Source organism: Argiope bruennichi, chromosome 7 (genome assembly GCF_947563725.1).
Source record: "Argiope bruennichi chromosome 7, qqArgBrue1.1, whole genome shotgun sequence".
In the NCBI taxonomy this organism is placed as follows: Eukaryota; Metazoa; Arthropoda; class Arachnida; order Araneae; family Araneidae; genus Argiope; species Argiope bruennichi.
In genome coordinates, this window is record NC_079157.1 from 53,656,853 (window position 1) to 54,622,341 (window position 965,489).

Here is a 965,489-nt window from a genome sequence, read left to right on the forward strand (position 1 = left end):
GAGAATCATCAAAATATTCGAACTCGACATTTTGATGAATTTACATATTTCACACCTTCCTGAATGAGAGGAACACAGTTTTGAAAATTTATGTACTTCTCTCACTCCATCAATCTGTCTGTGAATAAGATTATTGAAAATCGCTTTGAGCTAAAATGCTGATCCTTAAATAAAATTTATAGATCTCTGAAGATTATCAAATGAAATCCATTCAAAGGAAGTTTATCTGTCCGGCTGCCCAAGTACAAATGAGTAAAATAACTACAATGCATAAAGAGTTAGATAGATACAATTTGGGAGACATTTTTACCATCTAAATTGCACATCTATAACAGATTTGGAATCAAATCCGTCAAGAGGCTGACCGTCTGCCGTTCCATACTTTCGATTCCATGTAGATTAAATAGCTTAAAAATGCAATGACTTAAACTAATGAAATTTGGTAATAACCTTGTGACTGTAATCAAATTTGAATCAATTTTTGGTTTTAATTAGTCGGGGAAAATCTTCCAAAATACAAATTCGATTTTCTGGTACTTCTATGTAAACTGTACACTAGTAATTAATTGCCGAAAAATCGCAAAATACCCGTTAAATTCAATAAAAGTGTTAGCTTCATATCAAAGATCGTGTTCTATAATTCTATGAAATTTATATGTAAGTTCTTTACTGTTCTACGAAGCAGAAAAGTCTCATGCGTCGAACTGGGATGTAGAATTTGTCTTACAAATTTTTACGGCAGAGAGGAGAATACCACCTTTATTAAGGAGAATGCAAAAATTTTTTAAAGAGATACTCCCGCTGCTTGTTTATTCTCATATTCGATTTCTATGTATTCGTGTAGGTAAAAGTTGCATTTTGTAATCAACTTCTCCACACACCTCCTGATGTGACAGAATTTTGAAATGTGTGCTATGTTTATTTTTAATGTCAGTATATCATAGTATTATTATCAATTATGAGTGAATTGATTAATTTGAATGAGCTTTATAATCAAACTTGTAGCGATAATGATAATGCTTTAGAGGAAAATTGGTTTTAAAACTTTATATGTAATATTTAAAGTAATTAATTGTAAATCAAAAATTAAAGAGTATAAACTAATCAAAATACAAATAAAAGTATAATAAAGGTTATTCTAAAAGCTGGTTTTAATGAAATATATCAATCTTATTTTGCTACAGCATCCACTAAATCGAATGCCAAGGAAAAAAAATTATAATTTAAAATGTTTGACATAAATGATCTAAAAGATTCATATTATATCGAGTGTCAGTCTTAAGTTCATCTCATAATTGAAATAAAATATTTAAAATGTCTAGAAACTAAAATTTTCGGAATTACAGTAAAATCTATCGTTAATAATATTGAATGAATTAAAGACATTAGGTTATTTAATTAACAGAGACAAGTTATTTAATTCCAAAATTTATGTCTGTTTTTATTTCATTTTTTTATCAGCTTGATGGCGCAACAGCAAAATTCAATTTACAAATCTAAAAAAAATGTGATTGGTTAATGGATTGAAGTATCAAATTTAAATTAATATGGACAGGTCAGTTTTCTTCATATTCTCTTTTAACGATTGCAAAATAATCAAACCTGTTTTTGCAAGTGTGGTTCGGTTCAATATTTATTCCAGCCTGTATTTTCATCTATTTATTCACGTTTCCTCAATATTACATAAAACTATATTGCAAAAGCTGTAACTTATCCCGGAACATTTATTTCCCTGACGCGCCACACAAATAGGCTCACATTCTCAACCATTAAAAAAATTCTCAACAACGCCATTTGGAGGATCGTTGTATAAGCCGCGCAATCGCGCCATCCGGAGAAGCAGAAATCTTTCAAATGTTTTTTTTAAAGAAGAAAAATGAAGAGAATTAAAAATAAAATATTGTGTTGTGACATATGGCACTTTACAAGCCCACTGACAGTTATATGTCAGTGTCTTTTGTTTTTCCAGTAGCGCCAACTAGGGCCACGAGTACGACATAGCTACATCATGCGTCACATTCGCTTTCACAGCCCCTTCTTTACAGTGGGCACATATACACACCTCACCGATAGAACAAGAAGAACAGTCATGCCCAAACCGGAACTCGAACCCGGGACGCCCGATCACGGGGATGACTCGCTAACCCTATGCCAGGACGACGGCTAAAAGAACTGTATCTCATTAATTTACCAATGCCAACCAAATTTGAGCAAAGACGTCTTATTATAACAAAAGAAACTATTATTTTCAATTATACTTGCATAATAAAAATAGTGTATTCTGGTTAATTAACTGTTTCTAAAGTGGCTAAACTAATTTGCTGTAAAATTAGCTCAATTCTATTAGTTGTGGCTGGTGGCTCTGCTAAAACATTATCATTTTATGATATCTTTCGAAAATGGATGCCGAAGAAGTGACCAATGATGTCGCATTTAGGAGGGAATCAGGAGTTTAGTATGAAATAAAAGCTGGCGAAATTTGTATAGTATTTATAATTTTGGAACTATGTCGAGATTTTCTCCGCGGTAAATGTAAGATAAGGTATTGTCTTTTGAGTTTTCATTCGAAATCAGGTGGGAGAACAGGCAACATTGATGTCATATCTAGGGTTCAATAACTGGGAACTGAAAAAATAATTATTTGCGTTTGTTTGTTATTTTAAATATATACAATAATTTATTTTGCTAATACAATGTAAATATATTTATATTAACTTATGTAAACATAGAATAAAAGTTAATATGAACCTATTAAGAAATAATGATGTCCCTTACTTCTAAAACTCGCTTGAAAACAGAGAAGCCTTCTATAACTTTTCCAAAACAGTTGAATATTACAGAATTTAGAACGTAAATAATAAATTTCGATTTTTCAAAATATTTTATTCATTTATATGCCATATTTTTGCGTTTGCATCAATGCCCTTCTGTTTATCACCACTTAAACCATAATCATACCCTAATTTCGGGGTAAACGGTTGTCGAACATCCTATAATCAAAAAAACAATGGACTGATCCTCTCACCGTCTCAGGTAAGCCAATGAACGGAGAGTGTGGGATGCGCATGCGCACCGGACTCCTCCGGATCTTTTCGGGAGTTGCATCTCCTGGATGTTTCCAAACGCTCTTTGAATTCCGGCCAGAGTCCCGGGTTCTGCGTTCTTTCTCGATTGTCTCGAGTATCTCAGCCACGTGCTTAAGCTATGGATCGTTAAGAAACTCTGCTCCTCCTTTCTTGATGAAATTCTACTTGATATAGTTCCTTTCAGAAGAATTTGGTAAGTGAAGTTGTGATTGAATTTATTTTGAGTGAAATATATGTTACTCTATTTTATTTAACTTCAAAGTTCAGCGATTATTGGAAATGTAAGCGACGCGTTGTTTTGAGAAAATGAAGCGCAATAAACAAGTTCAGGTAGCCTTGCCTTCTCGATTATCAAGATTTTTAGATTCTTTAAAATATCAGTGTTTCGTGAGACTTAAAAAAAATAGTCCATAAGTTGATACTATTCAAGTAAAGAATTATCTGAAATAATAGTTCCAATTTTTTTAAATATATTTCACAATATTCGGGTATATTTCACAATATTCGGGAAAAAAGATAAAAAGATGTATACGTCGCTGTAGAATTAAAATATTTTTCACTAACTGTTGAATTACATTTTTTAAATTTTAATAATCATTTTAATAGAAGGTATTTTCATCAGAAATTTAACAAAGAAGTTAACGTTTGCAGTCAATAGTTACTCATATAATAACGGAGATAAGAAAAAGGTATTACATTTAACGGCTTTTTCTTTTCACCGTTATTATATGAGTAACTATTGACTGTAAATGTTTCCTTTTCGAAAATATATATTAATCCTCATAATTTTCTTTCACTTTTCTGGTAAATACTTGAACGTTTCGCAAAATCAGTATTTACTTTTATTATAAATTAGTCACCGTTGGCGACTAACTGGTCTAATAGAAGTATTAGTTATGTTCAACTTCAATAAAATTTCTTATCTATATTTTGATATCCATCATTCCTTCAACAAAGTATTTTTCAGTATCTAATTATGATAGGTGTCAAAGCCATATAATTTCAATACCTCTTCAGCTACACTGTTTTTATCTACTTGAACCTTTTTAACAGATTCGAGTTCTGTGTTATTATATTTTCTTTAAAACATATAATTCTACTTTAGAAAGGACATTGATTGGTTTTTTGGTTTACGCTGATAATACGCAAAATCCGTCCCCCTTAGCTTTCAACAATGAAATCAGATCTTACGATTGCTTATTTAATAAAGCAGTGAAAGTGATTTAAATTTCATTGCAACAATGAAATCCGTTGTTGCAAATTAAAAACAATACATTTAATATTTTTAATAAAAATTTATATTTTTAAAGACCTAAATTTTTATAAAAACTTTTTCAAAATATAGAAAAATTTATCCAGCCGTTAAATAGATATTATTAAAAAAATAAAGTTTTTAATTTTAAAATGATGTAAACATCATCTTTAAGCTTTGATTTGTTATTTTTTTTTTTTTTTGATATATCATAATAAATTTTCTAACATGTGAAGAAACTTGAGAATTTTTCGAGTAAACTCAAAATTACTTTCAGTCGAAGAACTTGAATTCAAGTATTAAGGATAATCTCTTATTCTTAACAGATATGCTTGATTTTGAAAGTTACTCTTATTTATATCATAGTTAGAGGAATTATTTTCTAATTTTCTTCTTTTCTTTAATAACGTTTTGATACGTTTACATGTTTAACTCGAACTTTTATCGTTTTAATTTGGTTATGGTTCAAACTACAATATCGGATTCAAGAAAAACTACCGTTTCTGTTAATAAATTAGTAATGAAATAAGAAATTCAAATTAAAATGAGGTGATAAATGTGTGTTACCTAAGCTAAAATGAGATTTTTTTGTCCAATTCTTAAAAAAATGATTTAGACTTATGGCATTACACAAAAGTTATAAAAGTTTGTTTGATTTCGAATAAGATTTTTGTGAAATTTGTAAATAGTAATGTAGCTATATTTACATTCATTTGTTTAATAGTATTTCATAATATAAATGAAAATCGTTGTGGTAATGTATGATCCGCATATTAACCTAAACAAATGGGCCGAATTTCATCAAATTTAGTACATTTATTATATAAAATATAAGAAAGAAGGCTTTTAAAATTTGAAAGTACAAAAATTAATTAAATAATTAATTAATTAGGAATCAACAATTATACTTTTCTGATTTTTGAACTGTTCTTCCATTATATTTTGAAATGTCTCTTTTATTTTAATATGTCTTTAAACGCTGTTCCTTTACGTTTCAATAGCTGTGTTGTAAAAAGCAAATATTTCTTTTCGCTCATTATGGCGTTTTAATATGCTTAAAACTAAGCTTGAGTTAACTAGGGGAATCTTTTCCATCATTTGCGAACAAAATTTACAATGCTAGTACAACAATCATTAATAACTTTAGGAGAAATTAATTATTGGCGCTTTTTAAAGTCGTTTGGTTCAATTGATATTTTAATTTAAAGCGGACGATAAAAAGATTTTGAAAACTCTTTTATCTCAAAGTAATTTTCATGCTAAAAATATTATGCGTAAAGGGATTTTAATTCGCAAATATGCAGATAAATTGTATTAATCATCTATAAATTATCAAAATACAGTCCAAGATTAAAAATTCAGTTTCTAATAATTAAATTTAAGAAATATTAAATTAAATTTGCCCCAAATTTTCTTCGGTTTTCTTTTGTTTACTTGCACAATAATATTGGTTTTATGTTTCATAGTCGGTTAATAAAACAAGCTATGGATTTCAGGTTTCTTCCTTTCCAGTGGCTGAATTCAAAATTGACACATATGCTCAAAATAAATAAATTCAAAATTTGACACACGAACGTACGGGAACATACGGGACACACGAGAGAACGGGCTAAATTTCCTTTGATAAAGTTTTTAGATTTTCAAATCACCGCGATCGCATACTCACAAATATACAGACTCACAGACAATCGTCTGTGTACCACACGGGTACCACAGAATCGTCTCACAGACAATCGTCTGTGTACCACACGGGTACCACAGAATCGTCTCACAGACAATCGTCTGTGTACCACACGGGTACCACAGAATCGTCTCACAGACAATCGTCTGTGTACCACACGGGTACCACAGAATCGTCTCACAGACAATCGTCTGTGTACCACACGGGTACCACAGAATCGTCTCACAGACAATCGTCTATTAATAGATTTAGTGCAGCATTTATAACATAACTGTTATTCTATTGAAATGTGAGATTTCGAGTTATCGTCTTGGATAGGACAGACCGGCGGACAGGCATTCACTCAAATTATTTCATCGAAACTTGAAGGAGGTCTTCCTTTTTGTTGTAAATTCGACTTAAAATATTTCATATATAATTCATTAAGCATTTAATTTTCTTAATCATTGAGTTATAGGTAAATAAATTCAAAAATTATTTTTTCAAAATTGTTTTTAAACCTAATTTGCGTGAAAAATCTGTTACTTTTTAAATGATTCATATCTTTGAATTTGTGCTAAAATATTATTAATATAAATTAAAATTTCAAAATAAATCAATCAGGAAGCCAATTGATCGAAATTGGTACTAGTATTTGTCATTTGGATGAAATAGCAAATAACCTATATGACCACGGGCACCACAGAATTCAACTTCAAATAAAATCGCATGTTCAAATACGTAAAGTCAAATACATTAAATCAGCTGGAATATAATAATTACCATTTCCATCTGCGTAATTATTAGCTAATCGTCTTTGTTGAGCAGCTGATTCACTGATATGTTGGTTGTGTTGAATTCCGGAGAAATAGTTTAATTGCATTTTGATGTTCATGAGTCCCCAAAATTGTCTGGCATTAAAGACGCGTTGTTTAAATTGTCTTATATATGTTCGTTTCAACGTGTATATAAACTTTTCTATTGGCCAGCAGTCTCAAAGCTTTATTAGATGCATAAATTTGCGGTTCATCCATCTTCTAAATTTCATGGTATTGTAACTTCATTTTTTTTTCGTCCTGTGAAGAACTACACAGACATTAAATAGAATCATTATTACTTAGATTTCAGCAATGAAAGAAAACTACTAGATGAAATACGCGGTGAAACATTGAACATAACGACGCGTAATTCATTGTTATAAAAATCTTCTGAAACTATTGACAAATTTCAGAAATTATTTGAACTATTAATAAACTGTGTTTATTGAAAAGACTATTTCTTAATTTTTGGAACGGTGGAAAACTTCTTTTCGTGTAATAAGATTTTTTGGAAATTATTGTGAAAAAATGTCAAAATTTTACTTAGTTTTTAATTAATTAAAATTATGATTAAAATTAGAAAAATGCACTCCAAGTGGACATCTGTACCCTCCAAGATACATATGTATATGCTAAATGTGGTAGCTATAGGTCAAATTATCTGGCCTTTAGATTTCTCACCAGCAAACATACATATATTCATCTTTATTCTTAGTAGAGAAGTAGACTAAAAAATATCAGATTCAATCAATCGATGACCAGCTTGATCAAATCAAAATATACAAAATTTGAATCGAGTTTCTCACCAACACACATACATAATTCATCTTTATTCTTAGTAGAGAAGTAGACTAAAGAATATCAGATTCAATCAATCGATGACCAGCTTGATCAAATCAAAATATACAAAATTTGAATCGAGTTTCTCACCAACACACATACATAAATTCATCTTTATTCTTAGCAGAGAAGTAAATTAAAGAATATCAGATTCAATGAATCGATGACCAGCTTGATCAAATCAAAGTATACAAAATTTGAATCGAGTTTCTCACCAACACACATACATAATTCATCTTTATTCTTAGTAGAGAAGGAGACTAAAGAATATCAGATTCAATGAATCGATGACCAGCTTGATCAAATCAAAGTATACAACATTTGAATCGAGTTTCTCACCAACACACATACATATATTCATCTTTATTCTTAGTAGAGAAGTAGACTAAAGAATATCAGATTCAATCAATCAATGACCAGCTTGATCAAATCAAAGTATACAAAATTTGAATCGAGTTGAATGAAACTGCGATTATTATTTATCCCTTACGATTATTGGATTGAATTTCTTTTTTAATACATTCTAGTTGGCAACTTAAGATAAACATATCAAATGCTCTAAAGAACAAGCAACGTTTCGATTATCGTTTGCATCTATGAATCTATCAAATTTAAAGAGAAATGAAATGCGAGAAAAAGATATATTTTCAACACTTTCAAGAAATAAATATCTATATATGTAACAAATGTATTTTATTGCAATATATTTAATGTTTGTAGTACATGATTGTCGTCTGTTATTGTTGAATTTACGTTTTCCATCACCTATGTCATATTTTTCAAAAGAAATAATAAAACTGAATAAAGTGATAACACATTTTTATCCATACATTAGTTACAGATACAAATATTGCAATCTTTGAATTTTCAGACAGAAACAAATTTTTGAAATCTGTATGTAACAAATTTCTTTTCGAATATATTCAAATTTAATTTCTATATATCTTCCTCTGAATGATATTTCGTGCAAAAGCAATATTTGTTTCACGCTTGAAGGAATAAATAATGTTTGAGATTTGTTTATTCATGTATGATATTCAAATGCGTCTGTAAATGAAATATTATTTTTACAATTTTGAGAAGAAAATTCGTACTATTTGCAAGCATAATTATTTTTCTGTCAATTCTTATTTGAATATTATAAACAAAACAAAAGTGATAAAATTAATTTCATTTTCAATGCGATATCTTATTTTTGAAAAGGCACCGTCCGCTCTTTCAATATTTTTTAAAATTTTCTTGGAAGAAGTTAAGATTTCTGATTTTTTTTCTTCTTATAAATACATTAGAAATCGCCTTGTGGGTATACAGTTCCTAGCTAACAACATATATTACTTGTATTATTTCGGATGGAAATGCGAAACATTTATATATATATATATATATATGTGTGTGTGTGTGTGTGTGTGTGTGTGTGTGTGTGTGTGTGTGTGTGTGTGTGTGTGTGTGTGTGTGTGTGTGTGTGTGTGTGTGTGTGTGTGTGTGTGTGTGTGTGTGTGTGCGTGCGGGCGTGTATGTGTGCGTGTGTATAAATGTGCACAACTATTAATTTGTACACACTTTTGCTTTAATATCATTCTCTTGCAAAAATATCATGCTTTAATATCATTCTCTTACAAAAATATCATGCTTTAATATCATTCTCTTGCAAAAATATCATGCTTTAATATCATTCTCTTGCAAAAATATCATGCTTTAATATCATTCTCTTGCAAAAATATCATGCTTTAATATCATTCATTTGCAAGAATATCATGCTTTATTATCATTCTCTTGCATTGCGACAAATCGAAGCAAAAATATCATGCTTTAATATCATTCATTTGCAAGAATATCATGCTTTATTATCATTCTCTTGTATTGCGACAAATCGAAGCAAAAATATCATGCTTTAATATCATTCATTTGCAAGAATATCATGCTTTATTATCATTCTCTTGCATTGCGACAAATCGAAGCAAAAATATCATGCTTTAATATCATTCATTTGCAAGAATATCATGCTTTATTATCATTCTCTTGCATTGCGACAAATCGAAACATTGCGCAAACAACAAATCGAAACATAGATAGCAATAGAAAGCCGAAGTCAGCGCAATTATATCACTTGCAAAAATCAGCAAACAGCATATACACAAAAAGCAAATTGTTACAAACCCACAGTGACAATTCAGTAGTAGTCGGATTGCAGCAGAGAGTAGCTCCAAAGAGGTTGATTGATAGAATTGATTCCGTATTTCACCGTTTGGACTTTTATAATTTTTCAAAAGGGAATAGAATTTTCTAGAAAAATTACTGGATCTTGAAGTCTGATTGAGACATAATTCTTGTATTTTCTTGAACCTTCATTTTTCTGGCCAATGTCACCGAGGCTGACTTTCACATACTTGGTATCCATTGAAAATACATATAAATCTCTCTTTCTTACTTTGAATCTAACTGTGGAGGGAAGCAATATTTCAGATTCATAGCATTATATAAATCTTTCTAATGTTGTATTATTTCCCAAAAAATGATTTTTAAATGATTGGTTGATTGATTTACGGCTCAAGGGTCAACAATGGCCAGCCATTGACACAAATATATGAGAAAACATTTGTATGGTAATATTAAATTATTTCCCAAGCAAATGATATTAAAATATTTGATTGGTTGTCTCCATTGATCAACTTATTGCATATTGGTCAATATTGTCAAACCAATATCAAGAATAAATGATATTTCATTGGTATGATAAAATTCGCATAGATTCTATGCAAGATTTATCATATCAATCTGAATATCTATGCGAATTGTATGCTCAGACATCATTTAATTGTTTTCAGAAAATCTCTCTATCATCAAATTTGTTCAAGAGAGTGTCTATTACGATTAGTGCACGTTCGATTATTAAATCAATCACACTTAGAAGAAGGGGAAAAGATTTCTTAGTGATATCCAGGAGCCTCAAGCGATCGCGAAAGTTCCAATGAATGGACATTTCAGGACTTTCAATTAATATTCGTAAAGTTAATTCTGTTGCTATTATTTTCGAAAATGCAAAAAATTAATTTGTTTAAGAAAAATATGTGTTTTCTTGCTTGTTTTATTTAAAAGTATTGCGTTTTTCTATTTTAAAATGTTTTATTTTAGTATAACAATGTTAAAAGTATTTTCCTGATTTTATACTAATAAAATTATTAATAGCATCATTATCTAATTTAAAATCTTAAATGTCATCTTATATAGCTGAAACATGAATGCAATCTTATGAAACATGCAGCCTAAATACTTATCATCATATTTTTTAGTCTTCCCCTTTTCCTAAATACATTTATTGCATATTATTTGTTTATAATTGATTAAATCCATCAACATACATTTGATGAAGAAGAAATAAATTCCTGCTTATATAACTGAAAGAAATGTTATAATTATTTTTTTTTCTTTTATACTAGAAAAGAAATGATTAGTTCTCATACTTTAAGATATGATTGCATTAAGCATCTTACCAGTCATCCGTGAACGTGGTAGCTCCGTAAAAATAGTCATATTCAATAAATAATATTAAAGTCTTATGAATTCCAACAAAATATCAAATAATTCTGTGTATAGTGGGAAAAAAGGGGTATTCTTGACTTTATATTTCTGTAATGTGGTTGATTTATATTCATGTCGTAAAAGATAATTAGATTTTATAAAGCATAGTTGCAATAATTTTTGATTGAATATAGTAAGTAACATGAAATCCTTTATGTGGAGATAAGAATGGTAATTAAGAAAACAGAATTTCCATTTTATAGCATATCTACATCTAGAATAAAATTTAATAAAAATGATTGCGTTGCTTAAAAAGTTTAAATTTAATAAAGCTCTTAAGAAATTCTATCGTTTTAGTCCATTGAGATTTATGACAATGTGCATTGACTTGCAGAAACATACTTCCTGAAGAATATTTAAAAAATTTGAATTTTAAAATTTAAAATTATTATGAGGTTTTAGTATTAAGTACATATATAAGCTTTCTTATACAAAATTAGCTGATTATTTGATTTATCTTATTTATATATACTTGGTCAAAAAGTATATATAAATAAGACTATAGATTTGGTCCAAACCTCATACTGATCCACATTTTTGATGATAAAACCGAAAGTGTCAAAATACTTTTTAGTTTACCAAGTATTTTTAGTTATTTTGTTCTCATGAACTTGGCGAACAGGCAAACTAATTTACTTAAATTTTGTTACATATAAATAATTTGTGTATTTATACAACGAAATAAATTTGAGAACTCTTGTTTGCTCCATATTTGGCAATCATGGTTCAAACAAACTTTTACGGACTCATGTATGACTAAAAGATGAAATTCTTTATAGTCTTGAGGCTGATTTACAATTACAATGCAGTTTCGTTTAATTCATTGACAAAGCTGCAATATATTATTAGAAAGACTTGGAAAAGGACTTGCTGTAGCACCAAATACTATATTGATTAGAGGGAAGAATTTATAAAACTCAAGGTGATAAAAAATCATCATCGAATTTAGTGAAGCACGAAAACAGGCTTAACTATCTCCAGTTAGGTAATTGCTACAACATGTTTATAGATATTGATGTTTATATCTTCCAGAACTATTGATTCATCAAAGTAATTTTTACGTTATCTTAAAATTCATAAAAGTACCTTTTGATAAAATCAGTTTCATTTCCTCACAATTTTCACCTTTGTTTTTATTCATTTTTTTTAATTTGATTTATTACATAATCTGCATGAATATTTTAATGTTATGTTGATATTCCAACTCATCCATTAAAACATTAGTCTCTTGTCTTATGATGATTTGGCAATCATTAACCCCGAAGTAGGATTTCGAGTTCTGTTTTTAATTTGTAATATATATACTTAGTTATTTATAGAAGATTAATTCCTGTTTTTCAGTTTTATCAACTAAAAAGGTAAGATTAAAGAAAACGTTCTATATTAACCTTTCAACGACTGAAATTCAACAACCTGAGGAACAAAGTGATCGTTGAAGATAGTTAGTTGATATTATTTATCGGCATATACTTCATATAACAGTAAGCAGCATTAAAATTCAGTATCGTGTTTAGTTAGAACATTTAATTTTTTATTAAAAAAATGCAAGGCGGCATAACTTTACAAACTTACTCTTCCGATACATTTAGAAATCCAAGCTCAAATTTCTTCAGCTAATCAATTTTCCGGCTGTGCCTTTCCATGATCAAAGATCTTCACCCGCCAGAACGAATCGATTCTCTTCGCCTAATGAGAAGAAAGTAAGGAGATAACGGACAACCAAAAAAGCTGCAGAGGAAGAGGGAAAAAAATATTCTCAAGTAGATCCCTAATCAGAACAACGAAGGCCGGAATCTCCCGGACGTAGGAAAACGAACACCAAAGTCTTAAAACAAATGAAAGGGAATCATTTTTACTTTTTCGAAGATGGTACACAGATTGCATTGTCATCCTTGGAAAATATCAATATAGGGATTTTGATAAAATGTGACGTATTAAACCTTTTTGAGTTGGATTGATCTATTATAGGACATAACTCCAGGACATCACCAAATAAAAAATTTTGGGATTATATCATGAGAAACTGATAGTTTAAATACTAAAACGTCAAAAGTTCACTTATTTGCTGTTTAAGCTATGAAATAAGGTGTGGTACAAATACTTACTAGAGAACCTTCAAAAGAAATTGAAAGTGGACAAATTATTCACCACTAGGCGTTAGGGGTAAAATTATCATCGAATGTTCACTATAAATAAAATTTCCGCTTAATTTTAGGTAATTTAAAATAATTGTATTCAATTTTTTAGTTAGAAATTATGGAATAATTCGGAATTCAAAATCAATAATGTGTTCCATTAAAGTTTGAAGTCCATTTTGGATTTGCTAGAATAGCTAGGCATATACATAGCACTACATAGCACAAAAAATAAAAATATTGCAATCTGATGTCATTTTATTAATCACATCTTTACCACGTTTTGCGCTAAGAAATAAACTAAGATGTCATAAACTAAATTATGATCTTATCAACATCTCAAAAATGAAGTCAAAATACGCATAAAATCATTAATAGGAAGATTCGGAATTTTAAGAAACTCCAACTGTGTCAAAAGTTTTTTTTTTTTTATTTCTTTGAAAATGAATGTTGAATTTATATGAAATAAATTCAATAACAAATATTGATAATTAAATATAAGAATATTTTTGGCATAAGAAACATAACCCAATGGTGTTTCATTTCTAAAAACTTTTCCTTAAGTTAAAATTTAGTGACAAACGCTGTAACTTAATGCCTTCACGGAAACCTTCGCAATTGAACGGACGGTAGCAGGCATACTTACCACTTTTGAACTGTATTTAATTATAGATGATGTATTTTTGAGTTATTAAAGTAGCTCAATCCAATGTTAGACATCTGATTATCCTATTTATCATTATAAAATACTTTCTTGAGCCGTGATAAAAAATCTTTTGCAGGTGGTAAGTATATATCAGAAGGTTGCGTATTCAAATCAAGTCCGGGTCACCAATGTGGGGGATTGATATGCGCGAGGATAGAACCTGGGACCTTGTGGTTTGCAGCAAGGTAACAAGACCATGATACAAAAGTAATTGCTCATGCAGAGAAATTGTTAACTGCCTTATAAGCTTTAATCACAGAACTATAAAGAGTTAATTATGTTTGGGATATTTTCTTTGTATATAACTCATACTGTGTACTGAAACTGTTATTATATAAACGAGAGGGAGTGTTTTTTTTTCTCCCGAAACTTCCTTGTATACTCACCAATAAAGAACTTATTTCACAAAATATTTTTGACCTTTAATAAGGCCGGGAATAATTTTCACGACAACGAAATATAAATCGTTGTCGTAGAATGTAGCATTCTTAATGAATCTATCGGGAGAACTTATAATTTTGACGACATTTTTATCCTCCGATTGACGCCAAAATTTGACACAAGACTACATTTGTATTCATAAGATAGCATATCGAGTTTCATTGATTTATGTCTGTGCGTATATAAAATATTGTGGCTGCTTTCATGTTAAAATACTGCCTGATAAACAGTCAACAGTTTAACGGATTTTGTTTCAAACTTTGAAAAGTATCCCTGTTTTAAATGCCGCACCTGTGCGCTAATGTTATCTACCGAGCTCTTTACCTTTTGTAATTATCGAGTTATTTGTACACGAAAATCCAGACAGATATAATTTTTTGTAAATGGATTTCGTTCAAAATTTCATTGAAATTTACAAATTTGGTCGTAATTCTATATACCGAATTTCATTCATCTAGTTCAAAACCAGTTTATGTTATCATGTTTACAGACAGACAAACAGATAGGCACACAGATAGATATAATGCTAAAAATGTATTTTTCGTACTTAAAGAATCTGAAACGTGGAGATTCTCCAAAATCAGGAATTCAAATTCATGATTTCGTGACTATTATAATGCTTCCTCTATATTTCTTATAAGAGAAAGTAAATATCTTATTAAATATACAAAATTTCGTTTTCACAAATATTGATAGTTTTTATAAAATGCTCACCCTAATCTGCCCATTGAAAGATGGTCAGTTCATAGAGGAATATTTAATGGTTAGTTTAATGAGTTTGAGTTATGTCATGAGTGGAACTGCCTTGTTTGTGAATGCCTAATCTAGAGGAACTCTGATCTTTTCTGTCACCCTAAAAGTTCGTAAGATGTGTTTTAATTCCATGTTCTTTGGTAGAACTGTTTTGATTGCGTTTATCTGACGCACAGGCAGCTTAATAATGCACGTGTTTAAGTAAGATGAATTTGTATTAAAAATTCTTTTGTGGCACTGCCTGGTTTGGGGATATAGGCTGACAAGAAGCCTGCCCACTCATGTGTGACCTCTGTAAGAAGTATATAGTGAAATCTTATAAGCCAGTTAACAGCTACGCTACACGAGCAATTACTTTTGTATTGTGGTCATGTTACTCGGCTGCGAACCACAAGGTCCCAGATTCTATCCTCGCTCATCGCCAATCCAAGTATAAGGTGTATTTGAACTGCACTTTAAAAGTACAAATGTTCAATCGTATTGTTAAAAAAATCTTCACCATATTATATAGTATAGTATATAGCATCATTGAGATATTGCCCGATTTCTTGCTCTAACTTTTTCTCTTTTTGTGAGACATAGAAAATAGAAAAACTGCTAACTAGTTGGGGACCTTTCCAGTAATTGTGAATTGTGTTTAAGTTACAATTCACAACTACTGGAATCTTCTGTAGAACCACTTTGTGTGTGGAAACCAAATTCAAATGAATATTGGCCTTTCATGTATGCCCTCCCCCACTTAGAGTTCGTAGAATGCATAACTGTGAACTGTGTGTTTCTCTTCAAGAATGTTTATGTAAAGTGTGTATGGAGTCTGGCCATTCATATACGGTCTCTCTAAGAGATATGAAGTGTGTTTGAATTGCAAGCATAAAACATCCAACAAAATTGTTAAAATGTTTTTACTACATTTTACTGCATTCTGAAGACAACCTATCGGGCAGTATCGAATAGTGTAATAGAAAAATGGAACAATGCCTTGTTCTAAAGTTGCATGTTCTTACAACATTAATTATAATTTGGTTATTTTTATGAGGCAGTCTCATACTTAAAATTATTCAAATATCTTTACACTCATTCAGTAATTAAAATATACATACGATTTTTAACAAGGTTATCCGTTTCAATTTTTATACTATTCTGAGGACAATCAATTAATTATTTTAAAAAAAAGCAAAAATAGGTCAAAAGACACTAAAGTTTCTCGCTCATTTTTGAGAGAATTGGATTCAACATGATTCGCATTACTGTTATATAATTTGACAACTCACTAATCTGATTTTATTTAAATACTAGCCACCTTTGGCGACCAGCCAGTTCACCAGTATTAATATTCGTTAAAATGTTCAATTAAATATTTTATATAACTTGGTCTCATAATAGGTTTTTCAGGAAAATATTTTTAAGCTTCAAATTTTGACAGTCATATAATTCATTTATATTATTATACTAGCCGCCTTTGGCGACCAGCCGGTTCGCCAATCTTAATGTTCGTTAAAATTTTAATAATTAAATATTTTATGCAATTCCAACTTTAATAGATTCTTCAGCAAAATATTTTAAAACTTCAAATTTTGATAGTCATATAATTCACTCATAATATTATAAATGCCTTCAGTCATAACGTAATATGTATCTCTCTAATTTTCTGTTACCCCTCGTAGAATTTATGCTTTAAATTAAAGTGTAAAGGATTAATCTGCAATTAATATAATAATATTTTTTTACTGAAACAAAGCATTTTTTTTAATAATATGTTTACTGATAATAGAGTCACTGAGCGTTTAAACTTTATGGGCACTAAAGAATATCTTTCTTAATTTATGTAATATCTCAAGAATTTGTCAACAAAATTTTCTCAGATTCATCATGAACAGATCGATTCATTAACAATGTTTAATTTTAAATGCATCAAACACTAAGAAAATAAAATGAATCGTTTAAAATAATCGGTCGAAAACAGGTTTAAAAAAACTACTTAAAAAACGATGTACTTAAAACTATAAGCATATATAAAAAAATATATAACTAACATAAATACAATTTAATTACAAAAGCATGCAACTAACCTAAAAATAATTTAAATCATTGAAAACAGGTTAAAAAAAACTACTTAAAAAACGATGTACTTAAAACTATAAGCATATACGAAAAATATATAACTAACATAAATACAATTTACTTAAAAAAGCATACAACTAACCTAAAAGTAATTTAATTCGTCCGTTGATAATGGTTGCCATGAAACAATCAGAACACAGTGCGCATGCGTGAATTTTCTTCGCCTTTTACTGTAACGCAAATGCGTGAATTTTTCTACGCCAGTTGGGGTAACGCTATGCAGATTATACATTTTTAATTTCCTTTATTCTGTGTTATTTTAATTCAAAAGTACTTCAGAATGAATCTGAAACATGGATTAATTAACAATGTTTCATTTTAAATGCATAAAACATTAAGAAAATAAACAGAGTCGTTTGAAATAATCCGCCGTAAAATGTTAACCCTAGCCTTATTACTGTTGGGAGAAAAAACACTTAAAGCCTTACTCATTTGGCGGTGGGAAAAATGGAAGATTTTTTTTGGCGGAAAAGTTGGCGGTGGGGAAAATGGAAGATTTTTTTGGCGGAAAAGTTGGCGGTGGGGAAAATGGAAGATTTTTTTGGCGGGAAAGTTAGTTTTTAATTAATAATTAAAATTCTAATTAAAATTTCAAAAAACGGGACCCCAGGTGCACATTTCCGACCTCTAAGGTATACATGTACCAAATTTGGTAGCTTTATGTCAAATGACCTGGTCTGTAGAGCGCCAACACACACACACACATTGAGCTTTATTATAAGTATAGATAAGCCTTAAACCATTCTTCTCATTGTATTACGGATCTCTCCCTAATTTTCTGTCAGCGCCCGTAAAATTCAATTTTAAATTAAAGTGGAAATGATGAAACTACAATTAATATAAAGACATTCTTGTACTGAAACCAAGCACATATTTAAAAAAAAATATGAGAACTGAGTCGTTCGGTATTGAAGTCTTATGTGCATTGCAGAATAATTTTCATAATTTATAATATCTCAAAGAATTATTCGACAAAAAAAATTTCACTGATTCATCATAAAATTCAGTTTTTAGTTTTTTTTCCAAAAGGATTAAATGATGACAATAATAATATTTCATTTATTTTCAGTTAATAAATATACAAAAATCTATGAAGTTTAAATTGTCCTTTGGTCCTAAGGAATCATATTCTGCAAAATATTCTTGACACTCTAACTTTCAAATAAATAAATGAAAGTATCTATCTTTTATTATGAAATCTAACCGATTTATTAAGTTTTGAATATTAGAATTTTAGAACAATAAACATTTTTATAACCTAGGCTAATCACTCTTGAGAAATCCTGGGAAAGGATTGGCTTTTTTGACGCGGTCGATAAAGTAACCTAAAATCGTTCGCTTTTATAGAATCGTGATATACAAATTTTCATAAATTGGTCGGCTTTAGTGATTTATTTAGTTGATTACAGTACAACTCTTTTTATGTAAGATATTAGCGTCTCCAGAATATTTTGTTAAATATGATTCATAGGGTAGAGTACATGTAAAAATTTAAAATTCGTAATTCATCAGCACTTACTGACTCAATTTACATGAAAAATAATAATTTATTTCATTAAGACCATTTTGTTAGCAGATGTATGGCTATTACTAAGGGTTTACGAATTAGCTGTTGGGCTCCAATTGGAGAAGATATCTTGTATATTTTAAACCATATTTACCTTAAATAAACTTGCATTGCAAAAGGCATTGTAAAAGATAATAGAAAATGTTTCTTTGCATTTATTGTTTAGAAAATATCATATTTCATTTTTATTTCACTTCATAAAGACACGTAAGATTATGCTTTTATATGTTTAATTTGCAATGATAGTTAATTTCTTTTTTTTTAATTTGAACTTTTTGTCAATGTGATGGCAAAGCGTTGATAAAAGTCCATTTTTTTTCAAGTTGACGGGAAACGTGCACGTGCAGCTTAAATTTTGTTTTTATTTTGTGAGAAATAAATTATTTTTTTTAAATTCATTAAAAATAGAAATTTAATTTATTGTTTAAAACATTAGTATCATATAAAAGATAATTTTTTTTAACTTTAACATGATGTAAAAATCAATTTTCTGCTGTACTAGTTTCGGAAGTTATAACAGAAAAACGTCAAAATTTCGCTTAATTTTTAATAAATTAAAATCTTAATTAAAAATTCAAAAAACTTGCTCTGAGGTGCACATTCCCGACCTCCAAGATATACATGTGCCAAATTTGGTAGCTATAGGTCAAACGGTCTGACCTGTATAGCGACAACACACATACACACACATTGAGCTTTATTATAAGTATATATATAAAATGAAATGACTTAGTGGAGCTTCAGAGGTTTTCATATCATACTGAATTTGGAAAATGATGATATGAATATTTTCCCTCTTTATTTAGTTTTAAAATTGAGGAAATTTGCTTGAAATTTGCAGTTACAAAACCGTGCCAACTATGAAGCACGAAATTCCATGCTAATTATTTTAGTCTGTAATTTCGCCAGATTCACCGAGTTTGACGACGGCAGAATGATGGATATGATTAAGTCTAACCTAGGTTACACGGGATTCGAAAGAATGCAGAAACTTTAAACATCCGTCATTAATTAGTTCTTGATTATTCTCCAAATAAGCTGAAAATATTGATTTCTCGCCAGTTGAATAACTATGATTTGATGGCATAGAAATTTCAAATATAGGTAAAGTAATATTTTTTGCTTTTTCTTATATGAAGTATGGAGAGAACATTGTAATCGTCAAAAAATTCGAACTCAAGATTTTGGCAAATATCCTCATTTTAAACCCCTCTTAGTTCGAAAAACAAATTTTTGGTGGAATATCTGTTTATCTGTAAAAAAATATGTTATGCTAGACAGATGAAATTTGGTATACGATCTTTATGCCAACTTTGTAAATATTTACTAAATTTTGTTCAAAGTCCTTCAGAGGAAGTTCAGTCAACCTGGCTGTTCGAATATAAGTTAAGGAAAAAAGCAGGAACATGGATTTAATATTTATGTTGTAGACGCATTTCAGACTTTAAAACAAACCCAACCAGGAGTTGACCGTCTGTGACTACACATTCAGAAACACGTAAACGATATAATTCAAAACCGTAATGATTTAATCGCAAATTTGGCATGTGATTTCGTAACACCCAGTGTAGTCATGCGGTAAATGCCTATTTCAATCGTTTATGGAAATTGCGTCTAAAACAAAAATTTAATTTTCAGATATTATTTGCAGCATGGCAGGGATTAAAATGCCAAAAAAACCTCCCCAAGAGTCACACATCAGAGTCAGTAAAAATGCTTAATTCAGGTTAATTCTTTAATTAAGGTTAGTATTTTGTAACTATTGTACAACAATACCGTATAAAGCGTTCTCTGGGATTAAACCTTTATTAGAGAGTATGCGAGAAATTTTTGTGGAGACCACGCCTGTTAGTTTCCCTCTCACATACGAAATATACTAAAAGAATACATCGTAATACTCAAAAACTGATATCAAAACACTCGAGATTTTGAGGTATCTTCATATTTCAAACCTCCCTCGGACAGATGAACGCATTTTTAAAATTATGAGTATCTGTTTGTCTGTCACTCCATACGTTATACGTTGGGCTACTCTATACGCTGGGCATTATATATCTAATATGTCGTCTGTACATCAAATTTGTAAATGTCTATTTCATTTTGAATGAAATCCATCCTGAGAAAATCATTCTATCTGGCTACGGGAGTACAAATCAACACAACAACAACGACATAAATAGCTAGATAAATAAAATTTGACGTACAGGCTTAGCCTCTAAAGAGTAGATCTTTATGAAATGTTGAATAAAAATTCTCAAAGAGTAAGAATTTATTCTTTTGTACTTTCGCAAGAATGCATGCAAGATAACTCAATGACATAAATAAATGAGATGTAAGTCGGGATATCCTGGTTGGTAGGACGTTGCATTCCATCTCTTATGTTGTGTGTGCGAACCTCGCAGGCCGAAGACTCTCCGTGTTTGTGGTGACTGGCGCACATATAAATCTACCGTGGTCACAAAGTCCTCCATGTCGGGAGTAATATCACTGTGTGTACTGGATCAGAGGTGGTCGTTTTCGGATTCAAGTCTAAATTACGATCTGTGGTTGAGTGAATGAAATGCATGAGTGAAGTCCGTCTCGTAAAAAGGGTTGTGACGCGTGAGCAGCTAATACGTGCACTTGGCCCTAGATGGCGCTACTGAATAAAAAAAGACGCTCGTCCGCGGGCTTGTCTATGACAAGTGTTATTAGAAACAACAATAACATAATTTAAATGTTATCATGTTTGAGTATTACAGTTGTTTGAGTACTATAGTTGTTGTACTTGATGATATCAAAAATTTCATCGTTCCCTCCATTTTATACATCGCTAGCCGCCTTCAACGACGTGTTGATTCACCGGTATGCTAGTGATTGGCACCGAGAATCAATTGTATCCTTCGTGCATAATTTGTTGTTGAAGATTCTCTAAGCAACTTATTATTAAGCATGAAATTTTCATACACATTGAATCATTTTTAAAGTCTTCTCTATTTAATGTATAAATTTTCTTTCTAAATGGAATTATAAAATTGGACCATGATTATGAAAGAGACGTGCTACATATTGTTATACCGATGCTTCTAGTTGTGTATCCCCGTTGGCGGGTTTGTTTGTCCTTTACCACATAACCGTGAAAAGTCGTAATTTTCTTCTAACCGTTCGTTGCCTTTTAGGACCAGTGTCCTAAACTTATCCTCCTTAAGTTAACTTATCCTAGCATAAGTTAAGTTAACTTATCCTCCTTATTCCTTAAGTAAAGTGACAAATAATAAGTATATTGGTTTCTTCTTGAGATTTAGACGATGGAAGAAAAACACACATTTAAATATTTGATAAAACAGAAATAGCGGTTTGAATTTCATCAATGAAATATGTTTTTGAAAATTATACAAAATATTTATAGAAATTAAGAAATAATTTCTACGTCGATTAAATTGATGGCATTTAAAATACTTTTCTTTAAAATCTTAAATTTGTCGAAAAAGCATATTTGCGCAGTAATATTTTCGGGACTTATTTCCAAAATTCGATAAAATTTTGCATGATATTTAATTAATTTAAGCTGCTGCCTAATGACATTGCTACCTCTCTAAATGCATTTGTGAAAAATTCGATAATTCTAGATCAAAACAGTCGCTCCTGTAGAATGCCGACAGACAGACGCACATACAGATCCTTCAATATTAGAAGAGATTAAATCGGAATAGAAATAAAATATTCATGACTTCTCTGACAACATAAAAAATTGATTTTTAGATTAATAAAAAATTACGTATTTTAAACACTAAGTTTATTATTGATTGCAGAAAGTTTTATACATTCTCTTTTTCATAATATTAATAAAAACTCAGTTCTTCATATCCCTTCCAGTTACGCTTACTGATTTGAAACTACGTTAATTCTATTGGGGGATTACAGCGGCTTTCTGTCAGGTGAAACCTTATTTTCTTTAATGCAACGAAAAGCAAATAAAATAGGTCCCATGATATAAAATGTATATTGTTTAGTCACTTAATAGGGCGTCACCATTTTTTGTATCATTTATTAAAGTGTCCCATACATCAGATGATCATGCGAAATTAGTCCCCTTCGGTTTGTTGCGATACGGGTATCCTTGTTTACAGGACCTCAACAATGGAATACAGCCTAGTTCTATTTAATTTTTTCTTGCGTGCTCATTTGCAATGATTACATTTCTTTATCAAAGGGGCGCCCCTCCAGACTGATGATAACACTTTGTGCATTCATTTATCAGGTTTACTCACACTCTTGTAAATATATATTGGCACACAATATAGTGTAAATAGTGAATAGTGAATTTTGCACATATAATTAAAAATTCTCTTTATAAAATTGGAAACAGGAAAAAGAGCCCCAAACTTGCACCAGTATATATATATATATATAAATATATATATATATATATTAAACTCTTAATTTATTATAAATTAATATCAAAAATCTTATCTCAATTTAGCCCTTAATAATTCCATTCTCTTATTTCCTGATCCGATTCCCCTGTTTCCAGGTAATTAATTCAAGAGAAGCTTTGTAAAAATGCTTACATTTGCATTTTCACACGCTCTACGTGCCAGGATAGAAAAATGTCCAGTAAGCACATTCTTTTTAAAAGATCCCTGTATCTTCCTAGGGCCGCGGCGGCCTGGTTGTAAGGTCTCGGCTTGTGAGCCGTAAGGTTTCATGTTCGAGACCCGATTTCACCGAAGAACCGCCGTGTAAGGGGGTCTGTTGCACGTTAAATCCGTCATGCCAAACGTCCTCCCGCTGGAGTGGCGTGGAGAGGGGGGTGCCAGCTCAGGTGTCGTCCTCGTCATCTGACCGTCGTTCAAAATTACGAGGTCCGTCCCAAAATAGCCCTACTGTTGCTTTACAACGACACGTTAATATAACAAAACTAAACTAAACCCTGCGTTTTCCTTGCTTGTGATTGACATGCCTCAAAAATCTCTATAGAAATCTCATGATACATTAGAGCTATGAAAAAATATTTTCATTATCAATATCTCAGGTTATATAAGACCAGGAATAAAATGTTCAGGAGCTTTTTCCTCATTTTTTTCTGTGATGCAGCAGTCCAAGAATTTTTATTTCGATGTTTGATGTCAAGTTTTTTTAATTGATATTTTCCTTTTTTATAATTCTCAGGCGTGAATGTAGAAAACAGCATCATCGATATATTTATTTATCATAAGATATTTTTTTTGATATTTTTATTCATGGTATTTAAGAAATATTTCTGGCATAAAAGGCAAATCCAATATTTTTAACTAGAAGTTATAAGTAACATTCTTACATAGATGTAAAAAAGATGCATCGAAAAACCTTCAGAAAGTGCTTATTTAAGAGCTAAAACCACTATAGTGCAGACTGAAATTCCTCTTCTCTTCAAACACAAATACAATTCATGCAAAGGGTGGTTTCTTTGCGAACGAACCATATCAAGATATTTCCACTAAAGAAGAATTTTAATATAACTTCCTGTATTTTTTCCATTGCCTCCTTCTCTGTTATTTTGACGCTTGCCATTTTGCCGACTGTATTGAAATATATCTCCGAAGAAGCGAATAGAACGTAGAAGGGAAAATAAGAAACAGACCCGCACAAGTAAAAGAATTTGAGAGAAAAAAATGTTTGAATCGCTTTTTGGGTACTAAAAGATGGGAATTGGAATGTTTGAATAGAGTGTGATGTGGCTGAAAGTAACGGAAAAAGCTTTTTATCGGTGTTTTCTTCTATACATGCGCATGGATTAGTTTTATTTAAAAGATGAAATATAGAATACTGATGCATAGAATATTATAAATTCGTGTGAATTTATTGAATAGTTCAGAATTTTATCTGGCGACTCATGAATCTGTATAACTGGAATATATATTTTTTATATTAAAGATGGGAATGTAATTATTAAAATGATTTATTAATGGAATTATTCAAAATTTTATTATTCCATCAAATTTTATCATTTCATTTTTTTATTCAAAATTTAATTATTCCTATTAATGACCATCTTTGTCGGTCAGTTGATACACCAGGATTAATGGTTATTAAAAATTTCAATTAAATATTTTTGTATTTAGTTTTAATCAAAATATATTTATAATTTTTAAATATCAAACTTTGATAAGCGTATAATCTTACAAGCTTCGTCAAATATATTTTAGTATTGAAGTTTTGTTCAATGTGCTATGTATTTTCCTAATTTCCCGTCTATATCAATATACACCAAATTACAAAACAAAAAGGCCAATAGTGTTTAAAAATATGCTCACTCTAAAGCTTTTTTTCACCAATGCTTGATTCTGAAGTACTTTAATTGTATGTACTGCGAAATTTTGAAAATTGTAATAAAATCCTGCCATGTAATGAAATATATTCTGAATGAAAAAATAAGCCGAGTCTTTATACCTTATTCATCAGAAAAAAAGTCAAGACGAAATATTAAGTATATAAATTACAGCTTTCAATTTTAGGATATATAAACTGCAATAAATATATAACTGGAACGCCAACATTTAAGTTGATATAAATCTGCTGATATTGTAGAAATTAAGTTGATATTACATAAATGATTTATTGTAGTATTTTCGGACGCTATCGTGGAAAAGTACCAAATTTTTAAGTTCTGAATTTCTAAAATTCTGAAAAATGAAACATTTTAATATACACATCAGTTTTATGGAAATATGAAAATAAGTATTAACAATAATTGAGCATATATTTTTTATCTAATTTTTATAATACGAAAGTAAGTTCTAATAACATGAGAAATGAATATATAAGGCATTCAATCACTGAAAAAATGTATATCTATATTGGTTTTATTGTTTTAAAAACTTTCTGAATTTGATTATGCAACGCATATTTAAATATTGTTAAATATATGCAAGAAAATATTCCTAAACAGTCTTGGGATTTTTTATAAGTATCTATATTAAAAAAAACAACTTTAGTAGCGGCATTGAATTTTCAGATTTACTTTCTAAAGACATCCTAAGAACATTGAAGGTAGGTACTTCAAAACACAGAAACGACGAGTTTTCAATTTCAAAAATATGGAAAATTAATTATACTCTCAAAAATAACATTAACAGTCGTGTTTCATATGAAATCGATAAACAAACGATACCTTCCATTAACGGATACCTACTAAACAAATGTATGCTCAGATATCCTTTAAGAATTCTTAGAAATTTTTCCTTCCATCTTCCCCCCCTCCCCCCAAACTCATCTGGGTGAGGGTCTCTAATGTGCAAAGTTCTTGTCAAGGGTATTCAATCAATCACAATGACAAAAGGGAGAGGAATTTCACATTGATATTCAGGCAGTTTTGATCCCCGTTGTTTTCTCGAATGTACGTTTGGGGCCTTTCAGTATTGATACATTGATACAATTAAATAATTACGATCTTTACTCTGAGAGATCAGACATATATATATATAGAGAGAGAGAGATAGAGAGATAGAAAGATAGATATAGATATAGATATAGATATAGATACAGACATAGAGAGAGAGAGAGCGTGTGCGCGCGAGAGAGAGATAAATAGATAGATCCTATCGTACACATGGACTTTCAATTGCAAAAAAAAAAAAAAAAAAAAAAAAAAAAAATCTTTCAAAGGAGAATTGCATTTAATTTGATATCTTTTCGCATTTTTATATATTTTTTTTAAGTAAAATATCATTTTTTTAAAATAAAATAAATTAGAGATCTTACTTTCTTTCCCACACCTCGTTAGCTGTAATTATATTTAATAAAAACTATCACATGTCTAACGAATATAACTCACACATTTTGACTGCACTAGGACTAAAATGGACATCATAAAATTTGAGCAGACTCAATTTTTATGCTGTTGCTAGATGTATAATTGTGAATGTGTGGTGCGAGAATATTCTAATTTTTATAATCTATTTTTGCCTGCTCAGTCTTTTATATTCCCCTGCCATATAGCTGGTTATTCCAGTGAATTTTTTCATTTTCAGGGTATTGATTCCTCTTAACTTAATGTATTCAATCTACTTAATTAATTCTAATATATGAACTGAGCCAGTTCAAAATTTACGCTGAAATATCTCCTTCAATTTTCGTCTTAGAGAAGTCAACTGTTTGCTCTGTATTCTTTAGTATGCTGTATTTAGTGCTCTGTATTCTTTGTAAACATTTAATAGATATAACATTAAGAAACGGGGGGGAGGGAGAATTAGATTTTATAATTTGTATAAGATGAATATTTAATTTCAAAAATATTATAATCTGAATATTTATTAAACTTTAAACATTTTAAAATGAAAGTATTTGTTTGTGAAAAACGGTTACGAATATATTTGCCCTGCAAAAGAACAACATTGCATCCTATATATCAGAAAGAACACAGTCTATTGCAAAATTTTGTGCAATATTAATACGAATTTGTAATGCTACGCCCCATCGTGGTTAGTTTCAAGGTAAGAAAGAAAGGTTTATAGATATATCTGACAGAGACTGAATGGATGACAGATTAATGACTCCCGAATTTGGCGACAAACTAAGTGACCCTCTTTTCGACTTTGGCGACGTTGGTGATAAAATCAAAGATTCCATTAAGAGAAAAAATCTTGACGATAGGCTCAGAAGAACACTAGTAATCACGATCCTTCTTGAGCCTTCTTTGCATTATCAACAAAATGATAAAGACAGAGACAGAGCTGAAGTCAGAATTAATCAGTATTTGAGTTCATTTCAAACTTGTAGTCAACAAAGATTGGCAGATGATCGAGAGGAGTGAATAGTCATGAAAAGTGTCTCTCCTGCTGAGTTCTGTCTCAGATCTTTGTGCTATGACGGTTATTTATTACCCATTAGCTGTTTGTGTTCTACTGTTTATTGCAAGATTTGTTCGTGTGTATACTTCGGTTATATTTTGCTGAGTTCTCTCGGGTTCTAGTGTTGAATAAAGCATCATACTTAATTATTGCGAATGCCAGCCTTTATGCTCAATGCACTGTGTCTTTGATTTTCGAATTTTGATTACGATTATTGAACGATATTACATATTATTAAGCAATTTTTTTATAGTCGAAATTATTAAATAATATTGAGCATGTCGTTTAATATCATATTATGATATACAATATATTGCTCTACTAAATTCACAAATTATGAAAGTATTTGTACGATATTGTTTGCATTCATGTGCAGATTGATTTTTAACATATATTTTAATATTCTATAGTAGATTTTTTTTCTTTCAATAACATTTATCTATCCTTTCAGCAATTTCTGATTCTTTTATTCTCAAACGATTTCGCTTAATTTCTTATTGTAGGATTTTGAAACGTTTATTTATAAAGAAGTAATCATTTATTTTTTTTCATTATACAGAATACATAAATTTCTGAAAAAGCAATCCAAGTGCAACTCTTACTGAAAGCAGCAGAATTCCAAGATTTTTTTTTTTATTATTTTTTTACAAACTTTACTTATTATTGGCTTTTTTGCAAACACAAAACTTTTCTTCAGATCTATACATATATCTATGTAAAAATATTTACTATATGAAAATATTTATTTACAAAAAAGGCTTGAAACATGCAAATTTCACGTTATTTTGAATAAATCATTGATAAAATTTAATTATTCAAAACAGCTATATAAGGGCACTTTTGGCAAACTAGTAATATTCTGAGAATTAAATTTGATTATAGAATAAATTTTGGATTCCTAGAAATATTTTAATTTAGATTTCTGATGCAATATTAGCTTTTTAGTCTATAAATGCATTAAGTATACGATATTCAAATAATACAAATAAATTATGTGCATATTAAATGTGAAATTTATAATTATTACTACTACATCTTGCAGAACTAAAATATATAAATAATTAGTTAGAAAGGGGTAAAAAAACGTCAAAATTATTTATAGCAGTGTGATAAAAATAAGCATTAGCTCCTAAATTTGCAATATGTTCATTATTAAATGCACTTATGTATTTTAAACTGTTTGATACTGACGAACATAGTTTATTATAATGCATTCCCTAAGATGCGGTTAATACACAACTATCAAAAAACAGAATATATCGTTTGGTCACTTTTTGAGTAAACCCAAATGGAGCAATATAAACAATATAAAAAAATTCTGGCGTGGAATTACGATTGTGACCTCAAAATCACATAGTGAATTTCATATATTTAAATCATTGTTTTTCTGACTTATCGCGTTTAAATGTTTATGAAAATACAGTCCGACCAATGGTCTACTCTTCCACGAATTTGTTTAAAAATTTGATATCTATCTACGCTTTAGTAATTAACTTTGTATACCAACTTTCATCCATTTAGCTCTCTTTGTTTTGTAGTAATCGTGTTAACATATAACCTGATAGCCGTGCAGACATGTTTCTTCAGAATGAATTTTGTTCAAATTTGTGCGAAATCTAAAATTTTAGAGTAAAAACCATATATTAAATTTCATCCATATAGCTCAAAACATCTCCGAGTTATCATTTTCACATCGTATACACAGACAAATCATAAAAAATTAGTTTTTTAAACTCAGAAAAGTTGAAAATTTATAGAAATTTCTAATTTGAACTGTTTAAGGAATGCAATGCATTCTTTTTGTATTCAAGAAAGTAAAAAAAGAGACACAAAAGTTCTTCAGGGGAAAAAATGAAAAGTGGTTCAAAAATAACTATAACGTTATATATAACATTGAAAGTAACTTGTTTGCAAATAAAGAACTGCCCAATCTAGTAAATAAAGAATCACCCTCCATTACAAATGAAGTCTTCTCTAAAATCGTGCTCTTCTTTCCTAAAATATAATTTATTTCTTCTTGCATTCAATGTTTCTCAGATATTCATTTATTTTCAAAAGGTCTACAAAATGAATCAGAAAAGAGAAATGATTCCAAATGTATTACGACGAATCTAAAATTTGCCGTCTTGTTTTACTAGTCGTCTTTGGCGACCAGTTGATTATTTAGAAGTAACGCTAAATAAATAACAAAATATTTTATAATTTTTAATAGCTATGAATATGTAATGATTTTAAAAAATATTTTTTAGTGGCTGTGACTGTGGAACTCTATGAAACTGTTTTTTTCCTCATAGCGAATATACTACATTAAGGTATATTTCAAATCTCCTGTCAGAATGAGAGAGATACTATTGAGGAAAGAGGACCATTGATGATGAAACTATAGGTCATGGGCTTTTATTTAAAATAAAATATTGCGAAATCATTGCAGTGGATGATGACGAAGAACACCTTTATTTTTCCCCATACTGTACAATGAAGTACTGGCATTGAGATTTCATAAGAAATCTGAAGGTGACAAGTAAGGGTGAGAGGGGGAGAGTTAAGAGAAAACATGTCACATGTCAGTTAAGGATATACAGTGAAGTAAATTTTTGAGATTTCTTTGGGAATAGAGAGAATAGGAGGCTATTGATGTTAAAACAAGTGATTATGAATTTCATATTTAATAAAAATTGACAAAATCGGATAAATGGTTGGGGTCGTGGTAGTGTCTCGTATATGTCTTCGAATTATTTCAAATATACAAATTATTAACTCAAAGATTAAGCTCAGACAAATCGGTGAAATATCAAATTCAAAAGGCTTCAAAATTATAATATTATAGAATTTTAAAATGGCTTTTGAACAAAAAAACAATATTAAGCTGTTATTATTGTGAAAATATTTTGAAAAATAATTTTATGAATAAGTAGAACAAATACAAATTTAAAGCATGCAAAATAAATATTAGTTTTTGCAGGGTAAAATCAAAATTAGAAATAGAAATTTTCAAAAAACAAATCTAGAAAGCCTTAAGAATCAAAATCACTTTAATAAAGTAAAAAGTAAAAAAAAAAATGCATTCTAAGTCAAGTTAAGCGCAAACTAATAATAGAAAAGTAATTCCAATAAAGGACAACTGTCAACCAAAATGCAAAAAACAAATAAACAATGAAAACAAAAGATTTCATGCAGATCTTATTCATAATGCTCATTTTATTAAATACAGCTCATTTTATTAAAAAACTGACTATAATGAAGAAAATAGTCGGTCATATTAGAAGCCTTAAAAAAAAGAAAAACATTACTTGATTCGACTTATTATATTATACGTTCGAATTAAAAAAAATAGTAATAAAAGAAATATTATGATAAACAAAATAAAAAAAGGAAAAGAAATAGTTGCTGAAAGCAATTATAATCCGCCAACGGTTGCAGTTAATGATTTTCCACTAAACAATTCTCCCCTCATAAATAAAGACAAAAGGTCTTGATTTTTATTTTTGCCCATCAAATTTTTCCTCACAGGATTTGTTTTATGTCGTTCTAAAAAAACATCAGGATTTGTTTTTTTTCAAAGAAAAAAAACACACTTCATATTCATCTGAGAAATAAACAAATAAGATGATGAGGAATTACAGAAATTCTTTTTCATTTTATTTCGAAGCCCTTGGCTCTTAAATTTTTAATACGTACAGGATAGATAAAATAAAAACAAATAGAAAATGATAATCCCCATAAGAATAAAAACACCAAATGTTGGCTAGTAGGGTTATAGTAAGCGGAAAGCTTTTGTAAATATTTAATTGTACTGGATGCTGAAAGTTTTTTTTTTCCCATTCAGTCATACATTTTTCGAATTCAAATAAGGATTTTTCGGATTAAGTTATTCATTTTTTTTTTTTTTACTTCCATTGCCTAAAAATCAGAAATATTCATTCACTTTTTTAAATGACTAATCATCTAAGTGCCATGGGTATTTTTTTTTATTTGTGTATATATTGCTTTTCAGATTCAGAAAAAAAGTATGCCATCAAGAAAGGCTTAACTGAAATAATGGGAAGCTCCGATTTTGAATATTTTGCCAACTTAAAAACAATTTGTTTTTGCAGATCTCTTTTAATTCCTTTTAATCTTTAAATGGAAAACTAATTCCTCTCTGAAAAGCATTTACATCACGTGAGTTCAATTTTTTCCTAATTAATTTTCTAAAAAATTGGAATTCAGTTAGTAACTGTTGGTTGTCCTAAAATAATTGCCAGTGGTACTAGTATTTCTGTTCAAAGGAACTTGACGACTCGACAACATTGGCGAGAGATACAACTCATTAGTTAACGGCAGCAAAACTAGTATTGTCATTAATAATTACTTCAGTTAACAATAAAATGCTTCAGGCAAAAGAAACCAGTGGAAGTGGTCTCACTGAAACTTTCTCGCATACCCTGCAATAAAGGTATTTCCCCACTCCTCCTCCCTCCATTAGTAATTCAATAACACTGGAGAGAAATGTAACTCATTAGCTAATGGCAGTAAAAGTACTAATGCGGTTATTAAATACGTTAGCTACTAAAAAGGTGCTTAAGGTTAAGAAACCAGTGGAAGTGGTCTCCCCGAAACTTTCTCGCATGCTCTGCAATAAAGATCTTATCCCACTCCTCCCCCCTCCATTGGTAACCCATTGACATTGGAAAGAAATGTAACTCATTAGCTAATGGCAGTAAAAGTACTAATGCGGGGGTTAAATACGTTAGCTACTAAAAAGGTGCTTGAGGTTAAGAAACCAGTGGAAGTGGTCTCACCGAAACTTTCTCGCATACTCTCTAATAAAGGTCTTTCCCCACTCCTTTCTCTCCATTAGTAACACAATAACATTGGAGAGACATGTAACTCATTAGCTAATGGCAGTAAATGTAGTAATGCGGTTAATAAATACGTTAACTAATGAAAGGGTGCTTGAGGTTAAGAAACCAGTGGAAGTGGTCTCCCCGAAACTTTCTGCATGGTCTGCAATAAAGATCTTATCCCCCCCCGTCCCGTACAAAGTTGTCGATACTGTCGTGAATGCCTTATATGGCATAGGTGAAATAATAGTTACCTAATATAGATCTGTGGCCTGAAGCTAGCATTTTTATTGAATATATCTCTAAAATATGTGAAGTTAGCATTTTTATTGAATATATCTCTAAAATACGTATTTTGGATGCATTTTTTTCAACCGATAGAAAAAAAATATACACAGCACTACAACAGTAATCACATCCCCAATTTCATTGATTTAGCATGCTTGTGAGTTATTGTGTTTATATGCATGAGAAAGTATGGAAGATCAAGCTCTAAGTGAATTTGGTTCCAAATTTGTCGTATGTATATATTTTAGATGTTGTTGTGTTGTTTCTTATGACACTCGTCATGGACCAGACCGCTGTTACGAAGGCAGTGATTTAAGCCGACAGGATGCATATCTTGTTTTTACAGTAGCGCCATCTAAGGCAAAGAGAACTACACACACGTCACAACCCTTTTTATGGAGCAGACTTCATCCATGCATATATTTCACTCATCCACAGATCGTAATCTAGACCTGAATCAGAGAACGATCACCCTTGATCCAGTACCCCCAGTAGTACTACTCTCGACATGGAGGACTTTGTGACCACGTCAGATTTATACAAGCGCCAGCCACTACACAAGCGGAGAGTCTTAGACCGGAACGTGAATCTAACGCCCTACCAACCAGGCTATCCAGGCCTATATTTTAGATGTTAAGTCAGTGTAACAAATTTTATCCATGTAGCTCTCTCTATTGTATGATTTTCGTGCTAACTTATATTCGAGCTGCAGAACACATGGACAACCTCCTGAATGATTTAGTTCAACATCTGATAGAAATTTACAAATTTGATATAATGAATGATTTATCAAATTTTCTTTTGTCTAGTTTAAAACATTTGTTGTGTTCTAGTGTTCACAGATAGACAAACAGATACAATTCCATAATTTCCTCTAACCTAAATCTCGAGTATGAGTTTTCTGATAATTTTCAATATTCTTCCTATACGAGAAAGTAAAAAGAAAATACATGAAAATGTAAAATGGAACTGAAGTTCAAAGATTCAGATCTATTTCGCAAGTAAATTTACATTCATTGTTCTTTACAGTTATGAGTATAATTAAATTCCTGCTCCCTGCAGAAATAACAGCTTGAACTTGACATACGGAAATCACATTTTCCTTTCTTTTTTCTGAGCGCATTTTTAAAGAAAACAACCCTTATCTCAACAGCGTTTACACAATGCAGACTACATAATTTTTATATTGAAATCGGAAAGAACTAGAAATCGAATGGTTCGAGATCTGATATATCGATTACTTTTATAAGGTACAATCAGAACTAGAATATCTGAATGTAAAAAAATTAATACATGTTATTTGTATAGTCACTAAGCGTAAAATAGGAAATGGAACACTTTTGTAGCAATATTATAGTAACACACCACCTACAAATCGTCAGACAACCAAGTTTACTAACTTTATCTTGATCTTTAAATACTGCTTGATATGATACGTGATATTAAAAAAATTAAAATTAATTTTTGTGAACATTAGACAAAATCTTTAATCTAAATATAATCAATAAAATATATACTAAGAAGTAGTCAATATTTTTCAAATAGTACAATTCCGAAACTAATAAAGATTAACGCTCATAAACCACAATATTTTGATATTAACAAGTATTATAATTTGATTTGTTGTACAAAGGGGAAATTTTATTGTTTTCTTACATAGGGAGTAATTTTGAAAAAAAAAATTAGTAAAAATGGCTAAGCTTCATTCTGATCTTTAAAAAAAAATTAATTAACTTTTTCAAATATGGGTAAAATTTATAACCAGCGATCAACAAAATCTAAAAGAAGAAGTAATCAATATTTTTCAAATCGTACTCATCCGTAACTAATTAAGAAATCATCTCATACAGTCTAATATATGGATTCTAACAAGCGTCACAATATGATGAAAATTTAACGCTTAACTTTCCGTTTTATACAAGTGAAGTACATCCCTTTGATATATAAAGATTAAATGTAAAAAAAAATTCATATTTGAAAATTCCCAATACAAAGTGTCAGTAAACACATGCTGTTTTTTTTTATTTTCAGCGTTAAAAAAAGTAACCTTCTGGCTATTTCTACGCAATATTTATTTTCCATTCATTATATTTTCACAAACAACCAATTTGATACAAATACATATACTTGCTTTCGATATACTGATAAGTTACAGAAACTTAGATAAAAGACCTAAGAATTGCACCAAGTAATAGGAAATCGCATCATACTGATTGAAATTGTTTTCGTAACTCATTTTTTTAATTTACATTTGAAATATCTGTAAGAATTTGAAATTTTAGAGAATAAAAACGGTTTATATCGTTATTTCAAACAGAGTAGAATAATATATTATCTTCATTTTGTATCTCACTTGTGGCGTTTCTTTATTAGTTAAATATAGTTATTTTACTAATAATATTGATGGAGTCACTGTCATTGTAATATTTTAACATCAAACTTCAAGAAGGATTGCGTCTGTTATTTGCTATTTTATTAAGGTGTATCTTTTGAATATTTATCTAAAAATATCTTTACTGATTTTATCCACTTCCATTCTGACAATAATGACTAATGGATTCTCGTCTAGACTTCATTTAACACAATTTTACAAATCTAAAAAAAAAGTAAAAAGTTTTCTTTGTTGTATAACTATGTCCTAAAGCAAATTTCAACGCTTGGGAGTAATTAAATAAAGGGCTATGAAGTAGTATATTAGAAAATTCAGAAGTTTAATTTCGTATATTTATTTGACGATTAAGCGTAAATAACTATTCGCTATCGCAGTCTGTAATGAATTTCGTCAAACAACGAATTTGTACTGAATTCATGCGTCATTGAATTAAGTCAAACACTGATTCAGTAAGAAAGCCTTTTCCCTTGGACATTGTCTAAGTAAATTAAGGGCCAAAATTTTCGAAAAAGTTCATTTTTGAAATTAAATTGTGAAAACCTTTTGGAAAAATTTCGTTTTTGAAATTCGCTGGCACATAAAGCAATATTGTCAAGAGAAATAACATAAACCTTCAAATAATTATAAAGATTATTTAACCAAACAATTAATAACGCAGATTTAACATCAGATATTTGTATTGGAGTAGCAGTTACAAAGAAGAAAATGTAAACATAATATATACAATTCCATATATAAACATTCACATGGATATGATTACAGAACTGAATTAAGATTCTTGAGAGCTACTAGATCTGAAATTCTTGGGAGTAACTTTGAAATCATTAAATATTTTTATAAAGTAAAACCTTTATTTGCTGGCATGACAAATTTTACCTGTCTAACCTGTTGCATTTTTTTGGTCTCTCAATGAAAAAAAAAAAAAAGATTCAGAAAATAATTCGAATATCGAAGACTGATTTCCTTATACATCCTGAATTCCAGAGAAAAAGAGAAAAAATAACTAAGAATGCTTGAATAATATTTAAAAACTGTCGTACAATCTGTTACTTGCGATATTCGTGATTTTGCACGATTTTTTATAATACATATTAAAACTCATTAGTTAGTTAATTAGTTCGGGATTTTTTGGCGCAAGGGCCAGATTTGGCCATGCTGTGCCAATACAATGGTAGAAGTTACTGGTCAAATGGTACGGGTTAAAACTCCTGCAAAATGCTTAACAGGGCATATCATTAGACCTAGGACTGCCAAATTTGGTAATAGTACTTACTTCCTGCATCCTTGCTTCGTCAAGGATGCAGAAAGTAATTTGTATAGAGTTTTCATTAAAAATCGAGTTTCAATTTTTTTATAAGTTTAAATTTGTATAGAGTTTTCATCAAAAATGGATCGAAATTCCAGCCTTTCCAAATTATCAGTTATTTTGTAGCGAATTATTGGGAAAAATTCCTATTTAATATGACTTTAAATTTCCAATAATGAATTTTCCGATAATGTCAATTTAATATCCAGCCAAAACTTTTCTATGGTGTTAATACATTTTAAAAAATCTTTTTAAGAAAGTATTAAAGCAGATTTTTCTCAGTTTTAGTAACTGTGTTTATGTACAAGATCATCCCAGTGGTACTAAATACTTTTTTGTTAAACGTGGTATTGCTCTTATAATAAAGAATACATTTTTAAAACTAATTATAGATAGACGAACCGATCCTGAAGCATTATATTTCGGAAAAGAAATTCAAATCTATTTCATTTTTAAACAGGTAGCCATTAGCATAGTTTCAATAAAGTAGAAAGCAGAATCAATCGAACATCTGCGATTGCTAAATAATTAATAAAAAGTATATGACTACAATGTAAGCATAAACATATAACCTACAATAAAATTCACCCAGCAACTTTTATTACTTATATGAAATAAATGCCTGTTTATGTTTATCTAAGACAGCTGGAGCAGGAAACAACGAAGTTCCAGCCAGGCGACAAACGAGTCTGTCTCTACTTTTCCATTAATAGTTCCAAATCCATCGTCCAGCTTTTATCTACTGTCGCTAAAGAGCTGTCTTCTTCCCAAGAATTGATTGGCTCAGAAAAGATTGACATTTCGAGCTGGATGTGTTAATCGCTCTAGAACTCTTGCCGCCCTACTTATAAGTTGGTAATCGGTTGGATTACCGACTGACAGTTGCTTAATGCTACCCACACATGCAATTTATCGGCAGAAAATCGAAGAACTAAACAGTTAGGTCTATTTCTGTTGATAATAAAACTTTCTAAGCCATTCAGATTGCAAAAAGTATACAACCTGATATAAACGCAGCATCAAATAACTAAAATTTTCTGTTTTAATGATTAATTAGCTATGATTGACTTATGTTTTCCTTATTATAGGATTAAAATTAATTTTTTATTAAAGTTAATGTAATTTTTGCCTTAGACAAGCATGAATTGTATAGAGAGTTTGTAAATTAGATCATTAAATCACTCTCTTGTCTAAAGAAAAATCTTCAATATTCAACTTGCATTTTGCTGTTTCCAAATAATGATCAATAAACAATCAATCAAACCTTCCATTGCATTGTATCCTGCCCTTCCTATACGAAATATCGACGTCAAAAGTTGACTCTCCTTCGTATAGGACATACATGTTTCACTCATAAGCACCTCAGTTTTATCGAAAGCTTAGCCGTTATGTCCCACTTGTCATACTAATTTTACTGCTAACTACATTCTGATCGAATGTCCTTCTTTTAATGTAATTTTTGCCTTAGACAAGCAAGAATTGTATAGATAGTCTGTAAATTCGATCATTAAATCGCTCTCTCGTCTAAAGAAAAATCTTCATTCAACTTGCATTTTGTTGTTTTCATATAATGATCAATCTACAATCAATCAAACCTTCCATTGGATTGTATCCTGCCCTTCCCATACGAGAAATCGACGTCAAAAATTTGACTCTCCTTCGTATAGGACATACATGTTTCACTCATAAGCACCTCAGTTTTGGCGAAAGCGTACCCGTTATGTCCCACTTGTCATACTAATTTTACTGCTAACTACATTCTGATCGAATGTCCTTCTTTTAATGTAATTTTTGCCTTAGACAAGCAAGAATTGTATAGAGAGTCTGTAAATTCGATCATTAAATCGCTCTCTCGTCTAAAGAAAAATCTTCATTCAACTTGCATTTTGTTGTTTTCATATAATGATCAATCCACAATCAATCAAACCTTCCATTGGATTGTATCCTGCCCTTCCCATACGAGAAATCGACGTCAAAAATTTGACTCTCCTTCGTATAGGACATACATGTTTCACTCATAATCACCTCAGTTTTGGCGAAAGCGTACCCGTTATGTCCCACTTGTCATACTAATTTTACTGCTAACTACATTCTGATCGAATGTCCTTCTTTTAATGTAATTTTTGCCTTAGACAAGCAAGAATTGTATAGAGAGTCTGTAAATTCGATCATTAAATCGCTCTCTCGTCTAAAGAAAAATCTTCATTCAACTTGCATTTTGTTGTTTTCATATAATGATCAATCCACAATCAATCAAACCTTCCATTGGATTGTATCCTGCCCTTCCCATACGAGAAATCGACGTCAAAAATTTGACGCTCCTTCGTATAGGACATACATGTTTCACTCATAAGCATCTCAGTTTTGGCGAAAGCGTACCCGTTATGTCCCACTTGTCATACTAATTTTACTGCTAACTACATTCTGATCGAATGTCCTTCTTTTAATGTAATTTTTGCCTTAGACAAGCAAGAATTGTATAGAGAGTCTGTAAATTCGATCATTAAATCGCTCTCTCGTCTAAAGAAAAATCTTCATTCAACTTGCATTTTGTTGTTTTCATATAATGATCAATCCACAATCAATCAAACCTTCCATTGGATTGTATCCTGCCCTTCCCATACGAGAAATCGACGTCAAAATTTGACTCTCCTTCGTATAGGACATACATGTTTCACTCATAAGCACCTCAGTTTTGGCGAAAGCGTACCCGTTATGTCCCACTTGTCATACTAATTTTACTGCTAACTACATTCTGATCGAATGTCCTTCTTTTAATGTAATTTTTGCCTTAGACAAGCAAGAATTGTATAGAGAGTCTGTAAATTCGATCATTAAATCGCTCTCTCGTCTAAAGAAAAATCTTCATTCAACTTGCATTTTGTTGTTTTCATATAATGATCAATCTACAATCAATCAAACCTTCCATTGGATTGTATCCTGCCCTTCCCATACGAGAAATCGACGTCAAAAATTTGACTCTCCTTCGTATAGGACATATATGTTTCACTCATAAGCACCTCAGTTTTGGCGTAAGCGTACCCGTTATGTCTCACTTGTCATACTAATTTTACTGCTAACCGCATTCTGATCGAATGTTCTTCTTTTAATTCGTCAAAACTTTTTAATTGCTCATCTGTAACCTTGAAATACACCATCCAAATCTTTTTAATTTCTTGAAAACTATTTGCTTTCTCCCGTATATTTCATAACTTTTTTTTTCTGCTTGCGTTATAATTTGCCTTTTCTTTTAAAACAATTTTTCCAAGTTTGCGAAGTTTTAGCACACATTTAGAAACTGCAGTTAACATTTCAACTTTTGATGTCATTGTTTTTAACTTCTGACCATATGCATAGTGCAGTTTTGCCAAATATGGCTCTTGCACCAAAAAAAAAATTAAAAATTAAAAAATCCCCCCCAAAAAATTCATGTAATGATATAAGAAAAATAAGTTCCGTCGTGCAATTGAAGGACTACAAAATGAGATGGAACAAAACACTGCATTGTTAAATGAGGTATATTCTTTACATTATATTTCGTAATTATTGGAGTCCATGTTGAAACAGTTTACAAAATGCCAAATTGCTACGAAATGCCATTATATTCTGATGACCACATATAACTGCTTATTTCGTAACAATATCATCTTGAAACCTCTTTTGAGAAAATTAATGTTTCGAAATGCAAACATATATGGAAATCAAAAAGAGTGGAGCATGGATTTTAAGATGAAATATTTGCAGTGTCATAACTGTCTGGCGACCTTAGTGTCAACCATATCCAACGACGACGTATATATTGGATCGGCGTATATATCTTAAACCATGCCACAACCCTTTGCGAAAGATATACATTTATGTATTCCGTAACAATGATATATCTGTCTACCTAGCAGATGATATGAACTCATCGATTCGCCTTAAACTCTTACTATTAATACAAAATTGCTTCATCAATTGCTATGGAAACGTTCTTTAGAGATAATCCACGCATCTTCGACGGAAGCTGAAACTGATTGAAATATTTGTTAATAATAATATCTCGCTCATTAATAACGTTTTACAGATTCCGCCATTAAATTAGTGACGTTTGGAAATATCATTAGGTATATGGTGAAAAGACAGTACATATTCGTCAAATGAATACACTTTCGAGTGTAGCTATTGAAAGCCTCAAAGTCTTGCCACATGTATTTGTTAAATCTAACTACAGCCTGCAAATTCGTCTGCTTACTTCTTTTATAATCTATGAAAACATGCCAAACATATTAATTAGCCTGAGGGAAGGAATCGCTTCTAACTCAATTCAGTTTGTAATTGTAGATAACGAAATACGGATTATACACAATTCGAAGAATTTTCCATAATTTTGGGAAGAAATGAATTATATTATAATAGATCACTGCCTATCGGCGAAAAATGTTAAACATAATTGCTATAATAGTGCACTGAATTCGGTATATCAAATATCGCACAATATTTTTGCTAACAGAATCTTTTTAATTGCATTGCGATGAAAAGTAAATTTAATAGATCGCTTTGATTTTTCATCTGTCAATTAGTATATGAACTATTCCATAATTTATGCTTCATGCAACAGTCTTCCACTCTTCTTTCTTGCTGTAGGATTTTTTTTTTTTTTTTTTTTTTTTTTTTTTTGTGAAAGCTATTTTTTTTATCACCTTCTGCGTTTTTGAAATGATAAGATTCTTTTTCGCTAAGTGATTATTCAGGTATAAGTGAAACAAATTCTTTTATTACATGAATTATAAATTTAAACTGTTGAAAGTTATTTTTATGCTCTACTCTAGAGTCTTCACTGTTTGTAAATTATTTTTACAGTTTCTCTCTTCAATTTTTTTTCTTCAGTGTATTATGAATTGCACGGAGAGAGACTTCTATGGGATTAAAATATTTCTTTTAATAGTAATTAAGAATAATTCTTTTAATCTCAGTGAGATTATTATTTAATTTAAGAATAATTCATTTATTTTCTGTGGGATCATTATTTAATTTAAGAATAATTATTTTATTCTCAGTGAGATTATTATTTAATTTAAGAATAATTCTTTTATTCTCTGTGGGATCATTATTTAATTTAAGAATAATTCTTTTATTCTCAGTGAGATTATTATTTAATTTAAGAATAATTCTTTTATTCTCTGTGGGATCATTATTTAATTTAAGAATAATTCTTTTATTCTCTCTGGGATCATTATTTAATTTAAGAATAATTATTTTATTCTCAGTGAGATTATTATTTAATTTAAGAATAATTCTTTTATTCTCTGTGGGATCATTATTTAATTTAAGAATAATTCCTTTATTCTCTGTGGGATCATTATTTAATTTAAGAATAATTCTTTTATTCTCTGTGGGATCATTATTTAATTTAAGAATAATTATTTTATTCTCAGTGAGATTATTATTTAATTTAAGAATAATTCTTTTATTCTCTGTGGGATCATTATTTAATTTAAGAATAATTCTTTTATTCTCTCTGGGATCATTATTTAATTTAAGAATAATTATTTTATTCTCAGTGAGATTATTATTTAATTTAAGAATAATTCTTTTATTATCTGTGGGATCAATATTTAATTTAAGAATAATTATTTTTTTCTCTGCGGAATTAAAATACACCAGCTTATCATTAAAGGTTGTAATCGCTATACTGTTACGGAAATATTCCAAAATCTTAAGGGCGTGTATGATGAAAGGAGTTCAACAAGCTACAATAAGTAACAACACTTTATTCTTCGCGAAAAAGTGAAAGCAAAATTGCAAAAACAGTTGAAAGGTGCATTAGGAACAGCATTTGCAGTAAACGGTAGATATAAGCAACAAATAGCTATTAAGAAACCGACAATGTAAAGAGCTCAGAGGGACTTTGCTCAAATACTCGCTTAAGCCAACTCAACTGACTACTCTGTGCACTATTCACGACTAATCACTATTCGTCTCCGTTTTTTTATTGTTAATTTCGAAGGAAGTTCTAGAATACTAATCGAAAATTGAGTCCTAATGGCGCTTTAGAACAATTCTCACATATTAGAAATTCACGTTTGTCGTTGAAGTTGCAAAATTCGTTTCCAAGCCACCGGATGATCGCTGTTTGTCAACAATACCGGAGAGTATTAAGTCATAATCCACACAGCTTTTATTATATCTATAAAATTATTTTGCTTCCTAGGGAACACAGAGAAGCATTCTTACAAATTCTTATCAATATTATTTATTAGATTAAAAAAAACATGTATATAAAACCTGTATTCTAAAAAATACTTTTGCATAAAGGTTGAAATATTTCAAATTATTCTTTTTAATTTTAGTTATTTATTAATTTTCATCTTGATAATTTGATTAAGTTAGTTAGTTAGCTATATTAACGTCCCGTTTAAAGCAACACTAGGGCTATTTTGGGATGGATCTCGTAATTTTGAACCTCGGTCAGATGACAAGGACGACACTTGAGATGGCACCTCACTCTCCACACCCAATTACACCAAGGGGAGCACGATTATTTGATTAAAATAGATTGCTTATGGGATTTCTAGAAAGAAAACTTATCATTCTCGATCCTCCAGAAGTAGCAATGATCAGATGTTAAAATTCAGTGGAAGTTGATTCCCAAAACCTTCTTGTACACTCACTGATAATGATTTTATCATCTTCCCTCTCCACTGCATAAAATTATTGATTTTTTGTAAGGCCACAAATATCGTGCATGGTATTGGCGAACAATATTTAAGAAACACTGCTCTTTCACTCGAATTTAGTATTTCCACTGAATCTATCGTGTGATCATTGGCAAATTTTCGGTGATTAATCTCTGGCATTAACAATATACACCCAAAAATCGAAATTGTGTTTAAGGCATTTTGAAATTGTGTTATGGCGGATGAAAGCAAATTTTGACACAAAACTAGAATTATAGTCACATAATTAGATACCAAATTTCATATATTTAAGCCATTGTGTTTTCAGTTATAGCGTTTATATTATTATGAAAGGACAGACGAATAGTCAATCAGCCTCTTGGCAGATTTACTTCCAAATTTCGTAAGTGTCTATAATATAGATGTTAAATATGTGCGCCGAATCATATCTATATAACTCTCTTGTTTTGTGGGTATCATGTTAACTCTTTCTAGGGCCGGGGGAAGTATGCTTCCCACCAAATGTATCAATCTCTGTATGAAATTACGTAGGTTGGCATAAGTTCTGACAAATTTTTTTAGTAAGTCAGAAACTTAGATGCTTCAGTTCTTTATCTCAGACAAAATGATGTGTCTTGATTTGTTACTTAATTATTAATTAACCAAATTCATTAGTTACTCAAATTAAATTTATTTAAAAAGCTAAATGAATCCCTTTTCTTATTCTAATTTCAAGCCTAAAAAATGTTAACATAATATGACTAGAAAAAAATGGCCCTTTAAAGTGTTAACTTATATTCGGTCAGATGGCGAGACAGGCTTACTTTGAATGTATTTCGCTCATTATCTGATAGTATTGATCAAAGTGTTTGTAAGTTAACTTTTAAAAGGCAAACATAATGCCAAACTTGAAAAAACAAACAGATATAATGGAAATATAATAAAAAACACAAACATAATGCCAAACATAAAAAAAAACAGTCAGGCATAATGACAAACGTAAAAAAAAGACAAACATAACGCCAAACATACAAAAAAAAACAAATATAATATAAAAAATCAGCTTTGTTTTAATTCGGGGAAGTAAAAACTTCGAAATTCATGAAAACCTCGAGTTCGAAATTCTTACAGTTCCTGCAACTTATATTAAAGTAATTAAAGTTAATAGTACTTCGTGAATTCACTATCAATAAATACTGTATGATTAGTTTATTATATAACAAGATGCTATGATGTTTAAATTTTTCCTTTTAAACTGAGTAAAGCATTAATATTTAGATAAATCTCTTCTTAAAAATATTTCATATGCCTATGCAGTAGCTCACTCGTTTACTAACTATACAGATTTATGTTGTGGATAAAAATCTAGATTCTAAAACTAGCAATGATATAAAATTGATGTACATTGCTCTCCATTGACAAATATAGCTTAAATAGTAAAGCTACTTTTATGAAATGTATTTTAAAGAATGATAATTTTGCATGAAATACGTATTTAAATTTCTATACCAAATGTAAGAAAATCCCAAGAATAATATCTGTCTTCGACCCTTGATAACAGTAATTACATCTTTCGCTATAGCAGTAAAGTAATGCATTCTCTAAGACATACGCCAAGCTTAATTACTACCATAACAGATTAACGCAATTCCTCCTTTAATATCCACAAAGGAATAGCATTCAAACGCCGTAATGACCATCTCTATCAGCGGAAGATAATATTTCTTAACAGAACTTTCAAGATTCCCAGCAAACGAGGACTCATCATCATCTTTCCACATCAAAAACCCTTTCTCTAAGCTACTTATTACATTCATCTTTATTATCTAATCCAATCATTTCGATGGAATTAATGTGAACCAGCTTAATTCCCGTCAAAATCAACTATAGCCATTTTCCGCTTGTGAAATTCCTCTAATGAGATGCTACAGGAACATCTAGCCCAAGAACGAAATAATAATAATAATAATAATAATAATACTCCAGATCAATCAACATCTCGGCCATCTTCTTTTCACTTTGATAACTTCGAAATAAGCCTTTTGCGCCCCCCCCTTATATTTTGATAACCTAACACCATTAAACTCTGATTACCTATTACTAAAGGGAACCACAGACTCTTCGATAACTTGGTCCACATAAAATATTCAGAAATAGACGCATTAAACCCGTCCCAACTTCTCTCTGCCTTCATAAATAAATGGGGAGGAATCTCTGATACGTTGCGGAAGGCCTCGCGTGATTCGGCAGTATAATGACGCCGGGTTTGGGAAAGTTCTGCTGGCAGTGGTTTCTGCTGTAAATGATGGGAGATTTTAAGGTTTGGATGCGAATACTTTTAGAGAGATGCTCTATTATGCCCCTAAAGTAGGGTTGTAATCGTCTTTTTTCGTTTACCAGGGACATTTCCTTGAGGAATTAGGTGGTGTTTGGTAAGATGGTTATGAGAAAGTTTAAGATACTCTGCAAGGTATGGAAGTATGGCAGGAATGGAGTTTATGGCTACCACAGAAATTAAGGGTTGGCAGATGTGATGTTGATGCAAGATTGCTGCCTAAAATCTTTAAGCATATTTTAGTTAAATTCGTCTTGCGACATGGAAGCTTATTATGTTCTCTCTGTATACTTGTCCCCACTAATATGAATGCGATAAAATGATTTATTCCACAATCAAGACACTTTACCAATTTAATTTTATTCATTTTTGATCACGTTTTATTCATTTTTTCATATTAATATCGATAATAATGCAGATTGTAAAGCAAAAGCGAAAAAAAAAATATTCTACTACTTTTATATTAACTTTCTATCGATGACTTTGGTTTTTCTACCATTTTTTTTTTTTTTGTTTAATTTTTCGAAATACGCTTAATAATCGTTCAGAATTCCCTCCTGTATTTATATTCTTGTTAGAAAATATACTCAAATATTTTTTTTAAATTTTATTAAATATAAAAAACATTTATATGTCAAAATTGGTATCATTTAAAAGATAATGCTTTGAAATGCAGAATGCTTTTTGGGCTTAATATTATGCAACATTTATAGCGAAACAGTCAAGATTTCTTTCAGTTTTTAGTAAATATTTCAAAAAATACCTTCCAAGATGCATATTTATTTTTCCTTCCAAAGTATATATATGCCAAGCTTGTCAATTTTTAATCAAATGGTCTATTCTATAGACGTCAACACATAGACACACACACACTCATCCTTGTTATAAGTAAACCGGTTTCTTTGTTAAAAATTAACCGGTCAGTAAGATAAATCGATTAATCACTATCGCCGATAATTATTAACAAAACTGATTAATCACATTAACCGTAATATATACATTTGTGGATACATGGACTTCACTACGAAAACATAGTTACATAATAATGCTTCAAAAAACAACTGGGTTGAAAAGTCAACCGATTTTGAAATTTCAATAATGGATTAATCACTGTGATCGTAACAGTATGTTATAATTAATCTGATTATTTCATTATTATTTATATTAATCAATTAATATCATTTTTCGTAACATGCACATTAAAAAATACATATTTTTAATTAAAAAAAAACAAATCTTAGTAATCAACCTGGTTATAATAAAAGTTTATTCAACAGTTCTGAAAGTTTTAACTGTAAATTCTCCGATTAACTGAATACTTAATTTAATCTTAATTTAACTAATTACATTAGTTTATGTAATAATCATACATAAACTAACATCCATAACTTAATTTAACATCCATAAACTTAATTTAACATTCATAACATCGATAAACATTCATACTTAATTTAACATCCATAAACTAACATCCATAACTTAATTTAACATTCATAACATCGATAAACATTCATACTTAATTTAACATCCATAAACTTAATTTAACATCCATACTTAATTTAACATCCATAAACTTAATTTAACATCCATAAACTTAATTTAACATCCATACTTAATTTAACATCCATAAACTTAATTTAACATCCATAAACTTAATTTAACATCCATACTTAATTTAACATCCATAAACTTAATTTAACATCCATAACATCCATAAATATCCAAACTTAATTTAACATCCATAAACTTAATTTAACATCCATAAACTTAATTTAACATCCATACTTAATTTAACATCCATAAACTTAATTTAACATCCATACTTAAATAACATCCATCCACAGGTAAACATTTATTTCGCACATCCATACTTAATTTAACATCCATAAACTTAATTTAACATCCATAACATCCATACTTAATTTAACATCCATAAACTTAATTTAACATCCATAAACTTAATTTAACATCCATAAACTTAATTTAACATCCATAACATCCATACTTAATTTAACATCCATAAACTGAATTTAACATCCATAAACTTAATTTAACATCCATAACATCCATAAACATCCAAACTTAATTTAACATCCATACTTAATTTAAAATCCATCCACAGGTAAACATTTATTTCGCACTAGTCGCTTTTGGAAACCAGCTGGTTCTCCTGTGATATTGATTTAATTTAATTTCTATTAAATTCATTGAATATAAATTCATACCCACGATATCGTGGAACTACCAGACGTCATGTTAGTTTGAATTGTCTTATATATGCTATGTTCAATATATGTATGAATATTTGTAACGGAGAACAATCTTATGACATTATTGCGTTATTAAAAATGTAAATCTGCAGTTCGTATTTCTTTTAAATTTCACAGTAGCGTGGTTTCACTTTTTTATTTGTCTCTTACTCTATACAGATATTAAAAAGAATCTTCTTTCTTTAACTTTCATCAACGAAAAAAACTCAACATCAAATATTTGCTGAAACAATTAAAAAAACTTCAAATATAATATATAATATTTAATAATATAAAATATTAGCAATAATATAAACTATTTTTGGAAAATAGGCGAAAAATATTTTTTTTAAATGTTTAAACTCTCAGAAAATTTGCATGAAAATTAAAATAATATCTTAAAAAATACAATTTTTTTTTAATTTCTAAGTGCTTTAATGTTTATTATTGGAGAACATAATTTTAAGAAATTATAGCGGAAAAATTCTAATTCAGCCAGTTTTTAGTAAATTGAAATTCTAATCAAAATTTCGAAACCATCGCTCGAAGATGCACGTTCGCATCTTTCAAAATATATATGGACTAAATTTGGCAGCTGTAGCTACAACGGTCATAATTGTGGAGCATCAACACACATATACACTATACGCACATTCATTTTTATTATTAGAGTTTTAATAACATAAATCTACAAATTATTATTATTAAAAAACCCCATAAAATAGAAAATAAAAATAAAATATAAGATTTGTTATAATTTTTGTTTTAATCAATTTCTTTCAAAATGTAAAGCAAATTTGCTTTTATATTTCTTTTCATATGCCACATTTCTTTCTTCTTTACCTGAAAAAATGAATTGCAAAATTAGCTTCAAATTCGCATGGTTTTATTAAAATGATCAAAATTAGATATTAATACCGAATAGAATCAAACATTTCGAGAAAGATAAAAAAATTAATTTCACTTCGCTTTAAATTAAAGCTCACACATATAAATTAAGGAATCAGCAAAGGAATAAAATAATGTAAAAAAATAAACTAAGCCATCAAAATAATCTAAACAACGACTGATTAGATACATTCTAACAAGAAAATTACATTTTCTTCGAAATGCTGAACCATCCAACATCTCGTAGCAAATAAAAATGTCTTGTCGTCCTTAAAACGAATTAAAGACTTAAGAACAAGTACACGTACTAAAACAAAATGGCGGATTACTGGTGCGCTGAAAAATTTCTTTTGGGGGATTTCGAAAATTACACTTTGTTAAATTCTTCTTTTTTTCATTACTATTTTTGTTGTTTGGCAGCAGCTGTGTCGATGAACGAATGGGAAGAAAATTGGCGGGAAACTAAAATGGAAAGACACAATGGTAGAACATTTGGCGATTACATTGGGTTTCGATAACCGTAACTTTAACTTGTGACAGGAGCAAAACAGATTGTTTTAATTTATTATCCCGCCTTTTTTTCTCATGTTTATTTTCGAATCCGAAAGAAATATTTATTTCCTTTCAAAAATAAAAAAATGGAATTTTCGTAGTTTGGTTCGAATGCTTGTGGGATTACGCTGTGTAGTTATTCATTAAGGAAAACATGCATTACCTTAATAATAAAATTGCGTTTTGATATCATAAAGGAAGAATTTTTTATTCGTTTTTCTACTTTTTTTAATTGCAAAACAGTCAAGATAATTTATGTATCAATATAAAGGAATTAATTACCTAAGGACTCGGTTTTTATTTAGTTATTGTTATTCAAATTAAACCACATATAAATATTTTAGACAATGATGTGCGTGTGTAAATTATTATATTATTAATTTCCTTTAAACAATTTATGTGGTATTCAATGCTAATCATCATAAAACCGTACAGAAAATTAAATATTTCAGAATAGTTATTCTTGTATGACTTTATGGTGTTGCCACAAGAGAATTCAAACGACCAAATAAATTCTCCCAAAAAAAAGTAAAAAATAAATAAATAAAAACATGTAAATAAAAAAAATGTACATAGATATAAACAATATGTATCTAAGAAAGTAAGACTACTACTCATAAATACCATTGCCCCATATAAAAGTGCAAATTATTTCATCTTTTTAGCTCATTTATTTGTAGACTTCTATTATATCAATATCGTTTAAAAATATTCGAAATAAATTACTTCTGTTAAATAATTATTACTACTGTTTAGTTTTCATATTTATTTTTGAACTCCGAATTTTACTACCAACTTTAAGCATTCCATTTTTTTAGACACATTTTTGAATGGTTTATTTCAGTATCACTTATAATGATTTGAAATAAAATATTTATTCAGATTACACAATTATTTTTAATTAAGAAATTTACTGATATTGTTTGAAAATATAATTTAAAAAATCTTATTATTTCAGTTAGATATATAAGTATTCGAAATAAATTTTAATTATGTTTATTGTTCAAATTTATTTTTTAACTCACAATGTTGTTGTCGTCTGTGGCTATTTCATTCTTGTTATTATATTCAAATATAATTTGAATTGATTCCTTCAGAATCGTCTGCAATCATTTGAAATAAAATATATTTTTTTTTCAAATTACAAAATTATTTCTCAATAAAAAAAAATTTTTATGTTACCTAACAATATAATTTTCTAAAATTTTCTTATTATATCTGAGTGTAAATATTCGAAACAAAATTTTACGTATGTTTATTATTCGTTCTTCCTAAACCCGCAGTATTATTACCTTTTCTGATAATTTCAAAGATATTTTCAAATACATTTTTGGCTTGATTTCTTCAGAGTCGTTTGCAATAATTTGAAATAAAATATTTTTTTCAAATTACACAATTATTTCTCAAGAGGGAAATTTCTTTACGTTGCTTGACAATATAATTTTCCAGGATTTTCTTATTATATCAGTATTGTGTTTATATATTTAAAAAAAATTGCTTAAGTTTATTGTTTATATTCACTTTTTGAACTCGCAATTTACATTGTCGTCTGTGACAATTTCAAAGATAACTTTTCTCATTATTTTCAGGTATATTTTTGAATTTATTCCTTCAGAATCGTTTGCAATCATTTGAAATAAAATATTTATTCGAATTGCACAACTGTTTCTCAACAGCGAAATTTATTTTATATTCCTTGGCATTATAATTTTGCAAAATTTTCTTATTATATCAGTATTTTGTCTAAATATTTGAAATAAAATTTTACTTATGTTTATTGTTCATATTTATTTTTGAACTCACAATTTCAAAAATATTTTTAGTATTATTTTCAGATATATTTTTGAATTGAATCTTTCAGAATCGTCTGCAGTTATTTGAGATAAAATATTTATTCAAGTTGCATAATTATTTTTCAACAAAGAAATTTCTTTGCGGTGTTTAATAATATAATCTTCCAAAATTTTATCACTTTGATATCTAAATATTCGAAATAAAATTTTACTTATATTTATTGTTCTTATTTATTTTTGAGCTTACAATTTTTTTGTCTTTTATGACAGTTCTGAAGAGATTTTTTATTATTATTTTCAGATATATTTTTGAATTAATTTCTTTAGAATTGTCTTCAGTCATTTGAAATAAAATATTTATTCAAATTGCGTAATTATTTCTCAACATTAAATATTTTATATTCCTTCACAATAGAATTTTTAAAAATTCTTTTTTTACATCAGGATGGTGTCTAAATATTCGAAATGAAATTTTACTTATTTTTTGTTTATATTTATTTTTGAATTCACAATTTTAATGCCATCTGTGACAATCTCGAAGATATTTTTTAGTATTATTTTCAGATATATCCTTGAATTAATTTCTTCAGAATCGTTTGCAACCATTTCAAATAAAATATTTATTCAGATTGCATAATTATTTCTGAACCAAGAAATTTCTTTGTGTTGTTTGACAATTTTACTGTCTAAAACTGTATTCGACATTTCTGTTGTCTTAAACCATTTGTAATAAAACATATATTCGAATACTTTCCCTTAGTCGCTGAAATGAAACTTGCTGAAGTTCACGTAGTGAAATTACTTTAATTTCCTCAGGGAAGAAATGATGCCAGTCCCATTTCAGACGATCATTAAGGAAAAGCGTAACAATCATTTCCCTTCAGTACAAAACCAAATACAGCCAGTTAAAAGACTACAGAGAATTCTAATGACACAGTTTGAAACTAGGTTTAAAGTAAGCATTAAAGGAAAGTGGAGCACGATCTTTGTGACATTAAATATAGCGACATAAATAATGTCAGTATGAATTCTTCCTCATATTTTGTAGGTTTCAAAAATTTGTTATCCGTAAACAAAACGAGAAATAAATATTTAAAATCAGAATTCTAATATGAATGTAACTAGAAAATTTTAGCATTCGATTCTTGTATGAATTTAGAAAGCGCCGTTAGCATTGATTGCCGTTTCTTTGGTGAAGACTAAGAAGCCAGAAAGAAATTCTTTCTCTTCAAAGATCTAAGAATAAATTTGGGATGGATTCGCAACCTCAAGTTTAGATCTCCAATGAATGAGAATCTAGAGCAAACATTAGCTATTTCTTTATAAGATAAATAATTTCATGCTAACGTGGCTTGAAAGTTTGATGAGTAGTGTGCCATCTCAAGACTACCCTCGTCAATTGTTCTAGTTCAAGAGTTTATATAATCTGTGGTAACCAGATCTCGAGTGCAGGAACGGAAGTTTCAAATTCCAAACTCGACTCTGAGAGAGACCCATTATATAAGAAAATATTTATACAAATAAATAATTCATGTTTAAATGTCCTTCTGCTGGTATGGTGTTAAAATTAGAAGAGGAAGTACCTTTTCAGATTTCAACCCCATCATCTGATTACTATTCAAGACAATGGGGATCTTCCCAAATTATTCCTGGTGCATCTTCCAAATTTTATCAATCTAATTCGGCGAAAGTATCTTATTAAGTAAATTTGTTTTGAAACTTTAATACTTTGCAGCATGTTTTATCAAATATATATTAAGCATATAATCTATAACTGACTCTCTACTGTTGAAAATGTTATGTTGTTTTAAGACTAATTAAATTAGAATACACTTTGAATCCCCATGTCAACTGTACTATTCTGCGACAAATTTTTATAACAATTTTTATTGCAATGTTATTACTGAGTGCCCTAGGGTAATAGGGCTCATTGCATACACATGCAAAAATAACTGGCAATAATAGCATTCATACAGTGTAATTTATTACTAACAAAGCTAATCAATTTCTGTTTTACAACCACTGTTATCACTGAATGAAATAGATGACGTAAGGTGATGAAAATTGCATGAGAAAATTTCAGCCATTAATCATATCATTCAGTTCTTTTGATTTAAACGCTTTGTAGTTTTTATATGAAGCTTTGTGAAAAAATGTGTCAATCAAGTGAATTGTAATAATTTTCTGGAATTATAGCAACACTATTCAGTTCATAACTCTGCAGATATTTGCAAATACGTGATTTTACATTGATTGTCAATTTCATATAATTATAAGCAACTAAGACATTTCTCATCCAAAAGTTCTTCTATTTTTTTAATTCTTCATTCAAGGAATCACATTAAATTTTATAATTTCATTGTATGTTATTTACGGCATTTTATGTCTATACAATTTTGTGACTAATTTATGTCATTTTGTATTGTTTTCGAACGTGAATTTTGTTTCCAATTTTCTAGAAAACACATTGAAATTTATAATTTGACTGTATATTAGTTACGACATTTTGTTTCTATACTATTTTGTGACTAATTTATGTTATTTTGGGGTTTCTTTTGTACATGACTTTTGTTTCCAATATTCTAGAATCACATTAAATGTTACAATTTGACTGTGTGCCAGTTACGACCTTTTATCGCCATATCATTTTGTGACTAATTTATGTCATTTTGCGTTGTTCTTTTATATCCAACTTTCTAGAAACTATGTATAAGAACATGAATAATAAGAATGACGCACTAATCAACATCCTCATCATAAAATTTTTTCAACGACAAAAAGAGAGAAAGACCCGATGCGTATAGCGTGTGCCAGTTTAGCATGCTTTAAGAAGCGTTTAGCGGAATCGAATTGAAAACCTATTATCATCAGGTTCCTTAATTAAAGGATCTGAAAGGCCTAATCTTTATGAAGAAAACAATTGTTTAATTTGAAATGTTTTATTATGAAGTAGTTTTCTTTTCTTGCTTTTTTGTTAAATTTCTCATAAAATTTAAATAAATATAACCATTATACTTTAAAAAAGTCCATTTTGTAAAATTTGAGCATTTATCTAGCTACTTGCTATCCAAATCTTCCAAGTTATTTCAAGGAAGCAGTGGTTGCAAACACTAGATAAAAAGTCTTTTAATTCAAAAGGAACATTAGCTAAATGATAATACATTTTTCAAAACCTTAATAACTAAGTCCTTTATATTGCGCACTGGCGTTTTAATTAACAAAAATACTTTCGATGTGAATTCTTTCATTTTTTTGCTAGTTTCTCGTATTAATTTTAATATCCCTTCTTTTCGTTTCAAGATGAGTTTCATCCTTTCATTCTTGCTATCAAAGAATTTCCCGAAAAAGATTTCTTTTATGATCTCAATAGAAATATTTGAAAGTAAGCAATCGCGCTATTCATTTCGGCTATAAATAGCAGTCCAATCACTCCTTAAAGGTTCCGTTAAACAATATTTCCTTTTTGTATATATGTAGTAATTTCACAGAATTTATATCAACCAGAAGATATTTGGAAGATATTCTTGATGAAATGGGATGGATACTATGTTTGTTCTTTTTTTTTCATTTATTTTTAAGAACAAAAGATTTCAAATTGATTATTTTTCAAATAAAATTCTGGTATAAAAATTAGCAGAATTTTGCATTCTTATTATTTTATTATGATCTTTGTTTAATTTTTGCTACTTGACAAAGACAATAAAATGAAATTCCGTGGTTAGAAGCTTTATTAAATCATTATTATTAAAAAGATTTAACGTATCATGTTTCCTTCAAATTAAATTGCATTTCAAATTAACAAAGGTAAAAGTAATTGAAAAATTCGTGAAATAAAATTCTCAGCTTCCTTGAAGAAATTAATTGATTACTAGAGTTGGATGTTAATAGAGGACACCATATAAATACAACCTATACAGTTTTAGTGCTAGCTTACAAATTTTTCAGCCCACCAACAATACTTACATTTGTTTCCGCAATATTAAAATCAACAATTGTTTCCACAATGTTAAAATCAACAGTTGTTCCAAAATGATAAAATTAAAAATTGTTTCCAAAATGTTAAAATCAACTGCTTTTCGTCAAACGTTTAAAGTCAACAATTGTTTCCGCAATGCTAAAATCAACAATTATTCCTGAAATGTTAACAGTTGTTCTAGAAATGATAAGATCAACAATTATTCCTGAAATGTTAACAGTTGTTCTAGAAATGATAAGATCAACAATTATTCCTGAAATGTTAACAGTTGTTCTAGAAATGATAAGATCAACAATTATTCCTGAAATATTAACAGTTGTTCTAGAAATGATAAGATCAACAATTATTCCTGAAATGTTAACAGTTGTTCTAGAAATGATAAGATCAACAATTATTCCTGAAATGTTAACAGTTGTTCTAGAAATGATAAGATCAACAATTGTTTTTTCATTTTTTAAATCAGCAATTGTTCCCACAATGTTCAAACAACAATTGTTACAGAAATGATAATATTAAGAATTGTTCCTTCAATGTTTAAATCAACAATAGTTCCCGCAATATTAAAATGACATTTGTCCCTGAAATGATAAAATTAACAATTGCTTCTTCAATTTCAACATCAACAATTTTCCGCGCAATGTTGAAATCGTAGAACACTCGAAGCAGCATTATTTCTATTGATGGTATAAATGATGATGACGAAACTTCGCTTTAAGAAGCATAGTGATTCCCCAAAGTTATTTATTTTTATTTACCATCAAGCCAGAATTATTGTAGCTAAGATTCTTGCTGGACGTCGCATTGTTCTAATGGACAAAAAGATTGTTGTAGTTTACTAAGGAACTATTCCAAAGATCTTGAAAGTGCCTGACCGCTAGGTTCGAAAAATCAATTTACCTGCTACTATTTTAGATATTCTGCAACTTCTATATCATTGGAAACAAGTTAGCAACAATATCAAAAGTCTATAAGTGTTTTAAATATGTATCAGTATTGCAACAACTACAATTAGATAATTGCCGAAATTAAATTTCTAATCCCATGCTGAAAACCAACCGAAACCACCAACTGATAAATACATTTTAACTCTCCCTATTCCATTAACTTTAAGTTGATAATTTAGGAATATACTTTGTATGTTGTACAGCACTATCATTATTGGATTTTGGAAATTTCAAAGTACCCTCCATACAGTCCTCACTTGGCACCCATAAATTTTTATCTGCTTGAAACTATAATGAGGTTCTTCGGTGATCAGAGGTTTGAGTCAGACGACATTCTCATAGGACGATGGTTTTCTGTGAAACCATGTTTTTTAAACTGTTCCAACGCTGGGACAAACGCTTGAACATGAAAAGCAGTTATATAAAAAGTAATAAAATGGTAATACTTCCTTTTCCATTTCATATTGATTTTTTTTACAAGGTTCAAAATTATCTGCATTAATTATTCATTCTCCCTCGTTTATAAAAGGTACTTTTTATTAATGATCTTTTTCCCTTATATGTAATTTTGATCTTTTCAGATACAACTGACATACAATAAACAAAGAAAACGATTTTTGTATCATATTAAATTTCAAAGTATTTATTCATTCAGTAATGGCAGTTTGAGGGCCAAGCTCTTTTTCTCCGCTATAACAATTGTTTAAATATATATATATATATTTTTTACATAATTTTCCTACAAATAACTGAACTAAATCTTTGGATTTGGAACTAGAATGTCAGTGGTCGTAGAATTAAAGTCAAAAGTTTTTATTTTTATTTTATATGAATAGTATCCTACGTACAAAAAAAATATTTGTAAACTTGGTTCAAAATCTAACGCAGATCTAAAATTTTGATGTGAAAAATTCAGCCAAATTTCATTTATGCTTTACGTTTTAGAATTCTTATATTCACAAACACAGTGACTCTTAGATGAAAATTTGAAATTTTTATTTATTAGATTCAGGTAGACAAAAAAAACCAGAAAATCGATTGTTTTTTAAAAAAAGTAATGCTTTATGTATAATTGGTAAGAAAGAAAACATTTTCTTCCTGAAGTAAAAGAAGCAAATAGTTTATTAGTGATTAAAATGAAATTAAATATTCCAAAATATTTTTACAATATTATCAGCAATTTAATACTTGCAGGCAATAATTGTTTTATGCATGATTAGTAAATGAAAAAAAGCATTTTTTCTTTTAGAAGTAACAAAAGAAAATAATTTATTACTGATAATTAATTTAAATAATCCGATTTTTTTTATCTGCAATTTAATGTTTGAAAGCATTATTTTTAACATATTTTCTTTTTAACCATTGCATTCTATTCATACTGAATTGATAAATCAATAATAAATAATGTACTTATTTTAAGCAAACCTTTTCTAAAATATTAAGATTATATATACCTTTATTATTAAAACATGAAAAACGATGTACATTAATATTATTAACGATAAAAATCAAACGCTGTTTATAAGTTTCTGGAAAATCGAATTATAATTCTCGCTTATTTTTTTAAAATCGAAATTCAGTTTTCCTTTTTAAGTGATAAAGATTAAAAACAAATATTTTCCCTTTAAACTTCGTTTACGATCTCAACACTAAGTGATGAAAAATCCAATTACTTTAAATAAAAATAGTTCTAGTAGAAAAAAAAAATGGATAAATTTAATCCTTTTATTGAACCACAGAACAGCGCAGACTTTAATACAATTAACAGGAAAAACATGAATAAATAAATAAGTAAAATAATAACACAAACTCATCTGTTTATTTTACAGAACATTTTTCGCTCTAACTATTTAATCTCATCAAGTAGCTCTTTAGCAGCGACGCTTTTTGCGTTTTTATATCCCAAAGAATTTTTCACAAACGATATTTTATTTTTTTTGTTTTATTTCTTTGAATAATAAAATGGTTCTCAATCGTTATGAGCACGTTTCGCGAAGTTATTTAACGAAGAAGCAATTTCTATCAGAATCTCACAGGAAACAGCCTTTTAACCGGAAAGTTCCGAAGAGTTTAGTTGTGCGTGTGCTGTTTCACCGCTGGGAAGTGGAACAGTTGCTGTTGCCATTCAATTGGTAGTAATTTCTCATGGGTTACGAGACTAAACAAAGCCGGAAATTTCTTCCAAGCATCTATCAAAAGCAGAAAGGACCTTGGAGAATGGAGAGAGCCAGAATCTTAAATCATTTCACTTTATTTTAAACACTGATGGAATTCTTTTTTTTAGGTTTTTCTGTACGTTACAGAATATTACGCCATTTTAATCAACGTCGACTGCAGATTACAAAGAAAAGACGATCGATCTTTTGCTCTAGAGACTCAGTAAACAAATTACGTGAGAAAGTTTTTTTCAGAAAAGATTAAGTAGAGTTCCTTAATGTTGAAGATAAAAGGGAAATGTTCATTCCTACCTGAGTTTCGTTTTATAAGCCTTCTCTTTAAAAGAATTAAACGGATTTAAATGCAGGGACTAAAAAGAATGTTTATAGTCGTTTAATACAGTGCGGTTCATTAGAAAATGTTTGTTACATCTTCTGGATATCTTTCTAAGCATTTAATTCCAGTATTATTTCGCTCTTTATTTTCAAAACTGAGCAGAATAAAGAGACAGACGATAATAAAAAAGATTCGAAGTCATTTAATTTCTTTATTTCCATTCTGAATATTATTTCTGACAGCTAAAAATGCTAAAGAATTGTATTTATATTTGTTCTTTATAACTGTTATCATTTCTTGAAACAGTTTCGCCTTTACAGTTTAAATTATTAATTCAAATCACATAGAATATATTTTTAATAACTATAAACTATGGTAACGATATAAAGTAAGTATTTTTCTATAGAAAGTAAGTACAGTTATCTATTTTTTCATTACGGCTGGCAGACGATTATAAATTAAGAAATGCTTTAAAATAATTCCAGGTTTCTAAAAATAGAGTTTCCCTTTCCATATAGGAAAATATTTTATGTGATTGAAAATATATTAATATTTCTCTAGTATTCTTTATCATTTCTTATCTATTGTGATTTGTAAATTCATTAGATAACTGTATAAATGAGAAACTTTGATAAAAGTAATAATTGGAAAATCATGGATAAGTAGTCATGCTAAATTATCATGAGTAACTAATTACTATAGTTGATCTTTAGATATCCTTAAAATAATAACATTCAAATTTTATAGTCAAATCGATATATAAGGAAGTGTTTATTTGTGGCTGCGCATGAAAGTGGATGTCTGCAAACGCCAAACAAATTTTACAATCATGAAAGTTAGCTTTTAGATATATGGATTAGTGACTCAATGCAATTAGAAGTTCGAATTCTAGAATTAAAAGTTGAATTTTTTTAATGTTTGTATGATTCGGGTGATTTTCTTCTTGTATTTGCCTGTAGTATCATTTTTTTTTCTAAAGATAGTAGAAAAACTTTATATACTGTCGATGGAAGCTATTATTGACTTCTAAAGAAATTTAATTCGTATTTCTCACATAATTTACTAAAGTTTGAAATGTTTTCTGAAAATTGATAACTTTTTTTAATTTTAAAAATTTAAACTAAAACTCCTGCATCCGATAATTCCATTCTGTTATCCTCTTCAAATTTCTTGAAGTAATTCTCTGAACATTTAATACTAATTTAAAATAAAAATGATCAAAATACATTGGTTCATTATTTTTAATTAATGGTTTTACTGATGTGTTCAAATATTTTTCATTGCCAATCTGCAGACAATTCGCTGTAAAATGTTTTATTTCTTCGTAGATTGGCAAAAAGCCAAGATTTTTCACTTCTAATCTGTCATTTCCAGGAAAAGTTTTACTTTTGTACTGATTTTGCAACCAGCAAAATTAAAAAATTATGAAACACAAAAATAATTTTTATAGAATATAAATTTAAAAAGAGTAATTTCCAATATTTTTTTTTATTTACCACGAGTCTTTTTCGTTTTCAGTTATTTTCTTTGATTTTTATCGTCCATTGCTAACCCGACCTAAAAAAAAACAAGAAAAAGTACAACTCAGTATTATTTTATGAAATTTATTTTTATAGTTTTATAAGTTAGCCATTGCGGATTCATCATGTCACGGATGACGATGTACGGTTCCGCTAATATACAATACAAAATAAGCAAATGAAAATTTTCTGAACATTATTACGAGCAAACTTTAGTGAGTTTTATTACCTGTTGTCCGTAACAAAAATGCTGTCAGATTTTTATATCATAGCAAATAGGGAGACGAAAATGGAATGGTCCTGAACTTAATAATTATAAATAGATGTATGAGGTAATAAGTGACGAGATCTTTTAACAGATGACGAAATGGCAACTAATGATTTATGATCCAACTAAGACATTAGATCCAACTCATGTCTCATTGCATTTAAGCGATATATCGTTTTAAGCAGGGAATTTCGCGAAACCAGATATTATCACATATCAGTTCATTCCTTGATCATTTGTTTGACTCGTTTCATTTACCCTTCAGTATATATGGAACTGAAATTGAAATGACATATTGTGATCTCAAGTTAATATAGACTCAACAGAATGAAACTGAATAGTATAATTTCGGTTCTAACAATATCATTTTGAGATTTTTAAAGATTTAGGATATTTTCTACAAGTGTTAAATTTTTCGAACAGTTTTGGCCGTCAAGTTAGTGAAAGTTCAGCACGATAGAACAAAATAATACAATTTCAGCCCTAACAATATCACTTCGAGATCCTTGAATATTTCAGCATTTTTTTTCTACGACTATTAAATTCTTCGAACAATGTGTTTATATGTGTTTTTAAGCTGAACTATATTTTTGATTTTTAGAGCTAATTATTACCTATTTTAGAACAATTTATATTTTCGTAGCAAGCATCGACTTAGTCTAGGAGCGACAAAATCCTATTTCTTAATGGATTAATTTTCTCAATGGATTTTATTTATAAATGCCATAATATAATTTAAATCAAAGTTTAAAAATCAGCTTTATATTTTGTAGTCATTTATACATGAAAATTATATTTTTCAACTCAGTATTTTTTATTCATCGCTATTAAACATGTTTATGTCTGTCATTAATAGTTCTTAATATTAATATTTTTATTATTAATATAAATAACGTATTATAATTAATATTAATAACATATTTCTGCCCTTCATATAAACTTTTCTTTTTTTCGTATAAGTTTAATCTAATATCTAAGTTTTATCTAATAATAAGTTTGTATCAAATTAAAATAGCAAAATAAATGAAATATCGAATATAATTACAAAAGCAAGGAAGAATTATTTGAAATCATTAAATATCTGCTTATTTTTCTGCTTTTTTTAAAGTAAATCAAAATATCTTGAAAGTTTACTTTTTTTATGCTTTTGAAGGTTTTTTTAGGGGGTGGAGGGAATTTGCTCAAATTTTCGCAAATTGATAAAAAAAAAAAATTTCTAAATTCCTTATCTTTGCAGTTTTAAGATTTTGTGATCAAAGACAGGTAAATAAATCCACAGACATTGTTTCAGAAGAGACATTTCGATAATCGAAAACGTTTATTAAGATTTATAAACATCACAAGTTATATTTGCATATTCCTCAAAGTTGAAAATATAATTGGGAGTAATTAGCTGCATTTCAGACTTTCTAAAATAAATTCGAGGTATTTTTAATTACTCCAACTCATACATTATTACTTAATTCAATGCATCGTATGTATCTCAAGATTACAACTAGTAGAATTCGTTTCCCTGAAACTTTCTCCCATACTTTATGGCATTGGTGAATAATATCTAGAAAATACAGATCTTTCACGTGAGTCTAGAATTTTTACTGAGTCTATTGGATGAATATACATTTTGGACACCTTTTTGCAGGCGGAGTGACACCAAAATTTGACACAAAATTGAAGTTTCAGTCACAAGATAACATACAAGGATTTAAATCATTGAGTCTTTGAGTTCTTGCATTTACATGCGTACAGATAGATAGATAAAATTTGGTTCAAAATTTGATAAGTATGAATTTTTAGATGTTAAACATATGAACCAAATTTGATCCCTCTCGCTTTTTGTGTTTTGTAGTTACTGAATTCACTTGTAATCGAATAGCCAGAGAGATAAAATTTTGTGAATGCCTTCAAATTTGATAAAAATTCTCCGTATTTGGTAAGATTTTCATAAACTAAATGTCAGCAGTCTAGCTCAAAGCGTTCTCGAATTATCGAATGCCAAAACTGTATTTCTCAGGCTCAGAGAGATCTGAAACATAGAGATTTGGCAAAATCTTCAAAATTATGAAAATTTTTACTATAAATGAAATTAAAAATGAAACGTCAACAGTTTTACTTCATTTTATTGAAAAGCTTTCTTTTTCTTAATTTGAGGATTCTCCATGAATTAGATTCTCCTAAAAAACCGAAATAATTTAAAATGTTGATTTAGTAATGCTTTTGCGTTTAAAAACTTTCTCCCCTAACTCAAATGCTATAAAAATAAATCTAGCCTCCTAAATTTTATTTTCCGTAATTTTATGTTCTCTTATTTTCTATTCATAAACTTTTAAAAAACAATTTATTTTTTCTCTTCCCTTTCCACTCGCATACTTCCCGAATTGATCGGGAGAGACATACGCTTCACACATGTGACACGTAGTAGTAGTGGTGTAGAAGTTTCAACTTATGTCATACTGTTTGCAATATTCATACCAAACGCCTTATTCTAATAATTTTTTGTGTGTGAAATACGAATACGCCTGAAATCTGTCATCTGAAAAAAATTCAAGTACTGATGTCTGTGAATTTCAGAGTTAATTCTTAGGAAGATTCAATCTTCAAATGTTGGCATTAAGGTTATCACCTCAGTTTCCAACAATATTTGTTTTGCTTTGAAAATGTTTAACCAAAACGGAAAGAACGAAGAAAATACTTCAGCTGTAGACACAATACATTATACGTTTTATTTCGGCTCAATCGCTATTCTCTGTCATTTTTTTCTCCTTCATTAACAAGTTTTCCATTCTCTCTCATTCAGAAATAAAATTGTGTTACAACATTGGAACAATATTGAGGTTAAAAAAAATAAAATTTGGGAGTTTGCAAGAAAAAAAAGCCCCAAAAATTCAAATTCTACAAAATAAAAGTTTTTTTTTCATGGAAAATCCACCACGCAATCTCAAAAATCATGTTATATATAATAATATGAATATTGAAGAAAACATTCAGAAGTTATCTAAGAATCTCATCAGTCAGGTCAAGAATCATTCTAACCCGATCAGCAAATGTTAAACATTCCTCGCCCTCAATAAAAGAAAACAGATATTCCCATTTATGACTTTAAAATTTCTTCTACCGCTTAATTCACCAATATGAGCCAGTATGAGTGGAAAACTGGTTGAGACTTTTAATAATAAACTCAAACTTAGTTTAACTTATTCTAATTCACTCCCAAGCCTTAATCAAATCGTCTTTTGAAAGCAAACTTAAAACGCTTTTAACTAATGTCCATCGGTTTCAGTAATTGCTGTTTATATTTAATATTTAGAATAAATAGGAGAAAACAATGAAAAATGGATCTCCAATGGCACTGAAACGAAGCAATCAGTAAATATTTTTCTCTATGTACATGGATTGGCGGAACTGTTGCTATATTTAATCATTAAAATAACGCCTTTTGCATTTTATTTGCATAATTATAACCTCAAAATCAAGATTTCATAAATGAGCCGCTCAGATATGATGACATCTAACTTTCGGTGGCACAATTCCAGCGATGATAATAATGTAACGATAACAATAAAAGGTATATGAAACCACCGCTTAAAAAATGTCACTGATTCCATCTGTGCCGTTGGGTAACTTTAGTTGCAACAACTTTGCTGAAATCGTATATCAGTCTCATATTCCCATTCAAATTTTGACCTGGGAGCAACAATATCCAGAAATACCCCATTAATCTATACGAGTAATCCACCCTTCTTATCACTAAGCTTTTAGTCAGCTTACTTGAAATATATCGTGGGCTGAAAACCAAGAGGCCCCTGCTTGTGACGTCATCTATACCGTTGCCATGGCTACTCGAAAGTTTTCTCGACCTGGAGTTGGAGTCACTTTCCTAGGGCTATATTCTTCGTCGATTTCTTTACCAGAAAAATGCGCCTTTCTTATTTTTATTTTAATTTCGTATAAACTGATATCAATACTGCAGTCAATGGTCGTCTTGGATATTGTTCCTGAACTGTATGAATGTATATAAATATAAATACAGTAGAAAGGGCGTTTTATTGCCTTCTTGTTTTGTTTTGTAAATAGGAGAAAGTTTCTTTTTTTTTAAAAAAAAACATAGTTTCATGGTTGTAGCTATGGTAAAAAAAAATGAAAAGCAGTTTCGTCTTCGGATTTCATTTTAGTTGACTCAAATACCGGAGAAATAAAAGTTTTCGAATAAATATGGAAAAGTAGCATTTGCAATTTAATGCCTGTTCATATGAGCTGTATTTGTAATAAAGGCGAAATGCTATGTATATTGTGGACAATAAAAGAATGGTTCTCTCTCAATTTACTCATATGCTCAAAAGGTAGAAAAATGAATATAGATCCTGCATTTATATTTTTAAAAAAAATCTAATGAAACTGTAACCAAATCCGATATATATGAACATTAACAATCAGTAGAATCTATGTTTTGGAAGTTCAATTAAAATAACACAATAGCTAAAATTGAAATTATGAGGTTTAACAGCTATTTAACAAATATAGTACAGTTAATGGCTTGTATCCACTGAAAAAAATCTAGGATCTGCCGGAATGCGACCAGTAGTGCCATCCCCATGGTACTTAAGCTTTGTGTATATTGTATTAAATCTTTAATATTTCTTTTCTGCATAGATAATTCTCACAATAAAAAAATAAAAAAACCACAAATACTTTACAGAATGCCATCTCAATGAAAGTCTGGTCATATGGCAACAAACTTGACCCCTGTTTTCAACTTAGCTAGAAATTCGGTTATTTTTATGCCAGAAATAAAAATTATCAAAAATGTCGAATTTTGCCAATGTTTTAAAAAAGATCGAAGAACGAGGAAGTTTTTGGAAACTTTAATACGTGGTCACGAAAGCTGTATAACTACAGGCACAGGCATGAAATTCAATCGAATGTGAATTTTCTCTATAGATTGTGATAGCGAATCGAGATAGCTCACCTATATTCCTGAAGAAGGTCTAGTTATATTGAAGTAGGTCTAGTTATAGCTGACCGATTTGCATTATTGTTGATTTCTTCAAGCGTTATCTTTAGGTATGTTTCTACTGTTTTCCACTTTTGTTTTGTGCTTTCTTATCATCATTATGCTTTAAGGATTATTTTTGATATTCTCACCCTACACGTACCGGACAGATTTTCATAATAATATATTATTATCATTAGCCTTTGATATTAGATCATTTGCCGGTATTCCATGGATCATTCCAGATGAAATATCAGTAAGTGGACCATTCCGTGGAGCAATAATAGATGTCTACGTTTCGTTAAAATGTTTGGCATATTGGACGATAGAATGAATGACGTATACATGACAACACAGGGCGTATATATGCGCCACATATCATGAGAACAAGGCTTTTTAGTAAGATAGACAAGAATCGCGATGCAGAACAGACGATCAAGAATTCGAAACTGAATTCAACGGAAATTCTGATGGTCAGGTGAATCTACAGAACGTTGAATCGAAAGTTGTTAATGATGTATGCTTAATTTGGCTGAAGACGCTTAGAACCTAGAATTTCATTTTTTTATTAGAGGTTGGCAATTTGTTGCTCTTCGTAAATGCATAATTTGAGTCCATATTTTGGATGTTAGAATACACTGCATACAGTGTTCCAAATTTGAGACTACAATTGACATAAATCCGATTGTATACTATTTCGAGAATTTAGTGTTAACCCGCGAAGACGCGCGCTTCTGTTGTGACTCGAAGACGCGCATCGGGCTTCGCAGGCCCGGAAACGTTTTTCGAGAGAAAAACGCAAATAAAATTACATTTACGTTACCGAAAATCTAAGTTTCACAAAAGCATACTACTGAAAATATAAAATAATGTTTTTCAGATAAATGCCACTTTCAATTTACACAATTACAACTAGTTTAAGTACAAAATATTTAAAATAGTTTAAAGGTTCTTTTCTCTTTAAAACTGAAAATTACAAAACATACATGAGACATAAATTATTACTAGTATTTATTAATAAAAATTATTTCTACATTAGTAAATTAAAATAAAACTTACATTTTAGAGACATTTGCAGCAAACAACGCTGCTATGTTCCCCGCATACATTTTTTTTACACGCGGAACAGCACATTTGGGATTTTCTGTCCTTTGTACTGGGACATACATGGCATCTTTTTCTAGAATTTTTTTGCTTTTTTTGCGGGGGAGTATCACAATTTTCACTGCGGTTACAATTCAATTGGTCACGCAATTGACGGGGAAGAGTAGCCTGCATACTTCTTTCTTGAAGGTGGTCCTTCAATAATTCTAAAGAAAGATCTTTTATGAATAAACTTCTTTTCTTATACTGAACGGGTGGAGTATTCGATGACAGTAATATGATACGAGAATTTACAGTAGCAATATTCAGCATACTGAAAAATATGACCATAGGCCATCTTTTACTTATCCTCGCAGTAGAATATGTAGCTGGCATTTCATCCACTACATCAACTGCGCCCTTTGTAAGGTTATAAAATGTTATAATCTCTGGTTTCTTTGCTTCTCCTGTAGAAGCGTCAATTGTACCACCATTATGCATTGAGGATAAAAGAACAACACATTTTTTTTTTTTTTCGGTACGTAAGAAACCAGTGTCAAATTTTTTTGGAATCCAAATAATGTTGAATATTGTTCTCGTTTTTTTCCAGAAATGAATTCCTTTGGAAGCTCCCTTTTATTTTTTCGAACTGTTCCCACAAGTGTAATTTTTTTCTTCAAGAGATCTTTTGCTAAATCATAGCTAGTGTACCAATTGTCAACAGTTAGGTTGCGTCCTGAATTGAAAATAGGTTCTAGTAATCTCTTTACAATTATGTCTGGGCCATTTTCAACGTTATATGGTCCTGCTGGTTGAGTTCCTGCATAAATCTCTAGGTTCCATGTATAAAATGTTCTCGCATCTACCAAGGCAAAAATTTTTATTCCATACTTGGCTGGTTTATTTGGCATGTACTGTCGAAATGAACACCTTCCTCTGAACGGTTCTAATTTTTCGTCGATTGTCACATATTCTCCAAGAGTTTGAACTTTTTGACAATTTGCGACGAACATTTCAAAAATATTTCTGATGGGAGCAAGTTTATCCATTTCTCTTCTAGAAGAACGATCTCTTATATCATCAAATCTGACACACCTCATCAGAAATAAAAAACGTTTATATGACATAGTACGGTGGAATATGTCAATTCCTGTCCCATCAGTAGCCCAGAGGTCCTTTACATTTACATGGGAAGATGTGTGCAGTCCACCAAAATAGAGAAGTCCTATAAATGCCTTTATTTCAGAAATTTTTGTAGGATGAGCGTCTCTTTCTCTTCCAAATTTACATGCAATTCATCGAATAAAAGTATTCGTGCACTCGACAATAATTGATACCATACTTTCATCAATCAGAAATGTCCAAGAATTTATTGGCGAGGATACATTTTTTGTTTCGCCAATATTTCCAGGCAGTTTTGAAATGATATTGTGAGCAGGAGTTCTCACATTTTTCCTTGGCTCCTTTTTATGCCATATCGTTTTACCGTCTTTCCCAACGTAATCATCGGTGGATTCACAAACGTACACTTCACTGTCTGAATCTAGCTCCTCTTCTGAATTCGATTGATGATCACTAATTAATTCTTCATCAACAATTTCTTCATCTTCCTCATTAAGAAATTCTTCATCTGTTGAAACTTCCGCTAATAATTTTTGTAATCTTTCGCATTCCTCTTTATAACTCAAGTATCGAGACATTATTGCGACTGTCTCCACTGCTTACAAAAATAGCTATGCGAACGCTCGCATCGGGCTTTCGAGGCCCGCGCAGCTGTTTCTGACAGCAGGTGTTCCATTTTCCAAGAAACGAGAGGGGTGAAATTCCTAGAATGACTGGGGTCAGGTGGCAAATGACCTTGGACGCAGCTACTGGGGAACTTGAGTTTCTACGCTGAAAAACCGATTTTCTGCAGAATTTTTTTCAAGCGCTCGGGCCTCTGAGGCCCGACGCGCGCCTCGCGGGTTAACATTAGGGGATCTAAAATATTTCAATATGTTTAGTTTGGGTTTCGTTCCATATATCGGGCATTGTATAAGCTTTGTATGGTAACAATAAGAGAAATCAATTCAAGAATCAATCAGTTTGTTGTAAACAATGAAAAGACCATTTAAAAATTAAATTAGTTAACATACCAAATTGAAATGGTAACATGAGCTAAATAGAAAATTAGAATTACTAAAATTTCGAAATTAAAGACTTTCTGCAGCAAAATAACATTTTCAAGAAATACACTAAGATTTCTGTCAAGCCATAATGTGATGAAGATTTAAAGAAGTAATAATTTTAGATCAAAACACTGCGTTCGCCTCAAAGTCGTTTAAAATAAAAAAATAACAATTATTTTTCAACTGGCATTCTATAATATCACTGAATCTAGTAAAATGAGACATATATTAATTTTCAAAAATTTCAGAAATCATGAAAAATGAGCATCATTAATCTGAAAACGCACAATATCTTAATTCGATTTTTTTTTCTTTTGAAATTTAATTCATTGATACCTACGTATCCCATTAATTAGAGACACAGACGCATTTTTCTCCCAATTAATGAATAACCATGCCTTTGTTTACTTAACAAAGACTTTCCCAAATCCACTTAATCTTTACCATTGTTACATCTCCCCCAATTTTTAACAAAAGAGCAAACACGAAAATGATTTAAGCTTAAAAAGAACACCACCCACGCATCCAAACATATTTCAACGACATTCTTCCTTCGTTGTACCTCCTGGAATATCAGCATCTACCGACTGGCTCGTTGGGGATCTATTCCAATTTTTTTTCTATCCTCAACCCTTTTCCGGGCACAAAGAAGAAGAAGAAGAAATATAAGAGCATCCTTTTCCTGTTCACCCCTGGCGGTGCTGGGAACAGCAGCAGGTGCGCAGCAAAAGCCCCGGAGACAGTAACAAAGTGATGTTGGCAAGCGACCGTTAAAATCAAACGGCAGCGAACACTTGCGCACCCCCCTCATCCATCACGGGCATGACGGGGAAGGAGCAGGTTCCTTTGCATGGCTTTGGTAGATCCTGTTTCACGTTCTGCAGATGACAGACTGGCGTCGTTCGTGCTCCTACTGTCCGATACTGGATGGTTTATGCAAAGTAGCAATCCTTTTAATGGTATTTGCATAGTGTGGCTCCAATCTACAAGGAAATAGATAAAGCTAAATGGTAATAGGATAATTCTGCAGTAATATTTGTTTTGAAATTAGGAAGCATATCTGATCGCATTAACCAAACATTAAATTTAGTTTTTGTTTTGAGATAAAAAAAAAATTTAAATATTAAAGATATTCAACGTAAAATTTCTGATAGAATTTACAGTTGCTTTACATATTTTCAACATAAAACTGAAATTATTTTCATTTTATAGAACTCGTTTTACAACAGAATGTCGTAAAATACGTTATAGTAGAATGCCAACTATCTAAAGATATGGTTAAAAATGCAACAGATGAGCAGAGTTTTGTATTTTAGTAATCAAATCACGTGGATGTTTTTGACCATTACCTTAAAGTTGATGGCAGCAGTGCTTAGTGCTTCCACATAACAAAACATGGAATGTTATGATTCCCCATAACATGGAATGGGAGACGAAAATGAATCGGAATAACGAAGTTATGTGCACATTTTATATATTAAAAGTGCTGATAGTTAGCATTATTGAGGAAGTGGTACGCATGTACGCATTGGTACGCATGACTGCAGAAGGAATCATTGTTGGAGTATTGCTTAATTTTTCTCGAAACAGAGCACAAATATCAGCAGTATTATCCTAATATTGTTGAGGAAATGACCTTTTACTAATTATTGGACAGAATAATCATATCTTTTCTCCAAGTGCTTCAAAATCATACTGTACACCAAAAGATGCAGCATTTCTCTTTATCATAAACTTCTCTTGGTTGGCGAATTTCTTTAGATACTTTAAAAGTATTTATCGGTTGTAGCGGCAACCACAAAGCGCCAAAAAAAATTTCGTCGATTTGGCGATTTTAATTGGCAGCATGTGATTTGATCTAAATTTATGGACACATTTATTATTTATATATATATATATTTATGCACTTGAGTATATTTTTATAATTTGGCTAAATTTTTCTTTGCGCTTTTTGATTGCCATTGAAACAAACAAATATCATTTTAAACAAAGAAGAAAGGAATTTATATCAATAGCAATATATTTATTTTCCTTCTATTTAGATTTGGAACGACTGTTAATCATATCATTGACCTTATCCTACCACGACATACCATTGGATATAGGAATTAAAATCTGCTGGTTTAGTGAGGTTTTTTTCTAGTTTCCTAAGTGCTTATAGCAATGGTAAGGATTCAAATAACCATCACTTCAATGCCGGGAAATATCTCCAACTGGAGGGTGTGATGATGATCCTCAGGTTGTTCCCGACTTCATTCTGCTGCTATGCCAATCATTTAGATCACTATGGCGTCTCGAGAATGGGGGGGGGGATAAATCATTTAGAAACCCTTAATCCTTTAAGGTTCATTCCGCTTATTTAGCTAATTTCTGCTGTTTTCTACTAAAAATGGATAATTTTATTTCTTATTTTAACACATCGTGATATTGCATGATGATGAAAAAAATATAACAACTATAGTTTAAATAGTGTAAAGTGTCAAGAGGGAGCTATTTTCATAGTACTATTTCATAAAACAGAGGGCAAATATATATATATATATATATATATATATTTCTAAATTAGAATCCTCAATTTAAAATCTGTATCCGAAAAGCAGTTGACAAACTAAATTTTACTAAATTCAGAAAAAGAGTAGCGGCTTAATTTTGCCAATATTTCAGCTAATTTTTTAAAAAAAATTTCTAAAGACAATCAAAACTAAATATGCTAAGTTTCATTGCTTCTTTTTATTGAAAATCTTTCTATTGTATGCATTTACTATGTAACAACCGTTTCAAATTGTGAAAACTTCACATATACATAAAAAAAATTAATTCATGTTAAAAAAGTTATTCGCCATATCTTACTATTAGCCTGTTATAAGGATTTGCGAGTCTTTTTTCTTAGAATTTGATGGCAGATTAGTTTCTAATTAACAAAGAAATTGGTAAGTCTAGAAAAAATGAATAGAAAAGTCCGTATAGAAAAATTCAAAAGACAGAAAACAGAAGTCACTAATTACTGACTTTCGGCCTTTGATGAAAGTAATGAGCAAGTTAAAAAGTTCAGGCAGACAATAGTAAATAATTAATGAATACGTTTTACTGGAAGATTAATACTATTTTACATTGTATTTAGATGCAAAAAGTTTCTTTTAAAGTCAATTGACTGAATTTTTCTGAACTCAAGAACAATGATCATTAAGTTTCAAATAACTTCATATATAGTTCAGTTTATAAATATAAATAATAAAGAGAATTTTGTGTGTTAACAAAATCATTTGAACTAGATCTGACAAATTTGGTACAAATATACTTTGGAAGATGGAAACTCTCACCTCCAATTTTGGAAAGCTTAAATTGAATTTTGATTAATTAAAAATTAGATTTTTAATTAAATTTTATATTTTATGACTGTATGCCATTTTGTAGTTGTATAAAAATCGTTTGCATGCTTTGACTTTTTCCTTCACATTTGGACAAAAGTTTTTGAGGACAAAAATACTCTATATTTCTTTCTTTATGACATGATAGTACAAAGAGTTTTCTTTTTTTTCTAACTATTAAATAAATTAAATAACTTTTAAAAACTAATAATTAAAATTATAAAAAGTAAATAAAAATTAATTTTAAAAATCAAAATAATATTATCAATCAAAAATAGAAGCAAAAAATGAACACGTTTTTCAAAAGTCCTAAAAATTTTTCCGAATGATTTTACAATCGGAATATAAAAAAGGTGAAATAGATTTCAAATTTGAATCAGTGTTGTTCACTTTGTATTAACGTGATAAATTTAAAATGAATCCATTACTATGTTTCTAAAATAAATAATGGGCCGCGGTGGGCTGGTGGCAAGGTCTCGGCTTCGGAACCGGAGGGTTTCAGGTTCGTGTCCCGATTCCACAGAAGAACTGTCGTGTAAGGGGGTCTGTTACACGTTAAATTCGTCATGAAAAAACGTTCTTCCGCTGGTGTGGTGAAGGGGGTGCCAGCTCAGGTGTCGTCCTCGTCATGTGACAGAGGATCAAAATTAAGAGATCCGTCCCAAAATAGCCCTAGTCTTCTTTAAACAGGACGTTAATATAACTATACTAAACTGAAATAAATAATGTCTAAAAATTCAAGGAAAAATTATTATAACAAATCGTAAACATAGTGTTTTGTTTATCTCAATTCAATTTTTAATTTGAAACGGAAATCTAAAAAAAATAGGAATCCGGAACCTTTGAATGTTTAAACTTTTGGATCGTAAGCTATATTTATACGCATAAATAATTTCAGTCAACATCTTTATGATTCTTCATAAAATTTTCACAAATAATTAGAAATGCCATTAAGAAATTAAATTCTCTTCAGAACTTATTATTATTAAACTTCTTGGAAGCCAAATCTATAAAAGTTTCTAATTACTTAAATATTTTAAACAATTCTAGCTAATTCCAGGAAAAAATGCTGCCAACGGACAATTTCTAAAGCTGAATGAAATATAACTTCTTTCCTACGCTGGCAGGAAGAAATAAAACTTCCGGTTTCGAATATCCTGGTGGCTCATGATCTTTTTATTTATCTGCAACCGTATCCGAGGGATCAATATCCATTTTCTCCACTCTTAATTGGCAACAACAAGAAGATTCAGAGAGCATCCGTTCTTCTTTTCAGTTTGGAAGTCACACAGCAGAGCTAAAACAAAGAAAGTTAATTTTAACTTTAAATAGAGAGTGAACTCTATCTCGTTAATTAATTTTGTGCGGCGGTTAACCCTTTAGGGTTCTGCGAACTCTCTGGAGGTCAACAGTTTCTGGAATTTACAATCTACGTAAAACTTCTTTATTTTTTTCTATGTTCAACTTTCTTCCATCTTCCCAAAGGAAATGTTATTTAAAAAGTGAATTTGAGAACATTGTTTGAGTTTCTTTATTACAGTAACAGAAAGAAATTAATTTGTAAAATTTTCTTTTTTTTTTTTTTTTTTTTAATTTAACCACAATGTTTCAACTTGTGTCTCTTGGGAATATAACTTAAAAGTTAATTATTAAGCTTTGTACCAAGGAAATGATCCTAATACTTTATGTACCTTTCTATGCTTGATTTTATTCCCTGCATTTATCTAATATTCTCAATGCTTCGTCATATATATTTTGCCATAAAACAAAACATTTACGTCACGAAAACGAGAAATTAATTCATGATATTTTATGATTCAAATTTGGGCCCAGTATATTTTAATTTGTGTTGATTTATAATTATGCCGAGTTAAAATTACACTCGACCAGTTATAAGACGGCCAGTAGGCAGCGCATGCGGAGAAAGGTTGAAAAATGCTGTTCAGTCCATAGAAAGTAACTGTAACCGACGAGACAACAACATGTCCCTGTATTGTATTTTTTTCCTCACTGCATATGCTTCTGTGCCGGCGTCCTTCCATAGGGGTAGCGCGTCCTCCTCGTGATCTGGGCGTCCCGGGGTCGAATCCTGGTTCGGGCATGGTTGCTCTTCGTCCGTGTTCGATCTGTGAGGTGTGTGAATGTGCCCCCCTGTAAAAAGGGGTTGTGAAAGCGAATGTGTAAGTTTCATCGTCATATGAGCTAGAAGTCAGACTTCTGCCCTCGGGTGCTCAGGGGTCTTTACTCTAGAAGCTACTGCACCCCCTTTCCGTAGTAACACGGACACGACATTATCATCATATGCTTCGGTAAAATTTGACGGCCCTTTTTGGCTTGAAAAAATTTATCACTAATCATAGATTAATTTCGATATTTTTTGCTCTTTGTGTTTTCTGATGAGAGGGACTTTTCCCCCTATACGCAGTGAAAAAGAAAATGTTCGGGTCTGCAATTTATAGCCAAGCATGGAATGCCTGAATCCATCTCATGAAATTGTGGCAAACATAAATAAGTCCCTTTCTACGCATGCGCTGCTTACTGGCCGAATGTAAACCGGCATTATGCTGCTTAATAAGATTCTCTTTTTTTCATTTTATTTGTAGAGTTCATCTAATATCTTTTATTCTTCTTCATGTGCTGTTTGGTATAGAAATGAAACACGTGACTTATGAAAGCGAAAAATTAATTTTATAAATTCATTCACAAAAATACCTCGGTTTGTGTGATTTAGAATAGTTAATTAAGGTTTAAATATGAAATGAAACTTTACCCTCATGGCTTGATTCTGTTTCATTATATGGATTTATTTATATATCTGCCATTATATAAAGGTTATTGCAATATTTTTTTTATATTATGTCATATGTTCTTCTGCATATGATGAAGAAATCAATCTCAAATGGTTTTCTTAGTATATGGCACCACAATGTTTCAGTTTGTTTTTCTTGGGATATTAATTCAAAATATGGTGCAAAAGTTGATGCAGTTATTCTCTTTCTTTTTTTGTAATGCTTTACGATTTCATTGTACTTGTACGATAACTTCCATGTTTTTTATATTTTATCGTATGTTCTTCGAAGCGAGAAATTAATTCATAAAATTCATTTTACAAGCATTGCGGTTTAATGTTTCTATGTCATTTGTATTAATTAAAATGTTAGTTAATAAGTTACGCGCGATATAATGAACTCATTTCTAACCAAACTTTTTACCATTGATCTTGCTTGAGAAGTTATTATTATAGCTATATATTTTGCTATTTACTTTACTCATTCTATAGTCATGAACATAAGGAGTTATGTGTTGAATGCTGAGATTAATTTTCTTAAATACTCGAGGTCAATTTTTAAAACTAGAATTCTTTAATTTTCTAAACCACAATCAGACATCATTTAGATTTTATTTTTATGCAGGCAGAACAGAAAATTATGAAGATACTTTTTGGGTAGGCAGAACTGTTACGTCATCATGTAATTCCGGCTACTTAGTCTAATATCTACAAAAAGTTAAATGTAGAAAACGATTCATTTCAGATAAAAGCTCATGCAATTAGCATCGACAGCATGCTATCACCCACTCCCCTTTAGCGACGAAACTAAAAATCTAATCTATTAGTCAATAGGTGCACATTATATTCTCTTCAAGAATTTCCAACATTAGCAAACGACACTGCATTGTAGCAATATTTATGAATCGTGATATTGTTTGTACTTTAGCTTTTATGAATAGAATCTACATTTTTTTTGTGCAAATTTCTAGCATATAATTGCAAAGTTACAATGATCAATAAGTAAACAGTAAGATTTTAATTTATATACGCAAATATAAGAATATCATTTGCATATTTTGTATGAACTTTTAAAACTGAGTGTTAAGAATATTTTAATGGAAAGATGTGTGTGTGTGTGTGTGTGTGTGTGTGTGTGTGTGTGTGTGTGTGTGTGTGTGTGTGTGTGTGTGTGTGTGTGTGTGTGTGTTCATTAACGTCGTAGATCGGCGATGGTTTGATGATTTTGGTACACTTACACTTTTTATCCATTCAAAGAGACCACAACGAACAAAATAAATAAGGAGGGAGAGAAGACATGATGTGGTCATGTTCTCATTGGTTATTTTCAATTTTTCTCTTCGATGTTTTTCAACTACTGTTGTTTCTCGAACTGAATGCCGTAATACCGTGCTACTTTACAGATTACTGTTCTAAACCCATTTATATTTTTATATTATAAAAATTAAATTTAAATAAAAATAGGTGTTGCCATTTGAGACTAAATTTTATCACTATAACTGTAAATGGAGAGCTAAATTGTTTTCGTGTTATTCTTGAGTACGCGTGTGTGTTAGGGGTAAGTTTAATGATAAGTGACTAACATTTATACTTCTTCCTTTAATTTCTTTAATACTTAGCAGAATCTAAAAATATTGGCTGGATAAAATAAACTATACGTTTTGAAAGGTTTATACACATTCATTTCTTAAATAAATTTAGGCAATCAAATCATTTTATTTTTAAACTCTGTCTTGAATTTTTCTATATATAATTTCTCTGTCTTGAATTTAATAAGCTGAACTATTTATCTACATTGTTGTCGAATTTGCAGAGAAATTAGAGCCTCACAGATATCTCAGTTGACAGTCTATATAAGCATGTGACTGTCGACTCGATTTAATTTTCATTTTGAGCAAAAAAATGCCATTCTATAATATAATTATATGCCAGTAAGTTATACAGTTCTTAATGATAAACAAGAATTTTAATATATGAATATTAAACTTTTTATTTTATTTTTTGGACAAAATCTTGTCAACCAGTGGTAAAATTCAAATTATTTTCCAAACTTTCGTTTTTCAAAAAGTATTCCTTAACTATTTGGAAAAGAACATTGATTTCCAATTTTTCAGTTCATTGTTATTTATTTCCAGACAGCCCTATACTACTTTGAAAACTGTGTGTGGGCCCATTTTTCTTCTTCTTAAAGAAAATCCATCATTTGCTAAACAGATTAAATACTTTTTAAAAGCAATATACAAAAAAAATTGAAGAATTTCACTGCTGCATTACATATTTACAATAATGGTTTCAAATTGGTATCTTTTAAAACGCCCTTAAAATTATTTTGTTATTTGCAATAATAGCTTGAATAGGCTTCCCACATATAATTTTTCTATTTTCTTTTTAGATTACTTTATTTTATTTGAATTAAGATTTTGTTTAACTTTGCTACTTATTATCCGAAAAAATGAAAGTCTCCTACTCCATCTCTCATCTCACCTTATTTTAGGGAAATTAAAATTAACTAACAGATGCACAAAAGTACGAGGGGTTTTTCTTCTGTGAAAACAAATAATATATCATTGTTGACATATAACAAAGAGCTTCTCAGATCTTTAAATTGTGATGAAAGCTTTTTTTATTCAAAACTTGATAAAGGTCCGCAATCTGGATCATAAAACAACATACCAAATTTCATTCGTATATGTCGTTCCAGTTTCAAATTACAGAGTTCACATACATGAAAATGTATAAATCCACAGATGGTCAAATATTTGGAAAATTTGGCTCTAAAATTTATACAGCTAAGAAAATTTAATAAGAAACTACACGTTAAATGCTATCCAAATTTTATTTTCTTTGATATTCTGTTATAGTATTTCCAGAGACATTACATAATGATTAAAGAGATTACTTTCTTACATATCTCATTCAAAATTTGGAAAAAAATCTGAAATTTTGGTGCGAAGATCATTTGTCAAATTTCATGCTTCTAGCTCACTATGCTCTTGAGTTATTATGTTAATAGACATATTAATTGTCAGACATAATTCCAAATTATATCTTCGATCTTAAAAAATTCTGAAATGTAGAAATTCTTCAAATCTGAAGGTGAAATTTTTTTTGACGATTATAATACTTTCACACTGCACGAACACATTCGAAAAAGTAATTAAACTTATCGTGAATATTCAGAGATCTTTCCAACTATTTTTTTACAGATTGCTTATATTTATTTTTACTCCACGAAATTTCATTTTTTTAGCCTACTTCTAAAATCACATAATTAACCCTTAACTTGAAATAAAGAAATGTATGGCAATTTCTTTTAGCTTTCACACCGTACAGAAGCACCCTCATTAAATGAATTACACCCACTAAAATCGGCGCCTCTTTTCTTCTGCAGTATCTTTATTCGTGTGCTCGAGACATTAAAAGCTCTCTCTTTAATTCAACTGTTAGAAAGTAAAAACTCTGGAAAAAAAAGCAGTTGTTTGGTTTTATTGCATTTCTTGAATGAAAGAGCTGTTAACTTTAAGAGCACCTTGGAATGATGTCTCATTTAAGAGCCCAGAGATACATTGTCAAGGAAGAGATATAATGGCTCAAAAATGTAGTATTTAGAGCGCCTGTCTCTAATTGTGTGCTTTGAAAACTTGATGGTAACAATACTGAAAATAGGCATTTAAGTTAATGGCTGAGATAATTTATTGGTGATAAATTATGTGTTGTTATAAAAAGATGATTTTATAACAGGCTTACGCAAAATAACAATGAGTAATACCGGTGATTTTTCAATACTCATTTTTTTTTAATTGTGTAAAATGTATCACACGAAATGTATGTGATTCATCAAACAATTCGATGTGGGGTCTTCATGGATCACCGTGCTTTAATCTGTTACAGCGATTTTAGGAGTCAATCGCAAGAGTAATTTCATTCTTAAACTTCTCAGCTTCCAATAAAATCATCTATAGAATTATGAAAATACATATGTTTGGAAATGCCCTAACTCAAAAATATAAGGATTCAAAAGGATGAAACACGATATGCAGTGTTTAAGCCAAAATTGTTAAAATATCGCTGAGTGTTTACACTTCTGTTTATAATGTTTTCCATTTGTTTACAACAAATATTATTTGCTCTCTTAATTTTTCATTTATTTACGGATATTGTTCCCCGCGACATACCCCACTTTTCCTCTCAATCCTTGCAAACCGTAAATGTGGAAAAAGATAAATAGCGTTCGGGACATCAATTATCATTTAATTCTATCTAAAATGTAAAAAACACTTAATAAACATGCTAATTGGAAAAAAGTTGCATAATTACTTATAAAAAATTCAATTATGATAAAATTTTCAATTCTAGTAAAACGTTGATACTTATATCTAACTAGTTAGCTGCAATGAGTCTTATTCTAATCAATAATTGGTCTATCTACTATGGACTTTTTTCACTTATTCTTTGGCCTCCACGGGTATATTACCAAGCTAAGAAAAAAGTAGTTGAAAGTGTAATATAGGGTGACCAAGGAATAACAGGAGGTGTTCGGGGAATGGTAGCGTGTTATGTACTGGACGAAATATAACAAGATTTGTCCACCATACACATAAAAGTATGCGGTTTTGATGTATCAAGAAACAAAATTAAGACCACTGATAAGAAAATTCCTAACCCTGCAAGCGCATAATGTGTGGAAAAAGAATGCATAACTGCAATGGAAATAGTAATTAGCAACAAACCTAATACAAATGAAAAACGTGTATTATAGCAACTTACAAATTTATCTCAAGGTGACCACTAACTTGATGTTCCAATAATGTAAACGGTACACGAGGTTTTCGACTGTGACTCACATCATATCGGTATTTATTTGTCTGGCATGTAACGGTATTTGATTTTTTAAAGTAGGAATGTCAGGAACGTGTCCTTGATACACAATGCCTTTCAAGTGAACCAGAACGCCTCACAACCAGAAATTGCCAAGATTCAGATCAGTGTCATCAGTTAATGATGTTATCTTATAAGGATAAAATTTCAGGATCTTACGCAATATCTTCTGCTCCGTCGAAAAAAGGATATATGTTTGTCGTAATATTGAACATATACTGCTGGTACCCTACTTATTAGCTATCGCCTGATCCATAACGGCGGTTGTAACTTCTTCAACTTGTCTCTGCTTGATATCTTTAAGTCCTCGGCCTTGAATTCTCGCACACCAAGAATTTCTATTGTTTCAAATATTCCAACTATTCTTCGTAAGTTATTTATAGTCATCGGTCCTCCACATAACCACCGGTATTCACAAAGAGCAGCACTAGCATTTTCATCTCGCTGATAAAACAGCTTGACTAATAAGGCGCGTCCACGTAGTGACAACGCTGAGCGACTTAAATTCCCGCAATCCTTCCTTTTATGTCACCTTATATGACCTTCCTATGTCATGTCACAAAGTACCCGTATAAGCAAATTATGTAATAAAGTTTTCGATCGCAGCGCCAAAATTTTCCTAGCGGCGTTTTATGATACTAATTTTTTTTCTTGATAAATCGAAACCGCATACTTTTATGTGTATGGTGGCAAAATTTTGTTATATTTCGTCCAGTACATATCATGCTACAGGGTTCCGAACACCTCCTGTTATTTCTTGATCATCCTGTATATTTATTGTGGACATTACAGACAATATTACCGTTCTCATAAGAGATTCGTGTTTGTTATTAAGCTAGAAAATATGCTAGTCTAAACGGTTTGTTTACATTATCTCAGATAGAATTATCACAGATTAATTAACAAGAGTTAGAATTGAAAAAAAAATATCTTCCACATTAACGGAGCACTTAATCTTCTCCATTCATAATCGTATGATCTCTATTTACAATTTTTAAGAATACTAAAATGAAAAAATATTTGTTAAAATCGGTTTGAAATAAATAGCCAGTTTAAAATAATTGCGAACAGAAAGAAATAAGGCATGGCATAGACTTGGAACCAAAAAAAAAAAAAATTGAGCTTCATACAATTATGACTTTTGCCAAACATAAAAACCCAGTAATAAAATAAGCACGATTAAATGAGAAATAAGTTCAATAAATTTATACAAAAAATTCCTTGAGATATTCAAAATAATGCAGAATTATTAGATAAGAGAATTCATCTTCAGAATGATAAATAAAATCTCTTCCGCGGAAATACAATGCCAAGTAAAAAATTGAAATAATCCTGAAAGAAAATATTAGCAGACCTCAGCTCCTTAACTTTTGCTACAATCCAGCATAAAAATGTAAATAAAATGTGAAGTTTACTTCTCTAAAATATAACAAACTAACACTATAATATTTTATTTATAATCTTGTGCTGAATTAAAGATCCGTGACAAATTTTGAAGTGTATCTCCAAAGTATAATCTTATTTTCTTCAATAAACATAAAAAAAGAACGCAAAATTAGTAAACTTTAACTAATTTCCTTGAAATACAAATATCCAGAAAAGATTCCTTATTATTAATGCAATTTGTATCAGTAAATGTATCTCAGAAAGAATCTTCAAGAACCCTTGCAATATCTTATGCATCACCCAACAGAAACTCGTCATAGCAAAAATTATATTCCCGCACGTTTTCCCAGGAATATTAGATTTCTGCTCTATCCCCCTTCAGGACATCTGAATGACATATCGTTACGAGACCCAATAAATGTCTCGAAGTCACGTTTTTATCATTACATCATCATATCTTCTCTAAAAACTCATTGGTTCATCAGTTGTATCCCTATTTTTCTGATTGGATGTGTGATCTTGAGATAACCGCCGAGGGGCTTTTGTCTCTTTTCTTTCCCCGTCCACTTGTTTACCTAGATCTTTTCTTATCCGCCTGATTTGTTCGGAAATCTGTCGCCGCGGCAAGAGGGTCACGTAAATTCGATTTCTTTCTTTTGATAGAAAGTCATCGGCAATCATAATCGAGTTTGCCTTTGACCAACAAATCGAAGAGTTTGATCTCCCTTTAGTTTTGTGTATCTGGCTGAGGGCTCGTTGTTGTATTTTTGGAAAATGTCAGCATGGAATCTTGTCCATGAAACGTCTGTAATCGGATAAAACATTTTGGAAATGGTGTTAAAAAATAAAAATATTTTTTCAGCATCTAAAATGACTGTTTAAAAGGTAGTTTTTGATCTATCTTTTGTAAAGAGATTTATATAAAAAGAATTTTTTGTTAAGGTATCCTAAGTTCAAAGACGAATTTTTCTTTTAAAAAATGAAAGGTTAATTTTTTTTATTGTACCAAATGGCTTAAAACAGACTTGAAAGATCACTATTAGAAGAAAAAATACACTCATGGCCTTTAGTTTTTGAAAAAACTGTGTATTTAAGGAAAATTTAGCAGAATTTTAAATGCTAAGAAAACTGAGTAAGTTAAAAATAATAATAGAAATATTTAATTTTCATTTCTTATATATATATAGCTTCAACTATATAATATGTAACAGACCACAAGATAAAAATTATTTTAATAATTAACAAAATTTATGAGCATTTAAAGTTGCTTTTAAAGATTATTTTTTTATCAAAATTTGTAAATGTTTTGAGCTTAAAGTGTCTGTAAAACAAGTCTAAATAAAGCTACCTTAAAATCTGTGATCTATTACATCCTCAAAGGTTTTAGATATAGTGATCACAGTGAATACAGTCAATCACAGTGAAATATTCATTCTTCAGAAAATGAGTTTAGATATTCTACTTATAAATTAGTTCATCCATATGAGCTAGAAACAAATGTAGTTATCAAGCTTTTTCAACAGAAATACAAAAAATAAGCAAACTACGGATGAATAGGTAGCTAGTTAATATAAACCTATCAAATATTATTGTGGAGAATTTTACCCTATAAATGAAATAAAACACTCATTTCCGGTTTAAAATACCACTGTTTTATACTTGATTTTTATTTCTGAGAAAAAGTCATTTTTACAACCTAGTTGGACTACTTAAACATACTTTTATAAATGTACGATGCGAATGAAGTATTTTATTTTACATATTTTCAACTTTCTAACTTTATTTTCATCTAATCATTTTTTTAAATTTTTTATTTATTTATTTATTTATTTTGAAACTCACTAATAAATGGCACCAATAGTGAGGAGTCAAAATTTATTTTAACCAATGATTACCTGAACATTAACTCAGAACATATTAAAATATTTTATTGTGAATTAGAATTTACAAATGTAGAAATTCACTCTGGCACATTAGAAAATGAGCTAAATACCGATTGCAAAATTCAATTCATTCAATTCAAATATAAAGAAAATGATATATTATATTTTATTCATTTTCATCTTTTAAATTTATTTTCATCTAATCATTTTTTTAAATTTTTTATTTATTTATTTATTATTATTTTTTTTGAAACACACTAATAAATGGCACCAATAGTGAGGAGTCAAAATTTATTTTAACCAATGATTACCTGAACATTAACTCAGAACATATTAAAATAGTTTATTGTGAATTAGAATTTACAAATGTAGAAATTCACTCTGGCACATTAGAAAATGAGCTAAATACCGATTTCAAAATTCAATTCATTCAATTCAAATATAAAGAAAATGATATATTATATTTTATTCATTTTCATCTTTTAAATTTATTTTTATCTAATCAATTTTTAAAACACTTATTATCAAATAACGCCAACACTGTGGAGTCAAAATTTGTTTTAATAAATGATTATTTAATCATAAACTCCGATCATATTAAAACAGTTTGTTGTCAATTAAGATTTCGTAAATGTAGAATCGATTAAAAAGTTCAATCGTAACGAATTAGAAACATCTAAGGTTAAATAAATGTATTTCAATAGTTTAAGTAAAATTTTTCATACATTAAAATAATCAATATATCACATTAAAGACTTTATGTAAACATAAGATGTGAGTTAAAACCATAAAAGTATTTGTTTCTCCGATTAATATTTTTAATTTAATAGTTACTTTCCCTAAATAATTGAATTGCCATTTTAAAGAATATGAACATCCTCGGTAATAATTATGTACATTTAAATTGAATCTAGCTTTAATAATTAATTTAGACTTAATTTAAAAATATTATTATTCAATCAAATCAAACTAATTAAGGGATTAGGCCAATTGACCAATTCAAAATTTGGAGGGAATGGTCAACCAACTAACCAAATTTATCAATCAATCAACCGAACTCGGAAATTATATTGATTGTTTTGATCCAAAATTTGAAAGATATCTATGGTTATGATACAAAATCACGTACTAAAAACATGAACCGAGCTTGCTTCATTTCTGATTTATTCTGTTCAGTTGCATACTAACTGCAAATAGAAAGAGTGTCAATCGGAAAATGGATATAATGGAAACTCATGAAAAATTCAGACAATAAAATGTCTACTTTTTCAGATTGTTACGTATTTTTAATTGTCCTTTTCACGTTATACAATCAAAGACACAAACAGGCTTTACAGTGACTAGATTTTCTCCAATATTTCAAAGAAGTCTATTAATTGACACAATAATCTAGAACCAGATTTTTTTCCCTTCTAGTTTGCTGCATTTTTGAATTATAGTATGTACAGACAGGCAATCTGACGACAATAGACTAAAGATAAAATGCAAGGTAGTCAAAAAGTCATTAAAAAATTCTGTAAAAAAAAGGTATACTTTGGCTTATGGTAGTTTTGATAGATTTTAAAGATCTTTATAGAATTTTTAATAAAACATCTTGCATCAGTAAATTTTAATGTGAGCATCCTTGGTAATTCGAAGGTTGTTAACGCGGCATTCCATTTCTTGTCATATATTGTCTAATATTTCGACTGCTAAATTACAAATAAATATAGAATAGAAATAATCGATTAGAATTCCAGTAACCGAAGAAAACCTTGAACTTTTTCCTCCGTTGACGCCATTTTAATAACAATAGAATGTCAAATAACTATTTCGGCATTAGTTGAATTAATCATTTTTTTTCGCGATCCCTTAACATTTTCACTTCTGGCATTTGCAACTTCTGCTTTTTAATTATAAAACTTGAGGACTTAAAAATAAATTATGTAAATTCCAAAAAGACCACACCATTTTTAAAAAGACAATTCTTTTTTAATGGGATAAAAGGGGAAAGTGCCTGGTTTCCTCTACAGAACTCAAAAATGAGTATAAGATGGTTATACTTTGAACATTCCTTAACCTAGATTCTGTTTATTTGTCTTATTATTGCAAATATACTTTCTGTTTTAACCCTTTAAAGGGCCATTTTTTACTAGTCATATTATGTTAAAATATTTTTAGGCTTGGAATTGGAATAAGGAAAGGGATTCATTTAACTTATTAGATAAATTTAATTTGATTAATTAATTAATTTGGTTAATTAATAATTAAGTAACAAATCAAGACGCATCATTTTGTGTGAGATAAAGGACTGAAGCATCTAAGTTTCTGTCTTTCTAAAAGAATTTGTCAGAACTTATGCCAAGCTACATAATTTCATAGAAGGATTGATAAATTTGGTGGGAAGCATACTTCCCATGGCCCTAGAAAGGGTTAATTCTAGTATTGGCATTGTTTGGAAAATTTAGTTCTCAAATCAAATATCGAAAAGATTTGATAATAGAAGACTTAAAGATAAAATATGGAAGTGCCAAAAAAATCAACTTCGTTTCTTAATTGGCTAAATGAGCGACGCTTTGCAATGGAACAAAAGTGAAAAATATGCAATTATCTTTTAAGTTGTTCAGAAAAGCGTATTAAGAGATTGCTAGTGAAAACAAACGAATCTTACCAATTTATAGTCATCCAATTCTTTCACTTTTATATTGCAAATAAAAAATAATTAACCAAAAATATAAAACAAAGACTATGTCGGCAAGAACTGTGCTCATTAACACTTTAATCCAAGATAAGTTTCCTCATTTCTAAGTCAGAAAGAAAAGAATTGCAGTTTTATTCTTAGTTACATCTTTGCATTAGAAGATTCAGGAAATAAATTGTTTTAAATACCTTTTAATTGGATTTCTAGAAATTAAATGAGTTAAAATTTTCTCGTTAAACTGTTGAAAATAAGATTCAGCAAGTAAGCAGATTGCTGTCAATTAGTGTTGAACTTCCACCTAACGAGGCATCTTCAATTTCACGAAGCATTAGTGGATGTTAATTGCTCTGCTAAGAACAACTTCACAGCCATTGCGAACTTATCTGATAAATCTTTGGGCTTCGAGTGTCAATTAGTTGAACGATTATTATTGATTAATTCCCCTGACACGATTTTCCTGGGATCTACATTGATTGAAGCAGCCGTTAAGTCGTAATCTTGTCGAATTCAAACTTACTCCCATGCTAAACAAAATTCGATTAATGTTTGATTATCTTAATGAGGCCATTTTAATTAATAATCATCTTAATGTATTTCTCAATTACACACGTTTCCGTCCCGTTAAGACAGTATTTTTAATTAAAAGGCATATTGCAATTCGTTTAGCTTGTTTTATACCTTTCTTAGTTAACCGAGTTTAAATATGCTTTAAACTATAAAGTTTTATGGATAAAGAATTAACGTTTCATCTAACCTTGTTTGTGGTTTCAATAACTAGTTAGTGTTTAGCCAGTTGTTTGAATTGAAGATTCTTGATGAATGATGCATTCTGTAAGTCAAAGTACTGATGAAGCCTTACTGATTTGAGGATTTGTTATCTCATGGATAAATTTTCAGTGAAAAATTGACTCACTGATTTTGATAGCCGTCAGCTCATAAATACTTACAACAGTATAATTCACAGTAAAAGCTCTCGTCTGCCTTGCTTTTTCTCCATGATACTGGCTGTAAAATCAGACAGAAGAGAAATCATATGAACAACTTAATACAACTGATGCTCCTTGCCCATACTATTGTCTTTGTAAGTAAACAGACATGTATATAGTATCTTGGTTAAAGATTCGCTCTACGGTAGCTGACCGAAACCACATTAGAGTTTGAACTATGGTTTTATCCACTAGATCATAATTGAGCATCTTTCAAACGTTTCTTATACAAAGGTGATTAAGTCACTAACTCTAATAATCATTTTTTTATCATTTTAAAAACATTTATTTAGATAGTTTTTGTCATTGACCAGTTAAAGTTTGAATGGGTTCGTTAGAAATCCATTGAAATGATTTTGATCTGAAGATTTTATTCTGCAACAGAATCTTGTATATCAAAAAATGTTCATGAAGAGACGCTAGAGCAATCGCATTTGCAATAATGTATCTGCGATCGGAGCTCTAATATATATATATAGGCTCGATTCTAACGAAATTTAATCCATTATGTGGAAATTAATTTAGCAAATTAAATTAGTCATCAGAAACTAATTATGAATATGAAGCTGCCTGAATGTTTCCGTTATGAATACTCGAAAGTTCTTGCATGAGTCACATGAGTCCTGTAGTCTTCATCGTGATTCACGGAATAGTCAGTGAACACCCGCATACTGTAATCAAATTCAGGATTTAGAGATCTATTCGAGAAATTGAAATGTTACAGATTGAAAACAAAGTGAATCTATCAAACAAAGTAAAACCTAATTATCTTCTAAAAAGAAGTTATATGTAATGTTATTCTTTGATCTTAGTAATAAGATATCACAGGAAGAACAGCTCTATAACGTACCGTATAATATAATCTACTTTCTGGCATGATTATACGATTTGATATTTCTTTTTTAATTTCCACTATAAAGAATTTAAATTTAGATTTATCATTTCACTGCTTTAGTATAAAATGTAAACTAAATAATACAACCCAAAAGATTGCGGGGGGGGAAATCTTAGAGTATTTATACTGGATACATTTGAGCCGTTTATTTTGAAAGTGGGGCAAGTCCATTTTTGAAAAAAAAAATGGAGATAATGGTAGTTATAGATAAAACTTGTTAAGATCTTTTTGTGCGTAAGCAATTTAAAGTAAAAAAAATAATCAGATTCTAGTATTTTGGAGATGGCAGTTTTAACTCTTAACTATATTGAAAATCTGTTTATTTTGAACGTGGAGCAAGTCCATCTTAGATTGAAATTATTTTTGACGGAATATATTACGGCAAAATTTAGCTCCGGTTGCTGTCTGGTGAAGCAAATGTGGTCGTTTGATATCATGCCAGAAATCTAGGGTGTTTCTATCTATCTATCTTTGATAATGAAAATCGTTGGTTGCTAAAGTGTGTCATAAATAATAAAAAGTATGTCTTAATTTTGCGTTTCGATAATAATATGTTTACTTCCAACACCGATTGTTCAGTCCGGTGACAATGAAACAAATATCATTGATTACAAATTTTTGTTGTCAGGACATTCAATTTACCGAACGATCGTGATTTTGGAGTGGTAGAACTGGCAATCCAGAAAACAAGTTCCTTATATATTCCCCAGGATTAATATAAAGTAATACGAAATTGTCGAAAATATAATAAATGTATAATACATGAAAAGAAACAAGGATATTTATTTTCTATCCAACTTCTGGAGAAAGCGGTTTTTAAAAGAAATAAAAATACCGATGGAGAAACCGTGAATTCTTTGAAGGAGAAACCGTGAACATGCTGGATCAGATTTACAAGGGATGCACCATACAAAATGTTCAACAAAACATCGATAGGACGAGATGCTGAATTTAAAATTATCGATTTGCCACCACAACGAGGAAGAACAAAAATTATCTTTTATCTATGAAGAAAAGGAGATCTATTACATATGAAAAATGCAAGGACATGATTGATTTATTAGGATATATATAACTCCTCCTATCTATTAATATTTTTAAATTTATTGAAATGCAAACCTTTAAATATCACGCAAAAACAAAAAATGGACTTGTCCCATTTCCAAAACAAACGGCTCATATATAAATAAATCAGCATCAGGCGTGCATCTCTGATCAGATCTGCATCAAATTAGGTTCGCATCAGATATGATGAAAATAGAACTGCATCCAATTAGGCCCGCATCTAAATATATCAATTATATCACACGCAGGTCTGCATCTAATTAGGTTCGCATCAGATATGATGAAAATAGAACTGCATCCAATTAGGCCCGCATCTAAATATATCAATTATATCACACGCAGGTCTGCATCTAATTAGTTCCGCATCTCACCTGCATCTAATTACATCTGCATCTATTTAGACCTTCAAGTTACTAGACATATTTAAATTGCATCTAATACGGCCCGCATCAGATCTGCATGAAATTAGATCTGCTTCTAAAGAGAACTGCATATAATTAGGCATGATTCAGATCTACATTTGATAGGATCCATATCTAAATAGATCTGTATCAAATGTGCATCTAATAAGAATTGCATCAAATTAGGACCGCATATAATTAGATCTAAGTAAGGTCTGTATCTAAATGAACCGCATCAAACCTGCATCTGATTAGAACTACATGTAACTACATCTAATTACTACTAATCAGCTCCGCATCGGATCTGCATCTAATTAGATCCGCATCTAATTAGACCACATCTAATTAGACCTGTAGCAAGTATGCATCTTATTAGGCCCTCATGATACCTGCATCTAATTAGGCCCTCATGAGATCTGCATCTAATTATATCCTCATCTAAATAGATCTGCATCTAATTAGATCCATATCTAATCAGACATGCAGCAAGTCTGCATGTAATAATGCACTCATCAGACCTGCATCTAAATAGAACTGCATCTAATTAGGCCCGAATATAATCAGATTTGAATCGGGTCTGCATTTAATTAGATCCGCATCTAAATAGAACTGCATCTAATTAGACCTGTAGCAAGTATGCATCTTATTAGGCCTGTATGAGGTCTGCATCTAATTAGGCCCTAATGAAACCTGCATCTAATTAGATACGTATTTAAATGGATCTGCATCTAAATAGAACTGCATCTAATTAGACCTGTAGCAAGTCTGCATCTTATTAGGCCCTCATGATACTTGCATCTAATTAGGCCCTAATGAGACCTGCATCTAATTAGGTCGGAATCAGATCTGCATCCAATAACTCCACCTCTAAATAGATCTGCATCTAATTATATCCTCATCTAAATAGATCCGCATCTAATTAGACCTGTAGCAAGTCTGTATCTTATTAGGCATGTATGTGGCCTGCAACTAATTAGACCCACATGGGACCTGCATCTAATTAGACCTGTAGCAAGTCTGCATGTAATAAAGCCCTAATCAGACCTGCATCTAATTAGGCTCGAATATAATCAGATTTGAATCGGGTCTGCATTTAATTAGATCCTCATCTAAATAGAACTGCATCTAATTAGATCTGAATCAGGTCTGCATATTACTGGACCAGATTAGAACTGCATCTTATTAATCTGAATCAATTTAGAACTGAAAGTAACTAGGTATATTCAAGTCTGCACTTAATCAGGCCGGCATCATATCTGCATCTAATTAGTTCCGCATCTGAATAGCACTGCATCTAATTAGACCCGAACCTAATCAGATCTGAATCAAGTCTGTATCTAATTAGATCCGCATCTGATTATATCTGAATCAGGTCTGCATCTTATTAGGTCCACATCAAATCTGCATCTAATTAGATCCGCATCTAAATAGAACTGCATCTATTAGACCTGCATTTAGTCTGCATCTAATTAGGCCAACATCAGATCTACATCTAATTAGATCCATATCTAAATCTGCATTAAGTCTGCATTTAATTAGATCGAATTAGGTCTTCATCTAAATAGAACTGCATCTAATTAGGCCCGCATCTAAATAGATCTTCATCTAATTATATGTGAATCAGGTCTGCATATTATTAGGCTCGCATCAGAACTGCATCTAATTACATCTGCATCTATTTAGACCGACAAGTAACTAGATATATTTAATTCTGCATCTAATAATGCCCGCATCAGATCTGCATCAAATTTAATCCGCTTCTAAATAGAACTGCATTTATTTTGGCCTGTTTCAGATCTGCATTAGATAAGATCCATAATAGAATTGCATCTAATTAGGACCGCATTTAATTAGAACTGAATCAGGTCTATATCTAATTAGACCTTATCTGATTAGAACTGCATGTAAATAGATCAAATTTGATCTACATCTAATTTTGCTCCCATCATATCTGCATTAATTAGATCCGCATCTAAATAGAACTGTATATAATTAGGCCTGCATGAAGTCTCCATCTAAATAGACCTGCATCAACCCTGTATCTAATTAGGCCCGCAACCAGTCTGCATCTAAATCGACCTGTATCAAATCTGTATTTAATTAGATCTAAATTTAAATAGATATTCAAAAAGGTCTGCATGTAATTAGATTCATATCTAAATAGATCTGCATCACGTCTGCATCTAATTAGATGCGCATTAGACTTGCATCTAATTAGATCCGCATGTAACTAGATCTAATTAGATCTGCATCTAATTAGGCCGGCATCAGATATGCATCTAATTTGGGCTGTATGTAACTACATCTAATTAGATCTGCATCTAATTTGCTCCGGGTCGGATCTGCATCTAATTAGATCCGCATCTAAATGGAACTGCATTTAATTAGACCTGTAGCAAGTCTGCATCTTATTAGGCATGTATGAGGTCTTCATCTAATTAGACCCTCATGAGACCTGCATCGAATAAGGCCGTCATCAGATCTGCGTCTAATAACGCCCGCCTCTAAATAGACCTGCATCTGATTAGAACTGAAACAGGTCTGCATCTAATTAGGCCCGCATCAGACCTGCATCTAAATAGAACTGCGTCTAATTAGGACCGTACCTTATCAGATCTGAATCAGGTCTGCATTTAATTAGATCTGCGTCTTAGTAGAACCGCATATAATTAGATATGAATCAGGTCTGCATTTGATTAGGCCTGAATCAGACTTGGATATAATTAGAACCGCGTGTAACTAGATCTAATTAGTCCCGCATCAGATCTGCATCTAAGTAGATCCGCATCTAAGTAGAATTGCATCTATTTAGCCTGCATCTAGTCTGCATCCAATTAGGCCGGCATCCGATCTACATCAAATTAGATCCATATAGAAATCTGCATCAAACTAGACTTATTTTTTGTCAGAATAAGTGAGAATGAACTCTGAGATTTAATCCACAAGCATATCATTGTCGATATCAGTAAAAATTCGATTGTTTAATGGTTGAGTGCTCTCTAATCATGTTTCTTTAGATAAAAAAATTAAATCTCATTACTTTCTATATTTGGAAGACTAACGTCTCTCAAATACAGATTGCGTCTTGGAAAAATAAACTATTCTAACTTTTGATTTCTTCTTAAAGCATATGGAATTTAGGTCAAGATTATCTGCAATAATTTTGTCGATATATTTTGTGATGGCATTCTTTTTATCATTATATGTCAGTCAATAAATGTAGCAGATGCATCTGAAAGCATTATTCCGTTATCTGAGTCGGAATATACAGAAATAATTAGTTTCTATTTTCCTTATCGATAGAACTAACTTTTCCTGGCACTTTTTCCGACATATAAAAGAGATACGTCTTATCAATTGAAGACGCAATTAACGTCTAGGGCATATTAGCTCAATTAATATTAAGAAAACATCATACGAGTTTGGTTAAACATTTCAGAAAATTAACTATTTTTTTTATCATCAACCATGGCAAATATCAAAATAATTAATTTTCCAAAAATAAAGTATTTACTGTAATATTGTGTATATATTCAAAAAGAATATTATTGCGAATAGCAACGTTTAATAAAAAAAATAACATATAATTAAATGTTTCATTGCTAAAATGTATTAATATTCTCTTATTTTGAGCAATACTGTATAGAAAAAGATAAAATATTTCCAAACTGCATAAAGCTTTTGAAATGCTTTAGATTTATCAATGGAAAGTTTCATATTCGTTTCACAATCTTCGTTGACAAACATTGAAATATTACAATATGAATATTTATTGACTGCTATGGACATTTTATATAAAAATAGTTTTATCAAAATCAATCTTGTTCCACAAAAACCCAGATTTATTGCAGAATCTCCAATATAATGCACAATTCTTTTTTAAACTATACCTTTATCGCAATATAATAGCGATATTTATTTTATGTGCCTTTAGTCATTAGTTATTTGAATATCAATATAATAATTCTCAAATGCAAAAGAATTGAATCTTATTATTACGAATGACTTCATATTTTCTTTTAAAAAATCGTCTGAAATTTTTTATCTTTTTTTACTCGTAATTTAAATCTTTGTCTGTTATCAATGAATTAAAAGATTTTATTCATTGAAATTATTCCATTTTTTTTTTCAAATGCCGCAAATAAATTAAAAACTGCAGGATCAATTTGCCACTGAATAATGGGCAAATAAAGGAAAATTGAAATAAAATGCAAACAAAATTCATGAAGAATAATTTCACAAGTTATCCCAAATCTGAAATCTAACTATAAGCCATTTGAAAGTCTTTTAGATATAATGAGTAAGTAATAAGATTTAAGGTGTATGTACACACTTGAAACTTAGAACATCGTTCAAAATATCGAATATTTTTTTTTTATTGGTTAATAATGTTCTCTGAGCCTTTAGCTTTCATACGATACCAAGATGTTGTCATTATTCGAAATATTTCTCGAATGATAATTATTTTTCTTGAGGTGCTTTTATTAAAAACTCTAGTTGCGGTTTTTTTAAAACATTTTATGAAGAATGATATTTTTCCACTATGTTGCTTCATTCAAACAATCATAACTCAATTAGAAATTTACCAAATACAGTTATTTATATATCAAAATAATCTATCAAATAGCGGATGTTGTGTGCCTCAATCAAAGTTATATTTATAGAAATAAATTTTTAATAGCTATTTAAAAGTTAAAATTACAGAAAAAAATCTCGCTTTTTCTATTCATCGTTGATGAAAAAATTGTTAAAAAAACTATGTATTTTTATGACTTGATTGAGACAGACAACATGAAAACTAATATGAGGCGTAATTTCCAACTAGAATTGTGTGTCTGTACAAATTAGAATTTAAGATATCATGTTTCAAAAAATAGGCTAATTAGCTCATGAAATATTATTTAATTAATTAATAATTAATGTAATATGGTTTTTTTCTCACTGAAATGAGTTCAAACATATATTAATGACCTTCTGTGAAAAAACTGAATTTTTAAAGTTGAAATTTAAAAAAAAATCTTCTATTGTGTACGTACACCTTAATTAATCTAAGAAGTAAAAACTAACAAATTAAATATAAAAATTAATATACATATGACAAGTACCTACAAATTTTTTGTCACATTGTTAACCCTAATTAATATGATCATTAGCTCTATGTCGAAATATAAGAAAAATATTAAACATTATATCTTGGTTTCAATGCAATTTTTTTATTAAACAACTTTGAGAAGATAAACTATTCTTCTTATCTTTTCATATTCATATATAAATAAAATATTTCCTTAAACACAGAATGCGAAACACTTATACCTGAATCTTTTTTCTTATATATAATGCTTTTTTATTATTTAGCTATTTTTTATATTTTTATAAAGAGTATTATAAAATTTAACATTGTTTAGGGAAGCTCAAAATTACACAATAAGTTGTTAAAAGTTTAACAATTTTTCAGAAACTTTAGAATCTTTTTGGAAGCAGTTATGTTCAAAATAAAATTTATTTCTGAAAAAAAATAAATCGTTATGCTAAAGAAATTTATGCAGACATTAGGTAAAAAAATTATATTTCCAGGTTTCAAAAAGTTTTAAAGATAAGAACAAGTCTATTTTCCCAGAGACATAGGCTTTATAAAGGAAAATACTGCAATCTCAAGAAACAATCTACGTTCTTTAAATTCGCTCATGCAGAAAATTTAATCAAAAGACTAATATTCCAAATGTACAGAAGTTTTCATCAAGCTGTCACAGAAAAGTTAAATCAGGAGATTAAATTTAAAGTCTACGAGTTTTCTTTCAGAATATGTCATAATATGCAGAAGAGCAACTATTTTTCCAGATCTAAATAGTTGACAATTTTGTAATTTTAAAAATTGTGTTAGAAGTTTTCCTCGTGAGTTTTTCATCCTTAATTATGTTAAAACATTAGATATGACAAAATGACTTTTTTAATGCAGAAAATGCATTTGAATAAACGAATTCCTGGAACAGCTATTCATTATCGTTGAAATGCAAATGCAGTAATATCTCCCGAATCTGCTTCCATTTAACAGCTAATATTAAAATTACAAAATTTTTCGAAGCATAATTTGTAATTATATAGGGTGTTCATTAATTATTGTCGGGGTTTCCGTACCTCATAACTTTCGAATAAAAAATATTACGCAAAAACTGATTACGTATTCGTAAATTACAACTCAAAGAATTTTATTAATGATATTAAAGAGTAAAGATTGGACAATTTGCACTTTGTAGGCATTCAGCTGAAGGTGATTCTTTGAGTTGTAATTTACGTATTCATAATTCTTTGAGTTGTAATTTACGAATACATTATCGGGTTTTGCGTAATATTTTTTATTCGAAAATTATGTGGTAGGAAACCCCGACAATAATTAATGAACACCCTGTATTATTAATTTAATATGACCAACAGATTCCTCATGCAGCAATGTTTACTGATGGCATCTTAAAATATCGGCAGTACAATTCTATGAATGTAGATATTTAATTATAAAAAAATCCTGTGTAGCGATTTCGAGATAAAGTTCTACAAGTCTAGGGAGATTAATCTGTAGATGGCAAAATATATATTTCATCTCCATTATCAAAATATTTAAAGTTACTATTCACATTTTAGGTATCGCTTGTATTCGAAACTAATCAAGGAAATGAAAAACACATTTTTATATATTTAAGAATATTTTTTTGCTATTTTTTAATTTGATTAAATTTGGCGTAATTGATCTGGTTTAAAATATTGAAATATAAATAATCATTAACTTTAAATAATGAAAAAATTAATGTTGTCATTTTATCAGCATTCATTAATTCATTATTTCATGTAGGTCCGGAAATTTTTTTTGAATTTTTTAGAAAACAAATTTTACACCTAAGTTATAAAGTGGATATACATAAGTAGAAAATACAGAGACTTTCACAGTCTGAATTCAGTAGTTCTTTAACATTACAAAAAAAATATATTTCTACTTATTTAAAAAAATACAAAAATTCATCTAATAGAATTGGAACTTCAAATGTTCACAAAAAAAAATTATACCTTAAAGAGATCATATGTGGATTTATTCTTCTAAAAACTGCAGTAAACATAAACTTAAAAAAAACAAACTCAGAAATACAATTTTAAATATTTAAAAATATTTATTTGCAATACTTTGAGTTGATTATATTGGACTTAAATGCTCTAGTCTGCTTTATCAACATTGATTAATTCACAATTTTGTGAATGTCTAGAAATTTCTTGGAATTTTCAGAAAACAAACTTAAGTGGAAAAGTGGATAAAATAATGGGAAAAATTCCAGAAACGTTCACAGTTTTGATTCAGTAGTTCTCTAGCATTACAACAAGCAACATTTCTATTTATTTCGAAAAATACAAAAATTCATCTAATAAAATTTTATTATATAAATTTCAGAGAAATAAATTATACTATTAAAAGAGATCATATTTGTAGTTATTCCTTAAAAATCTGCCTGGGTGTAGTTTTTAGAAAGCAATTATTAATTTTTCTGCAAGGTCAAAACAAATATTGCAAATGTGCGAACAATTAGGTTAGCAAAGCTTTATTTTGGTTGAAATAATCACGAAGTTACGGAAATCAAGATAGTATTTCATTCAGACAGAACTAACATAAAGTGGATTCTTTGTCATTCTTGAAATACTAGAAAATAATTTTTTTCATTTCAAAAGTAACAAGTTTTTACTCCCTAAGTCATTTTATTCCTGTGAATTAGCTGTCAACCATTTGTAATGTTTATTTGCAAGCGTATAAAATAAAATATAATGAGACATCATCTGTCTAAAGTAATTTTATTAAACAATTAAAGAAACTAATTGTAAATACACCTTTTGTTGATACATACAAAAATATAATAATTTAAGTACGCGCATTCGTAATTTAGAGCTACAATAAATTAAAGGCAGAGCTGTGTTCTCCTTTAAATTCCTGCACTTTCATTAAAAATAAGCAATATAAATGTTCAGAATTCTTTTATTCATAAAGAAATAAAAATAAAATTAATTTGTTCTGTAAACATTCTTTATAGAAAAGAAAAATAAGAAACAACTCAATTTAATTGAGAAAGTAGGGTAAGGAAGATAACATTATTCTTCTAAATGTCTGCAATATTTATATATTTTTTCAAGCAATACTCAGTTCAGAACTGTTAGTGAGTTTGATATTTAAATGAACTACGTTTCTTTTTCACTTAAAATAAACGTTCTCTCGCTCGTTTAATGGAACGTAAAATGTAGTAGAAAATATTATTATGAGTTCTCTTCCAATGTTATGGTTTAAAAAAAAAGTGCACACACTCTAAAGCGTTTAGCAAGAAAAATGTTTTAAATTCATTTCTACATGAATTCTCTTTCACAGTAAATTGGATTGCATCTTCAGAATAATAGGCTTAGCAGTAAAGAAACATTTGCTTCAAAAATGTTAGAAAATAAATCTTTTTAGCCCATTAACATTTAGTTCAAAGTGTAATCCATTGTAGGTATAAAAAATGGTAGTTAAGTACAACATTTTGTAACATATTTTCTCAAGAGTAAATCACCCACAAATTTGTTTAAAATATTTAGAAACTCGGTTTTCTTTTCTTTGTGTCTGAGTATAGTTAAAGAATTCTTATTGTTTTATTTTTATTGTGCAAGAATTAAGGAAAAGAATTATATATTAAGCAAAAACTCGTTATTCAGATTTAATTCTGGTAGAAAATTCTAAATAGAGAATATCTTTTCAGATTAAGCGCTTTTGTTTTTTCTTGATTCGCTTGATGAAAAATCTCTTTCTTTTTAGCACTTTTTTTTAATGTTACAAATTTACAGGAGAACGTAGAAATACATTTTCATGCATATTCTATAGTTTATAACTAAAAAGGTAATGCTAATAATTGTTTCACTGTACTTTATAGTTACAAATACATAATTTGGAATTCAATTTAAGAATTTTAAGTTGCTTTTAGTTAATTTTACAATCGGTATGAAATGTACCATATTATCAAATTTATTGAATACAAAACATGTAATAATAAATAAAAAGGAGAAATATCCTTAATTTGTAATAACAGTATGAATTCAAATATATATGCAATAGAAAATTATGTATAAAATAATCTACCACTTTTGTATCACTGTTATAAATTACAAAAACATACCATCCATGATTAAAATTTAAAAAAAACTGGAAAAGAAAATTCTGCACAAATTAATCTACCATTTTAGTCTCAGTGTTATAAATTATAAAACATACCATTCATGATTTAGATTTAAAAAATTGTAACAGAAAATTCTATACAAGCTCATCTACCATTTTAGCATCAGTGTTATAAATTGCAAAAACATACCATCCATGATTCAGATTTAAAAAACTATAACGGAAAATTCTGTGCAAAATAATCTACCATTTTAGCATTACTGTTACAAAAACGTACCATCCATGATTCTTATTTTCAAAACTGGAACAGAAAATTCTGTACAAACTAATCTACCATTTTAGCCTCAGTGTTATAAATTATAAAAACATACCATTCATGATTTAGATTTAAAAAAGTGTAGCAGAAAATTCTGTACAAACTAATCTACCATTTTAGCATCAATGTTATAAATTACAAAAACATACCATTCATCATTCAGATTTAAAAAACTATAAAAGAAAGTTCTGTGTAAAATAATCTACCATTTTAGCATCACGTTATAAATTACAAAAACATATCATCCATGATTCAGATTTAAAAAAACTCACAAAGAGTAGCATTTTTTAATGTTTTCCAATATCAATTCTAAATTCAAGACTGAATGTTGTCATGTTGCTACCCGAGGACAACCTGCTAAGTACGTGACCACTAGCGACATCCTCGCATTTCCAGAAATCCTGATTTATGAAGGAAACCAGTTCCGATCTTTCGAGCCGCGGAACAGTATCGGAGAGAGATATAATAGGAAAGAAATAAGATCCGTTCTTTCCTTTCAGGAACGTGATCCAACTACAGAACGCGTTCCGTTTGATTCTGGAAAAAAGCCTTGATGAAATGGTGGTACGCTGTCCAGTTGTGCAGATTGGAATTACTGAGACTACCAGCATTCGAAATGTTTGGAAAGAAATGATTGCTTGAAAAGCGAGATTGTGGAACAGATAGATCCGAAAACACGCAAATAGGAAATTAAGAGAAAGATTTTGAAAAAAGATGGAGTTAAGTTGAGAAAACAAAATGGCTGCAGTTACTTATCTGGTTTGTTATAAAATGCACGGAATTCCGTTATTTATTCGAATTCACAATCCTCAAACATCATCCGAGGTTTGTAATTTATTACTCAGAAGTTTAATATAGGTAATATTTTTAATAAAATAATTTAGATTTGAAATGTTATTAATATGTACTATTTATTCCAAAAAATATGTCAACATTCCATTTAGAAGACATTTTTACAGGTAATTTTGTACAAAAAGTTTTCATTCAACTATCTTATATAATTATTTTTACCTTTATATGAAGTTTTAGTTATCAAATTGGTAAACGATAAAGCTTAATTCAAACGATGAAATTCAACGATTCATACAAACAAACAAAAATACAAGCAACTGCCTATACATTGGTAGATTAATCTGTTTGTTTGTTTATCAAACATTATTACTGAAAAATTGTTTCATTAAAATCTACCAATATGATTGAATGATAAATGGTCGATTATTATTTTTAACCCATTAACTGCCCAATTTATTTAGAAATTTTCACCAAATAAATTATATATGCACAAAAAAGATATACAACAGTATAGTCATATTTAAATATCCTTTGTTTTGAAAATATTCGGTATTTTTGAAATAGTGCATTATAAAATAATGATTAAAGAACAAAAGATTGAGTAACATATCATTATTATAATCTATAAATTATATATTTAATAATTTGGCATCGGGAAAACGGCATGATGCTTAGTGATGATTATATTTCCTAACAAGTTTTATGACATTGCCAATACATTGACCGAATATAAAATACATGTCACCATATGCAGAACTTAATACGAAATTACCATGCAAAATTTACTGATTATTTTTGGCATCGGAAGGAAACCGCGATGTATAGCGACTGTTATACTTTCTAGCAATTTGTATGATACTGAAAATACATTGAACGAAGATAGAGTACATGCCACCATATACACAAACGTAATGCAAAATCACCAAGCAAAGATTGCAGCTAGCCTACAAGATGAAACCTTCTATGTACAATTTAAATAATGGCGTGGCGTCATTACAAGGCACGTGCATGCAAGCCTCGATATGTACAGTGGATATTTTGAATGTCCTCGCTTGTAAACATATACAAATACCGATGTTCATATTTCATATAAAGCCATATATTTCTCAAAAAGTATGGGCCATAAAGGTATAGTTCTTAGGCGCATTCTATGTATTCAAAAAGAGAAATCTAATTGGAAAGGGAGATCAATATAGATTTAATGAAAATCAATATAAATTAACTCTTTTTTTTTTCAAAAAAATTCTGATGTGAAGATACAAAAAAAATTATTCTGAGGAAAGCGAATTCATAATTTTATGCATGTAATTTGATCGAAAAGTGATCATAAATTTGATTTTTAAAATATAACAATACCTCGCTGAAAATGGTGCAATTTCTTTTAACATTCATTTACATGGATTCTGAATTTTACCGATAATATTTCTGTAAGAATTTTGTATAACATAATATATAAATAAAATCATTTAAAATAATTACAGAATATTTTCATTATAAATGTAAAAAGTTCCATCGCCAAAATTAGAACCTAACCTCGTAATCGTATATCGTAAAACAATCTAATTTCAAACAATCCAAAATTTTTATTTATGTTCCAAAATCAAAATATAGACTTTTAAATAATGAAAACAGAAATAAACCATCCCTCTTTGTAATCGTAGTTTTAAAATTTTCTCTTAAATTAATCGCAAAATTTTTAAATATTTATATGGATAAATATATTTTTATCTGATTTCCTTTAAATTCAGGTTTCGTTTACTCTATTTTTAATTCCTATCTTAAAACTTCCGAAAACTTCATCTCCTTCGAAATAAAAAACAAACAATTTACAGTCACTGAACGCAATTAATTAACCGTTCCTCGTTTTAAATTTATTTTCTAAAAGTCATTAAATGCCATTAATTATCTTAATGTCACTTGTTTCCTTGTTTACAGTTGTTTCAAAGAGAATTCCGCTTTTGAGAGAATTTCAAAGTTTGTTAGAATTCAAAGTTTGTTAGAATTGTTTGTTAGAATTCATTTGAGCTTGATTTTATTTGGTATTATTACTTTATTGAAAATCTATAAAAGCTTTAAAGAGGCGCAAACAACTCTAAACGACTTCATTAATGATTATTTTTACTTGAGTGCGTATAAATTAGCAAGATTCCAAACTATTATTTGAGGAACATTTTGCTATATACAATTTTTCATCTTAATTTCAGCTTTTGATAATATTATTTTAAAGGAATTATTGTGATATAAAAAGTTTTTTTTATCAAAAAACATCAAAACATATTATATCGTAACAGACAGGGTGTTCATTAATTATTGTCGGAGTTTCCGTACCTCATAACTTTCGAATAAAAAATATTACGCAAAAACCGATTACGTATTCGTAAATTACAACTCAAAGAATTTTATTAATGATATTAAAGTGTAAAGCTTGCACAATTTGCACTTTGTAGGCATTCAATTGAAGGCGATTATGTATTCGTAAGACATAATACGATTATGTATTCGTAACTCAAAGAATTATGAATACGTAAATTACAACTCAAAGAATTATATATTCGTAAATTACAATTCAAAGAATTATGAATACGTAAATTACAACTCAAAGAATTATGTATTCATAAAGTACAACTCAAAGAATCGCCTTCAGCTGAATACCTACAAAGTGCAAATTGTGCAAGCTTTACACTTTAATATCATTAATAAAATTCTTTGAGTTGTAATTTACGAATACGTAATCGGTTTTTGCGTAATATTTTTTATTCGAAAGTTATGAGGTACGGAAACCCCGACAATAATTAATGAACACCCTATATAGTTGTAAGCATTAAAAGTAGTACTACGCATACAACATCAAAGCTCTTTTGTTCCATTGCGTTATGCTAAAATGAATGATTTCGGATATAAACTATAAATCGAATTTAGAGATGAAAAAATAATTACAACACTGTGATTATATTGAATAGTATAAATTCATCGGCTTGATAACTGATTGAAATCTCGATTGTGTTTCCTAAAATCTTATTAATTCGCTCCTTTCATGTTGGAATCCAGGGAAGAGTTAAACATTATTTATTGCTTAAAATATTAGAAATAGAACCATTTTCAGAAATGTGGCTTAAAATTTCAGAAGAGAATTTATATCTTCGAGGAGTAATTTACGAATTTCGTAAAAAAATATTTATCATCTGTAGTAAGTCTAATGTGCGTTAATCTTGCAATAAAGCTTGAGAGTTTAAATAATTTTGAATTCCATCTTTATACTTTTACTGGCTTAGGTCCGATATTACAGATTTTTCGTTTTACATAGTTATGCATATTTTCTCTAATATTTTCATGATTAAATAATACCTTAATATTATGTTCTGTTCTTAATTTGTGTTTTAAAACCTGAATGAATAAAAAATGTATTTATGTGTATAGTCTGCTTCAGAAGAAGTAAAAGTTTTCAAAAGTAAGTTCAACATGTTGGATGTGATCTTCATGTTATTGAATGTTAAATTCTGTAAATTCTGTGTTGATAAAGTGAGCTATCTCTTTCTTTTTAGATATACTATGCATAAGAAAGATAAGTGCAAGAAAACACTTAAAAATTCTCCCAATGCTACCAAATAATTTTTTTTCATGTGTAAAATTCTTCTAAAAATCTACTAAATTAAACATGATATGGTTGAAAAACTGGCTTTGGAGTGGAATGGAATCTATCTTATAGCTAACAACTTAATCAGCATTATTCATAAAACTGTGAAGCAATGAGCACATGACATGAAGTACTATTTACATTTAAGATGGCAACTAGAGATTCCTAATTTTTCCAAGGGATAAAAACGATGGAACACAGCCAGATTTCTCAGGTAAAGCGACCCTATGAATATGTCAAACTTCTTCCTCAGATTTTTCATATATTCACAAGATCACTGCAATCAATAAAAGATGTCATCACTCAGTGGATTCATCCAGCTAAATATAAGGCAGATAAAATGCGTTCAAATTCATATTTATTTTCTCACGTGTTATTTCCTCAACAATGTTACGTTTAAGCGAAAATGCTATTCGAAATCCGAATGTTTGAAGTTTGTTTGAAGTCTGTTTGAAGTTTTCTTGCTTCTGCACCAAAGTAAATAAAAATAAGGCAGTCCCACGGAATTTCTTCAGGGAAAGCAAAAAGCAACCAACCCTTACATATAGGACTAAATAAAATATTACTTTATATTCTTTGGCGAGCAAAAACTGACATCATTCATTAAGCATTGGATTATAAAAATATAAGCTTGACCAAATTGATCAATCATATCTATTTGTTAATGTTTTTCATTCAACAATTTGCACTTTTACGACAAAACATTGACTGAGATCGGAATGGCTTCTATAAAGTCCTCTTGATAAAGCAATTAAATCTATATTATGAAATGCAATTATAAACTTAAGATCTAAATTATTTTATGTCAGATCCCAGCTTTCTTCAAAGGTTGTTTTGACTGGAAGAAAATGCAATCATTCTTTGAGTATTTGTCTAGAAATATAAAAACCAGACAAAATATGCTCAAAATCATTATCTATTTGTTCAAAAAATTTTTCTTCGACAATTTAACCTTACAATAAAATACTTGTTGAAATCTAGATAGCTGTTAGGGATTTTCCTTATTTTCCATCAGGAGAAAACAAAAATCTAGGAATATCATAAATTTCTCATGATTAAGCAATTAATTCCTATATATAGATCTAAATCAGACTTCTTCCTCAGATTCTACATAGATCCTCCATTTTTACCCACATCATTTAGCTAGCCCAAAGTCCATTGCAATCAATCATTAAATTTTGATTTAATAAAATACAAACTAGACCCAAAAAAAACATTTCTTCTTTTTCAAATATTATTCCTTTATTCTAAAAAACATCTTGCAAAAACCACAAAAAACAACGAGAGAGAACAGAAATTTATTAGTCAAATAAATCTAAAAAATATTTTAAACACAATACAGTTTCAAAGATATAAAAATTGACAAAAAGTAGATGTTTAAAAATGACTTATTTTAGGCAAAGGCTTTTATTTGAGATTATTATTATTTCACACAAAATTATTTTAAAATACAAAAAAGTACTAACATAAAAATATAAAAGTACGAGTTTTTATCATAACAAAATTAACGGATCCGCACGAAGTGGTCACTTTTAACAAATAGATTCGACACTTTTCAAAGTACCGTAAAGATCCGTCACAATAAACAGCTTTCTTATTTAAATAAAACTATTTTCCTAGAAACCCACAGAAAGAATCCTAGAAAAAGCTCTAAAACTGCCGGCAGTGCTATTGTCACACTCCAAATTCCCTTGTCTTTTGTATCCATTCGCTTTGTTTTCGTTCCAAACGCCGGTAGCTGCTCAACAAACGTGCAACCGAAATTGAACATTGCAACTCTAAAGGGGATTAGATTTAAACAACAAAGTTTTTGAAAAGAGGCTTACTGACGATTCGAACGAGGGCGGACGGAATCGGCTTAACAGGTTCTTTTTTACTCTCTTTTTAAGCAGCCGCGCCTGCGGAGAACCCCATAGCTTTTGGGAAAGGGATTTAATCTTGTCCCGTTGCAAGTTTAATTATTTGGGTGTCCCTGAGCAGTGGATTATGCTGCGCAAATTAAAAGTGAGAAATGATGGCGAGTCGCTGCTTTAACAGATTTTCTGGGAAGAATTTACTTGTCTTTGGGAATTTATTTAAATGCTGGGAATTTAATCTGAGTGCCCAACGTATGTCTGAGATTTACCGCTCGATAACAGGCAGTTTTAGAGTTGTTAAATGTCTAATAAGAAGTAATCAGAAACTATGCTTCTGTTTGATTTGGCTGATTGATGTGACGGACTTGTTAATGCCGGCTTCTTTAGAACCCACAAGAAGACATAAGCTCTTACAATATTCTGAATCCAGCTTTTTTCTTTCTTTTTCTAATATTAACGTCCTGTTGTAAAGCAACACTAGGGCTATTTTGAGACGGACCTCGTAATTTTGAACCGCGGTCAGATGACGAGGACGACACCTGAGCTGGCACCCCCCTCTCCACATCACACCAGCGGGAGGACGTTTGGCATGACGGATTTAACGTGCAACAGACCCCCTTACACGACGGTTCTTCGGTGGAATCAGGTCTCGAACCTGCAACCCTGCGGCTCATAAGTCGAGACCTTACCACCAGGCCACCGGGGCCTTTTCTGAATCCAGCATTATTCTATATAGAACGTATTATAGTTTTTTGCGTCGAAAGCGGAATTTAAATTCTGTTTTGTTGAAATCCTTTAGTAATCATTCATATTATCAAGGTATATTAGATTACCGATATGAATGAGCAAAATGGGCGCTAATGTGTTATGTTCGCTATGGCGCTATAGTGTTGCAAATTTATAATATTGCTTTCCATCACTATTAGTATTGTCGATGTAAACAGAGTTTGCAGATATTTTTAATGGATAGTGAAGGAATGCCAGACAATTAACCAGGCATGTCTAGGCGAAAAATTTGTCAATCATTTGATGAATGGGCGAAGAATTTGGCGAGTTTGTTAATAAAATTAAAATTTATTAATTGACAGATATTAGATAAAGTTAACAATTAAATAAAGAGTGTAAGTTAATTACTTAGTTAAAAAGTGATGATTATTAAGGTGTCAAAAATAAAATAAATGCTAGCATTATCGCTGAAAAAAAGAATCCACTAATCCTTAACAATATAAGTATACCATGCCCACTCTTAGGAGGTCCATGAGTAAACCATCAAGGTCAAGAAAAATCCTGCTTTCTCGAGGTGAGATTCTTACATAGCGTCTTGTGTCACTTAGCATAAGGAGGGAAATAAAGTGAAAATGTTGGATATTTTTCTTTTGACTGGATCTTTTTCTTTTGATTGAATCCAAGTTTTAATTCAGATATTCAATTTTAGTCAAAATGGAATATCAGCTTATTGGCACATTTACTTATTTTATTTAACTCATTGCGTTTTCGTGTTATCATTCTCATTTGCATACGATTAGGCAAATCGTATGTAAATGAGAATGATTACAGCAGACAAATTATCAAGTCTTGGATGAATTTGTCTAAAATTTAAAGAACATCCAAGCTGGCAACAATGTACACTAAATTTGACCATCAAAATGCTATTTGAGCTTTGAGTTATCATTTTTTTACATGTATAAACGTATAAAAGGTTTTTATTCCATAAATGGTGTCAAAAATTCGATATATTTATAAATGTGTCATTAAAGCTGCATATCAAATTTGTTTCTTCTAGCTTAATGTGTTTTTTGAACTATCGTATTCAAGGAAACAGAGAAAGAGAGACAGAAAGATGTAATTGCAAAAATGAGTTTTTCTTACTCGGGAAGATCTAAAACTTGAAAATTTCACTAATATTTCAAAGTTTATTTTTTCTTATGATCACAATAGTGCACTTTGTATACGAGGAAGCAAGTGTGAGTGATTTAATAAAACTGAAAATTCATTTACGTTTTATGCATATAATTGTTAACTCCAGATTATATTAGTATCAGACTGAAAAATACAAATTCAATGCATACTAGATCTGCACACGCTTCGAGTTTTTATTCAGATCAGGAACCAGACAGCGATTTTCCCAACACAGACGCAGGAATTTGGTTTCTAATTTAGAAACCTTTTGCATAAAAAATTTGGAAGATTTTGTCCATCTGAAGGAATTTATTTTAAGGTTGGAAGGACTTTAATGATTCCGTAATGAATAATTGAATGAATTGCCATAATATGCAGTTTTAGAATTTTAAACGCATCCGGAAGGGTTTTAAAAAGTTAGATTTAGCAATGCTTCCAAATTGCTTGATTGATCAATTGACTTGATGAACGATTGGCTTATTGGAATGATTAATAAATATTTAGAAGTTGCTAATATACATAGTTAATTGAAAATATCAGTTGCGATTAATTTCAATCAATTAAGAATGATAATCAGTCTAAAATTTTACTGACACCTTAAATATTAAGATAAGTATACTATTTAAATTTATTTATCAGTCTTTGCTTGTTGTTTTTATGCATCCGCAGAGAATTACGTTTACTTAAGCTTATCAGAACAACAGACAGATTGACAGTCCCGGATAGATTGACATATAGTTACTGATACAAACCTACACCTCTAATAATAGTGATATTTGCCAAATTATATCTATATACCACAATTTGTCTTTCATTATATTGATGATTTTGACACCTTAGATGAACAACCAAATTTTTTTTCCATGGATTTCTTTCACAACTTGATATAAATCTATAATTTTATTAACAAATATAGAATAAATTAAATACATTTTTTCCTTTTATTTATTTAACTAATGTCATTCATTAAAAAATGTTTATTTTTTTGACTAGAAAAGATCTAAAACATGGATAACCATTACGATATCGAGGTTCAAATTTCGAGGATTAGAATTCTTTCTACTTCGTGCTCTAGAAACTAGAATCTCCCCTCCCCCTTTTTTTTCTTTTATACTCCTTGCTATTCACATTTTAGTAAAGTTGAAAAACGATGCATTTATTATCTTTTAATGCAGCTTCTGTTACATTCTCCTTTCTGCTATTAGTAAGTTATGTATATCCACATCGGAGAGCAATTATTCTCTCTCCAGATTAAAAGGGTCTGCAAGGAAAGTAAGAAATCACGCAAAGGCGTACGTGACATCATCTCTCATGCCGGGGCGGTACCCAACGGCTTCCGTTCAATGTCGCATTAGGATATGGATCGGACCGATCACAATGATATCTCTGCTGGGACGAAACATAAGAGGAGGGAGGGACATGAAGAACAGTGGATTGCGTGTCCAGGAAACACAAGAAGCTCTGATGGCGAAGAGGAACAAAAAAAATGTCAAAAAGAATTGTTGTTGTATATTGCTTTGGAGACAAAGCAATTACTTGGAAATTCTTTCTTATTTTTTTAGAGAGAGAGTTGCGGTTGTGAAATGCAACGAAAAGTTCAAATAGAAATCTTGAACAGAAGCTGTCAAGTGTATTTTCTGAAATTAAAATGCAACAGTGGAAGGATTTGAAAGGTATTTGAGAAATATAAATAAATAACATAATTTCTAATAATAACAGCAGCAATTTTCTATCGCAATTTGTGTAAACTTCCACAAATAGAGAGATGAAATTTTACAAACATATAGAGTAGAAGATGGTAGAAAACTCATTTTAAGACTGCTTTTACTGTGACGGTAAGGAACGACTAAAAATTAAATTTTAAATTAATGAAAAAAGAGAATTTTTGCGGTTGCCACTTGTTAATTTCAACATAAGAACAAATAAAAACTAGGTAACGATTCAAATAATCCAAGGCAATATTTCTAATTTATTTCTTACCTGCCTGTCTAAACACAAATGGTGTGTAAACAACTAACATTTTTAAAACAAACTAAAAGTAGAATTTTTTTTTTATTTTTTAAAATTAAATTTATTATTATAAATGGTTGATTTCATTATAAATCATACAGCAGAATGTTATCATCATAGAGAGCAAATTTATCATAATTTCAGATTTCCCGCGCCCATTTTGCGCAAAAATCGGTGCAACCGACCACCCCACCACTATTGCACGAAGCAGTATCTACAGGATTTGTTTGTAGCCAATTGCTGCCTTTATGAAAATCCATTTACATTACTGGCTTTTTCACCATCTGGCATCCTCTTGGAGGCGGTTGCCCCTGTCACAATGTGGTCACTGTCTGAGCTTTCTCCTCATCTTCCTCTACACCTGTCATCATGTTTAATAAGGAGCCATTTTGAGAAAATCGCCTCGAAATTCTCCATATTCCTCCAAATGTGTGTTCTATAATAAAAATAGAGGACACTTTTAAATTTTTAAACTGTCGGGGAAAAAATGTCAATTTTTAACATGGTATCTTTTAGTGTTTAAAATTTTGTTGCACCATTAATATCGTGCTAGTCATTATTTTCAATTTTTAAGTTCTTTCTTAGTTCTGAGACTTGTTTTCATTTCTTTAAGTGATGAAAAACTGTCACGGTTACTCCAAAGATGTAATTATTTTCCCGCATTCTTCCAAAATTTTGTACATAAGCAGGAAATCCCCCATGTCCTGATATAATTTGAATTATTAGTGATGTTCAAGTAAGTACTAACTGCTTTGTCAATCAAACTTCAACGAACTGAAAACTACTAATTTGGATATCTTTGACACTTCTAATACAAGTCGGAATATTTATACGGCTGTAAAAGTCTTCGTGAAGTAGAGACTTTGGTTTAATTCTTTTAATTACAGCGTATGTAAATATAGTTTGTATTTTAAGCTACAAACAACTATTCATAATTTGTTGAAATGATTGATGTTATTTGTGAAAGTTTTATTTAACTTGAGACCACACTGGTATTATGGGCATAAAAGTTTAGTTTCAGCTTAGAAAATTAGAGTGAATAGCATTATTATAGAGATAATTTCATCTCAGGATGTTAACTTGATGATATTTGTCAATAGGTTCTTGCAAATATCTCTCAATCATAAAACTATCTTTTCACTACATTTGAGTGTAGTGTGTCACTACATTTGAGTGTGTTTTATCCCATGTTGGGTTATTCGAAAATAATTTTTTGTGTCTACTTTTCACTCATTTTTTGATGTAAAAACGATTTTATTTATTTATTGCAATTGTAAGTCAACTATGACATAGAACATTCTAATATTTTTGGATAATTTCGATTACTTTTAAATGAGTTTTTATTCTGCGTGAGAGCTATTATTAAAGAGAATTTGAGAAAAAAATAGCTTATAAAATTTCATATTATGCGAAACATTACATATTGATTATTTGAAATACGGACGTGTAGAAAATTATAAAAACAAAACGAAAGCGATTTTTTTATACTAAAAATAAATTTTTCCACAAACATATTGGCAATCAAAATCAAAATATAAAAATGGGAGATATTCTTGCTACATTATAAGAAACTTTAATCTCAGTAAGCAACATAACAATTACTAATAAAAGAAGAATTTGCAACTACTAATAAGACACACTGAAATCTTTTTTTTTAAATTTTTAATATTTTATTATTTTAAGTCTTTTATTCATAGTCACATGCTGTAAATATGGAGAAAAAAATTTCGTTTTATCTGTTCGTTTTATCGGGATTGAACACATAGTCACTTAAAGTCGATGCTTTAAAAAACTTTTCGCATAATTTCTTTACCAATTATGAATGTTATTTGTACAAAAAAGAACAGTGAAATAATTATTCGTTATAAACAATTTGGAGTACTTTTATAAAACCTCATTTTAATTAAATTTTCAATTTAAAAATGGAGTTTATTTAAATTATCTAATATTAATCTTTAAAAGATATCGATTCTAAAAAATATAACATAACTGAGCATAATGCCAAAGACTAACAGTGAGATATGTTTTATGTTATAATAGCATACATTATGGAATTGATTCATATTCAAAGACACAATTTCAATTAATTGGAAGCATTATAAAAGTAAAAAGGATATGTCGTGTCATTTCTAGGTCGTATAAAGTACTATTTAATGTTAAATGACAGGTACAATTACATTTATTTGTCAAATATGATTCTGCATGATTGATTGTCATCTATATTGTTAATTCTTTTATACAGGAAAAAAGCTATTTCTATCTATGTTGGTCATAAATAATTAAATATCATCGAGCAGCCGAATTTTATTACTACCAGTAAGACAATTTTACTGTAAAAAATTTTATTACTATTTTGTCTACTCTGTTTTTTCTTAGCATATCAAATGCTTGCAAAATGCTTGAATGGCAACATCACACAAAATCGTCCACTTGCCGATTTATCTGAGGGTTTTTTTTTCCCGTAAAGCTAAGAGTTTTATTATTAATTTTTAAATCTAAGAGCTTCATTATGTAACATAATGTTTTTCAGAAATAAATTTACTACATAATTTTTTCAATTAATTAACATTTTCTGGAAAATATTGTGTGGAAATAATTAAGATGCACATCAAAAATTAGTGTTAAAATTAATATCATTCATCTCCTTAAAAATTTAAAAATAACAGTTACAAATTTTATTATATTTTGGAGATTAAATTCTAATTACTCATTATAAAAAATCTTAAAATTTAAAATCGTGACAAGAATTTATTACCTAAACATCAGATTTAGTAGCCTTAATTAAAATAAAAATCCATTATTTTTCAAAAATAACTGAAAATATTAACTAACTAAATATATATATATTTCTATGGTCGTTAATTAATCGTTATTTATCAATTACAAATATACCAGAATCTTCGAGCATTTTTCTATCATATTCTATAAATTTAAAAATTGACAATGACTCATTAAAATCTCTTTCTAGTAAACTCTAGACCATCTATTATGACTAAAATGCACGCTTTGAACTTTATCCTCAGCTTTTTTTTAATTGCATGCTCTTTAACACGCGTCGTTATTTTTTTAATAATCGTTGTTAGAGATTGACATCTTATCGAGCTAATCTTCAAATAAGTGACAGTAAAAATTGGATTTAATATTAATTATGAAGTTTGATTTTTATATTATCTAAGCGATGTAATTAACTTTCACAAGTCTATCCTCCTCTAGAATTTGTGAAATGCTTTTCGTGTTTCAATGGTTTTTTGGCGATTTTTTTTTCTCGCCAAGAAAAGGGATTTTACTTGGCGAGAAAAGTATTAACTGCACTTAAATAAAGCTATTTAATGAAAGTTCTGCTTTCTTTTCTTCAAAGATAAGCTCATCTCTTTGAAAAGATAAGCCTTCGTTTCTAAAAATCACGCTGAGAAGAAAAAATCTTCTGGAAAAAAGTTAATTGTTTCGGTACAAAATTTCATATCTTAAAACTTATGTCTCAAAATTTCTTCTGATTTTATGCTTTGATATATGAGAGCTTTAATATTTCAATTAATTTTAGAATAAATTTCTGATTAAAACTTTAAAAAAATCCCTTGTTAGTGAAAGTTTGCTATCTAAGAAGGCACTTTGTACCAAATTTTGTGACCTTAGATCTAGTGATATGTCTTGTAGAATATATTACACACCTTAAGGGAAGCTTAAACTCTATAAAACACTTTTGGGAATTATTCAATTAGGGTAATGAAATTTTTTATGCATATATATAAAAATATAAAAACATCAAATTTATTTAAAAAAAACATTTTAAAACAAAGTATATTATTTTTTTTAATTTAAAAGTTATATAATTTTTAAAAATTAAAAAAAAATGTTAATCCAATGTAATTCTAATTAAATGTTAATTTCTATATTTTTAAGCACATTTACTGAATTTTCATAGCCATTTTATGTTTTTTTCTGAACTAAAATTGACTTTAAACTAGCTAAAGAAACTCGAAACATAAAATGTATACCCTATTTACATTTAATGTTTGACCAAAATCTTTATTACCGGTTTCATTTAATTCCTTCAAAAATTAATACACCTGGAAAATTTCAAAGTTATTTAAATCTAATTATAATATCATTTTGAAAAAAAAATGCTATTGTAGATATTGTATTGTATACATTTAGAAATTAAGATGTACTTTTTTTCCTCTTAACCCTTAAAATATTTATTTTACTAAACAATACATTTTATAACACTATTTTAGTTGAATATAAAATATATATTGGTGATGAAACGATAAAAACAAAATTGCACATTTTCGTCAATTTTTGATTATTTCAAAGTCCACTGTTCTCTTAAATTTAATAATTAACTATAAGATTTTAATAAATAATTCATGCAGTTAACATGTTATTCAGTGAATCCTTATAAGCATAAGCTGAGAATGTATTGATATACATATTATTGAAGCAATTTAGATTTCTATCTAATACTTCAAAAGAAAATAGGTTTCAATACGATGATGCAATTTGCTTATGAGTAAAAAAGTGAAAGCAAAGTGAAGGAAAAATAATTTTGCTAAATCATTATTTCAGTTAGAAATGGGTGAAGTCTCAATGTGATGATATTCGAGAATTGGAATTTAGTTTTAATCTTTATAAGTTTAACAAGCCTTTTTTCTTTATAAGTTTTGTTTTCTATAATAAAAGATATGGCTTATTGCGAGAAGTTTCATTTTAACATAGGAATTCAAATATTCAATTAATGATTTCTTATTTTGCTTTTAAATAATCTATATTTTTCATTAAAAATTATCATTCGCTTTTAAAATATGATGGATATACAAAAAAAGCAAAATAAAAAAATGAATTCATACTTACATATAATAATAAAAAGAGTTGTCATATTACCATACGTTTTTCCGTGCAATTGAATAAAAGGGTAGGGGAATTTATGTCCTCTATCTATATTCTGCCGAAAACGTGAGCCCTAAATAAATAAATATTGATTTGTCAGACGGGCATGTCACATGTTGTATATCAAGTGATGTTAGATGGGTGCGACCCAAATGCTTCTGTCATAAAAGATCATTTTATGAAAACTGATCAATGCTTTATCAAAAGTGACATTTTACATGCTGCCATAACAATGAATTCAAGGACAATGATTTCAAGAAGTAAAAGCATTCATTAATCAGAAATAACACATTTTGAGAATACAATGTACGAGTTTTTGCCAAGTGATAACTTATACTAAAAAATTATTTATTTATTTTTGATGGCATTTGCAAAAGTGCAATATGTCATTGTACTATTTCTAATACCCATTGTGATAAAACTAATGAATGGCAAACATATTGGATGACTATAACCAAAATAAATGAAACTAATTTTTTTCATCGATGAAATTATCATTTTATAGTCTAACAACAAATTCACACTGACCATGAGAAGAATTTTCTTATAAAAAAATTGAAAATGTAGCTTCCTCAATCGTTTATGTCACTTGTTAACTTCGGTTATAGTATTTACCTTGGTCTTAGAGAAGTGACTGATACAATATAATGTGCAAAATATCTTATTCATAAAAATGTAATATTACTTCAATTAGCTCCATCTCCAATCGTCTATGTTCTGCGATTTTTCTGTAAGATTCTTATGACTATGCTGAAACATTTCATTGATGTGCTGGCGCAATATAATCTGCGGAATAATACCATGAGATCCTTTGTCACATTGTTTCGTTTTGAAACTTAACATAAATTGTTTATTTGTAAGATCTCATCCAAAATAAGCAAACCGTCACCAAGGTGGTGATTAGCACATAGGCATTGGTGATTTTTGTATAACCTAGAAATCACCAAGTGAATCCGGAAATGCACTCATCTTGGCGAAATCTGGGCATATTATGAATAAAAGATCTTGGCGATGTTAGCGTAATCTAAAAATCACCAAGGTTCCATAAAAGGAAACAAATACACTAAATCCACATTTGTTGCTCTTTTCAGTACATGTCTGAACTTCATCAACTCGCCAGCATGTTTCACTTCATTGTTGCCTTCGCTGAGCGTATGGGCAGCTAGTATCCACACAACGACACTATATGCCGATGGTTATTATTTCCTGAAACAATTTGTTTCCAACAAAGCTTATATATTGTTAATGCTGACCGTTATAGTCAAAATTTTGATATACAATCTTTGTTGTTTATCTTGTTACATTGACAATTTTAAAGAATAATATTTTTTTATTTGTCTCCAGTTTGAATTGTTTTCTAGGCATTCCATTTAGCAAATGGCACCGTCTTTCATTTCCAGTATTTTGTTTTTGCGCTATTTTTATTTACGCATTTTTTTTCCCTCACAAGTGAGAATGTCTTGAGAAAAGGGTCATGATGGTGAGAATCAAGTCTTAAAACAAAAGTTTGAAGTTAAAAAGTTAGTAATTAAACAGCTTCTATTCTTGGATATATGTTAGCAAATCATTAGTTGATTTTTTTTCTATTTAAAATGGAATAATTCAACTAAAATATTGATAGAATTTCAGTTCAATGGGTATTTATTGGTTAAAATATGTTATTTAGTATATATCTGAATTAGATAATTTATGCTCCTTTTAATAATAATCTATTTTATCAAATTTATTATTCCCTTTTTGACCTGGGATAAAACTATTATAGAAATTCTGTCCGGTGGGTATAGAGTGTAAAGTCATATCACTGACTCTCCGATCCCCCGAAGGCATACGAATAAAAATTGAATGACCGGACCATCGCTACAGGAGCATTGGCGAAAACTGTGGTTGAGTCATAAGGGCTCTCACCGGCCACGGTCCAACCTTTCCCTAAGGAAGTATGTCCCGTCATCAATGGGAGAAGCCAGACTCCCACCTTTTCGTGTGCCCAGCAGGGTGGTGAGAACCAACCATTATGAAGGAAAGCTGAATCACGAGATGCTCCCCGGGGGAGGTATAGAATGTAAAACTTAACAAATATAACGTGGGATAAAAATGGCTTATTCTACGCATAAACACGAATACTGAGAATAAAAACACAGCAGAAATGTACACAAAACAATACTTGCAGCAAAGAGCAGCACGCAAAAATAGCAACAGCACAAACTGTTAAAAAAATAGCAACAGCACAAATTGCTGACACAAACAGCACAAACTGTTAAAAAAAATAGCAACAGCACAAACTGCTGACACAAACAGCACAAACTGCTGACACAAACAGCACAAACTGCTGACACAAACAGCACAAACTGTTAAAAAAAATAGCAACAGCACAAACTGCTGACACAAACAGCACAAACTGTTAAAAAAATAGCAACAGCACAAACTGCTGACACAAACAGCACAAACTGTTAAAAAAATAGCAACAGCACAAACTGCTCCAATAATTCCCACTAGACCATTGAAAGTCTTCACTGAATTACTCGCGTCAGCTCTATTTAATTGAGCAGTCGACTCTTATCTGCGCGCTCTGATTTTATACCTCCTGTGGCAAGGCATCGAATATTTTAGAAAAAAGCCAGAATTCGAGTTCTAATGGAGCTATTGACAAGAATCTCGAATATTCTGGCTCGTTTTTTTATCGCCAAATTCGGTACCAAGTCACCAAAGCGAGGTGTCATTGACCCATCATGCACTTAGCATTCGTTAGAGTTATCATTAAAACGCTATTCTTTCCATGAAATAAATTGTGCGGAGAAGCATCATTACAAATCCCAACTAAAAGAAAAACCAATCATTAAGTCTTACAAATGTTGACAAACGTTCTACCTAATGCTGATAAGTGACAAAAAACGTTCTACCTAAACTCCATTACTGCATGACTTATAAAGCTGGATTAGTTCTCAGTTCTATGACTTATCATCTGGAATAAAAATTGATTTAAAAATATTTTTGATGATTTATAGTGTGTTTTAAACTTCCATTAACACTGAAACATTTTGAAAGCAGACGATACTAATTGGATTCTTTTGTATTGAATTGTCTTATATTCTTCTATATCTGAAATAATAAAACTGTCAGCACGATTCCATGAAATATTGCGTTCGGATTTTCACCACAGTACTCTGCTTTTAAATATCATGCTTCCCTATTACCCTTTTATGAAAAGTGCTTATTACTGTCAAAACAAAAACTACCCACTGCGGTAATTTGTTTCCTTATCTCGCTTAACATTTTGCGAATAATTTTTCTCTCGCTTCATTCTTAAACAAGCACAACGATCGGTTGTCTTTGTGTTCGATTAAAAACCACTTACATGCCAATACTGATCAAGTCATTTTCATAATAATGCCCCCAAAAATGGGAATTCAGCAAAAGATTGCTAAACTCGCATCCTGATACTTGCAATAGTACCCAAAAGCGATAAACTGACGTTACGTTTTTCGGTCAATAAATGTAAACTTTTCTATATTTCCTAAATTTTTAACTTCAATGTTATTTAATGTTTGAATGTAGCATAAAAAAAAGACTTCTAAAATACATTCCTATCTACTTGTTGCGACAATAAAAAGAGGTAGCACATTATTTAATTTAAAATAAATTTTATTTTATATATAATATTCATGTAGCTTTATTATATATAAAAATGAATAATATTTGATTTATTATATATTATATTTATTATTATTATTTCTTTATTTATTATTTATTATTATTTTTTATTTATTTATTATTTATTATTATTATTTATTTATTATTATTATTATTATTTATTGATTTATTTATTTATTATTCATTATTCTTATATTGGATTTATCACGCATCAAACCGGCTTCCTGGCATAGGGGTAGCGCGTCTTCCCCGTGATCGGGACATCCCGGGTTCGAGTCCAGGTTTGGGCATGGTTTTTCTGTATGTGAGATGTGTGAATGTGCCCTTTTGTAAAAAGGGGTTGTGCAAGCGAATGAGTGATGTGTGAGTAGCAAAGTCGTACTCTTGGTCCTAGTTGGCGCTACTATAAACATGTCTTCGAACAGCGGGGTTGTCCGTACCAAGTGCCATAAGAAACAACAACAATCACTTATCATATAAGAATGAAATTTATATGAAATAAAATGAATTATTATACATAATAAGAATACTTTCTAGTTGATATATTGCGCAGTAGAACGGCATTATTAACACATACTGCTGTAAAAATACATTTTTTAATCATTCAACTGCTTTCGGCATGTATGCACATTAATATAAATCTTCATTTTGGTGCGGTCGAAGTATAATTTTTTATCTAATAAAAAAGAAATCTCATTTGCTTTACTAGGACTTTTTTCCCAAAATTTACTATTTTACCATTCATATTGCGTTCGAAGTACATACGCATCATCGTTTGATTTTGATTATGTTAATCTTAATTCATTTAATACGGTTGAACAAGAATAATTTTAGTTAACCTCAATTAAACTATGGAAAACCAAAAATAATTATATTATTAGGATAATATTTTATCAAGGATTACATATGCTTGTGAAATAGAAGATAAATTTCTTACTTATCATTGTGTGATTATTTTTAATTAAATTTAATGCATTATATAGTTTAAAAGTCAACAAGAAATGAATAAATTTGATAAATCATAAAGTTTAATTTACAAATAGAATTTTGAATTAAATCACTGACATATTAACAGAAATAATCCCCAGTTTACTCCCGTAACTCAAACACATTTATAATGTTGTTAAAATGCAACTTTATAAATTTGTTGTGCGATGGAGTTTATTGTGAATAATAGGTTATCTATAAATTGGTATTATATCCTTAAATATAAATAATTCCCTTATTTAAGATTATAAACAATTATTGGCAAAAAAATTACAACTTTATAAATTTCTCAACCGCCTATGAAAGTCAACAAGTCAACAGAGATATATTTTGCTTCATTTACGTACTGTAAACTTCCAAAAAAATAACAAAGATAACTTTCTATAATAATTATCTTAAGAATAATACATAAAAATGCTATGTCTTGTCTCGGACTTCATTAAAAGAACACTTATATATATATATATATATATATATATATATATATATATATATATATATATATATATATATATATAAGTACAGGTATGAAATATATATATATATATATATATATATATATATATATATATATATATATATATATATATATATATATATATATTTCATACCTGTACGTTTTTTTGTCAAATAAATATGCATATATATGTAGAGAGAGAGGGGGGAGGAGTTTTGCAATGCCAGTGCACCATAACAAGCACGGTTCTATGTCAAAAAATATGGCATTTTATTCCAAAATAATGAATATGCGAATCTGAAGATGGAGACGCTAAATCTGTGTCCAAATAAACAGAGATGAATATTTTCCGAACCACGAAATTGGCTTTCATCCTCCTCTAAAAAGGAAAACAGTCTCTTCCTACTCCATTTTGTAGGAATGACAGATTCTAGAAGGCTATCATCTAAGAAAATGTAGAATCATTTTTTTTCCTTAAGATTTTTGTCTCGTCACCGTAGCTTTGTTTCGCTTTTTTGCATGACAAGTTGAACCCTTGCTCTAAAATAGAGTTTTTCAGAACACAATATTACAAGCAAACTTTGAAATCCCTCTTTTTCGTAGAATGAGTAAGAACTTTTAGTCGAAGTATAAAACTATTTATAATTCTCTCATTTCCTAACAATACTATACAAAAAGTTCAGTGTCATGCTTTATATTATCTTCCTTAATAAGTTCATCTTCTTTTTTATATAATTTTTAGTTTCCTTTGCCTATTTTAAATGAAAGTCTATTAATGGCATTATTTTATTATTTCTTCTAAAAGTCATATGCGAATTCTCAAAATGCAACTTATTTTATATATATATATGTGTGTTTCTGTGTGTGTGTGTGTGTGCGTGCGTGCATGTGTGTGTAATGATATTTTAAATCCTAATTTCAATTCTAATTAATTCAACTGAAGCTTTGTAAAAATGATTGAGTCAGCGGTTTCCACATGCCGCTGATGTCAACAGATTCGTCTAAAGGATACCTCTGTTTCCCTTGTCAAGGTCGACACGAGTGAGAAATTCCAATCAGAATCGACACGTGTCAGAAATATCATGTTATACAAGACCAGGGATAATTAATGTTTGTTTCTTTTTTCCTAATCTAACAATTTTGATGTTATGCCTAATATAGCAGTAGTACTTCATAACAGATTCGTAAGTAGGGAGTTCAACTTCAAGCAAATCACTAAATTTCTCAAAAATAGAAAGCTCCGACATTTGTCTTGTTTTCACAAATTTAGATTGAGTTATTTTTACTCACAGCAAAGCATACAAGAGCACAAAAAAACTACAAGTCAGATACGTTAATCAGTAACACGATAGATGTAGCGGAGACTCAAACTCAACTGAACTTGGCAAAGCTACTGATTTGAAACCAGGCCTGTCCTTTTCACCGGAAGTAGACAACTCACCGCCTTACCTCAATAACAACCTGTTGTTATTAAGGTAACTGGAGACGACTGAGTGCCATGCCAGTGGAATAATAAAACTGCTTTTATATTTCTATTCATATGACAACGGTTATATAAAGCTTTTTAATTCATAATCGAGGCAAGCAAAAATCCTTAAAAAGTTGCAAAAAGTGTATTTTTATGTAATTTTAACGTACTTGAGGCACCTCAAGATGTGCTCCAATATTTTTTATTTATCTTATCTATTACCAAAATGTAACTTTTCATGCGCTATTACAAATTACAAATTAAAAGTTGATTGTTTCGTAAAAAAAAAAAAAAAACTTTAAAATGTATTAAAAATTTAAATTTTTTGAACATTTAACGTCTTTCCGGCACCTCAAGACCTACTCCAATATTTTTCATATTTATAATTTATTTTATCTACACCAAAAGGCATATTTTCCGCACTATTGTAAATAAAAAAAATCAAAGATTGGTTTTTTCCGTTCCACCCTAATGCATATATATAAGTTGATAATAACTGAAAAATGCGATATTATTAATTAATGAATTTTATTTAGATTGTACCTCTATTTTATATCTCTTTTATGAACGTAATGTGAGATTTTCCCATTTCAGGCCTCAATCAAATATTGTATTTATTCATTTAACTTTATGATGATGCCTCGGGTGGGTTCGAAATATGCTTATCTTTCAATGACGACAAAAATGTGGGTCCAATCAAAAAAATTTAAGCGAAGGAGTTCAAAATATTAATTCGATTCTCGGATCAATACTCAGAGCAGTGTCAACTTGCTTATTAGTTTTGAAAAGTTTCAATACCATCCGAAATCATTTCAGACCTTTTAAAAATCTTATTTGCTTTCTGTTCAACAATGTAAGTTCAATGGACAACGAAAATTGATTAATTAAAATACAGAAGGCATATATAAAACAGATTTAGAAGAAACTGGTCAAGAGTTTGAGGCTTCACATAGACAGCTTACAAAATTATTGAATTTCATTCATTACGCAATTGCTGGAAAGTTAAAAGAAAATAAAAACCGACAATTTCTCTCATTGAATTTAGTGGGATCTAATACCTCAAAATGGGCTTGATGCACGACCAAATGTATAATGCTAATTGTTTTATCTTCTCACTCAAATAATGTTTGCTTTCTCTCTTTTTTTGGTGGGGGAAGGGAATTCTCTTATTTGAATTCTACTATCGCTTGTGCTTTATATCGGGAAAATTCGTCTATGTTAATGTATATTTCTTACTTCAGTTAAATGTTACTCGTAAAAAAAAAGATGCAACAATAATTTTCTATACTGTAACTCATATAATTGTCCTTAAATATTTTTGACAATATTAAGGTAGGGCAGCTTTCCGAAAATTGTATTTTAATTATATTTTTCTATGCTTTCCTTATTAAAATTGCACAAAAGGATATTTTCAATGAACATCTTTGAGTTAATGAACGTCATCCAGATAGAATTATAAACAAAATGAGTTCTATTCTGAAAATGTTAGGCCGAAAGACACTTATTGTTTAAAAATTAATTTTGGTTAGTTTTTCTAATATGAATTAGTTAGTTATAAACAAAATTTAGAACAATGTGTTGAAATTTATTCTTTAAGATTCAAAAACAAGAATCTAAAATTTGAACGGTCTGACATAATCTAAGTTGTCTGTTCACTTCATTTCTACCATTAGAAATTTTTCATCTTTTCCTTAAACCTTCACTGATCTGATTATTTTAATTTTAACAAAATATTATTTTCAAAGAACTCATTTAACCTCTGTTATCGATTCGTAGTAATTAAAGCATTTCAATGATCTGATTATTTTTATTTCAACAAAAAATTTTTTTTCACAAATCACGCTTTAATTCCTTTAGAATCGCAGATAAAAATCGATGCTGTCCAAAACTTAATAGAGTTACTAATCAAAAAATTCACGTATCGTTTTCTGAATTATCTCAAATGAAATCTTTTCAAGAAAAAATCGAACGCTCTGGGAACGTCTAGAATGTCTACCACTCATCTTCAAAAGATTCCCTTTTAAAAGACGGAAAAAATATCCGTTCTGAACAAAAACAGACCGTCTGGATCTGATGTGTCTCACAGAGTTTTACAGGCCGACCATACAATTCTGACCAAACACAGCATCAAAGCATAAACCCTCAATAAAAACGGTGGAGTATCACACTCCGCTATCGAATTCTTCCTTCTCCTGGAATCCGATGTAGTTAAAAAGAAATGCCCCCTCTTTTATTCCATGATTTATTTTAAGAGTCGCTTCTGGTATTAGGAGAGGCATCTGCGTTGAATTGGATAGGGTTTTCCTTGGCTTTTTTCCACCCCTACAGCTTCGGGGAGAGAAAACTTCTGGGAAAGATCTTCAGGGAATTTTCTGCCTTTATGGTCGAAGACAACAAAATTTTTAATTTATTTTTTGTTTCATTTTGAGTGTATTGGCGTGTTGTGGACGAACCACATATAAGATGAACCGAGGAGTATAAAGAAAGAAGAAATGAAAGTAATGGATTGTTTATAAATTTGATGATATCCAACATTCACACTGAAGAATCAAAGAACCGTTCTTCTCTGACAAAAATGTATTTTAATAAAGGGTGTCCCAAAATTAATGCATGATTTGAGTTTGCCACCATTTGTGCAGTAAAGTGTTGGCAGCCCTATAAAAAAACCATTTGACAGCTGATAGTTTAGGATTAGTAAAAATGGAGCGTCACAAGTTAGAGCAACGTGTTAACACAAGATTTAAATTAAATAAATAACAGAGTTATTTTAATTGTTATATTTTATTGATTTATAAAGTACACATGATAGGGTTATGTATGGAATAACACATTGGGAAATGGCCTTCACGGTTTTGCTGGCATATACGAACTTTTTTGTCGAAATTTTCCATGACCATTTTGCATAAATGTGGCTGAATTTCTTTCCTGTATCGTTGAATTTCCTCCTTCAATGCACGCGTTCTTATGGGCTTGTTGGCACAGACTTTGACTTCAATTACCACACAAAAAGAAATCCGATAGTGTTAAATCACACGACCTAGGGGGCCAGTTCTCAAATTTTCGAACTGCGGCCGCCAGACTTTCATGATTTTTGAAACATTGTTCAAAATGAAAACACGTTATTCTATCGTGCTCCATTTTTACCAACCCTAATCAGCTGTCAAATCGATTTTTAATAAGGTTGTCAATTCTTTATTGAATGAATGGAGCCAAATTCAAATCTTGCTTTAATTTTGGTACACCCTTTATTTATTTATGTATTTTACATGAGTTGGCAAGTTGTAGGAGAACCGCATACAAGATGAACAGAAGAATGTAAAGAAAGACGAAATGTAAATAATGAGTCTTTTTAATAATTTTAGGTAATTTTCAGTATAACCGGTTAAGATATATCATCTCGATTTTCTCAATGATATGAGACATTTGTGCTTTTTTGGGTGATATTTAGTGGTACAAAAACCGCATTTTGCCATATTGCGCCACAAATATGGTTAAAAGAGTAAATATCGGTAAAAACCCCAATTAAAAATATCTCAGTGAAAAACTAAAATTTAAGCCACAGCAAACGAGAAGAAACATGTTAGTTACAACAAAAATGGCAAGGAATCTCTAAACGAATTGTAAAATCCAATGTTTTGTTGGAAAAAAAAACAAGTTTTGAAGAGATTTTTCTCATACTAGGTTTTGCACACAAACATTCGATGCTTTTTATTTTGGCTTTATAATATATGAAAGGAACCAAATTCGGATTTATTTATTTCCATATCATTCAATTATTAAAAAAATTAATAATTTTTATGTAAAGATCATATACCATTCATCATCCATCGATTGGCAATTGCACTGTTTGAAGTTAACTATATCTTCCTTACAATTAAATTTATGGTTTTTGCGTAAGCGTATATTAGAATCACTAAACAGATCATATACTGGCATATTTGGTTCAAGATTTCTTTATTGTAGGGGTATGCGCGAAGATAGAACCTTTGACTTTGTGGTTCGCAGTCCAGTAACATGACCATGACACCAAAACAATTGCTCGGTTAGCCGAGCTGTTAACTGGCTTATATGCTATTCACCACAGACTCTCGCTCCAGTGAGTCGGAAGTGAGACGAACGATATGGCTGTTGAGTGGTTATGTATTGAGCTGTTGATTCTAATGCGCCTGTACCCATTTGAGTAGCGCCAAGCGTTATGGCGAGCGTGTGTGGTTACTGTTGCTGCGTCAAGTGATTCTGACGACTTTGGGTTGCTGCAGCTTTTTGTGTTGCTGCGTCAAGTGAGTTTGACGACTTTGGTTTTTCTGTGGGTAGATGGTGCCACAACATCTGTACGAAGGTCGAAGGTTCAGAGTCCGAGGTCACCACTGTAGCGATATGTGATGCACGAGGGTAGAACCTGGGACTTTGTGGTTCGCAGTCCAGTAACATGACCATGATACCAAAACAATTTCTCGGGTAGCAGAGCTGTTAACTGGCTTATATGCTATTCACCACACTATCATCCATTTGCGTAATCGATTATTTTATCATCATAAGATTTAAATTTTTAAAAAAAATTAGGTTAAAATTTGATACATATATGATCATTTGATACATATATTTGATACAATTTTAAAGAAGGTATTTCTTACCACATTGGAAATTGAATTAACCAATCGAGGTTACCATTTGCCTAGCTTGTTCAGAGTTTATGTATTGAAATGCTTTAGCATACCTTTTGGTAATTTACATATTATTTTGATGTTATTTGAATATATTTTAAATTTATTAGGATACTTTCTCTCTATTGCTTGTGGCCTTTGGCCCCGTGGCTAATTTTATTTTTGCAACAATGATTTATTTATGGTTTTTTTGCAGTCAATTTATAATATTAAAATCCAATTAAATTTTGAAAAGTATTATGTCATTATTGAAATTATAATATTTTATTACATATTAATATTCCAAGACATTAGTCAAATAACGCACCTTTAAGTCTGGCTTTAGAATAAATCTGATATGAAGTGTTTTATAAAAAAAAATAAAAAAATGCTTGAGGCATATTTAATTGTTTAAGTTCCCTAGCACGCCTAACTGTAATCCTCTTCAGAATTTTAATGAATGTCTCTCTGCTCCATTGCAACTCTATAACTGTAAAGATGAAACAACAGTTACGGATATCATGTTTCATATCAAGTTTTAATGAAATCTTTTTCAATATCTTCATCCTTAAATATCTGTTTCTTTGCATCTTTTCTATTGACAAGGGGAAACAGTATTTCCAGACATTAATTTCCATTTTATACATAAAAATAAATGACTTCTGCATATTGATGGCGAAGGAATCATGCTTCTCAAATGATTGCGTTTCAAAAATTATGACCCCAAAACACCTTTCATGAATATCCAAATCAAAAATTAATTTAACTCTAATGTTTCATAGTTTTTTTTATTTCATTAGATCATATCGATAAAAAAATAATTGATTTCTTGGTATTAAAAATTGAAGAATTTCATATTGGAATCGTTGTCTGATTGAAAATCTGGTATACAGGAAAGTCTGAGAAAATTAAACCTATATTTCCGGCCAAACGTTCTCTTATTTTTGTAAGACGCCCCAAATGATTGTCCAAATATATCTCTTGCGCCAAAAAACACCAACCAACCTCAAATGATTGCATTTCCAAATGATGAGACTAGTCCAAAAATATTCTTCCTATAGGTTTGAAATTGAATTTTATCGTAACTTAATTTATATTTATGGCATAATTTTAACTGTTCAGTATTTTGCTGAATAAGATGGAAGGTCAGCATCAAAAATAAGAATAAATGAGATTTTTTTAAAAATCAAAAATTAAGGACAATACCTCTTCTTTTGGAATGGGACGTTATAATTTTCAAACGATTATGTTCCAAAATGACACACTTTTAATACACGTTTCAGTTATAAGTTTCAATACGGCGAGTTCAATATGATTCTGAAATACTATTACTGAAATTTAGAAATTGATTCTTAGTCTACGATTTTATGCTATAATTTTAACTAATGAGCATTCTGTTGTCTAAGATAAAAGGTAAACATCAAATATAAATTCTGAATGGATAGCAGGCCAAAGAGGAAGATTAACCGTCTTTTTATTTTTTATAGAAGTTTATACTTTTCAAATGCTTATGTTCCAAAATGATGAGCTTGGTCCCCAAATGCACTTCGTATAGATTCGAAATTGAAGATTATTCTAATTTAATTAACGCCGAATGGTACTTCTAGCAACTAATACTTTTAACAACTCGATGTCTGAGATAACAAGGCTGTTTAAGATAAAAGATCAAGATCAAGCTCAAATATAAAAGTCCAATAGATAGCGAGCCAAAAATAAAGATTAACCAACATTTAATTTTTACAGGACGTTGCACTTTTCAAATGCGCATGTTCCAAAATGATGAGGTCGGTCCTTAAATGCTCTGAGTATAGATTCGAAATCGAAGATTAATCTAACTAAACTAAGGTCGAATGATACTTCTGGCAACTAATACTTTCAACAACTCGATATCTGAGATAACAAGGTTATTTAAGATAAGATCAAGCTCAAATATAAAAGTCCAATAGATAGCAAGCCAAAAATAAAGATTAACCAACATTTAATTTTTACAGGACGTTACACTTTTCAAATGCTCGTGTTCCAAAATGATGAGATCGGTCCCCAAATGCAAATAAATTAATCTAAATTAACTAATGTCGAATGGTACATCTTACAACTATTACTTTTAATTACTTAACATTGTTTCGATGCCTGAGATAACATGCTTGTTCCTTGTTCTTTTTTTTTACAGAATTTTTATTTAATGTTTCATCTCAAGTAAGCAATGTTCCAAATACTGTAAATCACGTAAAATCAATGTTCCAAATAAAAATACTGTTCCAAAAACGTTGAAACAAACTTTAACTTTTATTTGTAGAACAGAAACTTAAACTCGCCAATAAATAATGTATCTCATCAGATTTATAACAAACAGTATTTATCTGAAATTATATAAAGGTGCAAAAGTCGAAAGTTATAGATGTAAAAAAATAAATAAAAAAAAGTGAAATACAGAATATGTTGTTGCAAAGCATATGGAAAAAAATTGAATTTAAAAAATAAACATTTTTAATTTACATTTTTACTGCTTTCTCAATTTTTCTTCTAAAATATGAAGTCAATGATAAAATAAAATTTTAATTCAAAAGACTTCAATGCCATTTTTATGTATATAACAAAACCCTTTTCTTTTATTTTTAATTATCACACTAAGATTTAATATCAAGACACGAAAACATTTTTCATGTGCTTTGTAATATAAAAAAACAAGTTTTCCTCAAACACGATTCATAAATTTTTCTCTATTAAAGTTGTAAGAAAAATAATAAAACATAAAAACCACTTTCCAAAACTTTAGTTCTTTTAAAAAAAATAATAAAAAGCAAGAGGAAATATTTTTGGCTTCTTGACGCAAAAAACACGCGGAACTAAGTCACTGGAAAACACATTTATCTTTTCTGTTAAAATTCCTTTATTAAACTCTGGAAACATTAAAAAAATTCGCTGGCTTCATCCAACCGTTGATGTATTAAGACTCTGAAAACTTTCATTAAATTAATTTTTTGTTTGCATTTTTTTTTTCTGTTTCCATTTTTCATCTTCTATAGTTGAGTAAATTATTATGAACCAGTTGAAGCATATTTATCATGAAATATTTTAGGAACTTCAATTTTTCTTAATTAATTAAAACTAGACAAAAAAAAATTCAGTGATAGCTCTCAGAACTTACTTTTAGTTTGAGGTCAATTTTTTCAGCTGTGATAAACTAGTTCCTACTATGAAATAAATTTCTTTTTGTTAATTAAAAAATAAATTTCTTTCAATTCCTGGGGTAAAATTCAGAAATAAGACAAGATTCTTTTCACAATTATTAAACTCTTAATTTTCTCTTAGTTTTGCATCAATAAATTTTAAAAAATATTTTATATCCATTAACTTTAGAAGGCATTATATTAAATTTAATTGTATACATTTATATATGTTCTCAGAGTGAGTTTTGTACAGCAATTTTAAAAGAAGCGTTTTTTTGAAAAATCAGTATTTCAGCCATTGCTGTGTGTTAAATAATAAAAAAAATCTACAGTGATGCAGAAAATTGAAAATTAATAAACATAGCTATAAAATTACAGTTTTAACAGGTTTAAAAATTACAGTTTATACAAACAAAAAATTTATGGATGGAATTTTTATGGAATGGAAAAATTTCTGGAACAATTTGCAATCAAATGCCACAAAGACATGCACTTTTTCTTTAGTATCACATCATTTTTGCACTTTCAAATCAGTGGAATAGCGTCCATTCATATTCTTTTTTTTTCTTCTTATTTACAGATGTTTTTTACAGGACGAGATTGTTTATTAGGAGTTAAGTGAGAACTAAAATATCATATAAGATAAACACTTTTATTCCACTTTATTTGATGCTTACAACCAATCTGCTTCTGTTAAATTTCAAATTATTACAAAACTTCATTTGAAATTTCAAACTGGAAGGCATTTTTATTACTTATAAGAGGTGCAGCTTAGAATGATACCCACAAATTAATTACTTACCTCCCCCCCCCCTCCGAAGACATATAGAAAAAATAAATGGTCTGAAAGCTGCAACAGGATTGGCAGGAATTATGGTTGAGTCCTAAGGGCCAGCAGAGGTCACGGTACAATCTTTCTTGTAGAAGGTACGTCTCGTCATCGGCAGGGAGTAGTCGCTCCACACCATTATTATTCCCATCACCAACCAATTAGCGAAAACCAGCCACCATACTGGAAGCTTTTCTTACCCATATATGAGGTGCCTCTTCGTTGGAGCAAATAGGAATTATAAAATAGGAAGAAAGAGAAGTGAGAATATCTAATGCTACAATGCTGGCCGTAGAATTGAAGGAGGAATTCTAAAAAATCTTTTCATGCACAATAGAACAAATAGAGGAGTAATATGAATGATATCACCACTGCCTCAAAAAATATGAGCCCTTGTTCAAATACCACATATTTCTGTCATAAACCTCTACGATTCTTTTATAAGTTTTCGGTAACTGTGCTTGCTCGCCATCGTAAGCATTCAGCAATTATCTGCGTTCAGCATTGTAGTTTTAAAGATGCAAAAACATGATTGACTGTTTTTTAATGTTGTTTCCTAGAAGCATTATGAAATATTGAAAAAATAAAGAAAAAATTGTTATTTATAATTTATCACTCACAGAATAGAATCAGATATTACTTCTTTTTTAATGAGAAGTAATATCTGATTCTATTCATAAATCAAAGAAAATTACAATTCGCTTCTAAATATGTTACAAGCTCAGAATTAACAGTATAGGCATCACACATCCCGCAGAAAATATTTTGATTAATAAGACAAAGAAAATTAGAACATGCTTTGTAAGTATGTCACAAGGTGAGAATTAGCAATATGGTGTCATATCATATTATATCTTAAAAACTTGCTCATGTATTTTTTTTTTTTTTGAAATTTCTTGCAATTTTTTATCAGGAAGGTAGTAAACCAGTAATTCATAATTATATTTAAATCTATTATCAAGATATAATATTATGGTGTAATCGACTCTTAACTATAAATAATCTTTTTATTAAAAAAAGTTTCGTATGTTTTAGATGATTGAACATACAAAAGTATTGATCTGAAAGGCATTAATTCACACACAAAATGATTTCTTTTTCATTCGTTCAAAAAATTTAAATAAGATTAAAAATGGCAAATGTTTTCAAAATTCAAATAAGGTTAAAATAAATGACAAATGTTTCAGATTTAAATAAGATTCTAAAAATTACAAATGTTTCAAATTCAAATAAGATTCTAAAATTTACAACTGGGTTCAAAGCTCGAATAAGATTTCGAAATTCAAATAAAGTTAAAAAAAAAAGAAAGGCAGATATTTTCAAAATTCAAATAGGGTAAAAAAATAGCCGATGCTTTCAAAACTCAAATAAGTTTAAAAGATGAAAAATGCTTTCGATCTGCCGTGAAAATATATTACGCTTAGATTGTTTTCCTTTTTTTCTGTCTATTAAAATTAAATGGATATTAGAGAAAAATATTCATTTATTAAGTATACTTTATACAGTAAAATAATGATAGAGAAATATGTAATTTACAATTAAAAATGACGATAGCACGAAAATATTTAATTACATTCTAAAACTAAAAATAAGTTAATATTCTAATCATTGAAAAATTTCCCTTCTTTTAATTATAAAGGTTGGAAATGTTGCAATTTCAATTTAATTAGATGTTTTTGCAGTTTATGGAATCAAATAAGTCATTTACCCATCAATTATTTTCTTTATTTTTGCCCCAGCATGTGTACACATGAATAGGTGATTTATTTTCAAAATAACACATGATTCCATATTCAGAAAAAAAGTAATCTCTTAAAAAGCATGCAATTTCATCTGTCGGGAAAGTAATTACAGGTGGGAATGAGATGAACCAAAGAACCTCATTTTAAATTAATTATGATGTTCAAAGCTGGAAAATGCGAAAATGCAAAAGGAATCAGAAATGCTGAAAGAAGTACAGATTAGAACAGAAAAAAAAAATGTTATTTTAATAGCTTTCATCTTTCTCACAAGTTAAAATTTTAATTCTGTATGATTTTGGTATAAATAAATGTAATACAATATTGGAGAAAAATTTAAAGAATTTTCGGTTTGCGAAAAATTAACTTCTTATTATGTTTGTCTTGAAATAAGTATCTTGGTGCATATATGTTTTTAAATAAATATACAGATAAATTGTTACTAGTTTCTTTCCGAAAGAATGATTCGAATTTTATTTTCTTATATTCTTTTTGGAAAGGAAAGTCCGTATTGTAGAAAGTTGATAAAAATAGCGTGTATATACAACCAGTACGATTGTTAGATTTAATATTATAGAGTAATATCTGTTTAATCGACTGTAAAATTTTAGATTATTTATTTTACACTCTGTAATAAACATCAGTGCGTAAGATATACAAAAAAAAAGTAATATCGTAAAACATCAAAAACAAGGTGCTCATTATTTATTAAACGAAGGTTTAGGGACAGATTCTCTTAGAACAGAAGTTTTTAGGTTCTTTTATATATTTAAACAATTTGAATCAGGGATTTAAGAAATAAATTCTGTTCCTAATGGTTGAGGAAAGTTAAGCACTCGTCACAAAATTTTATATTTATTTTTATTTGACACCTTATAAATAATATACAAGGTGTCCCTGATTTTTTTTACCCCGCAATAATTTGGGTCAGGTGACAGCTATTGTGCCCTACGAAGTGAGATCCGTTGCAATGTCATCTGACAGCAAACAACGACATTAGTTTTCCTGTTTTTAAAACGGTACTAGATACTAGAGAAAATCAATTACATAATTTTAGAGCGTCTTTGATTAAGTACGGAAAGACTTCTTGATCGCAATAATGCTAAGAACAAATGATGCAAAACATGCATTTGTTTGCGATTTTTTAAATTTGTAACATAATAACCCGCAATTTTATTTCTAAAACTTACGTGACATCAAAGACTTATAAATCTAGATTAACAAAATACGCATTTTACATGTTTTGTTCTTAATATTTTTCAGCAAATAGTGTTTCATACTAAATCAAAAACATTCTATAAATGACATTTTTCCTTATTTTGTTCCTTTTCTGATTTATGGATGTTAATTTGGTTGTTTGTCGCCAGGCGGCGCTGTCACTGATTACACCGTGTAGCGCATGGTCTCTTTACTATACCTAGAAAAAGTTTGCGGTAATAGTTGTTGCCGTTTTCAAATTAATGTCTGGTGTGGTGTAAATTAAATTCAGAACACAGTTGCATGCATAAATTGTATTTTTTATAATATGTAACTATTTCTTACAAAACCATTTTTTCCAGGAATTGCTAATATATCTGACTTTCGATGGCAAGACTTAAATCCTTGTTACCATTGGCTTTCAACAATTAACTAACCAACATCGGTGACTGACAGTTCACCTATTCATGCACCATATAAATGCTATCAATTTAGTCATGCCATTTAACTTTGACGAAATTACATCATATTTCAATAAGGGAAAATTTGTTTAAAATTACACTTGCACGATAAAAATAGAGCATTCTTATTGGTTAGCTATGTTTCAAAAAGGAAGGGGTGGGTGGACTTAACGGCTCTAACAAAGTAACTCTAGCTGTTGAGGATGATATCTTCGTTAAATTTCTGGCACTCGTTTATTTTTGCAGCTCCCACGCTGGATCAGCAAAGTAATGAAAACGAAAGAAATCATCTTGGTGAAATCTTTGCATCTTATATATAATAAATTCTAGCGATTTTGGTGTAATCTAAGAATCGCCAATTAAACCCATCATTTTGGCATTCTTTGTACAATCTGAAAATCGTCAAGTAAATCCGGATATGCAACCGTCTTGGCATAATGAAGCTTGGCGATTTTCTCATGATATGAAAAATGAGAAGTATATACAGTGGGAGCTAAAAACAAACAAGCTCTAAATCAGAAAAATGGAGGGAGGAGGGGAGAATTAAAGATATATATCCTTTTCCTAAACCAAAATGGAAACTTAAAGATCACCTTTCATAAAACCAAAATTGGTGAAATCGGACCAATGGTGGGGATTAAAAAGCTCATATTTTAAATTTCCGAATTATTATAAAAATATAGATTGTAAAAACATCAAATATAGGGAAAAGAAGAAAAAAAATTAAACAAAATATTGATGTATGATCGAATTTTATGTTTTTAAAAACTATAAAAAATCAACGAAAAATATAGTGATGAAAAAAAAGTAATTTATATCAGTAAATCAATAAAATGAAACAATGAATATTGAAACGAATATAAATAAAGAAATTTATGGTAGATCATATTAAAAATTTAAACCATACATTAATTAATTAATTAATTAAAAGATAGCACTAAATTATTCACTTGTTGACAAAAGGCAAATATGATATTTAAAAAATTAAGATTTAATTACTTAAATTAATCTACAAAATAAACGTTGACTGATGAAACATTTTCGACATTAATTATGTAATCTTTAGAGTATTTGATTTAGAAATAATTTTAATTAAAACTACATCGTTAAATCAAAGTTTTAAAAAGTTTCAGCACTATAGAAAAGTGTTATACTTATAGAAAATCATGCAAATGATTAAACTAATTCTTCAACTAACTAGTTAATTTAATAACATTTCATTAAAACCGAGGTTGTTTTACCTGATTAAGCACTTAGTATAATTAAGTATTTTTAAATTCAATCAGAAATTTCTTCTTCATATCATTAGAAAGAATTTGAAAAAATTAAGAAATAATTAATTAATTAAAGAATGAAAATTTCAATATGCTTTTAATTTACTTCATTAGTGCAGTTACACGTTCTACAATTTCCAAATTAAACATAATTGTGACTAAAATGAGCAATGCACAAAATTAAGGATGAATTCCTATTAAAGCCTTAAAAGTATTAGAAATTTAATTCCTCTTAGCGCAATTTCATTAGCTTTACGACAGAAAATACAAATTTTGTATTTGCTAAGTATAAATTTAAGTATTTGCTGAGTCCATATTTTTCAAAAAAAATTAAATTAAGAAGTCAAACTTATAGGAAACACTTAAATTTCATTTGCATTTAAGTACTCTTTTTAAAAAAAGGCGCTTTTTAAAAAGCTAAATTGATATCCATCTTATTAACGAATTCTTTTTCTGAAAAAAAAATTCACACAAAAACACTTCCTTTAATTATTACAGTTCATTAGCAAAAAAACGAATTCAGTAGCAAATCTGAGCTCTCAGTAATTAAATCGGGGAGTCGCTAATGGCCCTCAAGGATGTCTCGGAGCAAAGATGTTGCTTTCATATTTCAAAAGAGGCCTAATTAAAGTTGCCTCTGCTAATTATATGCAATAAAACGTCTCGGATGTAATTCGAGAGATTAAACCATCAATTTAGCGGAATTAAACTTTAAGATAAGTTCGTGAGACAAATAACAGCTTGATAATTTTTTTTAGACTTTTTGTTCTATAAGGATAGATTATGCTTATGTGACAATCACACTACAGCGCAAAGTAACTTGCAGTTAGATATCAGGTATGTTTGTATGGCATTATATTAGATATCTCCCTTGAATTTATGATTCCGCCACCCTTCCCTATTTCAAATATTTCAGATTTTTCAGATGACATCACATTTTGCTTTAATGGATAATGACTGATAAGGATTTTAGTTTGATTACGAAATTATTTTCGATTAATTCAATGAAATCAATTAAACGGAATGAGGTTTTAATCAAGCTCTTCGAGTGAGACAAATAACAGTTTGATGAAATTTTAAACTGTTTTCGTTTTCGTTTCTATAAGGATACACTATGGCAGTCACACTACAGTGCAAAATAACTTTCAGTTAGATATCAGGTAACATAAGCATTTAAATTTGTCATGTTTGTATGACATTATATGAGATGTCTCCCGTTGGATTTATGATTCCGCCACCCTTTCCTCCTTCAAATATTTCAGATTTTTCAGATGACATCACATTTTGCTTTAATGGATAATGACTGATAAGGATTTTAGTTTGATTACGAAAATATTTTCGATTAATTCAATGAAATCAATTAAACGGAATGAGGTTTTAATCAAGCTCTTCGAGTGAGACAAATAACAGTTTGATGAAATTTTAAACGGTTTTCGTTTTCGCTTCTATAAGAATAGACTGTGGTAGTCACACTACAGTGCAAAGTAACTTTCAGTTAGATATCAGGTAACAGAAACATTTATATTAATCACATTTCTGTGACATTATATGAAATGGCAACAGTTGGATTAATGATTTCGAGCTCTTCCCTCCTTCAATTGTGTTTTACTGGTTTTTTAAACGATATTACAATTTGTTTTAATGGATAATAACTGATATGTATTTTAGTTTGATTATGAAAATATTTTTGATTAATTCGATGAAAACAACTAAGCTGAATTCGACTTTAAGACAGCTATTCGAGTGTGACAAATAATAGCTTGATAAACTTTTCTAAACAGTTTTTGTTTTTCGTTTTGTAAGATTGGTATACATTTATGTAACAATCATACTACAGTGCAAAGTATCAGTTAAATATCAGGTGACATAAACATTTACATTTGTGATGTTTCTGTGACATTATATGAAATGTCATCTGTCGGGGCTATGATTTCGAACATAGTGCTCCTTCAAATGCTCCTTACAGGTTATTTCAGATGATAGAACCCATTGAAACAGATTGAAATTGGTTTTAATGGATAACTAATAAGAATTACTGATTAATCAATAACTCATAAGAGTTTTATTTTGATTACGGAAATAATTTTGATTAATTCCACGAAATCAATTAAGCGACTTCAACACCATTGGCTTTTCGAATGAGACAAATAAAAAATTGACTCATTTTTCAAATCTACTTTTATTGATCTTTCTATTGCGATATGTTTATTTTTACTTGATAGAAACAAAGATAAAGATTGAATTGACAATAATCCGAAACGACAATTCAAGGTTAAATCATATTTACCTTCAGATTTAACGTTATTCGAAAAATGCGTTCAATACCACTTCAGTGAAGGTCATATTATCATGGACCATTATATCACTGCTCACGCTGACTCACTATATAAACAAGGAGCGTTTGAACATTATAACGATAATTTTGATATTATGTTATTTCTAGGGCAAGAATTGCCATCGAATCCACGACAATCTAAATTGTAAACCAGAAGGAGTAATCTCCAAAAACGTTCTCGCATATTTTTTTAATAAAGGTATCCTCGAAAATGCCTTTTATGGAATTAGCGTACAATAGTTACGAAATATGAATTTTTGGCAGTAATTTATCATTTTTATTTAATCTATCGTATCAAACTTGGGGAATAATTTGACGCTTCATCTCTAGCATGCAGTTTATATTATCCGAAAATTGAATTTGTATTTTAGATGCGTTTTTCTCAACCGACCAAAGCAAAAATTTAACACAAAACTATACATCTAATTTCAAAAACCCATACAGAATTTTACACATTTATGTCACTGCGTTTTTGAGTTATCGCATTTACATGTTTCCAAAAGTACAGACCAACAGACAGACAGCCCATCAAAGTGCTTAATTTTATCTATCTTGCTCTCTTCGCTTTATAGTTACAGTTTAAGTTATATTCTGGACAGACAGACTTCCACAAACAGTTTTTGAACAAAAAATTGGTAGAAATCAACAAATTTCATATAAAGACTGTATACCAAATTTCATCCATCTACCTCAAAGCATTTTTGAGCTATATGTGTCACAGACAGACAGACAAGCGGACGTTTTCTCAAAAATGTGTTTTTCGAATTCAAGGAAGTCTGAAACGTGGAGATTCGTCAGAATCTCGAGTTCAAATTTTTTGACAAGTACTATATTTTATCTACACTACAGATATGAGAAAGTGGAAATCCACAGTTGTGGATTTTTTCAAATACATTAATTATTTAAAATATTAATTAAATAAAAAAATTATATTTTTAAGAAACATTCTATCAAAAATTCTATCTATAAAAAAACATTCTAATCAAAGATGTTAAATAAATAAAAACGTTTTTGTAACTAAAGAGCATTCACCGTTCGGGGAATTCGAGCTCAATTATATTTGGTCATTTATTTCATATAAACCTGCCATTATGTGCCAAAAAATTTATAAAAATAAATACTATGGACAGAAAAAAAGGCATTTTTGATAACTGTTTCTACTGTAATATATGATTAAAAAATTAGGATTTTACACGCAATTTGATATGAAGTGTTTACAATGAAAAATGAAAAATCATCCATCTCTGCTATGATACAAGATAATTCATACTGAATGGGGCAAAAAAGAATAGCATAGTACGAATTTTGTAATTTATTTATTTAACCAAAATAGATTTATTCTGAAACTAAAACTACACAAGTTTTATATGGCGCGAAAATTCTTTCTATAACGAAATCACCGAAGGCCGTTAAGAGAAAGCACTCTCCAACTTCAATGCCAAAATGTCGCCATCTATACAGGGGAAAACGTTTTGTGCTTCCAAAAATAATCAAACATCTTTATTTATTGTCGTTAATGAAGTCTTTAGAAGACATTTTCAGACGATGTTTGGCAAAGAATAATCCCATTGTCACAAAATAATCGAAGGCTAGGTGAAGTGGTTTCAGGATACGTACTGCTTATAGAATTAAACCAGCCCAGGATAAACACCAGACAAACTTGAATTCCTTGAAAATATTTTTGAAACCTTTTTGCGGAGACCGAAAAACCAACATGCCGTGCGAGTTAAGAATTTAATGTGTCCCGAACAATATTTTATTATGAAGACATCTACAATTTAAGTCGTACGCATTTCAAATGATGCAGATTTTAAAAGCTACCAACAAACCATTGTGCAAAAATATCTGTATGAATTTGCAACATCATGTGACGATGGATGGTTTTTGCAAACAGACTTCCATCTACGGTGGAAGCCACCTTTCACATATGTGGAAAAGTTAACCGCACCTTTTTATGATTTTGGTACACGAAAAATCCACATCGAATAGTGGAACATTAGTGTGATTCTTCAAAGATGAACGCAAAGATTTTCTGAGTCACTGTCAATAGTTATGTTTTTTCCCCTTTTTTTCCTTTCTGAAAGTCTCAGAGACGACGATCCATCACATGGGCATAACAACGTGAATTATTGTCTACTCAATCGCTGTAATAGCAATGCCGGTTCAGATGATATCCTATTGGTTTCTTAGCTGTCTAGATCTCCAGATATAATCCCTTAAATTTTTCCCTATTGCAGAAGGGCAAAGTCTTACTGTCTTCCTCAGAACTTGCATCAACTGAAACAGTGGATAATTGGCATCCAAGATTCATTAACAGGAGATATTCTATTACAAAAAAGGGCAAGAACTAGAATATTGCATAGAAATTTGCCGTATCACTGAAAAGGCACACATAAAACAGCTATATAAACTTGAATAACTGTAGTTTCACAATAAATTTGATTTATCAAAATAAACTCCCCCCGGGGGGCACCTCGAAATGAGGATGAGATGCTTCCGGCATGGTGATTGGATCTCGCCATCCTGGAGGGTACACTAATAGGTGGGGGATCTGACTCTTCCCATCGATGATGGGACGTAATTCCTTCGGGGGAGGGTTGTACCGTGGCCGGTGACGGCCCTTAGGACTCAAGCACAGTTCCCGCCAATGTTGCTGTTGCGGCGATCCGGTCATTCAGTTTTTATGGTTTAAATCCGTGTGCCTTCGTGGCGGGTCGGAGAGTTAGATGACTGACTTATCAAAATAAACTAGACATTGTGTTCATTTTTGTCCCATTCAGTGTGAATCATCCTCTATATTCACCTACAGCTTGCATTTCAGATGAGCAGTATTTATAGAGATAAGTTGGATACTTTAAAAATTCACTTTTTAACAGAGACAAATAAAACCTTCCTAACAGTCTCCAATTAGCGGGATGGAAATTAGAGTGAATTGGATATAGAACATTGCTTTTCATGTGACACCATAATTGACCATCTCCACATTCAAACTCGATTTTGACATGTAATGGAATATAGTTGGCATGGAAAAGAAGTGTAATGTCTTGATCTAGACTGATCAAATAACGAAACAGAATTTCCAGACAATTCTTTATTTTACAGCCCTATATATACAAAAGAACATTTTGTTCTAATATTGGTTAAATAAATGGTTATTTACACCCGTAGTAGGAGACACAACAGTCGAAGTCGAAGGTTTATCTTAAAACTCAGTTCTCCATCAATACGGAGAAACAACGCCACAGGGAACTCACGGGTTGTTAGTCAACACCACCATTCCAGGGGTAGTTCTCGGACTCCGAACTCGTGGGCGTAATCAACAATCTCCCTGCAGTTCGTTTCTTCTACTCTCCCTAAAAAAATATCCGCACTTTATTTCGCCGACAATCTCCGCCTCTTAATTTGCATTGGTCATTTGAGATCTCTTTCGGTCAATCGCGGTTCAGCATTTAGCTTCCTCAGCGGCGCCAGTCGGTCGTGGGAAGGTCCTTTTAGTGATGCCCCTTTCATAACTGACTATTCTGGAACACGGAGTTATCGTAGTCCTTACACAATGAGAAACATTTAGCATCCAGATGTTTGGACACCCCTTTCTCTTTGAAGGTACTACCAATATCTCTTGGAAGAGGAATTCCCACATGTGATCTTTCACTGTAGTCGCTAATGAACAGATGCGAAACCACCCAGGTGAAAATATCCACCATCTGGCTATCTCGAGGAGTTTAGTAATTAACAGCGACGGAACAGCTGGCTGTAAATGTCTTATCAGTACTGGAAAACGGGGAATGTTACAGAAGTGATAGAATTTCCTTAGGGAGGAATCCTCTTGAAAGACTAATTTAAGGCTATTGAACATTAGATAAAAACCGACAGATGCGGAAGGGTAGAAGCGAAAGTGGAAATCAAAAAGTGCTCCTTTATAATGAAATAACAAATATATATGCGAATAAATCTCGTAGGTCTTTTCCTATGATAAAGCTATATACCATGGTTTACACTAATGGCATAACCGAGATTCTATACTGTAGATCTTAATTTAAATTTAGCCAGGTTATTAAAGATATATGCATTCTGATCTCTTTACTTTAAATATATGCTTAAATATTCAAAATTCCACTCAGCTAACTCCTTTGAGAGAAGATTTGATCATTCAGCTCAAACAAGCAGCACTTCATAAATAGGAGGTAACCATCCAATTACCTCTAAATCATTGTTTCCTGAAAACATTACTTTCAGAGAACACACATCCCACTGCCTAAATCTTATCTTCTCTCCTCCGTTAAGCCCAAACAAAAGTTGGGGGGCCATCAGAGGCAGGCACTAGAGCGAAGGTAGTTTCTTTCTTTCCGAAACCCCGAAAAGCCCAATTAGGCCCTCTCGTCTATTGTTAATTAGACAATAGACCAAGAATGGATGCACTTAATGATCGCACCCACGTTATAAGCCGAATTTAATTTACCTACTGCCTCAGGACAAGATTGAGTAGACTTTCCCCTTAAGTGGAAAACGGACTTATGCCTCAGCATTTCAGGCGATAACAAGTTTAGGATTGAATGGCTGTGAGATAAGCTCTTGTAGGCTCTCATGGTGCTAAAATTTACTTATTTGGATGAGAATTGGGAAAGAAGCATTTTCTTCTTCGCCATGCAAAAGTTTTATATAATTTCTGTACGTGGTCGCAACCAGGAATGAAACCGCAGAACTTAAGATACAAGTACTCAAAAACAGAACTTTAAAAATTGTAACAGTGTGAAGCTGAAAATTTGCTGTTTTGCATCTTATATTAATAGAAGTGAAAAAGATATTTGGAATATTTACTTTTTTTGAAATGCTTGATGAGTGGTTAAATGATTCATGTATTTTTAATTAACTCGTGTTTAATATTTAAATAATAAAAATTAGATATATTGTTACTTCATTTTATTCGCCATTTCACACACTAGTAGGAGTGTCCTCGAACACTTTCTTGTAGAAAAAGTAACCATAAACAACTACTCCGACCCATCCGAAGATAAAAGGAAAATACTGAATGACCAAACCCCGCGACCACATTAAGGACCATTATCCTTCTGTAGGAGGTATGTCACGTCATCGAGGGGGGGGGGCTAAAGGATCTCACATTATTTCTGTAGCCACTGGAGCGGCGAACACCAGCCATCATTCCGGATGCTTCTCATCCTCATGTCTGAAGTGAGAAGATGAGCCTGGGGGATCGTAGAAATTGACTACCCCGACCCACTATAAGGACACGGATAAAATTAAATGACTGGACCACCACCACAGCAACACTGGCGGCAATTATCGATGAACCCTAAGAGCCATACCAGTCCCGGTACAATCCTTCACTTGAGAACTACGCTCTGTCATCGATAGAAGATAGCCAACTTTCACGTTTTTCTACTCACCAGGGAGGCTAGAACCAAGCACCATTTTGAAAATTCCTCATCCTCGTGTCTAAGGTGCTGACTAGGGAAGGGGGATCGTAGAGACAATAAAACATCTTCTTCCCCAGTCTTCTGCTGAATAATTGAATTCCATGAATGTATCATGAGGCTAAGGAAGGAGGTGGAAATACGCACGGTAATAGTCTACGCCCATCGTCCCAACGGTAAAATTCGGAAAGGGAGTTCTTCCTATCATCCGACTTCTACACGTACTGACATAATGTATGGCATTTTGTGTTTTATTCTATAAAAAAGAAAAACGAATATGAATTTTGGACACTTTGTTTCACTAGCCAAAATAAAGTCAAAGTACAATATAAATATATCAATTTTGGTACACAAAAGATCAAATAAAGTCAAAGTACAATAAAATTATACAAATCTGGTACACAAAATGGTGTACCAGATTTCATTCATCTAAGTATTACGTTTTATTTATTTATTTGAAGTACCCTGTTCTCATAAAGAACAGATATCCCTTAGATCAATTGCGAAATTTTATACTTCTGACTCAATGTGGTTTTGAATTATCGCGTTCAGAGATGGACAGATACTAATACAAAATACAACACAAAAATACAATACCTAATACAAAAGTGCTTTTTTAGATTCAGAGAAGCGTAAAATGTGAAGATCCGTCAAAAACTCTGGGTCAAATTTTTTGACGATTATAATAATTGCTCTTTGTATATTTCCAATTCATAAAATAAGAAACAATATTTTGTTACGCGAAGCTGGTAGTCTTACTTCGGCAAGTGTAAATTTAGCAAAATCTTTAGATTTGACTCGCTAATTTAAATCTTTTGAACCTAAAGCATGCAAAATTATTTTATATTGATTTTTGTTTTTTGTAAAGCTTTTTTGATAATACATTTAAAAAAGTAACGTATATGAGGAAATCTTTACGAAAACTAAAAAGGTTTTGTGTTTAGTTATCTGGTTTCATGATCGAATTGATTTTCCGGAATTATATAACATTCTAATATTTTATTTTTAACTATGATCCTGATAATTATCATGAAAAATCATTTTTATTTAATATTTTTTCAAGATGTATTGAAAAGTCTTTTGCAATATTTGAACAAATTAGAATACATATAATACGTAGTATTTCCTTCAACTGGAATGGCAAAAGGCATCACCAAAATAGACGTTCATTTTCGTATCCTTTTTCGTAGTTTGCTTAAAGCGTAAAGAAAAACAAGGCATACGCTCTTAGCGAAATTACTTTTTTACTTTCTATATGAAAGAAAAAAATTAGTAATATTAGGGAACAAAAAATAAATTTCTATAAAACGAAAACGAAATATAAAAACAGAAAGTATTGTATTCGTTGGCGGCGTCCTGGCGTAGGGGTAGCGCGTCTTCCCCGTGACCTGGGTTCGAGTCCCGATTCGGACATGGTTGTTATCTTCCTTGTGTTCTATCTGTGAAGTGCGTGAATGAGCCCTCTTGTAAAAAGGGGTTTTGCAAGCGAGTGTGTGCAGTGCTATCTTCATTTGAGTTAGAAGTCAGACTTCTGCCCTCGGGTGCTCAGGAGTCTTTACCTTCAGAAGTTACTGCGCAAATATTTGGCTTAAATAGTCACACGACAAAAAAAAATCGTACGTGTTCAACAATTCCACCATGGGATTTTGGTGAATATCAACATTTCGGAATATCCCGGATCTGAAAAATTCAATTTTTAAATAAATTTATTTGCTTGTTTGTAAGCAAACAAGATAATTCAAAAAGCCTTAAACTAGAAAGATGAGATTGGGTGCTCGATCTTTACGCCAAATTTGTGGGGTTTTTTTAATATTATGGATGCAATCCATGTACATGAATTTGGTCTGTCAGCATGTCAAAGTAAACCCGGTAGTTAAAGACGTAGAGGCCTATAGAGCTGGAATAAGTCAACCATCTAACTCTCCGACCCGCCCTAAGGCACACGGATTTAAACCATGAAACTGAATGACCGGACCGCCGCAACAGCAATTGGCGGGAACTGTGGTTGTGTCCTAAGGGCCGTCACCGGCCACGGTACAACCCTCCCCGAAGGAAGTACGTCCTGTCATCGGTGGGAGGAGCCAGATCCCCCACCTATTAGTGTACCCTCCAGGGTGGCGAGATCCAACCACCATGCCGGAAGCATCTCATCCTCATTTCGAGGTGCCCCCCCCCGAGGGTCTAGAGCTGGAATAAAGTGACACACGAAATATTGATCTGTATTAACTTTTAAACCAAATTTGTCAAAAGGTTGAACGTGTTTTAGTCCGAATATTGGAATGCAATAACTGTGAGACTCAGACAAACACACAGATTTAGATGAATACATTTTTTTATGCAATGCCAGAATACACCTGGATAGCACTGCAAAATTCCCTCCTCCTTTTGTTAGATGTGATTAGTTTATTACCCAAAACGCGTGCTTTGTTCGTTAGAGAATCTCGCCATGAGGACTTTAGGGATAGTTGAGGCTTCGTGATGTTTTTCAAATGATGCCTCAGATACATTTGCTTCCCAGACATCAGTTAAGCGGTGACCTCTTATGAAAAAACTTCATTGAAGCTTTTAATGGGAGTAATTTTCTCTGCAATTTTTCCTGCCCTTGAGAAAAAAACTCGAATTTTCCAGTATTAGGAGGTACCTGAAATCGAATGATTTTAGGGTTAATGAATTAACGAGGTCGGACAAAATAATGGCATCAGGTTTAACATTTCAAATCTTTCCTTCGTTTAAAATCTGTTAAAATTTAAATGAATAATATCAAATTATATTCTTTAAAACACTGAAAAAACTTCTAAAGAATAAATTGTATGATTTAAATTAGGTAAAATCCCAATTCTACTTTTTTTAAAAGCAAAATCATGATGCATGTAAATTGATATTTAAGGAGTCCATTCTACAGCATTCAAGTATTCCAGTTTTCATCCAGACTTGAATGGATATCTGGGAGAATAGTAGGGATTTTCTTCTAAATGAAACATCAATATGAGACATATTTTTCCAGAAAGTCCTTCAGGGAAAAAAACCCTGCACTGAGCTAAAGGAATAATAATTTGTTTCTTAAATCATCACAATCATTTTGATTTTATAAAATGCCAAATAATTTTGATTAATGAACCATACATGATATGTTAAAGGATGCAGAACTACGAAATCTAATTGTCATTTTGCTAAAAGAGTATACTTTATTTTTTTTATCAAAATAATTTTCTTAAAGCAATACACAATTTTTGAGTATCATTTCCTAATTCCATAAAATTCTGAAAAATATTCGTTTGTGAACAGCAAATAAAATTGTAAAGCACATAACTCAAGAACACTACAGAATACGCAAGAATTTTATCCCATTATGTGCTTAACAATTCTTGTTCTTAGAATAAATTCCTTTTAAGCAAAATTAATGAGTGCATATACTTTTTTTCATTCAAATAAACGCTATTGTTGTTTTAAATAAAACTAAACAGATAACTTAGAATAATTGGAATACTAAAAGGATAAGTGGTTGTGCCAAGTGTGTTTAGTGCAGCAGTTAAATTTTTATAAAACAAGTAAATAATCAGATTGGAGAGAACTAGGCACACAAAAGATTTTTTTTCCTTGGAAAGGTAAAGTACCTGCAAAACATGAACGGTTAATTGGATGATGTCGTTGTTTTTACCCGGTAATAAGAAATCCAACAAAAGTTTTTTTTAAAAAAAATGAAGTAAATCTAAGAGAATGAAAGCAAATACATTAAGGATCTGGTTAAATTTTAAGATTGAAAGAACTCAACAAATTCCAGTAAATAAGAATTTTTTTACTCATGATTTAAATTGCATGGCATTAAAACAAGAGCTGAGTAATTTTTTTTCTTTCCAATTTTTTGAAAGAATGAAAGCTCCTTGAGAGTGTACAAAACCACAAAGAAAAAATAAAAAAAAAGAGAATTACAGACTTCGAAAAAAAAGAAGCTCTCCACCATATATTCCCAAGGAAACTTTCGAACACAATATTCTCTAAAAGTTTTCAATAAAGTAGAAGAAAGAAAGAAGAAAAAAAAGAGAAATTTAAAACCCCAAAACATGAAAGAGGCTTCCAGTTCGTGGAATTCTTTCTGAGTTTTGTTTTTCTTGTCTAGACTGTTTTACAAAAATGCTCGTAATCCAATGTTTCTTTGGACATTGTTGGACAACAGTTCTTAAAAAAAAGGAATGGTTTTTGGTATATTTTTTCTTTTTTGTCAGCATAAATGTAGCTGGTCGATTCTTAATTCAACACTTCATTCATGAATAAATGCATGAAAACCTGACACTCGTTTATTTGTAATATTCTGTTTTGATGGTAATTCGCTGTTTTCAGGAAATAAAACTTGATGCTAGAATTATCATTTATATAAAAATAACCATGGAATTCTTTTCATAAAATATCGTATAACTTATCATATTCTTTTAAACTTTCTTTTGTATTTTTATATTTATTGTTATTTTTCGAATCATACTATCGTGTGGGAAGGTTCTCACGTGAAAACTTACGAAATACAGTAAAATGTTGTTGTTTTTTCTTTCTCAACTTTCAGTCATTGCGTGTTTTGTGATATTTATTTACCCATTTTTCTGTGAAATCTTTCTCTTTTCATATCATTCTCTAAAATTCACTATGCATGAAAAATCAATCTTTCTAAGGGCTGATCATGATCAGTGCAGTTAAATCTGATTTATCGTATACCTGTGTGTTTTGCATGCATTCTTATCATTCTGCTGTTACTATAGTCCTGTACTTCCCTCATTAAATTATAGTTCGCACGTGAACATTTATGAAATGTAGTAAAATTATTTTTTTTTTCTTTCTCAGCTTTGATTCATAGTGTGTTTTGTGAAATCTATTTACACATTTTTTTTTTTTGGCTCTTTATAAACTTTAAATTATTCTCTTTTTCATATCAATCATTAAAATTCAACAAAGCATAAAAAAACAATCCATTCTTCTATTCTATTCTCAATTTGTTATTGCAATTTATTTGCATGCGTTTAAGTCCAACTTGTTTTGATTAATCAGTCACATCGCAATTGATGTGAATACATATCACTTGTTTTCCTTTCTCACATCTTTCAGCTCCTTTGTTGCTGCACTTTTTTGGAACTTGAGAATAGTTGCTAGTTGAGCAAATTATTCGTCTGAGTCAAAAATCCTATAGGCAATAAACCGGATTGGGTAACAGTAGAATGTGATGTTTTGACCGGTAGTTTGGTATAAGAATGAATCTATGTCAATCATTTAAGAGTCAGAACGTTATCTGAGGGATCATCCACGATTGGAAGCTCTGAATGCTTGTTAAAACGTGTCATACATATGTTCTGTATGTGTTTTAACTTGTGAAACCTGTTATGACTATTTGGTCAGATGATAGTCTTCACTTTTTCCCTCAGAAATGGTCTGATTCATTTATATCTGAAAAGTGTTTTTAAAATTCTAGAATTTCTTCAGCATTCCAGTGCATTTTTACAATATCATTTTTCTAAATATAATAATTAATTATTTATTTCCATGTACGATATTTCTTTTCTGCACTGTCAAGTTGACTTTTGAATATTTGATATTTTCTTCGATACTTATAAATAGCTAATTCTGCTGGAGAATGGCATATTTCCTAAAGTGGAACCCGTTTATTATAAATTAAAATCGTTAAGCATGAAAATATTTTCTTCTCGAACAAATATTTCCATCAATTTTGAATATTAGGCTTTATGAATGATAACGAAATTAGCTCATTATAATATCTGAGACGGGTGAAGTTGATATTTTAATCCCAGAATTCACGATTATTACGATAATAGAACATTTAATTAAGTTCTGAAGGATATTCCTATGATATTTTCGATACCTCATTACAGCGTTCGCGCCATTGTTTCAAAATACAATCACTGAGATAATAGAATCCAAATCGTATCAGAATTACAACTCATTAACTACGAAAAGCCAGCTTTATGTCAAAAGAATAATTCATTTTCAGCTTAATTAATAAACAACAGAAATTGTAATAATACGATAGTAATCAGTACATCTGATGAAGTCCATTAATTATGTTTCTTAAGATAGTATTAAGATGTCTTAAAGTCATTTTATATAAATGAATTGGATAATAAATGTAGAGAAACAGATCTATGATAAACAACGTTTTTCTATATCGTTTGGCTTGTGTTTTAAGTACATATATAAACAAAATAAAGCCATTCGTCATATTCGCATACTAGAGATAATTCACTGGATTGTTTAATAATTCCGTAATTTAATTACTAAACTCTCGTTTCGAATCTATATGAATCTCTTTTTGGGCACAGGAAATAGAGATAAGAATAATTTATAGACACTTTATGGATAGATTTCTAGATCTTCCCTCTTCTCAGGTTATTAATAAGTGATTTAAACAGCATTAGAAGCAATATTTCGTTCACGAAAACGAAATGAAGCTTGATTCAATATTCTTGAGATCTATTATTTATTAAACTTACTTCTAGATGGCGACTCTATTACGAAAAAAAAATTTATTTCATTAAATTATTCACACAAAATTAAGATCTATGAATATTAAAACAATATAATGTCGTCAGAAATACACAAGTTTTCAAAATTTTAATCCTCTAGCACAACAAGGGAAGACTTAAAAATCTATTACAAAATTGAAATGATTCAAAATATAAAACCAACCAAGCTAAATAAATTATTTAAAAAAGTTTTTAATTCCGCATTTTTATTATTGTGCTAAAAATTGGAAATTCTACTACAGACTTCATTAAATTAAATGCTTTAATTTAATTCTAATAAAAATTGTGTGTTGCCATTAAACACATGCAAGTATACAAAATTTCAAAATTCAGGCAGAACTAGAGTTGAGTGACGAATCAGTTTTTAAATTTTATCTTTATAATCGTCATTTTTTATCGTTCAATATAAGTGTTTATAAAGTCTTGAATTATGATTGCCATTATTTTATTGTCAAGCAAAAGTGCTTAAAAAAATCTTGATACAGACATGCGATCGAGAATTTAATCTTTTCCATAATTTGTTTAGTAAATTATATTTAATGAAATCTTTACTAAATAAAAAAATATAACAATAGATACAACAATAAATTCCTTCTGTTTAGCAGAATAACGGAAATTTCCTTTTCAACGGTGTAGGACAAACAAATATCCACTCAAATATATAATCTAAGATTGATCAACGATTTCAAAGCTGCATTCAATTTATGTGGAGTATTGTTTATTTTTTAAATCTCCGTCATAATGTTTTAATTTTTCTTTCGCCAAATGTCAGCTTCCAAAACTGATATTTCCTCCTCAATGATTAAACAAATGTCGCCGACAATCCTCTACTGAAATCTGAAGGATTCAAATCTCTCAAAATTCTGCCATTTGAACATTACTAAATTACAACATTGACGATATCGAACGTTCATTAGCTTTTTAATGGGATGCATTTTGTTTTATATGTTCGGAATCTGTAATCTCCACCATCAGTTCAAATAAAACGGTCAATGATTCAAATGAAAGATTTAACTACGATAATGTCCTTTTTCCGGGTGATAAATTTTCTAGATTGATACGATCCTGCGATATTTAATTATTTATTTTTTTTGTTATTATTTCTCCTTTCGTTCCAATATAGAGAATGACGAATGCTTCAAAACTGTTAGAATAATCATTAAAATGTTGTAACACCAGCTGGCATTTAATTTTTAAAATGAAACAAATTACGATATTGAAACTGTTAAAAAATTTAGCTCAAATTTTTATTTTGCGATAAACTGAACAGTGAATATTTTAAAATTTCGATAGAAATCTGAAATCTTTAAAAGACTTCTCGAATTGAGTAGAAAACGAAAGAAACTATAAAGTTGTAATTAACAGAGAAATTTTAATAAAATTCCACCTTCCTCGCAATATAGAAAGCAAAGTACATTTTAAAATATTTCCATACTTATCCATAAAATATTGGAACATCTGCTGGAATTGATTAGAAAATGAAATGCCTGTTGGATTCATTTTAATCAAATTTTTCTGGGTTATTTATTTATTGCAATATGGAGAAAAAAAATGTCTTAAATTATTTATAAACTCTGTGAAATATTGAAGCAATGCTCAATGCTTATTGAAGCATCTGCTCAGTGAATATATTTAAAAAAATCATAGTCATAAATTTGTGAAATATTAAAAGTCTGTTTGAATTGATTAGAGGATAAAAAAAAATTATGGAATTGTATTTGTTAGATAAACTTTAATAGAAAATTAATATGTTAATTTTTCGAATGGAAAATCAAGTAAATTAATGAATTTAACAATTAATTAACAATATGTATTATAATATGTTCGAAAATTCTTTCTATTTAAAATGTACATGGGAAGGCTTATTTCTAAATCGAATGGAAGATTTTAAATGCGATGAGATCAATTGTCAACTAAATAAGTAATAATTCAATAGTTCAATATTTCAATTCGAAAAATATTAATAATGTATATATTTTAAGTACAGTTTAGAGATTACATTCATCTAAATTTCGGATGACTTCAGTTTCACACCGTTTCGGTTCTGAACTGTTCTAATTTAGATTCGTAACTTGTAGCAGTGGCAATCATAATCACTGCATGGGAAAGCAAATCTTTAAATACTTAAATATTATCCTGAATAAAATTAAAGATGAGGATAACTTGATTATCAATAATAACACAGAAATTCTTTATTTTCTAAAAGATAACAATATTAATAAACTTAATACTTATTTTTTGGAAAATTTGTACTCAAATCTACCTCATGAAAAATTAAAGGATGTCTGTGCTTTTACATATGACAAATATTTAAATAGAAATATTATTACAAAAAATAACTGGTCTGAATTATGCAAATTTAATATTCCCTAAAATTATGTTTTTAACGGAATTAATTTTTATAAACAAGTAAAGGGAATTCAAATGGGAACAGCTTTCTCAAGTGGTTTAAGCAATAAATTTCTACATTACTGAGAGAAAAACTAATTAAACATAATTTAATAAAGGTATGTAGATATATGATTTACTATTGTTAAACATAGTTAATGCTAATATTGTTATTATTGATTGTTATCCAAAAGATTTAACTGAAACGAACGAAAATCAACACAAAGCTACTTATTTGGATTTAAAAATAGAAATTTTTAATGGGAAAATTTTAATAGATATATACGATAAAAAGGATGAATTTAATTTCATAGCAATTAAACTTAGTACTTACCATTCTAATTTAAATTCTAAAATTTTCAAAAATTTGATTTTCTCGCAATTTAACAGGCCTAAAAAAATTTGTAATAACAAAATTTCTTATATTGAAGCAACAAACAATCTCACTAAAAGCTTAACTTTTAATGATTTTTCCAAAAATCTTTGGAATGTAGAAGTTAATTAAAAGTAGGTTTATCAATTTTCTAACATATTCTATTTTTTCACAACTAAGATATGCTTTCTAGTTTATTTATGGTTTTTTAACTCAATAGATGGCGCTGAGATCATTAGTTTATTTCTTATGATGACAAAGCATAGGCGTATTCTGCTTTAAACGCGGGAATTTCAATTTTGTGTAACTTTATGGGTTTGCACTGATGTGTTTATTTTCTTCAAAAAGTGTTTGGAATAATACTTTCAACTGGTTTGTCCTTTGCTTTTATATAATAGTGATGTTTTTGTTTTGTTTTAGCATTGAATGGTCTTTTTGTAGTTTCGTTTGATTCAATTTTGCTGTGCTCTTGCTTAGATTTAAATTTTTGAAATAATATTTTGCTTATTATCATTATTGTGCAATATATTGTCTTTGAATTTATTATACTAATTCTTATCTCTCTCTCGCATAAAAATTCCCAAGTTTGAATTCCCACCTGAGAATGGCCCTCTATAAAGTCATTTCTTTCTTTTTTGTTCCATTTTTGCATTTAAACAATATTTATTTCTAATTTCGTTCAATTTTTCGTATAACATTTTATATATTTATTAACTGTTTTCATAAATATTTCAAAAATAATCCGCAATAATATTTTATCCTTGCATTCTAGTAATTTTGACCAATATGGAGATTGTTTGTTCATATATAGGTCTTTGAAATATAAAAAAAGTTATTGAAAATATGTTTTTGTATATTTCGTGTTGTTATTGTATTCAAAATACTATACGTTTCAATAATTTTAATTTTAGGAAAATATACCTAATTCCATTGGTATTGTTCGTTTTCAATTTAAAACTTACATGTTCACATCTGAAAGATACACAGTGTATTCGTTGTCAGATTTAGTGCAAAATAGACATTCTAGATCATGAATAATATTTGCTAAAGATTATGTATTGAAAATCACCAATCTAGTATTTTTCGACAATGTTTTATATTATTAATTCATGTTTGAGCAGACAAATCAATTAGTAATCAACCTCATTTACAGCTTTGAAGCAAAATCTGGTGTATTTGAACCAGATTTCAAACATCCAGAATTTTTTTAAATATAAAACAATGCTTAAATTTACCCATTTGATTCATTGCATTTTTGGTTTACCGTAATTCCCTATAACTCAGTAATAACAGTCAGTAACTAACATAATTTCAAAAATATTATATTTGAGCATAGGGATCTCAAAAAAATTGATCCGTGAAAATCTTAAGATCTTACAATATTTTTTTTTCTCGCGCAAAAAGAAATTATTATAATGAAAAAGTGTACAATATTCTCTTTCATATTATTTTCTAGCAGTATCTACTAGAACCATCTTCTTCTGACTTTAGAAGATAAATACCTCGGTAATTTCTTGTAGATGTTGTCATTATTCCTCATTTTTCTGCTTTTATCTATAAATTAGATTACATGTAAAATTACCGAAAGTTTCTGTCAGGCCATTTAAAGAAAATCATGATAAAGTCAATTTAATAAAAAGTGGGAAAACGCTATTTTTAGTTTATAATATGAAAACAATTTTTTTTAAAAAATTACTGATTCAGTATCATTTAAACGACAGTTCTTTCCCAAAATGTAAAGTTCAAAATGTAAGATCAATATCAGCTATTGCTTTCATAAGTAGTCTTCGTTTTGAATTAGAGGTTCGATAACTTTATTACAATTCTTCTTATCAGAATTTATGTACGGAAGCAGAATAAATATTAACATTATATATTCAAGCTGTAACCAAAGCTATTTTATTCTTTTTTTAAATAGACTATTTATATCTAGGATAATTGAAAAATCGAAGGTTTTGGCACAACAACTAACTTTAATAGTCTTAATAAAAAATTATTGTTGCTATGTTTCTGTGTACATATGTTTGTGTATATATATATATATATATATATATATATATATATATAATATATCCTCCTAAACAACAGAAACGAATTCAATGAAATTTAGCACATTTGTTTAAAAAGGATATATAATACTGTTAACTTTCCAAAACTGAAAAATTAATTGAATTTTCACTTAATAAGAAACTAATAAAAATGTTGCCCTTTTTTAGTTTGAACAAATTTATTATTATTTTTTTAAATCTTTTTTTATATTTTAATGCATCTTTTAACAATATACTTTCGTCTTAAAGGTAATAATTTAACTATGCTTAAAACAAAGCTTAAGTCAATAGTAGAAACTAAAGCAACCTTTCTTAGACTTCAGAATTTATGAACAAAATTGACAGTTCTTATACAAGAAATATTAATAACTTCTGAAGAAAATAGCTGATTGTGGTTTTCAATGAATCGTCTGCTGCGATCGATATTTTTATTTGAATTAAAATTAGATGGTGAAAGGATTTTATCGTCTGTCTATCTTATCTATTTTTATATTTTAAAGAAAAGCAGATTTTATATTAAAAATATCACGCATGAAAGAATCTTAATCCGAGCAACTCCGGGAATATTAACTAGTAATATATAATAATTAATATAATCATTATTCATATAAATCAGATTCTTTTCTCTTTGATAAATTTGCAATGTTTTTCTAACTAATTTTCATTTATTTTCAGAACTGTTGGAAAAACTGTTGACAAAATAAAGAAAATCTTGATTATTTTGCAAAAGATCACTGAAATCCTCATCCATTTAGAAAATGTAAGATTTCTGGAAAACAAATAGGTAAGTTAGCTTACATTTTATAACTCTAAACATCGTCTTTTCCGATTTTAAGAAAGCCAAATATAATATGATAGCATATTGGATAGGATTAATATATTTCTTTGGTCAATATAAATTTTTGAATAATTTTTTATCAATTTACTTAGAAAGCATAAACTGAAATCCTTGAAATATTTTTCAAATTGGAAATGTTTCTGGAGTCTTAAGTTTCATTTCAAAATCAACAATACTTATTGAGTATTGTTGATTCTTATGTAGTCTGAAAAATTACTATTTTAATGAATGAATTATTATTCTCAGTTTTATCTTCCTTTAAAATTTTTAAGAATGAAGTGCAGTTTAAAAATATGCATTGAATTTCAAATTGCGATATTTCAAAGACTGTACTGTATAACTGTAACTGCTACTTAAGAAACAGAAAGAAATTTCCAATTATATTCTTATATTTCGTTTTCCAGTGTTTCTTGATTTCCTATGCTTAGTTACAAAATTACCATTTCGATGAAACTCGAATCGTATTTCCTAATTTCTTTTCAATATATATTGTGACTGAAAGATAATCTTTAGATTTAAACTCTTTAGATTTCAAAGAGTGTTGTAGTTTTGAAAATAAACAATAGTTCATAAGAACGGCAATCTAACAATGGAAGCAATTTTTCAATTTTATTTCGAATGTTAAAAAAGGCTTTATATATCCTCTTATTTGTGCGGTACTTATGATGTGCAATTTTCTTTGGAGCCTGTCAGTGTCACGAGATTCAATTTTTGAAATAATTATATGAAATCTCAGATACAATTAATCATACAAAATCTTCCAAATACTTTGTCGTTGAAAGTCTATTTCACAACCTGGGCGATAATTGTATCGTTGATAATTAATGCTAATAAGTTTAATCTCCACAATTTTTTATCGAACTTAATCCCCCTTTGAGAGAATACACCAGTCATATTTTCTTTGTATAAAGAGGGAATGTACTTAAGTTGAAAAAAACATTGAACGAGTTTCTAATTGCCTGATTTTTTTTGGAGGGGGTGGGGTATTCTTTGCACAAACAAGCGATGAAGGTTTCATATATTTTAAAACACAACGTCTTTCCTCTCATTAGTTTCCACTTCAAGTAAAGCAACCACTTCAAGCAAGAAATAAATCTTGTCTTATTTTTGCCATTCTAATGACTTTTCCATTAACACCTTGGGAAAATTTAGCTTTATCTCTCAAGCAACCTTGAAAAATGTAATCTATATTTTTAAGATATGTCATTTTTACATCCACTGATTATTTGCATTTTGCTATTGTATTTGAAATTCTATCAATTAAATTTTAAATTAAAACCATAAATAATGCATTATTAAACTCATGGGATTTGAGAATACAGTAGCAACGTGTTTCAATTGTTGAATATTTTTCAGGAAGTTATCCTCAATGCTTCAACTCATTACACATAATAATATAGTCAGCATTACATTTATTTTGGAAATACAAAGTGTTTTTGATTCTTTACACACATTATAGAATTATGTAAATCAAAGAAACTAGGGATACGGAAAATATATTTTTATTAACTATCAAGTTAAAATTTAATAAAACTCAATATTATTACAAAGCAGAACCCAGTATTTCCAAGAAATAGTCGATATCATATTTGCACTTACAAGCTTCTGAAAAGTCATAGTTCAGTTCAGTTCTATTAAAGTCTCGTCTTAAATCAATACTAGGGCTATATTGTGACGGACCCCGTATTTTAAATCTCGGCCAGATGACGAGGACAGCGCCTGAGCTGTCATCCCCTCCCTTCTCCAAACTTGCGCACCACATCAGCGGGAAGATGTTTGGTACCGACGGATTTAACGTGCACCAGAGCAGCTTACAGGACGGTTCTTGACGGAACTGAAACCCTCCGATTCCGAAACCTTGCAACTAGGTCCCTGAAACGTCATAGATCGCACAGCAGTCGTATCAAGTTATTTCAGTTTATGTTAATTAATACAAAGCATCTTATAAACATGATATTTCTCTTAGCTATCTACACATGACTGATTCAGTGAGTTGAATTGAAATATCTACTGGACTACTTATTGAAGCTTACTCGCATAATCCTCATCTGGTTACACCTAGCATCATGTATCGGATTTTGAGGGGGAGAAAATTCTAGGAGGGTAACTTTATAATCCATGTAAGCAATATGAAGCATCAAAATAATAATAATAAATGTGCCCCATTTCCTAGCTTCTTGAGCACACTTTTATGATATATTCAATATTTTTGGAAGCCTTAAACTCTTAATCAAATGTTTTTAAATATTCTTTGCAAATATGCAAAGAGCTCGACCCGACGATATTGGTGTCTTTCAATCGAATTGTAAACTATGAAGTCTCTTATGCATAGCCAATATGATCATTGTTATCCAACATTATAAATTAAAATATTTTATATCGTTTTTACCTACCAAAGGAGACGATAGCTAATTAATTAGTAAAGCATGTGGTCTTGATCTTCCGAACAAAAGGATAACGTATCAAATTTAATTAATAAATCATTTGATTCTTATGTCTCTATCGAAACGAGATGATCATGTAATAAATTAATTTAATTAATCATATAATCTGTCCTCCAAATGAAACAATATTGTAATAAATTAAATTTATAAAACATATGGTTTTAATTTTTCAAACAATGCGATGATATTGCAACAAATTAAATTAATAAATCATATGGTTTTAATTTTTCAAACAATGCGATGATATTGCAACAAATTAAATTAATAAATCATATGGTCTCTCTTTCAAACAAGATGATAATCTAAGAAGTCATATCACTGACTTTCCGACTCGGTTTGAAGACACACGGATAAAAAACTGATTGACCGGGTCACCACTACAGCAACACTAGTGAGAACTGTGGTTGAGTCCTAAGGACCATCACCGGCCAAGGTACAATCCTTCCCTAAGGAAATATGTCTAGTCATCGATGGGAGGAGCCAGACCCCCACTTTTTCGTGTACTCTCCAGGATGGCGAAAACCAGCCACCATGATTGAAGTTTCTCATCCTCAATAGCGAGGTGATTCGGGGGGGGGATAATCTAATAAATTAAATTTGGGACATCCAAAAAATGCATACCATATACCTTAGCCTTATTCCATTTACTAATACAAAGCTTAGAATTAATTATACGGAGTTTATTTTCATAATATTACTCCATTTCATTTGACATTCAATTTTCATATTTGAAAATATAACTGTTAATGCAAATAAAAGAACTCAATGCTTTAATATTACATTTTTATGCTTAAAACGCTTCATATATAAGAATATAAAATAAATTCAGAACTGAAAGATTTAACAAAAATAATATTTAATATTTGCCTAAATTTAACTCTATGCTGTTAACAGAAGATATTCGAAAATAACTGCCAAGTCGATATTCAAATACACACCTCACAATTCCATTTCTGCATATCTAAAAAAAATGAGCTTTTCAATATTCAATTCGTAAAAAATATTTTTTTATTCTCCGATTTATTCCGACTTCCATCTGTCAATACTTCCATACGCCCAATCCATCTGGTGGTGTCACACCAACCCCATAAAACAGATGTTGAAAAGAATACCGAGCACTCCTCTGGCTTTGTCTTGGATCGATGAGCTGAAAAATACCAGCGCGAGAACTTCTCAATATTTATTCCAATTCCATTTCCAAAGAACACAAAAGTATGCGAAGAATTCCTTTCAAAGATGGCAGAAATTTGGATCGATGACTCATTGTGGATATTATTTTTCGGTCTCATAAAAATCTGACGGCATTATTTTTGGCGAGTGTCTTAACAACAGTGAAACGCTTGGCTGATTTCAACAGCCTGAGATATTGCGCCAAGCTGTTCGATACAAGTATTTTGAACATCTAATTTAGTTTGAGTCGCATATTTCTAGATCGCTAGAATATTTCTTAAATTGATATCTTTGTTTAATGTTGTTGCGAAGATTTTTAATCATATATTGTCTTGGAAGGAAAAAAAGACCAGACTGAGATATTATTTGGAATGTAATATCACTTATTCTTGTATTAGAAGTAAATCTCTTCGAAGCTTCGAATTTTTAGAGTTGTTCGTAATATTATTTCGTTTGTTTTTGCAATATATGGAAAAGACTGAAATTATTAGATTTGATAGAGAAAATATTTACAATCTGAGAACGAGTTTCATCGAAATAAGATGGGCGGTTAAACCTATAATAAATATTTGGTTGTGATGATATAAATATATATATTCAGTTTTTTTATTTAGGATTTTTATAATAATTTTATTTTAGAAATTTCTATTATGAGGTTTAAAATCAATTATACTCGGAATAGATAGCAAATATTTTTATTAATCCACCGAAATCTTGAAAGTTTCACTTAGAATTATACCATTTACTTCGCCATGTATTATAAATTCTTTACATTTTCCATTGAAGAATTATTGTATTTATTGAATAAATATTTACTGTCTGTTGTAAGTAGGTATAAAAAAAGAACAAAATACTCAAAGTGGCATAAATTCAAAGGCGTGGTTTTTTTTTATTACATGACAGCAATGCAGTCACTTGCAAACTTACTGTCTATAAAAAAATATATAAAAGCATTTTTGGAAAACATTATAAAAAGTTAACTGTTTTTCGAAATTTTTATTACAGTATTAAAACTGCACTTATTACCATAAATGTGATTTCAATAATATATATATATTTAGCTTAGAAACATAAAATAGTCAGAATTATGAAGAAAAAAAATATATTAGTGGAAGAACTGCCTGCGTGAGTTTGTCATTCCAAAGACTTTAGGAAATACACTTTCATCTAAATTACTCAATTTTTGCATTAACTTATGTACTTCTCACCGAATTTTTTTATGAAATACAAAGGTAGATGCTTCAATTTCGTGCCTCATATAATAATGAAGAATTTTTAAATTAATTTTTTATTAATTTGCCAAGATAATTAATAAATCACATTAAGTTTATCTAATTAATAATTCCCATTTCTTAATTTAATCTCAATTTCAAAAATGATTTAATCCACCATTTTAAAAAAAACCACACTCCTTTAACCCTGTCATTTCTATGATCATTCGAGTTCAGGGTACCCCCAAACATTGGAATGTCTGAATTTCTCTTTTGAAAAGTGCGAAAAATTCCTTACCTTCTCAGGAATCATAATGACAGTTCATGTTCTTTAAAGAGTTGATTTACAAAAGAGGATCACAAGTAGCTCATGGCTATTAAGCAAATATATTCTCGTACCTCCTTTGGGACTTCTCGGAAAACATTCATGCCTTCCAAATCCACATAGGCGAATATTTTTAAAGAACAAAGTGAAAGAATATCATGAGTATTCAATCAATCACATTTAGAGAAAAGGATCGGAAATCTTGCAATGATATCCACTCTTGTTCGTCAGCTCTAGTTTCGTTCAACAGGTTCCTAGATTCTTTTTATAGTGACAGAGTTAAGGGGTTCAATAGGTCAATTGCAATTACTTAAAGCCATTTCATTTTTTGAACTTATTTTGATAGGTCATTCAGGTCTCTCTACACCAACTTCATTCCAAACCTCTTTAGAACCTTTCAGCCACCTTTCTTGAATATACCATACGTTCACGACTCCATGCAGTCTAAGCTTATCCCACTTTACTTAAATTCACTGAGCAGCTATTACAAATAGCCGGGTGGCGATGAGCTGCTTCCATTTAGATGAATGCTAGAATATCCAAAATACCACTCCATGTCACACCAAATCTGACCTATAATTTGATCTCGATTTTGAAGCGCCATGTCTCTATTGGCACAATATGAATGCCTGGATTTATATGCATTATTCACCGCCTTGTATCTGGACTTCAAAGGAACTCTGATATTAAATTCGACTTAGTATAAATAATAATCGATATCTGCTAAGTCTGAGATGGATGCCCCCATCTTCTGTATGAAAAAACACCGAGCACAATTGTGCACGGAAAGTTAATAGATTAAAAGTATAGCGTAGGATCAAGTATTGGCGAATTTGTATCAAACGAATATAGGACATTTTACAGAATATACTGTCAAGTATCGACAAGTATGGAATTTTCTCCAGTACCCGTCTCATCATTTCTGCATTTTAGAATAATTTCTAGATCATTCTGATGGTTTTTCTTGTCATGGATTCCCATGTTGTGTTTTCTACCTCCCTGACAGTTTGTCTATTGAATTCTGAATCACCCTTATTAAAGGAAGAAAGAACTCGACCAATCCTTTAATCTTCCTTGATTCTCGAGAGATGTATTGAATTATTCTCTAGATCATGTGAATGGCTTTTTCGACCGCATATTCCTACATTTTTAACAATTTGCCAATTAAATGTTGAAAGTCAAGTTTATTAACCCCTTCGGAGGAAATGATGCATATGCGCGTTTGAGTTTGCCTATCATCAGGACTGAACGGCGCATACTTGCATTCGGCGTTTGGAAAAAATTGGTTTCTATTAGATGGCGCAATTCATGTTTTTATTAAAATATTGATCCCGTATATTAGTATTTTTCTCTTTGAAGTCAAATTGGGTTTAGGCAAGTGTCTTTAAATAAAGGTTCAAAACTATAAACAGAAGTAGGTGTTTGCTCTTGTAAAGGGAAATACTTGATAATTTTAAAGTGACTGTTATAATTTATTCTCTCATTTTGAATAGGATGTTATACTAGGAAGTATTTTATTTGAGCAGTTATGGCTACAAGACCACTTATTTTTCAGAAGGAGAGGAGTATGTAAATTTATAAATGATCGATCTATGGGTTTTTCAGATGACAATAATAATATATTAAATTATTATTTACGGTAAAATATATGATTAAAATCTTAGAAGATGCAAAGTTTGCTAAGTAAAATAAAACACGTGACATTACCTATGAATATAAAAAGTGTAATATCTGTCTCTATACTGATTTGCGCTTTGAGATTTTTCATGCGGTTTTAAGCATTAATTATTAAAATATTTATGAAATATTTTAAAATATTAATTATAAATATTTATTATTCTTATTTATATTTTGTATTAAACCTTATTTTATCATAAATATTATCGATTATAATAAAGTAAAAAAATATTTTTTTATTATTTTTTCATAGTAAATATCAAGTATTTTTAATTATATTTTCAGTTATGATTGAAAATATATCTCCCGTCGCATATTTAAAAATTGTTTCTTTTCTATGTAAAGAATACTTTTAAAGCATTATTATGTACATTTTATGAAATATAATGAGAGATAGCTGCACTCGGTCTTGTCAGGTGTCGTCCTGTGGGAATAATTTTTTCAGTGGTCCCCCCCTTCCGGAAGGGGTTTTAAAAAAAGATTCTTGACTGACTAGTTGAAATTTAAATCTAAATGTATTTGAATATCAGTTGTAACCAGTTGACTAAATAAACGAAAGTTAAAGAGCAGTTTTAGCATCAAAAAGGACAATAATTCAATTATTTAGAAAATTATTAAAACTTTATTTAAGCAAATATTTATTCGTTATCTAATTATAGGGAGAAAAGTTTAAATTAATTTGACCTTTTTAACATACGTAGTATACCATCTAGTATAGTATATGAAAAACTGTAAACATATTTTGAGTTCATTCATTTATTAGAATGTTTATTTTATAAAGAAAGTTAAGTTTTTAGCTTATTTAAATATATATATATAATATATACTTGTTTCCTTTAAAGTTCACTACACCTTGAAATTTTTATTCTACAAATTGAAAAGGTCACAAAAACTACTTTTTACTTTGAAATCACCTTTGCTATGTACAAAATCGGATATAAAGGGAATTCTTGATGATATTATACTCTAATGGAAATGTCAGACAGATTTTTAAACATTATCAATTTCTATCTGAAAAGCACGCCAAATATTAGAATCTTCCGTTTCTATCATTTTTTCAAATCAGCTGAAAATCGTAACTTATCTTTATTTCAATACCACTATTTATAATAATAAATGTTGTGAATTTTAGTCTGAGGCATGGATTCATGCGCAGATATCTGACTGCATAAAAAAATTGCATAAAATATATTTAAGTATTTTAAAAGGATTTTAATACTCAAAGGGAAAGACATTCTAAGAGAACTGAAAGCTAATTTTTGACTTTGAAATTTATAACATTTTTAGCTATTATAGGATAGTGAAGAGGCTGAAATATTAATTGGCAATTAAGCGGTAATTAATTCCAGAAGTTAATCTTTTAATAAGCTGGATAAAAACTTATTAAGAAAAACATTATTCTAAGAAAATTCCTACGAATTTTAGCCCATATAGGCGATTGATAAACACATATATTAATACAAATAAGTCAGTAAGTCAGTAAGAATTTAAAAGGATTTCAATGGCCAAAGAAATAGTGATTTTAAAGACACTGAAATCAATTTCCTGTGCCCGAAATTGCTTGTTTTTTTAGTTTATATGAGCAGTAGAATATAAGAAAGTTTTAACCATGAAGGTGGGTTCAAACGAAGCCAACTATTGCACGCAATAGAAGGTCACGCCTACTTCAGGAAAATCACGTGACTGCTCGGGACAATGGCAAATGGTTGTCTTGTCGGGACAACTATTAGCCATTGTCCCATCGACGTTGTCTCAACTGTTCACACGGGGACAATAGTAGAGAGACAACAATTGCGCTCAACTGTTAGCCTCGTGTGAACCCACCTTAAGAATAATGCATAGAAAAATGTGTCATGTTTCAATGTGATATTGTTGCTCTACAGACGTCTATTAGCTTCATATAGAGATAGAAACACTTCAGTAGCGCATCAAATCCAAACAGGCACTTTCTGCAAGTAGGCATTTGCTTTGACCAAGATCAGTAATATCTTAATTAGATCATTTCATTGTACAATATATTAAAATATGGTAGTAGAATTGATAGAGAATATATGAAACGTGATAACATAGAATAATTTTCCCTTAACCAAGCTTGTTCATTTTTGTTCTAACTATAATACATGTATAGAGAATAGAAAAGTTTTCATACAAGGACAGTATTAGATCCAAAGGGGCACTTTTAATCTGATGTTTCGAACTCGTTGGCCCCTAGGCCAAAAGTTTCTTCAATATGGGATTCTAATGCACAATATTTTTGAAAAATTTTAATGGCAGGAGGGAGCAGTAAACGTAGTAGGAAAAAAATATACAGAAGAAAAAGCTGCGTTGAAATCTTCCTTAACCAACTACGTTCAATTATATTTTAACTCACTTCCATAACAATAAGTACAGAAATAGGAAAAAGAGGTTAATTTGATTATTTAACCTCTAAATAAGCTGATAATTTCTGGACACAAATTTCAGTTCCAAAGTAAACATTTAATCAACGACAACAGCAATTTTATTCCCTAAATGAATGATAATTACTTTGATATTCAAATTAAATAATTCCCAAATTATGATCCTGGCAACACAAAATATTCTTCTGCAAATTTAATAACATAATTCACTTTGCAATGAATGAATTATATGATCATGCATTCTCTCTTTCTACTGAAACATTTAACTTAGCATCTGCTTATAAATAGTCCTCTTTTTAATAAAACATGCAAAATTTTGGTATATCATCTAAAACAGGATTCCTTTCATGATTTTTTAATAAAAAACAAATATAAAATAATCTCTTCTTCCTACAATAGACAAATAAAAAAAAATGCACGAGGTGCACGAGGAGCATATTCAAGGACTGGCAGAACGAACTTCATAACTTTTTGTCTATCTTAATCTCAGCCATCCAGTGGCACAAAATGAATTTAAAGTCGACGTAAGGCAATACCGTAAATCCGAGGAGCATTTTCCGCGTCGGTTGCGAAAGAGGAACATTCTAATTACATGCAGCCAGCGTCTATTTTTCCATTTTCAATTCCAAAGGAGCTCTCGCTTTCCCCCCCCAGACAGCCAGCACGTGCCCTGCTCTCCTCACACATTCGAAATGGGATTTTCGAATTTAGTTTTGATAATTGCAGAAGCCTTCCTTGAGGAGCTCAGCAACCCCGGAATGCTAAGAAGTTGTTAAATTTTGAAGCGTTCCTCATTCGGAATTTACATTGGGGGGAGGGGGAAGGGGTGGTGGTGCATTCTCTCGCCTCGGATTACAAACGACAAGTGCTCGAGCCCGAATGGTTTTCGTCCGCAATCACAGAGCACCGTGCCGCCATTTGCATGGTTGTTAACTCAGAGTGGAACTTTTGTGTATACTTATGGGACGACTTGTGGAGACATGGGGATTAAGAGCTTCGACGTGGCGTGCAATTTGGCGATTAAATGATGGACACGGTTTCGAAATGTTGATCAATTCAGTGTCAGGGTTAGTCTGGGAGTGGGAAAAACTTGGTATTTCGTTAACGGGAATGGGGATATTTTGAAAATCCTGATATAAAACTTCTTGAATGTCCTTATCTTGACATCCTTGTATATTTCTGCATATGAATGCCACAATGGCGATGAGAAACCATTCAACAAATGATCAATATAAAACTGTCTATGAACATCAATAGTTTTGGGAATGTCAAATTATTTTTGGAGGGCATTTTCTGGAAAATTTAATACCTGCATACATTTGATTTACAAAGGATGTGTATTCAAATTAAACCTTTATTTGGTCCTGTAATCCTTTATTAATCACTAGCCGCCTTTGGCGACCATCTGGTTCGCCAATCTTAATGTTCGTTTAAATTTTAATAATTAAATATTTTACGCAATTCCTACTTTAATAGATTCTTCATCAAAATATTTTAAAACTTCAAATTTTGATAGCCATATAATTCACTCATAATATTATAAAGGCCTTCAGTCGTAACGTGATATGTATCTCTCTCATTTTCTGTTAGCTCCCGTAGAATTTATGCTTTAAATTAAAGTAGAAAGAATTAATCTGCATTTAATATAATAATATTTTTTACTGAAACAAGGCATTTTTTATAATATGATTACTGATAACAGAGTCACTGGGGGGCACTTTATGGGCACTAAAGAATATCTTTCTTAATTTATGTAATATCTCAAGAATTTGTCAACAAAATTTTCTCAGATTCATCATGAACAGATCGATTCATTAACAATGTTTAATTTTAAATGCATCAAACACTAAGAAAATAAAATGAATCGTTTAAAATAATCGGTCGAAAACAGGTTTAAAAAAACTACTTAAAAAACGATGTACTTAAAACTATAAGCATATCCAAAAAAATATATAACTAATTTAATTACAAAAGCATGCAACTAACCTAAAAATAATTTAAATCATTGAAAACAGGTTAAAAAAAGCTACTTAAAAAACAATGTACTTAAAACTATAAGCATATACAAAAATATATATAACTAACATAAATAAAATTTACTTACAAAAGCATGCAACTAACCGAAAAATAATTTAAATCCTCCGTTGAGAATGGTTGTCATGACAACAATCAGAATACAATACGCATGCTTGAATTTTCTTCGCCAGTTATGCTAACGCAAATGCGCGAATTTTTCTACGCCAGTTGGGGTAACGCTATGCATATTATACATTTTTAATTTCCTTTATTCTGTGTTATTTTAATTCAAAAGTACTTCAGAATGAATCTGAAACATGGATTAATTAACAATTTTTAATTTTAAATCCGTAAAACATTAAGAAAATAAACAGAATCGTTTGAAATAATCCGCCGAAAAATGTTTACCCTAGCCTCATTACTGTTGGAAGAAAAGAAAACTGAAGCCTTACTCATTTGGCGGTGGGAAAAATGGAAGATTATTTTGGCGGAAAAGTTGGCGGTTTGGAAAATGGAAGATTTTTTGGGCGGAAAGTTTGTTTTTAATTAAAATTTCAAAAAAAGGGACCCCAGGCGCACATTCTCGACCTCTAAGGTATACATGTACCAAATTTGGTAACTGTAAGTTAAATGGTCTGGCCTGTAGAGCGCCAACACACACACACACACATTGAGCTTTATTATAAGTATAGATAGATGTACAGAAGAAACATGTTTTCATTAACTCTTATGGGAGATCTCGCCTACAAATGTTTTTACATGGGAATTGTGAGTGTGCTTTTGTATACGTAAGTTGGCGTAATAATTAACAAAAATTTCTAGGATTTAATAAATTTTTAAAAAATGAAAGAATAAAAAAATATATAATATGTATCCTATTTATCATTTTCGCACCCAAAAAATAATTTACTATATTTTTTCATCGTTTATCAATTAAAAGGTTGAAATCAAGTATAATTCATATAAAGTTCAAATTAAAAACTTTATTCTTTGATTTTAACTTTATTCATCTTTCAAATACTTTATATATCGTCGGATCGCTTCTTTTTTTCACATCGCTGATTAACTCAAAATTCAAATGCCCGAGAAAACCTTTATTCTGAAATTATATAAATTGAATCTGAAAGTTAATTTTTTTAAATGTTATTGAATGTTATTTTTAAATTTCAAATTATTTTGTATACGAAGCAAGTAAATAAATTCTATTGAAAGAGACCAGCAAATAAATCCTTTCCTTCTTTATTTCAATTTCCTGTAAAATTTTTAGTCAAAACTTGATAGTTATGTTTGCAAAGTTGGGAAATAGGTCTTCAAAGCTTACACCGTTGAATGGACGCTACAAATCTGCATTCGCTCAAGAATTTTCCCTTATTTTTCTTACTATGTTACTAAGCATTTCCAATTGTCATTGATAGAAAATTGAAAAAAAAAAAAAACTCTTTTCTTTTCAGCTTCTATTCGCCACTTTTTTTATTTAGCATAATAATTTTAAATTTCTCGGTAACACTTATAAAGATCAGTATTCGCATAAACATTTTTATATATTAAAAATTGCATATAAAATTATCTATTTAAAGATGTTAGTTCAATTACTAACATTTTTATTTATAATTTCACCACATTTAAAAAAAAATATCTTTAATTAATCTCCTGATAATCACAGAATGATGATATAAAAATCATCATTCTTTTGAGTTATTACATCATAAATTTAAAAATCATCATTCTTTTGAGTTATTACATCATAAATTTAAAAATCATCATTCTTTTGAGTTATTACATCATAAATTTAAAAATCATCATTCTTTTGAGTTATTACATCATAAATTTAAAAATCATCATTCTTTTGAGTTATTACATCATAAATTTAAAAATCATCATTCTTTTGAGTTATTACATCATAAATTTAAAAATCATCATTCTTTTGAGTTATTACATCATAAATTTAAAAATCATCATTCTTTTGAGTTATTACATCATAAATTTAAAAATCATCATTCTTTTGAGTTATTACATCATAAATTTAAAAATCATCATTCTTTTGAGTTATTACATCATAAATTTAAAAATCATCATTCTTTTGAGTTATTACATCATAAATTTAAAAATCATCATTCTTTTGAGTTATTACATCATAAATTTAAAAATCATCATACTTTTGAGTTATTACATCATAAATTTAAAAATCATCATTCTTTTGAGTTTTTACATCATAAATTTAAAAATCATCATTCTTTTGAGTTATTACATCATAAATTTAAAAATCATCATTCTTTTGAGTTATTACATCATAAATTTAAAAATCATCATTCTTTTGAATTATTATAATCATAAATTTAAAAATCATCATTCTTTTGAATTATTATAATCATAAATTAATTTAAAAATCATCATTCTTTTGAATTATTATAATCATAAATTTAAAAATCATCATTCTTTTGAATTATTATAATCATAAATTTAAAAATCATCATTGGAGGGTATATAAAAAAAAAGATGAATTTATACAATGTAAGTGGAATTTTAATTCGTTTGATATATTTTTAGAAACTAATTATTGCCGTGTTTCAGTATTTATCAACTCTTGCTTAATCTGACCTTATATTTTCCTTTTTCTAAACGTTGAAATCGATGCAGGTCAATTCAGATTGAAAAGTAACGTATGAATGACTCACTAACTGCAGGAATGAATCTTATGACGTATGATTTGCGTAATTTTTTTTCTTTCGCATCATCGGCGTATTACCGAAATATCAATGAGGGATCTAATGTGTATTTCTCTCTATCATGAAAGGGATCATTTTTAAACTGTTAGGAATAGGCTTTATTTTTACCTGCATAATGCTTTAAACATACGTTGCCCATTTCTACAGTAATACTTAATAAGATAAACTTGACATATTTACATTCTAATAAACAATAAATCCTCTTTTGAGTGAATCGATTTGACCGATTAAGGAAATATTTTAGGAATTTCTAAAGCTAAAGTTCATGAAGTTTTCAACATTGGACTTTACGAATTTTTAAATGGTTTAATATCATCGAAAAATAAAAATATTCAAAGCGTTATGGAATGGTAACTATAAAAAGATAAAACAATTTATTTAAAAAAAATACTAGGCCAACATTATTACAAACAAGATAAATCAATTTAAGAATAATACTATCACAATATTATTTTAATTAAGATAACTTAATTGAAAAATAATACCATGTTAATATTATTTTTATAATTATAAGTAACAGAATTGGGAGCAAACAAGATAAATCAATTTAAGAATAATACTATCACAATATTATTTTAATTAAGATAACTTAATTGAAAAATAATACCATGTTAATATTATTTTTATAATTATAAGTAACAGAATTGGGAGAGTATGTATAAATCTCGACTTCAGGAGTTATTGCTTCAGGCAGCATAATATGAAATTTTTTATCATTTAGAGTATTTTTACAACTGAAAATGTATATAGTCTCCCAACGTTTTTGAAAAAAAAAATTAGCAATTCTTTTCTTATTGGACGATGATAGAGAAAATATCCAGCATACAACTCAAATATATAATTTTTAATTTAAATATAATTAAAAATATGGATTCGTCACATTTTTTCTGACATCAGATTATTCCCGATATACAAATACGATAAATTTTATTGTTGTTTTCTTCAAGTTTTCGGGACTTTAAATTAGCAACTTCTTAAAGAAAACATAAATGCAATTAGTTAAATAAATACCTGTTATGAATAGTAACATTCTATAAGCATTATCAATATTAAAGTAGAAAAATTCAAATTTCAAGTTCATACACATTTAATATTTTAACGAAAAGCTTTTAACTTTAAAAAAGACAAATAAAGCTTGCTTTCAATTAATTTTCAATCCCTTTAACGCTACCTCTTAATCAAGCAAATTAAATAAAACAATTGTGATTTCTGAAAGTCTCTCTTCTGGTAATTATCTAATTCAGTATGTAATTGCGAACAATTCCATTCTTAGTCTTCAGCGCTTATTGACTAAGTTATTTTTATTCAATAAAAGAAATAGGCCAAACGAAAGGATACTATACAATCGCCAAACTAAGTTTTCAAGGACGATAAATTGCAAAATATGGAAACATGACTGTATTCTTTCTTTAATATTTAGTAAATTTTCTACTGTTTGGACTATATTGGTGAAAACTCTGTACCATGGTTCTTCCCCCATTTTTACCAAAAAAATATTATAAAGAGAAAAGGAAAATTTCATTTATCTGTTTATCGATTGTGTACCAATTCTACGCCCCCATGAAACTCTTTAACAATTTCCTTCCTGCCAAATCACCCTTCAAACGACCCTAGTAGACCAACTCTCGACAGCATTTACCAGACATAGATATCAGCAGCGCACCCCTACCCCCAGGTGTTGAACTTCCCAACGAAAGCAATTTTGAAGGGGGGAGAAAAAAGACAGTCTCCTGCTGCCTATTCGTCCTAAGAAAGTTTGTTTCTCTGTTTACTTATCGGTTTGATTGCATTGCTGAAACGTGATCCCTGAGGACATGATGCAGTGTCCTCTGGTGGATGAGGATGGTACTAAAATTATGTGAATCTATCAACATTTATTTTATTTATTTTTAACTTCAAAAATTTTAGACGGAAAAGAAGGATAGTTAAAAAAAATGTCTTGAATGAGGATATTTATTTAATTTTTCTATAAGATGCTTTTTTTATGTATATAATAGGACGTAGATTTTGAAATTTTCTCAAACTGCTGACAAGTTTTCTATAAAAACAAGAAACTCAAATCTTTAGACCCAAAATTCTTACGCCCATTTATTTATTTATGTGATTGGTTCAAATATCCTTTTCTAACCGATTTACATGTAACAAGTAGCTTTTAAAGTTAGGTAACTAATCAAACATAACATTTTCTCTTATCATTGCAAAAAAATTATGAAGTTAATCTCAGAAAAATATTTTCTCGTCTCGTTTATAATTGAATTAAAATTACTGCAATTATTTTAATCGAATTCTTCCGGATAAAAGTGCATACGAAGTTTGCTGGAAATAAAAAAAAAAACAGACAATCTCGCAAAAATTGCTAAATAAAAAGAATTTTATTGATAATAATTACAATAAAACTTGTAATCAAATGAAAACTGAAAATGAGAAAAAAATGACGAATTCATGCACAGTAATGATGGCGGTAATCACCAAATAAAAGAGAAATTTCTTTGATAATATCAACACCAAAAGAATCCAAGGAATTTTTACTTTACTTACTTTTACTTTATTTACCGGCCATTAACCCTTTATTTACTGACGGTACTTACAAACCAGATTTAAATGGTACTTTTATCTTCGTAATATGACAATTTTTGCTGATGATATTCTAAAGAACACGGAGAATGTAACCCAAATAGCAAGAAAATATAAGCTATAAGTAGGAATTAAAAATATTTAATAATTAAATTAATTAAGATATTTCTATTGATTAAAATATTTTTCTTGGGTTCCCTGGGATTATTCTGCAAGAAAACTTAACTACTAGTGAAAAAATGAAGTTAAAAAACTGATGGCAACATGATTCGGTAAATAAAGGGTTAAGCGTTTGAGATTTATCAAGCTGTATTTTTCGGCAACAACGATTAGTACTTTTGTGGGAAAGCAGTGGGTATAAGATTCCCCATATTATCAAAAATATTAAACATTGTAATAATCAAAGTAAAGAATAAAGACTAGAGGAAAATAGAACTGAAACCTTAATAACATTCTAAATTAATAGAAATTCTGTTATCGTAAAGGTTTAGAAACTATTGATTAAAGAACCGCACGATGATTTGTAATAAATAATTATAGAACATTTTTAATTTTTCGCCTACATAGTATAGAGAAAGTATAGTAATCGTCAAATTATCCGAGTTCGAAAGAAACGTTTTTAGAAAATGTCCATCTGTGACAAAGGAAATTAAAAAATAACTTTGAGATAGACAGTTGAAAATCGGTATACGGTTTTACAACAAATGTGCAGAATTTTATCAAATTTTCAGTAAACTCTGTTGATAGAAAGCCGTCAATCCGGCTGTTCGAACAGAATTTAACACGATAATTACAAAGCGAAGAGAGCATCAAATTTTGTGACAAATCCAACAAATGATTGATTTTCTGACAGTTTGTACTCTCAGAAACCTATAAACGCGATCATGAAAAAACGCAGTGACTTAAATATATCAAATTTGATATGGGATTTTGTGACTACAAGTGCAACTTTGTGTCAAATTTTGGTTTCTATAGTTGGGAGAAACGTCCGTAAAACACAAATTCAATTCATTCATACTATTGTTACGAATCTGTAATGCTGCTTCCCAGCATAGTTTGTTCAACCATCGGAAAGAATGTTTTACAGTCATCTGTATTGGACGGAGTCCGTGTGTCGCGTCGGAGGTCCCGGAGCTTGGCGACAAACTTGGCAATCAATTGGCGACTTGGCGACGAATTTGGCGACTTTGGCGCCAAGATAATTATACCCGAAACATCAAGAATTTTCCCGATCCCTCCAGTAGGAACCGAGATACACCTCGAACGTTCCTGATTGGTTGAGAGGCTTCTAGCCCCGCCCCCTGAGACCTATAAAAGGAGTCGGCCGCGGCTGCCAGGGTCGTCGTAGTTGGAACCAACGGTAAAGAACTGGCCTTCCAGAAACAAGCGGAGCAGCGACAGAGTGAAGCTGGTGCTGAACTAAGCTGTGTGCTACTGTCTGCAGTAGAGTCTGTATGCTGCTGTTTATGCTGTGTTGTATGCTGCACGTCTCGGCTGAAGATAATCGTCTTCTGTGCTGCATATAGTGGTTAACTTTGTGCTGTCTTGTGTGTCTTCGTGTAAATAAACGTCGTTGTTTTATTTCCTACTGCCGTCTGCTCATTGAGCGCTCTCCACACCATATAACTCCCACTATCCAATCGAACCCGGAAAATTCGTAACACTATTAATGCTTGCCAGGGATTAAATCGCCAAATAAGTTGTCAAAGATGACCTGATAGATTCAGTAAAAATGCTAAATTGATAATAAAAGTTAATATTTCATAACTATTGGAAATATGCGAGAAAGTTTTGGGGCACTCCCTCTTGTTTAATTTAATAATTATAGGCTATTCTCATATGCTGCGCTATGGTATATACGCTTGCTTTGTTGCTATTCTATTCTTTTTTCTATTTTTTTTTCTATCCTCTGTGATTCTATTGCTTCGTATTTAAAAAGACTTTAGTATGAATAAGCCAAGTGATGGTCCTCGTTTGTTCCTTGATGTCACATCATTTTCTTTCTTACTTTCCTATCGGATGGGTTGCTTCGCGGTGGCCCATCTTTATCCGTCTGGCTTCTGTCTGAAGAGTTTGAATAATATATATATCACTTTTTGCTATATTGGAAATAAAATTATGATGCAAATCTCAAAATCAATGGAAGTTAATCTCCCCCAAACTTTCTCGTATACTTTCTATAATAAATGTATTATCCCTGAAGTGAAAAATTCTTAAATTTCACGCTAAAAATTGCTGAAAATAGCATATTTGTACGAAATTAGAATCAACAATAAATAATTAAAAACAAATGAAATTAAAAATACAAAGAAGTTTAATAAATGAATACAAGTATATGTTTATAAATGCCCACACAATTTTTGAATAATCTTATTCTAATGAAGTATAATTTCTTTACTGTATCACCAAATACAAAATCTCCGTTAGATAAATAAACAAAATACAAAAAAAATACTAAAACTTCAATAGATAAATAAAAATTAATGTGTCAACTTTGATCTATAAAAGCAATTTTTAGAGTAATTAAAATGACGCCAAGCGTAAATTTCCAAAACATATTACTTTCAATGTATATATTAATTTATATATTACTTTTTAAAAATGTATTACATTTAATATTTATTCAAACATGACTAAACAAAATAAAACATGCCTGATTAAATATTTACTTTAGAAGCATATTACAAACTGAAAACAAATCACTTCATGCATTATAGCAGGCGATAATTTAAAAGAAATTAAAGATACATGGAAATACATTAATGAGTACAAATAGATATTTATAATGTTTTCACAAATTTCATAATGATTGTAATTGTTTTATTGAAGCATTATTCCTTCTCTAAATTTCTATAAAACCTAAAAACTGCAGTAAACAAATTAATAAAAATTTGATTTAATTTCTCTGTATAAAAGATATTTTTAGAAGAATTAACAATTCTTCATTGAAAGTTATCAATATTCAATACTTATTCTCTTTGTTTCTTAAAGTTAATTGTATAATTATATAAATTCGCTTTTCTTTTTATACACAATATAATAACCGAAAAAACGATATTATATTTCTATATTTAATAAAATTTAAATACTTATAAAATATATCATTTCCCACTCAGGTATTTGAAAAAAACAGAAGTATAGTGAATATTAATTGTTTACGTTTAACCTGATTTAAATGCATAACAAACACTATTATTAATTTAAACCATGCAGAAAATCAAGTTTAATGCATTTATTTGTTTATTAACTGCTTACATTTCTTGGAAAGAGAGTTTATATTAAATTGATTAATTATAGTTGAAATTATTTTGAAATTTGGGAAATTATCATTTGTCTGGTGAAACAAAGTTTCCTTTTATTTAAAACTAGCCGCCTTTGGTGACCGGCCGGTTTCACCAGTATTACAGCTCGCTACAATTTTCAATTAAATATTTTAAGTAACTGGTCTTTTAATAGATTCTCAAACAAAACATTTTTAATCTTCAAATTCTGATAGTCATACCAAACTTATCCTGCTGTTTAGATCGTTGCGTTCAATTTACTATATATATTTTCCTAATTGGTTGTCATTTCCGGTAAAACTTCAACTTTAATTTAAAGTGGAAATGTTGAAATTGCAATTAATATAAAGATATTTTTTAATAAAACCAAGCGTTTTATTTTATTTATCATCTTTATTGTTATTTATTTATTATTATTATTATTGAATATGAGTATTGCAAACAGAATCGCTCGGTATTTAAATCTTATGTGAACTACAAAATATTTTTCATAATTTATGTAATATCTCAAACAATAATTCAACAAAAATTTCTCAGATTCAGCATAAAATTCAGTTTTTAATTTTGATTTCAAAAGGATTGAAATGAAATCAATAAAAATATTTTTGTTCCGGCCTATAAATATATTTCAAAAATTATGAAGTCTAAATTTAATGCAGTAAGGTATCAGATTCTGAGAAATATTCTGGACACACCAAATTTTAAATAAATGAATGAATGTTTCTATTTTCCACGATCTACTAAGACTTATTTATGAAGTTTTGAATGTTAAAAATTTAGAAGAACTCAACATTTTCATAATCTTAGGCCATTTAATCTTGAGCTGATTGACATATTTTCTTTGAAACGATCGATGGAAAATCTAAAATTACCTTTTTTTATTGAATAGTAATATTCAAATTTTCATAAATCAGTCAGTTTAAGGGATTGATTTAGTTGATTTTAAATTAACTCTTTTTATTTAAAATATTAGTGTTTCAAGAACATTTTGTTATTCGTGATTTCCACAGCAGAAGCTTTATGTAAAATCAAAAATTCGTTATTTATTAGAGCATTTATTGAATCAAGTTACATAAAATATAATCATTTTCCATTTAGACCATTTTAGCAGATCTGTGTTTTACTAAAGGTTTACAAATTAGCTCTGTGGCCCTGATTTGAATGGATATCCTGTTCATATTAAACAAAACTTGCCTTAAAATAAAACTGATTATTGGGTTAATAATATAGAGAGTGTAAAAGTCATAAAACGATTTTTCTTGAATTTATTTTTTAGAAAAAATAATATTTCATATTTGTTTCATTTCCTAAAGACACCTGCCGAAAATTATATTTTTGCATTTCCAAAAAGATTTGATTTATTTTTAATTGGAGCTTTAATCAATGTGATGGCAACACTTTGAAAAAAGCTAATTTTCCCCCATGAATGCGAAACGTGCTCGTGCAGCTTAAATTTTATTTTTATTTTGTACGAAAAAAATTGTTGAAAAATATAGTTAAAATATTTATTTAAAAATTCATTAAAAATAGAAATTTAATTTTAAGGTTAAAATACTTGTATTATTTAAAAGATAAATTTTTGATCTTCATGTAAAAATATTTTTTGTGCGGTAATATTTTCGGAAGTTATAGAAGAAACACGCCAAAATTTCGCTTAATTTTTAAATAAATAAAATTATAATTAAAAATTCGAAAAAATAACCCCCAGGTGCACATTCTCGGCCTCCAAGGTATACACGTGCTAATTTTGGTAGCTTTAGGTTGAATGGTCTGGCCTGTAGAGCGCCTGGTACACACACACACACACACATTGAGCTTTATTATAAGTATAGATTAAATCTAATTTGATATTGGAATTTAGTAAACAAATGAAGATAAATATTATCGTCTGCTTCAATCGTATGAAAATTTCTATCGTTTGTATTAAAGTAAACAAGCAATTTTAAATGTTAAATATTTTATATGAAAGGTATTTATTTTCAAATAAAAAAACACTTTATATTTGAATGTTTTCATAGTAGCTTGCACATATTAAGAAATCTTCCTCTATTTTCTAATAACATAAAAGCAAATGGATATATTCTATTTAAGAATTGCTATGAAATGTTTATTAATAAGAAAAATGTTATTGGTTCTTCATGATCCATCCAATTTAATCATTGTGTTCTTTAATAAATAATATTAAATGGCTTAATTGTATTAAAAATTGATTACCCTACAAAATACCTAATGCAATGTCTTACATAGAATTAAAATTAATATTTGAATTTATTTAATAACAAATATCTCATTTCTTTTTGAATATATACCATTTTTTCATGAATCTGCATCTATAATCAGTGCCATTCTTTTTGATTGGTTTAGGTAGAAATAAAGGAAACGGTTATATGTAAGAGAAGAGAATTGTTAAATTGATAAATTGACTAATTAAAAAAACATAAAGAAGTAAAAAAACTAATATTGATGAAAAAAATATTCCTTATAAATTACGATAAAAGTATTTAACATGATAATATTTATAACCAGACAAGAAATCTATAAACTGCTTGATGTGACAAACATGAATATAAATTCAGGAAAGCTCGGGAGAAATGATTGCACTTACAGCTATTAATTTAACACATCTTTTCATCTTAAATAGTAGTTGCTCTAATTATTTTTTTTAATTTATTTATATTTTTAAATGAAAATCAATCAAAATTTTAATGCTTTACATCGATACCTTAGAAACATTTTATAAAACAACCTTAATTTTTCTCAACTTTTTAATTAAAATAGTATTTTATTGATGCTGAAAATTTTTAATATTGTAATAAAATAAATAATAAACTGTAAATATATTTTATGCCAATAGTGCTTATAGTTTAGTTACGGAATATATACTCATATATATCATGACAATATTATTCAGAATAAACGAAGCAAGTCTTGTATATTATCATACGACATTTTGGATTAGAGGTTCGAAACTATCCTTTTATTATCTTTGTTTCCCCTAAAAATTATTACCTACTGTTTATATTTTCAAACAAATCGCGAGAAAATAAATTCAATATATTAAAAAATTACATTTATAAACAGTCAATGAAAAAGTAAAACTTCGATTAGTAAGAAATTTCTCTATTAGACAACCACTGTCCTTTAAAAAAAGCGATTACAGAGTAGAGAAAAATTTAGCTAAACGTATAAACCTATTAGTAAAAATATTCATAATATTAGCAAAAAATAATTTATTAATATAAGATTTAAGGAAATAATTTTTAAAGAATTAGTTCAAAAATTCTTCTATAACATTTGTCAGTAAAAATAATTGAAATAAATAAACTGAGAAACATTTCTTTCTTTGCTTGTTGCTAAAGTTTTAAAATTCTGAATTTTATGAGCCTAAAAGTCTTGAGACCTCAGAATACTTAAACACCCAAACATCTCCTCAAAGATATTACAAATGCTCCCACCAGAAACTGCAACCTGGTATTTTGAAGATAAGTACATAGAAAAAGTGATTTAGTTTACTCTGCGGTGATTTCGGGGATTTGTGTTATATTCGTTCGACTAAACCCTTTAGAATGAATCATTTTTACGAACGAAACATTAATCAAGCATTCAGTACATCACATTTAATAAAAGAGGAGGGGGGGGATTTCATAGAGAAAATTGGGCGATCACTGCACTTTGATTGAATCAGCGTTTCAAGCGCTTCAGCATTCAAACAGTTATAAAAATGATCTGATTTGAACGTGCAAGATTGTTACATGGAATTATCCTCGAAATGTGATATTATGGCGTGATGGGGTAAATCACACGTTGCTCATCATATTTTTCAACAAGGGTGAGCTTTTTTTTAAATTCTGAAAGAAATGTAATTAAAGGACATTATTATTGATTAAAAGAAAAGAAATCAGCGCTCTTACCTTCCCTCACATGAGTACAAATAGGAAAGTACTTAAAGGAGATTCGAATCTGTAACTCAAAATATTTTAATATACTTTTTTGATTTTATATATATATATATATATAATGTTTACTTTCATTTATATAACAGCATTACCTTACATAGAGAAATAATGGATTTAATATTCTCACAACAGGCTAAAGTATAAATGCTGGAAGTCGAAACACATTGTTGTAAAATATTTTTTTTTATTTTAAAATTATATAAAAGCTAAAGCCAGATTTTAAAATTTCAATTTGGTGTAAATATGATTTTTGAGCAGTACTATACTCCGAATTCAAAGAGATTAAAAATCGTAAAAAAATATTTTATTAAAAACTAAATAGAACTTTAAAAAAAAAAAAAACTTTTTCCAATGCATACCACTATTTTAGAAATTATTATAAGTCAAATGTGGCAATTATATGTCCAGTGGTCAATGTTTTAGAAACTTTTCAACTATTATTTCATCAGCAATATCTTAATTTACAGAGAATAATTCAAACTCTAAACATTATACTACTGAAGATTCCGAAATAAAACATAGAAGAAATCTATTTTTGAAATACGTTTCTGTATCAAAAATACACACCAAGCATATTATTGCAATTCCTTCATGTGTCAATTTAGGTTATATCCACATATTGAAGAATTTTATCGAATACTATACCTCTCAGAAATCCATTTTTCACGAACATCGCGCTCTATTAGCTGTCATAATTATTAATTAATACATTCCATTTACATGATCTCATTGCACTTCATTTCTGTTCAGAAATTCTGCCGGCAATCCAACATCAGGATCTTGGGCAAACGATTTGCACGAAAGAGATTATTTCTCCGCTTCCGTTGGTAACGCGGAATTCCCCCGAGCATAACAACGGGGATTTTCTAGCAGAAAGCTTTTGATCGAAAACTGGCCAGCTGTGACGCTGATACCTCCCCATTTTCTTGATCTCCAGCACTCCGATACACAGGAAATCGAATCGGTATCGTATCGTATCGGATTGCGATAACGCTAAACAATTACTGATACGAAAGATTGATTCCATGGTCTTTCTCCCGCTTAGGTAAGGGGTTGTTAGATCAAAATCGGAACATGGAATTAATTGGGGAAGACACTCCAGGAATTACAGGTATTACTGCTCTACTACTTGGATAATCTTTATCAGATAAAGTGAGAGAGTAATAGGAATTATTATGAATAGATATCGTCAAATGTAGCAGCCAGAAACCTTAGAATAATTAATTTATAAGTGTTTTTAACAAAGCATTTAAAGCATTAGCAGTTGCATCCTGCAGTGATTTTGTAAAATTTCGAAAGAAGAAAATCAACCATAAATTTTTCTCCCCCGTATACAAATTGTATAAAGAAAAAGATATAGTAATAGAACAAAAAAAAAATTGGAACTTAAAATTTAGAAGGATCTCAGATTTTAGACAGTCTTCACATTTCCACAGTTCGAAAGAAACACGGTTTTGAAATTACGTCTGTCTCTCTGTAAACACGTTTACTAAAAACTTTAAGTTAATCAAGTTGAATTTTGTATATAAATGTATACCACCTCCACCACATTTGTAGATTTCTATCAAATTTTGTACATAAATTTGTACCACCTACACCACATTTGTAGATTTCTATCAAATTTTGTACATAAATTTGTACCACCTACACCACATTTGTAGATTTCTATCAAATTTTGTATATAAATGTGTACCACCTACACCACATTTGTAGATTTCTATCAAATTTTGTATATAAATGTGTACAGCTACACCACATTTGTAGATTTCTATCAAATTTTGTATATAAATGTGTACCACCTACACCACATTTGTAGATTTCTATCAAATTTTGTATATAAATGTGTACAGCTACACCACATTTGTAGATTTCTATCAAATTTTGTATTTAAATGTGTACCACCTACACCACATTTGTAGATTTCTATCAAATTTTGTATATAAATGTGTACCATCTACAACACATTTGTAGATTTCTATCAAATTTTGTATATAAATGTGTACCATCTACAACACATTTGTAGATTTCTATCAAATTTTGTATATAAATGTGTACCACCTACACCACATTTGTAGATTTCTATCAAATTTTGTACATAAATGTGTACCACCTACACCACATTTGTAGATTTCTATCGAATTTTGTACATAAATGTGTACCACCTGCACCACATTTGTAGATTTCTATCGAATTTTGTACATAAATGTGTACCACCTGCACCACATTTGTAGATTTCTATCGAATTTTGTACATAAATGTGTACCACCTGCACCACATTTGTAGATTTCTATCGAATTTTGTACATAAATATGTACCACCTGCACCACATTTGTAGATTTCTATCGAATTTTGTACATAAATGTGTACCACCTCCACCACATTGTAGATTTCTATCGAATTTTGTACATAAATGTGTACCACTTACACCACATTGTAGATTTCTATCGTATTTTGTATATAAATGGGTACCACCTACACCACATTTTAGATTCCTATCAAATTTTGTATATAAATGTGTACCATATACACCACATTTGTAGATTTCTATAAAATTTTGAAAGAATTCCATTCAGTTTGGCTATCTTATTGCAAGTCTTCGCGATAATTAAAAGATACAAAGAATGTGTAAAAAAGGTATTCAGGTTTAACGTATAAAATGTAGATTTTGGTTTCCATTATGAACTTAATTTGGTAAAAGGTTTACCATCTGTTTGTCCGTACTTTCGCATGAATGTAAACACAATATCTGAGAAACGCAGTGACCTAAAAATAACTGAAAATTGGCATGTGACCTTGTGATTACAATTTTAGCTATAAGACAAATATTGGCTTCAATAGGTCAGGAAAAGGCGATCAAATTACAAAGACTATTTTTCGTACTAATTACACGATAGGCACTAATCGCCAACATTAACACGATGCCAAAGATCAATATTTTGTAACTATTGTTCATCAAAGCCTAATAAGCCATTCCTGGCCTTATCAAAATGCTGCATTTTTTTTAAAGAGTATGAAAGAAAAGTTTGAAGAGACTGTGTCCACTGGTTATAATATTCAAAAACATAGAAATATACAGCATAAAATGTATAATTTTAAAAGAAGCAATAAATTTATTTTACTATAGACTTGCCGTCTTAACGATCTGCTGTTTGTTCATAATATTTTTAGCATTCATTTAATAATGTCAATCAACTTTGATAGTCACACACTTGATTACTCCAATGAAAACATTATTTTTTATTATACTTTAATAATAAATATAGAGCATTCCAAATAATTTACTACGTACACCTGTGCATAATTAATAAATTTCTAAGTTATTTGTCTAAAAAAAATTGAGAAAATCATTCTAGTTGTATGCTTTGGGATATGTCAATGTCTAATTCTAAGAAGTTTCTGGAAAATGAGGGTGTAACAAGAGATTAGTGATGATATATCCAGCGGATATTAAAATAAAAATTTGCGAAATCGATACAATAGTTGGGACAAGGATAAGATCACATAGTTTTTCTTCCATAGAGAATGCATAGTGAAATAATGTTTTGAGATTTCTCTCGAAATGGATGGATGATGGCAGCGGCCATCGAAAATTTATTTAGGGGACATGAGCTTCAATTTTAAATAAAAATTTGCTAAATCGGTGCAACGGTTTTGGGGGCTGGAGAAATTTGTTGTGACTTTTCTCCTCTTAGAGAATACACAGTAAAATATATTTTTCTCTAGAAACTGGAAGGGAGGGAATTGGAGAACATTGGTGGAACACACTGTAGGCACCTACCTACATATTCTATTAAAAATGACGAAATTGGAGAAATGGTTGGAGATGTGGGACTGTTTCTTCATTTTTTTTTCAATTATTTCAGATATAAAGATACTTGTGTAAGAATTTTTATCAACACTGTGTAATCAAAAAATAGATTCAAATGCAGAATAAATTTTTCACATAAAAACAATGGCGATTTTATAACCAGTAGGCAGTTGCCTGAGGCCACTAAATTGACAGGTGACCGCAAGTAAATCAATAAAAAAATAACTTTTTTTCTAGTCAGATAAATAAATGCGAAAAATACAAATGTTCTGAAGTATAAAATATTACTAAACTATCAATACTTTATTAACTATAATTTATTCATATTTATTCATTTATTTATATTATTAATTCTCAGAATGTTTATAAATACCGATCCTTTGTTTCAATAATATTGTTTTTCAAACATTGATGCCGGACTGTCTGAAATCATAATTGATAAAAACATAGGTATATTTTCACAAAGAAAATAAATTCAAAAAATGATTAATGTAAAATAAATCGTTTTGAATGTTAAAAAATGAGCGGTAATATGAAACTAAACTGATCATTTTATTAAAAGAAGGTCTTCACAATGGGTGTTGCATGGGGCTGCCAAACCATTAAATACGCCATTGAGTAAAAGAAAAATAAAATCTCAATAATCGGTCCAACTTTTAATAATAATTTTCTTTAGTTCAATACATTTTTATTAAAAGTTTCTTTAATTTTTAGCAATATTTATTTTTTTAAATTAATGCAACTAATGCGGAGATTGTATGCTCGAAATTTATACTATAGTGGAATTTTTGTTTTAAAAGTAATTAATAAACAATGATTTCTAGCTTAGGTTGGATTTTTTTCCGTAATTTTTGTGTAGCACAGTTTAGTTAGTCTAATCAAGATTACAAATAACAGAGTTAAATCTTAACTGAAATAATCTCTTACACATAGATAAAATTAACTAACAAAACTAAACTAGTAACTAAATTTTAAACATAAAAAGTATGAACTTGTTTCAAAATCCTTTTATGTGTTATGTATACATTTATATATAACAGCAATCAATAAGAAAACAATGACGCAAGATAATGCTTGAAATTTCTCTATTTTCTTGCAGCCACGGTGCTTACTTAGAAAAATCCATTAAATAACGCTTAATTCTGAAGAAATGGAAGTAATGACCATTCTTCAATTTAAAAAGCTCCCCAAATGACGCATCATTATTCTTTTCAAAAGAGGTATGCATACATTTCAGATATATATTATGCTGTACATTGTTTCAGCTGGTCTCCAAACATTGGTTGAAATGAGGCGCACAGAGATTTCGACTAGCTTAGATATAAGTGGAATTCTTTTTTAAATCAACTTGAAAGCCGGAATAAATTCAACTTATTCGAAACTCCTTTATTAAGGACCTTAATATATAATTTTCTTTTCAATTCAAAAAGTCCTCTTTTGTCTATAATTATTCTTTAAAAAAATGGGATAATGGTCTCCTCCAAACTTTCTTGAACATTCTACATAGCATTCGCGTACAACAGTTACGAAATATCAACTTTTGGCGTGAGTTCAGCACTTTTACTGAATCTATCTGGCGAGTTATTTGGCGATTTATCCCTGCCATGCTTCAATAGAATCCAAAAATTGAATTTGTTTCAGACACGTTTTTATCGACCGACTGAAACAAAAAATGATACAACACTGCATTTGTAGTCACAAATTCCCATATCAAATTTGATATACTTAAGTCATCGCGATACGCGTTTGTTTCTGAAAATACAAATTGATAGACAATCAACCCGTAGTTGGATTTGTCTCAAACTGTGATGGGTTGTCTACACTATAAATGTTAAATCTGTGTATCAAATCTTATTTATCTAGCTCTCTTCATTTTGTAATTATCCTATTAACTTATATTCGAATAGCTGGATAGTCAGACTTCCTCTGAAAATATTTTACACAAAATTTGATTTGACCGTTGTAATGTCTTGATCTAGACTGATCAAATAACGAAGTAAAATTTCTAGACAATTCTTTGTTTTACAGCTCTATATATACAAAAGAACAACTTGTTCTAATCTTGGTAAAATAAATAGTTATTTACACTTGTAGTAGGAGACACAACAGTCGAAGTCGAAGGTTTTCTTGAAATCCAGTTCTCCATCAATACGGAGAAACAACACCACAGGGAGCTCACAGGTTGTTAGTCAACAAGACCACTCCAGGGTTAGTTCTCCGGACTCCGAACTCGTGGGCGTAGTCCAACAGTCTGCTACTAATTCGTTTCTTCTCTCCCTCGCTAAAAAAAATCTCCGCACCTTATTTCGGCGACAATATCCGCTTCTTAATTTACATTGGTCATTTAAGCTCTCTTTCGGCCAATCGGGGTTCAGCAATATGCTCTCTTAGCGGCGCCAGTCGGTTGTGGGAAGGTCCTTTGTGTGACCTAGGTATACACCTTTCATAACTGACTATTCTGCAACACGGAGTTATCATAGTCCTTTCACAATGAGAAACATTTAACATCCGGATGTTTAGACCCCCCTTTCTCTTTGAAGGTACTCTCAATATCTCTTGGAAGAGGGATTCCCACATGTGGTCTTTCACTGTAGTCGCTAATGAACAGATGCGAGACCATCCAGGTGAAAAGATCCACCATTTGGCTATCTCGAGGAGTTTAGTAAGTAACAGCGACGACACAGCTGGCTGTAAATGTCTTATCAGTACTTTGAAATGGGGAATGTTACACCGTACATAAAATTTCAACCATTTATTTCAAAGAGGTTTTGAGCTATCTTTGTCACGGAACAGATAGAAGGACATTTTTTTTAAAATTTGTATTTCAAACTGAGGCAGGTCTAAAACGTGAATTGTTTTAAAATCTTGTATTCGAATTTTTTGCAAGATTACTATACTTTCTCTATACTAGGTATATAAGAAAGTGAAAAAGACTTTGTTATCAAAATTGTTCAATACGGTATACAGATAATTTTTTTATGGGACTGGATAGATCCGTTCAACAAGGATAAAAGAGCTTGTAAAGGGCTATACTTTTCATCTAAATATACATAAATATTTTTAAAATTAAACACGCGAATCATAATATATTCTGAATTCTTGAAAAATCTAAACTTGCGCACATCAATGCGTAACTCTTAATAAATACCGTCCTCTATTCATTTACAATATGATTTTTTCTTTTCTTATTTTTATATCAGCCGTTTATGAAAACCAGCTGAATCACGGAGACTAATGGCTGCTAAAAATTTAATTTAAATATTTTATATAAGTTCGCTTCCACGACTCAATTTCATCAGCAAATTATTTTTAAATTTCATATTTTGGTCGATTCAACTCGTACAATGTAAGAAAACTTACGCCGTTGCATTAAATAATAGAAAACATTTTATCGATTTTTTTTTTTTTTTTGTCATTTTTTTCTGAAATTTGAACATTAATTTAAAACGTAATTTCTGTTGCTTCTGAGATTTGACTTTATTATAAGCATAAACAAAAAGTATAATTATAAACATAAGTATAAACAGAAAGAGTTTATTATAAGTATATCTTAAACAGAGACTTACCAAAATAATTTCATTACTTCATTAATCAAAATGGAAGAAAATTTCATAGAGTATTCATTATGTGGCAAAAAAAAAGGTTTGAGTTGAGTTTTGCAAGAATAGAATATAATTGCAGTAAAATTTGCTTAAATTATTTTAAAGATTAATAAAAACCACACAAAAAGTGTACAACAAAATCGGTATAATTTAAAAGAGAGCTTTTTGAATTCTTTGTTGGTGTATATAGCTCTTTAGCTCTTTTTTTGAGCTGTGGTAATTTTGAAATTTAAGGAGGAGAAAAAAAAGCGTTAGTAAAAATTATCACTCAGAATTCACTTTCGGCTGCACATTCGCTCTTCAGAAAATATTAGTGACTCTAAATCTAATGGTGCCAACACATACACACACTCATTGTTTTTATGATTAGCGAAAGAGAGAGAGAAATTGAACATTTTTTAAGTGTTTATAAATCGACGCCACCTACACCATTATCATACGAATCAGAAACTCATGAGTCTTAGGCATGGAGACAAGTTAGGTGTTAAGAAGTTTCAAATCTTAACTTTTCTTGAAAAATAAAGCATACGAATCAATCGTTGTGTCAAATCATTCCAGACTTCCGCTCCACATATGCAAATCGGAAGGTAATGTTCGCCAAGAAACTGATACAAATTCTTCTCACACAAAACATCGAGTTTATAAACTTCATTAACAAGAAGGAATCTTTCTCTTTTCCGCAAACATATCGATACGTTTTCTTCTAGTATCAACTTTCTTTTCTTACAGGAACATGACGGCCATAATCGGTGACTTCGCATCAGCCTTCGCGACAGCTCAATTTAACACACCGCTGAGGGTGATATCAGATAATTTAGTCATTAAGAGCAATCGATCAGCTTCCTCTTGTCATTAGAAAATTGTTAATCGACGCCAAACGCCCGCCCAAATATTTCTTGTCCCGCTGGAAAGGTTAACTGAAAATTTCTTAAGTTTACTTGAAAGATTGGGAACCCCGTAGGTTTAGCTAAATCAGTATTACTTTTACCAGGCGTAGTACTGGTGGCATCTTTAAGAGATTAAAGGGGAATTATCCTTTGAAATAAATTATCAATACTAACAGCTGTAATTGATAAATGAACTCACGTTCCATTTCCTGTCTCTTGTGTGGTGAAATTATCAGTGCACTTGGGTGGCTGTTAATTGAATTTCAAGCATAAGAGTATGTTTAATTCCAAACTGACATTAAGGTTTTCGGATATCCTTTATTAATTTATTAGTAGTTTGAGATGCCTTGTCATTTCATACTCTTATACAGATCAGATTAAGTATTGATAAAGTTTCATAAATACTTGTTGGGGAATAATTTTTAACTGTGTTCTTTTGATTATAAGAGCAAAAGTTTGTATTCTGATACAGTGGAATATTATTGATAAATATTCATGAAGCTAATTTTAAAATTAGAGAAAAAGGTTTATACAAATAAAAGGTATGACGTTGTAAAACCAATTTTCAATTTATTGTATACGGAATATAGAAATTGGAATCGTAAAAAAATTCAAATTCGAGATTTTGAAGGATAGAACATCTACATCTGCGAAGATAGAACCTGGAACCTTGTGGTTCACAGCCGAGTAACATGACCACAATACAAAAGCAATTGCTCGTGTAGCGTAGCTGTTAACTGGCTGATAAGCTTTCACCACAGACTCTCCCTCCAGTGAGTCGGAGGTGAGACGAACCATATGGCTGTTGAGTGGTGATGTATTATTTATTAGCTGTTGAGTCTAATGAGCCTGTACCCATTTGAGTAGTGCCAAGTGTTATGGTGAGCGTGTATGGGTGAATGTTTGCTGTTGCACCAAGTGAGTCTGGCGACTTTGGGTTGCTGCGTCAAGTGAGTCTGGCAACTTTGGTTGCGGGTAGATGACGCCTCAACAGCTGTACGAAGGTTGAAGGTTTATCGTCCGAGGTCACCAATGTTGGTGATTATGATGCGCGAGTATAGAACCTGGGACCTTGTGGTTCGCAGCCGAGTACCATGACCACGATACAAAAGCAATTGCTAGTGTAGCGTAGCTGTTAACTGGCTTATAAGCTTTCACCACAAATCTCTACGTTTTAGATCTCTCTCTGTTCGAAAAACATTACTTCGGCCTTATGTCTGCCATGACAAAATAACTCAAAAATGCGTTCAGCTATGAAAGAAAAAAATCGGCAATTCTTGCACCTTTGCAGATTTATATGAAATTTTGAGCGAAACCCATCAGAGAAAGTTTGTCTGTCCGGTTCTCCGAATGTAAGTTAATACGATAACTACTAAATAAAGAAAGCTAGTGGATAAAATTTCGTAAACATGTTTATCACCTAAAGTATAGGTACTTATCAAATTTGGAAAGAAGTTCTTCAGTGGGCTGGCTTACTGTGAATTTTATAGTGTGTGGTTTTATTTTGGTTTCAGTCAGTTAGGAAAATTACATTTAAATGTAAATGCAATTTTCAGGAACGGTTAAGAGCATGCCAGGGATTATTCGCTCAATGTATTGACAAAGTTTACACGATAGATTGAGTAAAAATGTTAAATTCATGAACTATATTTTGCAACTATTGTTTCTCAATGCCGTGCAACGAACTTTAATTCATAATGCAAGTTCTTGGATAATGCCCCAATGCAAGTCATTCACGATATTACTCAAGATTCATAATTTTATGCGGATGAATGGGGTAACACCTTTATTAGAGGGCATGCAGAAAAGTTTTGATAAAATCATTTACACTTTTTTTTAAAAATTGCATTTTTATACTTCGGAATTATTCAAGATAAATATTAAAATGATGATACATAGTTAAGAATGCAATTAAAATCCTGAAATAGCTTTCTGGGGGAAATTTTATATTCATATAGCAATTACGATCCAAAGAAACAACAGTAGGTCCTACAGTTACACCGAAAAGCATTTTAAATTGTGTTTTCACCATGCACGTTACTTCAAGCAAATAGTATGTTGCTATTTATATACAATATAACAGCTTATAAACATTATTATATTAAAAATGTCTGACTGACTGATTCTCGTTTTTGAGGTCCGTGACTTATGAGAAGGCGTCGTATGACCTAAAACAAACGTAGGAACTCGAATTCTAATGAAGCCATCGCCAAGATTCTCGAATGTTCTATGATCCATCATTTTGATCACTAAGCGATCATCAGTTTTGTTTCGGAAGTCATTGATTCGGTATCCATTTAGCAGCCATTGATGTAATCTGTAAAACTGTCTTCTTTGCCAGAAGACGTACTGAGCGAGGAAGCAATATTACAAATTTCTAATACTATTCTATAAACATTATTTTAAAAAGGTCTCAAATTCCGAAAATCCTCAATTCCAATGTCACTTATTTCATGATTACAATATTTTCTCTTTTCCTACTTCGTACATAAAAAAGAAAACCTAAGCAGGTATAATTAAGATACAGTTTCATAATTTACTTAAAATTCATAGATACACCACATTAAGTTTTCTTTGGATATAAAGAGAATGGAAAAATAAATTTAGTTTTAATTGAACAATCAAAGTCCATATACATGCATTATTTATTCACTTGTAAAATTAAACTCATTTTCGAACTCAATATTTAATTTCTGCTATGTTTCCAAAAAAAAAAAAAAAAAAAAAAAAAAACCCTATCACTAATATAATTAAGAGAAGTTATGAACTGACACAACTTGTTAACGCTTCCATGGCAACGCGATGCGGAATGAATACAATTATTCAAAATGATCGTCACCGGTGTATGGAGGGGTGTTTAATAGCTGTTGTGACAGAATGTTAAGTAGATGCGTCACACTTAATTAGGCAGTTCGCTTAATCGGAGAACGGAATTCATAATCTAGCATTTAATTACTGCATGTGACAGTGCAGTGTCACACTGAGTTGCGCTTCAAGTATTAAATTAATTTGAAAGCGAACATGAATAAGTTCTTTTTTTAAATTTTATATGTCCAAACGAATTGAATTTGATTAGGTAGAAAGTTTATAATACAATTTTGTTTCAATTTTCTTTGCTTGTTTGTTTTCTAAAGAGTTTTACAAATAGAATTTAGAAAAGCAAGATTTCGTGTCTGTTCTTACTTTTTAAAAACGTTTAATTAACACTTGTTTCCTATTTGTGTGGATGAAATTGTATTATTGATTCTGAGGATATATGATACTGAATACTTGATGTAATGAATATGGAATTTCAGAGTTTCGTAAACTCTTCATGACAATAAGTTAATTTTTTCAGAACTTCATTATCGATTAATTTACTTAAATTGTGACTCCATGAGTCCACTCAATTGAGTATCTAAGAAAAAAGGATTTCAAAATTCCGGAACATTTATAATTAAAATTAAAAATTAAAGAAAGTAAATAATTAAGATTCAAAAAATAATTTTTTAGAACATTAATATTTTTTAAAATTATATTTCAATTAAACTTATTACTTTTTTAGTTGTACCATTTTAATATTAGCAAGAAAATAGTTTTTTTAAGCTTTCTACAAAGTTTTACAACTTTTCCTTGGTTTTATTTTTATTAATAAGTAATTCAATTATCAATAATCAGTATTAATAATAAATAATAATGGAATCAAATTTTTCTGGTGGCACTGTAAATACATTGAAATGAAATAATTTACATTTGTATGAAAAGGGAAATATTGATTAGGAAAAACATTTTAAACTTATCTTATTGACGTAAATCCAAAAAAAAAATGAACATGACACAATAAATTGTCTCTTAACAAGTAATCTTACCTATCTTAATTTTACAAATTTTACATCACGAAAATGCTGAATTTAATGGACCATTAATTATTAGTTCTTACATTTTTATGAATCTTGTTTGAATATGAGATTGCATGCTTCTGCATGAAGTAAAAAATCAAAAATATTCGTCGTAAATAGCGAAACATTTAGTATTTTTCTGCATATCACAAATTTTATAAAGTTGAGATACAAGGTGTTGCTTATTCAGCAACAAAATATAAGGGCTCATTACAAATTTCATCTATCTAGCACTCTGTGTTTTGCAGCTACTAAGTTCACTTAGAATAGAGCAGAATGTATTTTGTTTAAAATTTGAGAAATTTCTATAAATTTAGTGGTAAATCCATATATTAAATTTCCACCACCTAGCTCAAAACACTTTTGATTTATTGTATTCACAGACAGACAGACGGACGCAATACCAATAATGTGTTTTTCGGACTCAGAAATATATAAAATAAGAAGATTCGTCAAAATCTCGTTTTTACTATTGCAATATTTTCTTTAATACTTCATATAGGGGAAAGTAAAACTGTTTAGAAAATAAATATTTCTTAGTTTAGTAACTGGGTAATATTTTTCTTAAGGTGTCTTCAAAAAAAAAAAATTTAAATCATTTGATAAACTTCAATGGTATGGTTTTGTTTCTTTTCTCTATTTTATGCAAAAATTTTAAACTATAACCACTTTTCAAAATATTTATAATGAGCAATGACATCTGAAATATTTTTCACGTCTGTATGCATATTGGTTTAATTAATTGGCATTAAAACTTTTCGGCGGCTAAATATATTCTTAAGGCTTAATCACTCCAGCCTTAATTTTCTAAACGAAACCCACAGCTAATATTTCATTATAATCCTATATACCAACCGATGCATTTTGTGGCATGTTTAGGACTTCGCCTGTTTTATCAATTTACCTTAAATCCTATATAATACACATCTGTTAATAGACAAAGGATTAATTCATACCAAATCCTTGCACTATCTACAGATTAGATAGCAATCTCCACCGTTTAGAGATACTGGACAATACCGACCGTGGCCTTATTAATCGATAATGCTAAGCGTTGCAACTCGGCCGATGTATATTGATAACTGAATGGAATCTGGCTGCACTGAATTTCTCACTGCGATCTGCAATAGATAGATCGAGGGGCATGATCAAAGGCATGTAATGAACGACAAGACAGTGATTGCGAACTATTTGTATTCTCAGCACCGGTGCGTGTTTAGCCATTGGTGATATAGATGAATCGGATTGGATAATGGTCCAGCTTCAAAGGATACGTCTATTGAATTTGGGTTGTAGAAGACATGTTAATCTCAATTCTGCTAGGTGATGCCCCCAGAGAATTCTAACCATTATTAATAGAAATATAATATTGATATTTTGAATTAACTATTAGTAATATTGTGTTGAGTAGTACTTGAGTAAACTCAATAACATAATTTTTTCTTAGTATCTTTATATTATATAAACTGACATGCTTTACACTTGGATTCGTCGTATAGGAAAAATAAATGAATATATAATTTAGGTCTCATTCTGTCGTCCAATTGAGACCAAAATTTTCCCAGGTTTGTAATTTTGGTGTCAACACCACATACTAAATTTGATTCACTTTATTTTTTTATTATTATTTAGTTAAGTCAATCTTTCATATTTACAAACAAGCTTTAACTGGCATACAAAATGTCTACCTATGAAGGATTTAGTGCAGGACATCTTGATATCACCTACTGGTACTTAAATTGATCCATATTTGTAATTTTGGTGTCAACACCACATTCCAAATTTGATTCACATTTTTTTTATTATCATTTAGTTGTCTTTCACACAAACAAGCATTAACGGACATTCAAAATGTCTACCTAATGAAGGATTTAGTATAAGACATCTTGCTGTCACCCATTGGGACTTAAATTTGTCCAAATTTGTAATTTTGGTGTCAACGCCACATACCAATTTTAATTCACATTTGATTTTGTTTATTATTTCGGTAAGTCTATCTTTTATATTTACAAATATGCTTTAACGAAAGTACAAAATATCTACCAAATGAAAGATTTAGTACAGGACTTCTTCCTATCCACCAACTGGATGAAATTTTATTTTGTTGCAAACACCCAATATCAAATTTGATTCACATTTTATTTCTTTATTATTTAGATGTTTATCTTCATTATTTACAAACAGGCTTTAACGGTAATACAAAATGTCTGTCAAATGAAGCATTTAGTGCAGGATTCTTCCTATCGCCCGATTGGGACTTATATTTGTTCAAATTTGTAATTTTGGTACCAACGTCACATAGTTAAGTCTTTCATATATGCTTAACCGGACTTGCATAATGTCTACTCAGTAAAGGGTTTAGTATAATAATAGGAAAAAAATTATATTTTTGCCTTGAATATCATTAACTAATATTAATGATTCAGTTTGTTATTGGATAAGTTTTTGAGTCTTCATAATCACCAACTCAGGAACGTGCAAATCGAAATTCAAACTTTTGATAGATTTGGTACAAAATTTAAAGCAAATACCCATGTTTTTATTATAAATCTTATGTAAATTTTCATGAACCTAACTTGTTGTTTTTTTTAATCATGATGTACATATGCATAAGGATGTGCTAACAGATGGGCTTTTTTTTTTAAATCATGATGTTCATATGCATAAGGATGTGCTAACAGATGGGCTTTTTTTTTAAATCATGATGTTCATATGCATAAGGATGTGCTAACAGATGGGCTTTTTTTTAATCATGATGTTCATATGCATAAGGATGTGCTAACAGATGGGCTTTTTTTTTAAATCATGATGTTCATATGCATAAGGATGTGCTAACAGATGGGCTTTTTTTTAATCATGATGTTCATATGCATAAGGATCTGCTAACAGATGGGCATATTTTTTTCTGGCAAATTTCTTCAAAATTCCACATGCCTACAGTCTTCGGTTTACCAAGCCCATTCCCAATTTTTATTCGTCCTTTTTAGTTTAGAAATGTTCTGTCCACATGAAAATAGACAGACTGAGACTTTCTTGAAAGAATTTACTAAATTTAAAACAAGAAAATATATCAAAATTTTAAGGTCGGAATTTTTCTTAGATAACAATATTCTTTTATGTATTATACAAACAAGAGGAAGTATAAAGAAAAAAATACAATTATTTAAAACAATGGTAATGTCCGGACAATTAAGATAAGTTTATTCATAATAAATTATTCATAAAAAATATAATCAAATCATTGTACCGTATATAATACATAATTCTTTATGTACAAATTCCATTTTTCTTTTCAATTCTTTCACTACTGAAGGAGTTTCAAAATTTTTAAGCAATATAACTGACTTTTTAGAAACCAAATCTATAACGATTCATTTCATATTCAGCATTTTGATGGGTTTTTATTGGCGAATAACACCCGTTCTTTCTGAAAAAGGTTTTGTGGACCGAAAAGGAACATTTTTAAAAGTATTTATTATTTAATGTAGTAAATGTTTGCACAAATAACAAAAAAAATCACCTTGAAATGAATGTACAAAAAAATGAATTCCACAGCAAAAAGATGAATTTAATTAGGTGAGATATTATTTGGAAACGTAACCTTAAGCGAAGACGCAGATATGAACATATTTATTGAAGTGCAAAAATCTGGTTCTTCATATACCTCATCGTACTCATTAAAAAGTTTCTATTCTTGTTTCATTCTTGTTCAACACGAGTCGCTTGTTTGCGTATTGCACTCATTTGTTATTTTGTTACTGTAAGGCCTAATAAAGATTTTAGAAAGACATTGCATGTTTTGAAATTTATGCAATGCATGTATATGGAGAGAGAGTAAATATCTTGTCGCGCTCCACAACTTGGGAATCCTACACTACTACATCCAAAAGAGGGAATAAAACAGATTCTATAATTTTTACAAGAAAAACAACCTCTAAGAAGTAATTTCAGTAGATTATAGTCAGATGCACGTAGCTACCGACCGCTATCATGGTTATGGATATACTTCACAGATACTACTATAATAGCATGGATGTATTCCGTTTGATAAAGAGAAGTGACATAACAAATTCATTATGTACCCAAACAAATTTTATGTTTCTTTTCTGTATCTTGCATTCAAAGCTTGCGTACATACGAGAAAATTTGTATCCATGCTGTCCTGATTGTCATTAAAAAATCTGTTCAAGAACTAATTTTATGTAATTCGCTTTAAAGATCATTTTACTATTTTTCATTAATGCTTTAAGAATTTTCATTTGCTTCAAAGCAATCTCTGCTACCAACAAATTTTAGTATCTGTTATAAATATTCAACGAATTGACACACCCCAAAATGCATTGCTATTATGGACCATCGTGCACCATTTTAAATAAATTAAAGCACTGCATAAAAACAAAGCAACTTCAATGAATTAAAAACCGCTCCCAAAGAAATTATACAAACTTAATTCACGGCATACAAAAAAAAATCTTCTTACATTACTTTCGCCTTTCTCTAAAAGCTAGGGCAAACACCTGCCGTCAGTAAATGTTTGCCTATACATTTAATTTTCACTCTAACCAGAATTTTGTTCTCCGATAAATAATTAAATCAAGTCTCCTGATAAATGAGCCGAATTTTTTCATTATTTTAATCCAATGACACACGGAATTCCACCTTTGTAAGCAGTTCGAAAAAGAAGAACTGCCGCTTATCGGCCTTTCGATCGAGTGATACTGACTCAGAACATGTTCTTCTTAACTTTATTTGTTCTTCCCTGGAACTTTCCTCTCAGAAGTGCGAAGTCTCATTAGGGAAGATCCATCATTCTTGCCAGCCAATCAGACGAATGGACAGGTCAGCCTTTTGTGTAGAATTTATCTAGACAGAGCGATGAGACAATGGAACATCAGGCGGAGGAATTTTTCTGCTTTTTTCCCCCTCTTTTCATGTCCCTTCTGATGACAATGTCATTTACCGACGCGTTCCTGTCGTTAGTTGACCTTTTTTGACCAGGGGATATTTAGCTAACGCTCTGATATAACGAAGTGATTGCACTATTAAAAGAATATTGTAACAGTATTTTGTGTGTCATAGGGATCATTTTCATCACCAATTCATTCTCAATACAAGAGGTTTAATAAAGCAGAAAGTAGTAATTGCTGTAAGTATAAAAGGTGGAATTGCTGGAAAATAAAGAAAAGAAAAACACTCGCACTAGCGACATTTTTGCAGATTTTTTTTTAATTACTTAAGAGACTACCACTGACTTTTCACATTTACTATATTATAACGTATTGATAATTTGATATGTTAACATAAACAATGGAAGTGGTTTCCTTAAAATAATCTCTCACATTTTCATATGACTAACCCCTTCGCCAAGAAAGAATTGTAGAATTTAGTTAAGGACTCAAATACCTTGCGAGGCTTTGATGTACAATAGGCTTGAATCTAATATTTTCATTTATCATGATAATATATATTTGCCTCTTTGTCGACCCACTGGCAAAATTTGTGATTGAATTTCAGTTGTAGTCATAGGATAGGAAATCGAATTTCATTGATTTAAATCATTGCAATGATTAATTGATTGCGTTCACATGCATACGAAAGCACAGACCGACAGACCGTTTGAAAGACTGAGATCAAAATTTAATAATCTATATTTTACATGCTAAACATGTATCAAAGTTTTTCTCGATAGTTCTTTGCGTTTTGTAAATATCGAGTTGCCTTGTAATTAAATAACTAGACAGTTCCTGCGAATGAATTACGTACAAAATTCTATAGAAATCAACAAATTGGGTTGTGATTTTGTATACCAAATTTCATCCATCTAGTTGAAAGCGTTTTTAAGTTAGCATGTTTACAAGCAGATATAATGTCAAAATTTTCATTTGTGGACTCAAGGAGGTCTGAAACTTGGTGACTTATCAAAATCTCGATTTTAAGTTTTTAGACTATATTTCCTCTATACTTCGTATATGAGAAAATTTTTTTAAAAAAATGGAGTCTTTCTCCAGGAAACTTTCTTCACATTTTCTTTATATATAGATATACCGGGTGTGGCATAAATTCGTGCAAACTTCAAAAAATCATAATAAAAAAAGTAATTATCGAAAAAAATTGCGGTTTGCGCGAATATGTTCAGAGAGCCTTTGTAAAAATGAGTGGCCCTCACGATCGCCAGATCTTGCTGCATGGGACTTTTTGTTGTGGGGATACCTAAAGTATCGTGTCTACCGAAGCTCTCCTGTCACTTTGATGGAACTGAAAGATGCTATTCAATTGGTTGTTGGTGGCATCAATGCCGACATGTTACACGCCTCACTTGCTTAATACCTTGTGGTGGCGGTCATGTTGAGCATGTTTTGCTATAAAATAAAATGTACTATAATGTTACTGTGCTCTGTTTTCCTGACTTGCATAAACCGTCTCGGTATCGCATGTGAACGACCATCTATCGGTCATTTTCTAAATATACTTTTTTTAATGAAAATAACAAAATCCAAAGGCTCTCTGAACATATTCCCGCAAACCGCAATTTTTTTCGATCATTACTTTTTTTATTATGAATTTTTGAAGTTTGCACGAATTTATGCCGCACCCGGGAATTATCGTCCTTTCTTCCCTGTACAAAAAAGTGTACAAAACCATGAATGCCAAAGGTCCTCAAGTTTTTTGCTTTCAGAGTAATTCCCATGACCGTTTTATACTTTGAAATTTTGAAATCAAACGACAATCATTTCAGGCGACTTTTTGGCACCAATTGAAATTAAAATGTGACAAAAAAATTTATAGTAGCCAGATCGTATGCTAAACTTTGTTTGTTTGATTTTTCACAATCATCGAGTTTACATTCATACGAATATACATAAAGATAGACGATTAACCTTTTGACACATATGGTTCAAAATTTAACAGAAATCTATATTTTAGACGTTAAACGTAGTACCAAATTTTTCCCGTCTGGAAAGTAAAGAAAGGAGAAATAATGTTACATCTTTTTTGCACTTACATCTTCTTCAGTTTTCAATTATCTAGAAATTTCCTTAATATAAAGAGAATTCGGATTGAGAAATAAGAATCCTCTACCCCCCCTCCCCCTCCATCTCATTCCCGACAGCCGTTATATAAACTAGATCCGGGCAGATTTTTGGAAAAAAAATTTCTTTTTTCAAATTATCATACATGAGAATAAAAAAATAAAAAGTATATTATATTTTCTAAACTATTGTCACTTAGGTACTTTAGTATGGAACTCAATGACACACACAAGAAGTAGAGCTAAACCAATTTATTAACTCAACTCTGAACTCAGAACACAATGACTGACAGATCTTCTGCTTTTATACTAGCAGGGAAAGTTCCAGAATACTTTTCTGGAGACAATAAGAAAAGTCCAGAACACTTGTATGGTAAACTAAAGAAATGTCCAGAATCTTCTGGAACATGAAATAAAGGAAAACATAAAATCAAGGAATGAAATATTTACACAGACTGTGAATCGCATTGTCTCTGTTGGGATTCGAACTTACGATCTCTTGATTAAGAGACCAGTGCTATGACCATTCGGCCATGGAGAGTCGACTGCCTCTTTTCAATGCGGCAATATTCAGTCGTCAGATTTTGATCAATGTGCATGCATTTATCCTAGTATACCATTGTTTGTCTTCCTCAGTGTAGTTACACGATAACTGAAAATGACAACAGCCTAAATAAATGGAATTTGGTGCTTCTAGAGGTCTAAACCATTATGTGAAGTTAAGGTTTATCCTTTAAAGTAGGCTAAAGAGAGGAGAAGGTAGCAATCACGCAAACTGTAATATTTTGAGAATAAAATCTGTCGCTCCTTCCAATGACAACTCGTTCATTATGTGTATGAAAAGCTGTAACATATCCTGAAATTTATTTTTTAAGTTTCCGCACTTAAAATCTAATATGATTTTTTTTCCACCCCAGAGTTCGATGCTTTTTTCTAATTATTCATTCTGGAAGTAGATGTTCTTTCCTTACTTTTTCTTTGTGAAAGATGGATCTCTGCGTTTGCTTTTTCACTCCAAAAGTTACAGGCAATTTGCTAACTTTTCCATTCAAAGATTCCGACGCACTTTGCTTACTTTTTTAGTTTAAGAGTTAAATATTCTTTGTTTAATTTTTCATTCTAACAGTTCGGCGCTATTTGCCTATTTCTAAACTCTATGAGTTGAATACATATCCCAACTTTTCTACTCTGAGAGTTCGATGCTCTTTGCTTACTTTTTCGGTCTGAAAGGTAGATGCGTATTACTTACTTTCTTGTTCTGAGAGTTGAATGCACTTTGCTAACGTTTCTACTTAAAAGAGCTTGACGCTGCTTGCTCACTTTCTTCTCTGAAATCTTGATATGCTTTCCTTACTTTTTTATTCTGAGAGTTAGATGTTGTTTGCTTGCTTTTAAATTATAGTTTTTAAAAAAAGTCTTCACATTTTCGTTCTGATTTATTTTGATTTCTTAGTATTATTTGTAAGATTTAATCATAAGACATTATGTAAAAAAATAATGTAAAATTCTGTGCAATAACATAATTATTCCATTAAAAAATAATGAAAATGATGTTCACTGAATAGTTTACTGAAATAGTGCTTCGTACCCCTTCTATCCATAAAATTGTTAACAACGGGTTATAGGATTTTTCATGTTAATATTTATGAGGTACCGTAATACCTATAAACAGGGCCAAAATGTAAGTGGTAAACAAGGTTTATTTTTTCAATACACTCTACAGGGGAGACTTTGAACCTAAACGTACCAAATATGGCAAGTAGTTACTTGCCATAAATACAGATGAAAAAGTAAGATATTTTATAGTTTTTAATTTGATTTTGAATAGTAAAGTAGTCGAAATTTTGTCGTTTCTTTCTGAAAAACTGCAGGGAATCTAGTCACACAAGACTTATTTTTACACCTATTTAAAATTCAAAAAAAGATTTTTTCAGTGTTGTCAATCTTTTTTCCATACGAGTTTTTGTTCATTTTAAGCAATTCTTTAAAAATTTTCGTAATTAAATTTTATAATAATACTTTTTCTTATTTTAATAACTGAATGGATATATATGCACCACGTAACGTTTTTAAATATATTTGCTCATTAATTTGCATGTTATCGTCGATGTAATTAAAATTAAAGATTCAAAAAATATTTAGAAGGACTAATCATTAAAACATTATTATGATGTGACATTTTAGATTAAAGGACAAATCTAGTTTAATTTGTTTTTATATTTTTATATGAGAGTGTTAGTGTTTTGTCTCTTATGATTTGCATATGTTTCTGCAATGGAACTTTGTCCTATTGATGATTAAACTCAATTTGAAAGCGGTTTGTATAAATACCGATGAAAAACTTCTTCATTATATAATTGTAATTTAATTTTGCAAATTGATTGTTGAAATGTAGCTAGAGCTGGGTTTTTTTGCAATAAAACATCTCTCACATACACATACAATCATCAATTCGTACAATTCATAAAGAATTATAATGAAGAAATCTTTCTAGGAGTTGTTGAAGTATATAAAATAATGCAGAATGAATTTGTATACATTGAATAAAACGTACTGACAGCATCATAAAAATGAAAAAAATCTAATTATGTAGACAATTTTCCTAATTCACACATTATACCAAACAAAATTGTTCGCGATATTAGTCGACTTTCAGAACATAGAACAACTTGGAGCGGATATTTTACATATCTTGTTCTAATAGAGTTAGGCATCTCTCTCTCACTCTTTTTATTTTTTCTCAAGAAGAATAATTTAATCCTGCTATAAACTTAAATGACATTTCTTTTTAATTTTATCAATCCCCTGAGGAATATTATTAAATGATTTGCGACCAAATCAGTTTTGGCAGCTAACAAAAAAATAAAAGAAAAAAATGATCTCCCAAAATAAGAAAATGCTTATCCTGTTAAATTCCTCCCAAAAAAAAATCCCCAAATTGCTCTTTTTTTCATGATAAGGCATCCCATGCTTTGAATTTTTAGTAAAAACATCCTATAAAAATCACGTTTTACTAACTTAAAAATGATATCTTGGATCACTAACCAGCATTGAAAAGAGGGAAAAAAGACAAAATGAGATAAAGAGGGAAAAAAAAGTTAGGGAAGTACTATCCATCAGAACCTGTCGTCAGAACTTTCAATAAAAATGTTTTACATTTTTCTTTATCTGCATCGCTTCAAGAGGATTTATGGATGCCTATTGCAAAATCGATATTTGTTCTGGCGGACATCTTAAAAATCGAAGATCGCATCCCGACTAAATCCTGGAGGTGGGAATTCGGGCTTTTGTAAACCCTGATAAATGGATATGAAGCAGTGTGCGAGGGTCATTCGAAGGTCACCGACGCAATCTTTCAGAGGCTTCAAGAAATGATGGATTGACAGTAAGGTACAAAGTGCAGCCGAGTTTTAATTTACCTTAAAAGATTCAATGATATATGTGATAGCACAGTGACAGGGTGTCGGATATATGGCTCGAAGTTTGGCTACAGTTTCGAAGTGTGATGGTGGCTGCCAATGTAGGTGATTAATTAAATATGGCACCAATTGTTGTTTATTCTTTGATTTTCTCACATCTAGCAGTTAAGAAATAGAAAAGAAGATTCCGATTAAAAGTAGTTATATTATTCAATTTTTCGGAGCATTGTTTACCTTGGTAAGTGATAAACTTTTGTTTAATGGATTGTTTTCATTTATATCTGATAATAGTTTGTCTAAAGGGTAGGTGTATGAAACCTCGAAACACTATTTCAATATGAAGATTTAGAAATGGAAGTCAAAGAATGCTATTCGTTTATCAATTGATTACTTTCTCGTATAATTAATATAGAGAATGTATAGTGATTATCAAAAAATTCAAACTCGAGATTCTCATGGATCTACGCATTTCAAATCTCCTGTAGTCTGAAAAACATTTTTGGAAAATGACCCTCTGTCTATATGTCTACAACAAAGATAACTCAAAAACACTATGAACTAAACGGGTGAAATTTGGTACAACAATTTTACAGATTTCTTTTAAATTTTGAACATCTGCTAAAAAAAGACCGTCTGACCGTCCGTCAGGCTATTAGTTCACACGATAGCTATAAAACGAAAAAAGCTAGATAGATAAGATACACAGATTTAACTTCAATAGTGTAGACACCTTCAAATGTTAAGCCAAATCCAACGACAGGTTGATTATCTGTCGGTCTCTATTTTATGAAACATTTAAACTCGATAATTCAAAAACGCAATATATCAAATCTAGTATGAGAATTGGTTTACAAATCAGTTTTGTGACAAATATTTGTTCAAATCGGTTCTGAAAAACTTGTCCAAAATAGAAATTCGATTTTCGGGTACTGTTAATCCCCAAAAAATTTCGCCAAGGATAATACGATAAATTCAGTAAAAAATCTAAATTCGCGCCAAAAGTACTATTGCACACCAGTGCCATACAAGGCATTTTATGGAATTAAATTATTAACAATATTAAAGAGTATGCGAGAAAGCTTTGGGAAGATCTCTCCCAGTGGTTTGAAGTGCAATTCTATGACATTAAACAATTTTTCACAATGTAATTGTCTTGAAACCGAGCTTTTAATAGGTTCATCGTACAGTTATACAGTTCATCGTACAGTTAACATTACAGTTCATCATACATTTAACATTACATTTCAATGTACGATCGTACAGTAAACATTACAGTTCATCGTACAGTAAACATTACAGTTCATCGTACGATCTGTTCATCATACAGTAAACATTACAGTTCATCGTACGATCTGTTCATAGTACAGTAAACATTACAGTTCATCGTACGATCTGTTCATAGTACAGTAAACATTACAGTTCATCGTACAGCAAACATTACAGTTCATCGTACAGCAAACATTACAGTTCATCGTACAGTAAACATTACAGTTCATCGTACGATCTGTTCATCATACAGTAAACATTACAGTTCATCGTACGATCTGTTCATAGTACAGTAAACATTACAGTTCATCGTACAGCAAACATTACAGTTCATCGTACAGTAAACATTACAGTTCATCGTACAGCAAACATTACAGTTCATCGTACAGTAAACATTACAGTTCATCGTACGATCTGTTCATAGTACAGTAAACATTACAGTTCATCGTACGATCTGTTCATAGTACAGTAAACATTACAGTTCATTGCACGATCTGTTCATCGTACAGTAAACATTACAGTTCATCGTACGATCTGTTCATAGTACAGTAAACATTACAGTTCATCGTACGATCTGTTCATAGTACAGTAAACATTACAGTTCATTGCACGATCTGTTCATAGTACAGTAAACATTACAGTTCATCGTACGATCTATCCATCGAACAGTAAACATTACAGTTCATCGTACGATCTGTCATCGTAAAGTTCATCATAAGTTGACATTACAGTTCATTGTACGATATGTTCATCGTATTTGTAATAATACAAAACATCAGGAGAATAAAGCTATATATAGGTTGATTTGTCGATAAAGATTTCAGTTCCTGTGAGTAATACATTCTAAGAAATAATTTAAAACTCCATGCATCAATGTTTCAAATCTCATTTAATTTAGCATATCTAATCCAAGCTTATGAATCAAATATTCATAATAAAAAGTAATTTGATATATTTTATTAATCAAAGAATCTAACTTAGAAGTCGTGTATCAAACATTCAGGACAGAAATAAAATATGGCATTTTTGCTGCTTAAAGCATCTGGTGTAGAAGTCATGAGCCAAATCCTCATAATAAGAGGGTATTGTGGCCTTTTCTGTTGGTCGATTCATTTTCTGGTGGCTAATGTTGACGTCTGATTCAAATACATGAAAGTAAGTAACCTTCATGGAGCGGTCAAAGTACATTGGCCGATGTCACACGACTGTGTTTTGCTTAAAGCAACACCAGAAAAACGAAAAGTAGCCAATCAGACTGTGTCTCTAAGACACTCCTACCAAAGAGGATTCGTTGCACATAATATATATCAACTCGTATATGGAGGGAAAAATCCTCCCGGGATATCACCGGTTCTGCTCGCAAAGAAAAGATTGAAAATAGAAACCAAGGATTAGAGGAAAACTTTGGTTTATAAGAAACTATCCACTTTTCTTCGATTTACTGGATATTATAGATTATTTTGAAATATCAGCTGTTTTCCTCACAATATTCAGCAATCAGTTAAATGAAATATCTGCTCATCTCTCAGGATTATCTAATATCTAGCATGCAAATGGCATAGTATACTCGAAAGAATCATTAAATAAACAGCTTTTGTCTGTATCGGTTTGTCCTTAAAAAAAGATATAAATTGTAGTTTTTGAAAAGCGGTAGAAAAAATTTCAAAATTTAATCTCACTAAAAGGTGTGGCCAAGTAGATGGGTTATTATCCTTTTAACAATATTTCAGATACGATTGTCATAGATTAAATAAAGAAAATTGTTGTAGAAACTCTCAGGGACATTGGTAGAATGTTTAAAAAAAATTAAAAAAATTGCTATTTGTAGTACATCTGAAAGGCAAATCTATTGTAACATTAAAACTTTTTCCACTGCAGTGGAATCTTCTTTATTCACAATGTTCACGAACAGTCAAATCAAAGCTAAACACTAAAAATGATGGCCTGAAATAGATAGAGATCTCCTAACAGAGAAAAAGACAATGCCAAATACAAAATACGATTGAAGTAAAATATTAGCAATACATTTCAACTGAAGGAAGAATATTAGGAATCAGCAGATCTCAGCTCACTAACCCTTGCTACAACCCAGCATAGAAAAGTAATTAAAATGCAGAATCTGCGAACCCTGAACTAATCTTTATTCTTTTGGCTTCGTCTCGCCTCCATCGTACAATTTAATTCTCTAGGTTTCCTTTTCTTGATGTGAGAAATTCTCTAAATTCAGAGTTAAAGAAAACTCAAATTAAAATGGAATTTTAAATCGAATTGAAACAAATAGTGACCTAATAACAGAAAAAAAAATTCACTGCGAAATACAATATAAAAAAATGTTGAAGGTAAATAACAGAATTGTCTTTCAAACTGTCCCGGTGAGTGAGAATATAATCAATACGCATAATATAAAATTTAAAAAATTGCAAACATCTTTGTTATTATCCAGCATAAAAATATAAATAAAACGTAAATCCATAACAGATTTTTATTCACGTTCAGCTTTATTCCCATCCGTAAAAAAAAAAAAAAATGTATCAAAGTTGATAGAAACCAAAACATAGATTGAGATTTCGCATCAGCAGGCATATTTTTAAACCCCGTCCAGTGTTACAGACGACGTTTGATGATTATATATACTGATTTCTCTGCAATTACTTTTGTTCATAGTTTTCTTTCGTGAATGTTCTGCGCCTCTTCAGATTTCAGCAAGTCTTCCATCTTTTTATTTTTTCTATAAATTCTTTATTAGGCTTAAGTTAAATCTGAAATAGTCTTTTTTTGTTGTTGTTGTTTTCTGCTTTATTATTTTGCAATTTCATTTTTTGATAATTGAATTTTCTAAATATAAAAATTTTGCATTTATATGCTGCTTTGAAGGAATTACTGAGACACCTCTTTTAATGAAATGTATATTTAAATTCTGTATTAAACTATGTTCAACTATCAAAAATAGATTTTGAAACTTAATTAGTTGTCGATACGAAGTTTTGAACATCTAATTAATTTTTTGTACAATCTTTTCTATTGATCCTTTGAAAAAACAGAACTTAAATTCCTGTACTGAGGCACAAAATACTCCTGCTGAGACTAAATTTCTTTCCACGAAAGAAAATTCGAAACCTTCGCAATTCTCCTTGCTTTAATGCGAGTTGTTTCTTTAACATTTTTTTTTCAATTACGCTCTCCACAGGACACATAAAAGTGATCTCCAGTTACTGGCGATCCCCGCCGAGAAAACTGACCTCATATTAATTATCGCCGGCCCCAATCTGGAACCTAATCACTGGCCATTTGGCGAGGAGAGAGGGAAAAAAAAGCCAATAATCGCCTTCCCGGGATGAAAAGAAATCAAGGACCTCGGCTGCTTTCATTATGAATAAGCCAATATCTATTAACTCGCTGTCCAAACAAGTAGTTATTCAAAGGCACGAGAGTAATTTATCCTCTCTGGATGAAATAGCAAAGACAGGTCCAATTTTTTTCTTGAGTGGGATAAGCAGGTTATATGCTGTCTTGATACAAGGTTTTTTTTTTTTTTTTTTAATTTGATAAATTAAGTCGGAAAATAATGAAATTTGAGAAAGTTTTTAATTGATTAAGAAAAGAAAGATATTTTAAATTATTTTTATGTAATTCTTAACAATATTTTTCATATAATTCATTAAATAGCATTTGCATCTTATAGGGCTAAATCATGTCTATTAATGCTGGGTTTACACTCGGCCAGCTATAAGACAGCGCATGCGTGGAAAGATTGGAAAATGCTGTTCGGCCCATGGCATGTACTTGTCCAGACGGGACAATAACATGCCACTGTATTGTATTTTTCTCCCTTAATGCATATGCGTTTTGTAAAATTTGGCGATTTCTTTTGGCGTGAAAAAAATTTATATCTTATCATAGATTAATTCCGACATTTTTTGCTCTTTGTTCTTTGTGATGCAAGGTTGTTTTCCTTTTATTTGCCATTTTTTTCTATAGTTTTCCAAATTTAGGTATGCTGACTTTTATTTTTATTTTACCATGTTTCTCTGTTTAAATATCCATCATTTTAATACGATACGCAGTGAAAAACCAAAATTTAAGGACGCCAAAATGTCAATTTATAGTCAAGTAATGAATGCCTGAATGAAATTGTGGCAAACATAAATCAATCTCTTTCTGTGCATGCGTTGTCTTACTGGCCGTCTTATAACTTACCGAGTGTAAACCCACCTTAATTCCATTTATTCTCTAATTAATTAGATGCTAAATTAAAAAAAAAACTAACCATACTTACTTAGTTTTGATCTAAATCTTAATCAGTTACTTTTTTTAAAAAAATCATTAACGGCCTACAAAATTCCAATCAAATCTGTCTGGTCGATGGTAATTAAATTTTCTCATTAAAACAAAATACAGTATAAATACAAAATCACAAATCCAAAGGCAATTTTTGTTTCCAAGCTTCAATGGACCATAAAAACAAGACATGAATAGAAAACAAAATGGACTTATTACCAAAAGTTACGTATGCGACATGATTGCCGTAAAGAAATTTGATCCATTATTTAGTTTGACACAAAATTTGTGGATTTTCATCAGATTTAATCCATCTCTAAAGGGAATGTGGTTTAATATGCATATTCAGTTTTCTGCATCAACTTTATACTAAGCACTCCATATTGCGAAAGATTCATATAACACTTTTAAAAAGTCATGTTTTGAATAAACACACGCTAAATGTAATCTGGCTGAAATGGTAATTGTCAATATAGGAATCGATTTGAATACATTTACCATATAATGCAACTTCCTATACCGAGCATTAATACAAAATCTGACTTTTTAATATCATTGTGTAAAACTCAAGAAAGACAAAGTAACTCTTTTTCTGATTTTGATTTGCTTTTAATTGAATTTGATTGCATATTGTTGATTTCCAAAATCATTTTCACGATTCTTTGTGTCTTCGTAGTATTAAACTTGAAGTCATTTAATCCTGAAAATGGATTTCTAACAAATGTGTTCATGATTGGGTAATATGATTAAACCAGAACCGGTGGATTTCGTAGATTTGTGGAATTGGATACCTTTAAATCTTGAACCTGCAATCTTCCAGTATCAAAACAGAAACATAATCATCAGCTAACTGCTACCTTCAACGGCACATAAAATTGCATTGAAAGAATAGTCAGACATTTTGAGAGATTAGTCGAAAAAGGAATATTTTTTTTCATTTATTCCCCGAATAAATATTTTGTAGTATTGCTTGTTTGTAAATGACTGGCAAATGAATGACAATGTTAATCTTGATTACCACTGAAACTACAAATTTCTCCTGGCTACAGTTTCTTTAACCAAAGAATTTTAGATAATTGGATTTTAGAATTACATTTTAATTTCCTAAAAAGTTTGTAGCTGATTACACTTTATAAACGAACGACATTGAACATATAATCAAACTTTTCAATTAAATCCAAATCCAAAGATCCAAAAAGAATTCCAATCCCGAACATCCTTAAAATAGTTCCTCTTTTACAGGAAAGAAAATCCGAAAGCTACTCAAATTTTCAAGCCTTAATGCGAATCCCTTTGCTTTCTTCTTTTCAATTAAGCTCTCCAGGTCCATTGGACAACACACAAAAGCAATCTCGAGTTACCGGCCGAGAAAACTAACCTCATATTAATTATCGCCAGTTCCCATCTTGAGCCTAATCACTTGCCATTTGGCGAAGAAAGGGAAAAAAGCCAATAATCGACTTCTGGGAATAAAAAAAAAGTATTGGCTTCTGTTGGCATTCATTATGAACAAGCCAACATCTACTCACCCACTGTCCAAACAAGGGGTTATTCAACAGAGCGGCAGTAATTTATCTACTATGAAGGAAAAGACGAAGATCGCAGAAAATTATTTTATCCTATTTTCTAAGGGAGATTAGTAGTTAATATACAGTCCTATAAAAGAGAGTTTTATTCATTAGTTTTTCTTTATCAAACTTTTGTATTTGGCGTTAAATTACTGCAATTAGTATAAGTAGTTAATGAATCTTAGTAAAAAAGGTTTTACCCTTATGAATTTATTTTTTCCCATTTGTCAAGTAGGTTTTTTTTCCATCGCGTAACTGTTTGTTTTATTTATATAATAAGGGGCGGGGCGAAGCCATAAAAACATGGAATAACCATATTTGCTATTCTGCTGTTATTTAGGAATATATAGAATGTTTTAAAAATTGGAATAAGTATTTATTTCCTTGATTATTTTATTTAGACATATACTTCTTACAACAAAGTTTTATTATCTAAGACGGCCAATTTTATGTAACTAATTTGGCCTTTTTTAATAAACTTTTTAAATGATTATATTTATATTCGCGTATAATTTTTAGTAGAAAATCTATCTTTCTTTTATCTATATGCATATCTTCATGCATCTATCTGCAAACTTAGCAAAATATTTATTTTTGAATTTAGAAGGACATGTTACTAATTGAAGTGGAAATATTTATTGCTTAATACGTATTTCTTCAATTCAAAAAACAAAATGCGAAAATATATCTATTGTAGTAGATCTTCCAAACATCATTATTAGAAAAAAACCTGCTCCTTATAAAGATTATATTCAATATGATTGGTCGATAATTGTAATTGAACTTTTTTAAAAAAGCAAAGGAATAGAAAATGAGGCTTTAAAGCCTCTCAGGAAAGAAACAGACTGCCAAACAAAAATATACCATTCTTTACTAGAAATGAAGAAATACTAGAAAATGAAAATGAGAATGAAATGAGGAATTTTCTAGAAAATGAGGCTTTAAAGTCTTTCAGGAAAGAAGCAGATGGCCAAACAAAAATATACCATTCTTTACTAGAAATGAGGAAATACTAGAAAATGAAAATGAGAATGAGAATGAAATGAGGAATTTACTAGAAAATGAGGCTTTAAAGTCTTTCAGGAAAGAAGCAGATTGCCAAACAAAAATATACCATTCTTTACTAGAAATGAGAAAATACTAGAAAATGAAAATGAGAATGAGAATGAAATGAGGAATTTACTAGAAAATGAGGCTTTAAAGTCTTTCAGGAAAGAAGCAGATTGCCAAACAAAAATATACCATTCTTTACTAGAAATGATGTGCCTAATATTGTATTCTATCAACTAGGCAGTGGCGAATCTCTGTTAGAGCTGTCAAACCAACTGATATTATATTAAAAATTCCTATCTCAATTTTTCTTTTTATTTTCTTATTTCACTACTCTTAGAAGTCTATGATGATAATGGAAATATTATGAAAAAATGAAGATATAAAAAAAATGAATAAATAAGAGAAATATAGAGCATGCAAACTCGAGAAATAGCTTAGGAAAACACCAACATTCAAACAGCACAACTAAGCGATGCGAAATTGAAATCTCTATTTGAATTTGCCTTACTCAGAGCTGAATATCCGAAAGTTCCAGTTTGGCGTTCGGCCAATTAATTCTTTCCTTGATTGTTACTCAATGCTCGTTGTCACGCTCTGTTTTTTCCTCAGTTTCATTGCTTGGCTATCTTGCTGTTGAAGCTTCGCTTTCATGTTGGAAACAAAGGCAGTTAAGCATGCATTCGTTTCCTTTTGTTAGAAATCACTCACTATAAGAAGATACGTTGGATACGTTTCTAAAATAAAATTCAGATAGTTACGATTGCATTTTAATATTTAGTTATTTTTAAAACATTTTATTTACTTGTATTCATTGAAAAAAAAATTGTAGCAGTGCTTACTTCTGAGAAGGCAAACTGCCAGTGATTAAAGTTTGGCATTATGGAGAGTAATTGAAGATGCAGATTTTGAGTTTCCTTCCGTATTTCAATTATTGTCGCGCACTTGATTCGTTAATATATTTTTCTAGATTTTTTTTATTTAATGTGAGCTACTTTTTTTACTCTATTATTCTAGTAATCTATTGTAATATGCATATAATCTTTGAGTTTTGTTCGTATAAAGATCAGATCGAATATTGGTGTAGGATGTAAATAAGTAAGCTATGTTAATAAATTTGCCTTTTAATATTTCTACAAATTTTGTAGATAAAAGTAGAAACTTTGCTTGTGTTTCAATAGAACATTTTACTCAATGACAATTTTACCCTGTTAGGAGCATTAAAAATGTAACTATTCTTTAATGTTTTTATAATCGATCTCTGCAGAAACCAATTAATTTAATTGCCCATATTATTTAATGAAATATGTCTGTACTCAAAAAAATAAACTTTCTTTTTGAGATATCCTATTTCATGTCTTTTTTATGTATTTCATTAAATAACTATTGTTTTTTCATTCCATTCCAACTCATTTCCATTTTTTTACGTATGAAGAACTATTGCTGAGAAAAAAATATTTATGTATTCTGTTATAGCATCTTTATTGTTTTTCATTTTGTTGATAATGTATCATAGATTGCATTAGGGAATTCATTTCATAGTTGATATTCTTCTGTTTCGTTTAAAATCAAATACCATATCAAAATGCTATTACTTATCAACAAAATACACGAAATTCAAATTTATTGAGAGCGATACGATATTATGATGCATTAGAAAGTCATACATGTTACTTTTGTTTTGGAAACATTTGACGGTTTCATTTTTTGATAGTATTCAGTCGACAACAAAAGAAGAAACTCGAGTTTCTAGTTTTTGAATTATTATTAACATTATTATTCTGTAGAATAGGATATTTATATTAAAAATTAAATTACTGAGTTTTAAAACATTTTTTTCCAATAAATTAGGTGTACGGCCATATTAGTCAATTCTGCGTTTTAGGGCCTTAAAGTGTCTTAACCCAATTTGTCTGTTATGCATCTGGTATCAAACAATCTTGTCTAAAAAAGCCCTCTTTTTCTCAAACAAAATGGAATCGAAAATCTTTCAATTTTTTTATACTTTCCTTTGAATTCTTTCTTTTCTATCTTCCGTTACATTGTCCAAGTTCGACAAATAATTCAACACAAAAGCGGTCTGTAGTCACTGCAAGAATTCCGCTGTGGACTTTACCCTCGTGTTAATCATCGTCGCTTTCAATCCCAAACCAATCATTAGTCATTCGATAAAGTGAGCGGGGTAAACAATATCGTAGAGAAAGGAAATCAGTGGCTACTGTTTGCTTTCATTATTAAATAGTCAATATTCAATCTCTCTGACCTAAAAGGATACTTATTCAGCAGATGGTTTGCTGTTTTATACTCTCGAATAAGAGACGCAGCGAAATGTATTGATATTTAAACAAATTTGTTAATGTGTTGTCATATGATGGAAGATATGTTTTTATTGGATTTGGATGTAAAATTTAGGAAATTTTTGGCAGATATTTAGATAGATTTCTTAGATAATTATTACAAGAAAAGTTTTCAAGTATTTTAAAATAGCTCCTCAATTTAACGAGTGATTCAGACAATATTATTTAAAAGAACGGATCCATTAATTTACTCAAATAGAAAAACACCAATTTTGTTATCAAGAATTATTTCTATACCTTTTCGGGCCGCGGTGGCCTGGTGGTAAGGTCTCGGCTTCGGAACCGGAGGGCTTCAGGTTCGTGACCCTATTCCACCGAAGAACCGTCGTGTAAGGGGGTCTGTTGCACGTTAAATCCGTCATGACCAAACGTCCTCCCGCTGGTGTGTTGTGGTGTGGAGAGGGGGGTGCCAGCTCAGGGGTCGCCCTCATCATCTGACCGCGGTTCAGAATTACGAGGTCCGTCCCAAAATAGCCCTAGTGTTGCTTCAAACGGGACGTTAATATAACCAAACCAAACCAATTCTATACCTTTTCGAATTAATTCATTATTTCTTTATTTCTTTCCTCTTTGTTAATGTTTCTTTGTAACAAAAACAGTTTTTTAACTAAATATCTTGAGCGAAACTTTTCAATATAAATCCAAATCACATATTAAAGAACATATTTAGATCAATTTGTAATCTGCATTTTTTTTTTTTTTTTTTTTTTTTGTATTTTTTATGTAAGTGCAATTATAGGTTTCTTCGATTTGATTTTAAATATGCTGAGTAAAATTTGTCTTCTTGTCACAAGGAAAAAAATGTTTTCTTATATTTGTTGGGAAATTTTTTAAAGAAATATTCAATTTTGACCTTGCAAAAGGTTCAACGTTGTTCGGGATAAAGCTGTTTTTGTAATTATTTCTAAATAATAATTTACTACTTAATTATCACAAAATCTTCATTAAAATGTTTCTTATAACGCAATATTTATGAACAAATTTTAAGTTCACAGTTTTAAGTTCTCAGTTAAGTTAATATTAAATGTTTACAGAAAATTTAAATCTCACCGATTGTAACTTTTTATTGTAAAAAGTTTATTTATAAAAATATTGTAAAAAAGTTTTTTTTTTATAAAAATATTGTAAAAAGTTATTTTATATAAATATTGTAAAAATTATTTTATATAAATATTGTCATACTGTATGACAATTTTTTTCTAATTTCTTCAACTTCATTTTTAAATAAAATGAGAAAATGCGGTACGTCATAGTTTTAGTATTTCATAAAATATTATAAACTCAGCCGAAAGATATATAAAAACTCTAAAAGCCATTTTTTCTTAGGCTATAAATACTATTTTTCAAAAGTGATAAACATTTAATCATCCTTGTGAAGGGCATCTTAAATGCGGGCAAATAATATTTTACCATCTACCGCAAAAAGGAAGCAATCACGTTTTCAATAAATTTTTAAATAATAGAAAATGCCCATACAATTTTCAAGTTAAGGAGACATTTCTTAATATCAATATGGCAAATAAAATATTCTTTAAATAGCTTTATTTTCTATATTTTGGTATTTTCAAAGTAAATTGCTGGCGCCTACATGCTGAATGTTCGTGGATTTTCAGTACACATACTCATTTCCAAAATATCATAAGTAGACAGCACGAGCTATATAACTGTCCTGCTCAGTCAGGGAAAAGAATGAATTATTTTTTAAATGAGATAGTAAATAACTAAAAGAATTACGCTTTTGTTGATGCGCATTCATAACCTTACGCCCATTTGTTGTTTTGAAACTGAGCGACTAAATAGTAATGAGGAAGCTTACCTTTGTTGATGCGCCTTCATATCCTTACGCCCATTTGTTGTTTTGAAACTGAGCGACTAAATAGTAATGAGGAAGCTCACCTTTGTTGATGCGTGCTCATATCCTTACGCCCATTTGTTGTTTTGAAACTAAGCGACTAAATAGCAATGAGGAAGCTCACCTTTGTTGATGCGTGCTCATATCCTTATGCTCATTTGTTGTTTTGAAACTGAGCGACTAAATAGCAATGAGCATGCGCACTTTGATCGACACGTGTTCATAATTTCGCGTTCGTTAGTTGCTTTGAATACGAGCGTCTAAATAGCAATGAGGCAAAACATCTTGGTTAATATAAGTCCATATTCCTATGATTAATAATCATTTTTGAAAAATGTGACTAAATAGCAATGACGAAGTACACCTTGGTTGTTTTGTATCAATATTCTTATACACATTACTTTTTCGAAAACAACCGACGGAAATAGTAATGAGAATGTGTACTTTATTTAATGAGAATTTATAGTTTTATGCTCTTAAGTCGTTTAGAAAACAGGAGGCTAAATAGAGATGAGGATGTGCACCTTGGTTGACTCGCGTTCATATTTTTATATTCGTTAGTTGATTTGAAAACGAGGCTAAATAGCAAAGAGGAAATACTTCTTGGTTGATATGCGTCCATGTTCTTATGTTCATTAGTGTTTCGAAAGCAAACGATAAAATAACAATGAGAAAGTGCACTTTGATTTATGCGTGTTCATATTTTTATTTTTTGAAGTCGTTTAGAAAACAAGAGATTAAATAGCGATGAGAAAATACTCTTTGGTTGATACGCTTTCATATTCTTTTGTAGCTAATTTTTTTGGAAATGAGCGATTAAACAACAATTAAAAAGTGTACCTTGATTGATAACCATTCATATCCTTATGCCTGTTCATCACCAGATTTTCATTTTACCAGAATGTCTATGATGTTTCAGTTTTTGTTTGAAATTTAAACAAACGTTGTATTTTAACCTAAATTAAGTATGTTAGTCAAAGGGCGATTTCAAGTCGTATTTTTGATAGATATGTATAGCTATAATATTCTCTTCTATTATTATCATGTGAGAACATGATTTTGTTTTGATTAGACTATTTTGAAGCTCGAAATCGCGTAGGCAATGAATAAAGCATAAATGGCAATTTTCATCATGATCTTTTAATCGCATATAATTTTTTACCTGCTTTTACCAGTATTGCCTTATTATTACGTATTCTTCTTTGAAAGCAGATGCGTCTTTAAAAGGTTGACCTGCTTTTACCAATATTGCTTTATAATTACGTATGCTTCTTTGACAGCAGTTGCGTTTTTAAAAGGTTGACGTAGAACTATGGCATCATAGTTATTTCATCTCAAAATCGGTCGAGCTCCAAAAATTTATTTGCCACCTAGAAAAATTTATATACTAATATGTTTGTAGAGAGATAAAGTCTCTTGATTGTTTCAAACCTGTTTAAACTGGTTAATAACTTAAATTAATGAAGACAAATAATGACTTAAAAATAATAATGTTTTCACATGATAACTTGAAATTTGCGATCGCAGATTTCATTTTTATTTTTATATTATATGATTTATAGGGGTTTTTTTTCCTTCTTTTTTCTTTAAGAGAAAAGAAAAAATATATAGAATGTTTATAAAAGCCGTCCCTAGAAAAAAAAAACCGAAATATCCTCTATTTTTCGAGCTTTAATGCGAATTGTTTCTTGTCTTTTTTTCTTTCAATTACGCTTTTCTCTAGACAGACAAAAGCAATCTCCAGTTATTGCGGAATCCCTGCCGAGAAGACTGACCTCGTATTAATTATCGACGCTCCCCATCTTGAACCCATTCACTTGCACCTTGGCGAAGGGGAAAAAACCCGTAATCAGCAGCGAGGGAAAAAAGAAATCAAAAGCCTTGCTCCCGGCATTCATTATGAATAAGCCAACATTCACTAGCTCTGTCCAAACAAGGAGTAATTCAACAACGGATGAGGAGTAATTTATCTTGTCCTATGGAAGTAAAGTGATTGCCTCGATTATGTGTTATAGAAGATCGCGTGGCGGAATTCTTTGGTAATTTGTGAATTTAGTTAGATTAATAAAATTTTATTGACTTTCAATTTATGAAAGAAATTTTAATGAAAACTTTCTACTACTGATTAAATTTGTCTTTTTTAAAGAAAAGTTTGCTAAAATGTTTCTTTAGAGAATAAGTTAATAATTTTTTGATGACTTTTTGATAGACCATTTCAGCTCAATCTATTTTAAGTACTGTTTTATTGTTTCGTCTGCACTAGATTGACAAACATAAAATAATTTGATCTCGAAATATTCTTTTTATAATTAGGTTACGTTTTTTTTTATAATTTTCATGTTGATAGAATTACAGGATGCAGAAATTTTTCCTGGTATATTAGGCGGAATTAAGTAATATTGTAGCGAAAATACATTCTTGTGTTATTCAAAATATTGAAATGAAATCTCGTTTTTTTATACTTTCACATTTGAAATAGACTGTTTATTTATTCGTCGGTAAAGTTAAAATTGTTCATTGATCTGAGAACAGAAAACAATGTTTCCCTAAAATTTGTTTTATTAAATAATTATATAAAGATGTGTGGTCGTAACGAGTTCAGTAAAAAGTCCGAATTTGTGTAAGTCCTTTATTTAGAAGCTACGTTACAGACAGTTTACATACATAATTTTAAGATATATATTTAAGAGCATGCATTAAAGCATACAACACAAGGCATCAGAGGCTGCTGTCTCTAACGTCATCTTAGCCAGTTATGATTTGTGTTACAAGAGCATATATACAAAATATATATGTAAAAATAAAAAATATATATGTAAAAAAAATATTGATTTATTTTTACGCTCTTTTAATAAATGATTATTTAGGAAATAATAAGTTAACAAATCCAATAAGCCATGACCACTAACTATACTGGTTAAGATTATTTTACAAGAATAAATTTCTATTGGCTTGCCTATCTCACGTATCGTTCTGCTCAGACGTTCCTTTTTTTTTTCGCAGTTGCCAAAAATTACAAGAAACTGGCCAATAATATTCTAGAGTTTGTTGAATTTCTCTTAAATCACATAATTTAACCCTTAATACTATATTTCACAAGGAAAGGATTTCAGTATGAAGAACTTTACTATCGATAATTTCTGTCAAATTTATATTATTTCTGAAGAACGGTAAACTTAACCTATCTTCCTGACATAACATCTCCAGTTAAGGAAAATAAATCAAAATTCAAGTTTGGAATGCAAGAACATAATAACGTTTGTCTTCATTTGGCTTGATTGTATAAGACATCGCATTATTTGCATAAAGCATTTACATCATCACTCAGTTTTCAAAAAATGCTAATCTAAAAGCATGGTCATTTTAAAGATCATGATTAATTTTATAATCTGTATTTTTTGTATTACTATTTCATCGTTATTTTTATATCCCTTTTATGCATCCATTAAATTCCACTAAATAAGGAAAGATATGATGTTATGATTCGTTGAATACGAATCAAATGTACACATGCAAGTTTTGAAAATGAGATAGTTCTGAAATGGAAATTTGCAAATAATTTGAGTAAAATATCACAACGTGTATGCCTATAAATAGATCATTATACATTTCTAAAGAAAACTAATGATAAAAATACATTGTTTTAATCATTGTATTATAAATTTTGAAGATTTTATTAAAACAAAAAAAAATTGGATTAAAATATAATAGGTAAGCATGTAAGGTAAGTATGAAAATATAATAGGTCCACTTTTAAGATTTAAATTAAATAATTATTAGGTTAATGCGTAATTAAAGTCAATTATGACATTATTCCAAAAGTTCAAATTGACAACGCGAGGGAGAACCCGTTTTCTCTTGCAATTTTAGGTATTATCCAGTTAAAACCCTATGAATATAAGTTTCTTGCTTGTGAAATTTTCAAACGCAAGTGCAGTCGTCTGGTTTTATTCCTGCTGGAACATGTCATGCTGTTGATTTATTTACCATGAAAGAAGAAAATGTGAATGCTAAATGTACCAAAAATTAAAAAAATTTCTTGGGCCATTATAGTTTTTTTACTTAAAAAAGCCGAATAACGTTAAAGCTATTACACATGATGAATACAACAATCTCTTATTTGATGTTGTGAAAGCAAAATCTGCCATTAGCCAGACTTCAATTCAGTACCGCAGATTAAAAAGCTTTGAGATTCTTGAAATCAGGGGAGTAAAAAAAATTGGTTTCTTCAAATGAGCCCATAAAATATTAGTTACCAGTTGAAGAAGTTTTTGATGCTATCGCATTTGCACATGTGGCCATAGGGTATGGTGATAGAGACAGATTTAAAATTGAAATTCAAGAAAATTTGCTAACACAAGTACTGAGATGATGCAATATTTTTTTTTATCCAAGTATGAAACATGTCAACAGAAAAAACAAAAATATATTAATAAAAATAATAAAAAAATAATAAAAAGAAAAAGAAAGGAAAGGCTTGGTATTTAAAACTACTATTTACTCAGAAATGAATTGACGCTACCAAGTGGATTTGATTGACATACAATATCAGGCAGATAATGTATTTAGATGTATTAAGGTTTACCAGAGTCATTTAACATTATGTAAGTATTGGCCAGACTTGAAGATTGTTCATGGGAAACCTCGGCTCAGCCAGTCGCAGGATTCGATTGAGAGGCCAGCCAAGACGTAGAAAATATGTTGCTTTCATGGATGAAATATAATCAAACTACAAAGTGGTCTAATGGTCTTCCTTTTGTTCAATTCATGAAAAACAAAACTCTACATTCAAGAATAAAACAATCACCATACAACGCTATGTTTGAGATTGAACCAAGAGTTGGAACGGCAACCTCAACCTTGCCATCAGATATTATAAAAAAATATGGAAGACGAGGATTAACTTCAGAAAATTTTCGAGGACATGAATACAGTAGAGCAAGAAACTGAACAAGCACACTCAGGGGAGCATAGGCTTGCTAGTAAGTCGACCAACATTTTTCTCATTATAGAGGAACTAGAAGAAACTAATAAAACAAGTCAAATGAATGAAAAAGATCTTCGATGGAACGCATCCTGAGATTGCTATTGTAGGTAGTCAATCGTTGTTCCCATTCCATATGCTGATAGAGCAAAAGCTGGTTTGCAAAATCTCATCGGTGTAGCGCTTGAAAAAAATTAAGATGACCTGTACAAAAATGGTACAAAAGATATTATAAACAAATATTATTCGAGGTAAGAAATGATATTTAAACTTAATTTGTTCAATATTTTTTCAATAAATATATGGTTAATACTTAAATTAACTTTACAAACATTTCTACAATAGACTACAGCTAATCACTGTACAAGTTCGATATAAAAATTTTATATATTCACTGATTTTCAGATCTTAATTCGATGCATCACCGAAAATATTTTTGACTCTTGAACGAGTACCGAATCAGGACATTTCGCTGAGAATAACAACAAGAAAAGGAATTGTAGGAATTGGACAAATGTTTGTCCGCTGTTCTTTTAAAAATGATTGTTCTTCAAAGAGATGTTTGTGTATGAAAAATGGTTCTCTTTGTAATTCTGTCACAGCAGTTTGCCATGTCGAAATAAGTAATTTGCAATAACGGTACTGGATTAAACAATATTCAAGTAAAGTATTTTTTCGTTAATGATAGGTTCTTTCCTTAAACAAACATATCTTTGTATTAGTAAGAATAGTTCAATACAATAATTTTAGATTAAATTATATTGTCTAACAAATCATTCAAAACACGAATAAAACGGGTTCTCCCTAGCGTTGTCAGTTAGAACGCTTTTCATCTTGTGAATTCGGGTTCTTCCTGGCGCTTCAGGTAAAACGCGCTTTCCCTAGTTAATTCGCGTTTTGAGAGATGTCGTGTTTTCACTGTAATATATACACAAGGAAAAAATTTTGTCATCGTCAAACAATTCGAATTCGAAATTTTTAGGAATTTCTGTTTTAGATCTCCCCGACTTTAAAAAACGCTGTTTTGGAATTATATCTGCTTGCAAACTCGATAGCTCAAAAATGAGCTAGATATATAAAATTTAGTAAGATATATTTACAACAGAATTTTAGACTTCTATCAAATTTTGCATACCATCCACTTACAGGAAATTTATCTGTCTGATTGTCCGAGTACAGGAGAACGCGATAATTACAAAATAGATTGCGCTAGATAGATAATATTTGGTACATAGATTTATCATCTATAATGTAGTTTTATTTCAAATTTTGAACCGAATTTGGCAAGAGGTGACAACATTTGACAGTCTGAACTTTCACACGCGCGTAAATATGATAATTCAAAAATGGTTAAACATAAATATATGAAATTTAATGCATGTATTAACATTAAAATATAATTTTTTAAAAATCTTTTTGTCAAATTTCGCCAAATGTTGACTGTTTGCCAATATTTAATTTTGCTTCCATAGAAATGAGATAATTCAAAAAGGCAACTACATGGTTAAATGAAATTTAGTACAGAGGTGTCTCATCTGATATGTGTATTTTTATGAGATTTTGAATCAACTCTGTCTGAGGGTTGACGGCATGTCAATCCGTGCATTGTCACTTACGTAAACACAAATTAACTCAAAACATCAATTAACTGAACAGAGCAATGATTTAGGTAAATAAATATTGATATATGATCATAATACTATAATTGTAGCTTTTCAAAACTTTGGTTATAAAAGTCAAACACATCCTCGGTTTTATTTACTATTCTAAATAGTATAAATACTCATATGGGGTTTATTTAAATATAAAATTCTGGGCGTTCGCGGTGGCCATGGCTTTGTTCAAAGACCACAGTTTTGTACAGGAAGAAGAGCCTTTTTTAGGGAATATGCGATAAGTTTCGGGGAAACCACCCTTGATGGTTATTAATAGTTTAAACATTAAATGCCAGATCTGTGAAATGCCCATTGATTATGTTCAGTTGTTTATCTTATAAAATACTTTTAACAGATTTGTGTCAGGCAATTTACTGATAGTAGCCATCCAAAAAGCATTATCATGCTAAAATCTTATATGAGCTGTGTCTACAAAAGAAACTGAAATTTCTACATTTTTTTTTCCCGTCCATAATGAGGGTTATTTTCTTTGCACTTTTCTGATTCTTTCGACCTCGCACTAAGTTACCTCTAGTTACTATCTGCTCTTTTCTGAGGTATCTAACCTCATATTAACTATCGCAGATTCTAATCTGGAAAGTAATCACTCGTCATTTGGCAATGAAAAGAGAAAAAAGTCAGTGATCGGATTCGTGGGATTAAAAGGAAACGAATGTCCTGATACTCATTATGAAGAAAGTCCAACGTTTTTTTTTTTTTTTTTTTCTGTGTACACAGGCAATGAGTTAATCAGAAAGAAGATATTTATTTGATCCGCTAGAAAGTTCTAATATTACCTAAAATTATTTTAAGAAATGGATTAAGTTATGTTGTTACAATGTATAAAACAATTTTAACTGTAGTATTTAAAAAAATTACTTATTAATAAATTTTAATTTAATTAATTACATATTAATAAAATTTGAAGAAATAGCTTAAGAATAGAAATCAAATTTATTTGACATCTCCAATTAATTTTTCTCCGTAAGATTGGAATAAATACCTTCTAAGAAGAAATGAAACGTTTCAGCTTTTTTTTTCTTTTTTTTAAATGTTTTAAAATCAATTTTTAATTCTTAAAGAAATTGTATTTCCAACTTGTGTTCAAGATCTTTTAATTTTATCAATTTTGTTCCTTCCAAACTTTAAATAATTATAAATACTATTCCCTTGTTTTTGTTTATTGAAATATAATATTTGATAGATTTTTTCCCCCCGTTTCCGAATTTAGTTAGCTGTCACATGTTTACAAATGCGGAAATTTGACTGCATTCATTTCATTCTTTTCATTATGTGCTACAGATTTATAATTTGTTATCATTTTTTAGGTTCATAATTTTAATACTTTAGGAATATAATCATCCACTAGTGTTTCATTTAATTTATTTTCCAAATAAGCTGATAAATGGTGTTGCCCTGCAAAGGATTTATAAAAGAACACCGGTTAAATTTTTTCCTAATATTTGTAACAATCCTTTTGGAATATGGCAAAAACAAAAGTGTAGAAAATTATAAAATTAAAAAATAATGAAATGAAATTTGAGTCGGAATAATATTGCTTTAAATATTTCATTCTATAGTTTTTTTAAATATTTCTTTCTCTTGTTTTTGCCAGTGAAGGACTATTGAAAAATTGCTTATTATAAAATAAATATTCTGGGTCCTTCATTTTTTTGCCAAACTCGCCAAGCTTCTCTCTAAATCTTCAAATGCTCGCCAAGTATGTCATCCATCTTGATGTAGTATCCATTTTTCATCCGATTGTAATATCTGATAAATTCTCTTTTTTACTAGGAAACTAACAGTCAAAAGGATTACTAACTCGTAGCAATATGCAATGTCTTTTTTAAACTTTCATAAAAACCCAGACACACGAAAAAATTAATAAACTTTTCACGTAAATCAATTAATGTAATTACGATGACAATATGGAAAATACCTGGAATCAAGTGGGACTTTATAGTCTATACATTCATTGTTTTTTATCTTTCATGCTCCTAACCTCCACATAGCTGTTCCGGTGACTGATACTGGCAAGAATGCATCGGTGGGAACTCCAAGAAATGAGCTTAAATTTAAATTTCATCTCATATATGTAAATAGTTATCGATCACTTAACTTATAAAAAAATACAGTAAACTCGTGTTGCTAATGAAAAGTGTCGTCACTTGTGTCAAGACGTTATCAAAGATGCAAAATTTATGAATTTAAATACTGGCTTTATTCTTTTATATTTTTTTCTTAAATCTTAGAAAACTTTCTAAAACTTCGGATGAATCAAATTGTCTTCACCGAATATGAAACGTAAGCCAAATAAAATAAATCCAACGACACCTTCTTCGTTTTGCTGAGACAACATTCTTTCCATTGGCGACTAAATGAAATTTTCATTCGAGCAGATCTAATTTCTGAAAATTAATGTTCCAGAAAACTTTGTCAGCAAGAATCATCAATCCTCTGTGGCACTAAACATCTGCCATACCTATTAATCATCCGTTTCAACCAGGATTTTAATCTCACATCCACAAAGAACTCTTTTGCAGCCATTTTTTTATTCTTTCGAGTTCCTTTTTTAAGGTTCTCACCAAGTTTAGTAGTAAAACGAAGATTCGGTTAGGAAACACAAGTTCCGAGTATTTAAATGTTTGATTAATTGCTTTAAACTTTTCAGAACTAGATAGTACGAGAATGATTTCGGTTCAATTTTTCAAACAGAAAGGAACGTTGCTTCATTTTTTTTACAAGAAGGATATTTATTTCTGTCTTAATTCTATCTCTTACTAAGTTATAATGCAATCAGCTTTCAAGAGAAGTTTTTTTTTTGTTTACATTTTTAAAGGACTTTTGCGAAATAAATTTTTATGAAACTCAAAATTGAGAGTTTTTTTCAAGTAAGAAAGAAAAACAGTTTATTGCTATCATTATCATTATCTGTATTGTGTCTGTCTATCCGTCTATGAACATAAGGACTGGAAAATGATAAGGACTGATTTTTAATAAACATTAAAAAAATTATACATAAATGGAATGTCTTTCAGTCAAGTAAGTGCATATGTTTATTTTCACAATGTTACATATATGCCATAACCATATCTACTAAATGGTTATTTAAATATTTATACATATTCATGAATGAGATGCCCAAACAGCAAAAACAAGAAAACATTTAAAAATCAATGTTGCTTTTGAATATTATATATATATATATATATTGAATTATCGAGGAATAAGTTAAATTCTTATTGCTTCAAGAGATTAGTTTTTAGATTTTAATATAAAAATAATTAAAAAAATTAATTTAATTATTACATCTTGCTTCCCCGAGGAGATCGCTATAAATTTAATGTTAATAATCAATTATAGACAGGGAAAAGTACTAGAATACCTACTGTGACAATGATTATATAGCTAATTTTAAATAAGTGATAAGCATTAGTTTCAGTTTGAAAAATGCTTTTACCCTTTCTAGGGCCGTGGGAAGTATGCTTCCCACCAAATTTATCAATCTTTGCATGAAATTATGTAGGTTGGCATAAATTCTGACAAATTTTTTTAATAAGTCAGAAACTTAGATGCTTCAGTTCTTTATCTGAGACAAAATGATGTGTCTTGATTTGTTACTTAATTATTAATTAACCAAATTAATTGATTAATCAAATTAAATTTATCTAATAAGCTAAATGAATCACTTTTCTTATTCTAATTTCAAGCCTAAAAATATTTTAACATAATATGACAAGAAAAAATAGCCCTTTAAAGAGTTAAATGAACAAAAAATATTTTCTTATTTGAATAAAATAAATGACACTTCTGTTGGGGAAAAAATTACGATATGTAAATTTTTGTGCAGCTCTGAAGTCCTGCTTAGCATATACAACGCAATATTCTTGCCACCAGAAAATTTTAAACAAAAATATTTCTCCTTTCAACAACCAGAACTAACTGAATTATGAATCTTTATATTTCATTATTTATACAGTTTTAAACCATTTCAGCACCTGTCACAAAGACAGTTATACTATTAGAGAATTCTATTAACCGATATAAAATAATGTAAATCTAAATTTCATAAATCCTCTACTTCGTTATCTCAGAATAATGGAACTATTTTTATTTAAAACTTTATTATACTCAGAATATTTTACTAAAAATGATCAGAACATCGGTTGTTTGTAAAACTTTAGATTTTCTAAATTTATCAGCAATACAATTATTGACGCATTTTAGCCATTTATCTAACTGAAAGTAAATGCCCATTTCGAATGGTTTAGAAATTACCTATTTGGTAAAAATTAAAATAGGTATTTTATATTCGAAAAAAGGTGTTGTAATTAAAGTGTTTCATTAAGTTTTAATAATTAGTTTAGCAACAATAAATCATGTTGAGTTTCCTGATGTTGCATTTTGAATGAATTTTTATACATATATGTGTTATAATTAAAATGCAAAACTCAATTATTTAATAGAATCTAAACATCTTTTAAGAAATAGATTATCTTGATTGATCAGTTATTTCATAAAATAATTAGTTATTTCAATAAATAAATGAAAAATTTTAATAGTTATTCCATGAAATAATAGATTTCCCCTATTTACTAATATTTACACTGTACCTATACATTAATTAACAATCTGTTTAAAAGCAACGACACCAAATGATTAAATAAATCTTTTCAAGCAGAATTTATGTAATTCGGCATTATCTTTGAATCGAGGAAATATTATATATTTTTCAACATATTGATCGTTTTACCATTTGCATACGGCCCCCGAAACTATCCGGAGTTGTAAACACAGTTCTCTGATAATGAATATCCCTTCCTCCTCCAAGAGTAGCTATCTTCATCCAAAAGACCTATCTACAGCAACTCAAGGCACCAACAGACGAAATAAAACCAGCTGTAGTAATAGGCTAATAATTCCTCAACGCGAATAAGGTGTGGCGTTGATCAAATAAAACTAGGGGACAAAAATGTCCTGACCAGAAACCCAGGAATATAGGATACGATTCAAAACTTATTTTCTTTGATTCTGAGAGAGCAGGAATGAAAGAAAGATCAACAGAGACGTGCGTGTTGTTTGGTTAAGAAGATCTTTAATGGATTATTGATTCTAGTATTAAAAGAAGCCTTAACTAGTTAAGCTAAAGAAAGGTTGGTTACGTTTAAAACTAGAGGGTACAGAAAGAGTAGAAATAATAAGAAGGAACTCGAGTAAGATAAATACAGAGTTGAGGTAAGGAAAAATGTGTCAGGCGTGTGATTCTTGAGGGATTTTTTGGGGATTTTCTCGCACTATCTTGATAAGGATAGAATTTACGAATCTAATAAAACACTTGTAATAAAAAAATTCTGGATAGATTTCAAACATAGTTATGGATATAAGAATTTTTAAATGTTTTTATTTTACTTGATTTATTTTATGTTTATAAGAGAAGAAATTTAGCCTATATTTTTAATCATCTGCTGAAGCAGAAGAAGGTTGAAATCTCGAACACTTGTGCATTTGAGTTGTTAACACACTTTTTGAATATTTTCACAACATATTTATAAGTTAATTATTAATTATATTAAATTTTGAAGATTTAGCTGTGGCACCATCTGTTAATGGATTTGAGAAACAATAGATATCAAAATAGAAATGATAAAAATAAAAAGTCGGAAATGGTCTATCTAAAATTCTCGTATATTCTCTTCTAAATATATTTGTGCATTATTAACCGTGTAATCCTTTAGTAAGCAATCCTTGCCAAATATCCAATTAAAATGCGTTATTTAGTGATTAAAAGCTGGGATACGGTTAATACACCGATAAAGAATTGGCAGATTTAACAGAACGTGTATTTTGCATACTTTTTCTCCGATCGATTAAAAGCAAAATTTGAAACTGGACATAATTGTAGATTCAAAATCACATACCAAATTCCCTACGTCAAGCCATTGCGTTTTTGAGTTATCTCGTTTACATGTTTGTGCAAACACAGACCGACATATGGTCAATCACTTGGCAGATCTTATTCTAAACTTGAACCATATCTACACTTTAAATATTAAATCTGTATCCATTTTTTTTCTATTTAACTCTCTTTGTTTTGTAGGTCTTTTGTAAATTTATATTCAGACAGCTTAGCTAATTGAATTCTTTTAAATGGATTTCATCCAAAATTTTGATAGAAATCTACAAATTTGTAGCAGTGATATACCAAATTAGATCTAGAAATCTACAAATTTGTAGCAGTGATATACGAAATTTGATCTAGAAATCTACAAATTTGTAGCAGAGATATACCAAATTTGATCTAGAAATCTACAAATTTGTAGCAGAGATATACCAAATTTGATCTAGAAATCAAAAAATTAGCAGCAGAGATATACCAAATTTTATCTATCTACCTGAAAACATTTTTGAATGATCGAGTTCCCAGGCAGACGAGCAGACGGATGGACACAGACAAACTTGGTACCAAAAATGTTTTTTTTAATTGGGGGGATATAAAACATGGAGATTCATCAAATTTTCATGTTCTAATTTTTTAACGATCACAATAATTTATCTTTATATACAATACTAACTGCGTGATTGTAAAAGTTTTTTTATTAAATTTATCATTTATTAATTGCTTTAATAAATGACGAAATATTTTTCATTTGAAATATTTTAAAAAGCAACAAATTTAAATTTTAGAGGTTAACTTGGTAATTAAAAAAGAAATAAATGAGCCAGCGTATATTAAAATATCGAGCTAAATCGTTATTATATGTTGAGAGTAGAATTATGATGAACAAATTTTTTATCAAACTTGCAAGTAAAAATAATATATCGGAGATAAAAAATAAAAGCTGCTTTAATAGATAGGATTTGATATATCAATATTCCGTAAAATTTTCAACTGTTTTAATTTTATGACAAAATATTTTTTACGGAATTGTGAATAAGTTTCATACTAACTGTGACAATAACTGGCATAGCAAAAGAATTTGTTTGAAAGCCAATAAGAAAGGAAACAGATATACATATTATTTTGTAAAATTTTCTGCTAATCACGAACGGAGGAACATGAAATTCATTTAAAACCAAAAATATAGAAATTTAATTGGAACAAGGTTAAATTGTTCAAAAAATATTTATCACTTAGTAAAAGAAATATTTATATAGAAAACCCAAACGCAATTACATATTTTTGTGAAATTTGCACATTTTTGAGAAATTCTAGTCTTTTCTGATTTAAATACGTTTAAATGTTTTTGTTGTGCTAGATTTTATTTTATATGCATAGATTGTTCTAAAATATTTCTTTTGCTTCCAGAATAAACTATCTATTTCAGTTAAATAATCTCTCTCTCTCTCTCTCTCTCTCTATATATATATATATATATATATATATATATATAAACTTATAAAAACATTCAATATGGACTGCATCCATATTCCTGCAAATTTCATATATCTTCTTAAAACATATATGAAACTTGCAGGAATCTTGCATCTTGTGAAACATATTCTCAAATGTTTCAGACCTTCTTTCTTGAACTTTTAAACGAATACGGGAAACACAAAAATTAAGAATAAGATTTACTATTGTCCCTGATAAATTTATATTTTCCATAGCCATATTAGCAATTGCAAAAATCAAATATAGTTTTGGAAATCTACGGGGAAAAAAAACAAGGAATTCTGGGACACGAAATCTTTTGGAACGCTTTGTACATGTGAAAATAAAATGTACTGCTCTTTAATACATTTTAACACAATAAAATAAATAGACAATTAAATAATAGAAATAGAATTATAGAAATTAAATAATTGAATTTTATAAAAAGTGCTATTTCACAAAAAATTTGTATTTTGGATATATTCCTTATAAATATTATCGAAAATAATAAAGAGACAAACGCTTTATAAGTAAGCAGCATTATTATCACTCGTTGTCTAGACGAAGCCCGGATCTTATGTCCGAATTAATACATTTGTCTGCTTATATATCGGCTCATCTATAAAAACAAAACATTCATGGTCTTATTTTAATAATATCTACTATTTTTTCTTTCTGTAAGTCAAAATTTTCTAATAAATATGATGTAAAAATTGGGATAAAAGCAGCATAATCATATCTCTGACAGCCGAAAGATTTTGATCTTGGAATAAACACATATTACTTGATTGTCTTTCTATATACATTAAATTTATCTCTTTTTGCAGACGATCCCCAGATTGTTCTGAAATTATAAGCACAATTTCCAGATAAATTAATACCCTTTGCTTTCCCAAGTACTACATTATTTACAAGCTACGATTCGGCAGACATTCATTGATAGGTACTTGAGACACACTAATGAAATAAAGCTTTCTGCAGTAGCAAACAAAACAAAAGTAAGGTAAGAAAGGGTTATAAATATCTTAGGGATCGCTTACATGGCCAAATGATTTCCTACTCACTTTTTAGATCATCAGAAGACTTTATTAAATAAATATGTGCGATGCTTTAAAAAATATTTTTTACTTTCTGTTGTAGGTTATTAAATTTTATGAAGTGTGATGGAAAAAATGAATAAGATTAGTTCATGGCATAAATTCAGATTTTATTATAATTTTTTTCATCTAATTTGCTTAAGTATGAGGGGGAATCCTCATTTGAAACACTGCCCATATGGAGCCATCGATTCCTTTTTAACTTTCGTATAAACCTTTACCTTAACAAAACCACTTCAATTAAGAATTATGTAAAACATCTCTTGTCTATCTTCTGAAAAGGAAAAAAAATTCTTCCATCAGATACATATAAATATCTACAAGAATAATTCTCATTTCGGACAAAAAAAATGGCATTTGTATTTAATCTAGATAAACTGGTTTTTAAAATTTACGCCTTACAGATTACAAATTAAATAAATTGAAATTCTTCAATGATGAAAATTAAGTAAAATAAAATGAAAATGAAACCAATTGTTTTTAATCCAAAAATATTGAGAGTTTCGTTTACATGCAGTTTGTAAGGAAAAAAAAACTAAAAATTAATGATTGCAAATAAAAATAGAAGAAAAATATAGTGCTATTCCTCAGATATTTTTATTAAGAAAAGAAAAGAGTCGTTCAAACCAAATAGATTCCACTTTTCTTCTTATTCATTTGCTTCAAAACTGAAAATTCCAGGCAGCAGAAGAATTCTAATTATTTTAACATTTTATATAACCGATAAAATATATTACATAAAATCATTTTCGTCGTTTTAATATCATTTTATAGTCCATGAATCTGTGTTTATTTTTACATCGTGCTTAAAATATTGTAAAATCTATATTTTTATATTGTAAATTAGTTTCATATATAATTAAAAGGGCAGTGTACTCTAATAAACACTTTTGCGAATCATTCACTTAGGATTATGACATTTTTTATCCATTATGTATTAAAATATAAATATGTCAAATTTCTTTAAAAAACGTTTTAAAACGAAATGCATTATATTTTTTAAAAATTAAAAATCGTACAATTTTCAAAAATTTTGAAATATTTCAAGAGACTTAATTTCTAATTTTCCTATTATTTTTTCCCCATTACTCATCATAAAATTATTTGAAACAAAACTGTGCATGATTTTGTTATTCCAATTTACTGTTAATTTTTTAGAAATATTTTAATGCCCTCTTTTTGAGTTTTCATAGGAATTTTTTTTTCTGAACTCAAATTGACTTTAAGCTATCTAAAAACTTCGAAATATAAAATGAATATCCTATTTTCTTTTAATGCTTAACCAAAATCCATATTATCAATTGTATTTAATTCCTTCGAAAATTAAGACACCTTAAGATATTTAAATCTAATTACAATAGCATTATGTAAAAAGTCATCCTGATTTACATTTTTACTCTAGGCGTTTCAAATATTTTTCATTGAATAATACATTTTATATCACTATTTTAATTGATGAATATAAACATATATTTTGACAATGAAACGATAACAATAAAATTTCATATTTTCGTCTATTTTCGCTCATTTCAAAGTCGACTGTCCCCTTAAGAGCTTTGATATCTAATTAAAAGAGAACTGATCAAATTTTGTGCAACAAAGTAGTAAAGTGTCCTACTAAATGAACTTCCAGAATTGTTATAAGACAGTTCTTAATGTGGCAGAGATTCAAATTGATCAAGCCTTTTATTACTAATATAATCGTGGATTTGTACAAACATGACACGGATGTCTTCTAACAAAATTAATCTTTTTATCATTTGAGGACATGATGTTGTTTTGGTTTGAGATTTTTGAAAGCACAAAAATGTACGGACAGAAAAATGACGATTTATCGCTTTTGAGGCATCAATTTTTCGCTTTCAGAGTTATTAGAAAATGACAAAGAAGGCTTTCACATTTGGAGATTTATCGCCAACAAAAAGTTACAGTTCGGTGCGATTGTCCTCCATGTACCCGATTCTCCTGTGTGGCCAATAAAGGGAAGGGTCTTAAAAATTTATCGCCCGAAGAAGCAGAGAGAAGAAAATGATGGGAATGAACGTGAAACATACAGGCACATGCACATACGCACATGTGTGTGTGTATGCATTTTTTAAAATTTTTATTGAGAAATATCAGCCATGTGAAAATGTTTTTCTGTGGGAGTGATACCACTGACTTAAGAAATGATGTTCTCACATGATAATTTGAACTTTGCGATAGCAGCTTTCAATTTCTTTTTATGTTTCAAATTTTTGAACAAAATTTAGATATTAACAATTATTCCACTATTAATGGAAAGTTCATATTTGTTGGCACGGTTCGATACGAATGCCAACAATTGTCTATACAATATCAGAATTTTCTTTTTTCTATTTATCGACGGTCCCTCCAAAGCGAACTAGAGCTGTAAACAGAAATTCCCTGATAGTGAACGTCCCTTGTCTTGAGTACCCCCATCTTCATCCGAATTCCCTTTCGAAAACCACTCAAGACACTGCTAACGAAATAAAACCAGCGCTGGTAATAGGTCAATAATTCGCTCAACTCGAATCGGGATAGGCATCGTACAAATAAAAGTCCGAGATCAGAAATTCCCAACCTGGGACCATGAGCGGTTCAAGCATTGTAGCCATAACGGTTCTGTAACTGACATTATATTGGAAAATTTTTTAATTTTCCTTTTCTTATAAATTAAATTTTGTGTATTCTAATTAATTTTGAATAATTTAATTATCAATCAGTAAAAATAATCCGATTTTGTATTTAATCTATGTAACTGTTAACAAAGAAATCACTGATTTTGAATCAATTTAACTAAAGATAAAGCTTCAAAATAAATATGTTCGTTTGTTTTATTTTATTCCTTGCATTTCTTACTTTTTAAATATAGATTATGATATATGAAATACGAACATAGCTATGTCTGAACAATTAGAAAACATCATAATACCTTAAAATGGAAACACGCGATCAGATACTACTTTCATATTTGTTTATAAAAAATTTAAGAATTCGATATATTTAACTATTAAACAATATTTTCGCAAGTAGAATATATTTAAATTTTTATGAATAATTATCTTTCATTTTTGTTTACATTCAAATTTCAAGGTACCGAAAGAATTTCTACAGCAGCAGAGTGGTTAAATCCTACTCGTACCGTCTCTTGAAGGAAAGGAAGGGCTTTTTTTTCTGACAGTATCTTCATGCTTTTTTAAGCTTTGAAACTAAAAGAATATGCTTTGCTTTTAGGCATGCGCGGCTGTAGAAATTCCAACTATTATTTCGACAGCACTTTCCTTTCACAAAGTTCGGAGAGGATTGAATGCACTCTTGGTATTGTAAATATGCAATTGTAGAGATTTTTTTTTTTTAATTTCTGCACTTTTTTTTGTATGAAAGAAGATATTCCTTTTTTTTTTATCATGCGAGAACAAGATGCTTCAGGAATGGAATTTGTGATGGCGGGAAAAATTGACCAGATAGTAATATGAAGAATATGAGTCGATGAATCTAGAGTTGATCATTGAAGAATTTCAATTTATTTAATTTGTAATCTGTAAGGCGTAAATTTTAAAAATCAGTTTATCTAGATTAAATACAAATGCCATTTTTTTTGTCCGGAATGAGAATTATTCTTGTAGATATTTTTACGCATGTGATGGAAGATTATTATTAAATCTCATTTGTATCTGTTTTATTAAGTTACAATATTATGATTTTTTGTGAAAACGATAAATTATGAAATCTCGAAGATAAAAATAAGACTTAGCTGCATGTATCGAACGATCAAGAATTACCCCTTTCAGACCGTTGCTTCCATGCTCTTCATATCTGAACAATTCAAACGAATTTCATCGGCAATATTTATAAGGCATTTCCCTGAATGTGAATTTCAAAAGATGGATGCACAATAAAATAAAAGAAAAACAATCTAGAGTAAGTAATCACAACTTCAGCAACGTTTAAAACCCGTGATGAAAAATAAAGTTTTTATTTCATTGCAACAATAAAAATTCTTGCTACAACTTTTGGCACATTAATTAAAATAAAACAAATTATAGATATTAATGGATCTGTAAGAGTATTGCCAGTTTGTGGAGGATGGGAAAAGTTCTTCATTTAATTAGATTAACATCCCACCTTGAAGCAAAATAGATTTTTTATCCGTGGTTTAGATGACCAAAATGGCATCTAAACCGGTATTTCTCTAGATGACATATCTTTAGTGAAGTTGAAAAAAATAAATCTCAAGATTCTTATATTTCTATACGAGGATAATTTTCACAAATCATCTCTTATTAAAAGCATAACGAATGTTTTCCTTTTCTATAAGCTGTGCCTTATTGTCAGAAGATAATATCGATAACTTCAGAAAGCCTTGTTCTCAAGAACCATGATTTGAACTGCCAGATGTCACACTTGTGGTCATTTAAATCCGATCAATGTCCATGGCAATGACATGTATGCCATCATTCCTCTATTCACTGATGTTTAATGTCCGAATAATGATAAACATTTAGCAGGAAAGATTGCACCATCTCAGTTCTCCAGACGCAACAATGGGTCCTTTCGGTTTCATACGGAGGAAAATATGACACATTTATAGAGTCATGCTTTTTGCGCCAAAGATCATGGGCAATAACGCCTAAGATACCTTCAAAATATAAGTCTAACATAAGATAGTTATTCCTTCAAAACCATATCAGATATGATATCGGGGAAAAAAGTCAAAAGTTTCCAAGCCAAATTCCTAGTGATTTCATTTTCTTAAATAGAAGCAGAAATCTTCAAGAAAAATTAAAGAAAAAAAATATAAGAAAACAAGTATGCCCTGTTTGATTTAACAAATCTTAAATGGATTATTGATCCTAGTCTTGGAAGAAGCTCTTAATATTATCCAAATGGAGTTTTGTTTTTTGAAACATTAAACTTCTAAGAATCAGAAAGAATAAGAAAGAATTCGGGGTGGCTGAATAGCTATGTGAAGCGCGAAAAATTAGAATGGAATTTCTTTCTAAAGAGATTACATTGATTTTATCACTTCTCAAACGTTGTTTGAGTGAAGAAAATAAAATAAATTGTAGTATTTGTCTGAAGCAAATAATTAGATCAAATCTTTGCTAGTTAAGATAATCAAAACTAATGATTTTATTTATGACAAAATTTCTTCGCCTTTTACAATTAGTCACTTTAATGAAGCAGTTTACAATGAAATAATATGATTTTTGGAATTCCAAAAGGCATAATCTAAGAAAACTTGAAATTCCAGAAAATTTTATTTCAGTTTTATTAATATCAGTTTTAAAAGCAAAACTAGAGCATCACATTTTCAGACTCGATCGTATGATAAAAATGGCGGACTGATAACAGTAAATTGAACAAGACTTGTAAATCTGTCAATAAATAAATTTGAGGCAAAAAAATACCCAATTTCATTTGTCTTCTTTTCGTGAAAATAGCTTACTTCTTTCAACAAATGTTTTGCGAAGTGTTGATTTTAAAATTTCTCCTAGCTTTCATAATACTTGTTCGAACGGCAACAGAGACAATATCCACAATTCACCCCTCAATTGACCAGGACTCTTGAGGACTTCTACTTGAAAATAACTACTAGAGGACTTCTACTTGATAATTACTAGAGGACTTCTACTTGATAATAACTACTAGAGGACTTCTACTTATATTTACAAAGATAACTTCTACTTGAGGCTGTGAATATAAATACTGTTAACCTTGTGGTATGACCACTTGCCTATTGATCTTTTGTTTATTTTCAGATAATCCCTACGATTATTTTGAGCAATAAATACTGCCACCTGATAATGAATGCCTTTAATCTTCATTAAGTCCATTTTATCTTCTTTTCGAGGTATCCGAATTTCCTCTCTGCAGGTACTTAAGGCATCAACTAACGAAATAAAACCAGCTTCGGGAATAATTCCCTCAATGAGAATTAGGTATGGCGTAAGAAAAATAAAAGTTTAACACAAAGATTTCTGACACTAGAGTTCTCAAAGGATCTACATGTTCCGGACTGATCTGGTTACAGAGATAACTTCCTTTTGCACCAGTTCAGGTAAATCGGCTTTTTTGAAATCAGAGTTTAAAATGATTGAAGACTTTAACATGAAATTCATATTGAAATGAAGAGATGATGAGTGAAAAACTGTGTCTAGACGGAGTTTGGCCAGTATGTCCTTTATGGTTATCAGTGTGAATTATCATGCCGTGAAATTAAAATTAACTGCTGAATTGGAATTGGCTGCCCTAGATAGTTAGATATAACTTATAATCTGAAGCGGATAATTTGATGTTGAGATCTCAGGTAAAATTTTATCCGTAGAGCTGAAAACATTTTTGAATTATCATCTTTATAGACAGGCACGTGTGTCTTTTTATCCAAAAATGAGTCTCAACTCCTTAACACACTAATTTATTTACGTTTTTGAGTTATTATCTTCACAGGCAGATAGCTGTTTCTTTTTTATCTAAAAATGTGTCTTAACCCCATGGCATAGGAATTAATTTAATTTCCAGATTAGATGCAATATCCGATCTGGCACATTTATTGATATTTTAATTTCTATAATATAACGATTTTTGAGATATTGAAGCGTTTTTGAGTGATTTTTGCATTTTAAATTACTTAATGCTTTCACCTTAATTGCAGATTAAAACTAAAAATTCAGTAATGCGATGCGCATGTCAGACACATTTTTTTATATAAAGACATAAAGACAAGCTCTGAAACAAGGAAATTCGTCTGAATTTTTAGCTCGAATTTTTTGGCGATTTCTCGATTTTTTTGGTGATTTATTTTTTTAAACAAATGGCAAATATTTTCTCTATAAAAGAAAGTAAAAGTGATGGTCATTGTCGATCAAATGACTAGTTTTGTCATGTGAGAACACAGGCTCGAAATTGGATTCTACCAAATGTACATCTTAATCTTGAGCTGATAGTCAACTGATTCCGTCTTTATATAGTTGTCTGAAAAGAGATTATACCAGATTTAGCTATCTGAAGCGACCGTCTTTTGAGTAAAGATCCAACCCAAAATATCCCAAGCATGATTTCAAAGGAATACATTAATTTAACTTTGATAAATAATGGTTTTACATTTTTTAATTAACAACAAACAGTTCCATTCCCAATTCCAAAAGGTCTCAACCTAGGATCTAAAAGGATGGAAACAAATTTTCTAATCCAATTTAATTGAGCAGCGATAATTGAATCATTCGAATTTAATCAACGTATCTGAAAACAAAAGAATCGAGAGGAGTCCAATTCCTGATAGTAATCAAAATGTACATCAACCAATATGGGAACTCCCATTTCGCTAATGCTTGCTTCCAGCAGCAAACAGCGGTTGGAATGGTTTTGGCTCGAAGCATCTGATGCTACTTAAAATGCACATCTTCGCTCTAAATTTAAGCATCAAAGAGGCATCGTCTCAATGCGTGAGTGTGTTTAATGCTATTACAACATTGGAATGACGCAGTGAATTGTCCGATGAAGGACAAAGATTAAGTTTGGGTCTGTGTAGCATTTACTTGTTCTAATGAATTTAATGATGGTAAACCAGGTTAATCCTCATTTGAACAGAACAGATTTTTCCTTATTGGTTCGATTGAGTTCAGACTGATTACAAAACCTGGGATGAACCCAGAAATCGGTGTCTTGATGAGAAATTGAAAAAAATAGTTGAATGCAAACGATTTATTTACAACCAAACTGTCTTACTTATTTATTTCATTATTATTAATTGGTAAAAAAAACTGTGGTGATTTCGTCTCACTTGATATATTAAAGTCCAGATTGTTTGTTTGTGTAGTTTATTATTACAAAAGACATATTTGGCTATAACTGCTCCAAGCAAATGGGAAAATTTTTAGAGAAGATTATAAAAAAAATCTATTAAACGATAAATGAAAAGAAATTGAGATATAAAAGCATAAAATCTTATGCAAATAATAAATGAATTTAACATCTTCAAATGAAATAATGATGTACTGTAAAAAAAACGCAAGCAAGATTATTTTTAACGCAAACAGAATTCTATTTACGCAAACAAGATTTATTGAAGATGAGTTAAAAAATTCTAAAGAACAAATAATGAATGAAGGGTTTTCAGCGCAGAAGATTTGTTTATGTTTACAGTCCATTCCAAAATCCACTCCTAGTTGTAAACATGTTCATTTTCTGGGTGTTCTACTAACATATCGAAAATATCCACCGATAACTACTTAAAGCATAGCAAACGAAATGACACCCCCCCCCCCGCTTGAATAGACAAATAATTCCCTTAACATGATCCGGGTGTCTTGTCGGCCAAATAAGAATCTAGAGCAAAGATTTCCTAACTTAAGACTCTTGAACACATGCTACAAACAGATCGAGTTAGAGATTACATTCTACACCAACAAATATGATTTTTCAACTGAAGTGAATGAAAGAAAAGTAAACAGGCGCCAGTGTGCTGTTTGGTTAAGGAAATTCGTAATGGAGTTTTGATCCTTGTATTAAAAGGAGCCAGCTCGGACTATTTTCTGAGAACTTTGAGCTTTCAAATAACGGATATTTCATAAGGATCAGAAGAAATAAGGAAACTAAGAATGATGAATTCGATTTGAATAATTTGAGAAATGTGTGAGAAAATATGTCAGCAGTAAGACTCTAGGATTTCTTTCGTAGTAGAATTATTTAAACTATCTTTTATCGAACTACAATTAAAAGATTAAGTTAAAATACAGTAGATTTCCAATTTTCCAACTGGATTGCCGAAATCGAATAAGTGAAAACATCAGATGATAAGAAAAAATTATTTTCAAAAATCCACATTTAATTATATAAGGTACCATCATCCAAGAATACAATATTTGTCATTGTATACTGCATTAAAAGGTTATATAATAAATTGACTAACTGAGCCTTTCTTAAAAAGTTGACGGATATGTTCATGTTCTAACGTATCTCAGTAATAGTGCAATATAATAAAAAATGAATTTCCCATTTGATAGTTAATCTCCGATACACAGAACACCTATCCCTAATAGATTAAATGCTAAAGTTATTTATCTTTACGATATTGTATGTTATTCAGATTATGGAACAACGTCATCTTGCTCACAATGATTTCTGATAATAAGTATGAACCATTTTTTCGAGCATAATCCATTATCCTAATTAGTGAATTATTCTTGAAATTGTAGAAGCATTTGGGCGTTTAAATTGTAAATAATATTAAGGTTATTTTCCCAATTGATAGTAAATCTCCGATACACAGAACACCTATCCCTAATAGATTAAATGCCAAAGTTACTGTATCTTCACGATATTGTATGGTATTCAGATTATGGAACAACGCCATCATGCTCACAATGATTTCTGATAATAAGTATGAAACATTTTTTTGAGCATAATCCATTATCCTAATTAGTGAATTATTCTTGAAATTGTAGAAGTATTTGGGCGTTTAAATTGTAAATAATATTAAGGTTATTTTCCCAATTGATAGTAAATCTCCGATACACAGAACACCTATCCCTAATAGATTAAATGCCAAAGTTACTGTATCTTCACGATATTGTATGGTATTCAGATTATGGAACAACGTCATCATGCTCACAATGATTTCTGATAATAAGTATGAAACATTTTTTTGAGCATAATCCATTATCCTAATTAGTGAATTATTCTTGAAATTGTAGAAGTATTTGGGCGTTTAAATTGTAAATAATATTAAGGTTATTTTCACAATTGATAGTAAATCTCCGATACACAGAACACCTATCCCTAATAGATTAAATGCCAAAGTTACTGTATCTTCACGATATTGTATGGTATTCAGATTATGGAACAACGTCATCATGCTCACAATGATTTCTGATAATAAGTATGAAACATTTTTTTGAGCATAATCCATTATCATGATTAATGAATTATTCTTGAAATTGTAGAAGTATTTAGGCGTTTAAATTGTAAATAATATTAAGGTTAATTCTCTTTTCATAGTAAAATTAGGAAATAATTTCATTTTAATAATTTCTGAGAAAATTACATGCATTATATTTACTATTTTCCAATTATTATTTTCTAAATTGATTCCAAACATCCCAAATATTGAAGATATCCTTGAAACTTTTATGAATATATTTTTTCTAATAGCAATTTGCATTTTTCCAGTACGTTTGTTGGAACATCTAGAAATGACAATCTTATAATATGGTAGTTATATTTTGTTAGTTAAATAAAAAAACAATGAATAATTAAATACATTTGCAAGCATTAACATATCTCATAACAGGACATTAAAATCCACACATTCTCATTGTAATTACCTAGAAAATTGAATAATTAATAAATAATTGATGCTTCTTCTTCTTGCGTACAGCCGACCACCCCACCACCACTGAACGTAGCAGTATCGACAGGAAAATAATTGCAGCTATCGGGATTCTAAATTGATTAATCAGTATTAATGATTCCATTAATATATATTAGCATTTAATCTCGAATAACTCTAGCAATACAGAAGAGCCTCAAACGCCCGTTCAACGAAACTTGGATCCTGCCCGAGTGGAATGGGTATGATTGCAAAATTCCTCACTCTTTCTTTAAAGATGATCGATTGAAATTGCTACTTTGCTCATTAGTAAGACACTCGCCCAAATAGGTTTGGGGTTAATTTTCCGTGAAATGTCGGAGGATGCCCGAGCATACATTTATTTAATAGCTATTAGATAAACGGAGAAATCTATTGTATAGCAACTCCTTAAGATTACGGGAGTTCATTGCGAGTTCTGAGGGGGTGGGGCGTTAAGTATTTTAAGTGCGTAAAATATTTTAAGTATATTAGAAAGAAAAACTCGGCCATTCCATTAATTTGTGGTATCTAAACTAAAATGATCTTAGGAGAGAGGGGGTTTAGAAACAATAGAACTCTCCAAATCACAAAAAAATCAGAACTTTCAATTTGGAGTACTCTTAGTTTCGAAATCTTATGATATTAAGAAGAAAAAAAATCTACCAATCAGATTGAAACGACAAATTATACATAAATCAATCAACAAATTTGGAAAAAAAGAATAATTATAAAATACTGTTCCAAATCCTTAAAGGAAATAGACAAACCAATGTAAATGCCTATCATTTCGCAATGCGCTATTAAATAAGAAAATTAATTCCAACGATTTTGGCCCGAAGTATCGACCGCTGTTTTAAAATGCAAGTCTTCATTTCAAATTTAAATACCAGGACCCATGGCATTCTATGAGTGCGGTTGATGCTATTACAAAATTGCCATGTTTACGGAATTAATTGTTCGTTGGAAAATGAAAATTAAATCTTGGTTTGCGTTGTATTCATATGCTCCAAATGAGTGTAATGTATACATACCTGGAACACCCTGCCGATGGATTATGATAAGATAATTCATTCCATGAGAATGTTATTTCAACCAAAGCCTGAACCACAGCAAGTTTGCCATCATTATCTAACTGCTACAAAATTTTGAATATAAATTTATATAAGTGATCTTTGATTTATACTAAAGTGAGCCAAAGATTTATGCATTAAAGTTCAAAATAGTATAAAATATCATTAGATCTGAGATTTATATATTAAATTTCAAGATAGCATTATACAGAATGGAATTTAATAACTAAAATCATTTCATAAGTCATTACATAACTATTCGATTTTATCTGTCAACTGGTTCGCCAGGGATGTTAATTGTAATTTTGTTAAAGATGTTAGTTATTATTTATATATAATATTTAATTATATTTCATTTAATTCGCTTAGATTATACCAGAAATCCGATAATCTGAAGATGGGGATTGTTATTTGGGGAAGGGACCTGGGTCTTAATGCTTTTAGATTTCTCTAAAGTCACTTACAAGTTTTGCAATTAAATGTTAATAAATTAAATGGTTGGGTATTAATTTGAAGTTACACTTTGTATTTTCCTATTGCTAAATCATTCATTAAGTTAAAATTTTAAAAAAATAATTTTTCGTGTGTCATATATTTTTAATTGCATAAAATGTTTTTCATTTTTTTTTTTTTTTTGTTATTACTCCCATTGGAGTAATAATTGATAATTGAGGATGAGAAGTTTCCGATATGGTGATTGATTCTCGCCACCTCTCTACAGAAAATGGTACCTCCCATCGATTACAGAACATACTTCCTAAGGGAAGAGCTGTACCGTAGCCGGTGATGGCCCGGTAATAACCATAGTTCTCGCAAGTGTTGCTGCAGCAATCCTGTCGATTAGATTTTTCCGAGTGCCTTCGAGCGGGTCGGAGTAGCCGGTTATAGGCTACAGGTTTGTTTTTCTATTAGTTAAGCCGCTTTTACTTATCCTGTAATGTTCGATTTCACAATGGACTGATCTGAGCAATTAGTGGAAAATTCTTTATTTTTCATATACATAATAACTTCTATCCAGATAATCAAATTCAGATAAAATCTCTTGCTCCAATTAAACGTATAAATAACATGACCTCAAAATAATAATTTATTTTCAAATAGATGCTGTCTGTTACGATATGCAGTTTCACGATTTGTAGGAAATATCCGTTTTAGCCTACAGTGGCTCATGCATGATAAAATGTGAGATAACAAATTATATTTATTTTAAATTAAATGTCAAAAAATTTAATATCATTCATATAAAGCATCAACAGAACGGAAGGGAAAAAATCATGCGTTACGGGTGTTTTTTTTTTTGTGTGTGTGTGTGTGTGTGTGTGTGTGCGGGCGCACTATATTTTAAAAACGGATTTTTTTAGATATACCGAACACAAGAAAATGATGACAATAGTGAAAGATATATATGTGTATATGTATATAAAACATGTTTTTCTCCTGGAATTTTTATTTCACTATTTATACCAAGAGCATGGCATTGCCATAAATCTATATAATCTAAATTCCGGCGCTTTCGGGAAATTTCATTTTTTTATCTTGGCTCTTCCCACACACGAAAGTTGGGCGGAATTCTAATTTCGAATACAATATATTTTAGAATGAAATGAAGGGTTGTGTTTTTATTTCTTTTCCTTTCTCTGTCACTATTTTTTGTCTAGACTTAAAAAACGAACATAAGTCATCGTCTGTGTTAAACCATTTATGTTGTTTTCATTATATATATATATATATATAGAGAGAGAGAGAGAGAGAGAGAGAGATAACGGTTTCGCTTTTTGTATTGTTTTCTTTCCTCTTAATATCACTGTCTAGAAATGAAAACTGATGGAAAAAATATGTAAAAAGTAAATTTTTATCACTACGGTTTACCTTATTTTTTCTTATTTGATAGGATTTTTTTTTTATTATTGTTGCTACATTGCTGTTTCTATTGTCATTTCTTAGTAGAATTTACAATCATTTTTATCAAGCAAAAAATAAAATATTTTGAAGCAGGGGGGATGGAAATTTTACGTTTTGTTATATTTTCTCTTAAGTTAAATTTATACATATATATATTTTTTATTAAATAGCTTTTATTATACCAATTATAAATACATAATTTTTATAATATAGCTTTCATTATATATTATATAATTTAAACTCTTAATTTAATCCGAATTAATTTCCAAAGCTTTATCTTAATTTAGCCCATAATAATTTCAGTCTCTTATTTCCTGTTCCAATTTCACTTAAGCTTTGTAAAAATGATGCGCCATCAGTTCCACGTGTCAAATGAAAATGATCCCTTCGGTGCCCTTGTCAACTGTAAAAACGTGTATTCAATCGACACGTGGCCGGAAATCCCAATTTATATAAGACTAGTGATCATTTGTTTCGCACCCCCACCCTTTTTTACTTCTGTTTTTATGCGCTGTGGCGGACGTGCCTTGTCCTCGTCTCTGCTTGTAAATAAATATGCTTTCCCGCATGGATATTAAAATTAATTTAAAAATGTAAAATGTCTATTCAATGTCTTAAACCTGCTGTTTTAAACAAATTATTCCTTTATATGTAATGATATTTTAAACACTTAATTTAATCCAAATTAATGTCCAAGATTTATCTTATTGTAATCTTAATTTAGCCCATCGTAACTTCATTCTAAAATATTCTCTTATTTCGTGATCATATTCCACTTTCAGTTTAATTAATTCCTCTGTAAAAAAAAAGCGCCATCAGAACTACGTTTCAAATGTAAGTGATACTTCGGTACCCTTGAAAAAGTGTCAAAGGTCACCACATTGGAGCGTGGCCAGAAATCCTATGTTATATAAGATTTGTGATCATTTGTTCGTCCCTTTTTCGCTTTTCTTACTTCTGCTTTGTGCCACGCTGCGGTTTTTTTTTTTTTTTTTTTTTTTTTTTTTGTAAATATTCATGTTTGCCTCCCGAGACAGAATAAAACGGAATTAAAAATACCACGTCTCTTCACTGCTTCAAATCTGCATTCTACTTAAACCAAAAATATGTTACTTATTATTTAGCCGACAGGATTCAAATAACATTACATATATATATGTACACATATATATAATATGAATTTTCACTTGAATTATTCGTTGGATATCCTCTTTTAATACGCGCGTGCTTGTGGGCACTGACTTCAAATAACCCCGTAAAAAGAAATCCAATGATGTTAAATCACAAGATCTAGGAAACCAATTCTCAAATTTTTTAACTGTGGCAGCCAGACTTTCATTTATTTTAAATATTGTTCAACACTGAATGAATTGATTTTCAACATAAATTGTTACACAATGATTTTTTAAATAGTTTAAATATTCTTGTAATGGAATCCAAAAATCCTGCTTTTATATACTTCTACATAATCTCATTGAATATGTTTCGATGTATATAAATTTTACTTTAAAATTACAGCAGCATCATAATGTTTCATAAGTAAAAGTAAATGAAGAGACATTTTTCTTTCTTTCCGGAAAATTAAAAGATGAGTTACAATTATCTAAAACTAAAATATTTTCTGTGATACTTTCAGGTCATAACGTACCGGAATCATTCCATGAAATACGTTTTATAATTACCTAGAAATAAACATTTTCAGTTACATTTCCAGATTGCAACGTATCTATAATTTGAATTATGTAGAAAATAATAATTTTAGCATAGAATCTTATGTTAAAATGATCAAGAAATAAATAGCTTTAGTTATATTTCTAGATTGTAAGTACCGAAATTTAACAGATCAATGAAACAGAATTTTAAATATCGAAATTCAGTTGAGTATTATAATTGAATCATTTGAAATTTAATCAAAGAATCGCAAAGTAAAAGATTTACTAGAAATCACAACTTCTGGTAGTAATGAAAATGGGCCAAAACTTGTGTAGAGACTCTTATTTCATTAAGGCATGATCCCAATAGAGCAGATGGCTGAAGTAGTTTGGTCCCGAAGCGATCCTGCTGCTATTTAAAATGCACGTCTCAGCATAAAATTTAAACATCAAAGAAGCCGTGGCGCAATACGTGATCGTCGTTAATGCTATTGCAATTTAGGAGCAACGCATAGACTTATACGATAAATAACGGGAGTAAAATCGAGTTTAGTTTTGCATTCGCTTATTCTAAAAAGGTCAGATGATGCAAAATTTAGAGAATATTGTAAAGGAACAAAAGAGATTTTTTTAAAGAAAAAGAACTCCCTTGATTTGAATTCTAATTTGTTTCGTACCGCACAGTACAACAAATTGATATCCAGTTTAGATTTGGCAAGAATCCATCCATACAATTTTATTTTATCATGATTCTATGAAGAACTAAAACTATATCATTTATTTGTAGTATTTTTTAAATAACTGCAAAATACCGAAATAATTTATAACCCACGAATTCGCATCCAGTTTATTGTTGCTTTTTTATATGTTTACTCATTTTTAAAATAATTCCGGCACTTATGTCACACACGCAAACAATTTTATCAAATGTGTGTGGATTTCAATGGAATCTTTACGAAATATTACACCACGTGACAAGAGTTCAAATCAATCAAACTTTTAAAAAGGCGATATAATAAAAAACTTCAAGAAGCAAGTACAGCATGATTGTTTAATAGCTTATATATCTATGTATGTATATAACACTAAGATGAATGGTACAGAAATTGTACTTCTTACTGGTTGTGAAATACAAACAGTCAAATGTAAACAAATGTCATAGAACATTTCAGACTATTTCAGACCGTTTTCACACCTGCACTTAATTCAAAGCATCATCTTATTAATAGAACTGCAAAATATTATTAGAAATACTAGGAAAAGAGCTCGCCGAAATCTCCATTCAATGAAAGAAAACAAGATACAGTAGACTCCCGATTATCCGTGGGCGGGTTATCCGCGCCTGCCGAACTTAAGTTTTTTTTTTTTTCTTATAAGCAAAGAGAAAATGTTTCCAAAGCAAGAAGCAAACACAAATGACTGATTTCTTCAAAAAGGTGTAGTTTTACAGTTATGCTTTTGTAATTACATAATACATTACAGAATTAAAACAGTACATATGTATTAATTTTTCTGTGCATCCTTGACGCCTCTCGTAAGTACAAAGCACTTTTCTGTTTTCATTAACAAAATGCATTTTAGGTTAGTTTTGAGTGATATACTAAAATATTAAGCTTTTTTCAGATTATCCGTGGCGGCGGCGCCACCCAATTCCGCGGATAATCGGGAGTGTACTGTATTAAAAAAAAACAAAGCGATATAAATTGAACAGAAGGTTCAAGGAACGAAAGTAGGCTTAACAATCTAGATGTTGTATAATTCACCTGTTATTACTCCATACAAATGACAAACAGAAAAGACGGGGCATCTATTTAGATAAATCGCTTGAATGTTTGTCTTGTCAATAAAGGCATTAATCGTCGTCATATAAGTCAATATTATGACTTTACTAAGGAAATTATTGTTCTCATTTTTCAAAATTGTCATCGCACAAAAATAAATTTGGCTTTATATTTAAACTCAAAAATGTATCTTATTAATTATATTAGCTACACTTGCATTCTATGACTTTTCCCGTTTTCATTATTTTTAAATTGTTGCTCATTTTGCAACAACGTTTTTAATTTTATGCTGAAATTCAGATTCATCCACCAGGTTGCTTTCTTTTAATATAACGGTAGTAGAATTTTCATTTCCGCCTTTATTTTGTATTACATGCCGTTTTTAATTTGCATACGCGAAAATATGTAATATATTAATTCAATTTAATTCCTATTTTTCAGTTTTTATGAAATAACAAGATGAGATTTTGAAAGAAAAAAAAATCCATATTAATAGACAAGCTGTTCACCAATGGCTGCCGATTTATCTTATTTGCATTTGAAGATGGCGGGTGACATTTCATGCCATAAGCATTATCGCTTATATATATAATTCAAAGTACCACAAGTAGCACAAAGAGACAGAATCTTAATGTAATCGAGCTTTACAAAGTCTGTCTACTCAGGTTCTAGAACAAACAAACATAGTGCTATTGCTTTCTAACATATTGATAATATTTTTTATTACTACACCATCCCCAAAGTCATTCCAAGCTGCTAACATACTCTCTTTATAAGGAAAGGCCTTCGTTTTATTGAAGTACTTACATATTCTTCCGAGGAAATCCTCGACAGCTACTTAAGATACCGCAAACGACGCAAATCCAGCCCATTTAATAGTGTAATAATTTGCTCAAAATGAACTGGGTTTCATCAACTTCAGCTGAAATTAATGGAAGAAATATAAACAAACGTCTATGCTTGGTTAAGGAAATTGTGAATGGATTATTGATCCGTATATTAAAAGGCTCTAACTAATTAGTTTCTGAAAGAGGTGATATCTTTTTAAAGCTACAGTTTAATTATGTTAACGTCCCGTTTTCAAGCAACACTAAGGCTCTTTGGAGACGGACGTCGTAATTTTGAACCGCAGTCAGGTGACGAGGAAGAGGTAAGGTAATTTAGCTATATATATATATATATATATATATATAATTATTTTGTTTGAAGCAGAGTGCAGTTTGGAAGACATTGAAACGACATTTTACATTTTAAAATTAATTTTAATATCCATTCCGGGAAAGCATAATTATTTACAAACAGAGACGCGGACAAGGTATGTCCCCCACAACGCGGCAGAAAAGCAGAAGTCAGAAAGGAATGAAACAAATGATCACTAGTCTTATATAACATTGGATTTCCGGCCACCTGTCAATTGAATACTCGTGTTCACCTTGGCAAGGGCAACTGATGGCGCAGTAATTTTTACACAGCTTCAGCTGAATTAAAAGTGAAATGAGATCAGGGAATAAGGGAACATTTTAGACTGACTCCGACATGGGCCGAATTAGGCAAAAATTTAGGAAATTATTTTGGATTAAATTAAGAGTTTAAAATGTCATTACACACACACACACACACACACACACACACACACACACACACACACACACACACACACACACACACACACTCATATAGTTTTTGAAGAATTTGAGATTGTTAATTTTTTAGCAAAGCAGTCTGCTATCCCTTATACCACGTCTTCTCATTTAAAGCTTCTCATCCATTTTTAAGACATGTCATGTATTTCAAGACTCGATTTATTTCTTACGAAATGAAATATTTCATTCCTTATATCTTTGTATTTATTATCATATTTCTTTTACTTAGACATTTACGTGCATCTGATCTGGTGGGAGTACGGTGAGAAATCTTATAATTAACGAATAACGCCACTTTAATTCAGTAGGAAACTCAATAAGCAGATAGCAAGACACAGCCGAAGCAAACACAGCACTTGAAAGAAGTCAGGAACACATACCCAAATACCAAATCATTATTAAGTAGCAGCAATCGCATAATAGCACTTAGAGTGCAACTAGAGAGCTCACTTCCTGGTCATTACTCGAAAAAAATGAATTCACTTGATTTTTTTTTATTTATTTCCCTTTCTTTATATACTCTCTATAATGCATTTTACAATCACGAATGTTGGAGACGAAACGCTTTATTTGTAGTCATAATAGAGATATCGTTATAGTTCTTGTATTTCATAAAATCTTTATATTTGCCACTAATGTTGCCAAATTCGTCATCAATTAGCGAAGTTTATTACTAAGGCCACTTTCCTAGTATTCATTGGGATCCATTACAATGTCTGTTGAGATCTCTTCCTTACAATGAGATAGACAGAACTAGGAAGCAATTTTATAGATTCGTAACATTATTTCCTTACATCTAGAAATGCGTTGTAACAGCTATAAAATAATTTAAAATCAATTCAGAATCAATGCCTGCTAAAATAGAAATAGAAACCTTATTTCTTTTGTGTAATAGTATACTGTCATATTGAAAGCATAGTTTGCTGTATATACAACCAAATAATTCTGCAGTCACAGGAACGAAGCTTTACATACGTTAATTCACTGCTGTAAGTAATGTCTTACTAATGCTCAGTATGGCGGCTTTCTTTCAAAAACTTGACTGTCAAGCGAGCAAATGATCTTTTACATATGAGTAGGCAACATGAGTTCCTAATGCTCAGTCATAACATAAATAACATTGCTTAATGCAGCGAAAGTGTGATATATGGTAAATATGTTCCCGAATAGAGATTGTTGCTCTAAACATTAAAAAGCCATTACTCCAGCTATGTTTTGCATCATAAAAAGCATGTATTCGATAAATGCAGAAATCATGGTTTAAATTATTTACTAGACTGCTATTAAATTCTTCACTCATTTCAATACCAACTATCAATACCATTGGTATCAGCAAAACCATTCGCTTGCGAATTTTTAATAGATTTTTTTGCAGACTTATGAATTCTCTTGCGTAATATTCTGAATCAACTTTTATGAGTCCCGTACATATTTTTGGACTAGAGCAAAAAAGAAAAGGCTTAGAATGGATTTCTTGAAGAGAAAAGAGTTATCAATAACAAAAAATATTACCCTATGCTGAACATATTATGTATGTAAATATTACATACTATGCTGTTTTAATAAGCATATAATTTTTTTTTTCTTCTATACAATTAAATACACTTACGGATCATAAATTTAAATTAAATGGGAAACTAGGTAACTCTTAAATTATTATTAGTTTTGGAATTAGAAACCGGTTTAATTAATATTCGATTTAGAATGATTTGTAATTTGATTCTAGATTTCATGAGAACGAATAGAAACGGTGTGTGATTATAGATAATCTAACACCTTCAATTTCCATTTTTGTAATTGACAAAAGGACGGACTTTTATACTAAAACATTATTTTATTTCAGCAGTTAAAACAATGGTTGCAAAGGTGAATTGCTGGTTGTTAATTTCGGAAGCCAATTTAAAAGTGTTCTCGTAACTGGTAGTAAAGTGTCCATGAAATAACTTACAGTAGATATTCTAGAGAAGATATTCTGCGCATTAATTACAAAATTAAAAAAAAAAAAAATACTTGCTTTTTGTGAGGTAAGCATTTTTTTTTAAACCAAAAATAGTCTTGTTGCCTCTAACAGTAATACAGCATAGAAACAAATGAACAAACATTTGGTAGGTTAAGATTTTAGCATACGTATGTATTAGTAAATAAAATATGTAATGAAAACTATAATAAGAAACTAACATAAAAAATCTCTACTAATAATAAAATTCATTCTATGTGTGTCTGTGTTTTTGAGATCTACAAGTCAAAGTGTTTGATCTAAAGTACCAAAATTAGTCCAAATATAATCTGAAGAATAAGATTGCGCCCATCAGTGCGATTCTTTAAATTTTAATTTATCAAAAATGTAGTAAAAATATAGCATTTTTTGGTGATGAATTCTATAGATGTTATTGTTTAAAATGAATTTTTACAACATTTTAAAATTTCAAAAATATTTTTTCAATGATACCGTTTTATCATGGCATAATTTTTCAATATTAATTACTTTTTTAAAAAAATATCTTATACATATTTTACAACATAATATTTCATTACTGATGTTTTCGGTGTTGCTACCAATATTTCCCCCTGGCTTTTTCTCCCTTTTTGATGATCAAAGTATGAAGATTTAGCTTATTTTTATATGTTCAGTAGATTTCAGTATAAGATATGCGTTAGTGAAATTTTTGAAATTTCATTGTGCTCACTTAATTTCAATTCCAATTTAATATTTCATTGTGCTCACTTAATTTCAATTCCAATTTAATATTTCATTGTGCTCACTTAATTTCAATTCCAATTTAATATTTCATTGTGCTCACTTAATTTCAATTCCAATTTAATATTTCATTGTGCTCACTTAATTTCAATTCCAATTTAATATTTCATTGTGCTCACTTAATTTCAATTCCAATTTAATATTTCATTGTGCTCACTTAATTTCAATTCCAATTTAATATTTCATTGTGCTCACTTAATTTCAATTCCAATTTAATATTTCATTGTGCTCACTTAATTTCAATTCCAATTTAATATTTCATTGTGCTCACTTAATTTCAATTCCAATTTAATATTTCATTGTGCTCACTTAATTTCAATTCCAATTTAATATTTCATTGTGCTCACTTAATTTCAATTCCAATTTAATATTTCATTGTGCTCACTTAATTTCAATTCCAATTTAATATTTCATTGTGCTCACTTAATTTCAATTCCAATTTAATATTTCATTGTGCTCACTTAATTTCAATTCCAATTTAATATTTCATTGTGCTCACTTAATTTCAATTCCAATTTAATATTTCATTGTGCTCACTTAATTTCAATTCCAATTTAATATTTCATTGTGCTCACTTAATTTCAATTCCAATTTAATATTTCATTGTGCTCACTTAATTTCAATTCCAATTTAATATTTCATTGTGCTCACTTAATTTCAATTCCAATTTAATATTTCATTGTGCACAATTAAGGTTAAACATCATAGTCAAGCATTAGTAATTACATTTTAAATTTAAGCCCACGTATAGCCATTATGGGAGACACAATTGGGAAAAAAATCCTGTTCCTCTTTTCTTGGGCGAGCCCTTTCCTTTCTCACCCCTCATTCCTCCATAACGCCGGCACCATCACAATGCCCTATGCCTCAAGGAATCTCCCGGCTCTCAGATCCTGTGACATCCTTAAATGGCCATAAAACTTCATTGTGTTGTCTCCCCTCCAATTCATCAAGATGTCGAAACTTGTAGGGGGAAAGAAATACGTTAAAATACATCGACACCATTTTCGGTGCAGTATAACCCCTACGTGATTTTCCGTGCAAAACGAATTTGCATCGTTCGTTACCCTACGTTAAAATGCGTGCAGTGCACTTTAAAGACATCTACGTCGAAATGCGTGTGGAACCCTTAGAGGGTTAAATTGCATCTATTTTTATATATTGCTGTTCTTATCCACTGCCATAAATGTATACTTACATATGTAAACAGAAAAAGTAGGGAAAATCTATAAAATAATGACAAAGAGGCGAGTCTTCTAATGTAGTATTTGATATATGGCTATCAAAATTTAGAATTAAAAATGCTTTGAGGTATTAGCCAATAATTTCAAATGTCGCAAGAAATTTAAAGGAAATTTGTAGCTATTATTTATTCTGATCATCCAATAGATCATCGGAAGCGGTAAGTATAGAAAGGCACATGCATAATCTTTCAAATGGAAAGTGTAAAAATCCACCAATCGGTTTTAAGTAAAAAGGTACGATTCAGTTATTCGAACTATAACAAATAAATAGGGAAATAAAAGAATAATTACTGAGGGCCTACCCCTAATATTAATGAAAATAGGCCACAATCAATACAAAATGTTATTATTCTGCACGATTCTGTAAGCTAGCAGCGTTTGCAGTAGCTTTGGCTCGAATCGCTCAACGCTACTTAAAATTCACGTCTTCATCTCGAATTTAAACATCAAAGGAACCCCAGCCCAATCTTTGAGGATGGTTGATGCTATTACAATATTGCCATGACGTGCAGAATTGCTCGATGGAAGAGGAAGATTAGATTTAGGTTTGCGCTGCATTCGCATGTTCAGAATTGGTTTAATGATTGCAAATCTGGGGAATTCAATATATACAGTATGACATATTTTTGAAGGATTGCATGCTTGATTAAGATGACGGTAGAATTAGATATTTTAAACGTATGTTCGTTAAATATTTATATATTATCGGAATCTTTAAGGAAATCGAAATGTTTTTAGCTTTTCAATGTAAATTTTGATAAGTTTTTGAATTCTTTCCGAAACAGTTCAGTAATGGAATATATAAAATTAACGTTAAAAAAGTATTTATAAGCAAAATACATGCTAAATTAGCAAATAAGTACTTATCTATGCTGATACTAAAAGAAAGTTTTTGTGTATGTGTATATGTACGCTCGTTGATGCTTTACAGGACAATCCATTTGAATCAGAGCTACCAAATTTGAAATAGATATATTAAGATGAGAGGAAATGTGCACGGAGAAATTAAAAAAAATTAATTTAGAAAAATGTTTCGACGATAACTCCAGACAATATTATAGCTCAGTACTGGTTTTCACTAAATTTTAATTTTCACAAATTACCTTTTTAGTGATACCAACAATTTCCATGCATTTTCCCCTTGAATTCTGGTAATTTCTAAATATATTTTTTGGTATAATTTTCTGCAATACATTTCAATGTTTCAATGAAATTCAAATCTATTTTCATTGTTTCATAAAAATTTTAATCACGTGTTTTTCTTCCATTATTGAACGCCAAATAAGGAAAGTTCTGCTTCATATCTGCGCAGTTTATATGAGGAGAAAAAAGCAAAATTCATTTACTGCAATAGACAAAGGGAAACCCATCAACTAGTGTTTTAAGTTTTTAATAAGAATATGATGTGCTAGATGGATTTTAAAATCCCTATATCAGAATAGACTTCATTAGAAACGCTCATTTGCTCAATAAAAAGAAAAAAAAAGTGAAGATTTTAAGAATATCTTTTTAATATATGTCACAATTTAACAATGCAATTTCTTTGATGAGGGAATCATGGGCATCAAATTATGCAAAAGAGGTTTGATTGCAAATAAGCACAACAACTATTCTCAATAAACTAACTGAAAGCTAAAGGGGAACGCTTTATATCTATACATGTACTGAAATTTATGATAACTCACTTTATCCAAACTTTGCTACAGAACAATGGCATTTTTACGTCCACTTGTGCGTAATTTACAAAGAGAAGGTAATCCTTGAAAATCCAATCTTAAAATTTAATGAAATCGCCCTTACTTTTACCAGAAAATTAAAAATGAAACAATGTTGTTTATCTGAGTATGATGAAAATATAATAGTATAAAAAAAAGTGAAACATGAAACAAGGCATTGGAAACAGAATTGTCCATATCTATAAAATTTTAGGTGAAATACTTCTATTCGAAGAGTGTTTTCAAATTAAACTGTATCATATGCACGGGGTAATTAAGAAGTTAGGTAAATTACATTTAATACATCGTTCTGTTTTTAAAATTACAAAACTGTATCAAATCAGTTAAAAAATTAGTTGTCTGTCGTTATCTCTATTCGTATGTGGGAAAAATAACTGAATTAGTAACATTAAAAACACGAAATTTTATAATTTTTTCCACAATAGTGCAGTTTATGTTCCAATAATTGTCAAATAGATTTGATTTAACTGTCCGTCCTTTCATTTGTGAAATTATAACAAAAAAGCCAAAGCAAACAGTAATAATGGCATTTTGTATGTGGTCTTTATACCAAAATAATGACATTGTATAAAATATTTAACCTAATCCATACAAAGGCCCAAAATGGAAGGGGGTATCCAAAGTTAATAATATTCTTAAATTATTATTAAATATTAACAATACTACAAACAATACAAAACACTCTAAGTAGAAGATGAGTTTTGAAAATCAACTCAAAATATGGCAGCTGATATTTTAGTTGTTGCTATTTTCCTTTTTTTAAAATTTTTATTTCATTTCAGTTAAACATGTGTTTATTAATTAAAAATTCCTCTTTTCATTTTTTTTTTTTTTTTTTTTTTGCTGATGCATTACTAGACATATCTTTATTCGCTTTCACGATGATCGAGTTTCGAGAGTTATAGGAAAATTCTATTTCACCAACATTCTAATAATGCAAAATATTTTCAACCTATATATTCAAAATTTACATAAAATAACTTACCCCAGTAAAGCCTATAAATAACATGGCCCCAAAGTAACAACCGTTTTTCAAATAGATCCCATCGGTTTCAATATCCTATTTCATGATTCGCTGGAAATATCCGTTTAGCCCTCGGTGACTCATATATGAAGAAATGCGAGGTAACAAATTCTATTTATTTTAAATTGAATACCAACATGGCGGAAAAAAATTGAACATCATTCATATAAAGCATCAGGCCCAATCTGAATAGCACGAAAGGGGGAAAAGAATCATATATTCCGTATACTTTTTTTTCGCGGACGCACCCATTTTTTCAAACCGTATTTCTTTGTAGCATACCGATGACAGCGCGGAAGGATATAAATGTACAAGTATAAAACATGTTTTATCTGGAATTTTTATTTCACTATTTATCCCGGGAGCAGGACATTGCTATAAATCTATATAATCTAAATTCAGGTGCTTTCTATAAAGTTCATTTTTTTTTCCTAACTCCCACACACACGAAAGTTGGGTGGAATTCTAATTTCAACTGAAATATATTTTAGGATAAAATGAAGGGTTGTGTTTTCATTTATTATTTGTTTTTGCTTTTGCTGTCATTCTTTTTCGTTGAAACTAAAAGCATACCAAAGTTATTGTTTGTGTTACGCCATTTATATTGTTTTCGTTTTATTTGTTGTTTTTTTCCAGCTTATGGCATCGGTTTCTTTTTTCATTTGTTTATTATTATTTTTTCTTCTGGCGTTATCGTTTGGAAATGAAAAGAAAAGGAAAAATAATGCGAACTAAAATCTTGCCATATTGATCTGGATTTGCCGTATATTTCACTTTCATTTACTTTATTTTGATTCCTATTTTCTCATATATTATTGTTTCAGAGCATTGATTAAAATAGTGGAATTTACATTCATTAATCTGGATTTGCCGTATATTTCACTTTCATTTACTTTATTTTGATTCCTATTTTCTCATATATTATTGCTTCAGAGCATTGATTAAAATAGTGGAATTTACATTCAATAATCTTTTCCATTTATCATTTGGAGTATTAAATATTTTATTCCCCCTTTTTTAACAAGTTTTTTAATAAGGATTTTTTAGAAGATTTCTGTAGTTGTCTTCACTTTTATAAAAGAATGTGAAGCACCAGAGATTATGATTACAGACAAATTTTGATAGAAACACTTCATAGTTACAATATTAAATCCAGTTTTCAGCTATAATATGATAATTAAAGGGTGTCCAAATTTAGTGCAATATTTGAATTTGCCACCATTCGTGCAGTAAAATATTGGAAACCCTATTAAAAAAGCATTTGACAGCTGATAGTTTAGAGTTAATAAAAATGGAGTATTACACGATAAATAAAGTGTTTTAATTGGTGTACAGTATTTCAAAAATAATGAGGGTCTCACGAGCACAGGTCAAAAATATGAGAATTGGCCCCCTAGATGGCGTGCTTTAATACCATTGGAATTTTTATGGAGTTGTTTGGTATATGCCAACAAGCCACAAGCACGTGTGTATTGAAAGAGGAAATTCAACTTTGTATCAACGAAATCCAGCACATTTATACAAAATGGGCATTGAAAATTTCGACAGAAGATTTCGTATGTGCCAGCAAAGCAATGGAGGCCATTTGCCCAATGTGTTATTCCATACATAACTCTATCCTGTGTAATTTACGACTCAATAAAAATATAACAATTTAAAGGGAAGAAAACTGTTTTTTATTTAATTAAAATCCTGCTTTGACATGTTGTTCTATAGTGTAACGCACCATTTTACTAACCCTAAATTATCAGCTGTCAAACGGGTTTTTTGAATAGGATTGCAACACTTTACTGCACGAATGGTGGCAAATTCAAATCTTGCGTTCATTTTGAAACACCCTTTAATTATCAAATATTAAAATGAAGAGATGAAATAATTATTTAAAGCAAACCAATTGATAAAGTTTAATATATTTTAGGAATTAGTAGATCACAGCAGGTGGTTAGTCATTGCCAAAATGAAAAATCATTGATAGATGAAACCTTCGTAAACAAAGTAGTATTCTTTTGTGGGAAAAGGCAACGACCAGCATTAGTATTTGAAATATATTTATTAAGATTAAAGTACAAAGGACAAAACATTACTACATAGAACATAAAAGATACATGAGCGTGAGCTACACGTCTTGCAGTCTTACTGCTCAACTCTCGTCTGCCAATAATGGCGGGAAAGCATCACGTGATTAATGACGTGACGCAACATGGCCAGCATGGCGCCATACAGGATACGGGATCTGTCAGCGCTTCCCACATCGGCCATCATGACAGGATAGGCGACCTCGCCTTATGGTATACAGTACATTGAAGTAAATATATAAAACAAACAGCAAATACAGGAAAATAATTTGTAAAATTGAAATATTCACAAGATAAAACAAATAAAATAGTCATACCATCCGTGACAGCATAAGTATATAGCAATACAATAGCGTGCACTGGAAATATCGAATAACTAACAAAAAATAAAAATAATATTAGTGTTGAACATATAAAAATATAAAAACACAAAATAAACAGAGAAAAAAAAATCAAAGTCTATATCGTCCAAATATACACACACAAAAAGAAGGAAAATAGTTCTCTTTCTCTTTAAGTAGTGTTCAGTGTTTTCTTTTGAAACACAATTTCAAGTGATATGTTCTATATTGCTGGACCATGGTTTCATATATTCTGCACAAGTTGAAGTTTTTGATGGTCCATCGAAGAAATCATACTTTTCAACATCGTATGTGTCGTTTGCTTTAATTTTGATCACTTTATATGGTCCGAGAAATTTTTGTTTCAATTTCAGACCAGGGCCAAATTGAGTGCGCTTGATTGCGACGAGATCATTCAATTGAAATTTTTGAGCATGTTTCCTACGCAGATTGTAGGTACGGCGATTTTCTTCTTGGATTTTGAGGATTTGTTCTTTTGCATCTTTACGGAGCTCATCACGCTGTTGGAGAAATGCAGACTGGATCTCTTCGTTGACGATTTCGAGGACTTTTATATCATGCTCAGATTTCATTTTAGTTCCAAACAGAATTTCGAATGGAGTAGAATTGATACTTCGTTGAAATGTAGAATTAATAATTTGCTGAACGGAAGCAACATGGCTATACCATTTCTCAGGGTTTTCTATGGATAGCTTGGAGAGTACAGATATGATAGTAGAATTAAGTCTTTCTACCTGACCGTTTGATCTAGGAAGTCCAGCTGTAATAGCAATATGGGTGATATGCTGATGTTCACAATATTCTTTAAATGACGTAGATGTGAAAGCGGTACCTCTGTCCGTAATAATCCTTGAAGGATTACCGAAAACTGATCTTTGGCATTCAAGCTTATTGAGAACTTCAGCGGTGTCGGTGGACTTGGTCGGGTAAAGCCACACAAACTTCGTAAAGGAATCGATGATTGCCAGAATATGCTTATATTTCTTAGAAGTGCTGGGAAGAGGACCCAAATGATCAATATGATATGTATGAAAGGGAGTATCGTCTTTGTCAAGTGGATGCAAAGTGCCATCTAATTTGCCACGTTTTCTGTTATTTAGAATGCATGTTACACAGTTGCGTATGCATCGTTCAATTTTCTCTTTCAAGTTCGGAATAAAGAATTCTTTGTTTAACATTTCCTGCGTGCGTTTTACTGCAAAATGGCCTCGTTCATGACAGGATTTAATAATGTTGGCCTGCATATCATCAGGTACGACAAATAAATCGATTCCGTCTAAGTTCTTATATAAAATGTTGTTTTTGACTATGTAGTTCTCGTAAGGTGCATTTTGAAGTAATGCTTTTATAGCTGTAATATGCTCATCTGTCTGTTGAGCTTTGAAAATTTGAAGATTGACACAGTCTTGAATGATCATGCAGCATGGGCTTCGGCTAAGAGCGTCGACATGAGTCATCTTTGAACCGGTTCGATGCTCTATTTCGTAGTCAAAATCCTGAAGGTATAATGCCCATCGCGAAATGCGGGAATTCATTTCTTTTTTATTTAACGTTTTGACGAATGCATTACAGTCAGTGATAATTTTAAAGTGTGATCCGAGGATGTAAATTCGGAATTTTTTAAGAGCTTCTACAATGGCGAGTACCTCCAGTTCATAGCTGGTGTATTTTCTTTCGCTGTCAGACGTTTTCTTGGACATATAATACACTGGATGGAATTTGTTATCATCTTTGGATTTTTGTAGTAGGACTGCCCCCAAGCCATCAATTGACGCGTCTGTATGAATTTCAATGGGACTGCCTTGATTAAAAATAGTTAAAACGGGTTTATCAGAAAGTAACTGTTTTAAGCGAAAAACGCAGTTTTTTGCTGGGCTTGAAATAGAAAGGGGCTGTCCTTACGAAGAAGATCACTAAGTGGTTTTGCTATAGTAGAGTATGAGGGAATAAATTTTCTAAAGTATCCCGTAAGACCTAGAAAACGTTGTACGTCTTTTGCATTTTCTAACTCAGGATAATTAAGAACGGCTTTAGTTTTGGAGGATGAAGGGAGCAATTTGCCGTGTTCTACTACGTGACCCAAAAATTCAAACTGACTATGCAAAAATTGACATTTTTTAAAGTTTATATCTAGTCCATAATCGCGAGCTACTTTTAGAACAGTGTTAAGGCGTTCGAGGGCCTCAGATTCATTATTTGCGGGAATGACGATGTCATCCATATATGGGAGGACAATGCCTTTTGCAATAAGATCACGAAAAACGGCATTTATGTATCGCATAAAGACAGGAGGACATGAACTTAAACCGAATGGCATATAACGGAATTGAAATTGACCTGTATTTGTGACGAAACTGGTGTAACAACGACTTTTTTCTTTTACCGGCACATGAAAAAATCCGTTACGCAAATCGAGAGTACTGAAAATTTTAGCATTTTGAAGACGATCTAAAATGTCATCAATTAATGGTAGTGGATAATGGTCTTTAACTAATTTACGATTTAATTTTCTATAATCTATACAGACTCTATGTTTTCCATCTTTCTTACGAACTACGACAACTTGACTAGCATAGGGTGAAGAACATGGTTCTATAATTCCATTTTTTAACCACTCGTCTATCTGCGCATTTACTATATCACGTTCGGCAAAGGGTAAACGTCGAGGAGTGTGGAAAATTGGCTCATCGTCAGTAAGCGTTATATCAAGTGCGATGTTCGCGGTTTTAGTTTTGTTAGGTTTATAGGCTAACAAAATCTGTTCAACCTCATTGCGAGTTTGTTTAGAAATATTCGGACCTATATCAAACGTGGGAGTTTCGGCAGAAATAGCCATTATAAAACTGTCAGTTTCAACAGGATCATCAGATTTAGAAATTTTGGAAAATACAACACCGTCAGGTTTAATTGTCAAATTTGCCTGATTTATTACGTCGCAACCTATTATTAGGTCATAAGTAGTACAATTATTAGGTACCACAGAAATAAAAACAGGAAAACTTTGTTTGTCAATAATAATTTCAGATTCAAAGGAACCTATTATTTTAGTTTGGGAAAAACCGAATCCAGTTAGTGTCATCTTGTTATTCGTCAACGGCGGCGATCCTAGTTTAATCCATGCAGAATGTTTGAGAAGTGTCGAAAAACTACCAGTATCGACTAATCCGGAAAGTGTATTATTAAGAATAACAACCTCTTTATGCATATTCGACGGAGAATGCAATAAATGTAAAGTGTTGACATTATCCCGTGGGGTAGAACTGTCATTCCGAGTAGTACGGTGACAATCGGAAGATTTATGTCCGAAAAGATTACAAGAAAGACATTTAGGACCACGATTACGATTAGGGCAAGACTTTGAGATATGTCCAAAATCGTTACAATTAAAACAACGCGTCTTACTGTTAGTCGGATTACTAAGATTCAATTTTGATTCTCTTTGTTGGACAGGGATTTTATGTATTGTATCACGTCTTTGGCCGTCATTAGCATATCTAGAATACGACATCTTTGAATTATTTGCGTTCATTGCACTTACGATAGTTTCGAAAATTCGTAATTTTTCTTTAAACTCAGAATAACATTTTGCACCATAAAGAATAATTTTATCAGAAGGAGAACCCTGTATCCCATTTATTGTGTATTGAATAACAGAACATTCATCAATAAGGGTTTCAGACTGATTCGCAATTTCACGCATGGCAATAAAATATTGCATAAAAGTTTCATTCGAGCGCATTTTACGTCTTTCTAGTTGTTTATGTATTTCAATCGAAGTTACTTTATCGGAAAATTCATTAATGAATGCACTTTTAAAAGCATGATAGGAATTTAGATTTCTTTGAGAGAATAAAAAAGATTTAGCAGTACCGGAAACTAACCTCTTTGCAAAGATTAATTTTTGTTGTTCGCTTAAAGAAGGAAAAAGCGAAAAATTCTCTTCAACATCACAAAAAAAACTTTTAATCGAATAGGAATCATTTCCTGTGAAGTTTCTGCTACTACCACAGAGTTCGCGTAATAAAAAACAAAACTGAAGGTTTATTTCATTCATCGTTTGTTTATTCGAGGGATCATTTTCGAGTGATTCCCTTTTGGCGCCAGTAATTAATGCCTGACTGTTATTTATTAATGTTTCGTCTGAAGTTACGGGGATGGGGAAAGAAGAATTATTACCCCCATTACTTGTTGAACTTTCGGTTTCAGAAATCTGTTGAGGAGATAAAGGTTTTTCTTCTGTTTCCGATAAAAAACTAATATCTAGCGAGTTCTGAAATTCATTTAAATTTGTTAGGGCTTTAAAAATATTTTCACACATAGCATCTTTGTCGGTCTCAGTTACTTCTAAGTGTAATAAATTAGAAACGGAGATAAAATCAGATAAAGAAAAAATCTTCAGCAATTCTTGTTTATGTTTTTCTACATCTAAATTTTCAAATCTTTCAAAATTTCTCATTCTTTTTCGAGAAGAATGGTCAAAATTACTGTAACCTAACACAGAGTTAAGCAATTTTACGGAATTAGTTTTTGCATATTTAAGGGAGTTAGCGATTAATTCAATATCGCCTAGTTTTAAAGACATTGTAATGAATTAAAACAGAACTAATGCACATTCACTCGAGATTAAAATTTAACGGGAGAATGGAATAAAGTAACGTACTATACTATAAATTACAAACTTGGGAAAAAATTGCGCCTACCTGGTTGGGAGCAGTCGAATTATTCACTCTTAAAAGTTCCTTTTTTTTAAAGCAGCCAGTATATGTCAGCACAGTTGCGCAAGAACACGAAGTACTTGAACCTTTAACGTTTCCACTTGAATCATATCCATCCAAAACGTGCACTAACGTCCATTAAAATATCCACGGCAAAAATCCACTCTTATCAAAATTCTTAGCATCAATTTAACGTCTTAAATTGTACTAACGTCCACAGCTTTTCAACAATTTGGCGGGATTTGCTAGGGGTATTCACGAGAAAGGCCGAGCCCCCAAAAATGTGGGAAAAGGCAACGACCAGCATTAATATTTGAAATATATTTATTAAGATTAAAGTACAAAGGACAAAACATTACTACATAGAACATAAAAGATACATGAGCGTGAGCTGCACGTCTTGCAGTCTCACTGCCTAACTCTCGTCTGCCAATAATGGCGGGAAAGCATCACGTGATTAATGACGTGACGCAACATGGCCAGCATGGCGCCATACAGGATACGGGATCTGTCAGCGCTTCCCACACTTTAATATTTTTGATCACAGGAATATAGACTCCATTAACCCCTTACCTGCCGCGGGCGTATATATACGTCTCCCTAAGTCAATGTGTTAACTGCCCCTGGCGTATATATATGCCTCATAACTATATACGTATATATATATAAGTGGCACTGGGGACCGAATCTCGCAAGTTAACCCCTTTTCAACATAATGCAAAAGAAAGCTAATTTTTTTAAAAAAATGATACCTTATGTGTCTTTTCTCCAGTTACACTGCGAGCTTCCGGGCTATAATCCACGTCCGGACAATGTAGAGCAGACCCGCTGGCGTCTTTGGAGTTCCATTGTGTTTTACGTGACAATTTAAATCTTCTAAAATTAATTCTTATGTCTTTATTTCAGTTGACCACCCCCTTTGCTGTAATAGGGAGCTAACTGAAAGTAAACACTGTAAAAGTTTCAAAATGTGATGAAATGACAGGTTATAACCTAATATATTATTATAATCTTATTTATAACCTAAGTCATTTCATTACTTTTTGAAACTGTCACCGTGTTTACTTTCAGTTAGCTCCCTATTACAGCAAAGGGGATGGTCAACTGAAATGAAGACATAAGAATTAATTTCAGAAGATTTAAATTGTCACGTAAAACATAATGGAACTCCAGATGATGTAGATGCTACCAAAGGCAATTACATAGAGCATGATACTCCGGAGATCTCCGAGGCTCACGCATAGGGCAACTATTAGGTACACAAACACAACATTAGGCTTCTTTCTGATTTGCGTTCTGTTTCCTTTTTCTATAATCTAGTGATATATCATATGGAAGTGGCATACATTAAATTTATAATCATAATAATTAGCAATCGGGATAGCAATCATAATAGTTCGTAATAATAAATGATAAAAATTATAATCGCAATCGTAATCATAATAATTCGTAATCACAATAATCATCATAATTTTTCATAATCGTTATATAAGACTTTACAATTCGTAATTGTAATTGTCATCATAATTCTTCATTGCTCAGTTATTTTCAGAAAATTTAATGGGTTCCAGTTTCCACCCTGTCAAATGATGCAAAGCAACGTTCATCAATAATGATGCATTCCCTGGAGAATACCTGAAATCCTTATATGACATTAACATGACACAACCATTTTTGATTGAAAAGAAGTATGGAAAGTGCTTATTAGGTAAATACTAAAATGAAAAAGGCGGATAAGACTAAATTACTAATATGCTCTTAAAGAATATTGTTCTAGCAGTAGTCAAATGTTTCTCTTCTAAAATTCATCCCTATTTCTACTGATAAGAAAATAATAATGTGGTGTCATTGATGCTCTATAGGTCAAACTATTTAATCTGGAACAATCACATTTGGTATAAATGTATTTTTGATGAAGAGAATATATCGAGAATATTTTGATGAAGAGATAAAACACTATTTTAATTAATCAATAATTAAATAATAATTCAAACATCTTTCACTATGACTTAAAAAAAATTAATACTTCAAATAGCTTTTAAGCTCGATTTTTTTTTCTGTTTGTGACATTACTTTAGTTTTTGTGCAATTGTTTTGTCTGAATTTTGATACACTAATACATATAATTCGTAATTGTAATATTTATCATAATTGCTCATAATCACAACAAAAGTCAATATAGTTCATAATGGTAATAGTAAATATAGTAATTCATAATCATAATAGTAATTATAATAATTCGTAATCGACACAATTGTTTTGAATAATTTTGTTTTAGAATCTCCAAAATGTTAATATATTTTAAACATAACATCCAAGTAATGAAATTTCTCGAAAGAATACTCTACATAGGCAACCCCCGGGGAGGGGCACCTCGAAATGAGGATGAGATGCTTCCAGCATGGTGGTTGGATCTCGCCACCCTGGAGCGTACACTAAAAGGTGGGGGATCTGATTCCTCCCATTGATGACGGGACGTACTTCCTTCGGGGAGGGTTGTACCGTGGCCGGTGATGGCCCTTATGACTCAACCACAGTTCCGCCAATGTTGCTGTTGCGGCAGTCCGGTCATTCAGTTTTTATGGTTTAAATCCGTGTCCCTTCGTGGCGGGTCGTAGAGTCAGATGGCTGACTTACTCTACATAGGCAACCTCCGTAGGCGGGGGGAACCTCAAAATGAGGATGAGATGCTTCAGGTATAGTGATTGGATCTCGCCACCCTGGAGGGTACACAAAAAGGTGGGGGATCTCGCTCCTCCCATTGATGACGGAACGTATTTCCTTCGGGAAGGGTTGTACCGTGGCGGGTGATGGGCCTTAGGACTCAACCACAGTTCCCGTCAATGTTGCAGCGGTCCGGCCATTCAATATTCTTTTATCCGTGTACCTTCGGGAGGCTTAGAGAGTCAGTGATATGACTTACTCTACATAGGATTGAATTAAATGTCTTTTATACATAACAAAGAAAAAATATTAAGTAAAAGAAAATAACCACAGGTATTCATTACGATTTCAAAGCTTGTTGCATTTATAGGAGTGAAAGTTACCTTATAAGTCTAAATGGTACAATTCGGTTCTAACGGCGACCAAAAAGCGCCAAGAAGAAATGTCGCCAAATTATAAAATACACTCAAGTGCATTATAAATATATTCAAGTACTCAATATAAATACTATAAAAATACATTAAATTATAAAAGTATTGGCGAAATTTTTTCTTATCGCTTTTTGGTCGCATTTACAACTGACAAGTACCGTCTAAATCTTTTGGAAGTGTCCATGAATAAGTTTAAATAATTAATCTAAAATAAAGAATCATTAAGTTTAGAAACGTATAAGTAGAAAAATTACGAAAACACATGAAAAATAAACCATTTACAAAAATAAACCATATCACAAAAGCATTCAACGCAAATTAAAATTCAAAATCCAAAAGTATCATTTCATCAAATTATATCGAAATCTATCATAAAGTTACATTACAGACTAAATGAAAAATAAATGTTGAACAAAAAAAAAATTCTCCATAAAATTAATGAAATCCAAAATCATTATTTTCTGATAAGAGGATTACAAAAAGGAAAACTTTTAAAAAAACTGAAGTTGCCATTACACATGAGAATAGTACTTATTAAATATCGCTCTGACCAAGAAAAGAAGGCAGACGATATCTTATTCCCCAGGCAAAAATATATAAAAGCGTAGCTCTATATTTTCCACGATTTCAAACTAAAAACGACGCTTCGGATTTTTTGGGTCAATATGATCAAGAGTTCGAAAAGTTCCTTTGAGAGCGAAAATAAAAATAGTCTGAATAAAAATCCGCTTAATCCTGTTTCCTGAAGGCTCGCCGATCGATAAATATTATTCTGCCTTCGGAACACAAGCCGGAACTGTGCAGTTCGACGAACCACAATAGGCACAAAAGAGCAGACGATCAAAACTAGCGTGAAATCGTTTGCTTTTTCTTTCGTTATTTTCCCCCCTCCCTCTACTTTCCTAAACCTTTTATTCTTTATTATTGTATTTGTTTCCGTTCCTTTTTCACTGTTGAAGGGAAAAAAAATGACTTTTTTTTCCTTCTGTGAGGGGATAAAAAAAATCATTTTCCAAAAGATAATTTTAAAAAATATAAAGTTCCGATGGTTTATAAAAAATCTTTGATCTTTCTGCCTTTTTTTAATGGAATTTAATTTTTCCTTATTTTTTCCCTTTATATTGAAAGATTTGCTTTTTTTCAAAAAAAACTATCTTTTAAACTATTTTTAATTATATGGTTATGGAAAAGACTATCCTCATAGTGATTCAAATATTTCTTTATACCATTTGTCTCGTGGGAAATTTTAATTTTAATGAAGACAATAGAGAAGGTTTGATATATTCCTAATTAATAATCAAATTACGAGTAACATGATATATTGTAATGATACAATGTTTCATGATTCAATTTGTTGACAGATGTTTAATGTTTTTCTATGATAAAATTATACCTCATTGCTTCATATGGAAGAGAGTATCATTCCAATTAACAGATTTCATTAAATTCATAGAGTTCAAATGTTATTTAATAGTCTCTTTTTTTCTCGTGTCTCATATTTCATTTTAAAATTAGCATGTTTATGAAAGCAAATATAATTTTAAAAATGCATCATTTGAACTCTGGAGTGTCTGAAATTCGTCAAAAATTAATGTGAATTTTCTGCATTTACAAAATTTTCTTTTCCTGTACCTTAAACGCGTTAAAGTTAAGCAAGAGAATTGGATCAAAGTTTTAATTTGTAATAAGAAATAATCTAGTTTACAGAACAGTACTTGTCAGAAAATGTCTGCGTACAAACGCACAGTAAACATTCTAGAGAAAATAAAAATACATTATAGTGAGAATATAAATTAAATTTTTATTTAAAGTATTTCTTGAATAATTCATTAAATATCAATAACAATTTCAAAAATATAACACACATTGTTATAAAGTAGCAATAATAATAATTTAAAATTATACAAAAAGTTATCAGAAAAAGTTTGCGTACAGATGAAAAAAAAGGCTTCAAGAATAGCTTCAATGGATTGAGAATTAAACTTTAATATCTGGTTGGATAACCTTTATGTCTAAAGATATCTTGTCAATCATTTAGGCATAGCCTGGTGGTTTCCTCAGATGAAATATTATTCCATTCCATCATAATCACTCTTTTCAATATATCTTTCGATGCTATATTATGTTGTCCAATCTTGCGTTCCAATAAACCCCATAAATGTTACATATTTAGAGAAGTTTTTAAAGTGAGTGTTTGATTTTATCAACAGCACCAGGACACTTACACTCCCATAATAAAAAAAAAATTTATATTTTGAATAGGTTATTTTAATTATAAAATCTTTAATTGCTATTTGTAAAATTCAGGGACAGCTCCGATTTTTTCCCCTCTCTTTTTTTGCAATTAAATCAGAAAATAGAAAGAATGAAATGTGCGACGTAGTAAAATCTAAGCATTTCTTTTATTATCAGAATGGAATTTTATTTAATATAATTTAATATAATATTTCTCTCTGTAATGTAAATATGGATCAATATCATTTAAAAGTATTCCAGAGACTTAAACTTTCTTCAAGAGGGCTAGATTTAATCTAATATAATTTACTATTCGACTTTGAAATCTAATTCTTTTACTTTGAAAGAGTAGCACGAATTTCAGTTTTGCATAATCATTTCTAGTTTCTCTTGCATTTCTAATCTATTTATACGAATTTCAGTTTTGCATAATCATTTCTAGTTTCTCTTGCATTTCTAATCTATTTATACGAATTTCAGTTTTGCATAATCATTTCTAGTTTCTCTTGCATTTCTAATCTATTTATACGAATTTCAGTTTTGCATAATCATTTCTAGTTTCTCTTGCATTTCTAATCTATTTATACGAATTTCAGTTTTGCATAATCATTTCTAGTTTCTCTTGCATTTCTAATCTATTTATACGAATTTCAGTTTTGCATAATCATTTCTAGTTTCTCTTGCATTTCTAATCTATTTATTTGAAATAATTAAGAAAATAACAGAACTAATCTTCCAACTCGAAACACAAGTACGATTTCTTCACTTTTTATTTTATGTGAATTCATTTTATGTGTCATCATCAGTCATTTCTCTTGATCACCTCTATTTCAGAGTCATACCGCAAAATAAAACTCTTATAGAGACCCTAGCCTCAATATTCCTCATTTGTTACTTTCATCATTTTGCCAATAAAACACTCCAATCACATTGCTCTACATTTATTATGTAACTATGATTTAAAATAGCCATTTTTTAATCAATAAAATAGTCAGGAAAATAAATACAATAGTTGAATAGAATAGAAAATGAAATAGCTAACTAAGTTTATTGAAGTTTGTTGATGTAACTAAGTTAAAAATATTATTATGGTGAGCGAACAGCTGGCCACAAAAGTCTATTTATTATTATTATTATTATTTTAGATTTGGTATTATTCAAATGGGAAATATCAGTTTATATTGTATTTTTATGACTATCAAACTCAAAAAATACAAAAACCTGTTCCGATCTTTTATTTTAAAAGCAACATCTGTAAATATCGCAAATGAATTTTTGAATGTTTGTTTATATGAGAGGATCATACAAAACCAAATGATAATTTAAATATATGAAAGGAATCGACTTGTGACACAGTTACAAAGAGCGTCAGAGCAAAATTCAGCTGCCTGAATAATTTGTTTGGTATAATATTTTCACGCTTTTTTCATTCTTTTTTAAAAATCGTTTTCAGTTATTTTAATCAAGAAAGTATCTTCTCACGATAATGCTTAAAATAGATTACTTCCATCTCATATTTCCTTTTCATCGGTCTTTTAAAATATTCAAAAATATGATTTATTTTTTATAACAACATACGGATTTTTTTTTCTCAGCTCCAAAGTTTTTTTTAAAGAAGTTTTTAAGGACGACAGATTTTTATTTTCCGAATTAAAGTAAGATAAAAAAAAATCTTGCCCCTGGGTAAACTTTCGATGTTTAATAATTTATAAACTTACTAGCCGCCTTTGGCGACCAGCCGGTTCGCCAATCTTAATGTTCGTTAAAATTTTAATAATTAAATATTTTATGCAATTCCAACTTTAATAGATTCTTCAGCAAAATATTTTAAAACTTCAAATTTTGATAGTCATATAATTCACTCATAATATTATAAAGGCCTTCAGTCATAACGTGATATGTATCTCTCTAATTTTCTGTTACCCCTCGTAGAATTTATGCTTTAAATTTAAGTGTAAATGATTAATCTGCAATTAATATAATCATATTTTTTTACTGAAACAAAGCATTTTTTTAATAATATGATTACTGATAATAGAGTCACTGAGCGTTTAAACTTTATGGGCACTAAAGAATATCTTTCTTAATTTATGTAATATCTCAAGAATTTGTCAACGAAATTTTCTCAGATTCATCATGAACGGATCGATTCATTAACAATATTTCATTTTAAATGCATCAAACACTAAGAAAATAAAATGAATCGTTTAAAATAATCGGTCGAAAACAGGTCTAAAAAAACTACTTAAAAAACGATGTACTTAAAACTATAAGCATATATAAAAATATATATAACTAACATAAATACAATTTAATTACAAAAGCATGCAACTAACCTAAAAATAATTTAAATCATTGAAAACAGGTTAAAAAAAACTACTTAAAAAACGCGTACTTAAAACTATAAGCATATATAAAAAAATATATATAACTAACATAAATACAATTTAATTACAAAAGCATGCAACTAACCTAAAAATAATTTAAATCATTGTAAACAGGTTAAAAAAAACTACTTAAAAAACGATGTACTTAAAACTATAAGCATATACAAAAAATATACAACTAACATAAATACAATTTACGTACAAAAGCGTACAACTAACCTAAAAGTAATTTAAATCGTCCGTTGATAATGGTTGCCATGCCAACAAACAGAACACAGTGCGCATGCGTGAATTTTCTTCGCCTTTTACGGTAACGCAAATGCGTGAATTTTTCTACGCCAGTTGGGGTAACGCTATGCAGATTAGATATTTTTAATTTCCTTTATTCTGTGTTATTTTAATTCAAAAGTACTTCAGAATGAATCTGAAATATGGATTAATTAACAATGTTTAATTTTAAAGGCATAAAACATTAAGAAAATAGACAGAATCGTTTGAAATAATCCGCCGAAAAATCTTAACCCTAGCCTCATTACTGTTGGGAGAAAAAAAGAACTAAAGCCTAAATCATTTGGCGTTGGGGAAAATGGAAGATTATTTTGGCGGAAAAGTTGGCGGTGGGGAAAATGGAAGATTTTTTGGCGGGAAAGTTAGTTTTTAATTAATAATTAAAATTCGAATTAAAATTTCAAAAAAAGGGACCCCAGGTGCACATTCCCGACCTCTAAGGTATACATGTACCAAATTTGGTAGCTTTATGTCAAATGACCTCGCCTGTAGAGCGCCAACACACACACACACACACACACACACACATTGAGCTTTATTATAAGTATAGATTTACTTTCAATTTTAAAAAACGTATTTTTGCTTCGATACTATGTTACCAAATTTAGTTATTTGAAAATCGGTAAAGATGTTTCAGACGGTTGATTTCGAAATTTCATTAATTTAAAATTTAGATTATATGTAAAATGTAAATTTTTTGACATCATACGCAGTGTTCAAATAATATATTCTGAAATTCCATTTATTTTTTTAACATAGCTTTCAAACTAAGGCCAAGTGTTCAGCTCGTATATAATACCATAAAAATACTTCTAGCTGTCATAAAGTAATCCATAGGAACTACATAACTTTATTTAAAATTTTCCCTTGGATTTATTTTCAACTTTTCAAGTCGATATATATATATATATATATATATATATATATATATATATATATATATATATATATATATATATATATAAAATGTAATTGACATTAATTTTGACAACATACTAGAACAAGAATTTCCTGTCATCTATAAATTGAAAAAACCAAAGTACGAACCTTCCATCACCAACAATGGCCAGATTTCCCCAATTTTTATTGTATTTAAATGCTTGTGACCTTTTACCCTTTAAAAGGTCATGTTTTCTAATCATGGTATTTTGAAATACTTTTAGGATTGAAATTTCTTAATAAAAGTGATTCATTAGCTTATTAGATCAATTTAGCTTGATTAATTAATTAATTTAGTTAATTAATCATTAAGTAAAAAATCAAGGCACACCATTTTGTGTGAATAACGAACTGAAGCTGTAAATTCCTGTCTTACTGAAAAATTTGTCACAACTTATGCTAACCTACATAATTTCACACAAAGATTGAAGGATTTGGTGGGAAGGATACTTCCATGGCTTCAGAAAGAGTTAAATATGTCATCAATAAGTTTTTTCCCACAACATCATCCATTTCTGAAAAAAAAATCTCAAAAACACTCTTCATATTATCTATATGAGAAATTCACATTTGATTTCTCTACCTGAACCACAAAAACGATTGAGTCAATTTCTATTTCACTTGTAATTGTCTGATGTCTAGATACATTATCAATGGTTCTGTCCCTCAATTTTCAAGAGATATCGCAAATTAAATCTTGACACAACTCCCACCTTCAGTAATTAGACCGATTTCGTCAATTAGTTTTGATACTTTGGTTGTATAGCTAACCAAACAGAATGCTCTTTGTTTAAGGTACAAACATAATATAAAATTTCACCTCCATTTGTTAAAAAAGACGTGGTTTATCACTAAATTCATGCTAATAATAGGGTAGGTGAATAACTGATCGTCTAAGGCGACTAACAATGTAAATATGAGCATAGCAGGTTATTTTAAATACTTTTTCTGCTTTTTCTGTTTTTAATATCATTATTTTCGAAAATTTCTAATTTACTATGATTTCTGAATAGATTAATATAAAAAACCTAGAAAAAATAAAGGGGAATTTGAAATGGAAGATGAAAAAAAAATTATCTTACATATTCCATACACCACCCTTCCACAGTACACTTCACATTGTATTAGACCCTCAAATGAAGAGTTAAAGTAAATGCTATGGCCAGGATATCCATCACCAAAAGTCGAATCTAATCCAAAAACTTGTATGTAACAGAAAATATCTCGCAATAGTCCTTTTTTGTTCTAAATATTGTAGTTCTGCTAGAATCTTATAGAAGCTTTAAAGTGTTCTTCCTTCGATGTTCGAATATAGTGTCACTATACGGCGGTGTTCCCATTTAAATTGAAATAGATGAAGTGAATCAAATAAGCACTAGGAACTTCTTCAAATTGTATGATTGTGTTCAAAATACACGTTTATAATTCTAATAATAAAAATAGGTTCAACATTTAATGCTTGTCACTTAGTTTGAGTTTTAGCTATCACGTTGGAATTCTCTCAAGCAGTCAGACTGACAGACTTGCGTTCTAAAGATTCCTCTTGTCAACCTATTGATAGATATAACCAGGGGGAGTGATCTACCGAAACTTTCTCACAATAAAAATGTTATCCTGAAAACGCCTTGACTAGCATTGGCGTACAACATTTACGAAATAATAGCCTCTGATACAATTTATCTGTTTTACTAAATCTATCATGTCTTCCTTTTCGAGTTTTTTTTTTGGGGGGGGGGGGCAATTAATCCCTGGCATGTAGTTGATAGTATTCAAAAATCGTTACGCCGCGGTGGCCTGGTAGTAAGGTCTCGGCTTGTGAGTCGTAGGGTTTCAGGTTCGAGACCCAATTCCACCGAAGAATAACGTTAAATCCGTTATGCCAAACGTCCTCCCATTGGTGTGATGTGGTATGGTGTGGTGTGGAGATTGGGGTGCCAGCTTAGGTGTCGTCCTCGTCATCTGCCCACGGTTCAAAATTTCAAGGTTCGTCCCAAAATAGCCCTAGTGTTGCTTTACAACGGGACGTTAATATAACTAAATTAAACCAAAAATCGAATATGTGATTTAGATGAGATATTTCCGCCCTGATTGAAACAAAAATTTGACCCCAAACTACACCTGTAGTCAAAAAATGCAATACCAGATTTCATGTATTTAAATTATTCTGTTTTTGAGCTATCGCGTTTACATGTTTCTAAAAATACAGATCAACACACAATTGAACCTCTTGTTACATTTGACCCAAAATTTCATTGGTGTATAGACTGTAGATGTTAATTCTTCGTACCGAATTTTATATCTAGCTCTCTCCGTTTTATTGTTATCGAGTTGATTTACATTCGGCCAGCCGGACAGACAGACTTCGAATCAGATTGTATATGAAATTTCACCCATCTTTCTCAAAGTGTTTTTGAGTTATCTTTGTCACAAACAGACCAACAAACATTTGATAAAAATCTGCTTTTCCAACTTAGGGAAGTCTGAAACGAGAAGATTCGTCAAAATCTAGTGTCCAAATTTTTTTTGAGGATTACGAGAAAGCAAAAACAGAATCGGATAAAAAGAAATCTTTAATGTTTAGATTACAAACCCCATTTCATTTTGTTTGTTTAGATTTTGAAATATCGTGCACACGTGCCTAACATAGCACTATTTCATGCCAATGTGACTATAAACTTTATTACTACTTAAATAATATTACGGATATGAAGGCATCGAAAGAGACCTCAGAAGAATGACCATCTGTAGAACTATCCATTGGCTGGTGGTCGTACATTTTAGACAATAAAAGAAAGGGAAGGAGTTTTATGCATCGAGATTTTAGAAGCAATGTTAAGGAAATTTCTCCCATACTAGCAAATAGACAGTTTGCTCTTTGCCGAATGCAGTCAAAATTCAACCACAGATATTCAAATTCCATATACAGCCCATATACAAAATTCCATTTATATTGTCCGTTGTATGATTTCACAAACATCACAAAAAGAAAGCAGGCAATCTGAAGTTCAATGTTTAATTCAAATATAATTTTCACTTTACAATTCTAATAATAAAATCACATGTCTTCTTCATTCGAGCTCGTGTTGTTTGCGAATTATAGTGCCGGCGTGCTCATGAAGAAAAACGCAAACTTCTAGATGGAAAATTTTCTCTAAAATTAGAGGAAAATTTACATTTATAGTGCGAAGACACTTTTACATATATACCTTATTCCATTTTTTTTGTTTTGTTTTGTTTATGGCTTTTTTGAGATAAATCAAAATACTATATAAATAAAGATTTTTTTTATTGCGGTAGGTCAGAAACGCAGGTGACCTTTGATCTTAAAGTATTTTAAATTTGTATACCACGTATACATTAAAGAAAAAATGCTTCTTATAGAAATCGCTAGAAATAAAAATCCGAAATATCTTCTTTCATTTTCCCAAGTTTACGGAGAGTTGTTTTTTTTTTATAATGTTCTTTTTCTTTTTTTTTTCAATGATACGCCCTAGGTCTCTTGGATCCACGAAAGTATTCTGGTCAATTCCTGATCAATCACATTCTAGAAAAGTAACTCATTATTAATTATAGCTGACTCTAATCTTCAAGTTAATCACTGTTCATTCAGCGAAGAGGAAGAAAAAGTCAATAATCAGTTTCTAGAGATGAAAAGAATTCAAAGATACTAATCATAGCATTCATTATGAAAAGCCAATATCTACTTACTCGATATTAAGTAGAAAGAAAGTGAATTCTCTAGCTACGAAAAAAAGTAAAAATCATCCAAAAAATTTTAATAGGTAGATTGGGTTTAGATACATCATCATATAATGAAAATTTATCTTCAAATTACTTAAATTTTTATGAGTTATTCAAGAAAATTACCAATGAGAAATATTGATAGAATCTTATAATCTAATTAAAAAAATCTCTATTAATGTCATGTTTTGCAAATTCAAGTACATTTCTGTACAAAAATCTATCAGAATAAAGATACAAAAATTTAGAAGTCTGGACAAGTCAGAAACTTGTCTTCATATGACTTGACTGTCTTCATATGTCGAAGTGAATCTTTTTAATGATCCTGATACTGTCTTTTATATATTTCGTACAGCTGGGTTGGACGACCATCTCGCTCTCTAGGGTAATTGATTATATTTAATTTCAAATAAATTGATTTTTCAGAAGTGCATGTATTTACTAAAATGAATTAAAATATTATTATTTATTTTACTTAAATTTTTCTGAAAGTAAAAATTAGAAACAGAATTTTATGATTAATCGGAAATTTTTACTGGATAAAATATAAATTTGAGATGTTTAATAAAATATAAAAGATATTCTGTAGTGTACATAATACTTCGATTTCAAACAATTCTATCTTTTGTATTCAAATTTTTAAAAAAATGCTTATCTTTAGCAAAACAATTTTTAGTTTTAATTAAAATCACTTCTGCTTCAATTAAAACTGAAAATTGTTTCTTTAAATTTCAGATTTTACTCGAGCCGAAAAAAAAATCAGAGATATACATAATACAATGAGCAGAATACAGTAAAATTTTTATAATAATATTAGATGTATGTTTATCGAAATTTCGAGCTTAAAAATATTTTGAAGAAGCTATTAAGAGACCAAGTTACATAAAATGCTGAATTGAAAATTTTAGGTAACATTAATTCTGGTAAACCAACTGGTTGCCAAAGGCGGCTAGTATTACATAGAATCCGTCTTCTTTAGTTTTCAATAATAGAAGAAAATCAAAGGAGTAAATATTTGATGAAACAATGCCGAGCAACTATTGCTGGACAAAAAATATTTAAAAAAATTTTTCGAACTTCAGAACACATTTGCACGATTATTAATTAAAACCCTAATAAAAACTTTGTTTTAATTTTAAAACGGTGTAAAAAAATTTTGTGCAATAATATTTTTGAAAGTTGTCACAGAAAAAAAATTCTTAATATTTAATTAATTAAAATTAAGAGATTATTTAAAATTTCTAATTAAAAGTTCGAAAATACAGGTATAAAGTGCACATTTCCACCTTCCAAAATGCTGGGTTTGGTAGACTTGCATCAAATGGGCTGACCTGTAGAGAGCACTAACACATACATACACTCTCTTTTATTACAACACAAACACACACATTCTCCTTTATTATTACATACACAGATATAAACATTTTCCTTTATTATTACACGCCCACACATACATTCTCCATTATTATTACACATAAGCACACATACACACACATTATTCTTTATTATTATACACAAACATTCGCCTTTATTATTACACATGAGCACACACACATTTTTCTTTATTATTACATACCCACAGACACATTTTCCTTTATTATTACACATAAGCACACATACACACACATTCTTCTTTATTATTACACACACGCACGCATTTTCTTTTATTATTACATACAAACATACATCCATCCTTATTATTACACACAGACACATTCTTCCTATTATTACACATACACATTCTCCTTTATTATTACACACACACATTTTCCTTTATTATTACACATAAGCACATATACACACACACACACATTCTTCTTTATTATTACACACACAAATTCTCCTTTATTATTACGCATACATTTTCCTTTATTATTCAAAGGAAATAAAATAATCTTGAATTTATTTGCTATATAATAATTTGTTTTAATGTCTGGAATTTAGAACAAACAAATCTTTTTTACATGCCAACTTAATATAATACAATGTTAGTTTTAAAAACGTATTTATATTAAAGAATTTCTAATTCAAAGTTTGTTTTTGGAGAATTTAATAAGTCTGATTTCAAAATAACAAATTCCCTCTATGAGAAAGCAATTTTATGCATTTTCTTGCGACCACCCCTAATACGACTCTGTTCGTTCCTAAACAAGCTCCCCTTTTTTTCATTGATTCATGATACAGCACGCCCGGGCGCCTGTCAAAAACTTATGGCTCGACTTTTTCTATCCCATTTAAGTTTGTTTTATTTCTTTCCAAAACTCCTTGTTAACATAGTTTGTTCCAACTTTTTATAGATATATCCTTTTTTTTTTAATACTTTTGCAGTTTATTTTCTTTCAACAGCAAACGATTTTTTTATTCAACTCTAACTTTGGACGGCTACACACATAAGTTTAAAAAAAATTATCGTCTGAGAAATAAAAAAAAGGTTAGAAAAAAAGAACACCATAATAATTTTTTCGACGTTCGAAATAGGTCGTTCGATCGTCAGAAAATAATGGTCTCGTGTGGTTTGGTAAAGTATCGTTTGGTGGTGTGATTAAACAATCATTAGTTTGGCAAAGCAGCTGTAGAGAGGCGAAAAGAAAGACATTTACATCGGATGGGGGGAGGGTGAGAAAGATGTGTTGAACTATTTTTAGTCCTTCGGAACTGAAAACAAAAAGCGAAAGCAAGAACAAAGAGAGGAATTTGATAAATGAAAAATAAATCAACAGATGGTGTTGAGATATTGGATGCTTTTGATATGTATTTGATTGTTGTTGTTTTTTTTATAATTCCTGAATAAATTCGATTCAAACATGTTTTTACGTCTGTTCAATTTTTTTCAGTTAAACTTTTTTTTTGTTTTGCATTGATTTTGGCAGAAGGGACAGAATTTTTCTTTCAATAAAAAGATCTTGTTAGGAGGTAATTAAAATTTTAATAAGCATTCTAAAAATAGATTATATAGAACTAGGTATTTGAATTATTTCTTTAATGTGTTTCATAATTTCTTTTTGTTTATAGAAAAAGGAAATAATTTTCTCATAGATTTAATTAAATCAAACTTCAGTATATTGGAATCCATGCAGAGTAATTTATGTTCGCAATCATTCATTTAATCTGGAAATTTAATTAATATCAAGAGCTAAAAGTTTTCATATAAAATTGCTTTACTGCAGATGTGTATGTTCATTTTATCAGATAAATATCGTGATTTGTGGTTATAAAATATGAGAATCGTTTGTTTAAAGCATATTATATTTAATAAAAAGAATCAAAATGACATTTCAATAAAATAAAATTAAGAATTTTGATTACTTTGATTGTAATTAATTTGCTAAACATACAATAATAATGTTATGTTAATAATATTAACCTTTATTGTAATTTCACTAATTATGGTAATTTAATGAACAAATTTATTGTTAACTTATTATTGTAAGTTTAAAATTTTATGTCTACTAAATATCACAGAAGATTTTAAATATAATTTAACAATAAATCTGAGAAAGACAAACATAATATTTATTCTACTAAATCTATATGCATTTTATATACAATTCTATATACAATCTATATACATTTTAATTTTAACTATTATGAAAGGATCTCAATAATAACTAAACATTTGAATTTATAATTACTCACGATATGTTTAAAATTCAAACTTAAAAATATCATATAAGCTATCATTTATAAAGGCATTATTTAATAAAATCATGGTTATTCAAAGTTTTTACTTTTTTAAATAAATATCATTAGATGAATTAGAATTAGGAGTAAAATTTTATATAATTTTTTTCAGATTTATGTAATATTCCATAGAAATAATCAGATAGGCAATCAAGAACAGGTTCCAGTGACCAAAATCTCGAAGTCAAATTTTTTCATGTTTTAATTTTCTCTTTTTGTATATATTGTACACAAGAAAGTAAAAAAAAAAAATCTTTAAGTGGATTGACAAAAAGTTAGCCAATCAGATTTTCTTTTTAATATACAGCCATTAACAACTATTTGCGAAAATAGGTGATCTCGAAAGTAAATTTCAATTTGGTGTTCTTATTAACTATTAATAAGTCGATTCTGAAAGGATTTATAAATTCGTATATGAATTAATACCATGTTTGTAAATAAATGTTATCATGTAAACGTTTGGAATTAAAATATTAATTATTTACTTTTACCTATACCAAAGTTTGAAATAATTATGAATAAATTGAATTGTATAGGAATTTCTTTAAAGAATGGAAATTGAGAATGAAAATAAATGCCATATTCTTAGATTCAAACTCTTCTTATTTGAACTTACCTTTTTTTTTACAGTTACTCGTGGAATAAAGCTATACCTCTATTAAGGCTGAATTTTTGGCAGCTGTCACAAAGAGCATTTGCATAATATTAGAAAGATTCCTACAAAACATTTAAAAAAAGCAAATGTTTCGAATAAAAACTTCTAGTCACAACAAATAATTTGAAATGTGAAATATAATCTACTCTTTCTGAATTTATTTTTTCTTTTAAAAAGTCACATGTCAATAACTTGTGGATTCAAGTATCCAATTTGGGGCTTTCAGATTTCTATCAAATAAATCGAAAATGTTGCGAAATGCATGGGATGAAAATTACTAATTACAAAATAAGCAACTATATTAATTGAAAAGTAAAAAGCCATCAATCACTTCTTCTAAATTGAAAGAAATCTCCAAACGAATATCCGAATAAGGTTAAGTAACGCTTCAAATATTTTAAATTGAAATCACTGGAAAAAAAGCCCCCGATTTGGAAATCAATTTCTAAAGTCTCTAAATAAATATTTGGAATATGTAATAAATTATATTATGTAGAATATGTAATAAATATTAATATGTAGAATAAAACACTTAAAAATTGTTTTTGCCTGCTGCTTGTATGTACTTTCCTTTTTCTTTTCATAATTGGTTTGAATGTTATTATTTAGTTATTTGATGTTATATTATGTTATTGTATTTTTGCTTATATTCTTAATGCTCGTATTCTTCTAATTTATTTTTTCTTTCCTTTTCTGTTAAAATGGTGTATCTATTAGGCCTAATTTCAGGGAATTTTCGGGTCACGAGGAATCAATAGTTTGGACTTTTAGTTTGTATTTCCTCACAGAAAAAAAATCGCTTTTTTTTAAATCCCTGCCTGAGGGTGACTCTTGAGAATGTCTTCAGGCCGAATTCTTATTTTATTTGGTTTAATTTTGAGAATTTTTTTCTTATTAACTTGGTTTTTATTACTATATATATATATATATATATATATATATATATATATATAATATTGTAATGAATTAACTTAAATGAATTTTTAGGAAGAAAAATATTAACTACTTATGGAGGTCTGTTTAATTTGCATTATCGAATCGTCTGCAAAACAATTTTATTGAGTTTGAATGGCATTACGCAAGCTTCAAACGATTCCTTGGCTGACGGAGTGACTTACGCTTTTTGAGAATTCAAACATGCATCTTATGTACGGGGCTACAAATTGCAACGGAAGAGAGGCTTTTAGGTTGTACCATGACCACTTCTCAATTGGAAAACCGGATAACAAAATTTTTCTATGTTTACACCTAAAGCTTTGTGAGAGTGGTTAATTTCATGTCAAGAAACTAGAAGCGGATTCTCCGCCAACACTTTTCATTTCCGACCCCATATTGCTATACCAAAAATGCTGTATATGTATTTTAACTGTATTTTTATAAGTATTTTATAAGTAATTATATATATATATATATATATATATATATATATATATATATATATATATATATATATATAGTGATATTTTAATTCTAATTTAAATTGAATTAATTTCCAAGATTTTATCTTAATTTAATAGTAACTTCATTCTAAAATATTCACCTATTTCGTGATCCAATTCCACTTTCGGTTTAATTAATTCCTCTGTAAAACTAATGTGCCATCAGTACTACGTCTCAAATGAAAGTGACCCCTTCGGTGCCCTTGAAAAGGTGTCAAAGGTCACCACCTGTATTGAATTGGCGCGTGGCCAGAAATCATATGTTATATAACTAATACTGATTACATGATTCATATTATTATTGTGAATTCCCAGACATATAGTTTTCAGTAAAATGTATGGCAATATTTATGACTATCTACAAAGCCTCATATAATAATGGGAGAGCACTTGATGCTTCTTCTCAAAAAAACTTTTTTTTTAATATTTTAAACTGAAAGAAACTGGTTTCTTCTACACACATCTCTTGAATATCGAAGCCTCTAAATCTCAAATTCCATTCCAACTTTCCAAACTCCGATAACTTGGGAGGTTTCATTGCAGAAACATCATTTCATATCCTTCTGAATGAAAACTTCACTCTTTTTTTCTCCATATTTTTGTTTTTATTTGTGATAGTACGAAAATATAATTCAGTTTTCCTGTTTGTATGTATTTTTTGAGTAAAAAAAATGTGAAAACTTCTTTTGGATTCACGCGATATAATAACTTCAAATCCCTTTTTTTCCCTCTTTTAAGACGTAGTGCGTTGTATATATACAAACATCATATCACGAACTTGGCAAGATAATAAGAGGGAAAAATTCCATTTTATTAAAACTCAGTCATCCGTTTTCCTAGCAAAACATCAAGATACAACAGTCATTTCTGGCAAAATAAATGATCGATATGTCTGGGGTGAAAAAAATATAGAAGTATTCAAATCGATAGGGGAAAAAAAGGAAACCAAGGGAACGAAGTTTTTCCCCAAGTTTTATGCTTTTGTAGGGAAAAAAACCCGTATTCACAACAAAGGAAGATAGTTTTTGCTGAAAGTGAAAAAATGTGAATTGGAGAAGGGATATCGATATGTATCCAACCTCCTACGAGATAGGAATAAAGTGAAATACCGCGAAAAAAATAACAACTCTTGAAAAGCCAATGAGAATTTGATGAGCAAGGCGGACGAGGGGTGGAATTTCGATCATTTCTTCGCAAAAGAAAGTTTCTTGGCTCACTAGAAGTTTTTCCTCAAGTTGGTTTTTCGGATGGTATTCGGAGATATAACCTACTCTAAGCTAATTAGGTACATACGGCTTGAAAATAAGAATGCGTTACTTCAACTTTTTAAAAGCATATTGAAAGACTTCTACTGTGGCTCCTTTTATAATATTGTGATATATTTGAGTTCAGAACTTTCCTGGCGCTCTGAAATCGATTTTGTGCATCACTCGTAGAGCAGCATTCTCGTATTTTAATCATATTCGTAAGTCGTTTAGGCTTAGTCCAGATTCATTTTTACTAATTTCAACAATAAGATTTTTTTTTCAATATCGCAAGTATTCTATAGTATGACACCTATTTTGAGTTTTAACTATCTAGTTGTTTGTCTTTAAGTTGAAATTAAATCATTTTTTTTTTTCATTTTTCTCATACAGTAGTGTTGGGTGCTGCAATGGTAGCATACTTCCACGGTAGGGAAATGGATAAAAGAAAAAAAAACAGATTCCTATTTCTAATCATGCTACTGTGGTGAACGCCAGTTAACAACTACGCTACACGAGCAATTGCTTTTGTATCGTGATCCTGTTACTCGGTTGCTAACCATAAGATGCCAGGTTCTATCCTCGCTTATACCAATTCGCCACATTGGTAACCTCGGACGATGAACCTTAACCTTCGTACAGCTGTTGTGCGCCATCTACCCACAGCAAACCAAAGTCGTCAGATTCACTTGACACAGCAACACAAAGCCGTCAGACTCACTTGACGCAGCAATCACACACACTCGCCATAACGCTTGGCGCTACTCAAATGGGTACAGATGCATTAGAATCAACAGCTAATATATCATCACTCAACAGCCATATCGTTCGTCTCACCTCCAACTCACTGGAGGGAGAGTCTGTGGTGAAAGCTTATAAGCCAGTTAACAGCTACTCTACCCGAGCAATTGCTTTTGTATCGTGGTCATGTTACTGGATTGCGAACGACAAGGTCCCAGGTTCTATCCTCGCTTAATCCAATTCGCCACACTACAAATTCCCAACCCGAAGTCTTATCAATAAAAATGGCAGTTGATTATTGTTTACTATCGATAGAAATAGTGATGAATTTTAGAAAATAAACATTTGATTGATATTAGAAAAACTTTCCTTAGTAGCATATAAGCAATGTAGCCTTATCCTTCCTTTTGATTTTAGTATTTACGTAATAAACGCCTTCCATACTTCTTTTCAAGTAAAAAAGGCTGTACCAAAGTGATGACTATAATGATTTCAGATATTCCTCTGGTGAAAACATCATTGTTGATGAACGTTGCGTTCAATCAATTTACAGGGTAGAAAGTATCACACATCAAATGTTTCTGAAAAGAACTTCCGTCTACCTCTTGAAGCCTTTCTTTCGTAATATTCTAACCTCTAGCCAGAAATGGGAGGAGTTGAGCATTGTTTTTGTGACATATATCAACTGAATATCATTTCTTAACTTACTCAACATCAAAATGTTAGAGTATGACATTTACAAAGATCTCCAGGGATTACTTCCTTGCTATACAGAATGCAATTACAGAGATTGGTTTGGGAATTGGTGTATTTCTGTTTTTCATTTCATTTGTGTGTAATTGAAACAGCTTTTGAATTCACCGGGAAATTCACAAACCATTTAAATTACATTTACTGTTTTATATTGTGTAGAATGCAAACAGAAAGTGAATTTTCATATTATATATATAAAGTATAGCTTTTAATTAATTTACAATTTCGCACGAAAAACCTTTAACTTGCTGCAGGTAGTACTTTAAACTCCTTTTTTTAATTATGTGAACAATAAAAAAAACTTAATGTATAATGTTTTCAAAATTAGAACTTTTATATTTAATAAATAGAAACATTTAGTAAAAATATTGTTTTATTAAAATCGCTGCCACTGCTCTAGAAAGGCTGAGATTATTCGTTTTTTTTTATGATTTTTTAAAGCATCACTTGCACTAAAACTGAGCGCCAGCCAATTAATAGCAATAGAAATATGATCCGTTATCAACAAACGATTTGCAGACAGAACGGAAGGGCCATTTATAAAAGGGTTGAATTGATGTTCAACAAACAATTCCCTTTTATATCCATTTGATAATGAAGTGCATTCGATATACAAAATGTGCGGTAACAATAAAACAGCAATTTGAGTCCACTGCACAATGTATAGTTAGATTGTTACTGACATATGTTCTTAAGATTATGATTTGAATAAAGCCATATGATATGGTGCAATTACAATTTTTTTTTTATCTTAACTGTTAGTTTAATACATTGCTTGAAGTTTGGAGAATGATGTACTGTACTGCCAAAGGGGTTTTTGTCTTACAGATTTTCAAAATGGCTATACTATCCCCTGGAAATTAAAAGGATGAGATGAAAAAAATACATAAAAGTAGATATGAATCTGTAATTCCTCTCACACCAGGTGTAATACTCTTTCAGGGCTGACCCGTTTGTCTTCATATTAGTTATAAAATTTTATCATAATAATATAATACCGATAACGTTCATACACAAAAAAGAATATATTTGATATTATCACATCGTACGTAAATATAAATGCATTAATCAAAACAATAAAAAATATTGCAGTAAGTCATGTTTAAAAATATTTTTAAAAAATTCTTGAAATTGGAAAAATTGTACGAAAAGTAAGCAGGTAAATTTTAACGTTTTCAATACCTAGACTACTAAGAAATTTTGATAGTTAAATTCATCGCTAAATTAAAGTTTAAAGTGATGCTAATCGTAATATGCTCCTAAGTTGTTGAGTAAAAACTTGAATATTTTATTGATTTTTGTAGTGAAATTCTAATTAAAATGTTTTAAAAATTCTAAACCTTAAGCATGAATGTTAAGCATGGATTTTATAAGAAGTAACTACATATAAAATTCGGTAGCTCTAAATTCTGATGTATACCTTGAAAAATGCTTTAGACAATTTTTTTCATCAATCTTTCATTACCTCAATTTACAGATATTGCCCAGACAATAAACGTTATCACGTTAAAATAAACCTATCTGTTATCTCCTTCATTTAATATTTACTGTGTCTGGCGTTGCCAATCGATAAAAATGAAAAAAGTCTTTCTCGAAAGATGTTCGTATTTGTCAACAAATATGCAACAAAAGTTAACATTGTAAAGAATTACGAACTTAAAACAGAATTTATTCTTCTGAATAGTTTCCCCTATTTTTAAATTTCTAAAGTTTATTTTGAATTTTGGCAAATATTTACTTATATCTCACCTTTACATTTTAGGTATAAAAGTTAGTTTCTAACGAAGAATGGATGAAACATATTTATTTAATGGAAGGAAAATAAACGCTTTGTTAACAGCTGCTCTGTAAACATTTCTGGCCCCAGAGCAGATGCAGATATTAAAAAAGGCAGATGTGCTGAGTAAAAAAAAATTGTTTATTCACTGCTTCGATCTTTATGACAAAAATGCGTTTCTAACAAAGAAAGCATTTCCATAACAAAAGACAGCATTATGTAGATATTATAATTTTGTATACATCCTATTTTTCTTTGCAAACCTGTTTTTGAAAGCAACTCAAAGTTTAATTTTTATTATTCCATTTAAGGTGAGAATTTTATGGATTTTCCCAATAATAATTTTTCTTGAACAACATAGTATTGTATTCTTCCAAATATGAATCACAATGCTGTGATAAAATTTCTACAAAAGTTTATTATGACATTAAAATGCATTAGATTTCCAAACAAACTTGATAAAATTGTTTTTAATTGTAATAATAAAATATCACTTTACAGATGGTTAATGATTTTCGTTATATCGATTCATAAGTCATGAATGTTAAACTTTTTAAATTACCCAATGGCTTTTCAGTTTGAGGAAAGATGCTTAACATAGGATTAGCAAGTGATTACTTCAGTTTTGGCATTCAAAAGTTTAATTTGCCAAAACTCATTTAATAGTTCAGCTATCAGATAATCATTTGCACATCTGGAAAACAATCGAATATTTAATTATATTTTTAATATTCATTACAAGATAGCTTTAAAAGCATATTGTCTGCTTTTTAAAGCATTTTCAACAGATTTTAAGTACCGAAGAAATTCTTTTGTACTTAACAAATTTCTGTATTAAATGGACAATTTATAATTAGTTCCGAAAGAAATATGTTCCGTTATATTAAAGTGTCATCATTGCAATCGCATAGAAACTTATTTTTTTATTTAGGAAATATTTTCTGTTATAATTTAGTTTAATATAAATTCAAAAGAACTCATAATTCATTCAAATTAGAGTTTCTTCATTATTTTTTTCTTATCGCAAGTCAAAAATTTGAAAGTCCGATATAATAGAAATCTTTAGTTTGTGAAAAATAAAGCAAATTTCAATTTAAAATATATATTCAGTAAAATTTCATTCAGATTTCGATCACATAAGAAAATGGAAAAATAATTAATCAGGAAATTTTAATTAAATATTCTAAACTATCCGCATTTGGTTTCTTATTGATTCACCGGAATTTTTTTTTCTAATGTAAAATTTAAAATGAATATTTTGTAGTTTGCTTAATCTTAATGGCATTGCCAGGAAATTATTTTTAAAAATTTGAATAGTCATAGAAGTCTTAGAATTTAAAATGCTTCATACAGTTATGCTATGGGCCTTAGTGGTAAGGTGGGCTCTGGAGGTAAGTTCTCGGCTTCGAAATCGGAGGGCTTCAGGTTCGAGATCTGATTCAACGGAAGAACCGTCTTACAAGTGGGCCTGGTGCACGTTAAATCCTCCGAAACCAAATGTCCTCCCGCTGGTGGAGCGCGGAAGATTGGCGAGGGGGGGGGGATGCAAGCTCTGGTGTTTTATTTTCTCTTCAGATCATTGATTTGCTATCTTTTCACCTAATCTTTGAAGTTAAGTTTTGTAAGGGAAATAATCAAATGTCAATTAATTCCAAAACATGTTTGCTGATTTAAGGCAGATTCGTAAGCATTATGAAGGCAGATAGAACACTCATTCAATATTAAAGTTTTGGTTGCACTACAGAATTATTAAGGTAGATAGAATACTCATTCAATATTAAAGTTTTGATTGCACTACAGAATTATTAAGGTAGATAGAATACTCATTCAATATTAAAGTTTTTTTTTGCACTACAGAATTATTAAGGTAGATAGAATACTCATTCAATATTAAAGTTTTTTTTGCACTACAGAATTATTAAGGTAGATAGAATACTCATTCAATATTAAAGTTTTGGTAGCGCTACAGAATATGTCATGATTTACATAAGTTTCACATGATTTTATTCAGAGAAATATTCAATATTAATCAGAGAATTATAAAATAAAATTTCTCAGATTCAGCAGAAAGAAATTCAGCGGATTTCAATATTAAAGCAAAATTAAGCTAGAGAATAATAGTATAAAGATGTTTAAATATATGCAAATTAAAAAAAAACATAATTTCTCACTTCTAAAGTTAAATGCTAGCTGTAATTGCCTGTGTACGAAAACCTTTTATTACAGGCATGGTTTAACCCTTTAAAGGGCCATTTTTTTCTAGTCATATTATGTTAAAATATTTTTAGGCTTGAAATTAGAATAAGAAAAGGGATTCATTTAGCTTATTAGATAAATTTAATTTGATTAATGAATTAATTTGGTTAATTAATAATTAAATAACAAATCAAGGCACATCATTTTGTATGAGATAAATAACTGAAGCATTTAAGGTTTCTGTCTTTATAAAAAAATTTCTCAGAACTTATGCCAACCTACATAATTTCATACAAAGATTGATACATTTGGTGGGAAACATACTTCCCACGGCCTTAGAAAGGTTTAAACAGAAACCAATTCAATTAGAAGAATAAGAAAAATAATCATGATCGTAAAATAAATATTGAGATACATTTGAATTTAATATTTTCAATTAAAATAATTTTCTTCTAATTTTGCTAATAAGAGTTAAGGTTCCGAAAAGTGAGCCTACTATGAAAATATTCATGGCCCAGTGAATTATTCATATTCACTAAGTCATGAAATTCAGTGTATATATCTCTGGTTTCAAATCAATATATATTTCAAGGAAAGAAAATATTGCAGGTTAAGTTAAGTTCAAAAGATATATCGTCAATTTTCTCCGCTAGAAATCTCTCTTACTTTCCCAAACCAACTTTGACAGTAATGAAACTACCACCTGAATTTCATAAATAATTTTCATTTAAAGGACAATAGCCGTAACATTTCACCTTCTAAGTTCATTTCTTCCAAGCCTGGAGATGAAAAAAAAAGGTGGCCATCTTATAGATTATCTTGAGTCGAAAACTCTCCGCTATTTCCTAACCCATCTACCAAACTGACATTCGAAAATGACTTAGAAATATCATAAATTGTCTGAAATCTACACTTAAAATAGGACAGCACACTTAACTCTTATCGCGGCTGCATCGTTCGTGCAAGAGGGCAAAATAAATTGAAACTTTTCCTGCAGTATCTTTTCATTTTTCATCGAAACTTGGCGTCTCTTGTCATAAAAGTTCCACTCGGTGTCTATCTCCCCCGCTGATCGATTGGACACGAAATATGTCACAAGTTATAGAAGGTGCAGTTTCCGCCATTTGCTGATAATTCTTCGGATGGCTTACTCTCTTGTTCGGAAGCAAAGTGCGACACTTAAAGGAATGACGTACAAGTCAAGATGATAGAAAATTGATGAAAAAGTTGCGAGACGATTTTTAACTCTTTTTATAATGATTATTTAACGAAAAAAGTTATCAAAACTTTCATTAACTATCAGCAGCGGTTCGTGTTTCTTGAAATGTCAAATGTCTCGTTCATTTCAAAAACTTATTTCTTTCCCTTTACTATTATAGTATATACTTTTTCATACTAAACTTTGCCAACGAAAATAAAGGGTGTTCCAAAAACTAACGCAACCATTAAAGTAATCATTTGATAGCTGATAATTTAGGGTTAGTAAAAATGGAGTTTTGCACGATATAACAACGTATTAAAGCAAGTTTTGAATTAAATAAAAAACACAGTTTTTTCTTTAAATTTTATATTTCTATTGTATTATAAAATACACAGAATAGGGTTAGGTATGGCATAACACATAGGACAAATGATCTCCACGGCTTTGCTGGCACGTGTGCACTTTTTTGTCGAAATTTTTCATGGCCATTTTGCCTAAACGTGGCTGGATTGCGTTGATGCAGCATTGAATTTCCTTCGTCAATGCACTCGTGCTTGTGGGCTTGTTGGCATAGGCCTTTGACTTCAAATAACCCCATAAAAAATCCAATGGTGTTAAATCACATGATCTAGGGGTCAATTCTCAAATTTTCGAACTGTGGAACCATTCCTTATTTTTGAAATATTGTTCAACAATGAAAACAAATTGTTCTGTCTTGTTACATTCCATTTTTACTAACCCTAAACTATCAGCTTTCAAATGGTTTCTTTTAATAGGGTTGTCTACACTTCTCTGCATGAATGGTGATAAATTCAAATCTAGTGTTAATTTTTGGAAACTCTTTATAAATAAAAATTTTAATCATACTGTGAGGGACAGTCGTATCCATGTCTGAATGAAGGACAAATGAATGGATGAAAAATTTCGAGTTAGCTTGTATAATGAAAATAGCGTGCCTAACGAGAACTTTAAATCTACTGACAAGAGAGACTTATTCTGCAAAAACAAGAAATCTACCATTAAATCAAAATTTTCTTATTTCTTTCGCAAAAGGTTTGTATGTACTTTTCCATAGTAGAGTCTTGTTTAATAGCCAACGAAATATGTCAAATTCCATCTTCCACGATAGTTTTTCGACGACTTATTCTCTTCTTTGGAAACAAAGTAAGACAAAGAAAGGTAATCCACCTATTTTAACTTATTTGTTAAAGCTGCAATGGGTCAAATTAGTTAACATACCTTTAACTATTACATGGGTGACTGTTTCTTAGAAATCGCTGATCTCTCATTATCTCAATCATTTATTATTCCTTTTTCTTAAACAGTGGTATATAACTTTTCATACTATAGTAAGTGAATTGTAGACAAAATCTGTCGATAGCGACTTGAACCATTCATAAATAGTTCTTAAAAGGGCTTTTTTTCTCTTATTGAAAGCAAAGAACGGTACTTGTCCTTTCTCACTCCCAAAATCATTCGAATTCAGGTATCTCAAAATACCGAAAATCCCAAGATTTCTCTTGGAAAAATAAGAAAATTCCCTTATCTCCATTGAAGTCTGTGTTCTCAAGGGGTTATTCTACAAAAGAAGGATTTAGTTATGAAGCAAATGTAAGCTCAGACATTCATTGTGAGTTCTCAGAAAATTATCTCTGTCTTCCTAACCATGCATATAGAAAATGTCTCAAACAAACAAAAATGCTCCATGGGTATTTAATCAATCACACTTATTTAAGCGGAGAAGAAATTTCGCAATCAGAGTCAGGTGTTGCGTGCGTCAGCCGTAATATTTTTGCACGGTCGTTTAGTGCATTTCAGTTTCGATAGATTTAAAGGATTGATGTTCATCTCGGGATAAAATAAAATTGACGAAAATTTGTGCGATGACTTTTAACTTGCTGAATGAAAATAGTGTAGAACATAATTATCAAATATTTTTATAACTATTTGCAAAGTTTTTCCCTATATAAACTGAACAGAAATTGACATATTTCCTAAACATAGATACATGTTTCTTCATACTGTAGTCGCTGATAGATTGGTCAAAATATTCCTCTATAATATTAATTAATGTTTCTTCAAAGGATTTATTGATTTGTTTGGTGTCAAAATTAAAATCTGAAATTCCGTAATATCAGTGTCAGGACAAAAGGGAAGTAATGAAAAAAAATGTAATGAATTATCATCACTCATTTTTTTTAAAATTATTTAAATTTTTATGAAATTAAATTATGCGTTTTTCAAATAAAAACATTTCAGATTTTATTTATATTAGAATGTTTTAAATCTTATAGACTAGCATGCTTAATGCGATAAGGATATTTATTGTATCACTAGAGTTGAATTGCACGTGACATTTGAATCATTTTTCCTGAAAAAAAAAGTGTAATTAATTTTGTTATTTATGTGGATATTTTGTATTATTTGTGTGAATATTTAAGCGTGTAAGCTCATACTGATTCCATTTTTAATTTCTTTTAATGGAAATAGTGCTTCGGAATTACTTTTAATGAAAATAGTGCTGCGGAAGTATTTTATAAATTTTTGTTAAGTATAAGTAGTGGTCAAGATTAAATTCTTAAAAAAAGATAATGATTCAGTTTTCAAAATCAGCATTCCACTAAAACCAGTTAAAAATAAAATTAAATTTTCAGATAATTTTCGTGTTTATTAAACTCCAAACATAGACGTTACTGCAAAGGATTACAACTTGATGAATAACTCACCATATTTAACCCTTACTATGCTAGTGATGTATGAAATTTCCTTCCCATAATGCAGGTGGTTGATCCCCGCTGATCCTTGCAGCTTTACATTTGCAAATCCAGTGCATCGGAAACAAGGTTGCGAAGATTTAAGCCAACTCCCTCCCCCTTTAGTCTTAAACAGAGAGAGAAAGGATTAAAAGAGGATTTGTCATAGGATTGAAATTCGGCTTCAATCGTCGGAAGATTATTAGACAGGATTTTGACGACATCAGGAGTTACTGGAAAACGTGAAAATAGATTTTAAAGGTAATGTCTTGAAGAATGGGAGTAAAAGAATAATGGAAGATTAAGAAGATTTAAAAGGGTTTTTACTTTGTTAAATATAATTTATGAAGTTAACGTTAAATACTCTTTAAAAGTCAATTAAAGATAAATGACTGTGATGCATAGAAGGCAATACTAGTTGCATAAAAATGTTAAAAACGAATTATTTAAAAGTCTCTGAACGAAATAAGAATTATCCAAGGTAACCATCTGGAATGGGGTGTGACTTACTGAACTTCATTTAGTATACAAATTTGGTGGGAAAAATATAATAATTCATTTTTTTATCTGACTCTATTTTAACTCTATTTTAACAGATTTTAGAGAAGTGGGTGTGGCAACATTGTTTTCGCTTCTCTCATACATGAAATTTTTTGAAATAACTTAATATAAAATGCAGATACAGTTCTAACATTTTACAGATACACTTAGAAAGGTTCAATTTATCACATAAGCCCATAAAAGTTTAAAAAAATATTTTAGAATATTTTTTTAAGTACCGTGTTGCTTTAACTCCACCACTGCTTCAGCTTCATCTTTCAGCTTTTTTTAGTTTCTGAAAAAAAAAAACAATAATCCTTCTAAAACATCGATAAATTGGTTATAGGGACTTAACGCTTAACTGGGGAGCTGCGGTGTCTCAGACAGCTAAAGATGGCCTTTCGATCAACCCTATTCCATTTTTAGCTCACTCGAATGGATTGACCCTGTAACTTCTTATTTCGTAACCTGCACTACACGTGCACTTTTTCAACCTGTTTTAGAGGATGGTTTTTAAAAAATATTTCAGCTATTTCTTTGCTCGACGTCTGTGAGACCGCACTTCCCTTTCAGTTTTAAAGTATTATACAAAACTTAGCAGATGACTCTAAAACTTGGTCCTCAAAATATCATTCAACCTACTGATTCTCGTTATGAAGCAGAGCTCCAGAGACTTTTAAATGAAGAAGAAGATGATTTTAAGGATGAGCATAATTGTACAGAAGGTTTTTTTCGATGAAAGTTCGCATTCGATTGATTCTGATATGAATGTTTAAATATAATTAATTTTTATAGTTTTAATGTATTTTGAAAAATTTCTAAAATATGTTAATATACAAAGAGAAATATCTACAGAATTTACAGGCTGATTTTTATACTAGTACTTAACCTGTATGTTGAAAATGCACTCGAAAACCATGCTATGAACGCTCACAAGTTTCTGCGTAGAAATGATGCCGATGAGAAAAAAAGGGTTAATTTTACCTATTGTCATTTTTTTTCATGACACTGTTGAATATTCCATTATATTGTTTTCTATATAACTTTGTATAAAAATAAATATGATTTAAAAAGTAAAAGGTAATATGTTTTTTCAAGAATATTATTTGTTGTAATGTGTAATTTGAGAAAAAAAGTGTATGTTCAAACGCAGTTACTTTTTTCAATGATAATATATTTTGAAAAATTTCTAAAACCTATTTATATATCAAGAAAACTATCTGCAGAATGTATTGGCTGATTTTCATACTAATATTTTTATAAGAAAATTTAATTTGAATATAAAGAAAATGCGGTATCGTAGACCTCGCCTCCCCAGTTATATCCTATATTTTCACCTCACCAGTTGTGTCCTAAATTTTCACCTCCCCAGTTAAGAGTTAATGGAGCTTCGCCCATATTCTTGAATATTCTAAGACCACAAAGTTTTTAGCAAATTCAGCCTGAAGTCACTAATCCAGCTCCATTTCAGCATCTGTGAAACTATTTTTCTTACTATGAAACTAACTGCACAAGAGAAGCAATATTAAAAACTCGTAATAACATTGAAATAATTAACTTGACTATATCAATAAACATTTAGGGTGAAGCGAACTAATGTTAAATGATAATACTTACAATGGATTTTCGACAAAAAAATGAACTATATACATATTTCTTATAGCGAAACAAATATCTTCTAAAGCACACTAATGTTTAAATTTATATGATTATAAATATTTACAATGAAAATGAATAAATTCTTCATGTCCAATGATAATATCTGAATTGGAATTTTGACAAAAAATGGACAAGGTAAATATTTCTTACAGATAATCAAATGGCTTCAAAACCATGTTAATACTGAAATAATTATGTTCCTAAATGGCACAAAATGCTCTACAATATCTTTGCGATATGTTTCCGATATTATACAGCATTAAGAAAATAGCACAAGATCATAGACACATCGAAGATTATCTTGTGCTAATGAATTTAATTTATAGCACGTTCTTGACATCTCCGGGGGAGGGCAAGATGAGAAGCTTCCGACATGATGGTTTGCTCTGGCTACCATTGTGGGTATACGAAAGGGTGGGGCTGGCTACTTCCCATCGATGACGGGACGTACTTCCGTAGGGAAGGATTGTACCGTGGCCAGGGATAGCTCTTCGGACTCAACTACAGTTCCCGCCAGTGTTCCTGTCGCGGCGGCCCGTTTTCTTTTTTTACCGTTCAAGTTTTTTCTTTGTTGTCAAGTTTCAAGTTGCCTTCGGGCGGGTCGGAGTAGTCATTCTATGATTATAACATGTTGGAATCCTTTTCTTCATTTCAACACAAATTTCATGAATAAACATAACTCACTTAAACCAGAACTCACTTGCCCAGAAATCAGAGATGGGAAATCATTCCTATTACCAAGAGTATACGAAACATATTTCGCATAAGAAAAAAAAAGAAATGAAAATAAAACGTAGAAAAGATAATAACGTTGTAAGAGTGCACTTCTCACATTCCTTTACAATTGGTATCTGGCGAACATAAGCAAAATAAATTTTCCCAAATAATGCATATCTGAAATTCAAAACGTTGAATTTCCAAGGCAATTGCTTGATATTTTTATTTTCCAAAGACTAGAGCATTCAAGTTAAAATAAACAATACTCTAAACAACTTTATCCGCATAAACGATAAAACTTAAAGCAGAACGTTTCCCCAGAGGCAATAAAAGGCGCATAAAAATCTCAAGAGAGCTTCTAAGAAATATTTAGCTTTCAAAGGGCAAATATCATCCCAGAGGTCGCCTTAAAGAAATTTCTATAAATATCCAACCTCCACTGAATACGCTATCAAGTTTCATAATTTTCTCGATTCTCACTGCAGTTTTCAGTCCACAAATGTATCTTCTTTTCTGAAAAATAAAAATGGCACTGGCGAAAGTATCAGCACTTTCTTATGAACCATTTGGGAGTATTCTTTCCGAAAAATATAAAATTAGATTAATATATCACAGTTTTCCGTTTCAGAATCAAAAACACGAGCTATTTTTTTCTGCGCAAATGGTCCAAACATTTTTGAAAACTGCCTTCATATCCACTGCCTCCAGAATTTTGGAAGAGTTCCAGAACTACCTTTGAATCGCTACTAAAGTCTCTGAAGTCTCTTTGTTCGTCATTTCATTTCAGTTCCAGCGTACAGAGCGCAGACTATTTTTAATATCGATTAAAGACACACAAAGCAGAAGAGTTGGAATCGAACAATGGAAAGGGGGACTTTTATTGTGCATCTTAGCCGTATCAATCGAAATTCATTATTTTCGATACTCCTAACTCTCTTTCGATCTATTGAATTCTGAAGATAAAAGCGACATTTGGCTTTTGTAGATAGCGAATATTTGACCTTTCTTTTTTTCCCCTCCTTTTTTTTTTTGATATTTAAATAAAGAGCTATTGTTATGAAAGATTCTCATTTTATCTTTTTCTGAAGGATATAAGTATTTATAAGGATAATCTGATACTCTAAAAAGGTATTTAAAAATTAATTATGGTACTTGAATTTGCATAAAAATGGTTCATTCATTGTTTTACATGATTATTCAAATAAGTTTAAATATATAGTTCATTTCTATCATTAAAAATATGTTTTCAGTTTTTCTTATTATTATTTAAAAATAATTTTAGTTAACTTACTTTAACATCTTGCTTTTAACCTATACTACTATGATCAAAAAAATCCCTGAACATTTTGAATATTTTCAAAAAATAAAGTAATTTCGTCCTTTCTCCCGGAATATGAGCACGGTATCATGCTATTAGACAATCATATTACATTTTATCTACTTCAAATATGTACAGCGCATGAAAGTAGATTGTAAATATATGCATTCAAAACTCCGCCACTGCGAGAAAATCCAAGTAGAAGATTATTCCATCCTTTTGAAATCATAGATATTTCCTGGGGAAAATTATCTGCCAAAAATTCCATTCCAGTACTTTCAAACCATCAAATTCCCCTGATCTCATCCCATGAGATTTCCGATGTTTGCTTCGAAAGACGAAGTTGCTGAAATAACAATGATCCTCAAGAGCTAAAGAATTTCTGTGATAAATGTACTGGAGAATATAGTAAAAGATGTTTGTAACCTGTATTTCCATCTTTGTATAAAATTCAAATATGAAGAAATTCTATGGCATAAAATTCACTATTACACAGAATAGATTCTTCCTGAAATTCCAAATTAACAGATTCTATCTGTATTTAACTTTCGACAATAAAGAAAAAAAAACCTTGAACTAATATACTAAACTTTTACTATATAAAAATTATTAAATTATATCCTTCTACTAAATTAGTATTTTTAGCAATAATTACTTTATTTATTTTTACTCACTTTCATTTGTTTCATAATTAAAGATGCAATCTTGTAATCGGTATTTCTGTCCGATTTCTGATACGTTTTATTTCGGAAAATTTGTCCAATTGTGTGCCCTCAAAGATAATATAAACCTTTAGATATTCTCAGAACTCCACCATCGATTAATTTCTAAACTTAATTGAGGTTCTTTCATCTATTACGAGCAGTACCATCAAGGAATAAATTTAAGAAAGGATAAATTTTGAATTATAAATCATAAAATATATCATGAACAAAAAAAATCAGACATTTTTTTTTTATTACTCGTAGAAAAGGTTTTTTTAAAAGCATAAAACGCACATTTTTATTACTAATTTTTCTAAGTATAGAAAACGTTTATTTTTCTCAAAAATCCAAAAACCGAAAATAAATCTTAAACCAGTGGCGTTAAAAGAAATGAGAAAAAAAATATATCACGATGGAAAAATCACAAGGAAGAGGAATTTTAAATTAATTAAATTTAAAGGATATTATGAATATAATTCGGTTTCGAATTTTAATTAGCATCTAGCCCTACCACGATTTTTTTTTATCTCTAGATTGAAAAAGTATTTTCTTTTAAAATATTTACTTTCACGTGTGTTTTTTTATATTCATCAAACAGTCTATTGTTCAGGGGGGGGAGTAGGTACATTTGATTTTAAAAAGTGAAAAAAAATATTTATTAAAATAATCATTTGAAATATTGAAGATTATCAGATCCAAAGAATAAGTCAATCCCAACAACATTATCTCCTTTTTTTTTTCCTTCTTAAAAGGCAACGTAACTAAATAATGAAATAAATATTGAATCGGAATTCTAAACTTAAGAAATATAAGTTTTGCCACAAGAATTCATTTTTCTCTAATAGATCCTGTCTTTTCTTCAAACGTAATTCACTTTCTTCTCAACGACAGAAAAGGCTCAAAATGCAATTTTGCTGTGAAGGACGTCGCCAACTTGGCGATGGCAATAGACATCTATAAAACACGCCGTCTCGTTTACGACCGAGAATGTTGTAAATAGACCTCCTCATGAAGCAGGCGTCTCCAAATCCGTCTCAGGAAGTGGAAAAGAGAGCTTTAGAGCTCAAAATCCCATCTCTGTCGAAGATGAAAGCAAAACAGTGCCTGCAGTTGAGCTCGGCTTAAGTAGATTTGGTTTGTCACTCCATGTGACTGACGTGCCATTTTCACTCTGGCTGGGTCTCTTCTTCGCCAAATCTACTTTACCATTTGAGAAGGATAATACGAGAGAGAAATTAAAAACAACAAGAATGTTGGATGACTTTCATGAAGAGTGACTGTGGTTTCTTTTAAAGCAACAAAAGAGGATTTTTTTTTTAAAAAAAGGAACTAGTAGTCTTTTTATTTTCTTTTCTGCTCCGATTTAAATTCTTCTTCAAAAATTTGAAAGCTTAAAGTTTCTTTTAGTTGAGTTTTGAATAAAAAACAACCATGGAATTTTATCTGTGTCTCTGTTTCGTCTGGTCTGTCTTGAGTGTTATGGAAACTGTTACATTTAAATTTTTGTTTATTTTAAAAGAAAAAAAATTCGCAAATCTTTTGAGCATAAAATTGATTTCCGATTATTCAATATACATCTTTTGATACTTCACACTGTTCAAGTTAAGATTCACGAATAAAGGACCATGGCTATAAAAATATTCAATAAAAATAACTACATTTATTGTACTTGCTAATTTAGAGGATTGGTATGCGCGAAGGATAGAACCTGGGACCTTGTGGTACGCAGTCCAATAACTAAACCATTATACCAAAACAATTGTTCGAGTAGAAGAGCTGTTAACTGGATTATATGCTATTCACCACAGACTCTCCCTCCAGTGAGTCGGGGATGAGATGAACGATATGGATGTTGAGTGGTGATGTATTTAGCTGTTGTCTAAATGGGCCTGCACCCAGTTGAGTAGCGCCAAGCGTTATGTGGTTGCTGATGCGCCAAGTGAGTCTGACGACTTTGGATTGCTGCGTCAAGTGAATCTGACGACTTTGGTTGCGGGTAGATGGCGCCACAACAGCTATACGAGGGTTGAAGGTTCATTGTCCGAGGTCACCAATTTAGCGGATTTGAATTGCGCGGGGATAGAACGTGGGACCTTGTGGTTCGAAGTCCAGCAACTAAACCATTATGCAAAAGCAATTGTTCGTGCAGTGTAGTTGCTAACTTGCTTATATGCTATTCACCACACTGATTTACCAAGATGGCGATTACCGATATTCTAACCGCCCTTGATAACCAGCTTATTCGAGAGGAATATTCGTGTATTAAATTTCCATTACATCTCTAATTCAAAAAAATATGCTTATTTTTTTTACCATAAAATTATTTTTAGGCATTAAAATGTGATGGACATTTGAGCTGTATTAATTAATTTACTATGCTTCTTCTGGCTCTTGTGTAAATGGAAATTTTTAAATGTGTCAAATTCATGTCATCATATCACAAACAAAAACAGAATTGCATTGTAATTTCAAGTCATTTTTCTTAGTTTCTCTCTTTGGTTCGTCAAAACCACTGCTTAAATCTATATTAACAATGAAGGTGTGCGTGCCTGTGTGTGTATATGTGTTTTGGCCCTATACTGTTTGACCTACAGCTACCAAATTTCGCACATGTATAAATTGGATATCGGAGATGTGCACCTCGGAGTGATTTTTAAATTTTAATTAATTAAAAATTAAACGAAATGTTGACATTTTTTATAACAATTTCCGAAAATATTATCACATCAAAATAGATTTTACACCATTTCAAAACCTCAAAAATAACACTTAAACAGTCCTTTTTGCTGCATTTTGGAAATTTTTTTAAATTATCTTTTTTTTTTTTTTTTTTACTAAATTTCCAAAAATAGATTATATTGTTGGCCTGAAATTCAAACTTTTTTCTTTGTTTCATTGTAATCTGATAGTTTGATATTTTTGCATTGCTGCAAGCTAAAGGACAAAATTTCTGTTTAATATCTATTAAGAAGAATTATTAAGTAAAAAACGAAGTTATAATATCGCGAAATTTAGAAACTAGATGATCACAATATATACTTTTTAACAGCTCCATGATGTCATGGGACAGATCTCCATTATAAAGGTTCTTGTACGCAATAAACAGAACATATGTAAGAGGAAATTAATATAACACATATATAATAAAATCCATATATACAGCGAAACAATTGGTGACCAAAAGAGAATAGTTTTAACCCTTTAAAAGGCCATTTTTTCTAGTCATAATATATTAAAATATTTTTAGGAATGAGACTGGCATAAGGAAAGTAATTCATTTAACTTATCAGATAAATTTAATTTGATTAAATAATTTATTGTATTAATTAATAACTAAGTAACAAATCAAGACAGACCATTTTGTGTGAGATAAAGAATTGAAAAATCTAAGTTTCTGTCTTATTGAAAAATTTGTCAGAACTTAAGCCAATCTATGTAACTTCACCCAAAGATAGATGAATTTAGAAAGCATACTTCCCATGGCTTTACAAAGGGTTAAATGAAAAGAAAGATCTTTTCTATTGCTACTAAAACTGAGTGAATCCTTAAATTTTGAATATTATAACTATTGATTACATCACTCCAGCGTGATTGGAGCATATCCAAATTTCAGTTGTTTGAATCGCTGAAATGCTGTCGATTATAGCAAATCATCTTTATTATGCATAATAAGAATTCGTATGTTTCTAGGTGAAATTCTGAGTATCCGTAAAAAATTTCAATGTAGTGCAACCTTCATCATTATCATTAATATCCATCATTACTATTATTATATCCATTAATAATATCGAAAGAAATGAAGATTAATCATCATTTGTTGCTTCACTGCTGCTAAATGAATGCGTCATGAAGATCAACACTCTTCACTTTGATTTCTAATTGGATACCCGTTTCTAATCTGTATTTCTATTAATAATGAAGACAAATGTGTGCGTGCGTGCGCGTGTCTATCTGACTGTACGTGTGTAATGGCTTTCTACAGGCTAGACCATTTGACTTACATCTACCAAATTTGCGCATATGTAACTTGGAAAGTGGAAATGTGCAGGTCGGATCTATAGTTTTGGAAATTTTAAGAATAATTTTAATTAATTAACAAAATAATCTGAATTCTGGGATATTTCTGCGATAACTTCCAAAAATATTCCAACTCAATAGTGAATAATAAAAAAATATAATTTTACAACTTATACACAAGTTTGTATTATAAACACGTATAAAAATATGCAAATAAAGAAAAAAAATGAGAAATTCAATGCATAATGAAAGCACCAGTTTAATCAGAAGTTATAAAGTCTTCCATTGCTCATTTCCAAGTCAAATAAAAGTTTAATCTAGCCATGCGAGACCTTACACCTCAACTCATTTTTTCATAAAAGCGTGAATATATTCCCAGAGGAAATAAGACAAGTTTTTTTTCTACATCATAATCCACGCGCGAGTTGAAAATTTATTTCAATAAAAAGGAAACTCAAACAATTTCACTCCTACGACGAAATGAGATTGGAAAATAAAAACCGTGGATACTCCATCGGAAATAACCTTTTTAACACACATGGCGTAACGATAGAAGAACATTTAGAAGCCCTATCTTGCTTAAAAGTGGAGGCTTCGGGCGAAACTGTAAACACAGCCCAGAAAGAAATTCGATTTTGAATCCTCTCGTAAAAAAAGAAATTAACATGTTTGCCTTGAAGTTTCTGAAAATAGTTTGCAAATATCTCTCTGTAGTTTATTTTTATTAACTTTTCAGCAAGAGTTACTCTAAATTAAATAACTTTACATCTTTTCTTCAAAATGGAAAAAAAAGAAGTTTATTGTACGATGTTTTTCATCCCATCCACTCCTAATTAAAGAAAATTTCATAAGTGTTAGACATAAATATTTATCCATGCGTCTCAATAAGCACTCATTTTATTGTAAAAGCATATGATTATTAGCCAAATATAAAGAAACATGATTTAAAAAATGCATGCAACGATATTTAAGTGTACAATAACAGGAAAATAATTCGTTTTTTAATCGTCAATTAAATTTCATAATACATTTAAACTAAACAGTAGTTTAAATCTGTAACTTTCTTTTCATGAGCAATTAATCTCATCTGAAATAGGATATTTTAAAAATATTTTAATGAATAGATGCCAGATCAATGATATTGAATCTTGGTGAAAAACATGGCAGTCATTTTGGGAGTTTGGAAAAAAAAATTAACAACAAAACTGAAAAGTTCTAGAAAATACAAGAATTATGATGATATCTATATTAGAAGCGATATCGACATATATTTCAAGAAACTTCTACTTCTTGTCATGAAGACTATATTAATGGAGGCGTTGACACGAACAGTGAATTCTTTCGTTAGACTATTGTCACATTTCGAGCAATTGCGCCCAACACTATTATTCTGTTGCTATTTTTAAGGCGCGATTTGCTATCTGTTTGGGTTTTAATTTCTATTATTGCTGCCTTTGTACACATTTCGACTACATTTCAGTATCTGTGTTGGAGATAAAATATCAAAGAATGATCAAGAAGACGCAATAAACAATTTCCTTAATAATAGTTAATAAAATTACCATTTATAAGAAAGTGATGTTTCCTATCTTTACCTTTGCGAATATTTCAAATAAATCATTAATACTCGATTAACAAATACATGCATCATTTTAAATCTCCGAAGTAGATACTTAAGATCGCCTAATAAAAAAATTGTGTATGCTCGCTACTTCTGTCGAGAATTGCGGAGGACATTTTACAGGTTTATTAAATGTTTCACTTCTGAATCGCCTTTCTCATAAAAACATTTGTTTCAATAGTAAATACATTTTCAATACATCTCACTTTTGATTACTCTAATGATTATACGCACACACACACACACGCACACACACATATATATATATGAATTAAATTGAAATTTGGTATTGCCTGTTTGCACGCGTATAGGGACGATTAAGAAGTTAATAACCGATTATTATGCATAGGGAAATAGAATTGCCGTCTAACAAGCTGGGTCCTTTTACATCATATTTAATCTAGAATTCAGTCCAGTAGTATGAAAGGGCACGGAAGACTATTAATTATACCAATATACCATAACACCCCGGGGGCACCTCGAAATGAGGATGAGATGCTTCCGGCATGGTGGTTGGAACTCGCTACCCTGGATGGGTACACTAATAGGTGGGGGATCTGACTCCTCCCATCGATGAAGGGACGTACTTCCTTCGGGGAGGGATGTACCGTGACCGGTGACGGCCCTTAGGACTCAACCACAGTTCCCGCCAATGTTGCTGTTGCGGCGGTCTGGTCATTCAGTTTTATGGTTTTAATCCGTGTGCATTCGTCGCGGGTCGGAGAGTTAGATAGCTGACTTACGCATATAACATTTGCTCTAGAAGTGCATACCAATGCTGATTTCCCATTTACATATTACAGATGGGATCCAGGCTGCATTACCGAAGTAGGCAAACAACAATTATAGACCTTCTTTTCTGTTTTCTTTAAATCAATACCTATAAGCTATCCAAATTTTTAATTCAATACCAACTTTATATTACAATGTGTATATTTTTATGACAAAATATTCGCTAAAATCATCCGCAATTTCAATTATCCAATTTTTGATTTAATCATATATAACCAGCAAATGCAATTTGTATTAGGGTTATAAATACTAGGGATATAATGCTATTTTTCAAAATTTTAGTTGCAGGTATTACATTTTTATATACGCAGATTTTTAACTATTAATTTTAAAAGCTAAAAGCTAATTGCTTTTATCGATTCAATACCTTTGTCTTAAGCCTTATAGCCAACAGATTACGTTGAGTATGCTAATAATATTAATCGTCGTGGCTTCCAAGTATGACGTCAGAAGAATTTTAAAAATGGAAAAAAAAAAGAATTAATGTTTCGAGTAATTACGTCAGGTAAGCGAATTCACCTTAATGCTCTGAGTCACGTAACGGTAATATTAATACCCTTCATAGTGATTAAATAAAGAACTTCGCGCCATTAGTACACGAAATTCACTAAGTTCAGAAGAAAGAATATATATACTGCATTAATTCTGACGAGTTAATAATTTTAAAAAAAACTGTAATGAAACAAAGCCGAAATTTAATTTTTCTTCAATTTGATACAATTAGAAAAACGAAGAGGAATTTTGAGAGAAATAAAGCAGATGAGACAATCTCTACTTATAATAAAAGAGAATGTGGGTTCTGTGCGTGTGTTGGCTCTGTATAAGGCAGACGTTCTGACCCAAAACTATTAATTTTGGACCAAATGCGCTTTGTTTAAGTGTGTAACTTAAAAGAAATTTTTATTGAAGTTTCAATTAATGAAAAATTAATTGAGATTTGACGTTTTCTCCTATTAAAGTACCAGAAATATTATCATATAAAACTAATTATTTAAAAACTATTTTGAAAATCAAAAATTCTCTTTTTATTGAAATCACTTGAAGTGTTTTCTTTTTCGGAATTTCGACAATTTAAAAAAATTCATTTTACAGAATTTTTAGCAATAAATTTTATTGTTTCAATGAAATTGAAAACGTTATTCATCGTTTCTTCAAGCGTTTATTTGCGTTTTTTTTTTACCTTTGTTAAAAGCTAAAGGAAAATTATTTTGCTTATTTTTACTATTTATTCAAAGAATTTTGCACCTTTTTCACCCAGCTGGTAAGTCAGGAGTTATTACCTACATTTAACTCCAGTTGAATCGCTTAAACGCAAGTTCATATCCCTGCTTCCATTAAATTTATCAGACATTAAAACCATGTTATTTTGAAAATCCTATATATTTACGATTGAAAATCCTTTCTACTGTATTCATATACTTTCTTAACGAAGAATTTCTTAATATCATAGTACTACTAGCAACGCAATTGCTTCGTTCATTTGTATTCTAGCTTTCGTGGTATTACTAATTTCTTTTTAATCCTTCTAGTAAATTAAGCATGCATTAAATAAAAATCTTTTTCCTCAGTTTTAAAGTTTAGAAAAAAATCATGATTAAATATTTCATAAAGCAATAAAAGTGATTTGAATTTCAGATCAATAATGTAAGCAATTGTTAGAAATTTGGCATAAAAATATTTGTTTTAACCATCAAAACTCTGGAAAAATTTGTACAATTATAAAACTGATATCATTATAAAAAATAATTATGCATCTTGAAACTGTACAAAGTACATTCTTGTGCAATAGCATTTTTGGATGTTGAAATAGACAGAATTAAAAAAAATCAGATTATTTTAATTAATCAAATTTAAAAATTTTAAAAATCTCTCCGAGGGGCACATACACACAGACACACACATTCATCGTTATTAGTAGTAGAAGTAATTCGAAAGTAACATAGTGTTTGCCTTACTTAAATTCGATGAAAAATGCACATTTTTTAAGCCATTTTGTGGCCTTAAAAGTGTTTGTTTCCTGAAATTTTACATTTTACTGTACTTTTTATATAAATATTGAAAGAAAAACGCAAAATAATAAAAAAAAGACCCAACCTTAAAGTAGAGCTGAAATTACAGTGGTTTGTAAAGCTGCATAAACAAAAAAAAAAAAAAGGGTATGAATTAAAGCCTGCTAATTCATATAATAAAAATATAAGTCTCATATTAATATAATACCATTTTCATATTAAAATTTCCTATTCTTCTTCAATTATATCCAGAGGGCCGCGGTGGTCTGGTGGTAAGGTTTCGGCTTCAGAACCGGAGGGTTCCAGGTTCGAGACAGGATTCCACCGAAGAACCGTCTTGTAAGGGGGTCTGTTGCGCGTTAAATCCGTCCTGACCAAACGTGTCGTCCTGTGGTGTGGAGACGGGGGTGCCAGCTCCGGTGTCGTCCTCGTCATCTGACCGCGGTTCAAAATTACGAGGTCCGCCCCAAAATAGCCCTAGTGTTGCTTCAAACGGGACTTTAATATAACTAAACTAAACTAAATTCAATTATATTCAATAAGATAATATTCTGCAGGAACTTCACAATTCGCCGGCCACTGCCGAACTGAAGTTTTCTTGAACAATTTTGTCGGCCACTGCCGAACCGAGGATAATTTGACGAAAACTAATGTTGAAATTTACGGATTCTTACCGGATCGAAGATTATTTTTTCTATTTCCGAGGTAATTGCATCCAAGACCGAGTCCCCACATGTAAAGACATGTTAACTCTGGCTCGAAAAACAGGCCTCTACAAACCGGATAATATATCAAATCAAATATCTCTCACGCGGCCATAGGGGAAAGCCCGGTTGAGATTAATACTTAGAGATGGCTCATATTAAGAGAATCACACACTAATTAAACATAAATGAATTTAATGAACTGGACGAACGGCTGGGCCGCTTTACATCGATGAACGCTATTACAGTACTGAATACAGTTTTAATGGCAGGAATCAGATAGCTTCTGATTGGCTGTTGAGTGATGACGCCGCCAGGATCATGCTCCATACACCACATTAATATGATTCATAATAAGAATTATTAAGAATTTATGGAAAATTAGTAATGACAATTAGTTGGTTAAATTATTTTATTTGAACAACTTATTTGGTCGGTACTCTTATTTGAACAACCCAGCACTTTCAATGCTACTGACAAGATATCTCGTCTTTCAGATACTTCCAATTGCAAGTCTCTGTGGGCTAAAATTTGTCTCTGATGCGAGTTTAGATAGGTTGAACTTTCTGATCATATCTATCAACAATTTAGATAGGTTTAATTTTCTGATCATATCTATCAACAATTTAGATAGGTTGAACTTTCTGATCATATCTGTTAACAATTTAGACAGGTTGAACTTTCTGATCATATCTATCAACAATTTAGATAGGTTGAACTTTCTGATCCTATCTATCAACAATTTAGATAGGTTGAATTTTCTAATCCTATCTATCATCAATTTAGATAGGTTGAACTTTCTGATCATATCTATCAACCTATCTAAACTGGCATAAGAGATAAATTTTATTCCCCAGAGACCTGTAATTGGAAGTATCTGAAAGACGAGATATCTCGTCGGTCGCGTTGAAAGTGTTAAATATACAAATTTTTAATTACATTATAGTGTATATAAATTTCTATCAATTCGTTTGAGCGCATTTCTTATTATGATATTACAGAAACATGTAATTGGAAGTATCTGAAAGACGAGATATCTCGTCTGTAGCTTAGAAAGTGTTAAATATACAAATTTCTATTTCATTATAGTGCATAAATTTATATCAATTCATCTGAGCGCATTTTTTATTATGATATTACAGAAACCTGTAATTGGAAGTATCTGAAAGACGAGATATCTCGTCGGTCGCTTTAAAAGTGTTAAATATACAAATTTCTATTTCATTATAGTGCATAAATTTATATCAATTCATCTGAGCGCATTTTTTATTATGATATTACAGAAACCTGTAATTGGAAGTATCTGAAAGACGAGATATCTCGTCGGTCGCGTTGAAAGTGTTAAATATACAAATTTTTAATTACATTATAGTGTATATAAATTTCTATCAATTCGTTTGAGCGCATTTCTTATTATGATATTACAGAAACATGTAATTGGAAGTATCTGAAAGACGAGATATCTCGTCTGTAGCTTAGAAAGTGTTAAATATACAAATTTCTATTTCATTATAGTGCATAAATTTATATCAATTCATCTGAGCGCATTTTTTATTATGATATTACAGAAACCTGTAATTGGAAGTATCTGAAAGACGAGATATCTCGTCGGTCGCTTTAAAAGTGTTAAATATACAAATTTCTATTTCATTATAGTGCATAAATTTATATCAATTCATCTGAGCGCATTTTTTATTATGATATTACAGAAACCTGTAATTGGAAGTATCTGAAAGACGAGATATCTCGTCGGTCGCGTTGAAAGTGTTAAATATACAAATTTTTAATTACATTATAGTGTATATAAATTTATATCAATTCATCTGAGCGCATTTTTAATTATGACATTATAATTTCAGACAAAACCTGATGATGAAATTTCCGAAAGTTGAATGAAAACTCAGCAAAGTGAAATTTATATACATGTAGGTAAGAGCATTTTTTCTTGTAAAATAATATATTTCATGCCTTTATTAAGCTACATTAATTATCATTATGCATTCACAAATATATTCTTAATTTTATCGTAATGAAACTAAAATGAAATACATAGTTGTTTCTTTTAATCATAATCTTACTAAAATAACAAAACATTCAGGATAAAAAGAAAACTACATAACAAAAGAATTTCATTATCTTTATAAAATAAAAATGTAAAGATTAATAAAGCCTATTAACATCAAGTACAACAAAATATGTAATGAAAACTAACATATGAAATTAAAAAACATGCTCTTTCACAGATAAACAAAAAGCATTCTTTCCTTTTTCACTATTTACTCACTAAATTTTCCGGCCTCACATACTCTCTTCCTTTATTCTTAAAAAGAAACTTTATTAACCTATGAAAAATAATAATAAATTGCTAATGTTTTTATTCAGCCCACATTATCTATCTGGCATACCTCAAAAGAAAAAAAACCTAACAGTATTAGGTCAAAAGGATAAAAAATAACATACTTTAATGTATTCTTCCCTGTCATAAACATTAACTTACAAGCATTGTAATATTTTTCTTCAAACTTTTAGTAGTTGCTTTTTAGCATAACAATTCATTCCAGTATAATATAATGAGCTCAATGAGCTAAAAAAAACTATAGTTTAATTTTTTGTGTTCTTCTTGTTTATTATATCAAAAGATATTTAGAATTTTATGAAAGGAAGTTAATGAAAACTAAATTTTAATTACTAATACATGAATTAACAAATTATAAATTTTGTTTTTCCATATATTTATTATGTAATATTTCATTATTTTATGAAAAGAAGCGGTTATTTAAAAGTTCGTTTTTTTTTATAATTTATAAATGAAAACAAAGTATTTATAAATTCTTTTAGCATAAAGATGTTCCGAATGTTTCTTGGTTAGTTAAATTTTCTTTAGGCTAGTTAAATTGTGAGATAAAATGACAGTGGTACGTTATTAGTCCTAACGTGAAAAAGACACAGAAGCATATAGAAATTATAAATGTGTTGTTATTTTGGGAGTTTGAGAATTTTTACAATAAAACAGAGTTTATAAAATAGAAACACAAATGTTTGCTGAGAATTCCATGTTAGGAATCAATGACAATTGCTACCATTTCCCACAAAAATGAAAATTAAGGCAAAAAAAAATAATAATAACATTTTGAAATTTCTGATTTATTTTTATTAATCCAAATTTTTCAATTCAGCGTCAACACATGTATTCAACTTTACAGTATCAATGAACATATTTGACCTACAGCTGTTTAAATTAACTCTATTAATATTGAAAGGCTCCAGACAAAAAGAAACTGTGATTGACCCCCGAGATATTTCACGCCCGCTTCTTTCGTCAAGTGTTATTGATCGAATCTTTAGAGATGCTGGCCAGAGGGGTTTGGGGAAGAGCTTCTTAGAACTCTCAAATGATGTTCCAACATATATTTACTTAGTAACTGTTTGCTAAGAGGGATCCTCTTTCGTATATTAAACTCTTAAGAACAAGGGACATCATTGTTAGTTTTTTTTTCTTATCTTTGAAAGAGAAACCTGAACGTTCTAATATTCTCAGGTGCTTGTTTAGTCAGCTACGAATACTGGAGTGAATAAGAGAGGTTAAGGCTAGAGAGTTGGTTTCAAAATCGGTTTCCAGCCGCTGATAGTACAAAAAGAAAGAGTGGTCTCTCTGAAATTTCTCGCACGCTCTCTAATAAAGGTGTTAATCAGAGAACGCCTTAAATGGAGTTGGCTTACAATAGTTACGAAATATTAATATTTGGCGCGATTTAACATTTTTTCTGATTCTGTCGTGTGATTCTTGGCGATTAATCCCTAGCATACTGTCAATAGTATCCGAAAATAGAATTTTTTCCGAAATAGAATAGTATCCGAAAATAGAATTCTCGCGTTTCACGTAACCAATTAAAACAGCAATTCGACACATAATTATAATTGCAGTCACAAAATCGCGCATTGAATTTAATATATTTAAGCTGTTGTGTTTTTGAATTATTGTGTTTATATGTTTCTGAAAGTACAGAACGACAGACGATCAACCACTGATTAGATTTGACTCAAAATTTGATAGTTGTCTATATTAGGCTATCTCTCTTCGTTTTGTAGTTATAACATCAAATTGTATTTGAACAACTGGACAAACATATATTCTCTAAACGGAGTTTGTTCAATCTGATTATGGCGAATTGTCATAGATTGATCATCAACAATAGAAAAAAGAACCAGTATGAAATATTACTAACAGTGATAAAAATGATTTTTAGTATATATATATATATAATTTTAAAATATTTTTTTAAAAAAATGGATTCGAAATAGAAAAGAAAATGCATCATGTAGAATAACTTTTTGGAATTTTTAGGTGATGTCAAAATTATTTCCTATTTTCGGAGCGCCGAAGTCCGCTTGATTTTTAATTAACTGAAACTCTAATTAAAATTTCAAAAAATTGTTTTTATATACACATTTCCTCCCTAAAAATACTATACATACACATGTATGTATGTGTGTATATATGTATGTGCGAGACTGTGTGTGTGTGTGTGTGTGCGCGCGTGTGTATGTGTGTGTGTGTGTGTGTGTGTGTGTGTGTGTGTGTGTGTGTGTGTGTGTGTGTGTGTGTGTGTGTGTGTGTGTGTGTGTGTGTGTGTGAGTGAGTGAGTGAGTGAGTGAGTTTAATTTTATAGGTTTAGGTGAACAATCTAGTTTGTTGAGAATAACCGCACACACACACATTCATCTTTATTATCTAATATAAAAAAATGTCATGTCACGGTGTTTGTGTTCGTACTCCTCCGAAAAGGCTCGACCGATTTTCATGAAATTTCTTATGTGTATTTGGTAGGTATGAGAATAGGTCGTAAAGTATATTTCATAACGCTCGGTAATTAGGATGTACCTATACACGTTCACCGTACGCTGATGAGATCAACGCTGTGGCGTAATGTCGAAAAAGTCCAGCTAATCTATCTAATATAAAAAAATGTCATGTCACGGTTTTTGTGTTCGTACTCCTCCGAAAAGGCTCAACCGATTTTCATGAAATTTCTTATGTGTATTTGGTAGATATGAGAATAGCCCGTAAAGTATATTTCATAACGCTCGGTAATTAGGATGTACCTATACACGTTCACCGTACGCTGATGAGATCAACGCTGTGGCGTAATGTCGAAAAAGTCCAGCTAATCTATCTAATATAAAAAAAATGTCATGTCACGGTTTTTGTGTTCGTACTCCTCCGAAAAGGCTCAACCGACTTTCATGAAATTTCTTATGTGTATTTGGTTGGTATGAGAATAGGTTGTAAAGTATATTTCATAACGCTAGGTAATTAGGGTGTACCTATCCACGTTCACCGTACCCTGATGAGATCAATGCTTACTTGAAATCATCGACACTGTGGTGTAATATTGAAAAAGTCCAGCTAATATATCTAATATATAAAAGTCTCATGTCACGGTGTTTGTGTTCGTACTCCTCCGAAACGGTTCGACCGATTTTCATGAAATTTCTTATGTGTATTTGGTAGATATGAGAATAGCCCGTAAAGTATATTTCATAACGCTCGGTAATTAGGATGTACCTATGCACGTTCACCGTACGCTGATGAGATCAACGCTGTGGCGTAATGTCGAAAAAGTCCAGCTAATCTATCTAATATAAAAAAATGTCATGTCACGGTTTTTGTGTTCGTACTCCTCCGAAACGGTTCGACCGATTTTCATGAAATTTCTTATGTGTATTTGGTAGATATGAGAATAGCCCGTAAAGTATATTTCATAACGCTCGGTAATTAGGATGTACCTATACACGTTCACCGTACGCTGATGAGATCAACGCTGTGGCGTAATGTCGAAAAAGTCCAGCTAATCTATCTAATATAAAAAAATGTCATGTCACGGTTTTTGTGTTCGTACTCCTCCGAAAAGGCTCAACCGATTTTCATGAAATTTCTTATGTGTATTTGGTAGGTATGAGAATAGGTCGTAAAGTATATTTCATAACGCTAGGTAATTAGGGTGTACCTATCCACGTTCACCGTACGCTGATGAGATCAACGCTTGCTTGAAATCCTCGCTACTGTAACGTAACGTTGAAAAAGTCCATGCGAGTCCAAATGCTACAAGACCCATTTGCTGACACATTCTCCCGGACCAATTGTTAGATATCGGCGATGGAAAAGTTGCTGTCTATGAAAATACTGGATGCATAAAATTGCCCACTGATTTCTGCAGTATCGTTGATTCGCAAAATGCTCTCATTGACAGCATATTTCCCGATGTACGCACATAATACATAAATCATGCTTGGCTGGCAGAATGCGCCATTTTGGTAACAAAAAATGTGGACGTCGACGATTTAAACTTCAAGATACAGCAGTCGTTGCCAGGCTACTTGGTATCATACACATCGATCGACATAGTTTGCGATGCTAACGAAGCTGTAAATTATCCAACAGAGTTTTTGAATTCACTGGATTTGCCAGGCATGTCACCACACCTTCTACGACTGAAAGTTGGATCTTCGGTTATTTTACTTCGGAATTTGAACCCACCATTGCTGTGCAATGACACTCGATTGGTCATTAAAAAATTGATGAAAAACCTTATTGAAGTCACCATTTTGAATGGTAAATTCCGAGCCGAAAATGTTTTGCTGCCACGAATTCCAATGATTTTCACAGACGTGCCAATCGAATTCAAATGGGTTCAATTTTTTATTAGATTGGCATTCGCAGTGACAATCAATAAGTCGCAAAGCCAAACGATGTCTGTTTGAGGCTTAAATTTGGGCACACCATGTTTTTCACACTTGGCATGTTCTCGCGTGGGCTAACTATCGAGTTTATTTGTGTTGGCTAAAATATCGTACACTCAATTGCTCTTCGAAATGAATATTGATTTTCTTTATTTCATTTTTATACTTTAGGACAAAAAAATATATTACTTTTTTCACTTTACGTTTAACTTTTAAGAGATCAAACAATGTATATGTTCGTTACGTTAATGAAATAGACTGTATTGAGAAAATGAGTGGTTGGAGTTTTTTTAGTTTTTATCGGCGATCATCGTCTACAGTGCTCCATTCCTCTTTCTGTCATAGATCTCATCCCTACACACTTACAATACATTCGTTAACAACCAAAATATTCAATAGTAATAATTTATAAGGCAGAACAACGTTTGCCGGGTCAGTTAGTTGTAGATATAGATTTCATTTCTTTCCTCATTCTTTATAAGTATAACATGGATACAAATCGTTGTTGCCATGGATACAATTTTAGTTATTAAACCCATCTTAAACATACACATCTGGCCAACTAAAGAAGAAGAAAAAAAAAACAGTCAGAAAATCTAATATTTCTCCCATTCCATTTTTCGACGGAAACGGACGGAAACATTTCAGATACCCGGTGCTTATCTCTTCCATTTCTGTCGTTTTGAAAATCCCGAGCCGTCAGCCGTATGACATAACCCAGCTTGAAGCAGAAACACTTTTCCTTCATACACAAGAAATGTAGATAAATGGGATTTTGCGATAGTGAATATCGTTTTCGGGCTTTACGAGCGCCAGGATTTCGAGGACGAAACTCACCTGGGATATTTGATGCTCTGCCATCGATACGTTTCGTCCCTTTCGCTTATTTTTTTAAAATTTGGAATCTTTCGGTTATATTTATGAAACTGGCCTGTGGTTGAGTGTTCATGGGGTGGACTACAAGCCACTTTGCCACGGACCAGTTTTATGTCGGCCAAAATATTTACTGACGGAAGAATTTAAAGGTGAATCAATTTAATATTTTTTTACAGTTCGCGGCATATTGGATGTCCCTATGGCAATTCAGTTGTCCGTTGATAAAAATCTAGGTCAGGGTTTTCAACTTATGAGATGGATGCAATAATTTTAAAGTTTTATGAAAAAGCTACTTATTTTCTGTTCTGGCCTTGTTATTAAGAAGAAAAAAAAATTTATACTAGGGACAAATAATCCAAAAATATATAGTAATAAATGAGAAATTTTTGAAAATACAATAATATGATCGCCGTTAAATGTTCATTTAGAAAAATAAATAAACAGCGATAAAAACCTATTTAATGCATCAAATTTTTATTTATGAAAAAAAAAATTAAACTAGCAGGAGGTTTTTCGCGCGATCTCTAATAAACTTATCATGGCAGAGAACTCCTAAAATGGTATTGGCGTAAAAAAAAGTTACAAAGTATTAACTTTTGGCGTGAATTTAGCATTTTTACTGAATCTGTTGTGCCATCCTTGGGGAGTAAATTGACGATTAAACACCTGGCATGCGTTAATAGTATTAAAAAAATCGAAATTATGTTTTAGACGCGTTTTTCTCAACCGATTTAAACAAAAATTTGTTACAAAACTTCACTCGTAGTCACAAAATCCCATACTAAATTTTATATATTTAAATAACGGCGTTTTTGAACTGTCGCATTTGCATGTTTCTGTAAGTACAGACAAGCAGTCAACACTTTATTGTATTTTTCTCAAAATTTGAGTGTTTAACACTATAGGTGTCAAATCTGTGCATCGAATTTTATTTATCTAGCTCTTTTGGTTTTGTAATTATCGTGTAAATTTATATTTGAACAACCGGACAGACGAAATTCCTCTGAACAAATTTTATTCAACATTTGATAGAAATCTTCAAATTAGGTGTAAAAACCGCGTAATAAATTTCACACTCTAGCTTAAGTCGTATTTGAGTTATATTTGTTACAAACAGACAGACATACGGTCATTTTCCAGAAATGTGTTTTTCAAACTCAGGGTGTATAAGCGGAGAGATTCGTCGAAGTTCCGAGTTCGAATGTTTTGATGAATACTATTCTTCCTCTATACTATATATACGAAAACGTAAAAATCATGAAAGCAATCGCATGAGTGGATTTCTAATACTCTAAATAAACTAAGTTTTTATCATATATATTATACAGGGTTTACTTAAATTCATTAAAGGTAGGTAAAATACATATAAAGAGGCATTTTTGATATAGCAAAATGAAATCGGAAATGAAAATCGCAGACGGAAGGTACAAGAAATGATGAAAACCGAATGGCCCGCATCCATTTTCGTGAAATGAACTGCTCCCGCTAAACTGGCTGTATAAAAGCAAAAAAAATTTGTGACCAGGTTCTGTCCTATTGGAGAAGCTTCATGGTGGAACTTAAATGAATATCTTCCGTCACTCTTGGCAGCCCTTTACATGAGATGCATATCTGCTTTCTCAAAGAGTGTAAATCGTTCCATCAAGCAAAAGTAGTATCGTTTGAAGTTCGCGTAATGCCATTCAGACACAATAAAATTGTTTTGCAGGCGATTCGATAAAACAATCTAAATAAATCTACGTAACTATTCAACATTTTTTCCCGAAGATGCATCTTTATTTAAACTACGTCACTTAAGTATCGTCTGCTCTAAGAAATATTATGCAAATAAAAAGGTTTCTTTTGTTTTCGTTTCCTTAACATTTTTTGCTTTTTCCACCTACATTTTTAGTTTACGACTCCATAAACGAAAAATACTTCTTTATACGTATTTTACCTACTCATAAAGTATGGCCCATGAATTCAGGGATACATTGTATTCATTTTTTCAAATAACGTTTAATGATTTTCATTCATATATCGATTTTCCATCAGTTTCTTCTCTCTTGTATTTATCACTATATTTTTTATTAAAATATTTTACATATTTAAAAAAGTTATTTTTAAGTATTAATGTCTATTTTTTAATCTCTTAATATAGTATTTACGAATAACACAAGCGTGCGTATGTGTAGTCGTTCTATGTTCATGTTCGTTTAACCCATTAAAGGGCCCTTTTTTTCTAGTCATATTATGTTAAAATATTTTTAGGCTTGAAATTAGAATAAGAAAAGGGATTCATTTAGCTTATTAGATAAATTTAATTTGATTAATGAATTAATTTGGTTAATTAATAATTAAGTAACAAATCAAGATACGTCATTTTGTCTGAGATAAAGAACTGAAACATCTTAGTTTCTGACTTACTAAAAAAATTTGTCAGAACTTATGCCAACCTACATAATTTCATACAAAGATTGATAAATTTGGTGGGAAGCATACTTCCCACGGCCCTAGAAAGGGTTAACTTAGAGTTATTTCAAATTTGGGACAAATATATTTTAGAGGAGGGACATGTTGTGCACCTTGTATAACTTCTTTCGAATTTTAATTGTGTTGTAATTAATTATAAATTAAGCTAGATTTTTCTATAACTCCAGAAAATGTTAATGTAAAAGATTTATTTTTCAACTCATTAATTTTTTTTTTTAAATATGTTTTCAACTGTACCAGTTTTTTTCTTAAATATATTCTTGTTGGATTTTGAGCAAACGTTTTCTGACTGATAATATATTTTTGAAAATATTTTTTAAATTATTTTCAACAAAAGATTAACAAAATGATGAATGTTACAAAGTTATTCCGTTGCAAGCTGTTTTTCAAATATTTTTATTTATATTCCAATTTTCTTAAACTGGAAGAAGCATTTTTTGTTATCTCTCCTACATAAGGATTAAGGAAGAGAAAATGCAGCTCTACGACGACAACATGCGGTAAGAAGATGGCTGTCTTGGACAGCCACATTTTATTGGTACTATTATGGCATGGAACTCGATTCCATTAGAAAATTTCCTGTATATGTAAAGTGCGACTTAAGGTTGCTAAAATAACACGGCATTAAAAACCGTCAAAATTTTAGGCTCAAAATTATTTTGTTGGTGGAATCACGAGCTCTAAAATTACGCTTAAAAGATTTAAAAACAATTAATATTTCTGGAGAATCAACTTGCGGATAGTTTTTAATTATTAATTATTGTAAACATTTAGAATCTTTTGCCCATTTTTTCCAAATTCATTAGTAGACAGTTCAGATCATACGGAATTAAAATTAAATTAGTTGATAATTAAATTCTGAAAATATTAAAATACTACAGTCACAATTGTATTGTAATATAAGCCATACTTCAAAAAGATTGAAATTTTGTCGTTCTTATAATTTATATTTATCCATCAAATCCAGTAGTACAGACTATTTGAATCAGAAATCCGAGCCTATTTCTAATAAACGATTTTAGTCTACTCTAAATTATAAGCAGTGAGTAGGAAGTGCGCTTTTTCAAATTTTTTCTACTATCAGCATTTTTTTTAAATATCATTTTTTAATATCGTTTTTAGTTTATTTTTTAATTGTGTTAATATCGTCGAAACGTGAATGGATTACTTAAAAACGCCTTAATACATTACTTATTAAAAATTAAATATTTCATTCATCATATTTCATTGTGTTCTTATTTTGGTAAAACAGAAGCGACTAACGAATGCTCAAAAGCATTGATGGTTTCATATTTGAGAATAGACAGTATGCATTTATATATAGTGGATTTTGATCCTCACAAGGAAGAAACATTTGAAAATACATATACTTTACGGAACTTCCTCCACTAGATCCGTAAAGTCAACGGGTTCGCTTGTGTTGGGTGTATGGTGTAACAAAATCAACAGGCCTCGGTATCAAACGAAGATTTTATTAGCACGAAGAAACGAATACACACACGACAATTACACAGCCGAGACACAAACAAACAATACACAGCGGCACACTTAAAACAAACAGTAGCCCAAAAGTAGTAACCGGTAACTAATAACAACCAAAACACACAAAGAAAGTGGTCAGACAGAACTCAGCAGGAAGAGGGAATCTACATAATTATTCTCTACAGTCTCTCCAAACGCCTGCAATTCTTCACTGTCTCCAACGCCTACTCACTACTACACGACTAGCTACTCCGGACACAACTCAATGAAACTTCTATGATGAACTTCAGGATTCGGCACACAGCTGAATTCACTAATCGCTTGAGCTCCACTCAACGCTTACGCTTCGCTGGACTGATCCAACTAATTTGCCGTTTACTCGCTATGCGTCTCTATAGTATTAACTGCCGGATTTTTATAGTTTCCAGAGCAGGGCAGTGAAATTTATCGGACAACAAAATATAGATCAGATCCTATTGGCTCTATCGCCAAAATTCTTGAAGATTCTAGTATCATCCAATTTGTTGCCACAGTCGCCACATTCATTGCCAATTCGTCCAAATGGTCGCCAAGCCCAGGTGTCACTGATCTGGCATCCTATCAGCATCCAATAGAGCTGATCGTAAAACTGTCTTTCCTGCGGTAGAACTAACTATGTTGGGAAGCAACATTACAGATTCGTGACAATATGTATATGAAATATAAAATGTAATACATAAATGTAAAATTCTACTAGGTCATTTGAACAAATAGTATTATGTTGTTCTGATTTTTTTTTCAACTACTTCTTTTTCTTCAAAAAAAAGCGGACAGTTTGTTTCATGCCTTACTACTACATTTAATAAAACGAACAAAAATATCTAGATTTAATTTTCTTCTTCTAATTTATATGCATATCGATTTTCTTCTTTAAAAAATACCGCAATTTAACAGACAATAAATATTCAAAGCTCATTTTTGGCGAACGAGCTTATTTGTAAACGGCAATGAATTACCGTAGAAACGGAATAAACAACAAGTCAAACAAAAGAGCACCGTGCTTTAAATTAAAACTCATATTTTTATTTTACTTGAGGAAGAAGACTTAAACGAATTCAAATTAATTTAAAATTATTAATCCTACCGTAATTCTTTTCCTTAATTAGATTTTCCATATATAACCAACTTTCCTGCTTCAAGTACAATAGAAATCAAATATTTGCCCGAATAAATTACACTGGAATTTGCATCTGCAGTAATTGTTCCATTTCCTGGCAACAGTTGGGTTGATGCCAACCGTAAATATGTATCGAAGTTGATAAATTAATTACCTTTAACATTTTGCAAACAAGAGCATCCTTTTCTAATTAATTATCGGAGGAACGTTCCTTTTTTCTTGCTCTAATGCACAGGGGATAAAAAAAAAAACATTCTTTTTTTTTCTGAACTGTAATCCTTATATCGGTAGGATTTTTTCTTTTTTTCTTTTTTTTATATCTCTAATTAAAATTTAATCTAACATACCTTAACACTACAAATAAGCACGAATATATAGTATATATTTTTTATGTTGCAAATATTTTTTAAAAACGAAAATTCTAGTGTTATCGTACACTTGCATTTAATGAGAGATCGCAGAATAATGGTGTAAAGAAGTCGAAAGTAAAAATCATGAGCAAACCACTCGCATTAGCTAAAGGACTTCCTTATTATTAATACTAGTAGCCTCCGATAACCAATTTGGTTCGTCAGAAATACTGAATTTATTTGATTTCAATTAATGGTTTTGTTGTAGCGGTTATATAACTCTACCACCTTCTCTTTTGATACAACAGATGGCGCTACCATATTAACATCAAGGTATATTTCCCATGATCCTTCTTGGTGGTCATTGTTAAATTGTATTCTAAGTGAGTGTCGTGTATTTTCGTGTTCGTGTTTGTTTTGTCTTGAGAAATGTGGAACTTAGAAAATAATTAAATAACTGTTTCTGAAATTCATCTATTGTTTTCATCTACCTCATAATGAAGTTATAAAGAGTCTCAACCTCTACACTGTTTATATCAAGATGAGATGGGAAAGGATGATCCTGATTCCTTTAACGAAGAATTTTTAAGTATCAGTTTGTGATAGATATCCAAATTACAGATACTGAAGTCTTTTTATGATGCTTTAGTAGTCTTTCATCTACTCTGTTTATTGTGTACTTGAATAAACTTTATGGAGTCGATTCCTACAACATCTTAATGCCCTTAAAAACTTCTGAGAAATAGATTATCCATTTAAAAACTGTGCATTGTCATTTGCGTTAAAATTTCACATTCTGAATCTTTACGTCAGATGCACAGGGAATCGATAGTATATTTCTACTTTACTTTTCCACAAAGGGAATAGGTCATGTTAACATCTATTTGATAAAATAATGGAAACAGTTTGAATTTGAAAGCAATAATAATGTCTTATGTCAAAGATTATGCAGTAAATATTAAAATATCTCACAATTCATTAAACATTTACAGAACAATTAAAAGTTAGTATCACATTTTTAAAATTTTTAAGTGATTAAATTTAATAAAAATTAAATTGTATATTAAAATTTTTAGAAGCTAAAGGAAAGAAATGCCAGTATCTCGCACAATATTTAATTAATTGAAACTTAAAATAAACGGTTTGATCTGTAGATTTCTATCATGCATACACGCATTTTCTTTTATTATTAGTAGAGATTCCGTTTCAATGATCCTCTCTGCCAGCTTACAGGGTGGCCTAGTGGTTAGGTCCCGGCTCATGGGCTGTAGGGTTTCAGGTTCGAGACACGATTCCACCGAAGAACCGGCGTGTAAGTGGGTCTGTTGCACGTTAAATCCATCAGAGCCAAACGTCTCCCCCTGGTGTGGAAAGGGGGGTGACAGTTCATGTGTCGTCCTCATCATCTAAACGAAACTCCGACAGCTTACATGCGGTTAATACCCTGTGGGTAGATGGAGCCAACGGCGTTAGTTAAGTAAATAAATAAATAATATTTTTTTCAGTATATAAGTATTGATAGTTATTTAAAATTGACACTAAATAATGCACATTTGAATTTCATTTTGTATTAAAATTAACAAAAGAAAATTTATAGTTGACAAAGTTACTAAATATTTTAGGATAACCTTAAAAAAAATATTTAAATCGCGTCTAAATTGTTTGCTCTGCAACTAAATAGCAATTCTTATATTAAAATATTTTAGAATAACCTTAAAATTTAATAAATGACAAAGATATTTATTTACTTAATTTAATAAAAGATTCTAAACAATTAAAATTTAAAAAAGATGTTTTAGCCTTCTTTTGATAATCTTGGTCTTACAAATTCGAATCTTTCAATGAATATCGAAATCATTTCTTGTAATATATTTCAAAAATTGATTCAAGAAATAATCAAGCAATTTCGTTGTTCGTTTCGAACTTACGATAGAAATTCTATGTTTTTTTTCCTCATTTTTTAAAGATATTATCTGTATAGAAAGGGGGAATGAAAATACACCTTTGTTCAAAATAAACATCTTTCATGATTCTATACGAAATTTTTAAAAAATTATTTCTAAGAAAGGAATATTTTTATTATGAAATAATACTATATAAAGCTGTACTATATATAGCATATTTTTCACTTCATTATTTCAACACCTAAATGCTTTAATACCTTCTTTTTAACATAAAAGAAACATGAAGAATTCTTTAAAATCTAATATTTGTACATATCTATATAATTTATAAATAAAGATTTATTGATAAAATTCTAAAAAAAAAAAACCACAAAAAATATTTTTGAAATATCCTTTTATATCAGATAAAAACCATAAAAGGTTTTGAAAATAGCTAATCCCACACCAACTTATCGCGCAAACCTTCAAAAGCCTGTAACCCTGTTTACGAACTTACCTGACGAGCGAAAAAAAACGATGCCATTCGCTCTCTTGCTCGAAAAAAAAATAGTTTTAGAAACTTCTCTGCTTTTACCATTTTTCAGACAGAAAAGCACAAGGAAAAAAGCGAGTGAAATCTCTTCACCTTATCCTTTCCCCCACTTCAAGTCTCTGTAAGAAAATGGAGGGACTAGTTATCTAAATGACCGTGTACTTTTCTGTTCTTGTGTGTTATCATCAGAAATAAATTCGAGTCCCATTTCCGGCTAAAGCTACGTAGAATTCAGGAGCTCACATAAATAATGCACACAAATACATCGACTTGGAAATATTTTATTTCAGTCTGTTTATTCTCCTTCTTTCTTCGTTTTTTAGTTGAAGTGTTTGATTCTTCTGCCTTTTTTGTTGTTGTTGTTTGTGTTGAATGGTTATTAGGGATGGTGAGTGTGTATCAGAGGGCTCTTAAGATATTCAAATGAAGTCCTAATGACTTCTGCAGTTTGGAATGAGATAGGGAAAGGAGGAGAATGAAAACAAAATGGAAAAAATTAAGGTGATGATAGGGGGTTTGGGAATCCAAAGCTGACTTTTAGCTTATTTTTAAATTTCTCTTCTTTTTTATTCTCTTTCTTTTCTTTTAAATAGAAAGATATAGATTTACGTCTGCAGACTTGAATCTTATTGAATTCTTAAAAGTATCGAGCAATTCATTTGTAATACTACTGCTTTTAAACATTAACATAGCTCGAACTAACAACTTTATTGATATTAAAATTGAAACCACCAACAGCTATATTAAAAGATGGAATCTGTGAAAAGACCATGCAATTCCACATGTGGCCGATAGGTGGAAGTGTGGTGTCGTGAAATGGAAAGATAAAAGAATTAGTTAGATCAAACAAAGTAAATAACAAAGACATAAATGCCATAAGACATTAAGAAATCTAATTCGAAACATACTGTTATTCAGCATAATCGTCAGATAATGTATAAAACAGCTACAACCGCGCATATTTCCTTCAAACTTTCTGATCATATGAGTAGAGAGAATATTTCCTTGAAATTGGTATGTTTGTACAGTAAACTTTTGTAGGAAATTTGACTGAAATCTGTCATCCACCAATATTAAATCCTAAATTCTAATTCGCTACTTTTGGAGATATGTATACTTTTATTGCATTGAAGGGAATTTCTCTTGACAGGAGATCATCGCAGATTTTTTAAAATGTAATTCTTATTCACTTAATCTATCTGTCTTTGTATATTAATATCTGACTGATATGGATATCGATTACCACGAATTGGTAGATAGTCTAGACAAAAGTCTTCATTCACAAAATTCAATAAGATACTCTAAATGTAGTTTACTAAATACTCTAAAGAGTTTCAAGATTTCACAGTACAGCATCTGACTAGGTTAAAAACATTCATAATTTTATTATTTGCAGTTTCAAAACAATTGATACGTTTCTCTTTCCAGTGATATCTTTATATTGTCTCTATGTCAATTAGAAGCCTAATTATAGCAAACTAAACACATATAAATGATGCTTATTTATAAGCATTTAAAAATTTTTAAATGCATTTCCTAAAGAGTGTTTTTTTCTTCTTTCATAATTCTATTTTACGAGTATCGTTATACCTCAAAACATAATCAAAATATCTTAATGAAATTTATAATTAGTGCTCGTTATGTTATGCAGAATGTAATGAACTATGGATTTGTATGTTGAATGCTCTAGAAGTAGATTGATGATTGCTTTATGTAAATATTGTTGAAAATAATTCCAAAATTTCATAGATAATTTCATATATTTCACATAAAAATTTTATTTTGAATATAATTCTAAGGTAATAATTACACTATAAGATGTATTATTTTACGAGTATCGTTATATCTCAAAACATAATCAAAATATCTTAATGAAATTTATAATTAGTGCTCGTTATGTTATGCAGAATGTAATGAACTATGGATTTGTATGTTGAATGCTCTAGAAGTAGATTGATGATTGCTTTATGTAAATATTGTTGAAAATAATTCCAAAATTTCATAGATAATTTCATATATTTCACATAAAAATTTTATTTTGAATATAATTCTAAGGTAATAATTACACTATAAGATGTATTATTTTACGAGTATCGTTATATCTCAAAACATAATCAAAATATCTTAATGAAATTTATAATTAGTGCTCGTTATGTTATGCAGAATGTAATGAACTATGGATTTGTATGTTGAATGCTCTAGAAGTAGATTGATGATTGCTTTATGTAAATATTGTTGAAAATAATTCCAAAATTTCATAGATAATTTCATATATTTCACATAAAAATTTTATTTTGAATATAATTCTAAGGTAATAATTACACTATAAGATGTATTATTTTACGAGTATCGTTATATCTCAAAACATAATCAAAATATCTTAATGAAATTTATAATTAGTGCTCGTTATGTTATGCAGAATGTAATGAACTATGGATTTGTATGTTGAATGCTCTAGAAGTAGATTGATGATTGCTTTATGTAAATATTGTTGAAAATAATTCCAAAATTTCATAGATAATTTCATATATTTCACATAAAAATTTTATTTTGAATATAATTCTAAGGTAATAATTACACTATAAGATGTATTATTTTACGAGTATCGTTATATCTCAAAACATAATCAAAATATCTTAATGAAATTTATAATTAGTGCTCGTTATGTTATGAAGAATGTAATGAACTATGGATTTGTATGTTGAATGCTCTAGAAGTAGATTGATGATTGCTTAATGTAAATATTGTTGAAAATAATTCCAAAATTTCATAGATAATTTCATATATTTCACATAAAAATTTTATTTTGAATATAATTCTAAGGTAATAATTACACTATAAGATGCATTTACACATGTAATGTTACAAAGAAAAATGAACAATGGCAACAACTTGTTTCTCTAGAGAAATCCCAGTTTTTGTAATTAAATGTTAAAATTTACATCAAAATATGCTTTTTCTTCAAACGCATCATAAATATTTAAATAATTTCAATTTTATTCATCATATTATCCTTATATTAATAAATAACTTCACATGAATATAAATTTAAAAAAAGCCCCCACCGAATGTAGTCGGTTTAGTTATATTAACGTTCCGTTGTAAATCAACACTAGGGCTATTTTGGGACGTACCTCGTAATTTTGAACCGCGGTCGGATGACGAGGACGGCGCCTGAGCTGGCACCCCCCTCTCCACACCACGCTACGCCAGCGGGAGGACGCTTGGCCCCGGCGGATTTGACGAGCAACGGACCCCCTTACACGACGGTTCTTCGGTGGAATCAGGTCTCGAACCTGAAGCCCTACAGCTCACTAGCCGAGACCTTACCACCAGGCCACCGCGGTCCCCTGAATGTAGTCGGATACCTTCATAACAAACGTTATAGATTACTTCGGGATTTGCTCTCTAGCAGAAAGTGATGGTTAAAATGATTTCCGCTAGTTGAAAAGAAATGAATAAAGTCGCTTACTGAAATAGGCATGTATGTCTTAGATGGTGAATGCAAAGTTTCCTTTGAAATGAAGAAGACCGTCTCTGGGTGTAACAAAAACCTTAATCACTCATTTTAAAAGAACAAATAGTTGTCGAAATAGAAAAATTATTTTTTTTTCGGTTCTTATCAAAGAGTTAATGTTCTCAGCCAATTTGACAATTTTCAAAATAGTAAACGATACTTTTTCAGAATTAAAAAAGCAATATTCACTGTGTGCAACAAAAAATTCCATCTGCATAATTTTTCACTTTTCTAACTCTTTAAAGTTGGTGAACAGAATCAATTACAGCTTTTATCTTCAGCTTTTTTTTTTTTACAACTTAAATTACAATTTTCACACAATACGATTTTGCAAGATAATGATTTTTGAACAACATGAATTTTAAGATATAGATCAAATAAGTAATTTCATGAAAACGAGTCTGTCAGAAATCTCAAGTAAATTTTAAAATAACGTTATGATGTTTTTGAGATGTGGATTATGATTCTAGGAACATCCCAAACACCTCGAAGATACTTATTGAATTTCGTAATGTCCTTCTCCTGCGCATTTCATCCTTTTATGCAATATTCCCATTTTCAACAGTTTATCTCTGGTTATTCTCCGAAACTGAGAAAGAAATAGGCTCTTGAAAATATCCTTCCAAGTATTTCTCACGTTAAATATATGCTTTTGCCACAGGATATGAGTGGTTATTTTACAAGAGAAAATGGAATTTCCGGAAATATAATCGTTTTTTATTCTACTGTTTGGTATTGAAATTATGTCTTGAAATTGATAATGCTTGTTGACTATGAATATATATATATATATATATATATATATATGAGATAAATACTGTTAAAGTATATTAAATATAGGATGGAGGTTTCAAAGAGGAAAAATATGAAGATGTAATAGAAAATGGAATGTCTAGCTTTCGCACAGAAAGGATCTTGCGGCATTTTCTCTTTTACTTCTTTGGGAGGGAAGCCCAAGAAAACCTTCAAAGTGAAATAAAAAGGAATGTATTTTCGTCTCATTTTCCATAAAAATATGTGTCTCGAAAAGTTTATGCATTCAGAGATTTCACAACAGAACGGCGGAATGAAAAACAAGCAATAGCTGATATCCAGAGCTAATCAAGCTAAAAAATTGCAAAAATTATCAGTTTTTTGTCTTACTCATCTAAAATGAGATTCAAGAAGTTGTATGAATTTCGAAGCCTTTAGACAGTATGTTTCAGTATGAAGGTTACAGAAATGAAATTTGAAAGGCGAGGAGATGGCCAATTGTTTTACCAGTTTTTCAACTAAATTTGAATACATCTGGTTTAAAAATAATCTGTCTTCTAAATTCTTATGCCAAATTGTATTTAAAATAAAAAATTTAATAATTTACACAAACTGTATTGAAAAAAAGCAGTACATATTTTAATATGAAAACATATTCGAATCAAACACGAAAACTCAGATTCCATTTAATTATATCTTTTCCTCTAGGATCGCATAAAACGGAGTCTTTTCCTTTCTGAATCACATCTTTTCGTAATAAAAGTGTCATTCGAAGATGTTTTCACAGAGAATCAATTTGTCGTCATTCTCCGTTTTCAGTTCTCATAAAATTTTAGAGACTTCATCTGTAATTAGGTTTCTTCGGTTATTTGTAGTATTTTTTTCATTGATCATGGCAGGTTTTCTCTTATTTACTCAGCTTAAGCGAAAAACAAATCTCCTTGTTTCATACCTGAGAAAAACGTATTCCACATATCCCTTCATTTCTTTGAAGAATATAACAATTTATAAAAGCCTTCATCAAACAAATCACAAAATTCACAACATCATTTCTACACCTGCGTTCTGAATAGTTCAGAATGAAGCTACCGTTGCTACATTTTGCATTTAGTGGGATATCGGTGGGGTAATTTTTATTCCTTATAACAAGCGCTGTGTACTAATGAATTTGAAAAAAAAATGGGAAAACATTCTTAATATTTACAATAATTTATTATTTAAAATTTTGAAGAAACAATTTCTTTGAATATTTTATTCCTTGTGTGTGTTGCTTTTTTATATTTTACAACTTATTAATATTTCCAACTTTGCACTTCCTTCATCTACTTTCATATTCATTTTTATTTCATTTCACTTTCATCTTTTCACTTCCTCTTCCTTGTTTCTTAAATTAGATGCCAATTCATTTGTATCAGGAATTTAAATGTTGCCAGATGCACAAATAGGGAATGATACTGGATTTCCATTTCACTTGAATGTATTTCATTCAGTACATCTCCAAAATTGCTTTAGCAATCTTAAGTTACTAATCCTTAGTATTTCCTCTGACCCTCATGATCTCTAAGCTTAAATGAATCGTTCACATTTTCTCATGTATCAAACATTATTTTTACCCTTTCTTTCGCCAATCGATATACCTTTAAACAGATAAACTCAACTTTTCCTCTCCATCAGGAGACCTCGAAAAGGAAGCAACTCAGCCCAGATCTTGAAATTCCAATAAAAGACTGGCTTGTTCTCCTAACTATCGAGTCGATCCAATTGAATCATCCGACTGATGGCCCCTGCGTGGGACAGCCATAAGTTATCTTGCCTTTTCCGATTGGACAGACGAGACTGATGATGGGGTTGACGGGAACATGCTTCGTCGCCGGTCCTAGGGGAATGATGACCTCGGTCCAGATCTCGGGAGGGACAACTCCCCGAAAGATTGTTCTCGAAAACGCCTCCTTAACTACTCGGTGCAGTGCGGCGGCACGTTTCTGGGAATGATCAATTTGTCTGGTAGCAAACGAGAAGGAGAGAGCAAAAGAAACACTTTATTATTATTTTTTTTGGAGAATGTCTTTGCCAAAATGAGGTCGAGCGGAAAAAGTAGCGGAAATGATCTTTGTTAAAAAGAAAAAGTTATTTGCTTTATTTTCTCGTACTCGGTGTATGCAGGAAGAAGTAATGTAATCACTAAAAAAATTCGGACAAGATTTTGTCGAATCATCACGCTTCATGCTTTCCCGGGCTAAAAAAATGGATTTATGTTTGTCTGTCTGTCACAATAAATCGTAAATTCTTTGCGAAAGCGAACGAAAATTAAGTCATTAAACAATTGTTGTAAATTTCCACCAAATGTGGACGAAATCTATTCAGAGGATGTTTGTTCGGCTGCCCGAATACAAGTGCATGAGATAAATACAAAACGTAGAGCTAGATGGGTAAAATATGGTTTTTGGTTTATGCGTCTAAAATGCGGATTCTTATTAAATTTTCAACAACATCGGTCAAAGGGTAAACCGTCTGTCGACCTGTATTTCCCCATGCATGTAAAATCAATAACTCAACCAGAGGGAGTGGTCTCTCTAAAACTTTCTCGTAATAAAGATGTTATTTCGATAATGCGTTGCATAACATTGGCATACAATGATTGCGAATTAATAACCTTTGACGTGAATTTAGAATTTTTATTAAATCTGTCGTGACGTCTTTGGCTTATTATTTCGGGATTAATTCCTAGCGTGCGGTTAACGATATCTGATAATCGAATTTATGTTTTAGACATGAATTTCTCAACCGTTTTAAGGGGCCACGGTGGCCTGGTGGTAAGGTCTCGGCTTGTGAGCCGTAGGGTTTCATGTTCGAGACCCGAAGAACCGTCTTGTAAGAGGGCCTGTTGCACGTTAAATCCGTCATGCCAAATGTCCTCCCGCTGGTGTGGTGTGGCGTGGAGAGGGGTGCCAGCTCAGGTGTTGTCCTCGTCATCTGACCACGGTTCAAAATGACGAAGTCAATCCCAAAATAGCCCTAGTGTTGCTTTACAACAGGACGTTAATATAACTAAACTAAACCAATTTAAAGAAAAATTTGACACATAATTACAATTGTCATTACAAAATCCCATACTAAATTTAATGTATTTAAATAATTCCGTTTCTGAATTACCTCGTTTACATATTTCTGAAAGTACAGACGGACAGACAGTCAATTCTTTGTTAAATGTGGCTCAAAATCGGTATTACACTATTGATGTTAAATTTGGGTACCGAATATTATCCATTTAACTCTCTTCTTTTTATAGTTATCGTGTTAACTTATATTCGAACAGCCCAGCATATTAACCCCTTATCTGCCGTGGATAATTTGCGAGATTCGGTCCCCAGTGCCACGTATATATATATATATATATATATATATATATATATATATATATAGTTGTGAGACGTATATATATGCCAGGGGCAGTTTACACATTGATTTAGGGAGACGTATATATACGCCCGCGGCAGGCAAGGAGTTAAGTTACACGAGATTTTATTCGTTTTAACTTATCCTGAACAGATTTTACTCAAAACTTGATAGAATTCTGCAAATTTGGTGTAATAATTTTTCAACTATTACACCGTGCCTAATTTTAAGTGACTAGCTCAAAGCGTTTTTGAGTTATCTTTGGCAGACAGACGGGCAGGCAAACATTTTCCAAATGACTTAAATAATGATATTTAATAGTGAATGACTTAACCCTTTCTGGGGCCGTGGGAAGTATGCTTCCCAACAAATTTATCAATCTTTGTATGAAATTATGTAGGTTGGCATAAGTTCTGACAAATTTTTTTAGTAAGTCAGAAACTTAGATGCTTCAGTTCTTTATCTCAGACAAAATGATGTGTCTTGATTTGTTACTTAATTATTAATTAACCAAATTAATTAATGAATCAAATTAAATTTATCTAATAAGCTAAATGAATAACTTTTCTTATTCTAATTTCAGGCCTAAAAATATTTTTACGTAATATGACTAGAATAAAATGGCCCTTTAAAGGATTAAATAAGTGATATACGATATTTGATCGTGAGACTACGATAATAGTTCTTATCGTAGTCTCACGATCTTATCGTAGACTACGATAGTTCTTATCGTAGGGGTTCAATCGGCTGAACAAAAATATATCAAAACTTCATGTTCGATTTTCTAAAATTGTTATATTAACCGCATACCAGCGATAAATAGAAAAAAGTCGCCAAAATCTACGCCAAATTCACGCTTCAAGTCGATATTCCGTAACTATTGTTCGAAAACCCATGCAATCAATACTCGAGTACAGATTTTCTATTGCAATTGCATGAAGCACAAAACTCTCATGTTTGAAAATAAAACTATGATTACACGTAGCCTTAACGGCCTTGCTTAAGGTCCACAGTTTTATGTGCGGGTTACGGAATAACACCTTTAATAGACTGTATGTGGAAAAAATTTGCGAAGGCCATTCTCTTTATTTTTTTAGATAGTAATAGTTAACAAATCTTGTAATCCGAATTGGTTATGTTTCAAGCTTTAAAGGTAACTTAATAATATACTTTCGTAAAGCTAGAGCTGCCGAATTCAATAAAGAAACATTATAGGAGGCGGGAATGTATATCTCAAAGGAATCTTTTTTTATTTTTGAAATTTTTCTAAGAATTTTAATTTGTCAAAAATGTATTGAGGTTTTTTTTTTTTTTTTTGCAAGAACTTTTGAAAATATTGGTACACAAAACCTATTTTTGCTTATCTTTCTAAAATTCATTGTTGCTGTGAATTCAAATCATTTGCGTTGGTTTATCAAATATTTAATCGCGTGATTCTCTTTCGTTGCTGAAATCTAAAAAGAAAAGTTTCTACTAATCATCTTCAAAGTTTACTTGGAGAATTACAAAGTGGAATTACATTGCCACAAAAGATAGAATGCGATTTGATACATTTCATTTTTAACCATTCCCTGATCTCACGGGTTTCGCCTCCATTAAAAATGCCCATATATACAATAAGCAGAATAAGTTTAGGGCTATTAAAATATACATCAATTTATGCATAAGGGATTTAATTAGAATTTGACGATTTTTTTTTATTTTTGAAAATCAGCTATAGCTTCCAATTTCCCAACATATATTCTGGATAGATAAAATTTATTTACTAAATTATTAATTTATTTACTACTTCATTAATTTATTATATATAAATTTACTAAATCCAGCACTCTCTCTATATAATTTGGCCTTCCAATCTGGAGGCTGAAGTAGTTCGGTGATTTCATACGTTATTATGGGGATTATTACATTGGAGAGTAAAAATACGTACCTTAAATAAATTTTAAAAATTAAAATTATATTTTTTCATTAAAGATTAAGCTTATAGTGGATGTGTTGTGATTTTCTAAGGAACTGCCTGGTTTTAAATACATTATTTTTAATTTCCACAAACACAGCTACACTACAAAATTCACAAACACTTATTATTACAGACACACATAGAAAATTAGGTTAAAGAAAACATTATGGTGGAGGGATTCCACCGTTTCCAGCCGAAAGCATTCGGCGTTAGCGCAAGGGTTGCGCATAGGGAAAAAAGTCGACCTCAGGATGCATGTCTGCCGTTCAACTGCTTGTCTTCTGTAAAACGCCACAAGGGGGCGCTCTTTTCTCAAGGGGAAAAAGATGTGCTACGTACTTCCTACGGGAAAGGTTGTCCTCTGACCGGTATTGGCCCTTAGGACACATCCTTAATTCCAATGCTATCACGGCTCTCTGGTCTTTGATATACACCTGAGGGTGGTCGGAGTATTCAAACGCATGATACCCAATTACTAGAAATATAAATATTGCAATACTTTTCTAACAGTATCTGAAAATGTTAAGAGGTAAAATAACCAAACATTAGTGATCTAAAAATAATGATTAAAAAAATATTAAATACCGTTTTTACTAAAACTGAAACCGACTTTTCATAACAGAAATTTTAATTCTAACTACTAAAATAAGAATGAGGAATAAGAATTCCAATGCTAAAGATTTTTAATAATAACAAAAGAAGTTTAAATATTTTAAAGTAAAATTGTCGTTTTGAACACCAGAAAACGCAATTAAGAATTTTTTTTTTTTTTTTTGCAATTTCCCTCAGAGAAAATCTCTCCGACCATAAAAGAAACCGTATAAAACAGCGACTCACGACCGAAAAGTCACCATTCACATGCTAAATATTAAAAAAAAGAATAAGAAACCCCTTCATGAATAAATAACCAGGTCCCAAAAGTTTTCTTGTAACCCGACTTCAGAAAACTTCTTAGAAAAGTTCATAATAAAAAAGAAATCAACTCTCAATCCACTCTCATGGTAAAAGGGTTGGACAGCATTGCCTCTTACTTTGCAAATGGCTTTCAGATGGATATGCAAGTGTGTTATTTGATTCTTCGAGAGTGGTTGTTGGGCCAAATTGAGTTTACAAGAAAAAATGGTGTTTGATCCTCGTCAATTCTTGCCTTTTGTCGCGCCGTGTCGTGGGAAATTCTCGGCGAAGGGTAGTCGTTTTTTTTCTTTTTTTATTCCATCCCAAAATCAAATAGTGTCGAGACGAGTTTCTTTTGAAAAGAGGCGTTGTATTTGGAAGGGCAATCCATTTTCATCGGCTTTTCTGGTCGGGTGAAAGACGTAATCTTGATGTCGTTGTTAGTCTTTCATTCCAATGGTTGGCTAAATTCATTTACTGCTGTAACGTTATACCAAGTTTCTTTTTTATCAGGTTATGTGGTGAAAGAAAGGGGAGACTTTTGAGAAAGGAAATGCTTTAAATCTATCTACTAAAGCTGGGAATTAATTTTGAAGGATTTGCAATAGATGGCGTCACTTATGCTATAAGGCATCAGTAATTATTTTTGTGTTAAATTTCTGTCATTAGTGTTTACTTTTTATTATGTGTCATTTTGCTGAAATGTAAAAAGACATATATTTTCTCATCTCCAAACGTTCTGAATAACGAGTCTCAAAATACTACTTACAAGAATTTTCACTTTACTTATTGAATTGAAAAAAAATGTGCTGCTGAAACTCATCAATAAAAAAGCTTGAGTATTGATTTTGACGTTTTAGAAGTAATGAGTTTGATACAGTTGACAGTAAACGCTTTGGTTAAATGAAAATGTTCGAAGATGAAGAGACATTATTCGGTCGAAATTAATATCAAACGTATGAATGAATGATGAATTACTGGATGATGATCACACAATGTCTCCAACTTATGTATGCTGTCACTATGTATCAAAAGCAATGAAACTGTATGCCATTCGAATTGATGCCAAGAGATGATGAAAGACGATTTTTCATTTATATACAATTTGTTCTATATAAAAACAGAAACGGCTTTTAGCACTACTGTCGGTTATTAGCATCATCATTGAAAAGATAGATAAACTACAATATACCTAAGTGTAGAAAAGTGGTAGAGTGAGTTTTGCCTGGATATGCATCAATATGGATGCAAGTCCGAATATGCCTGGTTAGAAGCTCATACACTTTACTTGAAAGGACAATATTGGTGTTATGTACTGTGCAGTTTAAAGCGAAGGAAATCAATACTGAAGAACGCTGCCTAACACAGATGTATTTGAGAAGTGCATTAAAGGGGAAAAAAACTCCATAATTATAATAATGGCAAGTTGATGTAATTTTAAACATGACAACTCTCGACCACTTGCTGATCTTGAAGTTAAAAAAAAAAAAAAAAACCTTAGGTGGAAATGGAGTGTTTACCCAACCCACCATATTCACCAGACCTTGCTCCATCGGGTTACTACTTATTTTGATCTATGGAAAGCGGCAGGACTAAACAGTACTTCCAATCTTACGAAGATATGAAAAATTGGATCAATTGGTGTTTAGAAACAAAAGATGAGTGGTTCTTTCGACGCGAAATTCATATGCGTCCAGAAAACCTTCAATTCACAATAAAATCCCTCAAAATTAATCCACAGTCCTAGAGAAATCATGAAGAGATATAGTTTTCAATCTATCTATAAGTAAAATATAATTTCATTTTAAAGACTTTAGAATATTTCCTTTTATATTTCCCATTTTTATTAATTTTATTTGCGTGCGTTTGTGATTATATGCTTCATCTTACGATTCTTTTAATGTAATTAAATTCTTGCGTATGGAATAGAAGGAAAAGCAAATCTTTATTATCAAGTGTATTAAAATTTACAATTGTGCTTCATTTACATTGTTGTCATTTCATTGTGTCCATTTACTATTTTATTTTGTAATGTGGAAATCCAGTTTCCAATTTAATTTAAACAAATACCACCACATTTTTAAGGTTTTTATTCTTATTTTTGTTATTTTTAATTATTTTTACCTGTAAGAAAATTGCACATCATTTTACTATTTGTTTATACCAATTAAATCCTAGACACAACATAATTAAATGCAAATCCTTTTTATCATATTGCTTAAAAGGTTTATTGCAGTTGAGTTTTGTTGTAGCTATGATGATATCTAGTTTGCGGCTTATCAATAAACAAATGTTATCGCAACTGAAATTTCCGCTGTTATCTTTCTTATTGTTATCCTCTATGTTTTCTACTGTATTTTATCTTGTTACATCGTACGTCAGATTTCGATTTTCACTCTAATTAAATCCTAGCTAAGTGTAATACAATTAAACGTAAATCTTTCTTATCGAAGTGCTTAAAAGTTTTATGAGATTATCTTTTGTTTAATTGTTATGTAGAAATCCAAGTTTCAGGTTATCTGTGAAACAAAAATACTGGCTTAACTGAACAATTTTCAGACTTATTATTCTAAATTTTATATCTAGGGTTTTTCTCTCAGTAGTTTAATTTATAATTAAGCATATCATTTTACAAGTCTTTAATCTAACTAAATCTTATCGTAAGACAAGTCAATTAAATGCAAATCTTTATCCAAACTGCTTCAAAAATTTTTGCAGCTATGTTTTATCTTAATATAGCCAATGATTATAAAAGAATTATCTCCACACTGACTTAATGAGCATGGCAATATGAATTACTTGTCTGCACGAAAATTAAAAAGGGCATTGTGATGAAAGCATATATGCGGCACATGTAAGCCCTCACATCGAGTCCTGATCTGTCATTAGAGTGAGGGCAATTCCTCCTCCACAATATTATAGTACCCATCAAAAAATCAGAACCAACTACCATAGAAAAGCTTCTTTTTGTAAAATTCGCGATTCGCCTTTGAAACTAAGTAAGTATTACCTTACTATTTCTTTGATCCATGTCCATACGACAAGAATGTGCCTTAAATGGTAGCTTCCTCTCCTTTCAACGCAATTTGAAAGTTGGAACATTTTACACTTGACTGATTTAATATGCAACAGACTCGTGTGTATGGTATATACTCAACGGAATTGCATCTAGAACCAACGAATGCTTATAAAGTAAATTTGGATTGCGCAAGCTCTACAAACGGGAGGAGAGGGTATAAGAAAGTCATTCCTATGAGATTACCCACAAGCGGTCAATTGGAATTAGGTAATTATATTTCATAAAAGTGATTTAATCCTATTATTTTATTGATTTGCAATAAAATATTGTTAATTCATTTAATATTCTATTATTATAGAAATTAAATATTACAAATTTGTTTGGTAGCTAGGTTAATATCACTTTTTAATTACCTTGCTTATGGCATTCAGTGGCCCTTGTATTCAACCCAGTGGCCCTTGGTATTAATTTGCTTAATTTGCCAAGTCGGAAATCTGCCAGTGTCATTTCCTCTATGGCCCAAATATGGCAACGCCATGTCCATGGAACAATAATTCGAATCTCTCCGCTCCAACGAAGGCAATGAGATGCGCTCTCTGATGTTGTTATTGGTGGATTTATTCATTGGTACTAAATTTTCTTGCAGTAATTTCAAATCTTGTAAAACATTTATAAACATTAATAATCATAAAAGATTCATTCATTAAACTCATTTTGAATAGCGATTTTGTTGATATACATTACACTGTTTTAATTTTCTCTATTTTAGTTTTTCGGGTTTTTCCCTCTGTTTTAATTTTGATACATTTCAAAATTTCAAAAATAAGAAAATAAATCATTAACTAATAGTGATCTAATTAACTACTTACCAATATGAAAATAATGAATGACATCCTTGAAAATATTCCTTGGTTAAAACAAAACGTGTTGATTGTTAACTTTTGTTTTAAATATAAGTAAATTTTTGCATGCTTTCTAGAAAACTACCCGTTTTTTTAAGCTTCAAAATATAGATTGCAGAGCATCTTAAATTCTTAAAAATTAAAATAATACTTCAAGCATTTTAGAATTCTATCCGCTCGTTTATTCTTTCAACTTAACAGCATATATTACAAACATTGTCAGATTCCAAAAGGTTTACAATTGATCAACAGCTATTATACAAAAATAAAAAATAATATTAATAAAATATGTTTATCAAAGAAAAAATCGTTTGCTTTTACTTTTTAATAATATTTTAATTAAATAAAAATAGCAGCAGTAATAAAATATCTGAAAAAGGAATCGTTTGCTAAATGTCTACTAACAGATTTAGGTTATGATATTTATCGAACATAAACAGTTAGGGCGAAAAGAATTCTTAAGAATAAATGTCTAATTACGTTATATTCGACGTAATCATTTTTGAAAACTCTTAAATAGCACTGATTTCTACAGAAATCATCTATAATCACATCTCAAATAACTTAAAACGTTTGGATTTTGTAGATGCCATATAACTGCTAGTAGAAAATAGTCATTTAATTGCAATAGATGCAGCACTGAATCTACGGGTATTCTAACTTTAGCATTGCAAATTATCTTTCATCCCTTTACTTGACCTTAATAATACAATTTAAATACTTTATATTCTTTTAACCTATCTGTAAAAAATCGGAGTAATACGAAACTCTTAATTCATTCAATCAAAAGATTTTAAATATTAAAGTAGCTCTTATTAAAACTAGTTTTTTATATACTTCTTATTTTCCGTGCAAGGTTCTAACTATATTACCTAATTCAAATATAAATATTCTGTATTGTCTCTTCGAAAACTAATAATTATTATTGATGAGTATTTATCAACCATAATCCTTCGAATGAAATTAATAGCGCATAAAAACCATAAATTTTTCATTTTCAAAAAAATAAATAATTCAGTTGAATACATATTGAAATTTTTCCCACAGTTTGAATTTTGTTTATTATCTGAGATAAAATAATTTACTTCAAAAAAAGATGTGATTTTTTTTTATTTCTCAAGTGAGGGGAAAATCTGAAATATTTTCAAGCTTATTTTTCTTGATCAAATTGTTTTCCGATCGTTAACATATCGTTAAAAAAAGTCGTTTGCCACAAATCATTACCATCTGCTTCTGTTACGCCATCTTTTGAAATAATTTCTTTTCGGACTCGTATTATAGTAATTTATGTTCCCTAGAAATCTAGAGTTACAAATCTTCGTTCGACAGAATATTAAAATCCGTTCTTTAAATTAAAATTATATAAAGTTCATATATGAAAAAATATATAGAGAGAATTAGTATATGAAAATACCTTATTCAAAAATGATGTAGGTAACTGATATTTCCCCAAAATTGAAATGATGTATTGTGTTTCTTAATATTCAATCTAGGAAACTATAGTTCTCAGATGGCAGCATTTATTTCAACGCTCGAAACTGTGGAATAAAAAAGGAAGAGAAATTTCTTTCGTAGGATTTATGTGCTAAATAATATTGTTATTTCTTATCAATTTAAGTTTTCCAAAATAACTAAGAAATTAATAATTTAATTTTTCCCAATAAATATTACAAAACAATATGTAATCAATAAAGTTTGGAAATGCTGCTTGTTAATGCTTTTTCATGAACATAAATTTTATGAACATTTTATTTTTAGTTTAATTTCCTGGTATGCTTTTGGCAATGGTACAGTAACAGATTTTTGATTTGGCAAACTAGAAAGCTGTCCAGAGCATTTGAAATGAAAAGAAAATAGAAACAGATAGTCGATTAGGAGATGTTATATGCCTAGATATCGAATAAATTAATGTGAAAGGAAAAATACTTCCAATTATAATATACTAGGATTGCAATGTGTTAAATTATTAGAATCACTATTGATGAATGAATAATAGTTTCTAGAATTTATAGGAATGTTAAATAATATACAAACTAAATCATTTAACCTGCAGAAACTAAACATAGCATATACAGTGGCTCAAACAATTGAGAGTACACCTTACTTTTATTTGATATATCCGACTTTCAATATAAATAAGACACTACCGAGAAGTTTTTGCTTTTACGCATAACAAATGGTTTAATTTAAAGTAAAAATAAAGAAAATTCAACGAAAAACCTCTAAAATGAAAAATTTCAAAAGCATTTTAAATAAACATACGCAGATTTTTGCCTCAAAAAATTGAGAATACACCAGTGAAATTTTTGTAATATCTCGCAAAGAATAAAAGTGTCAATATTTAATTTGCATGTCTTTTGGCTTTTATAACGGCCTTTAAACGTCCTAGTACCGATTCGACCAATTTTTTGTGGTATCTGATGATATTTTACTCCATTTTTTTTTTGCAAACTTGTTTTAAATGGTTTCGCTTCTAATTTTGTGTTTTTGAACCACTATTTTGAGTGTTGCCCACAGATATTCAATGGCATCGATGTCGGGGTACTGTGATGGTGTGTGTAAATGCCGTTTAAAATGAATAAGACACCACATTTGGACATTACATACTTTCTGTTTGGATCGTTGTCCTGCTGAAAAATGAAATATCCCTGCAAACCCAAATTTTTAGTACTTTCCTTTAGATTGCTGCGAAGTATATCCAAGTAAGCCATAGGACACCTAATGCCATCTTTAAAAACTAAACCCCAAAGCACAACGGAGTCACCAACATGTTTAACTGCAGGGTGTAATTTTTTTGATCCAAAATAGTATTAGATTTTCTCCATATGGGGCGACTGACGTCACTGTCAAAAATGTTGAATTTTTTTTTCATCACTAAATATAACTTAAGATATTAAACTTATTGGTCTTTAATTGATGAGTTTTTGTATATTTTAAACCCTTTTTCTGAATTTGCAACCTGATGAACGGTTTCTCTCTAATAATTCGATTTTTATTGCCTGCTTGTCTAATTACATTTCGCACAGTTTCAGCACTTACACTTCTGCCTATGATTTGAGAAATACCTGCAGCAAGTTGGATGAACTATACGGTCTCAGTAATCTAAAGAAAAGTGCTAAAAATTGAGTTTAGATGAAAATTTCATTTTCTAGCAGGACAACGGCCCCAAACCGAACGCACGTAACGTCAAAAATCTGAGTTGCCTGCCGATGGGAGGACTTGACTATATACAGTTGCTCCATATGCACAATTAATAGAGAAGATGTGAGACTATTAATCAAACGAGGCTTAATTGTCTATCACTACCTGATGCTTCGCAATTGCTTGAAAATCATAATTATTAAGCTAGCATATAATATTTAATTGAATTTAAACACAACCAATATCCCGACAAACCAGCTGGTCACCAAAGATCGCGTATTTCATAATAAACAAATGCTTTATTAATGCCGGAAAAACCATTAATTATTATTTATGAGTGCTTTTCTAAAACAAAATTACTAAAATAAAAAGTAAATTAAAGTAAATCGTTAACAGTGAGAATACATTAAAAATATAAAAATAAATTAAGCTGTCATTTAAAAAGGAGCCTCGAAACGAGCTTTACGCCAGGTTGCAAAATGAGAAATCTGCTACTGTTTTGATAGAAGTAAACAGCGCATGCGCAGAAAGGGACTGATTTACGTTTACCACCATTTCATAAGATAGATTCAGGCATTCCATGCTTGGCTATAAATTGCCGTTTTGGCGTCATTGGATTTTTCTTCATCACTGCGTATCGTATTAAAAAGACGGATATTTGCTCAAAGAAACACGGTAAAATAAAAATAAAAAGGTCAACATACCTAAATTTGGAAAACTATATAAAAAAATGGCAAATAAAATGTTAAAAAAAAGCAATCTCGCATCAGAAAGAACAAAGAGCAAAAAATCTCGTAATTACTCTATAATGTGATAATTTTTTCGCGCCAAAAAAATCCGCCAAATTTTACAAACGCATGTGCAGAAAAAAAAAATAGAATAATGCGGCTAATAGTTGTCCATTCGGGACAATAGCCATTGACCGAACAGAATTTTTCAGCTTTACTACGCATGCGCTGCCTACTTGCTGTCTTATAACTGGCTGAGTGTAAATCTGGCATTAAAATAAATACGACATAATTCTACTGAAATCAAAACTGCATTGCCAGATACCAAGTTGATATAAGATGCAAAGCAAACAGGAAGTATAAAACTTATTAAGAGTGGCAACAAAATCGCTGCGAATTTTAAATAAAGATATTTTTTATTTTATTTCATGTTTGGATAAATGTAAGATTATTTTTGCACCTCTTATAACAATAATTATTTTTAAAAATAAATTCTGTTTATATACGTATTAAAAAAAGAAAAGAAAAAAAGAAAGAAAAAGAAAGGTGCTGATAATAAATAAATATTTCAGCATGCATCTCCTTGCACAGATCTATGAAATGTAAACAGCAAAATATTCCATTACGAAATAGGAAGCCAAGCTCAATAAATAACAAATATTTATCCGGAAGATACTATATCTGTCAACCATAATACTTATAGCACCGAATAGTTTGTAATAATGCTTTGGCGCATTAACGTATGCTATAATAAATATTGCCTCAATACCTTCTTTATACGTGATTCCATACAATACTTTGGGATCTCAGCAGATCTTTTAAGCAGCTTGTATTGAAATAATCGCCAATATATTTAATAATACCGTTATGCTCTTTTCATGTCTGGCATATTTTATTGCATTTTTATCATTTCTGGAGTATAACAGAGTTCATTGCTTCGGCACTCAAGAAACTGACAACTAGGTATTATTAACACAGTTTACAAATAAATAAATTTATGTCGGAATATTATTAACTTATTGTCAAGTATAAATGGCAGGATACTTGTTCTTTTATTACGTTTATTTATTTATTATAATATTTATTAACTTCAGCTTAAATAAAACGTTGTACAAATACTGATGTCTTTTTAAGGGCAAATTAAAACAAAAACAAAAAATAATGATATACATTTTTACAAAGTTAATAATATAAACTTTTACCTAAAATAAATCATTAACATTATAATTAATAATATTTACAGAGCCAAATGGTTGCTCAGAAGCAATATCTATTTTCATTAGATCTTATAACTCGACATTAAAATTATAAACGACTCCAACGGTTTTACATAGGCATTATATACATGCCTTCCTATACAAATTTCTGGGTAAAAAGTAAAATACATTTCTATAATTCAGTTAAATTAAGATTAATTAAGTAAAATAAATTTCTAAGAAACACTTAAACTAAAATTAATTAATAAAAGAAATTTTCGATAATTAATCAATTTAAAAGAAATTTCTAGGAAATAATTAAATAAAAATTGATTATATAAATAATTTGAATAGGTAATCGATTTAAAAATTAATTAACATAAATTTCAAAAAATTAATTAATTAAAATAAATTTCTGTGAGCATTCAGATATATTATACATACGGTATTCATTTAGTATGTGCACTCAAAAAAATGTTACAGCTTTTCATTATTTGCCAGTTAATGATTTAGGTTAAAAATGTGATGATTTGTTAAATTTAATTTGATAATATATTAGAAGAAGGCTTCATAATGTGATGATTCAAGATATACATATTTAGATTCCATCGCATATCTCCCATATACAGGCTTAGTGGAGGTCAGGTCCATTTGGATCAAATATTTGTACATTACTGGCGATGAAAAAGTACCGATTTAAACCCCTCCCATCATCTTATTTTTATTCAGAATCTCAAGTTTCATCCTAACATAGCTTAAATTAAAAATATAGAGTGTTGATATGTTAATTTAATTAACTGCATTAATTTACTCTGATGATCTTAGATTGACTCATAATACATTATTGCTGAATCTATAGGAAAAACATATTACTTTTGGCATCATCATCTGTTATGCTTGATTAATTATATTTGCATGCATGTTTGTCGCATTTTTTGCTGGTATCATTTATTGACCAATGGCGAAAAAGCATCCTAGTGCTTAAAAACTTAAAAGTGACGTACAGCTTGCACGCTCTTTCGTTTCTTTTAATGCATCATGCCTACCCGCGTGGTCAGATGCTGTGCTTGATACCTCTATTTTAATTAAATTGTAGGTTCTATAAAGTATGTTATTGTTTTAATTTTATATTTTATTCCCGTGTTGTTTGCGGCTCGTTACTATACAAATACCCTTCTTAATAAATGAAATCTTCTAATTAGATATTATGTCAAAGATAATCCTGGACCGCAATCAAGACCTCCTACCATCATTATTATTCTATATTCATCGTATTTAATCACAAGATTGTTGAAAGAGAGACAAATTGATAATAGAAGTAAAAGGAACGAAGAATAAGGGTGGGTGTTAGCTATTTGTTCTTTATTTTTGAAAAATGACAGGTGGGGCAATTTATAACACTCCTCCTACCAACGTTTGATGGTGACTTCTTTCTAAAATGATGACTTCAGATATTTTAAACAATACATCTATTTTTACATAGCAAATGCATGAACATCATTTAAGAAACGGTACAGCACATCACAATCAAGAACTGTTTCATTCCACTTTTTGTCAAAAACCAACACTTGTCTGATATTTGTTTACAAAAATCACTCCTTCGTAGCAACCGAGTATAAAGGCAAGTTTTCTCTTAACCATTCCCAATAATAACCAATTTCAAGGAGTCAGGATAACCGCGGGACTTGCTTCTTCAGGAAAATATACTTGCTGACTGAAAAATAAACTACACCATCGTTGATAATGCTCCAACTTTTACGCACATCTCCATTTTTAATGTGCAAATCATATATAAAATTTTATAAATCTAGAATATTTAGGTTATTGCATTTGCACACGTTCGAATAGACAAATAAATGGCAATAGACAGATATGTTTAAAATTTATAACTGACAATAATGTTAAGAGAAATTCAAAATCTGAAATTCAAAGAGCAGTTCAGTGGATGTAGAGTGAACAGAAAACAACATGCCCAATAACGAATAAAGACTTCTTCTCCATGATTGCACGAACACATGGACAAAAATACAGCCGAAACATACACGAGAACAGCACTTACAGTAAACAGCAGCACATTAAACAGTAAACACTAGCAACAGATCGTTAGTAAAGACACTGCACTGCACAAAATACTCTGAAAGAATCGCACTGGAGAAAGACTTCCCTCAACTATTCAAAACTCTCGAAAGTCTGCTATTCCCCATTTACTACTCGCTTTATCTGAGCACAATTGTCAACTTACTACTGACTCAATACAGACTTCAACTGTGTTTTTTTTTTGTTTTTTTAATAAAAATAATTTCTGTGACTTAGCAAAGAAGCCTAGTGAGCAAAGACGCCTAATAGTGGCGAAGAAGCCTAAGCCATTCTAACCTAATAGGTTTACCTTGAAGAATCGTTTAGATTTTAGAGTTTCCCCTATTTTATCGCTAAAGTCATCATCAAATCACCAAATGGTTACTAGGTTAGTCACCAAGGCAAGGGTTCATTTATTCAGTACCCGCTCAACATCCATCAGAATTATCATTAAAACTGCCTTTTTTACACAGAGACTGCCTGTGTTCTAGAGTAAATTACAAATTCATAATATTGAAATAATATCCGATATCAAATTCAGTTGATTGAATTTGATAGTGGATCTTGAAATAGCTTGTTCTGTTCTTGATTTAAAAGCTTCACAAATACTTGGACGGACGGACACACTTACCCCTGACAGGTTTCATCCTAAATTCGATACAGGCATACAAATTTGGTATTATAACTTACAATATAAATTTCATTCATCTAACTTATCTGCTTGAACATAGACAGACAGACATGATTACAAAAATTATTTAAGCTTTTATTATTTAAGAAAATCAAAAATATTGAGATTAAATAAAATCTCTAAGGCAAAGAGATTTTTTTCTTTTTAAAAGGAAAAAAAATGAGCTAAAAGGGCCAGCTTATTTGTACACTCATACTGAAAATCTTTTTCTAAGAAAAGCAGTAAAACTGTTAGATTCTTCTTTTGATTGCAATTAATAAAACAAATTATATTTATATAAAAACCAAACCAGACACGAAGAAATAGTGTTCATAATCAATAACTTTTATTCTTGAAAGAAAAAGAAAAAACAGCCAAACAAAGAAAAATATTTCCGGCACTCTCTATTACACTTCTTTTCTGACAACTTTTTCCTCGGAGTCTTATTTCAGCATTCCATTTTTTAAAATTTGCATGTTCTTTACCTTTCTCAACTTCAGTTTACTTTTCTTCCTGCCTAATACCTCCGCCTTTTCAGATTGAAAGAAAAAAAAATGGCGCAAATTCAGATGAGAAAATTTTTCTTTCTTTTTTTTTTCTTCCCGAAGTACTGTTCGAAACTTCCTGGAGTAGTGTGTACGATGACAACTCTCGAATCGATGCGAAATGCATATAGATATAGCTTAAGCCAGTACCTAAGCCTTTTTAACGAGCTGCCAGGTTCATGCAAATATTGATAGTGAAAGTATATTTTCATTCTTTTCCGCGGAAAAGTAAAGAAAAATCTATGAATAGGTAAAAGAGCCGCAGAAAAAAAATGGCGTATTCTATTGATAAAATGGAGAATGGGATTTTATCTTTGAAACCGATTTCAATTGAAAAGAAAGTTTGTAAAAAATAGAAAAGAAAAGGCAAGAAAGACTTTAGGGAAACTAAAGAGTATTTCTGCGTAATTAGCTTATGGTTTCGAAATAAAAATTCTTTTTGCAGTTTTTGACTTGTTGACATATAAGATTTGAAATGTTTATGTTTTCCAACTGAATTATTCTTCCTGAAAAATAAATCTCTTTTTTTTTTAATAATGAAAAGTGCAAATTTTTCGCAAGAAATGAAAAAAAATCGAAATTTTTATTTTTTTATCTGTAGAAAGAATTCATTTCTACAAAAGTAAATTAATCAATTGATGCGATAAAAATATCTTGCATTGAAAATATACCATTTAAATTTTGATTCTACTTTAGACACATCATATCAAATGCAAGATGATGTTACTAAAATAATAAAAATATCAGATACACTTCGACTTTATTAGAATATTAGCCGCCTTTGGCGACCAGCCGGTTCGCCAATCTTAATGCACGTTAAAATTTTAATAATTAAATATTTTATAGAACTCCCATTTTAATTGCTTCGTCATTAAAATATTTTAAATCTTCAAATTTTAATAGCCATATAATTTACTCATAATATTATAAAGGCCTTCTGCCATAACGTAATATGTATCTCTCTATTTTTCTATTAGCTCCCGCAGAATTTATGTTTTAAATTAAAGTGAAATGATTAAACTGCAATATATATATATTTACTGAAACGAAGCATTTTTTTTAAATATGAGTACTGAAAACAGAGTCGTTGAGTATTTAAACCTTATGGGCACTAAAGATTATTTTTCTTAATTTATATAATATCTCAAGAAGTTTTCAACAAACTTTTCTCAGATTCATCATGAACAGATCGATTAATTAACAATGTTTAGTTTTAAATGCATCAAACACTAAAAAAATAAACAGAATCGTTTGAAATAATCTGTTGAAAACATATTAAGCCTTCAAAACCAACTCCGTATCCGCTGTCAACAATCAGAACACAATGCGCATGAGTGAATTTTCAACGCCAATTATTGTAATGCAAATGCGGGAATTTTCTACGTCAGTTGGGATAATGCTATGCAGATTAGACATTTTTAATTTCCCTTATTCTGTTTTTTTTTAATTCAAAAGAACTCCAGAATGAATCTGAAAGATAGATTAATTACCAATGTTTAATTTTAAATGAACAAACATCAACACAAAGAAAATAACCAGAATCGTTTGAAATAATCGACCGAACATATATTAAGCCTATCCTAGTTAGCGTGGGATAAAAAACTGAAGCCTAACTCATTTGGCGGTGGGGAGCACAAAAAACGTTTTTGGCGGGAAAGTCAGTTTTTATTATTATTATTATTAAAATTCTAATTAAAAATTCAAAAAAAGGGACCCAAGGTGCACATTCCCGACCTCCAAGTTATGCATGTGCCAAATTTGGTAGCTGTAGGTCGAACGGTCTGGCCTGTAGAGCTCCAACACACACACGCACACACACACACACACATTGAGCTTTATATAAGTATAGATAGACACATAGAGCTTTATAGAAGTAACACATATTTAAAAAAAGTTTGTTATACGATTTTTTTAAAAAAAATTCACTGAAAACATTCAATAACAGTTCTTTTAAAGAGGGAAAAAATAACATTCATATTCCTATCGATAACATTGATTCATTTTGCTATTTAAAAGAGTTTTTAAAAACTATATAAAACTGGGGGGTACGTTTAAACTTTATTTCATTTGAATTTCATATAATTATACGTAATTTATAAATATCTGCGTGAATCTAGTCTACATATACTTTATACCTGTTAATTACGGAGTTTTATCCACAGCGTCATGGTAATTACAAAAGAATTAAAGTATGCATTTTTGCCATCTTTTCGTTGGCAAATATTCATATATATTTGTAATTTTGGTATTCGTATCATAAATCCAATTTCCTTTGTCATGTATGTTGGATTTAGTTAATTATCGTTTCAAATGAAAAAATAAACAGAAATTGACACTTTAACTCCAGTCTAATTTAGTGAAAAAGCAACACAGATGAACAGTTTCAATTAAAAATCATATTCCAAAATTTAGTCGTTTAACTTACTTGCGTTTTTACTTTCTCATAAACGTAGTATAGAGAAAGTATAATAATGGTGAAAAAATTCGAACTCTTGAGATTTTGATGAATCTACGCTCTGTAGACTTACTTCCCTTAATTCGGAAAACTCATTTTTTGAAAACATCAGTTTGTTTGACAAAGATAATTCATAAAAGCTTTGACCTGGACGGTTGAAATTTGGTATACGGTCTTTATTTCGAACAAATTTTGAGTAATATATGTTCAGAGGAAGTCCATCTGTCTGCTTGTTCGAATAAAATTCAACACGATAATTACAAAATTAAGAGAGCAAGATAGATAAAATTTGGTGCACAGATTTAAGATCTATAGTGTAGGCACCTAACAAATGTTCATCCAAATCCAACAAGGGGTTGACAATCTGTCCGTCTGTACCTATAGAAATATGTAAATGCCATAACTCAAAAATGGAATGGTTTAAATATCAAATTTAATATGCAAAATCAGCGATAATTGGAAAAAAACTCATCTGAAACACAAATTCTTCTTTCGGATACGATTGAAACATGCCAGGGATTAATCACCAAATAATTCGCCAAGGATGACACAAAAATTAATATTTCAGGCCAAAAGTTAATATTTCGTAACTACTATACGCCAATAGCAAGTTTAAAAGAGAGTAGTAGAGAAAATGGTGAGGAGAGAGCACTCCAACTAGTTAAGTTATCGCATTCATAGAAGTACAAAACATAAGATTAATAGTTCATCAAACCATTCAGATGTTTGAATCAAGATTTTATATTGGAATATAATTCTGGTAATAAAACGCATCTGAAACGCAAACACTGGTATTTCATCATTCTGGCTAGTGCCAGTTTTAAATTTCAGTGTTTTAATTAATGGAGACTGGCAAAAGAACATACTTCCCGTATTTTTATTTATTTATTTGCATTCTAAATGAGCAATGACGTAAAAAAAGGTTTGCCCTTCATTGATTAAATCTCCTATTAAGTGAGATTTTTATTGGTCAACTACTTAAAATAAGCTAATCATTATAGTAATCATTTATTATTTATTACATATTTGAATAATTATACCTTACTAAATATTTGCAATCATATAACTGGATATCAATGAACAAAAATACAACTCCCACTCTGTCCTTCACTTATTTCGAGTTCAGATCCAACCAGATCACGGCCCTGCGGGGGCTGAATTACAAGCAGAAACACGGCACGGGGGACACCATCTGGGAATGATGGCTTTTATAAATGAATACTCACGCTTAAGGTCAGTGCAAGGCGCTCTGAGTTATTAACTTGTCGAGTAACCCCTTCTGAATGTTACCGTCACCGAGGCCTGTTGCCAGATGCGCGTCGGACCATATCTATAATCGTCTGCTCGTTAATTATTCAAAAAGAATGCGAGGACCAATCTATTCAGAGTGAATGCAGATGCTTTCAGCGTTCAGAGATGATGAAAGTTACTTTGTTAAACGGCAATTAGCGAGAGATCGTCTGCAGTAGAAAGATTCTGGCTGGAGGATATTCATGATTTGTCATTTAACACATCGTTGATAGAAGACGAAAGTTATTATTTTTAGACTTTCAAAATACATAATAGGTAACGAAAGTTTTCCTTATTTTTTATTTTGCTTGGAATGGTGCAAAAATAACAAACAAAAAAAAAACAATGAAGCTCCATTGCTAAACTAACTACTTGAGTTTTTAAATACATAGTGAGTGCAAACGATTATTTTTACTTTCTGTTCAATAATTAAAGTGAACGAATATTGTGTGTTTAATCTCATATGAGATTCGCTTACCAGTCTGGGACAGTCATTTAATGAAGTGGAAATATTTTCGTGTTAATGAGTTGCAAATAAAATTGGTGTGAAACCCAAAGACAAACTTTATCTATCTCGTTGGTTATCTAGTTCATATGTACACAGCCAAACAATGAAATAAATTTAACGCCAAAAACATTTTCTGTTACTCACAGAGATCTAAAATGAATGATTTATTACAATGCAATTCTAAAAGATTAATTATTATATAATTTGTAGGTAATTACCATAATTTCTCTTCATTTATTTAAATAGCGGCTTCAAAATTTAATAGAAATCTGGAAATATGGTATACAGTCTGTAGTTCCTATTAGGATTGACTGGAAAAAAATGTAGTTAGAATGTAGTTAGTTTTGTTCATAGATGACAACGCTGAAGACATATACATCAACAACATATATTTAAATCAAAACAGCACAGCAAAGACATTAAGCGCTTTTTTTCTTTCGTCATATTTTCTTTAGAAAAAAAAATGTTTCAGCTTTTTTCCTCTTACATCTGTTGCCACTCCCGAACAGAGAAACTTACCTCTCATGGAGTTTGATCGTGACGTAACACAGTCTATAGATCAAATTTCATGTATCTAGATCAAAGCTTTTTTTGAGTTATTGTATTTGCAGACAGATATAATTTTTTAAAAAGTGCATTTTTGGGGCTCAGGAAGATCTGAAACGAGGGAATTCATTAAAAATTCGAATTCAAATATTTTGGCGATTATAAATACTTTTTCTTTACTTGAAAAAGCAAAGAAGTAGACCTTACGACAAATATTATTTTGTAAGAATATAATTCAAGTCTTCTGAAAAGAAAATATATATATATTACGATTCTGAGCTTTCCGTAGCAGCTTTGGAGTGATTACTGTCAAAGTATTCCGGGATCTTTGCCAAACTTGAGAAAATCTTCCCGAATCGCCCATTTACTTTGCAAACACGCCGACCAAATCATCTCCCTAACTTCCCGAAACCCGTCATTTCTTACTATCCAAGCATTTTTTTTTTTCTCGAATATCCAAAAAATTCTCTAAGCTTTTTCTTCGGCTTAAAATCCGACGTCCTATATTTTCTATCTCCGTTTACATAAAGAAATTGCATTTCCTTCTATAAGTCTATACGCAAACTGAGTATATACATCTACGCCCATATGATCATCCCGACTGACTGAGGGAGATATTTATATCGCCAAAAATATCTAATTCATTCTCAGACCACCCCTTTTGGCAGACCCCCGGCCCTATTTTCCATCCGCTGGAATGCGTGTAGTCGCATGTGTGAGGATATATATCGTCTTCTTATGCTACTTAGGGGTGCTCGCCTGTACGGTGGTTGCCCTTTGTGAAGGTGAGGTGTGTGATAAAAGTCGAGGATATATGCGTTGGATAAAGCTGGGGGAAGATCGTTTCTTTTCTTGGTTTGACATTGCAGAATCTGTTGAGGGCTGATACACGGTAAATTTATTTCGTGCGCATTCTTTTTCCTCCCTTGATATGTTCTGATGCAAATGGGATTCTATCGATTGGAAAATGATTGGATTTTCTTGTTTGGCTTGGGAAGTCGCTTCCGAGCAACGAGTGTCCATACTTGAGGGTATTGGATGCGGATGTTTATTTTGAATTTAATCGAAAGTCAGGGAAGGAAAAAAAAGAAGAGGAATAACTCAAAATTGAAACGGAGCATTTGTTTTCATTCACGAAGAGATAGAATTTTCTGTTTGATTTTTGTATAAATTTGCATCATTTCTGTTTGATTTTTGTATAAATTTGCATCACTTCTGTTTGATTTTTGTATAAATTTGCATCATTTCTGTTTGAAATTTGTATAAAGAATTGCTAGTTATTTGTAATTGAACAATCTCTACTGATAATAAAGATGAATATACGAAGAATAAAGGGTAAGAAATAAGTCAGTCTACATCGAGGCTCAAGAGCAAAGGAGATCCAAATTCTTCCCTTGAGTGGTTTTACTATAAGATTTTGATAGGGATTTTTTTAACACGTGTAGTTTTAGGAAAGGGAAATTTAGGTATCTTTAAAAAATGCTGTAAACATTAGGAATTTTTAACCCTTCACTGGGAGCGTGTGAAAATGCTGAAGTGAGCAGTTTTATAAAGCACGTGTAGAATTAATTCAATAAAAAGCAGGAACTGGATCAGGAAATAAAAGGACATTTTAGAATAACGTTAATTTGAGCTAAATTAAAATAAAAATTAGGAAATTAATTAAAATTTAAATTAGTTAAATATATATATATATATATATTTGAAAGATGGAAATCTTTACCTCAAAGAGATTTTTTTTTGATATTTTAATTAATAATGAATTAAAGGAATTATTAGCGTTTTCTTTCTATAGCTTCCTAAGATATTATTACACAAAAAAGAATTTCACAATTTTTAAAAAAGATTGTCTTTTATATGATACCGATTTTATAGCTGTACAAAATTACTGTTTGAGAATTTTGAAAAGCTTGACTTTGTGAATCGCTTTTGGGAATTTTTAAAATTATTGTTTTGCTTGATTTCCAGTAATAGTATTGTTGGCTTGAAATTCAAATAGTTTTCATTATTTCATCAAAGATTTAATCACGTGATTTTTTCCATTGTTTTAAGATAAAGAAGAAAGTTTCTGTTTAAATCTGTGTAATTAACAAGACAATAAAAAAATGGGGTCACGATACACAAATTCGACAAATAAATGAACTACACATTTACATTCTTAATAACGCTGTGCTCTCACGTGACTAGTCAACACTGGAAAGGTCCACGAGAAAAAAATTCATGAATAAAGTATGTCAAAGGCAACAAAAAAAGGCTTTAATGTCTCACAATTTGAGGGAATCTTGAGCATGAAGTTATATTTAAACGGTTATTCGATTAAACTGAAATTAAATATAACCAATATCTGCGGCGAACAAAGCTGGTCGTTGATGCCGACTGGATAGAAATATTGTGCTTTATTTAAATTTTACTTACCTCTCATTTTATTCATTTAGATTTATATTGTCGAAAGCACGCTAGACACTCACAGTTAATTTTATTGATTTATATTAATTGGAATTAAGCTTAAATTTTATGTGCGAATATGTTAATACCACCCTCCAAAGAGCTCTTCGTCATGGTACGTCACGGGGATACTGTCCCATATTTTAGAAGCTGAAATAGAAATTAAGTATGCTCAAATTAAGAACTCTGTAGAATATCTGCTATTAATTATGTTTTAATATGACTATATCCAAATAATAATTTCCAGAAACTGTCCGGATAATAAACAGAATATTTCCTCTTTAGATTTCAGTTTAGGAAAAATATCTTGCGATGGAACGCGTGATGGAGCAAAGAAAACTTCAATTTCTTCAAAATTTCAACTTCAAAACTTCGTTTCAATGATAATAAAGGATTGTTACAAATTATGCAAAGAACATTTTAAAAATGTTGTAGAAATTTTGCGGGGAAAAATCGCAAGATAAATAAGTCGTCATCACTGAGAAGATTTTTGTTTTTTTAATTCTTAAGTAGTGTAGAAATTATTTTCGTACAGCAAAAGTTTCGAAGGTAATCGGGGAAACAACGTTAAAAATCTCTCTTAATTTTTGATTGATTAAAATTCTAATTGGAGTTTTCAAGAATAATTCCATGGCCGAAGTTCTCCCTTCCAAGTTGCATTTGTGCGAAATTTGATGGCTGTTTATTTATTTTGCTCTACACAACAACTATACACATATACGTCCTCCTTTATTAATAGTACAAATGAAGAGAGTATAATTTTATAAATAATTTCGTACAATTTGTAATATTTAGTACAGTAAGCATAAATTTTATTATTAAAATGTTTTTTTTATTTAATCTCCATAAATCTGGCCGCTTTCGATAATTCATTTGCTGCCTCTACTAGAATACTCAGAAACTATCATTATTACAAGATATCTAATTTAAGAATATGTTTTTTCGCAAGTTAATATAAAGAACACAAGAATCAGTTCTCAAAGAATATATTCTTACATTCTTCTATTAGACGGGGAAAAAATTTCTTCCTGAATAATTACGCTTGCCGAGTATCTAGAATCTTTAAAATGTTAATACTCAAATAAATAGGAATGAATTAGAATTAAAGCAAAATGAAATATTAACGGGTGACTATTAAAGAGATTTCACTATTCTGTTTAACCAGAGATTACACTAAATATGTGCAATAAAATGGCATTTAAATCAATCTCCGCTATTAATGAAATTCAATAAGTTTGAAATCGCGTGTGAGTGTGTACTGTCTTGGCTAACCCGGAAAATTAGTTTCAATCATCACTTACATTAAACGTATTTCAGTCAACGCACGAACTTTAAAAATATTTGAAATAGTTATTTTATTAAATTGAGATTATTTTATAACTATATAAAGTAAAGTAAAAGTTAGGATGAATAACTGTCATATAAAATAACTTAAAAAAATTAGATTATATTTACAGATAAAGCTAACTATAAAGCTAAATCTCATTTAAATTAATATATAATTAGAAAAAGATAATTTCTTAAAATGAGATCAGATTAATCTTAACTAAGATTTATTAGAGTGATTTATTTATCAGAAGAAGAGACAGAAGCTAGTTGCAACGTGCAAATTAGGCAGTGGGTTTTTATAGTTTTTAATTAAATTTTCTCTTAACAAGAATTTTATGACAGGATCTCTTACACTAGCTTAAAAAGCGCCGTGAGAAAACAGGTTGGTAGAAGCTGTAAACACATGCTTTGTTTTAGCAACTTAATGAAGGATAAAATATTTCGTAAATTTTGATTGAAGTAAGTTAGTTGAATTTTTAAGGAAATGCTTTTATTTATTTACTTTATTTATGTATTAGGTTTCAAAAAGGTGTTTTAATTTTCTTACAATCGCTGCATTTCTTTTTTAAAATTCTTTAATATATTCGAGATTATGTGATGGGACAGATTGTAACAAACTACAACTTGGAGATTTAACTTGCTTTGTATTAGATTCATATAGTTGCATACTTTGCTTTAAATATTAGTATGCAGTCTCAAAGATTAGATTTCTCCCACAAAATTCATATTAAAAAAATTTAATAAACACTCACCAAAAAAATTAAATTAAAAAAATTCTTAACTCCTGATTAAGAAGCAATAGCAAAAAAAAAAAAAAAAAATCGTTCTTTCCTGATAAAGAAACAATAGAAAAAGAAAATAACGACTATTTAAGAGAAAATGAAAAATTGAAGAAAGTATTAAAAAAAGGAAAAGTTGAAGGAAAAAAAATTCTAATAAAAAACAAAGGAAAATAGAGCGGAAATTGGGATTTTTAACTAACACACGGTTTTTGAAAAAAGAAATCGTTTTGCTGTTGTTTGGATGCGTATAGCAACACATTATAGTAAATAGCATTAACATCCTTCCATGAAGAGTTAGGATTATTTTGGGGAAAATCACAAAATTTTGAATAGTTACAAATGAAAAGTATTGAATCTAAACTGGCAACTGCACTCCACCTTTCACGCCACACATGCTCTATATCCATAGTAAGTTGTAGCGACCACATTTATATATATAAAAAAATTCTGGTACCAAAAGTAAAAAATTACTATGTGTTTTTTTATTCATATTAAGAATGAATAGTTAAGCAATAAAAATGTGGTTGTAATCAAAGAATCACAAATATAATTAAAACTATTGAAAAAATTCCAATTAGCCTTGGTCCTCCCCTCAAACAGCTACAATTTAGAACATCGCAATTTTTTCAATGTTTAAAACAACGTTTATATGCAGATATGTTTATTATTTTGCATAATAAGATTTTGCAACCTAATTTATGATCTGTATTTAAAGAGTGAGAACTCTAGTTTGAAATAAAGGTATGTCTATCATCCCAAAAGCATTGGAAAGATCCTAAAGTTATTTTAATTTGAAGATAATAATAATCTAAGCAATTTTACCATTTTTCTATTCAAAATATAATCGCAACATTCTCTAACCCCTTCTTTCATATTTAATTATCACTAATTAGTTAACATGAAGAAAAAAAACATTATTGAATTCTGTCCGATATTTTTTTTTTTTGTCTTTTAAAATTATTGTTTTTTTAATATTGTTCAAAGAAAAAAAAAATCATTTTTCAAGAATTCTTAATGGGAGTTTCATATTTCAAAATCATCTATGCGATATATGATATTTACGTGTAAATACGTAAGCATGCCTTTCCCTTTATATGTTATCTTTAAAGTATATCATTTTAAAGTAATCATTAATTTTAATTTAACTAGTAGAAAGCTCGTTTTTAAAAACCGTCTAGCAAAATGCAGTTCTGATTTACAAACTCGCGTAGCAAAAATAATCAAAGCTAAGAAGTCCACATAAAATTAAAATGCGCTTTGATAAGGAAAGCATTAAATATTTACCAGAGCTTTAAAGATAAACATCGGAATGTCAAGATACGTATCTTTAAACAATGGAGATAACTAATCACTGACTCTAGTCCCTATTTTTTTTTTGTCTGTTTATCATTCGTTCATTAACATTAAATTAATTGCATAGATGCAAAACAATTGTGGTTGGTTTTATTTGGTTAAGTAAATTATTCAACTTACTTACACCGATTAACCTAAGTTAATTACTTTTAAATGTTAATTAAAGATCTGAATTACAATGATAACGTTAAAATAAAAAAATAATTTTTTACAGTGCACTTTTTAGAATATGCGAATTTTGAGAAAGCTTTCTTCCTTTTCACAAAAAGAGGCATATAATTCTTAAGCTTCAGTTATTCAATATAATGGTTTGTTAGCGGAATTTCTAGACAGTATATTTTATTCACTTGAATTTCAAAAGTTGTCGTAATAATTCGAAACTGATCACCGTCAAAAGTGAAATAAGCTAAATATTTTATTTGGCTTGATATATCTAAATAATAAATTTTTACAGCCAAATGACCAAATATGAACGATTAAAAATCTCATACAAATATAATGACTAGTCTCAAATAATTATAATTAATAGAAGGGAAAATAATAGATTGGTAAATTTTGTATAAGACAAGAAATTATTTTTCATTTAATTCTTTCATAATCGAATCGTTCAGAAGAAAGAGTTTCCGTTTCTAATCTTTCCCAAAGACCATCTGAAATACTGCTGTAAAAATGCCTCATTAATCCTCAAACAATTGAAAATCAATTTTGGAATCGTTAAATTTAAGAACTATTCACCTAATATCTTCGTATGTTGGGTTGAAACCGTAAATCCCTCCCCCCCCCGTACTTCAAGATGCATAACAAATCCCAAAATTAAATTGCTACAGTGTATTTGATGCGTCTCAAGTGATATTAAAATTTTGCATATTTAATTTATTTTCATTTTCTTTTATTTACCTCAGACTGACACCTAATTAAGCTATTTACACAGCATTAACAACGAGAAAACAGAAATTTTATTTTTAAAAATAATTATTTATATAAACGACAATTTAAGAATATCAAAACGACACACAAAAATAAAGACACGAAACAATTGAAATCGATTTAATATTCTGAATATTAAATTGCAATCTGCTTGCGTCATACCATTTCATTTCTATTTCGTTTTGAAAATCTTTTTCTTCAAAAAAAAATTGTTAGCTAAATAAATCAAATCAGAAATTCGGAGATTCTTTTTCTTTTGATTTAAAAATAATTATTCTTTTATTATTAAATGAACTGAAAAAAACGATTTCCGAATGAAATGCTTCTGATAATCTAAATATGTAAAAAAAATCTTATTTGCAATCGTCTGCTGTTTATTTTATTTGGATCAAAATGCAATTAAAATCGTCTGCATCTATCTTAAAAAGAAGATTTCTTTTTGGAACGAAGGAATATAATTTTCCTTAGAAAAAGACAAAATAAGATGCACTAGAATATGAATTATGTATATTATCTTGTAGCCAAAGAATAATAAATTTATTTCTGTCTTAACTTATGCTCATACTGGATCTGAGAATTCACTCACTAGCCATTGGTTTAACGTAAATTACGTCATTCTGTCAAACAGCATGTGTAATGAGCTAGCCACATGTCGGCGGAATTTGTTTATCAGTTGGAAGCTGTGCTTATTTTTAGAAGGAATATGCTTTGTATTAAATGTCAAGGAAAACGAATAGATAATCAAGAACAGTCTTTCAGGTAAATTCATTTTTAAGTTCATGCCTAAAAATTTCTTGGTTATGTATATTTTATTAAAAAATGATTGCATCGCACAGAATATTTTTATCTGAAATGGAATTAGAATGTACGGTGCTATATGCATTTTGAAATTAATTAAAGCTAATGAAATATCATTTTTAAAAGCATAAAAGTATTAAATAATTTTTACTCATTGTAAAGAAAGCTCTTAGAAATATAGAAATTATATTGATTTTTTTTTCTGAAAAGGCCAGAAGTGAAAATCTTTTTTTTTTTTTGTAAATTAAAGAGTCAGAAAGCTAATCGAATTTGTATGTTGCATATGCTATGTTTTTTTTGTTGTTGTTGTTGCAAGATGTATTTTTTTATTTTTATGAATAATAAATTTAAAGCCATTTTTTTAATAATTAAATTATATATCATGTTTTAAATAAATATTATTTAAAAAAATTGATTATGATTGAATTCTTGTTTTAAGAATTGAATTTTTAATACAAATTAAAATTAATTAATTTTTTTATTGGTTTATAGTGCATGAAAATTCAGCCTTCGCCCGTAATCCTTTGATTTAGAAAACAGCTATAGATAAAAAAAAAAGAAAAAAAAATGTATTAAACTGTGTAAACTCAATTTTCATCTCTACGTTTCACCTGGTTTTTAAGAGAATTTATATCTAATGTGTACTTATTATAGCTATGAAATCTTTTCATTTTCTTGTTAAAAGAAATGATTGGAAGACACCACAGCTTTTAGCATAATTACTATTGATGATTAAACAGTATGTTATAGTTTCTAACATATCCAAGCAAATAATCTTACTTCATATGAAGGAAAGCTTTTCCCTTTTACTTCATTAGTTGGACGTTAAAATTATTAATTACAAAAAAAAAGTATTTGAACTAAATTTTTAATGATAAATTTATTATTTTATTTCAAAGTTAATGTAATTTTTGACTTGCATTGTCTTATTAAAAAAAAAACTCCTAAATTATTTTCATGAATTGTATTGAAAGAAAACCAGGCATTGATTGGTATAGATTCTCTCAAAAGTGGATATTTCTCTTTTATCCAAAATTTTGCATTCATTTTGAAGTCATCAAATTTGCTTGTATATATCTCTTATTGTGAAGTGAAATCTGCTATTAAAACAAATGAATTTTTTTTTCATATTGTTTAATCGTGCTTGAAATTTTTTCCTACTATTTCATAAAGATTTATAGAATCAGATTATGAGTTGCAATGACTTTTATGTTGAAAATGATTACTTAATACATGTACATAAATACTGACTTTAGGTTCTAATGATCTTAATTAATTCAATAATTTAATAAATACTTCGCATATTCCAGAAAAACAATAGAAATAAATATTCAAACCGAATTTCCAAAACTTAAGCAGATTAAATTAAAATGCAGCTCTAATAAAGTTTAGAATAATTGTGTGATTCAGACCTATAAAAAATCAGACAGCTAAAAAAAATCATAAAAGTTATTTTATCAGGTATTAGTGAGACATAATTTAGGTTTTAAATTATGAAAACTAAAAAGTAATATTTCCTAAATTAATTTCTAGGCTTTGCCACCGCTACGAAATTAATTTATGAATAAATTAATATATTATTTGTAATTAAGAACTCAAATTATTAAAATATTCTATTGTCATCGGGAACCAAAAGCTGGCCGGTGTCCTGGCTTAGGGGTAGCGCATCTCCCCCGTGATCTTGGCATCCCGGTTCGGGCATGGTTGTTCTTTTGTGTTCTATCTGTGAGGTGTGAAGCCACCCTGTAAAAAGGGGTTGTGCAAGCGAATGTGCGAGTTTCATCTTCATATGAGCTAGAAGTCAGACTTCTGCCCTCGGGTGCTCGGGGGTCTTTACCCTCAGAAACTACTGCATCCCCTTTCCGTGGTAACGCGGACACGACATCATCGTCATCAACCAATAGCTGAAAAATTTCAAAATTTTAATACCTAAAAAAATGAATAATTCATTTTATAATTCCATTCTGATAAGTATGAAACCTGCGAAGTTAATTAAAAGCGTTTAATTATAAAAATACATTTACCGAACTCATGGAAATGGTTATGGAACACATTCAAACAGTGAAAGATCCTCAAAATATGAAGCGAATGAGTGGTGAAGTTTTGAAAGATTGCAAATTCATTCTCTTTGTATATTCAATTGCGTTAAAATAAAAGAAGTCGAATAATTTCTGATTTGATATTGAAATCCTCTGTTTCATTTTATTACAATTTTTTACTTTTTACGAAGTACATTTCCTATCAAAAAGGTTATATTTATTATTGACTCATAAATACAATGACTTAAATCAATGAAATTTTTGGTTTGACATCTTATGGTTATAACTATAGTTCCATGTCAGATTTGGGTTTCAATCTGTTGGGAAAAAGGCAACCGAAATACATTTACACACGATAGGTTTAGTAAAAATGATAAATTGAAGCCCAAGATCTTTATTTCATAAATAGTTTTCATCGATGCCGAAGGCCTTACCCATTTTATGCATGGGGAAAGGGATAAAATTATTGTAGAGTATGCGAGAAAGTTTCGGAAAGACCACTCTGTCAAATTTTATTCTAATTCATATATAGAAGCATTCATTTTCTAAAATTAATCAATTTCTTCCCTATTAATAAATGAATGCTGAGAATTTAGGAAAATTAGATATAATATTTTATTCCTATGGATATTATAAATCAAAAATCGTTACAATAAGCAAAGAATAACAGAACATGCGTTTTTTATAATCTGAATACATAAGATAAACAAAAGAATAAAAGATCACGAACTGATGGCGCCTGGTGTTGAAGGTCATGACCAAAAAGATCTATAACGGAAATAATACCGGATATGATTAAAAAAATCGCAATAAAACGGTGCTTCTAATATCTCTACTTAAAAGTAAATGTTCTTTGAGATATACAAATATAAATTAGTTTTTTGGCAGATGTTAACAAACTTAATATTTGCAATAGAAGACAATTTTATTTATGTTCTTGTAAATCGTAATAACATTTTTTTTTTTTACATTCGTATTTCACAATCATAATTGCATTTTTTTTTACATTTTCTTTTGGTTAATGGATTGGTATTATTATTTTTGTGCTGAAATATTTATATTAGCGGGATATAAAATAAGGTGAAATTATTGATTCTCGAAGTAAAAATAATTGCAAGTTAGAATAAATAATGCAGTAGGTTATTTCTAATAATCAATCTGAATTTCAAATATCGTTGCCGAATAATTGTCCTCAATTTAACACTAATTTGTATTAAATAAACTCTGGGATTGTTTCCAGTTTTTACTTATCTATAAATAATTCATTATTATAAAATACTAACTAGGTTGATATAAAAATATATTCCGTCTCCATGAATTATTTCCTCAAAATTCATTAGAATATGGAACCTTAATCAAGATGATTGATTCTGAAGAGAAAGGAACAGGATTGTTAGAGGTATTATTTATATGTATCTGTATGCCCTTTTTAACAAAATTTTAATTACTATCAATTTTTTAAAAAATTATTTAATTTACAGTTTATAATTTTTTGCATTTTGATATTAACACTTTTCCCTTTCTAATTTTGTTCTTAAATTCCAACTTGTTCTGGCTGGCAGATCGACCTAGATCGAAGTTAAAACATTTATTTATTTTAATAAATGCCTTTTGTTTCAATAAAATCTCTTAGCAGCTTTTTAGCATAGCATTCTTGCCATTTTTCTTGGGGTTCGAGTTTTCCAATCATTGATCTCCAATTAGTTTAATTTGATACTATTTTTTAAATCTAATTATTTAAAAAAATAAAATTCTAAGCACAATACTTAAATAAATTAAACTCAGTGGCACGACAGCCCATGTGGACCAAGGCCTACAGTGCCTATATCTGCTTTCTTGACCGATGACCATAGGGTGCAAGGCATATATCCCGGTTAGGTGGTAAGTTAAATACTTTGGAAAAATAAATCTCGAAATTAAAATAGTTTGGAAGAATATAAATTTCAAACAGCTTTGGTAATAAGTGTGCTTGTTTAAGAAATTAATTCAATAAAGTTGTCGCGACTTTCGTCACGTATTTTGCATAAACTTATTAAGTAATTCATTCTCCCGATTAATTTAACTTATGTAAGAATATAAATTTCAAGACTTATTATAATTATTTTCAAGAACATTTCATCAGGAAATGCATTACATAAATGTTACTTCATTTTTTGTCATTTCTTTAATATTTTATCTTAATAATCATATTCAATAGCCGAAAAGCTATTGAATATATAGTAGATAATAAATGCATTCTTATTAAATAGCATACATTGTTTCTTGCCAGACTTCATCATGCCTACATGCATATATATATATATATATATATATATATATATATATATATATATGCAGTTTCGAAGGCAGGGAAGAGACTCAATTTCGTGACGTCGTTTTATTTTATCTTGGAGACGCAGGCGTTATGTACAAGCGACGAGCACACACACAACACAGAAAGAAATGAGGAAAAAGCTCTTGAACATTTTATCCTTGGTCTTATATAGCCTGAGATATTAATAGGGAAAATATTTCTCCATAGTTGTTATATAGAATGATATTTCGATAGGGATTTTCGCTGCACTCGCTGAAAAGGCAAGGGTAACACAGGGATCTTTTAAAAAAGAATGTGTGTCATGTTAGCGGTATTTTGTCCTTTCACTCGGAGTGTGGGAAAGTTAGGCTTTCAGCCGATTCAGCAATTTTACAAAGTTTCTCTTGAATTAATTAAGTATAGACAGTGGAATTGGATCAGGAAATAAGAGAATATTATAGAATGAAATTACTATGGGCTAAATTAAGATAAAATATTGGAAATTAATTAAATTGAAATTAGAGTTTAAAATATCATTATATATATATATATATATATCTTTAACTAATAATATATATTATTTGATGAAGCATATTCATCAAAGTGGATTGACATAATTAAATTAATCTTAATAATACTCGCTTCCTTCGGAGATTATTACAATACTACACTGATGTGCAAAACTTAAGCAACAGATGCTTTTTCCGCCATAACTCCACGAGAAATCATCTGAGAGACATGAAATTCAAAAATGAGAGATAACATTTTGCACTTAAACGATGACGAATGTGTAGTTGTTCAAATATGAATACAATGCATATAGTATGGAATCAAACAAAAAAAGCTTTATTGAACGCATAGTATCGCTATACATAATTGTCTGTCCGAGAGGAAGAACAACAGGCAGATGTTCTTTAGTATGGGATATGCCCACCCCTTACTGCAGTGGTTGCTTTGCACCGTCTCTCTATACTCAGCACCAGATTGTCCACCAGTTCTTGAGGTAAGAGTGCCCATTCCTCAATCAACATCTGTTTCTTTTGTTAGATGTTTCCGGAGGATGTAATCGTGCCGCAAGGTGTCTCCCCAAAGCATCCCACACATGTTCTATAAAATTTAAATCAGGAGAGAATGCTGGCCAATCCATTCGAGTGATATCTTCACTTTCCAGTAGCTGCTGAACATCAGAAGTTCTGTGTGACCGTGCATTGCCATCCATAAAAACGAAGTCTGATCCAATAGCACCTCGGAACAAATGCACATGGGGAAGGATCACCTCTATACAATAGCGATCTCTAGTTACAGAATCTCTGTGGAAAACATGAAGCTCAGTCAGCCCGTTCAGCACAATGCCTCTCCGAGAACAACTCCAGGACCACCGTAACGGTCTCTTTCCGTGATGTTACTGGGATGAAACCGTGTCCCGGCCTCTCTCCAAATCAACTGGTGTTGAGAATCACTTGTGACGCTTAAACGACTCTCATCCGTAAAGAGGACACGACTCCATTGATGAGATGTCCTGTTTTTGTGCCCCTTACACTACTCTAAACGGTGCCACCGATGGCCAACTTTCAAAGGGATTCAGTACGGTGGGAGAATATGCCACTTTAGCAAAGGCGTCTGGCCACAGTTAACCGCGGCACTTGTCTCCCTATCGCTGTACATAGTTACTGAGCAGTGGCGCTTGCTGAATGGTATCGGGCTCTTTTCGCCTGCAGGACGACATATCGGTCATCCACTGCAGCTGTTTTCCTAGTACGGCCACCACCAACCTTTCTAACAACTGTATCTATGGTTTGGAAGTCTTTTCAAGCGCGCGAAACGACACTTTGTGGATTCCGAACTCCTCGGGTACACTGGTCAAATGCACCCCTCCTTCAGCTTTCCGATCATTCTTCCACGTGTGAATTCGTCCAGGTGATTTCTTCTAGCCATATTTCACAAAAGAATTCACTTGCACCTGCAGCGAATGTCTTTAAGTGCGCATCCATTCTTTCTTTCCTTGTAGTCTTGAGCTGCACACCCCGACTGTACGCGTTTTGCGTACACTTGCATCAATTTACATACGCATCAATTTTCTACTGAATTGCGTGTTCATTGTACTGATCGCAATAACCCCTTTTCTCATGGCTTAAAATTTACATTGTTGCTTAAGTTTTGCACACCAGTGTATTAACATTTTGAGGAAACACTTTTTATCAATATAGAGGGAGAAAGTAAAATTTTTCAACATCTCACAACTATATATCTTTGCTTGCTAAAATATATATTCTATTTATTTTATTGCTTTTTAATTGCTTTTTTCTAGTAACATATAATTATATAAATATTTGGAGAAAATTTTAATTTTAGAAATTGATTAGATTTTTAATGATTGATATAGAGTTAATACTAACAGTTCATGGAATTTGAAATAATTTAAATTCACATTCAAGAGTGAATATTTTTATAATTTCTTACTACTAATAAAGCCGATAACTATATGGCTGACGTAGTCAATTGAAAAGACTCGCAACGTTAATTTTGTTGAGGGGGGGCTGGTGAGCAAGCAGAGCGAGCAAAATGTGTATCGCCCTAGTCTATATTTCAAACGTAATCGGTTAAAGTGATTAATCTATTTATCACCTTGATTGGTTGTTATTAATGTTTTAGTTTTCATTTGATAAATTTCCATGCTTAAAATTTTCATAGATGGCAGAAATTCAGTTTTTTTTTCCTGTTTTTATTTATTTATTTATTTTTTTAAATTATGCCTGTCTGCCCATTAGAACTCTCTCAAAAGTGAAAAAGTGAAGCTATTGACACTAGTAAATGGTATATATTTTTTAAACTAAACATGTAGATTTGTGCAGATATTTTGACAATGAAATGGAATACATTGTTTTGCTTATTGTTATGTGTGTACCAAAATGATAACAAATGAGATAAATGCAATCTGATCCATAATTTTGTAAAAGAATCCAGTTTTTAGCCCAATCATTCAGGATCCTAAAAGACTAACATATAAGTTGCTTATTAGAATCTCTTAATTATACAACGAAGCTTAAAACGCATCACATTGTTGAAATTTATGAGGAAGTGAAGTGGAGAAGCCAGCTGTTGGTTACTTCTTAAATTTGTTGTTGCATGTATACATCACTTCTAAATAGTTCTGTAACAGCTGAAAATTTCTTAATTCTTAGTTAGAATTAATTTCTTATTCAGACCTGAGAATATTTTCGATCTACTTGAACTCTTTGAAAAAGTATTATCTTATTTTAATCATTGTATATTGATGTTATTAGTTTCTAAAAGAAATATTAGAATGCTTACACACTTAGCTCAAAAATCGTTCTTTTTTTGTAACTTAGATTTTTTAAGTAGTTTTTTTATTTACTAGATTATAAATCAAACTTGTATTTTTGACTCAATTTTCATTGAAACGGTTTACAAAAACCGATCTCAAAATATAAAAATTCAGCCTGTTTACTTCTAATTAATGTTCACTAGCCGCCTTTAGCGACTTGCAGTTCGTCCTCCATATTAATAGCAATAATTTATTTATATCATCCAGTTATGTTGTTCTTACCGTCTTATAGGAGGAGATTCGCCGGTTTGCTGGGAGTGTCACGGAGTTCTTGAACTGAAGGTTCTTAACCTCCTGACATAACGTTTATGTAGATTAATGACATGGCAATGGGATTACTCAGTAAGTGGCTGTGCTTAGAAAATAAAATGAATTATTTAGAAAATTAACTCATTACTAATAAAAGTATAGGAGAGTGATCTGAGTGCTTGAACTCAAAGTTCTTAATCTCCAGATGTGGTGGTTTGAGAAAAATAATTAACAATGGCGTTACATAGCACTATAGCTGTGCTTGGTTAAATTTAATATCGCATAGTAATTATTGAAGCTTAATAAATGTAAAAGTGAAAAAAGCAAAGAGCATGAAGAATGAAAGAGTTTTTCTTAATGGAATTCACTGATAAGGATCAGATCACTGAGTCATATTAACGGATGAATCGTCTGGGTCTCTTAAGATTTTTGAGTTCTTAGAATCATAGCTCTTAATTTTTTGAATTGCAGTATTGTTGTTGTTGTTTCTTATGGCACTTGCCACGGCCAAGCCAGCTGTTCAAAGACAGCCGATTTAAGCCTAAGGGGGAGCGCCTCTTGTTTTTATCGTAGAGCCAACTTGGTCCAAGAGTATGACTTGACTACTCACTCACCACTCATTCGCTTGCACAACCCCTTTTTACAAGAGGGCACATTCACACATCTCACAGATAGAACAGGAAGAAAAACCATGCGCAAACCGGGACTCGAACCCGGGACGGACAGGTCACGGGTAAGATGCACTACCCCTATGCAAACACGCCGGCGAATGGCAGTATTGTTGCATTTATTCAATTTTGTCATAAATGGCTGTGGGCAGTTTTGATAAAAAGAATAAATAAGTTATATTTCAAATTATACGCACCCAATAAATTTAAAGTGTTCTAATTTATTACTGTGCTTACAAGGTGGCAAAATCACACTAGTTATTTTGGTTGAGGGTTCTGCGCAGACTATGTTTTGTGATATCGATCGAAATTGAAAGATGATAGGAGATACAAAATATTTCATAATCTTCTAAAACTTTCTTATATTGCTTATATTTATTTCTATAGAATTATTAAAAAAATTATGAATAAAATTTTGTAAAGTACTATGAATTTTAAATTCAAATGCGAAGCAAAATTAATTTATGAAGGTCATTTATTTTTTTTATAAAACCTATTCTGAATTCTAGCAGTTGAATGAAATAGTTGTAGATGCAATAGATATTACTGTTTAATTCCATGATAAATAATTGCTGTGCATTTTTTCAGTTTCAGTTATTTCAGTTTTGTTCTTCAAAAGTAATAAAATTTATTTTGCTCTAATTTGTACATTTTTATAATCTGAATAAGATTTCGCTGCGTTTTCTGTAATTTTATGATATTCTGATATTTTTGATATGATGATTATTTATGATGTTTATTTATGTAATTCTGTTTTCAAAGTATTTCAGTTTTTTTTTTTACTCATTTTCTAAATAATCATTTTAGCACTCCTAATATAATGTTTACTGAAATATTTTTTTCTTTTGAAATAGAGGTTCATTTCTTAGATAAAATACTTCGATTTAGATTATTTTAAAACATGCATTAAATGAAAAATATGATCAAGGTTTACAAGTTTATTCCTTATTGTAAAAGTAATTCTCATATTTTCAAAATCAGATTTTGCAATAATTCAATATGTGAATATAAATAATATAAATTCTGAATATAAATGAATATAAATTCTGGGAATATAAATAAAGTATACAAGCGAACAATAGTATAAATTATTTTCATAAAAAACAAATATATATGTTTACTCTCTATTAAAGGCAAAGCATTTATTAACTTGCAAAATTGAATAGAAAATACTGATAGAAATAATAAATTAAAATTTCTATATGGAAAGAAATTGATTAATTTAGTATTCTTGGAAAGGTAATGCATAGGACGTGTTCAATTTTATACAAGTGAGATAAAAAAATATCGAAAATTGCACGCGATCCTCAAATCTCGAACACTTGGAGTGCTTGTAAGCAAATATTGGCTTTGACCACTGAGTATATATTGACATAGAACCTTTCTACGTATGTATTGAAAGCTGCAAGATTCGTTGTTCCAGTTTAAAAAAATATATATATGAAGACTGTGCTGTTAGCGGATATACAGGGTGATTATAATTAAACTTCGCCTATAAATACTATAACACAATGAATACGGGGTAACGGATTGCAACGAAATTTGGTATATAGACAATTCACGAGATGCGCTCACGGAATTTTGAAAAACTTTTTTAGCTTCAAAATGTCCACCAGAAGGCGCCTTTTCCTGAAAAACATTAATTTTAATACAATAAACAACCAAAGCGGAATACAGAAACAATATTAACTAGTTTCTGATCACCTTGTCATCGAACCACATTAAGTAAAGGTAAGGAAAAAATAACAGTACGCTGTTTGAGAGGGACAAAAAAGAAACAAACCAGTTCAGTTTGCAGAAACAAGAACAAATTAGGATGAAATTGCACAAGAGGAGCAGTTGTTAATCGTGTCCAGGATGATGTAGGGAAAAGTGCTCCATGTGGCCACCCTCATTCACCTGCAAAATTTCAAGTCGATGGAAAGTGTGTTCAACAGCAGATCGGAACTGATCAGTTGTGATGCTTCGCACATGAAGCGTTGTGGAGTTCTTTAAGTCATTCAAAGTCGCAACAAGATAACAAGATACAGCCGGAAACATCGACATAAAACATGACAACGACTGCAAACGTTACTTACCCTACCCTGTTTGCATAAAACTTTCTCTTCTTCGCAAACATGCAAATCTCGACATTTTTTTCCTAGAATTATCAACTTTTCCCATGTTTTACATTTTATTACTCTTTATTCTTCTGGATTGTTAATATCTTTTCTGTATTTCGGTTTGGTAGTTTATTGTATTAAATTTGATGTTTTTCCTGAAAAGGCACACTCTGGCGGAGATTTTTGAACTTTCTTTTTTTTTTTTTTTTTTCAAAATTCCGTGAGCGCATATCGTGTATAGTCTATATGCTAAATTTCGCTGCAATCCGTTCATCCGTTTGCGTTCTAGGATGCTGTTTATAAGGGAAGTTTAATTACAACTACCCTGTATCATGGCAAAGAAAGATAAAACTAATGTTTTATGTGAATGCAATTTCTTTTTGAATAATAACTGTAAACCAAATCTTTATTCTTGGCTACAATCATTTTTATGAAAATTTTCTCACTTTTAGCACATTTAAGGAAATTGGTTTTATTATTAAACTAAAGAAAATTGCTTTATTTTATTTTTTTTATTTTTCAAGCGAAGAAAATTAATAAAATGGTTAAAACTAACTTACTTAGCAATAAATTTAAAAAATATTTTTTTTAATGATTCATTATGCAGCCTCATGAAATCTTTCGACTGGTTCTGTTTTGTAAAATGAATTGAGCTGCTCAAATACCAGGTTATCATGAGCAAAAATAACAGTGCCGATTGTTATTTTAAGAAATCATCTATATATTCAGTGCAGAAAGAATGTCCAAAACCAAAGCCATTTATTCATTTATATCTAACATAGTTTTTTTTGGCTTGCCGCCATATTGTGATTAATTTGATTTGAGCAATTGCTTTGAAGGACATTTCAATCACAGCCATTTAGAGAACAATGGAACTTTCCCAATTTTTCAGTTCTTTATAATGTCTACTTTGATTTTTTTTATTGAAATAAACAAGCCTAATGTGCTAAGAAACATTCTCTTTTTTTAACATCATAAATGTCTTTCTACCAAATTCTTCCTTCTCATTGAACATTGTCAAGGATTTCAAAATGGGAACAAAATCATGCGGACTTAGTGCCTCAAGTCCAGAGTTACAAGACCCTCGATCGGAAACAAGTGATTCGCGAAGCCTTAATGTCGGAACAGGGAATGGATCCTTCATGTTAAGTGAATCGCAAACGAGTGAGTGCCTCGTTCATGGATGGTTTGATTTCGAATTCAACATTCATTGAACAAAAAGAGAAATATCACGTTAGAATTCTATTTGTATTTCCTTCTCATTTAGTCGTTTTCAGTGAAAAACCAATGAATTGAAAAACGATACGCGTGATTCAGGCTATTAGAATGATTCATGCTATGTTTATGGTAGGTTCCTTGTTAATAATTCCAAGATGTTTGATTTAAATGCTTAATGCAGAACGAAAATATACATATATGTTCTAAAAAAATTCAATGTTTTGAAAATTGTATTTTCTAAATTCAGTTAATCGGAGCATTTACGTTTCTCGTTGGAATGTGCAGCTCTCACCTTCTGTTTATTTTTTCTTGTAATTCGCTATGTGACATATTGTCGGTAGTTCTTTGCAAATACTTCAGAATTTTTTTGTTCGATTCCTGGTCTTTTGTGCTTTAACACAGAAATAGGTGGATAGAACAAAACAGATAAATTCACTTCGTTTCTTTTTCTTACTTCTCATTGTTAACATATTTTTCGTTGGTAAAGGATTGCGTTATGAAAGGGTGAAACATTGTTAGATCTATCAAATTTTGATACACGTTAGTCTCCTTAATTATTAAAATAGACTCGCCTGATATTATACAATTCTGATGTCACACCTGTATCATCATCAGGAGTTAGGGTTACATTTTGTGTCATGCAGGATGCAGTCACTATACACCAGTGGTCAACCAGCCTATTGAAAGAAAATACGGTCTTCCAAGCTGAACTAGTAGCACTCAATAGAACAGTCAAATACGCAACCTCTCTTCCTACATCAGATCCAATCACTATTTATATCGACAATAAAGCAAGTATACAAGTTTCAAGTTCTCCAAAATCCAATAGACAATTAGCAAGAGATACATTCTCCCTCCTTTTGTAAATCCTCACTTTAAAATCTCATGGATCTAGGCACATGTAGGCTATGACGGGAATGAAGCGGCGGACAAACTAGCCAAAATAGCAGCTAGTGCTAATCAAAATCGGAATGTAATGAAGCTTCCAAGATGTCATCTGAAGAACATCCTTCAAACCGAGATGATGACAAGATGGTAAAAGGAATGGGAAGAAGCCGAAACAGGCCGGTCCACATTCAAGATAATACCAAAAGCTTCTCTCTACGCGGCCAACTGGAACAGAGCGGATGTCCTTTTCTTCACTGGACACGGTCCATTCCTGACATACTTATACAGATTAAATCTGGCCAACTCTCCTTACTGTAGCTGTGAGGAGATAGATCCAAAATTCACTATTCCACCGAAGACTTACTATCTTTCTCATGGCACATGAGAAAACCAGAAACAAGTCTCGAGGAAGAATGGTACCGGAGAGTTGCATCGAATATCCGTTCACGCGGCAAGATCCACTCCATAGTAAAACATATTCATAAATACCAAGACTTCTTCAAGACTACACATAAAACCAAAATTCCACTTGTCAAAATCAATGAAATTATTAATTTAAAAGTGCTCAAAAGTGCAGTTTTCACGAAGGAAGTCAAAATACGGTACCCAAACGGACGCTACAGATTTCTGACTCTACAATATTTGCTTATATGTTTATACATGTCATACAGATGTTCACAATGTAATTTATCAGTTTTTTACTTTTCATTTAGTAATCTCATTTCCCTGTAAGTTCAACCCATAGTCACCATTTGTTTAAGGATTCTTGTCCCCTCCATCCAATTATTACTTCACCAAAAATTGAAGACAGTCGTGTAGGATTTGACACCGATGGAATTCTCTTTGGAGATCCCTGGATGGCTTGTCGTCTCTTTCTTCCTTCCATATTGTGCTCATCCAACTGGTTAGTTAACTTATGTTATAAGCACCTGGGCACAGGATGGCGTTATATTATGTTATGTTATGTCACACCTGTAAACTCGTCAGAGCCAGATTATACTTATAATGCAGATATTATTTTTGGAACATTGCAACATTTTATTTCTATAATACTTCGCGAACATGGCTTTATTTCCAAATGCAAGGTGAAGAATTGGTTCCTGATTTTCCTGCAGCTGCAGAAATCCCTAATATATGCTCTGATATATGCATCAGATTTTTTAGAGTTGAATGAACGTAATACTTATTACTGCAGAAATTACAAAACGTTAATGAATAGAAATATATAAAATTGTTACAAAATTTTGCTCTGATAAAACAGCTATGCAAATCTATTGGTAAGAAATGAAAGAAAAGTACCAAAGTTTCAGCGTTAAAGTACTAAAATATTTTTTTTTTATATTTCATGAACACAGAACTCATGTAAATAACCCATTGGACTTAATAAAAATATTATATTCAGCTGGATACAGTTAAGAGTAAGATTACATATATATATTTTTGCCGTGTGCCTATTTTAAGCCAAATTTTTGCGCAGTAGCTTCTGAGGGTAAAGAAGCCTGAGCACCCGAGGGCAGAAGTCCGACTTCTAGCTCAAATGAAGATAGCACACACACTTGCTTGCACAGCCCCATTTTACAAGGGTGCTCATTCACGCACCTCGCAGAGAGAACACAAGGAAGAGAACAACCATGCCCGAACCAGGACTCGAACCCGGAACGCTTAGATCACGGGGAAGACGGGCTACCCCAAAGCCAGGACGCCGGCAAGATTATATATATATTTTCATTTGAATTTAATTTTAGAGAACTCAGAGTTTTATGTATCAGGTTGTATTGATTAGATTGAACTTTTGTTATATCGCCATTATAAGTGGCTACGAGGGTAATTACTACAATGAGTAATTATTGACTTTCATTATAAAGTAATGATAAGGGAACGCGAGTTTATGAATGAACAGTTTCCACGAATTTCAATGTTTTCGGCAAAAAATTTTATCGCGCTTAAAATTGAATAATTTTTTATGTAATATTTCTGAAATATATTTAATATTTCAAATGCTTTTTGTGCAAATGTATTCACTTTGTTATTCAACTAGTAGTACAAATCTTATATCTCAGGGTTTATATTTGGTATATCAGATTATTTATTCTAGTTAAGTTTAGATTTTTTTTCTGCTTCGAGTCCTTGCCATGTCTGGCAATATGATTTCATAAGAACAATATCTTAAATAGGTGTAATCAGTTATTATTTTTTTAAATTTCTTCTAAAAAAAGAAAGTTAAACGCAATCTAAATGGTTGAATTTTTCATTTTGTACTATCCCATCAATATTCTACTTTTATAAATTTCTTTATACAAACAAGAGATGCCAACACATTTCACATTTCAATTTTTTTTTCTTTCAGTGAATTATTGCTTTTCACTTTCAGGAAATTCTTAGAATTATCAATCTATTTTTCTTCTTAACACCGAACATAGTCACACTAATGCGTACATATCGCATCCAAATAAATTTCAAGAACTCCGCTCAAACAATCGCGAGGGCCAAAATTTTAACGATTCCCCCCGGAGACATTTAACAACAGAACTTTCCCCATTTTTGGCAAAGGGAATTGTAAACAGATCTTTTCGGGAAGCATTCAACACCACTTTAATATTTTCCACGTAAACAGAACAATCTCAATCGAGAGCGTTCGATGTTCTTCTTTTTCGAATGCGCCACGACGTATCTCGCCCGATATGGCAACCCATTAATGTAATGAGAACAGTTTCTGTAAATCAAAATGTAAGTCATATTCTGTTTGAATGCCATTTTCCCAACTTTTGGAAAGGAAATGAACTTTTATGGCTCTCCTTTTGTAAGAGGCATTCAATTTGACTTTATCGGTGTTCCGGTAGCTTTTGTTGAATTGTTCTGTTAGCAGCAATTCGTTTGACGCATTGTCATGATGCCGCTAAGAATAGGTTCCGACGAATGATATCGCATTTTATGGTGTTTCCTTTATATTTATATATATATTTTTTTCATAGCTCTGCGTATGGAATGTTCTTTTCAATAAATATTACTATCCCAGTTTTAATGTCCTTTCTTTGTTGAGATCAAATATTCCGGCTGATAATGGTTGTCGCATACTGTATTGATGAGTTATGGAACATTTGCGTGATATTGTGAATACCATTTGCATTGGCTTAGAAATGACATAAGTCATGTTTACGACTAGCATAAGGATTGATATTTTATAAAATGTACTGTTATAGATTCTTTCAGCCTTAAGATTTAACATGGTATAATAACCAACTTTTTTTATCAGTGGTTTGTAGCTTTTTTAATAATTTTTTTATAAAAATGACATTTTAAAATAGATTTTTTTATTTCATGATCTTATCCAGTTGCATTCTCATTCTTATTATTACTATACAATGTTAAGTGTGTGCTTATGTTTTATGCTTATTGTTATTATTCTTTCTCGCATCGCCACGACGTATCTCATCCAATATTGTATATGATTAATAATAAGCAACCCATTAATGTAACGAAAACACTTATATGCTTATTGATATTATTATACAATGTTAAGTGTATGTTTATTGTTATTATTCCTTTTCAAATATGGCACTGCGTATCCCTTCCGATATGACAACCCATTAATATAATGAAAACAATTGCATACTTATTGTTATTATTAATATACAATGTTAAGTGTACGCTTAAGAAGTATGCTTATTGTTTTCATTCTTTTACGAATGTGACACGACGTATTTCGCCCGATATGGCAACCATTAATGCAATGAGAACAGTTTTTGTAAATCAAAATGTATAGTGTGTGTGTTCTGATTTTCTAATGCACTTCCCGGTTTTAAATACACTAGATTTAATTTCTATAAACACAGCTACACTACAAAATTTACAAACATATATAGAAAATTAAGTTAGAGAAGAGTATGGTGAAAGGATTCCACCATACCAGTGGAAAGATTCGACGGTTTTCAACCGAAAGCATTCGGTGTTAGTGCAAGGGTTGCGCATCTGGAAAAAGACGACCTCAGGGAGCAAGCAGCTCTTCCGTTCAACTGCTTGTCTTCTGTAAAACGCCACAAGGGGGCGCTCTCTGCTCAAGGTGAAAAAGAGGTGCTACAAATGTTAGTAATAATTTTGCATTTTCGGATGTGATGTAGTTTTAAGATCTTATTCAGTTGTATGCTTATTGTTATTATTATACAACTGAAGTAAACTGACCTACGGTTAAAAGAAAAACGCCTTGTTGTCATAAAGAAGAATCATAAATAGAAATGGAGAATAAAAATAAAATTAACACGCGAAGTGCACTAAAAAAGCCAACAGTTAATGCCTTTATGCTATTATTAAAGTGAACTTTAGGCAGTGATGATATCATGCCTTCTTTCTCGTAGAATCGTCATGTTGTTTATAATTTGTACAGATATCTCCTTTTTTTTAAACAACATTTTCGCACAAATTCGATATCTCTACTCTAACTTGGTAACCACACAAGGTTACCCTGTCCCGTCTAATTAAAAGCATTCGGATTAAATTTGAATAACCAGAACCGCCGTGATAGCATTGGCGGGAACTAAGGTTGAGTTCTAAGAGTCATCACCGGCCACGGTACAGCCCTTCCCGTAGGACATACGTCCCGTCATCGGAAGGAGTTGCAGAACCCTCCCCCCCTTTATTTTTATACCCATTTGGTTTGGCGAGACCTTGCCGGAAGTTTCTCATCCTTATCAAAACTTGATAATCATAAATTGGCTACTCCTACCCACCCTGAAATACACGGAAAAAAATGAATGGCCGGACCATCACTGGTGGGAATTGTGGTTGAGTCCTAATGGCTATCACCGGTCACGGTACAAACTTGCCCATGGGAAGTGCGCCCGTCATCAGTATGCGATAACCAACCCCTATCATTTCTGTACCCACCAGGTAGCGAGAACCAACCACCGTAGGGGAAACTTCCCATCCTTCTGGCCTTTTGTGGGTGGGGCCCCTTGGTAAATGAAAAGTTATTGTTATAGGACAATATGCAACGTAGTGATATGTATTGTTTTTTCCCTTCAAGGGCGCAACGATTGTGTGAACCTCAACCAAGATTATGAAGATATATCATAAAGACTCCAAGTCCAGTGATAAATTTCATAATTTTTGAATAATAAGAAGCGGAAATCATAATTTAAATGTGATAAGGCTAAGAAAATTTGAAGTCATGTTTCCAAAAGATTTCATCTGCGCTGCCAAATAGCAAGATAATAGTAATCTTTTAAGATTTTTCTCAAGGAAGGATTTATAGAGATCGAGTTGGACGATAATAAGATATTGGAATACTTTCAGAGCTTAATCATGATTATTCTATTAATGTTAACTATTTTTGAATCCATATGACAGTCTTCGTTCTAGGAGGGAACTTGAGAAGAAAGATTGTGCATTTTCTTAATAATAGTAATATCAATAGTGAATAATTCAGCTAGTTAAAAACTAAAAATCGGAATGTAATAAATACATTAAAGGAATAAAATCACAATGTAAATCGCATCCTTTAATCATAAACTACTTCGTTTAGCTTATGCAATTGGGTTTATAAACTAAGACAGGCTGGTATAGATAGAAATTTATATCACACGATAAAGAAGATCTCAAAAAACTATTAGGAATTAAAATATATTACAAATATGATTTTAATCCCAATTTACTGATTATAAAATCTCCACGGTTTTTCATTTTTGTTTTAATTTTCAGATTTTGAAAAAAAAAATGTACTTTTTTTAACTTCCATTTTTTACATAGAATAGAAATTCCGTTTGATAATGTCGAGTGTTTGCTATCTTGATGAGTTGTGGAGCATTTGCATGATATTGCGATTGCCATTTACATTGGCGTAGACTTCCAAAAGACTGGGAAGACATTAATCATATTTACAGCGAACATTTGGGTTGAATTTTTATAAAATGTAACGTTATAGATCGGTTTAAGGTGCAATGTAACGTAGAAACTAGAATTTTTTTAAATCTAGATTTAATTTTTTTCTGGACATTTAATAAGACTTCTGTAATATTTAAGAGAGATTTTGTAACTTATTTTTTCCAGAACTTCTTCCCTCAAGGTCTCAAATGTAGAAAAAGTAAAATTGTGTGCTTTTAAAGAGAATACAATATTTTGTTTTTTGATTACTTGTTTTTCAAATTTTCAATAAACCGTTTAATTTTAAAATCATTTTAATTCCATATAAAATGTCTCAAATGATAAAATGCTTTTAGAAAAAGTTTCAACATTACATATTAATAACAATGTTGAATTAGAAAATATATTAAAGACTAAAATGTAAAAAATACCATGAAAACAAAACAATTTTCAATCATTTTATGTCCACAGAATATCCAGCAATATAATAATGATATCTCCACGATTATGTATCGAATATCATGGAGATAACATACATTATCTAATGGGAAGTGTTCTAGGAAGAACAACAATTTTTTTTCTATTCAAAAATCATAATAGTGCGAAGCACTGAAGAAAAGGATAAGGTTATAACCTCAATTAATATATAAGAAAAAATAATCCTAAACATTTATTAAATATCAAAATATACTGGGTGTCCATAAATTATCTTTACAACTTCTGACTTTAAAACTGAATTAGATAAAAATAAATGTTTTTGAACATTTGATAAAGCCACTCATAATGTTTTGCTCCCTCACTTAAATACGTTTTTTGAAGCCTTAGTAGTATACAAACGAATCTTGTTCATTTGGTATTTAACCCTTTAAAAGGCCATTTTTTTCTAGTCATATTATGTTCAAATATTTTTAGGCTTGAAATTAGAATACGAAAAGGGATTCATTTAGCTTATTAGATAAATTTAATTTGATTCATTAATTGATTTGGTTAATTAGTAATTAAGTAACAAACCAAACACATCATTTTATGAGAGATAAAGAACTGAAGCATCTAAGTTTCTGTCTTTCTAAAAAAATGTGTCAGAACTTATGCCAACCTACACAATTTCATGCAAAGATTGATAAATTTGGTGGGAAGCATACTTCCCACGGCCCTAGAAAGGGTTAATTTCTCTCTATATACGCTCCAGCAGCTTCATGATGACAAGGTCACACAGTGTCCAAAAATTTCGTTGCATTTGGATATCGGAGTTTGTTTCTATGAACCAGGCTACACACTAAGCTTTATCCTGTAGCCTCCACATTTTTCGTCAAATCACATCATTTTGTAAACGACAACAAACTATAATCTGTTCTGTTACATGTTAAAAATCCTTTGTTATTATCTGTTATAGTTAGGTAATTATGGCTTTTTAAATTTGCAAAGATAGTAGATGCAATACACTATATAAGCTTTATACTACATAAGCTTTATCCTGTAGCCTCCACATTTCACATGTTGAAAATCCTTTGTTATTATCTGTTATAGTTAGGAAATTATGGCTTTTTAAATTTGCAAAGATAGTAGACGCAATATATTATATAAGCTTTATACTACATAAGCTTTATCCTGTAGTCTCCACATTTTTCGTCAAATCACATCAATTTGTAAACGACAACAAACCATGGTATGTCCTGTCACATGTTGAAAATCCTTTGTTATTATCTGTTATAGTTAGGAAATTATGGCTTTTTAAATTTGCAAAGATAGTAGACGCAATATATTATATAAGCTTTATACTACGTAAGCTTTATATAAGCTTTATACTACATAAGTTTTGTCCTGTAGCCTCCACATTTTTTGTCAAATCATATCATTTTGTAAACGACAACAAACCATTATCGGTCCTGTCACATACTGAAAATCCTTTGTTATTATCTGTTATAGTTAGAAAATTATAGCTTTTTAAATTTGCAAAGATGGTATATAGAGGCAATATACTATAACTGGAATGAAATTTATTAGAATATTTAAAGCGTTGTTATATGCTTTTATGATTTCCTCTTTGGAACCTCAAATTTTTTTATTATATTTTTCTGATAAAATCATCTTTTTTTTTCTAATAAAATTGTGTTTTACAGCAGTTTAATGATATCTTCTATTAATTTTTAATGTAGATTATAAAATATCTACTGTAAAAATATTAATGATTATCGACAGTTTATTATCCACCTTTTAAGACTAACTTCATTAAATTGTCTTTCATGTGTTATCATAAAATAAAATACATCTATCTAATGAATATAACCGAAGGCAGCACAAATATTAATGAAATTTTAAACGTTAAGATAACATGCTGACGAGCATTAAAAAAATTGGAAATTCTCGTTCTTGTTGGAGTATCGTTCTGAAGCCTCAACTCCTTTAAGGTTAGTGCCCTGCGAATAGTCTTTCATTCTGGTTCAGTTTAGTTATGTTAACATTCCGTTTTGAAGCAATACTAGAGCTGTTTGGGAACAGTCCTCATAATTCTAAACAGCTGTTGGATAACGAGGACGATACTTGGGACACATTTATCTCCAAACTTCTGCATCTCTCAAGCGACATATTTGGCTCTGAAGGATCTGGCACGCGCCAAATTTCCTTATCCGCTTACAGGGTGGCATTTTAATGATGTAAACTGTCAAGTCTAGAAGTCTATGATCTCAAGATCTTATCTCCACACTACTGCGCCTTTTCTTCCTGTTTCAAATGCTTATCATAAAAAATGAATGTTATGTATTATATGTCTAATGTTATTTCTTTTCTTATTGTATATTATATTTTTTAATTTTAAATTTATTGAATAATCAGAAATTAATATTTTTTTTTTATCTAGTTATTTAAAAATAATTTTAGGAAAAATGTACTTATATGAATTCTTTACTGAAATACGTTTCTAAATTTTTTTTTATTTTTCGTCAGAATCAATTCAATGGCACTTATCCAAAATTTCAAATGATACAAAATTATTTAATTATATACTAAAATATTTTGAGAAACGAATCATTTTTTTCCTGAATTCCTACATTGAAAATTTTGTTTAATTAACTCTAAAATTTCTTTATAATTTTTAAAATGATTTTTATTTTTCGTAAATTTTAAACTAACAACTTAATTTTATTTGTATGGATGACTTTTCAATAAATAAATAAAAGCTATCCTTTTTAATATCTTTTATTGTTAACTTTCTAGACATGTTTTTCATAAATTCTTGTGTAATGATTATTACTTTCTTTATAATAATCTGCAGTTTTTTATTAGATTTTGATGAAATTTCGAACGGGTGCACTTTAAGACGAGAGACAATCATTGCCAACTTTTCATAGTACAAAAGTTAATTCGGTATTTGTTAACCAAGGATTAAGCAATTTTTTTTTGTTTCTTTATTTATGTCTTTGAAAATATATCATTTCATAAAACTAATTTTTAATATGTTTTAAATGTCTTAAAAAATAATCTTCATGATACTAGTTTCATTTTATTTCTATTTCTTCGCTAATTTTTTTAAATTTAATTTACTACACAGTCTATAACAAATTTTTTATCGCTATGGCGGAATTCGAACTGATTTCTTTTTCTATCAAATCGTTCAGTCGCTTGCCTTTGTTAATCTTAAATTGAATAATAAGAAATTGGATCGGGTATTTACCGCTTAATTGTTTTGCCCGAGTGCCATCAATTTATCGAATTTGGATAGCTATAAGCAAAAAATAAATCATTCATAACGACTATAATTCAATATTAAAATTACTTCGAATACATAGATGAGTCAAGTATTCAATGGATTTCCATTTGAATCAAAATAAGAAAGTATTCCCAAAATAGAAGGTGGCATCTTATTAGATAGTAAAGAAAATAAAACAGTTAAGGGATTAATTTTGAAGTAGGACTTTTACTTTCGTAGCATACTTTTAATATGTATAGCATATTTTTTTTTAATTTACACACGAAATATTTTTGTGCTAGACGGATTTAATTAAACTTACATTTTTTTGTCTTATCAGTTAGATAAGATTGATTTGAAATAAATCATTCAGTAGTCGCCGTAGGCAAAAAGTTGCATCTGCCTCATGCTTCGAATAACAGAACTTTTGATTCTTTTCTTCTCTATAATTAAATCAAATTCAAGTTTAATTTCACGACAAATATTACTTGGTGGATACAGAAATATCTTATAGGAATAAATAATACATTGGAGCACACAATTTTCTTATATCAATTGAAATTGAAGCAAATGTCCCTTACAGGCTGTACCATCTAATTACTATTTAAAATAAATTGTAGCTCGAAGGGGTAAACTCGAAAATGAAAATTTGTAAACAACACACCTGATATTCGGCGACACTCTTTATGACATCGCACGAGAAGGGGAGGATTGTTTGGGAAAATGAGGGGATCGAGCTTCTGGCCCATTTCCATTTACAGGCTAATTGGGGTGGAAGTCAGTGAAGCCAGTCCCGCGACTGTTGTTGGGCACAATCATGCCCCCAGAGAGTGGATTCTAATTAATTAATTAATCCTCTCTCAGTGTGTTTGGAATCAGCTTTGGGGAGTTGGCTTTAACGAGGCGAACGACACTCTTTTGATCCCTCTATTACGGGTAAGCTATGCATAATGTTGAAAAGGTTAATCAGATGTCTGTAAATGCACAATAATTGAAAAAATTATTAATTATTTCCAATTTTCTTCTTATTTTAATGTCAATCGATTTCTTTTCAATATGTAACATTATTTTGGTTGAAGCAGAGTGCAGGTTTGAAGACAGACGAGACGTTGTATTTTTAATTTCGTTTTATTCTCTCTTTATTATCCATCTCGGGAAAGCAATTTATTTACAAGCAGAAGCAGCGCGACACAAAAGCAGAAGAAAGAAGCAAAAAAGGGCGAAACAAATGATCACTAGTCTTATATAACATGGGATTTCAGATCACGCGCCAATTCAATACATATGTTGACTTTTGACACCTTTTCTAAGGCGCCGAAGATATCACTTTCATTTGATACGTAGTACTGATGGCGCATTAATTTTACAAAGGGATTAATTAAATCGAAAGTGGAATTGGATAACGAAATAAGATAATATTTTTAGAATGAAGTTACGATAAGCTAAATTAAAATAAAGTTTCGGAAATTAATTTGGATTAAATTAGAAGTTTAAAATATCATTATATATATATATATATATATATATATATATATATATATATATATATATATATATATGAAAATATAAACTGACAAACGGTTATTGGCAATCTCAAAATTTGATAATAATCTATACTTTAGATGTAAAAATTGATGAAATTGAGATGCAAATTCCATTGAATTAAGTTGTTAGGTGTTTGAATTATCGAATTTATGTATATTCAAAAGGACAGACCAATAGACTGTCAACTCATTGACTCATATGATTCTAATTTCGATACGAATATAGATTTTAAATTTAACATATATATTTTAAATCGATATATTTGATTAGTATATATTTAGCTTTATATTAGTATTATTATTATTTAGTATATATAAGTATTATTATTTTGATTTATATTATTATTATTTAGCATATATAAGTATTATTATTTGGCTTTATATTATTATTTAGCATATATTTAGCTTTTTAAGTTTCATAATTATTGTTTTGTAATGATCAAATGCATTGGATGCCGACGTCCTGGTCTAGGGGTAGCGCGTCTTTCCCGTGATCTAGGCATTCCGGGTTCGAGTTCTGGTTCGGACATGGTTGTTCTCTTCCTTGTGTTCTCTCTGTGAGGTGCGTGAATGAGCCTCTATGTAAAAAGGGGTTGTGCAAGCGTGTGTGTACTATCTTCATTTGAGCTAGAAGTCAGACTACTGCCCTCGGGGGCTCAGGGGTCTTTACCCTCAGAAGCTACTGCGCAAAAATTTGGCTTAAAATAGTCACACGACAAAAAAAAAAAATGCATTGGATGCCAGCTGACAGCTGGACGATAGATTTCCTCTAAATGGCTAAATTCAAAATTTCGTAGAAATCTACAAATTTGGAGTTAAGACTATATCAACTTCTATTCGTCACGTTCTGGTTTTTTTTCGTTACCGCGTTCACTAAGAAACAGACATAATTCCAAAAATGCATTTTTCCGACTCGGAGAGATCTGAAATATGGAGATTCATTAATATCTCGAATTCGAATTTTTGGACGATTATAATACTTTAGTTATTTCGAATACGAGGAAGATGAATGCCCAAGTGAAAAATGTAAACCTTTCAAAAATGTGTATTATTTATACTATAGACCAATTAGTACTATTTTTTTGAGTAATTTCATCTGTTTAGAATAAAGCTCCAAGTGGTCAAATGTGAAAAAAAAAAACTAGTTCCATGTACCCAATTTCAATTAATTGATTAAGTAGTCCAATCATTCTCTAAAGTGAAAATTTTTTTAAAAAATAATTCTCTAGAGTGAAAAACTAAATAAATAAATAAAAGAAAAGAAAAGAAGATTTAAATTTACTCTTAAGATAAAATTTATTCAATCCTTTTATCCTAGTATTTATCATTAATTAAAGCCCAAATTAAATTAATTTCTAATAATTTCAAAATGTAATTCTTCAATGGTTAGGATAAAAGTAGTTAAACTACTGCATATATACTTTTAATTCGGTTAATTTTCGTATTATATGCACGGAATTACTTAAAATTGAATAAATGTTCTTTTTCAGCCTAAACTGTTTAAATTCTGATAACAAGTATTATACTATAACAAATTCTATTAACAAATATTGAAATGAACATTTTAACTCTTAAGTTTCTACCCCCAACCATCCTCTTTTCTTGGATGGCTTATCTACGAATTCGGCCAAGATTAAACTCTACTGGTAATTCTCTCTGAGGCCTAACCAAAACATCGGCGTAGATTATCTAATTTTTCTTCAATAAAATAAGATGATGAACAGAAAACACAGATAGTACAAAAACTATACCAATCAGAGCGAAGCCAACTTTTGTCTCTCTGTGCTGTTCTATAATATAGTGAACAATAATATCAGTATGGCATAACATTATTAGAAAACTTTTCCTGATTATAGCAGTAGGGCCGATATCAGGGTAACTCACTGATATAATTGCTGAATCAACATCACAGATTTTATGGCAGAGATATCCCACATGTGGATATCTCAGACATGAAGATGAGAAAGTTCCGGTGTTGTTATTGGTTCTAGTTTCCAAAGAGGACGCATTAAGTCTATAGAGCCGACATACTTACACTTCTGTCTACAGGAATTGTACTATGTTCCGCGGCCATCAACGACCCAACCTTAGTTCCCATCTTCGTGGTGCCTCGACGACGATCATTCAGTTCATTTGGCGTGTATAGGCAGGACAAAAGTAACTCCAACTTGATTATAGTATGGAAATACTCTTGAATGGGCAGGCATACTTCTTTTTTGTTACATTTAGTCTCCAATTTGATACATATGTTCAAATCAATACATGAAAAAAAATTATAAAATTTCATTTGTTTTTGCTTTTTCTGTTTTTGAAATATCTTGCTCACAATTAAGCAGGTAAAAATAAATTATCTTGCATCAGGGTTGTTTAAAATATGGCGATTCGTCAAAATATGGAGAATAATTTTTATTAATGGTTGAAATAATAAAGTTCTAAGCTTTGAGTATAAGAAAATGTAATTAAGATATGGTTTGATCTATCTGTTTGATCTATGGTTTGATCTATTCTTTTAGCAAATTCTTTCTTAAGACATAATTCACATCAGTCTTTCATTAACATGTATTATGAACTAACAAATTTTCAGGTAACTCTCACCATTTATTTTTCATCTACTTGAAAGGTCATCCAACGTCTAACATCGCGCACTGCCAAAAAAACAGGAAAAAGAGGTAACGACATTTCGGCCGACACCACCTCAGCCATTAGCGGCGGGGCGTTGTCCCGTTTTTCCTGCAATTCCGGAACACAAAAGAAGATCTCTATTAGATTTGGAGGGCCGTGATTGGAACAGATAACCTATCATTTTCTCGCTTTCGTCTCCGCTTAACGAAGAATTCATTTGGGACCTCTGGCTGTGTGACCGTTATGGTTATTTGATTTCGCTTGTGTAATGGTACCGTTACATGGTTTGGGAGGATTGTTTTGTCTCATTTGTTATGGACAGCTTCGATTTCATGGGGATTTGCTTCATTATCCTTTCTGTCTTCTGCGTGCGTGCGTTCTAACGAATTCTTTGCAGCTGTTGTGTTTTGTATGATGAGGAATTTAGTGAAGTGGTCGGTGATAAGTAGAAAGTACTTCTGCATTAAAATAAATTTTAAAAAAACCAAAGAACCTGCTTTCTATTCTCAATCATTGGTTAAATTTTATCAATTTTTATCTCATATGTAAGATCATAATCTCTAGATATGTTATCAACAATCGCTTTTCCTTGTCATCGTTTTCGAAGCAAAAATCAAAACACTACTTCATTCTAAATTCCCTGTGGGAAAAAGACACCTCCACTAAAATAGAGTTCCCTATATTTAATTATTGTAAAAGTTTCGACAATTTTCATTTCTTATAAATTTCAAGGTATGTAGATACACCCTCATGATCACTGATTCGATCGATTCCTGAGTTATCGATAGTCGCCTGCCTTTATCATCATTTTCGAAACAAATATCAAAATACTACTTCACTCTAAATTCCCTGTCGGAAAAAAAGCACCCCTACTAAAATAGAGCTCCCTATATTAAACTATTGTAAAAGATTAGACAGTTTTTATCTATACATAGTATAAAATGAAATCTCCTGAAAGCGTCTGTATGTTTGAAAGAGAAACAGTCGAGAAATACTTAACTGATATTGGAGATATTTGTACCATTTTGTAGGGCACTTATTGGGGAAAGTTTTAGTACATTGAAGTCATATCAAAATAAAAAAAGTTTTATAATTTCGATTTTAATCAGTTTCCTACTACGATTCGCGCACGTGAAATAGTAGCATCTGTGCTTTGCACTTATCCGCGACATGTGCGAAAACTACAAACTGCGCATGCGCAAAAGCGAGAGCTGTGGTATGCATATGCAATGCATTTCTTTGTTTACGTCTGATTTTTAAAAGCGATTCAAACTCATTTTGCCCCCCCCCCAGAAAAAACATTAAATCCAAATTTGACCGGGCCACATTAAATGCCAAAATGCTTTGTTTATTGCGCGATAATGAAAATGTAGAGGACAGAAACATTTGGTTAGCGAAAATCAGTGAAAGAATGTCTACACTTATGGAAGGAGGGTCTTCTGTTGAGAGGATAAACAAGTGTGGAACAATGGGTGACTTACTTGTTTATTTTTAAATTTTAAAACATCTTTTCTATTGTATATTTTTAGTCAATTGTTTTGTCTTTGAACATATAAACCATTATACCATTTTTTTAAACCTTTTTTTAACAGCCTAAATATTTTTGAATGCGTGCTATAAAAATATGTTTTGAAGTTATTTTTCATTATTTTTAAATATATTTTTAATGTTTGTTTGATGTTACGTGACATGCCATGCCATATTGTGTGGAGGCTAGACTTAAGTTTAAAGCTATTTTTTCCTCTTGGATGTCATGCCACGGGCAACACTATGCGGTTACTGTTAGTTTCTTATAAATTTCAAGATTTGACCATTGTGATCACTGATTCGATTGATCAGTAAGTAATCGATACTTGTCTGTCCTTGTTACCATTTTCGAGACAAATATCAAATAACTGCTTCACCCTAGATTCTTTGTGGAAAAAAACATATTATAGAATCCCCCTGCATCTAATTATTGTAAAGATTTCGACAGTTTTTATTTGTTATGAAAAATACCCGTAGATACATTTTTATTGTCACTGACCCTCTTTTTCTCCAATTTCTACGGAAATATCATAAACATTTCATAGTATATTCCTTACGGATAAAAATATTGCCATTTTTCTCCAATCTCAACCAGTGTAACGATTTTTCCAATTTTCATTTCATATGATTGCTCAGAATTTTTAGTTACTGCATCAAGGGTCACCTTCCATCATCACTGTTGGATATTTTTATAAAATTTAAGACTGAACTTCGGATCCGATGTGTTAAGACTGAACTTCGGAACTTTCGGATCCGATGTGCGTAGGGTCTCTGGGTGTTTTTTTTTTCTCAATTTCCCTGCCATGATTCTAGGTGATTGGAACCTGATCTGCAGGCATTTTGTCATCTGCGATTGGCAACAATTCAAATGAAAGTAATATGTGGTGAAATTGCAGTTGTGGGAAGCGGTGGAAGCGCGTGCAAGAATGGGATTGTTTTTGCATTAACGAAATATATTAGAGAAGTACGTTTTTAACTTAATGTTTTATTTAGTTTTCTTTCAAATAGTAGTTTGGACTATGTTTTATCTTATCTAATATATAAAAATGAATTTTTGTTTGTTCGTATTTTATGCGCGGCCATGCCGTTTATCCAATGCCGATAAAACTTTTCCAACTTATGGTTTTGAGCCTAGGAAAACCATGTTTTTCACATGGCCAGTTATATGTTGGGTGCTCACGAGTCGGACAGACAGGAAATTTGTTTCTGCTGAAGACGGAAAAACACAAATATATTGTCTAACCTAAAATATAATTGAGTAATAAAGTTAAAAAAACAAAATAAATATTATCTATTCTTCTCATTTATATATCATTCAATTTCAATGAGTGTATTCATTGTCGATAAGAAAATAAATACCATTCTTTCTATCATTCCTAATTAAATAAGATAGTTATTTCAAATGATATTTCCAAAATTATTTTTTCTGCGTCAGAAAAGCACCGAGTTCCAGCTAGTGATTAATAAATTACTTTAAAGTAAAAAACATGATCTAGTAACATTTACGACATTTCATTGTGAACTAATTTTGCTAAAAGCTGTCTTAAACAACAACATTTCATTTTAAAGAAATATTGCAAAAATAGTAGTAAAAGAGTAACTAGACCGAATTGGCAAATTTTAGGGCATAACAAATGAATCGGAATGGTTCATATTTACTGCAGAAGTAAATTTTAAATCAATATATTCATTGAATGTGATAAGATATAGTGTATCATAATTGATAAGCTATAAATCCATAAATTAATGGTTTTAATATCCCAAATATATAAGTGAAATCTAGGTATCTTTGAAACACTTTCATTTTCTCTATGCATTCTTATCCCTTCGAGCGTGGCGTAGAAAAATAAAAATGAATTTTTTAGCTCGCAATAATTTAATGTTGGAATAATTAAATAAGAGTTATTTTGGAACAGGAAATACGAGGAAATTTTAGAATAAAGTAATATAGACTAATTTAAGATTTTTAAAAAATGGGAAATTAATTAAGATTTGAATAGATATTACAGTAATGTGTTACAGAAGTGGAGCATCTGATAGTTGATTTATAGATGCAATCATCTACGGATGCTTGTTTTAAACGAGTATATAGGTCATTTTAAAGGAATGCAATATTAAGTCATAGAATCTAATTTGTAAGTTTACTATATCTAGGCAATCTCAGCATATTCTTGTTATGAGGTTCATAACAAAGAGATAAATTTCTTAAGCTAATTTCGTTTTAATATTGGACAAGTGATGAGCATTTTTAAGTATTCTAAGCAAATCTTTTTTGTTATGACATTCATAACAAAGGAATTGAACTCTAAGCGAAGCTCGTTTAAACATAAGGTAAATGATCGGAAATGAAGATTTGTAACATGTTTAAATTATGGAAATCGAGAATTTGAGATTATTGATCATATTGCTCTTGTCCTCAATAACAGTGAAACTTTAAAAAAAACCGGAACTTAATACAATTCGAATATTATGTTCTAATCCTTTTATTGTTAATATTTCAAAAACAGAAATTTTCAGAAACTATTTATTTAAAGTGAAATCTAATTAATTTTTTAAACTCAACTTATTTTTATCTATTTACTTATAAGTAAAGGTTCAAACATTCCAAGATTGTTTTGCAAACCTCCGACAAAGAATCAAAAAACCGGGACAATACTGATCTCTACAAATTACTCCACAGAGTCAGAAAAATAATAACTTAAATTATTTATATGAACTTTGTAATGAATTTTTAAAATTATGGAATGAAAATAGCAAGGGATTCGAAAATATGTACAAGATTTAAACTATTCTGCTTTTATTAACTCATTAAGGTACATGAGTAGTTTTTTAATGAATTGCATTTTTAAAAAAAACCATGCTGAATTACATGAGACCTCTTATTTTTGTTGATTGAGAAGTACTCGAGGGAATATATATTTATTTTTATTATATGGTATATATTCATATTATCAGAACGGCAATATTATCGGAACGTTATTTATTTTTCAAGAAAGAAACACTTGTTTGTTATAATGAGATGTTTTTTCTTCAATAATTTTAAAGGAAAAATATTTAATGATACGTTGGAGAATTTGATGGTGAATAAGTAATACTAAATTTTCCCCTGGATTTTACCCGGGACTTTTTTCGGTTAATTAAAAATAATAGCATCTTAAATTACTACAGTAAACTATAAATTTTGAAATTCAGAACAAAATTTTGTGATTCATTTGTCTAATGAGTCGGTGAATGAATATACATTTTTCTGATTTTGTCGAAAGATTCTTAAGATTAAATCTTTTATTTTTCCCTTTATATGTATATATATATTGTTTTTTTTTCATATATTAATGAAATTATTTAGCTTCATACGAAATTTGCGTAGAAGGTTGGAAAAAAATTGAAAAGTTGCTAATAAACTTTCATGCGATATACTAAATAAGTAGTTTAATAATTTTTGATAAAATACAATTTGATAATCCGATTGTTTTACGCTATTCGTTATTTTTTTTATTTCATTTATTCATTTTTATTTTACTTTGTCTGTCTATGAACTCGGTTATTTAAAAATATATAGAACTAAATTCATGAAATTTGGTGCATAGTTTTAAAGCGAAACTTAGTTTTTTTTTTTTTTTTTTTTTTTTCTAAACTTGAACGAAATCCAACAACAGGAAATTTGTCTGTCCGTATGAATGTGCATAAGACAAATTAAAAGCACATATAGCTATCTGAATGAAATTTGGTTTACAGATTTTTTGTCAGAATTGTTGATAAGTATTAAATTTTCAACCAAATGTGTTTAATGGGTAATCATTTGTTAGTCTGTATATTTGCATGAATGAGAAAAATAACTCCAAACCGCAACGACTTGAATAAATAAAATTTAATTTACTGTCTTGCGATCAAACGTGCAGGCAGAATTGGTCAAATTTTGGATCTAATCTTTAGTGGGGAAAAGGGAATTTAAAATACATTTTCAGCTTTATGCATTATATTAACGAAACAAAAAAAACATCGATAATGCTTCTTTACATTCGAAAGTCGATATTGCTAATTTGAGGGGAGTGCCACAGAGATCCTAACTTCTGGATATAACAGGTGAATAGAATAATGGCATGACAATAATATTACTTAGTAAGTGTCTGAGCTAGATAATTAAAGGCATTATTTAATAGAGTAATAAGATACTAATACATCGGGAAAATTAAGATGTGGCGACAGGCTTACTTTAGCTACGCTGCGCGTTTAGAGCAGAGGTTCCCAAACATTTTTTTCTCGTAGACCACTTTCAAAGTTTTACTATTTTCGGTAGACCCCCTGCTGCTACATTTCTACTGTATTCCCAAAACTCCTAAAAAATATCACCCTAAATTGGGGGTGTTAAGAAGGGAAAAAAGTAGCACATTTTCTTGTGTCTTATTTATTAAAATAATACTTGTGGTTATACAAAATTATAAACATTTATTATTACAAACACTTACAACTTGTGAACCCCTGTTTTCTTTTCATGTCTACGTGGACCCCCGTGTGGTCTCCTATGGACCCCTGGGGGTCCACCTGGACCACTTTGGGAACCTTTGGTTTAGAGTATGTAGAGGAAGGCAGAACAGAAATGAAGATCTAAATTGTTTAAGTATACAAGAAAATCCAGGGTAGGACACTTCCGCTGATATATTCCTTGAATTTTTACAAAAAAAAACGAAAATGAAAAAGAAATTTTCCATTAATTGAAGGATTATAGATGAATATTGGAAATTTTTGAACATAGTAGTTTAGCTGTGATAAAGGAATAAAATGCTGGCATCTCAAATCTTATAAAAGGCTATAGTTGTTAGAAGATAACACTTTTTTCTCTTTTTTTCTACCGTTCCTCCACTTTATCAATTTAATGTGTCCATTGCCTAGTAAAGTATTTTTTGTTCATAAATCTTTACTTTAACGGAACAGATCTAATAAATCCGTAAATTGATTTATTTTATATATACATGAACGATTTTAGATCTTAAATGCTGAGGATTTCCCTGAATCACGTAATATGACTCTAACCAACAGTCTGTTTAAAATCGATTAAAGCACTACATGCACCATCACTAAACCATCTTGAGAAATAATGCAATATTTTTAACATATGGTATGGCAATATTTAAAAATGTAATTAAAAGATAATGCTCCCAAGGTATCAACATACTCTGTTTAAAATCTTGAACATAAATCTTATAATAAGTGTAACTATAAGTATAAATATAAATTCATAATAGCTATTATTCTTACACAATATATAAAAATATTAGCCGTGTAAGGAAAGAGTACACAAGATATTTTTATGAAGTTTCGAATTTTAAAGCAGATGTAAAAAACCTCCATTTTACTTTTTTTAAGTGAATAAGTATGTTAAAAAAAAAACAAGATGATCAACTGCAAAATTCATAATAAAATCAGCAAATATTATTATAATGCATATTTAAGTAAAAGGTTAAAGCAAGTTTTTCTATAATACTTATAGATCAATGAGTCATATCTCAGAAGAAATATTTGGAAACATAATATTCGCAGTTAATGCAATATTTATTCATTTTTAATTTTTTCGTGAATATTACTAACGTGTAGTTTTCTGTGACATAGTTCAGGCTACATGAGATGACATTTTCTGTACTGACTGTATAAATGCTTTAGTCTTAATCATTCCATTAACTGACTCTACAGAACCAATCTGTGGGTTTCCTTAATCACCCTGTTGATCATAGTGCATTCTGTTGTATTATCTCGGGTGTGATGGGTTAATTGCTGAAGAGATAAAACCAAAACAATATGTTCAATAAGAATGCGGAATATTCAAAATTTGATATTCATTCGCCAATATTCGGTTCGCCAAAATTTGATATTTGAATATTCAAAATTTATTGGATCCCATTTCAAATAATAATTTTCGGGTTTCAATTCATCCGTAATCTAAAGCTGATATCCAATTAATCTAGTTTATTTCTTTATCATGCATTAAAATATAAATTGTTCTTGGATTAAATTTCCAAAATCTCATTAAACTGGGTTATTTAACGATTTTTTTGCAAAAATTTAAAAAAGATAAAAATTTACCTTATTTTTAAATTCATCTATTGTTCATTACATTGCTAGAGTAAAAAAAAAAAAAAAGTGTTAGCATAAATTAATATTCTCAAGAGAATAAAGATACTGAAAATCTAAAAGCTCTGTTTTAGGTCATTAACTTTTAGAGCCTGCTAAATTTCTTCCATTTTACTTTTCCCCATGACAGCCATCGTTATTAAATTCTAATTATGCAATTCCCATGAGAATGAAATGAAATTGGGGCGATAAATGTTATTTTTCACGTATCATTTATCTTTAACGTAATCTTCTAGGCCAATATAAAAGTTCTTATTTATCTGCGAGATATAAGTGTTCTTTAATCGAATATTTTGTGTAATGGTTTCTTCGGATAATTAACTTCAAATAGCTCAAAATATATATTTCAAACTTTGTGTTTCTACGCTAGCTTCGCATTACATCTACTTTCTTAAATTTTGTTTGATTACATACGTAAATATGTTCAGTTATACTAGCACTTCTATAAATGTAAATATACAACAACATGGCAGCGATTAATTGCAAAAAGAATTGCTAGCTAAATTGCTGCGAAAGAATGGTATTTCGTAACTGTTTTTAGCTAATGCCATGAGATTAATATAGAAGTGGCGCTTTTATTTACTGTTCTATGAAGCACATAACTATCACAAGCTGCATCTGGGATTCACGCTCTTGTCCTATATAAACAAAGGGCCGCGGTGGCCTGTTAAGGTGTCGACATCAGAACCGGAGGCTTTCAGGTTCGGGACCTGATTCCAGCGAAGAACTGTTGTGTAAGCGGGTCTGGTGCACGTTAAATCCGTCAGGGCCAAACGTCCTCCCGATAGTGTGATGTAGAAGTTTGGATAGGGGTGCCAATTCAGGTGTCGTCCTCATCATCTGACCGTGGTTCAAAATTACGAGATACGCCCCAAAATAACCCTAGTTTTTCTTTAAAACGGGACGTAAATATAACTAAACTAAATATATAAATAAAAGATGAATTATTTGCGTGAATTTACTATTTAATGTCGAGCATTATTAAGTATTATTTGCTTAGATGCTACGTACAATATAAAATCCATTATTTAATTTCATTATGTGGCAATAATTGTATGATTTAGTGGTCGAAAAATGTCCATAAAAAAGAATTATTTTTTAAATAGCTACATAATTTACCAAAGATGTATCTATTAGTAAGTCTTTATACCTAATACAATTTGATATACATATTTTGATCTTAATGTAAAGACAGTGTGGACAGTATCTATAAAAAAGTGTGATTATATACATTTATATGTTCCATATCTTTTCCTAAATGATTGAATGATTTGGATCTATTGGAAAGTTTACACTCTCCTTACGACAAGAAAAAAAATACTATCAACTTTTAAAAATTTAAAAGTTAATTATTGCATGTTTAATGAATTGGAAATTAATTGGTATTCTTCAAGTTTTCTGTCGTAATTTCAGAGAAAATTATTTTACGGCAGTTGTTTTAATACTTAAAATTTTGTCATTTCAGTGATACCCAAATTATTTTTATGCATTTATTTCTTCAGGTTTTATTAATTTCTTTGATAATTTAATGCAGACCATTTTTAAATACAGTGGATCAGTGAAAATCAAACCAAGTGATGCGTGTAATTAAAGGACTGCATGTTTTATATTAATTCATATGAAATTAGTTTTATATTAAAAATATCATACATGAAAGTATTTAAATTTTGGGCAACTCCAGCTGTATCATATAATCCTAGTAAAATTCTTGAAAGATAGAGATCGTAACCGCCAATAGCATTAAAATGTTAAGATCAAACTAAAAATTAAATTCTTAGAAATGAATTGCTTATCTGTGTGCTATGAAAACAAATATTGATAAGTTGAATTTTGGAAAAAAAATCTAGCAAATTAAGCGGCAACTCATGTTTAAAAACACGAAAGACAAAAGCAAACAGATAAAAATACCGATTGTAATACATTTTGTTTATTAAATGTCTTTATAGAGATCCGAGATCAAGTCAAACCTCCTAATAAAAAAATAAAAAAATCTAAAAAAGAAAAATTCGAAATAATTATTTGGAAGAGATTTATCACACACACGTTATCTGCTTAATAATTTGTAATTTTGTCATATTTTTTCTTCTATAATTTTCAAAACTATTTTTAATTGAGGTTTCAATCTCTCTTAAAGAGAGTAGTAGCTATGAAGAATGTTTGGATAATATTAAATTATCTTAAACGTCCTTTCTGATACTCTAGCCTTTTCCTCTTGCCCTCATCAACATTTGAATTTTTTCTGTTGCTTTCAAAATAATTTTTTAAGAACAAAAATTATTAACAAATTCTGTACTGAAAATCATTATTTGGAGTATAATTAAAATAAAAAAAGAATTAATTTAGATTTTTCTTTTAAAAAATTTAGTAACTGTGTCTGAAGATTTGCTGATTTTTTAATTTTTTTTTCAGGTGTAAGCTGTATGAATCAATTGAATTACATGAATATTTTCTACTATAGTTGAAAACAGTATAAAGTAAGTCAATTTATGCTTATAATACCGAAAATATAAACAATTTTTTGTTTTGCTAATCACTATTGCACTTAGTGCAATAGATATAATTATCACAAAATTTGTTGAGAATTATATCGAGTAATATAGAAAAAAAATTATCACACATTTTTCATTCTTAAGAAGAAAAAAGATGGATTTTTGAATATTGAATAATAATTCATATCTAAATGCAATTTTAGTGAGGGTCAGTTTTTAACGGAAGATGTTCTGGTTTAACGCATTGTGTAAGACGATAATGTATTAGCGAAAACTTTTGAAAATATTATTTTCCTTTCTCAAAAATGCCGCAATTTAAATTCCTATAAAAAATGAAATTCTATTTCAATTTCACCGAAGCAACTTGCAGCTCTCATATAAACTGTAGACATTTATTATCCACTGAAAAGGTTGAAAAGTATTTAAAAATTAATGCTTTCCATTTTGTTGTTGTTTCTTATGGCACTTGCCATGGACAAGCCCGCTGTTACGAAGACAGCGATTTAAGCCGGTGGGAGAGCATCTCTTGTTTTCATAGTAGCGCCAACTAGGGCCAAGAGCACGACTTTACTACTCGCGCATCACTCATTCGCTTGCACAACCCCTTTTTACAGGAAGGCACTTTCACAGATAGAACAACGGATTGGTTTGGTTTGGTTTGGTTTGGTTATATTAACGTCCCGTTTGAAGCAACACTAAGGCTATTTTAGGACGGACCTCGTAATTTTGAACCACGGTCAGATGACGAGAACGACACCTGAGCTGGTACCCCTCTCTCCACACCACACCACACCACACCCGCGGGAGGACGTTTGGTCATGACGAATTTAACGTGCAACAGATCCCCTTACACGACGGTTTTTCGGTGGAATCGGGTCACGAACCTGAAATCCTCCGGTTCCGAAGCCGAGACCTTACCACCAGGCCACCGCGGCCCGATAGAACAACCATGCCCAAACCGGAACTCGAACCCGAGACGCCCAGATCACGGGGAAGACGCGCTACCCCTATGCCAGGACGCCGGCTATGCTTTCCATTTTAACACTTAGAAAAATCATCATTAATTAGTGCCGTCACGAGAATGAGCGAATGAAAGGATGGACTGATTGTCATTACTTTTAAGGGTCATTTTTCATTTCTCCCTTTTATCAACAAACTATATTCAGTGATGATATTTTTCCTGGGATATTTCTTGGAAGAAACAATTTCAGCCGAAAGAAATTGAATCACGCGCACCCCTATGGCTCTATCAAAATTCAATGACAAAACAAAAAGACTCCAAGAATATTTGAATTTCAAACGATTCCAATATATTGGAACCAAGCAACGTCACTCTCGTCCCAATAACATGTGGGAAAATCATCGCCGCTGCTACCCTGACGAGACAAAATACCGCTGATGAGAAGCAGTAAAGTACCTTATTTACGTTGAACAGTCCTTTATCCTCCTAGAAAAAAAAACTTAATATTGTAAGCAGGGGTTTTCGGTCTCTGTCTGGAGGAAAATCTGTCGGTTGTATCAATCCGAGCGGAAAACCTCAAAGACAAAGACGTGAAAATGAAGAAAAATTCAATATGTGGTGACTTGTTTTAAAGTTGGGTGCCGCTTTTTTCTTCTTTTCGTTTGTTCTTCCTTTTCGAGTGACGGTCTTTTAAAACATTTAGAATTTCTTTTCATCCGGTGAATGAATGCACGAATGATTTCTCAGTTTGTCTGCTATGTCATCTACAATGAAAAGATTCGGTCTGTTGGATTTCTTAAGGATTTCAAACTTAAATAAAGTAAAGATTTGCAACTGAAAATACTAAACTCTAGTTATTTAAATTGGTTGTTACTTGAGGTTTGATTAAAAGGAATGGCTTAGTGATTGGGAATTTTACTCACTTATAAAACAATCTATTCTCTTTAACATTTCCCCATTCACCTAAAATTTGAATTAGAAAATATTTATTAGAATAATCAGAGAGAGAGTAGTATTCTTATAAACTTCCCCCATACCCTGTAATAAAGATGTTTATCCCCCTGTATAAAATTATGAACCTTGGAGGTATGTATCGCGTGCTTTGACACAAGTGATGATACTTTTCTTGGCAATACAAGTTTATTATATTTTAAAGATTAATAATCAACTCGGATAGAGTTTCTCACTCACCTTTCAAGATGGTGCATCGTTTTGATGTTTTATTTATTTAATTTTCAATCAGGATGGTAAGTCAACCATCTAACTCTCCGACCCGCCGCGAAGACACACGGATTTAAACCATAAAACTGAATGACCGGACCGCCGCAACAGCAATTGGCGGGAACTGGTTGAGTCCTAAGGGCCGTCACCGGCCACGGTACAACCCTCCCCGAAGGAAGTACGTCCAGTCATCGATGGGAGAAGTCAGATCCCCCACCTATTAGTGTGCCCTTCAGGGTGGCGAGATCCAACCACCATGCCGGAAGCATCTCATCCTCATTTCGAGGTGCCCCCCCGGAGGCCCAATCATGATGGTAAAAATACCTAGGTAAGTATAAGAAGATGCAAGATTAATTTTTCAGGGAAATTCAAACCTTAAACTGTTATATATATTTATTTTTGGAACAATATACAAGCCCTTGTATTAGATGATTAATTACGCATCGAATTTCATTTTCGAGTGAAAAAGGATTAAATGATTGATAACTGTTCCCATTTATACAATTACATTTTGATTTAAATTTAATCTCGTATCGGAGTTCTCTTACCGGTGCCAGCCACATACTCTCGTGCAACTCTTCCTGTTTTCTTCACTTCATCTCCTTTCAACCGTGAGGCCGAAACAGCTACATGGAGGTTAGAGGCTTGGCGGTGTGAATGCCACGAGTGAACAAATATTTATTTTCAGAGTTCCGCACAACAAAATGATTTCTTATATTTAAAAAAAACCGGTTCGTTTGTATTAATTGCAAGACAGTGGCAAACAATAATAATGAAATAACAATTTATTTTACATGTTCAATATGTGACGTTTACTGAATCTAGGATGCAATATTTAGCGATTAATCATTGGAATGTATGTGGTGTAAAGTACTGAAGGACTAGACATTTTGGTGAGATGGCGACAGAAACTAAATTTAGTTGGTGTCGAGTGGCAACATGGAAAAAGAAGCGTTGAGAGGAATAATGTGGTGTGTGTGAAAAGGAACACCGGAAGGAATAGTTTATTAAAATTTAAAATGTTTCATGTTTAAATGTTAGTCTTTGTAAAGTTGTGTAATGTAGTGATCGTCCCTATGTGTCAAAAAAGAAATAATCCAATTCGGTTTTAAAATCGGTCTGTTTCTTTGGAATAATCCACGCTACCATATTACAGTGGTAAAGATACAAATGCCAGAAAATCGTATATGCATTTCCAACGGGACTTTTTCCGGTCCGACTGAAACCAAAATTTTGCATATATCTTCAATTGTCGTCACAAAATCACATGGCAAATTTCATCTATTTAAATCATTATGCTATTGCGTTTATGTTCAGGCAGAATGACTGGCCGACGGGCGGTTACTTCTTGACGGACTTTGTGCCATATTAGATGTATGTGGATCTAAATTTCAAATATTAAACCTGTGTGTAACGTAACCTGTAAAGTGAATGCACAATGTCTCGGAACTTAAAAGACTGATGACCCGAAAAGTTATATTTTTAAAGTACTATGATGTCACGGAATTGGAATCGATTGGGATGGTTCAAACCGATGATATTTGTAAACCGAGTAGGTATAGGGTTATTAATATAATATGGCTAAATATCTATCTCAATCAGATACTTAAAAATATTTACATATAAGAAATTTAATTTCAAGTAAACACAATCAATATTCCTGGTGAACCAGTTAGTTACGAAATGTCTAGTAAGAAAATAAGAAGAGAAAAATTATCGTGGAAAAAAATCATTATCTGCTTATTTCCTAGTATTTAAAACACGGGTAATGTTTTCATGGAATGTTATGTCACAATTGACTACTATGACCCATCCTGAGGCACTCGGATAAATTTTGAATGTCTGGACCGCCGCCACAGCATTGGCGGGAACAGAGGTTGTCTCTTAAAGATCATCACCGGTAACAGTAGAGTATTTCCCGTGGGAAGCAGGGGGTAGTCAACTCCATATTATTTCTGTATCCACTCGGATGGCGAGAACCAACCACCTTACCAGAAGCTTCTCATCATCACAGCTGAGGAGCCCCCAGGTGGAGGATCGAATATTATATGGTAGAAAAGACACATTTTTAAAATAATTCCAGAATACATGTATTAAGTGAACCAGTGATGCATGTTAATTAATAATTGGAATCGTCAACCTTCGTCAATTTGCAGACCAATGGGGTCGTGGTGGATTCAAAATAATACCTGGGAAGACTCTGTGTGAAATCCAATTCTGTCAGAGATCTATCTACCTGGAGTATATGCCTGGCACATGTTAAATTTGGGTTTGAGTGTCAAACTTTTTTTCATTGACGAAGAGTAAAAATTTGGAGAAACGATGTCAACTGAAATGCCATTCTAATGCCATTTAAAATGAAGGAATTCACCTACTTATAGATTTCATATTAATTGTAGATAAGGACTTAATTTCTTAGGCTTAAAATATTCATTCACCGCTTTTCTAAACATGCGCCATCAGATTTTCAAGCGCGATGATCGCATTTCTAAACTTGATCAAAACTGAATAACAATTCTCTTCCAAAATAAAATGATAGTTCTTTCTGATTCTTTCTTAACAACTGGATCAAAAAGTTCAATTTAAGCTTCTTCCGATGTATTATACTTCAAATTCGGGTCACGTATAAAAACAATATCACCCGACACTCACACAGACACATACAAAAAAAAAATCTAGTTGCCAATGCGAAAATGACCATCTCATATAGTACTAAACAAGCTCCATTCCTCTGATAATATGGAGAAATAAAAACTGAAGTGGGATCTCATTTTATACAGTTCAAATCCCTTCACAGACGAGGCGGACCCGAAGTCCTCAAACGCTGCGTCGGTGTCGATAGAACAAAATCCAATATTCTACTAGACCCTCCCCCGCCTCCCTAATCCTACCCTTTCACTTTTTTCTTCACAATAAAATCCGATCTTTCTCTGCAGCACTATCCACTTGTGTTGCCCGCTGCAAAAGATCACCGATGAAAAGCCCTCCCATCGGGGCGGCTCTTTGTTCTTATCGTTTGAATCGTGGTATGTCCCAAAGAGACAGGATTTATACTTTCCCTGGTGTATTGGCTCTTGGATGCTCTAGATTTGATTTTTGAAAAGCGAGATTATTATTGTGAAAAGCATGGGTAAAAGAAAAATTGGATTGTGGAAGATCAAGATTTGCTTTTCTTATGATTTGATATTATGTCGGTTTTTTTTTTTTTAACTTTATCGTAAACGAAGTACGGAAGGAGAAAGCACTGTAATTGTTAGAAAATGAAATATCGAGTTTTTAATGATCTCTTAGTTACAATCCTTTTCGGATTTGGAAAAATATCATATTTGTAAGTTTGTCTCTCTATATAACCTGTAATACAAAGAAAAAAAAAACGCATTCAGTTAGAGCGTATTTCATATGCGGTCTATATATTATACAATTTTTAGTACATAGACAGTCATGCCAGATTTCCGTGAAAATTTTTGGAAAAATCTTTTTTCCTGAAATCTGTCTATGATGTGTATTTGAGAATACAAAGTTAAATTTCTTTTATTTAAATTTGACTCATATTTTATTCTTTCACAGAAATTATTCTTTGTCAAAATTTGAAATTTATGGTATGATATTTGACTATGATTTAATATTATGCCTTTCAGTTTGTTCTTACATATTAATGCAATAAGTAAGAAAAGCAACAACTGAATTTAACTAAGAAGTTTAATTGTATGTATGTACTTTGTATTAAAATTGTGAATAGGTTTCTAATTTTAAAGGATACACCATCGTGTTTTTTTTTTTTTTTTTTTAATTTTGTATCATTATGGACATGTGAAACTTATCTCCTATTATTTCACAAATAAAAGAAAGGAAAAAAGAATATTTAATAAAATTAATGTGAAATCTTATCGAATAAAATACATTATTATTAGAATTAAATTTAATTTCTATGTAAATTGATAATCATACTAGGAAATGTCCAAATGGTTTTTAAGATCGCTGTTTCTGATTAACCAAAATAAAATTCCCTCCAGGAAGCATCTTAAAAATGATGATGAAAAGTTTCCTGTTCAGTGGTTGGTTCACGCTGTCTTGTTGGGTATAGTATCAGTTGGTGTGGGATCGAATTACGTCCTAACGATGACCAGATGTGCCACCTACGTGAAGTATTGTACCACGGCCAATGATGTCTTTAAGGCTCAGTTATAGTTTTTGCCTACGTTGTTCTGGAGTTGCAATTATTAATTTAAAGCCTTCGTGTGGGTCGAAATGGTTCAAATATACTTATCAAAATAAAAAGTTGCAGTATCAAAAGCAAAGCGAATATTGAGTAACAAGAAATTATCTTGGGCGTTAGATCTGTGCATATAATCCTAATTTACTTGTGCCTGTAATTTGTATCTTCTTTGATTTATCATCTGGCTTTGACGAATAAAATTGTGACGAAATCCAAATTTCGTAAAACAACTCAGAAACAAATAATGAAGAACAAAATGTACACAAAGGTGGTTAAATAATTTGATACTCAGGGTTCGCATTTGAAGATAGCGATTTTCAAATAAAAATGTTCTTGTTTCTAATTTTTTTTTTAATTTTTTTTTACAGAAATGCAGAAAATTATTTACCCAGATATTTTTGTCAATAAGAATTCCATCTATGCTGTATAAACTATTATTGAACTAATCATTGATTTGTCTTACACCACTGATTGCAATCCATCTTAATGGTGATTATTTAGCATTCTCTTATTGATTTTTATCATAAACCATCCCGGATACTATAATTCATTATTACTGAAAGCTTTTCCAATTTTTAAAATTAATCAATTGGCATTTTTGAAATTGCTTTTGAAGTGTATATTTTCCACTTACTTAAGTGTAAAAAGTAAACTCTTCATGGGACTTTCTATTGCTTATTTGGAGAATTGTGCTTATCTAAAATGCATCTCGCCACCCTGGAGGGTACACTAATAGGTGGGGGATCTGACTCCTCCCATCGATGACCGGACGTACTTCCTTCGGCGAGGGTTGTACCGTGGCCTGTGACGGCCCTTATTACTCAACCACCGTTCCCGCCAATGTTGTTGTTGCGGCGGTTCGGTCATTCAGTTTCTATGTTTTAAATCCGTGTGCCTTCGTGGCGGGTCGGAGAGTCAGATGGCTGACTTATCTAAAATGCATGCCAATTAATAAATAATTTTAAAAAATAAATTACCGTTCCTTCTTTTTACAATTTTCGATCAATTTCATTTTCATGCATTTTAATTCCTTTTTAAAGGAAAATAAATGCTTAAGAAAATTCGATTCGTTTTGAATAAGATTGTTCTAGAAAATTCATTTTGATTAGCATGTATTTCTAAAAAAAAAATTTTTTTAGAGATAATTGATGGAACTAATATTAAAACGACGTGAAATAAATTTAATTAATTTCATTCAAATTTAAAAAAATATGTTTTATATAAATGAAAAGACAAATTAACATCGTGAATAAGTTTAATAATTTTAGCTATTGTTAGTTAACAAATAAATGAATTGTTTACCTTTTAATTGTTCTAAAAGCGAAACAAAAAAGACCGATTTTTGCTCTCATGGCTGTTCCTAATTTTGGCTTGTAATTACAAATAGGATCTAATATGACTTGTAAACTTCTTGAAGATCGCTTTTATGCATCATTTGTTTTTATTTTTTTATCGTCTCAAGATTTTTATCTCTTTAATAATAATAATTAGACATTAATAACACTAATTTTCTTTATTAAAATTTGCTCTGATGAATAATTTTTCGCAAATTAAGCATTTTGCTATTTTCAGGTTTTTTTATCACATAATTCCTGAAATAAAAATAATCTGATCACAGTAACTTGTTAGGCATACTATGCCTAACTTCTTAGGCATAGTTAGTAAATGTTAGGCATACTGTTATTCAATGGAAAATTAAGCTTTTTTTTCTTTCTTCGAATAAATTACCATTAGTACTGAAATATTTTCCCAGAATCATTCGACATTTTGTATGTACATATTTGATTTAGCTGTGGGTTATAACTTTAAGTTCATGAAACTTATTTTTAATATTTTAATAACTGGAAAGGCATTTTATTTTTCTTTATCCCGTGGCGAATAAATTTATTTAGTAATCTAATTGGATGATATCTGAGATAGTTATTTAGATGGTTATTTTATATTTCAATCCCTATGAAATATGACCTCTAAAATACTAAACAATTATTTTTTAATAAGCTGTTGTTTATTCTTAGTCATGAATTAAATTCTTTATCTTTATAGACAATAACAGAGAAACAACATGCTCATTTGTTTATCTCTGACGGCGCTTTCAGACAATATGATTTGATTTCGAGCTACGAAAATTGATACAAGTATATTTTGAAAGGCGACAATAGCAAGATTCTTTCTAAATTTAATTTATTAAAAATTAAATGAAAATTCAGCTTTTTACTGCCATAATTCGCCAAAAATGTTATTGCCCAGAAGTGATGTTTACCACATTTAAAAATGTAAAATTCTGTATCATTAAGAAATGATGCTAGTTCAATTCTTGTGCAAATGTTTTTTGAATTTCGAACGATTATTTTTTTTAAATACATTTTTGCATTGAATGGAACATTTTTCTCGTTCAATGGTTTTCATTGTGTGAATGAAATTCTATCTGTTTGCATTGTTTCATCAAATATTTTATAGAATCAATTTTTTCCCGATATCTGATAGGAAATTAAAAAAAAAAACTAAAAAAAATCATATTACTATCTTGGCTTCTAACCTGGATAAAATATTTTTAAAAAATGGAGTTAGAGCATTGCAAAACATAACGTGTAGGCTAAAGATAAAATAGACATTTAATGGCACTATGATATCATGGGACTTGACTTCACTAAGAAGGTTTTTATTTTCATAGCCTTACATCTATACATAATAAACAGTACAAGTGAGAAAGTTATTAAAGTAAAAATGCCTTAATATTTAATATTTATCACAATTTGATGTTTAAAAATGCTTTTTTCAGGGAATCATCAGTATCAGGCTATGCTAAGAGATTTAAGAGAAATTAAATAATCCTGAATCGTTGCCGAAAGTAGATAGTATAATGTAGTTTCTTATTCGATGACAAATCAAAAATAACATTGTAACATTCACCAAATATGGAACCTTTCGAACTACTCTTTAGTCTTTTAAAACTTTTTAAAAACTTTCTACAAATATAATTAATATTAAGACATAAACAATAAAAACAGTACGACATTACATTAGAAGCAATATCGTTTCACTTCTGTATCCTTGATTTTTCTTTAAAGAGAAACTTTGTAAACTGTAATCTATTTCAAAGAAGTTCGAGCTCGTACAAGCTAAAGCGATTTAATACAATGAACATTATGCAACTTGTATTCCTGTCAAGAGGACATCGTGCTACAGGGCGTCCATTAGAGGACGAATTTACTGGAATTCGAATTGGATCTAATTTGTAACTGCATGTTACTTTAAAAGAAAAAACTGTCAGTTACACTGATCATAATATATAATCAACAGATAAACATAAAAAAAAATTCTGAACGAAAATTTGCGAGAGCAGTCCTCCCAAAACTTTTTAGCATATTCTCTAATAAAAGTATTATACCCTCGCCCGTCATACTGAAATTGCGAAGTCGGCCATAAGTATAAAATGCATTAGTGCACCGGTTTTCTTTCAGAGAGTTGCGCGTCCTAGAGTTTCTCCATCGTAATATATATATGTAATTTAAATACATTTTTTCGATTGATTAATGTTAAAATTTGAAACAGAATTACAAATTTTGCAACAAGTTTTTATATTAAATTTCATTTTGTTTATAAAGTTTCATTTTTTTGCTTATCGTATTTTATATGAATGCAGATATACAGATATAAAATCTGTAATAGATTTAGATCAAAATTTTATAAGCATCTACTATTTAAATGCTAAAAAATATGTACCAACATTCATTTACCTATTTTTGTGATTTTGGTTCTTCACATTTTAATGCTTGCGACAGATTTATAGGTGTTTACCCTTTGAAGTATTTGGTTCAAAATTTGATGTAGGTTTACACTTAAATGCTTAACTATGCTCTAAATTTTATCTATCTAGCTCTTTCTGTTTTGTAATTACTTTTTTTTTACTTGTATTCGACAGCCAAATAAACAGAAAGGCTTCCCTTGAAAGCATTTCATTCAAAGTTTGATAGAAATGTAAAAATCTGGCCAATAGAATGCGTGCCAAATTTCATCCGTCTAGCTCAATGCCTTTTTGAATTTTAGTCTCCACATATAGATATATAAATTTAGCGGCAGATAGGCAGAAAAAATTCCCAAAACTGCGATTATCGGACTCCGAATGTCTGAAACACTCAAGTTTGATTTTTTTGTTTTTTTTGTTTCATGTACGAGAAGTAGAAATCAATAACTTTAAAAATATACATTTTTCTTTCGAGTAATGTGGTTTTTAATATTTTTCATTATATTCGAAATCCATTTTATGAGAATTAACTTTCATTTTGTTGATAAGCTATGAAAGTCTTTAAAAAAAAACCCTAACGATAAACTTAAATGTTTCTGGATGACAGTGTCGGTTAACTCTTTTTTTGGATGTAGCCTCCAAGTGGACTATGTAGATGAGATATTGCTCTTTTGTCTACGTAAATTGGTATCTCTGGTAGAATGAAAACAATCGACAAAATAACTAAATTTAATTCAATATCTCTTTTACCAGAACAAAGAAAATGGTAAAATAATAAAAAATAATACAAAACATATTTTATTTACATAGAAAAAAAAAAACTTTCGTTTTCTTATTCCATATGTTTTTTTTTTTTTTTTTTCTTTCTTTCCCAATTGAGCAATTGAAATATCCAAACTCAAACCTAAAACACTAAATTTTCTAAACACTTTCTTCAACAAATCAATCACAAAACTACTCTCTCTTTATCAAACTAGCAATGATTCTGCCTAAATCTCGAGTTTCTTTTACCTTTTCACTTCACGCTGACTCCCTCTTCCCTTTCCGAAGATTCTTTCTCTCGAGCATGCATCAATGCAGCTTAAGCTTTTCAACTTGCCTGACACCTGCAAAAGCCCCAAATGGATTTCCAAAAGGAGAGTTCGAGACACTTTCAACCCCACCCCTTATTTCTCACCTCTGGAACCCGCTTTTAATTTTTTTTTCTTTCTGTCTCTCTTTTGCACATCCCGGGGCAATCCATTTCGTCCTTTATTGAACCGTAGCAGGAGGAGGGTGGTGGGGTGGGGGTCGGAACGGGGATAAAAGGATATCTAACCGGACACCAGTCATATCCCACGTTCTAGAAGTTTTCGTTTTCGGAAATATTTCGCCAGCAGTTACCTCGGTTTTAGTTGGTGGTGGAGGAATACTTACTTATGTTAGGTATGTGCTGCCGTGAAAACGTCATCATCTGCGCATCCTGGCTTTGAAAATGCTAACATAAATATGAGATGAATTTTGGAAACTTTCTTTTGGAGTGTAGATTAAGCGGACGTCCGGGGAAGCGACATTTTTTTAAAAACATTCATTAAGTAGTCAATGAATGAAACTGTCAAGTAATTACAAAATGAAAGTTCTGTTAGTTCTTCTAACAGCAGAAGGCTTTTCTTTTTTTATTTTAATTTTCTCGTATAAGAAACATAGAGGAAGTTTTATAATTGAACTCATGATTTTATAGAATATCCATTTCCTGAGTCCCAAAAACATATTTTTGGCACTATGTCTGTTTGTAAACACGATAAATCAAAAATGCTTCGAGCAAGGTGGCTGAAATTTGGTATATGAAATTATGATCAAATCTGATTTCAGTTAAATTTTGAATGAAATGGATTCATAGAAAGTTTGTCTATCTGGGTTGATCGAGTAAATCTGAATTTGATAACTACAAAAATATGGGTACATAAAATTTAGACTCATGTTTAGCATATACAATATATATATATATATATATATATATAATATATGTAACATTATTTAGGTTGAAGCAGATAGCAGGTTCGAAGATGTTGAAGAGACATGTTATATTTTTTAATTAATTTTAATATTCATTACGTGAAACCATAATAATTTACAAGTAGAGACGCGGACAAGGTACGTCCGCCACAGCTCAGCAAAAAAGCAGAAGTAAAGAAGAGCGCGAAACAAATAATCACTAGTCTTATATAACATAGGATTTCCGGCCATGTGCCGATGAAATACATGTGTTGACCTTTGAAAAGGCAACGGAAGTATCACTTTCATTTGACACGTAGTACTGATAACGCATTAATTTCACAAAGGAATTAATTAAACCGAAAGTGGAATTGGATCACGAAATAAGAGAATATTTTTAGAATGAAGTTACTAAGGGCTAAATTAAGATAAAATCTTGGAAATTAATTAAATTGAAATTAGAATTAAGACATCATTACATACATACATATATATATATATATTTATCGAATTTTGAACTATATTCACCAAACAGATGACCAGTTGCCGGTCTGTAATTTTACATGATGCAAACGCAATAATCCATGAATACAATGACTTAAATCAATAAAATTCTTATATTATTTTATGACTAAAACTATAGTTTGGGGTCAATTGGGTCAGCAAAAAAATTAAAAAGCATCCAAAATACATATTTGCGTGATAGAATCAATAAAAATGCAAGATTCAAACCAAATATTTATATTTCGTAACTATTGTTCAGCAATGCCATGCAAGGAATTTGCGGCCTTGCTCAAGGTTCACAAATTTGGGCGAAAGAAGGGGGGGGGATAAGACCTTTATTGTAGAGTATGCGTGAAATTTCAGTGAAATCGCTCCCATCGCTTACAAATTTTATCTGTTTGTTATAATAAATCCACTTAGCTTATAACTAAATAGGTGGCTTTGTCTCCTGTTCGCTTTCTTTCGTCAATCCCATGTTATCCGATACTGTACGCGATGTTCGTCAGTTCCAGTTAGCACGTTTTTAAACTCCACTAGCCATTCGTTTAGTGTTGGAAGCTGAATCTCTCCATGATGTGAGTGTGGTGAAAGCTTATAAGCCAGTTAACAGCTACGCTACACGAGCATTTGCTTTTGTATTGTGGTCATGTTACTCGGCTGCGAACCACAAGGTCCCAGGTTCTATCCTCGCTCATCACAATTCGCTACATTAGTGACCTCGGACGATGAACCTTCATCCATCGTATAGCTGTTGTGGAGCCATCTACCCACAGCAAACCAAAGTCGTCAGACTCACTTGGCGCAGCAACACAAAGTCGTCTGATTCACTTGACGCAACAACACAAAGTCGTCTGATTCACTTGACGCAGCAACACAAAGTCGTCTGATTCACTTGACGCAGCAACACAAAGTCGTCTGATTCACTTGACGCAGCAACACAAAGTCGTCAGACTCACTTGACGCAGCAACAGCAACCACACATACACATGCTCGCCATAACGTTTGCCGATGCTCAAATGGGTACGGGCGCATTAGAATCAACAGCTACTACAACACCACTCAGCAGCCATATCGTTCGTCTCACCTCCGACTCGCTGGAGGGAGAGTCTGTGGTGAAAGCTTATAAGCCAGTTAACAGCTACGCTGCACGAGCAATTGCTTTTGTAATTTGGTCATGTTACTCGGCTGCGAACCGCAATGTCCCAGGTTCTATCTTCGCTCATTCCAATCCGCCACAAGAGCATACAATTTCCGATCAGCCTACTTCCCATTTAAAACTCAAAGCCCCACAACGAGAAGAGTATTTGCTCTTATCTCGAATATCTAAATATTTAATTAATTTTTCACATTTTTCAGCCAACTTAGCAGTTTCATGATCAGCTTTCCTTTCCGAATTATTAGATTCTAACTCTATCCTTCTTTGATTTTTTTTTCTTCATCTGATATGACTGGACGCCCCTTGTTATTTAAAAAATTCAGTGTAGCCTTAATACGTGTATTGCCTAGGTATTCAAACGATTGCTTGCCGAGAGACGAAATATTTCCGTTACTCGAAAAAGGTAAACAAACCAGAAAGCTTTACATTAGTGTTGCTCCATACTGCGTGTCTAAAAATAAGTCAACCAACAGACTCTCCGACCCGCCACGAAGGCACACGGATTTAAACCATAAGGCTGAATGACCGGACCGCCGCAACAGCAACACTGGCGGGAACTGTGGATGAGTCTTAAGGGCCATCACCGCCCACGGTACAACCCTCCCCGAAGGAAGTACGTCCATTCATCGATGGAAGGAGTCAGATCCCCCACCTATTTGTGTATCCTCCAGGGTGGCGAGATCCAACCACCATACTTGAAGCATCTCATCCTCATTTCGAGGTGCCCCCCGGTGGTCGTGTCTAAAAGTAAAATAAACAAATAATATTGTTTTAAACTCATTTGCTGTTCATTGAAACATTACTTTTTCTTTTATATCATCATTTCACTGTCAGCTGCAATATAAATATCTACTACGACGGAATAATGATTTTCATTAAATGTTTCAAACAATACTGCCAAAACAAACTCATTCAGGTGACTCTCTATCTACCAATCACGAAGTGAATAAAACGAAATTTTTTCATAAATTTTTTATATGATAGATAGGAATCCTCAATGAAGAAAGTAAATACAGGAAAATCTCTGATGTAAAGAATAGTACTAAGCGCTGAAGTACTATGCGTACGGAAGAAAAAAGTACTAACAAGCACTATGCGCTGTGAGAACTATTGGTACTGAAAGTGATAGTTTGATTATTTAATCCGGTCAATATAATGGTGCTAGATTTACTCTTCAATAAGATTTCATAACAATTTTAGAATTTAATAAATCCTTATAATATTAGACAGCATTTTGCATTTTAAAGTATATTCAATTAAAAAAGTTAAACTTTTAAATAAGGTAATAACACTTCATGATATTAATAATAATGACCTACCTTTATGACCTTTACGACAATACCTCTACTTGAGTAACTATGTAAACACATTTTTTCTTTAAATTTTTTTGACAATTTTTAATTGTTGAACATTTCTATTAATAGTAATGACGAATGTGTCTCTGTGTATGTTGACGTCTAACATAACAGGCCATTTTTCACAGAATACCAAATACCAGATGTCTTAGAGCGATATTTTAAAAATTTTAATTAAAAATTAAATTAGATTTTCTCATTTTCCGCAATAACTCCCTAAAATATTATTGCACAAAAATGATTTTTATGTTATTTTCAAATTTAAAATATCTTCTTTTTATGGAACCAAGTTAAATGCAATTCAATTTTTCCCTGAATATTAGCAATTTTAATTAAATTTTGCAAATATTTCAATAATATATTTCATTGGTGCTCAGAAATTTGCATTGTTTTCTTGGTTTCAACAAACATTTCATTGCGTAGTTTTCGTGCATTATTAAAAAGCAAGAAAGAAAGATTCTGCTAACAATTTGTACAGTTTATATGAGGAATCTGAAACAAAAATTTATACATTATTTCACATCATATGATTCAAAATTGATTACCTAAGTGCTTAATTTTATAATGACGCTATGTAGTAATTTGACTCGACTCCATTAGGAAGGCTCGTGTATACAATAACTTGGAAAATACAGAACTGTTAAAATTACACTGCATTATCTCTCTGATTTCTGAAGGCAACAGACACTTGAGTAAAGCTCTGTATGAATGTTTTTTTTTACACGTGGAGTGGTGAAGTGGACTCGATATTATGTCAAAACACTTCCATTAAAGTAGCGTTATAAAATAATTATATATGTATATATATATATACAGGGTGGTCCAAAAAAAACTTCCCCTATATATGAAGCCCTAGCGGCCTATCCGCTCAACCAATCGAACCAAAATTTCAGACATGGTTGTTTGAAGGTATGCGCTGGAGATTGTGATGATTCTAAACAACGCAGATCTCACGGTTACGGTTACAGTGAGAGAATTTTGAAATTTTCGAATGGCCACTTTTTCCTTGCTCAAATTGATCAGCGTATTGAAAAACCACAAATGGCATTGGAACGATTAGCGTGTGACAAAAATTGCCGCCGTAAAGCATTTGCAAAGAAGAGCATTATAAAGGACTCATGACAACACAAAGAGGAAAGAGAAAAAAAGTTTTTATTGGAATGGAAAGTTATAATTACAGGTTTTCAACGTGTTCACCTTCGCAGGCGACAACGTATTACATTCGGGAGATTGTGGACAACAATGCCGAACGTAACATGAAAGGAGGAATCTGCATAACTTCACGTGTTAGGGCTTCTTGCAATTCTGACGAAGTTGCAGAATTCCGTTATTCCTGAATTGCAGCAACGAAATGTCATTAGGGACATTGTATGGATGCAAGATGGGGCTCCTCCACACGTCGCCCAATGTGTTCGACCAGTGCTGCAACAACACTTTGGTGATAGAGTCGTTCGACCAGTGCTGCAACAACACTTTGGTGATAGAGTCATCTCTAGTAACTTTGCAGTTTCGTGGCCGCCGCGATCCCCCGACTCACTCCTATGGATTTCTGGTTCTGGGGTTATCTGAAATCTAAGGTGTACACGCCTAGTCCACGAGATGTGTCAGAATTGTAAGATGCCATAACACGTGACGTTATGCAGATTCCTCCTTTCATGTTACGTTCGGCATTGTTGTTCAGAATCTCCCGAATGTAATGCGTTGTCGCCTACGAAGGTGAACACGTTGAAAACCTGTAATTATAACTTTCCATTCCAATAAAAACTTTTTTTCTCTTTCCTCTTTGTGTTGTCATTAGTCCTTTATAATGCTCTTCTTTGCAAATGCTTTACGGCGGCAATTTTTGTCACACGCTAATCGTTCCAACGCCATTTGTGGTTTTTCAATACGCTGATCAATTTGAGCAAGGAAAAAGTGGCCATTCGAAAATTTCAAAATTCTCTCACTGTAACCGTAACCGTGAGCTCTGCGTTGTTTAGAATCATCACAATCTCCAGCTCATACCTTCAAACAACCATGTCTGAAATTTTGGTTCGGTTGGTTGAGCGGATAGGCCGCTAGGGCTTCATATATAGGGGAAGTTTTTTTTTGGACCACCCTGTATATACAAAAGTATTAGAATCAAGTTAATAGGAAAATTAAAAAAATCAAATAAAAATTAAACCAAAAAAATTATAAAAAAGAATCCGGCCTGAAGACTTTTTCAAGGGTCACCCTCAGGCAGGTATTCAAAGAAAGGGATTTTTTCTGTGAGGAAATGCAGACATTTGTCTAATAATGATTCCTCGTGACCCGAAAATCCCCTGAAATTATGCCCAAGAGATATACCTTTTTAACAGAAAGGAAATACAAAACAACAAATTAGAAGAAAATAACCACAACAAAGTAAAAATACAATAACAAAAATAACAATAAAAACAAAATATATATATATATATATATATATATATATATATATATATATATATATATATATATATATATATATATATATAATTATGAAAGGTTGAAGATAACTGAAGAATATAAAAAATATGATATAATGCATGAAATTTAATTAGAAATATCTCTATCAAGTTCCCTTCTTAATTTAATAATTCATTTCTTTGAATTTATCGAGTGAGTAAAAGATATTTGAAATATCGACCTTAGTGCTATTTTTATTGTTGAAACGTCGGGATGACAACATTATTGTTATTTTTATCGCTTCTTTTGCAACATAAGAATTTAATTATCAAATCAAAACTTCAAAATATTTCTTTCAAAGCCTTATTGTTCTTCAGAAATACAGAACTTTATTATTCCAATCATTAATTGAATCATCTTTAGAATTTCTCGATTGGCAATAGCGATGCATTTTAAAGTAATTTGCCCCTTATTTCGAATGCTATGAATTCTAAGAATTCATTTATTAAATTCATGAATGGTTAATTAAATTGTCATCTAGTTCTTTTTCAGCATTAGATAGGTTGGATTTGTTTGAAAACATTAATAGAAATCAATCTTTCTTAGATTTTTATGGCGATAAAACGTAAAATTTTTTCACAATTTAATTGAAATTTGGCGGTGCAAAATCAATTAGATACCTTTGTCATAATATCTTGGTAATAGTAACTGGTATAATACTTTGAAATTATATAATTTTTAGAATTCCGTACTGCTTCATCGAACGTTAACTTATAAATTATCTTATTTTTTTAAATATGTATTATTCATTACAAATTGAAATTAAAATCCATATTTATTATAAATTAACAGGCCTATACTTTGTTATTGAGTAACAATAAGACTGAAGTTCCCAAATCTCGAAACACACTGACCCATTTTTTTATAAGGCGAGCCACTTTATTGCCGCATTGAGTTTTTCTTTTCTTCCCAGAAATGTGCAGCACATGATCTTTCAAAAGAAAATTTATCGGGGGGGGGGGGAGAGGAATTTTTGTGAATCAAAAAAGAAACAACATTTATTAAATATGATTTTACGATAAATTATTTTTTATCTGTGGCGTGGTCAATGATTTTTAAATTCCAACGCATTTGTGTAAATTATTAAAAGACGTATATATTCAGTATCTTGTCACGATAAAAAAACTATTTTACAACCGACAATTAGAGCTATATATATTACAAAATAAAATGATGAATAATGTTATGTGATAATGGCAAAGTCATTGTAACTCTAATGGGTGGTTCATTACAGAATAAACGTGATTAATTTGGCATTTTTCAGTACAATTCAAACGAAAACGATTCATTGTAAATAAAAAGATATATTTTGTAATTATATAGAATTTTTTTAATACACTGTTCTATTGCAACCTTCCGCTTTAATCTTCTTTTCGTTCCTATTTATTTCAGAGATAGGTTGATCTTTATAAAAATATCTTGGCTATATCTTCCTTAAAATCATAGCGGAAAAGATTTTAGGGCACGACTTCTTTTCAGTGCAAATTTATTAGAATTCAAAATCAGGCTGCACGAAAATAAAGACATGTTTTTTTCCGAAAGAGAGAAGTAAATAAAAATTCTTTGGTAATGTTTCAAAGATAAAAGGGAAGAACCAAGAATTACAGTTACAACTAAAATTCAGTATCCCTCTATTGTAAAAAAAAGCCTAAATATCACAATATATCTGATAATCAAACATATTATGTAGTATAATTTTGGCAGATTTACAGACGGAAGGAAGAGACTGTGGCGGATTGATACGAGCGAGGATAGAACCTGGGACCTTGTGTTCGCAGCCGAGTAACATGACCACGATACAAAAGCAATTGCTCGGGTAGCGTAGCTGTTAACTGGCTTATAAGCTATTCACTACAAGACTTTTTGATTGCAATTCAATTTATTTTACCAAGGGAGGTTATAATTTGAATGCAGGAACAAAGACGGAATGCGTTCGTTCGCACCAGAAGACAAGAGCGAAAGTGAAAGAAATTTTTTCCTTTTCTTATTTTATTACAAGATTTCGATAGGGATTTCTTTAATATATGTTAACTTAGGAAAGGAAAACTTAGGTATCTATAAAACAACCGTATAGGCGGGAGGGATTTTCAAACCGTTATCTCGCTGCTTGGGAAACAAAGAAAAGCAACTTTTAGAGCTTGTGTTGGAAATAAATAATTAAAACAGTGGGATTTGGGTAATAAAAGAAAAATTTTAAATAATGTCATGGGTTAATTAAAGATAAAAATGAGAAATTAAGATATAAACTAAATTAAAGATAACATTATATATATATTGCTACGAATTTGGCGTCAAACAAAGGATGATCCCGTGTATTCGAGAACCATGACAATAGTTCCATTAGGACTGGAGTTCAGCGTTTGTTGTAGGGCCGCGGTGGCCTGGTGGTAAGGTCTCAGCTTCGGAACCGGAGGGTTTCAGGTTCATGACCCGATTCCACCGAAGAATCGTCGTGTAAGGGGGTCTGTTGCACGTTAAATCCGTCATGACCAAACGTCCTCCCGCTGGTGTGGTGTTGTGTCAAGAGGGGGGTGCCAGCTCAGGTGTTGTCCTCGTCATCTGACCGCGGTTGAAAATGACGAGATCCGTCCCAAAATAGTCCTAGTGTTGCTTCAAACGGGACGTTATCATAACCAAACCAAATCAAACTAAATCAGCGTTTGTTGTAGAACATTCGATGGAAGCTATAAATGCCTGAGAGAATAGACTCATGTAGAGTGCTTTCGGCGGCTGAGTTAAAGTACTGTTCTTCGCTTTGGCTGTATTTCGCTATATATTCACGTTTTGTTGTAGAATAAAACTTTTTAAGAATGAAAAGTTGAAGAATGTTAGTTGAATGCACGATAAGAAGTGTGCCATTGGAGAATAATATTTAATTCGTACCAATTAAATATCTTGTTTTTTATGCAATATCTTGTTTTCCCTTTATAATGAAAATATATGTTACGGATTACAAAGCTTAATACTTTTAGCATATCGGATGCCATTTTTTCATAACTAATTATACTTTTAACCTTTAAATAAATAAATGAATGTCATTTTTTAATGATTATTTAGGAAAGCTTTCTCATTTTTTTTCACCTTCTTTATCTTATTTTTATTAATGCTCCAAAAAAAAAATCTATTCAATTAATTATCGGAGAGGCATCTTTGACTTTTCGAAATATTTTTTTTTTTGATAAATTTATTAAAATATAATCAAGAGAGCAGTAATTAAGTTCTGTTTTTGCAGATATATTGATTTTATTTTTATTCTTGTTATTCCGTATGACTAATTACTACTAAATTAATTGAATAAAATCCAATTCAGGATGTATTTTTAAAATTGATTTTCCACATATATTTCTCGACATAATTTAGTTAAATTAGTATGAACACAAACATCTCTTTAATTTAATAAATAAATTTAAATTGCTCTACAAAAGTCCCAAGTAAAAGATTAATTTATTTAAAGAAAACGAGTTTTAAAATTAAAAGTCAAATAAATCGTTTGAAGAAAGCTTTCGATTTATGTGACATATATTTGTTATTACTGTTATACATACACTGCTGTACATTTAAATTTTACATTTACTTCTTTGTACATTTACTTCTTTATTACTTCTAATATTTTTCTTAAGTAAAATTAATTTATCAGAATTTTGAAATCAGAAACGTATTCGCATGTGTTTTATTGTAAGATCAAATCAGAAACTACAAAAAAAAAATCTTTAATTATTTTCTTTTGTTGGTTTTATCTGATGGATTACATGGTGACAGAAAATACTATTAATAATAAAAAACATATTGTAAACCAAATTATTGTTATTTTAGAGCAAATATCTCAGTTTCGTATGCATTATTATTTCTAATCATTTAGCAATATTTATTTTCAATTATTTTTTAATATTTTTTTTCAAAAATGGGTATGTTTCTGTATTTTTGAGAAATAGATCTGAGTATTATATTAATTGAATCAATTCACACTCAGTTAATAAATATCAAGAGCCCAGCACAAATTATACCTTTGGAATATATTATGTACAGTTGGAAAAAGATGTAAAATCGTAGAAACATTGTATTGGGATTTTACAGGCTTAATCATTTGAACTAGAAGTACCATATTTGTTAGTTGTTACCTCTAACATAATATATTGTATAGAAAGAATAGCACCTCGGAGCAATTTGTTCTTGAAATTTTTTATATTAACACTTTCGGAACAGGAGATCTCTATCTTAGACGCATGCACGGGATGGAGCGTACGCGAAAGGAATCATCCCACAGGACGGGGATTTGGCATCGCCAAGTCTAACTTTGAAAAAAAATCACAAAAAATAAAGTTTAAAAGTTTAAGTCCTAAAGTCGTTATTTTTTCTACCTTTTTAGATTATTAGTTCATTCATAATATGAACACATTCTTTCCCTTACAAATCGTTTTTTTTTTTTTTTTTTTTTTTTGCCGTTATAAACCGAAACCAAGGATTTCCGTAATAAAAAAAGAAGTGCGCGAAATGTAACTGAAAGCTACGTAAAATAAACAGGCCTGGCAGTAAAAACCCAAAAAGCTAGTTACTGTTACACAGTAATAACAAATACGAGAATGATTCAATCAAGTGGAAAGTTACACATCCAAACTCTGTTTATTTAATAAATTTTTACCCTCCCCTCCCCCCGCAACAGGTGATGAATGAAATACCAAAGTGAGGTTGAATATGAGCAAACTGAAAGTCAAGATACTAAAATTATGTATATATTTTTAAGTAATGGACATAGGGAGCCATCTAGTGGCGTTTAAAAGTTGTTCCAGTTTAAAATGCGCATTTGGATCACCGTCCCATGAGTTCGATTTCTAGAAATGCACGGTTGGTATGCCCGGCTGTGAGGGACGTTCGCTGGTGATGCATATATGACACGCTCGTCGCGAAAGGGTTAAGATGAGGTTTTTGTATTTTTCAGCAATAACACTGCGATATCATTGAACAAAACTATTCTAACTTATTTTTAAAATTTTGAATTTCAATTTTAAAGACATCAATTTAGTTGCAATTTTTTCCAATTTTAGGGGAGGGGGCGGTGGCCTAGTCGTAAGGTAAAATAAATAAATACTGAATAACGGATAAATAAATACGTAATAACCGGACCGCCGCAACAGCAATACTGGCGGAAACTGTAGTTGAGTCTGAAGGGCCATTACCGGCCATGGTACAACCCTTCCCTAAGAAAATACGTCAGTCATCGATGGGAGGATCCAGAATCCCATCTTTTCGTGTACCCTCCAGGATGGCGAGATCCAACCACCATACCGGAAGCCTGTCATCCTCATTTCGAAGTGCCCCCTTGTGGGGGGGGTTAAAAATAATAATAAATAACACATTTTTAATGACTTCACAACTTGTTGCTTAAAAATATTTTGTTGGGGAATCATAGATATTATTTATTCATAAGCGATTTAACGCAACATCCACTGATATGATCGTATAAAATATGTATAAAAGATTTGATCTTTTTCGAAAATGGCATTTCATTAACCTATAATAATGAGTTTCAGATTTTCTAAATTTTATTACTTTGATTGCAAGAAAGTACAACATATTTTGTTTAAAATAATAGTGTGTCAATAATATTTTACTAAACATAGCTAATAGAACCAAAGAGATAAAAAAATAAACAATCAACAATTTTCCAATAATAATTTTTTTGGCTCAAACAAGATAAAAAAAATAACTTTTATCTCATTCAAAAGTTTAAAAAAAAATAATTGGTCATATTAGAAGCTATATCCTCTTTTAAAAAATATATCAACCAGCATTTGATGGGGGGGGGCGTCTGAGATCGATTTAATTCTTTCTTTATTCGTCATATTTAATTTCTGGGGCTACGGTGGCCTGATGTAAGGTCTCGGCTTCAAAATCGGAGGGCTTCAGGTTCGAGACCCGATTCCACCGAAGAATAACCTTGTAAACGGGTCTGGTCACGCCAAATCCGTCGAGTCCAAACGCCCTTCCGCTGGTGTGGTGTGGAAGCTTGGAGAGGAGAATACCAGCTCAGGTGTCGTCTTCGTCATCTGATCGTGGTTCAAAATTACAAGGTCCTTCCCAAAATAGCCCTTGTATTGCTGTAAAAAAACGGGACGTTAATATATAACTACCGGAGGGCTTCAGGTTCGAGACCCGATTCCACCGAAGAATCGCCGTGTAAACGGGTCTGGTCACGCCAAATCCGTCGAGTCCAAACGTCCTTCCGCTGGTGTGGTGTGGAAGCTTGGAGAGGGGGTGCCAGCTCAGGTGTCGTCTTCGTCATCTGATCGCGGTTCAAAATTACGAGGTCCTTACCAAAATAGCCCTTGTGTTGCTGTAAAAAAACGGATTATAGGGACGTTAATATATAACTACCGGAGGGCTTCAGGTTCGAGACCCGATTCCACCGAAGAATCGCCGTGTAAACGGGTCTGGTCACGCCAAATCCGTCGAGTCCAAACGTCCTTCCGCTGGTGTGGTGTGGGAGCTTGGAGAGGAGAGTACCAGCTCAGATGTCGTCCTCGTCATCTGATCGTGATTCAAAATTACGAGGTCCTTCCCAAAATAGCCCTTGTGTTGCTGTAAAAAAACGGGACGTTAATATATAACTACCGGAGGGCTTCAGGTTCGAGACCCGATTCCACCGAAGAATCACCGAGTAAACGGGTCTGGTCACGCCAAATCCGTCGAGTCCAAACGTCCTTCCGCTGGTGTGGTGTGGAAGCTTGGAGAGGAGAGTACCAGCTCAGGTGTCGTCCTCGTCATCTGATCGCGGTTCAAAATTACGAGGTCCTTCCCAAAATAGCCCTTGTATTGCTGTAAAAAAACGGGACGTTAATATATAACTACCTAACTAACCATATTTAATTTTATTAATCTTATTATTACCTTTGGGCTTCGCAGCGGCTTGATTATCTTGCTACTGGTGCCAGGTGTGAAGGATTGAACCCTTATCGTCTGACTTCTGACATTTTTAAATCAATTTTTGAAAATTAATTTGATTCTATAACACAGTGCTTCTATCAAGTTAATATCATTATCGAAGAGAAAGTTTACAACGATTCTTAATGGAAGTCAATAATCTCCAAACATGGCGGTAAAATTGTAGATTCTGGAAAAATATAGTAAATAAATTTTAGCACAAACACTATTAGGAATCGTAATTTGGAAATTCTTCTGGAAAATCCTATGCCTTATAGGGAGACTTATTTATACGTGAAGATAGAAACGATGTAGTCAATTTATCTGTTTACTGATCGCATTGCGAGTTGAGGACATAAAACAAACATTGCTTGGGCTGTTGTTGCTATTGTTCAATTAATGATCTGCTGTTTCTGTGTGTTTTGTTGGATTATACAAGTGCTATTCTTTGTTTGGTGTGTTTCTGCTACCTGTGCTTCGCTTTTTCTTTCGGAAAAATAAAGCTTCGTTATACACCATCAAGCCTGTAAACTTTTGCGCCGTATACCGGCCGTATATTTTTTGTAACAATATTCAACTAATTAATATTATGGAATTTCATAAATATACGTTTTTATTTTATGCAGATTGTTTCCAACCCAGAACTTCTTAGCAGTCAAAAATTACTAAAGCTCCCTAAAATCTGGTTTTTTATAACCGTGTCATAAAATTCCTTTTGGTTTTTCTTGTTGCAAATATAGTGATGATATTAATATTTGTCTTCCATAATATAATACATAGGGGGTTTTATTTAACAATTAGTTAAAATCCTATTCTTTATTTAGTTAATATTTTTAATAATTATTTTTAATAGAAGCACTTAGAATTAAAGACTTCGTTCAAATTTTCAAATTTCATTTCGCTTCTATTGAAATACTGTATATTTCTAGCTTAAAACAAGAAATGCACAGTTTGATACATGGAATTCGCATACAGTGGTGGCCAAAATTGTGTACACTTTTGAAAATCGTTATGTTTTCTAACTTTGTATGCTTATAGAAAATATTACATCTCACAAAATGCAAACTCTTACATAGCATTTAACAATACGGATTTCAACACAAAAAGAAAAATACCAATATTTGCAGTACAAAAAAAGTTATTCTTACTTTAATCTGAATAACAAATACAGTGATGAAATGGTTTGTAATTTCCAACTTTCCTGGCAAATCACTGTTCTTGTTCTGGGAACCAATCAAATGTTAATAAATGCTACCAGAAGTGACATCATGTTTAAAACTAGAACAAGTCATTATTGTGCCTTTTCCTGTAGAAGGAATACTTTTTTATGTAGTCAAATTGCAAGCTAAAAATTTTGTTAAACTTTTCAATATATAGTTGAAATTTTTATAAATATTTCTAATATTTAGTCAAGATGCAATGACATTAAATAAAAGAATAGATTGGACACATAGGAAGAGAACTAAGATTATTGTATTACTTGAATGTGGTCTTTTCCATGCTGAAATTGTGAAACAGGTGGGTGGTTCAGCGACTACATCTGAAGTCCGAAACTTTTGTTTACGATAACAGGAAACAAATTCAATAAAAAAACAAGGAAGGAAATGGCTAAGAAAGGTGCACCACATCTGTTGATGACTGAAGAATAAAAATACTATATCTACAAGATAGAAGAATGTCATCAGCGGCCATCAGAAATCAATTGAATGATGCTGGCATTTATGTCAGTTCAAGAACAACCAGGAGAAGATTATTAGATGTTGGACTAACAGGTAGAATTGAACGAAAAAAAAAATCCTTATCTCAATTTACAGCAGCGCATAAAAAGATTACAATGGACAAGGGAACACATAAATTGGACAGACGATCGGTGGTCAGAAATTATACGGAGTGATGAAACGAAGACATTGTTTTTCGGTAGCGATGGCGAAATTATGTAAGACTTAGAATAGGCGAAGAGCTACATCCTGACTGCATTCAGGCAACTTTGAAGAACTCAGTGTTATGATTTGGTCCTGCATGTCAGCAGACGGTCTCCTTCATGTTATTAAAGGAGCAGTAAATGCTAGAAAATACATTGGCACTATTCTGAAGTCAAAACTTACACCTTCCATCAGTGATCTCTTTCCCAACAACGCATCATTTATTTTTCAGTAGGATTCAGCTCCTTGCCACACAGCTAAAATATCGAACGAGTTATTTAGTACAAAAAACATTGAATTGTTGGTTATTATGGCCAGGAAACAGTTTGACTTCAAAATTATTAAGAATTTATGTTACCTAATTGTAAAGACATGATCTTTAATGCTGAAGACAATACCAGCTTAAAATAAAAGTCGTAGAAAGTAAATGAAAAATAATGTCGAAACAAAAGAAGTATGAAATTTCAGCATATAGATAAAAACTGAAAAAAATATCACAGGTTATTGTTATTGTTTAAGGTGTACGTACACACTTGAAGATTTTTTTTAAATTTTAACTTTAAAAATCCAATTTTTTCACAGTAGGTCATTAATATATGTTTAAACTCATTTCAGTGAGAAAAATCCATATTACACTAATTATTAATTAATTAAGTAATATTTAATGAGCTAATTAGCCTATTTTTTGAAACATGATATCTTAAATTCTAATTTGTACAGACACATAATTCTAGTTGGAAATTATGCCTAATATTAGTCTTCATGTTGTTTGCCTCAATCAAGTTATAAAAATAGAAAGTTATTTTTTTACAATTTTTTCATTAATGATGAATAGAAAAAGCGAGATTTTTTCTGTAATTTTAACTTTTAAACAGCTATTAAAAATTTATTTCTATAAATATTACTTTAATTGAGGCACAAAACATCCGCTATTTCATACAGATTGTTTTGATATATAAATAACTGTATTTAGTTAATTTCTTGTTGAGTTATGATTGTTTTAATGAAGCCACATAGTGGGAAAATATCATTCTTCATAAAATGAGTTTTAAAAATACCGTAACTAGAGTTTTCAATGAAAGTAATTCAAGAAAAATATTTATAACTCGAGAAATATTTGGAATATTGGCAACATCTTGGTATCGTTTGAAAGCTAAAGGATCAGAGAACATTATTAAGCAATAAAAAAAATATTCGATATTTTGAACGATTTTCGAAGTTTCAAGTGTGTACATACACCTTAAAAATTGTTTATTTTATAGTTCAATTTCTTTATCACAGAAATATTAAATTTATTAATTTCTTAATTAGAAATATTAAATCTTTTAACACAGAAATATTAAACACACGTAGATTTTTAATAAATAAAAGTACCAATACCTTTTTCTGTATATCGAAATTCTTTTATGTTAATTTTTTCAATTAATTTTCAATTTCGACACACCGAGATGCGACTGTATTATCCTTGTTAAAAGCGCCAAGAAATAAAGAATTTTTGTTAAAATATTCCTATTTTAAAGATTTCAATTAGGCAATTATATGCCAAATACAGAATACGCCCAGAAGATTTGTCGCCAACTCTTTTAGCAACCTCGCATTTTTAATTTTGAAAAAAAAAAATATCGTTTGCTTCTGTATATGACTTAATGCGCCTTATCAAAATCTGTTTCTGACAACGGCAATTTTTCTTCATCGGTTATAAAATTTTTCGCGGGAATTCTAAAGGCACGTTTTTGTATTTAATTTGTAGGATTTTATTTATTGTTCTCTTCATTAATTAATCCTCGACTTATTCAAATTATTCTGACGAGAGGTTTCTGACTTTGTTGTTTTAAATTGCCTTTTTCTGAAAATTTAATTTTGTTGGCGGCGTTTTAGTCCCTTCTTTTTCTAAGGATTTATTTTACTGAGTTGTATTTCTTTCTTAAATAATAATTGAATTTTTCAAATATTTTGATAAATACCTTTGAATTTGTTTTTTGTATTATTTTAATTGAAATATTTTTATGAACACATTAAGAAAGTATGCTTTTTACCAAAATGATTAATTCGTGTGTTTACGTGTACATATCTATTGGCAATTTGTACATTTCGGAAATAATTTAATATGAAAACATGGAATTAAATTATGAGTTTCTAACCTAAGCAATTGACTTTTCGGATATAGTTTTTGTATTATCTTAAGAAAACGAACATTGATTAATATTTTTGAGATCTAAGCATTGAGTTTCTAAACATTGAAACATCGGGTTAAGGAAAATTTCTATGTTTATAAAACGGAGTTTCAAAGGCATAAATTAATAAAAAGAAATGTTTTTTTTTAAAGTTATTACTTTAGTAAAAAAAATAAAGATATAAATATTTTCTTATCAAAAGTCTAGAAACCCAAGGGAAACTGTAATAACATGAGAAATTATAAATCTAATTAGCTGGTAACATGTTTTGATTTTAAGTGAGGTTTGATTAAATGAATGAAGGTATTTTTTTTTCTAATAAAATTCACTGATCCTTAATTTCTCGTCATATTTTTTCAGAAGTCACTCAGTCTTAGATGTTTGACTTTGATATCTTGATTTCTCTCAATTATATAAAAAAATTATATAAACATTGCATTTTATTTGCCTTGTAGCGAGGTAGATAGCGAGTCACTTGACCGATGGCATATTTGAGATTTGTTTGCCAGTAATGTTTGAAATGTTTTATAAAAATTATTATTCCGTCGTAGTAAGTATTTATTTTGTAAAAGAGGCAAAGTAAAGCTCTTATTAGGACTAAATGAGTTTAAAGCAATATCATCTGTTAATTCTACATTTAGACACCGTTTGTTGCAATACTAACAAACGACTTTTACTCTTTACCTTCTCCGAATTACGGAAATTTTTAAATTACATTTTTATCATTTTAATTTTTAACTGCGTAACTGCATAATTTTATTCTTTTTACAGATTTATGAACAATACCACTTCATATAAAATAATGCAATAAATAATAAATAATGTAAAACGGAATAATATTACAGTTTACTATATTATATATACGAATAATCATTAGAAAGTGAATTCAAGATATTCATCTTAAAATTCATGAAATTTAATTAACTATATTTCATCCGTTTCTTTCCTTCATTTCATTGTTTGTTTCTTTCATTTATCGAACGTGACAGAAATAGTAAAATAGTCAAAGATCTTCTATTTTTATTATTTGTTTCCATCATCAAAATCGGAACTTTTAAATCGTTCAGTTAAAACATTACTGATCTTCAGTAACAAAATTTTATTATATCAGTCATTAATTGAGTCGTCTTTATCGTTTTTTTCTCTTAGCAATGCATTATTGAAATATTTTAGCCTCTAGTTTCGAATGCAATGAATTCCTCGAATTCGTTTATTAAATTCATGAATGGTTAATTAATTTGTCATATAGTTTCTCGTTTTCAACGTTAGATAAACTGAATGCATGTGGCTTTAGTAATAGCATCCAAGTCTTTTTTTAGATTTTTATAGATATGAGAGCTGAAATTTTTATCAGTGTTTAATTGAAATTCATCATTAGAAATGTAATTAAATATCTCTATGATAATTTTTTGAAACTATTAACTGGTGATACTTTGAAAACCGTTATTTCTATATTTTTGGTTTGCTTTATATTTATTGTTCATCATTAAATTTAACGAGTTATTTTTATTTAAATTTTTATTATTTTTTTTACCTCAAAGTGAACTAATCTTCATATCTGATATTGATTGGCAGGTTCGTTCCAAAAATTTTCGCAAAATTAGGAAATATTTTAAAACAAATTTGTTTAAAAATAGGTTTTAAAAGTACACTTTTATTAGTGTATTAAATGTTAGACATTTTTTTATTTGGTAACTTTTCTTCTTTATAATATTTTCATCTTTTTTTCTTCCAATTTCTCTGACATATTATGCCTTTCAATGTAATAAGTATTTAATTTAAATGAATAGATTAATTGGTGATCTAATGCAATATTAAAGCACTGCATTTTCATCGAGAACATATAATTATTCGAAATTAAATCATCTAGATCTAACTGGTTAACTCGATAAACAAGAGATTTTGTCTTTCACTTTCTTCTTTCAAGTTATTCGGAGATAAGGTCCTTTTTCGGTTTTCTTAAGATTACCCATTCTTCAAAGGATCAAAATTTTCACAAAGGGTTGGGAGTATCCATTTCTTAATTCCGAAACATCACTTATTTAATAGTATAGTTATTGTACCAGCCAAGAGAAAAATCAGCTGACATCTTATGCAGCCGTCAGTAAAATGCTCTTAAACCATACCATATGTGCGAAATGCAGAAGATGGAAGAAAATTGAATTTGTTTTTAACCGGAAATTAATAAGAAAATATCTGAAAAAACATTAATTAGCTTTTTGGGTTTAGCATGAAGCATGAAACATTTTTGGTATTAATGCTTTATGAAGGAATAATATTTACCAATTCTCTACATGTATGACCTCTCGTTTCTTCGTGAAATGTAGTCAATAATTTTATCACTAATTACATTTTCAAATCATATATTTCATAACTTAATTAGAGTAATCTTTGCCAGCGTTGGAATAACGCGTCTTCCCCGTGATATAGACATTCCAGTTCGGGCATGGTTGTTCCTCTTCTGTGTTCTATTTGTGTGTGCCCTCCCCTTGTAAAAAGCGGTTGTGCAAGTGAATGTGACGCATGAAGTAGCTAAGTCGTACTCTTGGCCATAGTTGGCGCTACATAAAAAAGAGACCCTGACTCGGCTTAAATCGCTGACAGATAATTGCCGGCGGACTTCTAAAGTGCCATAAGTCACACACAGAGTAATCCTTACTTATGAAGTTAGATAAAGTCATATTAAAGACGTAAAGGTAGATTTTCATCAAATTTTCAACGAAATCTATTGTGGAAGAATTCTGTCCAGTTTTCGAATATAAGTTAAAACGAAAACTATAAAAAAAGTCAATTAGATAGATACAATTTAGTACACAGATTTTGATAATCAAAGTGTAGATATTTATGAAATTTAAAACCAAATACATTAAGACGTTTACCTTCGATTAATCTGCACTTTCATAAGCAGGCAAATACGGTAATTCTAAAATATTGATTTGAATAATATGAGATTTTGTGACTACTATTGTAATTTTTTAATCAAATTTGGGTTTTAATTGTAAGGGAAAAACTGCACCAAATCCCCATTCGGTTCTCTGTAGATTGTGTGTTAATCGCATTATAGCGATTAATCGCCAAAAAATTGCCGATGATCGCATGCTAGTGGGCTCTTTCGTAGCCATTGTTTATCAAGTGCATTTATTAAAGATCATACAAGAAGGGGGAGGGTGAAATTCAAATTTAGAGGGGACCGTTTACACTGGTTAATATTGGGACATGTTTTAACATCTTCGGACACACGTTTGCCGAATTTGAAATTTCTGAAATAAAATGTTTTTGAATTTTTGTTTTCATTTCTGAAAAGAATTTCGACCATTTCAATAGCAGAAGGGTGATAACGGAAAAAATAAGATAGCTATTATTATTAGAATTGAAACAAATATTAGAATTGAATTGAATTATATTAGAATTTAAACAAATATTACCTGTGCCAAATATCAAATTTCAAAATGAAATTCCCAGTAGGAGTGGCGATCTTTTTAATTTTTCTTTTAAAACTTCTAGGTCTTCTGTTTCCGCTTCATTACTTGAACCAAATTTTGTTCAAATCAACCAAAATGTGTAAATTAATTAGAAATTTAAGAAAAAGATGCTTTTGCTCAATGAAATCAGTATTTCAGTAGAATATTCAGAAATGTATCACTTTAAAAGATCATTAGAATCAATTAAGCAATTAAAATTGTTTTTCCTGCTCCTTCTTATAATTAGAAACTTTGTTTTTTTATCTTGCAACACATTATTTCTTAACTATATGGCGCAACATAATATTTCACTTCCGTATTGTCAAATGCTGCGTCCTCTTTCTAAAGGCACAATGCACTATACTTAAACCAGCATTCCCCTCAAACAGAGAAAGAGGCACGTAGTTGTCGATTTGGCAAACGGTGTCACTAACAGAAACTGTCAAATATACCCAACAAATTAGGATGATCGCAGAAAGCGACTTTGTATCCAGTGTGTATATGCATATGAATGAAAACACATTGCGAGGAGAATTCGAGATCTGTGTCCTGAATGTGTAATAGATGCCCCAGTATTCATGCATCAAGGAATAGTGTATTCACAGAGCCGTGTCCCTTGTTTCCGAGTGTGTGTTTTCGTAAATGCGTCGAGAAATAGCTGTGAGTTTTATTGCAAAAGGCGAGAATTTGCTGGAGGAATAAAAATGGATGGTCGGAAATGCGTAAATGTCATGTCGAAAAATATTAATATGAGGTTGTATTTTATGAAATATGCTGTGTTGATATTTTGGATGACTCGAAAACTAATTTCATCCTTAGAGTGAAGAATCGTTTAACATTGATTTGATAAAACTGAATAGGGATAATTCTAATTTGGATATTAAAGAGTTCTTGTGGAATTATCAATAGGTCTCAAGATATAGAAAAAATTATAGTAATGAAGTTTTTCGAACAATCAATCAGAACATTAAGTAAACTAAATTTCTTCCAATAATCTTTCGATATTTTCCTCGCTCAACATTTTTTAAAAATCGAAATGCCTCTTTTATTTTTCGAAGAAACAAACGATGTTAATCTAATTAAACTTATTGCAATAATTTTGATATTTACAACTCTTAATATATCATGGTAGCATTATTGGAAATTTCGTATTTTGAAAACACCAACTTGAAATATTTGAATCTGTGAATGAATTCTCTTCGTAATTGTCAATTTTTCTTTAATACTAGCCGTCTTTGGCGACCAGCTGGTTCGCCAATCTTAATGCTCGTTAAAATTTTAATAATTAAATATTTTTTGTAACTCCTATTTTAATAGCTTCTTCATCAAAATATTTTAAAGCTTCAAATTTTGGTAGTCATATAATTCATTCATAATATTATAAAGGCCTTCAACCATAACGTAATATGTATCTCTCTAATTTTCTGTTAGCTCCCGTAGAATTTATGCTTTAAATTAAAGTGGAAATGGTTAAATTGCAATTAATATAAGAATTATTTTTTTACTGAAACGAAGCATTTTTTTTAAATATGAATACTGAAAACAGAGTCGATGAATATTTAAACCTTAATGGCACTAAAGAATAAATTTATGCAATATCTCAAGAAGGGTTCTACAAAATTTTCTCAGATTCATCATGAACAGATCAATTAATTAACAATGTTTAATTTTAAATGAATGAAACTCTAAGAAACTAAACAGAATCGTTTGAAATATTCGGTCGGAAACATGTTAAACTTTCAAAACCAAGTCCTTATCCATTGAAAATAGAGTTGTCAACAATCAAAACACAATGGGTATGCGTAAATTTTCTACGCCAGTTGGGGTACGCTACGCAGATTAGAAATTTTTAATTTCCTTTATTCTGTTTTATTTTCATTCAAAAGTACTTCAGAATGATTCTGAAAAATCGATTAATTAACAATGTTTAATTTCAAATGCATCAAACACTAAGAAAATAAACAGAATCGTTTGAAATAATCGGCCGAAAATATATTAAGCCTATCCTCGTTAGCGTGGGAAAAAAAACTGAAACCTTACTCATTTGGCGGTGGGGAAACGAAAACATTTTTTGGCGGGAAAGTTAGTTTTTAATTTATAATTACAATTCTAATTGAAAATTCAAAAAAATGGACCCCAGGCGCACATTCCTCCAAGATATATGTATGTGCAAATTTGCTAGCTGTAGGTCGAACGATCTGGCCTATAGAGCGCCAACACACACACACACACACACACACACACACATTGAGCTTTATATAAGTATAGATTAAAACTAATGAGATGCAGTTTGCAACAAAATGATACAATAAAGGGTTATTGCAAACGATATTTAATTCTCTTAATATTTACATGGAATTGCACCTTTATTTTTATGTGTATTAGAATAGATAGCATAACTTCAGTGCACATTTCGTACTATATTAATATAAAATTCGTAGTATATAATTAAAATATATAATAATAAGATAGATGTTTAAGATTATACCTTTTCTGGTGATTTTTTATTTGTATTAAAGTATTAAAATTATATGACACATGTGTAATCAAACCAAAGTATGGCTATAGTCCTGCAATTAAGTATACAGAAATATTTCCATGATGGTCATGCAACAGCGCACACTGGAAACCTAACTAAGAGCAAATGACACCTTTGTCTACATTCTCCAGGGTCATGGCTGGGATATATACGGCAAAATCATTCCCCATGCATCATGCCAAGAGTATTAAGTTCTGAATTTATGTTTGGAATAAACCAATTAATTATCGAGAGAAAAAAAAAAGGACAGACTTGATTATATCGGTAATACTTATTTGATCCCCACATTTTTAATTACATCAATATAACTCACCAATTCCAATACTATAGATACAATGGTAAACAGTTCCTCTGTCCATTCTATATTGATATTCGTAATTGCTATTAAAAATGATACTGGTAGACTGAATAGTCTACCAGTATCATTTTACCAGTATCATAGTCTTTACATATCAACCTTTGGAAATATACCATAGGTATATCATGCTTATTCCATATTCTCCAGTCCGGTTTGGCGTATTAGTTGCCAGTTTTTTAGCATTAAATTTGCCCATGATTTACTATGTCAAGATTAAATTCGATCATTTCTTTTTTCGCATACCTTTCACAAGTGTTTTTGCTTCTCATTTCTTGTAATTTTCACATATGCGTTTTATCTAGTGGACGGCTGATGGGCGGAAATTGCGTCAGTTAAGTATGCCCTATTAGAACAAGATATTGCACCATATCTCCATGGTGTTGCTCGATGTTATAAATACTGTCTTGAAGATATCATAGCAATGTTAGTGGCATTTTGTGCTAATAGGCTGTTACGGTCCTTTAGGTATTGCGATTCTGTCAAAACTTGTTTAATATCAAACACCTCAGTCATAAAGATGAAGTATTCGTCTTTTAATTTCCAAGTGAAAGATTTAATTTAATATTTTCTTTTATACAACACAATGTCACAATAAATTTTCACTTGACTGTTTGACCCACATAGGTCTAATCCTCACTGAAAATGGATAAAGAAATTTCTCGTTATGCTCAATTAAGAGGTTAATCAAAGAAATTAACATTATAGAATATTCGCTACTTTATCGTACGTGAAATAGAGACACAATTTCGCAATCAACCACTTCACTCTTTGACCCACATAGGCCTAATCCTCACTGAAAATGGATAAAGTAATTTCTCGTTATGCTCAATTAAGAGGTTAATCAAAGAAATTAACATTATAGAATATTCGCTACTTAATCGTACGTGAAATAGAGACACAATTTCGCAATCAATCACTTCACTCTTTGACCCACATAGGCCTAATCCTCACTGAAAATGGATAAAGTAATTTCTCGTTATGCTCAATTAAGAGGTTAATCAAAGAAATTAACATTATAGAATATTCGCTACTTAATCGTACGTGAAATAGAGACACAATTTCGCAATCAATCACTTCACTCTTTGACCCACATAGGCCTAATCCTCACTGAAAATGGATAAAGTAATTTCTCGTTATGCTCAATTAAGAGGTTAATCAAAGAAATTAACATTATAGAATATTCGCTACTTTATCGTACGTGAAATAGAGACACAATTTCGCAATCAATCACTTCACTCTTTGACCCACATAGGCCTAATCCTCACTGAAAATGGATAAAGTAATTTCTCGTTATGCTCAATTAAGAGGTTAATCAAAGAAATTAACGTTATAGAATATTCGCTACTTTATCGTACGTGAAATAGAGACACAATTTCGCAATCAACCACTTCACTCTTTGACCCACATAGGCCTAATCCTCACTGAAAATGGATAAAGTAATTTCTCGTTATGCTCAATTAAGAGGTTAATCAAAGAAATTAACATTATAGAATATTCGCTACTTTATCGTACGTGAAATAGAGACACAATTTCGCAATCAATCACTTCACTCTTTGACCCACATAGGCCTAATCCTCACTGAAAATGGATAAAGTAATTTCTCGTTATGCTCAATTAAGAGGTTAATCAAAGAAATTAACATTATAGAATATTCGCTACTTTATCGTACGTGAAATAGAGACACAATTTCGCAATCAACCACTTCACTCTTTGACCCACATAGGCCTAATCCTCACTGAAAATGGATAAAGTAATTTCTCGTTATGCTCAATTAAGAGGTTAATCAAAGAAATTAACATTATAGAATATTCGCTACTTAATCGTACGTGAAATAGAGACACAATTTCGCAATCAATCACTTCACTCTTTGACCCACATAGGCCTAATCCTCACTGAAAATGGATAAAGTAATTTCTCGTTATGCTCAATTAAGAGGTTAATCAAAGAAATTAACATTATAGAATATTCGCTACTTTATCGTACGTGAAATAGAGACACAATTTCGCAATCAATCACTTCACTCTTTGACCCACATAGGCCTAATCCTCACTGAAAATGGATAAAGTAATTTCTCGTTATGCTCAATTAAGAGGTTAATCAAAGAAATTAACATTATAGAATATTCGCTACTTTATCGTACGTGAAATAGAGACACAATTTCGCAATCAACCACTTCACTCTTTGACCCACATAGGCCTAATCCTCACTGAAAATGGATAAAGTAATTTCTCGTTATGCTCAATTAAGAGGTTAATCAAAGAAATTAACATTATAGAATATTCGCTACTTTATCGTACGTGAAATAGAGACACAATTTCGCAATCAACCACTTCACTCTTTGACCCACATAGGCCTAATCCTCACTGAAAATGGATAAAGTAATTTCTCGTTATGCTCAATTAAGAGGTTAATGAAAGAAATTAACATTATAGAATATTCGCTACTTTATCGTACGTGAAATAGAGACACAATTTCGCAATCAACCACTTCACTCTTTGACCCACATAGGCCTAATCCTCACTGAAAATGGATAAAGTAATTTCTCGTTATGCTCAATTAAGAGGTTAATCAAAGAAATTAACATTATAGAATATTCGCTACTTAATCGTACGTGAAATAGAGACACAATTTCGCAATCAATCACTTCACTCTTTGACCCACATAGGCCTAATCCTCACTGAAAATGGATAAAGTAATTTCTCGTTATGCTCAATTAAGAGGTTAATCAAAGAAATTAACATTATAGAATATTCGCTACTTTATCGTACGTGAAATAGAGACACAATTTCGCAATCAATCACTTCACTCTTTGACCCACATAGGCCTAATCCTCACTGAAAATGGATAAAGTAATTTCTCGTTATGCTCAATTAAGAGGTTAATCAAAGAAATTAACATTATAGAATATTCGCTACTTTATCGTACGTGAAATAGAGACACAATTTCGCAATCAACCACTTCACTCTTTGACCCACATAGGCCTAATCCTCACTGAAAATGGATAAAGTAATTTCTCGTTATGCTCAATTAAGAGGTTAATCAAAGAAATTAACATTATAGAATATTCGCTACTTTATCGTACGTGAAATAGAGACACAATTTCGCAATCAACCACTTCACTCTTTGACCCACATAGGCCTAATCCTCACTGAAAATGGATAAAGTAATTTCTCGTTATGCTCAATTAAGAGGTTAATCAAAGAAATTAACATTATAGAATATTCGCTACTTTATCGTACGTGAAATAGAGACACAATTTCGCAATCAACCACTTCACTCTTTGACCCACATAGGCCTAATCCTCACTGAAAATGGATAAAGTAATTTCTCGTTATGCTCAATTAAGAGGTTAATCTCAAAGAACTTATATGCATTACTAGAATATTCGTTCATTTATCCAGTGAAGTTGAGAGGGATAAAAGAGTATTATTATTAAAAAGTTACATATTAAACTTTCAGGATGAACAGTAAAGCTCTTATAATTTTCAACAATTAAAACGTGTTCTAGACATTGTATCGCTGACAATACAACACCCCCACTTAATCCTCATTCAGTTTGATTGCAGCATCTTCTCTAAAGACCACAGCGCGAAACGCATTGTGCCTCAACCAACATTCAACCCAAACACGACGACGTCCATTACGAGGCGTGAAGTCATCGATTCAACAAATAGTTTCTCAAACAGAAACTGTCAGAGATTCCTAACAAATTAGGAGGAACACGGAATGCGACTCTCCGCCCCCTTGTGAATGCTAATTCAAAGAGAATGCGAGATCTGTGTCGCAGATGCATAATGGAAAGTACAAGGCAGCCATTGTATCTCGTGAGTCGTTGAATGGTGCGAGCACGGATCCGTTCCGCTTGTTCCCGAGAATGTGTGTGTGTATCCATGTATGCATACAGAAGCAGCTATAAGCATATGACAGGGAACTAGAGTTTGGATTAGAAGTATGTGTAAAAATGGGTTAAGTCGATGCTTCCCGAGTTTTTTCGGTTTTCGCTAATCTTGCTGAAACTTTCGTTAATGGGGGCTTATTTAAACACCAAAAAATATTGAAAACTGTAACTGCTCATATTTTGAGGAGAAAATATCATAAAAAATAATTACTTGTTATTGGAGAATGTGAAATATTTATTATACATTTTTTTAATTATGTTGGCATGTTCATTACATTTTGATTTTTCAAGTTAATTGAAAATTCATTTTCACAATATATTGAAAACTCTTTTTTTTAAATTTTATTTATTAGTTTCATTAAGTAGAAATATACAAATCAATCATATTTTTTAGTCAAGAATTTCTTAATTCTTAAAATTAATGATAGAAATTTAATTCATTTTAAGAATTATAAAAAAAATGACTGTTACTTTTTTTTAATGTACCCTGGTGATTTATTATTTAAGTTCAAAGAAGAGTAAATAGAGGTTTCAAGAGAAATGTAAATAAGAAGAGTCCTAAATAAGTAAATAAAACTTCATTGCATTCATCAGTTTGAATATTATCAATGTCATGTAGGCCGCCCATGTAAGCCCAATGTAGCGGCCTGGTGGTAAGGTCTCGATTTGTGAGCCGTAGGGTTTCAGGTTCGAGACACGATTCCTCCGAAGAACTGTCGTGTAAGGGGGTCTGTAGCACGTTAAATCCGTTATGCCAAACGTCCTTCCGCTGGTGTGGCGTGGCGTGGAGAGGGGGTGCCAGCTCAGGTGTCGTCCTCGTCATCTGACCGCAGTTCAAAATTACGAAGTCCGTCCCAAAATAGCCCTAGTGTTGCTTTACAACGGGACGTTAATATAACTAAACTAAACTAATCCTAAATAAGTAAATAAAACTTCATTGCATTCATCAGTGGGAATATTATCAATGTCATGTACTGGAATAGAAAATTCTACTTTCTAAATTTCCATTATTTCAGAAAGTTTGATGCGCATTAGTATTCATTAACCACTGTTCTTCAAATTGTTTATTTTAAATACGAATTTGATGTTTTTTCTTCGAAAAAAGCAAAAGGGAACATGATTTTTTTTTTTTCAATTTTTTTCCCTTAATTTCTGAATTGATTTTCAGTTCTATGTTCATTTGAATATAAGAGAGAAAAAAAGGTGATAAGCTCCTTCAAAATAAGGAATTTTTGTAACTTCTTTGTTTCCTTTGATGTCTAATTAACACTTTCAATTTCGGGAATCTTTTGCCATTTAGATTCGAATGAGAATTTATGGAATACTTGAAATATTTATATATTCCTAGTAGTTTTTGTAATAAATGATAATGCTTCTGAATGTTCTAATTAAAAATATAAAAACGTGATAAACTGATTCTAGAACTGTCTGCTGGCAAACCAGAGAAAGAGTCAAACATAAAGAATTGAATTGCATCGAATATGAGCTCTCCATTCATAGAAAATCGAACAAAAACTTAATACCGTCCCTGTCTTGGCGAATAATTTTTTATTTTTATCTGATATTTCAATATAATTTCTACCAACCAACAGCCTACTGCAGTTTTAAATTTGTATTGGAGATTCTGCCATCACGACACCTGTTATATATAGTCAAACTAGTAATAAAGATAATAAAGCAAAATGCAAGTGTGATATCAGCTGTTGTTCAAAGCAATAGTGGTATCTGAAGCACCGGCTTGTCTTTAATGTATGATAACTAGAAGATGTGTACATCTAAACGAGCTGTTATATTTATTACTGCTTCTCATTTCCGATTGTCAGAGGTTAACTAACGGAAGTTTTGCTAGAAAATATCATTGAATCGGCAGAGTGCTCGAAAAATTTTAAAAATATTATTTACAGTACAATTTAGATGAAATATATAATAGAATTAGAACTTTTATTTCTTATAATCTTCTCTATTTACAATATTCAAGAACATTCAATCAAAAAAATTGAATTGTCTTACAGAAAAACATGCAATGCCAAATACAAAATTAAAAAAAAAGGGGGCAAAAAGAAAGTATTACTCTAAACCTTCCATTCGATTCTGGAAAGAAAATGTGATGAATCAACATAAAGATTATTTGTTTATGCTTAGATTTCGCACGCCGATAAACCGATTACTTTAAACATGGGGGGGGGGGACGTCGTTGAGTTGTTCAACATCAAAACAGAAATTAGGATTTGCATATTCCATAATAAAACAGGTAAAAGGGACGGGGATATGTTGAAATTTCGCCCAGTTTACAGACGGCATCGGACGCTTGTAGATATGGATTATCAAGCAAAACCGTAACGTAAACTTATATTGAAGAAAAGACAGAATAGCTACCTGGCCATTGCAATCAATTCTTTTGAAAAGAAAACGTCGATGCATCAGTTTTTGAACAATCCATGTTAAGAACAGTAGAAAAATTGTTTGCTCAGTTCTTTTTTTACTTCAAAAGTAATTTTCTATCGTGATGAATGACGAAATTGTCAGTTTTCATCAATTATTCATTCTTGTAGCGAGAAATAGACACAATTATATCCTTACGTTTCTTCATTTTAATTACATGGTTAAAACAAACGATTCTATTCCTTTCATCTTTTCTAGAGTTTGAAACTTCTCCTTTGCCTTTTTCCAACTATACTCGTAATAGCAACATGAAGCCACATTAATCTGATTCAATTTAACTGTCGCACCTTCTCTAAAATCACAACGCATAATTCTTCTCCCAGACGCCAGAATCCATTAGAAGGCGCGAAAGTCCTTGATTTTGCAAATGATTTCTTCAACAGCATCTGACAGAGATACCTAACGATTAAAAAGGAATACAAAATGCTTCTCTGTTGCATCCTTGTGTGCATTTATATGAATGAAACCTGCAAAGAGAATGCGAGATTCTTGTCTTGGATGCTTAATGGACATGGAAGCCATTGTATGTGTGCATTGTTGAGGGAAGTGTGCATGGATCCGCGTCCTAGTTTCGGAAGATGTAAGTATGTCTATCTATTTCTGAATAATGACAGGAAAGCGGCTTTAATGTTTATGATGAACGGGAATTGTTTGAAGTGGAAAGATGGCGCTGCTGTGAAATTTTAATGGTGAAAAGAGGTATCTTGTATCAAGAGGTAATGGTGTATCTTGTTTTTATTTTTTCAGTGATTTCGTCAGCTTTAATCGGATAATAATCTTAATAATGTTTTAGGCCACTTTATTTTGACTTGTTTTATTACGTACGATTTAATTACAGTAGAACTCTAATTATGCATACTCTAGATTGAAATTTCGCTCTGAAAGGCGAAAAAAAATCCCTGGAAAAACCATCCGAAGGAAAGACGTTAACGATACCATTGCAACTGATTTTGATCGATGTATTCAAGTGTCGATTTATGTCGCTTTATTTTGCCTTGCTTTATTGAGTAATGGTACGAATTTACCATAAGTTTAAGCTGGTTCATTACAATTTTTTTTAATAAGTGGACTGTAATCTTATTTAAAATCAAACGACAATTCGAAAGCCAACTTTTTATTTCATCGAGGTTCACCGACCCTGCAACGACTCAGTACGAAACTGTTTTGAAAACTGATCCCATGTCAGCAGAGTTACAATAAATTTTATCGCTGAAGCCAAGTCAGTGCATGGTTGCAAGATTCTTTAACAAAAAGCGCCAACGAAGTGGTAACAAGTAAAATGTAATTATTGTAGACTCAATTCAATAATGGCCTGGTTAAAGGATAACTCAGAAAGAGAAAAAAAAAAATAACCGAAAAACCATCCCAAGGAAAAAAAGTTAGACATCAATGCAACTGATTTTGATGTACTGATATTATACGTACTGATATTTTAACGTAACACGGAAATATAATAAATATGAACAATACTGATTTTTATTCATTAACTTAATAAGTTAATTCAATAAGTAAATTTCATTTTTTTTCGCAAATAAATAATCTTTTTTTTTTATTAATTGTCTGTTACCCCCAAATTTGATTATCTAATTCGTGTGTGTGGTTCCAATTAATTATGATAATCGTAAATTCTAGTGTAAATAAAAAAAATATCAATGTGTGATAAACTATACTGAATGAATTCAGAATTCAAGATATGTCTCTTTGATTGTTCGATTACTAATCAACATGATAGCTACAAAAGATCCGATACACAGTTTTACCACATTAAGTTCATTAATATTTTAACCAAATACGTGAAAACCTTAACCGCCTATCGGTCTGTACTTATGTACGCATATAAACGCATTAACTCAAAAACACTTCATCTTAAAGAAGTGAAATTTGGTATGTAGTTTTAGTATTTAAAACGTAGAGCTTTTCTTAGATTTTGAACAAAATTTGTTCAAGAGTTAACTGTCTGTCAGTATACATGCATATAAACGCAATAACTAAAAAAATCCGGCGTCCTGGCCTCGGGGTAGCGCGTTTTTCCGTGATCTAGACATTCCGGTTTCGAGTCCTGGTTCGGGCGTGGTTGTTTTCTTCCTTGTGTTCTCTCTGTGAGGTGCGTAAATGAGCCCTCCCCCCCCCCGTAAAAAGGGGTTGTGCAAGCGAGTGTGTGTGTGCTATCTTCATTTGAGCTAGAAGTCAGACTTCTGCCCTCGGGGGCTCAGGGGTCTTTACCCTCAGAAGCTACTGCGCAAAAGTTTGGCTTAAAATAGTCACACGACAAAAAAAAAAAAGTTTCCTGCTTGAAAAATTGAACTTTAGTACACAGTTTTAAAATTAGATGTACGCATTTTAATGAATTTTAAATAAAATCTGTCTAAATGTTAACTGTCTGTCGGTCTGTAAATTTTCACGCATGTCAACGAGATAACTCAAAATTGTAACTACTTAGATTAATGGAAATTGATATGTGATTATGTTACTACAATTATAATTTTGTGTCGAATTTTGGTTTCATTTTCTCCAAAAAAAGTAATTTGAAATGCATCTTTTGCCTTTCTCATTATATTACATAGCAAAAAAGAATTTTATGTGAGAAATGTCTGAAAATAAAAATATGAATGTTCGTGGCGTTAACGACTTTATCCAAAGTCCAAAATCTTGTGAGAAGAGAAGAGAACCTTTATTAAGTAGTGTGTGAGACTGTTTCGGGAAGACTATTCTCACTGGGGTCTCAGAGCATAATGTGATCACAACCAACACTTGTTCTGAACATGACAGTCCTTTAAGAGCACTGAAGCCGTTCATTTGGTAAATGACTCCCTTAATAGAGTTTGTCATATTTACAGCAATTTAGGAGAGCACTGAATGAGATTTTCCTTTTAGTTTGATGCTGATGGTGAAAATTATGAGTTTTACGAATTTTATATATGACCTTCAGATACTTCCTTTTGTCCCTTTCAGATACTTTAAGTTGATATCTTTAGCAAGACAATGAAAATATAAATTTCAAATGTGTAATTGAAAAATATGAGTGAGTTAATTGAAATGCGAAATTTTTCCTTATGAAATCTGTCAGAGGTCTTCTTTATATTATTGAACATCAGCTTTAAAAATTCTCAGATAATTTGAGGAATATAATATAGAAAATAAATAAATATTATATATAATTATCATTAAATATATTATAATTATTTATATTATATAATTATTTATATTATATATAGTATTATTATATTATATTTAATTATTTAAATAGTATAACATGATAGTATAATTGTATAAAAGATGTATGGTTTAATATTTAATTTGGAGCATCAAATATTAAATCTTCATTAAAGAACGATTTTAGAAAATAATTATAAAAGTCAACTTTCTTGAACAAATCAGATGGGAATAAGAAGGATTTTAGTATCCCAGCTGAGTAATAAATTAGAATGTGTGTGTATGTTTATTGGCGTTCTTCAAGGTAGATCAATTGATTACTGTTGCTAGATTTGGCCAAATATACTTTGGATGATAGATATATGCACCAAAGAGATATATTTTTCAAATTTTACCTAATTAAAAAATAAGCAACTCTTGAACGATAATTTTTGAAATTATAACTGTAGAAAAAATAGTTTTTCTCCATTTTACAATTATTTTAATAATAGCAACGAAATAATTTGGTTATTTTCTAAATTTGTACAATTATTTAAATGTAATTTTTGTATAATTGCAAACAATGTCTTGCAATGGATTTCGAACTGTTTTCATTATTTTCTCAAATATTAAATCATATGAGTTTCCTCCATTGATGAAAAAAGAAGAAAAATTTTGTTTATTAACTGCTCAACGCACGTAAAGACTCAGAAAGTGGCATTCCATTGCCACAAAAGGCAATTTGAACAAAGATTATTCATGCATTTGAATTTTCAATAGCATTATGATGTTCACGGCACATTACACCATTAGGTAGGCTTATGTTAAAAATATACTGAATAGGTGTAAGGTTGTTAAAATAATAAGTCTTAAAATCTATTACAATATGATACTTAACAATACTTTATTGAATCATATCCATCAAGTGCTATAAAAAATTTAAATGTAAAAAGGAATTCTAATATGACATTTAATAGGACATTTCTTTAGTTTACTAGACAAGTATTTTCTTGCTGTCTCCAGAAAAGTATTCTGGAACTTTCCCTGCTAGTATAAAAGCAGAAGGTCTGTCAGTCACTGTGTTCTGAGTTCAGAGTTGAGTTAATAAATTGGTTTAGCTCTACTTCTTGTGTGTGTCATTGAGTTCCATACTAAAGAACCTACGTGACAATATTCTAAAACCCTACAAAATATTTCTTTGTTAAATTTTATAATAGGTGCGGCATTTTAAATATTGAGCCGACAAGCTTAACGATTTTGGAGAAAAATATATTTAATTGATTTTGAGGAAATTAAAAGCGATAAAACTAATCAAACTTGTATCTAAATATTTCAAGAAATCAGAAATAAGTCTTCAAACAGATAAATAAATATAATGGTGTTTTAAAATCTAATAACATTTAATATACACTCTAACTTAAAAAACCACATCATATTAATTACAGTTGCCACTGAAACCGATAAAAGTTCGATTAAATTATCGAAACACTTGCTTTTCTCAGCTTAATCATAAAATGCAACCATTCCTAATCCTTAGTCTTCAATTTATATTGAGTACTTATCCAAATGAACTAATAAATAGGAAATTATTTCCTAAAGGATTAGTACATTTCCGAATCGTGCAGATCCCATGATCCTTTCCGTAAGTTTTCTTCAACTGATTTGCTTCCGATTTCTTTTCTTTTCCTTTTTCTCCTGCCAAATTCATTACATAAAACTTAATTCATGGCACATAAAAATAAATAAGTGAAGGGGGTGGTTTGAGCGCTGCCAGAGGTAGTGTCTGTTTAAGGCATTTTCAGAAAATAAACGTAAATTCCGACGTTTGTGTCGTTCTTAAATACTTCCCCAAATGCTTCGCTTTTATGAGTCGTAAAAACTTTTACAGCTTGTCGGAAATAAGATTAGATTCGTAAAATCATCCCCATCGGACTGTCATCTTCCCTCGGTTCGTAATCCTTTTATTTGAAGATTGGAAAAAGTCCTCTATTAGATTCTTGATAAATGGTGTTCTAATACTGTTGAAGCAAGCTATTATCATTAAAATCATTAAACTCATGCCGTCTAATTTGATAATCTTTTAGATTATGAATACAGTTTATATAAGGTCCAATAATCTTTACTGACCGACATATCAATGAAATTTCTCTTCAGCATATTTCTAATTCCACTTGTTTTTTTGGGAAATTTTAGGGTTATTTTTTGGAATGCTTCATTTCAAATGTTGAATATATTGTGAACACCTTTGCGAAGTCAAATAAGGAATTTAGATTCAAAACTGGTAACTTTTTTAAAATTTACTCACCATAAATATGGTGATTCGTAACTTTACAGATAAAGGGCCAAGTAAAGAAAGAAAGCGTAAAGACTTGACAGAAAAACGTGGGAATATACGACTAAAATCACTACTTTGATACTGGGTTGCGATGGCCCGGTGGTAAGGTCTCGGCTTCGGAACCGGAGGTTTTCAGATTCGAGAACCGATTCCACTGAAGAACCGTCGTGTAACCGGGTTTGGTGCATGTTAAACGTCCTAGCCAAACGTCCTCCCGCTGGTCTGGAGTGGTGTGAAGAGGGGGAGGGGGGTCAGGTGTCGTCCTCGTCATCTGAGCACAGTTTAAAATTGCGAGATCCATCCCAAAACATCCCTAGTGTTGCTTTAAAACGGGACGTTAATATAACTAAACTATAAAACCACTTTGATACTCTAGAAGGCACAGAGAAATGAAAAATTCGCAATCCAAAAAAGAAAGATAACTCTTCATATCTTCGTATTTTTCACGAGGGGCCAGTAAGTGCCCATTTTCAGTTTCACATCAATTGCTGAAAGCTGTTACATAACCACTGGCTGCACGCAGTTAAAAAGAGGGACAACTCTTTATATCATGGCATTTTACATGTGGGCAGCACATGCAAAGTTTCAATTTCCCATAAATTGCTCAAAGCTATTTCTTAACTATTGCGTGCACACAATTATGAATGTTTCATAATGCATCTCGCATACTTTAGCAGATATAAATATTTTCGATGATGCCCGTATTGCAGCATTCGTAAACGCTGATATGGTCCTAAAAATGGGATCTTTAAAGGAATTGCACTGAAATCTAACTATTAGCTCATTTAGTTGCTATATCTGACCAAAATTTCCTGCACGATTTGTTTTTTCATTATTTGCCTCCAATAACAGTTTGTACTTTGTATAATTCTGGATCTTCTACAGTTTTTGATGAGATACATTATGGACTAAATAATTAATACTTTACTAAAAATTTTCATCCATGTCAGACATTCCAGCACCCATGCACCCATTGTGCTAACTCAAGTACTTGAACTCTTGGTCCCACATTTTCTTCTTCAAGGTACCACTCTAATTCTCCTGATCTATTATAAGTTCCCTTTTTGTAATTTTTAAAGATGTTTGCATTATGAGGATGAATGAGGTGCGTACATTATGGGTGACAAAAATCTCATACTTGTGTTTCAAAACGGGGATGTTGATGAAGTGCGGAAATGATTCAATGATACTGGAGCCTCCATATGTCTTTTTAAAGTCAATTGTAGATAAGAATTCTCCTTTGCTTTTGTATCTCCCTTATGGTCAAACAGTTATGTCTTGAACAATAGATCTAGCTAGCGCGCATCGTTATATGAAAATTAAAGGTAAGAATCCAGTATATCCCCTCAAAACTGATTAATTATTAACTCGAAACAGCTTTAAAATTATTAAAGCTAATTTATATAAAACTGAATACATTTTCTTTCAAAACTAGAGTTAATAAAAAAGTTTTACTAATTTTAAAAGCAGCGTATTTCAAATGGTTAACTTTCAAGTTTTGTATGATACTGATAATAGTTTAGTAAAAATTTTGTGATATATTATGATTCTCAGTCCCTCATATGCGGGGGAGGGGGGCATTGGAATTAGATATTCTAACTTTCTACCCAATAATTAGAATTTATATTAATCTCCCATATGATTTCAAACACTTATGATTCTGTAGTGTTTATAATTATACCAGTCTAAGTTGAAATAAATAAACTGTAGTTGTATGAAGTTACACATCTTAAGCATATTGCTGATCCAGATTACACCACTGTAGAAAATGAGTTAAATAGTTAATGCCAAGACTTCTAACCAAAAAACATTTATTAAAAAACAGATACTAAACGGTATGAAACAGATACTTAAATATTGCATAAAAATGGTGAATATTTTATACAAGAGCGATAGTTGCAGTTTTTATAAAGTTTTATATTAACGGAATTGGACACCAAAAGGTGTTTATAGTGTTTGAATGGTGCAAGTCACCATAGAACTTCTGGTTCACCATTTGTACTGGTAGTAAGAAAATGGCGGATTTATTACGTTGTTTTTCATGAAGTCACTTAGATTCTCTATATGGGACATTTTCACACATATCACATCTGATTAATACAAATGATCTGTAAAGATACTTTTTCGTACTTCGAAATATGGATGAGAAGCTTCCAGCACAGTGGTTGGTTCTCGCCACCCACAAAGGTACACGAAAAGGTGGGGTCTGGCTCTTCTCATCGATGATGGGACATACTTCCTTAGGGAAGGGTTGCACCGTGGCCGGTGATGACCCTTAGAACTCAACTACAGTTCCTGTGAGAGTTGCTGTTGTGGCGGCCCAGTTATTCATTATTATTTATCCGTTTGCCTTCGGGCGGGTCAGAGAGTCACTGATATGACTTTCCGTACACCTCAACCAGAACTTTCATTTCTGATCAAATCTAAAATTAATCCCGTTTTAATACTTAATGTATTCACAATAAGTATTTTCGATGCCTCAAATGCGTATGTACGAATAAAAACAAAGAGATATATTGCAATATTAATATAAAAAAGTGTTTGCAATATTGAAAAAATATTGTAAAAATGTTTATAAATTAAAAGTTTCATATCGAGATAGCTCTATTTTTAAATCCGCAAAATTGAAAGAACTCCCCCCCCCCCTAAAACCATCTATTAATAATGTTTTCGTAGTTAATTTGTACATTCTTATATATATTCAGGATATTTTCAATATATTTAATTCAATATATTTTTGGCATTGTTTTAAACTTTTTAATCCGTTTGATCCTGTACTTACCACGGATAAGATCTGAAGGGGAAAATTGCTGCCTTTTAAACATTATCAAAAAATGTGTAATTTAAGAAAAATAGACAGCTTTGTTTTAATAATCACATTTATAATAATTACATTCTTACTTTTACATTATCAATAGAGAAAAGAATTGAGAAATAAAAATGGTACGTAAGAATTAAGAATTTCTAAACTTAAATTAAAAAAATAAAATGCCGTATTTGTGTTTGCTTTAAGAATCCTGTTATTAGAGCCGGAAAATCTACACGGAAAATGCACATTGAAAGTTATTCACTTTTATATAAGAAATGTAAATCTCTACTGATAATAAAGATGAGTGTGGGCTTATGCTTGCTCTCTGCAGGCTATATCGTTTGAACTAGAATTACAAACTTAGTACATATATACAAGATGATTATAATTAAAATTACGATTTCGAAAACCGATAATTTTAAAACTACTGGTCAGAATGCCTTGACATTTTAGCAGAACAGGCAATGGAATTTTGTTTGGAGAAGGAAAAAATAGTTCCAAAATGCGCCGATAAATGGCGCTTTAGGGGAAAGACCAAAACTGGATTTGTTAAATACAGGAATATTGTTAGCCAAAAGGAAACAATAGAATTTAGGAGTTTATTAAAAATTTATTAGCGATAAGACAAGAATACATGTTTATAGCGACAACAGTGATAATGAAAAAAAAATTCTTCATGGAACAAACACCTTACTAATGGGTGGCTAAGGCATAAGTTGTTCGATATACCCTCCATCTCGTTCCGCTACAAAGCGCAAAACAGCATGCTCTACAATAGATTTGTGGGTATCTGTACTGAATACAAAGGATGTGGTGTGTATGCTTGCCTTAAAGCCTGCTAGATTCTCAATCCGTCCGCTGTAAACAATATTTTTCTGGTGCTCCCAAAGCCAGAAATCACAAGTGTTTAAATCGGGGGAACGTGGCGCCATCTAGCTTGAATATTGTGAGATCCACACACTGACGCTGCTGAAGTGTCGAAAGGACATGGTTACGGTTACTTCATACCGCTTGCCAATAACGGGACCCTCAGGTGTAATCTCCTCGAAGAAAAACGGATCGACGATTAACGCTGCAGTTATTAATGGCCATTGCTGGAACGGATTCGTATCCAGTAATTTTACGTATTTACAGAACCGTGCAAATGGACGTGGGCTTCGTCAGACCACAGAATGTTCCATGAACAACTGTTGTCCACTTCCATCCGAGTAAGAATTCATAGTTCAAAAGATTCACGTGCTTCCAAGTCAGCATGTAGCAACTGCTGCAAATGAGTTATCTTGTACGGATAGCAGCGCAAGATGTTCCGTAGGACTTCACGCACCGTGCTGGTCGGCATATCCAGCATTCGGCCAACTCCCCGTGAACTGTTGATTTCAGCATCACTGTAAGTCTGTTCTTGTGATTCTGTAGCCACATCTTAAACTGCCGCAACCGAAACTGGTTTCCTTTCCCCATTTCACATCAAATGAAATGGCATCTTTGAATTTAGCAATCATTTTTCGCATTTGTGTGATTGGGCCCGATTTTATGCATTTTAATGTCCGAAATTTTCTGATAGCTGTAAGTGCACAGTCATCGTTCTTATAAAAAAGCTTCAAGAGCAGAGCGCGATCCTTCATAGTCAGGAGTCGTGATGAAGGATTCAGGCGAAGAACTGCTGCTCTGCATTTTTATGGCAGCTATGTCTGCGGTCGCACGTGATATATAAGTAATTCGCATAACTCCAGACAATCTGAACCCTGACAGCCATCTATGAGCACATTTTGGAACTATTTTTTTCCTTCGCGAAAGAAAATTCCATTGCCTCACGATTGTTCTGCTAAAATATCAAGTCGTTCTGACCAGTAATTTTAAAATTATCGATTTTTGAAATCTTAATTTAATTATAATCATCCTACATTTTGAATAATAAAAATATGCATCTCGTATGAATTTTTTAAAAGTAAATTAATTAAAAACTAAACACATTTTTTTTTTTCATTTTTCGCGATAACTTCCGATAATATTACAGAAAAAAAACTATTTTTACAACAACAAAAATTCAAGAACGTTTCTTTTCCATGAAGCCAATTCTTTCTGTATAATTATCCTCATATTTTTAAATAATTCTTTTAAAAACATTTTAAGTGTATTTTACATTTCATTGTTTAAATGAAACTTAAATCGTTTACAATATTACTACTAATATTTTATACTGACGTTTTGCCCATTATTAATAAAGACTGTTTGAAGTCACGACTTCAGTTTTTATATTGCTTTGGTTTATATTTAAAATATGATTTTAATATTCTTGTTAAACTTTAAAAAAAATTTAAATTCAAAAATAAGCTGATATTAATTTTTTAAGTGAATCTATTTTTTAAATACTGTTATTCTCTGATGTAATGTAAATAGATGCATAAAAAATATTATCCTAAAAAACTGTGCAATGCATGACTGTGCACACCTAATGCCACCTGATATATTGGAGTGATACCTACTGTAAAATTATTGTCATAAAGACAACAAAGAGCAAAAAGCCCACCAGACAAATCTTTATAATCAGTGAAACCTTGGGCCGGAAATATAAAAAAACTATGCAATGTCTGATTATGAATAGTGAAATGATACATATTAGGGTGTCCCAAAAGTTTCTTTCTCATTGTGCTATGAATGACCTTATCTGGCTCTGCTTGTGCCAACATGCAGGCTTATCTATTAGCAGTCTATGTCATCGATTTCAGTCGTACCAGAGTTCTAATACACCCCAAAAAAGTTCTTTTGTTCGATTGGGGTGATAGGAAAGGCGTAATTTTCTATGAGCTTTCTGCTCAAGGTGAAACAATAAATTCTACGAAATACTGTCAACTGGATCAACTGAAAGCTGCTATAACATAAAAACGGTCAGAATTTATAAACCCACAAGACGTTGTTTTTCATCATGACAACGCGACACCACATATTGCATTAGTTGTAAGAGAAAAGCTTTTACAGTTTAATTGAGATGTTTTACCGCATCCTGCATACTCTCCAGATCTCGCTCCATCAGATAATTACTTCTTTCTGTCCTTAAAAACTCTCTTTGTCATAAGCGCTTAAAATCCATCAGCAAAATAAAAGTGCACCTCGAGGATTATTTCGTGTTCAAAACAACAATTTTGGAAAGAAGGCATAATGAGGCTTCCTGAGAGATGGAAGAAGTTAATACAGCAAAAGGGTTCTTATATAACAAAATAAATAATATCTTAATCAGTAAATACTGCGTATTAATTTCATATTAGAAATAGAAAAGAAACTTATGGAACATCCTAATATAATTGAGATTTATACAGTAATGATATCTGATACATTGATATGGCACCATACAAGCGTTGTGTATGCAATATATTAAGAAATACAATTTTCGAAGCTACAGAGGATTTAAGCTGTTATTTCATTATGCTGCCGAGTATTTTATTTCCGTGTTTTGACATATGAAAAGCCCAAGACTTGCTACTAGTATTGATAAAAAGATTAGTCACCAATTATATTATTTTAACCCTTTCTAGGGCCGTGGGAAGTATGCTTCCCATCAAATTTATCAATCTTTGTATGAAATTATGTAGGTTGGCATAAGTTCTGACCATTTTTTTTAGAAAGACAGAAACTTAGATGCTTTAGTTCTTTATCTCACACAAAATGATGTCTTGATTTGTTACTTAATTATTAATTATCCAAATTAATTAATGAATCAAATTAAATTTATCTAATAAGCTAAATGAAATTCCTTTTCTTATTCTAATTTCAAGCCTAAAAATATTTTAACATAATATGACTAGAAAAAAAGGTCCCTTTAAAGGGTTAAAAAGGATTAATATATTTCAACAGAATTTAATATAAACACCCAATCAAGGTTTAGTGTAATAAACTTTTATATCTGAAAGAAACATAGAATAAAAAATGCTTTGTTACAAAGTGGAGATGTCATATTAATTTTTGATATTGTTTCAGTGATTCATGCCTTTTAATTCAAACATTTATATTGCAGATTTTTTCCTAACATGAAGAAACTCCTCGACGAATTCATCGTTCTGATGATTTCACATCTTTTCGCATTCCATTTTTTACTGCATTTATCGGAAGGCTTCTCTGACATAAACGCTGTCTCCTACACATGGAAGACAAGTAAGTATTGCTCCACAAGTTTCCAGAGAAAAAGCCAGCTTAACTCTTTTCGTCGTCCCCCCAAGGAATCTTTATGTTCTTTAAAGAATTCCACTTTAATTCAAGCAGAACATAAAGTGGAGAGTCGAACGTTTTGAAAATATTTGTTTAAAGAATAGCTTGGGAAAGATTATTTTTGTCTTTTTTTTTTACTCTTTCATGTTTCTGTTTTAACTGATAACCAAATTTCTTCTGCTTTTTAATATATTTTGAAATTATCGTGGAAACTAAAGGAAACGAAAAGAAATTCTTTTTAAAATAAGGAAGAAATATTATTAATTCTTTACTGTTTGAAGTTTTTTTGGAATGGCATTTTTATTATAACTTAGTTTTTTCTCTGTTGCCGACATTGAAAATATATTTTAAATAATGATTCTTGAGAAAAGAAGATTATAATTGAAAAAAGTTTTTTTAAAGAATTATCTTGTGTTTCTAGTTGCTGTTCTTAGCGTTATTCTTATGGCCTATTTTTTCACCTCTGCTCCAAATATCGGTACTCTGTGCGTGCAAAGTTAAATTTTTCTTTCGGATTTAACTCCCTTGACTTAATAATTTACGTAACTTCCTAAGTAAATTACACAGTCTAATAGATACATTTTTTATTATTTTAATTTTTATAATGATATATAAAGCATCTGATCTATTAAAGCATTTCTAAATGATTTTTTGCAATTTTAATTATTTAATCTTTTTACTTAGTTGCAAATTTTAATTTAAAAACTCGGAAATTAATTATACGTCATTGAATGCGAAGTCTAAACAAGAACCAGCGTTGACTGTACTGCGTTAGATATATGCTTAAATATGGTAATCGTAAGATATGATTAAAAGAAGCCACAGACAATGAGAAATTTAAGAAAACTTCAAAGCTTCAAACAACATTTTCAAAATTCTACACATTGTCAATAAAAATTAATATTTGCGTGGTTTTAATTAAAAATTTGAAAAATAAACTCTATTCTTCACTATCTGCTATCCAAAAATAGCTGTCTGCCAAATTTATCAGTTTATTAAGTCCAATTAAGTTTATATTCAAGGTTTTTTTGTAGAACATTACACATACAGACAATACGCAGAAAGTTTGCTATTCTGAAAGCATTATCATTTTAGAAAATTAATTAGTTAATTAATTTTGTTTTCCAGAACCGTGGAGCTCTTGCTTCAGCAGAGTGAGGTGTGGCGAAGGTTACAGGCAACGGAAGATCGTATGCCAGGACTCCTTTAACTTCATGGTGGCAGAGTCGAACTGCGACGAGTCCAAAAAACCACCCATCATCGATCAGTGCTTCAGGGTGTGCGACAAACACAAGGGCATGCTCAGGTCTGATTTCTCTTATTATTGATATACATTGATGTTGATTAAATGTTGATGACACTAGTCTAAAATTATGGAATTCATAATGATAAACTGATTAGAAAATTTATGTAAAATAACTTCAGTTGTTATAATAACTTGTTGATGGAAGAAAAAATCTTTGCAGCTAATTGTAACTAAACACGGTAAGGATATTGTTTCAACAATAGTATTTTAATTTACCCTCCCCCATACACTCTTCCTCCCGGGGGAACACTCAACAATAGGAATGAGAAGCTTTCAGCATGGTGGTTGCTCGCCGCCCGGGTAGGTGCAGAAATGGTGTGGGGATGGCTACCCCTTACCGATGATGGTACAATGGCAAATGGTTATTACCTCATCGGGATAACTATTTACCATTGTCTCATTGCGGTCATGTGATATTCCTGACATAGGCGTTACCTTCCATTGCGTGCAGTAGTTGGTTTCGTGAGAACGCTGCTTTAGGATTCAACCATACTTCCTCCAATGTTATAATGGTATTTCGTCATTCAGTATATTTTTGCAGGCATTTTCATGGCAGAACGGACTAGCCAATTGTACTTTACTTCATCTTTTCCTCCCAAAAATAAAATTTCTAAGAGCTGCAATATGACTGTGTACACGCATTTGGCAGATTTAATTTTTCCATAAAACAACAGAGATTACAATTTCCTTTACAAACATTTTCTTATGTGGTTGATACTTGTAATTCTGTGAAGTAACCACTCAAATAAATATTGCAAATATTTATTTTTTGTGTTGCATGTTCTATCGGAAAATTCAGATTTTCGATATCACGACTGATAACACCAATTTAATGTTGAAGTAAACAATATTTTGGTGCTACGCTTCGCGATATTTCACAGTGTACAATTTGTTAAAGTTGCCTTTGTAAACCACAATTTTCAGATGGCTTCTAAGTCAAATTCGGAAAAAAAACTAAGGGACATGTTTTTGCAGATAGACTTACATTGCAATTTTATGCAGTCTAAATGAATGGCATTTCAAAACATTCCTAGTTTCTTAAATATATCACTCTTTTGAAAAGTTAATATCACCACCATAACTGCGAACAAATATTATCATTTTGTTCGATATTCTACTGCGTTTCTAAGATATCTTACATTTTCAACGTCTCGAGTTTCAATTCTTTTCAAAGTCTCTAAATAGAAGTTGCGAATGTCAACTATTTAAAATTGCCAACAATTTTGCATGATTAGCACATTTCTTTCAATTCATGATGACTGGATGGCAAGCATTTGAGTTTTTCTGTATTGAATACATTTGCATTTCTAAAATAAATATTTGTGTCGAAATTTCTGATTAATTTTATCTATATTTAAAAATAAGCACATCTCTGATAATTTTATATACATGTTCAGGAAACTTCATGGTTAATGTAAAACAAGCATTTTAATGATTAAATTTTTTATACTGTGGGGACTACATTGATTTTTTTAAAAATTATTTTTGCTCTCCATAGAAGCCAAAATATTGTTCGTTCTCGGATTCAAAAACCATTCGCACTTTTACGCATGCGTCAGGATGTATTTATTTAATCAAATTAAGGGTGAGAAGAGATATGAAAGGAGGAGATGTTTACAGTTAACAATAAGGGGAACTCGAATTTTTCGTTGACTTGGGACGGGTAAAAACTGCGAATAATACATTTTCGGGAAAAGATATTAATTCACAGCGAAATACTTTCGAACAACTGTTATCTACTGAAAGCGGCAGCTTAAATATTCAATTATTATGAATAAATAGACAATTTCTGTTCTTAAAATTTAGTAGCTCACATTTTTACAAAATACTAATAACCTTTATGTTAAAACATTTCTTTCTTTGATAAAATTTCAAGATTAACAACGGTAGATAATCTCTGCACGTTTAGTGATATTATATAAAATATTTTTCGTGCTATTCCTGAAAACTTTTTTATCACTAAAACTACCCATATAAGTAATCAATATGCAATTTTGGGTTAAAATAAAATAGCACAATCATTAATGTCACGACACTAACACGCGTATGGAAAAAGAAATGAACGAAAAACTCTCTAATGAGACGGAAATCAAGGTCAAACAATGGCGAAGAATTCTGGAAGTGGCTCATCCTTTCTCGTCTCACCCCTTAGTGGGGCAGAATCGAAAAGTGGTAGTCTCGGGACACTGAACCGAACATTATCTTCATGCAATTTTCCACCTTTATTTATTGAAATTTTGCAAATGGAAGTGTATATATCTAAGCACAATATTTAAGAAAATTAATATCTGTTTACTTTTTTATTAACACCCTGTATATCACTCGTCTTATTTCTTTTATGACCTATTTTAATACAAATATTTGATGCTACTGTCAATGTCGATGCTTTCAAAATAGAACTTAATATCTTCAAAGAAGAAATAAAAAGACCGTATTTGCTAAATGGTTAGAATGGATGCGTTTATATGTTAAAAGTAAATAAAATGAATGAAAAATTGAGTAGAACTATAGCTATTCGGATAACAATACCGAAAAATTGTCAGAAAATTACTCGACAAATAAGGCTTGAGGATAAACCTATATTAACAAATTTCTTTTCTTATCTTAACACTTCTCAGTCCATTTTTAAACCATGACAAATACCTAATTTTATTACAGAAATTATTGCAAACAAGAAATAAAGGTAAACACAAAATATTTTGTTTTAAACGAAAATAATAATTTTGATGCGATTAAAGCCATTTGGATGATTTGGCTCAGATTTTAAATCTATAAAATGGATCAATACAAAATTATTTAAATGTAAAAATCTTATCATCGTTTTTTCAAACAGTTTAATGCATCTAATAGAGATGACTGTAAAAAGATAAACAATTATACTGAATAAGTTTTATTTTTGAATGGTTGGTTTATCTTTGAAAAACATGTTACTGACGAAAAACCTGAACTGCATGCGATTCATATAAAATTTATAAAAACTGTTTTTTAAAGCACACTTTTATCAGCATTTTACGACGTATTAATTTTAAATTTGAATTCTTTTCTACATTTTAGATTTTAAATTACGATTTATTATTAATTAATGTTATAGAATATTGAAATAATTCGCCCCAAATTCGCTACTTGGAGCTACGAGTATCAAAGCAAAATTTATTTAACTTAATCGTGTAAGCCTTAATAAGATTTGAAAGTATTGAAATAGTGTATATTCTTCGAAAATGCCTATATGTACATTATCTATTACAACACACCAATTTACCATACATAAATTCTATCACGTCAGAAATAGTGTGAAAAATCGATAACAAAATTCTATTTTTACAAACATGAAACAAATAAAAACTAATAAAAGTGCGTTAAAATATTTCATTCTTGATTGTGACATTTCAGTTGTAACTGAATACTGATTGTTTTTTAGGTGGCGCATTGGCGCTTGGTCTTCATGTATACCCACAGAGTCTATGCCGACAACATCCTGCATAGGGACTTCCATAGCAGGGGTGGCTCATAGAAAAGTTAGTTGTGCTTTTGGATCCACCCAGAAGACAGTGGACAATTCGGCTTGCGAGCACTTTTGGGACAAACCTGAGTCAGAAATGGCATGTTCTTTGGACTGTCCACAGAACTGCATTGTGGCCAAAAGAAATATTTCCTGCACATCTTCAAACTGTCCAGCTAGTACTAGTTTGAACAAAGTGGTTAGTAGGATTCATGTATTTTTTTCTTTAATACGTATCCAATTATGACGAAAATAAATTCTCTACATAAACTAAATTGTTTCTGTAGAGCTGGTAAAATCAGCTATTCAAAATTGTTGGCCGCTTTGAATGATTTCGTTTTTCGAAAACAAAATATGTATTTTCACACTAGAACGTTTGGGATTTCGATTACCCTTAAACGACCGCCGGTGTCGTTTCGACACCGCGATATAAAATATATAAAATAATTGTAATAATGTAAGCATGAAACAAATAAATAATTGCAGAACCTCTGTTCAGTAGGGTTTAGTTTTAAGACTTTTTAATAATATTTCATGTAATTATCATATACTAGCCGCATTTGGCGACCAGCCGGTTCGCCAATCTTAATGTTCATTTAATTTTTAATAATTAAATAGTTTCAACCGGAGTTTAACCCCCTTCTTCGCCCAGTTGCGATAACGCGCCAAACCTGGCAATCTTTATTTTGCACTATAATTGAATACCTGCTCCTTTGCTTTTGAACATTTCGCAAGACCGTTGTTGGCGATTTTTAAAAATTGCGGGGGTTTACTCCGGCAGGGGGTTAAACTACGGTCGTACCATTAAATATTTTACGCAATTCCAACTTTAATAGATTCTTCATCAAAATATTTTAAAACTTCAAATTTTGATAGTCATATAATTCACTCATAATATTATAAAGGCCTTCAGTCATAGCGTGGTATTTATCTCTCTCATTTTCTGTTAACCCTCGTAGAATTTATGCTTTAAATTAAAGTGTAAATGATTAATCTGCAATTAATATAATAATATTTTTTACTGAAACAAAGCATTTTTTTTAATAATATGATTACTGATAATAGAGTCACTGAGCGTTTAAACTTTTTGGTCACTAAAGAATATCTTTCTTAATTTATGTAATATTTCAAAAATTTGTCAACAAAATTTTCTCAGATTCATCATGAACAGATCGATTCATTAACAATGTTTCATTTTAAATGCATCAAACACTAAGAAAATAAAATGAATCGTTTAAAATAATCGGTCGAAAACAGGTTTCAAAAAACTACTTAAAAAACGATGTACTTAAAACTATAAACATATACAAAAAAATATATAACTAACATAAATACAATTTATTTACAAAAGCATGCAACTAACCTAAAAATAATTTAAAACATCCGTTGATAATGGTTGCCATGTCAACAGTCAGAACACATGCGTGAATTTTTTTCGCCAGTTACGGTAACGGAAATGCGTGAAAATTCTCTACGCCAGTTGGGGTAACGCTATGCAGATTAGACATTTTTAATTTCCTTTATTCTGTGTTATTTTAATTCAAAAGTACTTCAGAATGAATCTGAAAAATGGATTAATTAACAATGTTTAATTTTAAATGCATCAAACATTAAGAAAATAAACAGAATCGTTTGAAATAATCGGCCGAAAATTTTTAACCCTAGCCTCATTACTGTTGGGAGAAAAAATCTTACTCATTTGGCGGTGGGGAAAATTGAAGATTTTTTTGGCGGAAAAGTTGGCGGTGGGGAAAATGGAAGATTTTTTTGGCGGGAAAGTTAGTTTTTAATTAATAATTAAAATTCTAATTAAAAATTCTAAAAAGGGACCCTAGGTGCACATTCCCGACCTCTAAGGTATACATGTACCAAATTTGGTAGCTGTATGTCAAATGACCTGACCTGTAGAGCACCAACACACACACACACACATTGAGCTTTATTATAAGTATAGATTATGACCCTTTATATCATAAGAAAACTGTAACAAAACAATTAACTTAATCTTGTAAAATGAAATAAAACAATAATATTCATAAATATTAGTATAATAAGCAAAATCGTAATTCTTGTGAGAATGCAATTTTCTTAACCATCATTTATCGTTTTAATGTTTTGTACATATCTCATTTGCAATGGATGCAGTGATATTCAATTTTTCCTGTTCTATATCCGTGCACTATTTTCTAGCAAGACACACGTATTTTTTAGTTGCATTTCCATCACGCTCTTTAATTTCGCACTTCTTGCATTTTAGCGAATTTGTAATTCCTTTAAATTCAGTATTTATTACTGGAATATTATCAATTTCTTCTGCACTTTCTTCAGATTCTTCGCAGTCACTGTCACTCAATCTTATGTTTTCATCGGAATCTAAATTAGAACAAGACAGCTCATCAACATCCAATTCATTCTCAGAAAGCTCTCGCAACAAATTAACAATTCATCTGGACCTTTTGTACAAGCCATGGTTTCAGGGTGTCTGCTCTGTACAAAGTTCGAAAATCGAATGTTTTTTTTAATGAGCAGATAAAATGCTCTATAACGAAACACTTAGACACAACAATTTTAGTATAATGTATTCATTTCCGCTGTGAACCCCATAACACTGCATTGAAGGTCAAACAAGAGAGCGATAATTCTTTTGGAAGTTTGTTTTACTTAGTGAACTATCGTTTGTTGAACGACAACTATTTATAATGATAAGTTGCCTTAATGTCGAAACGACACCAGCAGACGTTCTAGGTATATTTAGTTGTAAAATCTCTCCTAAATAACCTAGAACCACAGAACATTTTTTTGTGTAATCACCATGGAAAATGATTAAAAGTCAAGAAAAATTTTCAATTTCCCTGCAAAAATGTGGAAAGGACAACAAACTAAACAGGCACCGGTGTTCAATTGACATCGACGGACGTCCTAGCGTTTTTTTTATAAAAGAAATATAATCTATGTTTATTTGGATATTTCAATTTTTTCAGAGGTAGCATTCTTTTTTCAAACTCATTGTTGAAGAATGGATTAAAATATATACTATTTTTTCCAAAGACTATTGAATTAAAAATTCCAATTTCTCTTAACGGCAATTCTCATCAGCTGCTCCTTCGTTTAACTGAATATTTTAGAGGATTAAAATGGATCCGATCGCGAATGAAAACTAAGAATTAACATATGCTTTTTCCTAATTGAAGAAATATTACCAAAGGTAAGATTCAAAAGTTAGAAACTGTAGAGTCATTGCTAGAAGATGTAGAAATTCTATGCGAATCTAAAGATTTTATTTCATTTGTTTTGTTAAAATGTGGGCGAAATCTTTTTTTATGCCACTCGTTAAGTAAAATCTTCGTTCAGATGTCTCATTGTGCATTAATAACATGAGTTTCTGGTTTTAGTATACTTAAAAGTTTTGGCACCTAAAACGCAACTGTGCTGTCAATGTGGGAACCATAAATGAAGATAGATTTATAAAGCAGAAACTTAGCTTCATAGTTAGACAATTGATTAAATAAAATAAATATTGATATCTTTTGATTCGCTGAGGAAGATGTGAGTGTCAAAAGTTAATTTTGAGACTCATAATGAATTTTGTTGATTATAAGTAGAGAGTTATGGAATGGGTTGAGTGAATGTTTAGATCGAATCTGGCGGTGACATCGTTAATTTTTGGTAACTTTCGACTGTACACATTTTACGGATCTAACTTTAATTCTCTATCCAGAGTTTTCCAGAGTTTTTACTGGGATATCCAGTCCGAAAATCCAGAGTTTTTACTGGGATACATGATTTTGTGACAATTAGACGATTAAATGCATATTATCTTGTGTTTTGATTTTTAGTTTAGTTATATTAACGTCCCGTTTTAAAGCAACACTAGGGCTATTTTGGGACGGACCTCATAATTTTGAACCTAGGTCAGGTTCAATGACGAGAACGACACCTGAGCTGGCAACCCCTCTCCACACCACATCACACTAGCGGAAGGACGTTTGGGCCGGATGGATTTAACGTGCACCAAACCCGCATACACGATGATGGAATCGAGTCTCGAACTTGAAACCCTCCGGTTCCGAACCCGAGGCCTTACCATCAGGCAACCGCTGCTCGTTTTGATTTTTAGAACTTTCATCTTAGCATCCAATCAGTTACACTCCGATTTCAACATTATGATGTTATTTTGGACGCAAATCTTAATCTAGTTCATTCTTGAATAAAATGTTTTAATTTCGTTGTCCTAATTATTATCTATTCTTTTTCTCCAGTACTCCAGTAAAAAATGAATTAAAAATGAACTCAGATTTGAATTAAAAATGAACTCAAATATAATACTATCAATAGCTTAGATTTTATATGGGCAAAAACAAAATCAGTGTTTTAATAATTATGAAAGACATTCAGTGAAAAGAGGCGTCTATTTTAGAAAAAAGAAATGTAAATATCAAATTTGATACATTAAAAGTATTTTGAAGCCCTGACACTCCAAAAAAAAGTTTAAAACATTTAATAATATCTTCAGATAGAAGGCTAAAGAATTCCAACAACCAAGTATTGTACTGGCAGTAAACTTGTAAGCAAAAAGCACAGGTTTTTTTTGGGTTTTTTTTTTTTTGTTTTTTATGAGGAGGAAGGAAGGATTTTTTATCGTTTTCTTGCCAATGGATGTTATGCCATGCAGGTTCTTCTAATTAATTTAACAAAAAAAATTAAAATATCTTTATAAAATGTCTATTTTTTGAAATGATAATTTCAAGATTTCACTGTTTGTGTTTTATTCACAATTCTTTTGTATATTGTTTATACTTTGAATTGTTAGCATTTTAATTTATGATCTCAAAAAAAATCTTTTGTTGAGCTCGTACATTGAAAAATAAACGAAAACTTCGTAAATTAAATATAAGCGGTAATGTGTATCTTTGAGAAAAAAGGTTTATAAACTTTTGAAAAATTCGATGCTCTCTTTGATTCGAAACATCCCAAAATATTTTTCTGAATTAAACTTATTTTCGAATTGTCCTCTGCATTTTTTTGTTGTTGAAGTTTAAATATTAATGCATCTGAAATATCTGTAGATAAATTGACAAAAAGTTATATTCTAAATTATTACTTTATTAAATAAGGACAGTTAGAAAAACTACGAAATGAAAGCTATATCTGAGGTTAATACGTACTAAGTTGGTGACACACGAAAGTGGCAATTTTTGGGATATCTGACATGATTTATGCTGGTTCATATTTTCGCAAAAAGTAAAATCTCAGTGCATACATAAATAATAAGCATTGAAGATTGTCACCTGAAATATATTTTATGTCCCGCCATCGGTGACAGTTTATTTAGTTCATGGCTTTATGAACCTGGTCAAAAAAATGGAGGGAGGGGGGCTATAGTATCATGTTACATTTTGTTTTATGCGGTGGATTTTCTTATGTGTTTTCGTATAGGATTTCTTATAACAAGACAAAAAAAATTAACAATTAGTTTTTATATAGCGCTATAAAAAGACACTTATTACGCTTTCGATTAATATAAACATCATAATTAACCATCATTCAGTTAATTGTAAACATCATCATTAATGCAACCGTCATTAATTCAGAAACATATATTTTTTGTTGTTGTAGATATTGTGTTTTTGTTCATATCATGGCCCAACAGCTAATTTCTAAACTGTTTAATATTGATGAATATTTTTTCCAATTGAAAAATGTTATAAATAACGGGAATTTTTTTTTTAAGTTCTTTCAATTAATAAATGTATTTATAAAAAAAATTGTGGTTTTTTATAGCCTTTTCCAGTTATATCAATAGTATTTAGGAAAAAATTTCCAACACCTTAAGACATAACGGATTTTAATCATAAAATTTAATGATTAAAACTGATCGAAATATAGCTTAACTTCAAAGGAGATAGTATACAAATTTATTTTAAAGAATAAGTTGAAAAATAACATAACGTTTCTTTTCAATTTGCAAATAATCCCTTAAGATCCCTCACAAGGTTGCGAATTAAGATGAAATATTTGTTTACTTCGTGCGTCAACAAAAATAAAATGCAGACAAACTTACTATAAAACTAAATCTTATTACGTTTTAGATAATATTATCAAATTTACATCAACTTATTTTCATTCAAAATTCTAGCATCGTTTTTTCAACAACAAATTAAAAGTTCCAAAAATATCACTGTCGCCAGTCTGAATTTTATTACTATTTACAAAATAAAATTTATAATTATTAAAATAATCGTTAGCTACTTTTAAATAAAATATTTACCATTTATGTCGCAACAAATTCATCTAAAATAGAGATTTTCAATTTTCTTAAATCGATCAGTTTTAGGTGCAGAAAAATGTTTTTAATGTCCATTGTTTAAAGCATTTATCCAGTTGGAACTGTGTGACTATTTCTAAATCTCTTTAAAAATCAACTATTGGCATTAGATAGTTGATATTTCAAGAGTATGATAAGAGCGGATGCCCGGATTATGAAAAGTGAAGCTGTTCGAATTAACTTCTCCCAAACAATAGTGCGCAATTATGATTTGGGGACATGCTGATCTTATATAAATTTATCCGATAATTTATATGGGGCCGCGGTGGCCTGGTGGTAAGGTCTCGGCTTCGGAACCGGAAAGTTTCAGGTTCGTGACCCGATTCCACCAAAGTACCGTCGTGTAAGGGGATCTGTTGCAGGTTAAATCCGTCACGACCAAATGCCCTTCCGCTGATGTGGTGTGGAGAGAGGGGTGCCAGCTCAGATGTCGTCCTCGTCATCTGACCGTCGTTCAAAATTACGAGGTCCGTCCCAAAAAAGCCCTAGTGTTGCTTCAAACGGGACGTTAATATAACCAAACCAAACCAAATCAAACCGATAATTTATATCTTCTAAGAAACTGCTTCTAAATAAATGTGTTTCAAGCCAACATTCAGCGTGCAAATCTGCAGCAAAATACAGACATGCTTCTCTAGCGCATCAGTGGTCAGACGCAATTGTTTGCTCGCTGGCATTGTGGTTCATCTGCCACATTTTCAACACTGCGCCTTAAGAAATAGAATCAAATATGTTCTTCAAGTATCAATGAGTGGTACGAAATCACTTCAATGCAAATCATTGTTTCGATATATATAATAATATTTTAATTCTAATTTCAAATTAATTAATTTCCAAGATTTTATCTTAATTTAGCCCATCGTAACTTCATCCTAAAATAGTCTCTTATTTCGTGATCCAATTCCACTGTCTCTACTTAATGAATTCAAGAGAAGCTATGTAAAATTTGCCGAATTGGCTAAACGCCGACACATTCACACGCTCCGCTTGAAGGGATAGGAAAATGTCCAGGAAGCACATTCTTTTTTTAAAACCTCCCTGTGTTTCCCCTACCTTGTCGGCGCGTGTAACGAAAATCCCTATCGAAATCTCTTTGTATATTAGCGCTATGAAGAAATATTTTCCCTATCAATTTCTCTGGTTATATAAGAATAGGGATAAAATGTCCAAGAGTTTTTTCCCTCATTCCTCTCTGTGTCGTTCTGTGTTGTGTGTGTGCTCATTGCTTTTACATATACCTGCTCTCCAAAATGAAATAAAATGACGTCACAAAATCGAAAGTCTTTTCACTGTCTTCAAAACTGCATCCTGCTTCATATAAAATAATGCTTATATATATATATATATATAAAATATGTAATGATATTTTAACTCTAATATCAATTTAATTAATTTTCAAGATTTTATCTTAATTTAGCCCATAGTAACTTCATTCTAAAATATTCTCTTATTTCGTGATCCAATTCCACTGTCTTTACTTAATTAATTCAATTGTTGAATCAGCTAAAATCTAACTTTCCCACACTGCGCGTGAAGAGATAAAAAACTGCTGATCAGACAAATTCTTTTTTAAAATCTCCCTTTGTTTCCCTTACCTTGTCCACGCGTGTAACGAAAATCCGTATTGAAATCTCATAATACATTAACACTGTGAAGAAATGTTTTCCCAAAATCATAGGTTATATAAGACCAGGGATAAAATGTCCAAGAGCTTTTTCCTCATTCCTTTTCTGTGTCGTTCTGTGTGCTCATCGCTTGCACATATGCCTGCTTCTTCAAAATAAAATAAAACGACGTCACGAAATTAAAATTATCATCACTGTCTTCAAACTGCATCATGCTTCACAACAAATAATGTTATATATATATATATATATATATATATATATATATATATATAATCATTCATCTTCGATTTTTGATATTTAGAATGATAATACCATCGAAAACTACTTGGATAGCGAAATGATAGTTCTTAAAGTTGAAAAACTTTCTTATAATATAGGGCATAAGATTTTTAAAAACCTTGAAAAATGAAAATGGATTTCTAATGTTTGTAACTATGAACGTTAAATGTGAGAAATGGATTCAGATAGACAAAAACGCAATAATTATGTTTGTAAATATTAGTCTAAATTAAATGTCAACTTCTAAGTTAATGCCTTCAAGAGGGCATTACACAAAATTTACTTATTTAGACTGTATACTTGTGCACAGCTCTATATAATTTGAAACAAAATCATTGCTTTTACAAATTAGTAGCTTGCATTGTATATAATTATATAAAAATTCAATCGATATAACTTTGCAACAATAAAATGCCCCTTTGCATTGTTAAAATAGGCCTTTGTAACATCCCCACTAATTCCTACGAGTAATAAAATTAGATATCCTTTCACTTTATTATGTAGAAATGTAAATTTTCCCAATTTATTGAACTGTCACATTAAAATGTTCCTAGTACCGTTTTTGGACGTTGGAAATGTTATGGGCGAACTATTAATGATGCACTTGACGTATTAATACTATTTTATTTATTGAAAATAGAATTCATGTTTCACTCATAGACACAAACAAGTGACTGAGTTAGCAATAAAAAATATATATATGCATGGCCGGCTGTAATGTGGAGTTCCAAACTGTATGAATAAAAGCAGTTTTTACAAACATTAAAAATAACTCGTGGGGTCGTTTTATAATTCGATGTCTATGTACTCGGGATGTATTTCTCGCATTACTGATTATCCACTGTAATTTTTTTAGTCTATGTAAAACTGTCATTATGGTACATTGAACTTAATTGAAAAGATTGTTAGGATATTTATTCTATCCATGGATTTTATATATTGCAATTCCCAATGATTTTGTGGTAACAGAAATGAACGTAAAACATCCCATGTATTACCATTGACCAGAAAATAATAAAGAAAATTCTAGCCCAGTGATCAGTACATTCAGTAAAATTAATTGAACGATAATATTTCGTTTGATAAAAATTTACAGGCACTATCTCATGAATCACCTATTTTAATGATTTGCATTAAAATACTCAATACCTTCATTTCCTTAAAGGAACCCAGATGAAAAAAAAAATCATTGGAGGTCTTCAAATATTTAAGTAAAAAGTAAAGGTACTGGATTGATAAAAATAAAATGTAAGGTATTTAAAATAAACTTCAAACATATTCTATGAAAAATGTCTTGATTTAAATATGTTTATTTCATGTCGGATAACTTTCGTAGGTTAAGAGAAAATATTACAAAAAAAAAAAAAAAAAAAAAAAAAATGTTTAATAATTTATTGCTTTTAAAGCTGTCGATCACATGACATCAATGAGTTATAGTCTGCATAGTTTCTTTTTCAACTGTATAGTCTTTGAAAATTTCCCCCGTTTCCACGATGAGGTAATTAGTCAGCATGGTCATTCCCTAGTGTGTAAGTCAACCAACTGACTCTCTGACCCGCCACGAAGACACATGGATTTAAACCATAAGGCTGAATGATCGGATCGCCGCAACAGCAACACTGGCGGGAACTGTGGTTGAGTCGTAAGGGCCATCACCGGTCAAGGTACAATCCTCCCCGAAGGACGTACGTCCTGTCATCGATGGGAGGAATCAGATTCCCCCACCTATTTGTGTACCCTCCAGGGTGGCGAGATCCAGTCATCATGCCGGAAGCATCTCATCCTCATTTCGAGGTGCCCCCCCCCCGAGGGACCCCTAGTGGGAAGTTGACCAGATGTGACCAAAACTGACCAGATGTAAAGGTGGTCAAAAACTTAACTATTTTCTTTTATTGCATATTCTCGCAATAACATTAGCTTACGCCCCTTTACCGTATTAAAAATTGTATAATAGGACTAAATATTTTTTGTGCATAATTTTTCATTTTTAAAAATATAAAAGGAGGGAAAATAAAATGAGCAGTTAATTATTTATGACCATGGAGGCTCTTCACATCATGAATCCCCGGATGACTGGCCATATAAATAGTTTGCAAATGAACTGTACGATTTTCAACCTAACAATTCTTTTATGCTTTTAATTTTAAAATAATAGTTTTTTTAATAATAATAAAATATTTTTATGTTTTTATTTTTTTCCCAAGGTAATGGAAGTCGTCGTTGCTCCAACAGATAAAGGAATACCGTGCCCTGAACACCTCGATGATCCGGTGTGTCCTTCAGCATCTTTATATGGAGAATGCAACGATACTCAAGTGCAGCGAAAAAAATACCTGCTTAAAGTAAGTGTATCCACAAAATGTATTCTTAGACATTTCTGAATTCTGATTTTTATTTCATGCCTAGCTTTATTTCGATTCTTAAATAAATGTATTTTGTTTGCAAAGATTCATTTTAAATTGGCATCATCTGTCTTTATGAAATAATTTCTTAGGATTGTATTCACTAATCATTATAGCTGCTGCTCCATTAATGCTTTTCTGTTATTAAAAAAAGACGCACTTTTTTCGTCGCGCAATATTTAACCCTTAAGGGGTTTCATGTTTAGTTTGGTTAAATTATATTAACGTCCCTTTTCAAAACAACACTAGAGAAATTTTGGGACGGATCTCGTAATTTTGAACCTCGGTCAGATGACGAGGACGACATTAGAGCTGATACCCCCTCTCCACACCACACCAGCGGTAGGACGTTTGGCCCTCACGGTTTAATGTGCACCAGACCCGTTTACACTACGATTCTTAGTGGAATCGGGTCTCGAACCTGAAACCCTCCGGTTTCGAATCCGAGACCTCACCACCAGGCCACCGCGGCCTTAATAAAGGGTTTCATGATTAATAAAGGGATTCATGATTTATTAACATTAAAATGTTAATAAATATTCGTTTCGTTTATTTAACATTAAAATGTTAAGAATAAGGCAAAATTATGTATTAAAGAGATTTGGTAATATTTCAAATGAAGAAAGAAACTGAATGTTGGATAAAAAAAAAAAGTGCACTAAATGTAAGAAATAGTCGCAGTACTTTTAGTTCTGTGAATTTGAATTGATTCTCTACTTTGTATCCCCTGGGCATGTTGATTTTTAGGTGTGGCAAAACATGTACAAACGAGTGTAGTCTTCACAGAATTTTTTTCTATCAATCTTAGCGCCGAAATTACAGTATAACTCACGAGAAATTACAAATGCCTAAATGAGACGTTCTTTTATAATTTTACGCTTTTAAAATTTTTTCTTTGAATGCCTGATTTAATGATTTGAGATCATTATACTGTTCTGGCGTATTTAAAACAGCCGCGTCAGCATTTCCTACAAACTTAATGAACCGCGGTTTCACTTCATCATTCAGATTCATTTTTCCGAGTCAACTTGCCAAATTAGATCGCTCGTTTGGGCACTCATTAAAAAGAAAGACTTTAGTGAAGTAATGATAGAGCTTCAGGAAAATTGTAGGGAGGACTGCATTGATTTCTTTTATAGATTTTTCTGGTTGGATTTAGTTGTCGCAGGTCGTGTAAAGACAAGAATTTTAGATATGAATTCTAATTCACTACCACAACTTTTTGATAAACAAATTTGGTAATTTTGAAATTATAGTCAATATCTTCATCATAATTTTAAAATTGGCATTAAATTTAAATCTTCAACAATTTTTTTCTGAAAATCTTCCACTTGAAATTTAATTGATGAGCACGTATTTAGAAATACTATGTAAACTATATATATTATTCGACATTTTCTGGCATTAAATTTTCTATTTTATTTAATAAGTGTTATGCATATGTGAAATATAACGTTACACTGAAATTATTTCTTTTTTTAGATATACAGTAAATGCCGCTTAATATGACTACCTTGGACCTTATTAGTTTTGATAACATTAATCTACTGATAAAAATATCCGTATTGAGCTAAATCAACTGTATATTCTATAACGAAAAAAATCCCAGTTATCTCACATTTAGCTACAATTCTTTTCAAAAACAATATTTAAAGATATTCATTAAATGTTATTTATCGACAATTATTCCTTTACGGTTCATTTATAAATTTGTGTTTGAATTGTTCTTTTAATATGCCGAACGATTCTGCATACCGAGTTTCAAAATATCAGATGCTTGACTCATAGCTATGTTTGTTGGAAGGTTTTATATTTGTTCCAGGTGGAGCCTTTAAAGTTAATTATTTGATCTTGTACATGAAAAAAAAACCCACAATTTTTCAAAATTGTATTAAAAAAATCTGTTAAATTTTAAAATACGCCGAATTGATACGTTGAATCATTTCAGATAAACTTTTTGCTTTTTAAAAATCCCAATTTTGTCGTTAACACACAAAGCGGTTCTATTTTATCCATTTTGCTTCCATAATTTACAGCGACAGTGGTTTAGGCTGTTCAATGGATTTCGAATTAGATGTAGCAATTTAGCTGCCCATTTAAACCAATCTGAATCGTTCTAGTCCAGACAAAATAATGTTTACCTTATCACGTAGGACTTTCAGTTGTTTACTATAAGTGGAATCATCAATTCTCTACTTCAAAACTTATAACACTAAGCAATGTAGCGAAAATACTAAATAAATATTTTTGTGTACTGAATATATCGGAACTAGAGGATTTTGATAATATAAAGCGAACGATAACATCAACCGCGATCGCATTATAAGGCGTCTCTTTATATGAAGTACGTTTCAAGATATGAAAATAAGCAAATTTAATTTAAATTTGATTTCTTTCGAATGATTCTACTTGGTAAAGAGTTTGGAAAAAATATTTTAAGAGTTTTTTTATATTTATAATAATGGAATGTAAATTGAAGATTAACACGGAGAAAATTATTAAAATAAATAAAATTTCTACTTAATAGTGCACCGATAAAAGTATACTTTAAAATTCAATTTTATTTTCGTAACGAATTTAACTTGATACTGTAGAGTCATAGGAAAACATTGCATTACTCTACAATCTACAATTTTTCCTAAAACAGTTCTTTTATCTGTAATTGTCATAGCATAATGCAGACTCGCTACTAATACTTATCAAATTAAAGGTATCAGAGTTCAGAATGCAATTAATGAAAGTAAAAAAAGCAAGAATATTAACTCTCTGTATTATTATGCGATATATATAAATATTGTTATCAAAAGCAGCCACCGACCACACGAGACTAAAAACTAATGAAGGTGCAAGTGTAAAAAAAAAAAAAAATTATATATCAATGGTTGAAAACATTTTATTCAGTTTAACAATATTCTTTATAGATTATAAAAGTGGAAAAAGATAAAAACATAAAAAAAGAGTTGATTTTACGCTCCAAACAACAGAGTTTTTTTTTTCCGCCTATCGTTCTTTTATTTGAACGCCCACATTTTTTAGATAGAGAAATTCACTTTCACAGCTAAAAATAGTGCGGTTTAAAATAAAAATATCTTACTGGAAGCTCGAATTAATGTGAAAACACTTCCTTTTAATATTTATCACAGCTTTTCTTTATAATAACCACTTCAAAGAATTAAAATTACTACTACTAAGAGCGGAATTGTCGGTTGTTTTTGTCCTCGGTTATTAACAAAGCCGTTTAATTAAGTTTTCTTCGTCATAATGAAGCTGTGTGAAGGGAAAAAAAGTTGTGTAAAGAGAGTGAAAAAAAACTACCTCAGGAAAAACCATTTGTTGATAGTTGATTGCATATGCAATTAGATGTAAAGATTCTCGGGCAATTATCAAAACACACTTGTTATTTCCATGTTTCATTCTGTTTTTTATATCTTTTGTGAAGCAATTTTTGCAGCAGTGTTACAATCAAAACGTTTTTTCATTCATTCATTTATTTTTATCTTTGCTTCAATGTTTTTTTGTTCTGGATTTTTTTTTTTTTATAAAAATCATTAAGAATTTTGACGATTCAGTGTTTCAACCAAAATCTTTTATTATGCTTTTTTTATCTCCCACATTGTCGTTATCTTTTCCTTTTAGATACATTCAGATATAAAAACAAAGAATTCAGATAAAAAAATTCAGAGAATGGTTGGGGAAATTAGTATGTAACAGTTCGCATAATTCTCATAATTAATTCTTCTGTTTGCCTTCTAGCCACTTTCGATTCTTTCTTTCTTTTTTTTTTTTTGTGCGAAATTAGAAGAACGTTTTTATAATCTCGCTTGATAGAAATTCGTATGTTTTTGGTTTGTTAATGTGTTTTTGGAATTACCTAATCTGTTTTTGTTTTCTTTATAATGATGTTGTGTGAAAAAAAATGGCTAAGAAAAGATAAGAAACCATAACTTATTTTCAACAAAGAGACTAAATTATTCAAAATATCTTTCTTACAGAAGTTATGTAACTTATTATTTTTCGGCCGTCTCGTAACTTTATTGAATTCAAATAATAAAAATTATTAATTGTGTTAAAGAGGCCGGGATAGCCTGTTTGATAGGACGTTGGATTCGCATGCCTTGGGTTCCGAGTTCGAACCCCGCCGGCGGAAGACTCCGTACACATGGTGTTTGGTGCACGTTTAAATCCGTTGTGGCCACAAAGTCCTCCAAGTCAAGACATTACCACGGGGGGCAAATAGCTAAGAAGTGCACTTGGCCCTAGATGGCGGTACTAAAACAAGAGACTCTAACACTCGGCTTAAAATCGTCAGCGGGCTTGATTGTGACCATTGCCATAAGCAGTAACAACAATTAAAATTTCCTTTTATTATTATTGCAAATAAGAGTAGTCAAACGTTTATGACTCCAGAAGGTGGGGGATTTCCTTTGATTTTTCGGGTAAACTACCACAGTAATGGCTGGTCGACACATTTTTGATACTTTTGACTTAAAGTATACATTTGTTCAAAAATCACGCTGTGCTATGTCAGGAAATATTGGTGGCGTAATAAATTTGAGTTACAGTTTCTTCTTAACTGCGGAAACACAAAAGCATGAGGTAAAGCAACCATCTTAAAAATTATTTATTCATTTTTTATCATTAGATTTTGAAAGTTTCTCTCCTTTCTCACTGATCCTGCATATAAATATATTTGATAATAGGTGGCAGAATTACATATTTAGATTAACTATAAGCAGATAAAGGCAGCATGTAAGAACGTATGAATACAAGTTTGAAATTTCTGTCAGATTAAACATATAACAGGATTTTGATGTCTTTTAAAATGCTATATAATATAGTTCCAAATACTCCAGATTGCCTTCCTTCACTTAAGTAAGCCCAGAAGTGGCTGCCGAAGTACCTGTAATAAATTCACTATTGAATAAAATTTAGATAATATTTATTTTACTACATTAATACTACATCCCTCTGACAGTTATGATGCGCTTAGTTTAATTTAAGTATAAAAAGCAACATTAAAGACGAGCCTCGTAATTTTTAACCGTGATCAGATGACGAAGGTAATACCTGACATGGTACCCCTCTCTCCAAACTTTCACACCACCGCAGTGGGAAGACATTTGGCCTCTATAGAATTAGCGTGCTCCATACCCGTTTACATAGTTATTCTTTAGTGGAACTGGGTTTCGAACCTGCACCACGCCGTTCTCGAAACCTTACTATCAGACCACAGCTCCCTACAGATATGATGAAAGGGACAGATCGAAAATATAATACTAAAATAAATCTTAAAGCTAAATAACTTCTGGAATATGTCAAGGATATCCTTTTAGAATAAATAGTGTCATTCATTTTTAAATGTTTCTTTTTAAAGAATTTGAAAATTTCTCTAATTTCAGAAACATGCGGAACATTTTACTTGAAAAATCTAAAAAAAAGGCCTGAACAAATTGTAAAAATAAATGGATGAATGCATAAAATTATTGTATCTCTAACTTGTAAATTATTTTATTCAAATTCAAAGAAAGCATTAAGAAAACATGAAACAATGAACTATTTTTATAATATGCTCAATTTCGTTTCACTGATACAAGATTTTAATAAGAAAAATACAATACAGCATGCTCGGTTGATGTATTAATTGCGGCGTGTATTATGTTGAATTAATGGATAAGATTATAATTTTATCATGTATGAGTTTTACATTAAGTAGATGTATATCATATCAATATTCCGAACACAAGCAGAAAACACATCGGTAATTTGAAAAAAATAATTGTGTACCGTATGTAAACTTAATTTTTTTTCTTAATAAATATTTCCACGTATATCCTTTCAACCTTCAGGGAATACCAGATATTCCAAGTTCGGGGATATTTTGTATCGAAAGAAAGAAAGAAAGCGCAGCAGGAGATGGATGCGGCTTTAGAGAAATAATCGGCTCAATCATCTCAGCTTCTCTCTTTATATAATTTTCCCGACAGGGCATGGAATTTTTCAGAAGAATTTTCAGATCTCGGTTACTGATGGAGATGGAGTCGTTTTGCATTTCCAGGGCCTTCATTTTTGTCTCCAAGGTCGGAGATAATTGACGGGGCACGTATTAAGAATATCTAAAAGATTTTTTTCGCAACGATATTACTTATATGACAGATAAACGGTATTACAGATACGTATGAAGCAATACAATCATATAACTTATTCCCTAATTAAACTATTATCCGTTCTGATAATAATACAATTTTATGTATGTTTTTTTTTCACTCAGATTTAATGGAATGTTACTTTACACTTTTGTCAAGATCATGAAATGGAATTTCATCCTTATCCAATTATTTCTGTTTTCCCAACTTCAACTTCATGAAATTCAAATTCATTCTTTCTTTTTAACACTTGCACTTCTCTGATGCTCTGTCAATTAACTTTTTGCTCCTTTCTGCAGATCGGTGAATGGAGTCCCTGCCAGCCCACGGAAGACAATTATGTAAATAGATTCCAGCCTGACAAAGAAATTCAAATTTCCTTAAAACCCATCATTGGAGTCAGTCAGAGAAATATCACTTGCATAACGGATGAAGGGGCTGTCATGGATTTAAGGTATGTGAGATATTTTTCAATGACTTTTGCGTGCCGATTTAGACAGAAATTTGACATCATATTTGCCTTTCCTTACGTAACTTGATACTGGAAACTAAAAGAAAATGCTGAAATCAAAGAAGAAGTGCAGGATTTTGAATTTCTATATGTCATGCTAATTTATTTTCTTTTGTTTATTTTTGAAGTACTTGTTTGTTATGTGAGAATTTTTAACTTTTCAAATTCACACTAATGTCAATTCTTTCAAGATTTGATTTTTCTGAAGTGCTGATGTGCATTATTTCTTCTTTGAATGGATTTTGTTTTGATTTCTTTATTTCTTCCAAAAATTGACAGGAAAATAAGTCGTGTTACGTAAGAAAAGTCTAGAAATGCAAATAAACTCCGTATAACTCGGTAGTTTTTAAACACGAATTGTATCATATTCAGAATCCTAAAAATATGCAAAAGCAGATAATCCCTATTAAGCCAGATATATCGACAACACAGTTTCATTCTTGCAATATTGTTTATATTAAACGACTATAACGCTCAAAAATTCCGAAACCCTGTTGAGTGAAATAAAAAAAATAATTGCAAAAAGTAGGCTTTAAAATTATGAAAATCCCCGAAAAAAAAACACATATGAATTCATACCTCACTTAAAGATCACCTCTCATAATGGATGATAGACTTAACAATCAAAAAACAAACAAACAAAAGAATGACTTTCTTAACCCTTTCAAGGGTCTTGGGACGTATGCTACCCACCAAATTCTTTAATTTTTTGTATGAAGTTATGATAAGATTTTAATAAGATGATCAATTTTTCAATAAGATAGAAAGTTAGATGCTACAGTAACTTATCTCACACAAAATGGTGAGACTTGATTTGTTACTTAATTATTAATTAACTAAATTAATTAATCAAGTTAAATTTATTTAAAAAGTTAAATAATCTCTTTTTTTAAACCAATCTCAATCCAACAAACATTTCAAAATACCATGATTAAAAAAAATGGTATTCTAAAGGATTAGCGAGTAATGTTTCGCAGAACGAGTGACGAGGAGACGTGACGTCACATGCAAGATTGGCTTGCATTTCACCTGTCTGAGCGCTTATTTGATAATAATCCTTATTTCTGCTTAGACCAAGCTTTGACTGTATTGCGTTGTCGCAGCGACTCCGATAGGGTTTGAACAAGTATCTATGCAGCCTTAATTAACACGACTGTCTCTTGTCAAAATTATGGATTTAAAGGAGAATAACAATGACTTCGATGAATTGGAGAAAGAACATAACTATTGAAGATCTCACTGAGCTGCATTTAGGATCGCTGCAAAAAAAATTGCCAATGAGAATATAGTTAGGAATTCTGGAAATAAAAACCTCAGCAAAGTAACAAATAGAAAAGCTATAGAATAATAGTAACCAGAAAAATAATAAAAATATTGATATCAAGAAGCAAAGTCTAATCAGACAACAGCAATGTGCGCTACAAACTCATTTAACGATAATACTGTGTCTCAATTCAGTTAAATTTTGAAACGTATCCAAAGACAAATATCTTTAAACAACTTTTGAATGTTTTGTTTTTCAACGGACGCTTTGCTCTATTTTTATAATTGCTATGAAAAAATGATTTCGCTTAGCGAGTTTTTCTCGAATAAATTGGGAAACGAATTATGTTCGTTGAGCAAGTTCCAATGAATTATTATTCTATTTCTAATACGTTCAATGTCTTTAGGAAATAACATGTATTTAATGGCTCTACAGTTCAACATTTCTCAAACAGTATGGGGTGTAATAAGAGATTTTTAGCAGCAAAAATGTATCCATTAAAATTAAGAAAATATTGAATAATACATGTACTGCTTTGTATAAAATATGCAATTATGTTTGGGAATTCTGCTGAATTTATGTATTTCACGCTTAAAAATTTACTAAAAGTCTAAATTATATCGTATTAGAATTCAGCGAAATATCCCGAGAATATTAAATATTAAAAAGTTCATTTAAAAGCAGAAATATTACAAAACTCTGAGACGTAAATTACAATTTATAATGAGTTTTCAATTGCTCATTTTTTAAAAATTTTACTCAGGAGATAAAATAAGTTAAGATATTAAATGAAGTTCAGAATATAAATTAGCTTTAAATAAAATCTTACTCAATGAATCGCAGTTAGTTGTGAAGTATTATTTAATGCTCCATATTCAATATGCTGAATAGTAAAATGCCTTAATTCAATATGCTTGATAATAAAATGCTTTAATTCAATATGCTTGATAATAAAATGCTTTAATTCAATATGCTTAGCAGTAAAGTGCCTTAGTAAATTTATTCCTTTTTGGTGAAGATTGCCTTAATGAATAACGTATTTCAATCACAATAAAAACTTCATTCTATAAGCTTATTTTTAATTTAATATCCCTTTTGTACTAGTACTTTAGTTTGAATTGCATGTATAAGTATAAAAACATTATTTAAAATGAGATTGATAAATATTTTATAATGGAGTCACATGTATTATTTTTCCATGCCAACTTAATATTTTTATTGATTTTCTACAGTATTATTAGGCACATGAGCTCTATCTTAAGAAAAAAAGAGTTAGTGTTCACCAAATCAGCAAAAGTAAAGAATAATAAATATATATTAAAGAAAGACCGATCCGATATTCTCTTACGATATCTTCATGCTGTTGTTCGTTATTCTGAATGTCTACCAGTGTCGTGAAAATATCGTAACAAGTTCGGTATTTTGTACCAATAGGGTTAGGAAACTGAATACATTGGTTAATTAACGCTTTTTTTATTGGAGAATGCTTTAGGCGATAAATATATATGTACGCCTTATTTTAAGACTTCGTGACGTCGTTTTATTACATTTTGGAGAAGCAGACATGAGAGGAATGAGGAAAAAGTTCTTGGACATTTTATCCCTGGTTTTATATAACCTGAGATTTTGATAGGGAAAGATATTTCTTTACAGTGCTAATATATTATTAAGATTTCGATAGGGATTTTTGCTACACGCGTCGTCGAAATAAGGGAAAACACAGGAATCTTTTAAAAAGGAATGTGCTTACTGGACATTTTTCTATCCCGTCACGCGGAGCGTGTGAATGTGTCGGCGTTTAGCCGATTCAGCAATTTTATAAAGCTTCTCTTGAATTAATTAAGTAGAGAAAGTGGAATTGGATCAAGAAATAAAAGAATGAACTTAGTATGAGCTAAATTAAGATAAAATCTTGGAAATTAATTAAATTGAAATTAGGAGTTTAAAATATCATTACATATATATATTCACTACTCACGTATCCACATCAGTGTTATGGTAAATGTGATTAATCCGGTGATTATTCATAGTTACCATTAAACTTATTGGTAATTGCGAATAAGCACCGGTGATTATACATGATCAGCAATTTATTACGTTTACCGTAACAAATATACTCAACAACTCATGTATCCATAGAGACCAAATTTACAGGACTACAAGAATTTTTTAAAGTTATTACGAATGCATATTCAGAAACTTCAATTTTAACGTTCCTTTCATAGCTTCTGCATCATAGAAGAGATTCCTATCCAGGAGAGGCGGTGTGTGGTACCTGTTGACTGCTCCGTGTCCCCCTGGAGCGAATGGCGAGTGAAGAGGGAAGGCTGCATCACTTCCGATGGAAAGGTCATTCCGGAGATTCGAACTCGGAGCCGGCGACTAGTGCAAATGCCGGTGGGCTCCGGATCAGAGCCATGCCCACCTTTGTATGAAGAGAGGAACGTTTCACAGGATCTTCCCTCGTGCTACAAGTGAGTATTCGAAATCAGCTTAACTCATTCAGTACTGAATCGTCTGAAATGCTCCTTTATGCTAGAGCGACGATCGCCGGAAACGTTCGAATATTTTTGCGAAATTCCCATCTGTATATTTGATTAGGGCATGATGGTTTTGGGGTTACGAGAGTCTTAACAAGTTTTCCTCTAGTGTCTTCTAAGACGGAACACGCTGTCCCATCACCAGCCTGTAAAGCTGGCTGAGTTTATTCTTGATGGTAGCAGTGTAGTAGACCTCTCCTATATGCAGATTGAAACTTCATGGATGATCGGCTCCGGACAGTGTCCTTACTATTTTTGATTGTATATTCAAGGATTGAACTAATTGAATATTCAAGGATCGCAGGATTTATTTTAACAATTATTCATCCTAAAGGGAGAAAGAACCAAGCCAATTTCCTTGCATATCTCCCCCTATAGTCAGCGGCTATGCAGATTTTTTTTTCTCTATATCAGACTTCTAAACATTCAAGTTATAACATCGGCTTTTGAAGGAGTAGGGAATTAATTACTTCCATCACTGAAGCATAAATTTGAGAATTCGGCATTTCTTTTGATCCAAGGGCGCAAAGGCTCTTAAAAATCAATGAAAGCTTTGCTAAATGTCATAAAGACTAGCCGGGTCTTAAATTCATTTAGTTACTTTTTTTATTCTAATGTATTTTTAAAATATTATTTAATACTTGAAGAAATTATATATGATCAAAAATTAACTTAAACAAAATATAAAATTAGTCAAAGAGAAGATGTTTAAATTTATACTGGCGTAATCTGATCCTTTCTGTGAACCTGAATATCCAAGTTGCCGAAAACAATAATACGACTGGACTATGGTTTAATGTGCAACAGGGCTATGCGAAGACTATATCTCTAAAGAGGTAAGAACCGACATTGATTGAATCAACGATTACTTCGCCGCCATCATTTTATCCGCAATGTATTTGAAAAATGGCATTTGGAAGCAATTGGTATTGGGGGGGGGAGACCTGGCCAAGGATCAAAACATTCTTCACACACTTTTAGTAGTCTTTCAGTTCGGAAATAATAAGAAACGTACATAACAAAAGCACTTATGCGTACCATAGGCCATCTTGAGCCCCTGCTGCCTATAACATTGAGTTTATCTAACCAGTTTGATGAGCATAAGGTGGAAGTAAAAGACGGGGATTGGCAGAAAGAAAGAAAGTTGTGACAAACCGTCCATGAGATCTTCGAAGAGAATCCCGTCAGGCCCACATCTAGGACAGCTTTATTTAATGTTTTATCAAAGCAATAATTAAATGAAGGGAACAGGAATACCTAAAAACAAATGGTGATAATGGCATTTGACCACTGATCAATGGTTGAACATACAAAGGAACATGGATTTACAGACGCAGCTTCTCTACTTTATGGAGATATTTAAATATGGGTAAACTAACTAGAGATTACTAATTGAAGAGAAAAGGAGGAAAGAAATCGAAAAAATGATAAAAAATATTAACATTGTGAACATCTGCATGACATGTATAAACATTATATATAGAATCAAGTACCTTTATTTCTGTTTTCCTTTGTGACAGCATGGTTAGTTGGTTCTGAGGGGCATTGCAGTTGGAAGAGACGTATTTAAACTGATTTTGATAAGTCACATTTTGGCCTTAGCTATTGAGTAAACTTGAGGTGGTCTTGGTATTTGCGAATATAATTTATTATTATTATGTGGATCTTTCAATGCACTCACGAAACAAATCATTTTCGCATTGAAGAAAAAAAGTAACCTTAAATTTAAAAGTTAAAAATTGCATAAAAAGTGAGGAAAGCTATAAAAGTTTAATGATACATCAGTAGCTGGAAAAGATTTGTGTGAATCGATTTTTAGGTTTTACTCACTAACTTTAGCAAGCAACTATAAATCATTAATATTTAATAAAAAATTAGAAAGTAGAAAGCTCTTCATGCAATTTTTTTATATTCCATGTCTAAAAAATATCATTATCTATTTTAATTCACAATTGTTGATGTTCAATTCTTCAGGACTTTTTAGTTCAGTTGTATTAACTTCCCGTTTAAAAGCAACAGTAGAGTGTTTTTTTAGACAAAACCATGAATTTTGGACCCCAGCCAAATTATGATGATACCTAAGTTGTCATCCTCCCCTTTAAACTTCGGTACCACACAAACGGAAGTATGTTCAGCCTACGACGTCAGATTTACCAAGCCTGCATACATGACAGATGTGTGGTATAATAGAGTTTGAAATCTAGAATCTTCTGGCCCTTTTTAGACAAAACCATGAATTTTGGACCCCAGCCAAATTATGATGATAATACCTGAGTTGTCATCATCCCCTTTAAACTTCGGTACCACACAAACGGAAGTATGTTCAGCCTACGACGTCAGATTTACCATGCCTGCATACTTGACAGATGTGTGGTATAATAGAGTTTGAAATCTAGAATCTTCTGGACCTTTTTAGACAAAACCATGAATTTTGGACCCCAGCCAAATTATGATGATAATACCTAAGTTGTCATCCTCCCCTTTAAACTTCGGTACCACACAAACGGAAGTATGTTCAGCCTACGACGTCAGATTTACCAAGCCTGCATACATGACAGATGTGTGGTATAATAGAGTTTGAAATCTAGAATCTTCTGGCCCTTTTTAGACAAAACCATGAATTTTGGACCCCAGCCAAATTATGATGATAATACCTGAGTTGTCATCATCCCCTTTAAACTTCCGTACCACACAAACGGAAGTATGTTCAGCCTACGACGTCAGATTTACCATGCCTGCATGCATGACAGATGTGTGGTATAATAGAGTTTGAAATCTAGAATCTTCTGGCCCTTTTTAGACAAAACCATGAATTTTGAACCCCAGCCAAATTATGATGATAATACCTAAGTTGTCATCCTCCCCTTTAAACTTCGGTACCACACAAACGGAAGTATGTTCAGCCTACGACGTCAGATTTACCATGGCTGCATACATGACAGATTTGTGGTATAATAGAGTTTGAAATCTAGAATCTTCTGGCCCTTTTTAGACAAAACCATGAATTTTGGACCCCAGACAAATTATGATGATAATACCTGAGTTGTCATCCTCCCCTTTAAACTTCGGTACCACACAAACGGAAGTATGTTCAGCCTACGACGTCAGATTTACCATGCCTGCATACTTGACAGATGTGTGGTATAATAGAGTTTGAAATCTAGAATCTTCTGGCCCTTTTTAGACAAAACCATGAATTTTGGACCCCAGCCAAATTATGATGATAATACCTAAGTTGTCATCCTCCCCTTTAAACTTCGGTACCACACAAACGGAAGTATGTTCAGCCTACGACGTCAGATTTACCAAGCCTGCATACATGACAGATGTGTGGTATAATAGAGTTTGAAATCTAGAATTCTTCTGGCCCTTTTTAGACAAAACCATGAATTTTGGACCCCAGCCAAATTATGATGATAATACCTGAGTTGTCATCATCCCCTTTAAACTTCCGTACCACACAAACGGAAGTATGTTCAGCCTACGACGTCAGATTTACCATGCCTGCATACATGACAGATGTGTGGTATAATAGAGTTTGAAATCTAGAATCTTCTGGCCCTTTTTAGACAAAACCATGAATTTTGAACCCCAGCCAAATTATGATGATAATACCTAAGTTGTCATCCTCCCCTTTAAACTTCGGTACCACACAAACGGAAGTATGTTCAGCCTACGACGTCAGATTTACCATGGCTGCATACATGACAGATTTGTGGTATAATAGAGTTTGAAATCTAGAATCTTCTGGCCCTTTTTAGACAAAACCATGAATTTTGGACCCCAGCCAAATTATGATGATAATACCTAAGTTGTCATCCTCCCCTTTAAACTTCGGTACCACACAAACGGAAGTATGTTCAGCCTACGACGTCAGATTTACCAAGCCTGCATACATGACAGATGTGTGGTATAATAGAGTTTGAAATCTAGAATCCTCTGGCCCTTTTTAGACAAAACCATGAATTTTGGACCCCAGCCAAATTATAATGATAATACCTGAGTTGTCATCATCCCCTTTAAACTTCCGTACCACACAAACGGAAGTATGTTCAGCCTACGACGTCAGATTTACCATGCCTGCATACATGACAGATGTGTGGTATAATAGAGTTTCAAATCTGGAATCTTCTGGCCCTTTTTAGACAAAACCATGAATTTTGGACCCCAGCCAAATTATGATGATAATACCTGAGTTGTCATCATCCCCTTTAAACTTCGGTACCACACAAACGGAAGTATGTTCAGCCTACGACGTCAGATTTACCATGCCTGCATACATGACAGATGTGTGGTATAATAGAGTTTCAAATCTGGAATCTTCTGGCCCTTTTTAGACAAAACCATGAATTTTGGACCCCAGCCAAATTATGATGATAATACCTATGTTGTCATCCTCCCCTTTAAACTTCGGTACCACACAAACGGAAGTATGTTCAGCCTACGACGTCAGATTTACCATGCCTGCATACATGACAGATGTGTGGTATAATAGAGTTTCAAATCTGGAATCTTCTGGCCCTTTTTAGACAAAACCATGAATTTTGGACCCCAGCCAAATTATGATGATAATACCTAAGTTGTCATCCTCCCCTTTAAACTTCGGTACCACACAAACGGAAGTATGTTCAGCCTACGACGTCAGATTTACCATGCCTGCATACATGACAGATGTGTGGTATAATAGAGTTTGAAATCTAGAATCTTCTGGCTCCGAAACTAATATCTTTTCAGTCCTGAAAATGATGCTTGCTGCGATCCTCTCTTCCAAGACACAAAGAAAATTCTGTTAATTAAAGCAATGTAGCGTTGAATAGCACAAGATTAAATTATGCACCGATGAATGATTTTCATACATTTTGTCTTTTAAAATCACCTTACCGTGTTATAGAAATTGTTAAATGTGAAGTGCTCTTCTGATCAATGATAATGATGAGATTAACTTTTGACAAGCTCATCCTAAATATTTGACGAGTAAAAAGACGTCATGTCTTGTTACGCCTCTGCACTGAACCTTCTTCAAAGCATTTTAACATCTGTAAGCATTTAGAAAATAGTTTTAAAAGTTTGAGTAAGAAATTAATAGCAGAATCTTCTAATATAAATTCAGAAAATTTTTGTTAGAATTTCGCTGAATGAAAATTTAATTAAATTTAAGATTTTAAACTTTATACAGAACTTCTGCACTTGAAGAATAAAAGATAAATGTTGTCATCTAATCAAACATTCTATTGAGTTAAATATAACTAAAAAGAAAAAGAAGAAAAACTGCACAAACTTACGAAGAAACTCCACCTGCTCTTTTTTTTTGTGGTACATTTCTTTAATCAAAGTTGTTAAGTGCTTAGCTGAGCGCACCTTTAGTAAATGGCGCCGTCGAATTGGACGGTAAGATAAAAAAAAATACTTTGAAGCTTTCAAACATTAAAGTATAGAGAGGGAGAGACAGGGAGGTAGTTTCTCAGGAAAAAAAATTGAAAAAAATATCCTATGCCTTTGCGTTGAAAATCCATGATGCGAAGCTCTTCCAAAACTTATAAAAGAGAAAAAAAGTTTACTGGGTTAATTAAAGTTTCAAAGAAAAGAAAAAATTTTTTAAAAATAGGCGGGATTTCCTCTTAAATTGAACTTCATCAAATTTTATTTGTGTTATATATATATATATATAAAATTAAAAAATGATGCTTAATTCTCAAATGCATCATTTAATTTATTTATGATTTAAAAGAAATAGAAAAACAAGGAATTATTTCAGTACCTTTTAGACTTTTAAATTTTGAATTTCTACATTCGAACGTAATTTTTTTATGTGTATCTTTTTAAAGGATGTGAATTGGCTCTAAAAATTCACTAAGTGTTAAATTACAACCAATATTAATTAAAATGAACTGTGCTATATTTTTCAGTGTCTCAGAATAATTACAAAATGGAATAATTTTCAATTTATTAATATCTATAATTACATTTGGGGGAATTTTAGAGGCTACGATGGCCTGGTGGTAAGGTATCAACTTCGGAACCGGAGGATTTCAGGCTCGAGACCCAATTACAACGAAGAACCGTCGTATAAGCGGCTCTGGTGCACGTTAAATCCGCCGGGATCAGACATCCTGTCAATTAACTTCAATTCATTTATCCTGTTAATTAATAACCAATCGCTGATGAAGCGCGGAATTTTGGAGAGTGGGGAGAAGGGCGACAGCTCAGGCGTCGTCCTCGTCGTTCAGGAGCTGTTTAAAATTACGAAGTCCTTCCAAAATAGCCCTAGTGTTACTTTAAAACGGGACATTAATATAACTAAATTGGGGGCATCTGAGATATGGAGACTAGAAACTCCCGATGCATTGACATGCTCTTGCTTCCCTGGTGGTCAATAAGGTCGATTTTACCCCATAATCCCATTTTCAGAAATGGATCATACCTTCGTACTAATAGTCGGCACATGAGGTGCTCATAATGGGGACTATTTGGCGTCGACTTCAGAATCTGATGAATATGAAATTCGATTCGGTCATTCAATCCATCCAGATATTAAAGAGGAGGATAACTATTTGTGGTTGCCAAACATTATAAAAAGAAGCCTCTTAGAGAACAAAATGTATTTACTGCTAAAAAATTTAACTCAAAATCTATTTACTTCTGAAAATTGTTTTGTAAGAAAGTAGCATCAGAAGCTTTTAGCGTCTCATAATTTATTTATTTTTTCCAAATTAAATCAATTCAACTCGAATTATTTTAAGGGCGTGAAAATAGAGTAATTTAATACAAATACGAAACAATTAAAAAAGGAAAACATTCAATAAATATCTTAAGAGTCACAATTAGATCACGTTTGGGTGTTGTAACGCTCATCATTGGGAATTCAATCCAAATTTATGAGTAAAGTTCACACCCCTCAGCTTTGTTCTTCTGAGCATATGTGCCTCCTTGCGTTCATCACATAAAGGAATATTTCTTTAGTCGTAATATTTAAATACCCAATGTATTTTTTTCAGATACCAGTGGCTTCCCTTGGAATGGAGTTCTTGTGAAGTTCGTTTACATGGCTTTCACGGTGAAGTGACAATAATCCGACCCACTTGTGGAAATGGTCTCCAGTACAGGAATCTTACCTGTGTCAGAGCAGTTGGTAAGTACAAGTTCATTATAGTATGTGTGTCAGCGATTGATTTGAATATGTATCTAGAACTCAGAGGTTGCGGCCTCGAAATCCGGTTTTCCAAAATTCTATCATACAATTACTGTCCGAAATCTGAGACTAAGCCTCATTAATATGAATTCGCACTACATACACCATTATGAATGGTTTCTCCGAAACTTTCTCGCATACTCACCAATAAAGGAAAATATTTGGTTTTCATAATTGAAAAAAAAGTCTGTAAAAAATGCTATGAATAATAAAATATTAATATATATTAATATAAAAATATATTAACCTTTAATCCCTTAGATATATATAGACAATCCCTTGATAATCCTTTAACAGGTATGATTCCTCAGGTTTTTATGTTTTATCATGTTCACTTAATTATTAGTATATTTCTAAACACTGTCTTCTTTAATAATACTATGTACAAAGAGAATGCTGGCCATTTTAGAGAAATAGAAATCAATACAATTGTTTACAGTTAATCGAATACAAAAAGTATTAATCTTAAATAAGGCAATAACATGTTAAAATGCATTAAAGTTAACATAATACAGAAAAGATTATATAAAATAAAGCATTAACATATTTAAAAAAACATTGACTTATGAATCTAAATCAGCCATTTATTATAAACGGGACCTCATAATATGAAATGACTTTTGCCTCAAAATACCTATATCCACCCCTGGGTGTATTCTTCGATTACTCCTTGGCGAATGGCGTATTTTAGTTGCATTTGAAAACTATTAAAATAAATTCTGAACTTTGTAAGAGTCGTAGTAATTTTTAGCAATGAATTTGTAGTGATTACCTGACTGAATATTCTATTATATCTCTTACTTTTCCCTTGGTGCTTTGAAAAATAGAGAAAAGACATTCCAAGCTGCATTTAAACTACTATAGACACTACTGAAAAAATTATAGTTGTTTATATATGCACCTACGTATGAACAAGTGGTTTATAATTATTTAATAAAAATGTTTACTTGCAATAGGAGAAAACAGAAGAGCTGGGGAAAATGGGATTCAAATATACAAGACGCCACAAATGTGTGAATTATATGTGTAGCGTAGAATAGTTTTTTATATATATTTAAGTATTGTCGCAAAAATCGTTTCTTGAAATTTAATACAAGGTGGATAAAGGCAGAGGTCGCCTTTTCCACAAAAAATATGAAACACACGCAACAAACGTATAGCTGATCTGTACACAAGAAAAAATATCTGTAGAAATTAATAACACACAAGCAGACTCCTAATCGCTACTAAAATATTAACAATTTCGCTCAGCGCCGTAGCTTAAAGTGGGATACCGCTCCAAAGAAAGAATTAATTTCCATATGAGCGCTTTGCCGGCTATAGGTATCTAACAGAATATGGAATTTTTCAAAAGAATCTTTAGATCTCAGAGTATAACAGAGATAGAACTAGAATTCTTGGATTTTCCAAAACCTTCATTATTGTCATCGTCATTGACCTGGCTACCTCTAAGAATCACTGTAAATATCACATTCTAACCATAAAATTAAATTAATTGGAAAATTGTATAACTAATTCGTAGGACATTTTACTACTTATTTAGAAAGTTTTCACTCTCTTCTTTAATGTAAAATTTCAGCCCGAATCTGAGGTATTCTTAATAATAATAATAAAAAAATCATTTTAATAAAGATTCCACCGTGCCTATCATGCTGCTTAAGGTATCAGTTGTTCTGATTTCAAGTATAGAGGCATTAAAAGCGGTATTATGTTTCATGTAATTATAAAAACAATCGAACCAATTTGACAGACTTCATATTTTTGCAAAGCCTTGTGATTTTTTTTTGTTTACAGGCACGATTCATTCGTAAAATTCTTTTATACTCCACTTACCACATGACAGACGCGTATGTTAGTTCACCAAAACGTACCATGCTATAACTCTCAGTGTATTCATTATAAACAAGAATTTGCAAATTCCTACATTTCTGACGACAAAACAATTTTCCTGCAAGCAGATAATCCGAATTTATATGCCAGAAGGAATGAACCATTTCTTTTTAAATAATACGTTGCTTGCCAAAAAACTGCATCCGTGTATCCATTTGCTTCAGCAATCCGAAACGTACCTTTTACGTGACCGACTTAGCGCCCTTTCCTGCAAAAAGGATAAATGTCCTCCTTCCATTCCGCAGCTCATAACTTATCCATTTCTCACGCGTTAATGGTCGCCCAGGAATAAGTAGCAAAATAATAATGTCCTCCAGGATATCCTGCTGTCTATCGAACTTATTTTATCTTTAAAAGCGTCCCGGGTATCATCAATTTTCAGCCCCCGAAGAGATGGGTGGCTTAGTCCCAAAAATCGAAGTTCATTGATATTTACTGTCGTGGGTACAATAATCCCCCAAATTAAAGTCCGCTGAAAACTCCATAAATCTCTTTTTCCCAGAGCTTTTGTTTCGGGTCGGTGGCAACGGCTTCGTAGACGTGACGTCAATGGTGAAGAGCGGTCTTAATAAACGTGATTCAATTTCATTTTCTGTGCTCTTCTGGTGTTTTTGTTCTTGAGGCCATCCTGGGTTTTCGCGACCCGCTCAGATAGTGATGAGCGAATCTTTCGGATTGGATGGATTTACGTGCATTGCATAGGCAATTTGAATGGATGGAAGGTTTGTTTTAGGTTGAAATCTAACGAGAATTTCTATTTTTTTCCCTCTCTCGATGAAATGATAAATGTATAGTTATTTCGGAGCTGCTGCGATCGGACAGCGAATCAAAAGACAACTAAAAATAAAAAATGATACTAATTTTGAAGTATTTCGGAAGATATTTGAAATGGCCATTAAGAATCCTCCAATGAGAAAATATTTATCTTTTAGTATCTGGGGCAACTTTGAGAGTGATGAGGAAATTTTTCGGATTTATGGGATTTTTCATGTATTGCATATCTAATTTATATGCATTGCATATCTTTTAAACCTGAGTGGTTAATGGAAGATTAAAGCTAACGAAAGCTGTTTTTATTTTATATAGATGGAATGAAATATATAGATATTTCGGAAATGTTATAATTGAACAAAAACTTGAGACAAATGATGATAAAAAATTAAATGATTATTAATAGTTAAAAAGGGGGGGGATTAATTACAATGACCATTGAGAATTCACGAATGAGATGGAAGTCGATGAAGGTTCGTTTTAGGATGGAATCTAAGGGGAATTCATTCCATTCTTGATAAAATAAAGTGAATTTTTAGTGAGTTATTGCCGACGTCCTGGCCTAAGGATAGCGCGTCTTCCCCGTGATCAAGGCGTTCTGGGTTCGAGTCCTGATTCGGGCATGGTTGTTCTCTTCCTTGTGTTCTCTTTGTGAGGTGCTTGAACGAATCCCCCCCCCCCTGTAAAAAGGGGTTGTGCAAGCGAGTGGGTGTGTGCTATCTTCATTTGAGCTGGAAGTCGGACTTCTGCCCTCGGGTGCTCAGGGGTCTTTACCCTCAGAAGCTACTGTGCAAAATTTGGCTTTTGGCTAACTACAAAAAGAATAGTGAGTAATTATTAATTATTTCTTGATAAAATAATTAATTTATAAAATAACTTATAGTAAAATAGTTATTTCGGAATTGATCTATTAAACAGCGTTTCAATAGAAAACTGATAATGAATTATTATTATTATTTTAGGCTTATAGGGATCATTATAATTATTGGAAGTTTTAAGGAATAATTAAAATAGCTATTAATATTTCGTCAATCAGATGGGAATAATTGATTTTTTTTTTACTTTGATGCTTAATAAGTATGTTTTTATTTAGCCCTATGTTTGTACCAAATTGAATATAAAAGATAGAATTATAGTGAACACTCACACGCATATTAGAAACAAAAATAAATAATAATTAGATTTAAATATGCAGTAACAATTTTCTTTCATCCTTCAACTATATATCCTGTATTTTGCTTATTTCATTTTCTTGCATATAAAGCATGAAAAAAATATTCAAACAGTAATATTGCCAAGAATTCTATCTCAAAATTTTGAGAAATCAATTTTTAGCCAACTTGAAAGAAAATGATGCTAAATTAGCATTCATAATTATAAAATAAATATACAGTGCCACATTATAAAAAATATTATTTTAAATAATTATTACACTTGCGTTTTCTCTGAAGTGGGAACCACACCCGTTAATAAATATATTAAGGAATTAAACTTAATATTTTTACTCAACATAAGTGACAGGAACATAAAAGAAATTCCTTTTGTGAAAGTGAAATCGACTTAAATTTAAAAAAAAGACAATAAATCATTCATTTTCATCTTTAAATATCTGATATTCCATATTAACTGTCTTATTAATTTATCAGAAACTACTTAGCAAATCCTGATGGCCTTAATTAAAGTTTTCAGTTTCATTAGTGCCATGAATTTAGAAGTTATCTCAGTCATAAATTCTGACCCTTTCCATCTCCACCAAAATCCATTATGAAGCTACTTAACTTCTTTTCCTTTTTGGGACGATTGAATTTGAAACTATGAAACGTCTGATACCATTTCGCGAATCAATACCAGGACACAGATATAATTAACCTCTTCAGCTCTATTTAAGAAACTAATTTCTTTCATATTAGTAAAAATCGCATTAAATTATCATTAGACTAATGTGATTTCATTTCACGTCTTGTTGAAGAATTACTAATAATTTTCCAAACGCCGTCGTTTTCAATTTAGAATAATATAAGCGAATAGCTGCGCTGTTGATAAAAGATCGGCAGTAATGTGACCACCGAAGGCTATCTCTTGTACAAAATCCATAATAAGACTATTTTACGTTTAGTTCCTTAGTAAAATTAAGAGAAACAAATATGTAGAAAAAAGTATTTTGGAAGATCAAATATGTATTATTTCAACTCATCATATTTAATCTAAATTTAAATTTTATTTAGATGGGACAATTATCAGTTGTAGACTTATACTTCCAGTTACATAAACCTTTCAAATATGGTAAACATTCATGTTATTTTCAAAAATTTCGTTATTTTTTGTAAAATTGATTTTTTTATTTCATAAATACATAGCATAAATGCTTAACTCATTAAAAATTTTATTCTTTTATTTATTTATTTATTTTTGTATAATCGGAAATATATGTGTACGAATGACAATTATGAAAATAAAGCTCCGGGAAAGGCAATATTTTATTATAATTATTTAAATCACTTTTGTATGCTTTTTTATACAAGTTTACAGTTTTTATACATTCTTGGATCGAATTTGGAGCACATGCTCTTCACAATACTGTCAACGTTTCGAAGTCCTAAGGTTAATTAAAAACTAAACTAGTGTGTGAAACTTTACAGTTACATCTTCTGAAAAAATGCATACTCGAAAATAAATGTTGCATTATCTCAAAAATAAATAATAAATAAAAATTACCTTTAAACATATAGTTTGTCTTCTTAAAATGCTTTCTGCAATTTTAATGATTTTATTTAGACTTTAATTTAATAAAAGTCTGTAGCAATGTTTTTATATGATGAAATTAAAATTATTTTCATTGTTAAATCAATCTATTCAACTAAGTTATTTTGTCACTACTAAGATTAAGATAACAAATCTTTTTTTAAATATTATTTTCAAAGTAAAGATCTCTCACTTTCGCTTTATTTCACATTATATGCACTTTTTAATTTCCTGTAATGTGTAATCGACTGATTCCAATAAATTTATATTTTTCAATCTTATGAGATAATAAGATTTTAAATGAATGCATTCCATATTAAAAGTTTAATAGCCAGAATAATCAATATTTCGAATGAGCAAGGTGGTTTGGCTAGATTGAAATGAATGTACAGTTTTTGTTTGAAAGCCACATATGTAATTTTATTTATTTTGCTGCTTTTTTAAAGTTATTGAGTTTTAAGCGTTTATTCGCATGCAGGCTGATAATCTTCTCTTAAATGGATTCAATTAAAAAAAAGACATAATATAAGTTTTAAGGCGAAGACTCGCTTTTAGATGATTATACTTCGGTAAGGGGTGATACGCTGCTATGATGAGCTGCTATTACGTCTCTTCATTCCGCAAAGAATCCGAGTTTACACTATTGCTAAATGTAAACATCTCCTCCTTTCATCTTTCCTCTGAACCCTTTTTTGACTAAATAAGCACCTCCTAACGTATGCGCAAAAGAACAAAGAGTTTTCAAATCCGAGATTGAACATTAGGCGAGCAACTTTAAAATAATAATGATTTATTATATATTAATTTTTCTGATTAATTTGCATAAATAGCAAAATCGAACAGCATCAACTCACTAATTCATTTGTTCAAAAATTGTATGTAGATATACAACTGTAAGAAATATATCACGTTCGATATTTTATCTGTTTAATTGTTTATATATTGATATTGTTCTCCTGATCACCTACTAACTGTTAGACAAACCTATAGAATTCTATAATTTCGGTGTAAATATAGAGTATCATATTTAATCAACCCAATCTAATGGACTTTAGAGTTGTTATATTTAAAAACTAACTTAATTCTAGATTCATTTTTTTTTTTTTTTTTTTTTTTTTTTTGCATCAAAGAGTTCTAAAAGGTGGAAATCCATTAAACTCTCGAAGTCGAATTAACTTTTTTCTTAATTGAATTACCTTTTTTTTTAAAAAACACTGAATATGGGCGAAAGTAAAAATATTGAAATAATATCTGTGAATTCTTAAATTGCAGATGCATTATGGACCCTAGAAAGTGCACATTATGATTCCATTCTTTTAATAAGATGATAAATTATTTTTGCACCGTAGCTTAGTAAGCAACACAGCTTTTTTCAATTTCCCATGTTTCACAAGAGCAAGAAAAAGAAACAATAACATTTTTTAACTATCAATAATAAATATTTCGGAATTTTTTTTCACATCTGATAAAAAAAATTCATGCAGATCATAATATGTGGAACTCTAAACAGTTCAAATTCATTGTAAATAATTTTTTGCATGCAAAACGTCTTAATGGTACCGACATTTACAGTTTAATCTGTAAATGCAGGGTGAATTTATGATAGGTATTTCCGTTTTAGGGCAGTGAAGAGATTTTTTTGCAGGGTAATAAACATCACTGATTCGCCAAAGACATTTTTTTTTTCATACGCTTATTTTCTCATAGTTCGAATTATGTTTCAGCATGAGAAAAATCTCATGCAGTTCGAAACAAGCTGCTATCTTTGCACCTGGATATGTTCAGATAAAAATGAGATAGAAATTGAAATACTAGTTTTCGGCATTTAAACAGAATGTTGTTAATCTGAGCGAGCATATCTAAATTATAAAGTATTAAGTGTTAAAAAGAACTATAAAATGAATCGTCAAGCATTATGGTAACTTTATTAGATAAGGAGTAATTTTTTTAAATGGAAATCTTGAATTTTCCGTTTTTCCCTTTTTATTTGAAATAAATTTTTAGAATTCCTTTTAAGTACAAACTACAAAATAATAATAATAATTTATTGGAAACTTGAAATCTGCATCGGCATTAATTTTTTAAAAGCAGTTCTTAAACGAAAAAAATTATATCGTCGATAAGTCTTTCGTGCCTTTCGATCCGTCAGAATTCGTGAACTGAAAAAAAAAAAACAAAAAAAACCCTCTTCTTTTTAAAGTATTATTCTCCGATTTCAAACCTGTATCATAATGATTGATTTTCAAAAAAAAAAAAAAAGGAATGTTTAATTTGAAAAAAAAAATATTTTATTTTATTGGTTTGACTTTCAAAAATTATTTTAAAAATAATGGTAGCGAGCTTAACAATGATCAAAAAATAAATTCATTTTTTTAAATTGATTATTTGAAATTGTAGAATAATGCTTTAAAAAGAGAGAACTTTTTTTATCTGAGAATTCTAAAGAATGTAAAAGTACTTATAGGCATTTTTCGAAGACCTGGTGTTTTTTTCCTACAAAATGGATATTTTTTAAAAACTAAAAATGCAAATACTATTTGAAAATTTTGCCAGCTATTACCTACTATATAATTTTTACTCGTTATTTATTCCAAATTCTGATAATTTTTGTGAAAATTCTACTGGATTTTCAGTCGTTCCTAGTAATTAATATAGAGGAGCTGAGAAACAAGTATTGCATCATTTCAGTCCACTGTTTATGTTGTTTCTACTCGCATATTCTGCAGACAAAAATTAGATTGCTTCATGTGAACCGGATTGAAACAATTTATAATACATTATTTGTTTTGCCACTTCCGTTTTATTCAAAAATACATTGTCAAAGAAATCTCACAGTGCTCCCACAGATAATCATTACTTGCCATAGAGCTACTGTCACATTTTCATGAAGTTTCCCTAATGATTATGTAGTGAAAAGCTTATAAGCCAGATAACAGCTACGAAATACAAGCAATTGCTTTTGCATTGTGGTCTTGTTACTCGGCTGTGAACCACAAGGTCCCAGACTCTATCCTCGCTCAATTCAATCGACTACAATTACAATAGGGATATTTTTAAGGATGACACAAGGAGATAGGTTGAAATCCAGAATCCTGAGTACATCACTGATAGAAACAACAAGAGAAACAAATCATGATATTCATTTTAATTAAATGTATTCTGCTTCATCGTATCCATGTATAATTTGTTTTGATTTTATAAGTCTTGGCGGATTTTCTTTAATCTTGGCGATTTTGTTGTAGATGTCGTACCCGTGAGTGATGAGAACTGCAGGGAGCCTCGACCGTCAGCAGTTCAGAGATGTGAAGTTCCATGTAGGAGAGACTGCCAGGTGTCCCACTGGTCGCGCTGGGGACCGTGCTCCTTCACCAACAAGAAGAATTTCTACGAACAAAAAGGTAAGCCGAGCAGCTCAATTATATCTGAATGCTTTCTGTAAATAATGAAAATGAAAATTTTTAAAGAACAATTTATTAGTGTATTAAAAAGAAAAAAATAATTTGATTTATTACAAAATTATGAAAGAGGAAAAACTATAATACCCTAAGTTAAAAATGAGAACAAACTTTCACACATATTGCTATAGGACTGGTGTATTGACTACTGAACTGTTGTACCCACTTAAGGACTATATAAAAATTATAAATAATTAAATTACTTTGATAAAATTAACATTTCAATCTCACAATCTCTCTATTTATGAAATCATATTTAATTGCCCACTATTGGCAAAATTTGCGAAGATAGTCAAAAGTAAAGTTTGAGAAACTTAGCTGCTTTTGAATTAGTAGCCTGAGGAAGTAATTTAATTAATAGTAATGAAAACCACCAAAATCTCTCGTGTATATGTTACGGCCAAAGCCCGAAATCGGCAAGATCGCGAATTGGCCGGCCAATTCGCGATCTGGCCAACGTTGCTGTAAACTTACCGGCCAATGTCCGATCTTTTCTTGATTTCGGGCTTTGGCCGGCCAATTCGCGAAATGGCTGGGGACGATTGGCCAAAGTAGAAAGAAAAGAATCAAGAGCACATTGTTTTACACCCTGTTAAAAATGAAGTATTTAAAAATGAGTACTTCTGTGTACTGTTTTTTTTTAAGTGCAACTGTTTCAGAAACGAGTTCAAATGTAAGTGACACGTCTGAGTTAAAAATAAGCTTGTAATATATAAAAATATGATCTCGTGTTATTCTGTTCTCATATTAAAGCCATAATAGAAATTATTCAGTGAACGTGTATACTTTAACAACGTGATAGCGTAAAGATTAGATTTGCGCCCTTCAAAATGAAATAATTATATCTTGAGCAAAGGCGTTGCGTATCATGTATGAATACAAAGGCAAATTGAGTATTCAGTTTTCAATTACCTTTAGGGTGATCCTTAGTCTTTTTCTGCTCCATGGACCTAATGTTAAAGATCCCAGATCACACTGTCTCCCGAAATGTCGCTTCAAAAAATATGAAATTTTTTGCAAAGGCAAATAACAAAAATAAGGGCTAATTAAAACAAATATGAAGGACATATAGTTTTGTTATTAATATCAGTTAAAGACATTTTTTTGTTGGCGCCATCTGTCGAATTTCTCCTACAACATGTCCTTATTTATATTTTATACATGAATGTCATTATATTTATTTACCACTAGTCGCCTTTGGCGACCAGCCGGTTCACCAGTATTAATGATCGCTAAAATTTTCAATTAATGTAAATTGCTCTCTTAGTAGCTTTTTCTGCAAAATATTTTTGAGCTTCATATTTTGGTAGTTATATGATTCAGTCGTACTTTTATGTAGGCCTTAAACAGTTCTGTTTCATTGTACTACTTTCCCTAATGTTCTGTCAGTATCCATAAAATTTCTACTTTAAACTAAAGCGGAAATGTTAAACTGCAATCAATATAAAAGATTTTTTATTAAAGCTAACCATGTCTTTTTTTAAATATGAAAACTGAAATCAGAGTCGTTCAGCAGTGAAATCTGACCGATTTATGAAGTTTTTATGCATCATTTTTATAATCACAGGCCAATCACTGTCTAGAAACCCTGCAGAGGATTAGCGTATCTTCATTGAGACAGTCGGTGAAGTGGTCTAAAATCGCCAGTTTTTATTTATAGAAGTGTGATATTGAAATTTCATTAATCAGTCAGTTTTAGTATGATTTAGTTGGTTGGAGTTCAACAATTTTTATTAAAAATATTGGTGTCTCAAGAATATTTTGTTAAATATGATTCAAAAGATAGAGGACCTATGTAAAAATTTAAAATTCCTGATTCATCGGAGCATTTATTGACTAAAGTTATATTAAATATAATTATTTAGTTAATTTAGACCATTTTGTTAGCAAATGTATGCCCCAAATTAGCTGATGGTAGCTGATTAGAATGATTATCCTAAGTATATTAAACTATGTTTGCCTTAAATTAAATTGTTTTATTGAATTAATAATATAGGTATTGTCAAAGCTCATAGAAAACTTTTCCTCCTTTTACTTTTCAGAAAATATCTTATTTCATTTTTTTTTTCATTTTATACAGACACCTGCAGAAAATTACAATTTTGTTTATTAAATTTGCAATAATAGTTGATTTATTTTTTAATTTAAACTTCTATCAATGTGATGGCAACACGTTGATAAAAGATATATATTTTTTTAATTTGATGTGCTCGTTCAGATTAAATTTTAGCATAATTTAATCTAATCATAATTTATAAATTAAATTTTAAGCTTTAATTAAAAAAAGCTTTAATTTGATGCAAAAATCGATTTTGTGCTGTAATATTTTCTGGTTATAGCGATAAAACGCCGAAATTACGCTTAATTTTTAACTAAAATTCTAATTAAAAATTTTAAAAAATCGCTCCAGGGTGCACATTTCCGAACTTCAAGGTATATATATGCCAAATTTGATAACTGTTTGTCAAACGGTTTGGACTGTAGAGCGCCAACACACACACACACGCGCGCGCGCGCGCACAAACATGCATTGAGCTGTATTTATAAGTATAGATTATCACATCGGACTTTGGCCAAGGATTCCCGGCCACTTCGCGTAATGGCCAGCCAAAGTAGAAAATACAACATTAATTGCAAGTATTTCGGACTTTGGCCAAACCTCTTGGCCAGTTCGCGAACTGGCCGTATTTCGGGCTTTGGCCGTAACATATACATTATATATATTAGAATACAAATCAAGAATAAAATTAATTTTGTATGTTTAAAATCATACACATTCTGGTGCATGTAAGCTATTAAAATGCTTTATTAATCCGGAATTTTATTTTAGATTTGTATTTAACCAAGGCCATTTTACAAACTTTTTAATAGAGATTAAAAGTGTTGGGTGAAAAAAATAGAGTATGACAATCCGTATGAGCTGATTGTAATCTGTTTTTCAGACGATCATCAATAATCATAGATATATCATAATAATCATAGTAAATCCTAATAATCATAGTTAGGCCGATTTTCCATTCGATTAAACTTTGTATTTGACGGTTATTTCTTTCATGTTTCTTATATTCGTTGCTCTCATCTGAATATAGGTTTTGCTGACATGAAGAGTCTTCTTCAAGCATTTCTAATAATATATTGCAGTTCCATTCATTAGCCAAGCGAAACACTGGCGTACAATTATGAAAATGCTCAGTGAGAATGTTTGAAACGTATTTGACAGTTCGAATTTTCTGTGGCGGATTTTTTCACTTTTGATTTTTTTTCATTCTGCAATCAGTAATAAGAACGACTACTATGTGTCGCACATTATAGTTTTATGTAAATGGATGTCCTCTTGTTCGTGATAAAATTGTATTACATTATTAAAAGAAAGAACTAGGGTTCGCCGGATTTAATGGTTACTATTTTTTTGTAAATTAGTTTTGATGGCTCCCTCAAAAAAGTCTTTTTAAATTTCACATTTTTAGGGACATAAAACTCATATTATGGTAGAAGCCTTACACTGTTCTATGCAGTGTACATTCCTTCGATTTTTTTTTTGTCTATAACTTTAAACATCTAATTATATCCCAGGAAAGATGAGCTTTTTCTAACAATTGGTACCTTTTATAATTTATTTTGCTATTTCTTTGTTCCTATGTGAAATTTTGGTTGTAAATACAATAAAATTACAAAATTAAATAAAAAGGGTTAAAAAATAACGACAAAAAATTAGTATCAATGGAAAGAAATTTTTTTGAATTTTAAAATGATATAAAAATCTCTTTTTGTGCCCTAATATTTTCAGAATTTATCTTGAGAGAATGTCAAAATTTCGTTTAATATTTAATTAGATCAAATTCTAATTATAATTTTTTTAAAAATTCTGAAATGTTTTTTTCCAACATCCAAAAATTAAAGTTACCAAATTTGGTATCTCTGGATCAAACAGTTTGACATATAGTAGGCCAACATAAACATATTCACCTTTATTTTTAATTGAAATGCATTATTCCCTTAATACACTTTCCTTTTGTTTTAAATAAATTTTAATTCCAGTGAAATATCACGCTTTTACAGACCCTTGGGCTGCATTTATATGAAATATACCTCGACAAAAAGTCGATAGAACCATGCCATGAATTTATTTTTATGGAAAGACCTTAACGAAAATAATATCCTATTTCTTGCAGTTATGGCGACGAAAACTAATTCCATTCGTGGGCGAGGAGAATTTAGGCTGTAAGAAACTGGATCTCTGTGGAAATAAACCTAATAATAAAAACAAAGAAACAAAACACGCTGCAGATGAAAGCAAATTCTGGAGTTCATCTGCATTTTTAGCCAATTTGAGTTGGGATCGCATTAAGTTAGAAAGCATTTCGCAAGTCGCAAACAGATCTTTACAGTCTTAACTGAGGTGTGTGGTATTGCGAAGGGGAGAAATGTTATAAGATTCAGAGTATTATTTTACTAAACACAGCTTTTTGTGTTTGTTTTTAGAAAGTTTTTTTGAAACTCCGACTCTAGCTATCGAAGATTATTTGTTTTTTTGATTATTCAGAATAGGCTGGAAAAAATTGTAACCAAAATACATATTGAAAATTCAAATAATGGAATATAATGTGATAAATTTCTTTCATATGAATTATATTGCCCACTAAATTTAATTAAATTTAAAAGAAAAGGAACTCTTTGAACTTTTAATTGTCGGTTAAATTAAATTAAAAAATTCTGGAATTCTATTGTGCTTTTGTTAGATTAATATCCCATTTTGAAATTACACCAAGTTTATCTTTAGGACGAAATTCGAAATTTCGAACCACAGTTAATTAATTCGATTAATTAAAAATTAATCGCATTAGTTAAATAAAAATTGTAATAATTAATTTAAAATTTCATTAATTAAAAATAGTTTGCTTATCGATAAATCAATCAACTGCTAAACGACCAACAAAAGTTGGAATTTCGCATTTGATTATAATGTAGACCAAAAGGGCGAGATATTTTTTAAATCCGTCTACTTTACAGACAGCGGTGGACGATTATATATATATATATATGTCTATTCTTTAGTTACTATAATAATAATTTGAATATTTTTACATTTTATTTCCTAGTATTCTTTGATATCCATACAATAAGTCATAAATATCTTTTGATTTATATTTTTTCTCCATATAAAAATAAATTTTACTTACTTTATGCATATTTTATTACCTTATTTTATGACATCCATAAATTTGTGAATATTTTTTGCATTGTTTAACAGAATTATACCCCCTTAACAAGAGGGTTACCCATGTGCTATTTAAAATTTCAAATGGTGAACTGTTCTCGGAATCTTTTGAAACAGCAAATGTGAATCGCATCAAGGCCTTTTCTGTAATTCATTTCCCAAATTCAGTATTTTCCACTTTAAACTATTCACTGAAAATTAATCGTTTCGTACTCATCAGTACAAAAGATACATTCGCCAAAGGTCTGTCTATTGAATACAGCCTTTGTGTCCATCGCGATTCACATGCAACTCTGTTTCAACCACCTTTCTCTATGTTAGGAACAATTATCTCAAATCACCATTCATTTGAAACTGGAAAGGTTCAATGAAGCATTGGTACCTGCTCGTTGAATCGGAATTTAAATGAAATTTAAATCTGAACATGCGTGACCAATTCATTCATCTTTTATTACTAAGCTGTTCATCATTATGTGGACATTATTCATATTCAGATGTATACATTATAGCTTAATAAAGACAGGACATTATAATGGATTCTTTTATCGGTGATGAATAGCAAAGTAAACTTAGGATAATTAAAATTATTTTGGAAAATGGGTGGAGGAAATGCGGGTACCACTACACATGCATTACCTAAGAATCCCTTGATGATTTAATCCGAATTTTCCTGTGAAAATCATTCTGCGCGTTCTCTGATCCTTCATGTTACATTAACTTCGTCATTACTAGTAATACTATAATATATGATTTTGATGAAAATTAGATAAATGTCAGGTTTGTTGTCGTCTGAGAGTCTTGTACTTTATCGAGCAGAAATTTAAAAAGAGAAATCCCATCCAATTCCCATGTTAAGGTTTAACTAAAGCTATTTAACACAATTTAAACACAGACGCAAACGAAAAACGAAAAAAAAAATTACGTTAAAAATAAACCATTTTCCTAATCCTTGCTTTCAGATGAATGCTATTTCCAATTGTAGTAGTAGCAAAATTGCAATTTAAAATTAACTATTCTAACCCATTTCCTTATTCAGAATATTACAGAATTTAAGCCTAGAAACAAAGTTTTTTTTTAACTATCCGGGGAAATATATAGTTAAATGGAGAAAATGAAAAAAAAAAAGAAAAAAAGAATACATTTCTTTAATAATATTAAATTTATTTTCCTTAAATAAAAACCTTTGCAACTTTTTTAAACTTGTATACAAAAGCGCATTCATTTGCAAGCTACATGTATTTGAAATTAAGACCTCCATTCTCGAACAAATTCGAAGCAAAAGCAATTTCGGTCCCTCTATTAACACGCATATCGCTGGTCCGAGTTCTACTATTAGGGTAAAAGAGCAAAATGGGACGCAGTAATCCTCTAAATTACTCTTTTGTAACAACAGAAATTGTCGTAAGGTCCTTGCATGACTTCATTAAGAAGGCTCCAACAAAAAGAAACTAATGTTTCGAATGCATTTATTGTCTAAATACGGATTTTCAACGAATTTGTTTTTGCCTGTCTGCATGCAAATGTGCAATTTTCTACCTGGAGAATAATTTGCCTAATTTTTCTGTGCCTAAGCTTTTGTGCTATAAATGAGCTAAAATGAGAGAAAATATATTTTTTTTTATTGGAGATAAGCTTCTTAAACTCACAGATGCGTTTTCGTATTACCTGCATTTTAATAAAGCTATTTAAATAAAGAAACAGCTCTGACTGTATTTGATGAATTTGACTTATTTAAATATGGGTGTTTTGTTATTATTTTCTGTTTAAAATTGGTAAATTGAATTTGATGCTTTCTTGTGCTTCATTTCTGATCATATATGTTAAATTTGTTGACATAATTTGAGTAATTTCAATATGAAAGCTTCATTTACAGGAATATCAAGACTTTTGTAAATAATTTACTTCATTTGTGTTTTATTTCGGAATCAATTCTCACATGGTAGTTGTCATATGTCTTTTTCTAACATACTGATAGAATCCATTGGAAGGTTTTATGAAGTAAAATCTCAATATTCTTGTAAATAAAAATTATAATCTTATTTTTATACTTCTTATATGTTATTTTCTTGAAAAAATTTCAGTGTTTTTAGATGAAATGCCCTACATGACTTCGATTATTCCTGAAGAAGAGCTTCATTTGCTAGAATCTCAATATTTTCTTATCAATTTTTAAAATTAATATATTTCTAATCTTATTTAACCAAAAGCATAATTATAGTATTAGCAAATATTATCCTGCCAATAGATATAATATTTATCAGGCTATTAGACCGCTTTAAAGTTACAAGTAAGTTCTTTTATAATGTACCTCATTATTTTGAGCCAAAGTTAAATAATGAGTGCTTTGATGGATTCACCACCTCTTCATACTTCCTCAAAGTATTCGCCATGAAATAAAAATGCGCATAAAGTCCATTTTTGTGGGCTCAGAGGCAAAGTTCTGATTTAATCGATCTTTCAATCTAATAGGAAGTCAGCATAATAGTGGCAAAGTTTTGATTTATTCTAGCTTTCAATAATTACCTTCTAAAAGTAGGTAATTACAAATCATTCTTTTTTACAATAATCAAATCAGAGCAACCACTATATAAGGGATATTTTTGAAACGACCTAGTCACTTTTTCAAATAAGGACAATTCAGATGCCACATGCATAACTTCGACTCTATATCAGAAAAAGGTTGATCCTAACGATTTTAAAATATATATGTCATATTTATTAGGTTTATATCTGATGGAATCGATTATGAATCCACACAGCACACCCGCAGATCGTTACAGTGTTCCCTTTTCTTCAGTAACCCTATCAAACAACCGAAATAAACCGCACTGTGGGGGCTCTCTTGGCATTGATCTTGCCACATTAAACTAAAGTCGAATAGTAAAGACGGCATTTGTAACACCACCAACGTAAATGTCATTCTACAGCCGAGAACGTTTGATTCCAACAGATTTAACAAGAGCAAGTGCTGTTTATTAGACGTATCTGTAAAGGAATCGGTTTTGAATCCACTGCCAGCTCGCCCTTTTCTTAGTTACAGTTTACATCCTGTGAAAAATCTTTTGTGATGGATTTTGTCACTTTAAAACTGAGGTTAAATAATAAGGAACACTAGGAACTCCGCCTGACCAAACTTCAATCTCGACGAATATAAGCACCAGTAGTGCTTATTTAGTGAATTTGTATTGTAATAGGATTTTAAGCCCATTCTCTAACATTAGACACTTGGCTCTTTTCTTTTTTTACAGTTAAAAAGCCAAGAAAATTAATGGCAGTACGAGAGCTCTTTTTTTAAAAAATAAACTTGTCATATGAACCAACGTCAAATAATAAGGATGAAATTTAAGACTGCTGTGCAACCTGGTTTTAACCATTGTTCCTGAATTGTTCTCATAACTGAAACTGTACTCGTTAAAAAGTACTCGGGGTTTTTTTTCTTCATATGGCCTGAATAAAATTGGATGATGCGTTCCATTTCATTAAATTTTTATTAGAATAGGATTCCGAGCCCAGTCTCTAGCATCAAGCACCTGGGTTCTTTCTTTCTTTACAATAACAGAAGCAGAGGAAGAAAAATAATGACACTGCGAGGGTCCTTCTGGTGTTGATCTCTCGTCATATTGAAACAATGTTAAATAATAAGGATGAAACTTGAGATTGCAATGGAATCTTCCTTATCGAGCATAATTCGTTTCCAAATCCTAATTGTAATACTAAATACGCGTTAAATGATTAATCGAAAATAGGATAACGCGTTAAATTCCAAAAAACGAATATAATGACAAATTTATATTTTAAAGCACATACATTTTTTACAAGAAAAGTATCTGAAGATATCTGTTCTTGCTTGAGCTTCCAAATTTGGTATAAATCTGTTGTTGTCACAAAGTCCTCCATGTCGAGAGTAATACCACTGGGGGTACTGGATCAAGGGTGATCGTTCAGGTCTAAATTACGATCTGTGGATGAGTGAATGAAATGCGTGAGTGAAGTCCGCCCCGTGAAAAGGGTTGTGATCTGTGTGTAGCTAAAGTCGTCCTCTTGACCCTAGATGGCGCTACTATACAAACAAAAGGCGCTCCCCCTCAGGCTTAAATCGGCTGTCTTCGAACAGCGGGCTTGTCCATGGCAAGTGCCATAAGAAACAACAACAACAACAATAAGGTGCAGGTGCATAATATCGTCTCGTCGTTCGCTGTTCGAAAGACCATTTTTCTTTCTCGTATACGTTGTATAAAGAAAATATAGTAATTGAATTCGAACGAGATTTTCATGAATCTGCAAGTTTTAAACTTCCCTGAGTTCGAAAAACATATTTTTTTCCGTCTGTCTGTCTATGACAAAGACAACTAAGAAACGATTTGAACAATACGGTTGAAATTTGGTATACTGTCTTTATACCAAAATTGCAAATTTCTATCAACTTTTGACTAAAATTTACTCAGAGAAGTCCGCCTGTCCGTATATATATTGACACGATAACTGCAGAACGAAGAAAGCTAGAAAGATAAGATTCGGTACAATTTAAACTGCAATTTAACATTTTATACATGTACAGAACTGTCGAAGTGTAAGCTAAAATAAGTTATGGGTTGATTGTCTGTCGGTCTGTACTTTTAGGAACATGTAAACGCGATAATTCAAAAATGCAATGATTTAAATATATCAAATTAGGTATGAGAATTTTTCTTTACTACAATTGCAGTTCTGTGTCAAATCTTTATTTAAATCGATTGAGAAAAACACGTCTGTTAATCACATGTTGTGGATTAATCGCCCCAAAACCAGCCAAGGGTGACACGATAGATTCAGTAAAAATGCTAAATTCACGCCAATAATTATTATACGCCAGTATCAAGCAAGGCGTTTTCAGGCATGACACGTTTATTAGAACCACTCCTGCTGGTTTTCTTACATAATTGTACTCGTTATGAGCGATGCTTGTTAAGCAATATTTGACTATATTTCCCCATCCAAACCTGCACAACCCAGAAAGTATTTAATCCAGATAGATTTAAGATGTACGACCACACTAGAAGTTTTTTTTTTTTTAATTTTAACTTTAAAAATCCAGATTTTTCACAGTAGTTCATTAATATATGTTCAAACTCATTTCAGTGAAAAAAACCATATTACACTAATTATTAATTAATTAAATAATATTTAATGAGCTAATTAGCCTATTTTTTGAAACATGATATCTTAATTTCTAATTTGTACAGACACACAATTCTAGTTGGAAATGATGCCTAATATTAGTCTTCATGTTGTCTGCCTCAAACAAGTTATAAAAATGTATAGTTTTTTTAAACAATTTTTTCATTAACAATGAATAGAAAAAGCGAGATTTTTTCTGTAATTTTAACATTTAAACAGCTATTAAAAATTTATTTCTATAAAAATAACTTTGATTGAGGCACAAAACATCTGCTATTTCATACAGATTATTTTAACATATAAATAACTGTATTTGGTTCATTTCTTGTTGAGTTATGATTGTTTGAATGAAGCAACATAGTGGAAAAATATGATTCTTCATCAAATGAGTTTTAAAAACACCGTGACTAGAGTGTTTAATGAAAGCACCTCAAGAAAAATAATTATAACTCGAGAAATATTTCGAATATTGACAACATCTTGGTATCGTTTGAAAGCTAAAAGATCAGAGAACATTATTAAGCAATAAAAAAAAAATATTCGATATTTTGGACGATTTTCGAAGTTTCAAGTGTGTACATACTAACTAAATGGCTTTGAGTCTGAAGCTTTCTAATCTCAAAACAAGACCACCATCAAGCCGTTTCAATCTCTTTCCACTGTACGTCATACAAACCTCATTAATTTCGCAAAAATCCACCATTGTTACTTCAGTGTTCCTCGTAATGCCTTGAATAATCTACCCCACGAAAAGTTGGCCCTCTGGAATAGGAAGAGGGCACCGAAAATGATTACATCGGAGCTAAATTCGTTTGACTGGAATAGAAAACAACTCTTACAGTTTCATCGCAGCCGATGGTAAATTGTGTTTACTTCCTTTCATCTCGCGTCAGGTTGGCGAGAGAAAGGATATTATGCGAAATACTCGATAAAGCGGAGATGAGTGCGCAAAAGAGAACAAAGAGATTTGCATCCCATCGACTGATAAAGCCGCCCCATGTGTTTCGGAGTTGCCCCTCTCGTATTTCACTCTGTAAGAGAGCCTAGTCAATTATTCGGATGTGTCTTGTGTTCTGGATGAAGTGTTTATAATCCGCGCCTGGGATTAGAATAAAGATGAGGAATTTTGAAGGAAACGAAGAAAGAGGGCTTAGTTGATTGTGTTTATATCTTATTTGCTTATCTCAAATATCTATCTCGGCTTTCTTTTCGATTTCAGTATTACAATGAATGAATTTTTGGTGTCGTTTTTTTTTATCGAAGATTTTTTTCTGATTTGCATTCTTCATTGTGGTGTTTGTATTATAAAAGTAGTCGCGAAAACTTCTTTGTGTTTGGTTGCATGGTTTCATTTACTTATTTGTTATTTTCAGTCGTCCTTTATTTGGTATTATATTTGTGAGAAAATTACAATTACTTATGCGGCGAAAACAGACCTTTTCACCAGTATATTTGGAAAAAAAAAAAAAACTTCCTTCCTTTTTTACATTTATTTATTTTATCATGAACTTCTAATAATTATACATGTGTGCATGCAAAACGCTATCTTATATTTATTAAAACAAATCATATTTTAGCAAATAAAAAATGCAAAACTGAAAAATTTCATTAATTTGAAGCTGCCAAAAAATTTAGTTTATCCTAATATTTTCAGAATTTATCTTGAGAGAATGTCAAAATTTCGTTTAATATTTAATTAGATCAAATTCTAATTATAATTTTTTTAAAAATTCTGAAATGTTTTTTTCCAACATCCAAAAATTAAAGTTACCAAATTTGGTATCTCTGGATCAAACAGTTTGACATATAGTAGGCCAACATAAACATATTCACCTTTATTTTTAATTGAAATGCATTATTCCCTTAATACACTTTCCTTTTGTTTTAAATAAATTTTAATTCCAGTGAAATATCACGCTTTTACAGACCCTTGGGCTGCATTTATATGAAATATACCTCGACAAAAAGTCGATAGAACCATGCCATGAATTTATTTTTATGGAAAGACCTTAACGAAAATAATATCCTATTTCTTGCAGTTATGGCGACGAAAACTAATTCCATTCGTGGGCGAGGAGAATTTAGGCTGTAAGAAACTGGATCTCTGTGGAAATAAACCTAATAATAAAAACAAAGAAACAAAACACGCTGCAGATGAAAGCAAATTCTGGAGTTCATCTGCATTTTTAGCCAATTTGAGTTGGGATCGCATTAAGTTAGAAAGCATTTCGCAAGTCGCAAACAGATCTTTACAGTCTTAACTGAGGTGTGTGGTATTGCGAAGGGGAGAAATGTTATAAGATTCAGAGTATTATTTTACTAAACACAGCTTTTTGTGTTTGTTTTTAGAAAGTTTTTTTGAAACTCCGACTCTAGCTATCGAAGATTATTTGTTTTTTTGATTATTCAGAATAGGCTGGAAAAAATTGTAACCAAAATACATATTGAAAATTCAAATAATGGAATATAATGTGATAAATTTCTTTCATATGAATTATATTGCCCACTAAATTTAATTAAATTTAAAAGAAAAGGAACTCTTTGAACTTTTAATTGTCGGTTAAATTAAATTAAAAAATTCTGGAATTCTATTGTGCTTTTGTTAGATTAATATCCCATTTTGAAATTACACCAAGTTTATCTTTAGGACGAAATTCGAAATTTCGAACCACAGTTAATTAATTCGATTAATTAAAAATTAATCGCATTAGTTAAATAAAAATTGTAATAATTAATTTAAAATTTCATTAATTAAAAATAGTTTGCTTATCGATAAATCAATCAACTGCTAAACGACCAACAAAAGTTGGAATTTCGCATTTGATTATAATGTAGACCAAAAGGGCGAGATATTTTTTAAATCCGTCTACTTTACAGACAGCGGTGGACGATTATATATATATATATATGTCTATTCTTTAGTTACTATAATAATAATTTGAATATTTTTACATTTTATTTCCTAGTATTCTTTGATATCCATACAATAAGTCATAAATATCTTTTGATTTATATTTTTTCTCCATATAAAAATAAATTTTACTTACTTTATGCATATTTTATTACCTTATTTTATGACATCCATAAATTTGTGAATATTTTTTGCATTGTTTAACAGAATTATACCCCCTTAACAAGAGGGTTACCCATGTGCTATTTAAAATTTCAAATGGTGAACTGTTCTCGGAATCTTTTGAAACAGCAAATGTGAATCGCATCAAGGCCTTTTCTGTAATTCATTTCCCAAATTCAGTATTTTCCACTTTAAACTATTCACTGAAAATTAATCGTTTCGTACTCATCAGTACAAAAGATACATTCGCCAAAGGTCTGTCTATTGAATACAGCCTTTGTGTCCATCGCGATTCACATGCAACTCTGTTTCAACCACCTTTCTCTATGTTAGGAACAATTATCTCAAATCACCATTCATTTGAAACTGGAAAGGTTCAATGAAGCATTGGTACCTGCTCGTTGAATCGGAATTTAAATGAAATTTAAATCTGAACATGCGTGACCAATTCATTCATCTTTTATTACTAAGCTGTTCATCATTATGTGGACATTATTCATATTCAGATGTATACATTATAGCTTAATAAAGACAGGACATTATAATGGATTCTTTTATCGGTGATGAATAGCAAAGTAAACTTAGGATAATTAAAATTATTTTGGAAAATGGGTGGAGGAAATGCGGGTACCACTACACATGCATTACCTAAGAATCCCTTGATGATTTAATCCGAATTTTCCTGTGAAAATCATTCTGCGCGTTCTCTGATCCTTCATGTTACATTAACTTCGTCATTACTAGTAATACTATAATATATGATTTTGATGAAAATTAGATAAATGTCAGGTTTGTTGTCGTCTGAGAGTCTTGTACTTTATCGAGCAGAAATTTAAAAAGAGAAATCCCATCCAATTCCCATGTTAAGGTTTAACTAAAGCTATTTAACACAATTTAAACACAGACGCAAACGAAAAACGAAAAAAAAATTACGTTAAAAATAAACCATTTTCCTAATCCTTGCTTTCAGATGAATGCTATTTCCAATTGTAGTAGTAGCAAAATTGCAATTTAAAATTAACTATTCTAACCCATTTCCTTATTCAGAATATTACAGAATTTAAGCCTAGAAACAAAGTTTTTTTTTAACTATCCGGGGAAATATATAGTTAAATGGAGAAAATGAAAAAAAAAAAAGAAAAAAAGAATACATTTCTTTAATAATATTAAATTTATTTTCCTTAAATAAAAACCTTTGCAACTTTTTTAAACTTGTATACAAAAGCGCATTCATTTGCAAGCTACATGTATTTGAAATTAAGACCTCCATTCTCGAACAAATTCGAAGCAAAAGCAATTTCGGTCCCTCTATTAACACGCATATCGCTGGTCCGAGTTCTACTATTAGGGTAAAAGAGCAAAATGGGACGCAGTAATCCTCTAAATTACTCTTTTGTAACAACAGAAATTGTCGTAAGGTCCTTGCATGACTTCATTAAGAAGGCTCCAACAAAAAGAAACTAATGTTTCGAATGCATTTATTGTCTAAATACGGATTTTCAACGAATTTGTTTTTGCCTGTCTGCATGCAAATGTGCAATTTTCTACCTGGAGAATAATTTGCCTAATTTTTCTGTGCCTAAGCTTTTGTGCTATAAATGAGCTAAAATGAGAGAAAATATATTTTTTTTTATTGGAGATAAGCTTCTTAAACTCACAGATGCGTTTTCGTATTACCTGCATTTTAATAAAGCTATTTAAATAAAGAAACAGCTCTGACTGTATTTGATGAATTTGACTTATTTAAATATGGGTGTTTTGTTATTATTTTCTGTTTAAAATTGGTAAATTGAATTTGATGCTTTCTTGTGCTTCATTTCTGATCATATATGTTAAATTTGTTGACATAATTTGAGTAATTTCAATATGAAAGCTTCATTTACAGGAATATCAAGACTTTTGTAAATAATTTACTTCATTTGTGTTTTATTTCGGAATCAATTCTCACATGGTAGTTGTCATATGTCTTTTTCTAACATACTGATAGAATCCATTGGAAGGTTTTATGAAGTAAAATCTCAATATTCTTGTAAATAAAAATTATAATCTTATTTTTATACTTCTTATATGTTATTTTCTTGAAAAAATTTCAGTGTTTTTAGATGAAATGCCCTACATGACTTCGATTATTCCTGAAGAAGAGCTTCATTTGCTAGAATCTCAATATTTTCTTATCAATTTTTAAAATTAATATATTTCTAATCTTATTTAACCAAAAGCATAATTATAGTATTAGCAAATATTATCCTGCCAATAGATATAATATTTATCAGGCTATTAGACCGCTTTAAAGTTACAAGTAAGTTCTTTTATAATGTACCTCATTATTTTGAGCCAAAGTTAAATAATGAGTGCTTTGATGGATTCACCACCTCTTCATACTTCCTCAAAGTATTCGCCATGAAATAAAAATGCGCATAAAGTCCATTTTTGTGGGCTCAGAGGCAAAGTTCTGATTTAATCGATCTTTCAATCTAATAGGAAGTCAGCATAATAGTGGCAAAGTTTTGATTTATTCTAGCTTTCAATAATTACCTTCTAAAAGTAGGTAATTACAAATCATTCTTTTTTACAATAATCAAATCAGAGCAACCACTATATAAGGGATATTTTTGAAACGACCTAGTCACTTTTTCAAATAAGGACAATTCAGATGCCACATGCATAACTTCGACTCTATATCAGAAAAAGGTTGATCCTAACGATTTTAAAATATATATGTCATATTTATTAGGTTTATATCTGATGGAATCGATTATGAATCCACACAGCACACCCGCAGATCGTTACAGTGTTCCCTTTTCTTCAGTAACCCTATCAAACAACCGAAATAAACCGCACTGTGGGGGCTCTCTTGGCATTGATCTTGCCACATTAAACTAAAGTCGAATAGTAAAGACGGCATTTGTAACACCACCAACGTAAATGTCATTCTACAGCCGAGAACGTTTGATTCCAACAGATTTAACAAGAGCAAGTGCTGTTTATTAGACGTATCTGTAAAGGAATCGGTTTTGAATCCACTGCCAGCTCGCCCTTTTCTTAGTTACAGTTTACATCCTGTGAAAAATCTTTTGTGATGGATTTTGTCACTTTAAAACTGAGGTTAAATAATAAGGAACACTAGGAACTCCGCCTGACCAAACTTCAATCTCGACGAATATAAGCACCAGTAGTGCTTATTTAGTGAATTTGTATTGTAATAGGATTTTAAGCCCATTCTCTAACATTAGACACTTGGCTCTTTTCTTTTTTTACAGTTAAAAAGCCAAGAAAATTAATGGCAGTACGAGAGCTCTTTTTTTAAAAAATAAACTTGTCATATGAACCAACGTCAAATAATAAGGATGAAATTTAAGACTGCTGTGCAACCTGGTTTTAACCATTGTTCCTGAATTGTTCTCATAACTGAAACTGTACTCGTTAAAAAGTACTCGGGGTTTTTTTTCTTCATATGGCCTGAATAAAATTGGATGATGCGTTCCATTTCATTAAATTTTTATTAGAATAGGATTCCGAGCCCAGTCTCTAGCATCAAGCACCTGGGTTCTTTCTTTCTTTACAATAACAGAAGCAGAGGAAGAAAAATAATGACACTGCGAGGGTCCTTCTGGTGTTGATCTCTCGTCATATTGAAACAATGTTAAATAATAAGGATGAAACTTGAGATTGCAATGGAATCTTCCTTATCGAGCATAATTCGTTTCCAAATCCTAATTGTAATACTAAATACGCGTTAAATGATTAATCGAAAATAGGATAACGCGTTAAATTCCAAAAAACGAATATAATGACAAATTTATATTTTAAAGCACATACATTTTTTACAAGAAAAGTATCTGAAGATATCTGTTCTTGCTTGAGCTTCCAAATTTGGTATAAATCTGTTGTTGTCACAAAGTCCTCCATGTCGAGAGTAATACCACTGGGGGTACTGGATCAAGGGTGATCGTTCAGGTCTAAATTACGATCTGTGGATGAGTGAATGAAATGCGTGAGTGAAGTCCGCCCCGTGAAAAGGGTTGTGATCTGTGTGTAGCTAAAGTCGTCCTCTTGACCCTAGATGGCGCTACTATACAAACAAAAGGCGCTCCCCCTCAGGCTTAAATCGGCTGTCTTCGAACAGCGGGCTTGTCCATGGCAAGTGCCATAAGAAACAACAACAACAACAATAAGGTGCAGGTGCATAATATCGTCTCGTCGTTCGCTGTTCGAAAGACCATTTTTCTTTCTCGTATACGTTGTATAAAGAAAATATAGTAATTGAATTCGAACGAGATTTTCATGAATCTGCAAGTTTTAAACTTCCCTGAGTTCGAAAAACATATTTTTTTCCGTCTGTCTGTCTATGACAAAGACAACTAAGAAACGATTTGAACAATACGGTTGAAATTTGGTATACTGTCTTTATACCAAAATTGCAAATTTCTATCAACTTTTGACTAAAATTTACTCAGAGAAGTCCGCCTGTCCGTATATATATTGACACGATAACTGCAGAACGAAGAAAGCTAGAAAGATAAGATTCGGTACAATTTAAACTGCAATTTAACATTTTATACATGTACAGAACTGTCGAAGTGTAAGCTAAAATAAGTTATGGGTTGATTGTCTGTCGGTCTGTACTTTTAGGAACATGTAAACGCGATAATTCAAAAATGCAATGATTTAAATATATCAAATTAGGTATGAGAATTTTTCTTTACTACAATTGCAGTTCTGTGTCAAATCTTTATTTAAATCGATTGAGAAAAACACGTCTGTTAATCACATGTTGTGGATTAATCGCCCCAAAACCAGCCAAGGGTGACACGATAGATTCAGTAAAAATGCTAAATTCACGCCAATAATTATTATACGCCAGTATCAAGCAAGGCGTTTTCAGGCATGACACGTTTATTAGAACCACTCCTGCTGGTTTTCTTACATAATTGTACTCGTTATGAGCGATGCTTGTTAAGCAATATTTGACTATATTTCCCCATCCAAACCTGCACAACCCAGAAAGTATTTAATCCAGATAGATTTAAGATGTACGACCACACTAGAAGTTTTTTTTTTTTAATTTTAACTTTAAAAATCCAGATTTTTCACAGTAGTTCATTAATATATGTTCAAACTCATTTCAGTGAAAAAAACCATATTACACTAATTATTAATTAATTAAATAATATTTAATGAGCTAATTAGCCTATTTTTTGAAACATGATATCTTAATTTCTAATTTGTACAGACACACAATTCTAGTTGGAAATGATGCCTAATATTAGTCTTCATGTTGTCTGCCTCAAACAAGTTATAAAAATGTATAGTTTTTTTAAACAATTTTTTCATTAACAATGAATAGAAAAAGCGAGATTTTTTCTGTAATTTTAACATTTAAACAGCTATTAAAAATTTATTTCTATAAAAATAACTTTGATTGAGGCACAAAACATCTGCTATTTCATACAGATTATTTTAACATATAAATAACTGTATTTGGTTCATTTCTTGTTGAGTTATGATTGTTTGAATGAAGCAACATAGTGGAAAAATATGATTCTTCATCAAATGAGTTTTAAAAACACCGTGACTAGAGTGTTTAATGAAAGCACCTCAAGAAAAATAATTATAACTCGAGAAATATTTCGAATATTGACAACATCTTGGTATCGTTTGAAAGCTAAAAGATCAGAGAACATTATTAAGCAATAAAAAAAAAATATTCGATATTTTGGACGATTTTCGAAGTTTCAAGTGTGTACATACTAACTAAATGGCTTTGAGTCTGAAGCTTTCTAATCTCAAAACAAGACCACCATCAAGCCGTTTCAATCTCTTTCCACTGTACGTCATACAAACCTCATTAATTTCGCAAAAATCCACCATTGTTACTTCAGTGTTCCTCGTAATGCCTTGAATAATCTACCCCACGAAAAGTTGGCCCTCTGGAATAGGAAGAGGGCACCGAAAATGATTACATCGGAGCTAAATTCGTTTGACTGGAATAGAAAACAACTCTTACAGTTTCATCGCAGCCGATGGTAAATTGTGTTTACTTCCTTTCATCTCGCGTCAGGTTGGCGAGAGAAAGGATATTATGCGAAATACTCGATAAAGCGGAGATGAGTGCGCAAAAGAGAACAAAGAGATTTGCATCCCATCGACTGATAAAGCCGCCCCATGTGTTTCGGAGTTGCCCCTCTCGTATTTCACTCTGTAAGAAAGCCTAGTCAATTATTCGGATGTGTCTTGTGTTCTGGATGAAGTGTTTATAATCCGCGCCTGGGATTAGAATAAAGATGAAGAATTTTGAAGGAAACGAAGAAAGAGGGCTTAGTTGATTGTGTTTATATCTTATTTGCTTATCTCAAATATCTATCTCGGCTTTCTTTTCGATTTCAGTATTACAATGAATGAATTTTTGGTGTCGTTTTTTTTTATCGAAGATTTTTTTCTGATTTGTATTCTTCATTGTGGTGTTTGTATTATAAAAGTAGTCGCGAAAACTTCTTTGTGTTTGGTTGCATGGTTTCATTTACTTATTTGTTATTTTCAGTCGTCCTTTATTTGGTATTATATTTGTGAGAAAATTACAATTACTTATGCGGCGAAAACAGACCTTTTCACCAGTATATTTGGAAAAAAAAAAAAAACTTCCTTCCTTTTTTACATTTATTTATTTTATCATGAACTTCTAATAATTATACATGTGTGCATGCAAAACGCTATCTTATATTTATTAAAACAAATCATATTTTAGCAAATAAAAAATGCAAAACTGAAAAATTTCATTAATTTGAAGCTGCCAAAAAATTTAGTTTATCCAAAAATTTTAGTTAAGAAAAACTTCTTTAAGAAATGCCTCCAAAAAGAACGACAAATTTTAAACTAAAATTGATATACATTAAATTCATTCATAATATCTAATAATTATAATAAAAATTACATAACAATTAAATAAATTACAAAGTTTTAAAAATAATAATATAATATTTATTAAAATTAAAATAATTTTATAATAATTAGTATAATAAATTTAATTAAATTGTTTTAAAAAAATCAGAAATTAAAAACTTTTTTATCGTTTTTTAATCGCATAAATTGATTAGTTGTCAAATATGGGAGGGGTTAGAAATATATTGTTTGATCGCTGTGATCATAAAGTACAATTGTAATAACCAGTGAAAAAAAAATCTAGAAATTAAAATAAAGCCTACAATGGAGTCCTAATTGAAACTAAACTTAATAAACTTGTCCTACAGACGGTATTTTAGCATTATATCAAAATGAAATTCAAGGGGAAAAGTTCGAAGTGTCGACAGATTGTAATTAAAAATGTTCAAATTAGGTAATTTCATAACAGCAGTGCTTTTTAAAAGTAGGTTTAGTGTAGAAATTGTCATATATGAATGCAGCAAAATTCTTTTTCAGCCTCAAGTCATTATCTGTATTAAAATGGGAATGCATTCTTTTAAGCGCTCTCCTAAGCTTTGTAATACTTCGCAAAAATTTATACGGTAAGAATTTAGAGATTTCTGTACCGACTATTCGTTTCCATAAATCTTGCAATCAATGGCAGAGTAACCTTTTGTCATCTTGCATGAAAGCAAATGATTTCCCTTATACATTAGAAAGTATGGTCACCAACTCCACCCCACCCCCAAATATGTATGGGGGAGATTGAAAAAGAACTTGCTCTTGCAGAGAATTGTTATAACTACTTTCACCATTTCTCATCCGATCAGCAAAATAGTATTAAATTTAATGTTATAAACGCTCAAAATCTTCTGTGAAGGCGTGGTTGCAAGGACTACTCGGATATTATTCTGGCTGCTGAGGCAAACTGGAAAAGAATTATCCTTCTATGAGGAAAGCGGTGGATTTGATGGGAAATAATTAGACAACTATGCTTTTTTGTCTCGTTTCTTTTTATTTTTTCTGCTATATTTCATTACCTTGAAATGGATGTTTTTTAAAAAATAAATTGAACCCCATAAATCAGCTAGTAAATTTAAAAACATGCAAAAATCCAAACAATGTTCTAAAACTAAATCTGAACTTGATTTTATGTTGAATAAATTTGAGTATATTTTTATCGCACTCTGGAGCGCGGCTGTATTGGAAGCAATCATTCCAATCAGTTAAAAGCCAACTCTTTCTTATATATTACTTACCAATAACATGCAGCTAATACGCAAGTACCGGTTTTCTTTCTTACATTATGAAGCCCACAATTTTCATGTGTAAAAATAAAAGTCTTGAGTATTCATGGTGTTAATGACATTCCCCAATGCTCATAAGTTCATACAGGGGGAAGGAAAAACATCTTTATTATCTAGTTGGCGAGAAAGTTTCGGGAGACTACTGTTGCTATATATATATATATATATATATATATATATATATATATATATATATATATATAAACTGAAATTGGGCATATTTCTGAAAAGGCGGTAGGATGCTGAAGAAGAATAAAATTTAGTCTAGACAGTTTTCACAAATGATTGTAAGAAATCATAAGACAAGAAACTAAACAGTAAAAAAATTAAGAAATTATCTCATTCTTCATTTTTGGAACAAATTCTAATAACATTTTAAATGTTGTCCAAAATTTACAAGGAGATTTTAAATACGGAAGTCAGATAATAATAAAAGAGTATGTTGGGCATCATGCCTGATTCATTCTTTAAAATTAGCATGAAGGTATATGAATTCGCGATATTTATTATTCTCCATCTGGGAATGAAAATACAAATTTATAAAGATTCCCCAGTTTTATTCTAAGCGAAATTCCCTAGTTTGGTGTGGAGAAACTTTTCCTTCCTCATACCAGCCTAGCTATGAAGTGAGTGAAAGACTTGAATTCTTCAATTCAACAAATGAATAACGTCTACATGTATGAGTCATAAGATCACAGATTCAAGCATCGCGTAATAGAATTCATAAAGCAGCATTGTGTCTGTTTCCAACTCCAAAAATGTGTTTTTCGAACTCAGTGAGATCCAAAACGTGGATATTCATCAAAATTTCGAGTTGGAATTTTTTGACGATTACTAAACTTTCTCTATACTATTACACGAAAAAGTAAAAAGGGAAATGGCTTTTGTTTAGTTTTTGAGATTATAAAATCCTCTATACTATTACACGAAAAAGTAAAAAGGGAAATGGCTTTTGTTTAGTTTTTGAGATTATAAAATCCTCTATACTATTACACGAAAAAGTAAAAAGGGAAATGGCTTTTGTTTAGTTTTTGAGATTATAAAATCCTCTATACTATTACACGAAAAAGTAAAAAGGGAAATGGCTTTTGTTTAGTTTTTGAGATTATAAAATCCTCTATACTATTACACGAAAAAGTAAAAAGGGAAATGGCTTTTGTTTAGTTTTTGAGATTATAAAATCCTCTATACTATTACACGAAAAAGTAAAAAGGGAAATGGCTTTTGTTTAGTTTTTGAGATTATAAAATCCTCTATACTATTACACGAAAAAGTAAAAAGGGAAATGGCTTTTGTTTAGTTTGTGACGATTACTAAACTTTCTCTATACTATTACACGAAAAAGTAAAAAGGGAAATGGCTTTTGTTTAGTTTTTGAGATTATAAAATCCTCTATACTATTACACGAAAAAGTAAAAAGGGAAATGGCTTTTGTTTAGTTTTTGAGATTATAAAATCCTCTATACTATTACACGAAAAAGTAAAAAGGGAAATGGCTTTTGTTTAGTTTTTGAGATTATAAAATCCTCTATACTATTACACGAAAAAGTAAAAAGGGAAATGGCTTTTGTTTAGTTTTTGAGATTATAAAATCCTCTATACTATTACACGAAAAAGTAAAAAGGGAAATGGCTTTTGTTTAGTTTTTGAGATTATAAAATCCTCTATACTATTACACGAAAAAGTAAAAAGGGAAATGGCTTTTGTTTAGTTTTTGAGATTATAAAATATATCAATTCTTTAAAAAAATGAGCTTATCTTTAAAAGTATTAAGTGAAATTTTACTCTGGAATAGAAAAGATGACACATCCAAAAAAAAAAAAAAAGCTGACATTGAAAGACCCATTTTAAAAGAAAAAGTTGAAGCATTTTAATACACGTAAGAAGGTCTGATTACAGAAACAGCAGAAGGAAACACGTTATTATCATAAAAACGTCAAGAAAAGATACTACAAGCATCAACAATAATAATAAAAAGAAAACATTGCAAATTTGTGAAAAGATGTCTCTTCCTGCCACACGCAGATTTCGTAAATGACTTAAAATGCCGAAAAGAACTACAAAAAGCAACAACTCGCGCTGAGTAATATCAATAATAATGAAGATAGAATATCTTTCGCGCCCATTTACTCATTTATCTCGTAGCTGTGCGTATTTGGTAAAAAGCGACGAAGTGCGAGAAGAGGCATCATCTGCATCGAAGAGTAATTTATTTCGAAATATCTCAGAAAAACGGGGGTGAGAGGGAGGGGGGTCTCGGAAGCGGTGCCGAATTTGAATCGAAGAGGCATCGCTGCATAAATTGCGAATAGTGCAGGAAATAATAATAATACACGAAACCGGCTAATTTGAAGAAGGCATGAAGGAATCCACTTTAAATTTTTCAGTGTATCCGCCTATCAGTGTTAGAAATAAAATAAAAGAGAGAACAGAACAGCTGAGAAAAGGTTGGTGAAAAATATCTCATTATATCTAAGTAAAGATTCTCAATTTTTTTTTCTTACAATTTTGCATTTTTGATGCCGTGAAATAGCAGATAAATTTCTGCACTGAAAGTCAGAGCAAAAATGGTTCAAACGAATTATGTTGAAATACTTCTGATGAAAGACCTAAAATAGAAATTTATAGTATCTTCTGGTTAATAAAACCCTCTTGCGCCACTGTATGACGTATTTTAAAAACCATCGAGAGATCCTTCCATCAACTTTCTTTTACATTAATTTCTTATACTCGCTTTCCCCACAAATATGAATTCTGGATACCTTTTCATTGATAAAATGGATTTGAAACGTTATTTAGATCTCCAATATTTATTTTTAAAAAAATTTTTATCAATTTTTAGCATTATCATTAAGTTTTATTTCTTTTTTACTTTTTTGTATACGTAAAATACAAAAAGTAATCGTCAAAAAATTCGAACTCGAGATTTTGACAAAACTTCCCGTTTTAGATCTCCCCGAGTTTGAAAAACGCAATTTTGGAAAATGTGCGTCTGTCTGTCTGTGAGAAAGATAACAAAATATACTTTGGTCTAAACGATGAAATTTGATATATGGTCTTTATATTAAATTTGTAAATTTCTATCAAATTTAGAGCATAACTGCTTAGATGAAATCTGTCTGTCTGCCTGTTCGAATATAATTAACACGATGACTACAAAATGAAGAGAGCTAGATAGATGAAATTCGATACACGGAATTAACATCTATAATCTGGACACCTGTCAAATTTTGAGCCAAATCCAAAAACGGATTGACTGTCTGTCGGTCTGTACTTTCAGAAACATGTAAACGTCATAACTTAAAGACACAATGTCTTAAATATATCAAATTATGTACGGGATTTTGGTATTACAATTGTAGTACTTGATCAAATTTTTGCTTAAATGGGTTGGAAAAACGCATCTAAAGCATTTTTTTTTTTTTTTTTGAATATTTTAAACCACTTACCAGAAATTAATCGCCAAATATCTCGCCAAGGATTACATAATAGATTTAACGAAAATGCGAAATTGAGGCCACGGGTTAATATTTCGTAACTATTTTACGACAAAGATATATAAAACGCTCCCTAGGATAACAACTTTATTAGAGAGTACACGAGAACGTTTTAGGGGGGGGGCACTTCCGCCGGTTGTTTCTTATGTCTTCTCATTTATAAAATCAAGACAAAGGATATTCTCAAAGTCAACAAATTTTATCCTGCGATGATTTATGTTAAAGTGTCAGTAATAAATCTACTAAATTCGATCGTAATTGTTTTTGCTAGGTCGCAGAGTATCCTGATTAGGACGACCGATGCAGGCACGGTTTGAGCGATAAATCTGGGAGGATAGATAAACACTCCTCCTGGAAATTATCAAAAGTCAGAAAGCAAGGGACAAACGCTCCTAGTTTTTAGTAGAATTTTATTTATTTAATTTTTAAGGTATTAGTAAAAAAACCTACTAAGATTAATTGTAATTATTTGTACGAGATCGTATAATTTCCTGTTGTTGTTGTTTCTAATGGCACTTATCATAGACAAGCCCACTGACTTTAGAAGTCAGTGATTTAAAGCCAAGAGTGACGCCTCTGTCTTTTTCAGTAGTGCCACCTAGGGCCAAGAGTACGACTTAGCTACACACACGTCACAGCCCTTTTTATGGGACGGACTTCATTCATGCATTTCATTCACTCAATCACAAATCGTAATTTAGACCTGAATAAGAGAACGATTATCCCTGATCCTGTACCCCCAGTGTTATTACTCTTGACATGGAGGACTTTGTGACCAGATTTATTCGTGCGCAGCCACCCACACACGAGGAGTGTTCGGTTGGCGGGTTTCGAACTCGCTCATAATTTCTTTGTTTTATCAACCGAAACGAGCAAGATTTCTACACTATAACTAGAAGATACATGTCCTATTAACACAAAATTTCGAATAACATTATTCGAATTCTTCCCGACATTGATCGGCATTCAGAACATCGAACGACATCTTGAGAGAATATCATACGATATCTTGCGTTAATAGGGTGAGCAATCCTCCAGGGAATTATCAAAAGTCAGGAGGCAGGGGCAAACATCTCTAGTGTTCAGCAAAATTTTACTTTGTTCTTTTGTTTTTAAAGAAATAAATCAACTAAACTCAGCCATAATACTATGAAGAATACTAGTAAGAATGCTACGCGTTAGATCGCATAGTATTCTCATTTCAGCAGACGATGCCAACAGGATTTGTCCACCAAATCTGGCAATACAAATAAGCATCCCCCCCCGCTGGTTGTCACAAAGATGGGAGTAAATTCTGTTAGTTTTTAATAACATTTCTATTTTTACTTTCTTGTATACGAAGTGTAGAAAAAGCATTATGATCCTCAAAGAAGTCGAACTTTGGCCGATCTCCACGTTTTAAAAATTCGAAAAACAGATTTTTGGGAAATGTCTCTCCGTCCGTCTATCTGTCTGTAACATAGATAACTGAGAAACGGTTTGAGCTCAATTTTGGATATTTGTATATAGAAGTTTAAATACAAAGTATATAGAAGTGGGAATTTCATATATAGTTTTTGCATTAAATTTATAGATTTCTATCAAATTTCAAGCAAATCTATTCAGAGGCGAAATCTGTCTGGTTGGCTGTTCTAATATAATTTAACATGATAACTACAAAGCGAAGAGAGCTAGATGGATAAAATTGGTAGACAAATTTAACATTCATATTGCAGACACCAATCGAAATGTGAGCCAAATTCAACAAAGAGTTGAGTTTCTGTTGGTTACTTTCAGAAACCTATAAACACGATAATTCTAAAACGCAATGAGTGTTAAATATTTGAGATTTAGTACGTGATTTTGTGATAAAAGTTGTAGTTCTGTGTTAAATGTTGGTTTCAATCGACTTGGAAAAATAGCATCTGAAATACAAAGTCATCTGTATTAGAGATTTGGCGAGACGGTTTTGGGAAGACCATTTCCAGTAATTTATTCCTTCATTATTTATGTTAGTTAAAAAAATTAATTTAAATTTTTTTGCCCGTTGAAAATTTTTCTTCAGTGGGGAAAACATTCAAAACCCATCTTATAAAATATTTGGTAATGTGTTTTATCTTTACTCAACAAATCATAAAATGAATATGCTTTGTTGCTATGTGTTCATGTGAGCGGAAGAATAGAAATTTAAAAGCCTGCATCTCCCAATTCTAAGGACTTTTGAAGTTTGGAATACCACAAGAAAAAGTACTTTGAATTGATAATAAATGTGACTTTATGCTCAAAATCAAATAAATCAGAGATTATATTTATTCATTAAAAGATGATAGGGGATACTACAATTTCACAGTGCCTATACACAAGACATACCAACTTTATTAATATCGGGATTGTTTGACCCTGCTGATATATCTGCTGCTCTAGAATTTGTTCCACAGGGGACTAAAAAATTGCTTTCTTCCACTATAGTACTCCCACTCCCAGTAATCAATAACAGAAAATGAAAAATGACATTTGCCGTTATTTCTCGGGAAATAAAAGATTCAACTCCATTGGCGCTTTATTGCACGTTCCATTATTCTGTCCACCTTTTATTAACAAGTTCTCAACACGCAAAAGGACTTGTCAAACGTTGGCGTGCATATTTCAGAGCAGACTAACTAATTAAGAAAAATAACTTCCATGGCATTTGAGAGACCCTCTCACGCACTTTCTCCGGCTGTGACACCATCCCTTAATCATCATTTGCCACAACTCACCTGCTAACATGAAAACGCTGTTTAAGTTCCCAATCCGCCGTGGCCCATTTATTTACATTAATTACAACGGGAACGTATTTAAACATTTCTTCAAACTCACTTCCACCGAAAGCGACGCCATTGGAGCCGAAAATCATTTTTCTTCAAGCTTCCCTCTCATATCACCATTCGGACTCAATTTATGTCGCTGTAAAATTGCGGTTACGTGATTAAGTGGCGTTGCGTCGCTTGTTTTTGGCGGGCAGATTAATCGCCAAACCGTTTCGACGCGCCGAATGGGCAGGGCCATAAATTCCCGCGAACACAGAGGAAATTAGGATCCAATCGGACGGTTGATTTGTGCGCTACGCAGCAGTCTGTCGGAAGTGGAGGAAAGAAAGAACGAGAGGTGAAAGTTTATAGGGTTCTTGGTGAATGGGTAGTATTTTGAACCGTGGTGTCTTTCTGGATTTTTACTGCGAAAGTTATTTATGGCTAAAGAGAGAACTTTGGAACATTTATTTATGGTAATAAAATGTATATTTCAGAAAAGGGTTGCGGAGTAAGCTATAAAAATTTGGAACATTTAACGTGTAATCTGCATTGGAAAAAAAAGTGATAAAATAAGGATTTCCATTGCTTTCACAAAGTTTTTTAAATAGTATAAAGTGTTACAAAAACAAACGAGGAGTTGGACGTGTTTTTTTATTGCTATTGTTTATTTTAACTAGGGATACTGTTTTGAAATGAGTTTTTTTTTTAATATTTCTTATACGAAGCATATATATAGAAAGTATTTTAAACGTCAAAAAACAATTATGACAAATCTCGAAAAATCAAATTTCTAGATTTCTGTTAAAATTTTGAACAAAATCCATTTACCTGAAATTTGTCTGTTCTGCCTGTCTAGTGAAAATGAACACGGTAATGAAAAAAACTGAAAGAACTAGATAGATAAAATCTGGTACACAGTCTTAACATTTAAACTGTAGAATTTTTATCAAATTTTGAATCAAGTCATTCTTCGAGTTCTCTATCTGCTGCATTAACGCAGCGACTTCGATAAATAAAATTTTTGATGTAATCTTGTTTCCAAATGTATGTAATTTATTGTATTAATGTTTCTAAATGTATGTGATTGTAATTTTTTATTGTAATTTTGTTTCAGTCAATCGAAAAAAACTCAAAACCACTTTCAGCTAGACTGATGTAATTTAGTATGTGTTCTTTACACCACATTTCTAATTCCTGCGTAATTTTGAATGAAATCCATTTAAAGGAAATGGATTTAGATAAGAAATGGACTGCCCCAGTAGAAATGAACATAATAATTAAAAAACGTAGAAAGCTAAACAGATAAAAATGCATACACAGATCTAGCATGTAAAGTATAAACTCATATCTAGTTTTGTACTAAATCTGTTACAGGATTAACCATCTGTCCATCTGTAGTTTCAAATGCATGGAAACGCGATAATTTGTAAACATAGTGACTTAAATAAATAAATTTTGATATTTCTTCCGAAATTTGTAATTTTGTGCTAAATTTTGTTTTGGTTGACAAAAAATGTGTACTCGGGTTTCTTCGCTATACTACGAAGCACAAAATGCTCATGCAATGGAATCTTAAAATGAGAATCTAAGCAACCGTGATGTATATTGCTTTTCTCAAAATCCATATTTTTTTTTGGGGGGAAAGGGAAATAACACCTTTATTAGGGGGTATATAAGAAACTTTTGGGAAGACACCTCATTGGTTATTTATTTTCATATAAAGTAAGATAAGTGTTATTATGGTTTTAAAAAAAGGAAATTTCAATAAATCGCCAGTTTTTAGAAATCATCCTGACTACGAAGAAAGCCATTTGTAGAATTTTGTGTATCAGTATATGCTGGCTGAGTAACTCAAATACATTGAATTGATGAAATTATATAGGCTGTCTTTTTGCCACAATTGAGGAATTTTATCAAAAGTACGAAGAAATCTATTAACGGGAAGCTGCGGTGGATTTCCAACTAGGCAGCTGCCTACAACCTATAGGCTGAGGGTAGTCCGTAAGTAGGTCGATTAAAAAGCTTTATTTCCATCATCTAAATAAATATATTTGCAAAAAATACAAATTTTATGATATAAAATATTGATAATATTGACTTTCTCAAATATAATTAGTCATGCTCGTATGTTTCATTTCGTTCAATTAATTGCTAGAATAATTATAAAAAACGAGCATTTGCTTCAATAATATTGAGTACTAATGTGGATGCCGAACAGTCTGAGCGTATATTAAATAACAAAATCAAATGCGTATTTACAAAGTGTGGTGGTATGTAGATTATTAAGATCCATGCAGAAAGCAACAGGGCGCATGTTTTTAGGAATATTTCTTTTAATAATCACATTCACACACTAAACAAGCACAAACACAAAGACAAGACATTCACGCGCGCGGCTTCACAGTTCAGCATCACATCTCATTCTAATTAGAATCGCAATGCACTATGGGATGGCCTAATCAGGTATCGTCATCTAGTATCCAAAAGAGAAGATAAGAGTAATGCAACTGCTACAAAAGTTATTAAAATAGAAAATATTAACCGAAAATAAATTATCAATGTGTTAAAAATGTGCTGAATTAGAAAATTAAATTGATCATCTTATTAAATGATGAGCCTCATAATGTGCTATGTCTTGGACCGCAAAATGTCTAAATACGCCACTGACGGAAATTGCATCTGTCTATCTATCCACGCGTAAGTGAATAGGATGACCAAAGGCAAATAAGACTGGTGCAATTTAGCTTATAATCATTTCGCAAACTTGCATATGAAATTTGTAATTAAAGATTCAACGGAAAGCCTATGTAATAATAACTCAAAGTTCTCCTTAGAACACCTACTAAAAACTCACAACTCTCTGTGTCGAGAAACCCTAAATTACTCATAGCTTCTACCCCCGCGCAATTGTTCTTTCGCTCTTCACTTCATATCCTTTTGAGGACGGCCGGAACAGTTCCATGGTGGTTAGTGACATGACAGCCTATATGCATATCTAATTTTTTTTTTCTATATCTAAATGACACTTGTCATGACGCTTAAGATTAAAATTAAGAAAGCAGACTATTCTTAATGCTTTCTCAGAAAGCCAATTTGTCTAGACAGTTTTCTGTAGGTCAAATAATGAAGTTGTCTTTTGGGTCAATTGATAAAACATACTATATGCCTCCTTATGAAAGGTTACACACTTTAAATGTATCGCCTTCTTAACCTAATTCCGTCTTCCTCGATGAAGTCTGATAGCGTATCTACATTTTTATACACACTTTTCCCATTTTTCTATATTAAAATAAATATTAAAAAGGGTAGAAAATGTATGATATTATTAACAGAAAGATGTCCAGAAATATAACTCTAAGAAAAAAAAAGTGCCCATGTACTGATCTAGAAACAATTCATTCCCTTTCAGCATTTACGAAGCCGAAAAGTGAAATATTTTAATACTTTTATTCATTTTCCAATAGTAATTCCTTTAAAAATTAATGAAACATTTTGCCCATATTTTTGTTTTATTTCAAATTTTGTACGAATGCGTTTTTTTGTCAAATGCGTTTCCATATAACAATCGAAATTTTGTTTTATCTTTCAAAATACTTGCTTTATTTTCAATTCCTGCTATTAGCTCACACTCTCTCTCTATAGTACATCCTGTTCAAATTTTCAATAGTTAATAAAATACTTTTTATGCATCCACTCAAGTTTTATGCATCCACTCAAGCAGATCGTTACAGTGTTCCCTTTTCTTCAGTAACCCTATCAAACAACCGAAATAAACCGCACTGTGGGGGCTCTCTTGGCATTGATCTTGCCACATTAAACTAAAGTCGAATAGTAAAGACGGCATTTGTAACACCACCAACGTAAATGTCATTCTACAGCCGAGAACGTTTGATTCCAACAGATTTAACAAGAGCAAGTGCTGTTTATTAGACGTATCTGTAAAGGAATCGGTTTTGAATCCACTGCCAGCTCGCCCTTTTCTTAGTTACAGTTTACATCCTGTGAAAAATCTTTTGTGATGGATTTTGTCACTTTAAAACTGAGGTTAAATAATAAGGAACACTAGGAACTCCGCCTGACCAAACTTCAATCTCGACGAATATAAGCACCAGTAGTGCTTATTTAGTGAATTTGTATTGTAATAGGATTTTAAGCCCATTCTCTAACATTAGACACTTGGCTCTTTTCTTTTTTTACAGTTAAAAAGCCAAGAAAATTAATGGCAGTACGAGAGCTCTTTTTTTAAAAAATAAACTTGTCATATGAACCAACGTCAAATAATAAGGATGAAATTTAAGACTGCTGTGCAACCTGGTTTAACCATTGTTCCTGAATTGTTCTCATAACTGAAACTGTACTCGTTAAAAAGTACTCGGGGTTTTTTTTCTTCATATGGCCTGAATAAAATTGGATGATGCGTTCCATTTCATTAAATTTTTATTAGAATAGGATTCCGAGCCCAGTCTCTAGCATCAAGCACCTGGGTTCTTTCTTTCTTTACAATAACAGAAGCAGAGGAAGAAAAATAATGACACTGCGAGGGTCCTTCTGGTGTTGATCTCTCGTCATATTGAAACAATGTTAAATAATAAGGATGAAACTTGAGATTGCAATGGAATCTTCCTTATCGAGCATAATTCGTTTCCAAATCCTAATTGTAATACTAAATACGCGTTAAATGATTAATCGAAAATAGGATAACGCGTTAAATTCCAAAAAACGAATATAATGACAAATTTATATTTTAAAGCACATACATTTTTTACAAGAAAAGTATCTGAAGATATCTGTTCTTGCTTGAGCTTCCAAATTTGGTATAAATCTGTTGTTGTCACAAAGTCCTCCATGTCGAGAGTAATACCACTGGGGGTACTGGATCAAGGGTGATCGTTCAGGTCTAAATTACGATCTGTGGATGAGTGAATGAAATGCGTGAGTGAAGTCCGCCCCGTAAAAAGGGCCATGACGTGTGTGTATCTAAGTCGTTCTCTAGGCCCTAGATGGCGCTACTATAAAAACAAGAGACGCTCCCCCACCGGCTTAAAATCGCTGTCTTCGTAACAGCGGCCTTTTCCATGGCAAGTGCCATAAGTTACAACAACAACAAACTTGTAGTGGATGACACTTGGTGTTAATACAGTTTTTTTCAAATATTAATTAATTAATTAAATTTGTCCAGTAATTTCTATTTGGTCGCCAAAGTCACCAAATGGTTGCCAAGTTTATCGCCAAGCTGTATTTTGCCACTTAATATTGTAATTCTGTCATATGTATATACATATTTATATTAATTGTAATTATTTAATATAAAGTAACTAAAATAAAAAAAAAATTGTTGACCTAAGTAGGAATCGACTTAATTTTTTATATATATTACTTGTTTTTTATTTACTTTGAAGTATTTCTTATTGTCATGAATTCTACGAATGTCAAGAAAGATCTATCATTGTTTTATAAGAAATATTGAACCACAAAAAAAGGTTTTCCCACAACATTCTCGCATATTCTCTAACTAATCTGTATTAGTAGCCGTATGCCATTTAACGGATAATAGTTTCGAAAGAGCCTATATGCGCGCGATGTTTGGCGATTAATTGTTGGGATGCGATTAATGTAAAAGTACTAAAACACGGAATGTATAATTTTGACACTTTTTTCCGACCGATTAAAAGCCATATTTGCATAGAAAATGTCATAAGTCATAGCATTTTAGAGTTCACATTCCTTATGAAGAACATACTAATAGATTGTGAGACAGATTTGATTCAAAATTACAAAAAGATTTACATATTAGTTGCTAAAACAGCGCACTAAATTACATTTACCGATGTAGTTATATTCTTGAATTATCACAGTTTATACATGCAAAAAAATAGATAGATAGACATTCAGCCCTTTGACGGTCGTAGTTAGAAATTTGATACAAATCTCTTCTTTAGATGTTAAATCTGTTTACCAAATTTTATCCATCTAGTTCTCTTCGTTTTGTAACTATCACGTTAACTAACATTCGGATTGCCGAGCAGACAGATTTCCTTTGAATGGATTTTTTCAATAATCTGTCAGAAATTTCCAAATTTGGAGTATAACCCATACGCCAAATTTCATCCTTCTAGCTCAAAGCGTTTTTGATCTAAACTTGCTTCTAAAAATATGTTTGTTTGGACTCGTAGAAGTCTGGAATGTTCAAATTTATTAAAATCTCGAGTTCCAGTTTTTTAGATGAATACCATGCTTTCGCTTGTATTCTTCGTACATGTGAAAGTAAAGAGCATACTTGCAAAAGGTCTAGGTTCTGTCTATTTCATTTAAAGAAGAAAAATAGCCATTTTAATTGTTTTGGCCTCCAACTTGGAGGCCAAAGTTGGCCTCCAACTTTCGCTGCATGCCATTATAAAATTCGGAAAAATCTTCTTTAATACACTTTTTAAAGTTTTTATTTTTTACTTGTGAATCCTTGTACTTGAAAATGAAGCCTTGCACTCGATTTTTCATTCACTTGTTGACGGACGAAAGGCTTAAAAATTTATACGCTTTTGTGGCTTTAAAGCACAATAAACACTATTTTAATATTTTCAGAATTTTATTATTAATCAATTTACAGATGTATTTTGAATTTCTGCTCCAAGAATGTGTCATCACTTTTTAATGATTTTTCTTGAAAATAAATTTCATGACAATAAAATTCATAAGAATCAATTGTACATTAAAGATTAAAAAGCAGAAAATAATTTATTTAAAAAAAATCTACTCTTTTGTACACTCTTGAAAATGTTTTTAAATTTTGTATTAGAGTTGTGCAGGTTGATGTTCGAACTCGCAACGTTAGGGTTCATAGCCGAGTAACATAACCACTAGACAAAAGAGTACTCTCTTCTCCGGAAGTTGTTAACTGGCTTATGATGTTACCACCACAGAGTTTATTCTAAAACCTGAGTGATTGGAAAATGTATAAAGTTTCGAAAATAGACATTGTCTGAATTTTCAATCAATAGACTTTCTTAAGACTGCTAAACAATAAATTGCATATATTACTGAATTTTTTTGATATTTCTTTATTTTCTACAGCTAAACAATAAACTACATATGTTACTGAATTTTATAGATATTTCCTTATTTTCAACTGCTAGAGAATAAATTGTATATATTATTGAAATTTATAAATTGCATTTGTGACTGAATTTCTTTTCTTATTTTCTAGGTTACAGGATACGCGAACGTAGCATCATTGTAAACCCGAGCAATGGAGGGCGTCCATGTCCGCACTTGCAAGAAAGAGACGCTTGTTTTGAGATCGAGCTGTTCAACTGGCAATACGGTAGCTGGGGAAACTGCACACTTCAAGACCCCCAAGCAACCTGTGGACCGGGAAATCGCACGAGAAACAAGACATGTGTCAAACTGAGTGGTGTAAGTTTGCATACAACATTTGAATCTCTTTTTTAAAATCTTTTCTTTGCTGTTGATCAACTGTAATTTAACCACAAGTATATATAATGAAATTAAAACTAAAAATATTTACGAATTCCCTTAGATTATTTTGATAATTAATTAAAATTTATGCATCCGATGTTTTTTTTAAGGATATGAACTTTTGATAAAATATTTTTAAACGTTTTTAATTATTTTAACCCATTTTTATTAATTCGTTTTCTTGAATGCCTATTTGTCTGTTCAGTACAAATTTTGAGATCAATTTTAAACTAACTTCCTGATGAACTAGAGACTTGAATCTTTAAACATAGCTCAGAACTGGATAACAATGAATTATTAATTCCCTTTCTAGTTTCTCATTTTGTTTGTTTGTTTGTTCGGTGGAAATTTTGCAATCGATTAAAATCTTTCATTACCGACAGATGACGCCATGACAAATCGCTAGCTTACCGGGAAATTAAAATTTTATCGGGATCATTAAAGCTAAGTGTAACCCGTAACTGGATGGCTATGCTATATTAACTTACTCTCTTGCCTACTCGGTACAAATCTAGTCAGCAGGCGTAGCTCATCTCAAGGTTGTTTAAAATCAATCATAAAATTGCACACACACACAAGACTAAAAAGCAGGAAATAATTATTTAATTAAAATATTTTTTTAATATACCACATTTTTAAAAAGATTAAAAAATATAAAATGATTTCTCATGCAGGTTATGTTCAAAATGTATGACTGTAATTTTTAACATTTATGATCACAAATTTTTTTGGCTAACCTATATGTGGTTAAAGAAATTATTTTATGTGATTGTGATATTTTAAAATTCACGATCACAAATTTTTCTATTTCCTGGCTAACCGGTATGTGGTTAAAGAAATTATTTTATGTGATTGTGATGTTTTAAAATTCACGATCACAAATTTTTCTGGCTAACCTGTATGTGGTTAAAGAAATTATTTTTTATGATTGTGATATTTTAAAATTCACCATCACAAATTTTCAGAATAACTTGTATGTGGTTAAAGAAATCATTTTATATGATTGTGATATTTTAAAATTCACGATCACAAATTTTTCTATTTCCTGGCTAACCTGTATGTGGTTAAAGAAATTATTTTATGTGATTGTGATGTTTTAAAATTCACGATCACAAATTTTTCTGCCTAACCTGTATGTAGTTAAAGAAATTATTTTTTATGATTGTGATATTTTAAAATTCACCATCACAAATTTTCAGGATAACTTGTATGTGGTTAAAGAAATCATTTTATATGATTGTGATATTTTAAAATTCACGATCACAAATTTTTCTATTTCCTGGCTAACCTGTATGTGGTTAAAGAAATTATTTTATGTGATTGTGATGTTTTAAAATTCAAGATCACAAATTTTCCTGGCTAACCTGTATGTGGTTAAAGAAATTATTTTTTATGATTGTGATATTTTAAAATTCACCATCACAAATTTTCAGGATAACTTGTATGTGGTTAAAGAAATCATTTTATATGATTGTGATATTTTAAAATTCACAGCCCCAAATTTTTGTATAGGATTAGGAGATATTATTCTATACTTTTTAACCTATTTTAAAAATGTGGTACATTCAAAAAAATTTCTCATTTAAATAATTATTTTTAAATATTTCACTATTTCTTTGGAATATCTAATGTTTCTTTCTGTTATTTTAAAGGCTCATTTGGATGACTATGTGTGCGACCGACATCATCACGCTTTTGTGAGCGAATTCTGTCGCATTCCCTGTCCTGACGACTGTGTGCTGTCCGAATGGTCCGACTGGACAACATGTTCTCTTCCCTGCACCGACAAAGACGAAGGACAACGTTCGCGGAACAGGACCTTTCTTGCTGTCGCAGGAACTGGTAAGAGAATGTTTTTCATCAGCCGATAATTTCTTTTAATACTTTTTCGTATATGGAGTATTTCTTATTTGCCTGAATATGAGACATGATCTTATTTTTGCTTCAAAAGATGCCAGAATTATTTGTCAAGCGAGTACTTTTTTTATGCGTCATTCGAATTCTTAATGTAAAATAATTATATTTTTTTTATATATATTTATGCACACAAACGTTTTATTCAAATACAGCCATATTTATTAACTGAACTATCATTATAAAGCTCCAAACTTTAAATTCCACCCTGAATTGAATTTCATGCGATTTCTTGTAAATTTATAAAGTTTCATGTATATTCCGTGAGTTAAAGAATTCTTTGCTATTTGATCAACAATTCCATTCACAATTAATGCCATTCTAAATAAGAAAAAAAATGGTACGACATGTGATTTTTAACATTTTCTTCCTCTAATTGTTGTTTGAGGCTATGATAGCTTCGTCGACATTTTAACGTTCTGTTTATAATGGGTACCTTCTATAATCAGCACTTAGAAGTTCGAATGTTACTATACCTGTGTTGCTATATCTATTTTCTTTTTTCTGCACATAACTAAGGTTTTATATATATATTTAGCAATATTTCAATACTTGATATAGTTAATCATTATGTAAGGAAAGTCGTTGAAATTTTTTTCTTTCGTTTTAAGAGGAACGCTGGTACAGAAAAGATTGAAAACTTGTATTTTTGCTCTTTTTTTTTTTTTTTTTTTTTTGTATCGCAATTTGTCGCGCATTATTCGAAACTCACTATTTAAGAAGTTTTTATCGAAATAATTATTTTAATTTATATGGAAAATATTAATTTGATGGAATTCATTTTTCTTTAATTTAAATTGACAAGAACCTTGGTTCATTAATGCAGGTCGACCTTGTTGGGCGCTAACTGAAGAGAAAGACACTTGCAATTCCTTTCTCTGTACTCCCGTTCGTTGGGTGGCAGAAGATTGGGGTCCTTGTCTACCTCTTCAGGGTGGAGGAAGATCATGCGGACCTGGAATACAGAGAAGAGAAGTGGTGTGCATGGGGGAAAATGGAATTATCAAAGATCACAGGTACGATCATTTTAAATTCACTCTATAAAAGTTTTATGTTATTTTATGAGAGCGATTTTATATTTTCTAAATTTAAAGTAAGAAACTTTGGTAAAATATTTCTATACTCAAAATATCATTCATGAAAACGATTTTATATTTTCTAAATTCAAAGTAAACAAATGTCGTAAAGTTTTTTTTTTCTTTCTTTGTTTTGTTCAAGATGCTATTCAAATAATATTAACGTAAGATTTTTTTTCTTTAATTTAACAAACGCAAAATCTTTATTTTAATAATTTTTTGTTAAATTATATTTTATTATTATAGTTATTGCCATTATCGTTTTAATATGACTTCACTGTAGAAAGTGATGTGAATTTTGTCAAATTTAACTTTATAACATAAGAATGGTATAAATTTTTAATTACGTACCATCAAAATCTTTAAGTCGACAGTTTATGAATGAAATCTATAAAACTAGTCTAGACTGGCCTAAAAGATGTATGGTGACAGTTAATGTTTCAACAGGCCGAAATATGGAGCCCTTGAACAGGTTAAAATATTTTCCAAACACGTCTCTCAAATGGGTTCCTAAACACGTTCAAATGGGTAAAGCCTTTTTAGAACATCATTCAAGAATTACTCTGAAAAAAAAACTAACAGGAATTAGACCAACAGAAATAAAAAGAGTATATACCACATTCTAAAGTATTCTAGAATTCGAAGTTGAATATATATATTTGCAACCTATGTTTCATTTGCTCTTAATATACAATTATCTATTCTCTAACATAGCCATATTCCATATCCAAGCATTTTAAGCACATTAAAATCCTTCTCGGTATTTTTTCCAATTTTGTATTACGTTGGAAAAAATCCATATTGGAACGAATGTATTTTCAAAAATTTAGTTCAAACATTTGTGTATGCTGTTCTTTAATTTTATTCCTTTAGTTCACTCATGCTTAATATTTTTAATTGCCTCTCTACAATTACATTTTTCCATAATTATTATTATTTTATTTATGCTTCAAAAATGCAAATCAAAATTATTATTTTATTTTATTTTTTGAGCAAAATTTGTGAATCATGTCAATAATTTTTTTAATAATGAAAATATGTGCATTCAGCTGAAATGATTTAAAAGATAACTCATAGCATGTAATTTCTTTTTCCTCTATAGGTGCAAATATCTTCAGAAACCAGATACTGAGAAAAGCTGTCATTTGCCTTGCCCAGTTGATTGCGCAATGACGAATTTTTCGGACTGGTCATCTTGTGAAGCTGATTGTGATAAAGGTACGTTCAAATGAAATTCGATGTGAATTGTGTGAAATATTTGTAATTCTTGGTGTTGCCCTAACTTTTTATGGCAAACTTTTTTAGCTAACGAGTAATCGTCGTAAATCTCAAAAATCTATAAATAAATTACAAATATAATAATGAAATTCACAATTATTTTATCAACTACATATATATGAATTATTAGTATATTATAAGATTACTATTTGTATTACTAGATAAAAATATGCTACACTGGGTATTAGTTAGTTGTTGTTTTTTAATTATAACATGGCTGTTGAAAAATGTTCGAAATGTGACAAAAAAGTTTAAATAAACTTTAATTTAGATTAATTAACCAAAAATTAGTATGATTAATTAAAAATCCTTAAAATTAATTTATAAAAAATGTAACAATGTATTAATTGCTTTCAATAAATATTTTAATTCCGTCAATTCAAAATTATAATTAGTAAATTATTTTGTTGTTCAGAATACATTTTTAAAAATTCAAAAATGTAATTAATAAAAATACATATCAGTTTTCAAAGTGTAATGTAAGAATTTTTTTTAGTGGAATCCAATCAAATAAATCAGACTTCTATCTTAATGTTGTAAAATTTCTTTGATCGTTTGGCCATTTTCTGAAGAAACCGAAGAGGCTTTTTTGTCACGAAATATTTATTCTTTTGGATTAAACAGAGAATGCAACACTAAATCATACCTGAAAATGTTATAAATGTCCATCTTTATGATTTAAAAATTTGTTCTCACCGAAAAATTGGAATTCTAAACATATTGATAATAGCGTTGAAAGGAATGTGTGATTCATTGTGTGGGGTAAAAGTGTGAACAATGTGGTCCTATAAATTATTGCATGCAGAATTATTTTCTTGCCTAACAGTGAAAGTTGACATTTCATAGGCGTGATTATGATTCATGGTTAAAACTAGAAACATTTGGCTTTCATAGCTGTCAACTATCTGCTGAAAATCGTATTTGCATACTCACGTACTTGGTGTATTGCTTTCATAAAAATATTCATCTGAGTTGAAGCGTTGCATTTCAAGGCTTGTAGCACCTCTTTTTTCCCCTTCCGCAGAGAGCGCCCCCTCGTGGCGTTTACAGTCAAGCAGTTGAACGGGAGACCTGCATCCTGAGGTCGGGTTTTTTCTATGCGCAATCCTTGCGCTAACACCGAATGCTTTCGGTTGGAAAAGGTGGAATCCCTCCATCATACTGTTTACTTTAACTTACTTGTCTTTGTGGTTTTTTTTTTTTTTTTTTTTACTAAATTTTGTAGTGTAGCTGTGTTTGTGCAGATTAAAAATATTGTATTTAAAATCCGGGCTGTTCAATAGAAAGTCGAAACACACTCACTATAGGCTACTTATTCTATACAGTTGTATAATTGTATAATTAATTGTTGCTATAAATTGTTGCATTAATTTTTATAAATTATGAAAGAGAGGAAATTTTTAACTTTTTATATTTTCTCTGTCAATAAAATTGAAACATGAAAATTAATTATCTTAAACAGAGGTGTTGTTTTATAACAAGGCATATTTTGAAAGACCTTTAGACTCATTTTAACACTTTTAGTAAAGTGTACTTGATTTCGGCTCTTGCACCATTAAAAACCACTTATCTTGTTTTAAATGTACCAAAGAGTAATTTGCAGCTGTTGTTGTATTAAATGTTGTAACTTATTCATTCTACTAAGACAGTTCCCCCCCCCCCCAATTTCTGATGAATTATGAAAAAAAATAAAAGATAATGGGTAGAGAAATAAATAAACTTATTACCAAAAGTTATGTACGAACATGATTTTCCTTCGATATCATTACGAAGAAAATTTGCCATGTTGGAGGACTTTAATATGCTGGTTAACATTCTCATTGCCTGGGGTTTTTCTGTCCTTTGTTTTGTTCAGACATTCGATCAACTCGTTGAAAAAGATCATCTGGTGCGACAAACTTACATCCTTGTTCTTTTTCATAGAGAATACGAATTAGAGCTGTATGAGTTCCGTTTTATACAGATGATGAAGATCTGACTATGAAGTTAAATCTATCAGATTATTCATGATGTGAATGTAACGTCGTATCGCTGATGGCAAGGTTTATCAAAGAGGGAGTCGGAAATCTGGTCCACCCGTATGATCAAAGCCTGAATCTTCACTACGATTATATTGAATGCTTTTGATAATAAATTCATTTTGTTCCTTATTTTTGTCTTTTTTTATGAACCGTCGGAGGTTGAAAAAAGAATACTGACCTTCATTTGAGAAAGTTTGCCAATCAGTAAAAATGAACACAAAATAGAAATAACTGTTTTGATCATTTTTGTAGATGCCATCCAGTACAAGCATCGGTTTGTGATTCAGTCTCCTAAATATGGAGGTAAACCATGCCCGGGGGCCCTCTTAGAAGAAAGATTGTGCACAAAAGCTCTGGAAACAGCCTGCCTGAGACAGAGGAGCAACGCCAAACCAGCTTACCAATGGAATACAAGTTCATGGAGCGAGTGTCGGATTCCGGCCAAAAACCAGAGTTGTGGAATGGGTTTTCAAGTTAGAAGTGAGTTTGTTTTAATTCATTTATCATCTGTAGTCAAAATATTGGATTATGTTTGTTTCTTTGTGTGCGTGCGTGCGTGCATGCGTGTGTGTAGAAATGATTATCGCCAGAAGAGAAAGAAATTATTTTGCATCCTTTTCATTTGAAGTTTATTGATTAAATGAAAACATTCGAATAGTTAACTACAAATTTTGAAATTGATATGTTTGATCACAGTTAAGAATTTTTATGTGGCTGTCAACAGAGACTGCCTATTTGGATCTTGGCAGTATAGTCAGAAGCGAACTTAATTGAAATTTCCTCTGTTACTAAACCTCTCATTCCTAATACCACTCGAGTTCAAATATCTCAGGAAATTGGAACGTCCGAATTATCTTTGAAAGATTAGAAAAAAAAATGCCTACTTCTCTTCAAAACTTCAATGACAACCCTTGGTCTTAGGGGGTTCAACTTTACTTAGATGATGGCGATTAAGTAAATATATGTTCGGACATCCATTCAGAGTCCTCAGAAAATCTCACTGTCCCTTAGTCTATATATATGAAAGTCTCTCGGGTTTTAATCGATCACTTAACGAAAGGTGGATGAATTTCACATCGGGCAACAACTATAGTTTCGTTGAACAGTTATTTGGGGTCCTTCAGTATTCATAGAGTTAATACAAATGATTGGTGAACTTTTAAAGCGACGCTGAAAAGGAAAATAATTTCTATATAGAAATTAACATTTTGGAAAGAGATCGAAGAACCATGTATCCATTACATTGAGTATGAATGATCAGAACAGTAAATAAATGTTATTATCAAGCTACTGTACTGACAGGTAATGGGAAATTATTTCAACGAAGCAACGATATACAGATTCTGAAATAATTAAAAACTAAAATTATTTAAGGTTTAGAAATGGAAGAAAATTCATACCATGATGCCATAAAAAATCCCTTTTGATAACATATAAACATATGACGGTTTGCAACAAAATAGACACCAAACCAGATGAATCCAGGATTAACGGACGTGTTGATTTGAAGGACGTTCACTTAAAATACATTTTAATGAACCTGCAAAAATTATATTTATTACATAAAATTATTTAAAAACTATGTTGTAAATAATAAATACGCAAACTTAATTTAAAATCTGAACTGATTAGTTTTTTTATATTGACAAAAGTCACTGCCAACAGCATGCAATGACTTGCTTTTTCTTTAACCATTCCTACTCGCTTGCTGAAAAAGGCTATAAATTGCATATTTTCATTTATAGCATACAACTACATAGTCAGAAAATCGGTTCATGTTTTTATTCTGATTAAATAATTGTACACTTTGTGAATTAAGAATGCACTTTGAATTTGTTTCTGGGCTATATTTCACTGGATGGCATATATTACCCATACTAAGATAAAGCTTAGACGGTAATCTAAAGAACAAATGGAACAAATTTCGTGGCAGCTTTGTGAAATAAACAACAAATTTCATCATTTTGAAGAATTATAGAAACTTTCACGCCAATGCTTTAAGTATGATGCCACCATTAAATAAAGTATTGCATTTACACCAGCAAGAAAAAATGTTTCTCTGACGCTTTTCTGAAAAAGTAAACTCATTGTTGGGATGAGGCGAAAACGCTTTAATCTAATAGAGTGGAATGGAACAGTCATCGCCAGAAACATTAGGTGCAAATGGCTGTCTCTATTACACCACAAATGCCTGTTGTCCGTTTTTTGACCATGTGTTCATTGAAATCTGAAATGAGGCTGTCATAAACCGGAATAGCCCCCTCCTGTTTTGGAATCAATGAAAAAACTATTCCACTCTGAGATTTCGGTAAACAAAAGCAGCCTGGGTATCGTTCCAAAAAGAACACCACGGCGCAAATGTTCCCCATCAACACCTTTTAGTCGTTATTGGTAAAAGCATTAGCGCGGGTAGGACTGGGCCTTTTTGAGGCCAGCAATCAAGATAAGAAGCGGCAATGATGGACCTTATTGCAGTTTTAGAGTTACCAAAGAGTAATTTTTGCTGAATCGATTATTTTGATGGAAACGAAAGAAGGATTGCTCACTCAGGCCCTTTCGCGCCAACAAATGCTGTTACTTTTCCATTTTCTAACAAAATTAGATGTCTCTAATCAGCGGTGGTGAATGAGGGAGTTGATGTTTGAAAGAAAGGGAAAGTTGTTACTTTTATGAGTTGTTGCTAATGTTTTGTTCGGATGGAAAATGGGTTTTTAGATATTCATGCATAAATTGTTTGACATTGTTTAGTGCTGGCAATATACAAATTTTTTATTCACTTAAATCTTTTGTAATCTATCCAATAAAGCGATTTTGTATCGTGTTTGTATGGATAAATGATAACGTAAATTGGCAATTTATATTAATATGAAAATCAAAGAATAACGCAGTACTTTCATAATCAACAAATTTAATTCTTTAGTATATAAATTTTACTTTAAACTACTCGAAATCTATAAGAGATGAACAATTTAATCCAGAATATTAGTAAAGTGATACCACCAACATTTTTAAGCAATCCGGTGGGGTGGGGTGGGGGGGTTGATTGTGAACTTTCTTTCTATTTCATTCCTTAATACTGAGAAAAATGTTCCGAGACTTTCAAAGGGGCCGCGGTGGCCTGGTGGTAAGGTTTCAGGTTCTTGACCCGATTCCATCGAAGAACCGTCGTATAAGGGGGTCTGTTGCACGTTAAATCCTTCATGACCAAACGTCCTTCCGCTGGTGTGGTGTGGAGAGGGGGTACCAGCTCAGGTGTCGTCCTCGTCATCTGACCGCGGTTCAAAATTAGGAGGACCGCCCCAACATAGCCATAGTGTTGCTTCAAACGGGACGTTAATATAACTAAACCAAACCAAACCGAAACTTTCAAAAACTCTTGTGGATAAGACAAAACCAATTTAATCTAAAGACTAGTGTTTTTAAAGCACTAGAATTATTCTAAGCTAAAAAGAACCATTTTGATTTTTTTGGAGTTTTCTGGAATACTTTAAGCTTATATTTGAGCGCGTGTACGAAACTGTGTCTTTCAAAATTAAATCGAATGACAATTCATTTGCAACCAACGAAATTGGAGATCCATAAAACAACGCTTAATGGATATTTAATATTGTGAACTGAACTATCTACTTTGGATCAAGCGAATATATACCGCAAAACAGTTACACTCACCAAGCTCGATGGCATCTGGAATTAGATGTAGGATCTGGACGAAAGGGATAGCAATGAGACGGGAAATTCAATTTAGTCCCAATAACCAGTAATTTGACAGGAACTCATCTTTGTGAAAATTAAAGCTTTACAATCTTTTATTTTATATTTTTTTTATTAATGATAAGTCAATCCTTGTGCACCACAAAGTACAGCACAAGGCGTGCAGAAGTAAGTAGAAACAACTACATACATAGATAAAAATATGCATATAAAAATAAGGATAAAAACAACAGGAAAAAATAAACAAAAAAAACTAATTAAAAATTGAAGCAGCAAAGGCAATAAATTTACAGAAGGGGAAAAAGCCATTTTGTGGTGGACCAAAACATGAAGCGGAGGTGGAAACGTAATATTACAGGCATCTAGATCCACAATAAAATCTCTTCTCCCTTCAGTAAGTTTGGAGCAATCAAAAAACAAGTGTTCGGCATTTTGAACTCCACCCACGTTGCAAGAGCACAGATTAGTGTTCGATAATACAAATTTCTTGAGATAGTAATTGAAATTACCGTGTCCAGTAAGAAATTTTATTAAGTGAAAATCACAGAAGAAATGGTTGTTGAGAAATTGTGGGGAAAAATAATTTAGTTAAAGAGGCAGGGGAATTTTGGTACAGCTCGTTCCATAAGAAAATGGTCTTTTTGTGATTCTCATTACGAATGTGAGATTTGGGGATGCTCACAGGATCAATGATGTTTAGTTTTGTAGCTTGCTTTGCAAGCCAATCGGAAAAAAAATAAAGTAAATTCATTTGCCACATTCCAAATATGACGACGCATGCTATCTAAAATATAACTATTTATTGACTTTTATTGCCGGCACTCTACGTGTTTTCGCCAAACAAGATTTACAGTCAATTTCAAAATTAAATGTGTACCATTCAGATGATATATATCACTTGAATTATTCCATTCAAAATAAAATTAAACATAGGAGAACTTAGATTATTGAAAAGGAATTATATTATTATTTAAAGCATGTCTAATAAACTAATTCATAACCTTTTCTTCTTTAGATGTTAGCTGTTTGGATGAGAACGATCGAGAAGTTGAACCACATTATTGCCTCACAGAAATCGCAGGAAATACAACGTTCGTGCCCTCTGCTTTGAGGTCATGCGAGATCACCTGTTCTACGGGGTGCGTGCTGACCACTTGGAGTGCCTGGTCACCTTGTGGCTATTCTTACGATTCCAGACGATTTCGGCGCAGGGAGCTCGTAGGTAGTGAGGATGGCGCAGATCCCTTTTCCATATGCATTCTCTAGTTTTATATTTATGTAATAATAAAGTAATAAACGCAGTGGTGGAATTCTGACTAAGCAGATTAGTCATTTACTTAAAGCCGTTGCATTTGCTGGATAGCCACTTGCAAGTCTATTAAAAATAGATGCAAAGAAATTAATTGAAATACAAATTCGATGAATTATAAAATATTAGAGTTACAGTGTATGTTAATTACAAAATTTAATTATTAAAATCATTATTAACTAGATTAAAGTACAAATAATTATTTATTTTAAATAGGTTGCAAAACTGACTATGCAAAAATTCCATTTAACAAGTCATAGTGTGGTATCGAAATAATAAATTTTAACGTTATATTTATTGAAGTTTATCTATAATTTATTATAATAATTAAATGCATGTAATTATATGTAAAGAAAAAATATTAATAAAAAATTGTGATTAATCTGACCAGAATTTCACTGCTGTAGCCATTTTACATATAAAAACATATGCATTTCAATTAATGTAAAATTAATATTAAAAATATAAAAAATAAAACATTGACATTTGGATTAATTTTAAAATGCGGAGCTAAATTGATAAACAATGAAATAAGAAACCTTATAAGAAAGAAAAATATCGGCTTATGGACGCAAAATGTTTAAATACGCTAATAATTAGACTCTCAAGATTAACTAATAAATATTTTTTCAAATTTGGTTTGGTGTAAAAAGTATCTAAAACTTCTGTTCAAAAAGATTGATTCAGATTTAAAAAATTAGCCCTGGGAAGATTATTAATTACTGCTGACACTAAAAATATAACAGCTTATTCTAAGCAATAATTGTAATTCATTATTGCTGTCCTTTAAATATTAAATAACTTCTTTTATATAAGCTTTTGTAGTGTCATTCGATATATCAACAAAAAAGCAATTAAAACTAGTTGGAGTGGCCTTTCCGAAACTTTTCTACATACTGTCAAATAAATATATTTGCATATTATAAAACGAAAGAGCCAATCAATGCGCGATCTTTGGCAATTTGTTTAGTGGTTAATTAAAAAGTATCAGAGAAGCGAATTTATATTTGGGATACCTTTATTAGAATCGATTAAAGCCCAAATTTGGCAAAGAACTATAATTGTAGTCAGAAAATCCCCTTAAATAATTTCATATATTTAAGTCATTGTTTTTTGAGTTATCGTGTTTACATGTTTGTGAAATACAAATTAACAGACAATCGAGCCCTTGAAGGATTTGATTCCAAATTTAATTAAATTATAAATTTACGTCTTTTAAAAAAATAATATTTAAGTTTTAGATTTAAATCTGCATACCAAGTTCCATTTATATAGCTCCTTATGCTTTGTAGTTACTGTATTTACTTATATTTACACAGCCGGATATATAGACTTCCTGTGAAGGGATTTCTTTCAAAATGTAATAAAAAAAATCTACAACACTGGTGCAGAAACAACATACCAAATTTCATTTGTTTAGCTCAAAACTATTTTTCAGTTGCAGACATAATTAAAATTGAAGTTTTTGAGCTCAGGAAGTTTTGGAACGTGGGTATTCGTCAAAATCAATCTCTTTTTTTTTTTTTTTTTTTTTTTTTCGATTACAATGCTTTATCTTTGTATGCTTCATTTATGAAAAAGTAAAAAAGCAAACAATACAACATTGCAGTAGTTGGAAAATAATTCACTGACGAATTAGTGATTAAAAGAATTACTGAAAGGATATAAAACAAATTTTAGAGTAGATTAAAATAAATTATCAATATGGCTTTTAAACCAGAGTTCAGCAAACGAACAAACAAAAAAGAAAGCAGATACAATTAAAGATAGTTTATGTATTTCAATTACCTGCAGATGCATTAATCGTATGAAATAAGCAATTTACAACTGACATTCAATAATTTATACAGCAATATAGTTTTTATATTTTTTTACATTTCATTTATTTATTTATTTAATACTGTTCTTGTATTTTATTTTTAAAAAATAACATTTTTACTTTTAAATGATTTTTTTTATTTGCATTAAATTTGTTACAATCAAAATTTTTATTAATATTTCTATTATATATGTCTTTTTATTTTTCACCAGTTCATAACGCAGTCTTGTATAAATTATGTTCGCAATGTTCAGAGTGTTAAAATTCTGGCATCAAAAATATAGTTTATTAAAAAATGTTTTTTATTATTCGATTTCTTAACCGAATGTCGACAAAAAAAACTGATTTTGTTTCTTGTAGAGAGTTTGCAATTTTGTATATCATTTTTGGAAAGTGCCATGGGAATCTCGCTTGATTTTTAATTAATTAAAATTATAATTAAAATTTCATACAATTGCACTGAGATGCATAATTTCCATCCGCCAAAGTATGCATGTGGCCAATTAGATTCTAAAAGAATATACAAAATATATATGTGACTTTTACTATTAATAAAATTGACAATAAAAAAAGGAACATAAAAGAATTCCTTTATTTTACGGAATTTAATCTTTTTTCCGTTAATTAGTTCCATTTAATTTTTTCAAATTCGTAATGATTTTTTTGTTGCAGTAATCTTCTTTTTTTATTATTTTATTTTATTCTATAATTATATTTCATCTCTTTTTTCTCAGTCTATTTTTCCAAAAATTTATTTACCAATGCGCATTTTTTGTAAGAATAATTTTCAAATAAAAAAAAAAAAAATGTTTGCACAGAAATTGATGATGACAAATTTAATCTTGTTTTCTTCTTTCATCTTGCTGTTTTAACGAGCTTCTTATTTTATTTTACATTTGTTTTTTCTAATAAAATTACATTTAAATTTTTTTGGTATTTCTCTGCCACCTAGAAATATCATGATTTTGTATGCGATATTGAACCATTTTTAGATTTTTAATGATTTTTGAGGAGTCATGGATCTTCTATAATGAGCTTAAAGATTCCTAGAAAAATTCAACATAAAGAGATTTTGGTATTAATTTAATAAAATTAATTTTTTTTTATTTCGATTAAATGCATAATTAATTTTTAAGTATTAAAGAATAAAATATGTATAATTAACTTTTAAGATATAAAGCAAAACTCAATCGAAGGAACTTGTTTAAAAAGATGTATAAATAACTATTTTTCGAAATTGTTGATCCGGTACTTCTCAAAATCTAGCAGGTTTTTTTTTTTTTTTTTTTTTTTTTTGGCAGTTCTTTATTTTTCATTTAATTTAAGAAGCTTTTCACTCTTAATTTTCGTTTAAAGAGCTATGTTTACTATCAGAAACGTAAAATTTAACGTAATTAAAATTAAGTTAGATAATTAAATTAATTAACGCAATTAAATTAAGTTAATTAATACTTTCCTAAGTATTTCGTTTAGATTAAAGGAATTAGGTATAAAAGAAATATAATAATCGTTAAAAGGATCGCGAAATCGTTAAAAGGGATTTTTTACATGTTTAATTTAAATTCCTTATAAAAAAACAATGAAAGCCTTTTTATTTCAACAAATGTACTTATTTTTATATATAAAGTTTAGTACGATGTATGGATATTTTTTAAATATAAAAAATTGTTTTCCAGTGAAAATTCAAGATATCTTTTTTTTTTTTTTAAATTCGAAATTTAGAAATTTTTTTATGTTTGGAAATTTGATATATGTGTTTTTTCTTCTTGTGAATAAATTATTTATTTGATATTTTTAGAATAACCGATGCGTTATATAAGAAAAATGTTTTCACTTTTTGCCATAAAAGTGAAAACATACTATACCTTAAAAATACTTTAATCAACTCTTTTTTCAGATTCTTTATGGACAAATAACGATTGTACGGCTACTTTCAAGTTGGTAGAAGAAGAAAAATGTCCGGGAATTCCAGATTCTTCCGGACAGAGTGAGAATCATTGGCTATCTTGTATTGTGGAAGAATCCAACGTGACAACTGTTAATGGACAGAGACTGAAACACGACTGTGGTAGAGGATACAGGTACAAGTTTGACATGCAAGTCAATGCCGAAACTGGAACTGGCCCAGGTGAGTTTCAAAATGGTAAATGGTTTAAAAATATACGCATCATCCCACAGTGAACTTTTTATAACCAATTAATTAAAGATGTTTGCTGATTCAGTGACAAAACTTATATTCGGCCTTTTTCTTCTTAAATATTTGTTTCTTTCTTTATAAAAAATATGAATAACGAATAAAGGCGCTTTATTATACTCAAAAACGAAAACATAAAGATGATAAAACATTGCCAAAGTGTACACAAGAACAGTACTTTCTGTCAATAGCAGCACTCAAGCATCAAACAAGTAATAAACAACCCTAAGAGAACAAAGTGCCCAGCTTGTTTTCTCTGGAGAAACCAATAATTATTCATGTCTCTCAGGCTATTAGAATTACTAACCCTTCTCTCAGATTTGTATGACATCCGTGACAAAGCCTCGAATGTTTTAGAAGAATGTCGTATCAGCACTTTTAATATATAAATTGCCAAAAATGTTTGCTGTTTCATGTTTTTTCGTTTTTGCCTTCTGTGACCAAGAATGGGTGTCATTAAATTCTTTCAAAACTATCTGTAAAATTATTTTTCTTATCATGAGACTTATTGTGCTGAGAAGCAACGTTACAAAATCGTAGCGTTATACAGTAAAGTATCTTTTATACATAGTTTCATCAAGTACCAACTAATTTGCAGTTATTATAATTTCATAAAATACCTCATTTATACGACACAAAGCTTCGTTCGTATATCATTTCGTGACTGAAAGATACAGGAATCTCCTGATAGATGAAACAACAAGGGGTGAGCATTTGAACAACATCGCAATTGAGGCTAGTTAGAGATAATCAATCTCCATCTATAATCAATAGAGGAGTTGGATTATATTGCCGCATTGAAGAAAGACAGTCGAATATCCATGACCGAATGGTCATAGCACTGGTCTCATCATCAAGAGACCTGGGTTCGAATCCCTCTAGAGACAATGCGATTAATAGTATATGTAAATACTTAATTCCTTGATTTTATGTTTTCCTTCATTTCATGTTCCAGAAGATACTGGATATTTCTTTAGTTTACCAGACAAGTGTTCTGGACTTTTCTTACTGTCTCCAGAAGAGTATTCTGGAACTTTCTCTGCTTGTATAAAAGCAGAAGATTTGTCAGTTACTGTGTTCAGAGTTCAGTTAATAAATTGGTTTAGTTCTACCTCTTGTGTGTGTCATTGAGTTCTATACTATAGTTCTACGTGACAATATTGCAGATCTATAATCAATAGAGGAGTTGGATTATATTGCAGATCTAGGTTAAACACATATTATGCGGTCCCTCTTTTAAAAATGTGTATTTATTTCTATATTTAAACACATTTTTCACATGTTCTATGTTTATTTCAAGTAGATCTTTTTTTTTATTAACTTTGTGACAATGCATTTATTTTTATTTATTTGTTAATATTAAAGATTTCCCAAAGTAGCATTTCCACGCATATTATTAAAGCAGCGGTTCACTGTTTATTAATAGTTCGATAATAACTAAATGATGCTAATGGGACATGTAGGAATCCAACTGATTATATTTGATAGAGCGTTTATATTATCCTAATATAATTCTCGGAATGTGTATTTTTTATCAACTTATTTATCTACCAACCAGGGAAATAGTGTTTTAATCGACTTGTTTGCTGACTCTTCTCAGCAAAAAGGCCCTAGGTAGTTGCCTAGACTACTTACTCGAAAATCTTCCATAGTCTTATTGATTTTTATCACTGCATCTTGATTCTCCTAACCTCTCCAATAAATACAGTAAAGCCATGTTTATGCAGTTCTCTTTTCAATACACTGTTTCAAAATAGTCTATTATAATGATAAAGTACACCGTTCATACGACGCAAATTTTTGATTGCACGTCATTTACCATCTTTCTAAAAATGTGCAGATTATTTCCCTCAATTGTTATTTTTTCGTTTCTATAAAGACGGAGGGTTTTTTTTTATGAATTTGCAATTATTCTCAGTTGAGGAATTAATAGAAAAAAATGATTTAGAGCTAATTTATCAACGATTAAAAATATAAAGAAATTATTCCATTTTCCTATAAAGGCGCAGTATATTCCATTGAAAAAAATCCTTATTTATTTTGTTTGCTCAAGCAAAAGTACAAAAATAATTCAACGAATTTAATTCGATTCATAATGCTGTATTTAATATCGGCCTGCCACCATGCAACATTTAAAGATTTTTTTTTAATTAAATGCTTTTATGCAAGCATATAAATGAAGGGAAAAAAAAGGAAATTTAAATTAATATTCAAGATAGGCAAGAAAAGTATACTTTAAATACCTTTATCATGAAAATTAAAATTTAATTAGTGTGCCCAATAGAATGCGATAATATACTAGTGTGCGATTTTTAAAACTTTAGAATTATTACTTTTAAATGAGTTTGTATTAGTTAAATTAAATTTGTAATAATCAAAACTGGGTATGAAATCTCAACTATACGTCTTTTTACGTTAGTCCTTTGAAACACATATAAACGGTATTTTACTATACAAGATAAACTAAACAATATGCGTAGTAATTAAAAACATTGATAAGTTTTAAAAATTCAATTTTTTTTCCTTTAAATGAGTTTGAATTAGTTATATTAAATTTCTAACAATCAAAGATGTCTGTTAAAATTTGCATTGTACATCTTATCATTTATTCATCATTTTACCTCATTCCTCCGAAAGATGTATAAACATTGATTTAATGTATCATTTTATACATAACTATTCTCATTGTTTTTAAATTTATATTTATTTGCAGAGATTAAAAATAAATGTTTTCAGTTGAAAGAAAATTATGACAAATTTCAAAGCATTCGATTTGAAATTTGATATTTTTTACAATAAAGTAACTTTGATATTTTTCATTTGCTATGAGTGAAAAATATTTTCAGACCTTTTTATAAAATCGAAACGAAAATATTTACATTCTTTCTTTTTATGCATAACAAATGTTTTTTTTATTTAGACTTATATGCAATAAATAAATTTCGATTATTAAAATAGTTTCAGATCCTTTTATAAAATAGAAATGAATATATCTATATTCTATTTTTTCATAACAAACGTTTTTTATTTAGACTTATATACAATAAACAAATTTCGATTATGCGCTCGAGTTTCGTTCGAAACTGTTTGGGAAACTTCAAAGAAAAAAAATTCTTTTCTGAACCTTGATTATTCCTAACCGTAAAGAATCTATTAAATGTAAGATGTTTTTCCAGCATATATAAAAATTCGAGGAAATAACTGTTTTTTATGCCACGATATTTACAATATCCTAATATCAAAATGTTTTTACACAAACCAGGAATTTTGCCGACCATATTGCTTTTAGAAATAGGAAATAAATATTGCTAGAAAAAGAAAAAGCGACTAAGATTAATGCCTCAAGATCCATTTAACCTGCGTGATGTGACTTCCTTTCAAAAATATTTCCTCTTGCGTCTGGTGTATATCATCGTCCAGACAGTCCTTGAGGCGGAAAAAAAATAAGAGTTGAGTTATTCCAGCGCTGTTTTCTAAGAATATAAAATACTCCCGCTGCTTTTGAAGTTCTTTAAAAATCTTAACTTTCGGAAAGAATCTTAAGTGTTTATATGAAAATTTAATTGCATTAGATATTGATAAAGTAAAGGACTGAATATAAAACCGTTTTAGCGATGCTTGTTAAAGTAGTTGATATTTTCTCTTAAGCTTTTGTGAAGGTCTTATTTTTATTAATTATTATCTTTGCATTAATTCCAAATCGTGCAAAACAAATTTTAGGAGTCAAAACTTTTTTCTAAAAAATTTGTGCGGAAGCGTCTTATTTTTTATTTTTTTATTTTTATTATTTTTTTTATGACTTTCTTCTAAAACGAATGCAATTAGTGAAATGCTGGAAAACATTTGCATAGTTTTAAAAATCAGTTTAAATAATTTTTCTTATTGTAATGCTCCATGTGATTAAATTTTAATAAAAATCCTTGGATAATTAAATTTCATAGCATTATGTCTCGATTTTTTTACTTATATTTACCTTTAACGAAGATAGGGCAATCGCATTGCCGTCTCATCAGTGTTGTGTGTGACTGAAGAACTAATTGATCATTCGCGGTTGAATATATCTTTCATATTAATTGATGTTTTGAACATAATTCTTTTAGTAGAAACTATTTCTTACCTCAAAATTAATTATTGCTTACATTTAGTATCTGCTTATTTATTGTTGTTTAAAATAATCTAAACAATTTTTTAATTTATCAGATGCAATGCATCTTTTGGGCTTTATAAATTAATGTCTATATCTATAATTACTAGTCATATCAACCTCTGTTTTTGCTGTTAGTTCTGTAGAACTGCAGCAACCCCTGAAATTTTTTGAAAAGCATGAATTGTTTTTGCTTTTTCATTTTTAAGCAAGAAATGTATCGGTGATATTAATTCATTTATATCACCGATTTATTCTCCGGATTTATTTGGCGATTTTCAGGTTGCGCCAAAATCACTAAAGCCAAGTTGCCAATCCTCTATTTGGTTTTTGCATTTTTAAAGATATGGGCCGTTTATTTTGAAAATGGTGCAAATCCATTTTTTTTTGTTATTGCGAGATATTTAAAGGTTTGCGTTTCGATAAATTTAAAAATATTGGTATATATATTTTGTATTTTGTGGAACCAGGTAATGTAAGTTTATAATCCAATAGTGTTTACAGTACTGACTAAAGAAATAAGAGTTCCACTATAACTAAATTGAGTCGTTTATTTTGAAAATGGGGCAAGTCCATTTTTTGTTATTGCCAGATATTGAAAGGTTTGCGTTTCAACAAATTTAAGATAATTGGTAAATATTAATATATATATATATTGTATTTTGTGGTACCAGATAATGTAGGTTTATAATTCAATAGTGTTTACAGTGCTGACTAAAAAATTATAACTAAATATACCTTTATAACTATACCATTATCCATTATAACTAAATGAACTTGCCTCACTTTCAAAATTAAAGAATTATTGCAATCATTCATTTAATTGGGAAATAATATTTCAGTTGCATCAGCCTTTACAAAATACTATTCAAATTTTTATAAATATTTATTCATTTGATAAAAAGGGAAGCAAAACAAAGAATATTCTAGTAGAAAATATAACATAACAACAAACCATTCAGTTTTATTAAGAATTTCAATGAAATTATATATTTCAGTTTATACGTAGGTATAATCAATTTGAATTTTATTCAAGATTTAACATTTTAAAAAATTCATGATGAACGGGAGGTATATATGGTAATAAATCCATCATATCCTTGTATTTTTCAAATGTAATAAATCTCCTTTTTTTTCCTAGATAAAAGATAATTTTATATTTCTGAAATTACTTGGAATTATTTACCTTTCTCGTTGTGTTGACAAATCGATAACTTTAAATTCAAAGTCTCGTTCTATCGATGTTTTGTTGAACATTTTGTATGGTGCATCCCTTATAATTCTGATCCAGCATATAGTTAATCAATTCATGGTTTCTCCAACGGTATTTTTTCTTTTTAAAACCGCTTTTTCCAGAGGTTGGGTTGAAAATAAATTTCTATGTTTAATTTCATGTACTAAAAATTTATTATGTTTTCGACAATTTTGTATTACTTTATAGTAATCCAGGGGAATATACAAGGAACTGGTTTCTGGATTGAATAGTTACTGGATAGTTCCACTCCAAAATCACGATCGTCGGTAGAAATGGATGTCCTGATAATAAAAATTTGTGATCAATGATATTTATTTAGTTGTCACTGGACTGAATAATCGGTGATGGAAGTAAACATTATTATCGACACCCAAAATTAAGATATACTTTTCTTTATATATAAAATACTGTACAACGACTGATTTTCAATATCAAACATAGGTAACACCCTAGATTTCAGACATGATGTCAAACGGCCATATTTCCTTCAACCGGAGCTAAATTTTGCCTTTATATATTCGGTCAAATATAATTTCAATCTAAGATGGACTTGCACCACTTTCAAAATAAACATATTTTCAATACTGTTAAGAGCTAAAACTTCCATCTCCAAAATACTAGAATCTAAATATTTTTTTACTATAAATTTTTTGCTAATAAAATCACAACAATTTTTATCTATAACTGCTATTATCTCCATATTTTTCAAAAATGGATTTGCCCCACTTTCAAAATAAACGTTTCATATATCGAGAGAATAAATAAGTACCGAATCAATAATTAAGATATACAGTCAACATATAAAAGTATTGGGATACTAGGCATGCATAACGTGTAAAGTTATTTATAAAAATATTAATAATATTAAAACTAAAAGAAAATTAACCATGAAATGCTTTAATATAAAGAACATTTTTTTTACTATATCAGAATTACAATTTGATCCATTCTTTTAATTATAATTTAAATGCAAGCACTTGTCAAACTAGTATTGAGGCACTTTTAAAATAAAAAATTTAGGAAATATGTAACGCATCAATAAACTTTATTTGCTACCAGTATTTTTAGATTATAATTTTATGCATAAAGTGTCAGCAAAAAAAGTTGTGTATAGAACTATAGCGAAAAACAAAGATATAACGAATCTTTCAGTTCAGTACGTCTATTGTTTTTAATATTATTCGCAGGTTAAAGAAAAAATATTATATTGTAAACAAGTAAAGATCAAGGCTACCAAAGACATTTAAAGAAAGTTAAAAGAACTGGATTGTGCTGGATAAAAGAACTGGATCAAAATCCAAGAAATAGTTTGGTAAAATTGCCTCCAAAATGTAAAAGAAACTCCCGAAGTCTGTAAATCATGAAACGGGCAGAAATGCTGCAAGAAAGCATAATGGCCAGAGTAAGTTGGAGAAAGTCCTGCATCAGCTAAGCAAAAGAAGAGGCTTGACTGGCATTAGCTAAAACATCCAAAAATGCATATCGCATTTCTTGCATATGCCTTATAATTTTAATATAAGGAAAAAGAAATTGAACTTATCTTAATATGAACTAAATAAGGATAAATTATTAACTTCTGTAACAGGACAACTTTTCCAGGTTGCCACTTAGCGACCGCTCGATAAAACTTCAGTCTGTGCTCTGGAATCATAGATTAAGCATGATGTTTACCTCCGAGAATTGTACTTTTCCTTAAATGCTTGTATTAATTTTTGTCCTATTATTGTCTTTCGTGTGTTATGTCCTTTAAATGTTTCATTAAAAAGATTTAAATTATTTAAGCTTCTTTCCTTAAGAGTTTTGTTTTTCCCTAGCAGGAATAGTTTTTGGTGCCCAACGGTAACTAGTTTTGTTTAAGGTTACACTTTCCACTTTCTTTGACAATCATATAAGTTTATCTGTAAGGTTTCAACTCAGTGAAATCTTTGTTCTTGTACGTGTGCAATCGTATTTATTACAAATATCCTCTAATATTAGTGTAAGCAGAAAGAATCAAACGTACATCGATGGATACATCTGCTATATCTGGTTACTTTCGAAATTAGTCTGCCTCATGTGTATTTTTCAGAAAAATATTATGTATATTTCTTGCCTTCACAGGTTTGCAAAGAGACATGTGCTTCGTGGACTGCCCATTGGATTGCCAAATGTCCGAATGGTCAGAGTGGAGCGAATGTAACGTTCCTTGTGGCCGAGGGTTCAGGGAGAGACGAAGAGAAATTCTTGTGCCTGCAAATGCCCTTGGACGACCTTGCCCAGAAACAATTAACAACACAGTAAGCAATCCATTTTTCTCGCTATTTGTATATTGTCAGATATGAACAGGTCCTAACTCGTAATACATATATCATCCGAAATGTGGAAAATCCGTTAGTACTATGCATTTGTACTAATAATAAAGGTGTTTGTGTGTGTGAGTATGTTGGCCTTTTACGAAGGTTAGCTATTCATTTTTTAAGTTACCAAATTTGGCTGAGATATATTTAATAAGAGCAAAAATAAGCATTTCTGAACAATTTTAAAAGATTTATAATTACAATTCTAATTAATTAAAACCTAAGGCAGAATATGGGAGTTTTTCGCGATAACCCCAGAAAATATTATTTTTAAAAAACTAATGTTTGCATTATTTTAAAATTTGTTTTGGCGCTTTACCAAGTTTAGCTACTTTATTTACTGAGTTACTAAATTTGGCACAGATATGTTTAATAAAATAAGAGCAAAAAATGTGCATTTTGGAGCAATTTTTTTTTCATAAAAATTCTAGTTAGAATTTTAATTAATTAAAAACTAAACCAGAATTTGGAATTTTTAATGGAAATCCTGGAAAACTAATTGTACAAAACTAATTTTGCTCCATTTTAAAATTTAAAAACTATCTTTTCAATGATACTAATTTGATTGTCTCTCAATTTTTCGAAATGATGATGATTTTTTAAAAATATTTTTGCAATATTTTCAACAATAGATTCTACTGTTACAATGAAATTCATAGGTATTTATTGTTTCATTAATTAATTATTATTTTTCCATTGGTCTACTTTTAGATTCTACTGTTAGAATGAAATTCACACGATTTTTATTGTTTCATTAATTAATTAATTTTTTTTCAATGTTGAAAGCGAAGAAAAGAATATTCTAATAATTATCTATACATTAGAAATCAGAAAATATAAATACTTTAAAAAAATAAAAATAATGCAGGGTTGAAATAGATAATTCAAACACTTAAGTTTTTAAATGTTCCATGATGTTTTTGGACACAACTTGATTAGGAAAACTCATATACTATAAAAAGAGTAGACAAAAAACTATTAAATTTGACATTGAAATTACGAAGATTTACTTTTGACGATATGCTGAGAATTTATTTGATGAGAATTTTTAAAAAATCAACAAAATGCATAACAACATTAAAATCCGTACCATAGAGGAAAAAGAAGTTTAGAGAAACAAAGAAAGAATTTCAAGGAAAATATTCATTTATGCTTTCTACTTGCTATAAAAGAAACGGCATTGATTACTATCGCATTCAAGAAGGATCAAAACGGCGTCAAACAAAATGAAATAACGCATCAGTAAACCAATTACATATGCATGAGATTTTGCGAGAGAGATAAGACACGACGCTGCAAAATTTCACGCCTAATGATCAGAGATCGCACGATCTCTTTTTCTGATTATTCATATGCTTTTCTATGCGCAAAGTCACAGGAGAACTTTTTTCTCTCATTTATTTTCGGAATTAATGAGCGAAACGTTTCAAATCGTCAAATCTTTTTTTTTCGAGTGGTTCTCATTCTTTTATGGTGTAGAAAACAACAACTGTCGCATCCGTTCATGAAAGATATTCTCGTTTAACTAATGAGGTACACATCAGAATCTGACACCTAATTTGCTTAAATTTAGCAGGAAGAATAAGAAGTTGTTTAAAAGAATTTTATCTCAAGAGAGATCATAATCTGACTCTGCCATGCGCCGCGTGAGAAAGATAGGATATTTTTACGCTGTCCGTTTTATATATAGAATATTCTTTTATTTTTTATAGCGAAATTCAAATAATTTTTCATTAATTATTTTAAATTCGAACTACAGTTGTTATTTGATTCTTTGATTAGTTTGAACTTCATTTTTTAAATATTTTTTATTAATATTTAATCGCTTTTGGCGACTAGATGGTTCGCCTGGTTTAATGCTCGTTAAAATTTTCAATTAAATATTTTATATAACTTGGTCGCCGGCGTCCTGGTATAAGGATAGCGCGTCTTCCTCGTGATCTGGGCGTCCTGGGTTCGAATCCCGGTTCGGGCATGGTTGTTCTTCATCTGTGTTCTATCTGTGAAGTGTGCGAATGTGCCCCCCTGTAAAAAGGGGTTGTGCAAGCGAATGTGTGTGAGTTTCATAAGCTAGAAGTTAGACTTCCGCCCTTGATTGCTCAGGGGTCTTTACCCTCAGAAGCTACTGCACCCCCTTTCCGTGGTAACGCGGACACGACATCATCATCATCATATAACTTGGTCTCTTAATCTTCTCTAGTGCCATGGGAAATATGCTTCCCACCAAATTCATCAATTTTTTTACTACGCTGTGTAGATTGGTGTAAGTTTTGACAATTTTTTAAGACAGAAATTTAGATGCTTCAGTTTCATAAAAAATGGCATATCTTGATTTGTTACTTAATTATTACCCAAATGAATAAATGAATTAAAAAATATTTTATTAATTAGTTAATTTTATTTTATAAGTTAAATGAATCGCTTTTCTTAACCCAATTTCAATCTTAAAAATATTTTAATATACTAGAAAGAAATGGCATTTTAAGGAATTAATAGTTTCTACAACAAACTATTTTTAAATTTCAAATTATGATAGTCAAATAACTCACTATTTATAGACACTTTAAGCTGTTCTGTTCAATGTACTATGTAACTGTCAAATTTTCCATCAGTTCCTGTAAAATTTGAACTTTAAATAAAAAGGAAGTGATTAAGTTGACCAACTACGTTCGGAAAAAACTTCTAAAAAATTGGAATTTTGAATAAACCTCTATCTTTATAGATGCATCATCAATTACAAAATTCGACATGATCCGAAAATTTTTTATAAATATAATATGTTTTGAGAAACAGAAAAATTAGTAGTAAATTTCAATGAAATTTGAATTTATATTTAAAAGTTTTTATAAATATAATATGTTTTGAGAAACAGAAAAATTAGTAGTAAATTTCAATGAAATTTGAATTTATATTTAAAAGTTTTTATAAATATAATATGTTTTGAGAAACAGAAAAAATAGTAGTAAATTTCAATGAAATTTGAATTTATATTTAAAAGTTTTTATGAATATAATATGTTTTGAGAAACAGAAAAATTAGTAGTAAATTTCAATGAAATTTGAATTTATATTTAAAAGTTTTTATAAATATAATATGTTTTGAGAAACAGAAAAATTAGTAGTAAATTTCAATGAAATTTGAAGTTTATATTTAAGGTTATTTCAAATGAACTAATCTCATTTTGAAAAGTATTGTTTGCTTTTGGAACCCAGAAAGTAAGCAAAGGCAGTTTTTATTAATTGAGATGCAAATTGTGTTACATGAATCACCATTTTTGAACTATCTGCCATCTCGACTTTGGCAATACGATTATTTTGCATCGAATTTCATGACTTTCAGTGAATTTTGAGATAATTTGCATGGTGTTTTCAGGGATTTTTTAAAACATTTTATTCCTTGGTGAGCGATTACTGCGAAAATAGTTTTCACCAAAAGTTCATTCAAACAGTAATTTATTAATTATTTTATTTTACATTTCTATTCAGTGTTACCTTACAAGGGAGAGTATTTACTTTTTTGTATGCGAAAGAATAGTAATTGGCAAATAATTCGAACTCGAGATTTTGACGTTTCTCTTCGTTTTAGACATCCCTGAAATCACATTTTTGGAAATTGTCCGTCTGTATGTCTGCCATAAAGATAACTCGAAAACGCCTTGATATAAATATATGAAATTTGGTATGCTGAGTTAAAATCAAATTTGTAGATTTTTTAGCAAAATCCTTTTAGAAACAGTCGGTCTGTCCGGCTGTTCGAATATAAGTTAACAGACTAATTACGAAACGAAGAGAGCTAGATAGATAAAATTCAGTACATGGATTTAACATCTATATTGTAGACACCTATCACATTTTTAGACAAATTCAACTATAGGCTGATTGTACTTTTAGAAATAAATTAAAGCGATAATTCAAAAACAGAATATCTTTAATATATGGAATTTCGTATGGGAATTTGTGACTATAAGTGCAGTTTTGTATCAAATTTTGTTTCATTTGGTTGAGAAAAACGTGTCTGAAACACAAATTCGATTTTTGGATATTATTAACGCATGCCAGGGATTAATTACCAAAAAACGCGCCAAGGATGGCTAAAATCTATAAATTCACGCCAAAAAATATTTCGTAACTATTATATGCCATCTTTATTATAGAATATGCGGGAAGGTTTTAAGGATAAAAAAGTTTTCTCAGGGTACTTTTTCAGTACACACTCATTTTAATGCAGTATTATGCATATTTAAAGAAAACCTGAATGAAAATATCAAGGGAAATAACTGGAAATCCCACAGAAAATGTTTTTTTTCACATTGTTAGCACTGTCAGCGCTTTGGGAATTATTTTATCTATTCATTTTCCGAATTGTTACAGATAAATCTATCTATCATAGTTTTCATATTAATAGAAGCGTTGTGAATCATTTTCTAAGTCGATAATATTGACACAAAATTCCACTTCACAGATTGCAACGGTCTTTTCCTTTTGATTGATGCAAGTCAAGATCCTTCTAGGCTTCCGTACTTCAGATTGCTTTCCTTTTGTGATAAATTGCTTTCTAGGGGATACACAAATGGACATCTGTATCACTAAAAATACTCTTTGAATGGAGTGAACGACGTTAAGACAAACTTTGAAGCGTCTCAGGAGAGCTCTCCATATATTTAGGTGTACCTTACTTCCTTTTGTTCACTTCGGGCACTTCTGAAACAAAATAAAGCATTGCTTTCGTATCAATTAATATTAAAAGTATCGAACATAAATTATAATATCAACGGGAGTTAATTTACAAGAAAAATTTCCACTGTGTGATGAAATATCTTTTTCAGCACGAAATTAATCCTCGTTAAATCAATTAAAACCAATAAACAAATATACCAGAGCTGGTGTTTCATTTTATCCAAGATCTAATGAATATAAAAGTAAGACAATTGCAGAGAATAGAATGGATTTACTATCAAAAAGCTATATGCGACTAGATTTCTTCCCCGCATCTCCTAAAGATTCAGGCATCTGCTATACGGTGGATCATATTTTTTTTTTAATATTCATTTCGAAAAGTGCAAGATAAACCTTAATGCTCCTTTAAAGATCTTCATCAGTTTAGAATTATTATTTTGCTATTGACAGTTATTCAGTTTAGGAAAGAGATGAAAAATACTCAGCTCTAAGCAGCAGACCCATTGAAAAAGGACAAGGGCTTAAGAGGGCCGTAACAAAAGATCTTGTTCAACTAATTTACTCAAATTGTTCTTAATAAATAGAAAAGGATGGAATACTAGTCTAAGGTATTGCTAACTAGCTTACCAAAATGAGATTTTAGCGGGTGAATGTTTAGACATTTCTGTACCATATTCTTTCTTTAAAAGAAAAATTGGCTAATTTTCTGACTACTGAGACCTTTTAAAGGAATATTAAGGCCCATCTTAGATCATTGACGGCAACATTTTTCGAAGTATAGGAAACCAGGTCCACCGATATTATAAATGCTTGAATATCTTCACAGTAATTATATCAAAATTTAACCGTAACAGTACATATATTTTGTGTTAAATTCATTCTGTTTTCTATACTTGTCTTTTTATAGAACCCATCCGAGACTGAAATTAAACTGTTCCAATAAATTGCAGTTTAAAGCAACAGAATGAAATCTGGGTTTACTGATTTCTAGTTTTACTAATTTTATTTCCTAAATCCTTTTACTGTGAGAACTAATAAATTTTCTTTTACACAAGTATGTTTTTTTTTTTTTCAGAATTAAAATATTCAGTGCATATCTCACTCGTTTACTTCTTTCTACAGCCACCAGAATCACTGTTACAAACATTTAATCAGTGAAATATAGTCGTCAGTGTGCTTATAAAAGAGAAAAAAAAATCATTTTCAAACTCACTGATAATCAGTGGCTTTTGATTACATTTTCAGTAGAAATTTTATAATGTTGTTGAATTATCTCTAATTAATTAATCTGTAAATTAAACTCATTTCAATGAGTCTTCTACCACAGAAACTGAAAGAAACAGAAATAAATCACTTGTCAACGATGATATTTCTGTTTTATATCTTTACTATTTCAAATAATTTGTTAACACAAATTTTCAATTAATTTGTTAACACATACGCGCTTAGCGTTTCTAATTCGTAAGCTTCCAAACTTAGTTTAATTCAGAAAAGGAGTCAGTTTGACTCACGGAGTGATAGAAATTCCTAGCTGAAGTGAAAGCGGCGACAGATTAGATTGCTGAATCGATTAGCGCTTATCTTTAGACGGCTTATAATTTACGGATAGCATAATATATGGAAAGAAGTTGCATTCTGTCTTAAGCAGAAAGATATGAGTGGAGTGTGAGACGATGTCACCGTGATTTTATTTCAATGTTTATTAACAAACTATCGCATGTTGTGTACCCTAAAATATAATCAATAAATTAATATACCTTAAAAGGGTGAGAATCACAAGTTGATTACGCCAACCCGTACTGTGCACAGAAAAATCTGAATTATTGGACCACCGAGACAGATTTGGCAGGAACAGGAGTCCTAAGGGGCATCACAAGTCACGGTACAACTCCTCCTGTGGGAGGTACGTTCTGTCATCAGTAAGTGATAATCGACCCGTACCGTTTCTGTACCCACCCAGGGGGCGAGAACCAACCACCATACCAGAAACTTCTCATATCTGGGGTGGGTACGGTGTGCCCACCTCAGAGGAAATAAGAGGTGCACGGTGAGAAGTCCAGTTAACTCTAACCAACTGTAAAAGAAAACATAGGTAATGACTTCTCTCATATAATCTTCAATACAAGGTATATAGAATTTTCTAAAAGAATCGTGAATTTTTATTCCTGATAGAGATATCACCAAAGTTCTTATATTTTCTAGAACCTTCATTTTTTTTGTCGTCAATTTTTATTGTGAAAGCCAAAGGTCATTAACCTGGCATCCATTATGAATATCAGTAATTATCTCTTCCTTACTGTGATACTAATTGCGCAAGGAAATAAGACCAAAGAATTTTAACAATGTTTAATCACTGTACACTTTTCGATCCTGTTTTTATTAATTATGATTGATTTCATTTCGAGAATACGCTTGAAAGTCATTAAAAGCTCTAATAACAATATACACGGCAACCGTTATATAAAACATCCAGAAGATTAAAACCATATTAAATAAACATTAAATGCTTCAGAAACAAATATCAAAATTTGGCATTTACAAAACATTTTGAAGCTTCAACAGTTGACTACGAATAATAAATATTCATTAATTTATTTCAAGACCATCAAAATTTGAATATGCTTTTTCTCGGTATTTTTCAGCTTGATGGCTGTAAGCTAATCAATTAAATCCCACATTATCTTCTGGAGAAACGGCAATGCAAGTTAAAATAAAGACGGAAATATTAAAAAAAAAAAGAAGAATGAAGCAAGTGCTAATAACCTCTATTAACTTGTTATGCGAGAAAAAAACTGTGCCATGAAAATACTTCTGAATAAAACACTGATAAATTTTTTTCATATTTCTGCAAACACAGCAAATGTTATCACTTTCATGGAGAAACTTAAAAGCCGTCAAACAAAATGATATAACGCACCAGTAAATCAATTACATATGCATGAGATTTTGCAGGAAAAATAAAGTCCCGACTCTGCAAAACTTCACGCCTAATGATCAGAGATCACACGATCTCTTTTTCTATTTATTTATTTTCTTACGCACAGAGACATAGGAAAGTAATTTTTTTTCTATTTGATTTGTTTTCGAAATTAATGAGCGAAACATTTTATATTATCATTTTTGTTTCAAGATAACTCTGTCTTTTTTTTTCATGTTGAAAGAAGAAGTAAATGTCACATTCAGTCACAAAATATATTCCCATTTAACTAATGAAGTACATATCAGTATTTGACAGTTCATTTGCTTAAGCTTAGTTATAAGAGTATGAAGTACTTTCAAAGAATATTATCTCTGTGAAGATCATCATAACTTAACTCGTCATTCGTTGCGTGAGAATTTATTCGTCCATTTTTACGCTGTCCGCCTCATTCACAGATTATTCGTTTATTTTTTTAAGGAATGGATTTCAATTATTTTCCATTATCAGTCAGCTGCTGTTGTTGAAATATATTTTATTTTCCTGATACCAAAGGGAAATATTATAGAAAATTTTTAAAAATTCTTCATTTAATAATTTAACCTCTTCATCGTCTTAACGCGTTCAAGTGAAACTTCTGCAGGCCGACCGTAACGAGCTTCAAGCATTTTTCTACATTTTAAAACTTTTAAACCGCTTTGTAAATGTTTATTTGCTTGAGCTTTTATTTTTGTTTGTTCAAATGCGGCGAAAAACAGAGGAAAAACAGAAATTTTAACGGACAGGATAGGACGACGAAAGAGTTAAAACACAAATATTAAACTTTCTCAATTAAAATTGGCAATCACTTTGACTTTTCTGTTGTATATGTCCATATTGAACGTTTTGGTGCATTTAATCTATACAGAATCTAAGAAAAGATGTATTCTGAATTAAAATTTCAACTCGGAATGTATAAATCATATTTTCATGAGCTAGTTTAAGTCAATCATTTGCATGTTACAACATGAAAGATACGCTCATGTTGAAGTGTCATTAACACTCGATTCCTTTATTTATTTTTTTTTCAATTGGTTTGTTAAGAATTTGATTAATTCTGCGGATCGATAGGGACTGCTGAGCACCAAGATGTACTGAAATTCAGTATTATTAATACATAGGGACAATTTGATGTTCTGAATTTTGAACATTTTTCAGTCAAACGGGTGAATGTATCTTCTTTAAATGAATGTTGTATGGTCATCAATTGCTTCACGTCTGTAGGTAACATAATGAAGAGAAAGCAGCTGCGTTTTTCAAACCAACGCGAATGATAGACAAAAAATTTCCCTCGTATGCCCTTATACAAGTGTTATCTACCCTCCCCTAGCATAAAATTTGGGGGACTTTTGTAAGATCGTTACTAGTGCTAATATTATTATTTTTAGAATTTCCATCTTTCAGACTTCCCTGAATTCACTCCCCCCCCCCAAAAAAAACACATCATTTTTAAAATTATGTTTTTTTTTCTGTCTATAATTTTCTAAATAGAATAACTCAAAAATAATCTAAATCGAAAATAATTTGAGCTAGACTGATGAAATTTGGCATACGGATTTTACTCTTATTGTTTGATTTTTCCATTAAATGTGGAAATCCATTCAGAGGAAGTGTTTCTGTCTAGCTATGCAAATATAAATTAACATGATAACTACTAAACGAAGATGTAAAATTTGATACATATCTAACATTTAAAGTGTAGATATGTTTTTTGAATTTGGAACGAAATCCCTAAAGGGGTTGACAATCTGTCGGAGGTTGTCGCAGCAAAACTTGAAGACACAATAAGTTATATATATATATATATATATATATATATATATATATATATATATATATATATATATATATATATATATATATATATATATATATATATATATAAATTCTAGTTTATTATTTTGTGACTACAGTTGTAGTTTTGTTTTCAAATCGCTCTGGAAAAATTCGTCATTATAATTTTCAGTTTTCTGGTCCTTCTGTATTAACCACATTCCATCGATTGCAAAAGATCGTAATCTTGTTGGTTCTCTCGTAACTATTCTTCGCAAAGGGTATGTAGTTAATAATATGCAAGGCCACTTATTTATCGTTTTATACCAGAAAGATATTCATGTTTATAATAAAGTACATTTTTGTATATATCTGGCAACTTATTTTCTTTATATTTGTTGGAAATATTTGAATTAATTTAAAGGAATCTTTTCTGAACGAAGATCATATCCCGACTTAATCATGTGTTTCATGTGAAATGTTTTTTTTTCTAAGACGAAAAGTTGAAGGAAATTTGAAAGCATTCTTTTACTAAGCGTTATAATATAAATAAATTATTTGTCTTATTTGATTACTGTAAACAATTCGACTGAGTGTATTCTTAAGAAATATTTTCTTGTAAGTATAAAGATTATTACTTTTTTCATCAAATACTTGGAGGTATAAAGAAAACAATTATAAAAGCCTGTGACGCTGAAAAAAGTACAGAAAAGATATTTATTTAGAATGGATAAAAATTAAATTATTTGGCATGCATAAAAATTAAAAATATATTAAAAATAAAATTAAATTTTCAGTATCAATCCCCTGAAGCTTTTATTCTTTAATTTTAAAAACCTACATAAAATATAATGTTTTCATTGAGAAAAATTAAAAGCGTACTTTTAAATCTTTTCATTATTTTCAAAAATACTTTTTATTTAATTTTAAATGCTAATTCTTAGAAAAGCAATAAGAATTAATAAATAATTCTCGTCGCGTGAAATTTACGAGAAGAAAATTTACTTAATTATATATATAAAAAATTATGTGCCAAATCTTCAAGAAGAAGCGATAAGCTGTGTAAATAAAAACATTTTTGACTGCCGAGAGAAAACAAAAGAGTATTGATTTATCTAAAATAAATTAAAACGTTTTTAACTAGTATGAATTCGATGGTGTAAAAAATTACTAATATTTTTTCCAATTCCTTAATTTTATTTCTTGGAAATTAAAACTGGCAAATGCATAATGCTTTTCAGTTTGATTTCATGCAGTAAGCTTCTGTTCAAAACATACTGTTTTACATTAAATAAAACAGTTTTAAATTAAATTAATATTGCATCTAAGAAACAGATTAATTGCTTATTTCTGAAATTAAATTAATCTAAAATATTCTTTCGGATTTCTTAAAAATTTAGTTTATTTACCTATTTCTCCGACCATACTAATAATTTCAATTATCAGAACTGAATTTACCTTCATATTTTATATTTGGTATATATATTAAGAAATTAAATTCTACACCTGAATTAATTTAATTCATAATTAATTAATAAGCTTTATAAATCGAAAAGAAAGTTTGATTTAGTAGTTAATAAAAGCTAGAGTGATCTATCCACAATTTTCTGTCATACTCTCTAAAAATGCTATACCCTTCCTCCATACACAAACGTGCATTTTGAGAGAACAAATGTTACGAAATGTAGATATATATCATCAATCCGGCATTTTTACTGAATCTTTAATCCCTGGCATATAGTTAACATACAAGTACTGGGAAATCAAATATATGAGTTAGGCACTTTTTTCCCTTTAGATTAAAATTAGATATATTTAGGTTGCCCAAATGAAAAGTGGATACTTGCGATTGCGTCCGAAGATGCTTCCAGACTTAGAGTATATAATGTCAAGTCACATTCAAAATAAACTAACAAATATATCTAACTTAAATAACTTAACAAAGGCTACAATTATCACAAATAAAATCATATATAATTATTTTCCATTTTATTGTGTCTTGCTCTCGGATTTCACTTATTAACATTTTGAAAGAGAATAAGGTAATGCCACCTGGTGGCACGGCGCATATTTATATATCCGTCACATTTTTTAAATAAAAAGTAGTAATTATTTAATTTGTCAAAAAACCCTTCACCAAAATCCATAGTATTTGCATTGTTTCATTTCAGAATCCGAAGATTAGTATTTTTCGACGATTGTTTTTCTTCAAGGAGTACGCAAAAAATAATAATAATGAAAATTTTAAAAAACCTGACGGTTATTACTTTTCTTAATTGCTCAAATAATCTGAGTTCACCATATTGCTAAATGTAAAATCTCCTCCTTTCATCTTCATTTCACTCTCCTCCTTCCTTTTTTTTTTTTTTTTGACGAAATAAACATTTATTGACGCATCTGCAAATGCGCGGAAGTTTTCCGAATCAGAGAAAGAATAGTACCCAAAGTGTAAAGAAATTGTATATACTTATTCGGATTTTTAATTTCGCACAAATCTTAATTTTATTTTTATCCAACTTGACATTTTTAATGCTCTCTTTAGGAGATCCAAAAGGACGAGTGCCATATCATTTGTGCAAATTTTCACTGGCTGGCAGGAGGGTGGAGCAGATGTATCCTCAACAATACAGAAGCAGACTGCGGGGATGGGATGCAGTATAGATCTGTGAGGTAAGTTTTGTCTACAATCGAGTAATAAATCAATTTAAGGCATAGTGGATCGTAAATCCTAAAACCATTTTAACCGTGAATAACTTATATCCAGGGGGATCTAATATGTGGAGAATTGTCAAAATTTCGGGACCGATTTTCTTCTTCTTTTGTCATGATTGCAATATTTTCTCTTTGTATATATTTCATTTACGCGAAAGTGAAATTTTTCCAAAAAATCCACCGATATCGTTTATGTAACGCATATGTAAATCTTCGACATACAGCAGCACTATAAGGTTTCAATATCGCCATAATCATCAGCTATTGTGATATTAGGGTGTTAAAAGTTTTTAATTTACGAAATATGAAGTTTATAGTCTGGGATAGTAGCTATCCAATTTTTGCTTTCTTTGGAACAATAGAACACACTCCAATAGCAATCTGAAGAGAGACAGCTGTTTCTCTTGATGTAATTAGATTTCTATATTTCAGTTGATATCTGTTTGAGACGTTCTACACTGATGGAAATTTCTATTCCTCAGCATTTTGAAAAGTTGTCTTTCTCCGTTTTCATCATCGCCGCCTTCCTGGATATGATTTTATAATATACTAAACAGCATGTTGAAGTCAGTGGCTCGAAAATCGTGAATATAAAGTTTGTCCGAATATTATGGAGATGACAGACATAAACACAGTCTTTAAATACACAGTCAGAAAGAGACCAAGAATATACTAATATTGATTTGTGATTTTGAAACAAAACATTTTGTAGTTGTTGCATTTGGTTTAACATATATAACTCTTTCAGGCCGGGAGGTCTCTATCCTAGACGCATGCACGGGACGGAGCGTACGCGAAAGGAGATGGGGGTTTGGTATCGCTAAGCCTAACTTTGAAAGAAAATCACAAAAAATAAAATTTAAGTCCTAACGTCGTCATTTTTCTACCTTTTTAGATTATTAGTTTATTCATAATATGAACACATTCTTCCTTGCGTTTTTTTTTCCATAATAAATCGAAACCAAGGTTTTCCGTAATAAAAGGAAAAATGAGCGAAATGTATTCAAAAACTACACAAAAAATAATAGAACTGACTGTAAAACCAGAAAAGACTATAGTTACACGATAACAGCAAGAAAAAAAAAAAGAAGAAGAAAGAAAGAAAAAGAAGAAACGCGAATGATTCTATCAAGTGGAAAGTTACACAACCCAACTCTGTTTATTTACATAATTCTTACCCCCCTCCCCGCAACAGCTGATGAGTAAAATACCGAAGAGAAGTTGAATATGAGCAAACTGAAGGTCAAGATACCAAAACCATATTTATTTCAAAAGTAATGGACACAGGGAGCCATCTACTGGCGTTTAAAAATTATCCCAGTTTAATATGCACATATGCATCACCGTCCCATGAATTCGATTTTCAGAAATGCATTGGTGGTAAACCCGGCTGTGGGAGGCGTCCACTGGTGATGCATATATCACACGCCCGTCGCGAAAGGGATAATCAAGTCCACGAGCTAAAGACTTACGACAAATTAGAAGTGAGACGTAGGTAATTCAAAGCAACCTTGGCGGAACATGGTATCAAAGGTGTTACATTTTTCAGGAGAACTTCAAAATGAATATGTATAATTTCTTTTCTCATGGAAGATTGTCAGGAAAATTATTTATCAGTCAACCTGCTTGCAGTGCCTTTTTTTTCCAAAGTGGAGTTCATAACCATCCTTTCTTGTTTCGCACCTGTATCATTCTTAATTCACTAGACTACTGCTTTGTTTTAAATTATCCATTCGGATCCATTCAATTTATATTCATATTACACTGCGTAAAAAAAGTAGAAGGACAGTGTCTTTTTGCCAATTAATATCTCTTATTTTCTCCTTACTACCAGATATTTATGCAGATTTAGTTTAATGACCCTTGTTTTCATTTTAGGCAAAAATTAAACATCTACCACTAATATTATTAAGAAAATTAGTATATATAATTTCCAATGCGTAAAAAAAGTAGAAGGACACTTGCTAATATATTTAATTTAGTGAGTTGTTCTTTATGTAAATAGTAATTTTGTACTTTGTTTATCCTTTTCTGTCAAAAAAATCTAATTTGTTTAAAAGTTACGTTGTTTCTCCGTTCTCAGAAATGCCTAAAGGAATACCTTTGAACGATTTGCAAAAAGGGCAAATTTCCGCATATCAAAATGATGGTAAAGGTGTCAGAGAGATTGCTCGATTGTTGCAGGTGAGCCCCAATACAATTTCAAACTTTATCAGAAATCCTTATAAAAATGGAAATAAAAAGAAGACTGGTAGACCGAAGAAGTTAACATCACGTGATGAAAGAAAACTTGCTCGTGTGCTGAAGAAGAACAAAGGAAGTGTTTCAAAGGCAAGAAATCAAGCAGGACTTAATCATGTGACGAAACAAACAGTTTACAACTATATTAAAAGATTTAAAAAATTCATTTTCAAGAAACGGAAACATCATCCTAAGTGTAAACAAGATCACATTGATAACCGTTTAGCGTGGGCTAAGGAGCACATGTCCTGAACTACAGAATGGACTTCTGTGATATTTTCCGATGAAAAGAAATTTAACTTAGACGGTTCAGACGGATATCAGCACTACTGGCATTGTCTGGGGACTGAAGGCAAATACTATTCAACACGACAAATGGGAGGAGGGAGGTTAATGGTTTGGTTGGCTGTTGGATACGGAGGAAGGACAAGTCTGGTTTTCTTAAATAGTAGGTAAAAACTTACAGACTACATTCAAGTGCTGAATTCCGAGCTTCTTCCTTATGCCTCTGACATGGGTGGCGAAGAGTGGAAGTTTCAGCAAGACGGAGCTTCCATTCACACCGCGACTGGAGTCAAAAATTGGTTCCTAACAAATAATGTGGATGTTTTACCATGGCCAGCCAAAAGTCCTGACCTTAATATAGTGGAAAGCATCTGGACAATGCTAGTTCGTCGAGTTTATGCTGATGGAAGGCAATTTGATTCGAAAACTCAGCTTCGAGAAGCATTGAATGACTCGTGGGACAATTTTTGTCAAACTGAAATTCAAACTCTATACAATTCACTTCCAAACAGAATATTTGAAGTTATAAAGGCCAATGGGAAGACCATTCCTTATTAAAGTCACTATTTTTTCATTGATTATAATGCTGTCCTTCTACTTTTTTTACAAAGTTTCAAAAAAGAGAAACTATTTTTGTTGCCATTAATATTTTATGTTTGAACATCATAATTCTGATGTCAAAATTGTATTTTTGAAATATTTGTTAAATGTTTCTAACAAAAAATTTTAGTAAAAATAAAATATTTTTCGGTTATTGTTACAAAATCAAGTGTCCTTCTACTTTTTTTACGCAGTGTATAAATTATAATCCATAAATTTAAATCCATATTATCAATTTATATTATAAATTTTTTTCATTATGGGCAACCAAAAATTAGATTTTCAAAATCTGGATTAAACAAAGCAAGAAAATTCAAGAAGGTATTACGAAATAATACATATAATTTTAAGTAATAAAAATATATAAGAAAGATAATATGAAATGCACAATAATAAAAAAATGTAATGAATATAATATGAAATGGATAAGAAAATGTTTCTAATTCATTACTTTCTGACATAACTGGCATTCATGACTGAGTCAGAGATTTCAGTTTGTAAATCTCTGCCTCATAGAACTCCGACGCTGAGGAACTTTGCATGAATCCAAACAGATGAAAACTGAAAACCCTAAATCTGATTGCTTGACAAGTGCCCAATCATGGGGAGTGGACGCAAGGATTAGCTAGAAAGTTTTTGGAGTACCATCCATAGAACCACAATTATGTTTAAAAACTTTTGGCTGTGAGAGGACAGATGATCATTGATAACGTTTCTAAGAGTCAAAAAAAAAGTTTCGAAATTGCCTTATGGTTGTGGCTAGGGGACAATGTCATGGTTTTTCGCCATACAGTATAAGTAGTGTTTTTTAGATTTATCTTAAAAATTGAAAGAACCATGGGATTAGCGATGACATTAATATATACCATATATGAAACATATATACGATATAATGCATACACTTATTAGTCTATAATGTTGCTTCTTAATGATTAGTTCCATCGTAAGAAAGACCATTTTACAATCTATTGAATGCTTATCGGATGCCTTATCAAAGACCCCTGGGCTTGGCGACGAATTCGCGCCAAAATGGATAATATTAGAATCTTCTGAAATTTTGGCGATAGAATCATTAGGAGACGAGTTATGCTTGATTTTCCGAGAACCTTCCTACCCTGCTTCGGAAGCTATGAAAGGCCTATGCTGAGCCGAAGTCAATCATATAAAGTCGTATAGTGAGTCAACGACGAATTAGTTGGACAAGTCTAAATGAAATAAAAATTGATGAAGTTAATCAATGATTGGGCACCAATTCATTAACTTCCCTAATTATTTTATAAAGTAGATTGCCACGTGGTGCAGTAAATTATCACCTTCTCTGTATAAGCACATTGAAATACCAGTTACGGAATGAGTAGTTTATGCAGATAATGTTTTGTTTTGATAGGTGCCTCGATAAATGGACAGAAGAAGAAGTGGAAGATTCCAAGTGTGACCCACTGTTGAAACCATCTTCCATATCTTCATGCCGGCTGCACTGCCCAGGAGAGTGCGTCGTTTCACCGTGGACCATCACAAAGAAATGCTCAGAAGTAAGACAACCTTTTATTTCTCAGTTTAATAACTCGGAATTTAGATTAAGTAGAATAAATCTAATTGCTTACAATTTTAAAAAGCAAACGTGATTTCCGGCTTGTTATTGACTTCCTTAGATCCTTGTTGAAAATGATTCAGTGTACTTATTTCATAATGTGGTGTTACACTATCATCGAAAAAAAAATTAACTTTTAGAAAAAATATTTTTATTTAATTGGAATTTATTTCGCTATTTAAAGGCAAAATTTTCTTTTAAATTTCAAAATAATTTTATTAAAACGAACTAAGCGTATTCAATAAAAATAACAATTTAAAATTAGACGTGGATGCGTTGTTTCAAGTCATCTTCGTTGTGATCTGTTTTTGAATTTTTTGTACTACTGTACACTTCTTTAAATGATAATTTCTAGGCCTGTAAATTAATGCCTTTGTTTTTTATATAAACTATCACCTTTATAATCATATCATCATCTGGGAATTTATTTTTCAAAGAGAAAGCTCGACGGCTATTTCATAGATTTTATCTTCTCTTATACTGAATTTCACAATTTCATGTACTTCTTTTCATATTTTCAAATTAATATTACAGAAGAACAATAATATTAATTTGAAATTAATATTATTATTATGAGTTAATTTTAGTTGAATTCAACCAACAGGAACAGTTCTCAATTCTTTATTCAAATAAAGTTCGAATTGTTGCAAAATAAAATTAACACATGAATTAGTATTATTTTTACTGCTTTGTACAGGAACGTTCAAATAGGAAACGCTGTGGAGAAATAAGATTCACTGAATTTTATCTACAAAACGAAATGACAATATCTGCAAATAACTTTGCCAATGTCAACGTCAGCAAATAGCATTGTCAAAGGTAACACATCTTCTGCGCAATAAAAACCTTCTGATACTCCGGAATTCGTTGTTCGACTTCCTTCCTGTAAATATATCTTGTAAAATAAAGAATAGAACACTTTTTGGATTATGGCGACCTGTATTTGAACAAGATAACTTGTAAATGGAACATGATGGGCAAATGAAATTTGGTTTAAAGTTGATAGAAACTTAGAACTTTGGTAAAAAGTTCTATCAATTTTTGGACGAAATGTGTCTAAAAATTGATAAAAACTGTCTGTCTGTTCGTCCAGTTTGTATATGATAACCCAAATACCCTTCAAACGAAATGAATTTCTTATATGGTTTTCTTGCCGTTTTTGTAGATCTATATCAATTTTTGGATCGAATCAACCTAAAAATTGATCGTCTATCTGTCTAACTATTTTTTCTTGTTTATGAATTTGATAGTCTCAGAAACACAGCAAGGTACATAAATGAAATTTTATTTCTGGTCTTGGCTCCTAAATTGCATATTTACGTTGAATTCGGACTGAATCGGTAAAAAAAAAAGATGTTAAGTAAATATCTAAATACATGAGTCTTAAATAATTATATCTTATGGATCTTCACAAAATAAAGTGAATTGAGTATATATAAGTATCGATGGAAGAAGAGAACATGGCTTCGCAACGGATAATGGATTTCTATTCACAAATAAGTCATGATATGAAGGATTAACTTGGCTGTTAAAAGTTTCTGTGACTTTATAAAAGTGATTGAAAAAATATATATTTTTCCACCCTAGCTTCTGAACAAATTACTCAAACAAAATATTAAACTCATTTCACTAAGTCAATCGCACACTTTAATGTTAATGTTATGCAGAAATTTTTATTTTTACTACTCAGAGAAGAAAATCAAAATGTTAATATGCACGTGCAGTGAATAAATACTGTCTTTTGAATTTGTTGTAATTCCTTTAATTGTTTGACCTAATTTTGTCTCATACATAGCAGTTTTTATAACATAGCAATTTCATTACAAAATTTTTACAAATTTTTAATTACAAAATCTTTCTCAACATAGCAATTTTCAAATTTTTATTACATCCAGTTGACGTTCCATCTTTTAAATTTTTTTTTAGTTTGAGTTAACTGAATAAGATTTTATTTTACTTCACAAGTGTATGAGTTTTTATTACATATTATCTGCTCTATGGCTAAACTAACATTTTCGTTTACCCTAAAGCTTTAAAGTAATAATTAATAAATTATTATCACTGGACAAAAGGCCCTAAAAACACTTAAGAAATTTAATATAAAAATTCAATACTTTTAAGGCATTTATTATTATTATGCTTTTTCTTACAAATAAATAGAGCAAACAGCCGTGGATAATATGATTAATCTATACTTAGATATAAAGCTCAGTGTGTGTGTGTGTGTTGGCGCTCTACAGAAAAGACCATTTGACCTACAGCTATCAAATTTGGTACATGTATACCTTAGAGGTCGGGAATGTGCACCTGGGTTCCCTTTTTTGAAATTTTAATTAGAATTTTAATTATTAATTAAAAACTAACTTTCCTCCCAAAAAATCTTCCATTTTCCCCACCACCAAATTAGTAAGGCTTCAGTTTTTTCCCCACGCTAAAGAGGATAGGCTTGAGAAATTTTCGGCAGATTATTTCAAAGGATTCTGTTAATTTTCTTAATGTTTGATGCATTTAAAAAGAAACGTTAATTAATCGATCTTTCAGATTCCTTCTGAAGTACTTTTGAATTAAAATAACACAGAATAAAGGTAATTAAAAATGTCTAATCTGCATAGCGTTACCCCAACTGGCGTAGAAAAATTCACGCATTTGCGTTACCGTAACGCGTTGAAAATTCACGCATGCGCATTGTGTTCTGATTGTTGACAATATTATCAACGGATGATTCTTGATTATTTTTAGGTTAGTTGCATGCTTTTGTAATTAAATTGTATTTATGTTAGTTATATATTTTTTGTATATGCTTATAGTTTTAAGTACATCGTTTTTTAAGTAGTTTTTTTAAACCTGTTTTCGACCGATTATTTTAAACGATTCATTTTATTTTCTTAGTGTTTGATGCATTTAAAATTAAACATTGTTAATTAATCGATCTGTTCATGATGAATCTGAGAAAATTTTGTTGACCAATTCTTGAGATATTACATAAATTAAGAAAGATATTCCTTAGTGCCCATAAAGTTTAAACGCTCAGTGACTCTGTTATCAGTAATCATATTATAAAAAAAATGCTTTGTTTCAGTAAAAAATGTTATTATATTAATTTCAGATTCATTCTTTCCACTTTAATTTAAAGCATAAATTCTACGGTGCTAACAGAAAATAAGAGAGATACATACTACGTTATGACTGAAGGCCTTTATAAATTATGAGTGAATTATATGACTATTAAAATTTGAAGTTTTAAAATATTTTGATTAAGAATCTATTAAAATAGGAATTGCGTAAAATATTTAATTATTAAAATTTATACGAACATTAAGATTGGCGAGCCGACTGGTCACCAAAGGCGGCTAGTAATTCATAAAATGAAATTTTGCAATCACTACAAACTGCAGGTTTGCAACCGTCACAATCGAGCTGCTGTGTGTTTTAATCGGATATTAAACTTTAAATTTACTTAAAATAATAGTTTTATATGTTTTTAATATCTTTTGCAGCCTTGTTCGAAGGAGAATTACTTGGAAATGAGAAGAACTGTGTTGAGACAGCCCAACTCCACCGCTGACCCCTGCCCACCGCTCGTCTTCCGCACTCACTGCATCTTGAATGAGACGTGCCATGAGCACGATTTCGTCCCTCAGCCCTGGGGATCCTGCGTGTTGGCGGAAGGGGCGCTGTGCGGAGAGGGCGTCCAGAAAAGACCCGCTCAGTGTATGAGGAGCGACGGGAGGCAAGTGGACGCTGTGCAGTGTGAGAAAGTGCGTATTATTAGAACAACCATTGAATTGGTTTTTCTGTATAATTAATAATTAGATGAGTTAATAATATCTGAAATTTCGTTGCTGAATTTTCTTTTAAAAGTTCAGAGGCGCAGTTATATAATAGGACTGCTTTTTATTTTGTTACACAAGATGTCTGATCGCTAAAGATTGTACTGATTTTTAATTGCTTATGACCTTGGTCAGTTGCTTACGTGTTTAATTAATAAATTATTCAATCGACGAATTTTAATCCACAAATTTATTTTTAAATTAACGCAAATTGAAGATGACATTTCACTTAAATATATGTATATACAGTGGCGACAAAAATATCTTCTTGCTCAGATTAATTACTTCAAAGGAAACGCTAAATAAACGTATAATATTTTTATTCATTTTTTTTCTGCAACATAATGAGATCAGGAATTTTTGTCGTATTAGCATGTACACATAATAACTATAACAATGAATTGATATTTATGCTTTTCTTTAATGCTTCTGAAATTATCAGAGTCTTTTTTTTTCTTTGTAAAACTTCGATTAGCCATAAAAAATTCAACAATGGAGAACAAAATGAATATGTAATTAGAAGTTATGCATAATCATGATTGCTTTTAGACATAATCGCCATGAGGATTTATGTATATTTATCACATCGTTGAATCAGATTTGCGATCCCTTCTTCGAGAAATGTTGTCTCCAGGATTGTAAGTTGAATTTTACTTTCTTTTGAAATTCCTCTTTAATCTGGAAGTTCTTCGCATTTTTAAAGAAAAGTATATGGAGCAGGATTGTCCAAGCATTTCCCTGCAAAATCTGAATTTCAGTATGCTGGTCGGCCAGCTCGGTGCCTGGTATTGACGCACCACTTATTGTTTAAAGTGAATACGTTCATTCTTTTGAACGCACTGATCATAATTGAACGTAACTCATTAAACAAGATTTTCTTTTCTTTAAATATATAAATCTTCACGATGGTTATGTTTATTATCTTCAGCCTTTTCCTAGAGAATAAGACTTAGAGCCGAATGATTTTCACTTCTTTCCTGAAATGGAAGAACTGGCTATGATGCCAAAAAAAAAAAAATGCAGACAAATGATAAGCTTCAAAGAAACTTTCAGATCCGTCTTACATCAATTGTGATAACGTTTTCCAAAGATACGTTAGGAAATTTGATCCATCAATATCACAAATGAATCCTTACGACGATTATGTCTGAAAGTAATCATGATTGTGCCTAACTTTTGGTGATAAATTCATTTTATTCTCTACTCATGACTTTTTTCATGATTCATTGGTGCTTGAAAAAAAAAGATTTTAATGATATACACTTAAGAGCAGAAGCATCTGCTGATTTTCATTATTACTATGTATATTTAGATTTGAGATGACAACAGTTAGAATTGAAAAGGGACCAGATTTGTTCTATTTGCTGCTTTTTCTCTCTATAGCTATTTTTTTTAATCATGCGCAATCTTGATTTTTTTTTAATGAATGCATGAGGGAAGCAAGCATTTTATATTTAAAAATTATAAGAAGAATGAAATTTATAGAATGAAGATTTGTACTGTTTAATAAAATTTAATATACAATATGTAATATCTACACAGAATCACAAGTCCCTTTCATCGAATGAGCCCATGTCTAAGCCATGCTACATTGATTGTCCAGTCGATTGTGTGCTGTCCGAATGGTCTGCTTGGAATGAAAGTTCCTGTTCACCTTGCGGTCAACCTGGTAAGCATTGTAACTCTATTACATTAACTACTCATTATATCAGAAAGGCCGGGATAGCCTGGTTGGTAGAGCGTTGGGTTCGCGCCCCTTAGATTGCGAGTTCGAACCCCGACGGCCAAAGATTCCCCGCGTTCTTGGTGGTTGACGCGCGTATAAATCTGTCGTGGTCATAAAGTCCTCCATGTCGAGAGTAATACCACTGGGGGTACTAGATCAAGGGTGATCGTTCTCTGATTCAGGTCTAAATTACGATCAGGTGAATGAAATCCGCCCCGTAAAAATGGTTGTGACTTGTGTAGCTAAGTCGTTCTCTTGGCCCTAGATGGCGCTACTATAAAAAGAAGTGACGCTCCCCCACCGGCTTAAAATCGCGGTCTTCGTAACAGCGGGCTCGTCCATTCCAAGTTCCATAAGAAACAACAACAGAAAAATATATTCAGCATTAAATTCAAGACATTACTAGAAATGGATCTGACGATCAATTCAGTTTTCAGTGAACAGACAAACTCTAACTATCCGAAATGCAGTTCTATGAATCTTCAATTATTTGAACCAATTTTGGGAGAATAAAGAGCAATTAAGGAATGATCTCAATCAATAGCCCGTAATCATCCTACTGGAGAATGTTTGGAGATGGAGAGGGATTGTGCTTTATTATTTTTAAAAATAAATTAAAGCCATATTGCCACAAAGAATGTTTGTAAAATTCTTTAAAACATTCCTGGGACCCAGTATTTAAAATCTTGTTTCATCACATTTTTGTATGATCTCCTCAGAATTCGCTAAACGTTACCTTAAATTTAGTTTTTATTCTTGAAAATCAATAGACTTGTATATCGTTGACTGGATACAACAGAGTTCAGATGTCGTAATATCATTCTAATACAGTTAATTTTTCATCTATATTCATAAGCGCTCTACATCTACTTGACTATGATAGCCATGAGCACCACCTACTTGTATTTTTTTATATTTCAATTTCAAAATTTCTCAGAAACAGCAAAAAAGTTGTTTAAAGACTAGCTTGTGTTGATTTATGTGTTGATGATTGACCTGGGTGCAATTAAAAAAATCTAGTGTTAACTTCGTGGAACCGGCCGTTGTGCACCAGCGCAATTTTATAAAAACAAATTTTTCGAAGGTGTTTTCGTAATAAAACACAATATTTAATGTTCGTTTTCTTTTTGTCAGCCAATATTTTTAAGTCCAATAATGGACAGCAATTTTCAATAACCGTGCCTCTATCTTTTACAGAAATAAATCGCTACCCGTATAAATTAATTAATTATTTGTTAGATATTTACCGAATAACAAGAATTTCCCCCCTCTGATTTTCGGAACGACCGCGGTGGTCCGGTGGTAAGGTGCCGGCTTGTGAGTCGTAGGTTTTCAGGTTCGAGACCCGATTTCATTGAAGAACCGTCGTGTAGGGGGGTCTGTTGCACGTTAAATCCGTCATGCCAAACGTCCTCCCGCTGGTATGGTGTGGTGTGGAGAGGGGGGTGCCATGTCAGGTGTCGTCCTCGTCATCCGACCGCGGATCAAAATTACGAGGTCCGTCCCAAAAATAGCCCTAGTGTTGCTTTACAACGGGACGTTAATATAACTAAAACTAAAAAAAACCTCTGATTTTCGATATTATGTTCTGCGTATCAGTTCCTTCCTAAATTATATTTCGATACATTGTATCTGAAAATATTATTCAGACATAATATAGTAAAAACTATGCACAAATAGGATAAAAGTAATAGTAATTTAGCCACACTCGGAGTTTCTGTCCTTTGTTTCGGAAATTGAGGTTATTTGTGGTACTCTGAAAAGACAACTGATTGGATGTTCTACAATTTGTTTATTCTGTTTAAAAAGAGAAATAGACGGATGATTACAAAACTTTACAGCTATTTCATTTGCTAAATATCATCTGATCTTACAAATTAATCAACTTGAAATTTATTATTTTTATTTCCATTCCAAGATTTTTTTGTTCGATTTTTAAAGTATTTTCTAAGACTTTTTCGAGCTTTTTTTCTCTATTATATTTTATAAATGTTTCTTTTTTAAAGTACTAATCGTCTATAGTAATATTTAAAGCATTGTCTACTGCTCGTATCATTTGCCATGTCAATTATTTATACATGACGTAGCATCTTTATACGAGACACTAAGAAATAGCATTTATATAATAAAAGATCAAATACAATGCATAAAAAACAATAATACAAGAACTTAGTGACACAAACACCATTTAAGTAAGCCAAAGGATGTTTTATTGAAAATATAAAGTAGGTAAACTAAGTCTTCTTCTGTCGTGTATTAAATTCATGAGTATTTAAAAACGTTCATATACCGTGAACTAGTTGATATGTATCGTAAAAAGAGAATATAGAGAGCTTGATTTTTCCTATAGCATTCTGGAAATTTTGTGAATGTGTTTTATTCAACACAGTTTAATGTACCAGTACGCCTTGCAAAGATTTGAGAACTTCTTTGTATTACTGATCTAAATGTAAAAAAAAAAAATTCGAATGTTTTTTAATGAATAATTAAGACTCCTTTCCTTTGCTTTATGCACCTTAATAGAAGTTTATGCTTCCTGGATCTTTTGGGACCCTATTTCATATATATCCATAAAACTGATTAGATCTTCATTTTGTCTGAACAATTTTTAATCATCCTGCATATTTGAGGTATATTTCATGATTCTTTTCGTTACTCATCTTTTCAGGAGTGATGACACGAACGCGTTGCGTTCTACAGAAACCCAGTGACGCCGGTCAACCTTGCTCGCCAGAATTAGAGCAAAAGAAGCCCTGTCCTTTCAAGGCATGTTACCACTGGAAACATTCAGAATGGTCTCCTTGTGATCTGGAGGTGAGTTGTTTTTATTTCATTTTAAAACCAACCGTTTGGAAAAAACGATTAAGATCCAATTAAAAAGATGTTCGTAATAAGTTATTAACGAAGATGTTTGTTATAGGAATATGTTCGTAATAAGTTATTAGATATTCGTTATAAGAATATAACTTATTTATAATTACTTATTATGAATATATTCAATTGTATTCATATTCGAATGAAATATAATTCGAAGAAATATGAATGTCCAGCTATCTGAAAGCGATAATTACAAAGCTTAAAGAGGTAGATAAAAAAAATTGATACAAAAGTTTAGCTTCTGAAATATAGATTATTATCAAATTTTGAACCAAAACTTCCAAATGGTTAGCCGTATGTTGGTCGGCACTCTCGCATTCATGTAAATGTAATAATTCAAAAGTGCAATGATATAAATAAGTGAAATTTGATATGTGATCTTGTGGCTACAGTTATAGCTAATCCTATGTCAGATTTGTTCTAAATCGTTTGGGGGAAAAAAGGTGTCCAAAATACATATTCTAATTTCGGGTACTTATGGATCTAGCATATTCCTGGGAGTAAACCTAAAAATGACACCATAGATTCAATTTAAATGCTAGATTCAATCTAAAGATCAATATTTCAAATCTTTTATTCATTCGCTGCCTTACCGAATGTCTTCTACACTTATATGCGGCGGTGGTGGTGAGCGGGAAGGAGGGGGGAGATAACACTTTTTTTTAGTGAGTATGCGAGAAAGTTTTAGAAGTATAATTCCCGCTGGTTACCTCCCTAGGCAACACATCATGTTCCACAATATTATACTGTATTGTGCTATATTATATGATATTCAACAATTTTATACAATATTACAAATACTGATCAATGCCATACAACATTGCACAATATTTGCGTACTACTAAGGTCATTTCAGTATGGTGATTGTATATACGGTGCTATCGCCCTAATTGAATGCTATGATGCTTTTATCATTTTTTTTTTCTTAATATATTATATTTTCTCATTTCAGTATGGCGATTGTGGATATGGTGTCCGTCGACGTCTCGTCGAATGCATTCGTTACGATGGGCTTCAAGTAGACAAGATGTTCTGTCTTACCCTCAATCTCACCTTCCCGACGGACAATTGGCTTGATCCCTCGTGGCTAATTTTGGCGCAAGAAGACAGCGTAAGTTCATTAAAAAATTAATTCAATATTTATACAATATTTTTGCAGGAAAATATTCAAGAAATAAATGATGCATATTGTTACATATCTGTAATGTTGCTTCCCAGCACGATTAGTTCAATCGATTGAAAAACCATTTACGGTGAGCTCTGTTGAATGCTGATTGGGTGCCGAATTAATGATCCTTGAGCTTGGTGATAAACTTGGCGACTTTGGCAACAGAATAGATAATATGGGAATCTTCTAGAATTTTGGCGATAGAGCCAATAGGAACCCAGATATGCCTGATTGTTCCAGAATTTTCTCTGCCCGGCTGCAGAAATTATAAAAGGCCAACAGTCTAAGCTGAAAACAACCGTGGAAAGAGTGCCGAAAGGTTTAGAGTCGCATAGAGAGTTAACAACTAATTAGTTGGGTCAGTCCAGGGAAGCGCAAAAGTTGTATGCAGCTCAAGCGTTTGGAGAATTGAGCTGTGTGCCGAATTCTGGAGTTTATTATAGCAGCAGCATCGAGTCGTGTGTGGAGTAGCCAGTCGTGTAGTTGTGAGTCGACAGTTGGATACAGCTAAAGCGAGGAGACAGTGGAGAATTGCAGGTGTTTGGAGAAATAACAGATAACAGCTACGCAGATTCCTTCCTCCTGCTGAATTCTGTCTGGCCGCTTTGTGTGCTGTGGTTGTTATTATTATTTGTTGTAGTGTGCTGCTGTGTGTTGCGTGCGTTAGTCTCGGCTGTGTATTTGTTGTCTGTGTATTCATGACTTTGTGTTTAATAAAAGTCGTGGTTCGTTATTTAAAGGCTGTTTCTTCATCGACTAATAAATCGAAAGAACCCGCACATTCGCAAAAATATAAATAGTATTACGGCTGGTTTTGACTTTTAAAGACAGTTTCAGTACAACTTCGATTATCTGAAATTATTAACATCTAATAACCTAAGATAATCAAAAACTGGTTTAATAGAGAAGTAGATTTTAAATATTTTCTGATAATTGTTTTCAAAAATTGTTTTTTAAACATTATAGTAGCGAGCTCGAAAATATTACCACTTAAAGAAATTTTAACAAATTTTTGCATGAATTTTTGAATTTATTAATTTTGAATGTAAATTTCTTTTCTTACATAAAAACAATTTATTTACTGATGAAGGAATATTTACAAAGTAATCTGGACAAAAGAATATTTTTTAAAAAGAGTGACCAAAAGAATATTTTCTGCTGTTTAACAATAGAAAATTTCCCACTGCGTTTAGAGTGCCATTCTTTCCCCATGAAAATGTATGAAATTTACTCATATTTCTATTAAATCGATTAATAATGGAATTCGTTTATTTTTATTTTTATTTTTTCTCATCTAAATCGTTTCTTTATTTATAAAAGATCACTTAATGACGGGTTTTCCGCATCCCATATATGCACATGATGGGTCTTACACTCGTTCTATTTAATTGTGTGCATGTGGCGATTTCAGCTCTTCGCATGCTGAAAATTGTAATTCAGTGCCAACTTTAACAGCCATTTAGGAAAAATTTGGTAATTTTTTTTTAAATGGAAGAACAATTCGTAATCCAAATATCAGATCAGTTAGGAGAGACCTTCGTTGATAGAGGTTCATATATTAGAAATTATACTATTATCAAATGTCTATATATTCTGCTTTATTCAAAGAAAATTTTTAAAAACATTTCTGAGTATTCTTGTGACAGCTTCACGCAGCATCAAAAGTCATAAGAAATCAAAGCAATTTTATCTTAGTCATATGATTTTTATTTAATAAATGCATTTTGCGATAGTACTATATTTTGTGATGGTCGATTTCCTTTTGTTTATTTCAATGAAAAATTGTTATTTTTAATTTCAAAACTTGTTTTTCATCGGCCAAAGATAGTGTTCAGTTAATCTTTCGTTACTCTTATAGATGGTGTAGCTTCATAGTGAAAAATTAACGAGTTAGAAACAATCAAACAATAGCAAAAGAAGCCAAATGTTAGAACTAAAGATGGTAATGTGGGCGCATGACAATACAGGAATATAAAAGCTTCTTTAACTTAACATTAAAATTTGCGCTGAATAATAAATGAAAATTATTGTTGACCAATCATAATTATAAAATATTGATTTATCTTGGTAGGGTGTTTTTATTCAAAAAATGAAAATTTGAGAAGAAAATCCAAAATGGCATTTTATTGGCTATAAATTACGTCACAGTAAAAAAAAAAATCCTGTCAATTTAAAAAACGTCACAGCAACTGATCTCCCCCTCCCTTCAGAAAAAAAAATATTTCCTGGTATTTGGCGTTCAGTAGAAATTAATTTGACTTTTTACGTCATATTGAAACTAATACAAAACTGTTATTTACATTTTGTTATTTTAAGGGTTCATAATTCCACGTGCTTTACTCCTTTCTAGCAAGAAGAGCAAATGTGTCACATTCCTTGTCCTGGTGATTGTGTTGTCAGTGAGTGGAGTCCATGGAGTCACTGTCACAGAAACTGTAGAATTGGACAAAAAGGTATGGATATTTATCTTGTGGATATTATGGATATTTATCTTGTGGATATTATGGATATTTATCTTGTGGATATTATGGATATTTATCTTGTGGATATTATGGATATTTTTCTTCTTTCCTTGACGTTTCTTGAAATTGGTATTGCTGGTATTACTCTACATTTCTTGTTCTCTGATAGAATTAAGGATAGATAAAATTTTGAGGAATAAATTATTTAATTTGATTCTCTTTCTTAGAACTGATAGAGAATCCACTGTGAAACTTATTTTGTAATTGTTATTATATTTTCAATGTTAATAAGTCTTTATGCTGATGGAAAATACAAATAATATGTCAATCCAAATAGGTTTCTATTTAATCTCTTATCCCTTATGTCAAGATCTTTTAAGAAGATCGAAAATAAACCTTACTGCACAGAAGACGCCATGGTTATTTGATGCTTTTCTGGATAGTTAGAAAATCTGAGGAAAAAGAAAAAAAGAAACGTGTTGTAATTAAAAAGAAGTATTAAAGATGGGAACGTAAAAATAAACCAATCTTTTATTTTCCAAAAATCATGTTTTTCTATATAAATATTTGCTTTACTCTTGATTAGATTCGTATTCCAAACAGATCCAGAATTCACTACACACACTTCACATCCTTTTGACTAGTTGGTCACCATACAAAATCACACGAGACATTCACAAAATCAATTGAGTCCATGAATTGAAACTTTTCTGAATTCATTTAATGTAAACATTTATTCAATAGAATTTCAGTAAATTCTAGATTTTCGAACGAAAGATCGATAACGGTTTGGAGAGCTCTGTTGGACTCAAATATATATATGTGTATATATATTTCTTTCCCTTGCAGTTGGTTACCAGACAAGCTCAAGAAAAATTCTGTTCTCCTCGAGCCAAGAATCCAATTCATGTCCCATTAAACTCTGGAGGACGAGACCTTGTTGGAGTAAGTTTGATTTGATTTTTTTTATGCTTTCATGTGATTCTTGAAGAAAAGTACTCGATTTAAAGAATATATTCTTAAATGTAAGAAACGATATTAATTTTCTTTGAAATTCAAAAGGACAACATTATTGTATTTTTGTATTTGTTTGCTTTTTAAATATTGTATTTTTGTATTTATTTGTTTTTTTAATATTGCATTTTGTATTTATCTGTTGTTTTTTTTAATATTGCATTTTGTATTTATCTGTTGTTTTTTTTAATATTGCATTTTGTATTTATTTGTTGTTTTTTTAATATTGCATTTTGTATTTAATTGTTTTTTAAATATTGCATTTTGACTTTATTTTTTTTAAAATATTGTAGTTTTGTATATCATGTAAAATTTTGATTTAAATATAATGAAGTCCTGTTTATGTATCTTTAAGGGACTAGTGAAATGTTACATATAAAATAAGAGTCTGTAAAATGTTAATAAACAATTTTGATTAATACGAATTTAATGCTAGTAATGCGTATGTGCGTATGCGCACGGAGATTTGTTTAAAAATAAAAATGTTAGCTTTTTAAAAATATAAATAATATTTCAAATAATGATTATATTAAAAAAATGAAAAATTTGTCATACAAATAATATTATTCTTATTTTTATTGCATATTTGGAGTATTAATTATAGATTTTTTTTTACTTCATGAAACTTATTAGCATACAGAGAAATGTTTAATTGAAAAAAAGTTTTTAATCATCGTCTGACATGTTAATTATGTCTATTAAATACATTGTGAATCAAATTAAACTCATTGCATATTTTTCTAGTGTTTTAATAAACTAAAATAAATTCGAAGTTTTTTAATTGATTCCATTATTTTTTAAAAGAAAAATTAAATAACTTCATCATTGCTTAAATAAATCCAGATAAATCGTCTTCTCGATTCATCAATTGCATACTCATGTGAATTGTTCCGAGCATTACTTCATGTTGATTGGCATTTCATCATTCTGAAACCACATTTGTTTACTAACGATAGCCGAAATATCTGGCAGCAGGTTTCTCCATAAGAATCGATTCTTGATAAATATGGCGATTTGAGTGACTTTTGGATTGGTCCACCACGCCATCCAGCTCTCTGCAAAACTATCCCCGAGGTAATTGTAGACGATCACTTTGAAATGGGCTGATATACCATCATTCTGAAACCACATTTGAGTACATAAGACAATGATAACATCTGCAATAAATTTGCTAAAACCATTCCTAGAAATATAGAATAACGTGAGTGATTGAGTCGTGTTTTAGAAGATATGAGAGTAAGAGTAAATCGTTAACTGCACTCGCCCAAACATGAGTAGAGAAGTGTAGAAGATTGTGATGCGCGAGGATAGAACCTGGGACCTTGTGGTGAGCAGTCCTGTCACATGACCATGATACAAAAGCAATTTCTCGGGTAGAGTAGCTGTTAACTGTTTTATAAGCTATTCACCGCAGACTCTCCCTCCAGTGAGTCGGAGGTGAGACGAACGATATGGCTGTTGAGTGGTGATGCTGTTATTCTAATGCGCCTGTACCCATTTGAGTAGCGCCAAGCGTTATGGCGAGCTTGTGTGGGTGAGTGGTTGCTGATGCTGTTGCTGCGTCAAGTGAATCTGACGACTTTGATTTGCTGCGTCATGTGAGTATGACGACTTTGGTTTGCTGTGGGTAGATGGCGCCACAACAACTGTACGAAGGTTCATTGTCCGAGATCACCAATGTGGCGAATTGGAATGCGCGAGAATAGAACCTGGGACCTTGTGGTTAGCAGTCCAGTAACATGACCATGATACAAAAGCAATTGCTCGGGTAGCGTAGCTGTTAACTGGCTTATAAGCTATTCACCACAGAAGTGTTTCTTCAATGCATATGGCCGTGTAGCGTGTGAATTTTCTTTTACCTGCTCATGAGTACTGTTCACCTTGATAGTAGATTTCTGTGTAAGAGTTACTTAATCTGTGAATATCAAGTAAACTAATAAACCAGGTTACAACGTAAAATGTTCTAAAAGTCATTAACAAAATTCTAAATGCATAGGGTAATTAATCACTTGCTTGCAAGTCTTGGACTCTCTGAATATGGAATGGATAAAATGTTCCTCATTTAAAACTCTCCAAACAGTGTGAGTTGACTCGCATTACACGATTTGTGTGGGGTGTTTCACCCATTGTGCTCAAGATGGCTCCTTTCATATTTGTTTTACAATTCTTATTCCAATTCTTCCGCCGGAGGAATGAATGAACCATTTACGCCTGTTCGGGAACCATTAATGATACAGCTCTAACGTTGTTCTGTCATTCCCATTATTAGCATCGTACATTAAATATATAAATGTCTGCCGTTTCACCATTTGTAAAATCTCCCATTATTACCGAAAACACAGTTGCTAATGTCACTTACACGCTGATGCATCAAATCAGGGGTAGACAGGCTCACTAACGCCCTCTATCCACAACATTATCAACTAATCACAGCTGTGTAGTTTCTATTGCTGTTAATGGTAGTAATTTGAAGCATTTATTGGAATCATTATTAAAAGGAATCACTTTGTGATGGTTTTGTTAATAAACAATGTTTTTCTTTATTTTTTTGTTTTATATCCTTTATATCCTGTTTTATTTATATAACAATGTTAATTTCGGTTAATTTTCGGCCATACATACCTATACAAAAAATGTTTTCATAGTCTCTACCATCCCTTGAAGTTTGTCTCGTGTCTGTAGAATCATCCTGCATTTACTATTTATTAAGTTCAAAATAAAATTAAAATCACGATTTGTTGTTGAGATGTCGAAAAGAAAATGAATAATTGATCAAAACTCACAAAGTGAAACTAAAGACGTAAACAGTTTCAGCGTTGAAACCAATTTGATAAAGAAATTAATTATAACTTATTAATTTTAATTATATTTAAATAATTTTTAATAGCTTGAGAGAAAATTTCCAAACATCATTTACGAATCGAAATGCATAATAAAAGTAATTAAAAACCTAGTTTGCTTGGAATATTTTATATTAGTGCTTCATACTTTTATTATTTTTGTTTCGACCAACTTATTCTTTTATTTAAATTTTTTTTCGACCATCATATTCTTTTATTTAATTTTTTTCTCCATTTTTAATATTTTTAAATAATTTTTATTATTAAAATCCAATGTCTATATTTCTGTTTAATACTTTTCTGAGCTTGAAGATAGAAATCAGTGAATAATTTCATCTTAATTTGTTTTCTTTAGGCAATGATTGCAACTTTTTCCGATGGAGATTGAAAAATGCATCGTTAATTTGTGAAGGAAGAGATGGAACTATTGTTGAAGGTGAAGATCATTTTAGATCATTTTATTTAATTTTTTTGCTCTTATTTTGTTATTTACTTAGGTCTCAAGTATCTTTAAAGTTAGAAATCTAGCTAATGAGGAAAATATTGTCTCTTCTCAAATGGAAAAACATTCCACGCCTTGTACATCGACAGATATAGGTCTCTCTAAAATAGGGGACCAACTCTGCAAACATCTCCTATTCTGTCTTTCATCGCCTCTGTCTGTCTTCTCTAATTTTCATCGCTGATATCTATCTAATCTATCTTTCATCGCCTCTATCTATCCCCTCTATCTGCAAGCACTTTCTCCTGTATATTTCATCGCATTTATCCATCTCCTCTATCAGGATACATCTACTACTCTATCTTTCATCTATTTGAGATGAAAGATAGAGGAGAAGATTTACTATGCATCAATAGAGTAAAACTGATTATCGATGGAATAGCAAGCGTGGATAATCCACAAAATAGAATTAGGTTTTTATTTTTTGTTGTGTATTTTGCCAACTATTTTAAGCCAAATTTTGCGCAGTAGCTTCTTAGGATAAAGACCCCTGAGCACCCGAGGACAGAAATCTGACTTCTAGCTCAAATGAAGATAGCACACACACTTGCTTGCACAGCCCCTTTTTACAGGGGGGCTCATTCACGCACCTCACGTTGAGAACACAAGGAAGAGAACAACCATGCCCGAACCAGGACTCGAACCCGGAACGCCTAGATCACGGGGAAGACGCGCTACCCCTAATCCAGGACGTCGACAATAGAATTACAAGGAAGAGAACAACCATGCCCGAACCAGGACTCGAACCCGGAACGCCTAGATCACAGGGAAGACGCGCTACGCCTAATCCAGGACGTCGACAATAGAATTACAAGGAAGAGAACAACCATGCCCGAACCAGGACTCGAACCCGGAACGCCTAGATCACGGGGAAGACGCGCTACCCCTAATCCAGGACGTCGACAATAGAATTACAAGGAAGAGAACAACCATGCCCGAACCAGGACTCGAACCCGGAACGCCTAGATCACGGGGAAGACGCGCTACCCCTAATCCAGGACGTCGACAATAGAATTACAAGGAAGAGAACAACCATGCCCGAACCAGGACTCGAACTCGGAACGCCTAGATCACGGGGAAGACGCGCTACCCCTAATCCAGGACGTCGGCAATAGAATTAGTTATATGAGCAATTAACACATGTTTCGAATAAGGACCGGCTTAAATCTTCTAGGGACCCTAGGCAAAATTCGTAATCATGTTTCTATCCCAAAACTTCCAAAGCCAAATACTTTTAATTGGTTTTAATTTATTCCTTATATAAGTAGCTAATTTGGCTAATAAGCAAAATGCTTATTTGAAGAATACTTTCTAAAAAATTTTGTTTCGGTATGTCGTGTATAAAAAATAAAATTGAAATTTTAAAATAGTTTTAAGCAAAAGTGTAAAAGGAAAATCGACAAAAAAAATTTTTTTAATACGTTCTAAATAATATTTGATAATAGGTTCAGATATATATTTTTTAATAATAAGGCATCATTTTTGGTTTTGTTATTTCTAGAATTAAGAAATAACACAGAATTTACAAATGGCATTTAGGATTTTTATGAGAAAAATGTCTCAAAATTAAACAATATTTGGTTTTAATTAGAATAAGTTCGATTGCACGACTTTTACAATTGAAGAAAAGCATAAAATTTAATAACTTTCAAAATGATGCAAAAAAACCCTGGAAAACTTAGGTATTCTAGTGAATTGCCTACTTTGCCTGTTTAGTAATTCGTTTTAGAATTAAAATAAAATACTGCCTACAGTTTGGAATGATAAGCATAAAAAAAACTGAAAAAATACTCTACAAGATGAAAATACGACCAAACAAAGAACTGCACCCGATTTTCCTGTTTTTATTTAAAAAATTAACGCTTCGGAGGTTACATTACAGCATTTTATTAGAACAAATGATATGAATTCTAATCAAAGCACAAAAATTTATAGATAAATGTTAATGCAAGTTTATGTGAGTTGAAAGCTTAAAAAAGATGCATCGTGAATTCAAAGCTTCAATACCCCGCAGAGCCTTATATTTTGAAGAAATAATTACTACAGGGTTCATACCTCCTTCGTTACAGACTAACGGTATAATGACATATTGACCAATTCTGTGATCCCGGAACTTCGACAAAGTCGACATATAGTTAAGACACAATATTCATACATTCATTCAGATGCAGGCAAACACTTTTCATCAGAACAAGCATTTATCACGACAAACTTACACAAATAAAAGGGTGAGCAGCCTTTATTTTGTGAGAAATTTTCCTCCGCGATAACCAAATCTTACCCCATGTGTTTTCTGGTTAAGGGGGCTCATAAAAGACAAGATTTTCCCGTGGAAATCTTATTTCTTCTTTGGTTAATTTTCTTGTATTTATTTCATTTTCGTTTAATAAGTAGTGTGCGCAACGTCTGAAAAATTTGTTAACTCTTTAAGTGCCACATTAGTCATCGGTGACTGACACTAAACTTATTTCTCGGGCCGTGTCAATCAGTCACAGGTGACTGACGTTAAATTTTCCATATAGAATGCTGCAGTCGCCGGTAAGTGACAGTATAAAATACAATATAAAACAATAAAATTACATTCTATAAATAAATTAATAAATACGGCTAAACTTTTCTTTATTATAATATAATGATGATTTTCATTAAACATGGTAAATAACTTGTATGTATGATGAAGCTAAACATCGGGTCAAACGAAAAAGAAGGCAATATCGCTGAGCCGTTTAAGTGTTAATCAAATTTCTTGGAATTTGTATTAATATAATGCATTTCACGGCCAAAATAGTTGATGAAATTTAGTAGGCCGAGGTAGCCTGGTTGGTAGAGCGTTGGATTCGCGTCCCTTAGGTTGCAAGTTCGAACCCCGCCGGCGGAAGATTCCCCGCTTGCTTGGTGGCTGACGCGCGTATAAATCTGTCGTGGTCAAAAAGTCCTCCATGTCGAGAGTAATACCACTGGGGGTACTGGATCAGGGGTGATCGTTCTCTAATTCAGATCTAAAATACGATCTGTGGATGAGTGAATGAAATACGTGAATGAAGTCCGCCCAGTAAAAAGGGTTGTGACGTGTGTGTAGCTAAGTCGTTCTCTGGGCCCTAGATGGTGCTACTATAAAAACAAGAGACGCTCCCCCACCGGCTTAAAATCGCTGTCTTCGTAACAGCGGCATTTTCCATGGCAATTCCAATTGAACAGTCTTGTATATGTTTCTTAAAGAATGTTAAACAGCACGGAATAGTTTTTTCTTGGCCAGCGACGTCTCATTTTCAATCCATTGAACCACCGCGCGCCACTTCCCAGAACATCGCCATTTTCACTTTTCATATAATCAGTAATTATTGCAGACGAAAATTCCGTCACTCTTTCCCTTAACAAAGTCTTTTATATCTCCTTCTGAGCCTCACGGGTAAATAATAATAAAACATGGGAGATCGAAAATTTCTTCTCCTTCTAAGAGACTTTAAAGAAGAAGCTCTCCTATCTGAATGCGAATGCAATTTAATGGCCATAAAATAAAAAGAGAGAGGATTTTTCTGGAAGTTTTTCACGTGGTGGTAGTTTCTTCCTGTTTGGGGATGGAGAAAGTGCGCTTTTATATTCATTCTTTTATCCATCTCCTGAAGGTTTTAGTGATTTTAATGCTGCCACCGTTGAAAGATGAGTCGATGCTTTTCGCAGAGATTGCTAGAAAATAATTGCTCTTCATCCTTTTATGCCGACATGACAGTTTTTGAGAAAGTGTGGTGTAAATAAGTGAAACTCCTCTTTTGTTATGATATTGATAAAAGGTACTTAAGATGCATTTGAAAATGGATAAGAATTAAAGATTTTTTTTTTTTTGCTTCGGGAGGAGAGATACTCTCTGATCACTTAAATATTATCTCCTTTAAATCTCACATTAACGTGTGGGAAGAGCCGAAGGATTCCATTTAATTTATTAGTTTTATGTGAAGAAAAAAATATCGAAAGATTTCATTATGGAAAAAAAGGAAATGGTATTTTCAGTGGCAACTCTTTAATTCAGAAACTTTGATAAAGCTGAATAAGGTGTATATTACATAAAGATGGAAATAAAGACATCCAATCAAAATGCGTTTTTCACATTTTTTTTAAATTGAATGTTAAACAGTATTTAGCTAGATATCTTTATATAATTCAATATTTTATTTTAAAACAACTACTTAAGAATTTAAAAGCCCAACTTAAGTTAAACAACATGAGAATAAAAAGACATATAATTGAAGTTTAATAATATGCAACTTTCATTATTACAAATATATTACTATAAAAAAGTAATAATCTGAAAGTGTTTTTTAAATATAGTACTGCATAGTGTGGGAACTGCTGACAGATCTCGTATCCTGTATGGCGCCATGTTGCGTCACCTCATTAATCACGTGATGCTTTCCCTCCATAATTGGCAGATGAAAGTTGGGTAATGAGTCTGTAAGACGTACAGCTCAAGCTCATGTATCTTCATGTGTTCTATGTTAGTAATGTTTTGTCCTTTAATCTCAATAAATATATTTAACATATTAACGCTGGTCGCTGCCTTTTCCCACAATAGTATTGAAATGAAATTAATTTTATTATTAGATTTTTTAAAAAGTATTTTAAAATGTAATAAAAATATTAAATTTTAATTATTATATTATATTATTATATTGTTATTTTTGAATATTAAATACTTACCATAAAAATTAGTAATTCATACATTTAATTTAAATCTTGTGGTCCGATAGTAAGTTTTATGTGCTTGTATTGAAACATTCAATTTAAAATGCATTTAATTGTCATCTGTATATTATATATATATTATGCTTCCAATAAAAAAAAAATTTAAATGATCAGTGGGATTATTTTAGACAAATTTTACAGTTAAATTTATTTCTTTGAATAGTGATTTAAAAAATCGTTTGCAACTTGAATTAATCATTGCTATGCTACGTTTTCAAAATGTTCCTTAAAATAAAATTGAATACGACTCATCTGCCTGTTAAAAGGATATAACTCAGTTAATTTTAGCCATAAAATAATCGAGTTTCTTTTTTATCTTATTTTGTGGATGGATAGTTTCCTTTTATTAAATGTGACTATTAGGACTGTGGAAGATCGTATAAAAAAATGAGAATTCGTAACTTTTTTTTAGAAATATATTTAATAGCTCAACCAAACATAGAATAATTTTTTTCGCGTTATTTAAAACATTTTTCCAACCAGAACTCTGTCTATTTTTAACTGTTTACAAATTAGCTATTATTCTGTAAATATACATTGATGTTTTTTTTATTATGGTTTTTGTGAAAATACATTTATTAAAAACAAAAGAAAAATATTAACAGAATACAAGCATCAAAAGTACGCAAAACATCTTCTTTTCTATTTACTCTTTATCATTATCTAATGTATATTTCCTTTTCTACCTGTTCCAAGTGTCGACTACTACTGTCATTTCCTAGAACTTGAATCTCGCCTTCTGTTTCTTTTATTCCTTCTCTTCTCAGAAAATCCGTAATTACAACTGACTAAAATTCTACCCCTTCCATTTTTCCTTAGTCTTTAACACCCTTTTCCGAGCATCGCAACTAAATAATAATAAAGCACGGCGGATCAACATTTTGCGGTGCTCGCGAAAGAAAGAATGCAATTTAATGATCATAAAAAAAAAATAGAAGAAGAAAGTAGTTTTTTTTTTTTTCGATGATTTTCTTGTGTGGGGGTGGATTCTCTTTATTTGTAAAATAAAAGGTGTGTTTTTGTATTCCCTTTTCTTCAACCCTTATTAATTTCGATTCAATGATCGAAGAAAGATAAATCAATATTTTGTGCGGAGATTGCAGAAAAATAATTGTTATCAGCCCTTTCATGCTTATGTGATAATATTTAAGCAACTGTGTTTCGATTGAGGCAGTTTTTTTAAGTATACAGGGTCTTCATAAATGAATATACCAACTTGTATAACGAAAGCCTGCTTTCTTTTTTGGCATTACATTAAATATCAGGTGTTTGTTGCATCGACACGAACTTAAGACACATATTTGTAGCCTTTCTAAACATCACACTCTCTATACAGTAAAAGGTGCGAGGCAAGCTATCCTACTGCCTGAATATTGTTCGTATTTCTGGAAGGTACATCTGTGTTCAATTTAAATTTTCAAATGCTGTTTTTGAATTTTTGATTAACAATAAGGTTATATTTTATTCATTTCTTTTTAATAACCCTGCAAAATGTGTTTATTTAATGACGAAAATCCTTTATTTATATTTAAAAAGAAATAGTGAAATATATAAAATAGAAAGTAAAAAATATTTTAATCATCAATAATTTAACTGTCTAAAATATTTTAATTATATTTAATTAATATTATTAATTATATTTAATTAATTTAATTAATATTATTAATAATATTAATTAAATTAATTAATTAATATTATTTAATTAGATTGTATTTTAATCGTCAGTAATTTAGTCGTCTAAAATATTTTAATCGTCAATAATTTAGTCATCTAAAATATTTTAATCGTCAATAATTTAGTTGTCTAAAATATTTTAATCGTCAATAATTTAGTTGTCTAAAATATTTTAACTGTTAGCAATTTAATTGTCTATATATTTTAACCGTTAGTAATTTAATTGCCTAAAATATTTTAATTGTGTGTAATTTAATCGTCTAAAATATCTTAACTCTTAGTATTTTAATTGTTTAAAATATTTTTATTCGTAATTTAATCGTCTAAAATATTTTAATCGTCAATTATTTAATTGTCTAAAATAATTTTATTGGTAATTTAATCGTCTAAAGTATTTTAATAGTCAATTATTTAATTGTCTAAAATATGTTAACTGTTAGTAATTTAATCGTATGTTAATTGTCAGGAAATTCTATCTCGAGATTTTGACGAATATCAACGTTTTAAACCTCCCCAAGTCCGAAGAACATACTTTTGAAACTATGTCTGCTTGGAATTCGATACATAGCCTTCACTCCAAAATCTTAGTTTTTAGAAGAAACTAATCCCGGTAAACCAAAAGCTATTTTTATAAGGAAGTAAAAAAAGTGTGCATTTTTGTGCTTTGAACTTATACAGAACTTAAAGTAACAGTTAATATCGTTTTATTATCACGTGAAAGCATGATGTTGTTTTGGTTTACGGTTTTTGAAATCTCAAATGCACGAGCAGAAAATTGGCGATTTATCTCTTTTGAGGCATCCATTTTTCGCTTTTAGGGTTATTAGAAAATGATAAAGAAAGCTGTCACATTTGGAGACTTATCGTCAGCAAAAAGTTTCAACTTGGCCGGAATGTACTCGATTCTCCTATCTGGATAATAAAGGGCAGGGTCGTAAGAAGTTATCTCCTGAAAAAGCACAGGGAAGAATTAATGCGAAACAGCAAGGGGAAATATCGAAAGCTATATATATTAATTTTCAATTTTTCTAGCTGGCAAGAAAAGTTTTGGAGCTCAAATGGTTTTGATATGGGGGGAAAAAAACATAGCTTTCCTAAAAGTTGACGACTGTGCAATGCACTAATCACGTGATCATTCCAAATCAGTTTAAACTGAATCTACACAAAATACTCTGGCTTCGAGACAAAGTTTTGGAGCTCAAACTATTTTGAGATGAAAAGTAACATCATTTTCTAAATATCGTTGCATGTGAAATCTGATAGCCACATGATTGTTTAAAACCGTTTTAATCTGGTTTTTCACGAAAAAAAAATTTAGAACTCGATTGATTTTGAGACGATCAAAAACCCTCGATTTTCTAAATGTTGGTGATTGCGAAATATCTGAAAACTTGATGTTGTTTATCTGTCGAATTGATACCACGTGACTTAAAAAAATTATGTTCTCGCATAATAACTTGAAATTTACGATAACAGATTACATTTTTTTATTATTGTTTTTGAAATGGCAACGAAAAGATATTCAGTTTTGTTGTTCGAAAAAAATATAAATTCCATATGGTAGTTAAGAGCTGTATTTAATATTATTTTGAAGTAAAATATGAACTAAAGTTATTTAAAGTAACGGGGTTTTAATTATTAAGATTCATTTGGAGTCAGAACCAATAACTAGTGACCCGAGTGATGCATCACAAAATTGCCATTTATTCAGTTCAAAATACTTCTTTCGATTTTCTTATTAATCAACGCCACTGTCTTTTTACAACAAACGTGTCACACTACTCGAGTACAATTTCCTAGAACACCAAGCCACTTTCTTCCTTCAGTCCTCATAAAATCCATGATTTTTACAGACTATAATGTCACCACCCTTCCTATTTCAGATCTTTTATAATCTTTTCGAAGTTCGCGAGTAAATAATAATCAAACTCGAAGGATCGGAATTTCTCCTCCTTCAGAAGAGCTCACGAAGGAGAGACACGTTCTTCTAAGAAAGAAAATGCAATTTAAAAATCGTGAAAAAGAGAGAAAAGGGGAAAGTTTTAGGGTTGTTTCCATTTAGTGTAAGTTCACTTTACTTCGAGAAAAATTGGTGCAGTTTTATGCTCTTTATTCCTCCCCTCCAGGTTTCAGTAATTTCGGTTCTATGATCCAAGAAGGAAGGAGAATCGATTTTTTTGTGCAGAGATTGCTGGAAAATAATTGTTCTCCAATTTTATTTGCTGATACGATGATTTTTAAAAAATGTGGAGGGGTGGGGCAACCCCGCATTTTTTATAGACTCTTTAATGAGAAAGCGGGATGAATATAGAAAAAAAAATGGGAACGAAAGTTTTAGAGGATGGAGTTACTTGGATCGCTTAAATTTTATACCTTGTTGAACTCTCCAATAATGTTCGATAAGGAGTGACGTTCGATTTTTTAAAAAATTTTATTTGAGAAAGGGATATTAGGAAAAAAGCTTTAAAAAAGGGATTATCATCTGTTCTACTTACTAGGAGCTGAGTATTTTCCCCCAATTCCTTAACTCAGTAATAGGCATTGGTGTTATATATATATATATGTAATGATATCTCATGATCTAATTTAAATCTTTATTAATTTCTTAATTTTTATACTAATTTAGCCTTATTAACCACATTCTAAGATGTTTTCTTATTTACTAAACCAGTTCTCACTTTTAATTCTACATGCACTCTATAAAACGGTTGATCTCAACATTTTCTCATGCTCTGAGTAAAGGGATAAAAGTCCTTAATGCTTACAACATTCTTTCAAAGCTACCTAAGATTCCCTTTTCTAAATCGACGTGTGTCAAAGAAATCTCTATCAAAATCTCATAGTAAAATCATTGAAGGAAAAAAATTTAGTCTCTTTTGCTCTTGTGTTGCGATGTAGACTGATTTATTTCTTACGACTTATTCTTTGTATGTAAATTATGCCTCCCATGGTGATATAAATGAATTTTTTAAAATTTCGGAAGTTTCTTTTATTCGACCAAGCAACTGTTGAAATATATATAATATATATATATAATAAAGCATAACATTGGATTTTTAAAAATTTTTGTTTACATATCAAACAATTTACCCATTTACTTTCTTATAACAAAAAAAGTTATCTTAATAGCTAAAAATTTCGAATTCGAGTTCTCACGAATGTTTATGCTTCAAACTTTACCGAGTTCAAAAAACGCATTTTTGGAATTGTATCTATTTCTAAATGTGTCTCTAAATAACTCAACCAGGTTTCACCTTAGCAGGTGAAATTTGGTATTATGTATCAAATTTCTAGATTTCTATCAAATTCTGAAAAAAAATACATCCCCAGGAAGTTTATCTGTCTGACTGTCCAAATCCAAATGATGCGATAATACAAAACGAAGAGAGCTAGGTGAATAAGATTTGGTACACAGATTTAACATGAAAAAAATGTCATATTTGGTACCAAATTCTTCAAGGGATTGACCATATGTCAATTTACATTTAATTATTACATATAAACGTGGTAATTCAGAAACATTATGACTTAAAATATGAAATCTGTTATTGGATTTTGTGACTGTAGTTGCACTTCTATTTCAATTTCAGTTGGTAAGAAAAAAGCTTTCAAACACATTTTTGGTTAATTATGTATTATGTATATCCCAACGATCAATCGCCAAAAGTATCGTCAAAGATTGCACGCTAATAGGCTCTTTTTTAACTACTGTTTGCCAATGGATTGAGGTTGTTAATACAAGTACATTTATTACTGTATGCGAGAAAGATTCGAGCGCTCATATTGTTTATAAAAAGTATTTTTTGAAAATATGCAATTTCTATTAGAGGGAGAGTGTTAAAAGCAAATACATTTTCTATCAATTTTGCTGACTATGTTCGAAAAAAATTTCTGTTCTACTTAATTTCAACATTATTTTGCACTTTTCATTCATATATAAGACTTTACTTTAAAACAGCTCGAAAAATGAGATGGGAAATGACTTTTGATAGAATAGTTGAATGTACTTTAGCTTTAAGAAGTAAATTTCAGGTCTTCCGAGTGTTTCAACAGGTGAAAATAACATTTTGTTTAGTAACGTATCAAGCGATAATGGGGAAAAGTACAGCAAGTATGAAAGATAAAGCGTCAAATGAGAAATTTTGTAAAGTGATAAACATGACTTAAATATATCAAATTTCGTATGTGATTTTGTAACTATAAATTTTCTGTGTCAAACGTTGGTTTTAATTGGTTGAGGAAAACGCGTCTAGATTTCAAATTCGATTTCGGGATACTATTAACCGCATTCAAGACATTAATCGCCAAATAACTGGCCAAAGATGACATAATAAATTCAGTAAAAATACTAAATCACGCCAAAAGATTATTTTTTCGTAATTACTGTACGCCATGTAACTATGTTTAATTTAATAACACGACATAGTTTTGGATTTCGAGAATTTTTACATTTGTCAAAATAATTTAATAAAAGAATCGATTCCAGTATCATTCCGGGAATTAATCGCCAAATAACTGGCCAAAAATGACACGATAGATTCAATAAAAGTGCTCAATTCACGTCAAAGATTTATATTACATAACTATTGAATACTATGTACTATGTTTAATTTAATATCACGTCATAATTTTTGATTTTGAGAATTTTTACATTATTGAAAATAAATTAATAGAAGAAGCTTTTGCTGTATCAGAAAAAAATAAGTTTTATTTATGGGTGAATGGCTATGTATTGAAAATCATAATGATGGAATCAATAATTTAATGAGTTCCAAACAGAGCATTTTTTTTTCAGCAGCGCATCTATTAGCAAGTTTGTTTTGTTATGTGTTAGTCAATCACCTAGTACATGAGGCGATTACGAGAAAGTCCAAGTAGGACAGAGTCGAACAAGAAAATTCGCAATTAATGCAGACGAAAATACCACCACCCCTTTCTCATCGCATGGCCTTTTACAGCCTTTCCCAAGTTCCGTAAGTAAACAATAATAAAGCGCGGAGGATCGAAATTTCTTCTCCTGCGAAACTCGCCACGGAATGAAGCATACTTTTAGGAAAGAGAATGCAATTTAATGATCGTAAAAAAAGAGGGTGGAGAGTTTTTTGGTGGTTTCTTTGTGTGGTCGGGTTCTCCCTTTCTGAGAAGAGGTGGTGGTGCGTTTTTATGTTCCTTTTTCCTTCCTTCACAGCTTTTAGTAATTTCACTGTGCCAGCCTCGAACCGAAGAAAGAAGAATCGATTTGTGCGGAGATTGCTGGAAAATAATTGTTCCCCCATACTTTCATGCTGACGCGACAGTTTTTGAGAAATTGTGAAAGGGCAACCCTGCATTTTTTTCGTGATATCTTTGAAGGAAAATCCAGGATATAATATGCTAGAGAAATTAAGATTTGCTTTTTGCTATATTCAAATCGCTTCGATTTCATTTTCTTCCCAGTTCCCAAATAACGAGAAGTAAACTATTGTGGTATTAGCTTTAATTGATTTATTGGAATTGAAATATTTAGGAATGTAAAAACTAAGACTGGAATTTAGAAAAAAATACTGAAAACGCAAATAAAGATAATTGATTGTACAGAATGAAGTAAAATTGTACAGAATGAGTAAAAGAAAATGATTTGAGAAACAAAAATCGTAAATGATCGGTGAAATGAAGTAGCGAATCATCAATTCATTCCCAATCAATTTTTAAAAATTAAGTTATTTAGTTTCTTAATGAAGTTCCTAATATATATATTCCTAATATATATACACACACACATATTATATATGTGTGTGTATATATATATGTGTGTGTGTGTGTGTGTGTGTATATATGTGTGTGTGTGTGTATATATATGTGTGTGTGTGTGTGTATATATATGTGTGTGTGTGTGTGTGTGTGTATATATATGTGTGTGTGTGTGTGTGTGTGTATATATATGTGTGTGTATATATGTGTGTGTGTGTGTGTATATATGTGTGTGTGTGTATGTGTGTGTGTATATGTGTGTGTGTGTGTATATGTGTGTGTGTGTGTGTGTATATATGTGTGTGTGTATATATGTGTGTATGTGTATGTGTGTGTATATATGTGTGTATGTGTATGTGTGTGTGTATATATATATATGTGTGTATGTGTGTGTGTATATATATATATATGTGTGTGTGTGTGTGTGTGTATATATATATGTGTGTGTGTGTGTGTGTACATATATGTGTGTGTGCGTGTGTGTGTGTATGCATATATATATGGGAGAACGTGTGTGCGTGTGTTTGTATATATATGTATATATATCACTTTAAAGTTTGGAATATTTATAATATAAATAATCAATTTATTTATTTGAACTAAGTACACTACAGAGATTAATACACACCGTAAACGGAGTAAAAAAGCACACAGGGAACATAAGGCACAAAGCAAAATACATGCATAATAAATAACAGCAGAGAATAAATAATTAAAAGTTTTAAGCCATAAATAAATAAAAATGTAAACTGAAACAAAGGTCAAAAAGTGAAACAAGTTTAACTTAATTAAATTATTGATTATTATGAATTATTTATTGCATGATTATTATATATTATTATTAATTTTAATCAAATGTTAAGCAAATTTAATCGCCTTTAGTAATTTAATTTCTTTTTTAACCCCTTCCATTCAAATTTAGAAAGAATTTTTTCTTTAACAGCTTAGTTGCGTGGGCTTCTAGTTCTATCAACACCTCTTAAAGTGTAATAGCTTTAATCATCAAGCTTTGAGTTACTACACCATGTGAAAATTACACGCCAAAAAATGATAGGTTAGCATTATTTCTGAAAAAATATAGCTTCTCAAATGCTTCTTAAGCTCTCTTTTTCTGTTTTATTACCAATGTTGTGAGGACTCTCCGTGTTCTTATTCTTTTTTATTAAAAAAAAATTAAATACCTCAAATTTAAATACGTTGCCTGCCGCGCTGAATTTCTCGCAGTGTAATTTATATGGTCCCGAAAGTGAGCGTTAACCCACGGCACTCAAGATGTTAAACTTTTTGCTCGATAACGAAATAAATACCCGATAATATTTCAATTATAATATACCTGCTTTTTTCCCACTGAATATACTGTATTAAAATGTAAACTGTTCAAAAATATATTCATTAATTCTTCTGGGTGAATTTACTGCTCAAAGGGGTGGCAAGCAATGCTTCAGATGTATGTGTTTTGATATTCCTTGTTAACCAAGTATTTATAATTATTCTTTCCGATGCTGATTTTCAGGGTTTATTTTTAATCTAGTGTTATGTTTGAATTCAGAACTAAGATATCATTACCTGAAAAGAATGGATAAATGATTTTTGGATTTTTAAAACCAAACAGATTTTAAGATTTTTAAAATTGCGAACTTAATAACATCTGGATTTAAGATATTTAAAATCCAGAATAGCCAGCAATTCTTAACACCAGAAAGCTTAATGTAAAAAATAATTTTATATTTTTGATACTTACACTTTTAGTAACAAATTAAAATAATAAGTATTTTTTTTTAAAAAAAATCATACTTTTAAGAATACTGGCATTAAAAATTATTAACAGTCTAAACCGCATAAATTCCTTTGGGGAAAAAAACTGTAGGTTAGCGCATTGGAGGTTGCATTTTTGTAAAGAAAGTATCTATTTACAACGAAACATTAATACTCTAAAGATAGGAAAGACTATTAAAAAAAAAATTCCTCTCGGAAAGTTGGAAGGTAAAAGATTTTCCTTTCCATCGAAGTTACTATCTGTCAACTTAAATTGCTGATGATTAAAATTAGAGCCTGAAAATCAATTTTCAGCTCCTAACTTCTAAGATATTGCAGTTATCAAATATTTTAAATACAAAAGTTGTTCGTCTTAATAAGGCGCTAATATGGCTAATGGGATTTATTTTTCTATTTTCAATATTAAGGAAGCTATCGCGAAATGGAAATTTCCACTCACTTCGAGCTAAATAGGACATCTACGAACGTATTTAAGATTTTTACATTTTTAACAACATATTCCAAGCCAGTTAAAATCCAAATAAAATTATATATATATATAATATGTAAACACAATTTTGAAGCAGAGTCGTGGTCGTAGACAGAGAAGAAGACTTTGAATTATTAAGTTCGCTTTATTGCATCCCGGGAGACACGAATTATGTGCAAGCAGAAGTGACGAGCACAACACAGAACGACACAAAAACGAAATGCGGAAAAGCCGATGAAAATTTTATCCCTGTGAATATATGCTGTGAGAATTTAATAGGGATTTCCATCACATGTCAATCACAAGTAAGGGAATCACAGGGATCTTTTAAAAGAATGTGCTTAGCTGGACAGTACTTTATCCCTTCACTCGGAGTCTGGGAACCGCTGACTAAAGCATTTTCACAGAGCTTTTTTTACATTAATTAAATAGAAAAAGTGGAATGGGATCAGGAAATAAGAGAATATTTTAGAATGAAGTTAATATGAGCTAATTTAAGACAAAACTTTGGAAATTAATTAAGTTTAAATTAGATTTTAAAATATCATTATACATATATATATTTTAAACTCTTAATTTATCCAAATTAATTTCCAAAACTTTATCTTAATTTAGCCCATAGTAAAATATTCTCTTATTTCCTGATCTCATTCCACTTTTAATTCAACTGAAGCTGTGTAAAAATTACTGCGCAATCAATTCTAAGTATCAAGTGAAAATGACCCCTTTGGTGCCCTTGTCAAAGGTCACCACGTATATAGAATTGGCGCGTGACCGGAAATCCCATGTTATATAAGACTAGTGATCATTTCTTTCAGCTTTCCCTTCCTTCTTGCTTCTGCTTTTTTGCCGCTCTGCGTCTTCTTGTAAATAATCATGCTTGCCTTCCGAAAGAGAATAAAGCGAAATTAAAAATACAAAGCGTCTTCTATGTCTTCGAACCTACATTCTGCTTCAACCAAAATAATGTTTATATATATATATAAACTTTCTAACGAAGGGTAGTTTGGGGTTCTCGGGACCATGATCGGTAAAGAACTGAAGAAATTTTCCCAGAGTCTTGTCATGAGAATCATTAAAATAGGTAGTCTTCCTAAAGAAATCTACATAAAATCATCAGAAAGGATGCCATATATACACAGCATAATTAAACTTAATTTCAAACAGAAATAATTGTCAAAACAAGATATTGTCCCAATTTAGACGAGCAAACGAGTATAGGCAAAACCAACTTAAAACTGAGATCGGTTTTAGACATAAGAATTAACATTTTTAATTTTATTTACTCTAAAACTATTGGAATTCCAAAAGTCATTTTTAATTAACAAGAAATTTTCAGTGCATCCATTTTTGTGTTCATGAACGCTTTTGAGCCAAAAACTGATTCCATGCCCTTAAGGTCAACGGAAAGATATAAATATGCAAATGAGTTATATTGATTCAAATGGCACTCCGAGCTATTGCTTTACCAAAATCAATCAGTGCGGTCGGTCTCGGAACTTCGATGGGGGGGGGGGGGGGTATTTGAGGTTTTCATTCATTATGCGCCGTTTTCCATTAAAGAATTGGAATTCTTGGAAATAATGATTGCGTATTTGAAATTATTGCAATTACTGAAATGAGTATTTGACTTTTGCAATTGGAAAATGAAAAACCCATAAATGACTGCGTGTCTTACTTCCCGCATTTTGATGGCTATTAAACATTCTGAGTTGATTTAATTTCTTTTATCCAACATTTTTTAGAAAAAAATTAGTTTCAGTGGGAAAAAATGAGAGTGCTTCTGTGAATATCTAGATATTCGCTTTTTTTCGAATAGTGTCTGGTAAGATAATGGAAAATAATGTTTCAGTATATTTTTATGAGTCCTTAAACAAGGCTAAGATAATTACCATAGCTCTGTATATTGAGTATTTTAATAGAATTTTATAAAAATCATAATTATGTCCGTCTAGAATGTATCCCAACCTACCTGTCTTTTTGAGACTTGGTTGAATTTCATATACACTGCAATTGAACATTAAAAACTTTATAATACATGTATAAAGAGAAGAGAGAAACAAACCCGCATTTGTGTAAAACATTATTTGAAGAAGCAGTCATGGAGTATTTTAATATTTTTTTTTATTTTTCAAGATTTTAAAGATGTAGTTAAATTTTTATATATCATGAAGATTCTTTGTACACGCCATAGCGAGGGCCGTGGAACGTAACGGTTTCGAAAGTAGAAAGTATGAAAGAAAAGATGTGAGCAAATATGAACTTATATAATTTCAGAAAAGAATTTGCCGAAACATTGTTTGGGTTCCTGGGGAAAAATTAAAGCTTGCATAGTATAGTAGTTTAAATATATATAAGTCAGAATTTGAGAGACTAGAATATTATTTTTAGAGAAAATTAATTAAAAATTATGTCAATTCTTAAAAATGAAAATTTGCTGGCGTGCTTCTTATAATATATTTTTTTGTTCAATCTTGATGAATTCCGACACTTCTTTTCGATAAAAGCAAAAATTACTAAACTCAAAAATGAATTAAAATTAAAAGTTATTAAAAATGAATCGAGTTCTTCAGCTATATCTTTTGAATATATTGACTCACAATAAAGAATTTTTACTCCACCCTAAAAATCAAATATTACCTATTTAAATTTAACCAAATATTGTCACGTAGGTACTTTAGTGTGGAACTCAATGACGCACACAAGAAGTAGAGCTAAACCAATTTATTAACTCAACTCAGAACTGAGAACACAGTGAATGTCAAATCTTCTGCTTTTATACTAGCAGGGAAAGTTCCAGAATACTTTTCTGAAGACTGTAAGAAAAGTCCAGAACACTTATCTGGTAAACTAAAGAAAGGTCCAGAATCTTCTGGAACATGAAATAAAGGAAAACAATAAAACCGAGGAATTCAATATTTACACAAACTGTGAATCGCATTGTCTCTAGCGGGATTCGAACTTACGATCTCTTGATTATGAGATCTGTGTTATGACCATTCGGCCATGGAGAGTCGACTGCTTCTTTTCAATGCGGCAATATTTTGTTCGTAAAAATTTTTCTCTATTTTCAATGATTTTTTTAAATTTAATCTATAAAAAGGTTTTTATTGTCCTAATGAAATTCAAATCAATTTCATTCCTCCATTAAATTATTCAATACATGATTTCGCCAATGCTAAATTTAGGGTAAAAATAGCCGCTTTGGGACATTAATTCTGAAGTAGGTTTAGAGGTAAGGGACGCGTGAGGATAGAACCTGGGACCTCTTGGTTAGCAGTCCAGTAACGATCCGATTTTGCCAAAACAGCTGTTCGGGTAGAAGCGCTGTTACTGGCTTATATGCAATTCACCACATAGGTATGAAATATGTATAAATAGGAATAAAATATGAATATATCTTAGCCTACACATTTTTTTAATTTGCACGCATAGTATTTTGGAGTACACTCATTCCATTAAATTCATATTTTATTGTTTTATCAGAAAATAAAATGACTTGAAATAAACAGATTCTACATTAATAGTTAAAATAGTCATGAAAACCACTATTCTGTACGAATAAGCTAATCAATAAAATCAACTAATTGTATATCAATTCAGAAAGAATTAAGATTTCATAAAATAATAATGGGCTATATTTGGATTGCAAAAATACAGTAAAAAATGAGAAGTACAATAATAATTAAATGAACGATCCTTCTTCATATGCAAATATAAAATTATAGATATCCTGAAGAGCAGATCTATGGTCTAAGCATTCGTAAAACGTGAATTATACATATCACTTTATAAACAAAAAAAGAAGTTTGCAAACAAAATCTTCCCGAAGTAAAAAGTCGACTTCGGAACCGGAGGGTTTCCGGTTCGAGACCCGATTCTTCAAATAACAGTCATGTAAGCGGGCCTGGTGCACATTGAATCCATTAGGGCCAAACGTCCTCCCGCTGCGGTGGTGTGGAAGTTTGGAGGGGGGCAACTCAGGTGTCGTCCTCGTCATCTGATCGTGGTTCAAAATGACGCGATCCTTCCCAAAATAGGCCTAGAGTTTTTTTAAAACGGGATGTAAAAATAACTAAACTCATGACTAGTTGAATTTAAAAATTAGATCATTCTCTTTCTCTCACTTTTAGAAATTTTTTCTCTCTTCTATCAAAAAACGTTCCCCAAATTGAAATGTAGTTAAAGGAGAACGTTCTTACAAAATTTCAGTGGGTGGAACTAGTATCACGTCCTCGCCATTCAATATTTGGTAATTCAGATTCTAAACACGTCGAACAAAAATCGTTTTATCGATTTTATTAAACCACTTCGGTTTTTGTGGGGGGGAAATATTTATTCCAAAAGTTTTTTATTCCTCCCTAATTTTTTTCCTTCTTCCCCCCCCCCCCATCGAAGTAGTAAGGAAAAGACGTACTTCTCCAAAACCGAATTATGCAGGTTCTTGAAAAGTTTTAAGCCTTTCTGGAAAGGCTTTAGGAGTTGAGAACTCGATCTTTGAAAGTTCGGCAGCAAAGAGCAAATAAGTTTATTTTTTAAGAGCTTAAAAAGAAAAAAATAAAGAGAGAGGACAAGGAAGAAATGGCAGGGCATTGGAAAAAAAGGAAAGGTATAAAATATTGCCTCCCGTTTTATGAAAGGAGACATTTTGGCAAACACTCGTTTCCAGCGGAAATAAATTGTTGCTGTTAGCAATAAACGGAAAGTGGAAATAGCGGAGATGTTCTATATAAATTTTCTTTGAAATAAAAAAGTTAATTCGAAATATTTTTAGTGCTCACGCTGTTATTATTTTTTTTCTACAAGAATTGGTGATTTTTTTTTAGAATTTGTGAGTAACAGCATGGATATTGATACGTTGAGTGTTTTACCTTAAAAGAATTGTTTGAATGGAATTGAATCATAGCCTTTGAGAATTTATTGATTGCTTCTCAATTTAATTTCTTACAATGTTCTTAAGAATTACTTAAGGAGCACTTAAGTATTCTAGTGACATCTTAAACAAATAGGCTGCTCCGTTCGGATAGTGCCAGAACTTTGAAAATATTTTCAAATATCACTGAATAATAGCACTTTACCATTATTGATGATTGTGGGAGAAACCAAAAGAGTCACGAGACTGATTAGTCAGAACTGATTTCATCCAATTCGAATGTGTACAGGGCAGTGGTGGCCTGGTGGTAAGGTCTCGGCTCATGAGCCGTAGGGTTTCAGGTTCGAGACCCGGTTCCACCGAAGAATCGTCGTGTAAGGGGGTCTGTTGCACGTTAAATCCGTCAGGCCAAACGTCCTTCCGTTGGTGTGGAGAGGGGGGGGGTTCAGCTCAGGTGTCGTTCTCGTCATCTGACCGCGGTTCAAAATGACGAGGTCCGTCCCTAAATAGCCCTAGTGTCGCTTAAAGCGTGACGATGATATAACTAAAACTCAAATGTGTACAGCGCATGCGCATAATTCGTAAATATGGGCGTTTTCATCGCGCATTTGGCCAAAATATATAAGCTACATCATGATAAGATGTGAGTGCAACGGAAATCGTATTGAATTTCTTCCAGTTAGCATATTTTTCTTACCTCGTCTCTTGTGACTTTTGCCTCCACGAAGAATTTGCTTAAAGAAGAATAACCCTGAATTCTCGTATGCAAAGTGAAAGTATTGTAGTTGTCAAAAAAAATTGGGTTTCATTTCAGATTTTTCCGAGCGCGAAAATTTCATGTATGTAAATTATGTCTGTTGCAATACAATTGATAATCATCTTAAGCGAAATGGCTGAAATTTGATACATAAAGTTTATACCAAATTTGTAGACTTTTATCATTTTTTGTATGAAATCTATTTAAGAGGAAGTCTGTCTGTCCAGATGCTTGAATACAAGTTAACACGATACCTACAAAACAAAGAAAGCTAAGTGAATGAAATTTGGTACTCATTTCTAACATCAAACGTGTAGATAAGTGGAACCAAAACCCTCTAAGTGTTGAAAGTCTATCGTTCTGTCCTTTCACAAACATATAAACGCGATAACTATGAAATTTGGTAAGAAAATTTGTGACTACATGTGCAGTTCTGTGTGAAATTTTGGTTTCAATGGGACGAAAAAGAGGAGTCCAAAATATACAATCGTTGCGCTAGTGCTTGTGTATTAACCGCATCGCAATGATTCATCGCCAAAAATAATCATCACAGACCATATTTATATGTCTATTTCGTATTTGAGGAAGAAAAAAGCAATCTTAAAGAAAACAGTTTAGTTTAGTTTAGTTATATTAACGTCCCGTTTCAAGTAACACAATGGCTATTTTTGGACGGACCTCGTCATTTTCAACCGCAGTCAGATGACGAGGGCGACACCTGAGCTGGTACCCTCCTCTCCACACCAGCGGGAGGACGTTTGGTCAGGACGGATTTAAACGTGCAACAGACCTCCTTACACGACTGTTCTTCGGTGGAATCGGGTCTCGAACCTGAAACCCTCCGGTTCCGAAGCCGAGACCTTACCACCAGGCCACCGCGACCCCTTAAAAAAACTGTTACATAATGAACAAAAGTAGACGTGTCAGACATGTTTTAACAGATACATAAAAAGCATTAGGAGAAGAAATAAAGTATTAAAATACATAAAAGAATACATGAACTATAATGTCTTGTTGAAAAACTAGCAGTTTTTTTTATCCAAAAGTATTTTATTTCATATTGCAATGTCATTTTTTTTTTTACTTCCTCGGATACAACCAAAATAATTCTATTAGTAAAAAAAATCAAAATCAACTGAGAATTTTGATTTTTATCCATGTTTATCTGTTTGTTCGACTGACTGTGGAAATATAAATTTACACATTAGCTACAAAATAGAGAGATCTTGATGGATAAAATATAATGTCAGTATGTACTTCCAAAAGCTTGTAGACGCAATAACTACAAAAACTCATCTAGTGGAATTTATAAAATCCTGCATGTAATGTTGTGAGCACTATTGTAGTTCAGTTTCGAATTTTAGTTTTTACTGTTTGGAAAGAATAGGCTTCACACACAAACTCGATTTTCGGGTACTATTAACCATACGCCAAGGATTAATCTGTAAAAAAAAAAATCTTCAAGGATTTCACGAGAGATTTAGTAAAGATACAAATGCTACGTCAAAAATCGATATTTAGTAATTATTGCTCACTAGTACGATGCAAGACATCCTCGGTATTATTCACAATTTTATGCGGAATGCCACCTTTTATCAGAAAGGATGCGAAAAAGTTTTGGGAACACCTCTTTCGCAAGTTACTTCATTCGACCTCAGAAATTTTTATCAACATCATAAAAAATCCATAATTCCTGAAACTAAAAAAAAATTACATCGTTTTTATAAAAAAAATTATATCGTTTGAAAATAGCTAGGCAGACGGAAACTGGAAGGTGGTTTTACATCATAGAAATGGTGTGTTTCGTTGAAATGTTGAACAAAGTCTACATTTGACAGATATTCCGCCTGATGAATGTCTATTTGCTATAATTTTAAAATACAACAAGGCTTGAAATCTTATATTATCACAGGAATTATATAACTGCATTCAATTCAGTTAAAATCCATGTAAAAACGGACCTCCTTCCATTTTGTCTACTCATATTTTTCACAACTTTATAAAATTCAAATATGCAATGAGTTAAATAAAAAATTTAGTATGTGATCTAGTCACTAAAACTGTGCATATTTGTCCAATTTTAAGTCAAATTGACTGAAAAGAAATAATTTAAAATTCACTTTTATTTACAATGGAAGACCGTTCGCTGATCTGGTTTTGGTTTCTATACTTCAAATCTTGAACTTCTTGATTTCTGATTCTTCTTATTTGTAGCTAAATTTCGTCATTTTTGTTGCAACATACTTAATGTCTCAATCCAGGATATATTGCAGTTCAAAATTTAACTTAACATTATTAATTATCCTTCGAAACTCATAATAATTCTATTTTTCGCATATCAGTTTCATCATTATGAATATTTATATAATCCTTATATATATTTCACTCCTTAAAAATAAATGTACAGTCATTGAGTTCTTCAAAATTTCGATTGATTGGAGCTTAATGTCGATTCAAGCATCCTATTTAAATCCTTGCACTCATTTTTTTTCTGAAATGTATATTTTTAATCAATACGAGTTGTTTTAATCTTTCACTATAAATGTATCCCAAAGTGACAAGAATTTTAATTTTGATAATTTTTTTTCTCAGCAGCTGGTTGTATTGCAGAATCTCCTCCTTGTGAATACTGGTGCAATAAGCTGGGCGGCACGTGCAACGCGTCCACGGGGCTCTGCCGCTGCACTGCCAATGGCGCATTTCAGGGGGCTCTCCTGCCGGGTCCTTCGTCCTCCCCTTGCTCCCCCACGGGAAAGGGCCCTCACCCTCCAGCCAATCATTCCGCTCCAACTTCTGAGATTCGCCTCATGTATTATCCAGGTAAAATGTATTCTCCTGATATGTATTTTGCAGGTAGAATTCGATTGAAAATTGCAAATAAAGAATAAACATTTTATGAATTGCTTACCCTTTCGATTGAAATGTCTTGGGAACATATTTTTGTTCGATTATTTTTCTGTCTGCTTGATGGGATGTCAGGTTTAATTATTGCTTATTTGTTTGTGGTGAAAGCTTATAAGCCAGTTAACAGCTACACTACCCGAGCAATTGCTTTTGTATCGTGGTCATGTTACTGGGTTGCGAATCACAACGTCCCAGGTTCTATTCTCGCTCAATCCAGCCCGCTATATTGGTGACCCGGACGTCCCGTTAAATATTTCTGCATTACTACTGATACATTTTATGACTTCTCGAAGAAAATATTCAAATAAAATTTCAGTACCAGAGAGACCGAGTTTTACTCAGCAGTTTTTTTCCCCTCTCTTTATAACTTTTTTTTTAGAGAAAATATGTAGATACGAATCACATACTGATTACATATGAATATTTTTCAATCTTAACTACATAGTAAAATAAATGTAAATAAAAAAAATGAATCATGACCTTTATGGCATAAAAACCTTTAAATAAAATAAAATCATGAATGCACTTAGTTTAACATGTTATTCTAAATGGTTAACACAATAATAGAATTGTTGCTATCAGGTGTAAGCCAAACATATTCGTATTCGGATAATGTCAGATAGTGTCATCTCCCAAAATGTTTTACGCTGGTGTGGTGTGGTGTGGTGTAGAGAGGGAGTGCCAGCTCAGGTGTCGTCCTCGTCATCTGACCGCGACTTAAAATTACGAGGTCCGTCCCAAAATAGCCCTAGTGTTGCTTCAAACGGGACGTTAATATAACCAAACCAACCAACCCAAAATGTTTTAGGTACCAGTAGTTTACCATCCATATATGGCAACAATGCAAGTACCACAAAAATTTATGTGATGTCGCTATACGACATTATCAGCATGAGAGCAGACAGAAAAAGGCTTTAATAGTTAGTTATAAAAAATATTGTGTGTGTGTGTAAAATCTCGTTTCTTCAGAAAAGTCACCTGTATAGATAAACTTAAAAAGCAAAATCATATTTATCTATAAAATTTGATCCAAATCGTTAGATGAAATAAATTTTTATATATACAAGAATTGCTCGTTTAAAGTTGTGAGATATACTAGATTTCTGTCTTTGCCGTGAAGTTCTGGTCAAATACTAGATGATTCTTCGTTCTTTCCTTAATGAGTGTTCAATTATAAGATTATTATTATCTTGAATTGAAGTAATGTATATATCATGAGTTTAGAAAAAAAGTCCAGGACTATAGCAATTCCTCAAATAGTAGGTCTCTACTTGATGCCTTTTCTGCATTAATTAAATGCAGCGTACATGCCTTGTAATTTTGAAGTAAGAATTCTGATATAATTCAAACTGATCAAGGTCCATATATGTGCCAAATGGAATTAAACGAGTTCGTCGATACAAAATCTCGATTGGAATAAGAAATATCTATTCCTGAGACCGGGATATGCTTCTCATGTATATAAATTGAAATTGCTCAAAAATAGATCAAATACTCAGAAATGAAATTCAACCGATTATCATATCTGCACCAATTAGATAGATCTATTTCCTGTATACGAAGTAAAAAGAAAAATAATTATAATAACTTAAAGTTAATATTCTGATGATTCCCTACGTTTTCGATTTTCATGAGACCGAAAATGCCATTTTTGAAACCATATTTGTCTGCCGTTCATACAAAAAATTAGCTCTATAGAGTTTTGTTTAAGTCTTTACATGTATATGTTTAGAGATAAAATGTATGTTTCTATTCAAGTTTAAAATAAATCCATCGCCCCAACCTCAATGTCAATACTAATTTCGTCAGTTTTATTTCATTTCAAAGTTTGTGAGATCTGGATATGTCAGCAATGAACTCTGGTGCCCTCTGAACCTCTATTTTCAAGAATTAACTCAAAATAAAACGTTGGAGTAGTTTCCAGCCTAACAAATAAACCGATTTCGTCAATTAGTTTCATCGCTTTGTGTGTATAATTAACCAATTAGAATGCTTTGTCCAAGTATTAAATTTAAAATTTTTTCTTTCCTTTCGTGATTAGTTATAATAAAAAAAAAAAGCTGCTTGACAAGTCTAAATGGATGCTTTTAATATACTGGGTATCTCTAGTTCTTTGACAGCTATTTCAATTCTATTTTATTATTTTATTATGATCTTTTTACCAGTGTAACGCCACTTTTGACGCACATCTAATCATCATCAGAATAGTGTGTACCGAAAACGAGTAGTCATTTTGTAACTTAAAGCATACCCTTACAAGTATACCATTATTTAGATTGCCTGATTTAACAACAACTGAGTGTCTCATTTCTGCTTTATATTGCTTCAGATAGTTTATATTATAAAATCACAAAAACTCGGTATGACCGGAGTTTAACCCCCTGCTTGGCGCAATTTTCAAAAATCGCCCACTCCCCAACAACGATCTTGCGCCATGTTTTGCGAAATGTGCAAGAGCGAGGGAGCAGATGTCCAGTAATAGCGCATAATAAAGGCGAAAGATAATAAGTTTGCCAGTCTAGAGAAAACGGAGGTTGCCAGCTTTGGCGAGTTATTGCAACTTGGCGAAGAAGGGGGTTAAACTGCGGATCACCCAAAAAACTCTTCTGTCGAGTTTTTCTGTGGCATGTTTCATTTCTTTATCTCACTGTTTTCATTCTCTTGCAGATGACAGTCAGGTTAGTTTCTGGATGTACGCTATGATTTCCATTGGCACAGCTTTCGTTATTTTCGTGGCGGTTACAGTTTACCTCATGTGGTAAGAATCTCTTGTATTCCTTTCATTATCTATAATGTTAAAACTATGATGTCTCTCTTGCAAAATTTTTCGTTTTGTTATGTTATTTGTTATTCAGATATCCAAGTCACAAATGTGAAGTGCTTGAAAGATTATTTAAATTATCGGTTAATAAATAATAAGCATTTATTCTCTTCGGGCTTAATGTTCAAAAGTTCGTATCTCAGCTGCGACTGACTCGTTTTATACTTTTAATTTTAAGTTGGCGCTTTTCTTATTGGTGTGAGCTAGTAATAAATTTCAGTCAAAAACTCGCCAATTACTGAGACAAGTTATTTTTGCTAGATGGCAAGGTAAATGTTTTGTCCACCACACCATCAAATGCTTAACAGTTTGAGTGCTTCTGTGAAAGATGAAAGAAAAATGTGTAGTTTTTGCTGCCGCAGTGATTGTATTACCTCGCCCAAATTTATTAATTAAAAAATGGCGACGTAAAAATGATTACCTATCTAATTAACAGGGGGAAAATGACTCCTGCAATTAACCCATACACCTAACATAAACAAATGGGATGCTACGAATGTACGAAATTTTCTTAAACTTGGAAATAAAAACACTCGCAACCACTGGAGCACCTTCTATTATGCCGAGTTTACACTCAGCCAATTATAAGACGTCCAGTAAGCAGTGCATGCGCAGAAAGGGACCGATTTATGTTTGCCATAATTTCATGAGATAATTTCAGGCATTGCATGCTTGGCTATCAAATTGCCATTTTGTCATCCTTGATTTTTTTTTCTCTGCATATCGTATTAAAATGATGAATATTTACACAAAGAAACATGGTAAAATAAAAAAAGATCAACATACCTAATTTTGGAGAACTACAGAAAAAAAAATGCCAAATAAAATGAAAACGTAATCTCGCATCAGAAAGAACAAAGAGCCAGAACTATGTCGGAATGAATCTATGATAAGTAATTAATTTTTTCACGCCAAAAAAAAACACGACGCCAAATTCTACAAACGCATGCGTAGTAAGAAAAAAATACAATATAGCGGCATGCTGTTGTCCCGTCCGGACAATTACTTGCGAACGACCGAACAGCACTTTTTTTCAGCCTTTCTACGCATGCGCTAGCTACTGGCCGAGTGTAAACCCAACATTACAAATGTTCGACGTTTTATATTGAAAGCACATAGGTCAAAGTTTGCACGGCTCTGCAAACTGCCTATTGTCCAACAATGAGATTCTTAGTATCGTATGGCGTCAGTTTTTTTTTCCGTTTGATTCTTATTATTTATTGAAGTAACTGATTATTAAGCGTACAGAATGTACTTATATTCTCTCCTCACGATTTTGTTAAGATCGATGTCCTCACACCCCAGCCCTCTTAGCACCCACCGTCATTGCTTGAGCTATTTCAAACCTATTTCGAAAAATATTTTGAAATTAAAAAAAAAAAGAAGAAGAAGAATGCCATATTTCTATAAGCGACGGTAATAGTCAAAACATGAATCCTTGACTCGTGATTAAAAGCTATATGACCAAAGCGAATTAAGGGGAAAATCATATTTAATCCAATATACGAGGTTATTTTACTTACCTATAAACAGACCTGGAGAGTATATCTGATTGTAGTAAGAAATTCGTTGTTGAAACGCATATTTATCCGTCATTTTTGCGATTAAAAGGACAGATCTAGCGTTTTCTTTATTCAGTCATAATACTCCTTAACCAACTAGGTTACTAGTTGAAACTCTTTGTCTTCTGATTAAAATTTTTATTGGCCTTGACGTTAGATAAGAAAGATTAATTTTATTGTTTTGGAAGTCCAAAGGTGAATATACGAATTGGCAAAATATACGAAATATTTCGCTAAAAAATGTAACCTGTACGAAAAATAAAGGATTGTAGCATAAAGAAAAAAATCAATTTGATATTTAATAGCAGTTTTGAATATACATTGGCTTAAAAGCATGAACGTATATTAAATACTAACAACATGATTTGTAATAAATTCCTATTTGGGATTGACACATTTGTTAAACCAGCTGGAAAGAGACTGACTGCTATTCCCACTGCTATCAGTTCTAAAATCCCGCTCTTCTTAAAAATTAAAAGGACCAGTAATATTTTTAATGTGATTACGGTGAACCACAAAAATGGGCTGAATTTATTAACGTTGATCCATGAAGTAAATGGAAAGTGGCCTCCGTATAGCCGCAAGTCCTTCCTAAGCTCTTTCGCCTGTTACAATTTATCAGGATAAGGGGTTGATAAGTTAACACATTCCAGCCTCCATGTTATCTAGATTTATTTCCCTGCACTTCTGACTAAGTGGATTATCTTAAAGCCTGTGGCATGTCAGAACAACTTCGGTACATTATGAATCTAAAAGCATTCATTATTAGAAGCAAAAGTAGGTATTTATGCTATTTAAATTATTTATTCAAATATAATTTGTAGTCATCATTTTCATATTCGTAGATTATATTTTTGTAAGTATATTTCAATAAGTTATTTTCTGTTCATAAGACTATATATATTGTTTCTAGCATGTCCTTTTGATTTGGCTCCTCTACTTTTCTGTTCATGTAAAAAAAAAAAAAAAAACTTTTATTTGTGCTAAAAAAATCCGCATAGTATCACAGATATTCTACAGTGCTTTGAATTTTCAATAGATCGATCCTTCAGTTAAAACTCAAATAAAAACTATTTTGTTTTTACAATATAGAATACAATATAGCACTGGAAAAACTATAAATTGCTTCAATTTGAAGATTTCGTAACATCTTCATAATCTCGAAAAGGAGTACAAATTTACCATTAAATAAGCGAAAACCACCTGAATCTTAACTAGTACAGAAATTATTATTTAATAATGAAGTAAATAGTTATCATGAAAGAAAATAGATATCAGAGTTATAAATATCGCAATGTATCCTATAATATTTCATTATTTTGTGCCCTGTGAAAAACAAGATAAATTTTTTTTTAAAAAGAAAAATATATATATATGTCCCATTTTACAAGAAAGGTTCTAACTATGAAGGTGCTAAGTGTGAATGAGTTATCTGAAAAATTACAATTTTTAAGTTATTTTATTTTCTCACTTATATCATTAGATTCTGGGTGTTCCCATTTTATAGACTATAAAGCAACTATAGTCTATAAAGCAAAAGCATAAACTATATTTATAGTCTTTAAAGCAACGAAAATGTTTATGTACTCTCCACACTTTTCATTTCGAATTTAAAAAATTATGAACGATTTAATTCTAATTTATGAGTTAGAAAATATAATTCGAAGCACGTATTGTACACATGCAAAACTATTAGGTTATTAAAATTCATTAATATAGCTTGACATTATAAACAGAATAAAATTCTTAAAAGATTAAAAAAACATGTCAAAAATAAATCCATACTACTACAATGTGCAATATAAATTATTAATTATGAGTAGTATAAATTATTGTACTTTAAAAAGACATTCGATAGTGAATTATTTGGGCTCTTGAAAGACATACTAAAGAAATTTCATTGCATTATAACTTCAGGACTTTCAATGAACGATTGATTTGTTGATGTACTTTCAATAATAATATTATTTTCATTATGCAAACAAAAACATTTTATTATTTAATTTCATGGTCATAGTATTTTTAAAGAATTTTTAAAAAGAAGAAAGAAGGCAATATTTAGACAAAGAAATTTTAGAAAGAAGATAATACATTAGTCAAAATAGTAATTTTAAAGAGGCCTTAAGCTTTTCTTTTTCTAAAATTAAAAGATCGCTTTTTAAATTTGAAATTTTGAAGGTTCCTTGTTCAATTTGATTCACATAAAATTTTCTGTAATTAGTGGCAACTCAAATTAACGATATCCGGGAAACAACTTGATAATATCATTACACCATTTTATAGTTGTGAAGGCTACGATAAAATATTTCGAAATTATTTGTGGGCAGAAGGTTTCAAAATTCTTTGCAATTTTCAAAAACGATAATTAGCAAACGATTTTGAAGTAGAAAGATACAGTATCCTTAGCAAGAATGTAAAAAGAAAAAAACAGGTTTTATTTCCATTAAGAAGTCAGAAATTTTGATAACATTAGCTTACAATATAAAATGGCAGATGACTCTGTAATTGACAATATATTGGTCAAACAAGCGTCTTAAAAATGTTATATTTATCACCAATCTTTAAAGAAATCAGCTGTTAGACGATGAACGACGAATTTTTTCAGCAGTAAGAAACATTTTTTTTTTCAAACATTGCTCATGTTTTATCACATCATCATAAATTATGCTTAATGGTGAGGAAAACATAGTATCTGGTCTAACAAGTGAATAAAATTCAGTTCAGTTATATTAACGTCCCGTTTTAAAGCAAAACTAGGGTTAATTTAGGATGGACCTCGTAATTTTGAACCGCAGTCAGATGACGAAGACGACACCTGAGCTGGACATGATGTTATTAATTATAATATCGTTACTTCAAGCTTTCTACAGGCTATCAGCTCTTATTACCACTGACTTCTTTGATAATGATAAATTTATTTGAAAGTTAAATCTTACGTTTTTCATATAAATGTTAACTACTCTCCTGTTCACACGTTCCTTGCCTCATTTTGTGCACTCCAATTTTATTTATTTATATTTATGAGTTTTTAATCGGATGGCAACTGACGGATTTCTTTTTTCGTACATTTTTTTAGAAAAGTTTGTTTTGAGGACTAGAAAAATTGTTTATTCATGTAACGGGATAAACCTGTTCCATAATAGACGCCGTATTCAGTGTAGATTTTTTCTAGTGTATTTATTTGTTATTTTTTTGTTTTCTCCCTTTTGTCCTCGCATGCTTCATGTGTTTTCCCTTCCTTCTTTGAACAGCTCCCCCGAACGCAAATAAACGAGGTCCCTGTTGTTGTCTTTCTTCTTCAGAGTCCTCTGTAAGTCGACCTTTTTTCTTCCCTTTATTATTGTAGAGATAGCATTGTTTGTTTCTTTCAAATTTCTAACGTCGATTTGCATTTTTTGGTACTGTTTCAAAAAGTTAGCGTAACAGCCTTCGCGGAATGCCAGAATGAGGCTTTTATCAGATACGAAAGATGAATGGAGTGTTTTTTTTCCGGGTTTTAAAATGTTTTTGTAGATGTAGTTAGCATTTATTTTAGCTAGTATCAGTTTATGCAAATTTTTACACGCTTTTTTATCATGTGAGAACATGATGTTGTTTTGATTAGGCGGTTTTGAAGCACAAAATCGCGTAGGCAATGAATAAAGCATAAATAGAAATTTTCATCTTTATCTTTTAATCGCATATTTTTTACCTACTTTTACCAGTATTGCTTTATTATTACGTATGCTTCTTTGACAGCAGATGCGTTTTTAAAAGGTTGACGTAGAACTATGACATCATAGCTGTTATTTCATCTCAAAATTTGTCGCTCCAAAACTTTGTTTGCCAGCTAGAAAAATTGAAAATAGGATAGGATAGAAACTTATAGAGAAGTCTCTTGATTGTTTCAAACCGATTTAAACTGGTTCATGACTTAATTAATTAAGACAAATAATGACTTAAAACGTAGTGCCATCTGGAAGTGAATTTCTGTAAAAGAATGGCTAATTCGATTCCATATTATTATAATGATGAGTTTTGAAATAAGATAAACATTTTTCCCAAATTCCGATGAGACATAAAATAGAAACAAAAATAGAGAAAAAAATGAAATCATGACCAAAATTTATGTACATCTGATAAATTTTCGTCATAATGAAAATTCGGGCATTTGTCATATCTGTTTCCCATTCCCTCTCTTCAAAAAACGCTGCCGCTATTGATGCGAGATGCGCCTTAACACTGTTTTGAAGCTCTTCGTTAGCTTAGAAACACTGAGTTTTTCTTTTAAGGATAAAATATGAAGCGGAAATGTTTAAATTTTGATGCGTTAATTGACTAGCTCGCTGTTTGAACTGCCAGTATCCTCTGAAACAGAACGAGATCTGCTTGCGTTAACAGACTTGCGTTATTCCTCTTCTTCTTCATTGAGAACGCGATTTAGAGACGAGTGATTTTAATTTCTTCCCTGAATAAATGGTTATCAAACCAAAGCTTCCATATTAATGAGGAGCTTTAAAATAACATTAAAAACTATTAAACGTTGATGTGCTAACGTTTTTCGAAGAAGGAATAGGAAAGCTTGTTAACTACAGACGGGCATCTACATGCCAAATGCCTGAATAGTCGTGGCTATTATCATTAAAATTATTTTTATTTTCGCATAATTTTTGGTAGTGTTATTCTTTACACTAGGTTGTTTTTTTTAAGGTCCATCACAATTGGAAGAAAAAGTCCCTTCTATGTTAAAGAATAAAAGGTATTGAATAATTAATATAAAAGCTTTTCCAAACACGATTATATTATTACATAAACAACGAAACATTTTTTTCTTTAAAAATATGCTAAAAGTAATACATTAAATAAAATAAAACCTCAATAAATATTTTTAAAAATATCTATTAAAAATTAAAGTAGATTTTAAATAATATTGAAGTTTCAATTTGTTTAGACTATTTCTATTAATGCCTCTTGTTTTTATGATTTTTTTAATATCCATATTTTCAGAAGCAATTTTATTCCATTATTATTTAACAATTTTTTTATGATTATTATGTAAAAGACATACTTATTATTTGTTTGGCAGTTGTATGCCTATTGCAAATTTATTGCATATCAACAATTATGCTCATTCGATGGCAAATTTCATTCGTTTGCTAATTCCACATATCGATCGAATAGGCATTAATTATAAAACGGCATGGCAAATTATCATACCATCTGCATCACTTAATAATATTTTTTTTTCTATTTATCTCAACTGCCAATATAATCCTTAATATATATCTGCATACTAAGTAACGTATCATAATAAAAATGCATTTTATTAAAAAAGAATGTGCGTTTTATTATGAAATTGCATTTTAAATTATTAAATATGTAGGTAATTCAATAAAACATCGTGTCTAAGAAGCTTTGTATTAAAAAAACAATTTATCCTACTCATTCCCTCCGAATACTGGACATCCCAAATTTTTCTTTGAGAGATAAGAAAAATTCCTTACTCCCCGCCCCCTTAAAAAACCGCAATGGCAATCCCTGTTATTAAGAGCTTGATATACAAAAGAGAATCTCGTTTATCTTATGGCTACTAATCAAATGTCTGCTCTGGAATCCTTTGAGATTTCTCAGATCCTGGGCTTCTTAAACCATCCGGGCGAGTGTCAGAGATGAACAAAGGACACGCCTCAGGTATTCAATCCATCACACTTAACGAAGAAGGAAGAAATTTCGGCATGATATCCAATTGTATCGGGTGCCCTTCGTAGTTTCGTTGAAGGAGCGTTTGGGGCCTTTCAGTATGGATCAAGTTAACGTTTTGTTTAATTTAGCTTATTCATTCAAATACTGCGCACATTTTTAATTGCAAAATAACATTGGAAAATTTGATTATATTAAATCATGACATTGTATAACTCACGCTTACTTAAGTGAAATGTCTTCTCGGGATATTAATATCTCCATGAAATTCTAATGGTTTTGTTTTAAAATTTCGAGTTAAAATGAAAGCATATGCTATTATTGAACTATTTAATTTCTTGTTTTAAATAGGCTGGAATTTGCAAACAGAATTTTTGTCCACACATAATTCTGTCAATTATACAAAGTTAATACACAGTAATCGGAGTTTTAAGTGACTTCTAAATCCAAAACTTAAAGACTTTGTAATGCTGCATTAATTTACCTTTTTTTTTTTTTTTTTTTTTTTCTTTTTTTTTAAGTTGTATAAACTTTCGTTTTTGGAATCTAATTTTTTTTCATTTTTCAGACTTATTAATTTTTTTTTTATGTAATAAGTCTACAGTATTTTTAATATCGCAAACATTCTTTGTATAAATTTATTCATTTTATTGTTCATTTAAACATTTTAATTCTCGGTCTTTATTTTAGCATATTTCATTATATTACTAACATTTTTACTTAATTATTTATGTACAAATTTTAATTATTTAATTAAAATTTTATTAAAAATTATCTTTTGAATAAAAAATATAATAAATAAATAATGTTATAGCGCATTCACCAAATTAAGTTTAAATCTTGTGCATCAAATGTGGCCAACTATACTGTACAAAGCTGATAGAACTGGGACATTTCTCCTCCGTATAAATAATATATTATAGTCAAAATAAGCATTCTGAACCTTATTTCGTTCTTTAATTCCAGTCGTTCGAGTCTTCGCCAGAGGTCAGTTAGCGTGGAGCGGCAGCCCAGCGTGCGGAGAAGGGTCAACGCGTCCAGGCAAATCAGTGACCACTGTAACACCGACGGACTCCCCAACAGCACCGGAAATAACTGCACCCATCACAACTGACCAGCCACCGATCTGCATTCGTTTAATAAAGCATATCATCATACTACTCGATATTTATTTGTGTTTTTTTGCTTCCAGTTGCAAAGATATTATACAATGGAAACTTTACCATGAATTCTTTATGCGGTACAAAGATATTGAGAACTGAAATATTCTTTCGCTCCATATTTCTGACTAATAAGTGAGGGATAAAATCTATGGCATATCGTTTGTTTCAGCTCCAAATAAGGATATAACTGATACCAACTGAATTTTAAGCTGAAGTATTGCTTCAAGACAATGTATGAAAGAAAAAAAAAACTATGGCGCATGTTTTGGTTTGGCTCCGACCAGGACAATATTGGGTGACAATTGGATATCGTTCAAATCATTTTTATTTTGATGTATTTCAACTATAAAATCCTAAGCAGAACCCAAATATCATTGCTGTGGAATCCATGGACAATGGGCATTTAGTGGACAGTATACTCGATATTGCATACAACTAAATCACGATGGAATGATAAAGAGAATCTGAAGATTAAAATAAAGAACTAGGTCAATTAAACGTCTCTCATTTTAACCCTTTCAACACTGAACCTCCCCAATCGGCCGTACATATTCTATACTAAAGAGCCCGTTTCTGTTTCAAACCAGGATTGCAGGATATAAAACAAGTTATCACCAAGGATGTCTTCGCTTTTTATCCTGCGCCCCTCGTTTTAAACAGGAACTGCCAAGGCAATATAGAATTTGCATAAACGATCAGGCGGTTTGGTAGTGAAAGGGTTAAAATATGGACAGAATATCGATTTGTGTTGTTTAATATTAAATTCAAAATACACTAATTACTTTCTCAAATCATAAATGGCATATATAGAATTATTAATTGGGCCTAACTATACACACTTTTTACCGAGCTGTTAATTTGAATTTCCACTTGCTGTAGTTTCATTACATACTTAAAAAGGAGGAACCATTATGTTTTATTTGGAAACAATGGGAACATCTCAAGAATGCTCCAAAAATGTATCTGCTGTACTTTTATATCATCCTTCTCGTAGCAACAACGAGTTTGTATCTAGTTTGTTTTTACTATGAAAACATCTCAAGAATGTCCCAAAAATGTGTATCCTTCACTTATTACTAATTAAAATTTTCTATCAGCATTCCTAATATAACTAAGATGAAAAAAGTCATTAATTTGCATTGACTCGAAATTTAATATAAAAATTGCATTATCTGAAGTTTGGAGAAATTGTTTTGGATTAGAATGCTCATTATTAAGCTATCTGGATTAATTAATTAATGAAGTTGAAAAAATGTGATTTCTTACTTCTACAAAATGCTTCAGATATGAAAATTGCTCGAGGTATTCAAACATCTCTGATCCAAAATACCGGAAATTTTTTTGTTCCATATTTACAGGCGTTGTATTCTTTCTTTTAAATAGCAGTGATTTTTTTTAGTAATGTTGATATATAAAATACTTAAAGCCATGCTCTATGCAAGGATTTATTTTTGTATCTTTCATTTTTGCCTTTTTATAAGAAACACTGAATAATTTGATTATTATTTAATAAAATAATTGACTCGTTGCATTTTTAACGCAAAATGAGTAAGAGAAATTTTACTAACGAAGACTGGCATAGCACATTGAATTTTTGATTCATTTAACATAAAAATAAGAGTTGAAAACAATAACTGCTTGTATCAATTTATATGATTTTAACTGAAAAATAATCGCACTATGTGAAATTAAATTAAATTCAAACCAAATGCTAATTGTACTTTATTTTGATAGTTAAAATTATCATTGATTTTTTTTCAGTAACTGCATCATTTAGTTAGTTGTCTCATTTTTGTACTTACAAAATCTAATGCGCTTTTCATTAGTCGAGATTTTTTTTATAAAAGTTCTACAGTATCTTTATGAAGATTATAATAATTAATTTATAATCAATCATACTATTAACAAAATTTTACTTGAATTATTAAAACTCTCTCTTGGGATCAAAGTCCATAATTTAAAAAGCTTTTTCTTACTTAAATTCAGCTCTAAATTTCGTATCATTAACAAGTCTATATCATCCATTGAAATTTAATATAGCATAAATACTTTAAAAAATTCCCTTGCCTGCGTTTTAGATATTCGTCAAAAAGTAATTAAAAGTTGTTTCAAGCTTTGTATGTATGAAACATATATCCACTTAAGTTTATTTACCCCGCCCTGCCAGAGCATTCGACGCATTAAACCTATACGTCTCATATACACTATATCACTGAATGTACTCTCGCATTAGCATATCATCAAATTGGTTTGGACGTTGGAAGCACGTGCATAACTTTAACTACAAATGTTTTGATGTTTATGTATTGTATATATGTCCATTGTGAATATCATAACGTGATCGTATTTCTGTAAACTTCTTGCATCTGTCATCCGAGCTGTAACTATCCAAACTATGTATGATTCAGCATTATTCAATCCGAAGGAAAGCTTCGAAATATGTTTGCAAGTCAAAGTAAATCTGCTAAAAAGAAGATAAGACTTTATATAATTAAACTTAATGATTTTCATATCAGCTGACAGCTTGAGGATTTGGTTCTTAAAATAGTGAAAGATAATAGGAGATATACAATATTAACTCAAAAAAATTAATTCCATTCTTTGAAATAAATTAGTATATGAAGATTTGTTAAATATAATATCCAATTTCCTTCATTGAAATATGATTTCAGAACGTGGTAAAACGAATAATATTAGAAACTGAGAATTAAATAAATTTTTGGAATTTTTTTCTAACTGGAAGATTTAATCAGCTTTGTTTAAAATAATAAAATACATTTTGCCAAATTATAAACTGAATTTCCTATAATAATTTTCCTTGTTCTTTTAATAAATCATCATAAAGAAATGAAAAGTGATATTACGATAGCTGAAATGAAAATCAAACATTTTGATATAATTCTCTATGATTTCAAATAACCTTCTGAAAAAAAAACTGAAATTAATCTATATATAGCTTTCTATATTTCAAATAATCTTCTGGGAAAAAAACTGGAACTAATCTATATATACTATATAGCTCATTGCTTCTTTATCAAATTCCTAAGTATAGAATAAATAGAAATTGTTGAATGTATTGTAAAAAAAACTTCATGTGAAAAAATAATAGTCAAATTTTATAAACTCTTTCATCGTAACAGCTGAAATTTCATGATTCTTGTTTGCAATTTGTCCACATGCTGCATAACTTTTTATTTTCAAAAATGAATTTTTTAGTTTTTATTTCTTTTTAGATAGAAAGAGCATTCATTTTAATGTTTTGCTTCTCATTTCACTTTTCCATATCTATCTGATTGCTCCGTCATGTTGTAATCACAAGTTCTGTACTGCAAAATGTATTATTTGTAATAAATAAATAAAATCTTGACTATCTGCGTCTTCATATTGCTTTTCGAAATCATAATAAAGAAGCGCAAGCCAAAAGGGTTTACAAATGATTGGCTAAACCAAAATTGTACAAGTTTTAAAAATATAATTTCCATTAATATAGTTATTATTAAGAATAGTTATCATTATTACTAATTTCCATTATTAAGAACTAAAGTTGATAGTACAAGGATAATTAAAATGATCTCAAACTTATATATTAAAATAGTTAGTAGCATTATTGATTTGAAAATTCTTCAAGAGAACACATTTTTATGTTTTAAAATTAGTAATGGAAATTTGTATCCCTTGTCAGATATCATTGCCAGGCCACTCTGATACCTTTTACATTAATCCATAATTTCGAACACCTTAAGATCGGACACATTATTCTAACAAATATGAATATATAGTTATTATTAATAACAAATTATTTAATTTTTATATTTCTTTCTAGTTGTCTTTTTGTGGCCAGCTGGTATATTGGGAATATTTTTTGTTCAATTTTAATTAAATTTTGAATATATATTTTTCCATTATCCTCTATACAAATATTTTTAGTATCACATTTGAATAGTTATAAAAGTTGTGTTATTTTAATAATTTTACATTTGTTAGGTTTATTATCTCAATGAACCATTTTAGAGTATTCGAATCCCATATTATACAATTTTTATCTGAGAAATCTATTTCCAATTGCAATTATATTTTATGGTAGTGTAATTTTTCTAATTCCTCGTGTAAAATGTGCAAATAATTAAAAGAAACTTTCTTCTTTAACTTTCAATAATGGGAAAAATACTATACAATTACATACTTGATGAAAAAAATGAAAAGCGATTTGAAAGTCATTATAATAGTGAAATCTATTGTTGATAATTCTGCAATAAAAGATGAAGTAAAAATATGCCAAAATTCAAGAATTATTAATAACAAAAATAGTATAATTATAAATACTTTAAAGATGGTTTTCAAAATGAGTATTGTTCAAAACCATTTACGGAAGATACCAATGTAAAATTGCAAAAAAAAGATGCACCTTTAGAAATGCACATTCCCGTCTTTCAAATCATATTTATGCTAAATTCGGTAGCTGTAGGTCAAATGGTGCGTCCTGTAAAATACTAACACACACATTCTCCTCCTGTATTAGTAAAGGTTTAATAACCACCAATAAACTTATTCATAACAAATTCTATTGTCTGTGATTGATATCTGAAAAATTTATTTGTTTTGTTCTATTAAATAACTTTGGAAAAATGTTCTTCATTTCGATATTCTAAATCAAATTAAAATTTCCATAATACTGTCAAAAGAATACTCATTTTAAAATTAAAATTCTAAAGAATTGGGTATTTTAATTAAATATACAATTTATTTGTTCGGTTTCTTACCTATTTAAATTTCAATTTGTTTTGAAACGAATTCATACGGAAACACGTTGAGATATTAAAAAAAAATCTCAATTTCATTATATAAATATAACAAAATGTCTATCTTTATCTATAATGCATGAGAAGTAACTTTAAGCTATTCTTTAATTCATGCGCAGTTAATGATAATGCTTTTTTACATTTAATTTATTTTTCCATCATTTATCTTCGTAGTTTTTGATTACATAAATGCGATTAAACGATAAGAACCAGTATCAGAGCACCAATAGCAATTCAAAGAGAATCTGAGACCATTTCTTTACCATATTTTTACATTTTTCTTAGTTTTTATCTATAATGCATGAGAAGTAACTTTAAGCTATTCTTTAATTCATGCGCAGTTAATGATAATGCTTTTTTACATTTAATTTATTTTTCCATCATTTATCTTCGTAGTTTTTGATTACATAAATGCGATTAAACGATAAGAACCAGTATCAGAGCACCAATAGCAATTCAAAGAGAATCTGAGACCATTTCTTTACCATATTTTTACATTTTTCTTAGTTTTACTGCAAATTTTTTTTCTCGAATTTTCACTAAATTATACTTTAATATTTATGAATAAAACTTGAAGTGACAACAAATAATTAGAGAATAGAGGCGCTAATTGAAGCGGCATCCAAATTGGATTGTTATTCAACTTCTATAAACTATTCGGTTACTGTAAAATAGGCTCTGAAATAAGTTTTAAGATATCATTAATTAAATAATTTGTCATAATACTAATAATAACATACACAATTTTAAAGTAAATAGGAAAATATATCGTCATATCCACAGAGAAGAAATCTTGTTGGTTATTATTTACAATAATAATTTTATTCAAATAGTTTTAATATATTTTAAATGATTTTTTTAAGTTCCTTAATTTCAACCACAGAAAGCCGCCAAAATTGGATTATTTTCCTCGTTGATTGGAATATCAATAAGTAAAATAAATAAAAAAAATAACAGAACGTTGAAAACGTCTATTGACGGTTCAGAAAGATGAAAAATTAAGATTAGGTAGCATTTTTAATGCGTTATGTATTGATGTTGTGAAAGCTCATAACTTTCTACATATATTGTTACTGACCGTAATTAACATTTTTGTAATTAACTTATTGTTGTTTTATTAAATAATTCTTCATATAATAATTATTGTAATAATTTTTAAGCAACAGTAATTTAAAATAAAACTATTAAAATTGCAAAGCTAGATAATTGTGCTTTGAAAATGTCATCGTAAAATCATTTTTTTTTTCATTCAACTCTCATACCCGGGGGTTAGAAAACTTGAGCTCGCAGAAAGAAAGAAAAATGATCATGTGTGCAATTTGCATGATGAGGTAAAAAGAGAAATTGCATTATTGCAAAAAGTAGATTATAATTAGAATGTAGATTATCCAAACAGTTGCAAAAAGTATATTGTAATTAGAAAGTAAATTACCCAAACAGTTGCATTTTCAATGGTACTGTGATATAACGAATCCATTAGAAGGTTCATGTACAGTAAACAGAAAAGATATAAGGTAATTGATAAAACAAGGCTTTTATGTCTATCACAACTTAACTTTTTCGTGATTGAATCATGAAAATGAAATCATGTATAAGAGATTTAAGAGAAACTGAACATAACCATTATTCTCAAAAAAGAAGCCGTAGACAGATATGGAAAAAGTTTCGCCCAATTCAATTGAAGTTTTGAATAATACTATAAACACTTAATATATCAAAAGTTTGATCACTTAATAGATCATTACGACTTTTAAAATTAAAAAAAAAACAATAGCTTGTAAATTTTTCCATAAAAGCATGATTTTTAATTATTTTATCCGAGTATTGAATAGCTTTGAATGCGTTTTATTATAAACACAGAACTTTACTTCAAAAGCCCATTTTACCCGTTGATTTCAAATTCTTTTCTTAAAATTTTAAGGCTTCAAATACTTTTGAAGATACGATTTCTAGGATTCTCAAAACGAGCTTTCTAAGCATGTTTTTATTTGAAGAATTGTTAATGACCAATTATATTGCAAATGCATTAATTTTAATATCGGAATTGATAAACAACAAAATATCTCTTTTGGGAAAACAACATTTCCATTTATTTGAATACTTATTTAAAGAACTTCTGAAATTATTGTCATTAAAATGCTAATAATAAATTTATTTTGTTGTTTTGAGATTCAAATGATGGTGTCATGGAAAGATATTCGTTAATAACATGTTTATCAATTGTATATGAAATTGGGGCTTACTTTAGTTTTAAACATAAAATCAAAAATTCAAACCTTTCAAAACCAAAACTTTCAAAACAATTCCAAATGTTTTCATAATTGGAAAGAATAACACATAGTAAAAAACTAAAACTTCAAGAAATTCATTTGAAATCATTATTAAAATGAAAATTACGAATAGATTGTAACAGAATTTTATTTTTATGCATAGAACTCGCAACAAATGGATACGATTATTTTGTTTTATTTCGTTTATTACTCTCATTAAAACTAAAATTTATAATCAATGTTTAGCAAATTGAGAATATTTTAAACTCAAGAAATTTCAGCGAAATTTTAAGCGAATTTATTATTCTCTTTCTTTTCTTAAAATAAATATTAATGGTTCATTTATTTGAATGCTTGTTAAAAACATTTCAGAAATTATTATTATTAAAGACAAAGAATACATAACTTTATTATTTATTTTAAATTGTGCGCAAACGATAAATTGTAATATTAAATCGCAAACGAATGCATTTCTTTTTAATTCTTTTTGTAAAGAATAAAATCATCATATGTTTATTGATTTTATGTAAATATTTGTTACTAGTGTCGGAATAAAATTCTCAACTTTTAAAAAGTAACGGCTTTCTAGTAAAATATGAATGGCACATTTTTGTAGCGGTAGCTAAAATTTAAACAGATATATTTCGAAGACTTTTTCCAAAAGTTACATTTAGATCAGAAACTTTGTTTCTAACATGTTAAAATATTAGGTAGCAGACATTTTGTCTGCTGGTACTTATGATGAAGGCTCATATGCTTAAATATTAAACAACCAAAGCTCTTTAAATAGGAACTAGCGGGAGTGGTTTTCCCGAAACTTTCTCGTATATTCTCTAATAAATGTTATTGTATGTTATCCAGCTGGCGAATAAATTGTTACATAAGAGCCTATTAGTGTACTATATTTGACGATGGATCGCAGGGATGTTATTAATACATGTACAGACCACCAAATGTAGCTCTTTTTCCATAACTAACAAAAAGACAACAGCAGAAAAATGTTTACTCAATCTTAATTTTTTTTTTAATTATCTTTCCAATGACACATTTTTTTACATATCATTTATATCATTTTTTAATTTTCAAAAATATTTTAGTACATATAATATGTTTTATTGTTAAAGTGAAACTTAAATAGTTTGCACTGTTGCTATGATAATTCATATTTTTTCCTTGGATGGATATTAAAATCTGAATATTCTGCTTATATTTTCATGATAAATAGATTTCAATATAAACATTATTTTTATACGATTATTATAATTTTGTAGTATTTAAAATTAAACTTTAATTTCAGAACCAAACAAAGGTGAAGAAATTTTAAAGTGCTATCGTTTTTAAACAATGCTTCTTACATCCAATAATATAATTGGGCGTATACAAAATATAGAATTAAAATCATATAGAAAGATAAAATCTAATAAAATATAAAATTAGAATAATGCAAAGTGCAAGCAGCACAGCCTGTCGCACAATATTGTAAAATGTTGCAAATATCGTTTAATATTACACAATGTTGTACAATACATGTGTGCTGCTAAGGTCTGAACAGAAACAATTGGAGACTTCTAAAATGATATGGATTAAATATCTCTCAAATTTTGAAATTTAAAAATAGATTTTTGATTGAGAATTAAGACCACGTTATAGAATATATTTAATTGAAATTTTTAACAGCCATTAATCTCCATGAATCATCTGGTAACCAAAGACAGCTTATGCAATAATTTTTAATTTAGTAGCAATACATTGCAACATATTAGTAAAAACTGGCTAAATTTTAAAATTAAATATTTATCATAAAAATAAGAAGAATATATTTGGCCTACATTAAGGAATAATTATAAAATTCTTATTTTGTGAAATTATATGCATGCAGATAGGTATTAACTAAAGAAAAAAGCTTTAAACCTCTCTAGACGGGATGATTTTCTGCCAATATTAGACAAATAGTTCGTCTAATACATGAAAGACGGATTTAGATTTTTTTGAGGCCCTTGTTAATTTATATTATAAAATTCCTGCTTTAATAAGATAACTTAGTTTCACATTTCAAAATATTTCTAATATGTTAATGGCTTATTTTAAGGTAATATTCGTTTTTATTTTACTGTCTTTGTGAATATGTATGTTCTTATATTCAGAGTGACCAGCATTTTTGCCGTTTGAAATTCCTTGACTTTTACGTCACGTTTCCAGGTTTTTGAAGAAATTTCCTTGGCATTTTTCGAATGTTTCTAATATCTTCAGAAGAATATCGCTTTATTTTATTCTCTTTAATTATTGCACAATGTGTTCTTAATTTTATTTACAAAAATCGTTCGACTGTTTAAACTAAAATCAATGTCAAATTAAATTTCATTCTCAGAACAAGAAAAAAATCATTTCCATTTATTGAATTTCAGATAAGCTTAAATTATGTAAAACCCTTCCTTTATTTTTCTCAAATATACTAACCAACACTAAAAGATACATCTCCATTTAGACTGACCTTTAACCAACCAGTCATATCTCAGAACTGTTCGTCAAACTTATTCATTAAAAATGCAGTGCAAAAATATAGGAACATTGGTGAAGTGTTTAAGAATGAAATGATTTGTTTCTTTCCAATGGGGTTACTCCCCTATCCATATTGTTTACCAAAATGCAAATCAGAACTGAACACAAATTTTACCAACAGAAAAAAAAAATTCATTTACAAATGCAAAATGAAATCTCTGCCTCAGAATAAGAAAAATTCTTCAATGTAATGAAAATTGCATCGATTTTTAGCTCACCAACTATAATTTTTTAAAAAAATCGCTTGCACGCTGGCTCAATGCTTAACCCGTAAAATATAGAAAAAAAAAAGTGGAAAATTGGTCTTTACTTTTTTTTCTGTATTACATTAAATGAAGTTTCAGAGGTATAAATTTCAATAAATATATATGAATGAATTATGTAAATTTTTATGGAAAATTGTTCATATACATCAAACCGTATTAAAAAAATGCTGACTTCCTCTTTTCAAAAAAATTTTCGAAAGAAAATTACATGATACATGTGTACCTATAATTTATCAAACAAATTAATTCCTCATGTTTAATATCATTTTAAAATCATAGAATATTTTGTTGAATGTATGGAAAATTGTAAACAAACAAAATTTTAAAAAATTTTAAGGAAAATATTAGCAATAGCGTCCATTTCTAATCTCCATAGCATCCATTAACATGGAGAATTTAGCAATCCACGTTCAGTCTTTAAAAAAATAAACAAAAAAAATGTTTTTAGTGAATAGTAAGTTGTAGTGAATGCCTCATAAATCCTATATATCTATCATAAATCATATCAGATATCTGTAAACTACAGGCTGCGTCGAGACTGTGTTTGACGTAATTGCCGCGCCTTTCACCATCCGGGTATGCTTCTAAAAAAGCTATTCTCTCTCACTCTTCGGAACGCTCTCGAGTGCACTGCCTCGGTGAAGTTCGTAGTAAAAATCAAATGTTTAATTTCTTTAGTTAAAATGTACATAAAATTATTTTTTCTATAACGTTGTAATAAATGGAGTCATAACAAATACACGCAACCCTAATTACGACACTGTCCAGTACTTCATAATTAAAAAAAATATATCTCCGAGAAGAGGAAAAAAATAACTACCGTAAAATACTTATTTAATGAAAATAAATTGTTTTGGAATTATAATAATGGTTCAATATTTTTCAACCAATTTTGAATATTAAAAATTCGTTGTTTCGCTTTCATAACACGTGGTATTATCGATTTGACGCTCGATGAAAAAAAAGGGGGAGGGATGATAGTTCCATACACAACTTTTTAAATAAAAGTAACCCATTAAAGCTTAAATTCATAACAGTAACAGAAGTTGTGCTTTAGTAAGGCTGTCTTCCCACAGAAAGCCCACAGAAAGCTTTGCTTTTCCCACAGAAAGCAAAACCATTTTTACTAATCATGTCTATAACTTGTATTTAGGAAAATAAGCAAACAAAAACTTTCGGCGAAAATACTGCATATTTATAAATATATGCAATAAATTAGATAGCGGTTAATATTTCTCTTTTATAATCTGTTCTAAATTATCAGTAAAAATTTGATCTTCATTAGTTGCCAACGATGTTCCATTCTACTTATGAAAAAATACCAGCGAATTATCATGATCGATAAAAATTACCGATTTAAAAAAAAAAAAAAAATTCAGTTTTATAACAAATTTTCCTGATTTTTCCAGTCCTCCCGGAATTCCCTAACGATTTCCGGTCGGCTAGCCACCCTGATATTTATCTGTTATAAATTCAAACTACCCGGCATCCATATTTAAAAACATTATTCTTTAATAAAATGCTCGGTATTCCAAACAGTATAAAATCTAAATGAACGCAGTGATATATATATAGGCAAATGATAACCTTCCTTACATACTCCCTAAAAATGATGTTATTTCATCCCCACCACCACAAACTACACAAAATTATGGACCTCGGGTTAGGCCGCAATGCCTTGCATGGTATTGACAATAATTACTATACAAGCAAAAATCTCGGATTTTTATTGAATCTATTGTACAATTATTGGAGTTTATTTATTTACTGGAAGATGTGATTAATCTCTGGTATGCTGTTAATACACAATCACTCGAAAATCGAAATTTTTTTTATCCCTGGCCGATTGGAACCGATGTTTGAGAGAAAATTAAAATTGTAGTCGCAAGATCACATACCAAATTTCATTTATTAAGCCACTGTGGTTTTACATTATTCCTTTACATAATTGAGAAAGGACAGACGGGCAGACAGTTAACTGTTTGACAATTATAAATCCAAATTTTAAAACAATCTATGATTTAGATTTTAAATCTGTGCATCAAATTCTATCTATCCATTTACTTCTCTTCGTTTTGTAGTTTTCGTTTCCACTTATATTCGAATAGATTGTCTTTGAATGAGTTTCGTTCAAATTTGTACAAAATTGAAATAAAAATTATATACCAAAATTCATTTATCTAGTTCAATGAGTTTTGAGTTATAGCGCTCACAGGCGGACTGATGCTAATAATTACAAAAACTTATTTTTTATTATTGGTATTATTATTGGTAATTATTTTTCTGATTCGGTGGGATCTCAAACTTGAAGATGCGTCAAAATCTAGTGCTCGAATTTTTTGACTATTATAATACTTTTCATTTCTTCACAATTAATATTTAAATTATGCTTTGTTTAAAATCAATGGTTTTGCTATAAATACAGTCGGTAAAGTTAATTTGTTGAGTTAAATTTTTAGCATAATAATTAATTATATCTTAGAGTCAATTTAATAAGGATAAAAATAAGGATTTGTTTAAGGATCAATGATTTCTTCACAAAACTTTTCATTTATAATGATAATTCAATCGTTTGTTTGAAAAAATGTTTTCCATTTTTTTTCTAGTATAAAATAGCATTTATAACTATAAAATAGCAAACTTCGTTATATAAAGATAATTAAAGAGCTTTCACATACGTCTGCAATCGGAAAATATACTTTTTTTCCGGTACTTTTGAAAATAAGGGAAATTTATTAAGGCAAGGAATTTCATTTGACAATAAAATGCTTTTGCTAAAAAATTGTCATTTTATTTGTATCTCACGAAGCAGCAGAAAATAATTGTCCTGAATAACACTGCAGTCCTGAATAACACAGAGTTTATTAATTGACATCATAGAAATATCGTACAATATTTTTGATTCTATAGTTAAGAAATAAATAGTTAATGCGAAACATGAACTGATAAATCGGAGAGTAATTAGTTTATTTTATCACTAATAGATGGCAGCATGAGAATGATTTTCTTCATTTTGTATCAAATTAAGAAATTCACTAACATTTAATTTCCTGAAAAATTAAAACAAAATTTTTTGAGTAGCCTGGGATGGAAAAACTAACGATTTTTGCCCAATGAAAATTTTTTTAATTTAACTCAATGTTTCTGACAAAGTTTTATGTCTTGATTTCTTCATATTCTTTGAAATCACTATTTATTTGTTAAAGCAATAAACTTGTGCTGCCATCTATGATTATTATTTAGAACTTTCTTCAAAAGTGAGTTGAAAGTTTTTTTGGCATTAAATTTTCAACGTACGCAACGAAATTCCATTTTCTACTCAGAACAGGGGCAAATACGGAGAGGAGGGAGGAATCATGGAGAGCATGATACCCTCCATCCCTCAGAACTTTAGATCACATTTTTCAGTCTAAAAAAAATATCCTTTCAAAACAAATATAGTAAAATCATATGAGACTTCAATCAAAACCAAATAGGTTTAAATAAACTGACTTATTTTTATAATCTACATTTTTATGGTTTTCAATATTCAATCTTCTTAAAAAATAATAAAAACTACATTTATGAGCAGTTAATTTCCCTTCGTGATTCTTGTGTAAAATCAATTGGCGAAATACTTTTTACCGAGTCAAGGTGATATATCGACAAAAAATATTATATGTTATACAATAACAAAGAAATTGCAATAATCTATATATTAAATATGTATGCAGAGAGAATATAGTACGGTCGAAGCTTAGAGTAAATTTAATATTGTCAATTGGCAATCATGGAAGCTGTAAGTAACGATTTGCGCTAATATTTCCTGTTGTTTCCCACAGAATTAATTAAAGTTTAGAAATATCAGCACTAATTCTGCATTTAAAGTAAAATCATACAGAATATAACTGCATACTTTAGTCACAAATGTCTTTGATTCTTTTTATTAACTCCTGCCAACCCCTTCAGAAAATTTCCGTACCAAACAATTGTATTCTTGAGGAAGATACCCTAAAATGTTAATCTGTATCCACCTCTGACTTAGAGCGGGTTTTTAAATTCGTAAATATAGAGGAATTAAATAACATACCCTTATATATATTTTAAAAGGTTTAAAAGTAATTCGGATTGTTTTATGTCATTCTAAGAAAATTAAATTTTAACAAACATTATCCGATTGTTTTTGTTTGTCTTCCTTTCCCTATTTTCATGAGATTTTTTTTTTGTTACAATACGTGACTTAACATATTGTTAAAAACAAGATTGCTTTGACAAACAAACTTATTTATTTATTATCTTTGACAGATTATCTTTATAAAAAATTCAATTATGAATGTCAAAAAAATGTTTCAAAATAAAAATTATCATACTTTTTTTAAAAAAAATATAAGAACAATTTTTTTTACCACATAATTTTACACTTTATAATACGTATATGTGTTGCCTTACTCTAGCCTCCTTACTCAGAGAAGGATTTAGACATTTTACGGCCATAACAAAGCATAATATCAGGCCTCCTTTCAATAACTGATCTAAATAATTTCGGACTTTAAAACATTTTTTAATTAATCAATATATTAATGATTTATTATAGCTTAATTTTCAAATAATTTTTTAAATATAAGTGATTATATGTATTAACATATTGTAAATTGGTAATTAAATAATAGATAATGACTTCCTTATTTACATATAAAAGTATATAATTATTATGAGAAATTGGAAAAAAATATTACTCAGACAAATATAACATTAAAATTATGATTTTATTGGATTTGTCATGTGGAATATAACATAACTAATTAAATAAAAATTGATATCTTAACTTATTAGAAATAAGTAGCTAATTACATTTTATTTAATAATTCAATGTAAACACTCATTCTAATTCTAATATTTTATAATTAATTAAATTGGTATTTTTTAGAAATTTATTTATTTGACAATTCGGCAAATGGTGTTTTTTTAAATCGACCTGCCTGCAATCCATCCTCGACATAATAAAATAGTCTACCTAGTAGAAAATCCCAGTCTGCTCCTATTGTTGATAAAAAATGTTCAAACGCATTTTAATATTATTTATCCTGTTTTTTAAATTTTATAGATATTTCGCATAGATCTCTTTTCGGAGAAGAAGAGAAACCGAGATGTCATTATCATTTTTTAAAACATCGCAAATATGGTTCATCCAGAAAACCGAGATTTGCTTAGTAAAATATGTCTTCCAGTTATCTATGACTCTTTTGAAGCATATATTGCATACTAAGTTCCAACCATCAGCGTTGCTTTTTTCCCATTTACCATGTTTGCCTTTAGCATAAACAGAAGACAAGAAACGCAGATATAATTCCAAATATGCTTTTTTTTTCTACAGTATGAGATTTAAAATGTAGATATTAATCTAAATCACAAGATATTAGATATGTTGATATTAATCTTAGACAATGAATAAACATTTTTTTATGCAACGTTGCACAGTTCAATATTTTTACACTATTCTAGTTTATTCAAATATAAAAAATAATATACTAATAGGGGAAAAATCGCTTTAATCTCAGTAGGCTGAAAATATAATTCATGATTTAAATTTCAGGATATTTCTACATGCTTCTCTTATTAACTACGAATACAATTTATATAAGTTCAGATAGGGTAATTGAGAAAAGGTTTTGAAGGAATTCTCATTTTTGTTTTTTTTTTCTATTTAAAGTAATCGTAAAGGATGGAAAACTTATATCAGAGCATAATCATGCTCTATGGGATTCATTAACCTCTCCGTCGTCTGTAACGCGTCTAGAACGTTCAAGTGAAACTTCTGCAGGGCGGCCGTAACGCGCTTCAAGCGTTCTTCTATATTTTAAAACTTTTAAAGGTTTAAAAGGCTTTGTAAATGTTTACTTATTTGAATTTTTATTTTTATTTGTTCTAAAACGGTGGAAAACAGAGGAAAAACAGAAATTTTCACGAACAGAAGAGGACGGTGAAAGGTTAAACAATGTCCTTTTAAAAATTATTTTTTAACTAACCAAACTCCATTACAGGAAAATACACAATTAACACGATGTTTCTAATCTAAGAACTAAGTTGTGATTGAGAAAACGTGTTTTGTTTTCGAATACATTTGACATTAATAAAAACTCCTGCATGTTGCCTCAAAATTTGTTTTACTGCGTGTACCTAATTACCCCAAAGTAACGCATTTTTATTGCTTTTCAGTAAAAATATTTATTCTTTTATAAAATGGCGCAGTGATATACAGAATGCTTTCAACCTGGAGTAATTTATAATCATTATATCTCCAATTTTGACGTACTTTGTAAAAAAAAATAGAGGTGAAAATTATTTTGATACATGAGAAGTAAATATCATCTAAGATTTAGACACGCATTTCACACTGAATAAGAAAATAGCTCTTATCCTTCTTAATTAACCTTCTTGAACTATATTTAATATTGATCATTATAGCATATTGAATAAAATTCGTTGCACTACAGCTGAACATTTTTTTAAAAAAAATCTCTGAATCAAGCATTTTTTGTTTCCTTTCAAAAACTAATGACTGAACATATAAGCTTGCTTATATTAGTATGTCCAAAAGCATTTATATCAGTAGAGTCCACTTAAGTTGAAACGAACATTTATTTTTGACACAAAAGTATAAGTCTGAAACTTTCTGTTAGGTGAACTATTTGGAAATTTTCCAATTTTGTTTCCTGGTAGACACGGAAATGGGCCATTTTTTAAAAAGAAAAACAACTCACTCGAAAGTCGTTAAAACTGCTACAGAATTTAAGCAAAGATTATATGTAACTTTTCGTCCCAGTTAGTTAAAAAAAAAAACACTAGGGCACATACATATGTATAGTTAAAAGTCTACTTTATAACAAATCAAAAACAAGTTCGATACTGTTATTGGTACATGCATATCAAATATACCCAAAAATATTAATATTGTGTTAGCAAATTATATGCTTAGTTAGCCAAATTAACTTACCCTTTAGAAATAACATGAAGACTATTAGTCAATTCTCCTAATTTCTACGCTCGATTAACAGGTGAACATTTGACCTTGACGAAATAATGATGCAATGCAGTCGCATACATGACGGTTATCCAGTGCAATCAGACCTCAAATTCTCCAGCTTCTGACGCAAAATCCTAAAGAGAAAAACTAGCTCACAGGTATATGCTATAAACTTAGCTACATTTATAAAAAATTGTAAAAGATTCTCAGGAAGTGTTTTTATTAAAGAACTTTGTGGACAACTAAATCGCAGGGAATACTAATTATTTTTAATTTCTTTAAAGTCTCTCATGCATAATTTCGATATTCAAAAATCCTTAACAGATATATTTGCATGCATTAAATTGCAATATATATTATTGTAATTTCAGCAGCCTTACACTTGATCTATAAATTCTGTAAATTAACCATCTTATTGGAATAAAATCCCATGACGACAGTCATTCAAAACGATACTATCCGGACTATTACTTTCGTGATACTGTAACTTTATTTCACGATTTCTCATGTAAAATGAAAGAAAGAATCAGATGATAAAGGAGATTTTTCTTACTTAATTTTTAAAGATGAAAGAAAATCAAACAATGAAAATGAAACATCTAAACTATGTATTTTATCGCAATAGTGAAATATGCTACTCAAAATCAGGCAAAAATATTTTTAAAAAATCGCCAAATTTCGGAAATAATATAAACGACAACTAATTTTGTATTTTTTTTTAATATTAAAATGGTGTAAAAATAAACTTTGCACAATTTTGTTTTCAGAAATTATTATTAAATACCCATTAAAAATCTTGCTAAATGTTCAATTTATTAAAATTTTAATAAATAAACTAATATGCACATGTCCGAGATACTCAACAATGCATATGCATCAAATTCGATAATCTGGACCAAATATTCAGCCAGTAATACGCCAACTATCCAATTAGTCTTGTTTATTAGTAGAAATTTAAAAGGAGATTTTCTTTTATGAACTTCAAAAGAAATTTCACATATGAGATATATCAACAAATAAACTTCGAGTCATTTAATTCGATTTTTAATATGCCTTCATTTTTCAAAACAACTTTCCAATGATAATCATTGCAGTAAAATTTCTTTGCAACATTATTTTCAACAATTACTTTTCTACTATTTGGCATAACAATAAAAATACATTTTTAAAAGCTTTTTATTTTTTTAGATTTCTGTAAATTTTATAATGCTAATTAAAAATTCATAAATAAAAATATAAATATAAAATCTGGTATAAAATTATAAAAAAAAATTTATATATAATCTTTAAAAAATCTAATCTTAAAATCTTGATCTTAAAAAAAAAATCTTTAAAAAAATCAATTATCCTTCAAATTCTCGATTAGACGGCACGAATCAGGTGTAACAAAATTTTATTTGAAATCAATTGTTTAATTGATAATTAAACCCGGTGAGCATGTCAATATTATACTTCCAGTGCAAACAATGTTAGCAGAATTTTATCTTTATAAACAACAAGTTAAATGAGAGAGAGTAAAGATATGCTTGCATTAAAAAAAAAGCTTTAAAAAATGAATTTAGTTAAATTTGGAAGCAATAATTGACGGAAATTCAATAAATAGTTTCTAAGTTATATAATATAGTCTAATAGTTTTAAATAAAGATATTCTCTCTTTTTTATTTTTAAAGAAATCTATCTGTAATAATTAGAAATTTCTATCTGTAATATAAAGAAATCTAAAGATATCTGTAATATTTAGAAATTTCTATCTGTAATATAAAGAAATCTAAAGATATCTGTAATATTTAGAAATTTCTATCTGTAATATAAAGAAATCTAAAGATATCTGTAATATTTAGAAATTTCTATCTGTAATATAAAGAAATCTAAAGATATCTGTAATATTTAGAAATTTCTATCTGTAATATAAAGAAATCTAAAGATATCTGTAATATTTAGAAATTTCTATCTGTAATATAAAGAAATCTAAAGATATCTGTAATATTTAGAAATTTCTATCTGTAATATAAAGAAATCTAAAGATATCTGTAATATTTAGAAACTTCTATCTGTAATATAAAGAAATCTAAAGATATCTGTAATATTTAGAAATTTCTATCTGTAATATAAAGAAATCTAAAGATATCTGTAATATTTAGAAATTTCTATCTGTAATATAAAGAAATCTAAAGATATCTGTAATATTTAGAAATTTCTATCTGTAATATAAAGAAATCTAAAGATATCTGTAATATAAAGAAATCTAAAGATATCTGTAATATTTAGAAATTTCTATCTGTAATATAAAGAAATCTAAAGATATCTGTAATATTTAGAAATTTCTTATTTGCCAATGTAAGCAAGTAACTAATCATCGCCGAAATCTGAAAAAAGATATGTAAACATTCAAAAAAATTCTTTAAGATTATTTAGAAATGAGGGTTTTAAAGACAAAATTTACATATATACATTTAATTCAACATCAGTACAATTTACCAATTTTACTTAGAAATCAACTCAACAAACACAAAACAATACATTACTATTGTTCAATATCTGTAAACGAGAGCTCCTTCTAATTATTAAACATAGAAGGATATAATCTCAGAAAGAGAATTAAAACAATAAAAAAATCATCCAGTGTCCATTAAGTTTTATTCAATTAATTAAGAGAAAAACAGAAAATATGTTAACATAATTAAACTACATATATTAGATTTCCTCACTTTTGGTAATCAGATAAATTAATAATAAATTTCTCTAATGAGTTTTTTTTTTTTTATTGTTCGGAAACTTGTTTTAAGATTAGGGTGCAAATATATTTGAATTCTGATTTATCTCGAATGCATAAAATTTCACTGCTGCATCATCTGTATAGATAGATATATTAAAAACTCTTCGCCCCCTTTCGCGATCAGCTGGTGACGAACTATTGCCAGGATTAATAGCTTCTGCAATTTTCAGTTAAATATCTTATTTAACTTGGTCTTCAGGGCGTCTTAAGCAAAATATTTTTAATCTTCAAATTTTTATAGATATATAACCTATACTAATTTAGAAAATTTACGCCGTTCTGTTAATTTTATTATACATATTTTCTGTTATTCACCTAAAATTTGAATCATTTGAGGCAATCAAATTTCAACTAATACAAAAATCTATTTTTGAAGCTGAACATGTTTTTTTTAAAAATATGAATACAAAAAATAGAATAGTGCAGTGTTGAAGTCTTATGTGTCTTTATACAACATCTCAAAGGATTATTCAATAAAAATTTCCCTGATTAATTATAAAATTCAATTTTTAGTTTTACTTTCAATGCAATTTATAAGACGTAAATGAAATTATTTTAATTTGTTGCAGTTGATAGATGTATTTTTGATTAAATTATGAAGCCTAAATATAAATCCTCAAGAATTAATTCAGTAAAATATTCGACACTCTAACTTATAAATCAAAAAACGCTTCAATTTTTTAATGATAAAATCTGACCAACTTTGAATATCATTATTTTAAGATAATTAACAGTTTCAATATTTTAGGCCAGTCAGGTTTGAAGAAATTACGGCTCTAAATTATAAATGGAATGGTTAAAAATAGCACATTTTTATAAAATAGTAATATTCAGATTTGCTTAGGTCACTCTGTTGGAATTTTTTTTAATTTAAAATGTTCGTATCGCAAGAATATTTTACAAACTTTGACCCATAGCACAGAGGGTCTGTAAAAAAATTTTAAATTCATGATTCGTCAGAATATTTATTCACTCAGATTATATAAAATATTTTTTTTCTTCATTTAGACATTTTTCCCTTTATATGCAGATACCTAATCTAATTGTTTAGAAATTATCTATGACACGATCAGAATGGATATCCTTGTATATATATAAAGCATATTTACTTGAAGAATATTGAATTAACAGTATAGATATTTTAGAAGTTCACAGTAAACTTTTCCTTGCATTTGCTTTTCTAGAAAATATTATATATCATGGTTGTTTTACTTCTTGCAGACACGTGCTGAAAATGACACTTTTCCAGGTTTACGTTACAGTGAGAGGTAACTTAATCTTTTAATTTGAGCTTTTGTCAATATGATATCAGCACGTGGCTGAGTTAATTTTTCCCATGCAGGCGAAACGTGCTCATGTAGGTTACATTTTATTTTTCTTTTATTCGAAATATGTTTTTGGGAAGTGTACATAAAATATTTTTTTAAAAAATGATTAAAAATGCACGAAGATTTATATAGCGCAAAAATTTGTATCGCAGAAAATATAATTTTTAAAATAATTTTTATACAGTAATATTTTCAGAAGTTATCTCTGGAAAATGAAAAATCAAAATTTCACTTAACTTTTAGTTAAATTTCTAATTAAAATTTTTTAAAAAAGATTACTCAGATGTTCAGACAAAAGATTACTTGTACGTTCGCACTTTCCAAAATGCCAAATAATGTGTCAACGTTGGTAGTAATAAGTCAAACGGTCTGATCTTTGTTCTTGCACTAGAACGCCTGCATACAACTACGCACTTGTTTATCCACCTTAAAATAGTCTTAGTTTAAAATATTCTTAAAAACTTATTATATTTCGAAATTTTTTCCTATCACCTTTGTAATTTGATGATTGTCACATGATATCCTCTCATCAAACTGAAAAGAAAGATATGATATAAAAGTTAAGTTCAGTTCAGTTATATTAACTTCCCGTATTTAAAGCAACATTATGGCAATTTTGGAACGGACCTCGTAATTTTGAGCCGCGGTAGATGACGAGGAATAACCTGAGCTGGTGCCCCCCTCACCACACTTCAGCGTCACGCCAGAGCGAGAATGTTTGGTCTCGACGGATTTAACATGCACCAGATTCACTTACATGACGGGTTTTCGGTGGAATCGGGTTTCGAACCTGAAACCCTCCGGGTCCCAAGCCGAGACCTTAACACCAGACCACTGCGGCTCTCTATGATATAAAAGTGAAAAATACCATTGAAAAAATATTTTTAAACACTGTTTTATTTTATAAACTAGATATGCATGTTAATGAATTTTTGAAATATTACACATAAATTTACCTTTATATCTTATTTACCTGTAGACCGAACTATAAATCACTTTCTCAATGATAAAAATATTTTATGTCAAATACAAACGCTAATTTCGGAAGAGAGGGCAAATTCAATAAAAGCTTTAAATTTTTTTTTTTTATTAATCTAATAATAAATATTTTTTATTTTAACTCTTTTTAGCTAAAGTTTTTAATTTATATGTTATTATTATAAGTATTATGAAATCTAAAAAGTAGATTTTTGTTTGTAAATTCATTTCCCAGAGATGCCCTTGGCATGGTATCAAAAATTAATTAAATGAATCCACTAACTGCTAACGAATTTAGTTTTGAAAATATTTACTGTCATCTCTAGCTTAAGAAGTAAGTGGAAAATTTGGATTGATTTTTTTTCCCCATGATTTTTTCTTTACCCATAATAAACAAATTGAATTAAATAAGGGTGTATAAAATTTAACTTTTCTAGCTGGATTCAATCTAAAATTCTACACAGCTATTCAATTTTGATATCAAGAAAGCATACATCTGTTAACATAAATGCAGACTAGATTTCAAAATATTTTTTTCTCGGATTAAAGAGAAGAGGGCTATAAAAACTGTAACAACACTCGACTCAGCGAGCATTAGTATGAAATCTAATCGATAAACGGAAAGAGGTTATAAATACATACTCTGTTCTCATCACTATAATCTATACTTATAATAAAGCTCAATGTGTGTGTCTGTGTGTGTGTGTGTGTGTTGGCGCTCTACAGGCCAGGTCATTTGACATACAGCTATCAAATTTGGTACATGTATACCTTAGAGGTCGGGAATGTGCACCTGGGGTCCCTTTTTTTGAAATTTTAATTAGAATTTTAATTATTAATTAAAAACTAACTTTCCCGCCAAAAAAAAATCTTCCATTTTCCCCACCGCCAACTTTTTCGCCAAAAAAATCTTCCATTTTCCCCAGCGCCAAAAGAGTAAGACTTTAGTTTTTTTTTCCCTCCTAACAGTAATGAGGCTAGGGTTAACATTTTTCGGCGGATTATTTCAAACGATTCTGTTTATTTTCTTAATGTTTTATGCATTTAAAATTAAACATTGTTAATTAATCCATTAATCAGATTCATTCTGAAGTACTTTTGAATTAAAATAACACAGAATAAAGGAAATTAAAAATGTATAATCTGCATAGCGTTACCCCAACTGGCGTAGAAAAATTCACGCATTTGCGTTAACGTAACGGGCAAAGAAAATTCACGCATGCGCATTATGTTCTGTCTGTTGACATGACAACCAACGGATGATTTAAATTATTTTTAGGTTAGTTTCATACTTTTGTAAGTAAATTGTATTGATGTTAGTTATATATTTTTTGTATATGCTTATAGTTTTAAGTACATCGTTTTTTAAGTAGTTTTTTTAAACCTGTTTTCGATCGATTATTTTAAGCGATTCATTTTATTTTCTTAGTGTTTGATGCATTTAAAATTAAACATTGTTAATGAATCGATCTGTTCATGATGAATCTGAGAAATTTTTGTTGACAAATTCTTGAGATATTACATAAATTAAGAAAGATATTCTTTAGGGACCATAAAGTTTAAACGCTCAGTGACTCTATTATCAGTAATCATATTATTAAGAAAAATGCTTTGTTTCAGTAAAAAATATTATTATATTAATTGCAGATTAATCATTTACACTTTAATTTAAAGCTAGGGTTAACATTTTTCGACCGATTATTTCAAACGATTCTGTTTATTTTCTTAATGTTTTATGTATTTAAAATTAAACATTGTTAATTAATCGATCTATCAGATTCATTCTGAAGTATTTTTGAATCAAAATAACACAGAATAAAGGAAATTAAAAATTTCTAATCTGCATAGCGAAAAATTCACGCATTCGCGTTACCGTAACGGGCATTGGAAATTCACGCATGTGCATTGTATTCTGATTCTTGACAATATTATCAACAGATGATTCTTGCTTTAAATTATTTTTAAGTAATAAAATTTTGTAATTAAATTGTATTTATGTTAGTTATATATTTTTTGTATATGCTTATAATTTTAAGTACATCGTTTTTTAAGTACTTTTTTTAAACCTGTGTTCAACCGATTATTTTAAACGATTCGTTTTATTTTTTTAGTGTTTGATGCATTTAAAATTAAACATTGTTAATGAATCGATCTGTTCATGATGAATTTCAGAAAATTTTGTTGACAAATTCTTGAGATATTACATAAATTAAGAAAGATACTCTTTAGTGCCCATAAAGTTTAAACGAGTTGGTTGAAAAAGTATTGCCTTTAGGAATTATATATCGTTACAAATTTGTATTATTATTTCTCCGCACAGTTAATTACTTAGCCAGGAAAATGCTTTTTACAAGTATTATAATGGTTGTTGAAGTGTGTTGAATCAATAACCCCGGGTCCTCGCGACAAACTTGCCGATTATTTGATGAAATGATGGCACATATGAAGAAAAAAAAGAACCATGAAGTTGAGAATTCTGGCAATATCTCAATTAGGGCTCAAATTTCGATACTAGTTCTAAAACTTTAGATGTTCTGCCACAGGAGCTATAAAAATGGAGGCACACAGACGTAGTAACAGTCGAATCGAAACAAAAGAGTAGTCGAGTGAATTCTCGTAGTTTATCTCCTGCGAATTCTTTCTGAACGCTTTGTGCTGTTGCGATTGTTTAATATCGATTTCTGTTTACGTATTGTTGATTTCTATAGTACTGTTTTTTATATGTTTCATTTCTGTTCTGAGCTTTATTGTATTATAAAGCATCGTTCTCTATTACTTAGCCTGCTAGATTTTTTTCCATATACTCACAAGACGGAATTTCTTCCGTAATAATATCATTACATGTCGATATACAGATTCTGTCAAATTTCGAATTTCTTTCAGAGATACTTTGTTTATCATAAACTCAATGGCAGATTTAGGTCCTTGGAAATGCGTATTAAAAGGCTCCCTTTTTTATAAACTAGTCTTGTTAATCGAGTGTATTCAACACAATTTTAACACATTCAATATATTAATTATTTTATCTTTTTTCGCGAAATTTTTTGTGGCAGTTTATTTTAGTAATTTTACGAAAATTAGTATGTTATTTATTTATCTATTATGATTCACGATTGAGCCGCGTCCATATTTGTATCCAATATTATTTACGTTGAAGTTTGTATTATTTTAAAGACAAAGTTTTGGAAATAGAACATGTAGGAGTCTAAAAAAACCTATTTGACACAGGGTTTATATTATTCTAACATTTTATAATTCATAAAATTTGTATTCTATATAAATTTATTATTTGGCAACGAGACTAAATAAAAAAAATAATAAAATTCTTTTGTCCACTGGATTCCATAATCCAATTTTAAAAAATCCAAGATGGCTGCCTAATTTGCCGTCGTAATCCGCTACTGCATACGCTTTTGATTAAAAGAAAGAAATTGATCAAAATCAGAGTACAATTCAGAAAATGACACTTAAATGCGAAAGAAATATTTGGCAATTATTTGTTTGAATAAAGAATGAAACATTCGTCACACATTTACCCGCCATCCAATTCATTAGCTTCCATTTACAGACAGAAATTGTCAATTTCTGTGGTTTTCCTTAATTCGTAAGACCATACATTACAACTAATACCTGTCAATATTTCACAATAAAATAAAAAAAAATGACTTGCTCTGTTATTTTCTTTATCTAATACGTCATGATCATTCATATATTAAAGAAAACTCGGCCGAATTGAGCTATTTTTTCTACAGTGGAACGTAATTAATCATAAAAGCTTCTTTTTTATTTCTGTCGTAATACAATGATGGCAAAAGCAACGAACAATGGCGATTAAACGAGAGGAAATGTTTCATTTTCCTAAATTAAATAGCTGAAAATGATCGAAAATGTGCGTAGAACGATTGTATTGTAAAGTTGTGTATTTATGAAAAAAAACCATAAAAAGATAAATTTTTAATAACGATTTTTATATTTCTTGGACCATTCATTTGTTTTAATTTTATTTATGTTTAAATATAGGATGGAATTGAAAAATAGGTTGTGTAATTTAAATCGATTTCCTTGAAATTATCTTTATATAATAAGAGTATAAGCAAAACATTCGAAGATGAATAACGGAAAACAAATATCAACATTCTGATAGTATATATTAACAGCGAACTGGTAAATTTACGAATTTTCAGCGATCTCAAATATATCATCTATGACTAGCTGCCTTTGGCGACTATTTTCTTTACCAAGAATATTGGTTGTGTTTATTTCAATTTCAGTTAAATCTTTTATGCATAAGTTGACGTGCAAAAACCCCTCAACAAAGTGTTTTAAACTTTAAATTATGGCATATATTAAATCTGTGTAATTTTAATAAACTTATACTTTTTTTATTACGTGGATTAACCTTCCTAATGGAATTGAGTCCTGTGACGTTATAATATCATTAAAAACCTTAGTTTTCGATTATCTATTTTTAATTTCATATTGCCTTTCACGGTTCTATAATTTTTATTCCCTCAAGCAAACCGTCAAACTAATAAACAGACATATTCTTCAGTACAGATTCTATTTTCAGAAAGTTGGATGAATTTATATTCGAAGAAAGAATTTAAGAATCAATTAATGACTGAATCTGTAGTATCATTTTTATTACAACTGATGGCAAATTTAATTTTTATAAATACACAAGAAGTTTTCAGGTGAGTGAATATGTGGGTAGATTACAAACAGTCGGGCAAAATCCGGCAGACAGAACAAATTAGATAGGTTATGTGGATGTCGAACACTCAGTGTTCATCTTTTTTTTTTTTTTTTTTTTTGAAGTTCATCATTTTAAAGCACTTAAGAGATTCACTAAGTTTACAATGAACAAAGAAAGTTGGACTTTCACTTTCATAACAAATGTCAAAAACTGGATCTAAATCTTGCATTAATTAAAATTTATTTTTTGTGTTTAAATGATTCCTTTATCTTAATTATTTTTTAGAATAATTGTGATTAGTAAAATTATTATTGACAAAGACAAATGGAATTTTCACATTTGATAACATTTAATAAACTACATGAATAATGAACTCCATAAGGAAAGAGTATGGTATTCAAAACAATATTTTAATGTCATTTATATAGAACTATGAGCAGCTACGAAAGCTCAGTTTCATAAACAGCCTTGGTTATTTTCAAACTAAAGTCAGAGCCATAAAATGAGAGAGAGAAGATGAATTTACAATGATTCGACAATCAAAATAGATAATGGTAATCATATAATTACAGTTGATATAAGTATTAGTTTGAACCATTTATAGTACTTCCATGCTGTCACCACCATTGTAAATAATATGGAAATGGTAGAGTACCAGTTCTGAAGAAGCAACAATTTTGCTGATGTGTCAGATGGATTATGTCAGGTTATGGATGTGTCAGATATATCATTTTAAGATTCTGTAGAATAGTTTTCCAAAAACTATAAAGTTCTTTTCTCTTTGAAATCAAACATGATTGCAGGTGCTTAAATCCTGGTATCAAGGAAGATAGTAGAGCACCTTCCTATTCCAACGAACGTCACGGTATGGGTTACATTCAGACAAGCATTGTCATGAAAGTCAACGGGAGGGTTTTACAGAAAGTGTTGTTACATTTCTTGCAATTGAACGAGCCAAATATACTACAACAAAATATTAATACTGTGGTGAAAGCTTATAAGCCAGTTAACAGCTACGCTACCCGAGCAATTGCTTTTGTATCGTAGTCACGCTGCTGGGCTGCGAACCACAAGGTCCCAGGATCTATCCTCGCTCATATCAATCCGCAACATTGGTGACCTCGGACGATGAACCTTCAACCTTCGTACAGCTGTTGTGGCGCCATCTACCCACAGCAATCCAAAGTCGACAGACTCACTTGCCGCAACAGCAACCACTCACCCACACACGCTCGGAATAACGCTTGGCGCTACTCAAATGCTCAAATGGGTACAGGCGCATAGACTCAACAACCGTATCGTTCGTCTCACTGGAGGGAGAATCAAGTGAATCTGCGACTGCTGTTGCTGCGTCAAGTGAATCTGACGACTTTGGTTGCAGGTTGCCCAGATTCTATCCTCGCTCATATCAATCCGCAACAATAGTATGCACAGACAATATGCTTTTGGAGTATGGAACGCATTAGTAAAAAACATCATATCATGAAATTGCTGGGATTCTTATAGTTAGATTTAAATCGCCAAGCACAACAAGACTTACTATCGAGTATCACAACACGTGGACATGATTTTGGACGAATGGTTCCTTTATAGGCATTAGTTTAAGATTAGAATTAACGTGCAGTAAAAGTTACACACACTGATTCGGTTTCATTTCGGATATGCGATTAAGTTTAGTTTAGTTATATTAATGTCCCGTTTTAAAGCAACACTAGAGCTATTTTGGGACGAACCTCGTCAATTTGAACCGCGGCCAGAACACGAAGATGACACTTGAGCTAATACCCCCTCTCCGAGCTTCTACATCATACCAGCGGCAGAACGTTTGGCACTGACGGATTTAACGGGCACCAAACCCCGCTTACACGACGGTTCTTCGGTGGAATCGGATCTGGAACCTGAAAAACTCCGCATCCAAAGCCGAGACCTTAACACCAAGCCACAGTGGCACGGCATGCAACTAATCAGACACAGTTAAATTTATAATCTCTACACTAATTCTATACAGCAAAAAATTAAATATTTCATTAAATGTTTTTTTTATACTTTGAACTTAACTATACGTTTTCATTATTAGTTCTTTACTTCACAAATCAAAGATTCGTTTATTACCGTATCTTTCAAGAACCTCTCATGGATTAAGATGGTTTTGATTTTATCATAATTATATTTTTAAAGAAATCTTTGGTTTTACGGACGAGGGAGGAACTCAAGCTAACAACTCAACAAATCTATGGCCACCAAACTTTAAACTTGACTTATTTGCTCTATAGATGACAATAAGAAGTTTTTAAAGGAAAAGCGAATTCTAGAACTAATTAACAGCTAAAAAAATAAATTCTACGGAAAAAAGTAAATATTTATTTTGAGTTCACAAATATAGTTTTCTTTCATTATAATTCGGCAAATCCGAACTCAAAAATGCTGTTCATTTAAGCAACATATACCTGTTTTTTTTACAAAAGAAGGTTAATGGCTCGAAAATGTAATTGTGTGATGAAGAAAGTTCTATCCAGAGAAATTAATCAGTCATTGACACCAGCATTCGAGCCTGTTTCTATTGCGAAAGTGCTCTATTGAAAACAATTATAAGCAAGCTTCAGTTTTTCACTCCGTATTTCAATGTATATTCTAAAATATTAAATTAAATCTGTTGCAAGGTAAATAAAATACATTTGCTTTAAAATCGTTTGTCTTCTTATAAAATAAATCTTTCTTAAAAGTTAAGGAAATCACCAATATATTCCCTAATGTATTGAATTTTCTTCAATTTTATATTTAACGTTTGATTGCATGTCACCTCACATTGTTTAACGTTAATATTTTTTTCAGATAGCAAGATATGCAATGTATATCAAAATTAAATGAGTGTTCCTCACACGACGAACAGCATATGAGCAAGCACAAGTTATGAAATTCGGCATAGCGTAGGTAAATATCTTTGATAGCGTTATTTCAGTTTCAAATTACAGTAAAGCATTTTTTATACGTTTCTGAAAAAATTGACAAAAAAAAAGACGTAAAACCGCATTTTTATACATAAATTTAATTATTACAAATTTAAAGCCAGTCATAAAAATTTTAAAGAAAATAATAGAATATCAATACAATAAAATTTCAAAAAATAAAAATATTTTTAAAAATGAAATTAATTTAATTTAAATTAAACATCAATCAAAACTTTTGTTATTAGAGTGTGAAAATGACACACACACACATTATATATATATATATATATATATACTCTGAGCACTAATAACAGATTTCTTATTTTATTCTTATACCATTTTCCCATACTCTCTTATAAATTTATTATTCCCTCTACATCCAAATAAAATTGTGGGCCTTGAATAAAACTTTGAATGCCTCGAATGCTCACACTTATTTTCAGTCCTGCGTTTGGAAGGTGTTTGCTCTGTAATATAGTATAGTAACTATATGTATTCCGTATATAATTGCCCGTAATATAGTATAATTGCATCGAATATGCATTTTAACACATTTTTTGATCGATTAAAGACGAAATATCCCAATTTTTGTTCCTGATGGTGTGGTGTGGAAGTTTGGAGAGGGATGCCAGCTCAAGTGTCGCCCTCGTTATCTTACCGCGGCTCAAAATTACGAAGTTCTTCCTAAAATAGCCCTAGTGTTGCTTTAAAATGGGAAGTTAAAATAACTAAACTATACACAATTTTTGCAATAAAATCACATAGCAAATTTCATATTTAAGTCAGTGCGTGTTTAAATGATCGCTTTTACAGTGGCAGTCAAAAGTATTCGTACACTTAAATTACTAACTTCAAAAGTGAATAAAAATTGAAATTGCGCAAAAATTAATAGAAATTTTCAAAAAATCTTAATGTCTTTCAAGTTGTTGCATGAATGATTTGAATTTTTAAGAGGAAATTTTTAAATATGGTCATAAAGAGCTTCTCGATAGAGTGAGAATTTGAATCTCACCACTAAACTTCCTGCTTCAAAAGTATTCGTACATCCACATTTCAAGTTGTAAAATAATAAAATTAAGACAATTTGTGCGCCAAATATCGTTTGTGGGAATATATTTGGCGAGATGTTATGTTATTCTTACTTTTACCGCGTTATCTGTTTCATTCTCATGTTTACTAGCTTCAAAACTCGCATTTTTTGTTGTTAATCATACAGCTTTAAGTTGAGATGGCTCGGAAGGGAAAAGAAACTTTCCTTGCTGAAAGAAAACTGATAATGAAACTACATAATAACTGCAACTCTTTAAGAAAGTTATCACTTGCTATTGGAAGACCACGATCTACAGTGCAGAGTGTTATAGATCGACGTTGCCAACGCAATACTGTTGAAAATATTCCACGAAGTGGACGCCCAAAACTACTGAGCAGTAAGCACAGACGTTTACTCGTAAGATTCATTAAGAAAAATCCGAAATTGAGTGCCCCGGTAGTTAAAGTAGAACTCCTCAAACAGGGAATTTCGATCTCGGTAAGTACTACACGCCGCATTTTTAACGAATCAGGATTCCATGGTCGAGTATCTCGAAAAAAGTTTTTTGTGTCGGAAGTTAATAAAAAAAAAAAACGCATGTTTTTCGCCAAACAACATGTTAATAAAAATCCTGATTTCTGGAACAGGGTTATATTCTCGGATGAGAGCAAGTTTAACGTGTTTGTATCTGATGGCAGACAAATAGTGTGGCGTAAAAAGAATGCAGAGCTACAACCAAAAAATTTGAGTGCGACAGTAATGCATGGTGGTGATAACATTCTAGTTTGGGGGTGTATGAGCGCACATGGAGTGGGTAAATTGCCCATCATTGATGGAATTATGAATCACAAAAAGTACATTGACATTCTAAAAAGTAATTTGAATTCTAGCGCTTCACAAATGGGTCTTCAAACTAACTACATATTTCAACAAGACGATGACCCTAAGCATACAGCTCATAATGCTAAGCTCTGGGTATTATATAACACTCCCAAAAGACTCAACACACCTCCACAATCACCAGACATGAATCCTGTTGAACATTTGTGGAGTATTTTAGACGACAAAATCAAAAATCGACAAGTAAAAAATAAAAATCAGCTGAAAACTGCCAGATTGGAATAATGGGCATCAATTACACCAGATATCACAAAGAAGTAAGTAGATTCAATGCCAAGTCGAATGAAAGCAATAATTAAGGCGAAGGGGTATCCTTCTAAGTATTAAAATGTGATAAATTATATAATTTTAGAGACATTTCTTAAGTGTACGAATACTTTTGACACAAAAGTTTTGCTAATTAATTTCTATTTTTTATATTTTTTTTCTGTAATTGTTTTACAAGAAAACTTTTTTTGATGAAATTGCTCAAAAATAAAGGATACAAGGCCTGGTATCTGTGTTTAATGGCGTAGTATATATAATAAATAAAATACTATGAAGCGATTACCACTTCAAAATTCGGTGTACGAATACTTTTGACTGCCACTGTATATGCATTCGAAAATACAGACCAACAGATGATCCAACTTCTTGATGGATTTAGTTCCAAAATTGATAAGGATCTGCAATTTAGATGCTAAATCTGTTTAGCTAAGTTTATCGATCTAGTTCTTTACCTTTTGTAGTGACCCTGTACCATTGCATTTGAACGGTCGGACAGACAATCTTCCTGTAAAAGGATTTCGTTCAAAATTTAGTAATATATAATTTAGCAATATGTTATATAACAAATTTCATCCGTCTTACTGAAAGCCCCTTTGAGTTATAGGTTTCACAGACAAGCAGGTATAATTCCAAAAATGTGTTTTTCTGACTTTGGAAGGTATAAAACTCGGATATTGTCAACATCTCGAGTCCTAAATTTTTCACGATCACGATACTTTTTCTCCGTGTACGAGGGAAAAAAATGTTCTAAAATTTCGTTATACATCAAAATTTCAAAACTTAATTTCTTCATCTGGATATCATACTTTTCTGCTTTCATCGTATAAGAGAAAGAAAAAAACATAACACATACAATCCATAACGAGGATAGTATATAGAAAATATGAATACGAAATGAATAGTATACAAAATGTGTAACAATATTATTCATTTCTTCTTATAATCCATAAGGAGGAAATATAAAATGTTTTATTTATTTCAAAACATAATATTAAATACTATTTTTGAATCAGGATTGATCTTGGAATGAACTAAAATCAAAAAGAGTGATTTGAACCTCTAGTTCAAAATATCGTATCACACATAATGATTTAGGCATGATTAGTTTGTCTTTATATTATTTTTTTAAGTTACACTAAATGACATAGCATCAATAATCTTAACACAAAAAGGTATTCAATATCACTCAAACGCTTCTACACAAACACAGTATAAAACAATGAAAAGTATTGTCTTAAAGCTTCTTTAAAAAATATTTTTAAAATTTTGTTAAAAGTAGAGGAGAAAAACTGCTAAATATAGAATTTATATCACAATAAAGCTAATTATTTTTTTTAATTTTAAAAGTAGCATAAAAATGGATTTTGCGCCATAGTATGCTTTTATTTATTGAAGAAAAGAGTTAAAATTTCTGGAAGACCAAGCTTTACTCGGCACTTTTTTTTGAAAAAATATTTAGAAATGAATCGCATACTAATTACATATGAATATTTTTCAATCTTACCTCATCTCACATCCATCAGCGCCATCTCACAAAATTTTGAGGTACCAGTAGGTTATCATCCTATGGCAACAATGCAAGTACCACAAAAATTTACGAGATGGCGCTATATGACATTGTCAGCATGAGATAAAAAAAAAGGCTCTAATAATTAAAAAATTGTGGGGAGGAGGTTGTGTGTGTGTGTGTAAATTCACGTTTTTTCAGAAAAAACACCTATATAGATAAATTTAAAAACAAAACCTTATCTAAATATAAAATTTTATCCAAATCTCTAGAGTCGTTTCCGAGATACACGAAATATAAAGAATCGCTCGTTTAAAGTTATAAGATAAAACTGGCAAATCCTTTCTCAGTGCGTACCCATGTATCAAAGTAGATAACCCTGTAAAAAATTGCAGAACATTTGAAACTATTAAATAATGACATTCATCGAATTTGGTATAATTTGTTAACATAGACAAAAGGTTATAATTTCTAATAACCATTTCTCCTTTAACTTCGAAGGAGATATTTCTATCCAGTCACTCTTTGTATCAAGAGAAATGTAAATTATTTATTGGTAAATGGGTGAATGTTACTTCTTAAAAACCTATCAAGAGACGTAAGCGGTTTTATAAGAATACATCTCAATTAGCGATCTTAAGCGAATTAATGAGGGCGCGTATCACGTTTCTTATTAAATGATGCATACCAATGACAAATTACTCTGCTTTTGGTCAATTCCTGCATTAAAACTTGGAGAAAAGCAAATGCGATTAATATCCCCAAGTCACGAGGTTTGGACGAGTGCCAGAAGAGAAAATGGTACCGAGAAGCGCTGAATCAATAGAATAGCTTAAGTGAGTTAAATGCAAAGTAATTAGCTGAGATAACCAACATGCATTTGTTTATTGTACTAAGATAAGGAACACTGGATAGCGAGTAGATTGTTTTGATAATAATAGGAAGTTTTAAAGTATTTTTGTCGAAGGTTGTGAAGTTTAATTAAATTCCATGAACATTTTGCGAAATAATTGCTATTAATTACTATTAAATTATAATTGCTATCACAAGATGCAGATATTATTTAATTGTTTTTATTTTTTCAGTATTTATTTGAAATAATGTACTATCCTATTTTTGTTAATATACAACATCTCAACTGAATTATTTTTAGAAATAATTTTCCGTTCCTTTCTTATTAATCCATTTCTATGTTTAGAATAATAGATGCGGACCAATATTTAAAACCTTTTAACTTTTTCACGTACAAAGATAAAATATTCTTGTTGAAAAAATAATCCATTTTTAAACTTTCTTGAATAAAAACCGAAACTTTTTTTGTACTTTCTCGTATACGAAGAAGTATTATAATCCTTCAAAAATTCGAACTCGAGATTTTAATGAATATCCACATTTCATACCTCTCCGAATCCAGAAAACGTATTTTTTGGCATTATGCTTGTTTGTCTGTCACATGCTTGTCTATGAACACGATAACACAAAAACGCTTTGAGCTACAGAGCTGAAATTTGATGAATGAAATTACGACCAAATTTGTAGATTTTTACAAATTTTGAACGAAATCCATTGGCAGGAAATTCTGTCTAACTGACTTTCCGATTACAAGTGAACTACTGAGCACAGAATGGAGTAGATAAAATTAGATACACAACTTTAGGATTTAAAATATTGATTCGAATCAGTCAAACAATTGGCCATAAGTCAGTTTGTACTTTATGTAAACGCAATGATAAACCAATGAAATTCTATATATTATCTATCTTGTGACAAAGGCTGTAATTTTGTGTAAAATTTTGGTGTCAATGGGTCATCAAAAAGCTATCCAAAATACATATTTTTGCGATAGATTCAGTAAAAATGCTATATTCACACCAAAAATCTAGATTTCGCAACTATTGTCCACAATGCAAGGTTTTCGTGGCCTTATTCAATGTCAATAATTATATGGAAGAAAGAGGGACAAGTTCTATATTGGATAGTATATAAGCCGGCGTCGTGGCATAGGGGTAGCGCGTCTTCCCGTGATCTGGGCGTACTGGGTTCGAGTCCCGGTTTTGGCATGGTTGTTCTTCCATTGTTTTATCTGTGAGATGTGTGAATGTGACCTCCTGTTAAAAGGGGTTGTGCAAGCGAATGAGTGATGCGTGAGTAGCAAAGTACTCTTGGCTCTAGTTGGCGCTACTAACAAAACAAGAAACGCTTCCCCACCGGCTTAAATCGCTGTCTTCGTAACAGCGGGCTTGTCCATGGCAAGTGCCATAAGAAACAACAACAACAACATAGTATACCTGGAAGTTTCGGGGAAACCATTTCTTTTGGTTTTGGAAATATGTCTGCATGTGGTCTCCGTAAATCCCAAATTATATGAGCTACACGGATAAAATTTGGAATTAAATATCGCGAAAATTGGAAGTAGAAGTCAGTCTGTCTACCCGTGTGTACGTGAGAGTAAGAACTCAAAATCATAGCAAGCTATAATGAAATATAAAGGCTAGCACATAAAAGTTTTATTATCAAAAATACACAAAGTTTAAATTTTGAAAACAGTCGGAGAAAATAAAGAGGCTCCAATTGCATATTCGATTGTCTTCACTATACTAAGCAAAACTCGTACTGTGCAAACACACGAAAAAATCGATTTAGACTATTACTTCTGGTTTAAAATCATTGTCGTAGTCATCTGAATTCTTTAAAATAAAGTCCATTTTTAAATTTAGGTCAAAACGTTTGTGTTGCCATTAACATATAATGTAATTCTTTTTTATTTTTTGGGTTTCTACTTTGATCAAATTTTATTAATTGGAGTCTCTTTCTATGGTATTAATGTCATTTTACAAGCGTAGCTATGCAGACCATTTAATATCAAACTGTATTCTTTCTTCAAATATAATGTGGTGACACGTGTTTTTATCGTTTTCAGAACGAAGAATAGTTTCCCAAAATTATGTTCTGATGACACATTTGATGTTTATCACGCGAACATGAAGCAACGACGATAGACTTATAGATTATGGTACTTGATTTATAATTTGAATCAAGAGATTTAAATTTAAATTATAATAATAAAAGTAGATGATTTGGATGCAAACAATTGCAGCATGCTGGCATGTGGGACAATACCAAGTGTTTAAGAATTTGAATAAGTAAATAAAATAACTCAAGAAGAAATACAGGCTAGGGCTAAATAATAATTTTTTAATCAGAAGAGAAATTTATCTTCCCGAGCTGGCAATGCTTCAGTCAAAAATAAATCAATTTTGAAACATATCCAAAAAATCGTTTGGAATTCGTTAAAAATTTTCATACGTCAGCTTTAGGGATTGCAATACCGGTATACCGGGATATTGAATACCGGTATTTTGAGCCATTTGTACAATTTTGTAATACCGGTATTCACAAGTTTAAATACCGGTTTTTCGGTATTTACTAGACATTTTTTAAATTTCTCCACTATATGCTCAGGTATCGCGAACATAGCAAAATAGTATACGTTTCTGTATTTATATCTCCGTAACGGGCAAAATTAATTAGCTAATTAATGGCTTAATTAATTGCTTAAATCTAAATTAGCGAAACATGGATTATCCCTGAAAGGAAATATTGTATCCATAACGACCGATGAAACAACAATTATGAAAACAGTTGGAAAGTTGATTGGTGCAAATCAGCAGTTGTGCTATGCACATGGAATTCAATTAAGGGTTATAAATGTATTATACCAAAAAAATAAAGAACAGAAGAATCCAAATACTGTGGATATAGAAACTTCGGATTCCAACTTTGAAAAGAGTAAGAGTGAGAGTGATATTGACAATGAAGATAATGGCAATGTAATTGTTGAAGAAGGTATTGCTAATGAGGATGAAATATTAACCTATCAAGAATTGCTTCCTACAATTTATAAAGTTCGGAAAATTGTTATTCAAACGTTCCCCTATAAAAAGGATATATTACTTAAATATATACTAACTAAAAATAAAACAGAATATATGTTAAAATTAGATTCTAAAACACGTTGGAAAAGTTTACTCCTAATGATGGAACGATTTTTGAAACTGAGAAATCCAATCCAAAAAGCAATAATCGACTTAAACCTGTAAATTAATTTTTCAGATAGTGAATTCGACTTAATATCCAGAACTATATCAGCTCTACTCTACAATAAAACTGACTATTGAGGCATTATGTCGGAGAGATTCTAATTTATTAACAGCTAATGCAACAATAAATTTAATGTTGCAGTCATGAAAGAACAGCACACATCACTATCTGAAGAATTATATACTACATTGAAAAATCGCACAGAAAAAAGGCATACCGAAATAGAAAATGTCTTATGGTATTTACATAATTATAATGATTTTAAAAATGAAAATGAAAAAGAAGAAAAGAAAATAATCAAGTCAAATCTGATTAAGTTTATAGTAAATTTTCTTAAAATTTGTTACCCTGAAACCTATCCACATTCAGAAGAATTCGGTTTAGTTATCGAAGATTATGATGACACTAATGTCGATAGTGAAAAGGAATTGTCAAAAATTAGAATTAGCGATAAATAAAAAAAATTCAATGAACCAAAATGCAATACAGAAATCAATTATATCCAAAACCATCCGACGAGAATTTGATTTATTTGAAGATGAGGGATTTAGAGGTAAATACTTGGAAAAAGTATATCGCGCATTCCTAACAGTATCACCAATTATCGTAGATCCGAAAGAGCATTTCCGACAGCTGGTCATTTTTATACAAAATTACTTTCCAGACTTAATGACAGTACAATGGATGCATTATGTTTTTTAAGATCACATTTCAAAAATTTTTTATAGTACCACAGACTGATTAGTAATATTTACATTTTTTTTGTGATTTAAATAAATTAGATGTTTTTTTACTTTTTTGTTATTCTTTATATACTGTTATAATTTGTAAGTTACAAATTATTTTTTGTGATATTTACACTCTCTAATAAAACTGGCAAATAAAACAAAGAAACACCTGTGTTTTCTTTCTTTTTCTAAAATTTCTAATACCGGTATTAAAACCGGTATCCCGGTATTAAGATCTAAAAAATACCGTATACCGGTATTGAAATTTTGGTCCGGTATTGCAATCCCTAGTCAGCTTTCATGTTTTTCTCATACTTCATCTGTAAATGAATTAATTTTATTACTTATTTTCAAAATTAATTGCTTTCGTATACTTTGACGACTTATGTATGTGCACAGACAGAATGCCTATTTTTTAATCTGCTTTGATTACCAGCAGTTTCACCGTAAACATTAGCTGAAGTAATTTCAACTCAATTTCTCATGCGTAATCTGATATTTATGATTTCATCAAGAAAGAATTTGCAAGCATCTGATTATGATTGACATCATAGCCGTGTTATTTCAGCAGCTTGATATATATCCCATTTATTGTTTATGTAAACTTCATTCTATGAAAATGCCATTGAAACACAATTTTACTGTTACATTTTCCTATCATATTTATCGTCTAATTATTCGTATATTCCTCGTTTTTTTTTCTCTCATGTAAATGATATATATATTAAACAAATTTTTTTCTCTTTAACTTTCAACAATGGGGGAAAACATATAATTAAATACTTGATGAAGCAATGACAACGGTTTTAATTCCTTTGCAACAATAAAAACGTAATAAAAAATCAGGCAAAAAATATTTAAAAAGTTTTCAAGGTTACGAAAAAAGTGCTTTGCAACTAAACTGATATAATTAAAAATATATTTTTTTAAATGGTATAAAAATCTTTCTTCTCTAATTATATTTTCGGAAATTATCTCGGTAAACGCCAAATTCTCACTTAGTTTTTAATTTCAAATTTGACATTTCTATTTCATGAAATTTGACAGCTCTACGTCACAAGGTCTCACCTATAACACACACACACACACACACAAAAGTGCTTTGCAACTAAACTGATATAATTAAAAATATATTTTTTTAAATGGTATAAAAATCTTTCTTCTCTAATTATATTTTCGGAAATTATCTCGGTAAACGCCAAATTCTCACTTAGTTTTTAATTTCAAATTTGACATTTCTATTTCATGAAATTTGACAGCTCTACGTCACAAGGTCTCACCTATAACACACACACACACACACACACACACACACACACACACACACACACACACACACACACACACACACACACACACACACACATTCTTTTTTATTAATAATAATATTCTGGTTATTCTAATTATTATTTCAAAAATTCACAATATTTGAAAACTTCCAAATTTTTTTAAGTACTTGAACAATATACAGTGTTTATCAAATTATTTTTGATACAATAATAAATATTTTTCCTTTCTTTTTATTAACAAATATTTAGAATAAAATATATAGAATAAAAAATAATTAGAATTTACAATAACAAAACGTAATTATTAGATATAATGCAAAATTTTAAGTTATTTTATTATTAACATGACTATCTTTAATGTAATAATCTTTGTTTTCACTTTATTTTAAGGTTCTTTGTCGGAATAAGTGAAATTTTATTTTGAAAATAAGTTCTACTAGTTTCTACCGTCAAGCCAAGTCGCTCTCAAAATATTGTATTTTAATTAAATCATTGTAAATTATATTTCTATCTTTGAAAATATCTCCTGTGACATCAAAAATTTCCAAAGTTATATACGTTTTTAAACCGCTGCAATAAAAAGTAATAAATCGAGGCAAATCCAAAACGATATTCTAACAAAATGACGTTCAAATGAGCTATTCTCTACATTCAATTTCGCCCCCTATTATGATATTAGTTATATTTATTTTACTTATTCAAATAAAATGTACAATAAAAAACAAATTAAACTCCAATTTTTAATTTCAGAACTGCACATTATCATATGAATTTTTGTCTGAATTCATTCATCCATTTTAAATGCTTATGTAATAAAAACAAAAGTATAAATGGCAAACCCCTAAACCTTCATGCGCCTGAATCAATTTCTAGAAATCCATTAATGATCACATGATCCGAGTTTTGTTTTCAGCTTTCGTGCGTTGCCATCATCATCCTCCTCTGATGATTCAACGCCTTTACGAAAAGCGTTGAACTCATTAAATGCAACAGATGGGTCTTGAATAGCTTACATGAAGGTCACCAAATGACCTTGTCACCTATTGAGAAGTACAACAATGCTATTTCTGTTCTTTGCAAAGGCTTTTGAAGTTTAAAATGATAATAAAAGACGAGGATGAAATATTGGTTAATAAATAACTATGTTATGTTTAACATGTTTTTATTTTAGATGTTTTTCTTTTATTTGTGTTCTAATTGAGAATCAAAAATTTTATAAACGTTTAAATTGCTTTTTTCCCCTGAAAAATCGAAAATTTTTCTTTTTTTCCCCGAGAAAAAAATCGTATTACCACCTGCTAAGTTTTAATTTTTAAAAAGAAGCTGCTCTTTTCAGAAGTCATGTATGAACTTTATTTAAATTGGTTCTCTTTTTCATTTTTACTCTTTGTTGTAGTATAATGAAAATGAAATATTAATAAAATAAATTTTCGATTATCCACAAAATTGGGCGATATGGAAACCCAACTATTCCATAAAATGATCGGAAAAACTAAAATCAATATGAAAACGATTTTGAAAATATTACTTAACTACGTATACATTTATAGCTGTTCAATTAATAGAATTCTATACATAAATGTGTTGGATGGGTTAATTTTTAAGGAAAAATGAATAAAATTAGTCTATTTTTATTTTTAAATATTAAATTGCATCATTTTTTCTACTTAAAATTGAAGTCTTTTAACAATCTTTTGTAATTAATAACCATGGATAATTCACTTTCAGAGAACAAAACAGTTTACTGTGTTCTTTAAAACAGAAAGAATAAAATGTTGGTAAATGAAGAAACTAATCAATTATTCTACTTTTAGATATTTGAAGAAACTTTACGTTTTCTTCTTAGCTTCGAACTAAAACTTTTATGAACGCTTAAAATAATTCTTCCTCACAAAATCGAATCAATTATTTTTTCATCGAAAAAAATTACAAAACTTTTATGAACGCTCAAAATCATTCTTTCTCATAAAATCGAATGAATCATTTTTTTTTGGTAGAAACAATATTACAAAGCTTCTATTTTCCGTTTCGAAAAGAAAAATTGATATTTTGACTGTATATTGAACGTTTAAAAATTCTCCCCGATTCAAATTACCTTCAACGCCCACTTTTGACGTATTTGTAGGGATCGCGGTGGCTTGGTGGCAAGGTCTCGGCTTAGGAACCGGAGAGCCTCAGACTCGAGACCCAATTCCACCAAAGAACTGTCGCGTAAGTGGGTCTGGTGTATGTTAAATCCCTCGGGGCTAAACGTCCTCCCACTGGCGTGGCGAGGAAGCTTGGAGAGGGGGGGGGCTCAGGTGTCGGCTTCGACATCTGACCGCGGTTCGAAATTACTAGGTCTGTCCCAAAAATAGCCTTATTATTGCTTTAAAACATAACATTAATATAACTAAACATTTGTAAATAGTTCGAATCAAAAACGACAAACACTACGTTTAATAAGAAATGCTGCATATTTTTCCTCCTCACTTTCACTAAAAATAGGATATGGTCGCCTTAGTATGTTTTATTTTTTAACAATCTGAACGAAAAATAGTGAATGTTAACGAAAAATATATATTTATGTTTCTTTAGTCTTTTTCTTCATTTTAAGGCAATTTTTTAAATAATTTTGTACATGCTTTTTATATTTTTATTTATTTGCAGGACTTTTAGGCCTAATCTCATTCGAACCCTGTCATAACAGCAAGTAGGAATTGAAGCACTAATGGTAAATCAAAATAACTTAATTAAATAAAATATACTTTAATACAATAATGGCGGATTTAGTTTTTTTTTTGTGTGTGTCTGCGTGTGTGTTCTAAGCGGATGCACATTGTCATCAATAGAATTACCCACTTTAATTTGAAATTTCTTTACAATTTTTAATAAATCAACATATTAACAATTTATTTTAGTTTAATTTTTTGCTCATTTTTATTAATTTTTTAAAGCGATATTTATTTTCATTGTCTTATTATAACCCACGTCTGCGCAATAACCATTTATATACAATATTATTTAGGTAGTTTCTTGGCATTTATAAATAATAGTATAATAGTTACGTGAATTTATTGAAACATATAGAAGCCGCATCATTTGTATTTGGCAAAGTATTAGAATTATTCTAACATTTATAATTCATGGAATTTATATTTTATACATATTTACTTATTTGGCCAGTAAACTAGTAACATTTTTAATCGGCCTCTGAGAGACCCTCTTCAGTGAAGTGGTCGGAAATCCACCATTGCTTTACAGTGTGATTGAAAAACTAATTTGATGCACTGCTGCATAATACAACATGCAATTACCTACTTTATCATTAATAATGTAACTTTTATTACACATACGATTAAGATTTTCTTCTTTGATTATTTCTGTATGAATCTTTATAACGGACCCATACATTTATGAAAAATTAAATCGATGTGTCTCTACTTACAGTTCCTACTCGTATTTTTACTTTTAGCATATTTAAATTTGTAAGTAAATGAATTTTGAAATTCGAAAGTAAAATAAAATTAGCACAGGTATCGTTGGTCATTCATCTCTTCAGCCCATTTAGCCCACTGGATGAGATGATGGACCAGTGAACCCTATCTGACCTCTTGCTTGAATTATATTGAAGTTCATCAGAACTGCCCACATAAATGAAGGTCAAGTTGCAAAAGAATCGGAAGGATATATCGGAATGCCAATTCCGGAAATATGGCGCTCTGTGAGTTTATTATTTTTTTTTCTGTTCTTCTATATCAAGTGTTATCAAAGCTGGCGAATGAATTAATACGTTACATAGAGCAGTAAGTGTACACTAAAATTAGCTAATGAATGAGTTATTTCCTTCCAGTCGCGCGTCATCCTACGTCCACTGACATCAAAAAGGAAAGTTAGTTACAAAACTTCAGATTACCGTTGGGGGACAAAGGTCATTATATAAATTATTTTTATAGGTATGTTACATTCTACTTCTTGATTTTTCATATTAATAAGAGATCAAATAAAATAATAGCAACTATTACGTTTATTATTCGTTGACTTATCTAAAGGAATTGATATTAATATTTCTTTTAAGAAAATCAAAATATGATTTTGAACACGTTTTGATTGAACACATTTAATTTTGCACAGTGGCGCATTTCCGATCGGAAGGTTGCCTACTGCTTCAGTGATAAAGAGGGCTGTAGATAGGTAAATTTAAAAAAAAAAAATGTTGTTAATTTATTTGCCATTAAATAAAAATATGAAAAATATAAATTCTTTTATTCATAAAATAGCAGAATAACACTGCGGCTAATAAAATTGACTCATATCAGTTTCATTACGTTCAAATAGTTATCACAGCATTTGAATGGGTTAAAGTTACAGTGGTATAAGTCACTTTGTCACAAATTAGTTAAATTAAAATTACAGCCAATGCAAAAATTCAGCTAATTTCAATTCAATATCTATCCCTATTCTAAAACTCTTTCAAAGCGATAACATAATAGCATTTTTCTCTGAATAATACATCACTTTTGGAGATGCGCTAATTCTTACTTTCTCGTATACGTAGTATAGAGAGAATATAGTAATCGTCAAAAAAATTCGAACTTTTCATTTTGACGAATCTACACGTTTTAGATCTGCTGAGTTCGAAAAACACATTTTTGGGAAATGTCGATCAGCCTGTCTGTGGCAAAGACAACTCAAAATCGCTTTGAGCCAGATTGATGAAATTTGGTATGCAGGCGTAAAACCAATTTTGTAGATTTCTATCAGATTTTGAGCAAAATCCATTCTGAGTAAACCTGTCAGTCCGATCGTTCGAAAATAAGTTAACACAATAACTATAAAATAAAAAAGCTAGATGGATTAAATTTGGTACACAGATTTATTATCTTTAGATAGCCGCCTACTAAATTTGGAGGGAAATCCAACATGGGAGTTGAATGTCTGTCAGTCTGTATTTTCAGAAACATATAAACGCAATAACGCGAAAACGTAGGGACTTAAATATATCAAATATGGTACGAGATTTTGAGACTTGAAATGTAGTTTTATGCCAAGTGTTTGTGTCCTTCGGTTGGAAAGAACGCGTCTGAAACTCGAATCCGATTTTGGGGGTACTTTTGATCTCATGCCAGGGATTAATCGCCAAAATACTCGCCAAGGATCACAAGACAGATTCAATAAAAATGCCAATTTCACACCAAAGGTTGATATTTCGTAACTATTTATAGTACGTCAATGCTATGCAAAATTTTAACTGGAATAATATATTTATTAAAGAATCTGCGAGAAAGGTTTGATGGAGACCACTCAATGGTTGGGAAATAAAGACAAAAAAATCTGCGTCTAGCGCTATTGTAACTCTAGTCCGTTCATTTTTAAACTCTACACTTAATATAATGATTTTATCTGATAAAAATTGTTTATAAAAAGTGGATATATCCATAAGTCTAAATAAATAAATCAAATCACATATTTTCACAGTTATTAAAATAAAAATTTAACCTAAAATAAATCATCATCATGGCGATAAGATTAAAACTTTATAGAAATGTGAAATTAAATCGACTAGTCATCATAATTCTCAGTGACTAAGACCAAAGTATATCTAAATTCGACACTATTTTTGCATAATATTGTAAAACAACTTTCATCGATCATCGCAATTCAGAGTCTAGTGTTTTCATTCATCTATTTCCACACATTCTTTACGCAATAGTCATCAAACGCACTATATCTCTTACTCAGTTCAATCAATATTCCCAACTGACAGCAGATCTAAAATAAAAACAACGGCAATATCGCTCACTAAAACGCGCTGATAAAAAAATAGAGAGAAAACGCCACTCTTTTGCGTAACAGGCTCTTTTGCCTGCTTTCATCTTCGGCGAAAATCCACCGGATAAGACTTTCAACTTGGTATTATTTTGAAAGAATCCTCTTGGCCGGTCTCTTCGATGTCTGGCGGTAGATTGATGATGGATTTAAGGAGAACTCTCTTTTTTATTATTACTTTATCCTGCAGCAGTTTAATGAGAAAACATTAGCTAAGTAAAGAGCCAATAATAACCCGTCCTTATCACGCAAAAAAAAGCATTCTTTTTGGGGGGAGGAGAAGGGGGTAAAGAATAAATTTAGCTCATTTTGGATAATTTCGTATGCATATATGTTCTATAATGTTGAATGGTTATTGCAGTTCTTATTTTTTAGATAAATGTCTAATGCTTCATTTTATTAGATTTTCATAAGCCGCACGTTTTGTTTATGCTTGACATTTCTATTTTAATCTTAAAAAAACATTTCTGTAAATTCCAACCTTGTGTCCGAATGTGTTTGAGATATTTTAATGTACAGTAAAACTTCTCTTAACAAGCACCTCGCATAACGAATCATTCGCTTTAATGAGCAAGGCAAAATGCAAAAAAAGACTTCAAGAGCGATGTTTCACAAAACGAGTGACGGGAAGACAGTATGACATCACATCCTGGATTGACCCGAGTTGAAAGTTTGTTTGAAGAGAGCCCATATCTACGTGAAATAAGTTTTTCCTGGATAGCGTTGTCGAACATGACACCGAGGTAATTGAACTAGTATTTGAGGAGTCTTAATGGATTATGAGACTAGAAATGGATAGCAACTACATCGATGTGCAGCTGAAAGAACATAGCTAGAACTATCGAAGAACTTATGCAGCTGCATTCTGTGTCACAACAAAAAGCCGAGGAGTAGATTTGATAAAGAAAGGAATAAATAATAGATATAACAGAGCAACAATCTATGATTGAAGTAAGAGAGACGCTGATAGATGGGAATCATTGCATCTAAGGATTGCAATACCGGACCAAAATTTCAATACCGGTATTCGGTATTTTTTAAATCTTGATACCGGTTTTAATACCGGTATTAGAAATTTTAGAAAAAGAAAGAAAACACAGTTGTTTCTTTGTTTTATTTGCCAGTTTTGTTAGAGAGTGTAAATATCACAAAAATAATTTGTAACTTATAAATTATAACAGTATATAAAGAATCACAAAAAAGTAAAGAAATATCTTATTTATTTAAATCACAAAAAAATGTAAATATCACTATTCAGTCTGTGGTACTATTACAAATTTTTGAAATGTGATCTTAAAAAACATAATGCAATCAATTGTACTGTCATTAAGCTTGAAAAATAATTTTGTGTAAAAATGACCAGCTGTCGAAAACGCTCTTTCGGCATCTACGCTAGTTGGTGGTACTGTTAGCAATGCGCGATATACTTTTTCCAAGTATTTACCTCTAAATCCCTCATCTTCAAATAAATCGATTTCTCATCGGATGGTTTTGGATATAGCTGATTCCTGTATTGATTCCTGATTTTGGTTCGATGAAATTTTTTTATTTATCGCTAATTTTAGTTTTTGTTCAAAAGACAATTCCTTTTCACTCTTGACAATAAAGACATCATAATCTTCAATAATTGAACCGAATTCTCCTGAATGTGGATAGGTTTGTGAGTAAAAAATTTTTAGAAAATTTACTCTAAACTTAATCAGATTTGAATTGGTTATTTTGTTTTCTTCTTTTTCATTTTCATTTTTAAGATCACTATAATTATGTAAATACCATAAGACATTTTCTATTTCGGTATGCCTTTCTTCTGTGCGGTTTTTCAATGTAATATATAATTCTTCAGATAGTGATGTGTTCTGTTCTTTCATGATTGCAACATAAAATTTATTGTTGCATTAGATTTCAATAAATTAGAATCTCTCCGACATAATGCCTCAATAGTCAGTTTTATTGGAAGTAGAGCTGATATAGTTCTGGATATTAAGTCGAATTCACTATCTGAAAATTAATTTGCAGGTTTAAGTCGATTATTGCTTTTTGGATTGGATTTCTCAGTTTCAAAAATCGTTCCATCATTAGGAGAACTGTTCCAACGTGTTTTAGAATCTAATATTAACATATATTCTGTTTTATTTTTAGTTGGTATATATTTAAGTAATATATCCTTTTTATAGGGGAACGTTTGAATAACAATTTTCCGAACTTTATAAATTGTAGGAAGCATTTCTTGATAGGTTAATATTTCATCCTCATTAGCAATACCTTCTTCAACAATTACATTGTCATTATCTTCATTGTCAATATCACTCTCACTCTTTTCAAAGTTGGAATCCAAAGTTTCTATATCCACAGTATTTGGATTATTCTGTTCTTTATTTTTTTAGTATAATACATTTATTACCCCTAATTGAATTCCATGTGCTTAGCACAACTGCTGATTTGCACCAATCAACTTTCCAACTGTTTTCATAATTGTTGTTTCATCGGTCGTTATGGATACAATATTTCCTTTCAGGGATAATCCATGTTTCGCTAATTTAGATTTAAGCCATTAATTAGCTAATTAATTTTGCCCGTTACGGAGATATAAATACAAAAGCGTATACTATTTTGCTATGTCCGCGATACCTGAGCATATAGTGGAGAAATTTTAAAAATTTCTAGTAAATACCGAAAAACCGGTATTTAAACTTGTGAATACCGGTATTACAAAATTGTACAAATGGCTCAAAATACCGGCATTCGGTATCCCGGTATTGCAATCCCTAATTGCATCGTATGTTGAAAAGCATCACCCTAATAAAGCAGTAGCTGTGTGCATTATAAATTCATTTAATGATAATGCTGTGCCTAATTTTTGTCAAAATGTGAAGCGTAACCAAAGACAATGTCTTTAAGCATATTCTTATTTTAAAAAAGTATGAATTAAATTACATTATTAAAAATTTGCTTTAGTATTCTCTTTTTTTTCGGAATGGAATGCATTGTTTCATTTTGAATGGATTCCAATGGAAAAAAAATTGCTTCGTTCACGTTACGAGTAAGGCCAGGAACGAATTATGCTTGTTCCGGTATTATAAATCTCAGAATTCAACATAGAATTCTTTGATTCCAATATTGGTCCAAATTTCATTTTTTCTTAATTATAATTTTACACATTAAGTTACATGACAGTAACGCCTTTTGTAAAATTAACATATATTTCTCACTTCAACAACATTCCAAAGTTTATTCATTTAGATCTTCTTTTGATCTAAATAAGTCTCTGTTGAAGCGGTTAACCATTTCGTTTGGGATCCTAAGTTTTTATTTTATGAAAACATTTTCTTTCTGTGTGTTTCTGTCATACTTAAAATTTATGAACTTGACCTTTTGGAACATCCTATATATTGCCAACTTTTATGCGATTTTTTTTCCATTATTTTTAACAATCATACGGATCCCGCCTTTCGATATACGGACATTTACTTCGATTTTTTAATTAAATAAAATACAATTATTTCTTTTCGGAAAAAAGGACGAATATATATAAACTGCTTGTTTACAAGCACCAATTTTTAATTAAGCAAAACATAATAATATCAGACGATAATTAAAACTCTGTACAAATAATCTCTGCAAAAATTAAATTGCATTCGTTCATACGATTGTCTGTAAATTCCATAAAAAGATTTTTAATGCTTTGGAACAACTAAATACGATTTTAAAAAAAATCTAAATGAAAATAATAATAATAATAATGAAGAAAAACACACACAAAAAAATTGTCGACTCATATGAACCTTTTACTTATTTCATATTAATTTTAAAAATGGCAACTATTCTTTTATAATAGTACAGGTAGTCCCTTATTATATACACTTCGATAACATTTTCACTAATACAGAAATAAAGAACAAAAAAAAAACATTAAATTGACTATATTTTCGTCAATTCGATTCCTTGTGAATAGTTCAATAGGATAAAAGAGTGGATTAAAGCGGTCCTATCTCGCCTAACCTGGGACTTATGATTTCTTGATCATTTATAGTAATGACAGCACAAACTTAACACCCATCATTAATTAATATTAAAATAATATCGATACGATACTGAAGCAGAATTACTAAAAGCTATACTTAATAAAAAATGAAAAAAAGCAAATATTTTAAAATGAAATCATTTTTTTTTTCATTTGTTCGTATGATTCTTTTTATTACTTTAAAGAATACCTTTATACAAAGCTAAAGGAAAAAGATTGCAATCATAAAAGAAGCTCATTTTATTTAAAAACGAGAGAACACCGGAATAAAAAGAATTTAATTGGGATTATTCCGGATTATTCATCAAATCTGGCCAAATTATGTCTGAAAATACTAATGATTTAATTTTGAATAAATAAAAAAATTTAAATTTTTTTAAAAATATTTTATTCATTTATAAACAGAAATATTAAATTGAAATTCGGAATAAATCAGAGGCATTTTTTTTTATTCCAGCTAAAAAGTCTGGATAAATCTGTCTAATTTCCGTGCCTGATAACTAAGAAAATACTCATGCAACGCAGTAATCTAGAATACATTTTTATTAGATGATATTCAAAAATAGAGGAAATCCTCATTTAACACAAAACGCTAAAAAAGCTTTATAAAGACAAAAAAAATAGTGATTTAAACAGCAAGGAAAAGAAAACGTTGAAGCTTATTTAGTTGTAATAGCTTTTAGAAGATTCTAATTTATGCGACAAACGATAATTTGAATTAAAAAAAAGATTAATATACAATAAAAAGAAGTTTAAAGAACGATCTTCCACTGCGAAATATTTCATAAACGAAAATTATTCTCTAGGAAAAGAACCTTCCGATGGTTCTTTATATTAGAACATATTTAACGGTCTTTCAAATAAAAGTTAGGTATTTAAATTTTCAGACATCTAATGGAAAGAGTGGAATAAGAGACAAGATTCTGCTGAAGAAAGGAATATGAAAAGATGTCATCAAAAATATATCGTTCAGTGTCAACTGGTCTTTAAAAGAATGACAGAAAAAGTATCATTTAACGGATTTTAATCAAAAATTTCGACTTTGAAACTTTAATGATCTTCATGTTTTTGAGCTCTCCAACCTCTCTGAATTAAAACCGGTCATTTACGGAATTATATCTGTCATCTGGCATCACAATAATTCTACATTTCTAAAATCTAGATGAGAGGAATTTGGTATGCGATCTTTAAATCGACAAAAAAAAAAATCCCTATCATATTTTGGGCGAAATCTGTTGAAACGAAATTTGCTTGTTTTTTGTCATTCTTAATTCAATGATTCAAATTTTTAATTTGATGAGCCTTGGATGAAGTTGAGCGTATGATTTATTACATAATTGTAGGCATTTGCAAAATAATGTCACATCTATTAAAGAATTGACTTTGGCCATCATTCAATCCATTCATTTCAGTGTCAATAAAAGTAAAAACTAAAAAACCATAAAGGATAGTTTCAGTATGCATTGCTCACACCAAAATTGTATATCAATGTTATATTTTACATCAAATTTATTGGCTGCCTGTCTGTTTGCCTAGCTGAATTATATATCTTGACATCAAAATTATAGAACTGAATCCAGTTTGTATCAAAATATCAATTTTAGATTTTACATCAAATCTATAATCTTAATTGTCTGTGTTTGCATATCTGAATTATATATCTTGACATCAAAATAATAGATTTGAATCCAGTTAGAATCAAAATGGAAAGAGACACGAAATGTATATTACATTTTGTTTGTTTTTAATGAAACTAAGCACAAAAGTTGCTAAAATTGTTGAAATATTGAGAAGAAGGAATTATATTTCCTAATTTTAATAATAATTTATTCTTAAAAAATTCATATTAATTGAAAAAATATTATGTTATACTTTTTAACTTTTTTATTTACTAAAAAGACAAAGAGAAAATAACGCAATCGTCGAAAAATTGGAATTCGAATTTTTGACGATTTTTTTACGTTTTAGATCTCAATGAAAACGAAAGTTTATTAAATTATGTCTGTCTGTTTTCTAAGCATGACAACCAAAAACCGCTTTGAGCTCGAGGGATGAAAATTATGTTTCTCCAAATATGTTGATTTCTGTCAAATCTTGAAAAAAATCCATTCTCTGGAAATTATCTAACTAGTTGTCCGAGTACAAGAGAACACAACTGCGAAATGTAATGATTTAGGTAGATAATGTTCGATTTAGCTTTTAAAGTGCAGATCCCGTTTCAATTCTTGAATCTAATCTAGAAAGAGATTGATCGTGTATCGATCTGTACTTTCGCACATATGTAAATGCGATCGCTCCAAAATTATATCAAGAATAATTTTAATTTAGTATAAAATTTTAATATCTGAACTGCAGATCCATACGAAATTTTGAACTTCATCCGTCAACGGGTTGACCATCTATCGGTCTATGCATTTGCATGCAAGTGAACAGACTAAAAAACTCAAACGCAACGACTTAGTTAAATGAAATTTGGTATGGAATCGTATCACTATTAATGTGACAAAAATTCGGTAAGGTCGCTCTCGTTGATTATCCAGAGTGGTTATAATTAAACTTCCCCCATAAACAGCATCCTACAACGCAAACGGGCGAACGGATTGCAAGGAAATTTGATATATAGACTATACACCAGATGCGCTCACGGGATTACGAAAAATCAAATTGAGTTTCAATATGTTCACCAGAGGGCGTCTTTTTCGGTTAGTTAGTTAGTTAGCTATATTAACGTCCCGTTTTAAGCAACACTAGGGCTATTTTGGGACGGACCTCATCATTTTGAACCGCGGTCAGATGACGAGGAGGACATCTGGCCTGGCACCCCTCTCTCCACACCACGCCACACCAACGGGAGGACGTTTGGCCTTGACGGATTTAACGTGCAACAGACTCCCTTACACGACGGTTCTTCGGTGGAATCGGGTCTCGAACCTGAAACCCTAAGGCTCACGAGCCAAGACCTTATCACTAGGCTATCGCGGCCCAGCGCCTTTTTTGGAAAAACATTACATTTAACACAATAACGGAAAACAGAAACAATATTAACAATCCACAACAAGAATTATGAGTAGTAAAATGAAAAACCGGGAAAAGCTGGAAACTCCATAAGGTTTCCTGAGCGAAGCATCACAACTGATCAGTTACGATCTGCTGTTGAACACACTGTCCACCGACTTGAAATTTTTCAGGGGAATAAGGGTGGTCACATGGAGCATCATTCCCTCCATCGTCCTGGACACGATTAACAACTGCTCCTCGTGTGCATAATCTGTTCTTGTTTCTGCAAACTGAACTGGATTTTTTAAATCAAATTTCTATTGTTATTTTTTTCCTTACCTTTACTTACCCTCCTTAATGTGCTTCGATGACAAGGTGATCATAAATTATTCAATAAATGTTAATATTGTTCCTGTATTCCGTTTTGGTTGTTTATTGGTTAATTTAATGCTTTTCCGTAAAAAGCGCCCTCTGGTGAATATTTTGGAACTAGATTTTTTTTTCTTCGGAATTCCGTGAGTGCATCTCGTATATAGTCTATATACTAAAATTTATTGCAATTCGTTCACCCATTTTCGTTGTAGTTGTTTATAGAGGAAGTTTAATTATAATCACCCTGTATTTTGCAGCTAAATCAATTTAAATATACATTCAAAAGCCGTAGCAATAAACTAGCAAAAAGCAAATTCTCTTATAAAGTTCTCTGTCTGACTTAACACAAATTTCCAAAATATTTGCAATTTTTCGTGAATCTCTCTACATTAAATAAAATTCAAATATCTGAGAGAAAGAGAGAGAAAAGAACCTAAATACTTTTCCAAAATCTAATCAACATGTTGCTCATTTTGTAAAATTATCTTTGAAATCTTAAGAACATATTTATTCATATTTCAAGTATTCTAAAAATTGCATAATACCTGTTGTCTTATAATACCTGTTGTCATCATTATATATCTTTTTATTATATTATTTAGATTTCTGAGAATTTATTCATTTCGATAAAAAAAAAGTCACTTCATATTCTTTTTCGGATACATTGAATCAAGCATTTTTAATAGATATATTTTTGCAGACGAAAATTTACAAAACTATAATGTTTATTACTGTAATTAACCCTTTATACGCCGACGGTACATAAAAGTACCGCTTGAACCATGCTGATATATTCGTAATATGACTTTTTTTTTGACGACATTTAAAGAAACAAAGAGCGTAGCTCCGATAGCAATCAGTAAATATCACTAAAGACAGAAATGAAAAATATTTACTGATTAACTCATTTAATTAGGTTATTTTGATTAATTAAAAAAGTTATTTTCTTTTTCTTTGGGTTATTCTGAAAAAAAAAACTTATCTAATGATGCAAAATAAGGGCGAAAATTTTATAGTAAAATAATGTGGTAAATAACGGGTTAAATCCAGTATTTTGTTAAATTAAGAAAAAAAAACTTCACAAAAATGTGGAGAAATGAAGCAATAAAATGTTTTAACCATCACCATTAAATAAAGTTTTTCACATTGTCTTCCAATTACTTTATGATTATTTATATAACAAAAAAAGCTTTCAAAACTTATTTAAAAATTTCTAAAATACTTTTCATTGCCGCAAAAATACTAAAGGATATGCCAGCAGGAAAATATATTATTTAAAAATTAAAAAAAAACTCTCTAAAAAAAGGATTAATAAACTAAGTGGACATGTAATGAAAAGTACCGAGAAGCAATAATTAGAGTTCCCGAATTCTAGAAAAATGCTTTATCTATGCGAAATTTTCTTGACAGTAATTACTATGAAAGAGACTCGGATTATTTAGTTTAATGCTGTTGGCTAAAGAATGGTCTTTGTAAATGCATAAAACATTCAACTCATTTCATCCAAAATTGAAATTTTCATTATGAATACAGTAATGAGCAGCATCTGTTTGATTTTAATTTTCCCTATCGCACAACTTAGGAAAAAAAATTTTTGACATAAATTTCATCTGTAAGAAAAGCGTAAAAGAGTAACGTTGAACTGCAGTGAAACAGCCTGAAGCAGTGAAAGAAGAAGTATCTACTGAGAGGAAAGATATGAGAATACAAAGGAACTTTATTAAAAGTTAAGAGAAATTAAAAAAAAGATTTTTATTTATATATTAATTTATTTTCTATATGGAAAGATAAAATTATAGTAACCGTTCGTAAATTAGGCTTCGAAATTAGTATTCCATTTTTACATCTCCGTGTGCCCGAAAAATACAATTTTTTGGTGTTTATTATATTTATATATAGGTATGCATAACACAAAAATAGAATGAACGAGATGAATGGAATTTTATATATAGTCAATGAAATTTTTTTAAAAAAAATGTCAATTAGGAGTCAATCTGGATTTTATATGGATCTGAGCTCGATTAATCCAAAAGTAAAATTCTAGATAAGTGAAATTTGGCCGGCGGTTTTATTATTTGAATTACTTGCCCAAATTACTGACTTTTAGGTCGTTAAACTATTAGCATGGAATGCGTTTCTTTTTTTTTAAAAAAAAAATCATTCTGTTATTCGATATAACTGAAAAACATGAATATAATTGTATCAGTTTAAGACAAATTAGTTCCTGTCCAAATTAAAAAGTGTATATACTACGAAATAAATTTTAAGTAAAATAAGTACTCTGGATCCAAGGAAAACATTCGATTGAATGTTTTGATGGACGAGTTTGAATGTCATCATAGAATTAAAAACATTTTTATAGATTGTGTCTTAAATTAAATTTAAAAAAATTAATATTAAAGAAAATAATTGTACGAAAATGAAATTAATGTCATGGCAAAGAAATTTTTTGAGTTTTAAGATAATCTAAAAATAATTTTTTCTAGATAATAGTTTAAGAAGATATGAACATCCGTTTTCATAGGCAAGTCATAGTGTTTATTTATCTGTTAATTGTTAAGCATTTATTAGCATTCAATTAAACCTTCAGTAATTTTAATATCTTTTACTTCTCCATAAACGTTTCAAAAAATATTATTAGAAAGCAAAGCATTATTTGAATTGAAGCGGGAGTTCATTTCATTTCTAATAATATTCTGCTATTCCATGTATTAGCTAAACGAAACGCTAAATTAAATGCAGCTGTAAAAACATTTAGTAAAACTGTTGGGAACGTTCGTACGATTACTTGTTGACATTTATTTAGAGCCACTCGACAATATGTAATAGAAACGATTTCTGTGCCACGCATGTTAGCGTTTTATATGTATACATAAATTGTTGGCCAGTATCAAATTTTGAATCAAATGAAATGAATGAATGAATCAAATTTTGAATCAATCAGTTATTTGTATGTCGGTCGGACTGTTCGTGCATATATAAAAGCAAAACCACAAAAATCCAGAAAGTTAGATTAGGGAATTACAGAACGTAATCTTGACACCAAAATCATGGATATGAGTCAAAAGTTCTTTTCGTTTTGAGTGAACAAGTAAAATAAACAAATTATACAAATTATTATATTATATCATATTATTATTATATATATAAACCTCAACAAGCTCAGTAAATGAAATTTAATTTAAAAGTTACATAACTTATAGGACCTTCGGTCAAATTGTAATTATTCCAATTCATATAGGATTCTTTTAGCTATATAATGATACTGAAAACACCCTATATTATGAAAATGCACGAAAAACTCGAGTGAAATAACATTAATAATGATTATTTTGTTTCATTCTATTTCGTTAAAAATAATTCTGGAACACCACGACTGCATTTCTTCGAGCAAAATGTTATTAAAATTCAATAGCAAAATGTTATTCTCGAGCAAAATGTTATTATTCCGTTTTCGTACTTTGCACTTTACGAACCAGAAGTATATTAAAACTCGATGTTTTGTGTTGTCATAAAATGGATGAAACTTCTCTTCTTCCACAACAACACAAACGTTTTTGTAGTTCAAATATATACTCTCTTTGTTTAACTTCCCAAATTTTCACTCAGAAATATATATTTATGGCGTAAATCATGCTTATTAATACTCGTATCATCAAAGTAAGAAACTCTACTCAAAAGCCATTCTCAAAATACCATAACATTATTCCATTTTTATTACAGTTGCCATTCGGAACTTATAAAATATTAAAAAACAAAGATAATAATCAAGTAGAGCATCAACGTGACAATACTAGATAATTAATTAAATATTTAGGTGCACTTAATATAATTTCCATGAACAATAAATATTTGCTCTGAATTAAAAACCGAGGTTTGATACTTAATAGCGTAAGTAATTTCTTTCCTTTTGCTGTTATTTTTTTTATCTGATAAATGCAGACCGTGGCTGTTTTGACGTCAGTGTTTTTTCTTGATAGCTACTCTAGAAAAATATTTTTCCTTTAAGTGTCTTATAATTTAAATCATTTTTTATTTATCATGGTGGCATTTCAAGTTGGATAAAACTAAATGCAACATTTTCTCAGTTCTCTTTTTGATTTGAGAATTTGTATTCAGAAGTTTAAACTCATCCAATCCCTTGAAGATATATTCCATACTGTAATTTTATTAATATTACATATATATATCTTCATTATATATGTATCTAATAATTTAGATTATATACTGTCAAAATTAATATAAATTGAAGATAATATACCACGCAAAATAAGTCTGCTTTTATGCAGTCAAATCACTCAGCAACTAATAGCCAAACCGTTAACAACGAATACTCATAAACAAAAATGATGCCAGAAACTGATTGGCCTCCAAAATTGAATGTTGTGCCTTTCTATCCAATATTATAATCTAAATAGAAATAAAAATCAACAAAATAAATTTAATAACTTTTTGAAGAACTAAATAAACCAGAGTTTAAAACTGAAATAGGAATTTGCAAAAATATAAAAGCAACAATATTTAAGGCTCTTTCCATAAATATTTATAAACTTTCAGAAACACAAGAAATACCATTCCTGCAATTCCAAACCTAACCTAATATTTATTCGGAAATATTGATTAATGAATCACCAACCATTAAACCCTCCAAACATCCATTTTGCTCGAATCTCCATCGATATCGGAGGCGCACTTCCGGGTAAAATTATCCTTAATCGAAAAGTCGATACGAATTTCATTTGGCGGGTTTTCTGTTCGGAACAAAAATTGAAAATAGATCTTTAATTCGTACTTAAAGTGCGATAAAATCGAAATTCGGTGAATGATTTGAGAGATTATCATCAGTAATAGCTGTTGTTTGCTGATAAAAAAGAAAGTTTTCAGATGGTAAATTTTAAAAAAAATGGTGGAGCATTGTTTTCATGTTCGATTATGAAATGCAATTAGTTATAGTGAAAGTAATAAAAGAACTTATTTCGATAAATGAATTAGCATAGAAAGTAAAAATAATCGATATCATTTATATTATTTTATTATTATAGAAAGTAAAAATAAAGGTTAAAAAATAATAAATAAAAAATATTCAAAATAAATTTATTTTAAACAATGATTAAAAGTGGGGTATAATTTATTATTTTCTCTTGCATGGAAAACAAAATTGTTACGAGCTCTAAGAAAAATTCAACTTCGAAATTTTGACAAATCTCTGCATTTTAGGATTTAGAATGACCAAAAATATTAATTTCAGTATTATGCCTGATTGTCTCTTACTTGACATTTGAATGACGTGTAAAGGAAAATTAGACATTATGTTATGCTTTTTTATGTATGAATAAATTATGTATGTATGTCGCTCTCATGAAAAACATTTTTAACCTTTTCTAGAGCCGTGGGAAGTATGCTTCCCACCAAATTTATCAATCTTTGTATGAAATTATGTAGGTTGGCATCAGTTCTGACAAATTTTTTTATTAAGTCAGGAACTTAGATGCTTCAGTTCTTTATCTCAGACAAAATGATGTGTGTTGATTTGTTACTTAATTATTAATTAACCAAATTAATTAATTAATCAAATTAAATTTATCTAATAAGCTAAATGAATCTCTTTTCTTATTCTAATTTCAAGCATAAAAATATTTTAACATAATATGACTAGAAAAAAATGGCCCTTTAAATGGTTAAAATAATATCTGATTATCGATTACATTCTTGAGTTTAAGTCATATTGTCTATTGCAAATATTTTTGAATTTATGTCTTATATTGCTTATGATAAATACTTTTGGAATAATGTTTAAAAGTAGAACACGACAAGCGAATAAATTTTTGTGTGTTTCCTTTAAATCAAAATTATAAATCTCTATCAAACTTTATATAAAATCCTTAAAAAGTATCTCTGATGATATGTTCGTGAACATGGTAATTAAAAAGCGGGAATGGTCTCAAATTTTTTTCTCGTATATTCGTTAATAAACTTATCTTGCCAGAGAACGCCTTACATGACTTTGGAGTACAATGATTACGAAAAATTAACTTTTGGGGTGAATTTAGCAGGTTTATTGATTCTGTCGTGTCATACTTGGCGAGTTATTTGGCGATTAATAACTGGTTTGTCATTAATAGATCCGCTTTGTGTTTTAGACGCGTAGTCACAAAAATCCCTTAACAAATTTGATATATTTAAGTTGTTTTGTTTGAACTATAGCATTTACATGTTTAAAATATAACGTTTACAGACCGACAGACAGTTAACCGGTAGTTGGATTTGGCTCAAAATCTGATAGGTTTTTAGATTATAGATGCTAAAACTGTGTACAGAATTTCTATCTATCTAGCTCTCTTCGTTTTGTAACTATCGTATTAACTTAACAACCGGACAGACAGATTTCTTTTGAACAGATTTTACTCAAAATTTGATAGAAATCTGCAAATTGGGGTTTAAGACCGTATACTGTATTTCAACCGTCTAGCTCAAAATATTTTTGAATTTTATTTGTCACGGACAGACAGACGAACACTTTTCAAAAATGCTTTTCGAAAGCAGGGAACTCTAAAACGTGGCGATCGTCAAAATCTCGAGTTCGAATTTTTCGGTGATTACTTTCTCTGTACTACGCACACGAGTGATTAAAAGTGGGGTAGAATTTATTCTTTTCTTTTGTATGGAAAACAGAATGGAAGCGTTATGCACTAGTAGAAAAATTTTTACAAATCTCTATGTTTTAGAATTTTAGCATTAAAAAAATTCATATTCTGTATTACGTCCGCCTGATTCTTACATGACAGTTGAATGATATGTAAAAGGAAATAATACATTATATCATGTATTTTTTATGTACAAGTGAATTATGTCTGATTATTTTTTACACGAAAAACTATTTCGAAATTATATGACTGTCGGTTGCACGAAAAATATTCCTGAATTCAAGACTTATTGACTATTTCAAATATTACTGTATTTATGTCTTATTGTCTGCCAATTTTGGATCAGTGTCTAAAAGCAGAGCAAGACAAGCGAATAAATTTTGGTGTGGTGGTCTTTAAATCAATATTATAAATCTCAAGCAAATTTTTTTCTGAAGCCCTTAAAAAGTCTGTCTGATGGTATGTACTTGAACATAGTAATTAACTAGCTGGAGTGGTCTCTTCAAAACTTTCTCGTATACTCTGTAATAAACTTGTCATGCCAGAAAAGGCCTTATATGACTTTGGCGTGCAATAGTTAGGAAATATTAACTTTTAGCGTGGATTTAGCAGTTTTACTGATTCTTTCGTGTCATCCTTGGCGAGTTATTTGGCGATTAATTGTCGTTAACATGCCGTTAATAGTATCCGAAATTCGAATATGTGTTTTAGACACGTTTTTCTCAACTGATTGAATATAAACGTTTAACTCAGTACTGCACATGTAGTCACAAAATTTCATGCCAAACTTCAGATATTTAAGTCGTTGCGTTTTGCAATTAACATATTTGCATATTTCTCAAAGTACAGATCGACAGACAATAAACCCGTGTTTGGGTTTGGCCCAAACTCTGATCGGTGTCTACTCTCTCAATGTTAAAACTGGATACTGAATTTTATCTATCTAGCTCTCTTCATTTTGTAAATATCATGTTAACTTATATTCGAACACCCGAACTTCCTTTGAACAGATTTTACACAAAATTTAATAGAAATCTACAAATTAGGTATAAAGACCATATACCAAATTACAGCCATCTAGTTCAAAGCATTTTTTAGCTATCTTTGTCACAGACTGACAGACATTTTTCAAAAATATGTTTTTCGAACCCAGGAAAATCTAAAACGTGTAGATTTGTTAAAATGTCGAGTTCAAATTTTTGATGATTACTATCGGCTTCGAAACTGACGGGCTTCAGGTTCGGGACCCGATTCCACAGATGAACCGTCGTGTAAACGGGTCTGGTTCCGATTAAATCCGTCGAGGCCAAACGTCCTCCCGCTGGCGTTGTGTGGAAGTTTGGAGAGAGGAATTGCCAGTTCAGGCATCGTCCTCGTCAACTGACCGCGATTCAAAATGACGAGGCCTGTCCTAGAATTGCCCTAATGTTGCATTAAAACGGGACATTAATATAATTAAACTAACTAAACTAAACTTGACGATTACTATACTCTATTCTACTTATACGAGAAAGTAAAATATGCAACGGGTTTATTGGATGAAATTTTGAAGACAGTTTCATTACTAAAGCTGCAAATGTGTATGCAAATTTTAAACAAATATGTCACCTAATTAATGAATGTCGTCTTATTTTTTTATTTTTTTGGTTGCATGTGAAAGCAATAAATCAGAAAAGAAACAAATAAGATGCATGCATTTCATAATTATCTTTACTTCATGATTGTGAATCGATGCAATTTTTTCAGAAGTAATCATTAAAAAGAAAGATGCACACTAGATAATTATTTCGATATATGCAAGACCCAATTCCACTGCAAAACCACCATGTTCGGGTTTGGTACTCATTAAATCATTAAATGATCTAAAACCCTCCCGTTGATGTGTTAAGAAAATTTGGAGTGAAGTGTGCCGTCTGAGGGCCTTCGCCGTCTGACCAAGACTCCAAAATACCCTCGATTAGCTTCAAAAAGGGATGTTAATATAAATGAATTAAAATAGGTTCTTTAGCCGATGTTGAGAACAATATTTACCATATTATAATCGAAGAAAAAATGCTCCAATAAGAAATAAAGAATTTAATTTTTGAATAGAAATGCAAATATGAAATTTTGATTAAACTGTTATCCATTAAAGAGTATTCTCTTATCAATAAAAAAAATTAATTTAACAGAAAGTGAGATAGCGATGACTGCGAAGTATCTCTAATCACGCCATCAACAACAGAACTATAGTAAGGGAAAATTTACTTTCAGCTGACAGTTGCCTCTAGTTCGGATAAGTCATGACACGTCATATTTTATTTGTTATGTTAAAAAGTAATTAATTTATATTTTATTTGCTATGTTAAAAAGTAATTAATTTATATTTTATTTGTTATGTTAAAAAGTAATTAATTTATATTTTATTTGTTATGTTAAAAAATAAGTATAAAGTTATTCGAAAGCCCCAAAAATTGTTTCGAAAAAGAAGCGATTTTAATTAGAGTTCTTTTAACTTCAAAGAATTCTTTTAGTGAATTAAAAAACTACATCAGAAAAATATTCAGTTCTTAAGAAAGTATACTAGCTAGAAATATCTTAATGAAATAAATATTCTGTACATTTTATCTAGGAATAAATCTTATTTTTCACAAAAGTATTCTAAGAGGATATTCTAAGAATGAATAAATGGTCTATATAATCTGCCTAGACATATCAAAATTATTTAAATTCCAACAGTAATTAAAAAAGCATATAAATACTTATGAGAGTTACCTTGTATAAGATAGGAAACTGAAGTAATCTTTTTTTTTTTAATCATTTTGAAATTTAGTAAAACCTTTGTCACATAGTGCATTATTTTGTTTAAGATTGAAAGGTAAATCGCTCGAAATAACAAAAGCTTTAAAAAAGATTAACGGTGAAACGACGAAAATGAATTATCAAATTTAAATCGGTTCAATAATATGAGCATAAATTATAGCTTATGAGAATAGAGTTTTATAAGCAGATCTAATTGGATGTTAAAATGATAAACGATAAAATTAAGAATTATCTGCGTCTACAAATCAGAGCATATTTTAAATCCAGACAAAGCAAATAAAATATGAATGATAATTTGTTACACATTTATGTACTCACAATGCAAACTAACCTTTTGGACTGTAACTTCCGCATAAAATGTTAACATGCTCAAAGAAATTATGCGAAGTTTTTCGCAAATATCTAGATATATATTTCCGTAAATAAATAAAAAAAGCATAAAATATACATTTAATTTAGTTCTATGAAAACTATATTTTTCATTAAATAGAAATTATTCGATAAGGATGACTGCTTACCTTCCAAATAGCAGCGTCTTTTGCAGCATATAATCTTTATGAAAACTTCCACCATATTTAGCAACGAAAATAAACTGCTACATTAACGGAAATCAGAATTATTCACAAAATCATTTATAAATTATTTTAAATTAACTATTTTCATTTATTTGCAACAGAAGGATTATTATTTAGTTCGTTCTTGCATCCACATTACAAGGTCTTTCTTCGACAAAACCTGCTTTCACCAGTTGTGCATTTTCAATACATTCAAAGTTCTTTTCCCATTCTGAATCGTTTTCATTTTCGAGACAAATCACGTGATTTTTTTAGCAGCCATATTTTTAACGATTTTTTGTACAATGTAAATAATTTTTGGAAAATGAAATAAGATTATTTCATCTTTATCTTTAAGGTATTCTATATTTAATGTGAATATTCAAGATATTACTATTTAAAGTTCAACCAGGTTTTGGTCTATATATTAAATCGCTTCTCTATATATTAATGACCTTTGTTTAATTAACACGAAATATTTTACTATATGTAAGAACTACGTATTTCCAGCTTCGCCTGTCTTTAATTGGTCAATATATTTGTAAGAAAATAAACATACATACTTTTAAGTCGTACAGTTTTTATATTGAATCCATAAAATTTTTTATTGTAATTAATAAACACTCTAAAAGATCCGGAAAAAGTACACTTTTTAATGTGAGCATTTGGCATACATATTTAAAAGTTTTTTTAATCCTCCATTAGAATTTGGCTGTATAAAATTGGCCATAGGAAAAACATGGAATTTCTAAATTCATTTTAGCTTTTTTAAGAGATTAAAATTTAAAAAAGATAGATTAAAACTATTAAAAGAACTCAAAGACTTTTTGGTTCAGATACTTAGTAGTTTCTTTTTAACTAAGCAAAGACTATTTTATAATGCCAAGATAATAAAATTAGCATAATATATAAAAAATCTTCAACAATGGGGAAAAAAATTTCAAACGGAGCTTATTGAAAATCATTTTTTGGTGAAAAACTTTGACAGACGATATTAACCTGCGATGAAGATTACGTTTGTTCTACGAGTTGAATATTTCAAACAGTTCAAAGAAAATATGATCAAATCCCTTATCTTCGTTGCAAAAGTACCAGTAAAGAATGTCATCTAATCCGAATTTATTTACAAGGGGAGGGCACGAGGTGGAAAATTCAGTTCGAGATGAGATTTAGTATAATAATAGTATACATTTAAAAATGTTCATTCATGGAAATGTTAAGCCAGTCAATTTCGAGAAAATGGCTCTCCAAACTTTCTCCGTAGCTTATATACTAATAGTATGTCGCTGTCGTCGAATCGCGAATGGTATGGTGGTTAAGGCATTGGTTTAGCTTTTGGGAGACTGAGGTTCGATCCTGAGCTAGCATTTTTTACTTTTTTTATTTGTTTATTTCTTTTTTCTAATTTATTTCAAATTAATTTAACAATTTACAAACTATATTAATTGATACGGTTTTTCCGTTTTTATGCAAAAATAAAATATTTTTTCCCCTTATTCTTGGATTACAATTTAATTTTAAAAAAATAATTATAAATATCAATGTATTTTTTAAAAATTTAAAATTATTTAAATTAAATTAACAATTTAAAGATTAATATGATACTAATCTTTATATAGAAAAATAAATGTATTTTCACTTGAATTATAATTTTTTTTTAATTTAAGATATAAACGCGTTTTTTTAAAAATAATTTCAATAAAATTACAGAAGTTTTAATTAATATCTAACTCTTTTATCAATCAAAAACGAATGTTATACAAATAAATCTCCCTCAAAAATAAATATTCATTAACTTAATACTTGAATTATAATTTTATTTTTAATCAGGAAAAATAATTATATATGTAACTTAAATGATGATAAATGTTAATTAAATTACTGACATCATAAAAATATTTCATTAATTTTTTTCATTACATACAAGAAACAGAAGGGTAATTATCGTAAAAACATTTCATACAAGTTAGATATATTTTGACATTTACTAAATTTATAAATAATGATTATTCACAAGAAAAACCTTAAAGGAATCGAAACAAATTTCATTTACCTTCAAAAAATATTTGTTTTTCTTCAGAAAATCGGACAGCACACATCGACAGCATATCGTATGTTACTAAAAATTTTGAACCATCTGCCTATGCATTCCATAACATAACACCTACTTTCTACTTTTTCTTTTCGATTATTAACATTTGAATGTTTGCCGATATAATTTTATTTATTCCAGCCGCTCTCTTTAATTCCCGATATAAATAAATATAAATACAGTTTCGTTAAGTTACAATCAATAATTTATCTTTATTAAAATCTAAAGACTTAAAACTTTTAATGATTTTCAAGATAAAAATAGTTATTTAAAAATATTTTTATAGCTAAAATTAGATTTATAATTATTTTAATACTTGAAAATTAAATTATAGTTGTAATTCAAGAACAATATACATGACCTTATTTATTTTTTTTTAAATTTTATAACTTACGTATTAAAAGAAAATGTCTTTATTTTTTACATTAAAAAATATCATATTAATTGAAATCATCTTTAAAATTTTAATTTAATTTAAGTAATTTATTTTAGTATTTTATTTAAGTAATTATTTTTCTTCTAAAAATTATATTATTATCCAAAAATTAGGGGAATAAATAGTTATTTTTGATTAACAAAGGAAAGACATATTAATTAAAGCTTTTTATTAATTGTTAACTTAATTTGAAATAAATTAGGAAAAATTAAAAAAAAAACAAAAATTTTTGTTCCAGGATCGAACCTGCCTTAACCACTATACTATTCGCGCTTCGGCAACGGCGATATATTATTAGTATAAAAGCTATGTAGCAAATTTCAGGGCAATTTTCTCGAAATTGACTGGCCATTGTGCTTAAATATTTCGATGAATGATTATTCTGAATGTATACTACCATTATACTAAATCTCAACCCGAATTCAATTTTCAATCTCGTGCCCTCCCTTTGTAAGTACGGCAGGAATAATAACAATTTAAACAATTATACTTGTTATTAAGTCCTCTTTTTTCTATTTTTAATCCATAGAGTAAGGAATCTCTCCTATAATTTCTCGTAATTTGCTATTTTGATGCGTTTGACACATACTTTGAAGTGAGACTTCCTGGCAATATGTGATATCTTTAACTTCAATCCTTTCAAAGTATGAGTTTAAATCTGTGACCGTTTCATACCAAGAAGTACTGAATATCTTGGAGTTCGAACTAATGTGATTTTCTTCTTTTTGGTTTAGTTTTTCTGTAATCAATTTTTAATGTAAATTATGGATAATTCTCAATTATTTAGCAGATAATCTTTTCAGGGCTTGAAAGACAGAGAAACCACTTACCAAAAACAATTATTCGTTTTTGTTTCTATATAGCTGAGAAGTTATCAATGATTTGACGGATCGCTGAAGTTTCGACTGTAAAGATAGAATTAATGGGTTAAATTCGATTAGTCACAAAAAATGTTAAACTGTAATAACTGGAAATTTTAGTATCAACTCCTACACAAAATTCCAGCAATTAAAAAATTAGATAACCAGCAAGTAAATAATTTTGTAGGATTAAGATGCAATGTGAATGCTAGGAATGCCAACAAGCATATTAAAAAACATATATTTTGAAAATATTTTAAATATGTTTATCACTATATTTTAAAATGAGTTTCACTGTATCACTGTATTTTAAAATGCAGTTAAAATGAGATTTAAATAAAAACTTAAATCAATAAGAGAGACTTACGAAGGACCTTTGGCAGCATTGAAATTTTTAAATTGCTAAAATATGGAACAAAATTATGTTAGCAATAATTTGTTGCTGTGTTAAAACAATAGCAACAACTTTAAAAGATGGCCTTTTGAAACACACATCAAAAGCTATTACGTAACAAATTCAACTTAAAAAGAAGCTGCGCAACAGAAGCAAAAGTAAAAATGATCGATGAAAATAACTTATTCTCTCTTTTAACTTATCACTGCCAAAAGCGCATGAGTGAAAGATGTAATTAAACAATAAAATAGGCTTAACGCCTCAGTGGGAAAAAAAGACATCGCTATAAAATTCATTTAAACTAATTTTCAAAAATGGATTAAAATGTAAAGAACGGCCATTTACAAATGAAATCTAATGTTACTAAACAGGGTCTTTTTAAAAAAATTTTTAAGGTGGTTATAAAAATAATTTTTTGCAACAATTTTTTAAAGTTAAGGCAGAAAAACATAAAAATTAACTTAACTCTGTAAATTCTTATACATGTTAAAAAAAATGTGGTCCAAATTTCATTTTAATTTGTCAAGGAATGTATTACTGTATATATATATATATGTTTGTATGTATTCAATACATTAAATAAAAGAATAAAAACTAAATATTTATTAAAATAAATATTATAAAGATTTAACTAACATTAAAAGCTATTCGTAACAATATTTTGTATGAAATCCATATATGAACAATGTAGAAAATTCCAGATGCCATACGATTTTTACTCCATACGATTTTTAAGGATTTTCCTTTGTAATTTTCATGGGTTTTTTTTCTTTTTCAATTATTAAGAACATGCAAATCGCTATTTTCGCTATAAAAAGTTTTAAGTGTTTGTTTTTCGTCCAAAGTAACATGTTCGAGCTTCTGTTCGAATGCATGCAATTTCCAACAAAATCCTTTCCATCTTTTGACACGAAATCATTCCTATTTTTTTATGCAAATTCTTAATTTACTCTGGCGAACATGATTAATAGTACGGCTATTCTTGGCGGAAAACGCAAAGCCAAAATTCGATCAATGCGCTGAGTCAGCAAACAAGGCTTAGAGCGTCGACGCATAAAATAACCCGGCAGAAAAATATCTTTTGGCATTTCATGGGAAAATGTAGTTAATTCTTTTGAAAAATATAAACTTTTTAGTTCTCCTGGAACTTTCTTTTTTCTTTTGAGGTTGAAAATAAATGTGAAGAAAAATAGTTTTTGAAAGTATGCTTTTATCAGTCTAACAAGAAATAAAATTCTTTTTGTTTCCATTCTTTTTTTTATTTTTAAATCCTTTACTTATAATTCTTTATTGTACAGTATTATGGAATCGTAATTTTTTTTTTATGCCTGGACTTTTTGATTAGACACAATCACTGGTATGAAATCTAAATTTAATTAAATTCATCAGCTAACTGACAAGGTTCTGAAAAGATTTTAAGAGTTAAAATTATGTATAAAATTTGAAAGTTTTAGAATATTAAATATTTAAGGAAATCTCATCACAGAATTCAATCATTACACAATAAAATGTCAAATTACATGAAAGTGTAAATTAAAAAAATTAATTTTTATTAAAAAATGTATTAAAAATATATCGGTCATATTGAATCGGTCAAGAGAATCAATTTAGTTTTCTTTTTTAAATAAATTATCTTTTAAAAGAAGTGTAATACCGTACAGCACCATTTATACACTTAATAACAGTAAATTGATGAATTAGTGCAAAGAATTTTTATCAAAATTTTAAAAACAAGTTTTATTATTAGAAAATGAATGATAATATTTCAAATTCATTTAAATGTAACAAAATGTATTTATTTTATATCTTATAATAAATAAAGGTTTTAGGACACATACATTTCTTACTCTTCGATTATAAATTATCCATTTTTTTATGTTTTATGGCAGGAAGGAAGGTGTTAAAATAACCATTTGTAATTTTCATCTGACTTGCTTACTGTCTGAGAGTATTAAATACAAGATTAGATTTGAATTTTACTTTGAAAAGTTTTATTTGTGCACAACTAGGTTTTGAAAAATAAAAAGTTATTTCTGTTCAGTTAATTGTGACTTTTAAAGGATGATGGAATAACATTTCCACATCTTTCTTCATCATCGTCTAAATTATCACTAGATAATTTCTATTCATCAACAATTCCGCAGTCATGACATCATTATCACATTTCATATACTCCTTGAAAGTGATCTTTGTTCTCAGGCGATTCCAATCTTCTTTAACATCGAAAATGATGTACGACCGAATCGTTTAGCTCCGTATATTATATAAATAAAAGTATTTATCATTAAAATGGTTGCAAATGAATTGAAACGGTCATGAAATGAATTGAAACGGTCATTATAAATAACCAACATAATTCTATGTGACTATTACTAATTATTTCGGATTACTTTCAAATAATAAAAGGTCCATCTAGCGCAATCTAGAATAAACAATCGATAATTCTATTGTGACTATAATCTATTTTCAAAACACTAAACAGAAAAAAAATTCAATAGAATAATATATTCTTCCATAGAAAATCTATTCTTATCTAGAATAAAAGGCATTACTGAAATCGCGCACGTTTTTGTCAGCTGTACTTGACAAATCGAATTTTGCCCTTTCAGAAAAATAGTGGTAGCGTCATTTCGTTTGAATATCATGAAAATGGCTCTTCAGTGGATAATGTAGAATTAAGAAACAAGGACTGGCTATGTTTTATGTTATTGTTTTTGTCTTTTTAAGATTGCTTTCTGAAAATAAGGAAAAAGAATTTTAATCTGAATTTACTAGAAGAAGATCAGAAAGGAGCCAAATACATTTTTTTAATTTAAATAATTTCGATTTTTTTAAACACAAAACCCGATATGATTAACTTTCATTTAGAAAATTCAGTAAATAAAAAAAAACTATGCATGTGTCTCTTTTATTATCGTTTGGCATTTTAATGAACTTGCTTCAAATAAAAGATATTTTGACTTATCGAACACAACATTACAAATTTCATTTAAAAATAGAATGCAAAAAAATTATGAACATATACATCTTATTATCGTTTAGCATTTATTTTTTCAAATAAATGATATTGTAATATATCGAAATCATCTTTAAAAATATCCAGTAAAAATGCAATAAGTTGAATATTATAATAACTTAAAACTAAAAATTTTAAATATTACAATAATCAAAACATTCAGCTGGTTAAAAAAAACTGATACATGAAGGAAATATAAATATATATTGGTTTTGCGTTCAGATAACATATAGATAAGATTATAAGCAAAAAATACCGTTAAGATTTTAATGATTGAATGAAGATTATTCGAATTACGACAACACAAGAACTTCATTCATCGCGAGATAAAGAAAAAGATTAAAAAAAATGATAAAATAGGATTTATGAAATAAGTTTATTATTTTCATTCCTAAGCACAGCACAAGATTAACGAAATAATAGATGAAAGTGTCTAAAGACAGCTTTAAGTAAAAGTGAACTCGCTAAATTAATTGATAAAAATGGGCATCGAGAAATAATTCGAAATTCAAAGAGAGAAATGTGAATTCATCGATAACCGACTTATGAAAATAAATCTTGATATTATATTGATTAATCTTTGTAAGATGCAAAATTGACATATGCTCTCTGAAACTTCTAAAATGCAGTTCTAAATTTTTGTTACACAAAATTATTGTTAATTGAAAAGAATAGAGAATCAAGAATTGCTGACACACTAGAAACCAGTCGATAAACAAGTATTACTGTTACTACCCCTAAATAACTCTAATAATTATTTTTTTAGATTTCAGCAATGAATTTTGACAATAATCTACGACAAACTGATGATTTGTTGAAGAATAATTTTAATAATATGCATCGCCTTGGATCTATGAATGTAGTTTTAAAATTGTAATGTAACTTCCCAAAGCATTTAGTTTCATGATAATTTTTTTACAGATAGCTTTAAACGATGTTTAAGGATTACTAGATCAGTGATTATCGATTTTGGCTACCATTTGGCGAATTTGGCAATAAAAATAAAGGACGCAAATTATTCGACAGTCTTGATGATATCGCCATTAGGACTAGAATTCCATCATTTGTTTTAGCAACTTCTTTGCCAAGTCATAAAAACTATAAAAAAAAAAGAACAGATGTAGAGCTGCGCTTAAGCGAGTAGTCAAGCGAAGTCTGTCTTTGGATTACCAGCCATGTTTTTTCTGATCATTTGTATTGTTTGTATTATAACGATTTGCTGCTTCTTCAAATGTTGTTGTGCGTACATTTCCCCAGCAGTTAGCTGTGTTTCAAGTTTTTTTTTTTTTAAATGCATATTAGTATTTATTTATTAAGCCCGTTGAGCTGTTTACTGAACACCCATTGGATTTTAATATAAAAGGAGGAAGAAAAAATTATTTTAATATTAAATCCATAACAAAATAAAAGTAAGTGTTTTTGCATGTATGCGATGTAGAACCGTTAACAAAAATAATCTTTCTTTCCTATTTTAATTTGGCAAGGAGCCAAATGAGAATTGATATTCCAAGGATAATATCACTAGCAATGATATTTGGCGAGTTTCACAAGGTTCATTAGACGATCATCTAACGCTTATTTATTACTAGCCGCCTTTGGCGACCAACCGGTTCGCCAATCTTAATGTTTGTTAAAATTTTAATAATTAAATATTTTATGCAATTCCAACTTTAATAGATTCTTCAGCAAAATATTTTAAAACTTCAAATTTTGATAGTCATATAATTCACTCATAATATTATAGAAGCCTTTAGTCATAACGTGATATGTATCTCTCTAATTTTCTGTTACCCCTCGTAGAATGTATGCTTTAAATTAGAGTGTAAATGATTAATCTGCAATTAATATAATAATATTTTTTACTGAAACAAAGCATTTTTTTTAATAATATGATTACTGATAATAGAGTCACTGAGCGTTTAAACTTTATGGGCAATAAAGAATATCTTTCTTAATTTATGTAATATCTCAAGAATTTCTCAACAAAATTTTCTCAGATTCATCATGAACAGATCGATTCATTAACAATGTTTCATTTTAAATGCATCAAACACTAAGAAAATAAAATGAATCGTTTAAAATAATCGGTCTAAAACAGGTTTTAAAAAACTACTTAAAAAACGATGTACTTAAAACTATAAGCATATACAAAAAATATATATAACTAACATAAATACAACTTAATTAAAAAAAAGCATGCAACTAACCTAAAAATAATTTAAATCATTGAAAACAGGTTTAAAAAAAACTACTTAAAAAACGATGTACTTAAAACTATAAGCATATACAAAAAATATATAACTAACATAAATACAATTTACTTACAAAAGCATGTAACTAACCTAAAAATAATTTAAATCATCCGTTCATAACGGTTGTCATGGCAACAATCAGAACCATGCGCATGCGTGAATTTTCTTCGCCAGTTACGTTAACGCCAATGCGTGAATTTTTCTACGCCAGTTGGGGTAACGCTATGCAGATTATACATTTTTAATTTCTTTTATTCAGTTTTATTTTAATTCAAAAGTACTTCAAAATGAATCTGAAACATGGATTAATTAATAATGTTTAATTTTAAATGCATAAAACATTACGAAAATAAACAGAATCGTTTGAAATAATCCGCCGAAAAACGTTAACCCTAGCCTCATTTCTGTTGGGAGAAAAAAAAACTGAAGCCTTAGTCATTTGGCGGTGGAGAAAATGGAAGATTTTTTTGGCGAAAAAGTTGGCGGTGGGGAAAATGGAAGATTTTTTTGGCGGGAAAGTTAGTTTTTAATTAATAATTAAAATTCTAATTAAAAATTCGAAAAAAGGAACCCCAGGTGCACATTCCCGACCTCCAAGGTATACATGTACCTAATTTGGTAGCTGTAAGTCAAACGGTCTGGCCTGTAGAGCGCCAACACACACACACACACACATTGAGCTTTATTATAAGTATAGATTATTATTATCATTTGACATAGTTATTTTTTTACAAATAAAGAGATTTTTTTAAAAACTCGACAGAGCAGAACTGTTTCCAAAAATAAAAAAAAAAGTCAAAAATATTTTGAAAATGAAAAGATTTGCTATTTAAAACTTTAGTACATATATATTTATAGAAAATGACGTTCTAATTTCATTGTGCAAAGAATTAAAAAGTTTTGGAATTGAAATCATAAATCATTTTTTTAGCAATTTATTATATATAATTAAGTGTAATTTTCAATTTTTCTTCAGTTAAAATTTTGAATTTAGATTATTGAAATTAAAAATTGATCAAAAGAAATTCAACCAACCAGAAGAAAAAAAATGTTCAGTAAATTCGCCAAATTGCATCGGAAGCGATATTCTGCAATTTCAAATAAACTGAAAAAAACTGAGTTAGCATTTTGATAAAATATCTCCCTCCTTTCAAGAATTTCGTTCAACGTTTTCTAAGAAAAAACCGTAATTTTGATAGAAAAGTCACAGTCTAAATTTCATTCATCTAGTTGTTAGTTTTTTTAAATAATCCATTTATTTACATAAAAACAAACCAAACATCAGCGACTGAACAATTTTGACACAAAATTTAACGCATATAAAACTTTTGTGGATAAAATATATACAAAATATCATCTATCTAGCTCATGAATTTTCATACCATTTCAGTTTGTAACTATTTCTAAAATGTTCACTAAAATTTTTTAGATTATATTTAGAAGCCATTTTTTATGCTGAAATACTATTTATTCGCAGATATATTTCGTACTTTTACAGAACAAATGGTTACAAAACTATTTAATGTTTGGTATTTTTCCTTTAAGAAGTTTGAAAATAAATATTTAAACTATTATTTAGAGTTAAAGTTTATCTATATTTAAGAACAAAAAGAACTATCCACAGCCAGGAAAAAGAAAGAAAAATACGATGAGCACATAAAACAGATATTTAATTCAAAATGGCATATAAAATAAAGTTTTTGAACAATTTACTTTGATGTATTTGCTCTCATTATAGCACATTGAAAAACAATGAAATAACGTATTTTTATAACGAACGTGCTCACCGAATAAAAAACAAATCTCGTTAAAATTTTATTACGGTACTTCTGTTGTAAAAAATAAATAATGAATATGAAATGGATTTTGTTCGAATATTTCTTCACAATATTTTGAATAATTTTGCATAAATTTTCAATAGTTTCGTTTTGAATGGGAACTTCAGTTTTTTCAGAATGCTTAAATAAACCCTTTTTGGAATTTAAAAAAGGATGAATTTACATGGGATTATTTTCCGGTACGCTCAGGGGAAAATATAGGAGAAAAGATTTTTTTTATACTGAACATTTCATTAAATTATGGTTAGAAATGCTATTTCTCAAATGTTAATATTATAAGAGTTTTCTTGAAAACTGAATAAAATTTTTAATTTCTGTTCGTGTTATTTCTTATTAAATAAAGGACTTTTTCTCATAAAAGCATTTTAAAATACTTTATTGAATTCAGTTTATATGTGAAAAGAAATTCATTTTTCCTGGTTGATAAAATTAAATTAAGGAAGAAATTCATACACATTATAAAAATTTATTTTATTTATTTTTATTAAAATTAAATTAAGGCAGAAATTCATACACATCATAATAATTTATTTTATTTATTTTTATTAAAATTAGATTAAGGCAGAAATTCATACACATCATAATAATTAATTTTATTTATTTTTTATTAAGATTAGGTTAAGAAAGAAATTCAAACACATCATAATAATTCTTTTTATTTATTTTTATTAAAATTAGATTAAGGCAGAAATTCATACACATCATAATAATTAATTTTATTTATTTTTTATTTAGATAAGGTTAAGAAAGAAATTCATACACATCATAATAACTCATTTTCATTAATTTTTTATAAAATGCATTTTTTTCGAATAAAAGTATGCTGAAATACTTTTGGAATTTAATTTGATTTATGAAAGGAAATTCATTTAGAATATTTTATAAAACTAGATTAATTAAGAAATTCAAAGGCATCTATGAGATAAGAGATTGAAACATTTGTATTTTGTTTCTAAAAGATAGTTTATTTTTCTTTTAACATCACAAAATAAAATAATAATAATAATAAATGAAACAATATTACATAATTAAGCCGGTTATTTATTTATTCATTTATTTATTTTTATTTTTGAAAACATAAATGGCATTTCTAAGTGGAAAATTGATTACTATGTTTATTTAAAAGATTAATTTTTAATTAACCACGGTTTTAGAAAGAGTTAAAAATATAAGATATGTATTCTTTTTGTGCATATTTTTATATTAAAGCCATTGATGAAATATGTTTGCACACATTTTTAATCAAATAAATTAGACAACGGGATTTAGTGCCAGAAAATTATGAAAGAACGATCATTTTTTAAAAAGAAATATATAGTGAGTGTGTTGCGATTTTCTACTGAACTGTCCGGTTTTAAATATAATATTTTTAATCTACACAAACAAAATCACAAATACACTACAAAATTTAAACACACATAGACAAGTAAGTTAAAGTAAACAGTATGGTGGAGAGATTCCACCGTTTCCAACCGAAAGCATTCGGCGTTAGCGCAAGAGTTGCGCATAGAAAAAAGTCGACCTCAGGATGCTAGTATTCCGTTCAACTGCTTGTCTGTAAACGCCACAAGGGGCTCCTGTAAAACGCCACAAAGGGGCGCTCTCTGCTCAAGGGGGAAAAGAGGTGCTACAAATATACATATTCCAGAAAATTTATGTTATGAAAAAAATTGGAATATAATTCGTATTTTTGAAGACATATTATAAGAAAAGTTTGATTTGCGAATTTTTTTATTTAGTTTTTATTAGTAATTTTTTTAGTCTCAGTATTTAAAAATACTAGGAAAAAAATTCACAAAATTAATTTTTTTGATGTTAAATCTTATCCAACAGCTTAATACGTCAACTGAACATCAGCTAGATTTAACATTTACTGAGTGCCCTTGCGAATTTTGAAGGAACATTTTCCCATTTCTTCATAAGAGCAGTCAGTCTTTAGCTCGTGAATTGTGAGATTAAGCCTAGATTAAATAATAAACTATCTTCATAGAGTTTCATGAATGTTACTACATTCAATTTTGAAACACACTGGCTATATAGTACTCTCAATAACAAACAACAAAAACCAGTGTTCAACATGACAAATTTTATAAAACGCAGTGTCAGTCTTTAGCTCGTGAATTGTGAGATTAAGCCTAGATTAAATAATAAACTATCTTCATAGAGTTTCATGAATGTTGCTACATTCAATTTTGAAACACACTGGCTATATAGTACTCTCAATAACAAACAACAAAAGCCAGTGTTCAACATGACAAATTTTATAAAACGCAGTGTCAGTCTTTAGCTCGTGAATTGTGAGATTAAGCCTAGATTAAATAATAAACTATCTTCATAGAGTTTCATGAATGTTACTACATTCAATTTTGAAACACACTGGCTATATAGTACTCTCAATAACAAACAACAAAAGCCAGTGTTCAACATGACAAATTTTATAAAACGCAGTGTCAGTCTTTAGCTCGTGAATTGTGAGATTAAGCCTAGATTAAATAATAAACTACCTTCATAGAGTTTCATGAATGTTACTACATTCAATTTTGAAACACACTGGCTATCTAGTACTCTCAATAACAAACAACAAAAGCCAGTGTTCAACATGACAAATTTTATAAAACGCAGTGTCAGTCTTTAGCTCGTGAATTGTGAGATTAAGCCTAGATTAAATAATAAACTATCTTCATACAGTTTCATGAATGTTACTACATTCAATTTTGAAACACACTGGCTATATAGTACTCTCAATAACAAACAACAAAAGCCAGTGTTCAACATGACAAATTTTATAAAACGCAGTGTCAGTCTTTAGCTCGTGAATTGTGAGATTAAGCCTTGATTAAATAATAAACTATCTTCATAGAGTTTCATGAATGTTACTACATTCAATTCTGAAACACACTGGCTATATAGTACTCTCAATAACAAACAACAAAAGCCAGTGTTCAACATGACAAATTTTATAAAACGCAGTGTCAGTCTTTAGCTCTTGAATTGTGAGACTAAGCCTTGATTAAATAATAAACTATCTTCATAGAGTTTCATGAATGTTACTACATTCAATTCTGAAACACACTGGCTATATAGTACTCTCAATAACAAACAACAAAAGCCAGTGTTCAACATGACAAATTTTATAAAACGCAGTGTTATTGTCCATTAAAAGAAACATATAGTCAATGTAAAATTCAAAATCCGCCCGTGGTCCAAGAAAAAGCGAATAGGCTCAAGAAGAGATAAAGAGGCTTTATTCCATGGATACCCAATAGCAAAACACAACCGAGACAAACATAAAGCCGAATTTGCAGAAATTAAAAGTATTTAAGCTGCAAATCGTTATCAAACAACTGCAATAGCACACAGCTCTCAGACAGAGTTCGATGGAGATCAATAAAAATATACTTTTCTCAACTACTCATGTTCTCCTGGCTCGATTCAACTGGCTACTAGCTACTCTTTAATAGACTCTGTTTTGTATAGTTCCGTGACAGATATGGAATGTTCTAAAACAAATGCTGGTACTCGTGTCCTAATGTAGTTATCGTGAAAATTCTGGGTTCTTATTTTCATCGCCAAACTCGTTGAGAATTTTATCATCAAGGCCGGGGATTTATTGACTCCATGCCCATCTAACAGCCATCATTAAACCTTTAAACTCTCTTCTTTATTATAAAACGTAATGCCTAAAGAAGCAATATTACTAATTCATCATAATATCAGAAGTGATTCCAGCATAAGGTGAAATAAAAGGTATAAGAACAATTCTCTGAAACTGCTATCAATGAAATGACCATTCTGAAATCATCCATCTTCTCAGTTTTCAAAATATACATTCGGATTTCAGCAAATGAATGTTCACTTAAGATCTCGTACAAATGTAAAGATGCTGGATCACGGTTGCAATTATGATGGGTGATATTTGCAACAAAATTAACTTTAAAAAATCGGACAAAACAATTAACAACGCTTTCTTGGTAATTAAACATCACATCTATTTTCACATTAAATTAACAAATAAACATGGATAAGAATAAAAAAATAGTCAGCATTAGCGTTGTAGGCATTTTTTTTTACAATATGGATTAATATCGATGTCAAAATAAGAGAATTTACTGAAGAGGTCTTCCTGAAACTTTCTCACAATTCTCTAAATACAGATATTATCGACTTCATTTCCCCTCTTAAATTTGTAAATATAGGGCAACGTCGTGAACTCTACGAGTGCTCATATTTTTATTTTTAGAATCTCACTTATGAGAGTTTTGTGCTTCTTAGTACAATAAAGGAAATTGATATACTTTTCTACAACCAATTGAAATCAAACTTTAACGCTGAAATGCAGTTTTACCCATAAGATCACATGCCAAATTTCAATTATTTATATCGTGCATTTGTGTGTTATCATGTTTATATGCGTGCGAATATATCTCTCGGCTTTAAAATCAACATTTTCAGACTTGTCTATGACAAATGCAATAAAAAAAACAACATATGCATGCGAATACACAGATCATCCTATGTCCATGATTCAAGATGTGATACAAATCTACATTTTAAATGCTAAATATGTGAACCAAATTGCATCTATCTTGCTCTTTAAGTTTAACCTCTACTGTGCTTACCAGTATTCGATCAAAATTTAACAAAATCTTACAAATTTTGGTGCAAATACCACATTCCTAATTTCATCCATTTATTTCAAAATGTTTCTAAATTATCACGTTCATAGAGAGACGTAATTACAAGATTGTGGTTTCCGGTGTCAAAAAGGTTCGAAACGTGAAGTTTTAATTGAATTTTTTGCTGATAATAACATTTTCTCTTTGTTTATTTCATGTACGAACGAGAAAATAATAATGAAACGTGCAAAATATAGAAATCTAACTTCTTCCTTAACATTTATTTTTATTCAAATTATAAAGCCACCTACTCAATTTTATGTCCCTTCATGCACAAAATTGAACTTATTTCGCTTTTTAGCAAAGTGCGACACTTAAATGGCTACAAACAAACAAGTCTAGACATGTTTGCAAAAAAAAAAAAAAAAATTCGTAACTCTGTACCATCCAAATGCGGTGTATACCCACCAAGTTTATCTTCGTTTGATGTTCTCATATAATCAAGGGAGTGTTAACAAAAGGTCTACACGTTTACAAATCATGCTAATGAAAATTATTTAACACAGATATTTTCGACAACCCTCGTCTTGTTGCTTGGAGTACCTCTCTTCACATATAAAATAAGTTTTATTATTCTGTTTCAGTGGTTATTAAGGAGAGATAATCAACTTCGAATCATGTTATTGTATGTTTAGAACAATGACTTGAGCTGATAGGGACATTTCCAGAAGTTCAGATTCTTAACAGTGCATTATGATTCAGAATTAAGAAAAAGCGCAGTCAACACTCAAACATAAAGAGGAAAAATACATTCAATGCGTTCAGAAGTACTTTATATTATTGTTTTTATTTAAAATTAAACGTCAGTCACATATTCTTTTGACAAAATGAAGAATGCGTTTCAAAAATTGTTCTGCCTCAAAAGACATTTTTCACTTTTGTTATTGTGCGGATGGTAAAGAATATTCGTTGGAATTATAATTATTTTTCTTTATTATTATCTTGTGATGACAATCTACTTAAAATAAGGAAACTGTTTCAATGATATTGTGTTTATTTTTTATGTAAAGAATAATAAACTTTTAAAAATATAAATAGATTTTGAAAAAAAATCGTTTGCTTGAAAATAGTTGAAATTTTTGCACAGAAAATGTTTTGATTTTAAATGAGAATTACATTAATATTATTTGCAAATTTTTTTCATTTGTTATTAAATTACTTAAAATACTTCATTTTCAGGAAAGAAATAAAAGGATTTTTTTTTCTTTTAGAAAATAAATAGCATTTATTAATATATTTATTTGTTTAAATCTCGTTTCCAACTATTATGAATGAAACTGTTGATACATTTAAGAACTGTCTGCAAGTCATCTCAGAAATTCACAGTGTTTCAAGAAATATTCATTAAGAAATTGCGTTTTTAATATAATTTATCCACGTCGCGTAAGTTTTTAAATTTCAAAAACCTGATATGAAATTTTCAACTAACAAGCATGGCTATATCTATCAAATTTCTTAAATGTCTGTACAATATTTTCGTTGTTTTTTTTTTTCCGTTGAAGATGACTTAATTCATTTACACCATCAACAGTTCATGCATCATCTCCTCCATAAAGTAAATATGAGAATTAAAAATACATTTTTTACATTACAGCTGGGTAACCAACCATGTTTAGAATACATTGAATACATTCGGCAGTTAAATTTTCGCTAGTTCTGGGCTTTCCTGCTTGAACTTTTGAACTTGATTACTTTTTTGAACTTGAATACTTTTGAACAATATTTTAATCAGGCATAGTGTGACATGAATTTTTTTATGTCCATTCTTTTCTCTCAGAAACATATGAAAAAATGTAATTTATTGTAAATCTGCATCGTTTGTCGTTTTCATGTGTTAAAGTTGATAATTTATTTCTATTTACAACCATTTTTATTTAAATAATATTTTAAAAATTATTATATAAATTTTTTTATTTTTCTAAGAGCGATCGCTTTAAAAAAAAGTAAAAAATAACTAAACACGTTTCTAACGAGGCAACAAGAAGCGAGGGTGAAATTCATAAACAACCAATGAGAAAAAATTAGAAAAAAGAAAAGAAGGAAAAAAAACATTTCTGCAATGAAATCGAAATTTGGATGAGGGTAATAATAATTAAAGATGACTTATTCGCGCTTTTAACCGGGTCTGATCGAATTGCAGCTCTGATATCTCTAAATTCGAAGTTGATCATAGGTCTTTCGGAACGAATAAGTAAGACACAATAAAGAACTCTCATAGCATAAAATAAATTATATTTTAAACAAATGAAATGCAACTTTAAAAAATAATTTTAGTGTATCAACAGTTCTGCACTTTTAACAGACGACAGACTTCTGTATTTAAGTACACATAAATTGTTATTTATGTTTAGAATAAGAATTTTTGACTCGCTGACAAGATGTCAGAACAACCTAGGAGCAACGTTTTTTTTTATCCCTTTCGAGTGGAAGGAGTGTTGATTCATTTAAGTCTTTAAAAGGACATTTTTTTTTTCTAATCATGGTACGTTAAAATATTTTTAGGTTTAAGACTGACTTAAGAAAAGGGATTCATTTAGCTTATTAGATTAATTTAAATTGATTAAATAATTAATTATGTTAATTAATAATTAAGAAACAAATCAAGACACGATATTTTGTGTGAGATAAGGAACTAAAGCGTCTATCTAAATTTCTGTCTTATGGGAAAATTTGTCAGAACTTATGCCAACCTACAAAACTTCATACAAAGATTGATGAATTTGGTGGGAAGCATACTGCCCACGGCCCTAGAAACGGTTAATTTCATTGAAATCTTTATTTTCAACTCTTTCACCTTGAACCTTTTACCAAAAGAAAAGAAAATAAGAAGTATATGTTCTCGAAACCAACACTGAAATCAAATCGCAATGAATCACTTCATTATCAATGGCGAAAAGAAAAGGAATTTAGGTCACCATCGGGGTCTGATATTTCAAAAAGCAGTCGTTACTTAACACGGAGTAAGAAGCTATTTTCGACACTATCATAACTTTTCGTGTCCGAACAAAATCCAAACGAGAATTTTTCAGTGTAGTCTTGAGTATCGAAGGATTGCATCAGTATGACTGCGAGAATTCAGCAAGAATGTTAATGGAATATTCAATTACCGAGGAAGAAAAATAAGCGAAATCATTAATCAGTAGGTTAGTAGATTGGGAGAAACTCACGCTATTACTCTTCAATCCGATACAACGATTAACGCATCGATTAGGGATTCGCTTTCTCCTTTGAAAAAAATGTTTTATTACATTTATTCTGAGAAAACTGAAAGATCCGATAACACAAATGTATTTTTCTTGGAAAAATATCCAGAACTCTTCGAATAAAATACTATTTTCTTTAAATAAATCTGAAAATACATTCTATATGAAGTAATGATGAAGGATTTACTTCAGTGTATTTTTTCTTCCAAAACTGAAAACTTTTCAAAATAACCGACTTATTTTACGCGTTTGATTTTTTGTTGAAAGGAGGCAGTTGTAAAAGGTTTTCACCATTCAAAGAAAATAATAAGTTGAAAATTACATAACAATCTGAAGATTTTAGTCGTCTGATTACTTTTGCTCAGAGCATTTTAATAAATATTATACATAGCTAAAATATATTAACAAAATAGCCAAATTAATAATTCTTAACATTACGTATCATATAACAAAGTTGCCATTTTAATAGAGAATTGAAAGTACAATTTAAAATTAAATTTCGCTTAAGGTTAATTTTAAAAACTTTTAAAACAATTAAAATTAGTTTTAAGCTTAATTTTCTATAACTTCAATTGATGTTATTACTCCTCTTTGTTCAAAATTCTGTAATTTATTGATTAAAATTTCTATATTAAAACACTTTTCTATTCAAATTGAAAATATTTCAAATTCATTGTTGCATTACGCCATCTGGAATTAATTTTCAAACTGCTTATATGCAAACACATGGTTAAACAATAGGTTTTCATTTAATTCGGAATAGTGCTGGTTGCATTTGTATAGATAAAAAGAATCAATACCAATACCTAGAACCAAATAAAAATACATGTTTATTAAGAAGAACAGAAGGTTTCGAAATGTTATTATTTAAAATTACTTTTAGTTAATTAATTGAGCTGAAGAAATTTGTCAGACGATTTTTAAGAAGCCCAAGTACTTGTAGTTTATCAACATTTATGTCATTTTCGTGTTCTTTAATAGATTAAATAATCGGTCTTGTCTCGTATTTCAAAAAGTTTTGGCTTCAAAAAGATACTCTTTATTTATTTATTTTTTTGTTGTTAATTTGCCGAAAGAGTAAAACTTTTCTGTCAAATTAAACTATTTTTTTATTTGTTATAATATTATTCCACATTAACAATCGATTTAAAATGACAAAATCATTTTATTATCTTTGTATTAATTCTCGTAGTAAAAATATAAAATCAATTCTTTCTGGAAGAATATTAAAAAATATCGTTTGCTTTTCAAATTCATAATTTTAATTGATAGAGATTTATTATTTTCATGCAATTGCTACATTTATTTAAGAAAATATCGTTTGCGTTTGAAATTCCTAAATTTAATTGTTAGAAGTTCATTAGTTATTTTCATGGAAGGGCTGCGTATATATAAGATATATTTTTCTTTAATAGGAAGAATAAATTGTAAGTTTATACTCGTTATTTTCTTCGTTGCTTGTTAAAAGTAAATCCTTGTTATCGATTTCTGTCTATTCGAGAAATTCAAAAAATTAGGATGACATTTACATTTATTTGGACAATAAATAATGTAGGAAACATAGTATTTTTTAATTACAGGATACAACATTTATTGACTTTGTTGAATAAAGTCTGACTTCTAAATATTGTTAAATTAAATTTTGGCAATTTTTAAGCAACATTTCTTAAGCAACTTTTCTTAGAATAAAGCATAAAAATGCATTTCAAATATGACTTAATATAAAAGATACATAATCAAAACTATAATAAAGAACTTTGTTTATAAACTCGTTTAATTCTATTATTGCAAATTCATTTAAACATAATAAATCAAAATTTCTTAAATATAGAATTATTTCATTGAAGCCTTATATTGAAAGCTGTTAATAAAATTTTTAACTAAACATGCATCATAAAAGAGTGAAAAATCATATCCTTATTGCATCATGAATATTTATTATTCATTTCTTATTTTATATAATTTATGTGCATGTAAATAGGAATTTAGCTAAAAAATATTTAATCGAAATCTTACGCATCGATTATTTGCGAATATTAAGTAGTTGTAATAATATTTGAAAAAGCGCTTCTATTTTTTTTTTTTAACTTTCAAGATTTCTCAATTATATCTGCTTTTTATAATGTGAATTTATCATATATAAAAAAGAAAAATTTGACAGTTTTAATGCTTTTATCATAATAAATATTTTTTTTTCAAAACAAATCATTTGTTACAACTTAACAGACGTGGAACAAGTTGTAACAATAAAAACAACAATATTTAAAAAGATATTTTATTCATTAATATTTATACATTGAAATAAAAAAGACATATATTAAATATTATTATTTGGCATATTAACAATGAAAGATCAAATGATTTATAGCAAAATAAATAAATAAATAAAATAAGATCTTTACTTTCTGCGATGTATGATATATGTGGTTTGGGGCGTTTTAATTTGATTGGATAATATCGTTTCATGTGTATATGTATTGTGTGTTTTTTCCCAGTTTGTAATACTCTTAGTAAATAATATTTTTTTCCCCATCAGCAACTATTCATGAATTACTTTAAGAAGAATAAAATAATTGGAGTGGCATCAAGTAAAGCATTAAATCTAACTATCGCAAATCGAAACAAGAGATGTGTTACAACTTGCCCCATCGTATGGTTTCGGGCATATATATTGATTTATAAATTAATATTTTAATTATTAAAAAATTTTAAATGTATAATACATAGACAATTTTTTTATCTGATACATAGACAAGATAAATAAATAAAAACTTTTGTACGATTTAAATTAATCTTAAATTAAAATTTATGTATTATTTTTTTATTTTTTTTTTGAAATAACGAACAAAAAGGGAACACGTTACAATTTCTCATAAACCTTGAAACAACTTGACTACATCTTGAAAACCACTGCGTATAATGAGTGGTACAACGTGCGCCTGTTACAACAAACCCCTGACTCACTTACAGCATTATGGAACAAATTCAGTAAATTAAATATTTTTTCACTAATTATTTGACATATAAACAACATATACAGGATTACGTTTTTAATAGAAAGTGAAATAACTTCTGAACATTCATTTTCATCATCGCGTAAATTAGCACCAGATAATTTATTTTCTATTGATTCATCAATGGAAGGAAATAATATTAATACTTAAAGATTAATTATAGGGAAAACAGAAAAAAAAACTGTAATAGGAATAGAGAAATAATGATTGAAGAAACGAATTTGCGAATATTAGAAAGGGAAAAAAGACGTATAATTAAAGGTTTTCGTTCTTTTGCACAAAATTACGAATGATTACGAATCGTAACCGTTATAACGATAATGGTTACGATTAAATAAAAAAACATATAAATGAGAAACGTATTAACGCTGCTTTAATGTTTTTAATATTCTAAAAAAGAAATTTAATATAAAGAATAGAAACAAACTGTCAATAATTCTTTCGGTAATCTCGAAGCATTGTTTGTCAAAGTGGCATGTTTCATATATAAACAACATCTTTTAGTATTACAACTACAACTACGAATTTAGGAACTTATATTATGAAACTTATATTTTAAAACATAATAGATATGATTTTTACGTTCATGTTACAAATTTAAAGTGAACCGAATTTGGAATTCATTGTGTGTTCTTTACATTATGTAATATGTATTCATAACGTTAAGAGCCATTGTTTCAAACGACAAACACACGCCTGTTTACACCTACATGAAGAATAGTGAAAGTACTTTAAACGTAAAGAAATTCTATTGCGAAATTTTAGCAAATTTCCATGTTTCAAACCGTTATGGGTTCGAAAAAGATGTTTACCGAATCAAGCTTCTCTTTCTGTGAATACAATAGCTCAAAAACCTTTTGAGCTAGACAGATGAAATTTGGTATATGGTCTTTACACCAAATTTGTTAATTTTTATTAAATGTTGAGTAAAATTCATTCAGAAAAGTCTTTCTATCTGGCTATTCAAATATGGGTGAACACAACAAATTCAGAATGAAGAGGAGAGCTAGATGGATAGAATTTGTCTCAAAGATTTAGCCCGTAAAGTGAAAATAAAATCTTTATTACAATTTGTATCTGTTCAACAATTGACCATCTGTCAGGGTGTATTATAACAAACATGTAAATAAGCTAACACGAAACTGCAATCACTTAAATATATGAGATTTGGTATACGATTTTGTGATAAATTGTAGTTCTATGTCACATTTTAGTTTTAATTTGTCAGGATAAAAGGTATTCAACATACAAGTTTGGTTTTCTAGTACTTTCGTATAGTGGTTGATCGCTATACGAAAGGATATGAATTTTGAAATTCAAAACTCATATTACTATGAAGCTCAACTATGAAACTCAAAATACTGATGTTCGAAACCAAAAAAAAAAAAAAAGTCTGAACATTCGTATCTTTTATAGTTTGATCCATAATCTTATGGGAGTGAGAGAGGAGATGCAACAAATACGATTATGTTTCTCACTGGCTAGATTCTATAGATTGGTAAATAGATGTATGAAGCCTGAAGGGAAAAAACATTTTTATGCCTAATAAACGATTATTCCCAGACGATATTGGCATAAAAAATTACATCGCACTATATGGATGGTTGACTATGAACCTAGATGGTAGAAATAGTATGAACTGTGTAATTTATAATGCAGCATTAGTTAGAATTAAATGACACAGTTACATTTTTGCGTGATTATGACAGGAACTATATGACTATATTATTATTACGTTAGAGCGTACCGATAAATAAATTTATTATATTTAAAATAATATTTTAAACTCTGCTTTCTTTCATATTTAGAATGAAATAAATTTAAACAGCTTTAATTTGTAATAAATTACGGATAATTTCAACCATATTTTCTGAAGTTTATTGATGAATTACTGCATCATCTATTCAAAATTCAACAAATAATAGAGGAGATTTAGTGTAATTTAGTTATATTAGTCTCCTTATTTAAAATAACCAAAAGTTATTTTGAGAAAAACAATGAGGATAACATCTGAGCTAGCCTTCGCTCTACGATTCTGCATATACATTTTTTAAATGTAGAAGATAATGAGGCATTAACAGTTCACAAATATAATATAGAAAAAAATGGTTAATAGAATGCTAAAACTTAATGCAAAAGTACAAGTCTTGTTATACAAACATTAAATGCCATTTCCTGATAATATCTAAACTAATTACAAAAAATACAGGCAAAATATTATCTAATTACGAAAATGTACTTGCCCTTATGCTCTATGAAAAATCAAGTTAATACTGAAAATAACTCATACATGGTGTACAGATAAAATATTATATGCTATCAAAATACTGCATTTTTTAACATTTTCAGTTCTTTAATAGGCTTATTTAAAATATTGGCATTGCCTTGCTGTTAAGAAATATTTCCAGAAAAACTGAGAAATATTTCAGCGAAATTCTGCATTAAAACTAGCTCTACTTTATTTGTTAGCAATTGTTTCAAGAAAGTGCTCAATAGATTTCTTATTCTTTTTAAAAATGCATGAGAAGCACTCGGTTATTGGAAATCTATTCATGAAGACGGGGCTGCAGTGAACCAATTAATTTTTTCCTACCGGCCCAATAAGATTTTCTCTCTAGAGTTCTCTCAAAGTACATGGAATAAATCAAATATCTAAACTCATCGATTTTAAGCAGAAAAATAAGAAGATTCCATTCCATTTTATTCACTTTTATTCAGACAAATAAATGCTTTCTAAGCACAAATAGCTTGGTTCTTTACTTTCTCGAGTTTTATCTTTGTTTCTGTCTTTCGTATTTGTAAGTAAAAATAAAAATACAATATATAGAACTTTTAGAAATCTTCCTTTTCACAGTAATTAGAAAATAAAATTGTAATCGTTTGGCATACAATATAAACTTGATACATTTATTAAAAGAGTAAAATAAAAAATGCACACAATATTTTTCCAAATTAGATTTTATCGGTTTTTTTTTGGTATTATAATATGCCTGAAAACATATAACTAAATAAAATTTATATTTATTAAAATAATCTATTTAAGATAAATATAATTTTTTTTACATATACAAAGTATCTTTTTGCTGTTATATTCACAAAAAATTATGAATTGGTATGATTTTTTATGCGGTCCTGTGATTCAAAAAAATTTGAGCAAAAAAATATAAAAAATACTAATTTATATTCAGAATAGTTCGAATTTAATTTGAAAAGTTCTTTCATAAAATAAAAGAAAATAACTGCTAAAATGAATAGAATCAAATAAAATTCTCAAGATTTTGAAAAAAGTCAAACGACACTCAGAATATTTATTGAAAAAAATCAACAAAAAGAAATGTAACAAAATTTAATACTTTTTAGTAAAAAAACAATGTCTTCTTTTGGTTTAAATAATATTCTCTTCTATGAATATCTAACGTAAAATGTTCTGTAGAAAAATTAAAATATCATGTATGTACGATTTATAACTTCTTTCATTTTGATTCCTCAAAAAAATTAATTAAAATAATATTTTATTATGAACCTTTCTAAAGAATCAAACATTTCTTGAAGATCATTGAGAAATATTATTATTAAAAGACAGAAAACAATATTTTTTACCTTATTTTTTCTATAATATTACTAGAATTCTTTTCAGCTTACAAACATGTTTTTTTTTCCTTTTTTGTTGCTGTTTCTATTTTTCCTTTTTTTCTTTTTTTTTTTTTTTTTTTTTTTTTTTTTGTCTTTTATCCGGGATATGGATATGCTCTACTTTCTTCGCCTCTGCGTCTATTTAGTGAGATATCAGTGTACACAAGACATATAAATATAAAGCTAAAAATTTTTTGAATATTATGAATGACACTTTAAATTTAAAAAAATTGCACTAGTCTACGTATATGTAAATGTTAAAGATATTATTTAAATAATGTTTTAGAAGCACTCCCTATTTTTTTTCAGTTTATAGCAAATTTCATTCAAACTTATTTCTAAGGTTAATTTTTGGTTAAGATTCTATTTTTTCGTTTGCAAGTTTTTTTTGTCTAAATTGGAAATTACCAAAACGCAAAAGCATTGCTTTTATGAAAAATTATATTTACAAATGAAATTCTAAAAGTAAAATACCTTAAGCATAATCAATTTTTACACCTTTCAAGCAAAATTTAAAAAAAAAAAATATTTTAAATTATTAGAAAAAGACAACATTAAAATGCGTACTGGGGAAATTCGATGCAGATTTTTTAGTCTAATTTGAAAGGCAAAATCGTTGCTTTCATGAAAAAAATATTTACAAATAAAATTCTAAGGGCAAAATACCTTAAGCCTAATCAAATTTGATTTTTACATCTTCCAATTTAATTTGAAATGATTTTTTTAAAATTATTAGAAAAAGGCAATACATACTGGGAAAATAGATACAGAATATTTTTTTTGTCTGAAAACCATCAAATGTCAAAATCGTTGCTTTCATGAAAAATAATAATTACAAATAAAATTCTAACTGTAAAATATCTTAAGCCTAATCAACTTTATTTTTTACATTTTTTTAAGTTAAATTGAAAAGAAATCTTATTAGAAAAAGACAATGAGTATCATTAAGCAATAAAATACATACTGGGGAAATTGGATGAAGAATTTTTATGCTTAAATTGAAAATCATCAAAAGGCGAAATCGTTGCTTTCATGAAAAATAATATTTATAAATGAAATTTTAACAGTAGAATACCTTAAGCTTAATCAACTTTATTTTTTACACCTTTTAAGTAAAATTGAAAAGAATTTGTTTAATTATCAGAAAAAAGGCAATGGGTATTATTAAATACTAAAATACTTGCAGTGGAAATTTTTTTGCATAGATATTGCTATGCAAACATAACATATCCAAAATTAAAAAAAAATATTGTAGGGCAAAATGTTAGAATTCTCTCTATAAATTATTTGGCTTCGGTAAACATAATAAAGTTAATCTGTTTCCATAAATTTCAGAGCATTATTCCCTTTCTTTCAAATATTGACTTTTAATTATCAGTTTTATAAATCCAGTTTAACTATTCCGAGCGTTAATATTTTCAATTGGGAATATTATTTTTATATTTTAAGAAACTATTTAATTGCAAATTATACGAAGAGCTTTATCAACTGCAAGTTATGTACTCAGCGACTGTTTACTCTAAAAATCAAATAATGCATGACGTAACGGATGAAACTTTCATTCAAGGACACGAATATTCTCTACGCTGTTAGCTTTCAATTCATCTTCACTTTGAAATGTTTTATTTGCATTTAAACCAGGTTACTTAACAATTCAAATTTTTGATCACGTATCTAAATAATGAGCACTACTTTTAAATGTCTGGATTTTATTACTATTACGAAATGGGTTTAATATTTAGAAATATTCAGTTAAGTGGACGATTAAAATATTATAAAATAAAAGTAAATTGTTTTTGCTTTGGTTTGAAATGTTGTGATGAAATAAAGGCAAACTGTTTTCATTTTAATTTAAAATATTACTATAAAATAAAGAAAAGTCGCTTTTAACCAGTATCTATCATATTGAAATCAGTTCTCATACCATCAGAGTTACAGAATTGAATTGAGTTTCTAAATATAACAATCCATATCGTGAAATATCTAGCTATTTATTTCCTTACTTTGAGTTATGATTTAACATTATTTTCTTTGTATAATAAATGCAATTGTTCTAGAATTAGATCAGGAAGGTTTGCTGTCAGCATATCAGGTACAAAAAAAATTAATTAATTTTATTCATTTATCAAAATGATTCAGCTACTTCTTATGAACGTTATTTAGAGCCAAAGCCGAAGATATATATGTATTACGGTAAAAGGGATTAATTCAGTGATTATGAATAATTACTGGTTATTATTCATAATCACTATTAAATATATTGATAATTATGAATAATTACTGGTTATTATTCATAATCACTATTGAATATATTTGTGATTATGAATAATTACTGGTTATTATTCATAATCACTATTGAATATATTTGTAATTATGAATAATTACTGGCTATTATTCATAATCACTATTGAATATATTTGTGATTATGAATAATTACTGGTTATTATTCATAATCACTATTGAATATATTTGTGATTATGAATAATTACTGACAGACATACATTTATTACATTTACTGTGACATAAAGTGGCTCAAAAAATTGAGAGTACACATTACTTTTACTTGATAAATACAACTTTCTAAATAAATAACACATAACCGGGAAGTGCAAACATGTTTTTACTTTTACCCATAACAAATGATTTAATTTAAAGTAAAAATAAAAAAAAATCAACGAAACACTTCTAAATTGAAAAGTTTCAGAAGCATTTTAAATAAACATACGCAGAATTTTGCCTCAAAAAATTGAGAATATACCAATGAAATTCTTGTAATATCTCGCATAGAAAGAACGTGTCAGAATTTAGTTGCATATATTTTGGCTTTTATAATGGCCTCTAAACGTTGTGGTACCGATTCGACCCATTTTTGGTGGTATCTGAAGATATTTTACCCCATTCTTCTTGCACCACTTGTTTTAAATGGATTTTGTTTCTAATTTTGTGTTTTTGGGCCACTGCGTCGAGTTGAAACACTTCTAAATTGAAAAGTTTCAGAAGCATTTTAAATAAACATACGCAGAATTTTGCCTCAAAAAATTGAGAATATACCAATGAAATTCTTGTAATATCTCGCATAGAAAGAACGTGTCAGAATTTAGTTGCATATATTTTGGCTTTTATAATGGCCTCTAAACGTTGTGGTACCGATTCGACCCATTTTTGGTGGTATCTGAAGATATTTTACCCCATTCTTCTTGCACCACTTGTTTTAAATGGGTTTTGTTTCTAATTTTGTGTTTTTGGACCACTGCTTCGAGTGTGGCCCACAGATATTTAATGGTATTGATGTTGGTGTAATGTGGTAGTGTGTGTAACTCTTGTTTACAATGAAAAAACACACCATATTTTGACGTTACATGCTTTCTGTTTGGGGTCGTTGTCCAACTGGAAAATGAAATTTCCATCCAAACTCAGATTTTTAGCAGTTTCCTTTAGATTGCTGGGAAGTATATCCATGTAAACCTTATCATTTATAATGCCATCTATAAAAATTAAATTTCCTACCCCGGATGAAGCCATGCAACCTCAAATCATAACGTAGTCACCATCATGTTTAACTGTAGGAGGTAATTTTTTTAGATCCAAAGCAGTATTAGGCTTTCTCCATACAGTACGATGGCTGTCACTTTCAAAAATGTTGAGTTTTCTTTCATTACTAAATATAGCTTTCTTCCAAAGGTTATTGGTCTTCAATAGATGAGTTTTTGAAAACTTCAGATGCATTTTCTGAATTTGCAAGCTGATGAACGGTTTCTCTCTAACAATGCTACCTTTATATCCAGCTTGTCTAATGGTATTTCACACAGTTTCAGCACTTACACTTCTGCCTATAATTTGAAAAGTTCCTGCAACAAGTTGGATGAACCATATGGTCGCAGCAATCTAAAGGAAAGTGTAAAAATTTGGGTTTAGATGGAAATTCCATTTTCCAACAGGACAACGATCCCAAATAGAATGCACGTCACGTCAAAATATGGTGTCTTTTTCATTGTAAACAGCAGATACACACATCACCACAGTACCCCGACATCAATGCCATTGAATATTCTTGGGCCATACTCTAAAAAGTGGTTCAAAAACACAAAATTAGAAACAAAACCCATTTATAACAAGTGGTGCAAGAAGAATTGGGTAAATTATCATCATATACCATTAAAAATTGGTTGAATCGGTACCATGACGTTTAGAGGCCATTATAAGAGCCAAAGGCCATGCAACTTAATAGTGACACTTTGTTTCTATGCGTGATATTGCAAAAATTTCATTGGTGTATTCTCAATTTTTTTAGGCAAAATTCTGCGTATGTTTATTTAAAATGCTTCTGAAACTTTTCAATTTAGACTTGTTTCGTTGATTTTTCTTTATTTTTACTTTAAATTAAATCATTTGTTATGGGTAAAAGTAAAAACATGTTTGCACTTCCCAGTAATGTCTTATTTATATTGAAAGCCTAATTTATCAAGTAAAAGTAAGGTGTACTCTCAATTTTTTGAGCCACTGTATATATTTCTTGATTCATTTGGATTAAAAAAAATTCTGGAAATTTAGAAATTATTGGGAAGTTTGAACCATTGCGGAAATATTAGCATTTATTGAGGAATTTATAGACTGACTTTCTGCAAAATCACTCAATTTTATAAATTCTACGATGAAAAAATAAATAATGGAAAAATAGAAAATCGTCTGTAAATAAACTAATGGCCAAACATTTTTAAATAAAAAAAATGGGCAATTTCAACTTCCACAACCATTCTAAATTTACTTATTTTTATAAAAAAAGACGGTTAGAAATTGTTGCCACAAATTATGATGTTGAGAATAAAAAGCTATTGCCGAAGAACCTTAGTTCAGATATTGAGCAAACAAATGCAAACGATATTTTTGGAACGACAATAATATCCAAATTTTTCAGTTATGATTCGAGTTTATTTTTTAAAAAGTTTTCTGCTTGTATCCAATATTTTCAGGCTTTTAATTAAAAAGTTTAGTAATAAATAAAGAATCGGAATTTGGCAATAATACAACATTTACAATCTATGTTTTCAACTTGTACATAAAATAATTTTTCCAAGAAATCAGAAGTATTGTAAATCAAATTCGAATCGATTTGCAAAAGTTATATATATAGTATAAAGTTATAAATATATATAAATAAATATATATATAGTATAAAGTTTTATATATATATATATATATATATATATATATATATATATATATATATATATATATATATATATATATATATATATATATATATATATATATATATATATATATATATATATATATATATATATATATATATATAAATAATGTGCCATGAGTACTAAGTATCAAATGAAAATGATACTTCCGCTGCCCTTGTCAAAGGTCAACACATGTATTCCATCGGCACGTGACCCGAAATCCTATGTTATATAAGACTAGTCATCATTTGTTTCGTCCCTTCCTTCCTTTCTTTACTTCTGCTTTTGTGCTGCGCTGCGCCTTCTTGTAAATAATCATGCCTGCCGACAGAGAATAAAACGAAATTAAAAATCCAAAATGTCTCTTCACTGTTTTGAACCTGCATTCTGCTTCAATGCTTCAACCAATATATATATATATATAATTTAATTGCCTACAATATTTGCTTTAAGGATTTTAAATGAATAAAATCAATTGATTAACTAAACAATAATTTCTTGCCCATTGGTCACATTTTTTGCTTTAAAAATTCAGGTATAGATAATTTTCCTTAAACTAATTCTCATAATGTAGAAGGGTCATAAAATCAAAAAGATAAACAATTTTAATAATTATTCTGTTAAGTGTGTTTCGTAGTTCCGAAAATCGTTATTTCCTGTATTTTATAGCTCAATACCTCACTACGGGAAGGTAAAAGAATTCGAATAGCGATCCCAACAAGAGCATGAAAGATGACCTGCGCTTCTTCGGACGTAAAGCAATGCCATCGATCACCGGGGAGATTACGGTGGCTCGAGAACACTATTTTCTTGCTACATAAATAAGATAAAAAGAAAGCTCGGCTGAATTGAAGCCACGGCCATGGTTCATTCTTCGGGATTTTTCTTATCAGATATTTAAAGCAACATTTCTTTTACAAGAAAGTTTATTAATGCCATTTTCTTTTCTTGTTTAAAAGTGTACTAAGAAATCAGCAGGAGTGGTCTCCTAAAAACTTTCTCGCATACTCTCTAATAGCTTTGTCATCAGAGAACGCCTTGCATGGTATTGGCGTTCAATAATTCAGAAATATTAACTTTTTTCGTAAATTTAACATCTTTATTGATTCTGTCGTGTCAACCTTGGTGAGTTATTTGATGATTAATCCCTGGCACGCGGTTAATAGTATCTAAAATTTAAATTTGAAGATGTTTTTCCCAACCGAGTGAAACAAAAATTGGATACCAATCTGCATTTGTATTCAAAAAACCCCATACCAAATTTGATATTTATAAATCATAGAGTTTTTGAATTATTCAGTTTATACGGTTCTGAAAGTACAGACCGACAGATAGTCAACCCGTAGTCTGATTTGACACAAAATTTGAAAGGTGCCTACAGTATAGATGTTAAATTTGTGTAAATCTTATCTATCTAGCTCTCTTCGTTTTGTAGTTATCGTGTTAGCTTATATACGAACAGTCAGATAGACGGACTTCCTCTGAAGAAATCTTACACAAAATGTGATAGAAATTTTCAAATTTGGTGCAAAGACTGTGCACCGAATTTCAACCATTTAGATTAAAGCATTTTTGAGTTATCTTTGTCACAGACAGGCGGACATTTTCCAAAAATTTATTTTTGGAACTTAAGAGAGATCTAAAATGTGGAAAGTAGTCAAAATATCAAGTTTGAATTTTTTTTATGACTTTTGACTATTTTTCCACCATACTACTTATATTAGAAAGTAAAAACATTGTAATCCCCTAAAGATTCGAGTTTTTGACAAATAGGTATGATTTAGACTTGCCTGGATTAAATAAAATACCATTTTACCTTCTATTAGTCATAACATCTATCCACAAACTGCGATTTGTTTTCCAAACTATAATTTTTTCAAACTATATTCAACAGCTAAATGTAGCGTTCTGAACAATTTTCATTTGTAATCCTTGCAAAACAAAAACCAAATCTCTCAAACAAAAACGCTTCTGGTCAGTATCCAAGCTACGTTTAGCTTCGCATTTTGAAGATTGGCAAATGCCTTTTAAGCTTGACCATTTAAATATAGCCAACAACTGCGATTAATGATGGGTTTATTCTCTGTAACGACGATATCTTGGATATAGGATTAAGCAAATGAGTAAAATATTGCATATACTCTTTACACCGAAAAAACTCTAAACTATATAAAATTTAAGATGAAATCTCTAGGCGACCGCGTATTGGCCTATTTATTCCCATGCATACTAATATGATAAAATATACATGCAACAAAGTATACGAAATAATTTTACCACGTTGATTTTATACAATAATTACAGATCTGAGTAGTTGTATATTTTCAGTCCACTGGTTTTCTTGGCATATTACAGATCACGCCAAGAACGCCAAGATAATTGGTGTTTACTTGCCGATTTTCAGATTACACCAAGATTTCCAAGCCTCATTATATATATATATATATATATATATATATATATATATATATATATATATATATATATATATATATATATATATATATATATATATATATATATATATATATATATATATATATATATATATATATATATATATATATATATATATATATATATATATATATATATATATATATACGATGTCAAGATTTCGAAAAGATGGTTGCATTATCATCTATGGCAATTTTAAGATTACCCCAGTAAGATGCCAATAACGACAAGATAATTAGCTCAATTTTCAGATTGTATCAAGATTACGAATCTTCATTATAATGAAAATGCCAAGATGGTTGCATTCCCGACATTACTGGATTTTTTTTCCAAACATGAGCCAAGAACGCCAAGATAATGGGTTTTCTTGGCGATTTTCATACTACGCAAAGAACGCAAAAATATTGTGTTAACTTGGCAATTTTCGGATTATACCAAAATCGAAAAGGAGTATCTACTTACTATATATTTGCACATTTTTTATTGCAGAAGGCATTATCAAAAAATTCAATGACTATTTTTCTATAGCTATGGCTTAAGATTCTTTCGATTGAATGGACTCTAGCTGTACCCAATTTTATCCATATTCTAGAAATAGATTTGAGGAGATACGTTATAGAGAATTCGTAGATAGGGTGGAAAAAAGAAGAAAAATTTTATTCTTCCATTAACTCATTTTCTATCGAATATAGAAAGAAGCGAATTGTTTCATCATTAAAAGATATCTTCTTTAAAAAAATTTTTTATTTATTTATATCCCTTATAAATTAAGCTACGATATTCCCTTATATATATATATATATATATATATATATATATATATATATATATATATATATATATATATATATATATAAACTGTTTTTCAACCATTGACAGAGAAAGTGATTAAAAGTAAAAGTCTTTCCGATGCATTTTTATCTGTTATATCAAATTCTATCTTAAGAGGAAATAAGTTTGAATGAATTTCTTTCAAAACACTCTAGATTCGAACTAAACTATATCGATAATTTTGTATTTTTACAGAAGATATTACCTTCATATGCTTAAAAAATAATTCATCCACTTTGCACAACTTTGTTTAATGCAATTAGATAACTATTCCTTTATTAATGAAAACAAAGAAAACCTCCAAATGTTTAAAAACTAAAAACTTGGTTCAAATTTACTTTCGCTGCCTCAAAAACTTCTTATCTTATTTCTGCCAAGATATAATAAATTTAAATTTATCAAAAATTTGGTCATTTTTTAAAAAATAAACATTAGATGATAATTTTTGCTAATTATTGTTGTATTGATTAAATGCTAGACGTCAAGGACATTTGTATATTGCTTGCGTAATAATTAATTTTTAAAGGAATAATCTATTAGTGAAAAGAAAAAAAAAACTGATCTGTAAAAATATCATTTTTGACTAAGCACAAATTTCTACTAATAATAAAGGAATGTGTGTGTTTGTTTGTGTGTGTTTGTTTCGGAACACACATGCGCGCGGGCATGTGTATTCCGAAGCTCAACAGTGTAATCTAAAACTCCCAAAATTGGTACAGATGTACTTTAAAAGGTTTAATGTTCATTTTGAAGGAACTTTTAATAATTTTTAATCAGAATTTTAATCAATTAATAATTTAACAAAAGCTTGGACTTTTTCCATAATAAGACATTGTTGCACAAAAATTATACCATTAACAATTAATAGTTAATTTTTTTAATTGTGTTTTTACTGATACTAATTTAATTGCGAAGACATTTTTTTTGTAATTCGATATTTTTTTAAATATATTTTTTGCATAATTTATAACATTATATTTGATTGTCATTACGAAATTCAGTAGAAAACGCAAGAAGAAATATTCGATTATGTATGCTGTTTGTATGAGGAATTAGAAAATGAAATTTCGTTACTGCAAAAGACAATGTGCAGTTCGAAATAGATTACTCTGAGACTTAAGCTTTTAGTGGCAGTATAATGTCATGGGACTCGACCCCATTAAGAAAGTTCATGTAACATCTGCACAGTAAACAAAGCAGATATAAAGCTATTAAAATAGCAAGGCAGTAATCTCTATCGTAATTTGATGAGTAAAATAGCTTTGTGACAGCATTACAAACATTAAGTTATACTTAGGAGATTTAAGTGAAGCTAAACATTATTAATATTCCCCATGAATCAAATGGGGCTACTTAAGAAAATAAATATAATTGCAATTTTAAGATATTCTAAATCATATATTTTCAAATAAATTAGAATTTAATAGCCTACTCTAGCTAAAGTCTAACAAAATATTAAACATGTAACAATCTATTTTGTAAAGCATATCAAATTTATTAAATTAAATTTGTATATCAGTCGGAAAATTTTCCTCCAAAATTCACAAAGCTTTTGAAATCAATTGATAAGTATGGAAGAAAATAATATTATAACGAAAGCCTTACGCATACGAATGTAATGTAAAGAGCGGTAAATATATTAAATTGTGCTTCTCTTAATGCAATGTCTGATTCTACGCATAACACAATTTTCGAAATTTCATTTTCTGCAGTTAAAATACATTTTAAACTAAAATCTATTCTAAAATTCGGTTTATATGAAACATTTCCTGTGCAACAAAAGGTTAATTACCAAACAGCTAATTTATCATTGCAAATAACCAGATGTTTACGATCGTAGTTGAAAGTCCTATTCTTGCGTATATTTTATGAGTATTGCTAAAATCGGCGATAAAGTTAAATGTATTAATAAATAAAGGCAGTTAATAAAAGAGATTATCGAATTAAAACTTATCTCACAAAGTCTCCATCAATCAATATGTATTCAAAGTAATTTTTTATCTTGATAATGTTCATGAATTTACTACCATTAAACTGGAGAATTTTGAATGATAAATAATCATTAAAAATTGTCTGCAGGCCAGACCGTTGAGCATAGAATTGCCACATTTGGCACGTGGTTATTTCTTGAGTTGTAGCTGCTCATATTGAAAGGATTTTTACAAATTTTAGAAACATTTATATTAAAGCCCAATATTATTTCAAATATTTATTTATGATTATTATTCATTCATGAAATTTTTTTGTTACGTTTGGTTTGGTTATATTAACGTCCCGTTTGAAGCAACACTAGGGCTGTTTTGGGACTTACCTCGTAATTTTGAACCGCGGTTAGATGACGAGGACGACACCTGAGCTGGCACCCCCCTCTCCACACCACACCAGCAGAAGGGCGTTTTGCCTGGACGGATTTAACGTGCAACAGACCCCCTTACACGACGGCTCTTCGGTGGAATCGGGTCACGAACCTGAAACCCTCCGGTTCCGAAGCCGAGACCTTACCACCAGGCCCAATTTTTACTAATACTAATTTTTTTCAAAAACTTAGTATTTAATAGATACCGATCTCATTTCTGTACAGTTGTTACTTTCAATTTATTAATTATTTAAATATGTTATATTTTAAAACATATTCATTGTTCTTGTTACTGCGTCTATACTCACAACATTTCAATTATATCAAATAATTATCTTTGTGTACATACATAGCTCTATATGAAAAAGAACACATTTCAAATATAAAAACAGTAATAGTGGCCTTCCATTATCTTCTCGCATACTCTATAATAAATTTACTTGCATATAATTAACCATATACTATTGGCGAACAATAATTACAAAAGAACGTATTAGACATTTAGACTTTTATTTTCAGATTAATTTCTCGGTTTCCTGTAATACAGAAATACCAAAAAAATCAAATATGTATTTTGAATGTGTACGAAATGCGTGTAGAAAATATGTATGTGTATTTTTTCCAGTCAATTAAAGCCAAAACTTGGCACAGACGCTCAAATTTCGTTACAAAATTACATGCCAGTTTTTATATATCTGAATCATTGCGTATTTGTGTTATTGTGTTTACATACTTGTGAAAGTTCAGACCGACAGACAGTTTGAACTTTGGATCACTTTGGAAAAAGACTTCGATTACTGATAATACAGCAAATTTCTTCCTCGTCAATTATTATTACTATTAATACTAGGCGTTTTCGATGACAACTTCGGCGTTGTTTTCCACCAACTTCATATTTGAAATGATTCGTAAAACGAAGGAAGCAGTAATGCAGACACAACCTTGTATGGATTTCGCCAGCTTTTATTTTAATTTTTATTCAAAGTTATTGTTAAAGATATATATATATATAACGGCTAGGATTCTAAAATATTTGGAATCATCCGTTTGACTTTAGAGCAGCTGCAGTGGAATGATGACAAATAAAAGTCTCCAAAGATTGGGTCCGACAAATCAAAGGTTTAAATCTAGCACAATTTATTAAAAGGAAAATAAATACGAAACATATGATGAAATATTTACAGTTATGATGAACAACTTGTTAATACATGGACGGTCATTGCAGGACCTGAAACAGGCATTTAACCTCTGTCACCCGAACAGAAGAGAACAGAACAGGAAATCTGAACATAATTCTCAAAAACTAAAAAAAAAAAAAAAATACAAACTTAATGGCATATATTTATACCATGTCTAAAATCTTATACCCCGGATATCGGGTTGATTAAATGTCAGATACGATACTGATTAAATAGCTATATGTTTGATGTCAAGTGAAGTGATTTACAAAACTAATGGCATACAATAACAGGTTCAAAATGCTTTGCATCCTTTTAGAAAAAAGTACGAGCGTGGTTTATTTTAGTTTAGTTATATTAATGTCCCATTTAAAGCAACACTAGGCTGTTTTGGGACGAACCTCGTAATTTTGAGCCTTGGTCAGATGATGAGAATGACACCTGAGCTGACACCTCCCTCTCCCCACCACGCCACACCAGTGGGAGGACGTTTGGTCATGACGAACTTAACGTGCAACAGGCCCCCTTACATGACGGTTCTTCGGTGGAATCTGGACACGAACCTGAAACTCTCCTGTTTCGAAGCCGAGACCTTACCACCAGGTCACCGCGGCCCCATAAAGTATGAGAGACAAAAGAATTTGAAATTTAAAATTATGAAATAACCTTGATGCCGAAATTTCCTAATAGTTATCCCAACTATGACAATTTTTATGAGAATTGTCAAAAACACTATTTCATTGTATAACCTCTGCGGAGGAAAAGCCTTTAATTGAGTTACGCAATCGCAACATAAAACATCTAATTTATCAACTTAGAGAGAACTCATGAAGAATGCACAATGAAATAGGTTTTTTTTTTAATTTCTCTAGAAATTGTAGGAGAAGAAAGCAAATCATTGATAACACACCTAGAAGACAAGAACTTTCAAAGAAATAAAATGTTTCGGAACCCATACTGTGATTCTAGCTAGCGAAATCAGTCGTGAATTTTTCCAATCGAAAATGTGCAATAAAACAGTGTTTTTTCAATTCCTCTAGAAACTGGGTAATGGAGGAAGGTGCGCGATTATTGATGGCACATCTAGAAGTTACGAGTTTCAATATAAAATTAAAATTCTCTAGATAGAATTCGACTGCTTCCAATGGATAGGACTGGCGAACCATTTTGCACATTTTTCCATAAACAATGTACTGTGAAGCAGTTCTTTTTCCAATTTATTTCTAAAGTGAAAAAAAATGGAGAGTTAATCTTTGATGGCATCTATAGAAATCATGGCCTTTCATATGAAAAAAAGATTGCCAAACTCAGACAAGGAATTGGGACTAGTTGATTTGCTACGGCATATAAATGAAACTGATAGCCTTGCACTTATATAAATTAAACACATACCCATACCTAGCATATAATCAATGCGATAACTGCTACAAGTGCCAACTTAGGATGGGGAGCCAAAAACTAATATAAGTTTCTAAATAGAAAAGAATTAAAGCAAAATATTAAAAAGAATTCAATTTAATTTTTATTATGAATATTCGTGTAAATCTTCTTGCATATATGCAACCTCAGAAATAATATTTGGTACTACCAGTTATACATGAACCATAAATTAAAAATCTGCCCTCCAAGACAATTATTTAAATCAGCTACAGTTTTCTACTAATATCTTTCACTTACATTTATTATTAAACATAAAACCATTATCATTATCCTGAAACGACAGAATTCGGACACTTATATAAAAAGATACCGTTGCTTCAATCGAAAATTGTCGTTGAAATATATAATAAAGTGACAACTCCTCTAAATTTTGGTTTATATAATGGTCGGTTTATATATTCGGTTAATAATAAATAGTTAATTTCTCATAACAGTCAAACTTCTATTACTTGTTATACAGTTGCAATTCCTCTCATAAGATTTCAACACTGAAATAGTTTAAATCGATGCAAATATTGAAAGCACTCATTATAATTCTTAATAATTTAATTCATCATTTAAATATTACAGCCCTGAAACACTACTCTTATTTCATCAATTTTCCTTTCACATGAAAGTTCATGACTTCTAGATACATAGTCAGTAGTCGAATACTCTCTATATTCGAGATAAATTCCAAAAACATTACTTCACTAAACATTCTTTATGAAAATAAATCACAACAGAGTTCTCCAATCTCAATCAATCTTATGTTTTCGCCAATTTTTATTACATATGAAAATGTATCACGTTTAGATATGTCATCAATGATCGCTTGACATCTTCGACTTGTCATTATCTAGAAATACTGCAAAATAAAACATTGACACAGTTCCCAGCCACAATGCATGAATCGATTTCGCCAATTAATTTCTATATTGTTTGTGCACAGCAAACCAATGAGAATGCTGCATGTTTATTATGGAGTTGTTATTCGATATAGTACTTTCATTTGCTGTGATGCGATGGAGTATCAAATTTGGTTGATATTATTTAATGGATCCTACTAATATTGCGGATCAACAGATGGTCTCCGAAGGCAGTTAGCATTTCTTTATATTACCAAAGCGGTATAATTTAGATACAAAGATATCTAAACAAAAGCTATCTCAATCTAATACTTTCTTAACATATGCAACATCGTCAAAATATATAATAGAAAATAAAATTGCTCTAAAATACAATTTATATAAAGTCTTTTAGTAAATAACCAATTTCTCATCGCAGGCAAACTTTTGTTATTTGTTATCTAGCTCAAATTTCTTTACTTAAAACTTCAGCAACGAAATAATAATCAATATAGATATTGTACAAAGCAAATATAAAGATACTTTTACTCAAGCCAAATATTGAAATATGTAATTTTAGATTCGATTGGAGAAGTAATATTTTATTTAATATCTAAAAGCAACCATGATTTATTAATATTAAACATACTAGCTATGTTGCAATTATTTCCAACATATATTCGAGGATAGAATTTTGTTCAGAACTTCCGTAAAAACAGTTTCTTCAGCAAAAGTATCAACAAAATTATATTTCAATGTATTTATTTCTAAAATATTTCTATAAACATATTTTTCTGTCATATAAGAAGAAAATAGGAAACGTATTAAATTGAAAGCTCACAATAGTATTTGTAACATAAAGCCATAAAAAATGGATTTGAATAATATACAACAGATATTTTTAGATTCATATGTATGCATTTAAAGTTTTATGAATATAATATGCGGGGTGATCATACAGTTTTTTTTCTCCTTTTTATGGAAAATTATTGTAAAGAAACTATTTAAATTTTGCTTATGGATGGTTTCAATGTATTATAAAGATGGGTATAAAGTTTTTAATAAAACCATTTATATCAGGAAATTTCAATGTGAGCTCCCATTTTAACTTGAAGAATGTCAAGGCGTTATACTTATTCTTGTCAAATATTATGTAACATTTCGGCTGTCATCTTAGATATAGTGTCTGTGATCTTAACTTTGAAATTATCAATATCTTCAAATACCGTTTCAAACACTCTGTTTTTTATGTAACACAAAAAGGAAAACAATCTAGAGAAGTAATATTGAGTGATATTATTTTTGACATCACTGACGTCATTTTGACAACACTCGAATGTAAAATTACTATTTCTGAATTTGTTGGGCCATCTATTAGACTAAAAAAATAAGAATACAAATATTACACAATAAAACTTTTATTGTATTACATTCAATGACTCTTTCATAATAATTTTGTAACCATAGGAAGGCTTTGTTACTTCTCTGTAAGTTGGTTCTGCTTATGAAAATGTTTCTGAAAAATATCGAATAATTCTTATTTTCTTTATAAGGAATAGATCTCTAATACATTAGATTAGAAAAAGATTAATTTAAAGAATTTTACCTGCAGTTAGATTTTTATAATTAAGATAAACGCCTTTTTAAAGCACTATTCTCTAAAGATATGATAGTAAAGTATAAATTTTTTACACACTTTCACGTTAAACAGCTTTATTTTTTATGTTTATTCATAAATATGTGAAAAAAATCATTTTAAGACTCATGCGGTTAGAAGCTGACAGTCACATCATTATTTACAAATAATCCAAGAATTTTATGATCAAATATTTATCCATCGCATTAATAACATTGATTTAATAATGTTAACCGCTTGCTGATCTACATCATATCTATACTAATCAAAATAATACTTAGATTGTACTTGCATAACTAAATCCTCGCAAATTGTAGAAATGAATTGGCGAACAAAAGCAGTTTGGCGAAGTTTTTGAAACTGCGAGACAGGGTGAAGATTTTATTTTAGAATTTCTCTCAAAAACGCTGGGTATGATTAAGTATATATAGGTAATGAAAATTCAAATGAAATAAAAGTAAAGTAATGCTTAGAAATTAGGAAACTGTGGCCTGGTTTGTTCGTCGTTGAGTGAAGAATTGAGTTTGAGATTTCCAGAAAACTAAAGGATAATAAGGAAAGATAATTATTGATTTCTTATCTAGTGGTCATAAGCCTACATATGAAATAAAGGTGAAATCGTAGCATGGTTTAGGCTGAGGGATTAGACCTTTTGTTTTTCCTGATTATTTTAAATATTTAATTAAGAATTATTAAAACAAACAAATTAAAATTTTGCATTCAGAAAGTAATAATGAAAAATAACGTAAAAGAATAATTATAATGTTTTCGGCTTTAATTTAAAGCAATTGTAATTAAAATGGGGAGGGGTGTCTTTAACCACTGCAAAAAAACTCAGGGAGGACGGTTAAATAATCCTCCAGCTACACAAATTCTATTTGCATTTCTTTTACAATGACGGCTACAATGAGTCCTAGCTTATTTATTAAAAAAAAACTAAGCTAACTAACTAACTAATATAATGCTTCCATTTACATACAAGGAGAAGAAAAGAACTTGAGAAAAATTCTTGATTCTCTCAAAATCTGTAAATGAATCCTAAAAGAAAAGAATACTAAAAACATATTATTTAAATCTATACTTATAATAAAGCTCAATAATTGTGTGTGTGTGTGTGTGTGTGTGTGTTTTGACGCTCTACAGGCCAGGTCATTTGACATACAGCTATCATATTTGGTACATGTATACCTTAGAGGTCGGGAATGTGCACCTGGGGTCCCTTTTTTTGAAATTTTAAGTAGAATTTTAATTATTAATTAAAAACTAACTGTCCCGCAAAAAAAGTCTTCCATTTTAACTACCGCCAACTTTTTCGCCAAAAAAATCTTCCATTTTCCCCACCGCCAAATGAGTAAGGCTTCAGTTTCTTTTTTCTCCCAACAGTAATGAGGCTAGGGTTAATATTTTTCGGCGGATTATTTCAAACGATTCTGATTATTTTCTTAATGTTTGATGCATTTAAAATTAAACATTATTAATTAATCCAGGTTTCAGATTCATTCTGAAGTACTTTTGAATTTAAATAACACAGAATAAAGGAAATTAAAAATGTATAATCAGCATAGCGTTACCCCAACTGGCGTACAAAAATTCACGCAGTTGCGTTACCGTAAGTGGCGAAGAAAATTCACGCCTGCGCATTGTGTTCTGATTGTTGCCATGACAACCATTATCAACGAATGATTTCAATTATTTTTAGGTTAGTTGCATGCTTTTGTAAGTAAATTGTATTTATGTTAGTTCTATACTTTTTGTATATGCTTATAGTTTTAAGTACATCGGTTTTTAAGTAGTTTTTTTTAACCTTTTTTCAATGATTTAAATTATTTTTAGGTTAGTTGCATGCTTTTGTAAGTAAATTGTATTTATGTTAGTTCTATACTTTTTGTATATGCTTATAGTTTTAAGTACATCGGTTTTTAAGTAGTTTTTTTTAACCTGTTTTCAATGATTTAAATTATTTTTAGGTTAGTTGCATGCTTTTGTAATTAAATTGTATTTATGTTAGTTATATATTTTTTTGTATATGCTTATAGTTTTATGTACATTGTTTTTTAAGTAGTTTTTTTAAACCTGTTTTCGACCGATTATTTTAAGCGATACATTTTATTTTCTTAGTGTTTGATGCATTTAAAATTAAACATTGTTAATTAATCGATCTGTTCATGATAAATCTGAGAAACTTTTGTTGACAAATTCTTGAGATATTACATAAATTAAGAAAGATATTCTTTAGTGCCCATAAAGTTTAAACGCTCAGTGACTCTATTATCAGTAATCATATTTTTAAAAAAAATGCTTTGTTTCAGTAAAAAATATTATTATATTAATTGCAGATTAATCATTTACACTTTAATTTAAAGCATAAATTCTACGAGGGGTAACAGAAAATTAGAGAGATACATATCACGTTATGACTGAAGGGCTTTATAATATTATGAGTGAATTATATGACTATCAAAATTTGAAGCTTTAAAATATTTTGCTGAAGAATATATTAAAGTTGGAATTGCGTAAAATATTTAATGGTACGACCGGATTTTAACCCCCTGCTTGCCGCAATTTTTAAAAATCGCCACCAACGGCCTTGCGAAATGTTCAAAAGCAAAGGAGCAGATGTTCAATTATAGTGCATAATAAAGATTGCCAGCTTTGACGCGTTATCGCAACTTGGCGAAGAAGGAGGTTAAACTCCGGTTCAACCTATTTAATTATTAAAATTTAAACGAACATTAAGATTGGCGAACCGGCTGGTCGCCAAAGGCGTCTAGTTTATTAATAAAGAATACGCCGCGCGATGACTTTGCACAATGATAATAATGAAAGACAGTTTTGTGGATTAAAATAATTCTGAATCAATTTCTTTTTTTATGCTTTCACCTTAATTAAGTCTTTATTTAGCACAGGTGTTAAGAAGCCAGGTTTTTTTCAGTGGCTCTTTGGGAAGGTCTACAATTCCAAATGCTCTTAACCTGAATTCCGTAAAAATGAATTCGACTCAAATTTAAATAATAATTAAAATAAATTTCTAAAAAAATAATTTATTAATTAAAAAAAGTTTAAGAATTTACATAGTATGTATTTTCAAAAAACAATTACTACACTATCTCAGCACTTGTATATTAAAGGGTTAACATGAAATAAAATTTATGGAAGAAGTATTGTAATCTTCAAAAAATTCCATTTCACATTTTGGCGAAACTCTACATTTGGCGCTTCCCAGAGTTCGAAAAACACATTTTTGGCATTATGTCTGTTTGTCTGGGAACACGTTAATGATAATTCAACAACACGTTGAGATTGACGAATGAAATGTTCTTTATTAATAAATCTATATATTTTTTATTAAAAAATCTAAATAATTTGTTTTTTGGATTCTTTTATAGATTTTGAAATTCATATCGATTCTTCTTCTTAGATTTTCATAAAAGTTTTGTTACTATAACTTTATTGTTGAATTTACGTTCTCTTATAAAATCAAGAGTTGTTTTCAATATCTCCCCCCTCCCCCCTATTTAAGTTAAAGCACCAAAAGCACATTAATAAGCTCAACCGTAATAGTTTTTTTTAAGTAAATGGACTTATGACTATATTTGTAAACTTCTATTAATGCTGAACGAAATCCGTTCATAGATAGTCTGTCTGGCTGGCTGTTTGAGTACGAATACACTGGTTTACTACAAAATGTAAAAAGCCAGGTAAACAAAATTTGCTATACCGGTTTAGCATCTAAAATATAGATATTTATTAAATTTTAAATCAAATTTGACCAAAAGTTGATCGTCTAACAATCTACTCTTTCGCATCCATATAATCTCACAACTCAAAATCTCAATGACTTAAATCAATGAAATTCTGTATGACATCCTGTAACTACAACCGTCGATCCGTGCCAAATTTTGGTTTCAATATTAAAAAAAAAAAAAAAAAAAAAAAAAAAAAAAAGGAATCCGAAATACGAACTCCCATAATAGATTCGGTAAATGCGATTCGGTAGAATGCTAAATATTCATCACTCATAAGATGAATATTTCGTAAATTATATTTGCCAGTGCCACGCAAAGCATTCGCAGGCGTTATCCAAGTTTCGCAATTGTATACGGGAGGAAGAGATAAAAGGACATTGGAGAATACGTGAGAAAGACGAATCCTGCTTTATATTAGGAAGATATTACAATGGAAACATATTTTACAAGTAAATTAAATTAAGAAAATTACAAAATTGTAGAAATAGTTATAAATCAGAATTTACAACAAGCTTGTAGTTTGCTAAATGATTAATATGTTGATGTCTCTGTGAATTTTCTAAAACTAATAAACAGGCATTTCAAAACTCAATATAGTTACTGGCCGAAATGTAAACTACATACGAACTAACTCATAAGTTATATTCATGTTCTCAGTACTCTTTTAGCAAATTTAATTAATTAAATAAACTAATAATTTTGTAACAAAATATACTCCCTCCTTTCTAAACATAAAGAAGGAACCTCCTTTCAAAACTCAGAAAGTTTCTAAGCATGAATGTCATTATGCGAATGTGCTGAAACCAAATAGTACACATTTGTCACAGTTTGGAAATTGAAATCCTTAGAAATCATTTCCTGTTCGTATATATGTTGCCAAATCCTGGAGCTAAATAACGGATTTTCGGAGTTATGCAAGATACTTGTTGATATAAATTCTGAAACCTATCTGTATTAATAAAAAAGATAAATGTGTGAGTATATTGGTGCTCCATTGGTCAGAACATTATACCTGGGTTACTGAATTTGGTGAAGATATACTTTGGAAAGTGACAATGTGCAATTCGGAATGACTTTTTTCAAATTTTAATAAATAAAAAAATAATTAAAATGTTGGTATTTTTCAGAGATAAATCTTGGAAAATATTGCAAGTAATTTTTATGCCATCTTAAAACTCAAAAAAAATATCTTTACATAGATACTAATTTAACAAATGAGCTCATTTTTCCACAATTTTGGCAGTTTTGAAAAAAATATTTTTTGCCCAGTTTTCAACAATAGATTATATTGTTGCTCTTTTTTTGATCGTTTCATCAAATGTTTAGCTTTTTAATTTTCTTTCTTTATCAACTGAAGAAAGAGTCTGTTTAATATCTGTATAGTTTGCAAGACAAATAAAACAATGAAGTTACAATACCGCAAAATTTAGAGGTTAAATGAAGATGGTATAGTTTAATAGAACAATGAAGTCATGGGTTTTGACTCTATTAGGATTGTTCATATATACAATGTACAGAGTAGATATAAGGCTATTTAACTATAACGGCCTCACAATTTCATGCTTAAAATTATTCTGTGAGGGCATTAAGAGAATTAATTAAAGTAAATACAACAAATATAGTATGCTGTGAACCATTTGATCTCTAAAAGAGGTATATGTTCAATAATGTAAAAATTATCACAATTACGAATGTATAGAACTGCTTCTATACGAATAGAATACTCTACGAATGTATAGAGTTTTATAGAAAGCTCTAAAGGATGATAAAAAGATGCCACGTCAAAGATTCCGCAGCCTTGGAGACAAATTTGACGATTTGATGACGAATATGGCGTCAAAAACGAAAGTTCTAGAAATTACAGGAATTTTGGCGATGTATATTACAGGAATTTGGCGAAATTTTGGCGAGAAGAGAAAATACGATATCTTTCTTTGCATTATCATGGAAATTATTAAAAAAAAACATCAATTAACAAAAGAAAAATCAGTTGGAATACATTTAAACGATGATAAAAAAGAATGTCAATAAATCATTCCATTTTACTTTAAAAAGGCATAGGATTCCATTGAAGAAAATAAATTCATTTCATTTGTTAAAGGGAATTACTTTTCAAACTGCATTCTTTATCCACAAATATTATTTAAAATAAGAAATGTATATTTTATACTTAAGTCATGCAAGATATACGATTTTCCTCACTTTTATGTCAAATGTTTAATTTTGAGTAGCATTTTATTTCTTTTAATATTATATAGTAATATGCAATATTCAACTTTTTAACCGTCATACTGAGCATCAAACGCTACATTATACTAGAATTAAATTTTCATTTCTTAAACTTATAAACTAAATTAAATCATTCAAAAGCGTTAAGATGAGACACAAAAATTATAGTTAATCCACTAATACCTCAAGTAATTTAAAGATTTTCACTGAATCACTAGAGCTGCATAATCCCGAAACGAAAGATTTTTATCTAATTAAATAGCAAAAGGAACAAAGCTCTGAAGACATTATAAACTTTAAACTTATTGCTTTCAAATGAGCTTGCATTAGTTGCAATTAATTTATAATTATCAAAGATATTTATTATAATTACGATTTTACTTCGTTTTTATTTCAGTTTCTTGAAAAATGTATAAGTTACCCTTTGCTCTAATTAAATTAACACTAATTCTACTATTTAAGATAAAAATAAATCTTTACAATTATTCCTCTAATTTTTAAAGAATAATTAATTATAAATTAACACGCTCAGAACAAATTAAAAGACAAATTTCCTTTCTAAATTAACTGGATATGGTACAAGCAGACGTTAGTATAAAAAGAGCAAATAAAATTTTTGGTTACCTGTTTGAAAGAAGATTTTCACTCTGCCATTTCCAGCTCCAAAATTCTTTCTTTTTTCTTCCTTCATTGTTTGGTTTTAATTAGGCAAGTTGCAAACGATTATAAAATTCACAAATACTAGATAAAAAAATAACTTAAATAAAAATGTTAAAGCAGATGATTAATGGAAGTAAATTAGTGAAAATGTATTGTTACATGTTTAAGTTTTCTATAAAAATAAAATAATAAGATAAACATTTTTAATCTTGCAAAATTTTAAAATAAAAATGGTTAAAAATAAAACAGTATAGTATTTAACTTTTCATTGTTCGATGAAAAGTGGAACGAAGCAGTGTTTAGTTTTGATTATTTAATTCAGCGTTTCAACATTTTTAAGTCAGTTTCATTTTCTTAGATTTGAATTCCGATGAAATGCAGATTTATGCTTACAATATTTCATAAACTTTATTTTAAATTAGAAAGATTTGTAAAATGAATTTTTAATGTTTATTCAAATCAAATCGAACAGTTAATCACGATTGCCTACTTTTTCGTAAATTTTTAATTAAACTTAAAATTTCTTAAATGAAATATTATAATAATTTAAATAAATTGGACCATAATATGTATACCATAAATACATATAACGCGAAGAAAAAATGCGTCTGTATATCGCATATAGAGTGATAATCAGTTCCATGTAACACGTACGATAAAGTTAGCATTTTTTTTATAAAGGTAAGCTAGCCTTATACGAAAAAGGCTGACATTTTAAACCAGAGAGAATAATCTTCTTGAGACTTTCTCGCAAATTCTTAATACAGTTCTTATCTGTTTGCCTTCACATAAAACTCTGGACTATATATATATATATATATATATATATATATATGCATATACAAAATTTTAAACATATCTACAATTGTAATTACTAGATCATTTATTACATTTCATTTATCAAAGTCTTATTGTGTTAACATGCGTGTGCAAGTGCAGATCGGCAGATGTTCGATCTATAAACGGATTTAATTCGATATTTGATGCGAATCTAAACTTTAGATATATCAGTGCATAAATTTTGTACTTCTAATTGTTAACGTTCTGTTGCTATCAAATTCACCACGCTGGTGAGACAGACTTTTTATAAATGATTTTCATTCAAAATTTGGGAATCTCCGAATTCGATTTTGAGTCCAAACTAAATTTCATCAAAACGTTTTCGTTTCTCTTCACAGACAGATGGACAGACGTTTTTCGGACTCAAGGAGGTCTCAAACTTGTATAATAACGTCAAAACTTCGAATTCGAACGTTTTGGTGATTACAATATTTTCTCTTTACCTACTTTGTTAAAAATGTTTTTAAAAAAGTTAAAATGCAGCTAGCTATCAGTGCGTACGATATTGGATATGTGATCTTGTCAACAACATTTAAGATCTGCATCAAATTATAGACTGAATAGATGAAAAGAAAGACATACGAAATCCATTATCAGTTTTCTAAAATGCTCTGTAAATCAAAAAATGTATAGCACTAATGCTCTGAAAATCACAAAATGTATAGCACTAATGCTCTGAAAATCACAAAATGTATAGCACTATGCTCTGTAAATCACAAAATGTATAGCACTAATGCTCTGTAAATCACCAATGCTCACTAATGCACTGTAAATCACCAATGCTCACTAATGCACTGTAAATCACCAATGCTCACTAATGCACTGTAAATCACAAAATGTATAGCACTAATGCTCTGTAAATCACTAATGCACTGTAAATCACTAATGCTCTGTAATCACTAATGCTCTGTAATCACTAATGCTCTGTAAATCACAAAATGTATAGCACTAATGCTCTGTAAATCACTAATGCTCTGTAAATCACAAAATGTATAGCACTAATGCTCTGTAAATCACTAATGCTCTGTAATCACTAATGCTCTGTAAATCACAAAATGTATAGCACTAATGCTCTGTAAATCACAAAATGTATAGCACTAATGCTCGTAAATCACAACATGTATAGCACTAATGCTCTGTAAATCACAAAATGTATAGCACTAATGCTCGTAAATCACAACATGTATAGCACTAATGCTCTGTAAATCACTAATGCTCACTAATGCACTGTAAATCACTAATGCTCTGTAAATCACAAAATGTATAGCACTAATGCTCTGTAAATCACAAAATGTAGAGCACTAGTTATGGAGCCTGTCATTCCCAATATGTAGAATTAAAGTTAAAGATATATTTAAACTTGCATAATTTTGTCCGATAATGCGATTCGTATTATGTATACTTCTTGATGTTTGAATTTTGATTTTTTTGCTGTTATTTACGTCATAAACTTCAAAGGAATACGAAAATTTTTTTTATAATAGTTTAAATATCCCTACTATTACTTAATATATACTTTATATTTATAATATACTTTCTACCATAAAATGCCCTATTTGGGAGTAGAATCAATTCACGAGGTATTACAATCATATGATAAATATAGCTTTATATAAAAAGTAACACTCAACTTCAAGTTGACTTGCGCTATATTGTTAAATCCTGTCCTGTTCGAAACTTCAAGATAAACGAAGAATGCCAAAATGAGAAATGCACTGAATTTTCTAAATATCACGGCAACATGTATTGACTTAACTTTGAAATGACATAATGCGTTTAAAAGTGCTTCAGAGATATATCTTAAATTAATAAAACAGTGATTTAATTAAATAATAATATGTTTTAAATGAATTTTTAAATACTTATTTTAACTTTAGGTAAAGGGTAAAGGAGTAGGAGTCGAAGATTGTTTTTATTGCTGAGTCAAGGAGAACCTTGAAATGCTGTAATAAATTTGAATTAATTTAAATAAAATTTTAGATTTTATCAAAAAAAGAAAAAAAAAGATTTTTTTAAAAATCGGAGACATTTTCTTATTTGACTTGATTGAAAGGAGAATAGTTTTCTCAAGAGAATTTTCATGAAAAGGTTTTCATGTTTTAAAACAATTTAAGAAAAGGATCCACTGTACAATGTCAAAAACAACGCATTCTTTAACTGAGAAAAAAGTTGCTAGACAACTGATAATATTTAAGGGTTCATATAAAAAAATTATGATGCGTATAACGAAACGCGTTTCGGGTGGGTTGAATTGGTAGGTTGGGATGTAGAAAAATTTAATAAGTTCACAATGATTTGCAACTCATTTAAGAAATGACATACATTTTGTGAACCGATGAAAAGTAATTAAATTTATGCTCCAATATGGCACTTAGCCATTTTTTAGAGCTTACGTTTATAGGATTATGAGCAGGGAAGATTCATAAGAAATTCATTGCAAATCTGAGGTAGTATTTTGGCAAAATTTGTATGTTTGGATCCAAAATAGATTTAGTTTTAAATTGTTATGCAAAACCTAACACCTATACCATGGAGTGTTTACAATTCCAATATTTTAACTTTAAACATCCATAAAACGCACATTTACAGAAAGCAATATACGATCATACAATTACCAATTATACGGTATATTCCTTCCCTTTACTTAATTCACTAATCAAATATTCTGTTTGCCGTTGGCATCATATATCTATTGCAAAAGGAAAAAAACCTTCTTTGTCTAACATGTCTCTAACGTCTCAAAATTTTAGAAACACTCTGCGTGTCTTGATAACGCTATACGATTTGTACTAATTTGCATTTAAAAGAGCTAAATTTTTAGATCAGAAATAAGACACATGATCATAATTGAGGAAAGGATTCCCCTCCCCCAACTCAAAAAAACTACAAATACTGAACATTTAAAACTAATTTTTAATTAATGTAGCTATTAAAAATTTTCTTTTATTAAAAGTATAGCCTTTAAAGTAATTTCAAATAATTAAAAACCGATTTGATACTTTTCAGTGTCTTGAAAAAATTTTTTTTCAAAATGACTAACAAACAGTGTCACGGATAGGGAATTAAAATTTAATTAAATTAACCGAATTTCTGATAATTAGGTTCTGAAAATATTAAAGTATTAGTATCTTATGAAGCATAGCTTTACAAAATTCAAAACTCAATCATATCAGAAAGTTAAAAGAAAAAAATCTGATTTTAAAATTCCATCTTCAGAAATATGATACAACTGAAATAAAAACGTGTAGTAAAAATTATATTTTTCAATTAATCCGTTTAATTATTAACTAAAGATACAAAGTATTCAATATTGCATTGCGTCAAATATAAAGAAAATTTAAAATGCAATTAATCAAATATGAGTTTGCAGATAAATTGTTTACATTTCAAGGATGCATAATTAATATTTTATAAATTTTTATCCTTAATTAAATATATTTGAGATTATAATAACCACGTTTAATATCTAAGAAATGTTATTGATTTTTTTCTCGATTTATTAATTGTCCTGTGTCTTTAGGGAATTGTTTTCTTTTTTAAAATAATCCTAGAGTTCAATGTCCCAGAGGACGGTTGTGACCAGGGCAAAAATACAAGGTTCAAAAAATCTGCGGTCGTTGACTTCAGCCATAAATCTTTATCTTTAATGAGATTAACGTAGAATAAATTTTTTACAAACTTCGCTGCCCACCCCCTGCTATTTTTTTCTGAGATTAAGTTCCATTTTGCTTTCTCCTGTGCTTTAATTTTTATTTTTATCAGTTGAAATATATATTTTCTTGAATGATAAAGCTTAAATAAATAAATACTGTATACGGTATAAAGAATTTTACTCTTACTTGACTTTTAATTCCATTCAATGCCATTACTCTGTTTTCTGTTAATATGTTATATTGTGATACAATTCTTCAAAAATATTTAGCATATCGATCCAATAATTAAATTGCACATAGGAGTATATGTTATGAAATATTTTTCTAAAAGCATATTACTGGTACTTTTATAGTAACATGAAAATTATATGCAAGCTATGTTTTTAGTAGAAATCTGAACTTATATTTTTAATAAAACTTTGTAATAATGTCTTCGTAACAAGTGCACAACAACGATTAAAAACTTATCAGCATTTGTCTAAGAAATTGTTTGTGTGTGTTATTTAATCATGCAGTTATCTTTATAAACGATAATAATCTTGATAAAATTTTAAAAAAAGATTTTTAAAACATATTTTTAAGACATATTTTAAATGTACTAATAAAAAGTACTGAATAATCTTTTATCAAAAATCAGAAAGTCAAAATAGAATAAAAATATATGAAGCCATTATAGAAATATTCTAAATAAACTTTAATTAATTTTAAATCAAATTTAATAGATTTTTTAATACAAAAAATTAAAGTTGAACCATATTCTTTGAAATAATAAGGTAAAGAAATCTCCCTTTGAATGTCTGTGAATTACAAGAAATACAATAAGCTAGACACCAGATATTGACGCTTTATTTTACAAAAGCACAAAAAATAGATAGCAAAAAAAAACACAGTAGAGACGTATACAAAAAACAGCGCCTGTAGAACTCATTATAATAACAGACAAAGAAAATAACTAATTAATAAACAGTACTATAGCTCAGTGTGCATAGCTAGAAAGCTCGCTTCACAATCATCACTTCAAAGAGAAACTCCATTTGACTTCTGCACTTCAGTCATTTGAGTTTATATGGGTTTTCTGACCAGGGCCGGCCTTCTCTGTAAAGGGGCATGGGCGCAAGAAACTATTTGGGGCGCTAAATTTTTTGTAAAGTAAAAAAAAGAACAAACACGAACATATATTACTATTGCAAGTTTAATTTTACTATTAAATATTTCGTAAAATTTAATTATTTCAGATTACAATTCTTTTTTTCAGTTTCCTTTTCGATGCTTAATATAGTTAATATAGCAAGTGCAAGTTAATATAGCGATGCTTAATATAGATGCTTAATAAGCCTTCTGTACACAATGCTTGACGGAAGACAATTATTTATTAATTTTTAATTTTCTGAAAGAGTTCTTAGCATTATCTCTCTAATGACTGAAATAATTAATTTAGAAATGTATGAAATAATTTGAAATACTTTTAAATTTATCTTTTATTTCTGCAATAACGGTATCAATTATACCGTTAAAAAGTAGCATCTAAATTCCTCTATTGGGTTTAATTTGCTATTTCGGAATATAATCTTTTTCAGAAAAATATTTTGAAATATTCAAATTACACACTATCACTTTCGTTTCTTCTAAAAATGTATTAAATTTTGGATTTCAGTTTTAATTTTATTGACTAAAATTAAATCAACCAAAAACAATTGCTTTTGATCGAAATAATTTATCGATGTTAATAAATTTGGAAAATATTGAAACCCATACTATTAAACAGAAAATCGGTTATACTTCTGGTATTGAATTCCACAGACTTTTAGCTTTGGGTGTGGTATTTGCATCAATAAAGTCTTTTAGGGCATTACAAATTTGTTCAAACTGTGTATACACTGTTTTTACCGAATCTTTTTGGCATCCCAACGAGTGTCGTATAACTATTTAAGAGTAATATTTTTGTAAAATTTCTCCACTTTTTGTAGTTACAATATCCAAAAAAATTGTAATATTCATTTCTGGAAGTGGCATCACAAATTAATAAATTAAAAGAATGTAATTGAGAAGGCATATAAATTGCATTAGGGTTCAGAGCAATTATTCTAGATTGTACACCTTATATTTTCCTTTCATGTTGTTGCGTTGTCATATGCCTGGTCAATTCATAATATCTAAATCAAGCTTACTTAATCTTTTCAATAGAATTTTTCTAGTCCTTCTCCGGTTACATCAGCTTTTCTATAAACCCTGTAAATGACTCATTGATAGTTAATTTTTTTCTTCAAAATTTGTATACCTAAAAAAGATTGAAATTTGTTCCGTATGGGAAGTATCAGGAGTACATTTTGTTACTATAGTAGATGGATGCTTTTATATCGTCTTTAATTTAATTAAAGATTTCATTCCCTAACGCAAAAATAATTTGTTCTTGTGATCTATGTGTTAAATGATGCACAATTCTAATTTTTGAATTTTTTTATTATGTTTATATGATCTATTGACACAGAATCGTATATTTACTTAATAATTCAATTGAACTTAAAAAATTTCCATTATTAAGGCTTCCTATTATTTCTTGGATTCCTCAAAGTGGAAGATTATTACAAATTAGAATCAATATCATTCTATGAAATAGTTATGTCGTCCCGTTTCTTTATTCATAGTAACTTGATTTGTTTTATCAATAATCGAACATAGATTTAATCGTTTTAATAATTCTTCCCAAACAATAAACGAATTAAAGTGGCCAATAGAACGCCCATGATCTTCAATTACATTTGACAGCTATCTGCAGTTATTGTTAGCTCTCATAAATCGTGTAGATTGTTCATTTCCACTTCTTTTCGAAAATAATATACAATAAAAACTAAAACCGAGTCTTGCGATTTTGTATACATTAACCAGCTGCGAAACTAGGTTTCATCATCTGGCACTTTTAATAAAAATAAATCGCAGTGGAAAATGATCTATCTTCAGGATTCTTCGCAAAACGTCTTTTGTGTTATACAGGTCAGGTTTTATTCTAAACTTATTCTTTATGATAATACTTGGCCATAAATATGGATCACTTATATTCACTTGATGAAATATGTTATCGCTATTTTCATCGTTATTTTCTGATTCGATCATATTCGTATAAATATATAACTATTCAACGAATTTCACGTTTCTGCGTTTCCTTTACAAGTTAGTGTAGTTTATGCGGAACTTTTTTCTCCTATTGAAGCTCGAATTGTAACTTCTGAAGTCGAAGCCTTTTCATTGCCAGAATTAATTTGTAAACAAGAAAATATATCTTCTTGTGACTTCTTGAAATTTAGCGTTTCTTCTTTCTTCTTTTTTTTTTCCTCTCTTTCTTTTCTACTAATTTTCTTTTTTTGATACCCAAAAGGATACGATTTAACAATATTAAATGTTTTATAGTATGAATTTTCAAATACTATATGCAATCTTACTTAATAGGGAGATAATTGAAGATAAATTATTGCCTTAGGTTTGTAATATATAGCATACTTGCATTAGACAATAATATCTCGTATATTTCCAAACCCATCATTTTTAAAGTTAATTTTTTCTTCTCTTCTTTCCATTCCGCTATTATAGTTCAGAATGTTATTTTAATTCTTGATCATTTTGGGACCCCTCAATCCCGGGGCCCCGGTGCATAGCATCCGCCGCACTCCCCAGAAGGCCGCCCTTGTTTCTGACAGTGCATGGAGTTTTCTAGAAGAATATCCGGATCTCCTTCCTAATAGAGATAAAGACAATATTCTTTTACCAGAACGTTCGTTATCATCGTCAAAATCACCAAATTCATTACCAAATTCGGAAAACACTATTCTGACATCCACTCAGAATACATTAAAAAAATCTGTAAAGTGCGCGGGGAAACAATATTATGCATTCGTAGTAGTATTCATTGTGGATTAATTTTCCTGTAATTCGATTTTATGACTTTATTTTGATTAATAACAATTAATAATTAATTCAATTTGATTAACAATTAACTTAATATTAACTAGCCTACCTCAGCGACTCGCTGTTCGCCAACTATATTAAAAATAATATTCAAATTCTATTAGTCAACTTTGATGAAATATATCTTTAAGAGATAGATCATTTTAAATTAAATTTGAATTAAAAAACAGGAGCATTATTATTAGTTAGCAATATCCGCAAATCGCGAAATCGGTTCAGATGTTAAGACTAGGGGCTCTATAAAAGTTTTATTTTGTGATTTCTCTCAAAACATTTGGGCTATGGGGACAGATAACCATCAGAATTGCATCTAGTGGTCAAGAGCCCTCACATAAAACAAGAATTGTCGTAATGCGAATTGTGATTGTAATTTGGAAACGTGTTTTTTTCCCCCTCATAGAACGTGTACAGTGAAGTACGCGTACAGTTCTTACACTTGTCTCGAAAATTGAATGTAGAGTAGGACAAGAAATCATTAATGACATCTAGAGGTCACGAACTTTCGTAAGAAATAAAAATTGGTGAAATTGGAGTTGTGGTTAAGATCAGGGGATTGATCTTTTGATTTCCCAGATTATTTTAAATATGTAGATTTTTCTAGTAACAACAAGATAAATTAATTACATACGAATGATCATATTTATGATTGATATATAAAAGTTTAATTTAGTCATACGATCATATTCACGATTTATTGGTGAAATTTAGTTTAGTTTAGTAAGACTAGAAAGACGCACAAAGGCTGTTTTGAGATGAACTTCTTTATTTGGAAATATCGTTAAATGAATCAAATGACACCTGAACTATTCTCTCATTTTGCTCTTATCTGGTAAAATGTAGCACTCGACAACACATTTAACAAAGAGCAGATTCTAACACACGAGAATTTTTAAGGAAATCAGGACTCGAACTTGCGATGTTTCACTCCCAAAGTGGCGGATTTCCTATAAGGTATACTACATAACTGCCTAATGCCACAAGACTGAAGAGGACGCGAAGAAGAAAGGTTATTAAATAACTAAATAAAGTTATAGGTAATTACTTTCTTATAATAAACTATAAAATGTTATCAGTCTAGTTGTCAAATAAATAAATCTGTAAGGAATGCAAATGTTTTGTATTATAATGTATTAAGACTACAGTTTGTGCTACACATTGAATTATCAAAATTCTTAAATAAAGTCATAGGTAATAACTTTTTTACAATGAAATGTTACAATCCTAGTTGTCAAGTAAATAAATTTATTAGAAACACAATTTTTGTATTATGAAGCATTAACACTACAGTTCGTGCACACATTGCTTTATTCAAAATCATTAAACAAAGCTATAGGTAATTACTTTTATAATATATCGAATATTAATTGTTCATTAATTGATTACATTACAATCGATTAGACACATTCCACAAAATAATATATTTTTATTTTATAGTTATTTGAGGTTTATTATTTCATTATAATTTATCATAATAATTAAACACTTTTAATTGTACGAAAATAAATCATTAGCTTAATTCTATAAAGAACGTTATTGCTTCAATTATTTCTCCACATTTCAAGATTAATTCCAATTACCAAAATTATTAAGACGCTATGAAAAAAAAGAGGCATTATAATGCCCATTACCAAGGACTGCGGAATACTTAAATCAGCCACTAATCCCTTTCAAAGTCTGCTACCAAACGACAACAGCTTTTAATGCTTATTAATTAAACATTATTAATTCTTATCTATCTCTAGTCTAACTTATTTTTTTAACAAATAATATTTTTTTTAAAAATTCGTTGCAAATTCTTTTTTTATTTTTCTCTTCTTTTATTGCAATTGCTGTTATGTATTTTATTAATAGATTTAAAAGATTTGGAAAAAAATAAAAAAAATTCTTAGATTTGGAAGAAAATAAAAATGTTCCGTGGAATTCAGTCTTAGCTTATTAGTTTTATATGGAAGTAAAAAAGATCAAATGAATCTATTACGACGTCTATCGACATTTAGCGAGAAACGTCTAACATTACGTTTTCGTCACCAGTCTTCGTAGGTTGTAAACTCTCGTTAAATTTAATTACATTCCTGCATTTCACGTCAATCCTAATTTCGCACTAATTGTGATGTAAAGTGTTTTGCGTGAGTATCGAAATACATTTACTCCGTATTGATGGATTTATTCTACCGTGGCCATGCAATACTAATCATCCTACTTAACGAAAAATGGGCAGTTTGTTTTTCTATTTTCAAATTTACTAAAACGCATAAAAATCTGAAACAAATGATTGGTTTCAATATTCAAAAGCCACAGAATAATATTTTTGTGAACATCATATATAAAAGAATTCTACCTTTTTTTATTACTTTCTCGTGTACGTAGTATAAAGAAAGTTTAGTTTGCAAGCGTCAAACAATTCGAACTCGAGATTTTGAAGAATTTGTATGTGTTAATCTCCATGAATTCGGAAAACAGATTTTCCGAAACTGTCCGTCTGTCTGTGACAAAGATAACTTAAAAATACTTTCAGCAAGATGGTTCAAATTTGGTATACTGCCTTTACATCAAATTTGAAGATTTCAATTCGAACTCGAGATTTTGAAGAATTTGCATGTGTTATGAAATCGAAAAGCCGATTCTTCGAAACTGTCCGTCCGTCTGTCTCTTTGTCTATGACAAAGATAACTTAAAAATGCTTTCAGCAAAACGGTTCAAATTTGGTATACAGCCTTCACATCAAATTTGAAGATTTCTATCAATTTCAGAGAAAATTCTGTTCGGAGGAAATCTGTCTGTCCGGCTGTTCGAATATAAATTAGCACGAAATTACAAAACGAAGAGAGCTAGATAGATAAAATTCGATACACATATTGAAACTCTTTAGTGTAGAGACCTACGGGTTGACTGCCTGTCTATCTGTACTTTCAGAAACATGCAAACGCTATATTCAAAAATGTAGTTACTTAAATATATAAAATTTGGTGTGGAATTTTGTGACTACAAATGGAGTTTTGTGTCATTTTTTTTTTTTTTGTTTCAATCGATTGGGAAAGACGTGCCTAAAACACAAATTCGCTTTACGGATACTACTGACACATTTCGGAGATTAATCGCCAAATAACTCGCCAAAGATGACACGATAGATTCAGAAAAAATGCTAAATTCACGCCAAAAGTTAATGTTTCGCTAATACTGTAAACCGATGGCATGTAAGGTGTTTTCTGGCATGACATTTATGAGAGAATATGCTAAAAAGTTTTAGAGAAAGCACTCCCGCTGGTTGTTCGAGAAAATCATCTTTTTTGTATACTTTTATGTAAACCGACTTGTTTGCTGATTGCAAAAATAGAATCTTATAACAGATTTTATGCTCATTTCCTGATGATTTATATATATATTGAAATATTGCACATTGATTAGTTCTTGGCGAGTAGAAGCCATCCTTTTATTTTCCTATCTTGATTATACATTAAGCGTTTAATTTTTTGAGACATTGATTCTATATGTGTGGCGCCCTATGGTGTGGATTCGAGAAGTAATTTTTCACAAGCATCTGTAATATTTATAACATTGCATTACAAATAAAGAAAAAAATGTAAATTAAAAATTTATTCACATATTAATACAGTAATAAAATTGTGTTTTTAAAAACCTTTTTATTTATATTTAAAAACCTTTTTAACCTTTTAATTTAATTACATTAAGAGCAAAGTACAAGCAAATGAATTTGAGAGTGAAATTTAGAAATTGATTTCTGACAAGAGCTGCTAATTTGATTGTGATTGCAAGGATGTCGATTAAAAACTACAACTGACATAGTTGTCAAGTAAATAAATTTGAAAAAAAAATTCATCTGAATTATAAACTGAAAAAAAAATATGTGCTTAAATTGTATTACTAAAATCATTATTAATTAATTTAAAGTATAATCAATTAATGACTTATAAAATATTGGAATACTAATTATTCGGTTAATTATATGACGGCGTCCTAGCATAGGGGTAGCGCGTCTAGTCCCGGTTCGGGCATGGTTGTTCCTCTTCTTTGTTCTATCTGTGAGGTGTGTGAATGTTCCCTCCTGTAAAAAGGGGTTGTGCAAGCGAATGTGACGCATGAAGTAGCTTAGTCGTACTCTTGTCCCTAGTTGGCGCTACTGAATAAATAAGAGACCCTCACTCGGTTTAAATCCCTGACATATAACTGTTAGCGGGCTTGTAAAGTGCCATAAGTCACAACAGTTATGTTATGTTTCAACTAGCAAGTCCTATGAAATTATAATTGATAATTATTAATCTTACATTTATTTGAACTTTATTCTTTCATTTTAATCTATCATCATAATTAAAGTCTTTTATTTGTTAATTTAAAAAATTGTAAATTAATTTGCGTAGCAACTATGATTGATAATAGAATTATGCTTATACAAAGTTATGGTCATATAACAGAAGATTCTTCTTTTTATACGTGAGAATGTAGGTAAGCCAGTTTAATAGTTGGAATTTGTTTTATGCGGCATGTATAATGAAAATAAATCGATCATTAAAGGGCATATCGATGGATATAGAGCTACCAAATTAGGCAAGCAGCTTTTATTTGTAGTTAAGAGATTACAATGAAAGGAGTTTTCAAAATTTCGAACAGATTATTAATAGAAAATTAATCGAAATATCAGTATTTTTCCTCAATAACTTTGATGCATATTTCTGCGCATTACCTTTTATTTTTTCACTACTTGTAATTTCAAAAATAAATAAATAAAATAAAATAAATAATAATAAAAAATAAGCTTTTCAATGATACCAGTGGTTCTCATATACTGTTCTTTCTGTAATTGTAATAGTAAATTTTATATAATTTTTATAGAAAAAAATAATTATCATTGTTTTAGTTATTGGATTTATCATCATGCGCTTCACAATAATATTGAATTCATTTTTATGAACACGTTATCGCTTTTATATAATTTAATTAAAACTTTAAACACAATCTAAGTAAATTAAGCCCAAAATAATGTCATGCAACGATGTTTCGTACAACAAATCCGAATCTCCTTGAATTTTTATTATTTTTTTTTCGGCCTTTCTTTTTCTCATACTCAGAAATGCTTCCCACCGAAACATAAGATTAATTTTAAATCTATTTATTACTTTATTTTAATTGTATGGCTAAAAATGCTTCATTTTTAATTAATCATTTTAAACCTTGAATAAAACTTATCAGTTTCACAAGTAAGCAATGCGCTAATTCAATAAACATATTGTAAAAACATGTAAGATAATATTTTAGAAGGAATATATATATTACCACTAACGTATGAGAAGCAGATATTGAACTAGGAAACATATACAGCTTTCTATCTTACAGCTAAGTATGAAACGATGGATACTCTACACTTTGTTAGGCGTTTTGTGCAGAAACAAAAAGAAAAACCGGCGAAGTATAAAATACTTCCAATGAGGACACGTTCTTGTATATCAAGTGGCAAGACACGTGACTCTCGGCACTCACCTCACGTTTTCTCCATTTACCTTTCGATGAAATGAAGTTCAGCAGTGATGCAATAAGTTGTTTTGGATTTCTATAAATTGTGCGTCATTTCGCTAAAAGCATTTTCACTTCTCTCTTTTAATACATTAACTAAACTGCCACTATATACAACACATGGGAAAAGTATATATAATATCATTAAAATGATCCATATTTAGTGCAAAAACATTTAAATTTTCTATATATTGTCAAGCCACTATAATATTGTCAATAATATTTATAAATGCCAGATATTAAAATTTTAATATTTTTTTAATCTGGGTTTGTTCAGGATTAAAATCTTTATTGTATTTAATATTTTTAAAGTGAAAAATATTTTTGCATTAAATATTATATCATACTAAATCCTTTTATAATTTTCATTTAGAATTAAAATATTAATTAAACCAGACGATATTCAAAAATCACAAATAAGTAATTTTCTAAGTTATTAATATCTGTTATATTATTACCACAAAACTGGTTCACAGATGTTGAAATATAAGAAAGGCCGTCTTTGTATGAACGACTGAGTTAAGTTTAATTTTAAGTTTTGTTGAATCACTACTTAAAGACCAATAACAGCGTCGTTTAAAAGTGTTTTAAAATAAAAGAGAAATTTAAAAAATAGAGTAGCTCAAAGTGCAAGAAGGATAAAATTTCAGAATTTCCAACTAATTGAATATTTAATCGTTTTTTTTTTTTTTTTTGTACTTAGAAAAATTAAAAGTATTCTTTATTAAGTTTTACATAATAAGTGAGCAAAATTTGATTGAATTCAGTTCTGTTTGTGGAATTCATACAAACATACATAACCACAATGAATTTTATTTATATTAATGATCTTGTTTGAATGAGGGGGATTTAGGAATTTTTAGCTACAATGATCTTCATTTGTTTTTAAATACAAAGATTAAAATACTTTCTTGTCATAAACAAATCGTAAAAATGTTCTTTAAGAGTCGTTGCTATGGATACTGCGCATATCCAATCCGAAATAATTCATATTTTTTTACACTATTTATAGCAACAATGTTAACGCGAAAGATATAATCGTAATCAATATGGACATTTTACAATTTCGCATGGGACAAAAATGAATAATATTTTTGATATATTATTATTTTATTTCTTATGTCTTAGATGGCAACAAGTTTAATTATTTTATTATTTACAAAGTGAGAATCAAATACATCTATACTTATAATAAAGCTCAATGTGTGTGTGTGTGTGTGTGTGTGTGTGTGTGTGTGTGTGTGTGTGGGCGCTCTACAGGCCAGACCGTTCGACCAACAGCTACGAAATTTGGCACGTGTATACCTTGGAGGCCGGGAATGTGCACCTCGGGGTTATTTTTTCGAATTTTTAATTAGAATTTTATTTATTTAAAAAATAAGCAAAATTTTGGCGTGTTTCTGCTACAACTTCCGAAAATATTACCGCACAAAAAAGATTTTTACAAGTTAAAGATCAAAAATTTATCTTTTCAATGATACCAATGTTTTAACCTTAAAATTAAAGTTCTATTTTTAATTAATTTTTAAATAAATATTTTAACGATATTTTTCAACATTTTTTTTCGTACAAAATAAAAATAAAATTTTAGCTGCACGAGCACGTTTCGCATTCGTGGGAGAAAATTAGCTTTTTTCAAAGTGTTGCCATCACATTGATTAAAGCTCCAATTAAAAATAAATTAAATCTTTTTGGAAATGAAATCTGCAAAAAATATAATTTTCAGCACGTGTCTGTAGGAAATGAAACAAATATGAAATATTATTTTTTCTAAAAAATAAATTCAAGAAAAATTATTTTATGTTCTTTTACACTATCTATATTATTAATCCAATAAATCAGTTTTATTTTAAGACAAGTTTTGTTTAATATGATCAGGATATCCATTCACACAGCTAATTTGTAAACCTTTAGTAATAGACACAGATCTTCTAAAATGGTCTAAATGGAAAATGATTATATTTTATGTAACTTGATCCAATAAATGCTCTAATAAATAACGAATTTTTGATTTTACATAAAGCTTCTGCTGTGGAAATCACGAATAACAAAATGTTCTTGAAACACTAATATTTTAAATAAAAAGAGTTAATTTCCAATCAACTAAATCAATCACTTAAACTGACTGATTTATGAAAATTTGAATATCACTATTCAATAAAAAAGGATGATTTTAGATTTTCCATCGATCGTTTCAAAGAAAATACGCCAATCAGCGCGCAGGTTTCTCAAGATTAATTGGCCTAAGATTATGAAAATGTTGAGTTTTTCTAAATTTTTAACATTCAAAACTTCATAAATCAGTCTTAGTTGGTCGTAGAAAATAGAAACATGCATTCATTTATTTAAAATTTGGTGTGTCCAGAATATTTTTCAGAATATAATACCTTACTGCATTAAATTTTGACTTCATAATTTTTGAAATACGTTTATAGGCCGGAATGAAATATTATTATTGATTTCATTTCAATCTTTTTGAAAGCAAAACTAAAAACTGAGTTTTAAGCTGAATCTGAGAAATTTTTGTTGAAATTCTGTGAGATATTACATAAATTATGAAAAATATTCTGTAGTTCACACAAGACTTAAATACCAAGCGATTCTGTTTGCAGTATTCATATTCAATAATAATAATAAATAAATAACAATAAAAATGATAAATAAAATAAAACGCTTGGTTTCTTTAAAAAATATCTTTATATTAATTGCAATCTCAGCATTTCCACTTTAAATTAAAGTTGGAGTTTTACTGGAAATGACAACAAATTAGGAAAATATATATAGTAAATTGAATGAGACGATCTAAACAACAGTATAAGTTTGGTATGACTATCAAATTTGAAGATTAAAAATGTTTTGTTTGAGAAGCTATTAAGAGACAAGTTACTTAAAATATTTAATTGAAAATTGTAGCCAGCGATAATAATGGTGAACCGGCTGGTCGCCAAAGGCGGCTAGTAAAAAATAAAAGTTTCACGTAATGAAATTCAAAGCTTTTTATAATGTGTTAGAAATTCAATCGATGTGTAATCACTCAATTTAAAAATATTTACAAAACTCATTAAATAGTTGGATTTTGAATTCTGAATCTCTTATATATCTTTAAAACTGTTTAAAGATATATAAGAGATTTTAAATCTAAAAATATCTAAACTTAAAAACAGCAAAAACCCATTAGGTATTTAAAAGGTGAATATTTAAAAATGTTAAAACATGAGGAATTCTGAAGATTATTATAAAAATTTTTTAAAAACATTAAAAAAACAAGTTAATAATTTATGTTTTTTGAAAGAGTTAAATGTATTCCCTTCTTAAAAAATCTAAAAAATACATTGGAAATTATAATATTATAAGCATTTAGTTTTAAAGACACCAAACGGTGTACAAATATCAACAATCATTAAATTATCATTAAATAATTTCTGATAAAATTTACATAACGAGAATTTATCCACATAATTAAATTAAAATACCTTTAGCATTTTGCGTCAATTTTTATATAATTGTAATTCTTATTTTTGTCATTTGAAAGCTAGATATAAAATCAATATAGATAATGATAGTTATCTATATTGATATTATATCTAGATAATTCCTTAATTATCAGTTTTTGTCATAACTAATACTTGAAGAATAAAAGGTGTATTTATTAATAGTTTACTTAAATACACATTTGCTTATATTTTTAATGACTTACGTATTTATAGTATTTATAAAGTAGGTCATAAACATACGTAGTAACCATAAACTTACGTAGGCTATAAACACAATCCACCAAGTTTTTTTTTAATTAAACCTTTTATTCATTTGTTATATAGCTACTGACAAAGAATTAAAGCTTTCCATTGAATTCAACAAACAGAAGGAAAAAAAAGTTTTTAGTGAACGTTTCGTAAAATCTCTGAATAGAAGTCTTTTAAGAATGAATATATTAGGACGAAAATTGCTAAATCATCCGAAGGTGTTTTGAAGATTAATTTAAGTAATGTCATCGACGAAGTATACCCACGCTTTTAAAAGAGAAATCCACTTTATGGCTGTATTGATTTTCGTCCTTTCGAATAGAACTATTCCTTCTAGAATAACTCGGTTAAATTTAGCTTTTCTTGAAGTCTCTCCCTCCCTTTTTCATTCAATCATTCTTTGCTTCCATACGAATAACATTTATTCTCCTCTTTCAAGAACTGAATGAACCGAACTTACAAATCTTTTCGAAGAATTTTCTTTCCGGCTGACGTTAAACTCTTCTACCAATTCTATAGAATTTCTTTAAAAGCCAGGATATTAGAACTACTATATTCTAAATTGTTGCTACATTCCATCAGATGAATTTCTGTATTACTTATTTTCATTTCAGCCGCCTTTGGGTTTAACTGGTTCAAAGAGAATATTAGTTGAGTTTCATTTTAATTAAATATCTTAAGAATAAAGTCATAAATTTGTTAATGATCAACATAACATGATTTATGTTAATGATTTGTTAATCATTAACATAAATCATGTTAATGATTTCCTCAAAAACATACTTTTAAGTTTCAATTAAGCAATAACATACTTTTAAGCACTATATTAGAGCTACTATATTCTAAATCGTTGCTACTTTCCATCAGATAAATTTCTGTGTTACTTATTTTCATATCAGCAGATTTTAGGGCCAGCGGGGTTCATCGGTAATATTAGTTTCAATTTAATTAAATATCTTACAAATGAAGTCATAAATTTAAAGTTAATGATTTCCTCAACAACATTCTTTTAAGCATCATATCGATAAAAACATTAGAGTCGGGTTCTTATGTATATTTATAACAACTGTGTTTATTGCGCACATGTACCTTCCTAATGAAGTCGAGTCCGATGTCATTAAGAATTATTTCGTATCCTCTTACTGTACATCTTTTCAGCGATATTGAAATTTTATTCTCGTATTCCTCAAAAAAATTATTCAGGTAATAGAATCTGTTTTCCTAAACTTTCATAACTTAGGAAAATCAAGCAATTAAGTGTTTGATGAAACAATGAAAACAGATGAAATTTCACTGCAGTAGTAAAACTGTTGTTGAATATAGGGAAAAATGTAATAAAAAAGATGTCAAAATTCAAAAAATAAATAAATATATATACATAAATAAAAAAGCAAAATTAAGTATAAAAATTAAAATGGAATCTACGATTGCAAATTTCAAATTATCATGTGAGAACATTAGTATTTTTAAGTCATTATTTGTCTTAATTAATTTAAGTCATTAACCAGTTTAAACTGGTCTGAAACAATCACGAGACTTCTCTACGGTATCTATCCCCCCCTTCTCTCTCTCTCTCTCTCTATATATATATATATATATATATATAAAAATAAATTTTTAACTTTCATTTTCAATTTTTCAAGCTGGCAAACAAAGTTTTGGAGCTCGACCGATTTTGAGATGAAATAACTGCTATGATGTCATAGTTCTACGTCAGCCTTTTAAAAACGCATCTGCTGTCAAAGAAGCATACGTAATAATAAAGCAATACTGGTAAAAACATGTCAACCTTTTAAAAACGCGTCTGCTTTCAAAGAAACATACATAATAATAATGCAATACTGGTAAAAGCAGGTAAAAAAATATATGCGACTAAGAGATGATGATGAAAATTGCCATTTATGCTTTATTCATTGCCTACGCGCTAAAATAGTTTATCTAAAAAAAAAGATGCATCATCACGTAACATCATCGCTTATGATTTCGCGAATAAAAAAATAATTCGTAGCATGCTTTTCATATAAATAGACTATAAATCAAGCGTCAGTTTTCGCTGTGTTACATAAGCGCTAACATATTTCTCACTATCTGTTTTTCAATCCTTATCAAGCTTATCATTGATACTGATAAAGAAATAAGCACCAGCTGATGAAAGCAGAAGTTTTGTTTCATAATGCTTTGTTCTAATTTAGTTTCGAAATTAAATTTTAAAAAGCTGTGGTTTGTCCTAGTTATAATTTTATAAATATTTATTTTATTTCAAATTAAGAGTACATTTTATGAAAAAGAAACTTTTTCTGGTATCCGTTTCTACATTCTTTGATTTAATTTCTCGAAAGTGAAAAAAAATTGTACGATTCATTAAGAGATCATTTATAACAAGACAGACGGCCAATAATAGAATTCATAAAAAATTGGATGTTAGAAAATTTTTAAAGTTTTTTTTAACCTTGATTGAATATTATTCTATGCAAACGATTTTTCCAAGAAATTAGAAATTTAGTTTTCTGCTATTTTTACAGTTAATTTACGTTAACTAAGAAAATCGTTTGTTATATTGCAGATATCTATTTTTACAGCAAAATGAATTCGTCATTTCTTGCGAGTCAAAGGTAAGCGTTTCACTTATTTTAAACTTACTTATGGATAATTTATTTTTAAAAATTTGTGTTCATTAAAATTTTTGTACAAAAAAAAAGGATTTAAAAAATTTTGTTTATTTTGAAACGTAATGGCACTATTATTACAGTTTTGATGTTTTCTGAATTTTGTCATCAATCATTCATAATCATGAATTTTAAAAATTTTATTTACTTATAAAAATATTCTTGTTAATATAATTATAATGTTTGATCGCTTTTCTATTGAATAAAATTTTTGTAAATGATTTAAAGATTCCATAATTCTTAAATTTTTTTCTAAAAGTTATATTATCTTCAGTTCATAGTTAAACCAATTAGTTAAATTTATTGTTATTTTTACCGACATAACAATGAGTTTGATGAATCAAAAATATTGCAATACAGTTAATTGCATTTAAATCAATATGTTTCTTTTTTATAGAATTGCTTGTTGCGAAATTAAAATTTCAAAATTAAACTGAAAACAACAGCTAATGTTGCTTTAAAATATTTTTATATTATTTTCTTCTTCTTTTAATGCTATTATAAATTGCTTATGTGTTTAACTTCCTAAACTGAAACTTAAACTAGAAATTATAAAGTAAATATAAAAACACCTTTTATTGTAACTACTTTTGTCCTTATAAATGATGAAGATCAATTTCAGATAAGCAAAATTTAAAACCATTTTCTGGTTTTTATATTCGTTTTACACGTTATAGAAAATGTATTCTAAATTTAAATTATCATAAGTATAACGATAACATGCCATTAAAATAAAGGGGAAAAAAACATATTGTAATCCCTAAGTTGGACAAATCCTAGATATTAATATAATAACATATTAATTAGGTTGATATTTTACATTAAAAAAATAGTGCAACTGTTGGGGAAAATATGTTTAATATATCGCTTTTATAAATAGAGAAATTATATGTTTTTCTTTATAAATAAAGATTGCAATAAAATAATCACTAATTATAGTAGGAATAATTATTATCATACACACAATATTTTTCATTTAAAAATAACGAAAGAAATTGGCAATTCAAATATTTATAGAACTGTTGTATTCGTTATTTATTTTAAAGCCTTTTTCTCAATAAGGTCAATTTATATGAGTCTCAGTCACATGAGATAAACAATTCGTGATATCTGAACTTGCATCTACGTCAATTAGTGCTGATATGTCTGTCATTAACATCTTAAGATTTCTTTATAATCTCGGGTATCATTTCTAAATAGAAACTTGTTATTCGGGTTTTAGATGCAAAATTGCAATACCGTTGTAACGAACTGTTTTTCAGTTTCTGAGTTAATGATCTTGAGTTTTTGAAAGTATTAAAAATGAAACTTTTTAATCTTTTTTTTTAATCTTTCGTAAGTTTATTATTCAAATAATGGCAAATAACAAGCTGTTTTAAATATCTTTCAGTTCTAAAAAATCTAATAAATAATTTAAATAAAATCAACCAAATCTATTTAAATAAAAGAGAAAAATGGGTGAATTGTTTGAACACTGTACAAATCCTAACCATTGAATATTACATTTTCTTTAAATTTTTCTCGCGAACAAATATAATGCTGAAAGCAAGTTCCGTAACAATTAATTCAGTAACTATTTTTTATTAATTAAAAATTATATCCCAGTGCTTAGAATAATCATTTTTTTTTTCTTACATTTATCATTACTTTTGAATGAAAATATTATGGATGTTTAAAATCATTTTATATATTTCCCACTTGATTGCCAGTGTTTAAATTTCTGCCATTCTTAAATAAATCACAATAATTTATGGCAAAATTATACTTTGGAGCTTTTTAAATTCGTTTGGTGAAGTTGTGTGATTTAAAAATTCTTTTCTGCAACATAATTCTAATTAAAATGATGATGTATACTATGAGAAAATATTGTCTTTAAAACTTATAATATTTCATACATAAGTATTTTTCCTTTGCTTTATAAAAGTTGCGTGCATTTTATTTATAAAAAAATGCGCTTATTTAAGACTGCGTTGTTATGTTCTCTCCAGTACATATGTGAAACAAATTTTTCTAAACTCTCGTAAGTCTACCTTTCTAACCATTAAATATTTTTTTTTATTTTTTCGTATGTAGCATTTACCTTATTAACCCTCAACTACTAATTCTATATGTGATAATTGTAATTATTTTCTCGTATGCGAAGTATAAATAGATAATACACTGTAATCGTCAAAAAACTAGAATTGCCGAATCTTCACATTTCAGAGCTTTTCGAGAATTGGGGGGGGGGAATACATTTTAGGTACTATGTCTATGAACTATGCTTTTAGCTAGACAAATGAAATTTGGTTCAATGTTTTTATACCAAATTTGCGAATTACTTACAAATGGTGAGCAAAATTCCTTTAGAGTAAGTATGTCTGTATGGCTGTTTGAATATCAGTTAAAAAGTCAACTATAAAACGTAAGAGCTAAATGGATAAAATTTGATATACATATTTATCATATAAATAGTAGATATCTATCAAATTTTAAATCAAATCAGTCAACCAATTGACTTTGTCGGTCTGTACTTTTACAAGTATGTTAACACAATAACTTAAAAAAGAAATTATTTACATATTTGAAATTGTATGCGATTTTGTGACTACAGTTATAGCCCTGTGTCAAATTTCGGTTTTAATCAGTTGGAATACATAATTGTTTTTGATTGTGGTGGAATACAAAATTTCAATTTTATTGTTAATCGCATAACAGAGATAAATCGCCAAGGATCGCATAATAGATTCAATACAAATGCCAAATTCATGCAAAAGACCAGTATTTCCTAATTATTGTTCATCAATGCTATGCAAAGCATTGGCGGTCTTGCCCAAATCTGCAATTTTATACAAAGCGATCGTATAATATCTTTATTAGATAGTACGCGTGAAACTTTTGGGTAGAATTAATTAAATATTGAATTTTCTTATTAATAAAATATTATTCCAAGCATCGCCGGTTATATCATTTAGTATATCATTAATTCTAAACATCATTTGTATAATTTATGGCAATAGTAATAATTATTAATTTTATGACAACAATATTAATAAAGAATTATCACTCTATGATATTAAATAAATGGAGTTCAGAGAGGTTTAAAAATTAAATACTGAATTTAACTGAGATATAAAATTATAAATATGTCATTATAAATATGAAACATAAAATAAAAAAATTACTTTAACCAGTTCAGTAAATATACTCACGGTTAGGGACAACAGTTACTTCAGTAGATTCAGAATCTGAAGTGATATGGACATCTTGTGACTATCAAAAGCTTTGAATTTCAAAATTAAATTAATTTGAAATTCTAATTCAGTTTAAGCTGATAATTTTATCATTTTAATAATTTTTATCGCAACTTACTTTTTCAATTCGAACATTAATTCTATATCTTTCATAATTAAAACACTTTTTTTTTCTACAGATATGTTGAAGTATTATTTCTGTATAAAGTATTTTGTGTTATTATTTTTAATTTATGAAAAGAGTCGAAAACTTTCGATTCGTTGTTATTGTTTAAAATTATTTTTCCCATCTTCACAAGATAAATTCTAAAATGAATGAAATTCTGATATTTAAAGTGTGAGTTATTAATATTGATTAGGATGATATAAAATTCTTTTTTGCATGCCGAACAGATATTAATTCATTTTGATTTCCTTTAAAAGTAATTGTATGTACAGTACACTCCCGATTATCCGCGGAATTGGGTGGCGCGGCCGCCGCGGATAACAAAAATCGCGGATAATCCGAAAAAAGCTAAAAACGGGTATAGAAAAAGAGAAAAGAGTCTTTCCAACTTTGAAAAATCGTTTTATGTACAATAAAACGTAAAATAAACAGCAGGAGATGTTTAACTAACACTTAATATTTTAGTATATCACTCAAAACTAATCTAAAATACATTTTGTTAATGAAAACAGAAAAGTGCTTTGTACTTACGAGAAGCGTCAAGGATACAAAGAAAAATTAATACATATGTACTGTTTTAATACTGTAATGTATTATGTAATTACAAAAGCATAACTGTAAAACTGTACCTTTTTAAAAAAATCAATCAAAAAAAAAAAAAAAACTTTGTGCGGCAAGCGCGGATAACCCGCCCGCGGATAATCGGGAGTCTACTGTATTTTCTATGCATTGAACTATGCATTCTTCGGTTTTCAACATCATAATTCTTAGATAACTTTCCTCTAATAAATTACAATTGAAGTTAATAACTCCATAGGATCAACATTTTATCAAAAAAATTGTAAAACATGGTGCTCCAAAATCTGGTTTTAGTGTTACTTTTAAAATTTCTATTTCATGTACATCATTCAAAATTTTCATCAAAAATCAAATAGTTTTAAAGTTAAAAAAAATAAGTAAATTGCAAAAAATGTTTTTCAGAACCTATTCTTTCGGAAAGCAAAAAAACATTAAAAAAATCTATTCAGTCGGTACCAATAAATAATAAATATGCATGCTCATTTTTAAGCTGTTCTATTTTAATCAACATGATTTAAAGGAGCTTCTTAAGTTTAAACATAGGTTCAAGGATACTGCAAGATAAAAAGAAAAGGTTGAAAAACACTGAGGTGTATAGTTGACTTATGACTAAAAGAAAAAAATCTCAAGGCCGTAACGAAATACTTGGATGCACGTCCCATAAAAAACGAAAAAAAAGCTTTAATTTTTTTATTAAATTTTTTCCGAAATATTTATAGGAACTGTATTGCAAAATTTCCTCAGTCACCTAGAAATACGATAGACTTTATCGCAACAATAATTTTAAGTTTTGCAATTACAATACTAAGCAGCTCACTTGTAAAATTACCCGAATGGCTTAATTAACTTGGGTAGGAAGAAAAAAAAAATGTCGGAAGGAATTTGAATCTTTAGTTTGAAACAACGCAGTATGTTAAGGCACTTGATTAATCTATCTCTTATACCAGCTATTTATTATATTTCTATTATAAAAACGATAATTTTCACACATATTTAGTTAGATTTACTATCTTCATAAAGGGCACGTATATAAATAAGTTTATAAAAATAAATAATACTTAAAAGAATATTTTTAAAAACTTATTAAAGCTAGAGAAAGAATTGATCGGAAATAAAATTGACATTAATGCAAAACCAATTTTTTAGCTTTTTAAGATAAAGTAAAAATGTGTTTTTGTGTCATAACATGTTTCTAAGTTATTGAGGAGAAATGCTATAATTTTAATTGATTTTTTAAATTAAAATCTAATTAATAATTTGTCAAAACGTTTCTTAATGCGCTTTTTTACAAAAGCAGCAACTATGTGCCGAATTGGGTACTTCTACGATTCAACTTTCTATATTGTAGAGCATTTTAAATTTTAATTTCATTGTGCATGTCACATGATTCTGTTAGAAGGGAATACGCCAGCCTATAAATATTATGATGTTAAAAATTCTTCTTGGAAATTCTTAATGGATATAACCTTTTGGAATACCTAAAAATAGCATATTTTATATTTAAATTATTAAATGTAAAAACAAGTGTGTGAAATTAAATTTAACGTGTAAACTAACTAAACTACAACTAATTAGTCAAACAGATGTATTATTTTATATATGAACAAGCTGCTGGACTTGAGATTTTACCTACGTCTGTTTTTTTCTTTATACATGTAAAGAAAACCCAAAACACATATATTTTCAAATCAATTTTTTTTTTAATATTCAACTCAAAAGAGGTTTAAATCTCAACCCCTTAATAAATTAGTACTCTAAAGTGTCCGGAAGACACTTTATACGTGGAAGAAAAGACGTGTAAGAAACATGGAGTTTCTAGTTCATAGTGGCGTTTTTAAGGTATTAAATTTTAACTTAGAAGATTTATTATGTAAGAAAAAGACAACCTAAAGGTTTTTTGAATCTCAGATAATCAATAGTTCTTTTTTCTTAACATATTAACTGATTGAGATCTCTTTAGCAAACAAAGACTATCATCCCCTAATACTAGGAAATCAAAGTTAGTAAGCGATAAAAAATTTCATTGATCAAAGAAAAATTTATAAATGGCGCTTATTATAACACACTTTTTTGGAGAAATTGTTGAAAGATTTTATTTATTGAGATTAATATTGAATTTATTATAGTTTTAAGTTCCTTGTTCAAGTTTGAGATTCTTCTATGAGCTGGACATTTTAAAAAATGCAAGAGAATATAATAAATGTCATTTTTTTTCAGCTGAAACAAAAAAGGTCATGATAAATTCTAAACTCATTCAATAAGGCGGGAGTATTAATTTAGCGATAACATCAGGGTAATAAGGCTTGTTATTAATACGTATTCATTTTTCTTTATGATGGAATAAAGGATAAAAAGAAAGAATATACCCTAGAATTTCTCAATACTTTTTACTTTAAACTAGATTTTCTGATAATATATGATAATATCTCAATTCCAATCCTTTAAAAAAAAGGGGGGGGTTCGACTCCTAAAGTACGACGGACGTTTTTATGAGGGAATCCGCCTTTTCGTTCAAAGAAATATTTTAACCCTTTCTAGGGCCGTGAGAAGTATGCTTCCCACCAAATCTATCAATCTTTGTATGAAATTATGTAGGTTGGCATAGGTTCTGACAAATTTTTTTGTAAGTCAGAAACTTAGATGCTTCATCTCAGACAAAATGATTTGCCTTGATTTGTTACTTAATTATTAATTAACCCAATTAATTAATTAATCAAATTAAATTTATCTAATAAGCTAAATGAATCCCTTTTCTTATTCTAATTTCAAGCCTAAAAATATTTTAACATAATATGACTAGAAAAAAAATGGCCCTTTAAAGGGTTAATGTCCTGGCTTCCAAATTGATACGATCATTTGGTTCAGTTTTGCTCTAATTAGAATTTTCTCGTCTATTCTATGAATAACTTCTGGAGGTTTGAAAAATAAAATTTTAAAAATTGAAATACCGAGGGACTCTCTGTCAACAAAAGTAAGTTTTTTTAGAACTGAGAGGTCAATAATGTCTTGACAACTTCGACCGTAGCCTATTTTCGACTGTTCTAAAGTTTCAACCGTACATTTGGAATTAATGAAATGAATTTGATTATCTAAGGATTGTAAACATAAAGCGTTTCAAAATTATACTAAAACAGAATTACAACAATTACAAAATTTAGATAAATCATAACTAAATAATTTTTACGGAGTATGTCGGCGATGGAATTACCATCGTACATTCTGCAGATATTTTTCGACTATTTTTATTTATTTATTTACTGTTAAAATAGTTTTGTCTTGGTATAGATTTTATTGTCTGATTCACTTTAATTAAGAACTTTGATGTAGACATGATTGGGCTCAATAAAAATTTTAAAATATTGAGAGAAATTTGGTCAAAAAATGGAAACAAGAAATTTCTACAATTTTAAAGGGCAACGCTTAAAAGTGAACTATTGCACTCGCATATCCATAGAAACTAAGTAAGAAATTCAAACTAATTTAAAAAATACGCAACAAAAGCAAAAGTAAAAATATAAAAAGTTAATTTAACTTCAATACTAGAAAAGGCATCAGAGCGATATATGTAATTAAACTGAAAATGGGCTGAACTAAAAAAATATATTGATATAAAATACGCTTAAATTATTTTCAAATCATTAAAATTAGAGAAATAGTCGTTTAGTAGTGAAATTTATCTTAATAAAAAGCTTACTTTTATTAAGACGATGAGAAAAGTAATTTTTGTGCAATGTTTTGTTCAGAAATTATGTGGAAAAATGTGGAGATGTAGAAATTTCTCAATAAATTGTAAATCCTTTTAGATACTATAGAACATATGTACCGAATTACATTTGAATCTGTCCAAAGGTATGGATTTGTATAAGGCTCAAATTACAAATAAACGAATTTTCAATTTTATATATAGATTAATATACCTATACATTATTCAGCCTTTTATTTATTCGGCCTATTAACATATGATTGTTTTTTTATGCACCATTTCTCTGTATGAATCAATATGACTTTCACAAGAATTTTGGCATTTCTAGGTAGTTATTTCTCTATTAACTCTATGTAGGCAGATTGTAATTAAATGTTCATGTAAGGCTAGGCACATGAGTGCAATACCTCATCCTGTTAAACAGTTTAATCGGGTTGCCAGCGCCATGCGAATTCTCCTCGACTAAACTGTTTAGTTGGCAGAGAGTACCCAAGCATGCAATTTTTAATCGTTCTGTTTATGGGCAGAGGAACGTACTCGTTGCCTGACTAGACTATGTTAGCACACTACTGACTATTATTATTATTATTTTATTTTGATAGAATTAAGTTTTTCTTGAAATTCCTTACGTTTATTTCCAATAGACATTTTTATGAATTTTTATTTTCAGAGCCAAAATAAAATATTTATTACATTTATTGAGTTATTTCAGAGAGTTGTTCACTCATTTTGATATCCATTCATTTTTCCCTAAACCCCTCATATCTACTTTAAATTGGTCGAGTTTCTCTGTCTAGGATATTTATATATATATATATGAATGTTTTTTTTGGAGTCGAATGTTCAATTCGTTCTATCAAATAATTAATCGCATAATTTTCTTCCACTGTTGAAAGATAAAGAGGGATTACGTTTAAAATCGAATAGTTTACACGAGAAATAACTAAGTGAAGTTATGGGATGCCAAAAGCAAAAAGACAAATTATCCAGGCAGTTAAATTTTTCATGGCAGTTATGATATTATGGAATTTGACTTTATTAGAATAGTTATCAACATTAAAACCTTTTAGCCTGCATGCAATATTTTCAAGCTCTGAGTACAAAATATTGTATTGGCAATTCCTAATACTTTTTTTGCGTAATTCTTCTCCTCGTGCCCTCACAATTTGCATATGGAATTTGATTTCATGTTCATTAATTTTATCTACGAATGCCGCCAAACAGAATTGTTATCGTATGACTTCCTGTGTTTATATTTTATATTCTTATGCCCTAAATGTAATAATAATTCGAATCATAAATCTTCTGCATATTTTCTACATTAAAAAAGAAAGCTTTATGTATTATTTAACAAATTCCTCAGCTTATATTCTCTGTATATTCTCTTCATTTCATTGATTTGGTTACACAAAGTGCCCTCAGTCGAATCTGGGTTATATTCTAACACCATTGCTGAATCAGTAATGCCAAATTTATTAATATTTTTAGTAATAATGCATTGAATCCAGGAAAAATCAAATTACTCGTTTCCTATTTTTAATAACACGTTATCAGAAGGAATTTGAGTGCTTTTGTTCATGAATATTCCTATTTTGCTAAACTCTTGCGTTTGGTTTTGTTCACATGAATGTTAAATATATTAACATATCGAAATACCCATTTTGATTATTGCATTACATTACTTTTAAATATAAATTTATGTGTGTTTTGAATTAGTATAAATGCATATTTACTTGTTTGGTATATATCATATACATAATATAGATGTTAAGAAACTATTTTTAATAAAAATTAATAGAATTACCATTACTCATTCTGAGATTATTAGAAGCATTCATAAAGATAAATGTAATAAAATAATTTTTAATACGCTTTTATTAATTTTTTTAAGTACCTTTCTTAAAATTATTTTTTTTCTAGTGCTATATAATTTATTATTGTAGATATTAAGTCTCAAAACAAAAATGTTCTAAAATTGATTGCCAATACTTAGGAAATCAAAATTTAATTAAATGAACCATAAATTAAAATCTGAATATATAATGTTTTTTTTTTTTCTTCTAAAGAGCACACTAATGTGCAAAATTTCAAATCTTTAGAACAATAAGAAATGAGAAAAAAAAAATAGATTGAAAATTCCATCTTTAAAAACGCGGAAAAAAATACATTGAAAATAATAACACGTAAAAAAGTTTTTAAAGTAATTATACCTGATTAAACATAGAATATGATTTAAATGCATCCTGAAAAATCGAGCAAATAACTACCACAAGATTCTAGATACAATTTTCAGCCATTTACTTAATAGTGGAAAATTATATTAATCAAACTGTTCCAGATATAATGAAAAGTTTTAGCGTAGAAGTATATATTTATTAAAATAGTGAATCAAATATGTACAAATCGCTCACAATGTCTAATGAGATATGCAATAGTTTTTTAACCTACAAATCAGAGAGTTTATATTTAAATAACCGTGTGAAATTTTATATTAAATTTGAATATTGCTCCAAAATATTTTGCCAATTGTATGTTTTCAAAGATTTCTCACGTGATCAACAAAACGTTTAAAGGCTGTGACGATGTCTATTTATATGCGAATTACTCATTTAATTTTTGTTATATTAATATTGAGTAAATATTGATATGAATTTACAAATTATATTTTGCCTTACTCTCAGGTTTGAATCTAGAGATGAAGCCATTATAGTGCAATTTAATTTCAGTCATCTCTTTTTTTCCATATTACCTTCAATCATTTTCTTAACCAGATTATTTAAAATTTCTCGCAATTCCCATAATATCAAAAAGAAAATTTCTTCTTAAGTAAAAGAAAATCTCATTAATTCATTTAACGAATCGGCGACAAATTTAATTATGTCATCAGTGAAATTCTGAATACAAAGTGGATATCGATTATCGATTTAATTTTCTTGAAAACGACGTCGTCTGAAATTCTCGCTGATATAAAATTTAGTAAGTTTATTTTTTAATGTCACATCTGTAAAAGATAATAATGTGAAAATGAAAAGCAAATGAATATGCACAAATAATAAATCAAATGAAAAATAAACGTTTATCATTAAATTACATATATTATAATTTTTCTCTAAATAAAATATGAAATTAAAACTGCATTCGTCTTACTTTCATACTTCCTAATTCTTCAATAAAGCTATCGAGGTTCATTTCTTTCAAATCTAAAATATTTAATATGTTTTGTTACATCTGCGTTTTCTTTGAAGCAAGTACAACATTCGGTGGGATGAAATATAAACCCTTAACTTTCTCCATGTAAATAACGACCATCCTCCATGTTCAGTTACCTTCGCATCCTAGAACTACAGTACAATCCCGAGCATCCGATTCCCGCCTATCCGGCTTCCGTACTATCCGGCCTTGTTTTCTTTTATCGTAATTAAATGAGGAAAGCAACGCGTTGCATTTGCAATTCTGCCAAGGCGCATGAAACGGGCTGAAATGCAGAAGCAGTCATCTACTAAGGACTTTTTTTAAAACTAAAAAGTATTAGTTTTGATTCTTATCTTAGGATTACCTTTTCATATCTATGTAATCATTCATCAGTGAAAAATAAAATCAGTTTGGGCCAATTTTTTTTTAATAATTTGACCTACGATTTACGTTAATATTCTGTTTATGTTTCCTGCATTTAAGTTGGGCATTACAGGATTTATGTTAAAATGTGAACAGTTTATATCCTTTAATTTACTTTTTCTTTAATACATTCTTGAAAAGTTAATTGCTGTATATAAACATATATAAACTACCAGTACAGAGCCTTCTATTTTAACTCTACACGATAACGGCAACTGCTTCGATGATTCACCGGGCCGCGGCCGATTCTCATTCTACATGGTTTCAGGTAAATGGAGTGCTTAGTATTCAATAAGAAGTGAGAAAATACGTATTATAGCAGTAGATTTTGGTGTAAAAACTTTGTCTTCTGGTATTGGTGGGAAAAGAAATGAGTTTATAGAACTCCGGCCTATCTGAATTTATTGCCATTCGGCCTGCCTCCCACCACATTAAGCTGGATACTTGGGAGTGTACTGTAATTTTCCAAAACTAATCCTTTGTATTTTGTGCATAAATTTGACTTATATAATAAATGTATGGTTTTGCAAGGATTGTATTTCTACAAAATATCAAACTTTCCTATCATTAAATAGAACAATTTATTATATCTTAGTCTATACATAGAATCAACATTCGCTTTTCTTCCAACTCAGAGCATGCTTCTTTTTTTCTAAGATTTTAATAGTAGCCATTTTAGTCAGCCGAATCATTTACCTATTATATCATTCCCTTGTACAATGATTAAAATCTAATACTCTTCCGAAAACATTTATGCAGATGAGCTTTTAATGGGAATTCCTGAGGGGTTTTATTTTATTTCTCTCGGTTCCATTAATTAACTTTAACTTAGCACCGTTTCACTTACTCTATTTTATGATATGTGTGCTTCATCAATTCTGTGAAAGGAAATAGCAAAACAGCCTATTTCTACAGATAATGGGTGCTGTAGGATTATGATGATTTACTGATCCATTCATTTCTCATTCATATTTTATCGCTACCGGCTTATGTATTTATATATATAGATTATCCAAATATAACTTTCTATTTGCAGACATTTTCAATTAATATTAATGAACTGAATGAAACCAAATTTCATATGACTGAGAAAAAAGAAATATTTGTAATAAATTTCGGCCATTGGATCTTGCTGCTGTCAGGACTAAAACCGGAACTATAATAACAAAACAAAAAAAAAGCTTGGCAATTGAATTAAACAAAATTTCATCGATATTCGAAAGATAAAAATCATAAATGGACTACTCCGCCCCTCCCTACGACACACGGATAAAACTGAATGACCGGACCACCGCAATACAACCCGGCGGGAACTGTGGTCGAGTCCGAAGCACCATCACCGGCCATGGTACAACCTTTTCCGAGGAAAATATGTCCCGTCATCAATGGGAGGTAGCTAACACCTATCTTTTTCTGTATCCACCAGGGGGGCGAATACCGGAAATTTCTCATCCTCATTTTTGAGGTGCTCCTCAATGGGAGTTCCAATGATTAAAAAAAATACCCCTATAAAAATGAATGATACAAAAATGTCTCACAGAAAATAATCATTCATTAATCCACATAAGGTCCTTCTGGCCTACATGCAACATTTCCAGCATATTAACCTTTCGCATCTGTGAGATATTGAATTTGCAACTTTTAATACATTTTCTTTAGTTTAATCTATCTCTCTATATCTTTCACAGTCTGTATATGAAATATGGTAACGCACCTTTTATCAATTTTAACTGCAGATGCCTCCAAGCAGGAAAGCTATTTTGTCTCTCTTAGGAGTATTTGTTTAAAAGTTATATCAATTTTAAACTGCGACTGACAGACAGAGAGCTTCTACATCGCCTACATTTATTATTTTATTCAGAGTTAGTCGCTTCCAAAATGCAGATCTCAGCCAAAACTGTTAATAGTGGCGCCGCGAGAGATATTATACAATGCATTAATTCTAATTTGGATCCAGTAGTTAATTTCTAAATAGTTAAATATAGACATATATTTCCAATTGAGAAAATGCTATAAAGTATGCATACATAATTATAATGTACTTTGCTTCAGTCAATAACTGTGATTCACAAAAAACTACGATATCTAACTTTTAAATAAATCCCGTTGGAAATATTGATTATGTTTTTTTCCAGTTAAATCTCTTTTAAATTGCTTTATGATCCACACCAAAAAATAAATATTTTTAAGCATAAAACTCGAGTTATTTAATAGTCATATGTCTGTTCTGTTCATTGTATATATGTCATGAGATTAGAGCCATCAAGTCCCATGACATCATAATGCTATTAAGATATAAATTTCGAGGCAGTGGAAATTCCTTATAGAAACTAAATATTAAATAAAATCTTTCCGTAACTGTCAACGATAAAAGAAAATCAGGCCATTGATGCAATAATGAAAGAAGCTTGAATTTCAGATCACTAACTAAATCTGTTGTTGAAAATTATGGGAAAAAATATTTTGAAAAAGTTACCAAGATTTTAAAAAAATGCGCAACAATTAAATAAGTGTTATTAAAAAGATATTTTTTTTGTATTTTAATATGGGGTAAAAGCAATTTTATTTTGATATATTTTCAAGCGTTGTAGCAGAAAAACGCTGGAATTCTGCTTATTTTTATTAATTAAAATTCTAATTTAACTTTTTTAAATCACTTCGTATGCAGAGTTTGATGCATATAAGCCAACTGGTCTGATCTGTAGGCTGCCAATACACACTTACCTATTGTTATATTCAATAGAGATAGATGATTCGTAAAATATTTTTGACACACTTAAACAATATGCAAAATTTCGATTATCTAGGTAGCTCTGTTTTTAAATATACAGACAGATGGATACCAGTAAAAAAAGTTTTTTTTTTCAGACTTTTGAAATTTGAAGAATTTGAAAACAGAGGATCGTAAAGAATTTAATAAGAATAGTTTTAAAATTTCACTTTTATTTATGTGCTAAAAAGTATTTAAAAGATAATTTTTACTTTTTAATTTATAATTTATAATTAAAAATGTAAAATCATTTTTTTTTCTGAAATTAATTATCTGATGACACCTTTAACACGAAATCAAAAATTCATTAAATTCATTGATTAATAGGATCAAGTCTGAAAATATTAAAATAGTGCATTTTCAATGATTATGCAAGTATAAAATCAAAGATTGATTGTAACAATTGCAGTAGACAAGGAAAATTGTGCAAAATTGATTTCAATATTCCAATATTACTCTCATGAAATAATTACTAATATTACTTTTATGAAATAAATTAAAAAGGAAATATATAAAAAAGGAATTATTATTACTTTAAATTATCTGGTGTATTTTTATCACTTTACTAGTATAAAAAGTTACACAAGGAAAAGAGTGGGAAAATGCTAACAATTTTCTAAAATTACTCTCATGAAATAAATAAAAAGAAAAAGAGTATAAAAAGGAATTATTATTACTTTAAATCATCTAAAGTCCTAATCTGACGTAATATATGTTACCCTAGATCATATTTTTCCATTGTAGCTGATGAATACATAAACAATTAAAATCAATTACCCATTATATGTGTTATTTAATGCAATCTTCCATGTAATAACTAAAACAAAAATCTTCACCGTGACAAGTGATATCTTGTGTTATAATATTCTTCAAAATTCAGTTCTCTCCAGAAAATCGATTACAGAATAAAACTTTTTCGCGGAATGACTTCTTCTATCTAGTTCCTCATATGCCTGAGGCGGAACCATAGAGAATCCAGGATATTCTGGGGAAAATGCGTCTACCACTCCCGTTCTTTGCGGGGCGACAAAAACAGGATGAGGAAATGAACCTCTTACACTGCATTTGGCTTAAATTTCTTCCCACACAACATTTTTACGCTTTACGAAATCGCCTCGTTTCCCTTCCGCCAGATTAGTTTTTCTCGCCAATCCAGTGGATACCTACAGAAATTGCAGAAATTAATCTGCGAGAGTAGTTTCTGTTTTCAAAAGGGATTTGTGATGAAAAACACGCCTCTGTGTTTTTATATAATCTTTTATATAATCCAATCCCTGTTTCTAAATTTGGCGCCTTTTTTTTAACTACACTCTTACTGCAGGAAGACTAGTTTCGCACATTAGAACTTTACGTTTGAGTTATTTTCAGATACAACAGAACTTCGATTAACCGAACTCTTCTAATCCAGATCGCCAATTATCTGTTGATTGGTTTGGTTTGGTTTATTGACGCACGAGCCACACTTAGCCATACTGCGCCAATCAGATGGTAAAATTAGAATACATTCAAAAACACATTTATAAAATTATGAAGCACAGGTGTCAAGATAAAATATCATAAAATATGACAATGAAAATAAAAGGTGATTTTAGCATTTTAAATTAAAAGATAAAAAATTTATTATTCAAGCAAATTTTAAAATCTAATGTAATGTAGGAACATAAAAAAGCGAAATACTAAATGGAAAAAATGCTAAATTTAAGTAAAAAAAACAATGGCTTTTAAAAATTTTAAAATATTTGGGTGTATATTACCTGGAATGCTTTGAAAAAGAAAAGAAAAGAAAACGCGAGGTAATTCCTCCAGACTATTAATAGTGAAACAGCTGACTAAGAGTTAAGTATTCAGTAACATTATTTTAATGAAATATGTAACTATACAAATGCAAAATGTGTTTGTTTGTATTTATTAAATTAATATGTTAGAATTAATTTAATATTTTTCTAAGAAATAGCTTTTTTCTATTCAGCTATAAGCATATTCGATTTTCCAGGTCGAATTTCATCCTAGGAAATATTGCAATCCTAAAATATTCGAAACTAAAGATTCCATTTCATTTCAATACTTGCATATGCGACCAAATTGAGCAGAAAAATTCATTTTTCAGATAATGTCTGTCTGTCCTTTTCCCTGAGAATGCGCCAACACCATAAATCTAAAATAAAAATAGCTGGGAAGATAAATTTATGTATATGACCATTACGCCAAAATAGTAGATAATTATAAAATTTTAAGTCATATCGCTAATGGGAATACTATTTGCCTGTTCATGTGTATGTGGGGGATAATTTAAAAATTCAGCAGACTAGCACAATTAAAATTTATGGTCATTACATAAAAAAAACTGCAAGTGTATATGAAATCTTAGGACAAATTTTGTCAATGGAATAAGGTAGGTTTCTTTATATTTGATATCAATTTGCCATATTGTATAGATAATTTTAGCAGATACATTGTAATTTACGTCGAAAAACACCTTATTATTGTTGCATTCATTCTTAAGCAGTGCATAAAAATATAAATGCATCATTTATTTGAATATATGTTATTGTGCATATCAAAATTATTAATTTATATAAGTATAATTGTAAGTTTTGGACTCAGGTTTATAACTGAAAATTATATATAGGTGTGTTAATTATATATAATATATTATATATAAGTTATTATTATATATAATTATATATAAGTTATATATAAGTATACGCAAATTGGGAAAATGTACTGAATCTATGATATTCTACGAAATAAACTATGTCTCAAATTGTTATTTTGGATTTGGTTCATGATTGTATAGTAAATTTTAATTAATTGATTTTTTTTGCAATATTATAACCATTTTGCAATATTAGTACCATAGGAAAGAAAGATTTTAATTCTTAAATAATGAAAAAAAATTATATACAAAAGATTCTGAAATTATTAACAGAAAACATCCAAATTATTAAATAGGGAATAAACGAGAATGACAATTAGAGAAAGAAAAAAATAATTTTAGATTTAATTTTATAACAATCTTACTGAAGTTACTCGAAAACATTTCAAAAAGAAAAAATATTTTTGATGAGATTGCTTGTGGAAAAACAAAGTTAAGTCGAATTTCTATTAAGGGTTTACGAATTTAAATTTCATTTATTTTTCATAATTGTTGGAATCTCCCCCTCCTTTAATATCGTTATATTATGCTCTACTGAATTTAAATTTGCGTCTAAATTCGTGATAAGTTCATGCCTAATTTTCACAATTTTTTTTCACAATTTTTATTGAAATTGATTTATTCCATGTTTTTAAAAGATTAAAAGATAAATATTTTTTACTCACTTTCTGATATGATAAAAGTTTGAATTATCTTGCAATTGTGTATTTTCAGTGACAATGCCCTATTTTAATATTTTCAGAACTTAATTATCACTCAGTTGAGTAATTTTAATAAAATCTTGATTATATAGGCGTGACGCCATCTGGTAGTAAATTTAAGAAAAAGTTATATGAAAATTCTACGGCATATATATATATAGTAATAATATTAATTAGAACAGAAAGAGTAGAAAATATTCAAAATAAAAGCATTCTACTTTTTATAATAGTAACAAAAGTTAATTCAATTGAAGTGTCTCCCTTTCTTTCAAATTTATATGATCAAATTAATCAAAATCTATTTGAAATGTCGACTATATTTTAAACAATTCACATATTTTAATGCCCAAATATATATTTTTTCTTTTTAGTCCAATGCTACTTTTATGGAAAATCGAGAGACAGAAATAATTTAAAACTTGTCTTTCGAACCTTGCAATAAAAAGTGTTCTTGTTTTTGTATTCCTCAGGCACATTTACTGGAGAGGAAAAGTGTCAAAAGAATAGAAAAAAATTTAGAAAATGTTCTTGAATGAGGGCTTCACGTTTTACGATTTTCTTCCATTCCAAATCCTCAAATTCTTTTCCGAATAAAATATTTCCGACTTTAAGGATTCTTGAAAATACATTCACTCTGCCTAACGTTTCTAAAAATGAAATATTCGATTATTTTTATTGAAACGAAGCTTGCTGTATATGTTTCTGGAAAACAGATGAGTAACTTTTATCTTTAGAAGAAAATTTATTGTATAAATATAAATAACTTTTATTAACCGAATTCTAATTGAATTGATGTAATAAAGAGTCAGAGAATCGGAGGGTAGATGAATTTATGCTAAAATATGAACAAATAGGACTGGTATAAAAATTTGTATTTCAAGGTTTTTTTTTATTAATTTTATGTACTATTTAATTAGAAAGCATGAAATAAAATTTAAATAGGAAATGAAATCTACTATCGCAAATTTCAAGTTATCATGTGAGAAATATAAATTTAGTTGTCGATAAATCGCCAAATGTGACAACCTTCTTTATTATTTTCTAATAACCCTATTTTAATTAGTTGAAATTATCTCTGAGACAATAATCTTTATCGATTAAACAAACAATATTTTAAATTGTTTGGTTTATTTTTAAAAAACGTTGCGCCAGTTATGCAATAACACTGTGATTTCTAAGGGAAATACTACATTAGCATAATGCATAAGATAGATAATGGAAAAACTATACTGTGAAAGCCGACTCCAAAATAAAACTACATTAACAGACGATAGATATTTCAAAAGCTATAGTGTGAAAGCCGACTCCAAAATAAAAAAAAAAGGGGATAAATAGCCAATTTGTTGCTTTCACATTTTGGGGCTTCAACAATTTGTTGCCTTCACATTTTGAGGCCCTAAAAAACCTCAAGCGAAAAAAATATGTTCTCACATGATAATAAAACTGAAATATTTAAATGTCGTAGAAAATTAAATATTGTGTTTTTTTCTTTATCGCAAATATCTTCAAGGAAAATTCAAAGAACTTTATCTCTTTCCTTTATATATATAAAAAATAAAATCTCTTAAAACAGACGCGATTTCTTAAGCATTGAAATTGCAATTATTTTGTTGCAATTTATAGCAGTGCGGTTGTTTCGAAAATTGGAAACGAATCGAAATCTATTTTATAAAAAGAAGTATTTGTATGATTGTATTAGAGAATATTGTATAGGACAGACCATCAGATTTCTAACTAAATTCAAATTTAGTACAAAAATATTTAGAATATAAAATTATGCATCTCAAATAATTAAAAACAATTTAATTAGAATTTTAATTAATTAAAAATTAATTGAGGTTTTGATATATTTCTATTTTTAATCTGAAAATATTTAATTTTTTTTTTTTACTATCAGCACAAATTTAATTGTTACACCATCTTAAAATTTTTTAAAATTATCATTATAATAGCAGAAATTTAATTCGAATGCAATTCTTTTTGAATTTGTGTCTATTTCCTTTAAACAATCAGAATAATTTTGTTGTAAGAAATCCAAGCTATTTCTATTGTTTCATCATACAAATAATTTCTGCAATTTGTTTTATTGTAGAAAACTAAGAAAAGCAGATTCTTCTTATCTTAACAGAAAATGAAATTACATCGCCACAATAGATAACATGCTGCTTGAAATATATTATCCAATTTTTTAAATTTTATAAAACAATATGATTTGATACAGCACGAATTTCCTAGGCAAACATTTCCTTTATAGCGGAAATCATGACCTCGAGAGATTTAATTTAAATTAAACACAATCAATATTTCCAGCGATCCAGATGGTCGCCAAAGGCAGCTAGTTTAAATATAAAATATTATTGCAAAAACCTGATCTAAGAAACAGTGTTAAAGTTAGATGTGAGCTTTTCGGTTATTTTTGAAAAATATAAACGAATCTTTCAGTTAAAAATATCGTCTGCATTTGAGTCATTTCTCTTTTCTGTGTTTCCATGTTTTCAAAATGTTTTTTCTTGTTTTAAAATTGGCATAAAAACAAAATGTTATAATCACTATTCATCTACATAGATCTTTTAAGAGTGTTTAACATATACCACGAAATGATGAGTAGTGGCCAAAAAAATGCATAATATGCATTTTTTTTATGATTAAAATATTACAAACATAAATTGATCGAGTAATTACATTTAAAAGAAGATAATTTTGATTGATTTGAAGTTAAAACGTATAACTACGTCGTTAATTTTATTCTTACGTTATTTTTTAAATAATTGCATATTAATTGGGGTGGAGGATTTAGAATGATACGTATTCGTAGCACATTACTGTATTAGTCAGAGGTGGTGGTTGGTTAGTTTCCTCGAGAAATAATAGGAGCTGATAGTGAGTGTTTATGTTAGTATACATCGAGAAGTATTCTTTTTTATTATTATTAGAGATGTAAACTTCTTCGGAAATAAATATAAATGATTTATTTTAGCTTTTAAGTGAAAGAAAACAATATGATTCCATATTTGACGAAACAATGAAAAAGTTTTGAAATGCGTTATGAAAATGAAAAATATAGTTGAATATTATGCAAAATGTTTTTAGAAATTAGCAACATGTAAGAAGCGATTGCGCAAAATGTAAATCATTATCATTGAAAATTTCTTTGCATTTTAAAGGGGAAAACTTCTAATGCAATCACATTTCTGAATTTATCGTAAAGAAACGTCGAAACCTGTTTTGATTTTTGATAAGAATTCTAATAAGATAGTTTTAATTTAATAATTAGATTCCATTTAGCTAATCTAATGAATTAAAAGTTGAATCAAAAATCTTTCCGAGATTCACAGTCCCCCTCCAAAACATATCTATTTCACCTTAAGTATATCTGAACGAAACTGTCAGTGTTATAAAATAACAACACACACATTTTTCTTTATTAATAGTATAGATTGTATGATCATACAATTTCTCTTTATTGCGATCTAGTGTTTTCCTAAAATGTGTTAAAACAGAAATCAAAAGATAAATATATAAAAGTCTTTAAAACATTTTAACACATCTTGCAACAAAGAAACGTTGTAAAGATGTGTTCTTTGAAAAATTAACTTCATAGCGTTCTTATACGAAGTACATTACCATATTTGGATTTATATACAAAAATGCATTTTACAAATTTTCATATCTCTGTTGAATATAATATTTATTTTTGACAAGCCTCTTAGAAAATTATTCAGTTTGAAGCAGAAAAAAAATTCTAAAACATTTAGTAATTAATAGCAGTATTAAAAGTAAATAATAATGTGCACGCATGGCTATACACATTATTATTTGTCTTCTAACATGCTTGGGTGGATCCTAGCACAGCCGACCTCTTGGCGTCTTTTTGAATTCTCGCCAAACGAGTGGCGATAATGTCGCCAATGTGTCAACCAAGACGGATTTTTTTTATTTTATTTTTTATTATGTTCATTTCATTTTATTTATTTATTTATTTTATTTTAAATTTTATTATTATTTATTTATTTATTTTATTTTAAATTTTATTATTATTTATTTATTATTTTATTTTAAATTTTATTATTATTTATTTTTTATTATTTATTTATTATTTTATTTTATTATTATTTATTTATTATTTTATTTTATTATTATTTATTTATTATTTTATTTTATTATTATTTATTTATTTATTATATTTATTTTATTTATTATTATTTCTGGCCTTCGTTTTTTAATTGAAAAATAATAAAAATAACAAATATTCAATTAGTAGTCAAATTGGCGAGATTTCAAATAAATCGCCAAGAGGTGGGCCCATATAGGATTTTACTACATGCTTATTTAGTCTTCTAATAAAAACATATTTACACATGAAAAAGAAGCAATCAATTTTCTATTTTCATTGATTTATTGATTTATGTACTTGTTTGCCAAGACATGCTTTGTTTACAAAGTTCGCAAGAATAAACAACCTAGTATTTAATTAAATCAATAACTCTTTTCTTATTCTATTTTTGTCGATGTTTTCGTGCTAACATCACGAATTTGTCAGATGTCTTGAATTTGTAATTATGGCAAGGATAAATAATGTAAAAACAACTAATTTTATGGAAACCTATTATTTATAATATTCAAAAAACACTTTAGTGATAATTCAAGCTTTTTGATCGAAAAAAAATCACACAAAAATTTGCTAATTTACTTAAATTTATATCAACTTTTTAGAACACTGATAAAAGTATGTTTCAATATTTCAAGCAATATCAACTTTTCCAGGCGAATTTCACGGTAATCATTACACGTTTTTCTACAAACGGATGTCGAATTTTACATGCGAAATTTCTTTTTGTGCAACACTGATGATATGTTTTAGAAAAAAATATGATATAGTATAAAACAAAATTTAAAAAAAAAGAATTTTTTTAGAATTATAATAAGTTTTACGAAAGCAGTTCTTAAAAACATAATTTTATCAGTGTTCTAAAAAGTAGATTTTTTTACTTAGTTTGTTCATCTGGTATTGAAGCATATCTAATTAATTTTATCACAAAACTTTAATTTGTTTAGTCATTAACTTCTATACAATTATTGAAAATATCTTGACTTCACATACTGAATTCGATTCAAATTCACCACCAGGTGGCGCTATTTTTATAGAATAGAAAATAAAATTAATTAAATGTATGATTGATAAGTACGTTCTGAAAATATACAAAAACATGTGTTATTATCCATAATCCAAAACTTTTCTGAAATCTTGAGGTTTAGAAAGCAGATCTATCGCAAAATTCTTCCTTTCCAAAGAGGAATCAAATCAAATTACATGAAACTGCATCAAAAAAGCAACTAAATGATCTTGATAAATGTTAAACCCAAAATTAGTTTTTATGCAGAAATTAGAGAAACTAGTTAAACATTGCTTATGGTATTCCAAAAAAGTGGACAGCAGATACTAGAAACAAATAAACAACAAAACAAAACGTGGAGCTTACCTTTAAACTTGAAAAGTAATAAAGTCGACTGAGTCAGAAAATGATATAGGAATAGCTAATATCTCTGTCTGGGTATGATATAACCAGGAAAAATATTTTCATAGACAGAATAAATAAATAAAAAAAACTTAACTTCATATGAGCTAGATATTTTTTGAAGGAAAAAAAATAACACAATAAAAAAAATTTCAAAAGCTGTCATGCGATAAAATATTATTTTCAAAAGAATACATTCCTGGAAAATCTATATATTCAAAAATGGAAATTCATAAATAATTTGCACTGTAGCGAAATCCAAACTGCTCAATAAATTTTCTTCACATTTTGATTGCAAATACTTTGAAGCATAAAAAAGATTGCAATGAAGGTTTTATGCAAATTAATTGAGTATTTAATATTTTATCAGTAAAATTATATGTTTTCGCATATAGGAAAGATTATTTTACTTATAGTGGATTCAATCCTTTTGAAAGTCCTTTTCAGTCCTTATTTTTTTTGCTACATTTTAAATAGTATTCTTTGTTTGCTTTTTAATTGTCACTCGCATTGTTTAATTAAATTGGGTCTCATTTTTTTAATCACTATAATCAATTAGTTCAGGGGAAAATTAGTTTAATGTTTTTTAATTGCTATAACTTGTTTCATAACTTTTCATGAAGATGCGCGATTTAAAAACTACTTTGCGTAACATCATTTAAACCTAAAAAATAAAACTGCTGATGATAAGAGAGTGTAAGAGAGGATAAAAAGACACATTTAACAGCCACTTTTGGAGAATGGCTTGTTCTTCTAGAATATTAGTTTACTTTCAATTAAACTATTAATATAATCTGCATAAATAGTTAAAATTCTGCCTTTATGACTTGTAAAGGCTAAAAAATATGAATGAGTCGAAATTTAGCTTTATGCGAAAATGAATAAACTTTTTCTGTGGTTGCTTTTCAAATAAAATATAAAGTATCCAAATATTTGTTAATCATTAACATGCCAATTTAATAAAAATTTGGCAAGCTCTTCCTTGAAAAAATAAATTTGAGGGTTGTACCGTACTTTTAAACGGAAATAAAATATCATTTAAAAAGAAATAATTGCCAATATTTTCAGAAAAAGGAATTCTGTGATAAGTAAAAGCTTTATTACGTTGCTGTTTTTCCTTAATCAAATTTCAAAATCAAAGTCTAAAAAAAAAACTAATTACAATAATTGTAAAATTATAATGCAACGAAAATTTGGAATTAGAAGCAATGCGAAAAACAGATGTCCTTTGTCAGAATTATGAAATGTATTAGTTTGCAGCAGGTGCGAAAAAATATTTTAAATACAAAACTTATCAAATGAAATAAAAACTATTTTATTCAATAAGCTTTACTTGTGAAACAAATTTTGAAAGGTCTGTAAAATGCAACTGTGGGCAACTAAAAATTCTTCTGAAGGCAGTAAACGCATAAAAAAAATAATAACCTTTGTTATCCCATCCCCATTTTTCTTTTTGTAACTTATAGACTATGGCGAAAATGTTGCCAAAAATATTTATAAAATGAGACATCAAGGATAAAAATTAAATAACTAAACTGAATTAAAACATGAAAACTTAATATATTGCATTGTGGGATGATAATCATTATGAAATAATTCAAATTAATCAACCACAACATGAATAATATGAAAAATAAATCTTCGCGCATGCGCCTATACAAAACTATAACTAAATTAGGGGGGTCGTCGCCCAAAACTTTCTCACACACTCTCTAATTAATTGTTATCTGTCTCCACATACACAAACAAAAAAAAAAATGCGTCGATCTTAAGTAAAGCAGAAAACGTCTTGCATGGCATTGGGGTACAATAATTGCGAAAGATTAACCTTTGGCGTGAATTTCGCATTCTTACTGAATTTATCGTGTGATCCTTGGCTAGTGATTTGGCGATTAATTCCTGGCATTCGGTTAATGACATCCAAAAATCGAATTTGTGTTTTAAACGTGTTTTTCCCAACCGATTGAAGGAAAAGTTTTGGACAGAACTACACTTGTATCTATGTAAAACTTCACAAAATTTTCAAAAGCTCATACTAAATTTGATATATTTCAGTCAATATATTTTTCAGTTTCCGCGTGTAAATGTTTGGTAAAATCCTAGATGGGCCCACCTCTTGGCGACTTATTTGAAATCTCGCCAAGTTGACTACTAATTGAATATTTGTTATTATTATTATATTTCAATTAAAAAACGATACTTGAAGGCCAGAAATAAAAATAAATATAATAAAAAATAAATAAATAAATAATAATGAAAGAAAATAATAAATAAATAATTATAAAATAAAATAATAAATAAATAAAAAATAAATAAAATAAATATAATTAAAAAATAAAACAAAAATACATAAAATAAAATAAATATAATATAAAATAAATAATTTTTTTTTTTAAAAATCTGTCTAGGTTGCCACATTGGCGACGTTATCGCCACTCGTTTGACGAGAATTCAAAAAGACGCCAAGAGGTGGGCTGTGCTAGGATCCACCCAAATGTTTTTGAAAGTACACACAACAGGCAATCAATTCCTTGTTGGATTTGGCTTAAAATGTAATGTGTCTACATTATAGATGTTAAATCTGTATAGAGAATTTTATCTAGATTACGTCGTTTTTTTTTTAGCTACCGTCTGAGCTTATATTCGAATACCCGGACAGACAGACTTCCTTTGAATGTGATTTTGCTCAAAATTTGATAGAAATCTAAATATTTGGTGTAAAAAATATATAGATGTAACCTGTCTAGCTTAAAGAGTTTTGGAGTTATCTTTGTCACAGGCAGATGGAAATTTTCCAAAAATGTGTTTTTCGAACTCGGGTAGGTCTGAAACGTTTTCGTCAAAATGTCGATGTCGAATTTTTTGACATTTAAAATACTTTCTCTATGCTTCATATACAAGAAAGTAAACACGACAAAATATTATAAATTAAACTACAGTTTTATTTTCAGTGTAACAGTATTGTTGTAAATCATAAAAGAAAATGTATTTTTTAAAGATTTATTAAAATTAAGGAAAATCTGTGCCACAATGAAATTAGTATTATTAACAACTGTTATATTTATTTATTTTTTAATTTTAAAATCGTGCAACCTCTCAGTTTTTGAGAAAAATTTTTCGATAGATATTGTGGATAAACGCCAAAATCTTGTTTCATTTTTATCAGCTAAAAATTTAACTCACCTTTGAATTTTAGGAAATTGGCAGCAGTTTTTCTCTTGTTTTAAAGGTCACCTAAGCCAAATTTTAAGACTGGACGAAATCCTTGTAGATTTGTATAGGGAACACAGTCTAATAATGCACTAAATAAATATAGATATAGCTTGATGGTCAGACTAATAGGCAGATAAAAGAACTTTTGCATAAAAAAAATATTAGTTTCACACACACATACACACATATGTAAGTGTGCGTATGTGTATAGAATGTGCATTAACTTTAGAATTTTATATATGTTATTTTTTTTTTCACATGTGACGTATATACTAGGGTTTATACAAAAACCGACTTTTTGAAAAACCGGTTTTCCAATTCCATATTTCCAAAAAAACCGGTTTTAGCCGGTTTTCGAATTTTTGTCAAAAAATAGAATATGGAAAAATATTTTCTCTAAGTTATATAAAATGACAAAAAAAGAAATCAATATCAAATTCAATGAAATTAAAGATTACATATACATATTATTTACAACAAAATAACGAAAACTGAAACAAAAAATTTGAATAATATTTGTATTGTTTTCACCAATTTTAATTTCTCCTAAGAAAATAGGATTTTAAAAAACATAAAATGTCGACTGACGGTGACTAAATTTTAAAGATAAGTCTAATTTTGGACACAATATTGCCTGAAATTGAAAATACTCGTTCATTAACTACTGAGCTCAGTTTTATAGTTTTCATGGCATCAAATAACAAATTTAAGATTTTTGTCCTTTTATTCGTTGCCTCAAATACTGAAAATTCAGCTTTTAGTTTCCCGGGATTTGCAAGTTTTTCTTCAGGGTCTTCAAGAAACTTATGAATTGATTTTTCCATGGCTTCTTTTAAAAAAGCATTGCTCTGACTAATAGTTTCTAATATTTGCTCTTCATCAGAGTCGGTTTCCACATAAGAATTTGGAAATAATCTAGACAATATCTTTCCAGATAACTTAATAATTTCGGTTTTTGAAACTAAAGAAAGTACACTAGATTTCCCCGCTGAACTAGAAGTGTGCGAATACAGCAAAAGAGTCGCTAATTCTACTTTCTTGAATTCATTCTTCTAAAGCATATAATAATTTGAGACTTATTTCAGTTCAATTTTTTTAGTTCATTTAACAGAAATTCAAATATACCTACACTTGATAATAAATTCGCATCTCATCGCTTTAAGCTCCCAGCTGCTAGACAAATCAATTCCAACCAATATATTTTTTTTTTTCTTCTGAAAAATTGGAATATCCAGGTGTTCCGGAAAACTGGTTTTTTTACTTTAAAAACCGGTTTTCGAATGTGACAAATTTACTTAAAAAACCGGTTTTTTAAAACTGGGTTTGAGAAACCGTCAAACCCTAGTATATACCACGTAACCAATAACTGTTTATATAATACATAATGATAGTAACCTTTATTGTATTGTAAATAATTTAAATTTTGTTCAGCATATTGAAGATTATAGTGAAGTTTCCGACGCAACCGAGTAACTATTTATTTAAATTATTAACAAAGCGCATGAAAATATTTTCATCAACAATGCCAGTTAATGCAAATTAGAAATAATATATAAATATAATTACTATACTCATATTGTTTCCTCAGCAATTCCCGAACAGTTTTAAAAAAATAATTCGAATAACTCTAATGAAATAAAATTAAATTCTACATCTTAAAAAAGCAGTTTGCAATTAATGATGTTCCATGCAATTAATCAAACTTTTTGGCTTTTCGTACCACTTTCCTAACTACCGTTGCATCCCTCCTCTTGTGTATCGATTTTCTCTCTCACTTCATGAATGGAAACAAATTACAACTTTAAAGGCGCAGTTTGGAGGCCCGAACCATAATCGTCACTAATGCGATATATTGCGAGACACGGCTCCCAAAGTAATTTTAATGAGTAACTGCTGCTCTAATAGGAGGTTAACATTGTTAGCGAATTGAATGGCATTTCATAGTGAGAGCTGACTGAAGCCTTGCTTGAGTGTGGCAATTATCCTAAACATAATTAACGTCTGGCACTTTTATACGTTTATCGTAATTATTAACTAGATGAGATAAATTAATCATACACAATCATATAGGGCCAGAAGCTGCTACAAATTTATATTTAGAGATATTTATTCGTAACTTTAATTCGTTTAACTCATCGACATTTGAGTTTTCTCCCCTCGAATTTCTCGTGCACATCCACTTTCAATACCAGTCTATAACAGACAGAATCATTGCTGCAACAAAAATTCATTATGTTAAGTCATAAGCTGAATTGCAGCGTTTACATATCTATTATATAAAAAAAATTATGTAAACATTGCATTTTATTCGCTTTGTGATTGGTAGATAGCGAGTCACTTGATCCATGACATTTGTTTTACCGGTATTATTTTAAATAGTTAATAAAAATTATTATTATGCCAAAGTATATATTTATATTGTGAAATCGTTGACAAAAAAAGAAAATGGCTTTGCTGTTAAATTAACAACAAATTAATACCAAAGTAAATACAGTAAATGCCAAAATTTATATCTAAGAATACATTAAAATCAGAGTTAATACAGGAGAAGATGTATTGCTTAATTAATACCAAATTAACAGCAAATGAATTTAAACAATATTATTTGTAAATTTTACTTTTAGACACAACGTTTATGACAGCATTTATGAATAACTTTCTGGTTTGTTTACCTTTTTCAAGAAACGGAAATGTTTCGTCTCTTGGCTGGCAATCGTCTGAATATCTAAGCAACACACGTGTTAACCCTGCATTGTTTTTTAAATACTAATGGAGCGTCAGCCATAACAGACGAAGAAAAAATGCGAAAAAACACAGAGCCAGATTCTAACAATTTGAAAAGAAAACAAAATCAGTATTTATACAAGCAAAGAATATTCTCATTTTGGGGCATTGAGTTTTGTCGGAAGTAGGCTGATCGGAAAATACATGGTGCCATCATTGAATCTTTAAGTTTCTCAGCATTGAGCAAATGACTAATGGAACCTAAAAACTTGCTAACTGGAACTAACGGACAACGCATATAGTAAGGAGCAAAATCGGAGTTGGCGAGCGAAAGCGGGAAGAGGGTGAAGCCACATAGTATATACTAAATTGACAGTCATTACTTTCATTAATTTGAACGGAAATTCGATATTAAGTGTGTACTGTTAATGGGTCGACAAATGGATAGTTATTAGGTGATAACGAGAAGAACGAAAATTGCAATAGAACATGATGTCGCGAAACAGGTTAAAAGGATGATCATGAAAAACGTACTAGGTTTCAATATCAAGCTGAAGCGACAAAAAGTACAATAATTACTACTCTAAATTTTATTTCATTAATTGTTTTAAGAGTTGTTGGAAGGGATTGCTGGTGATTTCATTTCACAATTTACAAAGATGTTAAAAAGAGTTTCTAGACACGCTCGCAGATACCAGGAATACTTTTAAACTTCGCCGCAGCGATGGCAATTCACCTTATGAGATCCTCTGTTGTGTTCATAGGTGCTGCATAAACGAGTGATTTAAAGCAAACCGATATGAGATAACCACACAGATTGAGATCCGGCAAGCACTGGGTTCGGCGTATCTAGTCCACTTTCTTAGGTATATAACATCAAGGTGATTACGAATCTCCCGGAAAAAAATATATAGGGGCACTATTATACAGAAACCCCATGCCTTGCTGAATTGTGGCTGGGACATTTTGAAACAATTCCCAAAGTATGTGTTGCAGAAAAATAAGATATGTTGTTCCAACATTAAATCTCTATTGACGATTCTATAGTACATTAGTATTAGAATTATCCATTGCTCATATATGTGTCGATAAAACCATCTGGACTTAGAGTCTGTGTGCATTATTCGAGATTTTCATATTCTCAACATGGTGAAATTATGTCCCATTGCAATTTTTGTTCCTCTTCATACTTACTAATAACCCTCTGAGTTTATTGGTCCATTAAAAGAACTACTTGTCAAGGTATCCACCCTCATTGCGGCCCGATAGTTAATTTTTAAATTGTTAATTATTTGCTTATATCTCCAATTGGGAAAAAAATGCTTCACTTTTCGTATATAATAACGTTGCATGTTGTTCGAATCAATAAATGTTGCTTTTGAAATAACTACGATACCTAAATTTTTACGCAGTTTCCCTGTCCTATACTCATAGTTAGTATTATTTCTTCTTGACACGTTAAACAAATAAAAATTTCTCACTGAATAAATTTGAAAGTTTTAAATATCACTCTAAAATCATTTTAAAGATATCTTTGAGGAAATATCAACAATCAATGAATACTGCTTTTGTGGGGAAGGCGCTGATAAGGCGCTTATCATAACTGAGTCAGTTTTTGAGGCAGAAGTTTTGAGCATTTTTCTGCTCGAAAGCATACTTGGTTTTGAAACAGGTTACTGAGTCCCGTTTAAAATCAGTATCCTGAATATTGTCTTTAATTGCATATTGTAGGTTTGCTAGCGAAAGCAGATCGGAGAAGAAACATGATGGGTGTGTCAGAGTTCTATAAATGCTCACTTCTAACCCCAATATTTTTAAAAATACCCTTTTCCCCCCGAAAACCAGTTCTTATTTCTTAGTTTATGACATTTTATACAGGTAGTAATTTATACATGTTGTAACTTTTAACAATTTACAAGAGAAAAGCAAAGTCCAAGTGGTAAAATACTAACATATTTTCAAATAAATTTTTATAATCCCTAAGTTGCACTAAATTTAAAACCATGTGTATTTCAATAGGATATGGATGCATATTTTATTAAATACAATGTTTTATTAAAATTAATAAAATATTATCAGAAATGGTAAGTTTCGTTTATAAAAAAATTCTAATCTCAGATAAAAGTAGGGAAATCGTTTTCCGTATCTCATCTTGTGGTATGCACACACTGCAGTCAGAAAGACGATTGTAACCTTCAGTTTCTGCAGGATTATTTTTTAACTATTACGAAAACAAAATAGGTCACCGAAAAGAGTCATCTGCACAAGAATAATTAAAATATACTTGTGTATTAATTGTGTATTGTCATTGGCAAACAAAGTCACTATATTAAAAGATACTTGTGTATTAATTGTGTATTGTCATTGGCAAACAAAGTCACTATATTAAAAGATACTTGTGTATTAATTGTGTTCTGCCATTGGCAAACAAAGTCACTATATTAAAAGATACTTGTGTATTAATTGTGTATTGTCATTGGCAAACAAAGTCACTATATTAAAAGATACTTGTGTATTAATTGTGTTCTGCCATTGGCAAACAAAGTCACTATATTAAAAGATACTTGTGTATTAATTGTGTTCTGCCATTGGCAAACAAAGTCACTATATTAAAAGATACTTGTGTATTAATTGTGTATTGTCATTGGCAAACAAAGTCACTATATTAAAAGATACTTGTGTATTAATTATGTATTGTCATTGGCAAACAAAGTCACTATATTAAAAGATATTTGTGTATTAATTGTGTTCTGTCATTGGCAAACAAAGTCACTATATTAAAAGATACTTGTGTATTAATTGTGTATTGTCATTGGCAAACAAAGTCACTATATTAAAAGATACTTGTGTATTAATTGTGTATTGTCATTGGCAAACAAAGCCACTATATTAATATGGCATCTTTGGCGATCTTTTGGCGGTAAGTTAGTTGCAATAAACACGACATATCTAGTAAGTCGTTTTGACGATTAGTTACTAGCATACGATTAATATACACAAAGAAATTGTGAGTCTATTAAAATGAGTGATTCTTCTTTCTAAACAATGATAGGGTGAAAATACATGAACTTAATGCAAAGGGAAGTTTATTTTATTTGTTTACATAATAATTCCTCAATGTAACTTCTCTTAGCCACATAAGCAACATCACATAAAATACTGTGAAGCATACTTATAACCGTCGATGCATGTTTGATGCCCGAATGTACGCTTTGCACGTAGTTATCAGAATATAACGAATTAGAAAGAATTAGGACTAAATCTATGACATTTTCAATGAAATGTTAAACTAGAAGTAATTTCTTGTTTTTCTTTAACTTATAGAACATGTCTCAGATTTATTTCTAACTAGCTGCCTTTGGCGACCAGCCGGTTCGCCAATCTTAATGCTCGTTAAAATTTTAATAATTAAATATTTTATGCAATTCCTACTTTAATAGTTTCTTCATCAAAATATTTTAAAACTTCAAATTTTGATAGTCATATAATTCACTCATAATATTATAAAGGCCTTCAGTCATAACGTAATATGTATCTCTCTCATTTTCTGTTAGCTCCAGTAGAATTTATGCCTTAAATTATAGAGGAAAGGATTAATCTGCAATTAATATAATATAATTTTTTACTGAAACAAAGTATTTTTTTGACAATATGATTACTGAAAACAGGGTCGCTGAGTAATTAAACCTTATGGGCACTAAAGAATACCTTCCTTAATTTATGTAATATTTCAAGAATTTGTCAACGAAATTTTCTCAGATTCATTATGACCAGATCGATTCATTAACAATGTTTAATTTTAAATGCATCAAACACTAAGATAATAAAACGAATCGTTTAAAATAATCGGTCGAAAACAGGTTTAAAAAAAACTACTTAAAATACGATGTACTTAAAACTATAAGCATATACGAAAAATATATAACTAACATAAATACAATTTAATTACAAAAGAATGCAACTAACCTAAAAATAATTTAAATCAAGAATCATCCGTTGATAATATTGTCAACAATCAGAACACAATACGCGTGCGTGAATTTTCAACGCCAGTTCCGGTATCGCAAATGCGTGAATTTTTCTATGCCAGTTGGGGTAACGCTATGCAGATTATACATTTTTAATTTCCTTTATTCTGTGTTATTTTAATTCAAAAGTACTTCAGAATGAATCTGAAACATGGATTAATTAACAATGTTTCATTTTAAATGCATCAAACATTAAGAAAATAAACAGAATCGTTTGAAATAATCGGCCGAAAAATGTTAACCCTAGCCTCATTACTGTTGGGGAAAAAAACTAAAGCCTTACTCATTTGGCGGTGGGGAAAATGGAAGATTTTTTGGCGGGAAAGTTAGTTTTTAATTAATAATTAAAATTCTAATTAAAAATTCAAAAAAGGGACCCCAGGTGTACATTCCCGACCTCTAAGGTATACATGCACCAAAATTGGTAGCTGTAGGTCAAATGACCTGACCTGTAGAGCGCCAACACACACACACACACACACATTGAGCTTTATACAAGTATAGATGACTTCTTTGCTTCCAGCAATACAGAAATGAAGATTCTCATAGAGAATGCTTTAAATTGATGTAAATTTAAGTAGTATAATAAAGTATAGATCTTAGTTATATTACTGTGTACTTAAAATGAATGTAATGCAATTATTACATAATCAAATAAAACTTTGAGATGGTAGATTTATGACGAGATAACTGCCTATGTATTCAGAGGGACGCTAACAAATCAATTAAAAATGCTGTTAGTCTTCTAACCAAATAAGCAAATTTGCACAAAAAAATACAAATTCTATAAATTATAAAATATTAAAACACCAATGTGTTTAACTTTGAATTATTGAAATAATTATTAAATCGATCACAGTATAAATAATTATTTATTTATAATATATTGTAGTATTAACGATGCAATTATAATAATTAAATATTTTTGTTTGTAACCAAAAAAGTAATTCAAAAATAATTATGGTTAATTTTATTCCTTTTGCCTTTAATTTAAACAATATAGTGTTAAAAAATACATAAACAAAAGCATATATATTTTCACTACATTACTAAAATAAAAAATTAAACTGAAACAAATCATGAACATAGTTATCAAGCTAAAACTTAAGTTTAAATGGGATACTAAATTGTCCACTTATTAAAAAATAATGCTTGCTAATACGCATTGCTCAGAACAACAATATGCTTAAATCTAAAAATATTTAAACTGCCTACTGCTATTATAATTTTCTTCTTCAGCTAGAAATTTATTATTATTTCACCCTAATCCAGTTGTTTGAACAACTTTGTATTCTTTTTAAAATAAAATTTGGTAAAACATTCATTCGTCTGAAATTATACCGAAGTTCTTTAAACTTTATCGCTGAATGCAGTCTCGACATGTAATGTTTACTTTTCTCGATTAATGAACTTTTTCCATTTATATTAAAAAACCGTTCTCGGTTTTAAAAAAAACATGCAAAACAGTTTTAAGATTTAAAAAAAAAAAAAAACTAATGACTTCCGTCACAGCCAATTTGGCTTTTCAAAGAATACGTTTTTCTTTCGCTGAAAGATTGCTTTTATGATGTACTTAAATGGATCTATTTCGCTAAAAATTAACAAAAAAAAAATTCTATTTTAAAATAATGGCGCCCACACGACTCATCAAATTAGAATAAATCTAATCATAAAACTTAACATTTTTACTTTTATGAAGTGCTTGTTAGTGAAAAAAATTTGAAGTATGAATATTTAATATGCTAATGAATCTTAAAAAGGAATAAAAGCAATTTTAAAAGCGTTAGGAAAATGTGTGTGCGTTTTTTATTTGTTTACATAAGAAACGTTTGCTTCCTTTTAGATTAAAATTAATAATTAAGGCCTTTTAGGAATAATAAACAGCATGTTTAATATTTTGAATGCATTATTTCTGTTTACCATTTAAATAGTTGCTAAAATAAAGAAAAAAAGTATCATTTTATAAATGTTATTTTCAAAGTATTGGTAAGTTTTCTTTTCTGTTGGAAATTGTTAATTTCTAACTTTGAAGTAGAAATTTAGTTTTGAAATAGATGGTTTAGACAGCAAAAAACTCTATATTTTCCCAATGTCTATTTGATTTACTTTTATTGTAATTTACGGGATTCTTAAATTTGCTTTCTATGTATTAAAGTTGTTTTGTAAATTTCTTTTAAATTGGCTAATATATTTCGAATTAGTTAAAAATCCTTTTCGTATTTTTTACTAGCGAAATATTATATATTTAATTAATAGTCACAAAATCGTCATTAACACTACGTTTATAAGACAGTATATCTAAACAAGATTTGATGTATTTATAACATAAATAATCATAGTATTAATTATTACACATCGAATCATTTTTTAAAACTATCTATATGAACGTAATACGAGAGAAAATAAAAAAATAAAAAATATAATCAGTGTTCGACGGAAATCTAACACTTTAAACAAACCTTTTTAATCTAAAATATTTTTTAATGTAAAAGATTCAGTTACATAAAATATTAATTTACAGAATACATATAAAAAATTCTGATTTTCTGCAATTTTATTTCAAATGTAAAAAAACATTTTGTATAAGAAATACTAATCGCCTACGGTAATCAACTGATTAACTGGGATATTGATTATTTTAATTTCAAACAAATAGTTCAGATATAACTTCATATTCATGTTTCCTCCAAAAGGTCGCATTAAGACATTATAAAACATGTTATTTTAATTGTTTTACTTCATTTTTGTTTATTGTGAAGGTGGCTTTCTCTAATGGAAACCTATGCCAAAGCGTCATAGCTCTATTACCAGTAAATTTCCAGTTTATCTACCTCCTAAATTTCGCGGTAATTTAACTTCACTCTTTTATTCGTCTAATAAACTATACAAATATATTAAGCAGAATAATTCTTTTTTACCTTTAAACAATGGAAGAAACTCACGTGATTAAAAATTTCATTAATAGTGAAAACTGTTTGAATTTCAGGTCAAATATGTGATCTATTGTTGAAAATCTGGAGAAAAAATATTAAATAAATATTATATATTATATGTCAAAATTCAGGAAAAATATGACCGACTATTACTTTAATTTTAATATTAAAAAAATATTAAATAAATATTATATATTATATGTCAAAATTCAGGAAAAATACGACCGACTATTACTTTGATAACATTAAAAATAGAATTTTTCAAATCTTGAAACAGAGTAAAATTTATTTTTTGCAACTATATTTTCGGAATTTATTGTGTAAAAACGCCGGGATTGAGTTTCGTTTAAATTAATTAAGATTTTAATAAAAAATTTTAAAAAAATCTGTTCAAGGTGCCCATTTCTACACTCTAATGCTTTAGATCTTGCTTATTGAGAGCCAACATACACGTGCGCACATTCATTTTTATTAGTTGTAAAGATTGCAAAACGCAATTTTTACATTCTCAGCAACTTTATTTTTGATTCAAATCCAAAAATATTTTTCTGCCAAGGAATATTAATATCACACACCGTCAAGCAAATTTACGAATGTAGAAAAAAAACGATATTTAAAAATATCAAAAGACCATTTTTTTAAAAATAAGTTATAATTAGATTTTTGAAATGACGAAAAATTTAGTTTATGTATTGTGTAGGGCAATTTAAATATTTGTTTTTAATACTGAACAGGCAGCTATTTCAATAAAGAATTCCAGTTTCTACTCGCAAGTAATCAAATTTAGAAACAAGAAAACTCAAAATAAAAGAAAATGAAACATATAGCTTTCAATATAAATAAGATTAAAGAAACTTTATCTTATTTATTATCTTATTTAACTTATTATCTTATTTAACTTTTCTCTGTTTTTTCTATATTAAATTTACCAAGCAATTCTTTGCTTGTGCAGCAGAAGCATATATTTAATTCACAAAATTTTAACTATTTAAATAAATGTCACAAAATATTTATAAAACCTTTCTTATGGTTCATAATATTTGTGAATAAAAGTTGAAGTAAATATGTTGAGTAGTTTTGATCATTATAAACAATAAAATAAGTGATATTTCTAATTTATTTATACAGATAAATTAATTTTTTTTTAAATTTTAGTATATAGTGATTTTTTTGTAGACGAAATCTATAAGAAATTCTCACTATCCTTTTTATTCAAATTTTTAGATTTTAAAATATTTACACGTGATCCGTTTGTGTAGTCTTTATTATATTATAAAAAAGATCTTTTAAACATATCGGACAAAATATCTATCGACTGATTGGGTCTAAAATTTGATATAATTCTCAACACCGTGGTCATAAGTCATGCCTTATTTCAATTATTATTACCAAATTCCATTTATCAAGTTTGTTATATCTATCTGCCTGTGTTCACATACATATATGAAGAGATAAAAAAAACGGATTTAATTGAAAATAAGTAGAAATTTGATATTTTGATGTAACAAAATCTTGTACTGCATTCACTCAATTGGCTTGTTGCTTTTAAATTCACCATAGTTGCATTCTCTAGATTTGAGTTATCGATAATCAGATTAATTACTTTAGATTGATAATTAGTTTTAAATTAGATACAATTCTTGTAATAAAACTATAAGTGAAATTTTATTTACTCATCTTATAGCAACATTCATGTTTCATATCCCAGTTTATATGGACGTGTATACTGACAGGATTCCTTTTCATTAATTTCATCAAAATTAGATAAAAATCCGCTATTTTAATGTTAAGGATACCAAATTTCACCCTCCTAGCTCGTTCCGTTTTTGAAAAATCGATGCACGGACAAATTATTCCGAAAAGGCTTTTGTTTAGTTTTGAGTAGATCTAAATCGTAGAAATGCGTCCAAGTTCCAATACCGCATTTTTGGCGATTATCTATTATTATTTGTCTCTTCGTATTTGAGAAAATTAAAATTGCCCTTTGCGTGTCAATATGCTTTGGCTCGGGAGAAAACTATCCATTAAAAATTTGCGTGTTCTAAGCAAAAGTGGTTTTCATCTATTCAAATATATTTTTACATTAATAAATAAGCCAAAAGAAAAGCAGTCTGACGCTGATCGATTTTTTTTAACAAAACATATTTATGCTATAAAGTGGTTTTTATGTAGAAAATATGTTTCACAAAAGAATATGTATTACTGAAAATAGATTAGTTATTTTTTTCCAAATCCGATTGATAATTCCACTGCTTTTCGAATGCCAATGATATTTTATTTACAAACTTTTTTCTACAGCGCAGTTCTGGCAGATATCGAAATACATTTTTAAAAAATGCATATGTAGTATAATTATAATAACAGTTTGCAAAGTATTCGAAATTATGCTTAGATTTTTATTCAAATAATAATAATAAACGTTTGTTTCCTATTTTTTTGTTGGAGCGGTATGCTGGACGTAACATTTTGTGGTGAAATCGGATGATAACCTATTCGAACCCCGCTTTTGCCGAAACTTTGATGTGCAGCAAGTGAAGATTAACTCTTCAAACATCTTTATGTTGGTCTGGCATAAATTTAGAAAGTGGAAAACCGGCTAAAATTTCTTACAAAGTTTATCCCAAAATGACCGTCGTATAAGTTTAAATGATTTCAATCTAACAAAAACTGAACATACGTTAAGAGAGATCAGAATCTTAAAAAGAATGGATGATCCTTGGAAACATGTCCCTAGATGTTGTTGCTAGAATTTTTCTTTCTATAGTGTATATGTGTATTTTGCGGTCCAAGGCAATGTATACTATGAGGCATATCTTCTAATAATGGCCAATTGAGTTTCATATTCAATATATTATCTATTATATAAAAATTTCTTATGTAAAAACTACGTTTTATTCGCTTTGTGGTCAGAAGATGGCGAGTCACCTGACCTACGACATTTGAGGTGGTTTTATCAGTATTGTTTGAAATATGTAATGAAAATTATTATTACCTCATAATGAGTTATTTATATTGGACTTAAAGGTTAAAGGGTGACAAAAAAAGAAAAGGTAAAACCATATTAGCAATAAAAAAGTTCAACAGCAGTAATTTTATTTGGGAATGTATTCTTTAACTCAATTTACTCTTTTTTTTCCTTTTTTTTGTGACTTAAATGTGCATTTTTGAGCTTGCAAAAATGCATTTGAATTGAATGAAACTAAGATGCGTACGAACACTCTTTTCTCTCTCTCTCTTTCTCACACACACACTTTTTTTAACTGACATGAAAATAAAAAAATAACCGAATATTTAGTATATCAATACACAGGGAATTTGTTTACATTTTCATTATAAACTGAAATTTTGATGAAAACTTGTAGTGAAAGTGTTATCAAGTACTTTATTAGAGATATATTTTTTGGACATATATAACTTCATAAATTCATTTATTCGAAAACAGCTAAAGTTTAAAATAAATTTTCATATAATCGCGCATTAATTTCTTTTTTAAAAAAAGACAGTTTTTCCCCCTTTGAAACAGAAATTATGCCGCAGTTGCTTTTTAAAAGCATTTTAATTGCATTTTCACATCATATACAATAAACAAACAAAGAAAGAAATAGAAAATGATATTTTTCTCACCAATTTCATTTATCGAAAACAAGAATTTGCACTAAAACTTCGTTGGGAGCACAATTTCGATGGATTAAAAAACAAACAACAACCAAGAAACGAAGAATTCCCAATGAAATAACATTCAAAAGAACTTAGATAAATCGTTTTTCGCCATCATAGAAAAAAGAATGAAAAAAATCAACAAATCTAAAATTGTTCCCATCGGGAATCGGACGAAAAATTTACTTTGAAAAAAATTCTGGGAACTGAACTGAATCGATGAATTTTTCTGAATCTTTTCAGAGACGAAAATTCTGATATTTATCTGGAGAATTCTCGATTCAATAACCTTGCATTGGATGAATAATATGATTCTCTTCTTCGTAGGCACGTTTTCTGTCATATATCATTTATTTATTCACAGCATAGATGAAAATGCTGAAATAATTTTCTTCGTCTCTCTCTATATCACGTTGCTGGTTTCTATGCAACGATTGTAGTTTAAACCTTTCATTACATATTCAGGCAATGCATCAAATTGATTTTTTTTTAAGTTACAATTCTTAACCCAGTTTTTTCCGTTTATTAACTACTAGCCAACTTTAACGACCAGCAGTTAGTATACCGATAGTTATTGGTTGTTTACTTTCTATTAAATCTCTTACGCACAATTTCACATACATGATTCCTTCAAGAAAATAACTACGGGCCGCGGTGGCATAGTGGTAAGGTCTTGGCTTGTGAGCCGTAAGGTTTCAGGTTCGAGACCCGATTTCACCGAAGAACCGTCGTGTAAGGGGCTCTGCTGCACGTTAAATCCGTCATGACCAAACGTCCTCCCTCTGGTGTGGTGTGGAGAGGGGGTGCCAGCTCATGTGTCATCCTCGTCATCTGACCGTGGTGCAAAATTACGACGTCCGTCTCAAAATAGCCCTAGTGTTGCTTCAAACGGGGCGTTAATATAACTAAACTAACTATATTTTTTTTGTTCCTCTTGATGTCTATTAATTTGTGGTTTCATTAGCAGGTCACCTTATATATGAGTTTCTCCTTTTGCATAGTATAAAATTCATTTTAAAATTATAATTACTTATCAAAATTACTTTACTTGCCTTAACTAATAAATAATTTCATTTATCCTCCATGTGAACTTTTGAGAAGATCTTCTCTCCCCGTCTGCATTCTGAGCTGTATTGTCAAATACATATTTGGTGGATTTATTAGATTGACTTTTGATTAGGGATTGCAATATCGAACCAAAAGTTCAATATCGGTATTCGGTATTTTTTAGATCTTAATACCGGGATTCCGGTTTTAATACCTGTAGTAGAAATTTCAGAAAAAGAAAGAAAACACAGGTGTTTCTTTGTTTTATTTGCCTGTTTTGTTAGAGAATGTAAATATCACAAAAAATAATTTGTAACTTATAAATTATAACAGTATATAAAGAATCACAAAAAAAGTAAAGGAACATCTTATTTATTTAAATCACAAAAAAAAGTGTGAATATCACTTGTAATACTATCTGTGGTACTATTACAAATTTTTGAAATGTGATCTTAAAAAACATAATGCATCCATTGTACTGTCATTAAGCCTGAAAAGTAATTTTGTGTAAAAATGACCAGCTGTCGAAAATGCTCGTTCGGCATCTACGCTAGTTGGTGGTACTGTTAACAATGCGCGATACACTTTTTCCAAGTATTTACCTCTAAATCTCTCATCTTCAAATAAATCGATTTCTCGTCGGATGGTTTCGGATATAGTTGATTTCTGTATTGTATTTTAGCTTGTTGAATTTTTTTTTATCGCTAATTCTAATTTTTGTTTAAGAGATAATTCCTTTTCACTATCGACATTAGCGTCATCATAATCTTCGATAACTGTACCAAATTCTTCTGAATGTGGATAGGTTAGTGGGTAAAAAATTTTAAGAAAATTTACTATAAACTTGATCAGATTTGAATTGGATAGTCTCTTTTCTTCTTTTTCATTTTTAAAATCATTATAATTATTTAAATACCGTAAGACATTTTCTATTTCGGTATGCCTTTCTTCTGTCAAATTTTTCAATGTAATATATAATTAATTCTTCAGATAGTGATGTATGCTGTTGTTTCAGCGACTGCAACATGAAATTTATCGTTGCATCAGCTGTTAATAAATTAGAATCTCTCCGACATAATGCGTATATAAAAACTTATACTATTTTGCTATGTTGGCGATCCCTGAACATATATTGGAGACAGTTTTAAAAATTTCGAGTAAATACCGAAAAAACGGTATTACGAAATATGGTTCAAAATACCGGTATTCGGTATCGCCGTATACCGGTATTGCAATCCCTATTTTTGATCTATATACTTCGTATTTGAAAAAAAAAACTCTGCACATTTTTGTACAATACTCAATCTCATATTTGCTTCTCGGTTTTAGTGGACATTATTTTTTCTCTGAATAAACTTTTAGATATGCGAACTAGTTCAGTAGCTGCCAATATCAATGCTTACTGCGAAATTTAGGAAGAAAATGAAGGAAATAGCAGTATGGAATGAAGTAGTTAACTCCGGTAACAATGTAGTATTATATGGAACGAATGATAACACAACATGAATTAAACCAAATATTGCGCGTTTCTCTTCTAGCGTAAAATCCTGTAAGATATAGTTCCGAAATCTTCATGATATTGTACGGCTTTCATAACTCTGAGAAACATTGTAAAGATAAATTACTATATCTTGTGTCGGTTGTGCTTCATAATAAATACAATTAATTAAATTGAATGTGGAATTAGGGTATTTTCCTTTTGACTGGTTCGGTTTTAAATGTGGTACGGTTCTATACCGCATACAATAATATCTTGAAAGACAGCATGCCGAATTTAGTTTACCTGTCATTTCATTTTCAAGTCATCGCTTTGTTCTCGCAAATATACAGATTTACAGATGAAAACTTTTTGACTGATTGATCTGAAATTCCATTCAGATATCTCGCAATTTTAAACTGTGATAACTGTTTGTGTGAAAATGAAACTCATCTCTAATATGGCGTATCATACCAGATTGAGGAAGTTCTAGTTTCGAACGTTAAATTTAATATACATTAGATCCCTATACATGGCGAATATTTGATAGAATTTGGGTTCAAATTTAGAGCCATTTAATCCAAAAGCTGAAACCTCATAAATAGGGTGCCCCGGACTCGAGTTCAGAAAATTTGATCCTTGTATGCTAACATATGCCTCGATTTCAGCATCAGGCCCACAGAACCCCAGCATCGGAAAACAGTTAACAGTCCGTGAATGGATTAATTTAACATGATGAGAGCATACTTCCGGTGGCGAATTTGTCATTTTGCCGTCAGCGCTTGATTGCAGCCCTATTATTTAATAAATTGGCTAATTTAGTTTAAGAATTCAATGCTTTTTTAATCATGTTGATGCTTTATTTTAGATTAATCTTTTTTTTTATTTTATTAACTAACGTGTAATAATTATGTAAACGTGCATAAATTATCATAACCCCAGTCAGCTCGGCATCTATATTTTGTACCCAATTTTATTGACGCAGACTTTCCATATATAAATATTTTAACAGCTGAGTGAACGTATTGAAATATAACATAACTTGACCGATTACAATGTATCCTAATTAAGGCATCACGTGACCTTAATTTTTTTTCTTTAACTTTTAATGTTTAAAATTTTATTTTACTTTCATTTTATGTAAAATAGTACACTATAACTTTCCCCTAAAATGTTTTTTGAAATAATTGTAAATTTTTAAAAGAAATTGTGAGCTTTTTAAAAAATCCTAAGGCTTTTTTAAATATGAAGATTTTTCTCCAATTTTTTTCCAAATAGCTATTAATATGCTACATAAAACTTAGTATGGATTACCTCCTGCCAACAGTATTTAATTTTTTATAACTTTTTACTGTAAAAAACAAAAAAGAATCTGAAAAATGCAATTATGACTTTGGACTTTAAAATAAATTACTACACACTTAAATGTAATTCCATAGTACGTTTTATAAAACATATATTTTTGAACATTCACAAAAAATTTTACACCCTTACCTACATTTTTAAAAAAAGCCTTAGACTTTCGAAATGTAGAATATAAGCAAAAACACAACATGGAGAAAAGGCAATTAAAGTTTTTATTCATCTAAATCATAAATCTATCCAATTTTCCTGTAACTTTTACAAAATATGATTCAAGTTATTCTTAATTGTTTAAAGTTAAAAAATGAAAAAAATTATTGAAACAAAATATTATATTTGTATATTTAAGATATAAAGAAAACTAACGAGAGATCAAAACTTCACACATCTTTATCATAACACTTTTTAAAAAATTAATTCGCATATAAAAATTGATTAACTGTATATTTCTGCTATTCTGCTTGCTATTTCTACTATTTTGCTGTTCTTCTTGATCGATGCAGTTATCACTTTTGAGCATTTACTTCAAATTACATTGTGGAGAGTCTCGTTGGAGTTGTGAGAAATGCACCGAATACATCGCTTTAATAGCTCATTTGATGCACGCTTTTTGGAAATTCGAATATTTTTGCCAAATGAGCTTCTCTAACAGGTGTTTGAATCTGAAAAATGGGCGTGGAAAAATTGTTTACTCTCCTTCATACATCAAAAATTCTTCAATAACTTAATAAAAAATAAAGCTACAGCTCAAAAATTTTGCAGGCATATTTAGAATGACTCAATTTATCATAAAAACCAATAAAAAATGTTAAATGTCATAATTTTCCTAATATTTAATAACCTAATATTTTTTATTTATTACAAAGTTTTAAATCTTGAGTTTTTAACCACTAAGTGAACGTATTGATACATATAAGAACCTGACCGATTATAATATATTCTAATTAACTGTTAACATTGTCCTAATATTTACTCATCCATAGTATTTTTATTTATTACAGAGTTTTTAATTTAGAGTTTTTAACTACCAAGTAAACGTTATTGAAACATATAAAAACCAGACCGACTGTAATATATTCTAATTAAGTGTTAAGTGTCCTAATATTTAATCATCCATATTATTTTTATTTATTACAGAGTTTTTTATCTGGAGCTTTTAACAACAAAGTGAACATATTGAAACATATAAGAACTTGACCGATTATAATATATCCTAATAAAGTGTTAAAATTGTTCTAATATTTACTCATCCATAGTATTTTTATTTATTACAGAGTTTTTATTTTAGAGTTTTTAACTACCAAGTAAACGTTATTGAAACATATAAAAACCAGACCGATTGTAATATATTCTAATTAAGTGTTAAGTGTCCTAATATTTAATCATCCATATTATTTTTATTTATTACAGAGTTTTTTATCTGGAGCTTTTAACAACAAAGTGAACATATTGAAACATATAAGAACTTGACCGATTATAATATATCCGAATAAAGTGTTAAAATTGTTCTAATATTTACTCATCCATAGTATTTTTATTTATTACAGAGTTTTTATTTTAGAGTTTTTAACTACCAAGTAAACGTTATTGAAACATATAAAAACCAGACCGATTGTAATATATTCTAATTAAGTGTTAAGTGTCCTAATAGTTGATCATCCATATTATTTTTATTTATTACAGAGTTTTTTATCTGGAGCTTTTAACAACAAAGTGAACATATTGAAACATATAAGAACTTGACCGATTATAATATATCCTAATAAAGTGTTAAAATTGTTCTAATATTTACTCATCCATAGTATTTTTATTTATTACAGAGTTTTTATTTTAGAGTTTTTAACTACCAAGTAAACGTTATTGAAACATATAAAAACCAGACCGACTGTAATATATTCTAATTAAGTGTTAAGTGTCCTAATAGTTGATCATCCATATTATTTTTATTTATTACAGAGTTTTTTATCTGGAGCTTTTAACAACAAAGTGAACATATTGAAACATATAAGAACTTGACCGATTATAATATATCCTAATAAAGTGTTAAAATTGTTCTAATATTTACTCATCCATAGTATTTTTATTTATTACAGAGTTTTTTTTATCTGGAAATTAGAAATATATTTAATTGATCTCCTTGGGACCCCTCTCAGCCTTAGGCAGTATGCATTACTGAAAATCCGCCACTGTATATCTCCGGAAGCGAGGAATTTCGGGGAATTAACCGCTAGATGACGCTTGGGCAATATGAAACCACATTAACAATGAAAACAGGATATCCGGTAAACCTTTACTGATTTATTGCATCTATCATTTGCCAAGCCTACATGATTTAAAGACAATTCAAATTTTCAGTTTTCTTCGTTGAACTTTTTCCACGTCTTTTGAAAGTTCTAACTGTTCTCTAAGCTTTATTTTTTCCAACAAAATAATCACTAATATAATTGCCGTTTCAGCACTGTCGTTACCAATGAAATCATTCATTTTATTGATTGATACACCCCATATAATTTCGACCATTCTTTCTGCTTTCGGATTTCTTTTTTTTATTGTTTTAGACCTCGAAAATGAAAACGATGATTGGCATTTTTCCAAGATCATGAAATCGCTTTATTTATGGTTTCCAATTTCCGTCGATATAAATCAAAACGTTATGCCAGCCTGATTTACGAGCAGTTTCTATCTTATGCGAAGGTTGTTTATGCGGTGTTTTATTAATCCTTTGCAGAGTTTTAAGTGGCCAAAAAATAAAAAAATACCATTATTTAAGTTTTCGAATTGTTGAAATACTGTTACGAGTTCTGTTATTTTTATACTTTCTATTGTTTGGATCTAATTTGAAAATTAACTTAAATATATACATTCGGATTATTATTTCAAATTATCCGCCTTTAAAGACTAACTGTTTCGGGATAGTGCTCAAAAAAATATTTCATTAAATATTTTAAGTAAATTGGCCTTTTAATAAATTTTTCAAAAAAGAAAAGTTCTTAATTTTGAAGTTTAGCTCTAGAACTTCTGATATATACCTAGTTTTACCACACCCGCCATATTGATGGGTTTTTGCTTTTATAAAAACAACATTTATTACAATAATTCATTAATTATTAATTAAGAAAACCAATAAAAATAGCTTTTATTTGCATTTAAGAATATCGCATTTGATATTGAATGACCTAACTATCAGGCACATATTTTACAAGTACATATTATCTTAGATGAACACTTGTATAAACATCACAAACTGCCCAGTTCTCACACTACATGCTTATATCAAATTATAGAACATTAAATTCCTTACATTTTGAAGCTTTTATATTTCTTCAAGTTTTAATATTTTTTCAAATATGGGTTTTAAACTACTTGATTGTTTTCATTAATTTACGACCCCCAAGATCCTGAAATCCGCATCTTACCAACATAAAAAAACACTTTTAAGAATGCGCTTTCACTTTAAAAAAAATTCATAGTTGAAACACCATTTGTTATTTTCTTATTAATTTTTTACAGTTTCCAACAGTTCTCCGACTCCCTGTATTTTTGCCATTTTCCCCTACTAAACGTCGTCTGGGACCCTATGTTGTATGGTGATTCTTTATCCTTTTGATGCCTACTATCACCCCTCTGAAAATTTGTGACTCAAATTTGGCAACATCCTTTATATATATATTATTTAAACAAATTTCTGTGAGTCATCAAAAAATTTCGCTTCGAATTTTAATTTCAAAAGTATTTAAACGATTTAAATGATAATGTTTTATTTTGTATCAATCAATTTGAAAAAAAGTATGAAGTATAAATTCTTTACAATCCTTTGTTCCTAAAAATATCATATTCAGTTAAATATTTCTGACTTTCCATTTCAAAAAAAAAAAGAAAAATGTTCCTCTCTTCTGTAACCAAATCTGGCTGAGTTATGAATATCACTATTTGAGGACAATAAAAAATTTCAGAATTTTAGGTTTTGTAAGAAATCCGGGGGCTGCTTCTCTGAGACGGTCATTTGAATGATGTAAAATCGTACCTTTTTATAAAATAATAATATTTAAATTATCCTATATCACTCAATTTTTTTCGAAATAGAGTGAATCTTTCTTTTACTTTAAAATGTTAATATCAGAAGAATATTATACTAACTATGATTCAGAGAATCTAGGTTTTGTATAAAAATATATAATTCTGAATAACAAAGTATTCTTTATTTCATTTAGACTTTTTTTGCTACTAAATGTATATAATATTATAAAATATATTATATATAAGAATTTTATAATAATAAAATATTATAAAATTCTTCCTAAATATGTACATAATTTGTATGTCTAGTTCTTCGTATAGGTAAGAATATCGCAATAAAGTTTATAACAGATTTTCGGTATGAATCATTAACTGTATATGTTTGAATCATAATGGTATTTTCCGTGTGTTTCACTGTTTAATTTTAAATTAGGAGTACATCAATCTTTTCTCCACAGTTTGATGCGAAATCGAAGTTTAATCGAAATTATTCGATTAAATGATAGTTAAATTTTGTAAGTACTAAAGCATTGTGTTTTCATCGAGAGCACAAAGATCCGAAATATCAGTATTAATAAATGACTGAATATTATTTCAGTATAAAACTTCATAAAATAATCCTCTTCATAACCTTCATAAAATTGAGAATTAAAACCAGTTGGATGAATATGAAAGATACAGATGAAGATTGTGTAGCATTTAATTTATAGATTGGTAATAATATTATAAATTTATTATACGAAGAAAAAAATTCTTTTGATTTATAATGTTTATTCTAAGTGCAAGAGAAATATATTTGTAATCTCCATTCTATAAATAAAGGGATAAAAAAGAGATCCCCATAAAAGATCGAGTGATTAATTATTCCGATTTTCCAAAAATCCTTCATCACATAATATCTTTGACGATTATAAGATACTTAACCTAATTAAAGGATATTGTAGCTTGTATGAGTTATTATATTTGGAACTTTAATCTTGTCATACGAATTTAGTCTCCAAAACCTCAATTTCCTGGGTTTTTCGGGTCACGAGGGGTCAGTTTGTTGAACAAAAGTCAGAGCCTTCCCAGAAAAAATCCCTGGTTTGAATCCTTGCCTGAGGGTGACCCTTGAGAAAGTCTTCAGGCCGGATTCATTTTATCTTTCTTTTTGATTCTTTGGCTGTAAACTTAATATTTATTTCTAATAATTTTTCTAATTTGGTTATTATATTTGGCCGATAATTGTGGCTAACTTGCATGTTTTAAAATAATAATTCTAATGATTTAAAGGTAAATAATTTTGAATGACACTTTTTTAATGAAAAACCGTATTACATGCGCATCTAAATATGCCAGTTTAATTTATTTTGCCTCGTAACTGCAATAATTCGTAACAAAAAAAATCTCAAATAAAATACAGAAAAAGAAACATTTTTTAAAAAAATTATTAAATGATGGATAAATTGAGGCAATTGATAGATAAACTGGAACAAATAATTTAATTTTTTTTTTCATACGAAATCTACTAACCCTGGAAGCCGTTGTTTATTATATCATATGACGTTTGCAAAGCGAAAAAATGACATAATAGACAAAGATTAGGTTCATGACAATGACATTAGTATAATTTCATAGATATATATAGAATTAACACAGAGGCTCAGCACTTTAATAAAAGAGAATCTCAATTAAAAATTAAAATACATTTAAAATATAAGCTTAAAAACATTCAATAAATAATGAATCATTAATCTAAAACAATCAAAAAATTAAATAATCTATGATCTCTTGGATTGTACTTGCAAATACAAGATAGAGGCAAAACTTTACAAACTTTGATTAAAAAGTTTTATAAAGTAAGCAAAATAAAAGGGTGTAATTTTAACAGTAATAATACTGTTAAATTGTAGATAGTTTTAATAAAATAGTTTTTTTATAATATACATATAAGTAAAACTTTTAAAAAAATATTTAATATAATACGTTTTATAAAAGCTTTATCTAATATAAGTTTTCATAAAATCAGATCTCGACTTATAATAAAGATTAATATGTGAATCTGTACGTTTGGCTCTCTAAGAGCTAGATTGTTAGACCTATAATCATTACACTTGACACATATGTATTTTGGAAGGTAGGAATGTGCACTTTGGAGACACTAACGATTCCAACATTTTGATTATTTAATATTACAATTCGTATTAATTCTAACTTTATTTATTGCAATGTTTGGAAATAATTGTTCCAACATTTTGATTATTTAATATTGCAATTCGTATTAATTCTATCTTTATTTATTGCAATGTTTGGAAATAATTGTCCTTGTTTATGCTCGACAATTTTAATGCGGAAGGAGGGGGATAACACCATTGGAATGGAATATGCAGGAAAGTTTCTAGAGACTACTCACAATTGTTTATTTGAAGACATTATAGATTCTAACATTTTGATTATTTCCTATTACAATTCGTATTAATTTTAACTTTATTTATTGCAATGTTTGGAAATAATTGTCCTTGTTTATGCTCGACAATTTTAATGCGGAAGGAGGGGGGGGGGGGTAACACCATTGGAATGGAATATGCAGGAAAGTTTCTAGAGACTACTCACAATTGTTTATTTGAAGACACTATAAATTCCAGCATTTTGATTATTTACTATTACAATTCGTATTAATTCTAACTTTATTTATTGCAATGTTTGGAAATAATTGTTCCAACATTTTGATTATTTAATATTGCAATTCGTATTAATTCTAACTTTATTTATTGCAATGTTTGGAAATAATTGTCCTTGTTTATGCTCGACAATTTTAATGCGGAAGGAGGGGGATAACACCATTGGAATGGAATATGCAGGAAAGTTTCTAGAGACTACTCACAATTGTTTATTTGAAGACATTATAGATTCTAACATTTTGATTATTTCCTATTACAATTCGTATTAATTCTAACTTTATTTATTGCAATGTTTGGAAATAATTGTCCTTGTTTATGCTCGACAATTTTAATGCGGAAGGAGGGGGGGGGGGTAACACCATTGGAATGGAATATGCAGGAAAGTTTCTAGAGACTACTCACAATTGTTTATTTGAAGACACTATAAATTCCAGCATTTTGATTATTTACTATTACAATTCGTATTAATTCTAACTTTATTTATTGCAATGTTTGGAAATAATTGTCCTTGTTTATGCTCGACAATTTTAATGCGGAAGGAGGGGGATAACACCATTGGAATGGAATATGCAGGAAAGTTTCTAGAGACTACTCACAATTGTTTATTTGAAGACACTATAAATTCCAGCATTTTGATTATTTACTATTACAATTCGTATTAATTCTAACTTTATTTATTGCAATGTTTGGAAATAATTGTTCCAACATTTTGATTATTTAATATTGCAATTCGTATTAATTCTAACTTTATTTATTGCAATGTTTGGAAATAATTGTCCTTGTTTATGCTCGACAATTTTAATGCGGAAGGAGGGGGATAACACCATTGGAATGGAATATGCAGGAAAGTTTCTAGAGACTACTCACAATTGTTTATTTGAAGACATTATAGATTCTAACATTTTGATTATTTCCTATTACAATTCGTATTAATTCTAACTTTATTTATTGCAATGTTTGGAAATAATTGTCCTTGTTTATGCTCGACAATTTTAATGCGGAAGGAGGGGGGGGGGTAACACCATTGGAATGGAATATGCAGGAAAGTTTCTAGAGACTACTCACAATTGTTTATTTGAAGACACTATAAATTCCAGCATTTTGATTATTTACTATTACAATTCGTATTAATTCTAACTTTATTTATTGCAATGTTTGGAAATAATTGTCCTTGTTTATGCTCGACAATTTTAATGCGGAAGGAGGGGGATAACACCATTGGAATGGAATATGCAGGAAAGTTTCTAGAGACTACTCACAATTGTTTATTTGAAGACACTATAGATTCTAACATTTTGATTATTTCCTATTACAATTCGTATTAATTCTAACTTTATTTATTGCAATGTTTAGAAATAATTGTCCTTGTTTATGCTCGTCAATTTTAATGCGGAAGGAGGGGGATAACACCATTGGAATGGAATATGCAACATTTTGATTATTTACTATTGCAATTCGTATTAATTCTAACTTTGTTTTTAATAATGTTTGGAAAAGAATGTGTTTGTCCTTATTCATGGTCCACTATTTAAATGGGGAGCCAGGGTGATAGCACCTTTAGAATGGAGTACGCAATAAAAATTTGAAATGACCAATCCCAAATGTTTATTTGAAGACACTATCAATTCCAACATATTGATCATTTAAAATTGCAATCACATTAATTTTATTTTATTATGATATCGGGAAAGAAAAATTTTAATCCTTAAAAAACAAATAAGTCTTAGTAAAAATTTATGCAAATAACTTCAACCCTTAAAAATAGATGGTTAGACCTAAAACTCACTTCAAACTTTCGTCCATTTAATCTTCTTTCAAAAGAGGCTAAAATATGGTAATTTAACTACGAAAGTTCGGGTTATATCTAAGAGCGAATGAAAAGCATGAAAATACAATAAGGCAGTAATTATGAAAAAGAATATAGAACAGAATAAGCACGCAATTTTGTGTTTTTGTTCGATTTTTCTAGTCTTTTAAAATTAAAAAGAGGAAATTTGTTTTAGTAAATGGTTTAAAAATGCAAATATCATAATCATACATTGGTCAAAACATGCACTTTCATAGGATGCTAGTTTACATATTGATCCGAAACCCCACTTATTTTCTATTTTCTAGTCATACCGGCTCTATTTTTTAAAGATTTCCTTGGCAGTATTTTCATTTAATGTTGCCCAAATGCATACACGCGGAATATTATTAAGTTACCACTCTAATTTTTCTTGTAAGGAAGTTACCACTCTAATTTTTTTCTAGTAATTATTTTTAATGAATTAGAGATAAACATATACTTCTAAATGGAAAATATTCTAAATATAAAAAGAAAATATTGCGAAGTTTGCCGGCGTCATGGCATAGGGGTAGCGCGTCTTCCCCGTCGTCTGGGCGTTCTGGTTTCGAGTCCCGGTTCGAGCATGGTTGTTCTTCATCTGTGTTCTATCTGTGAGGTGTGTGAATGTGCCCCCCTATAAAATGGGGTTGTGCCAACGAATGTGTGAATTTCATCCTCATATGAGGTAGAAGTCAGACTTCTGCCCTCGGGTTCTCAGGGGTCTTTACCCTCAGAAGCTACTGCACCCTCTTTCCGTAGTAACGCGGGCATGACATCATCATTGCTAAGTTTACGTACTATTAAAAAAAAAAGTATCAAAATCTAAATTTTTATACAATATGATTAATAAGAACTTATTATTGTATAAAATATTAAATATCATGATTTTTGCAGAATTTCATTTATTAACTCAAATAACAAAACGCATAATTATTTTCGATACTTGATGCATTTTTTCTAATTGGAAGTATATATGTATTTCGAAAAGTTCAAAAATTATCTATGGGGCCATGATTTGAGTTGAAATACTACATAATGCGTCAGAAAAATGTTGATACTTTTAATTTTCTTGCATACATAGTACAAAATAAATATTTTAATCATATACAAATTTGATTGCAAGAATTTTAATAATATTAACGATTTTAGTTTCCCTAAATCTGAAAAAAAAGCTTTTTTACTTTCTTCTATTGTATATATATGTAGCGAGAAGAATATAAAAAGAGAATATTATAATTGTCAGAAAAATCGAATTCTATTCATTGATGAATCTACACGTTAAAGATTTCCATGAGTCCGAAAAATACATTTTTGGAATTATGTCTATTTGTTAAAGTCTCTGTCTGTCCATATGTGAAAACAATAATTCAAAGCTACTTTGAGCTAGAAACATAAAATTTGGTATATGGATTTTACACCAAATTTGTATATTTCTATCAAATTTTGAACGCATTTCAGTCGTAAGAAGTCTGTCTTTTTAACTGTTTCTATACAAACAAACAGGATAACAGCAAAACATAGAACCCTGGATAAATAAAATTGGGCACACAAGTTTTGTGTCTGAAATATAGACTCCAATCCATTTGAAACTAAATTCATCTTCCCAGTCGTATACTTCTTAGTATGGTAAAGAAAACTAGTACTTGAGTATTAGTTGCACACCATTGGTATGCATTTGCTACAAATTATAGATCCATTGCATGAATGGAGCATTTTTACAGAAGTTAGCTTGCGATCTTTCTCCATTAATCGATTACATACGGTTTATACACAAGTATCAAACCCCCGGGTGGCACCTCGAAATGAGGATGAGATGCTTCCGGCATGGTGGTTAGATCTCGCCACTGGAGGGTACACTAATAGGTGGGAGATCTGACTCTTCCCATCGATACGGGACGTACTTCCTTCGGGGAGGGTTGTACCTTGGGCGGTGACGGCCCTTAGAACTCAACCACAGTTCCCGCCAATGTTGCTGTTGCGGTGGTCCGGTCATTCAGTTTTTATGGTTTAAATCCGTGTGCCTTCGTGGCTGGTCGGAGAGTTAGACGGTTGACTTATACACAAGTATCAGAAGAGGAAATATGTATTTTGAATTTTAATCACATCACGTTCGATTAAAATCACATTTCGGTATAGAACTACTGTTGCAGTCACTTACCGAATTTCACTTACCTTAGTAATTGCTTTTCTGAATTATCGAATTTGCATACATGTAAATATGGAGACGGTCCCTTTATCAGATTTCGTTCAAAATTTGATATTGATTGATATTTTAGATGCTCAACTCGGATATCTATTTCTATATATATACCTAGCTCTTTGCGTTTTGAAGCTATCGTATTCTATAGTATTCGGACAAACGGACAGACAGATTTCCTATGAATGAATTCCGTTCAAAATTTGTCAGAAATCTCCAAATGAATAGACAGGAAAACGGGTTAATGTTGCATTGTCATATAGTTCTAAGCTAAGCTTCAAGTTTCAAGTCTTTAGCTTAGCGGGAAAATGGCCTATTATTAGGTTAGCTTAAATCGATTGCAAAATTTGTCCCGAAAGCGATTTAATAAAAGCGTGTTAAAAGCAATAAAAAAATACAAACACTACCACGATTTCTCATAGCCCCATTTGTCGATAATGAAAGATTTTATACGCCAACAGCTTAGATTAGTTTAAAATCGATTGCAAAAATTGAAACATACAGGCAAGAAAGTTAGTTAATACCGCGTTGCCAACTAGTTCTGAGCTATAGTTAAAGTTCTAAGTCTCTGCTTATTGGAAAGTTACTTTAAAATCGATATCGGACAGACAAATGAGGAGAGAGAAGAAAGTGAAATAATAAAAATCTTTTATAAATCTCCATAGATAGACAGCTAGATTTCGTACAAATACTCGACTCACTCCAAGTATCGATATTTTATAACTGTTCTTCGTCTGTGCCATCATCAATTAATGCTCAAGTTCCAATGATTTTTGCTATGCAATGAAGCACATAACATTCGTGTATGGGATTCTGAAAATAAAAATCTCAGCAATAGTGGCATTCACCGTCTTGCTTAAGGTTAAAATTTTATTCGGTAAGGGAGGGTGGGGGGCAGAGAGCATTTTTGTTAGAAAGTATGCGAGAAAATTTTGGGGAAACGTATCCCGCTTATGGTAAGACAAAATGTTTGTCTCAATTTGTCTCTGAATGCGATAACTCATAAAAAAAAGGTATTAATTAGATGACCCAAAATTTAGCATTTAATGCTTACGAAAAAATTATTGATATGTTTTAAATTTTCATAGTATCTGCTGGTGAAAATATTAATTCGCACTTCTGTATGTGACTTCAACAATTCAAAACCTCAGTAAGATGAAAGTAGTTAAAAATAAGCGTATAACTGTATCCTCACAATTTCAGATGCTTTCTTTAATATAAAAGGAAATCCGTCAATTCTTATAATATTAGAGAGGAAAATTGATGGAGCGAATCTATCAATTCGTTTGCACGTGAACGCATTAACTTAAATATATTATTCCAAATGCAAGAAATTTGATATATAACCTTGAAGTACGTGAAACGAACTAAACTTCACGCATTAATCTAGAATTATTGTATAATAAAAGACTTTTTTTTTTAATTTCGATTAGAAAAAACTTCGAAATGAAGAAGACTAATGGTGGTTACCTTTTTATATGGGCGATAATTCCAGTGATGTCAAAAGATTGTGAAGAAATGGCATCATGTAACTGTATAAGAAACTTTTCGAAACGCATATGTATCAAAAATGGACTACAATACCCATCTCTCCTTGTGTAAAGAGTTATTATTTCTATTTTGATGTTACAAAAAGAACTGTGATTTATCATGATAAGCTTACACAAAGAGCTAATTTTTTGTGCTAATTGGTTTTTTGTTTGTTTGTGGAGTTTTATCTAGTGTTCTGAAAATATTAAACGCCTTCCTGTATAACCATAAATATTTTCAGAATACTAGATATGGCTTTCTCATGGAATATATTTCGAGTTTTGTTCTACAAATTTAAAGAAAATACAATTTAAATGCTTCATAAAAAGATTTTAATACTTTGTTTGCCTGTATTTTTACGAATAGTTATTTTCGTTGCTTAAATGTTTTTAAATATGATTGTATTGATGTCAAATGCAACAACAATCGCATGTAGACATACACACAATCATTTACAATTGATAAATTTAACTGATCATATTTAATACATATATCTGTCATCATGTTTAATAATGACTAACAAATCAAACATATTATGATTGTTAACAATGAAGCAAGTGTTGGAAATCTTATACTTTTTAAATTTAAATAAATTAAATAAACATAAAGAAGATTACGTCCATTTAGCATTTAAAATTTCTTTCAAGTCACTGTTTTGATGTCGTCTTCTTAAATAAACGAGTTTTTTTTTTCTAAAGCTTGGATATCAGCTGTTTTTATATCAGATAATAATGCAAACTCAGTACGAAAAAGAAGACATTTTCCGTCAAAATTGAAATAATATTTCACATTATCAAGTTCATTAAAATAATTGTTTATAAATATTCAAATATTTCTTTTAAATTGCTAAAAATAAAAAAATATATATTTTTTTAATACCTTAAGAAATTTTACAAAACAAAACCATCTTATATATATTGTAGATATTTCAACTAAGTAAAATAAATATGGAGAAGATATATGTTACAGCTTCACACCGATAGATGGCGTATCTGTCGAGTACAAAGTTCTGTTAATTCCTTTTTTGTATCAGAACGTAGAGTGTGTAAGAAGGATTCTGTGAGAGAGACGAGGTATCCAACTGTGAGAGGTGTCCTAATCTGTAACAGTCTACATGAAGTGGCACAAAAAATGTGTCCGAAAATAAAATGGTGTTCACCAGAAAGAAATGAGTAATTATTTGAAGAGAATTACATTAAGTGGTCCGTCGACTACGCAGTATTGAACCATCGAGAGTTTTGAGAAGTCGGCAAGTGCTTCTGTTTTGCCGCGTGTGTTTATTTGATATTGTTTTCAGTGAATTCTGAATCCTTAGAGTGATCTTCAATAGATATAAAGTGTAAATTCCTATGATTGGAGTATCCGATGATTGGATTATTGTGTCCGTTTTGGTTTCAGGGTAACTGTGAGTATACTTTAGTTTTCCAAATTTATGTATTAGTTTCGTTTTTATGAGTTGCATATATTCAGAGTTCTCTTTTCAAAATGCTTTCAAAACTTAAAAAGAGTGAATTAATTGAAGTTGCCGAGGAACTGGAAATTAATATTCCTGCAGGTGCCAAAGTAGTTACTATTAAAGATTTAATTGAAAAAAGCGAGATCTATAAATATAATTATGAATTCGTAAAAACTGTAGTTGAGTCAATAATTGATAGGAAAAAAGATTACGAGAAAAATGAAGCACAGAAACTAGAATTGGAAAAACTTAAACTCGCGCAATTAGAAAAACAACTTGAGCTTGCGAATTTACAAAAAGATGTAACACAAAAGGTTAATGTGACAAATAGCGATTCTGATTCTAATTTTAGCTTAGAAAGTTTAATAAAAAGTGTCAAAACTTTAACTATGCCAGTTCCTACACGAGCAGAGTCGTATAATTTATTTTTCCAATCGCTTGAAAGAGCTTTCAAAACCAAAAATGTCCCAGAACAATTCAAATCAGAAATCCTATTAAATATTTTAGGCGAAAAAGTTACCAATTTAATGATATATTTAAATGAAGAAGAATTGTGTATGTATGACAAATTAAAAGAATTAGTGTTAAAAGAATTTCAATCCACCCCACAAGAAGTGTTAAATAATTTCCGTAAAGCGAAAAAACGTCCAAACGAAAGCTATATCCAGTTTGCATCGCGACTTAGTGCAGCCTTTGATTATTATTGTCAGTTAAGAAAGGTAAATGATTTTAAGGGAGTTTGTGAACTCATGGTTTCCGAAAAAATATTTGATTCATTAGATCGTGAACTACAAATTCATATTGGCGTGAAACAAGGAGAATCTTGGTATGTGCCATCAGATTTGGCCAGGCATTGCGATATTTATGTATCGTCAAAATTCAAAAATGATAGTAATGTGTTTTCACGACCGCAAATTGTAAACCATTCTCAAAAATATCGTAAAAAATACAGTCCACAAAAAGCTTTTGTATCGGAAGTTAAAACTCCGAAATGTGTAATTTGTAAATCTAATGAAAATCATTCCCTGAATGTATGTCCTGTGTTCAAAAATATGCTTGTTAATGAGAGAATAGAAGTCGTTAAAAATAAGCAATTATGTTTTAATTGTTTAAATCACCATAAAATTGCTAACTGTTATTCAAAATCCAGTTGCTCCATTTGCAAAAAACGACATAACACTCTTTTGCACTTGGGAAATACTCAAAGCGAAACTGAAACTCGCTCGCAAAATGCTAACGCGGGATTAAATCCAAGGTCAAATGTATTCGTTCCGCGAATTGAAAATCCTAGTCATAATTCTTCACAACTGACGAATGAGTCACCTGTGAACAGTACGCATTCATTCACTGCTACCAACTTAAATCTAAACAAAATGGTTTTATTAAGTACTGCAAATGTAATGATTCAAAATAATGTAGGAATGTTTATGAGTGCACGTGCGTTACTGGATGTTGGTAGTATGAGTCATTTCATTTCAAAACGGTTAGCCGATAAACTGAATTTGAAAAAAGAAAGACGAAACATTGTGGTTTCTGGACTAAATCAATCTTCTTCTGTTATTAACTGGATCGTAAAAACAAAAATTTCGAACGTTAGCGGAAGCTTTGAAAAGGGAATTGAGTTATTGGTAGTGCCGCATATAACAGATTGTATCCCCTCGAAACAATTTGACATTGATACGCTAGAATTAGATAGTTTCAATTTAGCGGATGTGAGTTTCAATGAACCTGGAGAGGTGGATATTCAGAAATGACGATGGAAGCTATGTTGTTAAAATGCCGTTTAAAATAGACCCCCCATGTTTAGGCGAATCAAAACACATTGCTACTAAAAGATTTAATTCACTTTGGCAACGTTTGAAGAGAGAACCAGAGTATAGGCAACTATACAGCGAATTTTTAACTGAGTATGAGAATTTGGGGCATATGCAGGCAACTTGCGAAACTCCAAGGTACATTATGCCTCATCATGGCGTTTTTAGGCCAGAAAGTAGTACTACAAAATTACGCGTTGTTTTTAACGCATCAGAGGCAACGTCATCTGGACAATCGTTTAATGATAATTTGTATTCAGGATCTGTTGTCCAAGATTATTTGTTTGCTATTTTGTTGAGGTTTCGAAAACATTCTATAGTTTTCACCGCCGATATAAAAAAGATGTATCGTCAAATTTGGATACATCCAGATCAGTGTGATTTACAATGTATTTTATGGAAAGATTTAGAGGAAGAGAAATTACGTGTATTTAAGTTGCTCACTGTTACCTACGGAACCAAATGCGCTCCTTACTTGGCGACCAGAGTACTAAAACAAATATGCTGTGATGAGCAGAACAACTATCCTTTAGCCGCTGCTGCTGGCAAAGATTTTTACGTCGACGATATACTCAGTGGTACCGAGGATTTATCTTCTGCCATTGAACTACAAAACCAGTTAATACAATTGTTAAAATCAGCTGGTATGGAGCTTCACAAATGGAGCTCAAATAATCCTGTTTTGTTACAAAATGTCCCAACGTCGGACCGAGAATACAATTTCGATAACCCCAACTCAGCAACTTTAAAAACTTTGGGATTACAATTCAATCCTGAAAAGGATACATTTAGTTTTAGTGTTCAAAAAATTGTGAGACCTGCAACAAAAAGAACAATGCTATCGGACATATCCAGATTGTTTGATTCTTTAGGCCTCTTAGGACCTTTGATAATCACAGCGAAGATGTTCTTGCAGAAGTTGTGGATTTTGAGAATTGATTGGGACGATGAAGTTCCCTTACACTTAAATAGAGAGTCGGAAAAATTTAGTTCTGAATTGAGTCAATTGAAAAATGTAAACATAGATCGTCATGTGGTATGTTCTAAAGTTCTGAAAGTAGACCTGATAGGCTTCGGAGATGCTTCGAAAAATGCATATGGTTGTGCTGTCTACACCAGGTCTTTGTCAAGGTCTGGTGAGATAAAGGTGTCACTCTTATGCAGCAAATCTCGAGTGGCTCCCATCAAAGAAATTAGTATCCCACGTTTGGAGCTGTGTGCAGCGGATTTGCTTTCCAAGTTTACCGTTAAGGTTCTGTCATCCTTGCAACTAGACATTGATGGAGTACATTTGTACTCGGACTCCACTGTGGTGCTTGCTTGGATCAAAACTCCACCTACATCGTTGAAAACTTTTGTGGCTAATCGAGTCGCTAGAATTCAAGAGTATACTAAGAACTTCCAATGGCATTATGTAAATACTGCTGAGAATCCTGCGGACTTGATATCACGAGGAGTTTTCCCTTCAAAGATCCAACAGTTGGACATTTGGTGGAATGGACCGTCTTTTCTTTCATCTAGTAGCTGTCCAAACTTCAATGACGATCCTGGTGTCTCAGATGATGAATATCTTCTTGAGGTGAAAAGAACTGCAAGGAACTCTGAACTGAATAATGATCCTATGATTAATCTTTCCATTTGTAATACTCCTAGTTTTTTACAGTGCATATTAGATGTAAGTAATAATTATAGTAAAATTGTTCGTATTTTAAGTTATGTTTTCAGGTTTGTCAAGAATCTAAAAGAAGCAGTGAAGACAACAGGTCCACTGAATGCTGAAGAGTTGAACTATGCAGAGACATTTTTAATCAAAAATGTCCAAATCCAAGAGTTTGCCAAAGACGTCAGTAGTCTCCAAAAACACCACTGTGTGCTTCCTGGTAGTAAATTAAAAACTTTGAATCCTTTCTTGGATTCTAAAGGATTGTTAAGAGTCGGAGGACGGTTGGGTAATAGTAATTTTAATTTTAATAAAAAGCATCAAATAATTTTGCCAAAAAGCCATAGATTAACTTTAATTATAATAGAATATTTTCATAATAAATATTTACATGTTGGTGCTTCTTCCTTGCTATATCTTGTTAGAGAAAAATTTTGGCCTCTAAATGGACGTAATAGCTGCAGAAAAATCGTTCATCAATGTATTTTTTGTTTCAAAGCCCAACCAATTGCACCTTCTCAAATCATGGGCAATTTGCCCAAGGAAAGAGTGTCTCCTGATTTTGCTTTTAATTGTGCTGGTGCCGATTTCTGTGGGCCGTTTTATATTAAGAATAAGGCTCAGCGTAAAGATGCTTTACAAAAAATTTATATTTGTATTTTTGTATGTTTTTGTTTTAAAGCTGTTCATATAGAAATTGTTTCAGATTTGACTTCTGATTCCTTTATAGCGACTTTAAAGCGATTCATGGCTCGAAGAGGTAAATGTGCGAAACTATTTTCAGATAATGCTAAGAATTTTGTAGGAGCTAATAGAGAAATTAAAAAACTTCATGAAATGGTTAGAAAACCAGATGAAAAGCTGGCAGGCTATTTAGCTGCAGAAGGTATTGAGTGGAAATTTATTCCACCTAGATCCCCACACTTTGGCGGTCTTTGGGAGGCAGCTATAAAGTCATTTAAATACCATCTAAAAAGAGTTGTTAAGGGAATAAACTTAACTTATGAAGAGTTCTTAACGGTAATCGTGCAAATTGAGGGAATTTTGAATTCTCGACCACTTTGCCCCTTGTCAGCTAACGAGGACGATTTTAAGGTTCTTACTCCTGCACATTTTTTAATAAATGGGTCTTTAACCTCTTTGAATGAGCCTGATTTGACAAATTTAAAAGAAAGTCATCTCAAGAAATGGCAAAAGGTAACTAGACTTGTACAATATATGTGGAAATTTTGGCATCGTAATTATTTAAGTCAATTACAACAGAGATCTAAATGGATGTTTGACAAAAATAATGTAAAATTAGGAGATTTAGTGTTATTAATTGAAGATAATTTGCCTTGTTATAAATGGGCTATGGGTAGGATAATTAAAATTTATTATGGTGATGATAAGAAAATTCGTGTTGTTAAGATTAAAACACAGTCTAGTATTTGTAAAAGAGCCATTTCTAAAATTTGTGTATTGCCTATGGAACATAATTAATTTGTAATATTTGATGTTGAAATTTGTAAGTTTTGATTCTTATTTCTTAGAGATATTTATTATTATGTATATTGTGTATTTTTTACTAGATTTGTGTAAAAGTTGTAATATTGTTTATGTTATTGAACATTGTAATCTCTTGAAACCCTGGGGTTTCAAGGTGGGGAGTATGTTACAGCTTCACGCCGATAGATGGCGTATCTGTCGAGTACAAAGTTCTGTTAATTCCTTTTTTGTATCAGAACGTAGAGTGTGTAAGAAGGATTCTGTGAGAGAGACGAGGCATCCAACTGTGAGAGGTGTCCTAATCTGTAACAGTCTACATGAAGTGGCACAAAAAATGTGTCCGAAAATAAAATGGTGTTCACCAGAAAGAAATGAGTAATTATTTGAAGAGAATTACAATATATATCCCTAAGTGAATTAAAAAAGAAAAATCTGGAATTATTAGATTTTTTGAACGGCACCTCAAATTAAGATCACTTAAAAACCTGCCAAGACTCGCTAGATACTCCTCTAATGTACATCTCCATCTCGTTTTATTACCGACCGAATGTTCTAAAGAGGCTAATTTATTTTATTTCTCGCGATGGAAGCGGAAACACAACTCAGCCCTCTTTTTATATCTAATCTCTACCATATTCCTCACGCGAACGGCTTTATGACTCGCCTAGTTTTCGTCCTGTCGTTTCTTCCTTTTCTTTTCTTTTTGTCCTCTCTTTTGCACTTGCTATCACTTTACCTTTTCATCTTTTGCTTAATTGTTTCGTCTTTATCGGAATTGCGTTAAGTCTATGGAAGACTCAAAGGAAGAAAAACCGATGCTTCTTCGTTTTTTATTCTTTTTTCTTTTCCGCCTTTCACAACGCTCGGTGTCTTACGGAACGTATTACTTTTCTAATGGAAAGTTTAATGGTTCGGTGCCGAAGAAATTATTTCTTTTTTTTTTTTTTTTTCCCCAGTTTTTTTTTTTTTTTTTTTCCTCGGCTTTCAAAGAGGATAGTGCGAACAGCAAACGGAGGACACAACCGGTTTTACTTTTAGAAGGAAGTCGCAAATTTTTGTGACAGGTCTCGAAGAAGTGATTATTTCTTTGGTATTCGATTTTAGAACATTTGAGAAAATATTTAAGGGTGGGTATTTTTGAAATGTTGAAATATTTCGCTCCGAGTCAATTTCTTTTTACTCAAATGTTCCATGACAATTTCATTCTCTGCCCAGAAAATTGAGTTAGTTCATATGAAGTGAAAAGATTTTTTTAGTTATATTAAGGAAATCATAATCAATGCATTTTATTATTCAAAGAGTCATATTATACTTTTACTATTATTGAAACATTTAAGTTAAAAATGAGAATTCAACAAATGTTAGCCTTCCTGACAATCAGTTCTCCTTTAAATTTCTTTTGAAAGTTAAATTCTAGCCACCTTTAATGATCAGCTGGCACTTCAGGAATATTGACTATGTTTAATTTCTATTAAGTTTCTTATGCATGACTTGCTGTTCATGATTTCCACACTAAATTATAAGAGATATTAAGATAGTGTTATTTTAATAGTAACGCTATCTTAATATCCCTTATAATTTTATAACATTTCTGTTTTTTCAGTGTATAAAAATTGATGATTCCTAATGAATACATGAAGTGCCTAGGAAATCCATTACAAATTGTATACTGTATTTTGCAGTAATGTAATGTCATTTTTTGGTTCCTTACGTAAACTGCGCGAATGATTAAAAAATCTTTTAATATTTATAATTAAATATTTAATAAAACAATTAAATTATTTGAATTTCGTTGCAACAGGGAAATATATAATTGTAAGTCATATATATATATATATATATATGTATGTAACATTTTTTGGTTTAAGCAGAATACAGGTTGAAGACATAGACGAGACGTTGTATTTTTAATTTCGTTTTATTCTCTGTAGGGAGGCAAGCATTATTATTTACAAGCAGGAGCAGTGCGGCACAAAAGCAGAAGAAAGAGGGGAAGAAGGGCTGAACAAATGATCACTAGTCTTATATAAGATTGAATTTCTAGCCAGGCGTCAATTCAATACACGTGGTGTCCTTTGACACCTTTTCAAGGGCACCAAAGGGATCACTTTCATTTGAGATGTAGTACTGATGGCGCATTAGTTTTACAGAAGAATTAATTAAACCGAAAGTGGAATTGGATCAAGAAATAAGAGAATATTTTTAGAATGAAGTTACTATGGGCTAAATTAAGATAAAATCTTGGAAATTAATTTGGTCAATATCATTATATATATATATATATATATATATATATATATATATATATATATATATATATATATATATATATATATATATATATATATAGATGCGTATTCGTATATATATTGTACCATAATATTTTTGGAAATTATCATTAAAAAGTACTAAATTACTAATTAGTTTTTAGTTGATAAAAATTTAAATAATTTTTAACATATCACTCCAAGGTGTACATTTCCATCTCTCAAAGTATATCTGTGCTAAATTTGATAATTCTAATTTGACAGATCTGCTCTCTAGAGGACTAATAAGCACAGATGCGCATTCATTTTTATTATTGGTAGAAATTTTTAATATTAACTGAACCATATAATCGAGGGCATTTGATTAAAATACGAATGCATCTTCATTCCAAGAAATTTTAATTCCCCATATTCAAAGAAATAGTATTGTAATCATTAAAAACTTTGCAATCGCGGTTTACATAAATCTATAATTTTAGACTTCCCTGATTCGTCAGTAAAATACATGTTTGGAATTATATCTGTCAGTCGGTACGTCTACATTGTCTTCCACGTTATTCGGACTATACTTCTAGATTCTTCAAATGCAAATAATAAACAGCATCGGGGGAGGGGGACTTTAGTTACCAACAAGGGAAGTCAGCCATCTGACTCTCCGACCCGCCACGAAGGCACACGGATTTAAACCATAAAACTGAATGACCGAACCGCCGTAACAGAAACACTGGTGGGAATTGTGGTTGAGTCCTAAAGGCCATCACCGGCCACGGTACAACTCTTTCCGAAGGAAGTACGTCCCGTCATCGATGGGAGGAGTCAGATTGTGTCAGTCCTATTTGTGTCAGTTGTCAGTCCTATTTTTGTATCCTCCTGGGTGGTGAGATCCAACCACCATGCCGGAAACATCTCATCCTCATTTCGAGGTGCCCTCACGGGGGTCTCCAACAAGGGAAGAAATTAACCTGACTAAATATATGATGGAACAATGAAAACTAATTCAGTTTCATTACATCAATGAAAAACATTCTTGCAAATATAGAATAAAATTATTTTTATAGCATTGTCAATATTCAACGAAAAGTTGCTCAATAATAAAATTAATATCGTTGAAAAATTAATTCTTAGAATTTTTCTCTGCAGTAGTATTTTAAGAAGTTATCGCGGAAAAGCATATCACTCTTGTTTAAATTTTAACTCATTCCAATTCTAATTTTTTAAAAAAATTTGAAAACTCGCTGTGAGGAAATATGATATTTGTTGAGTCAAATGATTCGGATTTTGTAAAGTCAGCAGACAGATACACATAAACACATTTTCTTTTTTAAATAGCATGTGATGCTGCCCTATTTATACGATATGTGTCCATCTGAATTTCTATTCTTGTAATGCAATATATTTCAAAAAATTCCACAGATGGCCCCGCGCAACTCAGAGGTTAAAGTTACAGTGAAGCTGGATTATTTTTTTAGTTTAGCTATATTAGGGTCCCGTTTGAAGCAACACTGGGGCTATTTTGAAACGGACCTCGTAATTTTGAACCGCGGTCAGATGACGAGGACGACACCTGAGCTGGCGCCCCCCTCTTCACACCACACCAGCGGGAGGACGTTTGGTCAGAACGGATTTAACGTGCAACAGTCCCCCTTACACGACGGTTCTTCGATGGAATCGGGTCTCGAACCTGAAACCCTGCGGCTCACAAGCTGAGACCTCACCACCAGGCCATCTCGGCCCTAAAGTGAAGCTGGAATACGAATGGTTAGAGAATTATTTTTAGAAGATAAATGAATTATAAATTATCACACACACACTATACAGCACACCCACGTGTGTGTGTTATATACTGAATCTTTTGTATATGTTACTATATATAATATATTTATATATACTTAATATATAATAACTTAATTATAGTGTATATGTGTTACTATATACTTATATATATTTAATATATAGTAACTTAATTATAGTGTGTATGAGTTATTATATATATACTTGATCTTTTTTATTGTATACTTTTAGAATATCTATGAATGCAATTCATGTGCTCTATCAGTTTTAAAAAAGGTTAAATTAACATGAATCAAAATTCGCGAAAAATACTATGCCCTAAAATATTAAAATATGACTACTCTCTCCAAGCCCGTAAAATCGTGAGAAACAAGCCAAAAGATCAATTTATCATTTAGTTAGCTTTCCCGAGTTTACGAACAAGTACAATCTTGCACTTTTAAGTAGTCTCATACACAAGAATTTTCCTATTTTCTTTATTCTTTTAAAAGTAAGGAAAATGTGGAACTTCCGAGAAAGGCGAAAGCGCCGGGGCAATTAGAATTTCCCGTGCGTGTTTAGGAAAGCGAATTCTATTCAGAATGCACTCTTAACTCTGCTCAAAGGAATTAGTCAAGGTTGTGAAAAGTTTTCCGCCGTTTGTTGTAGGAAGTCATTTCGATTGGATTGAGAGAAATACACAAAGGCATGCAAAGTAGCAAGACTGAACGGAAATTAATATTTACTCTATATATTAACTCATGTGGAATCGAGTTTTATTATTTTATTGACCTTTATTTCTTAGTTTCTACAACATGATGATAAACGGTTGACCTTAAAGGATATTATCTTAGACTCAGATAATTATATAAAGCTCAAATTCTATTTCTTTATTCAGACTTCTTTACAGAAACTAAATATATGATATAACATATATGCTTTTGTGGTGAATTAAAATTTGAATTAAATTAATTTTGAATTAAAATTTCAAAAATTTGTCATGATGACCGGTCCTGACCTTCCAAAGTATATCAAAGCCAAAATTGGTAATTCTAGACCTGATTGTTTATCCTGAAAAGTGGCAAATTCAAACATATATTTATAGTTTTTATTAGTAAAGATTGTATGTATTATGGTGCAATCAAGACCTAGAGCTAAATTATGAAGTTATGTATGAAGGCAAGTCAACCATCTAACTCTCCGACCCGCCACGAAGGCACATGGATTTAAACCATAAAAACTGAATGACCGGACCGCCGCAACAGCAACATTGGAGGGAACTGTGGTTGAGTTCTAAGGGCCGTCACCGGCCACGGTACAACCCTTCCCGAAGGAAGTACGTCCCGTCATCGATGGGAGGAGTCAGATCCCCCACCTATTAGTGTACCCTCCAGGGTGGTGAGATCCAACCACCATGCCGGAAGCATCTTATCCTCATTTCGAGGTGCCCCCTCGGGGGTTTATGTATGAAGGTAAGGATGAAGGTATTTATTTATATGAAATTATACCTCCATCCAAGTCGGGCATATTTCTTAAATGAAGACATTTTGACTCAAACATGCAATAAGCAATCATCTCCAAAATATTTATCTTCAGGTATTTCTGTTTTCACAAAATAGTTAAGAAAAATTATTATAAGGTAATGCGGTAACTTTAAGTTCAAATGAAAATTATGATGAAAAATATGTTGTTATAAGGGTTGTTGGTTCCCCTTTAGTTAAAAGACTTTTTGCTCCTTTTTTTCAAATATTTAAAATTTCGAAAGACGACTATTTTTGAAAGAAATATGGCCTATGTAGATAGTTCAGGTATTTTTCTCAATAAATCAATTCCAGCCGAGTTTTATTCCTGCCAAGCACATACAAAATAACGATTAAAAAGTTACAACTTCATCCATTTTATAAATGAAACATCTGTTTCTATTTGAAATAATACGTACTTCAAAAAGGTAGATCTTCAAAAAATTTCCATGATTCATTCAAAAGTTCAAATGGTCAAAAAATTCGAAATAATTGCCAGGAGCATATAAAAGAAGCTAGAATAAGTATTTAAACAAAACAGTCCAGAATTCTGAAGGAATAATAGAATGCAGGGACTACTAGCTAGTGACTTTAGATTTCTATTTCTTTAGTTTTGTTTGCGAAATCGATTCATGCCAGTGCCATGAATATTTTGAGAAAATTCATCACATATTATTGTAGAGCCTTGAAATATCATATTCAAATTTAATACTACAATTTAATTTTTTGATATCCTACTCTTTTTTTAAAAAAATTTTAGAATCGGCACTATCTGGAATAACAATATTTCTGTACTTCTTTTGAGTTACAGTAAATGCGTTTTATAGCTTATGAGCCGCCTTTGTCGACTGCTGATTCGACGGTGATATTGGTTATATTTAATTTCAGTATAATCGTTTAGATAAAACTTCATGTCCATGATTCCATCAAATTGTCAGATATTAAAGCCGAGTTATTTATATAGTCTCACATATGTTCTGTTCATTGTTTATTGAAACTTTTCTAATGGAGACAAATTCCTTGATATTATAGCGATTCATCTCTAAATTTAGCGGTATTTTGATTCACATTTTTATTTGTATTAGAAACTATATAGATAAAAAACAGGGTCCTAGCTTTTAACTACCAGCAATACAAGAAAATCACATGATCAAACGTTTAATGAAACAATGAAAACGGTTTACGTTAAAATCCTCATTTTAACATAATCATCTACCTTAATATAAAGGGTGTCCCAAAATTAACCCAAGACAGCTGATGGTTTAGAGTTAGTAAAAAGGAAGCGTTACATGATAGAACAACGTGTTTTCATTCTTGAGCAGTATTTAAAAAATAATGAGAGTCTAGAGGACACGAAAATTTGAGAATTGGGCCCCTAGATCGTGTGATTTAACACCATTGAATTTCTTTTTATGGGGTTATTTGAAATCAAAGGTCTGTGCCAGTAAGCCCACAATCACGCGTGCATCGAAGGAGGAAATTGAACTCAGCATCAATGAACTTCAGCGTCATTTATGCAAAATGGTCATGGAAAATTTTGACAAAAGAGTGCGTATGTGCCAGCCATGGAGGCCATTTTTCCTATGCGTTATTCAATACATAACTCTATCCTATGTACTTTACTATTCAATAAACATATAACAATTTAAAGTTTAAAAAAACTGTATTTTTCATTTAACACTAATCTTGCGTTAACACGTTGTTCTGTCGTGTAACGCTCCATTTTTACGTACTCGTATAATTACTATCAGGCAATCGTATGAGTTGGTTGTCAAATGGTTTCATTATTAGGGTTGCCAACACTTTTCTGCTCAAATGGTGCAGATTCAAATCTTGCGTTAATTTTGTGACACCCTTTAGACTTGTTGTAAAAAAAATGCGGATGCTGGTAAAATAAAAGTTGATGCTATTTGTTAATAAACAACGTTTCATATTGTTAATTTTTTAATTATCTTTTTCACAAATAGAAAAATACAATTCTATTAGCTTCGTTCTTCTTCGAATTCTAAAATGTTTAAACAGTAAAGATCCATCAAAATGTCGAGATTAACATTTCATTTTAGTATACTTTAAGAACGAGAAAACACTATTCGAAAACCCCTTTTTTTGATTTTTTAAGAAACATTTTATATAGTTCTTCGGATTTGAACATGCCCCCTCTCTTCCACCACCCACCCACACACACACATTAAAGGCTTCTTCGTGTACTACTGCCCTCAACACCAGCTTGCTGCACTTTAACATTTTCATTCAAGGAGTTATTTTCTTTATATCCCTTCCCTTCCCAAATCTCCTGAAAACATCACTTCTGTCCACCTAAATAACTTTTTTTTTCTCTTTCCTTAAAGCCGAATGAACTCAATTTAGAAGGACGGTTTCGCAAAGCTCAACGGATTGGAAGAAATTCTATTATCGTGTTATTTCGAACAAAAAAAAAACCTTCTTGATGAAGCCAATATTTTTCTCATCGAAAGTCTTTGTTCGGTCGTAGACAGTACCTCGAGTCGCCGTAGAACAAAGAAGGACGTGGAAATCAAAATGAGGTCATAGCTCTTCCTCACTTCACTTTTCTACATTATGATGATTTCGTATAAATTCGTGCCACTGTTAAAGCCAGCTGGATCGTGATTTTCAAGAAAACAATGCGGCAATTTTGTGATAGAAGAAAAAAGAATTTATGTAGTTGTTTGGGGGGGCGAAAAGGTGCATTCATGACACCAAATGCTTCAACTGCGCTAATTGAAAAGTGTATAAAAATATTGCAAAAGAAAGTGAAATGAATAAAAAAAGAATAGAATTAGAAGATCTAAAAAAATATATTGTAAAGGCAAATGAATTGCAATAAAGACATTAATAAATAGTTAAATAAAAATTAATGCCGGCTTCCTGGCATAGGGGTAGCGCGTCTTCCCCGTGATCTGGACGTCCTGGGTTTGAGTCCCGGTTTGGGCATGGTTGTTCTTCCGTTGTTCTATCTGTGAGATGTGTGAATGTGCCCTCCTGTAAAAAGGGGTTGTGCAAGCGAATGAATGATGCGCGAGCAGTCAAGTCGTACTCTTGGCCCTAGTTGGCGCTACTATAAAAAAAGGGACGTTCCCCCACCGGCTTAAATCGCTGCCTTCGTAACAGCGGACTTGTCCATGGCAAGTGCTATAAGAAACAACAATAAAAATTAATTTATTCATTAGTTAAAATTATTTTGCTTCAATATTTGTTGCCGGGAACAATTCAATAATGCCTTAATAATTATAATTTTTAAAAAACATATAATTCTAATTGGGAAAGGCTTTAAATAACTTTTAAAAAAATATTTTATACGTTGGTGTCCGATCAAACACCGGGAGACCAGTATAAATGTGTAGATTTTGGTTTAAAAAAATTACAAAATCTATATATTTATGTATTTCCGGTCTTATTAGAAAATATTCCTAGTATATTTCATATTAAGATAAATGTTCTTAATATATTAAAATTTTAAACAAAATAAAAGGTAATTCTTTATTCTAAGACAAAACTTTTAAGAAATAAGAAGTTTTAAATATATTTATTTTCAACGATTTTCGACCATTTCAAAATTTGCTTTGAGGAACGTTGTCAAATCAAAAAACCCTGCTTTCTTGGGGTTCTCGTTGATTATCTTAAAATGGTCGTATTCAAAACTTTATAATTCAATCAATAATGAACAGAGAAGTGTAAATCTTTTTTTTTCTTTGAAATGGAAGAATCAAAAAATTTTACTTATTATCAATAAGGTTGTAATAAATTTAAAAATTGTGTAAAAATTTAGATTTTTAATTTTTTTAGCTTTACATTTATTCGCTGAGATAATATGTCAATGTGTATACGTGCGTGCGTTTATATACAGATGTATATACAAAATAATATTAAAACAAAAGAGAAAATACAAGAAAAACTATAATAAAGAAAAAAATGAAAGCTAAAGTAAACCAAAGTAAAATCGAAAGAGCTTAAGAAATATGAAAAAAGAGGAGAATAAGATGTAAAACGCATTCAGTCTTTCGCCTTCTCAGAGAAAAATGGTAATTTTCTTTGCAATATTCATTTTCTGTTAGTTTTTCATTTTAAAAAATCTTTAGCATGTTTTCAAGTTTGATTTATTTTCACCTATTTTGAAATCTTCTTTTATATTATTTATATTGTATTTCATTTTTGCAGCCAGTTTCCCCCCATCTTTTCACATTGTTCCCTCCATCATTTAGGGTTAAAGTTTCTCTTGATCATTCGATTCTATTTGCAGAGAACGCTACAATTCCATTTGGCGTTCAACGTTAGTTTCACTCCCCTCTAGGAAATTAATACATCGATTTTCTACCCTTACTGCTAATTTGGATTTATATTCTATTTCTAAAACGACTTAATAAATTATGTTTTAATTTAGACACTAAGGATGTGTGTGCGCGTATGTATGTGTTTGTATGTCAAGTGAAATCTTACATTAGTTGTAGTATTTTTGATAACCAACAAGTGTATTCGTCTTTCAACTTTATTCTATACTTACACAATACAGTCGGATGCAATGCTTCAAACGTCTAGTTCTGTATTATAGTGAAAAGCATTGAGTATGCATTTGGACTTCCCCATTCTGGCCATTTGAATCCGGGATTTCCTTTAATTTCCCAAATTTCAACTGAAGACCACATATTATGTTTTATTTTACCCTTCTGTTTGTTAATGTGTTCATATTGTAATGTTAGTTATTGTATTTATGTATATACAGCCAGAAGAACAAACATTCTGTTCCCTGAAGGATAAATACTAAAATTAATCACAATTGAAAATATTTGATGTTAAGACCATGCAAAAAATTCGCACTTTTTATTTGTTATTGCATTATTGAGTTATCATATTCAGGTACACAAGTATAGGGAAATTAATGAGCAATCAACTCTTTGACTGTTAAACTTGGTCAAACTTTTGAGACTCACTATAAATCTAGTAATAAATCCAAATAAGAAAGTTCATTTGTCTAACTGGTTACAGTTATGTGTTATTCTGTTCAATACGGAAATAAGGTAGCTTCCGAATTCAGAAATGACTGTTACATAGAAATTTATCAAAATCTGAAAGTCGAATTTTGTAACGACCTCCAAACTCAAACTTTCTTTACAAAACTTTACGATTAAAATAGCTTTTTTTTATATAATAAAAAGTAAAATGTTCGAGTGCAAACTTTTTGAGAAAGAAGCTATCATTTTACTAAGTTTGGCAAACGCAAAAAATTGCTTTGATAATCATAGATTTGACATATATCAAATCAAAATAGATTATTAATTTACAGTGTAATTTATGCAAAATGAAAAGTAAATATCGTTATCTATCTGCTGATAAATTGAATTTAAAGAAAAATTATTCATGGTTAGACTTACCTACTTAATATATCATCTAATTATCTGTCAGATACAATTTGAATTACAAAAGGAACTAATTCCCACATTGTGGATGTCTGTTCATTATTAAAGACTGTAATTAAGTATTTGTAGATTCATATGCAAAATTTAACCAAATGAAATTCATTATACAATGAATTTCATTTAATAAGATTAAAGCTTTAAAAAACGGCTTTATTAGAATGTTTTTTCAAAAGCAGTTTTACCTCAAAATATGAAATTTGAAAGTGTTTGGTTCCTTCACGTCATAACTACGTTTATCTGATGATTCTATTGAGCAATGAATAAATTAAGTAAATGCGTCTCGTTAATTAACAGGAATAAAGTTTGCATTTAACTATCATTATAACTAGTTCAGTGGAAGCCTACCTTTTCGAATGACATGCATTGACCTATGAGATGATGATTATTGTAATCCCATTGTCGTCATGGCGTTAGTATTCTGGCAGTTTGCCAACAATTCATATTTATAATTCTTTAGAGCATTGAAATAATAATAAATTGCTATCGCTGACGTCAAAAATGAGATTGTTGGTTAGATAATGGTAACGAAAATCAAATGTTCATTGCAGAATCAATATTAGTTGATATTATGGAATAAAATATGGGAGAGGAGCCAATAAAAGAAAAGGTAGCTATGTAATTTTCAAAACAATTGCGTGATACAACACATTTTGGTAACTTATTATTATAGGGAACACTTTTTTATATTGATGAATTAGAGTCATTTTTTTCCTTAGACTGTAACGTGTATAAATTTTTGGGGAGTTTTATTGAAAAATATGAATTGAGAAAAAGGAAACGAGAAATATAAGGAGTAGTCACCCCGAAACTTTCTTTCATATTCCCTTATATAGGTACAATCCCTCCAAATACATGAACACAATGAGAGCTCAGATTTTTATTTTCAGAGTTCCGACCTCAAACGTTTTGTGTTTAGTAGTATAGAACAGAACGCCGCCTCATACCCCCGTATTCATAATCATTCTGGTCATTGACCGTTTTGATGGGCATGTTACAGGAATTTTATTAAATGCCAGAATATTGACGGAAGAAAAAACAAAAATAACTAAGTACAGGATTTACAAACATGTAAGAAATGATAATAAGAGGAAACTGTTTGCAAATAGTTTCTACTTTGAAATATTATAGAAAAAGTGGGTGGATCCTAGAACAGCCCACCTCTTGGCATCTTTTTGAATTCTCTCCAAACGAGTGGCGATAACGTCGCCAATGTGGCAACCTAGACGGATTTTTTATTTATTTATTTTTATTTTATTTTTTATTATATATATTTTTTTATTATATATATTTTATTATTATTATTATTATTTATTTATTTTATTTATATTTTTATTATTATTTATTTATTTATTTTATTTATTTTTTATTATATTTAATATTATTTCTGGCCTTCAAGTATCGTTTTTTAATTGAAAAATAATAATAATAACAAATATTCAATTAGTAGTCAACTTGGCGAGATTTCAAATAAGTCGCCAAGAGGTGGGCCCATCTAGGATTTTACCGAAAAAGTATGTGGAATAATAATATGTAGAAAGATATTATGTATGAAAAGAACGCACAAATTCTGTGTTCCCTTGTTATCATGATATAGTAGATAAAAATGTAGTTATAAAAATCTAATAAAAAATGATTCGGTTAACAAAGAAAATCTCTGTTTGAAAGATATTTATGAATACATATGTATGTGAAGAATCTGTGATGCCCCCCCTGGTCCTTGTGTGTATAACACTTGATGTTGAAAGCTAAGGAGGCAAGAAAATGCATCGCAGTATATGAAAAGAAACAGTATATTTATATTTAAATCTTTTTTTTCACTCAAATAATTAAAAACTGTCCTACAACTATCATTTCAGTAATAAGATTGCATGCCAAATTTCACTTAGCTAAGTGGCAACGTTTTTGAGTTATAGACTTTATATATTTCAAAATGTGTAAACAAACAGGTGGTCAAAACATTGTCGAATCTAATTCAAAATTTTCTAAGGACATACACTTTAGAGGTTTAAAATGTGTATCAATGTCTTTTGTTCATGTGATTGTATTTTTTAAATATTAAATTTAAATGTTAACACCAGCCATTCTGCAGCCTTCGTTTCTAAATGTAATAAAAATTCTTAAGGTGACTACCACTCCATCTAAAGTATCAACAGAAACGGTGCTGATTTTGATATTCTACGAACTCTACATCTCTGAAAGCAAGTTGTACACAGCTGCATCAAAAAGACTGTAAATGCTTCTAACGAGCACCTAAGTTGCATCTGCTGCTATTAAATTTCAAACATTTGTGTATCGTGTATTGTTTTCAAATAATTATCCTAACTGTAATTTGAAACGACCGACTTGGCTGCAAAATCTGTTTTTCTTTTCTATTAGTAGGGCTTTCGTTCTGCGATGCGAAAAAATCTTTAATTTGTCACTTTTTTCTATTTGGCAGATAAAATGTGACCTGAAAATCCAAAACAAATGACTGTTGCCAAACTTTTCAATAGTTTATGGGCTGTTATTCCTAAATGAGAGTTGAATGTCATATTGACTCTTCTCTAATGTTACTTATTCATATTTCACTCGTAACCATTTCATCTACGACGTTGTCTTGTGATAAACTATGATGTCATATTATTTTCCTTTTTTTTATTTCATTCAGTATTAAATGACTCTTTGCACTGCATGTGCAATTCATGGACATGAAACAACTCTTTCACATTTTGTAGTTAAATGAATGCCTTAAAATGTGTTGGCTACCTTTTAATAACTTCTCAATGACAAATAATGTGAAATATATTCACATTTCCGTTCATTGTATTGTTAGACTTGAATTCCAGCAGTATTTGGTAAAATCTTGAAATGCAATATACTATGAATATATTATGGTATGAATATATGAATTTCAAATATGTAACTGCGTGCGCTTATTCATGTTTGTGTGTATGTTCATATTTATAAACTCCTGCAATACCGTTGAAGATTAAACTGTATTACCGGATTGAAGCGTTTCTATTTCACGTTAATCAGTATTCACGGCGATCTTGGCAATTATATGAAGCGTTAAACTTCAAAAGTTATTTCTGCATAATTTCTTATAGCAGTAAAAGGCCCTAAAATAATTACTCAACAATATTAAACAATTATAAAGAATGATTTATTAATTTCTCTAATTCAGTAATTTCTTATACATGATCTTGGACAATGAAAACATTGAAAGCTTTTTCAATGTACTCTTTGCATTTGAATGCTGCTATTTGTTGAAAATGTATTGATTGATACAATTTCATGTGTGCGTGTGTGTTTTTTTCATTTTATATCATTATATCGGTCTGATATGAAAGCTCAAAGAGTGAAGTTCAAACTAAAGAATTAGAATTCTGAAGGGATTACATTTTATAAAATGGCACTTTCTCAAATTGTGTAGGGACGCAATAAATAAATGATCTTGACACTAAATTAAAAACGATTGCTTGAATTTTATTCATTTATTTTTTGAGGAGAGAAAGCGGTCATTACAATTTTCAGAATATCCTGTAACTTGCAGGACACTATTAACTTGATCCCTTTCATGAAATTTCCAGAACAACCACCATTCCAACCCTCTTTTTAAATTTTCCAGGTCAACTTCCCTCCCCATCCACTTTGCAAGCTTTCCAGAACAACTTCCCATCAATCTCTATATACTTTTTTAAACAATGACCCCCCCCCCTTTTTCGACAATCAAAGAGACTAATTATTGTGATTGATTCAGGAACTAAGTGGGGAGGGATTGAAGAAAGAATTGGGGCTATAAAAGAATTGATAAGGATGCTTTCATTGCTCTATAAGTAGCTACTCATAGAGCTGGAGTAGTTAGGAACGCCTCTTACACAATGAAAAGGAGACAATTGTCACATTGGCAACATGAGGAAGGTCAAGAATTATATTTAGTACAACAATAGTAAGATTAACTTTCAGAGTTTAATTAGCCGGCAGTGGACATTTTCCGGATCATTCTTATCTCACGCTGGGAAACATTTAACTAACATAATAATTTTTTATATCAATAAAACCATATTCATATTTTTTATAAATTTGGCTTCACATTGTTAATATCTCAAGTTTGATTAAATGGTTTGATTTGGTTGATCAGTGTTTCTTTAGCCGAATAATCACTAGATAAAGATGAAATCTAGAGTTTAACAAAAATCTTTAAAATTCTCAATTCATTTAAATAATAAGATAATCACAACGGTAACTAGGATATTCATCATTGCAATGGCATAATATGTACTTATTCGTTGGGGACATTAACCTTTTTTGCTAATTGCTCATGATTTAAACAGCCAGAGTGAAAAAGCTATCCTGGACAGAAACGGTTCTTTTCAGAAAAAAAGCCTGAATGGGATATACGAGAGAAAATAAACAATGAAAATTGTTTGTGTAAAGCGTTGGGTGATGAATTAAACAGATCATAGTCTATCAAAAATCTCTCCTATACTCATTCCCACTTTCAAGCAGTTGTAGACATACTGCTGCAGACAGACGGTCTGGCCTATGGAACACCAACTCACACATATTCATCTTTATTATTAACAGAGCTGCTGAACCTCCAATAAAATTGAAATATTGTTGTATTTACTATTAAGGTTTAAGTTCAGAATCGAGTAATGGAGACTGGAAAAGCCATTAAAATCAAGTTACGAAAAATATTTAATTGAAATCTTTAGCAAACATGAACAATATGTCTCTAAAGGCAACTAATCAGGAAAAAGAAATTAGAGTTCCATTAACGCGAAATTTGCAAGATATATGAGACGGATAGTTAGTTTTAAACAACACTATGATGTCGTAGGACTTGCCATCATTGCAATGAATCATACTATTCATGTAACACGGTCTTTATTTTTCTGCTACAATTTAATGCTTAAAATGTTAATGATTTAAATGGACATTAAGTTAAACTTAAGAGAAAATGAAATTAAACACAATCAGTATTCCCAACGATCTAGCTGGTTGCCAAAGGCATTTAGTTTAAAAAATGCTTATTTCACAGAACATATATGTATTTGTTTTTTTAAATAAAAGACTTCGGGAAACCTACCTCATTTAAAAATAAAATAAAAATGCAGTCAACGTTATTTCTGCCTCATCAGCAATAATTAGAAGGGATTTTTTTCACCATAAAAAAATAATTTAACTTGAAAATCGTATAATAATTTTAAAAATTATATATTTATTTTATGATCTCAATATTATGTAATTTTTTTTAGTTATAACTTTAAAATAAGCAGAAGAATTTAAATTTTATTTTTCAATACATTCCGCTGAAATAAAAAATAACAAGTGTAAAAAATTCAGAATAAATATATTTAAAAAATTTCAGAATCATTAAAACATTAATCGTTTGTTAAAAAATATTCGACATTTATTTCTATGATAATTTTTTCTTTGGCATTATTGTACTTTCAGTAAATTTCCATAAATATTTTATAACAATAGATTTTATTAAAACGAAATCAATTTAAAAACTTAAGTAAGATAAATCCTCTTTCTTTTACAAATCGAAAATCCTCTTATCCCTATGTTGAAAACAGAGTTTACTTATTAAATATAAATTAAAATTTCTTTTTTAGTTTCGAAGTCTTTCTTCATTTATTATGCAATTTTAAAACTGAAAACTAAAAGAAAACAAAAATCAGCTTACAAAAAGCCAAAGAAATGAAAGACAGCGTATCGTGATTTCAATACTTTTTTATTTATTTATTTAATTTTTTTTAAATTTCCTGGACTTTTTATTCTGATCTTTTTTTACTTCTTTCTTTCCAAAATTGAGGTTTCTTTGCTTCTTATTTGAGAGTCAAAAGATATTTGTTTGTTTGAAAGCTAACTGAAAGAAAAAAATATTAATGCAGACGATTCTGGTTTATTTGAAACACTTTTTTAAAAGTAAATGAAATCAGAGACACGATTTTATGCAAAAACTTTGAATACATATTTCATTTCTCTGTTAAATTTTGGAGGAACAAATAACTTTAACTGTTTGTGAAAGCAGATAAAAAAAAAGGTATCAAGCATTTATTTTTAAAATACTTTAAAATAATGTGTGATCAAATATGAGTTTGCCTATATGTTACGCAACAAAGCGTCCTTGATAGTTATCAATCAAAATTTCCAGGAAAAATTTTAAAATGTGTGTTCTAGAGTTCATTTGCTATTTTCTTTCTTTCTTTTTCTTAAGGAATTAACTTTGTGTGATTTTTCTAAACCCTTAAATATACAAAAAAAAAAGTTTTTTGATTTAATTGTTGTGCCATTTTTCATTTAATCTCTAAAGGTTTTAATCACGTTTATTTAACTTGATTTGACAACGTGCAGTTTAATATAGGTTTCCAGATAATCAATTAAATTAATTTAATTTTGATTTCATGCCGATGGTGCCATCTGTTAGAGAATTTTGAAACCATTAATTGAAAATAAAATAATGAATTATAAATAAAAAAAATAACAAAAGAAATGAAGAAAAATAAAATTACAGTTCTACTTCTTAGTATACTAATATAAGCGTCTTTTTAAAAACTTTTTTTAAAATATCATACACAAAAACTGTGTATGACATTTTTTGTAAGCAGAAGAGCAAAGCCCATATTCAAAAATTATAACTAAAAATATGTATGCAACTAGCCTACTTAGGCGACCAGCTTATTCGCCCGCTTCCAGTCATTAAACTTTTAATACAAAGTACGTTTGTTTAAAATGTAGCCTAGTTAAGCAACAAGATTGTAAAAATATGAATGTGCGACAAATTATTGTGATTGCAAATAAAAAAATGTATAGATTGCGAAATTAAAACGGAAATGAAAATGTTATTTTGTAGTTAATTTCCAAAGAAAGTAATATTTTTGTCTTAATTTTAACATTGGTAAAAGAGTGCGATTTAACTGTTTAATTGAAGAACCAAATTAGCTTTTATTTCATCATAACAGTAAAAATATTATTGCGTAATTTGTATCAAATTAAATTTTAAAAAATATTGAAATTAAAATTATTATAGAGAAATGAAATCGGTATAATTAAAAATATATATTTTTTTTAATTTTTTAAAATAGTACAAAATAATTTTTCGGTGATAATATTTTTAGAAGCTATAGATTCAATATAATATAAATCTGGATTGATTTTTAGTTGGTTTACACTCTAAGCAGTTTTAAACTTTAACTGGAGAGATGCGGTATCTCAGACCACTAAGGATGGACTTTCGATCACCCCTATTCTATTTTTAGCTCAATCGAATAGATTGAACAGGTAGCTTCTGGTTTCGTGACCTTCACTATACGTACACTTTTTCAACCGGTTTCAGCGATGTTTTTTTAAATATTTCAGCTATTTTTCTGAGCGACGCACCTCTCTTTCAGTGTTCTAGTATTATACAAGGCTTAGCAGATGGCTCTAAGTCTTAGTCCTCGGAATATCATCCAACCTACTGATCCCTTACTAAGCAGAGCTCTAGTCGCTTTTAAATGAAGCAGAAAGTGATTTTAGTGATGAGGATAATTGTACAGAAGATTTTTTTTTTCATGAAAGTTCTCATTCAACTGATTTTTATATGTATACAAATTTCGAAAAAAAAAAAGATAAAATTCTTTGTTTGCAGTTGTGTGCGTTAATATTGATTTTTCATAAAAAATGGTGTATTTCAAACACGTGGAACGTTTTCAAATGATGTATGTAATCATAGTACAGTTGCATATATATGCATCTATTGTCAGAAGAATGCATCTTTGTATAGATGATGAAGATGTTCTGAAGTTTGTAAACAAGTTTTGTAACTATAGCAATTAATGTCTTACTTGATTACTTTTTTAAAATTTAATGAAAGTTAATAAAGGTATTGTTATTTGACAGCGCCGTTTTAATTATCTATTATGATATCTGTAATATTTCTAAAATATACAATAAAAGAATCGTTGAAACACCAATCAGAAGTAGGAAAAGATGCCCCTGATAGATAAATTTGCCTTTTAATATCTCTATAAATTTTATTGATAAAAGCGTGAACCTTTGTGCACACGTCAAAGAATAAACATTTTTCGAACGCTTTTGCATTTTGTGTGCATAAGGTAGAAAAATATAATTTTTTTAAACCTTATTCTTCAACTTGCACAGAATGCAAAATATAACTGTGTAATATATTTCGTATACATACAAGATAACAAAGTCTGTAATATACAAATTATAATTCAACTACGCCCTGTATTTGCTAAATGAAATTTTATAATTGGAAATATAAGTCTAGTACCAATATTTCAGGAAATTAGCGTTTGTTTTAATTTTTAGGGTATCCTGTATACAGATATTTTCCTTGGATATGAATCAGGTAAATAAATGCAATGATCAAAAATGCATGCAATATTTTTATTTTACATAAATCATGGATGATAAAAAAAAATTAAGATAAAGCTTTGTTTAAACATTTTTTAAGAGAAACCTTTCTAAGCTTTGCAATATCTGGATTGACTTCTATTACTATGACGTTATTTATTATTTATCATCATTTTTATAAAAGAACGAAAATTAGTTATTTATCATCATTATTTAAATAAAAGAACCTTTTCCCAGGCGAATTTATTCCAAAATTCGGTGTGTTTTGTTGTTAGAACATAATAGCCAATGGCAAATTTATGTATTTTGCGGTACTAGACAGTACACAATATGAGATCCCTCTTTTAATAAATTGTACAAATTAGTTTCGTATTTCAGCATCATTTCAAAGATTTATTTTACTTTGAATTTTTATTTCAGCAAATTTGTAAAGTTTATAATAGTGTTTAAAAAGTAAATACGTGTTTATTTCTAAAAATAAATGAAGAAAATAAATATATGCTTATTTCTATATTTTAATCAACTTTGGCAATCAGGTGATTTTCTGGGGATATTGGTGATATTTAATTTAAGATAAATCATTTAGATATAACTTCGTGTCCATAACTCTCTCAAATTTTCAGATATTAAAGCCCTGTTATTTTTTATCGTGTTTCACATGCCCTTTTCATGGAACATTCTTCTCGTGGATTTCTAACAATGAGGCCATTTCCATGACATTATCATCTTTTGAAATTTCCAGTACTGTAGTTTCACGTTTTTTATCGTCTTTTAAACTTCACGGATTTAAACATAATCCTTCTTCCACAACTTTCAACAATGCAAGAAAGTCAAGCGATGTAATATTTAATGAAATAACGAAAAGAGTTTGAATTTCAGAGCGAAATGTAACATATTGTTTAAGATAGTCATTTAAATATTTATAAAAATTACCAAAACTTAAAAAAAATTTTTTTTTCAACATTTAAAAGGGCATAATTAGAAAAGACAATTTTTTTTGAATTTTGGAACGATGTAAAATTCATTTTTGGGCAATAATATTTTTAGAAATTATGATGAAAAAAATGTCAAAATTCAGCTTTATATTTAATTAATTAAAAATCTATTTCCTTTACAAGAAAGGCCTAACGAGGTGCACATTCGCTCTCTCCAAGCTATATATGTGCCAGATTTCACATTTAGTCTTGGCTGTAGAGTTGGTATAATTCTGATGCATTTATCTTTATAATAAAAGCGAAGAGAATGGAATATTCATTAAGTTCGGCTATTAAGTTCAAATATTATACATGTTTATAAATTGGTTATAAACATTATAATCTAAATGGTGCCCTTGTAGCTTATTTTATTTCTGAGTCTTTTCGTTCACAAAGCATAGATACATCAATGCACTGTCAACCCGGCTTCGTGTTGACGATTTCTCAAAAACTGGCTTCGATTTACTATTTCGGTCTAAAGATCGTATATTAAATTTCATCTGTCTAGCTTGTTGCAATTTCGCGTTATATTATTCATAAACAACATAGATTTAAAAATGAAACTTTTTTTTAATTCGGAGAAATCTATAAAGTAAAAATTTATCGGGATTTTGAACTCACATTTTTTTTTATATATATAAATAAAAATTGCACTTCGCTTGAACATGCATTTGTATTTTTAGGGAGAATTGATTTTTGAAGACTCCAATCTTATCTCAGCGTATTTTTATCATATGCAGTAAAATAAAATGACAAAGAAAATTTATAGAATAGAAAAATATAAAGCCTAATTCACATGCAATTAGGCTTAAGATATTGAGCTCCTCATATCTGAAATATCATTTTTTTGTTTTGTTTATCAGTCATTTTCTTATACAAATACACATTAATGATTTTGAATTCCATTCAAGCTTTTATTATGTGCCTAGTGTAAGAGTTTGCAGTTGTATTTCGATTTCATTTGAGATTTCGTGTAATCACACTAGAATTTTAAATCATATCGTAGTTATTGAATATGATTTAAAAATTGTTCTTTATCTTTAGTTACATAACTTGGTCAAAGTTCTGATTTTATACAAAAAGTCGGAGAATGTTACAAAAGAAAATCTTTTGAAGTGATTGCAAGATATGCTCCAGTTGTGCAGATCCCATAGCTTAAATAGCACTATAAAGCTCACATGCCAAATCTCATCCATCTAATTCTCAATGTTTAAAAAAAATGTATTTTCTCACACTTTTATTTAACTTGATTTTTCTCATGTTTGTAATAATGATATTTTGTAATTTAGTTTCCCCTCATTCACTAAAGTTTCAGAGTTTTGAAATTTTGCCTGTTTTTATTCACTATTATAGCATAGACTATTTTAATATTTTTAGAACTAATTAGATTATTAAAATTAATTTTTATTAAAAAAAATTTCCAAAAATTGGTTGAAAAAAAAGAGAAACAAAAGGAAATAAAAATCTATTTTTTATATACCAATAAAAGTACCATCTAAAAAATTAATTTTATTAAATTTCGACTGAACAGCTCTTTAAAGTGCTAAAATTTATCTAATTGAATTTTTAAGTCTTAAATATTTTTAAGTCTTAAGTCTTAAATATTTATCTGAGTATATAGCTTTATTAACAAGGAAATATAAAGCCATTTTTGGATATCAGCTTTATTAATATCAGCTTCATTTATAAATTTTGAATGAAAATTTATACTTCCTTTAATATGCTTATTGAACCAGGAGCGAAAAAAAATTTATTCGATGGAATAACAATCCAATCATTTTCGATAATAAGAAAACAGTATAATATCCAAACTATTCACAAATTATTCCTTTTAGTAAACGCTTTCAAAATAAAATAAAATCCTATTGCATCTTCCAGAATTTAATGAATCCTTTATGAAAATGACAAAGCGTGGAACTTCTCCGTGAAATGTCTGTATATATTCCTTTACTGCTAAATTTAGAAACATAACCTTTTGTTGAATGCTGTTTCTCCTCCAAACCTCCGTATTATATATTCAAGAAAGTTTAATAAACAATTTTCGTGTAGGAGCTTCCATGGAGTTTTTAAGAGAATTTCTCCAATGATATCTGCATTTCTATTCCAAAATCGATTATTGGTGCTTTAATAGCTAATTTTAAAATAGTTGGGAGACTCTTCATGTATTTAGCTAAGCTTTATTTCACAATTCATATTTATTTATTTATTAGCTGTCTGGAGATCTGCTGGTTCACTAAGATTATTCATAATGCAAAGATTCAAAATCTTTTGCACGTAACTTCATTCTTCGATGGCTTTTTCTGCAAAGTATTTTTAAACTCCAAATTTGATAGTCATATACTATTTTAGGAGCTTTATAAAGTTTGTTATATTTTTGGTGTTATACGCCTTCTTAATTTTCTGTCATTTCACTTACAATTTAAAGTTTAATTTTAATAGCAAAGAGTTAAACATTGATTAATCCAGTAAGATTCATGATAATTCGAAGCACTTTTGTAAAAAAAAATATAAGAATCGAAAGAAATACCGTTCAATTTTGAAATTATTTCTTTTCAATTTTTCTTATTAATCAAAAACTATGTTTTCATTACACAATCGCATTATTTAAAAAGCAAGCATCATGGCGGCAATCAATATTTGTTTAGTAATTCGAATTTAAAATTGTTAAAACATGTAAAAGAAAATATTTTAAATAAGATTTATTTTATATTATTACTACTGCAAAATGATTATTTAACTTAAATTTATTTAAAATTTTCCTCTTTCTTAAAAATTTATTTAAAATATTAGATTATTTGCCTATGATAATAGAAACTCACAAATGAAAATGGATGCTTTCTTATTCCATGTGATGAACAAATGCTTAAATTATCACTCGTAATATTTAATTCAATTTTGTATCATTTTTCGAAATTTATTTATAGCTTAATGAAGAATAACTTTTTGCGGTTTTTTAAAATCGATATTTTTTTGAATCTTCACTTTTCCGAAAACTGTGAAACATTCATTTTCTTTAGTTCAACAGATTTTGCTATATAAATTAAAAGTAAATTTTCAGACGATATAAACATTTTGTGCGTTATAATATTATAGAAAAAGAAAAGCTTCTCTATTAAAAAATAAAGTTACTGACGATAAGAAAATTGCATGCATAGTCTGTATTTTAATATTTTGCATTAAAATTATTATATATGTTTAAAAAGTGACTGTTTAAACTAGCGTTAAAATTCCAGCGAGTGCTAATGTTATAGTATATATTTTTATTTTCTCGTGAGCAGCTGGTTTAGTATTGATAATTTTAATATGGAAATTTTTATTATAATATGCATTTAAAATTGTTCCTACACATACTTAAAATACTACTCATACATTTTTCTCACACATACATACAAGGTTTTATTAAAGAATTTGTGCGAAACAATTAAATAGTAAATTTTTTGATTAGCAAAATTATTAAAAAATGAACCCGAAGCAAAACTGCCTGTTTCAGATATCTTTATCTTTACTTATATTAAACATGAGTATGAGTATGAGTGTGTGTGTGTGTGTGTGTGTGTGTGTGTGTGTGTGTGTGTGTGTGTGTGTGTGTGTGTGTGTGTGTGTGTGTGTGTGTGTGTGTTGGCGCTGTATGTATTTGTGCGTGTTTCCATGTGCATGTGTTGGCGCTGTATAGAATAAACCAACTGACCAAAAGCTAACAAATTTGGCACATATATAATTTGAAGGGTGGGGATATACAGTGGTGGCCAAAAGTGTGGACATTTTTTTAAAGTTTCATGTTTTTCAACTTTGCGTGCTTGTAGAATATATTAATTTTCACTTAAATACAAATGTTTATATATCAAATTGAAGGCAATTTAATGTAGAATTTAATAACAAAAACTGTATTACAATATCTGTATTACAAAAAAAAAATTATGCTCATTTTATTAAGATCTATCTTAGATTTGCATTTTTTTAAAGTGATACTTACACAATCAATACTTAGTAGAATAACCCTTATTTTTTAAGACAGCTTCACAGCATCTTTTCATCGAGTGAACGAGTTTTTGGAGTTCATTTTTCTTAATTACATGGTACCAAGAATCAATTATAGATTCAATAAGTTGTCTTTTATTGGATGGACGTGTTTTTCGTACAAGAGTTTTCAAACGTCGCCACAAATTTTCAATTGGTTTGAGATCAGGGCTGTTTCCTGGCCATGGTAATACATCTATGCCTTTATTTTGAAACCATGCTTTGCATACTTTTGTTGTGTGGCATGGAGCTGAATCCTGCTGAAAAATAAATGGTGCTTTGTTGGGGAAGAAATCCCTGATGGAAGGTATCAATTTTGGTTCCAGGACAGTTTCGATGTATTTTTTGGCATTCAGGATGCCATCAATCACTTGAATTCGGCTCACACCATTTGCAGACATACATGCCCAAATCATGGCATTTGTTGTTGTTTTTATAGTTGCTTCAATGCAATCAGGATGAAGCGCTTCACCTACTCTACTTCTCACGTATTTTCTACCATCACTACCAAAGAGCGATATTTTAGTCTCATCTCTCCAGATTACTTGCTTCCATTGATTTTCTGACCATTTAATGTGTTCTTTTGCCCACTTCACTCGTTTTTCGCGTTGCTTTTGATTTAAATATAGTTTTTTCCTTGGAATTCTAGCTTGTAGTCCAAATCCTGATAACCTTCTTCTTATTGTTCTTGAACTTACTGCAATACCCGCTGCATTCATTTCACATCTAATGGCATTTGATGAAATATTTCTATCTTGAAGGCATAGCCGTTTAATTTTTCTATCGGCAGTAGCACTTGTGCATTGTTTTCGGCCTTATTTGGCCTTATTTTCCACTGAATCCGTTTTTTCATAACGTAAACAGAACTTTCGTACACCAGAACAAGTCACTAAACCACCAACTTGTCTTGCAATTTCAGCATAAGAGAGGCCATTTTCTCTCAATATGACAATTCGGCTCCTTTTTGTAGATGTCCAATCAGTTCTTCTTGTTGGTGACATTGTTTAATTAAATTGTTTGTTTAAATTATTTAATTAAAAAAAAGGACTTAAAATATTCAAAAACAGCAATACTCTATTTAATTGTACTAGTATGCATCACTCCGCACAATATTTCCCCAACAATAATTCTTTTACCATCCAAATAACCTAAACTATAGTTACAGACATTTGATGGGTCCTCAGAACAGTGTTTGTGATTGGCTAGTACGCTTTTATTACAAAATACATCATTATTCAAAACGATTTGTGTTTGTTTGTTCTACTAAAATGAGCGTAACTTTTTTTGTAATATAGATATTGTAATACTGTTTTTGTTATTAAATTTTACATTAAATTACCTTCAATTTGATATATAAACATTTGTATTTAAGTGAAAATTAATATATTCTACAAGCACGCAAAGTTGAAAAACATGAAACTTTAAAAAAATGTCCACACTTTTGGCCACCACTGTATATCCCGATGCGATTTTTGAAATTTTAATTAGATTTATAATTAATTAATGCGAAATTTGAGCGTTTTCCTTCAATAATTTCCGAGAATATTGCAGTACAAAAATTATATTTACATGAGCTTAAAATTCAAAAAATTATCTTCTTAATGAGGCCGTACGTGTAATAGAAATTTAATATACAAATTAAATTTCTATTTTCAAACAATTTAAAAAAAATATTTTAAGCATATTTTTTATACATTTGTTTCACATGAAAAAATATAAAACATAAGCTATAAGAGTACGTTACATGTACATAAAAAAATAGCTTTTATCAACGTGTTGACGTTACGTTGACAGTAGTTCACATTAAAATATTAAGTTAGCACTCACTGCAACTTAAACCTAGAAAAGAGTAATTTTTAGCACATGTCTGTATGAAATAAAACAAATATGAATCACGATACTTTCTTAAAAAATAAATGCAAGGGAAAATTTTCTGTGACCCTTTAAAATTTATGTATTATTAATTCAAAAATTATGCATTTATAAGGCAAGCGTGATTTAATTTATACAGGATGTCCACACTAATCAAGGCCCAATAGCTAATTTCTAAACTTTTATTAAGAGATAAACACATTTAATTAGAAAAATTGTCTAAATGTTGAGAAATATTTTATTTCATGCAGTTTAAATCAATAAATGTTTAGATGAATTAAGGAATTTTAAATTCTTATAAAGATTCCCAGTTTTATGAATCATATATAATAAAATATTTTTGAGACATTAATAAAAAAGTTTCTTTTTCTCAAACAACATGAGTTATGAAAATCTGTTTATCACAGTTTTATAAAATTGCAAATTTTAGACTACTCCATTAACCATCTCGATGAAATTACACATATTCTCACCTGGAATTTCTCGAAGGCTGATTAATCTAATTCCTGATTATCCTAATCATGGACACAAAATTATATCCAGACAATTATCCAGAAATCAAATATAATCAATATCGACAAAGTTCCAGCTGGCCGCCAAAAGGCGTTTAGCATGTAATATTTTCCAAGAATGTATGACAGAATTCAGATAAATAAATAAAATAATGTATTAAAATGCACGCATTGTCTTGATAACATTTTTAAAAAATCTCTGCTCCATCTCACCTCCCCAATGATATTTTTGGTATTTATGCACCCCTTATCCCCTCCCTACGTCATCGAATATATTTTTTAAAAGCAATCTATCGGATTCCACTTCCGAACTCAGAACAGGGTGGAAAACGGGCGTGATTAAGCCAGCGGTGTCGAAGAAGAAAAACCTGAAACAAACAAATTCTGAAGACGAGCGGCCGGTGTCAATGATACTGGGACTGGGTGACCCTATGAAGGGCATTAAGCGCCTCCAGAAAAATATTGCGGCAGGTAGTTATTTCAAACACAGTTATTGGACAAAATGAGTTTCAGTTCTTTCGGAGCGATATTAAAATCTTGGGTTCATGGTTGTTGTTGTTTTTAAACTTTAGACCGGAAAGATTAGAACTTGGCCCCGTAATGTGGGAAATTAGCTAGAAGCAGTAAATATACCTATTCTAAAAAAATAATTAATATATAACATGCATAAAAATTATAAACCCTCAATAGTTAATTCGTACAGTATTTACATATCCGGCACGTAAGTAGCCAATAAAATCAAGCCATTTTTGTAAGTCTAAATTTAAATAAAAAAAATTAGAAAAATACAAAAGGGTTTTTAAATTTGAGAATACTCAAGAATAGAGTCGAATGACGAAAATTTTTATGGTTTTTAAAACACACCTGAGGCATATGTTTGTTATCGTTTAGGCGCATGTTTTGATTCAGATGCATATACAGAAAAGTTAGATGCTAATGAATAAGTGATGCAAACTTAAGAAAATCTAATCAATCTGTTGCTCTAAAATTCTACTTCGACGGCGACGAAATGATCCAACACATGTACAATGGTAAAAAAAAAAAGCGAAAATGGTCTCCCCGAAACTTTATCGCATTCTCTCCAATACAGGCCTCATCTTCTTTTCTATAATTTTTTATTCTTTATTTCCTACTTAAAATTGTGGATCTTAGTTAAGGTCATAAACGCTTTTCGTAGCATTGGCAAACAATAATTACATTAAATAGACTTTTGGTGTGAATTTTGCATTTGCACTTGATTAAATATACGAATATGAATTTTAGACGCCTTTTTCCTGATTGATTGATACCAGAATTTAACTTGGAACAACAGTTATAATCACAAGATCACGTATTAATTTCATTGATTTAAATCATTACTTTATGATTTAATTATGATTGTTTTTTGACGTGAATAGATTTAGGCTGGATTTAGATAGATAGATAGATAGATTTGGATAGATTTTTTGGCGTGAATAGAAATGCATTTTTACTGAATTTTATATACGAATATGAATTTTAGACGCCTTTTACCTGATTGATTGAGACCAGAATTTAACTTAGAACAGCAGTTATAATCACAAGATCACGTATTAAATTTCATTGATTTAAATCGTTGCTTTATGATTTATTATGATTGCTTTTTTCTTCGATGTTACGCAATAGAGCGCAAATATGCCCCCAAAAGAACCCGTCATCAACAAAAATTCAATTTTTATCCTACCTAATACAATATTTACTCATTCAACGAGAACGAGTAAAAATAATCAGCGGCAGTGGTCTTCGCAAAACTTTCTTGTATGCCCTCTAATAAACCTGTCATGCCAAAGAACATCTTACATGGCACAAGAGTACAATAGTTAAGAAATAATTAACTTTTGGCGTACATTTAGCATTTCTACTGAATCTATCGTGTCATCCTTGGCGAATTTTCTTTCTTTTTTTTGGGGGGGGGGGCGATTAAACCACTGCATGTGATTAATAGTATATGAAAATCGAATTTGTGTTTTAGACACGTTTTTCTCAATCGATTGAAATAAAATTTGATATAAAACTTTAGTCGTAGTCAAAAAATCCTATACCTAATTTGGTACTTTGGTATATTTAAGTCATTGTGTTACTGAATTATAGCGTTTACATGTTTCTGGAAGTACAGACCGACAGACAGTAACCCATAGTTGGTTTTGTCTCAAACTTTAACAGGTGTCTACACTATAGATGTTAAATCTGTGCACCGAATCTTATCTATCTAGCTCTTCGGTTTGTAATTATTGTGTTAATATATATTCGAGCAGCCGGACAGATGAATTGCTACTGAAATAGATTTTACTCAAAATTTGAAAGAAATCTGCAAATTTGGTGTAAAGGCCGTATCCAAATTTCATCCGTCTAGCTTGAAGCGTTTTTGAGTTATTTTTGTCACAAATAGCGAGACGGATGGATATTTTTCAAAAATGTGTTTTTCGAACTCAGGGAGTCAAAAAAGCGGAGATTCGCCAAAATGTTGAGTTCAAATTTTTTATATTACTATACTTTTTCTATACTAAGAATTTTGGATTACTATACTTTTTCTATACTAAGAATTTTGGATTACTATACTTTTTCTATACTAAGAATTTTGGATTACTATACTTTTTCTATACTAAGTATACAAGAAAGTAAAAATCAAATGAAGTTGCAATTAAACTCTTTTAATCCTTAACAATTGTTTTACTCACAATTTGTTGTAATAAAACATATTTATTTACTAATGTAATTCTCTTCTGTAAATGATAAGGAATGTGACCTTTATAAATCTTCAAGGTTAGCAAAAGACAATTACAACTAATATGTAAGATTCTGAAAAAAAAGTACAAAACCGTTTGAAAATAGATTTTGGTATTAATCATTCCATAAAAAATACCATGAAATAAGTGTGCATGTTGGCGATAAAAGCACCGTAACAAATTATTTGGAAGTTTTTAAATATTTTTCGAATCAATTTTTTTTCACAAATCCCAAATCAACACAAAATGAACGCATATTAATTACACTTTCAACAAAAAATTCATAAATAAAAAATATTATTCAAACAATTAGAAAAATAAGTACAAAAAAATTCTTCATTTAATTCTACTACATAATTCTACATTTTCACAAATAGTCTGAGCATCTTTTCCATTTAAAATAAAGCATTAATCTATAAATAACAGAGAAAACCATTTGCTGAGTTAACTAACCGTAAATTGAGCGAGAGTTTCTTTACCTTATTAGTGAATGCCCAAACGTTTTTCATACCTGGTTGGTTGTGATGAAAATATTTTTTCGCATTTAAAGCGAAGAATTATTTTGTATCTTGATTATGAGAAAGAAGACAGCAGTTAGAAGAAAGCTCACTCCATGTTTATTCTGAAAGAGGTAAAAAAAAAATCAGTTGTTGGTTGTGGAGAGTAAGTATAAACACTTTCATGATCAATTATTTGAAACTGGTTTAAGGTATACTATTTACGGAATGTGGAAAATTAAAAAACTGCCTATGAAATGAATAAAAATGAATTAAAATCCTAGATGTTTTCAAAAAGTGAAACTAATGTAGTAATTTTGGGGGAGTGTGGTAGAAAGTGGTATAAAACAAAGGCATTTTAGTCCAGAAGTATTTAAAATCATGCAGATAACATTAAAAACCTATCACTACATATCTACTACGTAGTGATAGGTTTTTAATGTTACTACTACGTAAAACTACGTCTACTACGTAAAAACCTATCTACTACGTGAACTAAGAAATAACCTGTGTTTCTATTCACTCAATATATTTGTATTTAATTTATAAACAAAACAAAATTAATTTTTTTTTTCACTTTGTGAATCTAAGCATCAAAGCATCTGTAAAGTACTTTCAAATAAACAAGCAGCTTATTCTGTAATTCCGGAACTGCATCTTCCGTTTCGAGAGCTCATGTGGTTTTTGACCGGTTTGATGTAGATATAGGCACTGTTTACCCATTTAATGTAAATTTGCACCGCAATCAAAGAGACATACAAATAACAACCAACGGAAGTAGTCTCACAAAACTTACTTAAAAATACACTCTATTAAATTTATTGGGCCAAAGAATCCCTTGCATGGCATTGGCGTAAAAACTTACGAAATATTAACTTTTGGCATGAATTTAGCATTTTTATTGAATTTATAGTATCATCCTTAGCGAGTTGTTTGGCGATTAATCCCGTGCTGTTAATAGTATCCGAAAAACGAATTTATGCTTCAGATGCGTTCCCCCCCTTCAGATGCGTTGAAACAAAAATTGATCCAAATGATCAAATGATGAAAAATGATGAGATGGATGAAATTTGGTATGGGATTTTGTGACTACACACACACTAAAAACAAAAACGATTGCGTCATGTAAGAACAAAAAACAGCTATGCAAATAGCTCTCTCTCAAAAAAAAAATGGTTCTGAGAATATTCTTAAGTCTAGAGTGTACATGATCAACCTGCTGGATTTGACAGAAAAGACTTTGTCAAACGTGAGTTTACAAGCATCTCACCAGATATGTACGGCTTTATTACCTGTGTGTGGGAAATGTGTTATCCAAATAAAAGTCTCCTTTTCTCTGATCTGTGTTGCTATCAGTGATTGGTGTCTTACCTCTGTCATATGCAAATTTCCTCACACTATCAATATGCACATTCATTATCAATATGCACGATTCCTTGCGCATCCGATGTGTTTTCTTTTTTTTCTTTCCTTTGTTGGCCGTTCATAGAGCTGCTTTTTCTGTACATGCACAACGCGTACAATTATAGTTATGCAAATACCGTTCCAACGGTATTTAGGGTTTTCGCATGCACTGAACATTTTGCAATGAGGAATAAAAAATCGGCGTTGCCGTACGAAAATTTTGTGTTCCTTTACCAATAACCGTAACTGTCAACGTCACTGTCTTGCCGTTTACAGAATCCGGAGCTCATACTTAAGTGAATATAAGTGAAATAATTTTTTAAAATTGATTAAAAATGGGAAAATATTTTTTCTTCAAATTTTAAATTTTGATATGTTTTGATTCCACGTTTTAGACCTCCCATAGTTCGAAAAACACATTTTTGGAAACTGTCTGTCTGTCCATGAAAAAGATTGCTCCAAAATGCCTTGAGCTAGATGGATGAAATTTAGTATATGGCCTTTATGCCTTATTTATTGACTTCTATCAAATTGTGATTAAAATCCGTGTAGAGGAAGCCTGTCTGCCCGTTTTCGAATTTAAGTTAACATGATAATTACAAAAGGAAGAGGTCTAGATAGATAAAATTCGGTACGCAGAATTAACATCTATAATCTGGATGTCGAATTTTGAGCCAAATCCAACGAGGGGTTGATTCTCTGTCGATATGCACTTTTAGAAATATGTAAATATGCTCCGCTCATCTAAATATGCTCCGCTAAATGTAAACCGCTCCAAATTTTTTTAGGATTGCGCAGAACATTTTGAGACAGGAAAAAGAGGACGTTGCCTTTAGAAAATTTCCCGTTTCTCTACTGTAATCCTACCGTGAACGTCACTTTGTTGCCATTCACAGAATCCCGAGCTCATACTCCTAAATAACCATATCTGAAATCTCATTTCGATCTATTGAGCGGGTCGGCTGCTAGACTAGGTGCATATACTGGCAAGGTTTTTTTTTATGACCACCCTGTATATCATTATAAAATAAAACTTAAAATTTAACCTGAACAAGCACGTTACGAGTGCATCTGAAAATTAAAGTTTATCAAAGTGCTGCCACAACGCTGATGAAAATTTAAATTAAAAGATAAGTTACTCTGACAGTAAACTAAACATAGACACATGTAATATTTAAGCTTTAAGAAATAAAATAAACATGATACATATTTCTTAAAAGAATAAAATATAAGGAAAAGGTTTCTGTGACTTTTAAAATATCTATATTACTAATTCGATCATTCTATTTTATGTAGAAAAAGCATGATGTAATACATATACAGGATATTCACTCTAATAGAAGCCCAGGGCTGATTTCTAAGCAGATAGTTATAAACATACATATCTAATAAGAAAAACGGCCTAAATGAAGTAAATAATTATATTTTAAGTAGTTTGAGTTTATAAATGTTCTGATGATTTACAGAATTTTAAACTTTGTTACGGACGCTCGATTCTATGAGCTAAATTTAATAAAATATTCTTAAGATAATAATAAAAAAAAGTTTCAACCCTTTTGATTTGAATTATGAAAATCTGAATATTTTTATTTTATAAAAAACGCGCAATTTTAGACCACTTTATTGACAACCTCAAGGAAACTATACCTCTCAGCGCCCGGAATTTCTCCTACTGATTGTTCTAAAATGATGAAATTGCTGGTTATCTTAAAATAATGATATTCAAAATTCATTTCTCTATCAGATTTGTCTCAGAAGATAGAAACGTTTTTCGATTTAAGAGTTGAAGTATAAAGAATATTTTACTGAATGAAGTTCGCTGGATCAAAGTTCTGTATAAAATTTAGATATTGTTTTTTAGAAATATAATTTTTTCTGAAGTGCATTTATTTTCTAAAATGAAATAAAACTATATTTACATCATTATAATTCCTTTTGAAAATAAAACTAATAAATAAATTTTATAAAAATTGGAGAAATTTTTATTAAAAAAAACTTTTGGATTTATTGCATAAGTTATAAAAACTATTCTGTAGTGCATATAAAATTTTCATAGTGAATGATCTCTCTCTCTCATGTTTTTAAAAAAGAATAATTTTAAAAGTTTCAACAAAAAAAGTTTTTGTTTTAGTTCAAATTTAATCTCTTTCGGTTTTTTATCAAATTTAGGATTATAGAAAATTTTTACGATGTAACACAATACGATGTAAGTTTTCTAAAATAGTGTGTGTTATTTCACTGGCAAATTTGAGGCTTAAAAATGTTTTTTACTAAAAAAGCCTGTACTTTTCCGTTAACCGGGCGCTAGCGGAAAATCGCCAAATAATATAGAATTCCGCCAAATTCGCGTTTGGTTCAAAATCCGTTAGCCGGGTGCAAGTGAAAAATCGTCAAATAATGTAGAATTCCGCCAAATTTCTTTCGCCACATTTGCGTTTGGTTCACAATTGGCGACATTTGGGCCCGACTAACGGAAGAGTACCAAAAACCCATTTAGTTAAAAAGCCAAGTTGCATAAAATTTATTATTAGAAATATTTTCCTAAGGATACCCTTGACGACAAACTATATAAAATATTTAATTGAAAATTTTACCAATCATCAATCGTGACTAACCAACTGGTTATCAATAGAGTTTGGTCATAACAAAAACAATTTTATTTGTTAAATTTTGCTCTAAATGGTAAAAAAAAAAATTGAGATCTTATTCTGCAAGATCAACAAAAGATAATTACAGCAACTACTCTTAGATGTTCAGAAAAATTTATAACAACATCTGGAAACCGAATTCGGAAATAATTATTCATTAACATTCTCATGAGAAAACTCCGACAGGTAAAAACAGTCGAACAAAATATTTGAACATTTCTCAAATATTTATCTTACCACTTTTAATGGAAACCTCAAATCACCACGTATAAACTATTATTTATTCTTTTGAGCAAAACTGTACAAATAAAAACAGCATTAGAAGAGCTTCAAAAATAAGCGTTTAGAAACGAAATCTGATTTAATTAATCCTTCATTTTTACAAAAGAATCCGCGCATCTTTTCCTCTTAAAATAAAGTATTTATCTATAAATAAGAGTGAAATCCGTTTACTGAGTTAATGAGCTGTAAAATTTTGGAACTTTTTCTTTGCCTCAAAATAAATGTCCAAACATTTTTCACAACTCTTTGGACGATCTGGAAATATCTGCTTTATATTTCAGCTTGAAGAATTCAAGCAGTATATATCGAAACTGGATTATGTAAATTGTAAATAAATAGAACATGTTTAAGCAAACTGTTTCTTAAAATGTAATGCTGGTAGAAGCAAACCCCGACCACCAGTTTTCATGTACCAGACCAGATTTTCACAGTTCCCAATTCGATTGCTCTGAATATTGCGAGATGATATAGAATGCATTGTTGATTCAGTAAAAGTAAATTTACCATCTGAAAGTCTGTTAAAGTAAAAGAAGAAGATACATAAAACCAGCGGGATAGTCTCTTTCAATCTCGCGCAGTCCCTAATAAAAATATCGTCCACCTCCACCCCGCATAAAAGTGTGGACTTTGCATAAAGCTGCGAATGGCTTGCATGGCATTGGTGAACAATAGTCACAAAATATAGATCTTTGGCGTGAATTTGACATTTTTACTGAATCTATCGAGTGATAATTGGCGATTTTTTTATGTTTAATAATTGGTAAACAATACCCGAAAATCTAATTTGTATTTCAATCACGTTATTTCGGACTCATTGAAACCAAAATTTCATACAGAAATATAATTGTAGTCACAAAGTCACACACTCAAATTTCACATATTTGAGTCATTTTTTATGTGCGTTATAGCGTGCTTATGCTTGTAAAAATGCAGACCGAACGACAGCCAACTCCTTTTTGAATTTGGCTAGAAATTTAATAGATATTTATACTTTAGATGTTGAATCTGTGCTTTAGATTTTATTCATCTAGATTTCTTCGTTTTGTAATTCTCGTGTTAACTTTTATTAGAATATTCCGACAAAACAGACTTCTTCTTAATGAACTGCTCGCAGAATTTGAGAGAAATCTACAAATTTGGTGTAAAGACCAAATTTCACCCGTTTAGCTCAGCATTTTCGAGTTATCGCATTTTGCAGACAGACAGACGACAGATAAAATGTCACAAATCCAAAGTCAGGGAGATCTAAAACGTGGAAATTCGCAAAATTATACGAGAAAATAAAAACTGAAGGAAATTCAACATCTAGTTACAATTATTTTAGCATGATAATAATTTAAACTTGAATCATTAGTTCTAATTGCATTCGTTTATTTTAGTTCTAAAATTTGCTCTTCATTTTAAAAAGTAGCAACAAATATTTTTGTATAATGGTAGTTATGATTTATTTAAAATTCCGATTAAATTATACAAACGCGCATTTAAATTCAGTAACTAAAAGCAATGAAAAAAATCTTTTTTAATAAAATTTACTTAAAATAAATTTTAAAATTATTAGAAATAGAGAAAAATTTACACAAAAGGAATTGATATCCCACATAATATTGAAAACACTGGGAAGATCTTTTTTAGAATTTTTAAATTGGAATAGAAATGTTTTTATGCAAGCAATATGCTGCAAAATTACTGACAGGAGAAAACATAAAGTTTTGATAAATTTTTCTTAAGAAATGTATTTCAAATTTTAAAATCATCTTCTTTTACATTCCTATCCGAAGAAGTAACTGCATGGCAAATGTGGGGGCTACAGGCCTAACATTCTATTCTTTAATTTGGTTTAACAATAGGTTCTATAGAGCGGTTTGAAAGATTTTTTCTTCGAGTTCGTGCATTCTAGCCAACAAACATATCACCATAAGATATAACTAGCAAGTATGATTTGGCATTAATTTTCACTTTTTCGATTACAAAATATTCAAAGGAAAAATTTTGCATTCTAAAAAAAATTTGACTTTAAATTTTTGACCAATTTTTGCATTATAAATCTCCCCCCCCCCCGAGTCCAGAAAATTGCACCATGCCTAGAACTCTGCTTGTCTGTCTATATAAGTGAACACAACTCAGAAATAGAAAAAGAAAACTGTCAAAAAGATTAAAAAATTGAAACCTGTCTCTGTAAGTCTGCAATAAATTTTGGACGAATTTGTATAATGTTGAGTTTGTCTGTTTATCCAAATGCATGCGGACACAATTAGCGCATTGAGAAGACACGTGGTACAGTTATTAGAATAGATAAAAAATATTTGTTTCTTTTCTAATAGCTCACATTCAAAGATGATTTTCAGTCAAAGGTAGAAGAAATCGATTGTGCAACACAATTTAAAATAAGAGCGCATTAATCGGTGAATGCACTTTTCGAGTCATCTTTGAAGAGCATGGCTAAAGTAAAAGCACTTTATTTATAAATAAAGTAAAAGCACTTTATTTATAAATAAAGTAAAAGCACTTTATTTAGTCTTACAAGTAGGAAAAAAATGTTTTTCCTCATGCTGGTGTAAGACTGCAGTACAACTTTTTCAAAATGATTTATTTATTAATCCTGGGAGGAGAGTTTAATAATGTTTAAAGTTTAAAATTGTACACCTGACATTAAAAAAATAGTCAAGTATTAGAAAGATTCAAATATTTAATGAAACAAGCATACGTATTGAATAATTTACATTAGAAAGGTTCAAGTATTTAATGAAAAAAAGCATATGTATTGAATAATTTACATTAGAAAGGTTCAAGTATTTAATGAAAAAAAGCATATGTATTGAATATTCTACATTAGAAAGGTTCAAGTATTTAATGAAAAAAAGCATATGTATTGAATATTCTGCACATCTGGAGTTAAAAATAGCATATAAAGAGAACATGTTTGGCACTTAAAAATTTGTGGCCGGAATCAAAACATGAAGTTATATATAAGAAATTTAATTGAAATTAAATACAATCAATATCCGCGACGAAACAGCTGGTTGCTAGAGGCGATTAGGAATAAAGATGAGTGCATGTGTGTATGCGTTTCTCTGTGTGTGTTAATGGTGTAAAAGCAGACCATTTAATCAGCTACCAAACTGACATAAGCATGCCCTAAGGGGCAATAATGTGCAACTCGGAGTGATTATTTTTTAAAATTTTTTTAATTAACTAAAAATTAAATCAAATTTTAACGTTCTTTCACTATAATTTCCGAATATATTCCTGTACATAAATGATTTTTACTTCCTTTTTAAATTTCAAAAAATCCTCTTTTCAATGATACCAACTAAGTGTATTAAAGAATTTTTAATCCCGATGTAATTAACTTTTAAAGAAATTTTTAAGCATATTTTCCAATAATATTTCTATTGTTATGAATGAAATCCAAATAGTATTAATTGTTTCGCCAAATATTTAATCGTATGATTTTCTTCCGTTGTTGAAATAATTTTTCTTTGATAATGATTCTATTTAATATCTGTGTAATTCATGTGAATAATAAGAAAGTAAATTTACGAAACCGAAAAAATTAAAAGAGATATGAATAGGGAACATACTTTTTTTAATAGAATCATAATGTCACGAGACTTGATTCTGTTAAGATAGTTCACTTACATAATGGACAGAAATGGTGTAAAACTATTAAAATGACACATATTCGTTACAGTTTGATTATTAAATGTATACAGTTCTCACAAAAGAAATATAAGCATCAAGGAATTCAATTGAAATCAAACGCAATCAATATTTACGGCAAACTAGTTGGTCTCTAAAGACGGCAAATAAAAGCAGAATGACATAAACAAAAATTCCAAAATACATTGGTTATAATTTTTAGATCCCTTTCTTATGCGTAAAATAAAGTTCTTTTCAAGTTTCCACCTGCGTTCAAGTTTCTTTTTTAATCTCTTGGCAAAAGAATTGGATTTCCAAAATTTCACAAACTTCTCTAATATATCTGATTCTCAAACATCAATTAATTAATTTCTCTTAAATATTTATTTTAAACATTAATTAATTAATTTCCATCAAAAATTTATATTTAAACATTAATTAATAAATTTATCGAAAAAAGTTAGTTTAATCATTAATGGAACATTGGTAAAGACGTTTTGTATCCCTTTTTTATTCATCAAATAATGTTACAATCTTCAGTTCTTCTTTTTTAATTCTTTTGGCAAAATGATGAAATTCTCATAATTTCACAGACTCCTTTTAGACATCTGATTCTCAAACATTAATTAATTAATTTCTCTTAAATATTTATATTTAAACATTAATTAATAAATTTATCGAAAAAATTTTAGTTTAATCATTAATTGAACATTGGTATGGACGTTTTGTATCCCTTTTTTATTCATTAAATAATATTACAATCTTCAGTTCAAGTTTCTTTTTTAATTCTTTTGGCAAAATGTTTAAGTTCTCAAAATTTCACAAACTTCTTTTAAACATCTGATTCTCAAGCATTAATTAATTAATTTCAATCAAAAATTTAATTAAAACATTAATTAATTAATTTCCCTCAAAAATTTATATTTAAACATTAATTAATGAATTTATCGAAAAAATTTAGTTTAATCATTAATTGAACATTGGTAAAGACGTTTTGTATCTCTTTTTTTATTCATTAAATAATGTTACAATCTTCAATTCAAGTTGTTTTTTTTTTAATCTTTTGGCAAAAGGATGGGATTTTCAAAATTTCACAAACTTTTCTTAAACATCTGATTATCAAACATTCATTAATTAATTTCTCTCAAAAATTTAATTTAAACATTAATTAATTAATTTCCCTCAAAAATTTATATTTAAACATTAATTAATAAATTTATAAAAAAAAATTAGTTTAATTGAACATTGGTAAAGACGTATTGTATCCCTTTTTTATTCATTAAATAATGTTACAATCTTCAGTTCAAGTTTCTTTTTAATTCTTTTGGCAAAATGATGAGATTCTCAAGATTTCACAAACTTCTCTAAAACATCTGATTCTCAAGCATCAATTAATTAATTTCTCTCAAAAATTTAATTAAAACATTAATTAATTAATTTCCCTCAAAAATTTATATTTAAACATTAATTAATAAATTTATAAAAAAAATAGTTTAATTGAACATTGGTAAAGACGTTTTGTATCCCTTTTTTATTCATTAAATAATGTTACAATCTTCAGTTCAAGTTTCTTTTTTAATTCTTTTGGCAAAATGATGAGATTCTCAAAATTTCACAAACTTCTTTTAAACATCTGATTTTCAAACATTCATTCATTAATTTCAATCAAAAATTTAATTTAAACATTAATTAATAATTTTTTCTCTTAAATATTTAATTTAAATATCAAATGTTAAACATTAATTTTCGATTCACTCAACATTTAATATAATTAAGGTTAAACATTAATTGTCTGCTATTTTAATGTGTGATGATATTTTGCCGTTGGCACATTGATAGATGCACCTGATATTTGACAATCAGTGTTCTGTAACTTAATTACTCACAATGTAATTTAAGAAGCTAATCCAGAATTCTGTACTTCTGGAGTTAATAATAGATAAAATAAGGCTCCGGTTCTAATTAGCTCGAATTAAGGAGAAAATACAATTTCAGGTGACATCATGAAATATAAAAGCACATAGTAACAAAACAAATTGAATTCCTTAGGAGATTTCCTGTTTTAATGGAAGATTTAAGGAAACAATTATTCTTGCTTAGAGGAAGAAGCAGAGAAATAAGAAATAATGTTTTCTTATGCAAGCTTTTAGTAACTCCAAGATTTGCAGGTCGATAAATTTTTCGGCTATAATGAAAACGATTTTTTTTTATTCTGCGCCTACATGTATATCGTTGATACAATGGGAAATATAATTCATCTATATCTGTTAGACTTAGTGGTAAAATCTAAAATGATTGTTAGAATTTGAGCAACTGAATTTGGCATGTATATACTTAGGAAGGTGGGAATAGGCACCTTGAAGCGTCTTTATGAAATTTTAATCAAAACATTAAAAGCGAAATTTCGATGTTTTTCCATCATAATTTCCGAAAAAATTAGTGTACAAAAATGCTTTTGTATCACCTTAAAATTTAAAGGATTATCTTTTCAATGACACCAATTTTTTATTAAATAATTATTTTACATCTTTTAGAAATTAATTCTTAAAAATATTTTGAGTTTCTTTTATAACAGCATATTCCATTGCTAAAGAGAAATTTAAGCTGCTTTCATTGCTACGAGTACTAGTAATATTTCACCTTAGAATTTTCTTATTGTTGTTGATCAAGAAGTGATGATCGTGATTATTTTTCGATCAGTTGCCTTGGGTGACCAACTGATTAATTCTGGTGATATTGATTATATTTATTTCAGTTAAATCGTTTAAATATAACTTGATATCCATGTTTCTATCAAATTGTCTAGCATTAAAGTCGTGAGTTATTTTAATTTTTTTACATATGCTCTGTTCATTGTGTACCTGACACCTTCTAATATACGCCAATACGATGACGTCAACATGCTATTAAAAATATAAATGCCAAGTTCATCTAATTCCTAAATTTCACGGTATTATAATTTCACTTTTCACTTTCTTGTATACATAGTATATAAAAATAAAATAATCGTCAAAAATTTCGAACTCAAGATTTTGACGATCTGTATGTTTTCGAGTTCTCTGATTTCGAAAAACACATTTTTGGAAAATGTCCATCCGTCTGTCTGTTTGTGATAAAAATAACTCAAAAACACTTTGAGCTAGACGGTTAAAATTCGATCTATGGTCTTCACACTAAATTTTCAGATTTCTATCAAACTTTGAATGAAATCTGGTCAGAAGCTCGTCTGTCCAGTTGTTCGAATATAAGTTAACACGATAACTACAAAACGAAGATAGTTAGATAAATGAAATTCGGTACACAGATTAACCATCTTTAGTATAGATGTTTACCAATTTTCGAACCAAGCCCAATAAGGGGTTAACTATCTGTCGGTCTGTACTTTCAGAAATATATAAACACGATAACTCAAAAACACAATGAATTAAGGTATAATATATCAAATTTGTTTTGTGATTTTTTTTTAACTTTAAGTATAGTTTTATGCCAAATTTTTATTTTAATCGTTTAGAAAGAACGCGCCAGAAACTCAAATTCGATTTGGAATACTTTTAACCGCATGTCAGAGATTCATCGCCAAAACATTTGCCAATGATCACACTATAGATTTAGTCAAAATTCAAAATTCTGGCCAACATTTAATATTTTGTAACATTGTGCGCCAATGCCATGCAAGGCATTCACTGAGATAACATCTTTATTAGACAGTGTGTTAGAAAGTTTAGAAGTGACTATTCCGGCTGGTTGGTTTTTTTTAAACACACAGGTATTAAACAAAATTTTTTTTAAGCTCTCAACAATGGAAGAAAATAGTGCGATTAAATATTTGATGAAACTATGAAAATGGTCCGAATTTCAGGGCAACAACGTACTCTATTGTTGGAAATAAAAAAAAAAAATATTTTTTAAAAATGCCAAAATTTGGGTAAATGTTTCTCATTTATTAAATTGGCGTCATTAAAAAAAGTTTTTTTTTTAAATTTTTTGAAATGGTGTAAAACTCTTTTTTTTTCTTTTTTTTTTTTTTTTGTGCAATTTTGTGCAATCGCAAAAAAGGGAAAACATACATCTTCAATAAAAGCTCTAAGATCTGCAAATTGGTCCTTTAAGCAAATAACCGTTAAATCATTTTTTGAAAAGGTGATTTAATTTTATGTTTATGGTTTACCTGAGTAAAATTATTTTTTGAAGAAATTATTTGTTTTCAGGTTTATCGCTCTTTTAATGATTTAATATTTATTTATCTTATCCGTAACTTGTACGACCTGATGGAAAAGTTGATCCCTAAGGAAGCAACCTACTCCAGGAAATTCCATGCCATCTTAGTTCCAGGATGTTGACTGCTAATCTTAATAATTTAGGTGACGATTAGACTGGTAAGCAAATATATACATTTTTATCTGAATGGGATTATACAAAAATATTTTATGGATTTCCTGTGTAAAGTGGATAAATATAATTTATATAATTATTTGCTGTTTTGTATAATATATTTAAATAAACATAATTTATTTACTTTTTTATTCTGTTCGGCCATTCTGAATGATATATTTTTGTCAAAACAATTAGAATTTTAAATAGAAACAAAAAAAAGGATATCATTAAAAACCTTACTTTATGTTATGATATTCAGCTTTTTTCCCGTCAGCCAAAATATCATATAAAAGGAAAAAAATCGATGGCTTCTTGGCATAAAAACTTTTTACAGTGAACGAAGAGTGTATTTTCTTCCAAACTCCTTAAGTGGAAGCAAATAAAAGGAAGTAAATATTTGAACCTCTAAAGCTAAATTAAATGCACTGGCTGATTCCTTCGGTAGCTTACACCCCTAGGTTAGATTTAAAATTAAATTTATGTAGGTTTCTTCGTTTCTTCTTAGGAAGTTGGAATCTAAGTTGATTTTAAATAAAAGTTTCTTATTTTAGATACTGGCTGTTTTATTTTAAAAGTAAAGAGATTCTTTTATCTTGGCGTTTAATCATTTATTTCCGAGTTTACTTTCTCACTATAAAACTGCAAGTCGTCACAAAGTTGTAAAAAGGCAGTTTCATGAAAAATTCAATTACTGAGGGATTACTGTCCTGTTAAAAAAAAGAAAGGTGCATTTCTTTATTCTCATGCTGCTTTTACTTCCTCTTAGATAAATTGCATCTTAGAGGAAGCATTGTAATTATGAAAATTTTTGACTTCCAGATTTTCATAAGTGTCCTCTTTAAAACCTTCCTGACTCAAAATAAATAAGTAAAACAAGCGTTATTTGGAATTTTGTCTACGCGTCTATCTGCTCTCAGAAATGCGACTAAAATATCGTTATCTTAATTTGTGATATTGCTTCCCTGCTTGGTAATTCATCTTGCAATAAATTAATTTCAAGAATATTCTAATGATTCCAAATCAGTAACTAATGGTTTTTAGGGTAAACTTGGCGATCATTTGGCGATATTGACAACAAAAATAAAGTTTCGCGATTATTCGAGTATTTTGGCATTAACTCTAGTAGGACTCGGGCTCCGAATTTGTTGCAGAACTATCAATGCCTTGTTACGGGATCTACAGGAAGTGGATTCGTTAAGCAAGTGTCAGCTGTAGATGAGTTGAGAGTCATGAGTAATTAAGCGAAGTTTCAATCGAATTCTCTCTGAGTGCTTTGTACTGTTATGGTTGTTTATTGCCGATTTGCTGTTTGTGTGTTAGTTTTTACTGCAAATGTTGATTTATCTATGCTTCATCTGTTTTTCGCTATCTGTGCATCATGTTTTTATGTTGAGTAAAATATTGTTATTATTGACCCCTGCTGGACTTATCATAGTACAATTCACACAAGTATTATTAATTTTTCCGTAACAATTTATATAAAATGTAGTGGCATATGTTCCTTAAATTTCAAGAATAAAACTGAATCAGTTCCAAATGGAAAAAATCCTTTTCTGAAATAAGAGATATGGTTTTTTAAAAAAAAATATTAAATGCTTTTTTTCACCCTTAAGCTTTTTGAAACTCAATTGAATGTTTTTTTAACAAAAAAATAAACGAGAAATTCTCAATGTTTTTAATTTAACTAAAAAACTATGTTATGAATCATCACGGGAGATTAAAAGGGATTATTATAATTTAAATTGATAATAAGAAAATCAACTTTTTATTCATTTGCTATTAAGAAATTCCACATTCAAACCATGTTAATATCAAAATTACTTTGAAAGAATTGTTCCAAAAACTACTGCAAATCTGTATTGAACTCTTCCTGTATCTGCTTAATCCTAATACCTCAAACTCACCCCCCCCCCCAAATTGGCTAGATTTAAACATTCATTTAATTTTCCATCAAGAGATGGCGTGTCATTAATTCTAGATTATTTGCAAATTACCCAAAATTCACTATGTTGCGCGTGTGAGATCATTTATGTGAACTCCTAATTATTATTAATTGCCCATAAACTTTTTCCTCGTGCTTTTTTAACAAACGCAGCGTGAATCTTTTTTTCCACTAATTTTGAAACATGTCTCTACGAAATTTCCCATGAGAAAAATTTTCTCTTTTCAATCAAGTTCCTAGATCTGCCTTTGATTGAAAGAAAATAAATCTTTTTTTGCTCTCATTTTAAGCAAAATTAAAGCCAATTCATTCGATTCTTATGTAGTGGCAGACGATTCTCATTTGATTTTGCCTCATTTATTTTTGTCGAAATTTTACCTTCGTTGGCGTTGCCAAATTTCAAAATGCTTGTTTTTTTCCCACATTCGTAAATTATGTCTAAAAGAAAAAATAGTAAACAAAAAATATGTAAAATGAAAAACAGGCGTTTCAAAAATCGAAAAAAAAAACCGTATAAATAAAAAAAAATCAGAAACAGAAAGAAAATGAATGAGAGGAAAAACGCAATAAAACAAAATAAAAAGGGAAAAGAATATCATGGAATATCGTCCTCAATTAGAGAAATAATGATATTCAAATCGATGGAGTATGCACTTAATGGTCAACTTATTAACATTAAATAAACCTTTCTTAAAATGTATATAGATAAGTAGATCGATAAAATAGTCGTAACAGAGCTAATATAGTTTTATCAACAAATTTAATAAAGAAGAGAATGAATTTAATAAAAAATAATAAAGAAAATTTAATAAAGAATAGAATTAATTTAATAAAGAATAATAAAGAAAATTTAATAAAGAATAGAATTAATTTAATAAAGAATAATAAAGAAAATTTAATAAAGAATAGAATTAATTTAATAAAGAATAATAAAGAAAATTTAATAAAGAATAGAATTAATTTAATAAAGAATAATAAAGAAAATTTAATAAAGAAAGAGACAAATTTAATACAGAAATCATAATTAAGTCTCCGCATTTCTTTTAAAATTTTTACATCAAAAAAATTTCTTTATTTGTTTTTAAGATTTTCTCTTCACATAGAAAAATATTTTCACGAAATTACACCCATTAAATATCTTAAGTGCAAGTAAGCGAAATAAATTTCGTCTCCGCGAAGAAGACAATGGATTCCAGATGTAAACATTACTATTTGGGTGGAACCCAAAAGAAATTGACAGTCATTTCAAAGAGGAAATTACTTTGTTACATTAACTGCGCGTTTGAGTATTGTTGTTTTGCTTTTTTTAAGTGTCGCACGGTAAATCTCAATTAGAGATAAATGCTTGCAAGTAAAATTTATGTATTTTTTTTCTGTAATTGTGAAATGAAGTGATTTAATTCACATATCATTGTAAGCAGAAAAATATTTTGATTCCAGAAAAAACAAAGGTGTAACACTCATGTGATAATTGTCAAATGGACCAAAACAAATTGATTTTAGAGCCATTTCCACAATTTGAAGATAATTGACACATAATGCATTTAATCTACAATACATTGAATTGCAGTGAGTCGTCCAACACAGAAATATCGAGTAAGCGACTACGCGCCACGTTTGGGGCTAAATGCCCTCCAGCTGATCTGATAAGGAAATAAAGAGTATTGTTTTAAAAAGGAACATTGATCATGCTAAGACAAACTAAACTAATGCAGATGCATCAAACACATCTTTATGCATTATTACATTCCATCATCATGCATTTTGTATTTAACCCGCACATCAACTAATACATGAAATCTTTTGATACTAAAGCGAGATAATACTCGCACGATAGCCGCCAAATGTGCGAAGTTATGTTAAATTTGTAAACAATTCACGTCTTACAAGAAGACAAATAAGTGACATAACGAAATAGAATGAAATAATAATCAGCTGCTATTAAATACCATGCGAAATTTTGTCATGTAATTATTACGTTATGTTAATTGATTCCATTTTCTGACATTGGAAGTTTTCAAACAAAAGCTGTCATATATATCAAAAATTTCATTTGTACGAAAATAAATAAATAAAATAAAATACGAAATATTCCCTCTTCTCCAAAATCTATACTAATAATAAAGATAAATGTGGCTGTATGTTGGCGATCTACAAGCCAAACTGTATGAACTACAGCTTCCAAATTCGGCATATACTATATGTCTTGGAAGATGGGAAAGTTTACCAGGGAGAAGCTTCCTTGAAAATTTAATAAGAATTTTAATTAATTAAAAATTTAACTCAATTTTTACGTTTCACATCATAACTTCCGAAAGCAATATTATGTAAATGTAAATTTTACACCGTTTCAAAATTTTTAAAAATTTGTTTCTTTAATGACAATAATCGTGCAAATTTTTCCTAAATTTCGGCAATTTAAATATATATATATATATATATATATATATATATATATATATATATATATATATATATATATATATATATATATATATTGCTTAATTTCCAACCATGGATTACGCTGTTGCCTTGAAATTTAAACCATTTTCAAGGTTTCATCAAATATTTAATCGCATGATTTTTCTTTTAATTTTGAAAGCTGAAGAAAAAAGATTCAGTTTAATATCTGTGTTGCTTACGAAAAGAATAAAAATGTGCAGTTACAGTATCACTAAATTTCGAAGCGGATTTTTACGTTTTTAATAACTTGATGATATCATGGGACTAGTCTCCATTAGAAATGTTCACATACACAATGAAGAGAACATATGCAAGTCAGTCATCTAACTCTCCGACCCACCACGAAGGCACACGGATTTAAACCATAAAAACTGATTGACCGGACCACCGCAACAGCAACATTGGCGGGAACTGTGGTTGAGTCCTAAGGGCCGTCACCGGTCACGGTACAACCCTCCCCGAAGGAAGTACGTCCGTCACCGATTAGTGTACCATCCCCCACCTATTAGTGTACCCTCCAGGGTGGCGAGATCCAACCACCATGCCGGAGGCATCTCATCCTCATTTCGAGGTGCCCCACCGGGGGGAAGAGAACATATGCAAGAAAAATTAACAAATAACTGTTTGATGGAATCATGGGCTTAAAATATATCTAAACGATTGAACTGAAATTATATACATATATAACAATATCCAGCACAGCACAATGAAAAGAATGATGGGTGAATTTTAAAATAATGGGAGTTGTCTGTGTTTCAAAATGTGAAGTTTAAAAATATTTTATTAAGTAGCCTATTAAGAACAAGTTACACAGAATATTTAGTTGAAATATTTAGTAATCGTTAATTCCTGAAAACCAACTGGTCATTGAAGGCAGCAAATTTTATAATAATATTCATTAAATATAATAACTATCGTAATTTAAACAACAAAATGCTACTACTTTTCATAACATTTTTAACAAACTGGATGGAAAAAGAATCTAGTAATATTTTTCTCCTTTTTCAAATATATATTTTCAAGAGCAGCAAAGGACACTACATTAAAGTAAGAAAAATCGAATTTTATTCTTTAAAGAAATAAAATCGCATTTTTCATAGCTCATTATTTAAATTGCTCACATTTTTCTGTATCTTCCGCTGCAAGTTATGAATTGTCAAAATAATCCTTTTCTATTTTCATAAGCTATCGGTTTATAACATAAATGGTCTTTACGATAAAAGTTCCGGCATACAAAATAAAAATAATGAGCATTGATCCTTTTCCATCAAAGGGCTTTTCAGTAACAATGAAGCGATTTTGAAAAGTTTTTCGAAAAAAGAATTATACCACTCAATTTCCTGCATTTTCAATTGAAAATGAAAGAATGAGAGTATATATTCTTAAATACTTTGCGCTTATGTTAAGTATTTCCCCCCAAGTGATTCATAAATATTTAGAAATAACTCATTGAAATACGGAAATAATCTTATTTAAAGGTAGGTTTATTTTATTATTGTTAACCTTTTAACTATGCAATAATCGTTTCACTAATTCTTTTATCGAAATATTTGAGCAAAACCTTTAAATAACATTTTCTTCCTTTACTTTCATTTCGTTTTATACATGGATTTTACATAAACATATAACGATCATTTAATAAATATGTTTATTGAATTTCAAATACATAAAAATATTTGGGTACTTCGCTTGTTTGAAAGCAAATTATTAGTTATTGTGTTTTTCATTCTTCTGTCAATACAATCATATGCAATATAATTAATATTGGATTTTATATTTTTATGAATATGTAAGTTATTTACAACCACGCCTCTTAGATGTTTTAATATAAAGATTGTTTTTCCATGTTATATTTTCAACAAAATAATAATTTTGGATTAACATTTGAAGATATTCTGTGCAATACAAATATTTTATTTCGGATTCGAAAATTCTTTAACAATTTATTCTCTACTGAAATATATTTGTAGAAAAGTTATAACGCTCTGTAGCAATTGTTCAAAAGAAAATTAGCTTAAATTAGCCGCCTTCGATGACCAGATACTCGCTCATGATATTAATAACATTAATTTAGACATGTTTATCAACTTTGGTGGATCACAGTTTATCTCACTAAGTGAAACTACTGTTTTAAATTCTTTTTCCTAATAAGAAAAGAGAATTTTGATTCTTTTATCGATACACAAGAAGTGGCGAAATTAACTGGTGAAATTTATTCTTTTCTTGAGACTGGTAGCGTTGATAAGATTTTATTTCCAAGATTTCTCCAAAATGGACGAGGAAGGTAATAGAAGACTTTTTATGTTGGTCATCGGATTTCAACAAACAGAAAATATAAATTAGCTGTCTGTAGCAAAAGCTCCTTTATGAATGTTATGGACATGAAATTTGCTAATGCCATTCTGGCGTCTATTCAATTCTGTTTTTTTTTCAATATTCAATTCTGTTATTTTCAATATTCAATTCTGTTATTTTCAATATTCAATTCTGTTATTTTCAATATTCAATTCTGTTATTTTCAATATTCCACTGTGTTATTTTCAATATTCAATTCTGTTATTTTCAATTTTCCATTGTGTTATTTTCAAAACTAATTGTCTTTAAGATACTTAATTAAATAGTAAAAATTAAGCTAAACTTCTGCATTTTTACCCATTTTTTTTCTAGTAACTTCTAGAATAATTATTTCAAGAAAATGGTTTATATGATATCTTGAGAATAAATGAATGATATCTCAATGAAATGAAGTCTTTAAGAGGAAAATATATATATTTTAAAATTATACTAAAATAATTGCCATACATTTTATTCTTTAAGTTTTTCCAAAATTTTCAAAATTTATTTTAATTGTAAATTTTGCAGCAAAGCGTCCATGTTGTAATCGAATTCAAATTAATTTTCTTGTTTCTCAAAATCTACTCTCGTGAGTTTTTTTTTTCAAAGTTAAAAAGAGTAACAAAAAAACATTGCTTTCTTTGAGCCTTAACTCCAAAGCAGCATTTTTAATTTCGTTTAAATGGCATGCTATGTTCCTTTAATTTTCCCAAATATTTTAATGTTAATAATCAGTTTGTAAGTCCATTCAGGATTACTAAATCACGTTTCTACTGTAAGAAAAATCTAAAAGGCAGTGGGAGGGGTCTAAAAACATTTCTTGCATACTTTTTAATAAAAGAATTATCTCCCTCCGCATAAAATTTTAGACTTTCGGTAAGGCTGCGAAAAAGGAATGTATTAGAGAGCAATAGTTAAGCAATATTGGCTTTTTAGCGAAAATCTAATGTTTTCACTGAACCTATCGTGCAACTGTGTATTTTGAATGCCTTTGTTCTGAATGATCGATACTAAAATTTGACACAGAACTATAATTGTAGTCACAAGAAACATAGCGAATTTCATTGATTTAAGTCATTGCATTTGTCGATTATTGCTTTTATATGCAGGCGAAAGTACAGGCCAACAGATGGTCAAGCGTTTCAACAGGTTTGCTTCAAAGTTTGATTTTAAAAAATCGACATTTTAGATGATAAAATTAGAAACGAATTATTAGATATCGCTTGAAATAATAAAAGTTACATGAATAAAATATCGATTGATTTCTAAATGTGTAACTCCAGGCAAGAACAAATGAATGATTTGTGACAATCATATATCTCCGATATGCAGTTTGGAAGGCCGGGATAGCCTGGTTGGTACGGCGTTGGACTCGCTTCGCTTAGGGTGTGAGTTCGAAGCCCGCCGGCCGAAGGTTCTCCGTGTGTGTGATGTCTGGTGCACGTATAAATCTGTCGTTGGTCACAAAGTTCTCCATGACGAGAGCAATATCAATGGGGGTATTAATTCAGAGGTGATCGTTCTCTGAATCAGGTCTAAATTACGATCTGTGGATGAGTGAATGAAATGCATGAATGAAGTCTGCTCCGTAAAAGGATTGTGACGTGGGAGTAGCTATGACGTACTCTTGGCCCTAGTTGACGCTACTGTAAAAACAAGAGACCCTCACTCGGCTTGTGAAGTGTCTCAACATATGCAACAAAATATCGTATTTACTGATTATTCGTGTTTTTTTTCCCCCGTTTTCGAAACTGTGCTCTTTGGAATAATTATTTCTCTATAATTCTTTCAATTACAGTATACGCGTTTTATTACTTATAAATCAATATGTGAATGCATTGAAAAGAAAGCTTTAAATTAATTACTTTAAATATAGCTTGTTAAGTTTGTGGCAAAAAGGAAGGGAAATGCTGAAATTAAATACAGCAAGTGACTACTTTTTAAAATTTCCTTATGATGCTTCTTTCATGTCAGTTTAAAAGAAGAATGTAGATGAATTCAGCGGGCTAGTCTCCCCGAAACTTTCTCGGCAACTCTCCAATAAGTATTTTATCCTCTGCCTTCCACATAAAAATACGTACCTTGCATATGGCAGCGAATATCTTAAATGGCATTGGCGAAAAAGTGTTACGAAATATAGATCTTTGGCACGAATTTGTCATTTTTAATGAGTCTGTCGCTCAAATAGGGTTTTGGATCTTCTATCTTTTCAGATGCATTGAAACCAAAAGTTGACATGGAACTTTAATTGTACTCACTAGATCACAAATCGAATTTCAATGTTTTAAGTCATATGAGTTATTGCGCTTATATGCATATTAAAGTATAGATCTACAAGTGGTCAATCATTTGATAAATTAGGTTCAAAACTTGATACAAAATTACATTTTAATCGCTAATTTATGTACCAAACTTTATTTATCTATCTCGTTGTGTAATTGTTGAGTTTTTTTGTATTTTTAACAGACAGTCGGACAGACTTTCTTGGACTGTATTTCGTTCAAAATTTGATAGAAACATACAAACTTGGTCTAAAATTCGTATACCAAATTTCATCCAGCTAGCTAAAAGCATTTTTGACTCATTGTGTTTACATACAGATAGATATAATTATAAAAATATATATTTCCAAATTCTAGGAGCTCTGAAATGTGGAGATTCGTCAAAATTTCAAGTTCGAATTTTCTGACAATTACAATAGTTTCTCTTTGTATTTATTTTTCATTCATGAGAACGTAAACAAACAAAAATATACGGTGCCTTTTCGCTGAGACACACTAACAGAAGAAAAAAAAAGGAGAATTATACTTCGGTCAGGGCAATAAAAATCATGTTAGGATGGAGCATCTATTATCGTCTTAGAAATAATAGAAAATGTATTCTTAAAGGTTTTTATGCTCGTTTCAGGTCGTTCTTAGTATGTAGATAAGAATAGTTAGGTTTAGTTGCTAGCCGAGAAGTCAGACAACACGGAAAAGAATGAATAAAAATCAATGAAAAAAAAAGCAAAAAAAAAAATGTTTTGTCTAGTTAAGAGTACGAAACACTTGAAAATATTTTGATTCCGAACAATATTTGTAAAAAGGTAATTCTTAAATTTTAAAGTGGCTTAAAAACGGTTTTTGATTAATTATTAATTAAAAATATTATTAAAATTTTTAAATACACATTTTTATTGAGTACCTACCATCTAAAATAGCAACTGCATGTTTCGTAGCTTTTGGTTCAGTGGCCAACCCTTAAAATTGTTTCATTGTAACACGTGTATCGCGTAGAGCAACATGCAGTTTCCGCATTGTATTCAGGAAATATACATTACAATTTTAAAAGGAAATAATTATGGAAATAAAATAATAATAACCAGACTAACTTTGAGTGGTACTTATTGTTAAATACTTTTCAGACACAAGAAAGTCTGAAAAGTACCCAAGTCAAGATCTTGAATTCGAATCTTTTTTTTTTTCGATTACAATGTTTTAGCTTTATACGAGACCAAAAAAAGTAGATTTAAGAGAAAGAAAAATGTAGGGTTTTTTTTATTTTTTTCATTTTAATATTTTTTTCTGCTTTTCAATTTTTATTTCGTAATTCATTATTAGAAATATTATCTAGTTTTGCTCAGAATGTTTTCTTTAATTTATCACCATGTCGCACCATTCACTTAGAGTCAAAATTAATTTAAATTAATCGAGTAACTGATAATTAAATTCTAAATAGAAACATCAATATAAAACGAAGGCCAAAAAGAACAAAATTTCAAATCTCCAATACGTGAGAAAATGAACGAAAATAATCGATTACAACATTTCATATTTAACTTCATAAAACAATTCAGAAATAAATAGAAATATTTAAAAAAATCGGGATCAGTAACCTTTGTTTGAATCTTAATTCTGTATATTTCATTATCACCAATTAGATTTCGCATGTTTGTGCGTCTGGCGTTAATTAATTTTTGATGAGATTATTGCCAACGGTGATAAAAGGAACTATGTAAATATAAATTCTTTCATCTTTTCTTGAGAGCATTTTTTAATATCTGTTTCCAGTAAACTATTACCTAATTGCCTAACTCAATTATTAAATTATTTATTTCAAAATTTTACACGTTTTAGGGAAAACAAGATAGTTTAATAAATTGACAAAAGCTATCTGTAGTAAATTTGACTTTATTTCCCTTTTTAAATTTTCAAATTCCTTTTTTTATATTTCGGACGGCATAAAATTTAATTCTTACATTTAAGACCAGTGGGTCTTTCTTGCAAACTTTCTAATAAACTTGTCACGCCAGATAACACGTCACATGGCATTGGAATACAATAGTTACGGAATATTAGTTTTTGGTGTGAATTTAGAATTTTTACTCAAGCTATCGTATCACTCTTGGCGAGTTATTTGGCGATTAATCAATGACATGTGTTAATAATATCCAAAAATCGAATTTGTGTTTTAGACGTCTTTTCCAACCGATGGATATAAAAATTTGACACAAAACTGCAGCTGTAGTCACAAAACCCCCAACCAAATTTGATATATTTAAGTGGTCGTGTTTTTAAATTATCGAGTTTACATGTTTCTGAAAGTACAGACCGACAGACTGTTGGACAAGACGTAGTTGGACTTAGCTCAAAATTTGGCAGGTGTCTTCACTATAGATGTTAAATCTGTGTACCGAATTTCATCTACCTAGCTCTCTTCGTTTTGTAATTATCGTGTTAAATTATATTCAAGTAGCCAGACAGACGGACTTCCTCTAAATAGATTTTATTCAAAATCTAATGTAAAGACCGTATACCAAATTTCAACCGTCTTGCTCTAAGCGGTTTTGAGTTATTTTTGACACAGGCAGTCAGACAGACAGACGGATATTTTCTAAAAATGTGTTTTCCGAACTCAGATATATGTAAAAAAAAATTCGTCAAAATTTCGAGTTCGAATTTTTTAACGATTACTATTCTTTCACTATACTAAATATACGAGAAAGTAAAAAATAATTTAATTTTTTTTATCCATTAATAAAACTATAGCAATAAGTTAATGTTTATAATTTTTCCTTGACATTTCCATAAACTACGTGAAAAAAACTTATTTGTTACAGATTGATCTCTTATTTATTTCAGAATATCCGATTAAAACAGTCTCGTAATAAATATTTAAGTCATAGAGAAGGAATGAGAGTTTCTTTTATTTATCTATCGTTTGCTGACGGCTTTTGAAATAATCTTCCTCCATCAAAATCCAATTATCGTTTGCGTGTCACTGCAATTTGGAGAATTTTCTCGGTTATGTGCTAAATATAGTTTCAGACGCGTTCTTCCTAATATTACCTATTCTCTATATATAAAATGGTGGACCGAAGACTAATGCATTTTTATTAAACAATTTATATTGGGATTATCTTTTCCAATAATAAAAACGAATGTGTGTCTATTGGTGCTTTACAAGGAAGATTTCTTTTATCTAGAAATACCAAATTTGATACAATGTATTTTGAAGATTAGAATGTTGAATATTGAAAGAATTTTTCAAAATTTTAATTAAAATTGTAATTAATTAAATCTTTAGTTGTGATTTAAGTTGCTTTTTTAAGTGATAACTGTACAAAATTTTAATTAAAATAGTAATCAATTAAATCTTTAGTTGTGATTTAAGTTGCGTTTTTAAGTGATAACTGTACAAAATTTTCACGCAAGACCATTTTTAAAGTGCATCTATCTTTAAGGATACTTTTAAGTATAATTTTTAAAAATATTTTCTTTTATTGCAATAAATATTATTATTATTGCATTAATTATTAAGCTTTCATTATTAATACAAATATTTCATTATGTTCGTCTTTTCCTTTTTTTCAATCTAAGAAATGAATATTCTGATTATTTTTTCAACTTCTTAGGTAAACTCGTTATAATTTTTTCTTTTTTCTTTCCTCATATTTTTTTAAAACCTGTAAATGAAATCTTATAAGATATTCATTATTTTAAAATATCTTGCAATTTGGATCATTGTAGTTGCTCGTATTAGTTATTTTTATCAGTATTTTCAATCCAGATAATGTGCTATAAGATATAAAATGAACACCAATAAGTTTGGGAAAATTTCGAATACTTTGGCAAAAACTCGAATATTTATGACTCAAATTTCTGAGAAGAAAAATACTTATAGCAAAATGATAAACTTATGCAAGAAAAAAATCAATTTATGGTAAATTTTAAATTTGCAAAGTATTTTAATAATCAATAGAGAAAAACTTGAAAAGCATTTGTTATATAAAAAAAATACAGAGAAGATAAATTTAATGCATCAAATGTGCGATTGTCTTGAAATATTTCTTCAAATTTACATTTATATTGTAGCTTTATTTTTATTTAGAATAAATGAATATCTTGAGAGTATCTTGCTACTTAGTAGTGTTATATTCTCTTGGAAATTCTTCTAAATAGAAACTCTGCAAGATGCTAAAGCCATTGAGATGAATCATGCTAACAATAAGAAAATATTTAAATCCATCAAATTGGATGGAATTAAAAATTTTCTAACTGTGAATTGATCTCTCGCTTCATGCCGCAAACGGGCCACACATGGGCCCTTTGAAAAACGCGATTGGGAAGAAATCTATATTATGTATCAATCAACATCTCTTAACTTATCAAATATTCAATGTAGGCAATTTATAGCCCAAGATAATCCCTCTTTTTTCTTTTTATTTTTTTTACAGCTAAATCAAAGGCACTTTAGTTGTATTACTTACTCTACTATTTGTTGATTTGCTGTTCTTTTCTCATTGCATAAATGCGTATCAGTCATTTAGATCTTTCCCGTTCACAAGATGTTAATGAACATTACTTCTCTTTTTGTTAAAAAAAAAAGTAGGCCTGGATGTAATTCTTTGAAGATTCGATTCAACGTTGCACGAGAAAAGTCGTACAAACATAACTGGAGCCTGTGCTTCTGCTTCCTACAATCATGCCATGTTCAAAGTCACCCAGATATCCTATTAGGCCCATGGATAGGCAAATTACAACCCCTATTCGTTCTTCACGTTTTTCGATACATAACAACAATTTTATATTGTTACGAAATTTCCGGGGTTCATTGGATAGTGGGAGTTATATGGTGTGGAGAACGCTCAATCAGCAGGCGGCAGTAGAAAAAACAACAACGACGTTTATTTACACGAAGACACACAGGACAGCACAAAGACGACAACTATATACAGCACAGAAGACTATTATCTTCAGCCGAGACGTGCAGCATACAACAAAATTCTACTGCAGACAGTAGCGCACAGCTTAGTTCAGCACTATCTTGACTCAGTCGCTGCTCCGCTAATCCCTGGAAGGCCAGTTCTTCACCATCGATTCCGACTACCCTCCGATCTGCTCTCTGGTTCACGACTACTCTCTCTGGAAGACTCGTTCTTCCCTGTCGATCCCGACGACTCTCGACTACTACTCAATTCACGACCACTCTTTTCTGTCGCTTCCGACTACTCTTCGACTACTCAATTCACCACCACTCCCCGGCAGCTGCAGCTCCTTTTATAGGTCTTAGGAGGCGGGGCTAGAAGCCTCTCAACCAATCAGGAACGTTCGAGGCGTATCTCCGTTCCTACTGGACGGATCGGGAAAATTCTCGATGTTTCGGGTATAATCTATTTAGGCGCCAAAGTCACCAAATTCGTCGCCAAGTTTGTCGCCAAGCTCTGGGACCTCCTATGCAGCCAACTATGCTGGGAAGTCGCATCACAGGTTCGTAACAATATGTTTAAGTTAGTGAGTTGGCTATCTAAAATAAACGTCCAAACTTGCACCCGGTTAGGTTACTGGATGGAATAGGGGAGAGATGGAAATTGAAACATCGGTTTTCGCTTCTAAATAAAACTTCTAGTCATTAAAATGACCTATAAAATGAGTTGTGGAATGCTAGGATAGTTGAATTAAGTCAAGAGTTAATTTTCAAAAAGTGCATTTTTCTGGAAATACTTTTAATTTCTTTTTAATTTGAGCTAATTTTTTGAAATTCCATTTAGAAGGTGTTACATAAAAAGGAATAAAGTAAAAATACCATATCATACTTGTAATGCTTTTTGAAAAGTGTTGACTTTGTTGAAAAACACAGGGCTGTCAAAAAATGCCGATAAGTACTTTTCTATCTCTCAGAATTCGTTGAATGCAGCATACTCTTATTCTAAATAAATGTTCTCCAATTTTAGGTGGTATAATTATGATCAATTTTTAAAAAAGTGATGGAAATTGCCTGTCATAATTATTAAGTCTAATATCATTTTTAGATAATTGTGACTTTTTTAATGCTTTTCAAGAACCTTTGCCATTATTAAAGAAATTTCTTTTTTTCTTTCTCAAATTTCGGTTTCTTAGTAGTTAAAAATCTTAATCTCTTCTTTTTTATGCACATTTTCCATTATAATATCATTTTAAAACAAGGAACAATATTTTTAGAATAGGATTATTTGTCTGCGAGTTCTTTCGATTAATAAAAATGACATTTTTCGTACATGACAAAATAAAAAAAAATTCCGACAAGGTCAGATTTTTCTAAAGAAATATGCAGGTATCGATCTGAAATTTTCATCAGTCATGCCTTTCTATGTTATTATTTCTACTAGGAATTGCAAGTTGTTTATTACTTCTAAAGAGGAACAGCAAAAATTTTGCTATTATCAAAAAGTGATGAAATATAATTCCAAAATTGTTTTAATTTACATTTGAACTACCTAAGCTGTGATAATACTCTACAACTAAATTCATTCTAATGATCTTTTTTATTTAAATTTTCCTTCTCAGATTGATTATTTTTTTATTGAATGTGCAAAGCTGGTGCACTAACTTCTAGCCCTTCTCCTCTTCCAGCCTTATTTGTCAATATACAAGATGATCAAAATTAAAACACCCTTACTCTGAGCTCTTTACACAGAGAACTACTCACTGTAAAGGCTCTAAAATTTGTAAACATGCTATTCAAAACATGAAGATACGGATTGCGCAAAAAAAAAAAAAAAAAAAAAAAAAGTTTTAGAAACACCAACAGAGGGCGCTGTGCAGCAGAAAATATGCTAAAAATATATAAATAATCACAAAAGAAAAAACAACGCATGCGGCATGGAATTTTTTTTCTTTCTAATTTCTATTGCTGAAATAAATAAAAAAAAGAAGATGAAAAAGTTAAGAAACTGAAACTTTCATTGCAACGGCAATTTTGCACAGTAAGCCTAAAAATTAGCATAAATCATTGGTTTGTTGCTATTGTTCTGAGCATAAAAGGGATTAACTGGGAAAATGTCATTTTTGTCAGCAATGGCTTTGAATTTTCCTTGTGATGTTGTTTTATGAAAACAAAGGAAATAATACAGCAATACTTCGAGAGTTTCGTTGACTTGAGAATTTACGCAAAGGTTCATCAGGTACCAAAACATACCCGAAACTTTTGCTGTACCCCAAATGCAACAGCGACAATTCAATTCCTTTTCTGCAAAATGAAGCGTCTCCATACATTAGACTCTGTGTACAGCAGTTTCTTCGGCATCATTTTATTAATGATAGAGTAATGAGTCGCGCGTTGTAGGCAGCCTAACCATCTCGTTTTACACATCTTAATCCCTGCGATCTTTGGCTTTCGGGATACTTAAAAAATCTTGTTTATCGAGGACGTCTGGTAACCTTGACAGATTTGAAAGACAATATCACTCTGCACCTGAGAAGCATCTCAATCGATCAATTAGAATCTGCAGTTGAATAAGCTGGTAAGCATCGATAAGGTCCTTGTGATTGAATTTTCGATACGTCCGAATAAAATGTGTTACAAATGTGTATTTCAGTCTATTTTCTGTTGTGCAGCATCATCTATCGGTGTTTTTGGAACTATTTTTTTCACGTAATCCATCTCCCATGTCTTGAATAGTATGTTCACCAATTCTGAATAGTTCGCTGTGTAAAGAGCTGAGATAGGGGTGTTTTAATTTTGATCATCTTGTATATGGGTGCAAATTTATACTGCCTTAGATAACTTAAACTACCAAAATTGACGTTATACATTTTTTAACAATTTTAATAATTTTATTGACAATTCGACGGAATTAAACTCTTTTTAATCTTGAATCTGATACAAGTTGTCCGAAATTAAATATTTTCAACTCAGAAAGCAGTGCAGAACATTGTTTGGGTCATAATGAGAAGACATCTGGATGACAGATATTCCAGACCATGCGACTGAGGCTCATGCATTTAAGAAATATCGTTCAAAACTTCTATTGACGACAATGGATGGCGATGTAATACAAGTAAAACACGGTTTACATAAGTGGAAACATCTGAGCATGGTATGCAGTTCACGACTCCAATAAACGAGAAAGACAAGAGTAATTCCTGCAATGTTGTTCTTAGTAGACAAAGCTGTATTAATGCAGAGTTTTTTTAACAAGTATGGTGAGGACTCCGTTGCTGCAATAAGAACAGTTTGCTGGCAGAAGATTGTACACCGAGATAAGGGCTGATTTAAATGTTTTGAGGCGCTGCGCAATGCAATTAATGAGGTCCCTCTTTTAAAGTATGATATATCCGGATTTAAATTTTTAGCTCATTTACAAAATTTTAATGACGTATTTTAGATTAATAATTTTTATTTTAAAAACTTAGGGAATAATTCCGTAATGCATTTGTTTTCATCTATTATGACTTCCAATTCCCCAACGTTCTAGTTAGCATACAATATTATTGAAGCAAATGTTCAGTTTTATACAGAATCTAATAACTGAACTTAATGAAAAATATAGAAACTTCATAAATTGTTAGTATCATCCTAATATTTTATAATACACGGAATTCTATTATTTGCAAATTTTTTTATTTAACAAACAGAAAAATAAAAGTATAGTTTGTGGCCCTTCTCAGTCTAGTGGCCATAGGCAGCTGCCTAGTTGGCAGTATTGCAAATAGGAACTACAACATCTCATGCTCTGCATAATATGATCAAAAGATTCGAAAGAAAAGAACAGCAAGAAATTTTAACTGGCAGCGGACGACATATATTCATTCACAGCAATATTGTCACATTAAAAAGACAGCATTTTGTGGCATATTCATGTAATTCCAGTGAAGATTTATTGCGTTCCTCTATGGAACACGCTGTTTTGCGTATGAAAAAGAGTTATTATAAGAATAGAGGACTTGTACAGAAATGCACAATTTTTCATCATGCGGCAGAGCCACCTTTCGGATACTTCTTGTACAGTCTTTTTTTTTTTCAATAAATGATGAGCGCATGATTTGGAATGACTGTCGTTCAAATTTCACGTCATTATGAAGCACACAATTGCCTGCACTGCCTCTGAGTAAGGGAAATGTAATTTCGACAACTATATATATCAGTGCAGGTAGCGCAAGAACGAACTTAGAATAAATGATGTTTTTAATATTTTATTTATTCAATATAATATATATTTAATATTTTATTTATTCAATAATTAAAAAGCGTATAGCTGATATAATCTGATTTTCTGGACTTTAACAAGGAACATTAAACTCTGGAGAAGAAAAGATGATATAAAGATAAATAGACAAAAAAAAAACTGAAATATTCCGACTCATTTTAATCTCATTGTTAGCATTACTAGTCTTATGTTTTAACACAACAGAAATTAATAATATTCAAAGGTGGTGGTATTTTCTCATTTTTCACTAAAATGTCGTTACCCTTTATATACAGTAAATTTTGAGCAAAAGAAATTTTCACAAAATAATTTTTTAATTAAACTCTAGTTGTTTTTTATAAATTTTTAATATGGGGAAATTTTTTACTAATTACTAGAATTTCTATTAATATTTTATTTTAAACAGTGGATTTATTCCTGAGTTAAATATGTGATAATCCAGGATGTTTCCTTTAACAATGATATAAAATATGAAAATTGCGATTGTCCCAGTTAACCCTCGAGACGTTGGTCATTAGTATTGCCTCAATTATATATTCAGATATTCTTAGCTATTCATAAATCGTTGTATCATGTGTGGAGACATGCTGTGCGAACTAACACATTAATGAGCTTTTGAATGCATGGTTTGAGACTAATGCTTTACATCTGTCTATCTAATGAACAATGGCTTTAATGGCATTTCAGTGAGCTACCTTTCAGCTTGAAACTTTATAGATCCTGTTATTGGCAGATTTATTTAATGAATCACATTCATATGTTCCTATATCCCTGTTAAGAAATACTTGCAGCGTTTTGTAATTGCAACATTATACAGTTTCTTCGTTAATGATATAGATAGGGATTGCTACACCAAAAAACTGGCGTAATTATATCTTCTCTTTATGTTTTAATATGCTTATAAAAACCTGCATACACTTTTCGCAATTTTCACATTCTTAGTGTGGTTTGCGACACCGTGTTCCATTCCAATTCTTGTTGCTCTTAGTGTCTATTAATAACCCTTTGTTAGTTCGATATTAGAATGCTCTGCACAATTTTGAAAAAAAAAAAAACAATTACCCAAGAAATTTTATTGATTTAATTCACTGTGATTTTCTGCCAAGACAAGAGAAAAAATACTGAATCCTTTTGAGGAATTTTGTTCAAAATTAAATGGTTGCCTACAATTTTTGTGATAAGATTTCGTATTCAAACTCAACCATCCAACGTGTTGCGTTTCCGACTTATCTCATCGAATTTAGAGGGATTTCGCCTTGCATGGCCTTTTCCCTCTAAGCGATATGTTTGATAAAATTCATTTTAAAACTTTTAACATTCAGTGGCAATGCATAAAAAATGTTATTTATCTCTTCGTAGACAGAAAAATTCTTTAATTTCATTTCTGTCTCTGAGTATGAGAAGCATAAAACGCATTTGTCCTGCTTCCTACCTTAGGATGTAGACAACATATTAGAGAATAGACTGTCTTCTTTCCTTTCAAAAACAATAGAAATTGCACTTTTAATGTTTTTATTTATTTATTTTGGTTGCTAAAACATTTTTCACAGCTCTGAAATTCTAAATAAATGCTCTGCTTTTTACTGCTCTCGTGAAAGGACATCTAATGTTTTAGCAGGTAAATCTATCTTCGCTCCTAATCGATATATCGCCAAAATTCCAGAAGTTTCGTTTCTGTCACCAAATAATTATGAAGTTTGTGGCTAAGGGTAGGGATAATTCACTCAGCATCCATTAGAGCTCTTTGTAAATCTCTTACCAGGTAACTAATTACCTAGGAAAATAATATAAATTCAATTCAATAAATAAAAAGAAGTCTTCTGAGTTTACTTACTTTTTTTATTTGAAATTTTTATGCACGAGGACTAAAGTTTAATATCTTGACGAAAACTAATTAAATAAAAATAAAAAAATCAGAAATATTTACTGTCAACATTATTAGAGGGAATATTATTTCAGAAATAGAAAGCTACCTTTACCTTCCAGCTTGATGAAAAGAATTATTTTATTTATTTATATATTTGTTCCTCGTTAAAATACTTCTTACGTGAAGAATTTTTAAAATGTCAATACTTTTTTTTCAAAATCGTGATTAGATAATACATTAAAAATTAATCGAAATTATTAGAATCTATTTTTCTCAGTAACTTTGAAACATGTTATTTCACACAAATAGTTTTTGCTTCACTTTAAAATTTAGAATAATATTTTTATTGGCACAAATTTTATTTTTTTACAGTTTTTTTTTTTTTTAATTTTAGATATTTGAACGTATATTTTACAGCGAGTTTGCAAATTGTACAGACTAAGTCTATGACAAAGGACACCGACGTGCTCTGATTGGTTTAAGCCTTGGCATCTTTTTGGCAATGTTTTGCACTCATAATAGTGTAGTTTAATCTTATTTGGCTCAAACCTTGTATCTTTCATTAGTTTTATGGAAGATACAAGTGAATATCAATACGATCTAATTTTTATTAATATAATTGTTTTCTCTAAATATTACTAGTAATACTACTAATACTAATTATTAATAATAATAATAATAAATATTACTAGTAATACTATAATAAATAAACTAGTAATACAAGTAACTAATGTTGTTTATGCATAGAAGTATAAAAACTATATGAAAGTAATTACTCAACATATGATGCAGCAATTAAATAATTATTATTTTTCTATGATTTTATTAGATAATTTATGCAGTCATTGAAACTTGTTGCTGAACGTTTGTTACTGTCCCATCAACTACATATGGGGAGATGATTACTTAATGCCCAAAACGTATAAATATGTAAGCTTTAACGAAATATGTGATTTCGTAGCTAATTTTTTTAGTTATATCAAAATAATATTAAGAGAAAACACACACACACAAAATATTTTTTAATAAATTTTAATTATTATATTTCCTGAATTTAGGTTTCAGGATCTTTAGGTTCAGGTGGTCTTTTCTGCTATACATGTGTTCCAGATTAATATTACATGTTAACCCTAAAATAGGGGGGGGGATAATTTCATATATTTTATTTATTTTTATAAAAATATATTTCGGTATGGCATTTTTTTGGCAAAACATTGCCAAAAAGATGCCAAGGCTTAAACCAATCAGAGCACGTCGGTATCCTTTGCCATAGACTTAGTCTTACAATCTGCGAACTCGCTATTTTACAACAAAGCCTTTCATTGTCTTATTACTGCATTTATATATTCGCATGTTACGTGCAAATGCATTTTCTGTGAGCACAGTATGACTGTTATATAATTAAAAGCTGATTTTGAAATGAAAATTAGTATCGATGAATGAAGTCTAAGCATTATCATACTGCGATGCATCGAACTAGAGTTTCGATTTTTTTTTTTCCCCTTGAAGAGTGCCGGATATCCATTCCTTGGTTTTGTAGCTATATTTCAGTCATGTATAAAATCCTACTTTAGTACATTTAAATCAAATATTTAATAGTTCCACTAAAAGTATCCAAATAAAAGTATTTCTGTATACAACACTTATATTAGGAATTTTCTTCTAAAAATCATATAATAATTACGTGACAAAAAAAGAAAGAATATAAAATTTTTTTTTTCGTATTCTAACAAAATTCTTTCCCTTTCCATAATAATAACAGTGATGGCATTTCAAATAACATGCATGAGTCACTTTTAAAGATATAAAAAGAGTGAGTTAAACATATGGTAATCGCTAGTTAATAAGCTCTTTCGACAACGATGCATATACCTCATGTATATTTAAATTTCTTCCCTATTGATTTCCAATAGCGCTAGAGCTCTTCTAAATCTAATCACGGCACGCAAAAAACTATTCACCGGGATTAACTTACTTCGGAATTTTCTGGATTATGTTAGAAAAATGAGTTTATTATGCTTTTCATTATTTTGTCATTAACTTATGGGATCTTACTTATAATTTTATTTTCTGAAGGAATCTAAACATTGGACTAGTCTTCTTATGGAAGAAGTTTCAATTAAAATTGATTTCCCTCGTATTTCTTTTGCTTTTGCTCATGCTTAAAGTAAATAAAAATTAATCTAAGTTTATTTTATATCAGGAAAGCAATTTTTATGTTATCTATATATTTAAAAATAATTAGAAAATCACTACCTAACAAATACCATTAATCTAATTTCTACAACTTTTATTTTATATGGAAGTTCGTGACATTTAGTATGTCATCAATGGTCGTCTGTCTTTTATCAAAACTTCGAGAGAAATTTGAAAAATACAACTTCACTGCATATTGTTGGATAAATAACAGAGAACAGGTTTTCTAAACAACTATGTTTATTCGTCTTGAATAAAACGTAATAAGGTTCAAAAGAAAACTTAAAAATGAACATTAGGGCATGTTTGGTACATGTCATCTATAGCCATCTCCGTCTACCTCTTTCCACCGTCTTTTCGTCTATATAAATACACTTATATCGTGAGCTCAATGGCATCTGAATTCATCTGCTACCTTACGGCACTTTTCATAATGATCCCACGACTGATTACCAACACATATTCTGAGGGAGGGGACAGGACAGAGCTCCTCAGCTCCAATCACCTTACCACTTTCGCCAATTTTTATTTTATCTGAAAGCATGTGATATCTAGATGCATTATCATAGTTTGTTTGCACCTTCCATCTCACATTTTCTAGAGATATTACAAAATAAAATCAGGATACAGCCCCTAAGCTCAGTAATTGAATCGATTTCGCTAATTAATTTCATCACTTGCATGCATAGCTTATGTTGATAAATTATGGTAATGTTAATGCATATAATAAAATTGTTTGGATGTTTTTTTGCATATTTATTATACAAAAAACGAAATTATTCCCTCGTATACGCAATATAAAAAAAAGTGTAAAAATAGCCAAAAAATTCGGACTCGAGATTTTGACGAATCTCTACGTTTTAGACCTTCCTGGGAACGGAAAATGTCCGTCCGTCTGTTTGTCTGTGATAAAGATAACATAAAAACGCTTAGAACTAGACAGTTGAAATTTTGTATACGGTTTTTATACCAAATTTGATTATTTCTAATAAATTTTGAACAAAATCAGTTCAGTAGAAGTCCATCTGTTCGAATATAAGTTAACACGATAACAACAAAACGAAGAGAGCTAGATAAATAAAATTCGGTATGCAGAATTAACATCTGTAGTCTAAATAACTATCAAATTTTGAGCCAAATCCAATAAGGGGTTGACCGTTTGTCGATCTGTACTTTTAGAAATATGTAAAAAGGATAATTCAAAAATGTAATTACTTAAATATATCAAATACGATGTGGGATTTTATGATTAGAAGTGTACTATTTTGTGAATCGGAAAACGCAAATTCGATTAGCTGATATTATTAACTGCATGCTAATGCTTCATTTGTATAGTTATACTTTTTATATTAATTCCTTTTATTATTATCTTTTATTTTGTTTTTCATTACATTTTATTTCCTGTTATCATTAATATGTTGCTTTTAACTGGGAACACATTTCATGTTCGGTTGTTTTTTTTATTTGTATTAATATCAATAGCAACAATTTTGTTTATTCCAAAACGAATTCTTCGCGGTAAAAAGCTGCAGTTTTATGTTGACGTTATGTTATGTTTCCATTCTTTTCCGAAATTAAATTATATATTTTGCAAAAAAGGCTCGTCTTTTTACCTAAAGTCGACTAAAGGTATTTCGTAATAGTTTTCATACCCTTTCTGGCTCCATTGGATGTAACTCTCCTCATTGGATTGGATCTGACTCTATCCCATTACATTGTTATACTTACAAAGAAAGTAAGAAATTGATTTATACAGCTCGTGGTGCCCCCTCTCGGCGGAACGTATAAAAGAACCTACACAGATGATGAATGATTGTGACAACGATATCGTGAAATAACTCTGCAAACTTTTGCAATTATACACATTCAAATTAAATTTGCATCCATTGTGAAAGATTACAAAATAAAAACAGAAGGCATTGTATATTTATTATGGATTCTATTTATGATCTACTTAAAGGAAAATGAAAAAAAAACCTGTTCTTTGAATTAAAATTAAAAATCGGAAACGAAGAATTATAGTTATTTCCTCCTTTTGAATGAACTATTTATTCAATAAAAGACAATATTACTAAAACAAAAACAAAAAAATCTAAACGTAAATTAAAGCCTGAATAGAATAGTTTTATTTATAATTGTGTTTAGAATTCTTCGAAACCATTAATAAGTACGCTTTTCTAATAAAATATCAGAGGATTAAAGTATCTCAACACGTATTGAATCGCAACATTATTAAAAATTAAAGAATTAACTAAATCTGTTTGAATGTTGCCACTTTGTAAATCAAAAAGCAAATCAGAATATTAATCATTCTTGTTCGTTAAGAAATCATATGATGTTTAAATTCGGCAGAAAATAAATAGCAGTAGATTAAAGTTTAGATTACAAAAAAATAAGTAAATATTAGAGAAAAAGCAATAAATATTTAAATAATATAATAATCATTTTTAGAGTTACAAATGTCAAAAAGAATAATTCTTGTGATGCCATCTAAGCAGAGAACTCAAAATTATTTAGTATTCAATAAAAATTCAGGCATCTGTAACATACGTGATCTATTTTAAGGGAAGCCACTGTCAGTGTCTGACGAGTGTCAGTTTTGAGATTAGGGAACTATGGTTTCAAAACCTAGTTGCCCCCACATATCCGCCATTTAGATTTTTCGAGGCCAGAAACCATATCATTTTTTCAAGGCTGTGCTGTGAAAAATGCAAAAGGGAACTGCCTCTTCAGATTTGTCATCTGATTTTAGCTCAAATGACTACTCTAAACTGTAGTTTTAAAATGAGTTTTTAAGCCAAACCAGATGGAATTTTATGAAATATCTTTTAAATTCTATAGTGAATTTCTTATGTTTGTTTAGCCAATGGGTGATATTAATGTAAAATTTCATTCACTAATGTGGATATAAACAAACGATTGAAAACTATTTATAATAAGATTACTTAGGAAATTAAAGTTTCTTTTTTTTTTTTTTTTTTTTTAACTATTGAGAAAACTTTTTCGATATTTTTCCATTGCAATTTCTTTTTATTACTATTATTGCAAATCTTTTATATATTTTCTCTGGGCAGTTATTCTCGTAGTAAATAAAAAAGATTTACAAATATTTTTGATGGATGAATGGATACCAGAAGAATGACGTCCATCCTTGTTCACCATTTGGTGACTTGGCGACGGATTTGGTGATTTTAAAAGCAAAAATGAAAATTCTAGAAAATATAAGAATTATGGTAATATCTCTGTTAGAAGCTTACGTTCAGAGATCCTTCTAGAATATTCCGCATTCGCTTGGGAGACTATAAAAAGCAAGGAGCTCACACGAGAAGTGAATTCTCTCTTCGGAGTACTAATCATGGAACAATAGTGCTCTGAGCGCTATTTGCTACTACGGTATTTTAATAAAGATTTTCTTATTGCATGTTTGTTATTGGAAACTACTAGCATTGTTTTCATATATGCTTCGGCTGTGTATTCATGTGGAAAAAATGATATTAATCATTATCGAGCTGGTTGAACTTCTCATCATTTATCCACATAACAATTTCCATTACAATATTGAAAAATGTCATTAATTACTCTCTTTATGAATGTTTCAATTTCTTAAAAGGATCTTAGAGGCTCCATTTTTTTGTTTACTCTCATTTATGAGTTCTACTACTTTTTATGTAATTTTTACAAAAAGCTTAGCTTTTCATTTCATAGTTTAAAGCAAATTGTATTCTAAAACTTTTCCAATAAGATTTCTTCTGTTCGTAATATCTTGAAGTTTCGCCATCAGACGTCTAGACGGATTGATATATTTTAAAGCGATGGCGAATATATCATTGTCTACAATGTAACGAAATATATAAAAAAAAAATTCTTTTTCTTTCTTCTTTAAAGCCTTAAACCTATTTTTTTCATTGAAAATAATTTAGCTTTATAATTTTTTTAATAAAAATCACTAGAAAAGAAATTGCTATTAACTGAAATAATTAATAAAATTAATGTATAATTGTTATTGTTTTTTAAATGCCCAAATAAAATTGTTTTTAAATTTAATTCTTAACAATAAAATATTAATTTGTCAAAACGAGTTTAAATATAGCAAAGAATACAATTAATTATATGAATAACTTTCATATGAAATCCGTTAAAACGAAATTTATGTCCACATTTACCTCTGAAGGAGTTTTCTGGCTTTTTCTCTATACGCTTAACAAATAACAAATAAGATAAAATCTTGATTTATTATATTTAAACGATTTTTTTAATAAAAATCAATTAGTTGAATTAATTAAAGAAAAAATTATGCTCTGTGGTAACTTTACCTGCCACTAAATTACCTAAATTTGCAAATTTTTAAGGGTTCTGTATTATTGAAAAGATTATATTTAATGTAATGTAGAGCAGGAAAAAAATTTCGGTATGCAGTGTGTATTGTTTTTATTCTTTTTTAACTAACAAAATAAAATTATTTTTAATTCTAATTCTTAATAATAAAATATTGATTTGTCAAAATTGTGTTTAAATACGGTAAGAATGTATTTGATTCAGTTTTAATAATAAAAAACAAAAACGAAGAAGATAAAAAAATAGCAAGAAAATAAGGCTAATAATTATGTTATCATCAGATAATGTCATTAAATACTAAAAGATGCATTTTTAATGATAGACCACTATAAGATCATCGCCCGGCCGAATAAAAATGTTTACAAAGTAACTACAGAACTTTAACACAGAAACAATTATTTTCTAATATAGTATTTAATAAGAGTCTCATCATATATTAAAGATTTCATGAAAAAGTAAATCCAAGACAATTTTGTAACTATTTTCACTTAATAATTAATAAGCAAGTTGCATTAACATCCGTTTCTGGAACAATACAAATGCAATTTTAAGCGATGTTGACGAAGTATTGAAGTCATTATGACTTATATTTGCTGCCATCCCTTTCAAACGTGCCAGATTATAATAATATACAGATGATAAGACAGATTTCAACCCATTTTGAATCTGGTGTCCTTTGATCACGAAGCCGTGATATCATTACCAGACCAGAGTAGTATATGGAAAGTACTTTAAATTTCTACATACTCTGACTAAGGTAGTATTATATATGTACTTCATTACCAGACTAGGGTAGGATATAGGTGGTAATTTTAATTTCCACGTCATATTAATCTTAGATGCTTAGCATTGTGGTATTGAATAGAAGATACCACTTTTTCCAATCATTAAGTGTCTTTGACTTGCGAACTAGTTATTCTAGACGAAGTGAATTAGAAAAGCCGCCGCCAGCTTTATTGATCTAAACTAAAAAGTAAGAAAGTTTTGAACACTTAAAGAGTACTAAAAAATTGTGTGTATTGAATCATTACCAATTCAGACAACGAACCGCTCTTCTGTAACTATATAAAAAGACTGAAAGGCATTTCATAATCTTTTCATTCCATAAGTAAGGAAAAAAACTCACAAAAGGACTACCATTTTAAATATTTATTTTCTCATTTTGACTGTAGGACAATGATTTTTCGATCACTTTTTACATGCACTTACCAAACTCGATCATACAACGAAATACACTTCACATCGCTTCATTATAAACTTGTTTTCATTAGAAAATGGTAGCAACGTTCATGTTTGCATGCGCACATTTTAGCGCATGCAAACGCTAACAGTTTACATTTAAATCGTGTCACTGTTTTTAACTGTTTGTTCAGTTGAAAATTTTGTTTCATCTGTTTGTTTACAAAGAGTTGGTAAAAAAGAGTTATATAGAAGAAAAAGCTATTGAAATTGCCCCGATGATTGCTGCTCATTTGTTCGCTTATTGCGCTGTATTGCAGTGGATTTTCAATTTATATCAAGTCTTACTCTGTGGGAAATGGTTTCATATAATTTATATAATTCCTTATTTGGTGCTTATTGAAAGTACTAAAAAGAGCAAGAAGAACGCTGTTTACATACAAGTAGATAATGCTGAACTTTTTTAATAGAAAAAATACAAAGTTTCATTTTCCAAAAAAAAACAATATAAATTACCAAGTATGACTGATAATTCCTATTTTATGATGTTCTTTACAACTTTTGTAGTAAGTTAAGAACTGTGGATAGAGAAACTAAAGCTTTGACTTAATACCGAAGATCTGTATAATATTTGTCTTTTCGCTAATTACCTGAGAGATAATTTTATTTTGATGTTATCATCACAGCTTCCACGTTTTAAGAAATGAATGAAATATTTCAACCATTTATTAGACGTTTCACCCACTACTGTAATGGGCTGAACACTATATATGAAAGGAAATTAATCACCGATTTTTAAAAAAAAATGCTTGTTTAATAGATCTCACTGATATTCTCTTCCTCTAATTACTTAAGAAGAAACGTAATTCTGATTTTCCCTCTTAAACCTGTACCTTTGATATGAACAAAACTTTTCAAACCTTTGTTGCAATCCTAATTGATTCATTTTATATACTCGTTGATGCTGATTATTCGGTAAGACTACAGAACACGGTACTGAGTTTTCGCTCATCTCTGTCAAACCGCGCCAAATATACGAAATTTCGTCAATTATTAGCTAAGCAATACATTTAGATTACTATAGTTAGCGAATTATTAACTTTAAATAATTGCATTGTGGTGATTGTACCTTTTTTTCTTTTTAGTTTAAAGGATTATTTATTTCCGATAATTCTCCATTACAATATTAAGCAATGTCATGTCAAATCAATCATAATGGCTGATCAGATAAATTATACTGTAAAACAGTTATTATCAGCCTTTTTAATTTTGACTTGACAACTTTTCATTGTTGGGAATCTTGACGAAGTAAAGCGGCACCGGGCTTGGTGATGCACCATCGAGATTTGTACTGACGCCGAAGCTGAATAATTTTGGGGGGATTTCTCGCCAAATGTAATCGTGAAAATTTTTTTGTTCCAACACCAAAAAATATTTGGGGGCTATTTTTGGTAGCTACCCAAAATGGTGAGTTTTTGGTGAGTATTTAGACGTTTGCATGTTTTGACGTGCTTGGCGAAAAACCTTGAATTTATCTTAAATCTTTCTGGGGCCTCCTAAACTTTATTTTAAGCAAGTATTTTCAACAAAAAAAATGACTAAAATTCAAGAAATCAAAAAAATAAATAAATAAATAAATAAAATAAGAATGTAACGAAAGGAAACACACACAAATTTGCCAAGACACTCTGTACACCAAAGAGGCGCCAAGTGATATACGTGAATTCGAAAGGTAATGTATTTAAATGATCTTGGTAAAGATCTTACACCCATTCTCTCATGCAGCTTTTGAAACAGTTTTTTTTCCTGCTGTTAATTAAAACCTTTAACAATTCATACTTTGCTAGAATCATTTGAAATATTTGATCTTAATTCATTTGAACATCAAAACAATTCTGTCAGTAATTTCCTCATTCAATATTTTTGTACAGTACACGCGTATTCATATCTTACGACATTAGTTCAAATCCAATTTTTCAAAAATTACCAGTACGATTTAAAAAATATAGCACAGTTTCTCGCCAAGCGAAGCCACAATCCTGTCAACCGTTCAAAAGACTCACTGAATCAGCAATAATAATTCTGAGATCTGCCAGTGGCAAATCTAAGCACACTGCGGCCTAAGCAAATTATATTATAAGATTCCTCTATTAATAAATTTGTTAATAATCACATTTCATCACATTTTTAACATAAGCAGCATATTGATTATGGTAACATTTAATATTAGCTTTCGGTTTTTTGCTTAGCATGAAAAATCCTTACAAAAAACTCCGCAAATATTCGTCATCTTAGGTGGCTACATGGTAATTAACAGTTTTTAAAGTTTAAAGAAAAAAATGTCAAAATTATATTTGGTGGAAAAATTTAGCCCCCCCCCCCAAAAAAAAAATAATTTAGTTTTGGCAAATAAACATTAATCTCATTCATTTAGGGGTTTCCTTCTTTCTTTCTTTTTTTTTTTTTTTTTCATTTTTGACAACTTTTTCAGAATATTGTGTATTTAGTAATATGAAGAAATGGCAGCTTAATTTGGCGAGGGGTTTTTGGTGGGGGGATCACTTTTTACAGAGCCAATTATGTTATCCAAAATGGTACACGTCAAGTTACCGATTTTGAAAGTAGTCGGTAAGTTCTTCACTTTCCCCATTTATTTATTTACTGCACGACTTTCACATCTCTGCACAGTTTCATTTTCAAAAGATGATCATTATTAATAAATACTGTAATAACAAAGTGAATGTAAAGAAACAAGTAGGAACTGTACAATTGCACTTTACAAATTTATATCCTAATATTTTAATAATAATATAATCCTAATAATCATACAGAAATTGCTGTCCTAATATTTTATATCACATTAAATAAATGTTTTTTTTTTAAATTCCTTTATTTAACAACTTGGCTAATGATAATTTTTTTTATATAAAACCACTTGCAGGCTATTCTCAGTCCAGAGTTCTAGGCAGCTGCCTAGTCTGCATTATCGGGAATCTATCGCTGAAAATTATCACTTTTAGGAAATAAGTTGTCAAAAATATTCTATTTCAGTCACCACACTACCTGTCTAAGTATTTTTTTTTTTTGCGATAATAAAAAAAATAGATTGGTAATATTCCCTTTTAATTCCATATTATTTTCTCACTTAAGGGTATTTCTGTTAAATTGAATAATTATTGTTATATTTCAGTTATAGGGTTGTTTTTTTGTGTGTATTTATCTATACCAGAAATTGCATTCTTAAACTTGTTTTCAGCCACTTTGTCTCTAATTGAAGAAGGAGAGGGGGAGGGGTCAAGAGGTAAAAGTGGACTTTGGAATTTTTATTCAGCAAGCTAATTAGTAATATTTTTTAAAGCACAAGAATGTCGTAATTTTTTTTTACTTGAGTTATCATTGGTTTGTAGTGGAATGAAGATCATTATGATCCATGCTGTGTAAGCAAGAGGACGCATGTTTTCGGTAACATTTCTTTAATGATCACATTTCACACAAAACAAACACAAACACGAAAGACAAGACAAGACATTAACGCGCGCACACCTTACCAGAGCAGCATCTCATCTCCTTCTATTTACAATCGCAGTGCATCATGGGATGAGTACCTTATTAGATATGGTCATCCATTATCCGAAAGAGAAGGTAAAGTAACGCAACTGCTACAAACGGAAGAATCATTCAAAGTGGAATTGAATAATTTCTATATTCGCACAAAATTGATCTCATATTCTTTTGTATTTTGGATAAATAAAAACAATATGTTTTACGTTTTCGATTTTCATACAGAAACTGTGATACATCACATCTGAATAATTTTTCGTTGGTGGGAAAGGTTTTAGTATGATGTTTAATGTTATGGGATAATATCCCCGTTTCGGTTTAAAGAAAACAGATAGAATTTATCTGGAAGAAAATTTAAATAATGAAAACTCTACTTGTAATATCTATTTTCCCATTCTGATATTTCTTTAGCTTTTGCGGGGAAAAATTAATTAGATATTAATGAAATCCAAGGGAGGATTTGCTTTTCTGAAATTATTTTTCTTTAAATCATACACCAGTTTATTTCTTTTACTGCCTGGTGTCCATACAACTCTGTACAAAGAATGTTATCGCCTAGTTGTTGTAATAACCACATTTTTCAAATGAAAGTCCTTGTGATTTTTAAAGAAAAAAAGTATATTATTAGAAAGATTTTCCATTTGGAAATCGATATGAGAAATATTTAATGTGCTTTTCATTCTGTGATTATTATTGTATCAAAAAGTAATAAAGTTTTCATTTAAGTATGGTAAAATGTTTAAAAAGTCTAAAAAAAAGACATTAAAAAAAGATGTCTTTAAAAAATGTATGTTTTAAATATAAGGCCTGTTTTTTTTCTTCTGCTTATTCCAGTAGGTCGAAATGAAAAAAAAAAAATATTTGTGATTTTGCGAATATGATTATTTCCTTAAACGCTTAAATATATGGCGAGTTATTATAATTTGATTAAAAAAACTAATTAAATTCAAGTAATATTATTTTTAAATAACATTTAAGCATTAACTTTCTTGGTACACTAAATTTTGTTGGTGTTGGATTTTAAAAAAAGACAGAAAAAGTATTTGAAGTTACATTAGACTTTGAAAATGTGAAAAAATCATTCAAAATTGTGATTTTTTTTAAATTTAACATTTTAGCAATAAGCAGATTAACAATAGTTATCTCGAAAAAGAATATTTCCGGTGATTTTTGTTTGCTCAATATCATAATTCTTCATTTACATTATGGAGCTGTAAGAACATTTATCGTATATATAGCACTTTTTTCCAAATATAGTAAATTGTATTCAGAAATACACAATGTGTGTTATATTTTTAACTTTGGTAATTTTGGTTCGAAATTTGATATTATGCATGTTAAATCAATGCACTAGTCAACTTTTGTTGGTATGGGGTCTATCTGCATACGAGTTGCCAGACATATAGACTTCCTATGAATAGATTTCGTTTAAATTTGACAGAAAGCTAGAAATTTGGTGTAAAGACTAATTATCGAATTATCATGTTCACGGACAGACACATATAATTCCATTTTTTTCTTCTAATTTATAGAGATCTGAAACGGAAATTCTTTTTTTTTTTTTTTTTTAAATTTTGCATTCAAATTTTTTAACGATTGCATTTCTATCTCTTTGTATACTTTGTCTTTTTCGTGTATACTTCGTATGCGAGAAACCAAAAAAAAAAAATTAGAAAGTTTGCTGCAAACGTCATTGTTAAAATTCTAATTCTGTAAAAAAATAATTATGATTTTTGGAAATTTATGCTCTTTTGACTCCTAGCCAATTTGGTGTAGAAATAGAATGTCCCTCCTATGAATCCTCAAAGAAGTTATTTGAACTCATTGGGAAATAATTGATTCAAAATAAATGAAAAAGGTTATTTTAAATAGTTTTGTTTTAAGCCTTTCTAGGGCTGTGGGAAGTATGCTTCCCACCAAATTTATCAATCTTTGTATGAAATTATGTAGGTTGGCATAAGTTCTGACAAATTTTTTTAGCTAGTTAGAAACTTAGATGCTTCAGTTCTTTATCTCAGACGAAATGATGTGTCTGGATTTGTTACTGAATTATTAATTAACCAAATTAATTAATTAATCAAATTAAATTTATCTAATAAGTTAAATGAATCCGTTTTCTTATTCTAATTTCAAGCCTAAAAATATTTTAACATAATATGACTAAAAAAAAATGGCCCTTTAAAGGGTTAAATTAGAAGGAAATGCTTGAAGTATTGTCTCAAAGTATTTTCTCTATCTTTTAGAATGCAGTAAATTGTGTTACATGTTCAAATTTCATTAGAACGATAATTGTTTGTTCGATTCAATATTGCATCGATTTTTTTTCTATTATCAAAAGAAACACTGAAGGTAATGACAAATTTAGATAATTTGTGATACTATGCAATGCACATTATGAGCTTATCTTTTAATGAGATTAGTTTTCAAATTAGTTTCACATTTCAGTAGATTTTTAATATTTCAATGACTTATTTTAGATTAATATTTTTTTTCTTCATTTTATTAATTTTGTAAACATATATTTATTTTTATTTATCTAATAGGATTTCAGACTGCCTAGAATCCACGTTTGTATGCAAAATCATTGAAGCAGAAGTTTGGTATTCTAATAACCAAATATTCTAATATATAAATGAACGTAATGAAACATAAAATCCTGACCAATTATACTTATTAAAGGGTTAATATTATCCCAATACTTCATAATTTATAAAATGTGTATTTTTTACTGGTTTGCAATTAGAAAAATAAAGTTTTTAAATCTTGCGACCCTTTCTCATACTACTTTAGACTACTGCCTAGTTTATCTAATCGGAAAATTGCCTCTGACTATAAGCAAATACAGTATGCGCCAAATATACAGTACTGAAATGAAAGGATGAACAAAATTACGTTATTGTCGTCTGTGAGTATATTTTTCCTCAAAAGAAATTAACATACATACATACACACTATTAGCGCGTTGATTTACCACGGTATGCTTAATGTAAATGTTCAAAGCGTGCACAGCTCTGTCGCACAGATTCTCAAACATATCCTGAAAAAAAAAAGGTTACTGCAGACTCCTGCAAAAAGAAACAATTTTCTCACGTAATGCAGGCATAGTTCTTGGTGGGTTCCCACTGTTGAACACAGTCTCCTTCAGCATTCCCCATAAGTAGGCATCAGGTGGTGTAAGATCAGGGGAATGTGACGGGTATGGGAAGTCAGTACCACTTGAAATGATTCGTTCTGGAAAATTTTCCTGCAGCATGGCTAAAGTTTTTCGAGCGGTATGGCTGGTCACTCCGTCCTGTTGATACCACTGTCTATTCATCAGACTGTTCCTTGCACGACAGAACCTTCACAAAACCTGAGGAAATGGTTCGATCACTTATTAGAGCATCTTATTAAACTTCTCTTGGAATTGTTCCGCCACCTTTTTCAAACTTGGTCCACCTTCACGACAGCTTCCGTATGAGCGGAAATAATGCTCAACTATAAATGCTTTTCCTCCGTCGAGAGACCCATTTCCAACAACAAATTTGTAACACAATTTCCTTTTCACTACTGCGAACACGAGTAGTTGGAGCTATGCCTCGTCGACAAGCGCAACCACGTGTTCGAGATACGTACTGTATATTTTGGCTCATACTGTACAAGCGAAACATTCTCCGATGTGCATTAATGCATCAAAAGATTTTCCGCGCCACCTGAGCCAGATTTCGTGGATATAAATGCCAAAGATTCTTCTGGATAACGCACGCATGCGCATAAACACCTTCTTTCGTAAGTATAGAAGTTAAACTATTGTGCATGATATTTTGCGCATACCATTAACCACGAAAAACTTTCAAGACAATAGAATGTACATTTATGTTACAAATACTTTTTTTCTTTTATTTTATGTATATAGTTTATTTGTGTTTAATATAAATGTGCCGTGAAATATAAAAACATGGGCAAGATTGGTCATAAATATCATTGACAGAGTAAATTCCATCATTCTATGAAATATACATTTGAATTGAATAAAACATTTTTGAAATGGCGGACATTAGATCAAAATGCCTAATTTCAAATGGAACTTTCATTTTTTTTCATTTAATTTGCTTAATGAAGACAAAAAAAAATTGTTTTGTGCATGAAAATTAAATTCAAGATCAAATATATATTCTGTCACAGTTTTTAAATTGAAATTATGTGAATTTCGCATATATGTTCAGTATAAAATTAGAATTTTATTTTCCATTAATTTTTCAGTTTCCATGATTTTTTTAATTCCTTAATTAATTTTTAAAAACTAGAATGTTTGGTTTTACTCATTGCTTTTTTTCAATTAAAAATAACTGAAAATGTCTACCAACTTATTCATTAAGATATACCGGTGATCGATAAAATCAACGTGTACCTATAGTAAGAGAGTTGATTTTATTAAAGTATCCGAACACGTTAAAAAGGCCGATTTTCGCCAAAAACGACATTTTTTAAAATTCTTTTATTGGATAGACCAATCTTTGAGCTATCCAAAACAGATTTACTTTTATCCCTACGTTAATTAGAAGTCAAAATATTTACATTTTCGTAATGATTGGTAAACCGGAAGTGGACATTTAAATAACCGTAAGTACCAATTTAAAAGGCCAAAAACATGTTAAAAATTTGTATAAACACAAATTTAGTTTTAAATACGGAAAAATTTTAACACATAAAAATGTAAAATTCCAATGACAGTTTCAACGGCGTTTTGTGGAAATTTGTACCTCAAGATGTCTTTGTTGAACTCCGAACCCTCATATTAGGGGCATTTATGTCTGTAATACAATTTAACGAAGGTTTTATTGGATTACTGAATATCCTTAAGGTTATTGGAGTGTATCCTAGTGCAAATGCAGTTGGAGCATTTGCTGAGCTCGACAAAGACTGAATAAATAAATCTATGCGGCATTCACTGCCAAATGCAAAAATTGTCAGAAAAAAATGATTAAAAAGGGGAAATTATTAAAAGCTGAGGAGAAAGAAGAGTTAACCTATATATGTGCTGAATTTTAAGCATGTACACACATAATTTATTATTAAAACATGTTACTATATACTTTAAATGCATTTTTCTCAAAATTGATTTTTACTTATTTTTTGCTCACTTCAAATCAAATAACTCAAAACATAATTATCATATTACTATGAAATTTGGTGGACTTTGTCTTTATACTATTTTCTAAGAATTTTACCAGTCACCCCGTAAGAATTTATTATTTGTACAAGAATCTTATTATTGGTTGCTCACTTTTCCTTTTTTTTCTGGCGCTTATATTTACGTTTATGTTAAACAAAAGAGAAAAATGGCCGCATTCCTTTCCTTATTTCAGCTTACGTAATCATAAATCAAGTGTTCTGCGATGCGTCAGCGTTCCGAGTAAATGGCGCGAATATTTGTCAACCAACAGATAATGGCTTAGAATGTTCATGCTGCACACGTTGTACACATTATTTTTAACTTTTCTAAAGGCTTTATACATTTCGAAAAATCTATAAATTACGATGTTGAATTCCATAGAATTGTAAAATTAAATTTACATCCTTTTGTGCTATGCAATCGAGATTATTGCTGCATGAATTGGTTCTTAGAATATATTTTCTTCAGTTACTTTGTATCTATTTCTGATTTAAATTACCTTTAAAGAATTATTGCTAGAATGATTTAAATTATTAACAATTGGAATCAGAGTTGCCCATTCAAGGAAAATTGCCATTGATATTGTTTTTTAAAAAATAAAATGCTTTATTGTCAAAGAGCAGTATTAATGATGATATTTAAATTTTTAAGAATAATATTTCTTAAAGTATTTTATATAAAACAATTCTAAAATTCTTAAATACATCTTCTTGATTTAATGTTATATATTTTCTCATTCAGAATCCAAAATTAAGAAAAACAAGCTTTTTGAATATAAGGCTGATTTTGTCGAAGATTATCAATAAAAATGAGTAAATGTTTGAAAAAATATTTTTTTACTCAGTAAATAATATGCATAAAACATAAATTATTTTAACCAATCCTCCAATAGAAAAAAATAATTCTCTTAAACTCTTTTTCAATGGATTATAAAAGGAAGAAATTAAATTGAAAGTTGCCAACTACGCTGAATAAAACTATTATACACAATTTTAATTATCGCTTTTATTTACTGGCATGTTACCACTCAACTTAAGGAATATGTTATTCATCTTTTAATTGCTATATTTGTTTACAAGCATGTTACTACCTTAAGGATTAAAAATTGAAAAAAAAAATTGAAATTAAAAAAAACATTTTTGAGCATGTTACTTCGGCTATAATTAAAAACTAACCGCCTCTGGCAGCCTACTTGCTTCCAGGGTAATTGATTCTGTTTTGTTTAAATTAAATCTCTCTTAGGTATTCACTGAAGTTTTTTTATGTTTACTAACTCTGATTCTCTAATGTTAGAAGATAATAGCTTTTGCTACTAAAAAATCCAATTTAATCCATTTCAACAATAATAATAATAATCTCTTGGTTGATTTTCGTGTTTCCTTTAAAAAAGGATTATTATAATTTAAATTGTGATATACTTTTTAATTTCATAATTTCAGTAATCCAGCTGTTCGTTTTCAGAACTAGCATTTTCGGATGATTTAATTCTGCAAAGGAGTGGCATGCAGTAATATATGCGCGTTTCTGGAATTCTTTGCAATTATTAAAAATTTTCTTTGACTTCCATCCCAATAGACGCATTTTCTTTCATTTTACTCTTATTTTAGCAAAATAAATGACCCGATGCATGCGCAATAGGTTTCCATATCTGAGAATTGATAATATTCTTCATTGCACATATGAATCTCCCTAATGGAGTCTTATAGTAAGGCGATTGTAGTGGAGTAATTGGGATGGAGCAGACAGGGTGCATGCCCTAGTTCCCATTAGAAAAGACACAAATTTAAAAAAATCAGTGTTGCATCTAAAACTTGATTTTATAATCGCTCCATGCTAAAGTAGCATGGAGCGATTCACCTCAAAATCTATCGTCTTCACTTCAAAATCTATCGTCAAGGCGAAAAACCAGATAATTTTGGCATCACGTGGGCTGCAAAATTGGATATCTTACTCTTATGGAGTTAATCGCTGAGTTGTTTCAGTCCATTTTTTATCATGCCATTTGGACTGGGCCCACACTGAATGCGGGTGAAGAGGAAAAAATTTCGAATACATGGAGGGAGATTTACTATGTACACCAAAAGACGCTCGTGCAGGAAGGGGGAGGAGCTGAAATGATCATAATAGCCACCCTAAATAGATGGAATGACAAAAAAAAAAAAAAAAAAAAAAGAGTGGAATTGGAGAGCCAAAATTCTCTACTTGGATGGAATGGTGTGATTTTGAATATTTGTCTTTATAGAAAATTACAAAAGGAAGGGACTCTAATGTTTCTTCCCCAGATACTTATAAATTAAATTGATTCGAATCAAATACATTAGATTATAGTGGATATAATTCTTTATTCAAACTAGGAAACAACTGGTACAGACTAGGACCATTAATAACCACCCTAAATAAATGTAATGACAAAAAAAAAAGAAAAGAAAGAGTGGAATTGGAGAGCCAAAGTTCTCTACTTGGATGGAATGGTGTGATTTTGAATGTTTGTCTTTATAGAAAATTACAAAAGGAAGGGACTCTAATGTTTCTTCCCCAGATATTTATGAATTAAATTGATTCGAATCAAATACATTAGATTATAGTGGATATAATTCTTTATTCAAACTAGGAAACAACTGGTACAGACTAGGACCATTAATAACCACCCTAAATAAATGTAATGACAAAAAAAAAAGAAATGAGTAGACACACTTGGGATGGAATAGTGTGATTTTGAATGTGTGACTTTATAGAAAATTATAGAGGGAAGGGACTCTAATGTATCTTCTTCCCCAAATACTTATAAATTGAATTAATTCGAATAAAATATATTAGAATATAATGAATATAATTCTTTATTCAGACTATTAAACAACTTGAAAGACCTTAAAACAAAAGTCTTATGTTGCAGAAATCCGATGACCAAAAGCTCCATCTGAAAAGAGAAAGCTCGTTAAGTTCCTTTTCAGAGCCCTGATTCTCTACAGGGGTGCACACTTCATCACTCTCAGATTTTTTGTAGAAAAAAAGAGGACATTATATCGATTAACTCCACAAGGGGTCGCGGAGTCTTCTTACACTAAGAGTAGAAATAAAATGATGTAGCCTCTTATTAGTACTAATAGGATATCGGCTTCTTTCCAAATTCATGATAAACAATTAGTGGAAAACTATTTTCCTGTTTTCTAAAGGCACAGGAAAGAATGGGGGAATATTTATATATTTTTAATTAAGTACTAAGAGGCTGTATTCCAAGTTATCATGTTTTTATGATTCAAAAACAATATGCAATCGCTGTAAAGAAGAGCCCATCTAGTTTTATTCTGTTATCTTATATAGAAACTAAAATTGCCATTTTAAGGGTAATAATGAGCACTAAAAGGTTATGCGCATAAAATGTCCATAAAATATTGTCTACATAAATTGTAAACATTAACTATTTTAGTAGATGAACCAACTGATCGCCGAAGGCAGCAAGTTTGTTACATTTAAATTCATATTATATAAAGAATATTTCACGTATGGACCATTTATTTTGAAAATGGTGACGTCTATTTTTTAAGATGAATTAGGCATCATGTATTTTTTTTATTAATTTTGAGTAAAAAATTTTATTTTTAACTAGTTAATATTTAATACCTTTGAAATGGCTTTGCTTTGTTCAGTTTAAAATTGGACATTAAAAGAAAGCGCGTAGCCATTGATTATGCAATTGGTGTAAGTCCAATTTCCACATGTGGTGATAACACATGGTTGCATTTGTTTTATTTCAACTTCTTCCAAAAATAGATAATGTCATATTAGTATCAATAAGCAGAAATAATAAAATATTATTTTATGAAAAAACACAAACTAATAGCAATATTTTATATTAAATGTAACAATATATAAATATAATTAACGTTCAAAATAAAAAAAAATACTTCTCCTCCTTTATATCTTGTTATTATTAAAGCTAAATTGTATTAATATATAATTGGATTAATATTATATTATAAATAAAATTGTATTCATATATCTAAAATTAATATAATTTATTTTTATAATAGAAATTAATTGGTTTTACTTATATAAAATGTTTTATACTTATTACTTATTAAAATTTTACTTATATAAAAAAGTCCATTTACAACCTATATTTATACAAATTTACAATCTTATTTTATACGAATTCGTATAAAAGATTTATATAAAATAAAAATATATATCGATAAATTAATAAAAATATTGCCGGGCTTGACACAACTAATTTGCATTTTTGAATTAATTAATATGCTACTCTTTAATTTTTCAAAAACAAGAAATAATGGACTTTCGACATAAACAATCTATATTATTATTTAGGTTTAATTGCAATTTCAATGTTAGCGCTCTTAGTCTTAAAATTACAAAAAGGAAATTTTGCGAATTGCTGTTGACAAAAAGTACCTGGGGAGAGGTACTATTTGATATTTGTCTTGAACGCCATTTTATATTGGTGAGTTTTTTGTCACAGATGCAGAAAAAAACTTGATTATTCGCGTTGTGTAGCACTTGACACGACATTGCCTTTTTTCGGAAATGTAAATTTATTTTCTTATTCGTGATACAAAGTATACAATTAGGTCCAATAGTGGAACAATTCATTTTATTTATATTATATATGTGCAACAGCTGGCAATGAAAATAAAAGACTAGTAAGTGTAATCGTTTGGCGTTTCGGAGATATTTGATAATGTACTTTATATCTTAGGATTTTTTTTATAAATTTCACACAAAAGAAACTGATAGAATGGAAAGTGAGTGTGGGAATTCATTAAAGCATAACCACACATTGTGAAAAATGTAATAATTTATGATTTTTAAAGTTTTAATGATTAAAGAAAAACACATGATTAAATGTTTATAGAAACAATGAAAATACAATGAATATTTCATTGCAGAAATGAAGATTATTTTTGCAAATTATCATTATTAATTATTATTATCATCATAATTATTGTAATAAAAGTACTTTTAAAAGATGTAAAATTAAGGAAAACGTTATACAATATTTAGAAAATTATTCACTTGATATCACTGGGAAGGTGAATCTTTAAATTATAAAATATTGTAAAAATCTTTTTTGTATGATAATGTTATTAGAATTATTGGCAAAAAATGGCAACAATTTGCTTCATTTTTATATAACTAAAATTCTTACTGAGCTTCTAAAAGAGATTGCTCCAAGATCTGTATATCCATTTTCCAAAATTACGGTGTTCAGAATAGGCTGTTAGATCTATAGCTATCAAATTTGACAAAATTATTTTAGAAAATGGATATACAGATCTTGGAGCAATCTCTTTTGGAATAAACAAACAAGTGCATTCTATTTTATTATTAGCAAATATAAGTTTTTATAAAATTTTGGAAATTGAACAAAAAATACGATAAAGAAAGTGCAATCAATAAATATATTTCTTTTATTTTATGATGGCATGAGGAAAATTGTTTTCTTCTAATAATTGTTTACGACTCTGTTAGAGAAAAACATCGATATTATGTAGTAGAAATAAACAGCAGAGACAAAAACTTTCACTATAAAATCTATTTCTGATTGTTTTAGAGAGATTTTATTAATAACAATCTAAATCTTTGGTTGTATAATACATAGATGTAAATAATTCTGAATTAAAAGTCACGAGAAAATACAAACGAAAACAACTTAAATGTAATTCTTGAAACGATTTTTAAAATGAAATTCTTAATTAAAATAGCTGAATTTGGGAAAGGAACATTTTGCTGGATAAGCAATCAAGAAAAGTTATTTAATTAGCCATTATATTGTAAAATAAAATAACAAATGATAAAATATATGAGAACGAAATAATGATAAGCCGACTTAAAAGAGTTTTATAACTATAATGTACAGTACTGTGCAAATTAATTGGGACAAACAGATTTTTTAAGAAAATTGTTCCTTTCTCGGGGATTTTCTGCCTCAAACCCTTTTGAAGTGTATTTTTTTTACAACGCAAGACTGCTCTAGACTAGTCTAAATCGGTTTGACCACGTGATCATGACATGTCGAAAAATTTTCCCTTCGGTTGCTGTAAGAAGTAGTCGCTTGTGTGAATTGTCCCCTTCTGACGTGTATTTAAAAAAATGGATATCACTCCCAGGAAAAGGACTAGAATTGTTACGCTTAGTCAGCATACTTCTATGACTGAGGGATATTGCTGAAGCAGTTGAAGTTGGAATATCCAGTGTTTCTAGGATTATTTATCAGCAAAAATATTTTAGCAAGTGTCTCCAAAACTAAAGAGTAAATGTGGGCGCAAACGCAATACAATACCTCGAACAGACGAATTTCTTGTGCGAAATACTACAATGCATCCTTACGAAACAAGTAGAGACCATCAGAGAGAATTATTAGCTACTGGTGTGAGTATGGATTCATCGACAGTTCGACGAAGGCTTATTGAAGCTGGAAGATTTGCAAGAAAACCAACCGAAAAGTAGTTATTAACACCTACAATGAAGAAAAAACATTTGGATTGTGCAAGGAAATATCAATCCTGGACTCACAAGATTGGAAGAAGGTTGTATTCAGCGACGAAACGCATTTTCTTGTGCAAGGGTTTCGACCAAAATTTGTCAGGCAAAATGGTGGAGAAACCATCAGGGAACAGCATCTTATTCAAACAGTTAAGCACCCTCAGAAATAGATGTTTTGGGGATATTTTACTTCTGGAGGACCAGGCAGCTTCATACCAGTTGAAGGGATGATGAACTCTAAACAATACATTTCTATAATAGAAAGTAAAATTGTGCCCATGATGCAAACGTTCGCTGGTGGTGTTGGTATCTTTCAAAAAGATCTTGCTCCATGCCATACTTCTAAGCTAACAACGAATTTTTTTCAAAACCAGAGAATATAGGTTTTGTATTGGCCCGGTAATTCTCTTGATGTAAATCCCCTCGAAAATTTGTAGAGCATTATAAAGAGACATGTGAGTAAAATGGACTGCTCAACAAAGAAAACAATGATTGATAATGCTATAAAAGTTTGGTTTCGTGATGACGAGATCAAAGATTTATGTTCTAATTTAGTGGAATCCTTGCCAAACCATCTACAGGATCATTCAAGATAGAGGAGGACATATTTTGTATTAGATTGCTATACTGTGCATGTAAGTTTACCTATACTAATTAAACAACATTTGTGAAAATTTTTGTGTTTGTCCCAATTAATTTGCACAGTACTGTATTTTGGGGCGTACATTAACTACTTGTTATTAAAAAAAAAATTTAATATTTAATCGTTCGAAGCTGAAGTAAAACAACTCTTGAACAGTTCTATTAACATTCATTTTAGATAAATAAAAGTTTTATTTTATTGAACTGAGTTTTATCTTGCAACATTTCATATAGCAGTTTTAAAATGTTAACATATCATCGGTGTAACAGCTTGTTGCATATTTCGCAGAATGTGTTGATATATGTATCTCAATGCCGCATCACCTTTTTTTGCGTAAATTATTTTACGCAAAAAAATTATTTCGCCTCCATTCAATAAAAAGCAATGAAATATAAACGCTTAACAATGATTGAATCACAGTATTACCCGAGTGTCCGGTCTAATGTGGCGGAGGGCAGGCCGGATAACAAAAAAAGCAGCATAGTCCGGAATTCTATGAACTCTTTTCTTAGTTCACCAATATCAGAAGACAAAATTTTTATACAAAAACTCACAATTGTAATATGTATTTTCTCACTTCTTATTGAGTACTAAGCCCTCTATTTATCTCAAGCCTCAATTAGAATGTAAATGCGGCCACGGTCCAGTGAATCATAGAAGCAGTTGCTAGTAAAATATTGAGTTAAAATAGAACGCTTTGTACCTGTTGTTTATACATGTTTATATACTGCACAGCACGTTTCTAGAATTTATTAGCGAAAAAGTAAGGATATAAACTGTTCACATTTTAGCATAAATTATGTAAAGATTAATTTAAATGCCGGAAGCATAAACAAAACATTAACATAAATCGTTGGCCTAGTTTTTAAGAAAATTGACCCAAACTCATTTTATTTTTTACTGATAAATGACTACACAGATATAAAAAGGTAACTCTAAAATACGAGTCAAAATTTGCAGTTTTTAGTTTTTTAAAAAGTTCTTAAAAGATAACTGCTTCTACATTTTAGCTCTCTGCACTTTAGCTCGTAGCAGCTACCCGCTTCTAATACCTTGGCAATGTTGCAATGTAAAGCCTTGTCTTCCTCTTTTAATGACAATAAAAGATAACTAAGTCGGATAGTAGGGAAGCCAGATAGTCGAGAGCCGGATACTCGGGATATTTTAAAAAACCTTTATCAATAGTAGATTAAATTAAAACGAATGGGATTGGTTTTTCTCGAAATTTTTTCGCATTTCCTTTAATAATGATGTTATCCTTCCTAACCTCAGCATGAAGTTGTGGACCTTTGCCTACGCCTTGATTTTTACACTCACGCATATGACAATTTCGTAATGTAATACAGAAAACTACATATATATTTGCAGGCCGGGATATCCTGGTTGGTAGGGCGTTGGATTCGCGTCCCTTGAGTTGAGTGCGATCCCCGCCGGCTGAAGACTCTTCGTGTGTGTGGTGGCTGGCGCACGTATAAATCTGTCGTGGTCACAAAGTCCTCCATGTCGAGAGTAATACCACTGGGGGTACTGGATCAGGGATGATCTTTCTCTGATTCAGGTCTAAATTACAATCTGTGGATGAATGAATGAAGTCCGCCCCGTAGAAAGGTGTGTGATGTGTATGTAGCTAAGTCGTACTCTTGGCCCTAGATGGCTCTACTAAAAAACAAGAGACGCGCCATTGGCTTAAAATCACTGACTTCTAAAGTCAGTGGGCTTTTCTATGACAAGTACCATTAGAAACAACAATATATATATTTTGGACATTGTTGGAGTGATTTAAATCAAATTTCGATACATAATCAAAATTTTGCTAGCAACATCACATACGAAATGTCACTTACCGTAACCGCTGCGTTTTTGAGTTATCGTTTTATATTTAATCAATCACGTTTACAAGAAGGCAAAAATGCAGACCGTCAATCCCTCAACGGATTTCGTTCAAAATTTGATATGTATCCACATTTTAGACGCTAAATCTGTGAAACAGATTCCATTTAATTCATTGCGTTTTGGAAGATAGTAAGACTGACAAACTTTCTGTGAATAAATTTAATACAAAAACGTGTAATTACATTTCAAATGTGGACTTCATATTAAATTTACAAATTTAATATTCAATCCACATACACTAAATTCTTTTGAATTATTTCATTTACTAATTAAGAAAATTTCGTCCGTCTATTTGGAAGCTGTTATTGAGCTATCAAGCTTACAGACAAACAGATATAATTCCAAAAATATATTTTTCGAGTTCATGGAGTTTCGTTAAAATTTGAAGGTCGAATTCTTTGGTGATTACAGTTCTTTCTCTTTATACATTTGATGCACGAGAAGGAAAAAAATTTATCTCAATAATGCAGCATTAAGACACGTGAACGTTTTAAAAATGGTGTAGTTGTTTACTGTATTGCTGCATGGAGTCACTCCATGATTCATTTTCCTGGTGATTCAGATTTCAAAATGTGAATTCGTTTCACGTCCATATTCTTTATTCTTTACACAAATGCATGGGAATATTTTGTGGGTATTTTCTCCGCTAGTAATTATTTCTGGTAATGCATGAAAAATTCGCGAATTGAGTTAATGATTAACAAAAACAATTTTTTCAGTCAATATTTTATCGATTTTTGAAGAATTAAGTAATAATTATGTCAATAAAAAGTAATTCATAACTTGTAGCGGAAAAATTATTGCATAATACATTACGACAGGGTGTTATTTTATATGAAAGGCCTCGTTAAAAAATAAATAAATTATAGAAATTTTGAGACAATTTTTTTCAAGAATTTAATGTTTTTAAACCATTGACTACTTATATTTGTTTGAAGTGAAAAGAATTAGGATGGATATTTAAATTTTTTTCCATTAACATTCAATCTGTTATTTAAAATATACGGGCTACGTCCAATAATCATGTTGTAATAACCAATTTCTAAATCTTTAGAATTAGGCATGTATTTTTAATTGATAAAATTCTTTAAATGACATTATGAATTAATTATATGTTGCATCATTTGAGTTAATAACCATACTTCTGAAAAATAATTAAGAAATCTAAACTTCTACATTGCATTTCTTCCCCTTCCCAAGATACTAATATACATATTTAGTGAAATATTATTAAGATGCTAATATTGTAAATAAATAAATCACTCCTCCACGGTTAAAATTGTCCGAGTTATTAAGCTCAAGATAATTTTTGGACAATTTTAAATAATTAATGCAAATATTTTAAATAATTAATGCAAAGCTTCATTATTCTTTCAGTTTTGATCACAGAAGACGTGGAACTGCTTTTATTTAAAATGTTAAACCCACAATGACATTTTATTAAACATGATTGATAGATAGTACGGAAGACGAGATAAATATTTAGATTTATATCATTTTTAACCCTACATTTATTGACTCAAATGACAAAATATAATTCATTACGAAATTTAAAGTATTTTTTTCATTGTAAACATCAATCAGTTTTTAAATTCATAATTATTCCATAATTAAGATAATGAATAAATTCTATTATGATGAATAAAGCACATATTGTAAAACTATGGAAATTTTGTCAATTTATCTTTTTATTTTAAGAATAAATTTCTATAACTTCAAAGATAATATGAAACTCGTTCAATTTCTCAAAGAAATCTCTTTTTTTTTTAATTAGGCAGCTATCCAAGATATTTCGTAGCAGACGATATTTGTGATATTTGACATATTGCCAAAAGTGGAAGTAAGCATAAATTTAAAAAAGTATTTTAATGCATAAGATAATAAAATTTATTTTATTAAAATATTTTTATAAGTTTCATTCATATGAAAAGTTCTTATATATAACATACTACAAGAAAAGAATTTCAAGGTCAAAAAATATATGTGATTTATAATGTATTTAATGTTTAAGAGGAAAATAATTCTGAAATGACTCGAGAAGTTATTGAAAACAGAAATTTTAGAAATTAAAAGTATTTACATTCTCTGAAAATAAAATTATACACTAACAAAGAGAAAAAAAGTATTTTTTAAACAATTATAAATAATATTAAAGACTTATAATAACGTTTCAAGATTTGAATTAATAATATCCTAGTAACTTTGAATTAATAATTCTTATACTTATTATAAGAATTTTTTGTGGAATCTCTGTGTGTTGGTACTTTATAACAAGGAGCATTAGAACTTTTGCTATTAAATTCGCACTGATATACTTTAAAAGGTAAAAATATTTATCTTGAAGTAGATTTTTTGAAATTTTTAATTAAGTGAAACGAAATTTCGACATTTAACCACCATAATTTCTAAAAATAACGTTGCAAAAATTTGATTCCTACAACATTTTAAAATTGTTTTTTTTTTTTCGTGAAATAAGTTTAAATTCCATACAATTTCCTTTGCATTTTTATGATAGATTTTTATATTTGCAATGAAATTCAAATCGTTTTCTTTGCTTTATCAAATATTTATTTTATTCCGTGATTTTCTTCCATCTTTAAAAACTGAGAAAGAAAGATTCTACCAATTATCTGGACAGATTACATGGAAAATCGGGAAGAGAAATTTCTTTCGCATTACTGCAAAAGACAACTTGTAATTTGAATTAGATTATCCAGACATTTAAGTTTTTAATGTCACTATGGTGTCAAAAAATTCCACTTCATTAAACAGACTCTTTCTTTGACAAAAACATGAACACTGTTTTCATAAGAAATTTAATTAAAATTAAACAATATAAAATTCCTATCGAACCAGTTGATCAAAAAAGAGAGGATTATTAATATTGGGGTGAAATTTTTGATAAGAAAGAAAATTTTGCGTCGATTATTGTTTTTTTATTCAGTTTAAATTTACTTTAATATAATCTTCATTACCATATATTATATTTATATACATGACAATAAAGTAATAAAAGTAGTGCATTTAACTACAATATTCTATTCTTTTATCGCCATTTGGCATTGATTTATTGTTTAAATATATTGCATAAATTGTTTTGTTGGATGGATTGTTGTTGGATGTTAATTGAATTACTGGATTAAATAAATTAATTGGATATTTCCATATATTCCGCGATATTGTTTTGCATATTTTCTTCTTTATCAATTTTTTCCCATTCTTTTTGTGTGTGTTTCTGTTATATATATAATATTTTTAAAGCAGCCAAGCGAAAGGGAATTGGATCATTTATTTTAAAAGTGATGTATAAGTCCATATTGATAGCCTGTAAATATATGCTAATTTCTAATAATATAATTTACTTGATATATTTAATTTTTGTTTTTAAATTTACTAATATATTAACATTTAATTTTTTTCAAAAAAATTTCAACAAAAAATGGATTTGTAATATTTTCAAAGTAAATGTTCCAATTAACCTTCTGAAACAGAAATCTGAATATTAATAAAATAATATTTAATCGGTATATTTTAATTGTTGAAGGTACTACAGTAATGAAGTAATACTATAAATAATGTAATAAATTCTTTTATTTTATTTCCTTTTCTATTTTAAATTTAAAATATCAGAAACAAAAAAATCATACTGTCTACGTCAGAGATAAAATTAAACTAAATCGGCTGCTATCAGTCTTAAGTTTGATAATATCGTGTTCCAAAACTTTGTCGTTGCAATTTCTGTATCTAAAAATAGTTTTATGTTTAGATAGAGTCTTATTCTCTTTTTTTCCCCTTACTTTTGAAGAAACGTGAATAAACTCAATTCAAAGTAATCGGAAAGTATTTTTATCTCAGTTTAATTCCTTTTCTTTTGCTAGGGTGATTAGTTTGAAAAGCAGCAGTCAGTTAGAAAGATTTCTTTTAAATTGATTTCTGGTTGAAGTTCTCTTTCTCCATCATGATTGTTTATTATCGTCATTTCTGTGTGTGTGTGTGTGTGTGTGTGTGTGTGTGTGTGTGTGTGTGTGTGTGTGTGTGTGTGTGTGTGTGTGTGTGTGTGTGTGTGTGTGTGTGTGTGCGTGCGTGCGCGCGTGCGTGTGAATTTATATTTATTTCCTGTTTAAATATGCATTTATATTGATTGTATACTTATACATATATTGTATACTTATATATTATACATATGGTTTGTATTGATTTCCTGTTTAAATATATATGTATAGATAGTAGATAGATTGTATACGTATATATTGTTGTGTTTACTTTAATTTCCTGTTTAAATATACGCGCGCGCGCGCAATTGTGTGTATTCAAGGTATTAGGTAATAATCATAATAAAAATGTATTAACTATTACAAACAAACTATTGTAATGTAACAAAACTATTATTTTCCAGAACTTCAAACCGGTCTTTTGTACATATGACGGGATTATATGTAAGGCATGATCGAATTAGAAATAAAAAAACATTTCAAATTTTGTAAATGTTAATTTTTTTTAAATTTCAGAAAAGAAAGCAGATAATAGCATATAAAGATAAATATTTCAGTGAACAAGTCATGTATGGAAATGGCATCTCTACAGAATATCCTACAGTTATTTGAAAAATGCCTTTTCTCCCTTTCATAACATTTCTTAACTTTTCCTTGTTGCGATTCCAACAATCTAATGCAAATAAAATTACAAATTATTTGCTTATCACATTCCATAATCCTTATTTGGCTATTATACATATTACCTTCCGAGCTAAAATTGAAACAGCACTTGAAGATGTTCGCGCTGTAGTTCAGAATAAATGAAATCAGTGCTCAAAATAATTAGCGTATACGAAATAATGCTGCTGAAACTGAGAAATTTGACGTATGTTTTTGACCCTTTTGATCAAGCATATATTCCATCTTTAAAAGAGTAAATCAAAACTTGGCAGTTTGCAAAAGACATTTCATTTTTTACCCTCATTTCTCAACTCTTTCAACTTTATTTTTTTCCCTTTTAAAATCTTTCCGTTTCAAAATTCAAGCACACACAAATTAAAGCATACAAATAATTATTTTTGAATGCGCAATTTTTTTTGTTTGTTTATTTATATTACTATATGTTTTTGAATCAGTAATGCAAGGAATATTAATTCCTGTTTGTTTAATGTTGTAGAAATGCCCCAAATTTAAAATCGGTTATCAAATGTAAAAATTTTATTTGATAGAAAAGGAAAAGCTCTCTCCCACCCCTTTTATTAAAGAATTGCTTATAGCAAAGTTGAACAAAAATCCTTCAATAATTTTATTACTAGCCTCCTTTGGCGATTAGCTTTTATTTCTAGAACAATTGGTCGATTTCAATTGAAACTCTAATGTGTGATTTAATTTTCATGACTTTCTTAAAAAAGAATCTTATCTACAAATTGGAGATAAATATTTAAATTATTATATTTAAGCAATCTCGTACTCAGTATCGGATTTAAGTATTTTTCGGATCTAGGCCGTGCACATTATATAGTCCTTTTTCTAATAAGATGGTTAATTTAGTTTCAAATTTCATCACATTTTAACATGCTTATGATTTATCTTATGTTGATATTTTTTATCTTATTAATTTTGTGAATATGTATTTTTTATTTATCTTTTATGACTCCAGAATACTCGGTATCTTTCTTTGTAAACAACACTATTGAAATAGATATTAGGCTTAATAAATATTCTAATTACTATGTAAACATGACGAAACATGATGGAACCCAATCAATTATCCATGATAAAATGTTAACACAATATTAATATATTATAATTCGTAGAATTTGTATTTTTAACAAGTTTTTTTTATTTTACAATAGAAAAATTAAGTTTTTTTTATTCGACCTGCTTAGTCTATTGGACTCACCCTCTACTAAGCGGCCCTAAACAGCTGCTTAGTCTATTGGACTAAGCTAGCTAATGTCTATTGGAAATTCACCACTGCTTGTGCTTGCTCTGTTTGTTGTATTTATGAATGAAGTCAAACAATAGTCATCCGTGCTATTTAATTGCACGTTGCTTACTTGCAACCTCATTTGTTTATTCCTCGAACGGAGTTGTTAGGATAATTGTTGGAAAAAATGCGGATGAAAATCAGATAATTATAAATATAATCATTCAACTTAACAGAATATTTTCTAATACGTTTATTTATATAGATATAGTTTCTTATACTCTTAATACATTAGAGAGCACTCACTGAAAAATTGTGAGAATATTTAGTAAGTGTAAAAAATTTATTTATGACAGAATGTTTTCGAAACTAATTGTTTTTTTAAAAAAAGTCAGTATTCCGTTAATTTTTTATTTACTCTAAATTCTAATTAAAATTTTTTAAAACTCATTCCGAAGTGCATATTTCTAGACTCTAACATATATTTGTATCAAATTAGATAAGCATTAACCAAGCGGCCCTCTCTAGACTGGCAACAAAGCATAGAAGGACTTGTTTTAATTATTAGCAGAAATTACACTTTTTATTACTATTTTTTCAGTTTAACTTGTGATGCTGATTTCATTGCAAACTATACATTTCTTTTGAGAACTCTTCTATCTTTATAAGGAATTTGAAGAACTGAACAGAACTTTGAGCATTATTAACTTTAGTTATTTATCACCATAGTCTTAAAAGTTTTCACGGTTAATCAAATTTTCTTCAGTCACTCATTAATTATTCTTGTGAGTATGTGCTTTTGGTTTAGATATTAAATAAGGATAAACTAACAAACGATTTAGTATTTTATACATCTTTAATTAAAGATTTTTGTTTCAATTCTTCATGTTTAAAAATTTTGATCCGATGGATGTGTTCACGATGCCAATATCTTCCAAACGAAACTAAATTGTCAATTAATTGATGAATTTTAATTAAATTTTCATAGCATATGAAGCGCCTTACTTTACAAGAAAAAGTTGATTTCATTTATTCCTCCATGTGAAAGAATCTATAACATATACATATATAAAAAAGAATAAAAAAAACTATATTCAAGAACAAATAATAATAATAATAATAAAGTAAACATAATTTTATATTAGATCTGAAATGTAGAAAACGAATTTTTAATAAACATCTGTCAGTCAAAAAGAAATCGTAAAATCATCAAACTCTGAAAACGATTTTCTAAGTAAAGTAAGTCACAATGAATGTCACAAAAAATCTTAAACAAGCATTTATTAAAAATTATTATCAATGTATTTAAAATTCCATTTGATAAAAAAAAATTATTTCTGTCAGCGTTTTGCGCTGTTATTATTTCATTTTGGGCGCCAGATGTCTTGTTTAAAATTCTAATTTATTTAACATATCTTTTTTTAATTATATTTTTAAAAATTCTGTTATTATACATTTATAATTAATATTATAATTATTATGAAGTTTTATGATCAATTTTTCTCAAAAAATAATAAAATCCTAAAAATATTATTATCATTGGGAAAGAGCAATTTCCGAGTTTTAGAACTCTTACAAGAAATTAGTACAAAATAATTTTGTAATTCCATTTTTACAAACATAAAACAAATCATATTAAAAAAAGTATGTAATAAATATCACAGATAACATTCATTTTGGGCTCATAAATCTTTAACGAAACACAAGCTGTTTTTTTAACATGTTATTCTTTTATTTAGACTCGCAGTTTTTTTATTACTAAGACTTTTTTTTTAAAAAAAATTATTAAAAAATATTTAATATTTCAAAAACGTTTTGTTCTAAGACTCAACCAATAAACATGATATATATGTATGTCTAAATTTGAAACTTCTAGACTGTTTTGCATTCTTTAGATAAAAATATCATGAAAATAATATTGGGGCTATTTTTAAAAACTCTTCATATTGAACAAAATATTTTAACTTCAGTTTATTTTATTTATTTATTTATTTAATTAATTCCTTTTGAAAAATCCTTGGAACATTTCGTTTCATTTCGTTACTACACTTTCTGGCATGAAAATGCTAAATTTTATTCAATTCTTTTATATGAAAATTCTGAGAAAATAATGTAGGTTACTGCATCTGCTTATATGTCTGTTCTTGACTTTATAACTCAAAAATACGATGAAACTGTAAATAAAATTTTATATGTGAATTAAACATTAAAATTATAGTTCGGTGTCTAATCAATAAAAGATCTCAATGCAAAGATGATTGTCTTCGTTCCATAGACGGAGTTTAACCTAACACGTCGAATATCGTATCGGAATCGATTTTATATTTAAAAAGTCTCATCATAAAAATGATTTTCACATCATTTTATTATTCAAAAAAATTATCTTTTCAATGATATCAATTTTTGTGGCATAATTTCTTAAAATTTTTTATAAATTTTTAAAATTATTTTAAGCGTAACTTACAATGACATTTTAAATTATAGAAGTGAAATTAAAATCGTTTTCGTTATTGCTATTAATATTTCACTATAACTTTTTTATAGAAGTGGACCTCAAATCGTTTTCATTGTTGCTAGTAATATTTTATGCTAACTTATTTTTTCTTGTGTTGTTGATCAAGGTAAAACATTCAGTTTATTTTTCCACGTTAACAAATCTGAGGTATGTTTATATTAAAATTTTTGTGTATTTTAGCAATTATAGCTAAAGTTTAACTTCAGAAGTAGACAATGATGAATAATTTTTAATGTTCATTAATTTTCGAATATTGCTCTTTTAATTTGATTTCATGCTTTCTAATTGTAGTATGCTGAATAATTTTTTTATTAAACCAGAAAAATTTTCATTCAATAATTTTCAAATATATTACATAAATCATGAAATATATTCTTGTTGAGTATTTTCAGTGTAAGATTTTTTAAAGTGCGTCCATTTTTAAACGCTGCTGTTCTTTCTAGTGATATAATTGATGTATAAAGATATAGATAGAAAATTAAGTAAATGCATAGTATAAATAAGAAAACATTGTACGTCTTCTGAAAATAATCTACCTACATTATCTACCAAAATATAAAAATTTGATGTTTGGAACTATTTTACTAAAGAAGCCATTAAGGCCAAGTTTCATAAAATATTTAATTGAAATTTTCAATAATCTTTAATACCAGCATTTAAACTGATTGCTAAAGATGGCTGATAACAAAAAGGAAAACATAAATATGCAGTTTCACATAATTGCTAATACATATGTAAACGCAATTTTTAGCAGTTGCGTGGCTGAAGAGTGGCCCCTTTTGACTGATTAACTTCGATTTATTTTATCCTGGGAGACATAATATGTACAAGGAGGAGTGGTAAGAAATATCTGTCTTCATCGCGACACAAGAAAAGATGAGACAGAAATTTTTCCAATCGATCATTTTTCTTTGAGATTGTTATAGGAATTTCTTTTCCACGGGCGGATTTAGGAAAGGGAATCTTAGGTATCTTTAAAAGAATGTGCTAAGCATTAAGATTTGTATCCCTTCATTCAGAGCTTGAGAAAATGCAGAAGTAAGCATTTTTAGAGAGCGCGCGTTGCATTAATTCAATAAAAAAAGTTAAGAATTGTATCAGGAAATAAGAGAACATTTTAGAATGAAGTTAATATGGGTTAAATTGAGATAAAAATTAATTAAGATTTAAATTAGATTAAGAGGTATCATTACACATGAAATCCGAAATAAATAATTAGCATGTTGTTAAATTAAAAGGTATTAAAATATGAAACTAAATTTATCAATTGATTGGATGAGTTAAATGAGTTAAGAAATTTAATTGCTACAATTTTATTTCTTGTAGCAATTTTGCGCATATTTAAGCATAAAACTCTAGAAAGCAAATGAGATTTTCCTTCCTCAGCCGTCTAGGCAAAAGTAAATAAACCCCCCTTCTTTTCACTTAGGGGCGGAAGTTCAAAAGGACTGGCAAAGAGAACTTGTTTATCTCGCGCGACTAACGATAACAGTTTTCACTCCCTTCAGGAAAATGTGCAGCCGCCTGCTTTAGTCCCCCTCAGTAAATCATCTAATCTCCTTCCAACCAGAGAGAGGGGGAGGGTGCTGCCTGCCTTTAGTTGCTTGCCCTGCCTTCTATTGAAAAACGGACACTTTTCATTTTCAGTTTGCGCTTAGTTGCAAATTAAATTGATTTTTAGATTTGTAATATGTTCAATTTTTACATTCTCGATTACGAAGTATCTATTTGTAAAAGATTAAAATTATTAGTACATTATATTAGTAAAGTATTAAAGATTGAAATCATCAGAAACTTGGGGTAGTAAATTTTATTTATTTTAATAAATTTTTTATTCATTTATTTTTATTAATGAAATTTAATGTATCAGATGATACGATAATACGAAAATCTAATCTGTATGTCTGTCCTTCCCTCATGTTTGTGAGGATGATTAATTAAAAAAACACAACGAACTCGATGGACGTATATAGTTTTTACACTAGAATGGCATAAATCTGTATCGAAATTTTCGAATAAATTCGTTACGAGTGAAAGGTACTTTACTAAAATCAATCTCAAAATTCTATTCTGTATTTTAAAACTACACCAAAATGGGCCATATACAGTGTGTTCTAAAATGATGAGATAAACATTAAGATATTAAGTTTATTGATAATTAGTTTAATCAATAAATAATATTAAGTTGATATTAAGTTTAAGTGATTAATTCGTTTTATTTTCTCGTGTATGAAATATAAAAAATGCTTAATCGGAAATTGGAATTTGAGATTTTGCCGAAATTTCGCTTTTCAAATCACCCTGTATACATCAAAGCACATTTTTGAATTTATGTCTGTCTGTCTGATAATAACTCAAAAACACTTTGAGCTAGAAAGATGAAATTGGATTTATAGCTTTTGCACTAAATATCATTTTGAGTAAGTGTACAAACGAACACAATAACTACAAAACATAAAAAGTTAGAAAGAAAAAAAAAATGTGGTGCATATTTTTATTATCAAAATTGTCGAAACCTGTCAAATTTGGAACTGAATTAGTTTGGGGGTTGACCATTTGTCAGAATATGCTTTTGCACGCATGTAAACTCAATAACTCTAAAACTCAATCCCTTAAATACATGACATTTAGTATATGATCTTATGATACACTTGTAGTACTATATCAAATTTTATTTTCAATCGATCAGTTAAAAAGACCTCCAAAGTACATATTCGATTTTTGGGTTGCTTATTTGTTAAATGTGTGCCTAAAATAAATCGCCAAAGATTGCGTGCTAGATTCAATAAAAATACTACATTTACGGCAAAAATCTATATTTCGTAATTATTGTTCGCCAAGGCCATACACTGCATTCTAAGTCTTATCTAAGTCCACAATTTTATGCGGGGAGGAAGTTGATAACATCTTTAATCTTTCTAGAGCCGTGGGAAGTATGCTTCCCACCAAATTTATCAATATTTGTATGAAATTATGTAGGTTGGCATAAGTTCTGACAAATTTTTTTAGAAAGACAGAAACTTAGATGCTTCAGTTCTTTATCTTACACAAAATGATGTGTCTTGATTTGTTACTTAATTATTTATTAACCCAAATTAATTAATTAATCAAATTAAATTTATCTAATAAGCTAAACGAATCCCTTTTCTTATTCTAATTTCAAGCCTAAAAATATTTTAACATAATATGACTAGAAAAAAATGGCCCTTTAAAGGGTTAACAGAGAGTTCGAAAGTTTTGGGTAAAACACTCTCGTTGACTTTTATTATTTTTCTTTCTTTTTTTTTTATTTGTTGGATTATTCTATTTTGCTGTTTCACGTTGATTTTTGATAGTTAGGTTTGCTTTTACTGGAACGAAAGCAGCAAGCTTGACAGAGCATAAGTGATCTTTAATTGAGGGAACACATTTTACAATAGAATGTGGGCTGCAAATGCGATGGGAGATTGCTATAGAAGTCTTTTTATCAGCGAATTACAAAGATTTTATAAATCTAAAACTCTGCGAAGATCATACTGTTCAAGATAAAGAATCAAGTTTTGATTAAAGGTTTTTCTTTTTTAAAAAGAATATGAACTATTGTAAATGTTTAACTCCCGCAATTACAGCAACATATGCATTTTTTAAATAAATTGTTTAGCTTTTTTTTAAAAAATGGAATGTGATCTTAATAATAAAAATATATGAATAGTGTTGGAACAATACTTAAAGTATGAAAATCGCCAGCGCTAGACAAAGACTAGGAAAAATTAAAAGTGGCTAATAATGAGGACAAAGAAATACAAAAAAAAGCAAAAACATTTTGTCATGTTTCATGAATTGTCTACATATGCTCAAAGTATCGTCCTGTATAAAAACGGCCTTGTAATTAAGCAGAGATTTTTTATTAATAATTATGCTATATTTCTAAAATGACTAGAACCTTATGCAAAGCAAATTTCGGCGCTCACTTTTCCTATCAACAGCTTTCAAAATCAGAAATCTTTCTTTGATTTTTAATCCTTAGATAATTAATTTTAAATATCAAAGTTAGGAAACTGAAATAAAATTTTTCATTTCTCATCATTTTCAAGGAAATTGATTTCAGTATATCACGTATAAAAATGCACGGTTAAATTTTAAATTTAATATTTTACAAAATAGTTAAAAAAAAGGAATTATTTTGATTGTGTTTGAAAAAAAATTAACAAAATTTCAAAAATATTTACTATAGAATCGAGCATTTCTTAAATTATAAAACATCAATTGTAGGACTATAAAATAATATAATATAAAACTTATAAAAAGCAATTAATTGCTATTATTGCTGTAATAATCTTCCAAAATTTAAGGAATACCTGATTTTTGTTTGAATAAATTCAAGCGCATGGTTTTATAATTAAATAAAGGTACAAAATTAAATTGCCCTAAAAATGCTGCAAAAAAATCTCGAGGGCTTGGCCTCTTCTAAATTGAGGGTCTCTCTTAAGCAGCTGCCAACTCATTTAATAATATTGGCCTAATAAAGGATTCCCCAGATAGAAGTCATTTTTTGCACTTGCAATCTCCTGTTTTATTGTAGTGCTATTCAATCTGTAGCACGTGGGATACGTGTATAGCAGGTGGAGAGAACAGGAGAACAGGTAGGGTCTCATGAGAACATGGAAAGGGGAGAAATTGAATAGTATTAACTAATGAATAAACTGAACATGAGAGTAAAGATAAAAACCTATTTGTAATAACAAGCATTTCCAATCCAAACTATATTCCCTATTCCCTATTAGAAAAAATCAAATTAATTAATTTAAATCAGAAAAAGGTGTTAGAAAAATATTAATACTTAAAATTCATTTTAGGTATAAATTTTATCGTAGGATCAGTATCTATTTAATGGGATTTGATCACGGGTCGACACTTGACAAGAAACTTATCGCTAAGCAGACAGGCATTTCGGCGTTGTTCTTTTATATAAAATTTTATTTCTGTGGAAAATCGGTTAATTCCAGCGTTAGCCATTGAGTTGGTAGTAATTTGTTCATTTCTTTCTCTTGCCAACGTATTATAAATATAGTATTTATACGAAAATCAAAATTCCATGCACTAAAAATTTCAGAGAGGATATGATAATCATATAATAATATAAAAAATAATAGTGGTCATGTATGTATATATGTCCCACATTCTCTCCTAACCGGATGGAACTATTTCCTTCAAACTTAACACACTTATTCCTTGGGACAAGATAAAGAATACAGTCAACTTTTCAAAGTGCAGAAGGTAATTAATTATGCAATGAATCAAAAATTACCTATGTTTTTTCTATTTCTCTGCAGTAATTTCGATTTTTTTACAAACAGTATTTTGATACTATCTTAAAATTCTCTATTTTACCTTTACAGTGATATCAAATTCTTTTCTGAATGATTTTTTTTTTCGGTTTCCCTTTTTTATTTTATTTATTTATTTAAAGCAGAGATTTTGGAATGCAATAAATACTAAAATCTTATCTATTCTACCTCTATATTTTAAAATTTCAGTTTCATGTCTTTAGGAATTTTCTTTCATGCATTGGATTAAAGAAGTTATTTTAACAATGCTTAAAAGAATGTAAATAAAAAAAATAAAAAATTGATATCATCTTTGTTTTTAAACGATTACCAATGACGAAGGTAAAAGAGCGGCCAATCAAGAGACATGATTTTGTAAAAGGAATCTGTCTTTTATAATAGTTTATAAAAAAATATTTTTTTGAATCAAAAATATCATGCAGGCAAATATTTAAATTACGAGCAACTCTCCATAATTCCGAATACTCTCCGATAAAGGTATTGTTCACCCCCACCCCTTGCATGAGACTTTGGACCTTGGGTAAGGTCGCAAATGCCCTCCATGGCACTGGCGAACAATAGTTACAAAATATAGATATTTGGTGTGAATTTAGCATTATTACTGAATCTGATGATATCGTATCCGCGTTACCACGGAAACGGGGTGCAGTAGCTTCTGAGGGTAAAGACCCCTGAGCACCCAAGGGCAGAAGTGTGATTTCTAGCTCATATGAAGATTACACTCACACATTCGCTTGCACAACCCCTTTTTACAGGGGGGGGGGCACATTCACACACCTCACAGATAGAACACAGATGAAGAACAGCCATGCCGAATCCGGAACGCCCAGATCACGGGGAAGTTAAACGTGGAACGCTTCACGATTTTGCGTGTCATCCTTGCGCAGGGGCCATGCTAATCTTGTCTGTATCGTTCCAATTTTAGTATATATACTGCCGAAGCGAGTACATATTACTGAACCTCTCGCGCAAATATGTATTTGGAACTTTTTCCTCGACCGATTGAAACAAAAATTTGATCACATACAGAATTCCTTAATGAATTATTGCGCATCTTGTCTGTATCGTTCCAATTTTAGTATATATACTGCCGAAGCGAGTACATATTACTGAACCTCTCGCGCAAATATGTATTTGGAACTTTTTCCTCGACCGATTGAAACAAAAATTTGATCACATACAGAATTCCTTAATGAATTATTGCGCATCTTGTCTGTATCGTTCCAATTTTAGTATATATACTGCCGAAGCGAGTACATATTACTGAACCTCTCGCGCAAATATGTATTTGGAACTTTTTCCTCGACCGATTGAAACAAAAATTTGATCACATACAGAATTCCTTAATGAATTATTGCGCATCTTGTCTGTATCGTTCCAATTTTAGTATATATACTGCCGAAGCGAGTACATATTACTGAACCTCTCGCGCAAATATGTATTTGGAACTTTTTCCTCGACCGATTGAAACAAAAATTTGATCACATACAGAATTCCTTAATGAATTATTGCGCATCTTGTCTGTATCGTTCCAATTTTAGTATATATACTGCCGAAGCGAGTACATATTACTGAACCTCTCGCGCAAATATGTATTTGGAACTTTTTCCTCGACCGATTGAAACAAAAATTTGATCACATACAGAATTCCTTAATGAATTATTGCGCATCTTGTCTGTATCGTTCCAATTTTAGTATATATACTGCCGAAGCGAGTACATATTACTGAACCTCTCGCGCAAATATGTATTTGGAACTTTTTCCTCGACCGATTGAAACAAAAATTTGATCACATACAGAATTCCTTAATGAATTATTGCGCTTACGTACGTGCGGAAGTTCAGGCCGACAGATGGTCAATCCTCAGACAGATTTGATTCAAAATCTGATTAGAATCTACAGTTTAGATGCTACATGGATCTTTACATTTTGTAATTATTGAGTTAACTTCTAGTCGGACAAGCAGACTACTAGACATTTTTTTAGTGGTTTTCGTTTAAAATTTGATATAAATATTCAAATTAATCTTAAATCCATATACCAAATTTCATCTGTTTAGCTCTGAGCATTTTTGAATTATCATATTCACAGACAAGTAGACATATTTCCTTTTTTTTTTTTTTCATAATTCCGGAAGATCTGAAATGTAAGAATTTGCCAACCTCTCAAGTTCGAAATTTCTTTATGACTGCAATACTTTCTTTATACTTTCTATATGAGAAACTAAGAAGGCTGTGAAGCGCTGTTTTATTTTGAAAATGTCTTATTTTTGAATGCTTGACTTACTTTTAAAATTTCAGCTATGTAAACACAATGTATATAAAGATTTTTCTTTTTTTTTTTTTAACTAGCACTTTTTCTTTCAATGAAAATGTGATGAATGGCATCTGATTCTGGCATCTATTTCCATTCTCACTACTAATCGACCAGGTGAAAATATTGAAGGCATTTATTTATGTACATGATATGTCATGGTCCTTGTTAAAAATGAATTTTCAGAAAGTTCGGTAATTCAAATAGAAATACAGTGCATCATCAACGTTATCTTTTTAATATTATTATATGTACAGTTTATTCAGTTTAATTTGGAATTATTAGAAATCGTTTATTTTGGATTTATTAGAAAGTAAGAATAATATTCTTCTGGAAATTCCAAAGCTGTTTCCGTAAACACTTACACACAAAAGGCTTTTTAATTTCTTTTTGAAGTACATGTTGATATCAAACACGAACTCTGATTGTAAATTGCGTAAACATTAACAATTTGGGGAACACTTTATGAAAACCAATAATTTGTGGGGATATGCAAAACAGAATCAAAGCGGATATTCTCCTAATTTTTCTTGTTATTAGTCGCATAAAACTTATCAGAATGGCCATTTGAAAAGTGTGTTTCACAATTTTGATTTGTTAAATATCCTAACTTTATTTGTTTCATGTTTGTATAGGGGAAACTTTATAATCAAATTCTCCCTTCATGTAATTTTGCTCATTTGAATATTCTTAACATTATTGTAGTATCTTCAAAACTTAATCAGCAACCAACTATTGATAAAATTAAATTTTGATTCCATACCTGTGGCGACACCTTGTAATGAGTTTAAGAAAGAGTAGATGATTAAAAAAAAAACACAAATTATAATTAAAAACAGATTTTGCTGTTAGTCGTGTTTTTTTTCTAAAATTTTGCATTAATTTAAAATTAATGCAATATGAAGAATTTTACCTACATTTAAGAACTTATTATTTAACTTAAAGTGAGCATATTTTTTTCATTCTTTTCAAGAAAAATTCTCGAATATTAGTGCTAGAATATACTTATTAAGTACTTCGATTTGCAACATTTTTTCTAAAAAAAAGGAGGAAAAAATTATTTCCAATCCCATTTGCAATCCCAAAATTGTAATAACCAATCACTAATTAATGATAAATCAAAGAATTACAATATAAAATGTTATAAAACCATTTGTATGCCTTTTAGGTGACTGCAGACGGCGACCTATGAATGAAAAAAACGTTTTATCGAAATTTTAATTAATTGTTACAAATTAAATACCACTAATGCAAATGCATTTAAAAATAATAATTTTAGAATTTTCTGAAGACAGTACTATTTATTACCATAGAACACTGGAAGCATTAATTAATTTTTAATGTATAACTTAAAAAAGAAAGAAATCATATCTTTATTGCATATTTTGAGAATGAAATGTGCATTTTTTATTTTATACAACATTCAGATAAGAATTTAATTAAAAACAATCCCTAACAATCGTTTGATATGTTGGCTATCTGTAAGTAATCTGCTACTGCTTTATGAAGAGAATTAAATTCATTGAATATATTCTTACCAGTATTTTGACAAACTGGTAAAAAATAAGTTACATTGGTACTCATTGCGTGTTTAAAGAGAGTTGGAATTTAATTAAATCGTCGTTTTAATTAAATCCAAACAGTATGATATACTATTTTTTATAATAAAATTGTAATTTGTGCAAAAGTACAGATTTTAGATGAAATCCATTTAGAAAAACTATTCATCCTTGAGCCTGAGTTCAATAAATATATGAATTTATTTTTCCAACAGCAATGAATGAAAATACATTCATAGAATAGGAAAATATGATCCCTTGTAGAAATATTTTAAAGTGTTCTGCTATAAACTCATTCAGTTTAACGCAAAGTTATTAAGTTAACATGCCGCTTATTATACAAATACTATTGGACTTAATCTAATATTTCGTATCACGAGGACGTTATTGATGTATCTATGTTAAATAACTCTAATTTAGCTACGCAAATTATTAAATTCTTTAAGATAAAAACATAAATAATTACAAAATACCAAAAAAATGCATTATAAAAATACAAAAGATGTAATATAAAAAATTATTAATATTTTTCCCAAAAACTTTTTTATGCATAAACAGAATTAAATATTTTTCCATTTTTTTGCTACAAAATTTTGATACAAAATTTTTCTAAGCAGGATTAGTTAGAATGTAATTTACTGATCCTACTTTCGAAATAAAAATTTAGCATAAACAATTTTTAAAAATATTTATTTGTGTAAAAATTAGTAACAATTTTAAAAATAATTTTTGACATTTTAATTTCTAAATTATAATTCATTTTCTTTATTAATAATAAAGATTTCTATGTCTATGTTCGTTTGTGTGTTCACGCACCGCAAGCCAAACAGCTTGATTCAAAGTTACTTAATTTAATACAAATATACTTTGAATACGTCGAAATATGCACATTGTTGAGATTTAGTTTTAATTTAATAAAAATTAAGAGAGATTGTGGCATCTTTTCGTAATAATTCCCGAAAATATTATTGCTCACAAATTATTTTGTCACCGTTCTAATACTTAAAAAATTATCTTTTTAAAGAAACCAGTTTATTTATAGTTTAATTTTTCCTGAATGTTTACAATTTTCCAAATTTTGCTGCATAATTTTTTACAACTTATTTCATTTCTAGAATGAAATTCAAACTGTTTCCATTTTTTCGTCAAATATATAATAACGTGAGTTTCTTCTATTGTTTAAAGCTAAAAAAATGATGCTATTCATTATATGCGCAATTTATATGAGGAATCAGAAAGTGAAATTAAACTACGGAAAAAGACAACGTACAATTTGAAATAGTTAATCTATACAAGTTTTCAGTGACAATGATATATCATAGAATTCACCTCCATTAGGAGGGCCGCGGTGGCCTGGTGGTAAGGTCTCGGCTTCGGAACCGGAGGGTTTCAGGTTCGTGACCTGATTCCACCGAAAACCGTCGTGTAAGGGGGGTCTGTTGCAGGTTAAATCCGTCATGACCAAACGTCCTCACGCTGGTGTGGCGTGGTGTGGAGAGGGGGGTGCCAGTTCAGGTGTCGTCCTCGTCATCTGACCGTGGTTCAAAATGACGAGGTCCGTCCCAAAATAGCCCTAGTGTTGCTTCAAACGGGACGTTAATATAACCAAACCAAACCTCCATTAGGAAAATTTACAATCACAATAAACAGAAAAAAATGCAGGGCTAACGTAAGAGCACCGCTTAAATAATCTGTCACAGTTAGATTCTTAGAAATATTTTTATGGTAATTATGAATTTCAAAATTACGCATAAGGGATTTAAGAGAAATTAAACGCAACGCGTATTCCCGGCAAATCAGCTGATCGCCAAAGATGGCTAGTTATAAAATTATAAAATAAAGAAATCATTCTTCCTCTAATTCACTTTCAGATGACATCCTTCCTATAATAATAAAATTAGCTGAAAATTAAGCTCTGAAAATAGTATGTTGTCATCGAGAACTTTCAAGTATACAAATTATTAAAATTCTAGCACACCAAGAAGTGAATAAGAATTAAATTACAAAATTATATCTTTACCAGCATAAGGCATGCCCAAATGATGTGTGTGTGTGTGTGTGTTTGTGAGTGAGTGAGTGAGAGAGAGTGTGTGTGTGTTTAAAAATCAGAATTTAATGAAGATTATTCTTTTATTTTGGTCATACTAGATTCTAGTTTAAATTAAGATAATTATACAATATTTAGTTAAAGTGCATAATTTACATAACGATGACACTTAAATAAATTATTTATTATACACGATTTTACCGTGAAAATAAAGTAATTTGCTCTTTTTTTGTGAAATGGGCAACAAAAACATATCTTAAATATATTTCATCATCGGAACTTTTTACTTACATTCGAAATACAGAGTATGGTTTCCCCTCGTTTTTAATATATATATATTTTTTTATTTCTGCAATGTAATTTTTAAAATGCTCATAATATGCAAAGGGGAAGAAAAACCCTTTAAAATCAATATGCTGAAAAAACTAATGGTGAAATTTTAAGCTAAAAAATACAACAGAAATATAATATTTCGTTAGCAATTTAAGTTGCATAAGGGATATATTATATTAATTTCATTGCTTAATTGATTAAAAGAAATATTCTGAAGTTAACAATACATAAATAGTTAACTAAATTAAGCAGTCACAAACATTTTTTCTTAAAAATTAGAAAAATTACCATTTGTTCTGAAATGCCTAATGAAATATATCTATATCTTTAGAAGTTAAAGAAAACATTTAAATAATTCATACACGCATGAAATATATTATAAAACAAGTTTAATATAGAATAATTTTTTTTAAAAAAATTGAACACTTGAGAAAATAATTATATCTTTCTTATTATATTCCGATTGTTATATACTGTTTATTTATATAGGTTGAATAATTCTTTATAATCATTTTCATTTTAAAAATTCTGGTTTTCTCTGACAGTATTTTTTTCAACATATATTTGCTCTTAATTCGAAATTTTAAGTAAATAGTACTTTTGTTATGACCATTTCAAATTCTACTCTAGCTCATAAATCATTCAGTGGAAAATTGTCATCACTAACAGTGTCCTAGAGATTATTCTTTTTCGGTGTGTGCGTGGTCAATTTTCTTAGTCTGCAATTACTTTTATTATAATATAGAATACCAATAATGTTTCTAATTCAACACTTGGATGAAATTCAGAGTTTAAATTAAGATATTCTATCAACATGTTTTTGCCATTTGAATAAAATATACAATCTCTGCAGTCATGAAATTTCAGAGTAAAATTTCCATTCAATAACCTTAAATAATTGTATTACACAAGTATTTTTTTGTTATTTTTTATAGAATATTCTGATTTTTTCTTTGATTGACCCTACTGCCCCAAGCAACTTAATGTGCGCCTTATTTTAGTACGAAAATTGTTGTTGAGCCACTTTTTTTTTCTTCTTATTTTTTTTCCTCTTAATTTTAATATTTGATAAATAAGGGGAAAAGTTTATAGATAGCGAAAAAGTGAAAGGAATCTTAAATACTGATTCCTTATTTGTAAAAAAAAAAAAAAAAAAAAAAAAAAAAGAATAATGAGTTACCAATTAAAAATTTTAATGTTAAACCTAAACATTTGAAATATTTCAGTAAATTTTATATCTTAAATTAAAATTTTTAATTTCTTGCAATAAATATCTGTGCATAAAAAAATATTATTTTTTTTTCAAAACATCGTTTGAACGTTAAACATTCTAAGCTAATAATGCATGAATCGTTTTCAGGTTTTTGTTATGGGTCATAACTGTAACACTGTTTCGAATATATCAAGAGATTAAATTCAAGCTGTAATTCCACTGAGTGGAAACAATTCAAATCTTTTATATTTACCTTTTCTTTTAATAACTATTTATCAAAATTAGATATTAATTCAAGTTCTTAAGTTTATTAAAGAAAAAGGATGGAAGGGGTAACGTAGTTTTCATTCAGATTTCAATTTGGAACAATTATTTTATGTTCATCTATTTAATCACATATTTTGAGTTTCCTTCATTTAGTGTTTAAATTTGTTGTATATATCTTGAACTGTATATTAAATTTAGAAATATGTTGTATTTTCCAAAAAATTATTTAAAGGTCCACGTATAGCTCTAGTGCGAATTAGTAAAAATTTGAAAAACTAACACTTTAAATTATAACATGAAGCTGAGAAATTTTGAAAAGAAATTTCAGTAGATTTATTGTAACTTGGAGATTTTTTCAAATGAATAATTATCATTTTTGAATAGTTTAGATAACACACTGCTTTATCAAAGAACTTTAGGACGAAACACAAGAAATCTCAGAAATCAGTTTCCTGTTCAAAAGATAACTCTTTACAATTAAAAAAAATTCAGCTATAATAAGGAATTGTTTTTATTACTTTTAACTAGATTTTTGAGAGTTATTTAAAAAGTAATTCGAACTATGTTCAAGCCATCACTTCGATTATTGGAAATACATGCATCCTCTGTTTTTGGCAGATGGCGCCATGAGCGGAGTTTTTGTGGAAATATTGTGGGAAGAATGGATGGCGTCCGCCATTATGGACGGAGAAAAACGTTCTAAGAAGTCGAAGTTAAGAGTTGTTTTAGACGTTGTTCCTGTGCTCGAAAATCATCAAAATGTCATGGATTAACATCAAAGGATTCCGAACTCTTTCGAGGAACAAAAGTTCCCGTGTAAACGGGCTTTTAAACTCGCACCGAGCCGTTTTTTCAACGAGCCTCGTGTTCGTAGGGACTTGTGACGGTTGTACTCATGAGTAAGTTGTCGTTTAGGGCTAGGGCGCTGGACGCCTCAAAGCCCATGCCCATATATTATATGGACGATGTTCCTGAATTTCAGGATTTCACTACTATTAATCGGGCAGTTCCCCAAATGCCCACTGGAATGGAAAAAGAAGAAGAATGTGTAAGTAATATGCATAAAAATTCATGCTGCTTTGTGATTGGTTAATTCATCATTGTGGCGGGTTCTTAAATGAGATTTGTACTAACTTATTTTTTAACTTTAAGACATCGTTATAAAACTTTAAAAGTCGCAATCGGAAGTCTTTCTAATCCATAATGATTCATAATCAAGCCTCAACATGCTATATGATTTCATTTTCATAATTGTTTGTGTACTAAGTAGTCAGGCGGCAGCCATTTTTTATTTTTTTTATTTTTATTGTTCATTGTACCTTAAGCCTAAAATAAATTATTTGAAGAAAATTATCAATTATACCTAAAAATGTGGTTTATGCGCTTCAGATGGCATGTTTTTATTGTCTGATGTGTTTGTTTTACACTCTTTGGCAGCATTTTATAAAGTTAAAATATAATATTCATTTGTTTACATGTCACTTAGAAGGTACTGTTGCCACCGCAGAAATGCTTTCTCTGAATCTCCAATGTAAACAATGAATATCACAATTTATATTTACAAATACTAATATTTTTAAAACTGTTAACATAGATTTTCTCTATTTAAACATTTACTAATTAGAGAAAAAGAATCTCTTTAGCCACTTTAGCTTTTCTAACAATTTCTCTTCGTAAGAAAAGTAATTGTTTACAAATCACGTTGTCAATTATAAGAGTTCTTAATTAATATTTTCTTGGTAATTATCTATTTACATATTTATTCTTCTACATCTCTTCTTTAAAAGTTATTTTTTATTTATATACCTTTTTATTTTAAACTGAGTTTATTTGTAACATGCATTTTAGCAGTCAACATGTTTAATATGCTACTAGTGATTTTAAAATATCCTATGAATATTATATTCACTAAAAATTACACATTTGTGAAATTTATTATTATAAATTGGGATCTTCCAGTTTATTTTCTTGTCAATTATTGATCTTTGGAAAAATTGAAGCATTAATTCTCATTTAATACCAAAACTAGAAACTGCTAGTTTTTACAAATTGTAATAAAAAGTGCTCTTCAGTTTTTAGTTACCTATTCAAAATACTTTTTATTTTAATTATATTAAATAAAATAGAATTGGTTTCACAAATAAGAATCTAAGTTTATTGAAGATGTTTCATGTTTATCAAAATTACCCGTTGTGGGAAGGGGCTTATTTAATTTTTAAAATGGTTTTATTATATTTACCCTATATTATATATTGTTTTACAAATTTAAGCATTGAGAAAATTTCCATCTGTTTTTTCTCCTCCAGCCCTATAGGAGAATCATAATTTGACATGTACCCGCAGCCAAGTTATGATTTTTAAATATTTCCCAAATCTATTAATCTTTTTAAATCTGATTATATTTATTTGGTGAATTTTGACAACTATGATTGAAATTTAAGATCAGAATCGGATACCAGGTTCTTGTGGTCTATGTTTTCTTTGTAATAAACATGTACGAGTATTTTCGATAATTATATTAATGTTAATGTTTCACAGACTCTTGTCTTCGTGAGAAAAATGAAATGAGAAGCTTTCAATTTTTGTATTAACTGTGTTTAGTGAGGCGTATTTGTCTTGTAACTATGTAGCTGTTTGTATTTACAGACCATATAAAAAAGCAATAATTGTTGAATAAATAATCCATGATTATTTTCAAAATATATTTTTATATCATTACATCTTTTTTTTTACATATTAGAAAATTTATGTATAATATTTCTATTTTCTCTTGTATTAAAAATCTTGGGGAATATTTATCTTGAAACCTATCCTTACTTTCACTCAAAAGGATATTGAAGAAGGATGTGAAGCATCTACATAAATAAGTCATTAGTATTTGATTATTCACCATCTCCTAAATATATTTGTTAGTCAAACATCTCGATTAACATTTGAAAATATTAAAGTTCTTGAATTTGTTACTAGCTTTTAAACTTATTATTGTAGTTTTAAATATCTTTCATTGTCATGATGCTTTAAATACATCGGATTAATCATGAATTCCTAAATGTTACATGGTTATTAAATAGTAAATTTATAGAATGTTACAACATTTAACTTTGTACAAAAATGTTTGCATGCACTTGTCATCTTATTGTTTTTGAGAAATATTGGTAAAAACTACTCTTGTTTAATTATTGTTTTTATCTATAAGCTCATAATATTATACATCTAGAATCTTATTGTTTATTAAATTATTTAGGTATTGATTATTACTTATTTTGATTTTATAAACAGTTGATCAGAAAGCCTTTAGCGTATTTCTTGTTCCTACTTTTAGTCTATTTGAAATTAATACAATGTCTATCATTCATAAGAATTCATCATAGTCTTTAGATTTGTGTGAATATATTACCGTAAAAATATTAAGGCAGTAGTTCAAATATTTATACCAATAGTAAAAACTTAACCATATTATTTATTGGGTTATGATGAATTTTTTAAAGACAGTAGAAGTATATTTATATTGTTCAAAATAAAAGTTCTCAAATCTTGACAAGGTAGTAGTTATTTAATAAATTTAATGACTTCCTATTTCTCTGCCTTGTTAAATCTTCAGAATTTCCTGTTTGAAACTTATTATATACTAGTTGTATCAGGCAAAGAGTTGTTATGTCTTGGTCTACTTAAATGGAAAAGAGAAAACTCTTGTTTGTAATATGATTAATTTCACAGTGCTTGCGAGTAACAATATATTTTGTTGTTCTATTGTCTGGGCAGATATAGAGATTATCTAGTTTGTTGATTCTAGAATATACACAACATATAATTATTCATATAAAAAACAGTTAATGTTTAGATCGATTGGTTCCGAGCTTAGAATTGAGAATTGCAATCTCTTAGGTTGAAATGGCATACTTGTTGGGATTGTAGGAATGCGAGGAATAAGGACATTTTCAACTTTGAAAAGTTCTATCACGATTGTTGCTTCTATGGATGCTTTGTGAATGTTGCATGTGGGAGTTCCAATATATTGTAATTCATTGCCAATTTGAAAGCAGAATGGATAGTTCTTCTACTTGTAGCAATGTTAATTATTTCTTCCTGCAATTGAATTGCTGTCTGAATCGGGAATATTTTACTAGTTTCTTCTAAGATTTCACCAACCTTGTTATTAAATATTTTGCATTATTTGATTATAAAAATATTTGGTCAAGTGTTGGCTTATAAATATTTGATTATGTATAATATAAATTGTCTATTAGGAATTTTGTCTTCGACATTGAAATTAACAACCGCAGATCCATTCAGTGATGGTATTCCCAATTAATTGAAAACTTTATTCACATTTTTTTAATCGTAAATCTTTAATCGTAATCAATGTGTCGTTGTACATTTCTGCTCTTAAATCTGTGTTTATATGTGAATGTTTCTTATTTAAATTCTACAAAATACACTTCCTTGTGTAAATTCTGCAGAAAATATTATTTTCAGCTTTGTATTTATATTTCTGTCATTGCTGGAAATGAAGAATCGGCAATCAACATGATTGCAAACAATGAAGTAATTTGCTTTTGATGTGAACTTTTGCATGCACCATTAATGTTTGCACTCTAGTGTCAATTGTTCTCCAAGAAATTCGGAGCTTGGCACGAACTGTGGAAAATGGCATGTGTATTGTCATCAACAATTCTCAGTTGCTGAAAAAACATTGAACTGGGCACATTTACCAGCAGTGTACTGAAAAAGAAGCACTAATCTTGAATGGGGAAGTACCATTCACTATCTGCATATCTTAATTTCTTTATACATGCCAGGTTGTCTGTCAACTCACTCACTTCATTTGCAATGCCAGGTTGTCTGTCAACTCACTCACTTCATTTGCAATGCCAGGTTGTCTGTCAACTCACTCACTTCATTTGCAATGCCAGGTTGTCTGTCAACTCACTCACTTCATTTGCAATGCCAGGTTGTCTGTCAACTCGTTCACTTCGTTTATAATGTTGAAATGATTTTCTATTTGCATTCCATATGTAGTATTTAGGCACTTCCGAATTCAGCAGTGTTTGAACAAACATGTCATTTTGGCATAATCTAAAGAAAGCTGTTAACAGAACTATTTGTTGCTGTTTTACAGCTGTGAAATAAACTCGGCATCCGCTTCCTAGATGCACAGCAAAATGAAAAAGAGCTCGACTTTATTTATAAGGAAAAAAAATTGCTGTAACACTCCATTATTTCAAGCCTGATGCTGCGTTTTCATTAATATATATGACCACATTCCTAAAACTTCTTTTTAAGTGTACTGAAAACTGTCATATTGCTGTCTTAATTCATATGCTTATAAATGTATCTGACCAATTTAATGGAGTTAAATATTCCACATTTATGTGTAATTAGTATATTTTAGATAGCAAAGATGAATATGGAACAACCCACTAGTTATCTGTTCCTTTAATGTCATTCTTTCACATATGTATAGTTTATGTTTTACCATCGTCTACTTTTCTTCTATATAAAGGATATATCTACAGTTTCCTGTAATTGTATCGGATGATAATGTTTTGATATTGCTTGGAACATTTTCCACATGTGTTGACATCTATATAATCATGGCTGGCCTTCGCTATAAAAGGGCCTGAGTGCAAGAAACTATTTGGGGCCTTAAATTTTTTGTAAAGTAAAAAAAGTACAAACATATATTACTATTATAAGTTTATTTTTGCTATTAATTATTTTGCAAAAATTAATTTTTTGATATTACAATTTTTTTTCAATTTCATTTTTGATGCTTAATATAGCAAGTGCATTTAAAAACTTCTGTACACAATACTTGACTGAAGACAATTCTTTGTTAATTTTTAATTTGCTGAAAGAGTGCTCAGCTCTCTCTAACGACTGAAATAATTAATTTAGAAAAATATGAATTAATTTGAAATACTCTTAAATCCATCTTCTATCTGCACAATAACGATATCAATTATACTGTTAAAAATTAGACATACATCTAATAATGCATCTACATTCCTCTATCGGGTTTTCTAACTTTTACTTGCTATTACGGAATATAATCTTTTCCTTTTTCAAAAAAATGTCAAATTGCATACTTTCGCTTCGTCTAAAAATATGTTAAATTTTGGATTTCAGTTTTAATTTTATTTACTAAAACTGAATCAATCAAGAACAATTGCTTTTGATCGAAATAATTTAATGATATTGATAAATCTAGGCAATATTGTAAGCCATGCTATTAAACATAAAATAAACGACACTTCTCACCAACAGACTTTTAGCTTCGGGAGCAATATTTTCAAGTCCTTCTCCAGTCACATCAGTTATTTCTATAAACCATGTAAATGATTCATTTATAGTTGAACTTTTTCTTCAAAATTTGTATACCTAATTTATTCTTTATTGGGAAATATCAGGAGTACATTTAGATACTATAGTTTGTGGATGTTTTATACACTCTTTTATTTTATTAAAGATTTCATTTCTTAATATAGAAATAATTTGTTTTTGCACATTGATCACAATTTAATTTTTTGAATTTTTTATTCTGCTTATATAATCCTTATATTAAGATTGCATTTACTTACAGAATCATATTTGATTAAACTTAAAAAATTGCCATTATTAAGGGATCCTTTTATTTCTGGGGTTCCTCAAAGTGTAAGATTATTACATGCTCAAATTAGAATCAATCGCATTTTTTGAAATAGTTAAGTAGTCATGTTTCTTTATTTATAGTAACTTGATTTGTTTATCAGTAGTCGAACATAAATTTTAATTCTTTAGCAATTCTTTCCAAACAATAAACGAATTAAAGTGGCCAACAGAACCGCTATGATCTTGAATCCATTTGATATCTGTCTCCACTTATAATCCGTTATAAATTGTGTAGATTTATTATTTGGATACAATTAATGTTTTTCCTCGCTATTTTATTTCTGTTTGTTCGTGTCAATTAAAATAACTGGATTAATTTTACATTTGTTGTGTTAGTATAATATGGAGGTAAAGAGTTGGGAACATATATGATAACTAATATTTTAATTAGTGTAAACTTAAACCTTATTTTGAAAAGGCCAATTCCTTTCTGTTTTTTTTTAAGTATATTTCCATAGTTTTTACTTATAACTTTGACTTGATCTGACAGTTCAATCTGTGTAAAATGCAGATTTTTATTTTGCGATTTCAGCAAATTTAAAAAATTTATATAAGTACTATAGGAATCACAATGTAATACCAAAGAAAATGTCTAAGCATTTTTATTTTGGATTATGGTAGGAAAAGCAATTAAAAATTTTCTGGAAAATTTATTCAAATGTAATTTGATGTAAATTACAATTGAGAGGATTGATAATTCAGATTTCGTGAAAGAAAAGCAAAACATGAGAACAAACTTGAAAAATCCTTACATCAGGGTTGCCATGGCATTGGGAAAAATACAGGGAAATTTGAAAATCTTCATAAATATTTGGAAAATGCAGGGAATTTTAGCACTTTTTTAGAAGAACTAAGAAACTTGATCTCAAAGTATTGCAAAAGATTGTAGCTAGTAACTACAAAAACAAATTACCATTTTTGATTACGGAAACTCGCCCTTTTTCTATTTGCATACCTTTTTATCTGTTTAGATCAGTCCAATTTTGATTTGAAGAGACAAATGTTCTTTTTCCATGAAATTTCGAGATTGCAGATAATGAGCATAGGTGGACCTTTTGTAACATTGTGAGAGAATAAATTTATCTGTTGTGATTAGTAATATTAAATATGGATTTTGGATTAAATCTCTCCCTCCCTCCCCCTTTTTTTATCTTAATCAAGTTTTGCAAAATATGTTTGCTGCATAAGTAGATAATAAGCTTGATTAATATGAGAAAACAGGCATTAGTCATGCCAAAATAGGAAAACATACAAAACTACATGCTGTTCAAAAAAATCATAACGGATATTGGTCTTTGTATCTAAAAGGAATACATAAGACGATTTGTCAAATCAGAAGAGTTAAAAAAAAAAAAAAAAAAAAAAAAAGTGAACTTTCATGGGCATTAAAATTTATTTCGTCACATTCATCCTCTAATGCATTCAGTGATATATTAGAAATATTTTCAAATATGATCCATGATAGCACGATAGCAAAAAAAAAAAAAAAATGTACATTAGATTGAATGAAAATGTTATATTTTGTTACAGATTAGCTAAATTTTTTAAACAAAAAATAAATAAATCTGTAATATGTTTTGATAAAACTTTGAACTATATTTTTTGAAATGCTAAATGAATCTTGTAAGTTGTCTTCATAATCAGTAGTCTCTACAAGATATTTTAATTCAGTACTTTTAAGCCACTTCTTAAGAATTGTTTGAGAATTTTAAAGAAGTTATATCAGGTTTGGAGATAGTTACTTTTTCAAATTATTATGGTTGAACCAAGTGTAATTTTTAATGTGTTATAGAACTATTATTCAAAATGACTAAAATTTGAGATCTGAGCACATGTGGACTACACATAATCCTTGGAGTGCTTCAATATGAACATAAATCTACTGAATGGAAAGTAGATGTTATTCCAAGGGAAGAATATTTAAAGGTAGTTTGCTAGACTTGCAGATTTCCTGGAAGTTGCAGATTCTTCGGAATTTCCATAAAAGTTATGTTCTGCTTACTAGGTAGAAAATGTCAGTATTTGCGAATGTGCCCTAAAATTTTTTTTTTTTTTTGCAGCATAAAAATTGCATAGATATTAGTAAAAAAACTTGGCTTGGTTCTGTCACAAGTGATAATATTATAAATACTTGTCAGTTAAGTTGATTCTGTCTAAAATTAACTTCTTTCTCTTATATTTTTAATAGCCCTTTATTTCTGTAAAAAATTCAGACATCTGAATCGGTGATTTTTTTTTTTTTTTTAGTGGGAAATCTTTCCGTTCTTGTTAAATAGTTAATGAAAAATATTGTAGAAGCAAAAGTATTAGACAGTTTATTTTTGATAGAGCTTGGTAATCCTAAAAATCTAAGACTGATACCTATGTTTGAAGTACAAGTTAGTACTTGATTATTAATGTAGCTACTGAAGCTGAAAAAAGAGATTTTTCAGCTGAGTGTCTTATATTTGTAAAAATTACTATAAAAGCATTTGAATGCAAATCTGAAAATATTGCTGTTTTAAAGGCTGCACCTAGTTTAAAGCCACATTTATACAAGAATAATTCATGATTGTATGAGGGGGACCCCTAATGGCTGATTTGCTTCAGCTTCTTTATTCTCCCCTTCATATTCAGAAGTGCAAAGATCCACTTTGAAATTTTCCTGAAAAAAAACTTAAATAAATCGTTGTTCTTTGTATTCACTTTAATGAAAAAATTCATTTATCTGATTTCTATTCTAATATTTTGAAGTCCAAAGAATTTCTTGATTTTGGGGAAGTTGTAAAAATAATTCTTGTGTTCTTGCATGCAATTCTGCTGTTGAAAGTGGATTTAATATAAGCAAGGATGTACTTATTGAAAATCTGAAAGAAGATTCTGTAATTGGTCCGAGAACTGGATATGAAGTCAGATTTTTATAGATGTTTTAAATGTTCCAATTTCTAAAGATTTGATTCAGTATGCTAAATTAGCATGTGTAAGGTATTATGTATGAAGCTGTAGGAAAGCAGAAAAAAGTTCAGGGAAAAGACAAGAAAAGGAATTCAACAAACACAATACAGCATTGGTATGAAATTGTTGCGAAAGAGAGAAAAATGAAACTGAAAAATCTGCAGAAATTGATGCCCAGATATATAAATTGGCTAAAGAAAAGAAAAAAAATGCCTTGCTTTATTTTGTTTTTTTATGTAACACTTCCTCAATACATAAATTTTATTTTGCGTAATTCTAGGCAATAAAGAGGTTTTTTTTTTTTTTTTTTGTATATAAATATAAACTTTCGTTTAATATATTATTATTTTGAGTAACTTTAAGTTATTGCTTCCTTTCCTTGTTCCACTCATTAAAACTATGAATCATTGGTATTCCATTATAACTAGAACATAAATGCTGTTACCAAATTTTCACTTAATTTGCATATATGTACAATGAATTTTTTTCTGGATTTGAGTGGTAACCCTGTTACATATTTTGAAAAATGCATTTGAATCAATGGAAAGTAATTTTGATAATGAAAAATTTAAAGGAGCTAATATTAATAAAGATATATATATATTAAGCTAGTGTTCTCACTGCCAGCTAAATCATGCACATTGAGAGGTGAAACAGGAACAACATAATGCCTTGTTAGCACAAATATTGGCTATTGCCCACATCATGAACAACAGCACTTAATAAAAAAAAAAAAAACATGTTGTTGTAGTACATCTCCAAGAACAGCAGAGTTATATCAAGTCTAAAATATTGTGCACCATTAAGAAATCCATTACTATCAATGGATTGTCAATAAAATCCTGCTTAAAGAAGCTCAGACAAACAAGAATGTGATCAGATGAAGCCTTTTCTGTAAAACACTTGGGGCGGACTTCAAAGTGCGTTGTATGTACCCTCAGAATATTTCATGGCTCTAAAGTGCCCACTGAGAAAGCAAGTAAGAGTAGCCAGTGATATACTGGTGGGACAAGCCAAGTGATTTTATTTTGGCTCTCAAGAAAATTTCCATGTAGGTAAGAGTATCAGTAGGCACAGAGGCATCACTAACTCCTGCTTTATCCAGGGTGTCTACAATCTCATCACCCTCGGTGCCAACATGAGAGGATATCCATTGTAGTGAATCTGATGAGATAGACAGGTATTTTAGGTTTTTGAATCTATTCACTCCCACATTATGCCTCATACTATGCCAGTTGGCCAAGTGTTGAATTGATCTTCTACTACCCAATAGAATCCAAATTTCATTTTTATGAATGAGTGACTTTTCAGCAATTCCATCTTTCACTGATAACAATAAGCCCAGTACAAAAAACAGAGCAAAAGTTGGCATGCCTCTTCTGGTTTTTTATCTCTTCATCTTGAGATTTGATGTAGATTCCACTGCTAATACAATCATTATTATTTTTGCTACCATCTTTATGCATTTGAACAGCATCTTTTGGAATATGATTTATTCTCTCAAGTGTCATTTGTCTTTGAAAAATTGGAAGATCGTTTCGCTTGTTCACTTGATACACCAGCAAGACCTTCTGATGGGTCGAAACACTGTGTCAAATGATGCTGTTCCACAGCATTGGACGATATTGCTAGTGAGTACTTGACTAAATGGACCTTCTTCACAACTCTCAGGAATAACACACTCTATTCTTGCTAGAAAGAGGATAAACAGTGTAAGAGTCTGTGATTGTTTCTCCAAACCCTAGGAAAAGCAGATGTTCTATTTTGTGAACCAAGACTGCAAAGTTTATTGTAGTATTTAACCAGACAAGCACTTCTTCTAAGTCCTAGAGGTTACATGTCTGTCTTATAAAGCACAATGTCATTGGCGTAGGAATTCTGTAGGCCAGGAATGAATCAAGTACCACTAAGGGGGACTCATTCAAGTTTCTACAAGTTTGAATCTGAAGTATAACAATAAATTGAGTATTCATATTCTAGAGTAGGCTTAATAAGAGAAATATAGGTTTCTGAGAGTAGTAGCGTTAGCTCCCCAGCCACGTCCTAAGATATATTTTAGTATGTTAAGGCATTTCCTAGCTCTCAACACGAGATCTATATATTTATTACTCAATATTTCAGGATTGAGAACAAAGCTAAGATATTTTAGATGCTTAATAATTATGACAGGTTGATTCAATAGGATGTTAGAATGAAATCCATAAAATTTTCCGTTAACTAAAGAACAACAGCCGTAGACAGTAGGGTTAAAACTCAGTTTGTGACCTTCAACAAAGTTCCATAATTTATCGAGTGTAAGGTTAATATCATTCTCCAACTTCCTTAAATTAGTGCCAGAATCCAAATTTCAATATCATTTGAAAATAGGCTTGCTTCACAACTCTCAGGAATAACACGTTCTATTCTTGCTAGAAAGAGGATAAACAGTGTAAGAGTCGGGACAGAGCCCTGAGGAACTTCTTGATAAAGTCTAAAACTGTCTGAAAAGAAACTGTTTAACAATAGCTTTATAAGTTGATTCCTTAAGAAGTCGGGTCATTGCCCTTCCACAAATTCCTAAAATTTCAAACAATTTCATAATTTCTGACACCATATCTCATCAAAAGCCTTGGATAGATCAAGGAAAGCTGTTACAGTGTGGTTAGTAGGTTTCAAGTTATGGACATCTCTAATCTTCTGATAGAAGTAAAGCACCTGATCTATTGTGTTGCATCCTTTTCTAAATCTATATTGTTCCCTCGATAGAAGGTTGTAAGAATTCAAATAAAAGGAAACTCTTTTTAAAATAATTTTTCTGTAACTTTGCAAGTCAAGGCAATTGGTCTAAAACTCTCTGGAGAATTTGCCTTCCAGAGAAATTTACAGGATTAATAATAGCTCTCTTACAATCATAGGGAAGCTTTGCCATTCTCCAAGAATCATTTATAATATTCAGGAACCTTTGTCCCAAATTATAGGCAAGATGCATCTAGGATATTTGTTTATGCTTGTTTCTGCGATTTCAGCCTCTAGTACTTTGATAATGAAGTCCTTGTTGAAAACAGGTATTCCATCTTGAAAGTTGCTACAACATCATACACAATATTACTAGCCTCAATTTTAACATCTCTGTCATTGCAAGTAAAATTCAATCCATTTGCATAATAATAATGGATAGTTAAAATGTTAGTAGCATTTTGGGCTATATTTTCATCTTTTTTCAGAATGGCATTAACGTTTTACAACTTGAGGTTGTTTGTTACTTATATTTTTCACTAACTTTCACAATTTACTATTGGATGATCTTGAATCAAGACTACCACAAAGTTCATTTCATTCATTTCTCTTAGTTTATGTATGCACCCTTTTTAATTTTACATTAACTTTATTCAACTCTTAATCACGCTGCTGTTGTCAGCCCTCAATTCTTGAAGTTTTCTTCTTTCTCCCAGCAGAGGCTGTTGGGAGGGTGACTTGCAGATTAGTAGGGTTTTTTGTCTTCACTTTTTCACAAGGAATGTTATAATTAGCTGCACCAATGATCTTTTTTAGAGTGAGCCAGTTAGTGTTGAGATTATCAGTAAGTAGATTCTTTCCAACTTTATCATCAATAAAACTTGAGTGATTGCCTGTCTGCCCATTTAAAATTCCAGCATTTTTCACTGATAGTGCATGCTGATTGCCTTCTATTTATTTCCATTAAAACTGGAAGATGGTCGCTTCCTATTTTTCCAAAACATTCCATTTACAAAAAGAAACACGTTCATAATTAAAAAAAACAGGAGCCTCTTTGAGTTATAACTATTTTGAGTTATGAGCGAGAGTACCATTGTTAAGAATCATGAAGTCTTTATCATCAATCATGTTGAAAAATAAAATATTTAAGTGCTGAATTTTGAAGATGAAATTTTTAGCAAATATAAAGAAAGCACTTTTTTCGTTTTTTCCAATATTGAATATAATAAACTGAAAAATAGCCATACAACTTTGTTTAGTAGATGCATCAGGAAAGGAAATCAATGAAAAAGAAAAGTTGGAAGAAGGAAATCAGGGTATCAGCACTATGTTAAGATAACACTTAATGGCATTTTTATATCCTCCAACACCTATGGTATTTCCATAGTTGCTTTGGAAATTAGATGAAAATTGCAGTGTTAAGGATATATAGTGAAAAACTACAAACATTGTATACATGTGAGAAAATTACAAAAAGAAAATATTCTCTTTCCGAATCCTCTCTCAAAGCAGTGGTGTTAGTAGTAAAAAATATTTTTACTGTTGTTAAAAATAAAACTTCCACCACTACCAAAAAGAAGAAAAAAAATTGCCTTGCTTCAGCATGAATCCACAAACACCAGAGTTGTTCCTCATTACAAAGACTTATGTGGGAATTTATGATGCTAAACTAAGCAATGGTGATAACTTAAAGTAAAAGTATTTGCTATTTAATAAAAAAAAAAATGCAGATGTCTAACAAAGATGTTAATTTGTTTAATTAACAAAATTGTATTGTGCAATTTTTTTAAAATAAAATTATTTTGCTTATGAAATGCTTGGCCAGACACCCCAAGGGTGAAAAATGCACATACATTTATTTTGTGTAACATAGAATGTAAATATACTTACAATTCACTCAATTATTTTTAAAACCACAGAACTACTGTTGTATTAATTTTCTATGTGACCATTTGTTTATTTTATTTTATTTATTACAGAAGTATTTATATTGTGGTTTTTGTCATCAAAATTTTAATCTAAAGATTTATTCTTCAAACTTCTAACACAATGTTGCACTGATTTTGAATTGGTGATCAAATTTTTATTTGGAAAATGCAGAGTCTGAAAACCTAGTTCTCAAAATATAAGATTTTGAAAAACTTGAACTCTTTATTTTGCCAGATTATAAAACATGCACAACTGCTCTTGGAATTCAGTTTCACAATTGTCCTAGCATTTGAATGCTGCAAAGCCTCGTCTCTGATTTCTGCTGTTGTTAATTTATAATTTGTTATTTCAATTGAGTTTTTAAAGCATCTTCTTTATCAATTTGAAGTTTTTAGTGTGATTCAAATTATTTCTAATTCATAAAATATGCATCATTATTTGTACCTTAAATCACAATTAAAAAAAATATTGAATGGTACAATAATATATAAATAAACATAAGAATGAACAATGTTTAGTAAGAATAAAAACTAAATAATAAAAATAAAAAATAATTTTTTCTGTTTTTGTTTTAAATTTCTACTTAAGTTATTTACTTGTAAATGTAATCTGTCTGTGTGGTTTCTTGGAGGTAAAAAAATTATATCGAACTTAAAAATAGAATAATATTATTCTATTGTTGCAAACTAAATAGATTAAAATGTACAAGTTTAGGTTTTGCCTGAATAAATTTGTTTCACTGTATATTGGTTGTTCTGATATTGTATAAAGTTGATCAGCTAATCTAAAGAATGTGAGACTTAAAAGTACTCTTAAATTATCAGTGTCAATCTGTTAATATAAATTTCTCTTTGTATTTAAAAATAATAAAATTAGCTTTAAATATTTAATGATTTCCTGATTCATATTGGATAAATTAATGATAAAGGTGATTTGCTTTCAGAAAATAAAGGGAATAGAATTTTAAGACTGTATTTGTATTCAAATAGATATTTTTAAATATATAGTTTAACATAAAACCATAACCTGCATATTATTTGTCTGTCTGATTTTTTAAATCTGAATACAAACATTAATACATATTTAGTGGTTAATTTTAGCAATACATGTATAATAATCTACAAGCATTTTTCTGAAGTTGTGTTCAATTTTTATTATATTTGAAAAGCTATAATTTTTTGAAGACTTGTGAAATGTTTATTAAGTTTTTCAAAGACCGGTGGTGGAGGGGAAAGAATTTGAAAACTTAGGAAAGAATTGTCTGAAATTGAACAAAATAATTCCATACGCTTATTACAATGATGAATAAGAATGATAATCTTAAGAGCATGGAAGCAAAATTGCAAGTGTTGGGAAATATGATAAAATTGTTTCTTGAAATCCCTTGCAGATATTTAGCTATATTTTTGAATGCAAATTTGAAATATTGCTTGAATTTGATAAGTCTTTGAAGTCTTGGATATCATTATGATGGGCAATTGCCTACAATGCTTGCACATACTTCATAATTAGAATAGTATTTATAATGAGAATGAAGCTGTTGTCTTATTGAATTCACATTTATTCAGTCAGTAATAGATCTGATGATTGTGGCTGTTATATTAATTTTACTATTTCTAAAAGTTAATTTTCATCTTTTTATTATTAAAATAATGTTGGGTTGCTGTATGAACTTTGCAATTTCATATTCGTAAAGATCACCAACATTTCCTTCTCCTCTTTATGGTTGATTGTATCATAATGGGTTATATCATCATTCTGCATTTAGAACCAACAAAATACCAGCAGCTAAAGCCTTCTTTAATTGGGAAATATTTTAAACATTATATATAATATGGAAAAGCACTCTGCAGTAGTCTTAGATTTTCCTAATCAGTGTTTTATAATCATTAACAGATAGAAACGGGTCTTGTTTCTAAATTTCTCTACATTTTCAATTCGTTTTTTACAAAACCATCATATATTTGGGCTTGGGAACTCTTTAGATGTCTTTTGAGATGTTAGATGAGAAGTAACTAGATGTTAGAATGCTTACATTTCAAAGAACTATTCTTCATTATCTTTGATGTAATTGCAAAATTCCTTTAAATTCAAATTTACTTTATTGGTGCTATTCAATTGGCCGTGGCAATCCTCTCAAATTCGTCAATTTTACTTCTGTCAATTGACTAAGGCGACCAATTCCATTATGCATTGTTACCTTTATAAAATCATCCCTGGCAGCAGCACGAGATATGAAAGAGAAAACCTGTTTTTTATAAATATACTTCATTCTGAACTGATGTTACTGCACATGGTCTCGCCTTTTTCCTTCAATGTATTAGTATATGCTTAACCAAATGTTGTATAATCTTTTGAGCATTATTGCTTCATTCTGCCTATTACAGGCTTGTTATCTGCTGTAGTCTATTGTGCATTCACTTCAGTTTGGCATATTTAGGCAAATAATTGTGATTCTGGATCTTAATGTGCACTTTTTGAATGATAAAGTGGGTTTCAATATTTATAGATCTCTCAAATCCTACCAATGTTGAGATATTATTTTCATGTTTTTACTTTAAAAAAGGACATTCCTTTCTCTTATTCTTTAAAGAATACAGTATTACAAGATATTTGTATGCATACATTTTTTTCAAAGGTCCAGAAAGTTGTGGCATTGTTAAAATGAAAATATCAGTTGTTCGTTTACTGGTTATATTCAAAGCATTAGATTAAGAGAAACTCAAAAATAACTTCTTTTTTTTTATTATTATTATTAAACTTGGTTTGTCAGAGTTGTGAATGGGAGTTTTCAGAGTAATTAATTATGAAATCCACATATTTTGAAGAAGGCTACTTTAAAATGCAGATATCGTTTATTATTATTGGCTCAGTTCTACATAATATGAAGTACATTTGAATAAGTTGAAAATTTTAAATGATGTAGGAATATAGATTATGGGGTCAAATTTTACATTTTAACAAAAGGCCTAGTTTTTTAACAATGGGGGGGATTAATTAGGAATTTTGCATATTATATAATGAAAATCAAACTTGGTTGCAGTTTACCCTCTAAGTGGGCAGATGAACTATTTTTATTTAAGGTGCTCTTTTCAGAAGCATTTCAATTAAGCTTTATCACTTTTTTAAAAAATCTGCTAGAAAAGCTGTTTTCTTTTGTCTATATTTTGTTTTAAAATTCCTATTTTCTTCCTCGCTGATTAAGATTAATTTTAAAAAAAATGGTGACAAGGTTTACAGACAATAAAGTAAACCGACGGAAATTGATACTTGTAAGGAATAAATCAGTGAATTGGTTTTCTCACCAGTGGAGTAAGGATGAGTGGATAAACAACATATCTCTGCAATGCTTTTTAAAAAATCTGATGGCAATATTAGAAACGAGAAGATGTTATAATATCTACAATTTTTTTTTTCTTTCAGAAAATGAGTTTTATTATAGTCTGCCAAATTTTTGGCATATAACTACTGCTGTTTGTTAAAAAAAAATCTATAAACTTTATATTACTGTAATTTCTACTGATGCCATAATAAACCATGAATGCAAAATTTCTATAAATATGTTCGGTTTTCCTGAAAAATCTGTTATCCGGCATTGGTGAGATTATACCAGTAACAGTAGATCTCCAAAAATTCGCACTTGAGACTTTGCCCTATCTTTAGAATTCAAACCTTCGAATAACACATTTTTGGTATTGTGTCTCGGAACATAACTTAAAAACACTTCGAGTTGGAATTTCTTTAAATTAAATTTTTAGGTTTCAACCAAATTTTGAATTAAATATATCCTCATTGTTTTTCGTTTGTGAATAGAATTCAAAAGGCAGAGTGCTACATTGGTAGTCCACAGTTTTAGTATCAAGCATATAAATCAATAGCTGAATCTTGAACTAAATCTGTCAAGTTGAACATATGTCAGTCTGTAAGCTCCATTTAAACACTGTAACCAATAAAAAAAAATAGAACTTAGATAAATTAAATCGGTTGCCTTTTTCCAAAAATAATACATTTTATGAATTTTGGACTTAGTTGGTGAACCAAAATGTCTCAACATGCTCTCTCCCCTCCCGCCCTTTCAATACAGAAAAAATAAAAAATCTGTGTACTTGTTATGTTCACAACTTTGCTTAAGGTTTCTACTTTTTATGGCAGAGGGATGGGTGATAATCTTCATTAGGAAATATGCATTGAAGCAGTGTTGTAACATTCTTAACTGGTTTTGCATGTATTTACTGCATATAAGCCATTTCTTGAAATATATCATCATCCACCCACTTTTGCCTTTTTATGCATATGATGTGCTTAACTTGGTGAAACAATTTTTTTTTTTTTTTGGAAAGAAAATTTTTTATTTGAAATTATTTCTTCTGTAAATTGTTAATACCAGTATGATTCTGCTAATAATGTATCTGGTACTGTAACTGATAAAATGAATACAGGCATAAGAAGGGAAAAATTATTGAAAGACTTGCATTTCCACAATACCAATATCTGATAATATTATGTTTTTCAAGTGTGAATTTTCTGTAGCTTGTTTAAAAAATGTTGGAATGCATAATGAATTCAGTAAATTTTGTAGAGAACAAGTGAGTGTGTATGGTGAATTTTGTTCTGTGTTGTACTTGCATCAGAAAGGATAAAAGACAGTATAAAGATGTTATTTTCATGGATTTATAGATTTCTGAGTCAAATCACCATTAATGGATTTCAGTTATTTTCATGTTAGAAAAATGAGATTGCACGAGCTTTTTAATTCTTTATGTGAAGAACATAAATTTTAAAAAATGCGGTGAATTTTGAACAGTTTTATTCTTGTGAACAAACATCTATTGAAAGTGGATTCAGCATTAATAGAAATATTGAAATGGGAAATTTGAATGAAAAGTGTCTTTTTCACAACATGTATTCTATGATCATATAAAGCAGTCTGGCAGAATTTACTCAGTAAACATTATTAACAAATTTAGAAAGTTACAGTATCAGCCCATTCAAAATATTTATTTTGGTGGGAAAACAAATATTGAAAGAAATAGTTGTCAGTGATATAAAGTTGCTATGATTTCTTGATCTTTTTACAGAAAAGAAAATTGCTGGATTTGAATATAAAACTAATGCACTTACTTGTTCAATAGGCTAGAAACTTATGACTAATAAAAGTTATTAGTGAAAAAAATTGATCAAATTCGAAGTGTTTGTTTCTCATCAGATTTTTCCAATCTTTCATTTACATATTTAATAAAATTGGCAGATTTTCATATTTTAAATTTCTTTACGTACGTTCTTAACCTTTTTCTTATAATAGGAATTTTAATGAATTAATAATATAACCTTTTCTTCTCTTATACTACTATGACCACATATAATGGAATGGTTTTGGAGGACTCGAATCTTTTGCACTAGGACTGTATGTATAGACACGACAACACCAACACATATAATCCCTTACACTACAATATGATTAAATAATTTAAGATATCTGATGAAAGACTTTTTATAAGGGTTTTCAAATAAAGCTTGTGTGTTTAAAAAAAACATTTGAAATAACTTAGTTTCATTGTTGAGGGAAAATATTCAATGATTCCTGGTAGTATTTTATGTGTATATTTTTATAAAATTGGACACTTACTTAATTAATACCAAACTTAATTTATTCAAACTTATAGTTCTATAATTATATGATCTTAATGTAAGTCTTAATTTCTAAATTTTTATCTTAATTTAGCTCATATTAACATTCTAAAATACTCACTTATTTCCTGATCTAATTTCACACTTTTTATTTCATTAATTATACATGCTGAATTCGGCAGATTCTCGTACTCTGAGCAAAGGGATAATAATCCTTAATACTTTCAACTTTCTTTTAAAGATACATAAAATTCGCTTGCCTAAATCGACACGTGGCTAAGAAATACTTATTAAAATCTCATTGTAAAATGATCAAAGGGGAAATTTTTTTTCTCTTTTGCACTTGTATTGCGATGTAAATGGATGTCAGTTTTACCATCGCTTCTTGAACGTAAAATGCCTCCCACAGTGAAATAAATCAAAGTTTTAAAATTTCCAGATTATGTATATAATATAATTTTTTGCAAGGTTAGTTCTTATTTTTTCTCTAAATGTGCTTAAAAAGTACTTGTTTTTTAAGATAAAATTAGTCTACACACCCAGACCTCGACTTTCATTTTGCAACTTTAGAGGTGTGAATGATTTTTTTTTTTTTTTTTTTTTTTTGTATGGAAGCAGCTGTGCATTGTTGATTCCATCAGGACTTGCAAAATGTCAGTTGTTTTAAATAAGAATAAAAAAATGATTTATTAAAATTTGCAATTATTATCTAAATACAAAAGGGGTATTCTTGGTTGTTTCCTTAGAATGCATTTGCTCTTTCTTAAAGATAAGTGAATATTGAAGATATCTTTTCTTCAGTTTATAAAGACTTAAGTTGTAATTTCTGTCATAGTATTCTATTTTTCATCTTGCAAACACTGGAATGTTAGAATTTCGCTATTGCTTTAATTGGAAAATGTATAAATTACTACCATTTATGGGGTACTGTTAATTGAATTATGATATGTATTTAAATTAGCTTTGTTTAAAAATATTTTATAAGTTAAATTTTCCATTTATTAAAAAGAAATTTTGTCTTGTTCGTCATGTGTTAAAGACTATTTACGATTGATATGTCACTTATTACATTTAAGGGATGAGATCGATAAAAGCATTAAAATTTTTTGCCTACTGTAAACATCTGACCTTGGAAAATATAAGATGGCTAAAAGATTGCATTCAGATGGTTTAAAAATGAGCTAGTAATCTGTTTAGAGAAGGCCCTTATTATGTTGATTGCCTTTATCCTTTGATTATTGAATTGTTACTGATCATTAATTACTCATTTACTTTCATACTAACAAATATTTGATGACTATTAAAATATCTCTCCTTGTTTGGAAACTTCTCCATATGCAATTAATGAATGGAATGAAATAAAATGTCATAAGGCATGGAAAGGAATAACGCAAACAAAAAATTAACCAAGATCCCCTGGATTTAAACATTTGAAGCAAAGATGGTTTGCAATGAACACCTGAAGATGCATTGTGTAAAATTTCCTTCTGTTTTTAGTAATGTAAAGAAAAACCTCATTGAGAATTAAATCTCTGATACTTACAGAATATTTTAATTGTGCTGATTTTTCCCAATACAAGATAATGCATTACCATTTTTTGGTACTTTTTTTTTTAAGAATTTTATTTGTTTTTGCTATTTACAATACAGGAATATTTATTTTTGCTTATTATATTACTTTGAACTCAAGGTGTCTTAATGGGGGAAAAAACTTATTTTATGCCTCACCATCCAAACTTATTGCCATCCGTAATAAAACATTATTTAAATTGCTAGATTCAAAAATTTTACAAGACTTGTTAATTTGAAAAGACATTATATTACCTGCATACAAATTACAGATTCTAAGAATTTGAATTTCTTAGTGTGTGTGTAATACATAAACTCTTTCTCCAGTCAAGTTGCCTATAGCTTATACTACTTCACATAGGGTAATTATTTTCGATAGATGGAAGCCTCATTTATTAAAGCAACATAATGATTTCTTTTTACTTAAATCTAATCTAATCTAAGTTTTTAAGAAGAAATTCTGGATAATTTATTCTTGGGCATTTTTATAATTGTTTAATTGTATTTTCATTATATCCTCCTGATTTTGTAATTGTTTCTTTTCTAGGAACATCATCTTCAGAGAGCCATTTCAGCTCAACAAGCATATGGGCATACGGGGGAACTTGTCATACCCACACCAGAAGTATATAATGTTCCAAAAAATATCAAAGATGAATTATATCCAGCAACCTATAAAAGTTCTCGACAACTTATTCATGTACAGCGTAAGTGTTTCATTTATTTACAGGGTTGACTTCATTTTGCTTGGAGGGAACTTTTTTTAGATAAAAATAAGCTACTGGCAGATTATGTTCAAGCTGAACCCAGGATATCTTTAATTATGACGATGAAAACTTTTAAGACAGATTTGCCTTCTTTTATTAAAAATTGCTGACTTATTTTCCTAATTCAATAAACACTGAACTGGAAGAGTGATGTTTTTTTTTTTTTAAAGATGCAATTGATATTACTAACAATGTTATTCTAAGAGCATTCCTTTTGAAAACTGATTTATTAGTTTCTAATATCATTAGCTGCCTTTTAGAATTTTCTTCTTATAGTTACTAGTTAAAACTATCTGATTGGTCAAAAAGCAAAATGAGATAGTTATTGAAAGTACTGGATTTCAGATTAAAAATAGTTGCTGGAGATATTCATGTTTGCAGCAAATGTGATCAAAAATAATACTCTAAAACTCCATATTTTTTTTTCTCCCCCTCCCCAATGAAGATGCTCTTGCTGTATTTATGACTGTTTTTCACCACCAACCATCATTTTGTTCATGTAGAAAAAAAATTTGCTGTGTTGAGAATTTTACCTTTCCTGAAGAATGAAACCAACCTTCAATTAGACAGGCAATAATACTTAATTTAATACCTTCACATCAATATTATATCTTGCATTTCATTTTAGGAACCATGGTGGTAAAATCCAATTTATGTGAAGGCATAAGAATTTCATTGCAGTGTTTGTATTATGCAATTGAGGAAAAATCCAACTGACTTTGAATGATGCACTGTATTTAAAATTATGCTCAATTTTATTTTTATTGTACTTCAAACAAGAAGATTCTCCTTGGTAATATTCCATCATGCTTTCGTTTATGTTACAATGCTGTGATCAAATGATTTTGCTATAAAGTTATTGTGTAATTGCTATATTCTTGTATTTGTAAAAAAATAAAATGAATTCTGAAAACTAGAAGGCCTGGTGAATATTTCTTTGTATGTTTAATGACTTATCGTACTGAATATGTATTAGAAATACATTAAATATTTTACATCTTGTCTGCATAACCTTGGCCACATTTTAAATTGTGTTCTAAAGTTGTCACAACTGCATTGTAGTTTTAACCATATAGAGAAGAGGAGGGGAAATTAGTTATCCTATTGTGGAATGTATTTAGTCCTTGAATTTTACGCACCTGGTGTTTTTACTTTAGTTTAAAGAATTTGAAATTGTTTAGTTAAAAATTGAGATTTTTTCAGCCTTCTCAATGGACCAAGACATACCGGACTATGATATTGATTCTGAGGATGAAAAATGGTTGTCGCAGCAGGCTGAAAGGTTGGATATAAGACCTTTGCAATACGAAGAAATGATGGATAGGTTAGAAAAAAGCAGTGGGCAGCAAGTGAGTTTTATTTCAGTTCTTATATACTTTTCTATTCCTTCTTATTTATACATTTAACTTTATATGCATTTGATAACTTAATAAGAATTTTGTGATTACAAAAGGAGTTTCTTCAGTAGTAATTGTTTACCTTGATTTACATAATATTTAATTTTAACTTTTAATGATATTTTTAGTCTCCTAGGAATCTAGAAATTGAATCCTTTTAATTAGATGCTTAACTTTTTAATTTTGAATCGTCTTATTGTTTAATCAATAGGATTTTCTGTTAAAGGATCTTGTACAAGAATAATATTCAAATCTGTTCTTATTTCTTTAGTTTTATCTAGTTTCAGTGAAATGGGGGGGGTGAGGTTGCATTGGAATTTTAATTTATCTTCACCTCTGTTGTAATGCTGTCTTTGTTTCTTAAGCGACTTATATGCTGTCATTATTACATTTTTCTCTTCTGGCACATTTTTGTTCTTGAACTAGCCTTAGTATAAATAAGTTGTAAGTAACCAAACTTTTTTACTTATGTTTATTTTAGTTGCATTGAAATTAAAAGTGCATAAATTCAGTAGAAAATACTTTTTACTGCTATAGAGATTATCTGAATTTTTTCAAGCTGAGATAATTAATTTATTGATTTTGATTCCTCAATGAGAATTCTTTTTTTCAGGTTATCACTTTAAAAGAAGCCAAACTTCTTCTAAGGGATGACGATGACATCATCATTGCTGTTTATGACTACTGGTTAAATAAAAGACTAAGAACTGTAAATATTTTTTTGTTAAATCCATTTGTATACTTTTTTAAATTGTGAATATAATACTTTTCATGCATATGTTATGGCTATACTTTCAATACAGCTTTATGGCTTACACTTTTGAATTGTAATTTAATATATTATTTTAAAATGCTTTAAATCTTGTAGCAACATCCTCTAATACCTCAAGTAAAAACAGAGAAACGTGATGGGTCAACAAATAACAATCCTTATGTTGCCTTCAGGCGGCGGACAGAAAAGATGCAAACACGAAAGGTATTCAAATGTGCTTACATTTTTGCTTATTCAGTTTAGAAAAAGGAATAGACATGATTTTTCTTAATTTGTTCGCTGCTCTTTCAGAATCGAAAAAATGATGAGGCGTCCTATGAAAAGATGCTGAAACTTCGTAGGGATCTTAGTAGAGCTGTGTAAGTTTTATTAATTCTCTGTGTCTTTTGCTTGTTGTTTTGCATAAACAGTATTTTATAATTGTATGTATATTTTCAGTACATTGCTTGAATTGGTGAAACGTAGGGAAAAAACTAAACGAGAATTGCTGCATTTGACAGTGGAGATAATGGAAAAAAGGTATAAAAAAACTATCTTAGCAAGTGCCAGTTTTAAAGCAGTTTTTTTTTTAAATTCAAGTTTTTATTTACATTTACATTATGTATTTTAGGTATCAGGCTCAAGATTTCAGTGGTCAGTTACTAGCAGAAGTGTCTGCAATCAAGCACCAAAGGCAGAGCTTCATTCCTGTAAATAGTAGTCAAGTTGTAATTAAACCAGAAACACGGGTAACAAAAAGCAAGGTATATAATTTTTATTGTGTGTGACAGTTTATTAAATTTAAATTATATGTGCTAAAAAGAAAATGTTTTATTTACTGAAAATTTGTTTTTTTATTTTTAACAGCCAGTTAAAGGTGCTCCTGCAAAGAAGAGACAGTACAAGAGAAAGAAGCCTGATAGTACTTTATCCAAGATGACAATATCAAACAGTCATGGTCTTGATCTGAATGTGGGCGATGTTGTCAGTTCAGAAGAAGACGCTTTGTCATTGGTAAGCTATATAAATTTTAAACTTCTTTTCTTGTTTATTGGAAAAGTAATTTTCTATTCCTTAAAAAGCCAGGGATAAATTCATACTGTTATCTGTCTGAAGAATTGAATGCTTTCTTAAAATAGTTTCATGATTAGCCTCTGGCTGGCAGCAATGTGCTACATATGCTAATTTTGCCAGATAAATGAAATCATTAATTATTAGAATTATCTCCTTAATTAGTAAAGTAGGAGTAATAATATTCTATTAAATATAACTTTTTCACAATTTTTTTTAATTAACTTTTTCAACAGTTACCTGAAACATGGCGATAGAGCTTTATTTGCTTGTCTCAATTACCTTAAACTTTTCCCGAACTTACAAATTTAATGTATCTATTCTAAATTAGGATATGTGATGTTTGTTGCCATTTACCATGCCACAGAACTCTAAATATTATTTTATTTCCATTGCTTTTATTGCCAGGAAATCTGCTGTAATTTCAATGTTTTGTATTAGCATAAAAGGATATGTTCTGTTAAGTAAAATGTATTTTCAGTTTTAAATAGTTTTAGTAACCTTTTATTGTATGCAGTTGCTTCTCTGTTGATTGAAAACACACAAAATGGTGAAGTAGGTTATTATATTAATTTTTTGGGGGAAATTCCTTATTCTGTGTTTTTACACTTTTCCTCCTTGCTATGAAAGAAGTTTTATGGAATTCTGCTATGGAAAATGGATATTCAACTTTAAAAAAAACAACAACAACATAAAAACAAACGTTAAGTCATTATTAATAAGAAAAAGCAATTGAATTTAACCCTATGAGAACTGACTGCCCGATATCATCTCGTTCAACAGGGGCCTTACTCGGACACTTTGGGACAATTAAATGAATTCAAGCGAGTGCTCGTTGAGAAACACTTTACGTCCCTTAAACTCATTTAAGTTCTCCAAATGCTCAAGTCAGGTCCCTGTCAAATGGGGTGGTCATGGCTCATAGAGTTAAATAGTGAAGAACAATTTATATTTTTAATCTCGTTAGTGGTAAACGAAGCATTTGAATGAAGTGTTGTGGTTTTCTAGATACTCTTGCCATTGTGTTGTGTGTAAATAGTTAAATGCATATACTTTCATCAGCTTTTTTTTTTTTTTTTTTCCCCAGCCAAACTTCACAAACTGATTATTTTGCCATTTTATTTTTAAAATTGATTTTCAGTGGTGTAAATTTCAGCATTTTTGGAATCAATAAATTTGACCTTTTCTTTTATATAATAATTCTGTAATACTTTTAACAGCTTAAGCAATTTGTTTTATAAATGTATTTATTTTATTGTTCAATTAATCATACTTATTTTACTTCTCAGTGCTTATGTTGGATGCAATTTATTATTTTATGAAGATCAGCTTTTCTTTCTGCAAGTCTGTTATGTCTGAACCAATTTTGTTATTAAAAATAAATTTTGATTTATCAGAATTTTAAATCACATTGAGTTTTAATGTGTATGTATTCATGTAAAAATGCTTCTTATGCTTTTAATGGTTTTTACATATGACATACATGCATTCCTAGAAGCATGGCACTTATCACAATTTCTTTGTGTGAGATCTAGTAGATCAGATATGCTTCCTTATTAATTTGTTAATTCTCAATTTAAAATGCATCTTCTTTTAAATTATGGTAGAAATCATGATTAAAGTAAATGCTTGGTAAAATTCAGTTCTAAATTTCAATAAGTGAAAGATAATTTATTTAGTATGTTAATAATGAAATAAGTATTTGAATTCTTATAACTCCCCTCCCCCCCCCCATATAAACCCAGGAGGGGTCTTCAAAATTGAAGTTCAGTTTGAAAATCTCACTAATGGTTGGCATATTCTAGTGAAAGTTATTAAAGTGCTTTATAAAACATGATTTTTTGGACAAAGTAAAAAGTGGCATGTTTAATGTTTAACTACAAAAAAAAAAAATATTTTAAGCAGAGTATCATAAATATATCCTTAGCTATATAAAACAATCTTTAAATAATTATAATTCATAATTTGTTAATAGATTTTCCTACTGTTTATATGTGTTGAAAATACTCGAAGACACAACTAATGAGCATCATTCATATTTGGATTTTTCCCCCCCCTTCTAATTTTAGAGTCAGTCAGACCAGGATGATGACAATGACCCCGATGGACCTTATGCATTTAGGAGAAAGAAGAATTGCAACTACCATGAAGTAAGCTTTTAAACAGCATTATTTTATTAGATTATTGAGTTTTTATATATTTTGTATGTAAGGTATTTAACACTTCTCTTGTTCTTGTAGCCTCGCCTTGAAGGTCTGGGTAACTGGCCTTGGTGCAGTGCTGAAGAAGGTGGCTCTGAAGATAAGAGGTATAGGTTTTGTCTGACATCCATACCAAATTCTCATAACCGACCATCTTGTATTGGGTTTGCAAGGCGGCGAATTGGTAGAGGTGGAAGGTAAGATTTCCTTAACTGTATTCTACTGTATTCATATTTGTATTTCAAGCAATTATGAACTGGTTGATTAATAATTTTGGAGTTGGGAACCTTTAATTGCAATATTTAATTTTTGTGTGCAGTTTTCATTAATAATTAAACATGTTTGTTTTCAGGATTTTTGTTACGTACACACAAAGCCAGAATTCACTATCTTCATCTCCTTCCATAGGAAGATTCTTCTGTTTTGAGCCATAAAAATGAAAGATCTATAATTTATTAGCTATTATTTGTGACGAAAAGTCGAAGATATTAAAATTTTGGATTCCATATATATATATATATATATATATATATATATATAATGTAAAAGTACTTCTATTTTTCTTGGATTATAAATATTAAAGTGTCAGTTTTCTCCTCTTAACTTTTATAAATACTATCTTCTCAAAACCCACCCCATGGATCCACTTTGTGTGAATTGTCTACAAGCAGTGTTCTCCAGTACAAAAGCTAAATGTCAAGGTTTTTTTTTTTCTTTTCCTAAGGCAGTTTCCATGCAATAATTATTGTATATTTAAAGCACAATGGCTTTCTTTTTTTTCTTGAACCTCCAATTTCTTTGTTACAAGTTGCCAATGCATATATTTTTTTTAACCTTCATTATAAATTTCCATTTGCCATTGTTGTAGCCAATTCTACAGTAGTTACTCACTTTTTCTGTCATGCATTTTCAAGTTAATACTTTTCAATCTTCTGAGAGATGTTAATTTGAAATGCATGTTTTAACCTTAATTTTAATAATTCACTGGGGAACACTAGCTTCTCTTTCCTAATTTGATTCTTAAGTAAATATTTTATTTTTTAGGTATGAAATATCTATAAATCTGGGGTTTTGGTATTCTTTCCTGTTGACCATGTCCTGTATTTGCATTCTATTGACTTGTTGAATTTATTATATGAGTCACTGTTGCATTATAGGATTGTATTTGATCGGGCATGGTCACCGCTTGATGACCATTTGTCTGAGCTGGACAACATAGCGCTGTCTCCTCCAAACGGTCTCTCCTCAAGTAATGAGCTCATAACAGAAATTAGAACTGAATGGTAAGCATAATTTTTAATTAACTTTTTTATTGTGGTCCATTGCAGTTATTAATTATATATATTTTTAATTGGTACGAATGTTAAAATCAAGATTTCTGTTGACAAGAAATTCATCCCTTACAAGATTGAAGCTGTAATAGCTTAGTTTAACTATTTATTCTTGTATAATATTTCTAATAGATCGGCTTTTCTTGAATTTTTTAAATTAAGGAAACTAGATTTTTAGAAATATTATCTTAATACAAAAATGGTTATTTTTTACCTATGAAATTACTAATTTTGATATAGTGTGTGAACTTAGATAAAAGATGTTTTCCATAACAGTTAGCCATCTTTTTTTGCTACTATTAACCTACATTAATCTTACTTCTGATCCTTATCAACAAAAACTAAACAAATATAATTTCACTTCTTTATTATTATTATTCTTAATTTTGTCATTCAAACAGTTTTAGAATAAAGTTAAATAATTTGAAGTTGCAAAATTTGGGCTACATAATTGATGTGACATTTCTTAATTTTTTCAATTTTTAGTAAACCACCTTAAGACGTGCAAGATATTTTGATTGATATGAACAAACATGATTCTTATGCAACTTGTCAGTCCATAACATTTTTCATTGATTATTCATGAGCTATTACTTATTTATTCCACAAGTTTTTTCTTGGCTTATTGCAATTTTTATAAGATTCTTTCATTAAGTGTTTCAGCAAACGAACCAAAATACATTGCTATTTGTTATTAATTTTGAAAATTAATGGTTTTTAGTATATTTAAACTATAAGTTGCTGATTTGGTACTTTATGTCCATTGGGGTTTTGGGACTAAATCTGAACTAATATAGAACTATTTTAATAATCCCAGCTTTTATAAATAATTATTGGTTGAAAAATGAAACTAAAACTTTTCTTGCTTCTCATGTGATTCTGAATTAGTTATTTCTTTTGGCCAATTATAAGGTTATTTAACTTTTAGTGAAAAATGAATCAAAAATTTATGTAAATATCTGATTAAGAAATTGTATTATTATCAAATCTATAAATTCTACATATCTCTTGCTTACATGTGAAAATTCTTTCATGTACTTCCTGTTAATAGTAAGCTGTATTTACAGCTTTAAATGAAATTTTTTTTGCAGCTTGTGTTAAGAGTTAGCTAAAAATTATCAAGTAACTAGTGGCAAATGAAATAAATCATGTACTTGCTGAAATCATCTAAATTTTCTGTTTTCTAGCACAACCTAAAATCTATAAAATTGTAAAATGAATAAATATTGTCAGTTCTTTTTTTCTTGTAGGCATTTAAGAAATCATTCATCTGTATGATTTTTCTCCTTAATTTTAAAACAATATATGATTAAATGTAACAAAAGGATAATACTTTTGAATAAATACCCATTTCATACTATTTGTACAACATCCATCTTATAATAGATTCTTCATTATAAAAGTTTGACTTTTATTTATAGTTTTATGTATGAATAAATTGGGAGAGTGTTAGCTTGCTAAAATCAAAACCATGCTATTAAGCGTATTAAAACTTTTTTTAATTTCTAATTTTCAATTCTTGATACTCCATAAATTTTGTTTTTTACCCTGAAATAATTTTATTGTGTTGAAGCATACAAGCATAAATTTTCTGAATTTTTAAAAATTATATAATTTACATGCTTAAGATCTAAGGGAAGAGAATATACCTTTAAAAACATTTATAGTGGACCGCACCACTAGGGGGAGGGGGGTCATTGGAGTACTGCCACATATTTACAGCATATTCTTCATATGAATAATTAATACTTTTATATTCGTTTTGTAACATAATTTATTATTTATTTATGGAAATACTAAAACATAAAATATTATCAATGAAAATACTTATACAATCTTACAACATGAAAAAAAAAATTATAAAAGAAAAAACAGTTTTTAGTAACATGTAATCCTCAATTAAAGCTAACAATGGCAAGTTATTTATTTGGTATTTAGTCTTTAAATACTATATCAATCAAAGCTGTATTCAAGTTATGAAAAAACAAAATTTAAATTAACTATTTAAAAATTAAGAAAATTATACTATATTAGAAAATATATTTAACATCCCCATAGTATGGTTGCTTGCTAATACAAGAAGAATGCAACTGCAAAGTGGAATTTCAACTATCCTATTCGTATAAGCCTTGCTCAAGTGTAAATAAATTCCTCACCCACAGAACACATAGCAAATCCCCCTTAAATTATCAGCCGCTTGACTAAGAGAGTCAGGGAAAGGAAAATATATTTTTCGCTAACACGGTTCAAGTGGTAGAGAATCTTGTGTCATAGGTGCACGGTAATATGTCCCTGAAGCCACCTAAAAAAATATCAAGTACAAAGAACTTTTCTTTCGCGATTTTATTTGAAAAAATGTGTATATTGTAGATAGCTTTCATGCAACAAATTTATGAGTGCGTTTTGAATTTGTTTGTTTTTTTGCTTGCTGAAAAAAAAAAGTTGATAGTACAGAGAAGAAACATTAAAAATAACGCTTTTTTTATATACATAAGAGGGATATTAACTAGTGTTCTGACATCTACAGGCAATTATTAAAGTTAAAGTATTATTTTAGAGCCTTTGGTTTGGATCAGAAGCCACCACACATTTAGTAATAATTTTTAGAAAGTGGTGGTTTCACTGTGATACTACCACATGCCAAAGGGTTAAGGGGACATTTTTGTCATTTAATATTGCTTGGATTGGATAATTTTCAGAATGCATAGTAGAACAATAGCCAAAGTAGAATCACAATGATTGTATTTGTATAGCAAACCTAGAACATTTGTACATTTTCATTTTCTCTAGTTCCATTTTCTGATAGTTTCTAGATTTTTCGAAATGTAATTGATTTCTTTTCCCCCCTCAAAATTCAAATATATTATTCAGAGATTGATAAAATGGATGGTATTAAACAAAAGAATAAATTTAAAAATCTTCTTAAGTAGTAATGTGCTGGTATGGAGGAAAATATTGTTTATTTTTGTAAATAAAATGGGCTGTGACAAACTGAAATATTCTTATTTTTCATATAAATTAATCTGGTTATCTAAATTAACTTAATAATCCTTCAATAGAACTCGGATCCAGTCTGAGTATGCGGTGGAAATGGTACCAGTAGTAGTTTTATTTCTAAGCCATTCATAAATTAGTAATTTTATCCTTCCCATCATTATAGTTCATGTACTTAAAATATTAGTTTTGATTCACATCTTAAATACTTTAGTAGTCATGAATTTATAAAACAGATTGATTATACTTCATGTTGGCAAGAAACTTCGATTTAAAAATAATCGAAAATGTTATTTCATAATTCTGAGATATTTTGCATGTGTATGTATCTTTATTAATTAACATGATAGATCATATGTTGGGGGGGGGGGCTGATTTTTCCTTTTAAATTATCAGAAATTGAAGAAATATCTCTGAAATATTGTTAAATGAATTAATATTTTTAATTTACTCTTTTTCTTTGTCAATTCTACTTTTGTTTGAAAATACATTGAATATATATGTTCTTATACATTTATCATTGTTAGATATGCAAGACTTATTCTTAGTAATTTTCTGGATTTTTTAACTATGGTGACAATTTCTTTTGTGCCTAAAAACATGATGAAAAGTAATGTGAAGGGATATGATGCCGGTTCTTTGGTTGGCTGTCATCTTGGGTTGTTGCTTTGCGGTCATTAATCTAGATCCTGGTCTTTTATTTTTGGACTGTAATTGGAATTCTGATCACTAAGAGATAGTGGATATAAACTGATTGATGTTTATGTGTTCCCATTGTGCATTCTTTTAATTTTATTGCATGTGTTAATTACAGACATGGCAGTGCTATAGTATTCTTTTATTTATTTTTTTCAGGAAATTCTTCCGACCAAAGACCTCCTCAGCATCGAATACCGAAAGTGAAAACCCAGACAATGGGAATGGAGCTTCCAATGAATTCAGCAGATGCAGGGCTGAAAGCTCAACCAATAAAACTCTCACAAATGAAAATCCTGTTGTGGACTTTGTTAAAAATTATCTAAATCAAGAGGATGAACTCTTTGAAATGCAAAGAAAGCAGCTGGAGCGATTAAAACCTGATGAATCACAGTCTATTGTTCTATTAGATTCTGATCATTCCTATTCATCTCTACCCACCTCATGCTTCAATGTAGCACCAACACCCAGCAAACCTTTAGCTCAGTATCATCTTGTATCTGCTGAATTCTGTGATGAGAATGATTCATCAAACATTTCTGTTCAAACTACTACTTCTGCCCCTTTATTACAACTCCTCGATACCTCCAGTATTACATCTAATGTTGGCAAGGTGGCACTGACTAATGGGCCGGTTGTGGAGAGTAAGTATTCATTTTCTTTTTAATTATAACAAAATGAAGAAATCATATTGGGAGAAAAATCATTATTATCAAATTTATAAACTTAAATTTGTATGTACTTATATTTGTTCATAAATAAGATTTGTTGTAATTACGATACAATTCATTGATTCATAAATAAGATTTGATGGAAATTTAAATTTATCTTGTTCATAATACCTATAATTTAAAAAATAAATAAAAAAAATAACAAATTTGTATACTTCTATCAAATTTTGCACAAAATCCATTCTGAGATAATCTGTCCATCCAGCTAATCAAATATAACGCTATAAGTATTAAAGGAAGAGAGTTAGATGGCCAAATTTATAGTCACCAAAATTTATTTTGAAACTGGAATTTAAAAAAAAATATTTTTTTTTAATAATTATTGTAGTCAATAGCTAGTTGATCCTTTTTCATAAGTTGAATGTAGCATCGGTGGCAACCAGTGATAGTCATTTACTGAATATTAGAAGCAAAAGTCATCGGTGTTTCTGCACAGATGCCTGGAAATGGTATATGTACTTTTAAATTTTTAAAGGGCTGGAATTTACTTTTGCTGTCATTTTGCTTTGAATTGTCAGTGCTGTAAGTGCCTTTAATTCTAAAGTACACCCACCAATTTTATGATAGATTCTGCTTCTGCTGACTGAATTGCAAACTACTTCGCTCATTACTTGTCTTTTATTCTATATACTTTACCTTGTTTTTGAAAAACTTAATTTTTCTACTTGGTTTCTTATTTACGGGAACAGTGGATTTCAAAATAAAAAATGGGCGAAAACACGAAATTTTATTTTTATTGTTTCATTACGAAAATGTTTTTATATTTAACTAAAATAGTACCAAAAAATGTATTGTTCAACAAAATGGATATGTGAAGGGTCTAGGGGAAAAAATTACATTTGAATGATTTTTATCATAATGATATTGTAATTAGATCGAAATGTCTTTAAAATCTTTCAGGTGTCTGAATTTTTGAGGAAATTAAACTAAAGTAATAATAAAGATTTTGGTTAAACGTTAAAAGAAAATAGTATGTGCGTTTTATATTTCAAGATTTTTTAGATAGTTAAAAGCCAATTTTAGTTCAGAAAAAATATAACTCTTATGAAAATTCAGTAAGTGTGCATAAAAATATTTTAAAAAAATTAGCATTTAATTCGAATTACAAAATCATACACTGTTGTATATCAAATAAATTTATATTGGGTAATAAGGTAAAAATAATAGAAAAAGGAAACTAAATTATATTGCCTGGAATATTTTGAATTTTTTAAAAAATATACATCTTTTTTAATTTTTAAAAAATAATAAATTTTATTTTAAAGTTTTTTAAAGGAATTGATATATATATTAATACATATGCATAAAAAATTTCATAAATCTAAGTGAATATTTTACAGAAGTGCTTAATAGAGCCCACCTTCAACGTTAATGTATATTAGGGTTTATACAAAAACCGACTTTTTGAAAAACCAGTTTTCGAATTCAATATTTCCAGAAAACCGGTTTTAGTTAGTTTTCGAATTTTTGTCAAAAAAAAAAAAAATAGATTAGGAAAAATTATATTTTTTTTAATTTATATAAAATGGAAAAAAATTCAAAATATATAAAAAAAATAATAATAAAATATACATATGACTTGCACAAAATAAAGAAAACTCAAACCAAAATTTCAAATAATATTTATATTTTCACTAATTTTATTTTCTTCCAAGAAAATAGGATTTTAAAAAACATAAAATGTCCACTGAACGGTGGCTAAGTCTTGTTCTTATTTTGGACACAATATTGCCTGAAATTGAAAATACTCGTACACTAGCTACCGAATTTGGTTTGATAGCTTTCATGGCATCAAATAACAAATCTATGTTTTTTGTCCTTTTATTCGTTGACTCAAATAATAAAAATTTAGCTTTCAGTGTCTTTGAATTTTTAAGTTTTTCTTCAGGGTCTTCAAGAAACTTTTGAATTTATATTTCCATGGCTTCTTTTAAAAAAGCATTACTCTGATGAGTAGTTTCTCCGATTTGCTCTTCATCAGAATTGGTTTCCACTTAAGAATTCAGAAATATTCTAGACAGTATCTTTCCAAATAACTCAATTATTTTGGTTTTTGAAGCATATTGGAAATTCTGCTACTTTTGAAAAGTGTTGCTAATTCTAATTCTTTCTTGAATTCGTTTTTCTAAAGCATATAATAATTTCTGAATTCTTTCAGTGTTTAAATTTTTTAGTCCACTTAGCAGAAATTTAGATATACCTTTTCTTGTCAATAAATTGATATCTCGTCGCCTAAGCCTTGAGCTGTTAAACAAATTGGTCCCAATTGATAAAATTCAAAATATTTGTTTCTTGAAGAAGAATATATAGGCGTTCAGGAAAACCGATTTTCAAATGTGACAACTTTATTTTGAAAAATCGTCAAAGAATAATTACTATGATATTCCCATAATATTATAATTTGTTGATTCATTGTTTTTAAATGGTAGTGCGATTGGGACTCCGAATAGCATTCATTCTCTTAGTCAGAATAATTTAGAAACAATAAAGTTGGTTATATTAGCATTCAGACTTGTAGTGGAGAAGAAAGAGAAGAAAATTAATTACCATAATTATATGTATCGCATGTCGACGTTCTGAAAAAAAAAAGTTTGGGAGAAATTATTGCTTCAATAATAATTTACTCAACTTTTTTTATAATGTCAAATTGCAAAACATAATTAGAGCATTATTAAAGAAAATATTTTACTTGTGTATCCTATAGGGAAAATGCAGCACAACCAAGGCCTAACTTGCAAAATGCTGTTCAGCTTTAAAAGGCCTGTTAACTTTTTTTTTTTACTTCTTAAATTTTACATGTAAGAAGTATATACAAAAATAGTATTGTAATCATCAAAAAATAAAAACAAATATTTTGAGATTTGAATGAAGCATTAGTCCCGAGTTTGAAAAGTAACTTTGTGACCTCCCTAAGTGTGAAAAATATTTTTGGAATTATATTGGTCTGTCTGTGCACATATTCCCTCAAACATGCTTCATGCTAATAAATGAAATTTTGCATGTTGTCTTTCTAACAGATTTGGACTATGTAAATATTTTTCAGGAGACAGATCCTGCTAGTTTCTTCTTCATACTTATACTTCTCACTAGATTTTACTATTTTATTCTGTTGGATACCCTCTTATGTAGGAATTCTGGGCAATGAGGAGGCAGACAAGGCTGCTAAATTGGCAAGTATTCCAGCGATCACATCTATTCCTGTAGGCGACTTAACGAAGCACACTAAAATGCTTCTTTATTCCAAATGGCAAACTCAGTGGAACCTTGAAACTAATAATACATGTTATTAAACCTCATCTACAACCATGGCCTTCATTACCGAATCGAATAGCAGATTCAGTGTTAACCCATTTACATATTGGATTTATATACTAGATTCACCCATCGCCACTTGTTGGTAAACACCTCTACTTGTTACTTGAACAACCACCTCTATGTTTTCAGTGTGACTGTCAAATGTCTGTCCAACATATATTGTCAGAATGTCCAAATTTCAATGCTTAGCATTTGAATTTTTTTTAAATTCTAAACACAAACACTCCATTACTTTACTTACTTGGTAAGACACCACATACTCAAATTTTTGAAGTCTATCAAATTTATGCTCTCATTTAAACTTGTTTGTTTTTGAGTATTTTTGTGCACTATCCGTTTTTGAATATTATACATTAATATGATTTTAACCCTAGTTTAGTGCAGCATAGTCAAAATTATGGCTTTTGCACCAGAAAAATCCAAAGAAAATCATGCTTATAGTCAATGGCACTATAAGCTTCAAAAGTATAAATTTCATGTTGATAATATCCAAAGTTATTTTAAATTGCATGTAAAATATTATCTAGCATTTTAGTCTAGGACTATACTACAACATACTACAATATTATCCAGCATTGTAGTCTAGGACTATACTACAACATACTACAATATTATCCAGCATTGTAGTCTAGGACTAATTTATTGTAAATAAAATAGGTACTAGAAGAACTTGTTTTTCCATTTTTCGGCAGACCTTTTATTGCTTAGGAGGAATTAGTCATTCCTTATATTTTCTTTAAGCATGGTTGTGTACATGCGAATGCATATGCTTTTTCTGAGTGCTGGGAGATAATAATAATCGTTTGTTAAATTAAGGGATCTTGAAAGTATCATGCAAGTGCTATTGCTAATATTTTCTTCCATTTAAAAAAATCTTTCAAGTTTCCTACAATCAGTAGAGCTATTTTGAATGAAATAATACTAAACACATTAAATTAAAATTAGTTGTCTGGTATGCTATTCAAATATATATTTCTTCAATACTTCTCATTTTCTCAAAATAATGTTAAAAACATTAACATTTTTCTTATTCAATTTGATATATTGGTTGTTCCAGAAACCCGAGACTAACTTTTTGTTAAATGAATAATATTAGCGTGTTTTCATATTTCATTTTTAGGTTAATTCATTTTTCTGGTTTACCTGCAGTTGCGTATTCTCAAATTCCATTGATAATCAAAATTTACTATACTGTTAAATAGGATATAATTATTTCCTCTACCATCTTCTGTCTCATCCCTATTTAAATAAAACAATACTTTCTGATGCTTGGTCATTTTCCATATCTGAAAATGGAGAGTATGAGAAACTGATAAAAAAATTTTTATGGAATTCATTCAATCCATCTTTTTTTAACATTTAAACAAAAATAAATTTTTATACAATAAAAAACAGTTTAGTTTTAAGAACTAAATTTTTACTTTTCTTTATATAATATAGATTAGTTAATCATTCTCTGTCCTTGTACAGGTGATTTTTTTTTTTTTTTACTATATCAGAAGTGTTATGTTTAAAACTATGTTAGTTTACTATGTTTTACTGAGCTAGAAGTTAATTCAATTTTGCTGTCATTGATTTTTTTAAAATTTTTATTTTGATGCTGTACCACCTCCTTTTAGTTTAAAAATGCATTTTTTTTGCCATTATTTTCTTGTTACTGTTTTTTATTTTGTGTTCGTAAATGATAAATTTTCTGGTAGTGGTATTATTCAGTCTTGATTTGAGTGGTTAGTAAACAGTTTAAATAGGTAAGATTATACTAAATGAAATTGATATTTTCATTCTCGAGTAAAGAGATTTTATATTGCATCTTTCTTGAATAAATTTCGATAATTAGTTCTGAGAAAAGCCCATTTGGATTAGCACTCTATTATTATTTTGTATATGTTGATTAGTGTGTTTGCAAAAATTGGTAAATAATTACAAAAATTATGCATATTTGAAACTTAATGATTGAAAATGATTTGTTTTATTTTTTAAACGGTAAATTTTCTATCTTTTTTTTTTTGTTGTTGTTGTTAAAAAGAGTAGAATACCATTTTTTCATCATATTAAGAATGTATTGTGCAATACATAAGAGAGATGGGGAAAAAATGTAGCAATCATTCTGTAGATTATAGATACTCCCCCCCCCCCAAAAAAAAAGTTAGAGAAAGTTTTTATAAACCTGGGAAAAACAGGAAAAATCAAATAGTAGTAGTGCTGGCCACCTTTATTATTATATACATTTATCTGATCTTACTATACCAACATTCTCTCAAATAATATATTTTTATTTAATTGCATATATTTACACAAGGTACTTTCCAACAACTGATTTGTAAAATTATTGAAACATAAGAAAGATTTCTTAAAAATTAAAAAAAATGTAAACATTTTCTAGTTTTCTATTGTATTTTGTGCAAATGCTGAGTAAATCATGGTTATACAAAATCCTGTATAGAGTTGATGCAAAAGCCATTTGTATAGACAGATTGATATGGCATGTTAAAAATTCATGATAAATGTTTTATTTACATTTGGATGACTTAAGTACTGTTCAGCAACAGATTGTAAAACACTCTGTGTCTTTGCGCATGCGTTAGATTGGATTTAATTCTTAAAAATAGGGGTGAAAGGAGGAGATGCTTATATTTACTAGTATCTAATAAGGGAAATCCAAGATGAAAGGGAATGCCGGAAATGCGCTCATCGTTCCACGTCTCGCCCCTTAATGACATGGAGTCGTCAGAATGTGGTTGTCTCAGAATCCGTTGACGAACAGTACAATATGTTCTAGTTATTGATTTTGTATGTTAATTGATAGTCATTGGAATAAATATCTGCTTGGTGAAAGATTGATTTGAATTTCTTATGGTTCTTTTAAATCCTTCATGTACTTGAAGTTGTAAATCAAAAATAAAATTCTGATTTTGGAGATTAATCTGGCACTTTTTAAATAACTGGTTCTGTTAGTTTTTCTGAATTAAGTATTTTTGCTTCTCTTCTATGCTTACATTTGTCCTATTATTTATTATTAGTTTGCATGGGTGTTAATCATATTTGCTGGTGATTAAGAATATGCCTATTCATTATTCCTGTAATCCAGTAAGATGTAATGTTATATTTAATCAGATTTCTATAAGGTGGATGTAACATCCATCCTTTTAGGGTGAAAGTTTTCTTTGTTTATGCAAATATATAATTTTTTATTTGGAATTTTTCATTTCAAAGTGGTCTTATTCATATTTGTTAAAACTGTTGAAGAATTTTAATTGTTCCTGTAAAAATTTGTAATACTCATTTTCATACTGATTGATATTCCAGTTGTGATTACCAATGTTAAACTGCTGTGAAGCATAAATGATGCCTAATAGAAAAATGATTATGATTGAATAAAAAGATATTTGGGGGGAGGATTAAAAACTAAGGGATTATTCTCTGATCTGATTAGTTCCAACACAACTTTCTATAGGTGGTGTATTAGTATGGTTAAAAATTCTCCTCTTTGAAAGTAAAAATTTTGTTTTCTTAGATTAATTTTAAAAATCATACTGTTAATATAATCATACATACACAATACTGTTATGCTTCTATATTCCATTTTGAATCAATCTTCAGAAATTAAGAAAATAAGCATAATTGATCATACAGTTTCAGTTTTTAAAATTCCATCTTGAAGTGAATGAGATCATAATATAGGATGATAGATAGCACAACCTTCAAATGATGAATCTAATTAAAATTTTTTATTAATGAACTGTGAATGATAATTTTAAATGTAATTTTTTACTATGTTAAGGATGAGTTAATAAAGCTGTTTTTTTTTTCCATTCTCTTGTTTTATACCTTTTATAACTTGTTCTGTTTTGAGTGAAACATACAATATAAAATGTTTTATAGCATTTGATAAATTTTCATCTTTTTTTTAATCTTCATCTCTTTAATTTTTTAGAGGGAGGTGATGGTCTAGTGAATGACAGCAGTACTCTGGAGAGGCATCGTAAAGAGATTTTGGGCACGAGTATAGAATCCCTTGTGAATTATTCCCAAAATTCCGTAGTAAACTCGTGCTTACCGGCAGTACCGTCCATTGACCTTGGAGGTGGGGCTGCTAGCCATTCTAGTGACACTATCCATGTGATAAATTCAAAAACCTTTAGCACTCCACAGTCAGCTTTGAGGTTCTCCAATATAGAACAAAATGGAAATGAAACGAGGTTTGTATAGTTAGCGTTATTCTTATTGCTGTCTACTAGAAATTATAAATTGTATAAAAAATTGAAGATTGTGATATATCACTCTATAAAATATTTCATTATTTGCATTTGCTAGAGATTTAATTTCCCCCTTTTTTTCTGTTTTTATATTTGAAGAAATTTTTTTATTGTCGTAACTTATATTGAGCATATATAACTGAAATTTTCATATGATCGATTTAAATACCATGTACTTTTATTTGATCTACTGTTAATGTCCCCCCCCCCTTATTTTTAAGTGTTATTTAACTCCTAATTTATGAAATACTAAGTTTAAATATTTTGCTGCATGTATATAGTTTTTATTTAAATCTTTGAAAATAGATCTGTAATTTTAGAAAAGAAAGAATGGTTGTTTAGTGAAATACTAGGAATGGGTGGTCACACAATTCTTCTTTTATAAAAAAATTTTTAAATCTAAATCATTAAAAAAGAAATGTAGATCATTGTTTTGAAGATAGTTTAATTCAGCAAAAACATTTATTTCCTAATTAATTGCAAAAAGTACAAAGTGAACAGCTAATTGATTTACCATGCTAGTAAGTCATGAATAGTGTTTAATGTCGGGAGCCATTTTTTTTAAGTACTGTAAAAGTGCTCAATTTTCTTGAAGTACAAAAAGGCTTTTATTTTGTTTTTTCCACTCTTCGGATACAGTAATTCAAAAGCATGGTTGTAAAAACATATTTAACAGGTGCAATAAAAGAGGAGGGGGAAAAAAAAGAAAAAAAAAACTTACAAAAGGGGAGAATTTGGAGAAGGAATCCGTAGACTTCAACAAACATTAAAATAATGCTTAGCAAGTCTTATTTTTCACCTACTCACTGTTTGTACAACAATATACAGTGTCATTTATTCTGGAATAGTTATCAAGAAGTATGGAGTATATGTACTGTGCCTTTCTTGTTGCAACTGGAGAAAATGCTCACACTTCATTTTTTAGTATTTTTTTATATGTTGAAGAATTTACTTAAGTTATGCCTGGTAAGTGGGAGAAGAATATGGCCCGATAAAATGAAAGCAAGAATTCGGCTGAAGGAATTTGGTGCACCAAAAAGATATATTGAACATGGGAGAAGCTGCTCTAAAAACTCTTGCTATGAATCTTCTTTAGTACATTATGCAATTGATAATCATTCTCATTAATATATCATTTCAAAGAATCCTCTAAATGAGCTATTAAAGGGATTTTTCTGTAATATATTGAATTGTAATCAATTGCAGTGTGTAATTGTTTGTCAATCGTATAAACTCGAGTATGGGGAAATTTTAACTTGGAAGTCATAAGTTTTGAATGACTGTAATTTTTTTTAAATGTTCCTACCCATTTAAAAATTATTTAATGGGCCAATTTTGCCAAATTTTAATTTGTACTAAAAAGGAAATTTTTGTTCCATTTCTGAGGGTTCAGAATCCCTCCCTCCCAGCAAAATCTTTTTTTTTTTTTTACATATAAAGGTTTGTTCTGAGAAAAGCACAAAATTAAAATTAGATGCATGGCATTTTTTGGGTACTTCTTGAGTATTAGAAGGCTTGCTAAGAATTATTATTTTTTTTTTCAAATTTAATTTAAAAAATAGAAACAGAATATTTACAAGTTTTCGACATAACATCAAAGCTTTTGAGTGTATACTAGTTTTGTTTGAATGAAGTAAACCCGCTTCCTTCTTTAGTTTTAATAATTTTTGAAAAATTAGTTTTGGACACAATTTGTAACAATTTTAATTATAATGATTCAAAGCAATGTCAGTGTTTCTTCAGATGATTGAGTTATTTTTTCATTGTTAATGTCATGATAAAAGAAAGTACTTTATTCGATTTATTTTAAATCAAAAGTTTATCTTCATGAATTTGTTACTATTATGTACAAAATTTAGGACTTGTTAAAGCATTTTTTCCCTTTATGCTTATATGTTAAAATGCAGGTTTTTATTAAATTTTTGTAAATGTTAAAACATTTTAAGACTTTTAATTAAATTTAGTAAAAGTGGCAAGAAGTGATAACAGGTTTTATATATATACACATGAATGCATTTCTGCAAGCTGTTATTCTTTTCAATTAAAAAAAATTAGTTAAAAGAAGTTCATTTAAAGCATTGCATTGCTCTATCATCAATTTAGTTTCAGTTTTACTAGTTAAATGATGGTACAGCCTTCAGTTCTTAACTTTATAAAACTGCAAATAAAATTTTGAAATTTTGTGAATAGTTAATTTTTGGAGGAAATTTTCACTTTCTACCCCAGCCCTGCTGGCTCTTATTTTTTTTTTTTTTTTTTTTTTGTTTCATGTATAAAAATCAAATACAAAATTGTTGGTTTTCTTTAACATCGGTATCAACATTTTTAGAAATGGTGAATCCATCTAAATGAACTATTGATTTATGTTGAAAAAGAATGCAGATCTTTATTGTTAATCTTATAATAGTTGACTTAATTTTTGTTTTAATATTGAGTTTTCCCCCCTTTTAATTTTGCTTTGGTAAAAACCAAAGCAATGGTATTTGTTTTACTATAAATGATGTACAAATATAGAAATATTAAAATTTAAAGAATGTATGTTGAAATTTTAAAAAAATATATTCAATAAGAACTACATTATTAAAAAAATTCTATGCCTAGAAAATACCGAGGTGCATGTATATGTACCTTTATAAAGGTGCTTAAAAATGCTTAATTTTTGCAGAAATTTCTCCTTACACATCCTGATTTAGAAACTGTAGTAGTTTAATTCATTGAAAAATATGGAAAATTAAAATATAAGCAACACAAGATTTAATTGTTGTGAAGATCAGATTTTTTTAGTATAGTTTACTATTACTTGCCCTCTGAAAACAAATTGCTTGAGCTACAAATAAAATAATAAATCCTCGCATCAAGAACATGCTGCATCTATGTTGTTTTATTTGACACATATTTGAAAATGTACAAAGAAAGTTCCTTTATGAAAGTAGAAAAATGCTATGTTGCTTTTATAACTGTAAATAAGAATTAATGTAATAGATAAAATACTGAAAATGCTCAATTTAGTGCTCATACATATGAAGGAACTAATGCTGTCAATGAGGGAATGAATCAGATGGGGAGGAGATGCTTGCAACAATTGTTACAAAAACTAGTCCATCGATTTTTTTTTGTTTTTTTTTTTTAAAGATTAGAACTTATTTAGAAAGATACTTATGCAAACAATTTATCTGAAAATGGTAAAATAAGAAACACAATATATGGAGAAGGAGTCTTTTATGTTGGCCAATAACTTTTTAAAAAATTTCTTGCAAATGAGTAAACATTCAGTGGAAGTGTTTTTATTATAATGAGATTGAATTGGTTTCAGTCGTCTCTTCTTAAAAAATAATGAAAAAGAACCTCTTATTGCTCAAACTGAAAAATAAAACCTCATTTTACAAACATTTGTATTGGTAATGTTTGTGTTTGAATTTTTGAAATACAGTACATTAATAATACTTAAACTTTTTCCTTCAGGTTAAAGCAAGAGTTATTCCTAACGAAAGTGAAAGTGGACAAAGTGACAAGTGAAAGCAGTGTGTCTATGGATGTGACATGACACTTCCTTTCATTGTCTATAATGGAACTAACTAAAATAATGTTCAAGGTGAGACTTGTACAATTTCTCTGGACACTGACGGGCTGTTAGCAGTCCCACCCCTCCCCCCTTCACGGACGATGCTTCACAATGTGTTTGGAACTTATTTAGTATATAACTCAGGATTATCACAATTATATATCTATAAATAAATATTACTATTCTGAATCCATCATATTGCTAGGAACATGTTTGTTTAGCTATACAGATCTGTTAATATGTAAATAGATGTATATAAGTGTTCTGTCTTATTTTAAATTTGCATCCACTCTTTCAGAGTGATGTTTTTGTGATATTTGTCAAACTTTAAGAAAGGAAAGGAATAAAAAAAAGTTTGTTTTTTTCACCTAAGTTATGTATTTATATAGTGTGGCATTTGTGCTTGTCATTGCTCATAAAGCTTTGTTCATGACCAATTGATGTAGAAACTGGTATTTTAATTCTAGGAGTTTTTCCTCGGCCATATATGGGAACTTTACAGTAGTTTGTCGATATTTATTTTCATAGTTAAATGTCTTGTTAGTTTAGGGAGAAAGATAAATAGTGCTGCCGGTGTTTTTTAATTGCCAAATATTCATTTAATTGATATCCCATTTTCCATTACTCCATGCACATCCAATATACAGTTTCTTCCTAATCTCTTGGTCTTTTGTTGTTAAAAGCTTTTGCAATGTCATATTTGTGTTTTAGACAATCTTCCAAAACCATTACATTTGTTTTCATTTTTGTTTGCATTGTATATTTATGATGTGATGGGCTCCCATTGAAGGTGTGGTTGTCATTTCATAATACTGAATAATAGAATACGTATTATAATTTGAATGTAAGAATTAATCTTATCAGGACATAATACCTGGAAATAGCTATCAATTATTGCCTATCACTGTTTGATATATTTTTGAGTTTGAAAAATTGTAGGTAGGTGTAGGTTCTGAATGTTATTTTCTTTGCTATTTTGATAGTTGCAAGTCTGCATAAAATTGCAGTAAGTTGTTTCTCATGAATATATAAAAACAATTATACAAGATAATACAGAAATTATTCATCTTCCTGTGTTTCTATACTGTTGGTTGCAGAACGCCATTTGCTAAGAAAGTTCAAAACATATAATCGTTTTCATTGTCGTTTTCTTTCCATCATAATGAAAATATACTCCAGTGGTTTCTTTATGCAACAGATTCACTAAATTTTCATTTGATTAAAATAATCATTAATGACTAGTTTTGTGATAGACATTGCCTATTTTAATTTTCTTTTAAAGGATAAAAGTATTCGTTTTGGTGTATGTAATTTACTTAGGCAGAAGCTTAATAACTTGCATTTTTTATAACATTAGAAAATACATTAACCATGATTTAGTTCAATATTATCTGTGGATTTCTTTTTAAGATTTAATTTCTATAAGGAATTTAGTTTTTGGGTCAAAATTTATGTATTGAAATTTCTTGTGAAAAAAGATTTTGTTATTAAGTTCTGCCGAAAGTCAATAAAGCAATTTAATTTTTTTTTGTATGTTTTGTAATAATTTTATAGTAAAATGTGTTTATGAAGTGAAATATAAGAATACTTCAGTTTTCAGAGAAAACCAATTTTTTAGGTCCTAAAAATTTGTTTATTTAAATGTCATAAATTCCCTACCACTTCCATTGTATTTTTAATTTCTTAGTCATTAACTTTGAAACTTGTATTTGTCTTTACTCTTATCTCAATAAAGTGTGGTGTGAAGTCTGAAGAATGAGACCCTCAGCCCATTGCAGCATAATGAATATTCGAATGTGTCCATGTGTATCATCTCATTGGTTGATTGTGAATGGACTCCAACATTCACTTGCAGTATCCAGTTCGTATTTTAAAGATTGTGCAAAGCAGTGTCACTTGTCCGGGTTTACTTCCCCGATGTGTGTATAATAAATTCTTTTGTAAATTTGTATAGGCATTGTACTTTAATTATCCATATTTTCATTGACAAAGTAGTGATGCAATCGGGACACTTAGACCATGGTTTTTAAATTGTGTGCAAATTGTTCCGTTTTCGAATGCTATGTCTAGAGTGCAAGGTTATACTGGCTTGCTTGAAACTAGTGTGTTAACTTCAACAGTGCAGCTCATATATTGTACATTTTGTATTTTTGTATGTATTGTAAATAATGGAAGAGATGTTTTTTGATATTCATAGCACCGTGACAAAATCCCTGTTAAGTGTTGTAAATAGAAACTGTAAGTTTCTTTTAAAAGATTAAAAACTACTAGGATAAGTGAGATGTACACTTGACAAGATTTGTGATACTTAAGAAAAAGAAATTCCTCAATATTGCCATGTTTCTTGTAGCCATTAAAAAAAATAATTCATCTATGTCATTCATTCTGTATTTTGCAAGAATTTCAAGGTGCTACATATTTCATTTGTTATACTCATAGTCTAGAACCAATGTATATGTTATTTTAACTTTCTTATCAAGTTGTATTTTTAGCTTTTTACCCTAATTGTGCATGCTTGCACTTAATTTGGGGGTGGAATTAGAAATTTGACCAAAATTCTTGCATTTTGTTGGAATTTTTGATATTTTTTTTTAAATTATTGGTATAGAAAAAAAAATTAATAATGTTTTTTTAAACACTTCTTATAAAAATTTCTAATTCTTAACGTACCTGTTTGATTGGTATATTTTTAATTCCCCCCTCCCTTCTCTAATAATTTTTTTTGATTTAAGTTGGTTCCATTTTCATTTTAGCTCTAAATTAAATGAAGTATAAACAGATCATCCGTTTTAGTGATATATAACTCTTATGCATACTAAAGAATATGCTACCTTTATGCATTTAATATTGTCTTTGGAAACTTCAACTTGGTATTAGAATTATTTTTATTGATGCTGTAGTATTTAATTTTTATAAATCGAATTCAAGTTCTTAATTGTTTAAATCTTTGTTTTATAATTAGCAATAGCCTTCTTTGGTACTAATAATGTTTAAAAAATAGAGTATATATTAAAAAAATATATACTCTATATATAATATAAATAATTCTGTTATATTTTCTTTCTGACTATGGGAAAAAAGTTTCCATTTTTTACCACTGTCATGATAGATTTTTAAAAAACACCACTCTCACCTAATACTAAATCTTGCAAAGAGAGGTATAGCTAAATAACCTTGCTCTATGTGAATTTGTTGTTGACTTTTTCCAAAGATCCATTGTGAATAATTCCGACTTAAGTGTTGATGTGCTGATGTCATTGTGAAGCATCCAGATGTAAAAAAAAAAAAAACATTTCTTCGTGAAGGACTTTTGAAGACTGAGATCCCGTTCTAGGTATCCTATGTTGGCCTCGTTGCATGTTGTATGAGCAACTTTGCATTTCTCGAGGTTGTGTAAAATATGTTTTGTATTTACTTACAAAAAATGGAAAATGCTGATTGTATCATTGTAAATAGCACTATAGATTCGCATGCAATTAAAACCATCAGTTTGATTGAAATTAGTTGTTGTCTTTGGTTGTTTATTGTTCATTTTGTTTGTCAGAAAATCATGCATTTGTTAGTTTCTGTGACCTTTTTTAAGTAAATTTTTTAGAGCTTTTGAATAAAAATGTATTGATTTGAAATTTCTCCTGGTAAACATATAGATCATAAAAAACATTAAACTCATCGACATAAAACAGATTCATGCAGGTTCAAGTTCTACTGCTTTTACAATATTAATAAAAAAAATAGGGGCATCAAAAATGACAATGGATTATAAGCATTGCATTTTACTGTGGACAAATATTGAGACTTTATTTAAAAATATAAAATTCATGCATCTAGCATTGGCATTTTCTGCCTTTTGCTTTATTATAACACGGAAAATAAAAAGTCGTTTATTAACATAAAAGTTAAAAACAATAAAAAGTTTGTAATATTTTTTCTGTAATATTCTAATTAGAAATACAGGTCTATATAAGAATAACTCAAATAATAGTCTTTCTTATATGTTTTATTATAAATATCCATAAGACATGCTAATATCCATTTTGACATGTAAAATTATTGCATACGGAACTGTGATCCTTTGACATAATTAAAAGAAAATAATGAAAGCTATTTAAGTTTGGTGAATGAAAATATATTCATATTGATAGGCTGCTTAATGATAAAGGCAAAGGGGTCCTTTCCTTTTTTAATTTTAAAATAAGGCAGTTTAAGTTACATTTAAATGTGGTGTCAAGTAGTTTAGTTTAAATGGATGCATATTATAAATTTTTTGATATGATAGTAGTAAATATATATATATATTTGACAGGTATGTGAGTGTCCTCATTCCAAATTTGACTTAGAATTATTTTTCTTATTAAATCTTAATATAAATTTCATATGTGAATAACTTAATACTTATTATACATTCTACCTTATTACATTATTTTTTTTAAGAAACAAAATGCCTGTAAGTTATCTCTTATACTGTGAAAAATATTTCCACAGTTAGAAAATTCATTATTGAAATTTTGAATCCAAGCCTAAAAAATTGTTTTTGGAATTGTCTAGATATAAACACTATTCAAAACCAGGATAAGTAGAAGGAAATTTGAAATCTATATTGAAAGCCTGTGTAAATATATATAGATGGATGTAATTTCTAAAAGCATTCACCATGTGATGGAATTTAATTCAACATTTGCCTTATTTTGACATTCTGAATGATATGGATCCTATGCAATCCCCCTTTATTTTCTTGATCAAGGACCCAAGTGATGTGTATTTCTCTATAAGCATTAATTTTGAAGAATATATAAATAAAGGAAGATACTATGGTGCCTCAAAGTGTTTTATTATATTGGCAGTTGCAGTATGTGATGGTAGTATCAATGATTGTTGTGTTCTTGCCACATAATCAAGATTTTAGTAAGTTTGTCTGCCAACAGGGGAAATTATCTCCCCCCCTCCCCGATAAGGTTGTGCTATATACACAATATTGTTTTTTGGGGGGACCTTGCATCCAGATTTGTGAACAATGATTCCCCCCCCCCCCCATTGTAGAAAATCATCTTAATCCAGAACTGCAAGATTTTACTAATTTGTGAGTATTTAAATGAAACATCAAACAACGATCCCTCCCGCAAAGGATGGAATCATCATTGTTGGATCCACAAGTGTAACTTTGATGTTAGTACAAGGAACCTTTCTCCTGACTCTATTAGACATACACTTAAAAAATGCAAAATCTGGTATCAAAACATGTTTAGTAAATCAAGTACTTGCTATATATGGCCATCTTTTAGTTACTGAACAAATGTCACTGGAACTATTAGAAAGAACAAAAGGATTTGCTTGCACCACTATAAAATAAGGTTACAAATCGGGAAAAGTTATATCAATTAGATGTAGAAAAGCTTGTCGTTTTGAAATGAAAAGACAAAAAGAAAGTTACATTGTTATTTTAAAATGGAAGTAATGACAAAAAGAAAACAAATGCAATGGTCTTAGTTGATTACTGCAAATTAATATGCTGAGTGGATATTGTGGATCAATAACTTTCTAGTTATAAAGTATTAAAAATTGTTGGGGTGAAATGCTACAATTTTTTTAGATTAATTAAAAATAAATTAATTAATCCAATCTAAAGTTTAGACTAGATTTGATTCATGTAATAGTTACTAAATATTGTTTAGAATCTGAAATATAGTTTCTCTGTTTAGGAAAAAAAGAGCTACTTTTAATGAAAGTCAGGTCTAATACCCTAGTCTTGGAAGGCTCTTGAAAGCATATAATATATAGCGATATCTTTATTAGGATTTCAGATCCCGTTATTGTTCTGGAAAATTCTTTACCTTATTTGAGGACATATTTAAAACGTGAAATTTCTCTTTGGAATGACGATCACAGTGTGAACCCTCCAGTTCGAACGAGGTTTTGTGCTGTGCTTCTATTCAGCTAATGATTTCCTGTATATGTGTTATTCATTTCTGCAATTATTGTCTTAGTATATGCTTCAGGCAGAGCTTTGCTGCCTGTGTTTTCTAGGAGGAAAAAAATCATCCTGATCTTTTATCGAGTTTCAAATGAATTTTCAATATATATATATAGACAATTGGTAATTAAAACCAATGTAATTGGAGAAAAAAAGAATCGAAATTAAACCAAATAAAATAAGAATCTCGCCTGAAGACTTTCTCAAGGGTCACCCTCAGGCAGGGATTCAAAATGAGGGATTTTTTCTGTGAGGAATCCAGACTTTAGTCCAACAATATTGACCACTCGTCCCCTTATTTAAATAAAATCCTCTTATTTTGAATCCCTGCCTGAGGGTGACCCCTGAGAAAGTCTTCAGGTCGGATTCTTATTTTATTTGGTTTAATTTTGATTCGTTTTTTTTTCTTTTCTTATTAACTTGGTTTTTTATTACTAATTGTCTATATTCATCTGTGTTTTAGTAGTAGCTGCATTTGCGCTCTCGAAATACAATGGTGCTTTTTCTGTATTTTACTTTTCAGTTTGATTCCGAAATAATTTTTTAGTTTCGATTCTGAAATAATTTTAATTTTAGATTGTTTCAATAATAGGTTTTAATTTCATATTATCTTTTTGATTACTTATATATAAAACATGGGATTGGTACCATTCTAATTAAAATCGCATGCACCTCTGAGGATCTCAGTTGCAGATACAAAATTCTTAAACCTTTTGTAAGGGAAGATTGGCTTACTACTGCCAGTACTAGAAACTACTTTGAAAGACGCTGAAGCGTATCCTTAATTTCTAAATGTATAGTGTACATTCGATCATTTTATTAAAAACCTTTATTTCACTGGACTTGTAAATTTGATACTTCTTGATATGTTAGATTTATTGTATATTTCCGATTATTTTTCTGTTTACATTTTCTTATGATAGATAATTTCACCCTAAGTTGAAAATTATTCCGCTTTTTGCAGGAATTTTTCTCACGCTAACGTAGTTCAACAAGGAATTCTATTTTCATCTACTAGTCAATATGTACAATCATTCGATTTGGGGAATAAAATAATACTTCGGAATGAAAAAAATTGCATTGTCCTTGTAATGACTTGAAGAAATTTTTCAATGTTTTTCTA

General features: G+C 30.0%; 2 protein-coding genes and 1 non-coding gene across 4 annotated transcripts; 2 read left to right on the forward strand and 1 right to left on the reverse strand.

Annotated features, from left to right (window-relative positions):
* Positions 1 to 3,146: 3,146 nt before the first annotated feature.
* On the forward strand, positions 3,147 to 613,277 carry LOC129975377 (thrombospondin type-1 domain-containing protein 7A-like). The gene is made up of 32 exons (XM_056088439.1): positions 3,147 to 3,279; positions 153,034 to 153,142; positions 304,460 to 304,529; positions 389,916 to 389,980; positions 443,591 to 443,727; positions 444,910 to 445,087; positions 448,506 to 448,785; positions 459,023 to 459,160; positions 465,663 to 465,817; positions 469,364 to 469,612; positions 476,674 to 476,807; positions 485,513 to 485,668; positions 520,850 to 521,058; positions 522,774 to 522,963; positions 523,862 to 524,051; positions 525,214 to 525,329; positions 527,663 to 527,890; positions 532,137 to 532,343; positions 536,147 to 536,377; positions 543,943 to 544,118; positions 556,126 to 556,253; positions 560,809 to 560,953; positions 564,510 to 564,770; positions 566,385 to 566,511; positions 569,237 to 569,382; positions 570,398 to 570,556; positions 572,964 to 573,066; positions 573,925 to 574,020; positions 577,285 to 577,365; positions 600,043 to 600,270; positions 603,022 to 603,112; positions 611,383 to 613,277. Exons 5-32 carry the CDS (start codon positions 443,604 to 443,606, stop codon positions 611,528 to 611,530), a joined length of 4,674 nt encoding a protein of 1,557 aa, XP_055944414.1. The 5' UTR covers positions 3,147 to 3,279; positions 153,034 to 153,142; positions 304,460 to 304,529; positions 389,916 to 389,980; positions 443,591 to 443,603; the 3' UTR covers positions 611,531 to 613,277.
* Positions 613,278 to 907,010: 293,733 nt separating this feature from the next.
* On the reverse strand, positions 907,011 to 907,117 carry LOC129976783 (U6 spliceosomal RNA). The gene has a single exon (XR_008785205.1). It is a non-coding gene; the product is annotated as a U6 spliceosomal RNA (small nuclear RNA).
* A 7,420-nt stretch (positions 907,118 to 914,537) lies between these two features.
* Positions 914,538 to 961,898, forward strand: LOC129975207 (enhancer of polycomb homolog 1-like). 2 transcript variants are annotated; one of them, XR_008785023.1, is made up of 15 exons: positions 914,538 to 914,948; positions 935,874 to 936,033; positions 937,297 to 937,442; positions 938,104 to 938,199; positions 938,359 to 938,466; positions 938,554 to 938,621; positions 938,701 to 938,781; positions 938,873 to 939,005; positions 939,109 to 939,255; positions 941,382 to 941,462; positions 941,553 to 941,710; positions 942,671 to 942,796; positions 946,694 to 947,178; positions 950,309 to 950,435; positions 954,515 to 954,584. XR_008785023.1 is itself a non-coding variant. In XM_056088194.1 (15 exons), the coding sequence occupies exons 1-15, from the start codon at positions 914,796 to 914,798 to the stop codon at positions 958,378 to 958,380; spliced, it is 2,289 nt and encodes a 762-aa protein (XP_055944169.1). In that variant the 5' UTR covers positions 914,538 to 914,795; the 3' UTR covers positions 958,381 to 961,898. The 2 variants fall into 2 exon arrangements, 1 of the variants encoding a protein (XP_055944169.1); XM_056088194.1 differs by lacking the exon at positions 950,309 to 950,435 and adding an exon at positions 958,299 to 961,898 and having other exon boundaries at positions 954,515 to 954,779.
* Positions 961,899 to 965,489: the final 3,591 nt, after the last annotated feature.

What these genes read in the sequence shown, in the direction of transcription:
- LOC129975377 (XM_056088439.1), top strand. Translation starts at nt 443,604, where the DNA reads ATGAAGAAACTCCTCGACGAATTCATCGTTCTGATGATTTCACATCTT. An exon ending in TCTTGCTGTCGCAGGAACTG is followed by an intron (nt 522,964 to 523,861) that starts GTAAGAGAATGT and finishes TCATTAATGCAG; the next exon opens with GTCGACCTTGTTGGGCGCTA. An exon ending in GGTCTCCTTGTGATCTGGAG is followed by an intron (nt 569,383 to 570,397) that starts GTGAGTTGTTTT and finishes TTCTCATTTCAG; the next exon opens with TATGGCGATTGTGGATATGG.
- LOC129975207 (XM_056088194.1), top strand. Translation starts at nt 914,796, where the DNA reads ATGAGTAAGTTGTCGTTTAGGGCTAGGGCGCTGGACGCCTCAAAGCCC. An exon ending in AAAAGATGCAAACACGAAAG is followed by an intron (nt 938,467 to 938,553) that starts GTATTCAAATGT and finishes CTGCTCTTTCAG; the next exon opens with AATCGAAAAAATGATGAGGC. An exon ending in TAATGGGCCGGTTGTGGAGA is followed by an intron (nt 947,179 to 954,514) that starts GTAAGTATTCAT and finishes TTAATTTTTTAG; the next exon opens with AGGGAGGTGATGGTCTAGTG.